General features: G+C 40.4%; 5 protein-coding genes and 2 pseudogenes across 11 annotated transcripts; 4 read left to right on the top strand and 3 right to left on the bottom strand.

Moving 5' to 3' along the window:
• Positions 1 to 6081: 6081 nt before the first annotated feature.
• Positions 6082 to 12331, bottom strand: PLK2 (polo like kinase 2). Its single transcript, XM_058680147.1, has 14 exons — positions 11763 to 12331; positions 10989 to 11096; positions 10701 to 10817; positions 10368 to 10497; positions 10064 to 10151; positions 9496 to 9591; positions 9181 to 9379; positions 8944 to 9091; positions 8515 to 8612; positions 8055 to 8184; positions 7593 to 7833; positions 7352 to 7481; positions 6999 to 7109; positions 6082 to 6867 (listed from the first exon to the last, which is right to left on the bottom strand). The coding sequence occupies exons 1-14, from the start codon at positions 12015 to 12017 to the stop codon at positions 6676 to 6678; spliced, it is 2043 nt and encodes a 680-aa protein (XP_058536130.1). The 5' UTR covers positions 12018 to 12331; the 3' UTR covers positions 6082 to 6675.
• Positions 12332 to 33395: 21064 nt separating this feature from the next.
• GAPT (GRB2 binding adaptor protein, transmembrane) lies at positions 33396 to 35424 on the top strand. Its single transcript, XM_012926552.3, has one exon. The coding sequence runs from the start codon at positions 33621 to 33623 to the stop codon at positions 34080 to 34082; it is 462 nt and encodes a 153-aa protein (XP_012782006.2). The 5' UTR covers positions 33396 to 33620; the 3' UTR covers positions 34083 to 35424.
• A 43881-nt stretch (positions 35425 to 79305) lies between these two features.
• RAB3C (RAB3C, member RAS oncogene family) lies at positions 79306 to 305176 on the top strand. 2 transcript variants are annotated; one of them, XM_004583715.2, is made up of 5 exons: positions 79306 to 79458; positions 102476 to 102703; positions 196485 to 196603; positions 279397 to 279521; positions 297435 to 297857. In XM_004583715.2, exons 1-5 carry the CDS (start codon positions 79435 to 79437, stop codon positions 297620 to 297622), a joined length of 684 nt encoding a protein of 227 aa, XP_004583772.2. In that variant the 5' UTR covers positions 79306 to 79434; the 3' UTR covers positions 297623 to 297857. The 2 variants fall into 2 exon arrangements, with proteins under 2 accessions (XP_004583772.2, XP_058536120.1); XM_058680137.1 differs by lacking the exon at positions 297435 to 297857 and adding an exon at positions 303587 to 305176 and having other exon boundaries at positions 79320 to 79458.
• Positions 180630 to 181407, top strand: LOC131483110 (ribosome biogenesis protein NSA2 homolog; annotated as a pseudogene).
• A 93265-nt stretch (positions 305177 to 398441) lies between the features above and the next one.
• On the bottom strand, positions 398442 to 1089784 carry PDE4D (phosphodiesterase 4D). 6 transcript variants are annotated; one of them, XM_004583718.3, is made up of 15 exons: positions 1089343 to 1089784; positions 614308 to 614499; positions 594155 to 594191; positions 586943 to 587016; positions 581631 to 581680; positions 446669 to 446781; positions 415552 to 415645; positions 414288 to 414460; positions 413897 to 413995; positions 412322 to 412486; positions 411543 to 411642; positions 401843 to 401997; positions 400739 to 400861; positions 400140 to 400322; positions 398442 to 399518 (listed from the first exon to the last, which is right to left on the bottom strand). In XM_004583718.3, the coding sequence occupies exons 1-15, from the start codon at positions 1089606 to 1089608 to the stop codon at positions 399105 to 399107; spliced, it is 2238 nt and encodes a 745-aa protein (XP_004583775.1). In that variant the 5' UTR covers positions 1089609 to 1089784; the 3' UTR covers positions 398442 to 399104. The 6 variants fall into 6 exon arrangements, with proteins under 6 accessions (XP_004583775.1, XP_004583779.1, XP_004583777.1 ...); XM_004583722.3 differs by lacking the exon at positions 1089343 to 1089784 and adding an exon at positions 924558 to 924711; XM_004583720.4 differs by lacking the exon at positions 1089343 to 1089784 and adding an exon at positions 725382 to 725604.
• LOC105941736 (tubulin beta chain-like) lies at positions 495719 to 497311 on the bottom strand (annotated as a pseudogene).
• On the top strand, positions 561359 to 561730 carry LOC118758216 (small ribosomal subunit protein bS21m-like). Its single transcript, XM_036493784.2, has one exon. It carries the CDS (start codon positions 561418 to 561420, stop codon positions 561646 to 561648), a length of 231 nt encoding a protein of 76 aa, XP_036349677.1. The 5' UTR covers positions 561359 to 561417; the 3' UTR covers positions 561649 to 561730.
• Positions 1089785 to 1153433: the final 63649 nt, after the last annotated feature.

The raw sequence follows: 1153433 nt of genomic DNA, 5'->3' as shown, positions 1-1153433 counted from the left end.
CATTACCAGAAGTCAGTCATATGGAATGCACTTAAATCACAGAATTTCCAAAACAAATCATCTCCCATATTACTGATTCCTTTTTTCTTTTTTTCTTTTTTCAAGATTTATTTTCATTTGAATGTCAGATATACAGAGAGGAGGAGAGACAGAGAGGAAGATCTTCCGCCCGATGATTCTCTCCCCAAGCAGCCACAACAGCTGGAACTGTGCCAACATGAAGCCAGGAACCAGGAGCCTCTTTGGGTCTCCTATGCTGGTGCCAGGCCCCAAGATCTTGGCTCATCCTCAAATGCTTTCCCAGACCACAAGCAGGGAGCTGGATGGGAAGCAGGGATGCCAGGATTAGAACCAGTGACCATATGGGATCCCAGCACGTGTGAGGCAAGGACTTTAGCTGCTAGGCTACCGCAATGGGTCCATGACTGATTCTTAAATATTCTGCCTGCACTATTCTCGAAACTACTATATCACTTTTTCAGATTTTCCATTTCCAGAAATATTTAAATATCTTCAATGTAGTCCCACAGTTCTTACAAATGCACTGAATCCTGCATGTCCTCATTCCATCTGAGTAGCAGGTGATCACACAAATTACAGAATAAAATGCAATTCTATGGTGTGTAAGCCTGACCACAGTTTTAAAAGTCCTTCAGTTGCCACTGATCTCAAAGAAGTATAAGAAAAACAATTGTGTATTTTATTGCATTTAGATTTCCTACTTGATGTCTTGCAGGACTAATTTCTTGTGGACCTGGAGGAGAAAATTTATTCCGAAGTGCACGGTTAGGTTAAAACATCTAATCACTTAGGATTTTATTGCAAAGAGATCTCAGTAACTTTGCTATTTTATCTTAATGTGCAAGTGAAGATATTGTACTTCAATCATTAAAATCAATTTTGTGTTATACATAAAGACATTAAGAGATTAGTCTCAGAGGCAAAACCCACACATTCTGTTGAATTGCACTCTGAATATTGATGAACCATGATATTGTATTCCAACACCGCATGTGGAAGTTTAACTTTTTAATTTGAATTCACTAATACAATTGAATTGTGGCCATTTAAAGAGATGTTTTCCACTAGTAAAGTTAATAAAGCATAAAGAAGTATTAGAACAAAACGTGAAATTAAACACATAAAGACTAGACTTTCTTCTAAGCCAAGGATGAACAAAGTATTTTTATTTATAAAAGAGTTTATGATAAGCTTTGGAAATATGAGGATATTGACCTCCCTGGCATGGAAATGCCATAAAATAGCAACATTGATCTCCAAACATGACTTTTAAATATGCTCTGTAAGTTTTACCCACTTTCATTTGTGCAATGTAAAAAAAAAAGTCTGATAATATTTTAAATCATAGAATCTTGAAAATGTAATGACTCCAGTCACAGTGCTTTGTGCCCTAATTTGTTGCTCCCTTTAGCCTTCTACTACCTATCACCCTTCTACGTAGAAAACTATAGCTCTTAGCTATTAAGTTGCTTCAAAGTTTATGAGGAAGTTTATGCAGAAGTGGTACAAACAAAAAAGAAAAATTAAGGAAAGGAATGTGACTCATTTGTCTATAGAACTTCAATCTATTCCTTGCCCTCCTCCCCCCTTTGTCTGCTCTGTAAGAATGGTTCTTTACAGGAACAAAAGGATCTACTATTGTTGATGGGTCATAGTCTACATATGGTCAGATGACCAGAGACTTTGATGGGTTGGGGCCATAACACTGGTAACAAGGAAGTCTGAAGAAGACATGCGTGAATGGACCCTTTGTAATGGTCACTGAAGGGGAGAAAATATTTATTATATGAACATCATTGAAAGGTCTAATTTTGGAGGACATTGTCAATAATCATATGAACAAGTTAACTCACTGGTACGTTAGTTCAGCGGGCCATCCATGTTCTTGCTCAAGGAGCATGGCTCCAGCAGACTAGACACTCACTTACCTAGGCTCTTCTAACTCTGTCACTGCAAAATTCCCATGCTAATAAGAAGTGCCAGCATGCTTGGATCCCCGATTGGTGCAGTACCTCAGAAAGAACAAATAGATGTTCTGGACTGGGTTGATTACAACAGATTTCTTTTGTCATGTGCAGGAGGAAGAAGTTTGTTCTCACCAGCATCTACAGCTTTCTGGGTAGAACTCCGCAGTTTGCTGTTTCTTCTTCTATCGCCGACAGATTCTTTACTATAAATGAAACAGTCTTGGATTCTCAGGGTAACAAATACAGTAACACTTCTATTTTTCATTATTCTATTATGCCTGTGGGAGAAAAGCTTCTATTATGTATATGAGAAAAAAGGGGAGAGCTACTGATATTTAAACTTGTGGGAATTGTTAAAATACTGCTGAAAAATACATGTGTCAAATGTAACATTTCTTTCAAACAAAATAAAAAAGAATGGTGCTTTGCAGCTACATTGTTTATGTTCCTTCACGACGGTCTTAAGCTCATTTGGTCAAAGGAAGTCCAGGACGAAAGAGAAGCAAGAATACTACTTCATTCCTTTCTATCCCACTGAAATACACGCATCGGTCTCAAGCACTGATTCTATTCGTATCATGATTTCACCATGTTGATAGGCAGAGACCACCATTACTCTAGTTTCTGCCGTAATAACACAGGTTCTAATTCCACTAACATCACTCTTTCTCTGGATCTCTCCAGCTACTAGGGTAGCACTGGCTTCCATTTAGCTTCTAGGCTCCACTGTTAACTACCTAACTAGGGATCTGGCAACCTGAGTTCCTTCCATTGCACATCTGGAAAGAGGGATGAGGAACAACAGCAGAGTTAAATGGTTATTGAGCATCTTTGGTGTGCAAATATTATGTCATCTTCTCAGGGGAAACTGAGACTTGGAGAGTTCAGAAATTAATTGAAAATCAACCTGTCAACATATGGTGGAACAGGAATTTGAAACCAGGACTGAACCAAAACTTTTTTTATAGGAAAGAATCAAGTAATATATTTTTTAAAAAAGTAGTAAATGTTAATTCAAGATTTTGGTTACTGCCATGCAACATGAACATGAGCTAAGCACATCATTATGTGTATTACCAAACATCAAAATTTGTACAGCTCTCTTGTTGCCATTTTTCTCCAGCTATACTCTGATGGTATATGTGATAGCAAACAGAGAAACATTCTTGAGGACCAAATGTGCTCATTAAAGATATCTTTCATGGGGCCCGGTGCGATAGAATACCAGTTTAAGTCCTCGCCTTGAATGTGTCAGGATCCCATATGGGCTCCGGTTCTAATCCCAGCAGCTCCATTTCCCATCCAGCTCCCTGCTTGTGCCCTGGGAAAGCAGTTGAGGATGGCCCAAAGCCTTGGGACCCTGCACCCACGTGGGAGACCTGGAAGAAACTCCAGACTTCGGATTGACTCAGCTCTGGCCATTGCGACCACTTGGGGAGTGAATCAGTGAACAGAAGATCTTCCTCTCCATCTCTCCTCCTCTCTGTATATCTTCCTCTCCAATAAAAATAAATAAATCTTTTTAAAAAAGAGATATCTCTCATTTAGGGATTGCTCATATGAATTCATGATCCTTAAGTTTGTAGAGGCAACTTGCTTAGGGATTTTCTTCTTCATAGAGAAGGTTTGCCAGCACTTGGAGGTTTTATGGACATGTCCTCTGCTGTCGGGTAGAAGGCAAAATGAGAATCAAGCTTCTGTGCTGTCACCTAGTCCCCAAAGCTGAATTCTCCCTAATGCTTGCCCTCTTGAGATGGAGACGTTTGTATCCACCCACCTGTTTTCTGAACTTATTTGGGCATTTCCATACAAGTCTGGCTTACCATGTCCCAAACTCACTGCACTTCCCCAAGTACCATGTTCTTCCTCCTGTGTCCCTATTTTTACAAACAACCCGTGGCACACCACCTTTCTCACCCGACATGCATCCCATGGGCGTCTTCCAGCCACTACCCACCACGCTTCAGCATTGTACGATCATTTCCGCTTTGAACTTCTTCATCCTGAGGCACGTTATGTGTTATTCTCACTACTTCATTCCCACTCATCTTTCAAAGCCCAATATAAAGAATTTCCTTCTCTGGGATCTGTTCTCTGAATCCAACCCATGCCTGGGGCTCCTTCCTGACTGTTCCTGTTCTCAGTTCTCACAACACCCAGTGCGTACCTTGATCATGGTATCACAGCACTTATCAGACCAACAGGCAAGGTACCGTCTGCTCCACGCCACATTCCCCTGAGGGCAAGCAGAGCATGAGGTTCACTCTACATCTCCTGTGTCGGGTCCTGAGTGTGACACTCAGTGAACAATACATACCAAAGTAGAAAAGCACGTATCATAAATGTGAGAAGTCATGCAAGCTTACACCATGAGACTCAAAATGCAAGAATATTTTTTTTTATCATTGTGCTCATCAAAATCAAGATAGATTTTAGGTTTTCATACCTAGCTGTTAGTGATTCAATGTTTTACAGGTGTTGCTGTCATTTGTTTAACAAAGATTGAATATACCCTTGCATACATAGTCAAAGGCTTGGGAAATACCCCAAAACAAATTCCTCACATTTGTTTTCTTAAAAAGAGATTTATTCTCGTTTGAAAGGTAGGTTTTACAGAGAGAGAAAAACTTCTTCCACCTGCTCGTTCATTCTCCAGATGGCTGCAACAGCCAGAGCTGAGTCAATGTGAAGGTAGGAACCTGGAATTTCTTCTAGGTTTCCCATGTAGGTGCAGGGGCCCAAGGGCTTGGCTTCCCTCTGCTCTCTCACGCCATAAGCAAAGAGCTGGATTGGAAGCAGAGCAACCAGAACACAAAGCTCTGTCCATAAATACTGTCCCCACATTTGTGGTTTTTATCCGTAAAGTATACCAGATGCAAAGTTTGTAACAATTTTATGCAAAAATGTAAAACTATAGCTATTTTATCTGTCCAAAATCACACAATACAAAATGTTAGCAGTCTTAACCACTAAGCTCTCTTCACAGACCACTATATTCCTGAAAGTGGGATAATTAAACAGAAAAAAAATTTGTATCTTACTCAAGTCATTTAGAGTTCAGACTAACAGGATGAACAGCTTTACTGTACATCTGTCAAAGAATAACTCCCAACAAAAGAGAAAATCTTGTCATATCTGCCTCTTGGATGAGTTTGAAAGGTGGCGCTACACCATAGCTGGGTTCCCATGGAACTCCTCCACCATGCATCATGGAAAATAAAATGACTTATTTACAAAGTATTTCCTACCACTGGCATTTTGCGCTAGGACTGCCAGCGGCAGTGGAAGTGTTTAGACAAGTTTTAACTGAGTAACACATTTAGGTGGTGGTGTATTATATTGCACAGTTTTGCCCATATGAAGGTAAACTTCCTGTACTTGTTCACAATAACAGAAGTGTATTTACACAAGATTACTCTGGCTTTCAGCTCCAAGCCACAGGAGTTTTAATGAACTGCTCTAGAGAGAACTTTATGTCAGTATCGCAGGAGGCTATATATATATAAGCAAGAGTGACATTTTTGTCTTAATTTTTTCTTACTTTTCTCAAGCTAGACTCATTCTATGATTTTAATATGGATCTAGAAGACTCCCTAGAAACTATGATCACAAAAATGAAGATCTCACTTGGTATACTGCAGTACTTAATGCCACGCCGAACACCACCAAGAATCCATTATCCGGGCCCGGCGGCATGGCCTAGCGGCTAAAGTCCTCGCCTTGAATGCCCCGGGATCCCATATGGACGCCGGTTCTAATCTCGGCAGCTCCACTTCCCATCCAGCTCCCTGCTTGTGGCCTGGGAAAGCAGTCGAGGACGGCCCAATGCATTGGGACACTGCACCCGTGTGGGAGACCTGGAGGAGGTTCCTGGCTCCTGGCTTCGGATAGGCGCAGCACCGGCCGTTGCGCTCACTTGGGGAGTGAATCATCGGGCGGAAGATCTTCCTCTCTGTCTCTCCTCCTCTCTGTATATCTGACTTTGTAATAAATAAATACATCTTTAAAAAAAAAAGAATCCATTATCCATTATCAAAGAATGTCATGAGGGGACAATGTGTTGCATTAAAGACGGGAGACCATTATTTCCACTTTTTCATTCTCTTTATTGCCAACAGTTTAAAATGATCAACATAAAAAAAGAACATTTTGATAATAAATACTGCTCTTTGGGCTGTAATAAATAAGTTTATTAACAAGGAATGCACTTTTCCAGCCACAAATGTCTTTAAAAAAAAAAAAGGACAACGACAATGACAAAAAAAATTCATATATGGCCATAGTTCACAGTTAAGCAGCCAAAAGCTGCTCTGATTACAGCCTTTAAACGACATTGGGAGCTTCCTCCCTTCGGCCTCCTCTTCAGGAAGTATATTCACAGTTCCAAGTCCTCTGGCTGAAATGCTCTCAACAGAGAGAAGTTGAGTCAATGCACCTTTCTGCGAAATTGCCTTTCAAAACAGGTTATCTCAAGAAAAACTGCATTTTGGTTCACTCCTGGGATTGTCCAAAGTCGAGAACTGTGTGCCTCAGCCTGATCTGGCTCTACTCAGCCCAGAAGGCCACAGAGTTTTTTCGTACCACCACCTGTCCATCTCCTTCAGCATGCTCTAGAGCATTCCACCGGCTTCCCTGCAGAGCTCACAGTGGCAAAGAGGAGTCCCATAGGGTCCATTCACAAAGCCTTTTAGTTACATCTCTGTAGGAGCATGTTCAGGGCATATTCCATCCGATGCTTCAATTCTAAGGAACAGCCCGACATCAACAGAGTTGTTAGTCGGAAAGTTGTAGATATCCTCTCCTCGTTGATGTAAGTAAGAAGGTATTCTTCATTTTGACTACAGATGATTATTTTTGTATGATCATGGTAGAAATTCACCTTTTAAAAAAAAGACACGGATATTAGATATTCAATCTTTCTAAATACCAAGAAAGGTTCGATCAGTAATTCCACTGGCTAAATCAAAATAGTGCTTTTAGGACCTAAACTTGCATGAGAAGTCTGGTTACCTGAAAGGTGCCATCATTGAAGAGCATCATTAAGGCCTTATCAGATTTTAGCCACTGAAGGAGGTAGAGCCGAGGTCTTCGGACATCAGTAACACTGGGGAGATCACCGCCCTGTAAGAGGTCACGAGACAGGCTCAGCGCCTATAAAGATGGTGCAGTGTGTACCCTAATAAGATGCTGCTCAAAGGTGACAGTCATCAGAATGGCCCGCACTTCCCTGCTCCCACCTCCCGCAGTAGAGCTAAAGAAGGATGTGAGAATTCTGCACGTCTCACAAGCTGCCGAGTGATGCAGACGCTGCTGGTCTGTGGGCTGCACTCCACGCACCAGTGCTGTAAAGCCATGTCACTTACATCCATGAGGTTCTCCTCCATGTAATGAGAGAAGTATTTCAGCACCGTCACTTGACTGATGAATTGTTCAGGGGCATCTGTTGCTGGGAAAACAGAACACTGGCCAAGCTCTGCATAATAGTGGACCGTTCTAGAAAACAGGAATGAGAGAAGGAAGAGAGGGAAAAAATAGAGAAAGGGTCAGTCATTATGTTTACATGACTAGGCAAGCAACTGTACTGCATTCGTTGAACATACTTACTTTTTGTCTGGAAGGAGGCTCATGTGGGCACCATTGTTGAAGAGCACCCCAACAGTGTGGTCTGAGAGCTGGTACCCGAAGCCATACTTGTTAGAGTAATCGACCCATTTGGTGACCCACTGAAAGGATGTGGTCAGCTGCTCCTTGGGGAGGCAGTCAGCCTCCGGCATGTTCTCCAGACATCCCCGAAGCACCCTTGCCACAGTGTCTGCTACACTTCCCATGGTACTGTCTTCAAGGCCTGGGAAGTCAGAGAGAAACACAAACGATAAAATACAGAAATCATACAAACGGAGGACTTGGTCGGTAGCTGTTCTGTTTCCCTTCACTAATGCCAAAGACAAAAGAATTTAGAATCATCCCTTGTCCTTTTCCAATTCCCCTAATTTGCTTCTTCTGTATTACATGAACTACGACACACACGGACTCCAGTGCCCCAGTACTAGGCCAGCAGTCACTTACATTCACTGCTGCTACTGCAGCTGCCCAGGGTCCCTCTGACGATCATCCGGATGGCATCTCCCATCTGCTGCTTGCTCTCTGTTGCAGGTGTTCCAGTTCTGGCAACCGTGGTGGCAGGTGGCTGGAGCTCCTTGGAAGAGGGAAGAGCCATGCACTGAGTGAAGTATCTCAATTCATTTAAGGTTCAAATTCCAACTTAAGGTGTGATTGTGGCAAGTGCCAGGAAAGCTTATCAAAAAGCCATGGACGGTAGCCAAGCAAAAGACATCGCAGTCACCTAATTGCATACATTCTTAAGCTACAAGATGACATCGTTCCTTTCAGAGAGTTGAAAGAAAATCATTAAGAAAATACAACCAGCTTGAACCATTATATTTATAGTCCAAGTGCTACCTGACATAGAATGGAAATGATTTCAAGTGTTTATAACCGTGAGCCATGTTATTGTTTCCCAACATACCTCATCTGGCCTATGTTTGCTGGGTTGTTGAGTTATTGAAGTCTTTTTCAAGTCATGCCTTAGCTTGTAAATTTCCTCATCTTCTTTAGACACTCTATCTGTAAATCAAGGAAAAGAATGAAGAGTATTAGTATCACTCAATGAGGTAGGGATGACTGGCCATCATTTCCTGCTTTTGCATTAGTAACTAGCTTGTGAACAATCAAAGCAAAAACAGTATTTTATCACTGCCATCAGCTGCAATTATACATTTTAATGTTTATAAAGCAAAAAGCTATCCATCACAATGTGAAGAACAGATGGTGCCATAAATGTTAAGGTCAGCTGCATGCCAATGTCCTAAAAGTTGCATGAAATTCTCTATAGTTTTTTTATCAACCTTAGTTCGTCATATCGGATACAGGAGGAAGGGAAGAAATCTTGACTTACTGTGTGTGTCAATATATCTTGCTTTGTCTTTTTTGCCACCAAAAAGAGCAGCAGCCGCCTTCTTAAAGAAATTTTTAGCTGGGCTTGATAAGTGGAAATCTGGTACTGTATGACAACAGCTGGAGGAAAGTCTGTCTGGAGTGAAGCCCTGTGGAGTACCAGGAAAGACCTTCAGGACTTTGTCGGGAAACTGGGAACAACATTATGCAGTAAGAAAGACATGAGAGGTGCACCAACCTGCAAGAAGAAGTCATGCCGTATGATGTCATCCAAACTGGGCCGATCCTCCGGGTTTTTGGACAACATGCTGGCTATTAAATGCTTTGCGGGAGCCAGCAAAGACGACGGCATGGTATACCTTGCTTCCCTTATACACCTGTAGGTTTCTTTCAGATTCGTAGTTTCAAATGGGGGCCTTCCTAGTAACATTGTGTACCTGTGATGCAGGGAAAGCAACGTCTTTAGGAATGGTCATTGAACTGAGTGGCTCTTTCTGAGAAGCAAAGATCCAAGCCAGATCTGCTTTTGAATCATGCTGGCACAGGTACTTACATTACACAGCCTAATGCCCAAATGTCTGATTCACAGCCATGCCCTTGTTTGTTGAGGACCTCGGGAGAGAGATAATTTGGGGTACCACATATTGTTCTGCAAAGACAAAAGGCCAACATCTCATTAGGCACTATTCTACTGGTTAACCTCAGCTGTCTGGATATAATTTGGGATATAAATTTTTAAAGATATTTTATTGAATTTCTATTGAGAAGCATTTGACTTTGGGTATCTGAACAACTGCCAATTGAGTGACTTCTGGTAGCTTTTTTTTTTCTTTAATGCATGTGCAATTTTTTTCCCCTTAGGTACAAATGACATGGTGTTTTTAACCAGTTGAGACCAGGGACAGTGTGGCATTTTGATGCTTTTCAGGCAAACAGAAAGGGTTCCCTGACTGCCTTAATAGTCAACTTAGGGGCATAGTGTACCCTGTCTCATTTATGGTGGACACATAGCAAGTGTTTAACATTATTGCAGAGCATAGATTTTGGCATTAAGTGGCCATCTCCAAAATATGAACTGGGGACTATTTCAAAAACCCTAGCAGGTCATATCTAGTTCTTACCTCCTTCTGTGCTCCAAGGGTTCCAGCCTGGCTGCCAACCCGAAGTCCCCCACTTTTAGTTCCATGGCTTCATTAATAAAGAAGTTGCCTAGATAAGAAACCAAACAAAAGGTAACTCCCTTTGAAAAGGCTTCCAATTATACACACAGCCACGTGAGAGGCAGGCGGTCAGGTGTTCACGCCGCCCACTCAGAAGGAAGACTGTACAAGGCCAGACCCCAGTGAAGGTTAGCAGGGTGAAAAGGAGGCAGAGAAGAAGCACCCCTCACCCCCAAAAAGTTGGCATGGAGCAACCCAGACCCACCTAGTTTGAGATCTCTGTGCAGGATTTCTTGCTCATGAAGGTATTTGAGCCCAGACACAATCTGCCTGAGGTAGTATCGGACTTCTGGCTCCGTCAACACCTTTCTTGCTTTCAGGATGTGAGCCATCGACTAAGGAAGAGCAAAAGGGCAAAAGAGTTAGCAAAATCCATCAGTGAATTCCCTTCACGGGAGAGTACCCAGGGTTCTTCTCAAACAATCAGTGCCACAGCTCAGACCCCAGGGCAAGAGCCAGCGGTCTGCAGGGCATGGCCAAGTGGAGGGGATGGGGGTGGGGGAGCTCAGTGCTCAAACAGGAGAGAGTTAACGCTCACCCTTCGGCTGCAATATTCCAGGAGAATGTAAATGTTTTCTTTGTCCTCGAAGTAGTGGTAAAACTGCACCACGTGCTTGTGATGAAGAATTCTGTGAAGCTCTATTTCTTTGTCGATCTAAAGAAAGAAAAGGGGGGAGGGAGGTGTGAGGACTGGCGAGATAAGGCTCATTAGCCTCATCATCTCTGAAGAGCCGGTAGGCGCTTACACACGCAGAAGACATCTTCCTCCCAGGGAAGGGCCATCCGTGCACACAAAGAAAATACTTCACTCAACAGTCATACACACCTTTTCCCTTTGATGAGGTTTGGCTACTCTGCTGTGAGGAATGATTTTTGCAGCGTAGACTTTGTTGTTTGTCAGATCTGTCATCTCGTAACATTTTGCAAAGCCACCCTAAAAGGAACAAAGCCAAGATAGGGATTGAGTACAGCAAGGGGAAAAAAAAATGGATGGCAGCTTATTACATACGATAAATGACCAAATTATTCCAAGCAAAGAAAAAAAAAAACTGGGGTGGGATTGCCGGGGGGTGGGGGGTGGGGTGCGGGGTGAGGAGGAGCATGGACCAGGGATGCCAACCCCTCAGTAAAGACACCTCAACGGCAAAGGGAAATGCATTCCTGAAAAGTCCCAAGTTCAAACGGTTTTTCTTCTCCCTTTTACAAAAGGGAGCTTGGTGACAGGGTTTAGGGTGGGCAGAATTGAAAAAGCCACGTCTGAACAGATTTTTGTCAGAAACAGTCTGCAGAGCAGGTGCTAGAGGGAGCCGGGGCCAGGAGTGGGAAGCCCTAGTTTCTAGATTTCGCAAATGTCCCTGGGGTTCCCTGTGGTTTGGCTAAAGGATGGAAGACCGATCTCCCCTCCCCGCCACCCTTCCTCGGCGCTGCCAGGGACAAAAACCCGTAGGTGAGGGACCCAATGCCCGGTCGGACCAGCTCCCCTCCACCGAGAGGCCGAGAAGTGGCTGGGAGCTCGAGGTCCCATGCGGCTTGGAGCTGCCCGGGCAGCCCTCCCGCCCCGTCCGCCTGCCTGCCCGGACGCTCTCCCTGACTCATTCACCTTCCCCAGCACTTTGCCCCGGCAGTAGCGCTTCCCCGTGGTGGGATCGACGATAATCCGCGAGATCTCGGGTCCCGAGTGCGAATGGTGGTGATGGTGGTGCGGGGCCGCCGGCGGCACCTGCACCTGCGGCTCCTCGGGGGGCTGCTGCGGTCGCTTCTTCTTCGAGTCCCCGGCGCCAGCCTTGCCCAGCGCCTGCTCGCACATCTTGGTGCTGGCGGCCGGCTGGTAGGTGATAGTCCTCAAGAGTTCCATGGTCGTCGCCTCGTCTCCCTCCCCTCCGCGCGCACCGCCTTGGGCTGCCCGGCTGCAGCGCGCGGACACGCGTCCGTGCCCGTCCCGACCCTCGAGCCCCAGCCACCTCCTACACCGCCCAGCCTCGCCCGTCACCCGCTCCGCTCGTGCCGGTGCGAACGCTCTGCCGAGTCTTATATACCGGCCGGGAGGGGAGAGGGGCGGAGACTCGATGCCAAGTGTGACGTCACGGGGAGGCCCCGCCCACCGGCCGCCCGGGCGCGCGCGGGTCGGCGAAGGCGGCCCTGAGGGGCGGCCGGCGTGAAGGGCGAGCCGTGAGGACCGCCGTGAGGGGCGAGGCCGCGGCGGGCGCCCCTGTCACACGCAGCTTTATCCCCCGCCATGGCCCCGCGCGGTTCTTGGTCCCCTCGACGCCCGCGAGCCGACACCCATGACCGCCCAGCGCGCGAGGCCTCCAACGGCCGCCGGGCGACCTGAGCCTCGGTGAGGTGGCCGAGCTCGCCTCCCTCCTGGTTGAGGGGCCGCGGTGGCGAGGGTGGGCCGGGGAAAGGTAGGGCCGGAGGAACCGCGTCGGAGCCAGGCGACCCTGCGAGCGGGACGCCACCCCCGGCCGGCCACCTTCCAGCGGCCTCGGTCGGAGGTTCGGGTCCCGGGGCGTCTCCGGGCTTGAGGTGGGGAGACACTCGGAGGGCAACGGCGCCCTCCTGTGGAATCTTCTGGAAGTTCGGTTAACGGTTGTGGGTAACGACAACCTGGCGTTTTAGTTTTTGAAGTGGTTTTTTTTTTTTTTTTGTATCGGCGCTGGCTGAGACAGCGCCACGGGGCGGTCGCGGTGCAGCCTGGGGTCAGGACCCCCGTGTCCCACACCTGAGGACCCCACGCCCGCTTCCCGCCGTGTGCACCCCGGGAAGAATGCAGAAGGTGGCTCAGGTCTTGGGTCTGTGCCCCCTCTCCTGGCTTCCCCGGGAGTTGTGGCCTTTTGGGGTGTGAAACCAGGGCGCAGGCAGTGTGGCTCAGTCCACACCTCATGTTTTCAGAAGCAACGAAGGTCCGTTGCAAACTCTTGTTCGTGTGTGTGACACATGTCATGAGTTTCAGATATGTGAATTTCACAAAGCCCAAGAACACAATGACAGTGCCTCCCCCTCTCCCTCTCCTCCATTTGTTTAAAATTTGGGGGGAATAACCTACTTCCGATTTAGAGTTACGGGCTCTAAATAAAGCGCTTTCAAGTGAAAGGACATGTGTTTCCCAGGGGTATAACCAAGGGTCATAGGCGATCGTAAGGTAGCAGTTGATGTACATTTGAGGGGGCCCGGGGGAGATTTGGCTTGTGGGGTCTTGCTTATGCCTGATGGGTTGTTCAGAATGCTTTGTTCACAGCGTGGCTCTTAAGTCTTTGTATGTGGGAGTGGGAGGAATTCGTCCCTCGTTGGGACAAAGCTGTGTGAGCTAAAAGATGGCTCAGTTTCGTACTTCTAGGCTTTAGTGTTCCGTTTGGTTCTCCCAGGAACATGGTTTTTTTGTATTCCAATAGTAGTATTGCGTATTGAGGAACTGTTCAGTAGTTTGAAATGCCTTATTTAATACCACAGCAGCTCTGAGTGGGGAAATATGATTCTTGTAGGGAATTCTTGTAAAGTTTTTTTTTTTTTTTCTGCCCTCTTGAATTCTGGCTGGAGTCTTGGAAACAAAACAGATGGAGAGGGAACACGAAACAAGGTGATTAACACATATAAAGGAGTTACTCAAAGAAATGGATTCTAGTTTGGGCCCACATGTGAACTAAGTGTGGGGAAGGCAAGTGACAGGAAGGCGCTCTGTCACTTCCGGTCAGTTCTCCACTGCTCGGAGTCTTGTGTCCAGAACACCCGACACAGTCCTACAGATGGATAATTCTTTTAATAACTGTAAGGGTCCCTTAATAACGAGAAACTTGCTATTTTCAGAGCTTCTCTTAAATCTGCTGTTGTTCAAACTAGCAACGTAAACAAACAGCAGCAAGAACAGCAACAACAAAAAGCACGTTATCCTAGATGTATATTTGGATGAACACAGTGTGGTCTCCTACAGTCAGATTTTGAGCTGTAATATTCTGGTTTCACATGAATATTGTCATTTACAAGGAGGAAAGGGGAGAGAGGGTGAGTGAATTCACATAGCTATTCTCACTATATTTTTTAGACCAATAGTATTTACAACACATGTAAATCTCTTTAGATGTGATATGATAGTTTTTTGGTACTAGGTTCACAAGATTTTTAGAATACCAGATCCATAAACCTCCAGCAGAGAGTCAACAATGTGAAGGGTTTGCTGGAGGCCACCAGCAGGTTTAGGGTAGGATCCCGCTTAATGAAACATTTACAAAAGTTCTTCTGTCTCAAACACTTTGAGTGCACTGCAGGAAAGAGGCTTCCTCCACATCTCATAAAGTCCTTTCTGTCACTTTCACTTTTGAGTGTTCAAGCAGATCCAGGCATGCCCAGGCATGTGGCTGGTTCGTGATTACTGTGATTACCGCATGCTGGAGTGGCGGGGGGAAGAATTCCAAAATCTCTGTAGCTGTAGGAGTGACCTTTGCCCTCCAGATTTATGCAGATCTATTCTCCACCCTATGCGGAAAGGATTTTTCTGGGATATTTTTAAAATAGCTTTATGCCATGTCTTTGTTGCTCAAAAAAAAAAAAGCGTTTGTGTGTTTATGTTAATGACCTTCCAGGAAAGAACTATATGTCAGGAATTTGTTCATTTTAGATATTTCTTAATTATAATGTTATTGATTTTTAACCAAATATAGCTTTGTATTGGATAAGCTATTGAATATCCCATATAAATTAAGACCTATCTCAAAATTTAAGAGGACATTTAACAAAATATTAATATCAACTCAGCACATCTGTCGCTTTCAACTGTGAAAATATGATTTTTCAGGTTGTGGTGCCATCATGTGGACAGAAGCAGAACTGTAACATATACAACAACAAATGAAGCAGCAGGGCTGGAGTTTGTAGGAAAATGACTTATTTTGATGCAAAGAAAATTTTTGAAAGCAATGCTTAGTGTTTTCATAGTACCTAGTTTCCCTAAACTTCTTAAGGACAATTCACGTCTTCAAAAGTTTTTGTACCAGGCCTGGTGCAATACCATAGTGGTTAACATCCTCGCCTTGAATGCATCAGGATCCCATACGAGCGCTGGTTCTAATCCCAGCAGCCCTGCTTCTCATCCAGCTCGCTGCCTGTGGCCTGGGAAAGCAGTGGAGGATGGCCCAAAGCCTTGGGACCCTGCACCCTTGTGGGAGACCCAGAAGAAGCTCCTGGCTCCTGGCTTCAGATTGGCTCAGCTCCAGCTGTTGCAGTCGCTTGGGGAGTGAATTATCAGACGGAAGATCTTCCTCTGTCTCTCCTCCTCTCTGTATATCCACCTTTCCAATAAAAATGAATAGATCTTTAAAAAGTTTTTGTACCAAAATTTTAATTTCATTTTCCATAAGCAGTTTGAAATATACCCAATCAATGTAATGTTCTCTATTTCTCTTGTGGGGAGTATTGTGTGGCACAGCAGGTTAAGGATGCCCTTAGAATGCCAGCAAGTCCCAGTTCCTCTGCTGCCAGTCCAGCTCCCTGGGGGAGAGCCTGGAAAGGCAGCAGACGATGGCCCGATGGCTCCCACTCCTGGTCCCCTGCCGTCCCTGTGGCAGTCCTGTACGGAGTTTGGAACTGCTGGCTTTCCCTGGGCCAGCCCCACTGTGGCATTTTGCAGAATGAACCTGTGGTTGAAAGATCTCCTCTTTGTGTTCTTCTGCCTTCCAGATAAATAAATTCTAAAGACATTTCTCTCTAAATCTATAGGGTTTTATGCAAATGCAGTCAAAATCCCAATGAAAATTTTCATGAAAAATAAGCAGATGACAAAATGTGTATGAGATTGCAAGGTATCAAAAAATGCCAGAATTATTTTAAAGAATAAAAGAGATTTTTCTTTACCAGCCAACAGGCCTTATTATTAAGCCATAGCAATGGAGAATGGCCGCATTCTGACCAAAGGAATAGTATAAAGAATTAAGAAGTAGATCCACAGCTTATTGACAGGTAGATATGTATGGAACTGTGCTCCATGGCAGAAGTATGGTAATTAGTATGGGAAAAAGGGACTAGTTTGTGAATCAAAAATTTTTCACACTAAAATACAACACACATCACAGAGCATACTAATTTGCTGATCAAGATAACAATGTGGCTGCCTTAAATATTTTCTCATAATTATGGAGGCTGGGAATTGAAGATGAAGGTATAAGTACCAGTTTTGCTTCTCCAGAAATCTCTTCTCTTGGCTTGCAGATGGCTGCTGTCTCCTGTAATGACATGGTCTTGGGTGGTATCAGAGCAGCACCAAGAGGCTGCGGAAGACACCAGAGTACACTGAGGATGAGTTCAAGTATCACATATCTTGGTGTCTTTGTTGCTGCTCCAATGACAAATACATCATAGACAGGGTAATTTATAAATAACAGAAATCCAAGGCCCACCCTCCTGGGCTGGGAGAGAAAGATCCAGGTGCCAGCACGTGACGCATCCGGTCAGGGCCCATTTACTCTAGACCGGGCTGTCCCTCTGAGCCTTCACCTGGCAGGGAGGGCCACAGCCACCTGCCCTCAGCACCATTTGTGCCTTTGGGCATTTAGATTTCATATCTAACTCTTCAAAAGATTAATAAATATATACAATATTGGGTTAATTTTAGGACTTAAGTAGTACATGTTAAATATGTTTTATGTGATGTTTATTTTAACTTACTAGCATTTTGAAAAAAAAAAAAGTAGCAAATCCTGCCAGTAATCTTTGATAACAGGTTATAGTATACATATAGTCATGAACACATTTTACTAGAATTTTCTACTACTTTTATCTGATTATCCAGCAGTCTAACTTTCCTTTGATCTGTTTCCCAGACTTGGTGGTAACAAAGTTCGAGAGTAAAATTCCCTGCCCCACCCTTCTGCCTCACCCTTCTGCCCCATTCACCATTGAAAAAAGCTGCCGCTGCTAATTTATTGTAGTGGTCTTTGCGCCCCCTCTGCTGGTACAAAAAGGTAACGCCAGTCAATTCCATGAAAGTTTTAAGGTGATTTGAATGCATCTAAAGCCACCAAGTTACTGTGTGGTATTTCAACAATAGCGAGACTTAATTCACTTTCTGAATATCTAATAAAGTGCACCAAAAAACCCGAGTTTATTTAAATTCTGTGATCAAAAAAAAGTTTGTAGTGAGTAAAATACAAAAGAAGATAAAGAGTTTCAGCGTCTCCTTATCCTTGAATGTGGAAACCTAAGCATTAACATGAGAAATCTGACACCTTTTAGAAAGGTAGCTTTAAATAAAGTCATTCCTCACTTCCTTTTGGATTTTAATGTTTTTTTTTTCCTTTTTTTTTTCCAGATTTCCAAATTTCTTCTTCATTTCGTGAGGTGTGAGTCACAGTACTTGCCAAGAAATTCCATTCAACTGACCTTTTATGTGGAGGTCAGTGTTGACTTTACCACCTTCAAACTTCTGGAAAGAAGCACTCTGTTATTTTTAATTCCTTTGTTGACACCCTGTTTTATTACTTAAAGACAATTGAAAGGACTGAGCAATTGTTGCTTATTTACCTTACAAAATTATTTTTGCTGGAAATCTCTGGGTACTTCAAATGTCAAATCAAAAACCAGGGCAGAGGACAGAGGGTGGTGACGGAAATTTGGCTAAATTTGGTTTAACCTCCTGTTAAAGCCTTTAATAGGACACAGAGATACAAGTGAAAATCACTGTAAAGTATGGCAAGACACAACTGCAAATACAGAACTAAAGTGTTTCAACTCACAAAATATAGCATAATCATCAAGTTCAAACAAAGGATAGCAAGTACACTAAGAAAGTGTAGCTGGGGCCCAGTACGGTGGCCTAGCAGCTAAACTCCTCACCTTGAACACGCCAGGATCCCATATGGATGCCGGTTCTAATCCTGGCAGCTCTACTTCCCATCCAGTTCCCTGCTTGTGGCCTGGAAAAGCAGCCGAGGATGGCCCAAGGCTTTGGGACCCTGTACCCATGTGGGAGACCTGGAGGAAGTTCCTGGCTCCTGGCTCCTGGCTTCAGATTGGCACAGCACCGGCCGTTGCGGTCACTTGCAGAGTGAATCATCAGATGGAAGATCTTCCTCTCTGTGTCTCCTCCTCTCTGTACATCTGCCTTTCAAAAGTGTTTGATGATCTAGATCAGCCAGTGCTACCCACCTCCGTGACTGCTGTAGCTCCCCCTTCATGCCCAGAGGGAGCTCAAAGGTGTACAGCTGGTGCCGTTCGTAGGTTCAGATATCCTCTGTCAGACCCTTCTTTGTTTCTCCTAGTGGAACTTCTCTGGAAGGCAGGGGAATCACAAGTTTGCTAAAACCCTTCAGACACAAGCCACTGTGGACCAGCCAGTGAGCATGGAGTCCAACCTTGGGCCTGCTCGTCCACCACACACAGAGCTTACCGTCTTGTCCCCTTGACATGGGAATTCAGCTGCGTTCTTTTAACTGTGGCATTGTGTGTAATTGTTTATGTTCTACTTCTTAGCTGTGAGGTCTTTGGTGAGTTATTGTGAGCCCTTCCCCACCTACAGACTGGAGATAATGTATAAGATAATGCGCAGTGAGGATTAAGAGTGCACATCCAATTCCTTGAACGTGATAGCAATATGTTTTCTGTATCAGCCATGAAGAGCTTCCTAGAGCAATAGCCATGTAATTCAGCTGTTTTTCTTTCTATTCCAGGAAATCAGCAGAAAGGATAATGAACAGTGAAGCACAAACTCTATTTTTAAGGTAACTAAAGAGAAATACTCCAAAGTACATTATCGGTCAAAAAATACTTAAGAATTTGCTATCTTAAAGGCAATCTCAGATAACATTTGGATAGCACCTTTAAAACAAAAAGTTTAGGGCCCTAGCGGCTAAAGTCCTCACCTTGAACATGCCAGGATCCCATGTGGGCTCCGGTTCTTATCCAGGCAGTCCCACTTCCCATCCAGCTCCCTGCTTGTGGCCTGGGAAAGCAATAGAGGGTGGCCCAAAGCCTTGGGACCCTGTACCTGCGTGGGAGACCTGGGGGAGGTTCCTGGCTCCTGGCTTCAGTGGCCCGTTGTAGCCACTTGAGGAGTTTATCAGCGGATGGAAGATCTTCCTGTCTCTCCTCCTCTCTGTGTATCTGACTTTCCAGTAAGCCTTCAAACACTGTGCAGTGGTGGTAAAAGAATACTGCTGAAGAGTACTGTCTGGCAAGACTGTAGGGGCAAACCTGCTTCTAACAAAAGGACGCATTCAGGATGCTGGGCCGTGGAGACCGTGCAAAGCCGTCACATCTGGGAGGTGAGGGCAGAGGGAGGAACAAGGAAGGCAGCCCTTCCTGCGGCACTGGTGGGCACCGAGGGCTGTGGAGAAAGCTGAGCAGGGAAAGAAGCCTGCACCTTCACGTCACAGGGACTATCCTCTGGACGGTGCTCACAGCGCAGGAGCGCAGGTGGAAGCCAGCGGAGATACAAACAGGGAGAATACGCCGAGACCCACGGCAGAGGGGTGGGCAAGGGGCCGCTCCAGTGCCAGGTTTCTCATGAGGGTGTAAGAAGACAAAAAAATAGTGAATCTCCCCACTGGTTCACTCCCCCAGACGCCTGCAGTGACAGGCTGGGCCAGTCCTGGCCAAGGTTAGGGGCTGAAAACACACCCCTGGCCTCCCAGGTGGAGGCAGGAATCTAACAGGCTGAGCAGAAACAGGAAGGAAGCTATAAAAAAAAAAAAAAAAAAGAGGGGGTGGGGGCAGAACCGGGGTTTCCACCCAGTCACTCTGATACGGGTTGCGCGGGCTTCGCAAGCAGTATCTTCAATCCGGGCACCAAAACCCAGCCCCTCCTACAAGTTTTTAAGGGCAATATTCTCAATACTATCACCCTTAAGATTTCTATGAATTTTCAAATACCTAGTATTGAACCAAAAAAAAGCAAGTTTTTTTTTTAATTCCAAAATGAAGAATTAAAAAAATCTCAACGGAGGTGCAGGTGAGCATTCTGAGCAAGCTGTAAAGGAAGAGCCGATGACGTCCTCGGGAAGCAATTCCTGTTCCTCAGCCTGCAGCCCTTGGAAAGATGCCCTCCTAGGTCGTGGCTGGACACTCCAAGCAGCCTGCGCACAGCTGAGAAAACCAGTACCGCGGTCAGGGACATAACCTTGCTCAAGTCGTGCCGGCCCAGGGTGCGAGGCTTTCTCATGAACAGTGGCTTAGAAGGCTGTGATCGCGTTGAATAACAAAGAGGGTGGTAAACCGGAACGGCTACCAACATCGCCTGTGAGTTAGGAAAAAAGTGTTGCCAAACCAGTGTAGCCGGTAGAGGGCAGCCGTGTCCGGGTTTTCAGTTTTGTGTTCTTGGCTCCTGAAACACCAGCGCTTCACTGCTCTGAATGGGAAGGCGCAGGGCAGGAGGAAGCGTTAACACAACGTGGGAGGGCACAGAACTGGTCCTGATGACACCTGCCTTGGGTTTGCCAGCGCTGCTGAGTGAAGCCAGGCTCCCAATCTCCCACAGAAGCCGAGAGGCAGGGGCTTGTCTTCTGGGGCTGGCTGAAAAAACCAAATTCCTTTGGCAACCTGAGTTTTTTTCAGGTAGGGACTTTAAGAGAGTGACTTGGAACTGTTAGAAATTGTGTTGGTGTTCGTTCGAGTCTTGTGCCTAGAGTGTTGCTGGTGGAGAGGAGGGTTCCCAGGAGAGAATCTTCAAAATAAGACAAGGGGTTAACACTGCCTGCTTCTGGAAGTGGGACGAGGTCGGTACTTCTTGGTGACTTGCTGACACTATTTTTGTCTTGGAACTGTGTTAGGGTCTTAAAAGAATTTGTAGGACAAAAGCAAAATCAAAGCAGGTCTTCAAAACATGTGCATATAGGAAAAAAAACTAGAAATATGGATTTACTTTTTTTCTCACTAAAAATAAGCTGATCTTTTAGCTCTGTTTTCCCTGAACTGTTTGACATGCCTTATGACTATCTGTCTTGAAGGAACTGTTATTTCTATCCCTTTAGACAGCCACGAAAGTTCCTCCTGCCCAGTTTTCACGCTGCTGATCATAACCTGATGCTCTACTCTGGTAACTGAGCACCACAGAGGCGGGTGAGTTAGTTCATTTTTACTTTGGAGAAAAGAGGGGAAGGTTGTGTAATCCAGCCTCGTTCATCGGCGCAGTACACGCTTCTGCCACGCGGGCTGCGCCAGCCGTTCTTTGGAACCTGACATGGGCTGATGGTCCTTCTGGGGCCTCTGGAACTGGGAGGAGAACAAGCGCTGTAGAGCTGCATATTCGGTGTGTGCAGCCTGGCCCTACAGGGCATGCCCACCTGGGGACGGGCTGCAGAGGGAAGGAGCCACATCAGACATCAGGAGGAGAAACTGAGATGTGACTGTGCTTCTCCATCTCCTCCCCACATGCCACTTCTTAAGCACGGTGCTGAAGTCACTTGGCTGGTTATTTGAGAAATATTCTGCCAGCTCTGAGGTTAAAGTATTATGGGCTGGGCCCGGTGCGATAGCGAAGTAGTTAAGGTCCTCGCCTAGTATGCACTGGGATCCCATATGGTCGCTTGTTCTAATCCCGGTAGCCCTGCTTCCCATCCAGTTCCCTGCTTGTGGCCTGGGACAGCAGTCGAGGTTGGCCCAAAGGCTTGGGCCCCTGCACCCTTGTGGGAGACCCGGAAGAGCTCCTGGCTCCTGACTTCAGATCGGCGCAGCACTGGCTGTTGGGGTCACTTGGGGAGTGAACCATCAGATGGAAGATCTTCCTCTCTGTCTCTCCTCCTCTCTGTATATCCGCCTTTCAACAAAAGTGAATAAATTAAAAAAAAAGAAAGAAACGGTGATTTTGGGAGGTAGCCTTTAAGAGATTACATAGAAGATAGGACCTGAGTGATAGAAGGACCAGGAAATTAAAAAAAAAAAAGTATTATGGGCTGACAGGGTAATAAGACAGGAAGACCAATAACTTATTCCAGGAAGGGGATGATAAGAGTAGGAACATGTCTCTCTGTACCTGGGAAACGGGGCGGCTCATTGCCATCAGGGCAGGGGTGACGTCATCCCCACGTTTCTGCAGCACAGAACAAGGTGGGCACTCCCAGGGCCCACTCCAAGAATGTCAGTCTCCAGTACGAACGGGACTCAGGGAATCTTCATGATCATTATAGCTCGCTCTCTTGGTTTTGTTTTCCTCTGCTTATTTGTTGAAACCCTTCTTACTTCCTGAAAACCCAGGAAAGCCCACCAACTTTCCACCATCGAGACCATGATCTCCCACTAGGGTCCCACTCTGACATCAATCGGGATTCAATGGTGCCCCGGAAGAATAAAGACGTCATCATAGATAGTTGGATACACATAAAGAGTGTAAATCATAGCATTATGGTGTTTAAAAGCATGAACTGTAGATTCAAGTGAGTGTGGCCTGCGTTTGAGTTCAGGCTCTAAGCCCCGCTGTGTGGCATTATGTGGGCAATTCACCTTGCTTAAGCCCGTTTCTACATCTTCAAATGAATATATGCCGTCAGTAGGGTTTAAAAAAGAAAACCCACCTCAAGAGATTAAGACCCATCTGACGCATGCTCAAGCCCTCAGGAAATCTGAGTTGCCAGTGTACTCTCAGCCAGCATGCAAGCTCCTGGGGGCCTTTTAGCAGTACAAGCTGCTCTGGCAAACCCTGAGTACTTTGCACATCATTGCCACACTGTCTCTTGAGTTCCCTTTTCGTAGTGAAGAAAATTGAAGTAAATATGAAGGAGTTTACTCAAGATGGGCCCACGCAGAGGCACAGGGAATGAGTTCAGCAAGGCTCTGAGCATCCAATATCCACCTGTACAGGACTTTTAAGATCCCTGGGAAACTTGTGAAAGCACACTCATGCGAGAAGGAGCCTCTCAGAGAGCTGACTTCAATGTTTGTGGCCGGAACCTAAACATCAATATTTTTAAAAGCTCTTCAGGAAACACTAACGAAACCACTAGAGTCAAAAATCTGCCCCGATGAAAATCCGATTTACAGATGGAAAATTGAGGTGCTTGGGTGATTGAATGACCCAAATTAGTTAATGCAGAGATAGGCATACAGATTCTGAGGGCAATGAGCAGATTTACTACAATCTGGAAAAATTGGCTAATAAAAGGATTATATCTGGTCTGTTAGAAGAAAGAACAACGTGACTTTAGCCTAATCTATTGTTAGTCTTGTTTCAAGGGGAAGTGGCGATGTCCAGGGAAGCACAGACATGGGCTTGCTGGAGCTAGCCTGGCTCACCTGGCACTATGACCCAAGGTATGCACACTCATACCCTTGAGTTCTGGTTTTATGTTCACCAGTGTGCACCTGAAGGGGAATGGGTTTCCAAGGTATGTCTCACACAGAGAGAAAAAAGGGAGTCCTGCTTCTCAGGGCCCACTCAGACAGGATCCCGGCCCCACTCACCCTGTTAAGGTCTGTTTTGCTGTATCCTTCACTTTCCTCTACTCCTTGTGGAGGTGGAGTTAGTCGGGGCACCATCCCGTTTGGTAGAGGGAGAAGGTCAACAGCAGTTGCTACTTTGTGCCTGCCTGAAGTTCTCACTGAGCATCACTGCAGAACTGAGCACCTGCAGGGCCTTGAAGGAGGGGCTCTGCGTAGCTTGTCAATGCACTAGCTCCCGCCGGGTTTGAACTGGTTATAACGACTGACACGGTGCGTGGGAGCATCAAACCCGTGAGTGCGGCACATCTCACACCCAACCACGTGCGATTTTTGCAATCTGCCCATTTTCTTGTTATGATATGTCATACTGTGCTTCTTCACATCAGCTGAAGAAGCTGACAGATCAAGCAATGAACGATTGGAAGCCTCTAGCAAATACTACTCTCCTCCTGAAATGAACACTATGTCTGTTAAGATGGTTGCCAACTTTTCTGACTTGCGAAATTGCATGTGTGGTCTGAAGAGGGATAGTCTGAAGATGAATACCCTTATGAATCCTTGGGGCCAGCGCTGTGGCATAGCATGCTAAGCCTCTGCCTGTTGTACCAACATCCCATACAGGTGCCAGTTCAAATCCTGGCTGCTCTACTTCCAATCCAGCTCCCTGCTAATGGCCTAAGAAAAGAGCAGAGAATGGCTCAAGTCCTTGGGCCCCTGAACTTACGTGAGTGGTCTGGAAGAAGCTCTGGGCTCTTGGCTCCTGGTTTCAGATTTTCATTGCTCTGGTCTTTGCAGCTATTTGGGGAGTGAACCAGAGGATAGAAGATCTTTCTCATTCCCTGTCTCTCCTTCTCTCTCTATAACTCTGCCTTTCAAATAAAAATAAAATAAGTCTTTTTTTAAAAATGCTGAATTGTGCAGCATTGTTTTATTCACAGAAGAAAAAACAAAAAAAAATTTGACCTCTTTACACATTCAGTGGTTACTCAAATTTTATAAATTTTATCTAAAAACTATATTTCTGTCAAAAAGAATAAAATGGGGAAGAATGAGGGCAGAGGAGGGAGTATGGCTCCACTTACATTGAAGCAAGCCTTGTACCATCTTATCTGATCTGTATAGTAATTAGGAAAGACTAATGATGAAGAAAGGAAGTTGAACTAAAAGGAAGTGAAACTAAATAGACTGTTCAAGCACCCTCTTCTGCCTGTGGTAATGGTCATTTTCAATGCGTTGTTTAGTATCTAGTAGGCAAAAAGAAGCAAGTTCAGAATTTTCAAGCTGCTAAAGAAAATTAAGTTCAATTGCTTTAGTTCTATGCATTCTTAGGTTGTACATGATTTTCTTGGAGATATAGCTCCTGAATAAGTGTGTACCTCGTATGTGTCAATGTGAAATAATATTCATGATCTCAGAAAGTTGAAAAATCCCCACTTAGGTTGAAGTTTGGGATAGATGAATGATTCTATCCTCCTTATTATAATTAGCTTACCAATCTCCAGGCTCAAGAAACTTCAGACGAAATTAAAATTGTCTTGCTCAAAATCTACCAGCAATTTAGCAAAGGATTCCTCTGTCCAAATACTTTAGCTTACCAAGGATGATAAACTTAATGGATAAAATATAGCTAATTGTCTCAATTTTCATGACTTTACTTCTCATTATTTATTTCAAAAATATTTTAAAGGAAGATACAGGGTAGGTATTTTGAGCCAACTTGAGACACTAAAATGCCTGTGTCCCATACTGAACATCTGTGGGTTGAACTCCAATTCCTAGCTTACCACGGATGCAAACCATGCAAGTCCCAGTGAAGGCTCAAGTTACTGGGTTCTTGCCAACCCCTCTGGGAGATCCATGTTGAGTTTCCAGCTTTCAGTTGAATCCCAGCCAAGCCCTGGCTGTTGTGGGCATTTGAGAAATAAGTCGGTGACTGAGTGTACCCTTGCTCTAATACTAACAATAACAACAATACAGGTTACATCAAACACATACATCGTGAGTGTTTCACTTACTGAATAGTTCAATGTAAATGCACTTTGTAACCTCCACAATGATCAAGATATACAACATGCTCTTTCAGGTGTACAGTAACCGCTACTCTTCCAAACACTTCCATCATAGATTCATAGGTGTGCTTTACATGATTTTTATCTTGTACAAATGGAATCATAGCATATTATATGCAATCTTTCGTATGTGGCTTTTTAATTCTGCATCGTGTTTGTGAGATTCATACATAATCCCATGTCTGTTTATGGTTTGCCGTTTTTCGTTGCTGTATAATATTGCTTTGTGTTACTTTACCATACTTTATTTAGCACTTTCTTGCTGATAGACCTTTGGATTATTTCAAGAGCCTTGGGATATTTTCTCTAAGCTAGTATTTTATTAGGAGTAGCACTCATTTCTATTGAGTATATAACTGGGAGTGGAATCCCGAGAGCTTTCATTTTGCTTCCCTTTCAGTGGCCTCTTTTCTTTCAGCATAATCTAATTTTTCTACATTGTTAGAAGAATTACAGAAACATGTGCTGTCTCAGTCCTAAGAAGGACAAAATAGGTAGTAGATTTCACAATTTAAGTGGCTTACCTAAAAGGCAGCACCTTTCCTGGTGTAACCCTTATAGCACTTCTGATGGATTTTGCTCTTTCTTATTGTTTTCTATTATATCGATAGCTAGATTATAGATACAGATATAAATATAGACATAGATATAGATGGGTATGGATATGGATATAAATGACATTCTGACAATGAGGTAGAGTAGATAAAAATGATCAACTCTTGGAAGGGACAGCAGAAGACTGCCTTCCCCTCTGTCCCTCCGGGGCAGTGCTGTGGGTATGGTGTACATCAGACTCTGGACACGAAGTTGTGGTTGGAGCCGGAAATAGTCAACAACTGTAGCTGGCTGGAGGGTCAGGACACCCACAACAACAAGCTGACCACCTCCAAGGGCCTCTGAGTTGGCAGATTCTTGGACTCTGCTCTCCTGGGTGGCAGGGGAGTGTTCCTTATCTTGGGCTCATCTCTTGACCTGCCAATAACATTTGATGCTCCTCCCCACCCCCACAAAGGAAGGGGATGTAAGAAGAGCATTTCAAATGTGCCTTGCTCAGTCAACAACTGGGAAGCAGGAAAACATTGAATTCCACATAATAATTCTGTTTTAAATGTATCCAACATTTCTCTCATTAAAGGTTTCCTTTTTAAGGAAAATTTCATTCATGTGTAGAAAGCCTTCTGAAGTGTAAGGGGTTAAAAAACTTTTCTTTGTTATGTATCCCCAGTTGTCCTGACTTCTAGAGTAGGCCGCATCATTTTGCAGTCTCCCTGTTACTTTACACACAAGCTGGGAGCATGCACATGTGTTTGGATGTAGACACATGTACTAATATCAGAAGTGATACCATCGTCGTGAGACTGTGGAGCACGTTGCATTTATGGTTTTAAAACTTCATAATCTCCTTTACTCTGGGGTCTTAGTCGAAAGCAGTGCTATTTTGCCCTCCTGTTGCATAAGATGTAACACCTCCCAACCACTCTGGACTGTGTGCCCCTTTTCCTTAGACCCTCTTTACTGACTCTTTACCACCTTGATAAGAAGTGATTGTGGATATAGCAACGTTTCCCACTAGGCTTTATGCATTACAGGGAGTTCATTCATTATTTCGGTCTCATTATGTAGCTCAATATTAATCATCTTAATAGTTAGTATACACATACTAATGTCAGGGGCAAACCAACACAGAGGACAGGCAGCACCTTGGTTCTTGTCTCACAAGCAAAGGAAACTTTTCATGTGGATGATTTCAGGCAACAAATTTAGATTTATTGAAGATAGAAACTTCCTGCTCCAGCACCAAGCGGGAGCTCCGAGAGAAGACAGACTTAAGAGAATGTTGGAAGTGGAGTCTTGTGAGCACGATATAGGTGACCAAGCCATTAACAAGAAGGTGGGGACAAAATCCAGCAGCTGGCTAGAATTCTAATCCTGTCTACCTTGCTCATGATAAAACAAAAAACTATCAAAAGGTTATGACTTCTTAGGATAAGCTAAAAACTCAGAAGAGCTAGCACTTCTGTCTTGTTAAAAGCACCTTCTGGGCAAAAGCAAGCATCTTGTAAAAAAATTTCTTTTAAGATTTGTTTTTATTGGAAAATCAAATATACAGAGAAAGGAAAGACAGAGAGGAAGATCGTCCATCAGCTGGTTCACTCACCAAGTGACTGCAAAAGGCCAGATCTGAGCCGATTGAAGGCCAGGAGCCAAGAACCTCTTCTGGGTCTCCCTTGTGGGTGCAGGGTCCCAAGACATCGGGCCATCCTCTACTGGTTTCCCAGGCCACAAGCAGGAAGTTGGATGGGAAGTGAGACTGTTGGGACACAAACCATCGCCCATACGGGATTGCAGTACATGCAACGTAAGGACTTTTGGCCAATAGGACCCATCTTGTACACGTTTTTTTCATTTCTTATTCCAATAGGGATGTGACCCCAATCTTCCATTAGCCCATCTAACTGCCACACTATGAAAAATAATCTTTACATGGATTTCAAAATTTCTTGTACCAAGATAAACTTTTTTTTTAAGATTTATTTTTATTGCAAAGTCAGATATACAGAGAGGAGGATCTTCCGTCCGTTAATTCACTCTCCAAGTGATCGCAACGGCCAGGGCTGAGCCAATCCAAAGCCAGGAACCAGGGGTTTCTTCTGGGTCTTTCATGTGGGTGCAGGGTCCCAAAACTTTAGGCTGTCGTTGACTGCTTTCCTAGGCCACGGCAGGGAGCTGGATGGGAAGCAGGGTTGGTGGGGTCAAAATTGGCCCCCATATGGGATCCCAGTATGTTCAAGACTTTAGCTGTTGGGCCACTGTGCCAGGCCCAGATAAACTTATTTTTAAATTCCATTTCGCCATGAATTTGTTTGATGTACCCTTCCATTTATGGAAGTTCCTATTTCACAAAAATAAAAGAACATTAATGCTTTCCACTAAAATTGGAACATGTTTGACAACTGATTTTAGTTTGGTGCATTGGGCATAGCATTTGAAACGAAAAATATTGCAAGGCGGGATAGAAAGGGAGGTTGGCTAGGATCAACTCTTATGTCTTTAAGTCTGGATGGCAAAAAATAAAAAATGTACTCGTTTTGTGTAATTTTTTAAAAAACAAATTGAGAACTGTTCTAACAATCACACAATCAAGCCAATGAAACTTATGTTGCTATGTTTAGAAACCTTTCTGTTTTGAAAAATATTGTCATGCAAATGTAAATGATTTTGGTTGCTTCTAAACCAAGGAGTGTACATATCAGTCAATAAAAAATGATTATTTTCTGATACAGTTGCTAAGGATGACTTCCTTATTCCAAAGGCTGATGGTATATCTTAATTCTAATGTAACTGATAAGAACTTCCTCTAGAATCAGGAAACTTTGCAAGAATTAAATAACCAGAAAGCAGGAGGTAAAGAAGGAAGTAACTGACCAAAGTGAAAAAGAGGAAGGGGTTCGAAACCAAAGGAGGTTTCAGACACAACCAAAAAGAATAACAAGAGAGCGCAGCACACCAACACCTGAGGTAAGAACCTGAGTTAAAGCGTTTGGATGCTGAAAAATTATAAGAAAAACCGTTGACTTTTATTTATCAAATGATTTTTATGCTATCACTACAGTTGTTAGAAAAGTCCTGTATCCATGGGGGAAGACTTGTTTTCAAACCTGAAAGTACTGTGAGTGTTGCTTTCTAAGTAGGCACACATGCTCACAAGTACAGGACTCTGCTATGCTGCCGGTTTGCTTTCAACCAGCACTGTGGTGTCTGACTGCACACTCCAGAACTTTATCATGAATTTGTGATTATTTTTTTCTTCAAAGAAAAGGATAGGTATCAGGTAGCCTGTTGGAACAGGTTTTCAAAATGTGACAGTCTCCTCTCAAACTGGGCAAAGTGAAAGCTATGCAGGTTTGGGGTTAAACCATATTTGAAAAGCTCTTAAAATATGGCTTTTATAACAGTAGGTCTTCATTTATGTAACACGGAGGGTTTCCTATGAAGTTATTTGGAACAAAGGAAAGCAATGCTTTCCCATAGAAATTCCTGTTTTTAATCTCAGGGAATATCTTGTACACTTTTTTGTTGAAGATTCGTTTGCTTTTATTGGAAAGACAATATGGAGTAATGTAGGTGGCAAAGTAAAATCTCTTAGAAAGTGAGAACAATTGATTGATTGCTCTTATTGAAGATGACGCAGCAATGAACTTTCCTGAAACCCCACCCAGGCGTTACTTGCAAGTCTTCCCCCTTTTTAAAAGCTTATTAACTGAATTACATGCTTAAAATTGATTCATTTGAACCAATAGCTAAAATGTATGCGGTAAAATTTTTTCAACAGATGGTTAAATAGATGGATAACAAATAGCTATTAAAATAAGTAGTAATTTACAAAATATCTCACATTAGATTGGCTCACATCTGTTTGACAGATGAAACGGGGTCCTTGGAGTCAGTCGTTTTTCAAATGTGAACGCTTTCACACAAGCGTTATGGGTCCCTGCAGATCGTAATTTTATAAGATCTATCTTATGGTTTAATTTCAACATATTCCCCAAAGTTCTAAGGAGATTCAAAGATGTCTAGATATGAGGCTTCTGTCCCTACAAATATCTTGTTCTTACATTTTTACCAAAAAAAATCTCAAAAGCTAACCACCTATCATACTCAATTTTATTATATAAAATGACATTTTGAAAATGTGTACACTAATATATTCTAAACTTGAAAAAATTTATAAAACTTCTCTATAGCACCTGGGGACTTTCCAAGATCAGAGCATTATTACACTGTAAGCTTTCTGTCTTGTTCACTATTGTTATTATCCCATAAGAAGGTTGTTTCAGGCATTGGTAAATATTAATAAATTTTCTGATCTGTGGCCAACACTTCTGATAGTAGTTGTAATGGTAAATAAGAAAGAGATGGTTTTCACCCTTAAAGGAACTCAAAGCTAACCAAACCCTACAGATGTAATGATGGGAACATTTGAGAACCATGGACAGACATTTGATAGGATAATGCCTGGAAGAAAATTTCACTGAAATCCAGATCCAATTACTTGTTAGTTATTCATGGAGTTACTCAATGCTTTAATCGTTGCTTTTCTTATGCATAAAATGGGGATAAAAACACTTTAGTGTTTACAACCTTTGACTATATTTTTGAGAAACAGAGTTTTTTCCCTCCTACTTGCTATTTCTTGAATTCCTTACCTAATGGAGTGTTAAGCCCATGATTGTGAACCCAAGTGCCCACTGAAAGAGGAATAAAGAAACTGGCGCATCTATTCCATGGAATAGGGTGGTCCCAACTAGAGACCATTATGCTCAGTGAAATTAGCCAAGCCAGTATCAAAAGAGCAGAGATCATATGTTCTTTCTGATATAAGACCACCTTCATGCAAACCACAAAACAGAAACATAGGTAAACATGTACATATGTATATTCTCATAGAGGAACCTCATAATGGAAACTAGCATATTGGGAGGTGAAGATATGTTACAGTATGCATCTTCTGAATAAAAGGAAGGACTCCCAATGAAACTGTTAAATATACCTTAATAGTAGGAGGCTGGATTTTCTACCTTTGCCTATACCTACCATGTCACGATACACTTAAATAGCAGAATGCTGGACTTGTAACTGTTGCTGAAGGACTATAATTCTGCAATAATATGAAAGAGAATGGGGAGGTGGAGATGGGAAGGGAAGAAGGGGAAGTAGAGGGGTGAAAACCTAGTCCCACAGAACTATATCATGGGGGAAAAAAGGAATGAGGAGGGATGAGGTTCATGAGGGAGCATGGCTGGGGGAAGGAGTGAGGTTGTCTTCCTGGACTTGTAAAATGTACAACATTTTGTTCATCTTATATAAATAAAATAAAATTTCAGGAACCTATAGTATCCACCTTTACTGGTAGCTGAAAAATTAAATGAGATAATGCATGCCAAAGTATTTAGAAGGGCACCCAAAATCAGCTCTCACATATTGTAGATGATGACACTCAATAGATGATGGTTATTATCCTCAAGTGGTCTTGAAAATACTGAAAATTATTACTTCTATGTAGGCAGAAGACCAACACTAGTAAAGGTCTCTAGATAAAATTAAAACACTTAGCTCAGTTCAACATTTCCCATTTCTCTCTTTCTAACCAAAGCAGCAACCTTCCAAAATGATCTTGATTGTAAGGAGTTATTCCAATATCCCACCCTGGACCCGGCGCCATTTCCTCTTCCTTACGGCTCAAGCAATTCGCGCCAGTCCAGCCGTCCACCAATCAGCCATTTCACCTGAGAATCCCACCTCCAGTCCTCCAGCCCCTTCCCCAACTCCGCCCACTTACCAATCATTCTCAGGCAATCACCTGTGACAGTCTCAGGCACCAATCCCCTGGGGCCTGCCCTCAATCCCTCCCAATCCCCGCCCCCACACCTTGCAGACTCACCTGAGTGACCACCTCCACCCCGTGCCTGCCCCGTTGGAATAAAACCTTCTAAAACACCTCATGGCGTCTGATGTTTTCGGCTCACGGGAAAGAACCAGGCTGCGGGAATTAGCTGCGCGTAATAACGTAAAACTAGAACATTAGCTGTTTTAAGTAACTAACATTGATACAATAAAATTTACTTGTGAGAAGATATAAGGATAGGTAGAATTTCAAAAATATTTTGTCTTACCTAAAAGCTCCCTTTGCATGTTTTACGTATGACTCTTTGGGAGAAGTACCTTGAGTTTTAAAGCATCAGCTCAAGCCTTTAGGTGATGGAATTTGGAATAATTTTTAAATGTGATCCTTCATTCAATAAACACTGATTGAATGTGTTTTCTGTTCTGGGTGTTACGCCATTTTCTGAGAACATACACGTAAAAAGAACTGATCCCTGCCCACCATTCAACCACTTGCGGGAGTACACCACAGTTCCTTGCTACGTGGGTTGTGTCACAGGTTGGACTCATCAGTGTGGGATTACAGGAAGAGAATGATTTGGGGAAAGACTTGGCCCCTGCTTGCTTTAAGGGGTCAGGCTTCACGCAGGAGGTGGTGTTGTACCCAGATTTTGAGATCCCCAGAGAATATCAGGAGTCTGAAGTCTATGCAAACGCATAAGGGCAATTTATTCAAGCTGGCCTGGGCGCCCAGCCGTCACCCAGCCCAGCAGGCAGGGGCAGGGGCGGCACGTGGAGCAGCAGCAGCAGAAAGGGCAGAAGAAGGGGCAGAAGAAGGGGCAGAAAGGGCAGAAGAAGGGGCAGAAGAAGGGGCAGCAGAAAGGGATGGAGGTTGAACAGCATAGCGTGTTTGTGCATTTCAGGCCAAATCCACACAATTATACAGTCATGATTGGTCAGTTTGTTAACTTTTAAAAACAGCAAGTTGGCAGGCTTCTGTTGGGGGTTTGAAGCAAGCAACTTTCAAAAAGTACAGACTGGTGGGCCATAGGGCAGTGAGGAGTCTTATCTAACACCAGGGGCCTGCTTTGAGGAGTGCTCTGCCTACATGACCTGCCGGGCAGGTGTAGACTGCCAGGCCTGGTGTTCACAGAGCTCCCCAGCCAGGCAGGTAAGGCAGAATCACAAAAGCAGAAAACCCTTAGGTTCTTCAGTGGTAGAGAACGGAATAATGTCAACAGAATGTTCTCATGTCTTTTTAAATTTGTAGCAGGCTTGTTCAGCTTTTGTTGAGTTTTTGATACCCTGTGATTATTTGCACTCATTTGTGCTTCATTTTGTGATTTACTGACAGAAAAGAAAGAGGAATGGAATAAGATCTGCCTGATACAGTGCAATTGCTTCTCAGCTTGTAATGCGAAGGGCATTATTGACAGTGAAAGCTGTCTTCCAGAACTAAGCTAACTTCACCTGTCTCGTTATCGTATCAGGCATTTTGACAGAGAGAGGTGCTTCACAACTGATGAAGAAATGCTGGAAGAAGTCTAGGAAGCCATCAGTGAGCAACGCCAGGCTACAAAAAAGATCTCATCAGTCTGTTCCTGTGAATTCGTTAAGGACACAGAACTGCTGAGCAATACCGTGCAGAGATGCTGCAATGTTGTGGAAATCCTTCGGTGGCCATTTCTATTGGAATTTCTCTATTTTTACTCCTGGTGGTCTGCGGAATTGGTTGTGTCTGGCACTGGAAACCCACAGGGTTTACCTTCCCCAAGTTTCTGCAAAGGAGAAGGAGCAAAAAAAAAGACCGTAAGAAAATGTTTTCCTTGAGTCCCCACATTGTGACTGCATGGCATAAAATCTCAGGTGAAATTCAAGACCACAAGTCTGCTGATAGGAGAACCAACCCACACAATAACTACGAAAATGTGGAAGCAAGTTGTTCCAACCCAAAGAAAGAAACCGGCAATCAACTCTATGAAAATACACGGCAGTGTGATTTTGAGGAGCATGTCTACAAAAATGAGAACTTCCCTGAGTATTATAACTTCCAGAAGCCTGCTGCTTCCAAAGTAACTCAAGAGGAAGACATATACATCCTCCCAGATTAATGTTAGCTTTTCAAAATACTGAGTTGCATTACTGGAAGATAAATAATCCCTGGGACTTTTATTGTACTGATATCATTGTTAATCAAGTTCTGATGAAATGCAGTGGTCTCTCTCTCCATCTGGAATCCATTCTTTTATCACTCTGGATAAATTCCAGATAGTTTGTTTGCCCTTCTTGTCCCGCATTAAGTCTTTATTATTTGGTACCGAGTCTATTTTTCTACACGAGCCCATGCTATCTTTACTTCTCCCTGCTCTAAGTTTTTCTGGCTTACAGTTATTGTCATGGTTGGGCTTTCTAAATTTATACCCTGACACATTTATCCTCTGGAACTTTTTCCAGTGGGCACACAATTCCTTTGTTTAAAATTACTTAATGCCCCATCTTTGCAAAAGACATAATCGTCATCATCCCCAAAACACACGCTCTTCCACAGTTCATTCCAATCCATTTGTCCATTGACTTCTTACCACTCAGCATCAGCTGCTCTACTTTGATCAGAATCCTCCCAAACCTGTCCTACCCTCTCCCCAACAGTCATGCCCATCTATCTTGCTGCTAAAGCCTAACTCAGATCCCAACTTCTCCACAGGCTTCTCTTTACTTTTCATTTTTATTTTTGAAATTTATCATACAATTCTGTACAATCTGGGATTCCCCTTCCCCCATTTCCCATCCCCCCCAATTGATTTTTCCCATAATGTCACACTCTTCATAAGGAGTTACAGTTCCTTCAGTCTGCTCTTTCAGTGTGCCCTGACAATGCTGGTACTGACAATGTCAGACAGTCCGTCATCCCATTGTCTAGGTATATCCAACACTTTGGTTTGGAGTCCATCTTTTGTTTGGAAGCAGAGATGCATGTTGCATTGTGTCTTTGCTTCTGGATATGGTAGTCTCCATTATCTCACCACTACACAGTTCCAACTTGCATTATCTCCAAAGGCTTCTGAATCATTCCAAAACCACATTTAACTTTATTTTTAATACTCAGGAAGTTTTACTACCTGTTTAATTCTCTGAGTATTTGAATATATGAGTATTTGCTATGGCATTTCATAACTTAAAGTCAAATGAAAATATTTCACACTTCAAGGTAAATTGAGAGGAAGTGCATCATTCATATGGTTAGCCCCAGTAGCTGGATCACCATGTGAGGCACTGTATATAATGCATGTCCAGTTGGCAGGAATTGAGTTGTACATTTGCTAAGTAGTTTGAGACAAATGCAATAAATACATTCATTTTTCATCTACCCAAGGACTTTACTGAGTGTTTTCTACCTATTTATTATTGTCAGCACATGGAAAACAAGGAAGAAGTTGTTACACCACTAAAAAGAGGATCATGAGTCATAGTTGGAAATAAAAGGCATTAAACAAATGAAAACTATATTCATTAAAGCTATCATATCCCATTTCTTTTTCTTTTTTAAGATTTATTTATTTTTATTGGAAAGGCAGAGAGGAGGAGAGGAGGAGAGACAGAAAGGAAGATCTTCCATCCGATGATTCACTCCCCAAGTGGCCGTAACAGCCGGTGCTGCGCCAACCCAAAGCCAGGAGCCAGGAGCTTGTTTCCAGGTCTCCCATGCAGGTGCAGGATCCCAAGGCTTTGGGCCGTCCTCGACTGTTTTCTCAGGCCACAAGCATGGAGTTGGATGGGAAGTGGAGCTGCCGGGATTAGAACCCTCACCCATATGGGATCCTGACGAGCTCAAGGCGAGAACCTTAACCACTATGCTATTGCGCTGGGCCCATATCTCATTTCTTAAGACTTATTTTATTTATTTGGAACCCAGAGTTAGAAAGATTTCTTCAAGATGCTGTTTTAGTCCCCAATTAATTACTGCAGCCAAGTCTGGGCTAAGCCAATACAAATATCTTCTTCCAGGTCTCCCATGTGGATGCAGGGGCCCAAGCACTTGGACCATCCTCTGCTGCTTTACCAGGAACATTAGTAAGGAACTGGATCAGAAGTGGAGCAGCTGGGATTCAAACCATCACCCGTATTGGATGCCAGCAGTGACTTAACCCTTTATGCCACAAGGCTGGCTCCAGTGGTATCTCATTTCTAAACACACCTTTTATATATCACTCTGAATGTCTTTGTTTCATGGGAAAAGGCTAAAACCAAGAATGGAAAGAAATAGAAAAATCTAGAATTGTTACTTTTTTTTTAACTGGAAAAACTGGTCAATTGTAAAATGTTTTACTGAGAAGAGGAAAACTTAGACAAAAAACGGGTTTAGATGCTTTATTATTTAAGAGTAAGTTTGGTTTTCTCTACTGGAAAGCCAAACAACATTGGCTTACATACTGATGGTTTCTTATATTTCACATACCAAGTAGAATGCAGCTGGCATTCAGTGGCTCACATATCAGCTCAATGTTGTTATAGAGACCTCTCTTTACCATCTTTAGTATTTTATATATTGTTCTTATAATTCCTTTTTTTTTAAGATTTTATTATTATTGGAAAGCTGGATATACAGAGAGGAGGAGAGACAGAGAGGAAGATCTTCCATCCGATGATTCACTCCCCAAGTGAGCCGCAACGGGCCGGTGCGCGCCGATCCGAAGCCGGGAACCAGGAACCTCTTCCAGGTCTCCCACACGGGTGCAGTGTCCCAATGCATTGGGCCGTCCTCGACTGCTTTCCCAGGCCACAAGCAGGGAGCTGGATGGGAAGTGGAGCTTCCGGGATTAGAACTGGCGCCCATATGGGATCCCGGGGCGTTCAAGGCGAGGACTTTAGTCGGTAGGCCATGCCGCCGGGCCCTGTTCTTATAATTCTTGCCTCATGGTACCACAGGGCAGCTAAACCTGCAGGCATTTTATTTGTATTTCAGCCATAGGGAAAGAATAAGGGAGAAAAATAAAATCAGAAATTATCTATCACCTCCTCATCCAGAACTGTATCATGCAGATATCTCCCAACACAGGTGTGTTTGGAAAAATAAGCTTTGGCTTCCCACACAAGAAAGAAAGTAGGATTTAAATTGATTTACTCACAGCACTTGTCACTGGTGCAAAAATGTTTGAGTCATGTTTATTATGATATCTTGAGATTCAAAGGGGGAAATATCCAAGCTGAAGGCACCCATGTAGATTTTTTCAGAGCAGTCTTAGCTGAGATACAAGCTTGGGAGTTTAAGTATTTAAATGGCATTTATAGGAGTAGGAATGGGTATGATCACATGCAGAAAACAAAACAGGGTATCAAGAAAGCAAGAAAGGAGGAATCCAGAAGTTTCTCCCAAATTCCAGCAGTTTGAGTTGCAGGCAAAGGAGACCAGAAAAGAAGGAGGCAAATTCCCAAGAGTGATGGTCAGATGGACACTTATCCATAACAACTAATATCCCAAAGTGTCAAAAGACAAAATTTCCACTGAGTTGAAAGATCGGATTGACTTGTATCAGCAACACATGAATTTAGAAGTAAACCTTGTAAAGATGTAGACTGGTATTGTGCTGGGCCTGGCGGGACAAGTCTGTTTTTTGTTGTTGTTCGTTTGTTTTGTTTTTAAAGCAACTTGAATAGGAAGAAGGAAATCATGCAACACAGAAAAGAAGAGTGGTTAACAAGGAGTTCCTTAGAAGAGTTAAAAAGGGAGACCTCCTTCTCATGCTGGTGGTTCAGAGAAAATTGATTTGCATCTATCAACAACAGCAGTTTGTATTTATATCGCATTATTAACAAAAAATACCACAAGCCCCACGGCTAAAAGAGGAAGGATGCCATTGGGTGGGGACAAAGGGGTGGTAGCATTTTACACAGTAAATTTGACTTTGTTCTGTGCTCACAGCATTTTAGGCATGCTCTCACTTCCTTTTATGTAGAGCTAGCATTTGTATCACTCTGTGGCCAGCATTCAGTAACAATGAGAGTCTGGTGCCGGGCTTTGCTGTCAGCTTGCAGCTTCAAATATTTTATTGCAATTTGCTTTACACTTTATTTTGCAGTGTGTTATGGAGTCTTGGCGTTGCTTAACCAACTCCCAACTGCTGCTCAGGCTGGATGGGATAAGTACAGTTCAGTAGAGAGATTAGGACATTGGGCTCCATGGACCGGAGATCAAAGGAAGAGATCATGAGGTGGTGAAGCCCTTGGCCACACTATGTGGACCAGATGTTTATGGCTTATTCTTCCCCAGTGGCTTGTGTTGAGGCTCCACTTCTCAGTATGCTAGTATTTGGAGATGAACAGCTTTAGAGGAGATCATGCAGTTCGGCTCTTCCTGATACAATTTGTAGCCTTAATAAGAATAGAATGAAAGTTCCCTAGAACAGCACCACCACCCTCTTGTGAGGATGCCAGAAAGAGATGTCTCACCGAGAACGAATCTATTAACACCTGATCTTAAGTTTCTCAGCCTCAGGAAGTGTGAAAAACAAATGTTTGTTGTTTTTGCACTGTGTCTACAGAATCTTGTTATAATAGCCCAAGCAGACACATTTTTAGCTGCTATAGAATCTTGTTATAATAGCCCAAGCAGACACATTTTTAGCTGCTATTTTAAGCCAAAACAGCTAGCTGGCTTTCAAACTCAAGAGTGTTGAGTCTCTCATCTAGCGTTCATTGCTTGCCTGATATGAACTCCTGGTTGCTCTGCACTCTTGGTCCCTCTTCCCTTAGCACTCCTGAAACTCCCTCCCCTTTGGCACAGCCACCATGACCTTTTCCCATCACTGTTTCTTTGCGTGACCTGGATATTTATATGTGAACTCTCTTGATCCAATATTTTTGGAAGCATATGACCGATAGAGCTTAGCTCCGCTGATAATCTCTGCCTGATGTCATTCAGACATCTACAGTTCAGCAGGAGCCAAACTAAAGGACTGGGGTCACGTTGGGCTATCATTCAACAACGGAAATGGAGTTAGTGGTAATGTATAAGACTTAGAGATGAAAGGGAGGAAACGCTGGCACAGGTTGCTTACGAATAATGTTTAAAGCTAGTGATTCAAAATGTCTCAAGAGTATTTCAGGAACTGGAGCAATAGCTCTGTTGGCTAATCCTTTACCTCTAAGCACCTGCCTCCCATATGCATGATGATTCATATGTCAGCTGTTCCACTTCCCATCCAGATCCCTGATTGTGGCCTTGGAATGCAGTTGAGGATGACCCATATCCTTGGGATCCTGCACCCACATGAAAGAACAGGGAAAGGCGCCTGGATCCTAGCTTTGGAATTGTTTAGCTCCAGCCAGTGGCTGCAAGAGCTTTCCCTCTGTCTCTCCTCTGTACATTTGCCTTTCCAGTGCGCGCCTGGCTCAGTTTGTCCCTGTAATCCCCTTTGAAACCAGGCGGTGTCACACTCAGAAAGCAGGACCCCTCTCATGCTCTTCCTTGCTTTATGAAGGTTGATCTCATATGCAACACAATCTGAAGCAGCAAACACGAGCCCAGAACATGCCAGGCAGAAGACTACAGAATCAACAGGATAACTACAGGCAGATGGTTTAGTGGAACGCTTATTTAATTCAACACTTTTTAAAAAACATTTTTAATATCGCTGTGTTGAACAGGCCCTAAAATCAATGCTTAGTGGAATATATCATGAAACAAGAACCAGGTTAAGGATTTTTAGTATTTCTCCACTTTGAGTAATGTCTATCCACTCACTTATCCCTCTCTAAAAGACAAGAATACTGCAAATGTTTCTTGAACCAAAAGCACTTTCTGATAGATCCATGCAGTGAAAGAGAAGGGAGGTTTAGGATACAAAGATCATAAAACTTAGAGAAGTTTTAACTCCAGCAGAGTAGAGTGATTTCAAGTGCCTGTGGTGCATCAAGCATTGGAAGGGCACTGGGCATTCAGCAGTGAAGCTGGTGAGCACTCTCTTCTCTGCTTGTAGAAATTATGCAAATATAAGTTGTGATAGTCCTAAGACTATAAGAGCAAGGTATACAGATTTCTCCATGTATGTGTTTTTTGTGTAGTTGGAGCAATGTGATGAAGACAGTCAGGAGTGGCATGGTATATAATATGTCCCCTTCCGGTCATTATTTGTTAGAATGGACTCTTTTATTATCTCATATAGCAGAATTTGTCTACTTTTGTTATCTCATATGGCAGAATTTGTCTAGACTACATGCACTTTTAATTCAATTATCTGATAAGAGAAAAATATAGGCAACTAAAGAAAAGCTTTGTGGGTGAGAGGAAGGGACCATGAGTCTATCTGTGATGACAGCATTGTGATGTGCAGTCTCAGCACATATTTGAATGATGAAGTAAATACCCTCTCTGGGTTGGCATGCAGACATGGCTAGGAGCTCTCTGATCTTTTTGTTGCAGCACAAGGTCTAGGAGAATCTTGTGAAGCACCCAGAAGAGGAAAATCCCAACATGATATTTAAGAGAGTCTCCTTTTAAAATCAAAAGTTGCAAAAGAAATAGCAAAGCTTGATATGCTGACATTTTAATTTGTTAGGTCAGCCAATTAATGCATGTAGCAAAAGTCTGTAAATTGGGGGAACAACATAGCAAGTAAAACTGCTGGTTGGTGTTCCACTTGCTCTATTTCCCATCTATCTTCTAGCTAACAGTTTGGGAAACGTAGTGGAAGATGGCCAAGTGTTTGGGCTCCTGGCATCCATGTGGGAGACCCAGATGAAGCTCCTTTTTCCTGCTTTGCGCCTTGCTTGGCCCTTTGCCACAGCAGCATTTGCAGAGAGAACCACTGAATGGATAATCTCTCTCTGTTCCTCTTGGTCTCTCCCTTTCTTTTGGTTCTCCCACTCTCTGTAATTCTGACTTTCAAATAAATAACTAAATAAATCTTTTTTAAAAATAGGAAGTTTGATAAAGGGCCAGAAAAATGCATGAGAGAGAACAAATTTAGAAAAATGAGGAATAAAGGGATGAATCAAGAAAGATTTGGTGGAATTAAAGTGGAAGACTTCAGTGTCGACAATGGCAAGCAGGGAGTTGCAGCTGTGAATCAAGCCCACACAGAGGCGTAGAGGCGGTGATTCCTGCATGCTGTGAAATAAAGTGGCTGCCCAGATTTTATTTATTTATTTTTTGTTTTGGATATTAGAGCCAAATGATACTGAAACAAAGAAAGGTGTCTCTTAGTTCTAATTCAAGGTATAATTTTCTGCATTATGCAAGTGTGCAGAAACAATAAAACAGGACCTTCAATTTACCTTTTACTGAGAGTCATTTCTTAATAAACTAGAAATAGGTGTTCCAGGATACGTAAGATGAAAGGAAAGCAGAGGGGAAGGGAAACAGTTCATTGAAGAATATTTTTCATTTCCTCATAACTAACTTTGTTGCTTATTATACTGAGACCATCTTCCTCCGTGTATGTGTTGAGAATGACTGTGAGATGTAATGTAAGATGTATCTTCTTGATTACGTGTGAGAAAAAATAGAAACCGCAATCAAGGTTTGATGTTTTCAACGTGCGAGATGGAATCTCACTCTTGCCTCCATCTCGAAGAGTGCATTCAGTCCCACCTCATTAACAGCAGTTTCTAGACAGCTTGTCTATCTAACCCACCACTCAAGTACTAACTACAAGTGCTTAGTCACTGTCGGACATTATAATTGGAACTGAGGACTCCATGATGAATAAAAACATATAAAATCATGCCTGCCTTCTAGATGAAATTACAGCAACAAAACCACTCTCTCCCACACACAAATAAATGCACAAATGAATGCGTTGATAAAAAGTACATGTTGTTATAAAAACTCATAGCATAAGTACTTGAACTTGAGTTACTCCAGCAGTCAGGGCAGGCTGTTTATTCTGAATTACTAAGGTACTAATTATATAAGCAGAATTTACCAAGAAAGAAAACATGAATTAGTGACGGCCTTGTTACAAAGGATCCTCATTATTATCGAACACCATCATTTATGTAACTCATTTGTTGAAAGAAAGGGCAAAATGTGAAATTACTTGGAAGGGTTTATAAACTGTTACTAAAAACAATTTTCAAGATTTTTTTTGTTTTTGTTTTTTGCAAAGTCAGAAATACAGAGAGGAGGAGGGACAGAGAGGAAGATCTTCCGTCCAATGATTCACTCCCCAAGTGACTGCAACGTCCGGTGCTGTTCCAATCTGAAGCCAGGAGCCAGGAAGCTCCTCCAGGTCTCCCACAAGGGTGCAGGATCCCAAGGCTTTGGGCCGTCCTAGAAGTGCTTTCCCAGGCCACAAGCAGGGAGCGGGATGGAAAGTGGAGCTCTGACTTTTTGTTCCTTTCTTCCTTACCTAAAACATTTGGTGAGCTGTATTCCTTTAAGCTTTGCGGTGTCTCAGATTCTCATGGTGGATACAAAAGTCCTGTATAAAGAGTAAATGAGCTTAAAAATTGTCTGCCCTCATTTGAGCTGGACCTGAAGTTATTTCCCTCACGCTGACTTTCCTGGGTGTGTACTTGCCTGTGGATAAGTTTGGCATAGCAGGTTGTTACCTGAATGTAGATAATTTAATGTCAGAAGCCCCACAAACCCATTCCTCCTGATTGTTACAGGGTCTGAAATTGACACCACTGTGGAATTGTCTCCTCCTGCTGTACATTTCTAGGAATCCTTGGTCTAGATATGCTTGTCCTTACAGGATGTTTTTTTTTTTTTATTGATATGCTTGTAAACAACTTTCCAATCCTTAATTATTTTAAGAACTAACATTTCAGGGGCAGATGACTGGCATAGCAGCAAAAACACCCTTTGGGATGCCAACATCTCATGTGGAAGTTAGCTTCCTGCTAATGTGTGCCCTGAGAAGCAGCAGGTGCTTGCTCAGAGATGTGGGGTCCCTGTCACTCATGTGAGAGACCTGGGTTAGGTTGCTCACTCCCAGTGTCAGCTCGGTACAGCTCTGGATTTTATGGGCATTTTGGTAGTACACTAGTGGGTGGAAAATTTCTCTCTTTCTTTCCTTCTCGCTCTTGCTCTCTTTGTGTGTCTTTCTCTGCCTTTTAAATCAACATTAAATTTTAAGTGCCTACAAAAGGATTTAATGCTTCGGTTAAGTGATGGGGATTAGCGTTAGAGACGCCAAACATGTAAGTTACTTATGAAGTGTTTTCTTCTAGCTAAGTGATAACGTCACCCGGATTCCACCCATCCAGGGTAGAAGGATCTTAAGCCAGTTCAAATAGCTTTGTGTAAAAAGACTCCATCGAGGGAATGTCAAAAAATGCACTCACATTGCTTTTATATCCCTACCTGGTCTCCTTTGTTCTTTTTAACATTTGACCATGTCTACTTACTGGGCAGCATTCACTTTGGCGTTTCCAGGAATTAGCCCTTGAAATTCCTCAACACAATATTAAACTGAGAATACAGATGTGACAAGGTCAAGGCTGTGCCCTTGAGGGGTTTGCAGTTGACTGAACTTAAACAAGTTCTACCTTTAGCAGAAGTGCAAATTTGTAGCTGTGTGAGCAAAGATGAGGAAGTCCAAGGCTGACTGCCAAGGTAAACTGTGTCTTACAAATAAAGTCCTATTATGCTGGATTTAGAAGACAGTGTAATACTGTATCATCTTGGGAGTCTTTGGAAATATTAGACACAAGATAAATATATTTTGGAATGAGAGGTCATCTAGGGAACGTCATAAATAAGTTCGGAGCAACCAGAGATCAGAGAAAGTTTCAAAGTTTGGAGAACACTAAAAGGGAGAGAAAGACTCCAGAGGGAGAAATGGAAAGAGAATCAAACATCACTTAGTAGCTTGTAGAAAATGTACATGGGAGTAGACATAAGCACTTGAAGTAGCGGGGGTTTAATCAAGGCATCATTACAGAGGTGTTAGAAAACTCAGGCAACAAAACAGAAAATGTATGCTGACTCAAAAGATCAGTAACTGGGGGAACACACACCCTAAGGACAGCTGGGACAATGCAGACAGGATGGAATTGCGTGGAGCCCCAGGATCATCGTGACTGCTGCTGCTGGCATCAAGCCGTGCGAGCAGAAACCCAGCAGGCCACCCTCAGCCACCACGGCATGAGATGCCACCAAAATGCAGAACTTGGGGCTGCTGACTTCATCCCACCTTCCAGTCTAACCAAAAGCAGCTGGCAAGGAGTTTGAGAAACAGCCTGTAGGCCACATCGCCAGGGCTCTCACTCCTAGTTGGATGATAAGAAACATTAGCTAGCAACCATTTATCCTAGCAAAAGGGTCCTATCCTGCTCCTCCCCATTCCTCCTCCAACTCCTCACCCACAGATCTATCCACAAAGAATGAAGGGTTGATCACACACACACACACACACACACACACACATACACACACATTTGTTTTCATTGTCATGATGACCTACACATATATCTTATCTGCTGATGAGAAAAAGGAATTCGGTTTGAATATGTACTGGAATACGTGAGAGTAGGCTTGAACATATAAGAGAAATACAGATTAAGTAGTAAACCTTTGAAAGAGAGAGAGAGAGAGAGCGAGAGAGAGAGAGAGACGGCTATGGGCCCAGCGCAGTAGCCTAGCAGCTGAAGTCCTCGCCTTAAACAAGCCAGAATCCCATACAGGCACTAGTTGTATCTTGGCGGCTCCGCTTCTCATCCAGCTCCCTGCTTGTGGCCTGGGAAAGCAATAGAGGATGGCCCAAATCCTTGGGACCCTGTGCCTGCATAGGAGACCTGGAAGAAGCTCCTGGCTTCAGATTGGCTCAGCTCCAGCTGTTGCGGCCGCTTGGGGAGTGAACCATAGGATGGAAGATCTTTCTGTCTCTCCTCTTTCCTGTATATTTGACTTTGCAATAAAAATAAATAAAGTGTTTTAAAAGAGAAAGAGAGAGAGATGGCTGGCAAAAATTGTCACAGAAAAATAATAATCTCTTCTATTCCTCATCTTATCTTCATCTACATGAATTAAAAAAAAAACCTATTCACTTATAATTGTATGCTCACTCAATTTAGCTCATCATATGTGCATAAATCTCTTCATTAAATGTTTGCATAGAAAATAACTTTGTATTTTTCTAACCGAATGGTCCCTGTTAATGAAATGTGACAAGCTTAAATTTAATAATTGGCTATTCAGGATATTCAAATAGGCTCTATTGTGAATATCTGAGTAGAAAAATAAAATGCCTGTTTCTAAATAAGATTAAATGGCTAAAGATTAGATAACAATAAGAGCTCTAAAATCAGTAGAGGAACAAAAGTAGTTATATAGTCCACGAAGGAAATTGCGGCTTTCAATTCATTCTGTGAACAAATTGCTTTTAAAGAATAGATAATTGCATTTATTGCTCTTTAAATGATAAAAAAGGTAAAAATAAATTGCGACTTTGATTTTTACAGTCTATTTACTTGTCATAGCCTTATTCATTCTTTCATTCATTTTTATTTAAAATATATACATTCAGACCGAAATAGATGGATACAGAAAGGAATTTCTGATTTGCTGGATTATGTCCCAAATGGGCCAGTTCAAGACCAGTAGCCAGAAGCCTAATCTTGATGTTGCATGTGGGTGACAAGGACCTATATTACTTGAGCTATAAATTTTTTAAAAATATTTATTTATTTTTTATTGGAAAGTCAAATTGACAGAGGGAAGGAGAGACAGAGAGAAAGATCTTCCATCCGCTGGTTCACTCTCCAAGTAGCCACAATAGCCGGGGCTGAGCCGATCTGAAGCCAGGAGTCAGGAGTTTCTGGGTCTCCCAAGTGGGTGCCAAGGCCTTGGGCCATCTTCCGCTGCTTTCCCAGGCCACAAGCTGGGAGTCTGATGGAAAGTGGAGCTGCCAGGATATGAACTGGTGCCCATATGGGATCCCAGCGCATGCAAGTTGAGGACTTAACCACTAGGCTACTGTGCCTGCCTGGGTCATTAATATTTTAAAGGCATAGCTTATTTGTGGTATACAACCAGATAATATCCTTTAGGACACTTTTTAAATGTTACTTTGTGCCACTCAATGGAAAGTTTATTTTGAAATTTCAGGTAATTGAAAGGGTTTAGAGCATAAAGTGAAATTTTCTTCCTTGCAATCACTTTGCAATGCTATAAAAGCTTTCCACAACTACAGGGCTTGCAGAGCAGCCACATTTAAGCAGAACTAAGAACCTCTCCACAATTTCATCTCTAATTGTGACTTCACACCCAAAGAATCGTGTCTTTCTGACCTGCTCTTTAGTTCTTTTCTATTTCTGGAGTACTCTGTCCCTAATTAGATGATTCCATTACTTCCATCAAGGCCAGTGGCCAATTAATTGTCTTCAGTATCTTACTTTTACAGTAACTGACTCTTCATATAACATAGCATGAGTCATAAGACATCAGCTGACTAAGAGATGTACTTTTAATAGAATTTTCAAAGCTTAATTGTATGTTTATTTGGCTCAAAATTAAAATATTACAAGAGAATGCAGAATAGAGCTCTTTATAGAATCATCTCAGACTCCCCATATTTACCTCCTGACATCAGCAAAGGCAGGAAATTCAAAGAATGTAGCTTTCACATTAGTAGAGCATAACATTAGTAGGAGATTAAGTTTACAGGTCGTTTCTCTTACAAAAATACGAAGGATTCATATTATTATGTGCTTCTGTGACATGTTATGCAAATTAATGGACTGTGATATTTCATTTTCTCTGTCATAAGTATAATCCTATCAAAGAAATCTCAGTAACACCAACATGTTACATTGTGATGGAGCAGAAGCATTGTTGCTTTGGGAAATAGGATTGATAGTATGTTTTGAAAGGATGATAGAGAGACTACAGACAGAACCCTTATCAGTTGCTTCACTTATCCAATACACTCGATCGCCAGGCAGTCAGGCTCCAGGGATTCAATGTAGGTCTCTCACGTGGATGGCATTAACACAATTACTCACATCATTGCGGCTGTCTTTGGATCAGGAGCCAGAGGCAGGACTTTCACCCAGGCACTTCACTATGGGGTGCAGGCGAGCCCATCAATGTGTTCATTGCCACGCGATGCATTCCCCCACCTCTCACCCCTGATCAACTCTTCAGTATCTGAAGAGAGCACCCCAAAGAAAGGAATACTAATGGCCATTTGTATCTGGTTGGCTGGTCAGTTTATGAAGTTTACGCATGTAAGAATTTTCACCAATGTTTAAGCATAAATCATACTTAAGTACTTTCGCTTTCTTTCAAATTAGGTGGAAAATATAAATGCACTAGGACTAATTATTCCTTGTACTTCAATCCCCTAAGAAGATAAAATTCACACATGCACTCGCACACATACACACACCAAGTGAACACTATCAATCTGTTTGGAGTGGCATTAGTCATTCCTTGAATTTCCTAGCAAACCTTGTTCACATTAATTCCATTACACAGCTATTATACCAGCTATTACAGTTTCGCTGGCTACAACCTAATCAATGAAATCCCTGTAAGGAGGTTCTTTTCCTGTCTATACTGCCCTGTGTTGTGGTTTTTAAAGAACTGGGTGCTAGGATTACAAGAGGGGTTGTTGCTGGATGGAATTATTTCTTCCAATGATTCACCTTCATTAGTGAATAGGTAAAATATGTGTGTGAATGTATGTATGTGTGTGTGTGTGCATACATCCATTTTTGAGTTCATGCTTGTTTTTCCAATGTAAACATATCCTATTCCACCACTGACAAACAATTTCTTTTCCATACATGAAAAGGAAATTTTGGTGACCCTTATAATTGGTGGAGAAAATGCGTAAACTAAAAATAATGCTCAACATTTTACACTGTGTCTTCTAAGTGATTAAGTCTGACCTGAGTCCCTGAAGCAATTCAATTTTTGAAGCTGATGACTTCATTGACAAAAGAATCTCATCGCCTGGGAGTGCATAGGTGCCCCGGTACAGCTGAACCAGGATTTTAGCTCAAAAGAGCCGTGCACTTGTTTTAAAACTGACTGTCACTATTCTGAAAGTCTTAATTATTTTTGAACAAGTGGCTCTACACATTATGCTCCAATTTTTCCCATGGAACCTGAGTTGTTAGGTTAGAATGCAAGGTCTTTTTTTTTCCCTTCATCCTTTTATTCTTTCTTTTTTTTTTCAGATTTATTTTATTTTTATTGCAAAGTTAGATATACAGAGAGGAGGAGAGACAGAAAGGAAGATCTTCCGTCCGATGATTCACTCTCCAACCGACCGCAATGGCCCGGTACTGCGTCCATCCGAAGCCAGGAGCCAGGAACTTCTTCCAGATCTCCCACGTGGGTGCAGAGTCCCAAGGCTTTGAGCTGTTCTCAACTGCAGGGAGCTGGATGGGAAGTGGAGCATCTGGGATTAGAACCAGCGTCCTTATGGGATCCTGGTGCGTTGAAGGCGAGGACTTTAGCTGCTAGGTTATGGCGCCACTCCCCCCCCCCCTTTTTTTTTAAGATTTATTTTTTTTTTATTGGAAAGGCAGACATACAGGGAGGAGAAGAGACAGAGAGGAAAATCTTCCATCCAATGATTCACTCCCCAATCGGCCACAACGGCTGGAGCTGAGCCAATTCTTAGCAGGGTCCCAAAGCTTTGGGTCCTCCTCGACTGCTTTCCCAGGTCACAAGCAGGGCGCTGGATGGGAAGCAGGGCTGCCGGGATTAGAACCGGCGCCCATATGGGATCCTGGCGCATTCAAGGCAAGGACTTTAGCCATTATGTCACCATGTTGGGCCACTCTTTATTCTTAAGAAAGGGGCAAATCTTAGCATGGTTATCCTTCCAAATAATAATATACTGCAGTAAATCACAGAATTATCATGTGTGAATCACATCCTGTGCAAAATATGCCACCAGAAACTGAGGAACAGCACAATGAAGAAATATTTGGCAGGTCAAATGACTTGACATCACCGGGATACCTTAAACCATTGACTGTCTCAGGCCACATCCTAAACTTTAGGGCTGGAACAGAAAAATCTGCATATTTAAAAAGCTCTATTGTTGCATGAAGCAAAAGATCCCACAAGGCTACTAAAATTTTAGAAATAATAAATTTGTGTTATTAAATTTAGGTGCCTATTATGTATAAATCTAATCAAGTTTCTGCCTGTTTGAAATCCACTCGTAGCCTACCCAGTGGGAGGGAACTAACAGCTACTATGCTCCTGACCATCCCAGTCATGCTTAGCTAACACTTCTAGGAAACTCTTGCCACAATCAGTCTTTTCTCGTTTCTCATTTTAGACCCACCCGCTGCCCTCAGCCCCGCCCCAGCTCGGTTTGTTTCTGTGTGCTGTGTGGTAACCGTGAGGGCTCTTCTCCTTGTGTCTCATTCCCCTTTGTCTTTCCTGATTCTGATGTGGAGGACAGCTATTGCTTCCTTCTGCTCAGCCTGGGCATTTCTGTGGGAGGAGGAACCAGAAGCAACTGTATTGTCTTCATGACAACATCTGGGTGGGGCGGTTTTTGGGGTCTCTGCAGACATTGGCCATGAGTCCTCACCACAAAAGGGGGGGCGTCTTTTCCCTCTTGCACTTTTATTTAGGACTTGAGAACTTTTAAAAGAACCAGAAAAAAAAATGTAGACTACAAAATTGAAATTAGCACTTACCAAATGTTATAGTTACTTAAATATTATCTTTAACAATTGCAAAAAGTTTGTTGCATTTGAAAATATCTTGAAGGTTAACTTTTCTTCACTTTACAAGAATTCCTGATATACAGGATGGTTGCTGAGAAGTTATAGCCAAATGCCAATTAAAGGCATTATCCACAATTTCAAAGAGAAAATTATTACAATTTCATTTAAAAAATTTTAAAATATATTCAGAATGGCAGAAAGACAGAAAAACTGATAGATCTCCAACCTTTGAATTTTTTAATGCAGAAAATGTATTTATGACACATGTAGCTGCTGACCGAAAAACTCTTAATGGCCCCAACTGTAATAATTTGAGCAAAAACATTAAGTAGTATTATATTATAACCTAAAGTATAAAATAAATAAGTCTATGCCAACATCAATAATTGGTGTAAAAACTTCAACATCTCTAATGTGACATGTGGCTGATTTTCATATATTTAGGATAATATATGAGCACCATCAAAATTACGATTGCTAGAAGTCCACTAAGATCTGAGAACAAGCCCATTAGGTCATACAGCTTCAGCGCCTTAACACATGTTTGGAAATTCCTATTACTGGTGTTCTAGTCATCAATTAGCATACCTAATTATGCTGTAACAATTTCAAAGTTTTACTGAAACATATTCCTATTCAGGACTCAGATATTAAATATATGTAAATGGATGGATAGATCAATAGATGGAAGGGAGAAATGAGGAAGGAAGGAGGGAAGGAAGGAGGGAAGGAAGGAAGGAAGGAGTGAAGAGAAAGAGGGAGGAGAGGAGAGGGAAGAAGAGGAGAGGTGAGGAAAGGAAAGCAATTGGAAAATTGATACAGGGAGAAGAGGAGGGTTAGGAGGGAAGAAAGCAGAACTTCTCTTTTAACCATCTCAGCAGCCCTAGGCAGCTCTTCAAAAACTCTGATGCCCTGTGAAACTCAGTATGTAATTTTTTGATACAGAGAGAAATGCTACACCTTTGAAGGCAAGTTACCGAGTTGGAGAAAATAATTGCAAAACATCTATCTGATATGGGGCAGTATCTAGAATTTATCATGAGCCCTTAGGATTATCAGTCAGAAGATAAACATCTCAACAGTAAAATAGCAAAAGATGGGCAAAATGTTCGCCAGAGGAGATACAAAAATAATACATAGGCAAATGAAAAGTTTGTTAATATTATTAGTCACTTTAAGAAATGCAAGTTAAAATGAGTATCACTAGGCGCCAGTCAGCATAGATAACAACTAAAATGACAGCCAGGACAGTCATTTAGCCTAGTGGTTAAGTTGCTGCTTAAAATGCCCCGGTGCCCTTCAGAGTGCTCAGGTTGGATACCCAGCTCCAGCTTCCTGCTCATGCACACCCTGGGAGGCAGCAGTCAAGGCTCTAATGTTTGCATTCCTGTCATTCATAACAAAGACTTGGATTCCATGCCCAGCTCTCAGCATCAGCCTTGACCCAGTGTAAATTAACAGGCAATTGGAAAGTTGAACCAGTGTATGGGAGTTCTCCCTGTCACTTTTTCCAACACACTCTCTCTCAAACAAATGAAGCAAAATAAAATAAACAAAAAAAGATGATCTTATTAAAGAGGGTAAGGACTGATACTAAGTGCTGGTGAGAGTGCTGAACAATCGGAGCCTTCCTACACTGCAGAGATGCCAGTGGTATAGAAGACAGCTTGGGACAGAAGACGTTAGAAGACAGCTTGGGACAGAAGACGTTAGAAGACAAACTGACAGTTCTCAGGAGGCAAAACATGTTTCACGAATACATGTCTACCCAAAGACTTGTATGTGAACCCTGACAGCAGCTTGGAGACATCCCAAGTCAAGCATAGGAGACATCCCAAATAGCCAAATTGCTGATTGGCTGGAAAATTTGCGATGTGTCCATCTCGGGATGCTATTCAGCAACAAGATGGAACAAATTGTTGGCTCATCCAACAGGGATGGACCTCAAAAGTATTATGTGACATGTGAAAAAAAATAACCTCGTTATTCTTGACCACATATATGATGTCCTGAAAAGCGAAAATAAACAAACAAACAAACAAACAGAAACAGAAATCATACCAGTGACTGAAAGGGCCCAGGACAGGGGCAAGGAATTTACTGCCAAGAAAAATAAAAACTTTAAAAAGTGACAAAACCGTTCAACATCTTTATTTTGTTGAGGGTTGGTAACTATGTTAAGCTGCACATTAATAATGAAAGGTGACAAATACCAAGTATAAATTGCACCTCAATGTATCTGACCCCATCCATGTGAAAGAATGCCTAAGAAATCTTCATTTCTCAAAAGGACATTTTAAATAGAGTTTTCTAAATTAGCATAGTTATGTAAATGAAGAGTCCTACTTTATTCTTGTTATCAATTTGTGTCTAGCTTCCCCCTTTGTACATTTACTTCAAGACATTGAATCATAAATTTAAATTTAAATTTAAATTTAAACTATGTATTTATTAGTAGAAAAAATCCAGTTTATTTTTGAGGGGAGATCAGGTTCTAATTTTGTATTTTTGAAAAAAAAAAAAACAAGCAAAACTCTCTCTGAATGCTTATTTAATTCCTTAAAGGAATATCCACTTAAAAGTAAATGGCAAAATTAGACTCAAAAATCTGAATTGACTATAGAACGTTGCCTAAAAATCAAATACTTCTGGGTCCGGCGCAGTGGCCCAGCAGCGTAAGTCCTTGCCTTGAACATGCCAGGATCCCATATGGACACCGGTTCTGATTCTGGGGGGTTCTGCTTCCCATCCAGCTCCAATTGTGGCCTGGGAAAGAAATAGAGGACAGCCCAAAGCCTTGGGTTCCTACACCCATGTGGGAGACCCAGATGAAGCTCCTGGCTTCTGGCTTTGGCTCGGCTCAGCTCTGGGTGTTGTGGTCAATTGGGGAGTGGATCATCTGACGGAAGATCTTTCTCTCTGTATATCTAACTTTGTAATAAATAATAAAATAAATCTTTCAAAAAATAAAATACTTCTTTGGAAAAAGTCACACAAAGTCATTCTTACATGCAACTTAGGCTTTTTTTTAAGATTTTATTTCTTTTTATTGCTTTTTTAAAGATTGCTACATTTATATTGATAAATGACTATATGAGCTATGTGTTAAAGGATAATGGGTTTCTGCCTACCCTTGACGCCGAGAGAGAAACAATAGTGCAAAGCCTTTAAAAGATATTTCTCTAACAAAATTTATATTTAAACACTCTGTGAAGAGAGTCCCTATTAGCATTTTCTTACAGTGGAATTGCTAAATCATTTGCTACACACTCATGTTTTCTGCCTTCTATATCCTCTGCTAGAAGAAGAAATACTTTCATGGTTCCTTTGGGATGCATACTTTTGCATCTTTGAAGTGAGATATTGAAATCATTTAGTTATGAAGGTTGCTCAATAGTCCTCCAGAAATCTTAATTGAACCACTAGATGTCTGTAAGCTTGCAAGCCAGCATTGCTGCCCTCCTTCTCCCCACTGAGTGTGGTGTATTTCTCCCACCTAGCTCTATGCTGCTTAATGTTTCCAACCCCTTATCAGTAACTTTAAAGTGATTGAAAAAAGAGAGCATGCACTCTTTCACAGCTGCATCCGAACTCACAGGCAAAAATTATGAAAGGAAGCAAGCAATTTTCTAGATAACATTCCTCTTCTTTGCTCAACGCTGCTATCTTTTCCCTGCCTCACCCCTTGTGTTGGTATCGTATCTCATTGCTTTTTCTAATTCTTTGGTGCAGTGGCCAACTCCTGCTTGTAAGTTAATGTGTTTGTTTTCCATCAACAGAAAGAAAAAAACAATCTGCACTCAACAGGAATTCAGCCATTAATTACAGAATGTGAACGTTTCTAAGGGATGAGAAAAGGCAAAAAAAATTTTTTTATACCTTCTACTCCAGTTAAACTGTATAGATGAGCTGATTGACCAATGCATTAGGCTTGACTTAAGCCTTGCTAGATTCACCAGAGAAGCCGTTATGGTCATTAGCATCATAAGAAGGTGACTAGAGCACAGTATCAAAAGGTTTAATGTAAAAGCTCATCATTTAATTTAGATAATGCTAAAAATATTGCTTGGAAGAAGTTGATGACACTGTGCTGTTATCATGATTTGTTTCTTGTAGGTTTCTTTTACTTTTCAGAGTAAACTCAAACTAGCAATATTTTTATACGGCCACTGGGTTCCTTCTAAACTTGCAAATTTCCATAAGAGGAAATTACCACCTCAAAAGTTTTGTGGAAAATGTAATTGAAAAATAAATGTATTTTGGTGCAAAAAGATTTGAAACTCATGGCTTAAAGGAGTCTTCAAGAAGTCTGCAGAAATTGATACTGTGAGAAAAAAAAGCTGTACACTCATTTAAAATCATTTGTCACCCAAAGAGGTTTAATTTTAAATTCCATTTCCATAAACTTTCTGAAGTATCTCATACCTTCTATCTGTCTTTTCTTCTAATCCATGCTGTTTTTACTTTTTTACTTGTGTTTTAAGATCCTGGTATAATAAATTAAATGTGGGGCAGTTGGGAGGTACAGAAAGTTAAGCTGATGACTGTGACTCCAGCGTCCTATATGAACACCAGTTTAAATCCCGCCTGCTCCTTTTCTGATTCAGCTCACTGCTAAAACTTGGGAACCCACTGGGCACTGGCCCTTAGCACCTAAAAGGAAGGGCCAGATGTAGAGTCCAGGTTCCAGGCTTCACCCTGGCTCAACCCTGGCCATTGCTGAAGTTTGTGGAGTGAACCATTGGGTGACAAAATTTGCTTTCTATCCCTCTCTCTCCATTGTTCTGACTTTAAATAATAAATAATTTCAAAAATAAATTAAACTGTTTTTTTCACAAAAATAGAAAATGAGTTGGATATTTAAATGCGCTTGTCTGCATTTCCACCAACAATGCAACAGGGAACCTTTCCCCCCATATCCTCATGAGCAGTTGGTGTTAGTTGATTTTTGTAGGTAGGCCATTCTCACTGGAGTTACATACAACCTCAGTGTGGTTTTTAGTTGCCTTTCTGTAATAGCTAGGAAGCCTGAGTACTTTTTCGTAAGTGTGTTAGCCATGTGAATTTGTTCTTTTGAAAAATGCCTGTTCATTCCCTTTGCCTATTTATTAACCGTGTTGTTTGTTTTGCTGTTGCTGAGTTTCTGAAGCTCTTTGTAAATCACTTATCTGTGTGTACTGTGCAAAGATTTTCTCCCATTCTTAAGGTTGCCTCTTCACTTTGTTGATCATTTCCTTTGCTGTACAGAAGCTTCTTTCCGACTCCATAGCTGAGAAAAATCCAGTAAGAACAGTCCCATGTAAAACTTCAGAGAAGGACCTTAATACCTTAGAAAACACCAACCAAAGATGTGGAAGACCTGTGTGATGATAATTATAAAAGACTAAAAGAGGAATTATAAGACATTAACAGGTGGAGAAATTAACCATGTTCCTTTATTGGTAAAATCAATATCATCAGAATATTTACATTATTGAAAGTAATATACAGATTCAAGGCGATCCCAATCAAAATCACAATGACATTCTTTTCAGAAATAGAAGAAGCAACAGAAAAATTCATCTGGAAGCACAACAGACCACGAATAGCCAAACCTATTTTGAAGAATAAAAATGAAGCTGGAGGAATCACGATTCCGGATTTTAAGTATGTGACAACGCAGTGGTGTTCAACACCATCTGATGCTGGTAGGAAAGCAGAGAAGACCAGTGGAACAGAAGAGAAACCCCATGAGGGAGCTGACACACCTACAAGCAACTAAGCTTTGATAAGAGAACTGAAAGTAATCCAGGAAACAGGTCTGATCTCTTCAACAAATGCTATTGGGACAATTGACTAACCTCTTGCATAAGTAAGAAACAAGACCCCTCACCTTTCACCTTACAAAAATCAGCTCTAAATGGATCAAGGACCTAAATCTGCACCCAGAAACCATCAAACTATTAGAGAAAAGCACAGGAAGCACTCTGCAAAAAAGAAGTCTAGAAAAGTCACTTTAGGCACTGTGGTCAAAGCCCTACTTCATCTAACTATGTGATTTTCTGCCTTTTTTTTTTTTTTACCTGATTAAGCCTCAGTTTTCTCTTCTGTGGATATACGCGGTACCATCACTCTCACAAGCTCATAATTGTTGGATATGATAGTTTTCAACAATGCCAAGACAATTTCAAATCACTAAATCTCAAGAATCTTCCTGAGCGCAGGAGTCCCTCTGATTTGCTCAGTGCCTAGTTGTCTCCAAATCTCCAGACTTCTTCTCGTCTTTACAACGTGTGGATTTTCCATCAAGGATTCTTATGGCCACAAAAAGGCAATAGCAGAAATGACAGATGAATGGTGTGAATGGCAGGGAGTTCTGAGGCCTAAAAGTGAATTAATCAAGGTTGACACTGTTTAAATATTTTTAATTGTGGTTGTTGAATGATGTGGTATATATGTGTGTATATGTGTCCACACACACCAGAATATCTCAAATAAAGAACACAATAACATGTATGTGTATGTATGTATGTACACAGAAACATAGGTTTTATGTGTCTGTATGATTGGTTGCATGTGTACCCATCAGTAGAGACAGTACAGAATTAGGACAAATTAGATCATCTCTTACTGGACAACCAGTCTTTAGCTAATTCTACAGTTAGTACAACCTTGATGCCTGATGTGCCAGTAATGCTGCTTCATCTGGTTTACCTTTGGTGAGAGATTGCTGGTGTGTTTTGAGGGGGCCAAGTAAATACCAATGTCTTTCATTGTCCAAGTTTTGGATTGATTTTAAGTCAGGAGAATAAGGAAGATGGAAAGCAAGGTCGATCATTTATAGCTTGATATTGATCAGTTGAGAGAAGTGATTTCAGGTTTATTAGGCAAGTGGGTTTACGGATATTGAGCTCATAAATTAGAAGATTTATATATCCAGTCACAAGCACAACCAACTTCGTATTTACCACCCTTCCTTATAGGAGCTCACTCCATAAATAATAATCTTATAGTAAAGTAAAATGTGTTAGTCCCAGTGAACACAAGGGTCTCCAAAGAGTAAAGATAAAGAAAGGGCTTAAAATTTCATGCCCAGTTTCTCTTTTCCCACACATCAGTATCTCTGGAGGAGAGTAAGGAGGGTTGGTTGGAAGGAGCTGAAGAGTGTCCACAACATGAAGACAAACATGAGAGGGATATGAGCACCTGGATTTGTGAGCAATAGCAAATGTCACTAAGAAAGTCCATAAAAAGTAACTACTGCTACAGCTCCACACGGTAGTTAGGCATTGGGTTTATTAAAGCTATTTTTGAAAAACTTGTCTCTTGATTTCATGAAAGATACCTTGAGTACCGAGGTTTTGTTTAATATCACAATTGCACTCTGTGGCTTACAGAAACTATTAGATTTGAAAAATGAAGATGCCACCGCAATATATTTTTCTTGGACCTGATTAGAAACCAGATTCAATATTTGGTTCAAAAAGAATGACTTGATGCTTTAGATGAAAATTGTTTCTATTATATTGATTGTGGCTTTTTTCAAAGAGTGCTTGTAGTTCCAAAAGATATTCCTAGCATGGGAGGTTTTTCTTTATTTATTTTTGACATTCTTTACATAGTTAATTAGGGTAAAAAGGTTCAAGAGCTGTAATAATGTGGGTAAGACTATTATTTCCACATTGTTTTTGTCATGTATCTGGGAAAAAGGTGGAGATAAAGGGAGAAGTCCCACCCAGTCTCCCACCCATCCCAGGTCCCTGATGTGGAGCATGCTCCGAGGGTCTTACTCAAGTGGTTTTGCTAGTTTCACATTATAAATTGGTGCCAATCTCGCCATTCCAAGCACAATGAGGTCGCTGAAGAATCCACGATTGACATTGTCCATCTTAGAATCTCCGTTTGCCCAGTTTTTCACTGCCAACATATAGCTGAGGTGGTTGATTGACTTGTTCTGTCTTCTGTCTTTTCATGGTTAGGGTTCTGAGTCTGGCAGTTTGATTGGCGAGATCCCCAAAGAAACTTTGTGTGGGTATTCCCAGACCAGATTCTTGTGTGTACTAACAAGTACAGGGCCCGGCACAGTCCATCACCCCAATCATCTGGTGGTTGCAATTGCTGGGTTGGTTCTGTTTCCAGCCCTGTCTTCCACTGGAACCACTGGGTGTTGTAGTCCAGCCTGGTTCTGCCCAGCACACACTCGGCCCTCACATAAACCAGTGGGAGCTGCAGCCTAGTCGCAGCAAACCACAATAACCCCCATCAGGCCTGCCTTCTATCCAGGTTTGCCAATCTGTACAGCAGACTAATCCAGTCTGACCCACATCCCATTCAGGTCTCATTCATGTTAATGGGCACTGAAGCCTAGTTCAACCCAACCAGCCTGACTATCCAGCCCACACACATGCTGTTGGGTGCCTTTCTGTCTAGCCACTCCAGCCCCTGTCCTGGTTTTCGTGCTCTCTAACGGGAGTGGTAACTCAAGAGGGAGGAGCCCACTACTTCCCTTTAGGCCACTCCCACTCCCAGATTGTGCACTCTGCAGGTGGTTCTGCAGTGTAACTTGACAGAATTAGCCCCTAGTGCCAGCTTCTGCCAGCTTATGCTGCGGCTAAGCCCAACCAGAGGACCCACTCTAATTTTTGTTTGCACCACTAGGAATAATCAGCCCAGCCTGGCTTTTCCCTGATCTAGTCCACATGAGGCGCACAGGTGTTGTAGCCCTGCTTAGTCTGGTCTGCCCCATCCCAGCTCACGATCTTCAGTGGGAGTAGCCGACCAGCAGGGCCCCCTATACACACAGTCCCGCTTCCAGCTCTGCCCCCTCCCTGGTTCTTTTCAAAATGATTTATCATATTGGTATTTGCCTTCAAAATGACTTCAATTATTCTTCAGCCACAGTTAAAAACTGATGAATACACTTAATTTTTTTTTTTCACCCAGATGCCTGGCCATTGCATACCTATATTGTTCCGTGATGTCTGCATGAGTTTAGAACCTCAGTCATGTTGAATGCTCATCACAGGAGGTGATATTGTTTTTCTTTGAACTCCTGTATCTGTACCTCTTGTGATGTTTATTCCATACAGAGCCCTATTCTTATTAATTGTGCAAAATGGCAAATTCCTAAAGAGCTGCGATTATTTTTGGATAAAGCCTTTATCATCATGGAGTCTGGAACAAAGAACTTCATAAATGTTTCTGGATATGCTGGTAACAAATAGAATTTCTTAACTTTTTTCCATGCTTATTTTTGCTGTTTGCCTCCTACTAGTCTTTCCTATACAAATACCTGGGCCAAAAAAGTTCTTTGCTTTTGCGTGTTTATTTTGTATGACATGAGTTTTGGTGGCTAGTATGTGCTCTTGCTTCACCTCTTTACAGCCCTAAGCTCCAGATTTTTCAGGCTTAAAATATAGCATTAGGAGCTGGTATGATGAATGAGCCGGCTAATCCTCCACCCGTAAGCACCAGCATTTCATACAGATGCCTGTTCATGTCCCAGCTGTTCCACTTCCTATCCAGGTTCTTGCCATAGCCTAGGAAAGCAGTAGAAGATGGCTCAAAGCCTTGGAATCCTGCGCCTGTGGGGGAGACCCAGGACAGGCTCCTATCTCCTGTCTTTGGATTGGTTCAACTCCAGCCATTGCAGTTACTTGGGGAGTGAACCAGCAAATGGAAGGTCTTTCTCCTCTTCTCTATAAAAACCTTCCCTTTCCAATAACTAAAAGTAAAAATAGCAACAAAGAGACCAGGAAACCAGAGAGGACAGAATGTGTTTAAAATATTCTTTTTGTATTGCTTTGAAGCACCTGCTTTGGCAAAATAATGGATGCACAGTGGTTTAAAACACAATTGTATAAAAGAGATTATAGTAAAATGACATAAATAGCTTATGGTACATACTACCAGCCCCATTTCTTCTTTCTGCTTGCAATGACTTTGAACAGTTTTCAGATTACCCAATACAAACAATCTCCTTTATACAAAATATACTTATCCCACACCTACTGGTTTTTTCATTCCGTCGATAAAGTGCTGCCATACTTGAGTTACCCCTGTAATCTATCCTCCACCTCTCACATTGTATTAGTGGATATGCTTTTTATTGATCATCTTTACAGCATTCAAGAACATACCTTAGCCTTTTATTCTATCACCTATGAGGAGTTTCTCTTAATGTTTTAAATTATCTCTACTATTACTTTTACTTAAGGCTGCCTATGAGTACTCAGAGAATATTTATGTCCATTAGGAAAATATGCTTTCCCAAGTGGATACATGGCTGCCATACCCCCCAAACAAACCTCTTCTTGCAGGTGTTGGCTTGCGGCCCTCACTGTACCACCAGCTGTTTTTCTTTGTGCAGCGCACGAACTGCAAACCCTGTTCCTGACTTGACACCTCTTTCTCCATTTTTCCTTCCACTTCCAACTATTACCAAATGTACTTTAATTTTCAACCTTTACATTCCATTTTGAAACCACAATCATCTGTGCTTTAAATATAGGTTGACTACAAATATAGAGCATTTGCATTACATACCAAATTACTGTAGGAAAATATAGCCACACTTCCTTTCTGTAGTATACGGCATCCTGTTTCCCTGAAATCGCCATTTTCATTTTGATTCTCTTCCTTGCTCCTCCTTGGGAGCCCTCAGGCCTGACTTTGGGCTAGACTAATTGATCTTGGCACCTGCTGCATGCAGGTTTTTTTGGTTTCCTAATTGCTTCATTGGACTTAAGCCATCCTTCTCTGGACCCTGTGTCCTCTTTTTGTTTTGTAATTTACTGTCTGGCTTTGTTAGGTTGGGGCAGAGTCTCAGAGAACTACTTACAGGAGGAGAAAGTTTCTTATTTCTTATGCATTCAAATTGTCTCACCCCCCAACCCCCAAGTCTTTAAATTCCATGGATGATTTTACTAAGAAGAAATTCTACGTTGAATTCTACTCTTCTTAATATTTGAAGTCGTTGTTCTACTATCTCCTACTGCAAGCCTGATAGATGAGATATTTCTTCTCAGTCAAATCTCATCTGTGTAACCCACAGGAGTTCCTAATCCTTGATTGTGCTGTTTTCTCACCAAGAAACTGATCAAGGACTAATGGCAAGGACAACTCCTGGGGTTGTTCTGAGGACTGAATAAGTTGATGCAGCTATCACAGTCATTAAGTAGGCACTTACTAAATGTTAGCTATGATTACTGGAAATTGTATAGAAGTTAAGTTCATGGACATTAGAGCAACACTAAATGGATTTTAATCTTGGCTTCGTAGATAAATAACATTAAGCAATTGATTTAATCTCTGTACCTCAGATATAAAAATATGTGCCTCATTATCATCACTGTCTATAAAGCACTAATTGCAGATTCCATCTACCTGGAAAAAAAAAAGACTTTTAGAAAAAGTCTTTGTTTTCCAAACCTGACAATAATGCTTCTATGTTCAGTCACATTTTAAATTTCCCCATTTTGTTGCATCTTCTCTGATGATTTCTCTGTCGTAGCATCCTATTTATGCTTTGCAGATATGGTATCCTCTCAAATTCCTCTAAAGATACTAACTTAACATTCTGATCCCAAGATACTCTTACTTTCTTTCTGACATTTTCCTTAAAATTTTTATTGCTTACTCATACCTTCATTTTGCAAAGTTCTTCTTAAAAATGCCTGGCAAGCTTTGATGTATTTCAGAACAACGTCATGCGTCTCCCTGGGGTCTGTAAACTATAATGGTGCTTATCCTTAGTCACTGTTGCTTTAGAGGGTGTAGGCAAAAAATCGGGTTTATTTTAGGGATCTTCCAAAGGCCAGGAAGCAGTGAACTTTGCTTGGATATCAACATTTTCACAAAGGCCGTCTGATCTTTCCAGAATTTTTTTGTTGTTGTTCAATTTCTTTAGTAAGGAAACTTCATCTCTCTTCCCCAGGGCAAATGCTAATTTTGAGCTAGCAAGATTGATACGAAAGGGGAATCGGCTGTTCCATATTCCATAATTCCCCTCCTTGCCACTCCCTCCATCAGGCTTCACCCTGCCAGTACTCAGCAGGGCACACTGTGCCTGTATAGCCTGCATTACCCCGTCTTGTCGCCTTCCAGGAACTGATCAGAATCTCTTTCCAGTTAATAACCTCTCTCACATTCCATCGTTGTGCTTGACTGCATCCTTCTCCATAGTGCTTCACTGGGAGTTTGGGAAGGAGGGGAGATCAACAGACATGCAGTCTGCTGCTTTTAATGCGCATTGTTGGGGATGTATTTTGAAAGGACCGCTTGGCTGCCTCTGCCTCATTTAGGCACACTTTGGTTGTAATTAATCAGTTATTATTAGCTAGCTATTATTAGTTAGTTATAGCCTGATAATGCTGCGTATTCTTAAGGGGCATAACCAAGTGGAAAGGCTTCTGTTCTGAGTTTGTAAATGTTGAGAAGCACAGCGGCTCCACTCTGCCTTTTAAGAGCTTGTTGTGCTTCTGGAAATCACAAGCTTACCCCTGTTGGCTTCATGTCTTATCCAGTATCTTTCTGATTACTGTAGTTCTCCCAAGAGGTTATCGTTCCATGAATTATTAAAAGTCAAATTTCTGTTGTTAACCAACATTTGTTTTTCTTTCCCTCACAGCCGTCTCTAACCTCTTACTCTGGTATCTTTTTCTGTTAAATTAGGAACATTCCCCACATCAGGGAACAGAGCTATCCCTAAAAATGCACTTAATAAATATACATATATATATATTTTTAAAAATGTATTTATATTATAATGCAGTTTCATAGGTTTGGAGATTTCCCTTTTTCTTCCCCTAAATCCCCTCCCCCCCACTGATTTCCCCTATATTATTAAGAGCCGCTTAATACATTTTTTAATAATCTTACTGAAAAAGTATGTTTTGAATAGGTTTTTAAATTTTTCAATATGGGAGGCAAGGAAATAGGGCACAGGAAAGGATACACACAGTCCCTTCTCATTATATACTTTGCTCCATGGGATACCTGTTGGTCTAGCCCCATTTAGTTCATACGCCTTTCGGCAGAAAGCACTTCCAATCCCACCTACATCTATTATTGAAAAGGGGAAAGGACCTGGTAAGAACCAAGCAGAGGAATGCTTGGGTGCCTCTGCTGATTCCCACACAAAGCTATTATTTGTTTTTTCCCACCTTCTGGGGCTGTCTGGGTGAGTGGATGATGAGGGGTAAGCAGAGTACACAAGCAATGGACCAAATGTGTTTAAAAGCTTTTTAAGCACCCACCTGTCATTTACATTGGGCACGGGAGGAAGATAGAATTGCCTTTTCTGATATAATGCACATTGAACATCTCCATTATGTTCATCAAGGAATCTATTGTACGGACACAATAACACCTGCAAATAAGGGTAAGAAGTACAGACATGACTGTTTCTCAGTTATAAACTATTCACCCTTTATTCATTCCAAACCTCCACCATGGTCACAAAACAGGCCAGCCTTAAAACTGTGAAATTTAAAATTCTGGGTATAAAACATTTCCAATGACTTAGCAGTTGTTTCATGTTTTCCTAATGAGACTGACAGCCACTAGAGGCCCTCCAAGTCCAGAATTCAGCGATAGAACTGGAATGCTAAACAGCTCACCCTAGCAATCAGCCCAGAGGTAACAGTGGCTGTGCTGCTTGATTTGAAGGCCTATAGTTGCCAGTCATGTCCATATCTGGCATGGGAAATATCTACTGCCGGAGTCCAGCTCCAGCCGAGGTTCGGAGCTCGGGAAGGGTGCGTGGATGAGGCGTGAAGAGAGAAAGAAAGGAGACGGACCACCAGATTCCTTGATCATAGTGGACAAAACGAGAAAGCTGTCCGCTTTATTTATACAGAAGCAGTACAAAGTTTTTTTCTTAGGGACATATTGACACAGCTTCAGGGGGGCACAATTTACAACTTCCTGAGGAAGGATTGAGGAAGGATTCCACATTCCTTGCTTATCTTGGCTTGCCAGTCTTCATCTGCTCTCCTCAGGTCTGGGCTATAACCTAGGCGCCATCTGCATCAACCAGACCCCTATCTTGTATGAGTTAAAAGGACTGGGGCCTTGTTCTATGGGGATCAGGATTATTGACATTAGTTGGCCATAGGTCTGTAAGCTCACAGTTTGTTAACCAAACAAGTAAAGCAAGGGTAAAAACGGCGGAAAGAATTGCAGTTAGCAATGAGCTAAGTTACTCTATTTAAGTTTCAACTCTACAGTGGATGAGCGAGTGTTTCCAAAGACAATTCTACAAATTGTTTCAGTATTAAACAAGGCATTATCCATTCCAACGTTGCAACCAAGAGTTTTTCAATAGACAACACATCTTATGCAGTAATACACTCCTAATACAATTCTTATTCAACTTATCTATCACTAAATGGGAGAAATACATCAAGAGAGAAAAAACATGAAGATCTAAGACAAAAAGTTATAAACATTACATTCCTCCACAACTGCAGGCTTTACAACTTCATAAATGATCAAACAATAATCAAAAATATCTCTTTATGATGTTAGTGAAATCACCCTATATTTCCTCTAGCTAAAAATTTATGAAAACAACTAAAACAGCTACATTTTCTATATTCTAAAGAATTGCAAGGACAGGCTAACCTTTAAGACCACAGTAACTATATTTTTTGCCTTAGCAGGATAGGCTTCATGGTTACAGTAGCTATATTCTTTGTTATAGCAGAATGACCTTTAGGGTCACAGTAACAGGATAACTTTTAGGGTTCCTCTTATCAAGCCATTCCCCAGAAAGCATGATAAATATCTGGGCCAGATTTTATGGCAATGGGTAAACAGCACAGACTTAATTATACTCCTTTGTGTAGTTAAAGGCCCACTCACCAGGACATCCTCAGTAACATTAACTCTTAAGCTCATGTTGGTTGTAAAAGCCATCTCACAGGGGCAGACAATGCCTCAATAGATTACATAGTGGGGTGGTTGAGTGCCCATGCGAAGGGGAGTGAAAACTGCGTCAAGGTGGTCAGAGATGAATCCACTTAGCCCTGCTAAGCAGCTGGTAGCTCCCCGGGCCCTGCCAGTCAGGGAGCTGTTCTCTTCACACCTTCGTGTTATACACACCTACTGCATGGCCTCCATCAATCTACAGCAGTCTATACAGGCTTCTTTTGTGGGAAGTGGTATCTAAAGCTAACAGTCATATCTAGATTCATCTGTTCATTTTTTATTCCTTTCCTGAAATATCTTTTGCTAATATTCTTCTACTCCGAAATAAACTTTCATGCTTATTGTCTCTTGCAATGGAGATCACATGCAGGAAAAGGTAACTTTCCCGTGGGGATAATACTCACTGCCTGCCACAAAGGACTGGTAGAAGATGCTTCATTTTTTTCCACTAGTAGTAGTGCCAGGCCTTTTTTAATTCAGTGTCAAATGAATGGTTTGGGGTTGAACAGTTTGAGTCTATCTGGCAAGTGTCTGGGTCTCCAGAGGTTTAGTTATGGGATGCTCAGGGTAAAATGAAACAGTCTGCCTTGAACTCCATACAGCCTGGCAGTACCAAGCTTTACTTTCCTAAATTTAAATGCCTGAGGCATCTACAGTATAAAGAGGAAAGATATATTTAGCTCATAGCTCTGGAAATTCAAGTTGCAAGATTGGGTGGTTCCATTGGTTCAACCTCTGATGACAGTGATGCTGCTGACGGAGTCTGTAGGAGGCTTAGAGAATCCCATGACAACAGGAAGGGCGCTTTGTGTGTCTGTGTCTATGTGGGCTCTCATAAACCCACTGGGATCCACTCAATGTGGCTTGATCAGATCCAAATCACCCTAATCCAATCAATCCCCAAAGCCCCAACTCCACAGGTTTCTGCTTACCAATAGACTTTAAGGACCATTCCCCGAATAACAGAGCACACATTCAAACTGTGCCAAGGAGAAGACGACAGTTTTCACAGGTCTGTTCCCACTAATGTTGGGAGGCAAGCAACTAGCTGAACTTGCTGTGCCAAGGAGAAACATCCTTAACCCACATTTTATAAAAGATTCATTTATTTTTATTTGGAAGGCAGAGTTGTAGAGAGAATGTGAAACAAAGAAAGAGAAAGATCTTCCATCTGCTGACTCACCTCCCAAATGGACACAAAGGCCGGAGCTGGGCCAATCCAAAACCAGGTAACTTCTGTGTCTCTCACATAGGTGCAGCGGCCATCTTCCACTGCGTTCCCAGGACACAAGCAGGGAGTTGAATGGAAAGTGGACATGAAATGGTGCCCATATGAAGTGCTGGTGCTGTAGACAGATGCTTAACCTCAGTGCTGGCCCCCTTTAACCCACATTTTTGAGGCCAGAATTCAGGGAGGCCAAAGACCTTCCTCCAACACACCAGGACAGTATTGAATGTAGTGGTAATTCATTCCTTATTAACATTCACCCCATCTCAGAAACGTTTACAGCAGACAGATCTCTCTAGATCTCTCCTTTTAATGACTCTCCTTCATGACACCACATTACCTTCCTTAAGACTTCCCACATCTGCTCAAGTACCTTACCATTAAATCAAATCCAACCTTCTTCATCATCAATGTCATACCATTGCTATTTCCCCAGTCAAAACTTTCCAAGTGTATTTTTCACTTCTTGGCATCACTCTTTCTATCCAATGCTCCTCTTTGCTGATATGGCTCACCTATTTGATATTCTCTAATGGGATTCAGTAACAAAGATTCTTTAGTTATCAGGAATTTGATGTTGGCCAAGTTCTATGAGTTTGTCTTGGAGTGCAAGTGAACTTATGCAAGGGGGTATAATTTCTTGTCTTTGAAAGTAATTCTATCCTTAAACAGCTTCTGTCATGAGGCTCTTAGCTTCCCAGAACTTGTTAAGTCCACCTGCTTTCCAGTGATGTAGGCTGCCACATGTTGTTAAGGTTATTTGCCCCTTGCTAGATACTGTGGAGCACTGAGGCATTTCACTTTGTCTCATCCCAGTGCAACTGAGGAGGACAGCCTGCAGCTCCTACTGTTTAGAAATTCCATTGACAGCAGTTTAATTTCCCTGAATAGCCACACAATGTAATGTGGCAGTTATCTGCTTCTTTGCCGTCGGTTAGAGATATTGATTCTTTGGTTAAACACATTGTTCATGCTGTATTTTCAGTTTGCCCCATTAGCTCAGTTGTTTAGAAGAATATGTCCAGAACTCTTCAGGAGAAAGATTTTTTAAATTTTATGTTGTTTTTAGATTTTTTTGGTCAGCTAAGTCGAATCCATAAAAATATAACAAACCATCAAGATTCTGAGCTTAAATAAATGGCCATTCTATTTTTTTCTTAATTAAAGCGTACCTTAAACCCCCTGTTTCTAACATGATACTTTACACATTCAAAGGAAATTATCTGGAAGATGGCATTGTGGCCCAACTTATTAAGCTGCCTGTGACACCAACATCCCCCTTGGGAAGCCCAGCTCTGCAGTCTCTGACACTCCACATCTGATCCGCTCCAGCTCCCTGCTAATACATTCTGGGAAGATGGCCCAACTGCTTGGGCCCATGCCACCCATGGGGGAGACTTGGGTGGAGCCCTGACTTTATTTGGTGAGTGAGCCAGTGGATGGATGGATGGAAGATCTTCACTGAAACAAACAAACAGCAAAAACAAAACCAAAGAAATGAAAGCAATTGTCAAGATTTGTGGCCTGGATTGGTATAGAATTGAGCTAACCATGACTTCCTACATCTTAAAGGAAATGTATTGTGCATGTATTTTGATGAAATGCTTTTTGTAGCTGATTCCTTGTGCCCTGATTCAGTGATCTGTCGATTCTTCTATTTTTCATTCTAGAGACGATGTCACATTCAGACACGGTGTTTTAAGAGGGCACATGGTCTGATTTTGCAAACTCTGATGTCGCACATAGAGCGATCACTGAAAAGCCACCAAGAATATATATTATTTTGATCAAAATGGGTTGCTGTTATGGTGAGTGGTACTTGCCATTGCTGGGAAAGTGAGTGGAGGAGAATAAGAAAAAAGAAAACCAAATATTTTATATTTGCAGGTCTAATGCATGTGCAGGGAAGATTGATTTTAAGGGCTTGATTCTGTTTAGCTTGATTTAATTTAGACCATCGTTGGACAAGCCACCTACAGGCTAGTTTTAAACAATGCTAGCAACATTTGGAGATCTTTTAGGTGAATATGTATATTTGGAGATAATAATCTCAGAAAGCATTAGGAAAACACGTGCGCACACATACACACACTCATACAGTATGAGATCTAACACAAGCAATATTTTTAAAAAACAATGAAACAGAGCCCTCATTCAGTAAAATCACATGAGCTTCAAATATTGGGTAATTCTCATGAAAAGATCACTTTGTAAAGCAGAGGGACCCTTATAAATCAAAAGAAGCCCAGCAGCAGTCAAATAGTTTATGACAAATGTTTTCTCCTGCACAAGTGATTTTTTTTTGCTCTCATTGATTACCTCTTCAAGCCTTACAGCCCAGAGCCCAAAAGTTTTATTGTTTGGTGAGAGGCATTATGAATCCGCTAACTGATTAGCAAAAGTAATAATAATAATAATAATAATAATAATAATAATAATAATAATAAATCATAGCAAATTAAAGATAATTTACATTTAAGACTACCTGCGTTGTTCCATTGTTTCTGCCTCCCCAGTGCACGAACCTTTCCCTGCCCTTGAACTACAACCCATTTAGAGCCCAAGTTGAAATTTGCAGGCTCTTATTATACACTTCAGATTTGTTAAAATGGTAAATGTTATGTTATACACATTTTACCACAATAACAACAGCAACAACAACAAAAAAAACCCACCCAGAGAGCATCAAACCAGCTAAAACAAAAGCATCCTGGACTCGGCTCCAGAAAGTGAGCTTCAGCTGCTCCTGCGTGCACGGGCCAAGAGTGCTGGAATCACTGCAGAAGACTGATGTGTCTCCAGGGTCACTAACATTTAATCCTGATGGTTCCATTCTCTGCCAGCCACCTGCTCTTACAGGTTACCCCACACACTGATGACCTTTTGGAGTACCAAACATTTTTTAAAAAAATATTTATTTTTATTGGAAAGTCAGATATACAGAGAGGAGGAGAGATGGAGAGAAAGATCTTCTGTCCAATGATTCACTCCCCAAGTGGCCGCAATGGCTGGAGCTGAGCCAATCCGAAGCCAGGAGACAGGAGCCTCTTCCAGGTCACCCACACGGGTGCAAGGTCCCAAGGCTTTGGGCTGTCCTCAACTGCTTTCCCAGGGCACAAGAAGACAGTTGGAAGAGAAACAGAGCTGATGGAATCAAAACCTATATGGGAATGCAGGGCATGAAAGGCAAAGACTTTAGCCACTAGGCTATTGCACCGGGCCCCCACTTTTCCATCACATCCTTCTTTCACTTGCGCTCGCTACTGGACCATTACCAACTGTTAAAATAATAACTTTCATGGATGTATTTCCCTAGTAAATGTTTAGAGTTAATTTTAATGCTGGAAAAATCTTAAAAACTAATCTTAAAAACCACTACACAGCATAATACGTCATGCTGAATTTACCCATCTGAAATAAAAAAAACTCCCTTACTTGATGGTTCATTTCTTTGAGTGAGAGAAGAGGGTGATATTAAAATGTAGATATCTGTGAAGGTGAAGTCTAATACAGAACTTGATTCTTTTCTAGCCGGTCCAGTCCCTGGAAGGATGACTGGGTGTGGGATTGGTAGGCTCCAGAAAGCTGCACGTACCTCGGGACTCACGGAAAGAAGAGATGTGATGGGAGTGCTGAAAATCAACTCTCTTTGCTTAACCATTTTCCCCTGTATAAAAATAAGCTGCTCATTTATTTGATAGAGTTACAAACACAGAGAGACAGAGATCATCTATTCGCTGGTTCACATGATAGCAAGGGCCAGGCTTAGGCCAGGCCAAAGTCCTAAGCCAGTGGAGTTGATGCAGTAAAAATGGAGCAGAAAATGAAGCAGGTGTGGGAACTACAGGTTCCACAGCAAGAATTATACGGTCACTATTTCAGGCTCAAAGAGGTCAGGAAAGAGTGGAAATGATTCTAGGCCTATAATTCTTTTTCTGGAACAAAGGAACAGAGATTGAAAATGGGCGTGGAGTCACAAAGAGGGTGGTATCAGGTATCCACAGGAGCTGACTGAGCTGAAAACCCACCCAAGGGTTAAGGCACAGTATTTTCCAGGAAGGCCTGAGCTTCCACTGCACAGGGTACTGTATAAATCAGATAAATGCCAACCCCGTAATTCACACAGACACAGCTTTTACACCAGCCAGGTCAATCCAATTATCACAGAGCAGGAACATGGGAGGAGTGGAGAACAAATTAGGCAGCTTTCCACTGGCAAAATGAAGTGAAGAACTACAGAAACTCCTTGTAACCACCCTCAGGGTGACCAGACGGCCTGTGACTGAACAGAGCATCTCATTGTACCTGCAGCTGAAATCCACTTTGCCAAGACAGTGGGAACACGCTCCTCCAATGCAAGGCCAGACCTTTAGACTATCTATGCATATGGTACATATTTACTCATAAAAAGGACCCTTTATGGGTGCCAGTGGCTCCAAATAGTAACAGACAATACATGTAAGGTTGAAAACATGCCAGGCACTGTGCTAGGCCATTTAAAGTTATGAGCTTATCTGATATGCATAACCCAAGGCTGTAGATACTGTTTACAATCTCCACTCCACAAATGAAGAAATATAGGCACAGAGAGATGAGGCAATGTGCTTAGGATTGCACAATCAGTAAATAGCAAAGCTTGGATACTTTTCTTCTCTGTCCTTCTTCTTAATCTACAGCACTGTGGTTTGAAAGAAAAATTTGGCTTAGTATAAACTTACTGTTATTCACAAGGCCCCAACCATAGGATAGGATCAAATAATTAGAACTTTCCCTCCTTACTATTGCAGATGGAGATGAGCAGAAAAAGGAAATAAGAAAGGACTAAAGAAGAATTAGAAAAATAATGAAATACCGAGTCCTAGAAATAAGAGAAAGAGCAGAGAAATAAACAGATACATCCATCCAACAGAATAGCACACAGCAAGAAAAATATGGCACTGGCATTGCAACATGTCTGACCTAGACAATGCATTGCACTCATCCACGTGATAGAAAACAGACACAAACATCTGCAACCTGCATAATGTGACTTCCATGACATTCTGAGCAAAGAGGAACCTTAGGGATAAAAAAAATATGTTTTCCCAGGATAGGGGGAATTGTAGCAGAGAGTCAATAATCACTGGTATGTATTTGTGTTCTCAGCAGTTTATGCTAAGAAAGAGGTGCCATCTGAACCCAAATTCTAATTTTATTTTTTAAAACGGTATAATAACACAACACCAAAAAAACAGCTACAAAAACACTTGCTTCAGTCATTTGGCTTTCTATAACCACTTGGCCTAGGTAGAGCCATGTTCCTCATGAGTGCAGTCCTGCTGGTCAGAACAGGTGGGATGCGGTCTTCTGGCCTGACACTGGAATTGTTTGCAATTTATTTTGGAATCTATGTCCTTCAAAATGGATTCTGTGTCTAAATAATACATTACAATCCATTAAATTAAATAAGAATATTAAGTATATATCAAATAAGTATCTAAGGGGGTAGAGGAAAAAAGCATTTCCTTATATTAAAATCAACTAAAATGTAGATGTCATGAAAAAGTGTTTAAAATTATCATTTTGAAAACATTTCCACTTTGTTTCTACTGTAATCACAACTGATCTAGCACAAATCATTAGTAGATTTTAAACACAGTAATAAACAAGATATTACCATATGTACCCCCAAAGCATACTGCCACATATTTCTTGCTAATTACAAAAAATAGACTTTTAACTATACAACAACTTTGACTTATGATCAAAGTTAATTATCTCCAATATTGAGACTGGCTGACTTTGCAAATGCTCAGATGTAATATCGTAAGTACGTATTGTTAGGTACTATTCTTTCTAAAAAGTAAAACCTGAATCTAATTATGAAAAAAACTCAGACAAACGCCAACTGAGTGACATTTTACAAAATAACTGACTGTATTTTTCAGAAATGTCAAGTTCAGGAAAGTTAATGAAAATCTGATTTAAGAAGATGAGAACGCCATGACATCTAAGCAAAGTGGATGGTCTTTTTTGATTGAATTCAAGGCTAGAAAAAAACAACAGTAAAGGACATTTTGGAAACAATTGGTGAATTTTGAATATGCCTTTGAATTAGGTAATAGAATTATAATAACCTCAAGTTTTTTTTTAATTTAATAAATGTACTCTCCGCAAAAGAATATTCTTAGACTTGCAAATGATAGAGAAAAACCACAAACCTAGAAACACACATAAGCAGACACATATATAAAACACAAAAAAGAAAATGAAAGTGTCAACAGTCAATAAATAGAGGTGGAGTACATAAGATGACTTTGTTTTCTCCTTGCAGCTTCTCTGTGGATTTAAAGCTACATCAGATGAAAAAGTTGCCCTCAGAGTGAGTATTCAGCAAAGGTCACAAGCTAATACATGGAGAGACTCAGGATTCCAAATTTGAGAGGGAGACAAAGACTGGCTTTCCACAGAACCCTGCTGCTCCACACTACAAGTTGACAGTGAGGCATGGTGCATTGTCATGGTTGATTGGTAGGGATTTTTTTCTTCCTAAAAAGAAATAAAATGATTATGCTTCTTACCATTAGTGGCACCTCATAATTAGATATATCTACTTTCTTTCTCCTTTCTTCTGAACAAATTAAAAGACTGTAATATTTAAAATATTTTTATTTTTTTATAGCTGATTATTGAGAACTACCACATATTATTCACAGCATTGTGGCATACATAACAAGGGGTATTTACCATTTGTCTAAGGTACTGAGAAAGAGGATCACATTTAGTAATATTTCCCAATTATTAGTTACACAGCAAAATCCTGCACTATATTGCTATTGAAGAAAAAGCTCATTTACTCCCATAGTTATTTCCACTTCTTTTTAAGCATTTACTGATTGTAAGTCCAAGATCAATGGAAAATATTTATAAGTGTAATACACAATCCATTAGTCTACCATTTTTATAAGATTACTTTAGCTTTTTGGAACAGATTTGTAATCAGCAGTTATTGCATACGTGCGCTGTGGTGAGGCTGAACAAATGCACAAGTACAAAGGTTTTTACATTTTATGCAAAGAATTCATTCTTTCTGAAGAAACACATAACAAAGAGCACAAAATTTTTTCTTTCAAAGTTACCCAAAAGAAAAAAAGAGTTAGTAAGTAAGAAACATACATAATATGATATGTTGACTATAGTAGGAGAAATTTAAATTTTTAGATGTGTCCCAGGAATGCCCTAACTGAAAATAATTGTCCACACATCCATTCTTTCACATTTGTGGAGTCCTTATCTACTAGGGAAATCTGACGGGTCAGTTCTATTTGTCAGTTTAGCTGGCCAACACTCCCTAGTTTTCAATCAAATCTGTGGGCTTCTATAAAGTAATTTGGTAGGCGTGATTAAAGTCCGGTATCAGTTGACTTTAAGGCAGATCATCCTAAACAATCTAAGTGGACCTCATTCAATCATGTGAAGGGCCCAAAGGCAAAGACGAGACTTTCCTGAAAAAGAAATTTCAACTGTAGCTGAAAGTCCCAGCTTGCCTGTTCACAGGGCCACTTCGATAGATGTCATTCCTACACAGTCTGTCCTCACAAACCCATAGGCTATTCTTACCCCTCGTGATCGAGAAAGTTATTTGAACTACAAGAGTTGAATTTATAATTATTTTATAAATCATGAACAAGCTAAGTAGATCTCCCTTCTCCTGACTTTGAATAAGACTGGAAAACATTTCAACAATATATATTCCTTCCACTTTATGTCTTAAATAAGAAAATTAGTTCATCCAGATTTTTTATAATCTTTTATCTTTGTTTTCTATCTCTCAACAACTATGCCTTCTAGGGACAAAAATAAGAAATTCAACAAGGAAATAACTGAGTGAGTTGAACCAAATTTCAATACACTTTATTGAAATTCAAATAGTGCTCAAGTGTTCAGGTATGAATGCTGTGTTCTATCCTGATAGGATCTCTTGAAGAATAAAAGTAATTCTCCCTCAAGTAGCTTCTAAGAGTTAAGAACCACAAACAACCACAAAAACTCTTGCATCTGTAATGAAGCATCTGAAAGGAAATGTCCCTTCTTGAAAATTCTCACTTTCAGTTACATCACAAGGCGCACAGGGTGACTCTCAGAGAACCAATTACTGTGCTATGCTAAAAGCAGCCATGGAGTCCGAGAATTGGCAGTCTGAGAATCCCTGGCCTCGATCAGCTGCTGTACACAGGGTGAGTGCTTTCCTACTGAGACATAATTTTCCATTAGCCATAGAATGAAAGAGGGAATTCAGAAATTACATTCTGCAGCACTAAGGTAGCTTCAGCTTGGATTTACAAGCATAGAAAAGCACCTAAAGGGCGCTTACTGTTATTTTGCATTTCCCAATGGGCAATATTGGTTCATCCTGGTTTATTTGGAACTTTCCAAGGTTCAGTCTTCAGAGCAGTCACACTTGTAGATGAACTCAAACAATTGTTTACGTACATTTTCCAAATCAAATTAATCTTCTTTCTAATTACAACTATGATGTCATTTCCAGGGTTCCACAACCTCTTCACCCCCAGTACAGTATTCTCATCGGCCTCAAATACAGAATTTAAAAAGTGAAAAGTCAGGCATTGTGTGATGGCTTAATTGGTTAATCCTCTGCTTACAAGAGCATTCCATATTCACACCGGTTCATGTCCTGGGTGCCCCACTTCCCATCCAGCTCTCTGCTTGTGACCTGGGAAAGAAGAGGAGGATGGCCTTAGCTCTGGGACCTGGAGGAAACTCCTGGCTTCAGATCGGCTCAGCTCTGACTGTTCTGGTCATTTGGGGATTCAATCAGCAGACGGAATATCTTTGTTTCTGTCTCTCATTCTCTCTGTAGATCTGACTTTCCAATAAAAATAAAATAAATCTTAAAAAGAGAGAGAGATAAGTAGAACTCTATTTCTTAAAGTGATTTAGAATCCTCCCTTATGATTGCCAGGGTAGCAGAGGCAAGGTCTCACCAGAACGCAGGGCGTGTGTGTTGGTATGGCTTCTCAGGTATGGGCAATTGCAGCGATGGTCACATTCTCTATACCTTCTTGCATCTGAGTCCTTTTCGGAATGTGATGTATGATTTTGCAACTTCAAGCATCCAAAGTTGTAGTCTATTGCACCACCTTTTGAATCAGTTGAATTGTGATGTGTGGCCAATATAATAACAACAGAAACAATACTGGTTCAGCTCTGAATCGAGGTCTTTAGGAGCTGTTTATGCCCCTGATATTTTTTCCCTCTTGTAATCCTCTAAAAGTAACAGGTGCACAAACTTGAGATAGCCTATTCGAAGGTCCCAAGAAATGTGATCTTGTCCCTTTCCTCTTCCAAGCCAATGTCATGGCAACATGCAAGAAGCAGTGTTGCTTTGCTGATTTTTAGCTGACTATGTATGTGTGTGTAACCCCAAGACAGAAAGATTTGATGTCCCACAGAGTTATGAAACTAAAAAATGATGGTCAGCTCAAACACTAAATTTTAAGATTGTGGGATTGTTATGTAGCAAAACTGATACATGGCGCCTGTGATCTTAGCTTACTTGGGAAAAGTGGAGCTACCTGCCTGTGAATGGGTCATGTTGACTTGGAAAAGCAACTCCCCAAGGAGAGGCAGAGGCCCAGGACAGCAAATGAGTTTATAACTGACCTCAATGATCATCTTAATAAACAAATGCTTAAATCAAATTTAATTTTGCTTATAAAACCTTCAGTCCTACAAGTTAATTAATGTCAGTATTATAATAATAAAGTCGGCTATTCTAAGTTCTTACTTTACATATGTCTCTAGACAAATTTTGTCCTTTGATTTAATGTGTGATAATTTCATGATTTCTGGGCAAAAGTATGGTCAAAACTATTAGGCATAAATAAATTCAGATCTGAAGCAGTAATTGTTGAAACATATATTTATTAAGAATTGCTTAGTAGTTCTAGCTTTGTTGCTAATTAGCATAATGTTAAGTGAGTCATTACTCATTTTTGAGTCTTGATTTATTAATCTACAAGGTAGAAGAGAAGAATAAACAAGGTTCAAATTCTTTTAATCAGTATCACCTAGATTTTCTAGTGTGTGCCCCTCATTTCACCTTTAGACTCTGATGATCTTAAGCCAACCTACAGACATAATTCACTTCAACGGATATTCTGTGAATCTTTAAACAATTATTGAAAACAAGAGTGAAGAGGAGTGATCTGACAGTTTGGGCTACCTCTGTAACTGGTGTATTGTCATCTATTAACTTGTTTCTGTGACAGTCTCCCCAGTTAGCTTGGAGCCCTCTTGAGGATGAGGAAGGTATTGTTTATGAGCTTTCATTTTACACTATAATAGGTAAGCCTAAAACTAATTTAGTTAAATTTAATTATATTGGGCCCAGCGTGATAGTGTAACAGTTAAGGTCCTAGCCTTAAACGTGCCAGGATCCCATATAGCCGTGATTCTAATCCCGGCAGCTCCGCTTTTCATCCATTTCCCTGCCTATGGACCTGGGAAAGCAGTCGAGGAGGATCCAGAGCATTGGGACCTTGTACCTGCCTGGGAGACCCAGAAAGAAGTTCCTGGCTCCTGGCTTCGGATTGGCGCAGTACCAGCTGTTGCAGCCACTTGGAGAGTGAATCATCGGAGGGAAGATCATCCTCTCTGTCTCTCCTCCTCTCTGTACATCTGCCTTTCCAATAAAAATAAATAAATCGTTAAAAATAAATTTAATTATATAATAAATTGCAATAAAATTTTAGACTAGTTGTTTTCTCCCCCGGTAGGTGTAGCAACATTAAATAAGCATTTTAAAATTTATTTTCTGAGTAATTATTAGAATGACTCATATAGGTGATATTGCATACATTCCTGCTATACAAGATTTTTGTTTATTTATTTGAAAGGCGGAGTTACAGAGAGAGAAAGTGACAGATCATCCATCCATTGGTTTACTTCCCAACTGGCCACAGGAACTGGTGCTGAGCTAGGTTGAAGCCAGGGGTCTGAACTCTGAGTGTTACATGTGGGTGTCAGGGCCAGCTTGCAAGTGGGCATACCTGGACCAACTTCACTGTTTTCCCAGGTGCACTGGATTTTGAACCTGAGGTAATATGGGATGCCAGCATGGCAGGTGGAGACTTGACTTATTGTACCACAATGCTGGACCCATATTACATTGTTTTATTTATTTATTTTTTAAGATTTATTTTTATCTGAAAGGCAGATTAAAAAAAAAGATTTATTTTATTTTTATTAGAAAGTCAAATATACAGAGAAGAGGAAAGACAGAGAGGAAGATCTTCCATTTACTGATTTACTCCCCAAGTAACCACAGTGGCCTGAGCTAAGCTGATCCGAAGCCAGGAGCCAGTAGCCTCTTCTGGGTCTCCCACGCAGATTCAGGGTACCAGGGTTTTGGCTGTCCTCGACTGCTTTCCCAGGCCACAAGCCAGGAGCTGGATGGGAAGTGGAGCAGCCGGGACTAGAACTGGCTCCCATATGGGATCCCAGGTCGTGCAAAGCAAGACTTTGGCTGGTAGGCGATTGCGTCGGGCCCTGAAAGGCAGATTTACAGAGGGAGAATGAGGGGTAGGAGTGGAGAGGGAGAGAGAAAGTGAGCGGGAGGGAAAGAGAGATATCTTCTGTCTGCTGGTTCTCTCCCCAGATGTCCATAATAACCAGAGCTGAGCCACTCAAAGCCAGGTGCTTCTTCTGGATCTCCCTCAGGGGTGGCAGGGTTTCAAAGAGTTGAACCTTAAGGGCTGCCTTGCCAGGTGCGTCATCAGGGAGTCGGATCGACAGAGGAGCAGCAGCCTGGCTGAACCAGGTGGAACTCATTGAACCACAAGCTGGTGGGCTTCTGGAGTTTTTATTAAAGGCGCTAGTTGTTGGAACTCCCACACAAAGGAGAGGGAGAGAAAGAGAGGGAAAGAGAGAGAGGACAAAGGAGATACCCCTGAGTGGCCCCTGCCTCTTTCCACTTCATGGCCTATACAGCCCGGGCCTCTGGCAGCAAGCAGGCCAATTTCCTTATCTCCTGGTGCTGTCTCCCTCTTTCCTTTACCCCAACCAGAACTGTGAGACAAAACAAACCTGTTTCCTTCTGATCCTCCCTAGTCCGGAGTATTGTACAACTGGCCACAGATTCGGACTAAAATATTCCGTTTCTACTCTGCCTCCCACATCACAGTCTGGACCTGCTGCCAAGGCGGGGATCATTGTCCCACGAGCTGTGTCTCAGGGGAGTGGGCCATTGTCTAACTGGGTGACGCATGTCTACCCTGAAGAGTCACATATAGTAGTCCATTGACAGGAAACAATTAGTGTAGGGGAAAGTACAGCTCGAAGATTTGAAGAGCATTTTTTTTTTAAAGGTCTGTGAGGAGCACAATTGCTATGGGAGAAATGGCTTTGTTTTACAGGAAAGACAGGATAACTTGGCAGAGGTCTCCCTTCTCATTCTGTGCCGGTGCTTCTGAGCTCTGGTGATGAATGTGTTCATTTTTACTTGACTTGCTGTGGGTAAATAACGCGGTGCCCTATCAGCTCAGCAGCCGGGTCCCCTGCGCACCGCTGACGGTGGAAGGTGCCTGGGAGGGGCTGTAGCGCCCTGGCACTTCCCCAGCCACTCGCATCCCTTTCTCTGCTGCTGCCACTTGCAGACACCACGCTTCTTGGGAGAGGAGGCAGCCATCCATCTGAATTAGCTCTCGCCCTCTCCTCCACTGCCTTGCGTCTCGCCCTGCCAGCCACCACTCCTACCCCTTCTATTGTGTTGTCTTTGCAGTTTAGCCTCGCTGCCTGCGTGAGAGGCTCACTTCACTTGTAGCAAGGAGACTTGCTCGAGTTTCAATGGAGCTGTACGGAAAGGTAAGCGGGAGAACCGGGCTCCCCAAGAGAGCTGGGCGAGGAACCTTGCTTCGGTGGACTTGGCTGTGTGGAGTTGTCTGTGTGCGCGCGTGTGCCTGAGGGCGTGCACCTTCTCAAAGCAATTGTGCGGATAATCCACTTTCCTTGTGTGCGTCTGTGTGTGCCATTCGTTATCTTTCTGTCCTACGTTCGTTAAACTGGATTGTAAAACTAGCACACTCAACCGAGGGACATGTCTAAACTTTCCCTATTTGGGACAGGCAGGGATAAGGCTGGGAATCTTAGAGCGCAGCTTGGGCTTCGTTTGTATCGACAATGAGCACAAGGTAGAGCATTTTCTAAGCAGGAAAAAAAAATCACAGCCCGGCATCTGAAGGCAATGGTTAGCAAAGAAAATTGTCCAGCCGAAATAAACCGCGGCGACTTTCGAGAAAACGGGTAAGGAAAGCAGACAGAGAGCGGTAAGAGGCAGGAGCGCTAGGAGGGAGGAAAAGGACAGCTCCGCCGAGGAGCCCGACAGAGGGGGCGAGCCTGTTTAATTGCTTGCTTACTGGGAGATGTAGTTCTTGGCTCGCCGGTGTGGCAGGAAAGCCGGAAGCCGTGAACTACAACTCCCAGGAGCGCGCGGGGCTCCCGGCCAGTACGCGTGTGCGACGCCGGGAGAGGACAGCTCCGGTGCTGATGTTGGGAGCGGGTGAGTGCACCCTGGAGCGCAGAGTGTGGAGCGCGCGGCGCGCGGGGCTGTCCACACACACACTCGACCCGGCACCCGGGCCAGCGCTATCCTAGCCGGACAGTAAGGCCATTTGCCTACCATGAGACACGAGGCGCCCATGCAGGTGGGTCTGAGGAGAAAGAGTAGTAGCCTCGGGAGGAATGGGGACGTGCTGCTGCCTCCCTCAGGGTGCCTGACCCCCGGGGAGCTTGAGGCGGCCACCGGCCAAGTCACGAACCGCGTGGTTAGGTCCTGGGGCCGAAGCTGGGGGTCTTGTGCGTTCCGGGGTGGGGGGCGACTGTGGAGGCTGCCTTGAGGAGGGATGGGGGTGTTCATTATATTTCCGGGCTCGGTAGGGAGGGTCAGAGTGTCTGACTAACATGAAAATCCGGGCGAACAAAAGTAGGAGAAACACGGCGTCTCGTGTTTGCCATAGAGCCTTCCCCGGATTGTGATCGCGGGGCGGACTCGCGGATTTAAGGCAGTTCAGTGAGGTTTGGGCTCCTCAGTTCTCTGTTGGAGTCGGGACCGCGGGGGGAATTCTGCTCGGTGAAGAGCAGGAGAAGAAAGGCGAAGCCAGAGCCGGGGTCTCCAGGTGCCCTTTCTCCAGTCAGTAGCGCGGTCGCGGGTCTGGGCTTGGCTTGTCCCCGCGCTCTGCCAGCCCCTCGGTCGCTGCCCACACAGGCGGTTTGCTCGGAGACCCAGTCCCCGTCTAGTCCCTCAGGCTTGCTCGGTGAGGTTGTGCGTTCCCTTTCCTCAGTCTCTGTCTTAGATCTGTTTCCTCAGAGAAATGCAAACCGTTCTGGTGCCAAGTGGCCCCTGCCTTTGCTTCCTCCTTAAGTAAAGAAGAGCCGCTTTTCTAGTTTGTGCGTGCAGCTGGTGTAGACGCTCAGCACGAGCCCCGGTGCTTGAACCAACCAGCGCGATCCCACTGCGTGAGCCAAGGGCGTTTTGTGAATGGGTTGGAGAGGAGCACGCAGCACAGCATTTGGAACACCTGGTCTCCCTGTCTCCAGTCCCCGCGGTATAAAATATTTGACATTAATTTCAGCCCACACGTGTTTCCACCTGGCTTGCTCGTGAAGCAAGAACTTTGAGCATGCTTCGATTCACTTCTCATTTATTTTATAGGTTATGTAGACAGACCCTGACTGGGCTGTTAGGTGGATCATCTATAGAATTTCACCGTTTGTTTAAGGAACATATAATAGGGACTCTCAAATTACCATAGGCGTTGTTGAAAATTGGATTTGTTCCCGAGAACAGTGGTCCCGTTGTGTCGTCTGCTATCTCGGTTTATGACGTTGGCTTTCATAATAAACAATAAAGGTACAGGTTGTTGTAATCAAGCTATCGTGGTTTCTGATAACTTTCATTACTAGAAGGGCTTCTAGGATCCAACTGGCTAAATTAATATTAGATTTTAAGTAAACATTTGCAGTTGACTTTAAAGTATGTTACTAGTTTTACTATGTACATGTTTTTCAAAACATATTGTAATTGTTAATATTTGAAGCCAAATGCATAGATGCATTGAAATCTTTCTGTCACGATACATTACTTGAAACTTAACACACTGTTTCATCACTGTGACTTTCTTACAGAATTTGCTTGAATATTCAGATAAGTCATTTAAATGTTAAACTTCAGTATAAAAGGAAAGCTTTGGGAAATAACTTTATCTTGTGCGTCCATCAACTGTGTAGTCAACACCATAGCTCCCGATTTTAGTCAAAAAATTTTTTGATGTGTTAATATAAGAATTAGGTGAAGTGAAATTAATCTTGTGAACAGCTAATTTTAGATGATTTATGATGAATTTTATGATTTAGATTGTTGAAATTTTAAAGATTTAAATTCCCAAATGCTGTCATGAATAACAAGTGTATTTTAGGACATCAGAGTATATTTTGAAGAATATTTATCTTACGCATGTGCATTGATACAACTTAATTAATAAATTGTTGTGGTGACGTCTTCATTATTGTCACGTAGAAGAACCATATTATCACAGTGAGGATAACAACTAAAACATGCTGAATTTTTTTGTGTGTGGGAAGTAGTGTTTCATCGCCTGTACTTGGGGATCATAATCATATTCTAGGTGATTTCGTTGATGAAAATTCTGTGTGAGAGAGATGACGTTTCTTTTCTTTCTCATTGAAGTCTGAGCTGCATTATCATTTTAAAACCATGACCAATTTTTTTTTCTATTTCTAGAAAATGAGTTACAAGCCAAACTTCATTTTAGCGTCTCGCTATCCCAAGAGTCTTTTCTCCCTTTAGAAACAGTTATCTGTTATGACACAAAAGGAACTTTTAAATTTCTTTGCTGATTTACTTATTTTTTAAATCAAAGAAACTTTCTAGAAGTTACCTGACGTCCTTTGAAAAGCATTTGATGTGCCAATATAAAGTCTGATGTCGTTTCAAAGTGCTGGTCTTTGATATCTGTCTATTATCTGAGGACTGTTTCTAAAGTGCCAGAAAATGAGGGATAATAATTGCTTTTGTAATGGCAATAAAATCAGATAGAATGGGGCCCGGCGCCGTGTTCTAGCAGCTAGAGTCCTCACCTTGAATGCGCCAGGATCCCATATGGACACCGGTTCTAATCCCAGCAGCTCCACTTCCCATCCAGCTCCCGGCTTGTGGCCTGGGAAAGCAGTCGAGGATGGCCCAAAGCTTTGGGACCCTGCACCTGCGTGGGAGACCCGGAAGAGGTTCCAGGTTCCTGGCTTTGGATTGGCACAGAACGGCTGCTGCACTCACTTGCGAAGTGAATCATCGGACGGAAGATCTTCCTCTCTGTCTCTCCTCCTCTCTATATATCTGACATTGTAATAAAAATAAATAAATCTTAAAAAAAATCATGTAGAATGATAGTTGGTATGACATTTCCTTGGAAGTTACACGGGGGCTGTTGTGATGGTGTACCAGGTTAATCTTCCACCTACAGCATTGGCATCTATGTGGCGCTGGTTCCTGTTCTGGCTGCTCTGTTCTCGATCCAGTTCCCTGACTACCTGGGGAAGCAGCATAAAGATGGCTCAAGTCCTTGGGTCCTTGCATCCATGTGGGAGACCCAGAAGAAGCCACTGGCTCTTGGCTGCAGATTGGATCAGCTAGAGCTGCTGCAGCTATTTGGGGAGTGAATTAGTGGATGGAAGCCCCCCCTTCCTCTTTCTGTAATATCTGCATTTCAAATAAGAATAAATTCATCTTAAAAAATTATATCCAAAGCATTTAATAAAGTACACAAACAGTTTGGCCAAGCATAGGAAGACTAAAGACAGACTGTAGAATTAGACTGAAGGTGAAGCCGAGGAGGTAAAGTATTAGATGGATACTGAATACTGCTAGGCTGGACTAAATAAAACAAAATTATGAATAATTAAAATATGAATATCAGTGCCGCATTTGGCTATGAAAAGCAATAAAATTCTTGTTTTTCATTATTGTTGAATTCCTGAACATATCCATCTTTAATGATTATCTTTCTGTCTTTTTTGATAAGGGGAATTTAGTCCTCATCACCTTTAGAAACAGTGAAAATTCCTAGTTGATGCTGGACAAACGAGAAATTATCTCCTACCTACTGCACTTCTCTTCTGCAAGGGGACTTGGGAAGTAGCAGGGGGAATTATATTAAAAATTATTTTATGTCATAGAAGAAGGATTTTTCAGCTTCAATATTTTCAGACCAAAAATTTTTGGATTTAGTGCATGCCTTTCTGCTGCCATTCTAAGCTTGTGTTTATATCAATAATTCCTTTCATGTACATCAGCTTCCAAAAAGGAAATGCATTTTTAAAAAAGATTATTTATTTTTATTGGAAAATCAGATATACAGAGAGGAGGAGAGATAGAGAGGAAGATCTGTCCAATGATTCACTCCCCAAGCGGCTACAATGGCTGGAGCTGAGCCAATCCGAAGCTGGGAGCCAGGAGCTCTTCCAGGTCTCCCAGGAGGGTGCAGGGTCCCAAAGCTTTGGGCCGTCCTCAGCTGCTTTCCTAGGCCGCAGGCAGGGAGCTAGATGGGAAGCGGGGCTGCTGGGATTAGAACTGGTGCCCATATGGGATCCTGGCACGTGCAAGGCAAGGACTTTAACCACTATGCTATTGTGCCAGGCCCAGGAAATACATTTTTATGGTGAAGAATGTGTCTTGAGACTTCTGGTAGGCACTGTGCTGACTGAATACAAACAGCTGGCTGCTAGGAAAAAAAATGTTCTTGTATGGATTAAAAGTTGTCTGGGCATGTTCTTCTTTTTTTCATTAATTACTTTGGGTCAGAGAGTTTGAAGGAGCCATCAGTTACCGAGCAGACTTTGGCCCATTAGGAATTAATCGGTCAGAGTTCTTTGGAATTGCATGATCTTCAGTGTTTTTCATTTGTTGGTTGGCAGTTACTCTGAGATAGTGTTTATGTACATTGAAATGTTCGGATCCTACAGTTGGTGCTTTCTGAGAACACGTCTGTTTAACACATAGCACATTAATGTGTGACTGTTTCCAGTTACTCCAATTAGTCCTTTCATGGTTTTTTTTTTTCTATTTAATCTACCTGATCTATAAACTTACTTTTTCCCCACATGAGTCCAGAATAGATGTATGTGTTCTTCTGAGTCTGCCTTGCTTTTGTTCACATGCTCTGTGTGAAGTCTGTCCAAGTTGCTACATGTATCAATAATTCCTTTCCTTTTATTGCTGTGTATGGTGCTGTTTTATCAACCTACCATAGTTTTTAAATACATTCTGCTGTTGCTGGACCTTGAGATAATTTCTACTTTGAGGCTCTTTAAAAAAAAAAAAGGATTTATTTATTTAGAAGGCAGAGTTACAGAGAGAGAGAACGAGAGAGAGAAATAGAGAGGTGTTTTCATGAATAAGACTGTAAATATTCTTGTATTGATCTTTTCATAATGCTATGCTTTCATTTTTTTAGGTAAACATCTAGAAGTAGAATTTCTGGGTTAAGGTGTATGCTTAATTTTATAAGCAAAAGTTATATCTTTTGTCAAAGTAGTAGTTTGGTTTTACATTCTTGTCAACAGCATGAGAGAGTTCTAGTAGCTCCATGTCCTCAACAACATAGGGTACCAGCAGACTCTTGTAGTTCTAGTTACTTTAATGAGTGTTTTTGATGCCTTATTGTGATTTTAATTTGCATTTTTCTTATGAGGAATGGCGTTGATCTTGGTTTCCTGTGCTTGTTGATATGTTGACCATTTTTGTATTGTCCTATGTGAAGGACCTGTTCTGTCCATTTAAGAGGCTTGTTTTTCTTTTTATTAATCAGTAGTAGAAAATCTTTAGACTCCAAATCAGTCCTTTGTTATAAATTACACATATTATATGTAATATATGCTATACTATAGTTGTACCATATTTAAATTTATGCTTTATATGTAAATATATTTATAATTTTCTCACAGTTCGTGAGTTACATATTCATAGTCTGAATAATATTTTTATGAGTTTTTTTTTATTTTGATGACATCTAGGTTATTAACTGTGGGTAGGGTCTATATCTGGCTTCTGTACACTCTTTACTGTCTGTCTTCATTTTGTGTCCGGAGACCATATTGCACTTGTTATCTTTGTTCAGATTCCTTGGAAATTTCTTTTTTTTCTTTTTAAGATTTATTCATTTTATTGGAAAGTCAGATATACAGAGAGGAGGAGAGACAGAGGGGAAGATCTTCCGTCCGATGATTCACTCCCCAAGTGAGCCACAACGGCCGGTACGCGCTGATCTGAAGCCGGGAACCTGGAACCTCTTCCGGGTCTCCCACACAGGTGCAGTGTCCCAATGCATTGGGCTGTGCTCAACTGCCCTCCCAGGCCACAAGCAGGGAGCTGGATGGGAAGTGAAGCTGCCGGGATTAGAACCGGCGTCCATATGGGATCCCAGGGCGTTCAAGGCGAGGACTTTAGCCGCTAGGCCACGCCGCCGGGCCCCCTTGGAAATTTCTTAAACACATTATTAACAAATAGAGTTTACTTGTTCCTTTCAGTAATCCCTTCTTCTTTTCTGAATGCATTCTTATTGCATAGGATAGAACAACCTACAACATGTTGAACAGAAGTGATGACTCCAAATGTATTTGAGTGGTTCTCTATCCTAGGGAGAAAACTTTCAAACTCTCACTATTAAGTGTTGGTTTAACTATAGGAATTTTACCTTTTTTTTTTAAATAAAAGGATTTATTTAATTTATTTTTAAAATATTTATTTATTTTTGTTGCAAAGTCAGATATACAGAGAGGAGAGACAGAGGAAGATCTTGCGTCTGATGGTTCACTCCCCAAGTGACTACAATGGCCGATGCTGTGCCGATCTAAAGCTAGGAGCCAGAACTCTCCAGGTCTTCCATGCACATGCAGGGTCCCAAGGCTTTGGGCCATCCTTGACTGCTTTCCCAAGCCACAAGCAGGGAACTGGATGGGGAGCAGGGTTGCCGGGATTAGAACCGGTGCCCATATGGGATCCCGGCATGTTCAAGGTGAGGACTTTAGCCCCTAGGCCACGGCGCCGGGCCCAGGGATTTTACCTTTTATCATACTGAAGAAATGTGATTTGATTCCTAATGTGCTGGGAATATTTGTTTTTGACGTAATGGATATAGAATTATTTATTTATTGCTGCATCTACATATGTAACTGAGTGACTTATCAGCTTTCTCCCTTTGTATTACATAGATTTTTTTAAAGTTAATCTTGCATTCCTTAGATAATATTTTGGTTCGTTGTCATATATTGTATTTTGTACATACTGCTGGATTCAGTTTGATCATTATTTGTTAAATATTGTTGCATTGAATTCAAGTGGATATGGGCTATGAATATGAGATTCTAAGTATTGGAGTTTTGTTGGCCTTGTGAGATAAGCTGAGAAGTACTGTTTTTCCTTTCTGTGTTCTGAATGATTTTGTTATGTAAGATTGACATATTTTAATTCATAATGTGATTAAGGGACTTCACCAAGGAAGCCATTAGTGCCTGGAGTTTTCTTTTTGGATTTCTTATGATAAATTCAAATTTTGGATTATCTATCTATCTATCTATCTATCTATCTATCTATGTATCACTACCTACCTATTTTCCTCTAGAATATTATAGTAAGAATAACCCTCTAAAGATTTCCATGACATGACCTTAGTATATGTAAATAAATTGTTACTTCTGTATAACAAGGGGGGACTTTGCAGGTGTGTCTAATATTACGGACTTTCAACTGGGAAGATTAACCTGGATTATCAAGGAAACAGGAATCTGAGTACCACAAGTGCACAGTACACATAACCTGAATGAGTTTGGAAGTTGAGTCTTCTCTAGAACTTCCCAGAGAAAGCCAGCCCAGTCAGCATGTTGGTTATGGTCCTCACACAGTCATGTTCAGTAATGACAAATTAGTGAGGTTTAAGAAATCCTTTATGGCAGTAAGAGATAAAGCTGAACATGCATATATAAAATTTTCTATTTCATTATGAGTCAGTTCTGGTAAATTATGTTTTTCATCTACTTTTTTCTACAAATATAGAGCTGCTAATTTTTTTGACTATTCTTTCAATTTCTCTAGGATCTGTAAACATATCTCCTTCCACATTCTTGCTACTGAGAATTAAAGTCTTTTGCCTTTTTGTCTTGTCAGGATTTGCTAGGTACTGACAATGTTAATGTTTTCAAATAACCCAGTTTTGTCTTCATTGATTTCTCTGTTGTTAGTTTATATTTTATTGATTTGGGGATTTCTTGAAAATAGTTCTGCTCCTTATTGGAATCTTTTATTCATTTGGCTTCTTGAGGTGGAATTTAGATCATTAACTGTAAATATTTCTTTTTTTCCAGTAAGTGTAATAATGACAAGTATCCTTGTAAGTATTGTGTTAGCTGACTCACAGATGTCTGAAAATAGTATTTGCATTAGATTTTATTTTAAACTATGTGCTCGTTTTCTTGTGAAGCTCTTCTTTAATTCATAACTTTATAGATATATTTTTCCTATCTCTTTAGATACATATTGCTATCTAGTTAGATTCAGTTAGTACTAGAGAACATATTCTCTCTAAGATTTCAAACTTTTGAAACCCCTTGGACTTGTTTTCAGGAGAGGCATGATCTCATGTAATGAACATTCACATACATTTATGCATGCTGCAGTTGTATGGTTAGTGGTTCATAAATGTCAAGTAGGTCATGGCATGTTGTCATGTTGCTAAGGCCTTCTGCATCCTCGTTAATGTTTGGTCTGTTTATTCTGTCATTTACTGAGAGAGAGGAGGTTTTCAGAGCCCTAGCCATGATTATAGCTTCTTGTTCTTTTGGGTTTCGTACTATATATTTTGAAGATTTTTGAAATTGGTGTACATACATTTGTAATAGCATGTCTTTGAAGAACTTTATTTTTATTATCGTGAAGTTCTCATGTTCTCTGCTGATACTCTTATGTTAGTCTGCTTAGCCTTTTAGAAACACTCTTACTTGCGTTATAATTAGTGTTTTCATGATGTGTGGTTGCTTTCCTGGTTGACTTTCAACTTACATGGGCATTAAAGCGTGAATCTTGTGGTCGGTATACAGTTGGATCCTGCATTTTGATTGAGTTTGGACAAATCTCTGCCTTTGAGTTGGAATTTTCATTTATTGTGGTTATCTCTGGTTGAACTGAAATAACCATTTTGCTGTTCATTGTTTTTTCCCTATGTTTCTTATTTTCTGCCTTCTTACTGCTTAATGAAAATTTTTAAGTCTATAAATTCCTCTACTCTGATGTTTTAAAAATGTGTAGCTTTTCTTGATGTTAGTGTTCATGTGCATCTTTTTATTGTGTTATTTAGTTAGACTTACTGACCAGCCTCACCTAAAGCACAGTGAGTTAGCTAGGATAGCATTTCATTTACCTCATGCTTTGTGAAACTGTTGTCACATGTCATTACCCTTGATATGGACTGTAAATCCCCAGTGCTGTCAAGCAGTTTGTTTTATGAAGAAGAGAGATGTGTATGCAGAGAGAGGAATGAATGCCTGTCACCTGATGGTCTTTTCTGGTCTCTCCCTCTGCATCGCACGATTTTTATTGCTGTTTCCTGTCGGGTGGTTCTGCTGGCAGCACATACTCTCAGTTTTTGTTCATGTGGTCATATATTTCTGAAATTTGGCTTCATTTCTTCTGAGATTTCATTGAGAAAATTCATTTGAAAGGCAGGGAGTCAGAGGCCAATCAAGATCTGCGCTCATCTCGTTCATCCCCCTCGTCTTGGCAGGGTTGGGTCTGGGTGTGGCTGAAAGCTGGCGCCTCAATGTGATTCCACCTGTGAGGTGGGAACCCACGTGCCTGAGCCATCCCCACTGCCTCCTGAGCTGTGCATTGTCAGGAAGCCGGAAGCAGGAGCAGAGCTGGGGCCTGAATCCTGACACTTCTGTAGAGGAGACGGCCGTTCCCAGCAGCATCTTGACTGCTGTGCTAGGTCTGTCCCCTTTGCCTTAATTCCTGAAAGAGAGTGTTCATTTACATCCATTTGGTTGATTTCTTTTTCTCCAGCACCGTAAATGTGTTGCTGTGTTTTCTGCTGATCTTCACTGTGATGTGAGCTCAGATGTACTCATATTGCTGCACCCATGGATGTAAAATGTTTTCTGTTTTCAAGATATCCTAACTTCCAACTGATGTAATTTGACTACAATATACCTAGATGTAGCTTTCTTTATATTTATCAGCTTGAATAAACTTTTTGGAAGTATAGATTTGTGCTTTTCCCTAGATTTGAGAAATATTTGATTATTATAACTTTAATGTTTTGTTGTATTATTGCCTTTCTGAGTAGGAACATATACAGTGGTACTTCAAAATATTTATGAAAAGCAGAATTAAAAAACAAGTTTTTGTGCAGAAATGTTTTGAAATCTAGGCATGGTTTATTTATAATTTGCATTTTTCCCCACAAACTTTCTGAAATTACTTGCCATTTAGGATTTGGAGATTCTTTTTACTTTTTTTTCATGTTTGTCAAATGCATGATTTCTACTGATTTATGTTTCAGTTCAGAGAATCTTTTGTCATTTTTGAACTTTTGTTAGGTCCACCCACCAATTATTCTTTTCAATTATTGTAATTTGTTTTAAGGCTTGTTATTGCCTGCTTGTATACTGGAGACATGTTACTAAGCATATAAAGATGTGTAAACTCTTGATTCTGATTTTGAGGAGTTTAATATGACTGACCTATAAAATGCTGCAGAAATCAATAAAATACAGTCATTAAATGAACTTCTTATAAAAAGGTTATGCGAAATGTAAATCATAAAAAATAAAAACAGAAAAAGAAAAAAATGTGAACCATGTTACTGCCTGATTGTTCCTTATAGATTTTGGGGAGAAAATGCTTCTATTTTTAAAAATTATTGTTTCTTGATATTATTTCTTATTGTTTTGAACATAGAATTGTGGGCCTCAAGTACAAAACTGCAAATATAAATTAATCTTAACAACCACTTTTGTTTTTCCAACATATATTTTCTAACAGCATTAACTCTGTAGAAGCCAAATATCTCTTCCAGCATCAGCTTGTTTCTGACTGGTTTGAAGTATCTAGATCTTCTGGTCTCTAGCGAATGGGAAAAAAACCCCAAAAAAACAAAACAAACAAAAAAACAGGGTCAGTGGTTCCCGGACACACTGTGCAATCATACTTATTGAAATGGGTGTGGTTTTAGTCACATTCTGTGTCTAGTTGGCTTTCTGAGTAAAATCTTGAGCTGTCAGATTGTTAATGTCTGGAAACTTAAATGTTAATCTAACCTTAAGAGAGAGGAGGCTGTGCAACCTCTCCGTATTTGCTGCTTCTAGTTTAACCCCAGGCGATCAAAGACAAATGGGCGTTACTTGTTGGCTGCCTTGTGGTTTGGGTATATGACTGAGTCTCAGAGAGTCTTGGAAGCTGACACTGATGAATAATTTCTGTTCAAATGGCCGTAGTTTGTGATCTTCCAGGAGCTTGAAGGAAGGGCCTATTACATACAGAGAGGCAAATTATGACTCACATGGCACTCAACTGTGGTGTTAGAGACAAAAGACGGGTTTTTCTCTTGAATGTTTAATTCAGTACACACCTGTCTGAGTGGAAAGGTAGATGAAAAGGGAAATGAGGCACGCCTGTGGATGTGAATGCTCTGTCAATGTGTGTGGGCTTGTCTTTGTAGTAAATAATAGTAGTAGTAGCTCCTGAATGAAAAGCAGGGATAATTGTAATTAGAAAAGTGGTTCTCTAAGTCATTCTAACTGGTGTAATTACGCAGCCTGGAAGTGCAAGTAGGTAGACTGCTAAGATGCCCTATTTCTCACGGATGGCCTGGGTACTCCATTTGTCTTCTAAGTGCATGGACAGCACAGTGATTGTCTCTGTGTTTGACCTGCTCTGATGATGAAGGAAGGAAGGAGAGATGTCCAGATCCCAAAGGACCTATGGATAGCAAAACTTGGGAGGTGTGTCTCCGAGGGTCACTTAAAATTAAAATTTAGGCTATTTCTTCCCACCCAACCATAAAGATTTTTAGTTTTTCAGTAGATAATTATTCTTTTTTAAAAAAAAATATTTATTTATTAATTTGAAAGAGATACAGAGAATGAGTGAGGAAGAGACAGAGATCTTCCATTGGTTGGTGCACTCCAGACAGCCTCTGCAGTCAGGGCTGGGCCACGCCAAATCCAGGAGCTTCTTCACTTTTCCCACATGGTCAGTAGGGACCCAAACATTTGGGTATTCATACTCTGATTTTCCCAAGCCGTTAGCAGGGAGCTGGATCAGAAGTGAGGGCAGTTGGGGACTCGAACCAAGGCTTTAACTGCTAAACCTGTCCTCTACTCTCTCTCTCTCTCTCTCTCTCTCTCTATATATATATATATATATTTAAAGAAGTTATGCTTACACCACACAGCGCTGGGTAAGTTCATTCTATCTACTTTTTCTTTTTTTCTTTTCAGGAAGAGATGCTCTGGCATCAAATACTCATTTTACGGTCTCAATTTGGACACTGGTCTCCTTTATATGCCAGAGCTTTCTCAGGGAGTGAGGCATAGTCCAGTGTGTGTTATTTTAGCAATGACTGATGGAGGAGGTGAAAGTCACCTCCCACACAATTGAACAGAGCAGATTTGTTTGTACTCTGAGAACATGATCATTGTTTCTCAACAGGTTGTACCTCCTCGTTAGTTTGCGATGTGTCTCCCGGTGAAATTATGTTACTGGTTTTCAGAAGGTTCTAGCTTTTACCAGCGTAGAGGTAATGGAAGAAACATGCTTCTCACAGGTCAACCTCTCTGGGCAGGCTCAGCGTTGGAGGATGTAGAGCCTTCTTTGTGAGAGTCAACATTTTGGTGAGGAAGTCTGTCATTGGCTGTATTTGGTGAAGACAGCAGCTGCTGGAGAGCTGTAGGATCACATTTCCATGACCCCAGGATGGCGGCCTGAATGTCAGATGACTCTGTCCCTTCTGGTGCTAGAGTCCAGAGTTCTTAACAACACAAACCTGCCCTGGTTTCTATGTAGACATTTGTTAACAAGCAATTATGAGCCTGACTGAAAGAACCCTGAAAACAGCTTTAAAAACGACAGAATCTTGGCCCTACCCTGAATATTCTGCTTCTGCAGAATTCGAGGGGAGTTCCTCATGTCTAGATCTGTTAGAACTGATATACTCTATGAGGATTTACTTTTGTGTTTCTGAGTACAAATGTGTGTTTAGCTGGAGAGATTAGGTGTTAAGGATACTACATGTCATATTTCTTACTGGCAAGAGTAAGAAAGCTTAGATATTTTCTTAGGCGAATCTGTGAGAGTCATTTTCTTTATATTTTGTTACTACAAGAGAAGCACTTATGCTTTTATAAATGTACAGCTGCATATAGGGAGTATGAATGTCAAAAATGTTTGATGGATTTGTATAATGTAATCTTAATGTAGAGTCAGTGATGCTGTAAATGGGGAAGATAGTTACTTAGGTACTTAGGGGAGTGAATTGAGGCCTCAGCTTTCAACCAGTTTGCTGTTTGCCTGCCCCACTTAGGGTAACTAACCACCCAGCCATTTGGCTGGTTTTAGCACTGAAAGTCATGTTTTGTACTATGAAACAGCTCAGTTTCAGGAAAACCAAGGCAGGTGGTCATTCTAGCCACACTCTACCATCAAGATGCTTGGCTTTTGCCTCCTTCAAACCATTCAAGTTTCTATAGGAAGGTGGGTCTTGTGAACTCGCTAGCAGGCTCAAGATTCTGCTTTCTCTGTTTTATTAACTTTCAGATCTCAAACTTTTGTTGATCTCTGTTTTCGTCTTTAATATTTTGAGATGCAGAGATGGCAGACGTGGATAAATAGATCTTTTGTCCACTGATTCTCCCCTCAAATGCTGAAAAAGCAAAAATTTATCAGGCAAAAGCCAGCAATCTAGAATGTAGTCTGCATGTGCCACGATGGTGCCAGGAACCCAAATGCTTGAACTGTACCTGCTGCCTCCCAGGGTACACTTTGGGAGGCTGGAGTTGGAAGCAATATCAGTGTTCAAATTAAAGCTCTCTCATATGGAGCAAGGGATCCCAAAGAGTATATTTATTGCTGCACCAGATGCCTGCCCCATTTTATCCTAATGTTGCCCCCTACCTTTCTTGATAATGATTTTGCTTTTTATTTTAGAGAGGCTGGAGAAAGAATGGAGATAGCCATCATGTGTGCAAGACATAATGTCACGGACTTTGCTGATATGTTGAATTCAGTATAAAAGGTTAAGTTGAACTTCATCCAAAACCAACTCTACAGTCATACAAAAGAAAGTTCCCCGCAACCCTCTGAGTTTTTGGGTCTCCCTTTCTCAACCTTTTCTTACCATGGGTTGCTTGAATTCTGTCCCCATCCGTGGAATTCAACGTTCTCTCAGTTTGTGTAAAATCCCATTTGTATTCTAGGATTTCCTGAGTTGATGTGTTTGAGGAATTCATGGGTGGCAGGTAGTGCTATAGGACTGATCACATTTTTGTTGGCCATGTTTTTCTCCACACAGAGCTCTCTCTCTGGAACACAGAAAACTGCCCTATGTACACTGTCCTCTCAGCTTTGTCCCTGAGAGCAACACTGGGGAATACTCCTTCTTACATGTTTAATACTTGAAATTAGGGGAAATGTGTTCATTTGGTATTTATAAAATGTATAGAGCAGAAGTGCTGGATGTCAAGACCCCCTTTTCTCTGAATTTAGACAGTAAAGAAAATGAAATTCTATAAAACTGATAATACCCATTTTAGAGTGGATGTTGGTAGTGAAATTTATTGGTTCATCATTTCTATACAAGAGGAGTATCAGAGATCATAATGAAAGATTTTAAAAAATGTGTATTTATTGTGAATATCATTTTTAAAGGAGAGAGAGAGTGAGCGAGCAAGCGAGAGAGAAATATCTTCTGTCTGCTGGTTCACTCTCCTAATGGTCACAGTGACCAGTGCTAGGCCAGGACAAAGCCAGGAGACAGGGGCTTCCTTTGGGTCTCTCATGGGTAGCAGCGGACCAAACACTTGGATCATGTTCCACTACTTTTCTCTGATCATTAGCACGGAGTTGTATCAGAAGTAGAGCTGCTGGACAATCAAGCAATGTGATATGGATGCTGGCCTCACAGGTGGTGGCTCTACCTGCTCTGCCATGAAGCTGGCTTCCATCATGGAAGTTTTAGTCAAATATCTAATTCCTACCAATGATGAGGGGACTGCTGCTTAGCATAGGTGAAATCAGGGGCCAGCATTGTTTGTACAGTGGGTTAAGTCACTGCTTGTGACACAGGCATCCTATATTGGAGTGCCCTTGTTAGTCCCAGCTGCTCCAGTTCCAATCAGGTTTCCTGCTTATGTGCGTAGGAATGCAGTAGACGATGGCCCAAACACTTGGGTCTCTGTCACCCACATGGGAGATCAGGATGGAGTTCTAGGCCTCTGACTGCAGACTGGCTCAGCTGTGGGAATTTATGGAGCCAGTGAATGGAAGATAATCTTTCTGTCCCTTCTAAAGAAATGAATCAGTAATTAAAAAAAAATAGAAGAGATAAAGCCAAAACAAATCATGTTCATGTTTGTACAAGTAGCCTGGTATACAGTTGGGCAGATATGGGATTCCTTCTCAACCTGGCCACGGAATGTGCTCGTGAGAATCAGTTAGCACACCACAAGTGTGGAGGGAGTGCTCTGCCTTCACTGCTAGGCAACCATAGGGTGGTATTTTGCTAATGCTCTTCATCCTGTGATTTATAAGATTGGGATCACAGTCACTGGGTACTCCCCAGCACCCCAGGACTGTATTATGGATCCTTTGGCCTCAGTATCTGTGAGTCAACTTAGTCCCTGCATCTCTGCAGCTGTCCCCTGGGGATGCCAGTGTTGCACATGGTGGCTTTATCTGGTATGTCACAATGCTGGTCTCAATTTTCCATTCTTAGTACATGATAGATAGTTCCCCTTCTTCCTCATCCTCACCAATATTTGTTACTTTCTGTGTTTTTGTAATAGCCATTCTGACAGGGGTGAATTGATATCTCGTGATTTTGATTAATATTTCACAGAATTGTCTGTCCAGGTCCTTTTTCAATTTCTTAACTGGATTGGTTGGTTTGGGTTGGTGAGGTTTTTTTTTTTTTGAGTTTTTTTTGAGTTCCTGATATATTCTGAGTACTAATTCTGCCAGTTATATAGTTTGCAAGTATTTCTCTCCATTCTGTCATATCTCTTCACTGTCTTTCTTTGGTGGCAGAAGCTTCTGAGATGAACATAATCTGATTGTTCTAGTTTGCTAGTGCTGTTGGGGTCTTACGAAGAATTCAGTGTGCAGTCCTGTGTCTTCGAGTGATTCCTTTATGGTTTCTTCTAATAATTTTGTAGTTCCAGGGCTCATATTTAGGTCTTTAGTTCATCTTGAGTTTGTTACTGAATATGGTAAGAAGTAAGTTTCTAATTTCATTCTCCTTGATGTCTATGTCCATTTTTCCCAACACCCTTTATTGCTAAGATTAGCTTTTTCCAATACATGTTCTTAGCAGCTTTGTCAAAAAATCAGTTGGCTGTATGGGTGTGGATTAATTTATGGGCTGCCTATTCTGTTCCGTTTATCTAAATGCCAGTTTTTATGCAATATCATGGTATTTTAATTGATAGAGATTTGTGGTGTGCTTTGAACATATACATTGTGATGCCTCCAGCTTGCACCCTACTTCCCTTAGGATTACTTTGGCTGTTCTGGTTCTTTTATGGTTCAATGTGAATTTTAGTATTTGTTTTCTAATTCTGTAAATACTATCGTTGGTATTTTGATATGGATTACAGCGAATCTGTAGGTTGCCTTAGGTAATATGAATATTCTAATTATGTAAGTTCTTTTAACCCATGATAAGGAATATATTTCTCTTTTGCGAGTGTTTGATAATTTCTTTCATCAAGTATTTTAGAATTTTCCTTATAGAGTTGCTTTGCATCTTTAATTGAGAAAGAATATGATAAGATTCAATATCCATTCATGACAAAACCCTCAACAAATTAGTTATACAAGGAACATGCCTCTAAATTATAAAGGCTCTATATGACTAACTCACAACCAATATTATATTGAATGCGGGGAAAATGAAAGTATTTACTCTCCAGTCTGGAACAGGACAAGTTATCTACCTTCACCACTCTTAGTCAATATGGTATGGGAGCCGTTATCAAGAGCAGTTAGGAGAAAGATAATAAAGGGCACCAAAATTGGAAGAAAAACTCAAAATATCCATATTTGCAGGTGGTATGATTTTGTATGTGGAAAAACCCAAACATTCCACAAAACACACCCAAGAAGCAAACAACAGCAAAAGCCCTGTTAGAACTGATAAACCAATTCAGTAAAGCAGCAGGATACAGGCCCAACATCACAAAAACAGCTTTACATACTAGGAATGATCTTGCTAAAAGAGAGACCAAGAAAGAAATCTCATTCACGTTATGATTGGTGATGAATTAAGCCTGTGACTATAGAGTGAATTGAAAGCATAAAAAGGAGGAGGGAGGGAGATTGAAGAACGGAGGGAAAAATGGTTATTATCTTAGACCTGTACCCATGAAATACATGTACTTTGTTATCTTTATATTCATAAAAATAAAAAAAGAATAAAAAGATATCCCATTCACATTAACTGGAAAACCTTAAGTATTTAAGATATTTTGTGATTTTTAGCATTTAAAATTCTGATGAACATGTAATACATATCCATTGTTATAGGGTGCAATGTAATATTTTGACAAATACACATAACATAAACTGGCCAAGCTAGGCAAGTAGCCTTTCACATCCTTATTTTTTTCTTTTTGTTCAGGATTTTCCAGCTCTTTACACAACATACAATTTGTTATTTTGTAATGTAGCCAGTGCCACTATCTTGTGGAACATACAACTGTGTTTAGGCACGTGTTATCCCATCTCCTTCAATCCCTTCTCCCTGACCTTGTGCATTCCTTACTAATCAAATTTCTGCATTTGGCTGGAGGGTTTGTTTTAGCTTCCAAATGTAAAGAGAAAACATAGTATTTGTCTTTCTGTGTCTGGTTTATTTAACATACTGGTCTCCAGTTTCATGCATTTTGCTGCAGATGTCAGAATTGCATTATTTTCTTTTGTGGAAGAATGATCCTCCAGCGTGTGTATATACCTCGTTTTCTTTATCTGCCCATCTACTGGTGGTTCCATAGCTCAGCTGCCTGAGCAGAGCTGCACTGAGCAAGTGTGTGCAGGTGCATCTTCATTTGGTTTTCATTTCCTTCAGGCACACAGTAGAAGTGGGCTAGCTGGGTCATTTGGTAGATCTATTGCTAGTTTTAAAAAGAAACTCCCACACTCTTCTCCGTAATGTACTGTTCTCATTTGCATTCCCACCAAGAGTGTATATAAAGATTTCCTTTTCTCCACATCCTCTCAAACATTTGTTACTAAGGGATATTGTTTTGTTTGTGTTTCCCTGATTGCTAGTGATATTGTGTATATTTTTAAATACTGCCTGGCCATTTGTAGTTCTCCTTTTGAAAATCTTTTTAGATCCTTTGCCCATGTCTTAATTTGGTTGTTTGTTTTTTGTTGTTAAGTTTTTAAATTCTTGATGTATTTTGTAAATGATTTCATGTGTTAGGCGAATACTTCACAGAATTTTTTCCTGTTCTGCTTCCCTCTGTTGATTGTTTCCTTTGTTGTACAGAAGCTTGTTAGGTCGATGTGGTCCCAGTTTTCTACTTTTGCTTTTGTGGTCTTTGGAGTCCTACTCAAAGGAGTCCTACTCAAAGAAATCATTTCCTGTTCTTATGTCTTGAAATTGTTCTCCTATGTCTCATTCTGGTAGTCTCATAGTTGCATGTATGTGAAAGGCCTTCAAAAATACCATGAGAATGCATATTATTAAAAAAAACTATGTAGATTTCTGAAATTCTGCAACAGAAATAAATTTACCTTTGTATTTTTCAGAAATGGGTACCCTTTTGTGTGTGAGTGTATAAACACATTCCAGTCTAAGTCTCCAATAAAGGAATCAATCTTTTTTATGAGTGAAGACAAAAAGCTCCCTGACCTCTTTGATTATTTTGCTCCGTGACTGAAATTTCAGACATGTTAATCTGGTGAAGGACAGGGTAAACTCGCTGAGTCTGCAGGCTCCTTGGTCATAAAGAACCTATTTGGCACAGATAATGAGGGCTCAGTGCAAAGACCAAGAGAAACTAAGATAACAAGAAGCTTTAGCTTTCCCTCAAATTCCATTCATTTCAATTTTCAAATGGTGATGGTGATTTCCAGCTCTGCATGTGTCCTGCAAACTGTCACTCTCAATTTTAAACAAGGAAAAAGCTGAACAAATGGAAAATCAACAGCTCCTGTTAGATTTATGAGAGAAGAAGGTCATAGTGCAAATTATGTCCATGCCCCATCTTGCCCTCTACTGCCTCAAATTACATAGCATAAACTTCCACAGGAACCAGCACTGGCTTACAAAAATCTAGAGCGTAATTGATGAATTACTGAAGGCTCAGGGAGGACAATTCTGAGAGAGACGAACTCCCATTATGGAGGACAGCTTTTGGTGGGGAAGTGGGTTCCTTATATTTTTGTGAATTTCACCATCAGGAGTCCCACCCGTTAGTTCTTTAAAAGTAAAGTTCAAACATAAATAACATTTCCACAGGGGGAGGAAAAAGGTAACCATTTTTGTAATACTCCGTTGCATTCTTCCTCTCTAAAACTGGAATATGAATAGTTGGACCCAGGAGTAGTGAAAGGATTAGGAGCGCTAGTATATGTACAGTGCCTGTGATGGCTTTGATGATGTGTTATTTAACTATTTTCCTGTACATATGTGCAGAGTTAACCACATGCACTCAACAAGCTTTGCATGAGATGGAGATCCAGCGCGAGGCTGAAAGAACTGAGGAGTACATGTAAAAATAGCATGATTTACGGCATATGATTGTATGCATTGCCTTGTGAATCCCAGGAGAGTGGCATTCATTCCCTGTTAGAGTAAAGCAACTGAAAAGAATTATGAGTGCCCTAGATTTCCCAGGCTCTATATTTCAGAAGACGGAGCTGCAGCTGAAATCTTCAAAGACTTGACCACTTCCCACTCTCAGGACAGGATCCTCTCGGTTGAATGCTGACTTATCAGTCGTGATATGGGCGGTGTCTTGCTTCTCAGCTGGCTCATGCAGAGCAAACAGTAGCAGACACGTGGAGAAACTGCAAGCTGGAGACTGCAAACAGCATCACAGTTAACAGCCCATCCCAAGACACAGCAGAGTGGGACGGAAGCCTGTGCGCAAATGAGGAATTTCAGCAGGGAGAATCAATCTGGGGCCCAGATGACAAGTGTTTGGGAATCCTGACTTCTAATAGTTTCCTTCTAGGCTTTACAATTTAAGTCTGTTTCAAAACTCAAGAAAAAGTACTTTTATTTTTATTTATTTATTTATTTAGTCCAGGAAACACATGATTGAAATGTGAAACTCCTTTACTTATGTACTTCCAATGCCAGTGTCCCATCCTTATATTCATTTTTCTAATCTCCAAGGAAAATTGCTAATTTTTCCGGATAAGTTTGCTGAATCCTCCTCCCACTAACCCTGAAGTTGTTCTCAGTAACCGCTGGCACATGGTAACTAGAAAGTGGCTTAGTTTGCTGTAGATTCTTAAGCCATTACGTGAATGTTTGGATATAAGTTATTTGCTTTTTTTTTCTTTGTTACCATTAATTTTGAAAATGAAATATCAAAAATTCTAAAGTAGGCTGTGGTCATAGCTGTTAGCCAGAAGTAATCTGTTTTGTCTCTGTTTAGTAGGACTTGTGGGAAGATTAGAATTGAGATTTAATGTGGCACATCAGTTAAACCTGTCATCTGTTTACCTACCACTGAACCTCTGGCTGCATGCCCACATGGCAGGTGACACATTCACAGGAACGTGTGTTAGAGGGACTTATCACATGGTTTCTGAGCCAGAGGTTAGGAGGCTAAGCTTTCTCTTTTTATGGTTTTCTCTTGCAGGAACTAACTGGAGTCCTTTGTGCACTAGAATAATCTCTTCTGAGAGTAGTCTCGCAATGACCTAACAACCTTCTGCCAGGTTCCATCTCTTAAACGTTTGCCACCACAGTAAGACCAAGTTTCCAGCACTTGGACATACCTGAACTATGTCTAACCCATAGCATTCCCAAGAGAAAGTTCCATTCATCAACAAGTTTTTATGGGAAATGAAAAATAGTCTTTGCTAGCACTCTCCAGTAAAATTTTCTACAATTATGGCAATGTTCCATGCTTGTATTGCTCCACACAGTATTATGCAGTTGAAGTAGGTACCTAAAAGGCGACTGGTGAAGTTGAAAAACAAAACTTTAATCATATATTTAAAAATTTTTTTAAGTTTATATTTCTTTTTATTTGTGTCATTTTATGATACAGTTCCATAGGCCCTGGGATTTTCCTTATTCCCTCCCAATTCCCTCCCTCTCACTGAGTTTCCCTATATAATTATTATAGTATAGTTCTTCATACACAGTCGTATGTCCATTATTGTGGGCATGGACAATGGCAGAGAGTCCAGCATCCTATTGTCAAGCTATAGTAAACAATTTCATTGGAAGTCCATTCTTGATTTGGAAGTAGAGATGCATACTGCATTATACCCTCACATGGATATGATAGTCTCCATTATACAGTTACTATACATCTCTTTAAATGAAAAGCCACAATACAAAATCAACAACAGGAAGAAAAATAGAAATTTACAATGCCATGAAGTTAAATAACATGCTACTGGATATGATAGTCTTCATTACACAGTTACTATTCGTGAACAACCCATTGCTAAAATGACAGAACCAAATTACCACCCATTCATATAACCCTGAATGTAAATGGCTTAAACTCAACAGTCAAACGTTACAGATTAGTAGACTGGATTAAAAAACAAAACCCATCTATTTGTTGCCTACAGGTGACACATATCACCAACAAAGACCAGCAGAAACTGTATCTGACGGATTTTGATTTTTTTGATTAGTTTCATTTCTTCAAAATAAATTCTTCAGTGACTCATAGATCATACAGCAGCATCATTTTTCTTCAAGAAGGTTCTTGATTTTCTTTTTCATTTCTTCAGCGACACATTAGTCATTCAGTAGCATGTTGTTTAACTTCGTGGCGTTGTTAATTTCTTTGTTTTTCCTTCCTGTTGTTGATTTTGTTTTGTGTCTTTTCATTTAAGGGGATGTATAGTAACTGTAATGGTGACTATAATATTTTTTAATATAGTTTAGCCATATGCAACCATTGGTTACTATATTGGACAAAAGAGCAATTGTTGAAGAATTACTAGAATTAGAAAAGATACTGAGTAAAGGCATTAATTTCTCACTGGGAATCATCATTTAAATGCCCCGTTTTTTTATATTGAGACAGATGGTACTTAGGAATAGCGCAATACCATATTTGTTAATGTTAAGGTGATCATCAAAAAAGATGTGAAAAAATAAATGCCTAAAACATTTATAATTAATAAATATTTATAATTAATATTAATTAGATTAATATGAATTAATAGTAATAAATATTATGCTGTGTGATTTTCCTAGCTGCTTTGTTTTTGTTCCACCTGTTATCTTCACAAGATAGATGCTGTTTTTCTGTGTCTTGTAAAAAACCATGGTGCACCAATTTGCAGTAACAAACCCAGGGTCACGAAGTCAGTAAATAGTGGAGCCAAGCTTTGAATAGGTAGGGCTCTTCTTTATGCCTTTCACAATGAATACATTTCATGTGGCTTTCCATAGCACTTTGTGTACATTTCCATAGTCATCACTGGAAAACGGAACCAGGATCAAGAACATAGCATTGGCCCTGCATGTCCGATTGGAATTCTGTCTCTATTACTGAACGCATATGTGGACTTTGGCAAGTTATTAAACTTCTCTGGGCCTCATTTTAATATGAAAATTATAAAGTTACTTACCTTATATTATTGGGAGGGTTAAATAAATGACCTGTACCTGGCACATTGTTTGGATGGTATATTTTAGCTATCATCATTACTTTTGATTTGAGAGACTGTTTTTTTATATTAAGGTGTTACTTTGATAAAATGTTTAATAGATAAAATGGAAATGTGCTCTGGATGTTTTTCCCTAGAAAATAAGAAGGACTGTAATAATTTAGATAATTCAGAAAGAAACACCCTGCTGTTCAGGCACTTTGGCTTCTCCATTACTGGAATTATAAAGTTTGAAAGTCAGCATGCCCAGCCAATTCCTCATGTCTTTGCTTTTGATGTTACCCTTATAAACGTCTCCTTTGGTGTCTTTGATTGGTTCTGAATGCTGAGCAGTGACAAGCACCAACACAGCTGGAAAGAGCTGTAAGATTTGCTGTTCTGTCTTCCAGTAGGGAATTATTGCCATGGATACCAGCATCAGAGGAAGGCTGAGGATCACTCTCCACTTGCCTCCTGAGTGTTTGACATCTGTTTCTGGCAAGGCCAATAATGAGTGTGCTGTGAGCTTCATAGGCAATGGAAGGTTGATCCATTCCTCTTTTTTGTTTCAATTATTACAGATGGCCTCTACCCAAGATGCCAGATATAGCCAGAAAGACTCCTCTGATCAGAATTTCGACTACATGTTCAAATTGCTCATCATTGGCAATAGCAGTGTGGGGAAAACATCTTTTCTGTTCCGTTATGCGGATGACTCCTTCACATCTGCGTTTGTCAGCACGGTTGGAATCGATTTCAAAGTAAAAACTGTATTCAAAAATGAGAAGAGAATCAAACTTCAGATCTGGGTAAGTCACTTTGAATTGACAGTGTTCTTCAGTCGGCAGCATCGAGCACGTAAGTGTGTAGGAGAAAACCTTGCTGCCTTGTTCCAGCCCCTGGTTCCACAAGCTTTAATTTTGAAGTTCTCTCCTGCATAGTCTTTCATTTCAAAGGCAGTGGGGTGATGCTTTCTGAAGGTCTGAACAATGAATTATATCTTGCAGAGAACTTTTGCTCCGTAAGGGTCTTCAAAAGAAAAACACCCAAACTTCTGTCTTGCTGCTCGTGGAGGGAACACCCAATGAGAACCCTAGCTCTGCTTTTTGTGGTTGGTCTGACCTGTTTATTTTTGTGTAGAAAAATCTTGAGACCCATGCACGTGAAGAAATTTCAGAAAGTTCATGGGAACTGTTTATTTTGAAAAAACAAATTATGCCAGGCTTCAAAAGGCTTTGGTACTTAAGTAAATGTGTGTATTTAATTCCATTTTTTTTTTTTTTTACTTTTGAAGCTCCATTTACAGAATTTATTTTTTTATCTCTAATAACTGTTCTTATTTGCAAACTCACATAAAACAGAACAAATAAAACAAAAATTTGTTTTGAAACAGGTATTCTTTTTAAGTTTCTAAAAATTTTATTCATAATATTTGAAAGACCAGAACAGAGAGAAAAGAGTGTTTCCAACTGTTGGTTCATTCGTCAAATATCTGTGAATGCTGGGGCTAATAGGAGAAGCCAGGAGCTGAGAAGGCAGTTCAGAGCTCTTCAGGTAGGTGTTGGAACACGAGACTTGAACCAGCAACGCTGTCTCCCTGAACCTGCATTGGCAGGAAAGTACATTCAGGAGCGGGAGCTGTAATGACATTCGGGTACTTGGATATGGAACATGGCATCTTAACTGGTAGGCCAAATATCTTCTTACAATCCTCCCTTCTTAAATCTGGAAAGTAGAATGAAAGTAAAATTCCAAGGGAAGTGAGCTATCTTGTTCAGAGTCATACATGGTGAGTGGCTCAGAGAGAAGCCAGGCTCAATCTGTCAGATGTAAGATGGTGCTGAGTCTCCATTCACTGTGCCACTAAGAATCAGAAGAAGTGATCTTACGTTTTTGTGAAGATGGAAAAATGCTTTTCCATCTTTGTTAGCAGATACGTTTTTTAAAATTCTTTTATTTTAATAATCTTTACATAGTTGATTAGGGCACAGAGAGTCAAGGGCTACAGGAAAAGTGGGTAAGACTGTTGTTTCCACATTAATATATATATTTTTTCTGTATCCGGGGTAAGGGGAGAGATAAAAAGAAAAGCCCCACCCAGCCTGCCACGCATCCCAGGTCCCCAGCAGATATTTTTTGAACAATTTGACCAATTCAATAAGCTGTGGCATCCAGGGAAGATATACTAAGGGATAGCAGAGTGGTTTGCATTAGAACACGCATTTCTATAATGACTCTGGGGATCCTTGCTTTGTGTTAACAGTAGTTTATAGGAAATACTCGTGTATGGTTAATGTTTAACATCTGAGGAAACATTTTATTTGTACGTATTTTTACCACGTAACGTTTGTTATTTTATATTTTAGTAAGTAAATAATTCACTGTTTTTCACATCTTGTAGTGTTTTGTGCACTTACCTTAATGTCCAGCTGACTCATCAAGATGGCCACATCATCTAAATCGCCTATTCTGTATTTCAAAACAAAAAGCCAACTTGGAGGCTTCTTAGTATAAAAAGCATCATCATCACTGCACTGTATTCACTTAGCCAATACAGGCTGTGGATATTGATGTGATTCTGATCACTTAATATTTAAGCTGCTTATAAATATAACTGTATCAATTAGGAAACCAAGATCTAGAGGAGTTAAATCATTTGACTTGAACTTACAGTTAGTGTCAGAGCAGTGCCTGGTATTCAGGTTTCTGCTGTCAGGGATATTGTGATTTTTACAGCACAAGCACAAATTTTACTGTCAAGGTAAGTGGTATACCACGAAAATTGTGATGAATCTCCCATTTAATTGCCAGTGAAGTCTACTAGGCACAGAAGGACCTGGCTCAAGACCTGATTTCAAGTATTCTATCTCCTATGTCAGAAGGGAAGAGGTTCCTTAAGAAGGACTCCCTGGTTTTTTACTGGATGATTTGATATGTTTTATAACACTCTATAGGAATTTTCTGGTTCCACAGACCGGATTACTGGATTTCAACAATCCGTATTCAAATAAGGCATTTTGACAGCTACTTGGAACTCTGATGTCTCTTCCTAAACATGTTATTCCTCTGTAGAAGCTATGGCCGCTTTGGAATAAAGATTTTTTAAAGCTATGTGGTTGTTCATTTGTACTTGGAAATCTTGTGTTTTGTTAATAGGAGGATATTTTGATAAGTTCATGGGGAAATTAAATTAAAATACATGTTTATTTTGTTAATAGTGGTTTTTAAAAGTCCATGAATCTATGCATATACTTTCATATATATATGTTTTGTGAACTTTCATTTTTTTTTGAATTTTTGTTTTGAAATTTTGAATTTTATGCTACAATTCTGTAGAGTCTTGGATTCCCTCTACCCCAAATTCCCACCGCCTGACTGATTTTCTCCATGTTGTTACAACAGCATAGTCCTTCATAAGGAGTCATGATTCCATCAGTTTGTTATTAAAGTGTGCCCCGATATTGCTGGTACAATATCAGACAGTTCAGCATCCTATTGTCTATACATGTCCAACAGTTTCATTGGGAGTCCATCTTTGATTTGGAAGTAGGGATGCATATTGCATTATATCCCCACATCTGGATATGGTAGTCTCTATTACTCCATGGCTATACATTCCCTTAAATGAGAAGCCATGAAATAAGGTCAACAACCAGTATGAATTAGAACAACAACAAAATTACAATGAGGGCATAGAATTTTTTTTTTATTGGAAAGTCAGATATACAGAGAGGAGAGACAGAGAGAAAGAGCTTCCGTCCAATGAAGTGAGCGCAACGGCCAGTGCTATGCCGATCCGAAGCCAGGAGCCAGGAACTTCTTCCAGGTCTCCCACATGGGTACAGAGTCCCAAGGCTTTGGGCTGCAGGACATAGAATTTAAAAGAAAATTTTAGACCGATGTCTCTTTTTTTAGATATTTAAAAAAGATTTGTGGAAGGCAAATTTATAGAGAGAGGGAGTGAGGCAGCTGGATCGGAAGTGGAACAGCTGAGCATGACCTGGCACCCATAGGATTAGCTTGTTGGACCACCATGCTAGCCACTAGAGTTAAAAAACTTTAACACCAAAATGAATATCTTTTAAGTTCCATTTTGCATGAACTTTTTGTCATACTTATATATACTTGTGAATCCCTCCATTCATCATCATATTCATATTTTCTTTTGTTATCATTTGTATGATTCTCAAATCAAGTTTTTAAAATTTCAGCTACTTTAACTATTTGGACTAGCTCTTTTTTTTTTTTACATATTTTATTATTATACGTCAAATACCAAAAATGATAAAAGCAACATACAAAGTAAAATTATAAAGCAGCTTAACACATAAATAAAGATAGAAAGATTCTTGATAAAATGTTGTTAAGTCTTGCCTGGCAAAACTTAAAATGATAATACATCAAGACAATATATTTTATATCCCTTAAATGGAAGGTTAGTTCATCTTCTAATACCTATCTAATCAACAAAAATATTATCATAACAAATCGGCAAGCAAAAACCATGACCATCATCATCAAAGCAAGGGCCTTTCATACAATTTGAACACATCATTTTTAAAAAAGAAAATTGGACTAGCTCTTTATCTGTGTCATGCTGTTAAGACTGTCAGAGAGACTTAGAGTGGTTTTTCACTTTAATTATACAAGATTTTCACAGTTGGATATGTAATAGTTTGCTTAAAATTTAGAAAACAGTGTATCACTGAGAAATGTTAGGTAGATGAAATTTTCTTCTGAGCAGAAGATTGAAGATTATGCCATCCATTATGATAGAAATGTACTTTGTGTTTATTTTCACTATGTGGATGAGTAGTATGAGAACATTGCGGTTTAGAAAAGTACTTTCTAAGTGAGGAGTGTTGACAATTACTGACTTTAGACAGGATGACTAGACATGACAGTGTGGTTCTCCTGGGTAATTGACAATCGCTTTCACTCAGTGAACTGACATGGGTTTCCTGGAAGTTAGTGCTTACCATTCTTTCACGTGTAGAAGTCAAGACTTTCTCTAATGGAAGACTTAGCCTTCAAAATATATAGCTCAGATAGGTTTAAGGTGTAAAATAGGCAGGGGCTAGTCAACAGAATAAGTTATAATTTCCTTAGGAATAAAACATTTTTTTAAACAGCACTTTCGTTTACTTCCCCTCCCACTTTCACCCCTCCCCACTTCCTGCCTTTCATCTCTCTCCATCCTTCCTTTCCTCTCTCGTCTTCATTCCTGAGCTTTGTTGGCTGGGCTCCTGGGAGTTTCATTATTAGGGCACTGAGCAGTCAGGATTGTGACTCAGACATGTGCATTTGTGCACTGGAAAAAGGTGCCAGCCAGGGGGGTCCAGTGGGGCTGCACTGCAGCCAGAGCCCCAGTTACCAAGCCTTGTGATTTTGCTCAGAGCCCCACCTGTCCCAAGGGAGAATGTGGTGGGAGGGAGCCTTTGTGGAAAGGTACTATCTTCTCAGTTATATGTCTGCTGTTCTCTGTGGGATCAGAGGAGATTCACATTCCTTTGTAGCAATCATATATGCAGACAGGGACTATATCAGAATAGAAAGAAGGAGATAGAAGAAAGCTAGAGAAAGAAATTGCTTTGTTAGCAGAGGTTTTGAGGAAGAACGTGTTTTACTGCATGAGACTTACTACTGTTCAAGTTTGACCAAGCCAACAGGTCAGGGAACAACTGCTGTTGAAATACTCGTAGTGTTAGAGCGGGTTGAGATTGCGGCACACAGGGCTTCAGGAGAGTTGCTGAACTGGCCTTGAGTAAAGGAGGTTGGGACCTGTGGGTGAAGTTTCACTTGCTGCTACAGGGAAGCACTGGAGATGCAGGTGCACAGGTTCAGGCTATTCTCAGCAGTTTCTGGAGTGCTGGGGTTTGGCAGCTGTCCCCAGCTGCATGGTACCCGGACCTGAGTGATGGGGCAGATGGATTATGATATGGTATGAGAGTGGCCAGGAATGGTGAGAAACTCATTAAGGTGATGATTGCGGATATGGCCTCTGGATGAGTTAGCTTGCTTTCTTTATTGTTTATCTATCTATCTATCTATCTATCTATCTATCTATCTATCTATCTATCTATATCTATCTTTATATGGAAAACAAGTTTGAAAAGCATGCATCAGTGAGTTGTTTGCTATCTTTGCTATCTTTGGGGATTGAATAACTCATGGGGGGCAATTCCTGTAGGATAAGCAATACTGCAGATGACAAAGCAACAGAATAAATCAATCACTCAGTTAAAGCAGAAGGCAGGCTGCCCCAAGGGCAGTCTGGGGCACTGATTCCACTGTGACAAACGCTGTGATTCTAAATGCTGTTTTTGTCACAGGCTCAGTGCATTTCCGGATCTCAGTATCTGGAGACCTAGAACATTAGGTCAGGAAAAGATCTCATCTTCTGGCCAAACCCTGTATTGGTACTCAGTAGTGTTGGTAATAGCATTGATAATGGCAACATTTATCAAGCCCAGAACTGACACATAAAGCAAGCACTTTATGAATTCGTACATATTAGTATATAAATGAGGAAACGGAGACTCTGCATGTTAATGTGATTTGTCTCAGATCACAGTCAGGGTGTGTTAGAAACAGGATTCCGAATGAGGCCCAAGTTGAAGGCCCATGTAATTAATGGCACAATATAAGTGAGGGTCACAGAGGCCAGATTTGTGGAGTCTTCAGGGAATCTGATATTAAATCTAAAATACCTCAATCCCTGGAAAGTAATTTTCCCATAATACATTCAAATGTTCCCCTAACCTATCCTAAGAAATTATTTATTGTGAGTAATCAGTAGTTTTGCTTGGAACTGTCTGTCAGCATGGACACTGAGTGCATTACCTGTTTTGTGTTCAAAATTCAGTTACACATAATTCAGATGGGTAGAGCACATTCTAGTAAATTCTTGCACAGTTCAGGAATGCTTTATTCCCACTGTCAGGGAATGTTCATATAAAGGGTATATGGAAGAAGGAGTCTAAATTCAGTGGAACCAATACTTACAGTAAAATATCCTTTGCATTTGGTGATCTTTTAGCCTAATCCCCCTGCCCATTGGTATATTTTAATGTCCTATAGGCTATTTAAAAGCAAATACAGGGCCTGGTGTGGTAGCCTAGTGGCTAAAGTCCTCACCTTGCGTGCACCAGGATCCCACATGGGCGCCGGTGGTCTGGGAAAGCAGTCAGGACAGCCCAAAGCTTTAGGACCCTGCACCCATGCGGGAGACCTGAAAGAATCTCCTGGCTCCTGGCTTCGCATGGGCGCAGCACCAGCCATTGCAGCCACTTGAGTAGTAAATCAGCAGATGGAAGATCTTCCCATCTGTCTCTTCCTTTCTCTATATCTGACTTTTCAATAAAATATATATATATATAAAGCATCTTTTAAAAAATAAAAAAGCAAATACCATGCTCTGCCCAGGCAAACTCTGCAAGAGAAACAAAAGTCAGTGAGTTGGCAAGGCCATGTTAGTGATTTGATTGGAGTGCATTTCCCCCATCACATGTCTGCTAACGTACGGTCTGCCTGAGAGGTGGAGAAAGGCAAGACTTAGTCTCACTCCTGAGAGAAAGTTGACAGCATGCATAGAATGTCCAATGCATGAAAACATTGGCAGCTGAAAACAGCAGTTCTTGCATCCCACAGGGTTTAAGCCACTCTTCACAGCACTGACAAAACACATGGAAGAGCAAAAGCTTTGTTCCCAGCCTGCTAGAGCAGATAAGCTCTGCGGGAAGACAGGGGCACCGGCGTAGAAGAATGATCATCCTGTGGATTGGTGACCAGTTTCTGTCAAAGGCGGGGTGGTCCCATGGCTTAAGCGGGGACTTTGGTGACCCAGGGTCCAGATTGTCCCTGGCTTCTCACTAGCTGTGTGACCTCAAGCTCAGACTTCTTTGTTCCTTTGTTTATTCACTGCCCCTTAGCTATGATATATTTGCTTTTATGAATGTTTCAATACTGGTCCCCAAATCAGCATTCAATGTTTTTTTTTTCTTTTCCAACATTCAGCCTTTTGTACTTTCAATTAAGTATCTTATTCAAATCAAGTGTTTTGCAGAGGTACCTGGTATGTTCCAGGTGCTGTGCTAGGTGTTGGAGATACAAGGCTGAAAGATACATGGGGTCTTTCATAAGGAGCCGGCCATCTGCTGAGGAGCTGGAACTCCATCTGCTGTTGTAAATGGTCCAGAAGGTCTGAGCAGGGATGCGCAAGAAAGATGGCTAACCCAGTCTGGTGACTCTCAGAACACTTCATGGGGGATATCTGTAGCTGAGCTGAAAACTGACAAGTTAAATGCAATTATTTGTTCATTCATTCATTCAGTCAGCATTGATTGAGTTTCTGTTATGTGCAAGGCACTGTGAAGGAATTTGAGATCGAAAAGAAATTAGGCAGAAACGTACAGATTGTGGGAAATGCTGTAAATTCAGCAGAACCCTCTCATAAAAACAGTTGGAGAACCTGGGCCTTATTTTGATCCAGTAGTCAAGAGGACCATTGAATAGGAACAAGGTTTTTGAAAAATAGGGGAAACGTTCTGTTTCTAGAGGAGAGGTGTTTTTCTTTGTGTTGCTCTGGCATGATTCTTTGCACCATCGTGACTTCATATAGAGCATTTATTGCAGTGTTTGTGTCAGATTCTGACTTTCTCCCGTTTTTGCTCTCTGTTTGATCAGGAATAGATTTAGACTATTGGGGCCTGAAGCGTGTATATTTGATCCTCGTTAAGGAAAAAGATACAAACTTCTCTTTTATTTTTTTACAAAAATAACAGAAAGCAGATCAACACAGGAACACATTTCTGGGGCCCATTTAGAGGGAACTGAAAACTTTTACCCTGAAGTCAGCTTCATGATAATGCCTCTCTACTTGAATAGAGAATTAACCTGTACTGGAGGCTATGGCTCAGGGAGAAGAGAAGCAGTTAGAGCTGGCAGAGCAGAGTAGCACAGAGGAAGCATACAGAAACGGGGGTTAGCATACATATGTGTGCCCTTTCTCATGTCTGCACACACAAATGCATGCTGATTATCAGCTACAAACATGTGTACATGCTAACACAAACACCGAGCTTTTTAATTTTAAGCTGAGGATCATATGATTAGGTTTTTCAAATTTCTGTCCTTTATTTTTTTGTTTCCGAAGGACTCAATGCAGACAGTAGCGTTTCTCTACCCAGCAGCAGTATCTGAATTGTGCTTTTGGCTTCTTTATCCCTGAAAATTAGAACCAATGACTTTTCAGTTGAGCAAGTCGGGTCATAACTTTGAGCATCACTCAACTGCTTCATCTGGATGTAGGTGGAATTGACTGGGGGGAATCAGTAAGACTCCTTTCATCTCTAAATCCCCAGGCATCTAAACAGCCAAAGGCAGGAAATGTATCTGATTTCGAGCCTGGATATTGACAATCACATTTGTCTCTAGTCATGCATCTTCATTATTTGCCAGTCTTTCTTCTTCTGGAGATATGGTGATCAGTAAAACCTGTGATAACAAGAGGAGGAAAAATAAATGGTAAGCCATCTAATGCTCACAGAACCCCATGAAATAGATGCTAAAGGAGGAAACAGAGACACAGAAGTATGAGTACGTCGCCCAATATCGTATAGCTATCAAGCGCTTAGCAGAACTGGCAAATGCCTCCTAGCTTTGGAAGCTTTTGCATGAACAGTTCTCCTGCTCTCTTTCTCTGCAATGACTGCTTTTGGCTCATGACTGTGTCACTGTGCATAGTTTATTTTTAATGTTTGTAACATTATTGAAATGTGGATATTGATATTGCTGTTTTTATAGGTCTGAACAAACCAACATGCTCGAGAGCTTAATAAATTCCCTTTCATCACCCAACTCTTTCCACTGCCTTTAGATCAACTTTAAACTTTACTACTCTAAATATTGGAAGGAATCCAATTCATTGGTAAAAACAAATTCCAGAAATTTATGTAGGAAATTTATATGGTCATAACATCATGTTCCTCCAGATGAACCTCTTCACTGATACTCTAGCCTCATTCCGCTAAAATTCCCAACCCAACACTGATGAATAGCTCTCAAACGCAACAGCTCGAATGTTGTGGTTATTTTGCACAAATTCCAGATAAGTAAAACTTTAGATTGTCAGAATTTTAAACAAATTAAGTCCTTGAAATTAGATCCTTCCACCTAACACATGTTACACATTTCCCTCAAAACTAGGAGTCAGCATGGAAAACAAATACCAGTGCACTCATGTCTTTTAAACCCTTTCTGAGAAACAAAAGCAGCCTGAGGATATTGACAACAAAAGCCAGAATATGAAACTGTGTCACATAATGGGATGTAATTAATAATAATTAAAAAAAAAGCCAATGAAGATGGGAGTTTAGTAGCCAAAAGTGCAAGCAGGACTTAGTGTTCTGTGATGACAGGGGTTCAGTTGATCCTGTGCTACTCTGTGAGTTGAGCACACTCCCTGTTATACAAGCAGTGATCCCGGATTCCAACCTCTGCCCTGTATGAATGGGTTCAGTGATACCAAATACCAATCCCTGACAGTACTGTCTCCAACGAATGGGTTCGCACGGAAAAGTAAGGCAACATCTTCTTTGTTTTTCACAAAATCAGCCTTATCCCATGTTAAGAAACATTTTAAATTAAAACATTGTTGATTATAATTAATTCATTTCCACTAAAAAGTAATCTGGGAGATATTTAAAAGTCCTTTTTTAAATTGGGAAATTGGCAATCCTCTGTTGATCATCCATTTGTATTTATTGATCATAAATGTTATTTTGGTTTTGGAATCCTAGTGACATGGAGGATGTAGTGGTGTAGATTCCTCTGGGCTTTTCAAGTGTGGAGAATAACCAGACAGCCAGGCACTAGCTGTGTTTTAGTCAAACCGCAGACCTTTTCCTTGAAGTACTGAATACTTAGGCTGGGGAAAGGGTTATACTCTGGGGGCATGGGAGGCTAGAGTTTTTAAGTTTCCCATCTTGTAGTGAGTTACAAGATAATGCCACAAAGGCAAATATAGGGTAAACAAACATCAGTTAAATGAGAGCAAGGTTGGTTAGGGCAAGGAAGTTGGCCCCCATCCCTTGGATTTTAACAGAGGTTGCAAAGGTGGTTAAAGACATAGCAACGCTTCCTAGTGGTTAATGGGAGCTTCAGATATGCCCTGATCAGGGTTCTTGACTTGTTAGGTAGGATGCTGCCTAGGTACAGTGGAGTGTCCTACATTGATAGTTGGGGACACTTTCTCTGATTGGTCCTGAGGTGGAAGCTGAGATAAGGGGAAGTATCAGTTATTAGTTCTATTTCATTGGGGCTGATTGTCAGAGAGGTTGGTTTGACTTTCTGCCACTGGAGAGAGAGTACTGGCTAACTTCTAGCAGAACAGATTCCCAGGTTGTTTATTGTAGGTAAGTAGATTGGTTTCCGGGGCACGTTGCTTCAAATTATAGAGCAGAGTTTCATTTTTATGTGTGGTGTAGCAATTGCACATTTGTATATTTAGTATTTCATAATTATACCAAACACTAGGCCAACTTAGTAACCCGAGTGAGAATGATGGTAACAGAAAGTATCTGGTAGTTGGGCTGTAGGCAAATGATTTACTTCTGTTTTTCATTGGTTTTGGTTTTCCAGAAAATGATAAAAATATCTCCCTGGTATGATTGTTTTGAGAGAAAATAAAATATGTTTTATCTACTTCTTAAAGTTATTCTCAGTTTTTTGGACTCATTTACACTTGTAAAAAGTATTGAGGATTCTGGAAATATGTGTATATATGGATTATGTCTTATTGATATCTTCTGTGTTAGAAATTACAGCACAAAATATTAAATATTTATTTAAAATTATAATGAACCTATCACATCAAATATACTTTAATGAAAGTAGCTATATTTTGAAAAACAAAACTAGCGTAGAGTGGCATGGTTTCACATTTTCATAACTGTAATATCTAGCTTAATAGAGAATAGCTGGGTTTTCTTATCGGCTTCCTCATTCAACCTACTGTTATATCATGTGTCATTTAACTTCTAGAAAATTCTATTGTACATTCATGAGAGAATGAGAATGAAACAAGCAAATAACCATGAAGTTTTATTGTGAAAGTTATTTGACCTCAAAGATGCTCTGAAAATGGCCTAGAGCCCCCCCCCCACCATAATTTGAATGCTATTGCTCTAGGCCATAGAAGGTGCATAAGTAGATGATTAATAACATTAGTGGAGGATTACAGCAATGCTGGCATGAAACATATGAGGTGCTTCTTTATAGAGAGGCCCATGTCCATAGAGAGGCTTTGTTGGCAATGATTAGAAAAATGTCATATGCTGGCAGATCAGAGATGAAAGACCTGCTGAATCAGAATCTCTCTGTGAACAGAACCAGGGTATTTGAATTTCTACTAAGCATCCCAGATACTGCCATTCTAATGAGCAAGTCCCCAGGTGACCCACATTACATCCTGCCATGGGGTGCCTGCTTATGCATAGCTATGGGTAAGTATAGTGTATTAAAACTGAAGATAGGTCTGGGGAGGGGCTGACCAAGGTACTTTTCTCAGACCAGCTCCTGATGGCTGGAGTCAGAAAGCAGCTTCCCATTGATCTAAATGTGGCTGCCGTCTAGAGGCTTGGCTTTTAGAAGAGCTGGAGATAGAGGGTGTGTGTGCCAAGAACAACCCTGAGCTTTAGGGCCTCCTGCACAGTGTCTGACAATTTTCTACTGCTCCCTTCATCCCTGTCAGGGTCATTCTAACGTTTCTTCAAGACCTACAGTCTGCCAACTTTACTTTTTAATTTCTTCTTTTGCATTCCTATTCTCCATATTCTTAGATTTTAAGTGCTAGGTGCATATTCTCCTTTAACTCAGTAGTCTATTCTTTATCTCTGAGAACCAAAGTGGGGATGGGTTCCAGTACTGTCTGTCTGTCAGTCTCTCTGATTTCTATTTCAAGAGCAGAGTCTGTTTCCTGAAGCTCCCTGAAATGTGTTACAGTGATTTTTTTTTTTTAGTTTAAGTCATAGTGTCTTATCTTCAGAGAAAGGCATATGTAAAATCACAATAATGAGATGGAAATGACCTGCTTTAAGCAGAGTAGAGAGCCCTGAGTCTCCCTTCTGTGAATGCCCAACTCCTTACCTGAAGAAAGGCAGGGAGACCTTAGCCTATAAAACTATTCTGCAAAATTGGAGGATGGGCATGTGCAGGCACACCTCTGACTGATTTCATTTGTGCGGTCAGTCACATGAGGAATGGCACATCTTATGGAAGGACTTCAAGATCTCTTAAAAGTGGAGGTTTAAAAGCAAGGTGGAGGGGGAGGCGTAGACCTAAGGCATCTTACCCATAGGAGGATCTTCCACACCCAGATATATTTTGTGATGAGAACGGAATATTAAATGGTGCTCTGAGAATTTTCTTACCCGCCTCTTCCATTAAGTCATGAGCTCCCATAGATCATGGGTTTGGTGTCATTTGACTCAGCAGTTTCATCATTGGCCCATGTGGAATATCAGTACATGCTGAATATATGAGTGAGTGCTGTTGTGTTTAATAGACTTAAGAACGTCCACATTTACCCTACAGAATATTTGTGTGTGGATCTTATTTTCTTTTGCTTACAAATTTTACTTACGTATGTTCAGTTCTTCCAATTGCCACTGTTCTTCCTTTCTGTTATGTTAGTTATTGGGCAGAGGAGTATTTGCTCCTGCACTTAGTCACTTGGAAGAAGTCACATCTTCTAGGGTCTATTGCAGCATTATGGTTAGGAGCACTGGCCCAAGTGCCAAGTTGCCTGGGTTCAATTTCTGAGTCAACTCCTTCCAAAAAGCTTCTTAATGTCTCTCACTCTAGATCCTTCATCTGTAAAATGGGCACAGTTAAAATACCTACCTCATATGCTAGTTAATGAGGAAGAATCAAGGGGAAAAATGGACTTTAGTCATAGGACCTCATAGATATTAAAACTCCATAAATGTTTGTTCTTGCTGTTGTTGTGCCTTGGACCATATGAAAGCTCTGCTATCTAAAAGAGTGCTTCTTTGTGTTTATGAAACAGTCACTGTTAGTGTAAGGAGTCTAAGCCAAAGTGTCCTGTGATCATTACCTAGCCATACACTTCTCTAACTCCCTACCTCAGGAAAATTGGAAGTTCTGCAACATGCCAGGGCCTCCCAGTTGTGCAAACTCTGGTCCCACATAACTTAGGTCCACTCCTGTGTTACTAGGGCAGTGGTAAAAATACTGAGGCAGTGTATTAACAGTGTGTTGGAGATTATTGATCTTTATTGTAGAAGAAATGGTTACTCAACATGAATACTTAAGAGTTAGACTAAAATAGCAATGATAGTGATAATGAGAAAGGGACAGAATGTGAAATACTTTATGCAAACAGCAACCCTTCCTGGTCTAAGTACATTGTTAAATTCTCTTCAGAATGGGCGGACAAAGTAATGCAGATGTCTGAACTAGCCAAGATGGGCAGAGAAATTTGTTGTCTCCATGTTCAATATGAGTTGTAGGGGTGGCTATCTGAGCTCTCTATCCTGGACACATGCATTGGATCCTCCTTAGAGGGGAGGAAGTCTTTATTTTCTCTAAGGACAAGATTGGAAGAGATGTAACAAAAAGTGCTAGAATAAAGAGCTGTAACCTAAGGAAGAGTTTGTTGTTTCACCAGACCTGGGAAGGTATATAGGAAGGTCACAGCCCACCCTTAATGAGGGCTCTCAAGTGAACACATCTTGATCTGAGTGAGATGGATTTTAAATATTGATTTGATGAGTTACAAAAACTTCTGCCTTCAAGGTGGAAAAAAAAATGCAGTTGTGTCATCTGGTATGCAGGATAGATCCCTGAGCTTTATAGAATGGAATATGTTTAGCTTAGACAGAAGATTGTCATCCTGGGAATTGAAATCTGATTAATTGAGTCTGGACCTAGAAACCTCCTGGGACTTTGCTAGTCTAGGTGCCTGTCAGATTGACGCTTGTCCATCATGAGATTCTTCCTGACTTCCTCCGCTAGCCCCCGAGGCTGTGCTCTAGAGCATTGCCTCTCCATCTGCTGTCCCTGAGCATTTGTTCCCTTTCTGGACAGAGAAAGGAAAAGAAATAATTCTTCCCTTACTGTTAGAGGAGACAGTCCAGGCTTGCTGACGAAGGACAACACGGTTGATGATGTTACATGTTTTGGTAATGAAAGAGACATGCCTTTACATTTACGTTAGCATACTGTTTAATAGCAGTTATCCCATTTATTGTTGCATTTGGAGAGTTCATTAGAAAAGACGTGGGGAGTCTAAAGAAATTAAAAACCGAATGACATTGTATCAGTGAAGTTAGGGAGAGGAGAAAGAGGATGGAGCTTTAACTTAATTGTCAGATGCTTTGCCCTTAAACCTGTAAACTTAGAGGTGGAAATAATGACTTATTTGTTGAACTCCTCCCTGCTGCTTGGAGCTTGGTCTTTCACTAGGAGGAATGCATGCAATCAAAATGCATTGTTTGTCTGCTTGATTTCACACGCATCTCACATCTCTTCCTGATATTCCAGTTTCTAGAAATTGTGTTTCTTTATCCTCTGCCCCAGTTCTCTAGTAGATGGGTCCCTCTGTAGGTCTCCTTTTCTAACCCCTCAGTTTTTTCAGAAGCAACCCCCTCCCCCCCCCCCCCCCCCCCCCGCGCCTGAATGCTAATCTCTGCGGTTTAGTTTCTGGTCAAGTATCTGTCATACCATCAACTCTGAATCCTATCTGTTGGATCATGTCCTGCTGTTTAGGCCGCTTGATGAACCATCACATTGCGTCTGCTCTCTTGTCCCCTTATTTTCCTTTTTCCTAACCTTATTGATATGCACTCATCTTCTTGAGTTTTCTGTTTGGTCTTCCAAATCCTGATTCATTGTTTGAGTACCACATTTGCCAAATGCCTCCTCCAGTGTGTTATGTTAAGATCATTTTGTCAGCCTGTTCTAAGGACAAAAGGCTAAAGGGAAAAAAAAATATGTCAGACCAGAATGAAAAATGAAGCACCCATGAAATAGTGAGTCATGCTTGTTAGTTCCCAGAGCTCACTATTGCAATCAGCAGGCAACCACAGGGTTCCTGAAAGAAAGCAGAGCCTGTGGGGAAAGATGTTTTCTCACTTCTCTCTGTGTCAAAGCCTTTCAGACATTTTTTTTTTTTTGAGATAATGTCTTTGTCTATTTTTGTGTGATCACCTTAGCAACAGGTTTTGGCCTACCTGTGAAGACATCAGTCATGATGCCTGAATCTTATATTAAGTACTTGGGTTGAATCCCAAACTCTATTTTCAGTTCTAGCTTCCTGCCATTGTGCACTCAGGCAGTCAATAGATGAAGATTCAAGTAGTTGGGTACTTACCACTCATGTGGGAGATTTGGATTGAGTTCCCAGTTCCCAGTTTAGGCCTGTCCCAGTCTAGTTATGAATTTGGGCAATGAACAATTGGGGAGAACACACTTCCTCTTGTTTGTCTGCCACTCAAATAAATTAAAGAAAGGAAAAAAAGAGAAAGGAATGGAAAGAGGGAGAGAGGTTGGAAGAAAGGAAAAAAGGGAAAATGGTAATCTAGAATGGAAATGATGATCTTAACATGTTGAACAAATTGGGCTTCTGGTAGCCTAACAGGCTAATCCTCTGCCTGTTGGTGCCGGCATCCCAAATGGGTGCTGGTTGTGTCTTGGCTGCAGCACTTCCTGATCCAGCTGCTTGCATATAGCCTAGGAAAGCAGTGGAACATGGCCCACGTCGTTTGGTCCCTGCACTCACATGAGAGTCCTTGAAAAAGCTTCTGGCCCCCAGCTTTGGACCAGCCCAGCTCTGGCTAATGCAGCCTTTGGGAAGTGAACCAGTGGCTGGAAGACCTCTCTGTTTGTCTCTTCCTTTCTTTCTGCAACTCTGACTTTGCAAATAAAATAAATAAATCTTTTACAAAATATTGAGAAAGCTGATAAATGCAAAGGAAAGGAAATTTTGGTAAGAGATCAAGTTGTTTTTCTTTGGTCAGATTCATAACTAGCAGGATATTTGATAGTTCAAATATGATTTGGGCTGTAAACTGATGTAGAACATTAAGCCCCAAAGTCATAACTCAATGATACAAAAGAGGATGGAAACCAATCCAATAGTAGCACTTAGGAGGTGTGACTTAGAAGGTCATTCTCATGTGGCCTTGTCTTTTCTTGTGACAGGGTTGTTACGAAGGATTCAGTTTGGGCCCGACCATACTTTCTGCTTCCTGCCTCACATTGAAGTTCTTCCTCTGTTCTTGTTCTTGTGCCCACCATGGGATCATTGCTGAAACAAAACCTGCATCATGCGGTTTGGACATTGAACCTCCAAAATCTTTCCTATTCTCTTTATCAATTGCATTGGGAGTTTGGTTGTAGTAAGGAAGAGCCGATGAACATGTGACTGAGGGAAGCACGTGGGCATTTCAGGAGCATTGTCAGCCTTTTGCTTTGTAATTCAAAGAACAATTATTGCCAATGTCACTTCCAGGTGGAGTGGGTTTTAATGCTGCTTTTTAACTTCTGCTACTTCGAGTGTTTTCTTATTATAAAAATGGCATATTTGGCAGACAACTTGGCACAGAATTTTTTTTCCCATTTTGAAGACAAAATATATGCTGTATTATCCCTTGTATTGTTACTTACATGTGATGAATCTGCTCTGAAATATTTAAAGATACTTTGAAAGGCCAGATATAATTAGTAATGTAGGACTAACATATTTAGCCAATGTTTTTTTGTTGGAGTTTTTGGTTGTGATTATTTTTTGCCATTATAAGTAATGAGATTCTCAAAAAAGTGAATACCTCTTTGTTTTAATAGGCTTATTGATTGTTAGGACTCAGAAGGAAAACAAGAGGAAACAGGAGTTGAAAATGCAAGTTATCATCTGTATTCTCACCTGCCATTCTTTGTCTTCATCTAGGCATCTGTCTTCCTTTCTCTCTCTTTCTGACTTCATTATCTCTGAGTATTCTGACGTTAGAACCATGAAAGATCTAAAAGTGCTATACCTGACACCTCTGAATTCCTTCTGTATTTACTGTATAAAAGAATTTAAGTGAAGAATAGATAAAATTTAGAGTAACTCTTTACATTTAGCATATGTTATAAATTTAAAAATGAATGTGTTCCTTTAAAAGATAAAAATCCCCACAAGAAAAGGAGGGAAGACAGAAGAAGCAGTTGAATGAACCCACTCAGGACTTAGTCATAGGTAATTTCAATACTGGCATAGAATTTTTGGAAAATAACTAGCATTTGTTGGTATTGTAGAGGTAGAAAAGTTCATCGGAGAAAAGGTGGAAATATTAAAAAAGCAGAGTGGAAATCACTATAAATGTTGCTCCCTAAAGATAATTATTAATAGTTTGGCATAGAACTTTAACTTTTTTTCTACTTTGATGACAAAATGTGCTATATTACCTCTCGTGCTTTTACTTATATGTGATGAATCTGCTCTAAAATATTTAAAGATACTTTGAAAGGCCAGATAAAATTAGCAATGTAGGAATGCTTTATTTAACCAGTGGTTTTTTGTTGGATTTTTTGGGTGTGATTATTTTTGCGATTATGAATAGTGAGATTTTTGAAGCAGTGAAAATCTCTTTGTGAGGATTAATCATGGGACATGCAATTTTGGAGGTTCTTATTGTTGCATTGCCAACTTGACTTCCAGAGGACTGTTATTTCACGCTCTCTGCTGGAGACTATGTGGTACTCATCTCATTGAACCCTGCAATGCATGGCATGATCATTCTTTTGCTTGCCGACCTATTTTTACATTTATGTGCTTATTTATTTGAAAGGCTTAGTTACTAAGAGAAAGGGAGGGAGGGAGACAGAGAGAGACAGCAAGGAATACACGGAGAGATTGAGATCCTGCCTTGCTGGTTCACTTCTGAAATGGCTGCAATGGCCAGGGCTGGGCCAAGCTGAAGCCGTGAGCCAGGAGTTTTATTCAGGTGTTGTATGCAGGTGGTACAGGCCTTGGTACTTGGGGCATCTTGCCTTGCTTTCCAGATACCTTAGCAAGAAGTGGGATTAGAACAGCTGGGAGTCTGTTACTCTGATAAGGCCATTATAGGTATTGGCTTAATCTGCCACCCTCTAACATGGAACCCTAATGGACAATTTTATATTAACTTTCTGTTCCCTCTCATTTTTGGAGCATCTTTTTTAAATGGTCATCTTCCATTTTCATTTTTTTTTTTTACATAGGCTTGTAATGTCTCTATATTTTTAAAATTTGTATTACTGTGAGGAAAACAGATTTCATGTGTGTCCTAAGAAGATAAACGCCCTTCCCTCCCTCTTCCCCAATTTCCCTCCTCTCTTCTTTCTTTTTTCTTTAATTTGCTAACAAATAAGTTCAATTCATGCATAATCAAAAGCTTAATGTATCTTCCTAATGATAATATTCAAAAAGTAAAAATTTACAAAGATCACAGTTCCACAGGAGTATAATCAAGGGCTAAAAACAATCATATCATAAGATGTGTGTTTTATTCTTATTCATCTTAGTGTATTATACAGTAACTATTACATATCAGAGATAGCGTATGTTTCTGTTATCCTGTGATCCTTTGTTATTGACCTCTGACACTTTTTCTTACTTGCAGATACACTGCATTTCTTACAAATAGGTTTTTTTTGATTGTTTGTCTTAAATTTATTCATGGAATATTTCAGGCATACTTTATTTTTTTGGAGTCAAATCTATTTCTTATTTACTTAAAAATAAGTATTTCCAAAAGTCAAGCCATATTAATGCCAAAAATATGAAATATGTATAAAATCAAAATCATTATGAAATATGTATGTATATTTAACTATCTTTAAAGTATGTATTTAGGCTCTGATGTTTTGTTGCAATGTGTTAAGTCACAGCCTGCAACCCACTGTACCCCATATCGGAGCATTAGTTGAAGTCATGACTACTCCATTTCCAATCCTGTTCCCTGCTAAGGCAGCAGAAGATGGCGCAGGTACTTAGACTACCTCTGTGGGAGCTCTGGATGCAGTTCCCGTCTTTCGGCTTTGGTTTGGCCCTAAATTGACTGTTGTATTTGGGGGAGTAAATCAGAAGTCAGAAGATAGAAGATGTCTTTGACTCTCTCTACCTTTCAAATAAATCGTGTGTGTGTGTGTGTGTATGTATAAACATGCGTGTCTGTATATATGTATGTATGAATATATATGTATATATAAATATAAACTTCTTTTATAGTTATAGCCCACGCTGCAACTCACATAAAAGTGTTAGGTGTAAGTAAATGAAAACTACAGGCTAAACACCTGTAGAATACAGTGTCAAATCAGAAACATAAAGTTCAGAATTAAACAGCAGGAAATAGATATATGGCTCTTTGGTCATCAAAATATGTACATGCCTTTTTTTTAAACTTTTATTTATATTAAGTGATTGAGTTTTGTATATTCCATAGTACGTATTTAGAGTCACCCCACCCTCCTTCCTAGCTGCTCTCTTTTGTTCCTCTAATTTTAGAAAGGCATGTTTTTGTTTTACTTTGCCGTCATTAACACTCCAGTAGGCAAGATATCAACATATAACAAGTTTAAAAAAAAAAGATCAACTATTCCTCAGGAGTTAGACAAAAGCTGCAAACAGTAATTAACTCCCAGGATGTTAATCTCATTCATAAAGATTGTACTTTTTGATACTCTGTGTGTTAGTAATCATAGTTCAGGGAAAACATTGTTCTTGTGGGGATTGGCTTATTTCAATAAGTATATGGTTTCCAGTTGGATCCATTTAATTGCAAAAGACAAGATTTCATTCTTTTTATGGCTGAGTAGTATTCCATAGTGCATTTGTATCACATTTTTCTTAATCTAGTCATGAGCTGAGGGACTGCCTTGTGCATATCTTTGAGAGGAGGAATATGAGGCACCGCTCAGGGGGCTCTGGGAACAGCTGATACAGTCAAAAAAGGTCTTTGTTAGGAGGGTGAATATGTGCAGTAGGAGCTTCCTAGACCCCACACAGCTCTGGCCTGTTTCTAATATTTAGCCCAGATGCAAGGGTAGACAGGCTCCTGCTTGGCAACCTACTTTCATACCACACTTGCCTTTCTGGTCCCGCTGGGCTTCCTCTGAATAAAGCTCACTAGCTCCATAGTGACACTCATGGCCTGGGAATGCAGGGCCATGAATCCCATGTCACACACCTGCAACACCATGTAACTAATGTGTAGAAAATGGGACCGTTGGTCCATATGTGGAGGGAATTTTTCTGTATACTTTTCAGGAGATTGTCAAAGTGATGAGACATCCTTGCCAACTAAAGTGAGGGAGACATTTTGAAAAAGGACCAACTAAAAATATGATAGCAATGACCTCTATATTTGTTCATAAATACTTTTCACCACGGTGGTGTATTTACAACGCCCTTTCTCCTTAATCTCATCACTGATTACCCTATCACTTCTCAAATGCAGTCATTAAATACAGGGATCCTGGGGATTAGGGCTTAAACACATGAACTTGAGGGGGGATTTCAAGCAGTCGATCTTTGCACTTCCTGTTATTTTACTCCTGTTTTCTGAGTTCATCTACCAAGCAAACCACCAACCTTCAGGATTCTCTCTCAGGATTGTCCATTGAAGGAATTCAAATTCCAGCAGCATTCTTAAAACCATGTATGTTCATGCTGCTGAGACAATGATATAAACTCTTATTTTCTGATTGTGAGGGTGTTAGCTCTTCCTTCTGCATTGATGTTTCATTGTTAGGGATGGCTCACGTTTCTAATTGGTATGGTCAGTTTCTTCCAAGATCAGTGGTGCTTAAATTGCTTAGAGGAGCTCACTACAGGGAATCCACTATGCATGTGAATAGCATATTAACATTTGCTAAGGCTGAGTGTTCTTGCAAAAGTGCAGTCCGTTCTCCAACTCACCCTGGCTCTTGGAATGGAGGAGCTCAGTTCCAGATGTTGGGAACACACTTGTGTGGGTGGCCTCAAGCTGTTTCACACTGACCTTTGATCTCTTCCAGCCAGCTACTCAGAAGTTATTCTGTGTGCATCAGAACTTCCAACTTTGGATGAAATCACTTTGGGGGGAAACCACTGTGTTTCCCCCCAAGCCCTCTGCCTTTAAAAGAACTTTGCACATGGGATAAGGCATGGAAGATTCAGGCTGACCATGAAATTATTTCAGCGCAAATTATTTCTGTTTGAGTAAACATTTATCCCATAAGTGCCAGACAGGTTGGCAATCACCATTCCAGAGAGTGATCCATTAAAATGTATGAGCTAACATACTGTGAGGAAGTAATTATAGATAATAATTACTTCCACGATGCTCGGTGCTGTCTTCATTTCAGGCTGCTTTGCTTCAGGTGGTATATAAGCTGCAGCTGAAATATCTGACTCTAAAAATACTCTCATAAGCATGCACAAATGATGTTGAGCTGGAAGGACTGAACAAGGAAGAACAAGTCCTTCAGGGGCCATGCTGTCACAGGAAGTGTCTTTTCCTGAAGGTTACTGGCCACTCTTAAGAGCATTCGAAAATGAGGACAGCCATTTTGGGGCTGCAAGATATAGTGCAATGTTATAATTATACGACTTTCCTATCATTGACAGGAGGCTTCCCAGAGATAACTGTAGCTGTGACACGGTTACTGTTTTGCACCCCTATTGTTAGAACAAGGAAACACATGTTTTCTTCTTCTAATCCACCTTAGATTGTGATTTATCTCACTAAGCCGGGCAATCTGGAGTCATGTTTGTAAATAAACTGCGTTTGCTGCTTTTGATCTCCCCTGCAGACGGACTGTCATCACCTGTAGTCAACTTCATCAACACAATTTGGTATAATTCATCTAATTTTTATCAGATCAAGGCTGAATTGACTGATAAGAAAGAATGGAGGGGTGGTGTGTTGCTGGTGCAGGCTACGTAAACTTAGTAATCAACAGGATGTAAAGTTGGGGGGCTACAGGAACAACTTCCTGTTCATCCAGCTTTCTCACCTCCTGACTACCTTAGCTGATAAAGGAAAGTTCAGCCATGCTACTTACAGTTAGAAGCAAGCCCAGAAAAAGAAGAAATTAGGAGCGCCAGGGATCCTTCTGCATGTAACAACAGAGGAGATTATGGACCTAAGCCCTATTTACTGTCCATCTTAATATTTGCCTGTATTATTCTCAAAACTACAGATAAAAAAACCCTATGAATATCTTTACCAAAACATGTGCTGTAGTCTTCAAAACAAATCCTGTATAATTTTTAGATGCAACCTGCTGTAAAATTTATAGACTTCCAGATGTTAATTTTCTTATTGTCATTTGGAATGCAGAACATGTCATGCTATTTTAAGAAGTGAAAAAATACTGACTCCCTCTATCTATAGTTTGAGGCTATTTTATTGCCATTTAACTTCCTCCTCTCCCCAAAACACCTTTGATACTAATACAAAGCGGAGGTCCACATTGGCAAAGAGCTAATCATTGTCCCTGGTGGCCAGTCTCAGAACGCCCTGGAGCTTCGAAGATGAAGATGATCATGGGCCGTGGAGCCAGATCCTGCAGTGAACCATGCGGGAAGGTGGCAGTTTTGGCAGTCTGGAAGGTGCACCCACTTTAAAAGTGTTGGCCACCAATTCAGTGTTTATTTTCAGTTCATGTTCTTGTGACAAGAATTAGCAAAATTACGATAGCTAACTCTTAATAAGTGGAAAATAATGCATTTGGGAAAAAATATAGATTCGTTCAGTGTCTCATAGACTGCGCTCATTCCCATCAAGAGCTACCTGCTCTTCTTTCTTCCCTTCCTTGCAAGATTTCTTGAAAACAATTGCTGATTCTTCTTCTGGGGTTTGCAAACATTCTTCTCTTACATTTAGTTTGGATTCCCTTTCTTTTTTCTTTTTGCTTTTCTTCTTCTTATTTTATGATACAGTTCCATAGGCTCTAGGATTTCCCTTAGACCATCCCTAAATTCACTCCTACACACATATTTCCCCTATATTATTACAATAATATATTCCTTCATAATCAGTCATAAATTCATCATTCGGTTATTTAAATGTATTCTGACATTGTAGGCATGGACAATGGCAGAGAGTCCAGCATCCTATTGTCAGGATACATTTAACAATTGCATTGGAAGTCCATTCTTGATTTGAAAGTAGAGATGCATACTGCATTGTATCTTCACATCTGGATATGATAATCACTATTACACAGTTACTATACACCCTCCTTAAATAAAAAGCTGTAAAAACAAAATCTACAGCAGGAAGAAAAATAGAAAATTTACAGCATCATGGAGTTAAGTAACATGCTAGTCAATGACCAATGTGTTGCTGTAGAGATGAAAAACGAAATAAAAAACCTTCTTGAAGAAAATAATGCTACTGTATGACCCATGAGTCAGTGAAGAATTTAATAAGAGAAAAAACACTATTTTGAAGAAATAAAAATAAAAGCAAAAATATCAAAACCCGTGAGATGTAGCAAATACAGTATTGAAATGGACTATTGATCTTGTATTTTGCATGAAGGTTGCCTTGTATCAGAGAGAACATATGCTGTTTGTCCTTTTGGGATTGACTTATTGCACTGAGCATAATGGTCTCTAGCTGGGGCCATTTGATTGCAAATGATATAATTTCATTCTTTTTAATGACTGAGTAGTATTCCATGGAGTAGATATATCTCAGTTTCTTTATCCACTCCTCTTCTGACAGACATCTGGGTTGTTTCTATGTCTTTGCTATTATAGATCGTGCTGCTGTAAATATAGGATTACACCTCCCTTTTTCATATGCAGATTTCATTTCCTTTGTATATACTCCCAGAAGTGGGCTAGCTGGGTCAGACAGCAGGTTTGTTTTCAGTTCCCTTGGTGCTCTCCATACTGACTTCCATAGTGGTTGTACTAGCCTACACTCCCACCAGGAGTGAAGGAGGGCGCCTTCCTTCCCATCCACACCAGCAGGTGTTGTTAGTAGAGTTCTGAATATACGTCGACCTCACTGGAGTTAGGTGGAGCCTCAATGTGGTTTTCATTTGTATCTCCCTGAGCTCAGGGAGCCTGAGCATGTTTCCATATGTCTATTAGCCATTTGATTTTTGTTCTTTCGAAAAATGTCTGTTCATTTTCTTTGTCTATTTCTTCACATGGTTGATTGTCACTGGGTTTCTGAAGCTCTTTGTAAATCCTGGATGTTAGTCCCCTATCAGTTATGTAGTGTGCGAAGATTTTCTCCCACTCTGTTTCTTGCTGCTTCACTTTGTTGATCATTTCTTTTGCTGTACAGAAGCTTTTTAGTTTGATGTAGTTCCATTTGTTTATTTTGACTTTACTTCCTGTACTTTTTGTGACTTTTCTACATTTTGACTTCCAATTCCACAAGGCCAAGGAAGCTGCACACTAAGGCTGAACATGACTTCGTGATTGTCAATATAAAGACCTATTCAGGACTCATCTATGCTCAGTCACGTTCTCCCTGTCTCTGCTTTGGTTACCATGGCATTGGCATCTCCTGCTTTTCCTTTCGGCCCTCTAATCATTCTTCTGCCTTTATGGGTATTCCTTTCTGTTCATCCCATAAATATTTAGACTTTTGGAGATTTTCTTAGTCCTTTTTTTGCTCTTACTAAATTTTTCTAGATGACCAACTTGACCACTTTTTATCTCCAAAATCTTAATTTCTGGTCTTCACTCTAGCATATCTAAGTCCCAGGTAACAATTCTATTCTGTGGTCATTCAAATTTAATAGTTTAAAACAGAGCTAAGTTTTCTTTAGATATGGCTTTTTCTGCCTACTTTTGATGTCCTCAGATACTATAGTATCTTATTGAGTATCTTCTGCTACCATGTAGTCACTGGGTGGTGTCTTTCACACATTAAACCATTGAGTCATTATTGTACCTTATAAAGTCAGTAGCACATTCCTATAAGGAATAAGTGAGGGGTTGTCACAATGACTCAACAGGCTAATACTCTACCTCCAAACTTCAGCATCCCATATAGGTGCCAGCTCCAGTCCTGACCAGCTCCCTGCCTGTGGCCTGGGAAGTCAGTGGAGGACGGCCCAAGTCCTTGGGACCCTGCATCCATGTGGGAGACCTGGAAGAAGCTCTTGAGTCCTGGCTTTGGATTGGCTCAGCTGTGGCCATTGTGGCCACCTGGGAGTGAACCAGCAGATGAAAGATCTTTCTCTCTGTCTCCTTCTCTCTGTAAATCTGCCTTTCCAATGAAATAAATAATCTTTAAAAAAAAACATTTAAAGAAACGGAGTGGAATTCTGTGAAGTTAAATCATTCTCTTATAGTTACCCAGCTAGTAAGTGACAGAACCAGGATTTGGATCCAGTGTTAGGACTCATACTAACCTTAGGCTATTGTCTGACTCAATTTCTCATAAATGATTGAAATGATCTTTTGTGTTCCACTATCTTATGTATTATCTCATGGAAGACCGGTAGTGTGTGTGGAAAGTAAATGCAGGACTTCTTAGTCAATTTAACATGCTGTTATGTTCATGAAAGTTGGTGATATTTATATTAATTTATTTTTTAATTTGCATTCAGTTAGCTTTATGTATTGGTAACATGGCAAAATTAGCTTGGATTCTAGTCTCCATAAATAAAGAGGAAAAATAATTCCTAAAGGTAGATAAAAAAGGGGAAGAGAGCATCCTTTACTTGTATCCTATAAAAAAAGCCACAGTGTCACCAGAAGCAGAATAACTGACCGTAAGTACCAGTAAACTTGCCAACTGACATTTGTGTTATTTATCCTACATTTAATGTAAAATAGCCATCCCTCATTAACGTAAGAGGGAGATTTTTAAAAGACAGGGATCTTTTAGTTGCTGTGAGTATCTGCAAGAGGACTCAATCACATGCTTCATAATTAAGAAATTTATGTATAGAGCATGATGAATACCAGATTCTTCATGATAGGCATTGGTAGTTAGCTGTACAGAAAAACTACTGATAAATGTTCTGTATTTTCCTTTTGGAGATTTGGGCAGATAGCATTCACTTGGAAACATATATTAAGAATGTCTGATTTAGTTTCCAAGTTGATGCATGATTGGAAAGTAATGATTTTCTACCTTTCAAGCCATCACACGTGACTTTCTACATTCCATATTCTAAATTGCCTGTTTCTGAAATCATGCCTCTGTGTGGTCGCATCCAATTAATTTCGATACTATTGCTGAGAGGTTTCCTGCCTCACTTTCCATGAAATAGTTCATTAGCTTTGCAGGGATTTTACTTCAATACTCTATTTACTTTGTACTCTCTGGGATGTTACAAGCAGAAGAGAGTTCCCTAGGGAGGAAGCAGTAGGGTTAGAAGAACATTCAAGAAATAAATACCTGGTTTTAAAAATGTTCTTGGTTGTAAAATAAAGGGTAATACAAGGGATGTTAGTAAATCGGCAGCGCCATTTTCTACGTAAGCTTACATGATTATTCCAGACAAGTGTTGCCTCAGCTTTCTCTACCAGGGAAAATGCACCGTGGAGCTCAGGTGGTTGTTGTGATCATTGTCATTGTTAGAATGCTTGCATTTGAGTCCTGTTACTGAGATTTGGTAGGTGCACTATGGCTGGTAATCGGGCTTTATAGCTGCATTTATTGGCCAGGTAGAGTTATTGTGAGATGAGCACTTAACAGAAGTCATTGTTATGAGGGAGGAAGTTAAGTTACAGAGAAATCAGTGGATCCAGAGTCTGGCCAAATGGTGCCACCATTTATGACTTCGTGTGAATTACATTATTGCTTCGGGTCTCCATGTCTTCTTCGATCAAGCTTAAATTTAAGATTTCTCAACTTCCGTTTAGTTCTTGTGTTTGAGGATTCAGTAGTTGCCCCAGCTCAACAGTTTACCATGTATAGAAAAAGCACTAGGTTGATGAAAAGAGCAAAAAAAAATTGCAAAGATTACATTTTGATAATAACAGAAAGAAATAAGAATTAGACTGCATCAGGCAGAGTGTACTCACAATAATCCCACAAGCAGACCACTCTTTGCTAGTGTCACTGTGTCGTGTAGCAAACTAAGGCACAGAGGAATTATATGCTCACAGATACTCAGTGGATAAATGATATATCCCCCAAGACATCATTGGTGAGATGCATAACAGAATCATACCATATTAATAACAGAATCATACCATATTAATAACAATGATTCTTTTTCCAAAAATTCACTTTTATTAATTATCAGATCAATATTGGAGATAGTAGCTTGTTTGTGAATGCCCCAAAGTTAGAGACCTCTCTCCCAGTCACTGAGGGTATTGGGCTGCCTTGGACACCCACAAGAAGGTCCTTGTGAACCCTACAACCCGGAGAAACAGAGCAGAGTGTACCCCTATAGCAAGGTGTCTTCTTTTCTTCCCTCCGCCTCAGTTCACTGATCAGATGAGTCATTCTTGATAGCCATGAGTGAGGAGAAGGGAGGTGCCAGATGTGTTCCCTTGAGCTATGGCCCTCTGTGGGATATTGCCCCTGAATCTCCACCTGCTTGGCTATGTGGGAGGTCATGAGGATACGGGCACACCATGTCCTCAGAGGACTCCCCCCACCCCCGGCAATGGTCTTGATGTACAGAGGCCTCTACTTGACCTGATCACTGGGTGTTCAGGTGAGAACAGTGGGTGGCACCACAGTTTCTCTTCTCTGTCCTTGGACGAACTGTGCTGGGACTTCCTTGACAAGCAACTCTGAGAAATTAGGTGTGGTCCATGTTACCTGCCAGCTATGTGGTTGTTTGTGGCCTACTGCATGACTGGAGGGTCCAGAAAAATAAACATGCCTTCTAACCAATTACGGTGTCGCTGTTGGGTGAGAGGACTATTGGGAGATGCCCTTCGCCTTCCCCCTTAGTCTATGTAAGCTTGTGCTTGCTTTACAATAAACGGACATGCTCGATCAGACTATTTCTGGTGGTTTTTGCTGCTGAGAAATGCTGTTGCTTTACTCCCTTGGTGGTTTGGGGGCCTACTGGTCAGGAAACTCTTAAGAGCCCCCCTAGTTAGGAATCAAGATTAGGAATTTAGAATAAATGTCTTCATTGTAACTATTTCTCCTGACTATTCATTGGTTCTTTTTTCGCTCAATTACTGGTGTTAAAAATCATTGTAGGCTTTGTGTCTCTGTGTCTCCCACGTTTCTAAGTGGGTCACAACGAACACATTCAGAAAGCTAAAAATCAGGTATGCACCTTGAGGAAAACGTGTCTCTTAAATTTTTTTTTTTTTTTTTGGCAAGACCACAAATGAAGTGCTGATGTAGGTTTCTGTTGGTCAATAACCCAACCTAGTAGTTTGAAAACCAAGTAATTTTTACAAGAAAGTGATTTTATGACCAAAATCTGCTGTCATTTGGGGACTTAAGTATTCAGGAGAGTGGCCAAGGCATGCAGACATCAGGAAAAGAAAGGAGAATGACTGAATTTAATGAAGTTCCTTTGTAAAGACTGTAGGGCAACCAGGAGATGTGGTAGCCTCTTGAAGGCTGAAGCATGATTGAACAGGTCTCCTTGTGCAAACTGTATTAGGCTGTGGCGTGTCAGCAAGTGAATGAACTGATTATTAATGCCACAGAAAACAAATTGAGAGATCATTGAATTCTAATTTTCTCTTGTAGCTCTCCCAAATGAGTATGTAGAGCATATATTTCCATGACCAATCATGTGTCTCACTTCTAATAAGAAAAATATGCTTTCTATTTGCAGATACAGGAAATACCTCAAACTGGGAATATGAAAGGAGAAGTTAGAACATTTACTGTTTGAGTGGGACATCTTCTGGGAAGTCTAGGAAGCTTTTCTAAACGTGACAAAAAAGAATAAGTCTTCCACTGGCTTGTTCATTTAATCCCATCTGGTGTACAAATGTTTGCTTCCCCCCTCTTTCTTTATTGAATTTGTTATTTATATAAAGAGACCAGACTCCATATATTTTATATATATATAGTTTTGGGAATACAATAGTACTTGTAACCTCCAACTTATAATTATTAACTTAATCCTCTGTTAAATAAAGAATTCAACAAGAAGAAAGGTAAAAGGCCTTTTTTCTTAGTAGTATAAACAAGGGCTATAAACAATAATCAAATCTCAAGATAAAAACCACAATGCAGGCCTGACACAACAGCTCAGTGGATAAAGTCCTCACCTTGCATGTGGTGGGATCCCATATTGGCACCAGTTTGTATCCTGGCTGCTCCACTTCCCTTCCACCTCCCTGCTTAAGGCCTGGGAAAGCAGCAGAGGATGGCCCAAAGCCTTGGGATCCTGCACCTTCATGGGAGACCAGCAGGAGGCTATTGTTTCCCGGCCTCAGCTCCTGCTGTTGTGGCTGCTTGGGGAATGAATAAGCAGATGGAAGGTTTTTCTCTCTGTCTCTCTTTGTCTCTGTACATCTGCCTTTCCAATAAAAATAAAATAGATCTTAAAAAAAATAAAAACCTCAATACAGTTTTACTTCACCTCAGTTAGAATGACTATTATCCAGAAATCCAAAAATAATACATGGTGCTAGGGTATGGAAAAAAAGATACCCTAATACACTGTTGATAGGAATGTAAACTAGTCCAACCATTATGGAAATTCCTTAGAAATCTGAAAATAGATCTATTATATGACTCAGCCATCTCATACTCGGGAATTTGCCCAAAGGATAATTAAATTATCATATGAAAATAATTTGAAATCAGCATATGAAAGAGTTAACTATACTTCTATAATCATAGCAAATCAAAGAGTTTCAATCAACTGAATAAAAAAATGTGATATATACACACAATGCGTTATGGAATACTACTCAGATATAAAAAAGAATGACATCCTGTTTTTTGTAACAAAATGGCTGCAGTTGGAGGTCATTATGCTTATTTGAAATGTGGCAAGCCACAAAAAGACAAATATATATGTATGTGTGTGTGTATATATATATATATATATGTAGCTAATATAGAGACTAAAAATGTATGCTTTGAACACAATCCACCATTTTCCAGGTATTGCATAAAAAAAAAAAAAAGATATAGGCCGGTCTTCTTAAATGAGTGGTGTCAGTGTCATTACTACAATTTGTAAAAGACTGGAAGTAACCCATTGTTTTCCTGGAAGAACTGGAAAGTTCTCTGAGCCCATAGGAACGGAGAGATTGCCGTGGGTTCTTCCAGGCGGAGGGAGCAGAATGATGTCATATGGGTAGAGTTCCAGGAAGCACAGACTGGTCCAGCGGAGGCTGGAGGTGAGTAAATGATGCTGCTGCCCTCCAGTCCAGAGGAGGAGAGATTGATTCCAGAGGCTGACTTCACTCACCTTCCTTTTGCCTGTTGTGATTTGGACAGGGCCATTGCCTGTTGTGATTTGGAGATGAAAGAGTTAATTTAACCATTCAAAACTCCTGGGTGCTTTGTTTAGGGCTTCCCAAGCAAGATGAAGACAGGTGGTTCCACTGGCATGGGAATGCTTGATGGCTATGTTGTTTTTGTTGTTTTGAGTGATGACAGGCCTCTGGGGCACCACCTGTCCTCATAGCAAGGCCAGGTTTGGCTTCCTCCTCAATTCCACAGCACTCTCTCCTTCTGTACTTGTATTAAGGATCGTAGCTGATGCTGGAAAACCCCCTCCTTCTGTGTCACTTCCTTAAGAGACATAAAGCAATGTATTTATTCAGTATCTGTCGATTTTAGCATCTGAAACAGACCAGTGCCTGATAACAAGTTCTTTGAAAGCATAATTTATGAATCTGAGTTTAGCTGTTCTGATGACTTTTAATAAGACCTGCCATGCATGAAATTTCCTAGGAACAGTCGCCATTCGTGAGGCATGCTTGACGCCAGTAACCCATCAAGCAAAACAGACACAGCTTCTCTCCTAGATGCTTGGCCGACTTCCAGACCTTCCATGGGTTGGTAGGAGGCAGGCGGAGCATCCAGCTCACTCAGAAGGAGATGGCAGTGCTGCTGCACCTAGAGGGCAGGACCTGGCGTGGAAAGACTGGGCAGTAAAAATCAGCTTTGCTTGCTTCCCAGCGTTGCCTTCAGCTTTTTGTGGCCCTTGCCCTCAGCAGTGTGGGTGGGAGGGAGAGAATGTTGGTCCCATGCATCACTGGCCTGGGTTTCAGTGCATTCGTTAAGCAGTGAGACCAGTGATCTGTCATGGCTGACACATTCAATTAGGAATCCTGCAAATAATTCTCCCCAAGCTGCCCTTTGGCACCTTCTGCTGTATTGTTTTAAAGTGTGTAGCCGTGGGGAATGATGACCGCACTCTGTATTGCACATCATATGTTGTAGGCTGTTATTGTTAGTTCTTGGTCCACCCAGAAAGAGTACCCACAGCAAGTAGCAACATGTTGCATGACCCACCATTTCTCTTTAGGTACCAGATCTTAAACTGAATCCGTATTCTGTGTTTTGAAGAGCTACTGAATAAGACACTCAAGCCAGTTAAAAGCACAGTCAACCACCAGTTTGGTAAAAATCACTGCACCTGCTTTTAAGCCAAGAGATTTCTGCTCTGTTTTCTGAGGAACAGATTATTAGCTGCCTCTCCCAAAACTTTGAGTTGCATACTTTGCTTGACAATTTATGCCTTCAGGCAACTTCATAAGAATATCTGACAGCAGATGGTATTGTGTTGAGTACAGGATAAATAAGTATCATAAATTTTTTTTTAAAGACTTATTTTTATTACAAAGTCAGATATACAGAGAGGAAGATTTTCCGTCCGATGATTCACTCCCCAAGTGAGCCGCAATGGGCCGGTCCGATGCCGGGAACCAGGAACCTCTTCCAGGTCTCCCACGCGGGTGCAGTGTCCCAATGCATTGGGCCGTCCTCGACTGCTTTCCCGTGCCACAAGCAGGGAGCTGGATGGGAAGCGGAGCTGCCAGGATTAGAACCGGCGCCCATATGGGATTCCGACGCGCTCAAGGTGAGGACTTTAGCCGCTAGGCCACGCCGCCGGGCCCATAAAATATTTTTAATGACAGTGTGGAGGTAATGAGAATCCCTGCCCTGAGATTTAATCATGCACACTGCCTCTCATGTATCTGAACTGACAAAATCCTTGTGAAGTTTGAAGGTTGTATTACCACACAAATAACCAGGCCTAGGCTGCTTGCTGCCCGGACAGCTTATTTGTTGGAGATGAGTATTGACAAGAGGAAAGAGTTTGTTTTAGGAAGCCTGAATCTTGGGGAACGAGACATCTTTTGATTCAAAATGTGCTTTTTTACGTGTTAAGCACAATGGTTTCTTTTCTCTTTGTTTCTTCTTCTTTTTTAAGGGACAGAGATAGTTGCAGGGTGAGGTTGGAAATAAAGGCAAGAATCTGCTCAGTGGACAGTTATGCAGGTGGTCAGGCTTTGTTCTGGTGAGAGTGCATCCAGGGCTTCAAGCAGGTGGACTCCTCTTCACAGAAGCTGCTAAGTTAGCTGGGCCCAAGTCCCCTATTCCAAATTACCTCCCCTCAAGAAGGCTCCTGAAATTCTTACAGAAATATTATAATCCACTAGACTAAGATCAGGGAGTTATAGTGTCAGTAGCTGATTTTTAACTAAAGTATGGAAACAAGGGAAAGGTAAGGAAGATGCCTTATTCTGGGAACAGTTGCTGTGTTTCTTTGATACTAATTGCAGTATTGTACTTGAGGACTTCCTTGTATTCTTTTTACTGCAACTGTTTCAGGTTAGATGGATGTTATCTATGCTTTACAGGTAATGTTTTTACAATCGAGTATCAAAAACGAGGGACACAGGATAGGGAAAATAATGCTAGTATTGAATAATTAACGCCAGATTTTTCATCTGAGTGTTCCTTGGGTATGAGCTGATCACTTTATTTCCCCAGAGCACAGTTATCTCACAAGAAAGTGGGCAACTTCAAAGTTCGCTCTTTGATGGAGACTGTTATGTCATTTTAGTTAACAGGCGATCTTGTGTTGATCTCCATAATTATTTTTTCATCTACTTTTCCTCACCACATTGCTTTTGTTGTACTCCATTCGTTCATTCATTTATCACTTATTGAATAAATCATCTAGTTTCTGTACTGTGGATGCAAAGATGGGAAAGAGTCTGTCTCTACCCCTTCCAAATCTAATATGTGATTGTGCAGGTTTAGATATGTAAATCGAGTATATCAGTATAAATGGAAACTTCTCATTTTCTGTAGCCTAAAGGAAAATTCATGCTGCAAAATATTAAACAGAAAAAACCCACAATGCTCTCCTGTTTCTTACAAAGACGCACACACAATGCGGAAACATGTTTATTTTGATCATTACTTGAACGTCTTTGTAGACTGTTTCATAGCCTCTCAAGGGAACCAGTGAACCTGTATTCTGTTCATAATCACCTAAATGGAATGGGTGCACTAAAATTGCAAGTAACTGTCCTGTTCTATCAGAGTCAGCTAACTGGCTTAAAAATCTCCACACTTGAATAAAACAGAATATAATTCCTTGGTCTTACAAAGTCTGATTTTGATTTTCCTTGTTGGAGTTCTCTCTGGTAGCCCTCCTTTAAGTAACATCACAAGGCCCCTGGGGTACTTCCATCATAGGAGTTTGTCATCCTGTAGCTTGCTCCAAAATTTTCTTATACTGGAAAAAGTAATCTTAAAATCAGCAAGTAGTCAGCTTAGATATGAGAAAAGTACCACTTTCTTTCACATTTCTGTGTCATCCTGCATAAAATTATCTTAAATTCAACGAACACTCCTCTTAACTGTCAACAGAGCATCACTTGTTTTTTCATTTTGCTTTGCACAAACTTGCCATCTGGTCCCACCTTGTTTGAAAAGTCAATGTCTAGAAATGTCCTGTCAAGGCAACCATTTCCAAGCTCATTCTGCCACCCTAGTATGGTAAACTGTTGCTGTCTCCTATTTTCCAAAAGGTCTACCACCAGCTGGGAGCTCCGGACTTCCTGTGGCCCAGATCTACATACTCATAAGGAGAGAGGCTCTGGTACAATGTTTCAGAACTCTACCTGGCATCCCTTGGTTGTTAAGTGACCATATGTCACCAATTGGTAAATGTTTTGTGTGTTGCATCGTCGTCTAAGTATCTTCCTAAACTCCATTTTCCAGATTTACTGACTAGCTTGCTTGTTGTCATCACTGTCCTCTAACTTAAGATCCCATCTTTTCTGTGGGAGCTCCTTTGGATTACTGATTTATGCTTTTCCTGGAGTTCACCTTTTATTCTTGCCCAGACACAGACTTCCGTTAGCATCCATGCTGCTTCTGCCATAGCTTCCTGCACACCTCTTTTCCTGCTCAGCCTCCTAATCACTCAAGGGAAGCATCTGTTGTTCCCTCCAAGGCACACAAAATCTTCATCACCTCTCTTAGTTTCTGAGGCCTCGCTTCCGTTCTTCACTAAGCTGGACGTGGACCACCTCTGCTTCCTTACAGTGTCCCTCTCAGCATCACCTCATCAAAATCTGGCCAATATTGTATTTCCTAAGACCTTCAAACTCTATTAGCTGAAGTAATGAACAGAGCTGTGCTAATGTTTTAATGGGTTGCCCATCCCAGACAACACGTTTGCCTGACAGCCGCAGATGGCTGAAGGTAAAAGCATAGCTCAAAACACAATGCTTCCTGTGTTGTTAGGCAGAGTAGCAGCATCCAACTGCACTATTCCTGTCCTATCTATAATAGACTCTGATTTTTATCTTATCTGCATTCCTGAATTCCTACCATTATGTTATAATTTACAATTTATATGCAAAGAGTTTTAAGCATCTGACCATCACAAACTAGGGGAAAAAGCATAATAATGTTGTTGTTAAAATCATAATTACATGGATTTAAAATCTCAGCTGCATGTAGGCAGGAACAATTTAAGTAAGCAAACATTAAAAGTGGCTTTGTACTAGCTCACATCTTCCTAAATGTGACAATGGCATTTACAACTCTGATCGTCATACAAATTTAACGTGCAAGATGTATCTTCGTCTAATGATTTAGTAATATCGGAAAAGAGAGTAGAAATCTGTGAGGGAAATAAAGTGAGAGAGGAAGGGAGGGAATGTGAAGGGAGGACTGGTTTCAACTGGAGAACATATTAGCAGTCAAAGATGAAAAGAATTTAATGTAAAATTCCGGTTTTCGAGTGAAGAAAGAATACTGAAGAATGGTTTTAGCCTGTAATTTAGTAACTCTTGTTGGGAGAGGAGAGACTGAGAGTTTCTGGTGCATGCTTTTGTTGGCATATCTGTGCTAAACATTTATTAGCTCAGCAGTCCTTTCATACCGCAGTCGATTAGCCTTCGTAATTATAGTTGTATATTACAACGAGGAAATCTCCTGGAAAAAGAAGTATGGTTCCATTTGCAAGGCTTCTGTTTCTTACAACCTCTGAATCTCTCGTAGCTTGATTTGCACATATAATTTGAGTTCAGACGTTAATATCCACTATTCCCCTGTGAGTTACTGAGAATTGACTAAGATCCCAATATCCATTTGGAAAATGACTTCCACAATTTTGTGACAGACTTTAGTTCAAAAGATACTAATTTGAAGAAAAGGGGAACCTCTGAAATGAAGTGTGAAGCAGCTTTGAGCAATCATTTTTTTGTATCATCTTCCATTTTTTCTTCTTTATTTTATTTTTTATTTTGAATTTTTGAAGATGTGGTACAATTTCATATAGACTGGGATCACTCATGATTCAGGAATCACTTTCAGCCTGCGTTAAACTGGACAGTTCGTTCCATAGGAGCTGTGATGTCTTTTTGGCTGGCATCAGCTTTCAGTCTGATTTGTCTCTGACATTTGGAAGTTGAATTTGGGGTAATCGGTGGTTTCCATTTACCATACAACCAGCAACAGTCATGTCAGCATTAGTAGTGGCAACCTCAGTGCTTTGACAGTAACTGTCCCATCACTGTTGTGACACAGAAGTGTTGATCTCTGCTGGTTGTAGTCAAGGACCACTGCCTGTTTGCTTGATCATGAGGGACACTGCATGTTTATGGTTTCCATCTCCTACATCTTCTCTGTCACCCTTAAAGGAGCCAATATATGAGACTTAGATTGGTTAACAAAGTTTAGCAATAAGTATTAGAACAAATATATAGACTTTAAAATCTATTTTGTGTATATTTTCATACACACACATATATATATATATAATTTATTATGTATGTGTGAACCAAATAAGACCATGCATTGTAGAGATTGTTAATTTCAGTTCTAGTGCATTAATCTAATTATTCTTGATTTAGTAGAGATTTTTCACAGCGATTTTGTACTGGCACTGCGTTAGATTTTCGGGACATGATAGTAAATAACCTAAGTGACAAGCCTTCCATTCAAGACAATAGTTGATTTGGATGGTAATTCTAAGGTTCATGATGCTTTGCAAGCTTATCATAATGGGTAAAGATGACTGGCCTGGTCTGGGGCTCATGAAAGACTTTAGCCTTATTGTTCAACACTTTCACCTTGAACTTGTAATATGTTTTTTAATGTTGTCTGATGAACTGCTCTATAAACTAACTTCCACAAATGTTTTATATTCTCTTATGTAAGGGGAGTAATTTTTTTTCTCATAAAATATTAATGAGTTTGATATTTCTTCCTTTGTCTACCAAAGAGATGGAGTCATCATTATATGATCAGTGTAGTTGGAAGTATTATATCTAAGTCCTCAGCACAGCCTGGAGGTTGCGATTTTTCATCGGGAAATTATTAGAAGAGATTCTTCTAATAATCTGTGACAGCTGGAGGTTCCAAAACGCTGGTATGGGTGTACGCAACAGACACACCGATGCAGAGATGTCCTCACCAAAGAAAAAGAAAAGAAAAATAGAAAGTTAAAGGATGAGATAAATCTGTTCATGCCAGTTTTCTATGTACTCTTGAATATTAGCCACCTAAGTTAGAAAAGGATAATTAAAAATTTTAAATGAAGCCAACTCTTAATAAAATACTGTCTTTCAACAAATGTGATTTTTTTTAGCTTAAGATGATTATTATAAAAGTGTATTAATTTGCACTGTGCCTAAAACAGAATTTGCTATATTTTATCAATTTAATAAGCAGAGAAATCGAGTCATGATTTCTAAGTGATTACTTTATTTCCTCAGAAAATGAGAGGATGAGCAGAGTTAAATACAATAAATGATGAGTTCAGATTTTTTTTCCTGAGAAATAATCCACCTTAAGATCGCCATACATTCAGATGTTTGCACCCATAATATACGTTCTTTAAACATATGACTTGATAACCTTTGTTTATTTTTATTTTTCAATGCCCTCTTGGATGTTTCCTATGTTTATTCTTCCACATAAATCTTATTTGGCCACAAATAATCTTATTATTTTTATGCTTATTATGGATGTTTATTGTCATAAGTTCAAATAATACAGATATATTTTAAAAAGACAGTAACAGTTTTCAAAAACCTTATTTTATGCCTTTTAGAATAAAATTTTGTAGTGTGACATTTACCTCATCTGCTTCAATCTTATAGGAATAAATATGACACCGCGTAAAATTATACCATGCCCTATAATACTCTTGAATCGGCCATTTCATCAGAAAAATATTTTGCTGCTATAGCTTATTTATGTAAATTAAAGATTTCAGTTGTTTGAGTACATTTTGCAGATATTTTTTCCAATATCTCCTTCATCAATCAGTTTTCTCTAAGTAGTTAAAAAATTTAGAAGGTGCTACGTATCTAGATATACACATCCATATTTGCATTCCAATAATTGTATTTTCACTTTTTGCGCATAAATGGTGGATTGATATAGAACCCATCCTAGGAAACAACAAACGGATTTGGACTTATTTTTTTCTGAGTTATTGCCTAGTGGTCCAAGAGCATTAATTCCACAATCATTTTCCCTTCTTGTCTTGTGATGTCATGTTTATTTTTCCATCATATGTTTGTCAGGATTTCTACCCGTTGGTTTCAGGCTCGTTAGATGCCAGGTTCTTTGCTTTGATATCTCCCACTTTATCATACATTTCATTGAAAACATGATGCTGGGAGGATGCTTTTCTTCCCCTTCCTTTGTTTGTTGTTAGACATTTTCCTCTCTTTCTCAGGATAATTTTGAAAAAGTAAGATGACTTCCAAAAGAAAAATCTGCTGGCACTTTGTTTTCATCATATTGAATTTACAAGGCGATTTAGGAAAAATTTGGTGGTTTCACAGTGTTGTGATGTGGTGTTGGTGTAGTTGGCGATGCCCAATGAAGCATAAGGAGAGAGACAGGGCCCTCGACAGAGATTTGGGCATTGTGGGCCTTTAGGTTATAGTTCAAGCCCTAGAAATACAAGCTGTGTCCTAACTGAAAAATGATAGTACTGTTTTGTGCATATAAAATCAATCCCACAAACTTCTGTTTACATGTAATCAACTTAAAGTACCCATTATTCATATCAAAACATCAGCCGGGAGAAAAGAAAAAAAATCATCATTGAAATAATCCCCCCAAAATAAAACAATTTATAAAATGAAAGAAAAAAAGAAATAATCCCAGAAATGAAACCGTGAGCTACTACAAAAATGCTTATTTTCCAAGTCTCTGATGAGTGTGTCTGCATTTGTTTCTCCCTTGCCATCTTGTTTATGGTCTGATTTCTTGATGTTACTGCCTTAGTCTGTGGATTGATTTTAAAGCTCACAATATAAAGGCTTCCAAACACTTCTTAGATCCCAGCTAGACTCCAATGTACCGTGTAAGTAATGAAGTATTGCTCAGAGATTACAATTCACCCACAGGAAATCATTTTTAAAGGCAGATAATAAAAGGAAGTTGAAAAGAGTCAAGGATTTATGGGTTCATTCCGGAGAACTCAGCGAGTTGAACTACATCTTAAAAAGGAAAAATAAGAAAAATTTCTGCAGTCTTATTTTACTCTACACGATCACAGAGTATATATCTGATCTTTCCCCTTAGAGTTACATTTTCAGTGTTTTAAATTGCAGTATCTACTTCTGCGATTGAAGATGCTTTCATAATTGATCTCACTCAACATTAATTCTCCAAATTTTGAAATTTTAACACTTAGATGAGAACTTCTTTCAAGAAATTCTTATCGTGATGAAAAACCATTAAGAAGCTGATTGTTCAAAGCAAATACAAACGAAGTTGTTTCCTGTCATACTCTGTCTCTAATGTATGCAAAAGTAGTGTTTTGAAATCTTTAAAATACGTGATTATTAGTTCAGGTATGCTTAAAATGTCCAGAGTGATGATTCGGAGGCATTTGTTTATTTCTCTTTCTTTTAATACTTCAAAATGTGTTGTGTTTCAGGAAGAAGAGATGTGACATGAAAGTCTCAGACAGCTTTCTTTGTTTTAAAGAATTATTTATTTTTATTGAAAAGGCAGATGTACAGAGAGGAGAGACAGAGAGGAAGATCTTCCATCTGCTGTTTCACTCCCCAAGTTGCCACAATGGTCAGAGCTGAGCTGATCCGAAGCCAGGATCCAGGAGCCTTTTCCAGGTCTCCCATGCGGGTACAGGGTCCCAAGGCTTTGGGCCATCCTTGACTACTTTCCCAGGCCACAAGCAGAGAGCTGGATGGGAAGCAGGGCCATCGGATTAGAACCAGCACCCTAATGGTATCCTGGCACGTTCAAGGCGAGGACTTTAGCCACCATGCTACTGCACTGGGCCCATGTGTTATTTTTTATGGATGAGACAAATAATACTGGATTTGATTACTTATCACTATTGATGATAAAAATTCAAATTTATATAGTGTTGAATAATTGACACACATTTTCTGTATGTGTGACATAGGTATGTCTATGAGTAATTCCATTTGTATATGTGTGTGTGTGTTTGTGTGTGTGTGTGTGCATTCCATAGGTGTATCATTGCAAGATAAAATGAATAGTGGAAGGCCTATACATTTAAGTTTCCTTCTAAATTCACAGTTTTTCTCTCATACTTCTCAAGCTATATGGAGCAATAAAATAAAATTACTTCCAGCTCATTCTTATATGATAATTAAGATACAGAGACATATAATCTCTAGGAATACAATGGTCAGGTTTCTTCCCATGGCATCAACAGTACATGATCTTTCTCTGTTCAAGCCATGTATGGGGAGACTTTGGAAAAATAATTTGCAGTGACTGTTAAAGGAAGCCAGAAACAAAGGTGGGGTAAGGCTGGAAGAATTGTATGTAAAAGTTAAGTGTTTGTCAGAGTTGAAATAAACTTAAGAAATGGAGGAAGGATAAGGAAATACAAAGCTAGAATAAGTTGTTTGAAACACAGTTGGGAGGCAAAAGATACAGATTAAAATGAGTATCTTACGAGAAAGGAGAAGTGAAGTTATGATGAAAGGTAAAGAATAATGTGTAGAACAAAAATGGAAACCTTTCTGATTACTAACTTTTTTGGTCTTAAAAGAGAAAAAGAAAGTTATGTCGCATTTGAAATACGGGAAATGAAATGCCACAGTCAGAGCAATGTAAAATATTGTGATGGGTTTGAGGTCAAATGTATCCGTCACTTATTAGAGCAAAATGAATTCCAGAGTGTCCAGAAGAATAAAGCCGAGTACTTACAAGGTTTATAAGAGATACACCACACAAAGGGATTTGGAAAGGCTAGCTTAAAGGGATCAGCAGAGATGTTTAAGGCAAATGGCAGAAGGGAAACAGGGGTTTTGATGTACTTCTTACACAACAGGATTCAGGCCTAAACAAAAGATAAAAGATATGCAGTAAAAAATTCTCCAATGCTAAGTCCTTTATTATACAACCTGGTGACTGTTGTAATTAAATAAGGTACTGTAATTTTGAAAATAGGTAAGGAAGTATATTTTAAGTGTTCTCAATACAATAAAAAGTGTGATATGAGGCTTGGGTTGTTTATATTTAATTAATCATTTCACCCAAACAGTACCTTGTACTCCACAAATACACTTTTTGTTAACTAAAAATAAACAATCTCCAAAGAAAATTTTAAACACAATGCTAAAGACCATAATTCATTATGAAGTTGGAACAGTTTTTAATGTTTGCTTCAAATACCACAGCATCCTTTGTATTAGTAGAAATGGGCAGAAATACACACTGTACTACTCTTAGGCCAAGAGAGTTTAAGTATTAAGAAAGGAAATAAATATGTACATGGGAAAAGCAAAAAGCTTCACAGAAGTGGGGGGGAGGGCACAGGGAATGCCTGAGGGCATGACTTGGAAGGAGTGGTCAGGGAAGGTTGACATGGCAGAAGATCCCTGTGGATTGGGAGAGGACTATTCAGACTTGGGGGACAGAGCAAACACGATACCTCTTGGTGGGAGAGGGAGAGTGTGGAGGGCAGCCCAGGGGAGGGGGAGTGTGTGGAAAGCCTGGTTTTCCCATAGAACAGCAGGGGTCCAATAGCATTCAAGCCCAATCCTTAGTGCAGGAATGGTAGCTAATAGGCAGAGATGGCAGGAATTAGAGTGTCTTGGATGTTGCCCATGGTGAGGAATTCGTATTTTATTTTAAGTTATAAGGGAAGCCTCTGGAGGATTTCAGAGGAAAGAATGGCATGATCTCACTTAACAAAATGTACCTTAACACAAGAGAAAGTCATTTAGTCTTGCTTTTTCTCTTCATTTAATCCAAAAGAAAATTACTCTCGTATGTCATGTCATGCTTTTCTTCTAATTGTTAGCTTGATTCCTAACATAAGTTATGGAGTTAATTCAATATAATGTAGTTATTTTGGACCTCAGAAAGCCAAATTCAATAAAAAAAAAAGGCAAGGAAAAAGACGTTGGAAAGATTAACTGCATCTTTGTCTCACAGTAATGACTCCAGAACTAAATAGAGAAAGAAGGAACAGTAGGTATCATTGCACACTTAAAAATAGAGAAAAAGCACAAGAAAGTCTTGGACTAAAAATAATTGCTGATGTGGGGAGCCATGCAGTTGGGTCGGATGGCATGGGTGTGTGATGAGCACCGCTCCTTGGTTAGCAAGGCTACGAGGAGTTTCTGGCAGCGAGGCAAGGCCCGGCGGAATGTCTCTGGTCACCTCATTGCTGCCTCACCCCAATGTATGGACACTCAATCACCTCTCTGATGTTTCATAGAATTCTCCTGAGGGTGTTGTTGTTTTTCTGCTAATGTGAAGTGATTCCTGTAACTGGTATAACACTTCAAATTGATCAATCATGTTATGATAAAAACATCTTTAGCAAAGTAAGGCTATGACACACAGCTGAAGTATGCAATAGTACAATTGAGCCCACTGTTTCTAAATATCCTGTTATGTGCCCACTTTTGTCCTGGAATTTGCCTTAGTATAAGTAATGTTTTCCTTAAGAAATGGCTTGATTAATTTCTTGCAACTGATGGTAATCATGGAGGTACAAAGAGTTTGTTTACCATGCACCTCGAACTGTTACAACACATGATATGACGCATTCTAGTTTCTCACCACAGAAAGCAAAAGTATATGGGGCATCTTCTAAAGGGAAACAAATGTGAACCCCCTCAAAATGGCTTAAAATCTCTATCTTATATTGGTACTTATGTTTAGGGAAAGAAAACAGTTTATAAAGATAAAAGGAAGTTTCTTGCAAAGGCCCTCTGTTTGTAGATTGGCTGAGCTGCCTTGATCCCTTTCACTGCCCTTTAACAAAAGAACAGAAAACAATTGAATCAGCACTAGGTGAAGGTGACGGTAATTTATGCATGACTTGATTATAAGATTTAGCAAAGAGTCTATGTTATATCCTTTTATAAGATCCTTTTATGATCTTTTAATTCTGTACTCTTAATATTCTAAGCAATATTAGTTTGCTTGTGTTTAGTAAAAATTGATTTTAAGTATAAGTAAATCATTTGTCACTATGTAACCACATGCACTGCCAACCGTGGAGTTCCTGGCTTCAGCCAGGTGACTGCAGGTTTCAATGAGTAATGATCGTTGAAAATGTTTTCCTTAGGATTGTTTTTTGTATTCTCTTAATCATGATGTAAAAATGAAACAATTGGATATTGTGCAAAAGCTTGTGATGATTTGTGTATAAATAAAGAAGGCAGCTTTTCTGAGTTGTCCATTATGAGCATCATGCCATAGTGGTCCATGTCTTATCTCTTCTTCTTATCATCTCGCCAATCCATGCATCCTTTGCAAGCTCTTAGTCAGCTGGAGCTGGTCTCCGGCATGCTTTATACATATCCATTATGTGACAGGTGTAGTAAAAGATAATTGGCCTAGACTGGTTAATTCAGTCCTCCCAAAGAAGCTCGGTGAGATACTGATATCCCCATTCTATAATGGGACAAACTAAACCTGAGAGAATCCTGGTGACTTTCCCATGGCCCACATCCTAGTGTGAGATATTTGAGTTTAAATTCGGGCTTCCTTCTGTGTTCACCAGTGTGAGCATGGAGGAAAAGGGGATTCTGGTTTCCATACGAAGAAAGAAAACTTTACTTTTCAAAAATAGGTAGAATGGATTTGGCAGCCAAGTAAAAATGTTATGCCATGGATAATACAATGGCTAAATTTTCCTTGTTTGGATCAATTATCTTGTGTGCCTAACAAAGCATTCTGAAGCTTAGTACCCTAAAATAGCAATAGTTTATTTAGCCTAATACTGTTCTGTGCATCAGCAGTTTGGACAGGACTTGACTATGTGACCTTTATGATCTTGATTAAATTCTCTGATCACGGTGCGTGTATGGTCAGCAGTATGGTGACTCTACTTCCAGAGCTGATTGGTTGTTGTCCGGACAATAGAGCAGGGAACTACAAAGTCATGTTGTGTTTTACCATCAAACAGACTACCTTGCGGGGAGACCTGGCGGTGGAAGAGACGAATCTAACTTCCCAATATCCTTTCTTCCATTAGGACCTACCCATATGCAAGTGATGATAGTATTGAGAAGGCAGGAGCAATGAAAAGAGAAATGTTATTTAGAAGATTAAAGCATCTCTAGTTTACGGAATCCATTAAGTCTGTTACTCCAAGTTACTAATTACTAGGACTGTCTGCCCCTATATTACCTTCCCTCACCCAAGTTTTCTCTAAAGGGTGTTTATATTATAACATCATGGGATGACATCAGAGGGAGAGATGGGCTGAGGAGTAAGAGAACACTTACCGAACAGGATAAAGCAGGATAAAAGCAAAAAGAAGCTAAAGGGCCTGGTGCGGTAGCCTAGTGGCTAAAGTCCTCACCTTGCACATGCTCCTGACATATAGGTGCCAGCTCATGTGTTGGCTGCTCTGCTTCCCATCCATCTCTCTGCTTGTGGCCTGGGAAAGCATAGGACGGCCCAAAGCCTTGGGTCCCTGCACCCTCATAGGAAACCAGGAAGAGGCTCCTGGTTTCAGATTGGCTCAGCTCTGGCCATTTGCAGCCACTTGGAGAATGAGTCAGTGGACAGAAGATCTTCCTCTCTGCCTATCCTCCTCTCTATATATCTGAATTTCTAATAAAAATTAATAAATTGTTTCTTTTAAATGAAGCTAGAATCTGTCACTTTCTGGTGTAAGCAGGGAGGGATGCGGCAGAGTTGAGCCATCAGGGAACAATTACCAACTCTCTCAGTTGCCCTATTCCTCCTGTGGTGGGAGTGGGCTCAGATCCAAAATACTGATATCCCTTTTGGAGGAAAGAGTAGACTTTGAGTTTTGTTGTCTACATTGACCTTGGACAGGCTTCTGGAACCTTCAGTTCTGTTCCTGCACTCCCTTTTTCTGTGCATGGATATAGTGTCCTTTTCTTGGAAATCGTTGGACTCAGAGGGGCAGCAAAAGCAGGGCTGATTGCTATGAATTTGTTCCAGCCTGAAGGTGATGGGGAACAAGGCAGAAATTCAATTATTTGTTCTATTTTTAAAAAATCAGGATTGTCGTGTTTTCTTTGTGTTGCCTCTTCTCCTAGAACATTTTGAACTTGAATAAAGCTTGCAGAAGCATCAGAAGCATCCTCTTCCTTTATAGGAGGAAGGGGTGAAGGAAAGACCACACTGATGTGAATTATATTGTTTGCAGCCAATATTATGCAGTAGGCATAATTATTGAGCATCAAGCCAAGACACCTTAATATGGTTTCATTTATAGGAAATTCTAGAACAGACAAAATGAAAACAATAGTGAAAATTGACTGGGTGGGGGCTGGGTGGGATTGACTTCCAAGGCCATGTGGGGCTTGTTAATTGTGGTTGTAGCTAGACAGGGAGGATGACTGCTGTGTGAAATGCATGTAGCTTGTATGTTTTTAATACAATGAAATTGCTTTTTAAACATTTTTGATTCTATTAGTATAGCATGCTTCTTCCTCAAGGTGTTGACACAAAATAGCTGTATGAATCTACATGAGCTGAGGTGGAACGGAGACGGTAAACCCAGTGCTGCTCTGTGTTAAGCATAATATGTTTCTTTCGTCTGCAGCATCAAATAGTACATCTGTATTTTTCTAACTACAGAATGTTTCACTGTGTTAAGAGATTTAATAAACTTATGGCTACACATGCGAAATATGCAAAGTGAAGAGTTCCAGCATTCTTTGGCTTATTTCAGTTTTTGAGAAGCATCTGGTTTATTTGAAAGAGCTAGAGAGGGTTTTGGGAGAGACAGAGAAGGCTCATCCATCCTCTGGCTCATTCCCTAAGTGCCCATGTGGATCTGAAGTCTGGAGGCAGGAGTTTCCTTCAGGCCTCCCCCATGGGTGCAGGGGCCCAGATCCTCAGGCCATCTTCTGTGACATTCCCAAGTCCGTTACAGGGAGCTGGATTGGAAATGGAGCAGCCAGGACTCAAACTAGCACCCAGAGGGGTGCCACGGCTGCAGCACAGCACATTCCCAATAAGTGTAGTTTATAATAAGAGAATGAGTAAATGAAGGATATTTGATTCTGTTTCATATCTGTAAGAATTGGGAAACTTGATAAACATGCTTTCTTTGAAACTCCATAAAGTCATGAAATTAACAGTTCTTTCATAAAGAAAGAGGTGGAAAAATGTATATCTGTTAAGTATGTATTATATTTTAATTAATTGCTTCTGGCAGATTCCAACATGATGGGGTGAGAGGTGAAACAATCGATAGAAAAGGTCAACTGGTAACAAATTGTACTGCGTGGCATTAATTATCCTTTAGGAAACTGGCATAACCCAATCTTTGGAGTATCTCTGCAGGCCAACCAGAGTTAGCCTGGAGAGAGATTGCTGGCAATGCAGTTGGCTAAGAAAGAGTTTGCAATCAGTGTAAGCTTGAGCTAGATAGGAGCAGGAAGGCCTGTACCATCTCTGGGAGGAGATTGCAACTTTTCTGAAGACAGCTGCTGAACGCAAAGCTAATTATGTGTGTGATGACTCAGAGGGTAATGGAGATGATTCACGGAAAGTGGCATTGCAAACTAGAGCAGAGACATGGAAACAGAAGTGAAGTAGTGACGTGGGTGGAAGGTCAGACCCAAGCCAAAGATAGGTCTTTGATTTCATCTGAACCTTTGAGCATTTTGTCCTAGAGAGATAAGCAATTACCATTAGTGTTAGAAAACAAAGTTATCTGATGCTTTTAGATCAGCCACATGATGTGTAAATGCAGTGTAGGCACAATGCTGGCAGACCCTTCTGGTGATTTTCCTAATATCCATTCACCTCCCCATCCTTAAACACAGAAATACAATATAATATTAATTAGAGATAAATGAAAATTGGTCCTATACATTGAAAGGGGCAGAGTTTTTGTTTCCTTGAAACAAAAAATACAGAGAGAGGGAGAGACAGCAAGAGAGATAGTCCAGTCTGCTGGTTCACTCCCCAGATGGTTAGAACAGCCAGAATTGGGGCAGGCTGAAGCCAGAAACTTCTTCCAGCTCTCCCTCAGGGGTGTAGGGACCCAAATACTTGGACCATTGTGTGCTGCTTTTCCCAGGTCATTAGCAGGGAGCCGAAATGGAAATGTAGCAGCCAGGACTCAAACTTGTTCCTGTATAGGATGATGATATTGCACGTGGCAGCTTGACCTGCTATGCCACAATGCTGTCCCTGTGGAGTAGCTTTTATCAAGGATTGCGATGAGTCATGTTAATAACATTTCATTCAAACTCCTTTATAGTTCTGTGAATTCATGAGACTGAAGTCTAGGTTTCTACTAAAGTGAGAACTAAGAATCCTATTTTTTTTTTATCTAAGGTATTGCTGTGGTGGGTGTTGAGAGTATACATAATGCCTTCTTCATTTCTTCTTGTTTTCCTGGAATTGGTTGGTAGGCCTGGATATGTAGAATCCATCCTTTAGGAAAAAAAGGAATAATAACCAAATGATAACAGGGAAGGAAACAGGTTTTGCAGCCATCGGTTCCCTACCACAGTATATTTATCCAGTCAAGTGATGATCTTGGTATGCCTGTTATATAGACCCCACCAAAATTCCTAACAGATGACATGGGAATCACTTGTTAAGAATTTACTATTTGCCCCATGTGTTTCTAAATATTTCATATGTATAGTATTAATTCTAATAGCAGGCCCCTGAAGTATGTTGTGCTATTTTACAAAAAAACTTCCTGGAAAATCAGTAGCATTTTAAAAATATGCCAATAATAATAGAAGGGTAAACTTACTTAAAGAAATTGGGGTCTTACTTATTTTAACCTGGCTGGATTCCTAAGATAGCTTCTTGACATGTACTTACATGGTGATATTATTCTGCGCATGTTCTATTGACTTGTTTCCGTCTCCCAGAGGGCTCAAAACAGGTGAAATTTCTTATAAAAGAAACATATTAGATTCATGTCTCATAGATATATGCTGTGGAGAAAGACTGGCCTGAGTACAAGTGACCCCATTGCCCATTGTAGGGGTTGTCAGTAGATGACACAATTTACTCACGTGTATCCTGAAATTAATACTGTATTTCAGTGGTGCAGACTGTTTCATTATTTTTTATTGCAATTATCTAACTTAAAAGTCTGTGCTAAGTCATTCCTCTTCCTTCCCTTTTTAGAGAAAAGTGACAGAATGTCAAGTGTGGCAAATTTACCTGAACCTTGGAGATAAGTAAGGGGAGAAATTAACTTGCAAAGAAATGATTAACGGTATGCAGCTTAGATATGGCAGAGGACGGTTAGGATCCTAGGAAACAAATTGAGAATCTAGTTTTAAATTTGAGTTTAATATTAGTCCAGAATTCTAGTTAATTATCCTCAAGATTATTGGAAATTTCTTTGGCACTGAGTATTCCATAAAATCACTATTCAAACTCAGTGAATAGTTGTAACGGATCTCATAACCAAGATTTCTACATGAAGATCACGTGAGTTTACAAATTCTATCTTCTGGGTCCAGATGTACACTTAGGAGGAATAATTAGGATCAGATCATAGAATCATTGAATTTTAAAGACCTTAGAGTGTCTAGTTTAGTAGTTTGTTAACAGTGGCAAGATAGCCAAGGGTGAAAGTCACCCAAAGAGCACCTAATTCTATCTTAAGTGTTTCAGGCCCTGCATACTCTGTCTTGAAAAAAGACTAAGAATGGTGTTTGTCTTCACTTGGCTGCTGTCACATAGTAACATAGACCAGGTGATTTGAACAATAGACATTTGTTTCTTACTGTTCTGGAGGCTGAGGTATCTGAGATCAAATTGTTTGCAGACCTGAGTTTCTGTGAAAAGATCTCTTGCTGACTCTCAACTGGTCATCTTCTAGCTGTGTCCTCACCTTGTGCCAGGAAACAGGGAAAGATGGGAAAGGAGACGGGATAGATCCAATGTCTCTTCTTCCAAGGACACTAATGCCCTCTTGAGCCTCCACCCTCATGGCACAATTATCTCCCAACACCCCACATCCAGGAATGTGGGCTCCAGCACAAGAATGTTGAGGAAATCCAGTTCATTCTGTAGAAATTTCCATACTATATTTTTCACACTCTAAGTCTTACTTGATGTGTATGATTTTAAGACTATAGGTTCAAGCATATGACAACCTTTATTTATTTATTTATTTTTATTGCAAAGTCAGATATACAGAGAGGAGGAGAGACAGAGAGAAAAGTCTTCCATCCATTGATTCACTCCCCAAGTGACTGCAACGGCCGGTGCTGTTCCAATCCGAAGCCAGGAGCTTCCTCCACGTCTCCCACACACGTGCAGGGTCCCATGGCTTTGGGCCATTCTCAACTGCTTTCCCAGCCACCAGCAGGGAGCCGGATATGGGAAGTGGAGCTGCTGGGTTTAGAACTGGCGACCATATGGGATCCTGGGGTGTTCAAGGTGAGGACTTTAGCCACTAGTCTATGGCGCCAGGCCCATGACAACCTTTAAATGTAGGCTTTGTTGTTGCAATCAAGTTATAATCCAACCATGACTGCATATGGTGTCATTTCACCTTAACAAAAATAGAGGAAATGACTCTGTTGAGAGGGAAGCCCATGCATGTGTAAAGAGCCAGCTGTCCGGAACACACCAAATTATATACCTATACCTAAAGCTGCTATAAGATGTGTAGAAAAATCATCACAGTGCGTAGTTTCAGTTTACATGTAACCCACCCGCAACCACCTCAGCCCCAGATTCAAGGTGTAACTGATGGTGATGGTATAAATCCCAGTCTGATCTCAGCTAGTGCCTCCCTAGAGGCAGTAACCCAGGAGTCAGACACACTCAGGTCAGAACAGATATTTTCATTCGACTGTCAGAGTGGCATTTATCATCTTTGCGCTTTCCAGCTGTGAAATGGATCCAATAGCATCAACTTCATGGAATTAAAAAGATCAAGTCAGGGGCTGACCCAGTTCTAGTCCTGGCTGGTCAGCTTCCCATCCAGCTTCCTGCTAATGACTTGGAGAAGCAGTGGAGGATTGCCCATGTGCGTGGGCCTCTGTGCCCACATGGGAGATCCAGAAAAAGCTGTCTCCCAGCTTCAGATTGGCCCAGGTCTGGCCATTGTGGCCATTTGGGGAGTGAATCAACAGATGTAGATTCTCTGTCCGTAATTCTTTCAGGTAAAATAAATCTTGAAAGAAAAGATCAAGTCAGTGCAAGTATGATCCATGCTAAGTTTCTAATTCTTGAGTCTGTTATAATCCCAAATTCTTTTAATATGGCAAGACCACCACGGACCATCTGAACAAAAAAACTAATAGCCTTGTTTTCCTCAAAGATGGATTGTTCACATGTCTTTCCTGGAACTAGTGTTTTTTTCAATCATGGATTGATTTAGAAATGTCTGAGTGGCTTGACCTTTTTACCTTCATCCACCTGTGTTTGGAAGTTTTAGACAGGAGTCAACTGTCAACCATCCACAGCATTCACGCCAATGCCCGTGTACAGAAACCATGTAATGTCTCTGCATATTCTTGAAGCTGGTTTTATTTTGTGGAAAAAGGTGACCATTGTATCTTTTGAAAATCTGATGCAAACTATACTGATTCTTTCTCCCACCAACACTACCACAACATGCATATTAAAATAGGTAATAGACAATTTCAGAAGCCTACCACCCTCTTCACCAGATTATATACTGTGTGACTTTCAGCAGTGGCGTAGCCATTTACTCAACCTATATATGCTGCTAAAGATAAGAAAATTTTCCAAAGGATGGTTTAAAAGTGTTTTTAAACCTTGGCTCAGATACAATTGAAGAAAAACATTTTCTAAATAGCAAAAGGTGATGTGTGCTTGCCATGTAAGAATAAGATACAATTCTGAACAGTTTTTCTTTTGGGTGATTTTGGATTTCTGAGCTATGCTGAATGTGATAATGTTCTAAGTTAGCCAAATATCTAAAGAATTTGCCAAATCTCAAAACAAAGTTATGTAATTGTGCTTTTCCAATGTAAGAAAAAAGTATGGGAAAATGTGTGAAAATATCGAACATAAATACGTTAATCACATCAAAATACAAGCAATATAAAATTGCAATTCTTATTTAATTAAGCTTTTTGTCTGAGGGATGACTGTTCAAGTAAGTGAAGCAGAGACCTTATGTCTGTTTATGAGAAGCGGGCTATTTTTATTTTATTGATTACCTTGCAGAACATGATCAGATGCCCCATCCAAGTTGGAAGTCATGGTCTCACTTCACTGCTAACCTTGCCTAATGGTGCATTGTACTTTGCTGATTTATATGAAAAAATGGATGTGAGTTCAAACTTATACCAAAGTCCTGGCCATTAAGCACATTCAGGCAGGAGCATAGGGAAACTGGATTCTTGGTTTGAGCTGATCACATTACACCTCTCTGGACCCCAGTATATATATATATATATATTTACCAGGTTAACATGGGAGTCACTTGTAATGCTGAATGTACTTACTGTACAGGCTGAATCCCATTTGGTAGTCATTTTGTTCTTCCTCATACTTCACCATTAATTCCACAGCAAGAATTTTATGTTGTTGTTTTTCACAAGCTTTGTCAATGTCAGGCGTTGTTCTAGTTCTAGGTGATTTATGATTTTTTAAACTTATTTGTTTTATTTTTATTTGAAAGGCAAAGGTTCAGAGAGAAGGAAAGTCAGGGGGAGAGAAGAGAGAGAGAGAGAGAGAGAGAGAGAGAGAGAAAGAGAGAGATCTTCCATTTGCTGGTTCATTCATTCCCCAGATGGTGACAATGGCTGGAGCTAGGCTGATCCAAAGCCAGCTTTCCCACATTAATCTGAGGTAGTTTCTTTTAACTGAGTCCTTCCAATCTCACGATATCAACTCCTTGGAAACAGATAAATAGATGGCCAACTTTAGAGTTTCATACTTAAATAGAATATAAACTAAAAGGTTTTGATTGTAAATTAAACTGATATTTCCTTGAAGTTGTACTTTTCATCTACTTTGAGGGTACAAATATCTAGTAATCTTTGCAAGATTGTAGAAAAAATAAACTAGTGACATAAAAGCTTTATTCAAAAATAGAGAATACATTACTTTTACTGAGAGAATTATTGAGAAATTTATATTTTCAAAATAGGGTAACAACCTCTCACCCCTTAAGAGCCTTTGCTTGTTCAGATTAAGCTAGGAGTAGTCAAATCCAGACATTGTTTTGTCAGAAAGGTCCCCTTGAGAGCTGATGCATGAAGCAGAAGCTCTGCCGCCATCAGCTGAGATTTCTGAAATGCTAACACATCACAGACAGGTCCTCCTCAGCAGTGCACATGGCTTTGTCCCTGCTGCAAGCATGTTCCAGATTCCTGTAACTTCCCCAAAGCCCCTGTCACAGTTCTGCTGAACAAACTGAGCAGGGGTGGGGGAGATCTGGAGAACCCTAGGCCCACCTTCCCCCTGGCAGTCTGTTGAGCTGGTTTTCCAGGGCTGCAGCTTCCCTGCGGTGCAGCTGCTGTCCCCTCCCTGTCCATGGTGCAGTCCCGTGTGTCTGAGCCCCCAGTGCCTTTTGTCCAGGCCCTCCTGTGCCAGGAAGGCAGGGTCCGGCCTTTGATGGCTCCATGCTGGACTCTGCTGCCTTCTGCATGGAACGACCTAAACTGTGGCGTGAGCCCAGTGGTTGTGGCTGCTCCTCCTGGAGGTGGGATGGGGAAGAGAAGCTGCCTCGCGGTCAGTGTCCTTCCATTCTGGGCAGACTTGCCTTTCCCCAGCAGCAACCCCCTCCAGGCTGCTTTTTTGTCATCCGTTGAAGTTAACTGAACTGACTCGGGTTTTGTTGAGCTGTGTGTTTAGCTATTGTATTAAAGGCTTTCTTCTACATAAAAAAAAAAAAAAATTCTACAAAAAAAATTTTAGAAACATCTTCAGTGTTAACTAAAAATTGCCTAAATACCCACAAGATGATTTTTATTTATATTTTCAGCTGGTATAACATAAACTACCAAGATCAGAACTTCTGGATAGATATTTTCAGTATATCTCCCTTTAAACCTTTTAAGAGGTTTGCTAAGTAAACCAAAATCCCTGCGAAGTAGGGCATTTCCCTGTTTTCATGATAATGCAAAAGCAGCATTTACATGATGGACTCATGCGTCCTGAGTGCTTCAGCATCAGTAATCCCTGCTGTCTGAAATGAGTCTGAAATCCCTTGTTTCTGAAATGAGAATAGTGGAGTGCATGATTCTCATACATTCTGCATTTTTAAAGGTTTACTTATTTTACTTAAAAACCAGAATTCCAGTGAGAGAAAGTGAGAAACGGAGAGATCTTCCATCCTCTAATTCACTCCCCAAAACGGCTGTGCAGGTTCAAGCGAAGCCTGTCTGAGGCCACAAGCCTAGAAATTCTTCTGGGTCTCCCACATGAGTACAGGGGCCCAAGGAATTGAGCCATCCTCTGCTGCATTCCCAGGCCATTAGCAGGGAGCTGGATCAGAAGTGGAGCTCTTAGACGCTAATCGGCACCCATAATGGATGCCAGTGACACAGGTGGTTTAGCTGGATAAGCCACCGGGATATTCCGTGCTGGACCCACGTTCTGCTTCCTTGATACTAAATATGTGTCATAAGGAATCAAGCTCTAGTGAATTTTTAAGGAATTTTACCCTTGCGTATTTTACACCTATTCTCTTTTTGGCAAAGCCCTGTTTATTGTTGTTTTTGGTTATTTTTTTTCAGCTTTATTGAGATAAAATTGAGAATGTTATTTTATATAGTTGAAATACATATTAATTGTGGTTGTGTTATGTTTGTATACACATCATAAAATGATGAGAATTTTGTAATTTGCTGCCACAACTGTTTCAACCAGTAGTTCCCTTTGAGCAAAAGGGTGCTTTGAGAAAACACAGTCCATCCTTGCTCAACAACCGAATTTGTATCCTAGGAAAAAAGTGAACCATGGATAATCATTGATACATGCTGAACTCTTCTCCTACTGGGTTTGTCAATTGCAAACTTTATTTTTCTCCTTGAGGATAAACTAAGAATACATGTTAACACTTAATTCTGCAAAATATATATGGGTCTTGGGGTTAGATTATTTTGAGGACATGGGTGGGTACAATTGGGAAGGCAAGGCTTTCAAAAATGAAAGAGGAGGACCTGGCACGGTACCTGAGTGGGCTAACACCCTCTCCTTGCATGAGCCAGGATCCCGTAGGAATACGAGTTTGTATCCTAACTGCTCCACTTCCCATCCAGCTCCCTGCCTGTGACCTGGGAAAGCAGTCAAGGACAGCCCAAAGCCTTGGGACCCTGCACCCACATGGGAGACCAGGAAGAAGTTCCTGGATCCTGTCTTTGGATCAGCTTAGCTCCAACTGTTGTGGCCACTTGGGAAGTGAACCAGTAGACGGAGGATCTTTCTCTCTTTCCTTCTTTCTACAAATCTGCCTTTCCAATAAAAATAAATAAGTCTTTAAAAATGAATTAGGGCTTTTAAGATAATTTATTATGTTCTAGATAGTATGCCAAGCTGCTTTGCATGGAGAGTTCCGTTTTGTAAATAAATTGGATATGGCAAACTTTATAATTCTTAAAATAAGTTCTTTTGGTGACCCTTGACTTGCTATTGTGTTACATTTTGTCAGGTTTCTTGAGTTTTCTAATTATACTATACATAGATAAATATCATTTTCCATTATTAGGAGGCCTGTTCCAAAATAAAATTTTTATCAAAGGCCCAATTCAGAGTTACTTTTCCCTGTTCATAATGGATAATTCAGTTTGGAAAAGTATGCTGGGGAACTTCTAGTGGATTTATTCCTTTCTTTTCTGCAAATCAATTCCATCTTTATTACTTCCAGTTCACTCTACAGTTCCATTTTATTCAAACTAAGACTCAGAAGTCATACGTTACATAGGATTTTCCTGAAAAGTGTATGGTATTTGTGTTTTTTTCCCCCTCACAATGCTCATTTATTCATTTGTATGTATTTGAGAAGCAGAGGAGAGAAAACCATCTTCTTTCTATGGGTCATTCCCACAAAAAGCAGGCTAAAACCAGGATCTGTAGCTTTTTTGGGGTCTCCTATATTGGTAGCAGGGACTGAAACACTTAAGCTGTCAGTAGCCCTGGAAGCAGTAGCAGGAAGCTAGAATGAAAGGTGGAGGCAGAGCTTGAGATCCCAGGGACTCCCATAAGGGATGTAGGCATTCTAAGTGACAATTTAAATTGAGGCTCCAAGCACGTGTTCCAAATGTCTGTTTTCCAAGCAGATTCTTTACATTGCCCTTTATTGTCCTTTGTTCTAGCGATTTGTGGGTGTGTGGGGGCGGGGCATTGGATTTGATTTACTTAAATTCCATTTTCAAAAGAAACAGGATTAATTATGCACAGGTTAATTTTATTTTTCTCCCTTGGTTTGGTGACATACAAGGATTTTGTAACCTGAACATATCTTTCACAATTCGGTCAAGCAAAGGGGAGATGATGATTGCTGCTGGAAAGAGTAAATGCCTTTTCTAGCACTGTTTTATATACACAAAGAGACAGATAATGAAAGAAATGAAAAGCATGTATAGAAATCATTGTACAAATGACAAAAGTTAATCAGTTATGAAAGTAGGTTTAGTGCATTCGTGAATAGACCAGTGATTGTAGACCATGGAGTAATGAGTTTGGAAAGATGCAGAGTGTTTTTAAGAATAAAGTCATATCTTAATATCCAAGTTAGTCAAAACAGGGAATATAGAAATGACGTATTGAGATCACTATTGAAAACGAAGTAATCTCATCTGTTGTTACGTATATTCATCAGTGAGAGTGATGACTACCTGTTTGAATGTTCTATGCGAATCATCCTGGGATTGCAATGATTTATACCTCAAAGCGTGATTTTTGTCAGTCTCTAAGAAGTAACTTCAGAACTAAAGTTGTTGCTTTTACTTAAAGTTATATTACTGTGTTTTTCAGTAAATCCATTGATTATTGAGTTTTTAACTGAAAGCCAAATATTGTGGTTGAATATAAACTAAGCAATGTCTGATTGCCTCTGCTGGAAAGACTCCATTTTTTCTCATTTAAAAGGGAAATCTGTGGAATATTATATAAAATACCAACAAGTCATGTTTTCTGGTCAGCTCATGTGAAAAACTTATGGGTGAGGTCAGAGAGATCTATCCAATTGCATGTGCAAATCTATCCCCAGCTCAGAATTTTACTTTCTGGAAGAGTTCTTCACAAAATGGCTTGGATTCATTTCCTGTCATGTTCATTTAGATTTTCTGAGGCTAAATTTCAAATGACAGTAAATGAAATCTCTTAGAAAGACAAACTGTGCTTCAAACTTATTTCTTCATCCCCATGAAAGCTTTCTTGGCTATACCATTACTTAGCTCTCATATCTGCAATAACAAGTTTTTCTTGAATATCTTTAAGATTCTGTTTTAAACATCCTGTATCTCATTATTTAAGGTTTTTTTTTTCCCCTCCCATCTGTGATTCAAATTTCCTTCTCTGCAGAAAGCCTCACCATTGTTTGGTTTCCACACATGGTAGGCATTCCAGCACAGCAAATGAGAATTTGAGAAGGACATGTGTTTTCCCACATGCCATCAGTATCTCCCATCAAAGCTTATTTGCCTTTTTAAATTTTTATTTCCTGGCTTTATAAGCCAATGGCTAGTAAGAGAAAAGATCAAAATCCAAGTCACTAACAGTTCAGCCAATGTGACTCTCTCATGGAATTTGATGATAACTTCGCGTTTAGGATTTCTGTTAGAATGCTCTTCATGGTCAGTCTGAGATAAGGTGTCTTTTCAGCTTGTGAGGATTATTCCCCAGGCTTTGATATCCTGTTCCCATGGCCCCGCTTCCACTGTCATCAGCTGTCCATCAGCTTTCTAAAAAGTGGTTCTTTTGGGTGGGATTGCTTTTCCGTGCAGCCTAAGTCTGGCGATCCAAGGAACCAGTCTGGTCTGTGAAATTCCTTGGGCATCTTCACTCTGAGATGCCATGGAAGGACAGGTTTTTCCTAACATAGCTTGGAGCTCTACTCTCCAGGAAGCTTCCTCCCACCAGCTTGGTACCTGTAGGCTCATTTTAGAAAAGGAAAATTCTCCACTTTTCCCAAGATCCAGGGGGCATGCCTAACTTACTGTTTCTAGGAGGTTCTCTCAGACCTTTCTCATGCAAACTGTCAGGAACCCAAAAAATTCCATTGCATTCAGACCAACTTCTCTCTAAATGCTAAAGGATCTTTGTTCCATTTTGAAGCATTGGGGCATCTGACGTTAAGGAGAAAGGAGCTCAATCAAACCCATACTAAACTCTAACACACACAGAAACTTAAAAGTTGATAGAAAATGAGGACCAGCGCAGTAACCTAGTGGCTACAGTCCCTGCCTTGCATTCGCCAGGATCCCATATGGATACCAATTTGTGTCCCAGCGGCCCTATTCCCATCTAGCTCCCTGCTTGTGGCCCAGAAAAGAGATAAAGGATGTGTTGCTTGTCCTTCTCTGCTTGGCTTATTTCACTTCATGTAACCAGATTGTTAACTTTTAACTTTATGACTGGATAATAGCTTATCTATTTGAACCGAAAAGGAGCTATCTAGAAATTTGGCCCCAGGTTGTGAAGAAATAGTAGAGGACTGGCAAAATCCTCCAGAAGCCTATGGGTTAAAACAATACTGACATTTCTGTTCTCTGAAAGCAGCACCATTATTACTTTAGAGGACAGGATAGAAACATAGATTTGGCTGAGTGGCAAACCATGTTAATGCTTTCACTGGGGCGGGGTGGTGGTGGTAGCTAGATTATTTTGTGTATGTAAATATTTAGGGAGTATATAGCTAAGGGAGGCCTAATAACAATCAAAACTCATGACAATAGCTGTAAACAGTAGTTTAGAGTAATGATGAAAAATCATTGTTTTGAATCTACTTGAAATCTTAAGTCTAAGTAAATGTCTCTTTTTTGCAATGCCCATTCATACATATTTATCTTTTACATATGAAATGAACATTATAGAAAACATTAAAACCTGAATTTTTAAAAGATTCATTTTTATTTTTATTGGAAAGTCAAATTTTACAGAGAAAAGGAGAGACAGAGAGAAGGATCTTTGATCCATTGGTTCACTTCCTAAGTAGCTGCAATGGCCAGAGCTGAGCTGATCTGAAGCCAGGAGCAAGGAGCTTCTTCCTTTTCTCCTGTACAGGTGCAGGGTCCCAAGGTTTTGGGCCATCCTCAACTGCTTTCCCAGGTCACAGGCAGGGAACTGGAAGGGAAGTGGAGCTGCCGGAACACAAATTGGCATCCATATGGGATCCCAGCGCATTTAAGGCAATGGCTTTAGCCACTAGGCTACAGTGCTGTGTCCCCCAAAACTAAATTTTAAAAGCTGGTAGTGAAAGCTTGCATGGGTCGTGTTTGGTAATAGAAATAAACTTTAAATGTTCTGCAAGTACTAACATTTTCACCTTACAAAATCATGCTCAAAGTGATTAAATAGTAACTGGGTTTTTAAAAATTATTCTTACTTATTTGAAAGGCAGAGAGAAATTTGAGAGAAAAATACAGAGATCCGTCAAGTCCCTGCAATAGCCAGGGATGAAACAAGCTGAAGCCAGTAGCCAACAACCTGGTCTGGGCTTCACACATGAGTGGCGGGAACCCATGTGACTGAGCCGTCACCTTCTGTCTCCCCGTGGTATATTTGTAGGAAGCTGGAGTCAGGAGTGGAGTGAGAACTGGATCTCAGCCACTGTGACATGAGATGTGGGCCTGCTGGGCAATCTCTTAACCATTGTCGTAGAAGCTTGCTGCTGACTATTTGTATCTTAAGGGAGTTCATTGAATCAACCGGATAGTTGGTTAGTTTTTTTTCTTTTTTTTTTTAACATTTACTTATTTTTATTGGAAAGGCAGATTTACAGAGAGAAGCAGAAAGAGTGAAAGATCTCCCTTCCACTGGTTCACTCCTCAAGTGGTTGCAGCGGCCGGAGCTGAGCCAGTCCGGAGCCAGCAGCTTCTACCAGGTCTCCCGCATGGGTGCTGGGTCCCGAGGGTTTGGACCATCCTCTACTGTTTCCCCAGGCCACAGGCAGGGAGATGGATGAGAAGTGAAGCAGCCAGGACCAGAATCATCTCCATATGGGATCCTGACACTTTCAAGGTTACAATTTTGCCAGTGAGCCATTGCTCTGGGATCCTGTTTAATTTCTGTAAGAGAAGATGCTTAATGTGGTAAAATCACAATATTAAGCTACTGACTTCAGGAAAGTGACTAGGAAAAAATGCATCAAGAGTTATTCTCTTAGCCAACAAAGTATTTTATTCATTTTTTTGTGTACGGAGACAATCCTCCCCGTGTGTCTTAGGGGAGAAAAAAAAAAAGTGTGCTAAGCAACAACAACAAAAAATCTCTCTTTTTACTAACATTTTTTTTCCTGTTTCTGCCTAAGAGATGTATTCTAAACTGAATAAAAATTAATACCAGTCTTTGGTACAAAAAAATCCAAGTGAGAAGCAGAGAGTCTAAGAATAAATTAGTAAGCTCACAGTCTCCTTTGCACAGTAAAGTCAGCAGAGGTGATGTTTCTTCAAAGTCAGTGAGCAGCGAACACTGGGATGTTTGAGTTTTTATGCAGACATGTGTATTGAGCTTGTGTTTTTAGAGATCAGTTTGTCAGCAAACTTTTGTGCCTTTTGCATTTTTGCTTATTTTTTTATAATCTAAAATTCTTCCATAAAACCATATGAAATGGCATATGGCCACTGTCCTCCAAACATGAAAGCATGAAAATTCACTTTGTTTGTAAATGTTGGTAAGGAAAACATGACACTAAGTTATAACAAATGAAAAAAATCAAAGAAAGAAAAGAAACTCTTTGATTTTGTGTAAGAGGATCAGGAGTGTGGAAGCTATCAGATGGCTTTCCTGATGAATTTAAACACATTGGCAAATTTCCGTCAATAGTCTAAAGAGTTGTCTGCAAGAATTCCTGCAGGTTCTTCCTCATGGCCTCTAGAGTCACTACGTGGCAAGCAGCATGTGAATATACAGAGAAGTGCTTTATGAACCAGAACCCCTGCTTTGGATACTCAGTGTGTGTCTCCCCCCTTGTTGGACGATACTAAGAGCCTGCCCTCACAGAATAAATAAATAAATAGGCTCTGTCTGATACTCTCTTTACAATAGAAAGATAGATAGATAGATAGATAGATAGATAGATAGATAGATAGATAGATAGGAGTTGGGACCAATGATCTGGTATAGAGGGTTAAACCACTGCTTGCAGGAAAGCATCCAGTATGGGCATTCCACTTCAGTTGCCTGCTAATGTACCTGGGAAAACGGCACAAGCCTTTGTACTCCTAGGCCTTTAAAGAAGACTAGGAAGTGGCTCTTGGCTGCTGGCTTCAGCTTGGCCAGGGCCCAGCCATTGCAGCCATTTGAGTGGTGAACCAGTTGATGGAAGATCTCTTGCTATCCTGTAACTCTGCCTTCCAAATAAACAAAATCCTTTTTTTTTTTTTTTAAAAAAAAAAAGGAAAAATTTGGAAGATTTAGCAGCCAATGTGACCACAAGAAAGTTTGGGCAAGAGGCGCTATTATTTTCCATGACAGAACTTGCCATTTAAATGGTTACAATTAAGCTGTTCCACATAAATTGACACAGCTGAGACCATCTGAGAGACCAATACATTTGAATTTTCTGCCCTATTTTATGCAAGAATAAGCTTATGGGCTGTCAAAATGAATATTTGTATGAACTTCTGTGAACCATGACAAAAAGAAAGAGATCACGTATGTGTGGAAATAATAGTTGGAACTGAGGACAAGTGAAAGGAAAAGATGAAATTTTGAAACCGTAGCATAGGATCCTTAAAAACCTGACTAGAAACTGATAACAAAGTTCAGATCGGAATAAGGAGTGTTTGGCAAAGCTTAATCTGATCACTGTGTCTTAGATCTAAGTTGAGCTAATTAGGAAAAGAAGTTAATGAGCTGAACGAATGGTAGCCGTGGTAGTGCTGGAAGAGGAAACGAATCTGAAGTCATGCAGAGGAAGAGTCTACCTGATTTAGCAGCTGGTTTGCAGTCTGTCCAAGAGAAGAGGGTGACTCAAAAAGGAGATCATTGTTTCCAAAATCTAGCTTTGATAACCGACTCTGACATAACAGGAAGGGAGGAATGTTTGTCAGTGAAAGGGGATTGGGAACATGTGGGGGGTGCAGTTTGTAAGATGTGGAGTTCAAGTTGTCTGCAGATGTGCTAATGGACATGCAGGTGAGCTCAACATTTATGAGAAAGTGACTTGCAACCCTGTATTTACAGCAGCACAATCCATAATAGAGAATACATGGAAACAGCCCAGATGCCCATCGAAAGAAAAACGGATACGGAAGCTGTGTTACATCTACTCCATGGAATACTACTGAGCCGTTCAAAAGAACGAAATTCTATTTGAAACAAGATTGTCCCAATCAGAGAACATTATGCTCAGTGAAAATAGCCCAATCCTGAAAGTACAAATATCATATGTTCTCTCTGATATAAGGCAACCTCAATGCAAAATACAAGATAAATAGATGTCTAGGCAAATATATATATACATATATTCTCATAGATGAACTATAAAATTTAGACTAGCATACCAGGAAGTGAATATCAGTTTCAGTATCTCAACTGCTGAAAAAGGAGGACTCCAATGAAACTGTTAAATATACCTTGGCACTAGGATACCAGACTTTCTGCTAGTGTCTATACCAACAATGCCATGATACAGTTACAGCAGGTTTGACTTGTGACAGTTGCTATTGTAATAATATGGGAGAAACTGTTGGGGGAGAATGGGGAGGGAAGAAGAGATGGGGGAATCCCTGTACCTGTAAAACTCATCATGTAAAATGATAACAACAACTGTGGGAAGAGCAGTCGAGGTCAAAAAGAGACAGCTGCTTAGAAACTGTGTGCCTCATTTAGTAAATGTGAGATATTTTATTTGTAATCAAACAACTTTTTAGATTTTTTATTTTATAATACAATTCCATAGGCTCTAGGATTTCCCTTATCCCCTCCAAAAATTCCCTCCCCCACACCGATTAATGTAGCAGTGTTACTGCTACTCTATGTTAAAATAGAATGAAAAAGACTTTTGTGAGACACTATCACTTAACGATAATTTTAATACTGTTTTAGAAATAAGAAATCCGATTGTTGAGATTTCTCAGTTGATTGAGCTGCATTCTGCATCATGTATTGCTATAATTAAGGATATGATGCATGTGTGTAAGAGAGAAAGAGGGAGAGAGAGGGAAAGAGAGGCAGATGGGGTGGTGTAGAGTGAGTAGAAGTATTTGCGGTTATTTCAGGACTCTCTGCACCTAAGCATTTTTTCAGGTTTTGTGTGAGCATTTCTTGAGGTTTGGGGCAATTACTCCTAAGGCTTTACAAGTTCATAAAGTTGTAACACAAAATTATAACAATTCTCATTACCCTATGGTGTTTCTAGCCTTACATTACACATGAAACTATTTCTTCTTCCTTGCCTAAAGATCACAGCTTTTTCTCTTTGCTTCTCTGAACTTACATTTGACTTCTTAACAAAACCTTTTATTTGATAGGCAGATAAAGAGAGATTTTCTGTTTGCTAGTTTATTCCTCAAATATCCCCAACTGCTGGGACGAGTTAGGCCGAAGCCGAGAGCTGGGGCTCACTTTAGGTCCCTTGCATAATTGATGAGGGACCCAAATACTTGAACTATTACCTGCTTCCTATCAGGATTTATATTAGCATGAAGTTGGAACTAAAAGTGGGCCTAGGACTTGAACTCAGAAACTTTGATATCATATATAGATATCTAAAGTGGTGTCAACTGCTGTGCCAAAAGACTGCCGCTGAAATGGCTCCATTATTATGCTTTGATCAGTTTTAAGAAATATATGTGTAGGGCCCGGCGGCGTGGCCTACCAGCTAAAGTCCTCGCCTTCAACGCCCTGGAATCCCATGTGGGCGCCGGTTCTAATCCCGGAAGCTCTACTTCCCATCCAGCTCCCTGCTTGTGGCCTGGGAAAGCAGTCGAGGACGGCCCAAAGCTTTGGGACCCTGCACCCGCGTGGGAGACCTGGAAGAAGTTCCAGGTTCCCGGCTTCGGATCGGCGTACACCGGCCATTGCGGCTCACTTGGGGAATGAATCATCGGACGGAAGATCTTCCTCTCTGTCTCTCCTCTCTGTATATCTGACTTTGTAATAAAATAAATAAATCTTTAAAAAAATATATATATGTGTAGAAGAAAAAAATAGAAACTGTGAAAAAGTGACATTACATAAAATAATTGGTACCCATTATTTCAGGCACACCACACACACACACACACACACATGCACCATTAGCCAAGGCAGCTGTGATGTTATAAGATAATATAATCTTATGGGACTGCTGTTGTGTGCGCCTGTCATTGAGCAAAATGGTGTTATACAATGCATGACTGATGAGTATGATGTTGTTGAGGACATTGTTTACCATATTACACAGGATTCTCTTTAAGACGATCCACTACAGTTTCTCTATGATATCGGTCAAGAATATATGTGATTCTAATGAGTACTACGGTTTATTATTTTATGACCCAAATGCTGAATCTTGTGTCTCTTTGTATTGGCAGTGGAAAAACAAGGGCACAAATTTATGACATCTTTGACACGTTTTAAATCCCTAAAACTTGTAACTTATGTAAAAATTCTATTTTAATTCATAACTCTTTGAGTCTTTTCTTATTTTTTTCTCTTGGTCTGCGTTTTTTGTTACTTTGCAGTTTAGAAGTAAATGTAGTATTAGTATACAGTCAGCCCCCTGCCTGCAGAAGTTCCATGGCAATAGACTTAACTAACTTGCAAAAATATTTGAAAAAACAGCCTGGGGCAGAAAATATTTGAAACAAAGTACTTGTGTATTGAATATGCATAGAAATTATTTCTTGTCATTTTCCCCTAACAAAGCAAATATCAACCATGTTTTAGGTATTACATGCAAAAAACTAAAGTTGATTTAAAGCTTACAGGAGTTTCTAGGAATTGGATAATGAGTGTTTTTGATACTTTTTTTTAGTCTGTTGTGGACAATAGCTTCTTCTCAATGTAATATTTATGATTAAAGTACATAGAGCATGATTTAATGTATAAAGGAGGATGCGTGATTTATCTGCAAATGCTATATGCCATTTTATGTAAGGGATTTGAGCATCCATGGCTTTGGTTGGGCCGGGAGTGGCAGGTCTGGAATTGACTTGTTCCAGATATCAATTCAATTTTATAAGCCCCTGAGAATCATTTGGAACAAATTATACACGTGTGCACTTTGGTTGTTTCAGCAGCCAGAAACATAAATAAACATACTTTATCATCTTACTAGGCTGGTACGTTAATGTCTTCCTGTTGATGCAACAGGGTACTGCAAAAAATATGGCTTAAAAACGGAAATGAAATGTTGTGGGGATCATACGTCTGAATTGGGACTGAGGGGATGGTGTTCTTTTTGGGGACTCCAAAAAAAAAAATCCTTGTACTTTACCACTTCCATTAAACATCTCTGTCCTTTGATTCATAGCATTCTTCTTTCATCTTCTAGGCCAGTGATTAACCATCCTTTCCTTCTTTGACCTTTATCTTATAGAAAGACTTGTGATTACGTAGGATCGACCCATAAAAACATCTCCAATTCCTTAACTTAATTTATCAATCAAGGAGGGTTGTAGTGACTAGAACATGGACATCATTGGGCCATTATTTAGAACTACCACAGGCAAGAACTGAGAAAACTGGATCAGTGTAATATCGGCTATGATCATTTTTCCCCTTAGTTAATACATTCATCAGATTGTTGTTGAGTCTGAGCTAAGCATTCTTCTAGAAACTGGGGAAATGAGGATACGCAAATAAATTATTCAACTCCTTGTTTTCTGAGGCCTTAGATTCTATGTGTAAGAGATTCCAGATATGTAAAGGAAAGATACAGATATTGACAAAGACATTCACCTATGAATAAATATAGAAGATGGTAGGGACCATTCAGAGATGTTAGCCTCCATCTTTCAGAAATCTTCAGTGAATAAGCAGGAGTAAGACTGGGTCAGAGAAACACACAGTATAGAAAGTGTAGATACTTCAAAGAGCTCCTATTTTATTGGGTTTAAGTCTATGAAGCATGTATTTTCCATCAAGATCTTTCAAAGTAATTATTAACACTACCCATAAAAGATTGCCTTGGAGTGAGAGGAAGTTGAGGAAATTTTATTTTATAACTTAGAAAACAGTTAACAATAAAAAACACACCAAAGAATTAAAGTGACATGGCCAACTTAGCTCCAGGGAGGACTGGAGTCCCCACCCCAAGAGCAGAACACTTCCTTGTGCTTTGCAGTAAAGAAAGAACTGGAATGTTTAGGGAGGAAGGGCTGAGTTACACAGGACCACATAAAGCTCCCGGTAATGCCAAGATTACAAATAAAATGTTCTACTTTTTACTATGTACTCTACACTATCGCTGTTTCATTGTGAGTTAAGTGGATTGTCCTTTCAAGATAGGGGGAAGATGGAAGAGTGGTTAGGAAATGGAAAGTTGTGGGGAAAAATGACAAGAAGGGTAGAGATCTGAGCAGTTATTTAAACAGTGGAGAAATTTGGGTATTGAACTTCTTAAAAGAGGCAGTGGGAACCGCTTGGTCAGTATCTTTTCCATATTTTACTGATACAATCAACAGAATAAAAATTTTCTGAGGCAATGAAAAATCTTAATATGGATATGCTTTTATGCAGCATATTCACTTACTTTTTTTGAAACTCAAAAGTTTTATTTCCTACAGGTAAGTAGTGAATGTGCTAACAGAGGACTTGATGAAATGAATGTCAATGAACAAAATAACTGTGTTTTTAGGAAGTTTTTTTTTAAAGAAAGTTTTCATGAGGACAAAGCAGAGATTAAAGAAATTAGTATTAATCTGATTTCTATCAGCTAGTTCACTGCTGTTTCAATCAGGTAATAGGCTCTACTCTGATTTTCTGTGTCTGTGCGTGCCGCAAAGGGCAGGCATGTGTTTCATGGTTTTTTCTATCACCTTCTTTAGCACACTGCTTAGAGATTGAGTTGAACACAATAAAATATCGCATTTTTCTCAATTTTTCTTCCACCATTGAAGAGGATATTGTCATTTCCCAAAAACGTAATGATGGATTCAGTAAAATTTTGTCTAGTGATGAAAACTAATGCAAAACTGCTCTAATTAGCTTTGTAATTTAAGTGAAAAAAATGTATGATACACAAATTAACTATCCGTGCCAAGATAAACACACAAGTACTAAGTACAATGATTGGTAATAGTTGCTTCTGAATGTCTCCCATTTAGAGATCATTAGCAAAAATATTAGCAACTATTTTTTCCTTTAAACTCTGAGTCCTTTCCTTGTTTCTTTGTTCTCTGTCTCTCGTGCATAAATGTAAACTTTATTCTCAGATTCAGCTTTAATCAGAAGAGAGGGAAAAGAAGGAATTGTAACAGTACCTTTCATCTTGAAATAGATTTATGAATAGCCAATTTTCCTCTTGATCATTCATTTATTCAACCCAGTGGCCACTGACAGTTAATTGGCAAAGGGCAGAGCCTCACCTATTTAACAAGATCTCCTCAATGACACTGCCAAGTCTAAAGGAAGTCCAGTAATTCTCTAAAACAATTGTAAGGAAAATGTTGCTTTGAATCTCAATATGATATCTAACTCAGTGACCTCGAGCCAAAGCCAGTACTTTCTCCTTGACTACCGGATTCAGCCATCAAGCTGTTCTGTGGATTACGTGACAGGATGGCCTTGGTTCTCTTTGGTGGTTATTGGCACTGTGATCATGCTGTCAGCCTTCATGAGCCGGAGCCCTTCTAGAAATGGTTGTTATTCATTTTGTCCACCCACTAGATACCAGAATAACCTGCTGTCTTTGCAAAATGTGCATTCATTCCCCAAACCGAATTTTCTGCCAAGTTTTAAAAGAGAAGGAGTCATGCCAGAATTCATTTTAAACAAGTTCTGTTTTCTATTTCTAGAGCTAGTGCATGGTAGACAACTGGAGGGGAGTTTCAGTTGAGTTGATTTCTTAGCACTGTTGGCTACAAGAGAGTTAAAAATGAAGTTTACTAATTCTGAATTAAAAACAACAGCAGCCATAAAACTAATTGCAAATAAATAAAACTCAGTCAACATTTCAGTAGTAACATAGTTGGTGGAGCAGTTATATTCTTTCCTGTGTTTAAAAATATTAATTCTATGAATATTAACAAACTTCACATAATAAATATTGGTCCGTACCAATGTTCATAAATAAAAAGGGGAAAATGAGATGACCTCATGCATCTTTATTTTATCTTTATTGTATCTTTAATATGCATGCATATTAAAGAGAAGTTTAACATTGATCGCAAATTACCTTTGCTATAATGAGCTTACTTTAAATGTGGTGCACTTGAGCCCACATGTAACATGTAGTTAGAATTACTGAATAAGGAATACAAGTTGTTACTTAGATACCCTGATGTGTTTTCTAATCAACACATTATTTTGTACTATTTGGTTTAAGAATTATTGACTTTTCACAATTAAAAACTTGTGATCTAAGTCCCTGAATCAGATGTGCTAGAATTATATTTGGTTGATTGTATTAGTTTATTTGAAATTTCCTGTTGTATAAATTATCTTTGACACCTCAATGGAATATGTTATTCCCAAAATATCAGCTACTTCAATTAATTCTGGCAAATGTTTTAGAAATGTCAGAATATGTGTTTCTAAAGAAATGCCGAAAATCAGTAACTTTGGTATTTGTATCTATATTTTTAAATAATACCTCTATTTTTAAGTTACAAATAAAACAAAAATTATGTTGATTAGTACCATTCCACTGAAACATAAAAACATGCCTATTTATTCCCATAGAGGCTCTAGATTTTGGGCAGAAAGTGAAAAAAGAAGATGCTTTATGCTGTGATATACTTCTGTAGTAAGTTTTGTGGTATGTCAATTTTGGATTGTGAGGCACATTATGGGATTTCTGGCTCCTTGCTTCACCCTGGCCCAATTTCAGTCATTGCAGCCATTTGGGAAGTAAGCCAGGAGATACAATTTTCCTTTTTATGTCTCTCTTTTTTCTTTTCCTCCCTCACCATCGCTATCTTCCTCTCCCTCTTCGTCTCCTACTCTTCGTCTCTGCTCCTCTCACCCCATAATTCTGCCTTTCAAATAAATAAGTAAATAAGTGTTGGCAACGCCCGCGTCGCCACGTACCCCAAGCCGAGCAGAGGGACTAGGGTTACAAAAAAGACAACGCAGTGAAACAACACAAGAAAACACACAGTACACCGAATGCCGATCGATGATAGATTGATCTTTATTGAAACTCCAGGCTTTCTTTTATACTCTGCCTAGCTCCTCCCAGTGTTTATCCAGTCCTCAAGTGGCCACCCTAAATCCTTCGAGTTCCTCCCAGTAGTGGCCACCCTAATTCCCTTGAGTTCCTCCCAGTGTTTATCCAATCCTCTAGTGGCCACCCTAAATCCCTTGAGTTCCTCCCAGTGTTTATCCAATCCCTTGGCAGATAACTTGACAAATAGGAAGCAGGAACTTGTGGGTAAGCCAGTGGCTAAATGTATCAGGCCAAAATTGCTCATCCTGTTACCCTCTGAGAAACAAGCTAAGCTGTGGAGTTAATCCTTGGGTGCCGGAGCCTGCAAATAAATAAATAAATAAGATGAAACTTTGAAAGAAATTTATGAAAGAAATAGCATTCATATTGAATTTGAAACATACACAAATGCATAGACTAAGGCATATTGTCATTGGGCCTGAAGTCAAAAGTAGATGTCACAACTGACAACCTACTAGTTTACTCTGTCTTCCCTCTCCATATTTCAAAAACCACAACAGCTCTATTCAGAATAGGAATAACTTGCAAAGTGTGATGGGCACGGACATCTGTGTCCCCTCCTTCATTCTTCGATACCCAGGAGTAAGTTAATACAAGGATAGGTAGTTTGGAAGGCTAGCATGAGGTCCTTTTGGAAAGTATCTTTGTCCTACCCCTGGGTTGTAGGCAGAGATGCCCCTGATATCCAAATCACATCTGAGACTCATAGCTATTTGATTTTTAAAGGATATCAAAGGCTTCTTTAACATCCTCAAGATACATCTCTAGTAACTCTTTACCTTTCAAAGTCAGTTAAAATATGCCTTGAGAATATTTTGTGCAATAAACAGTACATTTCTGTGTTTTTAAATATCTCGTCTTTAGCTTGAACAACTCATGTTAAGATGTTTGGTAATAAAGCCTGACTCTAAATGGAGCCCTCATAAATGGCATTTATGTTTCTGGTGCATAAACCAATTTATAATGTGTTTTTGAAATTTTCTGTAGTATGTTGAGCATGTTTATGATTCATAATGAATTCAATATATAGTAATTTCTTATGTCTGATATAGATATGAAACTTTAAAAAATTGCAATAATCTGAAAGAGCAGTAAGTGAAATTAATGTTTTCTTTTCTAGTGTTAGTTTTCTATATTGCTTTACAATTTTTAAAATAAATTAATAAATTGAGTGCTGTTGCTCTGGCCTAATGAGTTATGCTGCCATCTACAGCACCTGTATGTATCTGAGAAAGCAATGGAGTATGACCCAAGTGCATTGGCCCCTGTACCCAGATGGAAGACCAGGAAGAAGCTCCTGGCTCCTGGCTTTGGCCTGGGCCAGCCCTGGTTGTTGTGGCCATTTGGAAAGTGAAGCAGCGGATGGAAGAGGTCTTTACCTCTCCCTTTCTTTGTGTCACTCTGCCTTCCAAATAAACAAGACAAATCTTTAAAAATATTTGTTTGTTTGAAAAGCAAAATGACAGAGAAAGGGAGAAAAAGAGGTTGAATCTCCTAGTGGTTCACTTGCCAAATGGCTATAAAATCATGATTGGGCCAGATGAATCCAGAAGGCTAGAGCTTCTTCCAGGTTGCCATGTGGTTGACAGGGGACTGAAGCAGCTGGGCCATCAGCCACTGCTTACTCGGGTGCGTTATCAGGAAACTGGATGGGAAGCAAAGCAGCCCACACTCAAACTGACACTCTGCAATTGGATGCCAGTGTTGCAAACTGTAGTTTAACTTGCTGCATTGCAACATTGACCACTTTGTTTGCATTCTTTTCCTAAATTATATTTACACTAGAATCATAGGTCTTTGGGCTGACTTAAGATTAATCCCATTTATGATGAAAGTAGAAAGAGATAACATAAACAACATCTGGATGTTATGGTCTGCAGAAATATTCTCAACAACTTCATACAGTAAGGCCCCATCTTTGTGTTTGTGTATTGACCCACACATAGAGAGGTGACACCTGTGTGAAATACTCACATTGACTTCACCTTAGCACTTTCTGTGATAGATTCTGGAATAATAACACACTAGAGTGACATATTCTGCTAGAAGACTTGATTCAGGAGATCAGCATGTAAATTAAAATGGATTCACTGAATGAAACCTATCTTGATCTTGACTTCAAGGGGGGAATATATTTCTGTTTTTTTTTCTTTGAAAGAGGGTGGGATATGACCAAGTCAGAAATGCTTGAGTGGATGCAGGCTTCTCCTCCAGCTTCTCCTTTGTTGATGTCAAATGTCTAAGGATATCTGTCACTCTAGTGACTTTCTGGCAAGCCAGCATGTGGCTACCACAGCTAAGTCTGTAATGAATAAATGTGGCATGATCAAAACTATTGAAGTAACTGGGACATCAATTACCTGGATGATGTAATTTTTCTATTTGAATAAAGTGCATGTGATTTTTAGACTGTTCAAAGTCAACCTAGGTGAGGTAATTTTTCTATTTTAACAAAGTACTTGTGATTTTTTATATAGCTCAAAGTCAGTCAAGGTGCTTTTATGGTTTGGTTTAATATTTACATTCATTATGTATTTTTTGCTTTTCACAGCTTATCACATTTCATTTTTTACAGTTGAGTTTATTCTTCCCACACCCACGCCAGAAGCATTTCTATTTCTCCCTCCGTCCCACCCCACCATACTCTACCCCTCCTTTTGTACAGTTGCCTCTGAGTGTATCTTTGTATGGTTACTACAGAGTCAATAGGAATTTCAGTCCACAATTTTAAAACTATTTACTAAATATTTTCTGTATGTCAGGCACTGTTCTGTGAATGAACTTGTGGTACAGTCTGGGTCCCTGCCCTCACAGAATTTGTCATGCAGTGTAGACATAGATCATTCCAAACAAATATGCAAATTTAGGTTCTGTAGTAATAGTGAGTGATCTTGAGATGGGACTTTAGAGGAATTATCCTTAAGGAAGTTATAAGTTGAAAACCAAATTTTGAAAGAATTTAACTTGTGAGATTCTGGGAGAACATTTCACCAGGCATAGGAAACAGAGCTGCTCTTGGAATCTGTTCCAAGAAGAGCTGGGATAATCCTGTTCAACGAGAGAAAGGTCAGTATGGCAGGGGAGAGGGGAAAGAAAAAGGGTGGGACTTGTGGGTAAGAAACATGCCTTGTGTCCTTATAGAACACATTAAAGAGTTTGAATTGTTCTTGGCCTCAGTGAGAATGTGCTGGAAAGCTTTAAAGTTTAGAAGATTGTCCCTTGCAGGTAAATGTGTAGTGGAATTTGATCCATATTAGTTAAAACGTGGACTGAGTTGCTTCCTTACAGTGAAGAGCTCAATAATCAGAGAATGTTGGAGACAAGCAGCAAAGGCAGTAGCTTGTTGAATATGGGTAACGTGCACAGGACAGGGAAAGTCAAAGGAAGAAGTGAGAAAGATGGGAATAGATGCTCCTCTCAGCGTTGACTCAGAAATGTGGAGAAACAACCCAGACAATCCTTTAGTACACTCATTAAAAGATTTAGTTGGAAGGGGGAGAATAGGAGTAGTTACCTGACATAATATTTTGTCTGAGGACCTTGAGTGGCATTCAGAAGGAAGTGTCTTGGTATGAGGTGTCCTTTCCATGAATGTACCTAGAGTCCCATTCCCAAAAGCTTCTGAGAGGTAAGGATCATTAATTGTATTTTCTTCATCATAGTTTATACCTAGAACTCAGCCATGTAGTGCATGTGAAGTGGATATTTAGTGTCAAAGCACAAATTTATTTGCATAATGTACTTCTTGACACAAGCTTATTTTCTGCTCATTTATGATGTCACTGGAAAAATACATTAGGTAAATTCCATTTTCACCATGAGTTGATTATTATGCAGCCTAATTTTTTTTTGTTCTTTAATCATAAATGAATTATTTCACTTTTCACAAAATGTGATTGTATCCTGAAGGTTCATGTACCCAAGTGCATTTTGGACTAGGGCATCAGTCTAGACTTCAGCGAAAGCAATAAATCAATGTGTTTCCTTCAAGGACAGAACAGTCAAGAGTGAGTAAGCCTGCTACTCATCTTTAATAAATGCATCTGTCATAACTTCATGAAAATAGCCTCAAATAGTTCGATACCTACATGTGCAATGCAGTAATAAAGGAATAAGATTATCTAAATGATTTAGAATCATCCGTCAACATAAATACCTGCCTCTTTATTGCAGGGATTCATAAATTCAAAATTTAACTGGTAGAATACTCAGTGTATATTTATGTATTTAGGCAATACATTTTTCAAAAATCAATTTACTGATGTATCATTAACCAGCAATTTAAACAGTTATTTCCTCTGAGAAAAGAAAGAATAAAATGATCTTATATTCATAAATAAATAAGAAATTCAGGCAATGATATCTGTTGCTAACAATCAGGATTGTTTTTTGATAGTAAACATAGCGTTTAGCCCACTACTCTCAAGATCCAAGAAATTTAAGTATGAAAATATTAAGTTTGCTCCTGGGCTTTGAATTCTGTGTAGTTTTTATTATAGTTAGTAAACACGAAGATGACAGCAACATTCTGCTAAAACATAAGTTAGCATAAACAAGCCAGCTATGCCAGTTATGAGAAAGTCTTTTTGAGCTAACATTTGTTTACCTAATTTTTACCTTGTTTTTTCCTTTCATTTATCAAGTACTTTTTCAAAATTAGAGTATTTAAATAATGGTTGTAATTCCTTAAAACACTTGTACTACTGCAACCCTGTAGAAATTCAAAATGCAGTTTCTTAAAACTATGTAACTACTTAGGCTAGAAAGTTAATTATAATATAAACTGAATACACATTTTTGATTTCCAACCCTAATAAGGTAGGGAATATATCTTGCTTAATTTAAATCATTTAAGTTTTTTCTGCTCTTTACCTAAATTTGTCAAAAGGTTTCAATATTCTGCTCACTACTCTAATCAGTGGTATTTGAGGGTGATAGAGCTATGATAGCAAAAAGTGAATCTGAAAATCTGCTGCTTCTTACCAAAAGTGACCCCAGTGGTCCAGCGTTAGGCGCTTGGTCACTTCTTCCCCACACTCTAAGCATTCCCAGTGCAGTATCTTACTCTGTGTCTCACTAATCCAGTGACCAACCCAGTGACCATCATATAAAGGACTCGATACATTTTTATGTGATGACATACTAGTTATAGACTATGCCCAGGGCAGTTCTCTTAAGTAGAAAGTAGAGTCATATGGGCATTTTGGAGATTTTCTAAGTGAGAACATCTATCCTAGTCTCATCCACACATAAGCTCCTTGTAGGAAAGATTTTATCTGGTCGTCATGTTTTTTTTTTAATTCTTACAGTCAGTATGAGACATGACACTTAATAACTGCTTAGGAAACACTTTGTCACTAAACCTCACAGAATAATGGAATCGCTTCAGAAGACAAAGAGTGTCTTTACACATAGTTCATGTACTGTGGGTTTCAGAAGCTTCCAGGTGATTGTGAAATCCAAGGTATCCCAGTTACTTACCTGTTTGTGTTCAATGCTGCATGATTTGGAAAAAAAAAAAAGCAAAGAATGTGCTTGTGACGTTATAACTGAATGAATTGTAACTTCTTCAGAAGACTTTAGACTCAGAGAATTAACCTGGTGTTCCGAGGGTTGCCTTAAAAATGTCTACCCCAACTCTGAGCCCTAACCCGATTATCTATAAAACAGAGATGATATTCATTGTGTATCCCCTTACAAAATTCAAGATCAAGCAAGGTATTATATGTGATTGTACTATATGAACCATAAAAAAGCTCCTTTGCAGAGCATTGGTATTTTCCAGTAAAATTTAATATAGTTAAAGTATGCATACATACATATATATATATATGCAGTTAACATATATTTAACATGCATGTAGAAAGTAAACACTGTGGTCTACTCAAGTTGACTAGGAAATTGACTTGATGTGGTGAAAAATTTCAAACCATAAAACATTTTACAGCGACCCTCCTGAAGAAGTGCTTAAGACAGTTAATTTGGTGAGCCTCCCAAGAAAGGTTATGGTGACATGTTAGTTAAGCTCCCTTCTATGGATCTTCAAACAGTACTCCAGCTTAAAAAGCTTATCAATCTTTTTCATCCCATTCCATATTCAGTTGTTCTTTGATTCTTATTAATTTTATCTTTGAGATAACTGCAGGCACTAGTATTTGATGTAATAATTAAGGTGCCCACTTCCCATATTGGAGGCCTGGCTCTGTGCCTGCCTGACCTTGACTTTCTGCTAATGTTCACTCTGGGAAGTAGTAGTAATGGCTCAGATATTTGGGTCCCTGGGAACAGACTTGGCATTGGCTGTGATTGTGGCCGTGAGTTATAACTAGAAAATTTTCAGGAAAAATCCAGGGCAACCTACATATTGATCTAATGTTTAATACCCTACATACTGGCTTAATGAATACTCAAAATATATGATAATTAATGAAGACTTCTTTGAAGAAGAGAAATGTACAAAACCGTTGTTTATTAAAGAGGAAAGAATGCTTCAGGAATTATGGCAGATAACTTTAAACTTCTCCTGATAAGTAGTATCAGATTTATTCATATCTCTAAAAAAGGTATTTTTGACATTTTTATTTTGCAGTAGTATCCCCTTGTGATTTTCCAGGGTTCAAGTCAGGATTTGCAGAAATTGCTTACTCCCTGTAAGCCACCCGTTTAATCTCATTATGCAGTCCATGGGGCACTTGCATTAGAACTGCCTGGAAGGTTGTTGAAAGTACACTGCCCAACTATATCTCTCTTTAATGTTGAAACCCAAGAATCTCCACTTTTCACAAGTTTTGATGCATAATTTGTAAAGTTCATTGCACCAAAGCTCATAAACCCTCTTTAAAAATTAGTGCAGTAACAACTTTATGGGCCGTACAATATTTGCTGATACGAATTCTCACTGAAGATCAGTTCCTTCCAAAGGGCTTCATCTTAGGAAGTTGTTTAGAACTGAAAAAGACCTTTAAAATGTGTAACTCAGTCATATCTTTGTGTAAATAAAGAAACTGAAAAGATAAAGAGAGCTCCCTTGAGTCACCACGCTGAGTTATTGAGGAGCCAAGTGTTTTATCCAAGTCCAAGGCCCTCATTGGTTTTAGAACAGACCAGGCTTTGCTAATATCTATCTGCTGGATCGCACATTTCAAGCTTCTGTTTCCTCACAGTAAATGCCATTTTACTTTCTAATGACAAATCCTGAAATTAATGTTACAAAAACACGTTTTGGTGTTTAAAGAGAAACATGCCTGGCTTTAATGTAATTATGAAAACTACAGAGCCATGAAATCATCTTTGTTAAGGGCATACTGCTTAGACTTTGCATGTAATTTGCAGTCTGCAGTGCTTAAGTTTGCCTGCTGGTATACTCAGATAAGAGGAAGCTGTTACATCCACAATAAAAGATGGATAGACTCAACTTCAAGGATAGTTGTATTTCCAAAATAGAGGATAATTCTACTTTTTTTTAATGTGGGGAAATTAAAGAGCTGCCTATAACTTTAGTCCCAGAATTCTTGAAAGCACCGGGAACTTCGTGGTGAAGATGTGCAAAAACAGCGCTCTACAGTGATCTGTGCTAAATGGAACAGGTATGGGATATTTTTCTAGTCCAGAGTGGCAGTTGAAAGAAAAGCGGTGAGCAGGTAGGAGTGGTTTTTCCTTTACCTGGATTATCTTGTTTCGTATTTCGGAAGTCTGAGGAGAGCCAGCTTTCCCTCTTTCTGAACATTATAGCCTTGATTTACTCTGTGGTTGGATATTGAGTTCCGCTTTGAATTAGGAGTGGTGATCACATTGTTAAATATCATGGAAACTGGTTTGTTGGGCACTGCTGTTCCTAGCATTTATTAAGCCAGGCATAAATACAAGTTACTAGTCAGAACTTTAAAAAAAAGATTCATTTATTTTTATTGGAAAGAAGGATTTACAGAGAGAAGGAGAAACAGAAAGATCTTCTGTCTGCTGGTTTACTCCCCAGATGGCCACAACGGCTGGAGCTGAGCTGATCTGCAGTCAAAAGCCGGGGCCAGGAGCTTCTGAATCTCCTGGGGTGGGGGTGGGCAGAGTCCCAAGGGTTTGGGCTATCCTCTACTGCTTTCCCAGGCCATAAGCAGAGAGCTTTACGAGAAGTGGAGCATCTGTGGTATGAACCATTCCCTGTATGGGATGTTGGCATGTTCAAGGCAAGGATTTAGCCATTGAGCCATTGTGGTGGACCCCAATCGGAACTACTGTCAAATAACTGCACAAGTTTTTACCTCACTTTGTAAATGGTAAGCTCAAAGCAAGTGATAATATCAGATTGTATTCAGAATAAATTTCATTAAAGGAAATCACAATTTATTATTACTTACTTACTTGACAGAGAAACTAATATCTTCAGTTTACTGGTTCACTCCCCAGGTAGCTGCAGTGGCTGAAGCCTGGAACCTGAAAATCCATCTAGGTTCCACACGTGGGTGATAGAGGCTCAAGCCCCTGATCCATCTTCTGGTGTTTTGTTAGACTCATTGGTAAGGTGATGGATCAGAAGCAGAACAGCCTAGTGTGGAACCACTGCCCCCAAACGGGATGCCAGCATTACAGTGGGCAGCTTAGCCCTATATGCCATCATGTTGGCCCTAGTGACCTTATTTTTAACAGTCCCTATCAGTGCCTAATATTGTGGCATATAAAATAAGCCGCTGTTTGTGATATGAAACTTCCATATGGGAGTACTGGCTCTAGTCCTGGCTGCTGCATTCCCTGATAATGTGCCTAAGAAAGCAGTGGATCATTGCCAGGTACATCCACTGACATCCATGTGGGAGACCCAAATGGAGTTCCTGGATCCTGGCCTCAGGCTGATGCAACCACATGACTGTTGCAGCCATTAGGCGAGAGTCAGCAGATGGAGGTTAAATTTGTCTCTCTCTCCTTCATTCTCTCTCTCTTACTTTGATTCTCAGCTTCTCAGTTTCTTCCTGTCACTGTTTCATTCAAGTAAATTAATAAATGAATCTTTTTTTAAAGATTTATTTATTTTTATTACAAAGTCAGATATTCAGAGAGGAGAGACAGAGAGGAAGATCTTCCGTCCGATGATTCATTCCCCAAGTGAGCGCAACGGGCCGGTGCTGCGCTGATCCGAAGCTGGGAACCTGGAACTTCTTCCAGGTCTCCCACGCGGGTGCAGGGTCCCAATGCATTTGGGCCGTCCTCGACTGCTTTCCCAGGCCACAAGCAGGGAGCTGGATGGGAAGTGGAGCTTCCGGGATTAGAACCGGCACCCATATGGGATCCTGGCGCGTTCAAGGTGAGGACTTTAGCCTCTAGGCCATGCAGCCAGGCCCAATAAATAAATCTTTAAAAACAGATCATGGTGGGCTTCCAAGTGCAGAAGGTTTGGAAGTTGCTCCTAACTGGGAGATGGCACCCAGCTGTTCTGAGACAGTCACAATGCTGCAAAATAAATATATTGAATTACATCATAAATGCTATGGGTATCGTTTGGATTACCATGAGAAAAAAGGAAAGCTGGGAGACTCATGAACGTTCCAAGAAGGCAAAAAAGATGATTGATCTGTGAAGGCTAAGCTCTGCCACGAGCAGCACCATGCTGAGAAAATACAGATGAAAAAGACGATCAAGATGCATGGAAAGAGAAGCAACAAACAAAAGAGTGGTAAAAACACTCCCCAGGGAGCAGTACAAGCCTGTCTCCTGGCCAGAGAGGGACAGTCCTGAGCTAAAATCCTTTCTAATATGGTTAAACAAAAACGAAAGGATAAAGTGCGGAAATGGGAATTCCCTCTGCCTAAAGTTCATGTCCAGAGGGAGAAACAGAAGGACTGAAAGTTATTCTCACAGAAAGAAGAAAGAAGAAGGCATGGAAGAGGATGGTTACCAAAGTTGGCTTTGTTGGAGATGGCTTTATAAGAAAACCACCCAAATAGAAAATATGCATTAGACCAGTGGGCTTGCATTTCAAGAGGGCCCATGTAACACCTCCATAACTGAAAGCCACCTTCTGTCTGCCAGTGCTTGGTGTAAAAAAGAATCCATCAGCCCCAGTATATACAACTCTGGGTGTAATTACCAATGCACTGTCACTGAGGTAAATGTGAGTGAGCTGGGCCTTGTGACACAAGAAGACAAGGTTATATAGCGGAAACAGGCCCAGGTTACCAACAGTCCTGAAAATGATGGATATATAAAAGCACTCTCACTTGTTTGACAGCAGTTTCATGTAAGTAACTTCTAATCATTATAGAAGACTACAGATTAAGTGAGAAAGCTCTTATTACTGTGATGTTTTTGAAAATTACCAAAGAGCCTTACTCTGCAATCATCAAGAGAACTATTTATTCATTAAGCTGTAAAAAACATTAAAAAGATCCACTTCTAAAACAAACAAAAAACAAATCACAGTCACTGTGATCCTGGATCCTGGATAATGCTTCTCTAACCATACAGACATTTATAATCACATTATCTGTTGTGCCAAAAGTAAGTTAGATATTTCTTCAGACAATATTTGCTCCCCAAGTACTTTTAGTATAAATGACCAGTAGAATAACCCTGTCTCTCCAAGGATGCTGCTGAAATTCTTACTTGACAAGTAGCCAAACAACCTTTACCTTCAGGAGTAAAAGAGCTTCTCCTGAGTGAATTTCCTTGCAGCATATGAACTAGATTCTTTTACAGCATTGCTGTTAGACAGAATCACTGGAAATCCATAATGAAATAGCCTTTTTTTTAGAACTCTTAAAAATATTAAAGGTTAGTTTTAGCAATGCCAGCTTCTGTATTTATTAGGAAAGATAAGAAGAGTTACGTGAATTCAGAATCCAAGATAAAATCAGCATGTGCTTCAGTGGCTATCAATAAGGTTAAAGATGAGACTTTTGGAAGAGAATGTTTGTGTCTTGGAAGTTAGTGTCTGCATCAGAACTAGAAGGTAGCCACCCTACCACTGTCCAGCTTGTCCAAATAAAAGGACTTATTTACAAGCACCTCCCCCTACGCCAACGGAGCACTCCCCTCTTCCTTCCTTCACCCATCCCTCAGTTTCTCTCTCTTTAAAGGACCCTATGGCTCCTAACCTGATTTAACTTGTTTCTGGAAGTGGAGCAAATTAAATTTTACATATTAATGTGCTTGTCTCTGAAATGTCCAGCTTCCTATAATGAAGTGACTAGGCTGCATTTAATCTTGTGTTGCCCAGTCCACCTCTTCTTACTGTCACATTGCTCATGATAGCATTAAGCTTCAGTTACAGGATATAGTGGATTAAATCACACCTTCTGTGTTTCAATGCCTCCAGTGTAAAACTGTGATTTCTGACTCTAAGGATGTTTCTCTGAAGTTTTGGTGGATCCTTGGGATAAATTTTTAAACCTACAAATAAAAACAGTGTCAACAACCGCAGGGCAATCTAGAAGTATGGAAGAGAGTTCAAGTATAGACACATTTTTTTCTTTTGCTTTGTTTAGGAAGAGTTTATGGCGGCCATCTTGAACTGTACATTTGATATTCTACTGCCAGGTCTATTAAGGAAGAACTTTTGAGAATGTGGCACATATGTCAAATTACCAAATATTACTTTAAATAAACTAATCTGCAGGTATAGGTCTCCTGAACGTCTCTGAAAAAGAGAGACATGGAGACATTACACTATTTTTTTCTCTCCCAGCCATGTCTGAGCTACATCAAATTCTATCCTGGATTCTAAAAGGGAAGAAATTCTGTCCCACTTGATCAGTTTCTCTGGAGTCGTCTCTTCTTTCTGTAAAGGATGCTGTGTGTGAGCAGGTCCAGCCTCACCCTCTTACTCATGTGTTTATGTCCCATGTGTGAAGCACCTCAGCAGGTTGATCATGTGGTCAAACAGAGGGAAGAACACACAGGGATCAGATCCTGACCTTATTAGCACAGCATGATCATCAGGCCTGGCATAAGACAGCCAGGGTGGTGCCCAGCTGGAGAAGTTTCCGTCTTTCCTGCAGGAAAAGGATCAGTGGATGCCAGTGCATCTGCTCCCTGGCTGTTAGGAAGTCATTCAAGCCGTAGTCTGTGTACACGGTAAGATAATATATTTGTCTGGCGTGTAAGTCTGAGAAGAACCTTTTACATTCTAAGTAGGATTTTGGGTGGTAGTCAGAATAACTACACCTTTAGACTTCTCATACCAGCAACTCTGTTGTCAGTGTGATTTAACTATGGACAAAAATGCTTTCATGGACTGCCAGATTATTTGGCAAATGATTTAGATCTGTTGGCAAGGCAGTGATTTTTGTAACATTTTATGATGGAAAAATTAAAAGAATCCTAAATCTTGCCTTATACTTGGGTTGTATTTCTTCATCAGTAATGATTTTTCTCAGTTCTGCCTAACCTTTCATAAATTAAAAATGTTAGCATGGGAATGTTTTCTCATACTGCACAAGTACAATACATATCTGCCTGTCTGCTTTCTCTTGTTCATGTAAGTTAATATAGGTTTTTTTTTTCTCATTTATGACTTTTTATTCTTCTTTTCTGTTGCTCTGGAAAGGCTGTGAGTAGTTCACTTGTAATAACTCCAGAAAATCTGCTTTTACTGATGTAGCAGAGACTTTAACCTCTACATATAACTCAGACTGAGTGAATTCTATAGCTACTGTTGCGGCTTTAGCTTGTGTCATTTCCATGTGAATCTGGCCTCTATTTTAGATGTTGTTTTCTTTTAACTCTACGGCCAAGCTGTTATTCCTTAGCACTTGGCACCCATAATACCAGTCTAGAAGGGACCCTGAGTGACTATGGGCTCACTCTACTTTCCCAGTCCTGGTTCTTCTAACTGTGTGGTTGGGGCAGCTTGCCATTCACCAGGGAGAGTCCATACCTCAGAGTCCAGTTCTCAAGCCAGGATGTTAGCCTTCCTAACTTACCCAGTCCTTTCAGCCAAGTAAAAGGTCCCATTTCCTGTTGCAAAGTCCAGTCCAATTTTGAATGAAGTGACATAAAAAGAAAAAGACGCTTTACATAATATATCAGAAAGACTTGTATATTCTCCATGGGTAAAAAGTCACTTTTCAGATGTCAGAGGGTTAGGGAAATCTCCAGGAATTGTCTTTCATGAGCACATCTCTCAATGTGTTCCTCTTTGAGTGTGGGCTCTGATTTCAGTTCCTGCAGTGAGCGAGTAGAGCGCTGGTCTCAGCCAGTGAACTGGTATCTGATTACAGCTAAGTGGAAAAGGAAGAACTACTTTCAGTAGCCATTGAAGCCATTTCTAAGTGTCTTCAACTGAACCAAAAAAACATGTAGAAGAGAGCCAGTTTGTCATCTAATTAGCTATGTGATCTTGAAGACTTATGTGCAATTACCATTTGATCTTAGGAGGATAGGGATGACTTTCTGTCTTGTAAAGTTTGATGTTGTATAATCTCTGTGGAAATGTGAGGTCACAGAAGTCACACATGGGAGTGTTCCAGACTGTCTGAGGCCTTATTCTGCTTGTTGTGTTTCCAGACTGCAAACCAAATGGCTTAATATTGTCCAGTGACTTAAAAACCTGTGAGTCAGTGCTGAGCAACTCAGAATTCTCTGTTTAGATACTCAATTTGGATGTGATATCATCTCATTATATGTTTAGAATTTTTTAATGAAAGTTTATTTCAAAGGAAATAAGTTAGACCGTTTCTAAAAGGGAAGGAAATGTGTATCATTATCAGTATCATGTGTATCAAATCACATGCCTGTTGTATGACCCAGCTGTCTCACTTCTGGGAATGTATCCAAAGGAAGTGAGATCTGCATACGAGAAAGGGATCTGTAATCCTGTATTTATAGCAGCACAGTCTACAATAGCATAGACTTGGAAACAACCCAGATGCCCATCCAAAGAAGAGTGGATAAAGAAACTGTGGTACATCTACTCCATGGAATACTACTCATCCATTCAAAAGAATGAAATTCTACCATCTGCAGCCAAATGGTCCCAACTAGAGACCATTATGCTCAGTGCAATAAGTCAATCCCAAAAGGACAAATAGCATATGTTCTCTTTGATATATTAAGGCAGCCTTCTTGCAAAATATAAGATCAATAGCCCATTTCAACACTGTTTTTGCTGCAACTTGAGCTTTGATATTTTTGTTTTTATTTTCATTTCTTCAGAATAGTTTTTCTCTTATTAAATTCTTCACTGACTCACAGGTCATACAGTAGCATCATTTTCCCCAAGGTTTTTTGTTTTCTTTTTCATCTCTTCATCAACACATTGGTCATTCAGTAGCATGTTATTTAACTCCATGATGTTGTGAATTTTTTGGTTTTAGCTTTATTCCCATTGTTGATTTTATTTTATGGCTTTTCATTTAAGGGAATATATAATAACTATGTAATATAGAGTATCATATCCAGATGTGAAGATACAATGCAGTATCCATCTCTACTTCCAAAAAAAAAAAAATTGGACTTCCAATGAAACTGTTGGATATATCTTCACAATAGGATGCTGGATTCTCTGCCATTTTCTGTACCCGCAGAGTCAGGATACACTTAAATAGCAGAATGACAGACGTATGACTGATTGTGAAGAATTACACCATTGTGATAACATAAGGGAAATCACTGGGGGGAGGAAATTTGGGGAGAGGATAAGGGAAATCCCAAAGCCTATGGAATTGTAGTATAAAATAAAAAAGGAAAAAAAATCACAGGCCTGGCACCGTAGCCTAGTAGCTGAAATCCTTACCTTGCATGTGCTGGGATCATATATGGGCACTGGTTCAATCCTGGCTGCTGCATTTCCCACCAAGCTTTCTGGTTGTGGCCTGGGAAAGCAATCAAGGACTGCCCAAAGCATTGGGAGCCTGCACCTGCGTGGGGGACCCGGAAGAAGCTCCCGGCTTCTGACCAGTTCAGCTCTGATCGTTGTGGCCACTTTGGGGAGTGAACCATCAGATGGAAGATCTTTCTCTCTGTCTTGCCTTCTGTCTGTAAATCGTTTCCAATTAGAACATATAAATCTTTTTCTTCAAATCACATGCCTGCATTGTCTGTACTAAATATGTGTAGACTATTTTCCCTGTCAGTATTCCCTAAATACTATTATTATCTGTTGTGCTAGATATGATAATGTAAGTAGTCTAAAGCTGATTAAGAGTTTATAGAAATATATGTGTTGATTCTCAGATGATATATGAGAAACTTTGGGATGTCACAGAGAGTCAGAAGAGAGCTGAGGCATGTTAAAAAAAATTTGAGTCAGTCTCCCGTGCCGAAGCATTGCGTGAGGGAAGAATCCTCTAAAAAGCTCTCATTGGAGAATAGAAAACTAGAATCAAGAAAAATCCTAGGTGAGGCAGACGTGTGGGGCAGGAAGTTAAGCTATTGTCTGCAATACCAGCATCTCTTATTGGAGTCAGTTCGAATCACAGTTGCTCTGCTTTCAATCCAGCTCCCTGTTAATGTGCTTAGGAAAGCAGGAGACTATTCAAGTCGTTGTGCCATGCCACCCATGTGGGAGACCCCCGTGGGGTTTTGGCTCCTGGACTTAGCCTGACCCAGCCCAGGTTTTTCAAGCCATTTGGGGAGTGAACCAGCAGATGTAAATAAATCTCTTTGTAATTCTTTGTTTCCAAAAAAAAAAAAAATCACTACAAAACAATAAAGAAGAGAAATTTCACCTGCTCTGTTACTCTTTCCGTCTCTGTGGTCTTGCTACTTTGATATCCCGGATAGAAGGTAAGCTGAGAGACAAACGGAGACATATGACTGTCCTTCACTAGAGATGTGATTACAAGTCTGTCTTGGCCTCTTCAGCAGCGTCTGTTGATGCCAACATTTTCTGTGTAACTGGCATCTGGATACCACTTTTTAAATGCAATATCTTCAGGGAATTCTAAAGGATTCTGTCACCACACAGTGCCTCCGCATGGGAGATTGCCTTGGATTCCTTCTTTATGAACATTTCTTAAGCTCCCTTCTGACACTGTGTGATACCCCATAGCTTCCCATACATCTTGTGAGACACAGCCCTTTGAGGAATGGGCTAATGGCCAAGTGCAGCTACCTGCTGTGGTATTTATTGGCCTATGAGAAACTTGCATAGCTTTATCATAGCAACCTTTGAGAAATATTACTTCTCCTCCATGTCTTCCTCCCCTACACTTCAACCCTGCTATCTCTGCCCAGGTGTCAAATAGCTTTGCACAAGCACAGATCAATAATTCAATTGGTTAAGCAGACACTGGCCAACCAGCTAACTTGATATATAGCTTGTGTGAATCCTCCCACCTTTTTGTAAAGAGTCTGGATTGAGTCTCATTTACCAGTTTTAAAACAATAGTAAAAATCTTACTCAAAGCCTGCTACATTGTGCAAGTCTGCTGTTTTGTGTTCTGTGAAGCAAAGCAATTATCTACATGGGCTGAAAGCGCTAAGCAACCTGCATGTATATATTTATGTCCCGGATTACAAAAAAGCAAAAAACAAACCAAAAACATGGGTGTAATCAAAATTCCACTGGGAAGAAGTGTGTCAAAAAGATTAATTAGAAGCAGTCAAAAACGTTGTCTTCTTCTACCTTTGTGTTTAATATTTTTACTAGATAGATCTTAAACAAAATATGTAAGGTTTGCTTTATTTTTACCCATTTGGTTATACATTTTGTAAAGATTTTGAAGAGGGTCATCTGAGTATTTAAATAGTGTTTACGGAAAAATGTCTCCTACTTTCAAGAGCAGCAATATACAAGTGGTAGATCTGTGAGAGTATTCTTGACCATGGAGTCAAAGGCCCCCTGTAAAAGAGCTCTTCATGGCCGTTTCTCTCTTCCAGGAAAGATGAATTGCCATGGCAACACTGTCATAAAATAATAGGTCAAGTTTTTCTCCTCCTGCCTTGGGCTTATTTTATTAGATTTTACTTAGAAGTAGATGCCGTTGCAAAATGAAGGTTTTAGTATTTCAAAGCTAAACATCATTGACAAGAAAAATCCTGATCAATAAAATCGGTTGGTGTGAAGATGGAGAAAGGATAGTAGGTAGGGAGAATATTTCAACTGATTGAATAACTAGTTAGAATGTGGCTTATTTTCCTTAAGAAGTGTGGGCTTATTTTAGAGATGTTTGTAGAACTAAGTGCATATAAATGAATTCAAACTGATTGTTTGCACAAGATCAGAAAGGAAAAGTTGATTAATAAATTTTGTTTTAATGGAGGATTAACTGCATTAAGGAAGAAAAAGTTCTTATTTCATTCCAAAAATAAATATGAAGCAAGAAAGCATAAAATATTTAAGCTTCTTATGTTGCCTCTATTTTTATGAAGCCGAATTGAATGCTGTAATTTGCCTATTCATGGAAATGAGAAAACAAATGTAACTCGGGGGAAATAGCATCAAACAAAAGAATGGATGTTTAATTATCAGCATTTTGCTGTTTCCCTTTGTTGGGAGAATTGCATTTTCAAATTTTTTGGTATTAGTATCTCAGTCATTGGGATGAAAATCTGACGTAATAAATAATTTTGTCACATCAAACAGTATTGCTCTTCCCTTCTAGTAAGAAATATGTTAGGACTATGAAGAGTTTTTAAAGAAACATGATAAATGAAGTCGCCTTTTGTCTGAGCAGAGTTAATTTGTCATCAATGGAATATGTTAGTGCATTTTAGTATACCATCTTTCCTTCATTTGCATAGTGATACTGTAGTAGACTTCTCCACAAGACTTGTAATTTTCTTCATTTTTCTTCTGTAGAGTAAAGGAGGGATTGAAAGGGTGGTTGTGAAGTTGTTATTGATTTTAGCCAGATCCTGAAGATTGAAAACTAGGATCAGTGAATATTACATCCCAAAGGTTGCCATTATAAAGTGCTGCACACAAATCTTAATACAACAGAAATGTATTGTCACAGCTGCAAAGGCTCAGTCCTCATCTAACGTGTCAGCAGGTCCATATTCTTGGCAAAGGTTTTAGTGGAAAGTCTGTTGCATCCTTCTCTCCCAGTGCCTGGTGGTTACTGGTGGCAGTCCTTGTCGTTTCCCATCTTAGTGTAGCAGCATAACTGTAATATTTCTCCCTCTTCCTCACATAGCCCTCTCCTCTGCGTGTTCCACATCTCTGGTTTCTCATTTTGAAAAATCAAGCAGTTTGATTAGAATCCTCCTTAAATCAACATAACATCATATTAATTTTACTCCATCTGTAGAGACATTATTTCCAAAAAATATCACTTTCTAGGTTCTAGAGTAAGCACTTCTGTATACCCATGTGAGGTAAACCATTTAACCCATAATAGCAACTATGATTTCAAGAACTTCACCATTCCACAAGTAGTCTGCATCACAATTTAAAATTTCTAGACTGTCTATTTCTTTAGAAAAACTTTTTACTATTTTATAGACATGTAGAGAATATGGTATTTTGATGAACGCAATGTTCCTAGTTTATGAATTTTTAAAAAGGCAAAATGTGCTTTCAGTAACACAGTATTGATTTGCCTACTGTAGTCACTAATCTGTAGTAGCCATTCCCTAATTGTTAACTGAGTGAATGAATCTTAACACATATGTTAAACACTACTGAGCATAGTCCAGTCTTCCATTTATTCAAAATAATTCCTTTTGATAAAATATGGAAAATTACAGGTTAAGAGATTTCTACATGCTTGAAAGCTAAATTGTTGATTTGGAAACTCACTAGTCAGAATGTCTTTTATGTTTTGATTTGCAGTATCCCTAGCTCTCATTTCTGTTTACTTCTCCTTTGAGTTACTGCTTATTACTTCCGTTGGCTTAATTACATTACTGGTGTTGATCAACCAACAATGATGTCTTTTAATTTGATTTCTCCACATATAAAATTACCTAATTTATCATGTACTAGGATTATTTGACCTTCAGTCTGTTTTTCCCTGGTTGATGTTTAATAAATGCATTGAGATTGTGGTGATGTTATTTGAGTTATGTTCCTTTACTAATGAGTCCTTTTATTCCCCTTTAACTCAGTCAAGAGGAGTAACCACTAAAACCAAAACAAATTGCAATATAATATGTGTTTTACACATGAAATCCATTTCCTTAATTTTAAAACTGCACAGCCTCAGAAGGGATTGCAAGTATAACAAATACAGATTATTTTTTCCATGTTTCTTTGGGAGAAAATGGTCTATGGCAAACATGCCAAAATTCAAACCACAAAGGTTCTTAGCTACTGTTTATCTAGCTGCTAACATTTCTCATTTTACAACACTTCTTGCCAAATATCCAAGCTGTATCTAACCAAACCTACCACTGAAGTAAAAAATTTGCTCTGAAAATATGATTGTGAAATAAAGGAGAAGAATTATTGAGAAATCAAGGATGGAGTGCAAGATGGCAGAACAGGATGAGGACAGGTTACAACTAATAGAGAAGGATTAGCCAAGGAGAAGCAGAGAAGGCGCGATTTTGGCAAATAAGAGAGGGCAGGTTGATGGCAGGGGGAGACTTGTGAACACGGGAAAGCAAGAGAGACAGAGGAGTGGTGCTGCAATGAACAGATACCACAGTGATGATTGGAGACCACTGAAGTCATTTGGAGAGGGGCAATCACCATAAAACTGTGGATCCTGCTGATTTTTTAATGCATTCATCATCAGACGCAGAATGGCAAAGCCCTAGCAGATGGATGTGAGACCAGGGTAGATTTCTTAGCTCAGACCCCCACCAGTACCACAATGGGCACCATTTTGAGTTCTGTGGCAAAGGCTCTGGGGAGGGACAATAGTGAATTGTATAAGTGCTTAACCAATGGAGAACTAATTTCCAGCTCAACACATTGCACTGGTCATACTGGGAAAATAATACCAACTAGGCATCCCACAGGTTCTATCCAAAATATGTCCAGGCTGCCCGCAGAACTAACTCCAGCAGGTTCTGGACAAAAAAAAAAAAGGAAAGGGGGAAGAAAAACTTCAAACAGGCACCACTGATGGTCCTGTGATCTAAGTTAAAGCCATAGCTGTACCTTAATCCTGGGTACTGCTGGAACTGGGAGTGGGAGAAAGGCTGAATAGACAATGGTGTGGCTTCAGCATGGGATCACAGGGGCCAGAGAGTGGCAACCTGGGAGCCATGGTTGTGGAGGCTGTGACAGAAGTGTAACCCAGGAGCTTGGGACTGAAACTCATTGGCAGGAGTGGCATGGGTGATGGCAAATGGAGAACTGGGCACTGAATGGCAGGAGTAAAGTCAACTTGTAGAGCTTTGTATGACACAGCTTAAAAACTTTCCCCAAGGAAGAGAATCTGCTAATCAGTTGCTAAGATCAAGGGCAAAAAAGAGGCACAGGCACAATGAATGAGGTTACTGACATCTCTCCCACAAAGGAGTAAAAGTATTTGTCAGTCTCAGAGTGAAATGAGGAGAACGTTGTAATAAAGCTCCTTAAAAACAAAAAGCACGTTCAGGAGTTCAAGGAATTTAATGAACACATTACCCAAGAGATAGCAAAATGAATGATTACAAATGAAGAATACAGTACAACAAAGTAAACGTTTAATAGAAAGTCAATACCAGAAGGAGTAAGACCAAAGAATCTCAGAATTGAAAGACACCTCCTGCCATAATGCTGAAACAATCAAAAAGGTTGAAGAGGAACACTATCAAAAGCCTGAAAATAGGAGTTATGGGAGTTCCTGAAGGGGTGGAAAGAGAAGCTGGATTAAAATATGTATTAAATGAAATAGTAACTGAGAATTTTCCTAACATAAAGAATGGGAAGAATATAGGATAGGCACAGAATTCCAAATACAGCTGGCCAAAGGCAGTCCTCACCATGACACATCATATTCAAGCTCTCTTCAGTTAAACATAAAGAAAATGTAAATATGCACAGGAGAAAAATCTCTTAAATTATAGAGGAACCTCCAACCAGACTCACGCATGACCTCTCAGAAGAAACCATACAGGCCAGAAGAGAATGGAGTGACATATTCCAGATACTAAAGGGAAAAAAAATTGTCAGCCCAGAACAACATATCCAGCAGAGCTTTCCTCTGTATTTTAAAATGAAATAAAATACTTCCAAAATCAACAAAAACTGAAGAATCTTAAATGCCTTGGAATTAAGCTAGCCAAAGATGTGGAAGACTTCTGTGATGAAAATTACAGCACATTAAAAAAACATAGACAATGATTTTAAAAGATGAGGAAATGTACCATGTTCTTGGATCAACAGGATCAGCATCACCAACATGTCCTTACCTAAAGTCATATTCAGCTACAATGTGATGCAATCAAAATCCCAACAACATTCTTTTCAGAGGTGGAAAAGATGATTCAAATATTCATCTGGAAACACAGGAGACTAGAAATAGCCACAGCTATTCTGAAATATAAAAATCAAGCTGGAGGAATCACAATTCCAGACCTCAAGATACACTGTGGGACAGTAGTTACCAAAACAGTCTGGTACTGGTGCAGAAACAGGTAAGATCAGTGGAACAGAATAGAAAACTCCGAAGGAAGCACACACATGTGTACCTAACTAATCTTCAACAAGAGAATTGAAAATACGCTAGAGAAAATGTTTGGTTTCCAAAAAATGCTGTTGGGGCTACTGAATAACAGTGCAAGACTCCCCACCTCTCACCTTACGCAAAAAGTCAGCTCTAAGTGGATCAAGGCCCTGAGACTGCACTCAGAAACCATAGGAAAACATAGAAAGGCGTTGGGAAAGAGTTCTTAGAAAAGTCACCAGAAGCACAGGCAGTCAAAGCCAGAATAGGTAAATTGGACTAGATCAAACGAAGAAGCTTTTCCACAGCAAAGGAAATGATCAAGAAAGTGAAAAAGCAACCAGCAGAATGGGAGAAAATCTTTGTACATCATACAACCGATAGGAGACTAATAACCAGGACTTACAAAGAGCTTTAGAGACTGAACAATAGCAAAACAAAACAACCCTGTGAAGTGAAAAGTGAAGGAAATGAACAGACATTTTCCAACCCGCCCCCCCCCCCAAAAAAATCAAATGGCCAACATACATCTAAAAAAATACTCAGGCTGCCTCACTATCAGGGAAATAACAAAGAAAAACAGTGTTTAAGTTCCGCCTAACACCAATGAGACTGGCCTGTATTCAGAGATCTACTAGCAACAGCCACTGGCATGGATGTGGGGAAAAGGGTAGCTTACACTACTGTTGGTGGGAATGTAGGCTAGTGCAGGTACTTTGAAAGTCAGTACAGAGTGCTAAATGAAACTTGCAATTGAAACTTGATCTACCCTCTACCATATGATCCAGCTGAGAGAACATCTATTATTTGTTTTTTAATATTGGGTTATTTCACTGAGCATAATGTTCTCCAGTTGGACCATTTTGTTGTAAATGGTAGAATTTCACTCATGTTTCATGGCTGAATAGTATTCCACAGAATAAATGCACCAGTTTCCATGTTTTTGCTATTGTGGATTGCTATAAATATAGCAGGTCACTTTACCATATGTGGTTTTGTTTCCTTCCGATATGTAATATATAATATATGTCATAGGTAACATAATATGTAATAATATGGAGGAAAACAGTGTTAGGGAATGGGAGTGTTTGTAGTGGGAAAACTCTGTTAAAAAAGAAATCAAAAGTTATTTAAACATTTTTTTCTTTAAAAAAATAAGAGCTATCACTCATAAAAGAGGGTTTTTGTATTTTAATAACATTTTCTTTCTTCATTTTCTCTTTAAGAGATCTCAAGTTGAGAGTTTCAGTCAGTAGAAACATTTATAGAAAATCAGCAGGGGTGCCCTGTTATTAGTTAGCCAGGGAGAGGAACCATGCAAAGCCGAGGTTCAGAGCCAGTTTCCTGAGCAAATTTAGAAGAGGCTCCATTTTAGTCAGTTGTCTTTTGAGACTGCTCACATTTAATAACATTAGTGGCACTTGACATTATAAAATGTTCTTTTCTTTCAAATGTAACCTTCTATCATTAGTAAATGTCAAATGTAATGAAGTGTTTCTCCGACTTATTTTCTTCCTGAGAAAACACTAATGAATTTGGAATCCTGAAATCACTTTCAATCCAAAACCAATAGAGTCATTTCGGAATCTGTTTATAAGCTTGGTTTTACTCATTTTGTTTTCTTTGCATTTGGACTAGATATTTCCACTTTGCATTAATATTCCACTTTCCCAGAATTGGCACAAATTTCTTTTTGTCTTTAGGAGCTTTCAGGTGACAAATTCCTCCAGTTTTAGGTCATGTTTCTAATTCAAGTCAGAAACATGTCATAGATCCTGCTCCTTGCTTACACTTAAGTATTATTTGAAAGTTTTTGCTTTTTCATATTTTGTTGTTTTTTTTATCTTGAAAGCCATCCTCCCACTCTATCCTGATGTTTTATGTTTTTTTTTTATGTTTAAAATATTGGTACATAATGGCTATGCAACGCCATGGTTGCTAGCAGTTTCCTGTAACATTTCAATCATATGATGGCGCTTTCATTTCTGCCCTCTCAAAGATTAAATATATACACAGTGTGAAATGGAAGCATTTTGTATAGTGGAACTAGTATCTTTACTGTCAAAATAAAATTAACATCTTATGAAAAGGAGGCACCATCACTGGAAGGGGTCAGGAAGGAAGAGATAAAAGTTTTCCAACATTACATTATGCAGTGTCTCTGTTGAAAACATGCCTGACAGGAAAGGTCTAGGTCGCCTTTCAACAGTGTACGTGGTGCATTGCTTCCCTGTTGAGAAATCAGGCTGAAGCTGTCTGCAGTAGAGAAAAGGCAGTGGGTGTGGAGCCCACAACCCACAAAGAGTACTCAGTCAATGCAAGAAAGCAAGCTAGATAAAATCACTTAAACTAGGCGAAGAGAGAGAGGGGGGAGGACAGAAAGAGAAAGAACAAGGGAGAGAGAATCACAATAACTGATAGCATGTTCTAGGAGAACATAAGCTAAAATGGGACTTTTTAAAAACTAATTATAAGAAGGTGTGCTGTTTAGAGAACTAACATATACTGGTATATTTTAATCTATGTCCTCTAATATGAATGCGTTTGGACAGCATTGCATTTACATTATTAGGGTTTTACAAATTTAGGAGCTATTTATGTGACAAATAACATTTATAATTGGAATATTTAATATTTTTCTCATGATTTTGAACATCACTTTACATTTTAATGATTCTGAGTCTTAGTATCTTACTTTCTGATATTTTGTCTTATTTCCCAACATTTTAACTTTATGATATTTTTCTTTATTCAAGGACTTGTCAGGTTTCTATTTGTTAAAATCTATACTTTCTTCCTTTTCCTGGTTTTTTGTTTTGCATGAAGGTTATCTTATATTAGAGAGAACATATGCTGTTTGTTTTCTTGGGATTGGGTTATTTCACTGAGCATAATATTCTGTAGTTGGGACCATGATAGAATGGTAGAATTTCACTCATTTTTCATGGCTGAGTAGTATTCCGGAGAATAGAGGCAATGAAGTTTCTTTATCCATTTCTCTTTCAACAAGCATCTCGGTTGTAGATTGTGCTGCTGGCATGGATGTGGGAAGAATTGTACCCTTCTTCAGTGATGGTGGGCGAGTAGGCTAGTATAGCCAATATGGAAGTCAGTATGGAGAATGCTCAAACAACTGAAAATTGATCTACCATATGACCCGTCTACCAACTTATGGGAATATATCCAAAGGAAATGAAATCTGCATATGAGAAAGTGACCTGTAATACTGTATTTATGGCAGAATAATCAACAATAGTGAGGATGTTAGTTTTAGAGCAGTTTGGAAGCTTATCCAGTGGAAGAACAGAAACTCAAATCCGGATTTGTCTGACTCAGTCATCTACACCAAACACATGGTTTAGTTCTCAGTTCATTTTTGAAAAAACTAAGACTGAACGGTAAGCCTTGGGAAAGGTACCTTGTCATAATTTAACCTGCTCCGGGCCCTGCCCAACAGCTTGTATTTAGTAAACAAACAAACGATACGAACAGAGGCTGCCATATAGCCTCTGGTTTTGTTACACACGAGGGTACAGATGTCAGATAGATATAATCTTTACCTTCGTTTTGTTTTCTGTGCTCAGGCTGAAAGGGAATGAACATGTGTGGAAATACTTTGAGCTAGATCTTTACCAAAGATGAACTTCGAGAAACTTCTGGTGCTACCATATGAAAATCTTCAGGAAAAACAAGACAAAAAAAGATAGCTATATGTTGCAAATTCTTGACTCTGTTGAAACTCCTTCCAGAATTTTTTTTTTATCATTTTCCACAAAATGAATTGCCTTGTTCCTGAGATTATCTTTTTGTTTTTTTTTAGGATACAGCAGGCCAAGAAAGATACAGGACTATCACCACAGCCTATTATCGTGGGGCCATGGGCTTTATTTTAATGTATGACATCACAAATGAAGAATCCTTCAATGCGGTCCAAGATTGGTAAGTTACACCAATACTAACCAGGATGGTTTTCTGTTCACCTTTTTATTGTTTCCCAAAGCAGTGGTCATGCTGTCTTCTGATATGTTTGCTTTGTGTAAAATGCAATCCCACCCATGCTTCATAAAACAATGAAAAGCTGGTCATGTGCAGAACTCTTTTCTAGGGATGCGTGAGAAGTCATTTGCATGATTTTTCTCCACTGTACTCATTCCAGTGCTCAGCATCCTGCTCTCCCGGCTTCTGTGGAAACCAATGGAAAGTTTTTGGTTTTTTTGAAGTATCAATGATGAATAGGCTGAAGGCTTATTGGTCTAAAATGGAAATTTAAAGAGTATGACCCACATGCCAGATCTAGCCCACAGATAAAATTGTTTTAGAAATTAAATTTTATGGAATACAACCAGATGTACTTGTTTATTGTATATGGCTATTTTCATACTACAACAGCAGAGTTAAGGAGTTGCAACAAAAGCCGTATATGGCTTGTAAAGCCTAATTTTTTTTTTCTGTCATACCATTTTCAGAAGAAAAAAAATTGCTCATGCTTTGTCTAGGAGATTTTTAAAATAAGTTATTCAAATAGAAAACTTTCAAAGGACTAGGGTGAAGCAAAAGATAAAAGGTAAGCCCTTTCTGACTCATAGCTGCATCACATCACCTGAAGATAGCCGTGGTTCTGGTGAGTGTGATTTACAATACGGGCTTACTCTGTGATGACAGCTTGCTTTATCCCCTTCCCCCAGCCTCTTGCTGAGAAACTAGAAGAAACAAGAGCGCTCATGAATTCCACTAGCAGAGCTGCCAGAACAGCCAGAAGCCAGCCAAAGCTCTGTGTGATACGGGGAAAGAAGTAGCACTCCCAATGGTGTTACTGAACAGATACCACATACAGTCTTGGTACATGAGGGTAGACTGACAATACACAGACAAAACCAACAGTTTACCTATTCCTTTTTTTTTTTTCAGTCACAATTGTATAATTGTTACCTCGTTGCCTTTGAAAAAAACTATCCAGTATTTACCAAACCCTGCTCTGTGACAATCTATTAAGCATTGTGTTTAATGACAATGCTAGTATCTACTATCTCAGTTCATAGATCCACCATCATCCAATTGCCTTATGTAGAAATCTGAACACTCTTCAGTTTTGCCCTGTCCTATCACATTTCATTGACCAACACATTTGATCATTTTGAGTTTCTGAATTTCTCCCGAAGTTATTCCTCTTCTTCTTGCTACCACTGCTTCACTAGAGTCGTATGGCAACCTTCTGTTGTATCTCCTTCCTTTCCCTTCAGGTCATGGGAAATGTTTAAAGGAATAATAACAGAATTGTATTATGGTTAAGAATAAGACAAAGGAAAGGCTTGTAAGAGAAAAAATTTCAGCACAGCAGCTCAGATTTGCTTCCCATATGTAGGGTGGTGGGTGAGAGATCTTGCTGCTCCCCCTTCTGTTGTCTTCCTGCAGCAGGAAGGAAGGCATTCTTGGAGAAACGAGCACAAATAGGCACATTCTTTAGATTATTGAGTTCTGGAGTTTTATCTTTAGGACAGAGAAAAACAAAGGAAAAATATTTATAACAAAAAAAATACCAAAAAAAAAATTCAAGCTGATTTGCCACTAAGTTTCCCTCACAAAATATATTTTGATTATCAAGAAAGAAAAAGACTGTTGACCGTGATTTTTAGAAAAAAAATATTAAGTTATCTAGCCATTGGAAAAACTAGATTACGTACTAAACATCTTGAACTTTCATTCCATGCAAATTCTCACCCGTGAGGGAGAAGGCAAGCATGGAGATGTAGACCTGCAGCAGGAAGAGGCCAACAGAACCTTTTACAGTCAGGGAGACCTTTCCTCTTTAGAATGCACTATGCTTGGGGAGTTTAAAAAGTTCACTACTTTGGTCCAAATTCCCAGTTTTTTTGTTTTTTGTTTTTTGTGTTTTTTTTAGATTTATTTGAAAGACAGATATAGTAGAAAAGAGAGAAATTTTCTGTCTGATGGTTCACTCCCAAAATGTCTGCACCAACCAAGGCTTGGCTAGGTGAAAGCCAGGAGCCAGGATCTCCAGCTGAGTCTCCCATGTTGGTGGTAGGAACCCAAGTGCTTGAATAATCATCTACTGCCTCCAAGGCGCAATAGCAAGAAGCTGGATGTGAAGCACGGAGTAGCCAGGACTGCAAGCAGGTGCTCCACTATGGGATGTGGGCCTCCCAGGTGACAGCTTAGCTTGCTGTATCACAGTACCCAACCTCTAGTTCTCCCATAATCAATACAAAATTATTCTCACTGTGAGCTTATGTATACTTTTTTTTAGCATCTACAAATCTTCAAAAGGAAGGTGGGAACTAAATACAAAAGATGCATGCAATATGGCTAATTAAATAGGAATACACAATGACTCTGCTTCAGTGGCCCTGCACTATAACAGGGAGGAAGAGACTGATGTCTTATTTTGAAGTCCAGTGGCAGGGAAGGAAAAGATGGCTGCACACAGACTTACTGGATGTTACCTCAAAGCTTGCAGCGACCTTCAGGGACAGTCCTGCAGTGCAGATTGGAGCAATTACAGGCAGTTAATTAGACTAACTTACCAGGTTCACGTTAGTTTAAACCTGCAGTTTGTTAAGAAGAAAACTGCAGAGAGCTGTAGATGCCAGAGCCACATTCTGCTACCTATTGCTGAGATAGAAAGCATGGTGTTGTATGCTTTGACTCTTCCAATAGTATTAGATTTAATCTTTGAATGAATCATCAGTTGTTGAACAGGCACCAGATAGTGATAGAAATAAAATCACACTGAAAACTTCACTCTTTCTGAAATGTTTTCCAAATGACTAGGTAGAGAATGTACTGGGTCACAATGGGACAAAACTTTAAGAAGACTGAATTCAAACTAGTTGCTTCAGATCTCTACACACTTTGCACTGGGGCTCAAAACATCTGCAGCCTGCAAGTGCATCTTCATGTGCCTTAACATCCCTCACAAGAACCACCACACACAGATATTCTGATGTCTTTCTGTTCTAAGTGTGACATATCCATGGGCTGCTATATTCCCTGTGGGAGAATGTTAGCAGGTTATCTCCTTCTATCTTATTTATTTACATTCTGCTTTTTAAATGACACAACAAATAACTGTAACTACAGTGTATTTTAAAAACAGCAAATCTGGTGAGCAGATTGATATTTCTAAAAAGCCACTAGACTGAGGATAAAAGTCTAACACCTTCTTCTCACCAATTTTAAATAATTCATTTCTGTGCTATTGCACATGTACTGCAATTAAAAATGGAATTTCACCTCCCAACATTCTCCTCTGTAGTTTGCTCTTTTCCTTTCTCCTGAATAAGACTGATAATCTTGACTGAAGGTGACCTCATGGTAAACATGAAATAATTTTAGCATAATAAGAATAATTAAGATATGATGATGGACAGTTGCTAATTTTTTCAGAGCTTCCTAATCTCACCAAGGCTTCTCTCACTGTGAGTAAGGGCTGTCAGGGTTTAGAGGAGGCAGTGGCTGGCTTGGAGCACAGGTATCTGGTCCCACATTGTCATCATAACCTCCTGCTTGGCTCTCCTTACTCCCTTGGAAGTAATAATTGTGCTTTCAGTTGTTGGTCTCACCCAGTCATGAAACATGTTTGTTGTACAAATAGCCCAACTTAGTCTCGGGCTTGTATTTAGAAGATAGATTGTCCTTATCCACTGCTCTTTCCAACAGTGAAATGAAGAACCACCCCATTTCCCCTATTGTTTTTTCAGTCCCACTAGATGACACTTGCAGTTCATCAGACCTAAAACCTTGGAGTTAAGCATAACTTCTCATTTTCTTACCACATTCAGTTCTTCAAAAAACACTTCGTGGATACTTGGATTTATTTAGAAATATAATCCATATCAGTAGTTATAACCCACAAATTGTCTACAGTGAATTAGCAAGTACTGACTCAATGCCCTTAAAGAAAATCTGAGCTTGGATTCCTATAACCCTATGGTCCCTACATTTTGTCAACTGGTTAGGGCATGAGCATGCTGCGTATGTGTTTCTATTGATAGTCACCTTATTTTAAATCTGTTATTGATTCAGTAACATTGAGTTCATGGCCAACAGCACTATGATTGAAACCGGAAAGAAGCTTAATGCACCCAGGGAGGCTCATCCCAGCATTCCTGTGCTCACAAACCTCTGAAAGCACTTTAGCACAATGCCCAGGACAAGTTTTAAGCAACAGAATCACAAATAAAAAGCTCAAAAATGCAAAAAGCATGGCGCTAACTAGACTGTGAAAACAGCACCTGTGCACGACATGAGAGCTGAATCGAGAGATTGGAACAGGTGCTTCAGGCAACTGACTTTCCGCCATTCTGAGCAAGTCCGAAAATTCTGGGAAAGCACCATGAGGGTCGTTTGCAAGGTTACAAACACAAATTAGCAAATAGACCATTTTGCACATACAGCATCTGTGAGCAGTGAAGATGATGTGTATATTCATAATCCCTCCACTTCCCTTCATTTTCAACTGTGTTTTAGCTGTTGCCCCAAGAAGAATACAAGAATCTCTGTCCCTTTTGTGAGTAGCTTGACATTCACTAGGTATTTGATAAACATTTGTTAAACTGCCAATTGTGTGCCTGACTGAAAAAAAATTATGTAAAACTGAATCATGTTACCTGGCATGGTAGTCTAATGGCTACAGTCCTCACCTTGCATGCACCAGAATCCCATATGGTCGCTGGTTCTAATCCCAGTGGCTCCACTTCCTATCCAGCTCCCTGCTTGCGGCCTAGGAAAGCAGTCCAGGACAACCCAAAGCCTAGGGACCCTACACACACATAAGAGGCCTGGAAGAAGCTTCAGGCCCCTGGCTTCAAATCAGCACAGCTCCAGCCATTGTGGCCGCTTGGGGAGTGAATCAATGGATGGAAGATCTTCCCCTCTGTCTCTCCTCCTCTCGGTATATCTGACTTTCCAATTAAATAAAATAAATCTTAAAAAAAAAGAATCACATTAACTTTGTGTCTGTGTAATCTGGCCTGGACACAGGTTCTTGTCATCCTTTTATTTTTTTCCCAAAAATTGATGGCCAAGTTCTGGAATAGTATCAGAACATTATAGTAAAACCAGTCTGTGGTCTCCATTCAAATCATATAGAGAGGCACAGTGAGCTTTGCCAAACTGTCTGTACAGTGAGATTCTCATCCCAATAAGATGAAGATAGTATCATGGTAAAAGTGGTAAAGAGAAACCAAAATGTGTCTTATCTGACATGTTGCACAATATGACTTGAAGTTGTCTGCTGTGTTACTGTAACACATTTCATCCATAAACCAGTATTTTCCTAGGGAGCTACATATGTGGATTGATTTAGTGCTAACGTAAGGACAGCATTTATTCTAAGTACCTAAAAAAGGTCATAAATATTACCTAACCTAATAAGAAATATCTATTTGCTTCTCATGGCCTCAGTTCAATAATTCTCTTCCTGTTTCTGTTTCCAAGAAGTCATATTTTTGCTTCTGGAATCTCCTGTATTTTTCCCATTTGCTCCTTCATGTGCTTCACTGGGATCTAGCTTCCCCCAATGAATTCTCTAGGCTGGATACTGAGATAAATGTTAGCTTCATGAATAATACAAATAGGTTAAAATGCAAATCTTTGAATTAAAGAGCTCTTAATTGAGCATTTCATTTCAACCACTATCTGCCTAGCCCGAAGAAGCCATCCTGGATTTACATTGTGGTCACAGAGAATTTGTGTGTGTGTGTGTGTGTGTGTGTGTGTGTCTATAACCCAGAAATACTGTAACTTGGAAAATACCAAATGGTTTGTTGGCTAAACGACATATTAGCAGTAAATATGCTGAGAAGTAATAAGGAAATAAATAGAGACACCTGTCTTGTATCACTTTGTGTTTTAGTGCCTAACTAGCCTCCACCATTTTTTGGCAGTGGTAACATCCTATAAATGTTGACGTTAACATGAAGGCTGGAAGCAAAATGCCAGTAGATATAGCCTTACTGCAGTCAGACATCTAGGAAATTTAAAGATCAAATAAAACTCTTAGTCTCTTGAATAGAAGATACTGCATTAATATAACTGCTCTTTGTTCTGTTTCACTTGCACTGTGAAAATATACTTTCTGGCAGCTCTTAACATGCAATTTTGTGTCAAAATATTTGTTGTGAATACTAGTGTTTTAAAACAGAATTTCTTTGGAATGCCATCTGATACAATATGCCTTCTTTTTGTTCAAATTAGTTTTGTGGCTTTGGAGGATGGATTTATCTTGGAGGACAATAATTATGCCTGTCATGTCACTCCGTAGGGAAGGAATTATGATAAAAGCCCATTTTCAGTCCTCACTGTTCAGCTTGGCTTCTGGATGATATTGGTAAATTTTTTGTTGTTTAAAAGCATATCTGTAGGTTTGTTGAGGTTTCTGTTTAGCAAAGTTTTAGGCTTTTGAAAGGGAGCAGTTACACTTGTGATGTATTAAACTTTACCAATCTTATCAGCTCCATTATGAGTATGATCTCAATCAAATCCATTTGCTAGCCTTAAGGAATATGTTTTGCACTGAATGTACGTTCTACTGGCCCTTAGTTCTATTTCCTTATTTCTATAGCAAGTAAGCAGTTACTACATTTTGAAATGAGTGTAAAGGTAGAGTTAACTAAAATTGATGTCACCATAGTCTGCTGTCTGCCTGCTTCCAGACCTGTACCATTGTGGAGCATAGGGCTGCTTGCTTTAGCTAGAGAATTCTATAACCCTGATTATTCTTTTTGTGAGGCTTGGCCACTTAACTTTGCACTTCAGTTCAGATAAACACAATGATAACAAAATGAAAAGAAAAATCCTATATCCCACTGCCTAAAAAACAAGTAATAAAGAGGTATTACAGGGAACTGTTCAAACAAAATAAATAATCCCAGGTTAGTCATGGGATAACTAATGATGTATGATGCAAGATTCTATGAATTGCAATCAAGCTGTTAAGTTTACTGAGACACCTTTTACTTCTGCAGTATCAGTTTCCAAAGGAAAGGCAAGTGTGAATGAAAGAACTTAGATACATTCCACACATACTGCAATCTCTTATGTTCTTCACTCACAAATAACGTTTGCTTTCCACATAAACTCTATTGTATTCTATAACCCATTTTTAAATACCAATGAACTTTTATAGTTTTCCTTCCCATATACTTTTTAAAGAAACAGCTAATGAATGACAGGAGGAAGAAGAAATATCAAAAGAGCTGAGAGCTTTCTAAGGTGGTTTCCAGACTTGTTTTAGAAACAAATACCCTAAGAGGTTTAAAATTTTTTTGAATTAGTCATCCCTGTTTATGCCTACACAGAGTCAACCAAACTCAAGGTTAAGGGCAAAGTCCTCACAAGATTGATTTTACTTCAAATGCCAGCTTTAGATTTTGGAGACCCTAGGGCTACCCTCACTTCTGACCCAGCTCGCTGAAATTTGCGATTTTCCTATGAACATTCAGGTTAGATAATGCCCTAGAATGCCTCACAGAATCCAGGGAAATGCTATACTTATAATCACACTTTTATGATTACTTTACAAATTATAGGCTGTTAAGAGAGAGCTGAATAGAGTAAGATCTGGAAGATTCCAAATACAAAGCTACTGACATCCTCAGAGATCTATCACCCACCTGGAATATTGATGTGTGAAAAGCAGGTTTTTACGCTGAGAGGAGAGACAGAAAGGCGAGTCTTTCATCTGCAGGTTCATTCCCCAAATGGCTGCAACAGCTGGAGCTGAGCTAATCCAGAGCTGGAACCAGGAGCTTCTTCCCAGCCTCTCACATGGATACCGGGGCCCAAGGCTTAGGGCCATCCTCTGCTGTTTTCCCAGGCTATATGCAGAGAGCTGGGATCACATGTGGAGTAGCTGGAGGCCAATGTTTGCAGGCGGAAGACTAACCTGATGCATCCCCACACTAGCCCAACAACATTAAAAATGATTTTCTTATCTGGCACTCAAGGGGTTAAGTATATTAGGCATGTAAGAGGTTAAGTATATTGAAAATTATTTGTTATCTATATCCCCCATCCTAAACCTAACACTTTCTAATTCCATATCAAATTTTAACAACTTGAAAATATAGACTGTTAGCTATAATTGAAATCATTTCCTTATCATTTCGTTTTTCATAAACTGTGAATTTAAATATGTATATTAACATGATAATTTATGTAAATCTCTTCTTCATATTTTATATTCTGGAGACAAGTCCTTTCTGAATTGACAGAGCACTGAATTTTATATCCTTTGACCTTGCAATATCTATTTTAAAAAAATGACTTCATTTATGTAGCTGCATAGGACAACTTATCACAGGAAGAATTTTTCTTAAGCTGAAAGGAAAAGTTTCATTTTATATAGAAATTCCTTTCATATAAAACCAATGGCAACAGGAAGCTGGGGGAAGAAATCAGAAAGGCAGAAAGAAGGAAGTCATGTGAGAGCAGGGTTATTAAAGCTCTATTTTGAGAAGGAAAGAGGCAAGCAGGCTAGGAATTCTGATCCTGGAGAGAGGGGCTGTGAAAGCTTTTCAAATCTTTCTTTGCAGTTTCTCGTCTCAAAGTTAGAGAAATCTAACAAAAGTAAATAGTGCATAATCTTAAACATGTGGCAGTCCTGAATGATTCTCAACTTCACCTGTCTTTGAAATAAGGAAAGAAATCATAATGTTGGCTATAAAGAACAGAAGAGAAAAATCAAATGTACCTAGCATAGAGTAAGCACTAAAAGATTTTTTTTAACTTTCAATTGATGTCAGACAATTGTTCTCAGTCCAGACTGCACATGACAATTGCCGGGAGAACTTTTGAAGACATATTAATCATCTATCCATTCAGTCTTGGCAGCTCTAGCATCAGGATGTTTATAAGATCTCCAAGTCATTGTAGTGTGAGGTCATACTAAAAACTGAAAGCTTTTCTCAAGGACATTTTTTTTTCATTGCATGTTGTAATTGGACACTCATGTATTCATCACATTCTGGTAAAGTACAAAAACATATGTTGTATAGCTTCCTAGTCTTTTGGATACCTTGATTTTGCAACATGATTTTTAGAAATTTTGTGGTTTAGTTAGACAAATGGCATAGAGCCTGGGCCTGGACTGGGAACTCCAACTGAAATGTTTGGAACAACAGGATTCTGATAAAGGATCTGTTCTTTGCAAGGATAGGACCCGCAGGGGATTCAGCTGCTTTCTGAGGCAACATGAGAAATGTAGGCCAAAACTCATGGGTAAAATGAGTGGTTTCCCTTGGAAAGAGTAAGAAAGTAATGAGGAGAAGTGGTTTCTATCAAAGGTTTTCATCAATGTTACCTAAAAAAGTTCCCAGGTTCCAGTGATCATCTTATTAATGGAAATGGACAAACAAAAATGATGTAGGAAAGGTTTCTACAGGCCTTCCGTAAGTATGTCATCAAGTATCACATATGTCCTCACACATGCACTAGTCTGGTAATTTGCAAACAGCATATTCACCTTAGCCAACTTAGTGTAGAAGGTTCTCATGAATCTTGGCAGTATCTGAAAAACTGAGTTAAGGAGATCAGGCATACATAGGCTGCTTCTTGGTTTCTGTTTTTGTTTTTAATGGGATACTTACACCAAAAAGAGGCAACACTGGCCTTGGAACTTTTTAAGCTTCTGAAATGGTGTGATAGAGATGTTCACATTTATTGTTTTCCAAATATCTAATGGTTTTAAACGTGGATCTGAAGTTCACAGTGTGCTACACAGAACCTCATGAGATTGCATTCAGCCAACAAGGGTTCTTGTTTCTTGTTTTTGCAATTGAGAGGTCTCAGCATGGCAAGCACTGAGAAGGAACCCAGAAGGAAATGTGCTACATCCTACTCTCTTTGTCTTCAGAATCTTTCAATAAAACCTGCAGTACCCTAATGTCTAGGCCACCGTCACACAATAGGTCTTCAGTCCAAGTATTGTCTCTCAGGCTCATCTTTCAGCCCTGGCCACCTTCCGTGGCCTCCATGTGACCAGGGCTTTCATGCCACTACATGGCTTTTGGAAAGGGATATAATAATCCCATATTCCTTTCTTTATCGCATCCACACCAGCTTCTGAGTTGTTACTAAAATGTGCTCCTTGTGCCTCTGTTCTATCAGAGTGAGGGGCTTCTTTCTTTGTTTCTGACTTAGACAGTACCCTTCTTCCCCTAAAGCTCATCCCACCTACATCCCTTGCCCTGATAATCAGGGTCAGGTAAAATGCTGGCCGGCAGGTGTTTCCTGCTAGTTGTCTTCCCTGCTTCTTTATCTGCTCAGAATCACTTGCCTCCTTGGGGCTTCCCCAGCACATTCTCTTATATATTTCAGACTCACTTATTTCATTCTGCTTTGTATTACAATTATTCAAGTATCTATGTCTTCTAATGGAGCTCTCAAAGAACTGTATGTTCAACATCAATTTTCAGTAAATGAATGATGAGAAAACTAAATACCCATGTCCAGCCTTTTTCTGTAAAAGTCCCCATTGTATATGTTTTTCTAACTCCCTTTAGCTGATTGCTTTGATAATCCAGGAACTAATCACAGTAAAACAATTCACAGAATAGGTTAATTGCTAACTAAGTTGATAAGGTAGGTGGGAACATTTGCATCTTATAAGGAGAGTTTTATACCCCAAACTAATTTGAGATTTCTGCAGGATTTATAAGTACAAACAGAAGGATATTTTGTTTGTTTCTGATTGAGACTAGGATAAAACCAAACGGAATCTTTTCTTTTCGGCAAATGACCATTGTCCTCTGTTAGGAAGTAAGCATATGGAGCAGAATCATTTTGTGGCATGCTCAGGCAGCCCATCCCCGTCATCATCGTTTTCAGTGAGCTCTGCAATATGTGAGAGTTAAGGAAAACAAAGACAACACTAAGGAGGGAGTGGGTTACTTGTTGAATATTTAGCAAGGAGCCAGGAAGCAGCTGGCACAGAGGGTCAGCGTACATAGATGCACACACACGTAGTCATCCTTGTAACATTTCAGCCACACTACTTGTGGTAGCTGGAGCTTGACATGAAGGACTTTGATTTATGACACCTCATTAGCAGCCAGTACACGCTGATGCAATTCAGTTCCATGTTGCATAATAATTAACTCATCCATAAAGCACTCATTTGACAGCTAAAATGGGAAGCAATATTTGTTTCATGCTACCTCTGCAGTCGCTGAGGGAATTCACAGAATTTTTTTCTGAAATCAAGACTGTCTTGTCTTTCTCCCTGAAATAGAGGAATGTTTCACAAAGTTGTTTTGCAAATCAAATGTGCTAACAGATTCTGAAAAGATCTAAAGACTGCCGCATTTTGCACATGTGAGGATATTTTATCATTTGAGTAATTGCTGTTGAAAATGATTTCATCAGTTTTGTTTTTAGATCAGAAAATTGCTTGATGGGTTCCATGAACTTGTTATCCAAGTTGTCCATCAGAAAACACAGACAGGTAGCTCACAGACAGTGGGGAGGAGGACTGAAGCCGGGAGACTTTTGATTTCCTCATTGTTCTGCTAGAAACTTCAAGTCCCCCCATCCCTGTTGGGAATTAAAACAGCCGGAGCAGATCTGTCTATCACTGACCCAACACCAACGGCAAAATCTGCCATGGAAATGGGGGATGTGGTGGCGCATGTTAAGCTGCCTTGTGCATGCTGGCATCTCGTTTCAGGGCACCAGTTCCAGGTCTGGCTGTCTACCCATCCAGGCTGATGTTCCTAGAAAAGCAGCCCAAGTGTTTGGGTCTCTGCTTCCCATGTGGGAGATTAGGATGGAATTCCTGGCTCCTGGCGTCAGCCTGCCCCAGTCCTAGCCATTGTGGCCATTTGGGGAGTTAGCCAGCTGAGGGAAGCTCTGTCTTTCTCTTTCTGTCTCTTTCTCTTCCTGTCACTTTGCCTTTCACACACTTAAATAAATGAATCTTAAAAAAATTACATGTTTCCCTAATACTCTTTCTAATCTGTTCTTGATGCAAATTTCAACAATAAACATAAATTATGGTAATTTTTGAAAAAGCTTTTAATGAAATTGCTTTCTGTAGCAGATAAGCATATGAGCTATCCATTTGCTTGTGAATTTCAGAGAAACAATGCAGACATGTTTAGTGTAAGTGTTCTCACACTGTATTTGGAGACTGCTTGTACTAAGAAGCCATTTATCATTCAGTTGAAATTCAAATATAGTTGAGTGTCCTGGATTTTCTCTGGTAGGACTACTTCTTAGAGAGCTATTGATAATCTGAATAATGCAGATAATTTTTGGACACTGTAACATTTTAACACTTCTCAGTTGAATGTTTCTTCTACTTTTCCCTGACATCTGCCTCTCCCATAATCTAGAGGTCTCAGCTGGTGTCCAAACACGTACTATTGCTTGCTCCAAATATTTATTATTTCTAGCAAAAGCATGTGGGAAGTTAGTACAAAGGAAATGGCTATGTGTGGAGTTACTGGTATCCGGATGTTGCTATTCCTCCACTCTCCCCCTCCCTTCCTCTCTCTCTGTCTCTTTCTCTCTTTCATATGTATGTGTATGTAAGTATATATGTATATATGTTGGTAGGCAATTTCTCTAGAAATCCCTTTTTATCCATGGGATTACAAAAATCCTTTAGCTTTAAGGGAGGGGTCATAAAGTCAACCTGTATAACAATCCTTGGGACTAAATCATTTGCTTTATAAATATTCAGCCAATACTTATTTTAGATTGCAGCAAGTGTTATAATCAAAGCCTTGAAAAAGTGTCCAAGGCCTTAAATGACTCTAAATGAGATTTATTATTGCCTAGCCCCAACCCTCCTCCTTATCAAATAAATCCTTTCATTCATTCAGGTATTGAAATAGTTCATTTAACATCATTTTTAGGGTGGGAAAAATAAGTCTGTCCAGTTCTCACGTGTGGCCCTAATGATAACTGTCATCTGAATTACAGAAAGGAATAATAGCAAAATATGAATTAGTGAGGTAAAGAAATTTTCCATTATCTTTGCTACTCCAGCCCACATAGTTGTTAATATAGTAGTGATGATAGATTCTATAAAAAGCACAGAAGTTATACCTCATTATCCAGAAGAAATTTCAAGGGGAGATAATCCAGAGACAATGCTGGGAAAACAATAAGAACAGGAAAGATAATTAACTTGTCTGAGCATTAAAATTTGTGCAGGCTTTGTCTTTTGTGTTTCTCCCTGATATTATGATTGCCTACGTTTGTGTCTTTCTCTCTACTAGGCTGATAACTTGAACGGGTCACAAAAATCCTGCCTTGTTTTTTTGTTTTTGTTGTTGTTGTTGTTGCGGTTGTTTAGTGTTTTACCTGACTGGTGGCACGTGTGGGAATTATTTCAAAAACTCTAAGCATTGTTGCTATCGAATAGAATGTTTTAAAATTTAGAGACAAGTAAACAATTCAACTCAGTAGTTTTTGGGGAAAATCATACCTCTAATTTTATGGTATTCTTTGTAACCTCAACTTTATATTTTCTGAAAGATTTGCCTGTTATGTGTGTTTGTGTGTATTTATCTTCTAGAAATTAAATATGTACATAAGTATATGTGGAGTATATATACTTATGTACATATAGTATGTGTGGAATAATATGTCCTAGAAATCCATTTAGAAAGAATTAAGAAGGTATTAGAAATCATTATGAAGTGGATAGACTTAACTCTTTCAATTTATATTCCCCTTCCATAATTTAGTTATTAGGAAGTGCTTGCAGCTGGAGACTGCGTTTCCTAGTGGATGCGTGTGAGATTCTAATCCATAGAATGGGAGCCTCATGAATCTATGTATACCATGTTGGTTATGAATTGAATTTGTTTCTTTCATCCATGTTTTTCTCCCTTGAAAGAAAAAAAAGAATTTTTTTTTTCTTGTTTGAAAGGCAGAAAGAGGAAGGAAGACCCAGACAGCTAAGAGGACAAACAGAGATCGCCTGTGTTCTAATTTACTCTTCAAACAACCACAACAGCCAGGGATAGGCCAGGATAAAGCCAGGTGCCAGGAATTCAATCCAGGTCTCCCACATAAGTGGCAGGAATGCCAGTACTTGAGCTATCCTCCACTGGTCCCCAGGGTCAGTATTCAATGGAACGGAACTCAGAGCTGAGACCCTAAGTCCAAGCACTCCAGCATGGGCTGTGGGCTCATTAACCATGCCTTCACTGGTATGCCAAATACCTGTCTCTGCTTTCCTCTTAATTGGCTTGGTGCAGAATCTTAGAAGCTCTGTGTTGAAGATGGTAGTGCCAGAAAATGGAAGGAGCCTGGAGTTCTAGAACAACACCTAGAGAGAGCTTGTCTCACCCTATCAATCAGAAACATTTATTTGGGCATTATTTGTGCAAACAGTGAAATTCTTTTATGTCTGAGCCACAGGCTTACTTGAAAATAGCCTCATTCATAATGTACTTTGTATACACAATTTCACAGTACACCTGTTCAATTTTGTTCCATTTTTCCTCCTATAGAAGCTGTCATTCACATGACATATTATTTCCTTTTTTTTTTCAAAAAAGTATTAATGTATTTATTTGAAAAGCAGAATGACAGAGTTGTGAGAGAGACAGAGACCACCATTCACTGGTTCATTCCCCCAAATGGCCCCCGCAGTGGGACTGGGTGAGGCTGAGCCAGGAGCCAGGAATTTCATCTGGATCTCCCAAATGGATGGCAGGGTCCCAAGCATTCAGGACATCTTCCATAGTCTTCCCAGGGAATCTGAGTCAAAAGCAAAGTAGCCAGTGTTTGAATCCATACTTCGATATGGACTAAAGGCATTGCAAGTGGCAGCGTAAGCCACTGTGCTACAACGTTGGCCACGCAATGTTTAAGTTCTCCCTCCTATTTTTAATGTTATGATTCAGAAAAGTTATTGTTTTGAGAAGTTGTCATTCTTGAGGAATTTAGAAGTGGTTGTTCATTTTGTGAAGTATACATCCTAAGTTTTGGGAATGAAAAAAAAGACTAGTTCAATTTGCAAAAGAAATAGACATGTATAAGATACATTGCAGGGGAATACAATTTAAACATGCAGCAGCAATATGAATAAGTCTGTAGGAGGAAGCAGAGGGTGTTTTCCTGACCTTGAGGAGGACGAAGAGGCATCCCAGAGAAGGAGGCATTGAGTTGGGTCTTAGGGGGTGAATGGGAGGTTTGTCACTGAACGGAATCACCCTGTGTAACTTTTCATTCTGTGTTCAATGGAGATGGGATATTACATTTGATGTACTATATTGGCTTGGCATTTGAACACTGGCCATATGCATCAGGAATGACTTAACGCTTGTTTCAGATTTGTGTTGAATGGTTTTTAGGTATTTACTTTGCCTTTAATCATTTTTTAATTCAACAGTCATACTCTTACACATTTTTTAAGCCTGAGAGTTTTTTTTTTCAATTCTTTCAGCTGCCTGGAACTTATGGTTGCATGCAGTAATCATAAATAAATTATGTCATCCGTTATTAATCTATATTTAATAATTATTAATTATTTGTGCATTAGTTCATTTCACACCATATTGTAATTTTTTGAACTGAGAGACTTGTTATAGTCCAAAGATCTCTGTTCTACCTCATCCTTCCATCTTTAACACATATCACACAATTTTGACAGCTGTGCTGTATGATGTATTTTTATATGACAGAGGAAGCTGCACAGTTCGGCCTTCCCTCCTATTCTTTGCAGTTCAAAAGTGTGCTGTCTGGCAAGAGATGGATTCCCAAACGTCAGAAGTGTAGAAACTAATAAGAGGAATGAAAAGGAATTGAAAGGTTGAAAAAAAAATAAGAAGAAATAGTGTGCTCTGTGATCGGTGCTTCTTTCTCCTTGCTACTGTGAACGCTTCAGGGGCACCAATCTCATTATTCTTTCTAAGTCTGTTTAAGCCTTGAAAATAGATGCTTGATGTATGTCTTGAATTGAGTCACCGGCTGGCCTTGGCCCATTTCTTTGCAACTCAGTCACTCTAAGAATCTGTTAGGGAAGAATTGCATTCACCAGCTGTAATAGATCTGGAAACTCTAAGAAATATTTATTATAAAACATTGGAACTTAGGTTAAAAGGGCTTTGAAAAAAGAAGAAAATAAATTAGGTTTCTGACTTGAAAACTGAATAGATCTTGTTCTTTTAATATATGTGAAAATCACTTCTGCAGTTAGTAGTCTTCTTAATCAGATTGTAAATCTTTCACTTTTTACCTTATGTGGCTTGTGTTTTCATTTGAAAAAGAAGCCTAATTTATGTTAGATGTCAATGGGTGCTGTAGTTGTGTTCTTGAATTGTGCTGCCGTGTGTACATCTTGACCGTTATTCTCTTTGTGGGTCTGTACTGGAGTCGGGCAAAATGACAACAAATTAAAATCATAAATAGAAAGGAAAAAGTGAGTATTGTTTGTTCACTACCTTATCTTCAGGACTAAAGCAGTGGCTGAAGACAGATGGTAGGCACTCAGCAGTTGTGTAGTGATAGAAGTGGTTCGAGCATGACGTGTGACCAGCCAAGCAGTTCCGTCCAGGGGTAATCCTGGGTCTGAGTCGGGGAGCCCTGGAGAGCTGTAAACAGAACTGTAAACAGAGGAAGGTGAGGGGATTGAACAGAGGCCAGGAGTGGTGGTGTGTGCTGAGGAGGGATTTAGACCTCCTGAGCCTAGGGAATCTGGTAAGGTAACACCAAGTTCACAACAGCAGAGCACATGTGAGATTCCATCATCTCATCAATTTGTGAAAGTCCACTGATGTCATAAATTAATGGCTTATATTAGTAGTGATGACTCTAGTCATGCTGGTTATATTCTGTAAATAAAGAGCTTGTTGTGCCTGGCTTGACTGTGAAATACAGTGTTTGTTTTTTAGGATGGGACCGACTCTGGCTCATGTGGGGTCTAGTTCCTCATGGGATGGGAGTCCAATCTTAGCTTTAGCAGCCAGGCTGGGGCCCTAGTACCAGGCTTGAAGGCTCTTTCCTATTTAAAGGCATGGCAGGTGCCTGAACTCTACAGGCTGGCTTTGTGGCATTCACCCTGGGCAGGGGGTGTGGATGTGGAGTGGCAGCCCAGCCCCTCCAGACTCTCCCTCTAGCTTCTTTGGTAAGGGAAGCAGTGAGGAGGTTCAGTTGTCCCTGTACCCCACTTGGGTCTTTGGGCTTCTCTGTATGGGAGTGGTGCTGGCGCCCCCTGCTGGATGACACAGCAGGCGGCCTAAGGGGTTAATATGGCTTACAGACACCTTCATTTTTATTTCTTGGGGAGGGGGCATCTCTAGGGTCAACGGGCTCCCGAGAACTTGGGGCTTGAGGAGTAGGAAAAATAAAGGCTGCTGCTCTAGTGGTTTTTTAGATGAAACTGCAAATTAACAATTTAAGTATAGATCAGAGATATAATTGTTGATTTTTTCCTTCATTTAAAGCCTTTTAAACACTGCTTCTCAGCTCCACTTCTGAACTCTTGGGCAGAGTTAAGCCAAGTAGATATGGAAGTCAGTATGCCTTTTATTTTTAACTCAGAATGGTACTGAAAGTATTTAGAATTCTAGACATTTCTTAAACTGGTAATGAAATCGTTGTAGACATACAAACTTTTCCATTTTGCTCAAACTCTGGCACATTAAAACTAAATTCAGATTGCTGCATGCTGTGTAAATTTTTTTTAAGGATAAAATTTTCTAAGTATTAGCTTTCAATTTCCTGAAGTCTGAAAATGTTTGGCAATAAATCTGCTCAGCGGTATTCCCCTACCGGAATAGGGGCTCCAACTCACAAAGCTTAAAACAAAACTGCAACTTGGTGCTTAGAGAAGACAAAGATACCAGGTCTTAATGATTTGTGGGAAATAAATCGGAGCATAACTAATCACGGGTACTCCCAACAGGATTGTGTCCCAAAGAAATATCCTTGGAAAGCTGTTTTGGGTTTGCTGTGGGCAGAATAGGTCAAAAATCGTAAATGCAGAAAATTCATTGAACTCCCGAAAAAAAAAAAAAACCCAATAAGTTGGCCTAGAAAAAGACATTATGGATATTTGTATATGTTCACCTCAGATCCGGTCTTTAAGATTTTGTGATTTGGTTTCAGTGAAGCCAGTCAATGGAAATTCTTGGTGAAGTCCTTTTAGCTTGATTACAAATGATAATTTGATTACTAATAGACTTTCTCCCACTTTTAAGTGAAATACCAAATAAGCAAGAAATAGTATAGAGAGAAAAGTATAGAGAGTTCTGAAATTTCTATATTCTTCTTGCTCAATTGTATTACTTTTCATCTACTACCTAAAATGCAGATTTATTCATGTTTAAAATATAGTGTGCTGTTTGAATAATGTAATCATCTACTAGCTTGCCAAAAGATTAAATTATGGAAATTCACTACCAATCTGAAAATAGTTATTGATGATCTAACTGCATGTAGAGAAATAGACTAAATACCTTATCACAGACAGTTGCGGTGAAAATTGTCACTTCAGGATCCTAGGCAGGGGCAGTTTGAACAGGGACCTTCTACAAAGAAAGGAGATCATTTAAAAAAATGTACATGGCTATTGGAAAACTGGTGAACAGGGTGTTTTGTGCCTATTTAAGATTCCTCCAAGATTCATAAATATTCATTGAATCAATTAGTTATTTGAAGCTTAATGTTTTGCTGCTGAACAAAAATAATTAACTTCTAAGGTGGGTGTCCTGTCAGAAGCCTGTGAAAGAAAGTAATTGTGGTTATCAGTTCGATCTTTCTTTTTGTAAAAGCATCTTTTTAGCTGAACCACAGAATTAGCTTTGTTAAGCCCCCTACCAAGAAAAACAAGATTTTTAAAATATAAGATAAAGATCTCAATGACACATGCTATTTTATAATTCTTAACTACTGAGTTTTATGAAACAGCCATAGATAGTCTTTACATACTTTCCTAAGCAGTCAACCTTTAGCTATGCAAACTGTTATTCTCTTAGTACTCTAAAATTGTTTCGGTCCAAAAATCGTCTTGCACCAAATCTCCCTCCTTCTCTCCTTCTTAGTAGTCTTTCAAGGCAAGAAGAAACTTCTGAGAATCTGAAAATGTTATGGAAAGCTGGGACCAGAGAGTTGCCCTGTGGTGAAATCAGTAGTTGGATCAGCAGCAAGGAGAGGAAGGAAAGCCCTCCCTGACTGGCCCTACCCATGAAAGGCACCAAATTTGCAAGAACCGAGCAAAGCAGGTGCAGCAGCAGACGGCAGCAGCCCTGTGGCTGGTGCTGGGGAGAAGGCCCCCAGTCCCTGGGCTAAGGTACAGCCATGTACAACAAGGTGCAGAGCACAGACCCACTGCTTCCCGTGCCCCAAACTGTAGTCCTGTCCGCGTCACCACATTGAAAGGGTTTATTCCCTGTTGGAGGAAAGAAGAAAAATAGTTGCTTGCCAACAGTAGAGGGTCAAGATTTGTCATTTGGCCTAGCAGGGCAGTTTGGGGTTGGGGTTAAGGAGAAGTGAGAGAAGGTTTGAGAGGGGAAAGGCAGAGACGTGCCCAAGACATTTGAAGCTTTCCAACAAAAGAGGCCCAATTCTGGCCCTTTCGGGGTTATCCCTCTTCTCTATATTATGAAAAGTACTCCAGTCTTGCACTTCACAACACAATTATATTCTGTTGCACTTCACAACATATTATTATGTAAAGTCCATTTCATTAACCAAGGTCTTACAGAAACTGTTGCTCCGTAATTTGTGTAACGAAATTTATGTGATGGTTGTGACTGAGTAACATTCTTGAAAGAGCAGACTTCTTAATGGAGGGCTCAGTGTTCTGTTTCTAGTTTGGCATTCCCTGACCCAGGTAGGCACTTGGACTGGGTGTCAGATAAATGTTTGCCAAAAGGAAGAGAGGTCAGTATCAACATCTCGCTACACGTGAAATGCGTCTGGCCAGGAACAATGGAATAAGGAATAAAGAGATGATGTTTGCCTTTGTGATGCAGCATCGACTTCCCCACCCACTGCAAATTAGTGGGGAAGTACCCTAGACCAGATATAACCGGGACCAATATTCACACAACTATATGAAAACCCGTAGTAGCAAGGAGGAAGCATTGATTGATGTTAATTCACGTTCATTGTACTAACATTAGTATTTTTTATTTCTTGAGTTTTTTTTAATTTAACATGTAATATTTGTACATGCGGGGGAGTGCAGCACAGTATGTCATTGCATGTAATTAGCATAAATTGACCAAATAGGCAGTTAGCAATTCTGCTATTTGTGTGCCTTGCTGTTCTGTGTTTTGTGCCTCCATTTCTTATGTTTCAGGAAGACTCTAGAGCTCATCAGGAAAAAAATAAAAGAATAACAAATTGCACAAACACGGAGTCCTGCCCCCTTTTGTGGGCGGGGAGGAGCTTCTACCAAAGCCTCTTCTGTCAGTTAAATTTCAGGCTACATGGGGAAAGAAAAGAAAGAGAAAGAGAGAGAGAGAGAAAGAGAGAGAGAGAGAAAGAGAGAGAGAGAGAGAAAGAGAGAGAGAGGAAGAAAGAAAGAAAGCAAGAAAGCAAGAAAGCAAGAAAGAAAGAAAGAAAGAAAGAAAGAATAAGAGGAGAAGAAAATGATCCAGATTGGCTTTAAGATGCTGAATTTGAGACGTGCAATTGGAGTTGACAGCCGACATGTTATGGACTGGAAGCCATCCTCTGATCACTTACACAGCAACCCCAAAAGAATGACAGTTACACAGCCTGTTGACAAAGAGGGCGTTCTACCTCAAGAGGACAACAGAGGGGCACATGTGTGCAATTTCCACAGAAGGCAGTGCTGATGGTTGACTTCTTAATCCAGAGCAGTTCCTTTTGATGTCCTGATTTAATGTGCTAGTAAACCTGAACTAATCTGATGTAAAAAAAACAAAAAGCTTAATTGGCTACTTCCATTTAACATTTCTGTTTCTCTTGTGGTATTTGCATCTGATGTAGACTGTTGTTCCTTAGGGCTGGATGCACTTTGTGCATTCTGTATTGTGAAATGATGTTTGTGTTTGGGGGAACAATTATAAAGGGTACGTCACTCCTGATCACTGTGTGGCTGCATATGGCAGTGAACTGTATCTGCGTGGGCTGCTGCAAGACGGTGTTTCAGACAGGATCAACCTGCGTGTCAGGACTGGGGGCAGTGGGACCGGACAACAGCAGCTGAGGACAGTGGGAAGATTGATGGCAGCCTCCAGGCAAGGGAGTGCCTGTGTCCAAGACTGTGATGCAAGAAGAAAGCTGCTTCTCTTTGGTGATCCTGTATCTAGGCAGGGACAGCAGGGAGTTTATATCTTATTTCTGCTGGGCAGCGTTTGAAACCCAAAGAACTGCTAAGTATGCAGACTTCTGGATACTATCTCATATTCTCATTTTTAATTTCCAACTGATTCTCAACATGTAAAAATAAGACAGTTTTTTTTTTTTTAAGATTTATCCACTTTTATTGAAAGGCGGATATACAGAGAGGAGTATCTTCCATCCGATGATTCAGTCCCCAAGTGGCTGCAACAGCTGGAGCTGAGCCAATCCGAAGCCAGGAACTTGGAGCTTCATTCAGGTCTCTCATTCAGATTCAGGGACCTAAGACTTTGGGCCGTCTTCGACTGCTCTCCCAGGCCACAAGCAGGGAGCTGAATGGGAGCAGGGCTGCTAGGATTAGAACCAGCGGTTATACAGGATCCTGGCACTTGCAAGGCGAGGACTTTAGCACTGGGCCCAAAATGAGACAGTTTTAAAGATTGTAGCGCAAAAAAGATTTAACATTGTGAACTGTGAAAACTCACCCAATCTTCTTGAATGAAATAATTTTTATTTATTGTGATTGTCCATTTTGACATATTTTCATCCTCTTGTTGACATTTGATTTGGAAATATTTTTATTTTGTAAGTTGCAGATATAAAAATCATCGAAATAATACCCCAGAGCTTTGATTCAGAATCACTTGTTAGTATCTCACACAGCTGACTTTGCAATTTATTTCTTTTCCCTTCCTTCTCTCTCATACATACATATATAGACATGTATATGTGCACACATGAATATATGTGCACAATAAAAATGTTAATATCCTAAGCATTTTTTTCTGAATGATTGAGCCTGAGTCATTTACAACATGGCCTGCAGACGTCAGTACTGGTCTCTTAAAAATATGGATGTTCTCTTTCCCAAGCCCAGTTGCAATTGCCAGTTTTAGTATATCAGACATTCATAGAGTATTCTTATCCACTTTTCTACTTGAGTATTGTGTTGGTCCCGTAATGTCCTCTGTAGCATCCTCCCCTCTGGCACAGGATGCAGTCTCTTGTTAGATATGCCTTTTTAATTACCATGTCTCTCTAGCCTCTTTGAAAAAGGGATATTTTTACAGTCTTTGTTTTCTTTTTACTGACGACATTTTGGGAGGCTAGAGTACTGTTTTAACACAACTGGCCTTGTCCGTCTCCTTCCAGGAGATGGATTCTCTTTTGGGCTATTGCAGAGGTGATGATGTGAGGAGGTAATGTGTCAGTATATGACATGTGGAGACACACTATGTCCATCTGCCCCTCATGCCTGGTGTTGACTTTAACTACCCAGTTAATAGTTTTCTGATTTCCCCAGAGGTAGTTATTGTACAGTTTTCACTCCCACAGCCATCAAATAGTCTCGTTGGAAGCATTTTAGAGCTCTGCTTGCATCTAGTTGCTCATCAAGATTTCCCTCTAGAGTTGATATCTACTGATGAATCTTTTCTAATCCAATCTTACTGAAACAATTGAAAAATCATGTTTCTAATTCCGATATTCCCCCCACATTGGCCATCAAAATTATTCTTCAGCAAAACTTTCTTGTTTTTCTGTTTGTGTGTAAATGGATGGAGTAGTTTTAGTGTTTTCCCTATGATTACAGTCTCTCCTCCCCTGTCCCTGCCCCCTTCCTTCTCTCTCTCTCTCTCTCTCTCTCTCTCTCTCTCTTTCTCTCTTTCTCTCTCTCTCTCTCTCTCTCACACACACACACACACACCAACACATACACACACAGAGGATATATACCAAATCATTCACCATAGATATTTTAAACAAAGAAATTTGGAACTCTGCAGGAAAATATTTTCCACTTTTATTCCTTAGACTTTTGTGTTGATTTAGTTTTTCTTTAAATGAACATTTCATATTTTTTATTCAGAAAGTCTAATGCAATATTTATTTTAGTCAAATACATTTAGGTATTTATCTGAAAAAGCTCAATTTATCTGATACTAGTGAATTTTAACCTAATAGTTACATAATTTTTACTTTTATTGTGCATTAAAATTATACAATTATTTTATACCTATAAATACATTAAATCCATACTTTGTAAAAAACAAGGTGATAAATGCATTATATGTATATTTTGAGAAAAATAGGTCAGCTTCCAAGATCTTGTTTGATGTAAGAACTTTACCTGTTTCCAAGGCAACCAGTCATCCCCCTTGAAAGCTTAGCTAAGTTAGTACCTCTGTTCTTCATTGTGAATGCTCAGCTCTTTACAGTTTCTATTGCAAACCTTGAACTTAACACATACACACAATCACTTGACCTTTTTTGCTCTCCTTCAAGGATAAAAGATAAAACACAACCACATATGTGCTATTTATTGCAGCTGTTTCTTCATCTTTTGTTTTCAGAAACTATAAATGATGACCAGCAAATGTTACATCATTCTCTGTAAGAAGAACCATATTAATTTTATACGAACTCCCCAGAAACTGCTCTTTGATTTATGATCTCCATTTTTATTTGTGTTGTTTTTTTTCTCCAGCATTGATGTTAAAGTCCAAGATTAAGTAAATAATGTTTAGTGAAATGGTATTACTGCTTTGTTTAACTTGCTAGAGCAGTGCTGTCCAATAGAAATAACCTATGTGGTCAACATGCAATTGTTCTTTTCCTAGTAGTCCCGTTTGAAAGTCCAAAGAATCAGGTCAAATCATTTCGAATTTATTTTATTTTTTATTATTTTTTTAAAGATTTATTTATTTTTCATTATAAAGTCAGATATACAGAGAGGAGTAGAGACAAAGATCTTTTGTCTGATGATGCACTCGTGCTGCGCCAATCCGAAGCCAGGAACCAGGAACCTCTCTGGTCACCCACTCGGGTGCAGAGTCCCAAAGCTTTGGGCCGTCCTCAACTGCTTTCCCAGGATACAAGCAGGGAGCTGGATGGAAAGTGGAGCTACCGGGATTAGAACTGATGCCCATATGGGATTTCGGCACGTTCAAGGCGAAGACTTTAGCCGCTAGGCCACGCTGCCGGGCCCGAATTTATTTTATTTGACCCATAGATCTAACCACTGAGCTGTTGAGCTGCACCCAAGTTTCATTTTTAATTATTTTCTTTATAAATAAGAGGGAAAACTTTTGAGCAGTATTAAAACAATCCTTATTTGGGGATGGATATATATCAAGTTTTGGAGTTTCTTTGTAGAACCCAACTCACAGATCTGCACTTCAAGGTTGCAGAAATACAGCATCCAACTTTGGAGCCTGGCGTGGTGGCTAAAGTCTTCGTCTTACATCCACCAGGATCCCATGGACACCAGATTGTGTTCCAGCTGCTCCACTTCCCACCCAGCTCCCTATTTGTGGCCTGGGAAAGCAGTAGAGGATAGTCCAAAGCTTTGGGACCCTGCACCTACATGGCAGACCCGGAAAAAGCTCCAGGCTCCTGGCTTCAGATCGAGTCAGCTCTGGCTGCTGATTCACTCTTGAGGGGTGAATCAGTGGGCAGAAGATCTTTCTCCTTGTTTCTCCTTCTCTCTGTAAATCTGACTTTGATAAAATAAATAAAACATTTTTTTAAAAAAGCATCAAACTTTGGAGATGATTTCTTTCAGTCGCTCCAATATCGTGCAGACTAGCGGTCTCAGCTTCTGTGGTTTAGTCTCCCCCCACCCCTTTGGAATGTAGCCTCTGTCCCATGTGAGTAAGAACAGCCTTTAATCACTAATGCATGGCCATATGCTCAGCTGGCCATGATATTTAGAAAGGTGGACAGAGACTTGGAACTGAGGGAATGCCCAACTCTCCATGTGAGACATACCTCTACTGGAAGACACACGAGACTTTTTTGTTCCTAGTAAGTTTTGCTCATTGAGAAGCATGCCACCTTTAACCCCCAAGCTACTTCCAATTTGCAGTTTGATTTACTTGGTCCTGGCACAACAGCTCAGTGGCTAAATTCTCGCTTTGCACTTGCTGGGATCCCGTAAGGGTGCCGGTTCATGTCCTGGCTGTTTCACTTCCCATCCAGCTTCATGCTTGTGGCCTGGGAAAGTAGTAGAGGATGGCCCAAAGCCTTGGGACTCTGCACGCACACGGAAGATCTGGAAGAGGCTCATGGTTTTGGATTGGTTCAGATCAGCTCAGCTCTGGCCATTGCAGCCACTTGGGTAGTGAATCAGCAGATGGAAGCTCTGTCTCTTTGTCTCTTCTTGTCTCTGTAAATTTATCTTTCCGGTAACAATAAGATAAATCTTTAAAAAATTTATTTACTTGATCTTGGAATACCCCCTGCCATTAAGATTCATTTGAGTTAGAAATAAAGTAGCGTAAGTTCCCATTCTTTTTTTTGTGAAGTTTATGTATTTGTTCGAGTAGAAAAGTTACAGAAAGATTGAGAGAGGAAAATGGGAGAGAGGGAGGGAGAGAGTGTGTTTCCATCTGCAGTTTCACTGCTCAGATGGCAAGGGCTGAGCTAGGATGAAGCCAGGAACCAGGAATTTCTTCTGGGTCTCTTAGGTGAGTGGCAGGGGCTCAAGTACTTAGACCAACTTCTGTTACTTTCCTGGGCACATTAGCAGAGACTGAATCAGAAGTGGAATATCCTGCTTCCACTGGAGCTTAATTCTTGTATCCTGGGGCCCTGATGTAGGGACAGTGAGGATTAGGTCTTTATTGTTTACGGACAATACCAATAACAGTTATAAGTGGACACTTACTATCTCAGGTGGTTATAAACAATCCTCCTCTTGTGGATGGTTGATTAATGAGTTACATCACAAGTTCTTGTTACATTAGGTACAAGTAAGTATGAAGTAACATTGATTAACATAGAGTAAGATCCACATATGATATCGCTAGATTTTACATCATATTATATTATATTAGCACAAACATATGATATCTGACATTTTGGGATTGGCTCATTTCCCTTAGCGTAACCGTCTCTAGTTTGGCCCATTTGGCCACAAAGTAACGAATTTCGGTTTTTTTTTAATTGCCAAGTAGTATTCCATAGTGTAGAGGAACCACAGTTTCTTTATCCAGTCCTCTGTTGATGGGCATTTAGGTTGCTTCCATGTTCTTACAATTGTTGATTGTGCTGCAGTAAACATTGGGGTACAGGTTGCTTTGTCGTATAACAAGTCTTGGATATATTCCTAGAAGTTGTATGGTATATATTCCTAGAAGTTGTATGGATATATTCCTAGAAGTCATATGGTAGGTGAATTTTTAATTGCATAAGTGTTCTCTGTATTAACTTCCATAGTGGCTGCACTAGCCTGCATTCCCACCAGCAGTGGAGTAGGGTGCCCTTTTTTCCGCAACCTTGCCAGCAGGTATTATGCGTAGTTTTCTGTATGTGAGCAATTCTTTCAGGCATTAGGTGGAAACTCAGTGTTGTTTTTATTTGAATTTCCCTTGTTGCCAGAGGGCTTGAACATTTTTTCATGTGTTTCTTAGCCATTTGAATTTACTCCTTTGTAAAGTGTCTGCCCATTTCCTGTGCCCATTTCTTGACTGGTGTGTTTGTTTTGATGTTATTGTTGTTCTGGAGCTCTCTGTATATTTTGGAAATTAGTCCTTTGTATTCTGTGTAGTGTGCAAAGATCTTCTTCCATTCTGTTGGTTTCTTATTTATTTTGTTGATTGTTTACTTTGCTATGCAGGAACTCCTTAGCTTGGTGTAGTCCCATTTGTTTATTTTGGTCTTGACTTCTTTTGCTTTTAGTGTTTTTCTAGGAAGTTTTTGCCCACGCCTATGTCTTGCAGAATATGTCCAACTTTTTCTTCCAAAAGTTTGATGGTCTCTGGGTGTAGGTTTAGATCCTTAATCCATTTAGATTTGATCTTTTTTTTTTTTTTTTTTTTTTTTAAGATTTATTCATTTTATTACAGCCAGATATACACAGAGGAGAGACAGAGAGGAAGATCTTCCGTCCGATGATTCATTCCCCAAGTGAGCCACAATGGGCCGATGTGCGCCGATCCGAAGCCGGGAACCAGGAACCTCTTCCGGGTCTCCCACGCGGGTGCAGTGTCCCAATGCATTGGGCCGTCCTCAACTGCTTTCCCAGGCCACAAGCAGGGAGCTGGATGGGAAGTGGAGCTGCCGGGATTAGAACCGGCGCCCATATGGGATCCCGGGGCTTTCAAGGCAAGGACTTTAGCCACTAGGCCACGCCGCCGGGCCCTAGATTTGATCTTTGTGTGTGGTGAAAGGTGTGGGTCTTGGTTCTTATTTCTACATGCCGTACACACATTATGAACCTGGAGGGGAGAACAGAGGGGAGGGGAGGGAATTTGGGGGAGAGGGTGGGAAGAGCCCACTGCCAACTAAATTGTATCAAAAAACAATAATAATTCACAAAAAGCAAACAAACAAACAAAGAAGTGGAGCATCCAAAACTTGAACCAGCACTCACGTGGAATGCCATCATCACAGGTGGAAGCTGAATTCCTGGGCTACAAGGCCGCAGACCTCCAGTCTAAATGAATGCATTGTCAGGCTTGGTGACACTCCTCCCTTCTGTCGGATTGCTTTTTTTTTAACAACAACAACAAAAGACTACTAATTTAACTTCGCACATTTGCAATGTCTTTCCTTTCATACCTGCAGTAAGCAGTTTATATTTGGCATTTGGATTCTCTTAAAATAATCTATTTCTAGGGACTGCATCAGTGAGCTGTTTTTGTTCTCTATGCTGGTACAACCTATGATCTGTTCTTCTAACAGAAGTAAATATTAAGCAGAATACAAGCCTAACTTCCTTTTTCCCCCATGTATTACATTGCTATAATTTTAAATCACTTTTTAACATGTGATATTGTGCTTAAAGATTCATTGGTTTTCTTCAAGACTGTCAGGAGAATCCACTGGAGAACAGGAGACATTGTGCAGGACAATATGAAGAGATAATATGATCAAACGGCTGAAGATGATGTGCTGCTTGGGGAAAGTACGGTCAGTGGTGAATAGACCTGTGCTGTTTCTAGCCAGGATATTCTGCTTTTAAAGTGAAAAAGTCCCAAGTACAGCATGCCTTTGAAGGCCTACATTTCAAAAAGTTAGGCTATTCCTGGTCTACTTTAATTTCCACTTCCTTTGATTTACATTTCTTTCACTTTGCTTTGCAACAGATACAAGAAATGTCATGTAGGAAGATTTTACTGTAAGATTTCTCCTTTTTAATTGTGTTGCCTCTTTATAAAAATGTTACTTGTTCACCTTAGATTTATAAGAAACATAATGTGTAAATGAGAGAGTCCAGATACTTCTAATTTTACTGCCATAATTATCTGTTAAACTACATTCCTACCTCATTTCATAATTAGACATGAAGTCCTGTCGTTTTGTAACGCTATCTGCAGAATAAATCACTGAAAATACTTCATGTCAATACAGACATTTTAATGACTATACAATAGCCTGCAATGCGGGCACACTGTTTTCCCATGAAACCACATGATTCTGAAATAAAGGGCAGAAATGAGACTACAGATACAAGGCAAGAATCCAGAGACAAAGCTGTGTTGTAGAATCAAATACTACTTTGGGAAAGGATAATTCTTTCAAGGAAGGAAATGATCAAATTAGGATGTGGGAATACACAAATCTGCTAAAACTTCCAGAGGGGCATATTGTTATCCTGAATATGATAGTGAAATTGAGGTGTGAACCACGGGGCATTGGTGGGGTTCAGCATCTGAGAGATAGACAGGACACAGCTTAAGGTAAAGACTGAGGCTTTTGAACTACATAAAGGCTTGCAGTAGAGAAACAAAGGCAACGAGACATACTGACTGGGACATGCAGATAAACAGAGCCTTGAATGTGCAAAGTGTGGATTCAGCTGCTGGCTGACATCCTTTGGTCCCCATAGACAAAAAAAAACATCAGGCAGACGTCTGACTTCATACAAACAAGGAACAGATCTTAGGTACCACTGAGTTTGAAAAAAAATAAGCAGGAGAAGGCCACTGAAAGATTAAAGATGACATTTTGAATCTGAAGCCCAAATGTCAGCCCATGAAGTCATATGACCAGGGAGGCGGTCCCGTGCAGGGGCTGTGACATCCCTATCATGGAAGTCACCAACCAGCCATCAATCCTTATCATTCCTTGTCACTCTGCCTTTTAAATAAATAAATTTTGTAAAATAAAGAAAACACTGTGTCCAGTGATAATGCTGCTAGTATTCATTCCATCATGTTAATTATAATAATCATTGCTGGGTTGTTTCTATGGAAGTTGATTATTCACTTCAACACAGACTAATATGACTAAGGAATAGAATGGTAATTATTACTGTGTTCTACCCTGGGGTAAGAGTAGAATGTTTAATTAGTGAACCAGCTTTTCTCTTAACTCAATGGATAATTCATTGATAAAAAGAAATGTGTGTGATATAGCAAGAATGTTAGGTAATGTCTCCTGCTATTGGATTATCCAAATCACTTGGAGTGGAAACGAATTCACTGTCTACAGTTCAGAGATGATATTGGCAAAGCAACAGAATGATCAGCCAAGTAGCTTGGCATAGTGTTCACCCTGGATGACTGACAGTATGCAAAGGAAAACTGTGGCTTTATGGGATTTGATGGAAGGCTAAATCCAGTTCAGGTTTTCTTCCAAATGACTGATTTCTTTCCTTCTGCTGTTTGATATTTTTGAGCATTTTTTGAGTACCCCAAATTATTATAATAATTGACATTTTGCTATTATTTAAAGATCATGGGATTTATTCAGAACTTCATTAGGAAAAAATAAAATGACAAAGCTACACTAAATTTTACTGTATTCCACAGAACGGTTCAAATATGTTCCATAATTAATATTAATTACCATAATTAGTCATAATTATTTTTACTGTTGTACTTTCTTTGTATTCATATGAAATTTATAGGAAGCAGTTGAAGACTGCTTAGTTGAAGAATATATTACATTCTGAAATACACACTTTTATACACTTGCACACAGAAAAACATACCCAAAGAATAATTAATAAATTCACACTTTTGGATTAAAAATGACTAAAATATTTTAAAATACCCCATATGTTTTAGAAGGTTTACAAAATGTCTCACTGTATATGCATCTGACCCCTAATACAAAAAATGTTTCTCTGTTCTATCTAAACAAAGAGTAGCCATACTTCTAACTTTGGGTCGTCAGCTTCTACTTTGCCAAGATAAATCAGACAAAATGCGTATGTCTTCCTATAGAGAAAAGCCATGAATTAAGTACTAGAAAAATGACTTAGTGATGATGCTAGATACTAGATGAATACTTATGATGAAGTATGTATGCATATTCTAATACATTTTATAGAGATACACATAAATATTTAGCTGAACATTTGTATTTTAAGTGGACAAAATTCCACTTAAAATTCTTGAATAAAAATCTACAAAAGTCATAGGATTTTTATACCTTAATAAATGAAAGAACTTGAAAACAAACAAAAAATTTTTGCATTAAAGTTCTTAAATATCTATTTGGATATTACTTTAGAAGAAATTGATAAGCAAGGGTAATAATTATTCAGAATTTGTGGTGTTAAAGGTTAGAATTTTGAGGACATAAAAATTTCTTGAGTATTGAATGACTTTTTTTTTTGTAATTCTTGCAAGGACAGACTTTAAGTCATCAAAAAGTTAGAAAAGAAATGATTATAGTTATGTACATCTGTTTTTGGAATTTGAGAATGAGTTGACTCACGTGAGTGTCTCAAGATCAGATTTCTTCCTTAAGGAAGCAGAACAGTGTTTGGATGTCTGTGTGAAGATATTAATAGGATGTTCAGCCTCTCCAGGCCAAGCATCACAATCCCATTTGTTAGCACCAAGATAGAAGAGAGAAGGTGTGGGAAACCCAAGACCTAAAAACAGAAGAGAGAAATAATGAAATATTACCTGAGTAAATTAGAGGAAATATGATAGAGGTAAACAGCGTCCTGGATTTGTGCCATTCTCATGTCCTCGGTGCTGACTTGGCTATGTGAAACACTCTGGCTAACAGAACATTACCATGTAGTGTGCAGGCAGATTGCAGACATAAATGGCCGAAGCCGGAGCACTGGCTCTATCTTGCTAGCAACAGGGAACTGGAGAATGTTCTTAAGAACTGAAAGGGCCAAAGCAATGTTTCAAGACTGTGAACATGTGATGTGTAAAATAGAGTCACACAGGAAAGAGTGGTTGGAGACTTGGGCAGGGAGAACAGTGGGGAGGTCATTGGCATGTAAGGGGGGCTAAGCATTAGAAGAGAAGAAAATGAATGCTGAAAATAGTGTCTGTGTGTTAAGAAAGGGTTGTAAAAAACAAAGGGACTGCTGAGCACAGTGATACACCATTCTCTTTCACTGCTGAGGGCAGCCCGAGCTTAACCCCTAGAGAAAGTTTCCTAGAGTTATGAGAAAAAGGAAGATAAGATGGCAAGCTCCTGGGGCTTGTCTTTTGATTTTGTTTCATTCTAGAATCTTGAACCTATTCCTGATAGCTCATTCCAACATAATGATCTAAACCTTTACCTTCTCATTTTCCACATTCATACACCAAAAGTCCCAAATTGCTTCAATTTTATATATGAGGTAAGGATATCATCGGTCTGTTGTATGGACAAAGAGTGCAGAAGTACAGTGTTTTTTTAAATGACACAGAAAAAAAAGTCATGATGCTATTTACATAGCCGTACAGTCAAGTGTAAAAGTCAAATTCCAGATAGGAATGAAGGATATTCTGCAGGAGCAGGCGTTTGATAGTTTTCTTGCATTTCCCCAACAATCCTGACCTAGAAATCACTACAAGATTCTTCTTAGAAAGCAGCAGACACATACTGTGTACCTGGGGAATGGTGATAAATATTTCAGAAGTAGTTCAAAGACAGTCAAGGTAACAATGCTACAACCAGCTGTATCAACTTGATAGCATTTAAAGAATATAGTCATATGTTTAAGTAAAGGAAAAGTAAGCCTAGCAACAGGCATGGATCTCATCCGGAAGATGCACACTGGCCATGATTAGTATCCAACATTATGGCAACCAAAGCATGAAAGAGAAAGGGATGGGAAAAGTCACCTTCATTAATTGAAGCATATTCTGGAGAAGCCAAATAAGGGACTATGGTAAATAAACTTGAAGTCAGAGAATCATGCTTTCCTTAAAGATGGCCACTGCCTGTTCCAGAAGTAAAGCAAACCAGGATTCATCACAGCAGACCACATATCTATTGCATAGTGGAGAATTAGCTCTTGGATGTCATTCTGTGTGGCATGCTCTTTTTGCAAAGTTCATGACAGGTGAGAAGAAAGGAATGCTGAACAGGAGATACCAGTGTTCCCCTTAGTTCCTCTTATTCACAGAGTGTGGGGCAGCTCATATTGGTTGTACATGACTGAGGCCAGTACTGAGTCAAGAACCCCCAGAGGATTTCCCATGGGGGAAGGAGGGTGGCAGGAGGTACAGCTGCTAGTCAGTGGCATCCTTCCAAACCAGGTGAGCGAATCAAGGTGCAGAGGCTGGGAGCCATTCATTTCAAAGCCCGCCTTCCTGCTAACATCCTCTGCTAGCAATCCCCAGGACCAATTTATTCCAACCATCTGCTTTTCTCTGCGGCTGCTCCCAAGCTGCAAATGCTGCTGGAGAAAATTAGATCCCTGTGCCAACTGGCACCCTGACAGCCTCAGCTGGACCCTGCAGACTGCTTGGCAGTCTTATCATAGGTTCTAACCTCCTTCCGCTTACAGTGTCCAGAGCAGCTGTTCCACACTCCTTATGCTCCTGCAAGCTTCCTGTAGTTGTGCTGTCATTCTCAGCTGCTGGCCTTGCTGCTGCCTCATAGAAAAAGCAGAGGGTATATTCTCTGTATCACTGGAACCCAGATGATGCTAGAAATGCAGTGTGTGAGTGAAATGATGGAATTCATTTGTGAATGTAAACTCTCTGTGCTTCCTTCACACCTTTTACCTGAAAAACAGAATTCTCTTTGTGCCCTTTCCAGCCCAATTGCTCCACCTCAATTCTTGATTTGATCTACTCCTTTCTCCCCACCAAGATCGGGCTCTGTCAGTTCTGTGCTGCATCGTCTGTGTCTCTATTTCCATTCCCTACATTGCAGCCCATATCTGTACTTAAATCTGCTGTTCTGTTTCATCCAACTAGTGTGTACTTGAATACCCATTGTGTGCTAAGCACTGCAGAGGTATCCATGGAGAAAAAGCAAGCACAGCTTCTGCCTTCCAACGGGTAAAGCAAATGGGTTAAAGATACAACCTGATCTGCCCACATTTCTTATCAGAGTGGGTTCAAATCCTGGTTCTGCTTTTGAATTCAGGGCTCCTATTATGTGCAGCCTGGGAGACAGTAATGAAGGCTCAAGTACTTGGTTCCTGCTGTCCATATGGGAGACTTGTAGAGTTGTAAGCTTCTAGCTTGGCCTAGTCCAGGCCTGGCTGTTGCAGGCTTTTTAGGAGTGAACAAGTAGATGAGATATCTTTGTCTTTCTTTTTTCAAATACAAATAATTAATTTTTTAAATTATTCTTGACAATCTTGACATAATTAGGGTAAAAAGGTTCAAGCACTACAAGAAGATGGGCAAGACAATCAGTTCCATATTGTTTCCTTAATATATCTGATATAAAAGGAGATTTTAAGGGAGAAGCCCCACCCCGTCTCCCACCCACCCCAGGTCCCAGATGTGGGGCATGCTCCGAGGGTCTTGCTCAAATGGTTTTGATAGTTCGACAGTTTTGAATTGCTGCCACTCTCACCACTCCAAGCACGATGTGGTCGTTGGAGAATCCACGATTGACATAGTCCATCATAGAGTCTCCGTTTGCCCAGTATTTCACTGCCAACATATAGCTGTGGTGGTTGATGGACTTGTTCTGTCCTCTGTCATTTGATGGTTAGGGTTCTGAGTCCGGAAGCTCGATTGGGGGGATCTCCAAAGAAACTTTGTCTGAGGTGTTCCCATACCAGATTCTTGTGTGTACTAGCAAGCACAGGGCCCATCACAGTCCATTGCCCCAGTCATCTGGTGGTTGCAGTTGCTGGGTTGGTTGTTTCCATCCCTGTCTTCCACTGGAACCAGTGGGTGTTTGCAGTCCAGCCTGGTTCTACCCAGCACACACTCGGCCCTCGCCTAAACCAGTGGGGGCTGCAGCCTAGTCGGAGCGACCCACAGTAACCCCAACCAGGCCCGCCCCCTACCCTGGTTTGCCAGTATGTGTGGCCGACTAGTCCAGTCTGTCCCACATCCCCTTCTGCTCTCATACATGTCAGTGGGTATTAAAACCTTGTTCCATCTAACCAGCTCAACTATCCAGCCTTCATGGATGTTGTTGGGTGTCTCTGTCTAGCCACCCCAGCCCCTGTCCTAGTTTTCGTGCCCTCCCATGGGAGTGGTAACCCAAGAGGGAGGAGCCCACTATTTCCCTCCCAGGCCTCTCCCACTCCCAGATTATGCACTCTCCAGGTGGTTCTGTGGTTTAACTTGACAGAACTAGCCCCCAGTGCCAGCTTCTGCCAGCTGATGCTGTGGCTAAGCCCCAACAACCCTCACCCACTCTAATTTTGTTTACACCAGTAGGAATAATCAGCCCAGCCTGGTTTTCCCTGATCTGGTCCACATGAGGCGCACAGGTGCTATAGCCCTGCCTAGTCTGGTCTGCCCCCATCCCAGCTCATGCTCTCCAGTGGGAGTAGCTGTTCAGCAAGGGAACCACCCCTTATTTCCTGCCTGTTCTGCCCCCTCCCTTCCTGGTTCTCACGTGTGCTGGTTGGGTGCTGCACTCACATAATTACTTTTTAAAAAATAGATATTCCTAAATGCCTTTGTGGGGGAAAAATGGAACAGGGTACAGACTACTAGAGAGAGAAGGGATGGTTTTTCTAAACCATCATTGGATATCAGTGATACCTACACCAGGACCTGAGGTCAATAATTAGGTGAAACATGGGGGTCGCTGTGGTGGTGTTTCAGGCTCAGCCTTTGCCCGTGGTGCTGGAATCTCATATGGGCAGTTCTCATCCTAGCTGTTCTACTTCCTGCTAATGGCCTGAGACAGCAGCAGAGGATGGCCTTAACCCCTCACCTACATGGGAAAATTAGAGGAGGCTCCTGGCTTCTGTTTTTGGACCAGTCCGTCTCCCGTCATTATGGTCATTTGGGGAGTGAACTAGTGGATGCAAGATTCCCTTTCTCTCACTTTTTCCATAGCACTGTTTTTCCAATTAAAAAGACATAATATCGTTTAAAAAGCAAACAACAAAAAAGACAAAGTGAGACATGGGGGAAATCTGCATTCAGAGAGGAGGGAACAGCTAGTATGAAGGTGCTATGGCAGGATGCAATGATCTTAGTGTAAATCAAGGAGCAATAAGGAAGCCCATGTGACTGGAGCTGAGTTAGGAGTGGACTGGAGTATATGAGCATGGGGCACCAGGTCATGGGAGTTTTGTGGAGCATCATAAATACAGATTCTGTTCTAACTAGGGAAATTGGGACGCTTCTGTGGGAAGGTCTGGGGCAGAGGGGTAACATGGTCTGGTATATTGAAAAGGAGCACTGTGGCATGTGGGTGAGAAATTGAAGAGAGGAGGCAAAGGGAGAAGCAGGATCCCTGCTAGGAGTGAGTGCAACCATCCAGGAGACATGGGAACCTCTACTCTAGCCCCATTTCCCAACTCATTTGTCAAACAGTTTCAGTCATGCCCCTATGCCCTAACTACAACCCTCGCTGCTCTTCAAAAAGCTTTCTGGGCTAAGGTGATAACAAGACTTACACACCAAATGCTATGCCCAAGTGCTTCTAATAGGTATCTGGGACTTCAAACCAAAACTACTTTTACTAGTAAAAATAAGACAGTCTCATCTGGCAAGTTTCTCTGGCAGCCCCGGAGGCTTGAATTTTTCTCTCTAAATTCCTTTGAGCAGATTTGCATGCTAATATGCACCAGAGGTTGCCAGGTAATAGGAATGGGCTAAAACCAACCAAAATGAAATGCCCCCTGATAAAAAGCAGGTACTTCCCATCTCCACATGATAGAGGACACTTCACTGAAAAGTGGCTCAGAACTTCCAGGACGTCTGATTTTTCAAAACAACTTTGGTATTTCCAGTTTTATGTAAAGTGTCTCCATTTCTAAATGTTGGTAGCTAACATACACTTTTGGAAATAACTATGGACCCAAAAGAGCATATCTGAGTCAGATATATAACAAGCAGGCCACCATATTTGAAATCCTCTTGGCTGAATTGCTAAGTGCCATGATGGCACTCTGTCAGTGCTGAGAAATACTGATTGGAAGTTTGTCCAAGTCCCAGCCCCAAACTGCTACACGCAACTTCAGGTTTTAACACATCCCTAATTCAAATCTTCTTTTCTCTTTGAGTTCCTGGCATCACTTTGCCTGCCCCACAACCCATGTCTTGGCTTTTGGGTTCTTTGTTCCCTGGCTGAGACTTGGCCCTGCTCTAGCTTATTGATTCTCTCTGCAACAACTCCCTCAGCCACTGCCTTAGCTAGATTCAAATCTCTGCCTTTCGGCTTCTGAGATACTCAAGCTTACAAATGTTTTAATCTCCTCTCTGTGCCAACTTTCAAATTCTTAAGTTGGGAAGTGTCAGTTTCCTTGGGTCTTCAAAACTCTTTTCTGGTAGATTTGTGGAAAAAGCATCTAATGTGTCCTCTACATGGTGAGAACTAGCTAAGTGAAAGAAAAATACATTCCTGTCTCTTCCTCGATCCTCCTTCACCAACTTATCCAAAATTTATTTGGTAGATTTCCTTCTTAAAAAAAGATTTATTTCCTTATTTTTACTAGAAAATCAAAGTTACACAGAGAGAGATAGGATGAGACAGAAAGTTCACTCCTGAAATGGCTGCAGTGGCCAGAGCCAGGCCAACCCAAAGCTGGGAGCCAGGAGCCTCTTCAGGTCTCCCAGGTGGGTGTAAGGGCTGCATCACTCCTCTGCTGCTTTCCCAGGCATCAGCAGGAAGCTGGATCAGAAGTGCAGCTGCCTCAAACCAGCACCCATATGGGATACCCTGTGTCCCAGGCAGAGGATAGCTTGTTATGCCACCATGCAGGCCCTCGACCTGCCTTTTCTTCCCATACTGCAGACATTAATGCTTCCCCCTACGGTTGTCCCTTGTATTCTCATCTCAGCCTATATGCTAAAAAGAGTAGTCTTTTTTCTTCTTTGCTTAAATAGTTTCCTCCCTATTTAGGGTACATCCATATTATTACAAAGACTTCTAAAAATAACAGGACCAAAACCTTAGCTCTGTGTTCAACTTTACACTCATTTTCCTGCTGATCCCGACGACCTTGGGGTTCCCCTGTGCTGATTTCATACTCAACATAGGTAAACTAAGCTTATCATTTTCTTGTTAAACTTCCATCCTATACCACTTTCCTTTTTTCCTTCAGTGCTGCTCACAGTGGTAACACTAATAGCTACTGAAACAAATAAGCTGCAAATTCTCAGTGGTTAACCATGATAAAACTCTGCTGCTTGCCCTTAATCCATTGGCTGTCATGATCTGCTGCTGTCCTTGAGGGGTTAGGGAGTGAGGACCATTTGTTTTATAGACTTTGTAGAGCAGATTTCTGTCTCATAATACGACCATTCTCAACACCTTACCCGGAGGATTACTGCACATGAGGAAGGGGATGCCTAGGCCTGGAAGTAGTATGTCTATCGCTTCTACCCACACTGTACTGCACAAATCACAGATATGTGGCGCCAATGGTTTGCACACATTTGGAAAATGAAACTTAGGTCTGTGTCCTGAATAAAAGACAGAAATAAGAATAATATACCCTTGTAGTGTTTTCAGCCATGCTTTCCGTCCATTCAAAGCAGACTCCTGAGAATCAACCCATGTGTTAAATCTTACAAGTTTTGCTTTTCTTTCTCGCCTTTGAGCCCGTCTGCAACTCATTCAGTTTATGTGTCAAAGTGCCTTTGTTTTAAAAAAAAAAAATTTACTGTGAACTTTGTGTGTGCTTCAGGGTTTAATCTGAAAAGTCCAGCCCTGCATTAATGACCTCAAAAATCTTTTGGGATCACCAAGATACATCTCAGGTATGACTTCTTACAAGTCATCCCAAAACTTGAGTCACAGTTAATATGCCTGTCCACAGCAATTTGCATAACATTATGACAGTTGAGTAACTTGAGTTACAGCCACTTAAAAATTTTTTTTAACTTTTATTTTTTATTTTATCATACAATTCTACAGGCTCTGGGAATTTCATTACTCCCTCCCAAAATTCCTTCTCCCCACCACACTGGTTCCCCCTATATTACTACAATAGATAGTGCCTCATAAGCTGTCATAAGTAATCATTCTGCTATTTAAGTGTATCCTGACATTGTGGGTACAGACAATGGCAGACACTCCAGTATCCTCTTGGCAAGTATAGCCACTTTTTTATGCTGTATTCCCAGTGTCCCATGGGACTGGGTGTCTCTTGAGGGGAAACATCGAGATTAACCCTTAATTCCATTGGTCAGATTTATAATCGCTAATTCTTGCTCAAGCTTGTACATTGTGGCTATTTATCTGACAGTTGCATGAATAACTGAGCCACTAAAATATAAATAAAGCTATATTTCTATTTTTGGAAAAACTAAGCCCATCATTTTATACTTTAAAGTTTTATTATTTATACTGTAGAAACTGCTAGCTGTAAATCTCATGAAATTTAGGAGGAGAAATTATTATTCGCAGCATTCCTCATTAACCTAGTAAGCAGATTTTTTTTTCCTGTGAAGATTGTATAGGAGCCACGCTGCGGTGTAGTAGGCTAAGCCTATTCCTGTGGCACCAGCATTCCATATGGACACTGGTTTGTGTCCTGACTGTTCCACTTTCAGCCCAGCTCCCTGTTGATGGCCTGGGAAAACACTGGAGAATGATTGAGTTCTTAGACTCCTGTATCCATGTGGGAGAGCCAGAAGAAGCTCCATGCTCCTGATTGGCAGTCGTGGCCATTTAGGGAGTGACCAGCGTATTAAAGCTGGTAAGCGCTCTTGCTCTCTCTCTTTTTCTTTTTCCCTGTCTCTTCTTCTCTTTGTGACTTTGCCTTTCAAATTAAAAAATAAATAAATATTTTAATATTTAAAAGTTATATGAATTCTTGAAACAAGTTCTTAACTATATCCCAAAGAGAGGGACTGTCTATGATTTTAACTTCTTGGTCTATCTGTTTTACAAAATGTGACTATTTGAAGCATTAATGGACTACTAATATGTATCAGTCATTTGTTGGTTACCTTAGAGTAATTTGCTTCTGCTACCTTCTCTTAAATAGAGTACACCTTCTGAAAGAGAGAGAGAGAGAGAGAGAGAGAGAGAGAGAGAGAGAGAATGGGATCAATGCCAAGCTGTAGTAATTTCAGGTTTTCTTGCTCTTCCTGTCTTACTCCACATAAATAGTTGGGAATGAATCACATTATTAAATATGATATGCCGAATATACTGTCTTGGAGCTGGCATTGTTGCACGGTAAGTTAACCTATGGCTTGAATCACCAGTGTCTTCTGTGAATATGGATTGGAGTCCTGGCTTCTACTTCCCATCTAACTCTCTTCAAATGCACTTGGGAAAGCAACAGAAAATGTCCCTGTTACTTTGTCCTTACAGTTTATATGGGAGACCCAGGTGTAGTTCCAGGTTCCTATTTTTAGTTTGGCCCAACTCCACTCCTTGTGGTCATTTAGGGAATGAGCCATCAGATGGCTCGCTGTCTCTGCCTTTCAAGTCAATCAATCTTTAAAATAAAGTTTAAATTTCTATTCTAAAAATTTCTGTTTCTGATTGACTTGTGACATTTTCAGCCACTGACCTGAAGAATTTCTAATTGAGCATGTCAAAACTGAATGAATCGCCCTTACTTCCAAGCTTACTGCAATTCTTCTCTGCCCTTGCTCAGTTAATAATAGCATCATTCTTCCAGTCAGGTAGGGCTAAAAACATAGGATGGTCTTTGACAGCTCATGCATCCTAACAACAACAATCATTTACTAAACCATGTTCATTCTTTCTCTGCCAAACCATTTAACGTGAAATGTCATGACACTCTTTCTGGGGGATGCTCTTCAGATATAGGCAGATTAAAGTTGAATTCTTGTAAAGTAGCCTCAAAAAGAAACTTCCCATTCTGTGCTAACAAGACTCCAAAGGCAGACTGATCTCAATCCACCTCTTGCCCCTTAGCACCTTCTCAATTAGGTTCGAGTATTTATACAGCCAGTACAACCATTAGGTTCAAGTGTTAATACAACTAACCCTGAAGACATACTGTAACTTGGGATCTTGTGACATCATCAGCAACCACAAATAACATTTATAGACTCATCAGAGTTAAAGTCATTATAAACAGTAGTTATGTAAGATTTGAGAGGAAATTTAGAGGAACCAAACTATATCTTTGGTAGATTGTCTCTGTATAATGAGATCTCAAGCTTCCTAGTTATTTCTGCGTCTTTAACAAAAAGCAAAGGGTTAAGTGTTTTTAAAACATTATTTTAATAGTTCTTAGCCATATTTCTAAAGGTGTATAGTACAAAGAAGCAATATGCATAATAACTTGAACCTATTCGACAGTTCTTACCAGTTATCTAAGAACCAACTAGGACCACCTTGCACAAAGGAAGGGGAATGCTACGTGAAAAAGGAAAAGACAGAAATTCAGGACCAACTACCCTAATGCAGGACCCCTGTCTCAGGTGGTGATGAAGAACAGGAAGGTGTTTCCTGTGAAGGCATTTGCTGCTGCTGAATAGCTGGATAGCACTGAAGGGGAGAGGAAGAAAGCATGTTAGTAATGTCAGGAGTGCACTGTTGACAGCAAGCTCAAACTAAGCAACAGTGATCAAATGAAAAAATTATGGTTGGGCCTATGGATTCCCGCCCCCCCCCCCCCCCCAAATAAGGCTGCAGAAGTAGAAGGCAGAGCTCTGATTGCAAAAGGCAATCTCTTCTAGAGGAAGATTAGATTTCTAGAATTAACAATTTAGATGGAACTTCAAAATTGGGTGTTGTAAGGGTCAAAACATGATATGATTTAGAAGAATTCTGCAAGACAGTGCATGTGTAGCCATTGATGGAGGAAGCTTCCACGGTATTCAGCAGACTATGGCTATGTGATACTTCAGCTGTCTTCCTCTGTAGCCAGGGAAGGAATGGAAACTCGCTAGATTCTTCTTGGATCACTCCTTTCATGTCATTACCCTTTGTGATCTCTATCAGTGGCTCTCTGGTACCTATGAAAACAGCTTTATATGTTTTAGAAGAGCTCCTACCATCTATACTCAACCTGTATCCTCTCATCTCCTTTTAGCACAGCCAGTGGGCTTCTCTAGTTTTCTAACCCACACTGGGTTGAACCACAATGTCTCCCTCCTATCTACCCTCCCCCACCATCCATCACTGCCTCCCAACTCTGTGTCTACTGTTAATCATTTTTCAAGGCCAAGGTCAAATATTAGCTTTTGCATGAAACTCTCTTGGACTTTACTCTTAGCTAATCTCTACCAGATTTTGCCAGGATCATAACACTTACTTATCACCTCCTTTCATTGGAGTGTTTTGTTAAATCCTCTGAAGATCTTCCAGAGTGAGCCAAACAGTGTCATAGTCCTCCTCGGCAAGCTCTTTCATCTCTTATTCTTGTGACTGAAAGTGTAATGTCAATGAAGCTTTGTTGAAAGAATAAAAGCAAATGAATGAATGTGACTTGAAGTGCATTGCCACTTGTCAACCGGTATGCCACAGGTTCAAACTTCTATGGTTAAACAAATGAGGCTTGGGAGCAGGAAATATTCTTGGAATACATTGGGCTTCTTCTGTTTATATGTGTTTTTTCTGTCATGTGAAATTGCATTATGCTCTAATTCCCATCAAAATACTACATGCCCCTGCTTCCTCTTATAACACTAGTCTAAATCTAGAATTTCTCAATGCACGAGTTAGTGCTTTGCACAGAGTGTTTAAGTAACAACTACAGATATGAATGCTCATTATTTCCATTGTGATTCTATAATTGCTAGTCTTTGACAGTAAATGTTAAATATTTACTCTTATGCTTATAACATACTGCCTTTAGTGACTGCTGGAAGCTGCTTTTTAAAAATCAGCCCAGTTTTGAAAACTAAGCATTATTTTCCTATTCATATTATTTCAATGCTTATAATAATTTTTAAACATTACATTTCAAAGTTGGCTATATTTAAAAATTCTGAAATACTGTTGGAACATGAGCTATGCAGTGGTACAGATCAGTCAAAACTTAACTAGGAATATTAACTTTGCACTCAGAGTATGTATAGCCTTTAAGAAAGTAGAAGAGGATGTGTTATTTCTCAAGAGTAAGGTTCTAAGACCACATTTGCCTTTTAGATTGAATATATGAGGGCTTTTTCTTTACAAAAGTTCTTGTTTTTATTATGTTCTGTAATGTTACTCAAGTGCTTCATTCTTTCCTGGTGGGAGACTATTGTCCTTTTGATTTCAAAGAGATGTAGAATGTGGTAACACCATATATTCAACTTGATTTCTTTTTGCTTCTGGTATTTTTTATCATCAGTGTAGCACTGGCATGTCTCAGTGTGTCTTCCCATTCTTAGTCTAGCTTTCTTTTTTGTTGTAAATGAATTCAACCAGAGAGCAGCAAACATGCATATGTGTTTATAAAGCATGAATATCCAAGTCATATTTGTCTCAGAGATAAGGTTTTCCAGAGAATTTCCTGTGAGATTCATCTAGGGAATTCTTCAGATTAAAGGTTAAAAAATATATTCACCTCCAGTTCAACAGAGTAAAAAATATGTGACCTTATTTTTGTAGAGAAAATTCAGATTGACATTTCTGTCACTCCTTTAGAATAATGAATATCTGAAATACATAAGTAAAGACAACATGGGAATCAATTAGAACAAAAACATTTTCTGCTTTACCTGGTACACTAAAAATGAACTTATTTATTCCTCCAAGAAAGTATATCTTTTTTATTAGAACATATTCCAAATAAATTATTTATATTCTGCTGAGGTTGACATGAGAACACACACACTAAAAAGTAAATTATTTTTTAGGTCATCCTGTCATATAAAGTACCAAGAGAGCAAAAGCAAAATATTTTTCATCTCGCACTTTGGACCAGATACTTCTAAAGGAAATGGGTTAATGAGGATACTAAATCACATAAAGGCACATACTCTGTAGGCATATTCGCCCACATGGCCAGATCTATCAGACTATTCTAGAGGATAAAACATGAAGAAATTCTCCTTTGTTCTGTCTGCTTCTAGTATTTTCCAACAGTAATTTCCTTAAGTAATTTCCTTAAGTAATTTCATAAGTAAACCAGGTACCCTCAGAATTCCCTGTGTGTTTAATTTAACGTTGGCTGACTTCAACACTTTTACAGTAAAGAGGAAGCAATATAAACCAAACAAAAGTTGTTGAGAGACCCGACATTGTGTCTTTCCATTGTGTTTCTGTAATGGATAATGATATTAAGCATTATAAGAATTCTTTGTAAGATTTCATATGCTATGTGATGCAGATAACGCAGCTGAGTGTTCCTAGTTCTAAAGGAGAGCATTGGGATATGTGACTAACTCCGTGGGTCCAGGCACTGCCTTCCCATGGCTTATCCACAGCCAGTGCATATCTAAGAAGAAAACAGTTAAGAAGTTAAGGGTGAAAAGCTAGATTCAACTGTTGTGAGAATTGTGAGGTAGACTGGATTGTTTCTGAAAACACAGGTAATCAACTGTCCCAATATGCTCAAGTCAAAGAGGAATTGCTGGTACACAGGACTCAGTGCACTGTAAAAGAATCCAAGGCAAACCCGGACAAAGGGTCATCCTGAAAACCATAGAAGTCATTTCAGTCCTAGATTCAAAGCCAATTGCACATTAGAAATATCTGGGGAGTTTCAAAAGTATCTGATAGCAATGTCTGCCTCCAGAGAACCTGATTTCCTTGGTCTTGGATACAAGAGGCAGTTGGGATTTCTTAAAGGTCCTTAAGATCTCCAAGTGATTCTAGTGTGCAGAATTATTTGGCAACCTCTGCACATGAGACGATTTTGCCAAATTATTTTACCTCTCTCAGCTGCAGGTTTTTCTTTTGATAGAAATGTGCTCAGCTTTTTTGCATGTTGCTCTTGCACAAACACTAAAGCTTTCCCAGATAGGAATGTTCTAAATCAGCGGATCAGAATCAGTATACTGAGGATTTCATTAGAGTAAAGATTCTGGTTCACAAAGTGTGGGAGGAAAGTTGGCATTTCTCACAAGTGTCTGGCTGGTGCTGCTGCTCCTGCGCCCGCTCCACCACGGGCCACCCTTTGGAGGAGCAGGACACAGAATGTCAGTGAAAGAGAAAAATTACTCAAAATAACTTCCTCTTTCCTGTGAAGATTAGTAAAGTCATCAAGATGTGGTTAAGGGACACAGGACTGTATAGAGAGACAAAACAGGTAGCACCTGGGTGTGTGGGTCAAGTGTGTGTTACCCTTCTGTACCCAGTGCTACAATGATACCCTTCTCACCAGCATGTCCAATCCTGATCCTTAGACCCTGTGAAAATGTTAAGGGAAGAAAGGGAAATAAAAGTTGTAGATGTAATTAAGTTTCCTAATCATCAGACTTTAAAATAGATGACCTTGAGATATCCATGTGGGTATAATGCGAAGGAGGTGAAGAGGCAGAGTGTAAGTGTGGTGATGTGAGAAAGTTGACTGTTGCTGGCTTTGAAGAGGGAAGCAGGCCAAGAAGGAAGGCGTTTTGGTGTCCCTCTGGATGCTAAAAATTGCAAGAAAATAGATTCTCTTCTACAACCTACAGCAAAACATTTTGCCTGACTGAGGACATAAATATTTCAGCCTTGCAAAGCTTATGGCAAACTTCTGACCAGCAGAAGGGTAAGATTACAGGCTTCCATTGTTTAAAACCTTTATGGCAATTTGATTCAGTAGAATAGGGAAGTCATACAAGTATGATTGTAATCTACAACCTGGGTGGACAGTGAACCTGATTTCATTTTTCATTGTCTTTCATGCTGTGTTCCCATTTCCCAAACTGCCTTCTCAGATTTTGCTGGGATTTTGAATTCCAGCTTTGCATTTCCCTCTAGTTCTCATGTCTGGGGATGCATTGCTACAAGCTGGTTGTCCTGTCCATCCTCTTTTCCTCAGCAGTGCCTGTGCAGGTGGAATCTTTGCAGATGTGTCTGTGGTAAAATCGGTAACTCTGGGACTGAGAGAAGGATAGCTCAGTCCCCTCCTTGCCTCCCTCCTGCCTCATCGCTCTGCCTTTGCTTTAACCACCCAAGAAACGGGAGATTCTTCTCTCAGTTCTTCCCCTCTCTGAATCTTAAAGGCCCTCTGCATATCTTCATGAATTCCCTAAATTCTCCCAAAGATTTAGATTGAAAAACAAAGTCCAGAAAAACACACAGGTTATTTTTGTTTTCTCCCAGATGGCACAGCTCCCCTGAAGCATAAAGCCTAGATGGGTCTGCAGGGAAGGAGGTGTGGGATAAGGGGAGAATGTGGGAAGAAAAGGACATAAACCTGCCACTGTTAACCATCTTCTGGTGTGTGAAACATAAACACTGTTAGCTTCATCCCGTGCACACTCCCCCACAGGAAAGATCCTAGTGCTGTAAGTGTGCCTCATCTGCCTGGCAACATGCAGAAGTAGAAAGCATCTGCGCTTTGTGAGGATGTTGGCACAGAGCTGAAAGGAAATGAAGAAACCCACGAGGCTGGAGGTCAGTTTAGAGATAAGGTGCAAAGGGTTCCAAAGTTCAATGTAGCGTTTCAAGATTCGAGATTTCAGAAATTAGACTCATGTAAGTCCTGGCGGGTGAAGTCAGCCACCTTTGCTGCCAGCCCCACTGCAGCACGCATCTATCAACAGCTTGGGTTCCACTTGCCTGCACCCCCCAGAAGCCCTGGGGCTCAGAGTTAAAGACGTTTTCATAGAGAGCTGCTGCTAGACTGGTTCCTGCTTTTCATTTTTTGTGTGTGTGCTATACAGCTGACTTCCTTCCCATGTTCACAGCAAAGACACAGTCTATTTTACACACATTTTCTCTGCTCACTGCAGCTCTGGCATCTTTGCAGATGACTACCCAGCAGATTATAAAACAGTGTAACTTTGGAGAAAGAGACTCAGACACAGCATGGGAGGTCTTCATTGAGAAAGATATACTCAAAAGTATTAGGGAGTAGGCTTCTGGGAAATTGACCTTTTTTCTTTTGTCTGTACTTGCTGGGAGAATGCTTTGTTGATATAATATTTAAAAGAAGTTGTAAGGAAAAAAAATGTGGCGTGTCCAGTTTCTCGGCTTAGACTATAGGGGTAATGGTCAAGAAAAGGCTATTTCCCCATGGACAGACCTTGGGGGTGGCAGGGTTACAAAAATCTGGCCAACTTGCTGGGCTGAGACAGGCATCCCCTAAAGATAACTAGAAAGAGTCAACAGTAGCATCAGTGACACCACGAACTCTTTGTGCTGTTTGGTGACAGAGTTCACATTTAAGGATGTAAGACTTCTCATTCTCTAGATTACATTGGTCACTGTCATTGCTAGTAAGTCTTCAGTCATTGTTAACTCCTTTTCCTAGGTGCTGAACACTCCATTCCAATATTGATTAGGGACTCTGAACTAAAGTGGGAAACAAACCTTGTCTTTTTCATACAAACAAAAGTGCTTGTAGATAAATCCCCCAATAAGCAGAGAACAGTGCGAGAGAAATGGATATGAGGGGAAGAAGGGCAGCTCTTACATGCCTTCTGCCAGACTCCAGGTCACCAGGTCATTGTTTATTGCTTCACCAAACCTGCTATTAGCACTAGGCCAAAAAGCTTTGAATTTAGCTGACATACATAAACCCAGCTGTTCATTTAATCTGCACATTTTAATTTGGCTCCTCCGGATGCTGCTCCAGTCTGGCTGCTTTCCATATAAGGAGTTCATGGTATGTTTCTGCTGCACCCTTGCCTCTGTTTTGAAAATACAGCCAAAGATGGCTTAGTGTTTCCTGCCTGTGCTGTAGGCCTCACACCTGCAGCACTACTACTTCCTTGTCCCCAGCTCCTCCCGGGTAAGTCCTGTGCATTCTGTCTTTCCCTGAAATGAGAACCTCCTGAATTCTATTACTTAAAGTTTTTTATCGTTTGCTTTTATTGGATGTGAATGAATGCAAAGAAAATTGCTGTGAGTTTTGCTTGTCTGTCACATTATATCAGGAACAGAGGTGCTTAGGTGTAAATAATATCATATTTGTGAAAATACTTCTTGCCTCTAGTGTGCCATAAGACACATCTGGTAAAGGATTTTTTTGTACATAGAATGCATCAGTAAGTTGCATAGGATTGCATACTGTGTTGTGAGGGAAAGGTGCACGTTTACTTACTTTATATAATATTCTCTTCTAAATAGGTGCTACTGACATCTGTGTTATCATTTTATTGAAAGGTGCCAAGAAGTGAAATAGATGGTTGCCAATTGATACTATCACAAATAAACTCTAGAAATCTCACATGTTGGATAATGGCATGTAAATGTATCACAGTCTATTTTCCCTAGGTTGTTTCTACAGTTTAATGCCTGTCACGGTTGTATGCAAAACCAGATAATGCCACCGGAGTGAAGGGAACAGTTGAGATTTAAAAAACAGAGGCCTGCTTTAGGGGGTCTGTGTACTAAGTAGGTACAAGCAGGGTTGGGATGGTGCGTGGAAGCCAGCAGCCTGGGAGAAAAGTCATTTGAGAAGGCATGAGAGAAGCAAGATGCATATTAAATATAGAATTACAAAAATAAAATTTAGATGCTAAGCCAGGGCTTGGTAGGGGACAAAGTAAGAAACTCATTTCTTATATGATATATTCTTTTTTTTTTTTTTTGCTTTATTTTATTGCTGCTGCTAAGCTTTGAGCACCAGCTGCCTCATTTACAATGTGTTTTTCTCATAGTCCTAATCAAGGTAAAATATTACAAAGCCATTTTGGTGAAGGAAAGAATGTGAGCTGTGTATGCTGTGTATCTGCTAGCTATTGCTGCCAATCCAGCTGCCTTTGGAGCCACCATCTGCAGAGTGACTGAAATGTGCTCCTCTTGCTGTCCATGGAGCTGTGCACCTCATTTCAACCATTAGCTGCTGAACAGCTGCAAACTGTTGGCCCTTTGGGATAGTTTATTTATATCATCTCATGGATAGGCTCATTCCTCTGAAAAGACCATTTCCATTTTCATAAATAAGAATAGTTCAGGCTCAAACAGGCTGAATAGTATCTCCACTAGGGTCTCCAGTGGGTTAGACATTCAGATGTTCCTCAGAGACAACTGGTATTCCTCCTGCATCATGTGATCTCTAGTTTTAAAGTGCCATAGAATGATGAAATGGGAAAAAGCCAGGAAGGGACATACAGGTAAAACCGTGTGTGTGTGTGTGTGTGCGCACATGTGTGCATATGCACGTGCATGAGCATGCTAAAATAGAAACTGTTCCTTGAGCTAATACATAAAGCCCTAGTGTGCTGAATTGTTAACTGAATTTTCTGGTAGTTAAAGCATTAGCCAGACATACTGAGGCATTATATCCTGATATTAGTTACACATTGCACTAACTTGGGGAGCTTTAAAAAATACAGCACTTCCAATTAAATGGGTCAGGGATGTGTCCTGGCCATTATGGGTTTTACACTGTCCAGATGATTGTGGTCCTAATATAGACAAATAGATATTTCACTTATTCTACATTTATCAGTGCAGCTGGTCTCTTTGATAGCCTACATGCACCTCAAATGATGCTTCCAAAACAGCACTTTTCCTTTTACCTTAAACTTGACTCTTTCTTCCTAATTTACATATTTTTTTAAAATACCAAACACTTATTATAGGACTGAGGAAAGGCCTGTGGTTATATATTAGTTATCTTTTATCTCCATCCTAAAATCAAAACCGTGACGGCCAATCAATGAATTCATGATCCTTCTGTGGGATTTCAAACACCGAGGAATTTGAAGCACTCTCTTGTGCTGGAGAAGTGAGAGTTCCCTCTTGAATGCCAAATAAAGATCATGCTCAAATTAAATGATCCACATCAGAAAGTTAACTGGTATGAACATGTGGGTCTTATTGTCCATCAAAAGTGAATCAGGGCTTTTGCCTACCAGTTAAGACTTTAGAAAAGCTTCTTCCTTCCCCTGCCTGTGGTGGTCGTCTGCGTCGATGCTGGTGTCAGCTCTGTCACAGATACAGACTTCTGTCCTCCATGCTGTCGTTCTACCAGAATTGTTTTGTCTCTTATAGAACCTTTGCTGTTGAGGTGCATTGGACCTTTGAACCAGAAGGGATTTATTTGAACAGATTTTACCACAGACTCAACCCTGGTATCAAGGGATAGTTAGCCTGCTCAGTTATGTGGACTCGCAGTAAGAAAAGAGTAAATGTATAGTAAACTGTGGATTCTCTGAATTATAGATACTAGGTGGGACAAAGTTTAAAAAAAAAAATCCCTTGTTGAGTGTGAGAGAAGACACCTTGTCCATATGAGAAAACGGGAGAACGCTGAAGAAAGTTCGATTTGGGCTTTGTCTTGGAGGATGAACAGTACAGGAGATATAAAAGATATTTTAAATATTCCTATTTAGATGATACTGCTTTTGCTGAAACATAATCCACATCCCCTACAATTTGCTCTGCCATTATGACTCTGAGAAGCCATTTGATTATTTTATGCTTACATTAGAATGCTTGGATTCCTCAAATAAAAATTTATAATGAAATAGCTACCATGCCAGCATTGGCTAATCCATGTCCCTGCTGTCAGATCTTATGATGATAATCTAAGCGCGGATTTCTCAAATTTCAGCATTTTATATGAGGGCTGAAGTTTCATGAAACTACAAAAATGAGAAGTTAGTGTTTAATGTTTTGTAAGTTACTTGGACTGGATGATAAATTTTTCCAGTTCAGATATCAGCATTGCCCTGATTTTTTTTTTAATCTTTCTCCAACTAGAATATCAGAATGAAAATAATAGTCCCTACTTTGTGCTAGGCAAAGAGAGCCAGAGTTGTTGAGATTTAAAAAGATGATTTTCATTAATACTCAGGCAGCTTTCTTTTTTCCTCTGACCTCCTGGTAATTCTGGGAAAGTAATGAATAACAGTTTGCTCTTGTCTAAAATGTGCAATATTGGTCAGTAATAGCAATACCTAACAATATTGTTATAAATAACAAATATAATGATGTAGATGAAACAACTTTGTAAATAGCAAGTACTATGCAAATAACTATGTGAGATAGTGTTATTGTGTGGTTTTGAATGTGATAGTTTACATGGGGAAATTAGATGATAATGGAGTGTTTGTTTTTATCTTATCTGCCTCCGTTTTCATTAAATTCATAACCGGAGCTTATTGCAATTATTTAGCATTATGGGTAAAGTTCTGTTGCTATTGACTTTGGCCCTGTATAAACGTGGTGATTTCTACATCTGGAATACTGGTGGGAATTAAGGAAACAACCAGGAGAGAGCAGCTTTCAAGCAAGTAACATTAATAGTCTTGCAGCCACAAAGGGCAAAAATTCCTTCTGTGGTCCCAAGTGTGCCCTGGGAAGGGAAGAGGACATCCTCACTGCCTGGCAGTGGTGGTTGAAACCACACATCTGATGGAGAAGCTCAATGCATGCCATCCATCAGACTGCTTTACGGAAGTGGAAAGGAGAGAACAGTGAACAGGTAAAAACTCAAGGATCTACAGGAGTGGAATAGAAGTTGGCCCCAGAGGAGATGGCTGTGAACCACAGAAACACTCGGGGGAATAGAAAGCAGCCTGTGTATCTAATGCAGTTGATCCTTCATATTTGTGTGTCCTATATCCGTAGATTTAATCTTGTTTTGAAAATATTTAGAAAAGAGTTTTTCAGGACCAGCGATACAGAGGGTTAAGCTACCACCTGTGGTATCAGTATCCCTTACAAGCTGCAGTTCAAGTCCCAGCTCTTCCACTTTTGATCCTACTTCCTACAAATATACTTGCGAAGGTAGAAGATGTTGGCCCAAATGTTTGGGTTCCTGTCACCCTATGGAAGGCTTGGAGGAGGCTCCAGCCTGTAGCATGGCCAGCCCCTTCCGTTGCAGTCATCTAGGGAGTGAACCAGTAAATGAAGGATCTCTTTGTCTCTTTCCAACTCTGCCTTTCAAATAAATCCGTCTTTTTTTAAAAAAAAATTCATCTGTACTAAACATGTTCCAATTTTCATTATTATTCTCTGATACAGTAGAATCGCCATGTAGTATTTGCATGCATTGATTTAACATATATGGCAGAATATGTGTGGGTTATAGGCAATACCATGCCATGTTGTGTGGGAGACTTGAGCATCCATGGTTGTGATACCTTGGGAGAAGGAGGGTTGTCCTCAAACTATTCCACATGTGGATCCCAGGGAGGTCTGTGTATGTGACACGAGGGCCAATTGCATCTTGACAACAGGACTGTTTTGTTGGTAATTATGATGGGACAGAGTGGGCAAGATGCTGCTTGGAAAGCCCACGTCCCACATCGGGTGTCTGAGTTCAAATACTCTGTGGTCCCTCCCGATTTCACTCCCCTGCGAATAGATACACTGGTCCCTGCTACACATGTGGGAGACCTGGAGTGAATTCCTGTATCCTGGCTTCTGCCTCTCCCACCTTTGGCTACTCTGGGCATTTAGGGGAGTGAAATGACAGATGGAGAAATCTCTCTGTCTCTGAATCTTTCTGCCTGCCTTCTGAATAACTAAAATATTTTTCTTTTAGAAAATAGTTTTGTTCATTGGACCCTGGGTCGATATTGGGTGGTGGTTCTCCAGTCCTGGGTAGTAGGACTTGTGAGAAGCTTGGTATGGCTTCCCCTTGTATCTCTCCCCTCCCCCCAGAAACAAGAAGAAATAGAGGATTTGGAAACAATGATTTCACCCACTTTTCCCTAACCGTCAACCCTTTCCACCCTGGTCAACCATGTAATCATCAGCGAAAATAAAAACTAAAAGAAAAAAAGAGTTATGTAAAATGAGAAATAGCCAGAAATAAATCATAAAATTTGCTTCCCAAATTCATATGTGTATGTATACACACACACACACACACACACACACACACACAATCATGCTACCACAAATAAGCAAAACATCCCTACTGAGACAATTCTGACAACTACTAGATTGTATACTAAGTAACACTTTTTTTCCTTTTTTTTAAAAAGAAGCAAAAAGTGTTTATTTTGATGTTATTTGTCCTCAAAGGTCTAGTTTCCCCATCTCCCAGTTGCCATCCGTCAGCTAAGCTGATACACAGTGAGGCTGTCTCCTGCGAGCCAGCACTGTGTCCAATCACCCAGGAACCAGCAGGTCTACAGAGATCTTCCTGTTGTGTCCAAACCAGACACAATTGTTGAGCTGTGTATTCCTGCCAGGCACAAAGTGTCCTGCTGTTGCTGTAGCGACTGGGGGCCCCACAAAGATCCCCTTCACTTTCCTTATCCCTCAGGCCCCAGTTCATTCTTTGCTTTTTTTTTTTTTTTTCTGGTCAGTCCAGTTACTGGTTGAGTCCAGGTTGGGCTTGAAAGGCCAACATTTTATTTTATTGATTTGAGTCTTTAAGCAATTTGAAACGAAAAACAAACTTTAATTTTTCAACATATTTCAAAGTTCCGTAAAATATTTTATGTATAAACTGAAACTCAGCAAAAAAAAGTTATACTCTGTATTTCACCTTGTTTCAGTGTTTCTAAATTAAAACACACAGAAAAAAAATTAGAAGGCATGCCTTTAAAATGTAAATACTTGTGAGAAAACTCCATAAAGAATGAGACTGAAGGAACTCAAGTTCTGATTCTTTATAAGTCTATACGTGTGTGTGTGTGTGTGTGTGTGCATGAATATATTTGCTATGGAAGTTCGAAATCAGTTGTTGGACTTCAAACTAGTGATTGATCTTTGACGGGGGAGTATTCAGTTGTACGTAATGTACATAATGAATAGTACATAATGTACATTGATGATATATTATGACAGTAGAAAATGTTTAGTGTTCTATTATTTTGCATCATATGGGGTTTAAAAAGCAGTCTTTTTTTTTTTTTTTTTTTTTTTTTTTTTTGCCTGTGCTGGAGGGAGACCCTCTCGCCTGGCTGGAGGAGAGTCAGCAGCTCAAACAGGAAAATACTTGAATCACTGTAGGAAGAACCCAGAGTCTGCAAACACTGTGAACCTGAGAGCTTTGTGAAGCCCTAGTGGCATGCAGAAATGAACACGCACGTTGGCTCCTGGTTTCACCTCCCACTGACTGTCTATGTCCCATGCCATAAAAATTCTTTCAGAATTCACTCGCAAGCAAAGAGTCGCTTCTCTTGTGTTTCCTATCCTAAGCGTTATGGACTTCATTTTTTAGTGGAGTTTTTACAGAGAGATGAATATAGGATAAATTGGTATGTATGTGTGCATTACCTGTGTATTACAGGTAGTATGTATGCATTACCTGTCTTAGACACACAGATAGAGGCTTACATGTGTAGGCTGTGATCGTTATTTTCCAGTGTGAGAAGTCTGTTTTCTAGCCTTCACCTTGGAATAGACTGACTTTGTATTGCTTGGATGAGGCCCCAGAATCTACAAAATTAAAAGTGTCCTTGTGCTACTGATGGTCATCCAGGCACAGGTATCATCATTTGTATTTTTAAAGCTATGTGCTCAGAATATTTATTCTACCTCAGTGAAATGTCTGCGACCCTGATTTTGCATTTCTGTTTTCTTTTATTGTCTAGTTCTTATTCTTCTTAGAAATCACATAAATATTGGAATTTAATTCTTAGAAGAGGAAAATTGCCCCTGTTCCTTTCTAGAAATCATAATTTTTAGTTAAGTATGCATAGAGAGTACAAAGCTGCATGTTTGAGAGGATAATTCAGTTGTAGGTTCCTCAACAAGGCATGTATTAAAATGTGAGACCACTCAAAACTTTCCATACCAGTCATGCAGTGAAAAATTACCATGCTTGTCACACACCCTTGTGTAATTGGTGGATTTTCCTTTAGGAATATATAGAATGGCTTGTTCTGTATACATAACATTCTTCTCTATTGTTTTGTTTGTCTTGGTCCTTCAAGGAAAATTGTAAGAGAAAATAGAAAAGCAGGCCAACTTTTAGAAATTGTAATATTACTTGATTTCTCTAGCTGTAATTTTTCATGCAAAAGGAAATAGCAAAACAGTGTTTTTCTTAATTTCTCTATTTTTGAAATGGGTGTGGCACAACTTGTAATTCACATTATCAAATTAAACTCTTAAAATCTGTATCCTTATAAACAGCAAATGTCTGTAAGATATTAGCTAATCAGTCGTATCATGGAAGAATTGTTGGAATTTTTTAACTTCCTTATTTGTGTGAGAAACAGGGAGCTAGAGAAAGCTGCCAGCCATAGGTTCACTTTCAAATACCTGCAGTGACTAAGGCTGAAGCTGGGTGCCAAGAACTCCACAGAGCTCCCCAACAAGGGTGGCAGGGACCCAGGTTCCTGGGCTGCATTGACAGGAAGCTGAAGTCGGGAGCCAGATCTGGGCAGAAAATCCAGGGGGTGCTGATGGGGTACAGGCCTTTTACCACTAGGACAAACCTCCAAAGTCATTGCTTAATTATGCATTTCAAAATGGACATAGATTAATGCACACTATCTTTAAGAGAAAGGACTGACAACTTTTAGAATACATCTGTGAAAGAGGTTTTCTCCCCATTTTACACATAAAGTAAGGTTCAGAAGGAACATCCTCAAAGTATTTCACTCACACATATAGTTGTTATAATTCAATATAGCTAATAATCTCCTCTGAACTGTTTAAAATAATGATCCCCAACCCAGTCCTTGAGTCCCTTTCAGTAGACCCCACAGAGCTCAGGAATCTACGTTTTTAACAATCAGCAAGGTGTGCATGATGCCGGTGATTCTCAGAGTAGCTTTAGAAAAGGGTTTCCTATCCTGCAAAGGAGCTCAGAGTTTGAGGACTGAAACCCCTCACCCTTGCTGTTTCCCCCAATGTCTTCTGGCTCTTGCTGGGCGTCCCTCGGAATACAGGCCACAATAGCCTTACCCCATCCTACTCACCTGGGCCTGTTGGGTAACCTTCACTGAAAACTTTCCTAACGACAATGCCTTAGCTAAATTTCTCTGTTTCACTGGCTGTCCCAGTTACAGGCCTTCTTTCCCCACAAAAAAAGAGATTTCCACGAAAGGAAAGCACACCCACCAGGAGTTGAGGCAGCTTTTGGATAAGAAGAAAAATCCCACAGCAGTGACAGAAATATAGCAGGTGAGGCAGAAGTGTTGGCGTAAGGTCTGAACATAAAGAAAGGAGAAAAAGGGTTAGGCATTGTGGCTTAGCAAATTAAGCCCCTGCTTGAAATGCTTGGAACCCATTCGGAGTGCCTGGGATTAAGTTCCCTCTCCACTTTAGCTCCAGCTTCGTGCTAATGAGCTCCTTGGGAAGCGGCAGATGATGTCTCAAGTGCTTGGGTCCTTACCATCCATGTGGAATGCCAAGATGCAGTTCCTGACTGCTGGCTTTTGTGGGCATTTGTGAAGTGAACCATGAATACAAGTCTCCGTCTCTCTCCCTCCCTGTCTTCCTCTCTCCACTTTCCTCCCTTCCTCCCTTCCCCAGCCCTGTGTGTGAGAGAGAGAGTCTGAGACTCTGCTTTTCAAAAAAGTAAAAGTGAACTTTTCAAAATAGGAAGAGAACATGAAGGTCTTAGCAATGGAGATGGAAAGACTTTTACAACTAGAGCAGGCAGTGGTTAGGGTTAATGGTGCATCAGTGCTTGCCACCAAACGTTTGCCTCCCTTCTCTGTAATTCCTAGGGTGACTGCAAATTACCAGCTGCAGAAAGATTGCTTCTCACAGCTGCATCTCCTCCAATCAGATTCGCTGATATAATAGGTTTGCCCACTAGATGACCTTTCCTTTGAATTTGAGATAAAGTGATTAGACAGAGAAATGGAAGTCTAACAGACTCTAGGGGATTCCAAGTGTTTAGTGTTAGTCCTATGATGTTATATCCAAATGCTATAAATACCTTTAGGCAACTTCTCACCTATAAAACTCAAGCCTTTCTGGGGTCATCTTTGAAGAAAATGTTATGGATGTGCCTGAGAAATGTAGGTTATGTAAAAATTGGGTATGAATTTCAAAATATCTCACCCCCCCAAAAAATAAATTTACTTTTTAATTCAGTTTTTCCATAAGCCTTTTGGAATGTCTCCTGTAGCATTAGAGAAATGCTGACTTGGGCTCTGGTGTCTGGTAGAGGTCTGACTCTTGGCCCGTCGTGTGGTTTCTCTGAGCCTCAGTCCCCCCAGGTATAATGGAGTGGTTATGATTCACTGCAGAGTGGTGGGAAGACTAAATGAGCATCATCCATTACAGACGCCATTGGATAACAGGTATGTCGAGATGTAGCAAGGACCTAGCAGGAAACAGAGTCCATCCCAAATGGCTCAAGAAAAGAGACTTTTATAATTATTTACAAGATTGCCGGCAAGTGGGAAACTAGGTGTCAAAATAAGCCTATTTCCTTCATAAATAGCATGTATTTGGTATTCCATTATAGCACTGAAAAGCCAACAAATGCAGAAAGAAAAAAAAAAGCCACAAAAATTAAACAATTAACCCAGCAGATACCACTGCTACCTCTACTTCCTAATTACTGTTCTTCCCCAATATTACCCATTAAGGTAATGAATTCTCAGCACACTGAATCTGCTTGTCGTCCCAAAGGATGAGACTTCTTATTCCTTTCATAGAGACAGTCAACAGTCAGCCAGGTGGAGGTGACTGTAGTGAGGACCAGCCAGGAGAGCTCCGCATGCCTTGGATATTTTTTTTTTCCAAAGATTTTTTTTTTATTATTTGTGGGGCTCAGGGGCAAAGAGGTCACTAAGTCAACAAGATGACAACAGTCAAGGTCATTGGGTTACACATAGCGAGCAAGATGGCAGCCAAGGACAGAACCCTGGGCGTGAACCAGGGCAGGGGTCAAGTCGTTTCAAAGAAAGACTGATTGGCCAGGGTCGCTTTGCTCACCTACCCCTAGCCTATGGGAGTGGCTTCCGCAGTCATGCTCCTAGTGATTGGCTGCTAGTTCTCTCCTGGAATTCCTGGCCTGAGGCTATTCCCTGTTCTATATAAGAAACTGAATTTCCCAAATAAACCAGAACTGCTTAGACAGAACCCCTGTCCGTCTGCTTGTCTCTCATGCCCTGGGAGGCTGGATGGCGGGCAGCGGCTCACCCCCTCCAGCAATGGGGTACTAGAGGAGTCTGTGGGGAGACTCTGCAATTATTGGAAAGTCAAATTTTACGGAGAGAAGGTGATGCAGAAAGGTCTTCTATTTGCTGATTCACTCCCCAAATGATCGCAATGTTCGAAGCTGAGCTGATCTTAAGCCAGGAGTCAGGAGCCTTTTCCAGATCTCTCATGCAGGTGCAGGGCTCCAAGGCCTTAGCCAGCCTCCACTGCTTTCCCAGGCCACAAGCAAGGAGCTGGATAGGAAGTGGAGCAGCCAGGATACAAACTGGCGTCCATATAGGATCCCTGTGCATGCAAGGTGAGGACTTCAGCCACTAGGCTACTGTGCAGGGCCCATTGCTGCAGGTCTTGACAAGCAGAGGTGTGAACGGAACAAGCAGCTGTGAATCCTCTGCGCAGTCTACAGATGCCATTTACATCTCCAGAAAGGAAAGCTTTTATCCACAGGCCCAGAGGACTTCCAAAACTTTCTTGGCCAGCTAGTCCCATTACTGTTTTTCTCAGGGGAAGGAAAAGATGCAGCAATTTGTGCTTTTCTTCAACAAAGTCAAACTGATATTTTAGTTTCTGAAACATAGGATAGGATAACTGTTTGAAATAATAGCTTGTTAGTTTCCTGCTGTGTTCCAGGCATTTGCCCAAAGTTTTAGATACTTTTGTTCTAATTCTCACTACTCTTATGATAGATATTTTTAGATTAGAACCTAGTTATTCCAAGAATAATAATCTATGATAATATTCAGGGGTTTGTTCTCTAGAGAAGAATGCCAGGGGAAGAAAAACTAAAACAGGAGAAATCACAGTTTTTGGTCCACACATGAAGTAACTGACTTGGCCAAACATCTTCTATGAAAGATAAAATGAATTAAGAAATTGTTAGAAGCTAGAATATTTGCCCCCAGACTGAAAACTTTGTGCCACATGCGAAGTTGTCAAGGTGAGAAAAGTATATTTACAATAGTAACATCTAGCAACACATTAACCATAGGAGAAAAATTAGCATCACCTATAATAAGAGAAACTGACATTAGGTACCTGGAGTGTATTAGAGGTTGTACTCAAATCATACATAGCTATATTTAGCATTCTTGTTGAAACGTTTAACCTGAATTCAGTTAACAGGAAACAAATTTAGATGTGGACACATTCTACAAATGGGCAAAATTAACCCGGAGGATTAAAAAAAATGGCAATGTTATTAAAAACAAGGAAAGCACTCCAAGCTAAAACTAACTACAGAAATTTAATATTCAGTTTCTAAATAGATTCTGGATCAGAAAAGAAATCATATGTAAAGATAATGCTGGAGTAATTGGGGAAATGTGACTGTGAAGCACATATTTCTGTAATTGTATTGAGGTCAGATTTCATGTTTGATTTAATGGAACTATTGATATAGCGCACCCTCAAAATTGGCTGGAGTTGCTATAGAATCCCCAACACTGAGTCTTCTCACATAGCCCATAGCAAGCCTTCACTGACTTCAGGGTGGTGTAAGGAAAGAGGTAGTTTTGCAGAGCACAGGGCTGGGAGATGGGTAGCTGTTGCTGAATTCCTGAGCTTCCTAAGAGCTTTGCTGGGTGTTGTATTCTGGGTTGGCAATTTCTTTCTTTAGGACCTGCACTAGATAACTTCATTCTCTATTAGCCTGTAGGGTTTCTGATGAGAATTCAATTATAAATCGAAAGAAAAAAGAAGAAAAAGAGAAAGAGAGGAAGGAAGGAAGAAAAGAAGAGAATGGGCGGGGAACATGAGCAGAGAGGGTAGAGGACAGGTGAAAATCACTGTGCTTCTAAAACTGTATTGTGAAATTTTTCACTTTATCTAAAATAATTTTTAAAAATTCCTCTGCTTTCCCAGGGGGTAGGGAAAACTTCTTTTTGCCTAGAGCCATTTGGTATTTGTAACATCATTTATAGGCCACACAAAATTATCAACTTAAAAATTAACCTGCTGGAGATTGATTGAATTTCATGACCTTGTTAGCATCAGACCACATGGTTTCTCGGGCCTTATATAGTCCAAGATGGCAGAGGGACTTCAGTCAGCCTGGGAAATGTATGTAGGTGATAGCTACTTTTTGCTCCTGGCCTGGAGTTCCTGGAAAAGAAACCCGTCCAGATAAAACTGAGTATCAATATACCATGTATTAGAGAAATAAGTGACCCTAGAACTGATTCTTGGGTGCCCCAGCTAGTATGGGGTCCAGTTCAGTCTATCACCAGCATTAGCCTATGCATGTATCAGCAAATGCAATTTCCTGCTCAGTTGAGCCCCCAGCTCCATCTTCCACACAAACTGATGGGTGCTCTGGCCTGGCCCAACCCAGCCCATGCCTGGTGGGAGAGCTTGGGAACTTCCCTACCAGGTTACAGCCCTCACTGGTAATCATGAGAGCCAGGGTTGAGAACTAGTCTACTAGAGGAACTTGGGGAACTCCCTTCTTAGGTGACAGATCCCACTGGTGACCACAGTTGCCAAGGCTGGGGACAGCCCAGGCCAGGCCAGACTACAGTACCTATTAGCATACATGTGAATTGGGTCTGGGGGTGTTCTAGCCTGAGCCGGGCACAGGACACTCTGACAAGAGCCAGGACAGGGTACACGCCTGGCAAAGTTGGGTTGCAATACCCTCTAGTTCATGCAAAGACTGGAAATGGGGAGTGGCCAGGCTGGGCTAGGCTGCAACACCCTCCAGCATAAGCTGAGACTGACTGGGGGTGGGCCAGGCATTTGCCAGGCTGCAACACCCACTGGCAAATGCCACGACAAAGGTGGGCCATGCCAGGCTGGGCCATACCACCTACCAGCATGCACAATACCTGGGACCGGAGACGAGCTTGGTAGAGGAGCTTCAGGGACTTCCCTGGTTGGCCACTGCTCCTGGTGAGCCTGAGAGCTGGGATTCGGGGTAAACTAGACTGGCAGGACAGCAACACCATTGGCCTACATGCATGCTGGGTTTGGGGAAGAACTAGGCTAGATTAAACCACTCCATCCACTGACACATGCAAGAGACAGAATAAGTGTGGGTCAGACAGGCTTTGCCACAGCATCTTTTGGCAAGTGCCGGGATAGAGCACAAGTCATGTCAGATGAGACTGCAGTACGCCCGGCAAGCACAACATCCAGGGCTGGGACTGTACCTAGTAGGGGAACTGTGGGCACCCCTCTGCTGTGCTGCTGCTTTTCCTGGTGAGCATGAGAGCCAGGGCTAGGGGTGGGGTGGGGTGGGCAAGGCGGCAGCACCTGTCAGCAAACATGAAGACAGCTTTAATAGTGAGCAACATAATACACAGTTCACGAAGAGCTTATTTATACTGATCATCTCTAAATGAAAACAGAATGAGGGAAACATCTTTCTGCAAGGTGGCCCCCTTCTTCAAAGAGATTATCAACTATTTGTTAAAACAACAATCTACCTAGAATATATGAGATGACTCATCATGTAACGGCATACTCAGTATAATTGGACAAAGTATTCATCTCATGTAATGGCCAGATAAAACAGCCCAGAATCTCATGTAAATGATGTTTCTTTATGTGACATAAAAATATATTATTATGGCATTTAAATAATATTCTTATTTAAATATCTTCAGTTCCTGTAACTGTGTAGCAGGGAAATTCATTCTTGTATGGTTCATGGGCACTGGCTCCCCTTCCTCCTATAGAGTGCCCTCTACTCATACCCTACATTTCGTTTTTTGGATTCTATGAATTGCTGACCAGAGGCAGATCTTTTTTTTGGAAAGGCTTTTGTAAAGAAGGAAAGAAAAGCTCTCACTAGGGTAGTGGTGCCATTAGCAATTTTATTCTTTATAGAGCAGGAGAATATGATCAGGGTTTTTAAGCTATTAATGCAATAGGCTAGGACTTCCCTCCAAGTAGGAAATGCTTATTTTCTTTATTCCTGAGTGTGAGTGTTTTTGAGTGTTTAAGCAAATCCCTGCTGTGTCTTTGTCTTCATAAGTATAATGCAAGTCCTGGGCTTCAGAGCTGCCTGTGAAGGCATCAGGGCATGGGCCACAGCCCTGTGCTGCCTCTCAGTTGCCACAAGAGGAAGGTGAAGCTTGAGGAGAAGGAAAAGAAGAGAGAAAATATGAGAATCCCCAGGGACTCAGGAAGCCACGAGGGACTTTTGAAGAGTTCCCTCATCTCCCTAAGGAACTGAGTAACTCCCTAAATGACTGATGATGGCTCCAGCTTTTCCTGGTCATTCTTAGTGAAAAATAGGAGCTGACCTCATGGTTCTCATTTTTTTTTCACATCAATTTATTTAGCAGCTTAGTCCCTCATTTCTGAGGATCGATTTAAATCACTAGTATCCATGAGGCTGTGAAAAAAAAAAAAAAAAGAACCCTGATGGAGACTGGGAAAAATAGTAACCCCATAAGGAATTTGGCAATGTGCTTTCTCCACAGAGTTCTGCCTTCTGTGGCAGAGCTATCTCTCTTGGAGTATAGAGGGTTTATATGAAAACAAACAAAAGATACAAATACCTTCTGGAAATAAGGCAGCAAGGTTAAGACCAGAAATCTAATATGGTTTCAAGAACCATATCTCCTGTCTGAGCAAGGCCAGGATTCTGTAAACCGGTGAAATCAGGCTCAGAAATCACACATGTGACAGTGATACATGAGCCTAGAGACTCTGGGGATCCCCATTACTTTAAAGCAGTGAAAGCTAGAGCACTTGAGCACTTAGAAAGTCTCAGAAACAAAGTGAAAGTCCAGCCAGTCATTGGACACAAGGTTCCTGCAAGGATTTTGAAATTCGTCTCCATAGCATTTAGATTGGTAATGATGAAAATCCTAATACTTGAAAGTAATATCTCAGTCCCAGAAAGGGAAACTTTCATTTTGGGGTCAGAATTCCTCCTTCTGGAAGTGTAGTGTCACTGGATCATGGGACTGATGTTGGTTTTCCCAAAGCCAAGGTTCCAGAACAACTTGGTTAAGAGCTAGCAATGACTGTCTAGGGGTGTGATCAAAGTACCTATCAAGTAAATTCTGTAAAGTGCATCTGACTTTTTAGCTATCATTCTGTTAGCAGCTATTACTGAGATGATGCTAGAGCAAAGAAAGCATGAAACAGCATTGTTTCTTATTCTCTATCAAGCAATCTCCAGACTGCATTAATATGAAACATGTAAAAGTTTAACACTGATATATGATTCCCCTTGAGTAAAATATTAGATAAAATATTTCTAGAAAGTTATAACTAAGACTGTGCATTCCAAAATCTTTTGCACAAAAATAAACATTTCCATTCCATTTTCTATGAATTTTTAAAAATATTCTTGTCTGTATTTAGAAAAATTTTAAATCTAGGACATGTAAAAATAGTACATTTTAAAGGTAAAATATAAAGTTGCATTTAATTATACTAAGTCAATCTTTTACCCACACTTTGCTCTTGGTTGTCTGAGAGCTTCTTTTTTCTTATTTATAATAGGACTATATTCCTTACTGATGAGCCAGCACATATTAGTTCCAGGTAAAAAGGAATAACAAACAGGTCCACTGTCAGGTATTGTTTACACTTAGGAAATACATTTACAGTGCAGTGACTATCTATGCACATTCCCAAAAGACAAATAAATCATGCATAAACATTCCATGCAGTTTGCCAGAAGAAATGTCAGCCGATACCCAAGAGCCTTGGCCACGAACGTTACGATGATAGTAACTGCATTGGCACATTTGGGAAATCACAGCTAGTTTTGGAACTAAGTGATGAAGGAATGACTCGATTCTATCTGCTGCTGTAAAATAGCCCCATGAAAAGCATTTTCTAGTTTTGCTTGGTGGGCTAAGCATCTGCAGAAAAGAAGTGAATGTAGGAAAAGATGAGTACTCTTGGGGCGTACTGAATTCACGCAAATGTAGACAAAATTATTGCATAGGTAACAAAGGCTAAACTGCTGTGATAAAAAGATTCTAAAATGCAAAGCTAAATGACGCAAGACATCGCTTTATGTCTCATTGGATCACACAGCTGAACTAAGCTGGGAGACCTCCCCAAGGTCATTTCAGGGACACTGTTTCCTTCCAGCTTATTACCGTAGTCTCCACAGGGTGCTAACCCCATCTGCATGGTGCCTGCAAGGTCATAGCTTCTGCCGTCCTCCTGCAAAATGGAACACAGGAGGCCGTTGAGGGCAAGCATCTTCCTTCCAGGCGAACACAACCTTCGCTGTAGCCTCCAGTTTGCCCTCGTTTCATTCAGCATCACTGGATAATTTAGCTATACAGCCGCAAGGAGACTGAGACTCTCTTGCTGGTTGTCATTGGAACAAAGGAAGAGAACCGATTTGAGGAGATAGACAGCAGTCCAGTGTCTTTCAGTTCTCGCTGTTAATTCCTTTTCTTTGGGAACACTTCCAGCTGGGCTTCCCAGGACTGAAGTGTTAAGCAAAGCAGGCTTCATTTCTTGGGAAAAGTTTTTAATGAAGTAAAACCAACCCACTGCAATCGGCTGAGTTTTGGTGTTTTTTTAATTGTTATTTTCACTAATGACATTCTAAGTACTTTTTAAAATGTTTGTGGCATAAACTGCTGAAAGTAAAACATGAATTTAGCATCCATTGGATGTCCAATGAGGTGTGCAATAATCTTAGCAGACAAATCTTTGCTGTTCACTGTCAGAAATTAATGCGTTTTCTTGCAAAACAAGCTCTATATCAATAGAAATTCAAAGAGATTCTGATTGTCAGGCTACTTTCTCATGGCCAGCTGCCTTTTATAATTGATGCAAAACTTTATTAATATATTACTTCACACAGTCTGAGGTGGGATAACTTATGGTGAGATCAAATCAAATGACATAAGTCATGAAAGAAGATAATAAGGAGCTGGAAAATAATGTTACCCACAACAATGAGCTTTGAAAGAATTCAGCCTGTTCTCTATATTTACTCTTATTTATTTGAAAGGCAGAGTGACATAAAGAGAAACAGACAGACAGAGATCTTCCATCTGCCGATTTCACTCCTAGAATGTCTGCAGCAGCAAGGGCTGGGGCAGGTGGAAGCCCAGAGCACAGAGCTCGCTCCACAGGGGTCCAGCCAGTTGAGCCTTCACCTGCTGCCTCCCAGGATGCAGGTTACCAGGCAACTGGACACACATAGAGGCTGAACTTAGTCTCAGGCACTCTGATATGTGATATGGGGCATCTCAAATGGGGATTTAACCCGCTGTGTTACAATGCCTGCTCCCTTTGGCTTCTTTAGTAAGCTAACATGATCTTTAGTTAATTGTTGTTTTTCTAAATCTGGGTAGCTGTGGAATTTCTTTCATAGAATATGTTGATGACATACCTGCAATGATCAGCTTTCTTTTTCATGTCAAGGATAGCTGGCAAAAAACTATGTGGAGCCATTTATCCTGTACTGTTCCTCATCCCACTACCAGGAAACCCATGTTTTGTTTTGTTTTGTTTTGTTTTTTGTTTTTATCAATTTTAAAGCAGAATGTTCTTTCTCTGTATAGGAGGCAATAAACAGTATAGATAGCAAGTACTCTAAAATCCCAGAGGATGGGAAATATGAGAACAAGGTGAAACCTGCACTGGTAGTTGAAAGGTGGCAGATTTGGGATTTGTGGAAATAAAGATATTGGTCTTCCAGATGGAAAATATGGAGAAAGAACCCCAGATGATGAGTTGGGCTTGTTTGAGGATCGCAAATAACTGTGGGGGTCAGAGCAGGAGGAAGGACTGTTCCTAGAGAGGTAACATGAGTGTTTGACCTGGGTGGATAAAGGCGGAGAAGGCTTGTGTGACCAGACGACAGCCATATGTAATTGATGGTGATCAACCTGAGAAATGACATGAAGTCCGTATCTGACCAGGCCCTACCTTTTAAAATTTAACTGCAAACACTTAAGTAAATAGGTTAGGCAGTTTCCTTCCTAATTTTTTCTGTCCCTTTAACCATCCTGACTTGATAGATGTGTGGCATCTATCAGCGAAAAAAATGAGTAAAGGAAAAAACCAAACTGTACTAAGTGCAGGAGAGGGAGCATCTATTTACCTGGACCAAACAGTAGTGTAGAAGTGAAGACTGCTACCTCTGGAGCCAGACACCATGGCTGAACCCCACACCTCCGTGTGTGGACTATGTGATGCTGAATAAGCTACTTACACTGACTGTATCTCATTTGACTCAGTAGTACAATGAGGATACTATTAGTCCCGTATCACAGGGTTATTTTGAGCATTACATGATATATGATTGACAAAATCCTTGACCCAGCCTCTAGAACATAGGCTTTCTTCAGTAAATGCTAATAATTATGGTTATTGTCAGGGAAAAAAATACACATAAATGAAGATGCAGTGCTAGGATGGGAGGAGAAAGGACCAAAGGGAAAGTCTATTTGTGATATACCTAGAGGTTAAATGATATCAGAAACTCTAATCAACCACAGGAAAGAAATTAGAATGTTTAAACCAATCCCACCTACCACTGACTCTTGAGACCCCAGGCCAGCTGTTAATGACTTCTTATATAGACTGAAAAATAAGATATAAGTGGGCTGCTGTTCCCAGTCATTAGCCTACCTTAAAAAAAGAGGGTATATTTTATGATAGTTTGAATACAAGTATTTCTACTTTGTTAATGAAGCAAAAATAATGCATCCAGGTGTCACTGCTGTGGGGTACTTCAGAACAGGCTAAATGACTGTATTGGGCTTGTTTGAACTACCATTCTTAGAGACACTAGGGCAAGGGAGAACTAGAGAACGGTATCTCCTATCCACTGGTTCAGTCCCCAGATGTCCAACATGGACAAGGCTGGGCCAGGCTGCATCTAGGACCCTGGAACTGCGTAAAGGTTTCTGCGTGGATGGCAAGAGTTCAAGCGTTTGGACCATCTTTTACTGCTTTCCCAGGCTCATTAGCAGGGAGCTAGATCAGAAGTGGAACAGCCAGGACTCTAACTGGTACTCATAAGAGATGCTGACATTGCAGTCAGTAGCTTAATCCTCTACACCAAAATGTCGGCCCAATTATCTCTTCTTATCAGAGCATTCATCCTATAGCAATAAGGGGCCATCTCGAATGACATGTCCAACCCTAATTACCTCCCAAAGGCACCCCCATGCAGATTTGGTGTTAGAGTCACAACATAAGAATTTCTAGGTTCATAACATTCAATCTACAGTACAGGAAATACTGTTCAGTAATAAATGAAAAAAAGAAAAATCATCAGAATAAATAAGTAATTGTAAATGTAGAAAGATACAGATTCTGAATAAGTAAAATCAACTTATGAAAATTTGAAAAGTGAGTTTAATGAGGTGTTTGAAATAACTTTATTTGGCTTCAGGAAAAACAAATGAATTGTTAAATCACAGAGCATGAAAAGGCCTTGCTTGAGAATCTGATACAGGGCTCAGAGGAAAACTATAGAAAGAATAAATGTGCCCAGAGTTGAAACTAAAGACTAGAAAATTAGGTATTTGTCTCAGGAAATAAAATTAATATTTTCAATCAGATCATTTAAATATCTTTACCACCTCATTTATTTATTTTATTTATTTATTTTGTCGCTCTGGTAAGTAAACCCACAGGACAGATCCTGTGGGTAGCTAAATAAAATGGCCCAAGAGTTTTTACAATTTCCAATTTCTTTGAATTGTAACACAAGTAATTTACAATGACGTGAGTAACAAAATTGCTTCGAAGGGAAGCTACTCATAGTTAATTTATATTTGATATGAACTTAACACTTAACCATTCAGCTTTTTGTTCCCTGAGTTATTTCCTGCTACATAATGGCTATATTTTCTTACTTGTTCTCTGACATTTGCTTTTATTGGGACTGTTATAATATTTAAAATAAGTCCTGCCATAACCACAGAGGATACACTCTTCCCCTATTATTAGCAACATAATTAACTTTCCTACTCTCTCCATTTAGCCTTTTAACAGTGAGATTCATAAGCTTTCTGTTTTCTAACCACATATCTGACTAATTCCATGTACTAAATTCAGTGGTCATGGCTTCCTCTTACTGTCTGCACCCTTGATTGATAATGTTTGCAGCTTATCTAGAAAATGACATTCTATCATAAGGAATAGTAAGAGCACAGACCTAGTAAAATGAAGGCATGCAGTGTAGCCGAAGAATGCTTGGCCTCAGTGCGCTGTCTGAATGTAACAGGTTACATTCTGGGGAGGTGAAATGATTTACTTGGAGTTAAAATGTTTAATGTTGACTAAAGATCGTTTCTTTTTAGTTAGGAAGGGCAATGCTGGGTATCTGTGACTCCCAGTAAAAAAGGTAATTTACACTTCAAAATATCTCCAAAGAGTTTGTACCTAAAACCTTCTTGGAGGCAGACCTCTGATGGAAAAAAAAAAAAAATCTAGCTTTGAAAGCTATTTTTCAGAAAAAAAAAAAAAAAAGACACCTTAGTCAAAGCAGAGTCTGGAAATATGAGAAATAGTGGTAGGTAAAAGAAAGTGACACAGGAAGTTCCCAAATCCATATTTCACCTTATCTTGTCTTAAAACTTAAAAATGGGGACAAGTTGTATCCTCTCAAAATCTGTAAGTGAAAGTTTATGGTGACAATATGTGGAGTGGCTCATTTGGAGCACTGATTCGATTTAGACCAGCTTATTTAAGTGGCCTCCGCCATTAGGGCATGGGTACCCTTAAAACAAAGAACATGGGAATAATCACCATGTGAGGATACAAACCAGACAGGCGGTCCTCATCAGGAATGGACTCAGCAGGCAGCTTGATCTTGGGCTACTCAGGGTACGAACTGAGAGAAGTAGGTTTCTATCATTCAAACCATGGGATTTTGTTACAGCTGGCAAAGATACACTACAAAGTCACTACAACTAAAGCAAGTAGGTTTTAGTGTTTTCTAAGTAACAACATACATCCATTTAACTAAAATCCATCTCTGAAATTGATAAATCATGGCAGGAGAACCTCTAGTTATGTTTTTATTATTTATTGATCTTTCATTCTCATTTGCAATGGCAGCTGAAGCTTCCACAATAGTTGGAGAGATGTAGTAACCTAGACTTTAACATTTATTTTATTTTCATTTTTTACTTGGAAGACAGAATTTAAAATAACCGCCAACATCCTGGGCGGGTCCAGGCTGCAGCCAGGATTCCAAAACTAAGTCCAGACTTCCTACATCTGTGGCAGGGACCCAGCTACTCGAGCCATCATTTACCGCCTTCTAGGCACAAAACTCAGTCAAACACAGAAATGTGAATACGGCACATTCAGACAAGTATCTGAGATGTCTAGAAAATGCTGACCAGGAAAGCAGAAGTGCCTCTCTTGTTGCAAAAGTTCTCTTAAAGCTTTCTCTCTGTGTGTTTATGAGAGTGTATGTGTTCTCGGAAGCTACTCATTTGGTTTAATTTTTGATGTGCTTATAATGTAATAGAATCCCTTCAGGAAGCATGATGATACTGGATAATTTGTTTTAAAGCTTCCATAGAATGGAGTGTGTGTCCTTAAGAATGGATGTTAAAGCATCCTTTAGTTGATGTATGCTCTTACCCATCAGTAGTGGCTTGAATTCCTCACTTACTTTAATGTGGACTTCTGGAATTGGCTCCCACCAAGATGGTACAACTATGGACTATGTGCCCCAAAGGAATATGACATGAATAAGAATTATTTTGCTCATGGAGAGGCACAGTGAGACCTAGCCATAATGTGAGCATCTGAAGAGTGTGAGTTTTAATGGACGACTTCTCCACTGCATGACAAAGGGCATTAGCAGGAGAGCTGTGGTGTGTGTGCAGTTCGCAGCAGGACTCGCTCTGTTGTTTGAAGTGACAACTGAAGGACTGAATAGCCATTACTCTGCAACCAGGGCAAATGGCAACTGTTGACGTTGACCTTTTCGTATTCTCTTGCTGTCCTGAGGCCAGAGTTCTCTCCACTATGACAGAAGCTCTTTGTTCTAGTTCATTGGAAAAACATTGTCATTTTAAAGGTCAGACACGTGTGTGTGTGTGTAAAGAAAGGGAGAAATTATTTCATAGGATTTACAGTAATCATGGAAAAATGCTTCAGAAAGAAACATATGCTGTAGGAGGTTACAAAGGCCAACATGGGATTGGAAGATAGCAGATCGGTTGAGCTCTTACACAACTGTTTCATTGCAACCTGAGGTCTGGAAGAGAGCAGTAACTTCAGTGTGCCCATTAGTTGGCTCTTAGACCATCTTTCTTTGTCCCTCTGCCTTTGCTTTCCATTCTTACCATTTGTCCAGGGCAAAAGCCAACTGGGATGGTCCCTTTCCCAAACCCCAGCCGTTTTCTCTGAGCTGAATTCACAGAAGTGAACCTTGGATGGGTGTGGGAACACAGAGTTGCTCTCTACAAACCCCCACATCTCCACTGTCCCTTTGGCTTTTGCCAACACTGCCTGGCACAGCACTCCCAACGGCCTCTGTCCCTCTAAGTGTCTCCTCCAGCTCTTCACTCAGAGACTTTTCCATGATCTTCTGCCCCAGCCCACACATTTCCCTACCACAATGATTAAATCCCTCTTTAGGCTTATGAATACTTAAATGTCAATGATTATTTTTTGTATTTTTAATTACTAGGACTTAACATTTGGCACAGCAGTTAAGAAGCTACTCAGGACACTCGCATCCCATATTAGAGGACCTAGGTTCCAGTACTGGCTTCCCTTTTGATTCCATTGTCTTACTGCTGCACACCCTATGAGGCAGCAGGTGATGACCTAAATACTAAGGTTCTGGCCAACAACATGGGAAACCTGGATTGAATTTTCAGCTTCCAGGTTCACCCTAGCCAAGTCTCAGCTGTGGTATACATTTTGGGGGGTGAACTACCAAATGGGAAAACTTCCTGTCTTTCTCTCTCTGCCTGTCTGCCTTTCAAATAAATATGCATGTGTTTTAATGTAATCATTTAAAAATAAATACTGAATTTCTGGACCTAACAACAACAGGCAAGGCACAGGGGATCATAGAGAGAAAGCCTCATTGCCTTTTCATTCTTTTGTGGAAAACAGGGAAAACAAAGAGCAAACCAGCCTCTTGTGAATGTGGATATGCCAGGGCATACAGAGCAGGAAAGAGAGACTTGGGGTGGGGTTGGAGTTAGTACAGGAGGATACAGCCAGGGGTGGTCACAAAATGGGGAAGGAAGAGTTACACAACCCTCACCTCCTTCTCTATTTCACAGATGATCAAATGTTCCTGCTCCTCATACATTTCCCATCTAATTCCTCAAGCCTTTGTGGAACTATCACCATAAACCCAAGCCAGCAGAATCCTCTCCCTGCCGGTTGAATCCCCATGAATTGCCCAGAAATCCTGCACGCCAGGCTTTCCCCAGTGTTTGTTTCTGTACGCCAGAGCAATGTTGCTCAATGTGCGGTCTGTAAATCAGCAGCACTAGCATCTCTGCGTGCTTGTCAGAGATGCAGAATCCCAGAGCCCACTCCAGACCAGCTGAGTCAGCGTATTTGGGGTGAAATGCATAATCTGTTAGCAAACCTCCCAGGCAATTCAAGTTGAAAAAGCCAACACCACAGGCTGTAGACACCAATGCCTTGTGCACAGTACCTTAATAATTAGTTGCCGATTGGAGTATATTTGGAGGATCCCTGTGTGTGGACACACTTAAGATTCCCAAGAACAGATCCCATATTTTTGATCTTTACTGCCACATCCCACTCTCTTTACATAATTACTCAACATTACATGATGAGCTAGAATAGAACCAGACGGTAGTTTGTTTTTGTTTTTCTTCTCTCTTAACCTTTCATAATTAGAGGTTGCAAAACAACAAGAAAATTACACCGAGCATTGCTAATAGAATGATTTTGAGAGAATAGGTCAGTGCTGTGCTATGTGAGTAATGACATTAGTCTAACAATAATGTAGTTGTATAGCACTCTCTGGTTTTCAGAACACTTTGTGGACATTTTCTCATTTTATCCTCATGAAAATCCTAGGAAGACAAGTAAGCTTTGCTTTTTTCTTTTTGTAAAAGGAGGAGGCAAATATACTAAGAAAATGTAGTCTTTTCTCTTGACTACATACTAAAACTAGAACCCAGGACTTTGAGTTCATAATCCAAGAGGGGAAGGTTTATGTTCCAATCCCATTACATATTTTTTGAGAGTTTCTAGAAACTTACCTTAAATAAATCTTGATTTTATGGTTTCTTCATTTAAATATAGTGAAAACACAACCTACCTTACAGAGTTGTTTTAAGAACTAATTGAAATAATACATGCAGAGCACATAGTATATTGCCTGTACTAAGAAAGGATTTGATAAATGACTGTACTCTTTTTTTTCAGGTTTGTTAGTTTATTTGAAAAGCTGAGTTACAAAAGAAGGAGAGATCTGGTACACTCTCAGATGGCCACAATGGCCAGGGCTGCGCCAGTCTAAAGACAGAATCAAGAGCTTCATCTGAAACTTAGCTGTAGATAGCAGGGGCCCAACCACTGCACCATCTTCTGCTGCCTCCCCTGGGGTTTGGCAGGAAGGTTAATCAGAAGTGCAGTGGCCAGGACCTGAGCCAACACCCACATGGGATGCCAGCATCATCCCAGGCAGCAGCTTAACATCTGAACGACAGTGTTGGCCTGGAAAATAGTTGGTTTCATTATTAATTATGCTTGTATTTATATATCATATGCAATTATTACATGCTTATGGCTATTGTATGACACTCACCCCCAGCACAGTGGCCAGTCCTCCCAATGTAAGTTAGCAAGGATCAGGGTCTCCCCAGTGTCAAAAGGTAACGCTTGAGAAGGTCCTGAGAGGGACAGTGAAGACAGCCAGTCTGACTTTCATGACAGAAAGTGCTCCTTGCTACTCCTCGGCAGATTGCCACTAGTGTGGAAGGTTAGGCTCTCTTTTATGTTCATGGTACTAACCATCCCATCTCAAGTTCAGATTGCCTTGTCATTCCAATCTCAGCCTTCCCTTACATCAGTTTTTACTGGGAAGTTGTTATGGTAAAATTTTTAAATATAGAGTGGAATCACAGCTTTCATCCAAATATAAAATAGATACATGAAAAAAATTTAAGTCATGATTTGAAAATGTAATTAGTAAGGTATTATACAGGCACAAGGAAAGATTCAGCAAGTGCAGACACAGAGGCACTCAAGAATGCCGACATAAATTCATCAAGAGTTGCAAAACAGGAGTTCACAGCCACTGGGCAATAATTGATTGCATTGTGCAAGACACGGTTCATTTATACTTTCATGAGCAAGAACTCATTGGTTTGATTAACAATTTTTTTTGTCATCTACAGAGTTGTAAAAACTGCTCAAACACAAATGTAAAATAGAGATGACCAGGAAAGTTTTGCTGGACCCAGCTCTCTAGCCATCTTTGTGACCCATTTCAAAGTTTTGTTGCAGTCTTTCCTGGCAAGCCCAGTGTGGCAGGAATAGACGTTGCATCTGCATCTCCTTTGTTCCCATCCTTGAGGGAGGCTTCACAGTCCAAATGTGAGGTTTGTGAGTTTCATTGACATTTTGAGATTTGTTTATTATGTACAGCCTTTGCATATACTCCGGGCGAACAGTTATCTTTCTACTTGTTGACTTCTTTATTTAAAGGAAGATTAAACTTATTATAAAGTGAAAGTTTGTTATTGCAAGTAATTTAAAGAAAAATAACAAAAGGAGACTGGAAGGAGAGTGAGAAGTATTGTTATGTTCTTAAAACTATGTATATTAAATGCATGAAATCTGATCTTTTGCAGTCAGGCCCAGGTGAATTTCTCCTTTCCTTCTCTCAATCCCATTAACTGCTTTCTTCTTTCCCAGCAATTCCCATTCTGAAGTTCCACACCCAGCACAGACTCATGGTCCTACCCCTCCTGCTACAAAACCCCATCTCCACCGTGTAGAGGAAGAATTCCTTCCTCCACAGTCCTGGCTTAGTATCTTGCAAACATCAGTGCTCGGGCGGGCTTTGGATGAGGGCATAGGGTGCCTCTCCTTAGCTCAACGGGTTGGGAGAACAAAAGGAAGGAGGAGGTCCTGGTATGTGAGTGAGTGCAGGCTAGGTGGTGCATTTTAAGTTCAGCATCCCCATCATCAAGCCTGAGTCCCTTACCACTGAGCCAACAGTTAAGCACATCTTGCCAAAAACCATTTGTTCCCCTGAGAACAATGCAATCTTGTCTAACTTAAGAAAAAGAATATTTCCATTAACACTCCTTTGGCTTTATCCCTTGTGAAACAATAACCAGGCATTTTTGAGCTGAAGAGCACTGGCCCTTTTCCTAGTTCAAGCTTCCATTCTTGTGTCTTACTTGTCCGGAATGGTGACCCTTGATTCACCTAGCTGCTGTTTTTGTTTTTGCTTACATGGAAGAGAGAGATGCTCAATGGTTCTGACCACACATGTGGTTTGTAAAAATAGGATCTGACATTTTTGGAAGCCAAAAATGAGATCAGAAATTCTAAGGGAAGCATAAAAGAAATAGACCTAAGGTTGAGTGTGGGCTAACAACCTTGAGTCAGATATGGTACGCAGGAGTTGCGGCATCATAGAGAACCTCAGTTCCTAAAATAAATCTCAGTGTGAACTCTCAGCAAGAGGATCTTCAAAGAGGGGAACAATCACACAGGTTCTCCGAGGCACATCCAATACTGTTCATTCTCCCCATGCAGCCTAGTGACACTTAGAGATGGAATTTCAGAGAGAAGTTTGGTTCCCCCAGATATATATTTTTATCATGAAAAGGTAGTAAACTAGTACATGAGTATCTTACCAAGTTTTCTGGTGTGTTGTAGAGGAGCTTTCCTGAGGAAGCTTGGACTATTGAGATCTGCATCAACCACTAAGTAGTTGCATCATCTGAGTTAAGTCACTTGACACCTGAAGTCCAAGCTTTGTCACCTAGAAAGTAAAGGAGTTAGACTAGCTCTCCTTCAGAGCAAACATTGAGGTGCTAAGTTGCTCTCTGATGTGTGTTCACTCAGACTGTTTCAGATAGGAAACTATGATTCCACTAGAGAGGAATGAATCGCACAGATTCATTACTAGGCTTTGCAGGGACCCACATTTTCTTTCCTTATCATGGATACTGCCAGAAAATAGAAGAACACGAAAAAAACTCCCCATTAGCATCATAACCTGAAAGGGGTAGAAAGGCAATTGACATTACCTGGGATGGAATTTCATACACAGGTTGTTTCTCTGTGTTGATGTTTTTGCATGCCGTTCAGAATTAACTAACTTCTTAGGCAATTTGCCACAGTCAGCCTATCACTCCCTCATTCTTTCAACCTCTACTGAACTGTTACTGTTTGACACCGTCTGTGCACCTAATATTGTACCAGAGACATAAGGATAAACAAGCAGTTGAGGTCCCTGCCATCATTGTCCTCATAATCTAAGAGGCATGTGGATAAGTGACTGAGTCTTGGTATATGACATGGGCCCTCATGAAAGTCACATGGGCCACATGGAGGAGCATCTAAACCAGAGGAATGTGTATATTGAGACTAGAGGGAAGAGAGTGGGAGGGCCTGATGGAAAGGCACAAAATGTGCTTTAGATAGATAGCATATGTGATAGTACTTGTGGGTTTCTTGCCAAGCTAATGAAGCTTACGTGCAGTCGTGTGCTAGCATATTGGCTATTTGAAAAAAAGGAAGTGGAATTAATAATCAATGCCATGGAGTCAAAACTACAACCTCCAGAACACTGTTAAGCTTTGTGCCCTTTACTGAGACAAACCTACTCAATGGATCTCAATAGATTTTTCCAGAAGCAATCTCTGAGACAGGAATTTGCATGCAGGTAGCCTGTTTAGAAAGTGTAAGAAACATCCACAGGGGCTGGGAAATTACTTGTGAAAGAGAAGATGGCCAAATAAAGGTTTGTTTATCAAACCAGTTACCCTGATAGGTAACTAGCCCTTAATCTTGCTTTAAAATCGTGGAAAATCAGGTAGTAGTAACCTGAGGAGAAAGGGAGTTGGGATATTTATATAGTTATTGGCTGGGGTCTGTTCCTGGGTGTGCTTTTTCTCATTTAAATACCTTCTTCCCTTATGGGCAGAGTGGCCTTGTGGTTCTTAAGAAAGCTGCAAAATGGGCCCAGCGGCGTGGCCTAGCAGCTAAAGTCCTCGCCTTGAAAACCCCGGGATCCCATATGGGCGCCGGTTCTAATCCCGACAGCTCCACTTCCCATCCAGCTCCCTGCTTGTGGCCTGGGAAAGCAGTTGAGGACGGCCCAATGCATTGGGACCCTGCAGCCGTGTGGGAGACCCAGAAGAGGTTCCGGGTTCCCGGCATTGGATCGGCGTGCACCGGCCGTTGCACTCACTTGGGGAGTGAATCATTGGACGGAAGATCTTCCTCTCTGTCTCTCCTCCTCTGTGTATATCTGACTTTAATAAAATGAATAAATCTTTAAAAAAAATGAAAGCTGCAAAACAAAGACTTGCAGGCAGTAGCAGTTAGGAGTCAGCCAGAAAGCACAGAGAAGACAGACCAGGCGGGGGGTGGGGGGATGGACAGAATACCAAGAGCATCTTGCTTCAGAATATCCCCAGACCTTCTATTTAATTTGCATTTGTTCTTAAAAATTGAGCCGCCAACTTTGTATAAAAATTTCCACCTCACAAAACCTAAAGCTGTTTCCTATGGGCAGCCCTTGCTTACTGAAAATGCAGTAAATATGAGAAGTTCAAAGACGTCAGTAAACTCATAGAGGCAAGGTAGGTAGAAGGAGATAAAGATCAAAAGGGAACCTACGTTCACATGAAGGTGCCATGTTAAGATTAGATTGTTCTGGATTTGGCTGAGATGCACTGATCTATACAGAACTCAGCTGAGCTCCCAGTGGCTTCTCACTTCAGAGACAAGCCTACAGAGCAGCACCCCTCTTGGATTGTTCTCTGGCAGGCTTTTCCCCTGATGAAGAGCCAGAACATAGAAAGCTGATGGAATTGACCGTGCCTCTGTTGCCTGGTGTCCACAATGGTGCATGTCAAATCTCCTGTATTCTGATGGCTAAAGCAATCACCAAAGTCCAAAGTCTGAAGGGCAGGGAACTGTGAAGGTAATAATTCAATCTCCTACCAGAATCTACCCAGAATGTTCATAAAGGGCATTGGGAGGTTTCTGATCATGGAAAATTTTCTCTGTGATTTCTCTCTGTTGCTGGAATTTTTATGAGGATGTGGCAATTTTAGCAAAACATGTAACCCCAGTCCTTTCAATATGAAATGGTTTTATCAAATATTAGCATTCATTGGAGGGTAGTTTTTAAATTTTTTTCCTTTGATTAACTTGTTTATTAAATGACTTCATGCGCAAATAGGCAGACTAACACCTTAACTTCCTAAACCTGCATTTACAGCGTACATACTTAAATCGTCACGTTTTATTGTGTTCCTGAATCTGTTTCCTTACTATTACTCTTTCATTTTAAAACTTATGTTACCTCTGTAAATCACACGAAGAAAGAGGAGTGCATATTTGGCCCCACAGTCGGTACACCCACATCACACATCTGTGGAGTACCTGAGTGCAAGTTCCAGTTTCAAACCCTAACCCTACATTCCTGCTAATACAGATCCGACAAGTAGTAATGATGACTTGAGGAATTGGGTTCTTGCAGCCTACACGAGAGATCTGGATTGAGCTCTTGGCTCTTGATTGTGGTCCTAGTTCAAACCCAGCCATTATGATCATTGGAGAATATGATCACGGGACTTCTCTGTCTTTCTTTCTCAAGCAGTTTTTCTCCAGTTTTTGCAAGTAATAAAAAACGTGATAAAGAGAAGTATCCCAAGATTGCTCAGCCTTGATTGCTCATGTAAATTATCTGGAGAAATGTGTTTTTAATACTTCTGGTAGAGCCTCTAGAGAATATTATTTAACTGTTTGCAATGAGATCAGCTTCAAAATTCTCTGAAGGTTCAGAAAAATCGAATAAATATTGGAAAAAATAGCAAAAGAACCAATCCTATGTGCTAAACAATAGCAGACTGGGAGGTTTTCTTAGAATTATGCTGCAATACCGAGAAGCCAAAGCAGGAAAATGGGCGCAGCAATGAAATATCAGCTTCCAGAATTAAGAAGGGGACTGCTGTTATCCCTGGATGAGGAAGACCAGGCTGCCTTCTCTCTGGAACCTCATATTTCCCTGTCCGGCCTAGTTGGACAGAGAAGACAATTGCCATTTTGGTTCACTGAGGGAGTCTGTCTGGACCCTTGCTGACAACAGTGTGACCATCAGGAATCCATCGTTCTCTCTGCGAAGAAGTTCAACTCACAAGAAATGACACGCATCCTCCGTGTGGACGGGAAGGAATGGAAAGCAAGTCTGGAGTAGTTGGCTGGCTGTCTATAGCTCTCCAGGCCTAAGTTAATTTTTACACAGTTCAGTTTCTTATGTGTAAAACATTGAATCAAAAAAACCTCTGCTGTCCCTCATCTCATCCCAGCTTTTGTTCATGTTTAAACAAGAGCTGAAATGAGACTGAATTGTGCTTTCCTCCTCTTTCTTTTTCTTTTACTCTTTTTTTTTCTCTTGAGATAACAACTTTTTAGAGATGTTTTTGGAGTTTTGTTTTATTTTTACTGGATTCTAATTCGATAACAGGTTTTTTTTTTTTTTTTTAAGCTATGATCAGCACATGGTGGGGTCTGAGTTGCCTGCCATTTGCAAGGTAACCATGGTGACCAGCACATGGTTTCTGATCCATTAATCTTGTTCAGATTAGCAATAATTCCAAAAGGTTCTTCTGCAGCAATTGCTAAGTCATCTTTGCACGTGTATGTATATCTTGTGGTGACAGCCACTCTCTTTAAATGTGTATATTTACTCAGCCAAGAAATAAGACAGACTCGTCTAATGAGGTGGTTGAAAACTCTTTGTCCAAATAAGAAAAATTGCAAAACACAGGAAATGACCAAAAATGTAAATATTTTTAACTGCCGCCCGACAGGAGAATGTGTTCTGCAAACATATGTTGTGTTCTTCACAGAAATACCAGAGAGAGACCATTTACTCGCAGTTTAAAATGTACTTGTCTCAAGCCTCAGGCTGGGGGTTATTATCTGTTGAAGACAGAATTTGAAATCCTTCCGTGAAAATTTTCCAATTAATATTTAGGTTATAAGAATTAAAAAGGATGATTTAAGCTGAATTTGGGAAGACAAATGCTGGCTTCCCAAGCTAGAGCTAATAATGTGTTCTATTTGTCAAGAGTTACTTGGAATTTAAGAACAGCATGGTCCTGCTTAAAACCATGTTTGTCCCACAAAGTACCCAGAGTAAAAAAAAAAGGCAGCCTCATGTTACAGGGTGAATACAGCAGTATTAAACGACCCAAAAATACCTTCCCCATATGCATAATTTTCCCTTAAACTGGCTGCACAAAGTATTATAATTCTGAGTTGTGAAAGATGGGAGTTAAATTACTTTACCATTATTCTTGAACCTTAATTCATACCAGTATAGATGAAATATGTGAAAATCTGTTTGTTTCCTAATTCAAAGGCTTATCCTTCTCTTTTCCAAAGTTTTCCTGAATAAAGAAAAAAAAAAAAAAAAACCTGAACTCATCTTTCATGTGTAGAAAAAAAAAAACCAGCAAAGAACAGGAAAGGCATTTTTCTAAGGCATTTTTTATGATGGCCAGCAGACACATGAGAAAATTCATAGGATCACTAGCTGTCAGAATGGCTATCACACAGAAATCAGAAAACAATAAATGTTGGCAAGGATGTGGATACAAACGTATCCTAATACACTGCTGGTGAGAATGTAAACTAGTACAACCTTTATAAAAGACAGGAGATACCACCATTTGACCTAGCCTTCCCACTCCTGGGAATTCAGCATATAAAAGAATTATCTGTACCCCCTTGTTTATAGTAGCTCAGTTAACAATCACTAAAATAGTAAATCAACCCAGATGTCCATTACACTATTAATGGATTAAACAGTGGTGTGCATACATGATGGAATATTATTCAACCATAAAAAGGATGAAATCCTGTCTTTTGCAATAAAATTGTTCTAACTGGAAGCCATTATGCTTAGTGAAAATTCAGTCCCCAAATTGAGGAATATGTGTTTCCTCTGATTTTCTGGTATTAATATAGAGTACAAAAATGTAATCTAGTATGTTTTAAGAGTTGAGTATTGTTTATAACCTGTTTATAGTACAGGATATTGTATGTACTCTTGGAGAACACTTTTTTCTGCTTGCTATTTGTTAACGTACTTACCTAATGGAGGTATAACACTGTGATTATGAAGTGAACTGAAAGTATTTTATTAAAAAAAAGAATGCTTTCAAGTTTAAAAAATAAAAATAAACATAAAATTTTAAAAAATGAAATAATAGGTAATTGCAAGTAATAGTAAAAAGAAAAAGAGGAAGCAAGAAAAAGAGAAAGGAAAGAAAAGAAAAGAAAAGAAAAAGAAAAAGAAAAAAGATAGTTTTGATGTGATTCATGGCCAAAAAAGTATGTTCCTTTTATGTACTTATATGTATTGGTAGAATAGAGGGAATGTTGTATATGCATGAATGAATTGTGGTAGCCTAAAACCCTATGGTTTACAGTGTCAACAGAAGAGGAAGAAAATATTCCTTTATGCAATCAAAGAACACAAATCAGGCAGCAGGTGCTGGGATGCGTCATTTCCTGACCTTTGCATAAGTCTCTTCTGAGCTGAATAGATATACAGGGGAGCAGTGCAATGAGTTTGCTCAGGTCAGAGCAGTGCTGCCTTTCCTCAGGCAAGCTCTTGACCTCAGGACGCTCAGGAAGCCTTTCCTTCTGGCCACTCCTCCCTTCTGACCCCACACTTTCCTTATTCGACACTTAAGATGCAGTGAGGAAACAGTATTGAGTTCAGAGTTTCTTCACTTTCCTAGTCAGTGGATACAAGCCACATCTCACAGTTGCTAAAGGAATATATTGTTAGATAAGATTAGACCGGTTCTCTCTCCAGATTTCTCTAATAAAATACTCTGTGCCTCTGGGATGACAGGCATTATAGTGCATCAGATGCTTTAATCTCATTTGGAAATCTGTACTTGGTTCAGGGGAATGCTCTGAAATACAGCTCTGCCTCTTAGCTCTTCCCTCTGCTCTCAGGAGGGACAAACAGGCATCACATCACACTGAAAGCTCTCCTGGCGCAGTTGAGAGCTCTTTGCTTTTCATTCTTTCATCAAGTGGAGAACAGCTCCTCACGGCTTTCTTTTCAATAATCCTGGAGGGCTTGACAATTGCTAGTGAGCCTGGTCTCAGGCTCCTCTTTCCCACACATTACAAATCTGTGCCTTCAGGCTTCAGTCATGTGCTTAGCTTTTCAGTATTTCCATGTCTCTCTCCTGATCACAGTCTGGGCAATAGGTCTCTGCACCGTTAATGCTGTACTGTCATTCTCAAATAATACAAAAAGAGGGTAGACTGTAACTTAACTTCCTCTTGTCTTTCTCTCTGGAGGATAATAAATACATTAAATAACCTCACTTCTCAAGCTTCTTCCCCCGTTACTTTCTCGATTTGAAAGACAGGGAGAGAGGGCCCATACTCTGGTTCACTCACCAGTTGCCTACAGTGGCTGGAGTGGACTGGACCTGGAGCTGGAGCACAATCCAGATAGTCCACCTGGGTGGAAGGAACCCAAGGACTTGAGCCATCACCCCTGCTCCCCAGGGTCCAATTAGTTGGAAGCTGGAGTAAGAAGCTAGAACTGGGAATCAGCCTAGGACTTCCAATATGGGAGGTGGACTTCTTACTCAGTAGGCTAAATGTCCTCTCTCTACTTCTCAAGCTTTTCAAAAGTAGCATGGAAATCATGCCTAAGAGCACAGACTTCAAATCCATCCCCTCAGTGTGATATGCAGGTCGGTCAGTCTACCAGCTGCATGATACTGAATAAATGACTCAAACTATCTATGCCATATTTTCCTGAGTTATAGAATGGAGATGACATCTACTGAAGTTATTCTAAGGGCTCCATCAATACAAAGCAGTGACTTGCACAGCAATGAGAATACCTGCAAATGACAATCAATTTAATTATCTGATTGAAGTTCAAAATCACGGAGTTCCTTTGTATTATGATCCATAATGGAGATTTATTTTGAATTCTGCATATCCTTTTTCGAAAATGTCAATCTACTGGCCAGGATTATGGTGTAGCAGGCAAAGCCACTGCCTGTGACACCAGCATCCCATGTGAGTACCAGTTTGAATCCCAACTGCTCTGCTTCAGATTCAGCTCCCTGCTAACAACCTGGGGAAAACAGTTGCAGGTGTCCCAGCTGGGAGACCTGGAAGATGCTCCTGACTCCTTACTTCAACCTGGCCCAACCCTGGCTGCTGTGGCAATCTGGGAATAAAACCAGCGTGGGTGGTTTTCTCTGTTTCTCTGTATCTCCCTCCCTCATTCTCTTCCTGCCTCATCCTCTCTCTTTATAGTTCTTTCAAATACATCTTTCAAAAAAAATCAGTCCATTGTACTAGAATCTTTATATTCATCGGCCTGATATTCTCTTAAAAAAAATAAGACATGAGTATATTAGTTCTTAATATTTCTTTTTAAAACTATCATGGTCCCGAATTTCCTAAACCCGAATTATGTGAGTTCTTTAAGTTATTGTGAAAAGAGAAAATGATGCTTTTATGTGATACATTGTATATACAATGACCAACCAGATCTGTTTGCCTACAACTGAGGGACTTTTCAAGATGCTAGACTTACTGCTAAAACCAGAAAAGTTGGGCAGTCCCGGATGCTTGGCACTCCTTGCTGAAAAGGTATAAGAAGGGTGTAGACCTAGGAAAAGGAAGAAGCTATAGCAATATCAATTGCATTAGAGACAAAAGAATTCTTGGTACACCACTGTTCCCTGGATTTTTGACTCATGTAATACCCTGGTGAGTATCTAAAGGGTGAAGCTGCACTGATCTAATTAATTCTAAATGTCATGCATTTGGGTTTCACTTTTTTGTTATTTTTGTCATCATTGGGATCTATTTCTTCTCCCTCTTACTTTATGCTGCTCTGCTTTCTGCTGACAATTTCATGCTTGTTCTTCTTCTTTAAGGTCAACTCAAATCAAAACATACTCTTGGGATAATGCCCAGGTTATTCTGGCTGGCAACAAGTGTGACATGGAAGATGAGCGGGTCATCTCAACCGAGAGAGGCCAACGTCTAGGAGAACAGCTTGGTAAGATTAAAAAACTAATTAACGAATTAATAAGAAAACTTGGTAATTATTTATAACACCACATAGAGTCCCTGCTAATTGTCAGTATGGGGTGTTATTTATTTATTGTTTTTTAATTTATTCTTGGAGAGACAGATTTACAGAGAAGAGAGACAGAAAGATCTTGCATGCACTGGTTCACTTCCCAAAAGGCTGCAGTGGCCCGAGCTGAGCTGATCAGAAGCCAGGAACCATAGATTCTTGTTGGTTTCCCACATGGGCCATCCTCCTGCTTTCCTAAGCCACAAGCAGAAAGTGGATGGGAAATGGAGCAGCCAGGACAACTGTTGGTCCCCATGTGTGATCCTGACATTTGCAAGGGGAGGATTACCAATGGAGCCATCACACTGGGCTCCAAAGAGGGGTTTAATGAAAAGGTTTTCAGACAGTGGAAGACAATAAGCTGTCTGTAAGTGATCAGTGCATCCCTTCCTTCTTTCTATGGCATAATTGGAATTGCAACACAGTGTCATAAGCAAAATGTTTCCCAGGATCTTAATCATAGGGCAGGTGTTCAAATTCATATTGCATGGGGAACATGAGTTATACTTGGTCTGTTAAAGTCGTGTGTTTTTTTTCTCTATACACATAATTGTATGTGAAGGGAGTACTTCTTTTATATGATTGCTGTTGTTCCCAGGGTTGCCTGGCAGGAGGGTGATGGCCAAGGTGGATCTAGTTCCTGCTCTAGGGATGTCATTAATAAGCCACATATCATTACAAACCTCTTTGTGACCCAGTCTCCTCATTCCTCAGAGAAGAATCTCATGCCCGTGCCAGTGTACCCAGATCATTGTAGATAATACATGTGAGTTAACAGATTTGAAAGAGTTTCAGAAGCAGCAGAGCCATCTCAAACACTCTTCTACGAGGGACTCTTCAAAGCGGTAGTGGAAATGCGTATCATGAGAAAAAAGATTGCATGAATTTCAAGGTTTTTTTTTTTACACAAAAATAAGCTTATTTTGATTCCAATTTTCCAAGCAATTTTCTTTTAAGATTTTATCTGTTTTTATTGAAAAGGCAGATATACAGAGAGAAGGAGAGATAGAGTAAAAGATCTTCTGTCTGCTGGTTTAATTCCCAAGCTTCCGCAACAGCTGGACCTAAGCTGATCCAAAGCCAGGAGCTTCCTCCAGGTCTCCCAATGTAGGGCCGGGTCCAAGACTTTGGGCCGTCCTCGACTGCTTTCCCAGGCCACAAGCAGGGAGCTGGATGGGAAGTGGAGCTGCCGGGACACAAACTGGCTCCTATATGGGATCCTGGCAGTTGCAAAGCAAGGATTTTGCCACTAGGCTATCGCACCAGACTCTTCCATGCATTTTTTTTTTTTTAACCACCTTGAAATCTAAAGAGAAAAATGCCGGAGAATTTTAGTTCAAAGGAGCAGTGCATGGTTGATTCAAGACATTTTGGTTGAGCAACTATTACATGCCCTGGGTTATACCATAAATCATGCAATATACAGAAAATGTGATCTGCAGTCCCAAGTTGCTGTCAGTCAAGTAGAGGGCTTAGAAATACAAACAGGAGTGCAGCAATAACAAGACAGAAAAAACAGGTCAGTTTTGTGATGCAGTAGAAGGCCCATGTCAGGAGGAAAGCAACAAGGAAAGAGGCAGACCCAAGGAGACAGCACATTGCCAACAGGAACTGTAGGACAGGAGGCAGGCACATAGCAAAACTAAGGTGACACCTAGGGAGAGAATGTGTAGAAATGAGTATAACCACCAGGAAGAAGTAACTTTTTTTTTAAATTCTTTTTTTTTTAAAGATTTATTTATTTTATTACAGTCAGATATACAGAGAGGAGGAGAGTCAGAGAGGAAGATCTTCCATCCGATGATTCACTCCCCAAGTGAGCCGCAACGGCCGGTGCGCGCCGATCCGATGCCGGGACCAAGAACCTCTTCCAGGTCTCCCACATGGGTGCAGGGTCCCAATGCATTGGGCCGTCCTCGACTGCTTTCCCAGGCCACAAGCAGGGAGCTGGATGGGAAGTGGAGCTGCCGGGATTAGAACCGACGCCCATATGGGATCCCGGGGCGTTCAAGGCGAGGACTTTAGCCTCTAGGCCACACCGCCGGGCCCGAAGAAGTAACTTATAAAAAGAGAGAGATCATGTGGGCTAGATGCAAAGATATGGCTTGAATGGCGCTTTTTGTAAAGTGTAGATATTAGATATTAGAGAGGCACTATGAATTGAAGTGGAATGTAGACATTGAAAGAAATCGAATTGGAAGATTAGGAAGTAGATTAGTTAAAAGCCAACATAAAGCTACAGAAGTCAGTTGTGGGTTTGGAGAACAATTTTAACCCTGGAAGTGAAGAAGCTGGAATTCTTTTTAGCTGCTGCTTCATTTTTTTTTCCCCTGTGGATCATAGTAAATGTTGAGTAATTCTTAGCATTGAGGAGTCTTACCTTCAAAGGGAACTATTAAATATATCTTGACAATAAATTGCTGAACTTTACCATTGTCTATACCTACAATCACATATATACTTAAATAGAGGAATGATGTGACTGTTGGTGACTTTTAAGTTAGGACCTTCAGTAAGAACTACACTCAATTAGCAACCCATGCATTCACATGGGAGGAGAGTGAGCATGAGAACAAAACAGATGTTGCACAAAACACATTACTTTTGGGGCCCGGCGGCGTGGCCTAGCGGCTTGAGTCCTCACCCTGAACATGCCAGGATCCCATATGGGGGCCAGTTCAAATCCCGGCAGCTCCACTTTCCATCCAGCTCCCTGCTTGTGGCCTGGGAAGGCAGTCGAGGATGGCCCAAAGCTTTGGGACCCTGCACCCGCGTGGGAGACCCGGAGGAGGTTCCAGGTTCCTGGCTTGGGATCGGCGCAGCACTGGCTGTTGCACTCACTTGGGGAGTGAAACATCGGATGGAAGATCTTCTTCTCTGTCTCTCCTCCTCTCTGTATATCTGCCTTTCCAATAAAAATAAATAAATCTTTAAAAAAAAACACACATTACTTTTACTACATCAGATTCACTCCATTTTCTGTCTTACTTTTTGTAATGATAGTCTCAACTCACCAAGCTGATCCCCTGCTAACCCAAACCACTATGCTGAGACTTATAAACCCTACACACTACCTGCAGTGCCATGATGCACATGGCTAGCAGAATGTTGAACTTGTAATTATTGCTGGAGGACTATACTACTGTAATAATACAAGAGAGAAGGGTAGGAAGGACAGGTGGGGAGGGAAATGGGGAAAACCCTATGTCCACAAAACTGAATCATGGGAAATAATACAAATAATTTTTTAAAAACCACTTACGAAGTGGATGGTTTTGGGGATTGATTTGGTGTTGTGCTGCACAGATAAGCAACGCAAAGTCTCCATCAGTGGTTAAGTCTCTCCCTGTGTAATCTCATAGCTGAGCTGCAACCTACTCTGAGCTGCATAGTTCATTACACTGTTCATTGCACAGAAAGCTGTAACTGAATGATCACAGGAACATTTGTACTAAACATTCTTTTTCAAAATACACACATACACACATACATACACACGATAGAGTTACAGAAAGAGAGAGGTCTTCCACTCCAGATGACCACAACAGCTGGGGCTGGGCCAGGCTAAAGCCAAGGGCTTCATCCAAATCTCTCACAAAGGTGACAGGAGCCCGAGCAGTTGGGCCACATTCCACTGATTTTCCCAGGCCATTAGCAGGGAGCTGGAGTGGAAGTGGGTCAGCTAGAGCACGAATTGGTGCTGTCTGGGATACCGGTGTCACGGGCGGTGACTGCCCTCTTCACCCCAAATCCTCTCCGCCCAAACACTGTTAGAGCCACTCGTCAAAAACCTGTCCATTAATGTCTGGTCTCATTGCGGCTGGTCTTCAGCTGAAAGCGTTTATCTCCTCCGTTTGTGGGACTTCTCACCGTTCTGTTACTGTAATAATATTGTGGGAAAGATCTGGAAATCTTGACCTTTTGTTAGTGCTATTGGTATCTTAGAAAGGTCAGAATGAAAATAGTGTATCCCCAAGGAAAGGGAGAAACAAATGGATGGACAAAGTAGCTTCCTGAAACTAACTCTTCCTTTCCTGTATTTTCTTGACTAGCCAGGCTTATGCCACTGTGATGGAGGCTGCAGGTGAGGGGAAACAATAATATAGGGCAGAAAATGCTAGGCGGTTGTCATTTTACCTCTAAAAATAAGCCTGAAGGCTTTTTCTTCAAAGAGAGAGAAAAACAGATTAAAACTAAAAATTGTTCAGTGTGATTGGTACAAAAGAGCAGAGAATCTGACTCAGTTTTTTTTAGTGCTTAAGCAAATTACTTGTGTACTAAGAAGATTAAGTTATGGAAGGAGTGCTTAATATTATAGAACTACATCAGAAGGGTGACTTTTCCTAGAACCCTCCCAACAGCCAGCACACATACATGCTTTGCATTCTGCCACATATGTGAGAAGAGTCCTGAAACTGAGAGGCAGAAATATTTTATCTCCCTGTGCAAGTTCTTCCAATGGGTTTTAATTGATTTTTTGCTCTCTCTTCAGTGAGACTCAACAGTCGTCATAGCAACCACTGCATGTGCATTTCTAGAGAGTCATTTACCTCTTTTAATGTGCTTGTTCTCATGACTACACACACTTCTACGAATGATCAGGAGAGACCGTGTGTATAAAAAAACCCTCATAATCTAAATGTAAGGTTTTACAGGTCTTTATTTTTAAATTAACTGGCGAGAAGTACTATCACACACAGAGGTTAGGCATTTTTTTAAGGCTATTACCACTTCTCAGCATATGGCTCATAGAACTGTTCTATCAGTCTGCTTATAATCAGTTCTCCATTGTGGATGTTCTATCCCTGTAATGTTTGCTCATCCCAGTGAGGATATTTGATGGAACCAAGTTATAGCTGAGCTCTTTAAAATTCTTGTATGGCAAAAGCCCTGGCCAATCCAGTTTAGCTTGCATAGCATTTATTAAATGCTTACAGTATGCCAGGTGCTGGGAATATAATGGCAACTAACCCTGCCATCTAGAAATAGTATTAGAGAGCCTGAGACAGATCATGCAGATGAGAAGCACGGTTCTCACTGGCCTTACTGTTCCTGGCCATTTGACCGTATTGTATGTCGCTCCTTGCCACTTTGACCACTGTGACATTGGGCTAGGCTGTCTTGTCCTGTTCTGTTTCCTTGGTAGCCTCCTTTCCTCTTTCTGTCTCTTGTACATTGTCCCTCTGTACTTGGCCCATAGTTCCTCTCTCTTTACACCCTTCCTTGAATATGCACATCCACTGCAAGCTTTTACCTCTCTGCATACTAACACTGTCAGATCACATCGCAGCCATGAGCACACCATCAAGTTTTAGCTGTTCTCTCCACCTGCCAGCTGTGCCTGTTCAACTGTGCATATTTATGGTTGAGAGTGATGGGCCAATGATCTGCAGCCATATTAGCTGTGGTTTCCAGTACATATTTATAAAACCCAATTAAGACTTGTTGCATTTGAATTCTTAAAGTTGAAGCCTAGGAAACTACCTTTTTAAAAACTTGACTTCCAGGCCCGGCTAAAGTCCTTGCCTTGAATGCACCAGGATTCCCATATGGGCGCTGGTTCTAATCCCGGTGGCCCCACTTCCCATCTAGCTCCCTGCTTGTGGCCTGGGAAAGCAGTTGAGGACAGCCCAAATCCTTGGGACCCTGCACCCGTGTGGGAGACCCAGAAGCAGCTCCTGTCTCCTGGCCTCGGATCAGCTCAGCTCTAGCTGTTGCGGTCACCTGGGGAGTGAATCAGCGGACGGAAGATCTTTCTGTCTCTCCTCTCTGTGTATCTGACTTTCCAATAAAAATAAATAGATCTTTAAAAAAAAAAAACATGGCTTCCAGATAATACTACATTTTAGAGTGCTAACTTCCATGGTACAGAGTATTTGGAGAGAAGGAAAAACTGTGCCAGACTACATTGTCATAGTTTAAGTTTTAATTGTAAAAGCTGTTAAATGTTAAATGAGAAAAATGGGAGATATAATTAAAGATATATAGTTTCTAAAAGTAGAAGTAATTTGCCTGGAAATAGGAATAAAGAAAAAAAAATGTATGAAGGGTAAGGAACTTGTATTGCCTTCAAGTTCTAGGTGGAAAAGTACTTGAAACACTTTGATAAGCTCTAAAACAGCAGGAAGTACAGAAACTCTAAGTTTCTCCGAAATGCAATCAAATAAACAAAGACTGTAGATAAATTAAAATAGCTTCTGGAGATAAGTGATTTATCATGAATAATTAATTGATAAGAACCACTTTTGAAGTGTGTCTGGTTTTCATTAGCGTTTCTTTCTAGATCAAATAGCAGCTAATATTCCCAGTTCCTCTCCATTCAAACAACTGTCCTAATTTACCCCACCCTCAGCCCCTGTATCTTCACCTGTCCAACAGAGAAATCCCATGCGCATTTCTGCCAGCTAGAAAGGACACATAGACATTGCCATCTTCCCACACAGTACAACTTTCCTCACCTTCTACTTCCATGTAATGATTTTTTTGTATTTTGATTATGCATGTGGCAAACATTTATTAATACTTACAGCAATATAAGGGAACTCATAAAATATCGGTCTCTGTCATGGAGTTTAAGGTGTAGTGTATCTATGAGAAATATTCTCACATATCAGGAATACTTGAATAAAACAGGGCTGGTAAGTATTAATGTGAGTGTAATGAAGGGTGAAGAAAGGACATATAGTTATATGAATGGATGATTATTTCTCTTTGGGGAATACAGAGACACTTTGTGTGTATGTGTGAATTCTGAAATATATTGGTTTGATAAATGCTAACCTAATTTAATACTAGCCTCCATGGGTATAGTATATACTCTTCCACATCACAAAATGCGTTCATAAAGCCTGTTACCTCTGGAGGTGAGAGATGGGTTAAGATAAATCCAAGGAGGCAGATCCTCCATGGTTAATGAAAGGAGTTTGGATTCTGTGGGAGATTTCTACTCCACCAAGGGTAAGAGCAGGGCCCACTGACCATGTTGCCTCACACCCCTGGGACCACTCTCAGAGACAAGAATACTGAAGTGAATGAAGCATCGTTGTAGCTAAGCCTGGAAAGTCTTACCTCCACCTCCTTAATTTCGGTGGCCATGCTTGGGTTGGTTTTGTTTTTTTGTTTCTGTGTTGTTCAAAGCCACTTTCAGTGCCAACTCCAGTGAAAGGCAGCAGCTGCAACAGGAAGTCACGCGGTCACGGGGATGCTGCCCTTTGGCAGTCTTTTTTTTTATTATTATTTTTAATTCGTTAATTACATTGTATTATGTGACACAGTTTCATAGGTACTTGGGTTCTCCCCACCCCTTCCCAAACCCTCCCACCATGGTGGATTCCTCCACCTTGTTGCATAACCACAGTTCAAGTTCAGTTGAGAGTCCCCCATTGCAAGCATATACCAAACATAGAGTCCAGCATCTTATTGTCCAGTCAAGTTCAACGGCTTCTTAGGTATATCCTCTCTGGTCTGAAGACAGAGCCAGCAGAGTATCATCCCAGTCAATTAAAAGCTCCAACATACCATCAGCAAAAATTTACATCATTATGGAATTAATTGACATAGTAATGAGTAACCAATATGTTAAAAGTAAATGCGAGTTCTTAACCACTTTCTGTGTCCACCTCATTGACATTTCAATTTTAGTTTATACACAACATAACATGTTATACATAACATCATATCATCTTAAATTAAGGCAAACATGTGGTATTTAACCTTTTGGGATTGGCTCATTTCCCTTAGCATTATGGTTTCCAGTTTGGTCCATTTGGCCACAAAGAACTGCATTTTGTTTTTTTTAATAGCTGAGTAGTATTCCATGGAGTAGATGAACCATAGCTTTCTTATCCAATCCTCTGCTGATGGGCATTTTGGCTGCTTCCATGTTTTTCCTTTGGCAGTCTTGTAGCCTCACCCTACCAAACACATTCTTTTTATAGTTGGTTTTCCACCAAAGTAAAGTAGGATATCTTTGCACCTTCTCTTACTACTAGACTCCACTTCAGTCATCAGACCTTTAGCCCATCAACCTGTTCAGAGAATCGCTCTTTAATGTATGTAGTTGTCTATCAGTGTACAGGAGGATACTGAGCTGTGTGTAGTGCAAAAACCATTTAAACTATGTTCCTGAACCCCACAATTTTCCAGCAATACAGGATCTAGTTAAAGATGCCAGAAAATGACCCGTTCATTAATAAGAATAAATTCGCTTAAATGCAATCTTATTCAAACATGTAATTTCTAATTTCAAAACATTCCTGGATTTTCTGGAATTTCCCCAACTAATAAACTAGAAAATAATTAGCCACCCATCCTTTGCCTTCTTTTAGAACAACAAAGAAGAAGAACAACAAAAATATCCTGGGAATTCTTGGGTGCTATGAGCTTTAAAATTTTACACTGAAATACTTACTGTTGATCTGTGTAGCAATTTCTCAGTATCTTTAGAATGTTGTTTTGGAAAATTGTTATCAGGGCTACTTAAGTAAGTCCCTTCTTGAATAATTGGAAATCAAGGAATTGTGGAATGTGCTTTTTACTATGGCACTGAGAGAAGCCACCCCAGACTGCAGGTCTGAGAGTAGCAGAGATGCAGGAGTCACCATTATGACTCAGAACTTCTTCCTCAAGAAATTCAAATCTGTCAAGACCAAGGCAATGGCTTGGAAGAAAAAAGTAGGAGGAAGGATGAATTTAGATTAAGGGCTTTCAGCATTGGCTGCACATTTCAACAATAAAGGAGGCTTTGTAAAAATCCCAAAGCTGGGCCTGGTGCGATAACCTAGTGATTAAATCCTTGCCTTGCATGTGAGCACCAGTTCATATCCTGGCTGCTCCACTTCCATCCAGCTCCCTGTTTGTGGCCTGGGAAAGCAGCAGAGGATAGCCCAAAGCTTTGGGACCCTGCACCCTCAAGGGAGACCCAGAACAAGCTCCTGGTTCCTGATTTTGGATCAGGTGAGCTCCAGCCTTTGTGGCCACTTGGTGAGTGTATCAGTGGATGGAAGATCTTTCTCTATATATATCTACATCTCCAATGAAAAATAAATAAATCTGTAAAAAGAAAAAAAAGAAAGAAAAGAAAAGTTGGGCCCGGCTTGCTAGCCTAGCAGCTGAAGTCCTCGCCTTGCATGCACCAGGATCCCATATGGGCACCAATTCTGATCTCGACAGCCCTGCTTCCCATCTAGCTCCCTGCTTGTGACCTGGGAAAGTAGTTGAGTATGGCCCAAAGCCTTGGGACTCTGCAGCCACGTGGGAGACCTGGAGAAGTGTGTGGCTCCTGGCTTCAGATTGGCTCAGTTCCAGCCATTGTAGTCACTTGGGGAGTGAATCATCGGATGGAAAATCTTCCTCTCTGTCTCTCCTCCTCTCTGTATATCTGACTTTCCAATAAAAATAAATAAATCTTTAAAACAAGAAAGAAAAGAAAATCCCAAAGCTGGAGCTATATCCTAAGCCAATTTAATTAGAATCTGTGGGATGAGATCCAGACAATAGTAAATTTCTTTTTAAGGCGCACATTATTCCAACATTTATATGTGATAAGGAATCTTTGATCTACAGGAAAGGAGAAGAAATTAGCCAGAGCGCCTGCATAGAGAAGCCATCAAGTTGCCTCCTTGCTGGGCAGGGCTGCTTGATGCACCTAGGCTGATCCCCATGTGGTCTGAGGGTACACAGAGTCTTAAGAGGGCTTTTGAAGATCATAAAAGAATATGAGATTTTGTGATAAGCATAATTTGTGGGTCTGATGAGGATTTAGAAATATCCACTTGGAATTGTATAATAATCCACTTGGCTGAGATAAATGAGCGAAAGCCTGTCTTCCAAACTGCAATGAGGTCACGCCAGGAATTTATTACTTTCTGGCCACAGGAGTTTGATACCTCAAAATAGAATTCAGCAGAACATTATAGGATTTCCTGCATTCATTCGTTCCATTTCGTCCATTCATTTGTGGTTTATACATTCGTTCATTCAATATCTTTGAACACCAGGTACTGAGCAGCCATCAGGAGTAAAGACACAGTGCTTTACTACTGCTAGTGAATGTCAAAACCCAAGGAGCTTAAAGTGTGCTCTAGAGGGACACAGAAACAATGACTCTTAGAAGACAGGATGTAAATGCCATGGTGGAAGTAAAGACCTAGTGTTAGAGGGGCTCACGCGAGGAAGATTATCCCCATCGGGAGGCCCCAACGAAGCTTGCAATGGAGACATCTGTGAGCCCAGCCTCAAAGCATGAGTATGACACAATAGGTGGACAAACAGGAGATGGCCCCCTAGGCAAAAGAAATGTAGACCTGGGGATATCTAAGTGTTGGAAACCTGCCACATCCCAAAGGGTCTTGTTTGAAGAACTGTGTAACAGAGACTTTGTCATACACATCCTGAACAGTTAGTGCTGAGCTCTAAACTTTGGAGCAGGCATTTTGGATTTCATTTTAGACCAGTTATCCTTGCAGTGATCTGCCAAAAATGGAGTATTTAAGATCATCAGTTGTAGCACATGAAGAAAATATTAATGTCTACTTATTTATCAAACTAAACAAATTTTATTATTTATTTTGATTACATAATAATCCAGTGGCATATTATAACATAACTCTTCATATGTTCATATATTATAGCAGTTGTGAACTTTTAAAAAAACTACAGAAATGTACAACCCCAAATTTTTTAAATTTATTTATTTTTTTCTCTACTTTTTTTTTTAATAATTATTTTGCATTATGTGACAGTTTCATAGGCTCTGGGAATCCCCCCATCCCTCCCCCTCCCCTCCCCCCTGGTGGATTCCTCCACCTTGATGCAGTATTACAGTTCAAATTCAGTCAAGATTCTTTCCTTGAAAAAAATATATACCAAGCATAGAGTCCAGCTACTTATTGTCCAGATACAACCCAAAGTTTTTGCAGAAATGAATGGGAGGGGAAGGAAGGAGAAGAAACAAGGAATCCAATGGGAAGCTTTTGCAGTTGGGTAAGATGTGGTCAAAGCCATGGTCAGCATTCTGTAACATTTGTGTGTACATGTGCATGCATGTGCACATCAGGAAAATCAGAATCTTTGAAGCTGCCACAAGTAGGAGAGCTTCTCATGTACACCTGGGATTTGCAAGTGTCTGAGCTAGGCCCATGTTTCTCTTGATTATGTTAACATGGGAGGACCACAATTCTAAATAAGCTAAGTAGTGACAGTCGGGGTAGCAATGGGAAGAGGTTTTTAGGCATAAGCAATCACACCTAGTGGATGTGAAGATCAGAAGAGCCGAAAGAATGAAAGTATAACAGATGGTCCCAGGTGTCTGGCTCATGTAACTGACTGAAGGCATCATACGAGAATTGGAGGATAAAACCAGCCTATTAATACACAAAAAGGAAGACACTTAGAAGAGGCAGAGAGTAGAGAGTCAGGAGAATGGAGATAGTTGATGGAGACATAGAGAATAAATGGGAGAAGATCTAGGAAACAGGTGGATAGAATTAGCATTAAGCCTAAGCACAGGAATCTCGAAATCCCTGCTTTTAGGGAATAAATTGTCTTGAGATTGCTTTGATAAGCTTTGATCCACAAAGGATTAGGAGGACAATAAATGTCTGGAGGCTCTTTGCACAAGAAGACCTTGCATAGTATGGCAGCCACCCTTTTCTATGAAATTAAACTAGGTTCCTAAGTGCTGCTTACGTTGAATGCATGTTTAAGTGACACATGAAATTGGTATGCCAAAGGGAAGCAGACTAGAGACAGGCCATCCACATATCTATTCATCTTCAGGTATCTGTGCAACCTTCTCAGTAACAGAAGACCACGGCTAATGTAAGGATTTGTGCTACACCTGCCTTGTAGCTAATCTGACTTTATAGGCTTGAACCCGTCAGGAGCGTGGGCACTCAGCTTAACACAGGCCATGTAGTTAGCAGGGACACTGCCGCCCGAGAATGGTAAGCAGCAGTGTTGACGGACATGCTCCCACTCTGTGCATTTTCAAGTTTCTCTCCCGAGCTAAAATTTGCCCCATTGCAGCCGGAACTGCACTTTAAGGAATGACGGTGGTTTTTCCTTCCATTGTTTTGATCACCTCCGCTTTGTGTGTCAGAAAGCAGGTTAAGGAGCCAGGAGCTCTAATGAGGACAGCATCACCCTGAAGCCTATTTATAATCTGAAAGTCCTGTATAAATAAGATTTTTTGTTGGTAATTCATAGTCTAGCTGGAAATTGCCTCCTGAATCATTCAAAGCCTGTTGAATTGTTAAGAAGTTACAAAGAGAATATTGAACTGATTTAAGAGAACAAACACTTTAAACGTGCCTAACACCTATTTGCATATAAACAGCCACTTTGCCAATCATAGCTGATCCTTAATCTCTTTATTCAGATCAATCTGACAGAACCCCAACTTCTCACCACTCTAGCAACGTTTACGTTAGACCTGAAGTTCCTCAATCTTTCATTTTCTTCATATTTTTCAGAAATGTGTCTTTCCTCTGGGGTGGTTACAGCTGCTTTAATTTGTTTTGTATCATACATTTCCCACAGGGCAAGAACCAAATGATGTTATGTGGCATTCCATGCTTGGTAAACCCCAGCTAGAAAAAAAGTCGCTGACGAAATCGCTTACAGGTGTAGTCATTATTTCATTACCATGAACAAAGGAAAAAAGTGATTCTATCCCTGTCCAGTTCTGCATTTCCACCCTGCCCGTTTCTCCAGCCAAATAACAGCCAGCAATCAGTCTTTTCACTAGCCAGCATCTGCTGGGCACCTAATCATGCCAGGCAACATGTTAAATATTTCCGGGACTACAGAGCCCTTCTGGGTATGTACAAAGTAATAGGGAAGCAAAATGCACCCAATGTAGGTCATGGACAAGGAACGGGGAATGAATGTTTCGTAGACACAGCTGCTTCTGGGGTGCGGAGGATGCTCTGGGCTTAGAACATGGTGGGGATTGCACAACACTGTATGTTATAAGCCACTGAATTGTAGACTCTAAGATGATTAAAATAGTGTTACAATCTGTAAAGTTTACACCTAGTACAAAATGGCAACTGAATTCCAAAAATATGGTGAGGAAGAAATTTCTAGGAAGCACTTGATGTTCAGTGTGGGCAAATATCTTCAATCAGGACGTCAGGTCAGGTAGCTATGGTGTCAAACTCCAGCATCTGCAGGGCTTATGGAGGGAAGGTATAAATAACTGAATGAAGAAGTCAGCCAGGTGCACGATTCCAACGCCATTTGCAGATCAAATTTATAGAAATAAAATCTAAATACATAGAAAAATATTCTCATAAAAGTAAGGAAATGCATTCTTCTTTCTCTTGAAACAATAGACACCTCTCTATGTGACCCCCCATGTTCCTGCTGTTAATAGAGAAGTGAGTAGTAAGAGAACTGTCAGTTGGAATTTAAATTTTGTATCAAAGAAAGTCAGGAGTGACAGGGCTTATAATCAGTCAGAGACACCAGCTTCCTGTACCAGGGGAGGACTTCACATACCTACCCAGTACTTTGTAAGCCAGATGTCTGAAGTTATCTATTTAAAAATATATTTTTTAAAGATTTATTTATTTTCATTTAAAAGATTGTACAGAGAAAGTAGAGAACAAGAAGAAAAGTCTTCCATCATTGGTTCACTCCCCCAAAGGGCCAATCTGAAGCCAGGAGCCAAGAGCTTCTTTTGAGTCTCCAGCACGGGTGTAGGGTCCCAGAGGCTTGGATCGTGCTCTGCTGCTTTACCAAGCCACAAGCAGAGTGGGATAACAAGTGGAGCAGCTGGGACATGAACTCGTGCCCATGTATGATGCCAAAACCACAGGTGGGGGATTAGCCTGTAGTGTCCCCATGCTGGCCCCTGAAAACATACTTTTTTTTAAATTTAGTTTGATGTTAAGGTTTCAACACATCTAGGGGCCAGATCTAGCATACTGGAAGCTCTCTTGAAGGTTCAACAGAGAAGAGGGAGAGGTATGGGCAGAGTGCTTTAAGGGAAGACCACATGGGAAGGGCTGCAAAGGGCTTGTGCGAAATCCATTCACCACCAGGGGGGGGTGCGGTGAGCCTGGCTAACCTGGAGGGTTTACGGTATGTGTTTGTGTGTATGTAGGGACAGTGTTGGGCTAGAGGAAGTGAGGAAAGGCAGCAACTGGATGACAGGCTGTGGCACTTGGGAGAATGATGAACAGGACCATGTGCTGCCTCCACAGCAGCCAGCTGCAGCCACTCTGGTCTGTGCCGTTAGTGCCAAATGCAAGTGTTCCACAAGCACCAAGAGGGGAAGGGGATAGAAGAAGCATTCTCTGCATGGACCAGGGTTTGTCAAACCATAGAATGTCTAGTTTCAGAATCCTGACAAAAGCCAAAGGAAGCTACCATGTGGTTAGGCCTGGCTGAAAGCCACGACCTGGGGTTTGAAATACTTGGCCATTAAAAAAAAAATCTGCTTTATCCTTTCCTGAGCTCCTGTGTTGGAATCGTGACTATTACTATTAACACAGTACATTTCCAAGTGGAGCAGATGCTCTGTAGGGTGCTGGGATCTTTCAGAGTGACAGCTTGAAGCCTGCCACCCAGGTGAGCAAGGCTTCTGACCCACAAGCTCTGCTTGCTGCCCTCAGCGTATATTAGTCAAGAGATGCCAGACTTCTCTGAAGTCTCTTGCTGTGAGCACCTCCAGGGAGCAGCATGGAAAAAACAGTCACAGCATGTATCGTCCAGGACCAGCCCGTGCTGCCAGCCAAGCAGCGAGGAGCTCATGGCCTTCAAGTTCACCACACCACATTAGAGTCCTCTTTTAGCCAGGCACAGCAAAGGGGAGCTGGTGTAAACCAGGTCAGTTTGTCTAAAACGGGATTTTCAGGTGATTCTGGTGCAGGTGCACCTGCGACCCCATGAAATCAGTATATCTGATGACACCCCGTGGGTGTCATTTCTCTCCGATTTATACCACCTCTCTCTGCATCCTCTGGGGATGCAGATGCAAGTTTGCTTTGTGCTCTTCATTTTCTTCCAGAGAAAATGTATGCAAGCTATAATACAACACTTCATAAGAAGTGAATCCAAAGCAAGAGGTCATATACAAATTCATGTCCAACTGTGTCAACAGTAGCTCTGGAAAAGGGTAGGAGTGGTCTTTCCAAGATCAGGCATGGGAAAGCTCAAAGCAGAGAAGTGTTGCGACACAGTACATGGATCATCCAGCCATTGCCATTGCCTCGGCCAGAGAACAACTGGAAAGGTACTGATAGAAATGAGAAAGGATACATATGTGTCTGTATTTAACATGTTCACGGATGAAGACATCGTCATGTGCTGAAATTATTAATACCCACTGATGTTGGAGGGACAGGTGTCTGCAGCTAGAAGCTATGTCTGTAACCTATTTATCAGGAGGTCTTTGTCAGACTTCCCAGTTGGCTTGCTGTGTGACCTTGGACTACTTATTTTCTCGTACTTCAGCACTCTTTCCTATCCAGTGCATTGGAAATAATCTTCAGTGTTTTAAAAGAGTGTTTTTAAAGCATCACTGACTGATGTTCCAGGTGTGTTCCAGATGTGGATGTCTATGGATGCAAGGTTAGAGATTGAGCTTGTATTGCTGTGATTAAAGTGCAGAAATTTGGGGACAGGTATTGGCCTGGCTATTGAGACACTGATTAAGATGCCTGCATCCCAAATTGAGCTACTTAGGTTTGAGGCTTGCCTTGAACTAACTTTGCTCCACTCCTGATTCTGGCTTTCTGATAATTCACACCCACCAAAGCAACAGATGTTGGCTCGAATAAAGTCTTTGCCACTCAGGTGGGAAACCTTGTTAGGTTCCTGGCTTCTTGCTTCAGCCTGCTCTAGCACTGGTTGCCAGCCTTTAAGGGAAAGAATTCGCTCATAGGGAATTAGGGAATTTGTCTCTCTCTCTCTCTCTCTCTCTCTCTCTCTCTCTCTCTCTCTTTCTCTCTCTATCTCTCTGTGCTGTGAGCCTTTCAAGTTCAGTGCCTTCCAAACTCACATTTTTAATAAAATGGAAAAAAATGTTAGCACAAGAGATGAGTGATTCGAACCTATAAATAAAAACTTTATGTCATATGCAAGATATTTCTGCCCCTGAAGACTCATCCTGGGATCTTGACTTCAGCAGGTTCTTGGCACCCCTTGAGGCACACCACCCCATTCTGCCCCATTAGCACTAGGAATATCCCCCACTATGATGCAAATAGTTCTAACATCTTAGCAACTTACCCTCCCCCAAGATGAATTGTTAGAAAATGGTGTCCCGCTATAGCCTGAACAAGCATTTAAGAGGAGTTCTGTTAACACTGGGTGGCCTTACCTACAGATTTATAAAGACAGACTCTAAAATAAGTATATAAGCATTGTCCAGGGAGACAAAATGAAAGAGAACTACCAAACAAAGATGGTTGCAAATGTCTGCTTCAATTTTATAGCACCTGGTTCTGTCGATCCATTTTTAGCCCAAATCCTGCAATTGTTCACTTGGATTTTAACGACAGATTTGCGGTGAAAATCAGTCTCTGATGTAGCCATCCAATCAAATAGTATCATAATTAAATTAGAAACATGAGCTGCTTTTTGTTGTTTCCCCTTCTCCCCCCAGTACTATTTAAGAAAGTAAGAATTTTCAGGTTATCAGAGGGATTTTGACATGATGCAAAGTATTAGTTCGTTCTTTCTCCTTTGGCCCCAGGAGCTGGGATGAAACCGCCTGATTTAATCATTCTGAATCCAGGTGGCTCCTCTGAGATAGGGCCAGATGTAACCAGAAGGATTTATAGAGTGTAAAATTCTGGATGGATTAGTAAAGCCTTTCTGTGTGCAGCCCAGTACATCCTAAATCAACATCCCCTGAATGGACCAGAGCAATCTGTGTCTGGTCTAGTGGGGAAGTTGCCATGGCAACTGACTGGCAAGCTCAGCCAGTGGAATGTGAATGCAAACAATAGAGTGATAAGAGTGTGTCTAGCGCAGCCTGTGAAGGCTGCTTCTGCCCAGGTGCAGTGACATCCGGAGAAGGGTGGCTCTGTCCTTGGTATTGTATGTCTTCTCATCATTCTCTCAGCTCATTGGATCAAGTACCCGTGTTTTGGTAAAAAGAAACAAAATTGCTGCTGCTAGATAATGAAACCTGGAGACAGCAGCAACTGGTAGACTGGTACAGTATTAGAAACAGCTCCTGGGGCTGTTAGACCACCACTGTTCAAAATTTTCCTAAAGGAAGTTGGAATGGATTGAAGATAATTCCTGCGACACCCCGTTGACACCTTGTGGCCTACCAGTCACTGAAAACTGACTGGTCTTCGGATTCCCATCACAGAATAGCAGCAAGATTGGACATGCAAGAAGCTAAGAACTGACTTATGGTGGAGTTTGATAGTCCTTTTTGCAGTAGAAAATAAACATGCAATCTTCTAAACCTTAAGCTAATAAGAAAAATTAAAAGTACGATTTTGGGTAGAATCCAGAGATTGGAAAAGAATAAAATGTCAAACAGTACAAGGAAAGAAGAGATGACCAAGGTTGACTTGCTGTTAATGATGCTTGCAAGTGGATAGTTTTCCTAAAACGTATGCAATCATGCTGGTAGCATAAATGAATTGGAAGAGAAAAATAAATTGTGAACATCACCAATTCTACTTCAAAACCCTCCTGTTCATGATTAACGGGCATCAAGATGGCAGCAGTCTGCTTGAACGGTACCTCATGCTTACACCAACCAAACTCCCACCATCCCAGGACCATCCAAAACCATAACCAAGTTCCATTTCATTTCAGAAAAGTGTGAAATGACCAAACTGTGTTTCTGTGTTCTTCCAGGGTTTGAGTTTTTTGAAACAAGTGCCAAGGATAACATTAATGTCAAGCAGACCTTCGAACGCCTTGTGGATATCATCTGTGACAAAATGTCAGAGAGCTTGGAGACAGACCCGGCCATCACTACCGCAAAGCAGAACACGAGACTCAAGGAGACGCCTCCTCCACCGCAGTCCTCCTGTGGCTGTTAGTGTACACACACATACACACACCCACAGGGAAGCTCCCAGGGGCTCCGGTTGCCAACAAACAGCATTTATAAATGGTCTGTTAGCCTTCATTTATACTGCCTAATAATTATTTGAAGGAAGTCCTTGATGTCAGAGGCTCGTACATGCATTCAAATCTTGGGTGATTTCCTGTGACAAATATGTGATCTTAACTTTGTAAGGACTATTCATCTATAAACATCTAGTACTTGCATGTGATGTGTTATTTATTTGTCTTCTAGGCTCTCTATTTTTCTAAATTCCTTCATAGTTAAGCTGCTGCTGGTACATCAGACTTTGATTTCACTATAGCTGACTTCTGTGCCATGGATTAAAATTATGCTCTTCACTTGTAGGGATGAACACCAAGGAATTGTTTGTGTGTGCAACAAGGAAAGAATGTGGGAAGTGTCAGGAGATTGCAATTGCTCTACTCTGAACTGAACATCAAATGGAAAGTTTGCTCTTGGTTAGTGACACTCCCTAAGTCTGATCAGTTTCCCATAAGGAAACATATCTCTTTTTCACTGTTACACATAACCAGTGAGGTTACTGACTACGAAGAAATCGAAATGTTGTCTCTAAATGTGACATTCAATTTATTGGAATTTGGTTTCAACAATAATTTTAGCCAACATGCTTTAAAAAGCAAATTCCCTACTGAGGACTACTTTCTCCTGATTTTACACAACTCTCAGAATATTTCAGAGCATTGAACGGATGTGGCTGCTGAATGCCAGTTATGCAATACATATTTGGACCAAGAGGGGGCATGAGTACCTAAATAATTCCAAGGCCTCAACTCCCCTTATTTCCTTGATGACTTGTCACTGTCATACTATACACGTCCTCATTACCATCATTTTCTGGAACCATTTACCAACTCTTGGAATCAAAGTTGGATTGCAAAGCCTATGAGGACTGCTCTTCCTATAGGAGCAGACGTGTTTCCCCGGCCGTGTCCTTCTGTCTATTTAGGAGCTGTTTGAATACTAGTCCAATGAGTTCTGAGTTAAAGAGGAGCAAATGTCATCTTTAGTAGTTTCAACCGAGATGTTCATCATTCAATAGTCCCATTAGGTAAGATGCTTAGGCTGCCTGGAGAACACTTTGTAGCTGAGTGGCAGAAGCATTGAGAATCCATAGCAGTTTCAGACGAGGAAGAAACCATTTAAGCATGTAGACTTCCTGAAGAAAATACACGAATAGCAAGTAAGCAACCAGTCCTTCAAATTGTGCTGAGCATTAGAAGGAAACTCCAGTTTGGTGTCACTGCTGTGTGGCATCAGGCCATGTGCATAATACACAATGTTTGGCAGATAGTAAAGGACACTCATGCTGGATGACATTGCCCCTTTTTCAGTGGTTGCATTGAGGATGTTTTCAAAAATAGAAAAACTTGTGAACGTGTTGGGTACAAGTTTATTGGGCAAAGGCATTGATAGGAAAATATGCATACGTAAAGATGTCTCTAGGGGGTGAACATCAGCCAGCAGGGAACTAGGCCACACACGGTACCAGTGCGAAGATGGAAAGACAGGAGAAGCATTTGGGAAGATTTTAGCATATTCATGTAATTTCTCACCTTCTTAGTTTAAGATCTGCTAATTGGTAGTAAATTTCTACTTTGGCACACTAGGAGACAGATCTCGACTGAGTGAGGACAAGAAGATGTTAATGTGTTATGGGATTGTAATGGAACAACCAGCTTCAAAGTCACAGAAATGCCAGTGAAATAGAAGAAGTAGAGAGGGGAGGCACACAATTGGGACTGTCTGTAACGATGCCCTTGTTTGCATAACATTGTCACAATCTATAATGTGGCTGTGTTAAAAGACATAGCTATTAAGCTCACTTTTACTCTCTAGCATGGAGTCATAAAGTCAGGAAAATTGTCTTGTCCTCCTTTGCTGTCTCACACCCACCCTCCCACACACACACACATAGATAGCAAGGCCTGGCTAGGACATTGCAAATGACTTTTACAGAAGAATCTCAATATGTGTATTATTGTCAAGTGAAAAAAAAAAGTGAGAGGATCTAAGCATGAAAGAGAAAGAGCTGGTTTTTGCTCCCTTGAGACCCTTTCCCTGAAGAACTGTAATGAAATTTACTGGATTTTAGACCAGAGGATCTTAAGCAATCCCCATGTACACCGTTTCAGACACCCCAAAATTGAACCACTATATACAGGTCAGGAAAAAATGATGAAACAATAGCCTAATTTTCATTACCAAGAAATATTTGAAATGTCTGACTTTCCTAACCACATCATGTGGAATATCCCAAATGATTCTCAGTTCTGAAACTCTCACCTTGCCTGAATTGCATTCTGAAGAACTCCACGCAGCTCAAGAGAAAGAACACTTGTATTTCCATTGCAGAGTACATGGAAGGAGAGACTATTCTCTAGTCTTCATTGCATCAGCGGATCCTGGTTTTATTGAAATATGGCACATAGGGGCACTAGTGAAGGGTTAGGTAAGTGTGCTACTTCAAGCTGTGTTACTTATGAATGACAGTGGCCACTACACACAAACACACACTGTACCTCCATCTGCCCACAGCCTAAATATCCACAGGTCATTTTAGCCAGTGGCCTAACAAGTAGATGGAAAAGAACATGATGTCTTAAGAAGTGCATATTGGTGTTAACTTGTAATTCCAAGGCACCATTACCAGCTATATCTGATGTAATTAAACTAGTGTGTTTAGTAGCAATTTTTCTTCGCGCAGGAATGAACTCCTGACTAGTCTAGGCAGATGCTTCCAAGGGCTTTTGTGTTTGTTGGCACGTGCCTTCTTTCCCCAACGCAATTGAAAATTTGGACTGAAAATAGTTTCGTCTCAGTAGCTGTCCTCAAAAATGATTCAGCATTTGAACCTTTTCATATGGGAATGGTTGTAGAAGGTGTGTCAAGTGTCAAATGCTAAGATGGGAGATGTAAACGTTAGTGCCCCATCTGCAGGCTCACGGCGAGCATTGCAACAGGACCATGAATCCACTCAATGCTGCTGCCCTCCAGTGGACAGCTTCTCCAGCTTCCAGGACCTTCTCAAGAGCAGAAGCTGGAAGCCCTTACAGCTCTTCCTCAGAGTTGCCGAGAGTCAGTATTCCCGACTTCCTTCCAACCATAATGATGCCTTCAGTTGTAGCAAAGCTACAGCACTGTGATGATAAACACAAAATTATAAATTCTTTTTTAAAACTGCTCAAATTGTACAAGATGTCAGCATACACAGTAAACAAGCATTTTACTTGCTCACCCACATGAATGATAGGCCTTTTGCTTTAAGCATATTAGTTGCTTTTTAGAAACTAGTTCTAACTATTCCTGTGCCAACAATAGACTTTTTAAAACTTGGTGTTTTTTTTTTTTTTTTAATGTCTTAGAAAGTAAAATACCTTCAATGACAAACTGGACTCCCATAAGACAGCATTAATTTTTGGACTGTTAGTTTATAATGAGTGGCCCGTTGTGACACGTTGCATCCAACATGTCCTAGTGCCAAGTAAGTATATCCTCCAGTCTTTCAGCTAGCCACATGGCATTTTAGACAAATATTTAGACCTCAGCAAGCTATACCAAGATACAGTAGCACCAACATCTGAAAAATAATGATCTAAAAGCCCTCCTGAACACAAAAGTTAGTGTTTGTTAAAATCTTTTTAGTGTTACCAGGATTCACAGTTTTGGTGCAGTACATATTTTCAACGTTGACTCACTGCTCAAAGAACCCTTTCCTTCTAAATTAGTTACCTGATTGGACTCTGGAACTTTTCCTCTAACATACTCACTCACCCAGCAACCAGCCCTGTGTGGCCTTTCTAATCATTTCCTAGAAACTGCAATCTGTAGCTCTCCTTGTTGGGTAAATATTCATCACACTTGTTTGCTAGGAAAACATAATACATTGCACTAAATATTTTAGTGTTAGGAGCAGTTGTTATTGTTATTTTCATGTAGTAGGTGAATTTTTTTACCAAACTCAGTATTAGACATTAATCTGTTTTATGCCCTATAATGAGTCTGGCCTAATGGGTAAAAGATGAAATTTATGACCGGAAGAAAAGTAAAAATGAAAACATCTTCACCCACCACACTAAATGTAAAGGGTTCTAATTCTAGTTGTACAAGTATAGGAGAACAGATTTATGTAAAATGTGTCTGTTGTTATGGGATTTCATAAATACATGCCCTTTTCTCTTCAAAAACATTTATAAAATGCTTGACACTCTAGTCAAGTAATATTTCTTTTTAGTAGGTTGAAATAAATATTTACTCTTGAGCCACACACGTAGTGCTGCCCCTTAGGACACATACTCAGAAACATACTTTCTTCTAGGCAGGGGAAAATTCCGTTAATGGTGCTTTCTTGGTTCTAGGGAGAAGCTTTTGCTATGTACCAGCTACAACCCACATCTTGTTTTTAAAGGCCCATGAAGTAAGCTCTTCACACCGATTTGATTTGATTAGTCTGTGTGTTTGTGCACATAATTCATTCCCATTAAACACAGAGGGTGAGGAAAAATGCATTTTCTAGTAAACATTTCCAAATCCCAATCAGAGCTCAAGTGTGAAGATCAGACCACCTGGCAAGTGGGCCAAATGAACTTTCCCATTTGATTTTCTCTAATCGGCTTGCTAATTTTGCATCATTACAGTCTTTTAAAGCACTCTCTTCATAGAATAACAGAATCGGGAGGAAATGAGACTCGAGTTTCATTATTTCCCTCCCATTCACAACTGTCATTGGTGGAGCTTCCATCAGTCATTACTTCCTGAGATGAGATTGGGGGTTACCTGTGTCACTCATTCGTTCACCTGCATTCAGGCTTTCCTTCATCACAGACAGTGGAGAGTTGGCAATGGTTTTACTTGTTAATGGAAATGTTTATGTATTCATGCTGTTGGGGCTAGCAATTACACAAGTTCATGAATGCTGTTCTCACTGATGCAGATGGTTTATCTAGCCTTTCAGGGATGTGAGCATGACTTGTATCTGTCTAGTGGTTCCATACTTCTTATGAAAGTGAAGTCTGAGGATCATTTGCTGTATCACTACAATGATTTCCATGCATTGTCTCAGCATCCCTAGGTTGTGTGCTGAGTGAAACTGTCCTGTAATTCCTGTTAATATATTGTTAGTATCAGACGTGGTGTGATACTGTTGGGCTGTCCAGTTGTACAACTATTTAATGGTGTCTGTAGAACTGAAATGTCTTCAATGTTGCATGAAATATGTTATAAAAATAATGTGTTTTCTATTTTTCAACACCTCAGAATTGAGGGTTCATGGGCCAATAAGTGCAATATTTAATGACTTACTCAGTGTATATAAACTAGTGTGAAAGAGTGAATTATAATGAATGCGCACGATGCTTTGATGGCTGTATGACTTATTCAAATAATTTCTTGTAGCAGTATTTGTCTAGTGGTGCAATTTATACAGTAAATATCTCATTGGTGTCATGTGAAATTCCTCTGTGCCTACTTCAAAGTACTTCTTTCCTACAAGACCAAATGTTTAGTCATTGCAAATGCATGTCAGCTTTACCTTTTAAAAATGTGGGTTTTATTTTCAAGACAAAATGACTGTTGATTTGTTTTAGAGAAGCATACCCTGCTACAATCTGGAATTTTCCTTAGACATGTCATGTGATTGTATGTTTTACTTTCAAGAAACTAGTTTAGATACCTAAGAAAAAATACGTGCAGAGAAAAGCCACTGGTTTTCTTCTCAAAAGGTTGTTCACACATTCTGTCTACTAAGGATGTTCACTCTTGTATTTATATGTATATTTTATTGTTATTCAACGTTGTATTTTGTTTGGTGATTTAACGTTGCCAACACTGGGAACTCTTAAAATATCAGTGTCTCTTGAGGTTGAAGCTAACATTATATTCACTTTCAATTCTCAACTGTCCCACGCTGGTGATAGAGGAGAAACAAAAGTCAGAGCCCTTCCATCATTTTGGGACGCCATCATGAACTCATGCATTCATCTTCACACTCCCTTGCTAACCCCACCATTAGTGGCCTGGAACTTCACTGAGATGCAAAATCAAGAAATTAGGTTTAAGGTAAGTCAGCCACCTTACATGTCTCTTTGACATTTCAATTTTTAAGGTGGAGTCTCATTTTAACACTGCACTTTACCTTTCTGTTTTATTATCAGAGTAAGCCATGACATCTTTAGGAAGAAAAATGAGTTAAAACTTACTGAAAATGAGGGAGGGCAGTGGATTCTAGAAGGTCATGGCCATCTGCATGTCATACATGAAGCTTTTAGTTCTTTCTAAAGCACTTGATCAGAAATTAATATATGAGGATGTGCCAACCACATTTAATGTTGCTGGGATATTTGGGCAGTGTGTGGTCCAGACTGAACTATGATAGACTGAAACTTGTACTAAGTTCTCAAAACCCACAGAAGAAGTCAGGCGGCAGTGGGTAAGATATGTTAGTGATGACTTTGTGCCAAAATTTCTTAAAAGAAAAGGGAATCATGTAGCTAACATGAGAAGGATAATTTAAGAATATGATTGAAAGTTTAGTTAGTTGCTGCATAGTTACTGAACACCATGTGCTCAGTGTTGTGGGAACCAAACATGGAAGAGGTAAGGTTCCTGCTCTTAAAGAGAGTGAGGGAAAGATGCCCTATATAATCTAAATACTAAGTTATGTGGGGATATAGGAGCACAGAGAAAGGGTGACCTGTTCTGTTGAAAGTCAGACATGATTGCAGAAAATAAATCCTCCGTAGCAAGAAGATTGTGCTAAGCAAGTCAAAGGGAAAAGTCACAGGATGTTCCTTGTGGACAGAAGAGTGTTAGAACTGGCATCTTTAAATTATTACTTTTCCCAAAACAGCCAAACTGTTCTTCAACACCTGTCCAGTTACCCTCATTTAGTTCCCCACACTTTGGTTTCCATGAGGAAGATGAGCTGCTGTATCTGCATATTTCTCCCTGCAAAGCAGCCTCACACTAGGTCACAGAATGCAAGCTGCATTCAAGCCACATTAGAGCAGTTGATTTAGAAATCTGCCAGCGCACTAAACCACAAGACATTGTCTAATCCCATGTCGCCCAGGCAGATGTATACTCAGATGTGTTCTGTAGCTCCGTATTTCCCACAAAGGGTATTGGGAAATGAATACACAGATGAAGACTTTTCTCTGTACCACGGGCACTTTTATCTCTCTCAGTGACTGCACTGTGGAACTCTTTTGAAAATACTGAAAACAGCTTCTTGCTTTCATATAGTGATTGTGACATTTAGTTGAAAACTGCTGCATAGCAAATTTGTGACTCTTTATGTGTCCACAGGAGCTCTTGTCTGGGTTTAAAACTATGAAATGTATTCACATTGTGAAGTTTTAATTCTTTATTGAAATTAATTGTGTAAAACATGTTATGTGCTCTATTAGGTATTCAGTTTGTATGTGAATTCTGTATGGAAAGTGGTTTCTGTTCTTTGACTTTATCTGGTTTTATTTTTTGAAAATTACAATAAATATCTAAGAGGCTATATTCCTGAATTTCTCAGCCTTGGTTGATTTTTTCCCATCTTTCATTTTCTGCTAGAAACCCTTTTCTATTTCTTAATATCTTCCTCTTCAACAAACATGTATACAGCATTGAGCTTAGACTGGGAACAGAGTGAATGCATTTTTATTTAGGGCTATGCGTTTGGTTTAGGCATGGAAGCAACTTCCAATTCTTACATTGGTTTAAGGAGGTAATATTTGATCTGAATGAACTGTGGGTGTGTGATTAATGCCCTGTGTTTCCTGAAGTCAGTAGGATACCATGTCAGGTCTCCTTGGCTGTGGGTCCCAAGGCACAGTGAAGCAGTGCAGTGCCAATCTAGCATCACAAAGGACCCATGGGTATTTTAGAGATTCTGGGGGTTCAACTTGTGTCAACAGCTCTAACTCTGTAGCATTTCTTTCAGATATGCCTCTGCAGATCGTTTCTAGGACTCTGCTCACAACACGCGAACTAAGAAGATGCCAGGAAGAGCCAGATAGGTCAGATTAGATTTCTACGCTGAACTTGGTTGCAGGAAGGTCACCTGTTTGGTGGACAAAACGGGTAACTTGCAAGAGATCAAAAATAAGGAAAAATAATAAATTTAGGAATTTCCCATTCTATTGTCAATAGACCTTTATAGAATGCCTTCTGTAGTTTCTTTTCTGGTATACATGGAAGTAGACATAGTAGACTCCTCATAGTAGACTCCTCATAGTAGACTCTCAACTAACTCATATTGTTGTTATAAAAGCAAACAAGTTGATATTAATAAATTATCACAGTTCATAAATTTTATTTCCTGGTACATATGATCTAATAAATAATTTGCATAAAATTAGAAATTTGTTTCATCTCAGAAGAACTCCGAAAAGTATCTTTGAAAATGTTGTAAACAAGCGTTTTAGGATAGAATGCCAAAAATAAACCTAAAATTTACTGAAGAAAAAAAAAAAAAAAAAAAGCATTGCCAGTGGCGAAAGTCAAGAAGGATTATCCATTTTTCTTGGTGACCCAAGGTTCTTGTGCTAGACCAGATCCAATGGACTCTGGAAGGTCTGTCCTTACTTCTCATTAGTATGTCTTGACTTTTAATTAATTTCAAAAATAAAGTTATTATGTAGTTATTTTTTTCCCAGTAGCACTGAGGCAGTTAGACCTAAAACGTTCTATCTGGCACCTTCAGAAGTCCAAGAAAGGACTACTTCAAATTCAAAAGTGATAGGAACAGTTAATGTAACAGTTTAGAAGGTAGTTGGTTAAGTGGGTAACAAGGCTAACTGAGCTGAGGCCTTTTACATTGCTCACCAGCTGTTTGCAGAGGACCAAAGAAGACAATGTGTGTGAAACGTTGGCAGGGGCTCCTTTATACCCCCGCCAGCCTGGGGATGCACCACTGGGTATGATGTGTTCAGCATCGCTGTAGAACAAGTATAATTAGAAGAGCCTTCAGCATCTGTTTGCCCTTGCCTCTATTCATAGATCAGAAAAGTCAGGAGAGGGGGTCACCTAATGGAGAGCAAACCACAGCTAAAAGGATGTTTAAAATAGAATTTTGGAAGGAAGGGTGGTGTGGTAATGGAAATTCTGCAAAGCAGCATATAACTATAGGCTTAGCAAGTAAAAAGATGGTATTCGTGAGAGGCCATTTGTTGGTGATTAAGCTAAAAGGAAAGTGAGGTTTCTTTAAGATATTTTTTACTGATAGAGATTGGAGAGGATGAGTAACAAATCAAAGGTTGGTTTAAAAAGATGGGGTGGAGTAGTCTTGTGATTTAAAGAAAAAATTGAAAGTATGCCATTGTATAAAAGAGGGTAGAGTGGTTAGTGTCATTATGCTATTATAAACTTATATATGAAAAACATGAGTTTCCTTTTTATAGGAAAAATTTTGATTATTTTAGCTTCTCAGGTAGCATAAGTTCAAATCCTAGGGCTGCAAATAGAGTGTTGACAAAAATGCTATATTTTCTTAGGTATTATCATAAAATTAACAGAACCTAAAGAAGGTATTGAAAGAAGTACATCCCTTCTCCTGTATCATGAGGTATCCTAAGCCTTAACTGTCTTGGAAGTTTACAGCAACTCACAGTTGAAGACATTTCCGTGTTGTTCTTACAGACCTGTCTGCCTTCAAATGATAAAATATAAATGATTGTCCTTGTATTGTCAGCAGGAAAGATGAATCTTTTCAAAGAACAGCGGGATGTAGAAAACTTCAATAAGTTTGTGGGGATTTCCTCTTCATTGCCATCATCCCCAAGCCACCCATGGACACAGTGATTACAGTGTGCAAGAACCTGTCTTTAGACTTAAAATAGAAACCATCTGTATCAGAGCCATCCTATGGTTACTCTCTGATATGATCATTAAAACAAAGTACAGTTTTATGATATCCCCAGTCTTCTAGTGGGAGCAGGAGACTGTCAGTGTGTATTATTTCCTTCAATACTTATTGAGTCAAAAGTAGAGTTTGAAAGCCTTCAGGTGTCAGGAATGGAAGTTGAGTTCTTCATCATCGTCTAAGCCTACTGATAACAGCACATCGGCCTTCGGTCAATTTGAGTAGTAACGAACTGGGAACTGGTGTTGTGGCGTGGCAGGTAAAGCCCCGGCCTGCAATTTTGACATCTCATGTGATTGCTTGTTCACGTACTGGCTGCTCCATGTCAGATCCAGCTGCCTGCTTAATAGCCTGGGAAGGCAGCAGAAGGTGGCACAGGTGTGTGTGTGTCCCTGCCACCCCCATGGGAGACCCAGAGAAAGCTCCTAGCTTTGGCATGCCCAGCTTTGTCTATTATGGCCACCTTGGGAGTGGACCAGCAGGTGGAAAATATCTTACTCTGTTTCTTCCCCTCTCTACAGTTCTGATTTTCATAAATAAATAAATCTGAAAATAAAGCAAAGAAATCCTAAGCAAAATATCTCAAAAACTTGAGTTTTAAACTTTGATTCTCTCTCCACCTTGACCAATTAAATTTGAATATCTAGTATTATTTAAGGCAGAGCTTCACAAACAGAAATTATCTGCTGCTTTACCTCTCAAATGCCTGAAGTAGCTAGGGCTGGCCCAGGCTAAAGAGAGAAACCCAGGACTCAATGCAAGTCTCAGCTGTTTGAATTGTCGTCATCACCTCCCAGGTTATGCATTCTTGGGAAACTGAACTGAAGATAAAATTATGGCTCAAATTAGGCACAGTGTTATGTATCTCAAGTAGCAGTTTACACCAAATGGCCACCCCCGAAGAAAGATGTTTTAAAGTCTTCATAGGCGTTTCTATTGTAGCCCAAGTTTTTGAGTCACTGGAAAAAAAATGGATAAGCACTGTTGAGCTCAGCGTTCCCAATGCAGAGCAAATTAAGGCTGGTTTCACCCTCCAGGGTCAGCCAGCTCTTCCCAGGTCATTGCAATTGCCCTTCTGCCTTTCCCTATCCTGTAACCACTCAGGAGTGATCAAGTCTAAAAGCCGCAGCTGCTTGGTTTGCTTTAGCCTTAACACGTGCGTATGCAGATTCAACCAGAGCAGAACTAGCTAAGCTCTGACAGCGTCATGAGCTACAACTCCCCACGCAAACCCACAAGCAACGGCAAGATGAAAACTGTGAAGGTGGCCTTATTCAGCTCTGAGGAATTAGCACCTTTCAAGATCTCCCATTTTACTTCAGGCTGTTTCATTTTTTTCAAAAGATTAACTTAGTATTATTTGAAGGCAGATTTTACAGAGAGAAGAGACAAATCTTTCATCTGCTGGTCCACACCCCAAATGGCTGCAACAACTGTAGCTGAGCCGACCTGAAGCCAGGAGCCAAGAGCATCTTCTGGATCTGTCACATGGGTGCAGGTGCCCAGGGACCTGAGCCATCCTCTAACTGTCTTCCCAGGCCACATACAAGGAATTGGGTCAGAAGTAGAGCAGCTCCGACACGAACCAGCAGTCCTGTGTGTGCTCCTGCTAGTACTGCAAGGAGAAGAATTCACTTGTTGAGCCTCCACCCCGGCCCATAAGCTGTTCTTCCAGGTCTCCAGTATGGGTGCAGGGGCCCAAGCACTTGGACCATCCTCTGTTGCTTCTCTAAGCCATTAGCAGGGAGCTGAACTGAAAGTGGAGCAGCAGGGACTTGAACTAAAAGCTGTATGGGATGCCAGCAGTGAAGACGATGGCTGAACTTGGTATGCTACAGTGCCAGCCCTCCGGCTGTTTCTGATTTCTACTGGTGGCCCAGGAGGGTAAGTTTGTCCATTCTTACTGTGATTGTACAGGGTCTCTCACAAGGATTTCCTGGTCTGCTGTATTTTCAAAAAGAGGAAAGAAAGTGGAAGCGAGTTCAAAGGTGTCTCAGATTATTATGAACTTAGAACTTACTGACCTGGACTCAGGAAACTGGTTCACTTTTTAATTTTTTTGTTTGTTTGTAAATTGAGGGGAGAAACAGGATTCAATGTATTTGGATACAGTGTGGAAAAAAATGTCCCCTTTCCTTTTCCATAGTAATGGTGCTGCACCTGGAGCGCTGTTACTCGGTGCTATACACGGCGCACTTATTTTAGAATCACCTGAGATGATGGTCTACATTGCAGCGTCCTGAGCCCCGTTAGTTCGCAACTGCAGCAACATGCCCCGTAAGCTGTTCAGGTGATAGTTATACCCATCAAAGTTGGTCCGTGGCTGACACAGTTGTTTGGGATGATGACTTTCAAACAATGTCTCGCTTCTTCCATGTATTTCTGAAGGGCAGAGGCGGGGTGTCGTGTCAAGGGTGGAACTTGGGCAGTTCTGTTTCTGCAGAATCCTCAGTGCTAACAATGAGAATGGTATCTGGCACATGGGTTGCTTAAAAAAAGATTCAACATGAATGAGTGATCAAGGGCAGATGGGTTCATTTCACTAATATCCTTAGCAGAAAATTAGCAATGAGGGCTTGCAACCCCTCCAGCATAGAGCTCAGGGAAGAACTAAGACCTAGCAATTTTGCAGCAAGGATAGCACAGAGCCCCTTCGATTTGTAGGCACTGGAGTTGTTTTTGATGGCAACAGGGACTGAGAAAACAGCTCTGCTGCTGGAATAACCCAAGAGTCTGGAAAACGTACTCTGTTGTGCAAGAGGTGCAAGAGGTGTTGGGCAAGAGGTGTTGGGCAAGCATGTCAGGAGTGACGGCATATTTTCAATGTTTATCAAAAACTCACTTTCTCCAGAACATCCAGATAATCTTTTCAGGTCAGGCTGAAGAGTGTGTTGAAGAGCAGACAGCATATTCTTCTTTGTCCCTGCTCTATCTTTTTCTCCTCCTTCTCAAAATAAGAAAATTCTTTTTCTGTGTTGACTGACTTCAAGCGTATAAGATGGGCCAGCTAACAATTTTAACAGTTTTGATAATAATTCAGACTGAAAAGTATTCTGTAAATCCAAGGTCAGGTGTGAAAAAAAAACCACTTTTGTGCAATGTAATGATTCCTTTAGAATTGAAATATCAGGCAGTAACATCTCACTTGGCTCTGAACCAAATGGTTAGGATAAGGTATCTTCATTATCTTGGTCATTTTGCTGGCTCCCTGAGTGAGGTGCTTTTAAAATATGTCCTTGAAGTTCTTTAAACGTCCTCCTTTTACTAACCACAGCCAAATTGCCCTTCCCTTCGCTACCAGCTGAACTTGTCATCTTGTTTCTGACAAATAGAGCAAGGAGGAAGTAGTGATGGCCTCTGGAGGCTAAGTTGCAAAAGACGACTGCTGTTTCCTCTTGTTTGTTCTCTCTTGGATGGCTCATTCTGGCGTCAGCAAGCAAACCTCCTAGACCTTGTCCCAATAGCTGTGAGAGTAGGCCAACTGGAAATCTTCCCCCAACCGTTCAGAGGTTTACAGTTCCTCTACCACCCTGGCTGGAGCCATGAGAGACTTCCTGAGCCGGGGTCACTCAGCTGAACCACTCTCAAACTCCTCCTCTATGGAAACTGTGAAATCACACATGCTTCTACTGCTTGAAACTGCTAGTTTTTGGGGGAAATTCTTTACACAGCAGCAGATAACTGAAACATCAGAGATATGCTGATGTGAAGATGATCAAATAGCTCAGAATAGGTGCAGCTTATTATTTGTCAGTTACAATTTACAAGTGAAAATACAAAAAAAAAAAAAAAAAAGATTGTTCATAGAATGAAAGCACAGGTTGGCATTCGTAAGCTGCACCCTGAAATGCTACACAGTCAGAAAGGTTTTGCGCGCCATGTAATATCACAGTGGACTGTTTCACACCTGGCTCCCTGGGATGGGCCATGGAGAAACTACAGCTGCGGGGGCTGTTTCCCCTCATTGAGCAGCCAATATGGGCATTCAGGGACTGCATAGCTAACTTGAACACAGGATATTTTTGCTATATTTACAATGTGATTTAAAAAACCAAAAGCCAAGCGTACGATGCCAAGGGTACCCAATCAGCAGGTTTATTATTGAAGGAATGGCTGGCTCTTTATCAAATGGCACTGTGCAGATTATAGTCAAATAGAGAGCTGGACTGCTGCAAAGCAGGCAATTAAAATCCAGGAAAGCATTATGAACGCCACGTCAGTTATAAACATAAAGCAATCATTTCTGGATTCAGACCCCTGTTGCTTATGAACAACGCAGCTCAACAACCCATGATAAACTAGAAAATGTGACAGCGAGATACTTTATTCCAGCACTAATGGAAATGCTCTAATTAAGTACAAACGTTTCCTGATTATCCTATTGAGAGGAGAGGAGAAGTGATTAGAGAATGACATAGAAAAGAGATATTGTATTTAAAATGCAATACTAATAAATGCAATTTAAACACACATGCAGCCAGAGAACCAGATAGGAACTAGAAGAACAGAGCCAATGTATGATAGAGACACAATTGGTAATATATTTGTGTTCATTTTTAATTTTCTGCCTGCTACGTATTGTCTTTTTTATTTTTTGAAGATTTATTTTTATTGGGAAGGCAGATTTACAGAGAGAAGGAAACACAGAAAAAAAGATTTTCCATCCTCTGGTTCACTCCCCAAGTAGCCACAACGGCCATACCTGAGCCAATCCAAAACCAGGAGCTAGGAGCTTCTTCCAGGTCTTCCACACGGTGCAGGGTCCCACCACTTTGGGCCATCATCTACTGCTTTCCCAGACCGCAAGCAGGGAGCTAGAAGGGAAGTGGAGTGGCTGGGACAGGAAATAGCTTTCCAAAACACCATGCCAAATGACAGTCATTGACATTATAAAAATTTCCAGTGTCACCACATCCGTACCAGCATTGTGGGAATTTTTAAAATTATGTCATATATTTTTTTATGAGTCCCTGAGATGTTTCAAGAATTTGTGCCATCCCCACAACATTTGTTTCCTTCACTGTAACATTTTTGTTTGATGTCAGCAAGATTAATGTTAAACTCATATGATCTGGCATAAAATGCAATTCAGTGACCAAATGTCAAAGAAACCATTGAATTATTTTTTAATATGAGATGTCAAAGTGACTTTGGATAGAATAACATGCAGATTGAACATCCTAATTCTCATTTAGATCTAAGCATGTAATGGAATCAAAAGTAACATTCGTAAACTAGGGGGAAGTTTCCAGGATTAACTGTATGACATGCCAGAAGACTTTAAGCTCCTTCCTACTGGGAAAGCTGCATTTAACATCTAAGGGGAAATCATCCAAAAAAAGAGTGCGGTGGACAAAAATCCAAAAGAAAGTATGGCTAGCAAACTTGAATTTGGGCACACACAATGTTTTGTAGCATGATTGTGGTCATGAGCACTTCCTGTACATGTTAATCATAAGAGATGCTCACATTGTGCGTTTAATGAACTCATTTAATTCCCACCAGACCCCTCGAAGCCAGCAGTGAAGGAGTAATGGAGGCTGAGATGGCAAGCACCTTGCCCAAGATGACAAATACTGTGCCTGGGCAAAACTGTAAAGCCCAGGGTTCCTGACCTTGAACCCCACTTAGTTTTCAGAGACCCAGTGCTCCACCTGTTTTGACTGTTATGAATGTTGAAATGGTTGTATTATAGGGAGTGTTCTACAGTAGATGGCCGTAGAGTAGGTTTGGACAGCCTTGGATTTGTCTCTGTAGGTTTAAACACTTAAAACATGACCTTCCAATTCTTTGTAACAGCTTCCAAAATTATGAAGGTTAAAATGATACAGAGCCCAGCGCTGCTGCACTGCCATGCTCAGCATGTTACTGTTTATATGTGTGCTGTGTATGGGCCATACAGCTGAGGCTGGGAGGAAGCATTTGTACTCTGAGTTGCTACCACCAGAGGGCAGAGTTCATGATAATCACAAATATTGGTACGTGAAACTAGAATGCAACAGAGTTCAGCGTTTAAATACCAATTACTAATCCTTCCATCTTGAGGGCAAGAGAAACAAAATATATAAAAGAAATGCATGAAAAATCTAAATACCATACTATATACACTTGAGGTATGTACTTGATATATTCAAGTATGTAATCTTACTAAATCAGTAAAATATATTAGAAAGGAAAAATAGAAGACAATTATGGAGATTTTGAATGTTTGAAAAATAATCAGCAGCGTCCTTGTAATTATTCTAGACTCTGATTAGGGATATAAAGACTAAATGAGGAGAGGGAAACATTACAGAACTAATTCAGCTCTCTGTTAAACAATGCAGGTGGGAAAAGGTTTTTCAGAAATCAAAGGCTAAAACTTAAACTCTCGGTGGGGGTGTGGCACAGTAGGTTATGCCATCACCTGGAATCCTACCTCCCATATCCTGGCATCATGTTCCACCTCTTGATTCTGTCCCAGCTCCGTGCTAATGTTACTGGGAGGCAGTAGGGGGTGGCCCAAGTACTTGCATTGTAAGCAACCATGTAAGAGACCCTGATGGATTTCCAGGCTTTGGTCTGTCCCCAAACTGGCTACCTCCCTCTCTCTACCTCTCCCCAGGTGTGTGTGAGTGTGTGAGTGTGTGACAGGAGCAAGAATATGCTAGAGGGACTGAGGCAGGCGTAACTGTGCCCCAGATGGAAATGCTTGCTCAAGTACAGCCAGTCCTGACTTATCAAAGGCTGCGCAGGGAATATGTTTGCCAAGGAAAATAAGATTTGTCATTTCAAATGCCTTGTCAGTGTCTCGCTGAATGGCAGTCCCTCAACATGGGTGGATGCGTTACTTTCCTCCGGGAGCAGCACAGAGTCACCACGGGTCAGCTGCATCAGCAGCCAGCTCTGTGCTAGCCCAGCTCTTCCAGAAATGGTAAAGCTGTCATGGGTGGAAGAGAGCCAGTGGCCAGCTGTTGTTAAAAGCCGCTTGGATTCATGATGCTTGACGCACAAATTGGTCCTTTGCGAAGTGGGTTTTGCTCCTTAATTACTTATTTTTCCAAACGGAAATGAAGTCCTGGGTAATTTTCCTACTTTATTAGTTAAGAATGACTTTCTTTGTCGATACACTGGACCAACCCTCACACCCATGAAAGCCAGGACAGCAATGAGGCCGATAGACTCCTGGGGAAATGACCACAGGGACAGAGCTTCCAATAGGTACTCCGGTCACCGCTCAGGTGCAGGTGCTGGCATGCTGCCCTCTGCTGGCTGCTGCAGGCTTGACTGGAAGGACTTCCCAAATGCCCAACGGGGAGCAGATGTTGGTTAGGTGTCCCTTACACCACAAAAGGATCATCTCAAGGGGTTTCCAGTGCTCATTTGTGAAACAATGCATCATTGTCTCGTGTGTGTGTGTGTGTGTGTGTGTGTGTGTGTTGGGGGGCGAGGAGGGTTAAGGGGTGCCTAGATCCCTTTCAGACCTACTGAATAGGATCCCCCTAAGCGAATGTCAATAATTCTTATTTTTAGCTTCTGGAAGAATCTTACAATCCCCAAATTTCACTACCACTGAACTAGGTGAGAACTGGCAAATTGGGTATGGTCAGAATAATAATACTACATTTTTTGGATAGAGTTCTAGATCCAGATTGTAGATTTGGGGAGTGGACCAGCAGATGAAAAGCAATCTCCCTCCCTCCCTTCCTTCCTTCCTCTTTCTCTCTCTCTTTCTCTTTCTCTTTCTCTCTCTCTCTCTCTCTCTCTCTCTCTCTCTCCCTCCCTCCCTCCCTCCCTCCCTCCCTTTCTCCCTCTCTCTCCCCCTTTCATTTAAAATATGTTTATTCTTTGGTGCATTTTAAAATGGATCTCAGCTGCATTCAAATTTAAGCTCCAGTATATCAGAGAAAAAAAATCACACAATCCCCCACCCCCTGCCTCCTCCCCAATGTCTGCTTAGGACCCACAGAGAAGAAGCCAGCATTTTCAATCCCAACCCCACTCTAAAATCAAGGCAGTCTTAAAAATTCAGAAGCGGACAATGGGCCCAGTGCAATAGCCTAGTGGCTAAAGTCCTCTTGCATGTACTTGGATCCCATATGGGTGCCAGTTCTAATCTCGGCTGCTCCATTCCCTTCTAGCTCTCTGCTTGTGGCCTGGGAAAGCAGTAGAGGATGGCCCAAAGCCTTAGGACCCTGCACCTGCATGGGAGACCCATAGGAAGCTCCTGGCTCCTGGCTTCCGATTGGCTTAGTTCCAGCCGTTGTGGCCACTTAGGAAGTGAGCCAGCAGATGAAAGATCTTTCTCTCTGTCTCCTTCTCTCTGTAAATCTGCCTTTCCAGTAAAAATAAACCTTTTAAAAAAATGTCAGCAATGTTCATCCTGTAACACCTCCTCCCTTTTTTTTCTTGGATATTTCAACTACTGCTTGATATCCCACTTGAACATAGGCGTAGTGGACAGATTGTAAAAGCGTTGCAAAACCAGGGAGCATAAGTCTCTTTCAATAACAGGCAAATTGCTAAGCCTGATTAGGACAGAACCTATCAAAAATGTGGCCATGCCCTGTCACCACCAGGTTCTGGGTCCTCCATTAAAAGCCACCCAAGCCCAGGTGCACTGCTGTGGGCGGATGCGGCTGTGAGAGGGGAAGATTGGCTGCCTCTACCCCAGGGCCGCCGGAAGCAGCGTGCACAAGTAAAAAGCCTCCTAAATATTTAATAGGCGCATTTCTGAAGCTGTTTCTGTCTTTACAGTTTTGAGTGCTTCCTGCCTTTTGTTCTTTCCTCTTCCTCTCAGTAAAGCAGAGGCTCTCACGCCCTCACACGGCTTCATCCCCCAAGGGGCAGCTGCTCCTCCTGCTCTCCTGGACCCTCTTCCACCTCACCCTCAGGCTGACATCTTCCCTCTGCACCGCCAATCACCTTTTCCTCACCAGCAACTACACTTCGGCTCCTTCCCTCGACTTCTTGGGTCCCCCAAGCTTGAGGCCCCTGATTCCCTGCTGTTCTCTTTGTCCTTGTCCATGGTAGTCAAGCCTGATTCTTCCACTCTGAACACCCTGGGGTGAGAACAAAAGGCAAGTTTTAGGCGCAGGTGCCCTGCAGTGACCCTGGCTGTTTTCTGTCCAGTGCCCCTGCACCCAGATGGGTGACCACAGGAAAGTTATATAATCTACCCCAGCTTCCTGTTTCCTGTTGTACAAGAGAGCTACGGTGATGGTGAACCATGTCTCGTGAGCTGGAACTTGCTGCCCAGCACTGAAAGATGGTCCTTCCACGCAGGACTTTGAATAGAAGTACAGCCTTATCTTGGTCTTGACTTGAAGCCCAGGAATCCCATGTTGGTTTTCTGATTTCTGGATCTGTACCATAACAGACTTAAAGTCTTAACCCACTGGCTTTCAGGTCACTGGTTAGAGCAGTTGTGGGGGACTCGTCCATTGAGGGGCTTTGTGTCTCCGGAGTGCCGCCATGTCTGGCATGAGCTCTCTCTTTTGACTTCAGCTCCCTCCAGGCTCTGCCAACCCCACTTCTCCTTTAGCCACTTCAAGGATGCCAAGGCTATATCCTAGGTTGCTGATTCCCTAGTATTTTCCCAATCCTCTTGCTGTATTCAGCCATGCACACCTCTAGCTAATGTCTCCTCGTTGAATGAAGTTTGCCGTGTGTCTTGATGGGGCTCACAAGTATGTACGTTCTCCCATCATTACGCTGTTATAAATATCCGTATTGACCCATGGAGCTCTCCCAAATTCAAACTAACAGTTATATAGCATGCTAATACTGTATAAAACACTGTATTTTATTCTGTAGAGGGATGTTTAGGTGGGTCTTAATTTTATCCATTAAACTTTCATGCAGGTATATCCTCGGATATGAAAGTTAGGCTTTCCCTAAAGTATAAAATTGCAAATGAAATTTCAGGTTCACTGTATATAATTTTTCACAGCTATTGAAAAGCCAGACTTACAGACAGAAGGAGAGACAGAAAGATTTTCCATCCACTGATTCACTCTCCAAGTGGCCACAATGGCTGGAGCTGAGCCCATCTGAAGCCAGGAGCCTCCTCCAGGTCTCCCACATGTTGCAGGGTCCCAAGGCTTTGGGTCATCTTTGATTGCTTTCCCAGGTCACAAACAGGGAGCTGGAAGGGAAGTGGGACCTCCAGGACACGAACAGGAGCCCATATGGGATCACAGTGCATGCAAGGCTAGAACCTCAACCACTAGGCTACCCCGCTAGGCCCTACAATATATAATTTTGAATGTTAGTAGATAGGACCCATTAGGTCCCTATGTCATCTTCCACATAGGTATTTATCAAAATGCTGCCCTCTCTCCCAGGGTCATCTTAAATCCCACATCCTCCATGCAGCCAGCCTTAACTTTCCCACCAGGGCTCTTTCCCACTTGGGATTCCCCTGGTGTGATTTCTGGTATCTCTCACCTGGCACCTACCACTACTTCTGCTTTATTTGGGGTGTCTGTGTATGTGTGCACACCATACTTCTTTTTTATTTTTTTAAAGATTTATTCATTTTATTACAGCCAGATATACAGAGAGGAGGAGAGACAGAGAGGAAGATCTTCCGTCCGATGATCCACTCCCCAAGTGAGCCACAATGGGCCGATGCGTGCCAATCCGATGCTGGGAACCAGGAACCTCTTCCAGGTCTCCCATGCGGGTGCAGTGTCCCAATGCATTGGGCCGTCCTCGACTGCTTTCCCAGGCCACAAGCAGGGAGCTGGATGGGAAGTGGAGCTGCCGGGATTAGAACCGGCACCCACATGGGATCCCGGGGCGTTGAAGGCGAGGACTTTAGCTGCTAGGCCACGCCGCCGGGCCCAACACCATACTTCTTAAGGTGAGAACAATGTCTTTCTGTACCTCTCCATTGCTGAGAGCATTTCTCACCTGAGCAGTAGTTATCAGGATATCCCTTTTCTAGCCACTTTTCCTTCCCAACTTCTCCCTTCCTATCAATGAACCCAGAATCATCTTGGCTGCAAGAGCCTGAATGCTTGGGCATCTTTGCATAGTTGCAGGCCTTCCCTGTTGTGCTTTGCTAAGAACTCGGCACACTGGGTGGTTCTCACAAAGTCATGGCTCCTCTGTGCAGCCATGCCCCTGCCCCATTCCATTTCCATTGGTGCGCCCTTGGTCTAGGCCCTGTGTCTTTGTCACCTGGACTTTGGGGATGACTCCAGAGTGACCCAGCTTCAGCAACATGCCCAAACCCCCCTCTCTAGTTCTCTCTTTCTCCTGTCTGCCCCAATTTCTCATCCTCCACCAACAAGACACGCCCCTGCTCCCCACGTTCCCCTGCGTGTTCCTGCATCTGCTCCATGTTCCGTATTGTATGTGGAAACACCTGCTTTTGCCCTCTCGAGAGCCTGCCTCCTGTTTCAAAGGGGAGGCCTCCTCCCTGTGCCCTTCCCGCCTCCGCCTCCAGCCTGGGATGCGCCGCCATCTCTCTGTCCTTCCCCGGAGCCTGGCGGACTCTGCAGCTGTGGTTTCTGATCGCATTTAGCCAGTGGTTTCCCGCATCTGTCCAGTGGAGATCTTGTGACTCCTCGTTTACCTGTAGGAGACACTGACTGCATTTTAGAATAGTGTGAATGACTGTTACCACTGCGGTGCACACCTGGCAGGAGCTTGAGTAACCTAAAACTATGAGCGAGAAACATCTAGAATGAAAGGGACCCATGGTGGGGTGAGAAAAACTATGAAACTGCACAAAGCCTAACGGCACCCAGACTCTACTCTGTGTCTCTCTTAAGTACTTCAGTCTCCTCATGCGCTTACTAAAAAAAAAAAAAAAAAAAGTCTATTTCTTTATTTACTTGAGCCGTCCTCCACTGCTTTCCCAGTCCATAAATGGAGAGCTGGATCAGAAGTGGAACAGCCAAGACTGGAACCGGTGCCCATGTGAGAAGCCGGCACTGCAGGCAGAGGATTAGCCTGTTGAGTCTGCACTGGCCCCCTCCTCATTCTCTTCAAGTCAGATTCCTCAGGAGAGCCCTATGAGCTGACCCCTGCACAAGGCCACTGCGGCCTGGGCCCCCTTGCTGCCTCAGGCCCTCAGCGTGCGGTTGGTTCTTTCTCTAGAGCCGTGCTCCCTGCTTCACTGAAAGGGCTTGCTCTCCGCTTCACGCGTGTGTTCACAGCACTCGGTAGATGCCCGCAGTGTGGGCATGGGGATTCCCCAAGCTCCTGAGGCTGGAGCAGGGAGGTGCCAAGCGCTCTGCCCTGGCGGGGCCCGCCCACTTCCTTCAGGAACTCTTTCTTGTCTCCACCCGCGTCATAAGCACAAAAGGCTGATTTCTTCCATCATAGACGTCACAGCGTCCTGGATGTCTGCAGCCTTTGCCACAGTTCCAAGCACTGGCCGATTGATTTAGTGAGCCCTTCATGGTGGTTTTTTGAGTAAGCTGGAACGGTCTCAGGAGGTGCACCACGGCTTCCCTCCCTCGCTTGGTGCATCAGCAACACCAAGCACAGTACCAGGCACACAGGGGGTCCTCGGTGGATTTTTTTGAGTGAGTGAATAAAGTAATGAAATTTGGTGCCTCACCATGCACACAAGAACTCCATGACCCCTGGCCCTGTAGAACCAGGATGAGGATCTGGGCTGGTAATCGACCCCCCCCCCCCCCCCCCCCGCCGCCAAGCACTTTTCACTTAGATAAAAGGAAATGAGTTGGGAAAGGGCCCGAGGCAAAGGCAAAAAGTGAAAAATGTATGCTAAGGAAAGGACAAAACGTTAAAGACTTATTTTGTGGAGCAACATTTGAAAAGTGTTAAGAAGTACAGGGAGGGTGGCAGGCACCGGACACAGTGGGTAAGACACAGCTTGGGACAGCTGCGTTTCCTATCAGACTGTTGGGTTTGAGCCTGGCTCGTCCCCAGTCCCAGCTTCCTCTTCCTGCACAGCCTGGGAGGCAGCAGGTGATGGCTCAAGTGTATAGGAGTCCCAGCCACTCAAATAACAGACTAAGATGGAGTTCCCCGCTTTTAGCACCTGCCTGCCCAGTTCCAGCTGTTGCGGGCATTTAGAAAATAAACCAGCAGATGAAGGATCTCTCTTTCTCTTTCTGCCTTTCAAATAAATGAAAGTAAATGTTTAAAAGAGAGAGTGAGAAAAGACTTGGAAAGGGGAAGGCCTATTGATAGGAAGAGGCAGTGTCTGGGCTGAGAGCAACAGCAGTAGTGCTGTTTCCATCCGGGTCCTCATCTCACAAGCCTGCAGTCAGCACTTGTCTTTCCAGTGAGGTGCAGGACACCCAGCCCCTCTGGTTCCTGCTGGGACTGCCGCAGCATCTTCCAGGGCCTCTCTACAACCACCCTTTGCCTTTCCTCAATTTGCTGTACACTGGACTGGTCATCCCCCAAGGTTTGTCCCCTTGACCCCTGGGAACCCCAGTCCCTGAGTCTCCTGCCTCCCAACTGCAACAGTGACAGGTAGCAGTGCGGGAAGAAGGAAGGACCTGAGTATTTGCCATCCCAGCGCACCCCCCCCAACACACACACTTCAGCCCACAGATTGGAAGCAGCTGCCTCCATTTGCGCCGGGTCCCAACTCCCACACCCAAGGGTGCGGTTGCATTTCCCATCTGTGCAGCTCTGAGGCTGGTCTGTAATGGCTTCCCCAACTGTCTACCCTTGGGGAAAGTTTGACCTTCTCTTGCTGGTTTCCCTGTTGCTATTCGCACGTTTACCACTGCAGTCTTCTCGTGATTGCCTTTGGAATCATCCCAGTTGAGGGTCTCACCTATTTTCTGCCAAAAATCTAATGAATGAGGGCTAGACAGTCGTCCCTTTTGTATAGGAGTAGAAGCGTCTGGGGGCACATTCACAGCTCCCCTCACAGCTGGGCTCCTCTGATGAGCTGCACCGTCCAAAGAGTTGCAGTTTGTAACTGGAAAAGTTTGAACTGCATGGAATTCATTCTTGGGCGAGGACCTGCAGGTGTGACTCCCTTCTTGCTGGCTAGACTTCCAGCCGGGGTTTTCATATTTCGCAAAGATTCTGAAAACATCCTCTGTGTCATTGAGCCGGAATTGGATTCTACTATTAGAGAGCCAGGACTGATGCACCCTTTCTCAGACACTGCACCACTGAGGGCCGGCCGACTCTCCTAAATTATTCTCCTTCTTATTAAGTTGCTTGATTTTACTATCTTCCATTCCAGTACTGAGAAAAATGGTTTTCCTCATTTCCAACCACGAAGATTGGTCCCATATGGCTTGACTTCTTAAAAAACAAACAATCCTGTAAACGCTGATCACTTCAAAATTAACAAAATAGACATGCTCAGTGTGTGGTCTGATGGAGCCCTGACAGCTGAATGTTCGCGTCCTCCTCCCACTGTCCCTGGCCTGACCCTGCCGGCCACAGAGCCGGGACAGGCTCTGTTCTTGACACCTTGCCCTTACTCCCTGTAGAGATTACCCAGGGACAGTGACACACAGCCAGGCCTTGGTCATTGCTACTTTTCCAAAGAAGCGATTGTGAAAAAGTAGCAGACTTCCTTCTGCAGCCCTGTCGGGGAGCGGCTCCTGCCTGGCAGTGTAGACCTCCACTGTCATGGCCATGCATGAGCAGGGCTGACCCTGGACAGCCCAGGGGACCGGAGACCATGCGCAGTGACACAGTGCTCTCACGCACTGCTCAGGGACTGCAAGGGGAGTGGGTACCTTGGGCTGCTGAGCCAGCTGGCCCATTTCCCTTAGTCGCCGAGGCATGAAGACCTTGACTTAGCCACATGGGGCAACCCCACCTGGCTGATGTTGTCAGCGTTACTGCTAATCATAATGGCAGTTTTTTCCCCCATAAACTTGCTCTCAGCACCCACCAAAACTGAATAGCCCAGCTAGCAGACACTGCAAAGTTATCTGGTTCAATTCCTTCCTTTCAGAACTGCTAAATGACCACTTGGATCAGACAGCTGCTGTAAGGTAGAGTCGATTGCAAACCTGATTCCTTCAGGCTTGCAATCCAGTTTGCTTTTTGACCTCTGGAATCCAACTCTACAAATTGCATCAAGTCTTTATTTCGCAGATCTTGGGGGGAGGCACGCTTGGTCATACAGCAGGTTAAGCAGCTGTCTATAACACTGGCAGCTCACAACAGAATGCCAGTTTGAGTGTCAGCTGCTTCACTTTTTAAAATTTTTTTTTTTAGTTTTTTATTACAAAGTCAGAAATACAGAGAGGAGGAGAGACAGAGAGGAAGATCTTCCGTCCGATGATCCACTCCCCAAGTGAGCCGCAATGGGCCAGTCCGATGCCGGGAACCTGGAACCTCTTCCGGGTCTCCAACATGGGTGCAGGGTCCCAATGCATTGGGCCGTCCTCGACTGCTTTCCCAGGCCACAAGCAGGGTGCTGGATGGGAAGTGGAGCTGCCGGGATTAGAACCGGCGCCCATATGGGATCCCGGGGCGTTGAAGGCAAGGACTTTAGCCGCTAGGCCACGCCGCCAGGCCCAGCTGCTTCACTTTTGATCCTATTCCTGGGAAAGCTGGATGGAGTTCCAGGCTCCTGTCCCTGGTGGTCACAATCATTTGGGGAGTGAACCAGCAGATGGAAGACCTCTCTCCATCCCCCACTCTGTGTGTGTGTGTTGTGTGTGTGTGTGTGTGTGTGTGTGTGTGTGTGTGACTACACCTATCAAATGAAGTAAATCCTTGAAACAGGGAGATCTTTCAGAAACCTAAAAATTGGTTAAATTTATTTAAGAACTATCATCTGTAGGGGAAAATTAAATAGTATGCTATTTATATTTTAGATAAAAGAAAATTGAAGAATAGAAAATAAGGTTACTTTTTTTTTCCATACTAGAAAAATCCAATCATGAGCCTCACCTAGGAAGCTTCCTTGGCCACCTTCTGACAGATTTGGCTGGAAGTAGTCTATAAGGGTGATTCACACAGAAACCCACCTGTTGATGGCAGTGTGTGTGCAGGATGGTCTCAGGCTGAGGGACCAGCGACACCGGCTGAGCTGGGCTCTGGCAGGGCTCGGGAGGGGAGGAGAGGGCTGCGCTGGACAAAGGACGCTGTAGCACAACAGGCCCTCAGGCTCCGCTCCCTGATTCACCAGCAGTTAGGGCACGTTAGGGCACTTCATTCGCTCAGTTGTAAAATGAGAAAACAGCCATTCCTGCCTAATGCGAATTAATGCAACGAGATGTCGTATGCAATGAGGGTTTCATAAAGTCGGCGTTTATTCCCGTCAACGTATACCGGCGGAATGTAGGCGGAGGTCTGAGAGATCATAGACGGCTCCAGTTCAGCGTTGTGAAATGATCTGTGTATGCTCTGAGGAGCCACTAGAGGGGGCTCTCCGGCTAGCCTGAGTGGCGAAGCCTGGCCACCATCTGAAAATGACCTAATGCTGAGGTCTCCGGGTCTCTAAACTTGGTTTGTGCGGGAAGGTGATTAGCACTTCTAGCTGGGTGGTCTTCCCGCTTCTCCTGGCTGTGGTCAGGACTCAATCCGGGGATTGCCCCCAAAGTTCCCTGAGATGCCATGAAGGATGTGAATTGAGACCACTGCAGAAACTTCACGGAGTTGGGAAAAAGCTTGTTTTGGCATCAAAAAAGAAAAGAAAAGAAACAGAAATGGGCAGGTGTGAGCTGCTTGGGTCAGAAAATGGGGACAGTGATGAATGGCGATTCCCCAAAGTCACAGCCTCCCGAGAAGCAGGTTGCAGTTTTTCTACCCAGATTAAAGGCTGTCCATTGTAAAATGCCCAGAACTCTTCCTGCTGCCATGGTACATCTGATGCATTCTGTGTCCTAAACTTTCTTCTTTAAAAAATCATTGCATTCATTTGAAAAGCAAAGTTAGAGAAGCAGAGGTCTTTCCCCCATGGGCTCAGTCCCCGGATGGGTGCAGTGATCAGGGCTGGACCGGGCAGAAGCTAGAAGCTTCATCAAGTTCTTCCATGTGGGTATAGGGTCTCAAATTCCTGGGCCGTCTTGCCGCTGCTTTCCCAGGCTATTAGCTGGGAGCTGGATCCGGGGGCCTTGCCCATCACTCCCGAGAGCCTCCGAGGGCCCGCACGTGCGGCAGACAGTCACTCACTATCTCCCTTACATTCTGCCACTACCTGCCTGTCCTTGGCTGACGCAAGCGTGCTGCTGAACACTCCGACTTGCGGGCTCGGGGATGGTGAGACTGGCAGGGGCAGCGGGAGAGCAGGAGCAGATTGAAAAATCAGGTTTCTAAAGCCCGGGATAAGAATCCCTTCCTAGGCCACAAGTGTTCCTAATTAGAGAGTTTTCCACCTCTAGCCCCGAGTCAAGGCGCCCCCTCTCCACATCTCAGGGGAGCTGCAGTAGAAATCTGTGGAAGTGTATGTGGCCAAAACATAAGTGGAAGGCAGCTGCCATCCTCTGAGGACCGTCTTCCTTGGGATACCTGCCGTGCGGAGAGGAAGGAGCCTGTGATGGCTTCCGGAGGAGGGGACCTGGCTGACTGCTTCTTTACCAGAAACACATTCCTTTTCTGTCCTTGAGAATGAGCTGTACCCCACACACAGACACACACGCACACACACACACACACACACACACACACACACAATCCACAAAGGCTGCACTGTCTTGGAGCCACCTCCCTGGTGAGGGGTTGTATATGCCCACAGAACTAGCTGCCCCCCACCCTAGGTTCTGTCCCCACTCCTGGCCACTCTCAGATCTGCAAGTTAGGACCAGGAGAACAGCAGGATCAGGATGAGGACAGCTCTGCTTCCAGCCTGCTTAACCAGCTCTGAAACACAGCACAGACACAAGCAGTGTGTTGCAGTTTTCGCCACTGGCCTCCGATGCTGGTTTTGCGATCTCTGATTTCAGGGCATCCGGAATATGTCATTTCGTCCACTTCTTTTTTACTCAATGGGATAAAAATAAGCAACTGAGAAGAATCATCCCAGCACAGAGCTCTCTGAGACTCCTCCAAAACCCGAGTCCTCTCTCCCTTCTCTGAGCCTCTGGGACTTGACACTATGCCCCCAATACACCCCATTTGTATATCCACTTCTGGCATCTGCTGGTGACAGATAGCCAGGGAGGGACCGGGACTGGGGAGCTGGAGAGAGTGTCCACCCTTGTGAGCTGGGTGTGAAATTCCCCTCATCCCACCCTGCTCCCCCAAAGCAGACCCTGCCTCAAACCTCAAACACTTTGGGTGGGACTCTTCAGGCCTTTGGGCTGGGGGCAAACTCATTCATGGCCTGGCAATCCTAGATGATCATTGGTAAGCAGGGCAGAGGGTGGGGATTTGGGCTGGGTACAGGGCTGCCTGCGTTCCCATGTAGTTCCTGCTTTGCTGGTTGCTGACTGCTGTGTGGCTTTGGTGTGACACCTAACAATTCTGCACTCTGTGTCCTTGTTTGTGCAAGGGTGGCCCGCCCCCTTTTATTGCACACACACAGTTCTTGGAGCGACTGATGTTTATGTACTGCTCGTGTGCAGCGCTGGCTCAGTGGTAACTGCTCAATGGGTAGATCGTGAAGGAATGTGCAGTTACGTGAGGACCCACACACCCACCTGCCAGATGAAGAAGTCAGGACCAACATCAAAACCTAACGAGAGGTCATGTACCTGTCCTCTTCCACCACACCACATGTGCAGGCTCCGTGGGACAGTGACCTTGACTGTGACCAACAGGAGGCTCCGTCTACAAAGTGCCAGTTTTCAGCAGACTCCTCCTGCTGCTGCCCTGTGGGCATTCTCTGGAATCTTCTTCCGTAAGCTCTGTGTAGGAAGGCCCATGTCTGCTTCTTTTTAAGACCCTGCTTTCAGCAGGTCTGCCAGGCCCTCCTGCAGGCACCCACAGAGCAATGGGAATGGGAGCCTACAGCTCCCCAGCTCCGGGTCCCTGTTGCTTCTGAAAGTGCCTGCTCCTGCAGGACGCCCCTCCTAGCCCTGGCTCTGCCCACTCCCCCATGCTATCCTGGTACAATCCTCTGCCTTATCCCCAGGCGTGGGTCAGCACCCTTGACAGCATCATGACTTTTCTGTCCCTGCCTGCATTGCGTGGTCTGCTGCCATGTCTTCTGTTTGCTAAGACACAGTAGTCCCCACTGCACACATCAAGGCAGGACTGTCCAGACACCTCTCCCAGGGCTCTCCAAATGGCTCCTGTGTTGTTTTCCTCCCAGGAGGAGCAGCAGCAGGCAGCTTAAGGACACCAGCGTCTGCGGGAGGCATAATTGTCACGGCTCAGCTCCGCTCTCCCAGGGAGCCGCCCCTGTGACGTTACAGCACGTGCCCTTGAGCCGCCCTGGGAAAATGCTGCGTGCAGGCTGACCTCGTTCTTAGCCACCAGAGTTCCCTCCTCACCAAGGAGCAGCTGCATCAAGGACAAGTACAACCAGCAGCGGCAGGGGTCATGTCCTTCATCTAACAGAGAGGGGTGGGAGGCCTGTGGCTGTGTTTTTGTGTTTTAAAGATTATTTCTTCCTGGGGAGGTGAGGTGCAGCCTCAAGGTATTGCTGTTCTGTAATGAGCCTCAGCCTTGGAGGGCAAAATGGTGGCTGAGAGGGGGCCATCCTGGACCAGTGCAAACCAGGATGGCACAGGGATCTTTGCAGGTGTCTCACTGTGTGTAATGAATAAAGATGAGTATTCTACTCTCATCCTACACTCTTGCCTCTCCAGCACCTGCCCATGCATGCATTTTTCTCCTCCACTGGTTTCCTTGGGCAGGTGGCACTGCACTTTCTCTTCCAGTGCCACACAATGGGTTGCCTTCTCCCTGCCCTGCCTTCAGCCCATCCCTGAGCACCAGAGGCTGACCTGCCACTGAGACAATAGCGTGCTAACATTGGCACAAACGCTGTGTGTGGGAGGAGTCGCCACCAGATGGCACTCTACCCAGCTTTCTGCACTTCAGCTTCTTAAAAACTAAGTCTGAAAAGCCCTTTGAGAGGTCACTTAGCTCAGGAACCTCCAAGTATTTGTTTTTTATCTTATTTCTTACCCATCTTGGTAAAACATTTTGATCATGCACGCTCACCTTTGTTTATTGGTAGGTATGTATGAAGTATTATCAATCTATGTTACACATTAGCAAAAGGCAAAGAAAAGTATGTTTAGATAAAAGCTTAAGTTTCGATTTCCATAGATTTTCTAATATTGTCATTCTTGCACCGTGGCAGCCTGTTTTACACACCTTCCAGAAAGATCATTCATCTAGCTCATATTTTCCTTGGGCTGGTGCTGTGGCATAGAGAATAAAGCTGTCATCCCTGTGCCACTAGCATTCCCTGTGGGCACTGGTTTGAGTCCCAGACACTCCATTTCTGATCTAGCTCTCTGCTACTGTGCCTGAAAAAGCAACAGGAGATGGTCCAAGCGCTTGGGGCCCTGCACCTAAGTGAGAGACATGGAAGCAGCTCCAGGCTCCTGGCTTTAGCCTGGCCCAGCTCTGGCTGTTGTGGCCATTCGGGAAGTGAGTCATGCAAGGGCTGTCGCAGGACAACCACTGGTTCAGCCTCCTGTCACTCAGCATGCTGACCTCAGCAACCGGAGCATGTAGACTCTGGCTATAGGGATGCCCGAGAGAAGCACACGGCCATCCCCTTTGCAAAGACAGCTGAGCTCCCTGCAGGCAGCCACAGGCTGGCCAGGGCCACCTCTTCCTTCATGGGAGGATTGTCCCTGGAGAAAGAAACAAAACTTTACGGGACGCTGACACACCGGTACCCAGGACCTGCCACGCCACCCAGGGCCCATCTCAGGAGAGTGATAGGTGTGTGCTTGAAGCTGTCACATGGAGCATTCCAAGCGGTTGGCCCAGGACCTGTCTGCTGTCACCCTGAGCTCTACCTGGACCCAAGCTTGCATCAGCCATGCATCTGGCAAGCTGAGGTGCTGAGATCACGCCTAGTTCCGGATGGTCTTGCATTTGTTCTTTCCTGCCACGTCTCTTACCATCTCTCAGTTGCAGATCTGATGCTCACCACCTGCAGCATGTTCAAAAAGAATCATTTACTCATTTGGAGTCAGAGAAAGATGCTCACAGCTGCTGGTTCACTCCCCAAGTGGCTGCAGTGGCCAGGGCTGGGGCAGGCTGAAGCCAGGAACCGGGGACTCCATCCGAATCTTGCATGTGGGTGGGTATCAAGGGCCTAAACACTTCGGGCACGCCCTGCTACTTTCCCAGGCTCATCAAAGAAAGCTGGATCCAAAGGGAGCAGTGAGGGATGTCACATGGGATGCTGGCGTCACATGAGGCAACCACAAGGCTAACTCCAATGCCTACGACATTCTAACCTCCAAATTCTTCTCTGTTTCACCGATCTGCCTGACTTGTGAATGCCACGTTGTGTTGCCTTGCATTTCTTCCTAACCATGGCTCTGCTCTCCAATGTTAATTGATCAATTAATCAAATTTTAAAAGGCTTGCTGCTTCCCCTGAGATTTGACTTCAGTTCTGTCCCTATCCTGTCCAGCATCATTCCTAATCTTGACTTGGGCCTCCATTGACTCCTCTTCCTTCCAGCCACAGATCAGGGGGTTCAGGAAATTGGGTTAAATGCATGATTGGAATAAAGACACCTCCAATGGGGACAACCAAGGGCAGGCTGCCACTGTGGCTGTCCTGGAGGAAAGGAGAGTAACCTATAATAGCAACATGCAAGAGTTTATTGAAGCAGGAAAGGGGGGAGGATTTTCTAAGACAAGTGGAAGATGCAATTAGTTGCTCACATGGAAGAATCCAGGAAGTAGAAGAACCAAGACTCTTGCACTGAGCTTGTTATGATGCCTGACACCCCTTGTTAATGGCCCTAGGTTAAAGGTATATTGGGACCAGTTAGCCTCAAGGTGGTCTAAGGCCAGAGAGCTGTTCTTGCCCTTTGCTACTGAGGCAAAACTTGAAGTGGAAACTGGGCATGTAGCTCAGCTGTCAAAGTCGAGTTCCTAGTGTATCCGATGCTAATCTGCATTGTCTTTCTTCCAAATGGAGTGTATGGTTCCATTCACCAAAGCGTACTGCCTGGAAATCCAGCTTACTGACTGCTCACTGCATGCAGGGAACTGAGCCAGGGATGGGTGAAGGCTGAGCTGTGACTTCAAAGAACTCACCCTCCGGAGGAGTGGTGGGAAGGGGTGAGGTGCTCGGGTGAACCTTCCGTGAGTGGATCCAACCATTGTGAGGGACTGTGAAGTCAGTGCTGTGGGGGTTCAAAGGGCAGGATCCTCATCCACCTGTCTGCCATGGGACATGCTCCTGGTGGTTTTAGCATCACCTCAGCCTGCACAGAGGAGAGAAAAAGGCACACCAGACAGGAGGACAGCATAAGTGACAAGAAACTAGTTCTACTGGCTTTTGTTGCTGCTAGTCCAGCTCTGACTCGTACCTTTTAAAAGTTTCAACAGACACCTTTAAAAGCATATTGATGCATATTGATGCATGTTGATGGGGTCTGTGTACCCCTTGCGGAGTTCTCATATGTGTGTACCTTGCATAACATACAATCAGGAGGACTGTATCTCCTCAAACCTTTAACATTTCTTCATGGTGAAAGCTCTCAATATCTGCTTTTTTAGGATTTTTGTTTGTTTTGACACAGAGAGTCAGAGACATAGAGAGCATGTTAGCCTTCTCCGGAAGAGTTGCCCTTGCTGTGTGAGGGAGCCCTGGCACTTCTTGCTCCTAACTAGAAGGTTCTAGCCTTTCTTGCCCCCATTCTTCCATCCCTCCTTGCCTCCCCAGCCTGTGTTAGCCTGTGCTTACAACTTCTGTGAGGACCTAGAACACACGCACTGGTGTGAGAAAAGTAACAGTCCCAAAAGTTGGTGAAGAAGGCTTGTGGTTGGAGTGCAGGGGGCTGAGTAGAGAAAGCCAAGGCTAGACACTGTGCCTGACCTTATGGCCAAGCTGAGAGGCGGACCTCTCCTCCCCACGCTCGCTGTTTTAAAATTCTTAAAACATGATCTTCAAGCCTAGAAAGAAGCGAACAGATTAAATAAGGTCATTGAAGCAATTTGTGATTTCAGTTGCAGATTTTTTTGTCATCTCAGAGGGAAGCAGAAACCATGTGAATGTATAAATAGAGGTGTGGAGTGTGGAACACAAGTTGGCAGGAATGTGTTCTCTCGCTGTGTACGGATGAGCTCACACTGGGTGCAGGGCTCAACGCCGGTTGCCTCGGTGAGAACTGGGATTCTGGTGCTACTGAGAACTTGAACGATTTAGATCTTTTCATCGCTGTAAAAAATTGCTGCTATAAATCAGAGTTTGGGTTTTGGCCTCCGAAGCAAATTGAAACTGTAGGTATTTAATAGCAGCCTGAATCTCACGTAGACTGAAGGAGGAAACACAATAGATTTCAAGTCAAGGAGAAGACCCTAGGAAGCCTTTTGCAATGGCTGAATTTTTAAACACTGTAATCCTTCAGCTTAGTCCATTTCAAAATGAAAGTGTTTTCCCAGATGGTATTGCTAAAACAAGATGCACAAGCAGTTCTGCTTTCTGCTATTCACTGACTCGCTCTCCAAATGGCTACAACAGTCAGAGCTGAGCTGATCTGAAGCCAGGAGCCAGGAGCTTCTTCCAGGTCTCCCACGTGGATAACTTGGAGACTTTAGGCCATCCTCCACTGCTTTCCCAGGCCACAAGCAGGGAGCTGGATGGGAAGTAGGAATGCCGGGATATGAATTGGCACCCATATAGGAGCCAGGTGCATGCAAGGCAAGGACATTAGCCATTAGGCTACCATGCCAGGTCCCAGTAATGCAGTTTTTAATAAAAGAAATATTGAGTATACCACCTGTATTATAAAAAGAAAATAAATTGACAGTCATTTTCATGTCAGATTTTTCTAACATTTTGTTTTAGAACAGTTTCAAGTTTATTTTTAAAAAGTCTTATATGCAAAGAATCCTATATATAACTTCATCCCTTTGCCTATTAGTCATATTTCATAGTTGTGATTTTTGTCATAATTAGTGAATCACACCTGGCTTCCCCTCTTTCTTGCTACAATCTTTTTTAAACCCCTCTGACCCCCTGCAAGCTGCTAGTAACCAACACTCTCTATGTCAGATTGAAATATGCATGGAGTAGACCTTGTGGGAACCATGGATATTGTTACAAAAAGCCAGATTTGTGGCAGACAGTCGTTTTGGCAATCCTCAATCCTTTTGAGATAAAACATCCCTCTGAATAAGGGGCCCTGAGCAGTAGTTCCAGTAGGGATGGTATTGTTCAGGCCTCAGGACTTTGCCTGAGGCAAGCCTACCCATACCTAGATGGTGCTGGAATTGTGAGGTGGCCTCTCAAAGAAAGCTTGATGAGAAGTGAGGTGCTGACCAAGAGGGGCCAGACATTGCATCGGTAACCTGGGCACTGAGAAGGTGGAGAGAACCTGGAGGCATGGAAACGTGAGAACGGGCAGAAACTGACAGCAACAGAGCCACAGCAAAGGCTGAACCTGGAGGGTCCTCAGGGTGCTTAGGGGCCCCAGGTCCCTGCTGAGCTCTGCAGGAATTCCAGGGGCCCAGCTTTACCTACCACTTGCCCGCTTGGTGGGACCTGATGACCCGATTCTTCATGAATTTTCCTAAGATGCTACCATGGATGGAGATGCTGTTAACAACACATGGGTCTCTAGTCCCAGCCATGTTAGTAAAAGTGGTCACATGTTTAGCTAGTGAGAACCTGGGAGAAAAGGGGAAAAGATGAGAGCAAGCTGGGAAAGGCAGTACAGGCACTGACAGAAAAGCAAAAGAAGGTTCCAGAACCTGTCCATCAGTTCTAACAGCACCTTTGTCAGATAGAACACCCTCACTTCGAATGACTAGGAGGAATTTAAGATGGAAAACGAAAAGGTAAAGTGTATGCTGTTTTAAAAATAAACTTCCCAACATAACCACTACAGTTTAAATAGATGTCAATGCTGATTTCAATATATACAACATGACTCTTTGATTGTCTTCACGGTTTGTTTCTTCACAATTTGGCTAACTTCTGAAAAACAGAAAAAGAAACATTGCTTGGTTTTGTGCCTCACCCCGGTTTTCCACTCAAACTGGGAACGCAGGACAGACCTCAGAGATGCAACACAGCCGTGAGTGGGGACTTCGTCCCACACCCCAGGCTCATGCCTCATTCAACAACAAAGCCATCTTTTCAAAATTCCTCTCCAGTTCCCCTGTCCTCCTCTCTGACAGCTGTGCCTGCTGTTCCAAGATGTTGTGCCCTGCCTCGCCTGCAAGCAGCAGCCCCTGAAATCCCTCCAGTGGGTGGTCAGGAAGAGGAGAGCCTCCCGAGTGTCTGCAGTGACAGTCAGCATAGCAATCACCATGACAACACATGTGGAGATCACCATGGCAACGGGGGCCAGGTGGAAGAAGAGAATGGAGCTATTGTTCTCTTCTTGGAGGGATGTTCTACAAAGGGCCTTGGATTTCCTGCCTCTTGTTAGGCATCTCGCCACCTCCTTCCACTTTAAGCCATCTTCTCCCTCCTTGATAACTTAGACTGCACTCAAATACTGGGAGCTGCAACAGAGCAAATAGAGGTATCAGGAGGAGGCGGAGGTGTGGCCCAGGGAGTTAAGGTGCTGCTTGTAATACCTACATGCCACATCAGAGTGCCCGGGACTGAGTACCGTCTCTGCTTCTGATCCAGCTTCCTGCTAATGCACTTAGGAGGCAGCCAATGATGGCTCATGTTCTGAGTCCCTAACCTTCCATCTGGGAGCACTGGGTGCTTTCCTGGATCCTGCTTCTAACCTGACCCAGCCAGTAAATCAGCAGGTGGGAGATGCTTTTTTTGATTATTTCATTTCTGTCACTCAACCTTTGAAATACATAAAAATGTTTCTTTAACAAAAAATGTAGACATCAACATGTCATGAACTACTCATCTAATCAGTTCAAAAATACACTATCACAAGAATAGAATCTTGAGGTAAAAAGAGAATCCACGGGCCCAATGCGATAGCCTAGCAGCTAAAGTCCTCATCTTGCATGCACAGGGATCCCACATGGGTACCAGTTAATGTCCTTGCTGTCCTGCTTCTCATCCAGCTCCCTGCTTGTGACCTGGGAAGGCAGTAGAGGATAGTCCAAAGCCATGGTACTCTGCACCCATGTGGGAGACCTGGAAGAAGCTCCTGGCTCCTGGCTTCAGATCAGCTTAACACCAGCTATTGTGGCCACTTGGGGAGTGAATCAGTGGATGAAAGATCTTTCTCTCTGTCTCTCCTCTCTGTAATTTGGCCTTACAAATGAATAGATCTTAAAAAAAAGAATAGAAGAACTAGATTTCTCCACATGCTGATTTTTCAATTACCAAAGCAGTAAATTGTAGCAAGGGACATAATCTCCTCCTCTTAGTACATTTCTCTTTTTTATATCATCAAAATTCTAAAAGTTATCTCTGCCTATCAATTAAATAAAACTTTAGAGTTTCTCATTACCAATAATAAATCAACTATGATAGGTGGAAAAACAGTGCTATCTCTCAGTAAGAAATCTGGGAAAAGCTAACATGAGTTTCTTGCTTAATGAAAATTACACCATCCTTTTTGTTTCAGAGCAAGTTAAAATACATAAGCTGACAAATTTAGCTCAACATAGATATTTAGCCTTTCTCTTTGGTCTGAGAACATGGTATGCTGTTGTGTTAACATATACCCATGTAACCATGGTTACGTTGGTAAGTTACTAAGTCCGGAGACCTGCGAAATTGTAATCAAGCTATCAGTCTCTTTAGCTAGGAGATCTGGATTGTAAGTACTGTGTTATCAAGAACTTGCCGTAAGGGACCTGTGCTGTAGAATAGCTTGTGATGTTGACATCCTGTATGGCTGCCAATTTGAAATCTTCCTGCTCCCTACTAATGCACCAGGAACATAGCAGAAGATGTCCCAAGTGCCAAGTCCCTACAGCCAAGTGTGGGACCTGGAGGGAGCTTCTGCCCATTTAGGAAATAAATCAGCAAAAGGAAGAGTGTGTGTGTGTGTGTGTGTGTGTGTGTGTGTCTTCCTCTCTCTCTGTCACTTTGCCTTTTAATTTGATTTGGCAAAGAAGAGAAGACGATGTGTTTGTGGAGGTGGAGATTGGAATAATGCTGCCACAAGCCACACCATGGTGGCTGCCACCAGAAGCAGGAAGAATGAGGAGCAAGTGTTCCCATAGGGCCTCCAGATCTCACAGGCCTGCTGACACCCCCACTTCAGTCTAGGGACCCTGATCCCAACATCTGGACTCCAAAACCATGACAGATTGTGTTTCTTTCTTAAACCAAGTTTGTGATAATACTGGCTACAGGACATTGATGTACTGGATCCCAGCAAATTTAAATTATGATGTGCTATGTGTCTTGGTGATGTTCAATATGATTCTTTGTGTCTTTTGGTAAAATAGTCAGAAATATGGTGGGCAACTTTCTCCCTGGAGAGATTCAGCTGGGTTGGTTTGGTGCCATGTGATGTGGGACTGATAGTCTGCAGGACTCTTGACAAGTTATCTTAAAGGCTACAGGCCCGTTTCAGACCCGTATCGTTTGTGGTGATGTGAAGGTTATGCCGGTCTTAAGTTCCCATTAAGGAGAGTCTGAAACAAGGATTTTTGTTCAATTATCCAACCAGGGGATGCTCTCAAGGGAACGCTGAATCAGATTTGGCCTCTGTCTGGAATCACTTCAGTCTGGTGCAATGGAAAGGTTTTCTACTGGGGCCGATGTTGTGGTACCTCCTCAGCCTGCTCTGCTGGCACCTCATATTAGAGCACTGGTTTTGGACATTGGATGTTCTGCTTCTGGTACAGCTCCCGCTCATGCACAGGGGGAGGCCGTGGATGATGGCCCAAGGACTTAGACCCCTGCCAAGCACTTGGGAGACTCTGAGGAGCTTCCAGGATCCTCCTAGATTCATCCTGGTCTAGCCCTGTATTGCAGTAACTTGGGGAATCAACTAGCAGAAGGAATATGTTCTTTATCTTTCTTCCCTCCTCCCTCCCTCTTTCTACTTTTCTGTTACTCTGCTTTCAAAGAAACAAAATGAATCTTAAAAAAGAGAAAGGCTTTCTCTCTCAGTCCCACACTGAGGCAAGGGGTTCAATCTTGTTATCCACTCCAATAGTCAGAGATTGGGAGGTGGGAGTGTGTGGGCGGGAGGCTGGGGTTGGTGGCCTCCCAGGCAAAGCATAACTGGTCTAAAGCCTGCCTGTAAGGAATGATTAATGAAAGAAAACCACATAGGCAAAACAGGTAACAATGAATGTTTGGCCTTGATAGGTGTTGCCAGAATAAATTCAGATTAACCCTAACGTGTTAGGCACATGATAGTCGATGAATGTTGTTTGCCAACTCTGAAATTCAAGTCACATTAGCTTGAGGTATAGTATAGTGTAGCAGCCTGGTAAATCTCAACCAGCTGAAGAAAAAAAAAGACCATCAGTGGGGGAGCTGTGGAGTGGTATTTAGTGCAGGGACCATGTTCCAAGCCGTTGCATAGCACCCAGGGAGACATGGTCACATGCTCTTTAGATCCGTGGATGGACCCCTCCACAGCAGTTGAAGCCAAGTGCCATCTGGAGGTGTTTTTGACCTTAAAATCTTCGAGGTGCCAGTGTTGTGACACATCCTGTGATGCTGGCATCCCCCATGAGCATCTGTTGAGTCCTGGCTGTTCACTTCCAATCCACCTCCCTAGGAATGTGCCTGGGAAAGCAGCCTAAGGTGGCCTGAGTGTTTAGGTTCCTGCGGTACTGCAGGAGACCCAAAGAGAGTTCAAGGCTCCTTGCTTTGCCTTGGCCCAGCGCCAGGCAACCAGCCACTGTAGCCATCTGGGGAGTGAACCAGCAAGTGGAAGATTCTCCCTGTCCCTGTCCGTCCCCTTTCTCTTTCCCACTGCCTCTGCCTCTCCTTTCCTACTCCCTCTCCCACTTTGTCTCTGCAACTCTTCGTTATAAAGTAAATAAATACTTAAAAATAAATTCTTGTTCAGCCAAGGATCAAGAATTGCTCTAAACATGGCCTTGATAGAACTGGGGCTGCTTTGTTTGTTTTTCCCCTAGACAGGATGAACCAGCAAAGTCTGCCAGAAGGTGTGAATTCCACCCTTTCGGTGGGGAAATGTGTGACCTTCAAAGCCCAGATTTTGATGTTTAAATCCAACACTTCTGAGCAAACCCCTGAAAATTTGAAAATGCTTGATGTATTTTCAAAAACATTTCAGAAACACTAGATGGCTGAATATGCTGGTATCTGCTGGGAGCGAGAGTCTGATCGGCACTAGGGGACAATGGAACGTGAAAGCCATGGTCACGGGTTTCATGTCCACTGTCCAGTGACCCCAGTGCACAAAAACCTTGGCTCACTCCTAACCAGCGGGAGTGGGTTTCCTGGAAAGATTCTTGGATTTTTCTCATCAGTAAAAGGTAAATAAGAGACAGAGAAGAAGTACTGGGGAAATAATGTGACAGTATTGCAAACTTCTTTTTATGATGTTTTATTATTTATTTGCAAGGCAGAGGGACAAGGAGAGGCAGAGAGAGTAAGGAATGTTTCATCTATTGGCGTACTCCCTAAATGACTTGTATCAATGGGGACTAGGCTGAAGCCATAAACTCCATCCAGGTCTCCAGGAAGCACCATCTTCCACTGCTCTCCCAGGCAGGATGAAAAGCAGAGAAGCCAGTATTTGAAGGAGCACGCCAACATGAGTTGCTAGCTAAATCCTTGGGCCACGATGCCAGCCTCAACATTGCATCATTTTCAAGGATTTTAAAAATAATAAATGTCCTCTCTATCACCATGATTTCATAAATGAAACCCACTTGGAAAATAAAAAATGAAAGTGCACACCACCAAAAAAAGGGCAGTTCTTTACGTTTGATGGGTTTATTTTTTTAGGACAAAAGTCACTTTATTATGTTACCTTTTGCATCCTGCCTCCAATAGCCACTGAACATGTTCTGATAGCTGTTGGGCCCCTTGAAGCCCTTCTCTCGTCCTTTCTGTACCAGCTGAAGAGTTGAGTGCCTTCTGGCCCAGCTAAAACCAAGGACAAATGAAATATCTGCCCTAAAAATCAGATATTCAAATATGGAGGAAATTTTTAAATCAGCTATCCCCAACTCTGGTGGTTTCGAATGCCCCAGGAATTTCTGGTTAACAGCAGTGCTGTTACAGCAAGCTTCAGTAACATCCGAACATCAGCTAGCACCTAAAAACCAAAAAAAGTTGAAAGCAGTGGTTACATCACATTTCCTGAGTGCCTGAGTCTACAAGGGATCTTCAAAAGGTTAACGAAAAAAAAAATGTATGTTGGAGATTATGCAAGGTTTTCAATTTTTTTCCTTAAAAAAACTTTATATTTTAATCCATTTCCCGTGAAGTTTTTGAAATTTTCTTATATGTCAAGTAGTAGGCTAAACCATGGGGATATATACATATATTTTCCAGTTTCCCAAATTAAGGTCTCATTTCACAATATAGTAAAATGTGGGATTTTTTTTTTGCTGGGACCCCAGAAGTTCTGGCAAGCCCACAACTAGGGTAACCAGCTTCACAAGCAAGACGTGGAACAGTTCCATTAGCTCCAGATTTCCTGGGTAGTCAGTTCCTACCCCTGCAACCCAATCATTTAATTTCTCTGTTCTATGCTGCAGCTTTGCCTTTTCTAGAATATATATTTGTAATTATAATTATTTACATCCTGTGGCACAGGCAGACTCCTGGGGGCCTTGGGGTGCGGGCTTGCAGGGAGCCTGGGAGATGGCGCTGGCAGGTGGAAGGAGCCTGGAGATGTCTGCACATGTTCTATCCCAGGTGGGCAGGGTGGTGGGGCAGGAAGTGGGGGAAGAGGAGGGCGAACCCTGGGTTAGCATGCTGACGTGGTGTGCTAGTGGGTTGGGTTTGGAGAACTATAAATATGCTTGGATCTTCAGTGGGCAGAAGGGTAGGGTCCCAGGCCAGCACACATGCCAGGAGCTTGGGTCCCTAATCGACAGGCAGAGCAGGCCAGCATGTTACCCCACTGGAAGACTGGGCTTGGGAGGACCAGGCTAAGGAAGCCATGTGCTTCTGGGTGCAGGAGCTGTGGATCGCTCAGGAAAGGGGGTGTGGGGATGTGTGGGAGGGAGGACTGCTAAGAGAGTACTTTGCAGGCGAGGAATGACTTGTGGGAGACTTCCACAAACAGGTGTCCACTGTACTTACAGATAAGTGAGGGGGCTGAAACAGAGCAGTTTGGAGGAGGGAAGCTAGAGGATCTTTCAGGGTCAGATTAAGGCACCTGCCCGTGTGGGAGACCTGAGCTAGGCTAGTTAACCTAGACCACCACTGACCACCATCCACCGGTGTACACTAAAGCTAGGGTTGGGAGCCTACCTGGCAGGGCTAGATCACAGTACCCAACAGTGAGTATTGGAACAGGGCACAGGTAATGTTAGGTTGGGTCATGACATTAACACATGAACAAACCAGGTCTAGGGGCAGATTCTGCGGAGGATATGTGGGCTTACCCTGCGGAACTGCAATATTCACTGGTTTATTCAAGAACGGGGTAGTGATGGGCTGAGCTAGGCATGACCATGGAACCCAAAGATGGTACTGGGATAGGGAACAGGCCAGGCTGATCCAGGCTGTAGTACCCATAGAGTAGGGTGTGGGAGCAGGCCAGGTCGCAACATCCACCAGCTCATCCAAAGGCCAAGGGCGGGGAGGGGGCAGGCTATGCCTTTAAGGCCTCAGCACCCACTGGCACATGTGAAATCTGGATCTGGGATTAGACCTGGTGGGGGAATTTGGAAAACTCCCCGGGTGGGCCATCATTCCCCCTGGTGATCATGTGAGTCAGGCCTGAGTATTAGACAGGCTGGGCAAGGCACATCTACTTGTCGTCAGATGTGTGGGTTGGTTCTGGGTGGGGGTAGGGGTTGGGTAGGGCAGACTGGGCAGGGACAGGCCAATCCTTAGCATACTGGCATGTGCAGGAGCCAGGATGGAGGATGGGCCACATTAGGCTAGGTTAGCATACCTATCAGTTTGTATGAAAGCCAGGGATGAGGCAGACTGGACAGGGCTAGGCTGTAGCACCCATCAGCGAGTGTTGGGACTGGGCGTGGGCTGGGCCAGGCCAGGTTACAACATCAGATGGCAAAGGCCAAACCATGGGATGGGCTGAGCAGGGCTGGGTCAGAGCAACCACTGGCATGTGCAGGATCTGTGGCTGGAAGAAGCCTGATAGGGGAGCTAAAGGTTAGCCCTAGCTGGTTTGTAGTTCCCACTGGTGAGCACAAGAGCTGGAATGGGGTGGCGAGCTAGGCTGGACGTCACTGCAGGTCACTGGTGCTCATGAGAGCTGGGGTGAATGTAGGACAGGCTGGCCTGGCCTACTGAACCCACCAGCATGAGCTGGAACTACGGACAGGCCAGGTCAGGTCAGTAATAGCACCCATCAGCAAATGCCAAGGTGAGGTGGGCTATAACAGATTGGGCTGCAGAAACCACCGGCACACATAAGACCAGGGATGGGGGTGGGGCAGGATAAGCCCAGATTGGAGGCAGCAAGGACTTCCCTGCTGGGTCACTGCTCCCACTGGTGAGCATGAGAACTGGGAACACGGGCAGACCAGGCTGGGCAGGGCTACAATACCCATGGCCTGCATGTAAGCTGGGTTGGGGGAAAGCCAAGTTGGGCTAAACAAATGTACCCACTGGTGCATGCATGAGCCAGAGTATGTGCAGGCTGATTGGGCTTTGCTGTAGCATCAGCTGGGAACAAAAGAGAGATCTGTCAAGCTAGACTACAGAACCACCAGGAAAGTGCAAAATCCAGGGCTGGAAATGAGCCTAATAGGGAAACTGTGGGCATCTCTCTGATGGGCTGCAGCTCCCACTGGTGAGCCTAAAAACCAAGGCTGGACAGGCGGTAGTACCCACCAGCATTCCACTGGGCTGTTATTGTATTAAGAAGTACAGGTGTACTAAGGCAACTTTAAACATCTAACATAGGTTTCTGTCTGGGTAGGAATTTTCTCTTGGATAATTGTCTGGGAGTAGTATGTCTGAGTCTCATGCTAAATGTATGTTTAATTTTATAAGACACTGCCAAACTGCTTTCCAGAATGACTACATCAGGTTTGTGTTCCCAAAGGCACAGATGCAGTCACTTAGTTTTGCTCATTTTATTCTGTTTTATTTATGCGTATTAGGAGCTCCTAAAGAGCTTATGGAAAATGGAATTTAAAAGATAATATAAATTTTCTGTGAACCCTTTGAATTTCACTCCTGTGAAAATGGAAAAATGGAGTTGAGACGGAGACTAGCTATCTAGTAAGTATTTATTAATCAGTCAATCCTAACCCCACTTCCCAACCACCTAAATCCTTTCCAATTATTTACCTGTTTTCTGTTTCTATGGATTAATCTGTTCTGGATGTTTTATATTAAATGAATCTAAAGCATGTAACCTTTGAGTCTGGCTTCTTTTGCTTGGCACGATGTATTTTATGACCATCCATATTGACGCATCCATTTTTGCCTTTGTGACTGAGTAGCATCCCATTGGATGGATGTACCACAATGTTTATCCACTCATCTGGTGGTGGACACTTGGGTTGTTTCCCTCTTTCAGCTACTATGTATAGTTTCACAATAAACCTTCCTTCCCATTGTTGTTCAAATGCCTCTTTTCAGTGTTCCTGAGTGCAAATGAAATCGTTGAGTCTTATGACAATTCTTACTGAACTTTTTCACATTTGAGGAATTTTTAAGATTAATAATATAAAAATTAATGTTGATTTAATCCCTCCTGTGACACAGGACTGGAATATCTCCCATCTTCTCTTCCCAAGGTGTTTTCCTCCCCTTTCTCTACGGTTACATTGGTGATTCCCTCCCAGCAGCAGATAGGAAGATGACTACCATACAAAGTGAATGGCTGTCATTAAGCTGATTTTAAGTATTCTTTGGCTTCAGCAACCCAAAGATAACATCTGAACCCTTCCTCTCCCACTCAGGCACAGTAAGCTGTGAGTCTTGTATTCCTCTTGGTAGAGGGAACATGTAGTTCTTTCTGTGGTTACTGGTGTGCAGGGCTAGAAGGAAGGCACGTTGTATGTATGTACAGTGGTAGTCATTCAACATGACTAAGTTCCTTCTCCATGAATTTTTTCTGAGTGGATACACAGGAAATAAATGTTTACTTTTTGAGGAACTGTTAAACTGTTTCCCACAATAGCTCGGCCATTTCACATTCACAATGGCCATGTACAAAAGTTTCATTTTCTTCATACCCTTGACAGCATTTGTAATTTTCTTGGTTTTAAATGGACTTTTATTCTTATTGTGATAATTCTCCAAAAGGATGTGAAGTGGTACCTCATGGTTTTGATTTTTTTATTACCCTAATAACTAACAAAAGTGTATCTTTTATGTGCGTGTTGGGCATTCACATATATCTTTGGAGATTTTAAATACTTTGTTTAGAAATATTTTAAGGGTCCCGAAAAGCAAAAATAGGAAATCTGTGGTAAGAGAAAACCTTAAAGTTTTGGAAATTTCTGGCCAAAGGCTGGAATTGTCAGCCAATAGACCAATGAAATACTTTTAAGAAACCTGTAGAATTAAGATCTTTAAAAGAAAGCATGGAAAATATGAAAGGAGAACCATAAAGACCAGGCCCAAAACTGTCTTCCAACCTAATGGGAGGAAAATCTCCCAGTAGAAATTATTCAACTCAAGTAGAAGAAGACAGGCAATAACTTATTAACTTGATGTTCATTTTGAATACAAAATAATCCAGAGTATGGCTAAGTACAAACATCTGGGCCATAATGAAAAGAAAAATGTTGTGGAAGGGGTCAATTCCTTCTTTCAGAAAGTGGTATTGAAAACGGGGATTTGTTTGAGACGGGCAGTAAATTGTTCCATCAAATCATCCTGGTGGCAGGACCAAAGCAGCAGGGAGGGAGGGCGAAAGAGTAGAGGTGTAAGCCAGGATGAGGGTGAACCAGACTGAGATCTTCAAAAGCAGGGAGAGGTGGAGTCTGAAGAGACAACTGGGAGAAGCTTCACTGGTTTCTAAGCCGTAAGGGACACACGTTCTAAAAGCATCAGCTGTAGCTTTGGTTCAAATATCTGTTTACTTAGATTCTCCAAATATGCTAAGTAGGAGAGGAAGGCATGTAGGGCTAAGAATTTTCAAATCAAGAAGCCATGGACAGAAGATATTTTGCAGAGAGTAGCAAACACCCGCTCTACAAGAGATAGGGCAAAGAAAGGTGACAGATTCCCTTTCTTAATCTGCATGGGACAGGACAGGGGAAATTAGAAGACAGGAACACAGCATTCAAAAAGGAAATGGAAAAAGATTTTGATTGTGCTGGGTAGGAAAGAAGTCATTCCTATAAGAAGTAGTGCCCAGGGCTGCCTTCACTTGAAACTCCTGAGCTCTTCAAGAAAGCAACAATATCTCAACAACTGCCTTCAAAACAAAGAGGTATACCAAATGGATTTTCTATTTTACACAAGGCTATGGGGTCATGCCAAAAATACTTCTCTCTAGCGGATTTAAGTGTTCAGGTCTTGCAAGCCAGAAAAGTGATGCTGACTGGCCAGAATCCTAATGAGACAAACATCTGAAAAGCCTTTTCCTTGTGTATCACTCAAGGGGCTAGTTTGATTTTAATAGAAACTAAGCAGAATAAGAAAGTTGTAAGGATGCTTTTTGAGCTTTAGTTTAGCTTAAACTTTTTGGACTTTAGACTTTTAATTCATTTTAGGACCCCACTGAATCGGATACTGTCCAACAGTGTTTGGACTTCATGTGTTTAAGCATCTTCCAATCTGATGGGATTTAAATTTCAGTTTGAGGAATGTCACCATGGCTAGCTCTAGAGCTACAACAGTTGTACTATTCATTTTATAGCAATATTTTTATTCACTCTTGTGGCAGGTCCTATGATGCCACGATGGGCAAAACAATCAGATATAAAGGATTGGGAAAGAAGAGAGGAGGTAAATTCAGTGGTCATTGTATCTACTTCCAGATCATTCTAGAGGCAGATTCTACACTTGTATGAGCAGGCCCAGGAAAACTCCTCTATCAGCAGTGTTGGTAATAGAATTTAGCCTTGAAAAGGAATGTAAATGATTGTCTTGATAATACGCATGATCACCAGTGGCTTCTGAGAAAGATCTCCAGATGGTCACAGGCTGTGAGTAAATCCAACAGTTTACAAAAAGAAGAAAAAGGAAACATGGCGTAAAAGGCAAAGATAATTCTTCTAATATTTCCTTTCAATTGCAAAAAAATCATTAGATTTGCATTTCTCATGCTTGTTCTTTGTTACCCTTTATTCATTGTTGCTTCCTAAAAAATATGGAGCCATTTACCCAGGGGACAAATGTGGGAAGAAAAACTGGGCTCCCTTTAGTCCACTAGACTTCTTTAGGGACGTGAGCTGACCACAGTCTGACTGCAGTCATACAGGCTGTGACTCTTACATAGGCAAGCCTCCAACAATGATTGGTGTCTGTGGTTGCAATTTGTTCAGAATTTATCTGTTGGGAGATTCCACAGAGACCCCAAGCAGAATGATCAAAGAGACAGCCCTTTTCCATGTTTGAAGGCTTGGTGGATGAGCTGGCTTTGAAGCCTGGAGAGTACAAATGATGGATGACGTGGATTGAGATGACAGCCTGAGCAGGGGCAGCAAAGAACTGGCTGCACACAGCCAGCACAGTGTACCTCCTTTTGATGCACATGAGAGCCAGGATGAGAGTAAAGAAGGAAGAGAGGTGGGGTCCAAAATTTGAAGAGGCACACTCTCCACTGCTTGCAACTACTAACTCTGAATTTATGGAAGCTGCAACTATCTCCTTAAACTGTGTTCCTTCTGTGTCCTGTTTGTTTTCTTCTAACCCTGCACCTTATATCCACACTCAGTATAAAAGCACATATAGATGAGACCAGAGTAACTGTAGACCCAGGAGTTCTGGCTTTATTGGGAAACTGTGAACTCAAAACTATCTTTTGACCAAAGGGGAGAGCATGGCTTTGTGGCAGTCTACTAACATCAAAGATATCCCAGTCCTCATCCCTGAAATTTGTGTTATTTTATGAGGAAAGAAAAGAATCTTGAGGTAGGGACATTATTTGGCTTATCAGAGTGGATTTGTTACATTGTAATAGGAAACTAATGTGCTATTAAAAGTAATGGATTTTATATGCAATAAAATGGATCTGAAAATACAGTGAAGTAAAGCCAAAAAGGCAGAGAGGGCTGGTCTAGAGAGAGAGAGAAAGGAGTGAGATGAAAAAAGAGGAAAAAGGTACTGAATAGAACAAAAATGGAAGCCCGTGACTCACAAACAAGAAGCTGGAACTCACAAGTAATAGTGTCTACAATCGTCACAAATGGAAATACTACTAGTAGTGAAGATGAAAAAGCTAAGCAAAAAAAGCAGAAAAAAAGTAAAAAGTGGGAGTTTTACTGGGCTCTTCTCATTCACAATATGCACCTTATGACCAAGGAAGGCTATGTTAACTTGATTTATATTATTTAACTAATTTATGTATTCATTCCAGGTCTTGCCTCCAAATATTGAAATGAAATGAAACAATCCAATCTGGGCTTTTTTCTTCCTCTTCCTAAATAACTTAATACAAAAAAAAAAAGAAAGAAAATGATAGAATAAAAAAGTAGAGAACCGTTTGTTAATGGTAGTGAAGCCAAACAAAAAGTTAGAAGATATCTCTATGCAGAGCAACCTGATCCCAGTGACAGGTGCATCAAAAGGACTAACCAGACATAGTGTCGATAATAAAAGGAATCACTGCAAAGACTCAAGGGTTAAATGTTGGCAGGCATTGTGCTACAGTGAGCTAAGGTGCCATCGGCAATGCCAAAATCCCATATCAGCATCGATTGGAGTCCCAACTTCTTCTTTTCCATCCCAGCTCCTTGATGGTGTTCATGAGAAAGCATAGAGGATGGGCCAAGTGCCTCTACACATACATGGGAGACCCCAGTGGAGTTCCTGGCTCCTAGATTCAGCTTGGTCCAGCTTGGCCCAGCTTGGTCCAGCCTCTGTTGCAGCCTTTTGGGAACCAACAGAGGAAAGATCTATCTCTTTCTCTGTGTGCATCTTCCTTTTAAGTATGTGTGTGTGTACTTGAAGTCTATACAAATATATATAGTACATGCTATATATATTGTTTAAAAAATTAAATATTCCAAACACAGTGTATGCATCCACAACCAATGAAATTTTTGTAAGACTTATGTCTTTATTAGGAATGAAGATGCTTTAATGAAAGTGATATCTGAGCAAGAAAGAGCCTGAATGCTTGGTACCAGAGGTAGAGTGACTTTCGTCAAGTTCTAGTTTCATGTGGTCATAGACATTCATAAAATATCTCCCAAACTTGTAAACCACCTCGGGTGTCATACACAGGAGAGTCCCTTTGCTGTTTTTCTTGCGACAGAGAATGGAATCCAGTTAGATGGAAGGTGGGAGGAAGGTCGTGCAAGTATTGAGTAGACATTCCTCTTCATAGACTGTGAAATCTGAATGTAGACTAAGAAACATTCTTTCAAACCACAAGTGTTTACTTTCATGGGTCACAAAGATAGATTTTAACATAGGACTTTTCCAGTAAAGGAAAATGTAATATAACATTGCTTTTTTCATGTTTTATTTATCAACAAAACCTGATTACTCTGGGGCAGGGCACAGTTACAAGCTATATTTCATTTTGAACCATGCCCAGGTGCATATATTGAATACTGTAGCTAAAGGAAACCACTGGACTAAACATTCCCTCTCCCTTTCGTCTAGAATTTTCTCTTCTGCTAAAATAAACTTTCTATGTGAAAACTTGCTTGACTATCTTAAAGCTGTCAGCAAGAGTGACATAGAATTGATTGACAAACTGGGTTGTTGATGTAAAAGGGGTCAGAAGATGTGAACCAAGACTTCCAGGTAAACACAGTCACCATATTATGGCATTTCCTCAGTGACTTGTTGTGTCTATCATTTGCGTTATAAGGTTTATGAATTGTTAGTTTTGTGTGCAAGTGCCAGTCCTGAGACAAGTTGGCTGATGAAAAATAACTGAAATAACTTAAACCAAAGAATGAATGGCGAAAAGAAATAGATTGAGAAGCTGAGAGCCATCCTATGGAATCCAAAGCACAGAACACTAGATGAGACCTTTGTGGAAACCAAGGACATTGAGCAGCCTGTGGATTCTCTCTGTTCATCTAGTGAAGTCTTTTCTTTGAGACTACAAATAAGGGAAACTGAAGGATGCAAAACTCCTAGATTCGCCATACTACTTCTTCAGAAGATGCCCTATGCCTAGTGGTCATATAGTGCTCTAAGTTCTCAAGTCCTCATGGTCAGCAATGCTGGACACTTCGTGTTTTCACTACTTCATGACGTCAGTTTTCACTGAAAAATTTTTAACCTACATTTCTCCTTCGCAAGGATGCACTTGAAAATGTGTATCGATTGGTGGCAAATATGTTAATCATTACCCTTTGCAAAGGATAGCCCTATTCTGATTGTCCAATTCTACCCCTCAACTCCCTCCCTTCATCATTACCAGGGTGAGAGGCAGAAACGCTGTGTGTTTCCTGCAGGAGCCTGTGAATGGCTGACCGTGAACTATGTAGGTCACTGGACTCAGAGGCGGAGTGAGTGCTCCGGAGCTTTCATTCTGTCAGCAGGATGTGATGGTCCCAAGGCACCTTCAGTGATTCTGGAAGGGAAAACAGAACTGTATACAAGGGTGATTTTCTATTGCTGCATGCCTTATAGATGTAAGCACAGCCCAGCATCATTAATAAGTGTTTGTGGTTCCAGCCGCAGTAAATGGGCACCACTGTAACAGAATCCAGAATGATAGCTCTGAACAGACGTCACTCACACTCCCTCAGGGCACACCGACCTTTTCACAAAGCAAATGTTGAAATTTCTCCGAGTAAGGTGAATGCCTGTGTATGCTGACAAGGCACTAGATGCTAAAAATAGCCCATTTTTTGATGCCTTGGATGTTTCAACCCATCTTATCAAAGCAGCTCCAAATGTCAGACCACTCTATCACTTAGTTTTCACCACCTTCCCAATCTGCTATTCTCCCACACCGATTTTAGGAGAGATATTTGGCTATATATCATAAAAGTTTTGAACTCTGAAATCTAGAGGGAATTGACATGGGTTTATTTGGGTGTATTCAAAAATGTCCAAGAGGTGATTTTTTTTCTTCTCATTTTGGTTTTCACATCATAGATTCTTTTTTTTAAAGATTTATTTATTTTTATTAGAAAGCCAGATATACAGAGAGGAGGAGAGCTAGAGAGGAAGATCTTCTGTCCGATGATCTACTCCCCAAGTGACCACAAAAGCCAGTGCTGCGCCAATCCGAAGCCGGGAACCAGGAACCTCTCTGGGTCTCCCACATGGGTGCAGGATCCCAAGGCTTTGGGCCGTCCTCAACTGCTTTCCCAGGGCACAAGCAGGGAGCTGGATTGGAAGTGGAGCTGCCGGGATTAGAACTGGTGACCATATGGGATCCCGGCGCGTTCAAGGTGAGGACTTTAGCTGCTAGGCCGTGCTGCCGGGCCCAACACATCATAGATTCTTAACCTGAGAGTTATTTGATGGAATAGAAATGGGAGTTTGCAGCCCACCCCCTGGCAGCCCCTTCCTCACCCCCAGGCACATTCCTGTATGCCTTGACGCAGCCTGCCATGCAGTTGGGGATGGGTAGATAGAAACTGGCTCCTTGCCCCCAGCTGATCCAGAAACTGGCTCCTTGCCCCCAGCTGATCCTTTGGAGAATATTTCAAACCGCCCACCCTTAGAATCCAGATACAGAGAGGAGGTTTATGTTGACATCTTCCAGTGCTATTCGATAGCTTTGCTAAGTGGCAGAGTAGCAAAAATCCTAAGGTGCGGAACAAAGCTTACTAACCTCACTAAGCTTCACAGGAGATTCGCCTTTCTTTCCCTATTAATTATTAATGAAGTCAAAAGAAGAGTCCCAAGTTTCGATCCAGGAAGCACTAAGGGTAAACACGTAGACCATCTTTGCTGCTGTAGCTCAGCGGCAGCACCTGCCACAACAGTTGATCTGCACCTGCGATCCACGTGCAGGCAGGGACCCAAGGATGACAAGCCACTGCCGTGTTTTCTTAAGCACAATTCAGGGCGAGAATCACAATAGCTCTGCAAGGTCACAGAATTTTCTGGAATGTAATCCAGAGCGGACATCCTCCCCACCAGATGAACACTTTCTTTTCCCCGAACCCTGAATGACACTGCTTTTATCTTTATACTGTGAGTGTGTGTCATTTAAGCAGTGATTGCAGTCATTGGGCAATCATGATCTTTGGCCTCTTTGTAGATGCGATGGGAAAGAATAAAGAGCATGGTAAGTGTTCAAATTTATGTCAGCTGAAGCCACATCTTGTTTTTAGCTTTCCACTCTTTTTTAGTGAGTCATACATCAGGAAACTGTTTTTTTGGTAAGAATTGCTTGTATTTAAGATGTCTGATATTAAATAGTGAGCCATCCCCATAAAAGGAACTCTAGTAGTGGCTATTCAAACGTCTCATCCTATAGTAATTAGAACTAGATTTGAAGCTAGGATGTTCATATAAAACATTAATTTAAATGTGCAAGCTCATTAATCCAAACATACTATCCGTAGTCAGAGATGGTCCCCCACCAAGTCTTCCCCAGTGACTCTATCCCTCCTGAGATAATGATGCAGTGATGAAGTTTGCCATGTTTTGTGATGTGTATCTTCTTGCCAGTAGCTCATGGGATGAAGTGGTGCTGTATGTCAAGTTATAATTTAGCTATAGAACAGTATTTCTCTGAGTGAAACTGGACCACCTAAACTGATTCTTATGATTTTGTCATGATTAACACCACTGATCTATGTCATAGGAGCTGTTATGGGTTGGAATTGTAGGAATTATCTCCCAAGACTCATGCAGTTGTGTAAGCTCTGATGTTAAGGGCTGATAAATTAAAGGTAGTGGCTTAACTGGACTATGGCCTGGGAGTGGTAGGTTTCATGAGACGTGTTTAAGTCACTGGGAGCAAGTTCTCCAGAAGGTGGTTCTTTGAAGACAGCTGATAATTATTTGAGTTCAAGTTTAGCCTACGTTTTCTGTTGGGGCCACCTGACCCTGAACTGTAATCTTCAAGCTATAACCCAATAGTTTTCTTTCCCAAGATGCTCTTCTCAGCTATTTCAGTTAAGTTAACAACAAGTGGCCTAATACAGCGACATAAACTTCTGTGGTTTTCAATATGTCACCTTTATTTTCATCATTGATGGTGGAAAGGCCATACATCAGTTTCTCTTCTTTAACAACATTTAAAACTCACCAGCCAGATAAGTTGTGGCTAAAATAATGCAATTTGGGGAATTCTAATCAAAGCACGGTTGTCCACAGCCTCACAAATCTTTCTAGAAAAATGATCATCTCTACTTCTGAATAAAAGGAGGACTCCAAGTGAAACTGTTTAATATACCTTGACAATATAATACTATATTTCTGTCATTTCCTATACCTACAATACCATGATACACTTTAAAAGCAGTATGCTGACTTGTGACTTTTGCTGAAAGACTGTACTACTATAGGGCCCTGTGCAGTAGCCTAGTGGTTAAAGTCCTCTCTTTACACTCTCTGGGATCCCATTTGGGCACTGGTTCTACTCCTGGCAGCTCCACTTCCCATCCAGTTCCCTGCTTGTGGCCTGGGAAAGCAGTCAAAGCTGGCCCAAAGCCTTAGGACTCTGTACTCATGTGGGAGACCCGGAAGAGCCTCCTGGCTTCAGATTAGCTCAGCTTCAGCTACTATGGCCGCTTGGGGAGTGAATCATTGGAAGGAAAATCTTCCTTTCTGTCTTTCCTCCTTTCTGAGTATTTGACTTTGTAATAAAAATAAAAAAGTCTTAAAAAAAGATTATATTATAATAACATGGGGGGACGGGGAGGGGAGGTAGAATGGGGGTGGAGGAAGGTGAGATGAGGGGCATCCCTATATCTATAAGACTGTATCATGGAAAATAAATAATAATAATAAAATGATATTTTGAACTTTTAAAAAGATTTATTTTTATTGGAAAGGCAGATTTACAGAAAGAAGGAAAAACAGAAAAATCTTCCATCCTCTGGTTCACTCCCCAAATGGTCATACCATCTGAAACTGAGCTAATCTGAAGCTAGGAACTTCTTCAGAGTCTCCCACATGGGCTCAGAGTCCCAAAGCATTGGGCCATCGTTCATTGCTTTCCCAGCAAATAATCTAGGAGCTGTATCAGATGTGGAATAGCCAAGGCATGAACTGGCACCCATATGGGATGGAAGATTAGCCAGTTGAGCCAACCCACCAGCCTATAAAATGATATTTTGTATGCACTGTAAGAGGAGTCATGAGGATACTTTTACTTGTTCAAAAATAGAATGCAAGCAAGGTGCCTTTGGAGCAAAAGATTTGTGTGGCCAATTAATCCGTGTTAATTCTATGCTTTCAAAGTGACTGTTCTCCCCTATGTGTGGTTGTGACAGTAAAGTGAGGGTTAGAGTGGTGCTAGACAGGAGTCCCGGTTATAGCATTCTGAGTTAACGCAAGCTGTAGGTGGGTATGTGGCATATCCACCTGGAAATCAGGAAATAGAGCAAAGGTAACTTCGGCTGTGGGTCCAGAGGGATACCTAGAAGACCTGAACTGTAGTCCAGGAACCTGGGGAATCTGTAGCCATTATTGCTTCAACACCACTGGAGCAGCTCATCCAGATAGTCCCTTGCTTACTAACCTGTTTGGATGTATAAGTTTTGCAGCTACTTACTGGCTAGTTCATTTCAAAGTCAGCACCTTCTTCCAGAAAAACCTTTCATTGACAAATGAAGGTGACTAAAGGTTATGGAAGATATTAAAAATGAGTAACTTAGGATAAAATTATACTTTAATATCTTGCTACTGACAAGAACAATAGATACCACCAACTAAAATGACTTAGGAAGAAAGGAAAATTACACAAAATGGAAAAAAAAACTGCTTCAAATATGAGTAACAGGAGCTGACCTTGGGGCAGATCAGGTTCCCTGCCTTGACACCAGGATTCCATGTGGGTGCTGGTTCTAGTCCTGGCTACTCCCTGCTAATGGCCTGGGAAAGCAGTGGCAGATGACCCATGTATCTGGGCCCCTGTCACTCACGTGGAAGATGGGATTGAAGCTCTTCGCTCCTGGGTTTGTTCTGTCACAACTCTGGCCATTGCAGCTACTTGGGTCATAGAAGAAAGACTCTCTGACTCTTCCCTGTCTGAAACTGTGACTTTCAAATCAATCTTTGAAAAGCAAGACACCTCAGAAGAACCACCTGCAAGCTTCATTCTTCGCTCTAGGATAAATCTTTTTCTCCACCTGGAACTTTCAGCAGTTGACCTAGGTCCCTGACCTTGCTAATTATTAAACGTCATGCTCATGACATCCCTATATTGCAAGACAGGTTAACAAGAGAAAAAATATAACACATTTATCAACATGCACACATACACAGGAGTTAGGGGGAAAAGTGAACTTCAAACAAAAGCCCAGATGTTTGGAGTTTAAATACCCCTACATAGGGTAGAAAGGAATAGAGAGAGCTTCAGATAGATGATTTTTAGCGGAATGAAAGAGCCCAGAGAACACACAATGGCCTGGAAATGATGTTCCTCTGGGCCAGACATTGGGTTTAATCTTCAGCCTCTCCCTCTCTGATATGAGTTGAACCTCCAATGGTTATGTAATTGCAATCAGAAAATTCCAAAGCATTTGTGTCCATCTTAGGGAGACTCGGTCTTCAAGTAAATAAGGAGATTTGAAAGGTAATCTCTCCTTTTAGGAGAGAAAGATCAAAGAGACTGAGAGGTAGGTGAAGAGGAGGCCAGAGAGACCTGGATTCGAGAGTTTTTCCAATTTGAATTATCAAAACAACCCACTTGGGGACACGGGTGTCCTACCCTGAGTCAAGAGGGAGCTCGCAAGTGTGTTTCCGAGGAAGTCTCAGGTTCTTGGACATGAACTTGTGTGTGTGTGTGTGTTGAGTACTCAGAGGAGTTGTGGGGATGAGGTCGGCAGTTGGTGACACCGTGATCATGATGACAACCCTTCTCACGGTCCCTCTCACCCTCACCCCTCCACTATCTCAGAGCAGATGAGAGCAGCGGCTGCTGAGCATTTTCTTGGTAATTTAAGAATGTACAAACTTGTGGCAGGATGTGTAGGAGTGAGACAGGCTTGAACTCTGAAGCAAATCTGGCTCCCAGAAAAAATGGCAGAAATAATTCACATGATGGAATTTACCTCCTTGGGGGCTTTAAAAATGAGCTGAGGGCATGACTTCTCAATGGTTCTGTTCTATTTCCTAAGCTTAAGAAAATGAAATGAAAATAGGCTGTTGCAGAGGGAGGCGGCGGATCCACGGTTGGAGCCGATCCTGGCAGTGTCATGCCTGCAGTTACAAATAATGAAATGGGTCCCCTCACTCTAATGTTATGATTATGCATTCTCATTCATTCAGTTTGTAGCTCTTCTGTCTCCCCTTTGGTGATGATTTTGGTAATGACAACTCCTGCAAAAATTAATTCACCAAATAAGGAAGTAGAAGGCTGGCTTGCAAGATATAAAGTCACAAAAAGTAAGAATTCAGTTATCACCCCTGTAGTTAACATCTCCATACTAGACTTTGTAAGGAAAACTTCACAGGAAGCTGCAGGCCCCGAGGAAACAAATGAATAACCATCCTCTCATAGGCCCCACTCACTTCCCCATCACAGCATTCTCAGAACACGCTGGCCGTCCTGTCACTGGCCAGTCCAAGGAAGGCCACATGCACTGTGGACCAAGCCAACATTCACACTGGCTGACAATGAGCTGCAGAATCCCAGGTTTCATCTATGATGTTCACCATTCTTAACCCCCGACTGGGAACTGTGCACTATTTGTGTGTATGTCTACTCTGCATTTTGCAGAGTAAACACCTACTTCCTACTGCCACCCCAGTGTCAGCCAGTGGCTTCTTACACACTGGGCAAACAGCCTCCAGCTTGTAGGAGTTTATGACACTGGAACTATTTGGACCTCTAGCGGCGTAAAATACAGCCCCCAGCTGGATTCTGTGGGTCAGCCCTGGGCCCGGGGCTTGGGAGGATAATCAGAAGACACAACCATGTGCAGGGGGCAAAGCCATCACCAGAAACCACAGCCATCCTGGGAGCAACGGGCAAGCTTTTCTTGACCAACCTCTACTTGCTCAGCACTCTTCTTCCTGGCAATCCTCCCTCTTGTCTTTGCCACTTCTCTCAGAGCCTGTTGTGGTGCTACAATTCCAAGAGTCAAGGTTTATTTTTAATATGTTGAGCAATAAGCACTCCGACTTGTCTTTGGAGGATAACAAGGTCCAGGTCTTCACAGAGTAATGGATAAATGCCCTCCAGCCTCACAGCACCCTTCTGCAGGGAGAGATGCTGTGTATTCTGATTGGAGGCCGTTTCCTTCTGATGATGAAAACATCACAGATCCAGAGGCTGCTTCCTGCAACGTAGAATTCTTGAAGTTGTGTACATATGTTGGCTGTCGATAGGAGAGGTGGATAAAGCAAAGTGAAAATAGTTTGGAGATATGAAAAGAATGTATAGGAAAAGTGATGGTTGCTTCTGGATTGGATGAGGTTAGTATTCTAGAAAGTTTTTTTGCAAACCAGAGGCAATAGCACCCAGACATTGCTGTCATGATTTTAACAGTCTTTGTGGATTTGGGCCGCAGATATTGAATGCTTTTTTTTAAGCTTTTTAAAAGCTCGATCCAGCTTATATACACATAAGTGTATATGTGTATATATAATGGAGTATATGTTTATGGAAAGCAGCATGAATGGATCAATTTATTTTGTTGTGAAATGTGAAACCCATGCATCTGTGGAGGTCTTCAAAAAGTTCATGGAAACACTACTACAAAAAGCTATTCATGGTTTTACCTTGTTTCATAGCAAAGCAAACTAACCTCTTAATTATTTTTTTCTTTGTCCTTGAATAATACACTGGTATACACATCTATGAAATTTAACACTTATTGGGTGGAAGCAAGGAGACTTTGGGAATGGATTTCCTGATTTCGGATGACTGTCCTTTAGCGAAATATATGATGAGAAGTCAGCTAAAACATGAGTTTGTGTGCAAGTGCATTCTTGCTTCTTCACCGTCATACCTAAGTCAATGAGCCATCAAGGGGTAGTCGTTGAAAGACAACCAGTTACTTGATGTTGTCCATGGAGAAACAAAAAGATACCTTTAGTCCTCCAGGGGTTTAATTATCCCATGAGAATCCCAGCAAGTAAAGAAGTTACTTGCTATTGTTAGCAATCTGTTATAATAAAAGTTTATTATCTTATTATAATAAAATTTTGTTATTAATAAAGCCTTGCTGTTATTAGATTTCTCCCCATATAGGCTATAAGGAGATGCTGAAAGTCATTGCTGGAAGAATACTGGTGTCTCCAGCAGGTGTATGTGAAATCTGAGCTCCGTGGTGATTAACTTGGTCCATGAGCTAGGAGAAGTTTCAATTTGACTCTCTCTATGGGGCTTGATTTTGAATGAACTGGCACCTGGCTCCTTTAGTCTACTTTTATGTGTGTGCCCAGAAACCAGCAGGTCTGTTCTCTGGGACTGCTGAGATGCTCCAAGTTCAAGAATTGTTCCCTGACTGTTTTCCTCCAACAGGCTCAGTGACGTTTCTTGTTCAATGTCATGGCCATTGGTAAGAATGCTTCCAGTTAAAAGAAACCCCCGCTTTGTCTTTTGAGTTCATATGTCCCTCAAGAAAGCTTCCTGGTCATGTATTTGATTTCATGTGTCCTCAGTAGGCTCTTTGTGGGAGCTGTCATCGTATTTCCCAAACCGCTTTGATCAAGGAGCCATAGGACTAATTTGCAAAGTCAAAAATCAATCAATAAGACATAAGAATGGATATTGACCGGTCTGTAAGCAGAAGGAAAGCCAATGGTTAAGATAATCTGTGATACTGGAGGGTAACCCTGCTTCTTTCTCCTGGGTTCATGGGAATGTTGAGGAAATTACTCTGAGGTCATGGAACACCTAAGAACTTACTTACATGCAATTGCCAGTGCCATACGCTACTACTCTCTGTAGAACTCCCCATCTTGACACACCACAATCTCTGTTTTCTTTTCCTTTCTTCCTTCCTCTTCATTTTTCTTCCTTCCTTTCTTTCTTTATAAAGAACCTTAGGTGTAGAGGGACATTTTCTTCACAGGTCTCAATCTATGATACACTTCATGATCTGTCATTTCCATGAATCCACACAGGGCTCTCCCTGGCTTATCTGAAAACACTTCTTCCCCTTCCTCCCTGGTCTGCACTCATTTCCTCCCTAATGTATTTGAATCACGTTCCTTGCCTATGATGGCGGCAGGCACTGTTCTTGTCTTTCTCCTTACGTAGTAGTAGAATTTGTTGCTGTAACAGGGCCTGACTATATGACTTAATTTTGGCCAGTAGAATATGGGCAAATTGACACAGGAGACTTCTAGATTGTGCCATTACAGATCAGACACTGTTCTTTGCTTTCCTTTTCTCCCTTCTGTTGGTATGATTGTGATTGTAGTGGAAGGAGATCAAGCAGTCAGGATAAAAATCCTAAGTTGAGGTTGGCAAGGAAAATGACAGAAGCAACTAAAGTCCCGGATGATTCTGCACTCTATACTTCTGGATTGCAGGAAAAAAAATAAATTATCTAGTTTAGTCCCTTGTTGCTTTGAATATTTCTATTATAGTCACTGATCCAGTTTCCTAAATAGAGAAGTCTTATCCAATATACAGACATTTAATGTATCTGCATGTATTTCAATTTGTGTCTTAGGTGTTTTATTCAAAACTATTACAAAAACAACATTCTTGTTGCAATGAGCACATCTAGTTCTTGCTTCTGATTGCCACCAAATCATGCTCTGTGTGTATTCTTACACTTTCATTACAGTCGCTTGGTGATAGGCACAATGGCTTCCAATGGAACCTTTGATGAATTTATCTTGGGGGCTTCCAATGAGATAGCCGAGTGGCTAAAATCCTCACCTTGCAACCACTGGGATCCCATATGGTGCTGGTTCATGTGCTGGCTGTTCCACTTCCCTTCCAGCTCCTTGCTTGTGGCCTGAGAAAGCAGTAGAGGATGCCTTAAAGTCTTGGGACCCTGCACCCACATGGGAGACCCAGAAGCAGCTCCTAGCTTTTTGCTTCATATGAGCTCAGCTCTGGCTATTGTGGCCACTTGGGGAGTGACGATCTTCCTCTCTGTCTCTCCTTCTCTCTGTAAATCTGACTTCCAATAAAAACAAATGAATCTTTAAAATAAAAATAATTCACCTCATATTTAAATCCATTAAAGTCACTTTCCAGAATGGCTGTATCTGCAGCTATGGCTGAGCAATTCCCAATTTTCAAAACCCTGCTGGTGTTTTGTATTCTGTAGGTTTCTGATTTCTTGCCTATGTCCAGGACTCATTTTTCCTTGCAGTTCTGTAATGATCAACATTCACATCCTTATCAGCCACTTGGATTTTCCCCCCTGTGAACTAAGTCTTCTACCTTTTCCCTCCTTGCTGGTGGACTGTTGATGTTAATTCCTCTTGACGTAATCATTTTTAAAAATTTTTTTTTATTTTATTACAAAGTCAGATATACAGAGAAGAGGAGAGCCAGAGGGGAAGATCTTCTGTCCCATGATTCACTCCCCAAGTGAGCCGCAACAGCCAGTGCTGTGCCGATCCGAAGTCGGGAACCAGGAACCTTTTCCGGGTCTCCCACACAGGTGCAGGGTCCCAAAGCTTTGGGCCGTCCTCAACTGCTTTCCCAGGCCACAAGCAGGGAGCTGGATGGGAAGCAGGGCTGCCAGGATTAGAACCGGCACCCATATGGGATCCCAGGGCATGTTCAAGGTGAGGACTTTAGCTGCTAAGCCACGCCGTCAGGCCCGACTTAGTCATTTTTGCTCCTCATTTTTTCAGAAGGGGATATCTTTTGCATCTTAATCACTGAGGTGTTACAGATGCTTGATCTCAGTTCTCCCACTGCAGTGCAACCCATATCCCATTCCTACATAAGTGTGCACTCCAGCCAAAGGGCAGTCCTAGGCTGGCTGCTGCCTAGACCACAGAGCTGCCATAAGTCCTTACTTTGTGCATGTTCACTGATGTGTGAATAATTCTCTCTTTCTTTCTCTCTCCCATATTTAGGTCTTCAAACTTGAATGTACTGATAAGATACTGGACCTATCTTCCTTTTCTACTCTTTGCTTCCTCTGCAGTGAAGAAGCTGAGGGCAACAGGGAGAGGTCTGGATGAAGCAATCAGGAGTGAAAAAAAATCAAGACATCAATATTTGGAAATTAGAAATTTAGATAAAAATTTCTTAATGCCCCTCTTGATTCTAAAACAGCTGACTTCAGAGTTTATGTGGGAATTTATAGAGCTTTTATCTTGTTGATTTTGAAAAGAAGTATCCTTTGTTCCATTGGCTGTTCCTTTTATTATCAACTAATATTTTCTTCAGCTGGAGTGCTAGAAATGTCAATCCATGAACGTCAGTGAAAAAATGTCATGCAGTTCAACAGAGGAACATTTTTTAAGAGCTCCATTGAGTAACAAACTGGGAATAGAGCTCTACTCACTTTTAGAAATAAAGGAGGAAAGCTGTCTGCTGCTGGGGATCCCAGGGTTGACCCGAACCACCCAGGGGAGAGCTTTCAATGACATAAACCTCCCTGGGCAGTCACTAATGCTGCTGCCAGGATTTACTGCTTAAACCGGCCTGTCAGTGCTATTAGTGTCTTGACCTTTGCTGTTTCATCTACTCCCGCTCCAGTCTCCGATATTACAGCCAGCCTCGTTCTGTTCTCCTGCTAAGCACCTCTGGCAAGGTCACCCAGGGTGCTGATTGAGGCTCTTGACACATTCATGGTCTCTAACCTCGGTTTCCAACACCATGTGGCAGTCTTCCCATGGTCTGTGGACAGTGTGCACTCCCTGAGGCGGTTCTTACAGTCTTCCCGCTCCTCTTCTCTGCTTGTTTCTTTCCTTCAGTCTTTGATTCTTCCTTTAGTCTGAACTTTCGTGCTGTTGGGCAGAGAATGAGCGACAGAACTCTTTCAAGTATGTGTACCCCCACCAACTTTGTGTCCCATTGGTTCTTATCCTCTCCCCCAGCAGTGTCTTCAGCCTTCTCCTGCTCAGTGCCTCTACCTCTGCTGGTCATTCTCAGCTGGATCAGACCCAGTGATCTCTTAACGTAAGAATATTCTAGATCCTGCCTCTTCTTTACTGTGGAGAGAATAATACAACTTGGGCCCCCAAGTTCATGAAATTGAACCCACAATGCAGTAGTGATAACAGTTGTGACCTTTACGAGCCCTCATTAGTAGATCAAGTCATCACCCTGGGAGTGGGTTAGTTATTGTGGGAGTCCAGTTCCTGGTAAAAGAGAGAATTATATTCCCTTCCTCCTCCTCTCTTACACACACACACACACACACACAATCATCCTCTGCACAGTAAGAAGATCCTTTCATGATATAGAACCCTCAGCCTTGTGTTTCTATGTCTTCATAACAGCAAGAAAGTCTTTTTTTTTTTAAATAAATTACCCAGATCCTGGTTTGTGGTACTGGGTAGCACAAATGGACCAGGGCTAGACACACAGTTATTTCTTATTTCATTTAATATTGCAAATATCAACTACAGGGGAAAGGAAAGAAATATGCATTTCCATATGTAAATGCTCAGGCCCTACTACACCAGCATGCATAATCGGGTAGACAAAGGTTGCACCTAGTTAGTATAGAAGCACTGTGTGATAATTACGAATGTGTAGACTGATACAGGTGCTCAATATGGAAACTGAAATAATAGGTACAAAATTAGCATCTTGAAATGATAAGCAATCCTTGCTAAAATTCCCAACATGGTATAGTGCAATTTTCATTTGATTTATACAGTGGTTACATGCTTGGAAAATTTAGTATATGTTAGCTGTGTTATTTCTTATCCAAATATTTAAAACAAACAGTCAAGATTTAGAGGCAAATCCTTTAAAATGGTGTTTAAGCCTGATGACTCTCAGGCCATTTGGAAGCTGTGCATCTTGTGGAAGTTTTCACTGCCTGTTTTGCAGGACAAATCACTGTGACAAGGAAAACTGCCTCACAGGTTTCCAAACTGCCTCCTGGGAGAGCCACAAGACTTAGACAGAAAAGTGCTGCCCTGTGTTCAAAACTCTCCCCGGGGACTCAGGCTTAGCAGTTACCCCTGCATTTTAACCTTCCTCTGTCGTTCTTGACTTGCTCTCTGCCCCCAGTTCTGACTTACAGCAAAACCAAAACAAGACACCTTGTTCCCATAACACCAGATCCTTCTCTCAGGAGTGGACGCTCTTGCTCTTTGCTTCCCAGCTCACCAGCGCTGCCATCCGACCCTCCCCTGAACCTCCCACTCACTCCCTATCTCACTGTTGTCTTTCTGATAAATTTCTTGACTAAACTACTTGTGCTGTCCTAGTTACAAGTTTCCCTTCTTTCTGGTTGGCTGGTTTTGGTTTCTGTTTTATTTGCTTGTTTCTATCTTTGCCCACACTTCCTCTTCGCCTCTACCGTAAGTGAACATCTCCATGAGTATCCTCTGTCTCCGTGGATGGTAGTGCCCATCCAGTTAACCAATGAGAAGCCATCCTGACCCTCATTCCCCAGCTCTCACTCAACCATGAACTTCAATTTTTTTATCATTGGGATCTTAACACTTCTCTTCATTTTTTAGAAAAGCTATGCCAGGCCAATACTGCTTACCTAGATTTCTATAAAAACTTCTTCTCTTCACTTGTACTTCATAAAATTCTTAGATCCTGTGATTGAGAAAACCTGCATGAGCCGTTGGGTCACTTTCAAACAACATGTAAACCTTCAAATAGAGTAGAAACAAGCCCTTCATAATATGGCGTCAGTTCCAGTCTCATTGCCCACCTTTGACTCCCTGACAAGCTTAACCAGACATGAGCAATCTCTCCCATGTACCAGGCTGCCTAGTGCTGCCTTGTGTGTGCACCTTATAAGACAGAAACAAACTTAACAGCCAGGACAATTGTATTAATACAGAGAAACATAAGCCTGGGAGGAGTTAACTGCTGGCATGCACATAGGCTGAACACATGGAAGAGAGTGAGAACGTAGTTTGGGGTCAGGCTTCTATAGTATAGGCCAGCTAAGGGCCATGAAGGGGCTGGAGAGAAAGCATTATGCGGATTCTTTCCGTTTCTTCTGTGGGGTCAACGATTGAAGAGGAGGTTGAACTGGATTAAGGGAAAAGCTTGGGTAGGATGAGTTGAAGAATAACTAAATGGGACATGGGGCTGAGGTGCGCTTCCTCAATCGAATGGACTGCTACTTGCAGAAGATGGCAAGGAGAAAGCATTTCCTTAGGGAGAGAGGTCTCTGCATTGAAGTGACCCAGGGTACCCTACTGAGCTGAACGGGCTGGGGGGGCTAGCAAGGAAATGGTCCATCTCCTGGGGAGGGGAGGGGACGTAGTTCGGCTGGTTGAGAAAGATGATGGAGAAACTATCCCCAGGGTGCAGAGTCTAGGTTCACATGGGCAGGGAACCAAAATCAATCTAAAATTTTTGTTCTTGTTCCAGCACACACACTGTTGATTCTTAAAAGACTACCTATCTTGCATGCACAACAAACTTCAAGAGGTAGCGTGAAGGCATCTACTCCGGAAACACTTCGAGCCATCCATCCTCAAATCACAGCAAAGTCTGGTGACCGTCCTTTACGCTCCTCTTACCAGAACACTTAGCACAGTGTAATCCGAATGCTTCTGTGACATTGTCACGGGGAAAAGGCGCAAAGAAAGATTGCTTTGGTTCTTGTCTCACCTGGAAGATGAATTTCCATGCAGACAATGCAGTGAGCAAAGCAAGATTTGTTGAAGTCAGCAGTCAAGGGGTGAGTGGGGAGGAGCTTCAAGCAAGGAAGAACCAAGAAAATGGTCAGAGTAAAGTCTTTTTTAGAAGAGATTTTATTTGATTTAATTGGAAAGGCAGATTTATAAAGAGGAAAGACAGAAAAGTCTTTCATCCGCTAGTTCATTCCCCAAGTAGCCACAATGGCCAGAGATAAGCTGATCCAAGGCAGAAGCGTGGAGCCTCTTCTGCGTCTCCCACGCGTGTGCAGGGTCCCAAGGCTTTGGGCCGTCCTCGACTGCTCTCCCAGGCCACAAGCAGGGAGCTGGATGGTAAATGGAGCAGTCAGGACACGAACTGGCTCCCAAAAGGGATCCCAGTGCGTGCAAAATGAGGATTTAGCTACTGGACCACTGCACCAGATCCTGAAGTAAAGTCTTTTGAGCACATCTGGGGAGTGGGAGAGGGGCAGGGTGTGGGTGGGAACAGAACACCAGCCAAAAATCAGAGTAAAGACATGAAATTCAAAGGGCTGGAATTCTAGTCTTGTCTAGTTTGTCCAAAACAAGAATCAGAAGTGTGCAATTGGTAAATTCTTTTCGTTTTCCTAATAAGCTAAAAACTCAAAAGGGTGGGCTCATTGGCTCCTTGCTCTTCTCACCATCAAAAGATACTTGGGTGTGGGATTGGCACTTTGCTTCTGCAAAGGCAGCTTTTGGGGCCGAGCAAGCATGCCACACATCTTCAAAGGGACTCCCCCTTTTTTTATTCCAACTGGGACCTGGCGCTAATGCCCCATTATCCCATCTAACCATCACAGCATTTCCCTTCTACTGAGGAGGAACTGCTATACTGTTTACCTTTGAAATGCCAATGTGTAGCACAGTGACTAGTACTCAATGAAAGTTTGCGAAATGCATACATGGATAAAGAAAAAATCAACAAATGAGCGGGTGACGGCTGCATGATAGCAGCAGGACATAGACAACAATGTTGACAGGAACCTAAGAACTAGTCTTCTAATTTGTTGGCTTCAAAATAAGTAACCATACACATACATTTGAACTGTCATAAATCCCAGTGAATCCCCAAAGGATGTATTTCTTGCTCACATATTCAGCAGGATGGGTGTCCACATTACTTGTGTGTAGACTATCTCTGCGTCAAAGCAAATATCGCATCATCTTGCAAAAACTATGAAAAGTGATAGAAAAACTTGAATCATACTATGCTTCTCTTTCCTCCCTTCTAACCATGGGACAAGCTGCAAATTTAAAATTGTGGGGGTAAAGGTATTTTACTTTTTTCAGCTTCTAAGTGACTAAGTTAAACTACAGGGAGGTAACCAGACAAGAGACGAGAGGGAATAATTGGTAACCACTGAATTTTTGCCTGATTTCTTATTAATTCTCTGACCACCCAGAAACCTATTTAACCACCTTCCCCAGTTCCCTGTTTTCCTTTAAAAGACACTGTAGTTAACTTGCAAACGGAGGAAAAGCTTGTTTTGGACCATGGAGTCTGCCTTCCTTGGAGTGACTACTCTGTTGCAAATGTGTTGTCTTGCTCTCATTATATCGATTGTCTTCTCAACTCTCCAGCATCAACCAGCCCAGGTCCAATTTTTGTACAATAAAAAGGTGCCCCACCAGCTTTGTAAACACTTTCTGCTGGAAATAGAATGTGAAGAGGCATCTTATGCAGAGCCAAATTTGCTCAACACAGAATAGGGAGAGTGTTAGGGTGATGGGGGGCATTTAGATGTGGCCACTGATTCAAATCCTGGGAACTTGCTCTGTGGACAGTGAAGAATGTGAACAATGTTTGGAAGACAAGAAGGTTATGTTTGCACAGTTTATGGGAGACAGGGAAGAGATAGAAACCCCACACCTGGTGGACCAGATGACGGACTCTCAGCATTTAGACTGGAGTTTCTAGAATGGGAATGTGAGTCCCCAGTTGCTTTTCACTCCTGCTTCAGGGTGGGGATTTCAGGCTGTGGAATTCCCCTAAATAAACCCCTCCAGATAATACTGGCTGGATAGAGGCAATGTAAGCAAATCATTCCTTCAACCCAGAGATTCTGACCCTGTTGTACCAGCTTTACTGCTTCCTCAATACACTGAATTCCTTTTAGTAAGGGACAAAGAGCCCTTGGGCTAGAGGAGACAGATTAGGGGTTGAGTCCCTCTCTCAGGACTTGTTTCCTCATTCTGTTGTACATAAATTCATATTCTTTGGTCCCTTTTACACACAGGGACTTTTATCTACCTAGCTGCTTTAATGCGGGCATGTCAAGCAAAGAGCGCATGTTTTCACAGGGGCAGGATTGCGCTCACCCCTGTAGTGGTAACAACTCAAATCCTGGCTTCTAGGTTGCCAGCGCTCAATAAATATGAAATTGTAAATCAGTCCTTGATGGGGAACACACTGAAGGGTTTATAGTGATTGGCTCTAGGCATGGTAATCTGAGTCTTTTTTTTTTCTTTTTGCATTATTTTATGCCGTTTGGTTCCACAATTTCAGTAGTGAACATGTATTCCTTTTACAATTCCTTTGGCAATCAGCAAAGTCACACAAAAGGGAGCCATTGTGTGACAAAGTCATGTGGCAGTGTGGAAGTAAGAGTGGTGACACTTGTGTAGAAAAAATCAGTCACCCGTTGTTGTTGTTGTTGTTGTTGTTATTTTGTCAACTCGGCCAAGGAGTCACACGGAGCAGCTTAGAAGGAAGGTCATCACAGAATCCCAAGTGGGATCTAATTTCTCTCTTCCTCTCTTTCCCTTCCCCCCTTCCCTCCCTCCTCTCTTCTGTTCCCTGTAGAACATCCCTGTGTGGGCTGTATGTGAGCAGGGAACAGAGACAAGAAAATGATAGGGATTTTCCATGCATTCACAAAGCTGTGTGGGAAGCTGTTCTTTTCAAATCTTCAAAAGCCTGGCCCTATTGTGAACGGTGCCCTGGGGCGGATGATTTCGGATGTTCCTGTGTGCACAGCCGACATACTCCCACAAGTCCTGCCTAGCTTCAGAAGCCCCTCGTAGCTGGCACTAAACCAGATGTAAAGGCCACTGAGTTCTGACGGTAAGAACACTCCCCAGTCCCCCACGCCTCCTCCCAAGAACACTATCACCAAACAATTCCCACAATTGTCAGGGAGGAGACAGCCACCAAGGACGACCAGCACCAAGCAAAGGCAAACGAAGCTGCAAATTAAAGGGTGTGAGGAACAGAGGAAATAAATGCTGTCAGCTGGCATTGGAGAGGAGCTGGAGTTGATGAGCAAGTGACAGAGATGGGGCAGAGAGGAAGGGAGAGAAAGGAAGATCAGAGCTTAAGGAGCTTTAATTGGTAGACACACCACTTTGCAAACGGATTGTCCATATTTCGGTGTCAACCAACCCATTAGGACCCCCTGGTTCAGGATTCCAACAAGTCAAAAGCAATAACCTCATTTTCTAACGGAGAATTTTCTCAGTAAGAGGAAAAGACAATTCACCATACACATATCTGGTATTGTCTCCAAAGGAAACATGCTTGTTCAACTATTCAAGAAACCCAGTTCAAATGTGGTGCTTGGGTCGCCATCGCTGCTACTTTCTGCTATTAACTTTCTGCTACTCCTGTTATTCACAGATGCGCACGATTCTAAGATTTTGCACATATCTGCCTCCATCTGGTTTAATTCCAGACACATCAAGCTCATTCACGTTCTTAACCCCAATCCATACCCCGTCTCCCCACTGTTGTTCTTAACCTACTGTTTCCAGATTCTTTCTAGATTTGTCAGCTACGGATTTTTCTCATTACTGAACCAACAAGGGAGTCCAAAATATGATTCCTTATCTGTTTTTTTGCTACTACTCATGGACCACTTCTTCAGGGTCTTGAGGAAAAAGTATTAAGGAAATGCTGTGAACTGACACATTGAAAACTGTCATTTAGGTTAATTTGTTTCCCATTAACTTTTGGCATCTTCTCCTTAATTCTTCACTTTTTCTCAGTGTAGCAAGTTCCAAATATTATAGAACTAGCAGCTTTAATTAAGGAGGATAGAAAACTGGTTGATCTAAAGCCTTGAATTTTTATCTTCCCCCTGTTGCCCCACGCTCCACTGGCACTTGTTTGGTGTCCTTTCTGTAAGGTAAGCTAATTTGGAAAAGCTTTCTTCAGTCCTCCACAAGCCCCTGTGATGTCAGCACAGAGAATGGGAGGAGACTACACACGCCTAAAGCAACGACCAACAAAGGCTGCTTGCTGCATGCAGGCCCAGCATCCTGAATGAGTGTTGGCTTCAGTCCCCGCTGCGCCACTTGTAATCCAGCTCTTTACCTGTGGCCTGGGAAGCAGCAGAAGATGACTTGATTTTTTTTTTTTTAATTATTTTGCATTATGTGACAGTTTCATAGGCTCTGGGAATCCCCCCACCCTTCACCTTCCCCTCCCCCCTGGTGGATTCCTCCACCTTGATGCAGTATTACAGTTCAAATTCAATCAAGATTCTTTCCTTGCAAACATATACCAAGCATAGAGTCCAGCTACTTATTGTCCAGATGGGTTGAACAGTTTCTTGGGGAGACCATTTCTGGTCCGAAGTTAGAGCTGGTAGAATATCATCACAGTCAATTAAGAGTCCCAATATAACATCAACAGCAATTTGCAATATTATGGAATTGACATGGTTTTGAGTAACCAGTATGTTAAAAAAAAAAAAAGCAAGTCCTAACCACAACCTATGATTAGCTCATTGACATTTCAATTTTAGTTTATATACAGGACCGGCTGCTATATACCTTAAAATGGCTATAAGGTACCATTCAGCTGTCTCGTGTCTATTTCATTTTAGTATTTAGCCATTTGTTGTGTTGAAGTATAATTTTGCTGATCTTGGCAGATTTTAGGATAGTCTAGACTGGCTTGTAACTCTAACAAGATATTTGTCGACATTTAAGGTGCAGAACATTTTTTTGGGGGGAGTGTGTGCAGGAAAATCCTCAACACCATGGTGAGGAGTAACTAATCTTTGTGTCCCACCCAGCGAGGCATGAGCCAATCCACGCCAGCTCTTTCCTGGATGACTTGATTTCTTGAGACCCTGCTCCCATGTGAGAGACCTGGAAGAAGCTCCTGGCTCCTGGCTTCAGATCAGGTCAGCTCAAGTCATGCAGTCATTGCAACCATTGCAACCATTTGGGGAGTGAACCAGAGGATGAGATGTGTGTGTGTGTGTGTGTGTGTGTGTGTGTGTGTGTGTGCCAGAGTCCAGCTCCGGCCGAGGTTCGGAACTCGGGAAGGGTGCATGGATGAGGCGTGCAGAGAGAAAGAAAGGAGACAGACCACCAGGATTCCTTGATCGTAGTGGACAAAACGAGAAAGCTGTCCGCTTTATTTATACAGAAGCAGTACAAAGTTTTTTCTTAGGGGCATATTGACATAGCTTCAGGGGGGCACAATTTACACTTTTTGGGAAATGATTGAGGAAGGATTCCACATTCCTTGCTTATCTTGGCTTGCCAGTCTTCATCTGCTCTCCTCAGGTCTGGGCTATAACCTAGGCACCATCTGTGTCAACCAGACCCCTACCTTGAATTACGTATGAGTTAAAAGGACTGGGGCCTTGGTCTATGGGGATCAGGGTTATTGACATTAGTTGGCCAGTAGGTCCGTAAGCTCACACAGTTTGTTAACCAAACAAGTAAAGCAAGGGTAAAAACGGCGGAAAGAATTGCAGTTAGCAATGAGCTAAGCTACTCTATTTAAGTTTCAACTCTACAATGGATGAGTGAGTGTTTCCAAAGACAATTCTACAAATTGTTTCAGTATTAGACAAGGCATTATCCATTCCAACGTTGCAACCAAGAGTTTCTCAGTAGACAACACATCTTATGCAGTAATACACTCCTAATACAATTCTTGTTCTACAACTTAATCTATCACTAAATGGGAGAAATACATCAAGAGAGAAAAAACATGAAGATCTAAGACAAAAAGTTTTAAACATTACATTCCTCTACAACTGCATGTTCTACAACTTCATAAGTGATCAAACAATAATCAAAAGTATATCTTTATGATGTTAGTAAAATCATCCTATATTTCCTCTAGCTAAAAATTTATGAAAACAACTAAAACAACTACATTTTCTATATTCTAAAGAATTTCAAGGACAGGCTAACCTTTAAGACCACAGTAACTATATTTTTTGCCTTAGCAGGATAGCCTTCAGGGTTATAGTAGCTATATTCTTCGTCATAGCAGGATGGCCTTTCGGGTCACAGTAACTATATTCTTTGTCATAGCAGAATGACCTTTAGGGTCACAGTAACAGGATAACTTTTAGGGTCCCTCTTATCAAGCCATTTCCCAGAAAGCATGCTAAATATCTGGGCCAGATTTTATGGCAATGGGTAGACAGCACAGACTTAATTATACTCCTGTGTGTAGTTAAAGGCCCACTCACCAGGACATCCTCAGTAACATTAACTCTTAAGCTCACATTGGTTGTAAAAACCATCTCACAGGGGCAGACAATGCCTCAATAGATTACAAAATTCTTAGTGGAGTGGTTGAGAGTCCATGCGAGGGGGAGTGAAAACTGCGTCAAGGTGGTCAGAGATGAATCCACTTAGCCCTGCTAAGCAGCTGGTAGCTCCCCGGGCCTTGCCAGTCAGGGAGCTGTTCTCTTCACACCTTCGTGTTATACACACCTACTGCATGGACCCCATTGTGTGTGTGTGTGTGTGTTTGTCCCCTTCTCTCTATAAAATCTGCCTTTCAAATAAAAAAATCTTAAAGAATCTGCAAACTATACCTAAGTGAGGGCATGTGGCTAACCTGGCCCACTTTTATTTATGTGTGGTCTCCAAGTTCAAAGTGGTTATATTTTTGAAGCATTGTAAAAAAAACAAAATGCACAACTGAGATGTTATAGATCTCACAAAGTGTAAAATTTTCTATCTTCTTTTTACAAAAAAAGCCTGCAAAATCAAAAACCTGATATGCCATGAATCATCTCTCTTGTTTCTTATAATGGCCACTAATCTCTTCTGCTTAGTCTATTAGAGAACTATTGATTTTCTATAGCTTCTAAAAATTGAATATTGAAATTTGGAGTTTGGGGTTATTTTTTTAAAGATTTATTTATTTTTATTGGAAAATCAGTTATACAGAGGAGGAGAGACAGAGAGGAAAATCTTCCATCCGGTGGTTCACTCCCCAAGCAGCTACAACGGCTAAGAACTGAGCCAATCTGAAGCCAGGAGCCAGGAGCTTCTTCCGGATTTCCCACATGAGTGCAGGATCCCAATGCTTTGGGACATCCTTGAGTGCTTTCCCAGGTCACAAGTAGATTGCTGGATGGGAAGCAGGGCTTCTGGGATTAGAACCTGTGACCATATGGGATTCCAGCATGTTGAAGGTGAGAACTTTAACCACTAGGCTGTTGCCGCAGGCCTGGGTAATTTTTTTTTATCATATTTCTCTTTCTATTTGTTCTGCACTCTTTATCTTTAAAATGTTTATAATGATTTCAGTTGATTAACAGATTTGGAAATTAATTATTTTAAGAAAAATTTATTTTATTGGAAACTCAGAAAGAGAAGGAGAGACAGAGAGTAAGAAATTCCATCTGCTGGTTCACTCCCTAGATGGCTGCAATGGCCAGGGTGGGCAAGATCAAAGCCAGAAGCCAGGAGCTTCTTCTGGGTCTCCTCTGGAAGTAGTGTGGGCCCAAGCACGTGGGCCATCTGCTGCTGCTTTCCCAGGCCATCAGCAGGGAGTTGGAGTGCAAGTGGAGCATACAGGGCCAGTGCCCATGGGGCTTTCCAGCCTTGTAGGTGGCGGCTTTACCTGCTATGCCCCAACAACTGTCCCACAAGCAGCGGTGTGACTACTGCACCACCCTTCTGGCTGTTTTGATGTATATTTTTAATATATGCTGCTTTAGATCTTTTAGAAGGTTTTAGTAAATTACCTAAAGCTGGTTGATTGATAAAAATGCCAGCTAATGAGATCCAATTGCTTAACTCTCGAGCCACAGTGCCAGCCCCCAGAGATGTTAACAGCCAAGATTTTCACTCCAAGTTAGAGTATATATCCTATTTGAAAGGCAATGTAATAGTGCTAACAAGACTTCACTGATACGTCCCGGTTCTGTGTATGACGTCATACTCATCAACTGTGTAACCACGTGAGCACACAGAGTGAGGTGCCACCAAAGGTTAAGCCAGAGCCTGTGACACTGTCATCCTGTATGTGAGTGCAGGTTTGAATCCTGGCTCCTTCTAAACCAGATGTCTGCTAATATGCCTGAGAAAGCAGCAGGAGATGGCTGAACGGCTTGAACCTGGATGAGTTCCAGGCTCCTGGCCCTGGCCTGGACCAGCCACAGGCTGCTGTGGTCCTTTTGGAAGTGAATTAGTGGATGGAAGATCTCTTTATCTCTTCTTCTCTGTTAATTACTCTACCTTTCAAATAAATTAGATATGTGTGTGTGTAATGTGTGTGCATATATGTATATATGTATATGTTTGTGTATATATGTAACATATATGCAAAAACAGAATAACAGACAGTGACCACATACTGATGAGATCCAATTCTTAACTATAGTTGTGAGTCTGCAGCCCGGGTAGAACAGCCTCCTACAGATGAGACCATGCTGGACTCGGCAATCCTTCTCCTCTGACCATGGCTTGATTATTGAATCACAAATCCTCAAGTAACAACTGTTTGTGGGCTCTAAGATTTCACATGTCCCCGAGTGTGTTTAAATTCCTGTTACCTATCTGCTACCTAAATATACACCGCGTATTGTTTTTTTGAGTAACTGTTATGTAAGAGGCACTGTGTATGCTAAGTGCATTTTAGAGTATGTGAACATTTATTTGTGCATGTAAAGATATTAATAACTTCATAAGGAACTTCCACATAAATGTGCATTCTGAATGCATAAATTTAATATTATTCCACAAAAAAAATGAGAAATAGCTGTCTTCAAAGGTATAAAATCTCAAGGACAAGACTGTTGGGAAAGGAGGTGATGGAACCTCACTGCGGAAGCTGGATCAGCTGATATGCAGGATTGGCCTGTGGCAGAGCAGAGACTAAACCCAGAGTAAGGAGAGTTCATCACTGGGCTGGTTTCCTCTGCAGAGTCCCAGCAAGGATCCAGCAACAAGTGAAGTGGGGACACCAGCAAGTTTCCAACAGAGGAATCTGTTCAAAATGTCTGTCCAAAATCATGAAAACTATATCCATCCCATGTCATTGGATGACTCCCCGCAATTCACACTAGTTCTCCAAAGTTATTTACTAGTGAGCTGGGTTCCAAAGAAAGCCTGGAGTCAGCAATGGTAGCCTGCTGAAAAATGAGCTCCCCTCTGTGAAAATACGAGTCTCATGAACCGAGAAGCCCCAGCCCTTCCCACACTCAACTGTGGAATGACAGCGACAGAAACTGGAGAGACGAGCCAGGGAGAGCCCAGCAACCCATGGGAAAAACAAAGACTTCAGCAGTTGGTGGATGTGTTTCAGTAAAACAGCAAAGCAAGATTCCATGACAACCTCCACTGGACAAGCCTTGTTGGTGCCCCAGGGTCAAACTCTGAACTGACTGAGAGGATCTGCAGAGAATGGGAAAAAAGTACGTTTCTGACCTGAAATACAAATCAAACAGGAAAGATTTTTACAAAATGAAACTTGAACTAGGCAATGAGTAAAAGGAATCTGAGAGTAGACTTCGTGATGATCAGGAGAACCTTCACAAAGTAGATGGTGATGTTCTATGTAAGAATTTGACTTTTTTTTTTTTAACATTTATTCATTTCTATTGAAAAGTCAGATTTGCAGAGAGAAGGAGAGACAGAAAGCTCTCCCATCCTCTGGTTTACTCCCCAAGTGGCCGCAATGGCCCGAGCTGAGCAGATCCAAACCCAGGAGCCAGCTTCTTCTGGGCCTCCCACACTAGTGCAGGATCCCAAGGCTTTGGGCCGTCCTCGACTGCTTTCTCAGGCCGCAAACAGGGAGCTGGATGGGGAGCAGGGCCACTGGGACTAGAACTGGCACCCGTATGGGATCCCGGCATGTGTAAGATGAGGGCTTTATCCACTAGACTACTGCACTGGGCCCAGAATTTGACTTTTTAAACAGTGTGTTACTTTAGAAAGCAGAATCAATCAGCAAGAGTCATGTGAAGTAGCGCTTATAAGAAACAAAACCGCAGGTGCAAAGATGGGGCGGGGGGCGGGGAGGCTCTGTCTTCTTCCCGGTCCTTACTGCTGCCTGTCACTTCTAAATGAGTTCTTCAGGCTAGAACTGGGCACTAAAGACTCCCAGCTCTCAGGTGCTAGGGTCATCTCACCAGCATGCCTTGGGCTTTGCTCAACTCCAGGGCAGGGCTGTGAATGCCTGTGCAGAGAAACACAGCCGTTCTATCACCGGGAGACCTGAACCCAGAAGTCCCCCTGAGGGCTGCATAAATAAATAAATAAATAAATAAATAAATAAGAAAGAATGAATGAATGAATGAAAGAAAGAAAGAAAGAAAGAAAGAAAGAAAGAGAAAGAAAGAAAGAGAAAGAAAGAAAGAAAGAAAGAAAGAGAAAGAGAGAGAGAAAGAGAGAGAGAAAGAGAGAGAGAAAGAAAGAAAGACTCACTTCTTTTATTACAGAAACTGAGTTCATAGTGCCTCTAACCTTAGCAAAATGAGAGAGGGATGGGATTACAAAGTGCTCTTTGGTGGCCTCTCCTCCCACCCCTGCCCCTCCCTCCCTCCCTCTCTCTCTCTCTCTCTCTCTGGCTTAATAGCCCTAAGGGTATCTGGTGGGAGAGAAAAGATATGTGTTCTGGGGCTGATAAACTGTGTGTTGTATTTTAATAAGATGCAGTTTCATTCTTGGTAACCTGCTAATCATTGTGAGGATAATTTCATGAGTGACCAACACATTGGCCGTTTATCAAGCAAGTATAGAGGTTGTGACCACAAGATGTCTACAAAACACTTGAGAATGGTCAGAGCAAAACCGACTTGTTGGGATTTTTTGTGTACAAACATAATTGATCTCAAATGCGGTAATCACATAGTTCTAGCACAGGCACAGGTGCATGAATGTGTGTTAAAAGTGCAATCAAAAGTCAACCAGCCAGTCAACCAGCCAGTCAACCAGCCAGTCAACCAGCCAGTCAGATCGGAGCTTTGCCATTCCCTGTGTCCACAGACTGGCTGCTTTTTCTTTTTAAACTTCTCTGCACTTGTATTTCCAAGTTATTAAGATAAAGGATGATAACTTGAGTAAAAAGATAACAACTGTTGTGAGATCTGCTAATAACATGGTAAATATCTTGTCCAACGTGTCATGCTGTCAAATGGTAATTGTAAAAGATGGAAGTTTGAGATTTTTAAATAGAAAGAAAAATTTTTAAAATTCCTTAAATAATGTCTAGGATACTGACAGCTGACAAGAAATAAAGAAGTGAAGATGCAATCTGTTGGGGATCAGAACACTTTAGAGATAAATTGATTTAGGTTCAAATATTAGCTTGGCTACTTAGAGCATGCGACCTAGTCCTCAACCTCATTTGATTTCTGTGTCAGAAGAAAGGAATATTGGGTTGTGGGTAAAGTTACAATCAGAAAACAAAATGTGTGATGTAGCCCTAACTGTCCCTACATTGCTTCTAGCTCCTCCCCCCACCCCCCCAAAATCCAACCCTGCTCCTTGAGGCACCTGGCTCAAAGTGCTCCATAGGATAGCCAGTTACAATTTGATTGATTTTGAATTTTTTTTATTGTCCCTGCATACCTCAAGTCCTAAAAACCCCTCCAGGGTCAGTGTGAGTTATCTGAATATTTTTTTTTTCAAAACTTCTAACTTTACCTGTTGAAAGGATAAACAGCCCACTGTAGTACCAAGACTTGTAAAAGCATTCCAATGCATTCTTTTCCTTGGGAATTAGAGAAATTCTCATGGGTTCAGTACTTTGCTTGGGGGATACAGAGAGGAATGGATGGTGAAAACATTGCAAGTGGGTCTCTAGCTAACGGTGGCCATCAAGGGTGGAGAATGTCCGGCTTAGGGTGTGTAAGGCCTGTGGGCTCATTCGGTCTGGTTCCCTCAAGGAAACTGCAGGCAGGACTGCATTTGTCCGTCTGTTATATCATTCTGTGAATCTACAGCAGGCTGATTTGTTTTTGTTTTTGTTTTTAGCAGGCTAATTTTTAAGTTGATAATTATACATGGCTCATATGTATATGGCACTTAGCTGAAAAAGGTTCCCTAGCCCAAAGGAGTGGTTCTTGTTATTCGTGTCTTTGTGCACACATGAGCCTCAAGGTGAAAAAAAAGTGATGGTGGATGAGCTCCACCTGAACTCTTGTCTTCTGTCTTGAAACAGTAGGTGCAACTGCAGAATTCCTTTTCTTTTTCTTTTATGTCCTAGGAAGTGTGGAAACAAGACAAGACCCTGTGCTACCAAACGGAAGAAAGCTGCCTGCTCCCTGGAGAAGCCAATTTTCCATTGCGGTGGGCTACAGAAAGGAAGGAGGCTCAGGTAGCCAAGGAATCTGGGATAATAACCTCATCTCCCTGAATTCCCACGAGACCCTGCACCTCACCACAGCTTATTCCAGAACACTTGTAATAGCAATCTGTCAGAGGATCAAAAGGCAAGGAATACACCTGTCTATTTGAAAGGTTTGCGCTTGGACAAGGCACAGTTCAAGATGCAAGCAAGTCTGACATACACTTGCAATCCACCAGGATTTTAAAACCCAGTTAATGTTTAGTCAAGCTTTCCAAGTAGTACAGCAAAGTGCTGATGTTGCCTGTGCACTAAGCTACATCAGCTGCTCTGCTGTGCTTTCACGCTGCTTTCCGAGCCCGGCTCTAGATCACAGGTTCTCAGAATAACTGAAATCACTCTCCAGACCTCGTAAAACACCGGTGCGGAGCTATTTACTGCTCATCACCCGCCCCATCATGCTAAGCTGGGTGACCAGTGGTTTCCTATTATGTTCTTCATTAGGCCTCCCTTCAGACTCCATTTTTATTTTTTTGTTGAAAATATTTTGGAGTTGTGGAGGGAGGAAAGTTGGGAGGAGTCGATAGTGGTGAGTGCTGCAGTTTGCGTATTAATTTGAGTGTCCAGTTCCTAGGATCTTATGTTAATGGTTAATGGACTAATGGTGATAGTGTCTAAGAGGTGGGCCAGCTCGGTGGGCGGTCCTTAGATCACGCTGGGCGTGCTCCTAGAAGGTCCTACTCATGACAAAGCTGGATCCGCAGGCTTGAGCTGTGCCTGGCTACCTTTCCTGCCGTGGTGGGATTCTTTCCTCTGTTACAAGCACCTCTGTTGCTGTTCTCTGCCCTTACCAGATGGCTGAACCCACCGGGCCAACCACATCTTGGATTGTGAATCTCCAAAATCGTGAGTCAAAATTTTTATAGTGTTTCTCTTGGTTTTTGTTGTGGTGTGGAAAACTAATCCTGGAAATTGGTTCTAAGGAGTGGGAACCTTCGTATGAACCCTGTCTGAAGATGGGCAGGGCGCTGTGGTTTACCAGGGAAGGTTGAGAACGTCTGTGGAAGTGGACCAGAGAAGATGCAGAGCCCCAGCAGGCAGTGTCATGGTTGGCCAGTGAAGATGTAGAAGATGAAGGGACAAGCAAAGAGTGAAATGTTTTAGAGGTTGGCTAACAGTCTTCATCACCATGTTGGTAGAAATGTGGACAGGAGAGGCCATGTCGGTGAGGTTTCTGATGAAAATGAGATGTCTGTTGGGAACTGGATTGCCATTCTTGTTCAGCTTGTGGCTGGGAACCTGGTTTTATTGCATCGCTATCTGGTATTCTGTGGAAGGCTGAATGTTTAAAAGTTCATTGGGTGGAGATTTCCAGGCAGAAAAGCATTTTAGGCTACAATATGTGCTACAGTGTGATTGTTTTTTGTAAGCTTCATGGAGAGAATTTGGAGCAAAAGGGAACGTAATGGAAAGGCTCAGAAATTGCAGCCTGGCCAGAGAAGGAAGGAAGAAAAAGTTGGTTCCAGACAGGAAAATGAGATGGAGAAAGCGCTTGTGAAACGGATGAGTGCAGTTAGAGGGAATCATGTTGAACTAGGCAAGGCAAGAGAACAGGTGTTTCTAAGGTCTTTGCAGTTGCCTCTTCCATCACACAGGCCCAGAGGCCTGGAAATGGCAGAGGGTTTTCCAAGAGCTCCCCCAGATCCTGATAGGATTCATTTAGCCACCTCACCTGGTGAAGCTTTCCTTAGCTGCAGCTCAGGTCTAAGTGGGCACAGGTGTGGCTCCTACTGGGAACAGACCTTAGCTTTGGCGTTCATCTGATGCTAGTTTTGCAGGTGTGCGTGGGATCATGGTCGCTTCCATCGAAGCTTCCATCGAAGCTTCCAAGGGAAGCCTGAGTTATACCTACAAGGAGCACCTGATATGCTAGTGTCGTCGTGCAAATTGAGCTGGGAAGCAGACGCGGAAAGGCGAGAGAATCGAGTTCCTTTGGCAACCTCTGGTGGTGGTGTTTTAAACAAATGCTGCTTATATGCTTTGTTTGTGGGTTGAGAATCTTGTATGGCCTGTGAGTGATGTCATAAATATTCATAAGGTGCTTGACACAAAACATTCTCCATGCCCTGCACTAAATGATTGAATTCCTGCCATTCAAACAGGTATGCTGATTGAGGTTTAGGCTCCTGGTTTTAACCCATGCTGGAGATCCTGCATGCATTGGGGGGAGTGAGCTAGTAGATGACAACTCTCTGTCTTACTGTCTTCTCGCCTTTAATAAAATGAAAGAGCGAAAGAGAAAGAATGGACTGAAAGTGTAGTATCACAAAAAATTAAAGTGGAAAGTTAGGAAGGAGAAGAGGTAAGGAAGAAGATAAAAGTAGCATTATGTTCTTAGAATTCTATTTATGATTTTCATGAAACCTGTCCTTTATATTATTGAAATACTAAAATGCAAAAAAGAAAAGCAATAAAATAGCATTAAAAAAAAGAAACATGGGCCATGGCCGCCTAAGCAGTTCCCCGTATGGATGGTTGCCTGGACATCAGCTGTGCTCAGCTTCCTTGCCTCCCCTGGAATAACTGAGTACTACTGGAGTGGAGAAAGGTGTAAGCTTTGGGCTGACCCCACTGTGAATCAGCTGGAGTGGCCTGTGCTCCTCCCAGATGGCGTAAATGAACAGCAGGGAGCAGCTACCATCAGTGCTAGAGAGAAAAATGAGCAATGTGTTAAGAAGCTGGAAGGTGAGAGATTGCTTGGTTCTCGATGCGATCTACTGATTAAAGCAATGCCTTGCATGGACTGGCCAGAGCGCTTATGTGTCACGGTTTGGTTAGTTAGTCCATATGTTGGGTCGAAGTATAGAACAAGGAAAAACCAACTCTCAAGTGACATGAATTTAGAGCAGACGCAAACCTTTAGACCAAAGCAGGGTCATAAGACTGAGGCACAGTTGCTCTTCCATGCCCCGTAGTGGACCTATGGAAACAGGATCCCTACCCAGGAATCTCGGCCTCAACCAGAAATCTTGCATGCATGACATGGAAGCTGAGAGCCTAGGACTGTTAGGGACCCCTGAGCCGGAGCAAGCCAGGAATCTTGGGCTCATGTCTCACCAGAGATAAAAGAACCCTCATACTGGGAGGGAAATCCTTCAGTATGATGGTAGGGGGCGGGGACACTGGATCCAAATTAAATGATGTAAAGGAAATACTTTTTGCACTTCCAAATTCATGGACTGAGTTTTATGCCTATTGGAACTGACACTGGGTATCTGGAGATACAAGGGGAGCTGTTAGGGAAATGGCCCCAGGATCAGAAGACTGGGGGAAGACAGATCCAACTGCCTCGAGAGCAGGTTATGTTGGCAGGAACATTTCCCCGGAGTCGGTGCGCTCTGGCATCATGGACAAGGCTTTTCTGTCTTGGACGATTTGATACAGTGTCTGCTACTGTGAGTCCAAAGCTGTCTGAATGTCAAGGGAGTGAACGTGGGCAGTATTGAAATAAACATGGAAGTACAAGTATCTGCTGATATCACTTCCTTCAGATATGTCTACCCAGATGTTAGGAGCGTTGTACAGTAGGTGTGTTCAGTTTGGGGGAGCAAACTCCATATTGTTCTCCATTGTGACTGTACTAATTTGCGTTCTGATCAGCAGTCTGTCAGGGCTTCCAGCAGCATATTGGGGCTCCCATTTCTTCTTTCCTCTTTACCAGTATTTTCTTCCTTTTGGTCTTTTGGATAATAACTGTCTCAACAGGAGTGAGGTGATTGATAGCTTGTGTCTTTGTCCATTGCCCTTATAGTTGGTGATTTGGGACATCTTTTCCAGTGTTTGTTGTTAACATATATATTTTTGTGAGAAAAGATTTACTCAGGATCCTTCACTTCCTTTTTAATTGACATTTTTAAAATTTGCAGATGGAGGGACCTTCCATCTGCTAGTTCACTACCCTAATGTCTGCAACAGCCCAGACAGAGCTTGGCAAAAGCCAGGAGCACCGAGGTCCACCTGCTGGGTCTCCCAAGTCGGTGGCCAGGGCCCGAGTATTGCAGCCATCTTCTGCCTGCCAAGGTGCGCGTTATCTGGAAGCAGAATAATCAAGAATTTAACCAGGTAGTCTGAAACAGGGTTCCAGTGTTCAGGCTAGTAACTTAACCATCGTACCGCTTGTCCATTCCCTTTGCTCATGTCTTGACTGGTTGGTAGTTGAGGGTTTTTGTTATATATTTTGGTTATTAATTCTCTTGTCAGATAAATAGTTAAAGCATTTCCTTCCTGTCAGTTATTCTATTTCCTTCATTGCACAGAGCTTATTTGCTTGTTGTAATCCATTTAATTACCTTTACCTTTATTGCTTGTACTTTGGGGATCCCATCCCCAAAATCATTGTCTATGAAGTGCTGTCTACAAATCAGTCTATGAAGAGTTCCCCTATGGTTTCTTCCAGCAGCTCCATGCCTTGTATTGAGAAATTTGATCTTTTCTGGGGGGATTTCTGTACAGGCTGGAAGGTGTCAGCAAGAAGGTGGGTGGCCTTGTTTCAGTCCTCTGCATAGGATTATCCAGTATTCTCAGTATCACTTGTTGAAGAACCTACTCTTTCAGAAAAGTGTTATATATTCATTTTTATGTATTGAGAAGGCAGAGAGAGGAGATTTTCCATATACTGATCTACTTTTTAAGTGCCTTCAAAGCTACGTCTGCAACAGGTAGAAGCTGGGAGCTCACAACTCCATCCCAGTGTCCCACATGAGTGGCAGGGACCCAAGTGCTTAAGCTATCATCTGCTGCCTCCCGAGATGTACAGCAGCAGGAAGCTAGATTAAAATCAAAGCAGTGTGGTCCAGTATTGGGCATGGATATCCCAAGGAGCAGTTGAACCGCTTGTGATGCCTCCATGTCCGCTCTGGAGAGACTGTCATTCTTCCAGCGTATTTTTGGTATGTTTGTCGAAGACCAGTTGACTGTAGATTTCTGTCCCATTGATGCATGTGTTTTTGTGTTCTGTAGTATGTCATGACATCTAGCATGCCTCCAGGTGTACTCACAATCATTTTGACTCTTTGTACTTGTATATGAATTCGAACATTATTCCAGTTCTGTGAAGAGTGGTGTTGACATTTTGATGAGGGATGTGTTGTATCTGGGAGATATGGATATTTTCATGTTCCAATTTATGAATGTGTGAGGTCTGTCCAATTTGTGTGTTCCTCAGTGTTTTTAGTGTTTTAAACATTGTATTGTAAAGGTCTTTCTTTGTAAAGGTATTGTAAAGGCCCAGTTGTCCATGTCACTAATTCTTTGTGGAACAAATTTATTTCTAAAACGTTTAAAGTGCAACTTTTTTTCTGAACCAATTAGCCCATTGCCAAAAGGCTTGATGACGTAGCCCTGGAATGCCTCTTGGGGCTCTGGTCCCTTGGACCTCACAGCCAAGCAAGTGACATGCGTGCTCTTGGTGCTGGGCAGTTGCCGAGCGAGCTTTCTCATCTCGTGTCTTCCAGTGACTTGCTGGCTTGGGGCTCCTAACCACTTTTTGTGCCAGTTCCCCTTTTGGACCCTGGAGAATGCCTATGCAAGAATGGACCAAAACAGCTGCAAGGTCTACAGATTTAAGGGCTCAAGTCTCAAACTTGGAAGTCATGGGAGTGGACTCCAAGGCAAGCAATAACAAATACCATACAGCCATATTGCCGTCTCCCAGGCCCAGCCCACTCCACTCCTGTGGCCAGTAACAACACTGGAGAAACGGGGCGAGGGTCAGGTAACCATTGTGCAGGTTCACCAGCAGGATGTATAGATTGCTTGTATTTACACTGTTTTTATGGAACTAGGAAATAAAACGGCTATTTTTAAAATGTAAAGCATTGTTTGCCTCTGATTTTATAAAAAAAAAAAAAAGGTATGCTTTTTGTTAGCTCTTTCAATTGAATTACTTTTATAATTAGCCTAAGTGATTCCTGGTGGATAAAGTGCTAGTGTCTATAGTATGTTGACTCTGTTCCCTGCAGATTTGCTGAATTGATTTCTTAGTTCTCATAGCTACATGGTCGAGGCTTCAGGCTTTCGTCTCTAGAATCATGTCAGCAGCAAACATGGGCACTTGGGCTTTGTCCTTGCTTGCTGGAATGCCTTTGCTTTCACTTTCTCAACGGGCAGCAGCAGAAGCTTCCAGTACAAATGGGAAAGAGTAGTGATGGTCTATGTGTTTGTCTGGCTCTGGTCCTCAGATCATGCTTTCTGCTCTTCTCATTCAGTCTGATGTTGGCTGTGAGTTGGTTGCATCTAGCTGTTACTGTTTGAAGTATGTTCCCAGCATACCTAATTTGTTCAAGGATTTTTTTTTAAATTTTCATGAATGGATGTTGGATTTTTTTGGTGGTTTTATTCTTTGTTTTATACAGGAAAAAAATCCACATCTCACTATACAGCTTGAGAAGTATATACTGCCCTCTCTACCCTCCGTTCCCCCAAACCCTCTACCTACTCAACCTCTTTCCTTTTCTTCCCCCGCCCCTAATTTTTACAATGGCCTGTTTTCATTTCACCTCACAATTATAAATTTAGCATTCCCTTAGCTAAAGACATTAACATGTGGGCCAGGTGTGGTAGCCTAGTGGTTAAAGTTCTCGCCTTGCATGTGCCAGGATCCCATAAGGGTGCTGGTTCGTGTCCCAGCAGCCCTGCTTCCCATCCAGCTCCCTGCTTGTGGCCTGGGAAAGCAGTCAAGGATGGCCCAAAGCATTGGGACCCTGCACCTGTGTGGGAGACCTGGAAGAGGCTTTGGATTGGCTTTTGGATTGGCTCAGCTCCAGCTGTTGCGGCCACTTGGGGAGTGACCGGAAGATCTTCCTCTCTGTCTCTCCTCCTCTCTGTATATCTGACTTTCCAAACAAAATAAATCTTTAAAAATAAGACATTAACACACAGTAACTGGGGGGTGGGGGAAAACATCCTCAATAGTGCAATGATTAAGGAATCATCAAATCTCAGAATGTCAGTCTCATAGATTACATAATTTTTTTGTACTCTGGGTATTAGTTATCTCAGTTCAGAAAAAAACATTTTGGGACTGGTTCATTTGACCAAGCTTAATGATGCCAATTTAGTTGCAAAAGATAAGATTTCATCCTTTTCTATGACTGAGTAGTATTCCACGGTGTATACATAGCACATTTTCTTTAGTAATTAGAACAAGTGATGAACATCTCAGTTGATTCCATATCTTAGCTGTTATAAATGGAGGTGTTCTAATCATGGGGGTTCAGATAACGCTCATGTGCTAATTTCATTTCATTTGGATAACTTTCCAGGAACTGGGATGGCCGGGTAGAATGCAGATCTATTTTCAGAAACCTGCGGAATCTCCATTCTGTCTTGTTGATGATTGCACTAGTTTAAATCCTGCCCAAAGTGCATTAGGGTACATTTTCCCCTACAGCCTCACAAGCAGTATAGATGTTTGCTGTTTAGATAACAGCCATTCTAACTGGGATGGGGTGAAATCTCCTTGTGGGTTTTGTATACATTTCCCTAATAAATCTGAGCATTTTTTCAGAAGTCCGGTGTTCATTTGAATTCATCCCTTGAAAAATGCCCATTCATGTCTTTTGTCCATTCTTTTTTAATCTAGGTGAGTTTCTTGAGCTGTTTATAAATCCTGGACATTAATTCTCAGTTTGTTGCACAGTTTACAAGCATTTTTCTCCCATTTTATTCGCTCCTTCTTTGTTTTGTTGGGCATTTACTTGATACAATTAACCATTTCTTTTTCTCTAATGGTCTGTGATTCTGGGTCTTTTCCAAGAAATATGTGCCTATGCTCATGTCTTGGAGAGTGATCCTGATGTTTTCCTGTAGTAGTTTGATGGTATTTGATCATATTTAGATCCTTGCAGGGCCAGCACAATGGCATATTAGGCTAATCCTCTGCCTATAAGTGCCAGTGTTCCATATGGTCACCAGTTTGTGTCCCAGCTGCTTTACTTCTGATCCAGCTCTCTATGTATGGTCTGGGAAAGCAGTGGAGGATGGCCTAATGCCTTTAGGACCTTGTACCCACATGGGAGAAGCTCCTGGCTTCGGATAAGCTTAGCTCTGGATAAGCTCAGCTTCAGCCATTGCAGTTATTTGGAGAGTAAGCCAGTAGATGAAAGACCTCTCTCTCCTTTGAGTTTGCTGTCCGCGCACTGATAAAAGTGCTGTGTTGAAGTCCTTATTATTGCCTTGGAGTTTAATGTCTCTCTTTAGATACATTAGATTTATTTAAAATAGCCATGTGCCTGAGTTGTGGTATGTATACATTTACTTAAGTCACTTCTACTTTATCCTCGTGGGGGAGGTGATTGTCATGGCTGTTAGTGCAATTATTGCCTTATATCCTCTTTCAAGGTGATCAGTACCCAAGGACAGCCTACAGTAGTTAGGACCTTCACCCCCACCAGCACTTGAACCACCCGAAAGGCCTGTGCAGTTCTCTCTGCGCCCAGAGACCCAGCAACACAGCACACACTGTCACACAGTCACAGAATTCCCAGTCTTTGTGCACAAGGCCTCCACAGTCACAGGCTACTAGACTTGCCTCAACCATGCTAGTCAGCCTTGACCTGCAGGAGCAGACAGGGTCCCAGCACCAGCTACCTCTGTACCTATCCTCGGTGCTCAGACGATTGCAGTGGGTACATGCCTCATGCTCCCAGCTGTGTGTGCCACTCCTGCCAGTCCACCAACCCCAAGTGAAAATTGGTGAGTGACACAAATTTATCCTTTCGACATACCCACCTAATCGCATGCGCCTGGGCAGGGCCCTGCAATGGCCACCTTTGCAATGGTGGTGTCTGCTCCATGGTCCTGGGAGAATGGGAGAAAGGAGAATGCTCCTCCCCAGCTGGAACCTGCCAGAACCCTTCCATGCTGTGGTTCCTGTCTAGAACCAGCATCATTTAAACACTTTAAAACCAATACATACTTAAGTTATAACCTTTAAAACAAGAATGTTTTACTTCGTTTTTAAAGATTTGTTTTATTTGAAAAACAGATTTACAAACAGAAGGAGAGACAGATCTTCCTTCTGCTGGTTCACTCCCCAAATGTCTGCAATGGTAGAAACTGAGACAGTCCAAAGCCAGGAGCCGGAAAATTCTTCTGAGTCTCTCATATGGATGCAGTCCACTGCTTTCCTAGTCCATAAGAAAACTAGATTAGAAGTGGAGCAGCCTGGACATGAACTCGTGCCCATTGAGGAATACCAGCCTTACAGGCAAAGGACTGAACATTTCAGACCCAACATTGTTTGTTTTTCTTTTAAGGATTCATTTTTATTGGAAAGTCAGATCTACAGAGAGCAGGAGAGACAGGCAGAAAGATCTTTCATGTGCTAGTTCACTCCCCATGTGGCCACAATGTCTGGAGCTGAACAACAGCCAGAAGCTTCTTCCAGGTCTCGCATGCAGGTGCAGGGATCTAAGGCTTTGGGTCATCCTCTACTACTTTCCCAGGCCATAAGCAGGGAGTTGGATGGGAAGAGGAGAAGCCTGGACACAAACCAGCACCCATATGGCATCCTGGCATGTGTAAGGCAAGGATTTAGCCTCTGAGCCACCACACCCTAGCCAGATGCTATAGTTTTAATCAGATTTAAAAATTAGAGATTGAAAGTATTTGTTTATTAACACGTGCACTTTTAAAATGTTGCTGTAACAAGATCAGATTAATAGTGTATCTTTGATATTATTAATTTTGTTTTAGATTTATTTTTATTGCAAAGTTGGATATACAGATAGGAGGAGAGACAGAGGAAGATATTCTGTCTGATGATTCACTACCCAAACGACCGCAACAGCCGGAACTGAGCCAATCCGAAGCCAGGAGCCTGGAGCTTCATATGGATCGGCCACATGGGGGCAGGGTCCCAAGTCTTTGGGCCCTCCTCAATTGCTTTCCCAGACCACAAGCAGGGAGCTGGATGGGAAGCGGAGCCACCGGAGTTAGAACTGGTGCCCATATGGGATCCTGGAGCATGCAAGGTGAGAACTTCAACCACTAGGTATCACGCCAGGCCTGATGCTATTAAATTTTTAGAAAATGCTGAAAACGAGCCTGGAGCAGTGGCCTAGTGGCTAAAGCCCTCACTTTGCATGCGCTAGGGTCCCTGATGGGCACTGGTTCTAATCTTGGTGACCCTGCTTCCTTCCAGCTCCCTGCTTGTGGCCTGGGGGGATAATTGAAAATGGTCTGAAGCCTTGGGACCCTGCATCCATGTTGGAGACCCAGAAGAGGATCCAGGATCCTGGCTTCGAATCTGCTCAACTCCAGCTGTTGCAGCCACTTTGGGAGTGAATCAACAGACAGATGATCTTGCGTGCGCGCGCGCTCTCTCGCTCTCTCCTCTCGGTATATCTGACTTTCCAATTTAAAAAATAAATCTTTAGGAACAATGCTGTAAACAATACTTTAAGATACTCAATTTTGTCACAAATCTTGCAAATATATTCCTTTTCTTTTTTGATTTATATTTTGAAATCTTTGTTTTTTTAAAGGCTTCAACACAAAATTTAACCAATGGTCAGTATATGAAACTGAACTGGGAGGCTGTGAGTGCCATGTGTGGCTACCTTTTTGACACACGTAGGGTTATTATTGACAGATGGCAAGTCAACCCCCGAGGTCGGCTATTCTGATTCACAAAAGTTGCAGGAAATGTTGGGAGTGCACTCAGTTCCATAGTCTCCATGAAATCCTTTCTTAACATTTTTAGCATACTTTGAAGGGAAGTTCAGGGTAGAGACTCACTCTCTCTCATATTTAAAGTATGACGTGAGGACTAGAAACAGGACAATGCAGACACCACAAGAATGAGGAGCACGACAGGACGGGGAACAGGGCAACACAGACACCACAATGACAAGAAAGATAACCAGTAACAGAACCCAAAGCCACAAAGACCGGCAAAAAGGCAAGAGACTTTTCCGAAACCAAATGTGGGCCCGCTTCCGAGCAGAGGGGGTCAGAAATGGGCCCGGTTTCCTGTTGCACATTCTGGGAGGCAATGGGTAAAGGCTCAGGTACCTGAACCCCATCCTCAGGGAGAGTTCTGGATTAAGTTCTGGCCTCCTAGCTTCAGACTGGCCCAGCCCTGGCTGTTCCCGGCATCTAGGGAGTAAACCAGTGGAAAATTCTCTCTCTCTCTCGCTCTCTCGTTCTCTCTCTCTGAGCTTTTCAAGTAAAGCAACAAAATTTCATGTAAGCATTTTTTAAAAGGTACATATTTATATATATTATGTCCAGTCAGGGTAATATGTCTGTCTTCTCAAACACTTATTTTCTTCTGGTGAAAATGTTAAAAAGACATTGTACCTTTTCCTTCTTGTTTAGCTAATTATAATGTCTATTTTTCTGTAGTCACCCCATTATACAACTAAAATATCTGAATTTCTTATTCCTATATAGCTATAGCAACTTTTTCCTCTCTGCCCCCTAGTCTCCCTACTCTATGGTAACTACAGTTACACCCTTGCCTAAATGTGTTACATCACGCAGTACTTACGACTCTTGCAATCGGCCTATTTCAGTTGGTTTCGTGCATGGTGTTGCAAACTACAAGATTTCATCATGTCTTATGGATGAATAATTTCCATTGTTTACATGGACCGTATTTATTCATTCAATAGTTGATGGGCACCTGGGTTGTGTGTGTATATTGGCTGCTGAGAATGGTACTGCGGTAAACGCAGGAGGTCAGATGCCTTCTTGACTTACCGACGTTGTTTCCTTCGGACACATGCTCAGTTGTGCATTGCTGGGTCACAGGGTAGTTGCATTTCTAGTGTTTGGATGAACCCTCACATGGTTTTCCATAGCGGGTGGAACTGCCAACTGTGTAAAGGTTCGCTTTGCTCTGCTTCCCGGATCTGTTACTTTGGCTTTTGATAAAAGACAACCTAACTGGTACATGATTTATTGCTGGTTTTGGTTTACATTTCCTTGAAATGTGATGCTCAGTATTTTTTTTTTTCGTGTGCCAATAGGGCCTTTGTGTGTCTTCCTTTGAGAAACTTTTGTTTTTTTGGTGTACTGCTTTATTTTTAATTGCATTATTTGTTCTTTGCTATTGAGTTGTTTGAGTTTTTTATATATTCTGGTTACTAATGCCTTGTCTCACATACATAATGAAATATTTTTTCCTATTGCATGGACTATATTTGTTCAAAATTGCTTGATTTGCTGTGCAGAATTTTTCGCTTGATGAAATTCCGTATGTTTGTTTTTACTTATGTTTACTACATTTTAATTTTAAAAAATTCTTAATATTGTAAAGGATTTCCCCTAATGTTTTGTTTAAATAGTTTCAGTTTAACAGCTTACTGTAGGTGTTTAATCCATTTGGAGTTGAGTTGTATGCATGGTAAGAGCCATGGAGCTAGTTCATTCTTCATGTAGATAGTCAGATTTTCCCCTACCCCATGTTAACAAGACTATCTTTTCTCCAGCACATTTTTTGTTTCTTTGAGAGATAGAAATGTATACTGGGTCTATATTCTGGATCACTTGCTAAATTCTAGCAATAGTTGGGACTGGACCACGGCAGGGATGGGGCGGAGGGCAAAGCTAGGTGCTGAACCCCCACATCTCTGATGCTGAGAGCAGGGATCAAATTTCTAGAGCTACCACTGTTGCCTCCTTGTGTCTATTAGCAGGTAGCTGAGGCCAGGAGTGGGGGCGTGGGTATCGGATACAAACATTCTGACATGGAACGGAGGCACCCTAACCTGGCATGTTAACTGCTAGGCCACTAACACCTTTTTTTAATAAGTTGGTCAAGGATTGTTGGCCACAGATGCATGGGGATACTTGTAGATTTTCTGTTGTGTTCCGTTGTTATTTGTATTTGCTTTCACATGGATACCATTGCTTGTTAAATTAACTTTGTAATGTATGTAAAAGTAAGGTTGGGCCCAGTATTAGCCTAGTGGCTAACTCCTTGCCTTGCATCTGCTGGGATCCCAATATGGGCACTAGTTTGTATCCTGGTTGTTTCACTTACCATCCAGCTCCCTGCTTGTGGCCTGGGAAAGCAGGAGAGGGCGGTCCAAAGCCTTGGGACCCTGCACCCGCGTGGCAGACCTGGCGGATTCCCGGCTTTGGATCGGCGCAGCACCCGCCATTGTGGCCACTTGGAGAATGAATCAGTGGGTGGAAGATCTTAGTCTTTTCTTCTCTGTAAATCTGCCTTTCCAATTAAAAAAAAATTAAACATTTAAAAGAAAACAGGTAGCACATCTGCATTTTTCTTTTTTTTTTTTGCTCAAGATTATTTTGTATGTTCAGTTTTCTGTAGTTTAGTCTGAATCTTAATTTTTTCCTAGTTTTATGAAGAAAACTGGTATTGGTATTTTGATAGTGATTGTATTGAATATGTGGATTGTTTCTGCGTACTGTGGATACTTATTTTAGTAATGCTCATTCTCCTATCCATGACCATATGATGACTCTGTTATCTATTTCTTTCATCAAGGTTTTATAGTTTTCAATATGGAAATGTTTCATCACTCTGTGGTGGTTATTGTTGATAGGATCATCCTGTAATTGATAGGATTGCCTTCTTTGGATTTTAGGTAACTTGTTACTGGTTTTGACTTTGTATCTTACTACTAGTTCTCTTTTACTCAAAAAATGTTCATTCATTCTTTTACTTGTAGTAACATCAAATATTTCCAACAGCAATACTGCTCTCAGATTATGATCTCCACAAGGGAAGTAACCTGTGTTGGCTGTCCTCTTAATGGGCATCATATACCCTTACCCATTCTGGTTCATCCCTATATCTCTTCTCTGGCAAGTGATAGGTCAGCAGTCAGACCTGTCATCCTGGATTACAACATCAGGCATTCTGACCTGCTGGCTCTACCATGGGTCCCTGAGAGAGCCAGATGGAGTAGGGGACCAAGACCAGCTTTAGCCCATCAAACTCAACATGGCTTTATCCATGGAAGGAGTTAGTATCCAGATGTGAATGAAAGATACTTTCCAGACCCAGACCTCCAGTCTCTGGAGCCAGTAATGGAGTCACAAATAACCACCTCTGTCTCTTCCTGCTTTATTGTGTCCACTCCCCAATTAGAGTGAAGGGCACCTACTCTCACCACAGGTTATGTTGAGGCTACTAATGACACAGACCAAGAGAGGCATGTGGGGTGGGAGCCTGCAAAGTCTATCTCCTCTCCTTGGCAACACTGAGCACACAGAATTTTGGTCCATGATCTTGCTCTTGGGCTGCAGATGTAGAATGCCTTGGGCACTTCTGAATCCTAGCATCCTACATAGACTATGGTCACAGGGGCCCTGCCTCATCCTTGAGAGGCCTTCAGGTCTATGCCACACACCTCCTTGAGAAGTGTTTATTCTTCCGTTGTCTCTGTGCTCCTTGTCATGGGTTCCTGGAGCCTGGATGCTCTGTGTTATGATTACAGGCTGACTCTCCTGGGAGCCTATGCCAAGTCAGGTGTTCTCTGTGTAGACTAAGTTCTTCTTCCCTCTTCATTCATCCACTGCATCCATTACACCGTTGGAGCAATTACTGAAAGTTCCAGATACTTATTACCTCCTTTGCAGCTTGACTCTCCTGGAGGGGCTGCATCTTTTCTATGACCGCTGGGCGTAAGTGGATTTCTCTCCCCTACATCAAGATGGTTCCCTCAGAGGGAGAAAGAGAGAAGGAGGGAAGGAGGGAGAGAGGGAGAAGGGAGAAAAAAAAAAGATGGTTCCCTCAACACACACAAACCAGACCTGATTCATCTGTGAGCATCACCTGGTAGTGCAGGGTGCCAAATTGGGCTAAGGCAACAATGGTGGACAACAGCATCTCAGAGGGAAGAGACCAAGCCCAACTCTGGGGCAGATGGAGCCGAGATGGGATTCCTCCACATGGTGATTTGACCAAGTCCCATTCTCACTATGAACTTGCTGTTCAGTGAAATGGCCTGCTGAGCCCCAAAACGAAGTACTGAATTACCTGGATGAGTTGCCCAGGCAGTTATCCTTCAATCCCTGGGAAACCAAGGCAGTGCAGGCCCTTGACTATCTGGTACTTGGTAATCCAAGAACCTGAGCTAGGTTGGGCAGAAGGAAGCTATTGTGGGTCCTGCTCGGTCCCAATTTATCATCTTCCTGTCCATTTACTACTAATTCAACTAGAAACAACCTAAAGCTAAACACTGGTGGCTGGTGAGTGAGTGCCAGAGGTAATTAAGATTATGAGGATAACAGAGATCATGAGCGATAAAAGACTGCTTTATTTGGGAGATACAAATCCAAGGGCATTGGAAATGGGAAAGCAGAAGTGGAACGTGGGAGGTAATGCCAGGTGGTGCATTACCCAGTTGGGCACTGTCTCATGACAAACCTGGAAGAAGCACAGTAGGCAGCCCTCATATGTGTCGGCTACCTGGAGGTCTCCTCCCAGGCCATATGGTTTCAAAGAAACTGTGCCTTGCAGAGTTGTAGAGGGAAGAGAAGGTAAACTTTATCTGCCTGTCTGTCTCCTATCTTCATTCTCTTCAGTCCGATTTTACCCCAGGGGCATTCACTTGCCTGCACTTTCAGGACTGCAGCAGATGGGGAATTCTCTACGCCATGTGGTGGAGCACTCCATCCCTGCCTGATGCAATGAAGAGGCAAGTGACAGATGAGTCATGCAACAGAGAATCTGTCGCAGTCCATATGACATGCCCTACATAGTCCAATGCTGGTTTCCCCGATTTCCCAAAACAGATCTCTCCCATTAAAGATCTCTCCCAAGGATCATGGGGCTGGAAAGTGATACTTTCAAGACTGCAACATGGTCTGGCTCTGGAACTGTGGGAGTTGAGGATAAAGAGCTTGGATTAGATAGTGCAGAGAAGTCACTGAAGGGCTTCGAACTGGGGAATGACATGAGACAAAGAATTTTTTCATTGAGCTCCACTCTCTACTTGCCCATCTGTCCACATTTGCCAGAGTAGGTGGCTTCATGGAGGTGACAGAAACTCCTGGATGCTGAAGGTTTTGAGGAGAGCCTGACCAGGTCTGGAGCTTCATTTTGGCTTTAAAGTGGTTTCATAATATTTCTCTGTCATCTAAGCCTGTGTTTAACCAAAGAGATAAGCTGGTCTGAGCTAGACAGGATTTGAACGGAGAAACACAAAAGGAGAACAGGACATTGACCTAAGGCTAGGAGCTGCAGAATCACCCAGTGGTCTGTCACTGGCCTTTGGGTCTGAGGATCCTATCACTCGCTGAGGAATCCTTTGGTGTTGTCTGGAATGATCAGATCTCATGAACTGTCAGCCACAGTGATCACATATCGGTAGCTGGTGTGCACCTGTGTGTGTCACCAAAGCTCATCAGCACAAAGACCAGTGTAGCCTTCCCCTTTGTATTTGTCTCTCTCACCTGTATGCTTGTGCTGGCACTTGGTGTAACCTTTTCCATAGTTCTCATAGGGATCTTCTCCCAGACTCCCTTTTCTGGGCCCAGGAGTTCTCTCTGTGAGACAGTTGTGGACTCAGGGATGGGGGAGTGGAGGGCTATAATGGTAAGCTCATAAATATTCCTTAAGTTCTAAAGGTAGCAACGGTAGGGAACCCTTTAGGGGTATCCCAGGGTGGAGGACTCTTAGCAAGGGCATTGGAAACATCTGAGCTAGACAGGGAAAGAAGACTGCAGCTCAGTGGAAAGTTTTTAGATGTCAAAGAGGTGCTGTTACAAGGAATTGTTGGGGGGTCAGAATAGGGCACCTTAGGTCCCTGGTGTGGGACATCTCTGGGATCCCACTGGAAGCTGAGACTAGCATCCTCTGAGAAGGCAGCCCTAGATTTATACTAGAGGTCATGGTTATCCTAGAATAATAAGCTCTAAGGGCATCATCTGAGGTTCCTTGAAGGTCATCACTCCTGACTGACAGGGAGACTCTCCCTGACAAAATAGCTAGGGAGGAGAGAGGATGGCTGGGGAAAGACAGCTCACACCATCCTCTGAAAATGACAACGTGAACAGTGACCTCACTTCACCTGAATTCAGCCTGGGTGACTCAGTAGACAAAAAGGGACCCCCAACATCTTTGTAGAAGGCTGGATGTGAAGTGGCTTCAAGTGTTGTATTAGGGCCCAGTGTGATAGCCTAGCAGCTAAAGTCCTTGCCTTGAACACGCTGGATTCCATAAGGGTGCTGGTTCTAATCCCGGCAGCCCTGCTTCCCATCCAGCTCCCTGCTTGTGGCTTGGGAAAGCAATCAAGCACTGCCCAGAGCATTGGGACCCTGCACCTGCATGGGAGACCTGGTAAAAGCTCCTGGCTCCTGGCTTCGGACTGGCTCAGCTCTGGCCATTGCGGCCGCTTGCGGAGTGAACCATCGGACAGAAGGTCTTCCTCTCTATCTCTCCTCCTCTGTATATCTGCCTTTCCAATAAAAATAAATCTTAAAAACAAGAGTTGTATGAAAAATAGAGTTGCAGAAAATGGAGACAATCCAAGATGGACACTGATTTTTCATTATCCAGGGTGATCTGCCCACAGCCTGCCACTGGCTCAGCTCCTCAATGCCCTGTTCCATCTCAGCCTGGGGCAGGACCCCCTTCCCACCCAGAAGCAGGCCAACCACATGAGCATTGTCAAAGCCACCATGCTACAGTTGCTGAGTTCAACTTCTGATGTATCAAGTTCTAATAATTTTTGATGAAATATTTGGGGTTTTACTTGCAAAAATGATTATTTAAAGGCAAAGAGATACAGAGGGAAAGAGACATCTCCTATTCACTGGTTCACTTTCCTAAATGCCCATGACAAAGAGGACTGGCCTGGGCTGGGTACAGTAGCCTAGTGATTAAAGTCCTCACCTTGCATGCACCCAGATCCCATATGGATGCCAGTTCATATCCTGTCTGATCCACTTCCCTCCTGGCTCCCTGCTTGTGGCCTGGGAAAGCAATGGAGGATGGCCCAAAGCCTTTGCACCCTGCACCCACACAGGAAACCCAGAAGAAGCTCCTGGCTTAGGATCGGCTTAGCTCCGGCTGTTGTGGCTGTTTGTGGAGTGAACCTGTGGATGGTAGATCTTTCTCTCTGTGTCTCCTCCTCTTTGTAAATCTCACTTTCGTAACAACAACAACAACAACAACAACAACAAGATGGGGCTGAAGTCAGAAGCCAGGAACTAAAACTTGAGATCTCTTATTTGGGTACTAGGGAACCATCCTCAGGAGCCATCACTTGTTGCTTCCCAGGAAGCTGGAATGTAGAGGGAAGGTGGGATTCCAACTCGGGTACCCCAATATGGGACAGGGATAAATCCCAAGCATTGGCACCAAACACTTCCATCTTTTTTCTTTTTAAAATCTGTATATGTATGTATCTAATAATGTAAATATGAGATTTAGAGATGGAAAGACAGGGAGAGAGGCTTTTCATCCATTGGTTCACTCCCCAAATGCCTGCAACGATCAGGGCTGTGCCAGGTCAAAGTCAGATATCAGGATCTCCATCTGATCTCCCACATGGGTGCGGGGGCTTTCCCAGGCACATTAACAGGGAGCGGGACCAAGAGTGGAGCAGCCAGGACTGAAGCTGGTGCCCATATGGGACGCTGGCATTGCAGATGGCAGCTTAACTCAGCACACCACAATGCTACCCCCCATTTCCTTCTTCATGCCCCCCCTTTAATTTTCTACATGGAAAATCATGTCCTCTGAAGACAGTAGTAATTTGATTTCTTCTTTGCAGTTGCATGTGCTTTATTTCTTATCTGATTGCTCTGCCTGGACTTCCACTATAATATGGTGTGGAGTGGCAATAGGGGGGCATGCTTGTCTTTCTCATTTTAAGACAAAGTCTTAAGGTTTTCAACCACTCAGCTGTGGACTTGTTATATACTGCCTTTGTAATGTCGGGATATGTTCCTTCTAAAACTGTATTGTTCAGTTTTTGTTAGGACAGTGTTGATTTTTCTGCACCTCTTGAAATGATCACACAATTGTCCTTCATTGTGTTGATGCAGTGTTTATTGATTTGCATGTGTTCAACCCACCTTGCACGCCTGGCATGAATCCTATTTGGGGTGAATGAGCTTTCTGATGTGCAGTCAGTTTGGATGTGATAGTAAATGGTGCATTAAGAAAAAACTGCTTTGGAATATTTGTAATTGGAAAGGCAGGGAGACAGACTCTCCATCCATTGGTTCACTCTTCAAATGCATGCAACAGCTAGGGCTAGCCCAGAGAAAGCCAGATGACTAGAAATCAATGTGGGACTTCCATATGGGTGGCAGAGGCCCGGCACTCAGCAAACCTGCTGTTTCCCAGGGCATACATCACCAAGAAGCTCAGATTCAAAGCCAGGCATTGGAACAATATGTGTGGGCCTTCCAAGTGGAGTTTGAACTGTGTTCAAACTGCTGTCCTAAAGGCCCACCCTTCGTAGTTTGCATTTTTGGTACCACATTTGGTTTGTTTATATATTTCTTCTTTGCACCTAGCCAGTTAGTTTGGAAAGTTTCATTTAATTATTTTAGTTTTCATACTAAGGATATGAATGACATACATTCCATGTCCACAGCATATGACATTCTGAGTTCCTTTGGGTTAATATTCTTCCCAGAGTTACTGCTTCCGAGATCGTCTTGGTTATTTCTTTCCATGTGATGAACTCACACTAGCATTCCCTAGAAGACAGGTCTAGGGATGATAAATTCTCATCTAGAATGTGTTTCCTGTCTGCAGGATGGCTTTGGTAGGTAGGATTCTTTTGCAGTCTTTTTCACTCAATGCTTTGTATATCCTACTTCATCCTGGCCCCTGAGCTTTGAGAAGTCTAGAGTCAGGTGAATTGGAACCCTTCTGAACCATTCTCTTCCTTTCTCTTGGAGCTTTAAGAATCCTCTTTATGTAGAACCTTGGAGAGCTGGGTTATGTCTTGTGAATAAACCATTGGGTGAAATGTGGTAACATGTCTTTACCGAGTTCTGTCTTTGGTGTGGACAGTGTTGAGGTCTTATGTATTTGAATATGCTGATCCTTTCAATCTGTCACTCAAAGGATTTAATATTATCCCCATGAACCTTTTCATTCTTCTATGTACTTTCACCTTGCCTGTCTTGAAGTTAATTCTTCCGCCTGACCTATTATTTTATCTTGTGTGCTTGCAGTTAAATCTGTTTTTCATTTCTCTGCTAACTCTCAAAGTGTTGTTTGTGTTCTCTTGAAATCTGGGGCGTTTCCCTTGATATTTTTTGATTCATCACAGAAGTTTTCAAGTGGCAGCTCCTAGCTAGACTTAGGTTCAACATTTACATTTGTTCATTGAGTGAGGTAAAAACTATGAAATAAATTTAATGGAATTTGTTGAAAAATAGAGCAACAGACTGGGGGAGCCAGGAAGAGGGTGCTATCTTGCAAGTGCTGATTCAATCTTCAAATATATGCAACAGCCAGGACTGAGCCAGTTAACTCCCTCCTAGCCTCCACACATTGTGGCAGGGCCCAAGTCCCAGTGCCTGGCCTTCCAGGTGCATTAGCAAGAAGTTGGATTCAAAGTAGAACATCCTGGACTCAAACACTGGTGGGGCATGCTGGGGTACACAATGGCTTATGCTGTACCACAATCCCAGCTTTAGAGGCCAGAAGAATTCTTCTTAAGTCTATATAGACAACACTGATTAATGTTATATGCCAAGTAACCTGAGGAAACTTTTATATAGCAAGATTAGTTTATTTGATTTCAATTGGTTTTGTGTAGCAGTACAAGTTAGGATTTCGTCGTTTTTCTCATTTAGACAATGTTATTACTCTTGGAAATGTGGGACGACTGAACTATAATTTAAAATGCTTATTTGTAAAACACCAAGTCAAAAATAGGCAGAATCAACCCATGCTTTTTATTTTTGTTGCATATAAAAATTTCATAGGAAGGTATTGATGTACAGTACTATCCCCATGGGCTGTAAGAGGCTAAGAAACCACTAAAAGAATCATTTATAATGCTCACACACAATTTGCCACTCTTAAAACATATCCAAAAAATGAAATTAATAAAAAACAAAATTTAGTAAGGATGGTTTTTTTTCTTTTTGTACTTATAGTGTCCCCTTTGTACTGTTTAAAACAAAAGTAATCAAATTCCTTTGGGCCAGGGCTGCTAAAATCTACAGTTTGTGTCAAAAATAAAATAAGAGGCTCATATTTCCTAGGAAAAGAATCTCTCCCTTTGCTGATGAAGTCAAATTCCATGGGCTGGGCAGTAGAGGGGAGAAAGCGTCCATATTACCCATTGGAGATATTTCAGTGTTTTCAGGAGCTGGGCATGGTGCAAGGTTAAATTATGAAACTTAAACAGATGTATGTGAACAAAATTCTAGTGAATGCAAAATTCTTTATGCTATGCAAATTGGCATGACACCCAACTTTGTGTTTAGTGGGTTTGTTCACAAATATGTAAGGAAATCTGGTCAAACTTGATTTTTAAAAAATCTATGGTTAAAAGATGAACTTTTTAATATTTTATATTCTGTTGACAGGAAGCTAACAGATGACTAGTACAAGTGACTGACTCCAAATTCCAACTTTGAGCTCCAGAAGCCAATTTTTTTTAATCACCCCTGGACAAATGTTTCTCCATTAGTGTTTGAAAGAAAAGTGATTTTTTTAAGTAGCTCCTGATCCACAAAAAGGCAAAAACCACATCTGTAGAACTGCTTCACTGGAAGGAGTACTTAAGAGCTTACATCTCAAAAGAACTGTCGATTCTTCCAGGGGTTATTCAGGTATTTTCAGATATCCAATGAATCGGAAGTGTGGATTTAAAATACCCAGCCCTAGCCCCACCATTACCTTACTTTGAAATGCAGCAAAACAGAAGAAAATATTAAAGTTAAGGCACAGCCCTGGGACCAAAGACCTGCAGCTATGTGTTTTAAATTTATATATCTTTATGTATTTTATAATTTTGTTGACTCTTCCATAAACAAGCTCTAAGGTGACAAGACTATATTACAGGAGAAAAGCACATGTACAAGGAGTATGTATACACACCATTCATTCTCTCACCAAGAGTTTCCAAATATATCAACACCATCCCAGCACGGGATGATGTTTTAATAAGAACCGATAATTTACAACTAACATTACAGTATGTACATTGCAATAAATACATGGTTGTAAACAGACAAACAAGACTGTATTACAGGTAAGGTCATTTGGTGAGGGGAAAAAATGCATGGCACAAAAAAATAAATAATGCATTCAGAAATTACCATAAAGCTTTCCGTAAAACCCCTTTTCATTCAAGTTTTTCCTTTCTTTGACTTTAATTTGTTCCAGCTACATTCTTTTCTTGTGGATTTCAACTGATGTAAAAAAAAAATTAAAACAGCATTGTCATATTCAGTAACTTGCAAGCTGAAATGGGCTGCTTTTAGGCAAACCTGGACATTTTTTCCCCATACAGTACCCAGACATTGTATTTTCTTATGGAATCTTAAATGCAAAGCCACTTGTAAAAGGATGTTCTTTTTAAAGCAGTGTGAGTTCATGAAGCACACTTGGCAAGAGAAAACTAAACTGGTGAGGGGCGACAGATTGTACAGTGCATTCATTAGTCCCTGTCTCTTGCATAATTAGGCCTATTCTACAAACTGTCCAGTGGTGGGATGTTTACAACATGGTACCATTAAAAGCCAACAAGCAGAGGGAAAACACCTCTATTAGTGCAGTTATAAACCCTTCCAGGTTTAGATTGGTTTGTGACATATTGCTACTTTTTAATTTTTTTTTTGAAAGATTCTAGGCACTCTGTGGGGGAAATACCAAGTGTAGGGGGAGTAGGAGATGGGATGTTCTGGAAAGGCTTTGTCTTTCCTGTTAGACCTCCATCAGGAACAAACACACCCGTTCCCAAATGTCTGGACACAGCCTTTTGTTCATAACCTTTATGGAGGGCAGGGAGAATCCTAAAATTGAGACCTAAGAGAACTTAGGTTTGAGTGTCAACTGGCAATTGTCCTCCGCTTTGGTCGCTTCCCTGGCTGACAGCCTAATTACCAGTCCCCACAAAGCTCCTTGAGCCATCATTTTTGATTTGGTTATACATCCCCTTTTTGCCAAAACTCTTGGATATCATTGCAGAAGTGATTGCTTTGAGCTCCAAAATTCTTTGCTATAATCAAGAATTAAAATGGGAGCAAAATCAAAACCAAACAAATGTACCTGATGTCAATTGCTACCAGTAGGTCAACACTAGGATTTGTTTCTAAACCTGCAATACAATTTTTGCTGCTGAAGACACTTTAGAGTGGTTCTCTGCTTTTGCACTCAGGCAGAAATCTTTCGGCAACCCTCTGGTACAACTGGCATCGTCGACTTCTCTGCCTTACCCTGTGAGACATGTGGACAGAAGAACGTTCGACAGGTAATGAAGCGATCTGTTTGCTATGTGGTTTCCATTAAGAAACCAGCTGTCTCACACTTAGAATTGCTTCCCGGCCACCCTCGTCTAGTTCTTAATCACACGGTGCAATCACAGAAACAAAAGAGAATTTGTTGTAGTGAGAGTTCGTCAATATATTGTTAAGAGCTAGCTAGGCAGTTTTAAGAATATTAACTTTTCTCTATAACCCAAGAGGAAAAGCTAGTCATGATATACAACCCTGTGGTTGAACAGAATGCTTACCCCTAATTGGCTACCTGTTTCTTTTCACCAGTAAGAATGGTGGTGATATATTTGATAAGACTCCATCTATCAAACATGGACAGAGGCTCAAACACATGTTAAATAATAAAGCAGCACGTAGGGAAAAACATTTTTCTTACCATAGCTGGCTGTGAGAACAGAAGTGAGCATGAAATGTGTGGGTGATTATAAAGACATGCATGTGTGAAATGCACGTCTATTGACACAGCCAGAAGTTATCAGAAGACGCTAGGCAGGAAGCTATCTAAAAAAGGACTGACCATTTTAGCTACTGGGTATCTATATGTCTCCCACTTGCTTCAGACAACACCAACTGATGACTGAGTTTCTATGGGGGTTAAGACACATTTGACATAACGCACATCCAAGTATTACAGAACAAAGACTCACTTTGCACACCGTGAAGAATGTTGGTGGAGAGCAAGTCCACTTATCTTCAAGAGTGAAACAAAAAAGCAAACGAAGACTTACAAAAAGGGCTTCCTGCAACAGAAAGTTTCTCTTCTGTCTTAAAATATGGAAGTCATTGGTATATAAAACAATGGATCACTACAAATCAGTTAATTGCTATGAACTCTAAGGTGCAAGGAAAATTTGTAAGTTAGATTTATCCAGTGTAGCACAGATTTGTACTGAAAACCTGCAAGTTACTTCTTTGAAAAAAATAATCAGTGGCAGATGAAGTTCTGAACATAGTTTTTTTCTTTTTAAATAGAATACCTCAATACATTTAATAATAAAAGTAAGCTCTACAAAAAAATCTGTTTTACATATCATACAAAATGTCGAGGTCAGTGCAGCTCGGTGAACTGCACTATTCAGTCATGTATCAGGAAGACTTGAAATTAGAAAAGTATGCGATTTCTGTGGCTCATCTTCCTTGCGGTAACAGATTTGTACTGTGTCCTGTTCTTAACATCTGCGGCTTCATCCATAACGTCTGCTCCGTGTAATGCCTTTGTTTTCTCTTTTGAAAATATTGCAACATAACAACTCCCCAATCTGTCTGCTTTAGGGCTGCCCACTGAGCCATGCTCCCTCAAACGCGTGTTGGAGTTGATTTTCTCCGCATGCCCAGCTCTCTGCCAAGCTGACATCTCCTGAAAATGCTGTTCGTGAAGGTGTCCCCGTTGCTCTGTCGACATGGAGGTGAAGCAACTGGTTACGATATTCCTGAGCGCCAGACTGAGTCATCAAGGTCAGTTGTGTTCAACAAACGTTCTGGCAGATGACAGTGAGGTGTGACCATGGTTGTGGCATGTGACATGCACTTTGGAAACAAACTTTTCTACTTAAAAAAAAAAAATGAAAGAAAAAAAAAAGCATGACAGCCTTTGTCCTGTTACGTGTCAGGGGAACAGTCGTCTATGACACACGCTTCCGGCTGGCTCTCCTCTTCCGCTACTGCCTCCTCTTCCGCTTGCTCATCTAGGGGGATCTCAGTAGACTCAGAGTCTTGGGTGCAGAGAGTCTTGGAGTCACTGCAACTAGTGTCTTCCTCCACTTGGCTGCCGCTGTCCTTCTCGGTGTCCGACTCGCCATCCTCCTCTAAGGTCAGTTCAAACTGGAATTTCTCGGGTTGACCCTGCCGTCCCTCCTCTGGGTCATCAGGTGCAGGAGAGGGGCTCTGAGGGATTGTGCTCTGGTACCATTCACGATTGTCCTCCAAAGTGTCCAAAATGTCCTGGGCGTCGGGGTGGACGAGGTCTGCCCACGTCTCCCATAGAGGATGAACGATGTAGTCTATGAAGCCCACCTGAGAAGACAGACGGCAGGGATGAGAGAACGACTAACCTTAACCTGATGAATTAGTCAGTATCTACGACCACATCCCCTATGGCAGCGTTCTCACTTACTAAACAATCAGCTGCCAGGAGCTCTGGTTCCAAAGGGAAAGGGCAAACTTTGCATCTGTTCGAGTGGTAAAACACCTGATTTCTGAACAGCCATTTTTGTAGCTGAATTTTGTAACTGAGAAATGCCGTGAGCTCACCAAATTATCGTGTAGTCATACTAAAAAAAAAAAAATCTAAGAATGAATAAGGGGGAGGGGGGCCCTTTAAAACAGTGGTGGTAATCTATCAAGAAAAACTGCATGAGTTTCAAAATTTCTAGCACCAAAAGCAAACTTGGCTTTTTGTGTATGTCAACAAACCTTTTGAAATCTTGCTTACAGGGGCCCATGACAGTGAGATGCGAGTGAAAACAAATGAGCTGCAAAGAAAAGTCTGAGGATCATAACGACAGAAACAGGTCAGAGCAAAATTCCTCTAAAAACGCAGTGAAATAGTATGAGGTCTGAACCCCAGGGGACTTCTAGAGGGACCGGTTGCCGAGGCTGCAGCTTTATGCTGAGAGCTCTCCAAGGGGGCATTACCTGTGACTTCTCCACAGATGCGTTGTGCTTGTCACACATGGGGCTGATCTCCATGCCACGTTCCCTTTCTCGGTCTCCTTGGCGGAAGAACTCCTCCATGATGCGGTCTGTCCACTGGCGGTAGAGCTGCAGTGGCTTGGTGGGGTTGCTCAGGTCTGCGCAATGCACCATATTCTGAAGGACCTAGAATAGATGGAGGCGTTTTCTGCTCAGCACCTGCTCCTTTTTTAACCAGAAATTTACATCGGATGACTGTTAACACTTAAAAATACATGTGGTAGAAGATTTCTCCCAAACAGCCCAAGCGTGTGTCCGTGTGTGGTTCACACTTGTACTCATGGGTTCAAGTGATGCCACTTTTACCACATCCATGCCTTGTAAGAGAAACTGTTGACACTATGGTCGATTAAAGTCAGAGCTGCTTGCGAGGCTAGGTTTATGTGTTATCCGTACTTTTGTAAGAACATTCAAATATTTTACCTGGTTAATTCTAAAGAAGAGCTGGCACAAAAAATTACCAATAATGACAAGAAACAGGAAATGGGGAGGAAGTGGCAGTGTTCTCCAAGCTGCACGCAGAGAGAACTAAGATACTTCACCTGAATCCTATCAGAGTAGTTATCAAGAAGGAGAACTCCAGAACTAGTCACTTTCTTAGTCTCAACCATGGTTTTCAAATCAGCCAGGAGATTCATGTGTTTTGACATATCTGTTGCAAGTACCTTAAAAGACAGATAATTTTATTAAGACGGGAGGAAGAAGGCTGCATGAAAACACGCAGAACATGAGACATGGAAAAACAATTACTGCATCGAATAGCCAGTGTGGAGAAATTCTGTGTTCCTTCTTGGGGCAGTCTTTTTCAAGTTTTCCAGCAATCCAGATAAATGTGCAGAAATACTAGACATGGCCTCTACTCTGAGGCTGATGAAGGCATTTTGCCTCTGGATGTCATGGTTGTTAGATTTTTCCCATTCCTTGGACTAGAAAATGACTCCTGAACTATGAACTGACTCAAGGTTGTTTACTGTGTTTACTCTTGTTGACTGTGTTGAAACAGTCTTCTGGATCGTTTTCTACTTGGCAGCTAATTCCTGCCCTTGTATGTACAGCATATTAAGTTTTGCAAACTGGAGATTCTTCCTCTGTCTCAATCATTCTGAATAATAGAGTCAGAAAACAAACAAAAGCTGTGCATATTTCTAAGTAGGTGGGAAAATGTACCCATTCCCTTGAATGAGGCACAGCTCAACTGTTGTTTCTTGATTTTTAACTGCATAACATGGTTTGCTGTATTGATAGGGCATAGTATGATATTGCAGTATATGAATGCATACATGTAATTATCAGACCAATGCAGCTGGCGCACCCTCCTCACAATTCTATATCATTCCCCTGTATTCTAAGTCTCTCCTACTACTAGGTGTGCTCAACTACAATTAGTTGTTCATCTTCACCTGCAGCCAGATGGGAGGAGCCCAGAACATAAAGTGCAAATGACAGGACCAAGCTGTCACTAGTTCTGAGTACAAACGGGTAGAAGAGGGAAAAAGTAATTCAGACCGTTACTGCCAGAAGATTCTAGAACCTAAAGGGCTCTGGGTCTGGAAATGCCTTTCCAATGATCTGACATTCATCTCTTTCTTACATTTAAAAGAAAAAACTTGTATCACATTTTTCTTTTACTTCTGTCAATCACTTACAATGTCAATGACCATTTTCCTTAAAGATTGTCTTTGCTTTTTGGTTAAGTTCTGGAAAATGTCACAGTTTTCTTCCTGAAGCAACTTGAAGCCCACAGCTAAATGATGGTTCTCCAAGACAGAGGAGTCATTGTACATCAAGGCAAGCTCAGAATCTGCAATGGAAAGAGGCAGAGGTGAGTGAAGCCATGGCCCAGAGCTTACTTTGCTTTTCACTTTCTTGGAGGCTTTAGGTTTGGGGTGTGCTGGGACCCCCTTGCTGCCTCTGCTATGACACAGCACTAACCAGAGGAGAATAAACTAGTGATTCAACAGCATGTGTGAAAAGTGCCAGTTGTCTATCTCTAGTTAATGTCATGGAAGGGCTTTGTGATGTAGGACTGTTGGTGTTCAGAGGGCACAAGAGCAATATGGAATATGCAAAAGATACACATTTATTTATGCTGCTTATTTTTCAAATGGCTTAATTTTTTGACTAACTTAATACATGAGCTTCCTTATAGGGTAAAATGCAGTATTACCATGCATACAGTACAAACTGGTCCAACCAGGTGGCCAGCCATTTCTTTTCCTTGGCTTTTGTGCTTGCAAAGTCTACTGGTTCCTCTCCTGCAAGTCTTTACACAGCAGGTGATAAATTACCGTGAACAGTCACCCATGGCACCACGGAGCACCAGGGGTTTGTATTGAGATTTCATTGTGTTTTGGAACCTGATACCTAACTTCTATGCATCTCCCCCTCATCCCTGCCTCTGGCAATCTTGGTAAAAGTTCATTAAACTACACATCAGGGAGAACATAATATCTGTCTTTCTATGGGTGGCTTATGATAACCTCCACTCCCATTCATTTTTCTGCCAACACGAAGATTTCATTTTTCACGCTAAAAGTTTCCAGAGTGGCCTGTTTCTTTCATTCCTCGTAGACACCTAGGTTGATTCTGTGTCTTGACTATTTGAATAGTGCTACAATGTATATGGGAATGCAAGGGTCTCTTTCGTGTTCATCTCACTTCTGTAGGACATAACACCAGAAGGGAGAGAGCTATTTTGGCTTTTCCAGGCACCTGCACATGGTTTTCCATAGCAATTCATATTCCTACCCACAATTTATAAGACTGTTCTTTCTCTACTACGTTTTTGGTGCTGTTGTCGATAGTAGATGTGTGGGCTTGTGAATGGGGATGCTGATGTTCCAATCATGTATGCTTTGAAGCCAGTACTATGCCGTTTTGGCGATAACGACTGTCTGGAAGGGTGGTAGCTCCAGCTTGGTTCTTTCTATTAAAAATGTCTTGTCTACTTTGGGATCTTTTATGTTACCATGCACATTTTAAGATTTTTTTTTCTTGAGGCAGGTCTCGGGACCTGTGGCTAATGATGCCAGCATACCCTATTGCATTGGCCATTTGAGTCCCAGTTATTCTGTTTCTAATTCAAGCTTCCTCTTAATGTGTCTGGGAAGACTATGGATGAAGTACTTGGACAGCTGACAACCACGGGGGAGACCTGGATGGAGATTCTGGCTGCTAGCTTTTGCCTGGCTCATGCAGTCATTTGGGAAGTAATCAGGGAGATGGAAAATCTGTTTTCTCCTTGTCATTCTTCCCTTCCAGTTTCCTGAAGGTCATTGTGGTATTCTGTTGGGGACTGCACTGAATCTGTAAATTGCTTAAGGTGATATGGACAGCTTATGTTGTTATTTATTGGAGAGACAGATAGAGAGCTCCCATCTCCTGGGTCACTCCCTTTTGCCTGCAATGACCTTGGTGGACCAGGCTTAAATCCAAAGCTTCGGGAGCCAGAAATGCAATCCAGCTCTCCCATGTGTCTGGCAGGCACACAGTTATTTGAGTCGTCACCACTGTCTCTCAGTCTCTACTGGCTGAAACCTGGAGTCTGCAGCCAAAGCCAGAGGCAGGAATTGAATCCAGGTTCTACAGTGTGGGACAGAAGCATCCTAACCATTAGGATAAATACTTGCTCATAGTATGGACATTTTAGTAATAGCTGCCCATTGTCTTTATGTACTCATAACCTTAAAATTTTTAGTGAAATTTAATAATTTTAATGTCATTTTCCCCTGGCTTTCCATGTTTTTGTCTTCTTTGGTTTGTTTTATTAGTGTTTTGAAACTTGTTGTAAAAGATCTTCCACGTATTTAACTTTATTCCAAGGTACTTTTTGTATCAGGATTTCTAATCTTATTTAATTAAAAAATATGTTATTTGCTCAAAAGGCACAGTTACAGGCCTCCAATCCTCTCCTTCACTCTTCAAATGCCAGCAAAAGCAAGGGCTGAGATAGCCCAAAGCCAGGAGCCAGTGACTCCAGCTGGCTTTGCCTATTAAACAAGTGGCTGGCTGTGGATTTGTTAGGTGTAACCTGTGTTATGCATTCCTCCTGTCCCCCTGTCATTCAAGGTTTTCAGCATCACTGCTGGATTTTGACAAGCCTTGTTATGTCTACCGAACCCTTCATTTACATTGGTGAGTGTTGACTCATCCCTGCGACAAATCTCACTGTACTGTAATACGAGGTCCTCTTGGATGGACCTTGCAGAATTTGCTAGTGTTGCGAGTATTTTTGTGACTACTCCAATCAGGGATGTGGTGGTTCTTTGTGTTGTATCCTTTCCTGGTTTTGAAAGCAACATGAAGCTGCCCTTACAAAATGAACATGAAAGGGTTCCCTCTGTATTAATTTTCTGGAGGAGTTTCGCAATTGTTGCTAGCTCCTCTTCAAATACTTAGTAGGACTCAGCATCATGTCATTTTCTATAAAGGAAGGCCTCTTTATTTTAACGATGACTATATTATCACTTCAGTCTGTTCAGGCTTTCTTTGTCTTTGTGGTTCAATTGTTGGAAACCTTGTTTCTTGCATATATAGTTATTACATTTTATATTTTTCTGGCATATAATCGTGCTCACAGTGGCCCTAATCTTCTTATTCCTGTGGTATCACCTGAGACACTTCTGTTTCATCTTAATGAAAATATCTGATGTCTTTTTTTCTTAGTGTACCAAGTGTATGGTTCATCTTTTTAAAAATCCATCTCTTCGGATTTTTGGAATTTTATTCCTGCCTCACTTATTTCTCTTGTTGCTGTCCTCTTACTGTCGTTCTTTCCTTCTGCTGACCTTGGGTTTGGTCTGTTGTTTCTCTGAGCTCTAGAGATGCACAGTTAACTGTTTATTTGCTATCTCTTGTTTGATGTCGTTGCTTATTGATGTAGTATCCCGTTAGTTCAGATATTTCTGTTTTTGCTAATATCCCAAAGTTTTGCATTTCCTTACTGATTTTTTTCCCCAATGACTGTTTTTTTGGCATCCCTGTTTGCTAGTGTGTCCAAATGCTTGGGAGGTTCCAGGATGGGGCGGGGCAGGTTTGCAGGCTTACTCTCCTACAGCAGAATGAACTTCAACAGAGATGGTCCGCTCAGGAAAGCATTTGCTGTGGCCTGTGCTCCAGGGGTTGGATGTGGGAGGCAGCAAGCTCCTTCTCAGAAGCTAAGTTACCATATGGATACGCCCAGGAAGCTTCTATTGCTGGCTCTGTGCCTGTGACAGCTGTGGACCATACTGTAACGAAGAGGGCCAGTGCCCAATATCCCTTGAGATGGGACTGACTGGAGCTCTGTAGACCCTTTGTTCTGCTACAGGCAGGGCTAGGACTGGTTGCCAGCGTGTTTTGTTCCTCTTCTAGCTGCTATTCTAGGCCTCTGTATTTGATGGATGCCTCTGGTTCTTGGGTACTGACTTTGATGTGCACTTCTTGCTACTTTGGTCCTTGTGTTTTATAACAGGGTATTTATGATAGAAGGCCATCTCCTATACCTCTGCCTATTTGTTGTCTTTCAGGTTACAGTTCAGAAAGTCCAAGCTGCATCACTTTGTGTTCGAGTTATCTGTTAAGTTACCTTCCCCATCCCTTCCCTTGTCTGTACCCTCTGCTGAATGCCATGTACGCTTAGCTCCCATGACATTTCAACTTTTTAGATTATACATTTGAAGGAGATGATGTGCTAGTTTTTCTGTGCTTAGCTGATTTCACTCAAAATGACCTACAGTTCCATCTATGCTGTTACAAACAATAATACATCAACCTTTGATGGCTGACAAGTATTTCACCGTATTGATGTCCCAAGATTTTACCAATTCATCAACCAATGGGCACACGTAAGTTAATGAAAACAGTAGTACTGAAATAAACACAGGAGGTATCTGTGGCAGATGTTTAATTTCCTGTAGATAATACAATAATTCCATTTTTAGCTATTTTGAAAAGCTTTTAAAAGTTACTTGAAAGTTCCTCCATGGATTCCTTCCACAAATGCCTGCAACAGGACAGCGGGGCCGAGTGGAAGCCAGGAGCCGGGATGCGTACACTTGAATCTACTACTCTTACTTCACCTACTACTTCCCGGGGTGCACATTAGCAGGAAATGAGACTAGAAGTGGAAGTGGAGCAACAGGAAAGGCATTCTCTCCTGCTATGGGATGTGGGCATCCCAGGGGTGCATTCTCACTGCTGCACAACTGGCCATTGCTACTTCTAGAATCTTTGAGGAGCAGTGATGCTGTTCCTATCATAGATCTACTAATTTGCACTCGTACCAACAATGTGCAAGCTCGTGTCCTTCCCAGCACTTGTTCTTAGCCTTTTTGATAATAACCTAATTTGAATAAAGTAATATCTCTCTGTGGATTTGATTTGCATTTCCCAGATTAGTGATGTTTTCTTGTTAGCTATTGGTCCCTTATGTATTGTTTTTTGGGAATTGTCTGCTTTGATCTACTGCCTATCTCTTAATTTGATTATTTGCTTTAAGCTATTAAGCTGTTTTGATTTCCTAGTATATTCTAGTCATTAGCCTCTTGGCATATGTATAGCTTGCAAATCATTCATTCTGTAGGCTCTTCTGTTGTGAAGCTTTTCAATTTGTTTCTATTTTTGCTTTCTGTGCTATTAGACCCTTCCAAAATATTCTTAATTTCCTCAAGTGTTTCCCAAATATTTTCTCCTAGTTGCTTAGAAGTTTCAGACCTTACATGTAAGTATTTCACTTTGGCTAATTTTTGTACACAGTGATCAGTTAAATGTGATGTGATTTCACTTTTGGGCTCTCTAGTGTGGTCTATGTACAGGGTTTTATGCCAACACTATTATTTTAACCACTTTATCTTTGTAATAACAGTCTAAAGTAATATAGTGCCAGTTGCTTTGGTGACCTGGGGATCCTTTGGGTAAGTGTGTTCCCCTAGTTTGATTATAGTTTGCACCGAATCTGCAAAATGTGGGAATAGTATGGATATTTTAACCACACTGATTCTTCTGGACCATGAACATGGGAGGACGATGTCATCTGTGGAGATGATCATATGGTCCCTGTGTTTCATTTTGTTGATGTGGTATATCACAATTATTTGAACATGCTGAACTAGGCTAGGATGAAACCCAATGAACTATGGCGAAGCTTTTTTTTTTCTAAATCTTGGTATTTTGCTAAGAATTTCTCCACCAGTGTTCATCAAGAATATGATTTTTGCCTTTTTCTGATTTTGCTATCAGAGAATGCTGGGTGTCTGGAATATTTCTGAGTGTATTTCCCTCATCTGTTTTTAGAATAAGTTGGTGAATAATTTGTGTTAATCTTTTTAAAGTAGGAATCAGCAGTAATCTTGTCCTGGTATTTTGAAAGTTATTACTGATTCAATTTAGGAAACTGAGTCTCAAAAAATAGCTTTTTAGTTCCCTACTGTCCTTTCTGAGCAAAGACGTTGGGTTGTTTTACAAGGTTTAGGTAACTTCAGATTTCCACCAAAGCTGTAAATCTAATACTTTACAGCAGAACCCTTTAGGGTTCAGGGGTAACTAGAAACCAGACTCGAAGCTTCAATATGATGCTGAGCAAACAGGCTAGCTTCTAGCTATTCTTGTTGAAACCCTCTCATCTTCCAGTCTAGTACAGTCCCCTCTTTTATGAAGCCTTTCTGGATCATCACCGAACAATCTACTTTGTCTTGTAACCTCCTATCATTGACTTAATACATTTGCCATTTCACTAACTTGTCTATCTCTATGGATCTTTGGGTAGGATCTTGCCCCAACCTCCCAAGGGTTTAAGTCCCTGTACACATAAAAATAGTGTTCATTCAATATGCACGGTTGTCTGGTTTCTCTCGGACACTCCATTTCTTCCAGTGGCACAGAAGTTAAAGGATACAGGCCCAGCACACTGCTGTGTGGACTGTTTCATTGAATTTAAACAACCCATTCAAGAACGTTCTATTACTATTTACAGATGAAGGGAATGGGCTTGAGAGAAGCTAAGTGTTGTTGCCATGCCTCTTGGCTGGTACTTAAAAGCAGGTACCATATAAAGCCTTCCTCTTGTATCGCCTATGAGTAGCGAAGCTGTAAAAATAGCGATGAACATAATTTACTCAATGCCTGGAACACATTAAAAATCACATACCCATTCACTATTAACAAGCACCAGGCCGACCATTTCAAATCCAAAGCTGACACGTCATTCCATATAAATACCTTGTGCTTACTTCTAAGAATTGCTGTAGGTCATCAAGAATAAAATTAGGCTTGACATGTGTTATGGACAAAGGCAGGAGAGCCCTTGTATTTCACGTGTTCTTTCTGAGGGCAGGAGCTTGGTGGATTCCAGCTCATAGCTGAAAACATGTACCTCACTTAGCCTGATCTTTCCTATGAGCCAGAGTTCTACAGAGAAAGAGAGCCAGCACAAGGTGAAAAGCATGGGGGCCATAAAACCAGCGAAGCAAGGTCCCGACTGGGGAAAGTAACTGCCCAACAGGGCACAAGAGCCAGTTCCACCGATGCCAGAGGGCAGCTGGGGGGAACACACGCTTCCCCTTCCTCGCACTCACCAGTGTAAGTTGAATGTGGTCTACTGACTGAAATGCTAATCTCTTCTGAAAAGCGCTTTTACAGACACACCCATACCCTTACTAACTCTGTGGGCATCTCTTACCCTAGCTCTGTTGACATGTAAAACTAATTCTCACAGTCTTAAATGGTAAGCCCCTGGAGTTTGTGCAAGGACAACTTTCTCCCTCCCCCGACCCCTGCTGTCGTAGCCTGCATGCTGAAGTTATGAATTTAGCTGCGTCGTAAACAATTGCTGAGAGATGTAAAGAAAGTTCATTTTAAGTAACGCAGAAATAATGTGATACTTTGGAAAGAGTTGTTTAAAATCACGAGCAAACTGCTCACAAAACTCGGGGCTGGCAGGAGTATGGCAGAAATGCAAAGTGTTAAGTTGGCTGAAGGACCGTGTAGCGAAATGTATCTAAGTTCAAAGCCACATCAGCAGAAAACATGTTAATATCCATTAACAGCGATCAAATGAATTAACTAATCTAAGAAGGAACACGTCAGTCATTTACAATTGTCTTATATCTGTGCTTCTGTTTCTCTAGAGAAAAATCTGAAATGAGAGTCACCTACTTGTTCCCTTTGGGGGAAAAAAAAGAGTAATTTCAGGTGAGTTTTATTTGCATTACGCAATTACCTTTTTATCAAAGGTTAAACAGGTTTTTAAAAATTGTACAAATAAAAGACATGTACAGACTCTACAGTAAGATAAACAAGAGGTCAGGTCAAATCTCAAATTTATCGTACCTGGATAAAAAGGTTAACATCAGTCTAGAACTCAAAGCTCTTCCCCTTCTTTTTTTTTTTTCCTCTGTAAAACTCCACAACTTTGTGGAGATGGCACATTGTTACGGTTTGGGAACTCTCACAGTACTTCTAGGATTTCTCCCACCACGTGCTACTGGGCTGGGATGTCATGGTCACTGACTTGCTACACTCCAGCTGCTCTCAAGGAAAGAATGAAGAAGGTTCCAGCAGATCAGCTTGCTTCAAAGGCACAGGGAGCAGATGACTGGGCACTTGTGTGATGATCAGCATGTCCATGCAGTAGCTCCCAGCCCAACACTGCAGCCCAAGGTAACTCCTACAAAGACCCCACCAGCCAGAGAGACTCCCAGTGTCCATACACCTCTGCTACCTTAGTTTAACACTAGAAACTGGGAGGGCACCTTACATTTTGTCTGGACCAAAAGAGAGCCAGTTGCCAGGCTCATTCCCTCACTTCATCCACTTTCTAATACTGCATATTTTTTTTCCCGTCCTCAGTACGCCCTCCTGTTTTTCTGGCAGACTGCACACTGTTAGGAACCAGGGCTATGCCTTATTTTTCCATGTGTTCCTAGTGTCTCATACAGTATTGGACAGTTGCTGTAGTTGATATACTCGTGTGATGTTCTTTTGAAAATCCTAAACTTAGAAACTAAAGCTTCCCTTGCCAAAGCTTGCATTTATACTACACAGAGAAAACATATTCTTTGTTAAACTATATTTTTGCAGAATAAAATGTGAAGTCTATATCTTGCATACTATATTCAAAGCTTCAATGAAAACTATTTTATGGATATAGAAAAAAATCAATCTTTAAAAGACTTAAATTTATTTCTCCATATTCCAACTTTTTTTTTTACTAAAGCTTAACCATGCCAGCTAGAAATCATCTTCTGCTCACACCATGCTTAAAATGAATAAGCACAATTACTATCAAATTACATGGTATCTACAATACCACATAAAATGAGTAAGGCTCTTTCTTCTTGATTGTGATTTTCATTACTAGGAACCAGCCCCCTCATCCTTTCCATGCCTAAGGAGCTTCCTTCAAATAACAATGGGAGACCTGTATAGGCCTCTTTGGATTCTTTATTACAGGAGATGAAAGATCCAACCCTTGGGTAAGTTGGAAACTCCAGTCCCAAGGCAAGAATGGAGCATCTGAGTAAACCTACTGAGAAAGGTAAGAGAAATTTAAGTCTGTTTTGTAAAAAGGGTTTAATGTCAACTGCACCTTACATGTTGATGAGCCCTCTTTTTAAGACCCACCAGCCTTAAGTGATACCAAGTCCAAGCAATGCTAGTGTGTGATGTGCTCTTGTGTCTAGGCCTCAACCAAGCAGCACAGTCAGTAACAAGCATCTTGTTACATAGTTCAGAGGTCACTGAAGGTTTTGAAAAATCTACATGTAACTCAGTCTGCCAAAGAGAATACAAAATGACTGTAGAATTCAGGCACCAGAAGACTAAAACTCAGGTAAAAGGCAGACAGCTCAGACATGCAAAAATCTCCCATTACAATAGATTTAAGAATGGGCTTAAATAAATGTGCTATGAGTTGTTAGCCTAAACTCTGTTGAAGGCAAAGTCAAGCATTATCTGTTTCCTGCTAGCCTTATGCAAAAAAATTTTAAGGGGCTAGCATAGCCTGCTCATGCGAGTGCCCGAGGCTTGGGAGGGTGGTTCTACTTCTGATCCAGCTCCCTGGTAATGGCCTAGGAAAAGCAGTGGAGGATGGCCCAAGTGGCTGGACCCATGCCTCCCCCACGAGAAACCCAGATGCTACTGCAGCTGGTCAACATCTGGGGATATCTGTTCCAAATAGGGCCTTGGGTTCAAAGTTTTTGGCAACAAAACAAATGTATCAACTAAGTTTTAGTACTAACCTGTATTACCACCCATTAGCATTAAAATACATAGTTTCAAAAGAACGTTATGGCTATGGGGGTGGGAATCAAGTTTATAAAAGCCTTTAGTCGTCCTAAAATTGTGTTGGGAAATGTCAACATCACTTACTTGTATTGATCAGAAATTGATTGGACACACCAGGGTGATCTACATCATGGATTGCACTGGCAAAAATTGCTGCAAGAATCTCCAAATCTGTAAACACAGCCTGGAAAATCAGGGATAAGCAATATTAGTCTTTCATAATGATATGTGTTAGAAGTAAATTTCTCACTTGTTTATATTTCTGATGTAAAAACAAAATGAAGCTTTAAATTACTTCCCAAGGTGTCAGGAAAGAGCTTTTAGGTAGACAAAGTCATAAGCTTGGAATACCATGACTTCCTCTGCACTGTAGGTTTAGAATTCTGGGAGGTGAATACCATGAGCGACAGAACCCATCTCTGCCAAGTGTAATGATGGACAAATGTCTCCAGACCATGTCCTGGATTTCTGGAAGTCCCTCGCCCGAATAAGGTATGCCACAATTTCATAAGAACAGTAACATCTGAGAGCAATTACTGCATAGCTTTTATTGTGTAAGTCAACCTTTGAACTAGATTCAAGAGTACCTCCCCCCCCTAAAAAAAAAAACGTTATTCTATGCAGTACATCAATACTTTACAAAACAGCCATGGCACCATTTCCAAGCAGGAGCATCATAAACAGATAATACGTAAGTTATTGCCCAACTTTCATAGGCAAAATTCAAACACTCTCAATGATGTATTTTTGCTAGAGTCAACATACTTTCATGGATGTCAATTAATTACTCTCTCCTCCTCGAAGCTTGCAGCAGGGGTCCAAGGCTGAGAAGGCTGAGAGCCCTGTGGGAGGGACAGGCTTACCTCCAGAGCAGGTGTTGATAAGAGCACATGGGTCGACTGGACGACATCTGCAGCATGGATGTTGTTGTGATAGGCCACATCGGCATGGTAATGGTCTTCCAGGGTCATAAGATACGTAATTAACGTATCTACTGGAATTTTAAATGTTTTCAATAAATCCCGTTCCTGTAGGAGGACACACCCTGTGAAAATTCTTGTCTTAAAAATTTATTTCCTTGACTATGTTAAAAAAAAAAAAAACAAAAAACCACGCACTAGCAATGTCTAACCTGGAAACGGAAACAGCACTTTCCCTTGTCATCCAGGACTTAGGGGACAAAAGCAGGCGTTGAGGCGTCCTGCTGAAGCCTGCCAGTGGTTTTCCTGGGGTCAAACAACCTGCTGTGCCCCTTCTGAGGAAGGGAACACTGACCAAGCAGCGTTGACTCCGTCCTGGGCCCTTCCCAATGCTCAGCTTCAAGAGCTGGCATGGCCTATGCTACATGCAAGGGGTCTATGACAGTCTCGGCTTCTGACAGCCAACTCTGGACAAAGGCTAAACAGGAGTAGCAAATGGGTAAGAAGATGGCAGGGCACAAAAACTGAGGAAATGACCTTCCTGCTTATTCAGTCTTTCAAATTAATAATTTAAAGAAAAAAAAAGAGCCCGGCATGGTAGCCTAACAGCTAAAGTCCTAGCCTTGTGCATTCCGGGATCCCATATGGGCACCAGTTCTAATCCCAGACGCCCTGCTTGTGGCCTGGGAAAGCAGTTGAGGATGGCCCAAAGCCTTGGAACCCTACATCTGTGTGGGAGACCTGGAAGAGGCTCCAGGCTCCTGGCTATGGCTCGGTTCAGCTCTGGGGAGTGAATCAGTGGAAGATCTTCTCTGTATCTCTGTCTGGTTAAAATTAAAATATTAAAAATAAATCTTAAAATTGTAATATTTTATTGCATTTGAAAGGCTGAGTTGAGTTACAGAGAAATTCTTCACCTGCTGGGTCACTTCCCCAGTGACAGCAAAGGCTGGAGCTGCAGCCAGCAGCCGGGGCAGGGTCTTAACAGCTTGGGCCATCCTCCACTGCACCGGAAAAGGGAGCAGCCGGACACACTGGGGTCCATATTGGATGCTGGTGCAATCCCCTTGAACTTCCTTCTTAATACAAGTGAGGGGCCTGGAGATTGTTACCGAATGGATTCCTTTTTCCCCACATCATATTTTCTGGTGTTGTGGTTTAGTGGATTATGCTACTTCCTGGGATGCAAACACCTCCCACCTCCCTACAGGTGCCAGTTTGTGTCCTGGTTGCTCTAGTGCTGATCCAGCTCCCTGCTAACAGCCTAGAGAAAACAAAGATAGGCCAAGTGTTTGAGCCCTGGCCACCCAAGTGGCAAAGTTGTAAGCAGCTCCTGGTTTCAGGCTGGCCTAGGCCTAGTCGTCTGGGGAGTGAACTGGTGGACATAAGATATGTTTCTCCCCCTCTCTGTAATATAACACAAATTATTTTTTTTCTATCCCTAGGTGATGGAACAAATAAGATAGGCAAAGATGACAAAATGCATGCACCATGCCAGACAGAAGCCGACTCCTTTACCTGAAATATGGTGTGCATGATAACAGTCAGAGGCCGGTTACCAGATAACTCTGCTATTCTGAAAACATGAAGACCCCATTTGTTCACATCTTCTAGTTCCTGGAATTAAAGAAAGGTATCAAAATTAGCAGGTGAATGTAACGTCATTTAATACTTTTGAAAAGCAATGATTCCTTTTCAATGTACTAAACTCAGGTATGTCCACTTCAAAAGAGGGGGAGAATGGACTAGTCCCGTGACAAGAGACTATAGATATCTATTCTATCAATGTGAAAGCATTTCTTCCATACAGAAAACTTTCAAACTGAAAAATCTCCCCCTCCAAGTTGGTGACATTTTCAATGTATTTAGGACTATGTATTTATGAGTATGGTCCGTGACATCTTCTCACCTTGGCCAGCACATCTTCTTGCTCAGTTTTCACTCCAAACCTTGGGATGCTTGAGTTGGTCAGACTAGAGCTGTGCATCAACTTCTTCACCCCGCTGATCTGAGACATCGGCCTTTTCTTTTTCTCCTTTTCCTTCTGAGTTGGAGAAGGAATTTCCACTTCATGTTGCTTATCTGAAGACATTCAGAAAACGAGCTACATTTGTTATCACAGCGTTCTATATTCTTGAAAATGTGCTTAAATGAATCTGACAAAGTTCATAGAATGTGTATTTTTGATAGGTTGGAGAAGCCAAGAGGCAGACGGAAAGAGCTCCCACTTGCTGTCTCATCCTGTGAAGGTCTGGGATGCCCAGGCCGGGGCCAAGCTGAAGCTGGGTAAGTTTCCCACATGAGTGGCAGGCACCTAATTAACCGAACCCGCCAGCATGTATAGTAGCAGGAAGCCGTAATCATATTGGAGTCTTGAGCTCAAAAATTCTAACATGGGGTATAAACAGAGCATCAGATGACTGCTGGGCCAAATGCCCATTCCTCTACAAACTTTTTAAAGCTTCTCACACATGTGTTTGACATTTGATGTGGACTTCAGTTGATATCAAACACAAAAGTTGGCATATGAAGTCCAACGCCAAATGGCATCAAATGGATGCAGTGGTTAACTCTGTAACAGGATACTTTAATAAGACTTATCATGAAAGCAAAAACCCTTGGCTAAATTTTACCATTCATCTTAAGGACTGGAAGGATTCCAGTTTCAACACCTACTATAATATTCTAGAAAACTTCTTTCGAAAATAAACACAAACCCATGGTGCGTTCAAGTCATTGGGTTTCTCCTTACTGCACTGTTTTTGCCAGCATCCTGGATTCCCAGCTTAAAGCCAGCAACCCTTTCTTTCACAAATGCATTGTGATCTGCCAGCAGTTTATTGGGTTAGGTGGCCATTAGATGGTCACTCACTGATGGCGGAGAGCACTTCCAATCTCAGAGCAAAAATTTGTTCCAACACTTGGCAAAGATCTCTCCATGAAATGTTTACTGCTTCATTCTACAAAAATAGCTATCTGTGATTCACAGATTCTCCAAAAGTTTAAATAAACCAAAAGAGAAAATCTACTCTGCAGCCCCACCTACTGAGGCTCAGGGGCTTACTCTGAGGAATTCTGTTTTCTCTCATCATACTAACATTTGATTTTTCAAAAGGAGTTGGCACCCAGTCCTTCTCAAATAAGCTCAAGTGTTCATTGCATGGTGTTCTTACCTAAGAAAGTGTTGGATATATATTCTGACACTTGATTTCCAGACCGACTCATTTCAGAGAGATGAGTGAGCTCCCGATTCAGCATCCTTTTAAACTGGAAAAGAGAAAGGGAAAATAAACTCAAGCACATCCTAGAGGAGGACACCTCCACATGATTGTCACGTGTCTTGAGAAAGACATATTGTAATACAATATTCCATAATGTTGAAAAAGGCCCTAATCGGCACCATGATAGTACTCCCAGCCACTTGGGGATAGTACGAAGGGAGACTTGATGTTTGCTTCACTTTAAACAGTCACAGGTCACTAGTGGGTACCAAATTGGACAATGCAGATGCGAAGACCATAGGGCATTAATTATAGAAAAAAATAATAGAGTGGTAAGATGTTAATTACTATTTTTGGAATTGTTTTCCACAACACATTCATGTCCCCCTCCTCATTTCCCCCCATATTATTACAATAGTGTAGTTTTAGTATAAGTTACAGGTCTGTCATTTACATGTATCATAACATGGTAAATACAGGCAAAGGTGGAAAACCTAGTACCATATTTTAGAGGTGTATGTACAAGTTTCACTGTGAGTCTTATTTTTATTCCTGCAGACACATACTGCATAGTTAATTAGTATTTAGAGAAAGGGCGCAGCAATGTTACCAAACAAGACAAATGTTTTAACATCAACTACACTATATAGCACTGATCAGAGGTCAAAATTACAGTTTTACTCTCAAAGCACTATTGAATCAGAGTAGCCATCTAGAACTATGGATACATAAAACATCTGAAGAGTGTTTTCTTAAAAAGGTTTTCAAGTAGAAGTATAAAATTCATTGGTTCTCAGCATTCACCAACTCATTTCTGAAGCACTAAATAGAATATTGACAATTGACCCATTTTTTATCACCTACTTCCCAAAGAAATGTTGCAGTCAGTGTGGTACCACGCAGTATTACCAATGTCCAAAATGTTGTTTTTGTGCCTCCTTGCTCATTAACTGCTTCTTTTATTTTTGGTTTTACAGAGGAGGAGGAGAGACAGAAAAATCCTGTCTGCCGGTTCACTCCCTAAGCGGCTACAACGGCTGGGGCTGCGCCAATCCGATGCCAGCCAGGAGCTTCTTCCAGATCTCCCATGTGGCTGCAAAGTCCCAAGCCCTGGGCCAAACTCCTCTGCCTTCTCAGGCTGCAAGCAAGGAGCTGGATGGGATCCTGAACCTAATGTGCCAGGCCCCATCAACTGCTTCTCAGTGTCTTCCTTTAACTCTGAAAACAGTCCTATGTGCACTAGCATTTTCATATTTCTCTTAATATACATAATACACGTGTCCTCTACAAAGAGTAATTGCCATGAATACTTGAAAACGTAAGATGTTTTTCATTGTAGCCTTCAAAAACTATCATTCTCATGTAAGAATAATTCTGAAAAGGAACTGATAGCATTGAGAAGGCTACTTAGAATTTTCCTAAATAAATAAAATAAACCAAACACTTTGCTTTTCTGCCTAATTCATGCTAACATAACCCTAACTCAATATTTTTTGCCATATCACTTCCCAATGTCAATCTTAATGACCAACTAGATTAACTAGAACAAATCAACCATCACCACAAAGCACTGAAGGAGAACAGAAACAAAACCCCAAACCCTTTTCAGTAAGCTGGCTGGATATAGGAAATGCAGATTAGCATTTTCCTGCAGGCCAAAATGAACTGGACAAGGCCAATAAAAATTCTGCTTGTCAATTTTTAGGTGTAGGAAACACAAAGGAATAAAGTTTACTTTTTTCAGACTTTTGTAACTTAATGACTAAATGCTATAGAAAATTTATGCTATAGAAAATTTGCAAAGCTAGAGAATACATCCCCATTGTTTAGAGATAATCATGGATATTTATATTCTAAGCCTTCGAAAAGGCTCAGAAATGTAAAACTCTACTTTGATATGTATTTGTGTTTAAAATTGGCACAATGTAGTAACACAAAGCATGGTTCACTGCTAGCTTTCCCTTTACATCTGTTCTACTGGAACAAAAACATTTTGAGGGATCTCCTAAAATACTTACAAAGGTATTTCCGCTGAGGTTGACTTGTGGTACACCAAGTTAAGATGCTAACATCCCACATAGGTACTGGTACAAATCCGAGCTGCTCCACTTCCAATCCAGCTGCCTGTTAACAGCCTGGGAAAGCTGCACTAAATGGCCCAAATGTTTGGGCTCCCAAGCCCATGTGGGGAGACATAGATGAGTTCAACTCCTGGCTCTGATCTGGCCCAGCCTCAGTGTTTGCTGAGTTTGGGAAATACACAGCTACGTAAGATTGATTCAAAAAGCAGAGTTACAGAGAGATCGAACAAAAGACATCTTAAAAAAAGATATTTACAATGGTGTTCAAAATGCAGACTACCTTTTCAAAGACACATTTGCTTAGGTATAGTATGGGCAATTCATAAATTAGATGAGCTACCACAACATAGGCCAGGTTTTCAGCTGCTCCTGGCCTTTTAATAGTCTACACTGGCCTATACAGCCACTGCTGTCCACTGTGTCGCCTCAGCGATATGTGGGCCTCCTCGGGGGTGACAGAGCCCAGCTGTTTACAGCCCCTCCTCCAGCCTCACACACAACCTGGGGTGAGGCAGATGCTGACACGCTTAAGCATAAGCATGTGTCCACCTGCAGATATGCTACAATTACTGGAATTTTTTCTGGAAAAGTATAAAGAATGGACAGTGGGCTGAAGCTCTGCTAGAAAAATGCATGGGAGAGCCTCTTTGGGGAGTTCTCTCTTCCATCAAGGGCAATTTTGTAAGTTTGGATGGGAAAGCATTAGACCTTCACCTTACAGTCCTGCCTTGGCTCCTTTCTGCTTTGAAATCTGATGAGGTCTGTAAGAAATCTCATTTTCCTCCAGCTAATAACGTAAAAAAAAAAAAAAGCCCTGCAATTAAATAAACTTTAGAGTTAACATCATGGTGCAGTGGGTTTGGCCACCACCCATAACTTCAGCACATCCCTCCCGGGTGCTCCCTCCTGACCCAGCACTGTGCTAATGGCCTCGGAAAAGCAGCAAGAGATGGCCCACGTGCTGGAGTCCGTGCAACGGCTGCAGGAGCGGCCTGGAGGCATCTCCTGGCTTCCCCATGGCCCAGCCCTACACATCGCAGCCATGTGGGGTTGAATCAGCACACAGAAGATGTGTTTATCTCTGCCCTCCTCCCTCCTAATTCTGACTTTCAAAATAAGTAACTTCCAGGACAGTTTTTTTGGGAGACTAAGTGGCTGGTATCGTCATGAATTCAATGGCGCTTATGCTGAGAGGTAAAGTATATATTTAATATGTGTAGCTTTTTATTCTCTTCCCACAAGCCTTTTAAGTCCCCTTATACACACACACAGACACAAGCGACTTATGCAGATATTGAAAGAATGCTTATAGAAATCTCATGAGGTATATGCCATTAAAAACACATATAAAGAGCGGAGTATAATTTTCCTGGAGGTTTGCTCATCACATTCCTCAACATAATAAGTTAGTACTACAGACAACACGAAAGGCCACTAAAAAGAGTCTATCTACAAAGCAGACCGAATAAATACCATAAATATTTTGCTGAATATTTTTTATATCTATACATTATTCCCAGACTATCCCTCTGTCTTTGTTGAAGACAAAATCCCGGGCTGGACCGACCCTTCAGGACACAAGCATGTGTCCTGTCCCTACTTTTAAGCTGCTCCAATGCTTCACTTTAACATAAGAGACAATATCTGGTACGACTCCTTCTCAAGGGAGCTAGTGTGGGCAAATTCCTAAAGACAATTTTCAGAGTCAGATAAGTTAAAGGTATTTTCTAAAAGGAATTTAAATGGGGTGTTTTCCTTAGGGGGGAGTTATGGGTAAAATTTTCAAATAGGCTAAATTCATAGCCAACAGAAAGAATACGAATGCTTTTGCAACTGGTAGTTGACATCAACAATTAGTTCTAGAATATATACCTAGACACAGGAAAGGGTAATATGCTAAACAGTTTAACCATTACTACCATAGCTCTCATGTTAAGATAACTGAATAGTCACCTCTGCATTCCTGAAACAACAGATGGAGAAAAAACAAAATACAGAAGTATACTTGAAACAAACAAAAATTGAAGCTACAAACTATTTTCTGCTGATGAGCTTCTGCTATCTGGAAACGCCACACTGACTCCGGTTTGCTACCAGGAAGAGAGGAGGATTGCTTAGGGCAGGTTCTCCGGTCCTTTGTTCTCTCTCTGCATCAGAATTTCAGTGTGAGCAAAATTTAAGGCAACAAGGGAAAAAGCAACTGACTTGGAATACCGTATTTTGCTTTTTCGAGCTCCGTTTCTCCAATGTAACACTCTGCATTTAGGCTTATTAAGGAAGGAACAAGGTACTTTAACCCATGATCTCCCTGGAGCTCAGCATCATGCCAGCGTGTCACTGAGCCTATTACATCTCCTCCTAGCATGTGCTTAAGGTAGTAGGACAGGTAAAACAGTAAGAAAATGCTTGGTTTTTTTTTTAATCCACAATATTCAGCTAATTATCATTTGAGTATGTTGCTGCACTATGAGGTTATACGTATGGTAGAAATGAATGTTAAAACAGAAAATTTGGAAACAATATTTTCACCCATTTTTCCCTAACCCTTGATCCTTCCCACCCTGACCAAACACGTCATCATCATTGAAAATAAATATTTTCTTTAAAAAATTAAAACTAGTGCCTGTCTAAAAACAAACTTACATATTTGCCTTACATTTGGGGGGGCACAATATTAAAAATAGAAGCAAAGATGTTCAGTTACAATTTTCCTCAAGAGGTGAAGTATAAAAATTACTAGATGAAGATATTATTCATAACCATAAAAATATGAAGCTCTTACAAATGCATTGTCTGAGGCTTGGCTACAAATTAAGGGAATCATTTTGTGATGATTATGGGTCTTCTATTTTTCTGTAGTACATTAATTTCCAAGAAATGGCTAGTAAAATTCCAATAAGGAAAGTCTGTATTTCAGAAAAGTTGTTAACATTTAGGTCATCCATAGGAATCCTAACCATCTGATCAACCAAAATGGAAACAAGTTTTCTAAGAATTCAAGTCAATTTAACTATCAACGGGGAACTCCTGCTTCAAAAATATTTCCATTTGAAAGTCCTTCAAATAATGGAAAGAAGTTTGTACAAATATGTCTGATACACTCAAAGATTCGACTTTCATTTCTACAGTAGTGCTTCATTTGACACAAAGGGTTTTTTTTTAAATCAAGCTTCTGTTATAGCTAGGATCACAACGCTAACAGCATGCAGCAAGAATGATCACAATTTTACCATTTGTTGTAGCAACTCATTTCTTGATATTAACAAGAGAACTGTACATACTTTCTCCCTGATTCAGTAAATAATCAGGTTTTCCTCTTCATAAAGTACCACTTACATTGTCAAGTAATGCCAGTTTTAATGTCATCTAATAGGCAAAATTAGTGCATGTTTAGAAAGAGCCATGGATATGAATTATATGTGCAAACTGCTACATAGTATCTAGAAATTCTGACATATCTTCAATGAATGAATTTAATAGCCTTAATATTTTCAAGAACTCAAAGCTATGACAAACACAAGAGCCACTGCATAACCAAAAGCTATTTTAACACAAACTATCAAAGTTATAGGGCATTATCTCCAGTTCAGAAAACTAAAATTCTTTCGTAACTCTATTGAGAAAACAAACTGCAACATTTCTTAGAGAGCTTAGACCCCATCATAATGTTACATAATCAATTTGCAAAGATGAAATAAATCTTACCTTTATGTAGCCCCAAGACACTGACAGTAAATAGTTTGCTTCAGGCATTTTTGATTGATTATATGTAAAGAGATTGGCAGTTCTAAAATGGATCTTCAAAAACCTTGATACTTTAGCGATCTCCACCAGTCATAGAGTGTGTGGGATTTTAACGATTTTGGGTCATGAGGTGTACATAAGCAACCCTGGCCTTAGACCCAATCCATTCAAGACATGCCATTTGTAACACTCCCAGCATGGAACCGAATCCAGCAACTATTCTCAAGAAAGGAAATCCATGGGATAAAGGGGTGGCTAAAGATCTAAGGGTCTGCATCTTTCTCTCCCTGAGCTCCAGGGCTTAATGAATAATGTATGCCAAGATGCTTAGCTGCAAGAAAGACTAGTTCTGTCAAAAGCTACCAAATAAGGAACTGCGGGGAAGCCGGCCAGAGTGACAAGAAACCCCGCCCAGAGAACCCTAACTCTGCACCAATAGCATTCTGCCCCTCAGTCCCAGAGGGCATGGGGCGGGGACTCGGCGCAGCACGTGCGGGGATTGGCTGGCACAGGTAAGCCTCTGGGGAGGAGGTTTTCTCCCTCACCCACAGGGAAAGGCCTTTTCATATAGATATCCTTACAGCACTGGGGCTGCGGACTGAAAGGATGAATGGGGCTTCCCCCTTGCTGGGATGAATAACGACCATCAAACTGGTCAAAGCCCATAGTTCTTAAACAAGGAGTTCCCCATCTTTTTGACGTCAGCAGTATGAATTTTCCGGACTTTAATCTTCCCCATGAAAACTGCTCTGAAAATGGCAATTGGGCATGTCCACCAATCACACCCCTTCTCAGCCCCCCAAATCGGTAGCTTTCCTGGTGACGCAGATAAAGCCATCGCTCTCGGGAGAAATGCGTAGTTTTCTCCAAGATACACCCGATGATCAGCCTGCTGGGTGGAAACACTGCATTCCCTCACCTGAGTGGCGAGGCAGTTCTCAGCTCTTGTTTCTATGGTTACACTTGACTGAGCTCTGTTAACTTCCAAAACCTAGGGGGTGGAGATGGTGTGATCAATGCGCGAGAGAACGCAGCCTAAAAGCTGACGCACTGCACAGGGGGCCACAGTGCAGCCTTCTGCACGCATGTCAGGATCTGTAACAACAGAACATCTGTATGACTGCACCCAGAGTTCAGAAACGAACCAGTGGTGCTCAGGAACTCAGCTCTGAGTCAGAGCTTCCTGAATGCTTTACACAAATCCTCTAGGAGCGGAATGTTACTCTCCTCTTTTTCCATGACAGAGGTCTTGTGGATTGGAAATAAGGGAAGTGTAGAGGTGACTGCATGCTGTCTGTTCTACCTCGGCTCCGGTTTGGTGTTTGCACTTCTGCTCTGTGCACCTGTGACCCGCTGGCAGGGCCACTGCACAGCCTTCCTGCCACCGCAGTCCCCCGCGCAGCCCCTGCGCTGACGTCATAAACATCCCTGCCATTCTCTCCCTCTGACCTCCTACTGGGCCTTTGCACTCCAATTCAAGGCTGCTGTTTGCATCTATTGTGTTCATTTCCTAAATTCCTCTTAATCTGCTACGAAAGAAAAAAAACACCAACAAGCCACACTTTTGGATTCCCTGCAGAATACAAAGGTCTTCCTCTTCCTCTGGCCTTCTGGGCGACATGGATCCCTAACTTCTCCACGTGCCCTTATTCCTCACCTGTAAACCCACAACTCCTCTCCGGAACACTCTCTTCAAGGCACACACCATCCTAGGCTACTCAGCGTGGCTTGTGTAACCAGGAAGGGATGTTGTGTAACTGCCAAAAGCAGCAGCCGTGCAGCTGCTACCTGACTCTAGGATATGCTAGGATACGCTCCCCAAGCCATTCTATGAGAATCTGATGGTGGAGACCCACATGCCGCAAAGAAGCCAGAGGGAATGTCACAGAGACGTGGGGTACAGAGCCCAAGAACCCACATTAACAAGCATTCAGTTCCATTCAGTTCCAACCCAGCCTGGCTAGACAGAAGGGTCAGAAAACCAACCTGGCCACCCACCCAGGGGAGCCTCAGTGGACTCCAGTTCTAGCCACCATCTGGCCGCAGCTGCCCAAGAGATTCTGAGTGATGGGCAACCCCAGTTAGCCTAGAAAATCATGCAAAGTACTACCAGTAAATCAACATTTCAAGGCATTAAAATTGCTTTTGAAGTAGCAAATAACCAAAATAATAAGAGGACTAATATAAAGTAATAGATGCAAAACACTTAAATCCAGAAAAGACGCAACAGCGCAGGAGAAGTGGTTAGCAGATGGAGATAATCATTCCATCACTTATCAGATGGATTTTGCTCCCTTTCATCCAAACCACATCCCTCCAGGTCTCAGACCCAAAACGCATCAGCTCTTCACTCCTCCTCCTGCCTTCAGCCTTTCCCCCTTTTGCGTCCAGGTAGAGCTCTACTGTCACATGACTCCTTAATGCAGCCATAGTTACTTCCAAGCCAGTGACCTACACCTGCGTCACAGCTACTCTCCTGCCTGCTCCAGAAGCCATCACAGACCCTGACCCCAAGCCTATCCCAGCTGTTCTTCTCCGCCTTCATGAAGATCATGAAGACCAGAAGTCCATGCATCCCCATATTTGGAGACAATCCCAAGTCTCTGCCCCACCAGATTCGCTGCCTAGAATATCTTCCTTCTCTGCTGCTTACTTATAGCCTGGTCATTTGAAGCCAGACTGAAAGCTTTCCAAGTGCAAATCAAATACCCCACATTTTCTCTAAATGCTAACTATTCTATACTGACCTCTTTATTCAAGAAATACACATTCAGCTCCTACCACACATCAGGCGCTCTCCAGGGCAATGGGGGCACACAGTGGCAGCAAATACAAAGATTTTCAACTGGTGCTTACCACCCTCAACCAGGGCTCGTGATCTGGGAGATGAGAAAGGCAAGTTTCTCTGCGCTTCTCAATGTAGTTAATATGCCAACAGCACAAAAACATGGCTGGCTGATTCAGGAGCAAAACTTATCCCATACTAGATGGGAATGGACATGGTTTTCCATTTAGCAAAATCTCCAAAGAACATCAAAACAAATTACATGTGGCAGAGTAACAGATCTCATCTCAACACAAGTTGCCCCCAACTCCTCATATCCACTGCCAGTCTCCTTGCTGAGGGAGATGAAGTGAGTCCACAGATCCCAGCAACTACCAGGTAATGCGTCCCAAATTAGAAACAATTCACCTGCCACTGCTAAGTAAGAAGGACCAAGGAAGGTTTCCTTATTTTTAGGAAGTTAGAAACGTCCAGTGTCTGAAACTTCCAAGCCTCATTACAAAGAGCCAACCAGAAGCTCGGGTCAGGTGCTGGCCAAGGTAGCAGCCCTCTTCCCAAGAATCCAGTCAGCCCAGGACAGAAGGGCAAAGGCACAACTCTGAATCTTTATGAAGAAACTGGTTAAGGCACTGTACCTCATGTACTCTGTGAACATTTCCATTCTTTGCAACAGCCTGTTAAGTTAAAATTCTCACTGCAAGGTAAAAGGTTGGACATTCCTAAATATTCAATAACTTGTACCACAGACAAGGCTAGGATGTACTTCCATATCTCTTTCATGCTTTGCTGTTAATGACGTATGACTGCCTGTCACATAATTAAGGTGATGTAAATTCTATGATGTAGGAGTGGATCGCATTACCCTAATTCCTTCGCTGACCCTAATGTGTCCTGAATGAAGGAACGCCGCCCTGATCACCAGACAGGCTGGATCCTGTTGACCAGCAGGTGCTGAAGGAAGGCATATCCATCTCACGGGAAGACACGCTCATATGGGAGTGCCATGGGAGCAAGACACAGACTCCTCCACACCCGTAAGCAAATAAGATACCAGGGTCGGGGTCCGGCGTGGTAGCCTAGTGGCTGAAGTCCTTTCCCTGCACATGTCTGGATCCCATATGGGTGCTGGTTCTAATCCCAGTGGCCCCATTTCCCATCTAGCTCCCTGCTTATGACCTGGGAAAGCAGTTGAGGACAGCCCAAAGCCTCGGGACCCTGCACCTGTGTGAGAGACCAGAAGGAAGCTCCAGGCTCCGGGCTTCAGGTTGGTGCAGCTCCAGCCATTGTGGCCCTTTGGGAGAGGGTCAATAGATGGAAAAAAATTACCATGGTCGGATAGGGAAGCGAAGTTGACAACACCACTGTAACTGCAACTCAGATTCCGTACGGGTGAGCCACTGCTCGATGACACACACGTGTACGTGGCTGTCCACCAAAACTGGGAAAAATAATCTCTCACAACAACTGCTTCTCTTCTGTCTTCCCTGAGAGGTACTCCACAGAATCTCTAGCCCCACTCCTCTCTCACTCCCAGTTTTCTCAGTGACAGAGACCCCAAGCCATCCACTGTCTTTCTGCAATATTTCAAGATGCTTCGGGGTAATCACACATTTTTTTGCTGACAGAGTTGAACCTCCAGCACTTTAACATACACTCGCATCATTGACTTTTGTAACAGGAGTTAAGAGGGGAAAAATTGATTTCTGAATAAGGAGGGCAGGAACCAGCACACAGTCAAAGGAAACCAGGGTGCAGAGATGTCAAGCGTCTCATTTAAGGTCACAAAGCCAGTAAACGGTAGGGCCGAATCTGACTTAAGGCTAGATGGCTGCAGAGTACTCAAAACTAGCAAAAAATGTACTTTAGCTATTGTCTATATCTAACCTGTAGCTTGCATAATGAGCATTAATAATCAATTTCAAACTGCACATTAGTGGGTGTTAAATATTTTAAAATTTTAATATTTTATTAATTAAATTTTAAATTTCAAAATGTTTAACTTAAATATATATATATATATAAAGTTAGTTTCAGTATCCCAAAGCATTTTTCCTGACATTGTTTTTAATAAGACTTACAATATTGAAAAATATTTTATCTTACAACCCGCCCATGTATTTCACACCTTTCTAATCGAGGTTCTCAGGGTAGATGTTTAGCACAGCGTTTAATCTGCCACCTGGGATGCCTGTTACCCAGCCTTGGGTGCTTGAATTCAAGTCCAGCTCCACTGCCGATTCTAGCTTCCCATTAAAGCACCTGGGAGGACCATGCAAGACAGGGATCCTGCCATTCAGGTGGGAGACGGGGATGGGTTCTTGGTTCCTGGCTTCAGCCTGGCCCAGCTACAGCTGCTGTGGCCATCTGGGGAGTGAAACGGTGGACTGAAGATCTCTCTCTCTCTTTTCCTTCCAGTCTGCCTCTCTCTCTCCCTACCCTCCCAACCTCTCCTCCTGACTCTTTCTTTTAATACATAACTAAATCTTAAAAAATAATAAAATTCCTGGAAGTTATTAATCAAGAAGCAGATCTATATAAAATGGGCTCTCAAAGCCATTGAGAAAATGCAAGCCCAATTACTAAATGCTCCCTGAGGAATTCTGAGGCAAAGTTTAACTTCCTATTTTAAATGCAGAAGTTACAGCAAACTAGCACCTTATAACACTCATCTCATTTTGCATTTAAAAACCTTACGGTATTTCTTTAGAAGTCTATGACAATCTAAAAATCATTCATAAATCCATGTCATCAGTAACGTAATTCTAAATTCATTTTCATATTATAAAAAAGGATCAATGGTAATCTAAAAAAAAAAACACCAAAGCAAATTCACTCAACCTGTTTGTGTTTACTGCCCTCTAGTGACAACGGAGCCTCATTTGATTTAAGCACCAACTCGGTTCCTGGAGAGTCAGCACATCTCAGAAAACAAAAACAGCTCTTTTGGGCATTTCAGATAGGCGAAATTAACAGAAATTCTGACTTGACTCTTAAACAGCAAGTCATCATCTGAAAACAGCTAACCCTCACTCTTTAATTAATCCTGCTTGACATTTTTTTTTCACACAACAAAATATTTCACTTACAATAGGTTGTGAAGATCAGATCCTGAAACACCGTTATTTCTCAGCACTGAATACACAATATCCATTGCATGCTTATGACAGGCCAACCACTCTGCCAGCTACTGGACGGTAAGATCCAGTAAGTGGGTACGGCTGTTCGCACCAAACTGACACATGTCAACTACCACACTCCTCCTGTCACTGTTTTGGAGTATGCTTTGCTTTTCTCTGGGATTTGGTTGTCACCCTGTTCTGGATAGCTGGCATACATCTGCCTCCTACAGCCAAGACAGGACCCTTCCTCCTCTGCGCTAGGGGGTTTTTATCTAAGGCAACATTTCCCAGAATGTGCAAAGAACGGCAGCTCAAAGCCCTACTTCGCAATGAATTTCCGCTGTCATGTGTAAGCATATGACATATAGAGCTAACCTTTTAGAAGATATGCATTATCATAGCCGAGATTCTGTCAGAAACTCGAATATATAACATCATTTTATTTTGTTTAACAGCATTTTCCAAACAATTCTACCATGGAACTCAACATTTATTAACAAGCCAGAAAAAAAAAAATACTACAGTTCAGTAGAAAATTCTTATAAAAGTTTTAAATAGAGTAAAATTTCTCGGGATGTTGTTCCCTTATTCACTAAACAGATCTTTATGAAATAACTGCTCTATCCAGCAATGTCAGAAATAGTAGTGAACGAAAAAGATAATTTCCTGTTTATGTACACCTCGGACGCCTTGGGCAGAAAGACAAGGAACAAGATGAGAGAAAAATAACAAGCTCTGAATGAAAGGAAAGTGAGTAACACGACACTGTGATGGCTGTAACACCAAGTGGTCAGGGGAAGCTGCACTGAAGGCAACACCAGAGAAAGGCCCAAATCACAACACACACACTGAGCCAGGGCATCCGGGGCTGAACGCTCTCAGCAGGGCGTGAAGCAACGCGGCCAGCACCAGGAAGACGGGGTTCCAGGCTGTGGCCAGCGACAGGGAGACGGGGATCCAGGCTGTGGCCAGCACCAGGGAGACGGGGTTCCAGGCTGTGGCCAGGGACAGGGAGGAGGCAAGACCATGTGGGCTCTCTGTGAAGGCTCTGACACATACAATGACATATGGTGCCATTCCAGGCAGAGTAGCAGAGTGTGAGAATTACAAGACAATGGAATTGAACACAAAGCCCTGCCTTAAACACTATCATACGATGCACGCAGAGGCCTCAGGATGGGCTGGAGAGAAGTGGAGTCAACATGGGGGACGCAGCACAGTGCATTTTAAGTCTTGGTCAGACTCAACACTGACACCTGCCGTAAGGAAAACAACTGAATTTAAACAGCTGTATTGACATTTCTATAATGCTATCCACCCAACAGCTTACCAAGGATAGGGTACCTTTCCCTGCAAATGGGCATTTGGCTATTTGTAACATTCATCAGAGTCTATACAAACTCACCAATCTAAAAATTAACCTGCCATAGACCTACTGAATTTTGAGTCCTGCTACTGATTGCCACGACAGGCCCCAGACCAAATGATCTCGCTGACCTTTTATGGCCCGTGGGCTGGCCATTCCTCACTCCTGGACATCCTGGACAGTCAATGGTTTGCCTGCAAACTAAACGACTGATACCGACTTGAGAATGGTTTTGGCAATTTCAAACAAACCAGGATGATGGTCCTCAGAACGTACTGGCCTGCCAGCTGTAAAGACCCCCAGACAGGAAGCTCCACCTGCCAGCTGTAAAGACCCCCAGACAGGAAGCTCCACTTCTCTGTAAATAAGGTTCCATCACCTGTACTAACTCCACTGTTGTGGAAGTACGCTGCATTTTGAATGTATGCAGTTTTAATGCACTGATTTCACTTTTCCAAAAAGCTCTCGACAAGCACCTTAAAACTGCATTGACACTGGATACAACAATATGCAAACAAAATATGGCTCAGGGATTCCAGTCACGGCCTTTCGCCACTGCTGTAAACAGCACACCTGTCGCAGTCCTTGCAAACAGTGATCAACAACCACACATGAACAATGACAGCCTGGGTTGTCACTGTGTGAACTCCCTTTTGGGGTATTAAGAAAACACACCAAGCAGGTGGCTTTTATAAGCTTCCATAGGATCAGTTCTAGCAATTCACAAAATTAATTTTCCCTAAACCTAAAGTAAAATAATAAATGCTAATATTGTTGGTCTCCTATATGCCAAAGAGAGGAGCTGATGACTGTTGACATTATCTGTTTATTTCTGATAACAACGCCATGGGTACTATTTCTATTCTCATTCTCCAGATGAGTTCCAAATCTCGACTATCAACTCTACAGGCAATATCCTTTGAACTCTAGAAATCTAAGCTTACAACTGAAGGCCTACTCACTCCCGCCCACCTCCATTAGCTGTATCCCTGATTTTCCAACCATTCTCCTTTTCTATTTATCTTAGAAGTTCCTGCTTTCCTCCAGCTGTAGCCCCATCCCATCTGACATTCTCTGCTACCCTTCCCCAGGCGATCCACCTGTGAGGAGGTGGATAAGGTAGCGAGAGTCTCTGGTGAAATTACTTTTAAAAAATATAAAATCTTGGGCCTGGCGGCGTGGCCTAGCAGCTAAAGTCCTCGCCTTGAACGCGCCAGGATCCCATATGGACGCCGGTTCTAATCCCGGTAGCTCCACTTCCCATCCAGCTCCCTGCTTGTGGCCTGGGAAAGCAGTCGAGGATGGCCTAATGCTTTGGGACCCTGCACCCGCGTGGGAGACCCGGAAGAGGCTCCTGGCTTCGGATTGGCGCGGCACCAGCCGTTGTGGCTCACTTGGGGAGTGAATCATCAGATGGAAGATCTTCCTCTCTGTCTCTCCTCCTCTCTGTATATCTGACTTTGTAATTAAAACAAATAAATCTTTAAAAAATATATAAAATCTTGCTTCTTCCCATTTTTTATTATTCTTCCAAGGGCATGGCAGTCTTCCTAGCTCTGTCCCTCAGTCCCCTTGCAGGAGGGCCAGGGGACAAAATCAGAGTGATGGGAGTTGATATCCTGAGTGGTTGTCATGACAAAAGGCAGGAGACACAGCCTATACTAACCCCATTTCAAGGAGTTAGACCGTCCTTAGTGAAGGAATTCCCTTTTGTCCCATTTGACTCATTTGTCCCCCTCCCTAATAGAAGACACCACTTCCACCATTTTCTCAGGTCTTTCCTTCCTTGAAGCCCCCTCCTGTCACTATGGCAGCAGACCTTTCTCACTTCCAGATAAACCTTGCTTTGCACACTGAAATTGTCCACACGAAAATTCTTCTTTCATGTGAGACAAGAAATGAGGCTGCTGTCATCTTTGGCGTCGAATTCCCTGCAACACATCCACCCACTCCTTCCTTCCCGTTTCCACTCTGCTTCAAGCCCTTCTCTCTGTGCCTTGCTCCCTAACACACATTTCCTGCTTTCAGAATTTTCCTTGAGTTTGATCCACTATGCGCACCAGCATCAGACCTCACATTCCTCAATCATTTTGTGATTTTTCTTGTAATCAAACACAAGAGTACCTCATGATCTTTAGGACAATACACAGCTGGCTTAATTTCCCATTTAAAGCAGTCTGTGGGCCAGACCAATCCATGTCTCTCACACCTGCCACTGCCTTATAAACACGATTTGTTCCAGGCAGGATCAATCTACTAACCTCACCCCCACAGATAATGAACGCCTAAGAGTGTCGCATCCTACCCTGCTTTGCCTAGCCCATGGAATACTACCTTCTTTATTCATTAATAACCTAGAAAAATTCTTAATGTTCAAGACCCAACCTCCGCAGCACCTTTTATGGGAGGCTTCCTAATTGTTAGAGCCTCCTAGTTCGAATACACTCCAAACCCCTCTAATGGATCAATTTATCAACACTCAATAGGCTTTTGCCGGGTGCAAGAAAGATCCTGCCAGGCAAGTTTAAGATGTGTTAAAGAGTCTCAATGAACCAAGCTTGGTGAAGGCAAGACCCACTGGAAACAAGCAAATGGCAAGTCCACGTGGCAATCCAGCATGAATTGAAACCCCGAGAGGAACAACTGGACATTACCACAAAGTCCACCCGTTAAACTGAAGACCTATGTTCCAGCTTCCTCAGCAGCATAAATCATCCAGACAGACAGTGAACAGTCTCACCCTTTCCCGGCTAGAAGCTGGGGAAAGAAGTTCATATTCCATGACTGCTAGGCCTCACCTCTCCTGGGGCTCTTGAATGTACGCAAATTAGAAATACAAAGCATCTTAGCATTTACATCTTCACTGACTCACCCAAGCAGTGAACAGAGTGAGGAATACAGACACAAGGGGCCAAGTTCAGAGGTTACCTGTTCTTGGAGTCTGTCCATGGGAAACCAGAGAGCAAGCAGGTACTGGGTAGGCCAAAAGTCAGAGTGCGAGAGCAGTGGAAGCTGGCGACCAAGAGAGCAAGCCCCTCCCTATCATGGGCCATTATGGGGGCTTGCGAGGGGTGTGGTTATGCAACAAAACAATACCACCCCCTCTGGGTTCCACGTGATGATTGGTGAGCTTCATTTAACTAACAGGTGGGCAGAAAGGATTAAGCAGGGTGGAGAGGCATGGCTTCCAAGCTTGCGAGCCTGAACTTACTACCTAAGACCACAACAAGGCTCACCTATGTGACAGCCCAGACAATAGAAAATGGTGATAGTAAGGCTATGGCTTCTGAAACATTAATGCGACATGTCCATAGCCGTGGTGGGTTCTTGCAAAGTCCCGAAAGGGAAGTCAGAGTGCTTATCTCATTCTAGCATGAGAGGCGGTAAGCAGTAAGCTGATTGACCCAAATTGTTTTCTGTAAACAGACTGAAAGGTTCTGCTTGCCTGGTTCTGCTGTTGGCTACTAGGAGGGATGCGACTCTTACTGACTGGACAGTTTAAAGTGCATGATGCTTAAGCTGAGTGTTCCCCGCAACTACCTGTTGACGGATCACTTGTAGCATGCACTGATGTAAGCTTGGTTTATTGAATGATTTGCATCACGTGTCAGCACTCTCTCGACTGGATGATCATTGCTTACAAACTCCTGCACACAGCTGATCGGGGCTGCTCCCCTCTTCCACATGTGGTGGAACCAGACGGTGCACCGGTCGGCACTGGCGGTGAGCTGGCTGGCTGAACTTCCAGGACTCTGCCTCCGACTCATTGCTGGGATACATTTGGTCAACCTGTAACATTCAGATGGCTAGCTAGGAGGTTTTTATTTCCCTTCCCTTTTCTTATCCCCCTGCCTACCTTTCTACTTACCTACTGACGTGCCTGTGTGCTTGAAAGCAAGCATATATTAAAAACAAACAAAAAACCTAATCTATAAAACCTTTGGAGTGATTAAGCCCTTCAGTAACCAGACCGAGACCCCTCAGAGAAATCCCAAGACTGGACTGTAGCTGTTGGCAGTCAGAAAAAGCAAGAACTAAATGAAAAACCTCCAAATGACTTACTGTCCCTGAGAGGATGGTAGAGAAAAATGGTAAAGGATCAAATACAAATGACAGAGACAACAAAGAAAACTTCACTCTAAAGGATGATGTCCACGAAGACCCAGCAAGGTCCTCCGCCCAGCAGCCACAAGACAGGAGCCTTGACAGGAGTCGCACAATTTCGTTCTGGGTCACTTTAACTCTCCTGGGCCTTATTACTTCATCAGTAAAATGAACAAAATGAACAGGCCTGATTTCCCAAATCTCTTTTACCTCAAAAGACTTTCAGAATTGCATTTTAAAAAAAAAGGAAAATAACACCTCTCATTGAGCAAAGTCTCATCTGCAAAGTGACCGGCATCTGGTAGAAAATACGTGATCCGTCACGTATGGAGCGACTCGTCGTCAGCCGCTCCAACAACCACATCATGAGGGAATTTCTCCTCTTGCTGCCTCTGGCTATTGTCAGACTCAGCAAGGGGCTGGCCCTAGATCAAGGTCATTGCAGCCACTCCTCTGCGTCTTACCTGCACTGCCATTTTGAAACGGCATTGATTAAAGAGCCTTCTTTTGGTGTGTGTTTCTATTTCCTCCAGGAAAAGACACCTAGTATCATGATATTGATTGGTACTTGACATTTTTGTTAACCACAAGCTCAGGGTTTCACAGAATCAGAAAATTCCTGGTGGCGGCGGTGGGGCGGGGGAAGGAACGGGTGAGTTGTGGAGGTCACCAAGGTTGAGTGGAAAGCCAATCACCAACAACATACTGAGGATCTACACAAGCCCATCACCATTCTAACAGAAGTCCTTCACACAGATTCTTTCCAAGTATCAGAATTAAGTGGTCAGTGAGTGTAAATAAAAATATGGCATCACAAGTTGCTAGGAAACCAAGATAACAGTGAAGCAAACAATCTCAGGGGGCCATCACATATGCAACTTGGTAAGGTCCCATAAATCACCAGACGGGGTATCAGGATTTCAAAGGCGCACCCTGTAAGCTTTCCCCTGGGCCTGTTGATTCAAGCTCCAATTGCACTGGGTCACCTATAGGGTAACATATAAAGTTGACCTTTCAAGCTTAAATATAGTTGCAGTCCTCATCTCTACTCAAAATAGGTACTCAAAATAGGTCATAGCACTTACCACATGTGTGTACCCTACTATGCCCCTGACGGAAATTTTCATGTAACTCTCACGTTAAATCTGTAGATTATGCTAGCCCCGATTTACAGAGAAATTTACAGAGATTTAGAGAGGCTGCACTAATTTAATTATCCAAAGTCACAACTCAATAGCTAGAAGACAAATTGCTGAGCTCGATGGACCTTCAGGGGACTTAAAAGTGCAATGAAAAAACTGCATGTTTTTCCTCTACTATTCTGCTTCACTTGATTCTTCCAGCAAGTGACAGACCCTGGGCTCTCCTACCATGGGGTAGCCTACACTCACTCTGACACGGTCTCTCTTCACCCTGTTTTAATTTGTGCCATGCTGTTCCGCAGGCCATTGGTTACCTTTCTTCCCTCCCAGGCAACAGGATCCTTAGGGGATGGCCCCGCAGTTGGATGTGGCAACCCACCCATGTAGCCACTGGGCCGTGAGTCAAGCAGGCAACAGGTGAAGGAGGTGGTGCCAGCTGTCCGTTCTGAGCGAGCCCTGAGCTCCATGCAATCTATGGCGCCCTCCAACCTCCCTCTCCAGCCAGCACTGCCCCCATGTCCCGGCCAGCACAGCTGACCATGCTCCCTTGAGCATTCACACCTCTGGCTGACCCCTCAGGGGTTTCTCTTTCAGGCTGTCTCAATGGTTCACTCCTACCAGATTTCACTAAGAAACACACACACACACACACACACACACAGGCCAGCTGCCCTGCAGCCAAGGAAAGCCCTCCCTGACCCTGGCACGCCCAGTCATTCTGCTTGTCCCACTCCCTGCTTTTCCTTATTTCACTCCGTTTAATGCCCTTCCCCGTCTCTTTCTGCTTTTCCCTCCACCTCCAGTCCCTAACCCTATCCAGGGCTGTTTTCCCTTCCCTCATGACGAAACCAGAGACATTCTCACACCAACAGTCATTTTGGAAACCCCGAAGCTGGCTGCCTCTTCCCTGAGTTCACACTACACCTTCCCCATCTTCTGCCATCCTCCCCAGCGCCAGTGAAGTTTCGTCCCACTCTCAGCCCTAATGTCTCCTGCAGCTTACAAACAGGTCTGTTTTAGCCACCTGGTGGTCTCATACTGCTGATCCCCTAACGGCACAGTCTCTGTGTGTGCCCTGTGGACTATCTGCCTAGCAGCTGGCCTCCCAGCCTATCACACTGTGTCATCATCATACTCCTCCTGAGAGCCAGGAGCCGGACTGGTTTGGCTTCTACCCTGTCATGATTTAGGGAAGAGAGGCAGAACACGGTGTACCATGGGATTATATGGAATTATTCTTTTCTAAAATTGCTATTCTGAGTTTGGAGTCTAGTATACAGTAAGTTAAAAACATAGATAGTATTTGAAAACACTTTGCAAATGCAGCATGGGAGCAAAGATTTGTTCTTCTACAGCACGACCCTCCCCTGAAGCTCCATCTCTCCATGTAGGCACTGTTGCACCTAGCAAGCACCCTAAGGCTCTCCCTAAGCTGATGTGCAGAGATACTCCCAATGCTGCGGCATTTCAGAGACAGCTGCAAGCCTTCCTACATCACAGCCCCTAACAAACCACACTGTCCTGAACTGCTGGGAACAGCCCTGTACCTTTAATATTAAAAAAGCTGGAAGAGCAACCACCAGCTGCGTGTGGCATGCGTCCAGGCAGACTTTGAGGGATTTGTGTGTAGAGACTTCAAGTTCTAGGAGGCTGGCTAAAAGGAAAAAGGAACACGTCAGCAGGGCCCATGGGGGTTCCTTGTGTGCTCAACGCGTCCTTGACATGGTCCGGTGTGCTTTCCTTATCCAGGAGCAGAAAAGTGTTGTGCAAGTGTCGGAGGGACGCGCACAGAGACACGAAGCTAAATTCTGAACCTGAAGCTTGGAGGAATTCAAACAAGGTTTTCAAAACGCAGAAGCCGGTGCCTTTTGACCAGGGTAAAGAGAGCCTCTGTTTTGTTCATCCTTAAATACAGAATACACTCTTTGACATCTGGAAATTTCAGGGTAGAGATATGAGAAAAGAGCTAGTATTATGCATTCTATTAAAAGGTTCTCGGCCCATGTGTATGCAAATCTGGTTCACTTAGATTAAATAGACAACACTTGACATACATAACGTGGGCGCTGCTTTGAGATTCTGCTGCTCTGGTTTGGAACCAGCTCCTTGCTAATGTGCCTGGGAAAGGAGCGCAAGATAACCTAAGTACTTGGGTTCTGCAGCCACGTGGGAGACCCAGAAGAAGCTCTAGGCTCTTGGCTCCGGCTTATCCTAGCCCTGGATCTTGCAGCCATTTGGTTAGTGAACCAGTGGAGAGAAGATGCCTGTCTCAATAAATATTAAATAAATCTTTAAAAAAAAATCCCACTTAAGTCTCAAAAGCAACATCCATGATAAAGGAAAAGGTTTTCTTGATGTAAAATTTAAAAATGCATGCATCTCTATCAAAAAGTAAGTACTGCATACTCCTAAGGAGGTCTGAGAGAACACACTGGAAACATGAAATTAAGAAAACAAAATAACGAAAGAAGTCAAAATACATACCAAAGATGTACCAAAGACAATGGGACTTGGTCTCATTCTCAGTATTTTGTTGAAATTGATTTGAGACATTCAAAAGAGGAAGATACAAGAACATAGGTGTTTAGCTTTAGAAAAAACAAAACAAAACACCCACTGGTAAAGACTGATGAACAAATGCTCATCAAATAGCTAATCTATGGTCAAACCTTCCAAAAGAAGTTCCTAAACTTAATTTTTAAAAGATTTGCTGCTCCATTCATTTCTGCAGTTTCCAATCACTTTAGTGTAATGGAGCTTCTGCGTAATTAGTGATGTGGCACTCACATGTATTTTGACAGGAGTCATGAAAAAATTCTGTTACTAATTGTAATTCTCTCCCAAAATTCTTACTACAAAGCCCATCCCTGTTAAGAGTTGATATTTTCCTTCTCTGAAACCTGAAAAGCAAAACTAATACATGAATAAGACCGAACTTTCCTGGGTCAAAGAACATGCTCCATTTCTACAGCCTGGAATAAGACAAAGGTATAAACACCACGGTTACCTCACTAGAAGTGCCTTGGCTTTGCAATTCTGTGTAATTTGGCATAATTTCTGACTCTTTCAAAAGACACACCATCATTTGTCATTTGCATAATCCTTTTTTCCTCCTATTCCCCACTGGCATGAATGGTCCATGCTTCCTGATCTGACGATCTGGACTGCAATGATCATGGAAAATAAAAAGAATAAAAAGAAAATCCTTTGATGCATTCTTCCAACCACTCTGAAGAGTATTGCTTCTTCAAGATGTCTTTATTCAGGCCTAGTGCGATAGCCTACTGGCTGAAAGTTTTGCCTTGCATATGCTGGGATCCTATATGGGAGCTGGTTCGTACCCGGGCTGCTCCATTCCTTTCCAGCTTCCTGCTTGTGGCCCAGGAAAGCAGCAGAAGATGGCCCAAAGCCTTGGGACCCTGCACCTGTGTGGGAGACTCAGAAGAAGCTCCTGGCTTCAGATTGGCTCAGGTTTGGCTGTTACGGCCAGTTGGGGAGTGAACCTGCAGATGGAAGTCCTTTCTCTCTGTCTCTCCTTCTCTCTATGTACCTGAGAAGATCCTTCTCTCTCACTTTCCTTCTGTGTAGCTGCTTTTCCAAAAAAAATAAATAAGTCTTAAAACAGAACAAAAATAACTGTATTCACTCTTACATCTAAAATGAAAAGAGCCCTGCGTTGTGGCCTAGTGGCTAAAGTCCTCGCCTTGAACACCCAGGGATCCCATATGGGCGCTGGTTCTAATCCCAGCAGCTCCACTTCCCATCCAGCTCCCTGCTTGTGGCCTGGGAAATCAGTCGAGGACAGGCCAAAGCCTTGGGACCCTGCATCCGTGTGGGAGACCTGGAAGAGCTCTGGGCTACCAGCTTCGGATTGGCGTAGCTCTGGCCGTTGAGGTCACTTGGGGTGTGAACCAACGGCCAGATGATATTTCTCTCTGTCTCTCTTCCTCTCTCTCTATATATCTGACTTTGTAATAAAAATAAATAAATCTTTAAATAAAAACAAAAACAACCAAAGCACTGCTATGTTCAGGGAATGTAGCCCAAAGTCGGCCAATTATTTTCTGAAGCAGAGAAGGCAGACAGTGACCTGCACTTGCTGCAATATGGCAGCCACCACCTCTGCTTCGTTGCCATGGACACATCCCTGTCATGCCTGTGCCTTCTCCTCTTCAGACCTGTTTATGATAGGCCGAGGTGTTTCCTATTATGGTGCCTATGTCTGCACAGCGCAGTGCTTGCCAGTAAAAAAAGCCAGAGGCTGCCAACATAGGATTACGGTGCAGCGGACCAAAGACGCTGATGGGAACCCGAGCACGCCCTCAGCAAAACTTCACAGAACACTCCTGAACAGGCGGAGGCCAAGAAACATAGCCCCTCTCCCTAGGCTCGCAGAGAAAGTATTCAGATGGGTCATGTTTTAGTCAGAGAAGACTGATAGTAAGCGTGTTTTTGCTAAAAGAACTGCAGAGGAAACAGAACGGTTTAAAGCCATGAGGATATTTCGTTATGTGACTGTAAACTTCAATGAAATGAGATGGGATTAATCCAGAATACGTTTTCCTAAATTTCTGAGAAATTAGTATACATGAGTAGACGAAGGGTAAGTAGGGAATGCTGAACATACTTGCTGACAACAGAAAAATACCTGTCTTAAAAGCGAAGACTATAATGCTCGAATTCTATCAGAGTTTATCCATCGGAGGTGAGACACAGGGTTTATGTCGCCCAGTGTCACACCTCCCAGACACAGTGATGAGCCATGATTTCTCCTGTTAAAGGCAGAGTATCTATGTATGTTATTTGGAATTCTTTTGCTGGTGAAATTTGCTACTTTTTTACGCCATTTAATTCTTTGTTCAATTAACTCTTTATAGCAATATGATTTACAAATAAGTTATACTTTGTGTTAGAATGTATTATTACTATTACTGTTTTTGTTATGGCTTAAGCTGTTCTACCTATGGCCTCTGACAATTCTTCCAGTTCGCGCCTGCATCCTGCTGTCATGTGCCCATCCCCCTCGGAGGGAGGATGTGTTGGTTTGAGCTCACCTTAACTGTCTGGCACTACTCCAGGCACTGTAAGATGCTCCAGGCGCATCTTGTATACTTCCTGCTTGGGTCCCTAGACTCAGATGTTTTTGGAGAAAGATACTCGCAATCAAAATCAGCTGTGCTCATGGGTACTTAAGTGTTGTTGAATGAATGCAGGCTCTTGGCTGACAGAGCAAGGAAACGCATGAGATCTAGAGGGTTAAGATGCTGAGTGGGGTAGAGGGCAGTTATGTTCTCCATATATTTTTCTTGACATTAAATATTAACAACAGATTTTGTGCCTGGATTACTCCTGGTATCAATCAGAACAACAACAGAGATACATTCATTTGGGGATGACGGAGGTGAATGGCTCGACTCTTGTCCAATGCTAGGAAAAGCTCAGAAAGTTCTTAGATACTCTACACAACAAACCCTCAGGTCAGTTTAATAAGCAACACTGAAAAACATACAAAGAAACAAAGGGAAAGTCCTTTGAAAACATAATAGGAAAAAGAGTATACAAAACAAAAAGCTGGCTTCGTGAGAAGCTGGGCAGGAGAGCATGGGCAACACTATGATAATGCCCCTTCACTAGTACCCACAGCGCAAGGTCACCACTGGCCGCCCAGCAACAGGAACCAAGATGACAAACAAACAAACCTCTCACCCTCACCTCCCCCAGTAAGACACACCAGTGCCATTCCATTATACATGAAAAGAGCGAGCAACATACCAGAGGTAGGCAACCTTTTATCGGTCAAAGGCCACTGGATACTGGGAAGCTCATTTGCCATATAAAATTGCCATCTTATAAATTAGCCTGCTATAGATTTGGTGGATTTCCAATCCTACCAGCAGGGGCCTATGCAAGGCCAGCCCAGAGGGATTTGCGGGCCTTCTTGGGTCTCTGGGTGGATGTTCCCCACCTCTGGTCTAGGACCATATTCATTTTTTTCATGTATTCAGTCATCATCGTGACCATTTAACAGATGGGGACCAAAGCACTAAAGGTAGGGTAGTAGTCCAACTGACTTAAGTAAAAAAGCACAGAATAAAACCAATCTGGGCATTCTAAGAAATGAATATTTAATAAGCAGGAGCTCTCTGCTGCAGAAATTAGGCATTTTCTCTTCTAGTAAAAGAAATCTCCCAGTGACAGTAGAGAACAAAAACCTATATATAGATTGCCTAAAACATTTTTCTAACCAGAAATGACAAAATTTTGCTTGTTGCTGGGTATAATAGTTTGTCTAAAACTAACATCTATAAACAGTAAGCAAACTGATTTAAGGGGGTACACTAATTAATATTTTCTCATTCTGTTATCAATTTTAATGTCTACCAAAACATACAGCTAGAAGACCTAACTTGTGGTTTCATGCATATTAGTCCTTGGGATAACCTGCTTAAGTGGGTATTTACTTTTAAAAATAAATTGTGCAAAATCACTTAGTAGCAACTATGAACAAACAAGGAAATGACAAGTTTGAGTGAACCTAAAAGAAAAAGGTCATGTTTTCTAGAACACTAGAAAGAGTGTAAGGCATCAAATTTTTTTTTTTATTGTTTTTGTTTTAACTCACTCTTTTACTATAGACAGGTGGGTACATGTATTTTACTCAGCATCAGGAATAGCCATGAACCAAACAGACCTTTTCGTAACTATGACTAAGAATCTCATAACTTTCCAACTACTTCCCCCCTTTTACTACTCCTATTTATAAACGAAAAAAAGCTCAGCTTCGGAAAGGTAAGACATGTTGCCCAAAATACTATGTGGGAATCTGAAACCAGGTTCGCCTCCCGAGAAACAGCCAGGTTCTTTCCACTCTACAAGCTGCCATGAACGCCCCTGTGCAAACTGCAGGCCAGCAATAAAGCTCATGCACCCTTAGCACGGACCATGCAATGGGAGGCTCAGAACACTACATGGAAGCTACTGTGGCTCACTGATGACAAAGCAGTCTCCAAGAGCAAAGGGTAATAAGCGATAACCAATCACTGTAGCTAACAGCTGAATCTAACTTTCTCAAGAGACGTTTGTTGTTTAAGCAGATAAAGTCTCATCCCTTTCCGGTGAATAAAAGAAATCTTCCTAACATTCTTTCACATCTAACACAGGTTAAAGAATCATCCGTCTCCACTTTCTAGAAAGATCTCTGGGTCAATGAAACCATGCCAGGTAGCCATGAACAGATTTATTGCTCTGTCAGAGCTATGCTGCTACAAAACAAACCCCAGAGACCTGCACCTTTAAAGGAATAGGTGCTTCTTGGTGAAAAAAGGTCAAAGCAAACTCCACACATTTTATACATCAACTCAAACTTGTGACATTCACAGCACTTCACCCAATAAGAATTACCTATTAATACACACCTGATCATCAGAAACATCTCCAATGAAAGGAAGCATTATCTACTATATTCACTGCTTAGGAAAAGTTTAACCCATTCCCAACATTCAGAAAGTCAGAATTTTACACTGGTCAAACCTTATGTTTTCCATTTTATTTTTGCTGAAGGGGGATTTTTCAACGTTACCACTATCTTAGAAAACAAACTAATAACAGAAAACAATGTTCCCAGCCTTGATTGATGTATTAGACATTCTGGATAATTAAATGTGAGGGGTATTTTCTAGGATGAAACACTGTCACAAGAAAAGAGTTGATAAAAGAGACAGAAATCTCTTAGAATCACTAGTGACTTGTTCATTTACAGCCAAGGGCCCTCCTATGCAAGAAAGCAAAAAAATTTTCATTGAAGTTGTTTCCTGGAGTTTTAGCTTGGGTGCAGTGGGTTAAGTGGCTGCCTGAAACACTGGCACCCCACATGGAGGCAAGCTCGAGTTTAAACTGATCCAGTTCCTGCTAATGTGCCTAGGAAAGCAGAGAATGAGTGCCCAAGTCATTGGGCATCTGCCACCCACGTGCGGGACCACACTGAAGCGCCCAGCTCTGGCCTGGCACAATCCTGGCCATTGAGATCATTTAAGGAGTGAACTAGCAGATGGAAAATCTATCTTTCCTGCTTTTTCTGCAATTCTTTCAAATATAATACAATATTAAAAAGAAAATTGTGTTTCCTCTCTTCCATTAATCCTAAAAGAAAATAAAGCATTTTTTTTCCCTATCAGTAGGTATAAAAGCAAGGATTCCCACCTCCTGTAAATTCAGCTTAAGGCACTATATATAAGTTACATAAAGTTTTTCTCATCTACCTTTGTTAAGTAGTTTATAAATACATACCACACTCAGACCATCACAAAACTAACAGTTTTGAGTAAACTTTTGTTTCTCTTTAGGCTCGTTTGTGAACTCAACAATGATTTTATTCTGAGTTTTAATATTTTAATGTAGAAAGTGAATTCTATTTTCTCTAAGATTAAAATGCTTCTTTCCAATGCATTTAGCTTTTCTTAACCGAAGGCTACTCCCACTCTGTTATCTTGTATTTGTATAATGATGAAGTGGCTCTCTGAACATCCTGTATTCATTCCAGCACCTCTGGGGTTCCTGAGGAGTACCTGGTAACTGCTGTTATGCACTGCCTGCCACAGAGCAGCAGGGGGAGCAGCCAGAGAGTATCCAGAAACAGCTCCCTAGAAAAGGCATTTCATTTAGGTAATTGGGATGTTTGCTAAGAACCAAACAGACAGTAAATTCCATGACGTCATAAGCACATTTTACCACGCTGGCCTAACAACATTTTGGAATGAACAAGAGGAAAAAGCGAAATCTCTCACAAAGATGCATGAATCCTAATGTCAAGACACACTTTTCAGCTTGCAGCGTGGTAGTTTGCAGCAATGGCAAGCCTCCGCATGGCCCCCAGCATGAGAAGCTAGAAACACGATTCATTGCTTCAGTGTTACTGTTTACAGGAAACCTAAAATGATTTCATGTTCTTCTTTCAAACCCTGTTGCACTTGCCCTGAGAACCTGTGAAATATGCATTATTAGGTCACAAGGGATGAAGTTGGAGGAGTCCACAGCATCATCCAGGAGAGCCCCGGGACCCTGAGACCCCCAGACCCCTTCCTTGACTTGCTTGCCAGTCCTTCCCAGCCCCCAATACACCGCCCAACACAGAAAGGTCACCAAAACACCCACCATGGAAGTTTTCTGTATGGAAACATATTCTACTAAGGAGATACTCCACAGAGTTGTGTGTAGTACCAGATGGAATTGTGTCCCCCTTCTAGGCCAAATAACATTGAACATACTCCAAAAAAGGAGTATGGCTGTGTTTTCAGCTTTAGAAGAAAACAAAAAAGTATTTAGTTCTTCTGTCTGGAATTCTGTAATTGGAATCAAAGAGAAGACTAAACTTCTAAATTAGAATTCAAATGGGTGTATCTGCATTATACCCAAGGAAACCGTCAATGGAACTCAAGCACCACTGACAACATAGAGATGTGAACTGATGACAGCTTGCTAAGAAGCATACGGTGAAAATTCACAAAAGTGAAAGTGACTGACCTAAACGACAAAATGATCATTTTTTTTACTCAGTGGACACCCAATCAAGTCTGGCTTAAACTCCAAATCATGTAAACAGGAACAGCGCCTTCCACTCTCAGACTCTGTATTAGCCAGCTGTAGTGTCTGTCCACACCGGCCTCCCAAAAGTCATAATTACAACCAAACTGAAGCTGAAGGGTGGTCATGTTTCGACTGTCAGGGAACAAGAAACGAAACCACCATTCAACTTGCAGGTCTGTCCTCCAAAGCTTTGAGATCTCGTGAAAATTGCCCTCGATTGTAGCAATGAGGTTCCAAAGAAAATCTGAACAAATCCCAGGCAGATTAATGTGTTTATGAGGGCAAATGCTGTAGATTTAATCACTCAAATTAAATGCCATCTGGAATCTCTTACTCCAATTGAGATGAGCATCCTACATATGAGACAGCCAGCCTTGGCCTTGGACAAGAATTCAATCATCTCCCTGCCTCAATTCCATCAACAAACAGTACGAGTGTCACAGTCCCTATATAGGAGAAACAGAGCTAGCTGCTTCTAAAGCATCATACAAAACTGTTAATTGAGTTAGGTTTCTCTTTTTCTTTTTTAGATTCGTAAAACACAGGTGAGTGACTTAGCCCAATTTTAAAAGTGGGTTTGTGAAAGAAATTTCCCTCTTCTACCACTCAAGTCCATCTCTGCAATAAGTACTTTCCTAAATCTGTTATCAGTGTTTTCACTGTGCCCTTTAAATTGATTAAAGTATGAAAACACATACACACACAGAAAACAAAACTAACATTTTCAAAGGCATAAAAAAAATGGAAAACACTGATGTGGTGAATTTTTTAGAAAAAGAATAACCAAAAACGTTCCAGACTTCTCATTCCTACTCAAGCGATATGCAACAACTAAGAAGACTTGCCACGTGAAACTCCTCCAGGTTCTAGTCCAGGTTCAAGGTCCTGTGTCCCTCCTGGAAACTCGCTCCTTTCACCTCTCAAGGGCATATGGTTATTCCCGATGGCCAGGGACCCAACAACCTTCTACTGAGATCTTTTTTGTCATTTCTATTGTCATTTTTCTTCATCCAAGTCACAGGGACTTCACACTTAGAAATGAATGCATTAACACAGAAATGAATGGCTCAGAGATTAGCAGGCTAAGCAACCGCCGTAGCTCAGATAACTTTGTCACGTCAACAACCTTTCCATCACCAGTTGGCAAGGAGGACATCATGGAAAAAGTATTTTCTCACTTTGTGTATACATCACTTCACCTCTCAAACTCTAAGTAACTCAAAGTCAAATTTCAGGGTCTTCGCAAGGAAGATCAAAAATTAAAAAAAAAAAAAAGAACCCATGACTTTTATGGATGCCATTAAGAAAACCCACTGACCAACTGTTGTGACTTAAACATTTTGTAGCCCTAAAGCACCAAGGCTTAGCTGGAGTTGCTTTACAACCTTCAGACTTTATATCACTTTTAAACTCAGACCTATGCCTCATCTGGAACGCGGATGTGTGGGAAATGAACTGAAGCTGCTTGGGCTGATTTTGTTTTTAAAAAAATAAAGAAAGAAAGAAGTAGTCAGATCATCCTGAAAACATAAGTGAACAGTTAGTAACCACGAGCTGGAGCTGCTCTTCCTATCAGCTCCCCACAACCAACCAGCCGAGAGAATGAAGAACTCAGACCCACTGCAAGAATGGTCTCACCCACTGCTTACAGCGTTCTGGGACACCCAGAATTCATTTACTGGTGTGCCAGTCAAATGACAAACTCTGTCTTCCAGAACTAAGAAGTTGTTAGTCATAGGAGAACAAGGGCAGCTTAACACCACAGCAGGGAGGGCTCTTTGGTAAAAAAGCAGACATTGGTCATGCAAAGGAGAAGCCACGCCACACAAGGAGGCCCAACTGGCCCTAAACACAGCGGGGTGCCCAGGGCTGCTCCAAATGCAAAGGTCGAGTTGCACCAGCAGGGAGTGTCTGGGGAGACCCTTTTCTCCACGTGGAGCTCAATTTTTTTTTTACTTACACAACAATGCAACCTACAAAAGCAATGCTAGGACAATCAACTAATAGTGGCATTTCTTTTTATAAAACTGCACAAGAAAAGCCAAATGGGACAAAACTGTAGGTTTAACAGGAAAGCATCACTCCTTGAAAGCTTTGAGCACACAGTAAAAGAGATAACCTGATTGACCTTGTAAATAGGTCAACAAAACAAAACAAAATACAGGTCTCTTACCAGGTCACTGTTGCTAACTCCCACCCCAGATCAGCAGCACTCCTTACTGGCTAAATCCCTCAGCCATCTGCAGCCAACATGCCCTCCCGGCCTTTCCCATCCCTCAGCCAAATCAGCATCAAACACACACACACACACACACACACACACACACAACCTGCACAACTAACTAAAAGGCAAAAGGAACAGGAACTTCAAAGAATGCAACAAAACTCGAGAAGCCCATACCTTGTCTTGCAGGCTCTATCTTAAGGCAGTGTCGTGCTGAAGGTTACTTCTCAGCACCCCCAAACTCCACTCTCTGCCAAGCCCAGCTGCACCCCGGCCCATAGTGGGCACACACGCCAGTTGCAGGCTCCTTGCAACCGCAGGACCCCGGACAACTGGACTAGCTCCTCAAAGACGAATGGCAACAAGGGCAACGAACCGCTGGAGCCTTCTAACTTTGTCAACGTCTCCTGTGAATGCGCCCGGCCAGCTGAATATATAAAGGCTCGGGTGCTCCCAGGGCACCCTGATAACGAGATGCGAGGAGGGGTAAGGTTCCAAGTTCAGGAAACTCCTGACTTGGGAGTGCGGTAGCTGGTGACGTCCAAGTGATTTCCTTGACACCCAGCAACTCTTATCTTTAACCAGGAATCCCAAGAACTCCCCCACCTATGCAATGCCAATGGATCCCATGGGGCTGCTGCTGCAAGGTCACTTGGGAATCCCAGCTCTGGGGATACTCAGAGTCAAAGTTGCTTTAAGGAACGGTGAATGGAGTAGAAAGAAAAAAAGAGGGGGCCATAGACATGGGAAAGCCCCTCCAAGGCAGCAAAAAAAAAAAAAAAAAAGCTAATAGGCAGTGAGACTGACCAATCTCTGCGGATTGTTTTTCCGTAGGGCCACGGGCACTCGTGGCATTCCTAGCCCCAGCAGTCCCGGGGGGCGCGGCGGCGGCAGCGGCAAGCGGCGCGGCAGGGGGGCTTACCTTGTTGGAGGCCATCTCACTGACAGAGTGCCTGGTCTGCAGCGTCTCTAGCTGGTCCAGACACCAGTCCAGCTCCTCCAGGGTCTCGCTGGCCAGTTTCTGGTAGGCCTCCTCTGCGAAGAAACAGGGAAAGGGGGGCTCAGTTCTCAGGCGCTTCGCGGGGCCGCCGGTGAGTTCAAAGGGTGCCATGGTGCCGTACCCCGCCATGCTCGGACGCCCGGTGCCCGCACATGAGGGCTGTTCCTTCATAGTGCCCGGCCCCGCAGCGTCACGGTGGCCGGGGCTCTGCTAGCGGGGCGGCCGACCTCGGGCGGGCACGGTCTCTCCAGCGTGGCGTCCGGGAGGGCGCGCCAAGTGCCGCCGGCCAACTTTGACGCGGAAAGCCCACGAGGCGACTTTTTGACGGCGGCGCAGCAAGCCGGGCTCCCAGGCACCGGAGCTCCGTTGGCGCGGGGCGGCGGGGCTGGCGCGCGCGCCCTGGGCGCCGGGCCCACGGAGGAGCGTCTGGTCCACGGCCCGGGATCCCTCGGCCTCCGGCCCCGAGGGCCTCGAAGCGAGTGAATCAGCCGCAGCTGGGTGCGCGCGGCCACCACGTTTCCTGTTTTCTTTCTCAAGTCCTGGGGCGGCGGGCGCAGCGCGGCTCCATCGCCCCGGCGTTCCGGGAACACTCCCCTTCACGCCCCTCACGGCCCGCGGCGCTGTCTGGCTCCTCCTCAACCCCCTTACAAAGAGATTCCGAATTGCCAAAGCCTGGCCGCCCCACCCGCCGCGTCCCCTGCAGCCCCGCCACCTCGTCGCGGCATCACCCAGCGCAGCCGGGGCGCCGCTCGCTTTGATGAAGCGCAGCCGGAGAGGAGCGAGCGTGCGAGTCTGTGGGGCGGCTGTGGGGCTGTCTACGCAGGGAGACTGGCGGAAAACCCGGCGTGGAGCGCCCGGCGCCCGCCTCTCGGGGTCGCGCCCGGCGCGGGGCTCCAGCGGCACCCGACGCGCGGGCGCGCGCAGCCTTGCACCTGCCCGGCCGGGACCCCGTGCGCCCCGCCGAGCCCGCGCCCCTCATCCCTGTGGCCCCGACTACCAGGGTTGCTGGGTCTCCTCATGGTTTTGCGGGAGGGCGCTTTGGGCACTCAGGGGAAAGGTTGTTGAGGATCCGCACTGTCTTGCCTGATGGGGTTAGGTTTTGTGTTTCTGAGGGTTTAGGATATACCTACTTGGGGGGGATAGGGTTGTAGGAATAAATGACATTTTCTAGGAACACCTGGCTCTTCCAGTACCCATCACTGCTTTCACTCAGCACCACGCTGCTACATTTTGGGGGTGGACATAAGCAAAGAAAACAATGTTGGGGGGGGTCTGGACGCTTTGGAATTCACAGATTGGACAATATGTTTCGTTTTTATAACCATAATTGCCTAAGAGTAATCTTAAAGGAACAGCAACGTGAAGACACCACATGCAGGGCGACTTAACACGTGTCCGGCATACATGCTTTTTTAATGGAATTGTACAAGAGCCCAGGACGACGCCCTCAGTGTGCCAAGGAAGAAAGTCTGCAGGGGTGCTTCTGCCAGGGCTAAACTACAAACATGCGTGGGTGGGCTAAACTGCCCAGACCTTCACACCCGGAGATCAGACAGCAGTTCCCCACCACTCTCCCTGTGTCCATTAGCGTGGTGGACAGAAGCCACCCAGCGCCTCGGTTCATCTTATAAAGCCTGTTCATTGCCAATGAGAAGGAAGACATTGGAATGCTTTTCTCTGACTCTCAATCGACAGGTGGAGCTGAAAGTCTGCCCTTGAAATTTAGACTGCATAGACTATCAGGGACACATTTCATGGATTGAACCTCAGGCCCCCTGGTTTTTTCCAGATAGGTTTTTATATAAATCTGTTAAGCTTCTAATAACTTTCTTATTGGAAAGGCAGATACACAGAGAGGAGGAGAGACAGAGAGGAAGATCTTCCATCTGCTGATTCACTCCCCAAGCGGCAGCAATGAAGCCAGGAGCCCCAAGCCTCTTCCAGGTCTTCCACATGGGTACAGGGTCCCAAGGCTTTGGGCCGTCCTGGACTGCTTTGCCAGGCCACAGTCAGGGAGCTCAGTGGGAAACAAGGCTGCCAGGATTAGAACTGTGACCCATATGGGATCCCGGTGGGTGCAAGGCAAGGACTTCAGCTGCGAGGCTACCATGCTGGACCCAAGGTTGCAGTCACTTTCAAAGTGTTTGCTATTATGTGCACATGGCTTACTATTATCTAGAATCTTGAGTATGCACTATTCACTTTGAGACTTTAGCATAAAATCTGTTTCTTTCAATTTGCTTCTTTTTCTCTTTCTTTCAAAAAAAATTTTTAAAAGATTTATCTATTTGAAAGGCAGAATTACAGAGAGGAAAAGAGTGGGGGCATCTTCCATACTCTGAATCATTTCCCCAAATTGCCACGATGTGCGAGAAGCCTTTCAAAGATTCTTCCAGGGCCCACAGGTGGGTGCGAGAGCCCAAGCACTTAGGCTAGCCTCAGCTGCTTTGGCAGGCGCATCAGCAGGGAGCTGCATTGGAAGTGGAGCAGCAGGACTTCAATCAGCATCATTACGGGTTGCTGGTGTTGGTGGGGGTGGCGGCTTGACTTGCTACAGCACAACCCCAATTCTTCCTTCTCTCTTTATGCCAACTTCTAAATATATACTTCAGGTGAACAGATAACGGCCTACACCTTGCCAGGTCTATTCATCTTGCCAGAAGCTTTCTTTCCTTAATCAAGAGAACAAGCCTCAAGAAAACTTCATAAAACACATCTGTAGCCCTTCCTCATCCAAGTACATAAAATGCCTGCTACACAAATGAAACCTTCCACACATAGGCACTTGTAAAGCCCAAACCCTGCGGATCACAAGCAATCTGCCTCTGCTGTAACAGTAAGATTTTCACTTTTCTGAAACCCCCCACGTGTGAATGTTAACTACCTCATTACCACAATACTGGTGGATGCACTCTTCCTTTATCTTCTCTATGCTGCATCAATATGAGATGCATATAATGTCTCGGTCATTTGAGTTGCACAGGCAGGGGGTTAAAAAACAGAGCCAGTGGTCCTGGTGCCGTAGCCTAGTGACTAAAGTCCTTGCCTTGCATGCACCCTGGGATCCCGTACAGGTGCCAGTTCTTGTCCCACCTACAACACTTCCCTTCCAGCTCCCTGCTTGTGGCCTGGGAAAGCAGGAGAGGACGGCCCAAAGCCTTGGGATCCTGCACCCATGTGGGAGACCCAGAAGAAGCTGCTGGCTCCTGGCTTCTGATTGGCTCAGCTCTGGCCGTTGCGGCCACTTGGGGAGTGAACCAGAGGATGGGAGATCTTTCTGTCTCTCCTTCTTTCTGCAAAACTGACTTTTCAATAAAATAAATTAAAAAAAAAAAAACAAAAAACCAGAGCCAGTGTATGTGGGATCTCTCCATGACCATCTTTGCAGTCACTGGTTTCGTCAGCAAGCAGGAAACCAACTCGCTCTGCAAGGGAAGGCTTCTTGTGTTTCTGCTGCTCTGTGACCATCTCAGAGTGCGAGCCCCAGGGACTCCCGGCGCATTCATGAAATGCACCTCGCCGCTCCCCATCTCCGCCTTCACCAACTTCCCCAAGCTTTGCAGAAATCAGCAGTACAAATCCAGGTCCCAGACCTACCAGGCTGTGGCTCCACATATCATATTTCGCTCTTTATTTATTTATTTATTTTTACATGGAGAAGTAATTCCAGGAAAGTTTCAGGCTGGTATTTCAAGACATCTTGCATGTCAGTTTCACAAGGTCTGCTCTTAAGATCATGCAGTGAAAAGAGAGACAATTGACAAGATCCATTTCACATCTAAGTGATAGATTAGTTATTTCACAGTCAGGATTGGGGTACAATTGTAATGTGGCACGTAAATGTAGTTTTGCTTCTAGATCTTCTGCATACACCAGATAAAGGCGAGAACTTACAAAGAGGGCTGTGAGCTTCTACCTGCGAGTAAGAACATTACTCAGAGAGGAAGTAGGTTGGGTTGATAGACTATCCAAGAAATATTGTTGATATTGACACAGAGCTGAGACTGTTACTTCTTCTAAATTCCAAGGCAGTGGCCAATATGCTTGGCCACAGTTTTTTTCAAATCACTATTTAAGTTCCGTTTTTAGGAATTGTGACCCCAAGTGTTCTAAGACATTGAGTAACTGACCTTTTCATCCCTAACCAAAAAGAAACAAAAAAATAACCTCATGTGGAGTTGCCAGCTATCCTACAGGAAATTGAGTCACCACCCCCAAAGAGCACACCTAATGTCATCTACAGCTAGCTAACAGGACAAAAACAGCGAGGCGGTTACTTTTAGATTTCACCAAGAACACACACTGCATTAATAAAATACCTTCTCCTGCACCCTCCACCTTCACTGGCTGCCGGAAAGTTGTATATATTGTGGCCTGACTTCAAAAAGAGTAGGAAAACTTTGTTTTCTGTTTTTATCAGTCTCTAATGTTGCTAAGTCAAGGAACTCCAACGTGGAACACATCCAAGTCAAAACCATTGACTAAATCCTGTGAAGGTTAGCAGAAGGGCTGTGGAAAAATAGCTTGAGCCTTTGGAAGTCTCTCCTGCAGCCACATCAGTTTACTTCAACACACCCTTGAACTAGGCAACTCCCGCGAATCTGCTCAGGGTCTCCGGCGAACAGGCTGTGCTCAGCTCTTGCCGGCCAGTGCTTGGCTTCTGTCACTGTGATGCACTCAAGGGTTCCCCTGACACAGGACCTGACACCGTGCCAGGAGTTCCAGGAGGAGATGCTGAAACAGCAGCTTCCCTTAGCAAGGGGGAGAACTCGCTGCTTCGGAGCCACCACAGTTAGCTGGAGGTGGAGGTTGTCCTCTTATGGAATGGGCAGCTCTGCCGGCTCACCCACAGCTCACGGCGCTGCTGGCATTGGAGGGCAAAGAAAACTCTGTCCAGGAAGTGGAACTATATGGAGGCTGGTTCCTTGCCAGTGCTGGAAGAACTGAAGGCCTGTACAAGTATCCCAATTCCTAGATACTTCTTACTTTGGACACCATTCACTTAGCCTTATTTTAAAAAAAAAAAAAAATAATAACAGTGTAATCAGATTGGTCTTACAATGACTTCATGAAATAGCTCCTAAGAACAAATAGTTACATATATATATATCTTAGTAGCCAATTCTGCTTTCTCCTTTCCTTATTCCCAAATTCCCTGTGACTTCCTAAGGAAAGAGTTGCCAGGATCTAAAGCAGGCTAGAACTGGAGGAAATGTGTTTTTTTTGTTTGTTTGTTTCACTGCAGGTTACTTTGAGCTACTAACTCTCTGCCTTTGCTGTAGCTTTTAAAGGAGTTGTGCAAGTTAGCTCTAACTTCTGCTGACTTCACTTTTTTTTTCCTCTATACATTTTATCTGATGGGAAATACATGAAGGTCTTGGATCCTCTTTCAGTGTTTACATACAACAGGTTCAAGCAGAGCTTGCCAGTGGCAAGCAGCTCTCATTTCCAAGTATATTTCTAGAACCATGTGCTTGTTTGGAAGTCTTTAAAAAAAATCTTACAAAATATTCAGAATTTCACTGGATACTTCAAAAAACTTCCAAAGGGATGATGTGCGTAATGTTGTCTTTTTTAAAATCTTCCATTATCTCTATTTTTTCCCTCCAGGGCTGCCTGTAGCTCTAGTGTAATACTTTAAATGAAATACACACAGGATTGGGTTTTACTGACTTCTTTTCCAAACAATAACAACATTTATGTAGCTCCAAGGATGCATCATGTCCTCTAGTAGAATCTGCAGGAACAAAATGAGCCAACACAAGTGTCCCTCAGCAAAGGAAAGCAGAGGAGGTGACCGCCACGCACAGCCCCATAGCGCTCCGCAAGAAGCAAGCACATGGGCTTTGAGACCTTGAAAAGGGACTGCTTAATCCAGAAGTAGATCAAGCTAAGACTAAATCTAAAGCACAAAGTAACAACGGGTGGGAAGGATTTCTAAGACCAATCTGGTGCAAATAAGGACCTCTGATCATTAAGATAAGTATGCATTTGTGTCTTGAAAATGGAACTGCCAGGAGTAGAGCCTGGCTCAGGGAGAAAAAGAAGAGAGAAATCCTTACACACAGGCCATGGAAGCCTTGTCAGGCACCTGCAGATAGATACTTTGCATTGTATTTTAGTGTTTTTTGATGTGTAATCTCATCATAGTTGGCAAATTCTAGAGTTGTGCAATAAACGGAAGGAAGGAGGCAAGATGGAAGCCAATGAGACCATTATCTTTGTCCATATTATTCCTAGGATGAAATCAAAAACTTTAGACACCATTTACTTCTATGGTAGTTACTCTTATGTGACAAAATTTCCATCTGAAGATCCTTACTTAATGGGCATATGTTCCCAAGATAATGTCACATATGAATAGAAGGACTACTTAGAGTAACCTGAAGGAGGTAGACTTCTTTTTAAAAGCAAAAAAAGCAAAAAAAACCCCTCACAATTTGGGCATAGTAGGTTCAGCCACCAACTGCAGCACTGGCATCCCACTATAGGTACTGGTATGTGGTCCAGCTACTCCAATTCCAATCCAGCTTACTGCACATGTGCCCAGGAAAAGCAGCAGAAATTGGCCTGCATAGCTTGTCCCTTGGCACCCACATGGAAGACCTGGAAGAAACTCCTGGCTCCTGGCTTCAACCTGGCAAAGGCCCCCTGCGAATGGAGCCATTTAGGAAGTGAACAAGTGGATGGAAGATCAACCTCTCTTCCTGTCTCGCCTTCTCTCCGTAACTCTGCCTTTCAAATCTTTAAAAAAAACAAGTAAGAAAAACAGTCAAAACAACAACTGCAGCAGCACACCTTTAAGGGGGACACTGAGCACAGCAATTGAATTACTGCTTGGGGTGCTGGCATCCATATCAGAGCACCTGTGTTTGAATCCTGATCTGCTTCCAGCTCTAGCTTCCTGCCAATGACCACCTAGGGATGCAGCAAGAGATGGCATAAATACTTGGGTTGCTGCTACACTTCCTGGGAACCTGGATTGAATTCTGGACTTCTGGTTTTTGGAGCCCAAGAAGTGAACAAGCAAATGGAGAGAGAGAGAGAGAGTGTCTGCCTTTAAGATAAGTTGAAAGTAAAAAAAAAAAAATCCTTACAACTGTCTAGTCACTGAGTGTTTAATCATACAGTAATGAGATGGAAAGAAACCCAAACTGTATTCACCAGGATTAATGGAACGTCTGCCTGCAAGAAAGTGATAAGGCAGGTCAGGCCAGAAAGAAAAAACTTCGGGGAACTGCTGTAGGTGGTACCGTTCTCTGCATCTTCTACATAGCAAAGGGGGGGGGGGATACTGCTTTGAGAAGCACTGAGCACATACAAGCAAAGAGAAGCAGTTTGAACTCCACGATGTGACATTTCCCATTGTGCTCCATCTTTAATACAGTTGCAGAGTTCAACAAAAATGCTGAATTTAAGAGATTCCTTAGTTGATATAGTTCATTGAAGGAATTCAGTGACATTAGAGAGCCTGAGAAGAGAAACCTTCTGGAATTCAGTGAAGGCACAGGGAGAGGGCTTTTGCTTGAGAAACTGGAGTCAGATCCAGGGAGCGACAGACGTCCGGGCTTAGGGCTCCAGGTGACATAACCAACAGATGAAGTGATGCGATCTCTAAAAGAAACTAGAGTTGTAGAAACTTCCAATTCCCATTCCTCTACATATAGGTCATGGTCCCATGCAATTCACTTCATCTCTATGGCACCATATTCCTTTTTTTTTTTACCTATACATTGGAGATAATATAAGAACCCTATACATTATTTTACATGAGCGGACATGAGTTGAATAACCTATGTGCTTACCAAACACTCTTTCCCTTCTTCCTCCATTTTATTTTCTCTCCCCTCTTAAGCCCTCTTAGCATAATGGAAATAATACCAGTAATTCAAGTGAGCCTATCAATTAATATGTAGAAAAAAATTTGGGGGTCAGGATCTTCACAGTCACCTAGAATAGATTTTAGAGTGGCAAAAAAAAAAAAAAAACCAAAGCAATTCAAATGCAGACAGAAACGCATTTTAGAAATCTGACTTAGGAAAATCTTGCTGCCATAGATTTTAACTAGTGACCCCTATGTGCAATACACCTAGGTTCCTTTTGACATTAATTTCATTTATAGTTAAAATGTAAACAATCTTTCCCAAGCAAAATCAGAAATATGAAATGCTACTTATTGGGTGGCAGTTCATTTATTTGTCAAACAATATTTCAGAACACATGCATGGCATAACCTGACCTGCACTAAATCATGATGTTTTATCGTCATGAAAAAATAATCTGCAATTCCCTCTCATGCTCAACAAGTTAATATTCTGTTGGTTAATAAAAAGGTCAATATAAAAGATTTATTTATTTTTATCGGAAAGGCAGATCTACAAAGAGAAGCAGAGACAGAGAGAAAAATCTGACCACTGGCTCACTCCCCGAGAGGCCACAAAGGCCGCAGCTGAACCAATCTAAAGCCAGGAGCCTCTTCTGGGACTCCCACGCAGGTGTAGGGTCCCAAGGCTTTGGGCTATCCTCGACTGCTTTCCCAGGCCACAGGCAGGAAGCTGGATGGGAAGTGGAGCAACCAAGATACAAACTGTCACCCTTTGGGGATCTCAGCACATGGGAGGTGAGGTTTAGCTACTAAGCTATTAGTCTGGGCCCTAAGTTGATCTTTTTTATTATGATAAACAAACAAGGCGTCTTCCAAAAGTTCATAAAACATATATAATATGAATAGCCATATATAGTTACTTGTTTGCTTCAAAATTAAACTTATCTTTTTTTTTTTTTTTTTGCACAAGCCCTCTGAAATCGCCTCGTGTGCTGAACATTGGCTATGTTTCCAGTTGTTGAATATACCAGTGAGAACAATGACACTGGGCTTCAAGGAGCTCATTAATGTATGAGGGAAACCACCACAAGACAGTATGTCTGTAAGCTGTCCATGACAATCGGCAGTAGGTACAGATATAAGCACAGACAGAGATAGGGCCAGCATAGCTGCCAGCTAATGCAGCCTGGGAAAGAGCAGGAGAAGCTTTCTGAAAGGAGGAACATCACTACGAGGTCTGTGATGGTGAACTGCAGAGTTCATCGAGTGAAGAAACGTGACATTGGAGACAAGGCACACATGTGCTCTGGCCCGGGGGAGACATGGATTGTTCAGAAAGCTACAGGCAGTTAAAAACTATCAAGTGTACATCAAGTAATGGACAAAAATAGAGGTGGAGAAGTTGTCTTGGAGGATTGGTACACTATTCTAATGGTTCATGTTGAGGGAGTAATTAAAAAAATGTTCCAATCAGGAGCTGGTGATACCACTCCCTATGGTGCCCGCATCCCATGTGAGCAACAGTTCAAGTTCCAACTACTTTCCTTCCAATCCAGCTCCCTGCTGATGCACCTGAGGAAAACAAAAGCAACAGTACTTGGGCCAAGTACTTGGTCTCTTGCCACGTACTTGGGAGACCTGGATGGAATTCCACGCACCCAGCAATGGCCTGCTCCGATTATTGCAGCCATTGGACAAATGAACCAGCAGATGGAAGATCTCCTTGGTCTCTCCCTTTCTCTGTCATGTTGGATACCAAGTAAAAAAAAATCTTATAAAACATATTTTCTAATTCAGAAAATTGCATGGTAATATTTTCTTCATCAGAGAATTCCTCTGAAAATGGTGTGATAAGTAAGGATATTAGTGACCCGGTTAAAAAAAATCCTAAGCAATGTCCAGAGTGGGAGAAGAAGCCGCAGAATGGTAGAAGGAGCATGTCTAAACAGCAAGGAAAAGGAATTTTAAAGGATAATATTGTGACAAACTGAATGCTTATGTCTACCCAAAATCCATATATTGAAACATTAATCCCTAATGCGCTGGTTTTTGCAGATGGGGGCATTAAGGAGTAATGTAATCATGGAGATAGAAACTTCACGAATGAAATGAGTGCCTTTATAAGAAAGGGTCTTTTGGGCCTGGTGCAGGAGCCTAGTGCTAAAGTCCTCGCCTTTCACCCACCAGGATCTGATACGGCTGCCAATTCATGTCCTGGTGGCACTGCTTCCTGCCCAGCTCCCTGCCTGTTGTCTGGGAAAGCAGAAGACGGCCCAAAGCCTTGGGACCCTGCACCCGCATGGGACACCTGGAAGAGGGTCCAGGCTCCTGGCTTTGGACTGGCAGGACTCCGGCTATTGTGGCCGCTTGGGGAGTGAATCATCACAGAAGATCTTTGTCTCTTTTTCTTCTCCTCTCTGTGTATCTTAATTTGCAATAAAAAATAAATAAATCTTTTTTAAAAAAGAAAGGGTCTTTCTATCCCATGAAGATTCAATAAGGAGTCAGCTGTCTGCAACCCCAAAGAAGTGTCAATGCTGTTGACACCACAAGCTCAGATTTCTAGGTCTTCAGAACTGCAAGAAAAAATGTGTGTTGCCTCATGCATTTTGTTATGGTTACCTGAGTTGACTAAGACCAATAGTACAGCTTTGCCATTGATATTCAAGACAGACTATAACTATCCACAGGTTTAGATCAAGATAATTTTCCTTCCTAACTCATATTTCAATAGCATAAGACTAAAGAGGGTGTTGAAGAATGCTGGTGAAGAAGCTTTTGTCTGGGCGAGTTTCCAAAAAGTGGCATATATTTTGCAAACAGACTTTAAAAAACTACTAGAAATATGTACCTGGTTTTCCTAATTTTGTTACAGTTTTAGGGATCAGTTTTATTTCAGTGGAGGACTTGGAGGAAAACACCTGTGTTTCCAACCTTACTCTCCTGTTTCTGAAACTGAGTTATTGAAGTTGAGCATGGCTTGCAAGCTTAGCTGGATGGAGTCAGTGATTTTTGTAGAATGAACTTGAGAACTGATCTCCTGCTATGAAAGTTCCCATGCAATACTGTGATGCAGAAATTCTGTAAGTTTACCTCAATTTTAGGCTAGATACAGAAATTTTATACTTGGAAATCAGATAATCTTAGAAATAATGTTATGGATCAATGGGAAATCTTACGGTATATTTACATTCACACAAAATGCAAATCTCTTCCCCTGTCTCAATCATATTCCATCAAACATCTTGCCACATAACTTAGCTATCTCTTCATTTCTATAACTGCCACCAACAGTTAGCTCTGCCTTTACGGATTTCTAGAACCCTGTGAGATCCTACTACTGAATCTCCCTGGGTTTTTTTCTAACCAACATCGTGTTGGTTATACCTTCTGTTTATACTTTCAAAACAATCCTCTTCCTTCTCAGTGTCTCACATTTTTGTTCACAAACCTGCTATGCAAACTTCTTCCTACTTACTATCATTTTAAAATTTTATTTACGTAGAAGGAGCAAACTTAGTGCATTTCATAAGTCCAGCTATAAGAACACAAGATTTGTCCCATTCTAATCTCCCTTCCTCCCTCCCTCCTTACCACCTTCCCATCTCCTTCCTAATTTTTCTTTCAATTTTTACAATGACATACTTTTCATTTACTTCATAATCACCAGCTTTATCCTCAACTAACAGAAGAATCCAAGAAGTGGTAAACAGAAAAACCACTGTTCCGCAAATATGGGGAAGAACTGTAGACAGATCTCAAAGTGACAATTTCAGATCAACACATTTTTTTGTGCTCTATATATTATCACAAATCACAGAAAACATAAAATATTTGACTTTCGGGGATTGGCTTATTTCTTTTTTTTTTTTTAATTTATTCATTAATTACATTGTGTTGTAATTACATAGAATCTGGGATTCTCCCCCCCACCCTCCCCACATGGTGGGTTCCTCCACCCCGGGGGATTGGCTTATTTCACGAAGCATAATGGTGTTACCCTTTTGTCTAACACGAGGACTTTTATAGCTGGCTTTTTAACACCTGTCTAAACTAGTTTTCATTCACTTCCCCATCTAAGATTACCCTTCATAGCCAATCCTGCTTGGGAATAAACTGATCATACTTGGACCCAATTCTGTCTATGGCTTTTGTTACATCACCTTTATAGGCCTTTCTATATGTCTTCAGAACATGTCTGACATTTAGAGGTAGCCCACACACACTTCTAAGTGAATCATTAAGCCTGATTTCTTTCTAACAACTATTTCTTCTCAAGGAAGATGCATGCAGAAATTCTGTCCTGGGTTTGGTTCCCCAGATATTTTCATCTCTTTATTTTCAAGCGGAACATTAATATTGAAGGTATTGCAACATACATAAAGAATGATCTTTACAAAACAAGATGAAATTTCAGAAGGATGCATCAACACACTCGTAGGAATTCTGGGGAAAACAGGTGAGTCCTACTGAGATCAGAAAGATGGATTCCCCAAGCGGACTAAAAGGAGTAGAACAGCTGAAATTCCTCCCCACACTCCCTGCTCTAAGGTCAACTCACTCTGCAGAGCTCATTTCTATTTTTTAACACCAACATTTAAAGCCCCATTTCTCCCTCAGTATCACAAGATACAATACTGTCTACTCCCTCACTCACCAGCATGGTCACTACTCCATTCCCACAGTTACAATCCCATCCACTTCTGCTTATCTAGATCCTACACACACAGGCACACTCTGCTGGAGGTCCTCTTTCAAAACAATCTAGACAGTTGGATTCCAGACTTTTGTCAAATCTTTCCCTAGAACATGATTTTCCTGCTTTAAAAATTCTTCCTTAACTTTTATAATTTCCAGCCACATTATATCATGGATCCATTTTCACCACACATTTTACATGATTCCTTGCACACTATACTGCCTTACACACATGGTTACTTTTCATCTCCTGATCTTTGTCCCAGCTTCTCACTTAGCAGGAGTCACATCTTGGGGTCTGCATATAAACCGGACTTTGCGGATACGTGTAACAGATGAGTCCTCGCACTTGAAGGTACAAGTGCTTCCAACCTTTTTCAAAGTCTAATGAATCTTGTGAGGATCAGATACAAACATCCCCAGGGACTCTGAATTTTAATTTTATTTATCCAGGTTTTGTCATTTTCAAAGTATTCATGCATTTCCCCGGAATCTCTAAGAAATCCAGAATGGGAATTCCTTCCTGAATGAAAAAGAGAAAGTAGTTGTTTTAATCAACACTATTCCTTGAATCCTTTATTCAAAATTTAAATTTCTGATGCCTTCTTTCCTTGTAACACTTTCTCATAAATGTCTGCTTGGCATTTATGCCTTTCTCACTGAGTTATTTAAAGAAAAGCAAAGAAATAAAGGTCTAGTTAAGAAAACACACACACACAAGCTTTTCTAACACTACGTTCCTTAAACAGGTTATGAACAGAGCCCTAGAAGGTAATTTTCTATGTTCAATTTTTAATCTAGTTACTTGTGTTACAAGGAGCAAGGGGATGAGAGGCTATGTTGGTCTACTGAGAAACCAAATGTCTTGAGTGTACGTGCATCATGTAACTAGTTTTAGAGATCAGAAGCACTATACCTTCAACAACAGCAGAAATATTCCTGCCACTAATATATACTGAGCCTACCTGCTTGTGTATGAGCTGGTTCCATGCACAAAATTAAATGAAATAAATGGGTTTCACAGTTCTGTAAGAGCAATAGGTAGATTTCAATTACAAGCAAAAGAAAAGAAAAATCTGAAACATGCCATAAGAATCCGTAGCTTCCCATAGGAGGCAGTATGACAGATCAGGAAAACTTGAGAAACATCCAGAATTCAAAGTCCAACTTTTCAGTGTGCTAATCGTGTTACCTTGAATTAAGTGCTTGGGTTCATTATGCAAGTTGGGAAAACGTGGTTATATGGAGAATGCATGAGGAAATGAATGCAAACATAAAAGAGCTGTGCCTGACTTAGAGTTGGTGCTCAGTTAGTACTAACTCCTCTCTAGCTGACACTGAGGTGCAGCGGGCCAAGCAGAAGCACAGGAAGCCAGCATCCCATATCAGAATGCCAGTTGCTCTGCTTTGGATCTTGCTTCCTGCCAACACACTGGGAAGGCCGTGGAAAATGGCTTAAGTTCTTAGACCTTTGCCACCTATGTGGGAGACCTGATTGGGGTCTCTGGCTGCAAGCTTTGGTCTCTCCCAGCCCAATTAGGGGAATTAATCAGTGGATTGAATCAATCTCTCTCTCCTCCCTTGCTCCTTCCCTCCTGCTTCCTGCCTCTTTTTCTCCCTCTGACACTATTTCAAATAATCTATTTAAAACAGCAACTATCCTGAACCACTGTATAAAATTCTTTAAATCAATCAATCTGCAGTTAAATGCTTAATACATTACAGCTTCTTTCTGTTGTAGTTTTTTTTCTCCCACCATGATTCGGGTCCATAGGCACAGGGATTTCCCTTTCCATCCTCTCTAACAGTTAGTATTTTCCTAACCAGCACTATCAGGTCTCAAGAATGAACTGGGTGCTGATCTGAATGTGAGTGAAGACTACATCTAGAATACCCACCAGAAGACCACACTGACCCATACAAAGTCACAACACGAAAAAACTACATAGAAAATACGGCATCGGTTATTGGAAAATCATCACTTGTTATTAGGATAATGGGAAGATTTTTTCCAGATATTTCCCAAAGACTACATCAATGAACATTATTCCTGTAAGATTATCCTTGCTCATGGAGTTTTATGACCAAACAAACTTGAAAAATATTGTATATGCAGTCTATTTACATCATTATGAATGGATATGAATCCACCAAAATTTAGCAAATCTTATCGAAGTCTATTTAATTTGGAATGCTTTTTTCATGCACCAACTATCACATCTTGAATCATACTCCTATGTCACATACCTAAATCTACTTGTCTGGTGATTCCAAAACCTAAACATACATAGTTGGTAGGTTCCCACATGTTCACATGTGTACATTCTTCACTATTAACATTTCCATTTCTTTCCTCCTTTGCATACTGTTGAAAAAATGTTCAGAGGGCATTCCTCCTCTCTCTTGCAAAAAACAGAGCAGTCCAAAAATTCATACATATTTATTAAGCCTCTCTGATGTGTTGGTTGCTCTGAAATGTAAGAACATGAAAGATTCAGTGGCCTGGACCTGGGAAAGAACTTACAATATCTTGCTGAGAAAAATCAGATTCATGATCAACTGCTGCCTGAAAACAGTGTAGGGTAGCATATAAATCATTCAGATGGGGAGTGCTACTGTAGCTCAGAACAGAGTGGGAGCTATGGCCCATTGCAAATTCCCAGCAAGAAGAGGAACTTGGATACAGGTCTTCAACTGAGACTGGTTTGGATGGCTATGGGAGGCTTGCTACTTGACATTCTTTTTAGGGAGAAGAAATGTCTGGAGCCTGAACAAGGGTAATGTTATGTGGGCAGTAAATGGCTTGGATGGAGCAGGGTGGAGAAAGGAAGTAGCCCTGAATACTTCAATGTGTAGCCTCAAGCTAATGGATACTGTGGGAATTGGTTAAGTGCACTGATAGCCCTGAAGAGTAAAATGAAGAAGAAAGAAAGAGGAAAATTAAAAAGCCATAGTCATAGTCTAGATGCATAGACTATGAAATACCCATTTGTTGATCTACTAAAAGCTACAAGCGATAGAAAAGAGTATTAACTTGGGACCCAAGGTTCAAACACTGACTATATAATTTATGTGGCAAACTTGGGTAAACTATCTTCCTTATACTCCAGGTTTCTCTTTTGTAAACAGGCCTAAACATACATCCCCTGGGGCTGGCGTTGTGGTAAATTGGATAAAGATGCTATGGCAGCCAATTCCAGTCCCAACTTCCCTGTTTGAGTTCCATGCTAATGCGTGTGGGAAAAGCAGCAGTGATCCATATACTTGAGCCCCTACACCCATTTGGGAGATCTGTATGAAGTTTCTGGCTTCTAGGGTCTGCCTGGTTCAGCTCTGGCCATCACAGCATTTCTAGGAGTGAATCAGTAGATGGAAGATCTTTCTGCCTCTCCTTCTTTCTTTGTAACTCTGACATCCAAACAAATAACTCCTTTAAATAACAAAACACATTTCTTAGTAGGTTGTTCCCAAACCATGTTTGTTTTGTAAAGATTTATGTATTTGAAAGGCAGAGCTAGAGAGAAAGAGAGAGTGTGCCTCCATCAGCTGATTTACCTCCCAAATGGCTGTAACAGTTGGGGCGGGCCATCCTGAAGCCAGGATCCAGGAAATTCTACCAGGTCTCCTACATGACAGGCAAGGGCCCAAACTCTGGACCATCCTATCCTCCTTCCCCAAGCACATTAGCATGGAGCTGGATCAGAAGTGGAAGAGCCAGGATTCCAGCTAATGCTTATATAGGAAGCTAGCATTGCAGGGGCCAGCTTTAACTCAATACCTCACCACACTTACCCCTTATCTTATTTCCATTTTAAGACTGATCTAAAAATCATGTATGCGTTGGTTAACTTACATGATTTGTAAGAAAATTCATAAGAGATTCAAGTAATACATAAGAGATACACATCTGTGAAAATACAATCAAAATTAGCAAAATAATCTTGAAACATTTTTGGTAGTAGCAATAGCAGTCTCTGTCTCTGAAAATGAACACAACTAGCAAGAGTGTTGATGGAACCTATACTACCTTAAATTAAACTTGAATCTTTGCAGGACACAAGATGCATAATCATGTATTTTGTTTTTTTCACAAGTCTAGCTTTTAAGAACACACATTACTCCACAGCAATCCGCATAATTTTTTGCCACAGCCTGATCTTTCAAGCCAACATTTTTGCTGTTGTTAGTTATTTGAAAGCCACCTTGGAAGTGTTCTTTACTCATCCACTTTGTTCCCAATTCTTCGTTCCAACAAGTGAAGATTATGGGGAATCAAAACCCCTGTGCCTTTAAAGCCCCAGATTCTACTCATACAAAAGTTTGGGGGAAATTAAATGAGATGAGGCCATGGCTGGTACACATTTTTAGGCAATGAGTCACAGTAAAATATATACACGATGCTGTCACTTGAGATATTTGTTTAAAGCAGGAGAGAAACTGAATAGTATTATTAATTACACTTAATTCTGGTGTCTGGAATACTAGTGTGGGGTCACGGAAAGACTCCCCTTGGATCAAAAGGTGGAGATTCCTTCCCCGGTTTCAAAAGCTACTCAGGAATGATCTTGGCCAAATGATCCCAGCTGTTCCTGGACCAACTGGACCCCTAAGCGATATACTAGGAAGAATGTGGACTGAACAAAAATATCTGACCCTGAAGACCTATGTGCTTATCAATCAGGGAGCACTATTTCCCAAAGACCACCACTTGCTGAATACCACAGAGCGCGGGAAGTAAAGGGCATTTTATGCTCCACTCGCAGACCATAGTGCTGTATATCCATGACTTCAAGTCTAGAGTGACTGACCAAGAAATGAATCATCACCGAGATGTCCAAAGAAAGTCATGCACTCTATGGTTGAAGCATGCATGACAGGTGACTGAAGCTTCCTGAGAGGACCCAGGTTCATGCAGCACAAGAGTTCTTTCCCAACTTGCCACATTTCTAGCATGGAAATCTAGGCATGAGGGAGAGGAGGAGGAAGAAATCTACAACCACTGGAGCAAAGGAGGAAAGAATGGCTGAGTTTCCAAAAATGTAGAAACTCAACTAACTAGATGATGAAAACATCCAGAAGATGGCATTTTAAAAAGGTAATAGGGCAATTAAGGGAGGCAGAAGAGAAACAACTGTGGGTGCTACAGAAGGAAATGAAAATAGTCCAGCACTTTGAGAAGAACATGATTCAATTTACAGCTTCAGTTCTCCACTTGTCCTCCTGCTACCTGTTTTTCTCCTACTCCACAGCCTGGATGGACCCTGTGGGTGAACATTTAACTGTGAAGTCATCAAAGCAGAGACCACCGCTAGCATACTTTTCCTTTGGGTGGCACTTAAATTTACCCTGCTTGGTTAGATGCAGCTCTGACTACCCCATGCCTTTCTTAAGAAAGAAGGTTGGTGGGTCCCAGGTTCTCTTAATCCTTCAGTGGAATATCTGCTAGGCTATTCTAGGCCACAGAGGGGTCTTACATGGGCTGGAATTTGCAATAAGGTAGGCTTCAATCTCAAATCTAAGCTTTGCCAATGACTAGCCTGAGCAACTCTTAGAGGCTCATTAACTTAAAGGGTCTTCAAATTATTGTTCCACTGAAAGAAGCAGATCTTTTCAACCCTGAATCTCCGTCTTGGCTACTTTGATCAGAACAACTCAGGTGGTAGAAATGAGTTTTCCCAGTAGTAAAAATATTAAGATAGGAGTTCACAACACAAGGACTCCTGGATCAAAAGAGCCTCGATTTATGTGCTGCCGAAGCGAGTACAAAAGAGCCTCAAGAATATAGTCTAGTCAATCTGCTTATTTCACCATATTCTCTAGCTTTACTGCATGAAGGGAAAAGATCCAGGTTGCCAACTAGCAGGGCTTCCTCTAAAGATAGACACTGGCAAATGCTGTTTGATGCATGACAGCGAATCAAAAGTTAAGCCTTCAAGTCATGAAATCATTAAGCAATCTACCACTATGATTTGTTTGCCACTAGACTGAATTTCTCCAGAGGTAGGTCCATATTGAATTCATCTTTTGGCCTCTGGTGATACACATGAACTGTCAGTGTAGGTCTCCAATGAATATCTGTCAAATTGGACTGAATTGATCAACCATGGAACATTGTACTTAGTAAGACTACTTTCTGTAATGTTCTTAAAGCTTCTTCAGTGTGTGAACATTTCAGTGTAGGTGGAATATGCATGTGGCTTGGGGGCTAGAGAACTCACACTTTGTGTAATCCCAGGATTAAAATAATTTTTCTGCTAAAATAGGGAAATCTCCAGTAGTAAACCCTTTCACTAATTTTCTCATTTTAGAGACCAACAGAAACTTTTGTTCTCCAGTTGTGATGGATAATCTTACATTCATTTCTTTAGGTATTGATTGCTCATACACCCCACAAGGCCAGGTGTACGAGTGGAATTAGGAAAACCATTTATTTCACTCTAAAAATGGTCTTTGGATACTGAGTCACATGGCCAGCCTACTAATGGAAGAATTAGCAGCTGCCCAACTTCATCCTCTTTAGAAGTTTAGGTTCTACACCCTGCCCAGCTTCCCCCATGGGAGGCTGCTCTCTTACCACATTCACTCCTGAAACAGAAAAGACCCTTTTTTAGAGAGATTCTTGATGAAAAACTTTCAGTTCTCTAAAAGTCTTTGCTTTTATCTTGGATCTCTCACGGATTTAAGAAACAAGAAACAAACAATCCCAAATAAACAGATCCTTAGATTTTCTGAAATCTAGAAGATAAATGAATCATCACTGAGATATCCAAAGAAAGCCATGCACTCTATGGTTGAAGATTATGGTTTTTCATTTGAAAGCTCTAGTATTAAACTCAAGTTTCTCAGGTTAAATCGCACCATAGAAGAGGTAGCTTATTTTGTCAAAATGAAGGCCCTTTAATGTGTTCTGGAATAAATGGACAGATAAAAAGTAAATGTAGCCAATCAAGACAATCAGCCAACTCACTTCATTCCAACAATAATAATGGAGATTGAATGGATTTTTTTCTTGTTACTGGGATGCAATTGTCCTTGGCTTTAATTTCTTATAATGATGGAAGAAATTCAATTACTTCATAGATTTGGAAACATTTGGCTACATCATGTTTTGGTGCTCCCATAAATCCCATTGGAAATTAAATGAGTCCCGTGACCGCTCATTCTCTCTTTTGCATGACATGTTTGCCTCGTGTCAGCAATAACCGTAGCCATTGTCTACCTTCATCCAAGACACTGCCATAGAATTAAAAGAAATTCCCTTTCCCATCCCTCTCTTCTCAGATCTCTCTATTGGTAACTATCAAATTTTGGCATGCTTGCCAATGTACAATCTTGTTAAAACAAGCCACATAATTTTTCATGTGAAACTTTGGGTCAAAATGTGCCTGTGATTCAAATTTAAATGATAGCAAGAATTGATGAGAACATGAAGAGCAGCAAACAGTTTGAAGAACAACTACTTTTATTTTGTGCTCCTGGGTTCTCCTTCCGCCTTTAACAGGTAAACAGGCATGCTTTGACATTCTGCATTTATTGCTCTATAACATTAAACTGAATTAGTCCAGAATATTTTATTATTAGGTCTTTAACCATGGTAGATAAAATTTCATAGCAGAAATTCTCTCAACTTCTCTGCACATTGTAGTTAATAGGATCACAGGGTAGAGATTATACTATACATTGCAAATAGAGTTTTGCAGTCTGATGCTACATATGAGAGTATTCAAGTTCATAAAAATTTTAAGATATTTTGGTGCATTTATGTAATTCATAAATTCTTAAAGCACATATACTTTCCAAGACCTTTCTGAGTACCTCTATTTAAAATACATTCACGGGGCAGGCATTGTGCCCCAGTACAATGAGCTATCATTTGGGATGCCTGTGTCACATATCATTAGAGTCCTGCTTCCCATCCAGCTCCTTGCCAATGTGACTGCAGAATAGTGGATCACAGTGCAAACACTTGAGTTTCTGCCAATCACGTGTGAGACCCACACAGAGCTGTTGCAGCCATGCAGGGGAGAAAACCAGTGGATGGAAGAGATCTCTTTTTATCTCCTATGCCCTGCCCTGTCTCAAAATCAGGAAGTAAATAAATAAGTACATTCATAGGCAGGCATTGTGGTGCAGCAGCCTAAGATAATGCTTGGGATACATGCACCCAATAGTGAAGTGCCGGTTTGCTCCCAACTGGGGAGCAGCTACTGACTGGCACAAGTATTTGGGACTCTACTACCCATGTGGGAAGTCCAGATGCAGTTCCTGCCTCATGGCTTCAGCCTGGCCTAGCCCCAGCTTTTGAAGGCATTAGGGGAGTGAACCAGTGGATAGAAGATCTCTCTCTCTCTCTCTTTTATAAATTTTACTTTTTTATAATGATTACATGGTTGAATCGAGTGGGAAGGAATGAAGTTTAGGGAACATTGGGTGAACTCACTGTTTCCAAATTTGCTATTTTTTCCTGTTGTTTCTGGGGGGCAAGGGGAAAAACAAAGGGGGGAACCAATCATGACTTTCCACAATCTCCCTCTCTGTCTTACCTCTGCCTGTGTTACCCTACCTTTCATACATAAATCAACTTCTTTCCAAAAATAAAAAGTAAAAAATGAAGTACATGCAGCATTATTAACAGGCAACCCCATGGCAGAGACTGCCAGCCTTCCCCTAATATTAACACTTTTCCTTATCAGTTGCATTGAAGTTCAGCTAAATATATGACTAGTGTGCCAGATGTTGCCACATACCTAAGTTCTGGTAAGTGTATTGGCAGTAGAAGTGTTGCATGGAGGTTTTAAAACTTCTCTTAAAGGATCTATGACATGTATTTTTTATCTGCTTATCTTTTTTCTTTCCTACTGGTTGAAATGTGAATTTGATGGCTGACGACTAAGCAGCCATATTTGGCCATGAGTTGAATTGAAGTTCAGAGTTCACACATAACGAAGTAAACAGATAGATGGAGCCTTGTCCTGGAAGAAACTACAGAATAATGCTGCCACATTAGTGCTGCATTGCCCACTTCCAGATTTTAGCATGAGAGAGAAATACTCATATTATCTTGTTTAAGTTACTTCTTATCTGCTGATTCACTTCTCAAATGCTCACAACATCTGAGCTGAGGGAAGCCTAAGCTAGGAGCCCAGAACTATATGAGGATCTCCTGTGTGAAAGGCAGGCTCCCAAATATTTGGACCACCTTCCACCTCCTTCCCTGGCACATTAGAAGACAGCTGAATCAGAAGTGGAGCAGCTGGGACTCAGGAGCACTTCTACAGGAATGCAATTTTCAGGTGCTGCTGTAACCTGGACTACAATGCCACCCAAAGCTACCTCCATTTAAAATGTCTATATTTATTGCCAGATGCAATTCCAAGTAATGCACTGATCAAAAGAAACTCTTATTCCTTCAAGATTTGGAATGACAGCTTAATCTTAACAACAAAATTGTGTTCACATAGGCCAGCTGAGTTATGGGTATAGGATTACTGGTTTCCATCTTACTGTGAGTCAAAAGCATTACACAGTAATAGATTATTAGCTAATAGCTTGTTCCAGAATTATCTGAGAGTGATCTTTAGAAAACCTGCCAAAAAACCTTATAAAAACCACTTTGGAGCTCCCGGTAGATTTCAGATATTTGTCTTGCTAGCTTGACTTGGAAGTCAGTCTAGCCTGAAAGGCACTGTGATGAACCAAAAAGCAGTGTTTCTGCCACAAAGAAGAGCCTTGACCTCATTCTTTTATTTCCCCAGGCTCCCTGTCCTACTCATTTATTATACACTCAACCACAGTGATGTTGACACAGATCCTCACCCTCAACAGTCCCTGAAACACTGTGTGTGCTAAAGCACTGAGAGTTGGAAGGTCTTCACAAAACGACCTTTTTTTTTCAATTATTTGTCCTTGAAAGTTTATGTCCTCCAGTGACAGGGATTGCCCCTCAAAATGTTCGGACTGTCCCTCCACTAGCAATTGAGTTCTTCCTTTAACAGCCAAGTGCCTGTTGTCAAAATCAAGGTACAAAGGTATTAGAGTGTCATATTTTGAAATTCAAAGGCGATCAGATGTTTGCTCTCTAGATGCAGTTACCTAGAAAAAATGTGTCTGTTCTTGTGAGGCAGAGTTTGGGGCTTGGAAGAGTTTGAGGATAGGTGAGCCTCTCTTCCAGGTGGTTCAGAGAGGAAATACTCTGCATGTGTATGTGTGTACTGCGTGTGCACACAGAAAAAGAACAAGAAAGCAAATGAGGTAGATTGTTAACATTTGGCAAATCTGAGTGACAGCTATGCATGAGTTTTTTGTACTACTCACCAACCTTTTCAACGTTTGAAAGTATTTCCAAATAAAACTTTCTTTACAAGATAGCCAAAAAATGATCATGAATTAGTCAACGAATTCATGATTCAGTACTCTTCCCTGCTCATGGGGACACACTCCACACACATGTTGGCTCAGGTGAATGGCACTATCTCCCCTCCCCGCTTTTATTTTTGGCTACATCATGAGTGCTAGCACAATACACAAGAGTAAAATTCAGTCTTCTAATTTATGCATGTCTTCAAGGTCCAAGTAACTCTAAGAGACTTTTAAGACAACGATTTCAAAGCTATGATGTGATGTCATTCCTTATAAACAAGACTGCCCTTTTGTCCTTTCAGATTTGATTGAAATTGGTCCATAGAGTCTGGCTACCTGAGAACACATCCTCAAGAAAGACAGCCAAGGCACATTGCCCAAACCACAGGCTATTGAAAACTTGGCCCAAAGTGACTACTCTGGACTGTTGACCTCAAAAGTGCTGATGAACACAACAAACTGTGGAAGATGTATGATTTGTTTTGAACACATTTACTATGATTGATGTCCCAAATTTGGCAAGTTAATTCACTCCCAGTAGAGATGAAAGCTTCATTGCCTCACCTCTTTCAACATTCCTTTTGAGATAGGTTTCTCTCTTATTGGCCAGTGCACAAACAAAGCACTTATATTTGCAGCATAATAAATTCATTAACTATACTACTGGATCAGTAAAGCTGTACATAATATTCCTACATCAATGAGAGCTCTTAAAATTAAATTTCCTAATTATAATGCTCTTTAGAAATTTTCCTTCAGGCTACCTGACTTCAAGACATGGGACAAGTGTCAACCAGTAATTATCCTAGTAACTCACTGAGATGGGTCATGGTCAAGTTCAGGGTCAGGTTGGGAAGTGCTCTAATATGACTGACAGGTACTACAATCTACATATGTGACACAAAACAGCCATACGTTCACTGGAGGCATCCTATGTGTCACGTTTTTGCGATGTTCAAAATCAAGCCAATTTCATTTACTGCCTTTAAAACACTGAAAGGTAAAAATGAAGATAATTTATTTGGAAGGGTCACAGGTGTTGGGAACAAAAAGGAAGAAAGTAAAAATAAGAATAGGACCTTCCTACTTCTTTACTATGAGATTTAAATCCCAATTTTGCAATGATGGATATCACACAGAAAAATAAAAAGGGCAGTGAAGAATAAATGGATTCTCAGGAAGGGCTGATTAAATTAAAGTTTGGCCTGCATGGTGCCCAGAACTTAGGGATTTGCTTTATTGTGGCTGTGGCTACTGTATTAGTTAAGTAAAGAAATATGAGGGAAAATGTTTCGTCTTGGTACCCACTGGAAAGAAGAAAATGGAGGTGGGGAGGATAGGAAAGAGAGAGAGAGATAAAAATCTACATTCAAAAATCTCAAAGTATACTGTTTCATGCACTTTCAAAATATGTAATTTTGCCAACACATATTGGAATCCTTGTATTAAAAAATTTTTTTTGATAATCTGGTAGGCCAACTAACTAAGAGAAACCATTCTTGCTTCCAAGCACCCTCAGGGTGTCCTAGCCAGCTCTCCTCGGCCCATTGTGTGCTGGATGGACCACATGGGCTCCTAAAATAAAGCACACAGCCCTGATGCTGGGCTTGGTGAAGTGTCCTCGGCTGTCAGGGCCTAGAGTGGCCTCACAATCCAGTGTTACATCTCAATAAACCAAATGGGAATGAAACACCCAGCAAATATCACACACCAGCATAGCCTGTTAACCTATATCTGGTCTCTTTCTCTTTTTAAAAATTCATTTTAGTTTTTAAAAAGAGTTCTGTTTTGGAAAGGCAGATTTACAGAGAGAAGAAGAGACAAAGATCTTCCGTCCTCTGGTTCATTCCCCAAATGGCCTCAATAACAAGAGCTGAGCCGATCCAAAGCTAGGAGCTTCTTCAGGATCTCCCACGCAAGTGCAGGGTCCCAAGCCTTTGGGCCATCCTCAACTGCTTTCCCAGATCACAAGCAGGGAGCTGGATGGGAAGTGGAGCAGCTGGACATAAACTGGTGCCCTTCTGGGACCCAGGCACTTGCAGGGGGAGGATTAGCCAATTGAGCCATCATGCTGGGCCTTATTTTTTGGTCTCTCTCTCTCTCTCTTTTCTTTTTAGCAAGTGCTACTTTGTCCTCCTTGTCAATAAATCATCTCCTTTGACTTGCTTAGCAAATAACATTCTGAAAATATGTTTAAAACCTCAGTAATCCTTGCATTAATATACTCTTTTAAAACTCAAAACGTCCTTTGCTTGTTTATGCTTAAGATTTCCTTTATTATACTCATAAATAATCTGACTTCTAAGAACAGGAGGAGATTTGGCTGTAGAAATGTCCACAGGGCTGTCTACTGTCAAAACAGGAAACAAAGTAAAACAATAATCATAGTTTTTTGTTATATACCCAAAAGAACCAAAAGCTGCATCTTAAAGAGATATTTGTACTCCTAAGTTTATTGCAGTTCCCCCCCACAACATTCAAGTTATCAAGAAAACCTGAATGCCCAGAAAAAGAATAATGAAAAATGTGTGTATTTACATTTTTTTGTATCTCATGGAATATTATTCAGCCTTAAAAAATTAATGTCTGCACTTTGTAATAAATGACACAGATGAATGTAGGAAAGACCATACTAAGTGAAACCATATAGACACACACACACACACACACACACACACACACACACATACTAGGGCTTGCACCATGGCATAGTAGGTTAAGCCTACTATGAGGCACCAGCATCTCGTATAGCAGGCTGTTTGAGTTTGGCTGCTTCACTGCAATCCAGCCATCTGCTAATAGACTGGAAAGGAGAAGATGTCCCAGGTCCTTTGCCCCCTTACACTATGTGTGAGACAGGGGAAGAAGCTCCTGGCTCCTGGCTTGTACTGGCCCAGCTCCGGCCATTTGCCCATTTGGGAAGAAATCCAGCAGATGGAATATCTCTCTCAGTCCCTCCTTCTCTCTCTGTAGATCTCCCTTGCAAATAAAGATAAGTTAAATCTTTAAAAAATTGCATGACTTTGCATATACATGTACTCAAAACAATCAATCAATCTCAAAGAAACAGAAAGGAGCCCGGCGGCGTGGCCTAGCAGCTAAAGTCCTGGGATCCCATATGGGTGCCGGTTCTAATCCTGGCAGCTCCACTTCCCATCCAGCTCCCTGCTTGTAGCCTGGGAAAGCAGTCAAGGACGGTCCAGTGCTTTGGGACCCTGCACCCATGTGGGAGACCCGGAAGAGGTTCCTGGTTCCTGGCTTCAGATTGGCATAGCACCAGCCATTTGTGGCTCACTTGGGGAGTGAATCATGGGACGGAAGATATTCCTCTCTGTCTCTCCTCCTCTCTGTATATCTGATTTTGTAATAAAAATAAATAAATCTTTAAAAAAAAAAGAAACAGAAAGAATGGTAGTGACAGGGATTCAGAGTGGGAACTGTGAAGTGACACAATGTTGGTTAAAGGTATACATTTTCAGTGTTACAAGGCAAGTTCTGTGCAGATACTTGGTAACATAGCAAATAAGATTAGCAATGGAGTATTGTATACTTACAAACATGTGAAGTGCTATTATCACAAAACGCAAAGAAGAGAGAGAAACAAACCTTTGGAGTTGATAACTAAGTTTATGACACGAATTGTAAGGATGGTTTTGTGGATGGATACTTATCTCCACACATTACATAGTGTGCAGTGAGTGTCTAAAGTTTTTTGTGTATAAAAAGACTTCCATAGAGTGGAAAGAATAGAGAATAAACACTGTTAACATAAATTAAATCAGAACATGTATGCTGGCCTTACACATCACATGTTCACCAAAATCAAATTGTTTTGAGAAATCTGTCACTTTTTATACATAATGCTCCTTTTATTTCTTGACCACAAAGGGTAAGTATGGCTCACTTTAATATACATAAAAGATAAAATATCATAAATCTTTCCTTACAGAATAAGCATGCTTCATTGCTGAGGAAGACCAGGAAATACTTGCCAAGAAATTCTACACCACTAAAACATCTGTCAAAGAGCATTAAGCACACAAAAACCCCAAGAAAACGTATTCCTTCCTTTGATCATACGATATCATGCACTATCAGTTTATGAGAGCTATGGAAGGAGCAGTTTTGTGATGTAGCTGGCTAAGCTGCTGCCTGCTACACTGATATCCCATGCGGTAGCCAGTTGGTGTCCTGACTGCTCCACTTCTAACCCATCCCCCTGTTAATGGCTTGGGAAAGCAGCAGAAGATGGCTCAAGGGCCCTCTACTGCCCATAGCAGAACTCCAGATGAAGCTCATGTTCCTGGTTTCGGCCCAACTCAGGTCTGGCTGCTGGGGTCCTTTGGAGACTAAACCCAAAGCATGGAAGATTTGTCTTTCTATGTCTCTTTCCGTCTCACTAGAAGTCCGTCTTTCAAATAATTACATTAAAAAACTTTTTTTACAAAAAGCTATGGAGGGGCTCGGCAGCGTGGCCTAGTGGCTAAGGTCCTCGCCTTGATCCCATATGGCCGCTGGTTCTAATCCCAGCAGCTCCACTTCCTCTCTGTCTCTCCTCCTCTCAGTATATCTGACTTTGTAATGAAAATAAAATAAATCTTAAAAAAAAATGCTATGGAGACATTTCAATGCAGCATTATCTTTCAGATCTATTATTTGAGATGTTCTTATAGGAATGTTTATTTTATATCAAGTTGTTTCATGTTTTGGTATCAAGACCTCCTGTAATTGAGTTTGAGAATACTAATACACTACAGCATAAGTGTTTGGAACAGACAATGATTGAAATTCCTTGCCCAGATTCTGTTGTGAAAATGTACCATATTCAATCTACTAATGAATATCTATAGATTCATCAAGTAAGCACTTATAGACATAGAGTATACACTAAACACTGAATAAGAGTCTGAACACACAAAAGTGACAGAAGTAAGCCTCTGTCCTTTAGAAACTGAAGTCTGATCAGGACGAGAGGCAAGTGTAGGAGTGATCCTATTGGCACTGTGAGGAGGGCTCCCAAGCCTCCTGTAGGAACCCCGGGAGGGCCAGCTGGTTTGGTCTTTACTGGGGGAGATGGGGATGCTTCTACAGGAAGCAATGTTTGATATGTCAAAGGGGAGGAAGAAATTTGGGTACAGAGAGGATGTGCAAGAATGGACACCTGCTAAAGAGAAAAAAAAAAGGTAAAGGCACAAAGTCCCAGGAACCCCTCCTCATTTGCTACAGCAGAGGACAGAGATGATGGAACAGTGCAGGATGAGGTTAGAGAGACGCATGACCAATGAGAGAATTTAGTCCTGCCTGCCAGTGGAGCAGGGGGCAAGCAGAGGTGTTTATCTTTAAGACACACTGTTTTCTTCTCATTCTGTGGCAAACAAATAGTGTGATCTGAATATTAGCATCCCCTTCGCATTCATTGATTTGTCGAAAGCTCATCTCTGTGTGATAGAATCAGAAGGCAGTGCCTTTGGGAACCTGATAAGGTTCTGGGAGGTTAAAGACCTCACGAACAGGACTAATACCCTTATAAATGAGGCCTCAAGGAGATGCCTCACCCCTCTGACCAAACAAGGAGAGGGTAATAAAAATTTCTTTACACCGAACAAGCCCCTGGCAGCCGCTGAGCTCACCTGCAACTTGTTCTCAGACCTGCCAGCATCCAGCCTGGTGGGAAATAAACATATAAAAACCCACCCAGATCCTAACATTTTATCGTAGCAAAACAGATCAAAAGATAAGAAATCAATAGGCCTTTAAGGAGAATGATTGGAAGGTGGAAAACCTTCCAAAAGGTACCAGTTTCTGGAGAGAGGAGATGAATAGCTTATTTCAATTAGGACTTTTTTTTTTTTTTTTGAAATGCACTTATACATTACCACATGGCTAGTCTATATGATCACACTCACATCCCAACCACGATCCCACGTCAGAATGGTGCTGCAGAGACAATGAATCAACGAAGCAGATTGGAATGGGCTTAGCACAGAACACATTTCATCCCATGTAAGATTAGAGGAAAAATTGATTTCACCCAATTTCCTGCCTCATTTGGGTTAGGACTGAAGTTAGTGCCATTATGATTTTGCCTATTTTTTTGGATTTAAAATCTGAAGCAGCATTGTGCTGTTCTAGAAGAAATAATTTAATAGCTTCTGCTGCTTTCTCTTTCTCGTGGATTTTCATTTAGAAGAAAGAAAACAACAGGACATGAACTTTTTTTTCCCTTAAGAAAACTCTATTTCTAGACTGTAAGAACTTTTTCAGATATCAGAAAGCACAGGCAGGAGCACTTCTAAAGGTCTGTAGAAATAAAACTGAAAGTGTTTGAATGCAAGTCTTTGAAATCCACACATGTTCTGTTTCACCAAATACATTTTTCCATGAACTTCCTGAAGACCCTTATATTTGTGAGTTTACTGAGTAATAAAGACTGTCTTTCCCTCTCTCTCACTCTTTACAAATACACAAGATACGAGGCCAGCTCTTCCAGTCAACTTTTACATAACTCAAAATGTATGAAAGCCTCTCAAGACCACCCACGTTTAACTGTGGACCACACGGTGACAAAACATAAACAACACAGGCTTAACAAACCATACTTGGATTTCCACATAACAAATGCCTGAAGGCATAAAATGCAAAGTCTGATATTGTCCCAGCTGAGAATCACCAAGTTTCAGGATCTTTGCTTATAAGTAAGAATCACGCCTTACCCATCTACAACAAGCACAATGAGCGTCCCATGTACTAATTTCTTTTTATTTATTTTAATGTGATTGCTGACATCGGTAGATTCACATGAACTTAAGAAATCATCGATCCAGATAAAGGGGCCGATACAGGCATTAAGATGCTGGCATTGTGGTCCAGCACATTACATTCCAACTGTGATGCTGACATTCCATGGATGCTGATTTGAATCCTGGTCGCTCCATTTCTCATCTGATTCCCTGCTAATGTGCTTGAGACAAGTACAGGAAAAGTATGTGGGTCCCTGCAGGCCATGGGGGAACCCCAGACAGAGCTCCAAGTTTCCTGACTTCTGCCTGGCGAAAGCCGGCTCTGGATGCCGTTGATTGCACTGAACCAGCAGAGGGAAGATCTCTCTCTCTCTCTCTCTCTCTTTCCCTTTCTCTCACTCTTTCTCCTCTTCTTTCCCCCTCTTTTTTATTGTTTATTTATTCGCTCAAAAATATATGTTCAGTACTTCTATATGAGAGACGCAGAATAGGTACTAGATTACCTGTTGAAAAAGAGTATTCACAATTTCCATGCTCAACAATGCTGTGCTGTACACTGTCAAGCAGGGAATGTCAATAGAAATTGAAAAAAAAAAAAAAAAAGGGAGGGGGGACTGGAGCAGTAGCCTATTGGCTAAAGTCCTCACCTTGCATACAGCCTGGGAACTCAAATGGGCACTGGTTCTAAACCTGGCAGCTCCACTTCCCATTTAGCTCCTTGCCTGTGGCCTGGGAAAGCAGCAGATGATGGTCTAAAGCCTTGGGACCCTGTACCTGTGTGGGAGGCCCAGAAGCAGCTCCTTGCTCCTGGCTTTGGATCAGCTCAGGTGTAGCCATTACGGCCACTTGGGAAATGAACCAGCAGATGGAAGATTTTTCTCTCTGTCTCTCTTTCTCTCTGTAATTCTGACTTTCCAATAAAAATAAATAAAACTTAACAAAAAAAAGAAAGAAAAATCTTAACATTATCAGTAAAAGTGCTACTCCTCCAAAAAATGACAGTTTATCTTCTAATAGGGAATAAAGACAATCCAGTTAGGAAGAAAAACATGCAAGTCAATGCAAAGCAAAATGATTAATACGGGACTGTGATTTTAGAAAAAGAAGGAGTTTTATGGGGTAAAGCTCAGTGGGTCCAGCTGTGTGCTCCCAAGCTAGTTACCTAAATTTTTTAAGCCTCAATTTCTTCCTCTAAGTGAACTTACAACTGCCTTGCTTGTCTAACCGAGAGAGTTGGGTACAAGGCCAGGCAACTCAGGGAAATTGTAGTTATTACAATTGTTATTTTCTTGAGTCATGGATATTGTCTCATTGGAGGCAACATTTCAACTGTGGAGGAGTAAGAGTCTAGCAGGCAGGAAAGTCTGTTCCGACATCCCAGTGAGGAGGAACAAAAAGTACAAATTCAAGTGGCCAGAATAAAAAGGGTTGATTACAGGAATGATATCTAAATAATCCATCTTTCAATCTCTTCTTTCAACTGATAAACAAAGGAAAGCTTGACAAAAATTAATGTCAATCCTTCATGTCCCTCATTCTCCTCCAACCTCTATACCCTGGGAAAGCAGTTCTGCTTTAATAATGACTTTACGTTAACAAATTGAATTCATCAAGGTGAGTGACCTTTCACACCATTGGACAAAAATGAACACGAACTTAACTCAAACACCTTTGGTGTCAGAGCCTGGATGCTCCTGTGGGCTCAGAAGATGCAAAGACTGGCAGCTGGAAGTTTCGGCAGTGCCCCCATCATCTCCTAACCATCACTTTCTTCCTCAATAAAATCTCTCCCTTAGTATCACTCATACTATTTGTAGGCTCCATTCTAGTACAGGAACTTAGCTTTTGATCCAACAGCGAAGCTCTCCCCACCCCTTTCTCCGGGTGATTCCTGAGTAACCAGCAAAACAGCAGTCCGCAGTGGGCATGACTAGAGCAGCAGGGAGCCTGGTTGACGGTGCCCCATGACTCACACTCCAGATGGCTCCTCAGACTTCTTCCACATTCCACTGCTGGCACTACCAACCTCATCTGCTGCCTTTATAATAAATGACTTTCTCTGTTACAGGGACTGGGGTTTTCAAAAAATGAAAAATGTTTCTTGCTCTTATTTCTAAATAAAAGGTGCTATTTACATTTGAGATGGTTTAGGAAAAATTCAGAGGATGCAAGAGGACACATATAAGGAACCTAAACCTATCTTTTTTATCATCCATAATTCTCCCATTCAGATATAACCACTGTGAACATTCTCATGTATTTCTTTCTGGTCTTTTTTCCCCTCTTAAGTAGATTTCTAAGCAATTTCCAAAGTGGGAAATAAAGCAGCTCAGTCTCTTCGTGTGTTTCTGAGAAACATACCAATTTCCACTTTTAGAAAGCAGTATTTGAGAGAAATGTTTCATGACAATCTCAAAAACACTAAAAAACACTTAGATCAAATATACGTAAGAAGTTTGCAAGTTTATTATTTCCTTGTTTCAATTTAAGCACCATACTACAATTTTAAACTAAATTTTTGCTTTTAGTCAAGATATATAGGCAACTAATTTAAACACTTATTCAGGGGTCAGTGTAAATGTGCAATGGTTTGAGCCTCCAGCTGGGACAGCCACAGCCTGTATGGAAGTGCCTTTATCTGAGTTCCTCAACTTAGCATCCAATTACATGTTAGTATACCTGGGAGAAAGCAGGTGCTGACCCAAGTGCTTGTGCCCCTGACATTCAAGGGGGAGACCCAGGAAGTTCTGGGCAGGCAGACAAGCGCTTGAGTTCCACCTGCTGCCTCCCAGGCACATTAACAAAGCTGGATCCGAAGCAGCGTACCAAGTAGTGGCTTAAGCCACTGTACCACAATACCCACTCCTTCTATTGAGTTTATAATTTATGGAATGATGTTTTCTTTCTTCTCCTGTCCTTGAGTGTTCATTTTACCGAGCATCCTGTTCTTTTTTTTAAATGTACAGTATATTATTTATACTAACATATCTAAAGAACATCAGAATTTCTTGCTCTGATCTAACTATAACTTAGAACATGCTATTCAACTTCTACTCTCTTTCTTCACACACTCTCCTTTGCTTTGTCTTTAACCAAAGGTCGAAATGTTGCTTTTTTACCTTTCAAGTTGTTATTTATGCATGTTTTATGAATTGTCTGAGCTTGTCTCTGATGATTTAATGTTCAAGTCTTAATACTTCCCTTCCTTATTTGCTTAGACTCCTTTTTTAGTGTATGAACCACTGACCTGAAACATCTTTTAAGATGACCGACTTCAAAACCTTTTGAGTTATTTGTCATTAAGAATGACCACAGTGGGACCAGCTTGGTGGTATAACAGACTAATCCTTCACCTGCTAGTGCTGACATCACATAAGGGCACCAGTTTGTGTTCTGGCTGCTTCACTTCTGTATCCACCTCCTTGTTTATGGCCTGGGAAAGCATCAGAGGATGACCCAAGTCCTTCAGATCCTGTACCCACGCAGGTGCATGTGGGAGACCCAGAAGAAGCTCCTGGCTCCTGGCTTTGGATTGGTTCAGCTCTGACTGTTGCAGCCAGTGAGGGAGTGAACCAGTGGATGGAAGATTCTTTGTCCTTCCCCCTTTGTAACTGAATTTCCAAGCAAAATAAATAAATCTTTAAAAAAAAAAAACAGAATGTACACAGGTCATGAATGGCTTATATGGAACAGATAAAACGAAACGGCTTATATTTCACTAAAATGCATACATTTAAAGTTAGGTGAAAGCACTCTCCCATCACTAGGCTTTGAACTGGCAACAGAAAGATTGACCTTTAAGCATATTCTCTATCAACTACTTAAAAGTGTTGATGTGTGTAGAACCTAGTGTCTTTGATTATACAGTCACAAGGACTGAAAAAGCAGATTAAGATGTATAAAACTATATCAGAAACACAAAACTGAGGTCCATCAACTCGACCTGTTGAGTTAGGGAGATCCAGGGAAGGCTTCTGAGCTAAGGAGGTGATGTCTGAGGTGAGTCTTGACATTTGCATACTAGTTTTGTCAGGTGACAAAGTGACTGAGGGCATGCCAGGAGGCAAAAGTAAATGAGAAAAATGTACTTGTTTAACAAGTATATTTGAGGAATGGGGATAAGTCTAGAGCTGCAAAATATAAACGCAGAGAGTGGTTGGAGAGCTGGTTGGATTCACATGTGAGCGGTCCAGCTGTGAAGACACAGCTGCAGCCTACTCAAATGAGATGCTGTTGAGATGTTAGGTGGGCAGTAGCCCAGAGAGACCAGATCTTGCCTCCCTACCTAACAGCTGTGCCAGGATGAAACATTAATCCTAGCCAAATCCATGGCAGTTTCTGATATGTGGGCAATCGCCCCCTATCCCCGCCTGCCCTCTGGTGGGTGTGGCTTAGAGCTTACCCGTCCATAACCTGATGCACAGCTTCCAGCCCTGCTGTGGAATGTGACCTTTGATAAGACTGAAAGGTCAAGGAGAATAGACACGCCCTTTAGTCAATTACAGTGTCATTATTGGTGGTTCTTTCTGCAGAAGAACACCTTAGCCTCACCCTCAGGGACCTGGTGACCTAGGGCCAGAGACAGAAGCAGATAGCTTTTTTCCAATAAAAGTCTGAGAAGGAAATCTGTTGGAGAGTTTCTGGTAAAGTTTTTATCTTTTAGGAAAGTGACAAAAGTAGCATTCTTGGGAGGGCTGCAATCACTTTGAAAAACAAAAGCATAAAAAGCATAAAGCAGAGACACACAACAGAGGATGGATGAGTTGAAAGAGAAAAAAAACTAGGGATACATGTTTGAATCACTGGCACCGCTTGATCGCTATGCTTCTTGGTATATGGCTCATTTAAAATGGAATCTTCTGCTCACTGCATCCTAACCATATACACTGACTTAGGCTGCGAGGAAATTCCCTCACACATAACTCAAGGAATGCTTCAAAGGTAATTTCACTCTATTAGATGAGAAACGCATGAGTGATTTGCAGAGGAAAGTTTTCTGCTTTGAAAAATGCTGGGAAAATAACAACAGCATGCATGTTTACTATCATGTCTAATATATCTTTTATATAGATAGATAGATAGATCATCAATTACACTAAGAAGGAACAAAGGGGCATTAATATGTGTTGTGCCTGAAGAGAAAAAGTCGATAACTACAAAACAAAGTGAGTTATGAGATGCAGGAAGATACAAATATAAATAACAAAAAGAACCCATGGGTCCCACAAAGGTGAAATCAGAGAGGATTTTAGACAGTGCAGCCTACCCCCCTTACTTCTCCATATTGGAAATTAGCCTAGGGAAGTTACACGTTGTTAGTGAGGTCACCAGGTGACAGGTGAACCAGGACATGCGCATTCTGCTCTGAATTCTTTCAGAGCATCTTTCACAGTATCACATAGCTCCCTGCTTCTCACCATACATATCATTTCCCTAAGAGAAAGTATAATGAGAGCTGATCAGATGATCTATGAGACACAACTAGTTTCAATTTTAATCTATTACTAACAGTTTCTTGGAATGCTTTGTTGGGAAAGAGTCTGAGGCTTGGAGGAAAAAAAATTAATATCTTAAGGATATCTACCATAGACACAGGATAGAAGAAATGCTGTGTAATTTTCTCCCATGGGATAAAACCATCTAATATGCAATAGGAAATCAAAAATATTTTTATTACAAGAATACGTCATATCTAATTTATGACTGACTTGATCTTGGCTTAGTTTACATCATCAATTTATTCTTTTGAGAAAGTCATTCATTTCAGAATAAATTATCCAAAAACTCTACTTTCTAAACTTTAACTTCATCTTTTAGTTAGGTCTTTTAGGCAGTAAAATTATTGCAAACACTTAATTTTCAAGTCTACAGAAAACTATGACTTACTCCCCTAGCTTTCTTCCAAGTAGAGTCCACTTTTTAAATATTTCTAATCATTGATAGGAATGTTTGCTGCAAGAAAAACTCAGTATAACTTTGCTTATTTTCTCACTCAAATAAGCATTTATTAACATATTTCTTTTAAACAAAATCACATATTTTTCAAACTTGCACATTGAGTGGAATCAAGCACAAGAAGAAACATATTTCTAAGACAGAATTCTGCCAAGCACAGCCTCTTATCATTTTTTTTAACACTGACGTCATTAGGCTAGACATGAATATTGTTATTTAGAATTTAATTTTTGTTTTTCTAAGTATCATCCACAACCTATTCTTGTATTTCTTTATTTTTATCCCATTCTTCTATGATAAATTTCCCATTGTAATTTTAAAGACCTTTACTTAAAATGTCATGTTCTGGAAAAGAGCTAGTTAGCTGCTCCATTCTCCCACTTGTTGAGCCTCAACAGCCCTCAAGGTCTTTCCAGATCCTTCTAGAAGGTATACTTTGAGAACTGAGCTTTATATTGGAGCTCTTGAGAAACCTGCTGAGAATTCCTGGAATAAGCCAGAAAGAAGGCTAAAGAGACAAAAGAATACCATAGTTTTCTTAAAGTTCATCAGTTAGAAACTCTGGGCCCATTTTGACACTGATTGTGAGCAAAAATGGCCACTTTCCCGTTGGTAACTTCTATTTTATAAAGTCTCTGCATTACACTAACATTTATAAAGAGGAAAACTACAATTCTGTAGCTGTACTTGGAGCCTTTCGGCAAATAAAAGAAAACCGATTCTACCATTAGTAAAACACTGGAGTCCAAATCTAGAGAACAAGTATCAAGTATCAAGTCCCTGATTTGTACTCTGCATAAGCAATTAGGCTGGAGAATATTGTTACATACTCAACAGATGGTACCAGCTAGACTACTGCAAGGCTGCAGGGACAAGACACAAAACAGAAAAAGCGTGATCTAACTCACCCACCGTGAAATGATGGAACCTTGCAGCACCTGAGGATTTATATACAATTCATGCAAATCAGCAAGATGGATAAATGTGCTTGCCATTCTCAAGTTGAAAGAAATGGTCTTGGCTAAGATCAAAGAATTGCTGCTTAGCAGATGCTATTATTTTTTCTTGCCAATCTATGTTCATAAACTTAATGTCTTGACTCAAAAATGTCAAAGAACTCAGATTTCAGGATATCAACTAAACTGATCTATCCCCACTGCAAAAGCTCAAGTAACATATTGGTGACACAAAGAACAGCAAAAATCATTGGTCTCACAGTTACATGGGCTTCGCTATAATTCAACATTTCAATCTCTTATAAAGGCACCATAATTACACACACACACACACAATGCATGGGACATTTTAAAATTTTTCCTAGATTGGCAACCAATATGAGCACATCTGATTATCAATGAAATAAACTTTTCAGCATGCTGTTAAGAGCTAGAATTCTGAGGGCAAGTGCTGTGACATAGGAAGTTAAACTGCCATCTTGTAGCACTGGCACCCCTTATGCAACCTGGTTCTAGTCCCAGCTGCTTCACTTCTGGTCCAACTTTCTGCTAATGTGCTTGGGAAAGCAGGGGAAGATGTCTCAAGTTCTTGGGACCCTTAAGAAATCCCTAACTCCAAGTTTTATCCTGGCCCAGCCCTGGCCTTTGTGGTCACCTTGAGGAGCGAACCAACAAACACATGTTGTACTTTCTTGTTCTCTCTCCCTCTCTGACTTTCAAATTAAAAAATCTTTTTCTTTTTTCAAGAGCTAGAATTCTAAATACATAAAACCCCGGGCTCGAATTCTAGCTCTGTCACTGATAGATTGTATGACAATTGGTCAAGTAAGATAACATATTTGGTGTTGGGTTTCTCTGCAGTAAAGCTTCCCAAACTTTTCTGAATATTAGCAAAGCCTGGGAAGCTGGCATTTTGCACAGAGGTGAAAGTTCTACTTGAGGCATTCACATCTCTTATCGGGATGGCCTGAGTTTCAGTCGCATGTATGTTAGCAATTGCAAATTTCTGCTGACGCACATCTTGGGAAGAACTGGGTGATGGCCAAAGTCCCTGTCACTCACGTGGGAGCCCACGATGGAATCCCTCGCTCCTGATATAGCCTGGTCCAGCAGGGGCTATTCCAGTTATTTGGAAGAGTTAATCAGCATATGGAAGATTTCCCTCCCTCTCTCTCTCTCTCTCTCTCTCTCTCTCTCTCTCTGCCTTTCAAATAAAAACAAGTACTTGTCATTATATAGACAAAACTTTACATAATGCCTGCCTAAGCATTTAACACAATCATTAAGCTTAGTTATTAGACAATTGGAGTTTTAAATATATTAAAAGTGTTGTCCCTTAGGTACATTCAATGCAACTACAATTCTTACAAGTTCATTCTTCTTCCCACTTTGTCTTTCTAGGGAAAAAAAAAAATCCCCCTTTTCTCTCTGATTTGTTTTACATTGCAGATATGATCTGTAGGCAGTGTAGCATTTACAAGATTGTGGCAATCCTCAACATGGGCAGTTTATTCTCAAGATTTGGAAGCTGAGTTCCTAGTACTGTCTTTTCTCAAATGCAGCCAACTGGTCAGCTACTTGAGGTGACGATTATAGACAGGATAAGAACTCAGGGACAAGACTGGCTCTGTACCTTTCCTTCTGCTCATAAGACACCTGGTCTTTCCCTCCCCTACCTCAAGACAGCAACCTTCCCCTGGCCAATCAAAGGAGTTTCTGTTTTTTATGCAAGAACAGACAGAAGACATCTTGGTTGCATACAGGTAATGTGGATTTTTACTGAAACATTTCAGGAGCTCTGAATACCTAAGGGGAAAAAAAATCTACTTCTCAATGGAGCTGTTATTTCCTGAGTAGCCTGAGAGCATTTCATGAAATGTGGATATTTTGTGCTCGAGGAACAATTGAGTCCATACTTTTTAATCTCATTTCCCCTTATATCTATTTACAAGCATATTGTTTTTCTCTATAATTAGTGCTCTTTTTATATTATGGAGGCTTCCAGATTTGGGAATTTTGGACAAAGAAGACCCAACCTGTGCTTAGTTGTAGTAACACAAAAGAAATAAAACAGATGCACAAGAAATCCAATCTGCTATAGAGTGAATGTTTTCAAGAGAAGGAAGACTGAAGGAGTCTGAAAACAGACTTTTCACTATTTTTTAATTTAAAAAATGTCACATCAATATAGTTATCTTTTATTTTTATATAACAAAACTACATGTTAAAGGAAAATATCATGATAGACATCCTAAGAAGTACCGAGAAATGAAAAACAAAAGCAGCCCATATGCACTATTGCACAAATTGATATTTCATTCCTAACTATATACATAAAGGTTATTCTTTTCACAAGGTAATGAGTTCTTTTCTCCACGCCCTCTTAACCTAAGAAGTTTGAAATGTCAAGAAAGCGGCAGCACCAGGCAACTCTGAGGTCACTGTCGGCTGTGGCTTCCACCTGCCCAGCTGGAAGTGCAGCTGAGCACCTGCTATATAGCATAGGAACGCTCTGGGACAAGTGCACATTCTCCATATTCCACTTCCCAGTCTGTAGTCAGCGAGCATAAAGACTGCTTGGGAGCCCGCAGTGTTTCCAGTGACTGACCCAGTACTTCCTGTTTCCCTCTGATCCATTTCTTGCACGACCTCAGAATGTGTCATCGTGAATTCCACGGGAGTTGCACATCGTGCAGTGTGGATTCTGCCATATGACTCCCATGGGTGGGATGCACATGATCCTGGGGCTTTGTGGGCCTCAGTTTCCTCACCTCTCAACTGATATCTACTGTTCCTTTCAGCATAAACACTCTGCAATTTACTACAGAGCACGACAGATCATGCCTACATAATCACATCATGTCCTGTGCTGAGTTCTTAAATCAATCTTTCAAACTGTCCACTGATTTCACTCGCTGTTTGTTCGGCACTTGTGTCTGTAATTTCTCTTCCCCTCTACTAACATCTTCACGCAGTTTTTTTCTTCGCCATTCTCTAAGCAAAGTTGTAAAAAATATAAATAAATAAAAAAACCAACAAACCTGTGGGAGCAAGTACTCGGCTGAAAAAATGTGGCTTTCCATTCGGGCAAAGCCTGCAGGGCTTCTCAGGGGCCTCAAACAGCGATCATGCCAGACTGCTGACACAGATGATCCCCTGTTTTGATCTGCTTTGAAGTGTATTGAAAACAAACTTGAATCCTTACCAATCCTGACAGGCACACATGTCACTTTCACCAATGAGAAATGTTAACTTTTCTTACGATTCTCCTTAATCTTACAATCTAGATCATGAAACATACACATCACTATAATACAAGACTTAACCAATTAATAGACACAAATGCCTACTCTTTTCCCAAATCTAAATAGGGAAAATGTTAAGAATAAAATCATGGCTTAACACCATCTATTAGTAATTCTGGAAAGGGAAAAATGACAAAGATCTTTATCAACACCTTGGAGAGCTGATACGTTAGGCAATTCTAATCAAATAGGGTAAGTTCTAGTAATAATTAATATTAAATTATTATCACGATTAAAGTCCTTCTGTCTCCAAACAAAAGTCTTCCTTTTAAATGATATCTAGTCATACATACTAAGCCACTCATTTATTTTTATTTGAAAAACTGTAATAATCATGGACATAAGTGGGGTGAGAACCAGATATTATCTAAGCAACATTTTATAGAAACTGCAAAACTATTAGAGCAGTAGCTGGAGTTCAGTCATTTCTGTGGCTTATTTCAGGAAAGAAAGGCTAATGATATTTTGTCCTGAGTAATAGCTTCCTGCTTCTCAGTTTTGCTTTTTATGTGTACATACGTGGTAAGCAACAGAAAAATAATCTGTTTTTCAAGATTTGTTTTTATACGAAAGGCAGATTTTATAGACAGAGAAGGAGAGACGAAGAAAAAGATCTTCCATCTGCTGGTTTGCTTCCCAAATGGCTGCCATGGCCAGAGGTGAGTCAATCCAAGGACAGGAGCCAGAAGCTTCTTCTGAGTTTCCCCTGCAGGTGCAGTGACCCAAGGATGTGGGATATCCTCTGTTGCTTTCCCAGGCCATAAGCAGGGAGCTGGATTGGAACTGGAGCAGTCAGAACATGAATCAGTGACCATAAGTATGTCGGCCCTTGCTATGCCACTATGCCAGCCCCAACAGATCTGACAATATTAATTAAATAAATTATTATTAAATAAAAACTAATTAAAAGTTAAAATGAATTTTAAAACATTCTGCTATCCAATATTTTGAATCTTATGGGCAAGAAGCAATAGATATATATATAAAAAGTAGGGAACCAACTTTGGTGGCACAGTGGATTGAGATGCCGCCTGCAAGGTGGGCATTCCTGTAGCAGAGTGCAAGCGTGACTCCCAACTGCTCTACTTCCAATCCGGCCTCTTGCCAATGTGCCTAGAGAGGCAGCTGAAGATAGCCCGAGTGCAGGGCTTCCTGCCACTCTTGGTTGGACACCCAGATGAAGTCCCTGTCTTACCCAGACCTCACTTTTGCAGCCATTTGGGGAATGAATCAATGGAAGAAGATCTCTCTGTGTCTTATTATCTCTGTTGTTCAAATAAATAAAATTTTTCAACAGTATCTTATTTATTTTCTTATGTATCTCTTTACATTCGATCATTTTGTAGGTTTTTTCTCCAGCATTGTTCATCTACTGTGACAACTGTCATGGGATATTTGTATTTCTAAATACTTTCCCATGCATTTTCCTCAAAATCAGATTTATTCCAACACTGGGTTAGTTCTTTAAAGCATAGTTTTCATCATGCTGCTATAATAGTCGCCTGTGGTATATAACTGGATCCACAATTTTAATTCAACAATGTCCATCTGACAGTGTCCATTTTGTAACTCTTCAGAATTTTTGTAGAAAGGGCGTGAGAAGAAAACCAACTATACCATACAGATGCTTGAAAAGAAGGAACAAAACTAGGAAACAGAAATGGACCCATTTACAGCAGTCATAACAAAATATTTAAGAACAGACTTAAGAAACAATTAAAATGTAAATAGTATTTCAAAACATCACTGAAGTTTATTGTTCCTACTCATTGCCTCAGAGCATATTTATTGCCCCAACTACGTTATCGACCACTCCTGTGCTGAAAATGCTCTTGGATTGCTCTAATGCAATTTCCACATGCACGGACGAACATGGACCCCTCTAATGCCATGTTTCCAACACTGGTATTTACCCTGTTTATCATTATTGCATTTACTCTGAGTAGGTGCAACTAGTCTAAAGAGAATCTTCAAGTCCTTTCTCTGTCTCTTCAAGCCTGCTCTCTTAGAAGTCACAAACTCCATCAGTTCAATTCTGTAAGTAACTACTGAATTCTTCTGCCATCTCAAGTGATTGCAATGGTAGATTTTCAACTGGTTTTTCCTCTCTGTCTTCTCCTTATCTGGTCCACTGCTAGATCCATATCATTTCTCAAATTCAAAAGCTTACAGGGTCCCACAGAGAATCCTTCAGCAATGTACAGTCTCCATGTGAAACATACTGTAGTGAAAAGTTGTGTGCTTTTCTTCAGGTGATTATATGTAACTAACACAACCATCTGATTAGTCCATGAGAAACGAAAATCCACACACATGACCCTGAAAATGCCTGTATTTATAGGAAAGTGAAAAGTATTTTACAGAGAATCTTTTAAATTGTGTCAAAAATAAAGACTGTGATAAAACTAAGGCTGAGTCTTCTGTCTTTGAATAAAATGATCCATGGCGCCATAGTGCTTTAAAAAGAAACCCAACTTCTTAGAATTAATATCTAGATTTCTTAGCAGTTTTTGATACATTGCTTCTGTTAAACACCTCTCTCACCGCATCCCTATCATCCACAAAGCCAAAAATCACAACCTACCTGGGGTTCTCACGCTGTTCACTTAGCAATATTTGCTTGCACTATTGAGTTAGAACTACATGATCTTTCCTCCTTAGCTAATTCTCTTGGCTTCATCCTCAAAGCCCCCACTCAAGGCTTTCATATCTTGGGAGAATCTCTGATTATCTTCTCTTCTCCAGCCTTGGAAGGATATGTATGTACTCATAGTGTGCTTGAATGTAACTGACCACATACCTTCCTGATGAATACTCTCAGCTTCTGGGTGCTTAAAATCTAGAACTGTCTCAATCCATTTTCCAGGCTCTGAGCCTGGCACAGTCCCTAGGAATGCAATACATTCTTGTGAATGGAAAGAATCACCTCCATTTATATTTATCTCCCCCCTTTTCCTCTGCCTTTAGTTAGCTCATCCATTCTCTAGGATGCCTGATCTGTGAATCTCCAGGAACACAACAATGAATAAACCATCCTCTTTAGGCCCTCCCTCATAGCTCTCTGCTACATGGAAAACCAGAGTGTTCCACTTGAAACAGCTGTAGGAATGTATAGGTTTTTCTGGAATCATGTACTAAGTGGGATGGAATTGTGAATCCAAAAGAGAAACCAAATTTTGCATGTGCTTGCTGATCCTCATCATAGCTCTGAATGCAACACCGATTTCATCTGGATCAATGCACTAATTTGTATTGCTGTTTAGTCAATGTTTGCTTAATAATACCCAGGGGCTTTAAGGGATGATTTATTGATTTTTGATATTGTTCCTTAATATGCAATAATAAAGAAAGAAAGCAATGCTAACATTTATTAAGTCTTTATCTTGGGGAAACATATGAATGTATGAACTCACTGAATCTTTATCTAGCCATTATATTGCTGGGGGAGACTGAGTCATAATGCATCAAAGCAACATGTTCAACGTAGCCCAATTAGTTAGTCCAGAGCTTGGGTTTAGGCACAGGCGGTCTATATTCCCTCTATACTCCTTACAATTATATCACATTGCTGATAGCTGATAACATGAGTATTGGATCCACTGTTACAAACCAAGGTTTTAAAGGAGTCAATATAATAGTGAAATCCGTTTATGAATATCCAGGACCCTTAAGTGCCTCTGAGGCAGAATTTTCCAGTCTTTTATAATCTATAAAGTGTCACTAATTCAATTGTTTACAATTTATTAAAATTATTTTTAAGAATCTGTGGAGAATTTCCCCCAAAAAAGCCCACAGACAGGACAAGAGGTGAGTTGAAAGGCCAGTACTGAATGTTCAGACACCTACTGACAAAGTTAAGCTGCAAATTTTATTGCTGAACACAGGGAAAGATTAGGAAAGAGGAGAGTGAGAAGCAAGTCTGGGCAGTTAGGTATTAATACACATTACTCTCTTGATTAGTTTAAAAGCGTTCACAATTACTTATGGGATTAGCAGAGTTCAAAGAGTTTCTAGAAGGAGAAACACTGCAAAAAAACCAACCAGACAGCTTACATATTATCAGAACTATCTATAAAAGCATATACAGTTTCATTATATCTTTCCTTTAAAAAAGCCTTCATGTTCTAGCCAGTTGCTATTAGCAATCAGGTGATGAACACTAGTTGCGTTTCATGCATATGAAAGTTGACACCTTGTCCAAGGCATTTGGCCTTCACAGGAGTGCAATTCCCAGCCTTGTGCTTTGTCAGTGAAGAAGTGGCCATGTCCCCATGGGGAGAGCTGTTTCCTCCTGCAATAAGGATATTGATGCACTTGCCCCTAATCCATCTCAAAAGGTTGCTCTGAAGATGAATGAGCCCATGAATACGTAGCTCTCTTTAAAGACAAGTCACATAGACATATTGGCAGGAGAAACACTATTATTATATCTTTCATACATGAGAACAACCAAAAAAAACCAGTCCTCAAACCATTCTCATACTATACAAATATTCTATAGAGATGACAAAAGTTACAGTACTGGGAATAACAATAATAACAACACTGAACTCTATCTGGGTATCTGACAAGAGCAGTAGGAGCCCAGGTATTTTGGCCATCATCTGCTGCCTTTCCGGGTACATGAACAGGATGTTGGATTGGAAATAAAACAGCCGGGACATCAACTGGTACTCCAATATGGCATTATGGTTGTCCTAACTGATGCTTTAACCAAAATATCTACCTGAGTTCTCACACACTTTAAATCAAATACTTCCTTCCCTTTATCTAAAGAAGTTATAAAGATACGTGTAACTCAAGAGTTCACTGCTAGGTATATGCCTCACAGAAACACATGTTTTGTGCATCAAGAACCCTGGACACTGAGGTTCCTACTGCTCTTTTTCATAACATTCTCGAACTGGACATTTCCCAACTCCATAACAAAGAAGACCAGACAAGTCAATGTGTTCCTGTTTCCAGCAGAACTATATATAGTCATTCACCCTGAGAAGCATGGCATATGATTCTCGGCTCCACGGACAGTGTTACTGACTCTCACAAGTATGAGTATTGTGTAAAAGAAGCAACACATTAGAAGAGTATCCACAGGATGAGTCCATTTACGTAAAACATGAAAGCTATAAAACTAGGATAAAATATCATGTCCAAATGTGAGCAAGGGAAAGAACTGGAGCCTCCTCTCCCGAAAAATGCCAAGTCAGTCTGGTTTAACTGAAGTTGATGGCAAAGGCAACAGAGCACACTTAATTGAATTTTAATCTTAATGATCTCTAAGCCATGTTTGAAACATAAACAGACATGGGAGGGTTCTTCAAGATGTTGGACATGAATTATTTTCATAATTCAAGAGCATGCTTTGGCTATGAATCTCTTTTTAACAAGCTTTGGTGGAGTATTCCAGATGTTGGGTGTTGTATAGGCACAACCTCCATCTCACATATGATTTAAAACATAGCTATAAAGAATATATTTACTTTAGAAAATGTTAAGAGGACAGAATTCAAATAGCATCTCTAGGTTTATATGAAGTGCTGTCTCATGGAGCCATAGAGACAGCACTTCTTAACCTACAGAAGATTCTCGATATTTTGCAGACCCCAAGATATTTATTTATGAAAGTTTATCAAATATTTCAATGAATAATTTTGCTACAGTAGAAAGCCTCCTAATTCATGAGCTTAGAAAGTGATTTTGTGATTGTGTACTTTCATTTAAGTCTCTGTTTAAGCAATTTATAGCAGGCGAAAGAGTGTTGTGGTTGAGAGGAGGTCCCTGAAGCTAGGCCTGTATTTTAATGTATGAGCTCTGATTTATTCAATAGCTTAGAGAAGGTGTATTACCACTCCACACCTCAGTATCTACTTCCTGGTGTTCTTATGAGGGGAAAGTAAAAGGTAATAATGCCTCCCATATAGAACTTAGCAAAGCACCAAGCATAAAATGAGCACTCAGTAAATGTTAGTAATCATTGGCATAAAACTTGACATGTAAGTCAACAGAATAAAACAGAGTTCAGAAAATAATTCACATATGGTACTGGCAAAGCATATAAATGTAGAAGACAGAAATTAGATCCATACCTATCATCTTATATGGAATCAATTCAAGAGAGATTAAAGGCCTAAATTTTAAATCTTGGATTATGAAGTTTCTAGGGAAAAAATGGAGGGAAAACACTCCACAAAATGAACAGTAAGTGACAATTTATTGGACAAGTCCTTCAAAGCTCAGGCAAGAGAAGCAAAACTAAACAAAATGAAATATATCAAAAACTCAGAAGCTCCTGTACAGTAAAGGAAATTATCAATACCATGGAGTGACATTCAACAGGATGGAAAAAACATATTTGTAAGCTACCTGACAAAGGATGAATATTTAAAATTTATAATCGACTTTAAAAACTCAACACTAAAAGTATGGGCAAAGAGTCTCAATAAACAATTCTCAAGAAAGAAAAAAACAAATGACCAACAAATACACACACACATACATATAGTCAACATCACTAACTGTCAAGGAACTCCAAATCAAAACCACAGTGAGATAGCACCTCATCCCTGTGCCAATGCTTATTATTATTCAAAAGACAAAGAGTACCAGAAGCTGGCGAGGTTGTGCAAAAGGGGGAATTTCTATGTTGGAAATATAAATTAGTGCAGTCAAGGAGGAAAACAGTATTGAAACTGCTTAGAAAACCAGAAATACACTTGCCATATAACACAACAATCCTGCTTCCAGTTTATGCCCAAAAGACTTGAGCATGTGCAGGTCATACTTGCGTTGCTGTGTTTACAGTAACACTTCTCATAGGGCCTGAGCGTTGGATCAACCAAGGTGGCCATCGTCAGATAAGGGGAGAAGGCAAACGCAACATATGTACATAATGGCCACATTATGTTACTTAGCTGTATAGAATGAAATTCTACCATTTGTAGAACGAGTAGATGCACAAAAATTGGTATAAATGGAAGAAATTATGTTGAGCAAAATAGGCTAGATACAGAAAGGCAAACGCTGCATGCTCTCTCTTATATGGGGAACTAAAATTCTAAAAACAAAATCAGAAAACAAAGGAAATGTCTGCATGTATCAGTGTTGTTGCAAATACAGTTTTGTCAAATTTCCTTTTTTACCTTGTCAAATCAATGTCTAAGAATGCATTATTAACTATAGTTTTAATGATCGATGATAACTACAAAATGTACTGTATGAGGGTCAAATAGCCACCTTTCCATTTGACTGTTGTTTATAGTTCTTGCATATTTGTTTTTTGCTAAATTAGGATCATTTTGTAGTTTACCTGTTGAATTTTTTGTTTGGTAGAAAATTGAGCCCTTAATTGCAATGTGAATTAGAAATATATTATCTCAAAAATTAGAAAAGAAAGAAAAGGTGAGAGAGGCAGGGAGGAATGAAAAATTTTTATATTTTTAGAATTGTATCTATGAACTATGCTGAATCTGTTGAAAACTAAAGTAAGCTTTCAAAAATGGAAAGATAAATATAATCATGGTCATTTTATTCCCCTTCCCTCTAAAACTTGTCTATCCCACCTTTTTTTATGATAAGGCTTTCTTTCCAGGCATTCTCTCTAGTCGTTCTGGATTTCCAATGAAAGAAGGTCAAGCCAGATATGTCTAGCTTCTCCTCTTGATTCCTCACTAAAGTGAAAATAAAACAATCTAAACACATACATCAGAAATTTTTTAAATCAGAAATTGGGGAGAGGGGCAGGAACTGCCTTAGCACAGTAGCAGCAGTGAATATTGAATAAATTCCAAGAGAAAATTGAGCTACTACACATTCCGCTGAACCCAGAAATTTGGGTGCTTGAGCAGTTCAGTGAGAGGCTGAAAGTACATTAAAACTATATGGAGCCTTTGGATCGCAACTCACTACTTTCTTCCCCTGCTGGAGGCTAGTTCTTTATTTTCTGTAGGAAATGCACCAGAGATTTCAAACTGAGAACTTGAGGCACTGTTGCAAAAGAGGTGAGGTCCCACACTGAGAAGCAGGTGTTTAAGGGAAAGTCTATACTGCCCAGTAAGACACCCAACTTCTTTATATGTCATACTCCTCAACATTCGCAGTCAGGTGGATGCTCCAAGGCAGAAACTTCCTAGCAGCAATTCAGAAATCCTTGATAATGACACAAGGAAACATCTCAAAGAATACGCTAGCTTAAGGATCAGGCATGTAATAGTGAAACCCTGCAATTCACAAGTCTTTTTCATGTTCACATAACTTTTGGTAACATGTTTGTTATCACTGTTGTCTTGTTGTGTTTGTGTGTCTATGACATATAAATGAGATTGAAAAATCTCTTGTAAAAACTGAGGAAGAGCTAAGAATAAGCAGAGAGCATCACCTGAACAAAGGGACCCACAGGAAGCAGAGGAAAAGCTCAGAAGGCCAATCACTTGTGTCCTCTGGAAGACAAGATAATATATTTTCTTTTTTTTTAATTCCTGTTTATTTTTGGCTCCTGGGGCAATGTCATCTTTTCAATATAAAAAAAAAAAGCAAATTCAACACAAAATAGAAATCTGAAGTGTGGGACAAAATCAAAGGGATGGGGCAAAGAACAGAAGAGATGAGACGCTGCAGACAGGGCACCCTGTCTCCTCTGGGTGGCAGGCCAACCGTCCCAAGCCATGGCAGGGGGATGGAAAGGGGTGGGGAGAGCTACTGGGGGCTCAGGGACCGAGGCTGGTCCTTCAGTCCGGAGGAAATGAAACACAGAAGAGTTGAGCTCAGGACAAACCTAGAGGGAGATCAGGGTTGGAGATAATACTGTTAACACTCCCTGAAGCTGAGCTGCATCACAAGACACCTGCACGTGATGGGCTTCTTCCCACCTTTCTTGGCTGCTACTTGGACTTATCTGGATTTCCTGCCCATGGCTTGTTCTGAATGGCAGATAACCCAGATTCTTGGGAGAATTATTTTGGAAAACGGAAAGAAAATATGAACTGGACAGATATGGGAGAAGTGGGCACCAGAAGAAAATACATGGTAGAATTTTACATTTCCTAGAGTGGAAAGAGAGAAGACATTGAACAAACAGAAGATTTATTGAGCTCCTACTTTATGCCAGGCACTGTTCTAGCCCTCCCCCCCCCAACCCCCCACCCCCCGCCTTCCAAGAGAGAAAAATGAGAGGCAGCAACACAAACTCTGAGGGAGAGGACAGGGCAGCTGGAGGGCAGCAGAGGGGACTGAGACGCCTGGGGGGCTCCGCCTTGGGCTTCCTCTTCAGCCTCCTCCCCGAAATCCTCTTCCTCTTCTGCAGTGGCATCCTGGTACTGCTGGTACTCGGAGACGAGGTCATTCATGTTGCTCTCAGCCTCGGTGAACTCCATCTCGTCCATGCCCTCGCCCGTGTACCAGCGCAGGAAGGCCTTGCGCCGGAACATGGCCGTGAACTGCTCTGAGATGCGCTTGAACAGCTCTTGGATGGCTGTGCTGTTGCCGATGAAGGCGACTGCCATCTTAAGCCCCCGGGGCGGGATGTCGCACACAACCGTCTTCACGTTGTTGGGGATCCATTCCACGAAGTAGCTGCTGTTCTTGTTCTGCACGTTCAGCATCTGCTCATCCACCTCCTTCACGGACATGCGGCCACGGAAGACTGCAGCCACAGTCAGGTAGAGACCGTGTCGGGGGTCACAGGCAGTTATCATGTTCTTGGCGTCGAAGACCTGCTGGGTGAGCTCGGGCACAGGAAGGGCTCGGTACTGCTGGCTTCCACGGCTGGTGAGAGGGGCGAAGCCGGGCATGAAGAAGTGGAGACGCGGGAAGGGCACCATGTTGACCGCCAGTTTGCGTAGATCAGCATTGAGCTGGCCGGTGACCCCGCTCATGGTGGCAGACACCAGGTGGTTGAGGTCGCCATAGGTGGGCGTGGTCAGCTTAAGGGTGCGGAAGCAGAAGTCGAAGAGGGCCTCGTTGTCAATGCAATAGGTCTCATCCGTGTTCTCCAGCAGCTGGTGCACAGACAGCGTGGCGTTGTAGGGCTCCACGACAGTGTCGGACACCTTGGGCGAGGGCACCACGCTGAAGGTGTTCATGATGCGGTCGGGATACTCTTCTCGGATCTTGCTGATGAGCAGGGTGCCCATGCCTGAGCCTGTGCCCCCCACCGAGCGAGTGGGTCAGCTGGAAGCCCTGAAGGCAGTCACAGCTCTCGGCCTCCTTCCGCACCACATCGAGCACTGAGTCGCCCAGCTCGGCCCCCTCTGTGTAGTGGCCCTTGGCCCAGTTGTTGCCTGCCCCGGACTGACCAAAACCAAAGTTGTCTGGTCTGAAGATCTGACCAAAAGGACCTGAGCGAACAGAGTCCATGGTCCCAGGTTCTAAGTCCACCAAGATAGCACGAGGAACGTATTTGCCACCTGCGGCTTCACTGTAGTACACGGAGATGGTGGTCGAGCTACAGGTCGCTGTCGCCGCGGTAGGTGCTGGTGGGGTCGATGCCGTGCTCATCGCTCATCACCTCCTAGAACTTGGCACCGATCTGGTTGCCGCACTGGCCGGCCTGGATGTGCACAATCTCCCTCATGGCTAGAAATTTTAATTTTCTTTTTGGTTCAAGATGCCGTTACGAGGCAAGGCAATAATGCAGTATAGCTTATTTTCCCCACCTCTCTCTGGGCGTCGCAGGTGGGAAGGATGGAAGGCGCCCGGGAGGTTGCAGCAGCGAGGTCTGAACGCGGCGGCACCAAGGTCCGGAGAGCAAGATAATATATTTTCAATGGAACAATAAATATACTTAAAAGCAGAATATACGTGAGTGATGGATTTAAATGAAGTCAGGGTCAATGTAAAATTCTGATAGGAAATTTTGAATAGAATTTTCATAAATCTTCCAGATAGTATAGCCCCTCCCCCAATACGAATAAACAAACAGGAAGAATCTAACAGGAAAAAAACAAAAGAGAGGGCACAATATTTTCAATAAACAGATTCACACAAAGAACTGATAGGGTCTGAAAAGAATATGGAAAACATCGCTGAAGAGGAAATCTTAAAAGCTAGATTTTATTTCAGTACAGAAGACGTGAAGCAGAGAGGAATTAGCGGTTATTTGGCATCAGCCTAAGACCTTGGCGCTCCCAAGACCAAGGTGTCTTTTGTTACTAACACCATTGACCAAATTTCTGCATTCTGCCAGGCTTTGTGCTTCTGACAAAAAGTGTACTATTTTTTATTTCTGTGTAACTGAGACCTCTGAAAAGATGGGTCAGTAGGCAAAATGCCACCAGAAATCAAAGCCAAATGCTCACTCTAAATTCAGCTTTGCTTAGACTTTGTCTGTTGCCACCAAATTCTGAAAGTCATTAAAAAGTAATCAAGAATGAAATGACCTTTTGCTATCAAAAATGACCCACAATTGAGCCATTTTGCATGACAAAGTAGAGAAGACTTTACTTATTTTTATGCTTATTAAATTTCAGTGGAAAATATTTGTCACACTCCCATAATGAGAATGTCAGATGTGAATTTTTACATAAAAAGAATGAAGCAAAAACAATCAAACTCAAAAACCAAAACCCAAAACAAAGCCCGTCTTGTTATTCTAGTCTCCCTCTTCAAAGGACCCTGTTTATCATAGTAAATGATTCCCTCTATTACACGAGGGATATTACTATATTAAGTGGCTGAAAGATCAACTTAGGTAACAGTGGAGCTATAGTTCTTTCAGAAATAAGATAATGAGGCAGTTACATGTGCCAAGAAAAGTTACTTTGAACATTTCTCTTGTACCCTCTCATTTCTGGCTACCTGATTACACTTGGTAAACTAGGCTAGGTGCTCTGCTATCCTCTCAAGTCTACTCCTGAGGTCTCCTTGCTTTCCCCTGACAACCAGGAAAAAACAAAACAAAGAATTCTTCACTTACACAGCATGCTGAACTGTTCATGCTAGATGCTGTCCCCCCTCATGATCCAGATAATTTGGATCATCGGTAAGACTGCTAATGATCAACAACTTTGAACTAATTATGAAAAACATGGTTACTTACAAAGAGTTTCTTGAAATAAACACTAAAGCAGAATTCAGGCTAACTTGCTGAGTAGGCTATTTTAGGGATTCTTAACTGATTCCTGATAGAGAAAGATTGCTTTCCATTTCTCTTAGGCATTCTTCAATAATTTCATGAGTATCACTTGTTTAGTGTTTGCAATGAACTGTAATGACTATTGTAGATGAAATCAAAGGGTGGGGGGATTGAAGGGTGGGCATCCAGCTTTTCAAATGAAATGGCAAACTTTGTGGGAATTAATGCTGGGGCACCTAGGGAGGAAATTACCAAACAGGAGGGGGCTGGGAAAGTAAGGATGAGGAATCAAATTGTGAAGGGGAGGTGCTATAGAGCTAATTATTGGACAATTAGTTGGATGGGATCTAATTTTAGCCTTATTCTCCTTTCCCTCTGCTGGTATCTGTGACATATACATAAATGGAACTGGAAAAGTTCCAAATGTCAAAGTCTGATAGCTAACTATGATTAATCTGGGATGGACCCAAAGTAGTCATTCAATGGAAGTTGCTAATTCACCAAGCAATAGGACTGTACTGTGGCCGGACAATCATTCACTTCTCATTCCTTTTGGGAAAAAGCATCCTGACTTCCTATAGGGAAACCTTTCCATGATCAGGTGAGTCCACTGTGATTGTGGAATACGGAACAAGGGGTCTATATCCTTAGTTATGTGGAAACAACCAGAGGAAGATGCTTTCTTTTCCGGTAAGTCACAAACTTGGTAATACATGCCACGAGAGTATTTTAAAAGAAGTATTTATTTGCAAGAGAGAGACAGAGCAACAGAAAGAGTTGGAGACAGAAAGAGAAATCTCCATTGCTTTTTCATTCCCCAGATGGTGGCAACAGTGAGGTCTGGATCAGTCCTGAACCAGGAACCAGGAACTCTATCAAGTCTCCCACGTGACTGGCAGGAGCCCGAATATGTAGGTCATCTTCTGCTGCCTTTACAGGTGCATTAGTGGTTACTAGGATCAGAAGCAAAGTTTCCAAGACTCGAACTGGCACTTGCATTTGGGAGACAAGCATTGAAAGTGGTGGCTTAACCTGCAATGTTGACAATGAAACTAGAAATTTGACCTTGGTACTGTCCCCAAGGATGAGAATGAGTTCAGGTATAGGATATTCAGGTGACCTGAGTTCTCACAGTTCTAGTAGTATCCATATTCTATCTAAAGCCTCAAGGGACCGCATGAAATGGAGGAGTAAGCCATCAATACACCACATGTTGGAGAAATGTACCCAGGAAGACATTTTTACCAAGTGTGAAAACGAGTATGTAACAACCGCTTAAGGGAACACTGGCCTGTTGACTATTATGATCCATAATTTTACCCTTCAAATTGACTGAGAGATGCTCTCAAGGGAATGGAAGAAGCAGGAGTTGGCATCAGCAAGGAGAAATATTTGGGCAAATTTAAGATGAAACTTCAAAATAGATTTCTCAAGAAAGTGATATTTTTTTTTGGAATGTTGAGATGGCCCAGACAAATGACAAGAAGAACAGTATTTCTTTTTATTTTTTTTTAAGATTTATTTTATTTTTATTGGAGAGGCAGAAATACAGAGAGGAGGGGCAGAGAGGAAGATCTTTCATCTGCTGATTCACTCCCCAGGCAGCTGCAATGACCAGAGCTAAGTTGATTCAAAGCCAGGAGCCAGGAGCCTCTTCCGGGTGGCCCACGTGCTTGCAGGGTTCCATGGCTTTGGGCCGTCTTCGACTGCCTTCCCAGACCACAAGCAAGGAGCTGGATGGAAAGCAGGGCTGCAGGAATCAAACTGGCACCCATATGGGATCCCAGCGCATGCAAGGCAAGGACTTTAGCCACTAGGCTACTGCACCAGGCCAACCCAAAGTATTTCTTGATGCATGTGTGTAAATAAGCAAAACCAACTCAATTAGAACACAGGGATGGGCGCCATGAGGCAGCTTGTCTGACAACCGAAGTCACAAATCTGTAAAACCTCTTGCATGATGGTAGTCATTTCATTTACACCACAGCAACATTTGTCTTCTTGCAAATAGTGTGTGCACACCAGGAAAGCACAATACGAAATGTCAGACAAATGCTGGGCTCAATCACACCCAGGAGTTGCCACAGGCTTCCTAAGGCACTAACTACTTCAGGTACTACAGCTTCCCCGTTATTCCACTCCACACATGCATACTGGCAAATCACAACGAAGCGTAACAGCTTAGCTGGCAAGTTACAATCTGAGAAAGAGAATCACTGAATTAAAACTGAAAAAAAAAATGATCACACATCATTATCTTAGAACACTTTTCCTTAAATATTACTTTTCTTCCCATTGAGCCTGTATAGGAGCAATTTATGGGCACTAATTTGATTTCTTTTGGGCTCTTGCCTGTTTGTTTTAAAGAGAAGAATCTGCTTAAAAGCCAAGAACACTGATAAGATCTTCCAGATGGGACTGCTCTCAAGGAAGGTCAATTACAAGCTCCTTGTCTCTCCTTTTAATGATATCCCTTAATGATTCCCTTCCTCTCCCAGCAAAATTTAGTCACAAAAATAATTTAGGTTGAGAATGACCCAGGAATCCTCATAATCACATGGTAATGACAGACAAGCAGATCAAAGTACAGGTGCAATGTGAACGTGAGGCTTCTGTTCCATTGCAGAATGTGAAGATCAAAACTGCTGTTATCTCCCAAGTTCTCAGCTTCCAGTATTTAAAAAAAATTCTGTGATTTCTTTGTTTAAAAAAACATCTCTTTTTGGGCCCAGTGGTGTGGCCTAGCGGCTAAAGTCCTCGCCTTGAAAGCCCCGGATCCCATATGGGCGCTGGTTCTAAACCCGGCAGCTCCACTTCCCATCCAGCTCCCTGCTTGTGGTCTGGGAAAGCAGTTGATGACGGCCCAATGCATTGGGACACTGCACCCGCGTGGGAGACCCGGAAGAGGTTCCTGGTTCCCAGCATCGGATCGGCGCGCACCGGCCCGTTGCAGCTCACTTGGGGAGTGACTCATCGGACAGAAGATCTTCCTCTCTGCCTCTCCTCCTCTGTGTATATCTGGCTGTAATAAAAATGAATAAATCTTTAAAAAAAAAACAAAAAAACATCTCTTTAGTTTACTCATCACTGGTAGTTCTTCGCATATCATGGCTGTTTACATATTTCTGATACCTGATTAAATTTACAAATTGGGTAATTATGCTGACGCTTGAATAGCTCTAAGAAATCCCCAAGATAGGTAGGTTGCTAGTGTCTTCAGCAACACGAACAGACCCCCTAGTGATGGGTAATTACATCCATAACCCAGTGCCAATATATTCGTAGCAGAGTAAGTTAGGTACTTGTAGTGGCTCCAGTAACAGGCAGACTTGTTTATGCATTACATTAACAAAATCTAGACATAGGGGCTAGCACGATGGCTCAAGTGTCTAATCCTCTGCTTTACCTTGTAAGCAATGACTTCCCATATGGGCGCTGGTTCATGTCCCGGCTGCTCCAGTTCCCTATCCAGTTCCCTGTGGATGCCTAGGAAAACAATAAAGGATGGTCCACAGCCTTGGGATCTTGCACCTGCCTGGGAGACCGGCAAGAGACTCATGGCTGATGGTTTCAGAGCAGCTCAGCCATGGGAGATCTTTCTCTCCGTGTCTCTTCTGTCTGTAAATCCACCATTTCAAAAATATATAAATAAATTAATTAATTAATAAATATATAAATCTTAAAAAAAGTGAAAGCTTGGATGATGACACCATGTTTAGGAGGAACCTAGGCTCCTAAACGTGTTTCACCACTAACATAAGCTTTGTGTTCTCAAGAACATTCGGGTGCAAGCTGGTCATTGATGTTCCATCTGTCACACAAACATTTCCTAATCAATCCCAGAAGGGTAGAAACTAGTGTCTCCAGGCAAAACTTTTGCTGCTTACATGTCATTGGCAGCATTCTTCCATAAAGAGGCTAAAAACATAGTATTTTGAGTGGGCAGATGCCAGGCAATACAATTAAGACTCAGTAACCTTGATTATATTGGTTACTAAGTTAGTTAATGTGTTAAGGCTATTCAGTCAGTACCAGCAACCTTTGCCACATCATGGAATCACTGTTTTTGTTTTGTTTTCAATACTGGATGAAATCTGTTCTGGTCTCTTGAGTCCAGTTGGGGCAACTTAGATCAGAAAGATTAGGAAGTTTTCTCCAAAACACAAAAGTGATAACTGGAGAAGTACGAGCTGAATTCAGACCCTCCTTCACGTTCAGGAAAGATCTAGTCCTCTACTGACAAAGCCAACTCCGGTGAGATCAGCCCAGGGAATACAGACAACCCTCGTGAATCACAACAGCTCCTCTACCTGGGTCAGGCCTCGTGACTGACACTTGAGGCTTTACATTCTTTATCTCCTTCCCTCTTTGGTGATGAAGTGAGAATCACTATATTCACCACAGTGTATCTATGTGTATATAGAGCTGCAACAACAACAACAACAAAGCTGAGAGATGCACCACATCATATAACGGGATGAATTACAGTTGGTACAAGAGCAGGCGATTCAACACTCACAGGCAAAAATGGGTGCATGAACTTCATAAAGGACTCTAGGTCTTTGATAGCAATGGCTTCTTTTTTTCTTTAGCATTTATTTATTTTTATTTGTAATCCAGATTTACAAAGAAAGGACGAGAGACACAGAGAGGATCTTCCATGTGCCAAATGGGCACAACGGCTGATCCAGAAAACGGACCTAGGAGCTTCCTCTGGGTCTCCCATGTGGGTGCAGAGGCCCTAGGGCTTGAACCATCCTCCGCTGCTTTCCCAAGCCATAAACAGGGAGTTTATGGGTCAGAAGTAGAGCAGCTGGGATGTGAACTGGGTCCCACATGGGACGCAGGTGCCACAGGCAGAGGCTTAATGTACTACTCAATAGCACCGGATGCAGGCAAAGGCTTTTTAAACTAACACTGACAGTTTTTTGGTGTCTCTTGAAACTGATACTTTCAAACGAGTGCCCATGATCACATAAAGGAGGTTTTGCTTTCTTATTTTTTCTCCCTTTATAAGCCATTGCTCTTGCTATTCTCTTTTTTCTTCTTCAGACTGTCCTTGTAGTGGCATTCTGAGTCACTCACAGGCCACAGTCATGACTCACATATGTTAATACTTTCTTCAAGCTTCTGGGTGACAGGGCCCACACCAGCTTTATCTTCTCTGACACATATGGGAAAGATTCCTGTCTTCTTTTTACAAAGTCATGTTCAGGACATTCCAGGACTACCTGTCTTCTTGCTTCTCAGAGGTCCATTGACTGTGTATCTACTCATGACCCCAACCGAGGGGGTCCTAAGTTTGTTCAAGTGAGTTCTCAAAACTAGAAAATACAACACTCCACGTTTATACTCTTTGGCGGTATACCACTGTCTACAAACTTTTTTTTTGGAAAAGTGTTTTATTTACTTGAAAGGCAGAGCTACAGAGAGAGAGAGAGAGAGAGAGAGAGAGAGAGAGATCCATTTGTTGGATCACTCCCAACCAAAATGTCCACACTGACTAGGGATGGGGCCAGGCCAAAGCCATGAACTTTCTCCAGGTCTCCTATATAGTCCATGGGCCCAAGTGCTTGGGCCGTCTCTCACTGCTTTCCCAGGCACATGAGCATGGAACTGGATCTTTTTTTTTTATTAAGATTTATTTTATTTTTATTACAAAGTCAGATATACAGAGAGGAGGAGAGATAGAGAGGAAGTGGAGCTGCCGGGATTAGAACCAGCGGCCATATGGGATCAAGGCGAGGACCTTAGCCACCAGGCCACGCTGCCGAGCCCGGAACTGGATCTTAAATGGAATAACCAAAACTTGAGTTCATGCCTCTAAGTGATGCTAACAATACAGGTGGCAGCTTACCCAATTTGCTACAGCACAGGTCCCATATCTATAAACTTTTGTAGAAGGGAAACTTAGCGTGTACTTTCTCCTAGCTTTATTACCTAACCATGTCCTCTGGAGCACCCTACAAATTACAAACTAAGCAGAAATGGTTACCTCTTTTTCTGTCTACGGCTTTTTATATTCTGTTCTCTCCTTTCTTATTTGTGGAGAGATTATAAAGATCTCCAATAGTATGTCGATTACTATTTGTGAAAGGCTATGCCAGGTTTGTCTAGCATATTCTAGGGAAGAGGGATGATTGGACAATATGCTTGAGTATTTATTACTCTACACAGACTTGCATAATCCTATCTATTATATTGAATTGAATTGGAAAACTCAGTGAGTATAGCCAGTTTGTTTATTTTCAGTTCACTGCAAATCTCAAGTTGTGATGCACAGGAGATAATGAATGAATGCCAGTTTCCTTAACTTGAATCATGTTTTTGAGAGCCTACTTGTCATATTAGACCTTGGCTTCTTTTATTTCTATTTCCGTAGTGGCCAGCAAAAATATTTAGATGTAAATATTGTGATGCCCTTGTGTTTCCAGTGAATCACTGGGGCTCCGAGCTGCCCTTTCACCGGAACGATCTGGCTCGTCAGCATTTGCTCCTGACAACAAACCAAGGGGCCCTGATCCATTCTCATGGACTTCACTCTCTTCAAATGGCAAGAGGAAAGCAGAGGGAGAGTTCAGTGGTGGTTTCTCCTGGTGGAGTTATAAAATTCTCAGGCAGTTCAGTCCCGTTCTTTCCTTAAACCCGTATCAAGGAGAGGAGCAGCTTTTAGCAAAACAAACAAACGAATAACCCCTCCCGTCCCTCCCAAATTAAACTTGTCCTACCACCTAAGGGAAAAAGACAAAAAGATAACTATTGGGCATAATCTTCTTAATTTGGGAGGATTAGCTAGTGATCCCCCCCCCCAAGATAATAAACATATAAACCACTGCAAGTTTTCCAGCAACAGAGTTAGAAGTGGAAAACACAGATTTAGAATTTCTGTCTCTCAGACAACCCTCTTACACACGCCTGAAGATGCGCATTGAAATGGACAATCATTTTGCCCAAGTCCTTTTCCCTAAGGAACAATAAGTTATGAGCACAAAGACAAGATGGGATTAGGACAACTGAGATGCTCTTGTCCTAAGTGTCCTTTCCTCACTGGCCAGGGAAACAGTGAGTCTGATAACCATCTAAAAAGGAAAAATGCGCTCGGTCCTACCAATCTAGTAAGACACAAGAGATGTATTCTGAGGCAAGGACCTGACATTGCAGGGTCACATCTGAGTGGAAAAGACAAATGCAATCACCATAAATTTCAATTAGATGACAAAGCCAGCCACAGGTCACAGCATCAGCAATGTCTTTTCCTAAGAACTGGGCAAGAGAGCTTGAAATGTATCATTTGTTTGCTTGAAGAAGTTATCTGGAATTCTTCCTTCAGATGTGTCCATCCAGGGTGTGGTAGCCTAGTGGTTAAAGTCCTCACTTGGATTCTGTATGGGTGGCAGCTCTACTCCTGGCAGCCTCACTTACCATTCAGTCCCCTGCTTGTGGTCTGGGAAAGCAGTCGAGGACAGCCTAAAGCCTTGGTACCCTGCACCCACATGGGAGACCTGAAAGAAGCTCCTGGCTCCTGATTTCAGATTGGTGCAGTTCCAGTCAATGCAGCCATTTGGGGAGTAAATCATCAGATGGAAGATCTTCCTCTCTGTCTCTCCTCCTCTCCGCATATCTGACTTTCCAATAAAAATAAATGTTTTTTAAAAATGTGTCCATCTAGCTGACGTTCATGGAGCACAATGCAGGGGAGACTACCCCAGGCTGAGTTTTAATTTACTGAATCTACAAATGTATATTCCCTACATTTTTCACTTTTTCTTTGTCTTTATTTTTTGGCAATAGAGAGGGGGAGGGAGAGAGAGTGTGCATGAGGGGAAAGGAGAGAAAGAGAAAAAACAAATCTCCCACTCACTGGTTCTCTTTCCAAAGGCTCACAGTACCCAGGCTGTCAAGCCAAAGCATGCCCCTGGAACTCAATATGGGGCTCCTACGTAAGCGGAGAGGACTCTCTTGAGTCATCACCTGCTGACTGAAAGGGTGCTCAAACATGGAACACAGTAGTTTCAGGCAGGATCTTTTTTTTTTTTTTTTTTTAAAGCTTGAGAATTTTATTTACCAGGGCATGCCTTCTCCTCAAACACCACAGCATGCTCCAAGAGTCTATTCAACCATCTCATAGAAAACTTCTTGACTGACACCCTTTTATTTGATACAAATGACTCCAACCTTTGCATCCAACCACTTCTTGTAACACCTGCTAACAAAGCAGCTGAAATCCTATCTCTGTTATTTGCTTTCATGACTGTCTACCACTAGATCAGGCAGGATCTTAACTATGATGCCAAATGTCCAGCCCTCTAGATAACTGAATGTCTCTAAAATATATGTGAGTCTTATGATCACTGGCATCTTGGATTTGGTGAAATATAAAACTTAATAAAATACTTTTACTTAAACCAAATACTGTCAAAATGAAAATAGAGACAATCCAGAAATTGGCCAAACCTCCCAGGTTCCAACTCCAATGACAGAATTTATCACTATATTAGCACATTAAAGCAAAGGCATAGAAAACAGTGAGTATCTTTTCAAAGCAGGGGGAAGAGCAATCAGCTAAAGATGATAGTGGAACCTCTTGGTTCTCAAAGGGGTCCCCCATCCAATGGTCCATCAATGTGAACATCTCTTGGGAACTTGTTGGGAGTGTAAAAGTCCTAGGACCCAACAAAGAAGAACTGAGTCAGAATCTTTGGGATGCTGTAGTCTGTGTTTCCGTATGCCTTCTGGCCCAAGTGAAGGAGACAACTTTGTTGGGATGTATTTGGCGAATCTCAGGGGAGGAGCTGCATCCTAGCATTTTAACCCTGGTACGTGAGACTCCCCTAAAAGAAGAAAGATTCTCAAGACATAGTTTAAGGAAACACTTGATTCCCACTTGCTAGTTTCTGACCCCAAATATGCCCAAGCAGTTTGAGTTCTTTCAATCTCTTGTCTACTTGTGCATCCATATATCATTGTTCTCGCTTTTGTCATAAATTCATGAGATCAGAATGTGTCACAGTACTCGCTGCCAACCTGGACAAGGTCAGTCCCTGAAGACACAGTCTTCTGAAGACACAGACCCAAAGGACTATTTACTAGGTCAAACGCAGGAGCAGATGAAGGGCAATTAGGTCAGGACTGCAAATTGGCAAGTCTCCAGGCCAGATCTGGCCCACAGATGTGGTTTGTTTGGCCCACACACATTGCTTAAAAATTGGGCAATTTCACATAAAATTTTGCATTTCTTCCTGCCTTAAAAAAAAAGAGCTGAAGATTTGACTATGTTGAGCCCCATATCCTAGCACTTGAACACTAGCCTGGAGCTAAGCAGACTCCTGCATCCTTCCTGGGGCTCGACCTTGTAGCCCTCCACTAGCCCTACAGTCTCCCCATTATTTTACAGTTGGCGTAGGCAGACATTTCCCTTAGAACTGCCTGAGCTTGAGGATCACTGATTTACATACACATTGTTTTTAAATGTACCTACTTTCACTTTATTTTTTGGAAGGCAGAGAGACACCCACACAGAGATCTTCCAGCCACTGTTCCACTCTCCGAATACCTGCAGCAGGCAGCAAGGGGCAAAGGTGAAATCTTGAACCTGAAACTCACCCTGATTTTTCATGTGGTTTGCAAGGACTCAGTTGCTGGAGTCACCAGTTGCTGCTCGTTGGGAGGAAGCTGGAGCAGAAGTGGAGGTGCCAGCACTGATATGTGATATAGGCTTAAAGCCCGCACCACATGCCTTTCCCCACATATCTAATTTACATGAATAAAATCACTTATTTTTATGAAAACATTGGCATGAAAATAGACAGTTGAGCTGATGTAAGCAAATGACTCCCCCAGTTAAGTTCCTTCGTATCTTTGTAGCTATTGATGTGTAAGAGTAGTGGTGTCAAGGTTAGAGTGACCAGCAAAAATGTTCTTAGGTAGAGCGGAAAGCAAACCAGAGGAGAACTCAGAGCAATGTATTTCAATCTGCCACTTACTAACCATATGATTAACCTTGAGCTGTAGTTTGTGTATCTGTTATATGACGGACATATACATCATGAAAGGTCATATCTATCACACATAGGGTTTATTGGGATAAAGGTTCAAGTTTCTGACCTCACAGAATCTCAAAAATCTTAACTGGAATACATTTTGATGTTTTTGTTATTTGCATTTTACTTTGGAAACTCTAACTAATGGAGCAGGCATTCGATCTAGCCTTTAAGATACCAAATGGGACACGTGTATCCCCTATAGGGGTGCCTGGATTTAAAACCTGTTGCTGCTTCATTCTAGATTTCTGCTAGTGCATACCCTACAAGGCAGCAGAGATTGAGACAAATGCTTGATAGCCACACAGGAGATCTTGAAGGAGTCCCTGGCTTCTGATTTGTGTTGACCTAGCCCAGGCTTTTATAAGATTTGCTTGGTGAACCAATTAATGAAAGATCTCTGACTGTCTCTCTCACTATGTTTCAAGTAAGTGAAAAAGTAAGTAAATTTTTAAAACAGAAGTTACACTTGTGACACATCTTTGAATAAATTATAGTACTACATGATAGTGAGATACAGAAATTAATACTACAGGCCATATATTATATACCAGGTATTATCTTGGCCACATATATTCATTTTTCTCATGGAAGTCTTACTACTGTGAGTTAATGTTAGCTTTCTTTAGAAACATAATCTTTGTCTTACTATTATGAGATAATACTAGCTTTCTTTAGAAACTAAGAATCAAAGAGTGTAGGTCATTTACTCAAAATCATACATACAGCAAGTGTTAATAACCAAAGTTCATCTTCCTTTGGATTCCTCCATGTGATTACTTCAGTTTTTCTTAAATTATAGCCTCTCTATAAATACATGTAAACTACAAGGTAGAAGTAGTAATGTCTCCTATTCCTCTCCAAGCTTCCTGAATCACAGTCCTCAGGGGAATAGCCATGGAATTGTACCTTGCATCAGAGTCCCAGGAGGTTCTTCATAACTGCAAGAAAACAGCCTAAAAAGGCTGACACGGAGTTAAAGAGGGCCGCAAAATAGTGTCACATGATACTCAGAAGACGAAAGGAAAGATAAAAAGGAGGCTAGAATCAGAAACAGGAAGAAAAAGAAGCAAAGAGGAGGGAAGGGAGAAAAGCAGAGAGAGAGGGAAAGAAGGTGGGAGGTAGGGAGATGGGAAGAGCTCCTGGAGCCAATTCTGTGGTCTTCGCAGGCTCCTATGAATGCACTCAGTGGATGGATGCTTTCTTCCTAACTACACACAGCCTGTTTACGGCAAGCACCAGGAACCAGCCAACAGGAAGCTCAGCCGGCCACTGCAGAGGAGTACAGCACTTTGAACTACAGGCATCCCGTACACCCAAATTACATACTGTGAGACGCAGAGTATTTGAGCTGTTCCGCAAGACAGAAGCCAATTTTTCTTGGCGCATACTTCTATCGTGCTATCCAAATCTCCATCTCTCACATGTGGAACTGCGCCACATCAAATACACCAAGGCAGAATTTCCTTAAACTCTTTGAGAGCAAAGACAAATGTTGGAGAAAAAAAAAAAGAGAGAGAGAGAGACTTTGGTATACACACCAAAAGAAAAAAGATGTATGCTTGACTTAGGAGAGTGGGATCAAGGATAAGAAATTGGTACAGCAAAATTCTGTCTGTCTTAGGAATTCTTCAGAGGGTAAATGAGTCTTTTGCCAATGTAATTCAGCATAATTTTGCATTTTTAAATGTTGGAAAATAGGTTTTTAAAAAGATTTATTTATTTTTATTGAAAGGCAGATTTAGAGTGAAAAAGAGACAGAAATATCTTCCATCTGCTGGTTCAATCCCCAAGTTGATGCTGAGCCAATCTGAAGCCAGGAGCTTTTCTCAGGTCTCCCACTCAAGTACAGGGTCCCAAGGCTTTGGGCCGTCCTCCACTGCTTTCCCAGGCCACAAGCAGGGAGCTAGACAGGAAGTACTGGGATCCTAAGTGGTCATGGGTTAATGTCCTGGCTGTTCCACTTTCCATCTAGCTCCGACCTGTCTGGGAAAGCAGCAAAGGCTGGCTCAATGTCTTGGGATCCAGTATCCACAAGGAAGACCCAGAAGCTCCTGGCTCCTGGCTCCTGGATCCTGGCTTTGGATCAGCTCAGCTCTGGCCATTGTGGCCATTTGGGGAATGAACCAGAAGATGGAAAATCTTTCTGTCTCACCTTCTCTTTGTAGATCTTCGTTTCAAATAAAAATAAAAATCTTAAAACAAAAATACTACATCTGTGTGTGTTTGTGTGTGTGTGTGTGTGCAAAACTTTCCCAAAGCCACTATTGTGTCATGGTGGGTTAAGCCACCACCAACAAGGCTGGCATAACATATGGGTATCATTTCTAGTACCAGCTGCTCTACTTCCAGTCTAGCTTTTGGCTAGTGCACCTGGAAAAAGCATCGTAAGATGGCCCAAGTAATTGGCCCCTGCATTTATGTAGGAGACCTGGAGGAAGCTCCTGGGTTTTCCAGCCATTTGAGGATTAAACCAGAAGACGAAAGATATTTCTTTCTATCTCTTTCTCCCTCTGTAACTCTGCATTTCAATTAATTAATTGAAGATATTCAATATCAAGGCATGTTACAAAATATAGAAAAAAACACTGTGAGATAGTAAAAGAAGGATTGGTTGAAATAGCGAGAGGTATTCAGGATGTAGTCACAGAGGTAGTGTTGAGCTGGACCCAAAAGGAGGAGGAGGACTTGAACAGAGGCAGAAAGGGAAGGAAGCATTTCAGGAAAATGGACCTACATCAGCCAAGCAGTACATAACAGTGACAGATGATGCAATGTGGTCCAAGGAAGAGTACTACTTGTGTACCTATCTGGCCCAGAAGCTGTTTTAACCAACAGCATGTAATGAAACTAACTAGACCTTCTGCTAATTCTGCACTTTTCCATCAAAGAGACCTGGCTTTTTTATACTCTTGCGAAACCTAAGCTGCCATGTAATGAAGTCTGATACGAAGATTACATGAAGAAACATGACACAGAGAAATGTCCTTACACCACACAAAGAGATAGAGAAGGTGTCATCCCTGTGGAGCCCACCATCCTCTCGTCAACTGGCCAAAGGGATGCTGACACATGCAGGATGACAAGGAGAGGATGAAGACCAGCAGGACCGCCTGGCGGAGCCCCGCCTAGAAGGCAGGAGAATATGGTTGTTTCTCAACATACTATTTTTTGAATTTTATTATGCATTAATAGTAACCTGAAAGAGACTATTTACCAACGTCATAAATGAGTATCTCCTTTTGATAAATATAAAAGATATACACTGACGTAGAGACTCAGATACAAGCCCGTCCTTCAATATTCACATCTCAAGACCATTTCAAACTTTACTATTGAAGTTTAGGGGACAAAACTCCATTTTCCCCCTCTATCATTGAAAAGTACCTTGAAAAAAAGATTTATTTATCCATTTTGCAGGGAGGAGAGAAATGATTAACTCCCCCAATATTCCCAACAACCAGAACTTAGGCTGAAGCCAGGAGTCAGGAACTCCATCCTGCTTCAGTAGCAGGGATCCAAGGAGTTGGGCTCTCTTTTGCTGACTTTGCAGGCACATCAGCAGGGTGGTGGATTCGCAGTTGAGTACTTGGGACTTGAACCAACAATCAAATATACACTGCCTTAACCTACTGGGCTACAATGTTGGCCTCAGTTACAAAAAAATAACAAAAACACAAATGTAAATAGAATTCTCTATTTTCCCCTTCATATTTCCCCTCTTGATAAAAGCACTTTAGATAGATTGCAGTGTGTGCGTGTGTGTACGTGCAGTCGTGTGTATATGATGGTCAGGTATGGGGAGGATTAAGAAAGGGATTAGGGCTAAAAAGCTGGTAGGCTAAACACACTGATTTTATCTTCTGGTTTAGAGAAGATCTAGCATGTTTCTGAAATTTTTTTGCCTACAGAATATTAACAAATTTACAGACTCAGTAAAGCAGGCCCTATGTATCTGCAGTTTCACTTTCCGCAGTCTCCATTACTCATAGTCAACCACTTTTTGAAAATACTAAATGGAAGATTTCAGAGCCTTACAGCTCTTGAATTCTAAGTAACTTTCATCACAATATATTATTATGTTCTATTTTGTTGCTGGTGTCCATCTCTTCTACACCCAGTTTATAAATCAAATTTTATCATGAAAAAAAATGTAAATTTGGCTACTTCAAAAAAGATTTTGGAAAAATGAAATCCAAGGTAAGTTTTATCCAAGATAATTATCCAACATAATTTTTTAGTAGTAAAAAATTTTGAAATCAATGTCTAAATTTTCTTTGTATATATAATATATATATCCATTGATTTACCATCAATTCAGATTTTAGGTATAACTGGAGTCTTGAAACATATCTACGGATAAAGTTGGACTGTTTGTGTGTGTGTGTGTGTGTTTCTTTAAACTTATCATACTAAAATTTGCATAAAGTAATTCCCTAAGAGTTGAATGACACCCTCTCATTTTTTCTTATTTCATTTCTTCTTTTCTTGTGACCCACTACATTGACTTTCATGATGCAAGAAAGGATGCAGCCCTCAGTTGAAAAACACTATCCTCAGAAACATTAAAAATATGTCAAAATATTCATTAAACTCTTGTGTCCAACATGTGTTGTGTTAGGCCTTTGGTGAGCAGCAAATACAACAAGCAAAGTTCATGGACAAAAATAACTGCTAAATGGTAACTGGAAAAAACATGCACAAGATACAATTTCATTTTGTTTTTAATAAATACTGAAAAAGTATGGATGGCATGAGAAGCTGTGGTGATGATGCTTCATTGAATCTGGAGCTATTAAGTGGATCTGCTCATGGATGCCAAGTTAGGCAAAGTCCAGAGGAATGGAGTACCAGCTTTAGAACCTCCTTAGCCTGACCAAAGCTAGCAAAGGGGAACTGCGGGAGGCTGCTGAACAAACCGAGAGTGACTTCATGTTTCCCCTAGTCTTATGGGGAGTTACAGAAGCTGGTATGTGACTTAGCCTGTTGGGCCCAGCTTCCATTTGCAACTCTCTTGAACAGGTCTGTCTTACTGGTTCTGGAGAGGAGAGGGCAGAGGAAGTCTAGAAATGAACTGTATAGAACTGTTGCTTTTCAGGGGTAAATGATGAGGCCAGTGCCATGTGATGTCACCGCTAAGAAACTCCCCAGCTGAGACCTCACAGGAACTGGTGGAAGGTGTTTACATACCTGGAGAAAGAATGTTCCCACTAGGGAGATATTGGCCAGCCAGTAAATCAGAGCAATCTGGAACTTGCCCTGTGGGGAGTAAAGATGCCTGTGTGGTGCCCATTCGTCTGAGAAAGACATCCCTCCTGCTGACACGCACGTCTTTGGTCCTCAAAACCAGGGCCAGTCAACCTTCTGACCACATGTAACATGTTCTAAATTCTTGCTAGGTGACAGTTTGTCTTTCTGGAGTTAGTCACAAAGGGTGAATGCATGCAGTGGTGAGGCCAGAGCACTGTGTAGCTTTCAAGGAATGAATCAGTGTTTTGGCTGTATGTGAAAAGCGGAGCCAGCATTCGCAGGGACAGTGACAAGATGGCTTTCCTGAGACAGCGGGGCTGAGGAGCTGGCCCCGAAGAGTTAATTCACCCAAGACAAACCTGTCTGGGTAACCCTTCCCTGAGAGTACCTCTAGGCAACTCCCTCCATCCCGGAGTTATAGATGACTGCCCATTTAACATTTCTACAACAGTAGTAGAATGTTGCCCACACAAGGCATTGTTCCAAGCACTGTGTGGATTATCTCATCTAATTCTCATGCCAAGGGAAGTGCTATTCTTAGGTCTCTTTTAGCACTATGAAAACTGAAGTGAGCAGGCACAAGGTTGCACAGTTAGTAAATGGCAGGGCAGGGATTGGGGGATGTCTGAGTCCAGGACTGTCTTCTGTAACCAGTGTGTGACCTTGCCTCTCACTGATTCTTCTGCACCCAGGAGAATTTGAGTTATGTTCAAAATTCCACTTGTGTCAAAATGAGGCTGACACAGTTTGTTTGTTCTAAGGGAAAGGGGGGGTTGGAAATGGTCTCTAACAGCCTACAGTGATGATCCAAACACCTTTCTTGGTATCTCACAGAACTTAAAGGTTTTCTCTCCTGTGACATCGGATGCTTCTTGGACACCAGCAACACATGGCTCAACTTCCAGCCTGAAAACTCATCTTTTCTCCTCCTGGATTTTCTGAAGCCTCATAGGCTAGTTCTTGGAGAGTTGTTCTCATTTGCCTCCTTCCAGATGATAGCTATGCAAACATGATCTCTGAGCAACAAAACGCATGGCCAACAAAATGTAGGCTTATTCTATGGGGGAACATTCTAGAGTGGCCCAGGCAGAAAACAGAAAGCAGCATGGGCTCTTCCTTTCACAATAGGTTCCAGAGGTTCCATGGTTCCCCTGAGTGTCTTCTATTGCACAGTTGTCCTGGTTCAGGACTGTGCTTTCCACAAACCTCACTTCTGAACTTAAATTTTGTCATCCTTGCTTTCCTTCATGTAGTAACTAAGAGTGGGATATTTCAAGTGTTTTCTATTTACATTTTTCTATTCTAAACCCATAGGAAATTAGGCTGAGCCTAAGATCACAACTTTCAGAGACCACTGGGCTGATTTTCCTTTTTTTTTTTTTTAAAGATTTTATTATTATTGGAAAGCCGGATATACAGAGAGGAGGAGAGACAGAGAGGAAGATCTTCCGTCCGGTGATTCACTCCCCAAGTGAGCCGCAACAGGCTGGTGCGCACCAATCCGATGCCGGGAACCTGGAACCTCCTCCGGGTCTCCCACATGGGTGCAGTGTCCCAAAGCTTTGGGCCGTCCTCGACTGCTTTCCCAGGCCACAAGCAGGGAGCTGGATGGGAAGTGGAGCTGCTGGGATTAGAACCGGCGCCCATATGGGATCCCGGGGCATTCAAGGCGAGGACGTTAGCCACTAGGCCACGCCGCCGGGCCCAAGAGCTGATTTTCTTATGTTCCTGCTCTTCTAATTGAAAATCAGACTCTCACTGAGGCTGAAACATCTCTGTAGGAGAAACTGAGTAGACTGACACCACATTTATTCAAGAGGGTTACCATGGTTGAACACTGCTCTCATATGCCTATCTCTGTATGAGAGAACAAACAGACCATGACCCTTGTCCACAAGCAGCTTGTAGTCTGGTAGAGGGGATAAATAATTAATACAAGAAAGTATGCATTCAAAGGCAAGGATATACTAGGGAACAAGCAAGTATACAAGTATCATGGAGAAGGGACTTGGCATGGGAATAATGCAGGTTATAGTAAAATATGGGATGGTGGGATGGCTCATGATGGTTCACAGAGAAGATGAGACCCAAGCTAAGATGAGGAAAGCAAGCTATTTGCCCTGAAGATATGGGTAGGGAGGAGTCTTTGCAGCACTGAAGTCTTATGGAAGTTTACTGATTTCCCCAAATCAGCAAGGGAGCAGTAGTGGCTGGAGCTTATGGAATGAGGGGGAGAAGGATAAGAACGAAGGCCAGAGTTGAAACAGCTGCTAAATCCAGCTAGACACTGCTGTGGACAATAATCATCTTTATCTCTGAGAGAGGTAGGGATCCAGGGCACGGTTACCAACGGAGGAATGGCATGATCCCCATCACCTGATGTCTTTTGAACAGACAGCTATGCAGCAAGAGTCCAAGTGGAGCCACCTAACAGAAGGCTATTATAGTCATCCAAGCCACAAATGCTTGCAATGCAGAAGTCACTGTGCAAAGGTTTGTAATTGTGCAAGTGGTGAGAGGATTTGGACTCCGCACATAATCTAAGAGTTTAGGCTTTGGGAATTCTGATGGGTTGGATAAACTCTTATAGAAACAGAAGATAGGAGTTTCTCACACTTGGCCTGAACAACTAAGATGGAAAAACTATGGCTGGAACAAATGGTGTGGGAAATGGTTGTGGAAACAAGATTCAACCCTTTTCTCCCTCCCTCCCTCTCTGGTTCCTTCCCTCTTGCTCTTCCTTCTATCCCTCCCTCTTTAGTTTCTTCCTTTCCTTTCCTTCTCTCTCATTTCCTTCTTTCTTTCCTTCCAAGCACACCTACAAATGCACACAGTCTACCTAGAGGCAGAACAGGAACAAAACAGTTGCTGTCATCCTACAGTCGGGATAAGGTTGAACACATGGGGTGGTGATTGGAGACCTCTTAAGCATTACGATACTGTTATTGGGATAACCGCCATTTTGGACACGAACCAACACTTCTGCATTGATTCTACTCGAAAATCATTTTAAACATAAAAGTAGGGCTCTGTGATTCAATAAGTGATATGTGTTTTTGCACCACTATCATTAAGAACCACCCAGAATAACCACTTTTATAAATGAAGCATCCATTGGTATCATGTAGAAATGGTGTCTTTTTCGTTTATGTATATACATCCATTAAAGGTTCCGACACATCAGTTAACCAACTGTATTATTTATCAGCTGTTTTCCAAGACGATCAGGTACACTCTGATAGAAAGCCTCTCTCAGGGATCAACAAAAGGTAGACTGGATCGTGTTAGGAAACCAGGCTTTAAAAGAGATTGCTCAGATTGACTGCTGACACCGTGTCTAATTGCCTACGTGACCTCGGCTTAACTTTTAATTCCTCTGCATCTACATTTTCTACAACTATAAAATAATAACAATCATATATCCAATCTTGTGGATTTACAGTTAGGACTATTTCTAGAATAGTGTAGCACACAGGAAGCACTTGCTAAATTATATTTATGCTGAAATATTGAGTATAATTGGGTTATTATTATTATTGCTTTTATCATTCACATTAGAATTCTCCCATTTTTCTCCAGGACCTTATTTTTGTATTATTTGTCTTGGCTTTCAATAGTTTCTCTCTCCCTCCCTCCTTTCCTTACTTTCTTCTTATGATTCCTTTCTTTGTATTTGGAAGGTTCACAGAGAGACAAGGAGAGACAGAGATCGTTCATCCTCTAGTACACCACCCAAATAGTCATAATGGCTAGAGCTGGGCCAGTCCAAAGCCAGCTGGGCCAGAGCTTCTCCCAGGTCTCCCATGTGGGTGCAGGATCCCAAGGCTTTGAGTCATTTTTTGCTGCTTTCCTAGGCCACAAGCAGAGAGCTGGATGGGAAACAGAGCAGCGGGGACATGAATTGGCACACATATGGGATCCCGGCACTTGCCAAGTGAGGATTTAGCTATTGAGTCATCACACTGTGTCCAAGATTTATTCACTTGAAAAAGTTCATAGAGAGAGAAAAGACAGAGAGATCTTCTACCCATTGGTTCACTCCCCAGATGACCAAAATAGTCAGGGTTAGGCGAAGCCAAAACCAAGAGCCTGGAGCTTCTTTTAGCTCTCCCTCATGGATGCAGGGGTTCAAACTGTTGAATCACTTATCTTTGCCTTCCCAGGCACATTAACTGGGCTCTGGATCAGAAGTGGAGCAGCTGGGTGTGAACCAGATTCATTTGGGATACTGATGCCCCTTGGGGTAGGTTTACCTGATAGGTCACAATGTTGGCCCCCGTTAATTTCTTACGTAAATATCTAAGCAGGAAAAAAAATTCGACAAAGATAATGTAAACACTCAATGAAGGCTGGAAGTATAAAAATTATTTTGAAGTAGTATATTTTAGCACAGCAGAACGTTCGCATTTTTTTGTTAAGTAAAAGAAAATTTTAGTTATGAATAGTGTTACTTTTGGTGAATTATCAAATATTTCAGTCTGCTAATATCTATCTATCATCTATTTCTACATGAAAGGAAAAGTATTTTTAAATGAAAAGATATGTATATCTCTTTAATATTTCTATTTATTTGAAAGGTACAAAATCCAAGATAAGACACACATACACACAGAGAAAGAAAGAGGGAGAAAGAGGAGAGAGGAGAGAAGGGGGTAGGGAGGGAGAGAGACAGATCTTCTAACCACTGGTTTCCCCTCTAAATGTCCACAACAGCCATATCTGAGGCAGGGTGAAGCTAAGAATCATCATCTCTATTAGGGTCTCCCACATGGGTGTTAGGGATCTTGATCTATCCTCCACTGCCTTCCCAGAAGCATGAGTAGATAAACGGATCAGAAGCAGAGTAGCTAGGACTCAAACACCTGTGTCATTTGGGATACCCATGTTCCAAGCTGTGCAGTCTTATTTTTGTTTTACTTTTCTAAACACATATGAAGTGCTCAGATCGAGTAGTGTCGCCAACAGAGGTACCCACAGAGGAATAATTTTAGAGGGAAAGCTCCCAAATTCAATCCTGGATCTGAAGACTTTGATATGCCTATAGGACATTCAGGTAGGAATTTCCAATAAAGAGTTGGGGTTTCAAGCTGGTGGAAGCGGTCAAGATGGATTTCTATAGACTTTAGGTGCTTTCAACTTACAAATGGTGCTTACAGCAACAGGAACGCATGAGTCAACCTAGGAGGATGTGCAGACATAGGAGTGCAGGACACTGAGAAAGAGAGAGAGGCATCCAGAGAGAAGATGAAAAGAGGAAGAAAAGAGTAGCAGGAGAACAGACTAGCAACTGCCTTAGAGAGATCTGATAAGAAATGTGCTTGAAAAATATCCACTGGATTGGGCAAACAGGAGATTAGGGGGGACTGCAGCAGAGCTATAAACTGACCTCAAGCGGATTGAGTAACAACTGCAAGAAACAGGAATGGAATTAACTCTACATTTCAGAAGTTGGGTGAGAGATATGGGATGACAGCTGGAGGGAGTCATGGGATCAAAAGTGATGGGTGAGTTTTTCTCCCTCCAGCTAGTCTGAGGGAGAAGCAAACACCAAAGAGTGGGAGGAGAGGGAGAATGGGTGATGGGTGGAACAAGATCCGAGAAGGAATCGAGGTTTGGTGGAATTTTGACCTCTTTTTGTTAAGTGTATCAAGCAGAAACCTTTCCATAACATTACATAGAAGAGCCATATACAAATTGAGTAAAACATAACCAATGCTTTTTCTGATGACCCAAGGCCACCCATTTGAGCGTCTGTCATTACACTCAGTAGTCTAGAAAGAGATGCTTCTAGTGTTGCCCAAGTCGTGTCAAGTCCCTTTCAAAAATGTCTCAGAGGCTCAAGAAGGTTTTCTGCAGAGAAAGGGAGCTCCCATCTGGTGGGAACTAAATTCCCTTTACCAGCTAACTGCCTAAAATGGCCAAGGCTCAATTGGAGCCATAAGTCAGAAACTCTTTCCAGATATGCCAGGTTGGTTGTTGAAACCCAACCAAGTGAGCCATCACTGCTTCCTCCCAAGGTCTGCCTTAGGAGCAAGCAGGAGTCAGGAGTCAGAGCTGGGTATCAAATCCAGGCACTCTGACGTAGAATGCAGACATCTTCACCAAAGTCCTAAAACAAAAATATGAGTTTATTTGAAAAGCAGAGTGAGAGAGAGAGAGAGAGAAAGAGAGTAAGATCTTAGAGATCTTACATTTGTTGCTTTACTCGCCAAAAGGCCTCAATAGCTGGGACTGGCCAGGTTGAAGCCAGTAGTTTCTCACTCTCCCATCATAGGTGACAGGAGCTAAGCACTTGGGCCATCCTGTTTTACTTTCCCAGGTATATTTTAAGGGGGTTGGATAGAAAATGGAGAAGCTGGGACTAAGGGTCACCCATGTGGGATGCCAGCATTTCAGGCAGTGTCTTTACCTGCTATGCCACAATGTCGGTGTCCTAGCTAAAGTCTTAGCCAGTGAGGGAATATTCTGTTCTAAAGAGTTTTGGCTGTTGGTGGTGGTGACTTGGTAGAGTTTACAGTTTTCTGTTTTTCCCGATCCTCAGCTATCACTTGGTTATCATCAATAGTAACTTTCCCCACAATCTCTCACCCATCTTTTCGTAACTGGCTGCATTCAATTACGGAACACTTGGAATCAAATGGCCAAGCTTCTATCAGTCACCACTAATATATGGACATGCATTTCCATAACTAATGGTGTTGTTTATCATTAGATCAATGTTGTGAAAAGCTATTGTGGGCCCCCAGCGATCACTTGCCTTCTTGCTGATGCTGATTCATGGTTGCAGCAACTACTTCTTAATAGTTAGGAAGTTACTGCTGTTGGGACCCGAGGTATAGTTATACACCACATTGAGTAATAAAAGCATGTATACATAGAACAGGCTGATGGAGACTCTGAGCTTACTGATCAAGGTCATTGTTATTCCACAACCCTCGCTTGTTGGCAGGAGCCTGCTGCAAGCTATAATCCATGATTACATAAATAATTAACAACAGTTTCAAAATAACTTTGTAATAATGTTGATTCAGTTTAAATCTCCAATAATGTACCTCCCATAGCATTCTGGCTGATTTATAAACAGCATTGAGAACAACCTTGTTATGTAAGATAATAGATGAATTAATGCTTGTTCTAGTCCTAGTAAATATATGGATAGAAAATGGTAAAAATACTGGAAATAACAAGAGAATTTGTTCAAATTTGTTAGTAACTGAATGCTGGTATAAGTGGTATTGATCTGTAGTATGAGGCACTTTTAGGGGTAAGCATATTCAAGAAATGAAAACGGTTCAATGCATGTAATTTCCCATATATACAGGAATAATCTTAAGACCCCTTTTGTTGTTGTTTGTTTTAACTGCATATGCTTTGCATCATTTACATTGTGTGATCAGGATGCAAGCGAGTGTTCTGCCTCCTGGTCCTGGTTGAACAGACCCACGCATCTCAGATCTGCAGAAACAGGTTTGCTCTGCACATGTGCAAACGTGTTCGATGAACATCCAGGTACTCTTTCCTTTCCCCCTTTTTTTTTCTTTTAAATCTGAGTACCTTTTAAAATCAGTATAACTGCAACAAGAAGCACCCCCAAGTGCCACATTCCTGAGTTCCACTGTGTGGAAAACAGCCCTTGGAGCTTCAAGAGGGTCAAAAGGAAGATGCTCTGCACGTACTTCCTGTGTGCAGGAATTCTGTGGACAGGAGATACCACCCTGGAGCTATTTGAAGGATGACTCTGCAGCCAGAGGGGGCTGTGATGAGAGTGCTGAACTGCAAGGTTCAACAACAGGCGGGGGAGGAGAGTTGGTGACCAAGTGGCCAGTGAAAGGGCAGACAAGACAACAGGAAGGAGAAAGGTTCTGCTGCAGCAGACCTCCTAGTCCGAGTTTCCATGTTTGTAACAAGGTGTTTTTTTTAAGTTCAAAGTAAGAAGACAACACTCTGCAAGATGAGAGGTTGCTTTAGGCACCTGGTTTTAAATAATTAACCACAGTTAGTAATTATTCAATATAAGCATTAGCAACAATAACGGCAAGACTAAACACCAATAAAAACACTTTATAGAACACAGTGGCTCTGTGAGCCAACTCCTGCATCTGAAGTTAATTTCTCTGTTTGTAGCCATCACTGTTCCCCTGGCTCCACAGTGGCTTTATCCAAAATTCTGGGATATCATTTCTTCACGGAAAAGTTATACAATGCCAACACTGCTGCTGAGCTAACTTCTCGTGTGTATAAGGCATGTCTCATTTCCATAGGATTCTATTTGATGGTCTCACAGCTGCCAATTCTTCCATTGATTATCACATAGATCTTCCTAAGAACTGTCAAAATGCTACCTGCCTATCTGTGTTAAAAAAAATCATTAACTGTTTCTAACTACACCTTAATTTGACTGGCCTAGACTTCCAGTTAGCAGCATTCAGCCGGACTCTGGGCCAGAGCAATGTCATGCACACCCATCTAACATCTGCGCATCATCTGTTGGGGCGTGCTCTGCTTAATCAACCTACCTTTCTTTTCCTAAGCTACAAATCAAGCCTCACCTCTCCTGGAGCACATCTTGACTAAGTGAGGTCTCAAAGATCTCTTCTGTGTGGTATCTGAATGGCTCATTGGGTTTATTGTTTATTCAACATTGAGAATTATGGAACTGTTGTTGCAGTGGTATGCGGTTACTCATTAAAAATTCAAGAATTTTTCAGAATTGTCAGTTCAGTAGAAGTTTGAAATTAGCTGTGATGACAACAGGCAACCACTACAGCTCAGGTTTTCCAGCTTACTTTGGGGACAGGAAGAGAAGGAGTAGAAAGTTCTACCAGCTAGTCCAATTCTAACTACTCTTGTTGGATCAGTTTTCTCCTATAAACTCTCCAGTACACATCTAAATATTCCCAGGATGATGTGATGACTTCTTAAGGACTTAAATCTCTAGATGGACATGTGTTTGTGAATTCAAGTTACACCGTAGGCTTCCTATAATCAGCTATTTCATGTCTCTGCTTTTTTCTGTTTCTTAAAATTGTTAATTATTATTTACGTGAAAGGTGGAGACAAAGAAATAAGAGATAGAGATGAAGAGAGAGAAGCAAGAGAGTGGGGAGAGGGAGAGGGGGGAGGGGGAGAGAGAGAGAGAACTATAGCTTGACCAGATTGAATTCAGGAACTGAGACTTCAATCTGGGTTGCTTAAATTTGTGGCAGGGGCCCAAATTAGCAGGAAGTTGGATTGGAAACAGAACCGGGACTGAAACCTAGGGACTAGTACATGGGATATAGGTGCTCAAAGTGTTGTCTTCACTACTGAGTCAATCACCAGTCACTGTATTTTGAACTTGTGGTGCCAGCACAGTGTATGGTACAAGTAAATCGTTCTATCCTTCTAGTTTGGGTTTCCAGGGCTCCACATTGCCCTTTAATCACTAGTCTTAGTGAATCTCAGAGCTGATTCTCAAACATGCCCTTTATGTATGTCTCCCCTTTGTAACTTTATATACTAGAGGCCACTCCCTGCCTTGACTGGCCCACGTTGATCAAAGCTTTTTCCTCCAAAGAGCAGTCCTTGTGGCTTTAGCAAGCCTCCACTTAAGCATGCTGTATTTTAGTTATCTATTGCTGTATCTATATCTCTAACAGACAGTAAGCTGCACAAATGCTACATCCTGTTTTCCACCTGTATGCCCCAGGCATGAGGTATCCTGTATACAGTACATAATCTAGTAAATCTTTGTTGATAATTAACAGAGCAATTCAAATATGTGGAAAAGGCAACTCATGCAAAGTAGGTTGCTGTGGTGCTTGTCTATAATACCGATGACTCTAAACGGCCAACAGGCCATGAGTTTCAAGAAGAGAGGGCCTATTTACAGCTCTCTGAGTTCTTAAGTAATACTCCTTCCAATGCATCTTCCAGTGAATCTGATCCTATTCTATATCTTTAGACTCCTGGTCTTCTCCAGTTCATGTCTTATCTTGCATCCCTGTATTATAACTGTTTATAAATGTATATTTTCACTGTTTTACTGCTCTCTGCTTAATATCACACAAATGAAAAGTAGGCCATGGGACTTTGGGGAGTGAAAAGAAAGGAGAAAAGTTATAAAAGTTAGGTTGAAGTTAAAGCAAACAAACTTTTTGTCCCAAGAAACTACATAAGGAAGTAGTGCTCCTACACTCTTAATTCAAACTTATTCTCTGCCTTCTCTTTTAAGGTTCAAAAGATAGTTAGTGTCAATAGATTCGTAAAAGTTTCTCCCTAAATGACCAGTCTCGTGTTTTTGTATAAACTCAAAATCATACAACATGAATTTTGGAATGAAAAAAAAAAGCCTATCTGGAAGACTAGTAGAGGAGAGGAAGATTTTTATTCTCTTTTGACGGCATTCAGGGGCTATCAACACACAGACTCTCTACAGAAGTGCAGTTACTTGGAAAATTAAAATATTTATTTGGTCATCAGGCAAAAAAAAAATGATTCTAATATCAACAGAATATATACACCAATATCATTCAGCTTGATTTTTATTCACACTTTATAAAATCATTCTTTTACTTCCTCCTCTCCAAATGTATTTTTCAATGTTGCTAATATAACAAGGAGAAACACAGATTACGATAAAGTTTAAAAAGTAGTTATTTTTTTTGCCATTCAGCTCTGTTGCCTCTCTCAACATTGGATGTCCAATTCAACAGTACAATAGTAGAAAATTCATTTCAGTCCTGCCACCTTTTTCTAACTCTTCACACAAAACTGGATAGGAAGGGGGCTGGCACAAAAGCAGGACAAGTGAGAATCCTACTTGTAACCAAATATTCCATGGGGGAGAGTAAGCCAACACCATTCTAGAATCTGAAGATTTAGCTATTTTTCCGCCAATCCTCTTAAAGAAATAAAAAACTAAAGATGACTTTCATTTTGCTCAAGGTTTAGTGCATCTGTAAATTCATCCATTCATAAATTGATCAAATATGATTAATCCGATCGGTGTGCCAGGCACCCTGTGTGTCAAGGTACCAACAAACCCAGTATCCATGAGACAATCTACACTGTTGAACATATCACAGGCATATGGTAGCCAAGATCATTTTAAGTGATAGATTTCTACTCTGATGTTCTTAGTTACAAATTGTCTTTCTGATGAAAATTATTTAGATAAATTCAGGTAACATGACATGAACACTTTTGAAGTCAATAATTCAGGAGTATTTAGCAGATTCACAAGTTGTACACTACTCGTATTCAACCCCAAACACCTCCAGCACTGCACAGAAAGTGCCTATCCAGGCAGCTGCTCCCAGCACAAGCACTTGTGACGTCAGTGAGTAGGAAGCTTCCACTGAACAGCATGTTTTGAAAAGTTCTTCTGTAGCAATAATCACTTAATCTATGGAATTGAGAAGACGGAAACCAGTCTTGTGACACTGGACTCCGTCCCCCACCAATCCCATCTCGGCATTGTAAAAATGGCATTCTTCATCTTGACCTTGGATTTAGTGGGTTTATTTATTTATTTATTTATTTTTCAGTTTTTGACAATTCTCCAGATTCTCCTTTCCTGATGCTAGCGGATGTCTCCTTTGGTGCAAGGGCTGGGGCCTGGCTGTACCGATCATACAACACCCAATTTCTAAAGATCAAGCGACAAGAGGAATTCTCATATCTGTGTTGCATTAACCCCACCCTTATGTCAAAGGCTTCATCTCTAAGCCACAGTCTTTAGCCATGAGCAAGAGCACAGCTAAGCCAAAAATACCGCTACTATTACTGCTTTAATTTTCAGTCAGCAAATCCTGAATTTCTGTTTGCTTTCTTTGTGGATTCCAAGTGTTCAGTTGACATAAATAAATAAAAGCTTCTTCAGATAGTCTTTGCTTCCTTTCCATAATCAGCCATGTATAACTCCTCTTTCTTCTGAATTTTTTTCTTTAAAGATTTATTTATTTTATTGGAAAATTTTTAATTGGAAAGGCAGATGTACAGAGAGAAGGAGAGACAGAGAGAAAGCTCTCCCATCTACCAGTTCACACCCCGAGTAGCCGCATGGGCCGGAGCTGAACCAATCCAAATCCAGGAGCCAGGAGCTTCTTCCGGTCTCCCGTGTGGGTACAGGGTCTCAAGGATTTGAGCCATTTTCTACTGCTTTACCAGGCCACAAGCAGGAGCTGGATGAGAAGTGGAGCTTCCAGGACATGGAATGGTGCCCATATGGGATCCTGGCAGTTGCAAGGCAAGGATTTAGCCACTAGGCGGTCGTGCCAGGCCTTCTTCCTGATTTTGCTAATCCTTGCAATCCTTTGTCCCCACATGTCAAGATACTGATTCCAATTCCTGTGATTGTTCAAGTCTATATAAAGATGTGAATTTCCAAGTTACCTGCTTTTGACTTTGAAATTCCTCTCTGAAATTATTATTATTTTGAATTTTCAGAGAGGTGTGAGGTAGAGTCAGTAAGGTCCCATCTGTTGGCTCTACCAACTTCCTAAATACCTCCTGTGGCCAGGAGGGCCCAAGTAAGTAGCCAGGAAATACATTCAGATCTCCCACGTGGGTGACAGGGACTTACATGCTTGAGCCATTGTTATTACATTCCACAGTCTGCATCAGCAGGAATCTGAAACCAGGAGCCAGAGTTGGGAACTGAACTCTGGGAACTCAAATGTGCCTCAACCACTATGACAAGAGCCTGCCCCAACATTAGAGTTCTTTGAGATTTTCAGTTATTCTTAAAGACATGTTTATTTATTTATTTGAAAGTCACAGAGAAAGAGAAAGAAAAATGTCTTCCGTTGGCTGGTTCAAATTCTAAGTGGCTGTAATACCAAGATCTAGATTGGGCTGGAATTGGAAGCCAAAAACTCTATGCTGGTCTCCCACAAGAATTGCCCACGCCAATTCTGAGGCTAGCTTTCACTGCTTACCCAGATGCATTGACTGGAAGTTGGATGGGAAACAGAGAAGTGGAATTGAACTGGCACCTCACTACGGAATGCCAAAGTTGAAGGAGGTAGCTTAATGTGTTACACCACAACACTGCTCCCCTTCTTTTCATTTCTGAGGCAGAATTCCAAACATTCTCACCTCTTATGTTTACAGATAGCAAAGGGTATTCCACAGGCCATGGGAAATTGCAAAACTATTTTGTACCCACGTAATCTTTTAATTCTACTTTCCATAAGCTTTCTGAAGTACCTTCGTATGCATGGCACAGTAAATGTAAAGTTTCTGGTTACTGGAGCATATTTTCATAGATTACTTAGTAGTAACTCATTTTAGAAGGGAACCACACAGCGGAAGCACAGCATAGCCGGCGGTTAAAAGCCGGTGATATCTGTGAAGTCAGAAAGACTTGGGTCTAAATCCTGGATCTTTCCTTCATCAAGTGCATGATCTTGGGCAAGTTGCTTTCTCATCCATATAAAGGAAAATGATAGCATTGTTCAAATGACATGGTCTTGTCTAGTATTTCTACAAGTGTCAAGTTAGTCAACTTGTAACCTCAGAAACTGTGCAAAAAGATACAACTTTTGAGAAATATAAAGCAGAAGACACAAGTTTTCTTATCTCAAAACCAGCTTCCGAGTTTGGCCTGATATATATCAGTAAGTCTTATGAACTGCCCTAAGTCTTCACTTCCTTACTGTCAGTCAAGGGGATTGAGTTAGGGGTTGTATTGCTTGCATTTTGGCTCTCAGTCTAGGGTTTTCTTATACTGAGGAGGATTGCTCAGCAGCAGAGAGGAGCAGGTGGGGGCAGGAGTTTGCTGAGGTCTGCGTATATCACCCGCTTCAGGTCAGGAACACACTCCACATTGGTTGCCAGTTGCATAGACCATGATGCTTAATGCAGAGGTCTGCTGCTCCTCTCCTCATTTATTCTGGCAGAGATCGACTCCAAGCTTCCTCCATTTCTGCTTCACTGAATTTTGTCCTGTACCTTTATGGTCTAGCCAGGATCCGTAGTTTTACTCTCCAAAATGCCAGATGGTTAGATGTTCACTCCCCAGATGGTCACGATGGTTAGATGTTTCACTCCCCAAAAGGCCACAATGGTTAGAGCTGAACCAGTTCAGAGAGGAGAACCAGGAACTACTCTTGGGTCTCTCTCACAGGTGCAGGGACTTGAGCTTTGATGAATCTTTCACTGCTTTCCCCCTGCATATTAGCAGGAAGCTGGATTAAAAGTGGAACAGCCGAGACTCACTTAAACTGGCATATGGGATGCCAATGTGGCAAGTGGCAGCTCTACCCACTAAGCCATAGCCCTGACCCCTTAAACTGATTATTAACTTTCCCAGATAGATTGCTTGACTACTGTTGATTCCTTGCCACTAGACAGTGAATAAGAATCATAGAGTTAAGAGAAGAGGAAACAACAAGGATAAAGCTGGCAAACGAACTGGTGAGTGGTTGGGATATCCACATTGTTTTTCAAAGATTTTTTAAGAGAGAAAGACGGAGAGAGAAGCAGAGAGGGAAAAATCTTATATAATATGAACTCAGTGTGAGCTCTGGGATGGGCTGAAGTTAAGAGCCAGGAGCTTCTTCTGGGTTTCCCGCATGGATACCAGGGGCTGAAGGGCTCAGGTCATTTTCTGCTGCTTGCCCAGGCCATCAGCAGGGAGCCGGATTGGAAGCAGAGCAGCCAGGACCAGAACCAGGGACATCACAGGCAGGGGCTTCACCTCCAACTCCACGAAGGGACCCAGGCATCTGCAACTTAAATCCAAGTGCTTGGGTTGCCCGCTGTGCTCCAGATTCTTGCTTCTAGTGACTGTGTACCCTTGTGATAGAGCGGGTGCTGGCTCAAGTAGTTCCATTCGTTCCACTCCCATGGGGGACCTGCACTGAGTTCTTGAATCGCAGCTTCAGCCTGTCCTAGCCACAGCTGCTGCAGGTATAGGACAGCGAACCAGCAGATGGGAGCTCTGTCTGTCTCTGCCTCCATATGTCTGTCTGCTCTCAAAGAAATAAATTTTAAAAAATGAAACACACACAGAAAAAAAACCTTTTGAAATCATAGTTTTTCTCACAACACTCATTTTCAAGGACTTTTGAAGACACCTTATCTGCATGGATATAATTTTTTTTGCACGCAAATAAATTTATCTTTTAATTCCATTTTTGCACCAACTTTATCATCAAGTACCATTGTGTATGTTTTATTTCAAACAAATTTGAAGCAGTGATAGTAACTGTTAAATTTGCTAATTCTAGGGTGTGGATACCTTCTTCAGATGTCTTGCTTGCTTCTGGCGAATTCTCAAAGATGAGTGTCTGCTACATGAATGGTAATTTCTGTCCTCTCGCTCACAAGAGTTCAAACGGGAGGTGAACCCTGTGCTACGATCACGGGGAACCAAGGCCACTGTGCTCTCCATGTCTCCAGTGTTGGATTACAGCCCTCAGAGGAGATGGATCTGTTTTGTTCCCCTGGCTCATGAAGCTCTGGTCAGGTGAGTGTCTAGAATCAAATTCAGTGCATTCATCCTTGTCCTCCTCCTCTCCAGCGAGGCCAGACTTCAGGGAAAAGACTAAAAAGTCTCATCTACTGCAAGTCCACAATAATTCTGCCCGGAAAGGAAATGAACACACCTGAAAAGAATTAAACTCGCCCTCTCCTAAGTGATCCCTTTCCTTCAGCATCCTCTGTCAGTTGACCGCCAATCCTGTTTGCTAACTCCCAACCTTCATCAGGCTCTCCGGCACTTCCTGTGGCAAATTAGTGTTCAGTGAACCTGAGCTTGACTTCCAGCCCCGGACTGCCTTCTGGGCTTCCTGTTAGGGAGCCTGCTGTAGTGGGTACCCACACTTCGCCAGAGAGGGCCCATCCTGTGCAGTTCAGGGGTGAGGCAAGGAACGCTGGGGAGCAACAAGGACTGAGTAGGTAGGAAGAAAGAGAAAAGTCTGCCATTGTTTTATTTTTCATTTAAGGAGATGGACTGAAGGAAGAATAATTGGAAACCGTAGAAAGGGAAGGGAGGGGGAGGTAGGGGATGACAGGCATCATAACTCAGGGATACAGGAAAGAAAACTTGTAATCAAGGGACATTGTAGAATAGCATGGAAACAGCTGGTCTGTAAAGTGTTGCCAGCGTTAACATCAAAGGTAGTAATTTTTTTTTTAAAACCCTGTAGGGGGCAAATAACCTTAGGTAAGACTGAGGCCTGGTGTTTTCATCTCCCATGGTGCCTCTACATAGCACACCACCACACACTCCAGGCAGCAAGAAATAATCCAGGAGCCCATCAGATCCTAGGACTGCCTTTCTGAGCCCTTTACTTTTCTACTTTTCAAAAAGAAAACAAAAAAGTGGGGTGCTAGCAACAAGGAGGGAAAGATACCATTTGTAAGCCTCAAACAGCCTCAAAAATTCAACTCAAACTACAAAACATAGCCAATATGAGCCTACTTCTAGGTTCACCTGGATCCTTTCAGATGACACTTGGATAATGAGCCAGCTTTCTTTCCATTATTACAGTAAGCAAGGCGGATTAAGGCAGATGTACCCAGCCACAATGCTTTGCAAACCTCTTCCTTTTAAGTATCCCCATCGCAGTAACCTTTTCTATTTTTTAAGAACAAACGAGAGGGAGGAGTGTATTCTTACGTACGACTTGCATATTTGAAAGGAACACTTGGTTAGTGCTTCCTCCATTTGAAAAAGAAACAGGTCTTTGAAAACAAGCACAATTCCTCCATGTCGTTTTCATGTGCTGCTCTCATGTGTGCCAGGCCAATTGAAATGGGAGTTTCCCGTCATGGCATTTATTAAATCCACCTTTTCTGCCAGATTTTACTCTCCCTGCATGCGTTCTTTTGTTTCCCTACAAACACTTCCACGGCTCAGAAACCCTTCTGCTGTAACTGAAGGATAGGAATAGTAAAATCACATCAGCAAATGATGCTGTGGATGTGGAAACCTGCCAATCAATGCTGTCAAAGAAAGCCTGTCACACAGCTGATAGGGTCAAGCCCAGCCTGTGGAGCTGAGCAAGGAGTGGAGCTGCCACTACATTTGGGAGGTGAGTAAGAGAAATGAAAGCATTACATTAATTGTGAAATCTGAAAGTTGGGACCATTTACACGAAAGAACTGTTTTCCAAGATTTCCTAACCCTCAAGACATTTTCCAGTCTAGATAACCTTTGCATTGCAGCTGGAGGTGATGTTCTTAGAGCTGACTCTGAAAGCTGAAATCGCAGCCCACCGGCATCCGTCCCTTTCCAAACCCACGACTTTGTCATGTTCACAGGCAGACGCAAACACGCAGAGCGCACAGTAATGTACACGCGTGTGCGGGGGTAGGGAGAATAGTGGAGGGCTGGCTGCTTCGTAGGAGCGCTTTTGAAGTGTTTAATTCCTCCCTTGTAATCTATTCATCAGCACACACTGAAAGCTTTCAGCTCCGCGATTCTCAGCCGCTTACATTTTCGGCTGTGGCTCAGGGCCTCGGTCCAGCACCTGGGTGGCACAGTTTGTTTTATCTGTATTCAAAAAACGGTAACAAAACTCAGGTCTTTTGGTCTCCCTTCCACCACCCCCCCCCCAAAAAAAAAGCCCCCTGCGCGGCAGCGGCGGCGTTCTATCTGTGGTGCCTCGCCTTTTTAAAACACAGGAAACGCACGCAAGAAGACGAGTTCAGCTGGAGCCACTGCTTCCCCCTCGCTGCTTGCTCTCCCCACCCCCTACCGCCCAGCACCGGCTTTTAATTTTCAAAAGCACTACAATTGCTTGGTGTGGTTTCAAGAGCTGGGGTGCCATTCTCCCTGATGATGACTCTGCTGACGTCAATGACATTCTTATCGTGCCTAGTGCGACATCAGAAACCAGCCCTCTGAGGCTCCTCGAGTTCACAGCGCTCGGGCTCTCAGCAAAACGTGGACCGGATTTCTCAGCGCCAAGGATGCCTGCTTCCCAGGCAGCGGCGGCGCTGGCCTCCCCGGAGCGGCCACCTCCATCGGGCAGCTTTCCAATGAAGACATTAACTGGATCCTGTCTGTCAAGCACCCTTTGAAGAAGACCAGACTAAGTAGAGTTTCCTCCAGCCTACTTTCACAGACTTGAGTGCCTGTGTGCATGCACGGTGAGCACTGTGTGTGCTGTGTTTGCGCCCCACCATTCTATGGCTCTACTGTAAAGCCTTTGGTAATAAAAATCACACCCAGTCCCCAAGCAGGGGTCCAGACCCACTTATTGAAGACACCTGCTGGCTAGAACTAGCACCCAGATCTCCAATTCTGTATTCACTTCAGACTACAGTGCAAGCACCACCTCCCATTCCTGTTGTCCTCCTTTTACAATAAAGAGAAAGCAATGGGGAGGTGGGAAGCAAAGGGGAAACTCTACACAGCTAAATAGTAACAATCGCTGAGTGCGAAGAAAACAGTATCTTTGAGAATGAAACATCTCACTGGAAAAACTCAGGACATTTTAAGAGGCCTGACCTCAAAGGCACAATTTGCAAGGGAGGCACTAGATACTAAATCCATTATTCATTTCCTGATCCAGCCGTTTGGGGACAGGCAGGAGGGTGGTGATGAAATGGTCTCTGCAGGGGAGTTCATTACAGACCAGATCTGCTCCCAAGTATTTTAGAAATGTCTGCAGTTCACATCAAGATGTTTAGAGAGTCGAGGTCATTTAGCTTGAGGATGAAATGATACGTGCCTGGGCAGATTTCACCCCTCTGATCCTTGACACAGTCCAATCAAAATTATCTTGGTATCTACCAATGGAATAATGATCATGCCTCTAAGATGACTGAACCACCCAGGGTAAGCTTATTAGGGGCAACTGTTCTTTGCAGAAGCTGTTTAGCAACATAGGAAGTGTACAGTCGTCAAACACTAAAGAATATTTGCCTCTTCTGCTTTGAGCCTTCCACCCACGTGTGAGAAACTGACGCGCAGAGGTTTTTCAAGGTCACACAAGGCTGAAGTGGTGGGACTGACACAGCCAAGCTGTCTCACTCTGAATGCTTTGCTCTTTGCACCACAACACGTTGCTTCCGATCATTCAAGACCTCCTCACCAAGCCATTTGTCGAGGAGCTCCATTTTTTGTTTGTTCTGTTCAGAAAGCCTTCTTTTATTTATTTGAAGTGCAGAGTGACAGAGAGACACAGAGGGAGAGTACTTGCACTGTCTTCTGCTGCTCTCCTGGGTACATTAGCCATTAGCAGGGAGAGGGAGCTGTATCAGCCGGGACTCAAACTAGAGTTTGGCTATGGAATGCAGGCTTTGGAAGCTGCAGTTTAACCCACTGATTTTTTTTTTTTACTTAAACCTCAGCAAGAATTCTGAATTTCTTCATAAAAATCCATTTATTCAAAAATGATTTTTTAAAGTTGATTAGAAAGAAGAGGTTGGAAGGGAGAGAGAAAGCTCCCATCACCTGCCCACACCCCAAATACCTGCAAGGGTTCAGGGCTGGGCCAGGCCAGTTCTGGAAGCTGGGAACCTCCATCTAGGTCTCCAGTGGACAGGAACTCAAGCTGTTGAGCTGTCATCCTCTGCCTCCTAGGGTGTGCATAAGCAGGAAGCTAGAATCCAGAGCGGAACGCGGAGCTGAACCCAGGCATGCTGATATGACTGTGGGCATCCCAGTTAGGGGCCGCAGCAGGATCTTAATGGTATGCAGGCTCCTAGGTCATCATTTGATAGAAAGATATGTCACATTCTGGTCCAGAATGGAAAAGAGATGGGGCAGAATGGAAGGTGGAAGATGTCGGTTTTAGAATCAGACAGGTGGCGTTGGAAACCCGGTTTTACCACTTGCTACTCTATACTCTTCAGACATCTCTTTGCTTTCTCAGCCTCAGTTTCCTTATCTGTAACACAGGAATAATGAGCCCTACTTTTAGAGTGATCAAGATGGTTGGAGATAATATTTACTAAGTTCCTTTCTCAATGCCTGGCACATGGAGAAGGAAATAATAAAACATAATGATACTGATGATGATGATTTAAAAACAAAAAAAAACCAAACAGGAGCACCATCCAGGGGTAAAGATGAATAAAGATGACAAAACAAAGGACAAAAGGGATTTCCTCCCTTGTAAAGAGAGAGAGATGCTTGGGGTCAATGACATTGGAAGGACTGTCATCCTTTAAAGACATTTTCTAGCACAAAAATAACTACCCAAACCCAAGATATGAGCATTATTGCCCTACATTTTGAATCTCCATAAAATGTGGTGGAATGCATTGAGCAAGAGGATCTGATTACAATGGGCTGTCGACTACTAGAAAACCTAGTTGTGCTGTTAAAATTGCTTCAGGATTAGTTTAAAACTGGTTTGGGAGAGCGACTTTAAAGGTGAGCCATCATGGGTTAAGCTAGTTTCTGGTTCTCTTTTCTGTGAGATAAACTGCCAGTCTCCACCAAGGAGATTAGTAGCTTTGCGTATACTGAGATAAGGAGCCAAATCTATTTCTTATACTTAAAGGCATGCTCACATTCAAGTGACCAGGATTTTGGTAAGCCCAGCTTTTCCAATCATTTGTGTCACACCATCCCCACAAAGTTCATTTTCACAATCTATCCTGTGACACAAAACTCAGCCCATTTCATTAATAACAGCATTTACAATATCAGTGTTCTCCCCTTTTCAGATAAATTAATATAAAATATGAATAGCACTTTAGCACACAAATGACAGCCTTTATTTGTTGATACTAGTTTATTCAAATGTCACCAGCAACATTAGGCTGGTCTGGAGAAATTCTAGATAAGAATCAGCAAGGCCCACATGTCAGCAGAAGGATGCGCCTGAACTGTAATGGGTATTCATCTTGCTGAGTTAGCCCTAAGCCAATCAATTCTGCCTGAGCACTGGAAAAGAGCTCTCACTCCCAATGGAATCCTCAGGACTTCCCTAGCGAATAACCATTTTACACCCACTCAGCATGACATCTTAGTCAACTTTAAATGTTTAATATCTCTTACACTTCATTCAAAGAAACAGAAAAGAAATGGTTTGATTCCATCTAGGAGTGCCAAACCATCACACATGGTTTAAACACAATTTTTATCATGTCATTTCCTTCCTTAAAACCTTTATCGAGCTATGCTTCCAACCGGCATTGATCTTTTGGCCTTAGGAAGGGATAGCCTTTTGTAATTCATCCAGCCATGGGGACAGCTCTTGGGAGTCTATCTGCCCAGAAATAGAATCCTTATAAAACATATCCAAGATGCCTTAAGATACAAAAGGCAGAGGGCAGTGCCGGCAGGTCTGAGTTTAATACTAATTTCTGATTGGTTGGTGGTGCTCATATGTTGCCTTCATGGTTCTCTAGGCATTTCAACCAAGATTTTTCATTTTTTTCTTCCCTCTCTAGGGTGGAAGGTAAGGAATGTGACCATATCACACCTGTGTATCACCAACTCCTATCATAGTGCCTGCAATGCAAAGTAATTTTTCAATAATCTGTGTTGCACCTATGGGTGGGCTCTGGACCCAGCAGTAGAGAGGCTATTTGGCATGCCCATAGGCCATCTTGGAAAACCTGGGTTTTGTTATTGGCTCTGTTTTTGATTCCAGCTTCCAGCTAATGGGTATGCTGAAAGGTAAAAGGAGATGGCACAAGTGATTGGGCCCCTGCCACCCACATGGGAAAACAAAATGGCAATTCTGGCTCCCAGGCATTCAGGAGATGAAGTAGCAGATGAGAATACTTTATTTCCTTTTCTTTCAAAAATATTTTTAAACTATAGAAGACTACAAAAGTTGCTATCGAAAGTTAAACTGTTATGTCATATCCAATAGGTATACTCACTGAATATAGTGATATTGAATATATTAGTATTTCATACTAGAAATTCTTTTTAAGAATACATGAAGGGCCCAGCACAGTAGCCGTGTGGCTAAAATTCTCACCTGGCACGTGCCAGAATCCCATATGGGCACCAGTTCTAATCCCGGCAGCCCTGCGTCCCATCCAGCTCCCTGCTATGGCCTGGGAAAGCAGTCAAGGATAGCCCAAAGACTCGGGACCCTGCACCTGTGTGGGAGACTGAAAGAGGCTCCTGGCTTCGGATTGGCTTAGTTCCAGCCATTGTGGCCACTTGGGGAGTGATCAACAGATGGAAGATCTTCCCCTCTATCTCTCCTCCTCTCTGTATATCTGACTTTCCAATAAAAATATAAATCTTGAGGAGAATCAAAATGGCAGAATAGAGTAAGGACATGTTTAAATAGATGGAGAAACATTAGGCAGTGTGAAGCACAGAGGAAACATTTCAGGAAATACGAGAAGACAGAAAGATAGCAGAGAGGAACCTGCAGACTGACACACATGGGAGAGCAGCAGACAAAACAGTGTGGTGTTCCAGTGACTGATACCCCAGTGGCATTCAGCCAGTGTCGATTTGAACTGCACCAGCAGCTGAAACTCCACAGGTAGCTGAAACTCCACCAGTAACAAGCTGGGAATGGACATTCACTGGGAGTTCAGGAGGTTAACCCAGACAAAGAACTGCCTGTTATGCTGGTCTGTTTGATTTGACCAGAGACAGAGCAGTAGGTCACAGATGGGCAGTGTGGGAACAGAGTGGATTTCACAGCCCAGTCCACCCCCCTAGAACTGAATTGGGTACCATTTTGTGCAGGGGGCAAAGGCTATCATGGGCCAGGACTACACATGCACTCAGCTGGGAGTGAAGTCATTTCTGGCTCAGTGAACTGCCACATTGTGGCATCCTACAGGTTCCACCCATGTTAGGTCCGATTAGCCCTCAGATCTGATGGCCAGCAGATCAAGAACTCTAGTAGTGGCATTCTGTAAGGCGCCATTTTGTAAGGTGTGGCAAAAGCTTTAAGACCACAGGAACAACAGTGAGCTGTGCATGTGCTTAGCTGGGAATGAACTCACTGAGCTCAGTGCACTGCACTGGCCCCACAGGGAAAACAGTATAGACTTTGGCACTATATTGGTCAAAATAGGTCCAGGTGACCCTCAGACCTAACAGTCAACAGGTTCCGGCAAGATCAGCACCACCAATAACCTAGCTATAGAGGGTGTTTCCCTAGTCCTGGGAACTGTTTGAACCAGAAGTTGAAGAAAGGTTGTACAGACAACGGTGCAGCATCAGCATGGCATCACAGGAGGTGTGAGTGGAGCTGGGCCTACAGAGACCATGGTGGAAATTTAACATAAGAACCCAGACCTGGAACTCACTAGAGGAAGTGGCACAAGTAACTGCAAATAAACAGCCATGTACCAACCACAATAAGTAAAATCAAATTGTAGACCTGTGGATGACACAGCTTAGAAACCTGCCCCAAGGAGAAGACTATGCTAACCAGAAGTACAATGACCAAGAGCAAAACAAGAGACAGAGGCACATGAATATTACTGAAGACTTCCTTGTGAAGGAATAAAAACCTTTACCAACGTTAGAGTTCACTGAGGATGACATCAAGAAAATGGGGGCTACAAATTTCAAAACACTTGTTATAAAGCTTCTTATCAACAATGAGAAACACATAAAGCAGGCATTCAAGAAATTCAAGGAATATGTCACACTGGAAATGAATCAAATGAAAGCTGATATATCAGAAACGAAGAATACAGTGGAGCAAATTAAAAGTACAGTGGAGTGTCTCCAAAATAGAATGAAGGAGGCAAAAGAAAGAATCCTAGAATTGGAAGATATTTCCTATTACCAGGGGGTACAATCAAAAAGTTGGAAGTGGAGATGGGTCAAGCTAAAAAAAAAGTATTCAAGAATTGAAAGACACTATGAAAAGGCCAAATCTAAAAGTTATGGGAGTCCCAGAAGGTACAGAAAGAGAAGCTGGGTTTACAAACCTATTTAATGAAATAATAAGCGAAAATTTCCCTGGTCTAGAGAAAGACTTGGGAAACAACATCCAGGAGGGGCACAGAACCCACAACAGGGTTGACCAAAAATGATCTTCACCAAGACACATGATAATCAATCAAACATAAGGAAAAGATCCTTAAATGCGCACATGAAAAAATCAATTCATATGTAAAGGAATTAAATTCACAGGAGACCTTTCACAGAGAACAGTACAAGCCAGAAGACAATAGAGCAATGTATTCCAGATTCTAAAAGAAAAAGATAGTTGGCCCAAAATAATGTACTCACCAAAGCTTTCTTTGTCTTTGAAAATGAAATAAAATTCTTCCACACTAAAGAAATGCTAAAAGAATATGCCTCTTCCAAACCTGCCCTACAAAGGATACTTAAGGATGTTCTCTTGGCAGAGAAGAGGAATAGCACCCACCAAAACCAAAGGTAAATTGTGAAGAACATCACAGTAAAGTAACAACAAAAGACTAAATCAATGAACAACCCATTGCTAAAATGATAGGACCAAATTACCACACATTCATCTTAACTCTGAGTATAATTGGCTTAAATTCATCTACCCTACATCACAGATTAGTAGACGGGATAGAAAAAAACAGAACCCATCTATTTGTTGCCTAAAGGAGACATACCTCACCAACAAAGATCAGCGGAAACTATATCTCATGGATGTTTATTTTTTTTGTTAGTTTAATCTCTTCAAAACACTTTCTTCTCATTAAATTCTTCAATGACTCATAGATGATACAATAGCATCATTTTCTTCAGGAAGGTTCTTGATTTTCTTTTCATTTCTTCAGTGACACATTAGACATTCAGTAGCATGTTATTTAACTTCATGGCATTGTTAATTTCTTTTTTTTTTCTGCCTGTTGTTGATTTTGTTTTGTGGCTTTTCATTTAAGGGGATGTACAGTAACTGTGTAATGGAGACTATCATATCCAGTAGCATGTTATTTAATTTCATGGCATTGTAAACTTCTATTTTTCTTCCTGTTGTTGATTTTGTATTGTGGCTTTTCATTTAAGGGGATATATAGTAACTTTAATGGAGACTATCATATCCAGATGTGAGGATCCAATGCAAAATGCATCTCTACTTCTGAAGATGGACTCCCAGTAAAACTGTTAACTATATCATGACAATAGGATGCTGGACTCGCTGCCATTGTCCATACCCACAATGATGGACGTAAGAGTGTTTAGGAAGACTTATACTACAGTAATAATATAGGGGAACTCAGTGGGGAGAGAGGACTTGGGGGAGGAGTAAAGGAAATACAACGATCTATGGAACTGTATCATAAAATGGTAATAGTAATAAAAAAGAAGTAATAAAAATTTTTTTTAAAAAAAGAGTACGTGAAATATCCATGTCTTTAGAAATGGCCTTATTGTGGTTTTCTTAAAACACCATGGATAGCAAAGTGGTACTGTCCCTCAGTGAAATTTAAAGTAATAGCAGGGGCTGGCATTGTGTAGAGTGGTATACTGTTGTCTATGATGTCAGCAAACCATATCGGAGGGCCAGTAAGTCCCAGCTGCTCCGATTTCAGTCCACTCCAATGAATGTGCTTAGGAAATCAGTACAGGGTGGTCCAAGTTCTTGAATCCCTGACATCCAGATGGAGCTCTGAGCTCATAACTTCAACCTGATCAGGCGAGGCTTTGCAACAATTTGTGGATTGAGTCAGTGGATGGAAGACGTGTCCTGTTCTCTCTCCTTCTTTCCCTCTCTTTCTCTTTTACTCTTCCCTATAGATTAATAAATCTTTTTTAATTTACTTATTTTTATTGCAAAGTTAGATATACAGAGAGGAGGAGAGACAGAGAGGAAGATCTTCCATCCAATCGTTCACTCCCCAAGTGAGCCACAATGGCTGGTGCTGCGCCAGTCTGAAGCCAGGAACCTGGAGCTTCTTCAGGCAGGCACAGGGTCCCAAAGCTTTATCCTTGACTGCTTTCCCAGGCCACAAACAGGGAGCTGGATGGGAAGTAGGGCCGCTGGGATTAGAACCGGCGCCGATATGGGTTCCCAGACTGTTCAAGGCAGACTTTAGCCACTACCTTGGGGCCCAATAAATAAATCTTTAAAAAATAAGGTAATAATATTAAGGAAAGTGTAAAACACATAATACACAAACACATTAGTTTCCCAATGCCATGATGAGGAATGACTTCTTTTTAGTCATTGATTTGTGATATTAATTATATGTAGGGCGTATTATATCAACGTCCTACTATGCAATTACGGTTTATCATAGTTGTCCTATTAAACATTAAGATCTTTATTTTATAAAAATGAAAAGCTGATATTTTTATCTTGTCTTATGTTCTATATCTATACATTTTGAGGTCTGAAAAACCTGAAAACACTGACTCTGCAGAATTTATTCATTCTACACAGGCTTGAAGGTCTTTGTGATACATGTCATCGTTTCTAATCATGTGTGACTCCAAGTCACAAACTTTCCTTGTCTTCTTCATTCTTATTTTTGCCTTTTCTGATAATCCCCCATAAAGGTGTCATTTCTTAACTTTATTAGGTTTGGTGTGCAATCCTGTACAGTGTTTGTTCACAATATAAGGCCATTTAGGCTTCCCGAAGCGGCATCGCTTATTTTACTTTGAGAGAAATAGGCTAAGATTAGAATCTTTCAACATTAAAGTAATAGGCTTGATACACTCATTCACTGTTTACTGGAATAATTAAAAGCCTGATCTTTAGAGATAAAAGCAACTACATTTTATTTGCACGGTAGGCCTTCCAATAATGTGTCAAGGAGTACGGATACAGGTGAGCCAAAATATTGACTTTGACCAGTCCTCATAGCAAGTGAATGGGAGACTGAATGCAAACAATGATTTTTGTTTAATAGAAATGGGATTATTGGGTGTTGGGAAGTACTTGCCTAAGTAATGGTGCATACTGAAATCAAGATTATTTGAATCTCTTCACTTACAGAAAAGATATTCAAGATACAGTGATGTCTCAGATGTCATGTTTCATTATGGTACATTTCTGGGTATGGTTTTAAAAAGTATTAACATAAAGGAGGCATGCAATTAATGAACACATGAAAAAATACTGGCTTCCCCTTTCCCTGTTATGTATCCAGCCATGAGAGTTCACAACATTTATGACATGTTGATAATGGTAACATTTCCACTTGATTTGAAAATGGTTTTCATTTTTAGCTGTGCTTGAGAATATTATTAACCTGAGGTCAGTATGATAATATACTAGAAATACAGTTGTCCGTCAAAATGCACAAGCTGTGAAAAGGATCATGTTGTTAAACAAGTCCAGTGTGATTTGGCTATCAGGACAGTCCTGTAGAAGGGAGATCTCGTCATGGCTTCAGGGATGCCTTTTCCTAAAATTATTGTTGTGACAAGCATGTATCAAAGAATACATCAGATCAAACATTCTGCTCATGCAGCTCTGTGCTCCCACTTTCTTATTACAGCAGAACTGAAACATCCACCTCAAATCTTTCTCTCTCATACAAACAAACGCACACACCAGGAAAAAAAATCTCTGAACATACTTTCATGTACATGAAACACAAAAAAGCCAAAAGGTAGAGGTTTTAAGAAAAACAACTGTCTTTTTTGCTGCTTTTCATAGCAAGACTCATGTCTTTCTAGTAGAAATAGTAACATGGATGAGGATTCTACGAAAAAAAAAAAAGGGAGAGCAATGATTGAAAGCAGAAAGACTTGGATTCAAATTCTAGCTCCACCACCTCCTGCCTTTATAAATATAGGTAAGTTAGCTGCCTGTAAAAAGTTTCCCTTTAGGTTAAAAGGAGCCCAAGGACTTGTGTAACAAGATAGTGTGAAGCATTTAACACAAAGCTTGGTACAAATTAGGTGCTGATGCAACAGGGAATATGGCACTACATGGCAGTGCAGCCTATAGGAGGGACATTCTTGTCTTGTCTGTTCTAATTTTGCCAGTAAACCATAGATGAGTACACTGGACTCTATATCAATTTCACTTTGTATCAGCTTTGTCTTCTATTTCTTGGCCATTAGCTATTTTTCCAGTGTCCTGGCCAGCATAGCCCTGGTAAAACCTTGGCCATCATTGCAACCATTTCATCTTGCTTGCCTCCCTGGTCAGGAGGGCTTACCTTGAGCAGCTTCCTCTAACTTGATAGGAGCCATCCGGGACTAGGCAGTGAACATGGAGACCCTTGGTAAAAGGCTCTGACGAGCAGACGTTGGCCAATGAAAGGAAGAAAGCAATGGCTGACCAAGTGTTCACCCTTTTCTCTGCTGGGTGGAATGTCCTGGGTGGCCGCACAGACAGCGTTTCTTGTCATGCAGTAACTAATTTGTGAGTTTTGTGAAGGTGTAGCAAAATTGGTAAGGCAATACCTTATAGGAAGGTATTTTTAAAAGTTCACAGAAAGGGCAATTAGAAAATATGGTCCTTTTATGCAACAGAACTAGAAAATTTAAGGATAGCTGTTTTCCACAGTATGACCTTTCCATAAACTTCTTAAAAGCTCATCTTGCTTCCTTTTCCTTCTTTCTTACTGATGGTGCTTTACCGTCATTCTACACCACTTCCTTGGGATGGCATGACTCTATACCTCTGTCTGGAGAATCTGGGTCAAGATTATGAAAATCAGGGGAAAGGGGAAAAAATGAACCAACTGGAGTGTAACAATCATGGAAAGAGGAAAAAATCCTACTGCTGAACGTCAGTTCCATGTATCTCAAACCTATTGGACTCTTCTAGTAGTAAAAGCTCTTACAACCACATTATGACCTTACTTACACAAGAAAACTGATAAAATCAATAGAACAAGGGGCCTTTGAAGACAAACCATCGTTCATTTGGTTTCAAAAAGGCTAATTGCATTTCTAACCTAAGATAACATGTTTGGAACCACTTAAAGTTGTCTTATAGGACAGACAGATTTCTCTTTGAAACATGTTCCTTTCAGTTTAACTTACATGTAACAGGACATTAAAATGACATTTTTCTTTCCTTCACATATACACCCACATTTTTATGGAGAAAGCTATATATTGAGGTTCTGCAAAAGACGAAGCACAATTTTCACATTAAACACAGATTCTCACTTTTGGCATTTTTCCTAGTGCTTGTGCATAATTATCCATAATTGCAGTTTTTCCAAAAAGCAATCCACAGTAGTCACTCTGATTTATTCCACATTGCATGACCCTTTTACAAGCCAATGGTGGTCTTCAGTGCCAATGCCCTTGGCTGCCATCTTCCTTCAACTTCAGTGGAACACTTTTTTTTTTTTGCTTGTGCCTCAAGGCATCAAACATGCATGAACTCAGGGTTGTTACGTGGGCTTCTCTTGCTTTCATTCGGTACACTCTTTATGACTGCTTTTCACATAGGCATATTTGCTGAGTTGGCGCCTCACAGGTGGTTTGGTTTGTGGCATATTTTAATAGCTATGAAACCATGGGCTCAGCTATTGGGTTGCAATGAGTTCCATAATGCATGTGCAATTCAGTATGCCCAAGAAGAGGATTTTCCTAAGACCCCAAATGACCGAGGAAGCTGACACAGCAAAGAGACTACCTCTCACTGCGTGTCACCAGTCAAGCAGGCCCTTGCCCTGAAGGATGTGTCCTTACTCAGAGAGAAGGTGGATTGTATGCAACCGATTTGGTGATCAATTTCACCACAGCACATTTTTTCCTGCTGCTAATTTGTCCATTTTATTTTAATCTGATTTCATTTTGGTTCTTAATCAGGCCATTTTATGACTATCTTAGTAGATAGCGGGAGTAGTTTTTCTAGAGGAAATCTTAATTTTCGGAACACAGCAGTTATTATAGATATTTTAACTTCAATTGAACAAGCCTTCTCATCCCAAAATGACAGTCACAATCCTTTGGCTTTTTCCCATCACCCTTATTTCATTTACTTAAAATCAAGGAAATAAATCTGGGGCTCCAATAATATTAGCTTGAGATTCCAGTCTATAAAAACAAGCTCTCTGGTATGGGCTCAGTTGCAAGCTACTACCTTCAGAAGTATCTGCCAGGAGAATCAACTCCAAGCAATGCCTGCTCTATTTACCTCAAATCCTTCCTATTTAATTCGTTCATGCAACACATATATCTCTTACATGTTGTAACTCTGAGAGGCGATACACAGGGACATGAGTTTGAGTAAAATAGTTCCCTAGAATGTGATGATATAATACAAAATTCTTCTGGAAGCCACGTTTTAATACTCATTTCTCAAATGTTCATGTGTCACAAAGAAACATAAAAGGAATAAAATGACATCGTTCACTGTTCATTCATGAAGCAATTTATTGAGCATCTACTTCCCGAAAGGAAATGTTGCAAATGTTAGGCAAGCAAAGAGCTAAGATCATCCCTTGCAGTTTCTGGGAACTAGTTTAAAAAGATAAACATGGGTCCAGTGCAGCAGCCTAATGGCTAAAGTCCTCACTTCGCATGCACCAGGATTCCATATGGGCAGCAGTACATGCCCCGGTTGTTCCACTTCCCTTCCAGCTTCCTGCTTGTGTCCTGGGAAAACAGTAGAGGACGGTCCAAAGCCATGGCTCCTGGCTTCCGATCAGCTTAGCTGCTCCATTTGGGGAGTGAACCAGTGGATAGAAGACCTTTCTTTCTGTCTCTCCTTCTTTCTGAATATCTGACTTTCCAATAAAAATGATAAATCTTTTTAAAAAATAAAATAATAAGTTCATTATGAAAATATTCTAAAAGGCATAAGTATTAAAAAGAGAACAAGCATATCTTAAATATAAATTAAAGAGAAATTTTACAAAAAGGGAAGATTCATTTTCATATCTGTATAATAAAGATAACAGTGAATCTGGTATGGGGAAGGGTGAATGAAGTACAAAAAGACAACCAACTTTATATGAAATGGAGTTAGACTTCAAAACTAAATACGTTGTTTGTGACTGCCATTGTCCATTGAAGTGTAAACACAGGCATTGCTCATTTTGACGTTGAGATTGTAACTTAGTGTAGGTTTTTAAAGAGATAACTTGGCAATATGTATGAGAATTTCAACTCAAGTTCACAGCTAAGGATCTACTCAATGAATATACTCACACGGATGTTCAGCTACAAGGATCCTTGCAATGTTTTCCCTAGTAGCAGAAGGCTGCACAAATCTATCAACAGACCCAAATAGTCTACCACACAGAATACTATGCATCAGGTAACAAGAATGAGGTAGATCATTATCTTTGTAGAAGCCCGTTAAAAGAAGCCCTGAGATATATTATTAAATGAAAAGAAGTTTGTTGCAGGATAGTATTTGTCATACTCTGGTAAGTTTTGCAAGAGATCTTTATTCCAGTTGATCATGACAGAGCAATTAGAATTGGTCCAGGTGACACCTATAGTTGCTGGTGCACTTACAATGGAGCTACTTCCTCATAAACCATAGTAAATTGAAATAATCATAACTCAAACATTCATTAAAGGCACCTAACCCGCTGAGGACATGCCATAGAATATTAATGGCTTCAACCCATGATAATTGGGCTGTATATTAGAATCAGGAAATATCGAATATTAGAGCATATCTTCAAAGGAATGATGGTTTATAAATGGGGGGAGGGAGAGAGAGAATGAAGAAGAGAGAGAGAGAGAGAGAGAGAGAGAGAGGAAGGATGGGGAAAAGAGAGAGAGAAGCAAGTAGAAGATATGGTGTCCAACTTCTCCCACTTTGACTAAGACTGGTCAAGTTTTAGCGCTAAATATCTATGCCCAAAGAAATCCTTTTATCCCAGGCCAACTTAAGCACATGGTCACCACAGCCTACCTTGGGGTTACTGCACAGGCTCAGTAGCACCTGCAGCAAACAGTAATGGAGGTGCTTTCTGAGCAGCCCTTATCCCAGCTTCCCTGCACCTCTGGCTTGATGCCATTGAGCTTCCTTAAGTGTGCACAGTCCAACATCCTGACCTTCCTCCTATCTCTCTCCTTTGTTCAAATATTTCCATGTTTATTCTGGTAATGTGATGCTTTTTGGTTCAGGATGTTTAAAACTGGAGATGTTCTGGGGTTGCTGTGTAGCTTTATGGGAGAAAAGATGCTATTGTGAAAGAACTGGGAAGAAGGCCTTTGCCTATGAAGGAAAAAGCAAGTTATTAATAGGGTAGCAACATTATATTCAAAGGCTTTTTAACAGAAAAAAATGGCATGGTGTGGATGGGAAGGGATTAAAATAGCATTCCATGGAAAAGCTGAATTGGTCTCTACGAAATTCAGTTTGATCTTAAAAAGGGAGCATTATGGGGGAAAAAGTTTCAAAGTTACACATCAGCATCAAGGACCTACTAGGTTTAGAGATGTCATCAATAATTTACATGTTTCTGACACTTTCCATATGACCCAGAGTATTCTGTGGGAATAACTGACTAGCAGCAAAAGATCTGAATTATTCCCAGTTGCAGGTGCAGTTCGGTGGTGCCTAAGATGACTCTTATCAACTCCAAGGAGGTTAAGGGATATGTCCATTGTTTACTGTTTCCGTGGCAAAAGGGAAGTCAAACACTGGGGACACGTGTTGCTTCACTTCTGTCCTGGCACTTGAGTGCTGTTTTCGATTTGAGATCAGCATGCAAAGCATGGCTGTGCCGTGCATGTGTTTCTCATAACGATACTGGTGTTCATTGCACATATATATCCACAGTAACCACTTACTGTAGGGAAACTGAAGCATTTTAGCTTGATTGCATTTTCTAGACTTCCAGGAGACAAAACATTCAGTACTATTTACAAGCCATCTATTGGCTTGCCTTCAACATTTTTGCCCCTTTGTGAGATGAGTGTATTGCTTTTTGGCCTACTAGCTACGTGTCGATGTTACTCTTTTTTTTTCCCAACATCCTATTTATTCTCCTCTCCAGATCATGCACTTAACCTACATTTACCAGGAAATGAGTGAGGTACTGGGATTTCCTAGGGCCCACTCTCAGATTTTTATGGCTACATTACAGTGGACAGAAAAAAAAATCCAACTAATATGATGATGTTATAAGAACAAATGGCTAGGAAAGATATATGGAAGCCCAGAGGAGAAAAGCTTCAATTCAGGAGGAATTCAGGAATTGCTGTCTCAAGGGACAAGTAGACACCTCGATGTTTTTCAAAGATGAGTGCTGTAGAAGACTTCTTGGGTGACGAAATAGCACAGTCAGCCCTCAGTAACCCCAAGGCACTTGTTTATACTCATGTGGACAGCAAAGCACACACGGAAGCTCAAATGTCTATATAAAATGATACCTTATTTGCATAAACCCGCAATTCCTCCTGTATACTTTAAGTCTTCTATAGTTGACTTACAACACCTATATGTCATGGAAACAGTTATTACGCTAAATTTTTAGGAAACCATGACAAAATAATCTTTATTTGTGTTTAGCATAGAGACAATATTTTGGAACGTCCCATATAGGTACCGATTTGAGTCCCACTGCTGCTCCACTTCTGATCCAGCTCCCTGCTAATACACCTGGGAGTACTGCAGAAGGCAAACCAATCCTTGGGCCTGGTGTCCACATGGAGGATGTGGATGGAAGAGATGGAAGAATTCTCTTTGCCTCTGCCTCCCACTCTGTAACTGTTCCTTCCAAATAAATAAATAAATATAGCTTTTTTAAAAAGAGGGAGGGAGGGAGGGAAGGAGAGAGAGAGCATTTTTTTCTAAATATTTTCCATGTAAGTTTCCCTCAATCAGCAGGTGTTGAGCCATGTGGAATGCAGATGCGGAGGCACACTGCATGCAGAACTGCTGGTGCTTTGGGGCAACTTGGCTTGAGGGTGAGACTCAAAGAGCACAGGAAAAGACCAGAATGTATGTGGGAGGAAGGGCCTGAGGACGAAGGAGGATGAGGGAAGAAGGGTGGGATAAGGCAGTTACACAGTTACTGGGCATGTGTTTTCTGCAGGCCTTTTTCACTTGTATCTCACATGATTATTCCAGTAACTCCATGAAGATGTTTATCACTTCATTTCACACATGAGGAAGCAAAAACTGACAAAGGCTCTCTCTAAGGTGAGCCACCACATGAGGCCAGGTGTATCTGGTCCTTTAGACCCTGATCATTTTACCACAGGACACTGTCTCTAGGTGGAGATCAAGGAAGTTAAGTTTTCCCCCAGTGGCACTGCAGACTGTTGAAGAGACTAACAAGAGACATGATCAGACCTGCATTTGAGAACTGTCTGAGGTTGCAATCAGAGGCCAGGGGGTGAACAGGGAGCTTTTCCTTGGAGGAATAAAACCTTTTCCTGCCATAATTTTTAATGTCAAATGGACATACAATAAAGCCAAGGTTTTCCTAGACCTTAATGTTCCCACGGTTGCATTTATGCCTAGAAACAAGTTTGAAATGCCAAGTTACAAGAGTAAAGATAAGAAATTTCAGGAACACAGGTCCACCTTATAGAGGGGAGGAACACAACGGTAAAATAACCTTTCATTTCCCAAACTGAGAACCACAATTCTAACATCTGAGGAGGGTGTGACCCCATATGTATAGGTAGTTAGGCTAAAAGACATCCATTAGCTAGAGGTGCTGGGGACCCATGTAGCAGGTAGAGCGGCACTTCTGTGGTAATTGGGGAACATGATGCTTCTGTCCAATGATCAGACTTTGAAGCCTGAGATGCTGTCTAGCTCGGGGCTTTCTTTAGCTGTAAACATTGCAATGTGGCTATAAGTTTCACTCAAACCATTTCTTGCAAACTGGATCCAATTTAAGAGCTTGTGGTGGTTAGGGTGGATTGGGGTACATACTCAGGGATGGTAGAGTTGATTTCTTTCTTGGGCTGCAAATTAAATGGCCATTCTAGTGTTTCCTTTGGTTAGAAATATTAGATCCTTACACTCATACATTCATTTTACACAATGAATACCAACTGGGAGGGTTGAAGCTCTTAAACTAAGGAGTACCTTATTACAAGCTTCAGTAAAGAAGGATAGAGGCTATTTGGGACAAAGAGGGAAATGTTCTAAAACATTTTTCTTAAAGATTTATTTATTTATTTTTATTTGAAAGTAAGATAATAAAGAGAGGAGGACAGACAGAGAGAAAGATCTTCCATCTGTTGATTCACTCCCCAAGTGGTCACATCAGCCGGAGCTGCACTGATCTGAAACCAGGAGCCCAGAGCCTCTTCCAGGCCTCCCAGCAGGTGCAGAGTCCCAAGGCTTTGGGCCATTCTTGACTGCTTTCTCAGTCCACAGGCAGGGAGCTGGATAGGAAGCAGGGCTGCCGGGATTAGAACCAAGGCCCATTTGGGATCACAGCCTGTGCAAGGTGAGGACTTTAGCTGCTAAGCTAACCTTACTGGGCCCTCAAACATTTTTAATCCTTGATCTTTTCAGACGTGGTAATAAGACACCTGTTTCTGTTCAGTCCAAGTGCTTGTGTCAGAGGGACAAGAACCTGACGGGACCAGCAAACATCTGTAATCACAACAATAGGGTCACACTAACAGAGAAGGTGCATTCCTGGATGTGATTTTTGTCATAACAGGTTTTACATCTCAGGGTCAAGTGCACAGTCCTCTTGGAAAGCTGCAGATGTCTGGCTGAAGGCAAGGCTCATCAGAGTGAGCCTCTGAGGCCAAAATTGATTTACATGAATTCAGGTTCCCATTTGCAAAATCGGAAAAAGTCCCCTACCTATCACCAGGGGACAAACAGTGAGCTAGAAACTATAAATAAATATTTCACTTACGTGGCAGATTGAAAGTTATCAAGGATTCAGGCAGAAAGAAAACTGCTAGACTCAACAACAGCGATTTGTTCAGCAATTTTCAACTCCTAACAAAATGCAGTTCCTTCAAATATTATTACCTGGAATTTTATGACTAGAAACTCACTTCTTTGCACTTAGATAATAAAATGTATCCCAGAGAGTAATTTATACCATGGTCTAAAGCTTCCTGTTCCTTTCCTGGAGATAACCTGCTTGTCTAAACAACTTGAGTTAGCACTTTTCAGCTGTTCACAACTACCTCTTTCTAAGTAGTTTAGGTCTCGGTGTTTTATTGGTATGACCCAGAGAGAGAAAATAATTTTTCCAAGGACACGCAGTCTGTTATTAACCAAGTGAAGGCTATACATGAGCTTCAGGATCTTGTTCCTTGGTGTGTCAAAGGCGCTGATGAATCCCCTCAGAGGCCTTTCCAGAAAGCCGAGTTGAGGAACAGCATGGGGAAAACTCCAGGCCTTCCAGCCAATTTCCCCTAAAGCAGCTCTCTGCTGTGCTACACACTCAGAGCCTGAGACCCTTTTGGAATGACATTTCTCTGAAGAAAGCTTTTTGGAGCTAAATGACACTTTTCAATGCTGACATATTAGGCTTGTGGAAGAGAGGATGGCCTGGGCACTGACGGACAGACCACTTGCTCCAGAAAGCCAGTGCGATGTCTTAATCATCTTTGGCGTTTTCCCCTAATACCCACACTGGTGCCCTTTCAAATGGGCTTTCAAGGCCTCTGGGATGGGAGGTTCTCTTTCCAGGGCCTTCCTTCCTTCAAACCTCAGCAAGGTTTCCCGTGTTCTGGTCTCTTCAACACACAAGATATGATTAGTCTGTGTTTCTCAAGGCAAGCCCTGACATTTCCCTGACCTGCCTGCCCACTTCCAAATTGAAGACCTAGTTACTCAATCCGGCTCTCCCGTATTGTCTCTGTACAAGCCTTGGAACTCAGGTCAGAGAATGAGTCAATAAATGTTAGACGGACAGTAACAGTAGGAAAACAAGTGGTAGGAAAAACATGTCGTTTCTTTCCCTCTTTGATATCGTCTTAAAGGAACAACTGGGGCTGACATTGTGGCACAGCAGGCAGTGTGGCCCCTCGGGATATCAGCATCTCACACAGGTGCCCGTTTGTATCCCAACTGATTCTGCTCCCTGTTCCTGGGCCCCGGAAGGTGGTGTGAAAGTATGTGGCCCCTTGCCACCCCTGAAAAAGCTCCAGACTCCTGGCTTCTGCTTGGCTCAGCCCCAGGGGTTGGGTTCATTTGGGAAGTGAACCAGTGGACTCTCTGTGATTCTGCCTTTGACATTAAAAAAAAAAAAAAAAAAAAAAAAAAAGAAGTAAGCAAATCTTCAAAATAAAAGAATGATCTAGAAGGAACAGATTATTGTGGGGCTAGGTGGGAATATAATAGAGCCCTGTGAAACGGGGTCCAAAATTTATATTCATGAAAAATAAGATTTATTAATAGAGGTTCTACAGATCATCTTTCTTTTTTTCTCATTGCTCTTCATTGTCCCTCTTGCCCTGTTTCTCTCACATATACTTAAGTTTTCCATAATCCTTAATGGTTATTCAGATGCAAACTTCAGTCCCTTTGACTGGCTTTTACATTAAGAATTCTACTTTGAAGAAACTAAGATGTCACCATTAATAAATCAGCTTAAGGCTCAAGTAGAAGGATAGCATGGATGGAGAAACTGATTTGACATAGGGATGAAGAGGTTATTGAGCGTACCTGACCCAATCTGGACTCCGCTATACCACTTACACCACGCATGTCCTTGGGATAGTTAATTAAAGCAGGCCACATATCCCCATAGTAAAATGAGGATAATACTATCTCCAAGCATAATTGTCAAGATTAAATAATATTATGTACATAAAAAAATTTGGATTGTGCCTGTGACACAGCAAGTACTCTATAGATATTGCCCTTAATGTAATGCTATAAAACATACTATAGTGCTAATATCATTGCAAGGTGATAGAGCAAAAGAGATGCCAATAGTCTCCCGAACTCAACAAATGGGCATTCAAGCAATAATTTGACTCATCATGGTTTGTAATTATTTTATGTAAATGATATTTTGTTAAACAGTATTTGATAAGCTGATCTTACAACCAATGAAGAGCTTTGAATTTGGGAAAGATGGTAGAATCTAACATGCTGGTTGTACAGAGCTGGTGCTGGCTGACTTCTGCCCCGGAAGCTGACTGTCCGGGCAGAGTAAGACAAAGGCATTTCACATTTTCATGTCAATCCCATTACAGACATGGGCCACATGCTTTAAAGAATGTAGACCCAGATATAGAAATCAACAGGAATTTCTCTAACGCTTTTAAAAGATGCCTCTTCCTTGACTGTATTTGTCTAATTGTGTAGAAAGTCAGGAGTATTATGCCGTGGGTCAGGACACGAGAGCCCTGGCCACAGCTCAGCCCTGAACGCTGAGCACTGGGGTCAGTTACTGGCTGGCTCTGGCTTCACTTCCCTTGTCCCCCAAACAGACCATCGCCCTGAAGGTCAAGAAGAATCTTTCAGGTCCTCACAGCCTGTTATTTCACAGCAAGTGACTTTTCCAGAAGAGCAACAAGACCGTAAATGGTATGTTGAGAAAATACCAAAATGAGAGAGGGTGAATAAAGAGTATATGTGTGTCTCCAGGAAACAAAGAAGAAAAAAGATCAACAAATGCTATTCATTCGCTAACTTGTTTGAGAAAAAGATGAAACATGTTTGAATATAAATCTCTACGATATTCCAGCCACTGAAATTACCTTCATAATGAATAAGTTGAACATTTTAATAAGGTTTTGTATTTTTTAAACAAGCATCTTTTGAGAACTTCTAAGTTGTATTGAGTTTTTAATACTTAAATGCCATGAATTTTATAAAGTTTGTACTCCTTTTTTCCTATAGCAGCTTATGCTCAGGTAAGAAAAAAGTAGATATCATACAGATTATTAAAAAGTCTACATATAAATTTCTCTCTCTGCCTTTCTCTTGCTTTTACACACATTACATGAGGAGAAAAATCAGCTGTGGAAGCTGGGGTTGTGTCTTAAACGGTTTGGATATTTAACATAGGTCAGTGGTGGAGGTCCCTTTTAGAGACCCTCCTTCCCATAAAAACTTAAAAACCCTGGGCCCAGCACAATGGCATACTGGTTAAGGTCTTCGCCTTGTATGCGCCGGGATGCTATATGGGCGCTGGTTCTAATCTCGCAGCCCCGCTTCCCATTCAGCTCCCTGCTTGTAGCCTGGGAAAGCAGTCAAGGATGGCCCAAGGCAATGGGACCCTGCACCCACATGGGAGACCCGAAAGAGCTCCTGGCTCCTGGCTTCGGATTGGCTCAGTTCCAGCCATTGCAACCACTTGGGAGTGAACCATTGGATGGAAGATCTTTCTCTCTGTCTCTCCTAATCTCTGTATATCTGCCTTTCCAATAAAAAAAAATAAATCTTTAAAAAATATTTAAAAAGTCCTACTGAGAAACTATGTTCTGCTGTTGCTGAAACATAATTACACAGATGTCCTGGCTCTTGTGAGGATCTATTGCTCCAATTCTGTACTGTTGTTATTATAGATCCCTTAAAGATCTCTTGGAGAAACCAGGGACAGAGTCTCACAGAAGCTGAAGGATGGATACAGATATTCCCTGAATGCTCTCTGTGCCCTCTGCTCTCTTCATGGTCTAATCTTTGAGATGTCATTAATGTTCTTTGAGACAGATGATGGAGTCAAAAGTCATAGAGGGCCAATTATTTTCCAGAATTTACTAAGTAAATCATCTAAGGAATTGGAATTAAGCCCAGGTCTGGCGGGCTCCAAAGCCCATCCCTCCTCCTACTCTCTCATAAGTTTTGACCTTTGCAATTTTGACTCCAGGGAAGGGATGAATACTTTGCAACTCTGATGCACAGAGATGACGATATTCCTCCAAGATTTCTTGATCATTTGAGTGTACAACATTTTTTAAAAGATTTATTTTATTTTTATTGCAAAGTCAGATATACAGAGAGAAGGAGAGACAGAGAGGAAGATCTTCCATCTGTTGATTCATTTCTCAAGTGGCCACAATGGCCGGAGATGAGCTGATCCAAAGCCAGGAGCCAGGTGCTTTTTTTCAAGTCTCCCACGCCAGTACAGGGTCCCAAGACTTTGGGCCATCCTCTCTTACTTTCCCAGGCCACAAGCAGGAGCTAGATGGAAAGTAGGGTGGCCGGGACATGAACCAGTGCCCATATGGGTTCCCAGCGTGTGCAAGGCAAGGACATTAGCCAACAGGATTCTGTGCTTGGCCTGAGTGGATCATTTTTAAAAGATTCATTCAATTTATTTGAAAGGGTAGGAAGGCAGAAGGGTGAAAGAGAGACAGAGAGAGCGAGAGAGGAGAGAGATAAAGAGAGAGGTTATGGACATCACCACCAGGGCTGGGACAGGCCAAAATCAGGAGCCAGGAACTCCATCTGGGTTTCCATATGGGTAGGGGAAGCCCAGGTAGCTACACCATCTCCCAGTGCTTTTCCAGGCACAGCAGCAGGGAGCTGCATGGGAGGTGAGCAGTAGGCCTTGAACTGGCACTCATATGAGATGCTGGTGGTGCAGCATTCGCATAATTTTTTGCTCCACAATGCTAGCCCCCAACCTGTATGAGTATTTTTTTTAAATAAATCAGATTTCAAAGAATGAATTGGACATGCAATCTTACTTTCACTTAAAAATCTAAAGGTCTTTCCTAGAGATATATAAAATCTACTGAATGAAGCAAGAAAACACTCCCTAATAGGTGCCAGAAGTAGCCCTGAAAAGTGTGCTTGATTGCCTTAAGAGATGTTCTACATCTAATATTAGCAGGCCCTAATGGAAAACTTCTGATCTCATTTACATAATTTCATGCCTAGAAAATTATACAGCATTTCTAATGGACATAAATAGATTTACAAACACTGAAGAAAACTTTAAAAAACATGTGGCTGATTTGTATGCTTAAAAACCCTAATTCTGAAACCAGTGTTGTGGGGCAGTGAGTTAAGTCATTACCAGAAAGGCTGGCATCCCACATGGATACTCATTTGAGTCCCAGCTGCTCCACTTTCCATCTGGTTTCCTACGAACGTGCCCAAGAAGCAGTGGAGCACAGGGCGAGAGCTTGGACCCCTGCCATGTGGGAAATCCGGATGAAGCTGTGACCTTGCTTAGCCCTAGCCACTGTAGTTATCTGAGGAGTCAAGCAGTACATTGGAAGATGTCTCTTTTCTCTCTGTGTTTCTTCCTATGTAGCCTGCTTAAATAAAAAATAGATCTTAAAAAAAAGATACTATAATTCTGCTCTGATTAAATCCTGAAAAAATAAACACATAATCCTTGCAAACTTCTCCATCGTTCCCCTTTCCAACTTCCCCATAGATGCTTTACAAAATATTAATTTTGCAAGAAACTTTCCTAATTATGTTTTTTAAAGATTTATTTTTATTTTATTGGAAAGTTAAAAATACAAAAGGAGGAGAAACAGAGAGGAAGAACTTCCGTCCACTAATTCACTCCCTAAGTGGTGGCAATGGCCGGAGCTGAGGAGCCAGGAGCTTCTTCCAGGTCTTGCACATGGGTGCAGGGTCCCAAGACTTTGGGCTGCCCTCTGCTGCTTTCCCAGGCCACAGCAGGGAGCTGCATGGAAAGTGGAGCAGCCGGGATATGAACTGGCACCCATTTGAGGCATGCAAGGTGAGGACTTCAGCCACTAGGCTACCATGCTGGGCCCCCTATTATGTTGTAATAGAGTGCTAAACTATAATCATTTTGCTTATACCAATATATGTGTATATATAAAATGTGTTTCACTACTACATAAGAAGCTGTTACAAATTGATCCTTGCAAGAACACAATTTGAATTTTGAAGAATGAAAGCCTCTGATCTCTTAAAACATTTCAAATTAAAAAAAAAAAAAAAAGGAACCAGGCATAATTACTATAGGCGAGGCAGGACAGAGATCTGGGGATTCCAAAGCTGCCAAAGACAGCTGTTTCTTTGTAAATGAGTTAGTTGTTTCACCAAGAAATGGAAGTGCTCCAATTCAGCCCCTTCCAATCAACTCGCCCAGTCCAGTGAAAACTGTTGAAAGGATTTTGATACTTTTATTTCCAAATTGGATTTGGAGTTTCTCATCCAAGCTGTTAGGAGCAGAGTAGCAGGACTCAGGTTGATAATGTAATTGGTCAAAGCTCCCTGCAGAAAATAAAATGGTCCCAAAGAATGACCCACCAATGCATTTCCTGAGCAAAAACCCTACCTTAATATAATAAATGGCAGTGTGAAAAGGGGGATATTGGAGTAGGAATTATATTTCCCCCGCACACCTCTTCTATGTCTTTGGCCCATACAATTTCAACAGTGAAGCAAGGATACAAGAGAGTTCCTTTTAAACTTAAAATGTGAGTATCTTTGTACTTTTGTTTTAAATATTCCTTATAATACAACAAAAATACAGTTGAGAGGCTACAAAGACTACAATTTAAAAATAGAAAAATAAGTTGAGTTTTCAGTTGACATAGAGAATACTTCTAGAACTTCAAATATTCTCTAAAGTCTCAGGTTCTTTCAATGACAGACTCAGTCTTACATAAACTGCTAAGATACATTACTTGTCCAAGTTGCCTTAATTTTTGGTTAAGTTGGGTGATAGAGTGACTAAATAGGCCAACTTAAAATTAGTATGTGTATGATCTATAAGCCCACGTTGGATATAAGCCCTGAAAACGGCAAGTGTATTCTTACTCTTTTTTTTTTTAATTTTAATCATTTACTTTTTTAAAAAGGCAGATTAACAGAGTGAAGGAGATATAAACAGAAAGATCTGTCTGCTGGTTCACTGCCCAAGTGGGCACAAACTTAACAAAAAGTGGGCAAGTTAACAAAAGAGTTCTACGTATCTCCCACACCATTGGAGGCCACCACCAGCCAATAATTTTTTTTGTTATGAGATTTTCAATGACTTCTTAACACGCTATTGGGTTTACATCTGAATGATTTCCTGTTAGGGAATGAATTGGAGTTGAAGCCAATAATCCTTACACGGTGATTCAATCAAGGCACTGGTAAGTTATCTTTAACTGGAAAAACATATTTTTTCCAAAAATCCTGACTCAGATATTGGGATTTTGGTGACAGGGACTTTGCTTTACTTGAGAAATGAGGAGGAATACTTTAGGAACACATTTATAACGATTTTATGGTTCAGTTTGAAAGGACTCCTTTCTTTCCAATGTGACTGTAAAGATTGTCTAAGTCCTCAATGATTATTCCTCTTCTCTAAACTACAGGGTTCTCATCTGCATTATGGAAACAATCACAATAATTTCTATAGTTCTATATTTCTACAAAATGTATTAAAAGTGAGATTATGCTATAAATAGAAAGTTTAGCCCTGACAGACATTGGCATAGCTAGCATCCAACAGAAGTTATTTGCTATTAATTGGTTATTATATGCATTTTATAAATGACTCATTTCTCCCTGGGATAAATCTATGACAAATGAAAATTCTTTAAAAGAAATTCAATACGTGACAGACTATTCTGCACGGCTATCATAAAGACCTACTGGAAATAAAACCACTTACCAAAATGGAACACATTTTTTAATTTGTATGTGTGTGTTAATACTCACATATATGTGTATTTAGTAGAGGTTTTTTGTTTGTCTGTTTTGTTTTTTCTTGGAAAGGCAGATTCACAGAGATAAGAAGATACAGAGAGAAAGATCTTCCATCTGCTGGTTCATTCCCCAAGTGGCCACACAGTCAGAGCTGAGCTGACCAAAAGCCAGGAGCCGTGAGCTTCTCCCAGATCTCCCTTGGGGGTTCAGAGTCCCAAGGCTTTGGGCCATCCTCTGCTGCTTTCCCAGGCCACAAGCAGGAAGCCGGAGGGAAAGTAGAGCAGCCAGAATATGAACTGCTGCCCTAGACATGTAGGGCAAGGACTTTAGCCACTGGGCTACTGTACCGGGCCCATCTAGAGTTTTTTTAAGAGTTAGTCTTATATAATAGCATAAATATGCTCTAAAACCATATTGATTCAAATAAACCAATGAGGTTTAATCATTGCTCTAAGTAGAAGCTGACCAGTATCAGGCTATAGAATCCTGTGGCATTTGTGCTTAGCTTGACATCCGGACTTGACATCCAGATATGAACAGGAGATTCTAGGCTTATCTGGTAATAGTGGTAATATGACCTAGACTTGGCAATGACTTACTGGTAGGGTTTGGTGCATTAAGCAAAGGCATACATTATTTCCCTCCACCCTGGGTAGTACCATTTTTGTCTTAAATGAACACATATCCTTAGACTTAACTAGGCAGCAAAGCGAACAAAGGAGATGTAGGTGGCAAAGACAGTGAATCAAGGTGAATTCCCTGCATCTGAGTCCAAAACCAATTTCAAACTCAGTTTGATCAAAAGTCTGATACTTCTTCATCATTTAGGTTTATATGCTGTGTTCTTCGTTCTACAGTAGTTAAGTTCTTTCACTAAAAAACCAGGTTCTTTCAGGTGCTATCTGATTTGGAATTTAATTTGTCCCAACATTCCTCCAAGAGCTATTATAGCACACCACATCACTGTATCCATTTAACTCCCAAACCACAGAGAAGCTGGCTGCAGCATCAAACAACACTATTAAAAATACCACAAGGGAGCCTTGGAGTGGGAATTCCAGGCACAAGTTACAGCCTAGGGACAAACAGGGGTTGTAAAGAGCTTGAGTGATACTGGGATGAAGATTTAGAAGTTTTAGAGTACAAAAAAATCGGTCCTAAAGAAATTTTTGTTTTCACATTGGTTCTGGGGGCTGGTTCTCTGTGGTTGTAATTAAAAGACAAGAGTAAACATTGTCCTTCTCTCTTACCAGCTTTGAAATTTTCTTGCCAACATATTTGGGACCAAGCTGGACTACAACTCACATTGGTTTGGCAAAGTTGTTCAAGAGGATGTCCCCTGTCATTGAGCCTTGCAAGGGAACCACAGACTCAAGAGTACACTTTTTTTTTCTTAACCCAGATATCTTTATTGTGTCCTTTAGGCAATTATTTGGAATTATTTACACTGAGATCTTGACTCTAGGGGTATCAAATGTAAGTACAGGAATTAGCTACACAAAAGGCCCCAGGCCCTGCATATGAGGGTTTTAAAAATCCAGCCAACTTGATGGATTAGTCCTTGATTCCTGCCACATGGGAGGTCTAAGTTCAGAGCTTGAGGGCTGGAAGGAAGATGTCAGTGTGCTCTTGGTGGCAGCCCTGGAAGGAGGGTGGGGAGGGGAAGGATCCCTTTTCTGGGTGAGAACTGAAGGAAGAAAAGCAGCACTTGCCTTTCAAGCTCTGCAACAGAACCCCCTAAGAACTGAGTGAAGCAGAAGAAGAAATAGTTTGTGGGACCCAATTGTTCTTCACTGGCCAAAATGCCTTTAACATCTTCTCATTAGCTCCATCCCACCACACAGAAGCATTTATTTTCCAGTGAGACTCCAGGAATATGGCAAGACTGAATTTTCTCTGGCCTTCAACTTGCATGGAATTTCCCCTTCATATTAATATTAATATTATTTGATGAATACAAATCTTTTTCTTTTTTGGCTCCTAGATTATAGGGACTAAAGAAAAGGACAATGTTGCATTATGGTCACTGTTTCATCCTAATAACTCTAAAGAAATCATCTGGTCAAGAAAACCATCTCCATTGTTCAGTGGGCCAGGTCTGTGATCTAACCCAGTGAAGGCAAATGGCTGAGTACATTGGGAAGTATTTATGCATTAGATTCTAATTGTTATTGTATCAGAAATTGCAAAGGCAGTAATTGGTAGCAGGGAAAGAATAACAAAGTATAATGATAACCTATAGATCCCCTAAATGAAACAGCCACTACAGCAAGTAGTGCACACTAGGATAATGAGAAACAGTGGAGAGAAGTAGGACTGGCTCCAAGAGGGAATGAAGTTAATATACAATGAAAGGACAGAATTCCAAGAAAACCCTATTTCCTATCAAAGATGACATTTCAGGTTTTCAGAATTTTGATGACTTCTTAGAACGTGTACATCTCAGCCCACCTGAATCCATGCAAGATTCAGTTATTTTGGACCTGACACAATGACTTGATTGGCTAATCCTCCACCTACAAGTGCCAGGATCCCATATAGGTGCCGGTTACTCCACATCTCATCCAGCTCCCTGCTGGTAACCTGAGAAAGCAGTAAAGGACAATCCGAAGCCTTGGGACCATGTGTCAACGTGGGAGAGCTGGTAGAGGCTCCTGGCTCCTGGCTGTAGATTGTCTCAGCTCTGGGCATTGTGGCCATCTGGGGAGTGAATAAAGGGATGGAAGATCTTGATTTCCTTCTCTCGGTGGATCTGCCTTTCCAATAAAAAATAACAAATAAGTCTTGAAAAAAAGAATCAGTTATGTTGACTTTTATGTCCAATAACCAATCTGATCAAATGAGGATGCTACCACAGTCTGAGCTGATGAAAGCATACAAAAGACACATGTTCTTTGCCGATAGATTGTGAAGCTGGAATCCCTAGAACTTAGAGAGTATTTCTAGGAAAAAGTCACCCAGTAGCTTTAATTCTAAGAAATGGAAGGTCTCTGTACTGCCTTAGCTGGACACCTGCGTAAATATGATTTTGTTTGAACCACTATGTCCCAGGATACCCCCCAATCTTCCCAAAAATGAAATATGATTAGTCAATGTGTTTGTCTGATATTGTTGACTTACTTCCTGGCCGTGACCTTAGACAGGGACATTTTCTTTTTCTAGTCACCAGAGACCATGTGAAGTTCAACACTGATGTAATTTGGGAGACCTCTGGTAGGAATGAAATTCCTCTTTTGATCACTGATGATTCCTGTGTCTGAGAACAGACGTTGTAGGCTGTCATCACTAAACATAGCTTTCCCCTGTCTTATACTTAAGGATGAGCACTGCTTTTTAACTTAGAGAAGGGATGTTGGGGAAGCAGAATATAGAATGATAGATTCTGGACCTGGGAGGTGCTATTTGTGAAGAACAAAGAGGCTTCAGGAGGGAGAAGGAAACTGGATTAGAGAGTTAGGGATGAGTAGCTTAAAGTAAAGGAAAGGGCATATATTTATATAAGGAATGGGAGATTCAGAGAAACATGGGAATAAAGGAAACCGTGAGAGAAAACTGGGGAAAGAAGAGGCAGAGGATATGAGGAAAGGAAACGAGGTTTACAGTCCAGTGGGGAACATGAGAGAAGCAAAGAATGTGGAAGCATCTAAAGCAACTGGAATGACATTTGAGGGAGGCAGAAATGCACTGTCTTCCGGGGGTGGGATCTGAAATAAAATTGTCAGGATATGAGTCCTGTCTCTAGGAGATTTCAGAATGACTATGAGAAATGTCTTCAAGTTCTCGGAGCCTTGTACCTTCTCCTTTAAAATGGGGCCCAAAATTCTACCTGTCTCATAGAGTTCTTGTGAAAATGAAAGAAGATCGCATGTGCCCAAGTGTCAATACAGCTCTTGGCACAAAGTTCAAATTGGTGTGACTGAGGTGAGAAAAGAGAGAAACAAGGGCCAAGAATGGAACAAAGTGGAAAGGCAGGGAGGGAGCTATCCAAACAGTGCAGGGATTAAGAGCCAAAGAAATGAGTTCTGCTTATGATTTTAACGTTACCTTTCCCACATTACAATCCAAGCTTCTATTATGACTACATTATTTCTACATGCTTAAGTACACTTGGGGGGTGGTGAGGACACCACGGAAGGCTCAGGTGCCGGGGCCGGTGCGGGCGGTGGACAGGCAGCTCCAGCCAAGGAAAGACTTGATTAAAGGTCATGGCGAAACACCTGAAGTTCATCGCCAGGACTGTAATGGAGCAGGAAGGAAACGTGGAGGGTGCCTACAGGATCCTGAACAGAATCCTCACTGTGGATGGACTCACTGAGGACATTAAGCATCGGAGGTACTATGAGAAACCGTGCCACAGGCAACAATGGGAAAGCTACGTAACTTGCAGGCAGATCTACAACATGGAAATGACTGGAAAGATCAACTTCTTAATGTGAAAGAATCGAGCGGATCCATGGATGGGTTGATGAGGCCTGGGATGGAAGACCCAGGATAAAAACTTTCATGCATTTCCGCTTCTAACCGTTCTCCAACCCCATTATCTGTTTTTTTTATCTTTAATAAACTCAATCACATGCATGAAAGGAGACTTTCAAACACAGAAGCAATCTCATTAGTCTGTAGTGGTCCCTTTCTTATTAAATGAAAGAGCAACTGAGCCCAAGGTCCATGAATAGAATGGTTAAGGAATAGAATGGTGGCTGCCAGGGCTAGAGAGGGGGCATGAGGAGTTACTGTTTGTCTAATGGACATAAGAGTTTCTGTTTGCAAAGACCAAACAATTTGGAAAATGGATGGCAGAAGGTGATTCTACAAAAAACGAGTTTAATATCTAACCTATACAAGTAAATGGTTAAAGTGATACATTTTATTATGAATATTGTACTGTAAAAACATGTGTTTAGGGCCCAGTGAGGTAGCACAGTGGCTAAAGTCATTGCCTTGCACGTATAAGAATCCCATATGGGCCCTAGTTCTAATCCAGTTCCCTGCTTGTGGCCTGGGAGAGCAGTCAAGGATGACCCAAAGCCTTGGGAGCCTGTATCTGCATGGGACATTTGGAAGAAGCTCCTGGCTCCTGGCTTCAGATTGGCTGAGCACCATCCCTTGTGGCCACTTGTGGAGTGAATCATCAGATGGAAGATCTTCTTCTCTGCCTTTCTTCCTCTCTGTATATCTGACTTTGCAACAAAAATAAATACATCTTTCAAAAAATAATTAAAAAGTACACTTGGCACAAAAACCCTACATGCATTAAATATATATACAGACATATTTGAAGATTTATCTTTATTGGAAAGGCAGATCCAATTTATGGAGAGGAGAGACAGAAAGATTTTCTGCTGGTTAACTCCCCTAATGGCCTCAATGGTTAGAGCTGAGCCCATTTGAAGGCAGGGGCCAGGAGCTTCCTCCAGGTCTCCCACAAATGTGCAGGGACCCAACACTTTGGGCCGTCCTCGACTGCTTTCTCAGGCCACAAGCAGGGAGCTTGATGGGAAGAGCAGCAGCCAGGACATAAACTGGTGACCGTACGGGATCTTGGTGCATACACGGTGAGAATTTAGGGATTGAACCACTGTATTGGGGTCCAAAACTTTATTTTTGCAGTAAAGTAGCTAATAGAATTTGCAAACTAGATGTACACATTGGCTTAAGAGATGAGGTTATTCCATAATGATGTAAATTTTTGCTGATGGTATGTTGGAGCTTTCAATTGACTGGGATTATACTCTGCTGGCTCTGTCATCAGACCAGAGAGGGTATACCTAAGAAGCCGTTGAACTTGACGGGACAATAAGATGCTGGACTCTATGTTTGGTATACGCTTGCAATGGGGAAATCTCAACTGAACTTGAGCTGTGGTTATGCAATAAGGTGGAGGAATCCACCATGGTGGGAGGGTTTGGGGAGGGGTGGGGAGAACCCAAGTATCTATGTAACTGTGTCACATAATACAATGTAATTACTGAAGTTAAATAATAAATAATAAAAAAAAAAATAGAAGAAAAAAAAAAAAAAGAGATGAGGTTATTCCCTAAAAATGAGTGATATTAAGGTTCTCTCCAAAGCTTAACCAGTCACCCCCAGACCAATTGTTTATTTTCCCTTCCTCTTTACTCAATTTACTAACCATCTGATGGAATTAACTAAATTGACTGGTTACTTTGCAATGTGTTAACCCAGCTGCAGACAGTGGCATGAACAGAGCCACTAGTGTTCTTGGTGGCATTTCTTTCCAAGTTTCTCTCCACAACACAAACCACTTCCTTTTACTTGAAGTCATTTTGCTTTTCTCATTAGTTTCACAGTCCAGGGGATGGTGTTGAGTGCTGAGGTAGCTCTCAGCCCAAGACCATAAGACAACACAACACAACAGAATTGGCCCAAGGCACAAAAGACGGCATTAGTGAGGTTTTATTCCCTTGTACAGAAGAGGAAAAACAAAAGTGAGTAAGAGAGTGGCATGAGCTGGAGAGGGAAGACAGGGACTCCAACCTTGGGATTTAGGGGAGAAGACGATAAAGAAGACAGCTCTAGCAGGATGTGAGGACAGTAAGGGCGGTATCAACTCCCTGGCTGCCTAAAGAGCATCCCACATTTCTGAGCTCAACATAGCCAGTGGGGCTGGATGCTGAGCCCCTTCAGTGACATCTTATGGTCCACTCATTAGGGGTCCAACTACTATTTCAACATAAAGTCACTCTTCTGACCTTGGAGCAGCGTGGCAGGGTCGTGATGGGCAGTACAGCTAAGACATGAAGGTTCTGTTCTTACTTAAATATTAGGTGATGAGGAGCAGCATAAAACTATAGCCTATTTCTTTCAGGATTGTCCCTTCCATCAAAGTGATAGAGAGACATATTTCCTTCTTATGTAGGAGGGAAAAAATTTGCACATTGACTTCTAGTGCCCTGTGCTTTGCTCTGACATCCGAAGCATTTCCAGAAGTTCCGAGAGGAGCTATGTGAAACTCAGCTGACCTTCCCTTGAGGTCAATTGAACACCTGCCAGCCAGGCCCACTGGGGTCCTGGAATGTCTTTCTCATCCAAGGGAAACTCAGCAGGAGAACTGACCTGTATTGGGACAAGCTTCTTGAGAATGAGCAGCGTTTAGAACAACATTAGTGTTCTGCTAAGAGGTAGGCTGGGGGCTTCAGGAGCCCCCTTACCAGAAGAGCCTGAACCAGGGGCATAGCTTACAGTTTAAGAATACCCTCTTCGCAAAAATGAGATGAAGCCACTCAGGCAATGTGAAAGCCAAGTGAGTTCTAGAAAGGGGGAAGAGAAAAAGCAATGATGAGTTGTGAAATATGGGGGTGTGGGTGGAGGGAGCTTGCTAATAAAAAGGGAGCAGAAAGGAGGTGCCTGGCGGGGCAGGAGCTTTGAGGATTACACCAAAGAGACTAATTGTTTTTCCCCTCATAGCTGATGGGGAGGCAAAGAAGCGTTCTGAAAAAGACAGTGACATTTTTAGATTGATTTTCCAAATAGATGAATTAGTTGCCCTATGGAAGGCAAAGCTAACTAGGGGGAACAAAACATTCACACATGTGGCTCTCACATTCTTTGAGTTACAGTAAGAAATATATTTTCATGGCCAAATGGCTGTGTGTCTGTGTGTGTTCAGATAATTGTGTTGGGACTTGTATTATGGTGCAGCAAGGTAAACCGCTGCTTGTGACGTGGGCATCCCATAAGTGCTGAACTGAGCCCTGCCGCTCCACTTCTGATACAGCACACTGCTGACATGCCTGAGAAGGAAGCAGCAGAAGTGCTGGAGCCCCAGCCACACATGTGAGACACACGTAGGAGTATGAGGCTCTTGGTTTTGACCTGGCCTAGACCAAGCCACATAGGGGAAGAACCAGTGGCTAGATCTCTCTGTCTCTCTCTGCACCCCTGCCTCTGTCAATCTCTCTCTCTCTCTCTCTCTCTCTTTTTTTAAAGATTTATTTATTTTTTATTACAAAGTCAGATGGACAGAGAGGAGGAGAGACAGAGAGAAATATCTTCCGTCCGATTATTCACTCCCCAAGTGAGCACAACGGTTGGTGTTGTACCGATCCGAAGCTGGGAACCTGGAGCTTCTTTCCGGGTCTCCCATGTGGGTGCAGGATCCCAAGGCCTTGGGCCATCCTGGACTGCTTTCCCAGGTCGCATGCAGGGAGCTGGATGGGAAGTGGGGCTGCCAGGATTAGAATCAGCACCCATATGGGATCCCGGCACATTCAAGGCGAGGACTTTAGCTGCTAGGCCATACCGCTGGGCCCTGTCAATCTCTCTTTGAAATAAGAAAAGAAATCAGTAAGTCTCTCTTCAAAAAAAAATCATCCATATTATCTGTTGTTTTTCTGTAATATCAAGTAAAGTTTTTTCTTGTCTTTTTGTAAAGAAATGTATGAAAATTGAGGCCCCATTAACACCTAGGTGATAAACTGTCTTACGATTTTGCTTTCTTCTTGAATGCTCAAAACTGCATCAGCCAGACCAAAAAAAAAAAAAAAAAGGTTTAAAATATGAGCCTAATAAATCACTTGTAGTGTGTGTGCTTTCAAAGTGACTTAAACAGCTGTAGTTTTCAAGGTCAGCCAAATCATCTGTCCGGGTCACATGTGTTTCTCACGTGAAGTAATGTATAGGGTTCAACTGTACGGAAAAAGACATTTGCAAACAAGTGACCTGAAACCATGCTTCCAAACAGCTGTCATGGTTACGCAGAGCTTAGGGCTGTGTCCCCCCACTGAAAAAGATGCATTTCAAATCACAATGTCCAAACAAAGATGACCAGGGAGTGACCATCACAACACTCAGTAAGTATTTATAAAGAACATAAAGTAATATTCTAGCATCATTCATTGTCATGACATTGCTCATGTGCAAGCGCGAAGAACATGTACTAGGTGTAAAAACACTACCAACTAAATACATAATCAAGATGGAACCTAATAAAACAGCCACAGAGCGATGACTTCAAGTAATAAGCATTGCCTAAGACTTTGCCCTCCAAATTTTGCCCCAGGCAACACCAAATAGAAGCAACGGACATGATTCCCAGATGCTAACAGCTCCTTTAACTTGCTGGTGTAATGGGTTTCATGGAGCCAGACCATGGAACAGAAGGAGATGACCTCAGGAATTAAGATGCTTAGGGACAGAAGAATTTCTTTTTTTTTAAGAGAAATTCCCATTTCACTAAAAGAGTGTAGTTGGAGTCATCTGGTTCCAAAAGAAGAGAATGAAAAGGTTATTGAATTTAGTGAACTGTCTCTCCACGGAGTGCCCCAAACTCAGAGGAGCGAATTGGCGCAGAATAGCAGCTCTCCAATTGAACTTTTATTGGGTTCTCCTAACATTCTTGGTTTGCGCTCACCAAAGTCATCTCGTCTTGTTTGTATTTATTATTCTCAGAGACCCCTTCATGTGTGAGAAATGTGGGATGGAGATTTACGTTCAAACCACTACTTCTTCTTTGTAGGTTTCAAGGTAGGGTTCTGAACTTCACCGTGCAAACTCACAGCTCACTCCACGTGACAGAGTAGCGCAGACAGGCATAGACAAACACTGACTCTAAGTGCGGGCTCCAGTCAAACTGGGAAAGGTCTTTCGGCTCTGAGTCACTTATACAATTGAGTCCCTGAACATGTTTTTGTCCCTAATATTTTGTTGCTCTGGGCAACCATCAAGTCCACAAAAAGACTTCCGCCAATTGCAGAGAATGACTAGTTAGGGGAGCCAGAATTTTCTTTTAACTCTTTGTAGAAAACTCAAAATAGCAAGTTGTGTCAAGGATATTTGCTAAAGATTTACACTGGGAAAAGTAGAATTCATACGCTGACCTACCAAATCTTTCATTCACTTCTCAGGCAAATGTGAGGATATGTCAGACTATTCATGAAAAAAAGAATGGGATCAAAAGCTAAGTTAATTTTGGTGCAAAAATATTTTAAAATTATGTAGACAATTATGAGTAAATAAAAATAAAGGTAATTAATCAGAAGCAAACATTTTAAGAATAAAGTATGACAGAGCTAGTGTCCTAGATAGCATTTGATCCCATTTTATTGAAGAAAAAATGGGTTTTATGACCTTGAACTATTCAGGGAGGTAGTGTCCTCTAACCCATGAGGTCATTACTCTTGCTATGACTTTCAGAAACTCAATGGCAGATAGAAACTGAAGGAATGTTACTAAATCACAGTGGTCTTCTCTTTTCTGTGAAAGCAGATGGTTCTGGATGAAAAGAGTTGCTTTGCTGGAGTGGGACAAGCAGAAAACCAGTCATAAAGTTCTGAAGCCAGGTAGCGGTCATCCAATAACACTCCCATTGTGGAAATGCTGGCTAGGTGGCACATTTAACTTACTCCAAAGTATCTGAACTATGCTCAAGGCCCAAAAGGAATATCACATTTGCTGGAAGCCTTTACTTCTTATTGTACGAATTTGAGATCTGCTTTCTTGGAAGGCTTATGACACTTAGCTCTCCGTAGCACAATCCTTTCCTTACGTACAGTTTTATCATAACAAGCACCCATGTGTGGGAGTAAATCTGATTCATTTTTGTTTCCCTGAAACTTGGGGAAAAAAAATAAATGTTTTTGTCAATTGATAAAGAAATTGATGTTAATTTTATCAGCTCTAGAAGTACAATAGCAACTTATTTTTTTCTTTTTTTCCCTTATCTATTATTTTCAATTCATTAATTACATTGCATTATGTGACACAGTTTCACAGGTACCTGGATTCTCCCCACCCCTCCCCAAACCCCCCCACCACGGCGGATCCCTCCACCCTGCCGCACAACCACACTTCAAGTTCAGTCGAGATTCCCCCACCGCAAGCACACATCAATAGCAACTTATTTGTACAGAGCATTGTTATCCAGAAATTTGTACTAACCAAAACCAGTAAGCAGGTGAAGAGAACTCAGAAAAGTCAGGGAACTGCATTTTAAAACCTACTCACTTGCAATATTCTAAAACTTTATTACAGAGCTAGATTGCCTCCAAATCCCACTTTTGTTTTATGCTCATTGAAATATCTTGGTGATATGATTTGTGAAGAAGAAAGCAGCACAGATTAAAATAGATGTCATCAGAGTGAAGTCTAGTAATACCAAGACCTGACTGCTGAACAGTGCTGTGTGGATCATGTCTGTCCCCTCCAATTTTAGTGGCTGTCAATATGATGGTATTAGGAGGTGGAGCCCAGGGCTCCCCCTTGGAAATGGGACTAGATGCTTTAAAAATCGGGCCCTCGCAAAGGAGTTCCTGTTTCCTGCCTTCTGCTTTTAGCCACGTGAGGGCTCAGGAAGAAAGATGTCACCAGGTGATGACCCCTCGATCTAGAACTTTCTAGGCTCTAGAACTGTGAGGCTATGTAAGTATATTCTTTATAAAATACTCAGTTAGTGGTGTATTTTTTTTTTTTTAAGATTTATTCATTTTATTACAGACAGATATACAGAGAGGAGGAGAGACAGAGAGGAAGATCTTCCGTCCGATGATTCACTCCCCAAGTGAGCCGCAACGGGCCAATGCGCGCCGATCCGATGCTGGGAACCTGGAACCTCTTCCAGGTCTCCCACGCGGGTGCAGTGTCCCAATGCATTGGGCTGTCCTCAACTGCTTTCCCAGGCCACAAGCAGGGAGCTGGATGGGAAGTGGAGCTGCCGGGATTAGAACCGGCGCCCATATGGGATCCCGGGGCTTCCAAGGCGAGGACTTTAGCCGCTAGGCCACGCCGCCGGGCCCAAGTGGTGTATTTTTTACAGTCTTACAGGACAAACTAGGACAGAAACCGTGAGAGGAGCAGATAATAAAGGGTAGCAAGATCTAGCACTCTTTGCTGTAGTTGCAGAACTTTTTCATGATGACTAGCTTAGGCACAGCTGTGAATCAGGGCCACGCACACACAGATACTACAATAATGGCCAATGCCATCAGAGTCATTACATTCAATGCATTCCTTTAAGAGATAAAGAATGAGCATAATATTATACAAAGGTTTCCATTCTAAGCAGTTAAAATTATGAGCTTTGGTTTTCTAGAATTCTTGATCCATGGGGCGTTTTCTCCCAAGGAAAATGCGTGTAATCTATGTACTGAGTTGAATATATCTTAAATTCTGCATAGGAATTCAGGACTTAACCTGCTTGTATCCAACATATTCATAGGCTACCAAGGAATTACAGGGTTTCATCCATTGTTAGACCTATCCTTTATCCACTCAGTAAAATCATTCAACTCGCAGTTACTTAACCCTACCTAGTTCTCTTCATGCATTACTTAATACATAGCTCTCTTTATCTTCTACACTGGTTTCCTCCTTTATATTCTGATATACCTATTTTACCAACGTAGGGTCTTTATCACACTTTGTACATAGACATTGCTACTTCCCTGTGAACCTCTGATATTTTATTTCCTCTGTGCTCTTGAATTTTTAAAAGATCCCCAGTTGTTCTAATGAAGAAACCCTTTTGTGAGCCACTATTCCAAGTGTGTTTAATTGGCCATCCATTTGGCTCTTATTTATACCCTATGAGGAACTCTTAATGGCAGACATCACCTGTCTGTGACTTTTAAGACCAGTTGTTCTTAAAAAATAGCTGCTTTTAAATAAATATTCAGTGTCAGTGAAAAATACAGATCACGCCCTTCCCATTTTCCTTCTCCATTCACTTTTGCAACTATTTTTGAGCCAGCAGGTGTCATCTTTTCCAAAAGACCTTTTGTATCTTGTTTTGGATTTCTAGCAAAGAAGTACAAACATCTCTGCTCTCTTTTAAGAAGTGACATTTGATGTTCACATACAAAGACAGAAAGATGGTGGGTGGGAGTGGTTCTGTGAGCTTTCTTCCTTTGTTGGAAAGCACCTAAGAGGTTCTGTCGCACTTACAAGTCTGCCCTTCTTTGGAGGTCTGATTTAAAAGCAAATGGATGCACACTCTGCACAAATGCATTTTATAAGTGCAGGTGTGTTGCCACAAAATAACAACAATACTTTGAACTTTTATAGAACTTCTCATCCAATGATGTCAAAACAATTCTGTCTACTGAGGCCTTCTGAAGTTGGTGGACAAAATATCTAACTGATCTGTCAATGGAGATTTACTGCATTAAACAGGTTGGTGATCGGTTTCAAGTTCTCAAATGGGGAAAAACATAAGCAGAGAAAATGTTACAGTTTCTGCAGGACACATCTCTAAATTGTGATATTAAATCTTCAAAATATTTGAGAAAAACTAATCCATATCCTTTTAAAATTTATGCTGAATAATAGAGTTACAGAGATACGTGTGTTTGGAATTTAACAATATTTCTCCCATGAATTTCACCTTCATCATGTTCTAAAGTAACAAGGACCATTGAATAAATGCATATGATTGGATTTTGGCTTTAGTGAGACAAAACTCTTACTATTTCATTTTAAGGTAAAAAATGAATCATATCAATCTGTTGGACTCTTCTGGGATTGTGTTCTGACCTTTCACCTGTATTACATTTCTCAAGGAAACGTCAATCCTTGCTCCTGTTCTCCTTCTATTTGTTTCCTTGTATACATTGCTACGAATGTACGCCAGCTAAGAGTCAAAGTGAAAACTTGAGGGCATTCCCAATTGTTCTGCATTTTGAATCTGTTGTACAGTAACTAATTATTATGAGTGAAGTGTGTCCAAAGACTGTTGATGAGGCTATAGGTTTGTATGTTGCTTTGTCCCAGCATACTTGTTTTTAAAATTTCGTCTGCCCATTTCAATGGTTTCTTTGATGTCTTGTTTTGACCAGCTGCTGAGCTTTCTGTGGCTGTCCATTTACATCATTTTTTAAAAATGGCACATCAATGAAATTTGAACAAAATGAACTGTACGTTCACATTGTTTCAAAATCAAACATGTTCCTAAGGAATCTGATTTGTGGCAGTTGGAGAACAAAACCTTCCAGAGGGAGGGCTGTTAAATGAGTCTTAATTGCTTGCACATGAAAATATAGTGACTAAGATTGTGTGCACAATTAGGAATTTAAACATGGAGAAAAGAATAGGAATAGGCAGACATTGTTGCAGCCACAGCTAGTTTCTTAAGAACCCAGGCAATAAAAGACTAGTTAGTTGAGGAAAACAAATTTAAGAGAAACCTAGTTGTTCACTCTTGCTTATGAATGAGGTTCCAATGTTAAAGATGATTCACTTGTTGACTGTACTGTCTTTGTTGTTAGAATGCAATACCTGAGACAAGCTACTTATGCAGTAAAGGGAAGTGTGTTGAGCTCACAGTTGTGGATGCTGAACATCCAGATTGCACGATGCAGTTATTGGTGGCAGATGGTCAGATGCAGTAGGGCAGAAGGAACATCTGGTAACTGGACCCAACCTGAGGGCCCAATAGCATCCCTCTCCTGAGAATCACCTTCCAGGGGCACACTCTGTATGACCTATGGATTATTTGGCAGGTGCTACCTCCTGCAAAATGTCCCACAATCCCAGTAACTCCACCTTGGAGACCTGGGCTAAAATATGTGGTCCATGAGGGGCTATTCAGTGTCCAAATTAAGATCCAAAATATGGCAACTTTGAAACTGCTGATGAACGTGTCATAATATGGTCAAGAAAAGCACATTAATTTATAAGTCAGGGTTTCCTTTTTACTTATTCTCTTGAACTAGATATTAGGCTTGGTGTTTATCCACAAATTTAATTCTTATTAACCCTCTGAGATAAGTGTGTTGTTACTGCATTTTATAGAGAAAAGCCAAGGCTCACAAGTTTCCCAAAGTCAGATGGTTAACAAGCGGCATAGCTAATATTCTCAGTGTTGATTTAATGCACCCAAAGCCCAGCCTTTTACACTCCCCATCTATTCTCCTGGAAAGATACATGTATTTTTTTTTAAAAAAAATGAAGCTGAGGATGGTCTTATTCTCAGTTTTGAGTCAAAAATTAGGTGTTGGCGAGATGGCACAGTGAGGTCAGTGGACAGGTTAGTGTGGTCTGTGGACAAACTGGAGAGTGTTGACTGAAATTGTTGAGGAAGGCATGATGGATGGATTCCAGATGAAGTGGGTGGCAGTGCTTAGGGTATGCACAGTCTAGATAGTGTCAGATTTGAGATGAGAGATCAGAGACTGGTTCATTTAAAAAAATTATTTACTTAGTATATTTGACAGGTAGGGAGATAGTAATCTCCTATCTGCTGGTTTTTCTCCCCAAATTCTACCACAGCTTGGGCTGGTCCAGATTGAAGCCAGGAGCAAGAAATTCAAGTTGAGTCTCCAACATGGGTAACAGGAGCCTGAGAACTTGAGTCATCATCAGCTATCGCTCTGGCTACACATTAGCAGGAAGTTGGAACCAGGATAGGAAGTGGAACTTGAATATGGCGCTTCAATATGGGATGCTGGCATCCAAACCATTAAGCCAAGTGCTCACTCCCTGGCAAATTTTAACAGTATAGCCAAGAATTATTAAGTGTTCACTATTTCCCATGATTCTGCTTAATTTTTCATAAATATCATCTCAAATAATTTTCATAAGCTCCCTATGAGAGAAACCTTTTAAAAAAGATTTATTTATTTGAAAGGCAAAGTTACAGAGAGAGGAGGAGAGACAGAGACCTTCCATCTGCTGGTTCACTACACAAATGGCCACAACATCCAGGGTTGGGCCAGGCTGAAGTCAGGAGCCAGGAACATCCTCCTGGTCTCCCACATGGATGCAGGGATCCAAGAGCCTGGGCCACCATCTGCTGCTTTCCCAGGCCTCAGTGGGGAGCCAGATTGGAAATGGAACATACAGGACATGAACTGGTACCTGTATGGCAGGCTATTGCTGCAGTTGGTGGGTTAGCTTTAACTGCCACCGTGTTGCTCCTGATAAACCATTCTTCAAGTGGAGGATTCCAAACCAGCCCAAGGAAGAATAGAGTCCTCAAAGCATCAGTTGCTGAAACCTTGCAAGTGGCCAGCAGTCATTTTATAGACTCTCTGGGAAACCACGATGTGACAGAATGTCAGGCCAGTTTCTCCTACTGCTCTGTCTAGGGAAAAGCTGAGGGCACCTGGCTCCTCTCTGGGCCAACAGGTTCAGATACATCAGCCTTCTTGATTTTAAGCACCTGCAGCAGTTTCCAGTGCACAGAATCTTGCTATGAGGTTTTGTGGACACCAGCTGTGTGAGGTGCAGTTGGAGGGTAAAGGTTCACTCCTGAAATGGTTGCAATTGCTGGGGTTAGGTCAGTCTGAAGCCAGAAGCCAAGGTCTCCCACGTGGGTGCTGGATCATCATCTGCTGCTGCTTTCCCAGGCCCTTGGCAGGGAGTTGATCAGAGGTGGAGCATTCTGCACAGTCACTGGTGCCCATCAGCACTCTGGTGTTGCAAGGTTGTAGCTTTACTGGCTCTGCCATAAAACTGGCCTCAGAACAAATTTCTCTTTTAATTCTATTTTTTTCATACATGTTTCGAAAATCCTTATTTTCAAACACTTTATAAGCATCTTCTTCCTTGGAGTAGGCAACGTGACGTCAGTGAGTTAAGCCACTGCTTGGGACACCATATTCCACATGGGAGTGCCAAGCCAACTTTGGGCTACATTGTGTCAGGTTTCAGCTCCCTGCTAAAGCATTCTGGGAAACAGCAGTTGAAGGCTTCCATGCTTGGGCCCCACCATATGTGAGACCTGGATGGAATATATGGCTCTTGGCTTCAGCCTGGCTCAGCTCTGGCTATTACAGTCACTTGGGGAATGAACTATCGGATGGCTGAGACAGACTAACTTCATCTACCTCCCTGGTCTGACTTTTCAATAGAGGAACAGAAGTAGTGAAACATACTAAAAAAAAGTTTTACTTAGATCTTACCTTGAGAGTGGCTTCAATGCTGGAGTAAGTCTCATCTATGCTAATTTGGCATCCTGTTTGGTGGATGGCCAGAGATTCTTCTGGATATAATGTTATGGTGAACTATGACAGGATTTTTCTTCTAGGGCTCACAGAATATTGCTAACGCCATTTGTACAACATTTTGTATCATGGCAGCAGGTCTCAGAGAAAAATGAATACTACCCCAAGATGAGAATTTACAGGCTCAACAATTACTGCACAAAAGACTAATGTCCAGGAACAAGCTTATGCTTGTTCTATAAGGTGCTTTCCACACACCTTTTAATAAGACCCAGTGTTGACCATGCACAAGACACTGGGCCTAAGTTTTCATCTGCATGATCTCATGTAATCCTTCAAAATTTGGGCGGCATTCTTACAATTCACCGCAGAAGACATGTTGGCCACTTGAGTCACTCGTTTAAGGTCACACACACAGAGCAGGAAAGCAGGTCAGGCAGCCACAAAACCCTGATCTTCTGGCCTCAGTCCTGTGCTTCCTCTGCTACACAGGCTCTGATGTGCACACCCAAACACACAAAACCCACCACATCTTAGACCTTATTCAAAGTAAAAGCCTGCAAGGAAAAAGAATGTAGGTCTATTTCTATAGACACCACCGTAGTCACAATATAGCCAATTCTGCAAATCAAAACATCAGAACTTAGGGACCCCGAGCTGTCCCTCAAGTCTGTGAGCTCAGGTCCATGGCCAGTCTTGTCCTTCCCTACTTGACTATTTAGGAAACATATCTCTTTTTCCATTCCCAGTCTTCTCCTTTCTCCTGCTTCTTGGTTCTCTAGGATGAAGGCCTTACCCCATCCCATTTCTTCCTCCCTTCCTTTCTTAATTTCTCCTTTCCATTATCAATCCTCCTTTTCATTCACTTAATATTCTTTGCCACTTCACAGCACATCCTTTTCAGTCCACCGCTGCTCCCAGCTCATGTTTCTGAAGCTCCATGGGGTTCTGTCTGTGCACTGGGTCCTCGGAGCTTAAGCACAGCCGGTCACAGATAAGGGACTGTATGAATCAAGGAGCAAACTCAGAGAAATAGATATGAAGTTCTCCACACAGACATTTCAGTGCACAACAGGCAATCATCTGACACATGGCCACAGGAACATGTTCTCAATGCCCACCGGTACTTCCAGGTGCACAGAATACAGCAAATCAGAAGTACTAGTCCATGGCCAAAAGTATTCGCAAAGCACTACAGAAGAGAGAAGGGAGTCCCATCACTACAGAGGGCTGGGTATTTTAGGCGGCAAAACCATCTATCTGAAGGACAGAGAGCAAGAGAACTGCATGCTGAGAAAGGATTCCCAAGAAGGTGATGATGCAACGAACATCCAATCACAAATCCTGCACACGAACAGAAGGCGAGGCTCCCCACAGGGCCGAGCCACGTCATTCAGAGGCTTCAGTCAATCGTCCAGGAGGCAAGATGAGGGCCACTGCCCAAACCCTACTTTACCCACACCTCAGGATGCCTTCCGTGGGCCTCACTTCAAACACTGGGGCCTTTTCCAGGGATGTTCTGGCCCTTTTTGAGGACAGGTACCCCTGAGGGGATAGGAAGAGAACTGTGGAAACAGAGGAGTGCTCGCAGGATCCTACATTTCAAACAGTTCAAATGACTGACCCAGAGTTTCCAAGGAGGAGAAAGGGAAGCGGACTGGGAGAGAAGGGGGAGAAAAAGGAACAGACAAACCCATAGGAAGCAATTTTGGGGAGCTACAGGCACAGCTGCTTGTGCCTGTTGAAGTGCGCAGGTTAGTAGATTTGGGGACAGGTGCTTGGCACAGCAGCGAAGATGCTGCTTCGGATCCCTGCATCTCGTGTCAGAGTGCCAGGGTTCAGGTCCCAGCGCCACTCCACCGTTTCCTACCATGATGTTCCCTGGAGTCTCTGCTGCCCCATGGGAAACAAAGGAGCTCCAGGCTTCTGGGTTGGCTTGGCCCCACCCTGGCTGTGAGGGCACCAGGGTGTGAGGCAGCACATGGGAGGTCTCTCTCTCTCCATCTGCAAGTTTTTCTCTTTCTCTTTCTGTCTTTGTGCATTTCAAATACATGATGATAACACTTTTAGGGCAGAGAGGATTTACTGTTCTGTTTCTGATTCACATTGATCTATAATTCTCATTTGCTAACTACACACACTATATCTATCCATGTAGATGTATAAAACTATATGTATATTATTTAAATTGAGACAAGTGTTGTGGCATAGCATGAAAAGTAGCTATCTGCTATGCCAGCATTCCAATATGCATGCCAGTTCACGCCCAGCTGCTCCACTTCTGATACAGCTCTCTGGTAATGGAATGGGAAAAGCAACAGAAGACAGTACAAGTGTTTGGGCCCCCGCCACCCATAAGGGAGACCCAGATGAAGCTTCTGGTTCCTGGCTTCAGCCTGGCCCAGCCCTGGCCATTGAGGCCATCCGGGGAGTGAAGCAGTGGATGGAAGACTCCTGTCTCTATTTCATCCTCTTCTATAACTCTTTCAAATTCATAAAACAAATCTTACCATCGCTTTACTTGCTAGTCTAGTTCCTAATTATTAAAAAATAGTAAACTGTGTCTACCGCTGGAATATTGCAAAGTTAAAGATTATATTACTGAGTAGGAATCAAATGTTAGTAGTATTTCTTCTAAGGTTTAAATGGTGGGAAGCATTTTGTAGACAAAGGGAGAGGCTTGGGAATGCAGCATTTGTTTTTCTTCATTTAAAAATATGAAAAAAGGAGATTTGGTTCTGTGTCTGAGAAGACACAAAGAATACAGTGACCGAATACGACCCTCTCCAGCCCCCAGACACAGACATGGACTTGATACTTGGTTTCCTTCTGCGAGAAGAGCAGCGGTCAAATCAAAATCTTGTAAACATTTTGAGAGATAACAAAGGTGACGACGCAGACAATGACGATCCTGGTGATGGAAGTGGCAGATAATAATATCACCTTGTATTTCTTGCATTAACTGCTCAGCACTTCACATACAGCATCTTGGTTTTTTCCCAGGCTGTAGTGTTGGTTAGACAGGACTGTAGATGTCCTTATATACAGTTTTCCAGATAGACAAGAATGTTCTCAGAAACTACACAGAAGTATTGATAAATGCCTAGAGGTCTGTCAAAAGAATCTAAGTAACACCAGGCTATTTGCCTTGCCTGGTTACGTGTTATCATCTGAAAAGGTTAATATTCACGAGCAATGTGCATGCATGCGTATTTTGCATATAGCAATCATCCAAAATCCCTCAAAGTAGAAATATTTCCTATGCAATTAACACAGCTTCACAAACAAATGATTTTTAAACCTTTCACTATAGTTCTTTATAGAGCTCAGAATTCCCACATGATTTAGCATGTGGATTCTTTTCACTTTTCATGCATATTCACAATGCTGTGAGGATCATCTGTGCAGACATGATTCTTCCTCATTTCCCAATAGAGTTAACGCACCCTCAAGACTTCTCAGTGCTGTCTCTGAAAAGTAATGAGTCCCTTATCTCACTTCCCCACTACCCCTTATCACCACTCCAGTTCAGAACCACAGAATCTTTGCCATAATTGAGGCCTACACTGGTTCTCTTGGCTGCAGGTTTCTTACCTGGCTTTCTAGTAACTGATGATTCTCTAGTGCCCATAGAGGAAGTCCACTGTGACACAGGCCTTGGATGCTACTGCCCTTACTTCTCTGAGCAGCCTCATGCTGCCCCCATGAACTTTCAACTATGTGTGTCCTTTAGAGTCCCCAACTTCCTATCTGGCATTGCATGTCTCCATATTTCTCTCTCGGTGGTCTTGTGGTGTAAGGTAATCTTCCCCTTACCACAAAGAGAACATACTTCTCAAAGTGCAGAGTCTTCCCAAGGTGTTTGCTACCCCCTTCCACACCTATATTTTAAGAGGTTTATATTTATGGTACTTTGCCATTGCTGAATCACCCATTATTCCTTTTTTCCTAGATTGCATGCTACTGGAAGACAAAGGTCACATTTCATTCATCTACTTTGTTGCAGGCAATATATACATGACAAAGTGCATAGAAAATATCTGTTGACAAATGGATTATAACGACAAGATTATAGCAATAATGATAACTAACTTTTGGTGAATACCTTCTAGGTACCAAGCATTGTGCCAAGCACCAACTAAGGATGAATCAATGAAAGCTTGGAGAATTTAATTAAATTGGCCAAAATTACACTGTAAAAGGAAGGCTTTTCACTTTGGCATTGGACTCAATTTTTTTGTTGTATTGACTAAATAAATATTTCATTATTTCAATTCAAGTGGTATCCAAATCAGACATTTAGGTAACAGAGATTTTTCCCCATAAGCAGAACGCATCGCTTTTTACTGTTTAGAAAACCTGGGTGTAACTTCTGTCAATTTTTCTTCAAAAGATCACTGTCAGGATGGGACTTTTTCACACTGATAGGTAAAAAAAAAAATAACAAGACAAAACTGAGAAATTTATAATGAAAAAAAAACCCAGACTTTGATTGTTCTATAAGCAACACAAGTTTAACTAATTGCCATCCTCTTCCTATTTAAATAAATCTTTCAGTATCTCTCAGCCTTTTTCATATGGGGATTTCTGCAAAAGTAACCATCTTTAATTTTAAATTGTAGAATATTTGGCAGTCATTCGATGTATTAAGTATACACATAAAATAAGTTTTTAAAAAACCCTCTAAATAAAACATAACACAATCCTTACAAATGTTTCAGTAAAGCTATTAAGCATAATGCATCATCAGCATTTTCCAATCACATCCTAGCAAAGGTTATGGAACATGCATTCCCTGGAATTATTACAGTGTTGCCGCTATCTGCGCTTCTGTCAGAGGAAGGAGTAAGTCATTGTGCAGCTACTGGAGGGAGGTGGGGCTTCCCCGGAAGGGTTGGCCCACCGTTCTTATGCACAGACCTCACAGGGTGTCCTCAGGGCCTCTCTGACTCAGAGCCAGCCCTCTGCCTTCTTTAGGTGGCTTTTGCTTCAAGCTCTTAAGCTTGTTTTCTCTCTCAGTTATTGTATCTGAAAACCAGAGAAGCAGACATCGAAATCTCACATGCACTGATTCACTCCCCAACTGGCTGTACCAATCAAGGCTGGGCAATGCCAAAGCAGGAGCCGGGAACTCCATCTCAGTCTCCCACAGGGATGTTAGGGGCACAACTACTCCTCCCCCGCTGCCTCCAGGGTACTAATCAAGCTGCGATGGTGAGCATGCACCCAGGCCTCAAGCTCAGGCACTCTAACAGTGGACATGCGTCTCCCAAGCGATGGCTCTGCCGAGTGCCCACCCCATTACACATGTCTCTCAGATGCACTACTTTTTTGTTCCAGCGAAGCATCTTTCTTCTGCCTTAGATTTCACAACAAAGAATAAACATGTGAGATTGTTCATATTTGGACGGTTTACTCTTTAACCCTCTACTTACTGACGGACTAAACTCCATTTTAGATGCTCCCGATCTGAGCGATCTGGTGACACGCCACATTTTTCTCTGCATGAATTTAGCATTCACTGTAGCATGTATCTCCCCCTACAGGCAAGAGCAGGCAATCGTGCGAGTTTTTACTTGGATATAGTAAGACCTTTCATTTTCCAAACTCAAAAGCCAGAAGTCCTTTATCGAAGGGCAGTCTAGCCTTACGCCTCTAGGATAATCAGTGGACAGAATAAAAAAACAAAACAAAATCTAACTTCAAAGACATGTCCAGAGTTGAGATGTTTTCTAATTTTCATGTCCATGTACAAATAATCCAACACTACGACTATTACTCAGAAATGAACATCCTTCAACACTTTCACAGTCTCTAAAACATCGGCATTAAGGAGTCTGAAGGACACCTTATTCTAATGGCTGACTTTATTGTACAGGAGTGTTAAGAAGGATCCTGATCTGTGAAATTGAATGCATTTCAGAACTATCCAAACCCTCTGGGCGGAACCCTCAGAGAGTGCCCCACATCGGGATCCTGGGTTGATATTGGGTGGCTGTTCCCCATTCCTGAGTACTGGGGTGGTGGGGAGGCTGGGTGTGGCTTCTCTTTTTTCCTTCCCCTTTCTCCAGAAACAGGAGGAAATAGAAAATTTGGAAGCAATGATCACATCCACTTTTCCCTAACCCTGGATCTTTCCTACCCTGATCAATTCTGTTAACATTACGCACAAAAATACATACATATGTATATGTGTATATATATTTATATAAAACAGACAGACAATTAAAAGAAGGATCCTGGATTTAGACAAAGGACCCATTTGGGCCCAGTGCTGTGGTATATCAAGGAAAGCCTCCCCCTGCCGCATTGTCATTGCCCTATGGGATTCCTTCCCTACCGTTCTGCTTCCAATCACACTCCCTGCTAATGGCCCAGGAAAAGCAGCAGAACACGATTCAAGTGTCTGGGGCCTTGCCATCCATTCGGGAGACGTGAATGAAGCTCCTGGCTTCATCCTGGCCCAGCACAGGCTGTTGCGGCCATCTGGGGAGTAAGCCAGCAGATGGAAACGTTCATGCTTGCTTTCTTCCTGTCTCTGTAACTACGACTTTCAACTAAATACATGAATCTGAAGAAGAATCAATCTGATGTGCTAAATATGACTATCTGACTCTCCATGATAAAGCCAAGTTTATTCCCAAATAACTAAAGGAGGAACCCCTCTGTTATGGGTGAGCTCCTGCAGAAAACATTTGAGCCAAATAAAGTATTGGTTTAGTTTGGAGAATATATTAAATTTTTTTTCTGGTAGTAATTTGAGAAAAATCTAAGTTTCTTTTCCAAGCATTTATTTTAATGAACAAGTTGGGTTTCATGTAATGATGAAATTGGTTGATTTTGGTTTCAGGTTCAGCAAAATGAGATCATTCATTCTGTGTTTGGTTCAGCCAAGGTCAATCCTCACATCTAGAACAGACTAATAGGAATTGCAATAATTCTATTTTTATGTCCTTTCCTTCCCTCAGACTGGTCCTCCACTTTTGTTTCGCCCATATCTGTGGATTATTTGCGTTTGATCTCAGTGCACTTTTTGCATTATATAACCACTCCCCCTCCCTTCCAAACTGAATTTGTTCTTAGCTAGAAAAAGAACTACTTGAACAGAACAACAGCCAATACATGATTGGAATGCTAATTCACCAAGAACCCCTTTACGATTTTATTTTCATTAAACTAAGCTGCCGCATACTAAGAGCGTGCCAACAACCGACCATGGAACCAAAATGCTTACCATTTCGAAGCTAATAGTATCTCTGAAAATATAGAGAACTGCAGCATCGCTAACCTAAGTACAGCACAAAGTTGCAGGCTTAAGAAAATTGAAACGTCAGTCGAAATTTGCCAAGGAACAACATCAGTAAACAACTTGGAAGTGTTGCTATGATAACATAGAGAAGAAGAAAAAAACCATTTCTTAAAAATTTTGTAATACAACAGTACAACATCAGTTTGCTGACCCTTTGGAGATACGGCCTCTTTCTAAACACAAGAAGATTCAGCTTGCAGATCCTCCTTACCTGTTATGGTGGCTTTGTTGATGGATGGTTGGTTGCACATGGGTGATCTTCTGGGAAAGAGAGAAAAATGCAGGGAGTGAGCATTGCTGATTGCAGAGTTGATTTCCTGAGACATCTCTGATACACTATTGCAATTTAAAGGATCATTGCGACATGCAAACGAAGGTTCTCTCAGGCTGTCCAGTAAGGTCCCTGGGCACCTGTGCATGGTGCTTAGACCACACATATCAAAGAAGAAAACTGGTAAATCTTACAATGATAGGCTTGGGAGCAAATATGGTATAGTCGATATAAACATCACAGGGACAGCATAGAGGAGACAATTCTTATTGATTGACTCTACTTAATTAAGCCTGGATTTACACAACAAACAGACTTTCTGAATTAGAAAAATTAATCAATCTAAATTGGTTTTCCTAGCTCAGTGTTATGAAACTTATATTTTGGGTATAAATCCTCATGAACACCTATACAATATCAGCAGTGAATGATTCCTGATAAATATTCTTGCGACCATGGAAACTGTTTAAAATTCCCCTATTTTCTTACATGGAGAAACATCTCCTATACCTTTGTTGGGAAAGTTTGAGTATTTAGAACTTACACACAAGGGCACTAGATACTGATCCATGGTGCTATGAGGGTGCCATGTCACTCTACACCATGTCCCTGGGGAAGATCTGGAACTAGGACCCACAGTGGCCCTAACAAGGCTTTCCCTGAACTTCAGGCACGTGAAATTGCAGAAAAATACCACAAACCAAAGGCATTTCAACAGATACTATCTCATATGCTTCACTAAGTTTTCAGGTTATAAATGCTTTGAGGAAAAAGGAAAAAGAAATGCTGTGTGATTAATTTGTGTTTCCGGCAGAGCCCAAAACAATGTATCTAGGATTCCATTAGCATTTTATAAATCATGTTGAACAGAATACCAATGTATGGAATTTTCTGCCACCTAGTTATTTATCATTGGTAACTCTTACAATTGATGCAATCTTTTCAAAAAGTACTTTAATAACAGACACATGTAAGGACATCGTTAAAATAGCTGAGTGTTTTGGTGGTTTGAATTTCTAGTGGCCAATATAAAAGCAAGCACTGACTGTGAGAGGCACTGCGCCAAGTGCCCTTACAAAGCTGGGGTTCTCATTTGTACCACCATGGACAATAAAGCTTGGGGGAGTTGAACAACAAGCTGAAGGGAAGAAAGCTGAGATTTGGACCGGAGCAGCATGTTTCTGGGGTGTGTCACACAATGGTAGACAGGTGCACCTCCGATCCCCGGGGTGACGTGGTGACTCTCAGCAGGACTGGAAGATCTTGGCAGGCAGCCATCAGGTAGGCTATAAATTCTTGCTGGTTCCACTCAGCTTCTGGCTGGCTCTACTTCACTGCTCATACTTTAATTGACATCAATTTGAAATGTTAATTTTTTTTCCTTGAACATGCACTCAAATTTACTTCCGAATTGTGGGATTATTTTTTTCTTACAAAGCCCAAGAGAGAAATAGGAATTTATTGTTTCATGAAACAAAAGGATTAGTCTTTATCATTTTCATTATTTATCATTTATCATATTATTTGTTATCATTTATTTATTTGAGGGATGTGCTCCCATCCAATGGTGCACTTCTCAAGTGGCCGGGCTGTTTAAGGGTTGGGCGGAGGTGGGATTGCAGCTGATTTGGGAGCTGGGAATGCTATACAGACAAGTACTTAAGCCATTCCCTTAGGAAGCTGGAGTCAGCAGCCAAGGCATGCAACCAACCCTGAGATGAGATGCATGTGTCTGAACTGCCCTTGTCACCACTGGGCATTGTTTTAAAATGCTGCACTTGGGACTGGCATGCTGGCTAATTCTCCATAATGGGCTCTGGTCGGAGTTCTGGCTGCTCTGTCTCTGATCCAGCTTCCTGCCAATGTGCCTGGGAAAGCAGTGGAGACTGAGTGGAGCTCTTTGTCTCCTGCACCCATGTGGAAGACATGGAAGAAGCTCCAGGCTCCTGGCTCTGCACTGGCCCAGCTCCATCTGTTGAGGCTATTTGGGGAGTGGACCAGCATATAGATCTGTCTGTCCTCTCTCTCTAAACCTACCTTTCCGATAAATGAATCTGAAAAAAGAGAAACAAAGAAAAATGCTGGTCTTCTAGCTTTGGTCTATATACTAGCAGTTATCTTTGTGCCAAGAGTTTATTATTGCAGTCATTTATAGATTGGTGGCTTTTTAGTCCTTGGGCGGTAAGGAACTGGTGTTGTCTAGGAAAGTTATCGAAGTGAATATTTTTACACTAGTGTATAACTTTGGAAAACCAAAAGATGGCTGCCTTTTACTACTTCCTGTTAACATCAGTGTTACATCTGGCACATGGAAATGTGAAACAAGTAACAGAAGGCAGAAAATATTCATCTCTTGATCTGTGGTTAGATTGATACATCATTCAACAAACACTAGGCTGGATCAAGAAAAATCTAGGTGTGGACCAAACAGACGTCAGCAATGTGTCACTGTACATACTTAGAGGCTGGGCTTTGAGCGCATTCGGCCTGGATTTCTTGCCTTTAGCAAATAAGTATGCAGATTGTGCAAGGCAGCAAATGTGCCCTCCACAAACCCAAAACGTGGGCCTGGAAAGCTCTTGCAGCCCTGGGAATGCACACAGCAGGGTAAGCTCTAATTCCTCCGGGGTCAACCTGTGGGGAGCCGGATTCGGGGCTCTTCATTAACCCGGAACAGAAGCCAGCTTAGTGGTAGACACCGAATCCCACTCTTCTGATTCCCAAGGAAGCCGATTCAGTTTGAGTCAGGAAAGGAGGCACAGATCTGCACTGACCTAAAACGTTGCCTCATTGGCCTTCACTTAGGGTTCACCAGATGAGATGGTTTGTTGGGCTGCCACCCTTGGCATTGTACAGTGGTCACGGCAGGTCAGGAATTCAGATGGTGGCTGTGAATTCCTGTCTTTCTCTAGCTGTCCCTTTGCACTTGAGTCATCTACCCCTGTAGATCAGCTGAAAACACCTATCTTTCCCCAGATGGATTTCAGATCATCTTTTTTTTTTATTACATTGCGTTATGTGACACTGTTTTATAGGTACTGGGATTCCCCCCACTACTCCCCAAACCCTCCCCCCAAGGGGGATTCCTCCACCTTGCTGCATTGCCACAGTTCAAGTTCAGTTGAGATTCTTTCATTGCAATCATACCAAGCATAGAGTCCAGCATCTTATTGTCCAGATAAGTTCAACGGCTTCTTGGGAAGTCCATCCACCACCCCACCTCAGATCATCTTTGTGGAGACACAGTGTGTGTGGCATTCTGAGACGTTCACATCCGTCTACCCCAGGGGACCAGAGCTAAAGGAAGCTCAAAGGGAATTCATTTCCTGTTTCGCCTTAGAAGACAAACCTTGTTTTCTTGGAGGAAATGTGAAAGTCAAACATTTGGGTGTGACAATTCATCCTGGCTGAGCTGAGGCTTTCCAAAGGTGTGGAGTTGGTGCCTCTCAGCTACCAAATCCCCAAAGACCCAAGGGGCCATGAGGTCAGCAGGATGGCCATGCTGTGTAGAAAACATGACTGGCAATGGAGAGCTCCCGCCAGGCATAGTCCCGAGTCCCACGTGCCAACTGACCACATCACACTTTAAAACATCACTCTACATTATGCTGGGTACCAGGAATAAAAGAATGCCAAACACAGCCCACCTCCACCAGGAGCTGAGGCCACCAAGCATTGTCTCCACACGCACATGGGCAACAGGAGCACAGAGGGACAGCTTCTCACCTAGGAAATGGGAAGGCAGTGGGGCCACCTGGAGGCTGGTGGGTGTGCCTCTGTTGGGGAGTGTCAGGGTAATGCCCCCAAAGGAATTACATCGTGTGTGTAAACTTGACAATGAATGAGTTGTTCCTGGAAATGAGGAGAGGAGGAGGAAGACGAAGCAAAGAGCCCAGGCAACAAAAATTTATCAACTGGAAACATGATACTCAGCTGAAGCGTTTGGGTCCTTCTCCAATTATTTACATCGTGAACTTTATATTGGCTTTTAAAGAATAATTTTCTGCCACAGAATTACCTTTCCTTAATCATGAAAAATATGAATGTTGGAGGTCAACTCTATTATACGATGGAATATGTGGCATGTTCATTAACCATATAATTAAGAAGTACCATATAATTTTATACACTTAAACATGTTTTAGTTCCAAATAAGGTTGTAGCCACTGTTTTCTTTTTTTTTTTTTAAAGATTTATTCATTTTATTACAGCCAGATATACAGAGAGGAGGAGAGACAGAGAGGAAGATCTTCCATCCGATGATTCACTCCCCAAGTGAGCCGCAACGGACCGATGCGCGCCGATCCGAAACTGGGAACCTGGAACCTCTTCCAGGTCTCCCACATGGGTGCAGTGTCCCAATGCACTGGGCCGTCCTCAACTGCTTTCCCAGGCCACAAGCAGGGAGCTGGATGGGAAGTGGAGCTGCCGGGATTAGAACCGGCGCCCATATGGGATCCCGGGGCTTTCAAGGCGAGGACTTTAGCCGCTAGGCCATGCCGCCGGGCCCAGCCACTGTTTTCTTAATGTAGATTTAAGTGCTTCCATTTTTCTGGAACATTCTGAGTTAATATTTTAATACTACTTTTTTTTTTACTAATCATACTTTTTAAAAAATACTGAACATATAACTCGGAAATAATCAGTTGTCCTTTCGATCTTGAAAAATCAATTTTCTTGTTTTAGAATTTTGGCCTTTATCAGGATCCCTAAACTGTAATTATTTTCCATCTCAGTTTTCCCTGTCTCAAATATTTCAGCCATTATCACATGAATCATTGTTTTATTAATTGTTCCATGAATGCTGCTGATCTGAGAGTCAGCCACAGCAGAACCATTCAGAGGTCTCCATTGATAGGGTGTTTCTTTAACTCATTGTTGTCTTAGAAAGAAGAGAATGACTCTAGGGTAACTTTAAGGCTCATGAGGCTGTTTTCTCTGGGGAATTCATAAACTAAGCCAAAAGTATAAAGTGACCCTACGTGTACGGAGCTGGGCACAAGAACCATCCTGCCAGGAAATTTCTGCCAGATAGGATCATCGTATTTATTTGTCACCTTGCTTCATTTCTGACCTGGGAAGCTTCACCACCAAGTATTTATAGAAGACGGACAGGGCCTCCTATGACTTCGCCTGCGTAGTTAGGCAGCAAGGCAAGACTCAGGGAAGGGAAGTCTGTGTGTGTTGCATTCCAAAAGAGAGAACACTGACTTCAAACTCAGCAAGGAGGAGGAAAGACGACCATCACTTACTTGCTAGGGGCTCGGTCCTGCAAATTCGTTAATGCAGCAAAGTTGTTTCGCACAGTTCGTAGGCTGGCCAAGACCTAGAACAAGAAAGAGTTCTTCAAGCTTCTAGGACTAGCATCATTTGAGCGCATTTTAAAACGATCTGTTAAGAGAAAAGTTGAGGCTGCTTGTCACTTTGTGGTCTGCATCACTGGTGAGCAGCTAAGCATGACATCTGAAGTCCAGAGAGGACCAAGCAGAGGGCTCCTCCGTGCCCACGACGACGGCTACTGTAGCAGCAGTTTCTATATTGTTCTTTGATTGCTTAGCCCCCAAGATCGTATCTGAGGCAACACACACAGCATCGCTGCCTTTCATGCATATTTGAAATGCAGCTAAATGAAATTCCAATGACTTTAGGGATACAAATAGAACCAAATTACTCCCAAACTCTCTTTACAACTTTACTAAAAATCCCATCATTTTATGCCTGCAAGCTAAGTAAATTTCCAATCACTTCTTCCCCTTTGCTGCATGTGCCTGCGGTTGGTACACAGGCTTCCCCCCCACCCCGCAACTTCTTAAGGTTATTTGCACCATGGAACTCTAAATGGGTACAGAGTAAGAAGTGAGGCTGGGTGACAAATGTTCTAACAGACCACTTTCTGCTACCCTCCCACATCCTCCTGGAGTGTGCGAATTCTTCAGGATGGAGCCCGCAGGAGGGAACTTCAGAAAGTTGGTGGAAAAATGGAATTCAATGATGCAACCTATGCTTTGCTGGGCACTATTTAGGTACAAGGAGTTTTCAAACCCACAGGTGGTTTGTCATGATTCACGAAATTCTGTTTCTATGAACGCTGCAGTGGGTCCTCGTCTCAGACAGAATAACAATTTTTCTGGATGAAAAGTTCAGTTGAGCTGAGAACAGATTTCAGATGCCCTAACCCAGACCCCTGACTCCATTTTATACTCAGGGTGTGAACTTGAACAAGCTATATCATCTCCCCCTGTGTCAAATGGGAGTCCTGGTACCTACCCATGAGCTTGTGGTGAGGGTTGTATACAGTGACAGCTTAGGGACCAGATAGAAAGCTCTCATTGAGTATCAGTCAACAGTGGTAATATTGCACTTGTTTTGTGATCTGGCATCACGTGGGAATGTGTGTAGTGTCTGTCCCTGCTACTACACGATCTGCATGATGTGTTAGAGACTTCTAATTGCTCCAGGGATCCCAGAACCAGTTTCAGATTTTCTTTTTCCATTTGGCATTAACCCAGCTGAAAATTAAGCAATTTTTTTTGTAGTCAAAGATGTCTGATATTTTCATTTATTTATTTTTTTAAAACAACTCTAAGTAACTTCTATTCAAGGAGGTCCCTGCGGAGGAGTTGTTGACGTCCTGGGAGGTGACCTCCCCCATTTTCCCTGAAGGAGTTAATTGGTGTTTCCTAAGGAGTCAGGGCCTGCTGAATTCAGTCACTGGAAAACCCTGGCTCATTATCCCACGTAAACAACTCCCAGCTCCAAAGGTCACGCTGTCTGTGACCGAGTACCCACACAGCCAAGTGCTGACATCAGACGGCGAGGTCTTTCATGAGGCATCAAATCTTGAATGATGCCGAAAGAAACTGGATAAATGAGCCAGTGTCATTTATTAGTGCAGGCTTGATTTATGTCTTCAGAAGTGGAGATTAAACATACAAACACGGCATTCTGAATACTCCAGGCTTTCTAGTGAAAATCTATGGGCTTTTTTATATCACAACATTTAATGTCACGAATTCTGAGATTTTCATTGACACACGGTCATTCACTTTACGGCATGGCCTAGCAGGTAATTCCTGTTCTATGCTCATTTGAAAGGAAACATGAGGTCATATTTCCAAAGAGAGTTCTTGCCTCTGTTACAATAAGATATTAAATTAGACTGGTTTTTTTTTTGGGGGGGGGCGTGCTTCTCATTTAAATGATAATGCATTTTTTTAAGACTTTGGATTTTCATGTAGTTCAGAATTTAACTAGAAAAAACTATCATAAAGTCCCCCAGGGTCTCAAGTGGGTCTTGCCCCCTGCCGCTTAGGCAGCTTTCAGGCTGTGAAAAGATGCCATTTCAGAGCGGTCGTGAGAGCTTTCCTGATGCCATAATTTTCTTCATCCGTTAATGTTTGCTAAAGAAAGGGTCCCTGGGGTTTCTCTGCTCGCTCAATGCGGTTAGAAAATGAAGGTAGTTTCTTTCTCTGTTGCCCCTTCGGTAAAATCAGCCGGCGTCACACATACACCGGGAATGATGAGAAAAAGTTGTTTATATACCCCAATGAAGAAATACCAGTGGTGTCCTAGACATTCTGGACACAGATGGCTCACAGATTAGCCTGTGGAGACAGACTACAAGAGAGCTTTATAGCATTTATGGAGAAATAGGAAGCAAATGGTGCGTTTATTTTTCACACAAAGGATTTTGAAATCCATGCATAGATTTGTTTTATACTATGTGTTTCCTGTGAACTTTATTTACACACACTACTGTCATAATTTCTTGGGTATTTATACATTTATTAACTCATAGGATTTACTGAAAATTGCAAAAAAATGTCCGCTTCATTAAACAGTTGAACAATCCAGTAACATGAAGGGTGAGTTTCATGCTACATACATTTTGTGCCACTAGATGGCAGCAAAACACAGACCATGAATTGCACCAGAGCCCAGAGGAATGGCCGGGTGGCCTTGATTTCACTTGGGGATGGGAGTGGGGTGTTTCTGGAGACTCATTAGGATTATTTTCCAGATCAAAAAAACAGTCACTTTAATTGAAGTGGAAACCTTTCCAAGTTATGTTTTGGTTACAGCATACAAACTTGTTCTTAAACACGTCAGAAAGGCTGAATGGTGACAATTCACGAGGTTTAACCTAAAAAGAACTTTGCTCCCTGGAATAGGTTCCTGATGATCTGTTATTAATGAAGGCTAAAGAAAAGCTAAAGAACAGAAGCAGCTGAGATGAGGTGACTTTCGTCTTTCAGGGTCTGACAGAGGTGGCCTGGTAGACTTCACAAGCTTGGCGGCTGGGCTGAGCCCACAAATCACAGCTTAGTGTATGATACATGTTGGCAGAGTATCCCAGGGGCTGTGTCTTGGTGAGAGCCAAGGCTGAATTCATCCCTGCCCTCATTCTACCTCGTTCAAGGGTGGTCTATGGCCTTGGTCTCCTGGGGGGCTCGTGCCATGGGTCCAGGATAAGGTCTGGGTCTTTCCTGTCTTCTCTGTCGTCCAAAATTGCATTTCTTTCATTCTTGCCTAACCTGTAGATGGGAACTGAAGTCAACCGAGAGTTTCACAGGGCAAGCAAACCGTACATTATGGGAATTCTTGGCGCAGGGCAGCAGGAGGGGTTTCCTACACCCCCCCAGTGTTGTGTCTCGTGCCTGGATGCCTGAAAACCACACGCCAACTGGATACTGCACTCCAGAGAGGCAGAGGTGGTGAGTGGTGTGGAGTAAGGCCAGTGGGGAGGGGGTGGGCTTCTCAAACTGCTCAGCTTTCTCGGGGCGGGGAGGAGGAAATACTCCACCCAGAAATTCAGCACCAAATAGAATTGAAGTGTAGGAAAAAAATATTTATATATATGTATATATATATGTGTGTGTGTGTGTGTATAAACATGTCACTTTTCTGGAAACCAAAGGGACCACGAGCAAAGCGTGCAAAGGAGGAGGTAGAAAAAGAGGTTCAACACCTGCAAGAAGTTTTCACCCTTGCAGGGCTACAGACACTGGGATAGCACACGAGAGACCAAGCCATCAACGTTTATCCACCTGCTTTGGTTTTCAGCCCCACCCAACAGAGTAGAGTATTTGCATATCATTGTTTGAGTTCCTAATGTTTCATGCAAGTTAGCATTTTTTTTCTTAAAGATCTATGTACTTTTATTGGAAAGGTAGATTCACAGAAAGAAAGATCCTCCATCTGCTGGCTCACTCCCAATTGGTTGCAAAGGCCAGAACTGAGCTGATCTGAAGCCAGGAGCCAGGAGCTTCTTCTGAGTCTCCCATGCGGGTGCAGGGTTCCAAGGTTTTGGGCCGTCCTTGACTGCCTTCCTAGCAGACATTGCACTGAGCCCTTAACAGTTTGTTTTCTTTACATCAGAGGAACTCCTACTGTGTTCCAGTTTTGGTGCTGCCTCAGGTCTAATGAAAAGGGCTGTAGGAAGAGCAAGAAGGTGACACGGTCTAGGGAGAATTTGAGGACTTTAGACAGTAGGGGATATGTTCACGAATCATGGAAAACAGTACAGGAATGTAAATTTTGTAGGGTAAAATGTCATTGGTAGGGCATGAGGCAATGGCTCAACTGGCTAAACCTCCACCCCCAAATGCCAGGATTCCATCTGAAGACCTGTTTATGTCCTGGCTGTTCCACTTCCCTTCTACCTCCCTGTTTGTGTCCTTGGAAAGTAAGAGAATGGCCCAAAGCCTTGGACCCAGCACCCATGTGGGAGACTGAGAAGAAGCTCCTGGCTCCTGGCTTCAGATCTACTCAGCAATGGGCGTTGTGCACGTCTGGAGAATAAGCCAGCAGATGGAAGACTTTTCTCTCTGTCTCTCCTCTCTGAAAATCTGCCTTTCCAATAAAAATAAATAAATCTTTCAAAAAATTGTTGTATTCAAAAAGATCTTACTTTGACAACTATGTAGCTTTTTTTTTTCGCCAGAATCTAAGGAGAAATTCCAGATTTCAAATCTCCCTGGGAAAGAACATGAAGCCCGTGGCCTTGAGCATTTCCTCGAGTCATCACTTGGAAATCGTTTGCTTTCTGGTCGTAGGCAAAGGCATTTACAGTTTACAGCAGGTATGACTTCAACAGACCCAAACAGCTTAACATTACATTGCGAGGGATCGATTCATTTCTTATAGGCCTGAAGGAGTTAGTGGTTTGGGTAGCAACATATGCTAGCTGAGCCCGGGAAGACTTAAGAGAAGTTATAGATAAACTATTGATTCGAACTGTGACTTCCTGCTTCCCCCATGGATGTTCTATCAATGACAAAAGCGTCCTGCATTTAGCATTTCTCTCTTTTTAAAAATCTAACAGAACTTTCTACATCTTTCATCCTTGTAAAGGGCCATTGGTGCCCACTGAGAAGAAACCACTTAAAATCTAACAGGCCACCAGGTCAGTGACCGCTTTTCTACGAGGTGCTATGAGTCACTTAGTGAATCACAAGCTTGGCTAATCATCAGCCAAGCTGCTCGATACACTGCAGGGTCATTCACAGATATGAGATGTACTGTACGTCACAGTTGGCTTATACTCCAACTGCCACACTCAAGGGAATTTAATGTGCACTGATTTATTGAAAGCCTTACTACTAATATTGTATCTATATATGTGTGTGTGTGTATTTTCTGTTTTAATAGGTTGAAATTCTTTTGGATTTTTGGAGATTAGAGGAACACCACACAGCCGAGGGAGGGACAGAAGGAAATGGAGCCTCACACTGGTTTCCTCTGTATCTTTTCTTACACTGGTATGTGGAGATTGTAGCTTGAGGCCAGGACAGCTCCCACATCAATCAATTTCACATGATTGTACCTTTGATGGTGGCTTCCTATACCACTGTCTGATTTTATCTGGCTTTTGCCTCTTAGATTAAAAAAAAACTACACATTATCAATATTAATCAATAAATAATTTATAGTTTGATGCTTTTTTTAATCACAAAATATTGGAGTATGAGTTTTCGGACATAGAAATACAGCACCAGGAAGAACTCACCACACACAGCAAAACTCTAAGCATAAAAGCATACTGAATATCTGACAGTAGTGGTGGCTATACTCAATTTTAATTTAGAGTAACAATTTAAAAAATTTCAATAGATATTATGTTACTTGTAGGTTAAATAAGTTTGTCTGAAATGTCAGCAATGAAAAATGTCAGGGAATTTTTAATAAGTGAAATGCATAATCCCAATAGTGGCTTTCTTCATTTTTTTAAAAAAGTAAGATCTAGGAGAAAATTTTCAAGATGAAATAGCAATCCCATCTCTGCACAATTAATTGACTGCTAAATTTATTGACTGTCATACTTCTCAGAAAGTAGGATGAGCATTTAATGGGCCTGATATTATTGAAACCTCTTCAGAATCCAATGGGACCAGTCTTGGTGGAGTGGTCACGGACAAAGCTCAGTGACCCGTTCAAGTGATCAGTTACCAAGGGGGGGCGGCAGTCTTCGGGGGCCTGACTGTCCCCAGCTTTAGTGATTGGACAAAAAGAGGCCGAGGGAAGTTAAATGAGTTGCCTAAGGTGTGTTAGCTGTGTAACTCACAACCTTGAGGATCTTATTTTGTATAATTCCTTATGATTTCTTATATTTTGATATATTAGTACTGGTGTGCAGCCTTTTTAATGACCCCAGATCAGTCAGTTTTCTCCCATTCTGGCCCTGGTTATTTACACTGGGAGTCATCTACTTTTCTGGCACCTTGGAACGATACACAGGCCTTGAAAACACACACGTGCTTGCATGCAACAGCTCCCCCCCCACACACACTTTATTGATTTAATGGAGTAGGGGGCAGCCAGGGCATTTGGGTAAGAACCATTGGGGAATCTAATGTCAAGCAAGGGCTTAGTGTTCTGGCTGCATATCAAGAACACTGAGTCATTACCCTTTGCTATCTATTGCAAATACTTCAGGTGATTTTATCACCTTCTTGCCTCTACATCGTAGGCCTAAATTATTTTCATAATTTGTATGCTTACAAGGAATAACTATCATCATTTTATTCAGCTAAATACTTGAGTACATCATATACAGATATTACACACACACACACACACACACACACACACGGGGTCAATGAGATATCAGGATGAATTGGATTACTGTATTTCAATCACTGATCATAACCTAATTACACCAAGAGCAAATTAACCCACATTATACTGTTCTGCTTCTCATGTTCACGGTGGTTAAGAAGATATGGACCCATTTAAGTATCATTTCCCTTACGTGACTTTTTCTTCAAAGCAGACACTCTTTGGGTCAATGCATTTTATATAAACCAGACCAGTGTGGCCCAAGTCACGGGCTCTGCCATTCTCTTTGCATCACTTGACGGAATCACGGAAGTTGTATTTGATTTAAACTTAAGAAGCACAACTAATCTCCCAAGTTAAAGTCCCAGACTCGTGAGAAGGCAGCCCATTCACTAAGCTATGCTTACCTGAGCAAATGGAGTCACAATCAAGTCATCTCCATGTCTGAAAAACAAATCAAATCCCAAGTTAGAAGTCACCGAGGACATTACAAGCATCTTAAGCAATCAGACACTACGTCCCACTTCCATCAATTCCCAGAATTACAGGAATTCCATCCTTATTCTTCAACACATGCTCTTCCCAGGCAGCGGATTGAACATTTATCTCGCGGGATGTTAACCATTGTCCAGCTCCTTGGGTAAAGTGTGAGATTTCTAGATCATTGACTGAGGTCACAGTTGCTTTTTAAGAAGCATAGAGGAGAGGCAATACATGGTAGAGAAGAGTTCCGGAAGTGGGACCCATCTTTCATGTCTGGCCCTTCTTGTAGATCTTAGTTGAGGTGTGGGCTGTGGAAGGAACTAGTCACCACAGCTGCTTTGGTGAGAGAACCCTGGGCCATGCCACATTTGAGAGTGATAAGTAATGAGTGTTCCACATCATCGTGTTTAAGTCTTGGACTTGCCAAGAACTGGAGATGATATGGGACTGCATCATATGCTAATAAAAACCCAGTGAGCCTTCTCAACTGACTGACGTGCAGGCCACTGTAGCTACAGCAGAATGTCCGCTCATGTGTGCTGCTGCCGTGGCAACCTCAGCTATATCGTGCCTCCCGTATCCCACAGGAGCAAGGAGCAAGGTGTCAGCTGGACTTGTCTTGGAAGGGCAGGGAAAGGTGGGTGAGATGGCGCAACCTTCAGCTTGGAGGACAGTGAGCCACTACATCCGAGGACTCTTCTGTGGCATATCTTTATAACATGAATAATTTGAGAGAAGTATTCCCAGATTCTTTATGGTCTTTTTCCTGACCTTGCTGGCCAAAGCTCTTCAATCAAAATTGAATGTAGTGATTCTACATCTCGCACTTCCTGGACATGACTGTAACTGAGAAGAGTACTACTAGATTGTTGGAACCACAGGAGCCTGAGTGACCTAAAGCAGCACTCATGAAATACACAGGAGCACCGGCAGCCTAGGGGAAAGCATCAGCAAGTGGCTCATGAGCAATCGCTGGGCAGTAGCTAAGGTCACCATCAAATCAGGTAAAGATGTTGGGAAAAAAACATGGAAAAAGAAAGCAGACAAAGGTTACACACACACCATGCACACACAACACACATACCACACACAACACACATATTACACACACACAACACACATACCACACACACACACAGTCTTTGAGGAAGCAGGTGCATCTGTGCACTCGTTAATTCTAGATATAGAATCACATGTATCGGTGCTTATTCTTCATAGAGATCAGCATAGAGTCCCAGACTCTGGAAAGCCAGCACTTGTAGGAGGGAGCTGAGATTCAGGGAAACCCTAGGATCTCTAAGCTAAGAAAAAATAGAGTGATCAATCAAAACAGGTCTGCCTGAGGCTAGAATCAAAAGGTTTCTTTCTAGAGAAATGGCCTGTGGAGGAAGCAGGCCTGATTCATGAAGTATGGAGGCCGTGATGCTGTAGGTAGCAAGAGTGGATGGGAAGCCATGGAGGCTGAGAAACTCCCTCAGTGAGAAAGAAAAGATGCAGAGAAGGAGCTCTGGGAAATGGCTCAGAGCTTCTAGAGAACGCCACACAAGCCAGGCAGTGCAAGGACAGTGGCTGCTGGCCAGTGGGCAGAAGACCATAGAGCCTCGGTACAAAATGAGATAGGACGAGGCTTCACTCTTCAGCAAGAGGTGAGCTGGGGTTGCAGCTCGGCCACATGCCAGGTATGGGAAGGTGGGTACACTGTAAATCTCTCCCTCGGTCTCTTCAAGGCAGAGGGAAACAAAGATAGTAAGATATACGCATTGTAGTTGGGGATGAAGTAAGTTAATACTGTGAAGAGCCTAGAAAAGTGCTTAGCACACAGTAAATGTTCAATAAGCATTCTGCTATCAGCAGGGATTAGTTGCACATATTTTTTATGTCTCAACGATTTAGCTTTCTAATACAATCAGGAGACCGTAAAGAGTCAGAAAATGAATATTTTGTTAAGAGGGCCCCTGGAGCCATTGTGACAACCTCCAGAGGAATGGGATTTTTAAAGGGGGTAGACAGAGGCAGGGGTAGGGGTACTCTAGAGAAGACCTGAACTAAATCAGTGCTCATGCAGACAAAGGGAAGAGGACAATATCTAGACTTTGCAGCATTGCCTATACCTGCGATGCCATGACACACTTGCATGGCAGAATGTTGGCCTTGTGACTGTTGCTGAAGGACTACAGTGTTGGAATAATGTGGGGGGAACGTGGGAGGGAGGGAAGGGCATGCAGGAAGGCGAGGTAGAGAGGAGAAGCCCCATACCTAAACATCACGTCATGGAAAATCATATAAATGAATCAATATAAAACGAACATGTTAAACATTTACAAAGTAAGGCGAATGTCATCAAATAAGCCACATTTTATATACACCATCAACAACTGTTGAAACGAGGTTCTAATTAATATGATGCAGACAAAAGAACTGAAGCTCGAGTTGGGCAAAGTCACATGGCTGGATGTCGCGCGGCGCTTCTTATGACGGGCTCCTCCTGTGTCTCTGGCTGATCCCTACAGAAGAACTTAAGCAAAGCAGGCTCCAGCAAGCAGGCTGGTGAAGGAGTACAGCAGTTACCTCAGGCATCTATAGGAAAAGCCAGACGGCACATTGCAGAATGATGCTAACTGGATGCTAAATCCAGGCAAAATTTAGAACTAATATTTTCTCTTGCATGTGCATTTTGAAATAGCAACCTAGGTTTCATCAAAACAATGGAGAGATGCAGATGCTACTTAAAAGCCATGATTACAGAACGCAGGGGGCAGCACGTTACCATCTGACAACTTTCTATACACACAGGCATCTTCAGGCCAACTGTGCGTCGAACTTGTGTACCGGTCAGTAAACTGTGTACTGTGTGTGGTGAATTCCTACTTGGTTACACTTCAAAGCCAAAGAGAATTCCACTATGTTTATACACAGCGTATCACATTCAAGATACTTCTACAGCTCCTCAGATAAAAAAGATTAGTTCAAAATCATTCTTCAGTGATGGGCGGCAGATTAAGCGAGGAGAAAGACATACCACATATGTCTACTCAACTTGGCAATACAATTGGCTATTAACCTGACCCAACACATGGCCAAGCTGAATATCCCGTATTTCCAAATAGACTAGAGGCAATGCAGAGAGCCAACCTTACACTTCTATAAAAATTAGACATTTTCTTAAAGAACGGCATTTTCTTCTTTATAATTGCTCAAAGTTTGCTTTCTAAAGATTTAAGCCATCTTGATAAAGACACCTCATCCATCTGAAATGAATTCATGGAGACAAGTCCCCTAATTTTCCCCCCACATTAATTATATTTAGATTTGGGTCACTCAAAATTCAATAGGATTATACCATTATTAAGCACACTTCATTTTTCCTGCATTTTAGCATATATACACTTTAAATAGCCTTACAGTCTTTTTCTCTGCTGAAACATAAAGAAACTTTAATTTTAGCATAGGTGATGGGCCAGTCTTTTCAACTGTCTAGAAAAATTGTTTCTGCTAAAATTCTCCAGACTCTTTTGTTTTAGTAATAGCATTTCAGTGACACACGTCCCTGGCAGGAGGCCATTTCTTTTAAAAAATATGTAATGTTTCCATTATCTTAAAATGCACCTAATATGCAATGTTAAAATCCTCGGCCAAGTCTTCAATTCAATAATAAAAACAGCTCTTTGCAGACATATTATCCCAACGACAAGGGTGAAGACAAACTGTATTCTAATTTGTGGCTAGACAAAAGTAAATACAGTATGAAATATCTTTTAATGGTGTCCTATAATTTCCTATCAGTCATTTTAGAAAACAGACCCTATAGTTAGGATCACTAGAAGCTGCATTCTGTTTTTATATAATACTTGGTTTACAGCATATGGGATTTTAATGAATTACATAATTCCATATATTAAAAAAAAGAAACAACCTATAAAGTGATTCAGAAGTTAAGCTTCTTCCCCAGTGAGAAATTATTAGAAGTAATTTAGGCAATGGGTGAAGAGGGATTTTGGCAACAGACATTAAATTGAGGTTTCCTGAGACCAGAGTACACTGTTAGAATTTCCTGGAACTTGGCTGAGTGGCTGGATTCACAGTTGTACCTGTCATACTATGTGCGGACCTGAAATTGTATTCTGGTGTGGCACCAATTTGGGGATTAAATAGATAATACAGTCATTTCAATAAAAACAAGAAACATAGTGACTACATATTTTAATTAAGTCAATTGGAATTAGATTTGTTGGGCATAGGTTGAGAGAGACTGAGGGCTGGGGCTTACTTGAAGAAAAACTTGCTCTTGACACTGTATGCGTATATGTGTGTATGTATATATGTATGTCTGTTTAGGGGTAATGTGGAGTGTTATCCAGGTGACACTCACAGCAGGGCACAAGTGCAGTGCAGAGAGAATGTGCCATTGCAGGTCACTGTGGTAATCAGGGTCACACAATCTTGAGTGTCATAAGGTGTGAATTATCACAAGCTCAGTCACCTGCACTGGTAACTTACTAGGTTTGGGTGGTTGACTCAAAGTCACCCTCTTAGCTCCCTGGAATTCTGCCTCTCCATTCTTCCAACCCAGTATCACCAGAGGCAGGAATACCAACTCAACAGGGATTCACTGAGCTTTGAGTTCCAATGACAATGCAGTCATTGTGATATAGCAACACATACTTGACTACTACTTTAGTTTTCTGTAATAAAAAGCAAGAAACACAGGGAAGAAATGGTCAGACAGCAATCCACAGCCAAACCCTTTCACACAATGTTCAGGATCCATACACTATTTAGGTACAAAAAACAACAGAGAAACGTGTGCCCAAACCTATGCTGTGACTTTGAATCATCAACCAGAGGGTTACTTGACAAATTCAGTCTTTTACAAACTTTTTGACCTTATGTGTTTTACTAACTCCTGCTATGAATCTACAAAGACACTCCTTTCTAAAACGCCTAAGGATTACCTAAGCACTTGGGCTGCTGTACCCATTTGGGAGACCCTGAATAAGCTCCGGGCTCCTTGCTTTGTACCGGCCTTTGCAGCCATTCGAGGACTGAACCAATGGATAGATCTCTCTTTCTCTCCCTCCCTCCCTCTGTAACTCAGTCTTTTAAAATGAAAGCAAACAAGCAAGCAAATGGAAGGAAGGAAGACTTGGAAGAAAATAGAACCATCCAAGAATAGTTCTTCATAATATTTTCCTTCTGGGTATATGTGAGCACCTAAAAATTACATATGAGTTTCATAGAATGATGATTTCTTATAAAATTAGACTCAGTATATTTGATTTATACTTCTAGCATTAAATATTATTGAATCATGAAAAATTTCACATGCTTTTATTCTTTTAAACAATTTGATGATTTCAGGCTATGTTCAGTTAGCTATATAACATTTTCAAGTAGATATCAGTTCAAGTGTATGGAAGCACTGACTTTCAAGTAAAAAAGTTCAAATGATTGTATGAGATATGCAGATTCAGTTAATGTCATTCATTTGTTTATTCTGTTAAATGCTATTTACTAAAGCAAGCATGCTAAGCAAAGCTAAATATTTAAGTAGGATAGGCAATGGATATTACGGGGGATGTTCAGTATTTTATATTGGTGCTAGTGTTTTGGTGTAGTGAATTAAGCTTCAGCCTACACTGCCAGGATCCCATATGGGTGTTGGTTCAAGTTGTAGTGGCCACATTTCCAATCCAGTTCTCTGCTAATGGCTTGGGAAAACACTGGAATGATGGCCCATGTGCTTGGGTCCTGTACTCACATAGAAGACCTAGAAGAAGCTCCTGGTCACAGGTCCAGCCCTGGTTGTTTAAGGTCACTTGAGGAGTGAACCAGCAGATGAAATATTTCTTTGTCTCTTTCTCTTTTTAAAAGAAATGAAAAGATTAAAAATATTTTAAGTGGCTCCCACTTAAAATCATGAAATTAAGTTTCATGATTTAAGTTAAAATCATGAAATTATAGTTTCAGACAATAAAATGATGTCAAAAATTTGGTTCCCAAGAACATTTGCATAACCAACTTACATTTTCTCATGAATGTCATTAAAAGACATTGTTTGTTTCCTCCCACCAAAATCACTTGACTAATTAACTATGTCACATTTATGAATACAAATGAACCATAGAAAATTACTTCTTAAGGGGGACTCTAAATTTATGATTAACTGGTTTATAATAAAACAGAAATCCCATGAAATCTGTTTTACATTGGTGTTAGATTTGCCCAAGGATATGCGTTCTCTGTATACTTGGGGTTTTAATCTGAAATTAGCTCTACTTTTTAAAAAGATTTATTTATTATTTTTATTGAAAAGACAGATCAGATTTACAGAAAAAAGGATAAAGAACTTCTGTACACTGTTTCACTGTCTGACTAGCCACATGGACTAGAGCTGAGCTGGTCCAAAGCCAGGAGCCAGGAGCTTCTTCTAGGTCTCTCATGCATGTGCAGGGTCCCCAAGTATTGGGCTGTTCTAGAATGCTTTTCCAGGCCACAAACAGGGAGCTGGAATGGAAGTGGAGCAGCTGGAGCAGGAACCGGCACACATATGGATTCCTGGCACTTGGAAGGCAAGGGTTTAGCCGCTGAACCATTGCTTGTCTTTATTTGCAAAATCCTAGGAAATGAAACTGCTAGCGAAATAATGCCAATCTCAGACATGAGTGGAAGTGATTCTCCTGTTTGAAGCTACAGCAAAATACTCTAAAGTAATCTTTTTAACTCCAACACTTCCATTAAAACCACCAGGACCCAAATTTGCACTGCGGTAAGACTTTCCAGCACGTTTTTTTGTTGAGGGATTCAAAAGATAATATGAAGTAAATTGAAACTGTCTAGTATGGAATCAGGAATCAGAATGCTTCCAAATAAGATAAGACGTTTTCAATAGCAAACACCCAGCAACACCTGTGTACAATCATGCTGGTCTATTCAGAGCCACTTTTTTTTTTTTTTCATAATGCTCAATATAGTTATCAGGCATCATGTCAAAATGTTTGCCTACGGTTGAAGTGTGCAGTGGCAATTACATTCCATACTAGCATGAAAGGAAGAAACTAAATTACCGCCCTTTCCTCCGTTTTAACAAAGAAGCTACTACTATTCTACCCTGACAGATAAAAGAATGCTCACCTGGCCGTTTACGTTCATAACTTTACGAAGGAACAGCCAATTGAATGTATTTTTCCCTCTTCTTTGACCCTCACTGTAACTTTTTATAAATTTGAACAGTAATTTGTCTTGCAATTTCTTTCACTAATGCTTAGTAAAAGGTTCTGACATCTTTTTGGCTTCATTGTTGAGGACCTTTGAAATGTATTATCTTTTTTTTATTTGTTAGAAATGACTTTAATCTAATTCTTTTAAAAACCTTAGCATAGAAGATGCAACAGAACCATAAACAGTAATCATTACAAATAATTGCAACTGTTTTCACCTATAATAACTGACATTTATCAAACAATTAAGTAAGCAAGAAGCAAACAAGTCACAGTGATGGTGTGTCACTTATTCAATTTGTGAATGAGAACAAGTGAATCCTGGGAGAAAACAAAATCAGCCTATGAATGAGTACAGAAGCCAGATTCTAATCCAAGTGACACTACTTTGAGGGCTTTGCCGTTTTTCTTTTAAAGATTCATTTTTATTATTTTTATTGGAAAGTCAGATTTACAGACAGGAAGATTTTCCATCCGCTGGTTCACTCCCCAAGTGGCCACAATAGCCAGAGCTGAGCCGATCCAAAGCCAGGAGCCAGGAAGTTCTGGGTCTCCCATGTGGGAGCAGGGTCCCAAGGCTTTGGGCCGTCCTCAACTGCTTTCCCAGTTCACAAGCAGGGAGCCGGGTGGGGAGTGGAGCAGCTAAGATATGAACCAGCACCCTTATGTGATCCTGGTGCATGCTAGGCAAGGATTTAGCCCCTAGCCTACTGCACAGGGCCCTCGGCTCTGCTCTGAAACCCTGCAATCCTACATCTACAATGTACTTATTAATGCCAAAGGAACATTGACAACAGTGCCGCTGTGATAATGTTGCTCTCTGTGGCCTCAGCATCCCAAATGGGCATGTGTTCGAGTTGCAGCTACTCTACTCCTGATCCAGTTCCCTGTTAACGTGCCAGGGAGAGCAGCAGAGAATGACCCAAGTGTTGGGTCCCTGTGCCCACATGGGAGACCCAGAAGAAGCTCCTGGCTTGTAGCTTGGACTGGTTCAGCTCTGGCTGTTGTGGTCATGTGGCTGATGGAAGACCTCTCTCACTCGGTAACTGCCTTTCAAAAACAAAAAATAACACTTAAAAGAAAAACAATGACTATTCTTTGGCAAATTCTCATCTCATGAAGATAAAATCATAAAGACAATAAACAGAAGACACACATAAATGCAAAAACACAATATAAAAATATCAGAACTAGCAACAAATGGCTTACAAAATACATTACAAAACAAAACAAGTTTCAGGCTACCTAGTGGTGTTTGTGTTTGGCAACTGTAAACAAAATAGCTTCTGGTGTAATAGCTCTGGTTGAGAGCTAAATTAACATTTCCATAAATAGAAACACACCCGTGAGGGTAGTATACAAGTTCATGAATATGTTTCTTAGAGGGAAAAACACATGGAGACTTTACGTATAAAGTACTTTCATAAATAAACATTGACACATAAATACCTACGCATGTATATTACATATATGTAGTGTGTATCTTTACAGCCATAAGAAAATTTTATGGGCTTCCATTCTTTTCATATAGTCATTTTGATTTTCCGCCTTCCATATTTCTTTTTTGTTTTAAAAAAGACTTACTTCTTTGAAAGGCAGAGTTAAGGATATAGACGGACACAGAGAGAGAAAGAGAGAGTCCTTTGTCTATTGGTTCACTCTGAAATGCCAGGAGCAGTTGGGTGTGGGCAACACTGAAGCCAGGAGTCTGAATCTCCAGCCAGGTTCCTGCTCGAGTGGCAGCAGCCCAACCATGTGGGCCATCTTCCACTGGTTGTTCCTGGCACATTCGTAGGGAGCTGGATTAGAAGTGGAGCAACTGGGTCCCAAACTGGAACTTATATGGGATATTGGCCCCTCTGCCTTCTATGTGCCAGATAAGGAATCAAAAAGGAACTGTGGGGGAAAACGCACCACTATACTTATTACTATTGTTGTCATTTATTCTCTATATAATTCCTTGGAAAACCCTATAGAGAACATACATTCGGTAAACAAAAAATTTAAGGCTAAGTAATGCAACAAGGTGGAGGAATACACTATGGTGGTGGGGGAGGAAATCACAGGGCCTATAAAACCATGACACATAATGCAATGTAATAAAAAAACCCACAAAAATGTAATACAGCAATGGGGTGGAGCAATCCACCATGGGGGGAGGGTACAGGGAGGGGTTGGGGCATCCCCAGAGCCTTTGAAACCGTCACATAATGAAATGTAATTAATAAAATTTATATTAAAAAATTCTCACCTGACATAAGAAGAAAACAGTTACACTAAAAAGTATTTAGTCTTCTGAAATGCAAAAAATTTTCTCACAATTAAACTTTTAAGAACTAAGAAAAAATTGTAGAGTATAAATACAACCTGCTAAAAATGGGCAAAGGTCTTGAACAAATATTTTTCAGAGCAAGATATAAAAAAATAACAAGTAGTAATATGATCAGGTGCTCAGGGCCTGCAGCAGCAGGAAGCTAAAACCAGGAGCTAGAGACAGGGACCTACCCTATGTTCTCTGACGTAAGGTCCAGACATCAATGCAAGCAACTTAACCAGTAGGCTAAACACCCATCCTAACAGTGAAATCTTGTCATTTGTAAAAACATGAATGAATAGCCTGGAAGCCATTATGTTAAGGGAAATAAGAAACATGGAGAAAGACACATATCACATGAACTTACTCACATGTGATGTCTAAGAAAAAGTTATCTATTGGAGCTAGACTGTACTGATAGTTACCAGGGAGTAGAAGAGAGTGTGGAGGTATAGGCAAACATTGCTGTATCGGTACTAAGTGATGGTTCAATAGGAATAAAATAAAAGTTTGGGATTCTCTTGCTAATAGAGTGATTAGCAATGTTAACATACTATGCGTTTATTTTTAAAAATACAGAAACTAGAATATAGGATTTTGAATGTCTTCTACATAAAGAAATCTTCATATTTGAGCATGTAGATGTATTTACCCTGATTACACATGGTATACATGTACCAAATACGTATTCATGTATACCATACACATGTGCAATTTTTGTGTGAAATTTTTTTTCAACAATAGTATGCCACATGATGCCTGATTGCAAAAGAAAGCCTTCTCATTATGCTAATTAGTATGTGCAATCATAGATGCTAATCCCATTTATAGTCATACTGTATACAGCATTGCACATAATAAATATATACAATTTGTCATATGCACTTTAAAATGTAAGTGCATTGAATAAAGAATTAAGGCTTGGGCTTGATTAAAAAATTCTCTGAACAAAACTGAACTTCATTTTTTTGGCTCATGTGTACATATTGCTTGTTAAGGACATGCACTGGTGATCACACAAATGTAATTAGAGTTTATCATCGCCACACAAGTAAGTGGAAAGTTATCTACTCTGAAAAAGAATCGAATTATCAGCCATAAGATAAAAATTCAGGCTTTGTTAGAGAAAACAATGTCAATCAATGTCCTCAAGTGTATTGCTTTCTTACTTGCAGAAGAGATCATTTATGTTCAAAAGTTTCTTAAAAATCTTTCTCCATTCTCCATTTGAAATGAACCTTCATTCATCTAAAAGTACTTAACCTACGGTTGTGGCTTAGGCGATTTTGGTTCATGAAATCCAAGGTGGGGAGGGACAGTTCCAGCAGTGCTGATGTCAAGTGTGACGGCCTGTGGCTGGGCAGGCCAGGCTGAGTCTGACCCAGGGGGAGGAGGAGGGGGGGCGGGAAGGGCTGAGTGTACACAGGCGAGCTTTCACAAGTGCCCTCACTCTGTGTTCTAGGAACAGGCTCTTCTTTCACAGGCTGTCTTATGTGCCAGGCCTGTTGCTAACGTCAGTAGCCCTGTCCTCTTGGGTTTCCTCCAGAATGGGTTCCCAGGGGAGAGATTTATGGAGAGCTAGCGCAACTGTTTTAAAGGTCTGCCTATGGCCAAATGATTCAGGTAGCTTCAAAGTAAAGGTTTGATCAGAGAGAAGAGAGACAGTGATGTGCTTTCTGCGTGCCTACTATGTGCCAAATAGGATACTTCATCAAGCAAGCACATTCACTTCTGACAGCTCCACATGGCCAGGAGGCTCAAATCTCCATTGCCAGATAAGGAAGAAGGCTCTAAGAACTCAAGGAACTTAGGGGCAGACGCACTCTTGGCGAGTGACACAGTTCAGTGGTTTCCAGGGCCAGCCTGGGCTCTGGGGCTTACTCAACAGAAGGCGTTACTGAGGCTTTTCAAAGTGAGAGCAAGTACAAGCCTTGGAGGGAGGGCTAAACACATTAAAAAGCTAAACACATTTCTTAAAAAAACTCTTTTATTCTGAAGCTACATTCTTTTTATTATTGTGAAACTCCTTTTCAAAAATTAAATGATTGTTTATATGGATCATAACCTTTTTTTTTGTTTAATATCCTTTATCTTTCTAAGGCAGGAGTCAAGAAACCTCGATCAGTCATCGAGTGTTTTTTTTTTTTTAATTGTTATTGGGTCATGAAATCCTAAATGTGTAGAGATGTACAGTATAACTGTAGTTAAAGCCAAACTTTTAAAACTTCGTTTTATTTCCAGCTTGTTGTTTTCTCCATGCCCCAGTGGACTCAGAGTCTTCTGGAAGCCACGTAGATATAGATATTCTCGATTCTAGAACAGCGCTGTTTAATAGAAAATTCTGCAGTCTTGGAAATATTCTCTATGTGTCATCCAAAATGTTCTCCATTAGCCACAAGCACACAAACAGAAACGTACCAACGAATGATGGCTAGCCTCGGTGGTACAACAAATTCAGTTTGAAATATGAAAACCTACAGGAGGGAGGAGTTTTGAGACACAGGACATGAGTGCTGCAAGCACTCTTGTTCTCTCAGGGAGAGAGATACAGGGAATTAAAAGTTTGGGTTTTGGGATTATTCACAACATTTTACTAGGAGACAGTGCCACTTGCTGAATGGTTTCAGTGATTTCCTGTCTCGTGGTGACCTCCAGCATTTGAAGAGAAGTGATAGGCTGAAGAAAAATTCTGAAGTCTGCAGAAGGTTTGCTTTCTCTGTATTTGTAGTAGGGTATCTTAAGCTGCTCCCTTGTTTTAAGACTTGAGAGAGCTTAGTTACTATTCCCTAGTGTATCTTTTCTGAAGAAATACATCAAATCAATGTTCCAGTACCGTGATTCTGTTTCGTGTGTCTCAGAAACCACTACAGGACACACTAAGAACAGTTCACTAAGGAGCTGGGACTGACAGGCAAAATCAACATTAAAGTGATCGAAGTATAAGTGAAAACAGATATTTGTAAGGGAATTGTATCGCCTAGTGGAGTCTTCTTTCTTATAGAGAATTATTAAACTTATAGAAATGCATATTTCAAACAAACCTTTGTTTCATTTTCATGGATCTATGTTGCCTTCAGGTGGTAGTTCTAGATGGAAGACATGCTATTGATATTTGATGGATGTGTGAAGAAATACTATATATTTGAAATTCCTGCAGTAATTCACTCTTATGGGAAACATGGTGGAAAACACATTGGTCATATGCAATGGAAATCAACTTTCTCCTTGAAAGATGCCACTGTCTGCTTTCTTCCCACTATGCACTATCAAGATGCAAATTTCAGAAAATTGTCTATCGTATCATAAACTGAATATAAGTTTGACTTTATTCTTTCAAACCTGGAGGAAAGACCAAATCATAATTAAAAAAAAAAAACCAGAACCAGCATGTGTACTAGCTACAGAGAGTGGAACTGGAGGCTCTCATGAATGACCATTTGCCTTTCAGAGTTTTAAGAGGCAGGAAGAGCCAATTAATTTTTCACTCTGATTCATTCATCCAGGGCTTCACTCCTCCTTTGGAGCACTGTCCATGTCACTGGGTTAGCTCTTTGAAGACAGTTTTCCCAGTTTCCTAACACTAGTTAGTTTATTTTACATGTAAATTGTTCCTGGAGCCTGTGTTTTAGGGAGACACTGGAAACCACACAGTGCTTGACTCAGGACAACTCCAGTTCACTCTTCAGCAGAAGTATTATCTCTCATGGGATTGAGTGATAATAGCTTTTATGATTAAAAAAAAAACAATTCTTCCTAAATTTTTGAAAACTGTAGATGTCAGCATTATGGAGTATCAAGTCTGCAGTCAAGGCATAACTGCAAAATCAAATATTTAGAAGCTTCAATAATTCATTCTCACACTGCCTGTTACCGTAACGTAGGGAGTTGAAGAAAACACAGGTTCCCATTTTTCCCAGGTTCCCTTTCCTTTTTATCTGATCAAAAGGCAAAGTTACAAAAAGAGAGAGGAAGAGAATGAGAGTGAGATCTTCTGTTCGTTAGTTCATTCTCCAAATGGCTGCAGAAATCAGGGTTGTGATAGACTTAAGCTGAGAGCATAGAACTTTACCCAGTTCTCTCTAACGTGTATGGAAGGAACCCAGGCCATCTCCCACTAGTTTCTCTGGTGCCTTAGCAGAGAGCTGAATGAGAAATAGAGCAGCTGGGACTCAAACCAGCAGGCATACAGGATGCTGACAGCAGAGGTCCCAACTTAAGCCACTGCATCATCATAACACAGGCCCCTCATTCTATGTTATACTGTTTTTTTAAAACAATTAAAGGTGAAGTACAAATACTGGGGAACATCGTGGGCATTAAAGAAATCAGGAAAATTATATGCTAGGAGGGTGAGTTTCCTTAAAATGTAACTGAATTACAGTAGAATTACTGTAGGAATAATGAATTACTACAATGCTTGATCAATCTCTATTTCCTTTTCTAACTTTCATAAAAAAGGAATCTAACTTTTTTCATTGTCCTTGAGACTTCAGGCCAAATGAGGGTCATCGAAAATTTATGGAATGTGGGGGTGAGAGAGAAATTTATTTTAGCGCAAAAGACTTGAAATTCCTGGATACTTTTTTTAATAATACATTTTATCAAGCCTGAAGATTCCTCATGTGCAGTGACCTCAAGAAAATAATTGTTGTACCAAAGTAATCTTACACTTCAGTTACACTTTTCATTGTTTTTCAAGTCTAATCATATCAATTACTTTGGCCATGATAATCAGGGGATATCAATGGATAAAACCCAATTAATTTGCTATGCTAAATGACTGAAGCAACGTAACAATACCCCTGCAGGTAAGGCTATCTCCCTGAAGTGACACATTCAAATTAATGGTGAAGCTAGTGCTTAGCCTAATAATTAAGATGCCTGTACCCCAGCTTGGATTTCCTGGGTTCAATTCCAAGCTCCATCGACAGACTCCAGCGTACTGCCCTTTTGGACTTAGTTAGTAGAAAGCATGGCTCGAGCAGGTGGGTTCCTGACACTTAAATGCAAGACCTAGGTTGTGTTTCCCTCTCCCAGCTGTGGTCCTATCACATTACTGGAGGCAGAAGCAGGGGGTGGGAATCTGTCAGTCCGTTTGTCTCAAACAAATAAATATACTTCCATGATTTTAAAAATTGACCAGTTTTTTTTTTTACCACATAGCATTAAAAACATGACTACGGAAGTCAGTGCTGTAGCCAAGTGGATAATTGACACTTTCTGCAATGGTAGCATCCCGTTGGAGGACTGTTAATGTCCTGGCTGCACCATTTTCAACCCAGCTTCCTGCCAATGGGCTGGGAAAAGCACCTACCACCCAACCACACTGCAGACCAGGATAAAGCTCTGTCATCAGTCTGGCCCAGTGCTGGCCATTGTGAAACATGGAGGACTGAACCGTCAGAGGGAAGCTCTCCCTGTCCTTTGCAACTCTATCAAATAAAGGAAACATTTTAAAAATTATCTTAAAATGATAAAAATGTTTATTGTGTTCATGAAAAGATTAAACTCTCTGGATCATGCATCTTTTTTGTAATTGCCATGAAAATGTCCCAATTGAAGGGAATGGGAAAGTATCAAACAACACAACTTGAGATCCTGCACTCTTGTGGGAGACCCAGAAGAGGCTCCAGGCTCCTGACTTCGGATCGGCACAGCTCCAGCTGTTGCGGCCACTTGGGGAGTTGCGGCCGCTTGGGGAGTGAATCATCGGATATAAGATCTTTTCTGTTTCTCCTCCTCTCTGTATATCTCACTTTCCAATGAATAAAAATAAATCTTAAAAAAAATAGACACTGGAAGATTGGCACAGCATTTTTATGAGTGTGGTAAGGCTAAAACATGAGATTTACGCATGACCACGTGAGGAGTCAAATGAAGAGAAGTACAAACATGTGAAAAACACATACTGTACAGATTAATTGTACAGTACTTGTACACAGTCTAGTTTTTTAGGTTTTACCTTCAACCTAGTCTTCTTCCTTTGTAAGATGAGATGTGAAGCCACACCTGTAATGCCAGCATCCCATATAGAGCACTAGTTCAGGTTCTGGCTGCTCCACTTCTGAACCAGTCCCCTGCTAATGCAGTTGAGAAAGCAAGAGAAAATGGCCCAAGTATATGGATCCCTTCGACCCATGCAGGAGACCCTTATGGAGTCCATGTCTCCTGGCGTTGGCCTGGTGCGGCCCTTGGCCATTGCAACTAATGGGGAATGAGCCAGAGGACGGAAGGTCTCAATCTCTGACTCTGTCACTGCTTTTCAAAAAGATAAAATAAATGGGTTTGTAAAAGTGATTTTACGCATTTGTAAACTGGCAATTTCCTTAGGGAATTGCAGCCATAAACTTTTCACAAAGTATCAGTGATGTCACCATTCTTCCACCCAAGCTGAACCGTACATTCAGTATTCATTCTAGCTTCAATGTCAGCAGAATTCATGTTGCTTTGGTAAACACTCCTTAGAAATTAATGCTTAATCCTTCTTAATGACCCAAGCTACATTTTGCTCAGACATGTTCAGAGGTAGATCATACAAATCAAAAACCAAATAGTATTTGTCTCTATCGCAGTAGAAACGTAAATGGTTTCAGGTTAACACTGAATTAGTAATTCTTTATTCTACACACTGTGTTCTCCCTGAAGCATCCTCTTCCAGGTAGAAAGAAGGCTTCCTTCCCAGGAGTCAGTGTGGAAGGAAAATCTCATTGTCCCAACATGAATATCCAGGGGGAAACAAAAAAGCTGAACATGTCAAGGCATTCATTCTCAACAACTTACAGACTTTGCAACATGAATCAATCTGCCATTATTGCTTCAATCTGGTCAAGCGAAGAAGCTCTTGAATTGGTTTGGAGTAAGATGAAGCCATCCTTTGAAGCATTTTGTGGAAATGAATGCATAATTTAAGTATGAGAGATTATAGGCTTTTCCTAAAATGCATATGCATGCTAATCTTAACAAATTTAAGTGCAGTGTATGAAAAATATATATATATATGTCAGTATCCCAAAATCACGTTGCTTAAACTTTAGAGAAAAGGATATATAACTACAGAGTTCACTAACTCATTGGGAGAGTCCCCGGCCTCCACACCAAAGTTATTGTACCTTTGAAGAGGCTTTCATTCAATGTAATTGCTTTTCATCTTTCAGGCTACTCAATATTCCGCTACTCTATTCTCTTTTCTAATCTGCATAATGGCTCTCATAAGCCTTTCCCTTGCATTGCCAGCTTCTTTATTCCTCTCTCCGTTGATTATAGATGGCTACACCCTCTACTTTGAAGAATAAACTAGAGATCTTATGACATGAGTTCTGTAAACATTTTACTCCTCCATCTCCACATTTATAGATTGCTTTTCCATTTGATCTTTTCTCCTTTCTACTTCTTAAAGAATGTAGTACTTTCCCCCCAAGAAGCATCTCTTTACTGTAGCTGATGATAAGATGCAGGGGGATGGGGGGGCGGGGGAGTCAGTCTTCAAAAGATCACGAGAAACACACATTATGAACAATCACTGCCAAATTGTTTTGGAGCCAAAATAAACTACTAGCTTGTCATCACATGTCTGAAGAGGATTTAGTTTGAGACACTAAGAATGGTTAGGTTGTAAATAGTTGGTATCGTTGCTTACAAAAATATTTTGAGGGGCCTGGTGTGATAACCAAGTGGCTAAACCCCTGCCTTGCATGCACCAGGATCCCATACAGGTGCTGAATCATATTCTGTTTGCTCCACTTCTCATCCTGCTCTCTGCCTGTGCTCTGGGAAAGCAGCTCAAAGCCTTGGGACTCCGCACCAGCATGGGAGACCTGGAAGAAATTTCTGGCTTCAGATAGGCTTAGCTCTGACAGTTGCAGCCAGTTGGGGAGTGAACCAATGGATGGAAGATCTTTCTCTCTGTCTCTCCTCTCCGTAAATCTGACTTTCCAATAAAAATAATAAAATAAATATGTTTTAAAAAGTATTTTGAACTGCATGGAGATTATATTGAGAAATAAATTTTTGTATTTTCCATTTATCTTTCAATTCTATTTTCCAGGAGTCCTTTGAAGGACCATGATATTTCTGTCATTATCCACATCTCCATCTTGAACTCTTTTTTCCCCTTGCACTTTCAGTTTTTTTCTTTTGAGACTTTGCTCAGCCTCACTGCTCTCAGTTCATAGCAACTCCCCTGGAAGCTTCATTCTCGCTGAAGCAGTCTCAATTCTTTCACTCTGCTCCAGCCATCAACATTCTTTTTGTTGTTGTTAAATCTATGTATTTCTTAGAAAGTCAGTTACAGAAACAGGCTTCCATCCACTGGTTTACTGCCCAAATGACTGCAACAAGCAAGGTGGGGCTAAAGCTAGGAACCAGGAGTTTCTTCCAGGTCTTCCACATGGGTGGGAAGGGTGTATACACTTCGGCCATCTTCTGTTGCTTTTCCAGGCCATTCATAGGGAGCTGGATCAAAACAGGAGGAGCTGGAAATTGACCCAGCACCAATGACATTATCCATTAGTGACTTTACCCAACTGACCACAGTGCTGCTCCCCGCCCCCTTGTCATCAAGCTTCTACACAGGCACCTGCACTTGCTCAATCCACTGTCAATCCACTCCTCCACCGCTGAGTATCCAATCCCACTACTTTAGACATTTTACCCAATTGTCATCCAAAGACCTAGCTACTACAGAAGGTAGTTGGTCTTGTAATTTCTCCTGATCCTCCTCTACTTCTGCTCTTTATCCCTAACCCTTCTAACTACTGTCTTGTTCCTTTTCCCTGCATCCTGTAAGGCCACCTTCATTAGTTTTTCTCTGCCATATTGTCTCTTAGTATTTTATTTTTCATGTCGACATGATAATTTATTTCCTCATTCAGAGTCAAAACTGAACATTCTGTTTGATTCAAGAATTGAATATTCTCCACTAACTGTCCTTCAATGCACAAACACACACACAAACATATACATATATACATACATACACACATGCATTTGCATATACACAAACACACACATATGCACACATGCACACAAATACATATGTACACACACACACACATACACAGGCAAGCAGATTTCTGTGAATCTCAAGCCTCTTGCCTCTAAAACTTGGACCAATGTCTTTGTTCTGACGCCACTCCTTTGACCTAGGCTGTTTTGCTCCTGTGGAGTTTGACGAACACTTCCCTGCAGTCATTTCATTAGGCAAGTATTCAAGAACAGTAATCAGATTGCATTGAAAACAAGGAACACGACCAGGCCAAACCCTGCCAAGGAGATTGCCATTCCTTTACTGAGCCATGATTTGACATGCCTCAATCCTGCAAATGTTATTCAACCTGCTATTTTCCCTACCCTTGCTTTGGGTGGGAAATAATACCCCTGCAGCACTCTGTAGATGTGATAAGGTTGTTACATATCTAATGCTACCACAATGCCCTAAATGCTAGACCTCCACTACCTTAGGGAACAAGAGCTTTGAATATGTGCCACAGTTGCTCAAAGAGTGTTTTCATGTAGGTGCAGATGATTAAATCAAGGTTCTGTGTGCTGAGCCTGTGAAATTGGGATGAAAATAACATGAACACAGGGCTTCTCAGGAAAGGAAAATGTTTAACCCAGATGACACATGAGCATCATTCACACAACTTAGAAACTGGTAACCAAGAACTACAAGCTGTAAAAATGAGTAAAGCCCAACTTCATTTCTCAAACCCCATTTGGATCTGTTGCAATATCCCGATGAGATGTTTGGACAGCAAGTACAGTAGGAGACCTAATGGCCCATGAAACCTAATTCCTGTAAGAGGGCTGTGATCTCCTAGTTTTTGATATGATGTCGTGAGAAGATGGCGAATGTTATTAGACAAATGTCCGATTCACAGGAGAAAAGTAGCGAGACTGAGACTACGTGGAGGGAATGAGCTAATGCTGCTTATGTGATCTGCAAATCTGCCTGTCAGCCTTACTCACTGTCTGAGCTGTGCCATGTCTTAAATGATATTCAAGTCCATCTTACATGTTCTGTGTTTGCCTTTAGCAATTCCTCTTTAGAATATGGCTTCATTTGGGCAAAGCCTCAAAAGGATCTCTCAAATGACCTGGCAAACAAGTGCTAACTTCTACGCGTGCATCAGTTGAGATACATTAAAGAAAGCCTTGCAATATCTCAAGGATTTTTCAGAGTCAAGAGCTCCTTCAAATATCAGGAAATAGTCATTTCAGTTGGGTAGCTAAAACTCAGTCCCAAATGGATTCAAGCTAATGTTTTAACAGTTATGATTCCATTAAAAATATAATTTGTACTTTTCTGAGAAAACATATAGTATGGAGAAATCTAGGTTTCTTATTGAGAGTGACAGTGTATTCTACTCAATGATACTATTCATTTTCAGCCTAATGGATGCTTTTCATTATTCTTTCTGGGTTTGCAGAGAGTGTTAAACAAAAAAACAGTCTTTAAAAATGGGTTTATTACATTATCAGCCCAGCAGTAACTCCCACTTGCTTTTCTCAGCAGTTCCCTCCTCTCTCTGTCCGTACTTTCACTTACATATCACTGGCAATGGAGGAGTTCCGGGACATGGACTTTGGAGAGAGGTCATAGTCGCTGTCGGATCGATACAGGAAGGACTCCCGGCGTTGGCTGTGGACAAAATTTGCTTGGAGAATGAGCCCAGATCCTGGGCTGGTCATGGGATCCAAGGGACTCCGTCCCGTAGATGTGCCATTGTCCACATCAAAGCTGTGAATGAAACACAGGGAATTACATTGCTATGAATGCTCGCAGTTTCCTATTTCAGCAAAGGTTCAGATTAAGTTTAGGAATTGGTACATAGACAATTTACAGCTGGTTCTGGATGTGAAAAAAAAAAACCACAAAAGATTAAAGAAAGATAATACTGAAGTACACAAAAATGAGAAGACAAATGGACCTTCACACACTTCCTGTTCTAACTACTACCAACTGGGCAGAAGTATGAGGGTCTTTCCAAAAACCTGTCGAAAATGTTTATGTTCCATTTTCCACAAACTTTTTGAGGTTTGTTCAGAAAGCATAGGCCCTTCTTTAAAAATGAACTTCAGTTATAAAAAGGAACCATTATACATAATCAGCTCTTGTAAGTACAGAATTTCTTTTTGGCAAATAACAAATGCGTAGCAATTCATTCAATATCTAAGTTCAATTTATTCTGTGTCTAAAGTCGTCACTGCCCTACAGGGAGGCCTCCCTCACTCCATCACATATACCTCTTCATCAATATCTATGGTTTCCACCTCCAGTATAATAAACTTAGGGTCCTCTCAACCTAGTTTTTATGTTAATCTCTTGAACCCATTTCCTGCCCTGCACCAAGTGATTCTTCTTACAATGCGAGCCTGAATATGTCATTCTCTAGTTTAAGCTCCCTCAGTAACTCACTTTAACCCTCAGGATAGAGTACTTTTTTTTTTATCCTCAACTTGCACCTGTCTTCCATGAGGTCCATCACACTCCACTGTATCTATGTAACTGTGTCACATAATACAATGTAATTAATGAAGTTAAATAATAAAAAAAAAAAGAGAGAAACAATCAACAAAGTAAAACGGCAACCCACAGAATAGGAGAAGATCTTCGCACACGACATAGATGATGGAGGGCTAATCTCCAGAATATACAAAGAGCTACAAAACAACCAAAATGTCAAAACAAACAAGCCACTCAAGAAATGGGCACGAGAAATGGGCAAACACTTCACAAAGGAACAAACCCAAATGGCAAATAAACATATGAAAAAATGCTCAAATTCCCTGGCAATAAGGGAAATCCAAATTAAAACATCAATGAGGTACCACCTAACGCCAGTAAGACTGGCCCACATGAATAAAAGCACCAACAACACTTGTTGGCGAGGTTGCGGAGAAAAGGGAACCCTACTCCACTGCTGGTGGGGCTGCAGGCTGGTACAGCCTCTGTGGAAATCAGTATGGAGAATATTCAAACAACTCAAATTCAACATACCGTATGATCCAGCAATAGCACTCCTAGGAATATATCCAGAACAATTGTTTTATGAGAAACCAACATGCACTCCTATGCTCATAGCAGCACAATCAGTAATTGCAAAAACATGGAAGCAACCAAAATGCCCATCAACAGAGGATTGGATAAGAAAGCTATGGTTCATCTACTTCATGGAATACTACTCAGCTATTAAAAAAAAAAATGCAGTTCTTTGTGGCCAAATGGGCCAAACTGGAAACCATAATGCTAAGGGAAATGAGCCAATCCCAAAAGGTTAAATACCACATGTTTGCCTTAATTTAAGATGATATGATGTTATGTATAACATGTTATGTTATGAATGTTATATGTTGTGTATAAACTAAAATTGAAGTGTAGGTGAGGTGGTCACAGAAGGTGGCTGGGAACTCGCATTTACTTTTAACATATTGGTTACTCATTACTATGTCAATTAATTCCATAATGATGTAAATTTTTGCTGATGGTATGTTGGAGCTTTCAATTGACTGGGATGATACTCTGCTGGCTCTGTCTTCAGACCAGAGAGGGTATACCTAAGAAGCCGTTGAACTTGACTGGACAATAAGATGCTGGACTCTATGTTTGGTATACGCTTGCAATGGGGGAATCTCAACTGAACTTGAGCTGTGGTTATGCAACAAGGTGGAGGAATCCACCATGGTGGGAGGGTTTGGGGAGGGGTGGGGAGAACCCAAGTACCTATGTAACTGTGTCACATAATACACTGTAATTAATGAAGTAAAAATAATAAATAATAATAAAATAATTTCTATCCCCTATCATTGTCTGTCACTGAGTAAGCACCCTCACCCCCCAGCCTACTCCCCATATTCAACCTCTCTCTTCCCCAGCTGATTCAGGTGCATCCTAGGAGACATAGCCTACCCCCAAAGGATGCTCTTGGCCTCACTAGGACTTTATGCAATGCTCACGAAACACTGTCAGGCTACCTCTTCATAAAATCCACAATGAATGGAAAGCTATAGTTACGCATTCTCCACTTCAAGATAGCGAAATTTGGAAAGGGAGACTCGGAACATTCTTAGCAGCTCACATGGAACTTCAAATATCTTTACGAAGTGGTGCGAGAGAACAAGAAATGATAAAAAGGCACTGTGCTTGATAGTACCACTTTTAGAGTTGAGAATAAAAGAAAACACAAATGCCTAGTTCTTAATGTCTTTGTTGTAGTTTAAATAAACTTTTCATAGAAAGTCTTCCTAGTGAATTATCAACCAGTATTAACTTAAAGACTTATCTGTTCGTAGGAGAAGATGTTGAAAGTGCAAGATCGCCTGGCAGGTATGTGGTTTAGAAAGACAATTGTTGAATGAAGAAATGAACAAATGGATTCAAGTGTGGTTATCACAGACACTTTACCAGTCAGAACCTTTGATCAAACTATTAACCAGAGAATTTAAAAAATTCTTAGATTTTTGTTGAATTTATTAGTCAACAGCATTAGGACCCAAAGATTGGAAGTCAGAGTGGAAGGTGGGACTTTGATGTTCCATTGGTCAGTTACGAACCCATGACATTGAACACTGACTCTGAATAAACCCCTGGAGAGAAAACAAAGACTTAGCACCCAGCTTGGCCAGTCACTCACAATATGTTAAATTTCAAATGATATATAATTGTGTCACCTCACAGTGTATTTATTACTCCTAGAAAGACCATAAAGGATCTCCTTTTTTTAACGTCCATTTCACAGACAAGGATACCTGATCCTAGAAAAGGCAATTGACCAAAGTCGCTGAGCTGACTGACTTTAATCATCCAATGATTCTGAACTCCTCTGGGCTCTGCTGCATAATTATACAAACCACACATGCAAGGTTCATTCAAATGCTTACAGAAAGAGCGAATTAAAAGATAAGGTTTTGTGTGAAAACTTGACCTATAGATACAGTTTTTGATAACACACATTTCCATGAACTTTTTGAATACCCCAGCTCTATGTTGGCTAGTATGACAAAGGTCCCTGCTTCCCTGGGCAGCATAGGCACTGTGGGTGCAGGACTTGGGCAGTCTTGAAGAAGGCTGGAAGGGTAACAGGTCCTCTATCTAATAGGCTTGTTAGAGCTCTCAGGCAAGCTCTTCTGGGAAACACTTAAAAAGCATTGATTGACTATCTGTTATGGGCACACTGAGATACAAGAAGAAAGGAGATAAGATTAATTTGGGCTGAGAATTTCTCATAGTGATATTATTGCAAGATTCTAAAAGGCATTCGGTACATAGCTAGAAAACATTAAAGACTTGATAATGGGGCAACATCGGAGTGGAGTTCTCTTTCAAAGGACACTGATAATTCGTCAGCACAAGGATGTGAAAATGTGTGCTTATATTAAGATTACATTGATTTCCCTTCAATGTGACTTTTACTGTGAAACAGGAAACAATTGCCCCTTACAAAGCACAAACAGAAACATTTCAGCTCCAAGAGTTATTCTTAGTTTTCCTGAGTTAAATTATGTAAGTACCAAATAATAATCAGTATATTTTTAAAAAATTATTTTCATTTCCAGTTGAATTATGCAAGTCTTAACTTACAAAGACTATATGCTATATGTTTTGTAACAAATGTTGCTAGCTATTTTAAAAATTAAACATTTTAGCCTCAGTATTATTTATCTGGATAGTCCAGGGAATATTTTTTTCTTTGTAGATTGTAATGTAACAATATGTCCACTAGATGGAGATCACTTTCTTTAATAAGGAAAATCTACTTTTTTTTTTTTTTTTTTGAGATTTATTAGTTTTTATTGCAAAGTCAAATATATATCTGTAGAGGAGGAGGGATGGAGAGGAAGATCTTCTGTCCCTTGATTCACTCCCCAAGTGACCACAATGTCCGGAGCTGGGCTGATCCAAAGCCAGGAGCCACGAGCCTCCTCTGGGTCTCCCAAGTAGGTGTAGGCTCCCAAGGCTTTGGGCCATTCTTGACTGCTTTCCCAGACCACAAACAGGGAGCTGGATGGGAAGGAGGGGAGCCGGGATTTCAACAGGTACCCACATGGGATACCAGCACGTTCAAGGTTAGGATTTTAGCCACTAGGCTACCACACCAGGCCTCAAAATCTACTTTTTTTTATATATAAAAAAGAAAACTTATTTTAAAGGAAAATTTATTGTTTATTGCAGATTTATGAACACAGCCTCTTAAGTACCATCCAAAAATAAAACCTCACCTTCCGTAAGGAGCAATTGCCAATACTGATAAAATCACACTAATTTGAGAAATAATAGGATCAGTGTTACAGACTAGGAAATAAAACATAAAACTAGTCACTGATGCTTTATTAGGCTTTTACTGTGGAAAAAAAACACAAGAAGGTTTGATTGAATTTCATAATGAATCACTGACTATTATACTGAGGCAAGATAAATGGGTACCGACAACAGTCTAAGTTTGAACGTAAGGACACTTAGTAAAATGGAAACTAACGCAGATGAGTTTAGATCCCTTCTTAGAAAACTCCCAAATGGGTGCAAGGACCCAAGCACTGGAACTATCCTCCACTGCCTCCCCAAGCTGAAGTAGAACAGCTGGGACCTAAACCAGTGCCCATGTGGGATTCCAGCACTGCATGCAGAGGCCCAGCCCACTACGCCCCACAGTTACTGTGTTGTAAAGTGACCTGCCTGTGAGTATCAACGCTATACCAAGGTTTCCATTTAAGAAAAGCACAGTGTAGGAAAAATCAATGCTTACAGAATTAAGTTGGATCTGAAAAGGAGAGGCACAGACAACAGTGTATGACAGGTGTCACAGAAACGTTGATATAAGAACGTGGAGTGGAAGAGGTGTTAAGGTCGGGATTGGGGCTTATCTGGGATGCAGATCCATTTTCAGTGATCGGCGCTTCTTGCTGAGTCAGATTGCCCTAGCCATATTTTTGCTCACACATGCCTTTTCTCAGTTTACTATTTAAGACGTGGATTTTTCAATGGACAATGATCATCTAATGGGGCACAGTGTGACATTTCCACCTAGGGAAACAATCAGTACTGACCAATCAGGGTCACCCAGGACTTCTCCTCTCAGTCATTACGTTACGATTTGAACCCCAGCACTCCTCTCTTGTACTCATTCAGAAAATAAGTAACAGCTTACTGTGAACTGCGTCACCCCACTGGGCTGGGCAGCAGTAGGAACTTTTTCTTTCCTCTAACTGCGATTTGGAGGCCATTATCCAACCCGCCCTGTCGTTTGCTGCCCGGCTCAGCCGCTCCTTGCTGCCATTCTATATAAATTGAATTGTTTTGGTGTGCACATAATAAGAAAAATATGTGGTATTTCTCTTTTTCTGCTTACATCCTTCTAAACATTAAAAAAAATTGCATTTGTTTTAAATGCAGAGAGGATGTGAGGGAAGGAGAAATGGGAGAAGAGAGAATTATTTTTTAAGGTTTTCCACCCATTGGTTTACTACAATAGCTAAAGTCGGATCAGACAGAATCCAGGGTCTCAAAATTTCATCTGGGTCTCCGTTGCAAGAGGCAGGAATTCATTCGCTGGAGCCATCACTTGCTGCCTGCAGCGGGAGACACTGGGAGAAGGGGGTTGCAGCAGTGGTGGCCATGAACTCTGATATGGGATGCACTTTGGGATAACTAGCATCTTAATTCCCACAGCACATGTCCATGATTCTCCCGTGTCCTGTGTTTTGGGTCAATTCAATGGATCACTGCTTCACAGAACATGAAGCCATTAGAAAAAAAATAACTTCTGGCATCTGAATTAAGGGGTATAAATGTCATTTAACCCAAACTGCATTACTTAGGCAATCATAAAAATATGTTTTGGACAAGTATGCAGATAGAAAGATATGCATGTTTAAAAAAAAATAGTCTATCATACCAAAGTAGGGTGGCAGACAAGTGTCCAGCGAAAGTGGAGTGACAGAAGCCGTCAACAGTGAATGAATAAGGAATGTGTGTGAAACAGAAAATTCAATCTTTGCCTTGATTTCAGAGCTGATGCTAAAGGATAATGAGGATGTACAAATATGAACTTTTATGTGGCCGGACCTAACTGAGACAGGCTGGTGATGCTTTTTTGGAAGGCTAAGCTACAGGGTCAGCAGCAGCTCACGGTAAACTGAATGACACGCGGCACCCGGACAGCTCAGGCGAGTGAGCTGGAAGGCTGTTCATCTTTCAGTTTACTTTCAAATTCTGTCGTTTGTTAAAATAAAAAGCACTATTTAGAAAAAAAAAAACAACAGTAGAAAACCAAAAAGTAGAAAATAAATAAACAAGACAAAGGTGGGGGGGACTCCCCTGCACCCCTCCCCCCTCCAAAAGGCTTAGTCAAATCTTGCAAATGTTAGAACACGAGAAGGGTTAGTGCTGGCTGAAAAAGACAGTATACTGTTACTCGCTATTATAAATTATTTGAAAATTAGACTGCTCACTACTTAGTTACTTGTCTTTCTGAGAGGCTAAGAACACACAGAAGGCTTCAATGAACATAGCTCCCGATCACAAATGTATCAAGAATTTAAGTCACGGTATTCGTAACAGAACAAAAGAAGTTATTTCAGAGTAGCTTTAGAACTAGATGCTGGTTCCAAAGAGGCCAGTTGTAAATTTTTCAAACACATTCTTCTGCAAACACTCTGACACGATGGATTCTGTCTTGACTCACTGCCAACTAGGTGGAGCCCAAGCCTAAGGTTAGCAGAAGCTGGGGAAAGGGAAGAAGCGATTGGGGAGAAGTCTTAAGTACGGCAGTGATCGCTACAATAATTACGACAAGCTTCCTGCGTGTGGGCGTTGTGCTTTGGATACATAATCTCACTCAATCTGCACAATCACCCTTGAAATCAGGCGCTGTGTTTTCCATTTTATCAATGAGGATTCTGAACAGTAGCACAGTGGCTCCCTGCTCAGTATTATGTTCAAGGCCATAAAGCTAGCAACCAGGTATTAAACTGCAGCTGTCTGATTTTAGAGCCCTGGAGAATGGACAATGTGTTCATATCCCTGTTACAAAGTGTTCCATTAACTATTAAAAAAAAAATCAAGAAAATCTCTGAGCTTCTTTATGGGGGGGGGCGGGGATATTCAGTAGAAACTGTCTGAAATTTTGAACTCATGCATGCTAAGGCTAATTCTGGCACTAAGTTTCCACATGATCCCAGTTGGCTCAATCTGCTGACTTTTCTAAGCTGGACCACAGTGTAAAAGTTTCTCTGCTATAAAACATTTGGTGGGCTACTTTCTAGGGCTTGAAACCCCATTTGAAATGAAGGGCAGACATGGTGGGTTTGTGAGAGGTTTTAGCAAATAGAACCAAAGGAGATCACTCCACTGTTCCATGTGCAATTCAAAGACATACAATTCTTTTTTTTAAGACTTAAATTTTTTTTAAAAAATTGGAAAGTCAGACAGAGACAGAGAAGAAGATCTTCCATCCATTGATTCAATCCCCAAGCGGCCACAATGGCTAGAGCTCCGGCGATCTGAAGCCAGGAGCCAGGAGCCAGGAGCCTCTTCCAGATCTCCCATGTGGGTGCAGAGCGCCAAGGCTTTGGGGCGTGCTGGACTGCTTTTCCAGGCCATAAGCAGGGAGCTGGATGGGAAGCAGGGCCAGCGGGATTAGAACCAGTGTCCATATGGGATCCCAGGGTGTGCAAGGCTAGAATTCAAGCCGCTAGGCTACCGTGCCAGGCCCAGGACATACAATTTTTAAAGACACCAGCTTTGGCCAAATGGCAGCTATGGGGAAGCAACCCAGCAGGTGTCTTAGCCTCCAAAGAGGGGCAGAAAGACTCACTATGCTGCTACAAACAGAGCTGTGGAGGCCCACTGTGGCCAGTGCTACTCAAGATGACTCTTCATAAGCAACAAACAGCCCAGAAACAAACTCAAAATGATTGACTGACCAAACTGATCGCTGTTCTCTAAAAGGCTCCCCACTCAGTGTCATTCCAAGAAGTTGAGTCCCTCCTAAGCAGCTTCTTCAACCACTCCCAAGCTAGTGTCTATAGATCTTATAATTTTATTCCTGTTGAGGGTGCTTTATCATTCTTTCTGCATGATGCTCAACCCAGCTTCCCTGGCTTAAAACGCTTGCATCTTTTCTTACTCATGGTTTCGGAACTCCCCAGAGCCAGGGTCATGCTTGTTTGGGATTAACAGTGATCCTTATGGAATCCAGCCCTCAGGATCTTGTACTTAACATGCATATCCAATGAGGAATCTGCAGGAAGGACTAAATTTGGAAAGGCTCCCACCGGGAAGACACTGCTGAATGCTGTTGGCAACCATGGGTGCCTCCGTAATGACAGGTGCATGTGAGACTGGCCTCTGGTGCTGCGTATTGAGAATACGAGTGTGGAGTCAACAGATGTTGAACATGTTTTGTGAAGATTTTTCACTTCTGAGTTCAAAAAGATGGGTTGAGTTTCTACCAAAAGTTGCACGCTCTCGGGCAAGTTCTTGTCCCTTTCAAGCTTCTACTGCCTGATAATGATAAGATCTCAATCTCTAGGCAGTCAAGAAGACTAGAAAAAAAAAAATGTTTGGAAAGTGTTTACCACATTGCCTGGCAGCAATATTGAACAGCTTTTTTTTTTTTAAATTACTCTTTATCTTTCAGAGGAATCTCCAATCTATGGCCATTCTCTTCACCTGAGTCACTCCATGACCTTGGGGAACCTAAATGGAGAGATGAGAGAGAAAGGACGGACACTGGGGGCCACGTCACCTGAACCAACCCTGGCAATCAATGAGCTGACAGGTACTGGAGACAGACTGCTCTTCCAACTTCAGCCCATGCTATGTCTCTATCTCACTGCATCACTGTGACACCAGGGGAGAGGGTAGAGACTTGATTTTTCTCCAGAGAGCTCTCCACAAGGACAAACAGCAGTTTCCTGCTAGGAAACCTATTTGCTGGAGGATCCCAACGATCTGAGTGGGACTCTAGCCAAAACTACAGAACAAGAAGGGCCTCAAGAGCTCAGGTGCCACAGCCAGGTTGGAGCCAGAGCATCCCAGCTTCCTGTGTCCAGTTCCCCTGTGGGGGGAATCACAGTCCATAGGTTGGTACAGTAGAATCCATTTTGGGGCTGGTCTCCCAGGGCAACAGGCAAGGTTTGCTCTTGAGCTTACAGGAGGTGTAATTGGAGTTGACGGATCACCTAACCCTTATTTTCCTCTTTAAATGTTTCATTCAGATTTTCAAGAAAATCAATATAATAAGGTTATGAAGCCTGTTTCTAATGGATATCAGAGATAATTTCCCATTGAAAATTTCCCTGCAGGTCAAATAGTTTCTTCAGAGTACAGAAAACAACACTTCTTCAAATTCATCATGTTGATACTGACTTTGCTCTAATTATCTATAGATGAGAACACAGAAAATAGCTTTTTTAAAAAAAGGAAATGAATATATGACCATTTTTCCCAATCCATTAAAGAACTGCACACCCAATTTTGCTAGGCTATCCTGAGGTGAAGGGTACTTAGCTACTTAGTATATTATCCGGTTAAACAGTACAATACATGTTAGTTTGCCTGACATGTTGCTAGTACAAAGCCCTAGCTCTCCAAGAATAGGAAAGAAGTTCATTTTTTAATTTTATAGATAGCATTTATAAACAAGCACAAGATGAATAAAGGAGGTTATATGACTTTTTAATGCATCTATTTATCTATCTATCTTGAGAATACATAATCCATAATATTCAGGCACTGTGAAATGGGATGTGGGTGTCCGAACTAGCTTCCTACTTCCTAGGCAATATTGCCTTGATGTGATGATGCTTTGGGATATGTATACATTGTGTAATGGTCCTCTCAGGAAAATGAGCACATTTATCACCACAAATATAACATTATCTTGTGATGTGACATTCAAAATCCTCTTTTAGCTACTTTGAAATAGGTGATACATTATTGTTCACTACAATCACCCTATTATGTAACAGAAGATTAAATCTCACTCTCCTTTGTAACTGTCTACTTCTGACCAACATTTCTCCATCCTCCCCTTCCAACAGCTTCTCCAGCATCTTGTAAACACAGTTCTACTCTCTCCTGTGAGATAAGAAAGTGTGTGGTATTTGTGTCTCTGTGTCTGATTTACCTCATTGAATGCAATGTTTTCTAGGTTCATCTGCGTTGGTGTAAAACTCAAGATCTTGCTTTACTTGATGGCTGTTATCAGCTGAATGATGTCTTCCCCCCCCAGCCCATTCATGCGCTGAAGTCCTAACCTCCAGTGTCACTGCGCTTGGAGATGCAGCTTCATCAGTGTTTGTGGTGTTAAACAAGGTCCTAAGAATGACTACCAACCTAGCAGGACCACATGAGGATGCAGTGAGAACATGACCTTCAGGAAGGCTTGGAGACAGGCCTCAGCAGGAACCACACGAGGCACAGCTCGGTCCAGGGACTTCCCAGTCTCCACAGTGACAAGAAAATAAATTTCTGTGTCACTCACCATTAAATGATGTTGCCTGTGCAGCTCAAATTAAGACCATCAGCATCCCAAAGAATTGTGGCATTTGAGTTTTACAGATTACTTCTTGGCAATTATTTTTCAGAAGACTTTTCTTAAATAAAATGATACTTAGGAAGGAATCTCAAAACATTGCTAAAGACAGTATATAAATCTTTCTTCTTCCCCTAGGAGTACAATAGGATCCAGCCATATATGTCAGTTTGGGAACTGACTTTTTTGTATGATAAGAGAGCAAGTCCTTTTGCATTTAAATACCCAGTTTTCCCAACACCATTTGCTGAAGGGACTTTTCTTTCCTCATTGAGTATTCCTGGTGCTCTTGCCAAAGCTCAGGTGACTGCACATGTATGTGTTTATTTCTGAATTAATTATTCTGTCCTGTGGCTTTATATTTATGTCTTTAGGGTAGTAGTATTCTGTTTTGATTGCTATAGCTTAGTGATACATTTCAAAATGAAGTTTGAGGCCTCCAGCTTTGTTCTTGTTCAAGCCCATGTTGGCTATTTAGGGACCCTGCTCAAAAGGCCTTTGCACTTGTCATTCCTCAGGCCTGGAATATTTTTTCCCCCAGAAAGAAGCTCAATGTCATCTTATGATTATCTATTGAAAATTACCCTGTTAGCCTTTCCCAACAGCCCTTATTATTTTTTCTCCTCATGACTCATTAGCTTCTGTGCAACTTCATTTTGTATTATTATCTCATAATTCCCATTAGAATGTAATTTCCATAAGTGCTTCATTCATTTAGGCAGTCCCAGCACATACAGTAGGGTCCTGCACCAAGTTGCTCAATAAATATTTATCTTGTAACAGCAGGAATATCTTTAGATACAGCAGTATTTACTATTTCCAGATTAGCATTGACCATGGGGACATGTATGGTCCTACTTCAAAAGAACTGCATTATTATCTTCTAATTTTAGGTAGGAATTAGTCACTTGTTTAAAGAAAGAGCCCTTTCAACTAACAAGGTTGATTGGCACATTTGAACAAATAATCTGGAAAGGTACTTCAAAGACTACAGTGTCGAAGGCATTTTCACGAGGAGTATTTTGGGTATCTTCTTGTTTGATTGCCTGCCAGGCACGCACTCATGGTTGGGGTCCATAATTTTGTCTCAAAAGAAGGTTATACATGATTTTGACATTCTGTTTGGAGAAAAATTGTGCAAAAGATTCTTACTTTTCCAGATGTTACTAAGCCCTGTGCCATTATGCAGTTGTTCATACTGTCCCTCCTAAAACTTGGAGATCCAGGAGAGCAAAGTGCTCAGAGCTTGATTATAGGGAGTCTGCCTCCCAGGCAATTACGGAGCAACAAAGAAAAAGAATGACAACAGAAGGGTTGAAAATGGAAATGCAGTAACCTACTATTATTAAAGGGCCACTTGTCAGAGTTTCTTTTGCTCTCTCCTTCTTTCCATTTCCTTTCTTCAGCATCCCACACTTCGAAGTTTGCTCATGTTTTTCAGAATTTTTTTTTTCAGTTTTATGATTCTTCCAGATCCACAATTATCAACTGTTCCTGGGGCGACATCAAGAGATTCCAGGAGGTAGGCCATAAGGATCACTGAAGGTCCAAAGAGGCCTTCTACTTTTATAAGAAACTTTTATAAGCCATACTTTCTTTCCAGAGATTATGAGTTTCTTTTTTGAAAAGTGGATATTTTGGATATTAGTTTACACTTATTAATTTCCCAAAGGTTTAATCTGATAAGAATTAGTCAATTATATATTTGCCATTCAAATATATTAAATAGATAAAATAAATCCAGGTCAGATTCTCATTGGAAATGAAATATTGCAATAATAATATTGCATTGCTCTTAAAAACATAAGCTAAGTCTGATTCTTTTCTGCTACTGGACATGAAATCTCACACCAGTTTTCTTTCTGGAGCTAGAGTACTCCTCCTATAGGTCAGGAAACCATTCTGCAGCCCTACTTTTAAATCTATTTTGGAGAAGTAACATTATTCTGTTTCCACCTTCAATGAACTAAGCACCTGATGCTTTCTCCTTTAAAGGCCACAGCACAAACAACGAGAAGGGCTCCTGAGAGTTGTGTGGATGGAATTAGGTACCAGGTCTTCAATCTCACCAGAGTACAGCATTTCTAGGAATATTACTATAAGCCAGCCATAAATCATCTTTTCCCTAAAATTCATTTAAAATATTTCACACAGAATTTTAAAAGGGGGTGGGGGGTGGGGCGGCGTTTGAACAGTCACACCAGACAGCTATCTGTTGCTGAGTTATGAGCACAGTAAGAGCAGGCTTCCCATATGACCTCTTGTATCCAGTGAACAACATATGGTTATAAATGGTCTTTTAACTAGGATGGATTGCCAAAGAGGCTTTGGGACACACACAATTTTGGAGTCAAGAAATAGCTTCATGCTTCCTTCAAATGGTTTTGTATAGAATCCTGACTAAAGACAACACCATCTTTGAAAAGCCCCATCTTTGAAAAGGTCCAATAATGTGATCAATCCTTTCTGCCGACTAGCAGACTGCACTCTTTGCTTGTGTCTGGGCATACAAGCAGTTCCTCATTCCTACATTCCCCTTTGCAATTAGATCTGGCCACATGACTGCATGGGGTCAGAAATACTGGGTGTCCCTTTCAAAACTGGCCCCCAGCTCTTACTTCATGCTCTGTCCAATGCTTTCTCCTGCCAGCTGGATGCTGGAAGTCCAGAAAATGAAAGGTTATGAAAACAGATGCTGAAGAATCCTGGACTCTGACAGGGCCAGGAGAGTGTCCTTGTCCCCATAAACACCACTCTACAAAGTGACTTGATGAAGAATAAAGCTCATTTTCAACTCATTTAAGAGGTTTACTTGCTTGCACAATAACACTTGATGTACTGGAGGACAGCAAACTAAACTGGACAGTATGCTCAACTTTCAAATATTCCATACTTAATCTACTTCTTACCCAGGAGAAATTAGCTGTCTCTCTACCTTTCGCTTTGATGTTCTTTTACCTCCTTAATCTTATTTAATCTTACTTAAACATATTTTTGTTGAGAGATTTTTGATTATCTGTGTTTTTAAGAGGTGTAAGAGAAAAGCTTATAGCTACTTCATAAATTTTGTAGTGTTTGTAGAGAGCCATTCTAGTTCTGTTCTGCCTGGATGTCAATCAGCAAAGTAACAGATCATCAAGTCAAGCATGAAACTGAAGTAAGAACTGTCTCTAATTATTGAATATAGAACCAGGGTTCAGCATAACTCAGCATTTGTATCCATACTTCACTACAGCCAAAGAGATTTCAGACCACACCATGACTACCTTAGTAAGAGTGGGATTTTACAACAAAACGATGGCCCAAATGTGCAAATTTCCAGTGAGATTAATAAATCTCACTATGGGAAAATTCTATAAATATCTCATCAGTATCCGAATCTAGAACTGTGTGGCTCATCTGCAATGAAATCACAATTAGGTTGTATCTGCAGATGGCGAATGGTGCACTTGCAGCAGATGCCAGAGGCCATTCATGGTTTGAATCCGCATACCCAAATGCCTTTCCAGAGCCAAATGTGCTGTCCCAGATACAGGAAAGGGGGTTACTGAGAGCATGGCTCCTGAAATAATGGAGTGGTGCTGATATTGAGTTCTGTCTCACTGAGATAACTCATTCCCACTTCTGACATAAGTAACCTTTGGTTGATACCTTGAACATCAAACTCAAATGATCAACACATTCTGAAGGAGATGCAGTAGATCACAGAAAAGAATCATCTATCCATCCCATAAATAAAAGGGCACTTCAGAAAGCTACAGAAAACATGCATTATGGAAAAACCATGCATGGATTTCAAATCCAGTTCATTGTGACAAGGACACTAATTTGAGATGGTAATAGGGGAAGTAAGGCAAGCAGTACATAGGATCTCTTTGTATTACGATCTCACAGTTTCTTTGTAAATAGAACACTACTTTAAAATAAAATGGTAAAAAAATTGGCACCAAAACAAACCTGTTTTTTAATGCTGTTATCCCTTTAACTTTTTGAAGTACTCTTGCATTCGTCAATTAGTTACTGTTGGCAGGTTAAGATGGGGGGGGGGCTGCAATGCACTGAAAATGCAAATCCTGGAGAAGCTCTACAAAGCTTCTGCTCATACATGGAAATGGGCCTTTTTTTCGGCTCAGGATGATCAAACCCACGGAGAATGCACTCATAACTCTTTTGAACTTGGCGCGTTCATAGCCAAAATACATACACAGATGCGTTCTACATACATTAGAACTCTTTCTAATCATTTGAAGCTGACAAGTGATGTTGACTACTGAATCTTTGCTCTGACATTCACTAAATTTCAGACACATGTTAACTTTTATTTCATCAGCAATTAAAATTCCCCTTCTTTTAATGCAATGACATCTCTCAAACATTCACGCACACTTATCCATTTTGTGCTAATCACTCATTGTTCACTCCGGTTAAAATATGCAACTTTGTACTTTTTTTTTTTCACTTTCCTTTTTAAGGGAATTTACTTTGTACTATCTTGGCTCCCATTTTATTTCCCACTTAGATTCCTTTTAAAGAGTGACTTATGCTTTTTTAATGAGGAGGCCACAATGGTACGTGGAGCTCCAAGGACAGTGTAAACAAAGCCATCCGAAATAAGACAGCCGTTTGAGCCGTAGAGGGTTTCTCTTACTGGCTATAGATGGTCATGCCAGAACCCTCAGATTTAGTGTTTCCTAATAGCTAGTGTAACTGTTTCGATTGCTGGCCTGTAAAATAATACTGCTCTGTGCCACCACAGTACAAATCTATAAAAGAACCTCCATCTTCTGCCTGCTTTATGTAAAATGAACACCGGCTGTGGATCACTTCATTTTAAACATGCCTATTTATATTGTCAAGCTCTTCTTCCTCTGTTCTTCTTTCCTATGTTAAATGAAATTTCAAAAGAATGGTTGTCAATTTTTAGACTTCGGTTGAGAAGACAAACAAACCCAAATATGATTACATATGTTGCTGACTTCTGAAATTCAATTCTGACCAAATTGTGAAAATAGCCCTTGAGGATTTCAAAACAGATAGATGTCTACTTCATGATATCTAAGCTTTCATAAGCACCTAATGTAAGCACCATTTGTGCTTTTTATATATCTGTAGGAATTTTTAAATCTTTAAACACATGATTACTTTATCCTCTTTTTTCTCTGTACCATCAGAAGTGAAATTTAAATTTTCCACAAGAGGAAAAATTTCCAAACTGTGTTTATTCTTATTCTCTTCTTTGATTCTTTATACACAGCTCGTCCTATAGACTTGCAATATTTGAATCCCATGCATGCCACCAATCCCACTCATGTATGACCTCTTCAGATCACAGGATAACCATCTCTGCAGGTGACTGGGTCGTTGACCATTTGCCACATTCCAGAGCTCTATCTGTGTCTGCTTTTGTCAAATAACCTGTCCTGGGAGAGACAACAGCATTCTACAAAGGTCTTTCCCTCCTGCGAATCTCACATTGCCCACAAAACAGCCCTTGTCAATGGAATTCACAGGGACCTGGCGCAACAGCTAGGGGTGGGGAGTAGATGCTTATCCCCTCTTGCCAAAGAGTAGTCTAAGGCTGGGAAAGGGGAATGATGATATTCTCAGAGTATGTGGTCAGATTAGGACTCAACTCAAAACCTTCTGCTCTCTGGACCAAAGGTTTAAGTGGAAGAGTCACTCATTTTCATTTCATAAACATTGAAATAAAGACACATCCTTCTTTCTAATGTCCCTCATTATAACTTACTGTGACACTATCTAGCTGAGCACAATGTTCACCATCTTTGAGCAGAGCATCATGCTTAGCTGAAATGATTGGGCATGTTGACATGTCTTTAAAGAACAGAATGGGGAAAAAAAATAACTGAAAGAGATTACGGCAGGAAGCTTTTACTGCGGTCCTGTTGTTACCCATTCCCTAAAATATTGCATCGCAGTGTATGTTTTTACGAGGTAATGACATACAAAGAAATAACAGAAAACAGCCATGAAGTTACACTTATTGAAATATATCGCAAACCAGTTCTACAAGACAAAGAGATCATCACTTCGAATTTGAAAGAATATCTGAGGGGGAAAATGTGTTCTTTAATACAAAGAAGGAATGGCCCTGGGTCGAGAATGGGGAGCTCTGCTTTTGAGATCTCACTCTGTCATTAGCAGTTGTGGTTTTGACAAGTCACTTGGCTTCTCTGGGACTTCGTTTCTTCATTAGTGAAATACCAGACACTTACTGCCAGTCATTCTCTGTTCCTGCTCTGCACATCACTTTAGAGAAGCTTGTATGGATTCTTGGGTTTCATTTTGGCTCTTCTCAGTTAGCAGGTTGGGTTCATGACCCAGGAATCCATATTTTTGGAAGAGCTGTTCTTGTAATGTGATGTGTTGTCAACTGGAGAGCAACAGACCTGACTCTAGCCTCCATATTCCTGATACAAAATGCACAGCACTGAGCTCCCCTCCCAGTCTCTCTGCTATACCCACTCAGTGGAGAGGAGGGTGGCTCTCTGAGCCACAGTTGATCTCAGCCAGATAAAAACATCAGCCTCTTCGCTGGTGGCCCTGTAGGCAGGTGCTAGGCTTCTACAAATCATTCTGATATCGGGATGTTGTTTATCGCTGAATAGAAGAAAAAAAGCAGAAATGGGAAGACACTATAGAAGCAGAGAGGGAAGAAAGGAAGCGAGGAAGAAAAGGACAACCATTTGGGGTGATAGAAAATGGAAATATGGTGCTTCCTTGTCTGTAAAAGATTAAAATGCTTTTCATGGGATTTGAAAAAGCTGGCCACAGCTCTCACGCTGAGCCTTCTGCAGACACTTATGCCCACATTGTTTGGGGTGTATTATACAGATGGTGACGTTTTTGGCCAGGGTTCACTGATTTCCGCTTCCTGAAATCTTTCTCCTTCACAACTCAACTTTTAATTACTAATAGATCACCAATTTTTCCAGTTGTAATTCCAAACATCTCACTGAAGTCTTTAAAAAGCCTTATCTCAGGATGGTGCAGCAATTAGTTGCTGGCTCATTCCTCTCCTTATTAACCACCCCTCTTCAGCTATGTGAGTTTAGGGACCACTTATTTGAATGATTATAATAAAATTAACATTTACACTGTGCTTTAAAATTTACCAAATGTTTCCCATCCATTATTTTATTTGCTCTTTATAACACCTCTGTGAAATAACAATTATTGTCCCACCATTTTATAGGTAATTAAACTCTAAGCAGGAGCATATCAGACGCCGGCTAGTGATGGAGCTGAGATTTGAACCTACAGACCATGAATTCAAATCTTTTGCTCTTCCTACACTGCTTAACAAAGCAGTGGGAGATGACAGGTTTAAATAAAAGGACATAAAATGATGAAGAAATGAATGACAGCAGTCAGCAGAGAGCTGGTGTGTCCGGGGAGAAATCGGTGTTTGCATCTTGAATCTGCTGCTTGCTAGTGCATTGGTATGTACTTCTGTTTCATTATTTATCACATATACAAATAATATTGCCCTCATAAAGCTCTGTGTGTGTGTGAGTACCTAATGGTATAAAACCTGCATTGTGCCCTCTCCAATGTAAGCAGAGAGCAAGTACTCACTGTATGTATGTTTCCTTAGTTTGTGTAACAGGCAGTCTTTCTATATTAATTGTATCTGAGTTCAATGTGGATACCATCCTATACATTGATTGTGGAGAATTCCACCTTCTCTCATCCTCACTGGACCACTGTACACTCCAAAACGCAGGCAAGAATGTTACAGTTGCCTGAGTTAGAAATTTGATTCTTTTGCCTATCAGCCATGTGGGCTTGTCTCACTCTGTCTCTCCATGCATCAATCTCTTTATGGAGAACACATTATGGAGAACACTGTCCTGCCTAGGAAAAGCACTGTGTGGCCCCAGTTATTTCTCCAGTTCTGCGGACATACGGTAACAGAAGATGTTCTCAGCACAAGGAAATATTATTTTTCCTTTGTGCTTCTCAAACCAGAATTGGTGATTCTTAAAACAGGAGCAAGTTACAGTGGGTCTGATCATTTCTATTTGGATTAGAAGATGATAGTAACTCAATGAGCACATGAAGAATATGTAAGAACTCATATGAAGAAATGAAAACGTAAGGTGGATCACTTTGTATTTAAACACAATGAAATATCAGTTCTTGCGTATTTATGAAGAAAACAAATTCAAATTTTGTTAAGAAGCTTAGATTTCTACCTTTAAATGATGCTTTCACTCAAAATAACAAAAAAATAATTTAAAAAACTTGCCTTTACCTCTCCCAGGCTTATTGTTAAACACACACACACAAAAAACTGGAGACAAAAAGGCTTCATATGTTAAAAACTGTTCCATGAGTCAAAGTCATGCCTTTTCAATACTATATAAAGATTCTATTTCACTTGAGAAATTTGACCACATTTCCAAATAGTGAAAAATTATTAAAACAAAGATACATATGATTAATAGGGCCCAAATTATCAACCAGACTTTTGCTATCTCTCTCATTGCACAGTCTCGCCTACGGTGTGAGGCAAGGGCAAAGTTACTTGTGAGTTTAAAATGGCAAGCCATAGGAGTCCAGCGTCTTTTGGAATATCTGGAAATCTGAGGTATTTACTGCCTAGACATGATGTTAAGATGACTTCAGAAAGGTTATCTTTGGAATGCTGGAGATTGAGTTGCATCTAGAAGGCCAGGTAATCCTGTTACCAAAATAAATTCTGCTTAAGCAATGGCAAACATGGGAAAAAAACCAAAGAAGGCAGCTTTTCACCATCTCTCAGCTGGAGCTCTGTGGAATAAAAGTGAAATTGGCCAAACATGTGAAGTTTCAGCATTGAAATTTACCTCTTTGGGTCTAAGAACCAGGGCTCTGACTGCTGTGAGTTCATGGATCTCAGCCTTCTCTGGTTGCTTCCACCCTCAGGGGAGGTCCCTGAAAGCGTGGACTGTTACCATTCGTACCTTTGGCAAATACCCTGGTTTGCAAAGAGAATCAACTAGAGCCTCACTGAAAATCCCACTTGAGTGATGTATTCCAACCGATGTCTGGGAATGACATGGCAGGTTCATCCAGAAATGACAAAACCAAATTGACAGAGTTAGTACTTCATTTACTTACTTCCTGAAGATTTCCTACTTCTCTAGAAACCAGGAAGGTGGCACATGTTATGAATGAATAGCACAGGTCTAAGAATTACTAGGCTTTTGGAGAAAGACTTAGCTATCTTGCTGGTGAATTCACCCAATGATCCAACAGATAAACCAAGTTCAGGGTTCCAGCAGGTGCAGAAGCTGCTTTAGACCCTAGAGTAGGTGGCTTCTGCTCAGATCATTCCCATAAAAGCCTACACCTGTAGCAGAGGGTTTTAAATTTTAGGGGTTCAAGATTTCTTTGATGGTTAGAGGACCTGTAAATCTTTAGAAATATAAGATTCCAAAAATTTCTTTCTCTCTTTCCCTTCTCCCCGATCCTCCCCCCCACCACCACCAATTTGGATGTAATTTCGGAAAGCTCATTATGGCATAATGGTTAAGCATGAAGGCTTCATTGTCAAATAGCTGGCTTAAAAATCACGGCTTTACCTTTCTACAGTTCTATGATCTTCTGCAAGTCATTCAACCTCTTCAAATTTCATTTTCCTCAACTTTAAAGTGGGAATAGGAGTACCTAACTGGAGAGATCCACAGGAGATTTCAAGGAGATTAAGCACACGGAGCATGTAGCATACTGTGTGGTGCAAAAATTTACTGGCAAAAATGTATTAGTATTTTAAGGGCGTTCTAGATCCCTGAGGCTTCTTTGCAAACAGCAGATGAATAATGTCTTATGAAAATAAGACAAAGTTCAAACCAATGACGGGCAATTCTCCAACTACAAAAGCAAGATTCTATTGAAGTTAAATAATTATCAACAAAGAAGCATTCAGCTAGTGGGTAGGCATGTTATCCTACCTGGCCCTGAGCAAGCAGGACAATAAGCCCTAAAACCTCTCCAGTTTTTTTTTTTTTCCTAAGGGGCAGGATTTGTGCCACTTACTGCAACAGCTTGCACCAGTACCAGCTGAAAACTTGGCAGCCACAGCTGCTTTTTGCACTTGACTGAGAAGGAAAAGAGTTTCTTGGCTGCCTGAACCTTATAAGGCTGTGGTACTTTTTCTGGCATGTTCTTTACAAGGTTCTAGGTGTAAAAAACACCATCTATAAGTTCGAACGAGAGAATAGTTATGTGTCCCACATTAGGTGCTGAAACACAAAAAGGCCTCAATAAATGCTATCCCTTTCCATAAATCAGGAAGGAGCAGAGCTTGGCCCCGACAGTCAGAGCTCTGGGAGAAAATCCAGTGACACTCAGGAGACCACATCATGTGGTTTTACTAAATATGACTTGAAAGAAATAGGTCTTGAAGAAAGCTCGCTCTCTGTGTGTCTCTCTCACTCACCCCACCCCCTCTCAGGATATCCACAGGCTTTTCTAGTGTGGTATATTCTTTTCAGGCTTTTGACTTGGCTTCGAGGTACTCTATTTCAGTCAAAGTAGATTTTTTTAACCAAATCAGTGCATTTTGAAATCACTGGCTTATTTACAGCTAGCAATTTTAGAGACTTTTTAAAAATCTATTATTTGAAAGAGTGAGAGAGAGGGCGTTGGATAGTAACAGAGGGAAAGACAGAAAGAAAGAGACAGAGAGCTCTTCCATCCATGGGGTGACTTCTCAAATTCCTGTAATAGCTTAGCCTGGCTCAGGTCAAATCCAGGAGCCAAGAACTCAGCCTGGGCTTGCAGTGACCTGACCACTTCAGCCATCACCTGCCACCTGCCAGCACCTGCAATAGTAGGAAACTGGAATGAAGTCAGGATTGAAACCAGGCATTCGGATACAGGATGTGGGAATCCAAAACAGCATCTTAACAATTGCACCAACAACTGTTCATAGATACATTAATCTTTAGTAGGAACTAGCCACTAATTGAGTAGTTCTGGAAAGTTCTATATAACATTATTTTGCTTCAGAAAGACCATCCCAGCAAATGAGTGAATGGAGTAACTTTAATGTATGTATTTCAATATTCCCAACACCTAGTGCAATTCTGACACTGGGAATAGGAACTTAATAACCACTCATTGAATGAATTTGCTACTTATGGACTTGATGCCCACTTTTTAAAACCCCTTGTTTTTACCTTTCAGTCATTTGCCAAGATGACGAGCATGAGAACAAGCAGACATCTTTCTAAGAAGAAAGCACGCTGTTCATTTGCTTACCGATGTGTTAATTCATAAGAAACATGATATTGTAGACATTAAAGAAATGGATACTCTTTCAAAAGGGATGTCCCATAAATGTTGTCATGACAAAACTGGAAGAGTCTACCATGTTGCCCATCATGGAGTTGGCATTGTCGTTAGCTAACAAGAGCTAGAGCCTCACTGAGAGGATGCATGTGCATATTTAACACTCTGAGAGCTGAGACACCTTCCTGAAACATGTCACAAAAAAATGCTCAGAAAAAGAAGGAAGCCAAAGATCAAAGGACCTGGGTACAACTAAGGTGTCCGCCTGCTCCACCCAGAGCAGCTCACTTTGTCAGAACCAACTGCTCTCACTCTTAACTCCGGTTTTACAGAAATGGCAGGGGGAAGAGGAGAAAAATATGAAAGCTTCCTAAGCAAACAGAATTTAGTCATGACAGCAGAGACAACGGGACAAGTTAGAACCAGAAATCCACCAACACTGTCAACATCTCAAATCAGACAATTACATTTTCGCCATAGGAGAAATGATGTCACCGGAGACTCAAGATGGCGGAATTGGGTAAGGATACATTTAAAGGGACTAAGAAACATTGACCAGTATGAAGCAGAGAGGGCACATTTCAGGAATAATGACGTCACCAAGGCAAACAACAACAGGCATAGTAAGAGTTAGCTTCTACTGAAGCTTTGCTATCTGCTAAGGACTGCATTAAATTCTTCTGCTTGACATATTTCCTTTACTCTTCATAATAACTGCAGGCAGATGGGGACTGATACTTCCTTCAGTGGAACTGAAGTGGAGAGCAACTGCACGAGTTACAGATGGGTGTAATGTTAGTGTCAAAACATCCAAGTCACAGTTCATCACCATTGTCCTCTATTTATCATCGAGTGACCTTACCACTGGCCTCAGAGTTCACTGGGGTGCTTGTCAATGAAGAATGGTTTTCAGGACCTGTGTTGTGGCAGAGTGCATTAAGCTACACTTTGCACTGACAGCATCTGATATGGGAGTGCTGGTTTGAGTCCTCATGGTTCTTCTTCTGACTTAGCTCCCTGCTAGTATGCCTGGGAAGTAGCAGATAATGCCCCAATTACTTGTTTTGTCACTCATGTGGGAGATGCAGCTGGGTCCTTGGATTTAGCCCTGCCCAGCTCCAGCTGTTCCAACCTTCTAAGGAGTGAACCATTAGGGGGAGGATCTCTCTAGCTCTCTGCCTTAAAATAAATCAATATTTTAAAAACAAGATTTGTTCCTACAGTAAAATGCCTTCCAGTGGATTACAGTGTGTCTTTACAAATACTTGGCAATATAGTTTTATTGGGAGGCTTATAAACACTTAGAGTCTGTGACCCAGTAACAGTATTTCCAAGAATTTGGTTTAAGTAATTAGCCAGATAATTTTTTTTTACAAAAAATGCTCCATGAAGTATCATTTATAATAGAGAACAGGAAAAAAAAAACAACACAAATAAAGGTTACATAAATCATTTAAACAATGGATTTCTATGCCATCATTAGAAGAACAAATCTGCCTGGAATCCTAAATGACATGGAGCAACACTGATTAAAAAATGTCAAGTGAACAACGTAGCATGAAAAATAGCAAAACTAGTCCACTCTTCATGTGGCAAAGAGCCACAACACACACAGAGGAGCCTGCTGTGCGCTTTAACTATGATGTATCAATTTCATGACAGTAGTAAAGCAGACCTACACTATTATTTGGTTATTTTATTTCGGCAGAATATTCAATAAACTATAAGAGGCATTCAGCATTTTATTGTAAAACAGACTTTATATTAGATGATTATATCTAACTATGGGCTAAAGTCAGTGTGCTGAAAATATTTAACCTAAGTGAGGTTAAGTTACAATATTTGGTAAGCTGGGTATATTAAATGCATGTTTTGCCTTACAATATGTTCAACTTAGAATGAGTTTGAGAAACATCTGCAAAAGACAATGAAAAATGTGTGATAGTCGGCTTCTCTGATACAATTTTGTCACATACTATTTATAGTTACAGACAAAACTGGAATACATACATATATAAACATCTTAAATTGCACACACATACACATTTTTATTTGTAAGTTCTTCAGAATTTTTGTGGAAATTGAATTTTCAAAAGTTTATAATGGTGCAAAAAAGTTTGAAAACCTATACATAGGTTTTTTTTTCACAATGTGCATTTTCTAATAAATTTTTAGAGATTTCTTGGCTGCATATATTTCAATCTTTTTTCACCAAAAATAAAAGCAACTTTCACTCTATTTTCCATGACTATTTTGCATCCATACCTGTAAGTATGTATGTCTGTGTTGTGTGCCTGTTCATCTGAGTATTTGTGGTTCAGGTGTGTATACCTAGGGAAGCTGGCAGGATATAAACCAAACAATTATTAATGGTGGTCATCTTTGGATATTGCAGTGATAGGTTAGTTCCAACATTTACATTTCCTGAGTTCAACAATTAACCTTTTGTGAGGGGACCTTCCAAAAAAAGGTCATGGCAATGAATACTGTGGAAAACCTATACATGCATTTCATTTTTTTTTTGCATCAAATTAAAACCATTTTTTCAATTTTATTTTTCTGCAAATTTGTTGAAATCTCCTCATACATTTTACACTTAGTAAAACATGTGTTATTACAAAATAATCCAGCGAGCAACCAGTTTTGGAAATACACTCATCACGGTCCAGAGACATGTCTGTGATATGTTCCTTAGTAACAAAGAGGTCCCTGAAACACCAATGTTCTCACTGGCACTAAATCTGGCGATAATTGTACTGCCAGAGAGGCACCAAGCTCCAATGCCATAATTATGAGCGTGGGTACATGGAACATTTTGGCAGTGGCAGGGAACATCAGCTTTCACCAAAATAATGGCCAAGCGTATGTGTGCGTTTGCCTAAAATGGCAAATACCATAGCTGTAACTGGATATTGCAAATAAATGTTCAAAGGATCCCTAAATAAGCAATCTGACATAAGACTGCTTGCAGCATGTTTTTCATTCTGGGAGCCATGTCAGGCTCACAGACATGAAGGCAGCCAGGAAACCGTTATCTGTCTACCTCTAATTTATTTTTTTATAACTGCACAAGCCAGCAATGATACAAAATATTTTTCTTCAGTGAGAAACAAAACCAGCTAAAAAGTCTCTGAGTTTTGGAAAAATCTTGGCAGACGAAAGCTTTTTTCTTTAATGTAGTTGTCAAATCTAGCCTCAGGAATCGTTAGTTTCCATAGAATGTGTGTCAGTGTATGTGTAAATGTACTGGAATGTCTAATTCTGTCTTGTCAATAGCTCTGTGCCTTTGATTAGATTGCCTAGTCTTGCTACATCTTTTTTTTTTTTTTGTCATGTGCCTGGGCAGGAAGGATTATGCCATAGGGATTTCTGGGAATTTGAGTGAGAAAATGTCACTAAAATTTAGTGCACAACCCAGGCTCATTGTAAACACTTCACTCTCCTGCCAAATAAATAAAAATGATTTCGGCCTACTCCAAAGTTTTCCAAAAATGCAGAACTATAGTCAAACAACTAGCTGGCTGGCTGTGTGTGTGTGTGTGTGTGTGTGTGTGTGTGTAAAGGAGATAAATATGCTAGCTTCAAACCTGGAAAAATAACCAGCAGTCGTTTCCACAACAGGAACTAAACTTTTGAAAAGCTTTCATGGTCCCTCTCAGTCCCTGGACAATTCCCTTCAGGTGAAGATGCTCACTAGGAAAATGTCACCTCCACCTGATCAACACAGTGGCATCTACTTGGAACGGCATCACAATTATTTCTTCTAGAATACTGAAACACAGATCCCAGGAGTTTCTTCAAAGTTCCTGGCAATAAACATATGTCAACCTCTGTTTTGCTCTATTTGTTGTCTTTGTGTGTGATTAATGTTATAAAACTGAGCTTGACATGACAGGTGATATCTACAAATAACAAGACGAAACTACACAGAGTGAGGTTAAATTCCTTTCCTCGCTGTCTTAATAAAAATCACATAAATGTCTAAAAAGAAATATGTGTCCAATCATTAGTTCATCCATCTCTTATTGAATAGTAGCAGGGTTTTTATTTCATAAGTTTGATCAATCTGACCTTAAATCTGATATGAAAACCTATCATCACATGGGACTGCTATTGATTTTGAGTAATACTTTCATCCACAATGACTAAAGATTTAATAATTTTGTATAGTTTCTATTACTGAAAGAAGAGCGACGATGCATAGAAATCTTCTACATGAGTGTTCTTCCTTGAAAAGAAGGCTGGATCTGTGTACATGTCAACCTATTCATAAAATGGGAATGTAAACATGCAATAAACGTATTCCACAATTTGGAATGATGGGTTTTTTTGGGTTCTAGAAGCTTCTGTTTATTCAGAAAAGGTGAACCTATTTTACTTCTTTGTACGAATTATAAATGAAATGCTTATCACATTAAAATATACATATTTTATATCATGGTTTATGTGTTCATGTATATGCACATATTATATACCACAAATAAAATGACCTTTTGTAAAAGTTATTCCAGTTATAATCCATTTGCCTCTATGATATATCTTGTCTATAAACTACCCACTTCCACAGACATTTCTGCCCTCGCACCATTGTGATATGGCTCTTTAAATAATCTTATAGAGTGAGTCCAATTTCATTATAACAGGAACCAAGAGCAAACTGAAACAAATACCTTCAACATGAAACTAAGTCAATTATTGCAAAACCAGCTGACATAAAAATATTTATTCCACAGCTCTAATAACTGAACCAACATGTGATAGGCAAGACATACGCTAAAATGTGTACACTAAAAATGTATATCTTATGAACTATGGCATTGTTATCATTTTTAAGGATTTTTTTTTATTGCAAAGGCAGATTTATAGAGAGAAAGAGAGGTAGAGAGAAAGATCTTCCATCAGCTGGTTTACCCCCCACATGACAGCAATGGCTAGAGCTGAGCAGATACGGAGCCAGGAGCCTCTTCCAGTTCTCCCGCATGGGTGCAGGGTCCCAAGGCTTTGGGCCATCTTTTCCGGGCCACAAGCAGAGAGCTGGAAGGGAAGCAGAGCAGCCAGGACATGAAGAAGAACCCATACGGGATCCTGGTGGATGTAAGGTGAGGATTTAGCCACTAAGCTATTTTACCAGGCCTGGTATTATTTTTATTGTATATGGTACTAGCTTGTATTTGTATTTGCTGAGTACAGCTTAGAGAAATATGAAGTTTTGCTCATGTTCACTCAAGGCTAAAGATAATTTCAGCTTTTTGGAACCTTAATAATCGGTCCTACAGGAAAGGTAGAATCGAAACGGCTTGGCTGAGTTGAACACAAAGATTCTTTAAATTGATAAAATTTGTTGGATAATTGTTTCTTGGTGGTTTTTTTAATGACATAATACTTTTAGATGTCATTGATAAAGAATTCCCTTGATTATGCACTGGGCACTTGGAGAGAAAGAAAAAATATTGAGCAGGGACATGACACTATACAAGTTCTATTGATGTTAGCAAATGGGATACAAAGAATAAAAGGGTTCAAAAAGGAAAAAAATAAATATGGACAAATGTACTAATTAAAAATACAATTTATTTATTTGAAAGAACTACAGAGAAAACAGAGGAGAGACAGCGAATATCTTCGACCTGCTAGTTCACTTCCTAAGTAGCTACAACATCCAAGGCTGAGCCAGCCAGAAAACAGATGCAGGGCCCAAGCATTTGGGCCCTCTTCCATGGGCAGCGGTATTGGAAGTAAAACAGCCAGGACATGAACCAGCATCCACATGGGATACTAGTATTACAGGCAGCAGCCTGACCTGCTACATTATAATGTCGGCCCCAATCATTGCAATAGTTTTAATACAGTATATCTCTATCAGACTGCACATAGTCTTCACTCAGAACATTTAATTTATTAGTATTTACTGTGATACTATTGCTATAATTTTTACAATGAATGATATGTAAAATTTTCTATGCAAAATTTTCTTGGGACATTATTTGAGTATAAAATAAACTTGCACCCGTAAATTCCAAACAGACCAGAGAAGTAAGAAAATTAATTCACAAATATTAATCTATTATTTGGGAAACATGTTTCATATTGTTAAATCTAAGGAACAGGTTACAAAAGAAAAAAAAAACCACTGGTTTTGAGTATACAAAAATCACAAGAAAAGGGAACTAAAGACTGGGATATGTTTTAATTATAGCAAACATGACATGGAAGTTCTATATTTCACATGTAAAGAGTCCTTGTAAAGTAAGAACCATGTAACCACAAGAAAAAAAAAAGCTGAGAGGCAGCTAATAAATGTTAGAAAAACCTATTAGTTCATACACAGTGGTCCTCCAAGAATGTTAACTAAGGCAACATTACAATATTACTTTAAACTAATACATGACTAAAGGTAGTTTTTATTATAAAAATGCATAATGCTGTTGTTTGGAGTGTAACTTGTATAACATTTGCTGCATATTTACAATATGTAGTAATAGTCTTAAAATATTCCCAACCCTTGACGTAGTCATCTGGCTAAGAAAATAATTAAAGGTAATACAAGTCAGGTCAAAGATGTTCCCTGTTGATATTTCTATATCAGTTGGCCATGTTACAAGTCATGTAAATGAATGTTTAAGTTGGGAAATATTTTCAAAGTGGAATATTTTGCAGAAATTCAAATCATGTTTGAAATAACATCCAATGATGCAGGATAATGTTAATAAAATACTAAATTTTTAAAAAGTTGGAATTAAAACTACAATCTAAATAATTGCTAATAATAGTATAATTGCTTAGAAAGTGGCAGAAAATCAGTTAAGGTTATTTTGGGGATTGCTTGTTTGAGATTATGAGCTTATGAGCAATTTAATGCTTGCATTTTTATTCTTTTGATATTTAAATCTGCCTGTATGATAAAAATATATTTTAATAAAAGGAGACATACGGGAGTCAATTTTGCTTGAGTACAAAGAACTCTGTAAATAGAATAAGAACTTAATGATGTTTTCCTCTACCAAAAAAATATAAAAAAATAAAGGAATCTTGAATATGTAGTTAGAATCTGTGAAATATTTATATATTTCCTACTTGATTTAAGGGGTTAGTCACTACTATGCTGTTCTTTACATAAAGATTACATAAAGGAGTTGCCTGGGTTGGAGTCCTCTGCGTGTGACCGTGCACAGGTGAATCTTTCTGAAAGCCTCAGCTTCAATAAGCAGGTGTCAATGCTGTTCCTCACTTGGAGTCCTTTTCCATCTCATTTCCTTGTGACCCCAAAATGATTGATGTTGATGGTTCATATCCTCTAGATTTTACATTGGAAAGCGAGAGTTTGCAATGGACAATGTCAACTCCAGAAAAAGTGTCCAGTGTTGTGGTGCGGTAGATTAAACTGCTGCTTATGACACCAACAGCCAAGAGAGGAGCCCCAGTGCAAGTCCCAGCTGCTCAGTTTTGAATGTAGCTTCTTTGCTAACGAGCCTAGGCAAACAGCAGATGGTCCAAGTGACTGGGCCCTAGAGTGCTCATGAGATACACAGATGGAATTTCTGGTTTCTGGATTTGGCATGGCCCAGTCCTGGTCTGACAGTCATTTGGGGGAGCAGCAGATAGAAGACTCTTCCTTTACTCTTCTCCTCCCTTTCTTTCCCTTCCCCCTTTCTTTTTCTCTCTTTCTTTCTTTCTCTTTCTCTTTTCTCCTCTCCTCTCTCCTCTCCCCTCCCCTCCCTCCCCCTCCCCTCCCCTCTTCTTTATCTCTCTCCCTTCTCATTCCCTGCCTTCTGCTCACTTTCCTTTCAAATTGTCTAGTCACATGACACAGAAAAATATCAAAGGATCTTGTCCTTTTTTGGAAGAAGGGAAGAGAAATAAACTAGGCAATGGTAAAGCTTTTATAACACAAAAATTCTTTGTGTACTGTTGACATTTGGCAAAAGGCATATCAATTGTCATAGGTCTTCTAATGAAAAAAGTAGTCAGACCTGGCACAATAGCCTAGTGGCTAAAGCCTTGCCTTGCCACTGCTGGGATCATCTGGTAGGTCAACTATATCTCAATAAAGTTGCACCGAAAGCGGACAATAAGTTTTTGTCTATATGAACATGCAAGTGAAAAATGCACATTGTGGCAGAATAAACTGTGATGATTAGGCTTCTTTTTGTTTCTGAGTGAATAGAATTTATATTCTCAGAATTTGCATGGACATAAACTCTGATAACATCAAGAGAACTAATAAATGTGCATCTCTGTGAACATGAGCATAACCTTTCAAATGAAAGCAACACTTGGAGATAGCTTTCTAAGCAGAACCTGAGACATCTTCCTTGTGGATGTATAACGTTCTGTCATTACTACATGAAAGTAGTTCACAATGTTTGCAGAAGCTAAGATTACAAAGATAAGTTTATGGAAAGGGGCTTGAACGGAACGTGGTTGTTAAGATACTTGTGCCTCACAATGAAATATCAAAATTGATGCTGTGGTTTCACTCCTGACTGCAGCTTCCTACCAATGCTGACGCTGGGACAGGCAATGTTTACACATATATTTTTATACTTAACCGCAAGAATACAAGTAAATTTTTTTAAAGTGAAGTTGCTGCAGGAAAGACAGACAATACAAGAACTATGCATATCAGTATTGCTGCAAACAAATATTTGCAACACTTTGACATCTTTGTCACACAAATGATCAAGAATATTATACTTCTTTAGTGTTATGATCTATGATTACTGTAGAATTCACTTATGTGGGAAATGGTCATTTTCCCACTCAAATTTTGCTTCTAGCCATTGTCTGTATTCCTGCAAAGATCTTTTTGATTTTGACTTGTTAAACTTCTTATTCAATGAAGTACTATGCCTTTTGACTATAATTTAACTTAAAATGTTACCTCAAAATTGAAGAAAAATGAGAAAGAGGGTAGGAGTAAAGTAATATTATGTTCTTAGAATTCTATCTGTAAATCACATTCAATCTGCTAAGATCTAGCCATAATAAAAATAAAAAGTAAATTTAATTATATGTGTAAAAAGATCTTTAAAATAATGTATCCAAAGAATACTCCTTAGATTTGTTGACAACTGTTGCAAAACCACAGCAGGGTTTAATTGCAATTACGGAGAAGAATGCACTTTTTGGATAAAGATTAAGTAAAAAGCCTAGAATTTTCCCATTCTCTACAAATGGCACATTAAAGAAATGATACAACAGATTCCTTTGAAAAGAATTCAACAAAACCCAATGGTTTATGCTCCGTAAGCTCTGGAACTTGAGAAAGAGAAGCTTCCTTTTAGCAGGCATGAATGTATTTGAATTCATTATGTGGTTTCCCAAACGCTGTCCACAATGAAAATGACCTTTCAGCCTCAAAGTAGGAGTCTCAGGAAAAAGGGATAAAGATAATCTGTTTCCATTAAGATAAAATCAACCACAGAGGCCTGCTTATACTATCTGAATTGCAAGAAGGAAAAACCATCATCATAAAAAAAGGAGACCATCAGGGATAGCAGTAAGTTTGTTAAAATTCAATTGTGGGAAATTTTAACGGTGCAAGGAGATGTTTTGAGTGTTCAGGGAACATAGTGCTGTTTGGGTGCATTCCTCTCTCTCTCTTCCACTTGCTCTAGCTCATTCTGGAACTGTTTTAAAGTGATTCTCTTTGGTTTTCTTGTCATCTCTATTTAAACGGCTGGAACACCCTGCTATTCATCATGGACTGGTAGATACTAGTCAACAAACCGCTGTGGTAGTGAGAGTGAGAATTACAGCTGTATCTCTAGATGACTGTACGATGCTAAAACGATTACAATGAAATATATTTCATATTGCAATCATAATTTATTTTCAGTTGTTATTATCTCATTATTTTAGTCTAATTTTTTTTAATGACGTGGGACATACTTGAGAACTTGAAGGCTGAGCACAGTTTGGTGAATCTGGCAGTGATGTGTCATGAGTTTCCTTTCCTACGGGCCAAGGCTGTGTTGTCTAACGCTCTCAGAACTCATTCCTAAGCAAGAATGGGAGGTCTTGATGAGGAACACAACATACGTCATGAGCAGTCATGCCCCTCCTAACACCAGGGCCTGCCTTGGATTTGTGCACCTCTCACAGTTTTCCAGGCTGGGGAGCCATGTTTACTTTGTCTTTCTGTACCATCTGGTTTGCCACAGCAGGCATTTCCTACTAAAAGCTGATGGCCAACTGTACATGCTTTCCAACAATTATTCCAAAGCAATAGGTATAACCAGTTTTGTTGGTGTTTTACACACATACACCACCTAGCCAAATGCATTTTGAATTTCAGATGTAACACTTTGTTCAACTCAATCTTTTATGTGTTCTCTTCTCTGTACTTGAATCACAATTGGGAACTACTGGATTTCCTTCTATTTTTCTCTCTCTGTAGGGAAAGGAAGACACACATGCATTTCTAAAACCTGGCACAGAAAATAAGCTAAATAGAAATTTGTACATATAAAAACTAACTTATACAAAGCTACAGAAAATTGTTGAAATTTTCTATAAACAAAAAGCATTTGTAGCTTTATATCCATATAATATCATAGGAGCCTATTATAATTGAATTAATTTATACACATCTGAACACTGAATATAAGTAACATTTATAAATAATATACTATGTAGAAGATTATATATATATGCACATATATATGTGAATTTTAAAAGGTTATGTCAAAGAATTTTGAAGCTCAACTTTTGCTGGAAGTGATGTCATGTTTTTCCTTATTCATGTGACTTTAACAGATAATAAACGTGATTAGGACAATTTTCACACTTGTAAATTAAGTACTAGTAAGTTTTACCTGTTTCTGTTATGACAGTTTCTTTGTGAACTCTCTATCACTGTTTTGTTTGGGAACGATGATATATACTTCATATCAAATACCATTTTGGTAAATGCTGAAATTCTAACATTTTCAAATAGTAAATTCTGTCAAGACTAATTTGGAAACACAAACAAAAGAAAATACTTCAAGGTGTCTTTCCCTCTCTCTGCTTTGCTAGTTCCCAGTACTGTATCTGTTCCTTTCATTGTGCATGGCTTCATGCAATGGGCAGCTTTCCCCCTGGTCCAAGGTAGTGCAGTTGTAAAGGCAGGCATCTCATTTTCAACTCAGTTCACTTTAGAACTAGTTCCTATCTTTCTTGTACACATTGTTGGAAAGACTGAATGGCCTTTGGCCTTCTATAGCTCAGCTCTGTGATTTTTCCCAGGGGTCTAAATAAATAGAAATACTTTCCATGAAGTGAAGCAGATAAGGTAACATCAAATTGATATCAAACTTAAAAACTTAGCCACTAACGTTTACAAGGAACCAAATGAATAGTTGCAAAATCATATAGAACATTATCATCTACAGATTTTCTACATGTTTCTTATTTCTTTTATTAGAATGGTTAATGCAGAAAAATCAACTCTACGTGCCACATTTGTTTTCCGATGGACTCCAGATTAAACATCTTTACATGTACTACAACATTCCAGCTACGCACAGAGCGAGGGTTCCTGAGATATCTCTCTTCAGTCGTTAGAATTATGAGGGATCTGTACTTTCAACTATCACTCCTGTTAGAAACTCCCACACCATGAAGTAGTCCTCTCTACCAGCATAAATGAATTTAATTGGCTTTACTAGAATAAACATTTCTGCAATTATGATCAAACTCCAAAGAAGTTTCCAGGGATTTTTCATTTCCTTTCCCATCAGAAATTATAGGAACTCACAGGCTCCAACCTAGGCTGATTCCCATGGATTATCTTTTCTTGAATCTACCCTACCTTAGAGAAAATGGATTGTCTGCCCCATTCAGAGAGATTATTGAAGAGTTCCCCCTACCCCTAAAAGATTCATATTATGAATTTGGGCACTAGGGAATGCAGGAAATCAAAGAAGACTTTAAATACTTTTCATTGAGAAATATTTCAAAAGACATTAGGTGTTCATTTTATATTTAGTGAAGATTTGACGGGAAGGCTACAAATTCTTTATGTGAACTTGAAACTGAGAGCGGTGGTTACTCCTATAAGTATGTAGGAGGTATCGAGTGAAGCTTTTGGCAAACTTCTGGAGTCCAAAGTTCATATTTATAGCTATGTATTCTATATCCTCCATCATGCACATATATGTTTACAAACACACCAATGAAAGCAAATGTATTTGGCAATTTGAGCAAACCTTTCATCTTGTCGAAATAAACTAAGTAAAACTTTTCTTTGCATATTGGAAATTTAAAATCATTTGCTCTTAAGAAGTAACACATGGAATTGTAAAATAAGTATCTCTGCACTTTATATTTAGAGTGACTAACAATCTACAGAAATCAGATTCACCAACAGATCAGAAACAAAAGTCACAACAACAACAACAACAACAACAACAAATAGATTCAAAAAGCTAGCTGCTTTGAAAAGATGACCAAGAGCATAAAGCTGAGAGAAGGGGCATCTTCAAGAAAAGTCACCATTTATTAACAAGCATGAATTATAGTTCACAAACAAAATACAATCCTTTTCTTTGACTACTAGCCAAAGTTCGTCAAGGTGGAATTGCTTTCATATTGCCTTGGAGGGGTGGGGTATACCACGGAGAACAGGTTCTGAAGTCAGAGTGGGTTCGAATGGGTCTTACAGAGCCCAAACTGTCACAGCTACACCAAAAAGGCTGGGACTGCACACAAAGGACCAGGGACCATGGAATAATGTGATTCACTTTGAAAGGCTGGTGATAATTTGATATTTGTTGGACATTTGTTGCATGATGCCTTAATATGGCAGTTGTAATCCCCAATGTCAAGTCCTTTAACTGAAGTATAAATGGGACACAAATGCAATTTTCTTTTCATTCCCTGCATGGAATCTGATTTTTAACAGTTCTTTCAAAAGATCTTTGTTTGGTGAAATGGCCTTATTCAGATTAATGCGGCTACAGATATGCATTATGCATGCTAACAAAAGTTAATAGCAAAGTGAATTTACTTAGAGAGTTAGCCAGTAAACAGGGAAGCTGTTTGGGGGAAAGGAAACAATCTATCTGCCTTTTTAAAAAAAAATAGTGAAACAGAACCTTAAACAAACATTTAAAGAAATTAACTTAGATTTATTAAAGTGAATGTGTCCCGGAGACTATTTGTGGAGTCAGATTTTGATGGTAAGGTAAATTACGTCACTTACTTATTTAGTGAGTTATTTTTTGTTTAAAATTCATTTCCTTCTGGTTGTTCCTGGTGATACCCCTCTCATGTCCCTATTCTCTACAGATATGGACATGTTTGAGAAAGTAAAGGCTAAATTCATATAAATAGAAAATAAATCTGCTTGTTCTGATATTTATTTTAATAACATGAATCTAAATACTTAAACTGACTGACAGTTAAATATTTAGGAGATAATAAAGGAAACTATTTTGAAATGGAAACATCTCTGAAAAAAAGCTCACAGATCTGAGGGAGGGATGAAGGGAGAACACAAAATATCTCTGTAACTCAGGGAAAACATTTTGGTCTGAAAAAAAATCATATAATCCTGATTTATTTCATATTATTCCACCCAAATTCAAGTGGTGAGATCTTAAAATCATTCTGTTTTGCTGGACTTCTGGAAACAACTGAAATTCTTGCTAATTATAAATGTACTCTCTTCTCACAAAAATGAAATCATATTGCGGATAAAACTCAAAATCCTGGGCTCCAGAGAAGTGCTTTAAATAGCTACCAGATTGTAAATTTCATGCAAGTGAGGTTATATATTTTCACTGCTGTCTCTAACAGCCTGCAGGGAGTCTGGGGCAAAATTAGCTTAAAAAACACTGTGAAAGGAAGCAATGAAAAACATACCTTTCATTTTGTAACTAAAACACCTACAGAAATGAAACTCTTCTTTCATGACTGTATAGCTTAAGTTATAGCATTGAATCAAATGGCAAAGTAGATGAAAAATTTTTTGGACAATATTTAAATGAATCACTTCCTCTATTATTAATGATTAAGTCTTAATTTCTTAACATTGAAAACTATTTTAGTCTAAAGATTTGGCAAAGCCAATCCCTGGCCTAGGAGGGGAGAAGCACACAACAGAAAGAGGAATGCTATCCCTAAGTGGCTCCTGACTTTTAAGGTCAGCTTGTCTCTGGTTCAGTTTGTCAGCAGTGGAAGTTCCTTGGCCTGACACTTGCATTGACTTCCAGATGCTCATACTGACAAAGGAGGGTTGGAGTGAACCTCACGCCAAGAGGTCCTGGCTGTCCATAACCACCACTTGAGAGATTTGAAAGATCAGTCTCATTAGCTGTGAGCTGGTGATTATCATGTTCACCACGTTTACTTGCATTTCTGCTTACACCATTAATTATTAGTTGATGATACTCTGGGGAGTCACTCAGGCAAGAAGCAAACGTTTATGCAAACTTGGAAGTGCAGTTCCTAGAGCAGAAGGCATGCGAGGTGAACCGAAAGCATTGGGAGACACCGGAGATCAGCAATCCTAGGGGAGGCAGAAAACTAAGGGTAAAAGAAATCCACAGGAACCAGGAAAAATCTCCTTGTCATCGAGTAAATTCTGTCTATACAACTGCTTTAGTAGGTACACTACTGATCAAAAGGTCAGACAGTTAAAATAGAGGGAAAAAAGAAAGAAAAATAATGGATTGCAAAATGCTTTGTAGTATTGAACAACTCACTGTCCTCCTCTCCGTGTGACTGACAGGCGTGGAATGGCTGGATGGAGCAGGTATTGTGCTGGGAAGAGTGGTTTATTCCTGGACAAAGGTGAACAAGCCTTACCTGCCCTATAACACACTCACAGGACAGGCAGGTATGATATCAAACAATATCTGCAACATTTCGAGAGTTGCAGTGAGAAATATTCAATGTTTCATGGCCACAGATACAGCTGAACTTAATTCCCGTGGGGAGGTCTCAGAAGATGCTCACAGGAGAGGAACTAATGCCAGCACTCGGCTCTGGAAAACTCTAAAACTGTGAGCCAAATAAACTTTTCTTCAGAACTGCCTGCCTTGAGCTGGTTAATGTAGGTATGAAATCATACTGAAGTGATTATACTGAAATGATTATTAGAATCCTACCTAAGTCATCAGTGATGACTTAGATGGCTAGCACAGCTGCTATTTACTTCAAATTAACATCTCAACCAAGTTTGCTTGTTCCTATACAACAGTGAGTTTGAACCAACCACATATGCATCATTTAGCAAGGAAGTGTGGGAAACACCCAAATACATATTGCATTGATCCTTTTCTATATCATCAAAAAACAGGAAAACATAATGAGTCATTTGTGAAGACAAAGAGATACTTTCATTGCACCCAAATGCCTGCAATGGGTAGTACTAAGTTGGGCCAAGCAGTGAGCAGGGAACTCAGTTCAGGTCTCCCATGTGGATGGCAGGGATGCAACTACTTGAGCCTTCCTCACAGCCTTTCCTGGGTCCGCATTTGCAGGAAGCTGGAGTCAGGGACCAGTGCTGGAACTCAAAGCCAGGTACTCAGCTATATATGGCATGCAAGCATCCCAACCAGCATTTTAACCACCAGGCCCAAACCCCATTCTCTGTATTGTACTATTGCTATTTCTACCCACTCCTCATCCTGAAGTGACACTTCCTACCGTAGGGATTAAGTGAAGCTATGGCCATCTAAATTATCTTTATTGCCATTTGAAAAACAGAGCAAGAAACTTAAGCCTATTCTTCTGAGCGAACCTGGAGGGGAGGTGTGACCCGAAGGGGAAGCCTGCCCTGACTGCAGCAAGCTCTTGGGAGCTTGAGACTCATGTATGGGTCAGCGAATAATGGTTTAGCAACTGTTGATCTGTGAACAATGATTAGCCACTTGTACAAGCAAGGGTGTGTGTGTGTGAGGGTGACAGGAGATGGGAATTCAGAGAGGTAGGGGAGGACCTGGTAGTGTAAGACTGAACCACCAGGAAGCCACAAGCAGGAAAGTCATATGGAGAAAAATCCCCTCTGTGTATGCACTGAAATGTAAAGTCCAGGCACTTTACATCCACTTCCTTTGGAGGCTTCCAATGCAATTTCAAAGAACAAACTCAGAGGTGTTTTAGCATCTGATTCCCCACGTCTTATTCTGCTTCCATAGCTAAACTGCTTATTTCATTAACAGTTGTATCTTCTGTGAAGCACATGGTTAATGTGATTTATCAAGAATACCCAGCTCTGCACAAATGCTTCATTCCAAGATATCCTCCCTCTTCCTCCCTCCCCCAAAAACCCTACCTCATGGAAAAGAAGCCTTAGCAGCCTCATTTTTCACATTGATAGTTCCTGGTTAGTTAATAAGTCATATCAATATATAGTGTGGAAAATACATGCTGTACATTTTCTGCATACTCGTTAAGGAACCAGCAGGCATGCTGGGCATGTTTGGCATATTAGCTCATTCATCACACACACACACATACATAACATCACCAAAGGTCACATGTTAGCACTTGAAAAAGTATGTGGATCCATGAATTTCTCATACGTTACACATGATTTAGTAAAGTCAAGTGACTTTACTAGGCCTCAGTTGGCTCATCTGTAACATGAGGCTTTGAAGGATGAGTGCCTCACAAGCTTTGTCATGTGGGGCAAAGGCGGTAATGCCTGGCACAAAGGAAGCACCTGGCAAACTGAATTTGTTATCTTTTTTGTCTTGGTTAAATTCTATAGGAGAAGAGTGAGTGAATTTAGAACTAGGGCTACCTAAATAGCTACAGAACTTCAAAAATTTTAATGATCTGAGTCCAATTTCTGGAATGGGCTTTGGTTAAAATGGTACTTTACATCCTACACAGAAAATTGCTCAGGTCTCAAATACCTTAGCTCTGTGCATACTCTACCAAATCAGTTTTTTGAGGGGCTGTGATCGAATTATTGTGACATTAGTTAATCTCACAGCCATATGGCTGACAGTTCTAATCCTGGAGGCCCTGCTTCCCATCCAGCTCCCTCCTTGTGGCCTGGGAGGACAGCCAAGGATGGTAAAAAGCCTTGAGACCCTGCATGCATGTGGGAGAACCAGAGAAGGCTCTGGGCTCCTGGCTTCAAATTAGTGCAGCTCTGGCTGTTGCTATCACCTGGGAAGTGAATCATTGGATGAAAGATCTCTCTGTCTCTTCTCTTTCTGTTTGTTCCAAATTAAAAAAAATCTTTAAAAAAATGAAAGTCCACCACAGACTATAATACAACTGCTTTGTGCAATCGTCCAGTGAATTTTCAGTTTTCTTTAACTTTGAGCTTTATGTTCAAGTTTTCAATAAACATTATTCAAAAATACCTTTTAATACTTAAGCATTCCCATTGTTTCTAGGAGTTTTTATTGACTCTAACTGGAAATGTCAAAAACTGGCAAAATTTTGCCAGCTCCTCCTTGGGGTGAGAAGTGGGGAGAATTAGATGATGTTGGATTCTCTGAGGTCTGTTTATTTAAATATTTTGTGGTTCTGCCAAGTGGCCAATGCCAGAGAGCAAGCAAGCAGTGCTAGTCATAGTCTGACTAGAGGGCCAGGCTCAACAGGCTGAAGGAGCAGGAACTGGCCAGCTCTCTAAGGGACCCTGCTGTGTCGTAGTCCATGCTTTGTTTCTCTACACAGCCCTAGAGCTCGTGGCTCAAGGTCACGACCTTGGGAAACTAGGCAGACAAGCTCCAAAGGAGAATATGTTCTTGAGTCTCATAGGGTTAGAAGGAGAAACTTGGGGAGCTTGCATTGTGGTACAGGGGGTAATGCTGCCACCCGTGATTCCAACATCCCATATGAATGAATGGTTCAAGGCCTGTCTGCTCTGCTTCCAATGTAGCTTCCTGCTAACGCACGTGGGAATACAGCAGAAGATGATGCAAGTGCTTGGGCTCCTGCCAGCACATGGGATGGATAGATGGATAGATGGATGGATGGATGGATGAGTGGATGGATGAGTGGATGGATGGATGAGTGGATGGATGAGTGGGTGGATGGATGAGTGGATGGATGGATGAGTGGATGGAGTTCCAGGTTCCTGGCTTTGCCCTGGTCCACCCCGGTTGCTGTAAATATTCGGAGAGTAAACCAGAGCTTCGAAGATTATCCCTCTCTCTAATTCTGCCTTTCATACTTGGAAAAGTAAAGAAAAAACTTGAACAACCTTGGCTTAGGAAGAAAGGCCTACATGGCAACTGTAGACAGCTTTTTGTCAAATCATGAGAGACCCAAGTGTGGCCAAATCAGTTTGGATAGTAGGGAAAGAAAACCAGAACCACAATAGCAGCATTTACAATAAATGGTGGGATTCAGATTTAAACAACCCAGTTTTTTTTTGGGGGGGAGGGCAACATGATTTTATAGGGGAGACTCTAATTTTACATTCCTGTGGTCATTTTGAGGATACAACAAGCTCAGTTACTGCAGCACCAACTTCAACATCTGACAAATAATGCACCTATCATTACTATTAAAGGTATTATTCCAATTATTCCTGGAAACTTAGGGGCTTCTGTTCTTAGCTACTTGTGATCTAACTGCCAACCAGTTGCCAGCTGCTCCATGAGGAAACTTGCAGTATCAGAACATAGGTGATACCAGTAGTGGCTTATTCCATGTGAGTATACCATTCATTAAAATTTGACTAACTGAAATGCAATCAGTTACAGGAATTCCTGGAAGAAGACTGTGCCACATTCCCTTGGATGACCACCATGGATGTTGGAGTTACCATCTGTATTCTTTATGTATATTCACAGTTCATGCAAATAAACGAAAAAGAGCAAATTTCTCATCTTCACTGTTATTTTAAATGGGAAGGAGAATTAGGTACAATGGCATCAATCTTCTTTAGGAAGCCTCAAAAATCACACACAAAAATATGTTTAAGGAAACATTTGTATTAACAAGTCACAGTGGTACCATGTGTTTATGACTCAGAATGAATATTCTCAATACAAAATGGAAAGAAACCAAAAACTCACAGTAGTTTCCAAATATCATAAAAAATCCTTTTAGCTATTGGTTCACTATCACTTTCTCTGCTGATAAGAAGGAGGAAACTGGTTAAAATTTAAGCAAGGAGATAACACTAGGTATAAACAATGCTTTCTAACTGTGTGGGATTACAACAGGGAAGCCTTGGGAGTTGCCATGGCCCATGTGGATATATTCTGCATCTTATTGCTGGTTTTCTAATTTTTTGTATAGCAGATAAATGCAAGGATTCACAGCCAACTCCCTTATGACAGAAGTTTCCAGCATGGACAACACAAGACAAGGAGGATATGTATTCTACATTAAGTCCATTAATGCCATTTTGTTAAGGAGCTGGTAGCGTGATTGAACAGCCTGAGCCATCAATCAGATGGCAGGATGTCTCTTCAAAATCAGATAGGTTTCTTCCACACACGTCTCCTCTCTCAAGTCTTTCTTGCTCTCTCATCACAATTTCCCAGCTCTTTCCTTGAACCCATTCTCTTGTGATTTCCTAACTGCTATTCTGAACAGCAGATTGCCTTCTGTTAGCTTCTCCAAGTCACATCTTCACTCATCACTCCTAAAAAGGCTGAGGGTAGATAAGAAATAAAGTTTATATTTCTTGTTTTGTAGGTTCTGGAATTCTCATTACTCTCCATTCTTTTTTAAGACTTATTTATCTTTGCTGGAAAGGCAGATCATAATTTTTGGAGAGAAGGAAAGACAGAGAGAGATCTTCTGTATTTTGTTCACTCCCCAAGTGGCCACAACAGCTGGAGCTAAGCCGATCTGAAACCAGGATCCAGGAACCTCGTCCGGTCTCCCATCCATGTGCAGGGTCCCAACACTTTAGGCCATCCTCTACTGTTTTCCAAAGCCACAAGTAGAGAGCTGGAAGGGAAGTGGAACAGTGGGACAGGAATCGGAACCCATATGAGATCCCAGCACTTGTGCGGTGAACACTTAGCTATTGAGCCATTGCTCTGGGCTCTCCCCATTTTTGGGAAGTGTTTCCTAGTTGAGGCCAAACTTGAGCACAGATATCTGAGATGGGTCACAGGCACATCCTCTCCTTAGTATGCAGTTAACACAAAGACCTTTCAGAGTACCTAACCTAGACTGGCTGTTTTTGTGTCCATGCAGTGTCCCAGCCCTCCCTGTGGCTCTGCAGGATTAGCAGAGAGTTAGTGCTTCTGCTCAAGGGACACCTCACGTCCACTGTCCATTTTCTAGCATGCCACCATCCCCTATGTTACCTAGGAAGAAAGTGGGTCTTCTTGTGGCACTTCCTCCAGACCCTAACATGAGGTTTTGATGAAGTCTAGGCTTTGATTATGACGATCTTTTTCACCAGCACATAAACCCTCAGGCTTGCTTTTTCACATTTCTGAAAAACGTGTTTTCCTTTCTTTTCCCTCCCCTCTTTCTCTCCTTTACCCTCTTCCACTCTCCCCTCCCTCTTTTTTCTTCTTTCCTTCCTTTCCTTTCCTTTATTTCATTCTCTCTCTGTCCCCCCACCACCCCTATTTCATGAAACCACAAAAAAGACAGAGAGCTCCCATCCACCTCTTCTCTCCCCAAATGCCTGCAATGGCTAGGACTAGGACTAGGCCAGGCTGAAGCTGGGAGCCAGAAGTCCACCAGCATATGTCATGGATGTAGCAGCGGAGTAATCCCTCGAACATCACATACTACCTCCTAGAGTATACATACACCAGCAGGATCAATTCCTGAATTGTCAGCTGTGCACATATTTAATGATTTCCCTGCTCCAGAAAAATTCACATTAGCAAAAACATAAGTGAATTAAAAATGAACATCTTAACTCTAATCATAACATATGATTCCTGAGAAATAAGAAATGTTCCATCATTTCGATATCTTGGCAGACAGAGGGCTTTGAAGCTTCCCAGAAGTTCAACTTCTTACAAGTTTATCCCAATTTATACAAGGATACGGAAGGCAGAGAAGACACCCCGGGGGCAAGGTAGCACTACAGAGAACAGAATTATAAACCACCAGCAGTTATTACGTAGTAGCTTTTACACAACAGTCTTGGGCACTCAAGTGTTCTTTGCTGTTACTGCAAGGACAGAGACTGAGTTTGCAAACTTAGTGGCTCTTTTATTGTTAACATAGGTCTCCATATTTCAAGCCATTAATGGTTTAAAATCACATCCACGTCAAATATAATTATATCTCTTATAAATGCATATATGTTTATATTGACTTCACATCACAGTTCATGTGTAAAATGAATCCTATTAAAAACATTTTAAATTCATCCGTTAAGCTTAGTCTTTTAATTTTACAGGGTAACGAGAGTTGGCTATAGAGAAACTAGGTAGCTTCTTCAGGGACAGGGAGCATGTTAGAAGAGAACAAATTTTTTTTTTTCCTAGAATCTTATCATTTCTAAGTTTAAAGAATAAACCTTTCTGTGAGTCAGTCTATGTTTTCCTCTATGTTTTAAATAATATCTGCTTTAAATAACACTCAAGTTATCTTCGTCACTTCTCCCAAAAGCTGTATATTCTCTAGCTCTATTACTAACAGACGTGAGACTAACACAGGTTATGGAATCAAGTAGGTTATCTCAAGTTTAAAATCCTGAGTCAACCTTGGAAGCAGTCACTTTCCTAAGCAAGATCATGATACATATTGGACAGTCAGCAAGTAAGCAAACTCCATTTGTTTTCCCATTTACAAAAGCTTCTAAGATAAAAAATTCAGGAAGGGAGATTTTATACATTTTTCACAGTTGACCTGAAAAGTTTGAAACTTCATACAAAGTATGAGGTGAGACATACTATTTGTATTTAACTTTATAGAACTGTCAGACAGCAGAGCAAAATTTGCTAACATAATTGGAAACATGCTTTATTCAGAACTGGGGGACAAGAATGATATTTTACCTTTTATTATCCATTAGAGAGATGAGATGAAATTACTTGCTGCAGTAGAGAATAGCCTAAAGACTACAACTGCAAGTCTCTGTCTCTCTGAGGGAGGGAGGGAGAAAGAGAGGGAATGAGGATGGGGGTACGGGGAGCGAAAAAGGAGAGAAGGAGAGAGATAGAGAGAGACTGACTCCCATCTACCAGTTCACTCTGCAAATGCCTGCCAACAATTGGGCAGAGCCAGGCTGAAGGCAGAGCCAGGTTTCACACGGGTCTCTCACAAGCATGGTTATAACCCAACTACTTGCACCATCACTTAATACCTCCCAAGAGGCCTCATAGCATGATGCTGAAATGCATGCAGAGTCAGGCCTTAAACCCAGGTACTTCAGCGAGGGATGTGAACAGGTCAGGTGGCTCCTTCACCCCCAGGTCCAGTGCCACCCTCACTAACACCCAGAACCTACCTCAGCATCCTAGACCCCACAATGCATTCAGAAGATAGACAATGTCCAGGAATTAAAATGGGTAATTACTCAGGTAGCAGAGGAAGACTTTATGCTGAGGTAAAGAGTATTGCCACTGGAATAAACAGACTTGGCTTTGAATCCCAGGCTTCCCGGCCACTTTTTAATTTACCTCACCTCACCATTTTAAATAGTAATTCTGCTTTCAATGTGGTTATGTGAACTAAATAACATATTTTATGTGAAATTCTATATAGAGTTCTCCCCTATAATACATACTCAATTAAAGTGAAAGCTAGAAGTACTATTACGAGAACCCCCATATCTTAATGAAGAGGGAGAATAAAGAAATAGTATTAACCATTTACTTTCAACTGAACATGAGAACAACCCAGAATGGGCTTCCGTGCAATGCTGCGGTTCTGAGCAATTTCTACTGCCACACATTCATCAATGATGCTAGTCCTTTTTCATTCTCAATTACAAAACTAGTTCCTTTAGCCTAAGCAAATGCTTTCTACTGCAACCATAAGGCCAGAGTACAAAAATGCTTATCTAGTCTGCATTTTTACAACCATAGGAAGAAAGAGCCAATAATAATAAAAAGGGGAGATAATTTATTGTTCTGAGTTGCAAGCTGATTCAGAAAATTTTTATCTGCCCACAGTGTTTGTTCAAATGCTTACTTTCAGTTGGGATATGGAGCAATTCATTCTTTAATGCATAGATACACATGTCTATACATATAGTGATGAGTCAGTCAATGTACATAATATTTTTTTTAGTATGCAAAGCAAGATTTATTTAGGAAAAAGAGAAGGAGGGCTCCAGCCCCAGTGGGGGTGGGGCTCCAAGGAGGAAAGACCTGAGGAAGTGGTGGGAATGGTGTCAACATTTACATTTTAATAGTCTAAGCTCTTACGTGCAACACTTTATTGATGAAAGAGCTCACTTAATATAGAAATACAGTAAGAGGACACACACACACACAGAATGTCACCTAACACCATTCCTAGCATTTTTATCCCTAAAAGGTAATTTCTACCAGAGGATTGGAGCACAGCCTTCCAGATTTTTATCTATATCTGAAACTAAATTCCATTTTACATATTCAATAATCAACTTCAAAGCTTGCTTCAGAAAAATACCACTGTCATACTCTGGAGTGTAATATTTTCTTTCTCAGATTACTTAATGAGTGATCTTAAACAGAACCACTAAACCCTACATCGAGACTGTTTTGACAGTAGGAAAGAACATGTCTCATTTTATTGAAGGCTAATCATTTTTTTACTTAAGTCCTACAAATCTTAATTAGATGAATAAGAGGAATGCCTTGGATATGTTTATAAATATTAAGATGCTATAGGAAATAAAAAGGAACACGGAAGGCAATATTATAGAAATGCTGGCTAAATTGGATATTTAAGATACAAGTGTTTATGGAAATGCTACTGTTTTATTTCTTTAAATTGAAGGTAGAATATAATCACTGAAACAATGTAAACAGAAAACAACATTCTCACCAATGAATTTGCTACTTTTGCTAACTTTGTGAGCACAAAAACATACATCCATTAAATTTTTCTTAATTTAACTTGTGTAAATCTTTTAAAGATATACTTAAAAACAGATGTCATAATTACTTTCTGCTAGAACTTTCCATGTTTGATATTCAATAAGCAATTAACAAAATAAACAGTACATCATATACACTTATTACATACACTAAGTCTGTGACACAAGCAAACACTATTTTCAAGATTTTAAGTTCATAGTACTCTAATTATAAGTAAGCCTGGCCTTTTAATAAAGGTAAAATAAAAGGAACGGTACAAAATACCAACATAAATTTGCCATAAAATCCCTTTTAAAACATTAACTATCCTGTTGGAATGAGTTAAAGCTAGAATGAAAAAGCCAGTATGGATGGCTTGTAATGGTATGTGTTAGGGAAAAATAGGAAAACTCAGCAGAAAGCAATTCAAGGCATGAGACCCTTGCAGGAGGCAGGAAACAGACTTCCAAAGGCAGTGTTTGCCCTGCAGCATCCCAGGGCCAAATGGAGAGATCTGGAGAAAGTGACCCAAGGCCCAGTGGGAGAGAAAACACATTTACATAACCAGAGCTAAGGTGGTAAAGTCAAATGATGGATCCCCCAAAAGAAGGTCAGAAGGAAAGAAAAAACAAAGAGAAGTCTGCAAAAGACATAAAGGGTGAATCAGCTGGTCCTGGGAAGTCAACCGCGAAAGGGGATGAAATAGGCTTGGTGTTTGAAAAGGCATGGGGCTGGTGGGCATGGGGGTGTCACAGGGGTGTTTGCTGGCAGTGGAGGGAGGGGGCCGGAAGCACTTATCCATCTGAGTTCTCTGATATCTGAGGCCTCTGTGCAAATGGGTCTGGCTTCTTCCCTATTTTTTTTTTGGTTATGAAATAATTTTATGGAATTTTACCTTGCACAAATGTAAACAAAGAAATATATGTTCATTGTATTTGAATGATAAAAAGTGAAAAGTGGTATAGTCTACTTCAATCTCAGGCCAGATCAGTTTGTAAGACAGAGTGAATCATCCAAGCAGCTATATTACTAAGTCAGATGTAGGGCTAATAATTATAGACCTTTTCTGTAATGTGTATGCGGTTCAACTCGAATCATTAGCATAAACAGATATTTATTTCTTACAGAAAAATCTGACTATACTAGGCAGAAGAATTATCACTAAATGGAATAATAGGTACATTACAAATCAATATTTTAATGTGGATCTATTTATGTAAACATCTCATTTAATTTAAATTAGTATATTATAACAGTATGAATTAAAAATAGGCTGCAAAAAACCCCGGTGGAGGAAGAAGAATCAATCTTTTTTGCCTACCAAAATGAACAAACAGTTCATTACCGAATCTTGAATTTGAAAATTTGAAAACGTTATATGTTGGCCATTTATAGAAAAAAAAAAGGAGAGAAAAATAGCATTTTTTGTGTGTCAATTTTTTTTTCATATATATATAGAGAGAGTAAAAATCATATATGAATAAATTCACGTATTTTATCAATTCTGATAACCGGTGTCAGAGGTTGAGAGATGCAAAGTGGTTCCTAGGATTTAACTATTTGTCAGGAAAAGGCCTTTCAAGTAAATGTGTAGATGCAAACTTGTTTTTAAATAAACCCTGGAGAGGGTTATTCCGTGTATTCTTTCATGTGGGAATGACAAGTAACATGAGAGACAACGTTATCATCTCTAGTGTATGAAAACTTACAGAAATACTACCCAGGGAGCAATCCTTGGAGTCTATTCTAAAATACTAGTGTAGTAACAGCAAACCACGATGCATTCGCCTGTGAGCTGAACTCACAGCTGAACTCAGCTGACAAGCAGAGTGGAGAGCTGTGTTAGGGCTGCCCGCGAGGCGTCACGCACCTCTCCCACCCTATCCCCGCCAGCTGCCCTCAATCATTGCTTTTATTTCTCCTGTCTGGAACCTGATTATTTCCATGTCAAAGAGGTGACCTTAGTTATTTATTTACAGTCAGTCACGAAGATAAACAAAATAAGATTAACCTCTGGCATAGTCTTACCTGTTTTCTGTAAATAGCTGTTCTAGAGACAAAAGTTACTTTGTTGGGAAATTTTCCTTTAGGGCCATATATGCTTAGGAGCCTCTCACATCAGCAGGAGAAGGCGCAGAATAAATATTGGAATAAGCGAAAAGGAACATAACTTTCTCAAGGGTTGAAGCATTAAAATTACCCCCCCCCCCGTATAATTATTATGGAAAACTATTGATAAACTGAAAAAGAAAAGATGCCTGAATGGCAAGCATATATTATTACATATACATAGCCACAGAATTAACGACAAGTTACTATGAAACACTTGCCCTTATTAATTCCTACCACATCTGTGCAAACAGCCAGAGTTTTATTTCTAAAGCCAGGGAGAAAGTCAGTTTATCTGCCACAAGCAGAAAAATAAAACAAAATCACATGCAAGAAACCACCTAATTGGGCAAACATGACAAGCTGACAGTTTCCAACTTCCCAGCAGATTGGCAAATTTCTTTTTCCCCCTGGAATTTATCAACAGAGAAACTGCCAAAGTCCACGGGGATTAAAAAAAAAAAAAAAAATGTAAGCACCCGTTTGGCTAGAGCGGACCAGAATGGGAAAAACAAAATAGGCAACGAAAGCAGCAGAGACAACTCTATTCTGTCTCACACAGCCCGTCAGTAATTACTAACTACTGAATGAAATTCCTTGTCAATCTTAAGAGGGAAAGAGAGAGAAATATAAGAAGAAAGCACTTTACCAAACTGCCTCTGTGGTCCTCAGGGAACTTGTAGACCTGGATCTCGGCTTCATAACAATGCTCATTTTGGAAAACAAAATAAATTTAAAAAAAAAGAAAAAGGAAAATGGAAAGACGTTTTCAAGTGTTCTGATTAATTCATCTCAGCTGCTTCTCTCCACAGAGTTAACTACTCCAGGGCAGGCTGCTGAAGGGGTCCGGTGTGGGCGGAGGGCACCCTCTGCCCGCCGGTCCAACTCGCAGGCAAGTCTCTGAGCGCTGGAGCCTTCTCCTCTTGCAGGCTGAATTGACTCGGTCCCTGCTGTTCGGAAGCGACAGTTGCTTTTCTGTCTTGCATTGCCAAGGGAGGTACCGCATTTTCAACCTATTCTTCATCTGGATCACAAGGGAAGCCAGCACAGGCAAAGAGAATCTCTGGATCGCCTCTTTTTTGGCAATTTCATAATAATAGGTTCAAAAGGTTTCCAACTTCAGTAAGGGCTCAGGTAGGGAGAGAGGGAAAGAAAATGACCAGGCAGGTCTTGCAACCCGGTCTGTCAAGGAAGTTTCATTGCAAGGCGACCACAAGGAAACACACTGGTCCGTGGAGCCACATTCGAGACGGCCGAGAGAGAGAGAGAGAGAGAGAGAGAGAGAGAGAGAGAGAGAGAGAGAGAGAGAGAGAGAGAGAGAAAAGCTTCCCGCAGGCGGGCTGGGGGCTGTGGATTGACCTGGGATTGTGGAGGTGCGTTTGCTCAGAATCACACTCCACGCCTTTGTGAATGAGAAACGGCCATTCAATCTCCCTGGACAGAAACTATTCCTCAAGGGCTGAATGACGTCGGTAGGAAGGCAGTTCAAAAACATCGGAGGGAAGTGAGAAAGAGGAAAAAAAAAAAAAAAAATCCCAGCGCCCAGCCCAGCTTCCCTAACTGCTGAAACTTAGAGAGGGAGGTAGCCCTGAGATCAGAGTATAACTCCGCCAAGTCCACTTACAAATTCCCTCAACTTTCAAAGAGTTCCCTCCTCTGGAAAACGAGGTGTCTGTAAATCAGGGGCAACTCCGTGAGCACTTTTACAGGAAACACGCCCCTTGGTGAGGTGTGTGTGTGTGTGTGTGTGTGTGTGTGTGTGTGTGTGTTTAAACCAAACAAAATAACTCCTGTCATTTTCTTAAAGCACCATGTAAGCCCTGAAAAACTAAAATGTGCCCATATAAACAAAATTGAGAGAACTGTATTACTTGGCACCTTTTGATTTTGATTGGATTTAACAAAGCATTAGGATTTCAAGTTTGCTTACAGAGAAGGAAACTCCCTCTTAAAATTCAGAAAGTGTAGCAGGCATCATTGCATTAGACTAAAAGAGCCAGTGTGTTACTGCTGGGCAAGTGGCTACAAGCATTCACACTGTACCCTCATAAGGTGTTTCCTCAGCTTCATTTCTTTTGAAAATGATGTGCAAAAGCAGTTGATTTTATACACTAAGACTAGGTTTGCTAAGGAATGACCCTCACTAAGCTAACATCTCCTTTTGAACACCAATACCTGCCCCATTGGCTACATCTGAAATAAAAGAGTGACTTCTGTCACTCGAACTGTCATCTAGGCTAAATGCAATTGTTCCCACTAGCAAGGGCCTGTGGCCACCTGTCCTCTCCATCCGGATATTTGCATAGAGGATACGTATTCCTCTGGGTGTGTCAACTTTAATTATGTTGGATGCGCATTATTAAGTGAAAAGAATTTAAGCATTCTGATTCGCTCAATGACATTAGTCAGTGCCTTGGTTCTCCAGTCTGACGTGGACTTGCTGTTTGTTTAGCCTCTGCAGACAGGATGTTGAATTGCCTTGTGACCCACCCAAACAACTTGGAAAATTAGTGAAGTAAGCCACCCTGGAGGCTCTGGCTGCATATGACAGGCAAAAACGTCAGCTCCTGACCTGGGCACACTGTAAGGTGCATTGGTGATCCAAAGATCTTTTCAATGACCCTCAAGCTCCTGAAGGTTAATGTTAGCAAATTGCTTTGCACATGGTTATCTCATCAAGCTTTTCCATTTTCTTAGGACTGGACAGGGACAAGCATACCTTCCTGGCTGTGTCTCCTGATGAGTACATGGCTGGCCCGTTAGGGCAGGTGAACCAATCACATATGCGAGATCCGTCCTCTTTTTCAGGGGGACAGGAAAGTTGACATTTTTTTTCTCCTTGGAATGTCCAAAGTGGACTGAGTCGAAGGAAATGACTGTCCAGTTGAAACCCCGCTCACTTCTGTGTAAGGTCTGCTGGAAATCTGTCTTCTCATAAACAAACATGGACCCTGCAATGTCATGTCTGTTGTGCATTAAACATTCCAGAAACAATCACCCCTATGCTCTCGTCTCCCACAAGGCCTGCTGTCCCATTGAGAGTATGTCATTGAGCCTTATTCCCTTCTTTATCACACACTGTAGCTTTGTGGGCCATGAGAGCAAGCCCTTGCAACTTCACTGTTAGTTTTATTCCTACTTCTATGTTTAAAGAAATGACAGATAATTTTTGAAAAAGTGTCTATTCAATATAAGTATTTTCTCTATTTGAAGACAGTTTTTCACCTGGGCATTTCTAAAAGGATAAATGTTTTTCCTCTGAAGAGCTTCCCAGAGGCAAGCCGACTTCATTGGCCACCATATTCCTGTTAGGGTACAAGCTTGTGACCAGGGATGGGTTGGGAGGAGGGCTGACTTAGAGACCAGGCTGCAGGAGTCACGTAGCTCTTGTCTGTAGGACTGTGGTAAATGTGCCTTGCATCCAGAAGCCACAACATCTCCCTGGAAGCCTTAAAATGTCTCATGATATGTAAGCCTGTGGTGACCACACTCATGTGGGAGCTCACTGGATCATCCTTTGCGAAATACTTTGTTGAATCAAACCACCATATAACATAATGTTTCTCCCTCTTGGACACTTACTATTTGTGCTATATTAGCCATTTATCTCTATCATCGCTCACTATTTTCCATTGGCTTTTTGAAAAAGACTTCAATGACATTAAAAAATCACTTGATATTTATTCTGTGAATGAGTATGAGATGTTAGTTTTATATTTTTTCCAAAATACAAATATTAAGGAAAGAACGTATATTAATATTTCAACGATCACAACTTTATCTCACACCACTGTTGGGATCTATAAGGCAACGTGGCAACACTCACACAAAGTGCAACGATCCATATGAGTAGATTGTGTGCCTAAAACATGATTTGCATTTCTCCTGTTATCCAATATTCAATATAACCGGCAGGACAAATGCCATTGATCAAGAAGCATGAATTAATTATGACACATATTAACTAAAACCAATCAATTGAGGTATTTACTACCGGATCTAGGTTTTTTCCAGTTACTTCTACTTTGCAATATTCTGCCTGTGCCTGAATTTTCGGACCTCTTATTTGCAGATTATAATAGACACTCCACATTTTCCAATTTGTCATGAATAGGTTCCTTAGAGGCATAACATAAATGAACTAAATGTTTAGGCCTGTCCACTGTGCTCAGCTGCAGGCCAGCAAATATGTCAAAATAATGTTTTAGGGAAAATGATCATGGAGCTGTGGCTTTCACGGCTTCCTGGTATACTGCTTTGTACACTAACATTACTGAGAACAAGTTACTTTGGACTCCTGCCGTATTTCCACATCCTGAGAAATACTGTGTCATCTTTCATCTTGAGTGGGGAACTTCGAGGAGATTTCTACCAGTCCTTTTTCTCTTAGTATGCTCACGTGATTTGCAACGGAATTCAAGGACTTTCCTATCAGCATAAAGCATATTTGGAAATAAACTGCTTAATTTCCAAGAAGAAATCCAGAGATTTATAGTTTAAAGACTTCCTAATCCTGAATTTCCTGCCACTCATAAAACATCAGATTAGGATAATACCAATGACAATAATTTACTGACCACCTACCAACTGCTGATACTAAATACTATTAGATTTAAGGTGGTATGCTTTCTCATTTCTACCTCAATCTTGCAAGGTGGATAGATTTGACAATACTAATTTTATGAATAAAGAAAACAAATTATTTTTTCAAAAAATTCGCATATATGCATATAGCATCCAAAAGGTAGTTCTTCACAATTATGTGTATATAAGAAAGAATGGACATGCAAACGCATAGTGATAGAATACTGGGGTCTACCACATGCCAATGTGGGGGTATAATGCAACATGTATCTCTGCTTCCAGACAAAAGGTGGATTCCCAATGAAAAAGTTGGGCATGTGTAGGCAATGGGATGCCGGAATGTCTGACATTGTCTGCACCAGCAATGTCAGGGTACAATCAAATAAGAGACTGATGGAATTATGATTCCTTATGAAAGACTATACCATTGTAGTAAAATGGGGAAAATCTGTGGGGGGGGGGGTGGGAGTTTGGAGGGGAATCCCAGTCTATATGAAATTGAATCACATAAATTAAAAATTCAAAATAAAAATATATTAAAAAAAAGAATGGACATGGGAAAGGAGGGGGAGGGAGAGAAATGAAAAGCTGCCTGAAAGCCCTGGAGATTGTTTGAAAGGCATCCTGTTCCACTAGACAGTAGCATTGAATGAAGATCTATTGAAAATGACTTACAAGCATCATTGGTATCACAATGAACATGCTAAATAACAAAGTTTTATATTTTCACAATTTCTTGGATAAAATATGACTTCACCGTCCTTGTTTTCAATTTTAGGCACAAACACTGAAAACAATAATGTCAGACTAATGTGGTAATGTCTTTGGCCAGAGTGATCACATGTGTAATGGTACTTTGTTACCTATTTAACAGTTTATAAGGTAATCCTGGCTAACAAACTGTCATTTTGAAAGGTAACAAAATGTAAGATCTCAAATAGTATATTGATTTAAATATTTTTCAAAAAATTACATTGCCTATTAAAAGTGCAGAAAATGAATCTTTAAGCTAGAACCAACATTTCTGCATGAGTTCAGTAATGCTAACAGGAAATGCATTTTGTAATTGACTTTCAGAATTTTGCACTATTGCAAAAGGCTACACTTTAAGAGAAAAAGTATAGGGATCAAGTGAATGATCTAATAGAAAGTTTTACAAGTGCTGTTGTGTTTCCTTTGTATTCTGCCACCCCTCTGTTCCCTCCTGGGTTAATAGTTCATGCTCTTTTTTGTTCCATATTTAAATATATCTCTATAAATTTAACCTGATTTGGATTTAATTGCTTAAATCTTCTTGAAAAAACACAAGCAAATAATTAGAACTTATCCTTGTACTCCTGCCTTGGGCCCTGAGTCCAGTTCCTATCAGCACCCTAGGATGAGGTTCTAGAAAGGTGACAGCCAGGTGCAGGTGCATGGGCTAGGGAGTGGGCAGGAGGGGATCTTATGCACAAGGTGTTACCTTGCAAGTCATCATGGGCTGAGAGGGCATGATCTCAGCTCCTTAAGATGACATGAGGGCAGGATTTTTTTCCTTTCCCTCTGGGGCATTTGTATTATTCTAAACAAGACTATAAGTCTTTTCACTAATGTTCCAGGAAGAGTAGGGAAGGGGGGTTGGGGTCTACAAGATCAGATTGCAAGGATCCCTTTACACAGACTTCTTGATCTCAACCTGATAGCCTAAAATCTAAAATCACTGCCTTCCATGGAGAGTGAAGTGAAGTAAACTGTGCTGAGAAAGACCGGGCTAAGCTGCTGCTTGTATCACCTGCATCCCATATTATAATGCCAGCTTCCTGCTAATGTGAACCCTCGGAGGCAGCCTATGACAGACCAAGTACTCGAGCTCCTGCCATTCATGTGGAGGACCAGACGCGAGGTCCGGACTTCTGGCTTTGACTTGACGCAGCCCTATTCACTGTGGGCACTGGGGGGAGTGAATTGAAGATTTTTCTATCTCTCCCCTTCTCTGTCACAGTGCCTTTCAAAGCACCACATAAATAAAACTTTAAAAAATAATCCTTCGCTAAGTGTCTAACATCTAGTAAAGGTTCAATAAATAATACCCATAAGAAAGTTTAAAGAACAAAATCAGCGTACTATGGATGGACAATTTTAAACATGAAAGTATAGATATTTTGTGTCAGTAATGATACAGGAGATGGACTTTGACAAAGTATAAAGAAAAACTGAACTAGAACTCAGGACACATCAATGTCCTGTTGTGGTCCTCTCTTGTGTAACTGTAAGGTAGTAACAGGACATTGTAAGAGAAGAGATTGCTTTCCCATTCCTGTGTTCCAGGTCAAGCCCTGGGTGGACACGGAGATTCCATCATGTGGTGGGTTCTTCTGAAACAGTGGATGGCGTTAATCCACATGTGTGTTTTGAAAAGCAAGCACAGTGTGTCTGGCCTGCAGGTAAAGCCTCGGTCAACGGGACCAACAGATTCCCTTCCTTTGTCCTTTTGTGGCAGTTGTCTCATACCTGGGATTATGTTAGAGTTGAATCCTGCCTCTGTCTTGTTTTTCACAAAACATATCTTAGCAGATTACTTTAGATACCTGCTTTGCTAGAATGGTCCCTAAAATGTCTTTATAAGAACAAACATTCTCCCAGCAGAGAGGAACCAGTTGGGGTATGAAAACACATTGGGAGAAATGTCAGCAGGACAGAGCTGACTCCAGCAACATTAAGTGTAATATTCTTTCCTAAGTACTTAGGAGAAATGGCCTTCATCTGGATATGTTGCACAATGAACTATTCAACCCACACAGAGGATTTCAGTTCTAACAAGCAGCTTTTTGGTAAGTCAATTCATAGGAAAGACTTTTCCAGGAAGAGTTTCTCCATGTCCTGGCAGGACAGTGAGGCAGGTGCCTGTGGCATCTCATAAAATTGATCAAAGTCAGTCACCTATGGGCTCACAAATAAGAGGGCTAATTCACTGGTCAGGAAGGTTGTAACCCAGTCAACGCTCTAACAACCCATAGGTGCACTGGCACATTTACAACCACCTGAAGACACCATATACCCATCTATGAGATGAGGAGAATGAGGCGCACAGAGGAGCTGCACCCAGGTGAGTTGGACAGAATAACCACATCGGAACCTAGACCCTCTGGCTGCAGAGGGGGAGCTCTGAAGTCGCTCACCATGCACTAGACCACAGGACTACACAGGATCTGAACATCACAATTAAAACATATGGAATGCAACATTTTTTGAAAAAATTCATATTTTATTAATTTTTCTTGAATTGGAAATTAAACTTCATTCCATTTTTTTTTGTAAAATAGTTTCTATAACTATATCATACTTGTAGCTAGATCTTTTTATTTTTTTTAGGAAGTTCCTGTGTAAGAGATAGGAAACAGACTTTGTGACTATTTAACCTGATCTGTGTTCTTCTGGGGCGAAAGACAGCCCATTCATTCCTGGCATGCAGTGAACTCTAAAAAAACACAAACAACCTATAATTGATTTTCAGAGGAACTGTTCTAACTGCGTCCCTTATTTTGTTAACAAGAGCACTTTAATACTTTTGAAAGAAATAAGTCATCATGAGTGTAATACTTGGCAGATTTTGCTTTTATGGAAAGTTGAACTAGAAGACACAACGCTAAAAAAAATTCTCTATTCCTAAGAAGCCATTGAACTTGACTGGACAATAAGATGCTGGACTCTATGTTTGGTATACGCTTGCAATGGGGGAATCTCAACTGAACTTGAGCTGTGGTTATGCAACAAGGTGGAGGAATCCACCATGGTGGGAGGGTTTAGGGAGGGGTGGGGAGAACCCAAGTATCTATGTAACTGTGTCACATAATACAATGTAATTAATGAAGTTATATAATAAATAATTTAAAAAAATACTCTATTTTCAGGGCAAGCATTATTCCATATGGATAGAGATTAGGAAAAAAGCTCTTTCACTCAAGTCCGGGAAATTGAAGCCTTCATCCAGCTGACAGTTCTCCAGTGAGTCAGATTTTTACAGGATTTAAGTAATGCCCTACCTGACTCTGAGGCTATTTTGAGGATAACCTTTTGCTTAATAGATATCATATAGGGCAGGCATGATAGCCTATGCATGCACCAGGATCCCATATGAGTGTTGGTTCCTATCCTGGAAGAAGCTCCTGGTTCCTGGCCTCAGATCAGCTCAGCTCCTGCCCCTGTGGGAACTTAGGGAGTGAACCTAAGCAGATGGAAGATCCTTCCCTTTTTTATTTCAATAAAAATAAATAAATTTTTTTTTAAAAAAGAGATATGAGTTGGGTGTCCAGGACAATGATTTTAAAAAGCAGTGAAAAGGAAAAGAAACCTAAGCTATTTTAACAGTCTTGCAAATGGATAGTAGCTTTGGCAGAGCTGCTGTTGCAACTTGGCTGGCCTCATTACACATTCGATCCAGCATATTAACAGACCCAGTATGTGTATCATGGATTACTTTTGCTATAAAAAAAAAATCTCAAGAGGACCCTTATGATTGGCTTTTGAAATTATGTGGCTGCTATTAAATTCATTTAACTAACGACTGGCCTTGATTTCTCCCCATCATCAAGCAAGCTTGCAAAATGAAAAAAAAAAAAAAAGCAACCCACAAATTTTCTATTTTAAACATCATAAAATTTTCATGAATACGCATTTGACAATTATTGAAGTTGACATAATGTTATGCTTTGAACATTTAATTAAACTTTAATCTTGATTTCTGTGGAATTCTTTTTATATTTTGGAGCCAATGAACTTTACTTTTCAGTCCTCAAACACTTTCACAGGCTCATGAAAAGCTCTTGGTAACTAGGTTCTGAGAAATTTACAGTATCTGTTATAAACATGAGTTTTAGAAGTGGGATCAGAGAGGAAAGGCAGAATTCGAGCAAGAAATAATTCATGCAGGGAAACACACTTAATATTTATAGAAAGTTCACTATTTCCTACTACTTCTTGGATAACTAGCAGTGTTCTTTTTTGGGGGGTTGTGACATGAAGTAAGGCATCAAGCAGTCAGTGAGCAGAGACCTACGTAGGGTATAGCTCATCCTTGGAGCCACAGATGATTACAATAATAATAATAATAATAATAATAATAATATAACAATAGTTGTTGTTGCTATCCTTGAGGACCAAATAGTTTAGTTAGGAATAAAATGTTATTTCCTACAATAACCAAATGCATAAGATTGCAAGATTATGAGACCAGAGTTTGGGTACTTGAATGACCAAACGAAAACAATGATATGGCTGTCTGGTTTCTGTTGAATCACCTCTTAAAATATGTGGCTAGTGACTGGTGAACCAAGATAAAGAGTCTGGGAAGCATGACGTTGCTGGTGCCCGACAGGATCAGTTGGTAGGAAAAGGCCAAGACAACAGGAAGATCACTCGTATTCACTCAGTCCCAGGGGTCTGCTATTGAACTGCGGCTACTTCAATTCCTACTTTAGTTAGAAGCAGAGGGAACACAGAAAGAGGATGTTGGCCTAAAATAAGTATCTATCAGAGTAGAATCGTCTTGACTTCTCCTTTGCCCAGGCACTCAGGAGCTAAGGTTAATTTTTTTTTTCCCTCTAAAAGGAACTTCATTTTCCAATGATAAAAGCAATGCTTTGCTTTGCAAGTAGCACTGAATATTCATCAGAGACCTGAAAATCCAAATGTTCATTCTTCATTGTTGCTATTCTTACTATGCTGGAAGCAATATGATTTAAGTAGTGCACAGGAGTTCTGGCCCTTCTGTAAGTGGGCTGGGTACCTGTGCAGGTAGTCTATGAGGTCACATTTCAATGCCTGTGAGGCTTTTCCTACTCAATGGGAGTCACACATGACCAAAGGCAAGATTTGGCTGCAGCGTCACCATGTGTTCCACCAAGGGATGGTGAGTCATCTTTTCATAGCATGTTCTGAACCAGAACAGAAGAGTCACCATCACAAAGGAACCTACTGCAACTCTCGAGGCCATTTCTGAGAACATTAGTCAGTCCTCAACTGCTGCTTGGTGGACCAGAAACAAAAGAAATGGCTCTAGAAGGCTTCATTTACCCTGAGGAACTGCCTAGGAATCTTGGAATGATGTACAATGAAGTGTACATCCTTGTGGTGGTTAATTGGTTTCACCAATAATCACTAAAAGGAATGAAGAATAAAACTCTTAAAGAATTATTTATATTTATCTGAAAATCATAGTGTAAGAGAAATAAAGAGAGAGAGAGAAACAAGCCAGACAGATAGCAATGTACATCTTCAATCTATACGCATCTGCTGGTTCACTCTATAAATAGCTGTAATGGCTAGGAGCCTGGAACGACAGAGGGATAAACAGGGAGTTAGATCACCAGTACAGCAGTTAGGTCTGTGAGGGAACATTCTAGCAGGGCTGCTGCATATATCTGATGTAGATGTACGACACACATCTCCAGGGACTCCATTTACAAAACCTCAAGATGAACTGTGCTTTTCAAATTGTGCTGTATGGCTGCTGTGCTGGTAAGAAATGTCACCATATTTTCCACCATTAAAAAATTCCTAAGGGTTCAAGAGACAGGATTGAGGCTAACATTCCTGGCAGCCACACTGATTAGGAGCACATGAGAATCACACGACTGAGACCTAAGTTCCAACCTGGCCCCACACCTTAGTGAACTTGCACTACTTCTCTATGTCTCAGTCTCCTTAAGTAAAAAGAAAAAAAAAAAAAAGAAAGAAGGAATCGGCATAAGTGGGAGAGAGAATTAGATAATGCAGATGTATATAGAATACAATGGAAAGATGTCAATATTATGGGTATTAAAGAAGACATGGTCTATATGCTGTTTGGTGATCAGGCTTCTTCTCTTCATGGTTTATGCTTTGACAGTCTCACCCACGGCCTTGTTTTTAGGTATTCTGGTAGGTTTCAAGGTGTCTAAAGAATCTGCTCATTAGTTTGCCATAACAGGTGGGCATGAACAAGGAGCCTTGGCCCTCGGGCTTAACCATTGGTTGGAAGGCTAAGGTCTTTATGGAAAAAGTATCATGTTCATATTTCTTTCTCTCTCTTCTCCTCCCTCCCTCCTTCCCCCTTACCCTCCTTCCCTCCCTCTCCTGCTCCCCTCCTCCTCCTGTGTGTGTGTGTGTGTGTGTGTGTGTGTGTGCTGGCTTTGCATCTTTTTATCAGAGATTTGGCATCCATCATGCCAAGAAAGAGCATTAAATTAATAGTAAGTTGGAATGACAATACTTTCTTGGAAAAGGCTCCCTCCTCTCTGATCACTTCAGTCTCTCACCATTTCAAGTTCAGTCTCATGTTGTAATAAAATGAAATCAGGTTGAAGGAAAAAAAAGTAAACAGCTTCAGAATGATGCTGGATAATACTACATACCCTTTTGGAGTTAGGATAAGGACTGGCAGGATGGACATGCTGAATATGTCTACCTTCCAAGGGCACAGTTACTATTTGGGTGGCTTACTGTCCCAGGAATGAGATTCCAACATGGCCAACTTTTCTCATTTATAAAGGTATCAGTTCCAGCTAATAGCTTCTCACTTTAAATGGCAATAGTGCTTCAAAAATTTAAAAAAATAATATCATCTGCCTAACACTCTGAAAGCCAAATAAAATATATTTAGAGTGGTAGTTGTATTATCAGATTTGCTTTTAAGCACTATTTTTGAAGCATACTGGTTTGCCAGTGGTTTGATTAACCTTAAAGAAATCCAGAGCTTGGTGGAATAATACTTGTTATATTTTAATATTTTATGTTTCAGTGGTAAACAGTAGATAATGATAGCAACGCAGTAGGATTAATTTCCAATAGTATACACTTCAGGATTTCAGGAAGGAAATTTCTGAATTGAAATGAATTGTGATGACATAGCAAATGCCTACTCTATTCATGCATAAAACCAATCCTACTGACCTTAATTTTTTTCAGTCTTGTATTGTTACTGCTTAGCTAATTATTAACAAAACTTGGAGTGACTGGTAGAAGGGGAAATTTCATTACGTCAACCAGAGAAGGTAAAAGGAAACTAACATTTATTCAACATCCACTATCTACTTGGTGCTTTAATAAATACTTTTCTTCTCAACTTTAAAACAACTCTGGAAGGTAGCTGGTATTTCCCATTATCTGGTAATGGCAGATTGGTGTTTGAAGAGGTCATGTTACATGCCTTTAGACCATGATCCCTTTTAGCGATTAATACTGACGTCATCAAATGTTAATTCAAGAGCTTATATAGTCAGCGATCAGTAGCACGTGCACACACACACACACACACACACACACACAGAATAAACTTTGAAAAGGCAAAACTAACAAGGTTAGGCAAGGTCAGTTGCCATATAATAATTCAAAGGAAAGCATTCTGTGTTGATAACCATAGTTCTCTTCATCTTAGGTGTGTCACTCTGTGTTAGGCACTGCAGATGATTTATACATTAACTGAGATGTCATATTTCCCTGTATCCATCACAAAAAGAACAGTCCTGAGTGTAGTTAGGTTTAAAAAAGGGTAACTCACTCTTTGAATATTTCTAAGCGAGAGATGATGGTGGAATGGGAGGGGTCAATAGAGATTTGAGGGAGATGAAGAGCCAGAAAATTCTGTCTGGGTAATCAAGAGAGTGAAGGGTGGAAAGTAAAATTTGAAACTAGTTCATACATTTCTACCACCATTTCAGAGTTAATATCTTACAGGAAAATTAATCTACCAACATGAAGATAATTTTTGAAGTTTCTTTAAGGGGCAAATGTGTCCTCCCATGCACCATCAAATGTAATTATGGTGTCACCAACTTGATTCAACATTACATAAAGTTCCTAGTTATTAAATCTACTATTTATTCAGAAAAATATCATACACTTGTGAAAATGGATCTATGAATAATTATGGGTCATTGTGGAAAACACAAATAAAAAAAAAAGAGATAAGACTTGCTCCCCGGAGTTAGCAATACAAAGAAGGGATAGGCAATAAGAAACATGATACTCATGAAAAACATATTGTTGTATTTTTTTTTGTTTCATTGCTCTTACATATGCTCTTGGCTTTTTGCTTTAGATCTCACCAACTAAAATAGAGGTTCTGTGAATGCCATATCTTACGATATTTTTCCTTGTCACACCACATCATTAACAGCAAGATAGTGCCTGCCTCCTCAGAAGTAGTCAGTGAGTCCTGGGTAATGTGTGAATCAATGATACAGATCATAAATATTATGGCTGGAAAGTACAGAAGGAAAAACCCCTGTGGACTGGATCACTAAGCAAGGTTTCAAAAAGCAAAACTCTCAGGTACAGATCTGAAAAGCAAGTAAGCCCCTTGTGAAGAAAGGCATAGACCACAAGAACCAGATACGGTAAAAAGATACTCAGGGAAATGTAAAGTTGTTTCTCATCAGTGAATCTTGATGAAAAGGACCTTTCTAACAAAAATATCAGGGGACCCTTTAGGGTCAGTGGGATTAGCAGCTCCCGAACGCACAGGTGATAGAACCTTGAGAAGACTAAAACACCAATAGCAAGAATGTGACGTCGGACTGTCAGGCCTAGACATGGGCTGCATGTTCCCTCCAGTGCCAGCATTCTGGGTCTCTCCTTGCCTGGTTGCTGAAATAATTCAGGAGAATCAAAAAAGGTTCTTGAATTGTCATAAGTGGAACTCTGCTGTTTCTTTCTAAATTAAATGAAATTTAATTAAGCACAAGGGCTATCTTATGTTCGCTAAAAATACATTTCAGCTGGTAGAAGAATAACTATTTTACAACTTAGCTCTAGAAGTGATAATTCAAAGTGATATATAAGAAGCATTTTTATAGATTTAGATGATTAATCAGTTTGTTTTATAGTGTCCCACTATAATAAAGTACTTTGAAATTTATGATAGTACTTACCAATTTTATTTAAAAGAGTTTCTATTTTTAATTGACATAATAATTGCACACATTTATGGGGCACAGTGTCACATTTCAATTTGTAATTAGCATGACTAGCATCCTATCACCTTAAGTACATCACCTTAAATACATGTCTTTTTTTGTATTGGAAGCATTCAAAAGCATCTCTTTCTTTTAGTTTGAAATATAGAATTAATTGGTGTCATGATGGATACCCAGCTGTGCTATGGAATATTAGAAGTTATCCTTGTAATGGAGACCAGAGTACCAGGAATCAAAGAAAATCAATAGAATGCATCTCTACTACAGAATAAAAGTAGACAGAATAAAAGTAGACAATGAAGCTTTTAAATATAACTAAACAACAACATTTTAGAGTTTTTACCATTGCCTATACCAGCAGTGTCATGACCCATGTGAAGAGCAGAAAGTTGGAGTCATTTCTATTTCATCTCTAATTTTAATTGGTTTCTCTCACATACTTCTCTTTGTTAATATGGCTAAGAGTTTGTTTTGCTCATCTTCTTAGATAATGGCTCTTTCTTGTTGTAATTTTTAGTTTTTTAGTTTCAATTCCATTAATTTTTGTTATGAATTTTATCATTTATTGCTTCCTTTTTCTTTTTTAGTAAGTCCTTGACATGTGTTATTAGTTCATTTGTATGAAACATTTTGAATGTTTGCAAGCACCTGATGTTATAAATGTCCCTTTCAATACTATTTTTGCTACATCTCACAGTTTTTGACATTTTCATTTTTATTATCATTTCTTCAGAAAAGTTATTTATTTTTGTTAATTTCTTCAGTGACACATGGGTCATAGGGTAGCATTGTTTGCATCAAGAAGGATTTTTATTTTCTTTTTGATTTCTTTCATGACACATAGGTCATTCTATAGCATGTTATTTCATTTCCTGTTGCTGAAAATGTTCTATCTTTCATCCTATTGCTGATTTTGTTTTATGGCTTTTTATTTAAGGGGATGTATATAATAACTGTGTAATAAAGACCAGCATATCCTTGTGAAGACACAATACAGTATGCATCTTTACTTTCAAATCAAAGGTAGACTCCCAATGACACTGTTAAATATATCTTGACAATAAGATGCTGGATTGTGCCATTGTCCATACCTACAGTTTCAGGATACATTTAAATGGTGGAATGATGGACTTACAACTGTTCATGAAGGACTATGCATTGAAATAACAGAGGGTGGTCAACAGGGGGAAGGGAAGTCAGTGGGGGGGGCCAGGGAATCTCACAGCCTATCAAACTGTAACATAAAAATTTTTAAAAAGATTTATTTTTATTACAAAGTCAGATATACAGAGAGGAGGAGAGACAGAGAGGAAGATCTTCCGTCCGATGTTTCAATCCCCAAGTGAGCTGCAACAGGCCGATGCTGCACCAATCCGAAGCCGGGAACCTGGAACCTCTTCCAGGTCTCCCACGCGGGTGCAGTGTCCCAATGCATTGGGCCGTCCTCGACTGCTTTCCCAGGCCACAAGCAGGGAGCTGGATGGGAAGTGGAGCTGCCGGGATTAGAACCGGCACCCACATGGGATCCTCGGGGTGTTCAAGGCGAGGACTTTAGCCGCTAGGCCACGCCGCCGGGCCCAAAATTTTTTAAAAATGTAAAAACCCTAAAAAAAAAGCTATTCCTCTTACTGAGCTGCACTCCTGTACTCGTTAGCCATCCTCTATAACTCCCCTCTGCACCCCATTCCTAGTTTACCAGAGCAAGAACATATTATATTTGAGTTTCTGTGCCTTAGTTCATTTATTATCATAAAGTCTTCCAGTCCCGCCCAGGTTGTCTCAAATGACAAAAATTTCATTCTTTTAGATAGCTGATAACTATTCTTCTTTGTGTATAAATGCCACAGACATATATGTACAATTCCAGGGATAAGTTTCCAGGCTGACTGAGTATCTTAGTTTTGTGAACAATGCTTCAATAAACATGGGTGGAGAGTGCTTTTTCTGACACGCTGCTTTCATTTCCTTTGGAAATATACCCAAGAGGGAGATGTCTGATTCATACAATAGTTACAGTTTTGTGAGGAACCTTCATGCTCCACACAGTCCCCCAGGGGTAACAGCTCTCCTTTCTTCACATCCTTGCCAACAGTTATGCCTTCCAGTCTTTTTGACAATCGCCATTCTTACTTGAATGAGATAATACCTTCTTGTTGCAAGTTGTGGGAAACATAGGGAAAATACCTGGTAGAAAAGTAGCTCTAAACCACTTCATAGAGCTGTTATTTGAAATGGAAGTTTATAGGGCTCTTTTAATAAATCTGTGACTACACACCCACTTTTGTGATAAACTGACTTTATACCTAAGCCCATCCTTGATATGAACATTGTAGTAAATATCAATATTAAAAATACTAGCTTTGTCCACATTTTCCAAATGGAAACAAAAAGAAGTCGTGATTCCGAAATGCATTTTCATTCAAATAAAGTTCATTCATTCTAGCCCTCACAGGTGAAGCTGTCTGGTCCCTATCCTTTAATGACCCACCTCTTATATTAGGTTACTACAAGCATTGGAAGCTCCATAGTTGAAGCTTTTTATTTTCATAGCTGTGAGGCTCTTTGCCCAAGGGCATCTCCTGGCTACAATTACATGCTTCATCCCTAACCAGGAAAACCAGACATGACAGATGATGGATTGCCAGAGTTCCCCAAAACAGGTGATGGGTTGGGGAGCAAGGAGCAAAGCAGACCAGCATCCTCATTCATTGAGTTCCTGATTCCTGCTTTCTGGCTTTCATTGGTCCATCCGTCACTGTAGGTGTTACTGGAGCAAACAAGCGGGTCTCTGGTTCCCTGCCTTTACAATAAAAACACTGCTTGCAGACCTTTCACTAGCACTTGAATATTGATCTAGGAAGCCAAATCATGCCTGAGGCCTTATATTACCAATGTGGGTCACTTGAGAGTGCTGGATGTTGTGATCACAAAGGCAGATCAGTGATATAAATGGAGATCTGGAATGAGTACAGCTATGAAGTGCATGAAATTTTGAAATTTTCATTTTTCTTTACATGTTTATAATCAGGAAGTCTTTTTAGAATATACGAACTGTAATCTTTCCCTCTAATCTTTGAACACAAAACTTATGTTTGTTATAGCCATAGTTTAAATAGCTGACGACAATATTCTACAGCTAGTAAGCATAGCTATATTTGGAGTTTGAAATAGAAAGGAATGAAATAATAACGCAAGGGATTAGCTACTTCAGCATGCTAAGGCAAATCAAATTCCGAGTAAATTTCCATTTTGTTGTTGGTCTGTATATAAACTGCACTCAGGCAGAAGTAGACGTGGGAGACCATCTTGGCCTACATGGGAGAGGAAAAGCTATATCTAGTTGATAATTTGCAAATACAGGTTGTGCATGTCTAATTTGAAATGCTGAAATCTGGAACTTTCTTGTATTACTCCAAATGTTTTTCATTTTGGAGCAAATTCTAAACTGGTGGAGATGGAAAGCTCAATCAGTAATATCTATGCAAATCTCTCAAATTAAAAAAAAAAAACCCACTCCTAAATCAGAAATATCTTTGGTGCTAAGCATCTCTGGAGAGGGATAAATAACCCGCAACACGCACTCCTCCAGAGACACAGCTCTGCATCATGAACTCTACAACATGGTTGCTGGCAGTTCCAGTTGTGAATGGAAACAAATAGTCTTCACCTGCAGTAACTGGTGTTGGCTGTGAAAAGTGGCATGGGGACTGGACAGAGGTAGACAGATGTTAGGTTGTCCACTGGACCCCTGCCTTTTTTGGCTCAATGAAAAAATCTGACATTTTGGGGGGAAGGGGAGAAATGAGCAAACCTGACCTCAAACACTGAATTCCAAAGCTGGATGCCAGATTCAAGTGTGGCCCTGTGTCTCAGTGGAGTGTTTCCAAGTCTCCCTGAAAGTTGAGACCAGGGTCACTCAGAAGAAGCTGGTCATGGTCTCAGTAAAAAGGCATGCAGCCAGTTCCCTGGGCTGTCAATCCACACTGATAATTGACGACCTAGCAACTGGTGTCATTCTCTCCCCACAAACCCGGCTGTTTCTGGCAGTCCAGGCCCATCTGAGCCTAAGATGATGCCGCTGGTGCTTGTCTACACATGGAGAGCACCCACTGGCTAGGGAGGCACTGATGAACCAGACTGGGGATCTCAGCCAAGGAAGGTTTAGACAAGGTCACATTCTGGCCCTTCACAGCCAGCTATATTTGCCTCACTCCCTTACAGAGTTTCACAGGGCCCAAGTGCTTGCTATCTGACTCCTTCAGTTGTTGGGAGGGAGGCCAGTTAACATTTTTTTTTCAATCCCTTATCAAAATCAATTAGCATACTGCTGTATTTAGATAGTGGTAACCAGGCAGGAGACCAGCAGCTTTCCCTAACAGTCTTTTCATTAAGAGACATATCTGGGGCCTCCCCCACTTCACATCTCTTGCAGCGTCAAACCAACACCCCAAATTGCAGACATAATTTAACAAGCACCACAACCCCTGTAGGCACAGAATCAAATTAGATCTTCCTGAATCTGCCTTTCATATTCATAAAGGACTCACAAGAGCTCTCTCCCAGGCTCACCAGGCACGGAGAGCTCGCAGGAAGACTATGTGAGGACAAAGGAAAGCTGAGTGAGACAAGGACAGGAGATACATTGCTCATAGGAAATGAAAAGTTCTGAAGCCCCAAGCATTTCCCTTAATTTTTCCATGTTGTTCTCTTGGGGTTACACAACTGAATATTCTCAGAACTGGGAGCTGACTGGCTTACTCAATACGATTCTTTCTACCTGAAGATGTTTTCTGTTCTCTGTGAGGATGGTTGACTCAATTATTTCTGAAGCCAAAGCATATACAAGTTCAAGTTCGTGGATCTTAGTTGTTTGCAAGGGAGAAGATGAAAAGAACATGTAATTTTGTTAGTCACCAATTTGGCTTCCTTGTTTAAGGACAATTCTCTTTTTTTATGCAAAGTAAGCCCAAAGTAATTGAGTTTTGACAAATGACAGAGACCAGGAGGAATTTGCAAATTAGCAGATGGCGTAAACCTTAACAAGCAATACATGCTACACATCTGAGTACAAGTAATAGCTTCTCAGTACACTACAGGCATTTTTAATAAAGACAACTGTTTATTTTCTTTTCGGTAATATTGGTTTATTCTTGTAGAATTTAGTTGTTTTCATTTTATTTGAAATGAAGAGAGGAGAGGAGAGATGGAGGGAAAGGAGGAGGTAGAAAGGGAGAGATAGAGAGACATGTGGAGAAGGGCAGAGAAAGAGAGAGACGAAAAGAGGGAAGACAGAGGAAGACAAAGAGATCTTCTATCTGCTAGTTCACTTGTAAAATGATCACAAAAGCCTGGGCTGGACCAGGCTGAAGCCATCAGCCTGGAACACAAGGTAAGGCCTCCCATGCTGGCTACAGGCATTGGAATATTTAGCCATCATTATTGCTTCCCAGGGTGTGCATTTACAGGAAGCAGGAGTCAGAAGACCAGGGACTTAAAACTAGGCAACTTCATTATGTGATGTAGGCATTCCAGGTGGCATCTCAATCCCTCTCCCCCCAAGGGCAAAGTTTTAGACAAAGATAATACCAATAACAGCTATAGCATTTTTAAGATTATGCATTATATATACTATCCACATTTCAGATGAAAGAGAAAAAAAGCTGAGAGTACAGTTGAATTACTTGCTCTGGTAGCATAACTGGGGACTTGTACCTATTGAAGTCAAGGTTATGGAGTTGGTGTTGTGCGGCATGTTTAGCTACTGATTGCAATGATTGCATCCCATAGTAGAGTTCTAGTTCAAGTTCTGGATGTTCAGCTTTCCCATCTAACTCCCTATTAATACATCTAGGGGGCCCGGCGGCGTGGCCTAGCTGCTAAAGTCCTTACCTTGAGTGCACCGGGATCCCATATGGGCGCCGGTTCTAATCCCGGCAGCTCCACTTCCCATCCAGCTCCCTGCTTGTGGCCTGGGAAAGCAGTTGAGGACGGCCCAATGCATTGGGACACTGCACCCACGTGGGAGACCCGGAAGAGGTTCCAGGTTCCCGGCTTCGGATCGGTGCACACCGGCCCGTTGCGGCTCACTTGGGGAGTAAATCATCGGACGGAAGATCTTCCTCTCTGTCTCTCCTCCTCTCTGTATATCTGGCTTTGTAATAAAATAAATAAATCTTAAAAAAAAAATACATCTAGGAAAGCAGTAGAAAGTTCTCAAAGTTTTTGGGCTTCTGAAGCTCATGTGTAAGATTGGAATGAGTTCCAGGCCTCTGGAATCAGCCCAGTCAAGTTCTAGCATATTGAAGTTATTGAGCAGTAAAGACAGAAAATGAAAGATCTCTCCCTCTCTCAGGATGAAGTGCCTGATCACTGAGGGGTAGCTACTTACATAATACATACAACAGAATTAAGTTGAAATTGTTTCAAACACATTAAGGGGATTATTAAGAAAAAAATATTCTGAAAGAAAGGGAAATATTCTCTTGCAGTCAATGAAATTCCGTAAAAGCACAGTAACAGCCTAATGACAAGTATGGAAGGAGAAACTGTACAATGACATAAGAAAAAATATTAAACAGCTTTGTGTTGTGGCAACTGAATGACACACAAAAATGTTTTATATTTTTTCTCTACAATCTTTGGGCATATGATGCTTAAGTAGTTAAACCTAGCTGTTTTTTACATTTTGAACAACTATCAATGAAGGCAAATCAATCAGTGTTTTGTTAAAAATCAAGTCTCTGCCTTCAACGTGCCCATAGTCTAAAGAAGCTGACAAGTTAAGCTCATGATGGAGCCAGGGTACTGTATCCTTATACTACAAGCTAATGTCAGGTGTGAGAAAGAATATACATTTTTTCCCTCATTAGTGGGGAAGCTTTTATTCTTTCCCGTCTCAAAGAATGCCACTTTGTCAAAGGAATAAAGACAAAAGAAAATGATTTGTGGTTGACTCAAAACTCTGAATATTTGAATTCTAATTTGGCTTTGAAATCAGAGAAAAAAGTCTACCCTTCTGGTATAATACTTTGAAAGCGAATGGATTCCATCATGCATGAAAAACTAATCTGTGACCTTTAATGGTAATTCTACCTATTGAAAAAGTTTCACTTAGTTGTGGAAAGAAAACAGACATTTGCGCAGAGCCAGCAGACTGGCTCAGCTGACAGTACTTTTCCATTGGTGGGGAGAAAATCATGGAAATTATAAAGCTATGGTTGACTTCAGACTGGGCTATATACATTTTAGGCATACTTCTTTGTTATTTTGTATGGATGCCCTATCAACTAGGTTTACATAAAAAACTGTTTCTTTGAGGGATACTGTCATTACCATCATTGATAAAGTTGTTCTTCAACTCACCAACTGGGTACTTCATGCATTAGAAATACTTAACACAAGCATAGTTAAAATTCTGCGGGGAATAGCACTGTGGTACTCTTTCTTGAAATTTTTTCTACAAATGTTGAGAGTCAGTTTTCAAATGACATAAAATTTCTACATAAGGAATTGTTTCAGGAAGATACTTTTACCAAAGCAGGTGAGAGGACATTTTTCCAGAGTCAGTTCTACAGGAAACAGGAAAAATAGCAAAATAAAACAAAATTTTCCACACCATTTCCAAAGCAATGAGGCAAAACAGCTGCCTAGGTTCAGTCATCCAGTCCACACCTGGTAATGGTACCATGTCCCATGTCCCATCCCAGTCACACCTTCCTGAGTCCCTCTGGTCTTACATTCTGGGGTACCCTAGTAGCCAGGCTTCCAGCTGGGAAGGTGTGTGTGTTGGGGGGGGAAGTTCACACACAAGCGCAGGTGCACAGGTAAACTCACTCATTAGGTATGCTGATAAGGTAGGGGAGACACTAATCGTGCTTAAATGAATTAGTTTATCCAAAATGTTCAGAATAATTCTTGAAATTTAGGCAACATAGATGACTTCCTGTATCATCAAAAAAGAACATTTGATTACCTCCAATTCCAAATTTGGAATCCCAAGTAAAAGCTAGGATTAGAGGAAACCTATATTCAGAAAGAAAACATGGTGAAATATTTTAGCTATAGCTTACTGAATTTGAACTTAAAAGAATTACTTATATTTATTTGAAATAACTCATTGTATTTTATTTACAACAACCTGTAACAAAGAAAAAAAACTTGAAGTGAGCTACTATTCTGATAATTCAAAATCCAAGGACAGGCCTAATAGTTGTGATGGTAATGAACGTACTTATGTCCCGTATCAGAGTACTTGCATTCCACATCTGGCTTCCTGTTAATGAGGACTCTGAGTAGCAGCTCGCGAAGGCTCAAGCAGTTGGGTCCCTGCTAATCAACTGGAAGATTTGGAACAAAATTCCATTGCCTGGTATTGGCCTAAGCTAGCCCTGACACCTGCAGGCATTTGGGTGGTGAACCAGCAGGTAGAAGATTTCTGTTCCTCTGACTCTCAAATAAAAAGAATAAAATATAATAAATTTCCAAATATTTGTTTTGAACACAGTACATTAAAAGATAAGAAATACGGGATTTGATGATAAATGGAAATGGTCCAAAGATCCTATTAAAATATGAATGTTATTAGATTTTAAATTAGTGAAATTAGAGCATATAATTTTTTTCTTCTAATCGCCTTGTTTTTGTGTTCTCCCCATTTGTCTTTTTTTTTCTCAACCAACTCCTACATTTCAGAGAATCTATAGTGGAAGAGTGGCCATAAAACAAAAACAAGCATTCTGTCCTCAAATCTCTATGGGCTGGGGTTCCAAGGAGACTCAGAACTGAATTGTGCCTGGAAATCCACCCTCCCCCTGACGCCCCCTGCCCTACTGTGTGCATTTTCCCTTGGGTGTTGGTTACTGCTGTCACCACAGAACCCATGGAACACAATGAGCAAAGTTCAGAGTGAAATGTGGGATACACAAAGAAACAGGAAGTGAGCCCCCTCAGTGTCTTCCACAATTGTGTCTCTATAATAAAAGCTGAATTTCTAAAGATAGAGCACATAAACACATGTATATAAAGACCGTAGCACCTATTTAAGCAACATTGGATCACTTGGGCTTAAGAATCTATGGACTGATTAATGTAATTCTTCTTATATTATATATATATATATACATATATATATATGTATATATATATATATATATATATATATATATGATGCATTTATTTGCATGAAAGGAAGAGTGACGAAGAGGAGACGGGCAAAGAGACCGACCATCTGCTGGTTCATTCCCCAAATGAGCACACAAATCTGGGTGGGGCGGGGGGCAAGTTGAAGCAAGGAAGTTGGAATTCCATCCAGGTCTCTCCTGTGGGTGGCAGAGCATCATGTATGCAGGCTGTCTATTACTGTCTTCTCAGGCACATTAGCAGGGAGCAGGATTGGAAGCAGAGCAGCTGAGACTTGAACTAATACTCCCATACGAGATGACTGTGTTGCTAGAGATTATTTAACCTGCTCTCCTGCTTTCCCTCACTCCTCAATTCTTATACCATGCAGGAATAAATTATATTACTCTTTTGAAGCTAAGGGCTTGGGAGCTATACACACCAGGAGTTGTCATCTGTGCTATGACAAATTATCAATGTTCAAAACTTGCTGTCCTATGATACTGGAACAATGTATAATGTATTGCAGTGCTGCCGGATAAACCCCATGTTGTTATTTGCAATTATTTGGTGACAATTTGTGACATGTGTGCTTGAGAGCAAGGTAGTTCAAAAAATGTTTGAAGTGGTAGAGAATTCACAATTGCACATTTTTTGACAATCAATTCTGGTTATGACTTTTTGAAATATTGTATTTCAAGCTATAGACATCATGAAAGAACACAGGCTAAACAACTGTCCTCTGAAGTTGACATTGATGGGAAAAATGTAAGAGAGCTGGCTGTATGATTACAGAGTCAATACAAATAATAAAATTCTCACATAAAACATTATATAATAGATGTGTTACTGCTGGAACAAAGTGCTCTGCTGTGGACTTGGTAAAGTTCAAGGATGAGAAAAGAAAGAATAGAGCCAATGTGCGTGCTTTAACTAAAGGTATTGTGTACCTACTAGGGTGTCAGCGGTGGCATGGATAAATACATTTGACTGGGTTTCAAATATTTCATTACTATTAAGGTAGAAAATGGTGCTGACCTTTGCTTGTTCTAATAATTGACATATGTATTGGAAATTCATGAATCACTCACAGATTTGTGAACACATATCTCATCAATTCAATGGATTTCAAAGGAGACATTTGGTTAGTATATCTAAAATGGTGCAATGACAAACCATCAGGTACTCTGAGGTGGGGATGTTGATGTCATCACTGCCGGGCTAAACACCTCCTCCCAAACACCTAAATATTAATCAAACCTTTTCACCTTTCCTGAGTCTAACATCTTAAAGTCCTTCGGCCTTTCCCTGGCTTGCTGACATTGTTTCTTCCATGTTTTACCTACCTAAGGTCTTGACTCCATGCAATTCAATTTCCCCATAGCAGACAAAAGTATTCTTTTAAGGGCATAAGATGATGCTATTTTCCATTTAAAAATCTTCCACTGGCTCTCCAATGCAGCAGAATGGATTATAAGTTCCTGTATGCCTTACCAAGTGATTTACAGCTTACTAGCCTGTTTCTGACTGATTTCTCCACCCCTGCTTCACGTTCTGCACCTTACATAAACTAAGTTATTTGTATCTGCGAAGCTCCTAAGGTCTCTTATTCCCAGCTTCTTTCACATGATATTCTGTTTACCTGATATATTCTTTCCCCTACCGCTGCACTACCCTTAGCTGCCACAGGTCAGAGAATGCCTTCTTTAGAAGTCACTCTGATACTCTCCTTTCTTTTTTGCTTTAATAAGCCTCGGCAGGTGTCTTTTCGTGTATTTCCACAGCATCCTGTGCTTACACAAATCACTTACTACATTAGGAATTTCTGATTCCCGTGTAGCTCGTTCTATGTATAGCTGGTTTAACCCATAGCATTCCTCCTTTTTGCCAGACTCCCAGTGTAGTACAATATTCACACACCTTTGAAGCCACAGATTTAAGGAGTGTTAGGCTCAGCCCCAGCCCCTGACAAGGGAAATCTGATGATCGCAGTTAATCACAGGGATAACATGTTCATAGAAATCACTGGTTACAACTCTGGCATGTGATGCAATAAGACACTGAAGGTAGGTGAGCCAGGGAGTTTATCTGATAAGAAGTTTTTTGTTTTGTTTTGTTTTCAACAAAAACCCTTTGCTTGACACAAGTTACAGCCATCTGCATGGACAGCAAAAGATGTGATGGACATATTTATTTTTAATAAAATATTCATTTATTTGGAAGTCGGGAGAGGGGAGAAAAAGAGAGGAGAAGAGAAAGGGGCAGGGAGAAAGAGAGAATGATTTTCTATTCTCTGGTTCACTCCCCAATTTTCTGCTGCAACCAGTGCTGGGCCATGCTGAAGTTAGGAACCTGGAAATCCACTGAGTGTTGTCAAGAGGCTAAGCACTTGCACCATCTTCTACTGCTTTCCAGGGACATTAGTAGGAAGTTATATCAGAAGTAGAGCAGCTGCAACTTAAACTAGTACTCATAGAGTATGCCAAGGCTACAGGCAGAGGCTTAAGCCGTTGTATCACAGTGCCATCCTCTTTGGCAGATAGCTTGAGATTACAGGGTACCAAGTCAGAAAAACCCCCAACACTTGAGAATGGCCAAACTAACAGATAGAAAGGATGCAGGGTTTAGGGAATGTCACTAAAGTACTCAGTGACTTGGACAATCTCCTTTCAAGACAGGTATAATTTAAAACCCAATTGTGCTACAGTTTTCTGTTAACAGATGCAAATATAATTAATACATGTCTGCTTTGCTCATTGCACAGATCTTAATAAGAATTTATGCCAAAGACAGAAGTGTGAAAAAATAAAGGAATTACGAACGTAAGGAACATTTCTTAGAAGGCTTCATGGCCTTCTGTAACTGATAAAGAAATTTTCATTGAGGAGGTATCATAGAGAATTGCAATCAGCTACTCAGGGGAAAGCTACAGTAATCTGATGTAATCTCTGAGCCAGAAAACAACATACAAATGTAATAACCCTTTGAAGTCTAGGCACAAATGATTGTAGGGATTGTACTGGGCCAACTTCAGAAACCTTATCACAGAAATGTGATTAAATTCAGTTTCTCCTCTGCTCCGGCCCTGGCATTTCTTTTTTTCTATCTGGTTCTGGTTTCACTTCAAAAGCAACTTAATGTTTGGTATACGCTTGCAATGGGGAAATCTCAACTGAACTTGAGCTGTGGTTATGCAATAAGGTGGAGGAATCCACCATGGTGGGAGGGTTTGGGGAGGGGTGGGGAGAACCCAAGTATCTATGTAACTATGTCACATAATACAATGTAATTACTGAAGTTAAATAATAAATAATTAAAAAAAAAAAAAAAAAAAAAGGGGATAGAGACCCACCAATACAATTTTCTAAGCTCGGAACAAAGATCCAAGAAAAGGTAAAGGTGATACCCAAATCCACCATTATATCAACTTTCTTCAGACTTAAACCTGAACATCAGAGTAGTGTCTGTGTGCGCCTCGGCAGATTTCTCATTAGCAACAGGAATTTGAAGAAAAGTAACAAGAGAAATCCTTTTCCTACCTTGATTTTTGATGTGTTGAATATCAAATATATGATAAGGAGGACCTATGCAGAAATCTGTAAGGTAGCAACACTCTTTGTGTATTAGTAACTAACCCTCCATTTGCATAAGGAAATGAAAGACAATGACATGGAATATGTGTTCAAGGTTACTGTTTGATCTCATTAAAACTTTTATTAGGGGGATGATTGTGACACAGCCAGTTAAACTGCTATCAACAAAGCCAGCATCCAGTAGGGATCTCACAGCTCTCTGCTGCTTGCCTGGGGAGGACGCAAAGAATGGCCTTGGAACTTAGGACTCTGTCACCCACAATGGAGATGTGAATGGACTTCCAGACTCTCTGGCCATTTGGAGGGCGGTGAATCAGTGCACGGAGGAGCAATTCTCTCTCTCTCTTGCTTGTTTCTGCTACGCTCCCTACCCCCTTTCTCAGTAACTCTTCTTTCTAGATAAATTAATTGATCTTAAAATTAAAAAAAAAATGGCTAGAAGTTTAAGCTACAATACTGTAAGTGGAACTGTCTGTATACCTCTAGATGTTTAGTTATAGACCATTTATGTAAGATACATACTACCTGCTCCTTGAAAGTTGTTGAACTTGTACATAGAACCATCTGATCCAGAAATCTTGTTGATTTGGGGATTTGTCTAACATGGCATTAGTTGATTCATAATGGTTATATGTCTATTCCAGTTTGTATATACACATACAGATATATACATATATACAAAGTGATACACACATCTATGTACACATAGTCGAGTCAATCTGGGTCCTCTGATTTTGTACTTTTATTTTGACAAAGTGAAATTGAAAAATAAACAATAACAATGTGGTAGCTTTCACAATGTACATTTTATCTCATCTGATTCTATTATTATTATTATCTAATAGTATAGCTCTAAGCCATATTAAGAACCTGGACTATAATTAATGCATCAGAAATGTAATAATAGATTCTAGATTCTAAAGGTTGAATATGAAGAAAATGTATAAGATAAATCATGAGTAATTTTTATGCTGACTGCACGCTGAAACAATAATCTGTTAGACTTACGCAGTTAAACATGTTGTTAAATTTGACTGTGCTTTTTTTTAAAGATTTTCAAATTTTTTAATGGAAAGTCAGATATTCAGAGAGGAGGAGATACAGAGAGGAAGATCTTCTGTCTAGTGATTCACTCCTCAAGAGGCTACAATGGCCAGAGTGGCACCTTTCTGAAGCCAGACGATTGGAGCCTCTTCCGGGTCTCTCATGTGGGTGCAGGGTCCCAAAGCTTTGGGCTGTGCATGACTGCTTCCCCAGGCCACAGGCAGGGAGCTGGATGGGAAGAGACGGCCACCAGGATTAGAATTGGTGCCCATATGGGATCCCAGCACGTGCAAGATGAGGACTTTTAGCCACTAGACTACTGCAATGGGCCTTAACTGTGCTTTTTTAACTTTGTAAAATGTGACACTAAAACACTTAAAATTACATATGAAGTGTGCAATATATTTGGGCTGAGTAGTACCATTTTTCTAGTATGTATTATCTCACAGGATATCAGTAACTATGGAAACTCTGAGGCATAAATCATGATGAAGAAAATACTTCTAAACAGATGTTAGATCTTTCAGAAGACATACAAGCTTTTTTAAGAGTTATTTTTTTAGTTATTATTTTTCATGATATGTTTCCATAGGCACTGGGATTCTTCCCCTCCACACCTCAAGGCCCCTTCCCCACTGTCTTCCCCCATATTATTACAACACGGTAGTCCTTCAGCAACAGTCACAAGTCCAACATTCTGCCATTGAAGTGTATCATGCATTACAGGTAGAGACAATGGTAGAAAGTTTAATTTCCTGTAAGTTTCATGGGTCTTACGATTCATCTTTAAAATATAAGGCTTGAATGAGTTGACTCCTAAATTCATTTCTCATTCTCATATTTTTAATGACTTCATAATTTTCCCTAATAGGTCCCAAGGCCAGGAAATTCTTGTATAGTTCATATGACAGCTCATTTCAGTTTAATCAATATGTCTGGAGCATATAGCCTGTACTGGGCTATACAATGAGGTAATCTTACGTGTAATCACCCCCACTGCATTTAGCAGTATTTTTCATTCTTGGCAACTCTGAATGTCACAATCCTACTTAGTTTTTCATGTTAATGTGGAAAGGAAAATTCACACAACACGCACATACACACACACACACACACACACACACACTCTAAACTGGCAATGAATGAAATGCATTTTTTAAATTGAAAAATGAAGTTGTGATTCTTCAGTCGAATGCCAAGTGTCTGTACAACTGAATGGTCTCTGACCTCTGCAGCTAAAAAATGCAAGATGGAAGATGCAGTTTGATTCTACAAAGCTGCACTCCAGTTGCAGCTGCCTCTGTCCTCTCTGAGTCTGCCTAAGAAAAATCATTAGTCACACAGCTACTGGGACTGAGAGGAAGCAGAGAGGGAAGGGAGCAAGTGCAAAGGGGCTCCCTGAAAAAAGCAGCAGCATAAAGCAAGAGAGCACTTGAAGCTTGTTCTGCCAAAGACACCCAGGTAGACAGTCCAACAACAACAACAACAATAAAAAGAAATCGAAAACTAATAAGCCAGAAACTGACTGAATATGCCTCCTTAATGGAGTTCACTGTTAATGAAGCACAGTTTCACTTTCTACTTTAGTGAAGACTTCAAAATTATTTTCAATGTTCCCAAAGATATGTGTCTCTAATTTTAGTAGGGTTCTTAAATTCAATTTTTTTTTTTACTCCTGTGCTGTGAGAAAAAGAAATGAGGAAACAGTCTGATATACTAGACCTGGTACTGAGCCAAGAGCCAAGAAATTGGACTTCTTTGTTTCAAAAGTGTTGCAAACTTGTGATGCAAAACTAAACAATTCCTGTGGTCTATTTCTTCATTGGAAGCATAAGGATAAAGTTCTCTGCATTCTAACAGTTGCTATGATGAATCAAGTGATTATATAAAGATATGTGCAATATGTAAATGTTCTACAACATTTTATCGTAGTGCTCAGAGAAGTTACTTATGAGCTGAAAATGTGGTAATGTTAATATTTTGTAATAGTAATATGAAAATTTTACAATTTGGTTCTAGACCACAAAAGGAAACTACAAGGAAACATATATAATAGAAGCAGTATGCATTTTTAAGGAAATAACAGAATATTCTTACATTTATACTTGAAAGGATTTGATACAATGGTTAATTATACAGATTTTGGACCTAAACTAGGAGGATTTGAACTCTGATTTCATCATTTGCTAACTATGTGACCAGAGCATATAACTTCTCCTCTATATATTTTAGTGATCACACCTTACAAAAGGGAACTGTAACAGTTCACCTGAAGCAGGTGTTTGGCCTTAGAGTTGGAATGTTGGTCAAGTTAATGTTATCCAATATCAAAAGCACGAGTATGATATCCTACTCCAGTTCCTGACTCCAGCTTCCTATAAAGACAGATTGTAGGAGTCAATGGAACAGTTAAAGTGAGTGGACTCCTTCCACTTTCACGAGAGAGCTAGGTTTTGAGTTCCTGGCTTCCAGTGTCAGCCTCTGTGAACATAGCTATCCAGGAAGGAAACCAAAAAGGATTTGTCTCTGTTTTCTCTAACTCTCAATAAGCAAGCAAAAGTTAAAAGAAGATGATAGTGTATCACTAAGATTTTTGTTATGAGGTTTCAAAGACATACAGTCATATACAGAACAAAACGGCATGGGGACATAGTAGGTATACAGATAACAGTTATTTGGACCTGGATTTTACACGGCTTTAAACCCCAATCTAATATCTTAACTAGAGTTTGGCTTACTTTGAAAGAGGGAGTTGTCTACATGCACTTTACATGTTAGAAGTACCTCCAAGTGCATAACAGGTGCAAAAGCAACTTCAGCATGTAATACATGAAAGAACAGTTTCAATTAGCATTGCAAAGGAGGTGAATTACACTTTTTCAGGGACCTACTGTAGATGGTGGAGTAATGTCCACTGCTGGCTGGGTAACCTTAGCAACTGCGTGGCTCTCTTTGTTTCTACATTTTCCTAAGGTGCTAAAATCATGACTTCATGTCTTATATTTGCATCATGTCTTAAGCATCATTTTTGCATCTATTACCTCACTGAAAGTTTAGGACCATTAAAGGTGGACACTAAAGCTACTTTCACCCGCACTTTTATTGGCAGAATCAAGGCAATTGAATACTTGCAATGAAGAAAAAAAATGTGAGCTCTTTTGCCAAATACCTTTTGTGCACTCACTGGCCTGTTTCACATCTAAGCCAATGGCAGGCCTTGGAGGAGTACAGAAGAGTGATTCATCTTTTCAGCTGATTGCATACTCCTTTACTATGGTGGCCTCATGCCTCCCACAAGTATTTGTGATTACTCAGTGGATCACTGACAGCACCCTCCTTGTCAACAAGGCCATCCTGGATGTCTGAACAAGGAATGTGAATTGGGGGGTGGGGAAGGAGTCTGACGCATGGGGGACTTCCTCTAGGATTTCCCCACGCTTATATCAACCCTTCCCCACTGCACTGGACTCAGAGGTGATTTTCCATGAGACTACACCTGCAGGGAAGTCTAGGTCAGTTTCTTATCTAAGTTGATCATCCATTACATCAGCATCATTGTTTTGAAGCGCCAAATCAGGCAAACTTAGCAGAAGTGGAAATTCCATGGAAATGTTTCAAGGCATCATTTGCTAGAAAACTCTCCTTTGAAGAAACAGCCATCCACTTTATGAAGCCCTGGCTAAATCTGTTACACTTGCTACAGGAACAAAGTCTTCCCAGGGCCTGATCAAATTTTCGCTTTCATCTAAATATTTGTTGCAGTTCTTTAGTACTTTTTGGCCATGGCATATGTGAAACATATTCATACTAAACTAGTAAGCCTCATGCAATGTTTGCAAAGTTGTGAGTTTAGGTTGACACCATGACATTTCAGGCATCAAAATATATAACATTGAACAGGTCTGTATTCACTCCTGGACAAACAAGAACATTTTAAAAGTTAAAAAATTACTTCATCATCTTGCAGCCTTTGATTTCATTCCTCGTTTCTATAATTTGGACACAGACGCTGAGCTAAAAAAGAAGAAATGTGAAACACTTACAGAAGGCTCTCCTTTCATATTTAAGGTCTTGACAACTGCTTAAAATAGAGTGTACTCAAAAATCTTTGTTAAATAAATGGATATCTGAGAAGTTTGGGTCATTCTAATCATATTAATATTTTCTATTTCTCTGTAGCCATAATAATCTCAAACACATTAAGGGAAATTGATCAATATTAGAAACAGCAAAAATGTCTTTGTTTGAAGAAAGATGACCTTCAATTATAATTGTGAAAAGTAAAAAAGAGTAACCTACAAATTAATTCCAGACCATGATTGAGTCAAAGCCACTGTATGAATAAATAATGCAGTGCTTTTCAAAAGGATGATGCTATTATGTTGCTATTGTATCTTGGGAAGAAAACTAGGAGTCATATTTTCAACATGCTCATCATATTAATTGATGAGCGATATAAACAATTCATGCTTATTCCTCTGCCAAGTCTTACTCCTGAGAACCAGAGGGACATTTCCGTAACAAGAGCTCTAAGTGGCGAGTACTCTCCTGGTTTGGAAAAGTTATTCTACATTTCTTCATTTTTTTCTCCAAAGCGAAGTGTTTAAACAAGATCTGGCACAGAAGTGAAAAATCTATATTGCAAGTCAATTTGCCTTGGTATGGTGAATGTGAGCCTTTCACTACTGTGAGATGGTTTGGATCTTGTCCCCAAACTGGCCAGAAGTCAAAGAGGAAGGTGTCAGCAGGGTTTCTTCTGTAGACTTCCTGCCTTGTGTTTTCAGAGGCTTCTGTATGTATAGGTGTGCACCTATGGCTGTGTCCTGATCTCTATTTTATTCCTAAGGGAACCAGTCATACTGGGGGATAGCCAATACTGCCTCATTTTCTCTTAGTTACTTCTTTCAAGACCCCACATCTGGGTGCAGTCACAAATGAGGACCTTAACTCATGCAAGGGGAAACAGCTGAACCTTTATAGCAGCTCTTCCTCTCTGTAAATGCTTCCAACACAGACTGTTGCCCCCCACTGGAAATAATTTTTTTTTAAAAATTTATTTTATTTTCATTACAAAGTCAGATATACTGAGAGGAGGAGAGACAGAGAGGAAGTGGAGCTGCCGGGATTAGAACCAGCAGCCATATGGGATCAAGGCAAGGACCTTAGCCACTAGGCCACGCCGCCGAGCCCTGGAAATAATTTTGATAATGTTTAAATACATCCTTAAACAAAATCCCTATATTAAAATCTGAAACTTGATTGTTTCATGTGACTTTCCTCATTCCTCAAACCTCTCTCTATGAGTCAAGTGCCCATTTCACTCTCCTGAGTTTCCCACAGTGCCAGTAAATCACAATTACTCTAGGTTACTCATAGACTTCTATTTCCTTCACTTTCCTCTCCAAAAAATTGGCTTTATCCTCTAATGTTCCAATCAAATGATAGCTAACTTTAGTACCACCTTTCCTCAATCTCAGATACTCCTTCCTAAACAATGACTGCTCCCAGTTCCCAGAGCCACCATCACCCATTTACTCAACTCTCCTTTCCGAGGTCACTAAATACCAAGTACTCCTTCACAGAGGCTGTCACATAAAAAATGCCATAGAAGTCACATGCTGAACTGAATAAAACCAATCAATTAGACATCCATTGTTATAAAGAAGAAAATATCCTAAACCATCATGATTTATTCATGTCTCCATCTCGTAGACATGGCATAAGTAATGGTTTGATGACTAACAGCCAGGAATTCTTACTTTGATTGATGTTTTTTCTTCCCCAAATAGCATACCAATTTTACTTTAAATAGTTATTACAATATGTGTGCACATACTTTATCAAATTGCTGGTGATAACTGTGAAAACCAGGAGAAATGCTCATTATTTATCCATTTTATGGATCAGGAGACCATTACTTGTACCAGATTGTTCATGTCTTATAAAATTTGGTTTCTAGACAGTCACTACTAATTTTGCTGTTTACTTTACCTTTTATAGGGTTTTTTTTCTGTATTTGACCAAAAGTTGAATTCTCCCTTTCTCTCTATCCTTTTGAAACTGAACAAACTACATTATCTTTAAAAGTTACAAATGAATATAGACTAAGCATGGTAAACACTAGCTCCCTTCTCCCTTGTAGCCTTTCTTACAGAGAATAGAGCATCAAATATTCACTTTTCCATCTTTTTTACATTAGAGATAGCCAGGTAAAATAAAATAGTTCAGGCACACACATTGTATGCTGATGTCTTTGGGAGGCTTTACGAATGGCTTTGGTGGCCAACACAGGTGAGAGGCTATGCCAAGCTGGGTCAGAACAACCACTGGCATGCGCGTGATCTATGGCTGGGAACAGGCCCAGTTGGGGAGCTAAGTATACATCCTAACTGGGTTGGGGTTCCCACTGGTGCGTGTGGGGGCCAGAGTGGAGGCTGCGTTCTGGTCTGGATATGGTTGCAGCCTCTCTTGGTACAAGTGTGGACTGGGACTGGATGCACCAAGCCAGGTTAGACTCCAGCACCATGTGGTGCTCTGGAGGACAAGGGTAGATGTAGGAGGGACTAGGCTAGGTCTCTACTCCTACTGAGCCATGTGTGAGCCATGTCTGGGTATGGATGAGCCTTGGCTGGGCTAAAATATCCAACAGTAAGAACCAGAATGTTGAAGGCCAATCAGGAAAGGCCACTGTTCCTGCTAGGACAGGAGGTAGGCTAAATAGGGCTGGCTCATGGACCCACTGGTAAGTGTGAGATCTGGCACTGGGAGAGGCTCTGAAGAAGGAGCCTGGGCAACTCCTCTATCAGGACGCAGTTCCTGCAGGTGAGCGCAAGAAGCACAATAGGGAACAGCCCAGTCCAGGCCAGGGAAATGGTACCTACCAGCATACATTTGGCATAGGTTGGGGACGGACCAGGTTGAACCAGTTCACATCACCTGCTGGTGAATCTGAGCACCAGAATAAAGTGTGTAGTGCCAGGTTTGGTCACAAACATACCAGTACACATTACAGCTGGGATTTGGTGCCTGCTGGGCTGGGCTAGACTGTAAACTTCACCAGCATCAGTTGGAATTGGTGGCGGGCCGGGCTGGGCCAGCTATAACACCCTCTGGCAAATGCTGAGGCAAGGGGGGTCATGCCAGACTGGGCTGCAGCACCCAACTAGCACATGTAGGAACCAGTGAGGGAGGGGGTAAAGTCGGTAGAGGGAATATGGAGGCCCCAACCCGCTGGAACACCACTCTCACTGGAGAGTGTGAGTTGGGATGGGGCCAGACTGGGCAGGGATACAATACCTGTGGGCATCATGTGAGCCAGATCAGGGAAGAGCCAGGCTTGGTTGACTGTCCCTACCAGTGCAAGCATAATTCAGAATGGGTAAGGGTTGGTAGGCAGATGCTGGCACTGGGGGCTAATTCTGTCAAGTTAAACTGCAGAACCACCTGGAAAGTACATGATCTGTGAGTTGGCACAGGAGGGAAATGGTGGGCTAAAGATAACCACTCTTGGGTTACCACTCCCACTGGAGAGCATGAAAACTGGGACTGGAGCAAACCTGGCTGGACAGAACAGCACTCACTAGCATGTACATGGGCTGGATAGTGGGTCTAGTTGGGTTGAACTAGGCTTCAATGACCATTGACATGTAGGAGAGCTGAATGTGATGTGGGAGAGACTGGACAAGTCTACTGTATATACAGGCAAACACAGGAACCAGGGTAGGGGGCAGGCCTGGTGGGAGTTATTGTGGGTCACTCCAACTAGGCTGCAGCTCCCACTGATTTGCATGAGGGCCGAGTATGAAGTGGGCAGGATCGGGCTGCAACACCCATTTGTTCATGTGGAAGGCAGGTCTGGAAACAGAAGTGATGCAGCAATTGCAACCACCAGCTGATTGGGGCAATGAAATGTGCCGGGCCCTGTACTGGCAAGCACACACAAGAATCTAGTCTGGATCACCTCAGACAAAGTTTCCTTGGGGATCTCACCAATCAAACTGCCGGACTCAAAACCCCAACCACAAAGAGAAGTTCAGGTTCCACTGTCTGACCATGGAGTGCAAGTGTCAAAGCTGAGCCTCCTCAGAGACTCAGACAGAGCAGTGGACAGCATAACCAGGTGCACATGGAGGATATAGCAGTCCATTGGAACCTGCAGAGGACACCTGGTACCACAACAGATCATGGAGGACAGAACTAATCAATCAACTACCTCAGCCATGTGTTGGCAGTGAAAATCTGGGCAAACAGAGACTCTAAAGTGAACTATGTCAACCAGTGGATTCTGCAGTGATTTCATCATGCTTGGAATGGCGAGACTGACAGCAATTCAGAACTGTTGAACTATCAAAACCACTTGAGCAGGACCCTTGGAGCATGCCCCGCATCAGGGACCTGGGATGGGTGGGAGGTTGGGTGGGGCTTTTCCCTTTATCTTCCCCTTTACCGCAGATACAGAAAAAAGAAGCAATAATGTGGAAACAATAGTCTTGCCTACTTTCCTGTAGCCTTTGACCCTCTGTGCTCTAATCATCTATGTAAAGATTGTCAAAATAAAACAATTTCAAAAAATAAAAGAATGCTTTGATGTTTCTTATATGGGTGGTAGAGACAAATAAGAGCTTCCCCGCCCCTTTTTCCTTTGTCTCCTTCCCTGTCACTTCTCACAGACAGGACATCCAGAGCTGCACTAGCCACACGCCATCGTGAAGAAATGACCAAGAAAGCTGTATTGATATTGACCCTCTGCACACAGTGATACTGCCAAGCAATACGTGAATACACCCAGTGGCCACTTGTTTTGAGTAATCCCAATTTTGCTCAAGTTATATAAGAAAAAGCCAGGTCTGTGGATATTTACAGAGCTGAAAGCATGTGGAAGTGAAATTCAGAGCACATCAATGGTACATTTTGAGTTTCCTACAAAAGCAACTCTTCAGCCATTGAGTGTAGTACCTCTTCAAAACTGTGCTACAAATCCACAGATTCAATTCCCTAGGTCACAAAGTAAAGGAGAAATGGCTGGTGTTTTCATCAAAGGACTCCTATCATAAGGAGTCAGATCATAAATACAGAGATCTTTGTGTCCCTCATTCTTTATAAACAAAGGGAGGAGCCTCTTTCTTTTCCCTCAGGGATTATTGCTAATTATTTTTTGTATGTGTTGATCAAGAAGAAAGTTCAATAAAAACTGTACGGAAAGGGAAGATTTTGTGGAGAGGCTCAGTTACTGATTATTATAATCTGCTTCTCATAGTGGGAAAGGCATGGAATGACACAAAAGTTGAAGCTGATTTGCATGTTTGTGTATTTTGACACTGCCAGCATGTCTCATTACTCTGGGGGCAGGAATCCCATTCATTTCCAACAGAACCTCAGGAACGTTGGTCTGCTTTCCTATAGCTCACACTCAGAGCAACCCAAATCAGCCACTGCAAGGCTGCTTTTCAGGGCTTCAGATTTTGTAATGTGTATTGCCCAAGGCATTATTCACTTTCATGGAGAAATTTTTGTTCTATTCCTGCCAAATCTTAAAGAGTTTTAATTAGACTCCTTGGGGAGTTTTTCCTTGATCAGCTGGATCTTTAGTAAATAACCTGCTCCAATTGTTTCTGCTGGAGATCAAGTATCTTTAATTTGAAATGTATTTGATATACACTTTATGCAGAATAATCTTATTAAGTAAATATAAATCATATACATAATCATGAAAATAAATTCATTGTTACATATATACAAAGCCTAAACCTGCAGGTCTTTAGGCTGATCCAAAGCTATTATAGTGCTTGAATAGAATAATGCCATTGCTTTTTAAAGTACTAGGTAGACTTGCAATGATATACTTTATGCTAACTAACAGAGCTCCCTTTGGGGTACAAATCTCATAAGATCACAGAGCCATTATATCCTTAGATGATTCCAGATACAATGTGGGAACAATTCCTGAAGGATTCTGATAGTCTATTCAGGATTAACAACTTGTCTAAACAAAAGTAGCTCTAAGGAAACAAACCAGGGAAACCAAGTTGGAGGAGGAGAATCAGGAGGGCTTTATCTGAATGAGTCTGCACTGGCAACCAGTTATATTTTATTTACATTTTATGTTATTTGTAACCACCCTGAGAAAACCACAGTCTTCTAACCACTTTTGGTACTAGAATTGCTTCATGTGGGCTTGAAGGAAAGGCAGACTTCAATCCATGGGAGCATGCATGTAATGTCTTTCTCACTTTCCCGTTTCTGAACCAAAAAATCAGTTTATTTTATTAATTAACTAAATTTTATGCCCATCTTTTCTCATTAACCCCTCTCTTAGTAAGAATTATGGAAATCGTCTGGTTCTTCCTATCACTTCTTAAAATCTTCCTGGTACATACTACCCCAATTTTTGAAACACTATATTGCCTCTTAATGTCACTTGGCTAATCCAATTCAGCCTTCACTTTTCACTTTATATATTCATTTCTCTGAGTGGATTTTATTTCCTCCTTCTCTTTCATATTAATTGGTTCTCTCCTTTCCTGGGACCTTACTTTTCCTTTGAAGCATTTTAATTATGCATTTAATTATGGGCTGCAGCATTTCATGTGTGTCTCTCTAAAACTTCTGTAAATCCTGTGAGGACAGAAAATATGTCTAACCAGCCTCCATACCCAGCCCAGTGCTGGCTGCGTGCAGGCATGCAACAGATCCTTGGCTGTGAATTTCAAATTGTGTTCCTGGGCTCAGAGTGTGACAATCAGCCCTAAACAGCAGCAGTAGGAGTTTTCAGACACCAAAATATCCAGTTTTACAGGAAAAGCATCCAGAATGTGGGACAGAAAAACTGCATATAACTCACAATCTAATTCATGTTGTTGGTATGACTATTAATCTTTGCAACTGAAAATATTCACATATTATTTGATTTTTATAGGGGACAAATGCTTAGCTATTGACATGGATTCGCACTATTCAGCCTACAGTCATCACTTTTACCCAAGTATCAACTTAAAAAAGACAGACACAAAATAAAATAATGAGGAGGGACTTTATTTTTGCAAGATCCTGGAGTATCTTTGTAAGCATCTCCCTCTCAGGAATGAAAAAGGAATTGCTTTTTTTGCTCTTAAAAAAATAACATCCTGTCAAACAATGAAATTCCCGAAGGTGGAAACAGGAAAGCTAGATGGCAGTAGACTGCCTTGGCTGATTACACACTCTCCACACCCCATCAATGATAGAAGTTTGCTAGCACATAAACAGTCCCTAAGATGACAGACATCATTTCCTGAGCCACTTGACATCATTTAGAATAAATCTGGTTTCAAATTTTCCCCATCTTTTTTAATTCTGAGAAAAATGGTATAAATTAATTGTCTATGGAAATATTAAGATGATTCCTAATCATGACTTGAGAACACAGAATAGGCCCATTTCCACCACACCGACACCACTGGCAGAAAAAACTGGCCTCAAGAAATGGCGACAACAACAAAACCTGACAAGACATTTCAAGGCAATCAACTGAGCTGTATCACTTTCTGCAGTGACTCTGAAGAAAGCTAATTTAAGATCATACTGCCTGGAATTGGTCCCCACAAGTTTCAAATAAATCATTCCATGAACACTGAGCTGCCCTTGACAGAAAGAAAGGGCATCCACAGTTGCAAGTCATTCATTAAGGTCTAATTTCACAAGACCAGGCAGCCAGGAAAAGTGATCCACACAGGAAAGTCATCTAGAAAAAAAAACCGCATTTCCTTCTTACTCTCAATCACCTCAACCACACAACTTTTGGATTGTTTTTGTTAATTTCTTTTTATGCTGATAATCACACTTGGGGTCATTCTGTTTTGGTTATTATTGTTAGAAATAAGTATAGTTAATAAATTCTAACCATAAGGAAGTAGGCAGTCTGAGGTGCAACAACTGGGCTTATTCCTTATTTTTTTAATCAAATGCATATCAGCTAGTTGTTACCCACATTCACAAAAGGAGGAGAGTGAGGCGACACCTCTCAGAATTCTGACAATTACAGAACATGCCCTGCACACGGTCAGGCCTAAGTCTGACTCCTGCCTTTCTCTCTCTCTCTCTCTCTCTCTCTCTCTCTGTGTGTGTGTCTCTTTTTCTCTTTGAACTTCCTACCCTCTCTTTTGCATTTCCCAAGGACAACCCTTGGCTGTAGCTGATAACCTGGGCCTTCTGCACAGTGTCCACCGGGAAGCCCTGTTCTGTAGCTGCCTGGTACATGGCACAGTCTCATTCGATGTTCATTCTGTTTACTCACCACCCAGCTCGTGTGAGGATGCAAATATTCCTGGGGGAGAAGAAAGTGTTAACTCACATTTCGTGTTTCATTCACACATTTAGCTCTTCTTCTTTTTTTTTTTCCATAATCTGTAGTGAGCACATTCTACAAAGAAGAATATAGAACTCACAAAGGCTTTCGCTTTGAGAAGAGGAATACAAAGGAATACCAAAAAATGGGGAACAGAAAAAGATAAATGTCTCAAAAAATGCATCAGTCCTGGAGTACCTTGGATCCCCACTTATCCTCCCAAAAGTAGGGTTAATGGTATCTGCTCTTATCAGTTAAAAAAATCAGTCACTACTGAACCAACAAACCCTGAATTCAACAGTTCTTTGATAGATTAAGCTTGAATGATTCTTAAATTGCCAATGATTAACTTTTTGTAATTTTTTTTATAATCTTTGAGAACATAAAGATGCTTGCATAAGTGAAAGACATTCACAAACTTTCTTCTTGAATGAGGACATTTGCAACTATTGATAGTCACAAAAACTTAACCATTTGGGGAATTCTTGCTAAGTGTCAAGAACTGTGTTAATGACTTCACATGACTATCTCAATTCCCACATAATCCCTGGAAATTTGATTTTTGTAACTTGAATTTACAGGTGAGGACCATGATGCTGAGTGTACACAACTGGAACATGGCAGAATCAGTGAATAGACGATATATTGCTCTGGTCTAATTCCAGATCCAGTGCTATGCCCACTCAGAGCAGGAGGTGAATTCAACAGGATCTATGAACACTTTCACTGGAGCATACAGTATAATTTCAGATCAGTTTTTGTTTCTCCAATTGAGTCCTGGGCAACTGTGAGTGGACATGAGGAAATTTTAAGAGGTTATGGGGGCATTAGCTTAAACTTAAGAATGCACAGGAAGACCTCCCATTGTGTGTTACTTTCCTTTTTATCACCCTGATTCTCTTGTTTCCATGACTATAAACTGTTTCCTTGGTCACAAGCAAGGATGCTGTGGAGAAGACATTGGGAAAATTCGAGGGTTAAAATCCATGACAACTACTGGTTTTGTGTAAATGCTGAAGATGGCCTCTCAAGAATTCTTCAAAGTTTCCCTGAGTCTGAAATGCCTGAAAAACTGTTGTCTCTCACAATAATACCACCCAAAGCTCTATTATTCTACAAATAGCATGCCTCATTTGATGGTTACAACCAGTTTTTTAACTGATAAGATCAGATATCATTAATCCTACTTTTGGGTGGAAAAGTGGGGATCCAAGGGCATAATGCAGAGCAGAAACAGAACTATAAACTGACACCTAAGTTCTGAACCGCAGCCTGTCACTACTTTGAGCAGAGCAAAGCAGCCCAACACTTTCTTTGCAGAAATAGTTTTCATGATGAACTAAGTTTACACAGGAAATCCAAGGGCTCAGCAACCTCACACATGTTTAGTGCATCTTAGGACTCGTTTATGTGTCAAACTAAAGGCCCTGGCTCTCTGAAGAGTGTTTGGCTGAGCTATGCTGGGAGACAAGCTGCTATTAGCTCTTCCATGGTTATACAGGTCATATCTCTAAATTACTTTTATCTGTGAGGAAGGTGAATGATACTGATTGAACCCAAGAACATGAACGGGTGGCCTACAGGAAAGGGTGTGGTTCTTAAATTCTTGAAAATCCATCACCTGCTTTAAAAAGTAATTTGATTTTAACAGATAATTTTGTACTATGAATGTATACTGTTAGTACAGGTGTGAAATATGGCTTTTTATTATTGTTATACTTTTGTTTTCAAAAGATTAATTTTTCTGGCCGAAAGTCTTAATTATTTTAGAGGTAATCTGTGACTACTTTGCCATGTGTGTGTTTTTCCTTTCTTCCTGCGTGTTCTATGAGGAAGATATTCTGACTTTGTAGATGAAACATGCTTATGCTTTATTGTACAAGAAGTCTTATGTTTTTAAAGCAAATAAAGGTGTTAAAATAAATAAGTAAATAAATAAAAAGTAACTTTAAAAAATATATTTATTTGAAAGGCTGAGTGACACAGAAAGAGGAAGACGGACACACACACACACACACACACACATATATCTTTGTTCTAGTTACTGAGATACAAATGCCCATAAAAGCTATGGCTGGGCTAGGCTGAAGCCAGAAATCTGGATCTCCATTTAGATCCACCAGGTGGACAGGAAGGACTTAAGCATTTGACCCTCAGTGGCTGCCACTTAGGTGCAGCAGCAGAAGATGGAAGCAGCAGAAGATGGAAGCAGCAGAAGATGGACCGGAAGTGGAGTAGCTGGAACTCAAAACAGGTAATTCCAATATGAGATGAGGAGTTCCCGACTGAGGGTTTTAACCAGTGTATCACAATGCCACCTCCCATGCAATAGCAACTTTTAAAGAAAATCTGTTTTCATGTTCTCCAGTGACATTATCAGGACAGTTCATTGTGAAAAATACTTTCAGAAAATTAGGTCCTCAAAATAGATTTTGAAACTTTTTGTCTATTACATGAACAGTGCCAACTTGGAACCCATTTAGGTTTTTGAAGGTGATACTGGTAAAACTTAAAACTACTGAAGTACAAATGCATTGTTTTTCTAAGAAGTTATAGGGACTGGGGATTCATAGAGTCGGTGGGCCACACAGAACTGAATTCCCCTTAAAGCTTAGAGGAGCTGTGGGGGCTTGAGAGTGTTACTGAAATGTTCGACACCTCATTGTCTCTGCTTCACAGTTCTGAGATCGAGAAAAGCCATTACATGAAAAGGACATGGAGTTGTAGGGGAGGATTGCATCGCATCCTTGACATCTTGGCAAATCTCAGAATCTACAAGTATCACTCTAGCATCTCTGTTTCCCACATATAAAGGTAAGACCTCAACGCTGCTTTTCACCTGTTACTATACAGAAGGTATGTAATCTTCACACCTTGTCTTCGACCTCATTTCCCTCCGCAGCCTCATCTTGTGAAAGTTTAGCTCTTACTTAAGAATGATTTTGAGAAATTTCCAAATTTTATTTTTTTCCCTCTGAAATAAGTACGTGATAAACTATGGTGGACTTGTCCATAGGATTTGACCTTATCATGTTAAATTCATACTTTTCATTATCTCTCTGAAGAGTTATCATTATTTGAAATGTTTTATTTTTTTAGCCACTGGTACTTTGTAAATCAGCATCGTCCAGAAATATGTCACCCGCAAATGGAAGTCATATATTTAATATTATAATGTAATTTTACCTTTTCTCTCATCTATATAACAAAAAGTTTTTTTTAAAAAAAAAAACAAATTGGGGTCTGGCATGATGGCTCAGTGGCTCCCATCCAACTCTCATCCACCTGCCATCCAGCTCGCTGCTTGTGCCCTGGGAAAGCAGCAGAGGATGGTCCAAACCTTGGTGGCCCTGCACCCGCGTGGGAGACCTGGAAGAAGCTCCTGGCTTCAGATAAGCTTAGCTCCTGCCACTGCGGCCACTTGGGGAGTGAGCCCATGGATGGAAAGTCATTCTCTCTGTCACTTTCTTCGTAAATTTGTCTTTCCAATGAAACTAAATAAACCTTTTTACAAAACACAATGTAAAGTTAATTTTCATAATACAGTTTGCTTCACCCTATGTGACTATTTAAAATGAAAACTGAAAGTGAAAATTACTAAGCAGGTGTCTTTGACTTTTGTTCACACTAGCATCTGAAAGACTCCATGCATTTCGTACTACCATGCTGTATTCGCATTAATCGCAATTCAAGAGCTGTGGCTTATGGCTATCTTACTGGATAGTGCAGGTCTAAATGAGTCAGCTTTCTTCTACAGATCATTTCTCTGCACAGACACACAGGTTTATCACGACAGAATTGCTTCCTATACAAAGGAGAGTAGAGAACCAAAATCACTAGTGATAAAGATGCTGGGTGATCTATAGGCTCAGTGAATACTTAAGTAACTTGAACCTTCACAGGAGTTCTGTTGTACCTGGGATCAAATTGCCACCTGTCACATGGCATCCCTGTTTCTCATAAAAGTAGCAACCCAAGCTATAGAAACCAAGGGTTATTTTAATGGTTTTCCTAATGAAAATAAGAATGGTAGTGATTTGAAAGTTTTACAAAATTAAATTATGCAAATTTATTATGAGAAATTCCAAATTTCCTGGAAATTCTATTTGTGCATTTATGTAGAATCACACACAAATATGTATATATTTGAATATACACAAATGTGAACCTATGGATGTATGGCATAAATTCTATTTATTTTAAAAGATCACTAAGTTGGTAATTTCCTTTTTTTTAACCCCCAATAGTGAGTATTAGATAAAAGCACAAAACTGGTATTGTCTGGCTTCTATACTTATCTTCACTAGAAAGAAATTGATAGACTATTGTTGAAAAACATGAGCCAACTGCCATATGCCAGGCACTGGTCTAACAGCGATGCATGTATTATTCTACTCCATACTTTCTAGCACTCTTAAAAAAAAACAAGCGAAGAGGCAACTGAAGCAGAATCTATCTAAGAAATCTAATGGATTTCCTATGAGGCACCAGTGGAAGCCTTGGTTTGAGTTCAGGAATCTGCTAGATCATGGAGCTAAACTACTTAAGATAATGATTTGTTGATTCATCTGAATTAAGTACTTAAAAGCAGTTCCTTACATAATGACTTTACATGTTGCTGGAAAGTTTAATGAGAAAGAACATTGTAAATACATGTTGTTTTAAACTTAACATTGGTTCATTTTATGTCAAGAAACATCCAAGCAAAGCCTGGCTTCATTACTTATCTGTGACAAATACCAGAATCTACAACCCATGGCGCCTCTTCCTGTATCAGTCCCTGAAGCTCTCACATTCAGCTTGAATGTTAAAAGGTTGTGGTCTTCTGGTTCTTGAGGGATGAAAAAATACTCACTGCCTTTGGTTTGTGAATAACCATATTTGGACTTGCTCCTGCATGCAATTCCAACTAGTACTCATATCTTTCATATCTAACTTGCAAGTGATCGAACTATTTTAATAGTATCTAAATATTTGTTTCAGTAGTATGACAGCTTAAATTATTAATCATTTCATGTTAATCCATTTGGGAGTTAGTGTCAGGGAATTCTTTCTTGGAATTTCGGAATGTATAATGTAAACTTATCATTACAGGTCTTCATTTTCCTACACTGTATATTTTTCTGATTTGAAAAATATTTCACTAATAAAAATTGTAATATTTATGGTGTATAACATGACATTTTTGTAAGCTAACATGTGTATCATCATTTTTTGTAGTAAAAACAATTAAAATCTACTCTCTTAGCAATTTTAAACTATAAATCTATAGTTGTTTTTAACTACAGCCACCATGTATATAATAGATTTTAGTATTCTTCTTATCTAATTGAAATTGGGTCCATTTTGAGCAACATCTCCTTGCTTTCCCAGTCACTTCTTTCCCATTAGACCATGCTAACCAGCCTTTTATTCTGTGTCTAAGAGTTCACCTTTTATAGAATCCAGTTGTGAGACCATGTGCACACCTTCTTTCTAGCTTATCCTTCCTAGCATTCAACCAGAAGAATGTTAGCAACAGGACTGCTTTTGAAAGCTCATCAGTCCTCACATACACAACATGTATCAGAGCATAGAGTGCAGGGTTTGGAATTTCACAAGCTTAGCAGATCCTATGGACTCAACATACATTGGTTGTATGATTGAATTGCTTATGCACTTTTGAGGACATTGAACTATCCTTTGATCTTTACCGGGCTTGATGTTAAATTTCAAAACTGCATGTTTGATATATTGTGAAATATTAAGGTATACTTCCTGGAGTATTCATAGATTATAAAATCTTATTAGTGCCAGTTCCACCACCGTACAAGCATGTAATAATTATGTAGACAATACACACAATTTTAAGTAAGAAGAATGTAACCCTGAGAAGTTTAGTGATTTATCTGATTTTGTATAATTAGCTAAGAGTCGATATTTACTTCAGCTAACTGAACCATGCCAAACGCAGTGCAGTTCCTGATATAACTGCCATATGATTGTGATATAAGGATAATGTTGTATGCTGCGACTTCATTTATGATAATATAGAAAATCAGCACTAAATTAAGACATTGCATTTTACATGGTGAATTACTCAGGAAGTAGTAAATCAATGACTCCTGATATTGGGATGAACATTATCCCTTCACACAATATGGAAAATGATTTATGGGAAAGATTTTTGCCCTCAACTACACTAATAAAAATACTACAGTCCTTCTTTAGCAGTGACTGTAAACCAAGAGAAATTCAAAAATACACCGGCCATGTGTCCCTCTCTTTCCTTGGTTCACCATTACAATGGGAAAGGCTGAGGGAGAACACTGGAACATTGGCCACGCTCACTTAGTGATTCCACTTTGAGCAAAACTCCATGATATCCTAAGTGCTTTGAGATGTTAGCTTTCTCCAAGAACGGAAGATTCTTATGGAAAATGATATTGATACATGGAATCAGTTCTTAGCCTCAATCTTAAATTCTTAGAAATCTTGAGGTTCTTCCTTTATGGTTTAAGTCACTCTCAGAACCCCAAGATCCATTGGCTCACTTTTTGGATACAAGAGCAGATAAACCAGCAAATACATTCTGCATATCTGCAGAGGAAAATCAGCTCATATTTATTCTCTTTTCCTTCACACCCACCTTTTCTCTTAATCCTGCCTCCTGAGGCTGTTTCTGTTAGTTGAACTAGTAGAAAACAATGAAAAATTCCAGATACTTACTTTTAAAAAGTTAAAATGATTACTCTTACTTACTGTTATTGTTTAGAATATTTTCTTCATTCCTTTGTGTATCGCATTATGAAATTTCTTACTACATTAAACTGAATTGGGATTCCACAAAATGGATGCCAGTAAGGGGCCAGTGCTGTGGTGTAATAACTTATCCCTTTGCCTGCGGTACCAGCATCCTGTATGGATGCAGGGTCCTGTCCCAGCTGCTTCAGTTTCAATCTAGCTGCCTGCTTACAGCCTGGGAAAGTAGTGGAGAATGGCCACAGGCTTGGGCCTCTGCACCCACGTGGGAGACCCAGAGAGAAAGCTCCTGACTCATGGCTTCAGATTGGCTCCACTCCAGCTGTTGCGGCCATTTGCCGAGTAAACCAGCCAACAGATCTCTCTGTGTGTCTCTCCTCTGAAACTCTGCTCTTCAAATAAAATAAATCCTTATAAAGAAGGATGCCAGTTCATTTTCGAATGACTTCATGTAGATCCAGTCAAATGAATTTCATTTACAAAACCTACTCTATCTGAAAAATTCACCTTCGCACAGACAATCAAAGCCCTTGCTACACAAATTATGGTCCAAAGGTCAGCTGCATCAACAACATTTTAGGTCTCTTAAAGATATAGAGTCTGTTTCCCCTACATTTACTCCATCCAAGTTCGTACTGTGCAGAATCCCCAGGAACTCCATATGCACATTCAGGTTGACAGGATTGGTCTGGGTCAAGAAATTTCAAATTTATACACTGTGTTTTTCTCTGCAGTAGAAGTGCAAGTTTCTCTTCAATAGCTGATCTAGGACATGCTAGATAATAATTCAAATATCACGTGGTGCAAGTAGATATTGAACTTCAAAAGAGAAAAAAAGATCTTTGGTCCCTTACTAATTTCTTTTTTCTTAATATTTATTTTACTTTTATTTGAAATGTAGAGTTGTAGAAAGAAAGAGAGACAGAGATTTTTCCACCTGTAGGTTCATTCTTCAAATGGCCACAATGGATGGAGGTGAACTGATCCAAAACCAGGAGCCAGGCCCAGGAGCCTCCTGGGTGTCCTCAAGTAGGTCCACCGTCCTAAGAACTTGGGTCATGCTCCACTGCTTTCCCAGGCCATGAGCAGAGAGCTAGAACCAGCACCCATCCCGGAGGCTGGCCCCAAAGGCAGTTATGCCATGCCCTTGCTCCCCTTCATCAATTTCTAAATGAAGTGACTCTATTGTAGAAACTGTGTACTTCTGCCAAATTTCATTCTTTAAATTATATGCCTAGTAATAGATCCATATTATCATTTCCTGTTAAGAAAACTCTAAAATACACTGATGTAGTTCATGTCTGTTTCGTCTCTCATTCCCCAATATTTTTGAAAACCACGGAACTGAATTTTTTTTTTTTTTTTTTTTTTTTTTTTTTTTTTTAAAGATTTATTCATTTTATTATAGCCAGATATACACAGAGGAGAAGAGACAGAGAGGAAGATCTTCCGTCCGATGATTCACTCCCCAAGTGAGCCGCAACGGACCGATGCGCGCCGATCCGAAGCCGGGAACCTGGAACCTCTTCCGGGTCTCCCATGCGGGTGCAGTGTCCCAATGCATTGGGCCGTCCTCAACTGCTTTCCCAGGCCACAAGCAGGGAGCTGGATGGGAAGTGGAGCTGCCGGGATTAGAACCGGCGCCCATATGGGATCCCGGGGCTTTCAAGGCGAGGACTTTAGCCGCTAGACCACGCCGCCGGGCCCCGGAACTGAATTTTTAAAGCTTCAAAAATTAGTGCCACAGTTATCACACATGCAACATTTATCCAGATATCATTCTGAAATCAAAGATCACATTTTGACAATGGTAGAAAATGACCCTACTTCAACTTACTGACTTGATATACCCAAAGCCATAGCAATATCACTTATCAATTTATGATGAGCTTTAGGGGAGGTGAATTCAAAAGAAAACATAATACTACCATGATATTGACCTACGACATTTAGGAAACAGTGATACACAGAGAGAAAAGAATAAAGGCAAAAACTCCTCTTTATGCATGGTAGGAGAAAAAAGGCTTTATAAAAACAATGGACACTTACTGCATCAAGATTTACATGGCCTAAGGTGGAATGGTTCAGCGAAAGTTTCCAAAAAAGCATCTTAACAAATGTGTAGAAGAGAGACTCTAATTTAATGTGAGAACATGAATGTACAGCCAGAACTAAAAGTAGGAGATAAACACTTCAAATAGAGTGAGATTATTCATTGGCATAGCTAGCCAAGATTTTTGTAGGATTGGAAGATAGATCTGGATATTCTTACAATTAAAATCACATACTTATATGATATAGAGGCTAATTAAGAGGGAAAACTCTACCTCTGCATATCAAGTTTCCCATTGTAGTCATTTATTGTTGACATACTACTATTGATTATGGATAGAAACAGAGTGTGGATGGACCCAGCTCAGTAGCCTAGCAGCCAAAGTCCTCGCCTTGCATGTGCCGGGATCCCCTTTGGGCGCTGGTTCTAATCCTGGCAGTTCTGCTTCCATCCAGCTTCCTGCTTGTGGCCTGGGAAAGCAGTTGAGGATGGTCCAAAGCCTTGGGACCCTGCACCCACATAGGAGACCTGGAAGAAGTCCCGGGCTCCGGTTGTTGTGGGCCACTTAGTGTGTGAGTCAGTGGATAGAAGATCTTTCTCTCTGCATCCCCTCCTCTCTGTATATCTGACTTTCCAACAAAAATCAAATAAAATCTTTAAAAAAGAAGAAACAGTCTGGATGGTTGACTATTACCCATTCTATTCCCTGGAAAACAGACTTTATCGATCAGAAAGTCTAACTACATAGATAAAGGCACACTGGTCTCACTATTATTAGGCAACCATCTATTAAGATGTTGTCATTGAAATGGAAAACTTACCGACCTATGCTCTGGTAAGGTTGTAGGAAGCTGGAACACTACTTTAGGGGCTACAAAATTAATATAATCAGTTTGGCAGTGTCTCCATAGACACACAAGACTTGTATTCCCAAAATTGTACTCCGTGGGAAATACTCAACTTGTGTGGATGCATACAAATCCACACGCAGGATTGTATGCTTGTTTATGAAGTAACAAATCAGAATGTTCATAGCATTTCCAATCATAACAGCTTCAACTAAAATGCTCAAATACCATCATCAGCAGAATGAGGAGTAAATTGAGATATTCATTCAATGCAATACTCTCATAATCAGAATGAAGAAACTACAATCACACAAAACAATATAGATTATTCTCAGAAATACAATATTGATTAAAGAATGTCAAAAATACTGATAATACATAATTTCTTTCACATAAAGTTAAAAAAATAACAGGCAAACAAAACTATTCTTAGAAGTTGGGATCATAGTTACCTTCTGATGTGCAGTGATTCCTAAGGAGCATGAGGAGGCATTCTTGGGAGTTAAGAATATTTTGTTTCCTGATCTGGGTACTGATTGTACCCATGAATATACATGTATATTGCAAGCAGGTGGGCCTAACAGTTAAGATGCTGTTTAGGGATCTGATGTTGTGCTATAGCCAGCTAAGCTGCTGCTTCAGATACCAGCATCCCATCTTGGAGTACTGATTAGAGTTATGGTGCTTCAACAGCTTATTCAACAGCTAGGTCATCAATTCACTTTCTGATAATGTACCTAGCAAGGTAGTATTATAAATACAGGTGTATATCTATGTATACACCCACAAATATTTTTAAAATATGCTGTTCAAGACACCAGTCTCCTGTATCCTTGGTTCTGGTTCTTGATTTTACCTTCTTGCTAACGCACAGCCTGAGAAGCAGAGGGTAAGGGTTCAAATAACTGGGTTTCTGTTACCCATGTGCGAGACTCACACTGAGTTCGGCTTGCCAGATTATCCAAGACCAGCACTCTAGTCCTTGCTTAGTGGCTGTTTTTGGGCTTGTGGGGAGGGAGCCATGGGATATGAGCTTTATATATTCTCTTTTAAACAAAAATACTAGCTAAATATTTTCCCCTTCACTTAGTGGTGTATTATACTTATAATCACCTGTGAGAGCATCACAGAGAACAAAGGATTAATTACAAGTAATTTAACAAAGAAATAGAGTCTTTTCCCTTTTATCAGCACTGGTAAGATGGGATACCTTTGTGTTTAAGTCACAAAGAACTAAAACAAAAACTAAGCTTGACAAAGAGAAAGAGAGGGTGTTTATGGCAATAGATTGTTATAATTGCTCCATCCTATTATTAGGATTTATCCTATTATTAGGATATATTATTTATTTGTATATGAGCTTAATTTGGGAAGTTAGAGGAGGACCCTTAAGCACCCACTGCCTACTGGCTCTCCATTCAGATGCCTACAACGACTGGGCTAGGTATAATCTGGGACCTGGGAACTCAGTCAAGGGCTTTCCTGTGAATGGCAGGAACCCCAATACTCAAGCCATCACAAATGCCTCCCTTGGTGTGGGACTGGGGCCAGATGTTGAATCCAAGCACTTTGAAGAGGGATATGGGAACCTTAGATCTTATTCTAACCTACCCCTATCCATTAAAAAATTAACAAATTTTTATTAGCAGTTGTTGTATATGTTGATGGTGTTCAGGGTTACATTTTAACTATGCACACAGTATGCACTGATCAAATAAGGTAATGAATTGTCCTATTATTACTTTATGATTGGAAACTAGAAGCGCCGTTCTTCCATTTGCTCAAAAATATATAATAGTTACTCTGAACTATTGTCACCCTATTATCTAGGTAACAGTGGAATATATTCCTTTGATCTAACTCTGGGGACCACTTATCCAACTGGATTTCCACTGCCTATCCCACCTATCTTTACTATTGTATATTCAGACGAGATTTTTTTTTTAGCTTCCACATATGAAGGAGAAAAGTGGTATTAGCAGGCCTGGATGGCCTCAGTATTGTGTTTCTGTGCCTGATTTATTTTACTTAACATAATGACCCCTTTTCTTCAATTTGATACAAGTAGCAGTAATTCATTCTTTTTATGTCTGAATATATTCCATTGCACATTAACATCACATTTTCCTTATTTAGTCATCTGTTGATGGATAACCTGGTTAGTTGTATGTCTTGGCTGCTATGAAGAATGCTCTAACAAACATGGTGGAGATATCTGATATAACTATGTCATTTCTTTCAGCCATATGTGAAACACTGGGATTGTTAGATAATACACTAGTTCTATTGTTGCTTTTTTTTTAAAAAAAAAGAAATCTTTGTGTATTAAGCTGTTTTAATTTTATGATTTATATAACTTGTTTCACTGGCCAATATCTTTCTTCCCTTCTTTGACACTTCTCAAAATCAGACTTTTCTATGGCTTATTATCTCAAGCCCTGTGAGAAACCTGACGTTCCTGACCCTGCATTCTCGCAAGGGGTTGGGAAGCCGCAGACCAAACAGCCACTGCAGGAGTTATCCTTGTCCACTTTCATGGGGGACCCCGAGGACACAAACGCACCCACAAGAGGCAGTGCCACTTGTAGTCCCTCAACCACTTTGGCTCAGGGCATTTGAACTTTTGAATAAGGGATAGGCAAAGTTCCAGAGTGAAAGCATCGAGTCTTCTAGGAAACATGAGACATGAGACATAACAGCTGTCTCAGCAATGACGTGCTTTCATCTTTTTGTTTCAAGTGTAACCAAGGCAGTAGTATTTCATGGAACTCAAAGGGGCATGTTTTGGTTAAATATAACCTACAGATAGAAGAAGGTTCTTTCTTTTTGTTAGGTTTTTCCTGCCCTAAAATGACCATCCTTAAGTCATTGAATTAATGTGTTCCTCAAAAGGACATAAATCTTCCCTTTGGATGAGAACACGAATCACATAGCCAATTTTTCACTCTCTATGTAAACACTACTATTTTGCTTAAAGAAGAATTCCTGAAAACCAAGGATATTCTACCGAGTTAAATCTCTCAGCCAAACTACTTTATTATCCAATACAAATAAATGCTATTACATTTCTCTATCCATAACCTCTATCCAGTGGTTAATCCACAAATCGATTAAAGACAAGTTAATTGCCAACAGGGATCAGGTGACAAGCATTAGAAGCATAATATTTACAAGCACCATCCTAAAAATGTATGTGTCAGAGAAAAGTTTGGTCTGGTTAATTTTCCATCTAGTGCAAGACCTCAAGTGTGTATGCTTTACTTTTGAAATTCAAAAAAATTATCACATAATTACTCCTTGTTCATGACATCTGTGCTTTGCAGGCAAAAATAAACAGATATTTCAGGCAAAGGGGAAAAAAAGTTATCACAATAATGCACAGCACTGCGGTCGACTGGTATCTTCCAGTGAGATGTTGTTTTAATATCATCTACATGAAACTTTCTAAAGTTGCATGAAACTGTATGATAGAAAGTATGGGGGATCTTCAAAAAGTGCATGGAAAAGGCAGGTATGAAAAAACAATGCATGCTTTCAAAATTCTGGACCCAAGATTAACTTGCTTTTCCTTCCATTTTTACATAAACTTTTTGAAGGATGATTGTATATTGTAAACTACTCTTCTTCCATCTCTTCCATTCTTCCTTTCCGCTCTGTTGCTCTCTCTCTCGTACCTACTTGTATGTTTACATTAAAACAGAAGCAAATGCCAAGTCACGGAAGACACGGAGTCTGAGCTGATGAAAATAAAGCCAGTGTGAGATCAGTATCATTCTGGTTCCCTTGACTCGGTGCAGTTCTAAGCTATGGCTGCTCTGCATGGTTGTCTGGGATGCTATCTTCCCTGACACACACACATACACTGTCCTTTGTTTTACGAAGATGCCCTGAATACTCCACACAGAACAACCCCCATTCATCCCAGTCCTGATTTGTTTGCAATTAATTTGCTTATTTTCTGCCTCCTTTTCCTAGAATGTGAATTGATGAGCCCAGAGATCGTCTGCCCACTTCAGTCCTTGCTCTATCACTGGTAGGAAACGAATGATCTGAAGTGACTCATGAAGCATCAGGCACATGGTGGGCTGCAGCATTCTGTATCAGTCAGTGAACGCTCATCTATTTCTCAGCAGTACGCATGTGTAAGTTTGTTGGGAGACCCCCGAGACTACCAAATATGAAAGAATACAAGTTTGCAGGTAGATGAATTGTATTATAACAATGGTAATAAATATTCAAAACTCTTACAAATAAATTGAGTGTATTTTACTATAATCTATATTGATGAGTTCAACTACACTTAACAGGTCTGTGTGGTGGAAATAGTTTTCATGTTGCTAGGTACTTCCTGCCAGCCTCGTTGCACAGTGACATGTGCAACTTAAAACTGGCCTGGTTCGGACTTTTTGACACAGAAATCAGCAAATACTGCAAAAAAAAAATCTTTTCTATTTTTCCTACCAAGAGATTACTGCTATGATTTCCCAGTGGCCAGGACTAAGAATTTAGCAAGTATTCTATGAATAAATGAATTGACCTTTTATACTACGATAACAGTTGAGTATTTTATTCATGGGCATAGTAGTGGTTACTTTGGTAATTTGCTTCTTTGCCCCAGCACAAACCTTAACATTTTAAGTTGCTGCTATAGCTTCGTTTTCTGTAATGTGGCTTATAGACTTGATGTCTTAAAATGGCCCTTTGTTATCTGATTGTCATAAAGCAATATATATTTACTCTGTTCATAAATTTATCTTTTCTCTTAAACATTTCAGTTGTTCCCTTCCCAAATAATAACACTATGAGGTGTGACATGATGTCTTTTGACAAGTTTTAAAGCAGCGAATGTACCTCCCCTGGGATTTTTTTCATTGTTATGATTTAAATAACTCTGGGTACTTATGCAGCACAGCCTTTCAGAAATACGGAGGCCTTGCCTCATCCACTTACAGAAGCTTGCAAAGGTCTTCAGTTACAGTAGCAACAAAAGATGGTAATGAACCCCGGGAGAGTGATAAGTGAAAATAGCAAGTGGGTATTTGGCCATGCTAAGGTGCATGACAAACAATAGGTTCTCCAAAAGCAGAGGAAGTGCAAGGAGCAAAACGCTTCCTCTTTTCTAAGAATGCCCTCTCTCTGTTCTCTTCAGGCCAGACATTAGTTGGGTCATAATGTCAAGAAAATATCTCTTAAAATTACTCAACAGGGCTCTTTCACTTCACGACTGCAAGACAAATTACACCACGTAAAAACCAGAAGATCGGCAGTATGAGAAAGAAAGATATAAATGTTATTAACTGTTAAATTTAGATTCTTACATCTATTACATATTTTGAAATTATACACATTTTTCCATATTGTGACTATCACCAATACAATGAGATAGCTACTGGTATCACTACCACTCCTCGGCAATGGGTAATCTCTCTCTTCTTCTGTCACCTGGAGGTCTTATATCTCCTGCCCACACACAGTGCGCTATGCTGGTCTATGACTCACAGGTCACTTTTTACCATCAGCACTTTCACACTAATGGCAGTAGTTTTGGTCTTTCTGTCCATGGTTTCCCCATGAGCTCCCCAGAAGACACACTTGTAAAAGAGCTGAGCTGAGTTTTGCATGCAAGCCTTCCTATTAATCTGATGCATCTCTCCATGGTTCCCAAGTTGTCCAATAATGACTCTTGTACTCTCCTCCAGGCAACAGAAGTGGGCTGCAAGCAATTTCCCCCCGTTGCCTTACTGTGGGCACTGGAGTTTGGTGGGAATGTGTACTGACATGGAAGTGAGTTTTCACATGGGTTCTTGCTCAAGCAGGGCTCTCTCAAGTTGTAAGACCTTGGGGGCAACTCAGTGACTTCAGCTCTTTAGTGTAAGATGAATGACTTGGAGCAGATGAACCCATAGGTCACTTCATCACTAACCTTTTGTTCTCATGAATGTGTCAAAAGGAAGCAGAATGTTCTAATGCTTTGTCAGGGATCTGAAAACATTTCCTAATAGGATTAATCATTCAGTATATATACTTCAGGTGCCTATAATGTGCCACTCTTCTAGGACTGGCTCTACAGAAGGGAAAAGCAAACAAAAATTACTGACATTCTAGTATTATTAAGAACTGACATTTATTTTGATGATGGCTGTGTGCCATTTTTACAGGGCTAACACATTAAACCTTAAAACACTTCATTTTACAGAAGAGGAACATGATGCCCATAGTTACGTAACTTGTCCGATATTTCATCCTTGTAAGTGGTTGGAAATCTGAACCTCACCAGCATGGCTCTGGATCCAACCAGCTCTCAGCCATCACTGAACTGTCTCTATCCAAGGTGAGCCTGTTTGTATGTTCGAGATGCTTAGAAGGTAATTGTTGACAAGCCAGCAATATCACACTATTTTGTAACCAAGAGGAGTCCTCAGGATGACAGCTAACCTCTAAGTGCATTTGACAAAAGGGGCATGACAAAATTTTTCAAATAAGAATGCTGTAAAGGCAAGCCTGCATTTCTTCAGATGTTTTCATTTTATATGCACAATGGCCCTATGACATATTCTTGCTTTCCATTTACAGACATAGAAATGGCTCGGGAGGTTAGGAAAACTGCCCAGATGAGAAAGCAGCATTTGGCTTTCAACTTGGTCTATTTGGCAGTTAAGCCAAATTCCTCCTCCTACACCATGCTCTCTTCCCAAGCAGTGTGCAGTGATTATTATTCAAATTATCTCTATTCTTAGGTATAAATGTTGCCAAGGGGGTAGATGGTTCTTTTATTGTCAACTTAGTCTGTATCACTCACAGTTTAGAACACCATTAAATCTACTTTAATAGTGCAGATCATGCCAGTACAATGAATAAGCAAGGCACAGGATGAAGTTGACCTCTTTAGCTCTGGGAATCTTCCGGCTTCTCTGAACAGCTGGGCAGGGAATAGTAATTTGGCAGCAAAATCTGATTATGTGACCAATGTTTTTGGCCAGTTGAAATGAGCCAGATGGAATGCTATAAAACAAACCCCAGTCTGCATAAAATTGACTAGTATTGTCCTTTTTAAAAAATGTTTAACTTAAGCAGCATTTTTCTTTGATGCTTTTACTTAATACTGTTGTTCAGTCCATATCAGTTAGGCTGGAAGAGGGGTTAAATCTTAGTACATTCAGATTTTAACTGATCACTCAGCCCTACTCGATGTGCAATCATAAGATGTTCTTTCTTGAGGAAATGACCACAAGGTCCACAGAGAAGGATGGTAATTCTGGTAGGATCATACCTCTCACATGGAATGCCTCCTTGTGTCACAGATGGGCATATGGTTAGGAAACCAGAGTTGAGGTGAAGGTGACTGTTGAGAAGTCTAGAGTCTTTGAATGACTGTCAGAGTTCATTCATTTAAGAAATTCTCTAGTCTTCTCATTGATCAAATAAAGGCGGTACTAGATTTGTCTACTGGGGTTGCTCTGGAGGATGGCATGCATGAGACAGTATGCAGACATCACACTGGAAACACTGCCTTGGACATAGCAGGTGCTCAACACACATTAGTTCTTGTTCTTCTGCTGGACTTTTTGATCACTTATGTGTATGGCCTCATGTCCTAGAGCCTCCAATAATTCCTCCATCATTTGAAATTAATTGTGCTGCCCACTCTTGTCCTTTGCCATGAAGAATTATTAAATGCTTCTTTGTTTACTTCCATTTAGTTAAAATGTAGAGCAACAGAGGTTGGGGGAGGAAAGGGAGAGGAGGAAACAGGAGAGAGACAGAGACAGGGAACAATCTGCTTTACTCTCCAAATGTCTCTGACAGCCAAGGCTGGCCCCGGCCAAAGTCACGAGATCAGAATGCTATAAGCATCTTCCACCTGGGTAGCAGGGACCCAAAACACCTGACATCTCACCTGTTGCCTCCTAGCCGGAAGCTTGATGGGAAGTGGAGAAGCCTTGATTCAATCAAGCACTAACATGGTATGGGGACATCCCAAGCACTGTTGAACCTGCTTGACAATTATGCTTGTCCTGTTCTAAAGAATGGGATGAGTTGGGGAGCATTGAAACAGCAGCTACCACATCTGCTACACCTGAAAGGCTTTGAAATATAAAAATGTTAATCAGTAGGATGTGCTCTTGTTGTACTCAGAACACTGTATCTCAGTGTGTTTACTTGTCAGTGGTACTCATTCCCTCTCCATGACTTGGGTTCCAGCACTTTCTAGGGAGGCATTATGAGATTGGATTGAATAAGTAATGCCATGCTATTAGAATAGTTCTGAGACTATGCTCTTTTGTGATCTCTGTTCATGTCCACCTGTACAACTGCAGATTACAGTTACACAGGGGATCTTCTAAGATTTCCTTCTCATCCCAGCAAATGCTGCCTTATTGTTTCATTCACGGCCTGAGCAACATCTGTGTCACATCGAGTGCTTCTAAATCCCACACTCTTTCATTTCGTTTCATGTCATTATTGCATATGACACAGCTTTGTAGATACAATGCTCTTCCCTCCCTCTCTTCTTTCCTCATTTTCCCCCTCCCACCATTTCCCCCATATTACTACAATAGTGTAGTCCTTTAGTAACCGTTAGGAGCTTAACCTTCTGCTATTTAATTGTGTCATGCCATTGTATGCAAAGGCAAATGTAGTCTGCATCTCTACTCGTCAATAAAAGAGCGCTCTCAATGAATCAGTTAAATATACCTTGACAGTATGATACTAGATATTCTACTCTGGTTTTAAAAATTCACTTGTCAATCCTTCTACAAAAGGTAAAAATATGTTTACTACATATATTGAATTACTAATCTGGCAACTCTGCTAAAATGCTGGAGTTGAAGTAATTGGCAATAATGAGAGAGTTTTCTGGATTTTCACTTTTGCAGTATATCCAATTCCCCTTACTAGTATAAAGAACAAAGAAACGGAAAAACACTCCTGTATCTGGACTGTGAGGTATAATGCAATGGTCTCTACCCCACAGCAGAACAAGCCCTGGATGATTCTCTTCCAGGTCCCAGCTCCCACTCCATCACATGGTCCTTTGAACATCCCCCTTGGAGAAGAGAGAAGGCAGTAAGTTCTGTGATTTGTTCTAATAGAAAAACAGGACCATCTCTAGAATATTTTTTTATTTAACATTTTCAAATAATGGCGTTTTTAAAAAATGCAAAATTTTTCAAGTGTTTCATTAAAAAGAATTGGCAAAACTCACATCCTTGCTAAGTCTCAGCTCTTCACAACTTTCTTTTCTTCAAGATCATTTTTTTCCAGGTACTATAGTTAGGTCATCCAATAGAAACGAACACTACTCTCTACAACCTAACAATACCATGATCGTTGCCTTCTTTTTCCTAAGACAGATGTAAGAGGAATTACTCTAAAGAAACTAATTTTCAAATAAGTATGCCCAGCACCTTGATGGTCAACCAGTGCCTCGTCCTTCAGAGCAGTCCTCTCCGTCATAACCAGTGCCCAGTTCCACTGTGATCTCATCACACAGACAAGAGTTGACTCTCATTCTAGGACCATGGAGGAAAAACAGAATCCTACTCTACCCCTCCTGCCCTCTTCTCCTTTCTCTTTTCCTTTCCTTTTCCCTCTTCCTCTCTTCTCAATCTCTCTTTGTGCATTAACAAAAACCTAGTTTAATTATTATAACTTAATTGAACTTGGCTTTATTCTAAGAATATATTTTACCTATAAAGGATGAAAATCACGCTACTGCTGAAATACTTTCAAATTTATTTTCAGCATTGTATCAATGTCTCAGATTGTACTTCTCAGGAGTCAGGACACATCAAATATATATTGCTTATAACTACTTCACTAAATAAGTCTCTAACTGAATTCTGTATCTTACAGACTTGGCTTTCCATCAGCCCGAATGCTAACAGAAGTGAGAGCAAACCAAAAAAAAAAAAAAAAAAAATCCCAGCTGAAAGACAAGGGGAACACTAGAATTGCTCATTGAAGTCCATTTGATAGTCCAGGGGGAGGAAAAGAAAAAACAAAGCACTCTGATAGACATATTTGAAGATTTTGTAGAAAACAAAACAGTGCTCTTAAGCAAGCCATCTTCTAAGGGAGAAGTCCAGTGAAGAAATACTGGCTAATAGCCAGCTATTTCAATAGCAAATTCATATCCAAAACCTCTTAAAGGCCGAGAAAAGCTTAAGTTATTTCCATATTTTAAGAATCTTCTCTATTATAGCAGAAATAAATAAATGTAAAATCAGAAACTTAAATTATGGGATGAGATTTTTAAATGTTTAAGTAGGTTAGCACCTCTGATTCCAGGAGTGAAGTGCTATTCAGCACACTTAGGGCACTGAAGTGTGTGTGTTTCCACGTGCAGGTTTGCATGTGTGTGCAAATTCTTACATCAACTCACTTAGGATGTATTTCAGCTGTTCTGATAAAAATGTAAAGCTAACTGGCAAACATTTTCTTTTGTTGTTGTCAGATACTGTTCTGCCTGAAAGTGTAGCCTTCTGGAGGAGTGAGAGTCCCCTGTATATGTGAGAACAGGTGAGCAACTGTTGATCTCCCTAATCCCTGCTCTCAACTCTGGACCTATACTAGGTATGAGCATAGAATAATTTTGGTTATGTCAATAAAGACTTTATGGATTGACACTTAATGGCACTCCAGTTCTATGTAAAGGAGCTTCTGACTTCCAAACATTTGTAGGACAAAAGAAAAGCCACATTAGGATCCAGAGTCAATGAAAACAGAACGTGTAAGTAATTGTATTAATCAACATGCAGGCAACTAATATGCAAACTAAGATGAAATAAATGAGGAGTGACGTCTCTGAAGTTCCCTAAAAAGATGGGTCCACAATGGCTATTGGTGACATGGTCATCCCCTCTTAAGCCTGTCAAAAAGGAAGCTTCTTAGAACTACAAATATGAGTTATTTAATTACATGTAAAATTCATATTTAACTGTACCAATGGTGGTATTTTTGAAAAGGCCAGAACTAGACCAAAGAAACATGAAAAGGATCTTGGCCAGGTCAAGAAGGAAAGTTCTGTAAAATATATGTGTGAATCATACGGAAGCGTTTAAACTGTATTTCTTAAGATTTCTCTGCCCAGCAGTTACATATTTATGACATTAAGAAACTCACTAAAAAATCTCCATGAACAAAAGAGGCCATAAGATACAAACTAGTAGAAATATGCATAGTAATATACACATATATATATATATATGATAGCACACAATTGCCTTGAGATGCAAATAGTAAACATGCAAATGATATTTAGTGGACTGTGAAGCATACTGTAGGCATATAACTTCTAATGTTCAACCAAATTTCATTAATACAAAAATTTAAACCTGATTACAACAATCAACAGTTACAAAAATATATGGCAGGGAGTTTATTTTGAAATGGAAATCATTCCAAGTGCCACATACACATTTTCCTGACAATTTATGTTTATCCCTTGTTAAAATTTGCTGGTACATTGCTACTATTGAATTTCATAATTTGATTTCTCTGATCTGATAGTTTCCTAAAAAATCCTGCAATGATTATTCTTCTATCTAGGGAAAATAAATCATTCTTATGAATTATCTTAATTCAACTTCTGGATATTTTCTATGGAAGCAAATCAGAGACTATTTTAATTAAAAGTTACTGTATGGTTCTATGAAGGTCTGGCAACATCCAAATGCATGGCATTTCATCTAAGAAAGACCTTTTTATGACGATTATATTTGCCTTTATTCATAATCGCTGAAATAACTTCCAGTGGCATAGAGTGGAATCAATCAGAAACACAAGATTGTGAAGAATCAGTCCTTTCCTTATAAATATCTAGAACACTCACACCAAACAAAAAAGAAAATCAAAGATTCTGTCATCTTTCACTCTAGGTATTTGCTTAAAAGAAGTTAACTCGGATGCAAAACGAAGTCACTGACAATGTCCTGAAGGTATGGGATTCAGACTGTTTGCACATGGTTTCCAGGTAAAGAGATAAGCGGTTCCAAAGATCATAAATATCAGAAACTATTCTCATTGCATTCACAGTGTCCAATTCAGCAGAACAAGCTAAAACTCCGAGTAATCAGAGTGTGGAGAGAATGTCAATGTTTCCATGTGAAAGTTCTATAACTTTTATAAACAGTATTGCACCATTTTCATTGATGCTGTTTGCTTATTTAATCAAACAAGAACACCTGCTTAATATTTAAAGCATTAACCTCAAGTCAGGATGGAGCGCTTTAGTGATATTAATCCAAAAGGCAATGAACATACATGTTGTCCAGATCATAGTAAGGTAATCTAAACTTTTTTTTCTTTCAAATTTACCACTGACTTCTCAGCATTAACTTTTAGAAAAAGTCAACTTCCTTCTACTTGAGCAGACTCCCATGAACTCTGACTCTCAAGGTTCATATCTTAGCTCTTGAAAAACACTCCCTAACGACGTAACCAACATTACAAATGAAATGCATCAACACAGGGTAAGGGTTTGTTCGCAAGGGGCTGAGGACAGAGGCACTATTCTTTCCCCCAACCACAAGGAAAGAGCAATACCTGTAGGACTTTGACAAGCGCAATCTTGACTTGGCTCTTGGAGATGGTCCTGGCACTGTGATTCCCAGAGGATCCCAGAGAAAAGCCATTTGTAAAGCGGGTGCCAAGCTCCACAGGTACAGCGAGAAGTCAGAGGGGGTGCAGGGCCCTGGGGTCGCAGGGCTGCATGCGGAGCAACAGGCACTTGGAGCTGAGGGAGGGCATTTCCTCTGTGTGGTGGTATGCGCTGACAGAGAGGTGGCAGCTGGCTGAGGCAGAGCTGGAAGGGATGGTCAGGACTTCCTGCTGTATGAGTCTTGCCCTTTACGACACAGCTTGCTTCACTCAGCCTTTATCTTATTATTAATGTGAGAAACACTCCCTTGAAACTTTGTTTTTCAATAGAGGGCTGATTACACAGCGAGGTCACACACCACTCCTGATCGCACATGCAACTGAAGGCAGGGCAGCTGAAGGGGGCTGAACCTTCACGTTGAGTGTGAACATTTTTTAAAAAAAAAAAAAGGAAGTACAGGGCTCTGCTACAAAATAAAAGCAAACCATGCCTGGGATTCAGAAATTGAACAAAGATTATTGAATTTCACACTGCCAGCTGCCAAGTATCATTTTCCCTGTTTCAACTTTTCTTTGCAATGTGGACAGACATCAGTAAGAGCGAACCTTTCACAAGGACTTAATCGTGCCAACAGGACTGGTTGGCTCCCTGCAAGTCAGCATGAGGGGAAAAAAAACAGGCAGATCACTTTCAAAGCTTTTGGCAGCCTGGCCCTCAGGGAGACGCTGTGTCACTTTGGAGCGTGAACTAACTATAATGCACGACTTTGACAGTAGAGATCAATGAATCTTTTTTCCCGCAATGTCTATTCCCTGGAAACATGTCTTAACTCTCAGATAAATCCCTTGCAACAACTGTCTTTCAAATAACATAAATGATGGAAGCCAAAGAGAGCCTTCGGATGTTTTATGGGGCCAGTGCATTTTGAGGAGGCACATAATTCAAGATACTGTACTGAGGGAGTCAAAAGACCCTGATGTCGTCATCTGTCCTCACCCCCGAGTGGTATTTAACGCTAACAACACAGCGCAACTCCATCAGCCCCTGTCCAAACACTGCCCGGTGTGTGACCTCAGCTGTATATCAAGGCATAGCAAGATTAGCCAGACCCGCAGCAGACCAGAGAGAATTTAACCCTCTCTGAACTGGAAAATATTGACTAGTGGGTGAACAAAATGAACATCACCCTATCTTGTCAAATGTTGAGACCACCAAAGCTCAGTTTCTCTTTCTCTTATCAAACAGGTCCAAAATAGTCCCCCAATATCCCTGAAAACTCAAGACAATGAACAGAGATGATGCTTGTGCCCACAACAGCACCCAGCACATCAGGAGCTTTCAAGAACACTACAGGACGTGTATCAGCCTTGGGTATGAGTAATAGAACACACGTTTGCAGTTGCACCTCTTTGTTATCTGGTAAATAGATGCAACCTGAACGGGTGACTGATGTTGCCTCAAACAACAGCAATAATCTTGGAGGGGTCCAGAGCTCAAACATGAGCCCATGCTCTCCCAATCAGCTGTAGTATGGTAATGTTTCAGAAATGGCCTTTTCTCAGTTTTGTTTGGAGGCCTGCATTTCATGTGAGCAAAGTCAGTGGTCTCCTTCCTGGTACCATTACAGAAGGTGTCCATACTCATACCAATCCGTTCCTCTGGCATCAGAAATTGAACTATTACCATTTCATGGCTTTAGGCAATCTAACATTCAACTGGGGGCAGTGCTTAGGCAATACAGACATTCCTGGCAGAACTAACCCAGAGTTGAACAACTTGCTATTTAGTCAAATGGTTTCATTTGAGACAGAAGCCAGCTAGAGAAACAGAACTGGTGGATTGGGGAAGAGCGAAGGAGAAGCGACAGTGGGTGGGGAGGGTAGATGGGTGGGAAAGATAGGTAAGTGGGGACCCAGAAATAAGTAGCAGTGTGTGGCAGTGATGGCCCTGGAGAGAGACCAAGTCAAATCCTGCATGCTGTACAAAGCTCTCATTCTGCTTTAAATTTTGTAGGGGAAACAAGAGCACTGATCTCTAATTATAAAAGTCACAGCACCTCTACAACTTGGAAGCAGCAAAACACTACTTCCATTGTTATCCCAAGTTCACATACAGCAAGATAAACCCTAACCTTTAACCCACCCATGTTCAAGCCAGCAATATATATATATATACATCCATTAATACTTGCTTTTGCCTCCTTGCCAATTTACATTTTAAAAATGGTATTGTTAATTGGTATCTAACTGATAAAGGGATAATAATCCAGAATGAAGCTATGGTGCAATGACTAGCTTTTTCTCAACATGCACAAGGAAGGAAAGGGAAAGTGATCTTGTTCACTTCTGTCAAAAGAATTTCTTTTTGCCTTTGTTTTTTGCAAATGGACATTTAAAAGACTTAGGACCAAAAAAAAAACTACAAATGTGGAATTATAAACAGGAACCTCTGAATTCTGGTTCTTTTTGCTAGTGTGACATTGGATAAAGACACAAGGAGTGTCTGACAACGTTGACTTGTTTATTTATTTATTTTGGCATCAAGTAATCTCTGACTGCCTTCCTATGTCTTCTGTGCAGTTACACATAATCCTTCTTAGGCCACAACAAGGTCAGAAAAATAAGCTCCCTGTTTCTGAGATTAATCATAAGCAAAGTTGAGCTTTGACTGCAAGTAAAAATACCAACTCTGTTTTGAGGAATCCGCTGATGTTTCACAGATATCAGAATGTAAATGATTGGGAATAAAACCAATGACATGTTTTCCAGGATTAAATATTACTGTTATTTAAACCAGCTGTTTGTATCTCTCCCTCCATTGATACCATACATAAAAAAGGATGAGTATAAGTGGGTAGATTCTTTTAAAGACTGAATTATTTATTTGAAGGCAGAATGGCACAGAGAGGGAGAGACAGAGATCTCTCATCAGCTGGTTCATTCCCCAAATGGCTGCAACAAAGCAGGATTACGCCAGGCCAAAGCTAGGATTCAGGAGCCAGTAGCTTCATCAGAGTCTCCAAAGCGGGTGGGAAGGGTTCGGGCACCGAAGGCATCTTCTCCTAGTTCCCCAGGCATGTTAGCAGAGAGCTGGAAGTGGAGCAGCTGGGACTTCATCCAGAGCTCTTACGGGATGTCGAGATCACAGGCTACAGCTTAACGTGCTATGCCATAACGCCAGAGCCAGAGTGCATATCTCTTCAATATTTAAATTAGTGACATTATGAAGAGTTTATTTTTCCAGAGGAATTTTAGTAAATCTCAACTGCAAAAAAAGATACATCTTATTCCTGAGGCAAACTCTTCTTTTACACTTGAACTAAACTTACATACCAAAGAAAACAAGACCCTGAAACTTAAACAATGTTCCCATCCAATTGCTACTCACATGGTTCCGGTCCCTAAAAATCTCACCAAAGGTCCACCTCCTGCCAATAACCTAGATTTTGCATTCTGCAGAGCTCTAAATAAAGTCTCCTTTTTGCCTCTTGAATATTTTTGGGATTTTAGTTCCAAAATTCCAGATGTTCCTTATGACAAATTTGGGTTTTGGTGTCTGACACTGAAAGTCAGAATTTCCTTTCCAGGAGATAGCTAAGTATGAATCAAATGGAAACTTTCAAGCTCAAAATGGGGAGAATTTCAATTTATCCACACAAGCATTCATTTCCTTAAACGCCGAGTCAATGCTGATGGGTATAGAGAAGGTTGGGAGGAGGGGCAGAGGCTCAGCTAAACTTTAGAGAAATAGTTGCATTAGTGGGTTGTGTGATGTTGAAACACATTGCCTCAGGAAACCAAAGCCGTACATTGATGAGCTTCAGGATAATGCTGGGTTTTGAAATACTGGTCACAGACTTCAGGCCAGCAGATGTTAATGTGGCAGCAAATTCCTTACCAGCTACTTCTGGTCAGAGTACCACTGACAATAAGTTGTCAATTTTCTTCCTAGAGTGATCCACTGCAAAGAGTTTGACAAAAGAAGTGTGACAACCAGACTTGAGCACTTCTTCAACTAACGTCCATCTTTCACATGATTGATTGTGTTTAGAAAGCCCTCTTCTTGCATGAGTTTATTATAGCCAACTCCAAATTATTTTGGAGGTGCCAAAATAATGCTAGTTGTTCCTTTGAATTTTTTCAAATACTTGTTTTGAATCACATTCTGTTGGGGGGTGGAAATATTATTCTGTGAAGTGAAAATCAGTGGGCTGTTAACAGAGTTGAAGATGCCATATAGTGCTGAGAACCACTAGAAAGTAAACCGTGTGTATCAAGCTTCTACAAACTAATCAACATAATTAGAGAGCTAAGCTTAGATATGGGCAAACAAGCGGCAACAGATGTGCTCCAATAAAAGCATGAGAAACCAATGAAAGTATAAATTCTAAGTGAAAATGTTTCATCATGCATGCCTCCATTTCAAAAATTCTAAAAGGCATATAAAATGGTACATATTTATAAGACACTTTGTGAGGTTTTATTACATGTGTATGTCATGGAATAAACACTTGAGGACAAAATATTGATCCTTTCAAGAATTAGGTATTTTTTTCAGGAGTAAAAATACCCACCATTCTGTGCTTAGTTTTAAGTAGATGTTGCACTTTCTACTTTCTACAGTTTCATATCTCTACCTCCTACCCAGGATCTGCCAGTCAACATTCCCCCCCGTCTTTCCCACCCCACATTCTGCTGACTACCATTCAATTTCTTTAGACTCTACACATGAGAACACATGTTAGTTGAGTACTTCTAGGAATGACCTAACTTTCTGAAGATTAAGCCAAGCTTTTCCGATTTAATCACACAACAGAACTCCTTTTAAACACTTAGCTAAGTGAAAGAAAGATTAGGGGAGAAAGAATGAGACCATTGGAAAAGAAAGAGTGTATCTATGACAATTCTATATGGTTGACAAGATCCTGAAAAATTTTTCCAACTATTCAAAAGAAAACAATTGGAGGATCAAATTCCTTAAAGATCTTGACATTAATATGGACTAATCATTTTAAATAATGGACTTTTAAAAATATGTATAAAAACCTGGGATCACAGCTCCCTGCTTGTGGCCTGGGAAAGCAGTCGAGGACGGCCCAATGCATTGGGACACTGCACCCGCGTGGGAGACCCGGAAGAGGTTCTAGGTTCCCGGCTTCGGATCGGCGTGCACCGGCCCGTTGCGGCTCACTTGGGGAGTGAATCATCAGATGGAAGATCTTCCTCTCTGTCTCTCCTCCTCTCTGTATATCTGACTTTGCAATAAAAATAAATAAATCTTTAAAAAAAAATCTGGGATCAGCAATTATCTAATTTTCCAACTCTTCATAATATAAAGACTTAAAAAATGTCAGAAATACTATTGTCAGTAGAGAGTTCATGAATACAATCTGAAAACAACTCTCCTTATTTGCCAACTGGAGAGTGAAAGTCACTTTCTCCAGGAAGTCTTCCTTGCTTCCCCAGACCATGTAAAATCCACAGAGCACTCTGTACTTCCTCTTAGTGCTATCACATATCTGACTACTTATCCAAAGACCAGCTTCCCTGTTAGATCCAACTGCTGCAACAAACAGACTTTCTCCTGGCTCCCCACGGCCTAAACAAAGGGCCTACAAAATCAAAGTCACACTTACACTGTTTAACAAAAATAAATGAACGAACTAATAGTCTCAGTACTTCATGAGAATAAGACTACACTCTTCTATGTTTCTAAAATAGACAAATCATTTGATGGATAAACAAACAAATAAAAAAGTAAGAAAACAACGTAACTCAGAAAAACAACTGTCAGTGTTAGGACCCGATGAATTATTGGCATATCCCCAAAATAATTTTTTGTTTTTGTTTTTGTTTTTTGTTCTTAAAATAGCAGCATTGAGCAAATATTCGGGTGGCAATAGAATAAGGGAATAGAAATGAAACCCAGCATTAAGCCACTTTCCGGTGACTCTGATCACTGATGTTAGTCTTATCCATTGGATTTTCAGTTGAGAATCTGTGAGAAAATTTTTTGAGAGTTGTGACTAGGTCAATTTTTCTGCAAGAATTCTGAAAACTCCACGTAAAATTGGAAGCACTACTATTGGTAATATTTATAAGTGTTTTGGGGAGAGAGGGAATCTATTTCAATACTGGTAGAAATAATTTCAAGAATTTTAAGAATTGACTTCTAGGGCCCAGGTTGATACCCTAGTGATGAAATCCTTGTCTGGCATCCACCAGGATCCCATATGAATGCCGGTTCACGTCCCAGCTGCTCCATTTCCCATCCAGCTTCATGCTTGTGGCCTGGGAAAGCAGTAGGGGATGGTCCAAAACCTTGGGACCCTGCACCCACATGGAGGATGCAGAGGAACATCCTGGCTTCAGATTGGCTCAGCTCTGGCTGTTGTGGCTACTTGTGGCGTGAATCAGTGAATGGAAGATCTTTCTCTCTGTATCTCTTTCTCTCTGAATATCTGACTTTCCAATTTAAAAAAAAAAAAAAAGGAATTGGCCTCTAAAGTGGATTATCTCACGAGCACAGCAAGTAGGCCTAATATTTTATCAGTTTGAAAAAGTATTTATCTTCAGTGCAATGGAACCATTTTCTCAATTCAAAACCTTTTTTTGTACTGTAAGGACAGAATGAAAGTTATGCTATTTTAAAGGTAAATCCCATAACAAAATCTTAAATGTTTTATTTGTAGCATTAAAACCCTCCAGGAGTTTTGTTTACAAGAACTAAGTGGCAAGAAATTCTGCTAAAATTAGTCAATGGATGTTTTTTTCTCAACAGCTAAGAATCCTGAGCTTCTCCTAAATATGGAAACATTCCCATTTATTTATTTATTTATTTTTTGAAAACCTATGGGATCTCGAAGACAGGTTTCTTAACTGGAAAGGCATGTGTAACACTGACTCCAACTGCCACAGCTGTCAGTATTGACCGCACACCAAATAAGGACAGAAATGGCTTCTATTCACTCTTCAGAACTATGCTACCAAACAAGCAAAAGCAGTGTGGGATTTACCACGTTGAGAAATATGACTGCTCCCTTGGGAGAAAGGAAGAAAAAAAAAAAAAAGACCCCAACTACCAAGAAGCCCTAAATAACAACAATCTCGTGCCTTCAATTGTGGTGCTGATTTTTTTTCCCTATGGCAGCGTTCAATGATCTCTCTAACCCCGGATATTGTTTGGTGGAAGCCAACAGTTGTCAAGGGTCCCATTTGTGGGTACTCACTGCTCACCTGTCACCCTCAAGTGCCTTCTTTTCCCCCCGATACTCCCTGTGCACTGACTGAACCTGTGACCCAAATATCCCTATAAGGTTAAAGAGATTTTCCAATTTCTTACTCTAGTAAGATGATAGTAACCATAATGCATCTTTTATTACCTTCAGCATAATATACTTATGGTCTCTTTTACTTTTCCCCTTTCTGTTTGACCACTGAGGAGACACAAGTTTAGAAGCTGGAGTAGCTTGTCCTTGTGGTCATTCAGCCAATGAGCTGCAAATCTGAGGTAAGAAATGGGTTCCTTCTGGTGGTAAAACCCATTAGCTTAACCGATAAATTCCTGGAATAGGAGAGCCAAGAAGTGAGTGAGGACAGGTTCCTTTGCTTGGAAAGTTAACTCACAAAGCAAGTTTGAGATTTTGATGAGGAAAGGAATTGGTGTCAGATATAAGAGTTACATCATCTTATTTAATCTACTGTTTGAGACAAGAGGTTAAAAAACTTGGCGGTTGCTAAAAAGTTACTATAGGACAGAGGTTGAGCCCAAGTTAGCTTGGAACCAACTCTTGATTCTGACTGTTTTATCCAAGCTGATTGCATTTCTAATTTTAGGAACCATATTGTTCTGTGAGAGCTGCCAGGTGGGACTAAGGTGTCTCAACAGCCTGAGTGAGCTTCCCTGTGATAGAAGGACAACAATGACGGCAAGAGCGAGGAGGCTAGTGTAGGAAAAGGTGTAAGAAAAAGTCAGTGTGGGTAAGCCCCATGCATCATCCTGCACTTTTCCTCATAATCTTCTACCTTGGTGGGGATTATAATCATGTTTTTATCTACTGAATCAACAGTACAATTTACAAGAGGCTAAAATTGAAACCTGAATATCTGAATAATGGTGAAACAAAACCATTCACTTTCACAAAAAAAAAAGTGTTTTGTTTTTGTTATGGGAGTAGTACACGAAACTTGGGATGCTATTTGATGGCTGTCTCGAAAAATCAGCTGAAATGGATGACATTTACATAGTTAGGCCATTAGCAAAGTAATGAGACAGGGTCTGGTTTATGCTTCCAAGGCTACCACTAATTCTATGTCTTTTGACTCAAAAGAGTTAAGTGACTTATCCAGGATCAGTAAGTGGAAGTAATGGTGCGAAGGTAACTAGGTGTTCATTAGCATCTATTTAAGAAAGGTCCAGAGGGGCCTCTCACAAAGGCTCAGCAGCTAAATCCTCCCCTTGCAAGCATCAGGATCCCATTTGGGCACCAATTCATGTTCCAGCTATTTCACTTCCCATCCAGCTCCCTGTTTTCGGCCTGGGAAAGCAGTAGAAGATGGCCCTAAAACTTGGGACCCTGCACCTCTGTGGTTGACCCAGAGGAGTCTCCTGGCTCCTGATCGGCTGAGCTCAAGCCATCGGGGTGAACCAGTGGATGGAACATCTTTCTGCCTTTCCTTCTCTCTGTAAATCTGCCTTTCAAATAAAATTAAATAAGTTGTAAAAGAAAAATAAAAGGAGAAGGAAAGAGAAAAATGAAGGAAGGAAGAAAAAAAAGCAGGTAGACAGGAAGATAGGTCCAAGACTATGGGAAGAGATCTGGGGGCAGGTGCAATAGCTCTGCTGGCTAATCCTCAACCTGCAAGCATCAGCATCCCATATGGGCACCAACTTGTGTCTCAGCTGCTCCACTTTCCATCCAGCACCAAGCTTAGGGCCTGGGAAAGCAGAGGAGGTTGGCTCAAAGTCTTGGGACCCTGCACCTGCATGGGAGACCTGTTTCCTGGCTTCAGATCAGCTTAGCTCCAGCTGTAGCAGCCATTTGGAAAGTGAGTCAGCAGAGGGAAGATATTTCTGTCTCTCCTCTCTGCAAATCTGCCTTTCCAATAAAAGGAAAAACAGGTAAATCTGAAAAGAAGAGAAGTTTTAAATGTTCAAGCAAAGACATTTTTGTGTAAGGAAACTCATGCTAAATGCAGACCTACAGTTACATCTAAAGTGCTTGTCCAGTAACCTTGTCAGATGGTGGTGATCCCTGTGGCTGGGGCAGCTGTGGGGATCTCCCCAGCCTTGCAACAAGGAGCTGTTAGGTTCTGCCATACTGTGCTGATAAGGATCTGGGAGGATTTTCAGGAATTCCACAGCCAGAACACCGCCACCCCCCCAACCCAGGATTTTCCCAGGAGAGGTAGGAGGGAAGAGAAACGAGGGGACCCATACTTATGATACTTATGTCCCAAAAATGTCCCATCTGAACAGAGTGAGTGATCAGTTCTTCCCTGAGACCAAGTCTGCTCTGTCAGGTAAATCTTTGACTAGACTTTGCTATTTTGCTATCTTTGCTATCTTGTTTACCCTTACTCTGAATTCTTTCTTTTCCAGATTCAAGCACCACAAATTACCTCTGGTAACAATGGGGCCATTATGACTAAAACTCCAGCTGACTTCTAAATTTGAAAGAAAAACCATTTCTACAATCCAGACTTCCTCTATTAAACCTACTCACTAACTTAAGTACAGGGAAGTACATTTGAGAAGACATACCTGCTGTTTCATTGATCAAGTACTATCAGCCAAAATCATCTATAGCAAAATTTAGATTTAAATTTGGCCTATTTTTATTTGATGTATAAATTATAGAGGATGCCAAAGGGATTGAATTTACATTTGGAAATAAAACAGAAAGCCACAAAAAAAAAAAAAACCCACAAAATTATTACTTCAAATATTTAAAGATTACAAAATACTAGATAATTAAATTTTGGAGACAGCAAATATTTTTGTAGATACTCTGGGTGACCATAAGCAAGTCATAAAATTATATGAAATGAGCAAACTTAAAAGATACAGTTTAGTAAGCTAGCTTCTATATGGCATTTTGTTCAACATCTAAACCAAACTCCCTTCCTTCCCTCTCTCATTTCTTCCTTCATTATCACCTCCTTTCATTCTTTCTTTTCCCCTTCATTCACAAACACATACTAGGCATCCACTAGATGCTACTTGTAAAGAATACCATTCATACCCAAAGAGAGGTTAGGGCTGGGTAATTAAAAAAAAACCAAAACCTGAAAACCAAGGTTTACAGGAAGCTAGACTAGGCTTGCAGTCTTACTGCAGTATCAAGAAACAAGGAATACAGACATAGAAAATGACCCAAGTTCAAAAATGTTTATACCAAGGAGATGATTTTTTCAAATCATCAATGTTGAAAACAAACCAAATGAGATGCTTTTGGTGACATACTGCTTGTAGCATGAGCCTAGGGGTAAATACTGGCCTCCACGAGGTAATTCTTAACATCTCATGAAAACGGGAAGGAAGTGTGTGCTACTGACAGAATTATAAAGCAGTTGCTACGTTAGGTGGGTCTCAGTCAAAGATGGGGAGATCAGGGATAAGGGACAGGACTTAGAGCCTCCTGAATTTTTTGTTTTATTTCTTTATTTTTTTCCAATCGCCTGCTGCATAACAGATAAGTTTCATACTGGATCTGTACAGCAGGAATTACATTACTAAAATGGGATTCATCTGAAAAAACACTGGTAAAATGTGCCTTATATGGAGCATAAATTAAGCTTCTATGTTTTCCTTGAGTCCATTTTAACGGGCAGATTTTGTACAGGCAAAGGCAATTTCTTTAGACAGGTGGATACACTATAGATATCTTCAGTATAAAATAGAAAATAAACTTGCATTCCTAAATCTTCTCAAAAAGGTAATCATTAAATCTTAAAGATATACTCAGAGATAATAATGAATCACAAAACATAATTAGGGGATGAATATTTTCAGTCCACTTTCAGGTTTTTTTATGGCTTAGTCCTAGCTAAATATGTCTTCTGAACTGTCTGATTCAGGGAATTTTAAGTAAACGATGAATCTGTCAAGCCCGCTAGAGTTGGATTATTGGACCCATTCCAAATTTGGTGCTATTGCACAAAGCATCCCATAAAATATGTAAGCCGAGAAACATGCCAATAAGTGAGATTCTTCGTATCTCTCTGTGCTTTTTTACTTCGCTTTCTTTGGCTATGTTTAAAATAAGCATTATGTGAGGAACTCTCTGAAAGGTTCATGCAAGATATGTTTCACAAACTTTTTCAATTTTATGTTTGCACCTCAATAATGTAAGTGTCAGACCTAGCTTGTTACAAATGAGACCTTTGACTTTTCTAATGCTTGACACAGCATGTGCCAGCCTATGCCTCACCTATTATTTCTGCTGTATCTCATGGAAGTCAGCCTGCTACCTTCTCAGAGATCCAAAAAGTGGGTCAAGGTCAGAGCCATCACAAGAGTGACAGAAGCAATCTAATTTTAGCCTCCTTGAAATGGAAGAACGGGCATAAATGATTACTGAACACTCACAGCCCATGTTTAGGGTTGTGGGCTTGTTCACCCAAGAAGGAGCAGGTGCTGCAGAGGGCTCAAGGAAGCCATTGAGCTCTCAGGGGACTCCGAGGGTTGCACCGTATCTCAGATGCACACAATCCTTGCAACCCTAGAACAACCTAGAACAAGCTAGAATAACCTCCCGAAAGCGGAAGTTTAGTGAAAACATCCAACAGAACAAAATGGAGCACAGAGAAACACTTCTTTGGATGTGTTAGTGCTAATATTTTGTTTCGCAGTGTGTTAACAATAATTGCTAAGAAAAAGAAATCAATCCTGCAGAACATTTATCAGGAAAAACCTAGCAACCGAGAGATGTACCAAAATATTGGCAGTGTTATTTTTGGGTAATAGGATGTAGGTATTTTTAAGTGCTGTTTCCCCCAATGTTCCTATCAGGGTATTGCAAAAACTTGATGGAAAATACATAATATGAAAAATCTAGCTATGGATTTCAAAAACTTTTTATAACAACAAAAACAACTCCACAGTTTATAGAAAATTAAGCCTACTTTTATAGTCATTCTAAGCTGAACAAATGTCACTGAAAAACTTGCTCAAATTAGCTTGTTGCCCACCACAAGTTTTAGGTTTTGAGTCGATTAGATGGCTACACAAAGGCCTAAGAGAAAATGTTTGAAAGCATATTGAATTAAGCACGTCTCATAGTTACTTTACACATGACTGAGATGTTCAGGGGCCAGAGAGACAAGTATGTGGGAGTTCCACAGGCATGTACTTCATGTGGCACCAATGATGGCATGATTGGAGATCTGATTAGAACCATCAGGATGCAGCCTCAAAAGGGCAGAGCTATCAGTGTGCCTTCCACAGAAGAACTACAAGCAGGAAAGGCACAAGAGAGAAAGAAGCCAAGGTCTTCACAGAATGTCAGAATTCTGCTCTTTGCCAGTCAACAATGAAATTCCAGGAAGCACTGGATGTGGGCACAGTCCTCTCTTGTGAAGATGGACTTCCCTGCCATCCCTACACCCCAAGGAAAAGCCACGAGCTTCTGCCAGTCACTTTTAGGGCACATGCTATAGTTCTGTCAGAGTATAACTGACTTCCAAGCCTAACGGAGATGCATATGAAGGAGTGGGCTACAGAGTTAGATAACCCCTCCCACAACAGGAAACGTAGACAGGCATGCTCCACACAGTAATACTACTTAAATACAATGTTCTGATCTGAACATATTAAATCAGGAAATCACCAAATCTGCCTCTATTACTGTGAAATATGCTCTTTGGCTTCGCTGCTTCTCCGCTGGACAGTCTAATACTGATCACCGAAAACAGGACTATGGGAGAAATCAAACGTTGTCCATTCATCTTAAACTGTGAAGACGATTAGCAATGAAATGTTAGTAGGCTTACGAATGCCATTTGGAAATGGATTGATTTAGTCACCTGTAATTTCCTGTAAGAGCCACCCATGGCGGTATAATCATATGATCATTATGAAAATTAGGGCTATCTTTTATATGCTTGGATTAGTTCTTTCATAAGAACCAAAATCTTAATTCATGTAAGTTTTTTTTTACTGCTTTGCAATTATTTGAATACCTGCGTAGCAGGAAAACTCAAATTCTGGATGCTTTCAGCAATGGCGAAATTACTGCAGAATGCAATAAAAGGTAGGTGAGAAGGGACATGCTTTATCTTACACATTGAGTCAAAGCTCAGGGAAAATCATGTGTACTCCCATTCAGTTGAGCAATTGTTCGGGAAATGAGTGTAGTCTTCACTTGGCCTGTTGCTGGCTACCTTACCTTGTTAATGAGGGTTTCACTCACCTCTCTGTTTTCCTACTTAAGCCACCATCAAAACGTGCTCTGAATCCTTTGCTAGGATAGTGTGAAAATGTGCCTTAGCACAAACCACTATGAAAAGGCTATTGAAAAGGCCAGCACTGTGGCTACTGCTTGGAATGCTAGAATCCCATATTCAGGGACCAGTTCAGATTGTGGCTGCTCGGTTCCCTGTTACGGCACCTAGGAAAACAGCGGTTATTGCTCACGTCATTGGTGTCCCAGCACAGATGTGGGAGACGCAGATGGAATGCCTGGCTCCTGGCTTTGACCTGGGGCCACTTGGGCAGTGAGCCAGAATATGATAGCTTTCCTTCCTGCGTCTTTCCCCTCTCTCTCTGTCATCCCAACTTTCAAATAAGTAAATAATTAAAAAAAAAGAAGTAACATCAAAGGTTGATTTAGGGTCCCCCTCTGTTACTTCTACTAATTTTTTTTTCAAAATCACTCCCAAATAATCACATAGATTGTAAAACCAAATTCTCATCACTTCTCAGCACTACTATCTAGAAATTCTACTGTGATCTCACTGAGAGCTCAGACTATTCCTTGAGGCACATCTGTAAGTTCATGCGGACGAGTTCACATGAGGCTGAAGTGGGGGGGGAATCAGCATGTATAGGAATCTACCCATTTCCAGGATTTGTGCAATGCTTTCATGTAGGTGTGTAAAACTCTCCATTCCTGACACTAGCCCCTGGTTATCAGAGAAGTACACCATCTCTTTCATGGACGCTGACATTTGGATGCAATAGTCTAAGGCTGAATTCCTCCCAGGCACTCCCTGTCATGACTTGTTTACTTTAGGAGGAGGCAGGGAAGGAATTTTAAGAAGTCAAGTTAGGGAGTGGGGATGTGGGACAATGAAAGGAGTTATTTGAGTAACCAGCTCATCCTGACCAATAGAATTCATCTTCCTAGAGATCTACTCTAGGTACAAACACACATCTTGAGGTTGGCCCCAGAAGGGTATGGAACATGGGATATCCACACACCAATTCTGGTTCAACACTGATTGAGAGGAATATAAAACCCCATACACAGTTTCAGCATTGTCTTGAAGAAAACCATGGATTCCAATACATGGAAGGTGGCTGAACACACACCGACTTCCCAGCGTTGCTGCAGGTGAATCGTGGGCTGCGCACGGGAGATATAAGGTAGTACACTAAAGCTTGGTCACAAATGGGCCTCTCTGACTCAGGGTACCCAAATGGAGCCATGCCATGGTGATCCTCTGCCTCCTTCCTCATCTATCAGCTTAATAAATAAAAACACACGTTTTAATTTGCTCGGGCCAAAACCACTCCCTCTACCTGCGAAAATGTACCACACAACACTGAGCTCTGCTTCCAAAACAGTGGCCTGAAGCTGGCTGCTTTTCATCACCTCCATTGCCACCAACCTGGCTTAGGTCACTACTCTCCATTACCAATCAATGGTCAGGCCATCTTCATCATTGCTCCTGCTTTTATGCTTGCTCCAAGTCCTCAGAGAACACTCAGAATGATCCTCTGAAACTGCCTATCATTTCTATGATCAAAACTCACTGCTAGTTTCCCACTTCATGGGGACTAAAATCCAAACTTGCTCCCAAAGCTTGCTCCCTTCTCTCTGGTCTCTTTTCCTTCCATCCTTCCCATCGCGCACATACTAGTCTTTCTTTACCGTGGATACAATGTGCCTATTTGTATCTCAGGACCTTTGTGCTGGCCACCTCCTTGTTCTGATATACGGCTCCTTCAAGACTCTACTGTGGGCCCAACCTGGTAGCCTAGTGGCTAAAGTCCTCGCCTTGCATGTGCTGGGATCCCATATGGGTGACAGTTCATATTCCAGCTGCTCCACTTTCCATCAAACTTTCTGTTCACAGCGTGGGAATGGAGCAGAGATGGCCCAAAGCCTGGGGGCCCCTGTGCCCAGGTAGGACACCTGGAGGAAGCTCCATTTGTGGCCACTTGGGGGATGAATCAGCAGATGAAAGATCATTCTCTCTGCCTCTCCTTCTCTGTAGAATTCTGACCTTCCAATTAAAATAAATAAATTTAAAAAACTAGTATGGTTGTTCAATTTATGTTCTTATGATTTAAATAGCAGCACAATCAACAGAACTAACTGGCTACTCAATCTATGGTATCCTATGTTACTTTCCTTCATAGAACTCACCACAATGGTACACTGTCTTTTTGTCCTAGTTTGTGTTTCCCATATATTTTGCACCATTTATTTTGTCTCTCAAAAAATAAATGCCTTGAGGGAGGAGACTCCAATTTGTTCAGTGCTGTTTTATCAGCAAGTACACAAGGGCCTTTTGGTAGGAGGGACTCAGTAGCTATTTGTGTAGTGAATTAACTCGCTGGTGACTAGGCAGGGTGGCTGCTGGCATTATCTTACAATCAGGAGAAAGGACCCTTGTCCTTCAGAAGGCATGGATAGCCAAGGTGTGGGGAAATAGTTAGAGGTACAGGGGAGATCATTACAAACAGTAAAGGTTAGGAAAGGGAAAGAAACAACGGTTGAGGCTTGATTGTGCATGCTACAGTAAGGGTGGGCCTTTCTCTTCATTTCAAAGTAAACAGTTTTCAAAGGTTTCTGAGCAAGACACTGCAAGAACGATAGCAGAATTTCAGCTTAATTTGTAGTTTGATTCTGTACACAGGACTTGAGCTGAGAAGACAGGGTCACGGAGATAGGATTTCTTCCGCTGTCACCATAATGTTTCCATTTTCCTTATATCCAAGGCACTGAAATATTAAATTGAGTCTTTTTTTTTAATCCATTTTTAGGGGTCTGTTTCATTACATATTTTTCATGCCTTACTGATTTTTAGGGAAGAGCAAGCTGTGGCACAGCGAGCTAACCTGCCATTTGGGATGTCTACGATCAGACATGGACACGTCATGCCCATACCAGAGTGTCTGGTTATGAGACCCAGTTCCTTTGCTTCTGATATCATATCTGATAACACATTCTCTGGAAGGCAGCCAAGGATGGCCTCATTCACGTGGGAGACCAGGATGGAGGTCCTTGACCCTTTGTTAGGCCTGGCCCAACCCCTGTTTTCATGGCCATTTAGGGAGTCAGCCAGTGGATGTAAGATATCCCCCCTTTCCATTTGTCCCTCTATCTGTATAAATTCTGACTTTCAAATACACACTTAACAAATCTTTTTCAAAGTAGCCTTTTGGGGGCCCAGCATAGTAGTGTAGTGGTTAAAGTCCTCACGCACTCCCATATGGGTTTTTGTTCTAATCCTGGCAGCCCTGCTTCCCATCCAGCTCCCTGCTTGTGATCTGAGAAAGCACTTGAGGACGGCCCAAAGCCTTGGGACCCTGCACCTGCATGGGAGACCCGAGGAGGTTCCTGGCTCCAGGTTTCGGATTGGCTGAGCTCCAGCCATTACAGTTGCTTGGGGATGTGGACTGAAGATTTTCCTCTCTGTCTCTCCTCCTCTCTGTATATCTGACTTTGCAATAAAAAAAAAAAAATAAGTCTTTTTCATCTTACTGTAGATGGTAACCCTCATAGAAAGTACACATTCAATAGGTGTGTGAAGTTCAAATCCATTGTGCTTCAGGTTATCTGAGAATTACGAACCAAAGTACTGAACAAAGATAAGGTTGGTTAGGAGTAGGCTAAGTGTTATCTGGTGAGATATAGGTACAAGTAGTTGTGAATAAACATGTCAAAGGCATGTGAAGTGACTAGCAAGGATTACTGATGTCTCTAATCTGTGTCTTAGCTAGGAGGAAAGCACACCCTCATCTTTCTCTACATGATTGTCGCAGAGATGGAGTATTGCAGGCTCAGGGCTCATGAACTCTGCACCTCCAGGAACTCGGACCACCCAGCAGAGCAGGAGACATACAGCAGTGTGCAATGAATTCCTCAAACTTCATAAAGGAGAGATTCCAGTGAAACTTGATTATTTTGCTGTAGATTTGCTTTATGTAACTAATAGTTCATTCTGTTTGTTCCTTGAGTGAAGGCTTCTCTATTTCTTTTGGTAATTAGCTTAGATAAGCCAAGTCATCCATTTCCCCTTTAACCAGTAGACACTAGTTGATACTGAATTTCTCACAGAGAATGTTTTATATATAATATATTTTATATATAGTAGCAATGATGGCCTGAAGATATAAACTAGCAAGCTTCAGTATGTTAAGGCATCTTTTAAAATATTTAAAAATTTTTATTATTGTAACCAGAACAGATTTCATCTAATTCATTTTACAATTCTAAGAATACAATGATAATTCCATCCTTCTAAATGACTGAAGATGTTGGTTTATATTATAGGCCAATTTGCATACAAAATCTGAAGTGAATCAAAAAAATGTATAGAAAGGAATTTAAGTTCTAAGCCTTTTTGGATGGAATGAGTCTCAGTTCTGTTTTTTCACTCAGTTAATCATACTTGGCCAGCAAAGGTTTGAATTCAACTCTCAATCTTCATTAAGGATTAGAGCTCTAAGGAAATTGTTGAAAGATATACAGTAACCATACTTATAAAATAAATGAAATCTGTTTTCTTTACATTAAAAAAAGTTTTAAACATTTTAAAAACGACATAATAAAGTAACAAAAAAGTATTGCTTATAATTGCAACTTTATGTATTTTGGTCATGTTATGTTCATTCTTTGTGATATTGTTTTTACATATGAAGAAAGAAAAACTGTAGACTTAGGCAGTAATTCATGATGCTAAATAAAGGAAAAGGAAAAAAGTGAACTGAAACCAGTGACAAGCTTTTGTTTCATGCCACATGCCTGGAGACATTTTGCTAATGTTATTATGGGATTTTTTCCAAGGCTTCTTGCCAGGCCATTCCTAAGGAATTCTGTGCTCAGGGCAAAGTCCCTCGCAGAATTCCTTAACTGCTTGTCCTTAAGTTCCTCTTCACACACACCTTTTTAGAGAGAGGGGCAAAGCAGGAAGGTAAATGTTGAAGGAAAAAAGGAAAGGAAAACGTGTGTGTGTGTGTGTGTGTGTTTATGTGAAGTGTGTTCTTTTCTGCCACAGTCCAGCGAGCATACCGGAAGGTTCTTTGTTGAACATCAGCATCACGTGCCTTTGGAGCTGGGCCTTGCTTCCCTGTTCCTCCTCTGATGCCCTTCACAACCTGGTGCCAGGCAGCCTGGCAAACTCAGAACCCACCACAAATCACTCCATCCCAGCAGTAAAATGTTCACTCTCTTCATGTCTACCTCACACACTTTTTTCTGATTCCAAAAACAATGCAATATTTTATATTCTGCTGATTTTTTTTTTTTTTTACCAACACTGACCTAAGAATCATATCCTCCCGAAAGTACTGCAAAAATACTGAAACTGGTTTCTGCTCAGGTAACATTTTTTTATGACAAAGTGATGAATTAGTCATGACAGAACACTTAGAAGATACAAAAATGTAGAAAGAAAACTAAAAACAATCACTAAAGGTAATTCGTCCATACGGCTCTGTTCCTTCTTTGTTTGATACAGTATTTATTTATTTAATTTTAGTAATCACTTGAGATTTCAAAGTATATGATTTTGGTTGTGCTTCACACTTCAGATTTTACTATAAATACCTCCCCATATTGTTTAATGTTATTTGAAAAAATGTAATTTTTACTGGTTGATAAGGGTCTTGTGGCTAGGTCTAACATTAACATTTATTTAAATGTTAGCTTATCTGCAAGATTGTGAACACATTTAGGTTCTCAGTGTTCTGAGTACTTTTGCAGTGATTAATTTTGCACTTAAGTATTTTTAATAACTTAAAGTAGTTCCATCATCCAAACACAAATGAGTAAAACTACAGGATGAAAAGACAGACTTATGTGGGAACTTAGGGTTGTAGGTGATTTTAAACTATTTGTTATGAGATAAAACTACCAAATTTGTTCAAATATCAATATTACAAACTGCATATGGACACATTATTTTATTAACACTTTAGAAAAAGTTCGTGGAAAGATGACTAAGAAATTACCATAGAGTCTTCCAGTACAAGTACCCTGCAGGGTATTTCAGTATGTGAAAAATTAAAACCTAAGCAATAAAATATGATTCTTCACTTACAGAATAAGAAAACAAATCTTACCATATATGTACTTAATTTTAGTTTTACTTGACAAAAAGTCTAAAAGCAATTAAAAACTTACAGAAGAGAAAGGAAAGAAAAAAAAAGAAATGAAGACACATGGCTTAAATTAGAGCAACACAACGTTGGTCAGCCACTGAAGTTCTTGTGGCCTGTGAGGTCACAGGAGCTGCAGGCTGACATTTCAGAAAAATTATGCCCACTGAGGTCACACTCCTCCGCCTCAGGCAGTTTTTCATAATCGCAATGTCTGGTTTTAAAAAGTTCTAAACTTAAAAATACCCTTTTGTGCCCTCTAGTGTTGAAATTCATCAAAGTTTTCAAGACAGTTAAGTCATCCACAGTTGAACACTGTTTCATTTTACTTAGGCTGACTGTATCTATACCCAGAGGGAGCCACCATACATAGTCACTTAAAACTTTTAGAAAGTTTAAAATGTTTTTTTTTTTTTTCAATTCAAAGGGAGCTACAGGGGTTGGAAACATACCTATTTTTCTTATAAAGTGAGTTTTGTTGAAACACACAATGTTGATGCATTTCAAATGTGTTACAGTTTATGGATAACTGTATTTGTTCAACAACATCAGAGTTGAATAATATCCAAAATGGATGGTCCACGAAAGGCTAAGATACACTTCAGCCTTTTGTCAGAACTATGTGCTAACCTCTGGGCTAGAGAGAGGACTCTATCTGATCACTAGGTTGTACACTGAAATATTTTACATCTTTTAATTCTGTTCTGCTTCTACCACCGGATTACTAGTTAAACCAAATATAGTAACTGACCGATTAGTTGAGTGGTTCAAGTACCAACTTTCTCTTTCCTTAGAGAAAACGTGAGCTTTCCTTGACCTTTAAAATACCTACTTACTGTGAGAGCCACTCTAACCTGAAGATTCTAACACTAGTATGATTATATTGTGAAAACATAATGGGATCAAGGTTTTTTCCCCTCCAAGACCAGGAAATGAAGAACTCCCATACCTCTTTTGTGAATTCAGTTCTTATACACAGGCCACTACTGGGCTATCAACCAGGCATGCATGGTTCCCAGGCCGGGATTTGCCAGAATAGATTGAAAGTACATTAATTCTACCATCCCTTTTTATTTTTCTACAAGCAAATTTAAGCTACAGTCAGAGACACACCTGATCTTTCCAGAAGAATATGATCACTTATAATTAATACGAAATGTACTTCAGTTCATCCTTGATTCAAATCTCATACAATCACACAGTATCACTATTGTAAGCACAGTACAAAATAATACAGCATGGTTTTAGCTGATTGCCTAGCAGGTCATTACAGTATTAATCCCACATCTTCCTAAAACCATGACATTTTATCCCCCCCTTTGTATACCTGGAAGTTTTATTGAAGTAATACTCCTTACTTGACCTGAGTAATACCTAGTTCAATGCCAACTCTTGTTTCATATGGCTCTCAGCAAGTCGATCTATTTTACTGTTTTCTAACAAAATTTGACTTCGATTTCAAAATGGCTACATTCTATTTCTTCTTCTTCTTCTTTTTTAATGCATATCAGGAATAGCCTGCCCAGAAATTCTTCACAATTATAGGAGGAAAAAAACCAAAACCATAGGCTGATAAAAATGAGTGAAAATAGCCTTTGGTTCATTCTTTGCTCATGAAAAGGCATATATGTGCAACCATCGCAGATCACACACCTGAAGCAGAACGACCTTCTTGGTCTCACCGTCTCTCACTGCATGTTAATTCTCCACTCTCATTTTTATTCCCTTTCTGCCTCCTAGCCCCATTACAATTCTCTTCTTGAGCCTGAAACAGAAATGACTTAAGCAAAAAGCCAAATGTAATCAATCCCACAAAAGTACTCAGGAATCACATACTCGAACCTTCCATCAAATAGCATAAATCCTCAATATTGCCTTTCATATATCAGCAATAACCATCACAATAAATTGCATGGTTGCATATTTTCTTTCATGGTCAATTTTAAAAGAAATTTGGAAGAACTTGGGAAAAGGTTAGATCATACCTCTAGTCCATTAGCAAGAATAAAGTATGTCCAAACTTACCTGTAAAAGAAAAGAAAAGAAGGTGTCAAGTTTCAAATCAGTATTTCTTTTCTAGCAAATTAGTCATCATAATCATTTTTAATTTAGTTTAGGTGAGGTGATTATGTAGCATGTCACAAAAGTTGAATTAATGCTTTCTTATCAGTTTTACGTCAGCATTTTCTTAAAAGTCAATGTTTTCCAGGAGTACATAATGCATAAAAGATCAAGTTAACTCATTTAAAAGGAACACAAAACTCCTACATTTCCCTGTTTTCTTCACAGCAGAACCAAGTTTGCTTTCTATGAAATATTAGTCATATTCAAAATGCTGGGAAGTTTATTTCCCAATGTAAATGCCAGCATTACATTCAGAGTTTTACAATTAACCGAAGAGGACGATACCCTAGAGCATGCTTTCCATGCCCCATCTGTTCACTCCAGGGTCCCTGCCACTTCCCCTGCCTGTTTCAGTGCCATCTCATGGGTGTTGTAGTCATTCTGGAAAAACAGCAAGGATGTTTCAGACTCGGGATGCTTGTGCTTACTTTCGTTCAATTTCAGAATCCACTCTGCTCACTCGCTTGCTCGCGGTGCTCTGTACGCCATGGTCTAAATGTCTGGCCTTCTGTGTAAGGAGGATTCCAACCTTCCTGTTGAAAAGTCCAACTCAACTCACAGCTCTACGCTCTGAACTTCACTTACACGTCTTCTTTCCAGAATGGAAGGCCTTCCAACATATCACACGATGTTCTTGCTGATAATGTTTAGTGACCCGCCTCTGCAGCTACCATGATATTAGGGGTTTCTATCATTTCTGTTAACTATTGAAAACCCAGGACCTTAGACATCTGGTAAATCAAAGGCATTTTAAAACGACTGCTGTTTAAGGAATGAATAAAAAATACATGTATATATTTATTTCATTTCCAAACTCATTATACAAACATTTCCATATGGTCTATATAAGACTATCTAATATCTGTTTTTTTTGCTGGATTTAAATAATTTCACTTAGTGATTTTCATGAGAGAAATGGAAAACTCCGTTTCTCCAACCTTTGGGCACATGCAGGTGTAGGTCTTAACCCTTCAGATGTAAAAGGCAGTCAGGAGCCAGTTCGGGCGTATGCTGGGCAGAGTTTTGGGCCCTCTAGTGATATTTTTTTTTTCTCTGAGAAATATGTCTTAGATATTATAGGGGTGTGGTGGGAATGGAGGCCTGGTCCTCCTTTTAAATCTCAGTGTTTGGGACAACATGAACACATGTATTCAATCCAATGCAATTAACTAGAGTTTGCATGTACTTTTATTTTTTTTGAGAATTGGTATTATTGTTCTGTGTTAGAACAGGTTACAAAACCATTTCATTTATTAAATAAGACAAAGGCATAAGCACTTTTCTCAAACTTGTATCCAGAACCACAGTTTTTGAGATGTTGAAGTCCAATGGAATATTAAAAGTAAGGAAAACTCTCAACAATCTGCAAAATGATGGATTGACACTTTGAAAGGTTGATATTTTTGTTAGAGAACATCTAAGGTCATTTGCAGAATGATTGAACTGTTTCCCCAGCACATCAATTAATATCTTTTAGAATATGGAATATACACATAAAGGTAGGACCTGGGAACAGTCTAGATCTTCCACAGGTGTGGCAGGGACCCAATTACCTGAGTCAGCACCTGCTACTTCCCAGGATGCACATTAGCAGGCAGCTAGAACTAGGAGCGCCATCTAGTCTTGAACCCAGGTACTCCAGCACAGACTGCAGGGATAGCAAATGATGCCCAAATCCACGGCAGCAAAAGCCCGCCCTTGCACAAAGTTTGATACTAATCACAATGCTCCTATTACTCCTACAAAAACTCTCTTGCTTTAGGCAGAGGTAAAATGAATTCCTAATCACTTGAAAAACAGCATGATTGTGCTGAGGAATTAAAAAATAGTGCACTCACTTGCAGGTGAGTGCCTTCTCCATTATGTCAAATTGCCTGTTCAATTAAAATTAATCACAATATTTGAATCAGGATCATTTAATGTAAAAGTTGCTTTCCAAGACTATTTAACATTAGAAGTCAATTTCTTACCATCCAGAAATTTGTTCAAGCAATCTGCATATAATTTCAAATCTGCCTTTCTATATCTAGCTCAGTAAGTGACAAAATGTTCTCCGTGGCACATTAACCTCATTAGATGTTCTGAAAACAAAAAGTCACACTAACTTTTTAAAAAAAATCAGGATATTCTGTTCATAGTATCTGCTTCCTAGAAATTCAAAATATTTGGTTACCTTGTATAAAGACTTTGGGAAATCTACCCGTAATCAGTAATGAATCAGTTCAACTTTGTGGAGCTTAGCTTACTTGACAATGGGGAACATCCCACATGAAGCATCTGTTGATTATTTATGGCAGTAAAATTCCATAGAACTTATTTTTGGAAACACTGCTACAATAATCCTCAACAGCAAAAGTGAAGAAATTACAAGCTATTGCAGAGGTTAAGTAAATAAATAAAATGGATTTCCATGGAATTAACCAAAGAAAGTGTTTTTTATGAAGCTAGCTAATTTCTCAAAGTGGAAGAAAAGAACTTGAGAGCTTATACATTGGTAGAATTTATGGGCTTATCACAAATAAGTATAGGGTATGGATCAGGACTCTTTACCCAAATGTATAAATCTTAAAATGTCATAACTTAATTTACACAAATTCCAAAAACACATCCTTGATTCTAAAACACATCAGTTTTCCTCCTACATTGACTTACATCAATTTCACGCACCTATGGAATAAAAAAAATATTCGACAAGTGTACACATTGTGGGAGAATTCAGTAAGGCTCAATAAATGCCTTACTTCATATATTATATTCTACATCACTTACAATGTTCTTGCTTAGTGGTTTTCAACCATACAATATACCCCTGTGAACTTGAAGATCAGTGATCTTTTAAATTTACTCCTTTAATCTGAATGAGACTTTTTGTTCTTTGACTAACATCTTAGCCATCTTCTACCTTTTTGTAATCCTCATTTAATTGTCTGTTCCTGTAAGGCTGAGTTTTCTAGGTCCCACAAATGAGTGAATTCAGGAAAATATTTGTCTTTCTAAGCCTGGCTAATTTCATTTATCATGATGACGTTCCCCAAGTTCAACCATACTGTTGATGATTATCAGGCTTTTCAAACATAAAGATTTCAAATAACTCAAGAGTAACAAAGCAGTGTGACACCATTGTACAGTGGAATAGTAGCTACCAGAGGCCGAGGAACAAGTTGGAGAGCAATGGGCTGAGGATTTATTCGTGAAAGGATACAAATTCCCAATTATACAAAAGAGCAAGCCGAAAAGATCTTTTGTGCAGCATGGTAACTATAGCTAATGATAATGCATTGTATCTGTAAAAATGCTGAGAGTTGATGTTAAAAGTCCTCACAACAGAAATAATGACTAAGATAATGAATACCTTAGCTGGCTAAATTTAGTCACCCTGCAATGATTCTCTAAAGCATCAGGTTCTAGAATAAGTACAATTTATCCTGTCAATTAAGAAAATAAGCAAAAGGATATTTCCCAAAGAAGGCATACAAATGGGCAAAGAAGACGATCAAAAAATGCCCAACACTATTAATCATGAAGGAGATGCTAACTAAAACCTTAGTGAAATATTACTTCATACCTACAGGGATGCCTTTATATAAACGCAAAATATAATCAGTGCTGGTGAAGATGAAGAGAATGGGGTATTCTTGTTTACTAGTGATGGGAATATAAAGTAGTACAATCAGTATAGACAATAATGTGTAGTTTCTGATGTGGAAGTACCATGTATGTAGCACAACTATCTCACTGCTGGGTGTTTCTAGAGGAAATATCATCAGTAAGTCAAAGAGATGTCTATACGCCCTTGGCAACTGCAGCATTGTTCAGAAAAGTCAAGATATGGAACTAATGTAAGCATCTATCAGTGAATGAACTGATAAAGAATATATGATCTACTTACACAGTGGCCTCCACTTAAAGAAAAAGGAAATAAAAAAATCCATTGTTTTATTTTGGAATGATGGAATACTTAGGACCTCTGTGACACTGTTGTGACAGGTGATGTGAATGTAATATTAAAATTTTATCTTGGTTACTACCGGGACCATTAATGTATAAACACTAACTCAGATGGAGCTTAGGGAGTCAAGAAACATAGAAAATATTTCGCTATGATTTTATTAATTTATTGGTCTATTTATTTTATGAAATTGGGTGACCATGAGGTTTTGAGAATAAAGAGATAATGGGAATAAATTTTAGTTGTTACTGCAAAGTTAATCCCGCCTTCATTTTACATTATATAAATTACAGGGATTTAAAGTATGAAGTCAAAAAACAGGTTTATTACTGATCTGCAGGGTAGCAAATGAAATCCCTAGAATTATAAGCAAAAGTGTGTGTGTGTGTGTGTGTGTGTGTATTTTCATTTTCCCAAAAAGAAACCATGTACTTTGGAAGATATTTGAACTGCATGGAGATCACCCCTCCCCATCAAAGGGAAAGATTATTTGAGGATAAAAACACTAAGAACTTTTTTCCCTTCTATTTTTTTTAAAGATTTATTCATTTTATTACAGCCAGATATACACAGAGGAGGAGAGACAGAGAGGAAGATCTTCCGTCCGATGATTCACTCCCCAAGTGAGCTGCAACGGGCCGATGCGCGCTGATCCGAAGCCAGGAACATGGAACCTCTTCCAGGTCTCCCACGTGGGTGCAGTGTCCCAATGCACTGGGCTGTCCTCAACTGCTTTCCCAGGCCACAAGCAGGGAGCTGGATGGGAAGTGGAGCTGCCAGGATTAGAACCGGCGCCCAAATGGGATCCCGGGGCTTTCAAAGCGAGGAGACTCTAGCCGCTAGGCCACGCCGCCGGGCCCCCCTTCTATTTTTAAAATGAGTTCTTATAGAAGGTATCATAAGTTTTGTTCATGATATTTTCTAATTTGTTCTCTGGAACCTTCATTTTCATTGTGTAATAAATGTGTAAAAGACACTGTGAAAACTAACATTTCAGGATCAGCATATTTTTAGTTATATAAAGTTTTAGTGCACTGTTTCTTTTCTATAGCTAGAACAAAGACATTCATTTGCCCTACAATCTTATCTGAGAGAGAAACTCATTTGCCCACAAGGTGGCTCTCTATAGTCTTGGATATGTGTTTCTTAAACCAATTTCTCTAAAAGCTATTTCATATAGCTTTTTCTTCCCTAAACAACAATAGGATTCACAACAAATGATTTTCCATTACTCCTTCACTTTTTTCTGTTATGACAGACATCTAGCAATGCTTGACAAAGTCTGTTAATGTGCTTTGAGAGAATGGACAAATAATGGACTTGCAGATATTCAGATAACTGAATGAATTTATGTTAGTATGCAAAGTCTTAGACTGTGCATGGTGAAACAAACAAAAGGGGTTGAAGTTTAAAGACCAATGCCCAGTCCTTGCCATCCGGGGAGACAAGATCTATGTCAAAAAGTTTGAGAGTCTGACATGTGTCAGTGAATAATAGGTGGTCTGGATATAGAACAGGCGCACAAAGAAGGGAAGACAATAATGTGGAATTTAATTAGGAAAAAGACTTGTTGGGTTGGTTTGACCAATACAAAGCCTCCAAGGTTTACACAAGATGGAGGTAAAGGGAAGATTATCAAGAAAGGGCAGGTGGCAGAACAAAGAGCTTGGAATCCTGTGGTTACTGCAGATGAGAAAATGTCTCCCTAGAGGCAAGGCCAGGAGCATCACAGAGTACTGAGAATCCTTTCCAGAGGGAACAAAGGTAATCTGTATCTATTGACAACATAGCATAGACCACACGCTGATGAAATCATCTGCCACCTTGGAAACATCCCTTCAGGTTTCGAATTAGAGTGCTAAAATCCTGCATCTATACTTGGATATTTTAAATTTGCTGTTATTCTCTATCTGTTGCCCTAAATCACAGCATACCATCATCCGAGGAAGAAAAAACATCCTCTCAGAGAAAAACTGGAATTAAATATGTGAGTTTTAAATAAGCATAAGAGGAGATTAAAGTTTCGTCCTGATTTTTAGTTCCTTGAGTGATAACTGCATCTTCTACTGTTTCGCAAGCAAGTCAACCATGGTTTCTGCTGCCCAGGCTGAGGAGGTAAACAGAAGGAAACCTTCTCAGAAGGAAATACAATTGAGGAAAAACAAAGCAAAAGCAAATGCCATGATAATACAACCTGTTTTTGATTTTTACAAAGTCTTGTGTTAAATGTTTCATCTCAGCTGTTACATTAAGCATAGATCTTTAAAACAACAATAGGATAAAATTCAGTTAAGAAAAGCAGCCAATGCCTCAATGAAGGATGATGGCAGTGAAAAATTAGAACCCAAGAAAAAGAATTCCTCTTAGGGGAAAGAGAATTGAAGTATTATGTTCTAGCGATCTCATCTGCAATGGAGAATTTTCCACTATTCAAGTTTATTGTTGCCTAAATGCCTCTGGTTGGCATTTCCAGGACACCTCATCCTAGCACACCCCTAATAGTGCTGCCAAGCTTCCCTTTTTTATTGGATGACTTGTCTATTCTGTCTGATGCTATTTCCATCTTTTCAGCATCTTTCCCCAAGATCTGGACATCATTCTTGACTCCTCATTATGTCACACTTCCAATCTATGATGAAATCCTGTTGCTGTCTCTTCAAAACAGATCCAGAACCTGACCCCCTTTCACCCTATAAACATCAACCTCTGTCATCTCTCGGGATCACAGCTCCTCCCACATTTCTGCTTCTCTGAAGTTTACTTCCAAAGTAAGGCAATGATCTTGTTAAAATCTGTTTGAAGTTCCTTACTGTCTGTCTGTTTCACTCAGAATCGAGGCCAAAGTCACCAGTAACATTGATACGGCCCTATACAAATAGACATTTACCTGCCTGACCTGCCTCTAGTCACTTTACATTTATTTCCAACTTTCTGATTTATTGCTCACTTAGCTCTTTCATTCCATCCACAAGGACTGTCTTACATGGGAGTGAGAGACATTGCCTACACCATGTTATGCTGGGCTGCTACCTATAGAGCCCAATGTTTTGGATTCTGGACACTCATTTCTCTGGATTGAACATCTCCTAAGTTGTCCTCCACCTTTAATGCTGTAAAGTGATTCCCCTGGAGTTACTGAAATATAGCCTGCGTTTGGGCTGTGGCACACGCACACAGAGACCCTGCACTGGCAGATCAATGACAGCAGAGGGAGGTAGGCATGCGTTCTGGCTCGTCAACAAGCCTACAGCCTCAGAGGACAGGAAGCACTGTGCAGCTGCTAGGTCACCCAGCAGCCGAGTCACTGTCATGGCTGTTACAAAGCAAACTAGGACTCACTACACACAGGAGGCAGGGTGTCACCTGTTACCCGTCACCCTCACAGTCCCTGTAGACTCATTTTCCTCACCCACATCTTTTTTTTTTTTTGGTGGCGTATAGAAAGATAATGTTATCATAGGAGTCCCACTATTGCTATCAAGATATTAGACAGTGAATACAAAGGTGAATTAACTCAGAGTATATATAATTTTCCAGGCTTCTTTTGTTGCACAATGGCACATTTTAAAGAATCAGTGTACGTAGTGAAAGAAAATATTTATTGAAATTATTCTCCATATACAAAGCAGAGTTCCAAGGCATCAAAGTGTTCTTAACTTTTTATATACTCAGAATAGCCTTAAGAACTTAGCATTTCCAACCTCATTTTCAGTATAAAACCACAATAATATTACTAAGCATGGTTTCTAAACATAACTGTAGTAGCAAAACTGAATATTTACTGTGAGTTAGGCGTTTTTATAGGTGTTACATAAATTTGTACGTATAATGTCTATGAATATATACTCTTTTAATTCTCACAATAGCCCACTGAGTTTGGCATGATCATTTTCATGTAGAAATGAGACAGTGAATACTAGTAATAACAAATCAGGGTCAAGACAGTAATAACAGTTAATGTTGTAATTTTAATATTGTAAATTGTAGACATGATCTTATTTGGTCTTCATACATGTCAGCATTATCATTCTGGTTTTAGATGTGATGAAATTCTTAAAAATGCAAGTAGCTAGTGAGTGGGGGAGAGAGGGGCTGGGTTACAGAGACCAAGGTATGGCCTTTCGTGAGTGAGATCGGACATTCCGGACAATGCAGTCCTTGGGTCCCTGTCACCCACCTGGGAGACCCAGATGAAGTTCTGCACTCCTGGCTTTGTTCTGGCCCAGCCCTGGTTGGTACAGGCATTTGGGGCGTGAACTAACAGCTAGAACATCTCTTTATTTCTCCTCTGTCCTTTGCTTTTCACATACACTGAGAACAAAAATTTTAAAAACTATCTAAAAGAATTGCTAAACCACAGCCCCTTCAATTACATCACACAGGCAAAGAACAAGACAGAGAAGTCTTCTGTGGTGGTTCTCTCATACCGAAAACCTCAGAATCTTATTTTTAATGCCATATATCTTTGTATTATGAAATATCTCTCTCATTATGAAAAATGAGGATTTTACAGTGTTTCATAATCGAATTCTCCACTTCCCCCCATCTAGCCACCCCATGTAGTTAACATTGCAATCACTGGTTAAATGAATATGCAGAATTCGCCTTATCCCTGTGAAGTCATGTTTACTGAAAAAGCTAAAATAATGTGCCATGTTTTATTTATTGCCCCCCCACCTCAGTTCCATGCAGCCTCTGTTTTATGCACTTATTTTTATGTAGAATTAACAACAGGTCTCTGAGAATCTCTAAGATTATTTTTAAAAACTCTTTAAATATTTTTTTCTGCTTAAATCAAGCAAATCAGTTATATTATGAATTTCCTCACAGTTGGTTCATGACTTAGCTGGGTTTAGAATTCTTGTTTGCAAGTCATTTTCTTTTAGAAATCAGAATACGCTGTTTCATTGTCTTTTAAGCATCCAATGCTTCAGGGAGGATAAATCAATAGCACACGACCTATGGCCAGAACTGTAATCTGTAGCTTTTTTCTTCCTCTCCACAAGCTTTTAGGAACATAAATGCTGTCTGTTGTTCTGAAGACTTAAGATAGTTCTGTGGTACTGGTCTGTTTTTTTTTTTTTTTTTTTTTTAAATTAGGCTAGGCACAAATAGGCTTTTTTAATATAGTTTCTTTCAGTTTGAGAAAATTTTTGTGTTATTTGGTTGATGAGTATGTTTTTTCTCTTTATTGAAATGTAAGTAGTTAGATATTAGCCATTTTATAATTATTAAAATTTTATTGTTGATCTTCATTTTTTATATCTACCATTCTTTTTTGAATTTTATCTCAGTCTTAGGTTGTGTTAACTTTTCTGACTTGTTATTTTGGTATCCCTCTGTTTTATTAACACAGTAATTTCCTACATCTCTGAGAATATTCTTTTTTTCTGAACAGTCAATGTGTTTGCTAAATTGTTTTTATTTCTCCCTAATCACTGCTGTTACTATTTTCCTTTTCTTCTCCCCAGTCCTTATGCTGGTGAGTTTCCTCAAGGGTTTGTGGTACTTGGGCTGTCCATTCATTTAAGGAAGCGTTAAATCACTCGCTGGATGCATGACTTCACTGGACTTGTGGAGTCTTGCCGTTCATGACAGGTGACTGGAGCAGAAAGAACCGCACCTTTTCACTGTGCAACTACCAGTGCTGCAGGTCTTCTACCGTGATTTCTTTTTCTAGAGACCGTTCCTTCCTAGGGATTAATGTCTCTTTCCTAGTGATTCAAACCAAGTGACGGAAGTCTAGTCCTCAAGTGTGACTAGAGAATCTGTAACTTCTCCATTGTGATAGATTCTAATATTCTACCTTCCAATGAACCTTGGCATCTCCGGGTTGAAATACCTTGGTTTAAGTTTTTCAAGGGGTAAATTTGCTTTCTTCTGATGAGGAGGGCTAGAATCCGGCTCATAGCTGAGCAGGGTGAGAGCAGGCTCAATCTTTATGCAGATTTCCATCCCTGTTTTTCTAATTTCCACATAAGAAACTGTTTGGTTCTCTTCCCCTTCCTCGCCCCCATCTCTCTCTTTCTCTCTCTCTCACTGTTTCCCTTCCTCCCATGCGTATATGTGTGTGTATTTCCACGCTTCTCTCTGCCTTTATTCTTTTAACATTTTGAACACTGACATAGAGATGAAAGAAAATTCCAGAACTTCATACAGGTCTCCCTTTATGGGCCACAGAATCCCAAGCACTTGAGCTATCTTCTACTAGTGTTCCCAGGTCATTAATAGGAAACTGGATTGGAAGTACAGGAACTGGGACTTGAACTGGCAATCATATGAAATACTGACATTACAGGCAGGGGCTTTACCAGCTTTGACACCACACAGGCTACAGAAAAATATTTCATAACATATGTATCCAGCTACAAAGAGCATGGGTGTCTTGGTGCCTGAACAGCCTTTCTTTCTGTTTGCTTGTGGACAAACCACTGTGTCCTCAGACAAATGCCTTCCTTTGCTTAGCCTTCCTGCTCCTCTCCATACTCTGCTCCAGGAGCATAGTCGCACAGCCAGCAGGAAAAGCCAGGGCTATTTTATAATCTACCAAGAATTCAATGTCATCAGAACCGGCTGTCTGATGGTTTGCTTTAAGAAGTCAGCAGGGGTTTGCTTCTGCAGACGCATTTTACCAATTTTGGCAGGCAGGAAATTTGAGTTCTAATCCCACTGCTGCTACTTAATTACCTGTGACTTGAATAACTCATCACTTCACTTCTCATGAACCCTGGCTTCTCATCTCACGGCTGGGTTCCAGAACCTTTACTCCAAGTGCTCTCCAAGCCTGGCCTCCAGGGACAAGCACAGCCAAATCTCTCTTTGCTTCTGGTATCCTTCTCTGTGAATGTTTCGTAATTACCATTCCCAAATTCGCTGATTTCTATTTCCCATGCACTAAAATGCTCTTCTGACTCCAGTTGTGTCATTTCGCATCCCTCTATGCTTGGGAGATTATACTCTTCTATTTCTTTACCATCATTTTAAGAAGAGAGTTCTCAACGGTAGCTAACTCAAAAGGTTATATTAGTTTGCTAGAGCAAATTTGCTGTCCTCCAACACCATAGACACAGTGGCTGAAACAATGGATATTGATTTTTCTCAGTGATACGGAAATTGCAAAATCAAAGTATCTTCAGGTTTGGGTCTTCAGAAGGCCTCTCTCCCTGGTTGTCATGTGGCCCCCTTCTTAGTATGGTTGTGTGTGCACATGCGTCTTACCTGTGTGTGTGCGCATGCAAATTTCCTTCTCTTTGAAAGACAACAGCTAGATGGATGAGAGACCATCCTAAAGGCCTCATTACATTTTAGTATCTCCTTAAAGAGACAGTGTATGTTCTAAGGTACTATGAGTTAATAAAAAGGATTTGAAAGGAGACAATTTAGCCATAATGGGAATTTAAAATATGTATAAAAAAATAACCCTACTCCAAGTATATGAAAAGCATCATCTATCTTTTTGTTCAAAGATAGTGGATTTATCTTTGCACATTAACAATGTTCTCTGTGAAATACCACACCTTTCATCAATGCATTCTCTCACTGAATAATAATTATCACTTTCTTTTTTTCAGTGTTCTTGGTTCAGTAGCACAAAGAGTGCAAAGGTAAGTCAGATCCAATGGCTGTTTCTAAAAGGGATCTTGGCTGGAAAGGGAAAGGGACATAGCAAACTTTTTACATGAAATGCAATACTTTTCACTCTTACTTATTTTTAAGATCACTTTTGTCATCCAAAAGTCAGAGGCTTATAAAGGTTTTCTCGATTTGGCTTGCCACCATTTCATTTCTGAGACTATAGCAGCTCCATCTTCAATGAAAGAACAGAAAGTGAAGAATTAAACCTTCCAAGTATTTTTCCCTCCTCTTTCATCCTTTCCTGGGGGCAAGTTGGGATCACCAGGGTAGGAGAAGAACTGCTCACAGAGAAGAACAAGTGTTTGGAATGCACAGGAGGAAGCTCCAAGAGACCTGGTCCTCGGATCTTCTCCCTGTGCAGATGTGGCCTCCGGCTTTTGATCCTGGGCAAACACGTGAAACTGAGGAGCACTGTGGAGTCTCTTGCCCCCATGGGCTATTGCTCCTCGGGAAAATACTCATGGTTAACCTAAGCTTAAGCAATACAATGAAAAGTTATGACTTTGTCCTGGCCATCTTCGACTTAATCATTTCTACAAAGCACAAGCACAGTGAGCATAAAGCAAAATGCAAGTGACCAGATCATTTCTGAAAGTACTGATCTATCCTAAATAAATAAAATATGGGACTTGTTTCCTTCAAGTCTGAGATAACACAATGAGAATTTATAACTGGTAACTCTGTTTCTTGCTAACTACAGGAGATTTTCTAGGAATATAAGGTTAATCTTTAGATGATAATTCATCTAAGGTTTTATTTATTTTGTGACATTTACAGGTGATTTTGGCATATATCTTAGCATAACTAGCTCTGTGTTATAATTCAAATATGAAATCCAGCTTAATTTAAATTTGTCCACCTGATGCTAAGAGGGATTTGGAGAAAAAATAGTAATACATGATTTAAAATTTTTCAGTTATGCATCAATGACTGAAATAAAAACTTGTTATATTAGGTATAATTATTAATTAAGTTTACTAATAGTCTATTTGGGGATTTTGGTGAAAAGGAATTTGGGGTGTTATTTGTCATTCCTACATCAATGCTGCATGACCTATCAAAAAACCCTGCATGGTTGTCTCATTGAAGGAATTTTTATTTGCCATCTATAGTACACAGCACCCTTCTTAACAGGCCCTCTCTGCAGCTCTGACAATCCTCAAACCTGGTACAACTGCCTGTAGATGCAAATAGACAGATGGCTGGCATACGTATTGATCTAGGCAGATAACTTCACAGATGCCATCTGCGGGAAAGAATAAAATCAAACAGACTTGGGAAAGATGTATAAACATTGTTTGAATCTCCTACCTCTATTATTTTAAGTTCTGGATTTGGCAATGAGACTCTGACTCTTCAGGGACATTGCCAACTTCTGCACAGAGTGGTACGTTCTTAAGAGAATTGAATGTGTGAATATACACACACAAACGCCTCTCTTCAAAAATTCTAAAAATATAGACACGTGACTGTTGGTGCATGTGTCCTTACCATTCCACGAAGTGCTAGTTATAGTCCAATTGCTTACAGTCTAGTTTAGAAATGAAGCTTATATTGTGCTGTGATTCAAATGACAGGAACACCTTGCAATGAAAGATGTTTCAAAAACTGCATGCTTCAAAAGTCCTGTGATTGTTCTGAAAATCATAGTGCTCAGACCCTCTGCATCTTTGGTTTTCTCATTCTAAACCAATGAAAAATGTGGCCCCAAGACATGTCAGTGACTGTGTCAGAGAAACAGGGAAATAAATAGATCCACCTGGGTCCTCAGCCTGGCTTCCTTCCATAAGGCCACGCAATCCTCATTCTGCAATTTGATGGATTGCATCATCACAGCCTTTGGATTTGTCAGGGTGCAGGGATGAGCTAGACCTTTTAGAAATAGTTTGGGCAGTCAAGAAAAGAAGGTGACACTTAAGGAGAGGAAATGGATGTGAGCAAAAGCATGGGGAGGGGAACACAGACAAAGAGAGCAACAAACCAGGCTATCTACAGCAAGGATCTATGCGACTCCACTGCAGATGCTAGGACCAAAACAGATGGTTAAGATCATTGTTGGAGGCTGAAGATGTCGGACAAGGGCTGCCATAATCTCATACAACAAAATGAGGCCTTACCAAGGAGCTAATACACTATATTAGAGAGATATGGAGATACAAAACTAACCCCCAAACAAAAGAGAATATCAAAATAGCCTCTGTTTTAAAGGGTTCAGCGCCTTCTGACCCCAATGCATGAAACAGTACTGTGGGGTTATGTTGGAAGTATGGTGGATGTTTGTGTAGCACAAGAGGATGCTGTCATTCAGACTTGGGATAGAAGTTACTAAGAAAACATCCACAAAAGCTGTGAACTTCTGGTGGTGACGCACAGTGAAAAGGGGTTTGGAAGCAAAGACTTTCATTCAGAAGACTGATTCGAGGGCAGAACATGGAACCATTTGGGGTCTGACAGCGAGACATCTAGGTAGTTAGATACAAACACAGAAGAGAAAAAGCCTAATTATTTGCATGTTGCCCAGCATTGGTTTGCTTGACAACCTCTCATACCTAAGCGTGAGAAGTTTACCTCTTCAGACACTGAGACATGATCGAAGCAAAGTGATAGTAACACAGACAATAATAATGAAGGTTAATTATGTATCAGGTATTGTTTTAAGTGTTTTATAGATATCACTTCATATAATCTTATTAACCTCATGATATAGGTAATATGATTATCTGCACTCAAGCTGACGAAACTAGGCATGAAAACATAAAACAACTTCCCCAAGACAACATAGTCAGTGGAAAGGCAGGCAGATTCTAAGTTCCAACACTGGTAATCTAAATGTGAACTGGTCAGTGTGTCAGTTGCTAGATACACAGGGCTGTTGTAGCACTTGACAGGGGTTAGTAAGACTGAAGAAAGGAAATGTTTGAATCAGTTCTCATTAATTTAAATTTTAATTCAGAAGCCAATAGTTCAATACTTAGAAAGCTTTTAAGTATATTTGGAACAACCAGGTAAGTGAACCAAAACACCTAACTGTGAATTATTGTGTAATTGTAAATCCTGTAAATTTTTGTATAATCTAAATATAGATCTAATATGATCGAGGAAAATTTAGTATCCAAAGTGACATGTCTAATTATGAAATACAAGGTTTCAAAGGCAGTTACTGTCTTATTATCTCATTAGTAAGTCTATATACTGATTAAGAGTTCAAATGATAATAGTTTAACATAGTGAATCAAATAAAATATGTTCCCTGATATTAATGTTGCCTATTCCATCTTTTAAAATAGAGTTAGAAAGTTTAAATTATAGATGTGGCTCATGTGATATTTCTATTGGTCTCAACATTGAGTATTTGTAAGTACTGAATGGCAAGATGAATGGTACAGCTAATGGGACAGTTATTCCTGTTCCAATTTAGGATATCTACAATGTACACAGCATCAAAACTGTCTTAATTTCAAGGTGCAATGTGGGGCAAGCATGGTGGCTCAGAGGTTCATCCCCAGCCTCCTGTACTGGTATCCCATATGGGTGCTGGTTCATGTCCTGCCTGCTCTACTTCAGATCCAGCTCCCTGCTTATAGACTGGGAAAGCAGTGGGAAAGAGGATGGTCCAAGTCCTTCGGACCCTGCACCAGCTCCTGGGATCAAATCAGCTCCAGCCATTGGGACCTTTTAGGGAGTAAACCAGCAGATGGAATCTCTCTCTCTCTCTCTCTGTTTCTTTCTCTCTCTCTCTGTTTCTCCCTCCTTCCCACTTCCTCTCTCTTTCTCTCTCTCTGTCTCCCCTTTTCTCTGTCAGTCTGGATTTCAAATAAAAGTGAATAAATCTGTAAAAAAATAAATAAAAAATAAAGGCGCAGTGCATCATGGGCCTGGCTGCATCATTCTCATCAGGGTCAATTCCACCAATATTCTGTGAAAACAACAAGCCTTACTGCCCATTCTCATATTATCTGTTTACCTCTTAAAGGAAAACTATTTTGTTCACAACTGTTTCTGCTTTTAAACCACAAGCACTGCCCATATCTGGGTGTCAGTCTAGGGCTAATCTTATCAGAGAATCCCAGAAGAGACCTCGTGGGAGCTTCTTGGAGCTCCTGGCAAAATAATAACTGGAAAACTAGGAGCTACTCAATTTTAAAGTATAGCTTTGTATACCTAGATATTTTAAAATTAGGTATTCTAGTCTGATAGAGGCACATAAATGGTATTTTTGAGCACTGTTGGTAATAATCCAGATGTCTGTTGTAAGAATTGTATATATGCCAAAAAAGAAAATTTTAATTAAATGTAAATAAGGATGATAGCTAAGTACTGGTAAATGTCTGAATATTACCACAAAACTGTAGTGTTATTCATTAAGAAGAGAAATCTAGAAGCCTACTGCTTTTTGGGCATTCTGTACATATGAAACAAGATTTCCTTAAAATTAGAACCATATCATTTGAAACAATTAGCCAGATAGCTCATATGCAATACATTTCTATGAATTTTTACTTACAAATCATATATGGTATATAGCATATTAAATTAACATATGGAAAACTGAAGTGTCCTAATCTATAGATTATAGTAATCATCCTCAATCTATAAAGCAAATGAAAAAAATAACTTCCCTAGGCAGAAGCAATATAAGACAAACAAATTGATTAAAGAGAACATTAAATGTATTTCAAAATCTTAAAAATATTCAAGCCCTAGGAAAAATGCATCCAACAATGGTTAAAAGTGTTTTTAGACCACTAAAAGGGACTAACATAAAAATGTCCATATCTAGACAAATAGGGAAATCATGTGCTATTGAATTTCCAGTAAGAAATGGTTAGCTGAAAAGAGAAGGCTATTTCAACTTAAAAAAAAATGATAGAATACTCAACCTTATGGTTAATGTTCACTCAGTAGCCACAAAAATACTTCTTTCCTATGACTGCATAATAGCAATTTTTTCCTGTTGCTATTAGTCTATCTCTACATTTCTATCCATGACCAAGAAATCTCTAACCATTATGCTGATTTTGGTTGACTTCTGTCCACTGAACTACTTAAACATTTATATGCATTGCTGGGAATATAGTACCAGACAAAATGAGCATTTGATCATCTATGTTTGTTCATTTTTATTTTTTTTTGGAGGGAGAAGTGTTTGTTGGTTAAGTTTAGGATTTAAATAAGGGCTAGTGATGACTTTATGAATCTATTTATTTTGCTAAATATTAGTGACCAGCTTAAAAATGAATGCCATTTTACAAGTCACTTGTGATTTATAAATCTTACAACTTGTCAAAGATCAACAATAAGATATTCAGGAATAAAGTCTGATGTATTTTTAAATTAAATTTTTGATCTTCTACACACACTGCTTTGATAGACCCCATGTTATAACACAGGAAAAAAAAATGGTCTTCATATGAAGCAAAAATAAATTGATTTAAAAAGGAAGATAAAAAAGAGAAGAAAATTATTATAACTTTGAAAAACATTAAGTTTTTGCTGTAAAATCTAAATCCAAGCCACAAATCTGGGTGCTCCTCAGGAATCTTGGCTTCTCCTTCCATTTTCACAGTTCCAATCCTGACCTCTTTTTACTTTGTTTGATATTTGCTTACCTCCTATATCGGCCTGGTGAAGTCATCAAGATCAGTTTAACCTTAAATGAGTCGAATCTGCTTCCCTTCCTACTATTCTTGTTAATGAGGAAGTCTTTGTCTTGAAATTCAGGATTCATTACAGCCTCCCAATATCACTATGGAAATAGACTTCCATTCTTAACATACATTTTCAAGTCTTGTCAAATCTTCATCCACAGTGTCACTAGAGTAAGTGCTCTCCCATCCTATGCTAGGACATAATTGTGCTCTCCTAAACATAAAAAAGCAAAACAGGGGCTGGCATTTGGTGCAACAGAGTAAATTGTTTGTAATACCAGCATCCTAGTTCAAGTTCCAGCTGCTTTGCTTCCTAGCCAGCTTCCTGCTAATAAGCTTGGGAAGGCAGAGGAGGATGATCCAAGTACCTGAATTCTGGGGACACCCAAATAGAGTTCCTGGTGTCTGGTTTTGGCCTGGCCAAACCTGGTTATTGCAGTAATGTGGGGAATGAACCAGTGCATGGAACGAGCTCTGCTTCTTAATCTCTGACATTCTGTCGCCTGAGTAAACGAATGAATAAATACATCTTCATAAAAAGCCTTCTTTTTTTTCTGATAACTTCTTATTTAGTCATTAGGGAAAATAGACGAAAATACATAAAAATCAGTAAAACTTCATACTGAAATCCATTTTATGACAATTACCATCTTATTTCTATGTACAGTTGATTTGATTTTTCCCGAAAGCCCTCCAAACTAGTCTTAGTCTAGTCTTCTGAGACACCAACCTATGCGTTCATTGATACCACCTTATTTTTTCTTATTTAAAGATCATTGAACCCCCTTGTTTGAAAATCTTTAATATCTCACCTAGTTTAGAAAAAGTTCTTTAGCTTCACTTTCATGACCATTAGAGACAAAATCATGCTCTCAAAGTTATTTCCTTTGACTGATTCTCAAGTCAATTTTTCATCACACCCATACTTTTATCCTGGAAATTTCACTTACCTCACCACATTTGTACCTTTCCAGACTGTTCTATCCACATAAGACATCGTTCATCTTTAACCCTTCTCAGCTAAATGGAAACTCAAGGCCAAATATCATATTTTCCTGCAAGTGTTCTATGATATCCTCTGTTGGGAATGAATTATCTCTCTTCAGAGCTGTCCACGCATTACACTTCTGTCTCTAGGGTACTTAACAGAAAACAAAGTTCAAAATCTACATAGACGGATGGGGCTTGCCTCCAAGCTCTAGCAAGGACGTTAACTCTATAGCTTTGAGCAAGCTCTTGGGCTCCTTTGGATCCCAATTTTTTCATCAGTTGATGTGATGCTCAAAGCAGACAGCCACAGAAAGTACACTTAGCAAAGCATAAAATATTATGGAATATTGGTTCATCTGCTGTTAGCTGCCCAAATGGAGACTCTGCCTTTTGGGAGAGAAAAGGCCTCATCCTCTTTCACCACCTAAATTATAAGACCTACTGTGAATAGTCTAGTGCATGGTCGTATTTGAACTGATCTGTTTCTGGAATAGTATGAATTCCTTATGTGGCTATAATTTATGTTTTCCTTTGAAGTTTTGCCTCCATAGCTACTTGGTGATCTTGTTAAAGGCTAGGAATTTGTCCCTCTTGGATTCCTAGCCTTCCTAGTTGATAGCTCTGAATTATGTTCCTGCTCAACAAGTGAAAGCACAGGTGGATGAATAAGCGAATGAATTAATTTCTTGATATCTAGTCTTGTAAAATTGCTATTATGCTACGTACTTATTATCTCTTTTTAGACTCTGATCTCCATTTGTGTCGTTACAGTTCCATGAAATCAATATGGAAAGCTGAATACAAAAATATAGCCAAGCTGAGCAAGTTATTGCAATGCTCCTACAGATTTTTTTCTTGGTTTGAATGCAAAATTAATGTATGTTTAATTATGCAAATATGGCTAATTATATTTAGCATCAACACTGTAATTCCTCAATTTGAATAGAAATAATCTCTATCCTGCAGAAACACAAACTTCCTTGAGACATCTTTGGTTAAGTTCGAAAGTCAGCCTTACAGCAAAAGTGTAATTCCATCAATATTACTGGAAATTTCCTAAATCATCCAAAAGTAAAACAAAGCTTTGCATTATTACCTATCCCAAGGGGATTGAGAGAGAAGCAGATTTATATTATCTAACTCACAATTACAATTAAGCAGAAGCTTGTGTGTGATAGCAAAGCAAGCAGCAGGAACTGTCCTATTGAAGTCAGCAATTCTCTCTCTGTGTTCTCCACTCCTCTGAGCAGGTATATTTGGAAGTGCATGAGGATGTGCGTGGGTGATGCAACATTATTATTCCTTTATTAGTCTCCCTTGGCCACACTGCATCTAAAAATCACTTGGTAGTCTGGAAAAATTAAATGGAAAGTTTGTATAAGGTTCATCATATACAAGTATAAACCTGGATAATTTAACCCCAACCATGCTTAGCTTAATTTAAACCTGATTCTGACAGTCTAGTGTGACAAGTAAAAATGAAAACCTGGCTGTAAAAACTACCAGTGATATGAAGGTTAACCATCATCTTCCTACAGTCTTTTCAGGTGACTCTATGACTGATGTCATCTATGCTGATGTCAGAGAGACAAAATGCCAACCCCTGAGCCAGGATGCCCTGCTTCCACAAGACTTTTCTTAGGGAATTCCTAGCATCTGTTAGCCTTAGGATACAAATGGGTTTTTCCCTAGAGCAGATTGCTGACAAAAAGGAAATTTGTGCAGAAGCAAAAATGTCTTATAAACCAAAAGGACTAACAGCCCCTTGATTGTGAATCCCAGCATAAGCAAAGACTGGATTGTATTACTCCTGAGGTAATAGCTACTAGACTGCTAACACACACAAAGGAGGGAGAAAAAGAGAGAAAGAGAGAAAGAGGGAGAAAGGAGGTAGGGGGAGGAGAGAAGAAAATAGAAACTCTAAGAAAGCAGAGAACTGCCGATATTCATGATGTTATATACATGTCGGGTTACCATAACAACACCAGTATCACATGACTGATCTTACATCAGACACCAGCTTACATTGTTCAGAAATAGCAGCACATCTTTTCAGTTAGAATAGCAGGGGGCAGAAGGACAATTACAATTTTTATAAAAACTGCACATCTATCATAAGGATAAGTTGACTAATTTCTTTGCTCAACAGTGTTTGAGGCATTTGTGTGTATACAGACATATGTCTATGTGTGTTTCAAAATCTTGCCTTTGTTAAACATCAATAACTGGATGATTATATGCTTAGAGAAATCTCCTGCAGACTATAATAAAAGTTATTGCATTTTGTGAACGGTGAATTCTCACATAATCATAAGTCCAAGAAATCTTAGAATTTTAGAAGTTTTTATCATGAAAGTTAAGTCATTGATTTCTCATTTTTCAGAAAGAAAAATAAATAAAATGTATCATCTGTAATTTTATACTTGAGGCTCTTCCATAAAATTTTGGAATTGCATGTTTACAAGAAAAAGAATTGGGGCAAAGTTTTCTAGTATTACAGAAATTTGAATTTTGCTGGATGAAAACAAAACACACAAATCTCTTTAGAGTAGATTACAAGAAAACTAGCCATGATGGAGGTAACTTAAGAGGCTCCCATGTAGTTCTCATTTTATTAATAAAAGCTGTGCATAAAGGACTGATGGAAGAATTCAGTAAGTCAAAGATGTGGTGAGAGAGGAAATTGAGATAAAAGGAGGCGATTAAAGTGCTTCTTATATTTTAGTTTGGGAAACTGAGTGATAACCAAACCAAGGAACAGAAGGAAAGTGATTGATTCTTATCCAGTTCTGGCTATTACAACATTTGATGAAATTTTCGAGCAGTGAATACGATGTGAGTTTAAAAATGCGAAGTGGTTAGGACTTTATATATGTAGTCTCTGAAGACTTTCCTACTGTCAGGAAAAAAAAATAATTTCACAAGATTTTGTTGGATGCCCATTATGTAACAGTGTCTGAACAAAACACTAGAAACACTGGATACAGGCTTAGACTCTGTTCTCAGGACCCTATGACTGAATGCGGTAGGAAGCACTCGGGCCAACAAAACATTTAAATCATGTGTACACAATTGCAAAAGCTTCTTAGAAGTAGACAGTATCCAGTAAGAGTATAAATAGGTACCCAGCATCGTCTGAGCGTTTGGAGAATGTTTCCCTGGAGAGTATTTGGGTCTGAGAATGAGTAACATACACTACCAAAAAAACAGATGAGTGAAATCCTGATGGTCTTTTGAAATTCAGAGCACATTCCACCGGGTCTGATAAGCAGGTCATCATTTCTTGAGACACCCGCAACATTCTTCCCAAGAAAGTGCTCTCATTGAGGTACTACTATCACCCCTGGCACAGGTATTTTTGCTGCTGGAGCCTCCTTCTTAGGGCCAATCAAAAAGACAGCATTGTGCATCAAGCACAGAGTCATCACTCTCATTTCCAAGGCTTGCAGTAGACTGACAGACTGGCTGTCCTTTCCTTTCTCCTTTCTTTTCGCCTTTGGTTCTTTCAGATCTTCTTTGGGAATCTATAATCTGAGAGCAAGGTGCCATTCCCAGCACAGAATGCTCTGTCAGCATTAGCTATTGCATTTATTATGACTGATGAAATAAAAATGAACAAGAGATGCTTTCTCTGAGAACTTTGTGTTTATGTATGTAGCACCCTTTTAAAATACATGAATAACATCATGAAAAAAACTAATAATATTTCAAAGGGTGACACCGTAGTTTAACGATTCTAATGGTATGCAGAAATGGGACGAAAATGTAAAGGCCACTGTGACCATATTGAGACTCTTGTGTTTCACCACCAGGAAACATTCGAAGTGATCTAACAAGGCTTACCTCACTTCTTTTGTCAAATGAGAGACTATAGTTGAAGAAATGATGAATGCTGAGATGATGTAGAAGAACAGAAGTTAATGTTTATGATCATTTAAATAAGTTCCCAGCAGTATGGAATGAATTGGAAAATTGATCTTGTAAAAAAAAATCAGTTGGAAAAGATTACTTGTTATTTATTTCAACATTTTAAGATCTGCAATGACAGAGGCCAGCATAGTGGACAAAGCTATTATCTACAAAGCCACCGGTCCCAAACACCTGAATTCTTATTTAGCTCCCTGATGGTGGCCTGTGAAAAGCAGCGAAAGATGGCCCAAGTGTTTGGGCTGCTACACCCATTGGGATACATGGATTGAGCTCTTATCTTCAACCTTGCTCAGCCCTTGTCACTGTGGTCATCTGGGGAGTGAAACAACGGATGAAGTTCTCTGTATCTCTCATTCTTCTTTCCAGTCTTTCACCACTTTTCAGATAAAATTTTTAAAATAAAAAAACTGTCAGTGAATAAATTAACAAGTCAAATAATCACTTCCTATCACTATCCAAAATGAAATGAAAACAATTTTTGGTTAACTTGCCTCTGCAAAAGATCAATTCCCTACGACGGCCTCTTCCTGTTCATTTTTGTCACTCTACCACCTCCTTCCTTGTATTTCAGACTCTTCAGCCCTTCCATTTCTTTAACATTCATATCAATGCTTTACTCACAAAGTTCTCAGTGATGTTACTTATCCCTGGGCTTCACTGTCCCCTGGAGAAACATCCACCATCAGCTCAGACCAGTTGGGTACCTATTTATCTCGTCTGATTGGGCCCTTGTCTCTTCTTGAGAAGTTCTCAGAATTACAATCACACCTTTATGTGTTTTGTTATTGTGATGAAATTGTCTCTGTCAGAAGTTGTACTAAATGCTCCAGTGGATACAGCGTTTCAGCCTCTCTTTTCCCTTTCAGCTGATGCTATAGCCAAATGTTTCCTCTCAAAACAAGGGTTTCCATCACACCCCTCTTAAGTAGAAGGAAGAAGGGGAAGCATACCAACAGTTGGGTGTCATTAATAATGCTACGAGAGACACATAAGAAAAGGGATATGGCTGTCTCGAGGAGGCACTGCCCCCAGGAAATAGATATTAGGAAAGGTTAGATGGAATACTCTTCTCCGATGATTTGGGTTTCATCACAAATTGAAGGAGGAAAGGAGCTCTGGAAAAAAAAAACTGGGATAGCTAGTAGTTCGTTCTTTACACTAAAATGCAGAACAGATGTGTGTGATGTGGGAAACTGACTAGGATAAAGAGATGTGAGGAGAGGATGCATCTGCTTGTCTGGAATTTACACCTTTTTTTTGAAGGCAATGAAAAGCTGGTGGTATAAGCATAGACATATCATGAATGAATGTTTAGAAATCAGATTTGTGGGTGATGACTGTCAGGATGGCTGTCAGGAAGATGAGTGTAAAGCTGGCAATCTCTCAGCCATAGTAATGAAGGCTCCGCCAAAGATGTTTCCAGGGAGAGAAGCAGCTATGGATGAGGCACCCGAGACAGTCATAGGGTAGAATGGCTGAGTGAGGAGAGCAGAGCCCAACAAGGACTTCAGAGTCTGTGACGTAGACCACTGAGGAGGAGGTATCAAGGGAGAGTCCATGGGTAGTTCTAGTTCTCTGGATAACAGGCAGTTAGATATAGCTCAGGCATTGAATAAAGAACAGGAACTGTAGATAAAAGCTCTCATGAGAACTGTTACTGCCAATTAGTTGTACTCAGTGGTAGAAAGGATGAGAAGAAATTCTGAGGATGATTAGCAGTTTTCCGTAAGCGGAAAAAAGGGCCTTTCATCAAAGTAAAGTGTCCCGCCTGCGGTTTGCCTTTACAGAACTGACTTTGATGGTAGGATGGGAACATGCCATAAGGCTCACACGGTCAATGGGCCTGTGTACACAGGCAGGAGGCAGGGCACAGACATCCAGCTGAACTTCATATATCAGGCCAATGGCAAGATCATTTAGTATTTAAAATCTTCAGTGTGATATTTCTACTATTTTTCACCTCTCCTTGAAAAGCAGATCCATATTTAACTACCAGCCTGGAGCTCTAAGGATATATCAGATCATTTATTGAGCTTTCTTTAATGAAATCTTAGACAATACAAAAGCAATCAGCTAGACACAAATATCTTCAATGAACTCCAAAGTGCTCCCCAAATCCAAGATGTTATATGAACTTTTCTCAACCTCAGCACAATTGATATTACAAAAATAATTCTCTGATGCGGGAGACCATCTTTGCTATGTATCACAGGGTATATTTAATAGCCTACTTGTACTTGTTCTCTCCTGACTTAACACTATTAGCCATCCCTCCACTCAACTCATGGCAATCAGAAATGTTCCTAGACATTGCTAAATATATTCTGGGTGAAGAGTGGGAGGTAAAATCACCCAAGTTTAGAACCTTGAGTTATAAAAAAAAAAGAACCATGAGTTATACAGACAGTCAGTTTAATACTACCCTATCTCCTTGATAAAAGATTGTACAAAAGAGAATGTTAGTCTAGGTCCACTTTGAATGATTATAGAGTCAGAATTAAAGTGATTATATTTAATGAGGACTGTTTATGCATAAGGGGAACCTATTTTCCTTTGATACACAAGTAGGAAGTGTTCTTTGTCCTTCACTAAATTCATTTCGTATTGACACGAGGTCATCTCTTATTTAGGAATCACAGTACAATCATTACTTTCTGTCATTGTTATTACTAAGCAAATCATTTCTACAGACACAATTCATGCTAAGCCACGTTGTACATCCTTTCCTCAAACTTAAGCTGTAGAGGCCCTAACATCTAGACCTCAGAGGAAGACTCGATTTGCAGATGGGGCCTTTAAAGAAGGATTACGTGAAGATGAAGCAGCTAGGGTTGATCCTAACTCAGTCCAGATGATACTGTTAGGAGCGAAAGAGATTCCAGGAATGCCTGTACGCAGAATCCAGACCACACCTAGATACAGCCAGAAGGTGCCTAGCAGCAAGCCAAGGGAAATTCCTCAGAAAAAAAACCAAACCTGCCAACACACTGCTCTTGCATCTGTATCCTACAGAACTCTATAAACATGAAGTACTGTTGCTTAAGCCACAGGCCTGTGATATTTTGCTATGGTTGCCTTGGCAAAGTAATAATCTTTGAGTACCAGAAAAGCTGAAAGATGGGTCAGAAATACAAGCCACCTATTTAAGGCACCCTCAAAACCACTGTATCCATTGCTATCTTTTTATTCTATCCCCTACTTTATTCTGATCCATGGGATGGTGGGGAATCTACAGGATTTGTGACAACAGAGGCCACCCAATATATGAGACAAACAGAAAACTAACAAGTCAGAATTGCGAGCAGGGTCACAGGTGTTAGTCCACAAAGTATGGCTGGTGGTTAAGGGAGACGGAAGAACAGGCTTGCTGGTGCAAAGCTGTAGCCAGTGCACAGGGCTTCCCACCAGCTTGGATGTTGGTGGCTTTTCTTGCCTTTCACTACTCCTGGTTTGGATTTTCTATTTTCATATGAGACACTGTGAGGCTGAGAATTGAGGCTTCTCAACGTGTTCTGTAACTAGTTTTATGCACTTCGGGGTTCCTGTTCTATTTTGTATAGTTTCAATATTCCTCTAGGAATTTCCCCCACCTCCTCTCATAGCAACAAATTTTCCCTCTTTGTACTACCTGAAGATATCGAGAGTACTACTACATAAAGATACTGAGAGTATTTCAAAATGTTTGTGGGGAAAAAGGGATTCCATTTATTTTGGTGCAAAAATAACTGTGAGTGCACATATCCATTTGCTTCCCCAGGTATTCAAAAAAATTGTGGAAAATTATGAAAAATCTAAGCATGGATTTCCAAACTATTTGTACCAATATAAACATATTTTAATTCAATTTCCCATGAATTGTTTCTTTGAAGAGCCTGTGATGTGTATTTAGGAATCTAGAAGTGAATTTTGGATTCTATTTTGCTGACCTGATAGTGACAAAGTGCATGAACTACTGACTTTTAAACCAGGTGATTAAAAGTCACCACTATATATAGCTTTCTTCATGAGGGAAACCACTAAGGAGAATTCAACTGATCTAAGAACAGGGCAAAGGCAGAAAATCTAGCAAAAGATTCTACATCAAGGCATTCAAGGAAGTAATATGCATGCACACACTCAGGCTTTCCCACTTACTCATTTAGCAAGTAAACATTATTATGATGATCTTTGCTGAGTACGAGAGAAGTGGAAGACAAGAAACTATCCACCACTAAAAAAATCTTACAATTTTGGGTAAAGAGGAATACAACCAGATTAAATCTCATCATTGAATTTACATGTTAAAGCAGAGATATCAACAATTACAAGGAAATTGTATTTCCTGCAAGAGTGAAAAACAAAACTCCAGAATGTTGGAGGCTACAAAAAATTCACAGGACACATTTTTCCAAGTCAGGAATAAAGCAAATCCTGTCAATCACAGATGGTAGGCCCATCAGCATCGACGTTACTTAGGACTGAGAAGTATGAACCGCTTTGTGAATGTCTTCATTGCTGCTCCTGAGACAAAAATCGAGTGCTGTTGAATGACCACATGGTTGTGGTTCTAATGTAACTAATTCTATAATTAGAAACTATTTTTTTTGTGTTCCAAGACAAACATGTTGTTGAATAAGTCATTTCATGAGGATATTCCTGGATTTAAATTGAGCTACATTTTGCATTTATATATTAGATTTCCTGTGCTATTCTCTCCACATATTTTTTTAAATTAATTTATTTTTTATTATTATTTTTAATTCATTAATTACATTGTATTATGTGACTCAGTTTCATAGGTATTTGGATTCTCCCCACCCCTCCCCAAACCCTCCCACCATGGTGGATTCCTCCACCTTGTTGCATAACCACAGTTCAAGTTCAGTTGAGATTCCCCCATTGCAAGCGTATACCAAACATAGAGTCCAGCATCTTATTGTCCAGTCAAGTTCTGGAAACCATAATGCTAAGGGAAATGAGCCAATCCCAAAAGGTTAAATACCACATGTTTGCCTTAATTTAAGATGATATGATGTTATATATAACATGTTATGTTATGTATGTTATATGTTGTGTATCAACTAAAATTGAGATGTCAATGAGGTGGTCACAGAAGGTGGTTAAGAACTTGCATTTATTTTTAACATATTGGTTACTCATTACTATGTCAATTAATTCCATAATGATGTAAATTTTTGCTGATGGTATGTTGGCGCTTTTAATTGATCGGGATGATACTCTGCTGGCTCTGTCTTCAGACCAGAGAGGGTATACCTAAGAAGCCATTGAACTCTCCACATATTTTTAAGCAGAAAGCAAGGTTTCTTTTAATCAGCACCATCTTCCATGCCATTGACGAGGCTACAACGTCTGCATATTGTTCCTCTTCTTTTTGTTGCCCATTCTCTTTCTCTCCCACAGGTCCCGTTCCTCTCCTCCCTACCGTCTTTCCTTCCTTATCCTCACAATTGCTTTCACAGTACTTACATGCTTCCTTATTGCCAGAAAACGCAAGCATGCGTATGAGAAAATCAATGTCCTTGTTCCTCCTTAGGTGTAACTCACACAGCTGAGTCCCAAGCAGCATCCTAGAAACATGTCTATTTAGTCTGGGATAACTGTAGTGGACTTAACAGGACAAACCTCCACAACTCCAGAAGGATGATTTTCTCAAGAGATGTGACACACAGGGTAGAGTATTAAAAATATACAATTGGAAAATAGAACTTGTTAAGAAAGAGAATACAAAGATTTGGCAGTTTCTTCACTTCCTCCTCAACTATTCCCTTCATCAATTGTTTTTGCCTCATTTGTTATCACCTTTATGCTTCGATGGAAGAAAAGCTTAGATAAGTGATTTAAGTGGCATATCTAGAACACAAAAAGTCACTTCATTCATTTACTTTCTGTATATTGGGAATATATTAAAAGCAAGGTTGGAAGCAGAAGCTTTAAAAGTTCAAGGTGTATGACAGAAAAAACCTGGTTATTACAAAATACATTTCAGAAAGATAAACTTGCAAAACATGCTGTAATGTCCAATTTTATAGCTAATTATGGTAAGTGTGAAATTTCCAGTGGCATGTACATGCATTTGTGCATCAGCTGATACAAAAGATAACTCAAGGCACTTCTACAGAACGGTCATTAGTTTTCAGCAGGCGAAACAGGTCACATGAATATTGTATTTTCACAAGTATTTGGTAGCTTCTTATGGTTTGCAATACTGTCCCCATGAAGGACAGAAATATGAAGGAAACAGTAACAGAGCAACACTAAAAGTTTTCCCCACGGTACTTAAAAGAGCTGTTTCTTGCTGCCAGCCTGTTATAAATTCATGTGCTGTAAGAACTGTTTAGAACTTCCTTGATACTATGGGGGTAAAAGTAAAAGAATACAACAACAACAACAAACTACCACATATTTCTACAATTCAAAAACTAAGCCCAACACATTTCATCACCAAAAAATCGAAATGTTCTTTCACTTTTGTAATAGGGTCAAATTTGACAAAATGTCTGTTTTGTCTGAGATTGTGTCTGTGTGTGTGTTGGGGGGGAGGTTATTACAATTAGCAAAGGAGAAAGAAAGAAGCCCAGGGATGACAGCCAGCTTTGTGTAAAATACATTGCTTTTTAGCATTTTGGGTTTTTCTTCTGGGAATTCTCAAAATTAGAGAGAACTAGCATGTTCACAGAAAGAGAGGAAAGTCTTGATAAAATGCTTCCAAGCTCATTCTTAAATGCTGGCTCCAACAGCACTGTATACAATCAAAATTGATGAATGATTTTTGTACACATTAGTCAAGCATACCGTGGCTATTCTGTGCAAACATGACAAAGGGTAGACAGGGGCTACCTGGTGTATATCCTCTTTCCTTGTAATGAAAACACCGCACTCTCAACCTCAAAATCCTTAATTACAGAACAGGAGTTTGCCTGTGTGTATTACAAGTGGTGTGGGAGGGAAGGGGTTGGCGAGGGAGGAGGAGTTGAAGGCCATGAGTTGGCAAAATTCTGGAACATAGTTCTAGAAATGACAGTTCCTTATAGAAAACAATTGTATAACTGTCATCTAGCCTCCTTGTTGCCCACATGAACATGAAGCCTTTACATAACACACTTATTACACACCTGCATTACAGATTATGATTTCTTGGGTATGTAGGACTAAGAGCCATTCATAAATATAGTAATTATCTGGCTAAACCCTTTTTACAATTCCCATCACGTATTATCTGGATGGTAATACAAGCACTAATCATCTCTCACATTGTTAGAACTTACAGACCTTGAAACTGAATTAGCTTTTGTTCAGTAGCTAAGCAAATAATATTTTTCAACTTTTGTCTTAGGTTAATTTTTCCCCAATTACCCAGTATGCTGAATCTCAAAGCTGACCTCCTACCCTGCCCATCCCAGCTCAGCAGACCTCTAAAGCAGTTACCAAAGTGAACAAGACACATTTCCACTGACAAACAACTAGAGGAAAGGAAGGCAGTTACCGTCTCCTTTGTGGCTTAATATCAATTGGCTTGTTGATGGCATAAGGCGACCCTTGCACAAGAGCGCTGTGGAAAGGAGCCACCTTCCCCAGCGTTAGGTGCTCACAGCTGGTTGGCAAACTCATTTGATCCAAAAGGCAGGAAGTCAAAGCAAATCTGAGGAGTCAGACCAGGCTGGAAAGAACGTGCCAAATAACAGCTTGGAGACATCTGCTGCTCGCTAGCGGCCAGGCACTTCGCTTCTTCCAAAGCAAACGCGTGTTTTCTCCCAGCTACATGCGCTACCTTGTTTTCTGTTCATGGATACGGGAAGCTTGTTGCTTATTTCTACCCAGAGTCATGCTCTGACCAATTACTGGCTGAGCAGATGTAGAAATTCTGGAGTCCCACAGAAGCCTCTTTTCATCCAGAACAAATCTCTGGCGAGGCAGTAAGGTTTAACACAAGTCTGCAGATCCTCTACATAATGTCATGTAGGGTCCAAATGTCGATTCTTTACCTATATTCGTACTGTGCATTGAACAGACGCGATGTCATGAGATATTTGCTACAATTTCAAAGGGAGAAAAAACATGTTGCTTAAACTGATTATAGACACTGAGAAAAATGAGACCAGCACATGGAAATGATTAGAGATGGTTTTCCAAGTTTCTGGTAAAAAAAAAAATGTGGATTCTCATTTGTGTAACTGTTCCTAATGGCACTGAAATCCTCTGCCTCTTAGGAGCAAGGCCAAGTATAAGCAAGCGAGGACAGGTAGAGCAGTTTGATTGACGCTGATGCTTCTCTCTCTTAGAAACAATCTTTCAGGAGTACAACCTCTGTCTGCCCTCTGGCTAAGGACCAGGGGCCACGAAAAACTGACCGCCTGTCCTTCGATTCTTTGCACATTCAGTTCGTGTTCCTTGTGAAAGACAAGTTGGAGAAATTAGGAAGTATACTAATGAATTTTACCTAAGACAAAGGCGTTTCAGAGAAAATTTACAGCTCTGATTGGTCCCTGGTTTATATTCGCTCTCAAGTGGCTCTTAAAGAGTTGAGAGAGAGAGAAACAAACACACACACACACACACACACACACGGACGTGTTTCAGATAGTAACTACACAGAATCATGTTGTTGTTTTTTTTTTTTTCATTTGAAACACAGTTTCTCATCCAAGACTTGGGAATACATAATAGTTTAAGAGGATTGGGAAGACGCAGAGCATGGTAAAGGAAAGCTCCATTTTATTTTGTAGTGGTCAAATTCAGAAATGACTTGGCTTTAAATGGCAGACACCATTTAAATGATTAAATTTGAAGGTTGGAGGGATAGGAGATCTTCCATTGGTAAATTCAACACATATAGCCAATGATATTCTTTTACATATATTTACTTACAAAATAAAAACATTAGTTTTGGTATGCTAGATATATAAAAAATAATATGCTAGTTTAGTATGCACAGAGCTATATAAACACATTTTTTGTCTTTTCCTTCTGAGTACTACCTTTTTCTTTACATTTATTCTACTATATATATTGTATATGTACACACATGTGCACATACAATATACTTGTGTACACATAATACAGGGCTTATCCTTTCTTCTATGATGTGGGCTCATATATACATAATCTATAAATATTTTTTGCTTTAAAATAAACCATGCACAATTTTCAGACACTACACAGAGATCAAATGTGTACTTTTAAATAGTTATATAAGATTTCAAAGATGTACCATTATTTGCTCAGTCATCCCCTTTTGACAGGCATATGAAAAAGGACTTAAATAACAAGTGTGTTAATATGTTCTCACTGATTTTTGTTTTTATTTCTTGAAATAAGCTGCTGAATCACAAGTTAGGTGTATCTTTTCCTTTAATGGGGTATGTCAGGTCATACTCTCACCATTGTGGCAGAAGGATGTGAATTTTCCCACTTTTTTTTAAGAACTGTCTTTATTAAAAAGTGTGTGAGAAAAAGAGAGAGAGAGATACAGAGAGAGATTGTGTAAGACAGAGACAGAGAGAGCGGGCTCATGCTCTCATTTTCTGGCCACTTACCAAACACCTGTGAGGAGCAGGACTGAGCTAGACCAAAGTTGGGCGCTGAGAACCGTCACCTCCTACCTGAGTGGCAGGGACCTAATGTCTTGAGGCCTAGCTGCGGCCTCCCAGAAGTGTATCGGTAGGAAGCTGCACTTAGGCACTGGAACTAGGAATCAAATCCAGGCATTCAGATTTGACAGGTCAGCATATATATCACTTGGCCAAACTTCTTCTCGTGGTAAGCTCACACACTGAAAAATAGTGTGTATTGATAATTCAAGTCCATTTTTAAGGTTTCGTCATTTTGAAAGGGAGAGAAACAAAGAGAGGGAGCCGCACACACATACACATACACACACACACACACACACACACGGCGCCATTTCATTTGCTCATGCACTCCCCCAACCCCTGGAAGAGCCAGATCTGGGCCAGGGTGAAGTCAGCATTCAGGAACTCTATCCTGGCCATCAATATGGGTGGCAAGGACCCAGTTACTGCTGTTTTCTCAAGTGCATTAGCAGGAAGCTGCATGGCAAACTAAATGGCTGAGACTCAAACCAGTCCTACAATAACGGATGTCATCATAGCAAGCCATAGCTTAACTTGCTGTGCAGTAATACTAGCCATAGTCCAGTTCTTTATAGTGTAAGAAGAGGGTGACCAGTCTCCTAAATGACCAGGATTTAAACATGGATTCTTAGTAAAATAAAACTGAATAAGATGCTTGGAAGAGGCAGTCTATACGCACCAAAATATAACAGGCCATAATGAAACAGTTTATAAAAGCTTTAGCAGGTGTGTCAAGGCAGAAATCTGAAGACACATCAACATGAAAGAATTCTTCAGTCATAGCTTAGTTAGGCAATAATTCATTTTAATTTGCATAATTAGTAGGAGATGGAATGAATTGTTACTAGCTTTTGAATCTTCAGTACACTTTTCTTACTCAGGATAATGTCTCATAATTTGAGGAAACATCATTAAGTTTACATTGTGAACTGGGCCTCTCTGGTTGCCAGTTAATTGGGATAGATTACCTGTGCAATACACAGTGTTTCAACAGGCTCTTTGGCCCTAATCCCTCATTTCAGAGTCCTAAGAAGTAAAGCACAATAAAGTAATTTTATATGCCAGCTAATTCAGCATTCTTTATCCAGTCATTAAGGAGAAGGGCTGCTTTGTAAAACAATTTCCTAGGAGGGCTAGCAAGCAGCAACTGCAAGGCAACACAAACACCTCTGGGGAAGGGAACCATGTGTCAGCTGATCAGGTAACATGGTTTTCTTAGCAGGAGCATTTTTGCTCATACCTGAGCAATGATTTACCCAGATCCTGGCAGAAGGAGCTCCTGGGGATTACTTGTACTTAACTTGGGATATGAAGGGATTACTGCTAAAATCCAGCCAAGGATCCAGAATCTGTGAGAACTCTGGTCACTTATCAGGGTGTATGTAGCCTCTTAGGGAAGGATGAATTTATGCATACTCTTCCGCTATTCCCTTTCTCTAGGGACAGACATAGGCAGTTGGGTCTGTTCCTTTGGGAAAATAAAAATGCACTGGAGAGCTCAATTTCCTCTCAAGATTTGGATCATAGTCTATAAGAGGCTTTCAGTAAAACGGTGTGCAAATCCCTCTTAAAAAGACCAGATGTATCCACCTGTAGTTTATGGAACATACTGGGATTTTCTGTGGCAGACCAGCACAGAGTTAGCACAGATCGCTTATCAACACCATGAATTTAAGTTCCAGAGAACGTTAAAACAAACATAGGAATCACACAAAGGCATGTGGGACATGGTGTGGGAATGATGTTCTGCACAGCAGTTAAAAGGGATTGCTAACGGGTAGCAATGTGAGGCCACAGGGATCTTGCGTCTTGCTTCTCTCATCCATTTTCATCTCTGCAATGCTGCTGAGACTCAAATTTGCCCAGAACTCTCAGTTACTTTTTGGTTCTGGCTTTTCATCCTTCTTGGCCAATGTCCAATCAAGGGGATTTCAATACACTTTCAGTTGAAAGACTCTTATGCCTTCATCCTGAGTTTTTACTCACTTGCTTTTATCATGAACTGATAAGAAAGTTCTACCTGCAAGTTCCACAAGCATTTCATTCTAACATCTATAGTTTAACAAATGCTTTTCCTAGTTACCCCAACTCTAATGCATTTCATCCTGTATTCTCTGGCCCTACCAATATTCAGCCAAGGATCTGATAATTACTGGTATAATCATGTTATAAAGGCTAAGACAGGAACAATATTAATATCAATAATATGATTAATATTAACAATAATTGGCTGCTATTGACCATATGTTTCCTATATGCCAGGAAGCATCGTTGGCATGAATTCACTCACTTAACACTCAGTGTCACATTAGCGGGCACTGTATAGATTCATTTTTCTGATAAGGGAAATAAGACACCAAGCAATGAAGCTAACATTGCAGACATTAAATAATGGAGTCAGAATGAGAGATCAGTTAGCCAGGACTGTGGAGTCTGGACCATGCAGACCATGAATCTTACCTCTGTTATACATTGTACCTTGCCTAACACCTGTGTTACTTATGCTCCTTTTAAGAATTTTTCCTGAAGTTCACACTTCCAGTTTTTCTTCCTCTCAGACAGCCTTCACATGACAGTCAGTAGCATTCAATCGAGTCTCTTGCTTGGATTATTTAATGGCTCCTTACTACTCTGATAAAAATGTGGCACAGAGATGGCTCCTGAATCTGGCTCACCCTTCCTCACATGTATCTGCCACTGTCCACACCTGGCAGTGTCCCGTCTGTGCCCGGGCTGTTCTTTACACACTGTGCCTGCCCATGTGGGAAGTCTTCAGAGTACAGCATGGTCTCTCCCTCCTCTAGTTGGCCAACTAATTTTAAGTCTCTTCTGAAAAACCATGTTCAATTCCTAGTGTTCTTGTAGAAGCCCCCCATGTTCTTATCTATATATGCTACAGCACACTTTTCCTAGATACCCATATACATAAAATTCTTCCTCCTGGTGTTATGGTTGCTTGAAAACAGACATTTTTCTTATTTGATTTGGTCATTCTAGCACTAAAAATAACACTTGTATACTAATTAAGGTAGCTGAAATTGTAAAGTGTTCATATTCCAAAGATTTGCTTATCTCTTTCTCTAACTCCAGCTTCTCTACTTTCTTCAGAATAATAATTAAAAATATCAGTTACTGAGATATGTGGAAGTGATGAAATGACTCATGAGTGCTATGAGACAAAAACATGTGAAGAGCAACCATGTGAGTGATGTCTTCTCAGGGACCTAGGGATGTATATGGGGTTTTACACAGAGGTGCTGGAAAAGTACTTGTTGGCTGACAGCTTGAGTGCAATAAATAAAAATTACCAAACAGCTATTCAATCAATCACTTGAATAACCAGAGCATTGTACCTTTCTCTAAGCATGCGCTTATGCTCTCACACCCTTTGAGGAAAATCAAAATCTACTGACTTATTTATCAATAGATCTCCTTTTTTTAATGTCAGCTGCTTATGGTCACACATGAGGCTTCTCTAGTGCACCGCTTCCTAAACACTGCATATATCAGACTTCACTCAGTTATACACAGTGACTGCAACCCAATCATGGCTCAGATGAAGATTAAACCTCCACAAAGTTATTAGAGTGTTCTAAAATAGTAAAAAGATGTGAATACTTGAATATCCAAATACTCAGGTAAAATATGTAAAATAGCCAATTGATGTGACCATCATTAATCCGTAAACATGACTTACACCCCCCCAAAAAATGCTTGACATTTACCAAAAAAGTTGAAAACTTACTTCCAAAAAAAAATCTTCATTGACTAGTGAATCATATGAAAACATCAGCAAAGCAATCCCATTTAAAAAAGCTACAGTAAATTAAATAAATACTGAGAAATAATTTTAAACAAAGACATTAGAGACTGCTACAAGAAAAGCTATTTTAAAATGCATTGCTTTGTCGGTCCTGTATATGAACTAAAATTGAAATGTCAATGAGCTCATCATAGGTTGTGGTTAAGAACTTGCTTTTTTTTTTTTTTTTTAACATACTGGTTACTCAAAACCATGTCAATTCCATAATGTTGCAAACTGCTGTTGATGTTATATTGGAACTCTTCATTGACTGGGATGGTATTCTACCAGCTCTAACTTCGGACCAGAAATGGTCTCCCCAAGAAACTGTTCAACCCATCTGTACAAGTAGCTGGACTCTATGCTTGGTATACGTTTGCAAGGAAAGAATCTTGATTGACTTTGAACTGTAATACTACATCAAGGTGGAGGAATCCACCAGGGGGGAGGGGAGAGGAAGGGATGAGGGGATTCCCAGAGCCTATGAAACTGTCACATAATGCAAAATAATTAATAATAAAAAAAGCAAAAACATGCATTGCTTAAAGAAACATTAAAAAAATGCAACATCCATGTTTTCGGATAAGACGAATCGGCATTGTTAAAATGTCCATACTACCCAGAGCAGCTACAGCTTCGATGTAATCTTTTATCAAAATATCAATGATTTCCTTCCTAGGACTATATAAAATTATATAAATCACATAGAACATGAGAAAAAAGATCCTCAGTAGCTAAAGCAACATTAAGTAAAAAGAACAAAACAAGAGACATTATACTTCCCGGCTTCAAAATATAGTACAAAGCTATAACAATCATATCAGCATCGTATTGGCACAAAAAACAGACCTGGAGCAGAACAGAGGGCCTAGAAATAAACCTTCACTCTGTTCCAAAGGTACCAAGAACACACATTATGGAAAGGAGAGTCTCTTCTATAAATGGTACCAGAGATACTGGATAACATATACCTGGAAATGAAGCTAGACACTACCTGTTAGAACACACTGAAACCAACTCAAAGTTTAAAGACTCCAAATGAAGAAACTACACCAAAAAAAAAAAGTAAAGGAAATGCTTTATGAAGTTGTGATATGAAAGAGTAGTTCGCATAGGACTACTATGTATAGGAATAAAACACCAAAGAGAAAAATTTAGTTAAATTAGGCAAAAAGGCTTTTTTTAGAGCACAGGAAGTGACAATGGGAAAAAGGCAATTTATAAATGAGAGACAATACTTTAAGTTACACATGTTTGAAGTGTCATGTAACAGTTTATCTTAATAGCAAAACTAAAGATTGGATTTTTAAAAAAAAGGCAACAGAGCTAAATGAAACATTTTCAAAATTAAGTATATAAATGGCCTGCAGTATACACTTTATTGAGGGGGGGAATCACTAATGATTAGAAAACTAAAAATCAGGGCAACATATTACCTTTACCTAGGTTGGTTATTATCAAAAGACAAAAGATGTATTTAGCACAGTGGTTAAGGTCAACTGGAGATGCTCACATACCACCCTAGAAAACTGAGTTCCTGTTCTTGATCCACTCTGAGCTCCAACTTCCTGCTAATGCACACATGTGAGCTAGCAGTGAGGACTCAGGTATTTGGGTCCCTGCCGCCCAAATGGGAGACCCATTTGCCATCCTGCCTCCTGGTTTGGACCTAGCCAGATTCAGCTTTTGTGATAACATGGGGAATACTCCTGGAAACGGGAGCTCAACCTCTCTGTCACCTCTCCTCCAACCTGCCGTCTTTACCTTTCCTCTGCTTTTTTTTTTCATGTAATTTCTTCATTTATAAAAAGAAGGCAAGATTGGGAAGAATGCATCATAGATTCTTACCAACTGTAAAAAGTTGTATTCTCTATCCGGTGGAATACCCCATTCAGAGCAATTTCTCTCAAAATCTATCATTTCCTCCAAAGCCCAGAAGCAACATCTAGATTACATAAAATTTATCAAATTTATAGCTGTAAGACAAAGGCCCAACTATACAAACTTGTAAGCCTTCTTTGAGGAAGTTGGTGGGGCAATTAGTTAAATAGGCTTTGCTTTTAGCTTCATTACATGAAAGGAGAGGAAAGTAGGTCTTGTCCCTGGAATGAGAAATTATGTTTTCACATCCCACAAAAGCCCAGCACTACTGATAATGCATTTATTATACATCCAAAGTCTAGGCTAGGCTAACATAACAATAAAATACACTGAATAAAATGATGCTCATTCATTAGAGTTTCAGAAAGGCCCACACAATCCCTATCTCCCGTCTCTTTATAAAGCTGTAAGAATGTTAAATGCAGTGATATTTTGCTTTAGAATGCATGGAAATGGAAACAAATGAGTCTCGTATACATAACAGGCTTGCAACAACATGACTTCTGCGACAGATGCCCTATTCTGCTTCCTACACTTTCACTTAAAAAGCACAGTCTTCCCGCCAACATATGAACTGTTGCCAACATTCAACTGAAAAAGAACTTTCAACAGTAGGGAGCGGCAGAAAGAATTAGAATGCTTTAAGCCTATTTCCTTTTTTTATACACTTTATTCTTGTTCTTATTATTTTATAGTACAGTTTCATATTCCCTTATCCCCTCCCCAGTTCCCTCCCCCCAGTTCCTCTATGTCATTACTAACATATAGTTCTTCATACTCAGTCATATGTCCATCATTGCGAGCCTGGACAATGGCAGAGAGTCCAGAATCCTATTGTCAAGATAGAGTAAACAGTTTCATCGTAAGTCCATCTTTGTCTGGAAGCGGAAATGCATACCACACTACATCCTCACATTTGAATGTTAGTCTCCATTTCACAGCTACTGTACATCCCCTTAAATGAAAAGTCATGTTTCAAAATCAACAATAGAAAGAAAAGAGGAAATTTACAATGCCATGAAGTTAAATGACATGTTACTAGATATGACAGTCTCCATTACACAACTACTGTACATCCCCTTAAATGAAAAGTCATGATACAAAATCAACAAATAGAAATTTACAATGCCTGAAGTTAAATGACATGTTATTAGATATGACAGTCTCCATTACACAGCTACTATACATCCTCTTAAATGAAGAGTCACAAAACAAAATCAACAACAGGAAGAAAAAAGAAATTTACAACACCAAGAAGTTAAATAACATGCTATTAAATGACTAATGTGTAGCTGAAGAAATGAAAATCAAGAACCTTCTTGAAGAAAATGATGCTACCGTATGATATACGAGTCATTGAATGATTTAATCAGAAGGAAGTGTTTTGAAGAGATGAAACTAACAGAGAATAACAAAACCCATGTGATACAGTTTCTGCTAATCTTTGTTGAAGTGTGTCTCCTCCAGACAATAAGCAGATGGGTTTTGTTTTTTAATCCAGTGTACTACTCTATGATGTTTGATTAAGCTTAAGCTTAAGCCTATTTCCAAATAACTAAATATCTTGTGTCATTGTACAATCAGAAAAGGAAAAATAATGCAGTTCTAACTCATTGCTCTGTCAATTAGCTGGCTGAATAAAGAGGTGTCTTGTGGGTATCATTGTGGAACAGCAAGTCAACTCTCTGCCTGGGATACCTGGCTCCACTTCTAATCCATCTCCCTGCTAATGCACCCTAGGAAAGCAGAGAAAGATGGTCCAGCTGCTTGGGCTCTTGCAACCAAAAAGGAGATCTGGTAGAATTTCTGGTAGAAGTTCCTGTCTTTTGCCTGATCCAGGTCTGTCATTGCAGCTATTTGGGGAGTGAAACAGCAGATGGAAAATTCTCTCTCTCCCTTATGCTCTCTTTTCTTCTCTCTGGAGCTCTGCCTTTCAGACAGATGAAAGATAATCTTAAGAGAGAGGTCTTTAGCAAAAACACTGCTCAATATTTGGTTCTCAGATACTTTAAAAATACTAATTCATTCCTGTAATGCATTCAGGCAGTATTAATTGAACATCCATTAGGCACACACATGTAAGAAGTAGATTTGATTGACTTCCATCTAAGAAAAATTCATGATTAATCAAAAATAAACACCAGCACAGCATCAGTGAGCCCACTAAAATATGTTTAGTTAACATCACATCATTGTTAATCAGGCTACACCAACAATTACTGCCTTGAATGGTTTTTAAATGTCCTCTCTCCTTTAGCTATAAGCTACAAGATAGGAAGATTGATTCATAACTATTATTTGTCTTTGAATTTTTTACACTGCCTAGAATGTGACTTGTCAAGCAGTGCCAGAGTGTCCAGTGTACTTTCCTACATCTGTTCTAGACAAAGCAGGTGTCACGACTGCGAGCTATCTAAATCTCTCTTTTCTTCCTAAGAAGCTTCTGTATGGTACTTCGTGGTAGTAACACAAAGACAGCCAAGGAAACCCTGCAGAAGGAATAGTACCTTTCTAGAGCCTATCTCCACAACCTAGAAACTTTTCTGCAACCTAGAAAGCCTCCAGCTGTTATTCTTTTCTGCATCCAGAAAATACTTCTCCAGATGTTATTCTAAGTATTGGGAAGCCAGAAACAAAGAAAATAGAAAAATCTTCCTATCATCATGGAGCTGAGATTCCAGTAGTGATAGGTAAATGAACATACAGGTAAAGCCTATTATGGGGAAAATATACAAGGAGCTCAAAAATATGGATGCAGAAGAGCAAAACCTAACTTCTCTGAGGTTTAGGGAAAATAACTAGAACCTGGTCTTCCTGTTAGGAGTAAGAGAATTTTTTTTTTCAAAAAAAGATGAGCAAGAAGATGCAGGCATGGATTGGATCAGGTACAATATTTGCTGGACAAACAAGTGAGTAATGGATGAAAGCCTCCAAAAACTATTAGCTGCAACACTGAGAGTTATTAAATCTGTTAGTTGAGAAAAAAAGTCCAGTGAAGCTAACATGGCTTGGAACTTAACAGTCATTTGGACTCTAACAGTTCTTAAACTGAAACATGCCTATTAATGAAAAGACCTAAGAAATCCATCTTCTTTCTGTTGCAAATCATTCTTTCAGTGATTATTGCTGTTAGTCACTAGATAATTTAAGCAAGTATGATTTAGTGGATATTTAGTGTTTGTTTTCCTGTTACATTTTATAAATTAATCCTAAATTCAGGAAACACACAGTGTAAATGCAATTACAGAAAAAGACTTGCAATAAATTAAGAACAAATCACTTTCTACTAACATTAGCCTTTTATTAACCAATTTAATTATTTATAAACAGAAGCTAGTGTTAATATCTTCATCAACCTTAAATGTCTTTAAATTGCTTCAAATAATTGGTTATATAATCGCTAATGATAACTATAGTCAATGTCTGTTGAGCCTTTACTGGTGCTACCGAGTACTATGCTAAGAATTTTTTTGTGAAGTAGACTCCAGTAGTTAAAAGTTTCAGTGGAATCCACCAGAAATATGGTCTTTCCCCAACACATAAACATTTTCTGGGGAGCAAGGGGTAGCTAGTTAACATAAAAGCTAGCTCCATGGACCAGAATGCTTCTGTTTGAATAAATTTAAATATGAACAAGCTCTTTGTACCAAATCAAATTCTGCCTGTCTGTAAGTATAATCTCTTGATCCTAGACTTGGAGTAATTCAAAAACAAGGCTGATTCTTCCATAATAATGACAACCCTCTGGTAATCTAAAGGAAGATTCCATGCTCTCCCCTTACCAGACCATAGTGTCTCAGTTCTTTTAATGGCTTATAAAATATCAGAATTTCTAGATGTCTTTCCATGCTGGTAACATCTTTCTGCACTGATTCATGTTTGTGATGCCTCCTAGAGTGTGATGTCTGACATTAATCCAACATCCCATGCAAGATGTGATGACTATAGGGCAGAGAAAGTCTCCTTAATGTCTCTGTTCACTATGGACCTGTGAACGAAAGAATCATAGTACAGAATTCTCTACTTATTATTAACTCACATACCAAATACTTTAGCAGCCCACAATCTAATTTAGATGGATTTTGAACTTGAAATTGACATAATTTTTAAGGGAAATCAAAATAACCATTGATCCTAACTATTAATTTCTATATATTACTCTTTCCTTCAAGTCTGATTAGTTGGATGGACAATCTCCCATCCAAATACTTACTCTTTATTCAATCTTCTTCATATAAGTTGACAGTGGCATGACTGATTTGGTCTTAATAAGGAAATGTGGATTTTAACAATAGGCTTTGGAACTTGAAAATTTTATTAATGACACGGAATTGTTCAAGAGGGAAAGAAAAGAAATGATAGGCAGTATCTTGAAAGTATCTGGCTATCAAATGGACTTTGAAATGTGAAAAACCAATCTAGTGGAGACCAAGGGAAGAACATTAAGTAGCAAACACAAACTAAGGAATAAAAATGTGGCTTGCCAACATCAAATCTATACAATAGTGGAGTTAGTGACAAATTGGCAAGCAACAGACCTTAAAATAAGGCAAAATTGTCAAATTGCTACATTTGGATCTATGAGGCCTTTCTCCGTTACACACTCCTTGACTCAACACAAGCCCATATTCAATAGAAAATTCCTGGAGAATACAATGTGGCCAAGAAAGAATGTTTACAGAAATTGGTACCAATTTGCCTGGAAATTAAAGGACAACAGTGATGTAATGACATGCTTAGTGGTATTTTTTTTCCAAAGACTAATGTTGCCTACTGAATTCTGTCTTAGGAAATGAGACATAATTTTTAAAGAGCAGAGGTTACACATACAGCAACCTGGAAAGATTGCATTCATGGCTATCAGGCACTGAACGGTCATTGAGAAAACCTTCTCAATGTCCATAAGGACCCCTCCAATCATACCCAGATCCTATAGAGGCTGACATAGCAGCAGACCAACCTGCAAGTGAACAATTGATGCACTTGAAGAAGGAGTATGGAGAACTCATTGACCTGTTTTGCTTTGAACATGTGCAACTTTACCCCACCCCACACACTTTTCCCCATTATTTTATAGCATTAAAATCAACCATTGGTTTGTAATTCATTTTGTTTTCACAAAAATCCAATAGAGTGGGAGACATTGAAAGACACAAAAGGAGAGTAAAATGAACTCTGTCCTCACAAAGCATATGGCATTTCTGAGAGAAGCAGACTGAATCCATGAATGCGTTTGCAGTCAATGTGGAACATACACAGTATGTGACTGTAACAGGAAATACTGTAATTGCTCAGGGGCAGCAAAATCAACATCCAACCTGAAGTACACTCCATTAGTTTACTTGGACTCTAGGCTGGCCACAAACAAGCAATCCAGCAAGACAAAAGAGAAACTTACTGCACAATTTCTAGAATATGAATAGAACACTGATAACTTCTCTTAAGGACTGACTCATTAAACCCAAGACATCCACAATGTTACCTTCAAAGACAACATACACTTGCACTTGATGCTTCACTTCTATACAAGAAATGGCAGTTTCTGAATTCCATGTCCAACTTAGGAAAAAAGCATGTAACTTGTTGTTCTCGCCAATATGGGAAATCAATAGTGTAGTGAGAGAGAGAGAGAGAAAGCTGGGTCATCTGAATTCTTAATGTCATTGTGACCATGAATAATAGAGGGTGGTATCTAGAATATATTTAATGTGATTATTTGTGTATCACAGGCATTGCTCATCTGTAGGAGAACAGAAAGATTATTTTAAATTATTCAATAATGTTTTGACTATTTGAATTAAGAAAAGATAGAAAACAGGCAATGAGGGGGAAATCACAGATTTTAATTTTAAGATTAAGCAAAGAAGATACAACTTCTTGGGTGGTATCAATGCAACACTGAGGCAGTGATCTTTTCATAGCAGGTTACTAAGACCTAAACTTTCTTATATTAATTCTAAAAACACTCAAAGCACCTTTCTAGTGCTTTTCCTTAATGAAACTTTCTTTACATGAAAAAAATGATTTTAGTAAGTGACCTTAATGCTCAGCACAGAGAGCCAGGGCACTGTGTCTTTTTGTGAAGGACTACTTAACCTCACAGCATAGTTAAGAAAAACAGAGAAAGTTCTCTCTTTCTCTGTTTTTCTTTTTTTTTTTTTTAAGATAGCAAATGCAAACCCAAGCAACAGCATACAGACTTTGGGCCTTTACTCACAGCTTGCATTAACTGGAAGGACATTAAGACAGAAGGGTAAATAAAGGGAACACAGTGGGATCAAAGAGCTGGAGAACAGAAAATTCCTTTTCAAGTGACCTACAATAGATCAGTTTTTCACTTCTGCTATTTAATTTAGAGACTTTCCTTTCTCTCTCTTTTTAAAAAGATGCATTTATTTATTTGGAAGAATTAGAGATAGAGAGATCTAGCATCACTGGCTCACTCCCCAGATGGCCACAAGGACTAAGCCTGGACCAAGAAGCCAGAGCTAGAAGTCAGGAATTCTATCCAGGTTTTCCACAAGGTAGCAGGGCTCAAGCACTTGGCCATCATCCACTGCTTCACCAGCACATTAGCAGGATCTAGATCAGAAGTGGAGCAGCAGGGACTTGAACCCTTGCCCAGATGAGATGCTGGTATCCCAGGTCGCTTTACCAAGTACACCACAATGTCAGCTTTGTGTTTGAACTATTGAAGTGAAAATTTGATCTGAGGGGAAAAAAAAATCTTCTTGTCAACCTGGCCCATTCAAATAAAAGAGACAGTAGCACCTTAGAGTAGATCTTGTCCTCTTGATAACTATTTATTTACAGGAACTATTTTTAACTTTTGCAAAGCACCTAAATTTAACACCACAAGCTCTGGAAACTTCATTTATATATACAAATAACTTTCTAACATTGTGAAAAAATATGTAGCATTTTATCAAAACAGACTATATTGAAGCCATGATCAATAGCCCATTTTAGCGAAAGAAGAATCAATTATTTAATAGCATAGTTTCTGTATAATCAAGAAGCATATGCTGAGTTAATGCCAGGAAATATTTTCCCAATAGTCCTGACATACATTGTTGCCTGGCATATAGTGATATGCCTTTGAAATTTCTGGTAATTCTTTTCCCAAAATTTCTTTGCTATTAAATTGACCTCCTATGAACAGAAAGGACTGAATATATAGATTCTGTTGCCATTTGTCTGTGGTTGTTAAAAATGGTTAATCACTGACTGAGAATTTAAGAAGATTGTTGGTGGGACTTCAATAATTCCAACTGATTTAGTCAAAATTATATGACATAATGGGGGCAAAATAATATACTGAACAAATTGTAGCTATTCGAGTAGTACATTCAGGTAGCATGTGATCATAACGTAACTCCAATTAAGTTATACTGCATGTACATACCTGTGAACAGAGAATATAAATCATTGTGGAAGAGTGTAATACCTCTTCCTGCCTCACTATATAGGTTCTTCTTAATGCCTACAAACAATAAGAACAGAAGTTCTGACACAGAGTAAATATTTTTAAAACAGTCTTTATCTACATGGTCCACAACAGCTAAGGGTTAATTAACCATAAAAGAACTCCCAAGGGTATAGACAGAATTCCCAAGAGTGAAGCAACTGATCTGGCCTAGTTGTAAGTTTTGGCTACTGGCACGAGAGACATTTGCTTAAAGGCGTAATATGGAATTTTTATTGAAAATGTGCGTAAAATAATTGAATTTGATCATTGTACTAAGTGAATGAATATAAAGATATAGTAATTATAGATATTAAATACACTGGATCATTTAACTCATACCCATTTCAAGAAATTACCAGGTAAGCTACTTATAAATTAATAAGGCCTTATCAAACATATAGTGTATATACAAATCCAAGTTCATATTTCCTAAATCATTTAAATTGATAGTTTGCTTGCTGAATGAATGAGTGAATGCTAATAGGACTGAAGATACTCTGGAATTATCATTACAGGCAATATCCAGTGTGAATAAGGAAACCGCCTCTTGTCCTTAGTTACTTTGCATTTTGACCCCAAATAGCATTAGTTAACTAGGTCACTTGAATCATCACAAGAATGCCAGGGACTTTCGGCAGCTCCATTGATCCAGACACACCTTCGTCAGAGAGAGGTTTGCCATCAGTGATTAAAAAGAAAGGGACCAAAGCCAATGAACAGGGGTTAAACAGAGGAATCTTAGAACGCTGGCACCATTTCAACATCCCTAGAAAACATCGCTAGCACAGAGCTTCCCACGAGCATCATTTGGAAAGGTTCAAACCCATGAGAATAAAGTGCAAATTGTGCTGTGCTGCAACTGATCTTTCCTCCTGTTTTCAGTTCCTAGGAGAATACTTCAAAAAGTTCATGGGAAATGGAATCCAAAGATGAGAATTTTTACGTAAAGAGTTTTGAAATGCATGCGTATAAGAGATTTTCAAAAACTACACAGAAAATGCCTAGTTTGTGTACCAACATAAATTCATTCTAAAACCCAATTTTCCCCCAAGCCTTCTGAAATACTCTCATGTATTTCTAAAATTGCATTTACTTTTATTTGAGAAGGAGAGGGGAACGTGAGAGGGAGAAGCAGAAATGTCTTAGTGATGCTTTTCTTTTCAGATGTCCACAGCAACTGAGAATGGGTCAAGAACTCGACGTGGGTCTCCCATGTGAGTGGCCTGGAAACAGCTACTTGGGCTATAGAGCCTGCTGCCTCCGAGAACCAAAATTAAGTAGGAAGCTGGAATCAGCAGCAGAGGCAGTTCTCAAACCCAGGTACCACAATCCAGATACAGGCATCTCAAAGAGTGTCTTAGCCACTCGGCCAAATGTTTGCTCCTCGTATGTGTTTCAAAAATAGTAAAGCTGAGGGTGCCAGCATTGTGAAGTAGCAGACAAATCTGCAACAACAGCATCCAATATGATGATCAGTCGGTGTCCCAGCTGCTCCACTTTTGATCAAACTCCATGCCAATGGCCTGGGTAAAACAGTGGCAGATGGCCCAAGTGCCTGGGCTCATGTTACCCACAGTAATGAATGAGGACAGAATTAATAAGTTGTCACATCAAAAATAAATAGTTGCTTCTCTTTATAATCATTTAGGAATTTTGTACTGCATGCGCAGGTTGATTAAAGAATGACTTTTGGGGGAACCTAATGACAGGTCTGCAAGACTGTGAGCGTGGTGTCAGTTTCTTGTCCTACTTCTCTGGTGCTGTGAGATGGGGCAGACAAGGTAACAGGCAGGCTTCATGTTACATGGACTCTCACACTCAGCATTAAAACATTTTTGAAATTTACTTTAAAGTACAAGCCTGCACTTGAATCTATCACTCTGACCTTCTGAGATTTACCTGTCCAACATTTTCTGTCTGGTAACTTCCTAGTCATGCTTCAAGATCTTATAAAATCTACTCCTTTTACAAAATTGCTTGTTGGTATAGCATGTGATATAAAAGAAGGAAGGCAAAGAATACACTACTATTTATTTATTTTTTCATTAACTGTCAATAAATATTTTTAGGATATATGTTATATAACATCCACTTACCTGAAAATCACAGAACACTATCTCGTTACTATTATCCTATAAAGGCTCACAGTTGACTGATAGAGAAAAGGGAGTTAATGCAATGCATGTGCAGGATACATTGGATACATGTAAAATGAACAGGAGTTGGCCAGAGTGTGGAAGCAGCAGTAGGGATAGAATTAGAGGCAGTGCACCTTAGCATACACTAAAAACTCTAAGTAGGAGACAAAGACACTTCGTAGTGATGCAATCACAGCCTGTGCAATGACAGCTCTGGTTTGAGTTCCAGCCACTTCATTTTCAATCAGGCTTCCTACTAATGATCCTGTTAAAAGCAGTGGGTGATGTCCCAAGAGCTTGGGCCTCTGCCACCCACATATAAAACCCAGATGAAGTTCCTAGCTCTTGGCATCAGCCAGGCCCTGTCCTGACCAATGCAGTCTTTGGGGAGTAAATTAGTAGATGGAAGACACTTTTCTCTTTCTCTTCCTCTCTCTCTGTCACCGACCTTTCAAATAAATAAGTAAATTTTCTGAAAAAAAATTAAGGAGTGTTTGTAGTTAATTTGGAAGAATAGACTGTGTTGTCAAAGTATATAATGACTTTCTGAACTTAAGCTATGCAACAGTTGTACTTTCTAACAAGACTGGCCACGCAGCTTGCTTTGGCTATGTAGAGGATTTCTGTCATAATTCCAGTGCTTTAAAAGTCTTTGTGTGGCGTGCCCATCTCCTCATTTCTTTGGACTTCTCTAGAAGGGCTGCTCTTAGTATAGGGTCTTCCCTTTAGTCTTGGCTTCAACATGAAGAGTGTAAGGCATAGAGCAGCTGAGAACACGTGATGCAGTCACTGAAGTGCCAGTGTGATCAGTCACCTGCGCCTATGTCAACAGACGCAATAACCTAGGGAAGCCTAGGGGAAAACAGTTGTACTTTCTTTCTTCAAGGCAAGGGATGAAAGCATTTTGAGTTGGTGAAGACTGGGGCATTCCACAAAATTAAATGTCATCTCTAACTTTGTAGAAGATTTTGATAAAACAAAAGAAACGGACAAACAATAACATTCAGGAGATCCTTTGGCCACCTTTTGTGGAAGGGAATCATCCTCTATCACATTGCTAAGAAAGATTCTTCCTGTTTCCCGTCTCTCAGCTGCTTCCCCTGGGCTCCAGCTACCGGATCCACCACTGGTGCTGAGATGGTGCAGGTGGAGTTGGGATAAAAGTTCTTTGCATTTTCAATGCATCAGGGTATTGTTCCAAGCATCATTATAACAATAACACACTGATGGGCCCGGCGGCGTGGCCTAGCGGCTAAAGTCCTCACCTTGAACGCCCCGGGATCCCATATGGGCGCCGGTTCTAATCCCGGCAGCTCCATTTCTCATCCAGCTCCCTGCTTGTGGCCTGGGAAGGCAGTTGAGGATGGCCCAAGGATTTGGGACCCTTCACCCGCATGGGAGACCTGGAAGAGGTTCCAGGTCCCCAGCTTCAGATTGGCGCGCATCGGCCCGTTGCGGCTCACTTGGGGAGTGAATCATCGGACGGAAGATCTTCCTCTCTGTCTCTCCTCCTCTGTGTATATCTGACTGTAATAAAATAAATAAATCTTTAAAAAAAAACAATAGGGCTCGGCAGCGTGGCCTAGTGGCTAAGGTCCTCGCCTTGATCCCATATGGCCGCTGGTTCTAATCCCGGCGGCTCCACTTCCTCTCTGTCTCTCCTCCTCTCAGTATATCTGACTTTGTAATAAAAATAAAATAAATCTTAAAAAAAAAACAAAAACAATAATACACTGACATTTATAATGAAAGGGATTGCAGCCGCCAAAATTCAAACAACAATATGGCGGCAGTTATGAGCCTTGAATCTGCCTTGTTCCGCTTTGCTTTGCTTTGTGAGCCAACACAGAAAACAAAGGCATGAGCATTGCACTTTGGAAACATCTACAAGCACACAAAGCCCCTTTTCCAGGGAACTCTTACACCTCTCTCTGCCTCTTCCTTTCCTGTTGATCCTGGACTCTAGGGTGAGCATTGCTTCATTGCTGAGCAAGGTGAAAAGGAAAAGCTGTAACATATCGAGGCCTGGAAGTACTGATAGTGGCCACACGCTCCCATGTGAACGCTAAGAATGAATACCCTCCACCCTTCAATTTCCCAGGTTAGAGAAGGCATTCCTACCTCATACCTCTTGCTGGGTTTTCTCTTGTTTTCCTGTAAAATGATTAATAGTCTCTCTCTTAAGCTTGGAAAACAAATTATTTGGAGATTACAATTCTTGGTTCATTAACAAGAAATGCGTAGACTTGGGAAAAGTTTAATCCAGGAATTTTCCACAGTGTTCTCTCATAGACATTTGCATATTTCTTCCTGACTTTACCCCTTCACTGTACAAAAAATATTCCTTCTGTAAAGTTGGAGCCTTGCTATTAATTATTCATATAGAATTCTCTTGCTTACCTCCCTGATTTGTCTGATATACTTGTACTTAAAGTGTTCATGATTTCCTTCAAAGAACAGAAAAATAGATTAAATCGTGGAGGTTTAAGATTTCAAACAACGATTTTTTCCCCCCTTGACTTTAAAAATACTTGATTTCTTGATTCAGTTGAATACTTTGTCTCAGGCTCATTGTACTGGAGGAGGGTATAATGAAAGTGGAGAAAGACAAGAACCTACCAACTCTACATGTCCTTGCAGCTCTCAACCCTCACTACAAAACAGAAGCTCCACAGAATGAACTGCTTCCCTGAACTACCTCCGTTTATACCACACCACTCACAGGACTCTGAAATACAGCACTTTGTATTTCCATCATCCGAGGACACAGTTTTGGTGACTGACAGATGATTGGTGAAGTGTGGTTTCTTTGTGTTTACCAGCCAGCAGTTACTGGTCACAATCTAGTTTCATGCACCATACTATCATCCAGAAGCACTGCACTTTCTGCTTCATTTTAAGATAAAATGTTATGTCAAAAGCTTTATTCTGACTATGTAAATGAGTTCTCAGTGCCAACTGATTAGCATTTTCAAGGGAGATAATTTGGAAGAGATGCTGTGTTATGCACACCATACTTCCTGTGAGAGCAAATCATGTATTTGTTAAGGTATGTGTGGCACCACAGTCTTTCCCTGCCCTATAAACTGTATGTAAAATTGAGGGATGTGTTACTTGGGGGGGTTTATTCTTAAAGATGTCAATTCATATCAAGAACCTTAGTTCTCCATTCAACTATCGGCACTGGTTCATAACAAAAAGAACATGGCAGGTATTTTAGCATGAACAGCAATGCTTCCCTCTATTGGGCACAAGGGGTGGCTCTCCCGGGAGGATTCCAACATGAGAAATAAAAGGCAGGGCAATATGGCTGCTAATATTTCTTGAACAATCATAACCCAAGTGTCATGCATGTATTGTGCAATTTCAGCTCTTTAATAAGCATTCTCTTCTCTTTCGTCAGAGGCTTCAGCAAATGTCCTTTCTTCTTTCTTCTCACTTTGAGCCCCCACTTCCCACTCATAGCAGATGACATTCCTACTCAGAACAAAAATAGCAACCATCAAAAAGAGATGCTCTCTGTCTGCCTAACCACTGAGCGATAAACTCGACTATGCTCAACTTTAATCATTTCCACTTTCCCTCCATAACCCTTCTACTTCAACGGAAACCCATCCACTGAATTTTGTATCTCAGTGCTTCTTAGAGGCTCAGAAACTCTGCTTCATCCCTTGTCTCCCTGTTCTTTTCTTCCTGTTTACAAATCCTTTCTGAGTGAAATCGATCATCTCCCACTGTAATTAGACCATCTCAATTCCTACTTCTCAAGTTTAGCAAAACTTTTGTTGCCTCTCATTCTTTGCCTTATCTCTTGAAATCATTTTCTTTATATTTACCATCTCAATTCTATCTTCCTATTCTACCTCAACAACACCTCCCTCTGGTTTCCTAGGACTACTGAGTTTTTCCTCCTGGGTCACCAACTGATGTTTTCTAAATTTAGCGAACATTTCCAAAGCTCTTGGCCACACCTCCTCCTTCCTGAGACATTCCTTTCCTTCCACTTCCACAGCACCTAATTTTCTTTCTTACTTGCTGATCACTTCCTTGCTATCTTTTTCTGTCCCTTCTTCTGTCCTTCCCTTCACATGCTGACATTTCTCAGAAATCAAACAGAGATCCTGTGTCCTCCTAAATGTGTATATCTGTGGTTGAACTTATGGACTCAAACAACAACTTGACTTTGTGGATGGACCACTCCTAGTTTCTCTAGCTGAGCTCCATCTCCTGAGCTACAGGCATGTTTAACAGAGCTGGCTCTCAGATAGCTCCCCTGGGAAATGTCACCCACACACCCCTAGCTCAGCCATGGAACCAGTTCTTCCCCACTATTCCCTCTTGCTGAGATCCATCTACCCAGGCTCCCAAGTTAAATTCTGAAAACAGTCCTAATTTCCCCCCAACATTGTTACCCAGAGCCCATGAGCTACCAAGACTTGTAGACAGTATCTTTTACCACTGCATGAGCCACTTTTTTCTTTCCTGTGCTATCATTCTGCCGACATCAACATTACCATACACAAAAGGCATCTTAACAATTTCCTGCCTTCTCTGTAAATAGCTCTGCACAGGGAAAAAAATAAAAAACAAATGCCCCTTTCATTCTGAGATACCTTCCCACTGATGCAGAACAAAAATCTGAGTATCTTCTAGTATTGTTCTTTGTCTCTTATACTTCACATACCACTCATCCACAACTTCACTGTAAGCTGTGCCTCATTTTTTCACCTTGCACATGATGCGGAATCTTCTGACAAGTTTCTATTCACACATGATGTTTTAGACCAAATACTGCTTTCTCTAATAAACCTTTATTGACCATTTCTAAGATAGAGTTTTCTCTACCACTGTAATCCAAGCTTTAGCTAACAGGATCTAGCCAGGGAAAGATAAACATTCCATTTATTTGAAAATGTGTTCATTGAATGGATAGAGTTCATTACAATGGTGAAGAAAATGCTGAAGTGCCTATGAGTGGACCAGGAGGCAACTCGGCCGTTAGCAACCACAGGAAGCCACTGCCACTTCTGGTTTGGAGGTAAACAGGAAGCTGCCAGTTTGAGGATTTAGTAGTCATGTGATTCAGGCTGGAGGCATGCAGAAGACACAGCTAACTGCTGGAGAAGCTGCCTCAGGCAGAGACAGAAACATTCTGGCTTCTTTTTCTTCTCCAAATTTCTACAGTTGTCTCCAATGCACTGAGTTCATCTGTCAATCCACTGACACAGAAGCCTGAAAAACCACAGCCTTTGAGGGTCAGGGTCAAGCAAGAAGGGGCAGAGAAAGGCAAACTACAGACCTGAGGATAAACAGGACAAAAGCCAGCACACAAACTTTCAGTAGCACTCATTATTTGGTAAATTTCTCCTTCCATTTGAAATGGTGAGGTCCATGAGGGCAAGGAATAGGGTTCAACTGGTTTGTCAGATTTTCCATCTTAAACAGCAAACTGATACTGCAGAATAGTTTAGCAGTTATTGCCAGGAAGGACGAATACAGCTATACCATTGTATGTACTTTTAAAAAGGAATATAGACCCAGAGAGGCAAAGAGCACATAGCAAGGAAATGGTGAACTTAGGGGAGTTGAATCTGGTTTCTCTCACTCCACATTCTTGCTTCAAGAGCTTACTGATCTCACTATCTGCTGTTGGTTTTATTTTGCCTGATGTTATTTCTCGAAACATACTAATTAAAAAAAAAAAGGAACACCATTGCTCCATTCTGTGCTGGATGTAACACATAATGATATCATGATCACTTTTGTTCTTTCACTTACACATTCACGCATTCAAATATTATTATACTTCTCATAAGAGTGAATAAACCAAAAACGTTAAACAAAACCACTTTTGTTTATCATTGCCAGAATATGAAACAATCACTTATACCGGAGATGCATACTTAGACTTTGCTACAAATATGGTGAGTGAATTATTGCATTAGCACATTTTAAATGATACTAGCTGCTCAAGGTGCAGATATAGAGCTCTTGACATTAAGGAACTCATGCTGAAATTTCACAGGAAAGGATCCGTAAATTAATCAAGAAATAAGGCTATGGAACTTAAGCAGACTCCAACGCGTGCCTTGTTCATTTCTGTGGTTTCTGTATGTAACTGGCATGCCAACCCTTTCAACACTGGCTGAACTACTTGTATGCTGAAAACAAAATGAAACAAAACATGTATTTGGAATAATTATATAATTGTTGAGCAAGGCAACAGCAACAAATGACAAAAGCAAAGACAAGATTGCTTAAATGTGACTCTATCATTACTTTTGAAAATGTTTTTAATCTCTCCTCTGCCAAAATAAAAATGCAGAGCTTAACTGAACGAGTTCTGTGTTTTGTAATATGCTACATTTGTAATGAAATCTGATTTATTTTACTAACATGATAGGTTTTCATACAGGTTATAGAATATTTAGACACTCCTAGAATTTATTGGAAATTTGAAAAAAATAATCCACGAGAAATACATAAAATGATAAATTAGGGAAATTAACTATAGAGTTGTCTGTTAATGAAAGTTGATATTTAACTTGATTTAAAAATCTACATACAACAGGATCTTCAGATAGTTCGTGAATAATATGGAAAAACGATGCATGGTTTCTAAATCTTGCAACAAAGTAAGTTTATTTTTCAATTCTATTTTCCAATAACTTTCTGACGTTCCCTCATATAAACAATTGAACTGACAGTTTGATTCTTGGCTGGATTTATATTTAATAGTCAATGCTTGATTTGTTCCTTTAGAATAGAAAAAAAATTCTGTAATGATTTTTAAAATTTCATTTCATTTTATGACGCAGTTTCATAGGCTCTGGTTATTCCCCCATCCCCTCCTCCTGCCCTTCCCCCATGGTGGATTCCTCCACCTTGTTGCATGCAGTATTACAGTTCAAATCCAATCATGATTCCTTAATTGCAACCATGTACCATGCATACAGTCCAGCTTCTTATCGTTCAGATAAATTCAACAGTTTCTTGGGGAGACCATCTCTGGTCTGAAAGCAGAGCTGGCAGAATATCATCCCGTCCAATGAAAAGCCACAGCAAAACATCAACAACAATTTACAACACTATGGAGTTAACTGACATGGTATTGAGTCACCAATATGCTAGAAAATACAAGTTCTTATCCACATCCTGTGACTGCTTCACTGACATTTCAATTTTAGTTTATACACAACTGGCTGCTATACACCTTAAAATGGGTATAGGATACTATTCAGCTGTTTCATGTCTATTTTCATTTTTATATTTAGCTGTTTATAGTATTGAAGCATAATTTTGCTGAACCTGGTGAATTTTAGGATAGTTCAAACTGGCTTATAACTCTAACAAGGCATATGTCAACAGTTGAGGGCAGAACAGTTTTAGGAGGGCTGTGCAGAGAAATCTTCAATGCCTTAGTGGGGAGTAACTAATCTTTGTGTCCTACCTAGTAAGGTGTATATGAGTCCAAGCTGATCGTTTCCTGTCTGTTCTAAGCTTTCCTTATTGGTATCTAATCTAATTTTTTTGAGACGAGAAGGGGGTTCTGAAGCGACCCTGATGGTCAGTGCAAGAGAGGGTAGGGATCCAAAGTTGGAACTAAGTAAGGACCAAAGAAAGCTCCTCTCCCCCCGAATGATCTTAACCACACTTCATAACTCTGCTACCAGAGAGGTTCTTTATCTCACCATTAAATATTTTCAGGGGAAACTGTTAAAGTGTAGCCAATGTTTTCTTTAAAACAAGGTTAATTTTTATATGCACACACTTGGGAAGCAGCTTTCTGACAGGTAAGGTGAAGGTATATGTGAGTACCTGGATTTTCCTCCCCCCATCGTGATAATCCAACAATGTTTATCTGCGTCATGTTCTAGTCAGTCAGGCGTCAGAACCAGTGGTTCTAAACTTTGGCTGCACCTTGGTCTGTGCCCTGACTCTGATTCGATTAAGCTATCTTCAGGTAAGGGCCAGGCGTGACTCTTTTAATATTACCCACATGAAACTTATCTACAGCCAAAGTTCCACTTTTTTTAAATCCTTTTATTATTATTTTTTTTAACAAACAGCACAGGGATAGGGGACCAGAAGAAGAGGGAGGAGGGGAAGTGAGGCCCCAGCCCCACAATCCTTCCCCACCCACCCCTTTCCCCTTTATATATTTATCATCTATATACAAGCCCCGGGGATGGGGGACACAAAGTTCCACTTTTATAGGAATTTGAGATAGCTTAGCTGGTCATGTAGGCTATCCCATAAGCTATCATGTTCTAGTTCGAAAGCCTTGGTTAGTCTTTAATGCTAAGTAAATGAATAGTATATGGACCTACTAAGGCATTTATTTTACTTCTTCAATCTCTTCAAGTCTTGTGACTTTCTTAAGTAATCACTGACTTTTAACCATCCTTCGAGCTTAGGAATACAGTTCCCAGAACACTGAACATTTCTACACATCCCTGATCTATGTGGCACCACCCATCACCTCTACAAAATTAAGAATCACTGACTTTTAATCAGGCAAACTTCAAATCAATATCAAGAAGTAGCAATTACAGCTGCACTAGAATTTAACCTTAAGAGGCATTAAAAGTGAAAAATGATGACTGCTTGGAATTAATACAGCAAATGTTAATAAATAAAAAATAAATAAATATAAGAAAATAAATATAAGTGACAAGCACACAGACTAAAATGAAACAATACTTTGATTAAAAGTGTGTGTCATGTAGATATGAATGGGAAAAGGTTGTAGACATGAAAAGTCCATAGCAAAACTGATTGAGAGTCTGTTCTAAAATTCTTTTAATAAAATGGTAAGGAATTTTCTTTGTAAAATTTAAAAAGGTATGGTGTTAATTAGAAGGTTGATTTTTTAAATTTTTTATTGCCTTTGTGGAAGACACAGCAGGATAAGACAACACTAAATTGTTTGAAAGGAAGTATTGCAAAACACAACTGTGTTAGAAAATTAAACAGGGGTCACCAAACCATGAGATGAAGCCAAGATAGCTGTTTTGCTACTACTGAAGCCTAACGAGGAATAATGATTTAGCCAGTAGAACACCATGTATGGTAGTATCCCAAAGCAACCTGGATAGCACATGTCACATCGTCTGCAAAACAAACTGTTGGCAGCATCCTCTTTCCATCACCTGTGTTTCCCCCAAACTCAGCTTCCCCTGAGACTGGGTACTGTCACCATGTCCTGAGACATGGTCACAAACTGTCACGCATCCCCAAGGTCTCCAAGGCTGGGTAGCAGGCTTTCCTGACAAAGTCCCACTGCATCTAAACCCACACAATTTGGCAATCTCGATGTCAGGCTGTGTACCAGCTGAAAAGATTCCTCTTTCAACTTGTCCCCAAAAGAGGAAAAGCAAGAGGGACAAGCTGGCTGCTGGTCACGAAGCTGCCTTTCCTCTTGTCAACCTGCGATGAATCAGTTACCTAAAGCTTGTCCCTTTGCTCATACTGTGTGCTGTTACGGCACATGTGCCCGGCCAAGGTCTATGACAGTCATGGAACCACACATTGGCCATTCAAGTAGGAGGAGAAGGCTGTTTTCTCAAGCAAAACCAGGCAGATACTTAACCCTACAGTCATGGGCTGCTTTCAAACATCTATGGATCCCCAGGGAGCTTGCGATGCTTTGTGGTGTTTATAGAAACTTCCTCCAAACAGCAACAGCAACTAACATAAATAGCTAGGACATTTTATGTCAAACAAAAATGAAATTTGTTGAAAAGCATGAAGCAAATTTATACATTTAAAATTATATTTATTCACATGTATCAAAAAATCTAAGCATGCATAGCACAATCACTAGACATTTATCTAAGAGTAGAGGAGAGGAGGGAAGATGGCAAACATACTTTAAATACCGCATTCCTGCAGTGTTGGGGTATTTGACAAAAAATAAATATAATATTTATTTAATCAAGAAAAAAATAAACACTAAATTAAAACTCCTTAGGTTCTTTCTGGACAGGACATAGTTTTGAAACTTAAGTTTCCCAAGAGTCCTTTGGTAATGAACAATTTTTCCTCCTATTTGGCCAAAATGTTTTGACTCATGTCTGCGTACTGTTCAGCTGATGATGCAAGCTGATAAGAATGAGATAACTTACACACAAACTTCTTCATTCTTTTCATTAGTTGAGTGCCTGTCTCAGTTCTTTCTGCTGGGGCAAAATGTGGTATTTAGTTTAGTTCTGTAGGTCTCAACTAATCATACCACAGAGAAAACTACTCTTTTCTCCTAAGGGTTATTCCCATGTCCCAAATTTAGGTTTTCAAACATGCCATCTGGCACATTACATGGCTAAGATGTTTGAATCAGGCATTCCTTGTGATTGGCTCTAAATGACAGGAACCCTTCTACTACTGATTACAGCAAGCTCATATTTCCTGCCCATTCTAATAGCTTTTAAATGAAAAAAAAAAGATTATTTGAGATTTAGCACAAAAATTATTAGTATTTTTTGTACTAAGATGCTGCCCTGGGTGCTCTCATTTTATGATGTTTCCTGTTCTATGATGGCCAGGTTGGATAATGCAGGCAAATCAGACAGCATTCATAAAATTGTTGAGAATGATCAAATTAATGCATCCTTTAAGGCAGCAATGTCATTATTGACCATTCCTTTCATAAAGGAAAAGGAAAAAAACTTCTGAAACTGAAATAAAAAAAAAACAACTTAGCCTAAATTATCTCCATGTCCTTTCTCCCAGTTATTTTAGTCTGGGTTATCTTATTGCATCATCTATCAGTTGTATCATTTGGCCAAATGATTTCCCTGGAATATAGCAATTTACTCCGGCAAGGTTAGCTAGTGTGTCCAGGTAATACCAATATATAATTCAGCCCAAACAGTGTGTATGCTGGCCCTTCAGGCTCCTAGGTAGCCCCTTGAATACATCAGCTTAATTAGGATAATGCTGGAATTTTGTCACAGACAAATGAGAACAACGCCTATTAAGCTTATAACTGACTTTTGTTAGTGAATGCAAAAGTGAAAGTTTGTTCAGTAAATCAACTTTTCTTTCTAAGCAAAAAAAGTTTTATTAGCAAGATATTTATGTCCATGAGTGGAGTGTACTTTATAGCTGTCTGAATTGTTGCATGAAATTGATTAAATGGAGTAGCAAAGGAGGAAGAAGGCCTATTATAAAAGATGTATCTTTAACTACAAACCCAATAAGGGGACACTGTATCTTTTGTATGTGGAAGTGACTTAATATTTTCTGGCATTCTATATACCATAATAGTCTTTTCAAACAAAGGGTATAGGACAAGTAAAGAGGAAAAAAAGTTTCTAAGTCTTTTACTTAAATTAAAGGAAGAGAGAGAAGAGAGGCGAGAAAAGAAAAGTGAGAAAAGTGAGGAGAGGAGAGGAGAGGAGAGGAGAGAAGAGGAGAGGAGAGGAGAGGAGAGGAGAGGAGAGGAGAGGAGAGGAGAGGAGAGGAAATCTTCTATCTGCTGGCTCACTCCCAAATCCTCACAACAGAGTTGGTCTGGGTTGAAGTCAGGAACGTTGAACTCAATCCAGGTGACCTACATGGGTGGCAGAGACCCAAGTACTAGATGTGTCACTTGCTTCCTCCCAGGGTCCACATTATTAGGAGCTAGGATTTGAAGTGGATTTGGGACTAAACCCTACACACTCTGATTCAGTCATCCCAAGCAGCAGCTCTTAATTACTGTATCAAATGCTCACCTCAAGAATCACTTCTAAGAAGGTAATAGTAAGTAAACCACAGACTTTTTTTTCTATTTATTAAAACATCATGCTTAAATGATTCCCATACCTGTTACACAGCAATGACTAATATCTCCCTGAATACTGATTAAATTCAATTAGCATTCCTTGTAAGTCTAAAGAACATATATATCATAGTCCAAGAGTAACACAAAGGGCTCTCAATAGAGTTAGAAAAAAAATTAACTAGATTACATAAATTGGGAGTTTGGAGGAAGAAAATTCAGTTGAAATGATAGGACAGAGGCATGTTCACACACCTTCAAGTTCTGATCATTGGTAAATGTGAAGAGAAATATTTTTTGACATTCACATAATATCAAAACAAGATAGGTCTCCATGTTTCAAAGTCTCCTAATACTGTATTCCACTACTTCATAACCAACATTCCCTTTTTTACATATATTTTTGAACCTTTCACTTAATGCTCATCTTTCCAAGAAAACTGGAACCTCAACTATTTCTTTGCATCACTGCTTATCCAACATCTAGCATGTCACCAGGACACAATGGATATTCAACCTAAAATACTGCATCAACAACAAAATCTGTGACCCAATTTATCAGTTAGATTTGCTCCCCTTGCTTGTAATAGGTGGATAATCCACAGACAAATTTTAACCAGAAGAAAAGATAAAGGCAAGCAACTTTTTCGGAGCTCAATTTTCTTGCAACTGCTCTGAATATTTTACTACTGGTAACCATCCAGCAAAATAAGTATTCAAATTACCTTTACAAATGAAGGAGAGACTCATGCGGACTTAAAGATTCACCCAAGCACTCACTTCTAGTAAGAAACAGCAGTAGGGTTGTCGTGAACTTACATAAACTCAGTGTTTTCTTGGGATTTTCTATAAAATGATGCAGTCACATTTATAACCATATTAAATGAACATTTGCATAATTTGATTTAGAATGACCTGTTTTATATCAGAGGAAAGCTAGTTCTAGAAATTATGGCAAATGGAATATAACAAAAACTGGAGAAAATCAAACTGAAGCAACTCCCTTAGTGTTGAAATTTTCATGAAATTATCCTGTACGTGATACACACTGTATAACAGTAGAGTTTCTAGTAAAAAGCTAAGTAGGCTTCTGGAACCTAAAATGTAATTTTTGGAACTAAAATTTATTTTAACTGAATAACAATTCATCCCTAACGTTAGAATTATCAATGTGTTTATAGAGTTTCCCTTTCCAAAATCCTGCCTTGAGTTCAGAAAACTTCTAATTAGGTAATTGTTTTCCACAGGCCTAAACTGCTTTCAGTGGTTTGGGACTGGATTCAATGCCCTTTCTACTTCTGGCCAGTTGCAGAGATCAGCATTTCCTGTCACCATGTGGAACACTGATGGGGCTCTGAGAAAAGAATTAGAAATAGGGCATTCGGCCACTGGCTGATCTAAAGCCGCAGATATTGGCTTCTATCTGTCAGGGTAATGGAGCTTAGGTCAACAGGAATGGAAAAAGGACTCTCATTTGGGCCTCTTATTCTGAGTTCAGTCTACAGTCCTCTCAAACAACACATATGTAGTTCTGTGTATGAAAGCCATGTAGGTACCAGGAATAAAGGAAACAAAACTTCAGATATGATCTCTCCTTGTCTTTGGTGGATTTGTATTCTAACTAGGGAAGATGAAATGATTACAGGATAATTGCAAAACTTTAATGAGGATTGTTATATGATGAAGTATGTCCTTCTTACATTGGTATGTTGGAGTCTTAGTGCTTTATGGCTGAGACTTTGACTCTACAGTTATTATCCACTTGGTGACCAGGGCATTTTCTGATAAAGATGTCACTAGTTGATTTCACCTTACAGGAACATCACAGACTATATTTACACCATGATAGTTTTGATGTCAGTAACCCAAATACTCTTCAGAAGCCACAATCAAACATGCAATCTGTCCTTGCCTGAAATGCCACTGTGGAATACAGGACCACATTTGAAAACAAGGCTCTTAAAAGAGGGAGTTCAGTTCAAATGAGGTCATCACGTGGACCCCAAATCCTAATGGCAAGCATCTGTGAAAGGAAAGGAAATGAAGACCCAGATCTGAAGAGAAGGAAAAGCTTGCACAGGCATAGGAAGAAGATAGTCCTCTATAAGGCAGGAGAGGCTTCAGAAGAAAATACCCCAATGACATCTTGACTGCCAGGAGTACAAAGAAATCCACTTCTGTCGAGCGACACTTCTGTTGTCAGTCTGTGGGGCTCAGCAAATGCATACGTGGACATGGATAGACAGAGACAAACCAGTGTAGGAAGGATTTGTGTAGGACAGTGTATGAAAGCTTGGTCCAAGGAAGAGGCAAAGGGATGCTAGTCCAAGAGAGCAGAAAACTCAGCAACATTAATTCAGTCACCGGGACTAGCAGCCAACCTCTTTGAACCACTGTGGTTCTCTCATCTTAAAGATTAATACATTTCTAATAATACACTGCTTTGCTTATATTGGATGACTATAATTAGTATTCAAGATAACATGTTAAATAGTAAAAGGGCTACAATGATATCCACAGAAATATATTATATACCCTATACACGGTCAAATCCTGATCCACAGCTATATAAAACTGTGAATATAAGCAAAACGCCATCAGATCACTATAAATACAATGGGAACAGTACATGCAAAATGAAAAAGGCATAAATCAAGCTTGAGTTCATTGGTATTTCTCTCATCCAAATTATACATACTTGTTATCAAAATTTAAGAATTTCTGAGTCAAGCTTATGCATAAATTCATGATCTTATGTTACTGTAGGTTTTAAGTGTATGGGTTCAGAGATACATAAAATCTATTGAAAATATTCGTTTCTCTATTTTTAAATTCATTTTAAAATAAACTTACAGATCAGGAAAAAAAACTCAACACTGCCTGCATCTGTTTCCATTTGGGATTTTCAGAAAATGTTTAAAAGCTGCTTTTAAGTCAATAATTTCCAGTCTGGGAATCGTGAGTAGCTCAGAACTGTAGACTGCTCATCTAACCAATAAGCATGTGTGAATGAATATTTCATGACCATTCCCTGTAATCCTTTGCCCAGCAACAAGCAATCCTACCCATCCCCATTTTCCTGCAGTGCTAACCCCTTCCTTCAGAAAAGAGAAGGGCGTTTGAATGCCAGTTGCCTTACCACATCAAGTTGTACATCATCCTTTAGCATGCTTGTTAGTTTTTATCTTTTGCTGTTTGTTCTACACCAGGCAGGTGCATTTTCTTTCAGCATTAAAAGAGAATACCAGAAGTACTTACCTAAAAAACAAAACAAAGGAGAGGACGGGTTAAAGCAAATTCATGGACGCAGTTAATTACTTGCAAAGCAGTGAGGTGGGAATAAAAACCTCTATAGCACCCAAAGGCACTGAGGCATGAGACAATTAAGCAAGGAAAGAGCACCAAGCAATACACCCAGAAGGCACACATTTTTCTTAAAGCAGACAAAGGGATATGCTTTAAATATTCTTAAAAACGAATAGGTAAAGGAAAGTTATCCTTTTCAGGTTTGCAAGCAAGTTGCATTGTCACAGAGTGTATGCTGGCAAGATGAATGTATTATCTTTTCCAATACTTTATCAGGTTTTGTTAACTGCCTAGAATAGCATTTTCCTAAGCTAAAAGACCTTCATTTTAGACCAGGTATCTCCTATAACTCAGAGCTTCAGAGATGTGTCTCCCACGAACATGATGAAGAATGAACAGGAGAAACAAAAACCTTGCTAACCGTTATCTTTCTGACAGTGAAGACATGGGCCCCTTTAATAGGAGATGTTATAGTGTAAGCATGAGTCCACTTTCAGTGACTTTGGGCATAACTATTACAGATGACATCAAAGCTGACATACATGACATAAGTAGACGCTGCATGCAGCAGAGAAAAGTAGTTTTCACCCACATTTAGGAAAAGTCTGTTTAAATCAGAAATGGCAGCTTTCTGTGTGTCAGCTGTGTATGGGTTTGATGTCTCTGAAAGTGTGTTGATCACAGAAAATTCTCTCCCTACACAGCAGCTGGTCTTGCTATCACTGCAGTGAGTGACAGTTCAAGGACAGGGGGTTGAAGGCACAGGGCATACCAAGTGAAGAAACCATCAGTTACCAAAAGCTAAGAAAAGTTCCTTTAAAAATACGTTTTCTCACTCCAGGTCTGAAATCTAAGAGCCAAACAAAAGAATCGCAAGAGAAAATGGCAGCTTGGGAAGAAGTTCCATTTATAGAGAAGTGAGACCATCTACATGTGGAAGGCAGTGCCAAGCACAGCTATGCAACCTGGTGCTGCCTGAGAACACCAGTGAAAAGGGCAGACAACAAGGGGGTGCTGGTTCCTTATCCTCCAGAGCATCACACCAGCTGGATCCTAGGTTAGACATCCTCCTCCCAGGGTCAACCCAGACCTGCTGAATTAGCATCTCTCCAGGAGAGAGTTCAGCATTGCCTTCCGTTGCCATCACCCGGCAACCTACTTTTAACATCCCTCTCCTAAAGATTTTTGCCTTGTCGGAGATCATTGCCCAAGGAGGTTAAGCTATATGATGAGTTCAGAATTGAATGAAAACATCAAGGATGAAGATAAGGAATATGTGTTCATCTTACATAACGTTTCCAGACCTACCTATTGCTAATGATTTTTTAAAAATCACATAGAAGGCTGGATTTTAACTGGTTGGTACCACCAACCAGTGCTGTTTTCTGTTTCCAAACTTCTTGGTGATAAAGAGCATTTTGTGTTTCTACCTACAGAGGGCGCTATCTTCCTGTAAGTTCATCCCACGGGAAGCAGTTGATCACAACAGCCAATATAATCACATTATATCATCAGTGAATTTAGCCTTTAGTAACAATTTTTGAATACCACAGAGCATATTAGCTAAATATCTTTAATGCACACCCGTATGAGCCTTGGTTGAATAACTTCCAGCATCTCTTCTCATTAATATCACATAGTTGGAGCTTGAGCAACTTTTATCTGAATAATGCAGAATGCAAAAATAATTTCTTCTTTCTTTTCAAAAAATGAGCTGATTATATCCCAATATTTCTTTGATTTAGACATTTAGAGATATTCATTTTACTTCCAAGATATTTTGTATACCTTAAAGTGAAGTCCTATTTAAAAAAAATGTCCTGGTACCAGCCAACAGCAAATTTATATTAATATTTATACTCCTCAGAGTCTCAATGGAAATATCTTTATGCATTTTATGTGCAAGTTGACCAGTACTGCCATCTGAAGAGATTTTTCTAGTTGCCTGTCATGGCATACCAGCCTTCATGCTGCCTTTCTCACATGAGTGGACTGAGAAAATTAAATCAAAGACAGAAAAAGGATGATCGGGGCTGGAAGACTTGGGGCAAAGACTGTGGGGAAGAAGGCAATTACCATGATTTTTATAACATCTCATAGATCCCAGAGCATTAAAAATGGAGTAGAAATGAAATACTGACTGACCCAGGGCACAGAGCACCACAAAGCAGCACAAATAGCTTTAAAGGCTCTGTAAATCCTAAGAATCATTGTCAAACTCTCATCCCTCGACACTCCTTCAAATCATCCTGTTCGTTTCTTTTTCCCTTCCAGAATGCACGAATGACAACAGCTACAAAATGCATCATGAAAGGATGATAGCAAAAAAAAAAAGAAAACCAAAGGCTTTAAGAACTTAAAGTGACAAGCACTTTTTGTTCCATGGCCTCGCTCTTGTAGGATACGAAATATTGTCTTTTTCAATTTATTTTTTAACTTTCAAGGTAGTAGTATAATATAAAAACCACAATCTCAAGTCAACTTGCAAAGCTTCCAGACTTAACTATTATTGATATAACTTGTGGTATAGATTCCTTTTTATATTTATGAAAAAAGTTTCAAAGAAGTAATTCCATACTAAAATGCTATGATAGGGCCTGGTGCAGTAGCCTAGCAGCTAAAGTCCTCACCTTGCATGCACCAGGATTCCATCTGTGTGTTGGTTCTGATCCCAGTGGTCCCATTCCCATCCAGCTCCCTGCCTGTGGCCTGGGAAAGCAGTTGAGGATGGCCCAAAGCCTTGGGACCCTGCACCCACATGGGAGACCCAGAAGAGTATCCAGGCTCTTGGCTTCAGATCGGCACAGCTCCAGCCATTGCAGTCGTTTGGGAAGTAAATCAACGAACAGAAGATCTTCCTCTCTGTCTCTCCTCCTCTCTGCATATCCAACTTTCCAATAAAAATAAGTAAATCTTTAAAAACTGGTATGATATATATGCAATCCATATATAATGCATAGGGATAGAATATAAATATCTTGCCAGAAGCAAAGAGAATGGAAGAGCTTTTTTAAAAAAAAGTTTCACTCATTATTATTGGAAATGCATATTTGCAGAGAGGCGAGACAGAGTGTCCATCTGCTGGCTTACTCCCCAAGTGGCTGCAACCACCAGAGCTCAGCCAATCTGATGCCAGGGTTTTTTCCTGGGTCTCTCATGCAGGTGCAGCGTCACAAAGCTTTGGGCTGTCCTTCATCGCTTTCCCAGGCCACAGGCAGGAGCTGGAAGGGAAATGGAGTAGCCAGTACATGAACTGAAGCCCATATGGGATCTCGGCTCATGCAAGGCGAGGATTTAGCCACTAGGCCACTGCACTGGGCCCGAGCTTTTTTTTTTTTTAAGGTAAATTAGATTTTTAAATTCTCAACTCTGTATTAGAAAGTATGCTTTATTGTGATCAAACTAAGCAGGTCCTGTTCAGTTTCACCAGTTTAAGTATAAGAACTTAAGTAAAGACAGATCTAGATGAGGCAAATATGTCCCTTTACTGAAATGTTCAGGGACAACATTATTCTTTAAAATCACACCTAATACACAAATGCCTGGGGGCCAAGTTTGGACAGCATTCTTTATATGCAAAGATTGATTTTGTGCAGAACGTAGGACGAGGGAGAGCTGAAAAACTGGAGGAAAGATTTGCCACAAGCAATCCAGCTCCTGCACAAAGATGGTTTTGATACACTGAAAATCATTTCCCCCAAGGCAACAATCCATTTCACTTGCTGACATCACTGCTGAACAGCTTGCTTGGCAAGTAGCTTTCTCATTAGCTTTTAAAAGGCATCCTATCTACGCTGTCCATCTCCTGCAAATGCATGAGTGTAACCTTTCCATCACCTTGACTTTTAATTTCCCCTTCAAGATAGAAATTTTATGAATTGATTTGACAGGTCGTGTGAGTCTCCCCACACTATTCATAAAACTTGTCTTCCAATGTTCTTTGAAATGGAGATTGTAAACCAGTCCCATGGCATCGCAGTCATAACCATCTAAACCCTAAGGTGGGATTGATGGCTGGGCCTCATTGGACAGTTACTATGTCACAGAGGTATTTAAAATTGCTTTAGATTGAATACTACCAGTCATGGCTTTAGAGGAAAGAAACTGTTAAAAAGGACTAAAAGCAGATTATGCAAAACAGATTCCTAGATTGCTTTCTTTCCTGAGCTGCTCCTTTAATCCCACAGAGTCAGAAAAAAAGCTCACAGCTCTGTTGGCAGTTACAGCTAGCTGGAATCAGTCTCTCTCTCTCTCTCTCTCTCTCTCTCTCTCTCTCTCTCACACACACACACACATTCATACAAAACATACAGAAAGAACATGAAAGTGAGCAAGAAGAAAGCCTAGCGTAAGACATATACTGAGTAAAAGACTGTTCTAGGTCTTTATATTTCAAATGAACTAGCTCAATCAAGCAAATTAATTTCTTTGTTTCATCTATAATAATGCCTCTAAATTCAATAGCTGTTTCTATTCAAAACTTCAATCCTTAATTTCCAAGTACCAGATCAGAGACATCATAAAACTCACCATAGAAGTTTTTGAATGGTGATATATAAATGAATACGTTTTATAAATTTTATAACTTAATAAATAAATAATATATAAATCAAGAAAAATTTATTGATAGATATCATATATACAAGCATTCTTATTTAAAGCCTGCAATTAATTGTGCTGTTTAGAATACTGCAGCCAATGTTTTGTCAGCCCATCTAAACCTGTTTGCTATGGAGAAGATCAAGCAGATGGGTTAAAAATTTCTATTTAGGAGCAGGTTTTGTGATGCAGAGACTTAAACCACAGCAAAAGAAAATATTGTATCCCATCATTTGGAATGCCAACCAGAGTCCTGGCTATTCGACTTCTAGTCCAGCTCCCTACTAATGTGCATGAGCGGGCAGAGGTTAATGGCTCAGGTGCTTACGTCCTTGAAATCCACGTGGTGGACTCAGATGGAATTCCAGGCTCCTGGCTTTGTTATGGCCCAGACAATGGAAAACTGATCTTTCTCTCTCTCTCTGCCCTACTCTGTCACTCTTCCTTTCAACTAAAAAGAAATAAATCTTAAAATAAAATACCATTTAAAATACCATTTAAAAAAAGAAACCAGAATTTTTTGTTTTTCAAGGAGAATTTCTGCCTTGTTTTGGCTGCCTTCCCATAAAAGTCTTGTAGGATCTTGGCTCCAGTAGGAACAACTCTATACTAGTGATTTTCAGCTTCCAGATTTCCAGATGTTATTACTCCTGACATTGAATCAGCATTGATTTCAGATGTGTTTTAGAAATCTGTGACATGAGCACTCATCCAAGCTGTCATCATCACCCTCCATCATCCTGAAGCAAAAGGCCAGGCTGAAAGAACAGCATAGACCATGAAGGATACCTTAAAATGAACCATTAGAAGCAAATGACCGAGGAAATGTGCCAAGTCCCTCATCACTCAACACGTCATTGCAACTGGGACAAGAAGAGTTGGTTCTGAATAAAAAATGGACCAATGGTGCCATAATTGTTCCTTTGACAGTTTCCAGTTAAAGCTGAGCTTAGTATTTACAGACAAGCCAGGATGCATTATGGGTACCGCACTCTCCTTTACCTTGTTTTTGCTCCAAAGGTTGGTCTTGACTAAGAATTTTAAAGATAACACAGAAGGGCATGTCCCTAACAAAGCTGAGCACAGTGTGTGTATTTTTTTTAAAGCACCATACTAAAGGCAATTAGGGTGGCAGCATGTTAGTAAGAACGATTCACTGCTGCATTCAAGTATTTTTGATTCCTGAATTCTTGCTTGTATTTTATTTCTTCTTCTAAGTCCCTATATTACTGCATATCTATTTCTTTTAAGTTCAGATACATTATAGCACATAGTTTACCTGGAGTATTTCTCTCCGCCTTCCCCCCTCCCAAAATAAAACAGAAGCTATTTTTGCCTGCTTAACTTCAAGGTAATCTCCAGAATTATTAATTTAACCACTAAATTTGTAGCTCTCTTGTTTTGGGACACTGAGCAGGGTTTGTCATTAACTATCTCTCTGATACCAGGTAATGCTTGGACTAACATATTTGAGCAACACTGTATGTCACTCATCGGTGAAGCAAAGTAAAACATGTGAATGCTTCATCCCATTATTAATCCATATGAAAGCAATATGAGCTGACATAGGATATCAACCATACTGGCTGTAAGAATTACAATTCATAAAAAAATTTAGAAAAAATCTTCTAATATATTAAGCCATGGAGATGCAGGATTACAACAATTAACCTAGACTATCTTGATTTATATTATGAGAAATAATATAACAAAATATTAATTACTAAGGTCATAGAGAGTTTTGCTCAAAATATGTTAATAATGCAAAATAGTAAGTTCAAAAATGAAAAACAACTGAGGGTTTACTTTACTATATCCAAGAAGAGGAGTAAGGTGTATTTGTTTATTCCCACTAGAAAGGGGTTTCCAATTTTCCATGGTACTATAACTTGCTTAAAAGTGGGAAATGAACTTGAATCAGTATAATTTTGGACTGTATGAATGAGAAAATATAAGACCTTGCTGAAGCAATACAACATCTCATTCTTTGGAAGAACAGGATAAAACAAAGAAAGCAAGTAAAGGATGAGGCCTATGGAGTTTCTTTCTCTGCATGCCTACATTAGAGGACACAACTCCATCACTTCCATATTGCTTGCATTTGTGAACTTCTGAATTTCAAACTAGAGACCCCAGCATGATGGCTCTATAGCTATATTCTAGTCTTGCATGTGCCAGGATCCCATAGAAGCGCCGGTTCATGTCCCAGCTGCTCCATTTCCCATCAAGCTCCCTGTTTGTGGCCTGAGAAAGCAGTAGAGGACAGCCCATGGCCTTGGGACCCTGCACCTGTGTAGGAGACCTGGAAGAAGTTCCTGGTGCCTGCCTTTGGATCAACTCAGCTCTGGCAGATGTGGCCACTTGGGGGAATGAACCAGCAGATGAATACAGAGAGCGGATGGCTCTCTGTCTCTCCTTGCTGTAATTTTGACTTTCCAATAAAAATAAATAAACCTATTTAAAAAAAATAAACTAGAACTTTAGAATAAGGTTCATGGGCTTCTAAATGGATTTGTGTTTAGTGGTTTGTGAAGTGGCTAAACAAGCTGCTAAAACTTGGGTGCATCTATACACCTTCCAGAGCACAAGTTATATAACTTTACTCAGTCTCTCACATGGATCTCTAACATAAATTTAATTATCATAGTTAAACTTTAGTCCTACTTATAAAGAATTATAAAGCATAATCTAAGTTATTAATTTTTTGAGGCCATTCTGTAATTGTACTAAGGCTAAAATTCTGTAGCCTTACTCTTACCCTCAAGTCAATGTAAGCTATGGTAAGAATTTTTACAACTACCACCTAACCTTGCAAAGCAGGAAACAAAACTTAAATCCTAGCCAAGAGGTTAGAAGTGATTTCAAAGGGTTTAGAGAAAACATAGGCAAGAATTATACAGTTATATCAATCTGTATAATCTACTCCCTTTTTCCTTTCCTTTTTTAAGATTTTGATTTTTATTTATCTAAAGGGTAGAGTTAAGAGAGAGAGAGACATAAAGAGAGATCTTCCATCTACTGGCTTACTTCCCATTAGACTACAGCGACTTGGGGCTGGGTGAGGCTGAAGCTAGGAGCCACGAGTTCCACCTGCTTCTCTTACATGAGTGCAGGGACCAAAGGATTTGAGCCATCTTTTCTTGCTTTCCTAGGGACACCAGCAGGAAGCTGGATGAGAAGCGGAGCAGCTGGGGTTGGAACACATGCCCATATGGGATGGCATTGAAGGTGATGGCTTAACCTGTTATTCCACAATGCTGGTCCATTTTTTCTCCTTTCTAAGACTAATGAAGAAAGGTTGTCTTCATCTCCTACCCAATTCTCCTTGAGACTTTTTTTCGTACTCTTTAAAGTAGAATCTTAGATTTCCAGATCCAGTTATTATGGAGCTCAGGTTAGCTGATCACTCTATGTCCTCAACTTCTCAGGATGTTCCAGCAATGGCCCAAGATAAAAGAATGCAGATGGCAGGCTAACCACTTAGAAATACCCTTCTCATCACATTTCTAGTTGTTCCCATATTATAAAAATTATGGATCATAAAGTTAAATAGTGAATATGCAAAGAACCAAGTCTACCTATTCCTAAGACTTCACCAATCATACCATCACAGACCCAAAGCCAGGCCTCAAGCACACATGGCAGGCCACAGCATAGAGGAAAAAAATGAGAAGCCGAGTTTCTTCTCATTACCTTCCTTCCTTGAAGACAAAAATGGTAGCATTAAAGTTTAACAGTGTGCTAACCATGGTTAAATTAAATGGCTTAAAATAAAGAACACACAAGTGGAAAATCAAAACCAAACAGACAAAACCCTGATCTTAAATGATGTGGCAGAATGCAACTGGAATATGACACTGGGACTTCGGGGAGATCTGGAAACTCTGTAATTATCTAACTGGAGGATGGTTGCATAGAGGTGTCATTTGAAGGAAATTCATGAAGCTGTGCATTTACATTTAAGTTCTCTTTTCTATAGATCATCTGTCTCCATAGCACATTTGTCTTTAATGCAGTAAGCTCAAGGAATACCTTGGAAGCACAAAATTTGCAAAACATGGAAAACTCACTTTTGGATTCTGTACTGAGTATTCTCAAATTTACTCCTGTAGGAATTATTATATTCTCTTCTGGACGTTTTTCATGATGCAGAGACAAGCAATGGAGCCTTCTTTGGTTGGCAAATTCATGAGCAAGATCGTTGTACTAAAGGTTATGTCTACGTGGCACTGCATTTGCCTTTACTATGGTTTGGAATTACGTATTTTGGGAAATTGCATTACATATGGCCAAATATCCATTGCCCTCAGCTCTCATATTTTGATATATGAATTTCATCATAGCATAAAGGGAGAATTTTTCTTTTTCTAAATTAGTTAATTTTATTATTTTATGATATCATTTCATAGGCCCTGGGATTTCACTCCCTCTCTCCGCAAAGCCCCTCCTTGAGACTGATTTCCTCTATGTTATTACAAGAGCATAGTCCTTCATAGACAGTAATAATCCCATCATTCGGCCATTTAAGTGTATTCTGACACTGTAGGTATAGACCATGGCAGAGAGTCCAGAATTTGATTGTGAAAATACATTTAACAGTTTCATTGGAGTCCATCTTTGATTTGGGAGTAGAGATACATACTGCAATTTATCTTCACATCTGGATATTCAGGAAGAATTTTTCTTATTTTTTTTAAGATTTATTTATTTTTATTGGAAAGTCATATGTACAGAGAGAAGGAGAGACAGAGGGAAAAATCTTCCATCTGCTGATTCACTCCCCAAGTAGCTGCAACGGCCAGTGCTGAGTTGATCTGCAGGCAGGAGCCAGGAACTTCTTCCAGGTCTCTCACATGGGTGCACGGTACCAAGGCTTTGAGTTACCCTCTACTGCTTTCCCGGGCCACAGGCAGAGAACTGGGTGGGAACTGGAGCAGTTGGGACATGTCCGGCACCTATATGGGATCCTGGCACATGCAAGGGAAGGACTTCAGCTACCAGGCAATTCTGCTTGACCCAGGAAGAACTGTTCTAATCTATCAGGTCTATAGCTAAGTACTAACCTCTGTATTTCAAGTATAAAAAAATCTTAACAGATTACTTATAAATCATGCTTCTTAATAGCATTGTAAGTTAGATCACTTTAGAAGGCAAATAAGTTAAATCCCTTACTTGAAACAATTTACAAATATTTAGATGATGACATATTAATACAGAAAAATCAGTGTGTAAGCAAAAAGAAACACAAAGATGAGACAATTATCAAAATGAAGAATTTGAATTTCTATTCACAAGTGACAGAGAACATTTTAAGGTGCTTGTTAAAGCCACCTACAGAAAGTTAAAATGAGAATATTAATTCTACTTTAGAGAAAAGATCATGCTGTGCTATTAAAGTGCATATTTCTATGAAATTTGCAATTTATTAACAATCTCCTAATTTATAAAGTTAACACTGTCAGCTTCCAGAAAATTCTAGCAGCTTATCCTTTCTCATGATCAAAAAGTGGGTAGATTTGTATAAGTTCATGAATGTTTGATGTTCATGCTGACTAGGCACTACTTAACTCACGGTAAACCCTATGACATAATATTAAAAGAACACATCATGTAAATATAGATTAGAGAGAGGAAGGTATGCATATTAACCTCTAATTTCACCTACTGTTATTTCCTTGCCTACTTGGTAAAATATTGAATATCTGGGACATACATGTTGTTCCTCTTCTAGGAGACATTTTTGTAAGCTGTGGTTTTAAATTCTTTTTTCAATAATTAAAAAAATGTCATGGGAATGACATAAGATCATTAAGCGAGAAATTCTTTAGGATTTGTGTTTGTGAATATCCTAATGCACAAATGAGTTTTTAATTTAAGCTATTCAGCAACACGTTGCGGTTTATAATGTCACCAAAAAGGGTGAAATAAAGAAAATAAAAATTGCATTTCTTTTCTAAGACTAATGCCAGTGAACATGGAACAATTATATTTCTCTTTGGAAAAAATCATCTTTTCAAGAAGATTGATTAAAACAATGACCTAAGATTTTGAAACAATTTTCCCTCCTCTTTTATCTTATGTTTCACAGTCCCAGTCAATTCAGCCTACTAAAGAACATATCTATTGCCTTCTCTTCATGATGCACTCAGAAATCCCATCAGCATGGTGCATGGCTGTTAAGGATCACTGAGATGGTTCAGCAGAAAGATTGATGGGTCCAACATGCCAGGATGGGAACACACTCTAGATTCAGGCATCACCTTTTAGCATATCATCTCACTTAAATGAATTTGTATTCATCCAGTAAGTCTTTTGCTATGTGATCTAATTTTAAAAACAGTTTCTGTATGTACTCGGGCTGTGTATAGCCAGTTAAGCTGCTGCTGCCTGCCAGCAGCTCCTGTTATGGCATCAGTTCTAATCTCAGATGCTCCATTTCTGATCTAAGTACCTTGATCACGCACCTTGGGAAGCAGCAGAAGAGGGCCAGAGTATTTTGGCCCTGGCCACCCATGTGGGAGACTGGGATGAATCTATTGACTCCTCGCTCCTGGCTGGCTCAGGCCCAGGTGTTTGTGGGTGTTTGGGGAATGAACCAGTGAACAGAAGATTGCTGTCTCTCCTTCTTTGTGTCACTCTGTTTTATGCCTACTCATTACCTTATTAAGTACTTCTGGTGTGCCAGAGAGACAATAATAACCAACATGGCAGTATGGTCCCTGCCTTTAACAAGTCCACCTCTTTGTAATTCAAACTTGCCTGGATTAAAACAACCTATGTGTGTCACCTCCCTCAAAGTGGATTGCAAGTGAAAGCCTCTAGGCTTCACCATTTCAGGGCAGCTAGCTCAGCACGCTGCATGATGTGCACATACATTCCATTTATCCCTTCATTAGTGGACTGTTTCAATCTGTTTTCAGCCGAGGTCCTCAAAGGACCCAAAGACAAAACAACAGATGGCAAAGAAGTGTACACCCAGGAATTGTTAAACCATGATAACTGACTTGTGAAGCTGCAGCTCTGGTAGCTGATGTCTCACGTGCTGCTTCTACAACTGCTTAGAAGTCTAAGAAAGGATTCACTAACAAATTCCCGAGGGACTTTCTTTTGAAAGAGGCATGCTAAACCCTGCCTCTCCGCAATGTTTTAATGGCAGTTGAAGAAAGACAAGACAATTATTTTCTGACTCTGCTCTGTGTGCCTTTCTTGTTCAAATTGGCAGTAACACTTTATAACAGAATGAGGAGTAATGTATTTAGGAAAAAACAAGGTTGAATCAGGAAGCCTAATTTCCAACTGGCCTCCCAATCCATGTTTAGCCTCTCTCAGCGAAATCAACTCAGAAAAGGGAGCTGAACTAGATATGAGAAATCCTTCAATTGAAAATCTCCATGACTTTGGGCCCCTTTTCCTTGCTCTGTGAGTTAATTGGGTGGTGGTAGGCAAAGGATGTCTCCACGGTGTTGCTTTAGAACCCCTGAACTTTCCTCAATAGCTGAGACTTGGCTGTCTCTCCATGCCATAATAGTCTAGAATCCATTCTTGCAGCAAAGCCTTTTGGTGGCTTTGATATTTGCTCCCTGTGACTGTCACTACCAGTCATTCCTTCCTTGGTGAAGCCACTCCTTAGCAAGCAGTCATGATGTTATGTTTATATACTTTGTGTACAGCAGCATCATTTCTGGAGGAGCAAAAAGCACATCCACATTTTTTTTTTTTAAGATTTTCATTTCTAAGTCTGTGTCTCAAAGAGGAAACCTCCAGTTCCTAATATCCCCTTAATACACACACACTCCCTAGTTTTTCTACTAACAAAATGACACATGTTTTTCTCCCAGCTGGATCCGAGGCTTCATGTATTCTAGAGCATAACATGCTTTAGGTCCTTTAAACAATAATTTCGGAAAGTTGCTCCAGTCAATTGAGAGATGATGCATTTGTTAGAATGTGGTGGGGGAGAAGGTCAACCTTTGTCGCCTAGCCTCTTCTTTCTAAGGAAATGTCTTTAAGAGCCAAGCCAGGAGCCATTTATTTTGGATCTGTTCTATAAAATACTCCTTTGAAAGTGGCCTTCCTCAGCAGGACGCTTTAGAGGGAATCACTTCCCAATGCCATTTCAAACACTGAAACAAAATCCTCCCTGTAGGAATAAAAAGAATAGCCCTTGGAAATTCATGATTTTCACAAAATATATATCAGTGTTAAGAAAGGAGAGGCAAGGGCTGATAAGATGGTACAGCTGGTCAACTCCTGCCTGGTCCAACTTGCCATCCAGCTGCCAGTTAATGGCCTGGGACAGCAGCAGCAGGTGGCACAAGTATTCGCTCCCTTGTAAGAGATCCAGATAGAGCTTTTGGATTCTAACCTTGGCTTGGCTACCCCTAGCCATTGTGACAATCTGGGGAGTGAATCAGAAGATGAAAGAGCGCGCGCTCTCTCTCACTCTCAACTGTGACTTTCAAATAAATCCATGAATCTTTTTTAAAAAAAGAGAGAGAGAAAGCGGTTACTGCTTGCTCTTTTTGAAACAGATTCACAGAATTTGCTACGATGCCATGTGTAACGAGGACTATTTCCAGAATCATGTGTTCATCATTACTATAACAGTGCAAAATTTTCAAAGGCTTCAAAAGTAATCTGCAATGATGGCCCCAATCACAAAGTGTCCTTTTTAGGTCCCTCTCTAATAGTAGCCATTGTTTTTCCCACACTCTAAATGAATTCATTGTTTGAAACATTGATGCACAGACATGCCAAAATGATTAGTTTCATCTGTGAATTTGATTGCGTCCCTGGTTCCCTCAGACGTTTGGTTGTAAGGGTGTAATTTCAATAAGACTAACATTTGAATCAGCAAACTAAGAAGACTGCCTTCCCCGTTTTGGGTGTCTGCCATCCAGTCGGTTAGCTGTTTCCTGAAGGCTTGAGCAGGGATAACAGCTTTTCCGGTTTTTGAACTTGAAGTGAAATATCGGTTCTTCTTGGGTGTTACACCTGCCAGCTTTGGACCTGGAACATCCACCCCTGGCTCTGCTGGGTCTCCTCCTTGTTGATTGCACATCTTGGCATTTTTCAGCTCCTATAGTTGTGTAAGCAAGATCCCTAAAATAAATCCCATTTTATTTTACCCAGTTCGTTGTGATCTCATGGAAATCATTTTTTAAAATCTTTCAAGCAAGAAAGTATAACAGCATTGCACACAAGTATAGAGTTCATTCCCTTCTTTTGGAATTCAATAGAAACTACCATATGTAGTCTTTGCATTTGCTTTTTGTTTGTTTTACTATTGAAAGGATCTGTGCAAGGCAAGCAGCTCAACCATGCATTTTTTTTCTTACATTTTCCATTTTTTATAGTTTTCTAGGACAAGCTTCTAGCAGCATCATTCCAGCACCGCTGATATGAATGTAACCACCCTTGCCCTTCTTCCTTTGTTTTTGAATGGCTCATTACAGCCAGAAGCTGGAGGATGGGGGAGACAGAGCGAGCAAGAGGGGGCCTTGGAGGGTGCCAGAATGACTACACATAAAGCTCATCTGCATGCATGGCCTGCTCAAGCTGGTTGCCTGGCAACAGTGACCTCTACTTGCTTTCTATAGACATCCCAGCAACTCTCTTTACCTTTAAGCCCAATTCTCCTATTTCTAAAAAAAGAAGTATCAACTTATTCCTCATTAAAGCTAATCTCAATGATCATTAACCACATATGCAAAAATTGCCAATATACATGCCAACTGAACAAATGTAGCAAGGATTTTTATGGTGTCTATTCAAGGGGTAATGCAACTGCATCTTACTAGGATATAATGTATTGGATGCTGGGGCTAAGCACAGTACGCATCTCCCTTGGGCCTCCTCTAATGGGGCAGTGCCAATTCATAGCTCTGATTCCTCTGCTTCCCAGTATGACCAACCATGCAGAATAAGCAGTACAGAACACAAGTCTGGCACATTCTTCCAGGGTACCTAGAACATGAGTGCAAGCCATGATTGCCCTGTTTTCCTATCTGTGCATTTAGATCTGCCTTCATTTTATCACCCTCACTAGGTGGTGATTTACTCTCCAGTGACTGATGCTTATGTGTGTATGCCTGAGAAGTAAGGGAATGTGATGATCTAAAACCAACTATTTAGCTGGCCTTTATGCTGCCAGGTTGGCTCTGTAAATGTTAAATACACCTTTGTGCTTAATTCACTTCACAATCTTTCAAGACTCTGCACTTATAAAATTCTGTACTTTGAAGGACTCTAGATCATCTCAGACCAGCCTGGCTCCCACAGGGGCACTACTATTGCCTTATTTTCCATATCAACATTGTCATTTTTGACAAATGAAATGGATGTACTTACATGATGTGTGTGCCGCTTGATTATTCCAGCCTCTGACAGAAGAATCAACTCAAAGTTGATGCACACTTGCTTCTGATATGACTCTATGTTAACAACATTTAATTTACCTCTACTACTGAGACAAAGTAACATACATTCTAGAAATAGACTTCAAATTAGCACCCTGTAGTTTATGCCTCAGTACTGACACTAGTCATTTGTTTCACATTTTGTCATCTCCAAACTACTTGGGTCAGCTCTGAATTTCTCTGGGAGTTGTAAAATCTCATGACTCTGTGACTCATCAGCCACACTTGATAACCAATAATAACCACTACAATGCATGTGACTCAGTCTGGTAAACCAATTAGTTAAGCAACCACCAAGAAAATTATCCTTGCTTTTTCCATCACTTTTCAAAAAACAAGATCCATGAAACCCTAGATCTTGGAAAGAACAGGAGGCAACAGATCCTGAAGATAATAACAAAAAATATTATGGTAATATCTAGCATTATTAGGTGGGTTTTCATAACCCACTTAGCTACCAGCACAGTAGATCAGAAACAGATATTTGAAGAATAGAAAACATGAATATTAACTGTTGGTAATCAAGGAAACTAAGGAATGATTATATAGAGTATCCAATGATTGGTGAAATATGCCAGCCATCTGGGCGGCTTTATTTTCATCCTCATTTACTAAAGAATGCAAGCGATCAACACAGAGATGTCTGGCCTTGTTTATAAGCCCACACTGTAAGTTTCTTTTTAAAGATACACAGGAAATTAGCATTAGTATTTGGACATAAAAATTTTATTTGAAAAAATATTTAAATCTCACCCAAGATGATACTTCAAAACAGGGTATCTACACCAACTTTTGCTGTTACTTATTTTTAGTTTTACTAATTCAGGGCTGGGGAATGTCCAGCCTGCAGGCCATCTAAAGTCTGCAAAATTATTTTGTCTGGCTCTACCAGGGTAACTGCAGGTGAGACTTGAAATTCAATAAATCTTTAGCAGGCTGATTTTTAAGATAACAATTTGGTATGGTCTGCAAATGATGCTATAAATAGCCAAACAGCTCTTGCCCCAAAAAAAAGGTTTCCCACTCCTGAATTGGTAAACATATTTATTAGATAGCTAAATCCAGTCTAGCAGGATGGTTTTTGTATAAGAAATGACCTATGAAAAGCAAGAAGGTAAATGCTTTCATGTTTTATAAGATCAGAGGCAACATTGTTAGAGAATGATTAACACTCAGACATTCCCACCACTGTCAAAGCAGCAGAATGCAAAATTGCCTTGGGCATCCCCAGCTCCCTGACGTCAAGTTAGATCAAATCCAGATAACTTGCTATGCCAGCTGCTTGAGTCTCCTGCTCTCTGTGAAAATCCAACTCTCTTTAAAATGAGATTGCTATCTAACTATCAACAAAGCCACTTTGAAAAAAATTGGTAAAAGGATGCCAACATTTTTTTAAAATGTTTTTCCCTAGTCTGCAACAGCAAGCCTGTAAAAAATAAAGAACTCTTTTGGATTCCCTTTAATGATGTTGACTCTCCTGATGTAAATTTTTTGGACACTATAGTTTTACACAGAGTCAAAGGTAATCTGGACTATGATAAAACTTAGCTTACACAGGCTCCTGAGCTTGATTTGCTGTAGATTCTGTAAGGTGTGTGTCAGCTCTGGGCTCTGGAAAACACTGTTGCCTAGGAGACCACACTCTTTGATTCGCTGGCTCCTCCACCTCCCCCAGTGTTGCCATTGAGTGTCACCACTAACCTTTCACGGCTGCTGTTCAAAAATAGAAAAAAGGTTTTCAAATATTTGAAATCTATCACATCTTATTCTTAACTGTCATAAACATTTCAGCTTTGGTGTTGAAGATAGTTTGTCTTCTTGTATCAATCCTTTGCAAAATAATAGCAAGTAGTCATGAAAGAATCACAATGTGTTCTACTCCATGCTTTATACATATGTATGTTTCACTGAACACTCACATCACATTTAAATAGATGCTATCATCATCCCCATTTTATAGGCAAGTAAATGTAGGTCCACAGTTATTAAATGACTTGCCCGGTGTCACACACAGCTTGTTTCTAACTATGCAAACAAGGTAAAAAGGCCATGTTCTTCACCATTAACTTACATGGTTATTCCTTTTTTTAAATGGAAAATGTACATAAAAGAAATAGCCTATGTGTCTTGAAAGCATACATTACTTGCCCAGGTCATTTTATTAAGTGTTTATTGTTGTTAAATATTTCATGTATATTTTATGGAGAAAATTGTGTGCTCCTTGCAGGCAGAAATTTGTCATTGTAATTTTATTTTGCAAAAGTAGTCAATAAGCCTTTTTGCTTTGGTTTCCAACTTAAGGACTATCCAGTTCTAGAATGCTTCTAGTAAGAGAATAAGTTATAAGTGCATCATTTAAAACATTACAATTATTTTTCAGGACCTGTGATCTAAATTAAGACAAACAATTCTCATCCATGTGGGGGTGGGGAGGCAGAAATGTCTACACTCTTAGCAATAAAAGACAAAGTAGAGATAAAGGAGAAGTATTAATGGTGCTCTGCCAGGATTAGAAAGGCCGCAGGGAGTGACATTTCCAGCATCCCTGGAAAGGTGGGTGGAACTTCTACTGGGAGTGAACAAGGAAAGGGAGTATCCAAGCTGATAGTACCGTAAGTACAGAGAAATGCAATTGCTGGAAAACATCATGGGAAACTTTCATTTGTGCTTGGATAAACAGATATTAAGGGGGATGGAATGAGACTAGAAGGTACAGACTGGCCAGCAGGTGGCCAGGCTCACAATTCCCTCTTCCAAGGAGGCTGCTGAGACTTGGAACAATCTGCTTAAATTCTGCTTTCTTGGGTGTATTCAGAATAGTGCTATCATCTGTTGGGCTACTTCCGCACACGAATTCGTATTTCAGAAAGGGGTGAAAGCTGTTTACAAGGGTAAATAAGCTAATGTAACATTAGCAAAAGTAAATAAGAAAAGAGAAGAGCAATAAAAGGGGCCTGAAATGAGGGTAATACCAACAGTCACGTCATGAACACCTATTTCTTGGCTATGAACTTGACACTGTGCTTTAAAAGCAATCACTGATAAACTGAGGAGAAACACCTGCTCCATTTTCTTTGGAAATATCAAGTGACATCTCACAGGTAACCAATGTGAACCTCTTTTCATTTCTTTACATCTGATGATGAGATGTTGTAGGAGACTATCTCCCAGCACCCTTCACTGCACTTCACATGGTGCGTACACACACACACACACACACACACACACACATACACACGATAGCACTTTTCACGCTGCGGCAGACATTCTGGAACTAACGACTGAGCTATCAGGGCTCACTGGTTCTCTCAGCTCAAGTCTTGGGTAGATCTGACATTACCAAGAGTGAACAAATGTTTAACTGCTGAAGTAAAATAAAATGAATGAAAAACTACACAGATTTTAAGACCTGGAGACCATCCAATCTCTGGCTTTCATGGCCTTTTCTATCACAACTTAATGTTTTACTACTACCAAATAATTCAAGCTATTCAGCTGGTGCAAGCTGAGAAGAAAAAAGATAAGAGCAAGGAGAGGTGCATTTCGTAAGATTCAGAACACAGCTACTTAATCCATCAGAAATAAGTTTAGCGTAGATAAGTTGCTTAAATACAAATCTGAAATGCCATTAATGAGCACGTCTCTTCCTTCAGGTCTGTACTTGAATTTTTAAAAGTAAAATTGGTAATGATGACATCATTGTGTGCTTAGTGAAGTTACTAAAGTCAGGATATTCAGTCATGTGACAACCAACTAGATACATATTCAAGAGAATGATAAAAAATATAATGAAATGGGAGGATGTTTTGAAAGTTTTCGGAAAAGTGGGATCAAGGCAAGTGTTTAGGTGTGGGAGTTGAGCCTAGTAGCTAGGATGCCAGCTTGGACATCTGTGCGCTACGCCAGGCACTTAATCTGACTCCAGACTTCAGGTAAAGCAGATGCTGGGAGGCCATGATGATGACTGAAATAGTTGGGCTTTTGCTAACTAACCATATGGAAGATCTGGGTTGTCTTCCATGTTCCAGGGTTTAGCCACACATGGGGACCAGCTTTGGGCAGTTGAGGAGTGACCAGCAAAGCCATTCAAAATGATTGCTTTTTTTTTGGAGGGGCAGGTGTTTTTTAAGGTCCAATTGGAATATTGCATGGCCTCCGGAAGTCCCTGTATCTGCATTTCAATACAATAGCAGGACAGAGTAATCTGACAAAACACCTTTGGATTGATTGTGATTGATGGTTCACCTGATAAGGAAAACACAAGGGTAAGTGGGAGAGAGCAGATGTTGGAAGCACTCCCCTCCCCCATGGAGATGAAGCAAAGAGAGAAAAGTCACAAACTCCTGGGTAAACAGGTTTGCATTATTTTCCAGTCAAACCAATTTCTTTTTAATATAAATAGGAATCATCGCTCAGGTCCTGCAGGACCTGAGGCTCTCTAATTTCTGGCCAAAAAAAAAAAAATCTACAAAATATTTATTTCTCTCCTGATAAGTCAGAACTCTTCTTTAATTAAATGCAATTGAAGCTGATAGGTGGAATTGTTTCTAAGTCCTCCAAATGTCTTAAAGAGATCTCATAACATTTGAAATGCATATTTTAAGTAACTATTGGAAAAGATGAGTACAGGTTTGTTTGGAGTAAGAATCTGAGGGATTTATTATTTTAGTGATAGCAGTGTGATAGACACAGTATGTCCCAGCATCCTTTTTGTCCTTAGTCCTTCAACGCTTTCACCATTTGAATTAAAAAAGATTTGGGACCCTTTAGCAGTGTGGATGACTTCTTATTCATTTCCTTGTACTCACATTTAAAGAGGGTTCAAAATGACTCATTAATGAGAAAGGAAATTTAAAATGAAAGAGTTGTTTCATGGTTGAGTCTCCAGGGAGATTTGCTAATATCTTGTTATCTTGAGCATTCTCCTTATTTCCCCGTATTGTAATAATCTCTCAGTTCTCTGAGAAACACATCTTTCTCCATGCAGCTGTTATCTCACATATATAGTAATGGTAATGCTTGAGACTTCAATGTTCTAAAAGTATGCAATTAATACAACCCCTCACAGTTCTCTACAAATAGTGAAATTATAACAGCATTTCTGTAATAAAATATCACTAACATTTTAATTGGTTATTACTACCAGTATAGTAAAAATATCATCTCTTAAATGTTTGCTTTTGACCTAAGCTCCCACAGGTCTGCAAAATTGAGGTACTTTTATAAGCAAGGTTATATTGATTCTTCTTGTCTTTTCTAAAGGAAGTAGGGAGTAACTACTCTCCTAAAATGACTTTCCCAATGCTGAATTATTTCCAAGTGGTAGCTGTCTTATATAGAAATACTTAAAATATTTAACATATTGGTTGTTTGCCAATACCAATGACATCTTTTTTTACTTTGAGGTTATCATAACAAATATGACTAATTCCTTTATCCAGTTATTACATTTTCTGCAGCTTCTCATTTCTTCATATAAGCTTTATATTATGAAATAAAACACTTAGAGATGATTCTGACAGGTAAATAATAAATATAGAAAGGAAATAAAATCAAGTAAAATTAGTTTTTGGATGTCATAAACATTCCATGCAGAGAATATATGTTCCTACACAGAATTTAAGATGCTCTGAACTGTATTCCTTATTTCTCGTACTCAACATTTGTCATCTTTGTTCTTTCTTACACACCTGCATTTGTAAGATGTAGTAACTAATAACACTATATCGACATGAATTAAACTTATAATCAAGTTATCTTGTTATCTTGATGTATTACAGGAAATAATTAAACAGATGACTTTATGAAAGTCAGTTAGAAAGCTAACTGGCGACTGGTGGGATATCTTGAAAGCAGAAGAGTCAATCATTTTGCTCAGCACAAAAGGAATCTCTACAGTCTGTCACCATGAAGGGATGCAGAGGAAGTTGGCATGAAGGAGAGAAAGACCGTGAGCTTCCATCAAGGGACATGAGCCATAGTCCTCTCTCCGTAAACCTGCCTTTTCTCAGGTTGAACTTGCAGGGACTAACAGGTATGTCAACATATCTATAATGGTATTTGTTATTGTTGTTTTAAATCTGCAGTCAATTTCACTTACGTTTAGAATTAGTTATTTAGGGTGATGGGTACATATAATGATAACTTTCACATTGCTCTCTGTACTTCTCTGTATATTTCAACAATCTTGTTTTTATAAAGGTTTATTTATATATTTTGAAATATTTATTTAGTTACTTTTTTAAATTGGAAAGTCAGATATACAGAGAGGAGGAGAGACAGAGGAAGATCTTCCGTCTGTTGGATCACTCCCCAAATGACCACAATGGCCAGAGTTGAGCTGATGTGAAGTCAGGAACCTCTACCTGGTCTCCCACATGGGTGCAGGGTTCCAAGGCTTTGGGCCATCCTCAACTGCTTTCCCAGACCACAAGCAGGGAGCTGGACGGGAAGTGGGACTGCCGGGATTAGAACCAGCGACCATATGGGATCCTGGTGCATGCAAGGCTAGGACTTTAGCCACTAGGCTACCATGCCAGAACCCTTCTTGTTCTTTTCAAGGAAGAATAAAATGAATAGCTACTTAACATGAAAGTTGACAATGACTATTTCTAGAAGGAAAGCTGAGATGAACTCTAAGTCAGTGTCACACATAAGACAACATAGACTAGTGCTCTAAAGTATTAGCTCCCCTCCATCGTTATGGTTTCTGTCTTGGCAATAAACCATTACCTTTGATTTTACCATACTCATTCACAAGAATCAGCTGTGACTTCTGGTGGAACAAGTTACAATACTTTGTGTTGGCATTAATTGACAGAATGCTAATTGAGTGTCCACTGCTCAGGAAAATCATGTAACATTGAAAGCAATTCAGCTGAACTGTTTAGAAGCCTCTTGACTCATTCTGGAGAGTAACTTGCATCTTGATTTTAAAAAGTTCAAACATTTTGGGCCCGGCGGCGTGGCCTAGCGGCTAAAGTCCTCGCCTTGAAAGCCCCGGGATCCCATATGGGCGCCAGTTCTAATCCCGGCAGCTCCACTTCCCATCCAGCTCCCTGCTTGTGGCCTGGGAAAGCAGTCGAGGACGGCCCAATGCTTTGGGACCCTGCACCCGCGTGGGAGACCTGGAAGAGGTTCCAGGTTCCCGGCTTCGGATCGGTGCGCATCGGCCCGTTGCGGCTCACTTGGGGAATGAATCATCGGACGGAAGATCTTCCTCTCTGTCTCTCCTCCTCTCTGTATATCTGGCTGTAATAAAATGAATAAAAAAAAAAATTCAAACATTTTCTCAGAATTTCTCTGGAAAATTAAGATAAACTTCCACAGTTCAAAATATATGTGTTCACACAGTTCCAAAAGGATCTTGGATTACTTCTTTTTCCATTTTTCATTTTAATTATAACAAGAAATTATGGCTAGGTATAATGTATAAGACACAGAAAGTGGTCTTTATAAAAGAGTTTAGTGAGATAACAAAACATGATAAATTTCAGGTTGCTAAGAAAAAGATCAGAGAATAGTAAAAGCTGTGGGTGTATAACCTAAAGTTATGATATTATTTGGTAGATGCTCAAATGTAAAACCCAGATATCCATTCAAGACACTCAGGCCTCCATCTTCTGGCTGCATCAGGTCTCAGCTCCCAGCTAACGCTCTCTCCTGGAATCGTATGAGCAGTGGACCCAAGAAAACCTCCAACAAATTTGCTGCACATAAGTCTTTGTGTCTAAGGAATCACACCTAGGCCCTGTTATATACCTCTTTTTTCCCCCAAAGATGCCTTTGACAATCTTCATACCAGTGTCCACGACCTGGACACAGATTAGATTTCTATAAAAAAATTACTGCAAATAATTACCATACATTTCCTAATTGTACTTTCACTCCCCATAGGTAGAACACTCACACTTTTAGGTCATTACAGGATCCATTCATGATCACCCACCCTTCCTTTAATTTAAAAATAATGTAACAAACTCTGATTAGTGAGATTTAGGCTGCCCACAGTTGATACGTAACTGACCATATTTCCAGAACATTTTGGTTGTGCCATGGTATATTTACATTGTGTCTTTTCAAAGATGATTCTGACAGGTAAATAATAAATTCATTTATTAGAAGTATATTTATCACATTTATTATTTACATAGGGAAAATACTTATTACCATTGATGCAGAAAACCTACTAAAGATTTTACTATATACAATGATTAATCTATAATGAATTAATTGATTGTTGAATGTATACATGTGTGGACCAGTGGTGTTTCTAGTGGTGATGGATTTGCCTAATTCTGTAAGTATATTATAAATGACACAAGTGGTTTAAGAACCACCAAGTTACTGATCAGATTTCAACAACTTCCATGTATCAAAACCCAAAAAGAACGTCTAATCAAACTAAATTTCCCCAAAGTAAGAGCATCTAGTTTCATTTTTACTACTGTCGAATGAATTCCTAATAACCTGGAGCAATTGTCATGTATTATGCACTACAGAAATTTTATCAAGGCAGTTTACAAGCTTAGGGTATTGGTAGACATACAAGCTCAATTCACTGAAAGATGTCCACAGGTTAATATTGCTTACATGCCCTTGGAAGCTTTTTTTAAAATCATGATTTCAGTAAATAACTTTTATATTTTCAGTAATTTACTTCAGACATTTTACTGAATAAAGACCTAGAAAAAAAAGACTATTCTGAAGAAATTGTTTTAGTAACCACCTAAAATCCTATATGACTCAAGAATTAATATAAAGTTGTTCATATGTAAGAATTCAATTTTTTCATCTTTTCTCATTCTCAAATTATTGCCTATTGAATTGAAGAAAAACCGGAAGAAACTAAGCCCAAATTAGTATGAGGAAAGGAACAATTAAAATACGGTAGAAATGGACAAAATTAGGGCTAAACAATATAGGAAATCATTAACAAGAAAGAGGTGGTATTTAGAAAAAAATAAGCAAAGTCTACACACCATTGGCATAACTAACGAAATAAAGTACAGTTGTTAGGGAGAAGACCTGACTAATAAAATCAGAAATGACAAAGGAAGCATTACAAAGGACACTACACAAATAAAAAGAATCAGCAGGAAGTATTGCATACAGATATATACCAACACCCTGGAAAATCCAGAAGAAATTGATAAATTTCTGGACACATATAATCTACCACAACTGAGTCATAAAGACAGAAAAACTTAATAGACCAGTAACTAAGGAGATTCACTCAGTAATAAAAACCATTCTCCATCCAAACCCCAACAATAAATATTCCAGGACAGGTTGGCTTCACTGCTAAGTTCTCCCAAACCTTTGAACAAGCACTTATTCTTAAACTATTGAAAACCAATGAACAAGAGGGAATTCTCCCAAATGTCTTCTGTGAGACCAGCATCATTATAACTTCAAAACCAGAAAAGTAATGCAATAAAGAGAACTACAGGGCAATATCCTTGAGGATCACAGTATGAACATCTTCAAAAACTGGTAGTTAACTGAACCCAGCAACACATTACAGAGATTGTTTTGGAAAGAATGAGATTCATCCCTGGTACACAGGGATGGTTAGACATACACAAATCAATAAATGTGATATACCACATTAACAAACTGAAGAATGTAAGCCATATGATTGTGGACTATAAAATCAACACACAAACGTAAGTATTTTTTGTGTGCATGAATAATACCAAGGCTGAGAAAGAACTTGAAAGATCAGTACCACTCATGGTAGCTATAAAAATTAAATACTTCGGAATAAATTGAACCAAAGAGGTAAAAAGAGCTCTACATTGAAACGTTACAAAATATTAAAGAAAGAAATAGAAGACACTAAAAAACAGAATCCATATTTGTAGACTGTAAGAATTCATATCATCTAAAGGTCAATACTGCTGAATGAAATCTATATATTCGACACAATCCCAGCCGAAGTGTCAACATCATTCTTCTCAGACCCAGAAAAAAAAGGTGAAAATTCATATGCAAACACAAGAGACCCTGAAGAGACAAAGCAACCTTGAAGTACAAAAACAAGGCTAGAAGCATCATAATACTAGATTTCAAGACATACCACAGGAAAGTCATAATCAAAACAACAATCTGGTACTGACACAAAAATGGACATCTAGAACAATAAAACAGAATGGAAACACTAGAAATTATACTACACAGCTATAGGTCACTAATCTTGGATAAATGAGTTAAAATCAATTCCTGCAGAAATAGTCTCTTCAACAAAGTATGCCAAATTAATTGGATCTTTGTGTGCAAAAGTATGAAACAAGATCCATTCAATGCATCTTATATAAAAAATCAACTCACAGTCGGCCAAAGATCTAAATCTATGACCAATTATTAGAAGTAAACATTGGGGAAACTCTGTAACACACTGCCATAGGCAAAGGCTTCTTGGAAGAGACCTCAGTAGCATAAACAATAAAAACAAAAACAAACAAAGGGGGTTACATAAAAGTACAGAACTTCTACACTGCAAAGAAGACACTCAACAGAATGAGCAGGCAAAGTAGATGGGAGAAAATATTTACAAACTATGCAATTGGTAGAGGATTAATACTCTGGAAATATAAAGAGCTCAAGAAACACAACAACAAACAAGCAATCCAGTTAAGAAATGGGCAAAAACACCATGAACCATTATTTTTCAGACTGAAAATCAAATGTCCAATAGACTTATGAAAAGTGCTCTGAATTAATTGCAAATAAAAACAAAGTAAGGATTTGCCTCACCTTAGTTAGAATGGCTATCAGTGAAAAATTAAAAATAAATAAACAAGCGTGTGTAAGCATGTGTGGTGAGGAAAGCTTCCCTAATACACTATTGGTGAGAATGTAAATTAGTGGAACCATTATGGAAAACTATGAGGGTTCTTCAGGAATATGAAAATGGATCTACTATATAAACCAGCCATTCCACTCCTGGGAATTTACTCAAACAAACTAAATTAGAGAAGAGTTAATCTGTACCCACCTGTGTATTGCATCTCAATTCACAATAGCTAAGATATGGAGTTAACCTAATGACAATGACCTAATATCCAGATAAAGAAAATGTGGTATAGAGTCCAACATCCCATAGTCTATGCTTGGCAAATACTTGCAGGGAGGGAATTTCAACTAAACTTGAACTATGGTTATGCAGTGGGGTGGAGGAACCCACCATGGGGGGAGGGTAGGGAGGAGAATCCCAGATTCTATGTAATTACAACACAATGTAATTAATGAATAAATTTAATAAAAAAATATACACACACACACACACAAAAAAAAGAAAATGTGGTATATATTCATTATAGAATACTACTAAAGCATTAAAAGAAAAAGTCTGTCCTTTGCAAAACAATAGATGCAACTGAAAAGCTTTATGTTTAGTGAAATAAGTCAGCCCTCAAAAGACAAATACCTTATTTTTTTTCTGATATGTGGTACATAATATAGAACATGCAAAATGAAACTATAGGAGATAAATGGACAATTTGTGATTTTAAGATTTGTTTATTATTTGAAAGTTATAGCTATGGAGAGGGAGAGAGACAGAGAGAGATTCACCATCTCTAGACCACTTTGCAAGTGACCATAACAGCTTGTCCTGTCCCAAGCCAGGACCCAGGAGCCAGAAGCTTCATCTGGGTCTCCCATAGGATTGCAAGAGACTAAGCACTTGGGCCATCCTCTCCTGCTCTCCCAGGCACATTAGCAGGTGGCTGGATCCAAAGTGGAAGAGCTGGGTCTTAAACTGGTGTCCATACAGGACGTCAGTAGTGTAGGCAGCAACATAACTTGCTACACCATAGCGTTATTCCTTGATTACTGCTTTTAGCCCTTGTTCATACTCATATGGAAACACGGCAATGTGATCTTTCTACTTTTTACTTGTTGAATAGCAAGGCTATTGGTGTACTAAGCTTGTGCTACTAGAGCGAACTGAAATTATTCTTTGGTAAAACTTAAAAAGAAAAGAAAGGAGGGAAGGTGTTTGAGGAAGCATAAGAAGGACGAAGTATGATTATCAGAATTGTACCGATTAGGGGCTGGTACTGTGGTGTAGCAAGTTAAGCTGCTGCCTGCAGCCCTATCCTAAGTAGACACTTGTTCATGTCCCAACAGTTCCACTGGGCAGTTGCCTGGGAAACCTGCAGAGGATGGTCCAAAAGCCTAAGCCATATGGGAAACCTGGGTGAACTCCTGGCTCCTGGCTCCTGGCTCCTGGCTTCAGGCTGGCCCAGTTCCAGGTGCTGGGGCCATATGAAGAGTAAGCCAGCAGATGAAAAACCTCTCTCTCTTTATTTCTCCCTTTCTGAATGTAACTTGCCTTTCAAATATATGATATATACTATATAATATACGATATAAAATATAATAAATATATAATATATATAAGATATAATTTAAAATATATTATATAACATATGATAAAATATATGCATTATATATAATACATAATGCATAATATATAATACATATATTTTTACAGAACCTTACCTTTGAAATACATCAAAACTATTCTCCTTATATTGATAAAAATCTAAAAACAAAGAATTGTTAAAACAAAAATTAAATGACTGAGTATATGGGAATTATAGCAAGATGAAGAAAAAGAAAAAAGAGAAAACCATGAACTTGGTAAATGTGGCTTTGACCTTAGTGACCTCAAATAAAATTAGAAAAAATATGTCCTTCCAAAATCTGCAGTATGGCAACAAAAATAGAGTGCACATCAGGGAAACAGATGATGTTATGCTCCAAGTGTGGCTACCTGGTGGGTACAGATGAAAAGCGGGAGGAGAAATAGCATCTGAGCTATTGGGACTGTTTGTGTGCCATACTGCAATATGTCAGGCATGGAATGCAGGAGTCACCTAGAAGCTATATTATCCTGAATCTCCTAAGGTACTGCCATGTGAGTTAATAATGGATTACAGAACCCTAAAAGAAATAGTGGGCAAATCAGGACACACACTGAGCTCCTGAACATCCGTGAGAGAAGAGTCAGTGTCCCAATTCCACATGGAAATCAGATCTTCTCAACCCAAGCCAAAAATTGGAAATATCACTACATTTCAACACACCTTGATAGAATTCTTTAACATTCTTAAATCCATTTCATTTCCATATACCAGGAAAACACACTTTGGCTAATCCAATAGGACTGGTCAGCGGACCACTTCTTACACTGAGCTTTACACATTCATTCCTTATCTTTTTGGTTCCTTTTGTTCTCTCTCTCCCCACCGTGACTTCCAGAACTGTTGTTATTTTCCATTTTCCCACATTATAGCCTCACCTGAAAGACCAATAACTTACAATTCAGAATTAGATTTCCTGTCAAAAATCACATTATCTTTCCCTTTGGTGTATTCTTTACAATAATTTAAAAAATGTATAAATTTGAGTGTCTGCTATAGAAATCATGTTTAATCCACTTAATTCTATTTTTATTTATCTTTGATAATGTAGCTGTTTTTCCTTTCATTCGTATTTTGATTCTCCTGTCGGCTCTTTCGCTTTCTGATAAATACCAGACAGTAGCATATCCTTTTGTATTAGGACATAGAGATCACATAGAGGAATAAAGAACTCAAATTTGTTTGCTTTAGCAAACATTCATTACAAATGATTACACTAGGAGAGTAGACATGTTAGAGAACAACCATGGACCAAGTGTGGCAGCCTAGCAGCTGAAGTCCTAGGCTTGCATGCGCCAGGATCGCCTATCGGCACCAGATCTAATCCCAGCAGTCCTGCTTACCAGCCAGCTCCCTGCTTGGGGCCTGGGAAAGCAGTAGAGAATGGTCCAAAGTCTTGGGACCCTGCACCCCACATGAGAGACCTGGAAGAGCTCCTGGCTCCTTGCTTCTAATCAGTGCACCTCCGGCCATTGCGGTCACTTGGGGTGGATCAATGGATGGAAGATCTTCCTCTCTGTCTCTCTTCCTTTTTATATATCTGACTTTGTAATAAAAATAAATAAATCTTTAAAAATTCAATTAAAATTAAAAAATGAAATAAAAGAACAATCCCTGACCTTAAGGAGTTGGAATTGTTAGAGTAAAATAAATATAAGCTACTATGTTCACTATTGCATGGCAAGTACAATCAGAGCAGTATATCAACACATGAGAACACAGTAGGAGTTATTTAATGGCTTGTTGGAAGATGGAAGATTGAAGGCATACATCCAGAGACTGATGGAGTCTAAACTGAATTTCAGAAAGTCAGAATTGAAAACTGGGGAACAAGAAGAGAATAAATGTTCTAGATAGAAAGAAAAAAAAAAGGAGGTTTTGAACAAACTGAAATACATCAGGCATGAAAAATTGGGCAGAGATATCATAGGCCCAAACATGTTTTGAACTTACTGTCCCAAATAATAAACATGAGCACCTTCATTTACATTCAACCAATTCCATTTCAACAGATTAAATAATATTAAAAGCCAGACAAATAAAATAGAACTGAAACAAGATTCTTAGAAAGTCATTGCAGGGTTTCTGGTACATTCTGTGAGTCACTAGAGAATGTTAAGTAGGTAATATTTGGCTAGATCCAAGTTTTTGACAAGTTTTGACATGGACCCTGAGAGCAAAGCATTAAAGTGTCAATAAAATTTAACAAAACAAGTTGTAAAGGTGTTAGAAGAGGCCACTGAGGACGCATGAGGTCATAAATTAGTGTAGTTACAATAGAATTGATAAGAAGTAGATAAATTAAAAACATCCTGAATACAAAAATTAGAGTTTAGGAGTAATTGGTTGGATGCACTGCTTAATCATGCTGAAGAATACTTTTGCACAGGAAGAATTTTGGAAAACGATACACTTGCAGACTCTAACCTGATTAGTTTGGAATGTCAAAGGGCATAGGCAACGGAAGTGCTAAAGTTTAAAGAATTTAGGAGATAAAAGTCTTAGATAATCTTTATTGTATCCAAGAAGAGCAAAGAGAAAGAGGCCAGACACTCATGACATGCATTTCAGAGGAAGAACACACTGAAAGAACAGTTCTCTTCTTAGCTCCAATGTGTAGAGGTATAAGGTCTGTCTGGAATAATGTGACACAGATTCAGAAAGTCAAAACCATTTGAGCAACAGGTGTTTTCGTCACACAGTTCCAACCTATTAAAACTCAATGAATATTGGAAAAGCATTTTTTTTTTCACTTCAAGAACAAGATGAGTAACAGCTGGATAACTATTTTAATCCAGCTAGGGAAACCAGAAGACCCGGCAATCCCTATTCTTCAATCACAACACAGAACAGAGATGTCGTCTAGCATATTTTTGCAAAAGTGCATCTTTTATATCATTGCTTCAAAGATTTGATAGCATGAGTGTCACTTAAATGTATACATAATTTCCACATAAGCAGATAAGAGTCCATAGGGCTCGAAAGGTACATATGTGGGCTCATAGAAAGTATGCCAGAGTATAATTTCAGAGAGGGTCTCTTGAACTATACTCAGTTCAGTATAACTCAAAGTAGGAAAAGATGTATTTATGCTCTGGAGCTCTTGGGCAATTTCACAGAGAATGAGAAAAAGTCATGACGGTTCAATAGGTGTTTCACTATGAGCACTCCTAGAATAATACAGGAGAAGCTGTAATGAGAGCCTCAGACACTTAAATATTTTCAAGTAAAAAGCAAATAAAAGCAGTAAAGTAAGCCCATGCAACTGAAGAGTTCCAGAGGCAGGTTCCTTCAACAGAAACGCACCCACAGAGACAGATAGCAAAGGCTTCCATGAAAATGAATACATAACAGTATAGCAGTGGTGCTATCAGCTAAGATATCTTTGAACTAAAATAAGGAAATCCTGCCTGACGCATATAGATCCTATTGGCTATGCTGTTCTACAAATGACAATTGCAGAAGACAATGGGATGCACAGAGCAGGATTGATTCAAAGTTCAATGAAGTTGAGATTTCATTCCCTGACCTTCTATGTATCTTCAGAATTTTCCCTGTAGTTGTACTGATTTTCAAGTTTGGCTTTATCCCAGATTGTGGTTATTTTAGTGAGCTGGAGTAAGCTCCCTGAAACAGAAACTAGCTTATTCTCTTGACATGAGCAAATGCTACTCTGGGGTCAGGACAGAAAGTGACGGATAATAAAACAAGAGACAAATGTTAGTATGGAGTGGCTCTTCTCACCACTGAGATAAATTAAAATGTATTTATTTATAAGCGTTCTAGAAGCACAAAGCAACATAGCTAGATGTCAAGCTTAGTTCTCTAGAGACCTTATAATATTGCATATCTTTTATTATTCTATTTCCTACTAAACACTGTGGCACTTCTGACCAAAATAAAATAGTAGTAATTTTTATGCATTGGGTCTGAGATGGGTGGAGGAATAGTAAATACTTTTTGAGTAAACAAAAAAAAAATAACTAATAAAATAAGCAATCTCTCAGCATAATGGCATATTCTAGGTGCTATGTGCAACAGACTTGGCTTCTGGTCATTAGCAATACCAAACAATACTCACATAGAGCCCTTCCATTCCTACTATGTTTAATTAGAACAGCTACATATTATACTACTTTATAATACAAGCGAGTTGAGTATCAGTCATATATGTATGCAATGTAGCCACAATCCCTTTACAATTGTTAACAAGAAACCGTACACTATTTTAATAATTTAAAGTAAATAGGACTCTTGCTACTTAGATAGGAGGTTCAAAAGAGCAAATCTGACATCTTACCTAGCTACATTTGATTAAACAGTGTGTGCTAATCAATACAAAATTGCTCTTGGAAAGTGACCCTGAGTTCTCAGTCCCAGGAAACATCTGTTGTACATCCTTGGGATCCAATCCTTTTTTCTCATTCATATTGGTCACTAGCAATAAGGAATATAACTCCATTTTTTTTTTTTGGTATTGGGCTCTTGAGAGCTTTTAAGCCTCACCTCTTCTTGGCTCTATATGCTGCGCACCCAGAAAACTGATAAGAAAGTCCAGATACAGTCTTTGTGATTGGTAAGAGGTTGGTAGCACACAAGCTTCTGCCCATGGAGAACTCCTACCCTATTTCTCATCCTTATTAAAAATAAATAAAATCCTTAAGTCAAGTCCCTTACCCCTATTCTTTCTGAATCATGTAAGGTTTTCTGGTGAAGCCTGCCTTGCTCTCTCCAGAACCATCTCTCTTGTGTAAGTAACAAGTTTTTTCACATCTAACGGTAGGCATTCATTAGTATTATCTTCTATTCCAGTTCTGGATATGGTTTCATCTGGACCTGCACAGGGCTTATTACAGTTGAGTCCTCTAAATCTCCATCATTTGGTTCTCTTCTGTAGCTCTCTTTAACAGGGAAATGAAAAGCTAATATAAGTGTTCCTGGGATGCACATGGAAGCCAGCGTCACAGAATTGAAGCTTTAATACCTCAAGAAAAATTTAGGGAGAAGTGTAGAGTGATGTTATGATTAGCAATAAATAAATAAATAAATAAATAAATAAATAAATAAAATATCTACCTGCCTGATTCCAAATTGGCCATGACATTAGTAATCTTTCTAGAATCCACTCAAACCACATCAGATGCTGGGGTGCTGAGAAGAGCAGAGAATTACACATTTTTGTACCTCACACTGATTGGTTTCTTTCAGTGCATAAATAAACGGCTATGTGGTACCCTTTCTAAAACCAATGTTAAGGAAATTAACACTGACAGTGAAAAAACAGATTTTCCACATCCAAGTAGCACATTCTAGGGAAGAAAAATCCCAACCTATCGTTTATTCATAATACAATAGTTGTTTAAAGTACAACTTACAATTTAGTATGTGCCAAATATTGTGGTAGCTATTTTATGTGCATTGCCCCATTTATCATTAGAAAAACTTTCTGGGTTAGAGACTGTCATTATACCAAGAGCAACCCCAAACAGATTATGCAACCAGCAATCACTCAGATTTAAGCTCAGATTACCCATCCCCAAAGCCGATAGAATGATACATTCATTCTATGACTTCAAATCTACCTTGGTAAGTGATGCATTTTCTCATTTCATCATAATTTTTGAAAACATAATAGGTCTTTAACAAACCAATTATCTGGCACACTTCAGAAAGGTGCACCTTTTTTTTTTCTACTGGAATATTGGAAAATATCTGTCACAGCTGATAAATGAAATATACAAAACTATTACATCCAAAATTTTTCAGTTCAGCTACGTTACCTCAAAGAAATCACAGCACAAATCTGGATGTAGCAAGAACATGAGATGAATGCCTTTAGAATTTTTTTAATCATTAATTTCTGCATTGTGACAACATATTCTAGGCACTGTGAGGAAGCAGGAAAAATACAAGTTCTGCTTTCAGTGCATTCTGAGAATATAAATCATGGCCCAACAGTTGATCCAAATTCTAATAATCTGAACTATTTATTCATTACATTAATATGAATAGCTTCATAAGTGAGGTAAGCATTTTAAAGGACTAGGAATTTTTAAAAGCAGTTGCAGGTTTACCTTGAAATTGAGAAGGTAATATAAGAATTTCCCATGTTCTATATTCTGAGCATCTTAATATATTTATGGCCTCAGTCTTTGGAAAAAAGAAAATACTTCTATGTAAAATAATTGATCTACCAAAATCCACCATTTAAAAGTTAGTTGAGTATAATCGGCAGGTGTATAATTTAAATGTGAAACAGCAGGGGGAGCTCACAGACAGGTTGCATGAAATAAAGGTTGATTTTTTTTTTTTTTTTAGAGTATGAAAAAGTTATTTTAATGCATATTTGGAGGGAAAGAAAAGAACAGATGCCCAGGGGAATTATTTGATGGTTTTTCATACAGGAATTCCACAAGCAACAGTTAGTAACACAGAGGAATTATTTACCACCCAGAACATTATTAAGAATTGAAAAAAATAATTAAATTGCACAAAATTACTAGACATCAGGATTAGGTCATAGAATCTGCAATCTACCACACATCCACTAGATTGATTAAAATGAAATAGATAATATCAAGTGTTGACAGGAATATGGAGCAACCAGAAAAGCAAGTGATGACTGACTGTAATCAGAAAACTAAATATTGACGTTAACAGGTCATATTAAAAAGCAAAACCCAAAACAACCAAATACCTGTGAATCAAGCCATGCTGCCAGAGGCACATATGCAACATATGTGTACTCATATACACAAAACACATGTATGATAACAACATTTCTTAAAATATGCTTATTTCTTTGAATGACAGAGAAAGAGGGAAGCAGGAGCGGAGGGAGAACCCTAGTTAGAGATGTCATCCAATGGTTTACTTCCCAAATAGCCACAATAGCCATAACCAGGGCTGAGTCAGGTTGAGACAACAAACACAAAATAATGTACAAAAGTAGACCAACAAGATGACAAACATGTTTCAAAAATATTTACTTACATTTTTTTCTTCGTTTTTGAAAGGCACAAAATAGAGACTAAGATATTTCATAGTTTGGTTTAGCTTCCAAAATACATGAATGACCGAGTCAGAAAGAAGTTGTCAGCTTGGATCTCAACCTAACGTCTCGCATATGGATAGTATGGACCGAGTTATTCAGGCCATCAACTCATTGCTGCCAGGATGTGTATTAGCAAGAGTCTAGAATAAGAAGCAGAGCCAGAACTTGAACCCAGACATTGTGATATGGGACATGTGACTCTAGTGGTATTTTAATGGCTGTGATAGAGATCCATGCTAAAATAAGACATTAATCTCTTTAGAGAAGCAATAGTTGAATAGATATATAAGAGACAATTACAAAGTCAACAGACATAAAACAAAACTTGTAACACTGCACATCTAATAACCAGAATTAGAAATGCAACGATCAGAATAAACAACAAGTTAGACACGGGTGAGGGGTCAAGTAGGAAGCCAGAGGACATACATACATGAAAAACAGGATGTGGAGAAAAGAAGGTAGAAAATACAAATAAGGGATTCAGAGAAGTGAATGGCAGAGAAAGGTCAAATAGCTCTTACATAGAGCAGACAACAAAAGCAAAGACAACGATACACTACTTGAAATGCTTAGAATAATTAGAATCTTCCAAAATTAACAAAAGACACAAATGTTCATATTCAATGATTCTGGAATTTTTTTCACCAGAATTAACCTCTGTAACCCACAGGAATTATGCAATAAATAGACGAAGCATTTAACAGCACTCAGAAAGCAGAGTCCGAACAAAAAACAACAGGTCAGACAAGAAAGTCATTTCTCAAGACAGTTAATTAGCTTTAAAGTTCGGAGAGAAGTAGTGACCAAACAATGCACATAACAGCAAAATGTTTAAAATAAAAAGTTCTAAGACATCACAATTTTATACTATGAACACTCACTACAGGGGACTCTAGAAGATGTATTTTAAGAACAAGAAAGAGCTCAGATCCAAAAAAGCAATGCTGAGCAAGAAACTGGAAAATCTATTAGCAAAATTCAGAAGAGTAAACTTGTAAAACTTTAGTAATAATTGAGAAAAAGTGAAGTCAATACGGCAAGAACAAGAATCTTCTCTTCTGTTCTGAAGGAATGGAAAGATACTCTTTAGACTTTTTTTACCCACAAACGAGAAGGATAGGTGAGGAAAGGGAGGAAATCATCCAAAGAGATGTAAGAAAAAAAGTGAAGAGAAAACAAGCACCAGGATGAAGGATGAATAGGTATTCATCCATATATTACAAATACTACACACTTATATATAATCCTATAGCATAAATAAGATAAATGCTACAGAATAGGTAAGATATTTTCTCTAAACAACAAAGTTAAGAAAAATAAAATGTGAAAAAAATACTTCAAAACACCTCTAAACTTCAGTCAGAAAAAAAACAAAATTTAGAAAATGCTTTAAGTAATAAATCTATTATAAATGAGCAATTAATTAATCCATTAGAAATAGAGGCCAAAGAGTAAAGCATAATAACCTAGAAAAGACTAATAAAAGGTTAAAAATCAAATGCTACTTCAAAGGAAAAATCGGTCTGGCAAAATGACAACAGAGAGATAAAGAAATAGAGGAAGACAAAAAAAAATAGTAGCAAAATTTGCAAAAAGACAATTTTAAAATTAGCAAAATCTGTGAAATAAAAAGGAAAAACACAAAGCTATGACTCAGCAGAAAAAAAGAAAATGAAAACAAAAATACCATTTTTATGTACATTGAAAACACAATCATAAGCCAATAAACTAATTTAGAACATACTAAAAGTTTCTCAAGATAGTCCTATAGTTAGTTTTCATAGGCCTAAATAAGAGGGAGAGTTTGAACAGCAAAAACAGAAATTTCCACTAAAAAGTCAGAATATGAGGTAGCAGTCAAAATAATTTTTCAGAGTATCTTACCATATGATAGATAATGTTTAAAGAATGATGAAAGGTTTAAAAAGTGAGGGGAAAGTATATTCTTTTAGCTATATACAGTGTACAAAGGTCAACATTTAGAAAAAGAAATGAAACTTGTTATGCTGTTGGTAGTAGAATTATGACCAATTTTTGAGAATATATTTCTACTTTTAAGTACATATATGTAAATATATATATATATCTACATTTGAGAATCAATAACATTTTCAAAATTGTACTTGTTCCTGGTATTGTTTTTATGAATGCACAGAAAATTCACATGAGAAAACACCCATTAAAATTTAGATATACAATGATTGTTATTTTCTAGTTTTACATAGGTAAGAAAGTGAACAAAAATTTTAAAAATACACAGAAGAAAAAAATTGCTGGAAAGTATCTGAAGAGTCTTTAAAATGAACAAATCAGTCTTCCTAGGTCTAATAACAGTCCATATTAGAGTAGATTGGACAATATTTGTTTAGAAACTTTCCTATATGATGCCTCATCATTAACATAAATATATTAACGTTCTGTTCCGCATACTCAATAGCCATGACCAATGCCTAACAAGTTTTTTCTAAATGTAGTAATTTAAAGCCTGCATTGGGCTCAAAGATGCAAGAAAAGTACAGGACTTCAAAATACAAATAAACAAATAAATAAATACTCACCCCCACAAAATTTAAAATGACATGAATATAATTCATTTGCTCATATGAAATATAAACACTTGGTGTGCATGCACAACTACTTAGAATCAAATATAATAACCAAAAGTCAATAACAGTGTTCAATGAATAAAAACGAGAACTAAGCTCTTCTATTTAACTAAAGAATTCAAAATCTGCCTGTTTATATGTGCATCTTTAAAAATACTTAGACAATCTATTTTTCCATGCTGTGGGAACATCTCCCAGAAGTAACTGACTTGGTCAAAGAACTTGAAGATTTTTTTCTTTGCCTCTCCTTCCATCAAGGTCATACTCCTCTCTAGGTGAGTGTCAGATGCATAGGATACATGTCAACTCAGATTCATTTCTGTATCCACACACTCTGTGAAGCCTTGGAACTGACTGTACTTCACAGTCGATAAAGACCTACTTCAGGAAGCAACGCTCCGTTAATGAATTTTTTTTTCAAACAGACCTAATTATGAAAAGATGATTAGATAGCTGAACAGAAGGTAAAAGCTATGAAACACCTCCCCATTTTTGCTTCAATGATGCACCTCCCTACCAACTTTGTAAAAGCAATATTGTAGACACACAGGTATGTGGACTTCATAGGCACTGAAATGTTCAACACTGTGTTTCATATTTTGAAAGAATAGAAATTTAAAAGATAACACTGATTGAGAAATCAGTTGCTGTGAAATCAAATGAAGAGATCTTTACATATTTATTGTATGTATAAGTTATATATATAAAGATTTTATATATACATGTGTACATATAAAGGTTAATGTTCAAATACAAATAAGAACATTTTCTCTAATAAAATCTTGTTATTACACAAGAGCAACGTCATTGGATAAACAAATATGAAGCAGTAGCAGTCCCAAGGACAAAGAAAGTTATCTCTATTTTTAGAAAGAAATTAGGTGATGTCTAGTTTTCAAAGAAAAACATGACAAAGTATAAAAATCCAGACATTTTATTTGAGTATAAGTTCAGGCTATCCTTATTCATGTGCAAGGACATTATATCTAGTTTATAAGCTATAAATATATCTTTTAAAAATGATGAACACAAAGGGCGAAGGATACCTCTTAAACAATGAGACATACAGTTTGTGCGAAATCAGCATCTCTAAATAATTTGTTTACACATGACTTATTTGATAGATATAAAAAGGGACGGGGAGGCACATATACAAATGAGTCCCTCTTTGTTGGCTCATTCCCCAGATGCTTGCAATGACTGGGGCTGGGGCTAGGCCAGATCAATTGGGAGCCAAGAACAGTCCAGATGTCCTATGTGGGCAGCTGGGACGCAACTACTTGAACCCTCAAGTGCTGACTGCCAGGTTCAATACTAGCAGGTAGCTGGATTTGGGAGCTGGAGCCAGAAACCAAACCTACACACTGATACGGGATATAGGCATCTTAACTAGCACCTTGATAACTAGGTCAAATACACCTACCTCCCATAGAATCTTATTACTTTCATTCTTCTGAGAATATTTTGAAGCCTCACATATACAGGTTTCTCAAACCTATGTCCTTAATAATCAAATAATGAATTGTATGTGCTGATTTATTACTGTTTAATCACAGTTTTTCTTAGAAGGATTTAATATATTTTTGTACTTCCTCCAACATATTCATTACTTCACAATTGTCAACAGGCATGGTCCCAAAAGAATGAACAAAGCTTAACAATGTTTTGAAACAGCAGACAATAGTATTATGAGATTTAAAAAAAAGCTGAGTTAGTAATGATAGTGACAAAAATCAGTCTTGCATATAGTCTAGATAATGGGTTTCTCAACTTCCTAGGAAAATAATACATTACATTAATTATGCATATTCACACTTTAATGAGAAAATACTATATAAGGACAAACAAAATCATTTAACGTCAGAGAGTAGAGTTAGCAGAGTGCCTTTCATGGATGAGAAAATGGAATCTTCAACTGATTAAATGATTTGTGAAGTTCATATACTTCATCTATTTCTTCTGTATTTTTCCCATATTTATGTGGCAAAGAAAAAAGTGCCCTTGAGTTGTTAAAGGGAAGTGTTTTCTATTGAGAGGCACTGTTCCTGCATGGCAACAAGTAAATACAAGTATAAGAAAGACCACGTGATAAGAAAATGATAGGAAAAGAATGGAAACAATGACAAAATAAACAGGCTCCAGTGAGAATCACAGGATTCCAGTAAGGGTATGGTCAGCATCTTCCACGCTTCCTAAGTTAATTGGGAAGGGAGGATTTTTAAGGCTCAGTAAGAGATTAAAATTCAGTTATAAAGGAAACGTCCTTTAAGGCAAAAGACCACTACAAAACGTTGTATCAAAGGACTGGCATGAAAATATTGTTTAGTTAAGGTAAGGAACTGCTCAATTCAGAGGACAGTCTCTATATTGAATGGAATGCTTAGGAAATCCAAGCTTTTGATATAGGTCATTAAAATATATTCTTTACTTTAGAATCTAGGGACTATCACTTCTCTTGATAGGAAGCAAGAAGCTGTTACAAATCAGCAGGTGTCCTGCTTTTGTTGGTTGCCTGATAAACATGTTATTTAACTCCACCAGGAGCTAAGTCTACCTTGCAGCAGCCTTGAAAACTGTGTCTAGAGATGAATTACTAAATTCACTTCCAGACTGAAAGAGGGGAATCAGTGACTAAACAAGCTAGTTGATCGATAAACTAAACCATTTTCTCTGTCCTTCACGAACTATGCAACTTTGTACAAGTTATGGGACCTTCAGGTCCCTTGGGTTCCACATCAGTAAAATGGCAGCAAGAGTGGAACACATCTCAAAAATTAACATAAGGACTGAGTTAACTGCAAAGATCTTAGGATAAGAGAGTAAACAATCAATTCCTTTTTATAATGGTGATTTCAATAATTTGAACTCAAGAATCACATGAAGTCAGTATGAATATTTGACAGGTGAAGAACCACATGATAACAAAGAAGCAATAATTGCATAACCTGTACATATGTACATACGTGTGTATAGTATGAAAGCCCAGACATTAGAAAGTTTTTACAATTCATGACACTAACAGATTAGAAAGCCACATAAACAACTCTCATTCATGCAGAAAAATCTCTTACGTCAATAACCACTTATGAGTTTAGAAATCTGGCCAATTAGCAATAGAGGCAACCTAGTGGAATGGATAAAATACATCTAATACAATCTTTATAGCAAACATTATATTCAATGCAGAAACATGCATTTCAAATTGAGAAGTAAGAATGTCTGTTCTCTACATTTCTATTGGCTTGTTACTTAACTTCGGAAGCAGACATGCAGAGGGAGCAGGAGAGAAAGAGACAGAGGCAGGCAGAGAGAGAGAGAGAAAGAAAGAGAGATCTCCCATCCATTGGTTGTTCCACTAATGTGTGCAATGACCAAAGGTAGGACAGACCGAGTCAGGTACTCAGTCCAAGTCTCCTACCTGGGTTGCAGGGACCCAACTACATGAGCCATCATCTACTGCTTCCTATGGTGCACATTAATGGAAGCTGGACTCAGGACCAAAGCTGGGAATTCAGGCCAGGCACTCTTGTAAGGGATGCTAGTAGCATTCCAAGTACCATCTTAACTGTTAAGTCAAACGTCTGCCTCAAAAGGCCTGCTGGGTTAATCTAGCAGCACATCAGCAGCAGCAGCTGTGGGTTTGTTGACTTTGCAGGTTTAAGCCCTGACCAGGTTAATCATCTATACCTTGTATCCCAATGATTCACACACATTTTGAAGTCTGAGAAGCATTGATTTATCTGGTATGGCAACATACTCAATATTTGTAAAGGGGTATCAAATGTATACAGACTATATTGGAAAAACAAATCTTATCACTCACAGATATGATCATCCACACAGAATAGCTAAAAGAATCAGAAGAAAAACTTGTTACAACAAAGTTTGACAAGTTTTCTGAATATGTAAGTGATATAAAACTTATTAGGTTGATATATAATAACAGCAGATGTAAGCTTGAGAACTGACACTCTCGTAATGACCACACAAGTATAAGGAAACACTAAAGCAGATTTAATGAATTGATAAGCCATGATTATATAATGACTAATCAATTGATCACTCCTTATACCAGCACTTTTAATAGCATAGATTATTTCAATAGCATTCCTAAATTATTTTGTTTTAATTTTGTGATAAAAGTGATAAAGATGAGAATGGCTAAGACATTAGTGAAAAACAACAAACAAAAACAAAGCCAGGTGGGAGAACTCCACAGATTCTGCAGTTACTAAGTGCTATAGGAACTTAAAATAACATGGATTTGAAACACAGTTGGAAAAGTACAAGCAAATCAGAAATGCTAGAGATAGGCGGTACTAAGAAATGCAACACACATTCAAAGTGCACTGCTCATCAGCGGGAAATACAGCAGTCGACCAATGGTGCTGAAACAACTGGCTAGTTGCATGGAAGACAATCACAAAAGTGGGTTCCTTCTGATACCAAACACAGAACCATATGCAAAATGACCTAAATTTTAAGGCTAAAACATAGCCAGCTTTTAGAAGAGTATTTCTGCCAATAAAAAGCCATTTCTGCATTTTTAGCAAGAAAAAAAATCACTACAAGGGTATTCAGAATGTTTATGGAAATGGGTATTAGGAAAACAAAAAATCTTGTCTGGATTTTTAAAAGAGTAGCACCAAACTAGATTTCTCTTTTCATTCAACGTTTTTTCCTACAGACTTTATGAAGCACCTTTATACTAGGGAAGTTTACAGAAACATTAAAAAATGTTTACTTATTGGAAAGGGAGAGAGACAGTGACACGGAGGGTCAGAGATCTATCATCTACTTGTACACTTCCCAAGCGCCAGCAGCAACCAGGTCTGACGAGCTGGAAGTCAGGAGTGAGTATTCCAGATCATTTGCAAGGATGGCTGGCATTTAGGTACTTGAGCTGTCACCTACTGTCTCCCAGGGTCTGCATCAGCTGGAAGCAAGAACTGGGGCAGCACTAGGACTTAAACCCAAGCACTCTGGTATGAAATGTGGGCACCCAAAGGATGTCTTAACTGCTGTAATGCATGCAGTTCCTCCCAAACAAAAGCTTTTTTTTTTAAAATCACCTGTTTCATAGAAAAAATGTATTTTTCTTTTATTTCTTGTTTTTTTTATTTATTTTTTTATTTTTCATGATACAGTTCCTTAAACTAAGGATTTTGCCCTCTACCCTCCCCATCCCATCCTCCCCATCCCATCCTCCCCCATCATTGATTTCTGCTATGTTATTACAATAGTATAGTTCTTCAACAACAATCATGAGGCCATCATTTTGTTATTTACCTGTAATGTGACACTGTAGGTAGAAGACAATAGCAGAAAGACCAGCATCCTATTGTCAAGATACATTTAGCAGTTTTATTGGAAGTCTATCTTTGCTTTGAAAGTAGAGATGCATACTGCAATGTATCTTCACTTCTTGGTTTGCTAGTCTCCATTATACAGTTCTTCTAGATGAATATTTTGCACACATATTTACTTTTATATCCATCGAGCTTATATTTTGATAACATTAAGCTTCAACAAGGAATTGTTGAATATACAAAAAAAAATTCTAAGGTCAGTTTCTAAAATAAAAGGCAATTCCCTATAGAAAAAAAGAGTCAAGATTTAAGCACATTTCTATAACAGGAAAAGCATGAATGACTAATAATTACATATATATTTGTAATTTTTAAATTTTATGATATAATTCCATAAGTTCTAGGATTTCCCTTACCCATTCCCCCAATTCTCTCCTCCCACTGACTTCCCCAATATTACTACAGTAGTATAGTCCTTTAGAGCAGTGATAAGTCCATCATTCTGCTATTTAAGTATAGTCTGACATCACAGGTACAATGGCAGACAGTCCAGCATCCTATTGTCAAGATATATTTAACAGTTTCATTGGCAGTCTATCTTTGATTTGGAAGTAGTGATGCATACTGCAATGCATTTTCACATCTGCACACGACAGTCTCTATTACACAGTTACTATACATTTCCTTAAATGAAAAGCCATAAAACATCAAACTATTAGAGGAAAACTTCAGAAGCACTCTCCAAAGTATAGGAGTAGGGAAAGACTTCTTGAAAAAGACACCAAAAGCACTGGCAATCAAAGCCAAATAAAAAATGGGACTACATCAAAGGATGTACAGCAAAGGAAACAATCAACAAAGTGAAGAAGCAACCAACAGAATAAGAGAAAATCTTTGCACACTACGCAACTGATAGGGGACTAATATCCAGAATTTACAGAGAGTTTCGGAAATTCAACAACTGCAAAACAAACAACCCAGTGAAGAAATCAGTGAACATACATTTTTTTTTTTGGAAAAAAAATTCAAATGGCTATCAGACATTTGAACAGATGCTCAGACTCCGTAGTCATCATGGAGATTCCAATGAAAACTACATTGAGGTTCCACATAACTCTAGCAAGAACTGGCCTACATTCAGAACTCTACTAACAACATCTGCTGGTGTGGATGTGAAGAGAAAGGTACCCTCCTTCACTGATGGTGGGAGTGTAGGCTAGTACAACTACTATGGAGGTCAGTATGGAGAGTGCTAAAAGAACTGAAAATAAATCTGCTGTGTGACCCAGCTACCCCACTTCTGAGAAAATATCTAAAGGAAGTGAAATCTACATATGAGAAAGGGATCATCTAAAACAATATTTTTAATGCTCAAAATTCTAGAGCTACTAAAAATATGTTTTTCAGACACACTTAGAATGTTTCATGAACTACATTTGACTACACATACAACTTAAACACAAATCAGGAACACCTGCATTTTACACTTACACATACAATAATTCAAGATTAAAATATGATAAATACTTTCTAGTCATTTAAAAATTACTGCCTAGATTCTTTCTGTAAAATGATAAATTCCTCTGGAATGTTTGGACTTGCTGGTTACTGAAAAATGAAAAAGAGACATGTGCTAATGTCCTTGGATGAATATTAGCATTGTATATAAAGTAAAGAAAAATGTATTTGGCTATGGTCGGCATTTGATTCGGTGATGCTGACACGGCTTGTGATGCCAGTAGCCCATATCATAGTGCTTGGTTTCTGTCCTGGCTCTCCCTTAGGACCAGCTTCCTATTTGATGCCTATACTGGGAGCAGCAGGTGACACTTTGGTCCTGCCCCATTTACTGGACATGCAATTTGAGTGTTTGGGCTCCTAACTGAAGCCCAGCTCAGCCAGTGCTGTTACCAACATTTGGAGAGTGAATCAGCAGACGGAAAATTCTCTCTGATTCTCCCTCTCTCTTTTCCATTAAAAACAATGAAAATAAATTGTTGAAAAGCTTGGCCACGGGATTATCATATTTTAATATGGGGTCCATTGATTAGAAATGTTTTACAAAAAAAATCTCATCTCTAGCTCCCCAGCCCATCATTAAAAAGCTTTTGATCTTGAAAAAATTGCAGACAGTTATGTGGTATGTGTGTGTGTGTATGAATAGTCAGAGTTTAATGTTCATTCTAACAAATATAATAATTTCAAACATCATCAAGAAAAGCAGGTTAAATCCACTTGGTTCTTAAGTGTCAAACCTTTACTGCAACAGTCATCTTTCCTACTTTGTTGGAGGCCCTGGTACCTCTCTGCTGTAGCTTTGCTGCTTGTACCACTAACACAGTGTGTCAGCATGACATTCACGGGTATGCTCAAGGGCATGGGCTTGGGTGCCACATCCCTGGGTGTCAACAGCAAGCTCAGTCACCTGGGGAAGCAGGTCAGCCTCCCTAAGCATGAGTTTTTTAATAAGTAAAGTTTCCAAGAAAATGTATCTCAAAGGTTATATCTGGGACAGAGTGCTTATGGCATACCTGGCATGACGACAGATGATCTGAGAGTGCTAACTGCTGTTAATCACATTATTCAGAGCTAACAGTAATACAGGGTGCTACAAACATGGTATCAGAACTATAAATCATTTCAAACAATTTAAGTGGTTCTTGCTCTTTGAAATATGTTATACCATTAACATTTCCAGGAAAAATATAATGCTAATACCATTTATAATAGTAAAACTGATCAAAGATCTCCCCTTACAAGTAGAATATCTAAATGTAGCAATTTAAAAACCGATTTTTGTTGAAATATTTTTCATTACAATAATTCTCACTTCTGTTAAAGTATGTCTAATAATAATTTAAGAAATGGCATCTTATATTGAGCAGATTCTAATTCTTAAGCATGGAATTTAGTAGTTATCAAGGATGCTTTTTTGCCTAATGATTAATTTTCCTTAGCAGATTAAATAAATCTTACTTATTTAATACTACTTACACTAATGGCAAAGATTTATTCCAATTTTACAAGGTAAAATGTTCTCTTTCTTTAGTTCACAATAAGAAAACAATACAAAATGAAGCATGCTTAGACATTTTTGCTTCTTTAAACCAATTCTTTATCGTGTAGATGATTCACGATGACACAACAAATACTTCATATTAATTTTCTGTTCTGTCCGTACTTGACTGTGTATTGCAGTAGCTACCTAACAGAAGAAATAGCAGCATACGATCACTCCCATCAAGGTTTTTTCTTTTTTCTTTTTTCTTTTTTGTCAATTTAAGGGTATAGATTGACCCAACAAAGCAGGGAGTTATGTCAGAATTTCAGGTCAACCTATGATTGTGTATGAGGGGCTGTAGAAAATAAAAGGAAGGAGGTGAAGAGAACACAAGGCTGGGAATGCTTCAATGGCTGAAGCGGGAATTGCAATGGCCCTCCAAGAAAAGTAGAATTTTACAGGTTCAAGCCTTACATTTTCAACTTCAGTTTTCTCATGTTCACGTTTATATCTGTTTCCCTTATACAATTATTTAATTTTTTTAATACATTTAGTTAAAGGGAAAATTGTTGAACTGCTATGAATAGAATGTATCACTTGCAACTAAATCAGTCAGGGAATATCTAAAAACAAATCAAATGTAAATAGTACTTTTTAGTTTCTATCCATAAAATGTTGTCTTTCAAGGTCCCTTGGCTACAGCCCTTCTGCCTTTGTTTGAAAGAAACACGGACCCATTCTTAAGGAATGTTTCAGTATTCATAAAACAAATGTAAGACATTCTCGTTCCTTCCTCACTACCAGACCTTCTTCTCCCAAACCTTCTTCCCTCTCTTCCATTTTCCATCTCCTTTGTTTCCTTTTTTCCCCTTCTTCACCCCTTGCTTACCCAAATATTTATTGAACATCTATTTTCTGTACTATTCTAGGCACTGGAATGCAACAGCAAAGAAATAGAAGCTATTGCCTTATAGAGTTTATATTTTTGTTGGAAGAACACATCCAACAAAAAAAAAAAAAAGAAAAAAATTACATAGTACATCATAGGCACTGTGAAGAAAAACATAGCAGGATATGTCTTAAAGAAGGAAAAAATGGACAGGAAAAGATGACAGATACAGGGATTTGTGGGCCATATTCTAAAGGGGCCAGTGGAACCAGACACGCACATACATAGGAAAGAGATTTCCAAGCACTGGGAATAATCAGCACAAAGGCCATGAATCAGAATGTGCTTCACACATTTATGCAACAGCAAGGAAGACAGACATGGAAGTGAGAGGATAAGGGAGCCATAACTTGAGAAGAGGTTAGATACAGACTACCAGAATGAGGTAGAGATCAGATCATTCAGATTTCAAAGGCACAGTAAGAGTCTGACTTTCACCCCAAGTGAGGGATTGGTGTTGTGTGGAGGGGCGGACACTGGACGAGTTGGAACAGATAACAATGCTAGATGACCCAGTCACTGTTTTCGGAGACTACCATATGGGTTTTAGAAAACAGAGAGCAAAATTGTAAGGCAACCAGTTAGAAGAGTACCATAATCATCCAACAAAAAGATGATAGACTATTTAGCCCTGAAGGAAGTACTGGAAGGAGCCAAACATACTGGATTTGTGGGATAAAGTACATCTAATGATACAGAAAACATAATTCTATTTCAGTACTTACATGTTTAAAGTCCATAAATGTGTCAGTCCCTCAGTCTGCTTTTCCTTCTCCCGTTAGACCACTAGTGATGCTTCATGCATTTGTGATCCTTAGTGTCCACCAAAGTGCCTAACAAAGGCATCCAAAGGTCTGTGGAACTGGATTCCAACCAAGTGGACCATTGAAACACTTTATGAGATGAAAAGACTAGTGCATAAAAGGTACATGTAGGGAAAAGAAGGGCATGAGCATTAGAGAGAATTATCTTCCAGGAAACTAAGCTCATATTAGAAAATGTTTTATTTGAGAAAGAGATGGATCCAAGGAAAGTAGCTTTAAGGTGGCAGATCAAATTTCATGGAGAAATTTTAAGAAAAATTGAAGATGGTTATGTGTTATGAGAGGGCTAAGAGTTTGCTCCATCAGTTTTGTTTTAAGTTAGTAAACCCTACTGACAATCTCAAATTTTAACTACCTATTCATGGAATAGTGTCAATATTTTTATTCTTTTGCTACTTTAAGAAGGTTTTTTTTTTTTTTTTTAAAAAAGAGCTGTTTGTGTCCAATGAAACAAACCTATTAAGGAAGAACTCCTGTTTCCAACACAGGATTGGAATTGTTCCTTTAGATATCCAAAGAATTTGCAGATGATGAGGGCATCATGAAGGTATATGATGGTTAGCTAGATATGTTTCAGAGCAAAACAAATCTAGTTCAGTAGGAAAAGACGATATACAGATGAGCATGGGGAAGAAGTGTGGAGGTGAGAGGACAGGTGGCTGGAGGGAGAAGATGCCTTGTTTTTATAAAAATGTATTCTGGATGCTGCATCAGAATTACTTGGATCCTCTATTAGGCAGTCAAGTCAGAATATAAATTGAAACAGGTGCAATGATTATCCAGGCTCCAACTGGCAATAAAGGGAATCTAAACCTGGTATGACGGAGGGACAGTCACAGAAGTCCTTTACTCAGGTGAAACAATGCTTCTTGTTTCCTAACCCAGGGCATCATCATTTTGACTTTCCTGACAGCTTCCTCCTTGGCCTTACATATCCTTGCTTCTCTGTTCGTCCATTGCTCACGTGCCAATCACCACAACCTGCAAGCTCACTCTGAGAAAATACCAGATACCATGTCACTTGGTTTTATTCTGTTTCTCTATACTCCTTCCCACTCAGCACCATCTAGAATTATAGAACATCTCAGTTAACGCTTGCAGTTAACCGTCCTAACCCCATCCCTCACCTTTCATTCTCTCCACCCTTGAAACTGCACATATGGCCTCTTCTTCAATCTTGGGGCACCTTCCACCTCTCTAAAGCAAAACTTACTTCACTTGTAATTCTGCTTCTGCTTCTCCAGAATATAAAAGAAAGGTACACAGGCAACAAGCACTCACATATTTGCTAACCATTGCAGGCTGAATACGGACTAGTGATAAAGAGGAGGCTACGAAGACAGTAGCTAAAATTTGTTGGAAATGTAAAAGGTTTTATGATAATTTACATTTCATATAAAGTGAGCCTGGCTCTCAGACACATTTAAAATAGCATTAAATGAACAGGAACAAGGTTTCTTTTAAACTAAAGGGAAACTTAGGCTTTTAATTATTATACAGCATTGCACAATCTCTCACATTAACAAATTGTAAACATAAATACAATTGCATTACAATAGAGCTCACGTCAGGTATATTTGAGATTTAATTCAACACCTTAGGGAAAACATCGTAAAATTTACTTGGAGTCGTCAATTGAATGAATAACATTTAAGTATTTGTTCTTAAACCAAGAATAACCACGCAGAAATGTGGGGGGAAAAGAAATTGAATGGGATATTTATCTTGAGTGTAATTTTAAGGCAAGTCTAATGACTCAAGGTAAATACTCATATATGTATACTCAGCACTGGAGTGCACTTTACTCTCCTATAAACTCAAGACATAGAGACAGTTGCTAGCTACACAAACAGCCTTACTGTCCATGGCTTTACATAAACTGCAATCTGGTAGCAAGAGAGGGTGATTTCCCTAGGCCTGACTTACTTCCTGGAGTGTGTTACATGCTTCTGTTGCACATTAACTAATTCATTTATGTCACCAGAGTAACTCTTAATGCATCGAGGCTGTAATTTGAGAAAACCATTTTCAAAGAAAAGGGAGACACTGCCAACCATTTTTAATGCTTAATAATGATTTATAACATTAATAAAACACTTGTAGAACAATAAAATATTTTAATATTTGTTTAATATTTAACATTTGCTTATTTGATTACATTACAAATTTGGGGCATAGGCTCCTGTGGCATAGTGAACTTGCTTATGTTGCTTCGCAACAACCATCTACAAGATGTGATTCTAAAATGCTTGCCATTTTCAGAACATTGCACATACAGATTTTCCTCAACTTAGAGGGGTTCCACTGCTGGCTGCTACTGTTTCAACCTGGCTAAGAAGTAGCCTTCACAGGACAGAAAAGATCAGAGTTGGAACAATAGTGACTTTGCAAGGTATGTAGTTTAGGAAAAGTGTTCAGCCTGGGACCAAGCCATCTCTGAACATTGTTAACATAGAAATACATGAAGCACTATCAATAAGCTTGACTCAGTCCCTGCGTAAATAGCCTATCATTTAATCCTAAATAGAAATCTTGTAAACTAGGCAGCTGCCTTTCATTAGATGGAGGCCAATAAATATCATCATTATGGCCTCTCTCTGTTTTGCTTCTCTCTCCTATTTCTCTTTTTCCCTTCACTTAACTCACAAATCTTGCTCACATCCCTGTTCCTTCTACTTTGTTTTTTTGTTTGTTTGTTTGTTTGTTTTGTCACAGAAGACATGCTAACTAGGATACATCTACAAAACCAAAAGACAGGTGCTTGTGGTCCACCCAAACTGGGGTTTGTACCTGAAGACTGCCTATTTTGTGAGTGTTTATAAATGTTTAATCCAATGTCTATAGTTACCAAGTAGCAATCTGAACCATGAAACAATTCATGAAATATTTACACAAAATGAATTCTACACTTCTCAGTCTCCACTTGAATTTTACACACTTGGATTGCCTCTGTTATTCCTAAGAAAACTCCATTATCTGTCTTGGGGTTGGTTTATTGCTCAGGATTTCTTACTACATTGGATGGTGTGGCTTATTTTGTGCTGCAGTCTCTCTTGGGAGATCTCGATTACTTAATGATCAAAGTGTCACTCACTAATACAGAAAGTAACAAGGCTGCCCCTAGGAAAACAACTTCATAACCTTAATGAGCTGTCTGATAATACATAATTAAATGCAAACAAAATTTAAACATTGCTTAACAATTTCATTCCTTCTACTGAGAACATACTTTTTAAGCCCTAACATTTTTGCTTTCAAAGAATCATCAAACGAGGTGTGCAGGGTTAGGCGTTTAGGGTAGTAGTTAAGATACCACTCCAGTTGCTCCTCAATCCAAATCAGAGTGCTTGGGTTTGAATCCTGATTCTGATCTTGATTCCAGCTTTCCACTGCTGTGCACCCTGGGAGGCAGTAGCTGTTGGCTCATGTACTTGGGTCTCTGCCATCTACCATCAGCTAGGCCCAGTTTTGGCTGTTGGGAAGCATCTCAGGAGTGATTCAGCAGACAGCCAATCCTTCTCCCACCCCCATCAATATATTCAAATGTGAATATATAGGTTAACAAATATACAAAAAGATATATGTGCAGCAAACTATCATACCATTGCATCCTGTGGCCTGTGCTGAGCATCATAAGGTACTGGATGCTCATTGCTGGTTAGACATTCTCAAGCAAGAGGACACAACAGACAGTCCTATTGAAGCAAACCACATAGCCTCAAAAAAGAACATATTTCAGCCTGACATACAAACTACAATGAAGCAATTAGAGAAAACTGTATGACTCCTCTCAATACCAAAGAGTGTGTCATCTTTTTGATGACATATAGGCACTTAAAAAAACAACCAAGGGACTACACGAGGGGAAAGTTGGACAGTTGCCCAGTGCTCACCATTTTCTGGTGGTTTGATTAGGGAAAAGAAAAAGCTTCAATGTTTTTTTTTTTCCTGCCTAATTTTCTTATAAAGTCAGGGAGAGCTAAAATTTCCTCTGGTTTTAATATTTATAAAAATTGCTGTTTCAATACCAGCTTGTCTTATCATCTAACACCACACAAAACCTTCATGCTGATCAACTTTTAAAAGGGTCACAGGAATTCCTTCCCAATTGTTTAGTTTTACGTCATTTTTGTCTTCTCTTGTTCACATAGCCATTCCTCTGCTGGTAGGCATTTTGCTCATTCCCATTTTTCACCAGTACACAGAATGCAGTATTACAGAAATGGGACATGCTGTAATAATTTTTTTTTCTTTCCAAGAGCCACGTTTTGCCAACCTGGTATTTTAACAGAGCTAGAATGTAAAGTGTGAAGATAGTCCTTGGGTTCTTTCCATGCTGGAGTTACAATCAATTGTGCCTATTGATACATTTTTTCTTTTATGTCAGACAAAGGCTTATCATAAAAGTACAAAAAAAAAAACCTGTGAACATTTAAAAATTTATGCATTCTTTTGGATTCTAAAATATTCACTAAGAATCTTGGTAGTACTGATACTGGTTTATGTGTGTGTGGTGTGTGGGTTCAAGTGTGTTCATTTATTTATCCTTTTTACTGAGTATAGGCATACATGTGAATTGGCATTTTACATACATGCCAATATTTATGTTTATCAAAACTGATAGATACTAAACTTGGTTTTCACAAAAATGTTGTTTTTAATCATATAAAGTTTTTTTATTTTTAATTTAACTTTTATTTTTTATTATTTTGTTTTATGAAACAGTTTAATAGGCACTGGGATTTCCTCTCCCCAAGCTCCCTCCCCTCCCCACTGATTTCCCTTCCAGTTTTACAATGGGTATCTTTTGTGAACTTTCATAAGAGCATCATGCTGCCACTAAAGTGCCTCCCGAAAAAGGAGACATGGACTGTGTAGGAGAGTCCCACATCTAATCGTCAGGACATTATCAGCCATTTCACTTGGAATCCATCCTTGTTCTGTAAAAGTAGAGACACACTATCTCTGTCCTAGGTGGCTATGAACATATCAATTTCTGCTACACTTCCATTATCCATTCCCTTAAATACAGAGCCAGTGTACACAATTCACAAGGGGGAGAAAAATAGTGAACTTTCATCCACACGAAGTTAATGAATATGCAATAAAGCCATCAACATGATGCTAGGGTAGTGAGAAAGAATATCAAGAATCCTTATGTAGGAACAGATGACAGCGTGTGAATCCTGTAAGCTTTTAAAGTACTCAAAACACACTCCATTTTCCAGCAAAATATTCACAAAGTATTCATTTTTTAATCACCCAAGAAACCACATTACAGCAGGAAGAGGACATCTTTGATTGAAAGCTATCCTTCAGCATTTGAGAGAAATTAGAAGAGATGATGTCTGACGGACCTGACCTAAGGAGATGAAGTGAAATATACCTTCAAATATTTCAAGCCTTTCTTCCAAAATAAAATAACAACCATTTTCTCATTCTTTCAAAAATGTTTTAAGCTTAAGAAATTAAGGTGTCTCCAGCTGAAAGCAATAATTTTATGGCTTCACTTCTCAATTGAATAGCAATCTTCCTGTTTTACTTTTTCAGACATTTAATTAACAAGAACCATTGCAGCATGGGATTTGTCTATAATTTTGAATCACCCACTTGTGAGTCACCTACTTCTGCTTTGTTTTAAAATCAAATGCAAGATGCTTGGCTAATACACAATCACCATGGCTAATATACAATCACCATGAACTAGAACATAAAGATTAATACAAAACAATAACTATCCTCTTTGATGAGCCACAACTATCACTAGAACTTTCTAGTTTGCTAACAAAGCTGGTGTTCATTTAAAAGCATTTCTAAAGCACCCTTCAATTAAATGTGAAATCACCAAGCTCTCAACTGATTCTCTTTTGAATAGTTGGCAATCAGCCATCACTCAGTTAAAATCAACTACAAGAAATGTACACTTCAAGGTAAGAAAAGCTGAAAAGAGGAAACTGAAGACCCTTAGTAACAGGAGCTTGCTGGTTGTTAGTGTAACTGCGATTGACAGAGAATGAACACATCCATGGATGCCAAAACCCCTTGTAGCACCAGCTAGGGAGATCATATCAAACACGAAATATGTTGGCCAATTAAAGATTTTAAAATGTGAACAATATGTAGCTTGAAGATTTGGTAAACTCTTGAAAGCATAACTAAATTCCTCTTTTTTCCAGTAACTGTCTCCTGAGACACTTCACATTGAGGTTCCTTGATGAAAATAGATTCTGAAAACCTGATGTGCAGAGTACTCTATGCAGAATAACGCGAGTTCTTACAGGCCTGCCAGGATATGGAAAACACAAAACATTCCGTGGCATGATTCATAATGAGAGCCGTAGTTCTGCCCTTCTCACTTCAGATGTGCACATGAATCATCATCGATCTTATTTAATAATATTTACACTTTCAATGCAGAGGGTGGACCTTGTGGGTCTCTGGTTGGGTGTAACAATCTGCTCTTCCTCTGAGCTCCTGGGTGGAATTCACATGGCTTCCCCCTTTGACTAGTAAGATAAAGTATGTTCTGTCATTGTAGCGTATTTATTACTATATCTTGGTATTTCTTTGTTTGCTATACTAACACTTCTATTGATGTAGATCATAGAATTTCTCTTTTGAAAATTAAAACTTTTAAGAAAAATCAGATAATAGCGTTTGAGATATTTAAGTACTACTTATTGTGGCCCAACGCAATAGCCTACTGGCTAAAGTCCTTGCCTTGCATGCGCTGGGATCCCATGTGGGCAGCAGTTCTAATCCAGGTTGCCCTGCTTCCCATCCAGCTCCCTGCCTGTGTCCTGGGAAACAGTCGAGGACTGCCCAAAGCCTTTGGACCCTGCACCCGCGTGGGAGACCTGGAGGAGATTCCAGGCTCGTGACTTCAGAACAGTGCAGTTCCTGCCATTGCAGCTGCGTGGGGAGTGAATCAACAGATAGAAGATCCTCTTTGTATACCTGACTTTCCAATAAAAATAAAATAAATATTTTTTTAAAAGAACTATCTATTCTCAGATTGCTTGGAAGAAGATTTCATCAAAATTAAAGCTGAAAGCACTGGATTAACATTCTGATTTTATTTTTATTTAGCGTATGCAAGTCAATCTTCAATGATAGGTAATTATAAAAAGCTTCTCTCCCACACGCATGCTAAATGTGTTACAGTACTAACTCAGAATCAGACACAGTCGGAGATTTCCTTGTTATAGTAAGTTGTCAGTTAGTAATGCTGTTGTGTAGAGTGTCCAAAATGACTCAAATATGAATACCCCTATGTTGCCTGCTGTTTGCCAAATTGTAAGGTACTTAAAGATATTTTTAAAACTTATTTCTTCAAATAGGGTGTGAATGAGATAGTATTGAGGATTTTTACCCCTTATGCTCTCCAGTAAATTGAAAAGGCAAATGCTATAATTTATACAAGGCTACTTACTTTGTCATGGAAAAGTCAGAATAGCCTATGCAGAATTTTAAACTTTTATTAAGAATCATACGGGGTGTGATTGGGAGAAGCTTGGGTATCCTCCAGTGGGAATGGGTCTTCTGATATTGATACTCACAGTGCATCCTGCAGGGTTATTGTGCTACACTGATAACCTTTGGCCTCCTGTCTATGGCTGTAGCACCCTGAACGTGTCCAATCTCGTCTGATCTCAGGGGCTAAGCAGGTTAGTACTTGGATGGGATGTCTCCTGTTCTCTTTCAAGTGTTTACGCTAAAGTCAGCATGGACAGATATTGTGTCTAGAATAATCCTATCCAAGACTGATACTTTCTACTTCGTTCTTTTACATGTTTTTTCTTGTGGTATATATCGTTATCCAACCTGGAACACATTTTACCTCTTTTTCATGAATACTGTTGGACCCTCGTATGTTAAATTATCACAAACCTAGTATTTTGGGAATAAACATCTATCATCTTATAGTTTGAAGTTTGAACCGTGTCTCAATCATAGTGCTGGCAAAGTGAACTCTCTTTCCAGATTGTTTGGAAATAGTTTGCTTTTTTGGCTTTCTGCATGTTCATATTCTTTGGTTTAGGGCCTTTATTTCATCTTTAAAGGAAGCAGCAAGGTTGCATTTATTTGACCTTTCTTCTGTTATCACATCTCTAACTCAGCCAGAATAATGAGAGAAAGCTGGATTGGAATGCCGATTGAAGTGTGGATGCTAGAAAACAGGTCTTTACTAGCTGTGTTTAAAGAGTAAGTCACTAGATTAAACAAATCTTAATCATTATAAGAAAAAGGGAAGTGATCCCAGGGCTAGCATTGTGGTGGACTATGTTAAGATGCTACCTGCAACATCAGCATCACACATGGGATAGGCTCAAGTTCTGGCTACTCTGATCCAGCTACTTACTGATGTGTCCATGAAAGCAGCTGAAAATGGCCATTGGGTCCCTGCTACCAATGTGACTGACCCGGAAGCAGCTCCTGACTTCAGCCCAGCCTCGTCCCAGCCACCGAACTTTTTATCTGTCTCTGCCTCTTCTTCTTTTTGTAGCTTTGCCATTCAAATAAATAATTTTTAAAAGAAACTTAGAAAAAATAACATGTGTTTATCCCCATCACAGAATGGATTAGATAAGAATAACATGATTTACCTTGAAGTAGGCTGAAAATGCTCAGAGTACACAGAAAGCACAGAGACTATATTTTTCAATTTGGCCTCAGATTTATACAAGCTCAAGATATGTAACCTGGTATCTGTAACCTCTCTGGTTACAGATTCACTTCTCAGACTCTGAGAAACAAGAACAAAAGATGTTAACAGTGCTATGTGAGGAGATCCTGGAGAGTAGGCCATACCCTTCATTGTGTTTCTCTTCTGCTAAGGATGCGATGAATGAGGACCTTCCTCAGGAGCACATCCCAGACGGAGTATAGCATCCTTGCATCATCTAAGGAAATGTTAAGACAATAGGAAGAAAGGAACTCTTTATGCCTCTGTCTAGTTCAGCTTCTCAATAGTTTGGACATGTTTAGTAATTTCTTAAGGTTACCGGGCTACCTACAGTCCAAAAGTCTCAGCCATACACCATTAAATGAGATTGACGAACAGCACAACAGTGCAAAAATAAGATGTTAGCAGTCGTATTGTTTATATTTCTTTAGGATAGGCTTGGGACATAATTGATCCAACACATTGATTTGAAACAACAAAAGTTTATTGCTAGTATTACACTATGTTTTTAAAGAAGTGTTTGCTTTGGGCCCGGCGGCGTTGTGGCCTAGCAGCTAAAGTCCTCGCCTTGAACGTGCTGGGATCCCATATGGGTGCCAGCACGTTCTAATCCCGGCAGCTCCACTTCACATCCAGCTCCCTGCTTGTGGCCTGGGAAAGCAGTCGAGGGTGGCCCAATGCTTTGGGACCCTGCACCCACATGGGAGACATGGAGGAAGTTCCTGGCTCCTGGCTCCTGGATCGGCACAGCACTGGCCGTTGTGTTCACTTGGGGAGTGAATCATCAGACAGAAGATCTTCTCTATCTCTCCTCCTCTCTGTATATCTGACTTGGTAATAAAAATAAATAAATCTTTAAAAAAAGAAGTGTTTACTTGGTTTTAAAATATTAGAATTTTTAATCATTTATTTGCAGACTATATGTGTTGCCATTATATTACTATGAAATTAAAGGAGTTTGCGTGAAATAATTCTTTCTCCAAGCATTCCAGAACACTTATTTTGCACTTCAGTTGTTACATTCCCCTAATCATTTTTTAGTGGTTCTTTCACCAAGCAACATAATGATAGTTAAACTACTTGTACTTTTCTATTTTAGGGATATGATCCTTAACACTCCCTAAGCCAAGAGTGCTAAAATTTGCATTAGACCACCCAGTTATCTCATTTCTTCCATTGTTGAAATAAAATCCCAACTGAGACATGATCCATCTTGTAAGTGGAGTTCACTGAGTAAAAACCAAATTATCTTGTAGAACTTACACACAGACACACACACGCGCACACACACACAATGTCTCTCTTCTCTTCACTTAGCACTTACAGCTAGTCGCAACAGCAGTATGTAGCCACAACAGAGTAATCAAGGGCCGCAAAGACATTACTCTGGCTTTAGCCTCTGCCATGAAAAAGCAGGCTAAGTGTTTGTGTGGACAGACACACAGAACAATCCAGAATGCTTAAGCTGCAGGCCTGTATAGCATTTCCAACAGCTTGCCAAAAATTGTCCATTTGGACAAGCATGGATTTCTGAGACCAGGCATGGCCAAATGGATCAGAAAATTTTACCCCCAAATAACTCACCTATTCTGCTTTCTAAGCTAAGTAAGTGTCCATTTTTCACCTAAGTTGGTTCAGGGTGTGTCTTTCCTGGCTTCTACAGCTAATCAATCAGCAGGTCACACTGAACCTATTTGCTGTGAACAGTTGTTTCTTCATTTCCACCTTGCTGCTGATCCGGCCTTGAGAATTTGCCTGGAGTTCCTGCCGTAGTGTCCCTGCTGGTCTCCCTCCCTCCAGCTCTGTGCTTCCTGATGCAGCCTCCACAGGGCAGCCAAATCCTACAACCTCATAGGCTTTCCCTTTTGTGAAAATAAAAATCTGCATCCTTACCATGGCTAGTAAGGCTCTCTGTTTCCTGTTCCTGCTCCTGGAATTCTCCTCTGCTTGAACTTCTATCATTCATTTGTCCAGACTCTGCAGCTGCTACTTGCTCCCAAACTCCTTGTTCAGTGGTGTAAATAGTATTAAGACTCTGTACCATTCAACTTCACAGATGCTCTTTGCTTTGCCTGCCTTGTCTGCCATTTGCCCAATTTCGATTCAATCTGTTGGTTTTACTGATTGCTCCATTCTTGAGGCTTTAGTTCCCACACCTTCAAGCCCAAGAGAGTTGCTCACAGAACATCCTATCCCCAGCATCATCCTGAAAATGATTCTACTTCATTGTAACTTCTTGTTTACTCATCTTGATCTTGCTTGTCCACAAGACTACTAGCTTCATGAGAAGCATCATTGTGATTATTGATTTGTATGTCTACAACCCAGTTGCTTCTTAGGGAATTCCAGGTAGATGTTCCATACGTTATACGAGTGAATCTGAATGGAATTATGCACAGAGGCACACAGTTCAATTTCCATTGTTATTCCCAGCTATCTGGTCAGAGTACTCCAGGGAATGGTTCATAATGATTAGTCTCCAGTTTGTTACAGAGTGACCCCTGCTACACATTTTCAGTCTGCTCTTTCCCCAAAATTCTAATTGGTAGCTAGATTTAAATTTTTTTCACTCAACATGTTTGAGCCTTTATAAGAATTGTATCAACCACCATTACATTCAAGAAGAGAATTACTAATATCAGTCTAACCATTTCTCCAAGAAAATGAAATTACCTCTCTACAGAATTAAAACACCATTTCCTTGAACTTGATGAAGAAGCCAATTTTCTTTTGTGTTTCCTGTCTCAAAAAAGAGTATACGTCTAGACAGAATATTAGTGAGGTTTTTCCATGAGGTATCTTTTACTGCTGGAAAGCACTCTAATACCCTTACAAAATTACAGAAGTAACTCACAGCTTTTTGTTATTACTTAATTTCAACAAGAAAAGAAAAAAATCTAATGTGAAAGAAAATCTAAACCATATTTTTTTTATTTATTTGTATTGGAAACGCAGATTTACAGAGAAAAGGAGATATATAGAGAAAGATCTTCTGCCTGCTGGCTCATTCTCTAAGAGGCGCCAATGGCTGGAGCTGAGCTGATCTGAATCCAGCAGCTTCTTCCAGGTCTCCCATGTGGGTGCATGGTCCCAAGGCTTTGAGTCATACTCTATTGCTTTCTCAGGCCCCAAGCAGGGAGCTGGATGGGACGTGGAGCAGCTAGGACATGAACTGGTGCCCATATAGTATCCTCGCACATACTTAGTGAGGATTTAACCCCTAAGATATTGCACTGGACACTGAATCATATTTCTTTTTTTTTAAATCTATTTTATTGTATTGTTGACAATCTTTACATAGTTAATTACACTTAAAGGAAAAAGAAGAAAGAAAAAAAAAGAAAAGAAGAAGAAAAAAAAAAGGTTCATGGGGGTAGGGAAGTGGGTAATGCTATTATGTCAATATTGTTTCCATCATGTATCTGAGGTAAAGGGGGATACTGAGGGAGAAGCCCCACACGGTTTCCCGCCCACCCCAAGTCCCGGGTGTGGGGCATGCTCTGAGATATTTGCTCAAGTGGTGTTAATAGTTCTCCAGTTATGAATCGCTGCCAGTTTCACTCGATGAGGTCGTCCACTGATTGATATGGTCCATCATAAAGTCTCCGTTTGCCCCATATTTCGCTGCCAACATATAGCTGAGATGAATGATTATCCTGTTCTGTCTTCTATCTTTTCTTGGTTAGAGTTCTGAGTCCAGCAGTTCGATTGGGGAGATCTCCCAAGATACTTTGAGGTATTCCCAGATTAGTTTCTTGTATGTTCTAGCAAGCACAGGGCCCGGCACAGTCCATCACCCCGATCAGCTGGTGGTTGCAATTGCTGTGTTGGTTCTGTTTTTAGTCCCAAGTTGCACTGGAACCAATGGGTGTTGCAGTCCAGTCTGGTTCGGCCCTTACATCAACCAGTGGGAGCTGCAGCCTAGTCGGGGCGACCCACAATAACCCCCACCAAGCCCGCCCCCTACTCTGGTTTGCCAGTATGTGTAGCAGACTAGTCCAGTGTGTCCCATATCCCATTTGGCTCTGGTACTTGTCAATGGGTATTAAAGCTTAGTTCTATCTCACCAACTCAACCATCCAGCCCTCACATATGTGGTTGAGTGCCTCTCTATCTAGCCATCCCAGCCCCCATCCTAGTTTTCATGCCCTCCAACGGGAGTAGTGACTCAAGAGGGGGGAACCCACTTTTCCCTCCCAGGTCTCTCTGTCCTGGTTTATGCACTCTTTAGGTGGTCCTGTGATTTGACTCGACAGAATTAGTCCCCAGTGCCAGCTTCTGCCAGCTGATGCTGCGGCCCTGATCTAGTCCACATGCAGCGCACAGGTGTTATAGCCTTGCTTAGTCGGGTCTGTCTCTATCCCAGCCCACGCTCTCCAATGGGAGTAGCTGTCCAGCGAGGGGACCAGCCCCTTAATCCCCCCGCCAGCTCTGCCCCTTCCTTCCTGGATCTCACGTGTGCTGGATGGGTGCTGCATTCATATCCAGTACAGGCAACCACGCCCTGGCATTCCATAATGCGTGCTGGTTTTGTTGCAACCAAACCCGGCCCATCCCACACTCTGTTCTGGTGATCGGATTTGCCAGTGGATGACATGAACTAATTCAGCCTGGTCTGCTCCTGACCCATGCCGAATGTATGCCAGTGGGAAACTTTCCATGGCCTATTCTGGGCTGTTTCCTATCATGCTTCTTGCGCTTACCTGCAGGGACTGTGTTCTGCCAGAGGAGTTGCCCAGGCTCCTCCATCAGAACCCCTCCCAGTGCCAGATTTTGCGCTTGCCAGGGGGTTCTTGAGCCAACCCTACTCGGTTCACCTCCTGTCCTAGCAGGAACAGTGGCTTTTCCTGGCTGGCTTTCACCCCGTTCTGGTTCTTATTGTTGGATGTTTCAGCCCAGCCATGGCTCGTCCATGCCCACATACAGCTCACACATGGCTCAGAAGGAGGTTGAGACCCAGCCTAGTCTGTCCCACACCTGTCCTGGCTCTCCATAACACCAGATGGTGTTGGGATCTGAACCAGCCTGGTGCATCCAATCCCAGCCCACACTAGTGCCTCGGGTGACTACAACTGTTTCTTAGACAGAATGCAGCCCCCATTCCAGCACATACACCCCTTGGTGGGAAACTCATCCCAGTTGTGGTGTCCCCTTACCTCCCATATTGGGCCTATTCCTAGCCGTAAATCACACACCTGCCCGTGGTTGCTCTGAGGACCATTAGGTGCTAGCCTGCTAGACAAGCCGGAGCTTATCTTTTACTTGATAGGTGTTCAAAGCTCAGCATTATTAAGGGATTGGAAGTTCTTCAAAGGAAGAGTTACTGGCATTGGGAATCTTTAGGATTGACTCAGATCCCAGATACAGTGGGGTCAGCCTAGAACTATCTGAGCAGCGATTCAGACATCCATTACCCCAGAGCTCCCCAGCCGGGCGGCCAGCAGGCACAGCCTGGCGCCAAATGGCGCACTGGACGCCCGGGCCCAGCCCGCCATGAGCCAAGAGCTCATGGCGGGCTGGGGTCGGGATTCGAGCTAGACGTCCTCTCTCGCAGCCCTCAGGTTGCCTCTGGCAGCCGGAGGTTTAAGCCTGCAGGCTCAAGGTTGCGCCCCTCCCCAATCCCGTTCACCGCCCAATAAGGGCGGTGGGTGGGCCCCGGACATACCCAGTCACGGAGGCCTCCCCCCTCGGCGTACTCACCCCGGAAGGAAGCAGGCCCCGCACCCAGGCATGTCCGGCCCAGCCCACCGTGAGCCAAGAGCTCACAGCGGGCTGGGGTCAGGATTCGAGCTAGACGTCCTCTCCCGCAGCCCTCCCTGAATCATATTTCTTAAGATAGAATTTTGCTAATGTCACACACTTACAATGATGGATTTCTATACTTGTTACAAACTTTTAAACAGTGTCAAATTCATCTTAAACAAGTAGTTTTGTCTATCTTTCCCCTGTGATATTCTTCGCACCAGTGATCCTTAGATCTAGCAAACATAAAAATCTTTGGGTGATTTTTTAACGTAATCATGACTTGTTGGGCTTACTCTTAGGCTAATTCCTTAGAATTGAGTAGAATCAGAATCTGTGCTTGCAACAAGTTCTGCCGCTGCTGGGTTATGGATCAGATAATGAGATGTGACTTCTCCAAGTGGTTTTCAGAAGTTCATAGATGTTCAGATGAGCTATTAAGACATTCATCAAAGTATACTGGAGTGCCTGAGTTCAAAATCTAGCTCTAGCTCTGATCCCAGATTGCTGGTATTACACATCTTAGAAAACAGTGATGACGGCTCTAGTAATCAGCTTCCATGGGGAAACACGGATTCCGTTTCTCACTCCCTGGTTGGGCTCCTAGGTGGGGCCAAGGGGAATGTGGGGAGTTAGCCAGTGAATGAGAGCTCACTCCCCTTGTCTGTCTCTTACATAAGTAATTTAAAAAATTAGAAGTAAAAAGTCCATGAAACATTTTGTATTAGAAAAATACTAATACATGAATTTCCAATTTTTTTGGCATCCAAGTCTTGTATTTGAGCTGTTTTTCTATGAACCACTTGAAGAGTCCTTGTCCACACAATGTACACCACAGAAGCACATTTTGTCTCTGCCTATGCTGTTATCTCATTGCGTTTCTAACTGTCCTCATCTCCTCTCTTTTCCCACTTAATCTGGCCACCAGGCTCTAGATCAGTATTTCTACCTAAATGTATAAAGCATGTACTACTTGTTAAAAACTAATAGAACCAAGGACATCATTTTCTTCAATAAACAGGAAGAGATCTATTTGTACAAGTTTAAAAACTGAAGTGGCAAAAACAGTATTTGCTGTAAGATGGTTTTGCCTTCAACAGCAAAAATGCTTTGCCTCAATTGCAATTTCTCTGTTCAGGAGCCAAACTGGTAATAATGCTGGCACAAGGATTAAGAGTCATTTGTTTAATGTGATGACAGTGTGGCCCTTGGTCAACCTGGAACAATGAGGTCCCACATACAAGCTCTTTTGTAGTTCTGGTTCCTCCTCTCCCCTTGCTACTCATTCTGAATTCTCATGACCACAAAAGATGAGGGGCATCTTCAATCCTGTCACTCCCCCTACCCCTTTTGAACATTTATAGCTGCAATGCGTAGGAACAATATTAAATTACTCTCTTTAATCTTTTGTAAAATCTACCAAGTCCACTAACAAGCTGGTGGTTTCAAACTCTCTCTTGCTCCAGTAGCTTTCAATCCACCTCTGTGTTCCTACTTAGAACTTCCATACCCAGAAGGAGCCAGGTAAAACCATAGTCATGGTTGGGCCTGTTAGGGCCAGAGTAGGGGTATCTGTCTGATAGACTAATTTCACTCTTCCCCTAGGACAGAAAGAAAAGGCTGAGGGGCTAATCCTTCTTATTTCCAGCATAAGCTAAGTCAAGCAGGCATTTCAGCATTTGAAGAATCTGATGCCCTAGTCATGGCTTTGAACAACTGAGTACAAGTAGCTGGGACCACTGCAGGGTGCTACAAAAGTTTCCATTCTTCCAGTATGTTCTTTTAGAGTGATGGTTCTGCCTGGTTCTCAGCCTTGTCCTTAGAATGAGTGTTAAAAAAATAGAAGGCACTGAATGAATAATGTATTGCCTGATTAACTCTCACTGTGTTACAGGAAGTACATAATAAGAAGTTAAAAAAAGTTAACAACTGTTTCCATAAATAAAATAATCATAAGACACCTTTATAGAATATAACCAGCTCTAACCCCCAGTTTATATAATATATCTAATCACCAGAGTTTTATAATATGTATTTTTCATAAATTGGTTGTAGTTTTATAGAGAAAATGTAATTACTGGTTAAACACTTTGTTACCATTTCTTGTGAACATCAATGTTTCCTAGAGTCATGTTCTTATTGGGTAGGTGTATCCACGCATACTTCCTTACATTCTCTTCAGCTGAGTCTGGGAACTGCAGGCTCAGCCTACCCTAATTCATGAAAGAAGTCTGCAGGGGGGAGCTCTTCTAAGAAATTCAGCAATAACTGGGTCATGCCACTCAGTATTTGATGCAGGCTGACTGTTGATTGCCACATGGACTCTTCTCTTCCTAGGTTACCCACCTCTTGAGATACCAGAGGCTGGGACAGATGTTCAAATCAAGATACTTCGCACTGCAATGTTTTGCTGCCTCTGTTAGCTTTGGGAATTCTGTAACCATAGGCAACTTAATCCAAGCCAGTCTTCCTCAGGCTCCTTGTATGTTACACCTCTAGTGACTCAGAGGAGTAGCTTTGTGGTCAAACCAGTCCTCACAGGTATAATATCTTCATGCTACCTTTTCTGCCAGATTGTGGCTCTGTCAGCTGAAGTCCTATGGAATCACACATACCTTCCGAACAGGTAAGATTTCACCACTTGAAGTTCATTTTTAGAGCTCAATTCAAGAATGAATAGTCATTCAGTACCCAAGCAGCACACTCTACACAGAGTACAGAAACTGGGATGGAAGGAGATCACAGGACAGGTCCTTAATACTAAAATGTATTTTTACAAAAGATAATTGGTGAATTCTCATATCCGAAAGGATCAAATTGATGTACTATTTTGGCATTCCCATAAGAATTCTCCTACCTCATTTCTGCATGGAATTTCATTTTATGGAAAAGTTGTGTAATTTTGAATATACTATAACTTCTCATGCCAAGTGGTTTTCTATATATTAAGATTTATAGGAATGCCAAGGTGAGGTTGCCTGTGCCAGATGTGATCGCAGCACCCAACCAGCACACGTGAGAACCAGGAAGGGAGGGGGCAGAGCCAGCAGGTGGAATATGAGGGGTTCCCCTGCTGGACAGTTACTCCCACTGGAGAGCTTGAGCTGGGATCGGGGCAGACCAGACTAAGCAGGGCTACAACACCCTTTGGCTTCATGTGGACTAGATTAGGGAATAGCCAGGCTGGGATGATTATTCCTACTGGTGCAAACTAAAATTACAGTGGGTGAGGGTTGGTTGGGCTTAGCCACAGCATCAGCTGGCAGAAGCTGGCACGGGGGGCTAATTCTGTTAAGTTAAACCACAGAACCACGTGGAGAGTGCATAATTCGGCAGTGGGAGAGGCCTGGGAGGGAAATAGTGGGCTCCTCCCTGTTGGGTTACCAGTCCCACTGGAGGGCACGAAAACTAGGACAGGGGTTGGGATGGCTAGACAAAGAGGCACCCAACATCTGTGTGGGCTGAACAGTTGAGCTGGTTAGATGGAACTAGACTTTAATACCCATTGACATGTATGAGAGCTGAATGGGATGTGGGACAGACTGGACTGGTCTGCTGCACATACTGGCAAACAAGGGTAGGGGGTGGGTCTTGTGGCAGTTATTGTGGGTCGCTCTGACTAGGTTGCAGCTCCCACTGGTTTAAGTAAGGGCCAAGTGTGTGCTGGGCAGAATCAGGCTGAGCTGCAACACCTATTGGTTCCAGTGGAAGTCAGGGCTGGAAACAGAACTGACCCATCAATTGCAACCACCAGCTGATTGGGGCAATGGACTGTACCAGGCCCTGTACTTGCTAGTACATACAAGAATCTGGTCTGGGAACACCTCAGACAGAGTTTCTTTTGGGATCTCCCCTATCGAACTGCCAGACTCAGAACCCTAACCATGAAAAGACAGAGGACAGAACAAATCAATCAACTACCCCAGCCATGTGTTGGCAGTGAAAATCTGGGCAAACAGATACTCTAAGTTGAACTATGTCAGCCAGTGGATTCTTCAATGACCTCATCGTGCTTGGAGCGATGAGAGTGGAAGAAATTCCTAACTGTTGAACTATCAAAACCACTTGAGCAAGACCCTCGGAGCATGCCGCACATCAATGACCTGAGATGGGTGGGTGGGACTTCTCCCTTTATCTCCCCCTTTACCTCAGATACATGAAGGAAACAATATGGACATAAGAGAGTTACCCACATTCCTCTAGCCCTTGAACCTTTTTACCCTAATTAACTATGTAAAGATTGTCAAAAAATTATAATAAAAATGGAAATAGTTAAAAAAGATTTATAAAATGCAGGCAGCAAAAAGTTTTGACATACCATGTATTATATGCTACATGTTGACACACGTTAAAATTACTGAACAAATCTTTAAGTTTCATTGAAAATATAAGCACAAGCCTGGTACAGTTTAATAGGAAAAAATAAAGCCAAGTCACAGAGGAGTAGTGTTGTCTTTTATATGCCATAATTTGAAAATCTGTTGAATTTTGTTTAAAAAGTAAGTAAGCAAGACTACAAGAATGAAGGCAGGCTACAATATTCTCTTCTACTGTATAACATTAAAGCTACAGGGGAAAAAGAAAAAAGAAAGAAATGCCCAAACTTCTTGCAGAAATAAAAGCCAACTGGGAAGGGAAGAGCAGAGAGCAGAAATGCAAACAAACAACATCCCGCCAGCTAATTTACAGTTCCTGCCAAGCAGTGCCAAGCAAGAGTTATTTATGTTTGTCTTCTGCTAGGATAGGAAGGACAGCGGTGAAGGCATCTGCTGAATCAGCTCATGTTTGAGAAGTGACAGAGCAGTTTTCTTCCATTAATAGCCAGCTGCATAATTTGAGCTAATGCCAGCTGGGCTTTCATCATAAAGTAATAGAGAAATGAAGTATTCTCTATCCAGGTGCTGGCATGATGGACTGAATTAATACAGTGAAAAGTTGAAACAGGAATGACAAGTAAATACACTGAGTGTTACAAACATATTTAGCAATTACTTTTTTTTCTTTCGGAGAGGCAAAAAAACCAGACACAGCTTTTATCAAGTGGTTCACTCCCTTAAACACCCACAAAGGCAAGAGTTTGAGGAAGCCACAGCCAGGAACTGGGAACTCCATCATCTTCCATGTGGGTGGCCAGAACCCAAACACTTGAGTGGTCACCGTCTACATCCCAGGATTCATTTTAGCAGAAAGCTTGGATCAGGACTGGAGGTGGGACTTAACACCCAGGTACCCCAACAGAGGATGTGGAACAACTGCTAGAAAAATAATGCTCAGCAATCATTCTAAGACCACTTCATGCTAATTGTTAAAAAGAACAAATGGATCCACTTATGATCAAACACATGCTTGAATGAACAAATTCTCAGAAGGGAAGAACCAAAGGGAGGAGAAATGGACCTACTGATGTCATCTGATTTCTTTCACTGATCATTTCTATTCAGTTCATACGGTCAAGGTGGAGTGGGTCATAGGACTTTTTAAAAACATCTCTGTGGGGCAGTTGGTGGAAAGTGGAAGGACAGTAACTCAATAACAAAGAACTGAGGGGAGGTTGAGGGAGGTCAAGTGACTGCTGCTTCATTCAGAACAAAAACGCATAGGCCAGCTTCTGGGACATTTCTTGGTAGGTGCCAGTCCTGGTGGTCATAAGTCTCTGTGTCTCCTGGCTGCCTTGCCACATTCCCGTCTGTCTGGATGGAAAGGTGCCCACCCACAAGGCAGGGCTTTTCATTTCGGGAAAGTTCTTCAGTCCCTTGTCAGGCATACTTCACTCACCCATCACTTCACATAAACACCCCTTGCACAGGGACTTCTTGAGGTGGGGGGATCTACTTAAAAGCATGTAACAAAAGCAATAAGAGTTGGGATAAAGCTATGTGAGAATCTAAGAATGGAATACACAGACATTAAACATGTCCTCTAACTAAGGGAGGCAGTAGTAGCTTGACCTGTGAATTCTTCGCAATCTGTTTGCTTTCTTAATTTTCCAACTGTAGCCCTGGAAATATAAACACACAAGTCTAAACATTCACAGGCCTGTGGCAACAAAATGCACATTAGCTTCACAAACTGGGGCACGCAGACTATAAATCCTTTCGTGACAGGAGAGGAGGTGTGGAAATGGACCATCATCATTTTGCACCCTGCACCAAAGAAAACTGGGCACAGGAATAGGCAACTGGCAGCAAGTTTCTGGCTTCTCTCACTCATTGAAGAAGGATCTCAAGGATTGAATTACCCCGTTGACGCTAGTTCTATCCATGCCAGAGGGCAAAAGTCACAAGACTGCCAAAAGCCCAGTTGCTTTGAATTTAGGCAGAGTAGTGTGGAACACAGAGAAATGTTGGAAGAGAGGCCCCACACCCAGTCTGGCAATAAGTGCTCTTGGAGAAAATGTACCCAGGATATGACCCTTTCAATCTGTCAGCATGAGAGATAAACCCACTTTGGCCATGTGAGGCTGATGAGATACTGCCTTTTCTGCTGATCATACAGATGAGCAGAATCCCTCCCTCTTGGGTTGCCACTCCCACTGGAGAGCACAAAGACCAGGATGGGACAGTGGTGGCTAGGCAGAGGGGTACCCACATCAGGGACCTGAGATGGGTGGGAGGCTGGGTGAGACTTCTCCTTTTGTCTTCCACTTTACCCCAGATACAGAAGAAAAATGTAAAATTATAGTCTTTCCCACATTCCTGTAGCCCTTGAACCTTTGTGCCCTAATTAACTATGTAAAAATTCTCAAAAAATAAAGAAAAAAAAAGAAGAGCAGAATCAGAAAGCCATAACTGTGAGTTACTTTCAGAGCAAAACTGAGATTGTGACAACTACCGGCATCCAACTGGATCCAACAGGGGTGGGTTGAACTAGGAGGTCCTAAGCTACCAAATGCAAGTCATCTCCTCAGCAGGTATTAAGGTCTGTTAGCTAAAACTGAATTAGCAGAGATCTCGTCCAAATGTTCTATGCAGTGTAAATGAATGCCCTAAGTGTAATTTCCTCCCAAGTTGACAATATAAAACCAGTATGTGGGCACAATCTGTAGATGCAAGGTTGCATGAAAATGTTTCGTAAGTGTTACCTTACAACAAAACCACTCTATTTTCTAGCAATATTATCTCTCCCTACCTCCAGCCACCAAGTATGGATAGAAACAAAATATTGGTAATGAATCCAAATATTCAAGTGCCCATTAGGTCGTCTTGCTTTTGGATTCTTTGTTATGGGGGAGTCACAGCCTCTAATTTCACAAATGGTTTCAAAGTACACAGGGATGTACTATAAAATCTGATTGAAATACCTATGTGTTCAATATATCTATAATCTGAATTTCTTTCATTCAGGGACTAGATACCTCCTTGATTTGTTTTTCTTTGATCTTTTCCTTCTAACTCGTTTCTGAACAGAAAAAAAAAAAGATGGATGATGGAATTGAAACTTGCTGTACACCCTATGCATGAAGAGTATTCTATATCCTCATGTTTAAATGTAATATCTAATTACATGAAAAATGAATACTCAGAGACAGAGACGAATCAAAACCACTACTATGCCCTTGTTTCACTCCTGTGCTTTAGCTGTTTCTAATAACTTTTCATTGGTCTGTTTTCCTTTTAGTGGTAAATTTTCTTGAAAATGGGATTAGCATCATATGCGCATTTTCATCCTTGGTGCCTGGAAGAGTACCTGACACCTGGAAGATGGCGAGAGAACTATGAGCAGTAAATAGAAACCATGCAACCACTAAGCAACAGTACTGCGTTTCTAATCCAGAAATGCCTAAATTTCAGCACTTCCCATGGAGAAAATATGGCAAGGCATCCGTGATGTTTGGCAGAAGAATGGGTGTTGAGATTAGTTTTTTTCAAGATCGCAATCAGGAGTGTCTTAGAGAAGTCCTGTTGACAAAATTCAGATACCTCACGTAGCTCGATTTCTAAAACCACCCATTGCTGGACACTGAAAGTTTTTTGAAAGTCAGCTTCATCGGAAGAAATAGGAGTTTTTATTTAACATGAATGAGTATTTGCTTGGTTAAATGGTAGGTTGATTTGTCGTCTGGATCACAGGAAAAATATTCCAATATCAATTTTGCTTTGTAGAAGTACATTGAATGAAACCCTAAGTGATCTGTGCATGGAAAATTTCTAGTTTTTCTTTACTGCACAAATTCACAATGTAAATATAATCATGATAACATTTCTTCTCATAACATCAGTCATTTAAAAAACACAAGTCTTTGAAGAATGGAAATTTCTGGCAATCTAAATAAAACAGCTTTAACCCCAACAAAATAACGGTGCTGCCCAAGCTCAGCATTTGCAGATACAGCTTTCTTATGGAATATCCACTTAAACAGCTTCCTTTCCAAATCCTAACTCGTTTCACTGAACTTGTGTCAACGCAGGTGAACAGAAAAATCACATTGAAAGTAGAAACATGAATTCCAAAGAAAATGTTATGCAACTAGCTAAATTTCCCCTTGATCACAACTTCCAATGTAATCTTAAAGTTATACCTAAAAATGCACACGCTACAGTCCCAGCTGTGAAGATCCCATGAAAATGTGTGAATTTCTTTTTAGTTTGAATAAAAGTTAATAAAATACTATTTAGATTATATTCACTTTTGTGATAATACAGTTACAAAATGTGACTGTTACTTTTATGGTGGAAGAGGCTTGTAAAGCTAAAAGTGCACAGGTAACATAAAGGTCAAGGTAGGATCTTGTGTGTGATGTTCATTAATTGTTGTGGCATACTTTACTGATATGTTATCACACATTAACGGTATGTGTCTTTTGTTTCCTTCTACCTGTACAAAACCCAATCCCTTAGTGGAAAAAAAAGACATAAAAATCATATTCACTGTATTTTGCTTAAATAGGATATTAACAAAAAATTCAATTTAATTGGCTGCAAATCAGAAAAAAATTTCCCATGAAAGTCTCATTTTTCCCGATCTTCTCTTGCTAAGTAACAATTTAGAAATAATCCCAATTTCAGAGGAAGAGAGAAAATAAGTGAACCAGATTCTAGAATATAATGCCTTAATAAAACCACAAATTCAGAAATGTTTAGCCACAAAGCTTTCATTGTTCAGTACGGAGTTAATTGTTTCAATTGAGTAACTCCTAAAAGTAGTTGGGGACTGGATATGTAGCCATATCAACTTACTCAGCACTGAATCAAACACCCAAACTGAATGGGTATTGAGCTAGTTAAAAGCAAAATCAAAGCTAATATCAGGGATATTCTTGCCTCCACTGCACAGCACCAATAACAATGCTGGATTTGAAGATGTTTTATTTTGTGCCAACCAAGCCAAAATTTCATTTTCTGATGACTCTGCCAATGATTTTTACAGTAACCAATGAGTGATTTATCATTTCACTTTTCCTTCTAGTTCTAATTATTCTGTGAAACAGAGTGAAGGGAAATGAGAAAGAATTGAGATCAAGAGTCAATGTGCCCAGCAAAGCTTTCCTTTGTCTTTGAAAATGAAATAAAATTCTTCCGGAGCAAAAAAAAAAAAAAAGTTCAAGCACTAAAGTGATAAGCCTGTTCCAGCACTGCCCTACAAAGGATACTTAAAGATGTTCTCTTGACGGAGAGAGGAATAGCATCTACCAAAACTAAAGGCAAAGGAACATCTTAGTAACATAACAACAGAAGACTAAATCAATGAACAACCCATTGGTGAAATGGCAGGACCAAATTACCACCTATTGATATTAACCTCGAATGTAAATGACCTAAACTCATCAATCAGATGTCATAAATTAGTGGACAGGATCAAAAAACAAAATCCATCTATCAGTTGCCCACAGGAGACACATCTCAACAACAAAGAGAGAGAGAGAGAGGCAGGAAGAGAGAGAAAGGCAGAGAGCAATACCCTAATAAAAGGATCTTGGAGAAGTCTCCCAATCACTTTTATTCTTTAAAGGATTGTCTATCTATTGGCAAATTCCTTAAATAGTCACACAGAGGCTGGTCCATGCTGAAGCTAGAAACTAGGAACCCTGCAACAAACTAGCCTGATTTATCTCTTTTTTTGTTCGTTAAGGGTCAGTTTCCTCCCACCTGATTGTAAATTGAGTTGTTTGAGCCATCAACTATCTCATCTATGCATTCATAGGAAGCTGTATCAGAAACAGAGGAGCCAGGACTTAAGCCAGGCACCATAATATAGGAAGTGGGCATCCTTAATCAGGGTTTAATACACTATACCACAACACAACCCCTTCTGTAAACCTTGCAATCAGCTTAAAGTCAGTCTCAAGATATCATAAAACGACCTTTCATTTGTTTAAATCAGCTTAAGTTCGTTTTCTATTATTTATAGCTAATGCAGGAGAAAACCTTAATATTCTGCTCCATCATGTGGATGTTGTGAATGTTAACGGATGTAATAGAATCCTCGTTATGATACAAGTCTATGCTTGCTTATTCTTTACAGCCTTTGGATTTGACTGACAATGATAAAAATCTATTTTTTTATACCATTGGGGCATGTTCAGTTATTGATTCACTATACAAACACCACCCAAGCACACCAATTATGTGTCAGGCACTAAAGATTTATAGGTGAACACAACAGACAGATGGTCTATCTTCATCCAATTTAACAATCAGGTGGGAGGGAACCGATCCTTAACTAATAAAAAAGAGATAAATCAGGTTAGTTTGCTGGACAGCTGTTCATTCTAGAAACTGTTATGCAGAAAAGAAGATGCAGAATGCATTATCTCCTCCCCTCCCTTTTCTTTCTTTTCTTCTTTTCTCTTCCCTTCTTTTCCCTTCCCTCCCCTACCCTCACCTCCTTTCCCTTTCGGTCCCCTTCCCTCCCCTTCCCTTCTCTTTTCTATTCTTTTTTCATCTATTTCAGAGAGTAACATTCTAGCAAAGACCTTAACAGAAAATGAGATCCTCACTGTACAAGTTGTTGGACTTCGAGTAAGGCTCAGCTTAGTAGGTTGTCCGTCATGTGTGTCATAGCAATTTGCTTAGTTACCCAAGACAAAAACTTCCACTGATGCCCCAAAAGAGCTTTCTGTGGCTACTCTCTGAGGGAGCTGGGCAGATTTGTTCGTGTCACATGGCAAAGAGAAATATAAGCAGGAATGGCTTAGGTTCCATGAATCAGTATTATTTTCAGTGTGTGCTCTCAAGCACAGAGTCTGTGACGTGAGTTGCTGACTAACTTTATAAAACACCTGGAGTTCCTCAGGGCAAAGGCTCTATGTCAACACCAACATTAAACAAACAGCAGTAATTGGTGAAATCCTCTAGTGGTATAATGCAAATAAAATATATTCCCTCTTGGAAGTTCATGACATCTGCCAGTTTAAGCAAGAATGAGGCCAAGTATTTTGGAAACCACTTTTGCTAACCTTGTATGAAGCCTTCAGATAACGACTGAGAAATATTGAGTATTGGGCAGCAAATGAAAGCCACCATGTACTTTTTATTTCTCTATCACAACAAGGTACTGAATAATCACTTTGGATATCATACTCTGCCATTTTACTATTAGTAAGAAACAAAAGTAGAATGACCTTCATTGGATAATAAAAGCAAAGCGTTTTTTTTTTTTTTCCTCCCAATGAGTACATACCAATCTCCATTCAACAAAAAGAGTTTCTGAAGCAATGCAGCCCCTATGGTTTCCTTGATTAAACAGATTGAAAGCAAGAATGGTTTATAGGTTTCAAATGGTGGATTGAGCATCAAATGAGTTCACATATACATATATGTATATATGCTTAACATATAATTATTATTATGATTATCATATACATATATACTTAACATATTTCAAGTTTCTTTCATGCTTGTACAAAATATAAAAAGAAGTGCTTCTGATTTCTTTGTCACTCTTTTTGCTGCCACTTCAAACAAAACATTATGTATTTACATACTTATAAACAACAGGATTTAAATTTTTGTCTGAAATGAACGGTAGATCAAGATAAACCCAGTTTTAGTTGATTCAAAAGTTCAGTGGGAAAAAGAACCTGTTTTCTCAAGGGTATGAAACATTAATGCTCACAGAATAAGGAAACGCCACCGCTTAAAGTCATTATAATTAATCTGGTCTCACACCTTTGTTTCACAGATGGAGAAATCATTTCTTAGAGAGTCACTTCACAAGGATATGAAAACCATCGATCATACTTTAAGCCTTTGCTACTGTTAGTAATTGGTAATATTTTCCATTGATCCCCTGTGAACTACTATAAAAATTATATTTCTTCTTCTTCCCATGGGCTCTCATTTTATGTATTTGCTATTTTTTATTTCACATACCATGAATATCTAGTGTGCATCTGTGTCTTGTTACAAGCATTAATCTTCACAGACCCACACAGTGCCCACTGCCAGATAACTGGCTTGGTTTCCTTCTCTCCCTCCATTCTTTCCTTTCCTCTTTTTCTTTCTCTCCTCCTACTCTCTCTTTTTTTCTAGAAGAAGTTTATCTTTTTCTCCACAATAATAAACAAAGGCACAGATGTTTCATATATTCCTCGGTATTTCCTAAAGATAATTTTTAGAAGTAAAATTGCTGGTTCATAAAATATTTTTCAAAGGTCTTTGGTAATTATTATTATATCATCTTCTCTGAAGATTATTATTTTTTTAATTCAGTTTTACTTTCCTTACAAATGAATGAGAATGTCTTGACTGGAATCAATATTTGTTATCTGACCTTGGCTTTGCTTCTTAACGTTTTGATTACAGAAAATGTTAGTCCACTGCTGTTTAATTTGCATTTCTTTCAGATTTGGGTTTTATTCACATTCTTTTGATAAATTGTACTTTTTCCACTTCCGAATTGATTGTATTTATTTTCTGTAAGAACTTCAAATTTTTCTTGCAGATTTTAAGAGTTTGTAATAAAATAAATAACTTCTTACAACACTGGAAACAGATCCCCTACACTGCCATTTACCTTTACATCATATTTATTGTACTTTTAACATAAAATATTTAATTATTTTAAAATGTGTTTTTAAACATTGAGATTTTTTCAACATATTTAATTATTTTAATGTATTCATGTGAATGATATATTTGTGTTTTCTATCTCTGGTGGTATGTTCAGAAATATTTCCTCTGCCTTGAAATTTAAATTTCCAGTCATACTTTATTTTTATAATTTTAACTAACTTACTTTCAGGTTGCTATAGTCATAAAGTAATGCTGCTATTTCAGTTTATATAAATTTTAGGGAAAAATTTAACTGTATTTTTTTGTAATAATTGGTAGTTGCAAATCTCCACTTACTGAACAGCCATCCCTTTATTCATGGAATAAAATTCTACTTTAATCTGTTATATGATTAAAAATGCTTGAAGAACAAAACTAAAAGATAGTCTTTTCAAATGACCTTTGTCTAATTATTTCCATGAACCACTGTCCGAATTCTCATTGATCTTACCCTGCAACTTCTGACAGAGTTAAGTCTCTCCACCCTTGACTCCATGTGCCACTTTTCAGGTTCTTCTTGACTCTCCCAAGTATTTATTTCTTCAGATAAATTCTTAACATTTTTCATCAAAACCCAAAATAAAAATCATCACTATTAACTATAACTGAATAAATTCTGCAGATTAACTAGCAAAGACTATTTGCCTTTAAAATTGTTTACTTCATAACAAAGCAACTTCTGCTTCTTAATACAGGCATCCTTTCACACCTGCAGGGGATTGGTTCCAGGCTGTCCTGCAGATGCCTAAATCCCTTGCACAGGCATAACCAATCCACAACCAATGTCACAGTGAATGGGCAAACACTCCCAGCAGATGTTCCATGAGCTTCTTGAAAGCCTCACTCCCTATCCCCAAGGTATTCCTAGATTTCCCCTAAGATCATATCTCTTATTCATTATATTACTGGATACCTTAAAGCAATTAGAGGAAGAAATAAAGAATATCCAAATTAGGGTGAAGCAATCCAAAACACTCATGGCATTCCTTGCACGGAAAAACAAACATTCCACCAAAATGTTGGTACAAACAATATACAAATATGATAGAATGCAGAACAATAAAAAGTGGCATTTTTATATAGCAATATGGAGCTTCCTAAAAGAAAAACCAAGAAAGTAGTTACGAAAAAAGTAGCAATAAACTTAACAGAAGAAATGAAAGCCCACAGTAAAAATAATAAGACATCAATGAAAGAAATCGTGAATCCATGGAAAAATGGAAAACATATTCTATGCTCATGGATATGAAGAATTAATATTTCTAGATTTTCCATATCACTCCCTAAAAAAACCAACAGACTCAAATCAAAAATCCTATCAAAATACCAATGAGATTCTTTACAGAAATAGAAAAAGAAATCCACCCTTCAGATGGAACTACGAAAGACTCAAATTAATTGAGCAAATAAAATACAACTGAACACATCATAATTTCTGACATCAAAGAATACCGCACATCTACCAAACTCAAAACAACATGGCAATGCCAAACTTTAATGTAGAAAAATCTAGAAATTGATCTACATATATACAGCCAATCAACTTGTGACGAAGCTGACAAGAATGTACGTTGGAAGCTACACATTTTTCAATATATGGTGCCTGTAAAATTGTACACATATGTACATATATGTATACATATCTATATATGATGTATATGCAAATATGTATGAAATATAAGTACATCATATAGATACACAGAATTGCACACACATATATACATATGTACACACAGACCCATGCATCATATGAATACATATAAAACAAACTCAATAGATACAGAAATCAACTCGAGACAGAAAATACCAAAATGGAAGCGTTAAAAGGAAATTAGTGGGAGAAAGCACAGGGAAAACGTTCCAGACATGGACAGAGCTTTGGATTAAGACCCCTGAAAACACAGGCAATCAATGTAAAACCAGGTAAATGACATTATATATAAAACCAAGAGGCCACTGCACAGCAAAGAAAAAGAATAAGCACAATAAACATCCCTGACAGGATGAGGAAAAACAGTTACAAACAATCCAACAAATGCATATATCAACAATATAGACTGAACTCGAAACGCTCCACAATAAAAATACAACCAATTTATTTCAGGAATGAGCTCATGATCTGAATAGACATTGCTTAAAAGAACTACAAATTTCTAAAATATATGAAAAAGATTCTCAATATGATTAGCAATGAGGGAGATGCAAATCAAAACCACAATGAAGTATCACCTAGCCCTGGTTAGAATGGCTCTGATCACAACAAAGTAAAATGCTCTCAAAGATACTTACAAAGGGGAACTCTTACATGATGCTGGTAGGAATTAGTACAGCCACAGTGGGAAACAGTATGGGGATTCCTTTAAAAAACAGAAATAGAACTGCGTGGTGATCAATTAATCCCACTCCTAGGTACATATCTAAAGGTAGAAAAGCTGGGATCATATTGTTGAGATCTACTGAGCTGTTTCACTGGGAGTTCTCCTTTTATGCCAGAGTAGAGATGCCAACTACAAGATAACTTCACCTCCCATTATGCTAGGCTCTATTACACAGTTCATCTATGAGAATATATATATCTCTAGATGGTACGTTTAGGATGTAATTTAGGAAATAACAACAAGGTAACATAGTCTATATAATTCTAACAGTCTTTTTTTCCCACAAATGTTTCTGATCTGCAATTAGTTAAATCTGTTGTTGCAAAACCTATGGACTCAGCAGAGGGTGGGGCAGGAGGATAACTACATCTCACCACCTCACTCATGAGCAAGTGTATTAGCGTTTGTGCCTGGAAGGCTTGACTATTCAGAAATGCATTCTTACACTAAATTTCTGTCATAGTATAAATGTTATATATTATTTTACTATTCTGGTGTTCCATTGTAATTATTATTTCTAGAAAATTGTTTTCCCTATATGTTTTTATATTTTGTGACCTCACCGACTTTCTATGTTACTTCTAACAAGCTTTCAACTAATTCCTCTTTGACTCTGCCAGGAAAATATTGAGAATTACAAAGTCACTTTCATTTTATGTTTCCAATTGTTGCACTGACTAGAATCTCCCAGACACATATTGCATTAAAATGTCCCATTACATCATAGTATAGATACTTAAGTAGACTTTAATGGAAATGACTCACACTTAAAAATATATTTGGCTATTGAGATAAGCCATTTCCTTCTGTTGCTATGCTGTTGTGCACTTAAAAAAAAATGAACAGACACTAAATTCTGATCAAACTTCAGTTTGGTTTCTCTCCTTGCAAGTCTATGTCTTCCTGATTAAATCTATCAACATGATGCATTCTATGAGAAAAATGTAACAAAATGAATTTTTGTTAACTGCTCATTTATAGAATCAACTTTATCTGACATGAACATGAAACTGGTTAACAAAATATAGGTTTCAATTTCCTAATATTGCAGTAAGGTGTTTTTTTTCTTCTTCTTCTTCTTTAAAGTAAGATTCTGGGATATCCTGCTGTAGTCAAGCTATATCATATAATGAACTGTAAAGTCGACTTTTTTCATGAATTCACAAAAAATTGAAATAATACCTATTCAACAGTCAAAAGCTTGGAAACATATTTTTGGAAATTCTCGGGGCCTGAAACTTAATGTGATCCGAGATTCTCTTTTTTCTAAATGCCTGTCTCTCTCTGACTTGGTGCTAAGCCCTTCCCTTTCTCCTGATTCAGGTTTACTGCTTCCCTTACTGCTAGGTTTACTATGACTATGGTCTCATTCTCTCTCACTAGAACAAACTGGGAAGGGAATTAAAGCATCCTCTCTTAAGCTTTTGCTGGCTCCCCAGAGAAACACTTGGGTGGGGGGTTTCCATGCCAACATCATACCATGTGATAGTATTTTTTTCTCTAGCCCCCAGGGAGCAACTCTCTACTTTGAGCTTGAAACCGTGAACAGTGCTCCTCTTCCTCACAATTGAGTTGTGAAATGATTTCCTATGCGCTTCATGAAATCTAGAGACAGCGTAAGAGTTATAACCAAAGTTTCTCAACTGTATGTTTCCATCCTTACAGCCCTGCTCTGGATACAAGACGTTCTTTGGGATTAATTTCTGAAAGAACATGTACTTATTAATATTACATAACATTTTGAGGAACATTTAAACAAACCCTTAATGAGATTTTCCAAGCAGATCTCTAAATTATTTTATGTCACTAGCTGGGAAAAATAATACAACATAATAATCCTGGAGTTAATATTTTAAGAACAAGTATAGTAAACTATTATTTAACAAATAAAAGGCAAGGTAAGAATTGAAGTGGGAAACCTGGAGGGACTATAGTTTCTAAGATAATTAAGCCCTCCCTCCATCAGACTCTCATGGAGTTCTCTGTCATATAATGAGTTTAGAGGCAGTAGAAAAAAAATACAGGGTCTAACAACAGCCACAGTTTATTTTATTGATTATATTTCGTTTTGTTACACAGTTTTATAGGCTCTGGGATTCCCCAACCCCTTCCCGCGCCCTCCCCCCATGGTGGAGTCCTCCCCCTTGTTGCAATATTACAGTTCAAATCCAGTCAAGATTCTTTCAACAGCTAAAGTTTCTTCAGCAGTTGTCACATAACCTGGCACAGTGCACATGGCCCCCTACTCCTTAGGACAATCTTAAGGTGGAGAGAAGGAGAGCTGGTATTTTTTATATCCCTTACAATAGCAACCATTTCTTCCTATTCTTACAAATGTCCTGCAGAACAGACTAGAATCATCCTATTGTAGAGATGAATAAATTGAGTGTTAGGTCTCAGAACAAGAACTAACAAGTGTTCACTAATAAGGCAATATCCAAGTTCTTCACATTGTACCACACTAAACATGCCCCACTCTATGTCTGAGATCAATGGCCAGTTCTACCACTAGCTACATGTCAAACAACATTCTAGTACATTACCCCTTTCACATTCTCCTTAAATCTTCACAACCTGATATGATAATTACTACAGCTACTCCCCACCTCTTTCATCTTGCAGAGGAAGGATCTGAGGCCTAAATTTTGTTCCACTGAAGATTAGAAAGATGGTAAGCGACTTGGCAAAAGAATGTACCCAGAATACTTAGCTTTGAGCTGTTATAATTTTTTTTTTAATTTGAGAGGTAAGACAGAGAGCACCTATCCAGGCAGATAGGCAAACAGGGAGTTCCTTCCACTCCATTGGTTCATTTGTCAAATGTCCATGCTGGTTGGGGCTAAGCAAGAGCCAGCACCAGAGCCAATGAGCTAATGGTTCAATCCAAGTCTAAAGCATGTATAGCAGGATCCAATTATGTAAGCCAACACCTGCTGCTCCCAGGGCGTGCATCAGTAGGTTGGTGGAACTGGGCTCCAAACCCAGTAATGGAACCAAAAGGCTCAAATATAAATCAGGAACATCCGAACCAGAATATTAAAGCTCTAGGCAGTTATTCCCTATACTTTTAGAAATGCATGCTGATACAGATAGCTAGATTTGCATAATGACATCTACAAAGACCATTTTTTTTCTAATTATGACTGGCAATTTTCCTTAGCTGTCATCTACTCTAAATCTCTACCAGGGATCAACACAAGGAAACATAATTGAACCTGCAACTAGGATGTTAACCATGAAACTTCTGTAAGCATCTAACTCTGAAACAGGTTTCGCTCCACCTAGATTAGTCAGTCAGGCTTGACAACAGACTTGGATCCTGCTTCCATGTTCAACATGAACATTTAGAGAGACACAGCAAAGCCAAGACAAAGGGCAAATAACTCTCTGAGCTATTTGGTTTCCATGTTAACTTCTGAAGGAGTAGAGGCAAAAGCAAACCCGTAAGATGAAAGTAGATACATCTGCTTGTGGAAAATTAGAGGGCAGAGCAAAAGGAAACACTGTTCTTTGGCCAGGAGCATTTGTTGATTACTTAAGACCTGTCCTCCACCTTGGCTCTTATCTCCAACTTGCAGGATGGAATGGAGAAGACAGGTTCTCTGTGAACCCCACATTCAACTGCGTATGAGTGTGGGTAAGAGGAGTCCATGGTGCCATCGACACTTTCCAAAGCCAAGGTGGACATGCAAATTAATCACTGTTTCTTGTTCTACTTCTATTTTCATCTTCATTCATCACCTAAAAAGGAGATCTAGATGGAGCACATTGAGTCTGTGTAGCCAGTGTTTTTACCGAGAATTTCATTATAATGTGGTGACCTGTACTCTGTGCATCACTGGTCAAAGAAGGAGGAAAAACAATCATTCTTCAGGTGAATATACAGATTCCTGAAATGTCCTAAACATATCCTAATATTTCATGTACTTTGCTTTCCAGGATTCATGTACCCTGTCCTTGACCAGCATTTAAAAATGGACTGTCTACATAATCAGAAAAGGATGCTATTTCTTTACTTCTCTGCCTATGTAAAAATTTTTGGAGGGACCCTGAGTATCTCACTACATTATCTCATTGTACTGGGATAGGGTGCCTCTCTCATATATGGCAGATTTTTATTTTCTTCAAAATCTCAATACTTTTATTTGGCACCTAAAAGATGTCTACTGTGTCAAGATACACACATCATTCAATCCACAGAGTAACCCTGCAAGGGGTATACATTTTGTAACCAAATACCAGAGTGGAGAAAACTGAGGGCAGGAAGGTTATGTAACTTACATGGCCAAATTCTTGCTTTGTAGCATTTAAGTCATTGGCTATGATAGTAGACTCACTTCAAATCCACATAATATCTTATCAGAGACCACAGGCCAGGATTTGGAATTTGTCCTCCTGAGAAATGGTTACTGTGCTGTCACCAAGCATTTTTCTTGAATCTTCTCTGCCTACTATGTCACTATAACATAAATGGAGGGTCTCCTTCAAGGACACATCCTTAATACTGGAATGTTTACATTCTCCTCATCCAAGTTTATCCAATCCTTAACAAAAAGCTTTGTGAAAAGACAAAAAGAGAAAGAGTGAAAAGCTAAAATACATGTACTTTTTACGGGCAGAAAAGTCTGCAAAGCCCTTTATCTACCACATCCGAACATTCCACCAGAATGAACAGATACCAAAAAGACTCAGCAAAAACAAATCTAGTCCTAAAATATGAATTATTCCCAAAATAAGTTCTGTATTTCAGTGCTTTCTACTCTTTATCCATAAGGCTATGTTTCTCATTCTAAGGCACATGTAACAATTATTGAAAATATTACACATTCTAATTTTGCATTAACGTGCAGTTATTCCTTGCCCCCCATTTGCCGAAACTTGCTTGAGGGCTCACACATGATGAGTTTTATTTCTTGAACATATTGGCAGCTTGAGGTCCAGTACCTTTATTTGCCAGATGTGCCATCTTTGTTGATTGGATGAGTGTGTAAATCACAGAGACACTGCACGGAACTGACAACAGTGGCCAGACTTTTTCTGGCTGCCAGTGATGGATGGCAGAGAGTACTCTGGAAACAATCCAGTCAATAAGCTTATGTCTACAAGTGTAGGTCTTGTGCATCAGCCCTCCACCTGCACCAGGGTGGGTGCTGTACCCTTCTTTTGAGTTGCCGATAGCCACAGAGGAAAAGGCTTTTCACTTAAAGAATGAGCTAAAAGAGCATTGTGAAAATATTGAATATAAACATCAAAGCCACACAATATTAGACACAGATAGCAGTGCAGATTGCAAATGAAGTAAGCTAAAAGGAGGACAGTATAAAATGAAAAAGCCAGCAATTCATAATGGAAAATGAGAATATAGGGAGTGGAGGAGTGCAGCAATACCTGTGTTTGGCTTTTCCAGATGGAAAGGTTACTGAGGTAGAGTGAGCTAAAATCAACATTCCTTCTCTTTGTAAAATGATATACATTCAATACAGGAAAGTACTGACAGCTCAAAAGGGAACAAACCTGGATATTGAGAAATTGTAAGACAAAGGAATGTTTATACAGAATTCACTAAGCCACTTTCCTTTCTACAAGTCTTCATGAAGCATCTGCCACGAGTATATGAGTGATCTTCAACCACTTCATGGAAATATATGCTATCAAAAACTACCAATTTGGGTCTGGCGGTGTGGCCTAGTAGCTAAAATCCTTGCCTTGAATGTGCTGGGATCCCATATGGGTGCCAGTTCTAATCCCGGTAGCTCCACTTCCCATCCAGCTCCCTGCCTGTGGCCTGGGAAAGCAGTTGAGGACGGCCCAATGCTTTTGGACCCTGCACCTGCGTGGGAGACCCGAAGGAGGTTCCTGACTCCTGGCTTCAGATTGGAACAGCACCAGCCATTGCGGTCACTTGGGGAGTGGGTCATCAGACGGTAGATCTTCCTCTCTGTCTCTCCTCCTCTCTGTATATCTGACTTTGCAATAAGCATAAATAAATCTTTAAAAAAAAAACCCTACCAATTCTTGATGTCAAAATAAGCATCATTTCACTCCTCCTTCCATAAAGTCTTAACAGACTGCACTGGGCTGTGGTGGTACAACAGGAAATAAAACTGATCAAAATCTTTTTCCTGGAGAATTTACCTTTTAGTTGGAATGATGAGAATATTCAATACAGCAACTAGATAAATCATAAGGTATCTTAGAAGGTGAAAAGTATCATCAAAAATATAACAGGGGTGTTTGGGAAAGGGGATAGTTGGGGTAGAGTTATCATGCTCAACCTGATGGTTATACAATTCTGCACCCAGTGACTCCTGAGCACACATGTGAAGTGAGTGAACCAGACTGAGAAATGAGGGATCACACACTACGTCCTCACTTGACATACACAGGCTGGGGAATGAAGTGCTTCCTACACATCAGGACTGTGTCTTTCAAGCTGCAGTGTGCAGATGACAGAGCATCATAAGAGAGGAGTGAAACAATTCAAAGAAAAATAGTGATGGTGAAACAAACATTTTAAAAAGCAGGCATCGGAAAATGAAGTTCAAAGAATACACTAGAAGCCTTAAAAATTTACATCTGATAGCTTAACTCCAGGCCACTCTCCACATACCGGGTATCATAGGTTCTATTTCCTCGAGCACAAATATCCTTGGAAAAAGGTTTGAGAAGCTCTTTGCTGGCTGGGATAGTCAGGTTAGGGTGGCGGCTGATTCACAGGGAGAAAGGTGTACTGTAGTTTTCTGTATTCACACTAAACATAAAACTTAAGGTTACAATATCAGTTCAGAATTGGTAAACAAAACACATGAGTTTTACAGAGATTGAAGTGATGAAAATGAGAGAAAATCAATGACCAGTGAGGTTGTCTTCATATGTATGTGTCAGACTTAAACCTCCGAATTGTAAGTTAGCCTATTTTCTTACATGTGAGTGCCAACTTTATGATGGCAATAGATGTTAACAAGAGAATGAGCAACAAAAGCCCAGCAAATACCCAGATCATGGTCTGTACAATCCACGGTCAGAAGGAGACCTCATAATCTCAACTATTGTATTTTATTTCACTTTTAAAAAAACCTTCTTTCTCTTTGAAAGGCAGAGCAACAGAAAGAGAGAAACGCAGGCATACACAAACCACACATCCACAGTGCAGAACATGGGGGAACTCTTCCTTCCACCAGATGACTCCCTTAGTAACTGTGGCAGCCAGGTCTGGGACAAGCAAAAGCCAGAATCCACGAACTCCATCCTTGCCTACACATGGGTGGCAGGAGCTGTAGAACTTGGCCTATCTTCTGAAGACTTTCTCAGGTCTTCATTAGCAGGAAACTGGAGCTGGAGTAGAATAGTTGGGGTTTCAATCAGCCCTCTGATAGGGGATGCTGCTGTTGTAAGCCGCAGATTAACCAGCTGTGACATAATGGCCTTCCAGTGACTTTGTTCATTAAATGATTCAACTAATAGTAATGTATGTAAAATTCTAACATGGTACGCATCCATTACTTGATGGCTTCACAGCTTTAAAGAAAATGTTCACTGAAATAAGAAAGGTTGAATCTGAGCAAATGCACATTATACTTTGCTTACATGAGGTTTTTTTTTTTTTTTTTTTTTTTTTTTTTTTTTTTAACAGAGGCCTCAAGATTCCCAATCCATACAAACCATGTCATGTTTCCCTGAAATCTTGCATTTCATTACAAGGTTGTTCAGCAGAGATAATTGCAGTTTTTATACAAACTTTGCTTAAGGAAATTAATAGAAAAAAATCAGATGTTTGTTTTGGAAAAGTTTCATGCTATTAATTTCAAAGAACCCAAGGGCCAGTGGCCCTCTTGGACAAGGGCCATAGATAAGGGTGTGAATGACGCTAGCTGTTCTACATGGAACTATGTAGTGTGAAAACATTTCACCTCTAACATGAAAGGTCACCGGCAGCTGATAGCTCATGGGTGTGTTCCCACAGCACTGAATACTTTGGTAACATACACTTTAAAGACTTTCTGATGATGAAAGCTAAAAACACGAGACATTTCCCAAAAATGATGCTGGAAATTTTGAGCAGTGACTCCCAGCACTCCAGAGGAGTTTTTGTTTGTTGTTCTCTGCAATGACGTCATCAAGGAGCAGTCAAGTTCTTTAAGGACTAAGTACACAAAAATTTCCATTTCTCTATCCAAAACACTTAGGGATTATGTACTTGGAAATGAAGGAGCAGACCACCTTTTTTTTTTTTAAAGTGACTTGACACACAAGAGATACAACTACTACAAGCGTAGGTCTTTAATCGTTTCAAAGTTTCCAGAGAATGACAGCATTATTTTCAGACAATGCTTCCCAAAGTTTTAATCGAGGATAGGGCACCAGGGACCTTGGTAGTGGATGCTCTAAAGACATGTAAAATTTAATAAATGCATGAAAATCAGCCCTAGATGTGGTTGATGAGTGACTCCATGTTTTTACATATAATCAAGTGTGAAAGTTCAAATGGTGTAGAGATCAGAAATCTATTCCTGATGAAAAACAAAAGTGTGGAAACATTTTATGCATTTGCACATTCCTGATGTAACTGCTTCTCACCAGACCGGTCATACTTGGTCCTCTACCAAGAAGTAAGGAAACCGTACTGTTCTAAAGAATATGGACAATTAGGAGGAATACAGTAGGCAAAACTCATTCATTCATGAAGGAGTGTATTCATTAAGCACACAGAAAACACAACTTTGGGTTGATATTCTTTCAACGATAACAACATAAGTGAGATCTGGTTCTTAGTCCTTAGGAGTTTTCATCTTTAGTAGGGAGTACAGACAGATGGGAAGCATATTATAATTCAGTAAGAATGAGCTAACAGTTTGCGCTGGAGACTAATGGACCACAGAAAATGAGCCAGAGCAATAGTCTAGTCCTCACGTCTGGAGTCTACAGGAGGGACATGGCATGTGCAAGAAAGGCCAGTGAGGGTAGCAGCTGAGGCTAGTTAGGGAAGGGCAATCCTGGCCACAGAAGCAGACCCAACAAAGGTAGGGGAAAGCAGCAGGAGACAAGAAAAAACAAATTCATTGTTCCTGGGGAGAGTCTTAGACATGGCAGGCAGGAAGTTAGAGAGAATGGCAGGTGGAATAACAGGCAACAGTCCTGCTAAATAGTTTGTGTTCTCTTCGGAACTCTCAGAAACTATTGAAAAGCAACAGAATCTGAGGAACAAGACAGAATATAATGCTGTGAATGTCATTTTCACAGGACAACAGACATTCAACTATTCAGCAGTCCCATTTTCCTCTTCTGCCTCCAAAGAACACTATTTCCCTGTCTTCCAGTGCTCTGAAAAGCAAGCCAGGACTCATTTGGAGGAGGGGTGGAAGGCATAGGGGATGGAAAAATGTAATTGCTATTGCTTGCATTTCTAATTTTTTCCTCTGTTGAGATAGGGAATACCTATGTTAGATGAAGGTGATACAGCAAAGACATGGGGCCCACGTATTTGGGTCAACTTCTGTTGTTTTTTTCATGCACATTATCAGGGAGCTAAATCAGATGCAGAGTAGCCAGGACTAAGACCTCTATATGGGATGCTGGAGTTGCAGGCAGCAGCTTAACTTGTTACAACTCAACACTGGCACCCCAGTGGGTATATTCTTAGAATGAGCAAGTTATTTGCTCTCTAATTTGTAAATCATTTAAAATGAGTTTGCTTTTTCTTGTAACTCCTCACATACCTAAAATCAGTTTTTTGTCCTGGTAAAAGAAATCACTCCTTCAGAATCTGGAAATGGCCAGGTATTACTATAACTTCAGCTTGTTTATTTACTCATAATAAATTTTTGTTTTGAGAAATTTTAAAAATGCAAAGGAAATAGTACACAGACCACTGTTACAGATTTTCCAAAAGAAGGAATTGAGTAATCTTACAAGTGAACACTGTACCTATTTGCATGCATTTTATTCATTGTACTCTCTGATCACGGCTCTCTCGCTGCCTGCCTCCCAGCACCAATTTGTCTCTGCCTCATATGCCAGCAGATGTTTAGAAATATTGCAGAGTAAGCCAAATCTTCTTTCTCTTGGATGCCATCTAAGCGTCTTTACATAAAATGAGGGACTTCGCTGAAGGGCCATTCTTTGGATATGAGTTTAAACTGTGTCTACCAGTGGGAATTTCACATTGGTACCCTAGGAGTTGTTTATTTTCATGCTTGTAAAATCAGTTCACCTATTTGATCTAAAATTTTTCACAGATGAGCTCTCTCATGTTTTATACAAACCAGATATTTTGTATAAGTACTAAAGGAAACGCTTCCGGAAAGAACCAGCTGTAAATTTGACTGTAAAATCAGGAAGCATCAGCCAGCCCTTTGAGATGTGGCCATGGTGATCCCCTGGGTAAGAAACACAACCCTTTCAAATCGCATGAAAATTAGAAGACAAATGAAGATGTTGCAGATGGAAATTCACTTCTAAATAAAACTATGCAATATAAATTAACATAATAATAGTATTTAAAAGCTACTTTTTTCTTTCAGCCTCTCAAAACTATTTTAAATATGTGCATTTTAAGTTAAAAGACATTTATTTAGTTAGTTTTGAATCTTAACAAAAATTCCTTTGAGTTTAATTTTCTTTTAGAAATGTAACACTAGGGCCCAGCGCAGCAGCCTAGCAGCTAAACTCCTCTCCTTGCACTCGCCAGGATCCCATATGGGTGCCAGTTTATGTCCCAGATGCTCCACTTCTTATCTAGCTCCTTGCTTGTGGCCTGGGAAACCCAGGTCCAAGGACAGCCCAAAGCCTTGGGACCCTGTACCCACATGGGAGACCTGGAAGAGGACCCTGGCTCCTGGCTTTGGATTCCTCCTCACTGTAAATCTGACTTTGCAATAAAAATAAAATAAATCTTAAAAAAAGTATAACACTATTTATTTATTTTTAATTTGCAGGGCAGTGTGACAGAGAAAGAAAGAATAAGACATAATGACCACAAAAGTGAGGGCAGAAGTGAACAAAGGGGCACACAGGGGCACACAGGGTCTGTGTGGGGGGCCCTACCATGTGTCAGAAGGGGACCAAGTACAGGAGCCACCATCTGCTGCCCACCGCCCCCCCACACATTCTCAGGGAGCTGCATGGGAGCCTGAGGAAGGCAGACACCACTGGCACTCTGACATGAGCTGTGGACATCCCGAGCGTCCGCTCAACCCCTGGCCCACAATAGGAGCCCTGCCACAATATCACAAAGCAGAACCTCAACATGAACCAGACTGACTCATGTTCTGTGTGCCAAAACAGGGGAAGAAATGCTTGCCCTCACTTCTCTTACAGTAACCCTGTCTCAGTAGAGTACAATCCCTAGGACTCTATAGGGCATACTGTTTGAGAGGTTTTACACCTGGCTTCCCCCACTGGGAAAAGCAGAGATCCTTTCCAGTAGTATTTGGCTATTGCTAATATTCAGGTGCAACTGATTTGACTGCCAAATATGGAGCAAGGAGCCATAAGTCTGTTGATTCTAAGCTGTGCTGTCACAGGGCACCAAGCTGGCTCAGCACCTCTGGCTGTTGCCAGGTCACTGAGGCAGTGGCTAGGGAGACAGCAACAGGTGTCTGACAAGCTTCTGAGTGGATGAGCTCAGCAGGCCTGAGGCCAGAAAAGAAGGGTTATCATGTGAAATGCTGAGTGGCACACCCAGAAGAATTTCAGCCTAAAAGACATTCAAGTGGCAAAAGGTGTCAAAACATTTCAGTTACCCAGTGTTGGAGCAGCAGAACTCATTGATAAAAGCAAATCACAGCCCAAGCTAGTTTACATAAGTCCCAAATAAGAATGCAATTCCCTGCAGGCACAGCAGCACAGGGAAAGACATCCTGAAATAGTAATTCCACTGAGACTTAAGGACATTATCTGAGTGGAAAGCACCTCTATGGGCCATGAGGAAACTATAACAAGTGATTTAATTGTGTGGTCATTATATACCAAACAGTATTGTGTTTTGGGAGCAGCCATTCATTTCACCTTCACAACAATGCAATGAGGTAAGCATTACAGTTATTATTTGTCCCATTGCACAGATAGAGAAAGGGAGGTACAGGACAGTGAAGTATATCAAGTCGCTACAGCTACTACAAGGCAGAACCAGAATAAGTACTTATCAGACCTACTTCCTAGTTTTAATGTGTATTTGTTTTCATCTACTGTAAGGGGGAAGAGAGACAAAGAAAGGGAGAGAGACAGAGTTACCTCCAACACCCTCACCCATTATCTGAAATGTGCACAACTGCCAGACTGGACCAAGCCAAAGCCAGGAGATCGGAACTCTATCCTGGTCCCTCACTTGGGTAGCAGGGACCCAAGCATGTAGGCTGTTAGCCATTGCCTTTAACGGTGCATCTGCAAGAAAATGGAACTGAAGTAGAGGGACTCTGTACTGCTATGTGTCGTCATTGTAAATGGGTGCTTATCCTGCTGTGCCACAGTGCATACCCCTCCCCATTATCCATTTTCTAAACGATCATGTTTTTCATTGTCCTTCAGAGAGAAAGAATCACAATGCAGCAAATTCCTGGCCCCTGCTTCGAAGAGAAGTTACAAGTTATATACATGAATAGACACAGACATAAATAAGAATACAGAAAATGAGAGATGCCAATTGAGTACCAAAACCCACAAAGTTTGGAAAAGGAACCATCATATGTTGACACCAATGGCTCAAAATGTTAATTGCACCAACATCCCATAAGGACACCAGCTTGCATTCTGGCTGCTCTGCTTCTGGGTTGGGGCTCTGCTTATGGCCTGGGAAAGCAACAGAGAATGGCTCAGGTCCTTGGGCCCCTGAACCCATACAAAAGACTTGGTAGAGGCTCCTGGCTTCGGATCAGTTCAGCTTTATCATTTGCAACCATTTGGAGAATGAACCAGCAGATGAAAGATCTATTCTCTCTCTCTCTCTCCTTCTCTCTGCAAATCTTCTTTTCAAGTAAAAATCAATGTTTTTTTTAAAGGAAAAGCAGTCATTGCAAAATAGGTAAGAAAAACATAGAAACAATGGGAAGTAGATGCTGCTGTTAGTTGCGAACATGTAAGGCCAGTGTCGTGTGGAGAGGATGGGTACCAAGACAAGGGGTCTTCCAAGAGCTCACAGAACAAGTGTACTAGGAAAAGCTTTGAATAGAGTTCAAATTCTTTCAAATTAAAAAAATCCTCTGCTAATTTTACTTTTCCATGAACTTTATGGATTTCTTCATACAAATCTGGTGCAGGAAATTACTCAATACTTTTATTACTACCCAGCTAGGGGAAGATGGAAAGAGGGTTTTAAAGGAGGACAGTGGCATGAGCAATGAATTTGCAAAAGCCAGAAGTACAGTTTCCATCAGTTCAGTGCAAGTTTGTCAGCCTCCATGTACAGGGCAAAGGTCTGAAATGATCTTGGATGTGAGAGAGAGGTTCCTACGGATGGCCAGTAAGAAGTCTCAAAGTGTATGAAGAGTTGTCTTGTGGTTTGGTCAATCAGGACTTTTATTCAAATCAAGGGGTGTGGGAATCAAGTTAAATACCTCAATAAGGGAAATCCATTGCCTGTGTGAGACGGTGTAGCCTGGAAGACATTTCCACTAGATACAGCTCTGCTTATCCAAACAAGCACAGGCGACTTGGAAGAACTGAGCAGGAGACAAGACAGATGACTTCAGTGACCAAGAGACACCAGTCCCAAGTGGGTGGCAGGCTCTGTGCTGGCTGTCAGGGAACTCCCAGGATAATGAGTCAGACACTAAGAGAACACTGTATGCACAACTGTATGGGGAAACATAAATCAAACAGTAATGCATGGAGATCTGGAATGCAACACGGGCTTGGAGTGGGGCAGATCTCAACCAGAGACAAAGCTTCAGATGAGTCTTGAAGGAAGAAATGTGTTTCACCAGGCAGATGGGGTGGCAGCATGGGCAAGGCTGACAAAGCAAGCAGGAGGACTGATTAGAGGAGATATTTAACACTTCCCACATGCAGGGTGCAATAGGAGAGTGGCACGTGAGACTTGAATCGTGCTAAAGATGCTAGAAGAATACGTAGGAGAGAGATGGGCTCAGCGCTGCTGATTCAAGAGGTCCCTGCAGTAGAAAAAAGGGAATGGGTGTATGATGAAACCAGAGGCTTAGCAGTGCCTGGAGTTCAGGTGAGAAATAATTTTAGTGTCACGGAAAAGTGGAAAAGTGATAACATAAACCTAATGAAGGCAAGTTCAGCAATGCTTTCTCAGCTCCAAGGGCAGGTGACAAGCTGACAAGTGGGTAGAGGATCGGAGCAGGTGCTTCTGATGACGCTACAGTTTCCGAGTGACCAAGTGCACTCCCTGTGTCACTTCCTCTATCCACTGCTATGTCGTTCAACTCCAGCCTCAAAGACACCTGCCCCTGTCTCAGAACTGAGAAATGGATGTGATGTGTAATGCATTCTGGAAAGATAGCCAAAAGAGCAGTTAAGAATGAAGAGATGAGAGAAAAAAAAATGAGACAGGTAGTGCTTTTGCTAATGCTGCTAGGAAAATGAAATGTGGAAAAAAGACTTCGTAAATGAATACAAACTTGTGACGATGTGGGTTGGTTAACAACAAACCCCCTCTTAGAAGGATATTTTCTAACCATCCTGAGAAATGAAATGTTAGAGGTTTAGATGACTGGCAGTTGATGCTTGCCTTTGAAAGATGATCATATTTTGACTATTTGAGGAACCTAAAAGGAAACTTTGGAAACACAGTCATTGCCCATCACTTTGAGGACATTAGAGGCAGCATTAGTACGGCCACTGAAGTAAGGATGGTTGGCTCCTGCACACCAGCTTAATCCCATCTCTCCATTCTGTACCTGCCTCCACCCTGGTTTTTGGATTCCCTTTGTATTAAACACTTACTCATCCACCATATAAAAGTATTCTGGGGCTCGGCAGCGTGGCCTAGTGGCTAAGGTCCTCGCCTTGATCCCATATGGCCACTGTTTCTAACCCCGGCAGCTCCACTTCCTCTCTATCTCTCCTCCTCTCAGTATATCTGACTTTGTAATAAAAATGAAATAAATCTAAAAAAAAAAGTATTCTGCTTCTTTCTCCTTCTGGCAATTCTTTTTTTGTTAAAGGTTATTTATTTTTATTGCAAAGTCAGATGTACAGAGAAGAGGAGAGATAGAGAAGAATATCTTCTTTCTACTGGTTCACTCCCCAAGCGGTCACCATGGCTGGAGCTGAGCCAATCCAAAGCCAGGCACCAGGAGCCTCTTCAAGGTCTCCCATGTGGGTGCAGGGTCCCAAGGCCTTGGGCTGTCCTCCCCTGCTTTTCCAGGCCACAAGCAGGGAGCTGGATGGGAAGTGGGGCTGCTGGGATTAGAATCAGAGCCCATATGGGATCCTGGCAAATGCAAGGGAAGACTTCAGTCACTAGGCTATTGTGCTGGGCCTCTGGTCATTCTTATGATCCTTCAAGTAGCAGTTCAACCATCCTTCCTCAGAGAACTGTTCACAATCTTCCTGGCCCTGTTCAATATCTCCTTATAGGACTATGGAATGTCTGTGCCTCTCTTTTGTTCATAGCATCTAGTTATACCTTCATGTGTTTCCTATTTATGTATGTCTATGTGTGAGAAAGAATGTGAGAGAAAGAGGGAGGGAGGGAAAGAGAGAGAGAGAGACATTTAAATAATGCTTATCTTTCCATTTAAGTGTAAACTCCACAAGGGCAACAACCATATTTGTGCACACCATTTTGCCCACACTGGTGAGTGGAATTAAGAATGTGTAGCCGTCAGGGAATGTCAGTGTGCGTGTCACACAGTTGAGGAAGCCATAGTCAAGATGGTTGTCAAAAATCAGCCCAACTTCCCATCCAGCTCCCTGCCTGTGGCCTGGGAAAGCAGTCGAGGACGGCCCAATGCTTTGGGACACTGCACCCGCGTGGGAGACCCGGAAGAGGTTCCAGGTTCCCGGCTTCGGATCGGCGTGCATAGGCCCATTGTGGTCACTTGGGGAGTGAATCATTGGACGGAAGATCTTTCTCTCTGTCTCTCCTCCTCTGTGTATATCTGGCTGTAATAAAATGAATAAATCTTTAAAAAAAATCAGCCCAACCCATTGAACATTTTGCCTGTCTTAAGTGTTATGTTCACACCACATGTCTTCTTTGTAGACGAAATGTGTAAATATATCCTTGGTCTTGGTTTTGGGTTGCTTTGTGTAGTTTTTTTCATATCTTAACCCTCAAACCAAGGCACTTTAGTATTGTATGCTTTTGTGAGAGTACCAGGGGAAATGAATGTGTCCTTGACTTCTATAATTTTTATATTACAGGCTTTCTGTATTAGCTTTCAACTTACAAAAAGTGCAATACAGATTAGAGACATAGTAGTTATTTCTTACCAGAACTTACTATTGTAATCTTTATGACACTCCAAAGGAATGGCTCTTTACTGAAAATCCATTCTTCAGTGTTTTTCTAACCACCTGACAAGCTCAAAAAAGAGTTTCTTTAGTATCTGGAAGCAAATCTCTGCTTTTCTTTTTGATTCCTGTGTTTGCTGATGAATCAGAGTTTGGCCAATGGCCAACAGCTGACAGGAGACTCTACAAGTTAGACATCTCCTTGAGTTACCAGAAAGAAACAGTTAACATGTAGCAGTTTGATATTCCTCAAAAAAAAATCAGATAGTTGTAAAAAATGATAAAAGTTAGTCAGTTTTCATATTGCAGATAGTATTTCATATTGCTAATAGATAATATTTCATATTGCTATATAGTAGTGATATGGGGCAAATGCTGGTTAAGGCAACAGATAACTTATGGAAATACTTAAGAATTTTGACTATCTATGTTCCAAATTAATATGAAGAATATGTGTAAAGTTGACTATACCAATCTATCTGTAAGGAAATATCTAAGACCCAAATATATTTTAAATCCCTACATTTACAGAATTAAAAAAATATTAAATACTGAATTTTAAAAAGGTGTTAAGAATAGTTCGGCCTTTATTTATGTATTTCAGTTCTACTCAGGATAAGTTTAAAAACCTATCAAACAATTAAGTAACTAATAACAGAGTGGCAGAAACCCAATTTCTCAGTGTCAAAGTAGAAGTTTACAGAGGAAACTGCAGGAAGCATCAGTGACCCACGTGGTAAAGGGTTAGAATTGTGAAGATTAAAATCCTTATTTATCATTTATCACACCTTATCTATCATCTATCAAGATTTTTATATACATGAATACATATACATGTATGTGTGTTTGTATATACACAAGTTGCTATAAAAATATTTCTCCTTGCTTTATTACAAAAGAAAAACACATCACAACAGTGAGTAAACCTACCACTTTTATCTTTGCTTTTAATATCATTCTCAAGGGAAAGCAACCGTGGACTCTTTGGAGAAATGACAAAATCTTGTATGAGAAGGCACACTATTGTTGATATGCCTTGAGCATCCTGTCTTGTCAGAAAGTAAGAAAGTGTTCCAAAAGCAAATAAAAGGAAGCACCAAAATAAAGAAATATGACCATATAATTTATGAAGACATATTAAAGTACATAAGAACCAACTGAAACAGTGCCAGATTTGGAACATTTTCAGCAATTCTATAAAGCAGTGTAAACTAAAGTATAAAACAAATAACCATGTGGCTAGACTGATGCACAGAACCCACTAGATAATTAAGTAAATAAGTGAAGGAGAATAGGAAAATTTTCCATGGAGAAGAATTCCAAATATTCTCTGTAAATACTTTTGTCTTTAAACATGTGAAGCAAAACTCCGTCGTTCTTAATGTGAGGATTGGTTATAGTCACTTCCTCCCAAAAAGTAAAATACAAAACCAGAAAAAGAATATATCTGCAGTGGAAAAACGTGCTTCAGCCCCCTCAAGCATGTGATCAAGGTTGACAGTTTGGGTCATGTTGAAAGTGGGATGAAAGATGGCGCATATTCCTCTCTGTTCTTCTTCCGTAAAACAATATAATGTCAGAAAAAAGTATCAGAAAATCCCAGCTAAGAAGCCTTCTAAAAATACCTGGCCAGTCTCCTGCATGCTGTTAAGGCCATCAACAGCGATGAAAATCTGGGAAACTGTTATAGTCAAGAGAGGCCCAAGAAAACATAAATGTATTAGGAATCCTGCACAGGACCCTCTAACATAAGGAGACAGAACATCAAAGCAGTCATACAGAAGTAAGGGTGGACTTTAGTTAATGTCTCTAATGCTGGTTCATTAACTGCATCAAGAAATCATTCTCTTGTAAATTATTAATAGGGGATGAATTCTGTAGGTGAAGCATAAGGAAACTTTTTGTACTATATTTGCAATTTAAAAAATAAATACATAATCGTTGTAAGATAAAAAAAAGCTTATTTTAAACCAATTTGAGCTTAAACAAATAAGGTTGAATCTTACTCATAGAATTCCATATTTAATCCTCTAAACAGTAAAACCTCAATATTTTCATCGTAACTTTTGTGATCATTTTCTTCCTCTGCATTTTCTTAGAAAATAGATTACTCTATACATTATGAGTTAAAGTTCAGTTACATGATCGGGAAACATTAAAACAATATGACTCATTTAAAGGAAGGTCAACTAAAAAACAGGAAGCAATTTACATGAGATACACATTTTCTATATGGATACACATTTCAAAAAGACAAAAAGAAGTCAAGAAAGGCTTAGAGTTCTATCATGTCATGACTAAGTAAGAAACACATGCTTTACAACAGCCAGAGAAAAGGTGCTATTGTCTACTCCTGGATTTCGATTCTTGCAAACAATGCATACAGTACTTGCCTATCCCACCTTCTGCCTCTGAATGGCACACAACACAAAATACTTATTCTGCCTGTTACAACCTCAGGCTCATTCTGAGGATTAATCTGCCTTCCTGCAGGTGCACCCACTGGTTCAATTTTAGATTAGCAGCCACAAAGAACTGGCCTCTTCTGAGTACCAGTCCTTCAATTACAACATCATTTTCTCTCTTCAAAAAGCAGAGCCTTTCACCACGTGACAAGGCCTGAGCTGGCTTCCTCCCCCGTGACTCTCCTCCGAGGCCTCTTCAGTGTGTGCAGCTCAGAAGGGAGCACAATACTCCCGCTGAGGTTTGAATGATGACAGGTCAAGTGCCCTCGTTACCTCATTCTAGTTCTATTAATGTAGCACCAGATTGTATGCGAAGTCTACAAAACTTAGGTTCCATACTTTACTTTCAAAAGTAAATCGCAGATACAAAAACTGTATTAGCTGTGATTACTGTGAATGAGGTTGTTAGTGTTTGGTTGTGAATATCCTATTCAGCTTTCTGAAGGTTTCAAGTGTTCAGCGGTCACAGCTCTCGCATAATGGCAGAGCCAGAGGTATCCTCGGAATAATACACACTCTAGCCTTTTCTCTTTCTGAAACAAGCAAACAAACAAAAGCAAAACACAACAAACAAAATCACCAAACCAACAAAACACACATACACACACACACACAGAAAACCTCCACATTCTGTGTGTGTGTGTGTGTGTGTGTGTGCGTGCGTGTGTTTTCTAGCTACGAACAACTGTAACATCAGAGTTGAATCCACTGATGGGAGGAGAGCACTCTCTAGCAGTTCATCTCCTGGTATTTTCTAGACATGTTAAAAACACCTATTCCCTTCATCCTTGTCTCTGTGTTTCAAACACGTCAACACAAATTAAAAATGAGCTGTTGCTGGGATGGGGGTCATGAGCCTGGTACTGTAGTTAAAATATTACTCGAGACACTTCATAGTCTATAGTCGAGTGTCTAAGTTTGAGTGCTGGCTTCCTCTTGCTGCTGATGCACACCTGGGGAACCGAGCAGTGATGACTTAGTACTGGTTCTGTTGCTACCCTCATGGGAGGCTCAGTTTGAGTTTGGGCTTCTTGGCTTCAGCCTAGCCCAGCCTTGGATGTTGCGGGCATTGGAAGTGTGAACCAGCACCTGGAGCTCTCGCGCCACCTGTCTTTACCTCTGTCTTTCACAGAAATAAAGTTCTAAATATGTAATTCCATAAGAAATAGCATTGTCTATCCAATAAATAAGGATGTCATGGAAAACTAATAATTCTTTAAATCTAAAATGAAAAATTCTTTAAAATTCAGATATTAAGAATATATTTTTTGGGCCCAGCGCTATAGCATAGTGATTAAGGTCCTCGCCTTGCATGCCCAGAATCCCATATGGGCGCTGGTTCTAATCCCAGCAACCCCGCTTCCCATCCATCTCCCTGCTTGCGGCCTGGGAAAGAAGCAGAGGATGGCCCAAAGCCTTGGGACCCTGCACCCGCATGGGAGACCTGGAAGAAACTCCAGGCTCCTCACTTCGGATTGGCTCAGCTCCAGCCATGGTGGCCACTTGGGGAGTGAACCATCGGATGGAAGATCTTCCTCTCTGTCTCTCCTCCTCTCTGTATATATGACTTTGCAATAAAAATAAGTACATCTTTAAAAACACAATATATTTTTCTAATCTTTATTTATAGTAATATAAATTTTTGATTGTGAAAATTTTCTTAAAACTAAATGATTTACTGCAAGTGAATGATTTTCTTTTTTTTTTTTTTAAAGATTTATTCAGTTTATTACAGCCAGATATACACAGAGGAAGAGAGACAGAGAGGAAGATCTTCCGTCCCATGATTCACTCCCCAAGTGAGCCGCAATGGGCCGATGCGCGCAGATCCGAAGCCGGGAACCTGGAACCTCTTCCGGGTCTCCCACGCGGGTGCAGTGTCCCAAAGCATTGGGCCGTCCTCAACTGCTTTCCCAGGCCACAGACAGGGAGCTGGATAGGAAGTGGAGCTGCTGGGATTAGAACCAGCGCCCATACGGGATTCCGGGGCTTTCAAGGCGAGGACTTTAGCCACTAGGCTATGGCTCCGGGCCCAAGTGAATGATTTTCTTGAATGCCCTAGAAGTCCTATTAGCCAGCCATACTAGCCATCTATTTCAGCTCTATCAAATTTATAGGCCAAGGCACAGAGATTTAAAAGTATTAATGTCTTCAGAAGTAAACACCACTGATAAATATGCAAAAGAAGTTACAAACCTCTAAGAAGCAACAAAAATCAGGTAACAAATGCTGACAAAATCTGTTTCTGATGTAAGCTTACTCAGTGATTCTATTGGTATCTTTCATTGTGAAAGATGAATAACATTAATCTTTAATTAGCAGCTATAGGATTTGTAAATCAGAATCAGAAGAGAGAAAAAACATATTAATCAAGTAGACAGGCTAACAAAATAACATATTAGTCAAGATTACAACTGACTTACATAGTAAATGGAAGAAGAAAGGTCCCTAAAGAACTTTATTTCTAGTTCCTTAGATGAGAAACAATGCCATTTGTTTTTTGGACTAATTTTTGCATATGGTCAAGAAATCTAATTTTTATTCTGTTTTTTGCACCACAACACATAGCTGAAATATTAATCTATCCCTACATGAAGTATGTGGCATTGAATTTTCTTTAAGGTAACATAGAAATGAAGAATATTCCTTGTCACATTAGAGATTCCTAAACACATTGTTTCGCCGATGGAGGGCACATTTGCCAAAGGCACTGGGAACCCAAGTTTAAGAACTGATGCAAGGCCAAAGGACTGGTTGCTTCCCAAATCCTGGAGTCAGCAATTTCGCAGCACTTAGCAAAGATGAATTGGCATGAAACATCAGGTGCTAAAAATCATATCCTTGGAAATGAAACTCTTAAAAAAATTGTGTCTTTTACTCATCTTGACTGATACTCCGAAGAAGCCAAGGCTTCAGATGGAGCGTGCAACTCAGATTGCCCAGCGGAGACCCCTGTGATGGGGCTGAACGCACGGGTTCTGGGCGAGGTGGAGGAATGGCCATAATCTTCTAAATGTAATGTGCCATTGCTTCTTGTATACTCTGTTTTCTCATGGGAACACTACCGCATACAGACGGACTCACAGACATATCAGATACTTAACTAGACTAGCAGCTGAGTCAAATTCCTAATGATCACATGAAACTACAATTCACTTGGATGAGAGAGAGGAATCATAGAATGGAAAAATACACTGAGCCTCACAGTCCGGTTTACCAGGATAATATTCTTTTTTTTTTTTTCGTTCTATGTGACTGCTGTTGTAATTTGTGATTGGGTTTTACTTGGTGTATTCTGTTTTGTTTCAGTTTCGAGAGAATTATTTTAAAGAATGAATTGATAACATGCTATCACACATTCCTGAAAAAGCAACTGATTTAATCAAGACTCGTACACGTAAAGGATTTCACAAATTCCAGAAACCTTGGCAACTGTCCATATCCTCTTTTCAGACTGCTTGCTATTTCACAAATATGTCGTAAGTTTTTATTTTCCTCATCAATTTGCATGTGCGCAAAACATTCAAAAGCACATGCTTCTAAGACTTCTAAAAATGCCATGCGGGGTTTTAGTGCCCTTTTCTTAGTGAGACCACAAGAAGTGGGGAGAGGCCCAGGAATCTAAGATTTAGCACTCTGCTGGGCAATGAGAAAGCTCAATGTAGGCGAAAATGCTGGGCTTTGAACTTCAAAACACTAACACACGCTGCTCCAAAGGCTCAACTGAGAAATTATTTTCTGTATAAAATTTTAATATTCTCATTATGAATATTTTCTTTGTGTGGTCACTTAATATTACTTAAAAGCAAGTAAAACATGGAACTGTGTCACATAATACAATGTAATTAATGAAGTAAAAATAATAAATAATAAATAAATAAAAATAAAACAAAAACAAACAAACAAACAAAAAAAGCAAGTAAAACACAAGCGATAGAAAAATGAAAAACTGTCTACAGTACGGCCATGCCACCCTGAACGTGCCTGAGCTCGTCTGATCTCGGAAGCTAAGCAGGGCTGGGCCTGGTTAGTACCTGGATGGGAGAAAAATGAAAAACTAACATTGGATAATAAATGGTTAAGAAGAAACCCATCACTTCATAATTTGAAGAATGTAGCACTGTGGTAAATATCCAGTGACCAGGTATTTACTCTGTCAGTGACTGTGCTAAACACTTTACACATGCTCTCCCTTTCAATCCTTATGGCTATGCAATGAGGTAGGACTATGAGTCATATTTGCTAGTTGAGGAAGGAAAGGGTGAAATTATACAGTTGTCCAAGGTCATCATAACTGACAAGCCAACATATCTAACGTCTAAGCCCAAGGATCACTGCTTCTCAGAATCTGATTGGCTTATTGTACATGATGTGGTCAATATTGCGAAAAAGAGCAAAGATATAAAAGATATGGATGTTTTTACATAATCCTGAACATATGTCCAGAATCTCACCTGGCAGCCGATAATCAAACACTAATCCAAGAGTGTGCATGCAGTAACAGGATTTCAGAGAAGTTAGGTGAGGTGAATATTTTCCTAGAGATGGAGTGTTAACAGGGAATGGAACACAGTTTGAGCATGAAGGATGGGTAAAGTTTACATAGAAAGAGGGCAGATGTATCTCCTGTAAGGAAATCAGATGGAAATGGGTGAGAACAGTGAAAACGCTGATAAAACGATGAAAGAGTCATTTAGTTGTGGAATCCTGAGAATCAAACAAAGAGTGAGAAGCAATTTACAAAGTGCTTTGATGATCAACTAGAAATGCTAAAGCATAAAGTCATTCACTTAATGGGCAGATGTGTGGCCTGGCCTTTAAGGTACTAGTTGAAACATATACATCACATACCAGACTACCCTGGGTTCAAGTTTTGGTTCAAATCCTGATGATTCCAACTTCTTACCTGGATTGCATTCCCAGTCCTTAACCTTAGCATGGTACAAAGCCATGAATATGGTGGGCATTTCAGATGGAACCAGCAGAAAGGAGCACTCTTGGATTTTTTGCATTCATGCCCCCCTCCCGCCTACATAAAATTTTGGAACAAAATATTCAGATCATAAAGAAACCTAGTGCATTGGATCATGAATATTTAAATAAGCAAATAAAATACAGGAAGTCCCTTGAGGATGCTGGCAGTAGTCCTACAGCAATCACGGTTAGCACTGTCAATACTAATGGCACACACGTGGAAGTGTACACAGCATTCCACCTAAGGCTTTACCTCCATGAAAGATTGGGTGGACATGCTAGAAAATGGCTCCTAAGAGTGGCTGTCTTTAGAATGGGATATAATTGCCCCCAATATTCTCCTCTCTCATGTAGGAAAACTCTGAGGCAAGTTTCTGCATCATCTGCTGGAGGCTCACGATAAAACTGAGTCTCAGTTGACTACTTCTCTAACCTGGCCACTCACGGACGCTATATTGACTTTCTCAGTTCCCCACTTCCCCTGGGATAACCTCCCAAATAAAACATGTGCACTCAAGTTTTCTCATTGCCCATGTGTTAGGAATGCCAATCTGACTCCAACCCACAGAAGCTCTATAAAGTAAGCATGGCACAGCACCTGCATGCCAGGTGCTGCCCTGCACGCTTCACATCTGCCACAGTGTTTCATCCTCACATCAGCCTGCATGGTGAAAATCCCAACAATCTTTATCATGCAGTTGAGAAGCCCGATGCATTGTGAGGATAAATAGATTCCCAAGGTCATGATGTTAAAATGTAATGGAAACAGGCAATCTAGACCCACAGACTGAGCTCTTAGTTGTTATGCTAGCTGCCTCACTACACCTGGAAACAGATCACTGGAGACACACAACTGCATAAACCGTACGAGACACCAGAAGAACTGAAATCATGCTTTAGTGAGCACAGCACTCAGAGAAGGCCCAGGAAAGTAAGTGCTAGTGGGTTAGTAGGTATTAGCCATGGCAATGACAACAGGTGGAAATGTATCCCAATACAAGGTCCACTGGTAAGCAGGGCAGTGTTCAGATACTATGGAGCTTCATCCAATAGGTGAGGAGGAAGCCATGATAGAGGATGGTTGGACAGTTGAGTTCAAGCTTCCCAGCTCTTCCTCCACAGAGTAACACTGCCATAAAACTTCTAATTTGCAGCTGCTGTGTGTCCTCATATGTGGGCCTACTGCCTAAGTGTTCATTTGAAGGAAGGATTCCGTGACTTTAAAGATTATGTTTGCACTGACAACAGCAAATACTGACAAGGATGTGGAGTAAAAGAACACTCACTGCTGGCAGGAAGGTGAAAAAAAAAGAAAGAAAATACAGCCTTTTTTGTTTTTCTTTCCTGCCTTGCAATCTAGCCATCAAAATCCTTGGTGTTTTAATAAATAGAAAATGTATAGCTTCACAATCTGCACACAGAAATTTAAGGCAGCCTTTTTTATACATGCCAAAACCTGAAAGCAAATCAGATATTTTTTTGTATGAGAATGTATCTAAACTATCATATTCAGATAACAGAATATTATTTTTTGAGAACGGGATATTGTTCAACACTAAAAAAAAAAAAAGAGCTACTAAGCAATGACAAGACATGGGAAAAACAAACACACACTACTAAGATGGGAAGTCAGTATGAAGAGTTTCCATACTGTTTGATTACAATCTATGAAACTACAGACAGTGAAAATTTCATTAAGAAAGGGAAAGGCAGGGTTGCAACGCAGCACAGAGGATTTGGTAGGGCAGCTAAGCCTCTTCAAATCATTCTACATTGGTGAGCATGTGTTACTACATATATGTGAAAAAGATGTAATGGAAACATAGTTTAAATCGCAAAGATTCGGAATCTTAAAATGAACTTTCTTGAGATGCCTCATATTCATGCATTTTCAGTTTTTTATTTTACACCAAAATGAACTTACCTTTAAATTTCATTTCCATGAACTCTCAGAATTACCTTTGCCTAAAATCACACACTATAAAATCCCAAGAATGAACCCTAATAGAAATTGGGTGTTTAGGAAACTATGATATGTCATACAGGTTCATCAGCTTACACAGATGTACCAGTCTGGTGAGGGGAATCAATACGGGGGGACACTATGGAGGCCCCAGGCAGGGAGTATACAAGAAACCTCTGTACCTCCTGTTTATTTTTGTTGTAAACATAAACTTCTCTAAAAAATAAATGTCTATCTCACTCTCATCTATGTCTATACCTGTTTTCATAATTATATCCATACATGGAAGATGTATACAGGCATAGGTTCTTCCAAATGCTTGTGGAAAAATGGTATTAAAAATGTTTATTTTGCTTGGTGTGAAAAAAAAAAACTGAAGTCTGCTCTTACTTCTCACAATATACATTTTCTGCAAACTTCATGAAGATCCTTTTTATTTGACTGTAACCACCATAGCCAAGAGTGAATATACTTAGAAAACTCAGATTTAGGAAATATATTACAAGATTAATGACGAACACAACCTCAATACTAGTATTTGTTAGTAAAGAGAGTATGAGAATGAAAAAGACAAAGATGAGATGAGGCAAGGCTTTACACTGTTATTGACTGTGGGGAGTCAAAATATTTTCTTGGAAAATGTAGAGATGTTATACAGATGATTTTTCAGAGCTTAGTTTGATAATATATATTGTTTGAAAAGATCAGAGGAGAACCACAAATACAGGTTAGTCGATGACTGAAGACCACATTGCATTCTGTGATGAAAAGTAATTAAAACATACGCTAAATCTGGTAGACATGGACAAAAGCATGTATCAGAACCAGCAAAACCAGTGCAGCATCAATTCATAGACTCTCATCTGGCCGAAAAGATAACGCGGGCACATCTTCAAAGAAAGAAAGGTGTCTGCATAAATGTAAATGCACTATTGATTCGTTTTGCAGAAATAATACTTTAGGGGTCTTACAGAAACAGCACTTGGAATTTGCTGATAAACACAACTCAGCAGAACAGATGCTTCTGAAAATTGACTTAAATTTTGCCATGTGTCAGAAATCAGGTGGTGAGAAATATTTAGTTTTGAGACGGCAACCCTCATAGAAATTTCACCTCTCTAAAATCACAGACTATCTCCTGAAAACCTGAAATTAATCATAAAGGCACTACATTCCAGGAACACGACTGAAAAACTAATTTTCACTCTGAAGCCTTTGCTGAGAACTTGCTATCTGCCAAGCGCTGTGTTAGGGACACAGAATGCTGTGAAAAAGAACCTGGGAAAGACAACCTGCAAAGAGAAAACCCATTCGGCATGAGGCCACATGGGAGAGCACAACATTTTCAAACAGCAGGAGATTCTGGTTGAGGTTTGAGACATGAAGAAGAACATATCTTCTGTATTTCACCCTTAACCCAACATGTTAAGTAGCCACTGCAAACTCCCAAAAATATCGGATAAAAAAGACTTAGTTCTCTCAGTTACCTGCAACTAAAGGGTGAGATCTAGGTGTGGAAGGGCCTGCCCCTGAGCACCCAGATCACTCTAGGCAACCTGAATATTCATTCACAGCCTCCTATCCTATGCTGCACAACAGCAATGGCTACCATTGATTTGCTTGAGAGACAAGCATGCTTCTAAGTACCGAACCACTTTTCCTATTTGCTCTTCTAAGCTACCCTAAGAAGGGACAACTAGCTCTTGACTATCTCGTAAGTGTCAAAACCAGATCATAGGGTGATTAAGTGCCTTAGCTGAGGCTGTATCCTTTGTACCAAGCCCTTACTGTGAAATTGGGGATGATTAAATGAAATAATGGCCATTAAAAGCTTAATCTATAGCTGGCACTTACCAATTCTCCAGTGTGACAATAATATTATTATCCTTATGACTTTCATAATGTAGAATCCCTAACCTCCTCTCAAAATATGGTTCAGTAACATTATTTGGAAAATATTCAAATATTATATTTAATCATTTCCTAATCATATAATTTTTGTTACTCATCCTTCCTGTGTAAAAATATGCAACAATCTATGACTTACTTATTAAGTGTAACACCATTATGGATGTTGGGGTATCAAGTAGAATAAATGAGTGCCAGTGGTTACTTTCATGAATAGAGTGGAATTTGCTTTCTTACTATGTGGTCACAAAATTAACCTGGTAATTGAACCTTCCTTGAAACAAATTTATGTGCAATGAAAATCTTATAGAATATAGCCAGCCTTTCAATGACTTTATGACCCATTTCTTTAAGAAATAAAACGTGCACTGGGCCACTTTCTAAAAAAAAAAAATGGTAGGGAACAGTGTTTTGGCTCAATGATTAAGCTGTCAGTTGAGACACCTGACATCTCAAGTCAAAGCACTGGTTTAATTTATACCTGCTCCACTTCCTTCCCGGTTGCCTAACGATGTTTCTGAGGAAGCAGCATGTGATGGTGCAAGTGCCGGAGTGGCTTCCACCAATTTGGAAAACCATGATGGATTTCCGGGTTGTGGGCTTTGGCCAATACCAGTCCCAAACAACACAGCCAAAACTGGGTAGTAAACCAACACATGGAAAATGAATCTTTCTCCCTAGCTCCATCATTCTATCATCGAAATTATAAATGAACGCATCTTTAAAGCAATTACATGGGATTTTTCAATAAAAATTTTCTTCTTTTAGAACTCAGATGTCACGTCTTTTAATTTTTCCATTTTTAAAAATTTACTTGAAGGGGGGAAGTAGGGGCTGAGAAACAAAGGGAGACAAATAGAGACTGATTTCTCATCCACTGCTCCACTCCTCAAATGTGCTCACAACAGCTGGGGCTGGGTCAACCCAAAGTAGGGAGCTGGGTATTCGATGTGTGCCATCCCTGTTAGGGATCAGAGGTCAACCACTTGAACCAGTATTGCTGCCTCTCAGGGTACACATTGACAGAGAGCTGGTATCAGGACATGAGCCATGACTCAAATCCAGACACCCTGATGTGGGATCCAGGCTTCATAGAGAATCATAACTCTTGCGCCAAATGCCCTTTCCTTATGCCTTAACTTGATGGCTTGCAAGAGGTATCTCCTGCTGTTCTCAACAACACTGTGGGTGCCTGAATTCTCTCATCATCATCCTGCTAGCTTTCTTCTCTTCTCTAGAATATAATGTATGGCAAGTATTTGCTGCAAACTTATTCAGCTACTGAGAACAAGATTTTTTCATACCAACAACTTCACATTATGTCATTTATTTAGGACACAAAAGGAAAGACCCAAGACCTTTGCCAAGTGTAGGATGCACAAATTGTGTGAAGGAATGTTTTCCCAATTACCTTACTGAGGGTTAGTAGTGTTAATGGACACAAAGCTGCTACCTTTCCATGACAAAGGCTACTACTTCAAATTACAGCGTGTGGAGAAGAAATTAAGAAAAACACCTGTGGCTAAAAAAGGTGACAATTTTCCCGCCGAAGTCAATTACATAAGGAAAGCATCAGAGCTCACTTGTTGAAAAATTTGTTGATAAATTTACCTTTTTTCTTTTATTATCTTTAACATAAGGACAAAGTGCCTAAGCAAGGCAAAAATGAGTGAATGAATCCAGTAAGATACCTGATCATAGTGATCATGATGGCAACCTCCTCATCTTCAGATATGGAAAACCTGGAAACTCAAGGATGAAGAACACAGTTCCTTTATCAGTGACCATGAATGCTTACTCCTTATTTCGAGCTGTAGAGCGTCTACAGAAGGGCTACCAAGAATGCTTTGCATAAAGTCCTCTTGACAGTTGAACACCAAGAAGGCTAAAGAGGAAGCTCTCTGGACCCACGAGAAAGTGCAGCTGATTAGATGAGATGAAAGGAATTCATCACGCTTGTGAAGCTCACGGTACTCAGATGTACTAGTACGGCCTATAAAGTGAGGAGAGTTTTTGGTAACATCCTTTCATCTACAACTTACGTTTGTCATTTTCCCTTCTGAGTTGTCTTGGAAATAGAAAAGAATTTAAATTTAGAAATGTTTAAACTAGGTTATGCCAATTCTCGTTAAAGCCACACTGTGCTTTGTTATTTCCTAAGTTTCCCAGTGATTGCTGCCACTTTCAAGTCTACTTCACAAGGGTTTTGAAAAAAAAAAGTCTTTGTAAAAGCAGGTTACATATATAGGATTTGGTGACATTCTACCAAGGACCATAAAAAAGCTCCTATTAAAAAGTGAGCAGCGCTGACTCATTCTGCTTCTCCTCCCACTGTGATTTTTATTCATTTGAAGTTAATGTTCAAAGCAAATACCTTAGAGCCTGTGTTTGTCACCCAAGAGTTACTTCCAGGCAGCACAGGCAATCGCACATTTCCAAAATCAGGTCATGAAACTGGAATTGCATCCTAATTAGTATGTTCATAAAACAGTTTCTACCACAACCACAAAAAAAAAACCCCAGCAATAAAATTAACTCAACATTTTTTGTCATCCCCAAAACCCAATCAATAGGAGACATTCCGATCACAAACTGATCCCAAGTTGGTAATCAAAAAGTTACAGCATTTCCAGTACATCTCTACTCCTTTCTGTGACATAATACTTTGTGGATACAATTTTAAAAGCAAAGGAGAATGGCCGTTATCGACTATGCACTCACTCAGCATCACTGGCCTTTTTGTTTGGCAGTTTGCTTAACACTCTGCCCTTCCTCAACAGTCTCTCCAGTTCCCCGGGGTGGCTTTGCCTCCTCCTTACCAAGCTCCACCACACGCTCCTCTCACTGCGAGCCTCCTTTTGAAATGTGATCTTGAATTCTATTTCTCAGAGAAAACAGAGGACATGAGACCAAAGCCTCCTCTTGTGTTCTCCTTTCACCTTTTTAACCACCTGCAGCTCTCCAAGGCTCCCCGAGAAGGAGTCAGGCCCTTCCCTGGTATTTCAGCTCTGAATCAAGGCACTCCCTTTCAGACATGCTCATTCAGCTCGGATAAGCAGAGCAGGCATTCTCCACCAGTTACTGGCTTTTCCTCCCATCGTTCTGCTGTCCTCCCCTCCCTTGTCTTCCTTCTGTTCTTGTCCAAAAATTTGAAAGCAGTTTGCGCATGTCTCTGCTTTCATACCCCCTTGAAATACAAGTTACAGACTCAATTTTCTTAATCCACTCTGCAAAGTAATCCCAACAATAATTATTAATTCTCAATTCCATCAGAGACATTTTAGTACTTCACTTCTTGGTTTCTTCAAGGAATTATGATCAAGACAATGAAGTTATTTCTTTTGAACTTCCACAAGGCCTTGTATAGAGTGCTCATATTGCACAGTGATCATTTGTCTCCATGGCTATTCTCCTCACTAACCCATGAGCATTTCCAACACAAGACTACATCTGGGAATCCCTGTGCTCCAAGATATTAGTTTGTTCCACCTGCTTAATGCACTTAACTAAGAATGGCATTTATCAGCTGAGTTGCTGAACACTGGACTCTTCTATCATTAAAATCTTTCTTTGGTTGCCAGTTAGCTCAGATTTCAGATAATGTTAATATTCTTTACTTGTCTAACGAATAGATTTTAAAGACCTATAATTAGATGGGGACATGGATGAAAGCAATAACTGTAGCAGCGCAAACCAAAACTTGTACAACTTTCTTTGTCATCAGCAAAGCACACAAACATTTCATGTGACTCCAGACCTAATGGAGGTAGAGTTCACATCCAGGGCAGTGCAGTTTGAACAAGACACGTTGGAGCCAGGTAGAGATGGTGAATGCAGCAGAACCCAGGAATGTTCCACTCAGCAAGTGATGGCTGGCAGAGTCTCTGTCCATTCAACAAGCAGTGCAATTTGCATCCTAATTCATCTGCCACAGCTTCAGCACCTTCCTAATTGATCTGCCCAGAGAAATACCTTTTACTAATTCACAACCATGATGCTACAGGCCTGAATGGCCTTGGGAACATAGTTCACTGCAAATTCCTTATAATATTCCTCATTCCGACACAAAAGGTGCTGATATGGCCTAAGTAAAGGGCATAGTCTCAACACTAACACAACGGGTTTCTCAAGGAAAGGTCACTCGCAATCAGGAGGTATTCTACTCATCCCACATGCTGAGTGACATAGAGAATCTGATTGTTTTCCTCTTGTCCACTGCTAATCTATTTTCTAGAACATCAGGAAAGACTGCTAAGGGGTGTGCCACAACAACAACGTGGCAAATTTAAAGGACACTGAACTTGACAATCAGACTAGACCTGGTTTTTAAAGGGTCAGGTACTCTAGGTAATAGACACATGACCTTGAGAGAGTTACTTAACCATTCTGAATATTCATTTCATCATGAACAATGATTAAATGATTAAATAAATTTTTGTAATGTGATGATGGAATTTATGCTAACACATTTGGCATGGATAGAGGAGTTCAATGAATTCTTTTGGTCTCTGCCTTGAATTTTGTGATATCTATGTGTACCACCTATATTTTCAGAAAATTGACCCAGTATATTTTCAAATGACACTGGTAGAAACTTACTAATAAGTTATTATTACCATTGTACAATGATATTTTCTTTGACACAGTCTTTAAAATGAAGTAAGTGCATATCTAATGACATCATTTTCAATAATAGTGAAAATTAAGATAGCTTTGACAAAAATCACATAGAACATGGATGTCACATTTAGAAATTTAGGGTATTTTATTTCCAGGCAATAATTTAAAATGCAAAGTATTTATCCTTGGGATTCAATACACATGCACACACACACACACACAGCCATATCCATAAATTGATTTCCAATTTTTACATGTAACATGGTCTCTACTTGAATATATTATCTTGCCCGTGTTTCTTGGCTTGTACTTCTCAAATACCATTTGTAGTTCATCAAGTGATAGTTAACTTGAAGCATGGAAACATCTGGGGGGTAACTGTTACAGGTGGGATAATGCTATAACTGGACCGGATACTAATGAGCATTAACTTTAATGGTGTGCAACTTTAAAACGAGAGAAACGAATGAGGGATCAAGAACTTTTAATCTGTGCCAAGTGGGAGATCAGTTGTTAACGCCCATTAGTTCTTTAGCCATTCCAGAATTCTGAACTATGAATGTTTATTCCCTTACTTGCCTAATTCTCTTTAGATTCAAATACCTCAGCATCCATGAGAGTAACTCAGTAAAAGTCAATGGAAAGATGTGTAGCAACGAGGAGTGAAAAGTGGAGAATTTACCAGGAGCTAAACACCCAAAATTCCTAGCTAATGATTTTCATATGATGGAGAATATTTTCCGCCTTTTATAGTAATTTGCAAGGACCTCCCTGGCTTGGGCCACCCACTAAGCCCACTGAGGCTACGACCTGTCAGCAATTTCAAGCACACAAACTATTTTACTACACCCAAAAAGACTTTTTTGGGATTAAGAACAATTTCATTTCCGTAAGTTGTGCCACACTGATACTATTAAAGACAGTTTTCCTCCTTCAGCATACAATTTTAATCAGTTTTCTTGAAAGAAAAAAAATTGTTGTGTGTGAGTATTTAGCCTAATGGTTAGGAGATTGGCTGGGACACCTATATTGTCCCATTTTCGCAGTTCCTCAGCTCTGGCTCTAGAAGATATCCTTGAGTAGTTGTGTTCTTGCCAGCCTGAATTGGATACCCATTAATTGCACCATCCCAGCCCAAGAGAAACCTTTTTGAATCTTTAGGGAATGATATTGCAAATGAGTGTTCTCTCCCATTTAAAAAATACATGCTTATTTTCATTCTTTTAATTAACATTTTTAATGTTCATTTTAATCATTGCTATTTATTTGAAAAGCAGAGAAACAGATCCTCTATCTGCTGGTTGATTCCCTAAATACCTGTCAGACTGAGGATTGGCGGAAGCCTAATCCAGGAGTCTGAAACATTAACCAGTCTCCCACATAGGTGACAAGGACTTAAGAACTTGATTCCTTGTGGTCAGTAGAAAGTTGAATTGAAATGGAGATAGAACTGCATCTTGGGCACTCCAATTTGGATGCAAATACCATAAGCAGCGATTGAACCCACTGTGTCAGAATGCCTGCCCTATTTTTATTTGAAGCCAGATACAAATAGTAAAAAAAAAAAATGTACAACTAAGACAAAAGGCAAGTAAGTATAATGGTGACAGAAAAAATAGGTTTGTAATAGGATTAATATTTCATTTCATGGAAGATTTTTGTTGTATTATATCTAAACCTGAATGTTTGTCTTAAACAATTGCTGACTTTACAATGGAGGCCAGGGATCTGTGAATAAGAAGACTTTGTACAATCATGAGTTCCTTGTAAACTCTGTTGGCCATAGTTGTTTACAAATAAACTTCATTTGTCTCTGACTGGAATTCCAAAACATGCTAGGATTTTAGTGTTGGATTTAGAGATGGAATGATGATCAGCTGTAGCCCACATCTGTAATCTCATTTGAAGACCAACAGATAGTGGAAGAATTTTAGGATGACTTAAGTGAATACAGCTCTGTCATTGTGCATGAAACTGACTAAATTTTCTTCACTGCAATACTGTCTTCAAATCAATATTTCCCCCCTCATTAAAATTCTATTAAATTTGTGATATTAGTATATTGGCAAAAGCATAAACTCTAGAAATCGACTTCTGGGTTGAATTGCTTTAGTTCAACTAGATAAAGAAAAGACAAACTTGGAAGCTTCCAGGAGGCTAACAAGAATGTTCTGTGCTAAGCAGGCTACCTGCCTTTCTCTGAATGTTTATCCACTGAATCATATGTCTATAATGATGAAAACATGAACATTGCATTAGTGACCTGCGAGGCAATATTCTGAATTATTCCATAGGAAACTAAGATCATACAGAACAGAGCGAGTTCATTTATAAGCTAAATCCTTGGTCTACTGAAGAACAACCATGATTTGTTAGACTGAACCTTACAGAAACTACCACTTAGAAGGGGAAAGTTCAATAAAGAGTGACACCCCCAAATAAAGGAAAAGCTTATATATTGAGTCAATAGTCATAATTATCCCATTTTTCCCTATTGATTAGAGCCAACTTTTAGCATCACAAAGTTTGATAAAAGCATTCTAACATGTGGCCAATAAAAAAAAATTAATTCCTAAGATCAAATAAGCAAATGATTAGCGTCCACAATCACTAGTCTCCAATTTTCCTGTTTTTTTTTTTTTTCTCTTCAGAAAGGGACTCCGATAACTCTACTGTACAACTTCTCTAACAAGGAACTTCTCAAATTTCTTTGCACCACAGTCTTTGCAATCATTTGAGTCACAAAAAATTTTTTTAAAAAAGATTCAAAGGTTCTCAGATAAAATGTCCTCCTCAATTTTACAACCGAAACATTCAATTATATTCAACATGGACCTGATGTTTCTGGCATGCAGTTATGGCATTTTTACATCAAACTATACAAAGCTGTTACTTATCTTCACGGCAAAAAGTGACAATCACATTAGTCACATTATGACCTTTCATTCTTGTTAAACCTTGCATGTGATCCCATGTCACCACATCTCTATACAGTTCTCTTAATTACTCCAGGTTGAAGTTAAAATCCCTAGAAACCTGATTTGCATTTCCTTGATTCCAGTTAGGTAGGACCCATTCTTAAATTGCCAGGCTATCACTCAATTCTCACTGCTAGACACAATTAAAAAAAAAAATTAAAGCGCTATTCATTCAGTGAGGAAAGTCCCTATCTTTGGTTTCATAGTAGAAAAAAAAAAGCAAACAAATAATCAAGAAACTCAAAAGTGTAATGGAAAGATGCCCTTGCAATAAAATCCTCCAGCAAATATTCCTAATGTAGCTTCAATGTAGTTTCCAACAGGAAAGACACATTCTTCTGGCACATTTTTCTGGGTAGTGTTCTATTAATTCACATAACAGGACTACTTATTAACTAAAACTTGTAACCAATAAGCAATGACTTTGTAATGCTGCTAAATGATTATCAACATACTAGGCTTAGGACAGCATGATAGTGGTCCAGACGCACACTCTGTGTTTGGACTTCTATCAGAGTTATTACTTTTGATAAACTTTCGAAGATCAGTTTAGAGCCCCAATGTGCACATTCTCTTTTTCTTCTCAAAAATCCAAACTGAGTGTACTTCTATGTTCTGAATCGCCAAAGAGTTCAGGGAGCTCAGAGATGATATGGGGCTCCTGAGGAAAACACAATCATCTCCTTAAAGTGTTCATTTATGATGTTATTCCCTGTCACTGGACTCTTGCCAACTTTTTATCCGCTCTTTATTGAGAATAAGATCAGCATGGGAGAATGATGGAAGGGGAAATCTTTAGGGATGTAGAAGGGAACAACTTGGTAAATCCATTCTTCAGAGCAGAATAATTCATGCTCATGGAATACAAACTAATGTGAGTCTTACAGCAGGACAAAGAAAGGGGGTTTTCTGATCAACAAACACCTAGAATCTCATACTTGCAGTACTGAAAAACGAGGCTACAAGTTACAGCAAAACAACAATAGCAGTGTAAGTTGAGAACCAAGAACAATACTTAGCTGGGTCACCTGGAGGAAACCCACTACCTTCTTGCTTTAAATCTAATATTTTGTTCCTGAATTCTAAGGGCTCAGGAAAAATAGCCACACATAAAACAGAGCATTTGTACTCCACACTGGCTCCATTAGCCAGAACAACAACAAATGGGCTCACCATGCAGTGAAATGAATGAGAGTTATCAACCTCCTGGAACAAAAGAACACCATTAGGCCCCTCAACTTTTCAAACACATGTATTACAAATCCAGAGGGGCATGAAAATGCAAATGTGCTTTCTCCTCAAACCACAGGATTGAACAGCTTATTTCTTTCCAGCACAAAGAAATGGGAAGTTAATGCAACAACAACAAAAAAGGTGGTTATTATGCTAGATATTCAGTGAGTACCTGTATGCTTCTAATTACAACACAAACATATGGAATCCAAGGATAGAACTCAGAGAGAATGAAAGCTGTTGCTTTATAGGCAAGCCATACTTCACAGAAATGAGAATAGCCTATTTCCCCCTCAATAAATCTTTCGAAGTATAGTGTTCACCTTTAAGAAATGGATAAGAAAGAGAAGAATAACAATTAAGAAATGTTTACTAAGTGCGGAGGGGCTGTTTCTAGGATCTTTTAAGTTCAGGGATAGAGATCACTAAGATGAATGTTTCTGAAAGAATGGTAAGGATCTTGGGACTGCTGCCTGACCCTTAGCAACAGAATAAGCAAGCAATGGTATCAGCGTTCCCACTGAGCTGGGACCTCTGATGATGCAATTGGAACCGGGCCACTGAGCTCTGCAGGCATGTCACTCTGACTCTGTACCAAACATGTTAGAGACTGGGGACAGTGCCTCTGGTCAGCAAAGAAGGAAGATACGCCACAGCATTGATTCTAGATGAATCTGGCGCGGACAGAAAATGAGCACCTGCCTAGAGTGACAGAATGTCTCCCACCCTTCCAAACACGGGAGTTTAGCTGAGAGTTGAAGTATTCCCATGAAACCAGCAGGTGATTTAGGTGGTACTTTAAGTGATTAGAAGGCTTTATTGTGAAACGTTATCCTAAAAGCAGTTGGAAAAATCCTCAGAAAAACTGTGCCTGGCTATCTATCACTTGTCCTCAGTTGAGTCAAAATTTAACTGGATAATTAGCTTTGAAACATGAGACAGTACAGTATGCAAAGCAATGTAGGTTATCAGACACTGAGCCCTAATAAATGCTTTTTTGTGGCTAAAAGAGGTTGAATGTAGGCAACCCTAAATGTATAGCACAAAAGAAAAAGACTCTTAAATAATGACCTAGGCCCTAACAATGACCTCAGTGATTAGTTCCCATAGACATTTAGTAATCAACTCCTATGTGACACAGCGCATGACATCACTTGCCAGGGATCTTAGCACCATGCATTGAATCTTAATAAATCACCAAATTCTGAGACCCAGAGCAAGTTCTATGAAAGTCAGAGCACTTCATGATTCCTGTGCTAGAATTCTCTTAGAATTCCATTGTCTCATTCTGGTGGAAACATTTCTTGAACAGCTACAATACCCTTAAATATGAGACAACTAACACATCTGAGTATTGTTTTTAAATTAAGCCAACAATTTATGTGTCCCTTACCCTTCTGTTTTGGAAACTCAGAAAAATAATATTATATGTCAGAAATGTATGTCTGTCCTGCCTTAGGGATTTTTAAAATAAAAAGCACCGAAAAAAACTCCAAATTCCTCTTTTTCCTTTATTGATCAAAGAGTTGCGATTGTCAAAGTTTTCTGTCTCTCTTTTTTAAAAATGCCCTCATGTCCTCATTCTTGATTTCTCATTTTGGGGTGCTTTACATAAATAACATTTTATTGCATAATCATTACTTTCTCAGAAATTTGGTGTTACACATTTTTGCTTTTTGTTCCTCACATGACATCAATATTCTTGTGCAAAAGCAGTGTCCCACCTGGCACCTGTCAGGGAATCTTAGGATTCTGAGTTTTGCGAACTGCAGGGTATATTGATTACTCACCAAATCCAGGAATGCCTTCTAAAAGGGAAATTATTGACGTGCATCATGTTCGCAGATCTTCCGTCATTAATATTTTCCTTGTGTCCTAGGTTACATGGAGTGATCCTCACAGATGAATCCCAGCTCACTGCTCTGAGCAGCTATCATGGACAATTATTGCAACAAGTATTAAATTCCAAAAAAAATCCCCCACCCCAAGAAAACAAAACAAATCCAAGAGCAACAACAAAGCCCTTCTAGGATTTGAAGAAAGAACCATCGCAGAGCCCTGCAGGTGGGTCCATCCATTTAGGGTCCACTAATTAGTCAATGCACTAAAATAGCCAGTCCAACTGCTAATCCTAAATGGTGGCAAATATTGTCGTGGTCAGATCCAGCTGCCTTGCATGTGAATTAACGCATCCTCGCAGGAAGCATTCTGGAGTGTGGAAAGAAAGGAGTCAAAAGACAGTTTGTAGTTATCCTTGTTAAAGAAGTGTTAGAAGGGAAATGGAAAACTTCAGGTTGCTTTGCCATGCTGTCCTTTAGAAATGAATATTGCTTTTTCTTCTTTCTGAGGCACATATTCATGTGTGGTCACTTCAGCGCAGGGCGACCGTCTGAGACGCGTTGGACAAAGACCTGGGCAGAGGGACTACAAATCATGTACAGTCAAAATCAACTTCTTCCCCAAATCTTGGAATGGCTGATTTCAACTATAAAAGCAGGAAGGCAACGAGTAATTTCTGTTTTGCAGGGCAGGGTTACCAACAGCTACCACCATGACTTCATAAGGTACTGTTGTGATGAGATTCCTTCCCAGCGCCTAACCCCATAATAAGACTGCCTGCTCGCTTTAAGTAAAATGACTAAGCTATTGATCCTTTCGCTGCAGAATCCCCTTTAATTCGCTGTTATCAAAACCATGTGCGGGCTTTGTATATTTTCCCTTGCAAAGAAAATGAATTACACAGCTGCAAGTCAGACGTTGTCTAAGAATTGCTTTCCCTCGTTGTCTTTTCTTGTCTGTCACTATTCCTTACGCAGAATTCATTTCCCCCATAGGTGTCATTTACTCTGATACTCGGACATCTTTTTGAAAGATTCTCACGCCCAAGCTATACAGACCTTGCATGCTTTTAAAACACAATGGCAACAGGCTCCTGCTGGAGTCCCTCCGCGCCGAATCTCCAACACAACCTTTGGAATCGCCGCAGCCGCCTCCTCTGCCCTGGGCAGCACCGCCCCAGCTCTGAGCAGCTCAGGACACTTGCAGCCTCCGTGGTACTGTACATTAACTCTGCAGCAGCCCTTTCGGCTGCAGGGACGCCTTGCCTGACAGGGGATGTGCTGGCGTCAAGGGGGCCCTCTAGGTGGATTCCCGGACACTGCAGAACTGCGCGCTCCTTGCTAGCCTCTTAGGAAGAGCCAGCCAAAGGGGTTAAAGGAAAAGCTTGCCCACAAAGAACAGATTTCCTTCAGTAACTGATTACCAGGCGAGAAAGGCTAAGCAGCAGGACCTGTAAATAACCAGACAGGGAAACCACACCTTGAACACAGAGATGTTGTTACAGAAGTAGATTCCTCCCCGCCCCCTTCCTTGTTTTCGTTTTTGCCTAGCGAAAAAAGGCGAGATCAAAAGAGGTCCAGGAAGGATTTGCGAATGACAGAATTTCATGCATTCTTCTCCTTTAAAAATTTCGCTACACACTGACACACCTACAGATGGGTGGCAAAACCTTGCTTATTAGATGATTTGTGATAATTTGACCACAGATGACTATGCGGTGATCTTGGACAGGGAATCTTGTGGAAACCAGTTTTGCAGAAGTCAGTTACACTTCACTGGCAACTGCACACGCCAATAAAGCTGCTGGTATGACTAGGCAGTGTGAAAACTGGAGAGCAGAGATGAAATACTGCAATGCCTACATCTGGTATTTTGCATTTCCTGACACTTGCCCCTTGGTTGCAAAAAAGAAACCCACAAAATCTGTTCAATAATCCCCTGAATGCACCCCATTGCTGCCGATACCATTTTGGAGCAATAAAATAGTCAACTCCTGGAATAGTAGCCCAGCACTTAAATGGTGTTTGTTTGAGATCAGTAAGAGCCTGGCCTTTACAGGAGTAGTATACTCAATGTTAATGAATCATTTTTAACGTAGGTATTCAAAAAGCCTGTTATGCAATTGCTTAATATTAAGTGGAATACTAGCAGCACTTAATGCACAATGCTATTATCTTCAGCTAGGATTTCCCAGGAGAGGTGCCGTCATCACAGAAAACACGACTTGGGACTAGGGCATTTCCCACAAATTCAAAATCAGGTGTGGAGAAATCTATTCAGTTCTGCCATCATTTAGGGAATTTCGAATTTGTTCAAATGTTAATTCCAGTAGAAATCTTGTGAAAAGACACCGAACGGTTCTTTTCCACACAGTTAGGACTCCAGGTTCAGAAAGATGACACCATGGCACAGAAAGAATCTGAGAACATTGGTCAGGATTTCCTGTCACCTAGGCAATGCTCGTGAGCTTCCAAGTGGCCTCTTTGTTTTTTCCAAATGGACTAAACCTCTTTCTAAAGGTCATTTATGATCTGAAAAACAACACCTTTAAATGATTTTTGTCATCTGTGGATTTTTGAACCAAGTAGCACAGTTACAATTTATTATTATATTAATGATCCAAATTTGATTTGCTTAAAAGATAGGAATCTATCACAGGCCCTGTTTTACATTAGTATTTTATTTAAATTTCACAATACCATCGTAAGGTAAGAGCTCATGAGCCATATTCTAAAGACAAGGAAAATGAGGCAATTCAATGTGAAGCTGATTGCTGGAGGTCTCGGGCTTATTGGCCACCATTTCCATGAAGAAAGTCTGACTGCAGAGTCCATGGACATCGATGTCTTGGTGACTCTGTGATAGCAATGCAACCATGCATGTGTGGTCTGCTGGCTCAAGAACTGTCTTCACATGTATCATGTTAGCTTCAGAGTCATCCCCCAGAAGAGCAGAACTGCCAAAAGGATCCTATTTGCTAATCATCCAGCATCATAGTAGCAGAACATTTAAGGGATTCAGATTAAGTTTTCCATATAGTTACCGCTCATGAGTGATGATAATGACGATTCCAGGCTTTCAACCATTTCAAAATGGACAGTTAGTTCATATATCATGCAAGAGAAGGAAATCAGTAAATACAAGATTAAAAGTAAGGGGGCAAGTTTTGGGGCTGGCCCCATGGCATGGTAGTCTAAGCCTCTGCCTGCAGAACCAGTGTCCCATACGAGTGCTGATTTGTGTCGCAGCTACTCTACTTCTGATGTAGCTTCATGTTGATGATCTGGTTAAGCAAGGGAGAAAGGCTCAGGTAATTAGGGCCCTGTACTCGGGTGGGAGAGCAGGAAGAAGCTCCTGGCTCCCAGCTTTAGTTCAGCCTGACCAAATGCAGTGAAGCAGGGGAAACGAGATCTCTTTCTCCCCTTCCTCTGTAATGCAGTGGGGGTGCTGTTCAGCTTAATAATTAAGATGCCCGTGGATCTCAGTATCTCTGTGTTTAACACCTGGATCTGGCTTCTGATTTCAACTTACTGCTAATGCAGACCCCAAGAGGCAGTGGTGACAGTTCAGGTATCTGGATTCCTGATCCACCATGGAAAACCTGGATTGAGTTTCCTGAACCTGATTTCAGTCTGATTGTAGGCTTCTGGGAAGTAAACTAGTGGATGGGGGCTCAGTTAAAATACATACATTTCTTTAGTAAAAGGTGAAAGATTTATGCGATCTGAAGAGAAGCCAGAGTATTAAAATACATACATTTCTTAAAAGCTTGTGTAGAAATATATTTTCTCTCATGGTAAATATCAATGTTCTAGCATTGTGGTGCATCCGGTTAAGCTGCAGCTTGCAGAGCTGACATCCCCTATCTGAACTGAGTCTGACTCCTGGCTACTCCATTCCACGTCTAGTTCCCTCCTGCTGCACCTGTGAAGAAAGTACAAGATGGTCCAAGTGCCTGGGTCCTGCCACCCATAAGCTTCCTGCCTTCTGATGTCAGCCTGCCCCAGCTCATGATTGTGGCCATTTGGAGAGCGAGTCATCTGAGAGAAGATCTCTTTTTGTCTCACATTTTCTGTCACTTTGCTTTGGAAATAGTAAATCTTTAAAAGCGAAATTAAAATATTATCATCAATTTGCCATGTTATTTCAGTCAACACTATTTCACTCTGGTAAAATGCCGAAATGTTGCCTATATGTGACATAATAGCAAAATTACATCTGAATCTTTCTTAACTGCCACATAGTTCAAAAGTCAATACTTGTAGCTATGTTACCATTTGTTGGCAATGATATAAACAATGTATTTTACAAGTACAAAACCACAAGTGACTTGGGCATTGTCATTAGTCATTAAAAGAGATTTTAAATTATAGTCCAACTAAGAGAAAATTTCAACTGAATATGTTTAAAATGAACATTTTGGCTCTTCATGTTTAAAGTTTTAAATATGTAGTTTTTTGAAATTAAAGGTATAATCAACTAAGATGAAAGCAAGTACAATGAAAAAGCCATCACAAATAGCAGAAAAGCCTAGTTTATGTGATAGCAAAATCTATTATTATAAAACATCCATATTGCTACAAACTGAAGGCAACAGAAATGAAAGGGCAGACCATCTTACACAATAGTAATGGCTCATTTCTACCATTTTTGTATAAAGTGTATATCAGAAATAGGGTCTTCCAAGTTATGATCTCAAATTTACAAAGTGAGACTTCACAAAACCTGGGGCCTCATAAATGTATGGCTATTCAGAAACAAGGCAGGTGGAACACTTCAGTTTGCAACTGAAAAACAAGTTCTCAAAGACAAATATACATGGATGGGCCAAAGGTACCGCATATCTGTTTCATCTACTCAAAGATACTCATCCCCTCAACAAACTTCTAAGGAATACCTAGAGTATCTATAAAAGATTCCCTGTGAGACCATTCCTACCCTGTTTCAGTGAATACAAGAATGCCAATTCTGAGTCCAGGACCACAGATTTCATAGCCTAAATGAGGTCCCTCCAGCTATGGGATACTTCAACTCAGCATAGAGCAGCTTTTCATTTTATTATTTTTAAAATTTCATTCTATAGCAACATAACAACAACTATTCTTTGGGGAACAGACTAACATTAGCCACCTTCATATGAAACTGACTTTAAAAAATACATATTGATCAAGTATCAGCTACAAACTCAGAGCAAACTGCAATTCTCTAGTCAACACTGGCATTGAAACACTGCTTAGTGCACTTTAAACCATGGCAAAATACTAATCTGTGTCCCCATGCCCTTTTCTAGAGTTCCAGTTTTCCACCATGACTAGGGGTTTATGCACCTAAGAGCTCCAGGTTTTCAAACCAAGTTCCTGGGGACCTCATGAGTTTGGAAGGCTGCATTAGGTGAGTTGAGGGGAAACAGGTGGTCACATGCCCTATTACTGTTTTAGGGCTCTATGCATTTACGACCTTTAGCTCAAAATTTAGTATCCAAAGGGGAGTGTGGCTCTTTAAACCACAGTTAACCAACACATAACAGTAGTAAGAAAGAACAATTTCCAGGCAAACTCCTAGATGATCAAATTCTGAACTCCTTTGTCTTCAAATATCAATGGACATGGTGACTTTACAAAGTATATAATACAATGATGCGGCTGTAGCTAACACAAGCTGAGCATAATATAGCTTATCTCTGCACTTGGGCATCTTCTAAAACTCCTGGTCACTTGCACTGACATACACAGAGGGTATAATAATGTACTCTGCTGACTTTCCCGTTCTAATTCTCAGTTTTACTCATGGAAAAGTGCTTTCATTTCAAATATTAAGGTATATCTCTCTGTTACCATTACATCTTATCACAATCAATAACTAACATCAATGTTTACCTCTTAAAAAACATAAATGAAATAAAATAAAAACTATTCTGTGTTTAGACATGAAAATGATATGAATCTAACAGGTTCATATGAATATAAACCATCCGTGCAGATATTTTAAGAATGTTTCAGGAGAATGGATAATTTTGGTCTTCTAATTGTCAAAAAAAAAACTATAAAAGAAAATTAAACTCTAATGTACATAATGAATGTATATAAACATATTTACATATATACATACTTCTTCATTTCGCAGCACTTTCTGTCTACATGGTAGTATAAATACATAGTGTCCAAAGAAACAGACACTTCCTTCACTTGGATATTTTCAGAAATGTGACTTGTCTAAAGCCAATGAACATTGTCTTTTTTGGTTTGTTCACTAATTAGGAAGAAATTTATGTATCACTTTCACACTTCTACTTATGTATGTATAAGTATAAACACACTTATTCTTTTCTAATGCGTACAACACCAACTCATAAGCATGTGAGAATGCCATTCCAATCAGTAGAATGAAATAAAAGATGACCACCCATTCCCCAGGCATCCTCACCACTTCCAGGAAAGGAACATGCAAGACCAAACCCTTCCTCAGAAAACCAGTCCCTCTGGAAAAGAACAGTATCTTCCTCTGTGTATTTAGAACACTGCAAACATTGTTGGCACTCGGTAAATGTTAATTAATAACCACGTTGATAGAGATGACTTTCCATTGTGGCAGGTCCCAGTAATGTCTGAAGGCATGCTGTTCAGCACATTCATAACTAAAATAAGACAAGCCTTTAAATGAAGCCACACATTTAATTGCTAACTGTCAGAGAACTGCATCATATATGGTTCAGCAAGTTGGTAGTACACTCCATTTCTACATGTTCTTGAAATCAATGATACAACTGGCGATTAAGAAATGAAAAGGAAATTCACTGAACAATTATTTTGACCAAATAAAATAAACAGATGCTTTGTTGGGCATTTTCAATAAATACCATGAATTATTTTGGTTTACATATCCAAGCTAACGCTTCTACTCTTAAACGGCAAGTAACTGCACTAACACAAAATATTATATCATAAAACACAATACTGTTTTTGCTACATCTCAAGGGTTTTGAATTTTTTTAATTTCCATTTCTTAAAAAAGTTTTTTTTTTCATTATTAATTTCTTTACAGCCTCATTTATTTCAAGAAGTTCTTGGATTTTCTTTTTCATTCCTTCAGTGACACATTGGTCATTCAGTAGTATGTTTTTTTTAACTTCATGTCACTATAAATTTCATATTTCTCCTCCTGTTGTTGATGTTATTTTATGGTTTTTCATTTAATGGGATGCATAGTAACTGTGTAATAAGGACTACCATATCTGGATGTGAAGATATAATGCAGTATGCATCTCTACTTCTAAATCAAGGATGGATCCCCAATTAAACCATTAAAATATATCTTGACAATAAGATGCTGGATTATCTACCACTGTCCATACTTACAATGTCAGGACACACTTAAACAGCAGAATGATGGACTTAGGTCTGTTTGTGAAGACTATACTACTATAACAATGTGGGGGGAAATAGTAGGGAGAGAGGAGATGTGAGGAGAATGGAAGGGACATTCCAGGGCGTTCGAAACTAAATCACAAAATAAATTAAACAAACAAATACCCCAAAAATGAAACCACAGCACATTGTGTAACTGAAATATTGAGAAGGATTACTAAGCTCTGCTTGTAATATTTTTGGAGTTACAAGAGTTAGAATACCTAAGGCTAGACTGTACTACAAAGAAGACACTTATCATTAATATTCAAAAAATGAATGCGGGGGAAAAAAACCCACGGCAAATTTGAAGAAGAAAAATTTGAATATTCACTGTATTTTGGAATCTTATTATGGAAGCCCTAATTTCAGGTTTGTGTCTTTTACATCTTGTATAATTTTTACCCACTCAGTGAACCTCATTGAGACATAATTTCCTTAACTGTAGTACAGAAAACATAAAATTCGTAGTTTATTATAATTTTCAACTTAATTGGGTAAATTACAGAAAACTACTTTGTAATGTGAAGAAAATCCTTGAATATGTTGTTCATGTATACTTCTAAAATTCAATCATAAAAAAATTACCAAACTATAAATATTTTGCTTGGCCTAGAACTTACTTAAATAAAAGTGGAAAAAAGCACAGAAAGAAAAACAAATGAAGTAATGTTGGTATTCCCTTGCGAAATGGGATGGTATTTTGTTTCTATATTAAATTTCCCCAAAGGCTTTGTATCATGTTTGTTTCAGAAATTCAAAGAAGCAAAAGTATTTGCTATGTAATAAAATAAAACCCAGCCTCAAATTTTGAGTTCCAGAATATAGCACATTTCTGAAAATAGAGAACATATCTAAAATAATTCTGAGTCTAAAAATTACACAGGAAACACAAACAAACAAAACACTGAGGCGTAGCTTTTGGGTTCACACTGTGGCTAAGTGGGTGAAACATTCGCTTGTTATGTTAGCATTCCATTTTGAAGCCCAGGTTGAAGGTTCAGCTACTCCACTTTTTTTTTTTTTTAATTCTTCCCTAGTTCAGTTGAGAAGAAAGCATTTTACAAGTTGTTTTTTTGTTGCTGTTTATTTTTTTTTCTTAAAGATTTATTTTTGTTGCAAAGTCAGGTATACAGAGAGGAGGAGAGACAGAGGAAGATCTTCTGTCTGATGACCCACTCCCCAGGTGACCTCAATGGCTGGTGCAGCGCTGATCCAAAGCTGGGAACCAGGAACCTCTTCCAGGTCTCCCATGCGGGTGCAGGGTCTCAAGGCTTTGGGTCATCCTTGACTACTTTCCCAGGACACAAGCAGGAAGCTGGATGGGAAGTGGAGCTGCCGGGATTAGAACTGGCACCCATATGGGATCCAGGGGCTTTCAAGGCAAGGACTTTAGCTGCTAGGCCATGCCGCCAGGCCCTACTCCACTTCTAATCTAGGTTCCTGTTAATGCTACTGTGAAGGCAGTGGAAGACAACACAAATACCTGGGGCTCCTGTCACCCATACGGGAAACCCAGCGGGAGTTTCTTGTTCATGACTTCGGCCTAAGCCAGGCCTAATGGTTGTAGTCAACACGTCTCTTAAAACACAGGCTTTGTGTAAAGGTAACATAACAACTATTCACTTGCAAAATATAATGTCCAATGTATTTTCAGCTTCAAATTTAGATATTAAAATTTTTAAAAATACATTTAAATAAAATTTGACAGGCAGACACAGAGGAATGAGCCTTTCACTTCTGAAAGGTCTGGGCTAGGCCACACCAAAGCTGGAAGTTGCAAACTCAATCCATGTCTCCCATAGGATAGTGGAAAGGCAACTTCCTGGGCCTTCAGCCGCTATCTGGTACAATCAGCATTAGCAGGAAAATGATGATAAGTGCCGGAGCCAGGTACTGAATTCAGGTAGTGTGACATGGGTTGTGAGCATCAAATCTGATGCTTCAATCATTAGATCAAAAGTCTAAACCCTAAAGATTAGACAGTCATGTCAACAGATTCTGTGTCTTTTAGTTTACTACTGGTTGGGTCGACGATAAAGCATCAACGTCTGAATAATGTCCATTTTGACATACATTTTGATAATCACTGAAATGTATACCCTACTGTACAACTTCTTTTTTTTAAATAGTTGCAGTAATGTTGAAAGATTCTGTTTGAGAATGAAATTTTCCTTTTATTTATAAATCATACAGGTTCATCTTGGGACACATAAAGAAGAAAAAGTAAAGTAAAAAGAATGAAGCTATTCATAATATATTCCCCCAAAGCAAGTCAGTTTATTTCCTTCCATTGTTTTTCCCTCCTCAGAAGAGTACACTGACTGTTGATTTTTATATTACTGTAAAATATTTAACTTGTCTCTGGATTTGATGAAAAGTATTGCCTGAGAGAGAGACAGAGCTCTTTAATTTATCATATGACACATGACAAAGAAATTAATCAAAACTTTCCATTCTCATGGGTCTATTAGGTAAACAGTTCAATCTTCTGAAAAACATCTGTGATGCATTTTCCCCAGTGATTACTCTAAAGAGGATTTTCTTCCACATTCTTGTTTCTAACTCCTTCATTTTGATGCAACTTTGAGACTGTGGATACACTCCTTCAAAAAACTTAGTGACTTTTCTACTGTAGTAGTTCATAGTAGATTGACCAGTCAAGGTTTAGTGTTGTTGTTACTGTAACAACAAACATGAGGCAGTCTATATTATGAAAAAAGGAAGAGGGAAGCTTTTCAGCTAATGTCTCAGAGAATATAAGGTCTAAAGTTTATATCTGGTGGTGGCTTTCTGGCTGGCAGAATTCCACGCTGTGCCACAGTATCATGTAAGAAGAGACTAGGAGGTAGCTTGGGTATATGTGCATCAGGTCTGTTTCCTTTTTATAGAATCACCAGACTTAATCAAGGGTCTCAAAGTAATAGACTTTCTCGAATCACATCTCAAAAGACCATAATTGGTTTAAGCCTACACCTCAAGAGCTAAGAGAAAGCAAGTATAACTGTTATTTGCCTACATATATTTTATGTGTATTCATAATACAAGTAGCTCCTATAGATTATCATTAAATGTAACTTTCACAGAGGCAGTAAGCCTCTCAACCAGTTTTGCTCCCCAGTAGATCTTTCAGTACCCAGAATACAGGTGCATAAAAAATCCTTTTTTTTTTATTGTCTGCCTACAGGTACTTTATGGATTTGTTTTTACTCTACCACATTTTTGAAAATCTGATCAGGATAGGCTTAAAAATATAACTTAATGCCACCCAATTAATTCACTGATTAGCAAATGCTAATATTCTCTTTAAACATGAGGAGGCCTATACAGAAATGAGACTCTATTGAGTTTGACCTGGGGTTGAACACAAACGTTATGTGGATTCGGGCCAAAGATACAATTTTGGGTCAAGTACAAACCCATAAAGTGGCAAGAGGGTGATCATTACAGACAAAAGACAAAAAAGAGAAGAAACACAAGGTCGAACTAAAACAGATGGCTCTATGGCCCAAATGAGAATAGCTCCCTCTTTCCAGAGCTTTCCAAATCCAGTAAGGTCCAGCTATACTTAGTGTTGTTCATGTCTACATCTTTAAAGTAACTGGCTTTCCTTCTTTTATATAGTTGGCTTCTTTTAGTTGGAATCAAAATCTTGATGATTCACCATGTAAAAAAAACCCAATATTCATAATTTTTTTGTCTCCAAAAATGAAGCAATTTAAAATGTATGTCATATTACAACACTGAACAGCCACAATGAGTTAACTCATCGCTGAATTAATGGCTGCAGGATCAAGCATCCATGCACTTACTGGAATTAACAATTAATGCATCTACTTCTACATGCAGTTGCTCTGGAAATTGTTCTTATTCTCAGACTGACATCTATTACAGTTCCTAGTCAAAACATTAGCTCCTTACATTGCTCAAATGCCACTCACAGTTGTCTTCACTCACAGTCAGTTTGTTTCAAAGAAGACTGAAGGATAAGAGAAAAAAAGGAGAGAGAAACGATGGAAGAATGAAAAACTGACTTTTGTTAGCTTCATGAAGAGAATATAGTATTCAAGTGGCAGAATTCCTGTTTGAGGAAGAAAAATGGTGAATGTGATTTTTTTCTTTAAATAATGTACAATCTAAAAACTACTGAAACGTATTCAAACTGGAACTCAGTGTTTTAGAATAGTTTCAAAGTTATAATAAACTAAAAGACTGTTCACATTTCAGTGCAAAGCAAACGCAAGGCTAATTATGAAAACCTTGTTGTCCTCTGCACACTCTTTTACCGAGCATCTCACAGTCTCTACTCTGACATTTTTCATGTTCCATCTTGAAAGTAAATCCATAGTGCTGAGTACTTAAAGCTGCCAGTTAGCCTGCCTCTCTTTGTAGCAGTGATATTCCACCTCTAAAAACATCACAATGGATTAGACAGATCACTTCATAGATATAAGAAGGCAAAACATAGCAATGCATGTCCAAAACTGATGGGACAGAAAATGACTCTCATTAAATCAAATCATTCATCTATGTACCTTAGACTCCACCCTCTGGGAAGCATGTAATAAGAACAGAATTTAAGGCACAATATAATATGATGTCATCGTTTTTAGTTCTGGATTGGAGAAAATGGATGAAGACACAGAAGAGCTTAATTTCTCCACTACAGAAAGCAGCATTGCTGATCATACAGCAAACTCATTTCTAGGATTTCTCTTCTCACTTATCCTTAACACTTAAGATTACTAACCAAACAAGAATTGGAGCAAAAACAAAAAGCAGGAAATAAGCAGGTAAACAGGTGATTTTAATTAGGGAAAACCTTAGCAAACTTCATTATTTTGTAAGGCTCTTCTCATTTTTAACAAGATGATTACAGTATAGGAAGCAAGGATGAAGCCGAAGAAATGGAAGCTTGTCTTTCTCCAGTCTCCCCCATGACTGATTAGAAGCACAGGTCATTTGAGATGAGGCAATTGTCCATGAGTGTTGGGGGAGAGGTGGAATATTTTTTTGAACTGCAAGAATAGGGCACACAGTATTATGAAGGCTTCCCTTCCTAGGCTATTAAATGTAGTAAGCAGGTGACAGTTCAGAACTCCCACTCCAAAAGAATCCAAAGGGTTGAAAGGGTCAAGACAGGCAGAGGAAGTAAAGGAGGCAACTGGGACAGAAAACAGCATCATTAACAACAACTTCCTCATTCCCTTCAACTAGTGACTATTTCCTACACCTTGAATGCAGATCTCTGCTGGAGTTTCTCTGCTGCAGCCCAGTTATAAAGATTAAAATACAATTGCTGGGAAGTGTAAATGGTTTTCCTCTCAAATCTGAAAGTCTCAAAATGCTTATTTTAAAAAAATAAGATTATTTGGGTGCCAAAATGTTTTTAAGTTCATGCATTTTTAGTTAATCTTTTGAAGGCCACTCATATACATGGATTTCACATGCTTTTTAATTCCATTTTGCATGAACTTTTTGAAGTACCTCCATATTAGAAGAACAGAAGAAAAACTCACATGGCAAGCATGTGATGTGGTAAAAATAAATCAAGATACATTTTTAAGATATTTGTATACAAATATCAATATTGTAACATATTTGCTGAAAATGAGGACCTGGGATTAAAATATACCCTAGTTTTCAACTGCCTCTTTAAGTTGTATTTAAAGAGAACAGTTGTGACATCCTGGGTACTGTTAATACACAGGTTTGCAGATTATTTTCCATAACTAGAATGTCCCTTCCAGATTTGAAATTAAATTTTGCCTCCTGCCTGCCAGGCCCATTGGAGATGAGCTGCTTGTAGTTACGGGAGTCAGTGGAACCCAGGAAAGAGTTTATCTTCTCCCCATGGTGGACTATGCAGATTAGCACTGACAGCCATGAATTTATGAGGAAGGGGAAGATGGGATAAAAGGAAGAACAGGGTTTTATTTTTGTTTTTGAACTGGCACTGTCATAACATGATATCTCACATTGGGAACTTGGCAGATGTTGAAAGCTGTCTTCTTGTCTTGTGGGCACTTCTGTGGGTTCATCAACAGCATCCTGCTGGGCGCCCTGGCTGCCATGCCTGTGAGATTTTGCTTCAGCCTTGTTTTACAAGTGCTGCTGGTTAATTAACCCCCCGCCAAGCTCTCAATTTTCTCCACGTTCAATCCCTACAATCTCTTGCTGTTGCAGTCTTCTTGCGAAGCATAGAAAATGGCTTCAGGCCAGGTCTCTCTCCCTATTGTGTAGTGTGGATCAGACCCACTGGAGGAAATACTACCATCATAACCTCTGTCTGGCCTTGGCAGAAATGACTGTAGCTCCCTCCGAGGAAAGGGAGGGCAGAACACACAGTATTACCCTGCTCTCTCACTTAAAAATTATGCTCCAGAATTCTTGGTCAGGCAACGAATGGTTCATTTTCTGTCTTTGGACCTTGTGTTTGACTATGGCCATTCACCTTGTACTAATGAGAAGAGTGGGTCTGAGTGAAAGGACAATGTACTAAGTACAACCGCAATGAATAAGTGGGTGATGTGTCTGAATCTTTAACAACCAAATTTGGAAGCTCACCTTGAAGCTTCACATTATCAAATGGTAAATTTTCTTAATCTGTTTATGTTAAGCCATGAAGCTGTGAACTCCAAACGTGGAAAGTCATTTTAACTGCCACAATTCACAAGGAAAAATTTGTTATAATTCACACGAGAGCACATTTTGTAATCAAGTTAGTAGAGAGAAGCCTAGATTTTTCTCATAATTTTTTTCTTTCTAAATAACTGGTGGGTGGGCTCATCTGCCTCAAAAAGCACTTTAAAATTAGATGTTGAGTTTTCAAACCTGCAATTGCTGTTATTGAAATGAAGCAACAGTTGTCATGACACCTAGGGTAATAAAGGTAAATAAAAACAAACAAAAAGCTGTGTGCAATTCGTGGATCCATCATTTCCTAGTAGGGCTGGATTTCTCTTGGAGTTCATGGAGAGACCAAAGAGTGTTCTATGATGAATGACTTTATCATGAACCAGGGCAATGATCATTCTCCTTGTCAGAAAATCAGAGTCCGACATGTGGCAGGAACCCCTTTGGAAATCAAATTGTACCTTATGCTGAATTCCATTTCAAGGATCACACAAAGACCTGTGTCACTGATACTATGATGTGGGTGTGCTTACATTAAAATCACTTTCAGAAAAAACAACAGGCCAGTCATTTATGACAATATATTTGCAGATTGATACAGTCAAAAGAACAGTGAATTAACAAGCTAATTGGTGGAGGAACCAGGCCCTTTATATGCCAGGAGGCTATTTATTGGAATGTTACTACCCCGTATCTTTGCTTCGGGATACACAGGCCAGGTATCGGGAATCTCCTTTCCATGAAGGCATGTCTGGTATTGGAAGATGCCACTGAGGATCTTGTGTAGTGTGCAATGATTTGTTTGTTTTACTCCTTTATCTGAACTGCACCCCATAATGAAGAGTCATGAATCTCATTCAGAGGTCTACATCATTGCAGTGATCTTTTGATGTTATTTTGTCAATAGCTTGCAAACAGTGAAGTGCATGCATGTTTATACTTGGAATGTGGTTTTCTTGTACTCCTGTGTTTGTTCCTGGTCACTGGAACAGGTACCATACCTTAATGTATTTTTTTATTTTTAATATTGTTTACATAGCTGAGATGGATGCATGCCCACATGGGCCTCTGATTAGAGTGGAAAGGTCGGGTATAGAGGAAAGTAGATGGGGCAAATGTTTCGGGTTTATTTATTCATTTTCTCTCCTGTGTTTGCAGGAGAGGAAGGCTAGTGGAACATTCCATGGTGTCAAACTAACTTAGCACTGGGGGAGGGGGAGTGGCAGTCATTTGATGACACCTTAGAGACCCTGATGTGGGGAAGAGTCTTCTGAGGGTGTTACTTGATTAGTTTTGATTGTTCTGTGAAGCTGTTGATTTTGTTACTCCAGGGTTGAGAAAATCTTTCCCAGGTCTATTGCTTCTCCATTTGGCCTCCCTTTTCGCAAACTGGTCCAAGGACCGATGAATTCTTCCAATCAATAATCTTACTCCTTTGTCCTCTAGCCCCCAAGCAAAGCTTGAAATCTATAAATGTAAACCCCATTTTGAGCTTTTTCTATGACATTTTTTCAGAGTTTCAAGTGTAAACAAACCAGCTTGTGCTCTAGGTTAATACTTTTTCTCAATAGTGCATGGCTTGTTGTTAGGAGTCAGATTTTTAAAATTATCAAATAGATCTCTGGTTTGTTACTGCCACTTCACGTGAAGTTTGTTTCCCAATTTCCACTGAATCGTATGGGTTTTTTTTTAAATCTGGAAAACAATAATGATATACATATATCTTATACTTGTTTGGGAGTAGATTATAAGTCATAGATCAATCATATAGCACACGTAAGAATTCAATGCACAGTAGCTGTTCTTTATCCAATCCAATGTTGGCTAATTGCAATAGTGGGAATGTATTGGGGAAAAAGAGCAATGAAACTGTATAAGTGCAAAGGTCAATAACATGAGCTTAAAAAACAATGTGCACTTCTTCAGCAATTATGAATGCAAGGTGAGTAACAGGATCTGATGGAAACATAGTTATGATGTAGCTTCCTTATCATTTGCTTTAACAACAGTCTACAAAATAATTATAGGTCAAAAACTCAAAAGAAAAATAACAGGTAGACGTCAAAAAGCAGCAGAGGAGAACTACACACCAGCAAATAGAAGCTAAACAGCAAACAGAAGTACAGTCTCACTGGTATCAAAACAACGACAATGCGGGGTTTCGTCCAAGATAGTGGTTAAACAGCCTGTTTTTGTTGTTGCTGTTGTTGTTGCTGTTTTGTTTTGTTTTTCTTTTAAGGCAATCCAATGAGGGGGTGGGGAAAGAGAAAAAAAATGTACACCCATAGACAATATTGACTAATAAGCTTTTGTAGAGTATAATACAACTGACCTTTAACAATCAAAAATACACAGAAATTGAAAAGACATTCCATTTGCAATACTTAATCTCACAAAAGTCACTCTTCAGGTTCAAATACACATGCAAACACACCTTTCTTCATACTATCAGTAAACCCTGAGCTTCAAGCATATAAGGTAGAAGGTACTTAAAAATACATATTGGCTCACAAAAGATCAAACTATTTTTTATCGAGTACAAAGATCATGGAATAGTTTATAAGTTTGGTGACTTGCTTCCAGAGGTTAAAAATATTTCATAATTGATAATCCAAAAGATTGTCCTTTCTTTTTTAGCAATTTAATATTTGAGGATGTTTTATAGAAACAATCCCTTTTTAATCAAGTTTCCATATAAATTTTATCATTTTTCATCCTAAGTATTGACAAAGACAAAAAAAATGGAACCCTCCCCCCCACACCACCTCATGCAATGTTATCGCTTTTTTGTGTTATTTTCCACCCTCCTTTCCATGGTATATGTAGAGTTGGCTTTGCTGTTTTGGCTTCCTGCAATATTTGAAAAGCATAGGAAACACTGAACAATTGATCTCATTTATCCTAGAACTATGACATTTCTCAAAGAATGATTTTAACCTGTTTCTACAACTCATGTGCCCTCTTCTTTCAATTTTCTCACTGCTTGAAGAGGGAAGATGGGATATGGCATCTTCAAAATATGAAAACCACAATCCTAATGTCATCAGCAAAGAGTTGGCCAGGATTTGAACTGATGTCCATATTGGACGCCAGCATCAAAAGCAGTTGCTTAACACACTACATCACAAAACCAGTCCCCCTTGTTTCTTATTTATTTCAGGGAGAGAAAAACAAGTGATTTGTTTCAGTGTTTCAGTGATTGCTATTTTAGTGCTCTTTGGTTAAAAATAGGCAATATTTTCCTTTATTCCTGGGACACTAAGATGCCACCTAGGGACGATGGAAGGTTCTTGATCAATATTTTACTTAGCTCACCAGATGTGCACACCATTGGGCAATTCCTACTGATGCATTACTAAACATTCATCAGAACATCATTTTAATTCCTCCATATTCCAAACATGAAATTAAAATAGCTAAGTGTCTTTGTTTAAAAATTCAAATACATGACTTGGCAAGGGTTGACATCTTGTCTCCTCTCCTTGGCTGGGTACTGCAGGGATCATTCATAGAGCACTGAGTGAGTGCCCAGCATCCACGCCCCACCCCTTTCCCTTTTATTACCAGGCTGCTGCAGTGCAGCTTCGCAACATCTGATCCTTCAGATCATTAAAAATCGATGCAATGACGCAATAGTTCTGCACATTTTAGAGAAATGACAGAAAGAACAGTATATGATGCCTATTAACTTGTTCTGGGTTTTCTTTTATTCAGCTGGCAGGAAAGTCATTTGGTGAGACTGAGTAAACCAGTATGGCAAGGAAGAGAGGAAAAGAGCAGGGCAACGTAAACACAGCCAGCTTGGAGGGTGGGGTAATGTTTTCCTTGGGAATGAAACAAAGTGTCACTGGGTTAAGGGCCAACAGAGGGAAGGGTCGGAAGCGGGATAAACCCTGTGTAGTGTGAGCCTGCTGTAATTTGGAGTGTAAGAGGTTCAAGCTGCTAGGGGAAAGGACTGAAGAGGAAGCAGGCTGCCCTCATGTTTGTAATAGTCTGTCTGCATCAGTCACAACACATAGTTTGGCTGAACTAACCCAAGAGACATCACTGGCACAGGAAGGAGAAATTGATTTTAAAGATTTAGTAAAAGAAGTTTCTTAATATCAGGGGAAGGCATATCAAATATGTGCCTTCTTGAATCTTGGGCTTTATTTCTGTAAGGACAATTAACAAATAAAACAAAGTAAATATTTTCATTTTTGCTCACACCAAGAAACCTACATGCATTCTTCTGTTTTTCAACATAGTGCCCAGCCTTGGCCTCTCCATACAAACAGGGACTTCCTCTGCTACAGAATTGCATTGTTCCCTGATTGTCTTTCCACATTTTATGATTGGTATGTGGAATTACAGCATTTGACAAGGATGGATTTTTTTCTACTACCATGCCACTACTTTCAGTTCTTCCAAGTGTCCTGTTTAAAGCTGCACTTAGCTTACAAAGCTCATGCTTCCATAGAAAAGGTCAAGAAAATTTATTCAGTGTTTATTTGCTATACATTAAGTCTGCTAACTTTTCAAGTATAAAAATCAACTAACCACAAGAGTCATAATGACAGTATTAAAAACATCAGATAAAGCAAACGTTCTATGGATGAGTGCATGCACTTCCTTGTAGATTAGACACATAAAATGATAAAATTAAAAAAAAAAACACTTAATTGCATAGGAGACAAATACTAGACTGTACGGAGTGATTCTTTTGAGAGGTGTTTTAATTGCCTTTTTCCCAGATATGCTACTTGGCAAAAGTTGGGACTCAGACAGCAATTATTTGCAGCCATGGGTTTTTGTGGGAGTAAATGACTTTCCTAAATGTGGAGGGGACAGCCAGACCCCACAACAGCCTACAGTTAAACCTTCCTCTTTTTTCATGCATTTGTATAATTTCTTCTTTCACGATCCCAGGGTTGGTCTTCAAGCAGATGCCACATTCAAGATTAGATCTGAAATACTGTGTGTGGTTCTGTCTTTGGATCTCTCTCCCCATTTTTTGTTGTTCTTTTTCAGCCCCTCTGGGAAAGACATGACACTGTATTTTGAGCATCCCTATAGAAAAGCTAGTCTCAGTCATTGTAACTGATCCCTGACACATCTGCAACCCAAGCCAACAACTTCTAACAAATTCTTAGCCGAAATCACCAGCTAACATGGGTGAGCCTTGAATCTTTGACATGATTCAAAGTCACATATGTAAACATACATCATAGGGTAGAAGTGAGAAGGCAGAGAGAAGGCTGTGGAAACAAATGTGGCAGGAAGGAGGCAGGCATGGCCACCAGTGCTGCTGAACCTCAATATTCCCAGGTGAGCAGGATTAGACTTGTTCAGCTCTTCCTGTACAACAACACTAACAAATCCCTTTAGGGTCTGCACCAGGCAGAGAAACCAATCCAGGTCTCTCTCCCCAGGTGGCAGAGACCCAAGTGCTGGAGTTATCATCAGCTGTCTCCCAGGGTACATGCTGGCAGGAAGCTGGAATTAGAAGTCAAGTCAAGCCAGAACTTGAACCCGGGCTCTCTGATGTGGGATACAAATAGTGTAAGAGAGATGTTAACTGCTAAGCCAAACACTTGCTGCCTGCCCTTTTAGAGTTACCCATAGTTACCTAACCTATTTTTGGCTCATTATATGTGCAATACTCTAAAAATAATATGATGGGCCTTGCATTGTGGGATAGCAGATAAAGCTGCTATGTGCAGTACAGGCAACTGCTCCTCTTCTAATCCAACTCCCTGCTTATGCGCCAAGGAAGGTGGCAGAATAAGAGCCAAGTGTTTGGACCCCTGCTGCCCATAGGAGAGACTCAGAAAAAGTTCCTGGTCCCTGGCTTAAGACTGGCCCAGCTCTGGTTGTTGCAGCCATTTCAGGAGTGATCCAGTAGATCGAAGATCTCTCTGTCTCTGCCTTTCAAATAAACAAAACTAATTTTTTTTTTACAAAAAAATTTGAAAAAAATAATCTTCACCTCCCTAACTTACATGTGAGTATGTATGAATATATGCGTACATATATAGTATGTTAATTTGAATTTCACTTGATGAAATGAGTACTAGACAGAAGTGTGAGCACAGCTTCTACTTCAAGGAGGAAACCATTAAGAACTGGTGCATTGTTTCTTCTAGCCTCTGTCATAATGACTAAGGACTTTCCAGATGGTGGAGTCTCCTATTGGCTATGTTAGTAAGTGAAGAGCAGAACTCTCTTCCCACTTCCAACTGCTGGTAAACATATACCATGAGTGAAAAGTAAACTACCATTGTTTGAGGCAACTTCAATGTGGGAGTTGTTTGCGTCAGCCTGATCTAGTCAGCCCCACCTTACTAAAACAGGAAGTAGATCTCTGGCTAGGAATTTAGTTTATGCAGACAAGACATCTGGCATGAATAACAGACTCAGCCATAAATTCTGAGGTTCCTGAGAGGCGTAGTGGCTCAGGGTGGACTTTAGCAATTGGCACAGGGACTCCTCTGGTCACAACTTGGAAACACAAAAGGTTTTGTCTGAAAGTTTGGAAGAACTTTTATACCTGCCAGCTTGGAGAGTAAACATCTAAAAAAAAGAAGTTCTATCATTCTATTTAGTTTCAACTAACAATCGTAATTTATTAATTTATGATAAAAATCCATGCGATGTCCACATAGTATTCTGTGGCCTTATGTGGTTTTATCTCAGATCTCAATTTAAGCATTTAAAATTCTGTTGGTGAGAATTACTCTTGACCATCATCTAGTAGCGGGCACTGCATCAATATGCAACAGCGTTGTCACAGTTTTCACAATTTAGCAAGAAGAGGAACTGAAGATATGACTATTGGGGCAAATTAAAATTTGAGTATATGTGTTACTGTCTCCAATGGGTTTATGTCTCAGAAATTCATTTAAACCACCTCAATGAAATATTAAATAAATAAGAGGGCAGAGGGTATTAAGAGATGTTTTAAAGTAGTGAGGAAGGAAAAACTCAGATTTTTTTTAATATGAGAAACTTGACGAACATAACAGTTGAGAGTCAATGCAGAAAAATAGAAAAGGTACTAGTTTTCCTTCTCTGTCCTTCATCCTAAAAGTCAAAGGGAAAAAGAGTTTAGGTCTGTAGGATCTCCCAAAAAGTGAGACAGAGATCACAAAAACTTCTTATTCACATACATTATGTAGCTCGAATGCATTACAGATTGGGAATGAACCTTCAGAGTGGCGTTTCTTGACAACTGTCTTGTTGTAGCAAGACACCATATCTGAAATCCACTGTTCACAAGTGAGAGTTTGCACAGTCCAAGTGCAAGGCAGCAACAAATTCCTCAGGAATTGGTCCCAAGAGGTCCCACTTCATGGTTCATAGTCATCTTGCCCCATTCCCTCATGTAGCAAAAGAAGGGGTCTCTATCAGGCGTTTTTTGGTAAAGCTATTAATACTATCCATGATGGCTCTGTCCAAATAACCTAATTGCATCCAAACTCTCATCTCATAATACCATCACCTCACCTAAGGAGTGAAGATTTCAACACAGGAATTTGGAGTGATACAAACACTCAGACCACATTGTTGGTTTGAAGTGTATGGATGCTACTGCCTTCTTCATTCATACCCTTCTACGTTCCCTTGTGCTCATAATATTTTGCACTGACATGTTCATTTCACTGCCTGTCTGTCTTTCTCCTAACTGTAGTACATGACTCCTAAGGGCAGAGTCCACTGTCATTATCATACTTGACTACCCTCCCTAACACACACAGGGCTTAGCATAGAGTAGCAGTTTCACAAACATCAGGATTAAATAACTCAGAAAAGACACAAGAAAAATGTTAAGATTATCAAGCTACATTGATCAAAAATGTCACCACTGAAGTGGTCTTGAATGTTCTTTGGCCTACCTGCCATTCTCACTTAAATGAGGTTCCAGATTGCTGTGGCCCAGTAGTGCTATCCCTTTGTCAAATGTCATTGATATGTGGGTGTTTTCAATCCAGCTCAAATAATACAGCAGCCAAATCTATCCACACCACTAAACCCAATCAGCCAGACTGTCATTCTTCCTCTGACGCTATTTAGAGTGTGCAATGAGCCACTGGACTCCACTTCCTAAAAACTAATTTCCCTAGAGCCTTTACTCTATTATTTCATCAATGCTCCTGAGGTCAGAAACTATGATTTCTTTTCTCCCGAATAGCACGATGTCTCATTAAAACATCTTCCCATAAACCTGAGCATTTCTTTAGAAATTCAAGGAAGTTTTAAGGAACATGAAAGATCTTTGGTTTGATATCAGCTATATTTAGTCATTTGAGAGCTACGGTAAGTCAAGTTCATTAATGACCTAGAAACAGTCAAATATTTATTCTGATTTCCTGATTACCAGTTTCGAACTTTAAAAGAAAAATAATTTGATCAATTTTTAAAAAATGCACATTATTGTGTTTTTTCATATCCCAATAGCATGTTACATGACTGTATCTACGTTATTAGTATGGGCAAGTCTGATAATTAAATAATTCATATTTTTAATGTCTTGCTTCTACCCTACAAGGGGACGATGGGCAGTAATCATTCATTCATTCATCCATTCACTCATTCATTCAGCAATGTGTTGATTGTCTCATGTTCCAGGATTCCCTGGAGTTAGGAATGCAGAAAAGAATGATGAACTGAAAGGTGAGGAAATGAAAACATTATTGGGGGTGTGTAAGTTCTTGTTGAAATAACATGAAGCAGAAGATCCCTGAGGAAGAACTTTGCATTCTGAGCTGGGGGAAGAGAATCAGTGTGATTGGAATCCACCAAGTGCAGAAGGAAAGAATCACAGTGGTTGGCTATTACAAAGATTTTCATTTCCATTTTGAGGAAGGTCAGACGTTACTGAAGTACACAGCAACAGGAGTGATCTAACATGAGCTAGAGTCTGGCCGCCCTTCTTTGCTGTGGTGCGTAGAGTAGACTGAAGTAAACAGGGAAGGCTGAAGTGAGGAAGTGATGCTACCATTCAGGAGAGGAATATTTCTGGGAAGACTAAGCCGGCAACAATGGAGGTGGTGAGAAACCATCAGGCTTTCTGTTAGATTTTGAAAGATAACTGGATAGATTTCCTGATGGGATTTGATGTGGGAGTGTGTGAAACCGAGTGGAATCAAGGATGACTGCTAAGTTGGGCCTGTAATGGGAAGTCTGCAGGAGGAAGTGGGTTGCTGGGAAAGAGCAAGCCTGGGCTTTAGCGTGTGTGAGGCATCAAATACAGCAGACCCCTCCTAACCCAGGATTTCACTTTACACAGTTGTTACCTATGGACAACCACAGTCCAAACACATTAATTGGAAAGTCCCAAAAAGTAGACCATAAATCTTCAATTAGCCTCTGTTCTGAGTAGTTGACAAAATCTTGCTTTATCCTGCTCTGTTCCATTATGTTGTCCCTCAGCCCTCACTCCAGCATTTCCACAGTGTCTATGCTACATACCCATTAGTTAATCATCATATCAGCTAACACTGCATCACAACGCTTGCGTTCCATTAACCTTTATTTTACTTAATATCCCCAATGAACAGAATTGTTGTTAATTCATGTCTGCCAAAGAGAATCTGCAAATGATTCCTTTAAGTAAAAAGGTGAAAGTTCTTAACATAATAAAAGAAAAAAAAATCTTATACAGAGGTTTGTACCTTATACCATAGATATGTTTGTAATTTATGCTAAGGTTCAATCAAATCTTCTATACATGAAGTTACAAAGATGGAAAAAGATATTCATGCAAATTTTGATGTTATATCTCAAACTGTAAAGGCTAATCAATGGTCACAGTGTGTTTGGGCTAGTCAAGCTAGAAAAGGCATTTAACAGCCATATAGGAGTGTACAGGAAAAACAAGAATACTATCTGTGGTTTCGGGCTTGCACAGAAAGCTCTGTAGTGCATTCACTACAGATAGGGGAAGCTGACTACTGTGGATGGCACCCACTGGTGGGAAAAGCATGAAGGCAGTTGAACATAAATTCCTGTATTATGAAGAGATCCACACTGCAGATGGAAAGTTAATGAATAATGGTATAGATGAGGCAATTTTCAAAAGGAGAACCTGGGAGGGGAAATCCTTGAACCTATAAAACTGTGTCATGAAAAATAAAAATTTTTTAAAAGTTGATGGGTTTTTTGGTGCAAAACAAGCTTATGTTGTAATGTCCTTTTCCATGGACTTTGTAAATTACCTTACACAATGAAAAGTCCTGTGGTTAGAGGAAATACAGAGGACATGTCGAAAGAGGACAAATGGATTCATCCTGGAACATGTCCTTCCTATTGCTAAGATACGGGGGAGCCAGGAAAGAAGTAACAGAGAGTTATTCAGGAAAAAGAAAAAACAAACAAACAAAAAATTGAAAATTTATAGAAAAGGGGTTTCCTTTTGAATGGCACTGGACACTATTAAAAAGACACCTGTTTTGCAATTTTTTTCTGGCCACAGTATTCATCTGTGAGTATTGAAGTTAGTTTATGTATCATGAAGAGTCAACAAAGTGGCAAGAGTAGAGCAAAATGAAGAGAATAAATTGCATCGATTTAAAAATTTGCAAGATTACCTGATTCTATACGAGGAAACCAAGATTATATTAAAAACATCCTTTAAATTAAATGAATATTAATCTTCAGATCAATGTAATGAATGATTCTAGTGAAAGTTTCTAACTCTAGAGGTGAAACATTCTCCATTCACATTTTGAAACAGTTATAGAAGTTAAACTAATTTTTAGCCAATAGCATTTAAGTAAGTTTTGGACCACTTTTTAGTTTCTGCCTTGCTGGAACTGACCTGACCATGGAGCACACATTAAGTTCAAAGTACACTCTGCATTGAGATTAGCCCCATAGGACCAGACCATTCTAAAATGCAAATAGCAGCATCAGAAAGAAAGAACATCATGCTGGAGTAAGCATCTTATTTTGGGGAAAAAGCTGGAACTGAATTTTATGCCAATTATAATATGCAAGTTTTGTGTTCTGAGGGGAATTATGATTTTGTTTTGTTTCAGTTTTTAACTGGAATCAAAGACTAAGAATTTTTACAAGTAGCAGAAAAGTGAATTCAAAAATAAAATAGTTATGTGGGCTATATATACAGCACTGCTTCTATTATTGCACACAATCATAGCTCAGAACCATAACACAGTCTAAATCGCAGAAATGAGAGCCATAACTTTCTAAAAAGCATGTAATTCCCTTTTCCCCTTGTCAAAATCATGGTAGTAACACCAGTCCCATTTATCTGATCAGAAAAGATTACATATTTGAAATCATTTTAAAAACCACAGCATGTCACACAACAGGTGAGCATTAATTCATGATTTCCCTTCACTGAGTGGAAAATATTTTTACGTGTTCATTATCTTTGTAGTCACGTAGAAGGAATTATGTTTAAGCCTACCTCTGCAGGCTTCTCAGCCAGCACTCAGCCTCAGTTACTCAAAATGTGGTTTTCCAATGTGTTTGGCAACACATATACCAACGCATGTAATGCTGAATGTCTCCATTTGGGCCCTGCACCCTTTATCAGAGTGTCATTAGCCTATGCACTCACATGTATGTTAGAACAGATTTTGAGTTTAGAATTACAAGCCAACTCCAAAGTTTTCCAGGATCCAATCAACAAAATGAAAATAATAACTGCTACGTTTGAATTCTGAGCAGTCTTGGTATGCCTTAAGGTTTCCTGGAAATTTAAGCACTCCACGAGTCCTTTTCCTGAACCTACTATACATCAATCATAGACCCACAGATGAAATACGTACGAGATATTCATAGTTATGAGACATCTGAAAGTTTCAGCAGTCAAGTTTGCTATGCCAGGATCCTAAGCAGACACAAATTCAGTAAACATGCTCAACACCAGAGGAGTGGCCCACCGTTTCCATGTTTGCTTGGAGGACATCAATCTTCATGCCTCCCCAAATTGTGGGAGAACCTCACTATCACCATTCATATTTCCAATCAGTGATCTGGGGTCATGTGATTGAACGGGATCCTAGCTAGGTTTTAAACTTGCTTTTAGCTTTTGTTTATATTCCTTTGGAATCATGGTCTTTCTGCTTTTTACTTATTGGATTTTATGGTTACTGGTGAATTCAGGCTGTGACTACTAAGGGGTAGATTACATGCATAAATTTGTAAAACTGGATGAAAATAAAGGACAGGGGGGACAGAGGGAGACTGAAGAAGAAGGGGAAGGAGGGATGTGTGATTATCTTGAAAATGTCATTATGGAATACAGAGAATCTCTTCCTTATATGAATAAACAGAAACTTAAAGATTAAATAGAAGTAATTTCTGAACAAATTATAGTTTGTTTCCAATATATTTAAAAGTCATCATAAAAGTCTTCAAAATGACCTTCCGGGGGACTACAAGAAAACATTTTTTACGGGCATCCCCAATCTGCCTCAACAGTAACACTAAACATTCAGGTTGCGTTCCAAAGCAAGTAAAATGTATTGACAAAATGCTAGTTTAGAAAATAGCTTAGCTTATAGTGTGCAATGGGATTTTTAAAACGCAGCCACTCCCACAGGTTTGATTCTTAGTTCACTTCATTTGAAAACCAATTGTTTTTCCAGTTTTAAAGAATTTACTACAGTATTTTGATGCTGCAGCACCTTCTTTCGATTTGAAAACATGCCCAGTATTGATGTGGTCAGATCTATGATGCTTAAAAACATCAGAAATTATAACTATGAGATAAATAAAATGTGGCGACATTCCAAATTGGTGACTCATGCTGGATTCAAGATAGGAATGATTTCCCAAAAACTATTTCCAAGATGCCACATTTCTGTCTCTATGATAGTGCTGATGTTACCTAGTAACACTCCCAAATAGGAAAACAAGTCACCTGCCTTTAGAAATTGTCTTTGTGAAAATAGAAAGGAATCCACTAAAATCAATATAAAATTTAAAACACATTTGCTTCTGTGCATTTTGATACGATGTGGATTCCGTGAAGATGATAATTCCATTTTTTCCTATTCCATGTAAACTCTAATTTATCAACATATTACTTAAAACTAATAACAACATAGTTTTCCAATACTTTTGAAATACTATATAATAGCAATACATAATACTTGGGTTATTTTTTTTAACATTTTCTTCTTTTAAGTGACCTTTAAGATTTTTTGTTCCCTGTGTCGAAGAAGTAAATTTTCTTCTTAGTGCTATCAGCATCAATGACTAAAGTCATCCTCCCCCATGTCTGAAAGTGATATTTTAGACAGATGGATTTCAAGCCATATAAAATAAATACTGAAAGACAGCTGCTGGATTTAGCACAAAAAGTCAGTCCCTTTGTGGTGGGAAAAGCAGAATGAAATGTAAGATTTTACAAAATTCTTTGTGAAGCAAAAGAAGGCAGAAGGCAATGTGGAAAGAACAGCCAATGAAAAGTTGCTTTTTCTATTGCTTTGTTTGGGTTTTCAAAGAGATGATTATTAGTGTACTTTGGTGTACACATTAAAGATCAAATCTACAGGAAAAAAACCGGTGCTGCAGGAGAAGTGGAAGGAGAAAGACACTAAAATAGAGAAAGAATGGGATTGAAGGTAGAGTTGTGGGTTTTTCGCCTCCACTAGAAAAAATGATAGGAACTTGCATGTGACAGGGGAGAGGGACTTTGATGCGGGAGAGAGAGATATAAACTGGACCATGGAAATGCCTGGAGGTTTTAGGAACACAAATACTTTCTCCAAAGAAAGCTAATGACTCTGTACTTCCTAGGGAAACTGGGAATATTATGTGATTTTATGTGAAAAAATTGGGGTAATGATGAGGAGGCCACACACATTGGTTAATTTACAGTTTTCTAATATGGGTCTAGCAGAGTAATGAAAGGTTAAGCAAATGAATAGTTGAGACATTAGACTGCTAGCTCATTGAGGTAATGAAAGGAGGCAGACATAATTTTGGTCTGGCCCCACTGCTGCTCTTCACAGTCATTCTGGGGAGTGAAGCAACAGATGAAAACAATCCCTTTCTTCCTCTCACCATAGCTTTGCCGTTCAGACAAGTAAAATCTTTCTGAAAAAGTTGAAAAAATAAAGAGGAGGTAGAAGAAAAAGATGTCAAGAGCATGGATATTTAAGATTTTCAGACTGTTTAAAGGAGTTCTGGCTTATCACAACGTTCAGAGTGTGGCTATAGGAGAGAGTTGCCAAAGTAGAACGAAAGTCAAGGTCGATGGCTGCAAGGAAGATGAAGAATAGAGAATAAGACTGTGGTTCTCATCCTTGGCTGCACATTCAGATAACCTGGATGTTAAAAAAAAATTCCCTCAAAAGATGGACCGCTACAAAATCAGGTTTTCTGTAGGGAAGGGAAAAAACAGATATTCACAGAATGCGATTTCTGCCTGGATTCTTAAGTCACTAAAGATGGTGAATTAAAGGGACACCTCTAGTTTTAAGATTTACTTTCAGGAACACGTATAAGAAAAAGAAGTAAATGACGGAACAGTCAGCATAGGGAAGTACCAGAGTCTCCAAAGCTCTCAACTCTTTCACGGCTTATTATTAAATGATAAATGGACTAGGAGTGTATGGTCAGATTCTTTCTGATAAGACTCTCTTAGACTCTGAACATCTTTTGCTTTGTTCCCTAGACTTGGGGTTCAAATATATCCTCACTCATTTTTTTGATAAAAATTCCATCAAGCAGGTTAGCGCTACAGGTCTGTAAAATGCACCGAGGCTACTGTGCAATTTCCATCCCCACACATCAGGTTGCTGTCTTGAGTTTTTGTTTTTCTTACACCCAGGGCCTACTATTGCTAGTTAACTAATTACCACTGTTCCCAGAAACTGGCAACTATTCACATTTCTTCCACTTGCTGTATCCAATACCATCCTTTGCATCAGAAATAAGAGTTTGAAATCAAGATATAAGTTCAGTGTTTCCTGGGGTGAACACCTTCATCCCAGAGGTACCCAAGAGGAAGTCAGCTGAGCTCCTCTTACCCCCATCGTGACCTCAGCATCTCTGAACTACAGGTTTTCATGTAGGTTTACCCAAGTGAAGATTTCCGAAATGATCAAAAACCAAATCTCTGCCCATAAATGAAATTCATCAGTGCATGAAAGCAGTAAAAGAAAAATAATAATAGTTATTATTGGGCATTTCTTAGCACAGCAGCTAATTTCCAGTAGTTTTGCACTGACTAAAATGGAGGGACATTTTTCTCCCTGTTCTGTGACAGCCCAGGATTCTCATGATTAATAATAGAGGCTTGCAAAAGATCTGGGCTATAAATAAAAAGCACTACTAATGTTGTCCCTAGCAGGCTTGACTTTGAGCTTATCAAGAGCTCCCCATCACTCAAGTGTTCAAATCCTGTTACTTGACTTTTTTCCTTAGCCAATTGATCTGCAAAGAACAAAAATACATTGCTAAATTAGGCTGTGTAACTGTGAAACCGAAATTTCAAATTTCTCTGTGTTCAAAAATGATGCAAAATTGAGAAATGTGTTCCAATATGCAGCAAATCCCGATCACACCCATGATATTTCCATTTCTGACTATGGTTTACATGTTCATGTCCTGTATTTCATCTGATCTTTACGAGACCTATGATGAGCGTTATCTTTCTTGAAAGAAAGTGTCCTATGGCTTCAAAAGATGCAACCACAAAAGGTAAACGGCTCAAGTTAAGCGGCTCAGCATTCTTCAAGTTCAAAACCATACATTTTGACCCAGAGAGCAAACACTGTTCTGCTACGCTGCTTGTCACAGAACATGAATATCCACATATGCACACAGACATGTGAGGACACATAAACATATCCATACATCTTTCAAGAGAAAACAAACATGAATGGGGGCAGGACGACCATATTATGATAGATGTGAATAACCATGTAATACTAATTTAAAAGTGGTTAATTCTAATTTCTACATTAAGTCATACCAGAGTATGAAGACATTAAAAAACAGAACATCCAAAATTTACCTTGAATCTGGCATATTTGGCTCAATCCAATTCCAATTCCAAGTTAACAGAGGGGTTTAAAAGTGAGACTAGTAACCATCAATCTAAGACCATAATTTTATGGCCAGTATTACATTGCTTGAAATTTTGTCTGGCATTTTGAGGCTATTTCTCCTTTTATTTTTTTTTTAAGAGTTTTAAAATTTTTATTGGAAAGCCAGAATTACAGAGGAGAGACAGAACTCTCTTCCATCTGCTGGTCCACTCCCCAAAAGCAGCAATGGCCAGAGCTGAGCTGATCCAGAGCCAGGAGTTCGCAGATAGTCAGGACCCAGGAGCCAAGAGCTTCTTTCAGGTCTCCCACTCAGGTGCAGGGCCCCAAGGTTTTGGGCATCTTCAACTGCTTTCCCAGGCCACAAGCAGGGAGCTGAATTCTAAGCAGAGTAGCTGGGACATGAACCAACACCCTTGTGGATGCTGCAGCTTGCAAGGGAAGAGTAGGCAATTGAGACTTTGCACTAGCCTGAGGCTAATTCTTTCTGAATTCATCTTATTAACCCTTATCACCTTATCTCTTCAGGCTTCTTGGCAAGGTCCTGATCCCTTATCTTTATGATCACTACCCAAGATGAAGAAGTCTTTGGCTGTGTGCTTATCCTATTGCATTGCTATTAAAGATATCACTGTGAAAAACAATATCAGTTTGTTAACAAATAAAAAAAAATGCTGCCTTGTGAAAACAGAGCATCAATTGTATGACTCATCCTAACTTCAGGAATGTTAAAATGATAAAAACAATCTCAAAATTTTCAAAATGACGACTCTACTTGCTCATAATCTCGCTTAGAATAATTTCTTCAGTTCCAACATTTTCTGTAAACTCTATCCTCTCATCTCCCTAGAGTACTACGCCATAGAATTTTATATGTTGATGAAAATGTATCAAATTTCATGCTATCTCGTATTATGGGACTACTTACACTTGCACCATGCTGTCATACCTTTTCTTACCACCTGGCTATCACCACAGCCCTCAATGACAACTTTATTATGGTGACAGTTTCTACAGACACATCTTCATTTCACTGAAATTGATAGACTTGGCAACCCCAAGTCTTTCTCCCAATATTTGAAGAGCGTTAGTCTCCCCTTCCTTCTTTGCCACTTTGATCTCTGGTATATCCTTACATATAAAACTGCTTCTCTTCCATCATTTAAGCTCCATAAGTCACCCTGAACTTGGCATGCATCCTTATGAGAATAACTAGATCCACAGAGCTTTAGTCTCTAACCTTTATTAAACCATGGTAGCTCCTGCTTTTTCGATACCTTCTAGGTTGTTCAGCATTGTTATTAATAAAAAAAAAAATAGAAAAAAAAATCTAGACCAGCCATGTTGACTGGGGCTCCATAAGCAATGCTATTTACTTCTACATGAGATTAATTGTTTTTCAGTCATGCTATTTTTAAATATTACTAAATTACTTACATGGCTTTCAAGTTCACAACTTCGCGTTATTTTCAAACTTATTTTTTTTAAAAAAGATTTATTTTATTCTTATTTGAAAGACAGATTTTACAGAGAGAGGAGGAGAGATGGAGAAAAGATCTTCCATCAGCAGGTTTACTCCCTAAATGGCTGCAATGACAGAGTGAACTGTTTTGAAGCTGGGAGACAGGAGATTTTTTCAGACATGGCACATGGGTACAGGGCTCCAAGGACTTGGGACATCCTTCATTGCTTTCCCAGGCCAAATAGAGCTGGATCAGAAGTGGAGTAGCCAGGATAACGTATGGAATGCTGGCACTATAGAGCGAAGGTTTAGCCCTATGTGATGCCATGTTGGCCCCAATTCTGGATTACTTTTAAAATTTCTTTATTGACTGTAGAAACAAATATGCTAACAGTACAATAGGTAACATTCCTTAGCATCTGTAACATGGTCCACTCTACCCTCATAATGTCATGTGTCAATTACAGCACTTGATCTTCATAAATATTATTTGGGCTCTGTTCTATTGACCTTACCATCATTTTTCACTTTCCAAAGGAGAAAAAAAAAAATGTATGAAGTAGTTCCAATGCAATGCGGGAAAAGAAATTAACTTCTGCAAAAAGCTCGCCATCTTTCACCCTCTATCAGTTCTCATTTCCTTTTGCATTCCTGTTGCAGAGAAATAAATCCTTCTTTCTCTCAACTAAATTGATCTACACAAACTCTTAATTCTAGCCACTTTCCAACGTTCAAGACCTCCCTTATAATTCCATCATCCACTTTCATCCTCTGGGATCTTCTCTTCTGTGCCTGACATCTTCAGTTTATTTTCTCCTTTTTTTAAGCTTTATTGTTTTTTCCGCATTGATTCTATTTTATCTAAAATTCTCATGTAAAATATTTTTAATTTATTTAAGCAGAGTAGGGGAGAGAGAGACAGAGAGAAATTGATTGATCGATTCTATCCACTGGTTCACTCCCAAATGTCTGCAAAAACCAATTGCTTTGTGCTCAGTTTCTCACGGATCAGATGGGAACACAAGGATTTGAACCATTTCATCTGATGTTTCCCAGTTGCAGTAAACTGCAAGGGGAGGAGCTGGGACTTGAATCAGGCCCTCCAATATCAGATGCAAGTATCCTAAGCAGCTACTTAATTGCTGAGACAAGCACACGTCCAAAATTCCTCATTTTGAAGACAAAATTCTTTTCAAGATTTTTTCTGTTCGCCTATCTAATTACCATTTTAAGTTTGCTGAAAAAAAAATGGAGGCCAGTGTGATGCAATGAAAATTTGTAACTCAAAGGTGAAGTCAGGGAGGAGTCCACAAATACACTGTGGCATTCAGCTCCATCATGCAATAAAACACCATGCCCAAGTTGACATGCACAGAGGAGTGGATGGATGTGTGTTCCACTCTCGAAGGAACCACCAAGACATTTAATTGAAGTTGTTAAGAATCATCTCTTATGCCTTCATTTTGCCTAATATTCACCTCCCAAATGAGCCATCTCAGAACCCCCCGAAGTCCTTGCAGTCTGATTTCTGCTTCCATCAGTGCTGATCATTATATTCCAATGACTAACAATTCAACCTATGCTCAAAATGTGTCTTACTGCTAGTGTCTTAACATTCATATTAAAGGCAATTGGTCACCATGATCTTCTCTGCTTTTAAATGCTCTCCCCACTGCCTATTGGCAAGAATAAGCAATTTTGAAGTGTAGAATTCTAAGCTGGCCCTCTACTTACAGCTGTGACGTTTAATGGTGGCTATGTCAAAGTACAGAGAAAGGAATGATTTTTTTTGATGTAATGAAGGTGATTAAGCAATTGATAAGGGAATGATCAAATAATCTCCAGACCTCTATAAGAACAAAGGCTTTGTTGGACTGGAAGCAGTCAGATATCTCAGAGAGGTAAGTGTGAGATGGATGTTCCTTATCGCTAAGGTGGAGAGGATCTTTGCAACAGTGAGTGGTCTCTAATACGGTAGAGAGACTGGAAACAACAGTGAGCAATGAAACAGTGATTTCCAGCTTATGAGGTGCAAGAACTGAGTTTTTTTCAAGGTCAGAAATGAGCTTGAGAGTTGACCCTGTGTTCCAGGTAGAGCACAGCAGGCCAATGACCTTGATTTCAGTCCAGAACTTTAGGCCCTGACTAGGAACACAGCCCTGTCACCCTTTGTTTCTGGTCTAAAGAACTGTTAAGGGTCAAGAAAGAGAAGGTGTGTGAAACTGCTTTTTACAGAAATTTGTTACTAAGCAATAGAAAATGAACACAGTCAAGAACATCTGTATAATTTATTACAACAGCCTTCATTTCATTAGATAAGAGAGCATCTTAAAGCTCTGAGACATCAATGTCAATTTCCCTTTAAAATGGAGTTTTTCAAGTGTTAGCTGGAAAATAGAAGCCTTTCTTCCTCTGAGAAAAATCTCTTGTAAAAATCAGTAAAGAATTTTATTGCTCAGATATTTCTTGTAGCATACCACACTAAGGGTTGAAGCCCTTATTAGATCTGTTACAATATAAATGTTTGTTGGATTCCATAAAGAGATGGATTCAAGGAAACCAGATCCTATGCCTCAACCACTTTAACAAAAATCAATGAATGCATTAGATGGCTCAGACAAAATGGCAACATAAAACCGCATGGATACTTGCACATCTTATATGGATGCATTTTTTGTCTATCCATTATTCCACAATAGGGCTAAAAATTATACCAAAACGTTAAAAATATATATATAAAACATACATTTCCTTATTCAATGACAATTCCTTTCATGAACAAATGTGTGGTTTCTTAATTTGGAGATTATATTATATAATTATGGTTAAGCAAACTGCATATGTGCAGTATGCTAAAATGGAAAAGAAGCTTTCTCATACAAGTATAAACTAAAATAACGCACCACAGGAAACCTAAATATTTTAGTGGCGAGTAGATAAGCATTATTTTGTTTACGCTTTTAGTAATTAAAAAATGTATAAAGATCCATGTCATGTCACAAGTTATTTGTACCATGTGAACAGCCATTATTTTGATTAAATCAATTAAGCTAATAACTTTAACAAGCGGTAGAGCTAAATACTAACACAGACTGTCAAATACAGCTATTTAGAGACCCTGCAAAGATATATGCTTCTATTGCTTTCTATGACTAGAACATAGATAAGATTTTTAATGTTTATCTTAAGAATTATTCCTTATAAGTATACTCTTATTTTACCATTTTTTTATCTCCGTAATTTTCAAATGACAACATTTCCATTTCTTTAAAAAACAGTTAGGGGGATTGGATGGGGGCAGCTTCATGGCTGGCATAGCTAGTGAAGCTGCCACCTACTCCATCAACATCACATATGGAGGCCAGTTCATGTCCCAGCTGTTCCATTTCTAATGATGTTCCCTGCCAATATGCCTGGGAAAGTAGCAGAAAATGCCACAAGTTCCTGGGCCTCCGTACCCATTTGGAAAACCCAGAAGCTCCTGGCTCCTGGCTTCTGCCTGGCCCACCCCAGCCTGCCCTTGGCTCTTCCCTGGCTTGCCCTTGGCCCTGGCAGCCCTTTGGGGAATGAACCAGCAGATGCAGAATCCTTCTCTATTTCTCCCTCTACTCCTAACTGTTTTTCAAATAAAAGAAATCATTCTCTTTTACAAGAATAAAGTTTGACAGATCTGTCAAGAAGCTTTGCATTCTGCACATGTTTAATCACTCTTAGTACCCATACTTGTCTCTTGGGACTATTGTCTTCTACAGCCATATTCAGGAAGTAAGAATCCACTCATGTACCAATTTAGAGTCTGGCTATCCTGGTATTTAGTTCCTCATGAAAAACAATGTTCCTTGATTCACTTGAGTAATCAACAATTATTTCTCAAACAGGATGGCATTCCAATGTTTGTTTCACAAAAGTCATTCAGAAGGTGGTACTGATATATAATGCCATTGTTCAAACAAGGGCTGCAATGACAGTAATAGTGGTTATTAAAAATGTACTGAATTACAGGATTTGCCTTTCTTTTTTCAAATAGGATAATATCCTAAAGTCACTATCATGTATATTTAATATTTATTCTCAATTAGGAGCTGCATTTTATGTAAAAATATGCTAATATTTTGTAAATGAATTATGTGATAATTATGCACCTTATCCCCAATTGCACAGCCTTTCATTTAGCAAGCGAGATCAATGAATCCATCATTAAGGAGTATAGCTCAGAATTCACTAATGCACATGCATCTGTGTTGTGGCTTTGAAGCATCACATTGTCACGTGAAGCTAAAATGTGGACTGTTATTCATGCAACAATTTTCCCCACCAACTGTAAGAGATGTTTGAGAAGCATTGGTTACATTTGTCATGATGAAATCACCCAGCCCTGCTGGTCCTCAAGATAGGGGCTGATCAGGAATGGTGGAAACTCACATACTGTCTGGGATTAAGGGAAGAAATCTCATGAATACACACAGCTGGCTCCTTGCTAGCCTCTCCTGGAATTACATCCATAGTCGATGCTCCAATAAGAAATTGACCCATTATTCGTCCTGAAAGACCTTGTGTTGCAAAGAGCCATTCTTAATATGTGCAAAACAGAGCCCATATAACCATCTACATCTACGATGGATGTATCTGAACAGCAAAGAGAACCAGAATTAAAATTTTTAAAATTACTACTATCAAATTCACAGCAATTATGTTAATAAGACTCTCAAAACAATTCCATTACAATTTTTTGAACTTCAAACTTCAAACTTAACATTGAAGGAAACAGTTTTTGTCCTAGATCTGGATCACCAGAGAGAGACCAAGGAAAGCGTACATGTCTGGGGCATGAGAGCAGGATAAAGTGCTGTGGATATGTGAAATAACTAAATTACCTATAACATGCTCACCTGAGCATGCTTGAGTCTCTCACACATCCAATAAAACATCCCATATGCTGAAATGTTCTAAATCTGCAATGCTCAGTACAAAACCTACTGGTGGCTATTGAACTATGTCAGATAAAATGTAATTTTTTCACATGTAGCTGATGGCTTCCCATTTGGACAGAGTATGAGATTCTTTTCAAAGATTGTTATAACACCTGTCGTTTACTGAGCTCTGACATTGACCCTATTTACCCTTTTCCCTCCACAAATATTTATTGAGAATCTATTTCATGTCGGTCACTGTTTTGTCTGCTCAGAATAGAACAATATTCGAGATAGTTCAGGCCAAAACCCTCTGGAGCTTTCAGGCTGGTGTGGGAGGTAGAAAAATGAATAACAAAATAATTTTATTGCTTGTGCAGTTATACATATTATTGGAGGCAAGAGACTGAGTGTTTGGGGGTAGGAAGAAAGATGAAAATATTGAGTTTAAAAGATTAACTGCTTTTAAGGGATTTATTCATTTGAAAGTCAGAGTTGGAGAGAAAGAGAGAGAACATTCAAGAAACAGACAGAGACTTTTGTGTCCAGTGGTTTACTTCCTAGGTGGCCTCAATAGTCAGAACTGGCATAGTCTAAAGCCAGGAGCCTTTGTCCAGTCCATGCACATGGGTAGCAGGAGACCAAGCTATTTAGCCATCTTTAGCTGCTTTCCCTAGACCATTACACAGGAAGAAGGATTGGAAGTGGAGTAACTGAAACTCCTGTGGGATGCCTATGCTGCAGACAGCAGCTTAATCCACCGTGTCACAACACCAGCCCCAAAGGAGGTACTTTGCTTGAGGAGATATTTCTTTTATGAGACAAAGTCAAGGTCAAGACCTGAGTTGGCTTGTCTACTCAGCCTGCATATTTTCCTAAAACTATTCTTCTTTTTCATGTTTTTATTTGTCTTTTCCTGAATCTACCTACAACTGATTCGATGAAACCATTATATGTAAATAAGCATAGGCTATACAGTTATAGCTATACTGGGACAATTCAATTGAAAATAAAACTTTTAAATTTAGCAAATCTCCTATTGTGATTTTTGTCCAGTTCTATATTTTATTGTCTCATCATCCATCATTAGACTTTTGAGAATGAAGATACATACATACACTCATGAATACATACACAATGCATATATCCACAGATACTTCTCTATATAATGTTCATGATATTTTATATTTCAGACAAATTGCGAAAGTATTCTATCAGATTTACAGGTGTCTCCTCTCATCCTCTTGTCTGTCCTTTCACAGTGTGCAAGCTGCTGACACTCTTCACCTGCTTCAGCAGGCATCTTCATTTCCACAGCGTTATCCCAATGTGAAGAGACAATTCCCTATCACGGAATAAACTTACATGTTTGTAGATCTCCACCTTTGCCAAAAAGCTTTACTGTTCTCTTAAGAGTATGGAAAACTAACTTCTGAAAACCTAAATTCAACACCTGCCCTCTTAAAACTAGGAGTATCAGAAAATCCTTGCGATAAGCCAGCCCATGATTTTGTTTGCTCAGTTGGTGAAAAGTAACCACTTTAGTGGGTACCAACATTTCTCCACATGAACATGGCTTTATAAAAATGTTCTACATATGGCCTGACTTTAATCAAGCAATGCCATCTGTTCTGTGAGTGGCAAGGTCACAACTCTTACAATCAAAAACAGCATACAATGCCAGAAATGAACATGCAGAAGGCCAAGATATGGGCCACACTAAACATGCCTACCCTTGCCCTAGGAGGTGTAATTACGACTACAGATGCTATTCAACTTACACAATACCTCTCCACAAGCACTCAGTGTTTAGGAAATAACACATACAGACAACGCAGCATACATTTTATCAGCCTCAATTTGTAGGGAGGAAACTGATACTCAGGAAGTTTAGTAACTTAGCCCACAGTCCTTAAGTTTTCCATAGCAGCACAAACGCCAATCAAGTGCTTCTTACAAAGGTCATACTGAAAACTGGCATTCAATGTATATGAGTTTCCAACTCGTGATGGAAAACCAGTAAGCATTCGGTAGCAGATTGTTGAGCTTCCTCCTGGATTTGCCACACATGGTCTGACATTTCCCATCAGAACCAGGTAGCAGTCGTGAGTACAGCTCACAGTCAGACCTACAGTCATCAGACGAAAACACTCCAAGTCATCAGTTAGAAATATGTATCTTTCATTTACATTCCACTTTGTAGTTCACAACGTGCCTTCACTTTATTTTTACCACAAGGAAAAATTTGCATCATTTAAAATATATTTTTTTATTTTATTTTATTTTATTTTTACTGGAAAGGCAGATACAGATGTACAGAGAGAAGGAGATACAGAGAGAGAAAGATCTTTTGTCCACTGGTTCACTCCCCAAGTGGCTGCAACAGCTGGAGCTGAGCTGATCTGAAGTAAGAAGCCAGGAGCTAGAAGCCTGTACTAGTTCTCCCATATGGATCCAGTGGTTCCAAGACTTTGGGCCATACTTTACTTCTTTCCCAGGCCACAAGCAAGGAGCTGAATGGGAAGTAGAGCAGCTGGAGCATGAACCAGCACCCATATGGGATCCTGGCATTGCAAGGCAAGGATTTCGCTACTAGGCTATTGTGTGGGGGCTCAAAATATATAATTTTAACATGGCTTTTGAGTATTTATTGTCTAGGAAGTATTTGTCAATCACTTATTGGCATTATTTTGCCTTAGCTCATTATAAAACTATCAATTATGCAATACTGTCAATATGCAGAGCAGGTAACCAGCTCTTAAGTACATTAGAGGAGTTAAAGAATAGATTTAAACTCAAGCTGATCTCATTCCACATACTGTATTTTTAACATGTGTTCCTGTATCCATTGTCCTCCCCCTCCAAAACACACAGCAGCCTTTGTTTTATTGATTATTTTACGTCTGTTTATAGAACCAAAGATTCCAAGAATCAGTTTTAAAATTTAAAATTCAAAAGTATGTATTAAAGGTTGTGTGATATACACACATATCCATAACAGAAAAATCAATGCTTGCATGGAAAATGATAAGCACCCTTAACACAACATTTTAAAAATTTTCTTCTGCTATACATATGAAAGACCCATTTTCTATGTATGTAAGTCATTAATGGAAATAACAAAAGTGCCAGTATTGATTATTTAGCTGCCTTTTCCAGAATTTTCCACTAATCATTATTTAAACCAGTACATCGATTCCTATTACTAGACTTAACGCCATTATACATGCCAGTTACATTTCATAATAAAGAGATCTGTTCGGGGGGGGGGGTAGAAATGAAACAAAGTATAATGATTTGAGAAGGGATTAGGTCCAATCCAGTTTTCCTGAGGCCATGATTAAGATATTTAGTCTGAAGTAATTGGTTATTATAAAATGAAACAGCAAAGAAACATCTAACAAACCACATTAGATAGACATGACTGAAAGTGTTTCTACAAAAATGATGAACAGCTCTAAGTCCCTCTAGCATCAAACTGTATGCAAATGCTCCATGTAGGTGTGAATATGGGTTTGTCTGTGTATGTATGTATGTATGCACCTTTGTGGTGAGGGTGGTACACACACACATACTGGGCCCTTGCCTTTCAAGATTTCCAAAAGAAGGAAAAAAGAAGAGTTAATTTTCTGACTAACCAAGGTATCAAATACCATCAACCTTTAAAAACACAGAATTCATCACAAATGCTGATTGAAAGGCAGCGCATTAGCTAACACAGGTGTCTGAGAATAACTGACACTTATGTGAGATTTACATTGACAGACTGATAGAGAACTAAACACATGAGCAACACAGTTTTCCCATCAGCCCATCCCCAGCACTCAACACTGCAGGCAGCAACTTTCTTCCTCCTGCAACGATGTGTATGAACACAGCTTTTAAAAGAATAATAATGGGAAGATGTCATTGTAAAATGCAGATGCAATAGTGGATTGAAGACAGGATGTAATATTAATAGGAAAGATTCTATCAAGAAATGTATTGAATGATACCAAAATTGGAAGTCCTCAAATCTTTAGATTTCATATCTTTTGACAGATTATTGACTTTGTTCTACAGCATTTCACAAGTGTTGAGTTACAGGATTTTGCAGGCACCGTACCTCTTGCCAGAAGTACTATTATTTATAAAACAAGTCTACCTAGCTGGCTTTTGGATCATTTACTTTCCATTATTCTTTTGCTTTCTGGAAGGTAGGACTGGAAATGTTCCTGATAAATTCCATTACCTAGAAATTTGTTCTTGTAACATAATAATGTTATCCACAATTTTTCTCTGTGTGCTATTCAATCTTTTAATCTTTACCATTATCATTGAATTCTGGAATTTTTCTATATTCAGTTGTCACATTTATAATGTGATTTCAATGATTATTTTGTAGTTTACTGACATAACTCATTCCTCTTTTGAGATGTTTAGGATCCTTTCCTTTTCCCCAACTACTATAAACATCACTATTATAATCATCCTTATTTAATATGTATCATGACTAGTATGTATCTTGCTAAATCCTGAAGTTAAATTCCTATGAGAATATAAAGTTTTCTGTTTGTGAAAGATGACAGATATTTGAGAATGAGAACAGGTGTAAGTGATGCCATCAGGGGGCAACGGATTGGAAGACAAAGCAGAAACTGAAGACTGGAAGGGCCATAAACTAAACTCTGGCGATGGCACCGGAAGTGTAGATGAGAGAGCACAGAAAAGATGTAGAAGGTGGACTTGAGAGGCTGTGGAGACTGATCCATATCGGATCCGAGAAGAGACTGAAGGAGAGAGAGAAGTCACTGGTGACCTAAGGGTGTGTGGCTAGAATAACTGGGGAGTAAATAATGAGTTCCAAATTGAGCATGCTGAGTCTGAAGGGCCTTGAAGGCATCCTATGAGAACTGGTCCATGGGTAGGGCATAGGCAGAATCAGCCAGGATCCCAGGAGAGAGAACTGACAAAGTTTACATGCACAAACCAAATACAATAAAGTGGACTGTTTTGTCATAATATTTGCCTTGCTGCCATCTGTCTATCTGCTTGCTCTCACAGCCATCTCCTTTCACCTCCGCGCATTTCAATAGACTGTGTCCCTGTGGTCTAGGGGATGGAGATTACAGAGTGGTGATTATACAGAGAAGCTTCTTTGGTGATTGTGCAACCACTCTCTTTTTTTAATCATTTGAACAACACTTAAAGAACACTTAATCTTATAGATAATACAGATGGCGGGGGGCTCAAATGGCATAGTTAAAACCAGAGTACATATGGAACAAAAAGCATGATTGGATAATAATAATCAACACTCCCACGGAAGAGCAAATATCATAATGTCTGCGATCTGTAATGTGCACTATGGTCTACAACAGGACGTACACACGCATATGGCACTTACACCTTCGAAGATCTGTGAGTTTTTATTACCAATTTACAGACAGCATAAATGGAAGCTCTGAGCAACCAAACCTTTTTCCTGTTATTTCACAACGGGCCAGTGTCCAAAGCGGCCCTTGAACCTTGGCTTTCAGACGCTGACACCATAGTTCTCCCATCACATCCCGGTTGCATTAAATGATGAAGCCTTTACAAGCTCTTCCTGCTCAGCGCCTTCTTCCTTCTCCCTCCCCCCACCCCAGGGCAGGACAATTTAAGCTGTTAAATCAAAATTGATCAAGTTCTTATTGTTAAAAAAAATAAAGTTTGAAGCCATTTCTTGAAATTTTCTCAAAATGTCCTGCAGCAGCTAAGCCAGGACACAGCACCTGCAGGTAGTCCCCACACAGGCAGCACAGCTCCCAGTCCCTCTGGGACACAGCTTACTCCCTGGCTGACTCACATTGCTGTGTGTATCACTGAGCAGACTTTCCTGGTAGCACGTCTTTCTACTGTATTCTTCAGCCACCTTTTCTTCCACAAATCCTGCCTGAGAAACACATGTGCAACTCAAGCTCACACTGTTTGGAATCACTAAATTGCCATTTCTTGTAACAAAAGGAAGGATTCTTGAGTGTGCCTGCTTCTCAATTCTGATCTCTAAAAATTTACCCTAAGGGGCCCAGCATGATAGCCCATGGCTAAAGTCCTCACCTTGCACACTTCCGGGGGCCATTTCGGCTGCTTGGGAAGTAAATCAATAGACGATGATCTTCCTCTCTGTCTCTCCTCCTCTCTGTATATTTGACTTTCCAATAAAAAACTTTGAAAGTACCCAAGGTCACTACATCCTTTAACTGATGTTATATTTATGATGCAGATATAATATATATATAACAATTTATATTTAATATATGTAACAATATAGTTATATATACTTAATTTTACTAAGAAGGAATACCTCCACAATCTCAAATTTAAGTAATAATATGCACAAATTCCTTTAAAAAATTATATAGCTTTTCCCTATCTCTCTAAGCATGTCTACTAAGAAAACACTCTAAACATACATAGTTCAAAATGTTGAGAGCCATGTTGTAACAAGTGTTCTTATGAAATTTTTTGTTAATTAGGGCTTTTTCCTATTTTTTTTTTACAATGATCTGTTGTAGTTTGTGTAACAAAACACTTTGATTCAACCAGTCCTGTGTAAATGCAATCAATTAGAGTGGAGAAGCTCACATAGCAATGTTCTCCTCTTCAAATGCTGGCCGTAACAATCAAGCAAAGTGATAACCATGGAGACTCCTGCTTCCTGCCAGGATGCACCAAAAAGAGCCAGTTTTATCAACCCCCAGGAAAGAACTGTTAAAAGTGGACAAATGTGTAAAACAGCAGTTGAGAGAAAAGAGGAAGCAAGGTTAGACATGTCACGGTTCAGCTCTCTTTTCAGGGTGCAGTATGCCTTGTGGCAAGGGGACGTCCTAACGAACATCACAGTCTCCCCAAGATGAAGAGACTGACCTGGGAATCCAGGGAGGTCAAGGCAGGCAGACGTTATCCAGCAAGGAACACAGCGAGGCAAGAGAGGTGCAGAGACCTCCAGGGACAGCTCCACAGTTTCTCTCCCGAGTGTCCAGGTAAGCCATGACCTGCTGAATGTCCAGGGAAGGTGGACCAGAAGGAGGCAGGAGGGTGGAAATGCTGTGCAACATTTTGAAATCCCCAGAAAATCATCAAGTCTGAAGTTGGTGCTACTGCATAAAGGGCGTTTATTCAGGCTAGCCTAGGTCTCCCAGCCCGTCCCCCGCCTGCCCAAGCTCAGCAGGGCTGGAGGGGGAGGAGCCACTGCAGGCCAGGCTGCTACAGGAACCGCAGGGCAGAAAAAAGAGACAGCCAGAGGTTGAACAGCACAGGGTTCTTATACATTTCAGGCTATTCATTATACAGTCATGATTTAGCAGGCTTCTATTGGTGGGTTTGAAGCAAGCAACTTTCAAAAAGTACACACTGATGAGCTATAGGGTGGTGAATTTTATCAAACACCAGGTACCTCCTTCCTGAGGAGTGGTCTGCCTATGTGACCTGCCAGGTGTCCTGTCAGGTGTCATGTAGACTATCAGGCCTGGAGTTCACACAGCCCCCAGCCAAGCAATTAAGGCAGAATCACAAAAGCAGAAAACCACCCGTGGTGTGTGTGTGAGTGTGTGTGTGTGTATCTTGATTTTCACATCTACATAAATCAAAGTCTGTCACCTCTTTTACTGGTAAGTGTGTACAACTCATTGTCTGCCAGTTTTATCTTGGTGGAGTTTTCAACGAATTCTGTCCAAAAAATGTGTATTGAAAATGGACTGATGAAATAGTCACAAATGCCAAAGGAGAAGAGTCATGTTCCATGGGGTAGGAGCTAGGGGATTAAAAACAACCCCTGGAAGGAATGAGCAGTGAAGACCATTCTTCAAACAGAACATCTGCGGGAAGAAATAAATGCCAGATGACCACATTACCAGAGACAGACCTGAGCTATACCTGCATGGTGCCTGGATGCCACATGTTCCTTAAGGCAGCAAACTGTTAGTAGAACAAATGTATCTGTATTGACTGCTTTCAACTAGTGGATTGAAGGTAAAATAGTGTTTTGGCCAGGAGCTGGGAGGACTTTGGGTAATGTATGTGTCTAAGTAATGTATTATTGATCTATAAACTGATCTGAAGGTCAGACTTCTAGGATTTCTTGGTCTCACATCAATTGTTTTGTTTCAGGAATGGATATAACAAGTTCCTGACTCATCTTTAGCAGAAAAACAAAGCCAGGTATCACAGTATGTCAGGCACAAATGCAGTAAAATTAGCACCTCTCTGTTTGCTTTGTAGAATTCCTTTATGAAGGTACCACAGTCATGTTATGCTGTACCCGAAGCATTTCTATATTGAGAGAAAATGTAAACAACTGACTTGCCTACACTAAAACTTACATCCTCATAGCTTTTCTTTCAGAGGAAACATCCTGCCTGTGTATTTTTAAAGTAAGGCAAGGTGACATCTTGGTCTCTTGTGTGTGGGGCAAGTCCCAGGCACTTTAGGGATAGCTTCCCCAGCATTCCTGACAACAACTATGCTAGAAATAGGAAGTTACAGAGTCAAAGGCGTCAGGTGTCAATGACTCTGGAGCTTCAGACATCACCACTCCACGCGGAATCAAGGAGACAGAACATATAAAGTCAGGAACAGCTCTTTGAAAGTTAATGCTTGATGAGGATTATTCCAAATTTGGCCAAAGGCTTAAGGACACATGTCAAATCGCCAAGAATAAAGTGAGGAACCTGGAGTGATTTTTCTAAACTCCAGTAGTAAAACCTTAGGCTATAATCGAACCGAACTACAGATTACATCATCTTGTTATTCACAATATAGAAATCCTGATAGAATCGTGTGCTAAGGAAGAGGATAAATAGCCAAAGCCAAAACAACAAAAAATGTATCAAGCAGTTAGTATTATTTTTTTCATAGAAAGGATAGACATTCGGCCTAATGGTTAAGACATTTTAGCATCCTTATGGCCCCTATGGAATCTCTGGGTTTCATAACTGGTTTTGGCACCTGTTTCTAGTTCCCTGATAACGTAGACCCTGGGGGCAGTGGTGTTGGCTATAGTAGTTGTGCGTCTGGCATCCCTGGGACAGATGTGGATTAGGATCCCAGCCCTAGGATTTGGCCTGGCCTAATCCTGGCCATTGTGAGACTTTGGTAAAATGAGCCTGCTGATGAGCTTGATCTCTGTCTCGTCTTGCTGTTAAAAGCAATTAATATTAAAATTCCAGTTCACTTGATATTTTTTATGATACTTATAGACTTTGTCAGTTTTCCTGATTCTATAATTTGTTGCGATTTCTATTCAAGCTGGAAATAAGTATTCATTATTTGAGGTAAAATTGTGGCTATTTCTCTTAAAGTAAACTCCGTAGGTTTTAAGGCCTCAGGCACCAGACCACCCTTGTCCACTCTTTGCCAATATCCTCAATGGCCTGGGAACATGAAGATGTAATATCCTTTCTGTTATGACTAAGTAATGAAATGAGCAGGAATCTATTGGTGATGTCTAAAATGACAATATTCAACATTTTAAACAAATTGATTCTGGAGTATACTCAGGAATATAAATGAGCCAAATGCTAAATAATAATAAATACCAATCTCCTTCTTGATTGAAGTGAAATAAAAATACATTTTTAATGATATTTGTTCTATTTATTTGGAAGGCAGAGTTACACACAGAGAGATGGAGAGACAGAAAGATCTTCTTCCCATTGGTTCAGTCCCCAAATGGCCTGGGTCTTCTAGGTCTTCCACAAGGGTAGAGGGACCCAAGCACTTAGGACATCCTCCACTGCTTTGTTAGATGTATTAGCAGGGAACTGGACTGGAAGTTGAACAGCTGAGTCCCAAACAAGTGCTCACATAGGATGCTGACAATGCAGGCAGGCAGTGGTTTAAGCCACCGTGACATGGCATTAGCACTCCCCAAAAGTACAGTTTTAGATTTTCATTTAATCTGCCTTACTATTGTTGGTTGTATTTGCTGAGTTCTCCAAAAACATCTTTTAACATTTACACATAAATTACGATTGTATGTTTTCAGTGCAAAAAATGCATTTTTTAAAGGATTGCTTACTTGCTTACTTGCTTGAAATGCAGAGTTAGAGAGTAGAGAGGATAGACGAAGAGAGAAGAGACAAAGAGAGGCAAAGAGAAGGTTCCATCTGCTGGTTCACTCCCAAATAACTGAACGACCAGAGCTGAGCCAGGCTGAAGCCAACAGTCAGGAGCTTCATTCTGGTTTCCCACAAAGGTGGTAGGGGCCCAAATATTTGGGCTTTTACATTTTCCCCAGGCCACCAGGAAGAAGCTGGAATGGAAGTGGAATAGCCAGGGCTCAAACAAGTACTTTTATCCAATCCCTACAAATCTTATATTTAATTTTGGAATTGTTGATTCATAAAGCTCTTTCCAAAAATAGGTGATTTTAAATACACCTTTCCTCACCTAACATACCTGTAAAGTAGGGTGACTATTAGACATTTGAAAAAGCAAAGATGTATTTTAGGCTGGACCTTCTACTATAACACGTTCAAGGGTAGAAGATAACTACAGAGAGGACCGGGGAAGACCGGAGGCTAAAGGATTGTGCATACATTTAATTTCATGTTTTCAGTTGTGAAAACAAGCTGAGGAAATTTTGAGAAGAGATAATATAAGCTTATGAACATATTCACATGAAGAAAGCCAATGTTTTTATAAATATGGGAGTTAAAATTTAGAAAAGTAATTTTCCTTGAAAGAATGCTAAATGGATCCATTAAGCATAACAGAAAAGTTATTAATAAGGCTTTATATTTTAGATACCTTTACAGAAAAATGTTTGTAAAATGAGGTATAACTCTATCAGTCATTCACAAGCCAGAAACAGTACCTGCAATGGGAATATGTATGCAACTTCAAGGGAGGACAATACCTTTGAAATTAAACACAGGGCAGGCTATCAGCCTAGTAATTAAGACGTCTGTGACCCACAATGGCGTACTCTGGCTGGACATCTGCTCTTCTCCTTTCTGATTCCAGCTTCCTGCTCCTATGTGGATGAAAAACCAAATGCTTGGGTCCTGCCACCCAAGTGCGAGACATGGGTGGAGTTTCTAGCTGATGGCTTCTTCGCAGCCCAATGCCGACGTCTGAGGACATCTGAGGAGTCAATCAGAGGATGGGAGCTCTCTCGCTCTTCTTTCTCTTGCCTTTGACAGAAACAAAACCATTTTGAAGCATCAGTGATGAATCAACTGATTGGGTTCTGCCATCCATGCGGGAAACTTGGATTGAATTCCTGGCTCCTGGATTAAGCCCAGTCCAGTCCTGGCTGTCATGAAGAATCAGCCAATGCATTGGTTTTCTGTTTTTCTCTTCATCATCTCTCACATACTTTTAAAAAAAATTTGAAAGCACAAATTTTTAGGGCAATTCTGTACATATATGCAATTTCCTAGTAAGAGTTGCCACAGCTTGTTAGACTCTCACAGGAATCCAAAACTTGTAAAAGTCAAAACAAACAAAAAACACATACATGCAAACAGCAGAGAGCATTATTTTTGCTACAAAAAACAAAAAACAAAACAAAAAAAAACGACATTCTAGATTGTGTTGGTGATGACCCAATCACAACCACATATAACAAGTTAGGAAAAAAAAAATCCCAGAAGGATTTGATAATTTGAAGGAACAAAGTGTTCAGGAGACATATTCACTGAACAATTTCCAGAGTGCTTATGTGTGAGCAATGTGAAAATTCTAAAAATACCGCTCAGTGACACCGCAATAGTTCTTCAAAAATACCAAAGAACAAAGTTGATTTCGTTTCCAAGTCAGATTTTCAACGATGGCTACATGTTTTCATTATGCAACATTCTTAAGCAGTCTTTGAGCCCAAGCATACCTTTGTAATCAAAATAATTATGAATATGGGATTTTGCGATCATTAAAAGACAAATAGTATGATTAAATATTAATTTATTTTGAGGACATAAAATTACCTTCAATATTAATTATTAAATGTGGTAACTGATAGATAGCATTTGGGCCAAGCCTTCTGGTAAAATTTATTGCATGTTATTCAGCCAGAAGGTTCAGCAAGTCAAAAGTGTGAAAATTTTGAAAAAACTGCCACAGATGAATTATGAAAGCATTTTAGGCATCTAATCTAAAAAAAAAAAACAGGAGGAAATTGTGATTTTGTTCAGTTGTATGAGGGGTTCTTAAAAAATTCATGCAAAATATATACTCTGAAAAATCTATAGGAGGCCACTCAGTATAATAAATATGCTTCTCTAACAGTGAGTCCAGAGCAACAAGGAAAGAACTTGTCTTGGGGCTTGATGTTCTCTACCTAAGCATGAAGAGTGTTTGAGTTGTATTCCTATAGAAACACACACACACACACACACACACACACGAGAGAGAAGGAAAGAGGGAAAGACTAGACAGTACTTAAATTCTATGATTTTATGATTTATGCAGAATAATTACTTGCTCCTACAAAAGACACAAGTTGTCAACCAAGTGACTGTTCAAGGAATGTCCATAGATGGTTCTAAGTGAATGTTGGCAGCAAGTTGAAGAAACCAAGTGTCCTTCAAGAGTAAGCTGTATACAAACGACAGGATTGTACTGCCACTTCATCTAGTGAATTGAAAATCATAGCTCAATTACTTTCTCCTCTAGGAAAACATGAGGAAAAGATTTAAGTCCTTCAAGAAGCAACAAACCAAAAGCCAAGGCATTTTCACACTTGGGAAATGCCTGCATGTAGACATGTGAGCTGAGGGAGGAATCTAAGGTGATAAGGGAGAAGACAGGGCAGAGTGTCGAATGGCCTTCGAGATAAGGATAAGTAATTGAGACTGGCTAAGGGAGAAACAGAGAGGTTGTAGAAGGAACTGAAGAGATGAGTAATGGAAAGTTAGAAGATTAGAAAAGCTAGACACGTTCCTTTGGGGGCAGGATTGTGAAACTAGAAACTAGAAAAGGTAATGACCAGAGTGGAGACTGGAATTGCAAAGGGAAACCCAAAGACAAAGACAGATATTCCTCCAGAAGGAGTCCTAGCTTTCAGATGCACCAGCGAGGCATTTGTAAAACAAAAACAAAAACAAAAACAAAACAGAAAGAGAACTTTGACTGAGTTTAGGTGTAACGTGACATGATCCCTCCAGGGCACAGATGTTCCCCCTCATACTTGGTTCCTGCCAGGACATGCATGTGGCAACAACAACAACAACAACAGAAACATACTTTTGGTTTCATATAAAATCATAATTCAGATTCTTGCTCAATCACCACTTTGAGGGACAAAAATGACTGACAGTTTAGAAAATGTTGACAGTTTATGCTGCAGTTTCTTTTTGAAAAAAAAAAGCTTGGGATTTCATTTTTCAGTTAAAAGAACAGCAGCAATTTTGAAGATCTACTATTAACAAAAGAAATTCTTTGTTAAGAATTTGTTCTTAATGTAGAGGAGGTCTTACATGACTTAGCCAAGCGCAAACTAGGAACAACACGTCATCTGAAGAAGGAAAAAAAACCCAATATTTTCTCCCACCTACTTTTCAAATTACATTCTCCAACATGATTTTCAACTACAGAATTTTAGAAATTAAGAGGAATGGGTGAGAAGAAGGATGCAATTTAAAACAGTTACCTGTTTCTCAATCTAACATGGTAGTCAACAAGAGAATTACCCTTAACCTCAGAACCTTGTGGAATTTCTGTTGATGCAGATTATTTTGAAGGGAATTAATTCCAATTGTTACTAGAATATGGAGGCTGAAATCCGGGCCCTGAGTTATCCTTAAGGTTCTGCAAGGACTGAACCTATGCTGTGCTGTGTAGCTGGCAGTGGGAGCTTTCCTGTATTGAACTTAGAATCAATCTGAAGAAATTCCAGTAAAAACCTTAACAGGTTCAGTGGTATTTAGCCAATATCTACTCATAAATGCCATTTTAGTGACATTTTGATATTCCCTGTAAAAATGCATAACATGAAACACAACGTTAATTACCTAAGAAGTTGCCTGGTTAGTGATTTCTCTGTTGCTCTTAGTGGTATACTTTATTGTACTTGAAATCCTGGACTTAACAAACAAGATTATTCCAAAGTCAACTTGAAGTATGAATTTCACATGGCCATGCTTTATCTTCTACACAGTTTGATGTTTTGTGGATGCTTTGAAAGCAATGCAATAGTTAAATAAAAGCAAAAAGTCAACTAAAAAACAAAAGCACTGTCCCAATGAATAAGCCGTAATTTCATAAAATGTTATTTTGATATGCTGGCAAATGAAACGAAATTTTATTTTATAAAACAGTAAATGAAAACAAAATGCATTGAGTCAATATACTATTTCAGTTGTTCTCAACTTCTAATACAGAAAAGGAAAATTTTTGATGTTACATGCAATGTTCATTCACTCAGGAAAAATGATTTTACCCAGATCCTTCTTTAACATTCCATCTATCAGGATGCTAGTAACACATGAATAGGAACTTTTACAGGAGCGACACAGAACATCAAACATATAAAACCGACTTTTCTTAGAAACCATTGATTACTGGGTATAAGAGTAAATCTAAACTCTACCATAAAAAGAATAATTCCATTTTATGAAAATGACTATTTCCTTTTCTTCCTCATAATAGCTAACAGACTTGCTTAAAGGTGTTTTTGGAAAAACACTGAGTTGGGGGAGAAGAGAAATGAAAGCAGGAAGGAACCAATGTACATGGCATTTCACAATGCCTGCTGGTTCTAAAATATCTCACCATACGCAGTGAGTGCTGACATGATTCCTTCCACAATAAGACTCGTTTGCCTAAGCTTGGGAAGTGATCGCACCTCTTCAGCTCTGAGTGCTGCATCAGTCAAACAGGGCTAACTTGTCCAGATAACAAATTTCAGGTCAACGAGAGAATGACAGTCCAATCCCTACGTCACCTGGGAAAGGCATCCCAAGTACAGGATTCCCAACTGAGTAGGGAGTTCTTTCTCTTACTGTATTCTCGCTAATCTCCTAATTCAGTTTTCTTTCATCCTCTGCATGCATTAGCTTCTGTACAACATTTTTTATGCGTGTCGAGTCCTCTATCTTTCTTTCACGTGGAAACAGTGCAGTGGGGGGAGAGGGAAATGAGGGGTGCAGCCGCTGCTGAGGTTTCTAGTCGGAATGACTGCAACAGTGGCCAGAGAAACAGGTCTCACGCGGCAGGAGACTGACTGGACCGGAAATGGCTCACCGCAGCACCGCTTCTACTGCCTACCCAAGCTAAGCAGGTGCATGGTTACAGTGCAGGCCACCCTGGAGGGCGAGCAGACATGCCACAGGCAGGTGGCGCAGGTGAGCAAACCTTGGGCTGAGACAGTTGACAAAGAGCGAACAAATACATTTGATACAGATGGTAGGTAGCCCCAGTAATTGTCTCCAAAAAGCCTCTTGCTACCTCATTGCTTTCTCAGTATAGCTCCTCTGGAAACCTGACCTGTGAACCTATCATATAAGAACAGGTCCAGTGTGTGGTGGCATAACCAGCTAATCCTCTGCTTGAGGCTTTGGCATCCCACTTGAATGCCACTTCTAGTCCTTGTGACTCCACTTCCAATCCAGCTTTCTGCAACGGGTCTAAGAAAGCAGTGGAGGATGGTCCCAGTCCTTGTGCCCTGTTACTCAAATGGCAGACCTGGAGGAAGCTCCTGGCTCCCAGCTTCAGACCAACCCAGCTCATTGTGACCATTCGGGAAGTGAACCATCAAGATGAAGACATTTTTCTATGTTCATCCCTCCCTCCCTCTTCCTCTTCTCTCTCTCTCTCCTTTTCTCTTTCTTTGTCCCTGACATTCAAGTAAAATGAATAAATCTTTTATTTAAACAATTGCAGGCACAAAGGACACAGATCAGTCCCTGCTTGTGACCACTCATATATTGTAATAATTTACTATTTAAATTAAGTCAATGGAGAAAAATGAACCTTAGAAAAATGGCCAACTCTCCATTTTTTCCTATGTGTACAATAATGTAACTACTATGCCACATAAACACTCACACACATACCAATGCGGATTATTTGCTCAAACAATAAGATTGTATGTGCATCCCCCAAACAAATAATGCATGTAGAGCACACAAAGACAATTTCTCCTAAAAATACACAAAACTCTCACAGCTAATACATCTCTACTTAAAACAGATATCGATGCTTATATAATTAGGAGTTACACGTTTCACTATGGTGTAATTCATTACCTGATGTTTGCATTCTTATTTAATACTAGAGAGCTCATGACTTAATTACTTATCTATTATTTTTTATTTCTCCAGAAGAGCAATCCTTAAGCATTTCTCTTCAACTGTTCTCCCAATCTCAATGCTTCCATTTATTAGAGCTCAGGAAACGTTCCTTCCAATACAGGAAATCAGTAAGATTGCATGTTCTCCTTCTTTTTAAAATTCCATTATAAAAACTGTCAGAAGTATAAATGCAGCTAACCCACAATTGGCAAACAAAAAGATACTGAATTCTCTCATTGGGCAAGCAGCGATTCTCACAAATCCTCAATGATTCAGCATAGTACATAAACAGCATTTATCTGACTGATTAAAAAAAAACAAATTCCCTGATATTTAATAATAGTTATTTGAATGGAAGTGTCACATCCCAGAGATGTTTCAACGCAAAATAGATACTTTATAGAGGTATTAATGTCTTAAAATGAAAGATATCATCCAGCAACTTAAAGACAAGTTTTGTTAGGTTCTATTTGTTCGGTTCACAGGGCTGCATATTGAACTAATTATGTCTCAATTACATAGTAAGCAAAAATAAAATGTTTTTATTGCCTGTGATTCTATTTGAGACTGTGGTTAGAGCATAAGCTCTGTCTCTGAAATACCACCTGAAATGAAATGACAGTGAGGGGGACATCTGAATGTGGGGGTGCATGCGAAATGATAAGAAAATAAGCAGCATAAACTCTTTGATAGGATTGGCAATGCAGTCAGAAACAGCAAGGTGGAGAGAAGGCATACATAAAAGCTCTTCTTGCTAGTAATTAAGCCAGAGAGGTCTGCTCCAGACCTGTACTTTTTCAGGATATACTAAATACTAAAAAGCTCAAGAAACAGTCATTCCAAATGTACACTTAACTATAAATTGAAATGAACTCCTCACAGCATTAAGGGGGGAAGTAGAGAGATGTGGACAGGCTGTTGAGAAAGAGGAGGAGAAAGAAGAAAACCATCATGATGTATTCATACGGTGGAGTATTTTTTTTTAACAATAAGAAAGAAGGCATGACTAATACCTGCTGTTCTGCAGAGGAGCCTAGAGATACGCTAAATGAAAGCAGCCTAGATGATATGTTGCATGATTTCATTTACAAGAAAGATACACCATTCCGAAGGAAGGCGAGGGAAGGGAGGGGATGAAAGCAGAGAGGTGGAGAAGACAGAGGAGAGGAAAAGGCTGGAGAGGAGAGGGATAAAGGAAAGAGAGCTTCTGCCTCACAGCCAGCATTTCCAGGGCCTGCTGCCTGAAGACTGCATTACCATATTTCACAGAGTTGCAGGTTGCCTGTCTATCCCTGCTGAGGTCATTTGCCCTTGAACAAAGTATCAGCTTACACAGACTGTGCAGTTTGGGGTGCTCTATTAGTGTATGTGCCTCCAAATGTGTCTGTGCCCAGCTTAGATGAGTTAAGCCATGACTGTTTTTTCACAGAACTCTCAGTTCACTAAATGGGGAGAGGTCACCATTTAGGGAAACAGCCCTGGATCTGATTTTAATAACCTCATAGATATATACCAAGTGGCACCACTGAAAGGGTGCAACTCGGGGACATGCATGTAATCACAGATGTGCACATTACATCCACAATGAAAAATATTTTAATTACTGTAAAAGAGATCAAACATAATTTCTTATTTCACTTTTTCCTTTGATGCCAGAAATCGTCTATCTACTTTATGTGAATAGAATTACACAGATCATCATTCTGTCCTCTTTTACCAAGCATGATGTACTCAGGGCTCACTTACGTAACAAGATATATTAGTCATGAATTGTTAATTCTAGAATATTTTTTCATTGTATGCATGTCACATCTATTCATCTCTGCGTCATTTGATGGACATCAAGGTTATTTGCATTTTTGGCTGTAGTACTATGGATATTTGTAAATAAGTTTCTTTTTTCTTAAATATTTATTTGTTTTAATTCGAAAAGCAGCTTTACTGAGAGGAGAGACAGAGAGAAAGGTCTTCCATTCACTGGTTCACTCCGCAAATGGCTGCAACAGGCAGAACTAAGTTATTCCTAAATCCAAAAGCCTTTTTGGGGTCTCTTATGAAGTACAGGGCCCAAGGCTTTAGGTCATCCTCCACTGCTTGCCCAAGCCACAAGCAGGGAGCTGGATCAAAAGTGGAGCAGCTGGGACACAAACCAGTGCCCACATGTGATACAGGCTCTTGCAGGCGGAGGATTATTCAGTTGAGCCATCACTCTGGCCCCTCTATTTATGTTTCTATGTGAATCTTGTATTTTCCACTTCCTTCAGTATATATCTCATGGTACAATCCTTCATTCATATGGCAGCTCAATATAACTATTTGAAAAACTATACTATTATGTATTATTTCATGTTTCTTTTCTTTAATGCCAAAAGAACAATCATTTGGGAAAAAAATAGCATTTTTTTTTCTAATGTATTTTAGTTTGCCACCCTAAGTCTTAAGACTGCAGTTTTAGTTAAAACATTCTCAGTGGTTCCAGGAGTAAAATACACCACACACACACACACGCACACACATTTCATATAGCATACTATATAACATGTAAGAAAAAAAATAACTTTAAAATGCCTTGAAAGGAGCTCGCACTGTGGCATAATAAGCTAAGTTTCCTCCTGCGGTGCCAGCATCCCATCTGGGCATCAGTTAGAGACTATGGTGCTCTGCTTCTGGTCCAGTTCTCTGCTGGTTTTCTGGAAAAGCAATGAAGGTTGGCTCAAGGGCTTGGCACTTTGCACCAATGTGGGGGATGCAGAAGTAGCTCCTGGTTCCTGGCTTTGGATCATCCCAGCTCTGGCCACTGTGACCTTTGGGGAGTGATCCAGTGGATGAAAGATCTTTTTTCCTCTCACTCTGTCTCCTCCTCTTTGTGTAACACTGCCTTTTCAAATGAAATAAAATCAAATTAAATCTTTTACAAGAATGGCCTTAAAAGAATATGAGGAATATTTTTCTTTACAAAATCCTGCAGTGGGGAGAGTGAGTGGTAGGGGTCCACTTGGCACAAGACCTTATGACTGTACTCAAAACACCAGCATCCCCACCTTGGGACAGGTTCAAGTCCCCTGTATGGCAGGGGTTCAAGTCCCAGTTCCACTTCCAAATCCAAAGACGCCTCAGGTAATGAATGTATCACAGCCAGCAGCATGGAAGATCTGGACTCTGGTCCAGATTCCTGCCTTCAACCTTGACACTGACCTGGTTGCTGTGGTCATTTGGGGAATGTACCAGAGAAATACATATTTTTATTTATGTGTCTTTATTCTCACAAATAAACAATTTCTAAAAATGTTATAAAAACCCAAAGCTTATAAGTTATTGTGTTGTTTTAAATGTTTCAAGTGTTCAAACTTCAATATAAAATGTGATGTTGGAAAAGTAAAAATTAACATTACCTCCGATATAGTTATGAAATATTTTACCCCTGTGGTAATTTGGATAAGATCAGTAGCTTTGAACGACACTCATTTCACTATTAGAGGATTACAGTTAAATTTTTTCTTCCAGAGATGAGAAAACCGGTTTAAACGGGCTAAACAGCTTTGAGATATTTATTGCTGTCTACAGAGCTGGGTGGGACTTCATTGAAAGACTCAAAGTCCAAGTTCACAGCGCTTTCAAGTTATATTGATTCTGGTGAAAACTCACAGTTGCATCAATTTGATTTCTCTTTCTACTTCCCCATCCTACGTTCGACATAAACATTACTCAAGCCACATTCGCAATGTACACACATCCATAAGGCATTTCCCCATCTACCACAAAGTCACACATAAACACATAATATACTCACCCCACAGAGAATAGACTCCATATATACATTTTGCTTGCAGAAACACTGAACACACAGCTAATCCCATGTGCATGTATATAATATTCACATTACACATGTCACACATAAACCTTGCATGGACTTGTAATTTACTTGCACACACATATGAATTTACAACACGGCAGAAGAGAAGTTATGAGTATCTTTCGTCAGATTATTACACATTGGGCAAAGTTGCCTAGGGAGGCGATGTGCATCATAACGGGGCTGTCACACTCTCTTAATTGTTCTTTCTCCAATACTGGCCAGGTAAGAAAAACTATAGAAAGTTTGTCTCTCTGGCTACATAGTATCCCTTAGGTACCTGTGCCATATGGTTGACCAGAAGGCCAAACTGCAGATCTTGCAGTGTGGTGTGAGTAATAGGTAGCAGGTTGTTGGAAGTGTCTGAGATACTGGAGCCCTTAGCTACAGCACCATCACTAGTTGTGAAGACTAGGTGATTTCTTAAAACCTCAATGTCTTCACTGCAATTACAACAGAATTTCTCTTTCATGGATAAAAGGGCAGTTAGAAAAAATAAAATGTGTGTAATAACTCTACAGGGAAAAGTGTGACATTTGTCGTGTTTAAGTTACCTATAAATTATTCTTAATTAGAATTCTATTACGTGAAGAATTGAAGAGTGTCTCAGAGCACTTTTAGTGTCACAGTTATCAATAGCATTGTAGCTCAAAAAAAATAAAACTATCATACAGGAAGTGATTTTTCCCTTCATTTTGTCAATGGAGACTCTTTCATCACCAATAAATTAAAGTTGTGCAAATCATATGTTCTGAATCTTTGAATCTGAAACAATTCCAGACCACTGAACAGATGGAAGTGTGAGATAAAATTTCTATGGAAAAAAGCACATTAATCATTAACTAAGAAGTTAGTTACTAGGAAAAAAATCTAACAACAGTTCTGCATATTTCCTCTAGAAGCTTTTAGTACCTATATCACTACATCATCCATACGTACTATCTCTACAATTATGGACACACAAAAGGGCTCCAAAAATGACAGGAGGAATTTATTTTATTTCATTCCATGAGCTTTTTAAGTTTCTCTGTCTCGTGTGTGTGTGTGTGTGTGTGTGTGTGTGTGTGTGTGTGTGAGACACCACCCACACATTTTAACTTAGTGAAGAGGTGTTGCTAACTGGTTAAAGCTTTAGTTCATGGAGCCTATCAGTTCACAAAGAGATCCTTCAGATTGGTTCACACTCGTGTAATTACCTATTCTAACAACAGATTCATAAAATCAGATATATAAATCCTCAAACTAAAAGGCGCGAATACATTTTCCATGTTACCATAAGACATTTTTGAATCACATGGTTAAAATTTAGCAGGCTGAATCTATTCAATGTATTTTATTACTTCTATTTTCAAATTAATACATCTTTTTATTGTGTATATAGAATTATTTGGACTTATTTATTACAGAAAAAATTTATTTGCCTTTAATCTCTCTCCTTTTCCCTTCACAAAGTAGTTTTATAAACTGGTTTAGGGGGAAATAGAAATAATTATTTGCTATATTTCCTTCTGAATGAAACTTATTAAATGAGTTGTAATGGGATAAAGTTAATAAACTGCTGACTTTTTACATATTATATGTTAGGAATAGTAACAACTACTTTTCAAAAAATATATCATTATATTCAGCGATGTTACAATTTAAAAAATATCAAAGTGGGATCCAGGGCAGTAGCCTAGTAGCTAAAGTCTTGCTTTGCACGCGCTGGGATCCCATACGGGCATCGGTAATTCTGATGGCCCCACTTCCCATGTAACTCCCTGCTTGTGGCCTTAGATAGCAGTTGAGGACGATCCAAAGCCTTGGGACCCTGCACCCACCTGGGAGTCCTACAGGAAGCTCTTGGCCTCTGGCTTTGGACTGGCTCAGCTCTGGCCATTGTAGCCATTTGGGGAGTGAATTAGCAGACAGAAGATCTTCCTGTCTGTCTCCCCTCTCTGTATATCTGACTTTCCAGTAAAAATAAATAAGTCATATATATATATATATATATATATATATATATATATATATATATACACACACACATACAAATGGTACTATTTTATTTACGTTAAAAATTAAAACACAACAACCTATAGCTCCTAAGTGTATTATTCAGTGAAATCTCAGATGAACAGGCTGTGGTTCAGGGGTAACTTGCCCTAGGTGACACACACATCTCGCATCAGAGTGGTAGTTGAGTCCTAGATGCTTTGATTCCTACTGGTGCATCCCAGCTGGCAGCGCACAATGAATCAGGATCTGGGGCCCATTTTGCCCTCACGGGAATCAAAGATGGAGTTCCAAACCCTTGGTTTTGTAAGCACTGAGTAGTGAATCAGCAGATTCACTTTTCTCTCTCTGCCTTTCAAGTAGGTGAAAAAATGGAAGATTAAATTCTCACACATGAAACTGTTGACTCACGTGGCTGAAGTCAATTCTCAAGCTTTGAAACTCATTGTTCCTCCTAGCTAAGAGCTCCAAGTGAAGAAATAGGTCCTAGAATGGGCAATCTGCTGTTTGTCACCCAAATGACTCCAGGAGTCACACGTTCCAACTACCTATGACCAAGAGATTCCACAGCTGGTTGGTTTAAAACCTTTCAGAGATTTTTCATAAACATACAGTGTGATGCAACTTAGATTTTTTAGGGTCAAGTCTTCTTACAGACCCCAAAGTTACACATTCCAGGGAGGTGTTCACCCTCAGGGAGATATCCATACTAGGAGTGGATGTGCTAACCTTGTACAGAAAAACAACTTCCGCATATTTCCAGCAAACACCTGGCAAGAAACACTGCTTGGGCAGAGTCACTATGGTGGGTGAACAAACTTAGAAGTTTCCCATTAGCCAACACTGTCTAAGTGGCACCTTCATCTTCCTTCCAGAAGGAGAATTCCCACAAAAGGGAATTAAGGCCATAAAATCATTTTTTTGTGTGTGTGTCCTAAAGAGAAATGGGAGAAAAAGAAGAGAAAAAACTCCTGAAGCTTAAGGAGGGAGCATTAGGAAAGAGAAGTGACTACTCACTGTTTTGTTTCTTTCGCAATATAGCTGAGGGACACGGTGGAAAGAAACGGTAGCAGACAGCTACAAAAACCAGTGATGAGTCTTTAAAAGAGGCATGAATAAGAATTTATTCAAAGGGGAGACCAAAAGGGAGAGGACAAGACAGCCCATCTTTTGGTTCACTCACCAAATGGCTACAAATTGAAGCTAAGGTCCTTGAACTCTGTCCAAGTCTCCCACATGGGTGGCAGTAGCCCAAGTACTTGGTCCGTCATCTGCTGCTTTCCAGGGAATTGGATAGGAAGTGTAGCAGCTGGGACTTGAACCAACATCCCTGTGAGATGCCATCACCACAGATGGTGGCTTAGTGTGCTGTGCCACAATGTTGGGCCCAGGGCTTTTAATTTTTAAAGTGTGTCCTCCAGGTCTCTCCAGTAACAATGCTACAAGATGAGAAATTAAGTCTTAACAGGTAAGAAGTCAAAAACACTATCATATTATACTTTGTTCCAACTATGCTTTTTCTGTGGCAGTGTTTAGCATTAACTACATGGCACACCAAACTGCTGGGCCAGTTTCGATCATAGCTGAATAAGTCATTCGTTCTAACACCCATCAGAGCACCAGCCTCCTGCTACAGCTACACCATAAAAACAACCTCAGCAGGTCTTTCCAGCTAGGCTGGACTCGCATGAAGCCACCAGCAGTTAGAAGATTCCTTGGCCTTTTAAAAGCTACCCTGAATGAGTAACTTTTGTATTTCAACCCTTCGTAATTAGCTTCTGTTCCGGATGTGACTGTATTTTATCCTAATGAAGCCTTTCCACCCAGTGTTTGCTATGGCAGAGCAAATTTGCACCAATCTGAGCCTTCAACAACAACAAAAAAAGCTTATCTCTTCTTGAAGCGTTATTTTGTTTGGTTTTCATGGAAACTGCATTTACAAATCACTTACTTGTGTTTATCTCCCTTTTCAAGGACAAATGGATCTGAGAACTTAATTATTCTCTCCTCCCTTTGCTCATTTCTTCCTTAAAAAGCAATTTATTTTGAAAAACTGAAGAGGTACCTGACAAGGGAGCTATTACTGTAGGAAAAATAAAGGTGACAAGGATGTCTAATTCAAACCTCAGGGACTGAACACACCATGTGGCACGGGCGAAAGTGCTAAGTGACATTGCACATCTTTCCGATTTGGATCTGTAGATGTTGCTTCATGAAGGACAACCAGGTAGGCGTAGCAAGATAATTAGCAAACTATGTCTCACAAATGGGATCAAAGCTGCCAACACAGTGCTTTTTTTTTTTTTAAAGATTTATTTATTTTATCACAAAGTCAGATATACAGAGAGGAGGAGAGACAGAGGAAAATCTTCCCAACACAGTGCTTTAAAGGAATCGCCGCATATCTCAAATTCTTAATATTCTGTGCCTAAACTCACAATAAGAATAATCATTAAAACAAGAATACCATGTATGGTTCCTTCAGACTTTCCCAATGCCTAGGGTATCCCCTGCTGGCCACTGTGCTTCATGACTCATGCTAGAAGGATACAGCAGGAAGGGTGAAGCCAAGGGTGGAACCCAAGGTACACCATTACAACATGGGGCACACCATGAGGTACCACGGGGTATAATATTACCCCAGGTACAGTAGCAGCATGAGCTTTTTGGTTTTTTTTTATTTGTCATCTAGCTCATGTAAGGATTCTTTAGTTAGAGGAAATCAAATTTTAACAAACATGCTGATGTTTGTAAAATTTCTGGCAACAGAAAGATTTAAAATTCAAGGCAAAGCAGAGCTCGTGACATAGCAGGTTCAGTTGCAACTGGGTTAGACTCATTCCAAACAGAGATGCGTGGGTTCCACTTACCCCTCGGTTGTACTCGCAGCTTCCTGCTAGTGTATGCTTCGGGAGCAGTGCCTGATCATTCAACAACTGGGCTCCCTACCTTCCAGGTTCCTGGTTTCAGCTTGGCCCACTCCCAGATATTGTGGATATTTGGAAAGTAAAACAGCAGATGGAAGATCTCATTCATTCTGTCTCTCTCTCTTTCAAAGGAATACATACAGTAAAATGATCAAAACATAGAGTGAATTCCTCTTCAGTTAAGTAACTTGGCCTTAGTACTATGACTTCTTGAGGAGGAAAAGTTGTCAAATGATATTTGAAATCTCCATTGCATACTGAGCATGCCTTATTAAAAATTCTTAGAAGTTCTTTGTATTTCAGATGTTTTCAGCTTTTGAACTATTTGCAAATATATAATGAGATAGCTTGAATATGGGACCCAAGTCTAAACAGGAAATATTTTTATGGCTCATACATACCTTATACATAGAGCCAGAAAAATTTAGCATAATAATTTGAGGGACAAAGTGTTTTAGCTTCCACCAATCACATGACAGCATTTATAGAATTTTCCACTATGGTGGAAATTAGTACTCAACAACTTGCAGATTTTGAGTATTTTAAATTTCTGGATTCAGGATATTCGACCTGTACCTGTACTGAATGAGGGATTAGAAAGTAAGCAAAAAGTGACTGGTGTGGTAGCCTAGCAGTTAAGGTCCTGACCTTGCACATGCCAGGATCCCTTATGGGTGCTGGTTCTAATCCCGGTGGCCCCGCTTCCCATCCAGCTCCCTGCTTGTGGCCTGGGAAGGCAGTGGAGGAAGGTCCAAAGCCTTGGGACTCTGTACCCACGTGGGAAACCTGGAAGAGACTCTGAGCTCCTGGCTTCGGATTGTCTCAGCTCTGGCCAATGTGGCTGCTTGTGGAGTGAATCAAAAGATGGAAGATCTTCCTCTCTGTGTCTTCTCCTCTCCATATAACTGACTTTCCAATACAAATAAAATAAATCTTTAAAAAAGGAAAAGAAAGTAAGCAGAATGAACACAGCAGGTTTGGTATTATTTGGATACTAATTAACATGGCATAATTGCATGTCAGGTAAAAGATGCAGCTTATTGATGTGTCCAATCCATATATCCTATAGCATGTCTGCTCAAAAAATGTCAAATAAGACTAGACTTTCGCATAACCTGTATGCATTTCCCTTCCTGTTTAAGACATGTTTATGCAGCCATTATTTGACTTACATTCTCTGAGGTGAAATGAAACAAACTTGCAAATAACAAACTCACCACATAATCTCATCAACTGTTCACACCAAATATTTAGAAATGAAGTCGGATCTACATCAGGTCTAGAATAAACCACATACACAGCCATATTCTCATGTTCTCTCAAGCTCTGCATTTCTCTCGCTGTCTTTATAGATCGATAAAAGCTTGGTTAAAATGCGTTGAAAGCATCCTCATTTCACAAGGGAAAGGAGATGGAAATTAGCCATGTAGCTCAGGATAAAGCTTTGGTTACAAACAGCCATTTTGCCTTTTCTGCTTACTTAGGTTTGGTAAGTCTATGAACATTATGTGATGCTGTATTTTGCTTCATTGTTCTCAACAGTTCACTCTTTTCCCTATGGAATAATTCTGTCCATGAACTGTTAGGCCTTTTTAGTACAGGGATCTGCTGCTTGGCTCCGTTGTGGGTGGAAGTGCCAGTAGGTCATTTCACAGCACAGACTTTAAAAAGTACCTGTGTAACCTGCTCTGTTCCCTCACCCCAAAACAGTGGTCAGACCCCAATCAGCTGTTCCCTTCTGAGGGCTGAGCCATTTTCTCCACTTCCTTCTTCTAATGGATCTAGTGGTCCAATGTATCGAATTGACAGGAAAACAAGAAAATAGGAAATAACTTTGACTGGAAAGGAAGATGATATCAGAGTAAGCCCCAGAGAATTTGGACTTATCTTTGAAACCTTACTTATCAATGGACAAGCTAAAAGAAAAAGAACCAGGTACGTTGCAACATCTGGATACTTTATGAGCAACAGGACAGATGGGGTGATTACCTCTAGCTTCAGTTGCACTGACCCTGAATATGCTGCTGGTCAAAATTGTTCAAATGCTTTTAGTCTCAGTTTCTTGCATGTATGATCATGTTCTTCATACAACTTACTTTACAGAGATCTCAAAATGAAAATACAAAGAATGAAATACCCCTGGCATACTAAGGTCGCATTCCCCAAATAATTATATAAATGCGAGAGAAAAAGAAGGATGATTTTTAAGGAAACAACCCTTACTTCTCCTTTTAATTGCTACTAAAACGTTAAGCAAATCACTCTCATGAAAAAGAACTTACATAATTAGGCACTTCGGCTGATATTTTCATATCAAAAAAGAAAAGAAGAGAATATTGAAAATGGGCAGAGTTAGAGCTGTAGACTCCAGAAAATCAATGTTTCTTCTGAGATTCATTTTTTGCTTGTTTCACAACAGAGTTGTAAGTCATAGATATTTCTAATTCTATCCAAACATTTTTATAAAGAAGCTAATGAATGTACACAAGTACATCTTGCTTTTTTTGTAAATGATTATGTTTTTGTTGGAACACATCAGTCCAATAGTTTATGGAATTTAGTGAGCAAATGCTTTGTATTAAATGTTGTTATCTGCATACTTCTAGCACAAAACTATTTCTTTCCTAATCAATTTCTTCTTTATGAAAAAAGATTCAGGGATTATCCAACTATGTTACATTCAGTGATATTTTTAAAATAGAAAATTAATTTTATCTTTTCAATGCCATATGGAAGAAATATGGAAGAACCATTTATCTAATCTGTCTGATGCTTGTCTGGTTATATGTTGTTATTTTTCAACTATTTATATTTTTCTAACTAAATGAACTATTTTGCCATATGCTCACCTCCCACAAAATCTCACATATTTTCCTAAATAATGAATTTTATGTAGTAGGAGGACCTGCTTATAAATTTAGTGCACTTTAATTGTCAGTGTTGGCAGTTTATTCCTGTGTGGCTACTTTGGGAACACAGAGGATCAAAATATACAGCAGAAACTTGAGCCATGGCAAGCCTGAAAGGCCTGAGGAAGGTTAACAGGGTAAGGTATCATTCAGCTTTGCTCCTTTTCTTACCCTCACCTCATCCAACACAGATGCAGAAGAGGTCTTTCTTTTCTCCCTACATTCACATTCTAAACAGAAAACAGAGCCCTTTCAACATTTAATTTCAAGGAAACCAGTGTTTGCCAGCTTCTGAAAGCATTCCCTTCATTTTGATATTCTTTGGGAACAGTCCTAATGTTGACAAGTGATCTATAGTCAATGAAAGCTCTGATGCTAATAACAGCATTGTATTCATGTTGGCTCACTCACTACATTATCAATGACAGATGTGGGCAAATGCTATGGAATTCTGTGTGTGAGCTCCTACCTATTCCTTCCCTAGCTCCTCAACCATTAATAATATTTGTTTATTGCTGTTCCATGGAGAGAACAATGCAGATATTTCAAGCCATACATTTTAACTATTATATTGGCCTGAGTGTACAACACAATTTGAACTGTGACTCCTAGGGTGTTATGTAGTAAATTATTTGACAAGTATAGGCCACTTAGTATCTTGAGAAACAGAAATCTTTTGATAAGAATCTTCATATATATTATTTTATCTTGGGCTTGAGAAGTGGTCAATGGTTGTTTCATGAACAGCTTTGTCACTGTGTTCAACATTTAGATTTTATTGCATAGTGAAGGAGAATTCACAAAGGATTTGCTAGCAGGTAGTTTCATATCTGATCCACAAAGAGCAACAGTCTCCAATGTGGGGTGTACACATCCTGTTGGGGTGATCACAGCCACTCTCAGGGCATGAAAAGTAAACAAAGATGCATATCTATCTCCAGACACATAAACAAGGATATTCACAAACTATGTGGATATACAGAACTAAAAGTTACATTTATTCTCATGCTAAGTATGTTTGAAACCTACACATGGTTCTTTTTATACTGTGCATTTTTAATGAGCTTTTAAAGATTGTTTGAATACTTAACACACATTTCTGCTTAATTTCACCATTTCTGTTATACTTTATACATGACTACATATATATAACATATAAGTCATGCTGACCCACATGAATATAAGTGATGTTCAGTCTCTATTTTTCCTTTACTAAAGATATGAGACCAAAAGGCCTGGAAATTTTCACAAATGAATCAGAAATAAAGAATCAGTGAGGATGCTGCAAAACAGAACACATAACAGGGTTTGAGATTAGAAGTAGAAAACAGTGATGCTGCATATTCTTTTCTTGAGAGGCAGAGAGAGAGAGGGGCAGAGACTCTTGCAGATGGATCTGGAGAGAGATTGTGCTCCTATTTGTACGAGCCCACACTTCACAAATGCCCACAAATGGCCAGGAGCCCAGGCTGGGATTTACCTGGGCCATCGCTCCCAGGATATGCGTTTGTATAAAGTTGGAAACAGGTGTTCAAGCCAACACACACTGCTGGGAGACATGGGAGTCTTAAGCATTACGTCAAGTGGCAATGCTGACATTGCATGCCCTTGAGAAATGAGAGAGATGATTTAGTAGCAGTGGAAAGGAAGGCCAAGAAAGTCCATGTCTGAAGAACAGTTTAGAGTGATAGAAAGCACAGCAGAATTCTTCAAAGGCCCAAACAGACTTGGCTATCAGAAGCAAACATTTCTGTGATGCAATTTTGAAGGAAACTTTAGCAGAGGGGAGAAACATGGAAGGAAAAAGATAAATAGTGGCTGGTATTGTGATGTGTCAGCTAAGCCACTCTCTGCAGTGTCGACAGTACCTATGAGCACCAGCTCAAATCTTGGGTGCTCCATTGCTGATTCAACTCCCTTCTAATGTGCCTGTGAACACAGTGGAAGATAACTCAACTGCTTGGACCCCTGCGCCCGTGTGGGAGACATAGGAGAAGCCACTGGCTTCCACCCAGCTGCTTGCAGGTCACTGTGGCCACTGCCTCTCTCTAACTTGACTTTCAAATAAAATAAAATAATTTTATTTTGAAAAAAGATAGAGAAATCTTTAAGCTTACTCCTGTTCTAACCCATCTATAAAGGATCTATAAAGGTTCTGTGTTAAAGGTTCTTTGTTGGGAAAAAGTTATCCTTTGTTTTAAAAGTAAGAGGAGCTTCCAATATTTTAAAAATCAAGTTAAGCCACTGTTTGTGATGTAGGCATCCCCTATGGAGCATCAGACCAAGAGCAGCCACTCTGCTACTGGTAGAGCTCTTAGCTAGTGCATCTGGGGAAGCAGCAACAAACAAAAGCGGTTTAAGTACTTGTGCCCCGACACCCAAGTGGGGGACAAGGATGGAACTCTGGCTCTTGGCTTTGGCTTGAGCCAAACTTAGCTGGTGTGGACATTTAGAAATTGAGTCAGAGCAGATGGAAGATTACTTTCTCCCTCCCTCCCTCCCTCCCTCCCTCCCTCCCTCCCTCCCTTCCTTTCTCTCTCTCTCTCTCTCTCTCTCTCTCTCTCTCTCTCCACCTATTTCTCTTGGCCTTTCTGACAGAGAAGTATTTTTTTAAACAATAAAGTTTGAAAATTACTAGCGCAGTGAAATATCTATAATCCTTACAGAATACGTAAGGGCAAGGACAAAGAAGCAAAAGATAAATATCTGCAACTACCAGTGATCATGCTAAACTTTCCATGGTTAAGTCAAACATAGTCAAACAAAAACTTACTCTTCTCTCTGTCGCTGCCTTTCTGTACTGCCAGATTTCTGTGTGACAGAACTCTTTGCAATGTTATCTCATATCCATAAAACTATATACCCAGTATCCAAAGAAAAACCAAAGCAATCAGGCTTTTCATTATAATGGTCTTCAGCCCCGCTACGTGGCCTTATCCCCCAGGCTGCAAGAACATAACCCATACGTACAGCAAAACCGAAACGTCAGCACAGGATTACAATGCTCTGCTTCCCCTTCTTCCTGGGTTACCACTAGAACTTGGTCAAAATCTGGGTATGTACAAGGTAATTTTAAAAGACCATAAAAATGAAATTAAAACTAATTTTGGTACAAAAATTGTGACACCCATGCATATTTTTGTCATAACAGTGCCTTTTCCATAAACTTTGTGCTTTTTGCTCCTTTATTCACATAAGGACAGAATAAAAAGATACCACTGGGAATCAGAAAACAGGATATCAGCAGCCATCAAATCACCCTGAGCTTGGGCTAACCAGCATCTCAAACTATGAGAAATACATTTCTATTGTTTATATTGAGTGTATAGCATGGAGCTTTAGCAGATCAAATGGAGCAGCAGGACCAAAGCTAACATCAATGCCAAAAGAAGGGCTAATCCTTCATCATCCCTGGGGGAGCTGAAAATTATTTCCCTCACAGTAATAGTGATAACGCCAACTCTCCAAAAAGGTTATTTTAGGACAAATGTAGGTGGGTTTCTACAGAACCATTTACAATTTATTAAACATAACCCAAATCATTGGAAATTTTTCAGCAAGCAAAAAAGACTATGTCTAAGCAGACTTAGAAAACATTCCAAGGAAGAATGTAACAGTTCTGGTTCTGTATTTGGATATAATTGTTGTGGATTTTGTTCATAAGAATGCAGAGCATGGCTTACTGATACAGACAAGGACTGCAGAGTGGCACATTTGAAAAAAGAGTAAGCAACTGAATTGTCACATGTCGTAGCAATGCTAGATTTCACAATGCCTTAAGAATGTGCCCTTGCAACCCTCCTGAGCTTTGGATTCCAAGAAGAAAGGAAGAAATGGCTTCTAATTAGCCTGGGTTAGGGGTGTGGGAGATGCTGCTGGGCAGCCCTGATGTCGGAATGAAATCCATGCTGTCTTGTTAATATTCAAGCTCTCTTTCCACATGGTAGACTGCTGCATCCCCTTGCTGATTGCAGATTCTGGGTTTCCTTACAGTTGGAAGAGGGCTAGAGGTTATGCACATAAATAATGTGTTGCTCTGGGTCAGGTGGCACCTTAGGAAATATCAAAATGGACAATGAAAACAACGTAATATAATATTAATCCACATTGTTCATTTCATTGTATTTTAGTACTATCTTGTGGTTCATCAAAAAATTCGATCTAAAACCTGTTTGAAAGACCACAGACGTTGTCAGAATTTTCACTAGCCCTAACTATATTTCCGTGACAAATTTTTTAAGGGTTTATTGCTTGCAAGACAGAGAGGCTGAGCCTGGTGTGGTAACCTAATGGACAAAGTGTTCATCTTGCATACTCCAGGATTCCATATAAGCACTGCTTCATGTCCTAGCTGTTCCACTTCCCTTCCAGCTCCCTGCTTGCACCCTGGGAAAGAAGTCAAGGTCAGCCCAAAGCCTTGTAACCCTAACACCTGTGTGGCAGACCCGGAGGAAGTTCCTGGCTCCTGGCTTTGGATCAGTTTAGCTCCAGCCATTGCAGCCACTTGAGGAGTGAGCCACAGAGACCTTTGTCTCTCCTTCTTTCTGTAAATCTGACTTTCCAATAAAAATAAAGAAATCTTTAAAAGAAAAAAAAGAAGAAGCACAAGAGAAATTCCTCTCCTCTCTAAGTGTCTCTATTTAAGAAATCCTCTAGTGTATGATCCATGCAGTTTGTTTTCTAAGGTGAGGTCATCCTCCTATTGCCAGAATGTCACTCTGAAGAATCAAGAGGCAAACCTGTCCACCTATCTGATGTCCCCTGGAGCTCGGACTAAGATGGCCTTCCCTGAGGACGTGAAGAAACAACTGCTGTCTCTGGTTTAAGAAAGAAGAAGAACAAAGGATTCTAGGGGAGCAAACATTTGTGTCTGCTACCTTAGATTATAAATTCACAAAAAATGCCTGGTATAAAAATCATGGGTGAGTTTCAAAATGATTTATACCAAAGCAAATGTATTCATTAGTTCTCCTTTGCCCATGAGCTTTTTAAAATCCACATTCAACTTCACATAAAATCAAGTTCCATCTCGGTGTGTTTAGTAAAAATGTGTTATAAGAGGTGACAGTTGCTGAAATCATCCCTTTTCTGTCATTTGATTAAAAATCTTCTGTTCTTGTTTTCCTCCTACTTCTCTTGTTACGGAGATCCAGTCTTCATTCGCTGTCTCTGCATCTACTTACTGATTCCTTTTTAAGGAGTTCATGTGAAGTCCTCTTTTATTTCTGAAAGTTTCTCCCAATTTCAATGGCTCCAATGAACAGTTACGGGAATGCTTTTCCATTCACATCTCCATCTTGACTGCATGTCCAAATTAGGCATAAGTACTTGCACAGCCAGCTCATGCTCCGGTTCAACAGTTCACGTCTAGCACCTGGTTCAGCATCATCCCATGTTTTCTCTATTTCAGTTTGTGGCTCATCTGTCTCCAAGGCCTGAACCACAAAGTTATCTTAGGTGGCTCTTTGTTTCTGAACCACCACATTAATTTGCATCAGTTGGTATCCTGCCTTTATATATCTTTAACACTTGTTCCTGAGTCTTTGTATCATCGCCAAGACTCCAACACTACACCACCTCTTACCCTGTTTCATCAGCCTCAGTGTTTCTCAGACCACACACCCAGTTCATGCTCTGCCGAAACCATTCCAAGCAGATCTCCTGACAGCATTCCACTGACATCTGCCTAGTAATTCTGGGACTCACCAGCCCACTGGTATTTTCCACAAAATGTATCATGTTTCCTTTTTTATGCATTTGTATAAAGCTATTCCCTCAGCCTGGAATTTGGCTGCCCCAACTTCTGTGGGATGCTGTTCAAAATGCTGAAAATAAATGCATCCTGAAAACCAATGTATGGTAAGTGCCACAGTTCAGCAGGGCACTTATGGAATGATTCTGGAGAAATGCCTCAATTCTATGAGACTCAACAAGTCCTCTGTAGCTGCCACAAATGAGGCAGTGGTTAAGACTTCCTTTGCTTTTGGGATATCTCTCATAGCTAACAGGAGTGCAAGTTTTAGATGAGACGAATACATAAGGGCAAGTGCAAAAGCTAACACAATCTATGTAGTGGCAAGCCTCAGTGCACTATCCTCCTTAATGTCACAATATTCACAATGTGCTTATGAGATGTCCACCTGGGATCCCACTTATTCTCATCATGTTTATGATCAACACTATGACTTCTCTCTTGGAATCAGTACACGTATTTAAAAGCAGGCCTGCTGAGGGTCACTGCCTCTTGGAATGTACACGTATTTCAGAACACACACACACAAGGATACTTTAAAAGAATCAGGAATATGAAGTTAAAAGGAAACTTTATTTTTTTTGGTGTAAAATTTTTTGAAGCGTATGAGAAAAGTAAGTCGGGGCTTAAGATGTCAGGCAAACACTGCCTCTAATGCTAGAATATGTGATTCGCCTGTGGCTCCAGCTCCCAACTCCACCTTCGTTATATTGCAGACCTCAGAAGGTGTGTGGCTCAGGAAGCTGAGTTCTCGCCATCTATGGGCAGACCTGGATGGACTTTTATCTCTTGGTTTTAACCTGATCTGGTCCAGGACATCACAAGTATTTGGGAAGTTAACCAACAAGTGAGAACTCTGTCTGCCTCACTTGTTGATTCTTCCTCTATCATAAAAATGTAAAGAAACTGAAATCCACACACAGTTCTTTCATAGCATACATTTTTCTTAAGATCCCCTCACATGCATTATTTTATTTTTTGTGTGTGCATCAATTTATCATTTGATTCCACTTTAAATGAAGTTTTCGTTAATTAGCACGTAACATAAGTGAAAATTATTAGTTGTCTTATGATCACAAAGTTATGTCTCTTTACTGTGAAGTTTTACTTTAGATTTATTTATTTTAAATATTCCACATTAATGTACAATGAAAAGGCATTACACAAACACTAAATAAGGATTTGCTCTTTATTCACACTAAAGTCACCTGTGTCTCCTCTCAAAGTCTCATTGAAAGAATATTTACTATTTATTTGAAAGTCAAAGTTATGGGGAAAGAGGGACAGATGAGGAGAGTGAGAGAGAGATCTGAGAGATGTTCCCTCTGATGATTCGTTCTCCAGGTGGCTGCAGTGCCAGGCTGGCCAGGTGGATGTCAGCAGCTTTACCCAGATTTCCCATGTGGGTGGCTAGTGTATAAATACTTGGACCATCTTCTGCTGCTTTTCCCAGGATATTAAAACGGGGGTAGATTCGAAGTGGATCAGTGAGAACACGAATCAGTGTCCAAATGGGATGCTGGCTCTGAAGGTGGTGACTTCATTTACTACGTCACAATGCTAGCCTCAAGTGGCTCATTTGACTCGTTTACTCAATGAGATGATGGAAGTTCAGCCATTCCTAAACATTTGTGGATGGCTGGGCACAACAGGAGTCATAGGCTTGCTCAGAATTCTTTATAGATGTCCCTTAGCACTGATAATACTTTATGAAAACTTTCATTGCATGTTTGATATGATAGTGCAAACCCTAAGAACTTACTGTTGTTTTTATTTATTTGTTTGTTTATTTTGCAAAAATACAGACATCTCCCACACTCTCAGAAATCTCATTCTTCCTTTCTTTTTTATTTGGGAACATGGAAATAGCAAATAAATTTAAATCTGACTCTGTTACTGATACCACTCAAAACATAAAATTCTGGGTGACTATGGTAGCACAAGTTAAGCCACCGTTTGCAATGCTGACATCCTGCCTCGGTGTGCTAGTTCAAGCACTGGCTGCTCCTCTTTTGATCCAGCTCCTTGCTACTGTGCCTGCAGAGCAGCAGAAAATGTTTCAGTCTCTGGGAACCCTTCCCCAAGTGTAAGAGAGCAGGATGGAGGTCTATGTTCCCAGTTCAGGACTGGTTAGGACTGGTTATTGTGGCCATTTGGGGAATGATTAGAAGAGGATAGATTTTTCTTTCCCTCTCTACCTCTCTGTCACTTTGCCCTTTGAATAAATAAATTCACTCTTTTTTAAAAAGGGAGCATTTCATTTTATTAAAAAAAAATAAACAAAACATAACGTTCTAGGCATTGTCCAGGTAAGCTCTTTAATTCTATAGTTCTTGATCCACAGCACCAAACACTGCCGATCCTCTACAAATTCCTGATATTTCCTTTCATGGTAAGCACAATTAATCAGTGCTTTCCTCTGGGAATTCTGTGCCACCACATTTCTATCAACAAATATAAGAGATCATCGCAGGTTGATGAAATGGACCACAGCGTCACAGTAAAGAGTGCAGGTTAGATGAGCTATTTCTCAATTTTCTCCTCTAAAAAAAATAGGAGTAGCAATTATGCATATTATTCAGAGTTTCTGTAATAATGAATTTGTTTAACACAGTAAAACACTTCGAGTGGTGCCTGATAGTCAAGTGCTTTGTCAGCTACGACTGCTCTTAGTGGTTGTACTATTATTACTACTATATCCCATTATTTCAATACATGAGGCTATATTATATGTCACTTCTTGAATTTTCTTAGAGATTCATTTTTTAAAATATTGGAAACTCAGATATACAAAGAGGAGAGAGACAGGGAGGAATATCTTCCGTCCAGTGATTCATTCCCCAAGTAGCCAAAACAACATGAGCCAATCCGAAGCCAGGAGTCTCTTCTGAGTCTCCTGCATGGATGAAGCGTCCCAAGGCTTTGGGCCATCCTTGACTGCTTTTTCAAGCCACAAGCAGAGAGCTGGATGAGGAATGAGGCTACCTGGGCTAGAACCAGCACCCATATGGGATCCCAGGGTGTGCAAGGCAAAGACTTTAGCCACTAGGCTACTGCACCGGGCCCTACTCTTTGAATTTTTGAGAAGCTTTAAGCTAACAAAATAAGAAGGAACTCTATTTGGGATATATTAGCATTAATGCTTTTGCGTGGTTTAGTCACTAATATAAGCTCAGATCCTTTAATTATCATCCTTATGAGAATTTTAAAGTACCTATCCCCGCACATACCTATACAATTAAAACACCTATTTTCACTGCAGAAAATATTTCGACAGAGTGGAGTGAGATACGTGTTGCAGCTGATTCATCTGGAATCCCAGCAGAGTTGAACATTGGTTATGTTTCTGACTTGGTTCAGGTTTACCCAATACAATGAGCTAAGATGCCATAGATAAACTGAGATGAGGTTCTTGTCCGACTCAAGCTAATGACACAGCCACAGTCCCCTGTTGTGAGCTGAACATCCCAGCAAGAAATGATTAGAAATCCAAACAGTAACTTGGCCTGCTAGACTGACATTTGGAAGAACAGCTATTTCCCTAACTCGAGGAAGTACAACTCTGCTTTAGCTAGAAAAATGCTTGCCAATCATGCAAAGACATTTTGGAGTCAATGGTAGGTCATGAAAATATAAGATGGTCTGTGAGAGTTAACAATCACTACAAACATACTAGTTATTTCCCAAACAATTAAGATAAACCAAGTGCTGTTTAATTATTTTCCTATAAAAATTTTCAGAAATCATTCATATTAAAAACACTACATGAAATGTTGAGCAAGTACTAGAACTCCTTGTACTCAGGTTCTTCTAAAGGAGTAAAATTTTGATTTCTAGGAGAACTTATATTCTAATATATGGGAGTAGGTGGTAGGGCTGTTTTGAGGCCCAGTGGGTTAGTCATCTGAAATGTCAGCATTCCATATGAGCCCTAGTTAGACGTCCACTTCTGAACTAGCTCCCTGCAAATGTGTCTTGAGCAACAGTGGAAGGAGGCCCCATTGCTTGGGCCCCTGCACCCACATGAGAGGCTGGATGGAGTTCTGGGCTCGTAACTTTGGCTTGGCCCAGCCCCAGCCATATCAGTCAGAGAAGTTCTTTCTTCTCTCTCTTCCTCTCTTTCTTTTATTCTTTAACTATCAAATAAATAAATACAGAAATGTATAAATAAAAATAAGCACTTCAAATACTTCAAGGAGACAATCACAATTAGTGAAAATTTTGAAATTCAAAGTTTTCTGTAAAATACATTTTCCTATAAAATTGTTGACTGCCCTGTTATTATATTTAAGATCTTCAAAGCATCTGAGTTGCTCAGTGTCTCTGTGGCACCAGCTGGGGGTAAGTTGTTCCTGAATTCAGGGACTCTCCCTCGATTGTGGAAGAGCAAGCAAAAAGGCAGGCGCGGTCCACACAGAGGCAAGAACCTCCCTTCTGCCAACCACAGCATGCTTCACCAATGCTAAAACGTTTGCCAAGACCACACAGAAGAGATGGTAAGTTGAATTCATGTTTCGTTTTGCAACGTGAAACCATTCTGAACTCCAGCTTAAAGATGGGGAAAGTGAAGAGGGTCCCGAAAACCAAAAACCATGAGGGCTCACAGATAATGGCTATGGCAAACCATGAAGCATTTTGCTTATGAGTCCTTGGAGCCACTCCTTGAGGAAGGAATGAAAGGAAAAAGTTTACACCACCCACAACACAAAGGTTCAGTGAGGTCAATGAGCCAAAAAGGAATAATCCAGTTCTGGATTTGGATAGTAACCTGCTATTACTCCCTTCATACTTCTGAGTGTTTGTGATAAAACTGTTTCTGTACATATGATCTTAAAATTCCAACACCCAGTTAAATTTGCCATCCTAAGAAGCCCTGTCATCAGTAATGCTTTTTTTTAATGTAATCTTTTGATTTCTCTTACTGCAGAATTATCGTTTCTAAGACCATTAGAGGAATTTCTCAACACAATGTAATTCAGGAAGTCCAAGATGCATCACAAATTAATCCCTCTAGAAGGTAACTGCAATATACATACGATCTAAGGGTTTTGCATGATGTTTAAAATCCTCCCTAGCTCAAAAGCCATGAGACTTTTTTTTTGCAAATGGCAGAAGAGAAACAGGCGGGTGCTATGTAGCTTCTGCTGCCGATGCTTCAATGCCCCACAATTAACATGTACTCCTATGCTTATAGCAGCACAATCAGTAATTGCAAAAACATGGAAGCAACCGAAATGCCCATCAGCAGAAGACTGGATAAGAAAGCTATGGTTCATCTACTCCATGGAATACTACTCAGCTATTAAAAAAAACAAAATGCAGTTTTGTGGCCAAATGGGCCAAACTGGAAACCATAATGCTAAGGGAAATGAGCCAATCCCAAAAGGTCAGATACCACATGTTTGCGTTAATAAGAGGATATGATGTTGTGTAAAACATGTTATTTTATGTATATTATGTTATATGTTGTGTATAAACTAAAACTGAATTGACAATGAGGTGATCACAGAAGATGGTTAAGAAATTGCAATTGTTTTTAACATGTTGGTTACTCAATACTATAACTATTAGTTATGCAACAAAGTTAATTGTTGCTGAGGGTATGTTGGAGCCTTTAATTGATTGGGTTGATAATCTGATGGTTCTGCCCTTGGACCGGACAGGGTCTCCCCAGGAAGCTGAGGAACTAGAATGGACTATAAGATGTTGGACTCTATCTTTAGTTTATGCTTGCAAAGAGGAAATCTCAACTGTACTTGATCAGTGGATATGCAACAAGTGGAATATTCCACCTGGGGGGAGGGCGGGGGTGATTCCCAGTTCCAAGGAAACTGTATCATATAATACAATGTAATCAATGAATAAAAAAAATTGAGCCTAACGTATTTATTGATAACAGCCTTTGAAAATATGAAATGAAAATGTGCTACAGTGCATTGCATTTGGGTCTGCCAGTGTCTTAATTAAAATAAATAGCTATGGGGCTGGCACAGCTGTACAACAAGCTAATCCCTGTAGTGCCAGCATCCCATAAGGGTGCTGGTTTGTGTGCCGGCTGCTACACTTTTAACCCTGCCCTCTGTTTATGGCCTAGGAAAGCAGCAGAGGATGGCCCAAGTCCTTGGGACCCCGCACCCATGTGGGAGACCTAGAAGAGGCTCCTGGCTGCCAGCTTTGGATCAGCTCAGCTTTGCCCATTTCAGGTCATTCGGTGAATGCATCAGCAGTTGGAAGACCTTCTTTGTCTCTGTCTCCGCTTTTTATAAAGTCTGCCTTTCAAATAATTAAATATTTTAAAAGTTAGCTTCACCCAGTTTTTTGCACACCTGCAAAATAAGTGCACTGAAAAGATGTTCTTTGAATCACTTTTAACTCACCTTTCTTAGTCTACCGTGTTTTTCAACATGGATACTATTTCCTATAGAGGTCTCTTAGTGTATCTCCAATCAGAACAGGTAAGTGGATATTCGGTACACATCTCTATGCTTTTATACATTTGTCAATGCTTTTGGGGTGGAACAGTAAATTGCCCACCTGTTTGCTTAAGATTGGGCAGAACTAAACTAATTTTCAACTTGATTTGCAAAAAACAGGAAAAAATTCTATGCTTGTCAGTATTTAGCTTCTTTTTAGACTTGGCTCACTAACTAGAAACCAGGTTCCCAAGAGAGTTTAACATCTCTGTTTCTGATGAGTTTTTTAAAATGTGGAACATTCTGAATTATTTCCTAAAAGCGACTTTACAGTTCTCCTAAGTAATGATTCTTCCAGTGACTCTCTCTACAAGCACAACCATTACTTTCCTTTTATTGCAAAAGCGCGTACACTAATTGTTGCTTTGATGACTTCAATAAATTAAAATTCATGGAAACATAATATCTCATTTCCAGGCTTCTTTTTTCCATATTATTTTTCTTTTCTTTTTTTGAAATTTTTTAATTTTATGATGCAATTCCATAGGCTCTGGGATTTCCTCTCCCCCAAATGTTTACCTCCTACTGATTTCCCCTATACTGTTACAAAATTATAGTCCTTCATAAAGTCACAAGTCCATCGTTCTGCTATTTAACTGCATCCTGACATTCCACATATGGACAATGCCAGAGTCTTGTCAAGATCTAATTAACATTTTCATTGGGAGTCCATCTTTGATTTGGAAGCAGAGATGCATACTGCATTGTATCTTCACATCTGGATATGACAGTGTCAATTACACAGCTACATTCACTTAAATGAAAAGCCATAAAGCACAATAAACAACCAGATTAAAGTTTCAAAAAATTACAGCACCATGAAGTTAAGTAACACACTACTGAATGATGCTGAAGAAATAAAAAAGAAAATCATAAAAAAACCCTCTTATCTCCCAGGTTTCAATGTGAAATATTAGAACTGAACATGCCAATTCCTAAACAGCCTCATTCTAGGGGAAGAATGATGCCATCTAGTGAACAGAGAGAAAATTATATCTGCACAATTCCCCTCAGGGCTCTGTGTTGCAATGACTTGTGCTGCATAACTCGTTGTTCTTAGCTTTTTTTCCCCACTTTGTGTTGAGCTCTTTATTTAGTGGTGCAATAAGCCCCTTGACTATAATGTACATTTTAAATATGCTTTCTGAAAATTGAAAGAAAGAAGGAGTAAGGAAGGGAGGAAAGGAAGTCTCAAATTATCAGAATTCTATCTGTGAAATGCATGGACTCTGTTCTCTTTGTATTCAAACAATATAAACACAAGAATTGATGAGAATTGTACTGTATGATTATCATGTTTTTGCAGTGATCTGGAGAATCGTATGTATTTATAGGTCTTTCTTTTTAAAATGAATGGAAGAGAAATACAGTAAAAATGGCTGCTTTCTCCATATACCATTTTACTCAGCACGAAATTCTGGGTCATAAACATATAACATGGTGTTATCAATCTCATAGAGTCATTTTCTATTTTCAGCCCACTGATGATTTATTTGTGGAGTTTCCAAAACAAATGCCTTCACATTTGGAGCAATTACCTCCAATGAGTCAATCTTTGGTTCATTAAGCATTAATAGAGATTTTGAAACATAACTCCAGATATTGCTTGGCAAAACATATTTACTTGAAAGTAAAAAAGCACCACTAGGATGCTACCTTCATCACTAAACATTTAAACGTACACAGGGAGCATTTAGAAGAAATAAATGGTGTGCTAAAGATTGAAGCATACCTTCAGGTGGGCTCAAAATTATTCCTCACCACCAAGAACAGGTATTTGATTCTATTTCTAGTTTAATTTTCATACTATCCTGACACCAGAAGGATAAACATGGGCTTGCCTGAGTCAGGTCATATGACTGCACAATCCCAGCAGATTTTGTTCAGTTTTCCATTTTGGAAAGTTCTACCAAAACAGGGACCACCTCTGGTCCATCTTTCCATCTTCACACAACACTTGCTCACCCAACTTTCCCATCTACAAAACAATTTGTGGTGACTCAGGATAGTTCTAATAAACCAACAAACTAATTTCTCATATTTGTCTTTGAGGTCATTACTGTGAATTTTCTATTTATTATGAGAAAAATGTTTCCCCTTATCTTGGATGCCCTGCTCCTCTTCCATAAGAGGCACCTTGGCTTGTTTGAAATTTGCACAGCTGTCTCCTGAACACTTTAGAACCTGAGTAGACATGTCCAGATGGCCTTCTTCCCATGAGTTATTGTTCTGATGGAAGGACATTATGGCTAATGAAACACTTGATGAATTAATCTAAAAGTGCAGGAATGAGAAACTCTTGTTTCAGAGGTTTTCAATGAGTAGCTTTAATATCCTCAATTCTGCATCAATTCAGTTTAATACTTTTGACTCAAAAAATATCTACTTTAAATATCGTACAGGGAATTTCCTTAATCATACTGGTATTGTCCAGTTACTTCTTTGTAGATTATAGTATGTCAATATCAACTGTACCTGCACTGAAGCAACTCAAATGAGGTATTTCACCATGAGCTGTACTGCTTTTCACTGCATACTAAAATCCAAATACTTCAGCTCCCAAATAAATGCCCCCAAAATGTTTGTAGAATAAAACTCGAAAGAACAGATTTCTCCTCTAGCACTGCTGACATATGACCCAAGTAAGCAATTCTTCTATAGTCTACAGTAAACTTCTCAAGACACTAAACTTGAATTCCAGAGATTGTTAAGGGGCTGGGCCAGAAGCCAGGAGCTACTTTGGGTCTCATATATGGCAGTAGGAGCCCAAGCATTTAGGCTAACCTCTGCCATTTTTTCGCAGGCTATTAGCAAAGAACTGAATCAGAAGTGAAACAACAGGGACTCAAATTGGCCACATCAGGGATGGTGGCATGGCAGGTGATGGCCTATTCATATGTGCCACAATACCAGCCCTTCTTTAAAGGTCACTAACCTTCACATTTCTGTGAAGAGATCCCCATCATATATATATATATACACTTTATTATATATATATTTATAAATATATATATTTCATTCTGTGAAGAGACCTACTTGTCAATTACATATAGTAAATGTATATATATTTATAAATGTATATGTATCATATATATATAACATGAATGAATATATAGGTATATATTCATTTATTTGAAATTAAGGGTAACAGAGAGAGAAAGAGACAGAGAGACAGAGGGCTATCTTCCAAGCACTGGTTCACTGCACAAATGGCCACAGTGGCCACACTGCTGAAGCCAGGAGTCCTGAGCTTCATGTAGGCCTCCATGTGCTTTCCTCTGCTGCTTTTCTGAAGCCACCGGCAGGGAGCTGAATTGCAAGCACAGCAGTTGGGGCTTGGATTGATCTGGAGGCTTCATGTGCTGCATCAAAACACTGGCCCAGGGAAATATAATTTTTAAGAGGTCACAGGGTAACCATAACAACTTCAAATGCAGAGAGGGTTGGAAGTTGACATCAGGTTTTATATTCAGTAGCACATGCATTCAGTTTTGTATCATGAACTAGAAGTCATGCATTCTGAACAATGAGACTGCAAACTGCATTTGTTTTTTTCCAAATAAGGGAAACACAACTATCAACTGCAAGAGGTTTTAAATACCACTTTCATTGCACCTAAACAATTAACTGAATTAACTGAATTAACCTGAATTTACCGTTTTGTATTGTCTTTCATGAACTTATCTGGACAATAAGATGCTGGACTCTGTTTGGTATGTGCTTGCAATGAAAGAATATTAACTGAACTTGAACTGTGGCAATGCAGCAAGGTGGAGGAATCCACCATGGGGGGAAGGTTTGGGGAGGAGTGGAGGGAATCCCTGTACTTATAAAACTGTGTCACATAATGCAATGTAATAAAAAATATGAAAAAAATAAAGTCATTACTTTAGGTCCTTTTCACATATTTCAAAAAGCTAAAAACATGTTCGTTATACTTTCATTTTTCATCAGCATTTATTAATGTGTGTAACATTAGTTTTGGAATGGTCTCATGCTTTAAAACAGAAAGTAAACAGAGGAAGCATATTAAACTTGTGATAAACTAATAAATGTCCAAGGAGCTGTTAAAAGCTGATGTCTGTACAATTTTAAAATGGAAAACTAGAATTAAAAAGAAATAAAAAATGGCTAATGGGTTTTCTAATTTCAAGAGCATACAGTAAATTCATGTAAGTCTCAAACTACTCTTTTTAGAAGAACATTAGAAAAGTATGTAGAAAGCATGTATGTTAAAATACATATAATTTTATTGAATAAGAAAGCAGTAGGAAAGCAAATTCAACATTGTAAAAGTTCTAAGAATAGGAGAGGGGGGAACATAGAAAGCGAGAGCCATATCTCCAAACACCTCAAATTTATAACTTATAAATGTTAATTAGGAGCCAGCACTGGTGTAATGAGTAAATCTGCCACCTGCAACACTGCCCTTCTTCATAGGAGTGGTTCCAGGGCTGGTTGCCTCGTTTCTGATCCAGCCCCTGCAAATGTGCATGGGAAAGCAGTAGAGGGTGGCCCATGTGCTTGGGTCCCTGTCCTCACATGGGAAACTTGGAAGCCCAGGTTCCTTGCTTCAGGTGAATACAGTTACAGCCTTTGCAGCCATTTGGGGAGTGATTCAGCAAGTGGAAGATCTGTATTCTGTCTCAAAGAATATTTTAAAATAGGTATTTGCATCTATTTATGCATACATTATGTATGTGCTTAAACACACACACACACACACACACACATATAAAATCCTAGTTATCATTCTGAGATACACATACAGAAAGGTAAACACCAGGCAAAACACATCAAAATGCTTCTTCACCATGAACTCCAATAATTTAATTGCTATGCTTTTTGTATGCCAGTGTCCTAGTTCTCTGGTCTACCTAGACAACACAAGGCTTAGCATTCATCTAGTCCTTTCTAAGCAGAAGCTTCAGGCCTCTTTTTCTTTTAATTCATCATCATGCTGACTCATATTACGCGATGAGAAACAACTGCCAACTGAATCACTGGGACAAAGGATACAGAAGAGTTACAGAAAGTCCAATTTCACCACCGAAGAAATGTTCTAAGATAATGGGAGTAGTGATTTTTTTTTTTCCAGAATGATAGATTACAGAGTTGAACTAGATCTGTCTTTCACGTGGTATTGACAAAAATGGCTCACAGAATGACAGCTCTATATGACTTCAAGGTTTTCTGATCAAATTCCAAATGTAAAGCAAAATACGTGCTGACATTATTGTAATGGTGTTTAACAGAAGAGATCTAAACAGAGGGGTTTCTAACTGATCCCTGAATCAACCAAGCAAAACAGAGACCCACAGAATGTCTCTGTTTATTATCTGTCTCCTCTGACACCTCTCAGAGGCTCCTTATCCAAGATGAGCCCACTCTTAAGTCCCAACCAAATGGCTCACAGTATGGCACAAGCTAGCATATATTCTTGTATGTTCAAGTTGATCCCATGTGCTTAATGTTTAGTAAGATCTCATTTATCTGTGTATTTTCACATCCCACAAAACATCCTAAACATGCTGAATAAATCAAGAAATGATCACATGACTGGTGAAAACTGAGGTGTCTGCACGATAATCAGAACACGATACTAAAGAATTGGACAAATAACCCGAGCTAGCCACAGCTATAGGCAACTACCTAGGTTCCCTTGTACCTAGGCAAGTGTTACACTCCTGGGAGAAAAGCAGACAATTGCTGGTAGGTATTCAGGACCTGGCTAATGATAAATTTGTGTTGACTATACCAGTGCGCCAGCACAGTTGCCTATTCTATTTATTATTATTATTATTATTATTATTATTATTTAATATTGGGGGAATACAGGTAATTCTGGTCTGGAACATACCACTCTGGCCCCCAGATGGCAGTGTTGCAGATTGCCTGGGGAGGTAGGTGTGGGACAGACATATTAGAGTGGGAGCTGTGGACGACTTGTTTGACAAGGGAACAATGATTTCTGGAGGCTTCTGTGGGCTGGACCTCTGCACTGGCAGGTAGATGAGAGAGCTACAATAGTCATTTAGAGGTGAGGGAAACAGCAGGGCATGTCTGGGTTAGGCCAAAGCACCCACCCACATGAGAGACCTGGGCTGGGCTAGGCTAAGGAGCATCACCTGCTGCCCACTGGTGCTCACAAAACCTGGAGCTGGGGGAATGCCTGGCTGGGCTGGGCTGCAGTACTGTCCATGAGTGTCAGAGCTGGGGGTGGGTCACATCAGGCTGGACCTTAGCACCCACCAAGAATGTGAGAGAACCAGATGGGGCTGATTCCGCAGGGGGCTTGTGAGCTTGCCTCTGTGGGACTGCAGCATTTATCGATTTGTGCAAAGAGCTGAGGGTAGTGATGGGCTGAGGAAGGCAGGACAGTTAGATTCATCTAAAACTTGCAGAAGCTGGGACTGGGAGGAGGCTGAGCTGGGCCAGGCTGTAGCACCTTCTGGCACTTGTGAAGGTCAGTACTGAGGGCAGACCATTGTAAGCATGGCCATAATACCCATGGGTACATGTGAAATACGGGCCTGGGAGTGGGCCTGTTAGAACTTGGAGAACTCCCCTGCTAGGCCACAGTTCACCCCGGGGAGCACAAAAGCCAGGGCTGTTGTGGTGGAAAAAGGGAGAGGAGGAGGCATACAGTAGCATCATTTCCTTCAAGAAGGTTCTTTATTTTCCTTTACATTTCTTCAGCGACACATTAGTCATTCAATAGCATGTTATTTAACTTCATGGTGTTGTTAATTTCTTTTTTCTTCCTGTTGTTGATTTTGTATTGTGGCTTTTCATTTAAGGGGATGTACAGTTACTGTGAAATGGAGACTAGCATATCCAGATGTGATGATACAATGCAGTATGCATCTCTACTTCCAGACTAAAGATGGACTCCCAATAAAACTGTTTACTATATGACAATAGGATGATGGATGCTTTGCCATTGTTCATGCCCACAATAATGGACATATGACAGTGTATGAAGGACTATACTCTAGTAATGATACAGGGGAACTCGGTGGGGGGATTTGGGGAGGGGATAAGGAAAATCCCAGGGCCTATGGAACTGTATCATAAAATGGTAATAATAATAATAATAAGAAGAAGAAGCAGAGATTTAAAAACTAGTTGAGAGGAAGAATTTCTTTCATACCAACTACAATAGAAGTCATTCTTTTAATACAGATTATTTTTTCTTTGTAAAGACCACATCAGAAACATCAAGAAACTTGACTGTAAGTGCTACCAACAGGTCATCAGACACACCTGTACCTCCATAAGTACTCCCTGGGATTTTGCTAAACATAATCCTGTAATATAATTCTGTGGCTCTTACTCCAGCAGAAATCCCAGCTTATTCTCACTTTACACAAAGAGCTAAATGTCAAACTGACAGCCATACTGCTTGTGTAATTAAGTTCCTGCAAAGTTGAAACAAGTGATATATGAGAAAGATAATCCATCAGCAACAAAAGTCATGCTGTTGGGTGCAACAAGCTCTTTCCCAGTATCATGTAACCAGACCTACAATGATTTAAATTCCTATAGAAATTCTTACACAGACTGATAACTTGAATAGTTTGTATCAAGGCTAAACATATGGACATGCATGTTGATACATGATGAATAGAATAAATTTGAGAAATTCACACAAATGATTAACATCTTTTTACTATGCTATTTAGAACAACGCACCAAACAGTCTTAGAATTGATTACAGGAACAACATTGTCTCTCTTGAAGACATACATATTATCAAGTTTCTCTATTTACTATGTCATCAGGGGATATTCAAGTTTAATGTTAAATCCACTACAAAATAAGCTGTTATATTTCTGATTGTAATTTAGCTTTCTATGTTGTACACCTGTTAAAAATAAATGTATCCATAAGTGACAACAGTGTTTTAATACTCACTTTTAATTATTCACACTGATGGAGATGAAAGGTGCCAAGAACAACCAGATATGAAACGCTAGACACCTACACATGCATTTCGAATGTATTCAGGAAGAGACACATGTGACAAGAGTTGTACACCAACTTCTGCCCTGCTGTTCCCGAACTATCCTGAAGTTTATATGAAGATAAAGTTCAAGACACACTCTGCACCTAGCTCATAGTTCTCTATCCTAGGAAAACTCAGAAACCTATCCTGGTTTCATACTGAATGCTGCTGGGCCTTTACTGTTTTGGTTGAAATGGAATGATTGTGTTCGATTTTAAATATGAAAACATAAAGCACCACGCTTCATATAGCTTGATTCAGCTCTAGGTAAAAACAAACTTACACGATAAAACAAATGAATTGAAGCTTATTTCCGGTACATGACACAATCTCATTGAGATGAATGACAGCAACCATGAGAGAAAGCAGAGACAGGACTTCGAATGCAGAATTAAATGCATAAAACAATAAAAAGCATTTAAAACTATCAATAAAGCTTAAATTATTTTATGTTTCCCTCAGAGGCACGGATTGGTAATTCTAATATCTTCTAAAGCTACATTGGAAGGCTAAGCTTGTGTATAAGACATTGTGAATAATGGCACTCAGATTTATCATTGCTGGAGAAAGGAGGCAGAGTAGAAAGTGGAGCAGGATAGAATGAACAATGCCATCATGGCTTAGAATTGGAGGTATATCTTTGTGAAATCATGTTTTGTGTTGAGAGAGGTATCTGAGCAGACACCTGAATTAAGATATCCTCATGGGCGGGTGTATACATGCATGCACACATTTTAAAATATAAGTAGCTATATACACGCATTTTTCTCCCCAAGATCTGTTTGCTGAGAACATGTAGAAGCAACTCACCAGGAACAATGAAAACAACCATTATCCCAAATTTTATTTTCTAAATTTCACTCTACCCAAAAGACCCAGGAATCCTTTGAAATTCAGCTGATTCCAAGGCTGGCACAGGGAGCAGACATTCCCAGGTATCCCATGCTAAAACATAAGCAAGCACTGAGGAATGACTTATTGAGGGAACAATGAAAGCAACCCACAAGGAGCTCCTTCTGTCCAAATCTGAGACAGTAGGGCATGTAACAAAACCAGGGCCTGGCACGATAGCTCAACTAGCTCATCCTCTACCTTCAAGTGCCAGGGTCCCATATGGGCTCCAGTTCATGTCCGGGCTGCTCCACTTCCCTTCCAGCTCTTTGCTTGTGGCTTGGGAAAACAGTCATGGATGGCCCAAAGTCTTGGGATCCTGCACCCATGTGGGAGACCTGGAAGAAGATCCTGGCTCCTGGCTTCGGATCAGCTCAACTCCAGCAGTGGAGCTGGGGAAATGAACCAGCAGATGGAAGATCATTCTCTCTGTCTCTCCTCTCTATAAATCCAACATAATACTAATACTAATACTACTACTACTACTAATAATAATATTTTAAAAGGAAAAGTAACAAAATTAAAGAATCATAACCTGCTAAATAAAGAATTAAGAAGTGTACAGAAACAAACATGTAAGAATACCCTTCCACCATGGTAGAAGGCCCCAAACAAGAAACAGAAAGCTAATACAAGAAGCCTTCAAAAAGGTAATAAAAAGCTTATTAGGATAAAACCATGTATGAAATTCTGTATTTTGGCAATAAGTTTCTTTTTCAATTTTATTTTTTTCTGTGACCTTAAAAAGATTTATTTATTTATTGCAAAGTCAGATACACAGAGAGGAGGAGGAGACAGACAGCTCTTCCATCTGCTGGTTCATTCCCCAAGTGACTACAAAGACCAGAGCTGGAAGGATCCAAAACCAGATGCCAGGAGTCTCTTTGAAGTATCCCACTCAGGTGCAGGGTCCCAAGGCTTTGGGCCATCCTCTATGCTTTCCCAGGCCACAAGCAGGGAGCTAGTTAGGAAGTGAGGCTGCCAGGACAGGAACCAGCACTCAGATGTACACCATCACGGCGCACTTTAGCCACCAGGCTACCGTGCTGGGTCCTGTGAACTTTTAAAAGTATCCTTATACATGAAGAAGGAATGATGGAAATAGAGCAATGCCCTTGAGCAATTGTAATGGTTCTAGTTGTGTCCTCCACAGTGTGCCTGTGCTGGAAGCTACACTCCCACTGCACAGTGTTCATGGACAGAACTTGAGAAATGATTAAGCCGTGAGGGTCAAGCCTCTGTGGGGGAAATTAACATAATTATCATGGGGGGGATATTCTTAAAAAAAAGATGATAGTTGAGTCTTTTGCTCCCCCTGTCTGTCCATCCCTCCACCCCTGCCTCTCTCTCTTGTTCCCACGTGCCCCTCCCCTACCCCTCTCCTGTGCCTTGCTGCCTTCCACCTTGTGTAGCAGCAAGTAGATTTTCACCTAATGTAACCAACCAGTCTTGGACTGCTCAGCCTCTAGCACCATGAGTCCAGATCATTCTTTTCATTAAAAACGACCCAGTCTCTGGTATTGTTATATCAGTGAGCATAAGACCAATCAACACAGCCAATCTCATCACACTAATTGATTTAGGCAAGATTCTGGACACATTCTAAATCTGCCATTTAAAGATTTGAGAAATCACAATATAAATGGCCTCAAGTTAGCAGTGAAAAAAAAAAAACCACTACTTTTAATGACAAAGAGGACAAAATAGTATTTTTCTCGTGAAGAATACTTGCAGATAATGCTTGAAGCAAATGAGCAGAGCTAAGACTCAATTACAGGACTACACAACAGCATGTATCTCAAGATCACAGCCCCTGTGCCAAAATTGTACGACTGAATTCTCATCTCTAGGGAACATAAAATGAACTCACAATGAAGGATGACCTACGTTACCACCTGAGTGGGTGTGCAGTCCCCTGCAATGCACAGGTTGACACCTGATCACCAATGCGATGGTGTTTCCACAGTGGTTAGTTTCTTTGTTCCTTGGTGCCATCATGCCTTTGAACATACTGATCAATCTTTCTCTCCCAAATGGCCATTCTCTGTGATTCCATCCCCTGGTACCTTATTGCTCTTATTTTGCTACTCACGAGTATAATTAATGTATTTTATACTCTCATGTCTCTTATTACTGGTACCTGGTTTTTTTTTTTTTTTTTTTTTTTTTTTTACTCCTATCACAAACAAAGCTTTCAGTAACTTGCTTTGAACAATGAAACACAAAAATCAACAGATTCTAAAAGCAAGTACAAACAACTATAAAATCACAGAAGAGAGCAATAACTTGAGTCACTGAGAGGTCATTTTCATGAAGGACGTGATAACTGATCTGGGTCTGAAGAACGAGTAGCACGTGCCTCGAAAGTTATGGTGGGAGAAGGCATATAACAGAGAAGAAACAGCAAGAACCAAGACCTAGCGGCTTCAGTGCAAGACTACAGGAATGTACCACAGACCCCCAGTTATCACCGTTGCCTAGGTGCCCCAGCAGCTGTTTCTGGAATCCATTTTAACATTTAAGCTATGACAACGATATATATATATCCCACGTCCTACACCACCTAATGATTCAACACAGATGTGAAGGCAGATCCATTGCCAGGAACCTTGGTGCACTGTTGGCTTATTCCGCCTTGAGGACTCCTAATGGTTTGTCTAATCCAATCTAGGATGTCTCCTCCTAATCTTCTCTCTTCTTTACTTACACTTCCATGTTAGTCTAAGAATTTATTCTGCCAAATCTCCACCCCTATTTTCTGCTGTAGAATTATTTCCTAAACTCTTTATATTTCTCCTTCTGTTTTACTACATGCTTCTTGGAAGACTGAGAAGAACACCCTGAGTACAAAGTATGTGTGGATTAAACAGTAGAATTTAAAGCCAGAGAAGCAAGCTGAAATTTTATCTCGGAGGACAATTATTTCAATATCATGCCTCAAGGAAGGACAGATCTTAACTTCGTAATAAAATATAACTGATGATATAGTTTTAAAGTTCATTAGTGACAGAGATTTCTTAACTTCCTCTTGTGAATTGTTTTACAGCTTAATCATTTTTTCACATCTGACAAGCTCATGTTAAATCTGTTTTGACTTATGATCATTTCCTCTAGTTCAGTATTCTACAGTGATAGATCACAATCAACTATAGAAATATCAAACAGAACTAGGCCAACTTTCACTCATCATAAGAATTTCCTCTAAATATTAGCACATGCGAACTAGCAAGCTCATTTCTTAGCACAAACTAGATCTGATTGGAATAATCTGAGATGGGTTATCTCTTCTTTGGGCACCAAAAATACAGTTCCTATTTATAAGTGGAAAAAAAAACCCATAGCTTTGTATATATTTACTTCACAGAGGCTTATGATTTGCAATGATTTTTTAAATTACCTGCTTTCTCTTGACAAAAATCTCACTTCTCAATTCTTTATGCTAAACATTATTTTATCAAACTTAAAAAGCAAGTGTATTTAGTTCCCAGCATATATTTGAAGCAAAGATGGAAAGCATGTATAAAACACTGATATTGTTCCAGGTTTTTGCTTTAAAATAGTTATTTATCTGATCAGAACAAGGCCTTGTTCACGCCCAGGTTGTCCATAATACCCAAAGCAACATGGAACTGACAAGCAGCAGGACTTACCCATCTGCAAAGAGCTTCAAAAATTGTGATGTACTTACCTAAAAGGGAAAGAGAGATGACATTAGTGACATTCAGAGGAAATCACATTCTAGAAGCATCTGTTCCACTCACTATTGCCAGATCCAATTTTAGGCCTTCAGTTTATGACACAACAGGCCAGATGTTAGCATCTCTCTCACTGTCCAAGTCTATCCTGGGAACAATTCATAGGTATTTGCTCAATACATGCTGAAAAAGATCCTAACAATCAACTAGCCAAGCACTATATTTTAATAACGATAACAAACCAAGTGCCATATGCTGTGTGCAATCTCTCATTTGCTCTTCAGAAAATGGAGGGGAGTACTGTTATTCTCTGTGATAAAGCTGAAATAAGTGAGACTTGCTGGAGTTTACTAATGTGCTTAATGTTACACAACTAAAATTTTTTACACAGTGTCATTTGTTTCTACAAGTTGTTCCATCCTAGAGCCCAATTTCACAATCTTTATGCTATTCCATCCAAAACCCAATGGAAAAGATGCCAATAGTAAAATTCTGTGAAATAAGTATAAAACAGATAACATTTTTAGAACTTATAAGGATAAATAATGCCTATAGCAACTGCCCAGTATTATTTGCTAAATGAGTCTAAAAATAAGCAAATGCATATTTCTGCTTTCTATTTAGAGTAGAAAGAGCAGGAAGCTGACATTCACAGTCAGAATCAAGCAACAGAACTTCAATGTGCGATGCAGGTGTTTTAGCTGCTTAACTACCTCTACCTGCCTGCTCTGAAAACTAAATATCATTAGGTGGTCCAGAAGCAATCCGCAAACACCATTCCAAAGCTCAAGTTTCTTCAAGGGATTATGAACTTAAAAAACAATATGATAAATTATAAAAAAATATGATATGCCATGGGCCTCAAATTCATCAAGACATGGCCATCAAATATTCTCTAATATGGACATAGGTTTTTCCCCAAAATAACATCAAAACAGGCCATCTTCTAGAAATGCAGGCCTCTGTTTCCACATAATGAAACAGTGAGATCCTATGCGCAAATCCCTAAAACTTGGGCCAAAAACCTCAAACTTTAATGTTTCATATGAACAATCTTTAGGCCAGAGATGTCCATTGCTCTTACTGTTGTTTTTTATTTGTGAAGTATAATAGCTACAGATTATATATTAAAGGTGGTTTTTAATGTTAGGCAGACAGATCAGGATTTAAGCATCTTGTTTCAAGCTCAAATTTGACCAACTTAAAAAGGTAATCACAAATATTTGCAAATTTTAATGAAGCAAATGGAAATTTTATTCTGGATTCACATTTTACCCTTACCAATAATTAGATCCACTGATTTCAAATTTAATTAAGAAGGAGTTTTAAAAATACACTTGGTTCCATTTTGATTAAGACCATGGAGAGGATCCAAGGAGCAAATTATTGGCACATAAGTTTGGTAAGACTTGATGGAATTTGTTGAATGAGCATGCTGAAAGAATTCTTTTTATTCATTTTCTCACAATGATAATACATTCTGGCTAATAGTACATTTGCCAGTAAGGAGATAAAGCAAATGAGCCTCTATTGCATTTCATTTCAATAATCCCAAAGTCCTCTAAGGATTAAGATTTATACCATTGCTCCACTGAATATCTGGATAGCTTCTAAGAGATAAGGGGTTATGAAAAGAAGATATCGAAGGTTGATGAGTTAAGGGTTAAAAGAAGTAGGGCCAACTCATGGTGGTATCTGAATTTACATTCAAGAAGAAAAAGATTTCAAAGAATACTCATACCCATTCATGAGACTAAGGCAGAATTTATCCAACACTAAATCTGCTACACAGTTCTACACACTTGCCTGATCTCCTTTCCAAGTATCCTGGTCATGCAGTGGGATTTTTGTTTGCCTCTAAACTGTATTATTCTACTGGGTATCATCTTATTATTTCATTGCCATGGCCCTGATAACTCAGTGTATTCCACCCCCCCCTTAGAGTAGACACAGATCAGAAGAATTAAACCCTGGATTGTCCTCCTTTGCAGGGAAGATGTAAAAAAAAATATACAAGTGAGGTCAATATTCATGGTGTACTCTGTGTCAATGCCATATGCTGTGCACTGAGCCCTAGGTCTTACAAAGAATTTTAATTTAATCTTCTGGACAAGGCGAGGCATTCATACTTGAAACAACTACGAAACAATCAAAACAACTTATAACTAAATGTAAATTATACAGCGCAAAGATCAAATGGTATAGGAATTAAAAGAAGTGTGGTTTCAGCTGATGTGTGGGATTACAGGAATCTGTTATTACAGGGTGGGAAACCAGCAAGGAAGCTTTTGGACTCCGGATACAGAATATGCAACTATTCTTGCCAAAACAGTAAGCTCCGGATTAGCATTAGAACTACTGCAGATCGAAGCCAAGACTTGAGGGTGGGAAGAAGATGGTCATGCAGTAATTTTTTTTTTGAGAAGTGAGATCAAATAGTCTGTATTCAAAGGATCATTTCTTTCTACAACTTAGCTGTGAATTACCTGTAACAAGTAGCACACATTACCAGTTTATATGTCAAGCACTACTACCGCAAATTCCACTGAAGGATGCTCAGTTATTCACTCAATAACTACTCTTAAAAGGAACAGCTGTGTTGTAGAGGCTGAGATGGTCACAGTTCACACACATTACTTGTATGTAGTATGAACATTTACCCCCTCCCTTCCCCAGTTGCACCTATCTGAGTTATTTTGACTAAAGTATAAATTCACACCAGCCACCTGGAAATCTCTAAAATTTTGAATCTTCTATCATCATGTTTCCTTCAACATTCCCTAAATTGTTCAAATATCTGCTTGGTATATACTTCATGCTAATTGTAGAAACCAGTCACCTAGGTTCCAATGACTTCTCTACACAATGATTTTTTTCTGAATAGGAGCAACTCAAGGATCATGTCTGCCAATGATTTCTCCACAGTCTTCGGTGTAACTCATTGACCCCTAACCTCTCAATCCTTTGGTCATCAAAGCACATTACAATTACTGCCTCAAGGCAAAAATTATAGCTTTCATGATTATATCACCAGTGTCACTGTGCATAACATATGGCAGGCACGAAACATGTTTGCTGGAATGTTTGAGCTATGTCACGAGTGACCTGACACACTGATCACTCAGGCCAAGATCCAATTTACTCTTATTGGTACCATACTGACTCCCTGTGTGATTCCTTCCTGACCTTAAGATCTGCTGAAATAATAATACACAGTGGAGACATATGCAAAACTGGTTTCAATTTTATTTTGTTCAAACTAAATTTACATTTTTTGATCTGCTAAAGTCATTCAACTCAAAATTTGGAAACATTACCTACTTTCACTTTTAATTTTGGTCTTTTAATGGGAAAATCATTTGACTGTGTGTACATCACAGTGAATTAACTTTGGAAAACTCATTACTTACTATGGGCTTGGTAGTTTACATGCATGATGCATTTTATTCTCGCAACAGACCAGGGATGTAGTTAAAATGAGAAATCGAAGGCTTAAGGTGAACCACTTGGGATCATATGACCAGGAATAGTGGAGTCAGAACAAATACCCAGGGGATTTGTTGAGATTCTTGCCGTCTAACTGCTAGTCCTTACTTCACTTTTACCCAATGAATGTCTACTATGATCAGGCACTTGCTCCAGGGAAATATCAATGACTCCTACATCTTAGCATACATGGGAGATACAGGGGAGATAGACAATAAGCAACAACAATGTATGTACATGCATGTGTATGTATAGGTACAGTATTTAGCATAAACGAATCCCATAAGTGCTGTGGAAAACACTGAGTGGGGAAATAGAGGGAGCAGGTGGTGGTAGTATGGAGCGATACACAGCAAAAGCAAAAGCGATCCCTAGAGCAAGCATTTCGGAGCAATAGCGTGACCGTATCTACACACATTTATTTAATAAGAACTCAGTAAATTCTGAGGATATATGGGGGTTATGCAATTAGGAAAAGTCCCTAAGATGTTGGCTTGTGTCATTTTATTTATTCTGTACTATTGATTTCAGATCATCTCGCATACTGTGTCATGTCTCCTATTTTATAGGTTCTGTCACTGGGATAAGTGTGTTCTACATATCTTTAAGTCTCATCACAGTAAGAAGAGTGTCTGTCAGAACACTGGGTTGAATGCTGAAAGACTGAAAGTCTATGGAAAGAGTTAAATATTTGTGAATTTTAAAAGCAGAAAAATTAGCGATAAATCCGTAGTTGACAGTCATCAGCAAGGAAATCCATAAAGCTCCTCTGGAAAAGCAAATCTGGGGAAGAGTCTTTGCTGACAATGGCAATGCAACAGAGATAACATGTTTCAGGTTAGAATGGAAAATGTTAATTTTTCTATTCTTTATTTTCGTCCTATTTGGAAGGCAGAAGAGAGGACAGAAAGTACGAGGAAGGTGAGGGAAGGAGCAGGAGAGGATGAGAGCGGGGCAATGAGAAGGAGAAAACTGGAGAGAGGAGGCGCAAAGCATGGGAGGGAGAGAGAAAGGAAGAGAAAGAGTAAAAAACCTATCCACTGGTTCACTTCCTTAATGCTGCAACTGTAGTAGCTGAATAAGAAAGTCTTCCTGGTTGGAAATAATTGTGGGAGAATCTAAGTTTCAAGTCATATTTATCTAATGATATGAATTCATTAGCATTTAATCTGAACCAACTATTCACCAGACATTAGCAATACGTGGCTTTACATTGTACAGTCCCTGAATTTATATGCTTGTGTTCTAAAAAGGAGCTATTCATTCAAGAAAAAAGTAATTATTATTAATTATCATATTGTTGAATGCTATAAAAGAGAATGCAAAGGGCCATAGGATTTAATCTTGCAAGATAACCCTGAGCCCCGAAAGGCGCTGGGTGCTGTCTATATTTTAAGTATTATGTTTATTAATCCAAAGAAAGGCCAACAAGTATTACAATATCCCATGATGGTAATACAAATGCCCAACACATAGGATCTCATTTACTCTTCACAATAAACCTATCAGTAAGGTTTTATTACACTCATTTAACAGACAAGTAAATTGAGGCTCAGAGGGAGAAAATACCTGCCCTGAGACCCTCCAGGTGGTTAGCCAACGTTCCAACCTAGACTTTTTGGGATTTTTTCCTATAATATCAGTGAAATTTCAGGAAACCTATTAAGAAGACTTCTGGTAATCTGAAAAGCAAGGATACCGTATATGCTGAAGAACAGCAACCTCAGCTTGACTCTCAGTATAGACAGGTAAGGCAGACTGATCTGGGCTGGAACGGCCAATGAGAAGCCCAGCTGAATTATTCCTGTGAATTTATATCTTGGTTTCTAACTAGAAATAAACTTTGCTGTCTTCTCTCAATGATTTTATGCAATGGACAGACATGAAGGTCTAGAGACATCCATCTTAGTAAACACGAATATTATTCATATCCACGTTTCTACCAAGCCTACTCCAGTCTGAATCCAGATTCATAAACCAATGAGTAGAGTCCAATATTTCAAATGTGCAAATACACACATAAAAATCACATAAAGCATTCTACCCAGTGGGAGAGGCTCTTACTTTTGTCTAAAGTCTTCTGAGAACTGGCTTTTGACCTGGGAATGGGAGTAGAGCAGTTAGAAGCTAATGACTGGCTGGCTGTGGCATATTAGAGCAAGTGTTGGAAGGAGGAAATGGCCTGCCCCTATCTAAAGCAGAAGCAGACCACGGTAATGATGTCACCTTTTTTTAAAAAAAAGATTTATTGATTTTAAAGGCAGATATACAGAGAGAAAAGGAGACACACACACACACACACACACACAAAACACAAGGGAAAGAGTAAAGCAGGCAGAGTGAAAAAGAGACAGAGAAAGAGATCTTCCATATATTCATTCACTGCCCAGATGGCTGAAATGGCTAAAGCAACCTAGGTCTGTCTGAAACCAGGAGCCAGGAGCTTCTTCCAGGTCTCCCACATAGGTACAAGTGGCCCAAGGAGTTGGGACATTTTCCACTGCTTTCCCAAGCCATTAGCAGTGAGATGGTTAGAAGTAGAATGGCTGGGATTTGAATTGGTCCCAATATGGGGCATCAGCTCTACAGATGGAGGCTTAACCTACTATGCCACAGCACTGGCTGATGCTGCATTTTTATACTACACAGATATTTGACACGCTGTGCTGTGTTAGACATTGTTTGGCACGATCTCTTTGAAAGTATTGCCTGCATGAAGGGGCAGGCACAATAAAAGGATATGAAGCACTGCATAAACTCATGCTCAAATCTACATACAGCCACACTCAGAGCTGACAGCTACCGTATCTGTAAAACTGATGCTTTACTGCTTGCAAACAGTGGGAAACGTGAGTGGCTGGTGTTGTGGTACAGTGAGTGAAGGCAATGCTAGCAGTGTGACTTCGCAGTAGAGTCCTACATACTCGGCTTGCTACCCACTTCCCTGCTACTATGCCAGCAAAGGCAGTGCACAATGGCCCACATGCTTGGGGTCTTGTCACTCTACCTGGGAGACTCAGATGGAGTTCTTTGCTTCTGGCTTTGGCCTGGCCCATGACTGTTTAAACCATTTGGTGGAAAAATTGTAGATCAAGATCTCTGTCTCTTCTCTGTCACAGTGACTTTCACATGCATACATTTTTAAAGAAGAGAAAAAGGCACAATGAAGACTCCCCTGCAAAGGAGCAACACCCTTTGGTAACTTCAGAGTTCACAGAGGAAGACATTGAGAAAATGGGGGACACAGAATTCAAAACACTTGTTACAAAACTTTGTATTAACAATGAGAAGCAGGTAAAGCAGGTATTCAAGAAATTTAAGGAATATGTCACACTGGAAATGAATCAAATGAAAGCTGATATATCAGAAATGAAGAACACAATGCAGCAAATTAAAAGTGCAGTGGAGATTCTCCAAAACAGAGTGAAGAAAACAGAAGAAATAATCTCAATATTAGAATATATTTCCTGTCACCAGGGGGAAACAAACAAAAAGCTGGGAGCAGAGCTGGATCAAGCTAAAAAAAAAAAAAGTATTCAAGAATTGAAAGACACTATTAAAAGGCCAGATGTAAGAGTTATGGGAGTCCTAGAAGGTGCAGAAAGAGAAGTTGGATTTACAAATAGATATTCGGTATACTTTGTTCCTCTCAGTTACCATAGTTCTCACTGAGGTCAAGAAGAACAAAGGGCTTTCATAGTGAATGGCTCTGACCATTTCAGTTCCCCAAGCACAAAGTCTTAACCTACTCACTTCTCCTGTTCCTCCATAGCTGGATAGATAGCAGGGGGAGATGTAAATCCCTCAGAAATTTGTGAAGAAATCAGAGTTCATGGAGCACACAAAAGGAAGCATGTTAACAAGTCACTCTTAAGAGAGAGGCAAGAGGATTAAGAACCAGAAATGTACGTTAAGTAGCAACGGAACACATTCAAGATGGCAATAGGCTATAGCTTCACACTTGGTTGTTATCTTAAAAATTATAGTGGTCATTGTTGTGGCATAGCAGTTAAGACTGTCTATAATCCTGACATCACATAGTAACGATCAATTAGAGTCATAGCTTCTCTATTTCCAATTCATCTCCCTGTTAATGTTCAAGGGAATACAGCATATGTTGGCCCAAGCACTTGAACACCCACAACTAATGTGAGAGACCAGAAAGGAGCTCCTGGCTCCCAGCTTCAGCCTGGCCCAGTTCTGACCATCATGTCTACATGGGGAGTCAATCAGCCAATGAAAACTCTCTCTGTCTTTGCCATTCTGCCTGTCAAATAAATAAATAGATATTTTAAAAAACTTAAAAAGTTAACACTTCACACATCGTCTTCTGAATCACATAGTAGAGAAGCAACAGAATCAGAACTTGTTGGATCCCAAACTTACTTTAAAAGTAAAACACTTTTTTTTGGTGTAGGTTTCTGGGCTGTTACAAATGTGAAATAGTTACAAGCACTAGAATGCCTGTTGAAACACAAAAATCTGAGTGTTCAAGAGTGGTGGCTGTGTGTGATAATGAAATGGTGTTGGTGGCAGCATAAACCTAAACAGGAAAAGTCAAGAAAAATGCATTGATCAACATCAATGGAACCTTGGCTACAGCCTTTGCCATTTTCCTTTTAAGCACTTAAGAATCACTAATGCAGAACAAGAGATATGTTCCATCCATACCCCTTCTCCAGGCTGCAACAAAATGCAATGCATTATCTTTTTGTTTTCTTTTCAAAATCTTTCCATGGCTACACAAATGCCAATTAAGTGTCAATATATCCCTCATTTTAATCATCATCTACTGGTTGGATCCAATTTAAACAGTCTACCTCCTGAGAGAATCTTAATAGCGTCTTCTGCACAGGAACTATACAGTGTTGATCACACTGCCTTCGCCAGGATCCCTTGAGCTTGGCAGATAGATTCAGTCTAACAGCTGGCTGAAATCCCAATAGCTGCTCTGCAGGGCTCCTGGGTTACACACTTGAATACTCTGCACAAAGAAGCTACATAACTACTGCTGAATGCTATTGAGTTGCTAACTGTACATATCTAAGAAAACTAACAGAGGAGAGAACGAAACACTCAGAAATTCAGGAAGGAGTAATTACTATCTCTAATGGTCCCAGTTTACAGTGAAATTATCAATTAATTGCAAAGAACTAATATGATATTACAGCAGTTGGGTAACTGAAAAAATATTTTATGACATTATGTCACTCGACCAACGTATCAAATTTAGGCAATCATAGATTTGCCAGTTTTATCTTCATTCTGTAAATTATGTTCCAGTTGAAAAGAAAAAACCTAGCAACTTTATGACTGATCCAAATGAGATAAGAATGAGAATTAGCAGAGATTAATACAAAACTATCATCTCCTCCTGCTTAATTTTTATTATAAGCCAAAATTGCCATAGGAGAGAAAACTCATAAGTCAATGTCATGGGTATATTTACATACAAGTACCCAAGAAATAAAAACATATTTATAAATGTATTATGCTTGAATACGTTCGTAAGCTCAGTTATTTACATGCTTACAGTTTCCTCACCAGCAGATCTGACAGGATTTCATTCCTCCTCAATTCACTCTATATCCTCCCAAACCTGACCTTCTTTTTGTTCATTATTTATCAGTTACTCAACAGGAACCAGCTCTTCTTGCTCAATGGCATCCATCCAGGACACTAAATCTACTCAACATTTATGGGAGCAGTGACCTTCTCTTGATTATAAGAGCCAACCCCTAGCTTAACCCATGTAGATTTTTCCCTTAACCACAGTAGCCACTTTTTATATTTCTCCCCTTGCCTTTTGAATGTTTATCTTTCATTCTACTCCAGGATATGACCTTGTCACAAACTGCTTAGAACACTTCCTTGTTTCAAGATCAACCTGAAGTTCATAGCATGTCACACAAGGTCCAAAGAAACTGGTCTTTATCTCCAGGTTTATAGCTTGAATCATCCTCCTGTCACACAGACTATGAAGCCCTCACCTGAATACTGTTGTTTCTGCTATTTCTCTCTACAAGGAATTTTTTTCCCTGCTTGCCCAACACTCGTAATTAGCCATTAGTGAGGTCATGTCTTTGGACCCCAGGCTAGTTGGCGTCCCATTTTTTTGCACTCCCACAAAATCCTGTGTGCAGTGCACATTTTTCATGATTCAGTTACATCTCTTCTTCCCTCACCCCAGTTAAACTATTTCAATATGAACTTCTTACAAGACAGGCTTCATTTACATGTACTGTCAGTATCTCTAGAAATTATATATTAAGTACTGATGACAATTTCACTAAATGAGTGTCTTTCTCTAGAAAAAAAGTCACCAATAATCACATGGAAGCAAGGTGGGGAGAACGCCACTTCTCACAAATGAAGAATAAGATTAGAGGATAAGCCCTAGGACACCTGCCCTAGGAGTTCCACAACTAAGAAAGGTAACTCTCAAATGGGGAGCATTTAAGTGCTGAGTCTGAAAGGCAGAGACTCTAAGAAGAGCATTGCCTGGGAGAGGAGATGATGACCAGAAGGTAACAGAGGCTGTGAGTGCATGGGCAGTGCGAATGCTCAGTTTAGCTCTTTAAAGCTTTTGCAAAGAAGACAGAAACCTGTGAGCTACTTCTCCTTGGGATCTGTGGGAGAAAGAGCTCAATTCTTGCACAACCTTGCATCCAGCTTTGAAGCCCAGAAGATCACATGTAAGGTGCACACAGAGATGTGCAAGCACAAAGCAGCAGAACATTATAGGATGTGGTCCTGGCAGAGTAGTCTTGGTAGAGGGAAACTGGTTCTCTAACGGATATGAGGGTCATAATCAACAGAAAAAGGGAAAAAAATCACAGAGTGACATGAGAGAGCAGGCAGTAGTTGCATTCATACATGAACAGCATCCTCTTATAGAAATAATTTTTGATTTAATATGTGTTATTAATTATATTCTACCTTTAAAAATTGTCATGGTTGGGCAGGCATTGTGGTACACTAGTTAAGCCACAACTTCAGACACAAGTATCACATATCAGAATGCCAGTTTGAGTCTTGGCTGCTCCATTTCCACTTCCAGTTCCTGCTAAGAAATCTTTCAAATGATTAAATCTTTCAAAATAATTGCCATGGTGGTAAAGGAAAAACAATAAGTTCAAATGTTTTCAGCCAATATGCATCATATCAGTATTCTAATCGTAAACTGCACTACTTGGTGGACAATACGAAGACAGAACATAGTCTCTTCCATAATTTAGAACTGCTCATAGCTATCCTCCTTATTGAAGCATCAAGTGGAAATGTCATCTGGGTCCTCAGTGGAAACACTGAACATCCAAACTATGGCTTTCCCATAATGCTTTGTGAACATGGCACATACAAGGCTAGGAAACCTTTTTGGGCAAACAACTTTAGAATAAATACCCAAAAGTCTCCTGCTCATGATCAGAGATGCATGTGCACACATTCTTCCCTACAAGAGACAAAAAATTATCTATGTCACATGACAGTTTGCATCATCCTTTGGCATATCTCACTTCAGCCTTGAGACACAATAACCAATAAAAGAAACATGCCTTATTTTTTTTAAAAGTTTTTATTTTTCATATCCTTGGCGATTTTTAGACAATAGTTAACACATAGCAACACTTTCTTTGGAGGAAATATCATACACTCCAAATAACTCTCACCAAAAGAACACATGATACTCAAAGGCTTATAAAGCACTGTAGGTTGATGACCATTCAAACAGGCACCATGTGGCTTGGACTTGAGAAGACATTTTCCCTTTACATGCTGAAGGGGGATCTGGCGGTGGTGTTTCTTTGTCCCCAGCCGACTTCTCAATGAAATGTTTTCACTTTGCACCCTTTGGGTTCAGTTGTTTAGCCGGTTACAATTAGTTAGATTAGTAACTGGTTGAACAACTGTAACCAAAGAGTACAGATTGCCTTGTTGAGGTGTGCTAGTGAGAGATCTGCTAGAGGCGCTCAGCAGGGTTCTGGGTATCCTCTTCTAAGTTTGCCTGAGTGACTTAGAGCGAGACATGCACATTGAAGAGAAAGTCATCATACACCAATTCAATGTCTCATAGTCTCCTTTTACTATGAGAAGGACTTAGGGTGCCAGGGAAACATCAGTTACATATCCTTGACACCAGATGAGGGGTAGCAGGGGGAGAGAAGCAGGGGAGGAGAAGAACAGAAAGAAAACAGGGAAAGGAGGAAGACAGAGAGAGGCTGTATTACATAACAGGAAATTTAACACATGGCCTCTGGCTAGGAAAATTTGCAAGATGAACAGCATTTTCAGAAATGCAAAGGAGGTACACTCACCACTTAGAAATTTCCCGTTACAATGAACATTCAATCATCATTAACATTATAGGACAAGGAGGTGGGATCCCACCCTCATTTAGTTCAACCCACACAATGGTGGAGGTGATAGAAGCCTATTACCTAGTCTGACTTAACTGTACAAACAAGACAATACAAAAGCCAGACTTCAATTAAACTGAAAGAGGAGATTCTCATTTCTCCAGGGCCTAACCATTCCCTGATATTAATTTGAATACTTTGGAAAACACATTCTTTCAAACACCATTTGTTCATGTATTCTAATTAGTGGACCATGTTTAATGGTATGCTGACCGCAGTAATGACTCCATTTCCGTAATCAGCTAATATTTCTGCTGTGGACAGACTTTCACATCAGGATAAATCTTGCTCATTTTAACATCTGCATTTTGAGGACTGTTCTTCAATTTTCCAGCAATGACTAGGAATTTGAAAAGCTGCCAGCACTATGCTTGAAGCTGCATTAAGAACTGCAGGGGACACAGTTGTGTTCCTACTCTCAGAGAATCCACTCAATTTATTGGATTGATTTGTTCAAATTCATAAATTCAAGGAGATTAACTGATGAATGTTTTCTGCTGCTCAAGAAAGTGATTTTTAACATACATTTTAACATAGATCATCAGTGAACATATTCTCCAAAACGATGTCATGTCTACGAATGGCATCAATTGGGAGGTCCAACTCTGGATTTAATTGAGGTCTTTCACATTTTAAATTGACAGTGTAGATATAAAAGGATAACAATCCGACCTAGATGCAAGATGGAACAAATGACACAAGGATATTTCTAGATATTTTGTTGAAGATACATGTGTCTTTCAATGAGATTTATTTCAATTTTCTAAAACCGTAGAACTGAATATTCCAACTCCAAATATTAGAACTGTTTAAAATCAGACTTCCCTTATTTATAAAGGCAGTTTTCACAAGACAATTATCAAGAATAAACACCAAAAGAAAACTTTTCCATTTCTAGCAATTTGCCAGAGTAAACTGACTGTATATTGAACACAGCTGTTTCTGAGAGAGATTTTTCATGGGGGGGGAGGATTTAATATTGACTGTGCTCTTGTGGCCTGAATATGGTACATGAAAGACGGCTCTGGGCTTGATAAGAGAGGCCAGGAACAATTGCTCCCACGGGTGTTTCCCTTCCTTAATAACCAAACTGTTGTGTGGAGCCTTTGGAGAAAGAGCCCATCATTTGTCATGTCAATTACACACAAACAGAATGTTCTAGGGCTTTTCTTGTCACCTTCCTCAGACACAGCCCCAGTAGGCAGGCAGTTCTAAAGGTAAATCTGAAAAGAAAGCGAGCCTCAGATGCAAACACAGGAAAGAGCTTCTTTTTCCTTCCACTTGTCACTTTGCATCAACCACTCAAAGCTGTTTTTACTGAACTGGATTCTTTAAAATCACAAACCATCAGCTTCCCTCGGGTTATAGTACATACACTTTCTTATACAGTTGGGTTTTTTGTTTAATAACATGAATAGAATGAAAGGCTTTTACCTTCTTAATAAATTAAAAAAGATTTATCTTGCTAATTTTCCTAAGAGCACAGCTCGATTACGAGCGTTCATAGAGCAATTTCATCAGGTGTTAAACTTAGTGGCAGGCATCATCCATGCCCTAAACACATTTTGGTGTTTATTCTTCTCAACAGTTTGATGAGACAATGCTTGGCCAGTGGTTACTTTTTGCTTGGAAACCCACTTGGGGATTTAGCTTACTGTTTAAAGTGTTCTGTAGTTACTTGATAAAGACTAAATCCTAGCTTCAAGAATTTTGATCAGTTACAAAATGAAAACAATCATACCACCAATCTCACACTAGCTAGAGACTCAATTATTTAGATTTCTCCATCTTGAGATCTCTATCTAAACTTTCCATGCTCTTCTAAAGTTATTTGAAGTTTTTAAAACTGCAGAAATGAGACGCAGATCCTGGCATTCCCGAACATACTGATGCCAGAAGGCTAGCCAGGTTCCATTCACTTGGTTATGAATAACTCTTTTTATTTAAGATAATCCCTTTACAAAAGCTCTTTTCTGTGCCTTTTCCTGCAGCTTCCCTCAGAGACAGAGAAAGGTGTGGCCACTGTGGATTTCAGGGTCATGGGTCCCCAGTGGCTTGGGAACTTTGGCTCAGGAAGTGACTGAGTCAGGGATGAGCGCCAATGAACATTCTTTCTGCCTCTAGCTAGAGGCTAATCTGGCACAGACAAGCTTTCTTGAGCAGCACTAGAGATATGAAGTACCAGATGCTGGGGTATTACAACAGCAGTGATTCAGCCCTATAGGTTGGGAGGGGAAACCCAACATCTGACACTCAGGTTACAAGGCTGTCAGGAGAACTAGACATGTTTCTCTTCCAGGCAAGAAGTAGAATACAGGACTGCCCAACCACAGCTCCTCCCTTGATGGGCTTTACACAGATTTCAGGGGGGTGGCTACTGTGCTAATGGAGGATGCTCTCTGGTTTAGGAAAAAATTAATTCCGGAATCCATAATTTATTTAGGGGGCATAGCCTACATGAAAAATTTTCAATATGGTAGAGGTAGTTGTAAGATAGGAAGAATATAAAATTGCTAGGAAAAAATGCATTTTTAAGCTCTCTCTACTTATACACACACATTTGTCAAAATAATGTCTGATAAATATTACAGAGCATGTTTCCAAAACTTTAGGAGTAATCATATGAATGATACATAATTATCTTTAATAGGGATAATAAAACTTCTTCAATCATAGTGAGAAACTTAATTGAAACCAGTAATATAAACATGCCATCCAGTGGGTTTTACAGTTGAACATCAGAAAGACAGTAGAAACTGAACACGTGAAGTAGCCCCTCCACAGCTTCGGTAGAGCATTCTTTGTATAATCCTGAACAAAATAGCTTTTGTTATGATTGAAACGGTCATGGTTTTTAAAAATTATTGATTGCAGAGAGAGACTGAGTAAACTCCCCTATCACTGTTTCTTTCCCCCAAACACACACACAGATCAATGGCAGGACCCGTGAACTCAATCCACGTATAACATACGGATACCTTGACCCATCATCACTGCACCCTAGGGTCTACACTGGTAGGAAGCTAGAACCAGGAATGGCTGTGGGTGCCAAATCCCAGGCACTCCGATATAGGAGGCAGGTGTCTGAATCACTGTTTAAATGCTAGAACAAGCATATGCCCTAAATTGCAATTTTGTAAATCAGCACATCTCCTTAGCTATGTACATATGTGAGGTATAACTAACCCGATAATGGCTTATTGATGTATATTCAGCTTTAAAAAAGGCATTATTTATGCTCAGACACAGCTAACAATATAGTTTAAATGAATTCTTTAATTCAACAGATTGACTATTCTTCTAAACATCAGGGGAAATGAACAAAAGGAGAAAATAAGGGCCTTTCCTTTCTGGAGCTCCCATCTGTGGGAACTCATCCACGCTAAACAGTCACTTGCAGATGTTGCTGTAGTTGCCAGGCTGGCAGACTCCAGCCCGCAGGCTGTGTATGAAATGGCAGTGTATTGGAACACGGCCACTCCAATCCATGTGTACATTGCTTATGGTCATTTCCACACTCAGAGAGCAGATGGGAGGAATGGCACCAAATGCCCACGATGCCAAACCCTAAAATACTTACTAATTTGGCCTTGTTAGTGTTTGCCAACTTATTGCGTCAAAAATAAATGTCGGGCCCGGCGGCATGGCCTAGCGGCTAAAGTCCTCGCCTTGAACGCCCCGGGATCCCATATGGGTGCCGGTTCTGGTCCCAGCAGCTCCACTTCCCATCCAGCTCCCTGCTTGTGGCCTGGGAAAGCCGTCGAGGACGGCCCAAAGCTGTGGGAGACCCGGAAGAAGTTGCTCGTTCATGGCTTCAGATCAGCAGAGCACTAGCCATTGCGTTCACTTGGGGAGTGAATCATCGGACAGAAAATCTTCCTCTCTGTGTCTCTCCTCCTCTGTATATCTGACTTTGCAATAAAAATAAATAAATCTTTAAAAAAAGAATTGTCTAATTTATTAATGAATCATTATTAGACAATCTTTCCAAAGGGAGCGTGGTTATAACACAGCTTACATGACAAATATAAAATGTTGCGCATTTTACCAACATGAACTTCTATACCAATTGTGATACATACGTGCTATAGAATTAAAGAACAAAACTGCTTCACATTTGCAAGGTCTTGACAAAGTTCACAGAGATGTATATTATCAAAGAATTACATGTGAGTTTCAAATATTTTGGTAACAAAATCACCTCATTTAAAAAATCTAATTTCCATGAACTTACTTACAAAATACTCTCCTACATAGAAATATTATAAAAAAATCATATGTGGAAATAGAAAACAAAAACATCTCTTGCTTACATGAAGAAAAATAGGTTTCCCCCCAAAAGGTTTTTATATGGAGACTACTTCAAGAAACTTAACATTTGATAGAATCTTCCTTAGGAAGCTAGGACTACTTCATTTTTGTACAATTAGGAATTTTTGTAATTTTTTACATAATCTAAACATGTACCACAGTATCACATATAAACAGGATAGTGTGCTTGTGCAACATACATTATACATGTGAGAGACAGTTTTATTCCTCATCTTAACGGCATTTTTTGATATCAGCAGCACCTTTATCTGCAGTCAATACCACAAAAGGCCAATTATTTATAAGAGTATAAACTATTGTTATTTTGAACTCCACTAAAAGATTTGTTATTCCACATAATGGATGCTAAAATTAACTTCATACATCATTTAATACATATTCAAGGAATACTAAATAATTTAGAAATTATACCCTGATGATTAATGGACAGGAATAGAACTTAAATGGTCTCTTAAGCCTGGGGCTACAATTAGGTCTTGGGTTCTGCTACCTGAAGGGAAGTCTATCCGCCCATTCTGACAAGAGAGGGAGCTATTTTTGTTGCAAGAAAACCCTCACATCTGCCCAACATGGATCTATGACAGGAAACACTTAGAACAATGTTTAAAAGACCTACTGTTGAAAGTCTATTGGATCCTTCCTATCTCCTGTGTGAGAAAAATGAAAGGTTTCATCATTGCCTGACATGAGGGATAGCTTGTGCAACAGGATCTTTGTGCTTTCTCTTCTAATGTCAGCAGGGATAGTCACCCCCAAAGTATCTGATAACATAGATGCCCAGTGAGCTTTTCTAATTCACAGTGACTAACTTAGAGAGACAAGATTAGCCCTGTTGCAAGAGGCATTAGCTAAGACTTGGCCAATGTTTCTCTTCTCCTGAGGACATAAAAGTCATTCTTAGTAAAGTCAATATCAAAACTCCTTCACTTCTCTCCATTTTAAAAATCAAGAACACCACTTTCTCTTATCCACATACACTTTTAATGAGATGAATGCTAATTCTTACTTGTTATGGTGCCCGTTTTCTGGTAGAAGCATAACACATTAGATCCCAAATGTAGTTTCAAGAGCATTTCATCTACTTACTCTTTGCCTCATGAGAAAATGATTTTTCATAGAAGTAAACCAATTTGCCTGAAATGAGTGAGCCACGAACAGAACCCTGTATTCTAAAAGGTTCCTGTGCAGATCCACTAAGGAAAGTTTGAATTGAGGAAACGAAAAAAAATGTATATTTCAGTCAAGTACAAAGTCCCTGGAAATACCGCTGTATAATAGGAAATCTCCATTCCTCGTGAGAACAGCACCTCCTTAGCTGTCACACACTCTGACATTATTTCATCCCTGACAGCCTAAGGCTGGTTCCAGGTGGTTTTAGTAAACTAAAGATTTCTGAAAAAAAAAAAATCAAACCTTTCGAGAGGGATTCAAGGACATGAAGAATGAAGAGTGCTGGTAGTGCCAATAGTTTGCTATCCTATTGAGACCGTTTCCAGGTAGCAAGAGACACAGCAGGGAGTACAAGAAATTGAACTTGGCCAAGGCAAGCTGCTCTTCAGGCGTGCACTTGGTTTCTGAGAGCTCTTACTGAAAAACCTGAAGCAGTTTCTTTGGGCAGTGTGCAGCAAAGCAGCTCAGGGTGCTTTGCATAAATCTTACCACACTGTCCACCCTACTCCAGGCAAAAGGAGGACACAGGAGACCCCAACTCAAAGACAGCAGCTAGAGAAGGAGGCTGATACGCAAGACACAACACGAGTGTTTTTTCAAAAACAAAGCAGTAACAGACATGAACATAAGGAAGCTACAAATCCCAAACCTCCATCACTTTAGACAGAGCTCTGCTGAGCCCATCTAAAAGGAATGTGGTTCCGGGAGTCTCCCCTCATACATAGCAGGCTTACTGGTTCCCTTCTGTGGTCTCAGTGTGACCCTGAGCTCTTTGGGGAGCATTAGGGAAAGACAAGATATGCTATTTTGCCTTGAGAGTTTCTGATTCCGGGTGGGGCAGGGCAAACATACGCATGGGGAAACGTCACCAGTGTATAAACAATTATACAAGGAAGCAGAGCTAGGCTGGCCTGGTACCAGGGAAACAGGAAACATTCCAGTTGGGACCTGGAGTCAGAGACCAGGCAGGAGTGAATGGAAGAAGCCAACTTTTTAACCCCTTTATACATGAGGGTCCTACTTGAGCTGAAAAGTACAGGAAATGCTTCTAGTTACTATGGGACACAGGGAAGTTTAAAACCCACCCTTTAAAGGGTGAAGAACTTTGGCAAGGCAGGTAAGATGCTCACACTGAGGATTAGAGCACCTGCTAGGCTTCCCAACCAGTAGATCAAAGCCACCCATGTAAGAGACACAGTTCCAAGCTCCTGCCTCAGCCTGGTCCAGTCCTAGCTTTCATAGACATTTGGGGAGCAAATTAGTAGAGAGAACATTTCTCTATCTGCCTTTCAAATTAGATGAAAATAAATTTTAAGATGAAACAGCAAGTGTTTCTGTAGAAAACGATTATGTCGAAAATGCACTCTAGCCACAACAAAATGTTAGGATTCGTGCATACAATAGAGCTCCAGTAGTCTGTACATCAGTAATTCAAGAAGAATGTCTATCTTCACAAAGAAAAGTCTCATTTGTAAAAGTTAGACTTGTTCTCCGGCCCAGAGTAATAACCTACTGGCTAAATCTGTGCCTTTCAACTGCCGGGATCACATGTGGGCACCAGTTGGTCCTGGCTACCCCACTTCTCATCCAGCTCCTTGTTTGTGGCTTGGGAAAGCAGCAGAGCATGGCCCAAAGCCTTGAGACCCTGTACCTGTGTGGGAAACTCAGAAGAAGTTCTTGGCTCCTGGCTTCGGATCAGCTCAGCTCTGGCCACTGTGGCCACTTGGGGAGTGAACCAGTGGATGGGTCTTTCTGCGTTTCTTTTTACCTGTGAATCTGACTTTCCAAAAAAAATAAATAAATCTTTTTTTTTTAAAGAGTTATACTTGTTCTCATAAGAGGGAAGAAGGATAAACCTAATTTAGAATAATGAAAGCTAATATTTCACTTTACAGCAATGTTGAAATTGAAGTAATAAGACTGAGTCTGCTGTTGTAATTCACAGCATCTCAGGCTATTACTATAAATTTTACCAAAACATATCCATAATAGCTTCTGAGAGGAAAAATGCTCTACTTCCATGGGTCTAATACTCTTATGGCGATGAAGAAACATTCTCACCAATGTGCCTATTTTGATATTTAAAAGTCATATGTTCTATTTTCAATTATGTTATAAAGTGTTGGTTAACCAATAGCTACTACCCGTGGAGCACAGAGTACTCCAGGCATATGGTGGGAATTGCCATGGCATTTAATAGACACTAATATCAGCCTACAGTGGAATCATAACTCTATGCAAAGATTACAAGGAAACAAAGGAAACAGGTGGATAAACAGGAAGTAATTCCTTGTACTCAGAACTGACATGGAGCAGGGAATCCAAACCAGAGTGTATGACCCCACTTCACCTGTCAGACAGCTGTCCTGTGTCTCCTCTATGGAATCACAGATGAAAAATCTCAACTTGGCTCTGCCACGCGAACTTTTGGAGTTAGTGTGAAAAGGGAACATGCTTACCAGGCTGGGTAATAATCAGAAAAGAGTTTGACTTTTCTGTATCTCAACAGCCTCATCTGAACTGTGGAAAACATCACTAAACTTTCCAATACAAGGTATCCCATAAGACAGTCCTTTTACACCCTTCTTGTATTTTCTATGTGTTAACAATTGACAAAAAATAGTTCAGTTTGTTAAAGAAGTTAGCAAGCTACACTGTGCATTACATTGGCTCCCCTGTTATTGTTTCAGCAAGGTTTACATGTTCACGGAATTCTCATAACTACGTTTGGAAAGTTTCTGTCTTCAAATAAGAAATGTTTGCTGATAAGAAATCTATTCTGTCCCAGGAATTCTCATAATTGCCCTCAATATCACTGGTCGAATCACATTTCCCTGCAGCATTTTTATGCTCTTTTACAGACAAAATAACTAATAGGTCCATTCATGTATTCAGCCAGGCTTTAAATCCTCCTCCTCTGTTGCATAATCTCTCAACGCTTTCATCATTCTTTCCTCTGCTCTCTCCACTCCCTACAAATTGTTTGCATTTTTTTTTTTTCCTACTAGAATTGAGCTCCTGTGGTTGAAGCTTGGCCTAAAAGCTGGCTGGGAATTGCTACCAGACTGGATTGCTAATCACTTGCTATAACCTACCAAAATCTTGCAAGTTTTATCTAAAACAAGCGTTGCTCTTACATCTTCATCGTTATCACTGCTGGGTCATTGCCAGCATATTAATCTACTATCCATCATCCTTGTTTTGCATATTATGGATATATTACTCATTGTTGGTATCTCAACCAGTGAACAAGGATTGAGGTTAGCACGTGGAAGGCTTGGGTACTGATCAGGTTTTATTAACAATTCTCATAAAATTTTCTTGGCCAAGGAGGCAGAAATAGGCAAACGACATTTACTCTTATTTGTGGGTATTACTTATCCATTCATTCTTTCATTAGCTCTCATATTTGACTGAAATTTCCTGTGCCAATTACATTATCAAAATCAAGTACATTTCCTTCAGGCGTTTTCAAATTTTCCGCAGTGACTGATTCTGTCTTCTAGTGCTTGGACCTCTTTTGACAATATTCTAACAGTGTGGAGACTAAAACTTTATTCTTCTTTTATAGTATAAATTGGTTTCTCATGGCAAAAATAGTATCAAATTAGCCATGCTCTGGCAAGTCATAACAATAATTCTTCACTCCCTCCACCTCCATCTCTTATCACCATTTCCATTTCCTTTCCATAGTACTTTGTTTTCTATTATTATGATCTATACAACTTCCTTCTGTCTCTTTATACATCTCAATGAAATGCACGAACACAAATATACAGATATTAATCTTTACATATCTCTATAAAAATTCAAAGTTTTTTTTTTAAGATTTTATTGTTATTGGAAAGCTGGATATACAGAGAGGAGGAGAGACAGAGAGGAAGATCTTCCAACCAATGATTCACTCCCCAAGTGAGTGCAACGGGCCGGTGCTGCGCCAGGCCGATGCCAGGAACCAGGAACTTCTTCCAGGTCTCCCACGCGGGTGCAGGGTCCCAAAGCATTTGGCCGTCCTCGACTGCTTTCCCAGGTCACAAGCAGGGAGCTGGATGGGAAGTTGAGCTGCCGGGATTAGAACCGGTGCCCATATGGGATCCCGGGGCTTTCAAGGCGAGGACTTTAGCCACTAGGCCACGCCGCCGGGCCCAAAAATTCAGTTTCTTATAATGCTTAGTTAACACTAATATTGTGGTCAGAAATGTGTGATAGGATTATTAAGTTGCTGAATCCAATCACCCAAAAAGTACTAACACATACTCCTTCCAATGCACTTTAATCATTTTTAAAATTATAATAGTATTGTGGTGTTTTGGCATAGCAGATTATGTAAGCTTCCGCCAGCAAAACCAGCATCCCCTATGGGTTAGTGCCTCAGGTACCCCATTTCTAATCAAGCTCCCTAACAGATCTGAGAAAGCAGTCAAAGATGGCCCACATGTTTGGGTCTCCAGTACCCACATGCAAGACATGGAAGAAGCTCCTGGTTCCTGGCTGCAGCCTAACCTGGCCATAGCTGTTACAGCCATCAGGGCAGTGAATGAGCAGGTGGAAATTCTGTCTGTCTGTCTGTCTCTCTTTCTCTGTCTGTTCTGTTCTAATTCCAACTTTCAAGTTAATAAATACACTTTTTTCTAAAAAATATAATAGTACGGTGATATATAAGGGCTCTTATAATTTTTAATGGAAAATTCACATTACACAAAACCATACATGGATTTCAACATAAACTGCAAAAAGATAAAGGCCTTTTAATTCCACTTATCATGAACTTTTTGAAATTCTTTATTTTGCTAAAAGTTTATTAGCTTTAACTCAAAGCTCTGTAAATAAAATTAATATTGCAATTACTGAAATTAGGAGAGACATTGTGAATAGGGGCCTAAAATTTGTCCTCCAAGGGTAATGAACTTGGTGGACCAAACTGCCACTCTAGAGATATTATCTGTATTTGAAATTATAAAGAATCAAGGACATAAATTGCTGCAAGAGTTTTATAGCGAATAGTTCAGCAAATATTTTGTTACAATACTGGAATAGTTAATGGCCAAAGTTACTTATCCATCGATGGATTTACATTACAAATGGATATTGCCATTCTACAGTTAGTCTTTCAGTAACTTAAGGTCCTGTTTTAGGAATTTGATAACAGCAGCACTATTCAAATTAGATGCAAGAACTCATAGGGAGAAACATGGTTAATGGGCCTTTAAGAAGATACATAGTTTTGCTAGCAATCAGGGAATAATAAAATAATTAGAACAATGAGAAACATAGTTCATTTGAACAGGCAAAAATTGTAAAGGATGATTAAACTAAATATGACATACAGGTTGTTTTCATTACATATTTCCCAACAATAAATTGGTATAACTATATTCAAGCGTAATCCATCATAGTGGGTATTTGGCAATCCTATTTGAAACTCAACAGTTCCACTTCTGGTCATGTATCCAAAGAAATCCTACACATATGGACAAGCAAGCATAGTAAGGATTCTTATGGCATTATTTAGTCACTGATTTAACAAATATTAATTGAGTACACAGTTATATTTACTTACAACATTTCCAGGACTAAAACAGATGGGCTGCGGTGCCTAAAAGTTCATAATCATCTAGATAACTATTAATGAGGCAAAGAGTAATGTGCAATAGCATAGGGGAGAAAAACAAAAACAGTTTTGATTGACAAAAGCATGCTGCAGAATACTACTTCCAAAAGTAATGGAACATGGAAAGTCTCAAAATGTTGTCATGTTTTGGATAGGCATGTATGCATGTGTATTGGAGTGTGTATGTAAAAGGAACATGACTGAAAAGAGTGTATACTCCTCACATAAATATTGACTGAATTTTAGAAACAGAGTTAGGAAGAGACGACCATTTTCTTTTTTATCTATAATTTGCATAATATGTCAAAAATTTGATTATAATTGGTATTCACATGTGTTTACTACATTCACCTTTGGGAGTTTTCATGTTTAAAAAATGATTGCATTCACAAAATTGTTTTTATTTTTTATAACTATACAATCACGTTCTTATCAAGATTTATGAGAAATTTGTGAAGGCACAGGTTGTACCCATAACATGACGTCATTCATTTATTACAGGCTTACTGAGTAAACAAAGCATCATGAGTCAAGATAAGATGAATTTATAAAACCTAAGGAATTAATACACAAACCAACAGCAGAAGTTATTAACACTTAGTCATCCCTTTTCTAATTCTCTTTAAATATGATACTTTGCAGAGAAGTCACAGGGTTACCAGAAGAGCTTCTGCAAAGAGTACAGGGAAAGTGGCTCTTGAGGAGTTTGTGAAGAACCCTTGCCTCGCTTGACATTCAGCAACTTTGCAGCTGAAGGACATAATAAATTTCAGCTCTGGCTTGCCTGTAAATTGACTGAATGAGCCCAATATACTCAGTGATACAATCTAATTCACCATGATTCTACAGCACATGGATCCAGATTTTAATGAATTCTTACAAAAAAGATTGTAAAGATCATACTTAAAGGCTGTGTGTCCTTGAGGAAAAAAAACTTGGCTGCACCCCCACTCTCTCATCTGTAAATCACAGTTGATAGTATTATTTTACAAGAGTAGGTAGCTAAAAGGGTTCCTTTTATTTGCTATCGCAACTGTTCATAAGGTTCTATGTCCTATCAAGTGACAGAAAAATTACCACAACTTATCAAATCAGTAAACAAACTACCTTAGAAACCATATTCAAGGGTTTATAGATTACAGCGTATTCTATTTGCCTCTATATGCCTTTTAACAACTCCAAAGTTATTTTTTTAATCTTGAATTTTTTCATAGCAGAATCTGCTTCATGTAAAGCACATTTGCAGACTTACCCAATTATTATGCAATGTTTAAATAGATCTGAGTAGTAATTACTTAAGATGTAAATATCTCAATGTCTTCAAACTGTTATTAAAATACAGGCAAAATTATTCAATTTGCCATTTGCAATGCGTCATCTTTGAGGCAGAACACAAAATCCTAACAATAAACAAAAGGTTATTTACTCAAATACAACATAATTCAAAACTGTATGCCTACCAAAAACACATCAGAAATGACAGGAAATCCCAACCAGCTGGACACGAATTTTGGACTCAGTTTTGCATCAGCTTTCTGAAACATTTTCATGGATACAAGCATATTATTAGGCACTGAATAAAACATATCAAGAAGGATTGGCATTGTGGCTTGGGGGTATTGCATGTAGGGACATTTTGAGCCCCAGCTGCTCCACTTTCTATCCAGTTTCCTGATAAGGTCCTGGGTAGGCAGCAGCAAACAGCCTAAGTGCTTGAATCCCTGCACCCAAGTGGCAGATTAGGATGAAGCTCGTGACGTCAGCGTGGCCCAGCCCTGGCCCTGGCCATTGCAATCATATGGGAAGTGAACCAGTGGATGGAAGACTTGTCTCTCTTCCTCACCTCTCTGGAATTCTGTTTTTTAAATTAGTAAAATATATACTATATATTTTACTAATTATATATATATATATATATATATATATATATATATATATATATATATATATATAAATGTTGCTAGCACAAGAAGAGGGTGAGCAAAGATTCTTCTATATTATGATAAAACCTTCTTGGTCCTCATTCAGCCCACTGGCAAGTATAAATGGTGTGTTTCACTGGTCAGGAATGACAGGAAATGCTCCTGGCCCTTATTTTCTCCCAGCTGAATCGTATTAAAGGAGATGCGCTCATTTTTCTGCCTTCCTCGTGGCCATCTCAGCACGGCCTTCATCTGAAAGGGCTGCCCACATCCAGGAGCAGATACAGACACTCTTAGACATGCAAGGATTGCCCTTCTCCAGAGATCTATGATGCCAGGAAAAGGTGATTTAGGATCTCATGCAGATCAATATCTCTACGCAGATTAACATCTCGTATTATGACTCACTGCCACTCCACTACCATTTATTCAATGCTATTTGTAAAGAATATAAAAATTGAATTCCACATGTGAGATAAATCACAGTCATGGTTCTATAAAGGCATTTAACATTTCCAAAGTAAGATTTTCCCTTTACAGAAAAAAAAAAAAAACAATATTTGCAAAAAAAATAGACATGTACAATAGGAACTGTGGGAAATTACTATATTCGACATCTACAACTGTATTGTATCAATAATAGTTCTTCAGCTGCATGTTAGCATCATCTTGATTTTTAAGCATCTGATAGTTGCGATAGTTAGAAGCTTTCTGGTTTGTTTCTATTCTTGCTAGCAACAACAAGTCCATGGAAAAAATTATAATAATCAATAATGTAGCACATCTATAAAATAGCAGAGACAGTGTTCCAAATACTTTCCACAAATGGATGCCCTCAGTGCTCCAAAGACCCTATTTTTATTCTCTCAGTTTAGCAGTAGAGGAAGCTGAACCAAAATTCTCACTATTTGTAAATCAGCAGATCTCAGTTTAATGTGCATAAAATGTTCCAGACATATTGTTTAAATGAAAGACTTCCCCACTTCATGTTCTGATTCAGTACAGTTGGTTTGGGGTAGACAATCAAACATGGGATTTTACAATCTCCATCCTCAAGTGACCTATGGACCACGCTCACTCCAGGTTTATTATATAACTCCAGGTTATATTATTCCCAATGCTTTTCCTAGCTGTTTTCACTGCATCTCTGAACCGCCCCACTTCTGATCCAGCTCCCTGTTAATGTGTCTGGGACAGAGTAGAGAATAGTCAAGTGCTTGGGCCCCTGTACCCATGTGGTAGATCTTGGAGGAGCTCTGTGCTCCTGGCTACAGCCTAACACAGCTCCAGCCACTGCAACCATTTAGAAGATCTCTCTCTCTATCTCTGTCTCTCATTCTCTAACTCTGCCTTCCTAAATACATACATACATACATATATACATGTTGAGAGAGAGAGAGAGAGAGAGAGAGAGAGAGAGAGAGAGAGAGAGAGAGAGAGAGAGAGAATGCATTTAATTCATCCAACAATCTCACAAGGTGAATGGTATAATTATCTTCATTTTGCAGTAATTTTCCCAGGTGGGCTGGCTATAGATCCATGTGTTTTGCTGCCAAGCTAAAAGGCTTCTCCTCATCCTGCCCCACAAAAACTACTGCTCCAGCAAAGAATATATAGAGAAAAACTACAAAAAATTATTTGTATAATCAATAGTAATTCCTTATAAAATAAGTCAGCATTCCCCATAAAGGATTTTACCAGCAACTGAGAAGTGATCAAATTATTTCAAATCATCCCAAAGCTGAAATCTGTTTGTGCCAGCTATATCTTAGCTCCCAGCTAAACTGTTCATCAGAAATTTCTGTACCTCTATGTTCCCATTGGCAGTCACAGAGTAAGAGAGGGGTATCCAGGAGTGCAGCATCAGAAGCGACATTACAGCCTAGAAACCTGTGACAAGCCAAGCCTTTTGACAGTCTAGTGAGGGGGTACACCTCTTGAATACTGCCAAATGTGTCACGATCTTTGTTCTCCAAATACTCACTCCCTTTTGGGTAATGAAACAGCAGAAGACACTATTCAAAACAATAAAATTGGCTCTAATGTTCCCATAGCCTATAATTAATCTCCATTCAATCACAAGTATTTTTGTTCAATCTATTGCCTGAAACGAAATGCTAATAACAAAAGAAAATGTGACTCTAGGACAATGGCAGAAAATAGCCTTCATTTCTCTTTTTATGACATCAATAAGATGCTTTTGATCATATTAACGAGTATGAAATGCACAAGTCTGTAATACAAGATTTAGTCAAATTGTATTCATCCTTGAAGATGAATAACCTGCATTTAAAAGAAAAACTTTAGTTTGAAAGCCAACGCACACTGTAAGTAAGTCTAATTCTTGCACTTGATTTAAATTATTCCAGAACCTTTACAATCATATTATGAACTGTTGTGCGCTTTCCCCTTACCCCAGCTTCTGACACTTCCTTCATCTGTCCCCCTCAATGCTCCTATGATTGGTGTCTCCATTCTGGATTTCCTGCCTACCTGTGGATTATCTGGGAATATTGACTACTTTTTCCATCAGAAAGCTAAGCAGAATAGAGCAGTATATCCTAGGACATGTTAAATACGCCTTACTAGGACCCACCAGGAATGTATTACACAGATAATAATCTATTAAAAGGACTATCAGCAGGATTCACAGTGAGAAATGATTTCATATTTCAGGATGCAGGCCCCTTATGATTTATGACATAACTAGGCACTAGACTTGAATCTAACAAGCTCACAGGTCTTGCTTTTGCAAGTCTATTGTGAGAACTCAAAACGTACACAAGGAAAGAAGACACTTCCCTCTTTTCTGGAGCTTCATACTTCTGGAAATTCAAGGACTCAATGTAAAGGCTTTTCTTATTTTCTGCAATTGCTTCATGTTATATAATCGTAGGTCAAACTCCTTTGAAAACCAACAATCTTCACAAGCATTTTCAAAATTGATCAGAATATGATCCAGCACTGTGCGAGATACAAAGAGCACTGAGCTCACGTGGAAGCCAAAGCAATTTCTCATCCAACTGCTCACGGCCTAGTTGAATAGGAGTGTGAGAAAGAGGAGCTTCCCACACCCACAATGCAAGCACGCAGGAGCTTCCTAGGAAAGTTGAATCCCACAATTTAACCGGAGATGGAATAATAAAATAGAAGCTTATATCCTTCAAGTCCTCTCATTTCCTCATTACCAGTATATGAATATGAACCAATTATTTTGAAAGCTAAGCATGTTTTCTTAGCTGTAAAAGAAAAGGCAAGTAAATAGCTCATAGACTGTTGCGAAGGTCACATGTCAAACCTTTATTACAAAACTTGCACAAAATAAATGTTCAAGAAATACAGACTATATTTCTATGATGTGGATCATTTTTGCTGATTTGTACAAACATAGGTTTAACAATCCCATGAGAAGGAAAACAAAAGTTGTGATGTATGACCCTGCTCAGCTACATATACCTATGAATGATTTTGGAAGCAATGCCCTCAGTAAAAGCAACTCAAATCTATGCAGGCATTATACCATATGCTTGAATGATAAAAGATAATCCTATAACCAAAACACCCATGTATTTTCACAGTGGAAAACACTTGAACACTCCCTTTAGAGAGGCATTTTAAGACCCACTTAAATAGCTGTTCACAGTAATACTGGGTGCATTTGAAATGACAGCTTAGTTTAAAAATGTGCTTTCACTCAAAGCAGAAGCCAACGATTAACTTTTCTCTTTGTAGTTAGTTGCATTAAGTAATTGTATCCAGAGAAGGGAATTTGAAGGCAAAACCCAAGTAGCACAGCTTTTTGTCAGGTTTTTTTTTTTTTTCTTTCTACAGGTGGCAAAAACATCATGGGCATGAAGGGAAGCCAAACTAGCTAAGCTTTCAAACTTCTTTAATTTATTTGGAAAAAGAAAACTTAGAATAAGGATGACAGGAGACACTAATTGGCGCTTTTCTTTGGATTTTTCAAGACCTATCAGAAGACTATTCTAAAGTGGGATTCTGGGTAAGGTTCACGACACATTAACCGTGTGGAACCCTGGAGGAGCAAGAAAAGAGATTCCAATACTGAAGGTGTGCTGCATCCAAGCAGTCAGAACATTGCCGGCTGTTTCAGGGGCCTTTTGGACATCAGTGACCCTACAATTACTTCATCTGGATGGCTCTGACAGAGAAAGATGATTGAAACAAATCTGGAAGCAGAACAGGTGTTGGTTAGAGAATAAACCTTTTTATTTACATTTGGTGATTCATCACTGGATGTGCAAATTATTGAGCTACTATGCCTGTAAATGCTCTTACACTGTGTCCACAAATGTCTTCCCTTGTCTGTCCCCTCTCTGTCCCAGTGGGTTGGAACGTATGCCCAGGTGGCAACACAGTGAAGTGGCATGTAGGCACATCATGACCTCGTCTGTTGAGGAGTGTTTGAGATGTCAGTGCAAAGACTTGCTACCAGACATAACCAGACATAACCTTATTTCAGGAAATTTTATGCTCCTGTGGTTTTTTTTCATGAGTCACAATAAAAATGAAGCTCTGTAATAACATTATGTGAAAATACCTGTTACGAGGAAAAACTTAACATTTGAGTCAACCCTGACTCTGCTTTTTGCTCATCTAGTCAGGCTGGACAAGTTAACATTGTTTTGTGTCCCATTTCATTGTTTACAAATTAAAGGCCACTAAATCACTATCTGGAAACACTTTCATGATATCCTGAGACTTCTAACACCTCTGCAAGACTACTGGACCTCTTCCCTAAGCATCACTATTGTCTAAATTGTCCCTTGGCTTTCATTTCTCTTCTAGTTTTCCTGCAGTTGGAATACCTTGGGAGAAAATACCTATTTAGCCATCACCTTCTCACGCAGAGAGAAGCCATCACCTGCTCACCTTGTCCCTAAGGGATCATACCCAACACCACACAGCTTTTAATCCTAACATTCTCCACACTCCCCAGGAATCGCTTGCTTCCCTGAGTTTTGTCCACTGTTGGATTGGGTAGAGGTGGAGTGGGACAGAAGTATGGCATACATTACTCTGCATGTTCTTATTCATTTAGGCTGTGTGACCAACACATCTCTACATCATAGATGCTTTGGTGAGAGCTTTGAAAGTATTTGTTAAAAAAAGAAACCAGCAAAAGTCCTTGAAATGCTCACAAAAAAGGAGTAAACAACACAGTAGGAATACTTTCTGGAGGAGTTCATTTATTGCCCAAAAAAGGAAATATATCTCTTGAGAGAAAGGGATGAAATTCTTCCCCAGGGCTTGCAAATGTCAGATTGCCATTGGTGGAATATACTGCAACGTGAAGTTGATTTACAACCATGGTTCTCTGAAAAATGTTAACAATAATTCTAACTCAAAATGTGTTTGGAAAAGAAGTCATTTCTATTTGAAGTGTTTATTCCACATCATGAGGAACTAGACCTTTTTCTTTTTTTTTTTTTTTTTTTTTTTTTTTGGCGTCTTTCGGCTTCAAGTCACAACTGGAAAGCATAAGGGCATTGTATAAATAAATGGAATCAATAAATATCAAGGTTAGCTGTTTCTTTACATCAACAACTGATCATGTCCCTACAAGATGACTTTATTTGGAAAGAGGAAGAATTTGATTTGAATCAGTTTCTAAATCATTGAATGACCCCAATCAAACTAGTCAACTTCTCTCACCCTCAATTTCGCCAAAGAATGGTTGATAAAACAACCCTTAGTATTGCTGTAAGGATTATATAAAATGACACACTAAAAGGCACACAGAGGGGCCAACAAGAGGACATAGCATGGCAATCCTCCACCATGCACCAGCACCCCATATGTGTTCCAGTTTGTTTCCTGGCTCCTCCTCTTCTGGATCCAGCTCCCTGATTGTAGCCTAGGAAGGCGACAGAGGATGGCTCCAGCTCTTGGGCCTCTGCACTCATGAAGGAGACCCAAACAAAGTTCCTGGCTCCCAGCTTCAGACCAGCCCAACTCTTGCTGTAGAGGCCATTGTGGGAGTCAACCAGAAGAGGGAAGATCTCTCTCTCTCTCTGTCACACACACATACACACCCATATAGAGAGATACAAATATAGATACAGATATTAATATATATTAATCTGCCTTTCAAATAAAATAAAGTTTCAAAAGGCACACAGAACTTTGCCTGGCACTTGGATGTGCAATGTTAGCTCCCTTTCTTTCTTCTCATTCACAACCATCCCCTCAACATCTATTTTCTCTAAAATTCATTGCAACAAATATTTTATACAATTAATACCAAGTGAATCTCCCCCAATAACTTTAAAAGAAAAATCTGAGACGTTAGGTCATGTGAATCTGCTAAGTTATGTAATGGCATTTGACTAACATCTATATGAATTATAGCTAACTTTGAATTATATCATCCTAAGCATACATAACCACATCTTTTGAATGAACTGCATTTCCCCCACCATCACACCCCGTGTTCATTTGGTTAAGCTCTGACCTCATTGTGATGGTATCTGCTCACAGGGACTTGGGAAGTAATTAGGCTCTGATGGGGTCACAAGGGAAAGACTCCTGGGATAGAATTTATGCCCTTATGAGAAGAGACAGCAGAAGTTTACTTTTCTCTCCCATCATGTAGAATTGGGAGGTCCCTGCAGCAATCGGCAAGGCAGCGAAAGAGCTCACTATAACCTGACCCCATCGGCATCCTGATACCAATTTTAGCCTATAGATTAGGCAGAAATCAATTTTCCTTATTCTCAGACACTGAGTTTATGACATTTTGTTATGAAAATCTACACTAATATAAACACCAATTTAATAGCTATGCAGTATCATTTTAGATATCGATTTAGTATTGGTGACATTTAGCTAAAGGAAAACAAATCTGAGAAACAATACAACTTTTCCAATATGAAAGTAACAAGTCTCGTTAACAAACACACTTCTGTGTATGTGTGTATATACGTGTATATTCATATACATAGAAGATAAATATAAAATCTAGGTCAACTATACAGCCAGATGGTTTAACTCATTAATAAACTAATTCATGGGTTTATAGATTGTTTCTTGTACGTCATTAACGTACTATAAACTGGTTCGCATAGATGAGCAACACACATTCTTTTCTCCTCTAAACCAGGAGGTCAATTGGGAAGAACAAGAAAATACAAGGTAATTTAAAAATCTGATAAATGCCCAGGATTTTAAACATCACTATCTTATTAGATCCTCTCACATTTTGGAATACTCTTTCCTAAAACTGTTTTGACATCACTAAGTTAACCCAACCATTGTTTCTGAGCAGTTTCATGTAGTTAGGAAGCATCTAAAGCAGAATAAAGTTTTCTATTTCAAGGTCAAATATACCATCAATATTAGAAGTGAAAAATAAAACACAATTTCCAATTCTCAGATCCTGTCAATGTAAATAAAAATACACAGTTGGTTTAGCATATGTTCATTTCTTAAAACCAAATATAGACCTTCGTAGCAACATGCCTGGGGAGAGTAAAATGTGTGGGCTGGTTGATTCACTCATGTTACAAGCAAGTTTCCAGATGATGTTTGGTTACACTCCTAAAGGAAAAAAATATATACTGTAATGAGAAAACTGCAACTTCTTTTCATCAGGACTAGAGAGTTCCAGTCTAGAACCTGTTTCAAATCCGTAGTTTGAACACAAACCAATGAAAATGAAAGGAGGGCACATGGAATGAGTAGAATGGCTACGACATCTGAGGTGACAGAAACGGGCTGCTGGAGTCCAAAAGCCTGCTTGAAGTCCTGGCTCTGATGCTTACCAGTAATTTACTGATAGGCAGTTTTCTAATTGTCTCCCTTTGCTGTTTAACATGAACCCACACAGAACCCATTCTTAGAGCTACTTTATAGTTCAAGGTTAAATATATATATATATATATACACATACATTATATACACACACACACACACACACACACACACATATATATATATGCCTTGTATCTGACCTAGCATAGGCTTTCGAAATTGCTGATAGCAATAATTAATATTGAAATGAAGAGGACAGGAAAGCAATCGGTAAGACTATCAAAGACTCTGCCAAATTAGCTTCTTTACATCTTGTCTTTGCTTTACACACACATTAAATGTTTTGCTCAAAATCACACAGTTTAAAAGATAAAACGAAAACTTTAGCACAGCTTTATCCTGACTCTGAACTGCATCCTAATATGAACATAGTTCAGTATAAAATAATATTGTAATTTACATTCCCTGAACCTCCTGTTCTTTTATAATGAAAAAATCTTTGTGTTTCATTTAAAAATTAGCTCAAATTACTCCCAAGGAGTCCCAGTCAAGTAAACCCTGACATTTTTTTTCATTTCCTTGTCTTTTAAACTATTTAAAAGTACAATACAAGAACCTTTCAACTGAACATGATGGGGCAAAACTGATCAAGGTGGACACTCAGCCTACACTGTAAGCTGCTTTCGCATCTCACATCTGGGTTACCTGGATACATTCCTGACCCCAGCTCTGGTTCCTAATAGAGACCCCAGGTGGCAATAGGTTTGATCCCTGTCACTCAGCCAGGAGACATGCATGATCCTCTGGTTCCTGTCTTCAAACCAGCATGTTCCTTCCTTGGGCATTTGAAGAATGAACTAGAAGAATGGAGCGCTACCTCTCTCTCTCTCTCCCTCTCTCTCTCTTTAATCCTCATCTCTTTGTCTCTCCAATAAATAAAAATTGAAAGGAACAAAACTGGCCTGTTGTTCTCTATGTGGTAGCCAGTTAGACATGTCACTCTGTAGCTACACTCAGTGAATTCGTTTGGCCCAAGGCTCTCCTGTATAAACAATTATTCTTGATGCTAAAATATAAATATTTGGAGAAAAAACAGATTGCCAGTAATGTGTGCAGTACAGTATAATACATAAAATGCGGTGGGAGTTGAATGTTTGTCCTCTGAACATCCTGTACAGTTAATAAAACAAAACTGATGTGAATTTAATAGAATCTCTTCCATTTTAGTAAAGCAACATTTAAAATGAATGGTTACAGCTTTTTTAACAGTGAAAGCTCAAGTGTTACCAGAACAAATATTATTCTGTGACAAATGTGAAAAGACCCCAAACATCTTCTCCATGTCTGCCTCTTACACTTACACTATTCTTGATTTCCAAGTAATGTGACTAGAGTGGTATATAGAACATTTCCTCTGAATCCGTATCCTCTCAAAATCCCCAAATTTTGTAATCAATTCACACATGCCATTTTATAACTTAACAGTTTTAAAGAAATGCATCATATTCTATCTTTAAATCGAAGTCAGTATGAGAATGAACAAAAGAAAGGAATTGTTCAGAAGGGATTTATCTAGGGAGTACATTGGCATGATACTTAGGCATGTTTTTCCTGGGTGGGATTTGCCAATGGCCCTTCCAGTTCATGTTTATGGTTGATGATATTTAACTTTAACAAATATTCATGATGGAAGAGTAAAAAGATTTTAAAAGCATTTACTCCAATCTTTCCTAAATATTAGTGCCTTTCCATAAGAAAGTTTTTATGAATTCTTATAGAAAAGAAACAGTTTCAAATACTGCCGTTAAACAGTATTTATCCAATTTAAAGAACTATCTGTATCCTAAGATGATCTTTACCATTTTCTGAAAATTTCAGATATGCATACCCTTACAAAATAAAGAAACCACACAATTTTTTAATTTGTAAATTTTTAAACACACACACGAGCACATGCCATCCTTTGCTATACACCCCAAAGGAATGGCTGAGACTGGACCAGGGGAAAGCCAGAAGCCTGGCGTACAATTCAGCTCTCCCATGTGGGTGGCCAGAACCCTGTGATCTGAGCTTTCACCGCTGCTTCCCATAATCTACCTTAGCAGGAAGCTGGACTTACAAATAGGTGATGCAAGCATCTTAACCAATCTCTTAATTTCTAGGTTAAACATGTATCCCAAGATTTTTTTTAAATGACATTATTTAGCAATCAAGACAATCTAATATAAGTTACCATGTTTTAAAAATTAACACTTAAGGGCCCATAGGGGAGGCCTTAGCAGCTAAAATCCTCACCTTAAATGTGCCTGGATCCCATATGGGCCCCAGTTCCAATCCTGGCAACTCCACTTTCCATCCACCTCCCTGCTTGTGGCCTGGGAAAGCAGTTGAGGATGGCCCAAAGCCTTGGGACTCTGCACCCACGTGGGAGACCTGGAAGAGGCTCCTGGTTCCTGGCTTTGGCTTGGCTCAGCTCTGGCCATTGCGGTCACTTGGGGAGTGAATCATCGGATGGAAGATTTTTGTCTTTCCTCCTCTCTGTATATTTGTCTTTGCAATAATAATAAATAAATCTTTTTAAAAATCAGTACTTAAAATATTAATAAGTGTGAGATATGCCAAATGCACTTACCAGGAGAAATTCAGTGATTTAAATTTGCAATTTGCTCTTGCTATCCTTCTATGTTCAGATCAGGAAATGCTTATGAGATTAGAACCAGAAATCCCAACACCAACACATCACTATTTACCATACATTATTCAAAGTGAAAAGTAAGGAATAGTGGGACCTTTAAAAATGTGTAGATTCATCACAGTATGCAATCACCAGTTGAGGAAAAGTACAAAAATGTCATTCATTAGCGTAAAAGAGTCACTATCGCACTCCATGAATAATTTAGCAACCTGCAAAGGGCATAGGAAAAAAAATGAGGAATCTGGAGAAAACAGAAAAAAATGAAAGACCTGGAAAGAAGAAACAGCATCAAATGTTAATTAATGCATTTCCAGACCATGATGACAATGCTGAAGGAATTAAACCAATAAAGAAGAGTGCATGAAGCTCTTTGGAAGGTCATTGTAATATTACAGTTCAAAACAAATTTTGTGCCAGTAAAATGACTGACATAAAATTATCTTTATTTCAGATCTACATGGCACGATACTTAGAAAGCAGAAGAGATGCAAGGATTACTAAGGACTTATTCGCTTGCAGTCTATTTGCAGAAAATTTGCAATACCCTTGGGGAATGAGCTCTTATTGAAAGAAGAACACAAGTCTAAAAAAAAAAAAAGAGCTAAGATTTGGGTTCCATTTACATGGAAATCCTTGGTTTCCCTTTTGGGTTGTTGAAAAAAAAATCCCTACGTATGCTGATACAACCCCTATGGAAAACTGGCAATATCTTGTATCCACAGAACTAAACCAGCAATTCTACTTCTACTTAATACACTACAAAAATGTGTACATGTTTTAAACAAAAGGCATGCTAGTTTAGAGCCACAATGTTTGTTGACAGTCCCAAATCTGTCAACTGCTCAAACACACATCAAGAGTAGAATGGGTAAACTGTGGTGTCTTCCCACAGCAGAATATGGATGACTGAACAGTGAACAAATGGAGAGAGCCGTTATTATCCTCACGTCCACGATCCCATGTACATCAGGTACAAGAATAAAACCCCTAGAATCAAGGATGGTGGGACCCCTAAGAGAAAGGAGACCTGAGGATGGGAGCATGGGGTGAAGGGTGAGGGTTAAGCGGTTAGGAGTTGGGGTTATAAATGTTCTCTTTCTTGACCCAAGATCTGGTTACACGAGTATGAATATTCATGAAATTATAAAACTAGGAACTGTAAGTCTGCTTGCATGCTATTGTACAATACAAAGCCACAAAAAATATATCCCTAAAATATATTTACAAATTGCCAGCTACACATTGGTCATTTAGTAGCATGTTCTTTAACTTCATGGTGTTGTTAATTTCTTTTTTCTTCCTGATGTTGATTTTGTTTTGTGGCTTTTCATTAAGGGGATGTATAGTAACTGTGTAATGGAGACTGTCATATCTAGTAACATGTCATTCAACTTCATGGCATTGTAAATTTCTATTTTTCTTTCTATTGGTGATTTTGTATTATGACTTCTCATTTGAGGAGAAGTACAGTAGCTGTGAAATGGAGACTAACATATCCAGATGTGAGGATACAATGTAGTATGCATTTCTACTTCCAGACAAAGATGGACTTACAATGAAACTGTTTACTCTATCTTGACAATAGGATGCTGGACTCTGCCATTGTCCATGCCTGCAATGATGGACATACGGCTGTGTATGAAGAACTATACTTTAGTAATGATATAGAGGAACTAGGTGGGGGGGGCGGAATTGGGACTGGGAAAAGGGAAATACCAGGAGCCTATGGAACTGTATCATAATATGATGATGATGATGATGATGATGATGATGATAATAATAAAATGTGAAAAAATAAAGTTCAAAAAAAATTGCCTGGCAGTATTAAATTCACAAATTGCCTAGTGACAAATACCAGGCAGTTCTTACGGCAATAACAATCAATGTAATGCTTTTCTCTGTCTTTCTGTCTCTCTCCTTTTCTCCTGGAAAGCAACAACTGAAGAATGTGGGAAAGGAAATAAGGATGAAATTTATAATACATCTTACATCTATAAACACTATACCTAAAACAACACAACTACTTTTTAAAAAAATGTATGTCATGTTCCATAAAATCCATTACTTTCTGTCTCATCTGTCTGTTGGGAAAAAAAAATCCCAACACTAACCCTAAAAGAATATTGATAAGAATCTCCTACTGCTTAAGTATAAAGTTGGTGAAAATACACATTTGTCAGACGATCTGGCTCTTTTCTTGTCATTCTAGAATGGATTATCTTGATGATTCTACCACTGTTTTCTTCTTGGGTGCATGGCTGCACTTCATTTCCCAACCTCCTTTGCAATTAGATGTCACTACCTGACAGAATTTTTGTCCATATCCATTCATGTGTCTGGAGTAGCAATATACTCAGGTCAACTATGAACTCCTCATACACTAAGAAATGACTCAACTTTATCTCAATCCATGAATGATTGGATAGGGAAAATAAGAACTATTCTCTTGTGTTCAAACCTTTGCATATTTTTGCTTTATGTATTAGCCTGCCATAGATCATGTGCATTGGTAATACAGACTAGGACTATAAAATCATAACTTATTCTTTTTTATGGAGATTACAGCTCTCCATCTCATCATTTTTGTGCCCTTTATACTTCCATCCTTATCCCTGACAGAGAGATTAAGAGAAAGGAACATCTTAGTAAAAATAATAATGCATTGATGTCATAATAGAACCATCACTTTCAGGAGAAAGTTTGTGTTAGATCTATTCTATTAACAAGAGCAGAATTAGTGGATGTGTGAGGTTTAGGGGGAAAAAGTTTACAAGGGGTAGAGGAAGCAAAGATGCCTGGTAGAATAACAACGTCTGTTACGATCAGCAAAACTGAATTGTCTTTGGTGATAACCAATATTTGCATTTTCTTTCACATACCAGGAAGATTAGCATGGCTTTTCAATGGAGGAAAAACAGAATAGCTCCCTTACAAGCAAAAACATAAAGTCAAGTTAATGAGAACAAGTTTTATTGCTTTAGATGGCAAATACAAAGCACTGGATTTTGTGCTCTTTCAAAATTAGCATAAAATGTCACTCATGGGACAGGCACCATGGCAAACTGGATAAAGCTACCACCTGCAGTGCCAGCATTTCATATGGGCCTCAGTTTGAATCCTGTGTGCTCCCTGCTAATGTGCCTGGGAAAGCAGCTGAGGATGGTTCAAGTGCTTGGGTTTCTGCACCCACATGAAAGACCTGGAAGAAGCAACCAGCACCTGGTTAAGTGCCCAGGTCTAGCCATTATGACCACAGCAAGGAGAGAAGCAGCAGACGGAAGATCGCTCTGTCCTTTTTATCTCTCTGTGTAACTCTTTCAAACAAATGTACAGATATATTTTTTAAACAATACAAAAATACTACTCACAAATTCTTTGGGCATATGAGGCCGATTTATGATATATTCTGAAATTAATAGAAAGGTGGGACACCTTCTTATTGCACTTTTTGGATTGCGTGTGTCTCTTCTCGATTTGCTTTTTTAGAAACACACACAAGAGCAACTGAGTCCCGGAACACAAAGACTGTGAGCCTGGACAGCTGTGACCGGAAGACTTCATTTTCACCATCCTGGTGATGTGGATGTAGGCAAACAGCTAGCTTAGGTCACAAGCTTGGAAGCCACACTTCCCCCACCTAAATAATCCTTTCTGCCCACCTCTGAGTCATGACCTGTTACGGGAACCTAAGACAAGGGGTGTCACATAAACTCCTCCCCCTGGACCACTCTTCCTAAATGTGGAACACCTATGAGTGCATTCCTCACCTTCTATATACACTTTATCACTTTTAAGATATTTCATTTTCTTCATTTTATTTTGCTTCATTTTTATTGGAGAGGCAGACTTACAGAGAGAAGGAGAGACAGAGAAAATGATCTTCCATATGCTAGTCACTCCCAAATTGGCTGCAATGGTGGGGCTCACTCAGCTGATTTGAAGCCAGGAGCTTCCTTCAGCCTTCACATGCGGGTGCAGTGTCTCAAAGCCCCGGTCCATCTTCTACTGCTTTCCCATGCCACAAGCAGAAAGTTGGATGGGAAGCAGAGCAGCTGATACAAGAACTGGCAGCCATATGGGATCCCAGTGGATGCCAACAGAGGATTTAGTTGCTAGGCTGTCATGCCAGGCATGCCTCACTACTTTCATAAGTTGGGTGGGTGCCTGTGCCTAATATGCTTTTATTTATTTATTTATTTTTAAAGATTTATTCATTTTTATTACAGCCAGATATACAGAGAGGAGGAGAGACAGAGAGGAAGATCTTCCGTCCGATGATTCACTCCCCAAGTGAGCCGCAACGGGCCGGTGCGCGCCGATCCGAAGCCGGGAACCAGGAACCTCTTCCAGGTCTCCCACGCGGGTGCAGGGTCCCAATGCATTGGGCCGTCCTCGACTGCTTTCCCAGGCCACAAGCAGGGAGCTGGATGGGAAGTGGAGCTGCTGGGATTAGAACCGGCGCCCATATGGGATCCCGGGGCTTTCAAGGCGAGGACTTTAGCCGTTAGGCCACGCCGCCGGGCCCGCCTAATATGCTTTTAAAGAAAGAGGCAAGAACCTAGGATATAAATGGTAGGCCTCCTCCTAGACCACAGCCTCGGGCCTGGAACAGCAGAGACATGGAGGGGCACTGCATAGACTCTGGAATCGGCAGATTCTAACTCAGTAATCACTGACCATGAATTTTGTTCTGATGCTTTCCAATTCAAATACTGCAGGCATTGGACACCTAGTACTGTAATTTGTCCTTCAGACTACTTACACTCACATGGAACAGTGCAAAGTCAAAAGATTTATCCTTTAAACAAGCTCCAACTGTGAGGTTCATTTCACAAGCAATTTCAGCCCAAAAGTAGAGTGGGGACCATCAAGAATCAGCGTGTTCTCTCATTCTTGCTTTCATTTTTGGATCAGCTATAAAAAGACACCATATTTGTCTATGTGAAACCTTATTCCACTTTCACATCCTAACGCTCATGCCACTTGAGAAGATGGGATCACTTCAAATTAAAGACGTGAGAGTATGCTGTCCAGCTATTTCAGCGAAGTGTCCCACAGACTATCGCTAGACCATCTGTCTATGAAACAAAGCAAGTCTTGATAGCACAGAAAAAGAGTAAGTCATTCATCTGAGTTTAGCATTTTCATAAAAGTTCCCTATTATTAACTACACATAATAGAGCTTCCTTTTTTTTAAAAAAAATTACTCAACTTTTTTCCCTCCAATTCAACAGTAGCTAGCTGTACCCACTAAACTACAACACCTAGACGTGATCTTCGATCCCACATCTACTCTCCGCTTCATGCTCATTTTACGCATCCTATTGTCACTCTTCCAATAATAATTCTGAATCAAAACCTGTACTCCCAGTTGCCTTTCAGATTTTGGAAAAATATATGACACTGTCCGTGCCAAAGACATATTAGCTAAGAGTTTATAGAAAGCTCTTCCTTCACTGACACAGACACCGGCCCTTCCTACTCCCTGTCCATTTCCCCTCTTCACCTGCTTGGAATTAGAAGACAGTGCGGAGGGATTATGCATGTGCTTGAGGTGGGAGGTACAGGACAAATCGGCATGCCATGGATGCCAGGCAGAGAAGAAAATGATAGAAGACAACCATGTCTTTGGGAAATCATGGAATCACTGTACTAGCCAAAGATTGGTATCTCCAGACATCCCTTTGGGTGAGGCAAGTAAGTCCTCAAACAGTAACACGGCTATTAAACTTTCTGTTACATGCAACCCAATGCATTTCAAATTGATTTTTAAAAAGTAAAAGGGCTCTCTAGAGCTGGGCATTTGCCCCTAGCAAAAGATACCCACGCCCCCTATGAGCACCAGGCTTGCTCCTGACTCCATTGCCCCACAACCGAGGGCCCTGACAGGCATTCACAATGGCTCACTAACTCAGCTCCCACAAACCAGGTGAGAGACCAATACTGAGTTCCAGACTCCAGCCCTGGAACCTTGTGGGGCTTTGTGACATGAAGCCCTGGATGGGGTGGGGAGAGCACTCCCATTCCCCGTCTTTGGCCCTCAAATAAACTTTAACATTTTTAAATAGAAAAGCTTGGCAGTGATTTTATAGTAAAGACTTTCTAGCACACGTTCCACACTTTTAAAAACACCAGCATTCTAAAAGGGCTGGTGCCAGGCCGTAATAGCTTAAATAACTGCCTTCTAACACTCCTTACACTGACGATATTAATGCTACTTTTATCAGAGATAATATTTTCTTCAGTCATTTCTTTGCTTACCCAGCATTTTCATTTCACATTTTAACGTGTTTATTTGTTCAGATTTTTATCTACTTGAAAGGCAGTCACACACACACACACACACACACACAGAATGTCTGAGAATATCTTCCATCTGTTAATTCATACCAAATGCCCAGCACAGGTGGGGCTGGACCAGACTGAAGGAAACAAGAACTCTATGCAGATTTCCCACATGGATGCAGAGATCCAAATCCTTGAAACATTATCTGCTGTCACCCAGCATACATTAACAAAAAGCTGGGCCAGAATTAGAGAAGCAAAGACTTAAGCCAGTAATCCAGTATTGGATGTGAGCATCCCAAGCCACGGCTTAACACTTACATTACGATGTACACATGTACAAATAAATGGACAAAGCATTCTTAAAAGTAAATATGAAATAATTACACATTTCTGAAAACTATTAAAATCAGAAATATCTGTGAATCACCTAATAATAAATGCATGTGACGTAAAATACATGATCATTGATTATACTGCTTCCATTTTCTGCATACCAGTTGTCCCATGAATGTGCACAAAAGGGTTTATCCAGCATGAATGCATCAAGTAAATACTAATCTTTGCTGCTACAGATGTTGCCGGACCACATGAAATTGCTGATAACTTCTAAAATCTGTGCGGATACACTGTTGCTGTGCAAACATCTCACTGGTCCTAGTGGAGAAACTAATGCTACCATGTCTAACACTTACCCTGCTATCTTCCACATGTTAAAAACAACATAGTCTTGTAATTATATCTATGCATGCTCTATAACTTTCTGGCAACCGTTTGAATTTAAATATTTCTAGATTTTCAGTAAAAAGTTCCCATTTCCCTATATGTGATTTATCTAAGAATTAGAAATACAGTCAATAGATCAATAGTTTATGAAAACCTGTGCTTCATAATCTGCTTTAGTATCTTTAGAAAAGTCATATTTTATGATTTGAATAGTTGTCAAATTGAATTGTGTGCTAGAAATGCCAGATTAAAACAGAGAGAGAATGGTGGACCCGGCGCAGTAGCCTAGTGGCTAAAGTCCACACGCTGCATGCCCCGGGATCCCATATGGGCACTGGTTTGTATCCTGGCTGCTCCACTTCCCTTCCAGCCCCCTGCTTATGGTCTGGGAAAGGAGTTGAGGGCAGTCCAAAGCCTTGGGGCCGTGCACCCATGTGGGAGACCGTAAAGAAGCTCCTAGCTCCTGGCTTCTGGCTTCGGATTACCTCAGCTCTGGCTGTTGAGGCTACTTGAGGAGTGAAAGCAGATAGAAAAATCTTTCTCCTTCTCTCTGTGTGTGTATGTGTATATATATATACACATACACACATATATATATATATATCTTTTAAGAAGAAGAAGAAGAAAAGAAAGAAAGAAAGAAAGAAAGAAAGAAAGAAAGAAAGAAAGAAAGAAAGAAACAAAGAAACAAAGAAACAAAGAAACAAAGAAACAAAGAAACAAAGAAAGAAAAAGTATGAATGAATGTGGGAATACAAACAAACAAGATTCTCTCCATAAGCAAAGGGCATTGTTGTTTTCCTTCAGGAAGGTTTTTGAGTTCACTGAACTTGATCCAAAAATTAGCAAAGCTTCACAACAAAGGCATGATTGAGAATGAATGGAGAATAACTGATTGTTTGGGTTCTAATTCCCTGATTAGCTTCTCCAAAGAACTTCATTGGGTGCTGGAAGTGATGAGTATCAGTTTTACGATTTATTTATTTGTTTATTTTTAATAATCTTACTTGGTTGATTAGGGTACAAAGGGTCAAGGGCTACAGGAAAGTAGGTAATACCATTGTTTCCACACTAATATCATCATTTTTTCCCCTGAATCTGGGGTCAGGGGAGAAACAAACGGAAAAGCCCCACCCAGCCTCCCACCCATCCCAGTTTTGCAATTTAAGCAAAGCAACTCAAAGCAAACTTTTGCCTAGTGAGAGGGCAAAGGGAGGATGCTTGATAATTAAACAGCAAAATTGGTTTAAACAGGATTCAATTCTAATCCTTGTTAAAAGGGACAAACTTATTTCTATCAGTAAAACGGCAGAATCATTCATTATGTAAATACGACCTTCAAAGTCATATCGTAGCTATAAAGTGAATATGGCCATGAATAATTAAAAACTGGCAGCATGGAATATTTATTAAGTGCCTTTCATACTGATTTGAGTTAAATAAATTAATTCCACGGACTCAGTGATGGTATTTGGTTAATGACTTACCCAGCCTCTGAATGTGATGACTAATGTTTGGTCTAAGAAAGTCATCTGGATATTGCAAAATGGAGATCCCAAAATGAATGGACACTGCCCTTCTTTTCAAACTTTTCATGCACAAAGTTCCTTAGACAGAAAACAACAGTCTCTCACAGAATGGAAAGGCCAGTTAAACACACATGATGTTTAGTAACTGGAGTAGGAGCCACTCATGGGCAAAGTTTTGAAAAACTGATAGGTGGTGATAATAAGAGAACAGCCTTCGGAGCAAATGCAAGGAAACAAATGGCAAGGTAATTCCACAGTTCACTGGTGTTCTGTAAGTTGGCCGTGGACTAATTCCTCTCTCTCTCTCTTTTTTACTTCTCGCTTTCACTTCTTTGCTTTCAAAAAGAAAGCTTACATTGAAACATGTGGCATAAAGATGATTTCTCTTTTCATTTTTCTTTAAGGAAAAGTCACAAAAAACAAATAATAAACAATGGGTTTGGGGAGGGGAGCAGTGTGAAAATATATGAATAACAGGTAAAAAAAAATCCCACACAACTGGCCCAGAGATGAACTTAAGCTATTCCAATCTAGTGCAAGGCCATATGCTAATGTGTTTGAAGAATCTCAAGCTGGTTTCAAAGACAGCCTACCCTGTGAGGAGCTTATGGATAAGAGCCTAAAAAGGAACTGCCCAGGTCTGTCAGCATTATGCTGATAAGTACAGTTGAAGCGGGCCCAGTGCAGTAGCCTAGCAGTTAAAGTCCCTGCATTGCACATGCTGGGATCCCATATGGGTGTCATTTCCAATCCCAGAGACAACACTTCCCATCAAGCTCCCTGCTTATGGCTTGGGAAAGCAGGTGATGATGGCCCAAAGCCTTGAAACACTGCACCCACATGCAAGACCCAGAAAAGGCTCCTGGCTCCCGGCTCCTGGCTTCGGATGGGCTCAGTTCCGGCCATTGTGGCCACCTGAATCATGAGACGGAAGATCTGCCTCTCTGTGTCTCCTCTTCTCTGTATATCTGACTTTCCAACGAAAATAAATAAATCTAAAAAAAAAAAAGGCTGAAGCACATAAATCTTATGTTGAAAGATTGAACTCTGGGGCCCAGCGTGATGGCGTAGTGATTAAAGTCCTCGCCTTGAATGCATCCAGATCTGATATGGGTGCTGTTTCGGGACCACTGGCCCCGCTTTCCATCCAGGGAAAGCCTGGGAAAGCAGTAGAGGACAGCCCAAAGACTTGGGACTTGGGCACCCGTTTAGGAGACTTGGAACAAGTTCCTGGCTCCTGCCTTTAGATTGGCTCAGCATCAGCCGTTGCACTCACTTGGGGAGTGAATCATCGGATGGAAGATCATCCTTTCTGTCTCTCCTCTCTGTATATCTGCCTTTCCAATAAAAATACATAAATCTTAAAACAAAAAGAAAGATTCAGCTCCTTCTACTCTGAAAACATTAGATTTACCCATTGTACATAGGGTCTCCATATAAAAGTGATGCCTTAATTAATTAATTTAAAAACAGCAGCTCAAATAATTGGTTTCCTGTTAGATGCAGTTAGAGTCCAGCCTCCAGACTTCGCCCTGCCTTAATCCTGACAACTGTAGGAATGCAACTGCAAACGCCATGTTCACAACACCACTACCTGCACCAGGAGAATTCTGAAAGATGTTGCAACTAGCTAACACCTAAAGAATATTTCAATAAAGAATAAAAGTTGCTTTAACATTGTCTTTTTATTTATTTAGTCTCCAGGCGCTTCATGCAAAAATCTTACTTTGGCAATCAGTAAAATATCTGTTAATAAGAGTTTTTAGCTTTCCTAGATTCAGAAGGGTTCCGTGTTGTGGAATACCAGGTTAAGCTTGCATTTGAAATGCCAGCATTCCACATCAAATCCTGGATGTTTGTTTTTTATCCACCTTCTGGGTAATATGCCCAGAGAGGTCACAGATGGTGTTCCAAACAATTGCACTCCTGCCTTGCACTCGAGAGATGCATATAAAATTCTTACTTCGTGGTTTTGGACTGGCCCAGCTCTGCCTGTTGCAGCCATCTGGCAAGTAAATGAAAAGAAGGAGATCTCTCCCTGTCTCTCTCCGTCTCTGACCATCCAATAAAGAAATAAGTCTAAACAAAAAATACCACATGCAACATGTAATACCAAAAATGATTCTAAGTTTATCAGGTTGTAGAGCTTTTTTTTTCCAAAAATTAGAACATTAAAAAACAACAAATTTTGTTGTTTTATTTTTTGGTTTTTGTCTATTTGTTTTACTAACTCTGCACTTATGCAATAACGTCCTATGAATTCTAGTACTATTTTGTAAGGCACTTCAATGACTTTGATGATGCAACACAAACTTGCCTTCCAGAGGTGTCTTATAGAAGATGCTGTGTGGGAGCATTGGCTCTGAAACATTGTTTCATGGCCTGTGTTGCCTTTGTATAGGCCCTAGTATTTTACAAAATGTCTTTAAGTATGTATTTAGGCCCCTGGGTTTGTACATGGTGAGTTAATGAGCACATATTAAAAAGATACTCCTAAAATCTTGGCCTAGAACCAGCCCTGAAAATAAATAAACCAAAACAAAAGAGAAAACAAGCACGCAGAAACACTTTATGACCAGGGCAAGTTACTTAACGTCTCTGTGTGGTTCATAATCCATACAGTGAAAGAACTTTCAATAGAAATGATCAAAAGAAGGCCCAGCACGATGGCTCAGTGGCTCACTCCTCACCTTGCCTGTGCCTGAATCACATATGGGTGATGGTTTGTGTCCTGGCTGCTCCATCTCCCAGTCAGCTCCCTCAGATTGAAAATTATTGTATTTTTATTGAAAAATCAGATTTACAGAAAAAAAGGAGAGTCGGAGAGAAAGATCTTCCATCTGCTGGTTCACTCCCCAAGTGGTCCCAATAGCCAGAGCTGAGCTGATCTGAACCGAGGAAACAGGAACTTCTCCAGGTCTCCCATGCAGGGGCAGTGTTCCAGGGCCCTGGGCCATCCTCTACTGCTTTGGTAGGCCACAAGCAGAAAGCTGGATGTGAAGTGGAGCAGCTGGACACAAATCAGTGCCCAATATGGGATCCTGACACATTACAAGGTTGAGATTTAGCCACTGAGCCATCACACCACACACAAAAATTAAAAAAAAAAGTTTCAAATAGTCAAAATCACTCCACAAATGTAAGAAATAGAATCACATTTTATATAATTTAACAAATTCTCACAATGTAGTAAAGCCTAAAGCTGATTTATCTATAAAATTTCAAATATCCAGATGAAGATGAAAAGCAATCCTAAATTAATACGTTCTTAAACATCCAAATATTTGAAATTATATATATCTACTGTTGATCCAATACTTGCCGGGTTTTGTCATTTCCATAAAGAATGCTAACAATTGTGGGCCTATGAATCTACATATATAGCTAGATGTGTAAATTTGAACAACATAATACATAGCTTGAAAATATTGTGTCTCTACACTTAGTTTCACAAATGTAGGTTCAGAACTATTCTCAGAACATTTATTTTTGTGCAGAAAATATGTCAAGCCACACTTTTTTCTAGCAGCCTTATAAATTAAAGATTCATTGTACTCTGCCACTGTTCCTAGAATGCTTTAAAATTCAGAGAGAAATATTATTCCTGTGGCACATTTTGCTGCAAATATCCACATACATTAAATAAAACAGGCAAACCTCGTGAGACCAAGATTAATAAACAAATGTCCTGATTTCATATAGATTCAGTGAATTATGATAAAGTATACACTGACAGAACTGTGCAAACACTTGTCAGACTGGCAGATTGCTGAAAAATAGCAACTTTGGAATGAAAATGGTTCCAATCTTTATAGCTAGGAGAAAAAAAAAAAAGATGGTTCAATAGTATTTTTTCGTTACAACTAAATTTCTTAGGTAAATCTAAACAACAGAGTCATGGGGCAGAAAAGCAATTATCACTATGCTTCTGAAATGGAAACTAACACACACACTGCTATATGAACATGCTTAGGAAAAACAAAATAATGGCTCCCTCTGAGGAAAAAGGAAAGGTAATGGAATTGGCCAAGTTTACTCTCAGGGATGCCAGTCTATCTTTAATATTTTATTCTTTGAAATCACTGGTGTACACATGGCTCTATTATCATGTTTGCTTTTTTAAACTGGAACTATCTCATCATAACAAATAAAAGTAAAAAAAAATACATGGATATAGCTTAAATTTATAATATTCTGCAAGCTCTAAAATATACATTATTTGGTCATTTATTCTGCTTTCAAGCCTGAGGCAGACTTTTTACTATTTTTCCAATCTTTCTTCCTTTTTCAATCTACATTAAAATGAGATAGATTTATTAATGTTAAATAACCAAACAATCAAAAATTCTAGAATAGACAGAGAACAACAAGGAAAGCCTAGAATCAGACAGGAAACGGTCACTGTGGATTCATTTATATCTTACTAGGTGGGACACAAAGATTAGTTACTCCTCACTAGGGCAGTGAAGATTTCAGCACACCCCTCCTTAAAACTGTTCTGCACCTAAACTGTTGACATATGTCTTGTTAGAGTTATAAGCCAGTCTAGACTTTCTGAAAAGAAAAAAGCCAGGTTTGGCAAAATTATGCTTTAACGCTATAAAAAACTAAATACTACAATGAAAATAGACACGAGACAGCTGAATAGTAACCTATAGCCATTTTAAGTTGTATAGAATCCGGTTTGTATAAACTAAAATTGAAATGTCAATGAAGTAGTCACAGGATGTGGTTAAGAACTTGCATTTTTTTTAACGTATTGGTTACTCAATACTATGTCAACTAATTCCATAGTGTTATAAATTGTTGCTGATGTCATGTTGGGGTCTTTAATTGATCGGGATGACACTCTGCCAGCTCTACCTTCAGACCAGAGATGGTTTCCCCAAGAAGCCGTTGAACCTATCTGGACAATAAGATGCTGAACTCTATGCTTGGTATATGCTTGCAATGAAAGAATCTCAACAGAACTTGAACTGTGGCACTGCAGCAAGGTGGAAGAATCCACCACAGGGGGAGGGTCTGGGGAGGGGAGTGGATCCCAGTACCTATAAAACTGTGTCACATAATGCAATGTAATTAATAAAAAAAGAAATATCACAAAAATTATATGCCATCATTAAAAACTGAATTTAAAAAACTAAAGGAAAAACAAAGATGAATTTTAATGCAATTTTGGGCTGAGGAAAGTTGTTATATGAATGAAAAGAACACATACATTTTTGCAAATGAAAAATCAGTGTTTTGAGTATAGTCCTACCTAAAAAAATAGTTTTAATAAATTAGATGGAAAATCAGAAGCTGAAAAAAATGATTTCTTAAAAAATAATGTAAGGGCTCGGCATAGTAGACTAGCAGCTAATGTCCTCACCTTGTATGCACCGGGAACCCATATGGGCGCCGGTTCTAATCCTGGCAGCCCTGCTTCCCATCCAGCTCCCTGCTTATGGCCTAGCAAAGCAGTTGAGGAAGGCCCAAAGCCTTGGGACCATGCACCTGCATGGGAGACCTGGAAGAGGCTCCTGGCTTCACATCATTGCAGCCACTTAAGGAATGAATCATTAGATGGAAGATCTTCCTCTCTCTCTGTCCTTGTCTTTGTATATCTGACTTTCCAATAAAAAGAAACATTTCTCAACAGACTAACAAGACTAAGATATAATTCAGAAGAAACAAATTCCTATATACACAAAAAAATGTGCAGCCTCAATGCTAATCATCTGAGCCATTCATTAGCACATTCTTCCTCAACCTATTTGTCAAATGTTCAACTGTAAAACAGAATAGGTCCGCACACGAAATTATGTGGATTCCACAGCCATAAAGCATACTACAAGCACACAGTTACGGGTTGCTGAAAAACACAAAGCCTGTCTTTGAAAATATTCTCTAATTCAGTGCATAATATGTGTGAGAGCCTATTTTAAATCAATGATGCATGAATGTTTACTCCAGAATCATTAAAAGCAACTAAAGTCAAATATTCAGAGAATGATTGAAAAAGAGTAGGAATTAAATCATACTATTGAAGACTGAAGAATACAATATAGGATGGTAAAAAATGCAAATACAAATTTCTCTATTTCTGAATGTCATCTTAAGCATAAAAGAAGTAGTTTGAATTGGACTCTGCATGCTAATCATTCTGACACTGTAATATAAGTTCTCTTCTGTGTATAGAAGAATCAGAGCATCACTTGAGAAGCATACCTCATGAGTTATTTATAGAAATAGGAAATCCTCTACTGCTGCTGGTATTCTGAAACTGAATAATGCATTCACTCATAAATCATTTAGTACCTTAAGGTCCACTGGCCAATGCTTCCTTGGGTTAAGTACAGAAATTATTAGCAACGTGAGTTCTCAAAATAATAACTTCCAGGCTTTTTATTTGTTTTCCTATAATGTGACCACAAATTCAAAACAGATGCAATAATGGCCAAATAATTAACTCCCATATAATTACTAGAAGAGTCATTTCTTTATTTTTCCTACTGGTATTTTTTTTCCAAAATGGAGAAAAGAAAGAACAGAATGATGATTCATTTTACAAACATTACTTTCAGTATCTTTTTTGACAATAAGTAATACTCCATAAACTTTGAACTTCTTAATCTAATTATAATTTGTGATTAGTGGCACAAAGTTCTATGGAATTTAGATATAAGGGACTTTGTTCCTTTCACTGTCATTTACTACCTTGAATCAAAGTGTTCACATAAGGTTATGAAACTGTGGGACAGACATGTCTCAGTGAAAATAATGGCAAATGCCACAGTGGAATTAAATTTGGGACTTTTTTTTCAAGCTTGAGATAATGAGCAATTCCTAGTCAACTGCTTCAGTTACCTTTTGGGATTATTCAGGTCAGGAAGAGTGAGCACTGTAGTTTGACCTGGGGAGGACATCAGAGATCAACTCCTTAACACCCTCATATTTCAGGGAACTGACTCAGTAAGGATTTAAGTTGTTGCCTGAGATCACTCAGCAAGTAGCAGAGGTGGAACAGCCCCATGGTCTAGCGACACGGTAAACTGGGGCTAATTTAATTCAACATAACTTTCTTGCATTCACGGTACCTGTGCTAAGTGCAATGCTGGACAGGACAGGGTCTCTTTCCTGTTCATATCCATGATCAAAAGTAGAGAAAAACAAGATGGACAGGAATAAAAAAACAATGAACCAAGTGACCACTGAGCAGAAACACTGAAGGAGTAACACATTCTTCCCAGCCCCTTCCTGCCCCATGTTCAAGGAGTCTGGCAGACCACTGCACTGTATCATTCCCACTTAGGCCAAACTACGTGGCTTTGGGCACTTCTCTGTAGCACTCTGCCCTTAATTTTGTCATCTACTCGGACTCCAGATGATCCCTCCAAAGAGCTCTTTTCCTCTTCTCACTAAGGAGTTGACATTCCTGTGCCCCCACCACCCTCCTCCTTCCCAGGGGATGTGTGTAATAGCAAGTCCTCTTAGGACAACTATAATTATACTATGAACACGTTGACCATTCTTATTAATACAACTTGCTGAAAGAGAATGAGCTCTGGCTCTGAAGTTGCCTGAGGACTCTCTGTTGGACATTGCTTTTGAGTTTCACATCTTTTAATTTGCCAGACTTGATATCCCCCTCTCAAATCATAGGATAAGAAGAATTTTTCATTAGTAAATGCAGACATTCCTAACGACATCCCCCACAGGGCTATCATGATATTGAAAGGTTTCTTCCCTTTCAAGCAAACCTGGAGTTAATGTTCTGCAAATTAATAAAACGATCAGTTAGTAGCATAAAGAGACTAACAGAAGAAAAAGTTGGCGAGGGAAATTTTCCCTCTCCATAGGTCATCTAAGTTTAATAGCTTCTTCCTAGTAGCCTTTTGAGTTTAAGGCTTCAAATAATTTCATGACTTTAATGTATTTTCAAGCAACATAGGGAATAGAAATTCAGCCCTGCTGTTTCAGAAGAACATATAAAATCATGTCTTTTGAACCAAACACCAGTGGACCGTACACTTAAAAATCTAAGATGTACTATTTATAGTCCTTATCTATGTTCTGGGATGAACTACAGTATTTTTACTTTATATTTGCTGGCTTCATTCTGCAGTGGAGTATTAAGCTTTTGGCTTTAATGTAAATCAAAAAAAATGCTATCTCACAAATTTAGAAAAAAGGTATTAAAATGTTAACATGGCACATTATATGTGACTCATTTGGTATCACTATAATTTTTTTAGAAAAAAATATAAATGACCATTTAATATCAAAAGCCAAGTAAAAAATGGAAAATACATAGAAAAATATTTAAAATAGCTGTGATAATGGACCTAAATCCACAATGTGCTGAGTCATTACAAATCAATACCAACATGTCTGTGACCTGAATTTTTTTAAGTGGAAAATCATGTTAACAAGCAGTGGACCAAGAAAGTTTACCCAAATGATAATGGGTCAAACGAAACATTAAAAGCTGTTCAAATCACTCACAAGATACATAATACATAATTTTGAATAACTGCTTTGGGGAGAGCAAAGGGAAAGCTGAAAAGGCAGAGAAATGGCCTGAGAGGGTTTATATATGATCACGTGTTATTGGAAATTTAACACAAACATCAACCACATTGATGGGACGGAAGTGTTAACCTTGTCACTGATATCCAGACCAAACATCTCTTGAAAAAAAAAAATAGGGGCAAGTCCACCATTCTTTCATTTGGTGTACAGTTGCCTCTTTTTTCTCTCCAAGAGTAATCTATATGTAAATACCACTTCCCAAGTTCTTCTTTTCTCCTATCTTTCCTGCATCCAGTGATCATCCACAGTCCACCAGTGTCCACGGCAGCTGCTCTCTTCAAGGAAGCCTGGTGTGCTGAGCTTCTCCCTACAAGAAGCCTTGATGCCTTACTTATGCCACGTCAAATCACTGAGGACAACTGGAGTGGTCAGGAAGTATTGTCCTTAGAATTAGGATCCAACCTGATGCCACGGGGTGGCTTTGTCAGCAACTTCCAAGCCAGGGCATGCCTTTAAACCTTTACATGTTGGAGTGGACTATAGACATATCATGATGTCACTGCTACTCATCTGGAAAAGGATCTCTGGAGATAGAATTAATTTAAGAGTATAGATTCTGTAGTTCATCTTATATTACCCAGATGGGCTATAAATTCAATTGCAAGTATTCTATAAGAGACAGAAGAAAAGAATGACTCAGAAGGCAAATGCAAATGGAGGCAGAGCCTGGAGTGGTATAGCCACAAGCCAAGCAAGCCAGCATCTTCTAAAAGCTGGATGAGGCATGGAACAGAACCTCCTCTGGAGCTTCAGGGCAAGTTAAGCCCTGCCAACATTCTGATGTTGAACTTTTGGCTTCCTGAACTCTGAGAGGATAAATTTTGATGCTTTAAGCCATCGTGCCTGTGGTCATTCGTGATGGCAATCTTAGGACATTAATGTATTCGTCCTTCTCCAAAAGACTTGGGGAAGCGTGTAGATCCTCACTGCTCTGGTTTTTTTTTTTAAGTCTTACACTTTTGCTGCAGTCTAACATCAACAAGCCACCATAGTACTTTGCACACTGCTGCAAGGCCAGTACTTTGGGACAGAGTCCTTACAGGAGTGCCGCTTTCCATTAACAGTCACAAACACGAACGTAGCTGACCTGAACCCTGTTCCACCTCTTTCTAACTCTGCAACTTGAGATTCATGCTCTAGGAGCAGGAAGGCTTTCTGTTGATCAAGATATAAAATCCTCCACAGGCTGTAACTTGCTGAAGCAGAATTTACAATATTTCAGGGTACCCTGTGTACCGGAGTTGAGATCAGGTGAGAAGGGAACAATAAAAGTGCTAGAGGATTCCAAATACTGCCTCTAACTACTGAACAGCTGACCAGTTTTATCTCATGCCATTAGAAAAGCAAAACTGCTCCATTATATTCCGGGCTAAGTGTTAAGATTAATTGGAAAATGTCTTTCACAGTCAAAATAATGCTTATTTTAAGACACTTTACATTAAGGAAATAGAATAACATACTTTTCCCTCACTCGTTATGCAATTAAAGTTCAAAAAATGCACATTGCTGGCTGCTTTAGCTTCTAGTGAAAAGTGTTCAAGGTAGAGCAGTGAATGTTAGCAGATGCTCTTGTGCAAGGCCTTCAGGGCTGACAACACCTTGGGGATATTTCAAGGATAGTACTCTCACCCAGAACCTGGAGTCTCCCAGCCCAGGAGACTGACTCCTCTTCTAGGGGAAGACTCATATTTGAGAAGCTGATGGCACTACTAAATGAAAGCAAATGGAAATCGACTTCTTTCTTAACTTTTATGTAATTTCTCGAGAGGCTGAGAAACATAGACACATCCAGACACAAGAAGCGAGATCCCATCATCTGTAGGTTCACTGTCAAGATGCCCATCATGACTGGGAGGAGAAAGGGCTGCAACCAGGAGCCAGGTCTCAAAAGATTTGCTTGATTGCTTATGCCTCCCAGGGTCTGCAACAGCAGGAAGCAGGAATCAGGAGCTAGAATGTTGTATCAAACTCAGGTACTCCAATATAGAACACAGCATCTTGCTGAAATGTCACTCACTAGAAGAACACTCCTGGCATCATGTTATTTCCTTTTATTTGGTATGACACTCATCCCTCAGATGAACATGCTCTAGCCATCCTGATCTAGTAAGTTGTGGTACAGGACTCACTACAGAGTGCTATGTAACATGGAGAAGGAGTCAGGAGATCACCTTGAGAGCATGAAGCCAAGTAAAAGACAGATAAGATGCTATCAGTAAGATGATTAACACGAATTGAATGTTTAAAGTCAGTTTGAGAACCAGCAGTATCTGCCTTGTAGATAATGTTTGAATACATACTGCCAAAAAAAATTTTTTTGGGGGGGGAGGTTCTTGTATGTCTACACATCTCCAGATCAACCAACCATCCCACAGCTCTATAAATTCATCTCTTTAAAGTGTTGAAGCTCGACTACCATACAGAGTGCATATAAGTCACAGGTAAAGAACACCATTCCCTTCTTTCTCCATCTGTCCCACAGTATTATCGTTAGGGATCACATGGAACCTTTGGAAATCAGCTATAGCCATAACATTTTTAAACATTAGAGAATATTTTTGATATTCCTATATTGTAGATCATAACTTTGGTTCACTTCATAAAGTCAACTTCAGTTATTTTCAGGCATAACAGTAATCCAGAAACCAACAGGAAGAAACCAACAACCTCAATTTTCCAATTAGCCCCTGGTATAAAGCCCGAGTTTGATGTGTCTAAACAAGCATAAATGTAGAACTCATGATGAGGTCTATTAGAATGGTAAAATCTTCTGAGAGGAAGCTGCCTAGAGCTGCCCTGCTTAAAAGATTTAAAAGCAGACAGATCAAAGCATGTGTCATTGAAAATCCTGCTGGTTGTCATGAGAGGAGGAGTAAAATTGCAAGCCATTCACTTGTATCCATTACTGTAATAACTTGGAATTGAGTTGAATGACGAAAATGAAAGGTGAGTAGTGTGGGGTCATAATAATATTAACCATGTGTCATGTGCCACTGATACTGAATTATTCTTTTGTGCAGCAAACACGGTTTTGTATTCCTTTGTGTGTATAGCTATGGCAACAGGTTTTATTTCTGAGTGCTTGTCTATTGACCCACACATCTGAATAACATGCCTATCCCAAACATCCATTAGGATATTTTGAATGAGTCAAAAATCAAGATGGACATATGCCAAAATATTTCACGCTATAAGAAAAATCCATTTTTTCTTTCAATTGTCGAAACAATCTTCTTTGCCTGTAAAAAGAAATACTGTCTTATCATAGTTCAGGCTGTCAGTTCTGGCATCTTACACTCTCTTTGTATATACAGAGCCAGGATGCTATCGATAGCAAAAGAGGAGGTCATTTATGCCTCTGTATCTAGCATGCTGAAAGCTAAATCCCTATTCAGAATCAGCAATACTTTAGAGGTTAACACTAAGGATAATTTCAAGGTGAAAAAAAAATGTTTCTGTGTGATGTGGATGAGAATCTTATGCAAGGTTTCACTGGACAATGCATTCCTCTTCAATTTGATGCTATGCCTCTTTTAAACGGGCCACCCTGTATATTCTGAATGAGCTTTTTCCAGTAAAGAGCTGTGTTGATGTAAATCTACGTTGGCAAGAGCGTCATCAGAGTCAGCTGGGAGTGACAGGCATGTTCTAGCCAATGCTGGACAGTGTGTTGAAATATGCCTCCCAGGCTACAAGAGCAAACGCACAAAAGCATGCCCACATCTTCACGAGGGAGGGGTGATGTGCCGACCAGCAAAGCCCTGGCTTTGTGAAAACATAAAACATATCCAAGGAGCATTTCTCGAGGAGAGGCCAGCCAATCAATCAAGTCAAGAACTACATAATCCTTACAGGTTAAAAGGTGCCAGGGCTCGTCTTCCCTTAGGGGAAGAAGAAGAAAAAAAAAAGGTTTGCACATGTTGTTTTACAGGGCACACTCCTAAGACATAGAAGATCATATTTCTTAATAACGGCCAACCAGTGAGCCACCTACGTAACCCAAATCCATCAGCAGGCACTATGAACAATAATTCAAACTTCAAAGAGAAAGACAGGTTCTATTCCCTTGGTATTTGGTTCCTGCATAATACTAAAATATGACATAGTCTATCTTTTAAAAATGCTTTTTTTCTGTCAACATATATTTCATAAAAAGAATATCATTGCAATAATTAGATGTATCAACAGTTGCAAATCTGACATGTTTTTCAAAATTATTTCTGCTTAGTTCTTCAATATCTAGCCTCAGTGCCATGCACAAAAAAGGGGAATAATAGTATTTTCATATCAGAAAATCTGCTGCAGGGCAAAACAACTGGAAACCAGAAATTTCTTAATCACCTTTCTGTACCTTTGGTCACATTCTGCATCCCTGCAGCCAAAACAAAAGGTAACAATATAGGAAGAACATGGCATCCCTGGACAAAATATTGGAATGAAGGTAGATCTAACCAGCCCAGTTCCCATTTATCATTTATTCTCTTATTCATTTAAAAAAGAAGAAAACGCCATGGATGAATTACAGTGACTGGAATGAGTTACCGCCAGCAGACCCAAGAGACTGCCATTCCAGCACAGGAGTGTTTCTCTGACTAGATGATCTCCAACGAGGCCTGTGTGTCTTTTCAACACAGACACCACTGCAAGAGACCCAAGACAGTGAAGTTATTGCTCGTCTCCAGATGGCTCTGCAAATCCCCTAAACTGACTTAAATTCCCATTCTTCCTTCAGTCCGATAGACTCCCCAGTGACCTCCAATAGTCAACGTTTGTCATTGGCAAAACCTCCTGTATTATCAGCATCGTCTCTGTTTCTGCACCCATGGGCTATATTGTGACTGGAGACCATGGAGAACCCTAGTTCACTTCAGCATGGGAGCTGCCACTTTCATGCTATGATCTTCCCCTTGCCCTAAAACTTCATTGAAACTCCTACCCTCCAGATTCCACTTTGGTGCTCCCTGCCAGCAGCAAAAACTTTGACAGAATGCAGATGATCCTCAATTTCCTCCCACAGTCTCCAAGTTTCATTTTTTTAAAAATTATTTACTTTAGAGCTGGAGTTACAGAGAGATCTTGCATGCACCAGTTTACTCCTCAGATGGATGCAAAGGCCAGGGTTGGTTCAGGCCAAAGCTTGGAGTCAAGAATTTCATCCAAGACGCCCACATGGCTGGCAGGGGTGCTGACATTTGATTCATCCTCCATTGCTTTTCCCAGAACATAAGTAAGGGGTTGGATCAAAAGTGGAGTAGTCAGGACATTCATCAGTGCACATAAGGGATTCCAACATCACAGGCAGTAGCTTTTCCTGCCACAGCCCGGCACCATACTCCTTCCAGTTTCTTGATCTCATTTTACATGATCTTACCTGACCTCCACCTCAGCTACCTAACTCTTGCTATAGAAGGTAAAAAGCCCTGTCCTTACCAATAACTGTACCCAACAAACACGTTAAAACACCTCCCCATGCTTTCTCTGTCTAGCTATTTTCTGTACTATTCTGACCATATAAATTTCCCAAACCCATCATGTCCCCCAATATAGCACACTTAGAAGCTTTCACTTAAGCTCACCAACTTCATATTCCCATTTCCTTAGCAGACATGAAACAAACAGGGCATCATTTATCACATCACTGAGTGGTTGAACTCAAGGTTTTTTCCCAATTTTGTGCTTGTGCCTACGCAGTCAATGAAACTTCAGGAAAAACATACCCAGGACAACTTTGTAAGTGCTGGTCTGAGGCAGTTCAAGTGTACTCTGGAAATTTGACATTTTTCTGGACTCTCCTCTCTCACATGACAGATTTCACTTTTCCTCTCCTCAAACCTCCAAACTCTCTTATCTGAAGCTAAGATGATTAACTTATTCTCTTCTTATAAAAATGGAACTAATGAAAAGAGATCTTTAATACCCTCCCACAATCAAATATACCAAGGTACTGGCCTTCTTTCTCACTTAATATTGATGGTCAAACAATTTCCCCCTTTCCCACTTCATGTCCCAAACCTTCAAGGATATCACTTCTTTTATGAGTCCCAATCTCTCATGAGCGAATGTCACTTTCTACTTTTCCATTCTAAAATCATACAGAATGCAATATCTATGTTTAGAAAACTCATTTCACACAAACCCCCTAGAGAAAACCAAAAGCTAGCTACTACAACTTTTACTCCTCCTATACCTTCCTCTCTAATTTTAACAAATTTCTGAGAGTTAACTATCATTTCTACATTTTGCCAGCCTTTCTTCCTGACAGGCAGAGTCTGGAAAGTCTATGTGGTAGGTGTGACCAGTAGAAGATGGGAGAGTGACGATATGTTGTATTCAGGTCATAGAACTAAAAGTCAAAGTGGTTTCTGCTTTCTTCTCTCTTGAATTACTCACTGTGCTCTATGTTGTAAGGACACTCAGCCCGCAGAAGCAGCCCACACAGACAGGAACTGAAATCTTCTGCCAACAGCCAGTTAACAAGGCTTCCTACAGACATGGCATTTTGGAAACCAAACTTCCAGCCCCAGATAGGCCCTCCTCCGATGGCTATAACTTTCCTTGACACTAGACTGCAAACTCATGCAAAGAGTCTGAGCCAAGACCATGTAAGAGAGCTACTCCCTCATTCTCAACTTTAAGAAACTGCATAAAATGGTATGGTTGTTGTTTAATGATAGGATTGCTACATATAGGAGGTATTTTGCTATATTCCACTCCATTTAAACTTGTTTCAATGCCATTCTACCAGAGCTGTTGTGTTGTAGGCACCTATTAGCTCCAGGTTCTTGTGCAATGATTGACTTTCGTGCCTCATTCCAGTTGATGTGTAAACAGCACCTGACAAAGTTCATCACTTTTTGTTTCTTCAGACACTCAGTTCATTTCACCATCAGATAATCACTTTCAATTTTTCTTCTACTTCATTGACCACTCTTGCAGATTTCTATATTGAATGTTCCTCATCTTCCCGATTTCTAGATGTGGAAGTTCCTCATCTTCCTCAGATCTTTTCTTTGCAAATACCTGCTCCCAAAGCAAGTGCATCCAATCCTGTGGCTTGGAATGCCATCTATATTGTGATCGTTTCCAAATGTTAATTTATAATGCTGATCTCTGCTCAAATCTCAGACTTGCACATCCAGTTATCTAAGGGATATCCTCATTTCAAAATCTAAAAGTCATCACAAACACAAAATACAAAGCATACTGATTCACCATCCCTTAATTTTCTCCAGGTCGGGTAGTGTCCACTGCATTCTACCTCTTGCTGGGGCTCCAAACTTGGTGCCATTTTGGATCCTTCCTTCTCATTCTTTCACATCCAGTCATTTATTGGATCTTACTGTGATTTCAAACTGGATACAGAGTTGTGATAAAACCTTCATTACTTCTGTCTCTACTCATTTAAATTAGGCCACATTATTAGTCACCTGGGTAATTCCCAAAGTCTCTTAACTAGCCTACTGCGTCTATATTTCCTACACAGAACCATGAAACATTCTTATAAAAAAACAGCAACAACAAAATTAGGTTTCTCCCTGAGGCAGACATTTCCATTACTAACCCATTTTCACCTCCACACATCATAGTCATCAATAAGGAAAGCCCCAAATTCTTGCTACATTCTCAAAAGACACCACATGATCTGACTCATTTCAAAGGCTCTGATTCTAATTTCAACCATGTTCCCGGTCCCTTGCATAGGCCAACTCCCATCTTCCCTCAGGCTGTTGCACTAGTTTTTTCTTCTGCCTGAAATGTTCTTCTAAGTAATCTCATGGCTCATCCCATCACCTCCTCTAATCACACCAAATGTCATCTTATCAAGAGCCTCCCTCCAAAACCCCACAAAAAGGCTGCATCTCCTTATGCTGCATTCTTCATGTTGCCTTTAAAGATTTATTTATTTATCTGACAGGCAGAACGAGGGAGATCTTTTTCTGTTGCTTCACTCCCCAAACGACTACAACAGCCAGGGCTGGGCTAGGCTGAAGCCAGGAACCTGGAACTCCTTCAAGATCTCCCACATGGGTGGCAGGGGCTCAAGAACTTGAGCCATATCATCTGATTTCCCTGGTACACTAGTAGGGAGTTTGATAGAAAGTGATGCAGCCAGAACTGAACTCAACACTCTAATATGGCATGGCACCCACACAGGAAGCAGTTTAACCCACTGTACCACAATGACAACAGGTACTTTATCCTTCTTCACTGCACTTGACAGTCTCTTGCCCACTGGGTTTTTTTTCCTTTTCTTTTTTCTTTCTTTTTTTTTTTTTTTTTTTTTTTTTTTTTTTTTTTTTTTTTTTTGCCTTCTGTCTTCTCCCCTGTTAGAATAGGTGCTCCGTGAAGGCACCTATTACTCTGTGTCCAGAAGAGCAAATGGCACATAATGGCATACAAAATTATTTTTAATAGATGTTAGGATGAAGGGTTATCTTATCACAATGATTAACAGAGAAAAATGACTTCACAGCAAGAGTTTTATGCAATCTATCAGAACAGTTAATTGTGTTCTAGGCATTATATAATCTTAAAATTTGCCGAAAAGATATAGTCATTGCTTTATAAACAATCCCTCTTTCATCCACTGCAACTCAAGCACTGCCAATGGAATTCACACATCTAATCTTAGCACAGATGTAATTCTGTATTCTGCTATTTCAAGATTACCTGAAAAAGAGTAGAAGGGCATTATCTGAATGATGGTATAGATTGGTTTAATTGAGCCTGATCTCATATTCCACCTTTGGAAAGTGTTTAATGCCCACACTTGCAGTTTAGCAAGCTTTGAATGGTGTAATAACTCAAAAGTGTCACTTCCTTTTATGTGGAGCAGAGCTGTTAACAAAAGATAAAATTGATCACATTTCATTTAAGTATATAAATCCCTGCTGTGTACTCAGGAGAGGGTGGGGAGGGAGTAGCGGCAGATAGAAGGAGATTAACTATACTTCAAAGGCTAACTTGAGGCTACTCTTACGGCCTACCTTCGACGCAGACATACTTGTCTAAATCCCATGTTATCTCCATATTAGTTCAGCTCCTCACATTTTTGTTCTTTCCATACTTCACTCAGTTTTCTCCCTGTGACAATCTATGCTTCATGTTCACATAAAATTCTTGCCTAGATTCTATTATTCTTTCTGTAAAATGCAGTAATAAAAATCTAAAGCTAAGAAGGTTGCAGTGAGTAAAACATAAAATAATCCTGGCCTATGTGCATATGGTGTTCATGGTAATTTTGTAAAATCTGGAGGGGTTGTCATAACCATTTTCAAGTTGAACCCCTATGAACTCTCACCATTCTTGGCTCTGAGTGATGGTAAATATTATTACATGGTTTTGCAAGTAGTTACATTCCATGCCGCTATATCATGCATTGTGAGGGTGAAGGCCACACCCAAGGAGTAACCCACATAGTGTGTTCCACTGAGCGGACACGGAAGACAATTTGAATAAAGTGTCTAGATTTCAATCGGTTCAAATTACCTATCCGTTCTCTTTTTATTTCATATTTTAGTAACACTGTATTTCTTCAGGCTTTTCATTAAATAGATCATTTGATCTTTTAAATAATTCTATGAAGCACATAGGAATTATTAAAGTTGCATTTATGGATGCACCATACTTGTGGCTTGCAAAGTTTAAATTATATTGCTAGAATCCACAGAAAATGAATGAACTAGTGCCTCCATTCACAAAGTATCCTCTATAGATAACTGTTCTCAACGGGAGACAGTGGCACCCTTCAGGAACATTTGGCAATGCTTAGAAACATTTTGCATGTTCAGAACATGCTGGGAGTTCTATTGGCTAATTCGTAGCTTTGGGAGAGAACCGAAAGGCAAGAATTAGTTTACCTAAGCATGCATCAGCAGGGTAAATAAGAAATCAAAAGGATTCTGATAGTTCATTGGGAAAAGAATGGCTGAGAAACAGAAACAAATTTCAGGAAGGGAGAAATACTAATTTTGGTTTTGCATGTTAAATTTAATGGTGGATCTTTAGAATGAATATAGTCAGAGGAGGCATACAGACCTTAAACCAGAGAAGTGAAGTATTAACAGTTGTATTTCTTTTTTTTTTAAATTCAGTTTATTTTTACTGGAAAGTCAGATATACAGGGAAGCAGAAAGACAAAGAGGAAGATTTTTCCATCTGCTGATTCACTCTCGAAGAAACTGCAACAGTCAGAGATGAACTGATCCAAAGCCAGTAGCCAGGAGCCTCTTCTGGGTCTCCCATGCAGATGCAAGGTCCCAAGGTTTTGGGCTTTCCTCGACTACTTTCCCAGGCCACAAGAAGTGAGCTAGATGGGAAGCACTGCTACCAGGATTAGCACCAGCACCCATATGCAATCCTGGTGCATGAAAGGCAAGGACTTTAGCCGCTAGGCCACCACGCGTGGCCTAGCAGCTGTATTTCTAAGTGAGCTGACAGTTAAATGTAGGCACAGGATTGACACTCAGGGTGCATTGACACATTGAAATAAGGTCAAAGGACTAATTATACAACTTAGACGTTTCAATTTAAGATTCTAGAAATAATCACATTCTAGAAATCTATTCTAGAATAAAAACATGAACGATTTCCTCTAAATGAAGGGAAATCATTGTGATGATTTCAAGGTGAGATGAACACCAATATCACATGTTGGTAAAATACTATCATGGTCGACACAAAGCCTCCCACATAGGATCTTCTGTATAACACCAGTGTGCTTTAGTTTGCTAATGCATGGAAATGCTCATTTGCAGAGAAATTCCTTAAGATGAATGTAAGATAAAGCTACTTCTTCATCCTTTACAACTGTCACACTGCTGAATTTTCCTGGCAACTTTTAATTTTTTACTCTAATATCTACAATAGTCTACTGTAGTCTTTGTTAACAGGAACGAAGAAGGTGATGAATCAAGATACTGCTCTAAGACACAATTTCTCCAAGGATGGCTTCAGCATCACCCATATGGCTTATAAATTCTGCTTCTTTGAACTCAGCACAGACCTAAAGTGGCTCATTTTCTGGGTGTGATTCAGGCAGGTGCATGGGATGACGAGAACACAGTTGTCCTGTGTTGGGCAGAACACTTCACTATTAGTATCAGGAAATCTGCAATATGTTTTTTTTTAAAGATTTATTCATTTTATTACAGCCAGATATACACAGAGGACGAGAGACAGAGAGGAAGATCTTCCGTCCCATGATTCACTCCCCAAGTGAGCTGCAACGGGCCGATGCGCGCCGATCCAATGCCGGGAACCTGGAACCTCTTCCGGGTCTCCCACGCGGGTGCAGTGTCCCAAAGCTTTGGGCCGTCCTCGACTGCTTTCCCAGGCCACAAGCAGGGAGCTGGATGGGAAGTGGAGCTGCTGGGATGAGAACCGGCGCCCATATGGGATCCCGGGGCTTTCAAGGCGAGGACTTTAGCTGCTAGGCCACGCCGCCGGGCCCTGCAATATGTTTTTATGAGCAACTGGCCTTGCGTTTTCATTTTTACCTAGACTCTGAAAATCACATAGCCAGTATTATGTGAGCATTCTCCTCAAAAAAACAAAACAAAAAAAATAGGTTGCCAGGAATTCAGAGTATTGTGGACAGATTTTTCATGTATTTCAGCTCTCATCTTCTTACATTGTCTATTCCTTTTTAAAACTCATGTTTGTGCCTATAAGAAGTGGAACTTAGAGACTGTTATTGGCAGGCACAGTATTTTCCACGGGACAGTTTTACGTTCTTTGCATCTGTGCAGCTACCGGGTAGGAAAATAAGGATTGTGGAATGGGAATAGAGGACGGAAACACCATTCTTTCTGCTCAGGATGAGAATCACCTAATCCGAATTTAGTATGTTAACCCTCAACTAAGGGATCCAGACTAGAACCAAGGTCCTTCTTCCTATACAGGAAGGACTGGTGGTTCAGTTACTACCAGCTTAGTGTATTAGAGGCATAGTTGATGTGACTTATTGGATTTTGAATGTTGAATTAAATAATGAGAACATTATTTCCTTTCCCAATTCCTTTGCTTATTTTTATTGTCATAAGGAGAAAGGCCTCATTGGTGTTCACAAGCCTACCCTATTTACTTACTAAATTCCATTTTAAACAAATAAACTCAGGCACAAGACCTTTAGAAGGTCACAATATTCAGCTAATCTTGAATTGGTTTTGTCTTATTTTACTGTATCTTCTCAATTACTTTCCATGTATTATCAAAGGCACTGGTTTCCAATTTACAGTATTGCACAAAGCAACATTTAAATAAAAATGTACATTTACTGAAACATGAAATGGAAAACAATACTATGGGCCACAGATGTGCCTTAGACTGCAAAGGTGAAACAAGTCTAATACAGTATTAATGATTCTGCTGTTGTTATTAATAAGATGGCTTTATGAAAGGATGCCTGGTTCTTTTCCAGGGAAACCTATAGAAGTCTGTCTTGTGCGTCATCAGCATGCAATTCATATATGTTTTAGTTATTACTACCCATAAATCACTCGCTGCTCTATTTGGCAATCACTAAACAGAAGGTCATAAAACAAGATCACATTGCACAGAATGGAGCAAGGTAAAACAAATACTATAAACCTAAACAAGATAAATAACCAGGAATGATAATCCAAGTAACCTTATTAGTCAGAAAGTTGCTTGCTTCAAAAGGTCAAGTATACACTCTTTAAAAACATTAATGTGGAATCAGCTAAGAAAACGAATAAAAAGCAGGTACCCTAACAATAATCCTATGAAGAGGAAGTCGCTTTATTTTAATAATAACTAATTTAATCAGAGAGCTGGCTCACCAGGATAATGGAAAGGAAATTAGCTTGTCTGAAAAGAGCGCAATGTAAAAATGGGTATATATTGAACTAGAAACAAATATTTACATTGAAATAGTAGTGATTTCCTTGACCTTTTGCAAAAGGTTTTCTGTCCATTTTAGTTATTCTATAAACCCACTTTGAAGAAATGGTGCTTTGCTTGCGCCAATGTGCTTTGTCTGCACATTGGGAAGGGGGATTTTAGTCTAATTAACCAAGGGGGCTGACATGGTCCAGTCCCAAATCAGAACTGAATTCCATCATTGCTCACTCCAGCTCCTGGATGAATCCATCTTCATGCCAAAGCAGACCCTGGAAGGCAGTCATCAAGTTTCAAAAGGGAGTCCCAAGTTGTGCTCTCCATTTTCAGCTCCGGTCCTAGCTACCACGAGCACCTGGGGAGCAGAGAAGCAAGAGGGAGCACCCTCTTGCTCTCTCTGCCCCTCCAAAGGGAAAAAAATTCCAAATTATTTAATATTTCTTTTTGTATATTTTAGGAATCGAAGACTAAGAATGGAGACATGTCTAAGAAAAGAAAAATCTCAACTCTCGTGAGTATCTTTAAAAATGATTTCTCCTTGGAATCTTGGCATTTCTTTTATAGGTTTGAGCCTTGGCATGTAAATGTATTAACATGAATTCTAACAGATGAGGATTAGTCATTGGAGATTGTAACTGCCTAGTCAATACTTTCCCAAGAATAATAAATATATTTACATAGGACTTTTTTCCAGAAATACAATAGGCATGAATTATTTTCAAACTATAAACTAAATATTATTAAAGGCCTATAATGTATAAATTATTGTGATGTTATAATGTACACATTCATTCATATACACCGAAGTTAAGATATACTATGTGAGAAGTATATAAACCTTGTACACATGGGAACGCAGTCATGGTGACAAAGTCCATACTAATGGTTGATCATTGAGTTACGCACTTCTGGCCACTTTGGTAATGAAACACAACATGTCCAGGATTTAGAGGCTAGAAGAATACGCTTCCTTTTAGGTTTTTGGCCCAAGAAGCACAGAGATACTCCTCCATTGATTGATTCAACAGCAAACATTTGCCTAATGCATGTTGTACAGGTGGCACTTACACCTTCACAGCAGACACAAAAACCACTTTGCTATATGTAGAGGTTCTCTCTTTCTAGAGCTGTCAGCCCAAGTGCATAGTCAAAATACACAGACGAAACAGAAGACAGAAAGACAGATAGATGGTAACACATTTGGACTAAGAACCAAAGGAAAAGTGATATCAAATGAGGATGGCCAATTTTGACTCCTCCTACATTTGCTGAAGAAAACCCCAAGTCAGGCTACTAATTCCAAAATCTGCATTATCTCTCACCTTACTAAATCTTACAGAACCTATGGAATCGTGTCATAAAACAATAAAAAAAATGTGGGGAAAATTCACTCATAAATACTACAGAAGGCAATAATATTTGTATCTGGGACCGGAGATACTGTCATTTTAAAAGCAGGTATCTGCAGCATGGAAGGGCAATTGTGTGAATACAGTGGTAGATTTTGGCATGAAGACTGGCAGACAAGTGGAAGATTGTTTAGAGGTAAGAGAGACCTTGGTTCGATTTGGCCATGTGCTCATTCGCCATCGACCTGTGAGTCAGGCCAGATCTGGTTACCAAGCAGTTTGCTGCTCCCGTTGCTTAGTGACTTGAGCCTGCAAACCATCACTCCCAGCTGGCTTTCTGGAATCAAACCTTAATAGATTTCTGATTTGATCTTTCTCTTTAGAGCTGAAGCCTTTCATGCCTTTTTCTCAGAATCATTGAAAATAAAATTATCCTCTGATTGGCCTTGTTTCTATGCTTGCCTTATTTAAAAACCACTCTGAATTACAATGTTCTCGGTTGGTCCTGAAACCCTCCTTCAGAGTGGCATGCAAGTGTATTTCTTCTGTGCAAATATACGTTTTTCTTTTTCTTAAATCAGAACCAAGGAAGCCATCTCTCATTCAAACCACATGCATAAACAAACCAAAATTCTACTCAAAGAAACAGCATGTCCCCACACTTCTGCTAACTTACAACTTTATAAAATCTTTGAATATTCAGTATTACATGTAGCAAATGTGCACGCACCTATTACCCAAAGGAGAGTAATGCTGAATGACAGAATCAGAAAATGATAAACCACAGGATTGAACAATAGGCAAAACTGAGTTCAAGTGGTAACTCCACTGATTTGATGGCCATACAGCACAATGATCTTAGCTGTATCACATTTCTTTTCTGGCTCAAAGCATCGGCACATTTAAAGTATTACCTAATGGTGCTTAAATTCACCTTTGGCTATTCTGAAGGCTTAATGTAAAGAAAGTGTCTACTAGGCAGAAGGGACTATATTATTGATAGTCATTTTATGGTAAAGCAAATGTTATAAGCTACTTTTATATAAATGTAGAGTTTTAATTCTTTTTTTTAATGTATCATTATTGGAAAGTCAGATACAGAGAGGAGGGACAGAGAGGAAGATCTTCCATCTGATGATTCACTCCCCAAGCATCTTCAACAGTCAAAAGCCAGAAGCCAGGGGCTTCTTCCGGGTCTCCCACATGGGTACAGGGGCCCAAGGCTTTGGGTCGTCCTCGACTGCCTTCCCAGGCCACAGGCAAGGAGCTGGATGGGAAGCGGGGTTACCAGGATTTAGAACCGGCACCCATATGGGATCCCGGGGCGCTTTCAAGGCAAGGACTTTAGCCACTAGGCTACCTCACTGGGCCCAGAGTATTTATTCTAATAAGAGCAGATGGTTGTTTTTATACCAACTTTAAAATCTCCTTTTGAAGACAAGTACTTCATGTGAATTAATTGGAGATAATTCTTGTCCTTAATTTTGCACATTGGTTTATTTTCTATTTTGCATACCTTATAGAACAGACTGATATACTAAGATGGCATAAGATTGAAGATTTATTCAGAAAATTTTACGTTTGAATTTTGAAACAATCTCTACATTGCTGTCTGTGTGAACGCTTGCAGATGGCTTTTCAGAGCAACTATCCACAATATTGTAATTCTGGAGGTCACAAACCTTGATTATGACTCACAGGATTATCAACAAATTCTGTCTCCTACCTTAAGGTATGCAGCATCTACCTTGCTCTTCCGTGCCCAGCAAGTTGGAACTTGTTTTTAATTACTTATCAAAAATGTACAACAATTTTGTTATCACTTTGTAAGTTTAACTAATCAATTTTTGCTAATTGTAAATGTCAACTGCCCTTACAACCATATGCCCGGAAATAAAGATACAACATTTCGCAGTGCTTCAGTAAGGTCAAATAGCAAGCGACCTGCAGACCTGGAAATACACGGTTTCAATGATACCAGCTCAGTCACAGAATTCGAAACTTGTTTTAAAATTACATTTATTTATTATTTGAAATGTAGGGAGATGGAGACAGCGACAGAAAGAGAGAGACAATGCCTCATCTGCTGGTTCACTCCCCAAATGCCTGCAACAGCTGGGTCCAGACCAGGCAAAAGCCAAGAGACCAGACTCTAACTTGTCCGCTGCAAAGATTACAGAGACCTCACTTCCCAGCCCATCAACTGCTTCCTCTCCGACTACACTCCAGCCAGGAATTGAACCCAGGCACACTACACCAAATGGCCACTGTGCCCCTAAAACATTCAAAAGAAAGCTAATTTAAAGAGACTGTTTCTCAAGTAATAATAAAAACTTTTTTCCTGCAATTTCTGCTGGAAGAACAAATGTGGGAGCTTCCTGTCTAAGAACGGCAAAGCATTGAAGCTCATGGTCGTGTTTAAACTTACAGGAGCCTTTTATGTATAAAGAAATGTAAACAAGGAATAATTTTTAGAATTAAAGCCAGGAACTTCACTATTCAGATGAATGTTGAGATTCAGATGTTGATATTCATTTCATTCAACATTTCTACCATGCTACCATGAGGGGCTGTATATGTGAAAGCGTTTTTTTTTTTTTTTCCTTTTTTTTTTTTAATCACTAGCAGCAACAGCTTCAACTGGTACAGACAGGTGCCAAATCTTTCCTCTGTCTTTGAGATAAATGTCAACGGTTACAGGAAGTACACACGAGTAATAAACTGCCCAGTCAATATTTTTTTCAGTTTTTCTTAGTAACTAATTGTCATGTTTTAACCTTTGTAATTTCTTAAGTGTTACAAGTCAATGCCTTCTTCTTTTTAAAAGATTCTTTTCATTTATTTGAGAAGCAGAATGAGAGATCATTTACCCACTGGTTCACACCCAAATGGCTATAATATCTGGGGTTGGGTCATGCCAAAGTCTGAAGCCTGGAACTCCAGCTGGAGCTCCCATCGAGTGGCATGGGCCCAAGTACTTGAGCCATCTCTCATGCCTTCCCAGGTGCATTAGCAGGGAGCTGGACTGGAAGCAGAACAGCCAGGGTTCAAACTGACACTAATAGAGAATGCCAGTGTTGCCAGCAGTAGCTTAACCCGGTGTGCCAGAACGCAGGCCCCAACTTGTACGTTCTTTAAAAAGAATATCTTCCTAGAGTCTTCTGGTTTTAGAAAAGACAAATTATACTTTTTAAGACCCACAGTCACCCTCAACTTGCAGCACCTGCACGTACAATAATTTTCTCCATGAAAAACACAAGGAACACGTTAAAGCTCAACGGGGCAAGTATAGGAGTAGAACAGGAAAAAAGAGTCCTTAAATGGAATCATTAAATACAGGCTTCAAGACACATGAGTGTGTGTGTGCGTGTGTGCTTAACTCAAAACCAAATGGTTGAATTTAATCTTTAGAATTTACCAATCGTTTCTGTGACTTGAAGAAAAGGCATAGGTCTTGAGTAAGAGTAACTGCAGTTGCTGAAAACAATGATGGATCAAGAAAGTAGATGCCTACTTTCAAATATGCGTGACCTTGGTTACCAACCAAATGTCTTATAAAAAGAAATTATAATGAAAATATGGTCCAAATCATTCACCTAAAAAGTCTTAAGATTTCTTAACTATCCTCTTTTGAAAGACTCTACTAAAAAAAAAATCTACCTAAAGAAATAATTTTGTTAACTTAAGGATTTCATTAAAGACTTTTATATTTGGATTTGTTAAAATAAAAACCACATAGCACACACAGGTATAATGAAGATAACACACCTGAATATTGCCTGGTTCCCGTATTTCCCAGATATCCTATTGGCTGATTACATTGAAATAGATTAAAGAATATTTTGCTTTACTCAGTGGTCAGAGGATAGCATGAAATAAAAATGGTATCCAAGAATCTTCTCATCTAGTTCATACCAGGGATAGAATAGCTTATAAATCATTTGTACTGGGAAATCACACTTGGATATTACCATAGTTCTAACTTAAAACTATTTTTGGGAGATCCACAGAAGTAAGCAAACCAGTGGGATTTTAGTGTTATCTATAAATATTAAATTCCAATAGTTCTTATTCCCCAAATAGTTTGGCAATATTTAAGTAACTCAATGCTTTTTTCTGAGCACATATATTTGCTTGAAGTGATATCAAAGACTCTAGGTCACAAAAATCTAAGAATAAATAAACAGTTTTTTTTAAGCCAAATCAATGTTTTATACTCTTTTCTGTAATAAAAATGAATGACCTAGGTTTAGATGTTCAAAAACAGCTAAGTTGCCAGCATTTTGAGTGAAAACGTTTATTAGATACATAAAGCACTTCCTCTCTGCATTCTTCCACTTCTGATTATTGCATAAGAGATATGAATTGTCTTAATAAAATTCATGGAATACATGTATTATGAAATAGTAATACATTAATTTTAATATTTTTGCACCAAAATCAATTCATTTTTAATTTCATTTTTCCCACAAGCTTTTGAAATTCCCTTGTAGATTTGCTATTTCAGGATCCAGTAATGTTTTACTACATATTTTTTTAAAAACAGAAATAAAAACATACTAACATTCAAAAATTTGTGTGGTGGTATATATATATTATATAAAAATGGAAAAGTTTAAAAGGAAAAGTGATTGTCAATTTTAAAAAGAACATGTGAGGAAAGAATAGAGATTGAATGATTAAATATGATTAAACAATACTGAAAAGCATCAGGTATAACTTATTTTCTATGCATTTATTTAGATCTAGCCCAGTGGAAAATGCCAACATTTATGGTGGACAAGAAAATATAAGGCCTGATTTTCCTGAAACGTGTTAAGATTGGATTTGTGCTTTTCTTTAACATTCCACTGCAAATATAAAAGGGAATTTCCTACTCAAAAGTAATCAGAGTTCTGTATGTAATCATAAAGCTGAAGGTATTCATACGAAGTGAAAACAGCAAAACAGAGCAGTGACAAGCATACACACAGGAAGATTCCCGTCCTAACACATAGGTCTGCACCATGGTCACAGAACGTCAGCAGCAATCAAATGCTTATTAGCAAGCTCTGCGAGGATTGCACAAGATGTGCTCCATTAACTCGAAGGAGAAACAGATGACATCCAAGTGGGGCAAATTCAGGAAACTCTGAGGAAGAGCAGAGATTTGAAACACGTGTGGAGTGGAAAAAGGCAGAGACAAAGTGCCAAACGCTACGGGTCTGCTGCAGTCCCTCCCCTTTCTGCCTCTTCCTGCAGTCATAAAATTCATAAAATTGATGCAATCTCAACCTTGAGCACTCTTAGTCTCATCACCTATGTTCTCTTGGTCACTTCAGTTCATCCAAAAAAAAAAAAAAACAAACAAACAAACTAACAAGGTGATCATGTGGCAATTCAAGTGCAATCTTAAAGGGCCACTTGGATCATGGCTGGAATAAGGAGCAGGTAGTGTATAATGTGGACAATATTATCTGATAACGACCACTGACTTTCTAATCCTATACAGCACACTTTGCACACAACTGTGTGCAGCAAAAACTGCAACCCAAAATTCCAAGAAATAGGTAACAGGGAAACAGAGAAGAATGGTTACATATCCAATACCTTGCAACTAATAAATGCAGTCTGAATGTGAACTTTACTGTGGTTTCTGATTACTGAGCTATTCTGAGTCACACAGCACCTGGAGTATTGGATCAGCTCTGTTTACTTCTCTTCAAATGGGCCATGAAAGCCCAAACAGAGTCTGATGAGAATAACCAAGATTAATCTGGTAGACACAGTGTACAAAGATGAAATAATGGGCTGTTTGAGAAAACAGAAGACTTTTTAAAAAGCATGGAAACATTTGAACTAGCACTTTCGTTTCACAGACATTCATTAAGCAGCCACCAAAGGGGCAGCTACCATGCTAAGCGTGGTGTACCAAGGTGAACAGCCACAGGCCTCTGGCTTTTGGGTATGCTATTCCAAACCACTTGTTTAAGGGGCTACATAATGGAGAAAAAAAAAGATTCACACTGCTGTGTTCCCAAAGCAGATCCTGAAATTCAAGAGGTTTGTCAAGACATTCAAAGACTGCTCATTTTTAACTTACTCTAAGACTTCAATGATGGTATCTAGATCTTCTAAGGTGAATCAGGTAGCCAGCACAGGCTTGCCAATCACCAGATCCATTTCATTTTATTCCTTGGAATACAATCAAGATATGTTTCATAGCCACCATTGCAATTAGACATGGCCTTACAGCCAGGTTCTAACCAAGACACTGCAAGTATACGTGACATACGTATTTCTAGTGCTGCCTTGTGAAAACACTAAGCATGTCCTTCTCCATGCTCTCTCCGCCTGATTTAGCTAAGCCTGGGAAACTCAGAAATTCTGCCGTTACAGTTGACAACGAAAATTTGCAGCATCCCTGACTCCCCATGAGAAGCAGAATAAAACATGCTTAGAGTATTCTTAGAGGGGAAAAAATCAGTTTCACTAAAACCAATGCCTTTCAATATGGCTTATTTTTCATAAAATACATTGCTTGACACCAAAGAGTGAGTCTTGTTCAACTTTGCAGTCATCAGGTATTCAATTAAGTACTTTCAACTTAGTAGCATGTTGAATGAAAAATAATACATGCAGGAGAAAATAATGTTGGCGGCAGGAATATACAAGACCGTATACATTGATAACCAATTTAGGCAGGAAGAGACGACCCAAGACATAGGATGAGGAGGAGGAAGAGGAGGAAGCAAGCCAGCTTACCACTTACACATACACACCTACCCACACATGAATACACGTGTATGTAGATATATATGGCTGCATATATGGGATACATTTATATGGACATACACAATTACATACAGTGTGCATGCAAGAATATTGAAATATATTTTTTTAAGTCTACACAGTGACTAGTACCAACAGTGAGAAAATAAACAGGATGATATTTGTCAAGAGACGCCTGTGGGTATCAGGAAAGATTCAGGGTTCAATGACCCTAAACAGAGAGACTTTTTCCAACCCCCTTCTTGGATGCTTGTAGTTCATCAGGGAAATGGTTTCCTCCTGAGTTACTGAGAATCAATATTGTGATTTTTCTTTTCCTTGTCCACTGCACTCCTCGTGCCTCGAGGAACTGATACATCAACATGAAATATCAGTAAAAATCATGCTGCTGGAGTTTTTCCAGGCAGCAGCAGCAGCAGCAAAGGAAGTGCCAGAAATTTTAGAAGAAAGCTTGTTTTCATGAGATTTCCTGCCTGCCTTACATTGCAACATGTCCACATAGTTCAGATAACCTCCAGTTGAACTCATTGTTGCTTTACTGGGGCTGTCAGTGAGCTAAGGCTCACCCATTCTGCCATGACCTCAAGTTAGCAAGCAGGTAATAAAGCAGGCCCACCAGAGAGGACACAACACGCCAACCATTCCGTCCTGACTCAGTGAAGCCAGCCAGCCTCCCTGCTCAGGCACCAGATAGATGTCCAGCCTCCAGCCACTGCCTCCTTCAGGGCATCTCCCAGGGCTTAGCTATGCCCTTATTGTAATAACATCAGACAGAACTCATCATTCTGCAATAATTCTCTAAAACTGAAAAACTCCATGTCTTCCTCTCTTACATCCAGCATATCTAGATAAACTAAAAAAGGCCACCTCACTGTTGAAATCTTAGAGACAGCAACACTTTCCAAGTCAGAGATCTAGTGATTTGCAGCTAAAACTTTGAGGTTGGACACACCCCTATTTCCTTTTTCATTTACTTTTGTCTATAACAACAATGCATTCCTCTGTACGGCGATGTCTCTAAGCTTACATCTTGATTCTCCATTTCGCTGCTTCCTTCCTAGAAGTCTTGTGGTTTTGGGAATTTATTTTTTCTTTCCATTCTAAGCGTATTGTTTGGTCTGCTAGGGAAATACAGCAGCAAAACCATTGTCACTTTCTCAACAGCACAGTCATTTTTTTTCTCTCTTTCCTTTGCTGTTTTGCTTATCACAATTTACTTCACCAAAATGGGAGGTGAGAAACAGAACCTACTAGGAAGTAAAGTTAGCCAGGTGGGGATCATAGAGCCTGGACCACCACCTGCAACCAATCGCCCTATCCTTGGCTGAAACTCCAAACAGGCTCACACAACTGTTTCTTATCATATACATATATTTTTTTTTCAGAGCAGGAAACCATCAAGAATCCTCCAGAAGAATACATGGAAGCCAACGTATAAAACAAATTCACCCACAGTGAAGGAGATAAAAATATTCACACGAAAAGCAATATTGACGTCATATTCAAACACCACAGCAATGTCACCAAGGACCAGCCTACAACTTTCCTGCAGACTCTCGAATCCATCTCTGTTTTCTTTCAGTAAGCCATGTTTGAGATTACACATCTCTGACAGTGAGCAGTGAGCAGGGACACTGTGTGACAGACACATCCTCCTGTCTCTGTTTAAGGCAGGGAAAGACCAGGCTCCAAATTCCTCCTCCCTCTCCTCTGTTCCTTTCTTTCTTAGGCTGGTGGAAGACCTGGCAGGGAGACTGGCTGAAGAAATCAAAGAAACGCCACCAGAGAAGTACGGGAGTACAACCGCATTCTTATTTGACATCTGGAATTCAGCTTTCTTGTAGCAACTTGCAAGAGGAATTGAACTTGGAGCAACACCCACCTGAGCCACTCCCATTACCTCGCTCAGGCATTCCTGCTTGGCCTTGGACATTTATGGAGGAACGGGTGCGGACCCTGCGTCCCCACTCCCCAAATTACAGATGGAAAGGGGCAGAAGCAGTGAGGGCCGCCCCCGGCGGCAGCCGCTCCTGTTTTCCCCGTGACCCGGGCCATGCTTACCACGTATGTGCCACGGTGAAGCGCCGCTGTTTGGGGATGTTGCTACTCAGAAGCATCCTGCGTAGGAGCCTGGGGGAATTTCTCGGCGAAATCACCGGGGAGAGCTTGGGAGACACGGATTTCCTGGCTGTCTTGGACTTCTCATGCTGCAACAGGTTTTCCCGCAGGGATTTCACAAGGTCCTCGTTCAGCCACGGGTTTGGACCGTGCGGATTATCCACTTTGGGGACCGCCAAGGTGTCGGGGCTTGTCGTCGGCTGGGCCATTTTGCCGGTCAACTTTGTACAGTTGGCAGCAATCCAGGACAACGTGGTTGCCTGGCCTCTCTCCAGCGATTCCCTCTCGCCGAGCCCCGGGAAGCGACCAAAGAGACTGGTCGGCTTCAGCTGCTGCTAGTTCATTCGGACAGACGCCTGCCTCCGTCTCTCTGGGCGGAGACGCGGAGGCCGGGGTGGACGGTGGACGAGGGGGTCGCCCTCCTCCTGCGACGCGGTCCTGACCTCGCCAGAGATCACTGAGCCACTCGCATGGCAAAGAAACATGGAGGGAAGCCACTGCTCGCAGGGCTTTGTCAGCGCTGCAAAGCTGCCTGGCAAACTATCGGAACTAATGCGCCGCAGCTGCTCCGCCGACTTCTGCTTATGTACATAAAAAGTCCTGGGGGGGAGGGCTTAACCATCAGATGCCTGCTGCTCGGTTGTTTGGCCAGTTTTTCCATTTGCTTATTCCTGAATCCAAAGGAAAGAAAAACTTTGAACTTGACCTTCCTCTCCAGCAAGGGTTATTTATCTGCCTACAGTTCATGTTCATAAAAGAAAAATTGCTAGTCCTTTGTGGTTATTTTTTTAATTCTTTTTTTAATAAGGGAGGAATATAAACAAGCACTGGCCACATTAGGTAAAAGATTCCCCTGCTTCCTACTAGAAGCACTCTGACGCCCCTTACAACAGAAAGTCCTAAAAATAAAATGCACTCACTCCCCTGGCTGGAAACCAAAGAAGCAGCTTCAAAACATGACACGTGGAACATGTCACAGGTGTCTGTACTGTTCCATAACAGAACCATGAATGATGGCGCCTTCAAGACGAGCACAACACCACTTCGATCCACAAATGGTGTCTGTCGTAGCTTTGTGATTTAACGTGTACCTGCAGAGGGACAGCCTGTTTCCACAGGGGGAGTTAAGCACTTTTAAACTGGCAGTTATTAAATATGATAGATCCAATGTTACGTGTCGCTACAGTGCAGGCTAACATAGACCTAGCTGTTCATAATGTCCTTTATTGTCTGAATGAAACATTTTAATGTGTGCTGGATATAGCAACAAATGCATTCAGAGGATGTTTAACATAAAGGAAAAAGAAATAATTATGTGACTGGAAATAGAGTGTTCTAACAAGTCACCGCACTGAATGAGTGAGAAGGCCTGTTGAGTTGCATAATGTGACACCTCTTGCATTTGTTAGCACTGGAGATAGAAACAGCCCACATGCCAGAGGAAGGACAGTGCTTCAGACAGTTCAGAGTTGAATTTTTCCAACCTCTTACAGGAATGAAGTGCGTTTTGCATAATTGGAAAGCAATCAGAAGGAGCTGTCATGTGTGTCAGGTCAAAATGCCAAATGGAGACTAGTGTCAATGGAGACTAGTTCAGAGAAACACAGGGTAGATCAGTTGGCCCAGCTCTCATATTACGATATCAGTAGCAATTCAATGTGACATATATCTCATATCTTGAGCAGAATATGTTATACTAATATCTAATTTTCAAAAATCAGAGATAGGTACTGGCCAGGGCAATGTAGATACCCTTGGGATGCCCACATCTCATGCTGCAGTACCTGAGTTCAAATCCCGGCTCCACCCCAGACTCCATCCAGCTTCTTGTTCACATGTACCCTGGCAAGCAGCAGGTGCACACGCAAGCAGTTAGGCTCCTGCCGCCCATGTAAGAGGCTTGGCTTGAGTTCTCACCTCCTGCCTTCAGGTTAGCATAGTCTCTGATGACCTCAGTTTAGCAAACAAATGTTTGCGGGCATGTATTTTGTGCCAAACACTGTATTGAGTCCTCCAGGGGTTTTTAAAGATCAGCTGCTGTCTGCCTTCAGGGAGCTTGTAGCCCAGCAGAATAGATGACAAGGGCAAAATCATTGACATGAAGAAATACAGTTCAAATGTACATATAGGAGCCTAAGAAGCAGAAGATATTTAAATGTTTGAAGCAAAGGAAAGTGACTTGATGTCCACAGAGGTACAGTTGGATTATAGGAGCTATCTGTCAGGGAATTCAGTGAGCTCAGGAAAAGAATTCGTCTCCATTCTAATGCTCATTCTCAATGATTACACAGAAGAGTCTTTAAAAGACTAATCTACACAATGGTCTTCCAAGAACAACTGAGCAATTTGTTCATGTTCATGGCTAAGCTAAAATATCAGATATGACAATATGACATTAAAATTAACTGAATATTGTGGTTAGACTTGGACTAAACCCTAATGAAGGACCTTTGGCAAATGTCACCTTGCTTTGGCATGCATTAAAGGATGCCATTACAGAACCAGGACAAGCAGCTTCTTTTCAGGATCTCAGATCCTATCGTTATTATTAGGTCAGTTCCCCAACATCTATATCACCCTCCTGGACACCCTAAATGAAGTATCACATGCATGCTGGTTTTTTTAATTAAAATAATAATAATAATTTTGGCGAGAGAATTCTTTGCTTTATTCTTAAAATAACTTGAAACATCCAGCAATGTTTCAAAATCACACTTGAAAATCACTGCCTTAGAAAACACAAATTGTAAAGTTCTACCGACAACCACAGTTGGGTAAGGTTGGATGTCATGGGCAACATTCTTTACATTAATAAGAAGGTAGGGGTCAGCACCATTGCTTAACAGGCTAATTCTCCACTTTCAAGTGCCAGCATCCAATATAGCACCAGTTTATGTCCTGGCTCTTCTACCCCTGATCCAGCTCTCTGCTTACAGCCTGGGAAAGTAATGGAAAATAGCCCCAATTCTTGGGACCCTGCACCCATGAGAAAGACCCAGAAGAAGCTCTTGGCTTCTGGCTTTGGATCAGCTCTGCTCCAGCTATTGCAAACACTTGGAGGGTGAACCAGCAGATGGAAGATTGTCTTCTCTCTGTCTATGCTTCTCTCTGTAAATCTTTCTTCCAAATAAAACAGATCTTAAAAAAAAAAAAAAAACCATAATGCAGAGGGTCTGGGGAATTCCTCCAAGAGGAGCACTCCACAGCTTGCCTTTTCACAAAATATCTCTAAATGGAGCTGCCAGGAATTTGTCAGAAAAACACTGTGCTATAAATGACAGCCAAATAAGGCTTTAAGTTTTAACAAGCGGAAATTTGAAAGTGGGTGATATGTTTTGATAACGTCACCCACGCCTAAAATGGCATATAACATCTCAATGTCATACATTTTTTCCTAGATACCTCTGTGTAAATTTTCAAATTTTGTGGGGTTATTTTTTTAGATGATTCAAAATCCTTTAAAAAAAAACTTTGTCAGTAAGATAAGATTTACACAGCTTCTGGGACAAAGATTGGAAACGTGTTCTTGTGCAGGTGGGCACAAACAAGACTAGAATTCCCACAACTGAAAAGGAACAATGGTGCAGCAAATTCCAAAGAATGGATGAATTCAAGTGATTTATTCTTGAATACAGAAAGCATTGTTCACCTCTCTGTTTCAATTGCGTAAGCTTGCATTAAAATAAGATTGCTTTCACATTGCCCATTGGAAGGGTTCATGGAAATGAGCTAAGAAAGAAGAGGTTCTGCAGTTGAACCTATTGGGGGTATATTTGGGGCCTTACAAATAGTTTGGAACCCCATGCATGCTACCTAATAGCTTTATTATCTTACTTGTCTGTAGCTGAGTTCATGATTTTTGAAACGAAATATTGTATTAGTTCCTAGTATATAGGAAAGTTGCAAAACTTAAATGTGTTGATACCCATGATATATTTTTAAAACTTCCTGGTGTAAAATAATGCCTAATGAGTGATAACTACTATTGGTGAAACAAGCAACTCACAACAATGTATCATTAGTATCAACAATGTGGCAGGAATTTCATGTTTTTTTTCAGCTAGGTATTGCAATCATCATACAGGTGTTGTTTCTGTAGCCATATTTTACAGATGGAAGAAGAGAAAGTTAAATATTTTTCCAAAGGTCATACAGTTTAACAATGACAGGTGTGGGCTAGGAATCTGTGTGGATGATTTGCCAGAGCCTCTTATTTTCTCAGTATATCTACCACCTCAAAAGGAAAAGTGATCAGAGAGAAAATAGATGATAGCTATTTTTATGAAAAACAGATAGCTGAGTACTTGAGTTCTAGGCCAAATAACACTAAATTCTGTCCCTGGCTCTTTACAGAACATATATTGTGAAACCTGTGAAGTCTACTGGGTGATGAAGTGTTACAGGCATGGTAATAAAATTAGAGTCAGTGGAAGTGGAATTATTGAGGGTTTTGGTTGTTGTTGTTACTTGTTGTTTTAATCCTTATGCCTGTACCATTCTGACATATGGAATTTTAAATAAGCTCCACAGTAGTTTTCCATTTTGTGAAAATAATTTTGAAACTTTTTTATTTCAGATTCTTACAATGATAGCTTTTTGCAAGAATTTATATCATTATAAATTCTGATGACAAATCATTATTCTTATGGTTAAAAGTATATCTGAAGGGGCCTGGCAGCGTGGCCTAGTGGCTAAAGTCCTCGCCTTGAAAGCACTGGGATCCCATATGGGCGCCAGTTCTAATCCCAGCAGCTCCACTTCCCATCCAGCTCCTTGCTTGTGGCCTGGGAAGGCAGTCGAGGACAGCCCATTGCTTTGGGACCCTGCACCCGCGTGGGAGACCTGGAGGAAGTTCCTGGTCCCTGGCTCCAGATCGGCACAGCACCAGCTGTTGCGTCACTTGGGGAGTGGATCATTGGATGGAAGATCTTCCTCTCTGTCTCTCCTCCTCTCTGTATATCTGACTTTGTAATAAAAATAAATCTTTAAAAAAAAGTACATCTGAACATTATAGAATATACTTTACAAAAAAGATGTATTTATGTGAAAGACAAAGTGACAAAGAATAGAGGAGACAGATACAGAGAACTGTTTCAACTGCTGGTTCACTCCCCAAACAGCCCCTATGGTTGAAGCTGGGCAAGGTCATGTGGGTGACATGGCCCAAGCACTTGGGCCATCATCCTTTGCTCCCCAAGGTATATTTGCAAGGAGCTTGATTAGAAACAGAGCAGCCAGGGCTTGCATCGGCACTTTAATATGGGAGGTGACCTTATTGGCTTTGTAAGTATTGTCTTAACATATTATACTACAACACTGGTCCCAGATCACGGCTTCTTGGATTGTGAATATTATCTCTGAACCTATTTTAGGTATTGGACTAATTTAAAAAAAATTTTTTAAATGTGTATGTGGGGCCCGGCGGCGTGGCCTAGCGGCTAAAGTCCTCGCCTTGAAAGCCCCGGGATCCCAAATGGGCGCCGGTTCTAATCCCGGCAGCTCCACTTCCCATCCAGCTCCCTGCTTGTGGCCTGGGAAAGCAGTTGAGGACGGCCCAATGCATTGGGACACTGCACCCATGTGGGAGACCCGGAAGAGATTCCAGGTTCCCGGCATCGGATCAGCGCACATCGGCCCATTGCGGCTCACTTGGGGAGTGAATCATCGGACGGAAGATCTTCCTCTCTGTCTCTCGTCCTCTGTGTATATCTGGCTGTAATAAAATGAATAAATCTTTAAAAAAATGTGTATTTGATAATGCAGCATACCCATATAAACCCACTTCCAAGCAAACAAACAAAAAACCTTGCTACGTACAAAATAATAAAGATTTAGAACCTTAGGGGTTAAAAGGAAGAACCAATAAAAATCTAGATAGATGGACAACAAACTCAAAGGTAAAGAAGGGCTTGAACTAAGTATTTTATTTTTTTAGATGTATTTATTTTTATTGAAAGGCAGATTTACAGAGAGAAGAAGCAACATAGAGAAAGATCTACCCTTCACAGGTTCACTCGCTAAGTAGCCTCTTAAGCCTTGCCAAAGCCAGGAACCAGGAGGTTCTTCCAAGTTTCCCACGTGGGTGCAGGGTCCCAAAGCTTTGGCCCACCCTCTACTGCTTTCACAGACCATAAGCAGAGAACTGGGTGTCAAGCGAAGCAACTGAACTCAAACTGGCACCTATATGGGATCCCAGCACATGCGAGGCAGGGATTTAGTCATTAGCCTATTGTGCTGGGCCCTTGAATTAAGTCCTAAAATGTGGAATATATGCCTGAAGTTTGGGGGAGGCAAGAGATATATTTTTAGATTCATTACTATGAAAAAAAAATCAGTAAAATTGACTTGGCTTGTGGGATAAAATATGTACAGAGATTTAAACATAATTAATGAGAGTAAGTGTTATTATTTGGAAGAGGATGATGATGAAGGCTGTTTCCATAGTTCCTATGCAGGGTCCCAAGGCTTTGGGCCACCCTCTACTGCTTTCCCAGGCCACAAGCAGGAAGCTGGATGGGAAGCAAGGCTGCCAGGATTAGAAGTGTCACTCATATGGGATCCTGGCGCTCGCAAGGTGAGGATTTTAGCTGCTACACTATTGTGTCAGGCCCCAACCTGTTTTTCTAAACCCAACTCACTTGAATAAAAAGATCAAACTTAGCCAACTTTTTCTACATCAAACAATGTTTACAGAGATGCCTACTGGAAAAGTAAATCAATATTTCACTCAAAAGCTACCATTTTCACAGGGCACAGCATACACCAGCAACATCAACACAGCATGCTTTATCTCTAAAAAAAATGCAATCCATTTTTGGATTTTTCCTTTCCTCTAAATACAGTTACTTAAAAATTCTGCTACTAGAACAGAAATTATTTCTAATTTGTTAAAGAGAATGAACTTAAAAATTAAACGTCAAGACAACAGATGTTGATGAGCACCAAAATTTTAACATATATAGTAAATCTGGGACTCCATTCTCCATAAACAACAGCCAAACTTTTGCCTTCAACTTACTGACAAAAAGAAAACATATGTCTTACTCTTACTAGATCACCCTTTACTGAATTGCTGAAACCACTAAATGAAGGCAAAAGACAAATGCGCTAAACACTGCACTCTTACGTAAGTGAATCCTCAGTCTTGCTAATGAAGTGGGTATTATTATATTCTGAAACTGAGGAAACAGAGGTATCAAAGAGAAGTAAACTTAACGTTCACAAATCACACACAATACACACTCACACACAGATATCCAAACCTCCTCAAAGTCACAACCAGAATATTTTCCAACTTCTTCAAAACCTGAACCAATAGATCTTCCAACTCACCCAACAGGTTCACAGTACTCCAAGCAATTAACACTTAACCCACAAAGAAGTAGAAGAGGGTTTAAGGACCCTTGTTCTTAGTCAAAGTTGACAAGAAAAACAAACGTTTGCTGTCTTTGTAGATAGGACAGACATGACAATGAATGAAATTCTTCATACCGCCTAACCTGAAAGGGATATAGTACAGACAAGCTCAATCCAAAGGCAACAGCATGGAACACAGTTCCCTGTCTCCTTCATTTCTTTATGCTCATTCTTCATTGGCACCAAGATAGCATTTTTAATCTTCCTCAAATTAGCATAATGTAACTTGAAAATTTCTTTCTGAACCCCAGATACAGCATCTGCTTCAATCATTATGTTTTCTGGATACGATTTTTAATGAGACAAGCAGTGTATTTTACCCAAAGTGTCTTACAATTCACAAGTTTCTATTTGTAGCTAGCTATTTTTTTTCTTGAGTTTAACACACCTAAACAATTTATCATAAGCAAATCCTATTTTCACAGATAACATTTTTCCTGCCTATCAGAAAATATACCCAAATCTACTCAGTTATGTGAGATACTTTACAAAGGGTGTTATAAAAACAAAATTGTATTTCTCGTTGTATGATTCACGAAGTAATCTTGAATGGATTCTCCCAGCCTCTCTGGAACTCAGCTTTCCTATCAAAAGTTCCGTAAGTCGATGCTTGAAAAGATTAATATTGAACTGAAAGTATGTCACTGTAAAAATGTTTTTAAAAATTACAAAGGATCAAGAAAAGTGAGAGTGCAGGTGGGAGAGACAGGAGGATGAATGCATCACTGAACTGCTAAATCTCTGTGTGTGAAATACAAAAAATTTGTTCATCTTAAATTTTAAAAAACAAATCACCCTTTTCCTTTAAAAAAAAGCTTTAAATATAATTGAGTAGTTTTAAGCATCTTCAGAGCCTATATTTTGAATGGATGAATGACATCTCTCTAACATATCTGCACACACAAAAAAGTTTAAGCATTAAGTCCTCATCTTTGATGATCAATTTCAGTTGCAATTTTAGACAAAGATGATCCCTGGAATGACGAAATCTGGATGACTCTACTTGTATGTAGGATTAGTGGACACCACAGGGTATGCTTTCTGAAATGAAATGTGCAATATTCACTGAATGTTTAAGAAACTGAAGATGAAAATAAGATGGTGTCACATGAACTAGGTGCCTTCCTGGTGCTTTCATGGCCCTGAAATTTGAGCAAATTCCTTCCCTAAATGGTAAAAAAAAAAACAAACCACGCATTCTTATATCTGAGTCACATCTTGGGGACAGTGTGGGATGGCAATACCTAAGCTAATTTTAATCTTTGAAATCAAAGCATTACTTTACTTCTAAAATAAGTTAGATTAAAAAAAATGTCCAAGCATGACCAAGACAACAGGAAGGGCCTTTCCTAACCTGTGTTGCACCAAACTAGTTCTGCCTAGTGTCACTGAATGAAGAAAAATTAAAGGCTGTTTGTGATTCGATGAAAAAAAAAAAAGAAAGAGTCCAGTTGAATCCAGTGAGGCAGATTACCTCATAGAAACATCTCTCAAAGTCTTTGAATATGTCAGTAAGACCTTCTCTAAACCCACCACTGTACTCCATTACTTCTCGGAGATGGATGTTCCTGGACCTGCTTACTAACAACAGTGCTCTGAGGACAGCTGATAGTTCACAGGGCCCTTTCAGGGCTTCAGTGGGTACTTTCATTTTTCTCCTATAAAATGCATTCGTGCAGGTGCTGCCTTGGTTCTAGCCCCTATTAGATTCAAGGTTATTGTTATTTTCCTAATTCCAGACTAATTCCATCATCCCCTGAAACTGATGTATCTCTGAATATAAAAAGCATAGAATTAGCACTTTAGGGAGCCAGGACTGAGAGAAGTTTGAATGTCTGCCTTATGACCATCCTAAGGGGCTAGAGAATATTGCACTAGAGCACCTTATTGGTCAGAAGATGCCTAAAGGTGACTGAAGATCAGAAATAAAATTAGTGGAAGCCAGGCTAAAATGCATATTCTGATTCAACGTGTCTGCGGATTCTAAATTTCCAAAGCTCCCAGGGTCATTTATTGCTGTATTACAGATGACTTCATGATTATCCAGGTGCTAGGCTCCAGAGGCACAAGTGGCAGGAGATGTCTACCAAATGAAAGCAATTAACCTGGAGGTAGGTTATGCTATTTCTTTATTGTCAGCCTTTTGTGTAATATTTCATTTAGTTGCCAATGTTTTATTAAGTAGTACAATGGCAACTGCAGCGACATAAAGGGCAAAGCAACCATTTGCAGGGCCAGCATGCCTGGGACATGAAGCAGCACCCATATAGGATTCTGGCTTTTCAGGTAACAGCCTAAACCACTGTGCACAATGCTGGCCCTCCAAAATGAATCTTTCACAATATGTATGCTCTTTGAAACATTTAATGACTTATTAGTGTTACACTGTTGTGTAATATAAGTTATTTCTCAAATGTTACTTTTTTTTATTAATTATTTTGCATTATGTGACAGTTTCATAGGCTCTGGGAATCCTCCCACCCCTCCCCATGCCCCTCCCCCCTGGTGGATTCCTCCACCAGGCATCCCACGTGGCTGTAGATTGGAGTCTGATCCAAATCCCTGCTAATAACAGGCTTGGTGAAACAGCAGAGGATGGCCCACATCCTTGAACCTCTGCACCTACATGAGATATCCAGAAGTTTCTTGCTGTTTGCTTCAGATTAGCATAGCCTTGGCCATTGTGACCATTTGGGGAGAGAACCAGCAGATGGAAGACAGATCTATGTCTTCTATCCCTGGGACTCTGATAAATAAATAAGTCTTTAAAAAATAGTAACATTTACTGCATCAAGGTGGAGGAATCCACCAGGGGGGAGGGGCATGGGGAGGGGTGGGAGGATTCCCAGAGCCTATGAAACTGTCACATAATGCAAAATAATTAATAAAAAAAAGTAACATTTGAGAAATAACTTATATTACACAACAGTGTAACACTAATAAGTCATTAAATGTTTCAAAGAGCATACATATTGTGAAAGATTCATTTTGGAGGGCCAGCATTGTGCACAGTGGTTTAGGCTGTTACCTGAAAAGCCAGAATCCTATATGGGTGCTGCTTCATGTCCCAGTTGCTCCACTTCTGATCTGGTTCCCTACTGATGTGCCTGGGAGAGTAAGGATGATGATTCAAGGTTTAAGTCCCTGCTACCAGGGGAGGCACTCCAGAGCGGAGCATGTGGTAAGGAGGAAGCTTGGATCCCAACCATGAAGACTCCCAGACCTTCACCACAAACTATTAATACAAGCAACAAGGACTATATCCCAACTGCCAAGGAGGCCACAGGGAATTGGATGCCCTCGGAGGCCGAGTACTCTGAGGTCACCCACCCCCAACCGGAGCTTCTGCAGGGGATGGAAGAAGTCCAAACACTACCGCGCAGAAACCAACATCATGAGAAAGACAACCAGAAGCCCTGAGCGGTCCACAGAAACAGAAGAACAATAAACGTACCCCGGGACCAGGGAGGAGAACTTTCTCTGGTCCTAGCCTGGCTCCGGCTCTGGACCCCCGCCCTCCCTCACAATGACCATTGGGATTGCTTCGAAAACCCCTCACAGCAAACAATCATACAAACTAAAAAAACCTAAAATAAATAGACAAACAACAAAAAGTAGAGCTTGGAATCTGACAGGAAAGAGCTGGCGTGGATTGGCTCATGCCTCGCTGGGTGGGACACAAAGATTAGTCACTCCCCACCATGGTGTTGAGGATTTTCCTGCACACACACCCCTCCCCCCAAAAAATGTTCTGCACCTTAATTGTCGACAAATGTCTTGTTAGAGTTACAAACCAGTCTAGATTATCCTAAAAATCTGCCAAGATCAGCAAAATCATACTTCAACACAACAAATGGCTAAATACTAAAATGAAATAGACACGAGACAGCTTAATAGTACCCTATAGCCATTTTAAGGTATATAGCAGCTGGTCCTGTATATAAACTAAAATTGAAATGTCAATGAGCTAATCATAGCATGTGGTTAAGAACTTGCATTTTTTTTACATACTTGTTACTCAAAACCATGTCAATTCCATAATGTTGCAAATTGCTGTTGATGTTATATCAGGACTCTTAATTGGCTGGGATGATATTCTACCAGCTCTAACTTCAGACCAGAAATAGTCTCCCCAAGAAACTGTTCAACCCATCTGGACAATAAGTAGCTGGACTCTATGCTTGGTATATGTTTGCAAAGAAAGAATCTTGATTGAATTTGAACTGTAATACTGCATCAAGGTGGAGGAATCCACCAGGAGGGAAGGGCGTGGGGAGGGGTGGGGGGATTCCCAGAGCCTATGAAACTGTCACATAATGCAAAATAATCAATTACAAAAAAAGTCCCTGCTACCCATGTGGGAGACACAGAAGAACTTGACTCCTGGCGTCACTGTGACCCACTGTGGACATTTTGGGGAGTGAACCAGTGAACAAAAACCCCTCTCATTCTGTAAATGCTCGATGTTATATTCTGTGAGGACTCTGAGGATGTTGCACTGTATCTGGAAATGCAAGATGTACTGTGCTCACAATCAGCTGAGACTTTTTGTCGGCTGTCCTGCATGGTACTAAGCACTTGCCAAGGACACTTACTGTGAGGTTCTACCACCATGCCTCTAACACTTCCGTTTTTTAAAGAATTAATCAAGAAAGTACGCATCAGCAGTTCCTTATTCCTGATCTCCAAGTCAATCTACAGGTAATTGTAAGAGCAGGTCTGTGCTCTTATTTTGGGCTTTCAAAAAAGCTATTTTGACCTTGAAATGCTCAAACAATTGCTGGAATCCATACACCAGCTTGTTTTGTTCTGGGGGTTATTATTTTCACCCCAACAAAACAAATTTTAATATATAATACATGCATATCATGAAGAAATGTATTCCAGTGAGTCTGATAACTACCATTTGTATTCTGGGATTGTATAAGGGCTGCAATGAAAACAACAATTATTGAATCACTTTCAAAGAGAAAAACATGGTAGGACAAAGAAATCATCTGTTGTCCCCACGGAGAAAACACTTCACCCTCAGCAGAAGCAACCTCACAGTACTTGTATCTTTGAGCACTGGAAAACAGTACATGTTCCGCACACACTTGTTAAATGGAGGGAAGGTGGGAGGAAACAGGCTCGCACAGTCGGCTTCTGCATCTTTTGTGTGTGTTCAGAAGGCTGGGTAGCTTGAAGGACAGCAAGTCCAAACAATTATGCACTGATTTGCCAATTAAAAGTCTAAAATGCTTTAGAAACCTACTCCTAAGCATGTCAATACTTGAAAAACTAAGGAAGCCAACTTGTACTTTTAAATATAAATCTGCATAGTCCAAGTAGCTAACAATTTGGACATTAAATTCTAGACCACCATGTATTTTCATGAATCTAATGGTGTAGGAATATACATTAACATTTTGTGAACCATTTTATAAAACAAATGGTCATATGTAATGATCATTTAGCCACTGTTTTCTAACTCAGCAAAGATCTCTCCTGCTGTTTTTAGCTAATTTGTAATATTCCATAGTATTCCAAGGTTCATTTAGCTATTTCCCTACTGAAGAACACTCTAAGTCCAATATTTCATTGCTACATACACAGAACATTTGCAAAACTCAGGATAACTTCTAAGTATGTTTTAAAATATTAGAATTAATATAGCTAACTGTAAGATAGCTGCATTGTTAATATTTTAATAGATACTACCAAATTTTTCCTCCAAATGGATGGCGCAACCAGTAATGTTTGAATTCCCACATTTTTTCTTTAAACAATCATCAGTTGTCACCGATTTTCCTGAAATAGCTAAGTGAGTTTTTTTCCCCTTAAGAATATCTTTCTTTAAGGGTGGAAGAAACTAAGAACATCAATGGCTGCAATAAACAGGCATAGAAATGGGAAAATACATTTCACTTTGCTTCCAAAGCAATGTTCAATTTTAACTCTTTAATCATTAGGTGACCAAGCAGTTCCCAGGAGTGACTGACTCTAATATGATAATATCTATACATTATCAAAGGATTTTGCGACAGAAAACTCATTCACTTTTTATGATATCCTGGAACTACCAAGTGAAATATACTTTTTCAAATAATAGAAATAGACAGAACAATGCATTTGCCCTTACCTTGTATCCCTTCCACATATCAGTCCAGAATCCAATATGCCTAGTCAGGATTCTGTCACCTTTTTGCAGAATGTTTTTCCTCAAACAAAAATAATAACTAAATTCAGACACATTGGATGTTGGTCAGATAGTTGTCCTTAACTAAATAACTTTGTATGGTTGAAAAAGAAGAAAGAGGAGAAGGAAGAAGAGAAGGAGATCATTTGTTTAGTTCTGACCACACTCTGCCTTTCCAAATCTGAGATTAGTCAAGCACCCTTCAAGTTCCAGTCTCCTTATCTGAAAACAGATGATAGAAATAGAGGGTGACAGAGGTAGGCAAACTGAAACAGTAATGGATACAGCAGTGTAGTTCCAATGTGGCCGTGGGTTGACACTGCAGTTTGTGTCAAAAAGCAAAAGTGAAACAAACATATAAATTGGAATTTTAACTCCTTTCTCAATAACTAGGACAATCACTTAGCCACACTGGATCACATTTTTTTTACTATTTTACAAAATTGCTCCTCATGTATTGGACTACTTATAATGATTAGACAGACATGATACATTTGAACATTCATCTTTAATCTACATTACTCACATTTTCCACACCACTTTGTATAATCAAAACATTTTTAAAAACCCAACTCTGCTTTACAGCATTTAGTGATTTCCCTGGTGTAAATATCCCCACCAATATTGATTTCCAGACATCAACATGACAGCAGTGTAGAAGGGTTGGCAAGTGTATATGGGTACATACACCATTATATAAGCATTTCCCTTGGACAGATGCAATAAGAAAGTAGGTTCAGGAACACAGATGATGAAATGCAGTAAAATAATTAGGAAATGATGAGTTTTGAGTATGTGTTATCTTTGTCCTTAATACTATTTACCTAATTGAAAGCATGTATAATTGAATTTTAAATAATTGATGCATTTCACAGTTAGCTTACCAAATGCCCGAACAGTTAAAAACAGCTGCTTGTGACTCACACAATGGGTCATTTCTAGAACCTGATTATTGACTGGACATTCAGACAAGGGGACTGCTGTTCTCATGGTTTTCTAAAAACTGTACTGCTTTTATCGATTTGGGGCAGTGATTTTAGTTGCCAGACACGTATGCATTGCTACCCTCTTTCATAAGCCTGACCCACATTATTAGAGAAAATTCGACCTACCTGAGCTTTTCTTGTTGAATATAATAAATGTTCCATAAACCTTTGATTAAATAAACCTCCCCAAAAGATACTGACATGTAGAGGTTACAGAGAGCCATTAGGCTCTTAGGTCACATGCTGTTTTTCTATGGAAACATTTCAGAGAAGGAGGGCCCTCATTTTACCTTTGCAGTAGGTTTCACTCTTCCATGCATTTGCCATCCCTTTAAGTTCAATGTCATAAAAGCTTGGTTTTATGCAGGAATTAAAGTCCCGTGGGTCCCTCACACCTTACTAATCTAGAGTCTCAAAGAACATCTTTGCACCAAACTGATACAACACATCATTAAGAAATAGAAACTTGCAAACAATTTTGCATGAACAATTTTTGGAACTTGTATAATGATGTATTTGGTGACTTCTCTGAGTTCAACCAGGGATGAATGACGACAAAAATTAAAGCCAACACACACTGTAGACTGTGACAACGAAACATCTCCCTTTTGCAGTGCGGGTTCACATCATTCCCTTTAAGCCCATGCTATGAGACTTTCCCAATACCATTTTCTCTTACTTTTCCAAATTTTCTTCTTCTTGTGGCCTTTTTCTAGTCATTAGTATTGTTTGTGAAGATCTTCAAACGATGCCAATGGGCAGCCTAGTTTGAGAGCGACCCCAGTTTGAGGATGATTGGTGTAAATGAGAATGCACTTCTATAAATAATAATAATCCACTGTACACTGAGTAAAAATGAGCATGGGTTTTACACCACGGGGGGAAGCATTGCCCAGTAGTCAATCAGAAACTCCTTGTCTCCCCTGAGCCCAGGGGATCCTTTTGGCTCGTCTCCTGCATTTTCTCAATTTGCAGGCTTTCTTCTGGTTGAAGCCTCTTGTACTTGTCTTTTATCCAGTTATGATGTTCAGTCTGATCCATCTGTTTCACGTGGAAGGGAAGATGCCAAGGTCTAACTAAATCATAGCAGGGTGTGTTTTACACAACACAATTTGGTGTTGGGCTGCATTGATTTGACTGTGGAGCCTGCAGAAAGTTGTTCTTGGCATCTCCTGCTGTAGGAAGTACCAAGCAATGTCAGGACTCACAAAGGCTTTGGGACTCATGTGTGGGAGAGAAGAGACTGCCTACGAGGCAAGGAAGCAGGATTTCCCACCCACAACACCAAAATACAAGGAAGTGCCCGTCTGTGATTCCCAGGGGGCAACTTCAAGACTTAGAAAAATAACTAAGATTGTGCTTCTCACGTGGATGTTTGCACATCAGAATCCTAAGGCATTCCTGGATTAGGAATGTAAAAAGACCAAAGCCAGTACAACTCACATTCTAAATAAGCAGAAGCAGGCTCAAATCACTCTCAGATATTCACACCAAAAGAAAAATGAAGAGGAAATTCTTACAGGCCCTGACAGAAGCCGGTTATGGGAGGGCACAGCATGACACGGAACAGGTGGGAACAGGCACATTCATTCCAGTAGGAAACCAGGTGTCAACTTCTACATTTGTTAAGCTAATTAGCTTTAATCATAGTATTTCAAAAATACTTGTGGGTTGTTATTAATGAACGAATTAGGTAGTAATGGGGGAATCCTATTTCAAAGGAGCAAATGTTGTATAACTCAGGACTTGAACATTTAGAACAACAAAGATTTTATCTTTCTAGTGTTAAAGTAAATCTTAAACTTGACATACTTTAAAACGGTCATAATAAAAATTTTATAAAATTGTGCCTAATACAAAAGCATCAAAAGTGTCATGAGCCCTCATAGCACAGTACCAGGTACAAATATGTTCGTTTGTAACTTAATTCACATTCTCTTATTTCATAAACACTATAGAGGGTGTTCAGGGAACCTATGGGAGAGGAGACAGAAGAATATTATCTCTAAAGTTCAACAGTTTTCATCTCTCACTAGAAAAGGATAAGTCCTGTTAAAATTCTTATCAGAGAATATTCCTAAAATTTACTTTGTTAATTGATTTATTCATTCATTCAGTAATTCCTGAGTACCTGCTTTTTTTTTTTTTCAAGAATGCAGACAAGCTCCTCAAAAAAATCCATGGAAAATGCATATAAAAGACTATGCAGGCCCAACGCCATAGTCTAGCGGCTGAGGTCCTTGCCTGGCATGCACTGGGTTCCCATATGGGCACCGGTTCTGGTCCTGGAGGCTCCGCTTCCCATCCGGCTCCCTGCTTGTGGCCTGGGAAAGCAGTCAAGCACAGCCCACAGCCTTGGGATCCTGCACCCAGAAAAGACTCGTGTATCCTGGTTTTAGATCAGCTTAGCCCCAGCCATTGTGGCAGAGGATCTTCCTCTCTCTCTCTCCTCCTGTCTGTCTCCTCCTCTCTGTATATCTGACTTTCCATTAAAAAATAAACAAATCTTTTAAATGAAAAGACTATGCACAACTTTTAAAATATTTTGCAACAAAATAAACTTATCTTGCAATTCCATCTTTCCATGAACAATTTTATTGTTTATTCATTTTTAATAATTTTACAATTTATTACATGTGTAATACTTGAATGCATGCATGTAATGTAAATTGGTCAGTTACTAAAGCAATCTCCCCATCCTTCTTCTATGTTTGGAGGTTTCCAGCCCCTCTCCTCCTGCTCTTTTCTTTAAAAGATTTATTTATGTATTCGAAAGGCAGAGTTACAGAGGTAATAATGTCCAGTCACTCTCTCTTCCGGCCCACTCCATTGAGACAGCAACTCAATCCAACTAGACTGGCCATTAATGAACAGACAAAACAACACATGTTGGCAAGGAAGTATACTAAAAGGAACTCTTGAACCTTCTTGGTGTGAATAAGAATTTATAACTATCACAGAGAACACTATGAGGTGTCCTCAGAAAATCTGAATAATAGATTTGCTATCTGACCCAGCTGTCTCACTTTTGAGTACATATCCCATCAAAAGTGAAGTTAGCACATGAAAGAGATACTTGCACTCTTACATTCATTGCAGCATTGTTGAAATTGGATTAGAAATTAATCTGGTGTCCATCAAAAGATGAATGGAGTAAGACTGTATAATGTATACTTGTGTGGGTTTACATTATACACACACACACACACACACACATATGCACATTATATAAAAATACTCCATTGTGTATGGGTGAGTATACACACACACACACACACGCACACACACACAACCCAGAATAATGCCCAGTCACAAAAAATGAATCTGCTGCAAAATGGATTAAACTAGAGATCATTATGGCAAGTAAGCTAGATAGAGAAAGGCAAATATTACATGTTATCCTTCACATATTGATGTTTAAAGCTGAGCTTAGGACAGTAAACATGAAGTACAGGGAAGGGGGGGGAAGAGAGCAATCGTATTCATGATACCAAAATGCAGGCAGAAGGAATCGGTTCCAGTGCGAGGTGAACTTTCACAAGTTATTTCATATTATATGTGAATCCCACAGACACTTGAGGATATTTCAACAGGGCAATAAAAATCGGGGAAAATAAAAAATTCCAGCAAGTTTATTTTGATGCAAAAAAAAAAAAAAAAAACCTGTGGAGAAGGCCAATGCTGCACACGGCAGACTGCCAATTGCAACAGTGGCTCCCATGTCCCGGCTGCTCTGCTTTGTACACAGGACCCTGCTAATGCACCTAGGAATGCAGTAGAAGGTGGTCCAAGATGAGCCTCCACCATCTACGTGGGAAATCTGGTTGGAATTCCAAGCTTCTGGTCCAGAACCAAGTGCTTTAACCATGTAAGGAGTGAAAAAGCAGAGAGCAGATCTCTTTCTGTCACCTTGCCTATCAAATCACTGCATAAATTAAAAAAAAAAAAAACTAAACTTAGGGATCTTGTTTTCCTTCAATATAAAATGTATTTCCATGAACTTTTTGAAGACCTCTCGTCAGCACACATTTCAAATTTCTTTGCATCATAATGAACATATCGTTTAATGCCATTTTCACCGACTTTTTGATGTGCCCTCCATCTGTGCATGGCCCTCTTCTGGTATCCCGAAGGGAATCTAAACAAGCACTTAGCCCTGGATGGGGTATTTCTGAAACATCCTTTTGTTTCCTTGGTGTTATTTCAGATGAAAACATGCTACTCTTTATGTGGAATGGATAGACAAGTGGCTGTTTTTAGAAATTAACCTTTACACAAAATAGCTTGCAATAGTTATTTAGTACAAAGACATGAATAAGATAATTATCTTTTGCATATGATTTTAAGAATCCATGTGATTCCCCTATCAAGTTTTTTTTTTCCTCCTTGTTTTTTCTTTTGCTTTTTGTTTTTCACACATAACAAAGGCTAGTGTCCCATTTTTTCCATGTTGCATTCTAGGCTTGTGCTTTGTGGAGTAAAGCGTGTGGATTACTTATGATGCAACTTCTGCAGTTGTTGCCATTGACAACAGTTGTTTTCTTCACTGGTTTTCATGTGGTTGGTCAGGTTATGTCATGAGAATTGTATCGAGAAGAATTATGGGTTTGTTGAGAGCCAGCTCTGCTGCAAGAACAGTGGAGGGGATGAGAGCGGGCAGTGTTTCTGAGAGCATCACAAACACAAATTCCTGGGCACTCCACATCAGCTTTTCACTATTGGCTTTCTTTCCCCCCCAGGCTGGCATCTGCTTTCCAGTCTCTGGAAAATTGCATCTGGGCATCCAGAGAGTTCCAACGGTCAGTTCTTTTTAGCAGCCTTCCACACATTTCTGTGGCTTCACAAAACCTTGAACTGCAAGCTTCCTCAATTCTCTAGATGCGTCACTGAGAACAACTTAAATCAGCCATAATTTTCAACAGATTCTGAACAGGGATTTGGAAAGATAAGGTGGTTACTGAAATTGAATTATAATAAATTCAGGCTGTAGTCCAATTGCTTCCAGCTCTTCCCCTCCCTCTGTGGGTTAACAAGTGTTTCCAAAGCCACGGGCATTAAGAATTCTGAAACAGCTAATTAACAGTGCTGATCTACATCATATGAAGCATGTGGGTTCCAGACAGCTGCAAAACCTCTGCTTCCTGGGGCTATCAAACGATGATGATGATGGAGCACTTCAAATCCCACTTTGACATTCTGCTTGCCTGCCAATGGCAGAAAGCAACCTTAACAGGCATGTCAGGCAAGAATAGTACTTTCTACATTGAAAAAAAAGAAAAGTCTCCTTGCCAGGATGATGAAAAAGTCAATGAACATTTCCTCATGTTCAGACTATGACTCAGCATTGGCCTGCTGGTGGACAAAGCAGGCCTGAGGCGTCCTCTTGACACATCAAATCAAACAGAATGGGCGAGACATTGAGTTCAGCTCTGGATCAGCTATCTTTCAAAAGGCATATACAAGCAAGGGCAAGAAGGTTGCCGAGGCCCTCTTTCTAGTCTTGCTTGACTACCTAACAATTTCACCAAGAGAAACAGAAGACCACTCTGATCTAACTCATCGGTAAATAAAGGGGATCACCCACAGCTCTTCTATTTTTCCAAAAGCAGCAGACAAGTTGAGATGAACCAGTTTCATCTTGCCGAGATTTGAGTATGTGCTTTGCTATAAAATCACCTGTCACATTGACATACACTCCTGGCCAATAACCCTCTCTCTCCTGCCTCCTGGCCAATAACCCTCACCTATAATGTTATCAAAAAATCATCATGATTTTTCATTTGTTTCAGAGTTGGTAATATACATGCTTCTTAGAGTCCTTAGACTAAGAAGTTACTACCAGACCCACAACTGGATAACTTCACTCTGAGCACCAGGGGGAGTATTGTGCACTCTAATATTGAAGCTAAAGAAACTTACTTCCCAATGTGTAATGCCCTTCCACCCTATTCTTACATCTATTCAATTGTGTTGTCCATTTTTGCCCAATATCTTGCTCTTTCTTAAGGTGTTATTTTAATGTCACCTGCACTGGAAATTGTCTTCTCACCTCTAAATCATAAGGAATCCCACCTGCCTATCATTCCCTCCCTCCTCTACCACTCATATCACATATTACCTTTTATTTCTGATGTTGATACTCCTTTCATAATGTATAGAAGGAAAATCATGAATGGGTTATTGAAGGAATGGAGACACAGATGAATGAATACAAATATTCATCCATCTTTGAGTCCTTCATTTAGTGCTTATTGCACTAAATTGTACCTGGAGGTTCTTTATTATTTGAGACATCACTTTCATATGATTGTTTTTCATGAAGCTTTGAAGTAGAGATAAATAGAATCCATGCCAGTTAGCAGTTAAAACTAATATACAATGACATTTCAAGGAGACTTCATTTACCCCTGGCATATGTGTGTGTCTCTTTTAAACAGATTCCTTACTCCCAGAGCCACTGAAGTTCTATAAACTGAATATAAAAGCTGGGTCTATAAGCAATTAAAATCTGATTTGATGTTTTAGAAGCTACACACTCATGTTCAAAATGCATTGGTAAAGCCAAAAACTATGAATGATGTTAATACAGTAAATCAGCAAGAAATCCACAAAGGCTAGAACGGAACTGAATGAAAAGTATCATTGTCACAATATAAAATACAACATTTCCCCAAAATAATAAACTGCCTACAGAAACCCAATATTCTTAGTAGTAGAAAAATAGGCAACAGTGAAATGTGTAAAGCCTTGGGAAGACTTGAGTCTGGTAGAATAACAGTGATCCAAAGAACCAGGGGTGGGGGGACTTGCTCTTTATTTACACCACTGAGATCTCCCAGAAATAGATGGGACAAGACAATTGGTTTAGCACATGTGGGAAGATCTAATAGCATTCCAATTATAACAGTTAGCAGGCAGGCATTGTGGCACAGTTCTGTGATAATGGCTGTTGGCGTACATTTTGGCTGTTCCACACTTCCAAACCAGCTTCCTGCTAATGAGCTGGGGAAGAAATGGATAATGGCCCAAATTCTTGGGTTCCTGTCATCCAAGAATGGAAGGATCTCTCTCTTTCCCCCTTTCCCTCCCTTTTTCTCTCTACTTTTCCCTCCCTCCCTCCCTGTCATTCTGTCTTTCATATAAACAAATCTTTTAAAATCAAATTTTTATACTTGATGGACCCTCCTTTTTTGTTTGGCAAAATTTAGAGAAAATGGACACCTTTTAAAATGACTTTCCAAACATTTTTTTAAAGGTGTCTGTTTACTCAATAAAATTTAAAATTTCATTAAAACTATGCCGTATAGGTATAAGAGATAAAGAATATTCGCTAAACAAAAGTTCAGTATGGGTAGTGCTACATATTTTAGATATGGACAACAAAGAGTAAATTAATTAGGCTCCAAAATGAGCAAGGTGCTAACTGCTGTTTTCTGAATAGTTAGGATTTCCCTGAAGTGGATAACGGGAGTTTTAGAAGGAACAGGGAGGCTGAGGAGTCTGGAAATACTTCTTGAGAAACAGAGTTCCAGCACTGGGAATCCTCAGGCAAACATGACGCTCAGGATGGGCATGACAGCTGTTTCCAGGAGCGAGGGTCACTGCCAGGAACAAATTCATGGGAATCTTTACTCAGAATTCACCAAGAGGGCTGGGTTGTCCGGAGAGGCAGACAAACAGCTCATTAGGAAGCTGGGGTTCTGAGAGCCCCAGAACAAGCTCCTGACATACCAGGCTGCCTGGAAGGGGGTGTGTATGGAGTCAGTGTCCGTTCCTAGCAAACAGCCATCAGTTGGCATGGGCAAGGCGGACTGGGTGCTAGACAGGCAATTAGGCGGCATGAAATCTCCATTCCTTCTCACTCTGGGACTCAAAATTCTCATGAAAAAAACAGTGTGACTTGGAATAATTGTAATTGTCATGGCTCCCCTAAAAGTCATACAGGACTATGTCATTACTGATTGCATTTTAAGCTCTCAACAAGCATGAATGTATCCCCAATGGAAGTAGAAATCATACTTTGGCTGTATGTGGCATTATAATCTAGACTAAAATTGAAATACTTGATTTAGTTTTGAATCCCTGGAGGTCTTTGTATTCAGTGTCAGGGATGTCATTAAAAAATTAAATCTGTTTTACAATTATTATTGTTTTCCATAAGACCATTTTGTAAGTATAGGGATTTCACCCTCCTTCTTTTCCTTACTCTTTATCCCTCCCCCTTTTCCTGTCCTCCCATTTCCCCTGTTCCCCCAGGATATTATGGCAGTATAATCCTTTAGTTACAAGTTTACATTCTGCTGCTTAAGTGCTTCAGGGCACTGCAGCTGTCGACAAAGTTAGAAAGTCGGGTATCATAATGTCAAGGTTACATCTTTTTTTTTTTTAAGATGTGTTTGCCTAAAAAGCACAGTGACAGAAAGCCCCTCTCTCTCTCTCTCTCTCTCTCTCTCTCTCTCTCTCTCTCTCTCTCTCCCCCCTTCTCCCCTCCCCCCCACACAGACACCTTCCATCTGCTGATTCACACCCCCAGAAAGCAACAGCCAGAGCTGAAACATGCTGAGTCTAGGAGCCATGAATGCCAGCCTGGCTTCCCATATGGGTGGTAAGGACGAAGCACTTGAGCCATCATCTGCTGTGGTCCCAGCCGCATCAGCAGGGAGCTAGGTTAGAAGTAAAGTAAGCTAGGACTCAAATGAGAGATCATTCTGTGTTTCATAAAACAGGAGCTGGGACTTAGCATCCTTCTAGAAATGAAGTCAGATTCAGGACCACTTCATTCGGACTGAAAAAGATGCTGGTGTGCGTGCAAGAGACACAGAGCTGTAGCCCTGAAGTCACTTCTGTGCCTTAGGAGCTGAGATGGGACTTAATTCAATATGACCACTGGAACTCCGAAGGCAGGAATACTTCCTCCTGGGCTTTTTTTTTTTCCACTTAGTGGAACTCTCACAGGGGAGGTTGAAGAGAGGGAGGAACTAACATCTTTTCTGTCTGCTGATGCCAGCCCTGTGATGAACTGAGGGTCACAGCGTCCTTGTGGGAGACAAGGAAGCAGATGGCTTAGAGGGTACAGCAGTATGGCAAAGGCAGAGCACTTAAAATACAGCTTGAGCGCCCAGTGGTGGTGGCCTAGTGGCTAAAGTCCTCACCTTGAAAGCGCCGGGATCCCATTTGGGCACTGATTCTAATCCCAGCAGCTCCACTTCCCATCCAGCTCCCTGCTTGTGGCCTAGGAAAGCAGTCAAGGATGGCCCAAAGACTTGGGATCCTGCACCCGTATGAGAGACCTGGAAGAAGTTCCTGGCTTCGGATTGGTGCAGCACTGGCCAATCTGGTCACTTGAGGAGTGAAGCATCAGACAGAAGATCTTTCTCTGTCTCTCCTCCTCTCTGTATATCTGACTTTGTAATAAAAATAAATCTTTTAAAAAATTCAACTTGAGCTAGATGAAAGCCTGTCCACTTTGTTCATAACAACAACCAATAGTATACTTCAGTTACTGGAGCAAGAAATGACTCCCCTTCAGTTTGGGATTACTGAAGAAGCTCCACTTTCAGATTAAAATGAAAAAAATTAAGACCAAAAGCTTTGTTTTATCCACCTCACATTATTCAAGAATCCGTGTGAAGATAAAGTCCCAACTCTCTCTTATATGGGAATTAACACATAGGAAAAAATGTGTGGATACCATATTATTAGGTGTGCATTTATAAATGCTGAATTGCTGTTTCCACAGTCCCTTCTAAAATAATATATCATCTTTAATATATGCTCATCCTGCTGAAGAAATATTCATGTGTTTGTATACCAAGTTCACGTATGAAGCAAATACGGTAAGATGTTAAATACTCTGAGATAATTAGAATTTTGTAAAGCCTTAAAAAATATAAAAGATTATAAAGCACTTAAGCGGTTTCCCAGTGAAGCAAAATTGCCACACAATTCATGTAGAGTGCATGGAAATTTCAAAGGGCAGTGAAAATGTGTTGTGATGTCCACAGTGAATAACAGGAAGTGTGACTAAAGTGGCTGACCTACGAGTAGCTAGGGCCGCAGCACCCGTGGAGCCACTGCTACTTTTCTTTTTGCCTTTCCTTTTCCTCTCTTTGTCCTCGGTTTTCAGTGTCCTCTCTTGTCTCAATTCCACTTCCTCCTTGTCCAGGCTGTCTGTCCTGGTCTCATTCTACTTCATCCCTTCTTTAGCTGAGCCCCGTAAGAATCTCAGAGAGCGATACTAGTGGTATGAATACGACAGTATGTTCTCTTCCAGGAAATCTTGTCTGCACTGTTTCATGTTCAGCTCAGGCAGATGCAATCTGTTTGTTCTCTGATCCTAAACATGCCTTGGAATTTGCATGTGTAGTGACACAGGTGGCAAAGGCCTCTGACTGCTGTCTGCAGGATGTGTTTTCAGGGCTACTGGAGCAGAGCCAGCATCACAAGCTGATCCACTCGACCTGGTGTGATGGCTGGGTGGCTAAATCCTTGCCTTGCATGCGCCAGCATGCGTATGAGCATGGGTTTATAACCCAGCTACTCCACTGCCCATTCCACTCCCTGCTTGTGCCCTGGGAAAGTGGTAGAGGAATGTACAAAGCCTTGGGACCCTGCACCTGCCTGGGAGATCCTAAGAAGCTCCTGGCTTTGGAATGGCTCAGTTCTTCATTGCAGCCAGCAAATGGAAGATGTTTCCTCTCTGTCTCTCCTTCTCCCTGCAAATCTACTTTTCATAAAAATAAATAAATCTTAAAAAAAACCAGTCTCACTCTACAACATGATCTGCAACAGCACGTCACAAGAACGATGTCAATGGAAAGCTACCATTGAAGAGCATGCAGACTCTTGCTTTAAAATGTAATATTTAAAGGTTCCTAATACTTTGTGAAGCATTGTCTAACTATGTTGTCTTTAGATGGGGGGCACATTGGTTATTAAAATCACAAGAACCAACTGTACTCGATCTTAGCCAAAGGCTAAATGCTGTGAATACAATGGGGAAGTACAGAGGGATCCTAGCAACACAAAGCTACTCTACAGAACCTGCATTGTGCACTCTGGGTGTTCTCAGCTGCTGGCTTTGAATACTTCCTTAATCCTCCTGGCTCTGTATTTCAGAAAGATGTGCTACTCATCCTCATGGAAACAGGTTAAATACAAAAAGGCCAAGAACAACCTTCCCCACAACTAACCCTATGCAATGTAAGTATTCCCCCAAATCTTGGTATTATTTTGATCAATTCATATGGATTTTAATTTTAATTATTTATTTTTTCAAAAATGTTGATAGAGGGCCCACTGCAATAGCCTAGTGAATAAATCCTCACCTTGCATGTGCTGGGATCTCATGTGGGCACCCATTCTTCTCCTGGCTGCTTCCCATCCAGCTCTTGCTTGTGGCTTGGGAAAGCAGCAGAGGATGGCCCAAAGTCTTGGAACCCTACAACCATGTGAGAGACCCAGAAGAAGCTTCTGGTTCCTGGTTTAAAATCAGCTAAGCTCTGGTCATTGAAGCCACTTGGAAAACCTTTATCTCTGTCTCTCCTCTTTGTAAAATCTGACTTTCCAATAAAAATAAAATAAATCCTTGAAAAAATGCTGATAGATTCCCTCTCAATCACCATGAGTCACAGAACTGGGCCATATTAGGTTATAAAATTAAACACAGAATGATAAGCAATAAAAAAGAAATTCCTGTTAAGTTCACAGGAGCGAAGTGCCAGCCTTTGGTGTAGAGCAACATCCGGCGATCTAGCCCTGCTTCTGCCCGGTTCTCTGAATGATGTCAGACCAGTCATGGGAGCTCTGGCTTCTGCTTCCCCCTTCTGTGAAGCAGAGGGAATGCTCACTTTCCACGATAGTATGAGGATAAATGAGATCAGGTGTGAGAAAGTGCCCTGGGCACCACAGCCAGAGAGAATCAGAACATTGTAGCCACCTCACATTAAATCCGATGAGGACATGATGAATAAAAAGTGTACCCCTCCCCCTCCAAAAAGAAGAGACTGATTTTTTCAAAGGAGGAAAAATACAGTAAAGTGTGGTGGGCTTGAGGGAGAGAGACGTGTGTGACTGTCTCTCTGGGGATGAAAGTTGAGACAGAAGGGGTTCATGATTAATGAAGGATGGGACGTAGCCTCCTTCCCATTGTACAGATGTGCAAATGAAGGTTCAGAAATGTCATGGGATAAGCCAGAGGCCACACTAGGATCAGAAAGGGGTAAGATGTATATTTAAAATTCATTTGCTTCATTTGTATATTATAAATGTTAGGTGCCTACAACAACAGGATAAAGTTGTGAGGCTAAAACAAGCCATGTGTATGTGTTTGAGAGAGAGTGCATGCATGTTGGGGAAATAGTTTCAAAACAGGGTAGTATCCAGGAATGTTAATGTGTGCTACCTATCTGGGATCAGTGGCCAGACTGTTGAACTGGCTACAGAGTTATGCAGGGAAGGAAGAGACCACCAAGCAGAAAGGTGTGTGAGGAACCTCTGCAAAGACACTTGGGCATCTTCTACTGAACGCCATCAAAAAAGGTGAGCGTGCTAATCTAGGAAGGTTAGGAAGATGGGTTTGGCACTGAGTGAAACAATCTTTTTTTTAAAAAGATTTATTTATTTTTATTACAAAGTCAGATATACAGAGAGGAGGAGAGACAGAGAGGAAGATCTTCTGTCCGATGATCTACTCCCCAAGTGATGCAACGGCTGGGTGCTGTGCAGATCCGGAGCCAGGAGCCAGGAACTTCCTCCAGGTCTCCCACACAGGTGCAGGGTTCCAAGGCTTTGGGCCATCCTTGACTGCTTTCCCAGGCCACAAGCAGGGAGCTGGATGGGAAGTGGAGCTGCTGGGATTAGAACCGCGCCCATAAGGGATCCTAGCGCTTTCAAGGCGAGGACTTTAGCTGCTAGGCCACGCTGCCTGGCCCCTGTGAAACAATCTTAACCCTAACCCTAATCTGGCTCCAGGCAGAAGCGGCCAAGGAGAGGCCTGGGTGTGAAGAACAGACTGGAAGATGTGGTGATTGGACCTGGAATTGTTGAAGGAGACAACTGTGTTCAGACACTATTCATGCTTCCAAGCTCATGAGGTAAGAAGAATGACAAGCATGTTTATGGAAAGGAGAGGTAGCAGGAAAGATGCACTGGCTCACACAGCTGAAGATAAAGCAACAAGACAATCAAACTGAACATCCATGAGGGAGTTGCAGGTGGATAACGGATGTACTTACAGACTTGACAATCTTGGAGCAGTCTTAGTGCTGGGATGTATGATTTTTCTAGGTTAGGATTCTTATGAATCTAAGCAAACTGATATTGTAATAATGACTAATACAGCTATGCTTGGTTGGCAGGAACTCCATTTTGAAGTTTGTAACACAAGCTGTAGCCTAGTCAAAAAGCTGGGAAAGGGGCCAGTACTTGCAACTGGCTTGTACTTCATGGGCAACTGTGTGGCAACATGCATGGGATACAATGTGGGTCCATAGCTCTTCCCTGTAAGGTTGGGATCCAGAAGTTGAGCTATCACACCTTCTGGGGTGGTAAATACTCAAGTTTTCAAATCACCATTGAGGGCATATCTTGCTGGGATGTCACTCTTTGAGAATTCCAAGAAAAGGTGTTGGCTCTGATTCTGCTGAAGAGACATGCCCTCTACCCACTGCTGCTAGGCACTCTCCTCCAAGAGAAGTGTTTCTATGGATCATTTTGGAAATCACCAATGTGGACATTTGGAATTCAATTCATTACCAGCACTCTCTCTGCTGGAAGAATTTTCTTCTGCCCACATTCCACTGTGGTTTCTTCTGTTCCTTTTTCTCATTCTGCTTTTGTGTGCATTGCAATAAACCAACTAATTGGGGGGAACTATCTTAAATTCATTTTATTAAAGGCTAAGAGGACCAGCCCTCTTGGCAAACTTACAATTCTTAGGGCTTAAAATGTCACCAGATATTAGGGAAATTCTGTTACCCAAGTGGCCTAGTGTATCATCCACAGAATGCTGTGGCTATCCAGTATCTCTAGCTATGAGACAGAATGATTCAGAAGCCACTTCTTGGCTCACTCCGGCTTCTTGCTATTAGCACTAAGAGCTTTCATCCCTAATAATATCAAAACATCGATTCTGAACTTTTGCCATTTTTGTCATAAGTATTAAACATGAAAATGGTGGCCAAACACATTAACAGACCAGTCTTAAGATTTATTTATCTCAGGCCCAACGTGATAGCATAGCAGCTAAAGTCCTTGCCTTGAACACACTGGGATCCCATATGGGCTCCAGTTCTATTCCCGGCAGCTCCACTTTCGATCCAGCTCCCTGCTTGTGGCCTGGGAAAGCAGTGGAGGACAGACCAGAGCTTTGGGACCCTGTACCCACATGGGAGACCGCAAGAGGCTCCTGGCTTCAGATTGGTTCAGCCCCAGCCATTGCGGCTGCTTAAGGAGTGAATCATCGGACGGAAGATCTTCCTCTCTGTCTCTCCTCCTCTCTGTACATCTGCCTTTCCAATAAAAATGTGTGTATAAATATATATATATATATCAAAATGTAGTCTGAGATTTGCTTTTATTTTAACAAGATGGTGAGATTATAGTTAAGTAGTTAACTCTTGTCACGTCAGAACTCTGTAGCAGTTATGCAGATCTAACAAAGAGAACCTTAATATGCTCTTAAAGATATCGGTTTAGGTGAGTGAGCAACACAGTTGAGCAAGAACTTCTAGTCTTTAAGGAAATTACATTTCATTTACAGTGGCTCATTAACTGAGATGAAGATTCTTGTTTTTAAACAGGTGTTATTCCTCATATCTTGAATGGTAAAACAAAATGCTATTTAAATGATCACCATTTCACCTGTTCTTATCATGTGGCTGGAAGTCCACACTTTGTAATCAATATCTGCCTATTCAGCAATGAATCGTGGCTGTGAGTGCATTCTGAATGAATTTGTACCCCTTTAGAGACTTAAGAGATTAAGTGGTGCTGACAAAGAGCCTTTTTTATTTTCAACAATATTGTTCAGAACTAATGGTGACATGCTGATTTAATTCCTATGCCAGTAGACAATCGTGAAAATGCAAGAAGCTAAACAGCAGGTAAGATGTACAGAAGGTCACCAATGTCACCTGCCAGTAAGCAATGTTGTAGTCACGTGCACACACAGGGAGAGGCATACAGACACACGGTTACAAAACAGATGCGCTGATACACAGAGACACTGGTGGGCAAGGACACACAGAGCAGCACAGATATACATTCACTGATACACATACGCACACACACACACACACACACACACACGCACACACAACCATCCCTGGGGCTGGAGAGCAATCCTATCTGAGAAGTCTTCTGCAAGATGTTCTTTGGGAAGTGACAAAAAAAGCAACCACGTGCGGAGATGCCATCTGGGACACTGGCACAGCTGAGTCCCTTGTGCCCTCCCAGGCAGCTGTGACATGCTGCCTGTCTCCCCCTCCCCTGGCAGAGCCCCGTGCTGAGTGCTTCCCTCTGGCCTCCTGGCCCACTGACCTATAAACACTCACTGTAATTATGCCCATTTTCCTCTTCTACACTGTCATTCTTCTTACTCTTCTCTTTTAAAAAATGTAGTCTAAACACCATGTTTTACAGCTTATACCTCTGGTAACGTAAATAATAAAGCCAGCAATGCATAACTTTTGAAGGCATTTTATGAATAGTTTCAGAACTAGTGAGTTAATACTTAAATGCATAAAATGTGTTGAATATACCATTATCAGCCTTTCTTGCAAATCATCCAAGTAGGAATACTCCAAAAAGTAAACAAAGGAGGAGATGTATCTTCTGCACACAGAGATGAGGAACGAACCGCTCCTGGGTTGTATAAGGGGCTGTGAAATCATTGGGTTTGGTCCTACCAAGGCAACTGCAGGTTGGACACAAAACCCAATACATACTTAAGAGGCTAATTTTTAAGTTGACATTTTTGTATGTTCCATGAATGATGTTATAAATACTTGAATGTTCCTAGCAGAACAGTATCCGTATTGCTGACCCTCAATTACTTTCTAGAAAATTGTGATACAGACATGTGGAAATGATGTCCTAGGGTACTTGATACAGGGTTACACAAGTGATGATGAACTGGCAGGATAACAAAGACACAGAAAGAGATCCTTCATCTGCTGGTTCACACCCCAACTGCTCACAGCCCAGGACTGGGGCCACACAATAGCCAGAATCTGTCATTTCCATCCAGTTCTCCCACATGGGTAGCAGGAACCCAACTTCATTAGCCACCATCTGCTCCCTATAGGGTTCCCATTAGCAGGAAATTAGATTGGAAGCACAGCCAGAACTCAAACCTAGATGCTATAAGATGGGATGTAGATATTCAATCCATGGCTTAGTCCACTGCACCACAATGCTTGCTCTAAGTTTAGCTTTTCATGATGATAACAATGCAGGTAACTGCTTTCATTTAAAAAAATATACAAACATCCATGAGCTAAAATGTCAAGTCTGTTTGCTTTGTATCTGCTTAGTTGACATCAGCATTTTCTTTGTATGGAAGTGACAGCATGTCTCTATGTTGGAACGTTTCATTCCTTTGAAAGATCCACAATACTGAGATCCTAAATACAAACATCAAATATACAAGGGTAAGGGGAGCTCACTTAGCCACCAAACCATACTCAAACACAGACACACATAAAATATTTTATGTATAAGTCTTTTTCATGAACTTGGAAATGTTCCCACATAAGTTTATGGAGCTAAGACTGCCCTGTTCTACAACTATGCTTATAAATGTAGCTTATTCTTTGAACGTCCCTTGTGCAGAACTGGTTTAAGGTATGGAAATTGAATTCTACCATTGCACAAATCTGCATCATTGTATTGGTTTGTTGCACTGAGCACGTACAGGAGAGATATTATTTTTAAAAAATATATATACCCGAGCTGAGTCTGGGAAAAGAAAAACTAGAGAAAAAGTACAAACAGAACAGGTAAGCACTGGGAGCAGAGAAACCAGGTCATGGACGTGCCCAAGGCAGTGAAGGAAATGTGCTGAATACTGACGGCTTTTCACTACAAACGTTCCAGGAACTGATGCGCAAGTGTCATTTGCAGGTGCAGGCTGGCCAGCTCTGGAGATTCCTTGGACTTGATGAAAATGCTGTGGAGGTCTCTTTTACCATCCTAGAGCAAGTCAGTCTAGCACCTGGCTGGAGTTCTTGAGCTCATTAACATTGGCCTGGTCAAACCACAAATGTTACGGCCACTTTGGGCGTAAAGGTAAGGTGTTCTTTATTTCTCTCTGTATGTCTTTCTGTCTCACCCTCATTCTCTGTTGCTCTGCCTGTCAAATACGTCAAAATTTTTAAAAATCCAGTTGCAAAAAAAAATGATGATCTTTTAAAAAATATTTATTTATCTTGAAAGTGAGAGTCATAGAGTGGGTTAGGGTGAGACACAGACAGAAAGATCTTCTATCCACTCGGTCACTCCTCAGGTGACTGCATACCCTAGCACTGAGCCAGGCTGAAGACAGAAGCCAGCAGCTTTGCCTGGTTGTTCCATGTAGGGGCAGGAGTCCAAACACCCAGGTTATCTTCCGTACTTTCTTTGGGACGTTAACAGGAACATGGATGGTGAGTGGAGTAACCAGGACTAGCCCACATGGGATATCAGCATTGCAGGTGGTGGCCTCACCCACTTTACCACAACACCAGCCCGGATGCACAGTTTTTCATAACACACTTCACATGAAGCATCAGTGATTTCCAACAGGCAGAAGGACTAAACTCAGAGATGGATGCTGAATGGTGAGGAGTTAGGAGATGCCACCTTGTCCAGGATCAAAGCCTGCTGTGCCCTGACTCTGCCTGCCTGTCTCTAGGACCACGAGAAGCAAACACTTGCTGTTCAGGCCTTCCTGTCCATGGTAGTCTATCATCATTGCTGCTTTCTCAAGCACTGTCTACCCTTCCTGGACAGAGTTCGCTACAGCCTGGGAGTGTATATTGACACTGGTGGTGGTCTTTCTTTAGTCTCTAGACGGTCAGCTCCAATAAATGCATGGAAAATAGTTCTTTGTTGCAAGTAGGCACTAAGTAATGAATTGAATGATTGTCAAGGCAGACTCTATGGAACTTACAGATCAAATATAAGCTGTACAGCAAAATTCAACCTAGGCATCATATCCTCAGAAAATCACTAGCAAACACAGAGAGAGAGCTATTAATGGGGCCTGTGTTGTGGTATGATGGATGAAGGTACCACCTGCAATGCTGGCACCCCTCTTGGTGCTGGTGTTGGTACCACTGCTCCACTTGGCAGTTCCCTAATCATGGTCTAGTAGAAGATAACACAGATGTCTGAACCTTTTTCACTCATGTAGGAGGCCTGAATGAAGCCCCTAGCTGTTCGCCTCAGTCAGACTCAGCTCTGGCCATTGTAGTGATCTGGAAAGTGAAGCAGCAGATTCATTCTCTCTCTCTCTCTCTCTCTCTCTCTCTCCCCCACTCTCCTTTCCTCCCTCCCTCTGTAACTCTGGGTCTCAAATACATACATACATAGATACATTCTAAAAAAGATTATGAATATGCAAACAGTAGTACTTCATCTCACATGGTTAGTAAGCATGAACAAGTATTTCACAAATACGTACGGACATCAATGTATGAGCCAGCTTTCTTTTGTGAGGAAGAGTAAGTACTGGTGTTTAGGAAAATGACGGCTGAAGTTCAATGCCACCTTTGGCAGCTGAATATGGAAAAGGGAGACCATGACACCTCTTACAAGAGATGGGGGTGGGCAGACGGGGACCTCATGTGTTCGGGAGAGGTGCCCCATGTCCCTGGAGGATTCTTAAAAGCCTTGGAGAGACTTTTCACAATCCCGGCCATGGAGATGTGAGCCAATTTTATCTAGACCTCAGGAAACACGGTGAACCCGGCTGACCCCATGAGGAAACTTTTCCATATCCCACAAACAATAAAAGCCCTAACTGACGTTCCCTGTGGCAGCAACCAGAGACCGACTTCCTGTTGTCCCCCAGCCACCGCAAGTTCCTACTCACACACCCAGCGATCAGCTCAGGGCAGGGAATGACGACAAAGCAACTTTACGAGGACATGCTACTCAAGCCCTGGTGTTCAGGGGTGAGGGAGCCTGAAAAGAGAGGTAGGAATGTGCGCAGGACTGTGCAGGAACGACTCCTGTGGCAGCAGTTGCACCCAACAGGAAGCAATGGGATTATATATATATATTTTCTCTTTTACTAGGTGAGTAAAGAATGAGAACCTGAAGTACAGGTTTGGTTATTAACATGAATTCGTAAAAGAGAATTATGGTATTGGAAGAATCAACAGTCTTGGGGGTGGAGAGAACAGGAAATGGCTACAGGTGACTTTATATCTGTGCTTGGGTGAGAATTGACACATACTCCCAAACAAATAACATGTCATGCAAACAACCTGTGTGAATCTACAGTTGCTTGTTCCATTTTTTGTTTTGGCTAGGGACATCGTGGGGCTTCAGGAAAGCAGAGAGAAGACATCTACAAGACAGTCCAGAGTGAATTTGGAAAGGTCTACCAACACCCTGGGTTCAGTACGAGGACACTCCAATTCCCGCCTTGGAGACTGAATAGCAAAGGAAATACAGGGGGTCTCTAAAGTTGACTTCAGGACATCCATTCCCAGTGGTTCCTCGAGCTGCCAACACAGACCTTGAAGCTCACTGTCTGTTTCCTTCCACAGAGCACAAGAGCTTGGCATGAGAGCCGTTCTGCTTCTCAGAACTTGGGATCAAACTTCCACAAAAGACAGGATTTCCCAGCATCCCATCACGTAAACTAGAATGGCAAAGCACAGTTCCGTAAGAAGTATCTGCAGGGAAGGTGTGCCTACAACAAAAGGAATTGGAGCCTAAAAAAATCAAACAGAAGGTTTGAGGGCTGGTACAGTAGGTGATACCACTGTGAGGACATTATGCCATAGTGAAGTACCCGGGTTTAAGTCCTGGCTCTGACTCTAATGCCAGCTTCTTCTAACGTGACCCTAGGTGACACTGCATGCCAGGCAAGTCCTTGTGTCATGAATAGCTCCTGGTTCCCCACTGCCCCAGGCCTTCCTATGGGGGGCAGGTGAGGAGTGAAATCACAGACACAAATCTGTCTCTGTGTGTATTCATTTACTTTTATTTAAAAGGCAGATTTGTTTTTGTTTAGTTTTGCTTTTTAACAGAGAGAGAAGGAGAGACAGAGAGAGATCTTGCACCTTCTGGTTCAATTCCCAAATGGCCACAATGGTCCAGAGATGAGTGAATCCAAAGCTGGGAGTCAGGAGCCTCTTCCTGGGTTCCTGCACGTGTTTAGGGGCTCGCGACAGCAGGTAGCTGGATGAGAAGTGGCGCAGCAAAGACACAAACCAATGCCCATATGGGATACAAGGGCTTGCAGGCGGAGGATTAGCCTGTTACACCCCAAGGCAGCCCCTCAGATAACAATTTGAAAAACAACAAATTAAAAAAAAAAATTGAAGGCTCTTCTAGCACAGAGCCCGGCCTGGCTGTGCCTTACAACTTGCGGGAAAAGAGCTTCAACTACCCAAGACGTGTTTCCATCATCAAATTTCAAGGGTGAAGGATGGCGTGCGTTTAACTCATTGCTTATTACCCCAGTTGGGATGCATACATCCCATAATATCATAGAACCTGGGTTCAAATTCTGCCTCTGCTTCCAACCCAGCTCTCTACTAATACACCCCTGCAAGAAAGTAGGTGAGAGCTGAAATGGAGTTCCTGTCACTAACACTAGACACATGCTTTTCCTTCTCAGCTCATGATCTGGAGAGCGAATCAGGAGACTGGAGAGGTATCCCGCTACAGAACCTATGTGAAAATAGTAACTAAATGCTTCCCTCTAGTGGTCTGTTAGACACACTACAAAACTGACAAAGAAGCAAAGAAAGCATTTTTTTACTTGTCCCATGGTATCAGGCAATTCATTGGTCACTCTATACATCACATGTGAAGACACACATATTGTACGTTCCTACTCCCAAGTGACTCTTACAATGTAGATGAGGCTACATGTGGTTCCACGTGCATTATGGTTTTGACGTTTGCAATCTGATAGCACTAACACATGTGTAACAATTACCAGTTGGCTGTAAAAGATAAAAGCCTTTCAAAGGGCAGGTGTTGTGGCAGCAGGTCATACCACCACTGGGAATGCCAGCATCCCATCGTGGAATGCTGGCCATATGAGCCTCACTGCTTAGAGCCTCCAGGTAATCCCAACCCGACTTCCATTGCTGGATGGAGTTCTAAGCTCCCAGCTTTGGACTGGCACATCTGGCTGTTGCGGGAATTTGGGAAGTGAGCTAGTGAGCTAATACATGGAAGATCTCTCTTCTCCCTCTCATCTATCTGGCTCCCACTGTCTTTTAAGTAAAAGAAACAAATAACACTTTTAAAAAGCTTCTTTAAGAAAAGATTCGCTTCCATAGTGATAAAAGTATGCTGAGATGGAGAGGTTTTTCCTACTCTCCTATACATCTTTCTCACCCAGATCTTTCAAGGTAACCCACTGACCCAACTGAAAGAGCCCGTTCCACCCAAAGATCTGTGTGGCTCCCATTCCTACACTCCTGCTCATGGTGGATCCTAGCGTATCCACCAAACATCATTTACACCTGCCTTTTTTACAATATGCAAGTTGTCACTCATCTGTTCTCCCCAGCCTTGAGGAAAAACATAATGTGCACAAAAGGCTTTGTAAACACTCATGTGCCACACAGATATTACTGCCATGAGCCTTGAAATCGTGAAAAGAGGTCATTGAATGGTTGAGACTGAAGTTATTATTTAAGTTTATTTTTAAATATCGACCAAGCCTTGTGTCCTAAAATGCTTCATTCCCTGAGACTAATATGCTTGTGGTAGGTAGCATGATCATCCCTCCAGTTCATCTTGCACCTGTAGGTTTCCACTGGAGGAACTCTAAAGTTCTCTCTCCAGACTCCCCCCAGCAGCAGTAACGTAGGCCGATGAGGGATCCACATGGCTAGGATGCCCTGGAAGATTAAATGGTCAAAATGTTGTTCTAGGTCTCATTATGCTGAGACACAAGAGCAGAGCTAGAGGAAAGGATGAAATATAAAGGGGCTACAATAGGTTAGTGGAACATGCAAATCAAAGATTTATTTTTGGTGCGAAATGTTTTGAAGTCCATGCTGAGTGCTTCTACAATATACATTCCCCTGTACTTTCTGAGTGCTCCTCAGAAGGAGTTCTGTAGATCAGATCACCCCCTAGATCAACTGCTTTATAAGTGAGAGAACGATTTCCTGGGGGAAATTTTTGGAAATTCGAGCACTAGGTGTGTATACCAATGAAACTGTTAAATGTATCTTGACAATAAGATGCTGAACTTTCTACCATTGTCATGCTACACATAAATAGAATACTGGATTTATGACTGTTGTTGAAGAGCTAAACTATTTAATAACACACGGGAAATCAGTGTGGGGGGTGTGAAGGAGAGGATGAAGGGGAGCTCTCTGAGCCGGTGGAACTGCATCATGAAATCGAACAAGAAAAAAATTGTAGTACTTCCCCTTTTTATGCGTAATCATTTAATAATGGGAAAATGTCACTCAAAATGACAGAACTATGTCTAAATGAATTCTTTATAACACACAATCATCTCCTAGCGGTTAATTACCAGAAAAATGTCATAAACACAATGATTATGGTACATATTTATAGAGTTGGATGATCTAATAAGTATCATGTATAGTGATCAAATTAGAGCAATTAGCATTTCCATCTCCTTAAGTGTTTGTCATTTTTTAGGGTAGGAAACGACGAATTCTTCCCTGTCATCTTACAGAGAAGCTACACTGAGACAGGAAATACATGACTTTGCAGTGCTCATTTTTTTTCATATCCAGCTTAAGGCTGATTTATCCCAGACTTAGAATAAAGCTCCAGTTGGGGCAACAGATAAAAACCATCATTGCATCTTCTTGTTTCAAAAACCAAAAAGAAAAGCATGCCCCAGAGGCACACAAATGAAGCAGGGACATGTTCCTAAAAATAGACCTCCAGGGCGGAAAAAAAGAAAAAGAAAAAGAAAAAAAACCGTCTCTTGAAATTCAACAAGAAAACAGAGCACTTCAACTTTTCTAGGAACTAGAGGCACCCGGGGGCTTCTGGAACTCTCAAGCTCAACACGCAGCTCTCATCAAAGGAAAGGGAATGTTTGGGGTGGAACTCGGGCCAGTATATTTTTCTGAAGTCCTCAGTCAAGTCTGAGTATTGCTTCGCTTCCTCGGAGATGTGCTGAGGACACGGATATGTTCTCCTGCAACAGTCACTGTATGATAATGTATGATTCTCACGATACCAAGCAGTCAAGTTTTATCCTCACAGGTAGGTCAAATGTGAACGGAGCTCACGACAGCAACACACTGGGGTTCTACTCATTCATCAAGGGGGTAGCAGAGATGCGCATGTTGTGACACAGTGGACTGCCACTGCTATTGGTGATGGCAACCCATACTGGCACGCCGGTTCGAGTCCTGACTGTTCCACTTTCAATCCAGCTTCCTGCTGATGTGCCTGGGAAAGCAATATAGGAAAGGCCCAAGCACTCAGGACCCGACCACCCAAGTAGGAGGTCTGGATGGAGTTTCTACCTTTGGCCTGGCTCAGCCTCAGCCATTGTTGTCATTTAGGGGTTAACAAGCAGATAGAAAATCTGTATATGTGTATGTTTGTCCAGCATTCTGTCACTCCACCTTTCACACACATACATATACACATGCAGACACACGTGGACAAGCAGAGAACTCAGTGACATTGTTAGTGGTCCGTGCAGCACCCCAGCCAGGGACTCAGGGCGCACACGTGAGAATGTGTCCCAGCAGCTTTACAACACTGATAAAGGGTTGGGGCTGCCAATGTGCACAGAAGCCAACACTGAATGACATGTATGCTACAACTGAGTTGTGGTCCCAGACAGAAGGAGACAGTACATGTTAATAATTTGGGAAGGTAAATAAATATGGCAACAATGCTAAAATCACCACCTGGATGAGCACAAGGATTTTGAAGAGGCAAAAGCAGGTCAAGAAGGATCCTCACCTATGGGACAGGAGAAAGAACGAGACACCTGACCACTGGCACGCCTGAAGCAGGTGGTGTTCCAAATGGGGTCCCCAGCTCTGCAGCGCTGGCATCAGCAGGGAGCTTGCTAGAAATGCAGATGACTGAACCCACAGACCAGCTAAACCAGCGGTCTGCGGACCATAGTTCTGAGGTTGTTTCTGAGGGTAAACGTCCTTCTGTGGCCTGGGAACTCCGTGGAATGATGTTATATGGAGAGAGCATGATTTCATCGACATCTCCGGATGCTGCACATCCACTCAGTTCTTCAGCTGGGAACCACTCAGCACAGAAACCTTAGGATAACACTGTATTGTTTCCAATGTATGTGAAAGACGGAGCTAGGCAGAGACATTACAGATGCTGCTTTCCTCACCTAATGCACATAGTAGCCAGTGCTGGGTTAAACCGCAGCCAGGAGATGCCCAGAGCTCAGTCTGAGACTCCAACATGGATTCTAAGGACCCACAAGCCTAAGCCATCATTTACTATGCCTCAGGGGACACATTAGCAGGAAGCTAGGCTTGCCGTTAGAGCCAGGACTCAAACCCAGACCACAGCCTATAGGATGTGGGTGTTCTAAGACCCAGCTTCACTGCTGAACCAACTGCCTGACTCTTATGTACTGTCTTCCAATGTGGAGTAGAAAACAAGTTATTAAATACAGGACTGAGGAAACACTAACATTAACAGGGATGTGCTGACAGCAACTACTAAGAAAAACAGTATTTCATATCAGTGCACTGGTTCAAGTCCTGACTGCTCCACTTCCATTCTAGCTCCCTGCTACTATGCCTTGGAAAAATAACAGAAGGATGTTCAAAATATCAGGGGCCATACGCCACCCGTATGAGAGACCCAGAGGAAGCTCCTGGCTTTGACCTGGCCCATCCCTGGCTGCTACAGCCATTTGGGTATAAATCAACAGATGAAAAATCAATATCTATCTCTTTCTCTCTCTCTCCCTCCCTTCCAAATAAGTAAGTCTTTAATACCTGCTTTTAAAAATGCACAATTCAGGGCCTGATGCAATAGCCTAGTGGCTAAAGTGTTCATCTTACACATGCCAGGATTGCATGTGTGTGCTGGTTCATGTCCCAGCTGCTCCATTTCCCATCCAGCTCCCTGCCTGTGGCCTGGGAATGCAGTCAAGGATGGCCCAAAGCCACAGGATGCTGTACCCACATGGCAGACCCAGATCAGGCTCCTGGCTCTTGGCTTAAGGTCAGCTTAGCTCCATCTATTACAGTCATTTGGGGAGTGAGCCAGAGGGTGGAGGATCCTTCTCTCTGTATGTCTGTCTTTCCAGTGGAAATGAAGGAATATTTGAAAAAAAAAAAGGTATAATCTAAGGCCCAGCATGGTGACCTAGTGGCTACCATATGGGTGCCATTTGGAGTCCCAGCTGCTCCGCTCCCCATCCAACTCCCTGCCTGTATCCTGGGAAAGCAGCAGAAGATGGACCGAAGCCTTTGGATCCTGCACCTGCGACCAGGAAGAGACTTCTGTTTTCAGACCGGCTCAGCTTCAGCCATTGTGGCCACGTGGGGAGTAACCCAGAACCTCCTCTTTGTCTCTCCCTTTCTCTGTAAATCTCCCTTTCCAATAAAAATAAATAAATCCTTTAACCATGTATAATCCAGCTGCAAGAATAAATACGTCCTAACTTCATACAAGACGATGAGTAGATCACAGAAACACACTGTGCCTAAAGAAGTCAGACACAAAAGAGGACATAACATGAGAATTCATTTTTATGAAGCTTTAAAAGGAGATGGGCACTTTAATTTTCAGGATTGAGGTCCATGAGTTTTGAGTGGTCACAGGGAGAGAGATGATGTTTGGATATTTGTTTCTCTGAAACTCAAGAATCTGGTTCTGAATGTCCTGTTAGTGGTACTTAATCCAATTATAGTGTTAGAGGTAGGGACTGTTTTAAAAAATATATTTATTTTTATTGGAAAGTCAGATATACAGAGAGAGGGAGAGACAGAGGGCAACAGCTTCCGTCTGTTGATTTCTCCCCAAGCGACTACATCGGCCAGAGCTGCGCTGATCTGAAGCCAGGAGCTTCTTGGGCTCCCACATGGGTGCAGGGTCCCAAGGCTCTGGCCCATCCTTGACTACTTTCCCAGTCTGCAAGCAGGGAGCTGCATGGGAAGTGAGGTTGCCAGGATTAGAACTTGCACCCATATGAGATCCCAGCTCATGCAAGGCGAGGACTTTAGTGTCTAGGCTACTGTGCAGGGCCCAGAGGTAGGAATTTTGATAAGTAATGATTGGATGTGGTCATTTCCTGGAGCCACCAGGCCTCAATCCCTCAGGCTATCTTATCACTGTCTCTTGTCAGTAATTCTGCTCTGAGCCCCTGCAGGGCTCTGTCTGCAAGACTATCAGTATCAGAGCAGCAAGACCAACTGGCCTGCCTGATCTTGCAATGTTTTCTGTTTGCAAAGTTTGTTGCCCCAGATATTTAGTTGTAGTAAGGAAACACTGACTGATTCACGAGCTCTAATGAAAGCACATTACCAAGGTATGAGGACACACCTTTGCCTTTGAGACTGAGGTAACACAGCCATAAGAGAGATCAATATTTAAACTTGAGACTCCGGATCCCTATACAAACTTGTCAGGGAAGGTATGAGCTCCTTCAGTCTGACAGTGTGGGAGGGTGGTTTACAACTTGTAAACATGTAGACATGTGGCACACAGGAGACTCCCATCTCTACTTCTACCCTGAAAACTCAACAACTCCTGAAGCAGCCCACTCAGAACTGTAACAAGTTGTGTGGATGACCTTAGCTACAGTCTACCCTAGACCCTAATCTCTCTTCTGTGACATGAGACCATGCACCAGAGTAGTATGGGATAACTCATCTGCGAGCAGTGAACGCGGAAGGACAGACTTTGCCTGAACATGAGGCCTGTAACAACGCCAACACCTTTCTTCCTGTGTCGGAAACAGAATGAGCCTCGTGTCCGTGGCTTCCATCCTAACCTTTCTCGATCCAAATGCTTTCTGTGACATGATTGTGATCGTCCTCTCACCAATCACCCCACTTCACAGAATTTCTCCTCATCTACGGAGTTCTTCATTTTTAAGACCAGCCATGTTTTTTCCTTTCTGATCCCTCAGGCTAATTCTTTTACATGATATCCATTTTGCTTCTATAAACCCTCTCTGTGTCTTCATGCCTGCAGTTTTTGTCGCTATGTGTACTTACTACCTCTCTTTTGACTTTGGTAGGTGAGAAATAGTTCTTGTTTGCACTGAGCCTGTTAATATCCTGGAAGAATAGTAGGACCCCATGTAAGCCCTAAAATGTTCTCAATCCTGGGCCCTATTCCAAGGAGCTAGATTTTGATGATTTCATGCAGTGTGTGTGTATGTCAAAAAGACGAGTAACATGTCATTTTCATTACGTTGCTTGTGCATCAAAAACTACAAGAGATCTTCCCCTGCAGGTCTCTGAGCCTTTGGGCCAGTGCCTTAGTATTGTCATAGTGTGAGGCAACCAATGGTCATGACTGAAGTCCCAGTGTACCTGGCTCCAGGCGGTCTACAATGCCAGCACACGCTGCCCAAAACAGTGACGTCAGAGATCATATCCAAGACATCTGGCGGCCAAGGGCAGGTAGCACTGACTCTCTGGCCTTTCACCTTGGGCTAAGAGGCCTGTTAAAAACACTTCAGTGACACACCCAGTCTACACCCTGCGCTTTAGAAATTTAATGTGTCCATGGGGTTTATGGAAGATGAAAAGTTGCACCTGAAACTCAAGGTGGTGGCTTTATAGGCACCTCTGTGCCGTAGGAGTTGGCTCTCGTTAACAATATTATACACACCTTAATGACGGGTTTAGAAATGCTTGGATAAAGATGGTGGGTCTTGGTCTAGCCTAGCTGGTAGTATATCATAACATCATTTTCCAAGCAAACAAGGAACAAAAACACTTGCAAATTAAGATAAAACAACTTACATGGACTCAACAAATTGGTATTTAAAACTTTCTGTTTCTAAGCAACAGAACACTTTTTTTTTCTTCTTAACTATGGGAGAACTTCAAAATCTAACTCTCAATGGTTGAATTGTTTTTAATGGTTAGAGCTTTAAAGTAAATATTTTCTAGTAAAGAAGAAAATAAAATCACAAAAAGAAGATATTATTACGTCACACCATTTGTCCAATTCACCCTGTGGAAATCCAACATCCTCTGTTTCATTTCTAGGTGCTTGCACTGCCCGCCCAGAGAGTAGCAGCGTGTAAACACACTGGCCGTGCGTCTCCCACAGCTACCTCCACACGGCCGCAGAGGTCTTTTCCACCACGGCTCAATTTTGATGCTCAATCTACTAATGAGAATAGTGTTGTATTTTCTCCCGTTGAGGAAAGGGCCGAAATTCACTCCAATCAACAGGTCGACTTTAAACAGAGCTGTCGGAGTCCAGACTTACATTCAGGGGCAGCTTCCGTTCCAGCTAGCTCATACCTGTGTCCATCTCAACTCTGAAACTCTGGGAGGAGCATACAATTCTGCTCTGGTGATATTTGTTTTCATAGAGAAGATTCACACACAGAACAAAACATTTCACACTGCTTGGAAGATGAGATAGGAAATTCCTAGAAGTCACATGTACTTATGATGCTTTAGAAACTGGAAGGTAGTTTAAACTAATGGGTTGGCTAAGAACACACATAGGATGCTGGACTCTCTGCCATTGCCCATGCCCGCAGTGATGAACATGTGACTGCTTACGAAGAGCTATGCCATAGTAAAAATATAGGGGAATTTGGTAGGAGGGGAGAGGGGGTTTGGGGAGGGGGACAAGGGAAATCATAGGGCCTGGGGAACTGTATCATAAAATGATGATAATAATTTTAAAAGAAGTTAAAATAAAATTTAAAAAATAATAATAAAAGAACAGACAAGAAACAGCTTTCTGCATACGGCTATTTAACAATCCTCTCTACCGCCAGCAGGTGGCGATCACTGCTTAGAAATATCAAACTGTTACGAACCAATAAGTACCTGGCAGGGAACGGATCAACACAAACGTTTTTCACTTAAAAAAACAAATAAAAAAACAGTTTCCACAAAGTTACAATTAATCCCTGATGTATATGAACAATAGCGTACTTCTGTACATGCTGTTATAAGAGTCATCAAGTGGGGTTCTGGAATAGAATGCTTCCTAATTCTTTTTGTTTTGGTGACATTTTTCTTGTTTAGACACCCTGTGAACATGTGCAGCCACTTTGCCGTTTGCTTACAATGCAAGGTGACTCCAGGAGGCTGAGACCAGCAGAGGGCGTCATTGCTCTTCAGAGCAGAGCTTCACCTCAGCAGGTGGCTCCTGCCCTGGCTCACCTGTCCCTGTGCCCTTCTGCCAGCCTCGCAGTCAGTCTCTGACTATGCAATTGCAGGAGGGTTCACATTTGGGTTTTTGCTTTGTGGATTTTTCTCTGTCCTCTGTATTTGCATTTTCTTTACTTAGAGCATAAAATGACATAAAACAGTTGTTTACATTTCTCAAAAAGTCACTGTTTAACTTTTATGAATTTAAGGTTGGGAAAACTTAGAATGACTTCTTTGTTCATTGACATGCAACTCATGTTATAGGACAGATGTAACTAGCAAAAAGACTCCCTTTTTGGGGGAGCTTCTTCCTCGGTAGCAAACAGAATAGAAACTAACATGAAAAAGATAGGAATAAGAAGTTAGGTAGGATTTGGGGAGATGCATACTGGGACGACATACAACAAAATGTACTCCTGTGTGACCAACTGGCATCTGGCCTATCAGGTTAGTGGTGAAAATTCCTAGCACTTCTAAGATCTTCGTTTTCTGCTCTGTTGCTACTAATGTGGTTTTCCTGCTTCTGGGCCATTGGTTTCCTCCAGAGATTCACACATGAAGAACACACAGCTAGCTACACATTCACTTTGTCTGCCTGAGCCATCTGCTAGGTCAGAGTTTTACACATTTCTCCCTCTACCAATCCTCCCCATTGTAGGGTGACTGTGCAATCTGCTTTTCTGATCCTGGCCACTCCTTGGGGAGCTTGGATTTCAGGGAGAAGTTGGGCCTCATCCTTTTCTTCCAGGCAGTGAGTCTTCTTCTGGTCTCTGGCTAACCTCCCACCTGGCAGTAGACGGCAACAGAGCATAACACATGCTCTTGGTCTCAATCTTGGGGCTGTCACTATCTAAATGTGTATCACAGGACAAGGCTCACACATTGACATCATTCGAGATGCAAAAACACAGTAATAACATCGCCTCTCTTGGATGATTTAGGCAGTGCCTACTTGTTCTTTGTGAAAGTGATACAGAAAGGAGAGAGATGGGGTAGGAATTTACAGCAAAACCAGATTCATCAGCAGAGAGGAAAAAATAAGTCTACAGAGTGTAGATAAAGTGACCACTTGGCAGTGGCCCAGTCCTTCATTGGGCTGGGCATTTTAGAGTTTGGGTCTTGGGGGAGGATTCCTGTAGTTGGGAGAATTCCAAGAAAATAGAGTGGGGACTGGAGTGGTTTTCCAGGCATTTCAGAACTGGTAGTTCTTGCATTCTGAGAACAAGGAAGGGCAGAGCCTGGGGTGGAGGCAGATTAGACTGGTCTTTTAAAATACAATATAAAAGTCCCGTGTGAGAGATTCTCCATTTATTACCCCAAGTGTGTAAAGTAAAAGCTTGTGTTCCTGCTCCTTTCACATACCATAGATTGACCATACAATCCTGTAGATCTCTTAGCTGCAGACTTTGGGTCCAGAATGTACGATACTTGTCCAACACCAGAGCAGGCCTAGAGTGAGGGAAGTAGCTGAGTCCTGGGCTGCAAATCCGCCACCTTCTCTTAAGTCCCAGCCACTACTTCTTTCCTAATGGAATCATGTCTTCTTCTCGCTTTGGTTTCTCCTGAACCCTAAGTTCAAGTGTACCCCAGGGGTCTGCCTGGCCTTCCATTTCCCCCTACCCATTGCTCCAGGATGATGACCAGACCTTAAAGACGCACATTGCAACCTTCAAAGGCAACTTCTCATCTGTTAATCATGCCCATGAGATGCTCCACAGAATCAATGCCCAACACCCAAAACGGCACATCTGCAGGGTGCCTGCATGTCTAAGTTCCATTTTATTTTGTTTGTCAGAGAGATCTTCCATCCACTGATTTACGCCCATCCCCAAATGCCCATAGTAGCCAGGTGTGAGCCAGGCCAATGCCACGAGTCAGAAACTCAATCCAGGCCTCCTAAATGGTGACAGAGACCCAACAGGGTTAGCCATCACCTCTGAAACTCCCACCAGCACCATGCACTTGAAGAGGAAATGGGTCTTCCGATGTGCTAGTAACACACTCAAATCCTCAATTTTCTCAATTTTAAGACTTCGGGAGACTCTCAAGTTTAACAAGTTTTAAAAGAATCTAGTTTATACGAAAGGCATTCCTGCAAACAATGCAATATATTTTTTTCATATCTCAGCCCAAAGTACAAGATGATATAATTTTGCAGTCATGTCATCATTACCTCAAATGTCTCCCTAGCCATAATATACTCAAAGGGCAAGTGCCTAATCTCGGGAGATTCAAAGAAAACCATTTCCCCATTTTCTGCCCACTCAGGCTGCTGTGTTCCATTTAAATTGGACCACAAAGTTATATTCCTAAATTCTACCATGAGTAGGCCTGTTTAGCTCTCGTACATCTGTACATTTTGCCCAGGATATTCAAACAATTCTTTAAAAAGATTCAACACATTATACTTATTGTTTTATTAACATAAAAATATGAGGATAATTCATAATCCAATAAGTAACTTTTTTTTAAAGTTTTCAGTTTGCCGTTCTCCATCATATAATGGCACAAAAATTACTAGGAGTCTAGCAGAGAAAAATGCTGTACTTACAAAAACAGCATAGAAAAATTCCAGACTTCCACAAAGAAACTCTTCCATTAACTCAAACGGCATATTTTTTGAAGATTTTTTTTTTTCTTTTTTTTTTTTTTTTAATTATTTATTATTTAACTTCAGTAATTACATTGTATTATGTGACACAGTTACATAGATACTTGGGTTTTCCCCACCCCTCCCCAAACCCTCCCACCATGGTGGATTCCTCCACCTTATTGCATAACCACAGCTCAAGTTCAGTTGAGATTTCCCCATTGCAAGCGTATACCAAACATAGAGTCCAGCATCTTATTGTCCCGTCAAGTTCAACGGTTTCTTAGGTATACCCTCTCTGGTCTGATGACAGAGCCAGCAGAGTATCATCCCAGTCAATTGAAAGCTCCAACATACCATCAGCAAAAATTTACATCATTATGGAATTAATTGACATAGTAATGAGTAACCAATATGTTAAAAGTAAGCTGGGAAAATCACTCTGCCCAGCGTGGGATACCCTCTCAGGGCCAGTCAACTGTTTCGCGCCAGCGACTGCAACCACCATCCTGGCCACAGGGAGGCGCCAACATCTACAATATACTTGTACTTGCTGTGCAAAACATAAAAAAAAATTCCTTCTGTGTCAAAAAAAAAAAAAAACTTATACAATATAACATAAAACTACATATTGTAGCCCCACATGAATGGAAGGGAGTCACTCCCCGAGGAACGGGAGGCTAGTTACCGAGTAATAAAGAAACCAATAAAGGCCTGTTTTGGAGGGGCTGCTGGGGACACCTCTCCTGTTCCTCTGGCCATGTTTATTGTACCCTGATGGGTGGGAAAATTACCGACTCAAGGGCCAGATCCTCCCAGCTACCTGTTTTTGTGAAAACAAAACTCATTGACACACAGTCATGCCCATATATTGAATATTATCTCTAGTTGTTTCTAGTTGTCTGAGAGTCCAGCAGTTGCGATAAAGAATGTTCTGCCAAAGTTGAAAATATGTACTACTGGGCCATTTACAGAGCAAGTTTGTCAGCATTTACACTAGACCCATATATATATATATTTTTTTTTTTTTCACTGCCATATACCAAGGCAATAGTGTGTTGAGCCAGGAAAGGTGGCAGATACTTGAAATGCTCTGAGAGTGTACCCAAGAAAATTAGCATTACCCGCTATCATGCGTGAGTCGTAGCAGGCAAAGGAGATCAAGAGAGGAAAGCTAGGAATGTGACCCCAGAGTACATGGTGCTGGACACAAATGTGGGTGTGTAGGGTCAGGGAGAGGAGGGTGCATCCCTGGTGTCAGTCTCCTGGCTTTTAGCTGAAAATGACACCACAAAACGAAAAAAAGAAAGCCAAATGCTGATCTCTTTGCACAGCAGGGAGTTGGGCTTCAGGCTACAGGCAGAGGGCTCTCTGGTCACACGGTGCAATGTTACCGAGTGCATTTATCTAGAGATGTAATTTCCCCATCTGATTGCAGGCTGAAAATGTGGAAGAAAACAAAATGTTCAGAAACATGAGTAAGTTGGAGGACTGTTTGACAGAGCTGGATCAACCTGAATTTAGAAAAAGTACTTCGCAAAATTCCCATCTACGGGAGGGCAGGGTGAAGAGGTGCTTTGAGTGACATCACAGAGTCCCAGACCCCATGGAGCTGTGCAGCGGCAAGTTCACTTCCAATGGAGGAAGTCACTTTTGGGTCTGATCTTCTCTGGGAGGACCTCAACCCTGACCTGCTCGGCAGGCTCCATCGCTAAGAAGACTTGGAATAATGTCATCCTACCTCGACAGGCGTGAGATTGTGTAAAGAATTTCAAGCATGCTAAGATGACTCGACAATTAGAATGGACCAACTACGGAAAAGCCGCAAAGGAATGACACAGCGAATGATGCTTTCTTCACTGAGCATGCTCAAACCAAGATCTCCAGGCACACAGTTTCAGACAAGGAGATACACCTCAGGAACTCTCTTTATCACGCCTTCGTCTCTGTTAAGTACTTCATAGATGCTTATGTACTGTTTAAGTCTTGGAGGAATTTATATCCAGGGGTCATACTTGCTAACCAGAGATCCCGGTTCCATTTTAAAGTGTGCATCTAATTGGGCATAAACACATTAAGATCATTTTTTTCTAATCTGCAAAATGATGATAAAATACATTTGGGATTATTCATGTACACAAGTTTTACTTTGTGTGAGGTTCTTGGGGAAAAGCAGTGAATAAATGAATGAATGAATGAGAGTATTTCCTTCTGGAGATTATACGTTATACTACCCAGGAGCATTAACAAGTGGCTAGCATCAATATTTGTATCTAGGTATCCGTCAAAGTTGGGACAATTTTGTTCAATTACACAAACACGGCTCAGGAGTCCCTGGGAGTCCTCTTGGGATAACCAATGTTGGGATAACAGACCTTGGCTGTAACCTTTGCTGCATTCCAACATCACCGCTGGCATGACTACTGCTATGCTTGTAGACACTCAGCTCCACTTATGGGCAGAAACCCTAGGAGTTGCACAAAGCTGGAAGGGGGCTTCCTTCCTAAGAAATATCCAGTTCTGCTGCCAAGCTCTCTTCCCTCTCACATACAGGCCTGAGTCCAAAGTTCTGACAATAGAGGAGCTCCGTCTAGGTTCTGGTGAGCATGGGTTTGTAAATGGAAAGCATGCATATAAGGATAGTGAGGGTCATAGCACCTGGGGAAATTTTCCTTTGAAAATATCGAATATTGCTTCCCCCTTATTTTTGCCTTCTGGCTTCTGATTTTATCTTAAAAGTAGTCACTGGGCTCTTGGGTGGACCCCCGTTGAGATGTGCATTCTACCTCTGTGAGTCCCAGTTTTATCAGGATATGAAGAGGCTCAGGGAGTTCCATGGAGGGAATACAAAGGATTCCCCCCAAGCTATCTTTGACCAAAGCCAATTGTCACTCTCCACCTATGTGTATCTGTAACATGAGGATGCAAAGAGATGGCGCTTGAGATTTTGGCTTACGGTAGCCTGGGAAGGAGGCTGTTTGTCATACCCTTCTGAAGGCCTTTTTGTTCTGAGCAAGCTAGACAAGATGGGAAGTACAGCCTGCGATTATTAACTGCTGTTCTAGTCTTTTTCCTCTCTCGAAATTGAGCTTGGGAGACACATGTTCCACTATTTTCTGAGTTCTTTTCTCTCTTGAAATCTGCCCTGGATGCTGTATAGGTTTCCAACTTTAATAATAAATCTTGCTTTGTTCACTGACATTGTCCACATAAAAATTCTTCTTTCATGTGAGACAAGAACCAAGGTTGTCTTTGATTTTTCACATCAAATCCCTTCAACACATGACCAAGACCTAAAGCAGTGCTCAGTAAACAGTAGCTATGGCTTCTACCGATACTACTGCTATCACTATGAGGGCAGCATCTGGTGCTATAATTATGGTTGGAAAGCTTTGGACAGAATATACAAAGACATTCCAGCAATGGCACCATTCAATTAAACCTTCCTGAACCTCTTGGCCCCAGCTGTGCTGAAAGCACTGACTTTGCCTGTCTCCCCAAGGGACATCAGAGGAACCAACCTTGTGATGAAGTCCAGAAATCTCGTAATGGGACGTTCATTGCATGATTTCAAAGTCACCTATGATAGGTACTTTTTCATACTGGAACGAATTCTTTTTTTTTTTTTTTTTTGTCTGCTCATTGCCATCAGGGCACCATAGCAACCTGGTCCACCTCTCACACTCTACATTGGTCAGATGAGAGTGAAACATACTTGGCTGCATCAAAGCCTATTAACAGAATGAAGACTTATCTCTCTGGTTTCTTTAAGAAACAGCCCCAAAACAAAACAAAAACAAAAAGCAGCTGAGCAAGAAAAAAAAAAAAAGACGAAAGAAAAGAAATAGAGGGACAGGCCTGAAAGGGAAACACTGAAAATACATATGTGCAGGAAAAACCCAAAGGGTCATTCACAATTTGCTGTTGTGCCAAGGGTGACACAGTTATAACAGAGTGGAAGAAAAGAATTCTACGGACAGGCTATTGTCTGCTTAAGTCTGAACTTGTGCCTTATTGGCAGGTATTTAAATAAGTCACTTGGTACAAAATGTGAGTGCATGGAAATAAGTAAATAATATTGACAGATACTTTCATCTAGACTTTGATTTTATGGGAGCATTTTTGCAATTACATCAAATGCAGTGAAATGGCTTTGACTTGCCAGACTGTAACTTTCCTCTGGGCAAACACAGACTGCCTTTGGAGTTTTCTCTTAATGCCTGGACACAGTGGGTGCCAGCATGTTCAGTAGCTATCTGATGGCTCTCTGGTAGTTTTTTGCATGTGCATTGTTAAAGGAACTCCAAATAGTTTCCATAAAGTTTTTACTTTTCTTTCTTTCTTTCTTTTGCTCTTTCCTGCTATTCTTCTAGAAAACAATTTCATTTTTAATATGTTGTTATTGAAAGTGCACTCATGACAACAACAACTGGCAAATTGGTCTATTACTCATAACCAGCAATGTGACTCCTACATTGTCCAACTTGGTTTTTTTTAAAGACTTACTTATTTTTATTGGAAAGGCAGATTTACAGAGAGAAGCGGAGACAGAGAAAAATCTTTCCTCTTCTGGTTTACTTCCCAAATGGCCACAACTGCCAGAGCTGAGCCAATCTAAAGCCAGGAGCCAGGATCCAGGAGCCTCTTCTGGGTCTCGCCATTGGGCGCAGGGTCCCAAGGCTTTGGACCATCCTTGACTGCTTTCCCAGGCCACAAGGAGAGTATTGGAAGGGAAGTGCAGCAGCCACTGAGCAGCTGCGACACAAATTGGTGTCCAAATGGGATCTTGGCGCTTGCAAGGAGGGCATTTGCCAACTGAGCAATCATGCTGGTACCTGTTTTTGTTTGCTTTGTTTTGTTTTGTTGTTGTTGTTATACTATTCTTTCAAAAGCATGTAGTCTAACACAGCATTTTTTGTCTGCCTTTTTGTGGGGGTAGGGGTGGGGAGAAACCTGGATATTAGGCAGGTATGAATGTAAAAAGGATAGAGGTATGTCCTTCCTACCAGGCAAACAATACTTGCGTCAGATGAAAAGGAAAACATTCCTTTTAAAAGTCTGGACAGTAGCTGGCTTTCTCCTTGAATGCCTATGAAGTTAAAGGTTGGATGGATATTCTCCCTCCCAAAAATAGAAAAACAAAATGAAATCGAACAGGAGCTATAAAGCTGTAACACAAACTTGTGTAAATCAGAATGGGAGGAGAATGTGGTGATTTTTGTTTGAGGCAATTTCCTTCAAGACAACAGTGGCATTTTACAGAGATCATGGATTTAGCATCAAAACTGATGGGTTCATTTCCTGCTACCTGCAGTACTCATATAACCTTGAAGAGTCGGCCTCCCCACTAGTAAGGCAAGGTCCTTGGGTGTACAACCAGAATAAGGATATCTGCATCCCTCTGGGGACAGTGAGATGTCTACGGATGAGTGCTCTGTGAACAATGGACTAACAGTTACAGCTTTTTCCTAGGGTTCATATCTACACTTCCTTTTTGTGCTATTGCCATTTTATGGGATTTCTTAGTTATTTGCTACCATAGACAGCCTCTATTTCTGCCATCTGCCCACTCCTGTCATACATCATCTATGTGTTCATTTATTCAAGTGGTTATTCAGGACTACGCTCCCTGGGGTATGAACACCTTCTCAGGGCATCTCCCAATGGAAGACATTTCAGTTCAAACCAGGGTCTCCTCTGAGCACCAGTCTCCTCAGGTCTGCCTCTCCTTTCTTTCCTAATCTTTGGAATTTAGCAAAGGGCACTGCCTGACTGCAACATGGAGGACACAACCAACACCCTTGATTTCCAGGCTAGAAGGAACCTGAACTCCTTCCATCCCTCTCTTCAATGGGTCTCTAGCTTTTCCTGAGCAATAATCATGAGACCAGCTAACAACCAGGGCTGTCAGGGAAAAAAGTCTTCCTCCTCTAACAGAGACATCCAGAAAAGTCTTAATCGGAACTTGCAGTCCATTTGTTAACAACAAAAACACTAACTCCCACAGACTTATTCCCACAGAGCCAGGAATACTCAACTCCCAAGATGCATCTATGAGTGCAAATCCAAGGGTGAAATGAATATTCAACAGTCAGTGAAAGATGATGACATTTATAAGTTGTTTGGGGTTTATAGTAATTTACGCAACATTCCAAGAACATCTAAGTTGTCATTCTCTCGTAGTGAATCTAAATTTTTAGAAAAGGAAGCAAATATAAATTGCATTTGACAAAAATACAGGATTTAAGAGGAAATGACATGACTATTCTCTAATCATTACTAATTCAGTTAGGAATATAGAAAACTGTCACTTCATTTTGAGTCAATCATGGCTTATTTCAGACTTCTTTTAAATGGAATCATCCATTTATAAAATTCATAGGTCATACAATTTAATCCCTTTGCACTTTTACTGTAAATGATTTGGGGATCTGTATAATCCCGAAGATATAGGCTAAATCATGTCAATACTATCGTACATTTAAGTATATGTTTTTGAACTTTTATAGCTTTTGTCTTACTGCTTCCATTACTATAATGTTTACCACTACACAAGTGAAAAAATTTCAAGATCAATCGCTCCCAGTAGCATAAAGGTGAATGATTACAAAAGGACCAAGAGCAGAGGCAAATGCCCTGGGGTATATAATCTTCAATTTCCAGTGGTGCAAATCATCATATTGTGGCTAATTTGAATGCAATACTATCAAACATGGAACTGGAAATAAATGCTACAACACATTCTTACAACCTGGCGCCAGCCAATGTCCTAATAGTACTACTTAACATCGTTTCCCATGATTTAAATTCCATCTTTATCCTGCTGATATTTAAAGAGAGAGCAAGAAAGGAAGACTGGGAGGAAGGGAAAGGGAGATTGTGTGTGTGTGTGTGTGTGGTGTGTGAGAGAGAGAGAAAGGGAGAGAGAGAGAGAGGAAGAGCTTACTTCATTTCAAAGATAATGCTTTTATATAAGGACTTTTTATTACACTAGAATTTGTAATTTTGAATTGTATATCATTTTCTTTATTTTTTTTAACCAAAGTGAACATCTAAAGTGCTTATAAAAATGTAAAAGTAGAAAGGGAAAGATTAGCTTACGCATGGAGTACTGGGTTTTACATATGGCATACCTGATCACATGTGATGTTTAAAGCATTGTAAATAAATAGACTGACTTGCTATTACTCACTTCCTCCCCAACTCAAAGATTCTCCTCCCCAGTAAGATATTTCATCAGGACTACTAACATCACAGCTGACCTAGCTGTGCATGGAGACTTAATTATGCATGCATGTTCTATTCATCTCCAGAACCTGATCAATAACAGGCCCTGGATAATTGGTCAATTGCCTATGTGGTAGCTTCATGGCTCACTGTTGATCTGTAGCCACTGCGCCAGACCAAGGCCATCTTACAGTGACATCATGGTCTTCAAAAGTGACCACTGAGTAGTAGGCATAGAAAAGACAGTACTCAGCTGGTCATGAAAACCTTGGCTCACATAATTGTCATTTTCCCTGATGGCTTGTCACCTAAGCGTTGCATCTTGGGTTTGCAGAATGCACAACCACTCCTACAAAGCCTAATTTGCAAACAAAGCCTTCCTGGTTGTCTTCAGCTCTTGGTCTGTTCTTCTCAAGCCTATGTGATCCTCCACTGACTTGTACTGCTTTCTGCTGTACCCCTTCTGGGCTCAGGGCACCAAGGTTTCTGAAGGAGTTACATAGCTCAGCCACGACTAATAACATCAAGCTTCATCACCCTCTCCCCTGTTTAATGCCTTCCTGTATAATTCTCCAATTTGTAGACTCCAGCCAAGGGCCGATAAAGCAATTTCCCCCACGTTTTATGATTTCCTGCTTATAATGATTTCTTTTATCCATTCTTGGAAAAACAACATTACCAATGATGCTTTTCGTTCATCTCCAGCTGCCTGCGGACAGCACCCAGGGAAGGGAGGACAGACACTGAAGCAGAGCTTGAACCGAGTCAGGAGAAGACTAGTTTTGTGTGGCGGCATCTGATTTTCCCACAAAGCTCCCTTTCAAAGTCTTGAGCCTCTTCCCACCCGGATCCATTATGGAACCCTAGTACTTGGTAATCCACACTCACAAGAGCATGATGCAATTTTTCATCAGAGTTACATACACTGCCTCAACAAGGTTATAATTCTTGCCCTAATTTCTCCACTAAAGCCCAGATTCAGGGATGCAACTTCTACTTGAACACAGGACTCTCCACCTGCAGAGTATACTCTCTGCCCTCTGCACATTGATTGCTTCCAAATGCTTGCCATCAGTACCCAGGAACAACCCTGCATCCATCTCCATCCATCCACTTTGGTTATGAAACCTTCAGCCAGATGCTGAAAGCTGGAAGGCAAGAATAGTTTCAAATATTTATCTGCTTACTCTTTAGGTATTTTCCCTCACTCTCTGCCCAAGCCACCAATACCTTTTGGCCAGCAGTACTGGGAATTGCATCTCTTCTCCATGCCTCTCTACTTGCCCATTTGTTTTTGATTCTGCACAAAGCCCAATGAGAGGTTTTTCTAAATATGGGCATCCTTTCATGTCTTCCTGCTAGGAGAGCGTCTGTGGCTTCCCCTGCTCTTTGGAAGGGTTCCATCTCTTCTCCAGGTCTGCAAGCTCCTTAGGTAATTAACTGTGCCTACTTTGTAACCCCGTACCATTCGTCTCTGCCCCGGGCTCATTCCTGCTCTATCTGCCATAGTTTTTGCAGGTTTGAAGATGAGAAGCCATTCCTCTGTAGCTGTACTATCCTTTCTATTTGGAATGTTGCTCCCAAGTGTGCACACGCACACACACACACGTACACACATGCACCTGGCTGGCTCTAGCCAATCATTCACTTGTCAGCAAAATTGTCTTTCAAAAATCCTTCCCTGGGTAACTGAATATAGTCTCTGCCATTTTTCCGTTATCTCACCCAGTGTTAGTTTAATGCCCTCTATGAGAAATACCTTACACTAGCAATTTCAAAGGTTTTACCACAAAATAAATTTGTCTTTTAATTTTAATTTCCAGGGATTTTTGAAGTAGCTTTATATGTTATTTATCACATTACAACAAAATATTATTGTAATATGCAATCAACTATTTTGTAGTAAGATATTTAAAATCCTTCCATACACAGTCTTTGAAAGCTAGTATAAATAACCAATTCTAGCACCTCTACTGGGACTGGCCACACAAAGTAGGCTGCTACCATGGTGCATAGCTCAGCTCTCAAATGTGATTTCCCTGTCTTGTTCACACCGCACTCCTTGTGCTCACAGAAAATACAGTGCATGGTACATTGTAAATATTCCATAAAAATGTACTGAGTGAAAGCATACTGCAAAGATTTTTTTTAAATCTTATTGGATTTTTAAAAAGTTACTTATTTTTATTCAAAAGGCAGAGATAAAGACAAAGAATGAGAGAGTCAAGAGAAAGATTTGCTATATGCTAGTTCACTGGCCAGCTGGTCACAATGGCCAGAGCTATGCTGATCAGAAGCCAGGAGCCAGGAGCTTCCTTCAGCTCTCCCATGAGAGTACTGGGGGCCAAACACTTAGGGCATCCTCTGATGCTTGCCCAGGCTACCAGCAGAGAGGGCTGGATAGGAAGTGGAGCTGCCAGGACTTGAACCACTTCCCATATGGGATGCTGGCACCACAGGCTGAGGCTTAGCATGCAACACCACAATGCTAGCCCCATCAATGGAATTCTTTGCTTTTTAAATTAAATTATTTTATTTTATGATCCAGTTCCAATGGCTCTGGAAATTCCCCTCTCCCCACTGATTTCTCTTATTTTATTACAATAATATAGTCCTTCGTTCTGCTGTTTAAGTGTACCCTGACATTGTAGATACGGAGAATGGCAGAGTCCAGCAGGAATGCTTAACTAAAGATTGGGTGTCTGGGATGAACGCTGAACCACTGCATGTGAAGCCCACATTCACTATCACACTGTTACAGTGTATGTCTCTGCTTCACTTCTTAAAAAGCATTAGTTATACAACTTCCCATGACACATTTTTATAGGTATAGGGATTCCCCCCTACAATCCTCTTCCTCTCTCCCCAGTCTCCTCCCTAACCCTGTTCGCCACCAACATTCTGCTATTAAAGGGTATAACGACACTGTAGGTAAGGGCAATGGTACAAAGTCCAGCTTCTTCTGAATGCACAACCCTGGGGGCAGGAGGCGAAAGCTTAAGCAGTTGCGTCTCTGGCACCAACAGCGAAAACTAGACTGAGCTCCATGACTGGCTTGGTAAGCCTTGCTGTAGTAGCGATAGTTATTTGTGGAATGAACCAGAAGATGGGGTATCTCTCTTTCTGTCTCCTTGCTTTTTTACTAAAAGCAAAATTAATTAATTTTAAAAGAGATTATCTATTTTTACATATAATTGCAAGAGCTTAAAATAGCTACATAAATCAATTAACTATCCTGCATGAAGAAAAGCACTGACTTAATTGTGAAAACGTATTTGAGAGCAGGCTCATAGTCGTGAATTGTTCACCATGTGCAAATATGGTTCGGCTCCCCCTAACACTTACGAAGCCCTTTCATGAAATGCCTTCTCTGTCTGCTGTTCTCATTGGAAAAGTCCATTCATCCTGCACACCTCAGGCCAATCCTCACTGCAGAGGAAAATGAGTCGCTTCCATGCAGAATTAGACAGGGTTTCTCTTGGCATCCCACTGCAACTTGGATGCTGCTCTAACCTAGCATCAAATCTACTCTGTTAGTAAACGGGTATCCTATTTCTTGCTCCCCATTTCTGTAAGACTTCTGATCTCACATTTGGGTTTCTAACAGCAATTAAGTAAGACTTTAGACCTTTCTATGAGAAGCAAATGAATTTATCTGGTTGGTTGAAAAAAAAAATTGATCTACACTGGTCCCTGATACCCTGGAATATATAAAACACATCAGTTAAGGATTGACTTATCCTGTATCGACCAATCTAGGTTAGACATTAGAAAGAAAGGCTTAACATCAGATCACACCTGACTGTGTAAAACATCTCAGAGTTACTGCCCTATAGGATTTCTCCCTTAGAAATTATACAGTACTGCTGAACATATCCTGATGTGCCTTCCCTGTCTATTAGAGGCATTTCTATCTGCATTGAGGGAGCTGGCCAGACCTTGACTTCTACAATCAAAACAGTTTTGACAGGTTCATTAGAGTCTGAGGACACAGCTTCTCCATCCTCAAGGTAACCTCATGTAGTTAGCCTCTGCCTGCGATGGCTCTATACTCCATACAAAAGAACAAAAGCAGCTATACAGCATGCAGGTTCATCTGATGATGTGAACATGCTTTCCCCTCTACGTACATTGTCCTGTATCCTTCTAGAAAGTTAAATAAATGTAGTGTACATGAAGGCTTACTATGTTTTTTGAGTTCGACAATTGGAACCCATGAAAGCTACTATATCTGGTTTTAGACCTGGAGATAGAGTCAGGTTTTTCTTGTTTAAGAATTATTTATTTGTTAGACAGAGTTATAGAAAGAGAGAGAGAGAGAGAGAGAGAGAGAGAGAGAGAGAGAAAGAAAGATATTCTATCCCACTAAGTTTGCTCCCCAGATGGATGCACAAGCCAGAGTTGGGTAAGGCAGAAGCCAGGAGCTTTTTCTGCATCTCACACATGGGTGGCAGGGGCCCAAATACTTGGCCCATCTTCTCCTCTTCTCTCAGTCATGAGCAGGGAGCTAGCTGACTGGGAAGTTGAGCAGTCAGGATGCAAACCGAAGCCCACATGGGATGCTGACACTGTAGGTAACAGTTTAACTGGCTATGCCACAATGCCAGCCCTTTGGAGTAAGGCTTCCTGAGATCCACACTCAGGTCTTGGTCCTAGGATACAGGGGCCAAGAGAGGGCTGATCTTGGAGAGCGACTGCTCATTTATTCTATTAGAAGCTAACTATTTGGTAGCAAGATTACTGATGCTCAGGACACGGTCTTTGAGGAGGTTGTTGATGAGGGTGAGAAGGTCAGCACATGTGAGCATTCATTTGCATACTTGAACACTTGATTTAAGGGTGCCAAATTCTTGCCACTTTGCTAATCAATCAAATCAGCCCTTTCCCCATGGATAGGTGGGACTCAGGTTAAAGAATTTGTATTCACCTGAAACTATTCTAAAAGGAGCAGAACAAGGCCTAAGGTTTTGTCAGTATGCCTCTCTCTCCTGTGGAATGCTGCTCGGTATGTAACCATTATTTACCTCTGCATCCATTGTTATTGGTAATGAGCCAAGGACTCAAGGGATAATTATCCCAATGAATAAATGGATTTAAAATGAATAAACAGGGCCCAGCACAGTGGCCTAGAGGCTAAAATCCTCACCTTGAATGCGCCGGGATCCCATATGGGCACCAATCCTAATTCTGGCAGCTCCACTTCCTATCCAGCTCCCTGCTTGTGGCCTGGGAAAGCAGTCCAGGATGGTCCAAAGCCTTGGGACCCTGCATCTGTGTGGGAGACCCAGTAGAAGCCCCTGGCTTCGGATTGGTGCAGCACCAGCCAATGTAGTCACTTGGGGAGTGAATCACTGGATGGAAGACCTTCCTCTCTGTCTCTCCTCCTCTCTGTATATCTAACTTTGCAATGAAAATAAATAAATTTTTAAAATAAAATGAGTAGCTAATCGATTACCAATGTTAAATATCTATACCACACAAATCTTGTTTAAAAGGTGTAGACTTTATCAAAGCTTATAAGGAGAGTACCATGAAAAAATATGCATATAATATAAAATTATATTGCTTCTTACCTCTCAGGAATTCCAACTGTGTACATGAAAAACATTCACACAAAATTAATCTCATCCATGTTCCTACTGATCTCTGAAGTCAGCAATGTAATGTTAGAACACTGAGAACATTGTGAAAAAGTACCAAGTACCAAAGAGGCTATTTCAATTCCTATATCACATAAAAGCCTAATGTTTGGGGGATCATAAAGATCAGTTTCTTTATGTCTGTACAGTACTTTTCTTAAGCAAGGGAAGAGTAGGAACTGGGAAAATGGGTAAATCAGATGTTTATGGTCTTTGAACAGAAACATGAAAACCACCCACTAGAAAAGCTACTTTCACATTATTACCAGTGGTTAAATTACTTGAATGTTCTGACTAGTAGGACATCAAAGAGCTGTATCTAACATGACACTATGGACAGCTGTCTAGAGGAATTTTACAGATAAATATCCAGGGTATCATTCAATTCCAAACTTACAGGATATCATTAATTCTCAATCTAGGTTAAGGAATATTGCCTGGTTTGCACTTTGAACATATGGCCAGATGAAAGGATTTCATAGTGTCTGTTTATCAAAATGATTTTTGGCCTTTTTTAAAAAAGAAAAGAGTTGGGCCAGTTTCTACCAAAGACAGGCCCAATGCACGTGGAGTAAGAAGAAAAGGCAAGCGACGGTGATTAAGACTGGCTGAATATTTGTCTGGCTTAATTAAAGTTAAAAACATACCCTGTAAATAGTATAAGCACGGGTCAACAAAAGGTAGTTTTTGAAACAGAATCTCCTAATGCATTCAGTTACTCAGTTTTTGAAAACAAGATTTCATGACCCTGAAGAAAATGTCTACTTCAGTGGTGTCAAGGTATTAAGACTTTGCAAGTGTCCTTAAGAGGTGGAGTTGTCTGGTCATAAGATATGATTTTTTTTTTAAGATTTATTCATTTTTGTTGGAAAGTCAGAAATACAGAGAAGAGGGTAGACAGAGAGGAGGATCTTCATCTGCCGGATTCACTCCCCAAGTGGCCACAATGGCCAGAACTGTGCTGATACAATGCTAAGATCCAGGAACCTCTTCCAGGTCTCCCACATGGGTGCGGGATCCCAAAGTTTTGGTCTGTCCTTGACTTCTTTCCCAGACCACAAGCAAGGAGCTGGATGGGAAGCCGGGCTTCTGGGATTAGAACTGGCACCCAGATAGGATCCCAGCATGTGCAAGGTAAGGACTTTAGCCTCTAGGTTGCCATGCTGGACTCCTAAACTACAATTCCTTAGTCTTCAGGATTAGGATGCATATATTTTGCTTTCAAGCTCAATTACATAGCATCTTGTGGATTAATGAAGTTATCCAGCATCTGTTTACACATTTCACAATTCTTTCTGACTCTTACTCAATTTTACAATCCTGCAGAAAGATGCTAACTTAGAAGCAGAAAATACTCAATAGTGAAATATGATCTAGAAAGAAGAACTGATGGGCTAGGTTCGGTCACAGCTACTTTAGGTCTCATTCTAGGGTGATGTGAGGGGCTTGAGAATGGCAGCTAAAAAAAAAGATGGAGGCAGCTAGTAAACAAATAGCACAACCTGAATTTATTATTAAAAAATAAGTTTTGTTTGACAAACGGTGACTGAGAAGAAGAAAGCAAATTTCATATATACATATGAGAGCAGCAGCGAGAGAGCCAGTCAGAGCAAGGAAACTCTTACATCCTTGTTCATTCCACAAACACACTGAATGGCTGGGACTAGACTTGGGTTGAGATCTGAAGTTGCAAGTGCAATCCACATCTCCCTCACAGGTGGAAGGAATGAACTGAGTGATCACCATATTTCCCAAAGTCCACATTAGAAGGAAGCTGAGTGAGGCGCTGGAACAGGGACCAAACCCCGAACACAGAAAGGCAGAACTTGGTCTCTCATGTGTCTGTCTCAGCCTCAGGTATTCCTGCCCATCCATTATGAAAAGGAATTCACTGAATGCAGGGAGTGATCCAACTCACCCAGCAAGGTTCTAGTCACCGGACTCAAACACTCATTTGCTCCTCCAACCCATCAAATCTTGCTGGCCAGTCCTGTCCACAGGTGGCTGGCTGCTCATGGACCTGAGACCGAAGGTAACCAACACTTCCATGTAACCCCTAGACCAACTGAGGCCTACATGGCCATTATAAAACCTTGCTAAAGAGCATGCTCTCACGAAGCAATTAAAGAAAGGTCATGAGCACCACTAACCAACCCAACGTTTTGACATGAATTGAACATGTACCTCTTGGTCCGAAATTCAATATGTAAGAACCTTCACCCCATATTCTTTTAGAAGCCCAGGAATTAAGCAATAGCTCCTTGGCACCTGGCAATAAACATCTACCACCCCAACAACAGTGACTGGCTTTCTTCACATCAGGTGAAAAAGCCCAGGTGTAGGGTTCTATAATAATCCCTGTACTTGCTTGGGGTTATCAGTTGTTAGCATTGATAAAAGTCTATGTCTAGAGATTTTCTTGGGGCATAAAGTGTGATAGCCTTAAAGTAACTACAATAAGAGGTTAATCATGCAGTTCCAGAAAAAATTACACATCTCTAGGCACACACACATACACCTCCCCCCCACCAAATAGCACATCCGCATATTCCAATCAAGGAAAGAACACAGGTTTCTTAATCCACATTTTAACTGCTTGGCCAAGTGCCCACACCCCCCCAATTTTTTTTTACAACTAAAACAATTTCAAAATTGAAGAAAGAGGAAGAGATAAAAGGAAGACAAATCCTGTAGAGAATAAAATTGAACTACAAAAATACTAGCATGAAAACATAAAACTATAAGTCTAATATTTAATCTCCAAGTACATGTTTTCCTTCTTACAGAGAACACAGGATCCAGGAAAGAAGGTGGGTTTATCCGACCTAAAGAAATATGGGAATTTGCTCTTGTTGTTTTGCATGGTTTTTTGAAATGTCTCAAAGTGAAGATCCAGGCAGGGTGGACCTTTATTTTAATGATGTGTGTCTGTGCCTCCAAAGAATTTTGGGATCCTCTTTAAGATTCATCTTCAGAGTCTGCACAGTGTTATTTTTGTACATATGGTTCTTTCATTTGGTGCTGACTCACAACTTCTCTCCCTGGCCACAAAGCTGGAGAAGCCACAGATCAGCACGCCTTTGCGAGTCTCAGCAAGAGTCAAGCACAAAAATAACAATGTTGGTCTTGATCCTCTCTATAGGGTCTCGCCCACAACATGGAGAATAAAACTCTACCCAGAGAACAAAAGACCTAGAGGGACTCCAGAGAGCAAAGTGATAGGAAAACTAACCCAGAAGTCCTAGGAGATAGAGCCTAGAGGGACGGGTAGGGTAGAAGAGTGAATTGTGTCTATAAAAGGGTTGGCCAGAAGGCTTCATTCCAAGGGAGGGCTCTGAGTCATCCCTAGCTTCACTCTGGGAGCACTTCTTTGGGAAAGATTCTGAGATGGATTTTCATAACAGAGGCAGAAAACACTGGGAGAAATAAATGTATTACGTGGGGGAAACAGAATCATGCCTGACATATGTTGTTAGCACCGACAGAAGTGTGTATCTAAAGATTTTCTTGTGGCATACATGCCATGGCCTTAAAGTAATTGCAGTAAGAGATTAAAAGCATGCAGTTCTAGAAAATGTTGCACAACTCTATACACACACACACACACACACACACACACACACACGAGCACTTGCACAAAGCAACAGTAGCAAGGAATGAAGTATCTAGTTACAGAAAAACACTATTTTGAAGAACAGCACGTACTAGAATACATCAGGTTCTTTACTGGGTAGTCAACTGCTCGTAGATTAGATTTTTTCTATATAAAAGAATAACTTAGGGAAGAAATGTATTTTTGTGTATCTCCAATTATGTAAATTACTCAACATTTACACAATTATGTGGATTACTTCCTTGCTTGCTTCATAATTAATTATCTCTGAAGCCAGCTGTGCCAGGGGCTGGCAGTTCCTGTTCCAACACAGCTGTTTTTCCCACATCCCAGCCGCTATCTTCCTGTTTGTTCAGAATCCCACAAGGAAGAAAGTAACTTTCTTTGGGAGAAGTTTAGAGGCCTGGTTAACCAACCACACTAAAAAAATGGCCTTATTTCAATGCACATTTTATTCAATAGCAATCCAAAATCATTAGTTATATCTTGATATCTATTTTCAGTGTCCATGTTAATCTATTTTTACAACCCTTCACAAAATCACTATTTTAACCTAACTTTTGAGGTGTGGAAGATAGATCATCTATTGTTTCATGATTCAAATGGTCTTCCAAGTGGGTGCCAGAGACCCAGCTAGTGGGGTCTTTTTCTGATGCCTCCGAGTGTGTACACTAGCAGGAAGCTGAGTTCTGGAGAATTTAAACTCCAGCACATCTCTATTAGGATACACAATTTCCAAAGAGTCTTAGCTACTAGGCCAAATGTCTGCGCTGTGATTGCTGAATTTTCCACTAATTAAGCCGTTTTCTATGTGCTATTTGACTTCCCTAATTAAAAAGCAATAGCATAAAAGATAC

Source organism: Ochotona princeps, chromosome 23 (assembly GCF_030435755.1).
Source record: "Ochotona princeps isolate mOchPri1 chromosome 23, mOchPri1.hap1, whole genome shotgun sequence".
Classification (NCBI taxonomy): domain Eukaryota; kingdom Metazoa; phylum Chordata; class Mammalia; order Lagomorpha; family Ochotonidae; genus Ochotona; species Ochotona princeps.
The sequence above is the reverse complement of the archived record's forward strand: the minus strand, read 5'-3'. Positions and strand labels throughout refer to the sequence as shown.

What these genes read in the sequence shown, in the direction of transcription:
- RAB3C (XM_004583715.2), top strand. Translation starts at nt 79,435, where the DNA reads ATGAGACACGAGGCGCCCATGCAG. An exon ending in GAATCAAACTTCAGATCTGG is followed by an intron (nt 102,704 to 196,484) that starts GTAAGTCACTTT and finishes GTTTTTTTTTAG; the next exon opens with GATACAGCAGGCCAAGAAAG. An exon ending in ACGTCTAGGAGAACAGCTTG is followed by an intron (nt 279,522 to 297,434) that starts GTAAGATTAAAA and finishes GTGTTCTTCCAG; the next exon opens with GGTTTGAGTTTTTTGAAACA.
- PDE4D (XM_004583718.3), bottom strand. Translation starts at nt 1,089,608, where the DNA reads ATGGCCCAGCCGACGACAAGCCCCGACACCTTGGCGGTCCCCAAAGTG. An exon ending in TATATCCAACACTTTCTTAG is followed by an intron (nt 414,461 to 415,551) that starts GTAAGAACACCA and finishes GAATGTCTTCAG; the next exon opens with ATAAGCAACATGAAGTGGAA. An exon ending in CATCTGTGGAGAAGTCACAG is followed by an intron (nt 399,519 to 400,139) that starts GTAATGCCCCCT and finishes CTGTCTTCTCAG; the next exon opens with GTGGGCTTCATAGACTACAT.
- PLK2 (XM_058680147.1), bottom strand. Translation starts at nt 12,017, where the DNA reads ATGGAACTCTTGAGGACTATCACCTACCAGCCGGCCGCCAGCACCAAG. An exon ending in GGGGCAAAGTGCTGGGGAAG is followed by an intron (nt 11,097 to 11,762) that starts GTGAATGAGTCA and finishes TGTTCCTTTTAG; the next exon opens with GGTGGCTTTGCAAAATGTTA. An exon ending in AAGATATATTGACACACACA is followed by an intron (nt 8,613 to 8,943) that starts GTAAGTCAAGAT and finishes CTTGATTTACAG; the next exon opens with ATAGAGTGTCTAAAGAAGAT.
- GAPT (XM_012926552.3), top strand. Translation starts at nt 33,621, where the DNA reads ATGCTGCAATGTTGTGGAAATCCTTCGGTGGCCATTTCTATTGGAATT.
- LOC118758216 (XM_036493784.2), top strand. Translation starts at nt 561,418, where the DNA reads ATGGCGAAACACCTGAAGTTCATCGCCAGGACTGTAATGGAGCAGGAA.